General features: G+C 37.4%; 5 protein-coding genes and 5 pseudogenes across 9 annotated transcripts; 6 read left to right on the top strand and 4 right to left on the bottom strand.

Moving 5' to 3' along the window:
* Positions 1–2,670: 2,670 nt before the first annotated feature.
* Positions 2,671–4,380, bottom strand: Fam237b (family with sequence similarity 237 member B). Its single transcript, XM_047562069.1, has 2 exons — positions 4,088–4,380; positions 2,671–3,090 (listed from the first exon to the last, which is right to left on the bottom strand). Exon 2 carries the CDS (start codon positions 3,085–3,087, stop codon positions 2,671–2,673), a length of 417 nt encoding a protein of 138 aa, XP_047418025.1. The 5' UTR covers positions 3,088–3,090; positions 4,088–4,380.
* Positions 4,381–17,686: 13,306 nt separating this feature from the next.
* On the top strand, positions 17,687–46,309 carry Gtpbp10 (GTP binding protein 10). Its single transcript, XM_047560945.1, has 10 exons — positions 17,687–17,878; positions 20,032–20,225; positions 21,307–21,398; positions 21,900–22,044; positions 35,696–35,769; positions 37,211–37,263; positions 39,519–39,626; positions 40,277–40,354; positions 42,993–43,116; positions 45,063–46,309. Exons 1-10 carry the CDS (start codon positions 17,726–17,728, stop codon positions 45,317–45,319), a joined length of 1,278 nt encoding a protein of 425 aa, XP_047416901.1. The 5' UTR covers positions 17,687–17,725; the 3' UTR covers positions 45,320–46,309.
* Positions 46,310–52,562: 6,253 nt separating this feature from the next.
* On the top strand, positions 52,563–62,801 carry Cldn12 (claudin 12). Of its 2 annotated transcripts, XR_007109791.1 has the most exons (4): positions 52,563–53,093; positions 54,738–54,825; positions 59,513–62,500; positions 62,593–62,801. XR_007109791.1 is itself a non-coding variant. In XM_047560946.1 (3 exons), the coding sequence occupies exon 3, from the start codon at positions 59,546–59,548 to the stop codon at positions 60,278–60,280; it is 735 nt and encodes a 244-aa protein (XP_047416902.1). In that variant the 5' UTR covers positions 52,563–53,093; positions 54,738–54,825; positions 59,513–59,545; the 3' UTR covers positions 60,281–62,801. The 2 variants fall into 2 exon arrangements, 1 of the variants encoding a protein (XP_047416902.1); XM_047560946.1 differs by having other exon boundaries at positions 59,513–62,801.
* A 128,241-nt stretch (positions 62,802–191,042) lies between these two features.
* On the bottom strand, positions 191,043–191,237 carry LOC124990305 (H/ACA ribonucleoprotein complex subunit 3-like; annotated as a pseudogene).
* Positions 191,238–194,792: 3,555 nt separating this feature from the next.
* Cdk14 (cyclin dependent kinase 14) lies at positions 194,793–744,036 on the top strand. Of its 4 annotated transcripts, XR_007109786.1 has the most exons (16): positions 194,793–194,925; positions 201,637–201,668; positions 334,328–334,573; positions 352,090–352,184; positions 380,213–380,292; positions 441,932–442,026; positions 466,466–466,528; positions 488,147–488,270; positions 530,550–530,670; positions 551,733–551,826; positions 610,158–610,221; positions 628,421–628,469; positions 659,267–659,406; positions 665,503–665,644; positions 737,471–737,568; positions 743,969–744,036. XR_007109786.1 is itself a non-coding variant. In XM_047560804.1 (15 exons), the coding sequence occupies exons 1-14, from the start codon at positions 194,835–194,837 to the stop codon at positions 665,616–665,618; spliced, it is 1,410 nt and encodes a 469-aa protein (XP_047416760.1). In that variant the 5' UTR covers positions 194,793–194,834; the 3' UTR covers positions 665,619–665,644; positions 743,969–744,036. The 4 variants fall into 4 exon arrangements, 3 of the variants coding, with proteins under 3 accessions (XP_047416760.1, XP_047416762.1, XP_047416761.1); XM_047560804.1 differs by lacking the exon at positions 737,471–737,568; XM_047560806.1 differs by lacking the exons at positions 194,793–194,925; positions 201,637–201,668; positions 737,471–737,568 and adding an exon at positions 298,047–298,148.
* Positions 306,706–307,692, bottom strand: LOC124990457 (RWD domain-containing protein 1-like; annotated as a pseudogene).
* LOC124990456 (40S ribosomal protein SA-like) lies at positions 503,414–504,300 on the bottom strand (annotated as a pseudogene).
* Positions 711,505–712,275, top strand: LOC124991310 (40S ribosomal protein S6-like; annotated as a pseudogene).
* Positions 744,037–789,174: 45,138 nt separating the features above from the next.
* On the top strand, positions 789,175–793,875 carry Fzd1 (frizzled class receptor 1). Its single transcript, XM_047562310.1, has one exon. It carries the CDS (start codon positions 789,645–789,647, stop codon positions 791,595–791,597), a length of 1,953 nt encoding a protein of 650 aa, XP_047418266.1. The 5' UTR covers positions 789,175–789,644; the 3' UTR covers positions 791,598–793,875.
* A 45,984-nt stretch (positions 793,876–839,859) lies between these two features.
* On the top strand, positions 839,860–840,342 carry LOC124991309 (dynein regulatory complex protein 8-like; annotated as a pseudogene).
* Positions 840,343–1,074,030: the final 233,688 nt, after the last annotated feature.

Below are 1,074,030 nucleotides of genomic sequence, written 5' to 3'. Positions count from 1 at the left end.
GCCTCCCGAGCTGCTGGGATTACAGCATGTGTCACCACGCCCAGCATAAATCTGCTTTTTTAATTAGGTATATTATTTTACTCTACCCCTACTTTTGTCCCACCACAGTGACTACTTGAAATATCAAGAATTGTGTCTGGATTTCTCACCAGTGTTTCCTCAAGCTCATTGAGTTATTTGGTGAATGAATGAAGGATAGACAGAAAGTTAAGTTTCTCTATAAACTGATGGCAGAATTTGTACCAGAAACTGGAAGGAATTTTAACATAATATATCTAATCACCATCAAAATGGTTTAAGATGAACTGTTCTAAAAACAGAATGCATATTTTAGCAGCTGTCATTATTTTTAACAGTCTAATACAGTAGCATATTATATTAAATTAGGAGAGCAAGGAAACCATTTGAAACTAACTTAACTTGGAAGGCTAACCACTAATTTTATTGATTAAAGGTAGAATTTTTATGCTGCAATAAAATTATTATGCAACTATAAGCAATTGATGATACCTGGTTGGACAGTTTTAGGTAAAAATTACATGGTCCAGCTTTATAGCACTAAAATTTTGAGCTTTAATCATTTGCCCACAGTTTATAAAAGACATAAAACAATTTTCTATGGAAAACCATGCCATTATACCTCTAGGTACCTCTTCAGCCCACCTGTAGGAAATAAATTTTATGTATCTTCTTGGGTATGTGCCTGATACTTTTTATGAGAACACTGGCCCTGCTGTCCAACCAGTTGATTTTCTCAGTTTAGAGATCCAGCCTTAATTGGTAAAATAAAATATTTTCAATCTAGGACTTCATTAGACCTACAATTTTATATTATTTGCTAACCAGTTACTATGCAACACTCGGTTATGTGAAATTATAGTTGTAAAAGAATAAACTTGTGAAGTACATTCATTTCTTAATACTGAAGATTATTAACCTGGGGCTCATGTATCTTCCTGAAATGCATGTATGTATACAAAACCCCTAGTATACCCTAGTTTTTATCAAAATTCCAGAGTGATCAAAAACTCAAAGGATACCCCTTCCTATTCTTCAATGTTTATTCTTGAATCAAGTCAAACTATCAAATAGTTATAAACTTGTTCAGTATTATTTTTGCTGTTTTTAAAATTTTAATATTTTGTTGGTTTTGGTGTGCCTTCTAAGCTTTGCATAGAAGAGATCTGTCATTGTAGGATACTTGATAACAGTGCTCTATACCATAGTAGCCTTTATAAAAACCAATAGGACAGATTTTTATTTGTTCTTAGTCCTTAGAAAGACAGGGCTTCTCCTGAATGTGTGGGTTGGTTTTTCATGTAAGCAAGTGAATCTTGAAACCGCTCATGAGTCCCTCTTCACTTTGAGAAGTAGGAAATGAGGACCAAATTTACAGGTACCCCTTACCAAAGGTAATCAGAAGTATTAGTATGGTTTAGAAGTATAATCTAAACCATAACTGCATATTATTAATTTTCTGTTGTCATTTCCCATCATTCTAAGTTCCTCATCTACTTTGTATTATCTCATGATAAAGTTTCATATCCATTTTGGAATAAGATGTGAGTTATTAATAGTAATATAAAAATCAACTGAGCTAACACCTAGAAAAAAATTCTATAAACTGCATTTTACTAAAATTAAGTTCCCTACTGCCTTTATGTTTTTGTCCTTTTTAAAAATTGAGACAATAAAAATGAGAATATATTTTTAGTCCTTAATTGCATAGAAAAATATTTTAATATATAAGATGAGGTGAGGAAATGTACATTTTAGAAGCCACATAGTACATCACTTCAAGATTAAATATTACACTGTAGGAAAATACTAGCATTAGTTTAAGCACAATTTTAAAGTCAATATTAAGGTATAAGATACCTTATAAAATTGGCTATAATTTTATTACATTTACTATTATACTAAAACATATCACATTTGCATTTTAAGTAGTATTTTCTTTAAAACAAAGATACTTTACAAAGATGCTTTCTAAATAAAAAATTATTGACAAAGTACCTCCTAGAAAGAGGGGAATGATACTATCAAAAGAGAAATTACACATCAGCAACAATATAACCTTCAAAATTAAGGAATTAGAAATTATAACCTTGATAACTACTATAGGAAATATTTGACCTCACAGTACTGATAAAGTTAAGCTTTCATTTGGTGGCATCTTGCTTGAGGTATTTTCTGTGTTTTCCCACTTAAATGTAAATCTCACGTTGTATAAAGTCCAATCCTGTAAGATTAGAAAGGATAAATTAGTATTTATTCTAATATGATTCATGCAATTCCATTCTTTTATACAATCCTATTGAAAAAATTAATTTCAAAAGACTAAAAGTATGTCTGATATTTTAAAATGTATCAATTAATTTAATATGAATAATTACAATGTGAAATGACTTTTTATGAGCTATTCATGGGTAAACAATGAGATAATAGTTTTAATGATCTATCAAACTGTATTATATTCCAAAATATTCATTTAGAATCAAGCATTTATATATCAGAGCTTTCATGATTTCTAAATAATATAAAATCAATAAATGAAAATTAAAGAACCTCATTAGGAAAAAATGAAACATGGCAAATTTGCTAGCTTGTTTGATAAACTTGAAAAAAAACAGAAGGATAAACTATTGAATTTTTAATAAAGCTATACTGCTACTCTCTTAAATGCACATTTAAATTACCTCCTGTTATTTTCTGTGGAAAATTATACTTGGAAGGCATCACCTGTCTTCTGCCCATTCCATGAGACCTTGAAAGCAAGCAGTCTATATACATGTCCCAGAAATCCTGAGCTATGTTTAAGAAGACAGCATAATGTCCAGGTCTCTGGGATTTCTGCAAGAACAACATGAAATTCCAGAAAGCATCCACATTGTGCTCTATCTTGAGTTCTTTGAGATCTATCAGTGTCAAAGAGCAAGCATTCCAACACTGGAGATCAATGTCTTCTGTAATCCCTGGGCTGACACTGGCAAGTACTCCCTTTTGAAATTCAAAATCAGCATTAACCAGGTTGATCAGCATAATGCAGCCCAGTAGGTAGAACCATCTTCCTGTGGCAGAACCCATATTCTATATAGAAAAAATATGAGGGGGATATTTTTAACTTAGGAAAATTATTCAATTACTCAGTGATCTATTTAAACTTAGAAAACTATAAGTGAGCATATTTTTGATAGGGACAAATTCTTGATTCTTGTATTTCTTGATTTTCCTCTAAGTTGCTGACTCTTAGACCTTTCTTTGAAAGAATTTTACAATTCAACTTTATTTCTAACATTCCCATAATCAGTCTTTGGGAGCCACTGAAAGCCAACGCACTTGCGAAGATGTGATAAGTTCATTTCCTTACTTTTACATCTGGAATAAACCTTAAAGCCTGGGCTCCAGCCTCATCCCGTCACGGATTAATAAAAATTCTCAGTGATATGGCTCAGCAAGTTATCAGGTCTATCTCCTATTTAAGGCCCCTACCACGACACGTTTGAAGTGGGTCAAAATGCAGCCCATTCTATGTGTAACCACAGGAAATTATTTTTAATTAAATTGTTAGAAATCTAATCCAAATGGTATTGGATCTCTTAAAAAACATTCTTAGTTTCAAAGGTACTGCTTCCATTTTTCATCGAAAGATACATGTTAAGCATTCATGTCTGGTGGATCTCTGGCTTCTCTCTTCGGTAGCTGGTTGGAGATTAACATACACACATAAAGGAGCATGAAAACAAAGGTAGATATAAGCTAGTGTGAGATGATGCAAGGTCAATTACGTTCAGCAAAATCCTGACATTTTCTAATACTTCTTTGCACAAGTTTCCCTGTCAATTGATTGGTCAGTAAATCGAACTTTAGCACATAAGTGGAAGTCAAGGACTAAGTTGGCAGTGAATTGCCACAGAGCTATTTTCCAGGCTGGCATTAGAAGTGCCATTGACAGGATACAATCTTGACACCGGCTCAGAGACGTGGAGTGAGGAGGGCAGATCCAGAACACAGGAATCGCCTCCTTCCCCGTACACCGCCTTCCACAGACGAAACAAAGTTAAACAGGATATTCAGGTCGTTTTACCTCTTGTAAATTGTGCAGATTCCTCAAACTGAGCTGAGAGTGGCCAGTTTATGATTTGAGTTCTAAAAAGGAGATGGGTGGGATCGGCGAATTTTCTTCTCCCTGAATTTCAGGTTAGCTTCCCCACCAGCACCCTCCGCCCTGTGTCGCCTCACTGGACGCAGAAGAGGGAACCCGTGCGGGAATCGAGTCCGAGGTGCGTGCTGTCCTCGCTGGGGAGACGCGGGGCCTCAAACTCAGGAGGAACGGGAGGTCTCAAGACCCACCCCCGGACCCAGGCGGAAGGCTGGAAAGAGCGCTCTGAGACCTGCCTGGCGCACTCGCAGGGCGCCCGGCGGCTCCGCGCGCCGGCACTGGGAGGCTCTGGCTAGCGGAAAGCTGCGCTGCGGTTCTGCTGCGGGTCTGCTGCCGCCGCGCGGGGCTCCGGAGTCAGACCGCAGCCCGAACCGCGCTCCTTTTCTAGGGACAGAGCAAGCGGACAGAAGTGGGTGGCCCCGCTCCCGAGGCCCCGCCCTCACCTTGCCACCACCAGCTCCTGGACCTACTGGCCCGCCACGCGCAGCACCCTTGCCCTGGCGGCCGCTCCAGCTCTGCTTGCCCTCCTTCGACTTTCCGAGACCGACCGAGCCTCAGGGTCCTTCTTCCTGTCTCCCGTTTTCTTTCTCTTCGCTGAGAATATCCTTCTTGGCAACAGTGAGTCAACACTCCCAAGCTATCTTTTCCCCCTGCACCCAGCCACCTCCCCTATTCTATCCAGAGAACCACTCTCTGAAGGGTGGGGACCTGTTAACAATCCTAATCATCCCGGACGGGTTCTAACTTCTAACTAAGCACCATTTAAATTACTAACACTAACACACCCGCACAAACATACCTTCGCTTCTACTAAATACACCTCTGAGAAGAGAGTTTTCTCTAGCCTTCAGTAGAAGGAAGGTCTTGGCAAGTCCCTAATGTTATACTTGTATGTTGTCCATGGATTCCAGCCTTGGTACATCGTTTGGACTGTGTTTAAGTCTGTCTCTATGCCCAAACCTCAGAAGCAGTGATCTTAAACCAGTTGCTTTACCCCTTCTTCCCCTTAAGCATGCCCTCTTCCTCACAAGATCTTGAGCTAAGATGGTGAGAATGTAGGATGAGATGTATGCCAAATCCAAACCCCGGTGACTCTTCATTGTCTCCCATAAAACGGATTTCTCCCGGCACTTACCACTATCCAGAGCTATATCCTGTTCTCATCACACTGGAATTAACGTGACTAATAATTGGTTCTGCCCTAGCAATACTTTTGTGTGTCTCTTCCACCACCAGGACCAGCTCCTACACAAAACAACTGAGAAAAGAAGATTCATTTACTCAGATTGGGTAGGAGCATATAAATCTATCTCACACCAGACTTTTTCTCTACTCTAAGGTTGTAATCATCTCATTTCTACCATCAATCACTGATTCTCAAAATTAGAGAAATTAAAAGTTACCTAATTTAATATCCCATCTGAAACTTGAACTTCCCATCCTCGGAAGGAATTCCCCCGACCACCAACACTTGTTCAATTTAACTCGACCTTGAACATACACAACCTTTAAGCAAGCAACTCTTCCCATCTTTGAATTGAACATTCAACAGATCCTTCTAAAATGAATCAGTATTCTCCGTTGAATAGCCACAAAGTACCATAAAAATCTTTTTGTGAAAAATACACTGTTTTTCATAAAACATATCTTCATACAAGTATTATAAAGTCTTTACAGAAAACTTGCAAAATAAAAATATGAAGAGGCAGGAATAGGTGGATGGTGCTGTTATAACAAAATACCTGAGACTGGATAATTTATTTTAAAAAATTCATTTCTAACAGTTCTAGAGGCTGGGAAGTCCAAGATCAAGATACCAAGCATAAAGGTAAAAACAAAATGCTGTGTGAAGTATCCTTTATGTTTTATCTCATTCTCCAGGGAGAACACTGTATAATAATAAAAGATTCAATGCACAAAGAGGATTGAAATATTCTAAATTTAGATATAGCTGATAATGCAGTCACAAAATACATAAAGCAAAAATTGACAGAACTAGAGGGAAATTTTGACAACTTCGTAGTGGGAGATTTAAACAAGACTTCAGGTCAAGAAAATAATTAGTAAAGGTATAGATGATATCAACAACACAATTAACTATGTATATACATATATATGGACAACACAATTAAATATATACATATATATATACATATATATGTAACTCTGAGAACCACAGTTACAGAATACATTCCTTTCAATAGAAAATAAAGCAAGTCTTAATAAAATTTGAATATTGTTATCCTTCTAACTGGGTTGCCTGATCATAAAACAGAAAGTTTTAAATTTTAAGAACTGATTTAAGAAGTATAAAAAGAAGAATATGAATTTCCATATAGTTGGAAATTTAAAAAATGACTTATTTATGCAATAATTTTAGACAACAAATTTTTTTAAAAATCATGGAAATTATAAAATACTAGACTGTGTAATAAAAAGTACTGCATATCAAAACCTGTGAGAAGTCAATAAGATGGTCCTTTAAAGGAAGTAAACACCTTCATACTTGTGGCCAAAAGAGACTATAAATATTATATGAGTAATATGAGCAACTAAAGTTAACATTTGAAAAGGAATAACAGAATAGAGGATCCCAAAAGTTCAGAACTTTTATAAAAATACACATTAATGACATATGGGGAAAAAGAGTCAATTGTTTGGGTAAAATGGATCAACCTCTGGTGAGAATGATCAAGAAAAAATTTTGTATAGGTTCAAATAAGGAATATTAGGAATGGAAAGCAATATATAATCATAGACACACTAAAAGAGGTTAAAGATACATGAATACAAAGAACCATAATTTTAAGAACTTAATAAATTCCTAGAAAAACATCTGTAAAGCTCATGTAAGCCACTTGAGTTTGGGCCCAGCGCAATGAACTCAACTGTCCATGGACTAAGACCTCTGAAACCATGAGCCCTAAATAAACTTTCCCTTCTCTAGTTGTTCTGGAGTCACAGCAATGTAAAAGCTGACTAAAACAAAATACAAAGGGCAGTCAGTAATATTTTTAACTGATTTCTATTTCATGGTATTTTTTCCTCTTAGGAACTTTCCCAGCCTTCCAGCAACCATACCCCTCAAGTCTTTCAGTGTTACCTACAAGAATTCTGGTTTAGTCAGGCCAGTAGCCTATTAATTTGCCCCTATGCTTCCTACTTTTCACGCACGTCGTAAAGTTTTGTCATACTTGTGCTTATCCTTTACACAGCATCCTTATCCAGGAAATACTGCCAACATCACTTCCCAGAGAACCAGAAGAGCACTCCACACACAACAGGAACATGTTGTCTGAGTAATGCTGCTGAATACCTACAAAAAGAATAATTCTTCAATTCATTGACTTTCTGACTCATTATAATGAAAGACATTAACTTAAAATATCTACAAGTCCAATTGCCTCTAGTAAACCTTAATAGCAATGTATATATCAAATTGTGATTCAGTGACCTTGGGGGAAAGAGAGCAGGAAATGAAGCTGAAACAAATAAGTACCCTGCAGAGAAAACAAGCACTCCTTCACCATGACTAATTGAAGGGAGAGAAGGCATTATTTTTTCAGGAACACAGGAGAGGAAGATGAAAAAAAATACTATCTGTGAGACAAGAGAAAAGTAAAAGGGGACAGACAGAAAGAACAGTATGGTGGCATAGCAGACATTAAAGGGAATTATGGATTATTATTTTATTCCAATCACTGCAGATCCCAAGCAATCCAGATTCCCATTACAATACTGGCAAATAAAAAGTTTTCACAGTTAATGTTCCTCTGAGCATATAATCATATAATAACTTATTTAAAAAATTGGAAGATAAATGATAAATTAATTACTTTCATCATTTTTATAAAGGAAAATCATCACAAATTTCATTCAACAAGTATTCGATGAGCACCCACTTCTTGCCAGTAACTGAGTTACAATAATAAGCAAGACACACGAGGCTGCAGAGGAGGAAAACAAACAATAGGCAGGCGAGTAAATATAAAAAAGGGATTATTTCAGCAAGTGGCAAATATTGTGAAGATAATAAAATAGAAGGTGACTGGGAGGTGGGTACAATCTTAGCTGTGATAATTCTGGAAGACCTCTGAAAAGATTACATTTCAGTTGAGACTAAAATTATATGAATCAACTGGCCACACAAAGATTTGTGTTGGAACAAGCCAAGCAGAGGGGACAGTCAGGACAAAAGGTCTAGTTTGTACAAACATCTAGGATGTTCAAGAGGAGCACAGCTAAACTGTCAGGAGTCAAATTGTGTGAAGACTTAAAATTTTGGATTTTATTCTACTGCAACAGGCAGATATTGGAAAATTTTAAGTGAGGGGAAAAAAACCAATCTAACTTAAGTTATCAAAGAATCCCACAGGTTGCTATGTGGCACATGGACCAAAGGGGTCAAGAGTAGAAGCAGTGAAATCAACTGGGGACTTTTACTATAATCTGGACCCAAGATTATAAGTTTAAATGAAGACAGTGAGAGGGGGTAAGAATTGGAAAATATTTAGGAAATTCAGTCAACAGGACTTCACTGATAAGATTGCATGTGAGAAGCCAGGAAGAATGGAATCAAGGTTGACTCAGTTTTTTTTTTTTTTTTTTTTTTTTTGCTTAAATCAGTTAGGTGGATGAGGGTGACTGAAGAAAGGTAGTGTTGTGACAGAGGGAGAGGGACAAGAATCAAGAGTTCTGTCTTGAAGGTGTTCTTGAAAGATCTATTATGAGGATCTAGGACTTCAATAAAGATAAGGGATAAAAAGTAGGTCAGTCGTTCCTTGATCTGGTTTAGCATAAAGCCCAGATGTGAGCCCCATGTTGGAAAGGCTTGTATACTAGTGTGTGTGTGTGTATGTGTGTGTGTGTAGATCTATCTATCTATCTATCTATCTTAAGGCTGGCGAGTCAGAGAACTTCTTAGACTCATATGAATGGGCTTGTGGAACCCTGGAATGCACTTCAATAGAATGAAAAAAATTAGTGTGTATAATGACGTGGACTCTGGGTAGGGAGCACCCACAACTTTTACTAAGTTTTTAATAAAGCCAGAAAACTTAACCCTGGAAAGTAAAGTCAGGCACTCCCTAACATCTGACCTTCCAAGGTTTTTCTTTCTTTTTTTTCTTTTGTTTTTATGATAATCTGAAAGCAAATAAAAGAGTAGAGATTGAATTGTTGTTAAAGAACTGAATATCTGTAAAGAAACAGACATATTCTGAGTTAGTTCTCTTTAATTTTTGCCTCACTGAGAATATAGCAATACTGTTAGCCAGTTTTACATTACTATAACAAAAACCTGGGATAATCACTTTGCAAGAGAAAAAAATATTATTTTGGTTCAGGGTTGGAGGCTTCAGACCATGATCAGTTAACCCTGTTGCTCTCAGGCCTGTGGTGAGGCAGTATGTCATGGTGGAAGTGTGTGGCAGAGCAAAATCCCTTGACTAGAAAAACAAAAAAGGGAGGAAAGCGCTGGGGTCCCACTATCTCCTTCCAGAACATGCCACAATGACCTGAACACCAGCCATAAAGCCTTACTTCCTGAAGTTCCACCAACTCCCAGTAGCACAACACTGGGGATCAAGCCTTTACCACATGGAATTTGGGGAAGTTTTAAGAACCAAACTATACCATATTCCCAGGGTAGACTAGAGTAGATATCCAAGTTCCTTTTTAAATTCCTTCCTACATTCGAAGTCCTTTGGCATTGCTTGTTCTATGCTATCCTGTAAGCCATCCTGTGCTGTCCTGCCAGGCTAAACACACATTCCTCCTTGCCATTTGTAGGACACCTGTTACCTGGGGTGTTTTTAAGTTCTCTCATTGGGTTGTACATAAGGCATTATATCCTTTCTATAAGTAGACATTCTATCAAATAGGATTCAATCAAGGAAGCAGATTCTATAAATGGTTTTTGGAATCATTGGAGGATCAAAGAAAAGTCACTAACGAGAGACCACAAAGGGATTTGCTGAAGAAGTCTATGAAATTAGGTTGCTTCTGCATCTGATGGTGAGTATGAAATTGTAGTTACCAGGTAAGAGAGTTAGGAAAAATAGTTGGGCCTACAGGAGAGTAAAGCAAGAACAAATAAGAAGCCAGAAAGACAAACTGAAACAATGCTGGTTACTTACTGAATCAAACCCCAATCATGTAGGCCACCTGAAGAAAAAGTTAGTGCTTTTGTCCATATTGCTACATGTGGTACTGGTCAAGAAATTGGAGAAGTTGAAGATCTCACGGGAGTTATAGAAGCTGTAGGACTGGTTTCTACACCATGTAGACAAAGTAAGCCAGGATGCCAGTAACAACACACACACACACATACACCAGGGCATATGTAAGCAAGAATGTAGTAGTGATGCCTGGGGCCCTGCAGCAACTTCAAAGCATAATGGATGCTGCTTCTTCCTTCCAAGACTCAGGCAAATCTCCCTAATGGCCAACATAAAATTGAAACCATGATAAGGAAGAAAATTCAGGGAAGCATAGTTATAGCTGAATTTGCACAGTACAAAATTACCATGTCATGATAGTCACCAAAATACCAAAAGAAAAAGGGCAGTGACTCATTTCAACCCCATCCCCTACTACTAAATAAGATATGAAGTGATGTTGGATGTATTTAAAACCAACAGAAGGGACAAAATAACTCAATGAACTCTATTGTTTGGTTTTGACTACCCAACAACTCTACCTGAAATTCTCATACATTATGACTAGCACTAGAATGGTAGGTTTTATGAATTTGGGCTTCTGTTTTTTTTGTTTTTTTTAATTAAAATTAAAAAAGTTTGGTGTCCAGGATTGAATCCAGGGCCTTGAACCTGCTAAGGACACACCCTACTGCTAAGCTTACCCCCAGCCCTTAATTTAAATTTTATTTTAAAATTTTTAACATTTAATTGACATGTAAGATTTGTACTTATTTATGGGGTAGAGTTTGTTATTCAATGAATGTATACAGTGTGTAATGATCAAATAAGAGTAGTTAGCATTTCTATCTCCTCAAATATTATTGTTTCTGTGTTGGGAAAATTCAAACTCTTCTCTAGTTATTTTGAAATGTATAATTACTTGCTGTAGAGTATAGCTATCCTATTGTGCCATATAACATTATTGTGTTTTGGCACCCATTATTCACCCACTCACTATACCTCCTCCCCAATGTCCTTCTCCCGTCCTCTAGGGACCTCTATTCTACTCCCTACTTCTATGTGATCAGATTTTAATGTTCACAAATGAGTGAGAACGTATGGTATTTGTCCTTCTGTGCCTGGCTTATTTCACTTAACATAATGTCCTCTAGTTCTATCTGCTTTTGTGCGACTCTTTTAATCCGCAGGGCTAGATGGGTCATGGCTTTGACTCAGTGGTAATTCTTAGGTGACTGTGCAAGATAAAATAGGTCAAGATCACTCAATGTTATGTCTTATCTAATTCTAATTCTGTATATAGCCTTTTATATCTAGCCTTACTGTATTGTTTGATAAGTAGTCTTTGTTTACTTTCTTGTCATAAAACTTCAATATTTTAGAAGGAAGTAATGCAAAATTGATGTAGTTATTGGCTTTTCTCCTCTATGAAGTATAATTTTCATTTATTACACATCTCCTTTTAAGAAAAGGAGTGCTTTTCAACTAATAGGACACCATTTTTTTCTTTGATAAAAAGAAAAAAAAAAAACTACCTTTCATCATGAGAGAAGTTCCTGTCAGGAATCTGACATAGCAAGATTGATATTAATATTTTTTCAACATGACATTTCATGTGAGAGATGTTTTCATTAATGAACAGATGAAATAATTCTTGTCATAGAGAAAATTTACACAATAGGTAAAGATACGTCCATATTTAAACACACATGAATGTAGTTCTCTCAATGCAAGATAAACCCTTGCAGACTTATTGGAGGATATTATTTCCTTTACATTTAAGAAGGGGGAAAATGGATAAAAGAGGGGGGAGATATCATCTCTAAATATATATGTTATAACAATAGAAAAATCGTAAAAAGAAAAATTTATATTTACAGATTCTCCAGTTTTTACCCATATAAAATTATTCAATTATCCAAGAAAAGAGACAAGAATTTATCAAAGAATCAGGAAAGAATAGAAATATTGTGTTTATGTTTTAATGAAATTCAATTCTAGCCTCCAATTTCATATTTCCCTAAGAAGGAAATGCCTCAATATATTGAATGACAAGTCTCAGCTGACACATTAAGATGAAGAAGATGCTTCAAACCAAAGTAAGGTGTCAAACCCAAACTCAGACTTTTAAAGGAAATTATCATAAAATTCTAGGACCTCTTAGGTCCTCTACTCCTAATGGAGAAGGAATAGGGAATTCTTGATCCATTTTTCGTGCTCTTTTAGATGGGCAAGAATCTCCAACAAGAATCTCAAGAGAGCTTACTCTATATTACCTCTCCAAAGGCATGTCCAGAGAAAACAAGAGGTGAAGAGACTGACTTGCCAACTACTTTGATGGTAAAGAGTTTCTATTGCTTTGGAATTGGTCTGTTCTTTCAAATTTTCCCAAATAAAGTACATATGAGGGTTTCCCATGGCCTGGAAGTAGGTGAGGTATGAGATAGAGCGGGACTACTGAAAGCAATCAAAGGGTCCTCATATACAAGGATGGGATCTAGGTGGATCCCAGATATCTTTCTACAGACTCTTTGTGCAGAAAGAGTCTAAATCTATCACCCAAACACTGTCTACTAGGTAACTAGAGATGAAAGGCCCCAGTGATGGGATTCTTCCAAGCAGCCATGAGAGAGTTTAGTCCTAAATGTCTGTCATCCCAGGAACTCAAATGTAGCCCACCAAATAAGTTCAAATAATTTTCTTATTATCTTTCTTTTCTTCCCTCCCATGCTCCAAATCTGGGTTATCCTACAGCCTATAGATAGTAAGTCGTACCTAATATGAGGAAGGGGAAAAGATGTAACTTTAAGTTCAGTTTTGATCATTATATAAGAATCAGCACTCTAATTTGAAATCTAGACAATGTTCTGATCCTTAAAATGTCTTTATGACTAATCATTATCTAAAAGTGAACAGAAAATCTTGAATGCAAATTCAATAGTGGGGAAAATCTACTGATTTAAAGAGATATCAGAAGGCAAAAAAAACATTTTTATTAGGTCTTATGCTTAGGATAGGTTCAATGTAAAAGTAATATGAAGATTACCCACACATAAACCTTCTACCAACTCCATTATTCTATCAGGCTTCCTAGAGTGCAACTTGTTCTTTTCTCTCTAGACAGGGACTTGCCTTCTCTTTTATCCAATTACTGCCACAACCTCCTGAGTTATTAGAAACTGTTAGCATTCTTCTATGCCATGGGGGTGATACTTAGATAAAATTTCAAAACCTTCTGGGTTTTGCCTCACCCTCAGGTTTGTTACCTGCTGAGGTTTGGCTAAAGTTTGAGCCAAGTTTTTTTCTAAGACATAGATAAAGTAATTACATAAAACCAAAAGTTCTAAGAATTACTCTTATCTTTTGATGTCATCATTTTCTTTCCCATAGCATTCAGTTTATTTAACAAAAATGGAGCATATCCCATAACCCAATTATCTCAGGAGTAGACATTTCAAGTCCAGTAATACATGAACTGAGGAAAGGACCTAGTGGGTGCATTCTCAGGGAAATAGTAAAACCAAAAACAAATACCTATTTAGTTGAAGAGGGAATGGTGGATTAGAAAAGATATGTGAAATGAATACCAAAATTTCTGGGAGCTCTACAGTAACCAAATAAGAGATTTAGTATTGTGGCAAGAACTAGATTGAATGAATAAATGAATTTAAAGGACACATATAATTATCATAGATTTAATTTTTAAAAACTATATCTCTTTTAAATGCTTTTGACCCTTTAACAAGGTTAAAAAAAAAGAATGGTTATATGTTAATGTTCTAAATAACTCTTGAAAAAAATCAGTTCTGAATAAAATCTCATTTCTGCTTATATAGCTGTATTCTCCAAAAAGCTGTGTTTTGCCCCTTCTCTCTGCCATGCACTCGTGTAGCCTATACAATGGATGAAATGTGCACAAAAACATTTGGAATAATAATTTCATCTAAAGTGATAGTTTACCATGCATGATTTATCATATACACAAAGGCCAATGATGAACATTCTTATGATACCTACTTTTAGAAGAGAATATTCAAGATGATTAATTTATTATATGGCTTTAATAAACAAAGACTTAAAATAATCCATGAACCTACTCATATGGACATTTTTATGAATCAAATTATCTAAAAATTCAATTTTATTGTCAGTGGTTATTACACAAAATCTCAGTAACAAGCAACAAAGAATATGAGCTAGGTAAATGAGAATCCTAAATACACCACCAGCTTTTCTACTGTATGAGTACTGTAGACATACAGGAAGCAACATTATGAAAGGCCATTGTGATCCCACTGCCATTCTTATGCCTGTTATGGATTGAAAGAAAACACAGAAAAGAAAATAATTGATGACTAATAATAAAGTATAAAATCTTAAAATATTTTTATTTCTGTAGTAAAAATGGCTGACAATGGGGGGTGTTAAAAACATAATTCAACTAATTCTTAGGATTTCTATGATTTTGTAAAAAGCCACCTTTAAATGATATTATTCAAATTAAAACAAGGGCAAGAAATCCAAAACAAAAATGTTCAATAGGAATGTTTTCGCCATTCATTTTGAATTTAGGTATTAGAAAGATTAAAATTTGCTTCTTTCTGCCATTAACACAACTATTCTGCTTAGTTAGGGATACTGCTTAGTTATTCTGGTTAGTCATGGCAGTGTTCCAGCACATAGCTGAGTGCGTGGGGGAAAATTAGGAATTCAGAAATTGTTGTACAAATTAATGAATGAATAGACTGTAAACCCCTAGGAAGAAAAGCCTTAAGATTTTTTTTCTTCCTTCATGAAGGTCTTGTTTTGGGACAATAATTCTATGTTCTGAGGCCTTCAGCATTTGACAACATTTACTTTTAATTTAAAGAGATAAAAATCTTAGCTAGTATTTATCCTCATTTGTCCAATCCAGTTACCTTTATAATGTGGGAGAATTTAAATGATTTTATCTTATATTTTAAGACTCCAATTTATAATAGTTCTCAGAGTAAAAACATTTTGAATGGAATGAAACAAAGATATGTAATTTATATCATGTAGGAATTAGTAATTTTTCTACTGTTTTTCTTTTGAATAAATTGATAATTAACAAATGAAAATTCAGTTTCCATTGAGCCCAAGGCCTGAGCCAGATCAACTCTTAAATACTCTTGAACAAGCATAATCCAAAGCATGTAGACCAAAGGTAGGAATCTAATTAAAAGTAGGTTGGAAAACAACATAGAAGATGAATGGAGATAATATATAAAACACAGAATCAAGTTAGACAATTTTGGGTCCACTAACAAAATTAATACTTCATAAAAATATTAGATTTTTCAATTAATATTTTTCCATGTTATATTTAAAATAATATCTATACTAAAACTTTAGATTAAATGCAACATGGTGTCCAGTATTCTGGAACAGAGAATGGTCATAGCTGAAAAAACTAGTGAAAGCAAATAAAGTTTGTAGTTTAGTTAGTAATATTGTACCAACATTAATTTCCTCATTTTGATAAATGATTACATAAGATGTTAACATTAAAGCAAGTTAGATAAATGGTATATGGGAACTCTTTGTAATCTTTCTATAAATTAAAAATCATTGCAAAATAAAATGTTTTCTTAAAAATTTTTATTAGAACAACTCATATTGAAATATTTCTGCAATCAAATCATGAATTATTTCAGTGGCTCTTTAGGACCATCATGACTAATATGCAAGACTCTTCAGTCCTGCATTTAATGGTTTGCCCATACTTTAATCTTCTGAGAAACCATGAGGAAGGCATTCTATCCTCTCAATGGCAGTAGGAGTATTTTCATCTAATAATGACTTCTACATCAGCTCTGGATCATGTCCTTGGTCACTTCACCTCATGTTAATTTTAGCTGTACATTTCAAAATGGACAGCTTCCAAATACAATATTTCTTTTGCTACCTGGTAACTAGAGCTATAATAAATACTTCCAGCTTTGACCATGTTTTATTCAAGGCAAATATGCTATGTCCTCTGTTTACAGTATGCAATGGCCCTCAAGCATTTTGAGATATCAACTTATTTATTTTTTATTTGCTAAATTTCCCCATGTATATGTTATGGAAAATAAAATGGGTTGTGTTCACTAATAAGAAATAAGCTTTAGAAAATAAGTACACTGAAATCAACATTATTCTGAAATAAGGCGACTTAATAAAGACAGGAATTCAGATGGTGGCAGATGTTATCAAGATTTAACTAGAAACAATAACAACCTAACATCCTGCTTTAAGAGAGATAAGTACACTGATGGAGACAAACTGATACTGTTTAAGGTTAATAATCAACATTAAAGTAAGCCACTGCGGGAAAATACATACAAAAATTACAGGTTACACTAATTACAGTTTCACCATGGTGAAGAGGGGTGTCCGATAACAGTGAAAGAATCTAGATGGAGTGGGATAGTTTTTGCACCTGTTTTTTTTCATTGTTTTTTTTTTTTGTTTGTATGTTTGTTTGTTTCCCCAAATAATCACTGCCCTTATCGAGAGGTGAAGAGACTGTCACATTTAGGTGTAAAAAAGATTTTAGAAATTTAGTCGTGGTGTTTAAAAAAAAGAATTACAAAACTAGCAGTGTGGTGAGACCCACTGAGAATGTGCATTTTTCACAGACTAGGAGCATGGGAAGAGGAGGCAAAGGTGCCTAAGAGTCAATTACTCTCTGAAGGTTCTGCCCAGACTGAGGGAAGGTAACCTCTAATTCTCAAAAAGGAGCGCTTCAAACTGAAATCTAATTCCATGCTTGTGTGTTTGTAGGGATGAACCCAACTACTGTGTATAATTATAAAGCTCTAATTAAAAAAAAAAAAAAAAGTCGGATAAAAACTCTTGCTACCTGACTCCAAAAAGCTGCTGAAAATACTTGAACACAAGTTTCTCTTATCCGCTGCCTAAAGGATTCTTCTTACAGATCTCAAATCTTGGCATTTTTCTCAATACTTTTGTGTTACAGTTTTAAATTCATTGTCTCTCCCAGCAACACCTTTGGCTGGAGATTACGCGGCTCATTCTTGAATTAACAGCTTTTGGGGAACTGTTTTCCCAGTTGAGTTTCCGTGTTTTTTACGTGTTTGCTTTTACATCTGCTGCAAGTTTTTCACTTTAAAAAGATTCTGGCACCTTATAGCTTTCTCAATTAGTATAAAAATTAGCCCAAGCAGCCTAGTCTCAAGTTCTATTTCATTCAAAATGTTAATTCTCGAGGCATCTATTCTGCACCCTACGGTCCCTTGGCACACTACTTCCCGACCTTCATCTCAGGGCTTTACTCTGCTCCTCTTGCAGACTTGCAGCCTTTTCCCGCCTCACCCAGAGCCCGACGAGCGACGCACTGAGCGCATGCGCCTTTCCCCACGAGTGCACCGTACCACGCATGCGCCTGTCCTCAGACGCGAGCGGAAGAAAAACTATCCGGTCGGCGGCGGGCGGTGACGTAAGACGCGCGCCTCACAAAGTGTGCAGCTTCGGCGGGAGGGAGTCGCCCAGCGCAGTCATGGTGCATTGCAGTTGCGTTTTGTTCAGAAAGGTCCGTGCTTGGTGCCCCTCAGCCTGGTGCACCTGTCTCCAGCTGAGCGTCCTGTGTCTTCCTCACTCCCCTCCACCGTTTTCTTTCTAGGGGCGTCTTTTCTTCTTGGCATTGCCAGTCCTCTCGACCCCTCCTGTGGTCGGGCTTTGCCTCCAGAAGTGAAGAACGAGTCTGCATTGAGTGATTAGAACGATTGGCCACAGGGTTTAAGATTCTTTAGGGACCTTGTGTGCACGTGAGAGGAAATGGGGTATCTGCCTGCCGTTTAGACATGAAGTATGCTGTAGGTGGATTATAGGGGTTGTGTTTGCTTTTGTTTGGACTCAAATATTGAGTTTTCTTTTTTATTATCTGTATAGACTTTTAAAAAATAGATTTTCCCCTCAATGCACTGCTTTTAAGATCTTTCTAGAGAGGTCTTTATCAGGAAAACAGAAATGTGTAATTGATGTGTCTTGCAGAAAATTTAGGCTATTTTTTGTGTAGCATTGACCTTAACTGTTTTCGTTAAAATTCACAGCTGCTTAAAAAATGACAGAAAAAAACTTATAATGGCCTTTGCTAGCATCATACTTTGGACATTTACCTTATTACTAATGATCACCTTGAGATATTCCTTTTACGTGAACCTCCTAAATTTGTGAATCTGATGAATCTAGAGTTAAAAAAAAAAAAATCGCATATTAAATGGATCTTTAAAAACCTTCCTTAAGAATTTTTCAGAATGGTCAATGTTTCAGTTTTAAAAAAGTGTCCCGGATATACTTGAGATTTAGAACTATCCTAAATGACTAAAAATGAGAAAATTTTTAATTTAAGCAATTACTTTTAAGGTATGTTGGTAGCCTGGAGGTTAATACACAGATCTTTGCCTACAAAAGTTCTTGATTTAGTAAGGGAAACAAGTAAAAACTAAATGCAGTGTACAATTTCAAAAAGTGTAATAGAGGTATAATAAAATCGCTGAGAGAGTCAGCAATGTCAAGTTAAGTGTTGCTTAGAGGAATTAGAAATCTGTTCCTCCAATGTTCTCTCAAAATATGGTTCCATTATTTGAGGGAACATTGGAAATATGACATTTAGGAGAGTTTATGATAGGAAGAAAATGACATTCTAAGAAGAAAATCATGAGCAAATTGGCATAGGGTCATGGCAGTACATCATGTAGAACAGAGCAAGAGGAAGAGGTGAATGGGAGGGATTGAACAAATGAAAAGATACTGGTAAAGGTTTTGAATACAGCATTATGAATTTTACATTGTTTTATAAACAGTAAAACCAAAAAAACATGCATGGTTTTTGAGTAGGGGGAAAATATCATTAGAGATCAGATTCATTTCAGAAAAATAGCTGTCAGCAAAATGATGGAGGATGCATTAAGGAAGAAATAACTAGACATCCAAAGACTATTTTGGATTTAATGTATTAGTCAAGGTTCTAGGGCAGTGGTACCGGGAAGGAGAGAGCTAGCAAGGCTTCTGGGAAAGAAACAGCTGTAGTCTGAAAGACATGTATTTCTGCAGTCTCAATGAATAGACAAGCTATGATTCCATTAATTCAGGGAACATTGGAGAAACAAATTTTGGGGTGGGGGGATTTGGGGTTATGTTTGGGGATTTTCTTTTGCAGTGCTAGGAATCCATCCCAGGGCCTCGAACTTCTTGTACTTTGCCACTGAGCTGTCCTCAGACCAATATTTTGTTTTTGAGGTGACTATTATATATTCAGGTGATATCCACCAGCAAGTTACATATATTAGGGGTTTCAAATATAAATTAAATACAGATCCTGCTCTCAGTTGCTTTAAACTACTAGAAGTCTACATCCTGGTAGAGATATTCAACAGATTGGACATAGAAAATATCTCACCAGGGCAATAGTTACTGGTACAGATTGAAATCACCCAGGAGAGAAAATTTAGGATGAAAAGGGACCCTGAAGGTAAATGGAACAAAAATCAATAACTGAAGCATATCCTAAGAGAAATGGGGAAAGGAGGTGAGACTTGAGGTGAGCTTTAAAATAAAGGCTCTAGAATTGGCATAGAGAAAGCCATTTTTTATTAGTCTTAAAAAAGAAATTTTAGTGGAATAAAACTGGAAGCTGTAAATTGGTAGGCACATTTGATACCTAATGTTTTCTCTCTTTTTAAGTATGGAAATTTCATTGATAACCTAAGACTCTTCACTAAAGGAGGAAGTGGTGGAATGGGTTATCCTCGTTTAGGTGGAGAAGGTGGAAAAGGTGGTGACGTCTGGGTTGTAGCCCATAAAAAAATGACTTTAAGACAACTTAAAGACAAATATCCTAAGAAACGGTTTGTAGCTGGAGAAGGAGCAAACAGTCGGTAAGTGCTTACTGAATGATTTTAATTTTATAGAGTATCACACCCTTCTAGAAGAAAAAGTTACCAGATAAAACTTAATTGGTAAATTATATCCTGTATTTGTAACTGAGCAAGTCTAAAATGTCTAAACTCATGAAAAGCTGTGTCTTTGTATTTTGAAGCCTTTAAACTTTTTATCCATTTCTTCTCTGTCTGTTTATATTCCTTTTTGCTCTTCCTCTATAGAGAAAAAATGATATGAATCCCCACTATTCTAAAATTATCTTGGACAACCATTAGGAAAACTTTTTCACATTTCAACTATGCTACTCTGCACTGCCATTAAAAATCAATCACCTATAGTTCTTCCACCCAGAGATAACCACTATTTTTGACTTATTTTAAGACTTTTTATGTGTTGTATGTATAATTGTGTACCCAAGAAAAAAGAAAATAGAGATCACAGTTTTACAACCTCTTTTTACTTGTTTCTCATATCAGAAAATTATTCAGAATGCTGCATAATATAGTATCAGAATTAACTATTTTATCATTTACCTATTTAGGCTATAGTTGTTTTTAGTTTATTATTTTTTATTTTGGGGGAGGGGGGGCTTGTTGTTATAACCACAATATAACATCCTTGTGTAGATGCTTTTTACATAGTTGTTAAATATTTTTTGGAGAATAAATTCCTGGAAGTGGACTTACTAAGTTAGAAGTTTGTACTAATTACTTTTTCATGAGCTGTTTAAGAGTAGCCACAAAATGCTTAATTATGAAGTGGATTTTGCATTTTTTTCTAGCTTATATTGTAGCAATGAGATTTTCATTCCAGATGTGTAATATCTTAGTTCATTTGGTGACTTGGTGGTTAGCTTGGTAACTTAAATCATTTCCTATTACCATTTTTATACCATACAGTAGTCTAAAGTGCAATAATTAGGGATAATTTTAGTTTTCTTTAGTATTTGATCATTTACCACCTGTATTACCCAGAACAGTTGATTACTATTCTTTGTATTTACTTGAAGCATAAACCACTTAATTCAGGACTTTTATTTTTTAATTTAGTTTTAAATTATATTTCATTTTTTTATAGGGTTAGTGCACTTAAAGGCGCCAAAGGAAAAGACTGTGAAATCCCTGTACCTGTGGGTATTTCAGTAACTGATGAAAATGGTAAAATTATAGGTGAGTCTGTTGACACTTCTAAGGTTGTGAAAATTTGGGGGTTTTGAAAAATAGCTTATAGAGTTTAAGAAGAATTTTTTAAACATTACTTTAGCTACTAATTTATAAAAGAGCTTTCTGAAGTATATATGAAGTTTGTTCAAAATTTACTGTTGAATTTAAGATTGTTTAAAGATATGAGTTCTTGTTTTTAAGACCTATAACTAGTGTCTTTTCAGTTGCTAACAGAAGTGTTTTTCCAGGGTCAGACTTACATATTTATTACTTATTTTGGTGGTACTGGGGTTTGAAACCAGGGCATCACTTGTGGTAAGCAAGCACTCCACCACTGAGCTATACCTCTAGCCCTGTAGGGTCAGACTTTTCAAAGAAGCTTGGTCTTGTACTTTAGTCCTTTAGATTTATAAATTGAAATTTCTTGGCATGTTTTTCTGGAAGAAAAATACCACATTATTGATTATACTTATTAATCTTTGCTGTATTTCTCTTCCTTTTTTAAAGGAGAACTCAATAAAGAGGAAGACAGAATTTTAGTAGCTGAAGGTGGCATTGGTGGTAAACTACTTACCAATTTCTTACCATTGAAAGGCCAGAAACGAATAATTCACCTTGATCTGAAGCTAATAGCTGATGTAGGCCTGGTGGGGTACGTACCATTCATATTTTTATCATACTTTCAGAGAGACATTTCGTGAATAGGAAATAAATGTAAATAACAATTTGGGCCATGAATTTTTCAGGTTTATAGAATTTGTGTGCTGTTAGTGTACTTTGAGAATATGTTACCAAATTCACAGTTGACGCTTGAACAGGGCTTGGGTTTCCAACCAACCCCATGACCACTCCCCTGCAATCAAAAAATGTATGTAACTTTTGACTCCTCAAAAACTTAACTAGTAATCACTTCTTGACAGGAAGCCTTGTGGATAACGTAAACAGTCAGTATATGTTTTATATATTATGTGCATTACATGTGGTGAAAATTTTTTGAGAACTTTGAGAAATCACTTTTTACTGTTACATGCAATTTACTGGAGAGACAAACTGCTCATGTGGATATGATTTGGGTCCCATGAAATTTTTAAGTGGATACTTGCAACACTTGAGCTCACTGCCATAGCAACAGGAAGTACCTTAGAAATTATTATAGTGGTGTTATTATGCACTGCAGTTAATTTTATGAAGTTATGTTTTTGTACTGAATCTTTTATTTGTTTACATTTACCTTGACTGCAAATGGTGCCATGTATGATCTGTAAGTTTGTGCAAAAGTTTTTACCAAGTTCCAAAACAAAAAAAATCTGCGCTAAGAAAAGACTTGCAATTCAAATTCATGCTCTGCAAGGGTCAGCTTGAATTATTTTCAAATTGTTGAAATAGAGTTTCCTAGTTACTATTCATTTGTAAAAGATTGGAGCAAAGGAAATGATCATTGGAATGTAAGAGAATGAATAAAGAAAAATAAATTGAGTCAAATGAAATATTATAAGAATGTTAAAGAATATTAATGATATAAAATTAGAAATCCAAACTGTACTTTTAAGTACCTCTAAGTGTACAGAGGTACAACTGTTGAAACGAAAAGTTGTACTCCATTTGTGTACAATGAATCAAAACGTAGTCTGTAAAAATTTTTTTAAAAAGTATACAGAGAGATTGGGGTTGTGGTTCAGTGATGAGTACTTCCCTAGCATGTGTGAGGCACTGGGTTCGATTCTCAGCCCCACATGTAAATAAGTAAATAAAATAAAGGTCCATCAACAACTAATAAAAATATATTTTAAAAAAAGGATACAGAAAGGAAAAGAAGGTAAAAAGCAATTAAAATATTCTTGAGAGTGTTAAAAGGGAGATTGACATATCATTTTTTTTCTTTTTTTATTGTAAACAAATGGGATACATGTTGTTTCTCTGTTTGTACATGGCGTAAAGGCATACCATTTGTGTAATCATAAATTTACATAGGGTAATGTTGTTTGATTCATTCTGTTATTTTTTTCCTTCTCCCTACCCCTCCCACCCCTCTTTTCCCTCTATACAGTCCTTCCTTCCTCCATTCTTGCCCCCTCCCTGACCCTAACTCTTAACTCTAACCCTAACCCCTCTTACCCCCCATTATGTGTCATCATCCACTTATCAGCGATATCATTCTTCCTTTGGTTTTTTGAGATTGGCTTATCTCACTTAGCATGATATTCTCCAGTTTCATCCATTTGCCTGCAAATGCCATAATTTTATCATTCTTTATGGCTGAGTAATATTCCATTGTATATATATACCACAGTTTCTTTATCCATTCATCAATTGAAGGACATCTAGGTTGGTTCCACAATCTGGCTATTGTGAATTGAGCAGCTATGAACATTGATGTGGCTGTATCTCTGTAGTATGCTGATTTTAAGTCCTTTGGGTATAGGCCAGGGAGTGGGATAGCTGGGTCAAATGGTGGTTCCATTCCAAGTTTTCTAAGGAATTTCCACACTGCTTTCCAGAGTGGCTGCACTAATTTGCAGCCCCACCAGCAATGCATGAGTGTACCTTTCTCCCCACATCCTCGCCAGCACCTGTTGTTGCTTGTATTCTTGATAATCGCCACTCTAATTGGGGTGAGATGGAATCGTAGGGTAGTTTTGATTTGCATTTCTCTTATTACTAGAGATGTTGAACATTTTTCCATATGTTTGTTGATTGCTTGTAGATCTTCTGTGAAGTGTCTATTTATTTCCTTAGCCCATTTGTCGATTGGATTATTTGCACTCTTGGTGTAGAGTTTTTTGAGTTCTTTATAGATTCTGGAGATTAGCGCTCTATCTGAAGTATGATTGGCAAAGATTTTCTCCCACTCTGTAGGCTCTTTCTTCGCATTGCTGATAGTTTCCTTTGCTGAGAGAAAGCGTTTTAGTTTGAATCTATCCCAGGTATTGATTCTTGCTTTTATTTCTTGTACTATGGGAGTCCTGTTGAGGAACTCTGGTCCTAGGCCGACATGTTGAAGATCTGGACCTACTTTTTATTCTGTAAGATGCAAGGTCTCTGGTCTGATTCCGAGATCCTTAATCCATTTTGAGTTTAGTTTCGTGCATGGTGAGAGATATGGGTTTAGTTTCATTCTGTTGCATATGGATTTCCAATTCTCCCAGCACCATTTGTTGAAGAGGCTATCTTTTCTCCATTGCATATTTTTGGCCCCTTTGTCTAGTACGAGAAAATTGTATTTATTTGGGTTTGTGTCTGTGTCCTCTATTCTGTACCATTGATCTACCTGTCTATTTTGGTACCAATACCATGCCGTTTTTGTAACTATTGCTTTGTAGTATAGTTGAAGATCTGGTATTGCGATACCCCCTGCTTCACTCTTTCTGCTAAGGATTGCTTTAGCTATTCTGGGTTTCTTATTCTTCCAGATGAATTTCATAATTACTTGCTCTGTTTCTGTAAGGTACGTCATTGGGATTTTAATTGGAATTGCATTGAATCTGTATAGCACTTTTGGTAGTATGGCCATTTTCACAATATTAATTCTGCCTATCCAAGAACATAGGAGATCTTTCCATCTTCTAAGGTTTTCTTTAATTTCTTTCTTTAGTGTTCTTTAGTTCTCATTGTAGAGGTCTTTCACCTCTTTTGTGAGATTGATTCCCAAGTATTTTATTTTTTGGGGGGCTATTGTGAATGGGGTAGTTTTCCTAATTTCTCTTTCTGAAGATTCATCACTTATGTATAAAAATGCATTAGATTTATGTGCATTGATCTTATATCCCACTACTTTGCTGAATTCACTTATGAGTTCTAAAAGTTTTCTGGTGGAATTTCCTGGTTCCTCTAAGTATATAATCATATCATCAGCAAATAGGGATAGTTTGAGTTGTTCTTTTCCTATTCGTATCCCTTTAATTTCTTTGGTCTGTAAAATTGCTCTGGCTAGAGTTTCAAGGACGATATTGAATAGAAGTGGTGAAAGAGCACATCCCTGCCTTGTTCCAGTTTTTAGGGGGAATGCTTTCAGTTTTTCACCATTTAGAATGATATTAGCCATGGGCTTAGCATAGATGGCCTTTACAATGTTAAGGAATGTTCCCACTATCCCTATTTTTTCTAGTGTTTTGAGCATGAAGGGATGCTGTATTTTACTGAATGCTTTTTCTGCATCTATTGAAATAATCATGTGATTCTTGACTTTAAGTCTGTTGATATGGTGAATTACATTTATTGATTTCCTGATGTTGAACCATCCTTGCATCCCTGGGATGAAACCCACTTGATCATGGTACACTATCTTTTTAATATGTTTTTGTATGCGACTTGCTAAAATTTTGTTGAGAATTTTTGCGTCGATATTCATTAAGGATATTGGTCTGAAATTTTCTTTCCTCGATGTGTCTCTGTCTGGTTTAGGTATCAGGGTAATATTGGCTTCATAGAATGAGTTTGGGAGGGTTCCCTCCTCTTCTATTTTATGGAATACTTTGAGAAGTATTAGAATGAGCTCTTCTTTAAAGGTTTTGTAGAACTCGACTGAGAACCCATCTGGTCCTGGACTTTTCTTTGTTGGTAGGCTTTTGATGACTTTTTCTATTTCATTGCTTGAAATTGGTCTATATAAATTGTGTATGTCCTCCTCGTTCAGTTTAGGCAATTCATATGTCTCTAGAAACCTGTTGATGTCTTCTAAATTTTCTATTTTGTTGGAGTATAGATTTTCAAAATAGCTTCTAATTATTTTTTATTTCAATCATGTCTGTTGTGATATTTCCTTGTTTATTCTGAATTTTAGTGATTTGGGTTTTCTCTCATCTTCTTTTTGTTAGTGTGGCTAAAGGTTTATCAATTTTGTTTATTTTTTCGAAGAACCAACTATTTATTTTGTCAATTTTTTGTATCGTTTCTTTTGTTTCAATTTCGTTGATTTCAGCTCTGAATTTAACTATTTCCTGTCTTCTACTACTTTTGGTGTTGGTCTGTTCTTCTTTTTCTAGGGCTTTGAGCTGTAGTGTTAGGTCATTTATTTTTTGAGTTTTACTTCTTTTATTGAATGCGCTCCATGAAATAAATTTTCCTCTAAGTACTGCTTTCATAGTGTCCCAGAGATTTTGATATGATGTTTCTTTGTTCTCATTGACCTCTAAGAATTTTTTAATTTCCTTCCTAATATCTTCTGTTATCCATTCATCATATAATAGCATATTGTTTAATCTCCAGGTTTCTGTTTTTTACTCTTTCATTTATTTCTGACTTCAATCCATTATAATCTGATAGAATACAAGGTAGTGTCTCTATCTTCTTGTATTTGCTAACATTAGCTTTGTGGCATAATATATGGTCTATTTTAGAGAAGGGTCCATGTGCTGCTGAGAAGAAAGTGTATTCGCTCTTGGTTGGATGGTATATTCTATAAATGTCTGTTAAGTCTAAATTATTGATTGTGTTATTGAGATCTATGGTTTCTTTGTTCAATTTTTGTTTGGAAGATCTGTCCAGTGGTGAGATAGGCACCTAGTATTATTGTGTTACGGTCTATTTGGTTTCTGAAATTGAGAAAGATTTGTTTGACATACATGGATGAGCCACTGTTTGGGGCATAGATGTTTATGATTGTTATATCTTGCTGATTTATGCTTTCCTCAAGCATTATGAAATGTCCTTCTTTATCCCTTCTGGCTTTGTCTTGAAGTCCACATTATCTGAAATGAGGATGGATACTCCAGCTTTTTTGCTGAGTCCATGTGCATGGTATGTTTTTCCCCATCCTCTCACCTTTAGTCTATGGGTATCTCTTTCTATGAGGTGAGTCTCTTGCAGGCAACATATTGTTGGATCTTTCTTCTTAATCCAATCCGCCAGTCTATGTCTTTTGATTGATGAATTCAGGCCATTAACATTCAGGGTTATTATTGAGATATGATTTGTATTCCCGGTCATTTGGTTCATTTTTTAAATTTTATTTATTTATTTATTTTTTTGCATGACTTGGTTCCTCCTTTATTTGACAATTCCTTTAGGATAATTCCTCCCTTTGCTGATTTGCTTCTTTGTTTTTCATCTCTTCCTCATGGAATATTTTGCTGAGAATGTTCTGTAATGCTGGCTTTCTTTTTGTAAATTCTTTTAGCTTTTGTTTATCATGGAATGATTTTATTTCATCGTCAAATTTGAAGATAAGTTTTGCTGGGTGTAAGATTCTAGGTTGGCATCCATTTTCTTTCAGGGCTTTAAAAATGTTGTTCCAGGCCCTTCTAGCTTTTAGGGTCTGGATTGAAAAATCTGCTGATATTCGTATTGGTTTCCCCCTGAATGTAATTTGGTTCTTTTCTCTCACAGCCTTTAAAATTCTGTCTTTATTTTGTATATTAGGTATTTTCATTATAATGTGCCTTGGTGTGGGTCTTGTAATTTTTTGTATTTGGAGTCCTATAAACCTCTTGAACTTGATTTTCCATTTCATTCTTCAGATTTGGGAAGTTTTCTGATATTATTTCATTGAATAGATTGTTCATTCCTTTGGTTTGTTTCTCTAAGCCTCCCTTAATCCCAATAATTCTTAAATTTGGCCTTTTCGTGATATCCCATAATTCTTGGAGATTCTGTTCATGATTTCTTACCATCTTCTCTGTTTGTTCAACTTTGTTTTCAAGGTTAAATATTTTGTCTTCAATATCTGAGATTCTGTCTTCCAGCTGTTCTATCCTATTGGTTATGCTTTCTATGGAGTTCTTAATTTGGTTTATTGTTTACTTCATTTCAAGGATTTCTGTTTGGTTTTTTTTCAATAGCTCTAACTCTTTATTGAAATGGTCTTTTGCTTCCTGTATTTGCTCTTTTAACTGTCGTTTGGTGTGATCATTCAATGCCTGCACTTGCTCTTTCATCTCATCATTCAGTGCCTGCATTTGCTCTTTCATCTCCTCGTTTGCTTCCCTAATCATTTTAATTATGTACATTCTGAACTCCCTTTCTGTCATTTCTTCTGCCATGCTGTCGTTGGATTTTATTGATGTAACATCTAGATTTGTTTGGGGCATTTTCTTCCCTTGTTTTCTCATATTGTTCAGGTATCAGTGGACTGCTAAGATATTGCAGATTTCCTCTATTGACTTATAATGTCCCTGAAGATTGCTAGTATATCCCCTCTTATCCTTCAGTAGCCTGCAGTCTTGGAGGAAGTTGATAATGTGGTGCTCCATAAGGAAGCTGCCTCTCTAGGGGTGGTGACCTTCAGGTGGGGTATATTCCCTGATAGTGGGCAGAGGTGCCTCCACTTTTGACCATTGGTCATCCAAAGGGGAACTAGGCTGCGGGCTGAGGCAAGGCCTGTTTGTGCCTGTGTCTCTGGTTTTACCGTCCTTGTGGGAAAACCTCACCCGGCAGGGAAGACTCACCCGGTGGGGAGGTCTTGCTGGTCAGTTCCCCTCCTAGAGGTTCCCCTCAATCTACAACTACCGCCTGGGCTGGGCTGTCTTCCTCTGCAACGTTCCCAGGGGCCCGGACCTACCTCCTGGGCCTGGGAGCCTCACCCTTCGCAGACGAGTCTCCTTAGGCTGCCTCTCCTCAGAGAATCTGCCCGCAGTCCTGGAAACTTCGCTCCCCCCTAAGCGTGTCTCTGTGCAGCTCTTCCACCAAGAAGCCACCTAGGTCCTGGGACCCTACTCTGCACCTAATCTCCTGGCTATGCGGCCCCTCCTCTGAGCAGCCACCTGGAGCCCCGTACAGTGGCTCTGAGTCCCAGCGACCCGCCACACGCCTCTTCCTCCGGACAGCCGCCCGGTGTTCTGACGCAGTCACTAACTCACTTCATGTCTCCTCCTCCCGCCAACCGCCTGTAGCCCTAGGCAGTTACTCCGAGTCCAAGTGACCCACCCTGTTCCTCCTCCTCCTTCTGGTAGCCCCCCGGTGTTCAGGAGCGGTTGCTCTGAGAGCAAGCGACCCACCGCGCTCCTCCTCCGGGCTGGCCCCCGGTGTTCAGGAGCAGTCGCTTTGAGTCCAAACAACTCACCACTCGCCTCCTCCTCTGAACAGCCACCCGGAGCTCTGATGCAGTCACTCCTAGTCCAAGCAACCCACCGCGCTCCTCCTTTTCCTCCGGGCAGCCCCCCGGTGTTCAGAAGTGGTCCCTCTGAGTCTAAACAGCTTGCCGTGCAGCCCCTCCTCTGCCAACCGCCTGTAGCTCTGGTGCAGTCACTCTGAGTCCAAGCGACCCGCCACGCTCCTCCACTTCCTCCTCGCTACCCAGGGAGGGGTTCATATGGCATTGTTCTTGATTTCAGTCCTAACTTAAAGGGAAACCGTCACAATGTGCGGAGCCCTTGATGTCCCAGGAAGACCAAGTTTCTGTAATTCTCTAACATCACATTTCTATATAAGGTTTTTTGAGCTGGTTGAAGGCATTTCCACTCCTCTTCAGTGAAATCAATGGCCACATCCCTGAATGTCAACAGTTCCATTTCCAGGTGTTCACGAGCCAGTTCTTCTCTCTAGGGTTCTTCAGCCCCAGCATAGTAGAGCAACCTGGGGCTCCGCAGGAGGAGAGTGAAGCCTAGATTCAAATGCAACATATCATTAATTAAATATGTAAAGACTAGTTCGGACACTGTCAGTCCTCAGACTTACTTTTGGACATTGAATTGAATTTCGTTGTTGCTATTTCTTTATGCCTCTGCTTAGGATCTGTCTATTCTTGGTATTGCATACCTCATAATATTGTCCTCTCCACTAGTCTCTATTCTTTCATTAAACAATGCCATTTAGCTGAGGGGTTTGCAGTACTGGTGCCTACCACCGGAGGATAGATAGCAGCAAGATGGAGAGTAGCTAAAGGAAGGGTAAACTTTGATTTGCATTGCTCTCTCTCTTCTTCCTCTCCCTCTCCCTGGCTCCCTGCGACAACATTAAGAGTTTTTCAGATGGAAATAATAGGAAAACTGCCATATTGGTATTCTGCTCCAGATTTGTTCTTACTTTTCCAATGCCTTTTTTTTCTTTAAAGCTTTTCTCATATTTCCCTCCATCCGTCTCACTTCTTTACCAGACTGTTATGTCTGAATCTGTTACTTCTTACACTGCCTGACCAGCCAATAGGTTTTAACCACCATCGACTTAGAGTGCCCAGAGAGCCTATTCTTACTGAAGTTATAACAGGGAAGTTGTTTTCCTAGTTCGCCATTCATATTTAATTTTTTAAATAAGACAGAATTATGAAGCATAGTATCTGAAATCTTCTATATTCTTCAGGAATGTTGTGGGTTTAATAGGGTTTTGTGGACAAGAACTGGGAATCCGGTTCTCCTAGCCTCATTTAATAGAAAAATGTATTTCAGATTCCAAAGAAACACCTGTAAGACTAAAACTGAGTAGTAAAGGGGAGTGACTACTCAACTGTATGAGTTAGAATCTCAAATCCTTCAGAGGTTGGCTTGGTCTTAGATAAGATACATACCTTCTCTAAGTCTGTGTTTTCTCATTTTTAATAATGGATGGAGGTAGTTCTCATCTTAAAAAGTTGTTGAGACAATGCACTTACAGCAGAACACATGCTTTCCATTTATGCAGGCCCAGTGAATTGTAGCTGCTGTCTTCATCTTTATTATGTTGTCAGTTTTTTGGAGACTTCATATAGTGAAATACTGGGCTTTTCAGAAATGGTTTGAAATTATAGGTGGTACTTCAAGCATCAAGATTCTCAAGCAGAATGTGTAACATATGTACTCTAGTGTTTTTAAATTAGGCACCTATTCTTGAATATAATACTGTGAATACCAGCAAACCTTTTAGCTGGTTTCAGGGAAGAACTGAACCTTAATATGACTAATACATTGTACTATACGTTGTCAAATCTGAACTTCACATATGTTGGATTTCAGCCTCAAAAATTTTCATTAAGTACTTTTCAAGAAAAATATCAAATGTCTGTTCTTCTAACATTAGCGTCCTTCAAAGAGATCATTCTTTGATATCTTTGGAAATAGTTACTTGCATTTTTCTTTTTTTTTTTTTTGTAAACAAATGGGATACATGTTTCTCTGTTTGTACATGGAGTAAAGGCATACCATTTATGTAATCATAAATTTACATAGGGTAATGTTGTTTGATTCATTCTGTTATTTTTTTCCTTCCCCCCCACCCCACCCACCCCTCTTTTCCCTCTATACAGTCCTTCCTTCCTCCATTCTTGCCACCCTCTTTAACCCTAACCCTAAACCTAACCCTAACCCTAACGCTAATCCCTCCCACCCCCCATTATGTGTCATCATCTGCTTATCAGCGAGATCATTTGTCTTTTGGTTTTTGAGATTGGCTTATCTCACTTAGCATGATACTCTCCAGTTTCATCCATTTGCCTGCAAATGCCATAATTTTATCATTCTTTATGGCTGAGTAATATTCCATTGTATATATATGCCACAGTTTCTTTATCCATTCATCAATTGAAGGACATCTAGGTTGGTTCCACAATCTGGCTATGGTGAATTGAGCAGCAATGAACATTGATGTGGCTGTATCTCTGTAGTATGCTGATTTTAAGTCCTTTGGGTATAGGCCAAGGAGTGGGATAGCTGGGTCAAATGGTGGTTCCATTCCAAGTTTTCTAAGGAATCTCCACACTGCTTTCCAGAGTGGCTGCACTAATATGCAACCCCACCAGCAATGTATGAGTGTACCTTTCTCCCCACATCCTCGCCAGCACCTGTTGTTGCTTGTGTTCTTGATAATTGCCACTCTAATTGGGGTGAGATGGAATCTTAGGGTGGTTTTGATTTGCATTTCTCTTATTACTAGAGATGTTGAACATTTTTCCATATGTTTGTTGATTGCTTGTAGATCTTCTTCTGTGAAGTTTCTGTTCATTTCCTTAGCCTGTTTGTTGATTGGATTATTTGTATTCTTGGTGTAGAGTATTTTGAGTTCTTTATATATTCTGGAAATTAGCGCTCTATCTGAAGTATGAGTGTCAAAGATTTACTCCCACTCTGTAGGCTCTCTCTTCACATTACTGATAGTTTCCTTTGCTGAGAGAAAGCTTTTTAGTTTGAATCTATCCCAGTTGTTGGTTCTTGCTTTTATTTCTTGTGCTATGGGAGTCCCGTTAAGGGAGTCTGATCCTAAGCTGACAGGTTGAAGATTTGGACCTACTTTTTCTTCTATAAGATGCAGGATCTCTGGTCTAATTCTGAGGTCCTTGATCCATTTTGAGTTAAGTTTTGTGCAGGGTGAAAGAGAAAGAGGGAGAAAACTCAAATTACTAAAATTCGGAGTGAACAAGGAAATACCACAACAGACACGAGTGAAATACAAAACATAATTAGAAGCTATTTTGAAAATCTATATTCCAACAAAACAGAAAACCTTGAAGACATCAACAAGTTTCTAGAGACATATGAATTACCTAAACTAAATGAGGAGGACATACACAACTTAAATAAATCAATTTCAAGCAATGAAATAAAAGAGGTCATCAAAAGCCTACCAACAAAGAAAAGTCCGGGACCAGATAGGTTCTCAGCCGAGTTCTACAAAACCTTTAAAGAAGAGCTCATTCTAATACTCCTCAAAGTATTCCATGAAATAGAAGAGGAGGGAACCCTCCCAAACTCATTCTATAAAGCCATTATCACCCTGATACCTAAACCAATCAGAAACACATTGAGGAAAGAAAATTTCAGACCAATATCCTTAATGAACATCGACGCAAAAATTCTCAACAAAATTTTAGCAAGTCGCATACAAAAACATATTAAAAAGATAGTGCACCACAATCAAGTGGATTTTATCCCAGGGATGCAAGGTTGGTTCAACATCCGGAATTCAATAAATGTCATTCACCGTATCAACAGACTTAAAGTCAAGAATCACATGATTATTTCAATAGATGCAGAAAAAGCATTCAGTAAAATACAGCACCCCTTCATGCTCAAAACACTAGAAAAAATAGGGATAGTGGGAACATTCCTTAACATAGTAAAGGCCATCTACGCTAAGCCCATGGCCAATATCATTCTAAATGGTGAAAAACTGAAAGCATTCCCCCTAAAAACTGGAACAAGGCAGGGATGTGCTCTTTCACCACTTCTATTCAACATCGTCCTTGAAACTCTAGCCAGAGCAATTAGACAAACCAAAGAAATTAAAGGGATACGAATAGGAAAAGAAGAACTCAAACTATCCCTGTTCGCTGATGACATGATTATATATTTAGAGGAACTGGAAACTCCACCAGAAAACTTTTAGAACTCATAAGTGAATTCAGTAAAGTAGCAGGTTACAAGATCAATGCTCACAAATCCAATGCATTTTTATACATAACTGATGAATCTTCAGAAACAGAAGTTAGGAAAACTGCCCCATTCACAATAGCCTCGAAGAAAATAAAATACTTGGGAATCAATCTCACAAAAGAGGTGAAAGACCTCTACAATGAGAACTACAGAACACTAGAAAGAAATTAAATGAGAAAGAAATTAAAGAAAACCTTAGAAGATGGAAAGATCTCCCATGTTCTTGGATAGGCAGAATTAATATTGTCAAAATGGCCATACTACCAAAAGTGCTATACAGATTCAATGCAATTCCAATTAAAATCCCAATGACGTACTTGCATTTTTCTGAGCTTAATTATGATAATATGAGGATATTGGAAAGAAATAGGCAAGTATAGTTAAAGGTAATCATGGACAAAAATGGGTACAATTTGCTTTTTTTCAGAGTTATAAGAGCCTGGAAACAGGATATGAGAAAATAATGTATTTCTAGGGGAACATAATCATTAAATCTCACATAATTCATTATATAAGGATTTTTTTATGAAGAAAATTTTTAAAGAGCTCCATTCTAGAGCTTATAAATTTTTATAGAATTTTTAAGTACTATTATACCATTATTCCCTATAAAAGTTTAGCAGAGTTTTTGAAAGATTACTTTCCTCAAATTTGAGTGAAAACTGAAGGCATGGATTATTGCTGAATATTTATGCTCAGTATGCTGCCTGACTGATACAAAGTCAGTGATCAGTAAATATTTGTTGGTGGTTTATTGGAATTATGTGAGTAAAATTTACAAAAGAATCTTTTAAGTAACCCCCTTTCTTAGTACTTTATAAATACCTGGTAGACTTTTCTTGAGGGAATATATCAATAAAATCAAAAACCTTTAAAATGAATATATAGTTTAATCCAGTATTTACTTACCTAAAAATTTGTCCCCAGAAAGATGTTAAAGATAGGTACAGTGTTTATGGATAAACACTGTGTTGTTTAAAGTTTTTAGATAAAAAGTAGACAAATAATATACATTTGTTTGCAGAAAGATAAAAGCAGTTTTTCTATTGATACCCTGACTCAGAAATGACTGTTAACAGTGTATACCTGCTATATACATATTTTTGCATTGTTATTTGCAAAAAATGTTAATTGCAAAAAAATGGAGGCAATCTAAATGTCTAAATGTCTCTCAATATGAAATAAAAAGTTAAGCTTCATCCTTGAAAAGTGCTCATATTATTCACTTAAAAATTAGGCCAACCAAGTTTTTTGTTTTGTTTTAAGTGAAGATTTTATAATTTCCAACTTATAGAAAATCCAGGACAAAAGAGCATGTTAAGTGATAATTATGTAGATACCAGACTGGAAAATAAATTGTGAAGGATAAATGATCCAGTTTCTTTAAAAATAAATAGAAAAGGGGAAACAAGATGGAGGGAAAGTTTGTATCAAAACAGATTTAAGAGACATCATCAGCTAATTGTAATGCACGAACCTTTTTGTGTCTGTTTAAATAAACTAAGCTTTAAAAAGTGTATTGGCAATTTATTAATAGTTGCTGAAACCTAGATAATGGCTACATGGGATTCATTATTCCTCTCTTTTGTTGTGTATGTTTGAAAAATGTTCATAAATGCAAAAACAAAATGAGTAATATTTTTTAGTGTTTGGCTAGAGATAGTGGATTGCCAGTCTTTTAAATTTATTTGTGATTTTCAAAGGTTTTTAAACAATTAGAATAAATTATTTTAGTCTTTTAATTCTGAAACATTTTAAGTTTCTCTCATGAATTTATCTTTACCTTATTCATTAGTATATTTTGATTTCAAGTTTTATAGATTATGTTGGATATATGTTTTACCTCTTTTTTTAGTGTTGGGGATTGAACCCAGTGCCTTATATATGCTCCCCTCCAACTCCTATTATTTTACTTTTACTTTCAGAAATATTCAAGAAGTCTACTTCTTGAATTGTTGGGAATTCAGAGATAAGTAAGTATTAGTAACATTGATATATGTTGTGACATGTAATTATATTTACTCACTTTAGATTCCCAAATGCTGGAAAATCCTCTCTGCTAAGTCAGATTTCTCATGCAAAACCTGCAATTGCAGATTATGCATGTAAGTATAAATTGTGTATTTTAATGTGCGGAAGTAAACTTTTAAAGGCTTAAGTTTTCTGAGTATAATAGGACAGCTTTGGTTTTCTGAGTATAAAACTTTTGTCAGTGCAATCATATGTGTTTCTTATTTGAAATCTTAGACTCTCAGTAAAGTTTATTGTACTTGTTTTGAACTTTGTTGCATTTATTTTTCTGTTCATTTATTCGGTTTCCTTAGGATTTTGTAAGCTGCTTACACTTTATCAAACACTATCGTAGATATTAGGAAGGCAGAAGTGAATATTTTCATTTAGCAAGTATTTATTGCTAGGAACCTCATTAGGTTATGGGGTTATAAGGTTCTAACATTAGTTGCACTTAGACTAGTAAGGAAAGGCATATATATCATGAATAAACATACGGGAATGTAAAAGTGGTCCATGAAAGTGTGTAGGTAACTGCTTTAGACCTCCTTGAAGAATGTGATGCTCAGGTTGAGATAAGAATAATAATTATGAATTGATTAGTGAGAGGGATTGAAGGTGAAAGGGCCTTTAAATCAGAAGAAACAACTTGTATTCAGACTTATTAGTGGCAAGGAGATTTATGTGGCTAGAGAACATGAATTAAGGGAAGGAGGGAATGGAGATTAGGCTGGCGATTTGGATGCAGACCATGTGGGCTATTTTTAATTTTGTTTAATATCTTATATGCTGTTGGAAGCCTTTAAGCAATGGATGAAGTTATTTGATTTATTTTTCAAGAAGTTCTCTCTGACCCCTAGTATAGAAATTAATTGGTGTGGGACATAGGTGGATCTAGAAAGAGTAGCTAGTAGGCTATTTTGGTAGCTAGATAAGATAGAATAAAAGCTTGGATTGAGAGTAGTAATGGAATATGATAGGATCTGTACCATTACTAAGTAAAAAGACATACAGTGACATTAATCTGGAAATAAAATTAAGCCATTCTAAAATTAGTCTCTGATGAAGTAGAGTTAATTTTGAACTAGATGCTATAAATTACATGACTTGTATTTATTATAAATACTGTGCAGGGCTCTTGAGGAGAGAGGAGGAAAAGCAAAAAATCAAAGAAAAGAAGTTAACGTAGAATTGGAAAGACTTAAGAAAAACCAAATGAGAAAGGAGTAGGAAAATTTCACCCATGGATCCAGTGACAGAAACCTAAATTCTGAACCCTCAAACATCTTTACCATGTTCCTTTAAGCTTAATAGAAGACATTTGAGGTCCAATATTTAGATTAGGCTTATGCCTGTGCAGATTATAAGAATCTATGTTTATCCTTTTTCAAATATATTGTAAATGGCAAAGATAATTGTAATTTCCATTCAAATAGATTAGAAAAAATCTGAAACTGTTCACAGAAAAACAATTTATTCTGTATAAAATGCTGAGACCATTTAAAGAGAGCTAGCCTTAATGTTTTTTCCTTTCAGTTACAACATTAAAGCCTGAACTTGGAAAGATTATGTACAATGATTTCACACAGGTGAGTGGGGGGCTTTTTTGTTTTTGTTTTAAGTAAAATGTTTGATTAGAAATGAGAAGAGTTCATTTTGGTCCCAGGGTTTTGTGGTATTTGCCTGTTTCTGTGGTGTTAGGAGAAAAAAGTTAACATTTCATTTCATGAAAAGTGAAACTATGGTCAAATTAATTCTGCTCAGCACTGTCATAGTAAAATATTGTATAAGAATTTAATTTCTTTTTCTTCCAAATATTACAGCCAGTTTATTCCTACAATATCATGTCTTCATCGTGTCTTTCTTAATCTCTCTTCTCATTACAAGTCCTTACATATTGCCATAGTAGATTATTGATCTGTATTTCCTAACAGCACTTTCTAAAGTTCATGGAAATAACTTTATTCTAACTTTCTGGTTTTGGGGGGAAAAAAGTTTTAATAGCGGTTTTGAACTCATCTAGTTATTAAAATTTATTTTTCCTTTACAAGGAAGAACTACAGATTTTCTTCATGTCCATGCAAAAGCCTGCATATGGTTGTTTATAGCAACCTTATTCATAATAACCAAAACTTGGAAACAACCAAGATACTTTTCATTATGGAATGGGTAAATGTTATATCTAAAAAGTAGAATATTCTGCTCCAAAAAATAAATGGGCTATCAAGCCATGAGAAGATATGGAAGAATCTTGAATGCATATTACTAAGTGAAAGAAGCCAATCTGAAAGACTACATTCCCTGTGATCCAACTTTATGCCATTCTAGAAAGGGCAAAACTATAGAGAAAGCTAAAAGATCAGTGGTTCCCAGCATTATGGAGGAAGTGGGGATGTATCAGCAGAACACAGAGAATTCTGTGCAGTGCAACAATTCTGTAAGATACTATAAGGGTGGTTGTATTATATATTTATCAAAACCCATAAAATGCATACCACCAAGAATGAACCCTAATGTAAGTGTGGACTTCAGGTCAAATGAATATGTCAGGTACCTGAATATCATTTATGTACAATATGTCAGTGGGGATTCAAGTAATTCTCTGATGTAATTCGTAAGACATAAAAGATTTAAATTCATTTTTAATATTGATAAAAAATAAAACAACTATTATAGAATATTGAATAAGTAAAATTATAGATACTATGTAGCATGACTGTAGAGAACAATATTTAGAAGAAAAAGGAACATTGTTTATACTTTTTTTTTGGTACCTGGGATTGAAACCAGGAGTGCTTAACTACTGAGCCATATCGCCTGACCTTTTAATTTTTTTATTTTGAGACACAGGGTTTTTTGCTAAGTTGCTTGGGGCCTCATTAAGTTGCTGAGGCTAACTTTGAACTTGAAATTCTCCTGTCTCAGCCTCCCAAGGAGCTGGTATTATAGGTGTGTTGGGTTTCACCCGCTGTTAATACCTTATTTTAAAAGGAAATCAGTAGAGAATCTCTGAAGGAAATTTCAAGACATGAGATCTCTGTTGTTGATATTTCTTTGTCATATAATCGTAACTTCTTATAAGACTGAATTTTTTATCTACACTGAGCAGTGAATGTAGAGCATTGCTTCTCATTTCTTGTTGCACATTGAAGTTGTTTACATGGCCTAAGAACAACAGTGATAAATGATGTTTGCAGAAATTTGAAACTAAATCTCTCATGGATAGGGTCTGGCCATCTGTTGTTTATAGGAATTCCCTAAGTGATTATGAGTCATAGTTTGTAAAACAGTGTAGTGTGACAGTTAATAATTCTTCTCACCTTCAAAAGAAGTATAGAATTGCTATATTCTTTCACTTTATAAAAATAGTAATTCTGCTGGTATAATATGAACAGAAAAGAAACAATGCTGCCATTTACAAATTGAATGTAAAACTTAAAACTAGAGAGCTATATTTAGTAAATGTTTACTGAATTAATATCTTTGTAAGCTATAACAAATTCAGATTATAAAAGTTGAAATTCTGTGAGAAATCCATTAGTTAGGAATGCAATTTATGAAATTATAGATTTATGTCACAAGTAATATTGAATAAATGTTAAACTAAACTCCAAAATCTTTAGATTGTTAAATTAATAAGTTAAAATCAGACTTACATCTTTAAACAAGTTTTTGATTCTTAACATTCTTTGTTTTTTTGCTGTAAAGGTATCTTGGCTTTTCAAAGATGTGTTGGAAATCATAAATTATGAATAGTTTATGTCTGAAATATCATGAAAATTTTGGGATATAATTGAACTGTGATTTTCTTTTTTTTCCCCATTAAATCATTAACTTTGTGTAGATATCTGTAGCTGATTTGCCGGGATTGATAGAAGGAGCACATATGAACAAAGGAATGGGCCACAAATTCCTCAAGCATATAGAAAGAACTAGACAACTGCTTTTTGTTGTAAGTCCTATGCATACCATTGTGGTATTCTAATGTATAAAATTAGTTTTCCTAGAAATATTTTTTCAAGTAATATTTAAGGATTATGTGCTGTGTAACTGCATTTTGGCCAGTGATGGACTACATATATCTTTTGGTGGTCCCATAATATTATACTTTCTGATGACACCATAGCCATCTTGGTTTATGGAAGTACACTCTGTGATGTCCAGAGATGAAGTTACCTAATGATGCATTTCTTAGACTATACCTGTCATTAAGTGATACATAACTGTACTAGCATTTCACTCTGTTAAGTCTGTTCAGATGTGGAACAAGTGCAGTAGATAGTCTTGTTTGTAATATGAGTATGTAAGTGGCTTTGCTACTATATCAGATGTAAGTTTGGCCATACTTGTTGTGATTTAGTTCCTTAAGTTTTCTGGCATATTATTATGTAGTATCTGTTTCATACTATGTTTGAGTGTTTAGGTGCTTAAGTTACATAGGAGATTGTCTACATTTTATTAGAATAATTTCAGCAGTCTTGACAATTTCATTTTCAATTCATTTTGAATTATTAAATTATTTTTAGCTTGTGAGAGTAAAACATTTCAAAACATAGAAATGTGTGACTATTCTTATGTTAAAGGCTCTCTCTCCTCTTTCAGGTGGATATTTCTGGATTTCAGCTTTCTTCCCAAACTCAGTATAGAACTGCCTTTGAAACCATAATACTGCTGACAAAAGTAGGTTTTCTGTTTTATTGTATTCTTCATCTGATCTAATACATAGACTTATAACAAAATAATTAGAATAAGTACATTCTCCTTTTTTGGGGGGGTGAATTGAACCCAAGGTATTGCATGCACACGGTATCCAAGTACTCTGCCACTGAGCTACATCCCCAGCCTATACTCCACTTCTTTAAATATCTCTGTTAAGAATTATTTGAACTTCTTCAGTGTAGTTTTTAAATATTCACATGTTCTTCAAACTGTTTCCATGGATAAAACTCTTCCTGGTATCCCAAATCCCTGATATACATTTATTACATTTTATCTCACTTAAGCTTTGTTATATTTTCTATTTCTTTTTGAAACAGTATGCATTCTTAGCTTCATGAATCATAATCTTCTGGTTTTATTTCTAATTAATGGACTATTTCTCATTCTCAAGCTACATTTTAGGTTCTTTTCCTCTCATCTTTTTTTTTTTTTTTTTTTTTTCCTTTGCAGTGCTTAGGGATCAAACCTAGGGATTCAGAAATACTAGGGAAGCACTCTACTACTGGGGTACATTCTAAGCCCTTTGCTCATCCTTAAAGTTAAAACATTATTCAGGGCCTAACCCTATTGTATAGTCTTACCCATTCTCATTTCAGTTATATTAATATCCAGTGACTGCCAAATCTATATCTGATATCTACATCTTTTGTTTGTACTTTAGATTATTGGAAATCTCTGATTGGATGTCCTATTAGCCACTCAAATTTATATATATAAAACAGAATTCTTTTTTACTTGTTTCACCTTCATTCACCTCTAGAACTTAATTATGTAAGCCAAAAACCTGGATGGTGTTCTGGATTCTGTCTTCTGTCTTCTTACCACCTGCATCAAGCTCTGTTAATTTTATATCCTAAATTTCTCTGAAAGCCATCCATGTACCTTTGGCCACACTTTTATAATCATCAGCCCCTCTCCCTGGAATATTGTATCTGGTCTTGTTTCATCCCTCCAGCTTTTAGTTTTATTTCTCTGGATATGATACTTCTATTTTTAAATTTTTAAGAACTCCATACTGTCATCCATAATAGTAGAATAATTAAAATTCCCACCAACAGTGTATAGGGGTTCCTTTTTTTTTTAACATCCTCATTAACATTGAGGTTCTTTTGTCTTTTTGATAACAGCTATTCTAACCAGTATAAGGTAATATTGTAGTTTTAATTTTCATTGCTCTTAAGATTAAGCATATTGATCACTTTTCATATACCTGTCATGTGTATGTCTTCTTTTGAGGAGTCTCTGTTTAGACCTTGTGCCCATTTTAATCAGATCTGTGCTACCCAAAGCAAGCTATAGATTCAACACAATCCCTATCAAAATTCCAATAGCAGTTTTTACAGAAATAGAAAAATCACAAAATTTTTAAGGAACCATAGAAGACCCTGAACAGATTGAACAAAGCTAGAGGCTTTATACTACCTCATTTCAAGACTTACTATAAAGCTATATTAATTAAAACATCACAGTACTGACTTAAAAACGTACATATAGATCAGTGGAACAGAATAGAGTCCAAAAATAAAACCATGCATTTATAGTCAACTGAACTTTGACAGAGATGCCAAGAACACAATGGAGAAAAGACAATCTCTTTAATGAATGGTGTTGGAAAACTGGATATCCACTTGCAGAAAAAGGAAATTTGACCCATGTTTGTACACATCCCATGTAAAAAAGTCAAATCAAAATGGATTAAAGACTTAAAATAAGTATTTTTTTTTTCTTTTTTTTCCTTTTTTTTCTTTTTTTGTCCTGGAAATTGAACCCAGGACCTCACACATTCTAGGCACGTGCTCTACCACTGAGTTATAGATGTACCCCCTAATAAATGTCAAGACTTGGAACTCTAAAACTATTAGAAGAAAATATAGGGAGCAATGATTAGCACAGTGAAACAAAAGTGAAATTAGACGAATGGGATTGCCTCAAATAAAAAATCTGTTTACAGCAAAGGAAACAATCAACATAATGAAGAGATGATCTTTACAAAAATAGGAGAAAATATTTGTAAACCACATAGCTGATAAGAGGTGGTTATGCAGAACATAAGAATTCAGCTGAGCTTAGTGATTCCTTTAAGCCTAGCTACATGGGAGGCTGGAGCAGAAGAATTTTGAGTTTGAGGAAGCCTGGCCTCATAGCAAGACCCCATCTTAAAAAATAATAAGGAAAAAAAAAACCAATACATTTTAGGAACTCAGTAACAAAATACTGACAAAGTTCTTAATATCTAAGAAACTATTGCCTAAAGCAGGTCACAAAGATTTATTCCTAAGTATATTTACTTTTTCCAGAAATACTCAGATACAACATTTGTCACTGACTTATGAATTTTTTCTCTGTGAAGGCCAGGTGCCTGTACTTGGCTCTAGACATGCATCCACTGGCTCTGGAAAATGGCATGAGCTAATATACTGTCAAATAACCTAACCAGAAGCATTTTCTAAATTATTTTGTTTTATGGTTGTTGGGATTTATTGCATTTCAGTGATGTGAATGGGCTCTAGATTTCCCAGGTCATTAAAGACATTACCAAATTCTTAATTTATATAAATACTATTATAAAATTATTTGGTTTTTCTCTTTTGATTTAAAGGAATTGGAGTTGTACAAAGAGGAACTTCAGAGAAAACCTGCACTCCTGGCAGTTAATAAAATGGATTTGCCACATGCCCGAGATAAATTTCACGAATTGATAAATCAGCTCCAGAATCCTAAAGGCAAGTCCACTCATTGACTTAATTCCAACTAAATAAGTACTTAGTGTTTGTGGAGAATGTTAAGTGTTATAATCAGTGGAAAACAAAACTGCTAGTTTCTAATCTTAAAAACTGTGTATTTGAAGAAAAATACCATATGACACATTTAAATAATATTGTAACATAGTCATTATCAAGTTCCAGAATGTGTGATTTGGACAAGTTAGAGGAGACAAAAGAAAAGGAGGATTACTTTGATCTAAAGATGTCAGACTTTATAAGGAAGTAATATTTAAACTGTTCCTTTAAATAGTTTGTGGGAATTTGGATAAAGGGGGGATAAAGTCAGCATTTACTTGTGAAATCTTTTACTTTATTTAACATATTTCACCAGCTCTAGAGCTTTTTTCCTCTACTATACCCTGAATTCAAGAACAGAGCTAATAGTTCTGAAATGGTAACTCCATAGATCTCTGAAGAATATTGGTTTTCTAAAAAGAACTTGAGTGTACCTTTGTAGAACACCCTATCCTATGGTGATGATACTTTGGATTTCCTGAGTAGAGGGGAAGTGAGGTGCATGGTAAGTAGTCAACATATTTTTAAATGGTTTTTCTCTGAGTTTTTATCTGAAATAACAGTTGGAAAAAATAGATTATAGTGTATTAGAACTAGCAGACAGCACTAGAAAGTTCTTTCTCTTCTCTTAAAAATCTTTACCCTGTGTGATTTACATGTGGCGCTATCCTTGAGTTAATCAGTTACTCTTGAGATACAAATATTCTAGCTGGGGTTGTGGCTCAGTGCTGGAGTGCTTGCCTAGCATGTGTGAGGCACTGGGTTCGATTCTCAGCACCACATAAAAATAAATGAATAAAATAAAGGTCTAGGGCTGGGGAGATAGCTCAGTTGGTAGAGTGCTTGCCTCGCAAGCACAAGGCCCTGGGTTCAATCCCCAGCACCACAAAATAAATAAATAAATAAATAAATGTCTATCAACATCTAAAACAAATTTTTAAAAAGATATAAATATTCTCTAATATTATTAAATGTCTTCATTCCTTAATGCCATTCACTTTATAAGGTAATTAGTTTTTTTCCTAGTTAGTCTTATAGAAAAGGGAATTTTCAGGGGTGGTTAAGGTGATTTAAGAGTTTGTAGCTATTCTGGATCATTATAATTCTTTTTTTCTTTTCTTTTCTTTTTATTTTTTGTGGACCAAAGTAATTCTTAAATTGGTCTCTCTGAACTTTCTTGGAGGCTTAGGAATCTCAAAAATCAAACTCCATGTTGGCTTGTCTAATCTCTTTCAGTTTAACCTTTCTAGTTCATATCATTGTTAACCCATCCTACAGTATGCTGTTTGCCACTTCCCATTGCCATGGTGGCAGGGAAAAGGAAAAAGGAACATAAGATCTATTAGGCCCTGTTAGGATGATAGATTAAACTAATCTGAAATGATCCTTTGAACTTTCCCTGTCCCCTCTTCAGCTTAAGTATGAATCCTAGCATCAGTAATGATAAACTTATATTTTGAGGAAGGGAAAGGTCACCTGTGTACTAAAGGCCAACTAGAATATCATATTATATAAATAACATTATTATTTTTACAGAAACTTTTGAGTTTCTCTGTTGCCTCACATTATTGATTCTCCCACAAAAGCAAATTTTATTACTTCTGTAAATGTATTGAGTTCACAATTCATCTTTTATTTATTTATTCTTAGTTTGGTTGAAAATACATTCATCCAACAAATATTTACTAAACACCTAACATGTTCCAAAATATTAATCATTGTCATAAGTAAAATTCAAAGGTTTCTGAGAGCTTATTAGAGAAGGAGAAAAAAGGAATTTAAAATGCTAAGTTTTTGGTTCCCAGCTTCACAAATCAAATCTCTAACATAATTTTGGTTTACATTCAAAGACAGTGGATATCACCTTAGCTCTATGTTCTTTGTTTCAGATTTCTTGCATTTATTTGAAAATCAAATGATTCCAGAGAAGAATATGAAGTTCCAGCATATCATCCCCATCTCTACGATTACTGGAGAAGGAATTGAAGAATTAAAAAACTGTATAAGAAAATCACTGGATGAACATGCCAACCAGGAAAATGAAGTACATTTTAAGAAACAGTTGCATAATTTAAGATTTTCTAATACAATATCTTACAGTAAGCTACCATCAAAGCATGTTGTCACTAGTTCTGGGAAGAACTAGTAAATCTAGTAAAAACAGTATTAATTGAATATTATTGTGTCCCAAGAAAGAAGGAAATCGTATCATTTGTGAAAACATGGATGAATCTGTAATACATTACATTAAGAAAAATAAGCTAGACACAAAATAACAAATGCATAGTTATCATTTATATGTGGAATCTAAAAAACTTGAACTTATTGAAGAAGAGTAAATTGGTGGCTACCAGGGAATGGGGAGATGGAGGTTAAGGAGATGTTACAAATTTTCAGTTAGTATGAGAAGATTTGTAACAGGTTGGTGTCCATAGTTATAATAATGTATCCTGTTTTGAAAAGTTGGTAAGAAAGTAGGTTTTAAGAGTTCTCACCACAATAAAAGAAATATGTTAATTAGCTTAACTGAGCTATTCCAGTGTATTCATACTTTAAAATTTCATGCTATACATGATAAATACATATAATTCTGATATGTCAATTTACAAAATGGGTATTGAAATCTTATTAATTTGAAAACTTTGCCACACTTTTTTTAAGCATTATTACTAACCTTCTGATATATGTACCATCATTCAAGAACTGTATGTACCCTTTTAAGTTATCATTTTGTAGTTAAGTCTACCAATAGTAAAAAAATAACTGAGAACTAAAAATTGTATTTTACAAATTAATGATCAGTCCAACTGTAATAACACTCGCATATTCTTTTACTTGTGATATTCCTATTGAGATATTTTTTTAATCATATGGGATTCCCTAGATTATTATTAGAATGAGCAATTAGAGCTTGCTTCTTTGTTTTTGGATCTGTCATTTACTGGTTGCATCAAAAATAGTTCTCTTGTGGAAAATCTCAAAACCTTAAGTTTGAATATATGTTCAGTGATATTAACAGTCACCAAAAATATGTGACTTGAGCTTTCATAAGATTTTTTTTTTTAAGAGTTTTTCCAAATTATAATGAGTACGTTTCCCTCCTTTGGAGGGGATTGCTTTGTATGTCTCATTTTCTTTTGTCCTTATCTGTTTGTCTATTTTCATATTTTAGTAAAGAGAATAACTAGGAAGTAAACATTTAAAACAATTATCAATTTTTAAGAGTTTATAATTTCTAAATTCTGCTTGAGTGTTTAAAAAAATACTTAGAAATTTTTCCTTTAAATGAGTTTTATTATGTAAATAATTTATGTAGTATGTACATAAAATGTATATATCTATTATAAATTGAAACAGTGCACAAGCATATAAAGTAAAAACCATTCCCTTCTTTCTGCATGAGGCACATAGAAAGTCACTGTTAATAGTTTTATGTTCTTGTAGAAATGTTTTACGAATATATTTTTTACCCAGATGAGTTCATTATATAAATTTTCTCCAACTTTTACTTTTTGACAAAATAGTAACAAGTTAATGAGCTTTGAAAAAGCTCTTTTTAATTATTAGAAATTATTTTGGAATTTAATGCTTAGTAAAGACTACATATAGCTAGTCATCCTTTTGTAAAGAATTGAATAAAAGAGCTGGGGATACGGCTCAGTGGTAGAGCACTTGCACTTGCTTAGCAGCCACAAGGTTCTAGTTCAGTCCCCAGTACCAAAAAAAAGTGTATTGTTTTGGACTTAAAACTAGTTCTGATTTGCCACTGAATGACTTTTTACAAGTATCATTTCACTTTTATTTGTTTTATTTTCTATTTCCCACTCTTACTTCACTTTCTGTTCCCTAGACTGGCTTTTCTTCTTTTTCTTCATCACACAGGTATTTATTGAGCATTTCTCATGTGCCAAACAGTGTGCAGGTACTCTTTGTACATGGTGAAGACAACAGACAGGAACTGCTGCCCTTATTATAGTCACATTCCATAGCAGAAACTGTGGGGCATTGGAATGGCCCAGTTCACTTTACAATAAAGGAATATGGGTAGGGAAAAGCATTTGGAATTCATACTAATCATAGTGACCATATTTCATATTGGGTGTGTTATAGAGTGTCTTATTAGCTTTATGTTTCCTAAATATAAATAAGTTACAATGTGAAGACAGTTTACTGAGGTGGATTTCAAAAATTCTGATACCACAATCATATTTTGTGTTGTGGCCAAAAAATAGTAGATGTTAAGATTAAGAACAATTTACTGAGTCAGTAATGCCACAGTATCACTCCATGATTAACTGAAGCATTCCATTACTCATTCTATGACTTATTAAAATATTCCATTTCTTAGTGTTTTCTAGTTACTGAAAGTGTATTTTACCCTTTTCTGACCTTTGGATTTTATTCTAAACAAAAGGGGGAAATGTGGATTCATTTTTTATTTTATAAAATGGATATTTAGACTGGGATATAGCTAAAAGGTAGTGTGCTTACCTAGCATGTTTGAGGCTCTGTAGAGTTTGACCCTTAGCACTGAAAACAAAAAAAAGGAAAGTTGATTTACAACCAAATCTTAATTTACATTATCTCTGATGCATTTTATTTTGTCTTTGTGTAAGTCTTTTCATTCGTTCCTTTCAAAATGCATTATTTTTCAAAATATATGCTGTTTGGAATACTTAATCACTTTATTACTAAATAACCAAACTATCAATATGCTATGTACAGCAAATTTTTACTGAGTCCCAGTAGTTCTTATAGAACTTGTTATATCGGATTTATTTACCATCATGAAATGCAAGTTCACTAGCAGACTCTCAAGTAGCATATTGTACTGTAATGTAAACAAAATGCTAGAATACTTGTTACATTGCACTTTTTGTGATATACAGTCATGTGTTGCTTGATGACAGGAATCTAAAGAAATTCATCTTTAAGTGATTTCAGAATTGTGCAAACATCAGAGTGTACTTAACACAAATTAAGGTGGCTACAAAGTAAATAGATGATATAATCTTGTGGGACCACTGTCATGTAGTCTGTCCATCCTTGTAAACTTTGTTATATGACACATGACTGTAAGCATAGTATTAATTTATTGTAGCAGGATGAACTTTATTTTCTTTTTTTGTTGTTTTTGCAGTACTGGTGTTTGAACTCAGGGCCTTGTACATGCTAGGCAATTGATCTAACACTGAAATACATCTCTGGCCCTTTTTAAATTTTATTTTGAGATAGAGTCTCAGTAGCCCAGGCTGGCCTCAAACTGGCAATCTTCCTGCCTTAGTCTCCCACTTATTTGGGATTCTGACTGTACCACTACACCTGACTTTATTTTCTTTTAAATGGTAAACCTACATTAGTTAAATAATCAGGGGGAAAGTTTGCTTATATAATGGGATAAATTAGGTCAAGGGTATTTTATTTCAGGTGTTATCCAATTAGTTTATATAAAGTTATGTTTCCTTTGAGCCTCGTGCTGATTTGCTTTGCAAAAAGTAGTAAACAGAGATTCCTTTGAGGTAGTTAATGAAAACTACAGATTTTTTTCTTACTAAAAAATTTACATGAACACGTGTGTTTTCAAGCAGTTTCATAGTTTGCAAAATTCAGATTAAAAAAACAGTTAACAAAGGTAAATTCCATTCAACATTCATGAAGGTACATTTAAAAAATAATGTTTCAAAGCAATAGCACAAGTGCACATACAAACTATAGCTTAAAAATAAAATTAGCAATAATATAAATACATAAAAGACATATTTTGCCAAAATATGTCAACATTTTGTTTAAAGACCAAATAATGAATTGAATTTATATTTTTAAATCCTTAAGAGTATATCAAATTTAGTTTAAATCTGTCTCTCCTTGCAGAATAGACAAGTAAGAGCAAATCCAGAAATTTTGTTCAAGTATGTGAACTGTGCTGGCAATCATAATATCTAACACAATAATGTTGCCATAGGCTTGGTACTGTGCTGAATACATTGCATATATTAATTCACTTAACACTATATTACCTTTTGGTCATTTATTGTTTTTAAAATTTGGGGGGTACATATATGAAGATTGAGTCTAAAGTATTTGATAGCTTCTTAAAAGGCATTTAAAAAATTGTCTTTGCTTACAAAATTTTAAAATTTGGAAATTAAGGAAGTGAGATGAGCATAACTGACACAAAGTGTCAACAACATACTATAAATTTTTACTGCACAATTAATGATTAAAAATAAACACCGATTTTTTTCCTTAGGTATTTCATAGCTCTGATATTCTGTTTGAGCTTGGCAAGTAAAGTATTAAGGGAAATCTCTTTAATCTTTGAGTAGTTGTTCATAGTTCAAAGAAAATAAAAACAAAAAGACAACAGAAATGAGAAAAGGACAGAGGAAAAGAAAGAAAAATTTGAATGTTGGAAAGTTGTAGTATGTCCCTATGGAAAACTCAGGAATAATACTCGGTTAACTACGGTAAGAATAAAAAAGCGAGGGACAATTTTAGCTGTTATTTCTGACCATGACCATCCCCTAATTTTAAGCAATTCTGATTTTTAGAAATTTTTGCTTGTAACCATATGATGTTTGCTTAATTAATAATTGTTGGGTACATGGAAGACTTTGGAGGAAGTAATCACCTTTGTACATATTATTAAATTGTTTATAATAGACATTAAATTCTTTGGGATGCCCAGATACCAAGCTCTGTGAAGCGTAGCTTTTATGTGAATCATGTCCTTTGAAATACTTGGAATTTGAAGAACAGGATATGAGATTTATATTATAACTAATTTTTGGACGACATATCACAAAGTAGTTTTTTTTCCCATTTACTTTGTAAACTGAGTGCATTTAAAGTTGAAAGCAAAGGACAAAAGCTTCCTTTGTTCATGACCCATATTCCAGTATGTCTTTCTGAAATTGCCAATATCATCTGATCAATATCTTCATTTTTTTAATTGGTTGTCAAATATTTTTACTGGTATTATTTCTATATAAAAGACTATATAAAAAAGAATTGTATAATTTTCTTTAAATTTTAATTTTATATTAAGAAAAAGGACAATTACAAAGCTAAAATATACCTTCATTTTTATTTGTATATGGTTTGCTACAAATTGAGGGAGATGAGGAGTATTTTAGATCAAGAACAGATGTTAAGTAAAAGCTTATGACTTTGGGTAGATTTGAAATAGGATTAAATGAGCAGAGTAAATAAAAGCCCCTGGTCAACTGAATCCTAATGGGGAAATAAGAGTACTATATAATGATGAATCCTCAGTTTCAAAAAACAAACCTTTCCTGGAAGGTTTGTTTTCTTTCAGGTCAAGAAAAATGGTAAGAACAAAATAATGAGCACACATAGTCTTTACTATAAAAGTATGAACTGGAAAACCTGATACGCCTCAAAGAACTATTAATGTAATAATGCCAAATTATAAGACATTCCTTCAGAAGATTAACACAAAGGTTTCTCTTTTAAAACTGGGGGAAAATAGTGGTAGTGGGTGTAGTAAAAGAAAGTTTTAAAACATTTGAAAACAATTACAAGCAAATTCCTTCGATTACCCTAATTATAGGAAAATCTTGTCATACAGTTTCTTTCCCTTCTTCCACTCTTCCCTTCTCCATAGTAATTTTATTAAAGAAGACAGAAATGTGCCATGATCCTACCCATGGAGTAGTATACTGCTAATTCCTAGCAGTTTTTTAAAATATAGGTACATTGATTTATCTTATAAGCAAGCATCAAGGACAGAATTTTTTAAGTTGAGACAGGGTTTCACTATATCACCCAGACTGGCTTAGAACTCCTGGACTCAAGTAATCCTTGCTCAGCCTCCTGAGTAGCTTGAGACTATAGCCCAGCTACCTAACAGTTTTCAATGATGATGTTATTTGTATTGCTGTACTGGCAATCAAGCCCAGTGCCTTGCACATGCTAGGCAAGCACTCTGACGCTGAGTTATATCCCCTGCCCTACCAAACAGTTTTTAAGTGATATCTCACTTTTTAAAATACTCGGAACTTTTTAAATCTTACTTTATTAATTTTCTGGAGCTAACATAATCACAGACTGAGGGGCTCAGACAAAAGTATTGTCTGTCAGCTCAGGATGCTAGGAGTCTGAGATGAAGGTGCTGGCAAGACTGGGTGCTGTTAAGGGCTGTGAGAGAAGCCGTTGAATGCCTCTATCCTAGTGGCTGATGGTCTGCTGACATTCCTTGGCATTACCCTAATCTCTGCCTCACCTTCACATGATAGTTTTCCTGTGCTTTTTGTCTCTTGATTACTTCTTTTTAAAAGGACATTAGTCATTGGGTTAGGGTCTACCTTAATAATCTCATTTTAATTTGTTTACTTCAAGACCCTATCTCCAAAGCAGTTTGCATTCCCACCATCCATCTGCTGTTGCAAGAGCTGGCCTGGAGTCCAGAACCTGAATCCAGGTATCTTTTCACTACTCAATGCTTTATTCCTTATTGTTATAATTCTCAGTCAGGTTTTGGAATTGGATTGTTCTGGCCCTAAATAACCTTATTCATTCTCTGAAGCAGTATGGCAAATGAGGAGGTTAGCAGTGAACAGATAATGGCCTTTTTTTTTTTTTTTTATGAGCAACAATCCCACTGTTATTAGAGCAACATAAAATGGAAAATGCTAATGTATCAGACTGTTGTAGACTTCTGTATATTTATTTTCTATGAGGGTTAGTATGATGTAGCTGTACGGTTACTACAGATGAGACCCCTGAGTTGCAGTTTACTTAATTTATCCAAGGTCATAAAGGGTTAGATTGGTAAAGGGATGGGTGTAATCCTTTATTTTTGTGTAGACTATGGATTCTTTTTCTCCTTTTTATTTTGAAAATTTTCAAAGCTGCAGAGAATTTGAAGGACTAGTGCAATGAACACTCATATGCTGACTCTTGAGTCAACAGTTGTCAACATTTGCCACATTTTCTTCGTGTGTGTGTGTGTGTGTGTGTGTGTGTGTGTGTGTGTTTGAAAGGAGAGGGATATCACTTGGAAGTAGTAAACATCTAACACTTGAGCAACCTTTTTCTTCCAAAAATAAGATCAATGCTATATAGGAATCCTTTAAATTCAAAAGTTCTTCAGTACAGGTCTTATGCATAAGAGAATCCAACAAAAAAAAAAGTGGGGGGGGGACAGCTGAAATTTTGTGGGACAATAAATTTATTTTAAAGATCTAATAACTAGCTAGATGCATGACACTTTATTGAGTTTCTTTTAATTCCTTTTTATTTTTTCCAGATTTTTATTAATGCATTATAGTTGTACATAATGGTGGCATTTGTTACATATTTGTACATGCACATAATAACGTTGGAGTCTCTTAATTTTCAAGACAACCGAATGATGTAGGTAATATTATCCTCATTTTTACAGATAACCTCAGGTAACTTAAGAGGTAGCTTTCCCAGGACCACTCAATCAACATATACCAGAGCCCAATACTAACATAGGCTGTATGGTTCTGGAGTTTGAACTCTTTTCCAGGGGGGTGGGAGGTTACGGATTCAGGAATTTTTGCTGACATTCTACGGGCAAGTCATATTTAATAGGAAATACTGGCTTGGGTAGTCAAAACGATTCTCAATTTTGTTTGGTGTAGCGCGCGCATTTGTTTTAAACCCTTAACCCAAATCCAGAAGAGAAGTGCCTGAGGAATCCGGGAAGGCGGGGCACGTTGCCCACGGTCGGCGGCCCGGTGCATTCTGGGAGCTGTAGTCCCAGGCGTCCAGGACTAGCTTGTGCGGGGCTGCGGGAGAATCTGCCTTTGTTCCCAGGAGCCTCCGGGCGGCTTCTTCGCCGGGAACGCACTTCCGGGGACGCGGAGAGGGAGACGTTCCAAGAGGCTCTTCTGTGTGGGCGAGTGAAATGCCCTGGCTGTGAGGAACAGGTAGGTGTGGTCAAGAATGTTCCAATTTCGGAGTCTTTTGCATAAGTAGTTGGGGGTTTTATGTAAAACAACTAAGTCGAAGGGAATCAGGGACTTTGGAAAACGACCACAATTTGTGGACGTGAAAATCGAGTGAGGAGGGATTTGATACAGCTTTAAAATGTTATTTTGTACGGTGGGGTATGGAAATACTGCTGCTGGAGAAGCTGAGGGCCTGGAGCTGGACTGGCTGGGGTGTGCGGTGCGGAGCTGCAAGTTGCTATTTTTGAATAACCAGCTGAGGCTGGTTGTGTAATGATGACCTGCTCGCGGTTCAAACCCACTCAGTGTTGCAGGGATGGGCTTGCTCTTGAGAACGTCCCCAGTCACTGTTGCGGTCTCTTTCCATTGGCTCTAACTAGGACTGCTCACCCCCACCGCGCTTTTCCCTTTCTGCCCGCTGTGGGCGTCCTAATGACAAAACTCAAAGGGAGGGCAGGGAAGGTAGGTTACCCAGGGAGCTTGATTTGCATTTCTCCAGAGCTCAGGTTCTGTGTTGGAAGGGACCAGTCTTCTAATTAGATAACGACCAGACGTGGTGTGCTCCCTTAAAGTGATTGTTCGGGGATCCAGTTGTGTGTTGTTTATTATAAAACGATTTCCTCTGACTTTGGAGTAAGCATTTATGCTTGTTAACAACTCAAAGACTCATAGGTGAATGAGGAACGGGGGAACTTGATTGAAATCTCTGCCTTAAGGCTCATGATAAACGCCTTAATCCAGGAAATTTGATATACGTTCTCATTCTTACCCTACCTGTTTGAGAGATAGTATTTGAAGAGGACATTGCTGATTGTTAAGTAGAGATATGGAAACATCCTAAAATGGCAGATTGAACCACTAGTGGAACTATAAACTAAAAAAAAAAAAGGCATTCTTGTTGAAAATTGCAAATTTTAGGATGCACAGTGCAGATCTTCTTAAACCAAATAAAGGCAGAGGACAGCCTTGTGAGTGCAATGATTGATGACTTACTGTTTCTAAGAAAACCCAAATTACGGGTAGAAAGGACTGCCAGTGTTGAAATAAAGAATTAATTTAACTGCAGTGAGACATATGTCTTTTATAGCTGTTCCCTGGAATTGTCCTTGAAAAAATCATAATGGGTTTGTGAATTCCTAAAGCTCTTAGTTTTGTTGTCTTAGCCTTTTAAAACGATGTATTTCTTTTGCTTCCAATACAACTGTATAGTTTCCCAATCCCTTTTCATTGTAGTCATGAAAAGGATCTAAAAATATTAAATATTGATCATATATTTCCAAGGCACTAAAGTGATTTTTATCCTTCTCACATCACAAAATTAAGTTATTATTTTTTTATAAAACATAACAATTTATGAATTTAAGAATAGGCTTTTTTTGTTGTTGTTTTGGGTTTTGTGTGTGTGTGTGTGTGTGTGTTTAAACCAATGCTAAAGGTTTAACCCAGGGCCTTGCACAGGCAGGCATTCTATCATGGAGCTACATCCCCCTAAATTGTCTTCTCGGTATAACATTTCATTCATTTTGGGTGATTGCTAATTTTTTTTTCTAATTCCATATGAATTCAAATTGAGTTTTTAGAGAAGTACTATATTTATTTGGGGGTATTTTTCCTATTTCCTAGGCCCAAATCATTTCTACTGTATGTTCAGATGTACACGGTTTCTTCTCAGTTGACTAAAGCTGTTTTTGAACTTCACGTGCCTCAAAGAGTAAGTACATCCTTTGATTATATCTTACTTCCCTTCCTCCTGCTACCTCAGTTAGTTATGATGCCTTTTTCCCCCTCTTCTTAAACCAAATAAAGGCAGAGGACAGCCTTGTGAGTGCAATGATTGATGACTTACTGTTTCTAAGAAAACCCAAATTATAGGTAGAAAGGACTGCCAGTGTTGAAATAAAGAATTAATTTAACTGCAGTGAGACATATGTCTTTTATAGCTGTTCCCTGGAATTGTCCTTGAAAAAATCATAATGTGTTTATGAATTCCTAAAGCTCTTAGCTACTATTCCTACTCCAGCCTTCTTTGAACTCTTCAAAACCACAGAAAAGATGACCTTTTGAAAATGTTTTTATTCAAAATGATATCTTTGATAACATTTAATTGTGTACCAGATTTTATCCATTACTTCTCTGAAAATCACTGTGGAACAGATAGTCAAAAGACAAATGTGAAGTGGTTGTTTTGAAACTGTATTTATTTGATTTGGTCAGTAACTACTCCAAAGAGAATGCTTTGTCATTGTTGTTATGACTGTAATCATCTGTGGTTGTTTGCTGAGGATCCAGAATAAAAGCATATTCTTTCCTGAAAAAAGTAAATAACCTACTACTAATTATTACAGGCTTAAATTTCTGACTGTTTCTGGCTTTCAAAGGGTTTTACTATTCCCCATCTCACAACCACCTTATGGGACATTTTACTGATTAGAAATTTCAAGTTCAGAGGTCATAGGTAACTTTCTCAGTTTGTAAATGACAGGTTAGGACTGGTATTGGGGTCTTTGGTCTCCTGGATGACAATACCAACCTGCCTCCCAGATGGAAACAACAAGCCCACACATCAGTATAAGTGATTGTTCAGGGATCCATTTGAAAACTGTCACCCATGGCATAAGGGCTCATCAGATTTGCTAAAGCAAGGGCACAATCCATAAACAGCTTGGAAGCTTCATAGCACAGGATGGAATTGTTCCCAGTGAAATGAATGAACTGCTAGTAAAGTAAATTTGTAACTTTTTGCAGTATCCAGGCCATGGATCCTCTGTTTGCTCCCTCATTCATTCAGTAAATAAGTGAGTGCCTTCTGTGTGCTAATTTTGAACTTAATAAAACAACAAAGGTATCTCTGTCCTAAAATTCATAATCTGGTGGGAAAGAGGAATACCCACATGAGGAATTATAAGCATGATCATTGCTACTAAAGAAAAAGTACAAAGGTGCTACCATAACATAACCTGGGGCAGGGGAAGGAAGGGGAAGGTTTCAAGTAAGCCTTCTTGAAAACCAGATAGATGAATGGATGTTAGCTAAGCAAAGGATAAGGTGGGATTAAGAAATTTCTAAAAGAAGAGTAGCTTGTGGGAAAGTCCTTACCCAAATTAGGAAATGGGAAATTTGGCTGTATAGACTAGAGTATAGGTGGGAGAGCAGTGCATAAGAAAGCTTGAAAATTCGGGCAGCAAATAGATGGTTTAAATTATGGGGAGGATTTAAAATTTTAGAGACTATTCTGCTGGAAATGGGAAGCTATTGAATGGGAAGAAATGGAGTGACATGATCAGTTTTATATTTGAAAACAATTACATAATTCTCATAATTCACAAGCAATTAGAGATCTTTTTACTCTCAAGTATGAACACATCCTAATCTGGAAGTCAATTACCTTTCAGTTTTAAAACACTAAACATATTCCTTTCCCAACTATTCCATTAGGTGTTATCCCTCTAATGGGATATATGACTTACCAAATCATAGGTATGTGGAATTAATAATAGGGCATAAAAAAATAAAGCTACCAAAGGAAGTTATAAGGAGCTAGACATTAGTTCTAGCACCAGGGTTGAAATTTAGCTTAGGAATTGAGGTTAATAATATTCTCCTGGAAAAAAATGCCATAGTTGGTCTTTGTTGACTCTGTTAAATAAAACTTTCAGTCAGTTCCAAAATCAGAATTAATGCTTCATCAACAGCAAGTTCAGAGAACTGATGTAATACTTCTATTGATGTGTTGCAGGATCTAAACACATTTTAGTACTAAAATAAATAGGTCTACCCCTGTTCCTTAATGTGGCATTATTATTATTCTTTCCCAATGTAAACATTGTAGTCTGTAGGCTAGGAGTTATAGGAATGAATTTATAATAATAAAGTTATTTATCCTGATCTTGTTTCTTATTGTCTTTGGATTGCAGTTTATAGAGAAATCTCAATTATATTCCCTGCCTCTGGAAAGAAGAAGGAATTGTGATTGGGTTAGGACTTTAAGTAAGTTATCCTGAAGCTTTGAAAGAAACAGAGGGAACCTTTTTCTTATGTCTCCACAACTTTGATCAAATCTTCATTCTCCTTGCTCAATCTTTCTCTAACCCTGGGTGGTAAATTTTTATGAACATACACCTTATTACTTCACTTAATACCTAACAGTAATCACTTATTATGTAGATTCTTACAATTGATTCATATCAGCATTTGACTTTGCATTAAACAACATATTCTTTTTGACTGTTAACACATTAGAAGCAAGGTCCAACTCCCGGTGGTCTCAGTATTTTTCCAGAACCTAAAAGAGTTTTGTATATTCAAAATACTTAGCACAACATAAATACTCATTGAATGAATGATTGCTTACTCAAACCTATTTCCTTTTTTAGTTGTACATTACCTATGGCCCACCATTGTGAGTTGCTATGGTCTTGGTACAGGGTCTGCTACTCATTTATTTAAATATTCCCTAGAAAATACTTACATGCCAGGCATTGTACAAACCGCTCACAGTATATAGGGGAGACAGATGAATGAGCAAAAACTCATTCATTCAGGAGACTGAATTCTGGAGCATGGCATTATTATTATCCTTCCCAATGTAAACATTATCAAATCTGCACTAGTGTTTCCATGACTGGAAAGGTCTTTGGCTGCTAAAAATTAAACAAGACAGTTTTCTTCTTGTTTGCATGAAGAAAAAAAAGTTAGAAATATAATTCCTTTGTCTTTTCATTCATAAAACTTTATTACACAGTTGCAACCTCTGATAATACTGACAGGTAACATAATAAATAAGTAGCAAACTAATATCTGTAAAAGAACTTAACACTAACCATGTTTAATTTGAGGACTTTTAATTTGAGTTCATTTGTGCTTAAACTGTGCTTTTATTTGTATATGTATATATATAATTTGAACATATATATAGGCATATAATTTTTAATAAAAGTATTACTAATTCATAGGTTGGATTAAATATGTAGCTAGCATTTCCTAAAGAATGTGTGTCTTCCCACTGGAACAGGACAATCATATTCTAATCCAGTTTGTTTGCAGTTTGGTCATGGCTGTCTTTCTAACCCTGACCTCCTGGGAATGCTACTCCACCATCTCAGTAGATCATATTCGATCCTGCAAAAGACAGTGGATTTTGTAAACACCCATACCATATCCGGAAGTAAAAATTATTCTCAACCTTTGCTATTGTGCTCTGATCTAGAAAAGTAAATGTGCTGCCTTATTAAAGTAGTTTGAGTAAGATGCTGGCTTATAGATTATCATATACAAAAAACATAGACTTTTAATTTGGAATGAGAGAAAGGCTAAGGTACAGTTTTTTTTTATAATAGCAGAGACAGGTGTCATTACTTCAAAAATCTTGGCATTCATCTTGGATGAATAGTAGTTGTATAATGTCCACCAGGTGCTGTAGAGTACTCTGAAAGCACTTGGGTCCTGTTGAATCATCCAGGAAGTAATTGAGCAGGATAATTTTAGAGACCCTTATTCTCATCTTTTCACTTTACTCACTCATTGGAGATGAGTCCATTTATATTTAATAATTTTCCAGTGTACTCAAGATGTAGAAATGAGATGAACTTGCTTTTTCTTATGTAACATTTATTCAACAAATGTTTTTTGAACTTCTTCAGAGTGAAAGCACTGAGCTGATCTCCAAATGTTAAGTAAACTTTTGCATAGCACAATGCTCCAGACAGTTTTAAGTACTTGACATTATATTACCTTTGAACAACTGTGTGAGTTAGGCACTGTTATTTTTCTCCAATTTACAGATGAGGGATATGAGGCACAGGAAAGTTCTGTAGCTGACCCCAGGTCAACTGGCTAGTAAGTATGAAAAGCTGAGGATGAGAACCAAGCATTCTGGTTCAGAGGCAGCTCCCACCCACTCTGCCTTTGCCTTTTATGAGCTGCTTTCATCTTTGTTTTATGTAGTCTCATTTTTCACTAGCACGAGCATTAGAGTTTGAATTTGTAGTGTTTGCAGCTAATTGATAGCTGATGAGTGTTCTTGCCCTTATTATATGTTTGAGTGCCTGATACCTAAAATGATTGATATTTGTGTGTTGAATGGATTATTGGTAACCAAGAGAATTTTAGGTGTGATCTTAAGATAATTTGACATCATTGTGGTCGCTCCTCTGAGTAACTGTGAAGAAAAATACTGACGACTAAAGATTTTATATAGTCAATGGAAACCAAGCATATGTGTGTGTGCCTGAGGTCACACACATATCACACATATGCATTTATACTGTACAGAGAACAAAGAAATTTCCCCTTTCACATCAACATTTCCTCATTAGATTTGTTGCTAATTGGTACCACCTTTTCTGCTATAATCTGCTTTTGTCCCCTCATGCCTTTTCTTCTTGTATGTCACCCTACAGTCTGACTGAAAGTACTGCACAAGCCTGCCTGCCATGGGCTGTCGGGATGTCCACGCAGCCACAGTCCTCTCCTTTCTATGTGGGATCGCCTCAGTAGCAGGCCTCTTTGCAGGCACACTGCTTCCCAACTGGAGAAAATTACGACTGATTACATTCAACAGAAATGAGAAGAACCTGACTGTTTACACAGGCCTGTGGGTGAAGTGTGCCCGCTATGACGGAAGCAGTGACTGCCTGATGTACGACCCTACTTGGTACTCATCAGTTGATCAGCTGGACCTGCGTGTCCTCCAGTTTGCCCTGCCCCTGAGCATCCTGATAGCAATGGGTGCCTTGCTGCTCTGCCTGATTGGAATGTGTAACACAGCTTTTAGGTCCTCCGTGCCTAACATCAAACTGGCCAAGTGTCTGGTCAATAGTGCAGGCTGCCATCTGGTGGCTGGGCTGCTCTTTTTTATGGCAGGTAATGTGAGCCTCTCTCCATCCATCTGGGTTATCTTTTATAACATTCATCTGAACAAGAAGTTTGAGCCAGTCTTTACATTTGACTATGCAGTGTATGTCACTATTGCTAGTGCTGGAGGTCTTTTTATGACTTCCCTTCTACTGTTTATTTGGTATTGTGCATGCAAATCTTTGCCTTCTCCTTTCTGGCAGCCATTGTACTCCCATCCTCCCAGTATGCACACTTACTCACAGCCCTATTCAGCACGATCCCGTCTCTCTGCCATTGAAATTGACATTCCAGTAGTTTCACACACTACCTAATGGGGAGATAGTTAATTGTTTAAAAAACAAACTTGTAGCCTCACTTTCTCCCCATGTAAAGATTATATACATTTTCCTGTGTTCCTAACCAGTCATTGAAGCCAAATTTGTATGTCCTGCTAGAATAAAGTGCTGCTAGTTTTTATGAGGAGTAAATTACATTATTTTCAATGTGAAACATTCCTTTTATCTTGCTTCTTTTACTGGAAGGGTTTTTAACTTCCTTATTAATATCTGACCAATTATTTAAGTGGAAAGGACTTGTGTCACAACTGTGGCGATTTAGAACAACATGGCAAAGAGTGATGACTGAGAAGCTGTTTTATACAATCTTTATGAGTATTTTAGATTGTATATCATCCCTTTTCTATAATACCTTATATAATACTGGGAAAAGAAAGACAATTTGAAATATAAGAAATTTCCTCCAAATGAGGGTAATATTTTAACAGTAGTCAATAATTTACCAGTTTAAGTCTTCAACTTTATTTTGGGGGCTAATTGTATTGAATAGTCTTCAGTGTGTTAAAAGATTATTTTCTTTTGCCAATTCCTTATCTTCTACCTCATAACCAATGTTTTAAAGTAAAATGGATTTTAAGTGATTTCATAGTAAGACTAACATTTTAAATCCCTATTAGTTATGGATAACATTTAGCATTATTTTTAAAGTTAATGATTCCATAAATTGCTGAAGTTAAAATATACCATGTGACAGGTTGGTGCTTCCTCTGAGGCAGAAAAAAACTTTTTTCCACATACCATCCTTCAAGCTGTACTCATGACCACATATAATCAATCTCTTAGTGGGTAAGAGAAATTGAAAGATTGTTCAAACCTAATGGTTTGTTCTCTTTTAGATGTAAATGGTAGGGGGCATGAATCTGTTCTTCAGCACATTAGAGATTCACTCTGCTGGTTGCTCCTTGAGTAAGGGGGTGAAGTAAGGGATGCCTTTGCTGTGACCATGTTCGCCTTTGATTCATTTCCTGCCCCCATCATTGATTATTTCCTTGAGCGTATATCTCTGCCTAACACTTTAGTAGGTGCCTTAGAAGATACGTGAAAAGTAGGAGATCTGATCCCATCCATGAAGAAATTTAAATCTTATAGAAAAGATCAAACTGTTACCTGACAATTTGGGAACAGTCTGACTTCATTAGCAGGTGGCCTTAACTTCTCAGTCATTGATCCGGGAATATATATATTTCAGCCAGAGATGAGACTTGCTGACAAACAAATTGTATACTACCAGCATATCCCGGACTCTGAAAATTTGCTTTATTTCAGTTCATTGAATACTTAGGGCACCTACCTTAGCCTACATGCTGTGATAACACTATATCAGATTCTTGAGAATGGGCAAAAGTTGTAGAGAAATTTAAGTTGTACCCTTTCCATCTCTGAAAGTATGGTGATGTATTAAGGAGGGACAGGTATTAAAAAATCTCCTCTGATGCAGTATCAATTAGATGAAACCATGTTAACACTAAGATAACACTTAGAAATTCAGGGATATTGGGTCTTTACCCCTATGAACTTGAGCTGCTTATTTAGTTGGTGTGATTTGCCACATATAGCATTATGTTTGCAAGGATTTTATTAACTGTTAAAGATTTTACAAACAGCTAGTTATATGGTAAACAGATTATTATGCATCTTTTACAAATCTGAGAATATGATTCCGATATTTCTATAGATTATATATAGAGACAGAGAACTTTTTTTTTTCCTAATTCCAACACTAATTTATGTATATAGAAATAAATCCATTTGTGTAATTTTTAAATGGCCTCAGTAGAAAGCATGCAAAGCTATGGTTTTTAAATTGTGGCTTCTGATTTCTCTCAGTTCTCATTGTTTTCATTCTTCTCAGATGTAGCTAATCTTGATCATTCCAAGACAATGGAAGGTGGAGATTAATATTAATTTTCCCCTTTTGCTAATTAATTTCAGTCTCTTATCTTACTCAATTTTGGTTCATGAGGATCAAGAATTCCATCACCCCTTGGTCTTTGTATTAACAATGTTAAAGAAAAGTAGACTAGATAGTTTTTAGTTCCTGGAATTAGAACTATAAACATTGAGAATCCTTTGGCTTCACAATCTGTTGTCACAAGTGAGTATTTAATTGTGGATTCACTTGGCAAAAGAAACAGCTCTTTCCTTATGTCTTTTTAGTGTTTCAGATTTGCTGTTTTTTAAAGCCACCAAAGGAAAGTAAGTATTTATAGTTCATTTTAGTCACTCTTTAGCACTCATCAGGCTATCATTGTGATGGGGAATAATTTGTTGTTAAATTCCTTTTACAGAAACTGACTTGGATAATACCCTTAAATGTTAGGTATGGTGCACCAGATTTGGTTTATCCAGCTATGGGAGAAAAACAAAACAAGAACCTGAGTTTACTTGTACATATATATGCTATAATCGATAGTATGTTTGCTGTAAACTGCAAGGTAAAACCTCAATAAAAGTGTACTGTACTTCATGATGTTTATTAAAGATGTATTTTTACAAGTTTCTGCTTCCTTTTTTTTTTTTTTTGGTGCTTTAAGGTAAAATATTTTGAGAAATGTTTCTCAAGTATATGTAAATTCAAAAAGACAGTCCCATTTAATGCTTTATAGAATAGAAACTAGAAAGGCCTTGGAATACGTGGAATTATTATTCTACAAGTATCAAGACCCTTTATCCAAGGAAGCCATCGTGGACTCAGTTTTTCCCAACTCCTACAAAAGCTTTATATGACTACAGCCTTGGCCTACCTCTTAATTCAACCTAATTGAAAGACTCAATCGGGAAGAACAGGTGTTTCTTGACTTCATTGATGTATTTTGAGTTTTCCTTGTTCCGTATCAGAAAAGATCTCTATTGGAGAGTCCTGAATATTTATTGCCAAAATTCAGTGAAACAGTATAATCTGAAGTAGAGAGAGAAGGAAGATCTGAGCTGAGACTGGAAGCAGAGTTCTAATTTTGGTCAGGCATGAGTGGCTGCTTGTATTACCCAAGCAATAAATTGAACACTGATCAGACATGGAGTTCAGAAGTTAATTTGCAGTCAGTCTTATATACACGGTGGTTATATTGTCCTACAGTTATCAAGAACAAACCATTCCTATTTTTAAAATGCATAGTTTGTTTTTAACTAGCCAGTTGCATCTGGGGTCCAGTTGTGTGCCTTTAGGAAGAGAGCACAATGAAGTTTCCCGGGTGGAAGAGGAAATAGCTCATGCTAAGACTCATTAGCAGTTGAGTTGACAAGCTTCCCTCTATAAGACAAACAGCAAGATAAAAAAGCCTGCAGTATTGGTTGTGAGATAAGTGTTGGGAGAAGGAAACCAAACTACTTCACTATTATATTTTAGTATGGTGAATTTAATCTGATTTCCTAACACTTGGCCAAATCCAATGGCTTCAGACTCCCAGAGGGGACACTGAACTCCTGAGTGGGGAATAAGAGATTCATGGAAGAAAAGCTGATCCAAATGGAGAATCATTTTCCCCTAGACTTTATGTGCTTCTCTCCCCACTCAGCCTGTACAGTTAGGCACTAAGTTTGAAAACCATAAATGCTAAAGTGGAGTAAGGAAAGGCTTGAATTTTTCAGCAGGTGGAACCACAGTGCCAGTGGTCTTAAGCTAGCTTTGACAGAGAACAGAACAGGAATTAAGGAAGTCCTAACACCTTGTATTAAATGAGGATTATCTATAGCTCAGCTTGAGTCAAGCAAAATTCTGTACCCTTAAAAGTGATACAGAGGACTAGAGATGTGGCTTAGTGGTGGAGTATTTGCCAAGTCTACACAAGGTCCTAAGTTTAATCCCCAGCACCACAGAAAAACAGAAAAACAAAACCCATTGTGAGGAAATAATGTCAAGCTAAATAAATCATGTTTAAAAAAAAAAAAAGTGATACAGAGAAAGAATGATGAACACAAATTCACTTTATTCAGAGAACTGAAGTATGCATTAAGGAAACAAGAATCAAAATCTAGTTTTGATTAAATTGTAGATTTAATCAAAAGATATTTCGAAGAAAAATGGCAAAGAAGAATGTTGTCTGTCTTATCCTTATTTTTAACCTAAAACTCCATCGTTATCCATCACCTATCAAGAGACTGGCAACTTGTCTATGTTTATGTATTTGTTTTTGATTCCACAGATGCTCGAAATCTTTGTTAGAAGCAAAAGCACTCAGACTGCCAAGAGAAAGTAGCAGTGCTTCCACGGTGGCACAGACATGAATCATAGCAAGGACAAATAGAAGCATCTCCTACAGAGTCCCAAGTCCCACTGCGACTGACTTTTGGAACATGGTGGAACATGGTGGCAGGGCAAGCTTCATGAGCATTATACTGGTGCAGTCATAAAGGATTCTGCACTCAGAAGGGCTCTGCCCTTGGTTTAATATTCTGCGGTTGCTGTTTTAAAATTCTTAATTTTTGAACAAGGGGCCCTGCATTTTAATTTTTCACAGGGCCTACAAGTTATGTAGCCTGTCTTGTATGAGGACGCTCTGGGAAAGACATACACCAGCTTTGGAGTAAGGCAGTCTTAGATTCTGTCCAAACTGCCTCACTTGCTATGCAATGGGAAGTTTACTTACACACTGAACCTCAGAATTTCTCTGCAACAAGGACAGTAACATATACCTCCTTGAGTTATTATTGTGAGGATTAGACACTGTTGTAAAGGAATGTAAGTAAAGTACCTAATACAGTGTACCCAACTATACTACAATTATATTATTGTATATTGAACCCCAATTGATGTAAGTGCTATTCATAAAAACAAGTATCTTGAGAAAAACAGGCCTCTCTCTTACATTTCACAGGGAGCTATAGACTTATATTGTCACTACTATTTTGCCAGAATCTTCATGCTTTTAACTACTGCAGATGCAGCCATTGTAAAAACTGAGAAAATTAACAGTCCTCTTAGTCGTTAGCTACTTTTTGTAATGTAGTTATTTTTTTCATGATTCTACACCAAAAACACAGAAGTCGATGAATTTCCCTGATGCTTCAAGAAGGTATGAAGGTGACTAGAAGATGACATTTTATATTTATATGAATTTATATGTATGTGTGTATATATATGCATATATATCCTTTATAATAGCCTAGGACAAAGGATTTTTCCACTGTTTCTATTATCAAAGCAGCAGGTCCCTTCTCTTTTTAAACCAGTCCCAAAATAGTTGCAGGCAGAGAAATATACTTTGTTGTTCATTTATTTCAAACAGTGATATTAAAGCTCTGACTTACCCAATCCTTAATAGACTTCTGTAGTCCACATAGTAGGAGAGGACAGGGAGCCAAGGCAGGCACTGATGTGGGGTTGAGATGATGTACTTCATCACATGAGATTATATCTAAATACAATCTTTTTTCATTTTTCATGAGAGTTGTGTTTAAGTTTCCATGAACACTGAATTAGCAAACAACCCTGGCTATAGGGTTAGCTACCTGGGAACCTCTGGTCAGAAAATTTTAAGCAATTGATCAGTACATAACCTAATTTTATGTGCATTTCTGTTTAAAGATACTTTATTGAATGTACATTGTTGACGTGTGTGTGTGTGTGTGTTATATATATATATATATATATTTTTTTTTTTTTTTTTTTTTTTTTTGAGACAAGGTCTCACTGACTTTCTGAGGCTGACTTTGAACTCATAATCCTCCTGCCTCAACCTCCCAAGCTGCTGGGATTACAGGCATGCACCACCATGCCTGACAACTTATTAATACTGACATTATAGCCAGCAGGATTGTAACTCATGACTGAAGAATGCTTATCTAGTACATGCTTTCATCCTTCCCCCCATTAGGCACATAATAGTCTGCTTGGGAACACTAGACAGCACTTCTAAACTAGTTTTTACAGCAATCAGAAAGAAAGAAAAAACAAAAACTTGAAAAATGTGGCAACTAACCAGACCACAAAAAAGATACTTGTTTTCAGCATAAGAGTTGAAACAAAAGGGCAAGAGTTGCCTTTGTAGACCTCAACTGGAGCATGCATGTCAGGCCATTCAGGTTTTTTGCAGCTCTGCACATGTCTGAGAGTAGTCACGAACGCACAGTGGCAAGTACTCATTCTGGGGTTACAAGAAGTTTTAGTAAGTGAATTTGCAAATACAGAATCTACAAATAATGAGGATCAATTATATTCAGAAGTTAAGTAGTGATTCCCCTACCTTGGTGGACTTGAAGAGAAAATGAATCTGGTGTGGTTAAAAGATGAACATAATTGATTACATCTTTCCTATCATTTTCAAGTAGGATACAGCAGAGAGCACATGGAATTGGGAGAATTGAAATCACTGTAGTTCCAGGTCTTTGTCTTACTGTGTAGGTATCTGAAACTCTGTTTCTAAGTTTCCATATCTGTAAATTGAGACCAATAATCTTCATCTTTCTCTGTCAGTGTGGTCACAAGAGTGCAATAATTTTTCTTTAAGGTCTCTAATTTGAGACTGGGCATGAATGAGAATTTTCCTTTGCAGATTTATTTGTTCTCCCAGGAAAAAAAACAGACCAAATTCATGCTAATATTGGGATTTGGATAATGACTATGTTTTCATTCAAAATACCTTATGCACCCAAGGAAGCCAAATACAACCATAAACATTTTCTGTTTAAACTGTCTTTCCTAAATAAGAAAAAAATAATGAATCATTAGTTATTTGACACCCTCTCCCCAGGCTTCTGCTAGTATTTTAAGAGGAATGAGATATAACCCTTCTGACATAACAAAGGGGCCCAGTGAGAAGTTGGCTGTGCTGTGATGGATAGGACTTGGGGTAGGTGGAGGAGACACCACAAAAAAATCCACCCCTCAGCCAGTCTTGGGCCCCTGTACTGTTCTTTTATACTGTTAAGTTAAAGATGTAGCCCTAACCTTTTAGGTCTGGGGCAGAAACTATGGCACATGCACATTTGAGCCATGGTCCTGGAGGATTCATTCGTATTTCATCAGTTGTTGGCCCTGTCTCCCCTAAGGATAAGCATGAGCCTTCTACTTTGTGGCCAGGAGGAGTGGGGAATGACTTGGGTGGGGGAAGGGGGCATTGATGCAGTAGTGAGAGTCCACTGATTATTTAATATTTAGCTTAAAGGACCAAGAGTGGACATCGAATCCAGGCTAAGAGCCACATCTTCCTAAGGTGCTATCACCCCTCCCCATCCCTTTTCCTGCTTTGTTTCATTCACAGGGAACCTTATTATTGCTTAAAATCCAATGAATCTTTAAATTTTTCAACTATAGTACTTGAGGGGTCACTGCATTCAGAGGTATTTTACAATTGAGTATACCACTCAAAGATAGAAAATTCTTCAGATCCTCAAAATGAATCTTCAATATTAGAGATTAGATTCTCTGATGCTCTTATTTCTTTTAGAAGCCCTTAATCACATCAGACGGACCTATCAAATTTTAGGCTAAAGCATATGAAGTCTGAGTCTTTATGAGAAAAACATTTTTTAATGATAACTTAAATATCACTTTGTGAAATGCTGTTTTGCAAAGTACTATATTATTTGGCCAAATAGTCATGTTTCAGAGTTGTACTTGGTGGCTTGTATAAGCACTATTTATTGTAAAGTGAGAGACTATATATCTAAAGTTCTTTCCAATTTCCAAATGTAGTTGATATGCCTGACTACACCTTTATTTTTATTGAGCAATCATGACATCTAGTGGTTAACCCAAGTAATTCCAAGGAATGTTTCACATGTTTTTCTTAATTCATTTAAACATGAAAACTTGCTATTCAAATAATAAGACATATCTTTGAACATATCTCTTTACATACATATATAGGATAAAGACCAAAAAATAGAAGTCCTGAGTGAAAGGATATGCATATTTAGAATGTTGCTATTGATTGTTCTCCTTCCAAAGACTGTTGTGCCAATTTACCCCTTCCACTGTGATTAAATTCTTCACATCAGCCCAACAATGGGACTTGATAAGTCCAAGTATTATCAAATGTGTTAATTTTAGTTTTATTTTTCACTTCTATTAATAAGGTGATTTTTTTGTTGTTGATTTTGGCCACTTGCATTTCTTTATCAGTGAAATGCCAACTCACATCTGTGACTCATCTTCTAAGATTTCCTGGTTCATGAGCAGTTTTTGATTTATAATAAGTTTTTGCATATTACAGAAATTAGTAATTATCTGCTTTGCATTGAAATCAATAGTGTTTCATTTATTGTTTATACTTTGTGATTGTTTTTCATTTTGCTGTTTTAATTTTTTGTATAACATATATCAGTATTTCCCTTTATAGTTTTATTTAATGTCAAATTTAAAATGTCCATTTCCAGCTGCAGAGGGAAAAAAATTTTGAAAATCATGTGTACTTACATAACATCTTCGTGTATATTAGGTATAGGTTAAGTTTGAATTTTTGTGGATTTATTTTTCATTCCCTTTCATCTAGCTGGCATTTTAATAAAATAAGAAAAGGTAGGGATACAACTTTATTTTTCCCCTAACAATGTAAAGGAGATGTTAAATCTAAATATAACTGTTAAAAAGATTGAAGAGGAATCTACATAGACTGATGAGAAAAGATTAAAAAATATACAGAGTAGAACAATATTGATAATATATGTAGAAAAAATTAATTCCCTAGAAAGGCACAGAAAATGTCTGAAAGGACACTACATACATGTGTACACATATAACTATTATGAATTATTCTAAGAGGTCCATATAGGATATTGGCAACATAAGCAGAGTTTGACTTTTGTCTCTTTACATTTCTGTAGTACTTGAACATATTATCATGAACATGTATTATTTATGTTGGGAAATTTTTAAAGAATGTTCAATAACATGTGAAGATACCATAGTTTGGTTCTGGAATGTCCCCCAAAGGCCCATGTGTTAATGGTTTAGTCCTTAGATTGGTGCTTTGGAGAACTGGTGTAACCTTTAAGAAGTGGTGCTAGTGGAAGGTTTTGGGTCATCAGGGATAGCCCTTGAAGGGGAAAATGAAATCCTAACCTTCTGTCTTTTTCATTTCTGGCCATGAGTTAAGGGCTTCCTCTACCATGTGCTTCTTCCTTACTGCTGACCCAAAAGCAATGAACCAGCAACCATGAACTGAAACCTCCAAAACAAGAAGCTAAAAGAAAACTTTTCCATTTTTAATTATCTCAGGTCATTTTTTTACAGTAATGGAAAACTGACTAGCAGCTGATAGTTAGAATCTATAGTTAACTGGAAATAGAAATTATAAAACAATAAGTAAAACATCCTACTTTGGAAAAAGTTTGGTGGGATATATACCAAAAGCATTAGCAATGACTTCAGAGTGGAAGAATTTGGGTAATTTTTATTGTTTTCTTTTGTACTAATATCTTTTATAAATACTTTATAGTGGGCATGCATTATTTTTGTGATCAGAAAAAGTTTTAAAAATTTTATTGTGGGGCTGGGGTGGCTCAGTGGTAGAGTGCTTCCCTAGCATATATGAGGCACTGGGTTCAATTCTTAGCACCACATACAAATAAATGAATTAAAGGTCCAACAGAAAAAATACATCAGGATTTATGGATTTCTGTGTATAGATCTCTGTAAGATACTTTAAATTTTATGTAGCTTTTGTTTGTCTTTCCTAAAAGCCTTGCACCACTTTTTTCTCTTTTCCCCCACTCCAGTTACCTTTTTCATCCTTAAAATGTTTAATTCATCAGGTATTACTTATAAAATATGATGTACTTCATTAATACCTCTAAAAGAATAACTTTCTGGTTCATGGAGCCAGAAGATAATTGGATACAAAAGTATCTGACCCAAAGGTTATTTCTTTCACCAAATGTCAATCATGTAAATTTAATCCTTGGATTTCTCATCCATATTTGACTAATTAATTTTTATTTTATGTGAACTAAGCAGCAAATACTTCTGAGGTTCTTCAAATTCTTTCAAAATTGTTTATATAATTATTCTCAACCTTGTTTCAGAAAGGATTTAGGGTAGTAAAAACAGTAAAGTTTAAAAATAAATATGAAATAAAATGAGTGAGTGAAGAAAGCAAATGTGAGAAAGGAAAATGTCACAGAAGGAGAGAGAAAATAAAAGCATAAGATGAAATCTATCCGTAGGGAGAGTGCTAGGGGTCAGCACTCCCCTTGAAAGGGTTCACTAGGTTTTCTAAGCAACCCCTTAACTTCCCTTCCCACAAAGAGACATCAGAATTAGAGTGGATCAAACTGTCCTGAGACTAAAACCAGAAGGAAATTACTCTAGTGCATGATGTATATGCAAACAATAATAATGACAGCAATATCTCCTGAGGCTTCCTATGGCTCAAGTGCAGTGCTAAGCTCCTTAAGTTATGATTTTATTTACTCTTCATAATGCTTTTAGTGGGTTTGTTAGTTAACTTTCCATCACTATAACAAATGCTTGAGATAATCAACTTATAAAGAGAAAAGGTTTATTTTGGTTTATAGTATTAGAGGTTTCAGTCCATGATTTGTTGTCCCCATTGCTTTGAACCAGTGGCAGCACATCACTGCAAGAGTGTGTGACCAAAGAAAAACACCTCAGGGTTGGGAAGTGAAAGAGAAGAAGAGGAAGACCAGGGTCCCACAATTTCCTTTGAGGGAACATCCCCAATGGCCTGAAGACCTCCCACTAGGCCCTACCTCTTAAAGGTCCCTCCACCTCCCAATAGTACCAACCTGGGGATCAGGTCTTTAACATGTGGACCTTTGTGGGGACATTAAAGTTCCAAACTGTAGCAGTGAGGAACATTTATTCCTACTTATGTTTCCACCGTTGAGGTTGTGAAGAGGTTGATTTCCAATTAACTTCATAGGAAGGAAACATTTGGGACGACCTCTCTGAGCTCCTCAGTTTTGTCCCCCTTACCTTTTCCTTTTCAAAATGAGTTTGGTAGAGTTTGTGAATTTAAGAAATGAAATAAGCAACTGCAGTTCCTCTAGCCTAAGTGGATCTCTGCCCCTCCATTCACTACTGTATTAGTGTTCTCTAGCAGAACAGAATCAACAGGAAGTATGATTATAAAAGGGGATTTATTAGAATGGCTTACAGGACCAGAAGCTGAATAGTCCAAAATGGTCATCTGCAGCTGAAGAACTGGAAGAACCAACAGCTTCTCAGTTCAAGTCACAGAAGCCCCAGAACTGGGAGGATCAACAATGCTACCCTAGTCGGAGACCAAGGTTTCTGGAAACTACCTAGAGAATCACTAGCAGAGTCCGCTTTGGAAGAGAGTCCGATATCCTCAGACTAGCGAAGCAGAAATCAAGAATCCTTTCAAGAAGAGCCGAGCTTGCATCTGCATCTTCTTCTTTGTTCTTCCAGTTTTTATTCCATCCTATTGGGTGGTGCTACCCATGCTTAGGGAGGGTCTTCACTTCAGTTCCTATACCACATTCCAAGCATTCCTAGACATGCCCTCATGGACACACCCAGAAGCCTCTTAATCTTTAGCATCTCTTAATCCAATCAAGTTGACAATTCAAATTAACCATTACAACTACCTTTGCTCTGAAGAGCTCTGCCTCTGTATTTCTGGGAACCTGATGTTTTCTTTAATTCAGATTTATCAGCAATAAACCTGACCCCGTCCCAATCTGTTATCTGAAACTTTTGGGACCAGATGAGTTTCAAAATACAGAATTTTCAGATGTTGGAGAGGTTGTATGGTTCATAAACAAATTCTGGAGCAACACCCTATCAAACATATTTGGATTTCTGTAACAAAGGATATCAATATCCACACCAAGTGAAATAAATTGATTGTATTACATTAATTCAGATCAAATTTTACTGTCAAATGAATTCAGATGACATTAAATTTTGACCCCAAATGAATTACAAAAACACTTTAAGGTTTTAGAGATATTTAGATTTTGGAATTATAGATAAGGGATATTTGGCTGTCTTTTGATCTTCAACTGTCTGACTTCTGTGTCTACTTTCTCTTGTTGGTTCTTGGCTTGGAGAGTGGAAGAAGGCCAAAGTGAATGTACCACAAAAGGTAAGGAAGCTTCAATTGTAGCCATCCACGGTTGTACATGTCCTTTCTTTGTCTCCATAACTTATTTTGAACTTATAATTTTATATATTTTTTCTTAAAAAGAATTCTTTAAAATATAAATTTTTTAGAACCCACAGAATTATATCTACCCTTAGAGAAGGGTATGATTGACTTCTCTGAAATTCTAATGGCCAGAAGGTAGGTACTATTAAAATCCCCATCATACGTACGGACTGAGGCATGAGAGGTTAAATACCTTGGCATTCAGTTATAAGTGGCAAAGTCTAGTTTCAAACCCACAGTGTAACTCTTGAGTTTGTACCTTTAATCACTGCCTTTCTATATCTGTAGATAAAGATAATAGTTGACCTTCTATTTCTAGCTAAAATAAATCCCAGAGGATATTCTTTATCCACACAAAAATAACCTAAAAAATCATGGGTCTGGGGATATAGCTCAATTGGTAGAGTGCTTGCTTTGCAAGCACAAGATCCTGGGTTCAATCCCCAGCACAGCAAAAAAAAAAAAAAAAAGGAAAAAAAAAATCTTAATTTCTGCCATTCTCAGTCTATAGCCTAAAGTCCTCCAGTAACTCAGGAAAGTGCTCTCTGGTACCCATACTCCTATAGAGAATCCTGGGGATTAATTCCTACTGGCGTATTACCATTGTCCTGATACTGAGCCTTCAATATTATGCAGACTTTCCTTCTTTTCCCCAAAAATGTGATTGTATTTTCACTCACCAACATATTAACTATGTTTGACTTTTCATAAAATCCAACCTGAAAATCAGTGAAGGATCCTCTAACATTTTCATAATAGTCAACAGTCTCAAGTTTTTATTTCTCCACAAATCTATGAGAAATGGAAAGCAGCAAATACATTTTATAAATGAGAAAACTGAGGACCCGAGAAAGTAACTTTACTAGTGGCAAAATTGGCAACCAGATCTGGGACATTTTTTTCCCTAGTCCAGCTCACTATAACCATGTCTGTTGTATAAAAGCCTGAGGGACTAGTTTCTTCATAAGGGAAAATGTAGAAGGTTGTTTATCTAAACAGTAGCTACTATGGACATGGTGGTTACAACTTGTTTCATGCATTACTTTATCTGCTGGCTAAATTGCTGATGAAGTTTCCCCCAAACAAAACCACTCACATCAATTTTTATTTCATTCCCAGATTCTCCAACTGCAATAAGAGACCAATAAGGAAAATTTTGTTCTACTCCTCACAATTACAATAATGCTTAAAGACATTTTATTATGAAAGTAAATAAAATTACAGAGAATAATAAAGAGGATAACAATGATATTCACCACCCAGATATAAAACACCTTAACTTTTACCACATGTTTCCTTTAGGCTTTTTCTTAATTAATAAAGTCCCTATAAATGTTTCTCCAATTCCATTCTTTTTTCCACCATCCAAAAGTAATAATAATCTGAATTTTGTGCATTAATCCATAAATATTTAATTGTACTTTTTCATTTAACATTTTTAAATATGTTATTTATATGTTTCTCCTTTTATAACTATCATTCCACAACTTGATTTTTACACTCAGTATTTTGAGGTTTATATTGATATTTAAAGCTAGTAGATTTATACTGTCCGCTTTTGTGATATTATGAATGAGAGCTTTGTTTCAAGTACATTTTCTAATTGGCTAGAGCCAGTATATGGAAACTGTAATGACTTAGAATCAAAGAACCTTTCTCAGCTCATTTATTAATTTACAATAGTTTATAGCTTCATCAAATTTTCCATGTGAGCAATCATATGAAAATAAGAACAAGCAAGCAGTTTAAAAAGATTGTCTTTCTCAGTGTGACCTACTACTCTGGCAGAATAAAAAGCTCTTAGGATATCTGATTTCTAAACTAAAATCACTCTCCATTACCTACAAACTATGTTCCTATGCAATTATTCAGGACTCTTCTATTCCTCATCTTGAATGTTTTACAAGATATATTGTTCTAAAGATGCTCTTTTCTTGCTCTGTCACTCAGATTTTATTTCCCAGAGATTTCTTGATTTGACTTCAAATGGAGTACTCTAAATAAAAGGACTGGAAACATATGCAAAGGGATAACTTTTTTTTTTCAAGAAAAGCATATTACCTCTTTTCAGAATGCCTGTAGATTTTTAGATAAATCGTCTTTAGATTTAGGAATCTTCTAATCAGATTTCTACATGAATAGATTGAAACAAAAATTGTTCTCCTTTTGTTTGTCAATAACACAAACTGGAGAAAGCTGTGAGTCATCTGCTTCCATTGAGAAGAAAAGTAAAGAGTCACAGTGAAAATGAAGGTCAAAGACCTATTACTATCTTTGTGGCATTTATTCTGACCTACTATCAGTGCTGGGGGAAAAGACCAGTAATCTTAATAAAGCAAGAGTCTCCTGGGAGAGCATCGTCTGGTTTCCATGTGAACAGGAAACTAGAACTTTCTTATTATTTTGAACTCATATTGTTAAACGACATTTTCTTCAAACTCTGCTTTATAGAAAACATTACCAAATAAATATGTGTCAATTAGCGTTCTTTGGATGCAAACAAAGAAACCAACCAACGAAAACAAAAAAGTTATTAGAAATATTTTGGAGATAGTCTCTTTAGGGAATTGCCTGTGTAGGTTCCAATATGTTTCAGTCTTGTTATTCAACTAAATATCCAGACTCCTGGAAAAGAGACTGATTTGCCTGATTCATGCTATGTGGCTCCTCCTTGATATGTGTTGGTGGCTGAAGTGGGGAATCTTTGCTTTCATGTCCTTCCAAGACTACATGTGATGGTGAAGGGAAAGATCCCAAGGGAAGTGGGGTCTTTCTTATTAAGGAAGAGGTTGCTGTACAGGAAGGCACAGCATATGTTCATTGCACCCCTTCTGTTGTGCATTTTATCAAGGCTTAATACAGAGTTTCCAGGCAGAGCCTCCCAGCAGTAGCATTGGAAAGACCTAGGACACCAGAAAGAGGTGAGTCCAATGAAAGTAACTGGAGAATTTGGGGAAGGGAGTTTCCATCAAGTCCACAGGAGTCATGGAGCTGCCACAATGAATCCAGTGCTCTAAAGTAGCCTATCACACTCGTGAACAATGGGGATGGGGCTTTGAAACTGACAAGAGTGTTCAGTGAGCACTTAGAGGTCAGCTGACCTAGGAAGCTTCCAGGAGAGTAAAAAGAGTGCCCCACTCCCACCCCCAGGAAGCCACCCCCAGGATGGACTGACTTCTCTTTCTTTTCTTTTTCTTTCTTTTAATTCATCCTATTGCTAGAATAGCTCCCCTCAGAGACATCTTTGGTACCCATCTTCCAGTTCAACTCTCAGCTTGACTACAGAACTCTGTTTTTTCCCTAAAATATATCACTCCCAGCTCATTTGCAGTGGCACAGGCCTGTAACCCCCTAGCTCTGGAGGCTGAGGACAGAGGATCAAAAGTTCAAAAGCAGCCTTAGCAACTTAGTGAGGTCCTGCACAATTTAGTGAGACCCTGTCTCAAAATTTTAAAAAGAACATAAAAAGAGATGGGAATATAGCTCAGTAGTTAAGCACCCCTGGGTTCAATCCCTAGTACAAAAAAAAAAAAAAAAAAAAAAATCACTTCCATCATCCTTGATTTGCTTCTCTGATGTTTCTGTTGACCTTGACTGTAAGGCAGGAAATGTGCAGAGTCTAGAATGAACTCCTGGGTTCCAATCCTGGCTCTTCTACCTCTTTGCTGGATAACCGACCTTATCTGCCCCTGTCCCAGCTCATCTGAGTGACTGCTGCTGCAACACTTACAGCTTTACTTTTACTTACCTGCCCTCCTTGATAAGATGTTATTTAGAAACCAAATCATAGAACCATTTACTGTTAGCATCCAATTCAGGGGAAGTCCTGTTCCTTCAGATCTCTTCCAAATCACCTAACATAAGACCAAATTCTATAACAAATCCTTTTAAACACCCTTTACTGAGTCACTTCACCTTTTGCCCATGCTGTGAATTTTCTCTCTGTAATGAGAAATAAACTTGTTCAACCACAGATATGTTCCTGGTGGTCTTTACCTGGTACTGACACAATTACGGGCATTAAAGTAACATGATTTGGCATCCTATATCCCTCATTTATCATCTATATGACCTGAGTCAGGTGTTTGGTATCTTTTTTTTTTTTTTTTTTTTTGGGTGCTGGGGTTCGAACCCAGGGCCTTGTGCTTACAAGGCAAGCACTCTACCAACTGAGATATCTCCCCAGCCCCAGGTGTTTGGTATCTTAACCTCTACCTTAGTAACTCATTTATAAAATAGAAGAAATTACCACACTCACTTTGCTCATTGAACTATGTATTAACACGTAAGCACTTAGTACAGTGCCTGACACATAACAAGTCACCAATGTTAATATTTTTCACTGACTGTGTGTGTGTGTGTAATTTTTATTTTTATTTTTTTGGTACCAGGATTGAACCCAGGGGCACTTAATCACTGAGCCCATTCACAGCCCTTTTATTTTTTATTTTGAGACAAGTTCTCACTAGTTGTTTAAGGTCTTGCTAAGTTGCTAAAACTGGCTTTGAAGCTGGCTTTGAACTTACAATCCTCCTGCCCCAGCCTCCTGAGCTGCTGGAATTACAGGCATGTGCCACCATCCCTGGCTAAAATTTGTATATATTTATGATATACAACATGATGCTTGAAATATGTGCACACTGTGGATTGGCTCAACTGAGCTGTTATGAGGCATATTTATTATTTTTTTGGTAAGAATACTTAATATCTACTCTTTTGACCAGTTTCAAAATATATTATTTACTAGATCTATTTTAACTTATTCCTTCTATCTAACTGAAATCTGTATCCTTTGTCCAATACCTCTTTATTCCCTAACCCCAAGTCCCTGGTAACTATTATTCTACTTTACTTCTGTGAATTCAAAGTTTTTAGTTTCCACATATGAGTGAGATCATATGGTGTCTTTCTGTGCTTGACTTGTTTCATTTAGCATTTGTAGAACATTTGTTTAATGTTCTCCAGGTTTATCTGTGGGTTCATAAATGATAGAAGTTCCTTTTGTATTAAGGCTGAATAGTATTTAATTGTTTATATATAGTATATTTTCATTATTCATTATTTAATTATTCATTATCCATTATTATTCATCTATTAATGAACACTTAGATTGATTCCATATCTTGGTTTTTGTGAATGATGCTATACTGAATAAGGGAGTGCAAATATCTCCTCAACATACTGAATGCTTACCCCTTGGATTTGTACCCAGTAGTGGAATTGCTGACATATGATATGGTTCTGTTTTTAATTTTTTGAGAAGCTTCCATACTCTTTGCCATAATGACTATACTAGTTTGCATTTCCACCAACAGTGTACCAAAGTTCCCTTTACTTAACATTCTTGCCAAGACTTGTTTTTTCTCTTTTTGATAATAGACATGAGATAATTATTGTGATTTTAATTTGTATTTCTCTCATGATTAGTGATGGTGAACATTTTTACATATACCATTGGCCATTTATATGTCTTCTTTAGAGAAATGTCTATTTAGGACTTCAGCCCATTTTTAAATTGGATTTTCTTGCTATTGATTTATTTGAGTTCCTTATATATTTTGAATATAACCCCTTATCAGATAAATGGTTTGCAAATATTATAACTCATTTAGTAGTTTGTGTCTTAAATGATTGTTTCCTTTGCTATAGAAAAGCTTTTTAGTTTATGCAATCTATTTTATCTTTTATTGTCTATGTTTTTGTGCTCCTATCTAAAATATTATTGCTCAGACCAATATCATGGAGATTTTCCCCTATGTTTTTGTTATGTTTTAGATATGTGATGTCCCCCAAAAGCTCATCTGTGAGATAATGCAAGAATGTTCAGAGTTGTAATGATGAGATAACAAGAGGTGTAGCTTAATCAGTGGATCAATCCACTGATATGAATTGAGTGGTAGCTATAGGCAGGTGGTGTGTGGCTGGAAAAGGTGGGTCACTAGGGTCATGCCTTTGGGGTTTATATTTTGTCCCTGGTAATTGGCGCATTCTCTCTCAATCACTCTCTCTGTCTCTCCCTCTGTCTGTCTGTCTGTCTCTCTCTCTCTGCTTCCTTGTTGCTGTGTCCTAAGCTGCCTTCCTCTGCCATGCACTTCTGCCATGTTTATCTTCACTTGTGGTCTAGAGCTTTGGAGTTGGCTGACCAAGGATTGGACCTCTGAAACCCATAAGCCAAAATAAACTTTTCCTCCTCTACATTGTTCTTGTCAGGTCTTTTTATAACAGCAGTGACAAACAAAACAAAACAAAAAAACCCAATTGACCAAAACAGTTTTAATTTAGTTAACAGTTCAGGTCTTGCATTAAATCTTTAACCCATTTTGAGTTGATTTTTATATATAACAAGAAGGAAAAAAGTCAAATTTCATTATTCTGTATATGCTATCTAGTTTCCTTAGCACCACTTATTGAAGAAACTGTTCTTTTCACATCGTGTGTTTTGTGCACCTTTGTTGAAAATCAGTTGACTAATGCATACACTCATCTCTAAGCTCTCTATTCTGTTCCGTTGGTCTGTGTGCCTGTTTTTACACCAGCGCCATGCTTTTATGATTATTGTGACTTTGTAGCACATTTTGAAGTCTGGTAGTGTGATGCCTCTATCTCTGTACTTTTTGTTTAATATTGCTTTGGCTTTGGGGGTCTTTTATAGTTCCTTATACATGTTAGTATTGTTTTTCTAGTATTGTGAGAGTTATTGGAAATTTGAAAGAAGTTGCATTGAATCTGTTCACCACTTTTGTAGTATGAACATGTTAATATTCTTCAGATTCATGAAAATGAACACATATTTGTGTGTTCTTCAGTTTCTTTCATCAATGTTTATAGTTTTCAGTATGCAGGTCATTCACATTCTTGCTTAGCTTTGTTCTTAAGTTTCATGGGGTTTTTGGTAGCTATCGTGAATGGGTTTTCTCAATTTCTTTTTCATATAGTTCATTTTTGGCGGATAGAACTGTTAATTATTTATGTTGATTTTTATATTCTATAACTTCACAGAATTCATTTATTAGGTTTAACAGTTTTTTGTTGAAGCCTTTGTGTTAGCTTCTCATTGCTTTGACCAAAATACCTGAGAAAAACAAAGGAGGAAAGATTTATTTTGGTTCAGTTTTAGAGGCTTTAAGCCTATGGTTGGCTGAGTCCACTGCTTTTGGGTCTAAGGTAAGGCAGAACATCTTGACCAAAGCGTGTGGTAGAGAAAGCTGTTCACCTAATAATAGCTGGGAAGCAGAGAGCAGGAAAAAGTCTGAGAACGAAATATATCCTCTCAAGGCATACCCAGTGATCTACTTTGTGCAACCAGACCTCACCTAGTATAGTTTTCACCATCTCCCAATAAGGCCATTAAATTATTAACCCATCAATGGATTAACAGATTAATGAGTTAAGAGCCCTCGTGATCTAATCACTACACTTTGAACATTGCTGCCCTGGGGATCAAGCCTCAACACAAACCTTTTGCAGGACATTCCAGATTCAATCTAATGCAAGTCTTCAGGGTTTTCTACATATAAGATTGTGTCCTCTGAACACAGTGACAATTTGATTCCCTATTTCTAATTAAGATGCCCTTAATTTTTTTTATTTGACCAGGTACCTCTGGCTAGGACTTCCAGTACTATGTTGAATAAAAAAGGTAAAAATGGACATCTATGTCTTCTAGGTCTTAGAACTTTAGGCTATTCCTCATTAGTATGATGTTAGCTGTGAGTTCAATATGTATGTCCTTTATTGAAGTGCATTTCTTCAGCAAAAGTGAGGCACTGAGCAAACTAGTGAGACCCTGTCTCTAAATAAAATACAAAATAGGGCTGGGGATGTGGCTCAGTGGTCAAGCGCCTCTGAGTTCAATCCCTGGTACCCTACCGCCCCCAACCAAAAAGAAACCCTTGAAACAAAATTCCTCCTGTTAACTGATTTCTAGTTTTATACCATTGTGTTTGGGAGAGTTACTTTGTATGATTTCAGTCTTATTGATTTTAAAGACTTGTTTGTGGTTTAATTTAGTATCTATCTTGGAGATGTTCTGTGTACACTTGAGAAAAAATGCATTCTGTTACTGTTGAATGGAATGCTGTGTATATGTCTGCTAGGTTTAACATGTAGTTTAATCTACAATGTAGTTTAAGTCTTATATTTCCTTATTGGAAGCACTCATCATCTGGATAATCTGTCCATTGCTAAAAGTAAGTTATTGAAGTCTATTGTATTATTGTCTATCTTCCCCTTCAGATCTATTTATGTGTGCTGATGTTGGGTACACATATAATTGTTATATCCGTCTGGTGACTTGACCTCCTTATCACTAATATAATGACCTTTTCTGTCTTGTTTTATAGTTTTTTACTTGAATTCTATTTTATCTTAAGTATAGCCATCCCTCCTTTATTTTGATTTCCACTTGGATGGAATATCTTTTTCCTTTCTTTCACTTACACAGTTTATATGTATCCTTAAATATGAAATGAATCTCAGACACATCATATAGTTGGGCCTTACTTTATAAATCCATTTAGTCAATTCATGTCTTTTGGCTAAAGAAGTAAATCCATTTACAGTCAAGGTAATTATAAATAGGTAAGGACTTAACTACTGCCATTTGCTTTCTGGTTGTTTTGTAGGTCCTTTGTTTTCTTTTTCTTCTCTTGCTGTCTTCCTGATTAGGTGATTGTCTCCAGAAGCATTCTTTGATTCCTTTCTTCTTGTCCTTTACATATCTGATGTCATTTTTTTTTCTTTGTGCTTACCATGAGACTTACGTAAAACAGTTTTACTTTTAACAGGCTATTTTAAGTTGATAACTTGAGTTTGATACCATAGAGAAACTCAACACTTTTACTCTTCAATTTCCCCACATTTTATTTTTGATGTCACAATGTACATATTTTGTATTTGAACCCCTTAATGAGTTACTGCATATATTATTATTATTTTTAATAGCTTTGTCTTTTACTTCTCATCTCTTGAGTAGATATTTTTGCGCATGGGTAGTTATTCAAATCAATATTTCTGTGGGAGGATGAACACTGGAGAACCCTATTCCATCATCTCGCTGATATCAGTCACTCAACATTCATTATTATTATTAGTTCAGTTGAAGTATTCTTTTCTTCACCTAAAGCCTATACTAATTTTAAGATTTGTATTTGATTTTGCTTTTAAGGAATGATTGTACTATCCTTTTAAAAAATTCTGCACATATTTGCCAGATTATATCAAAGTGAACTCCAATGGATTCATGCAAATATGTGGATGCATGTATCAGATGAGAAGATGTGAGGATAAGAAGAAGGCCCAACATATATTGAACATTACACATCAGACACTTTGTTGGTGTTATTTATTGTTTGTAATAGACAAAAGCTAATGGGTCTATTTCTGAAAATATTTTTGAAACTAGATGCAAAATTTTCTAACAGAACTACAAACAATTCTGCTTGAAAGAAGGGGCCATTCAGCCATCCTCCTGAGGAATTTGAGCTTGATTTAAGTCTGAGGCAAAGATTTGGATTTAATTTAAAATTCTCTGCCAAAGACATGACCTTCAAATCTTTTCCATGAAATGTCTTTTAGAGCCTGAAAAACAAATTCAACTCACATGAGAATGTAAATCAAGTGAGAATATGAAATCACATATGCTACTTACCGGCTCCAAATAAGTTTGACAGCCAAGTTTAGGTTATAACAAACTTTGAGATACCCAAAGATGACCTTTTATTTCAAGGTCTGAACTGATTAAATGATTAAAATTGCTCTTTAATAATTAAATATGCCATCTGTGTAAGGCAGAGTGTGACCTTTCACCCAGGGTCTCCCAGGCTGTTCTAGAATTTCTGCAGTTGGCACATATGGTATCAGAAATCCATTGCTATTCTTCCTTTGAAATATTAGAGGAGCAGACTTAGAGCAGCTGTTTTTGTGCTGCCAGATTTCATTGAAATGTGGGTTTTAAAAGCCCTTGGCTTGTCATTTTGAGTTAGCATACCTTAATCACAAATCTCACCATAATATAATTCAAGTGATGTCTGAAACTCAATATAGCGGAACATTTGCTGAACAATGCACTTAGCAACAATAGCCAACCAGGATGTATGTTTTCCATTGCAGTGTCCTTTCATGTTATATGTGCCTTCAAAAATGTCTAATAGTATAAATATTCCTTTTTTATGGCAACAAAATACCAACAATATCCATTATACTGTTCCCTCTACCCCACCTCATTGGGAATATAAGGAAATATGACATTTGGAGAGCCATTTGCTTTAGAATGCAGAGACTCAGAGTACTACTAAAAAATTAACGCAACCCTGTCATTAAGCCAACTGCAGTAATTAGACAGCCAATAAAGTGTTCACTTGTCTGTTTGTCTTAATTGTCATATCAGACAACTTCCATGGTTCAATAATCAATAGTTACAATGGTCAGAACAAAGGAATATATTGCAATCTCCATAAACAATTTCTCGTGTGTTTGGGACATGGGAGTATAGACCCTGGTTATAACAGTACTTGCTAATTAACCTGGAGATTTTTTTTATCTGCTTACCTTCAACAGACAGTTTATTTAAAAGTTCAACTGTTAGACTGCATTTAAGCATTTTCAGTGTTGACTTTTTCAGTGTTGTCATTTTTAGAGGTAAACTTGACTCTTCACTTCCATTTAAAGTCTTTATGTGGACTTTAAGTCAGACACAAAGTAAGCTAGTCTTATTTTTAAAATACACTGCAAATTTTATTTATGAAAACCAAACTGTGGGGAAGTTCTTTTATAATCTGTTATTTGAATTTTTTCCTCTTATAATTTCTCATGATTCCTGGCTATAAATTTATCCCATATGCTTTACTGATGCATTTATAGATCACTGGACATTGATACATAAATATCATAACATAAAATAAGTTTCATTTGCCTTTTATTCCCCCAGTAAGATTTTAAGTCATGAAGACAGATAATGAACATGCACTCATTCATTTATTTATTTAAAGTGTTTGTTTATGTATTCCTCTTATGATGGGTGCAGGAATATTTACCACCCTGGATGAGGCATTTAAGAAGTCAGTCTTGGATAAATATAGGGGCCAGTATGTAAAATAAATATCCATAATCCAGAGTGACTGTATGTATGTGTATGGGACTGTGTGTGTGAGGAGAGGTGCGGGAGTAGGGAGAGAGGGAGGGAGAAAGAGGGCAGGCAAGTCCAAGGGAGAGAAGAGAGAGAGGGCAATTCCTTTTGTGAGGGGAAGTTATGCTGGTTCCTCACCGATTAATCCTCCACATCCATTTCCATCCTTCTAACTACCCTGCCCTGCCCTGCCCTTTGCAGATCATATTACCTGCTATTCTTTGCCCCTCTGGCTTTGGGAGGATAGACAGCAGGAGAGGAGAGGTCATGGTATTTATCCCCCTACTCTCTTAGCCACTTACTTCCTCTACCTTGTAACCACAGTTCCTACTGGGAAGTTCTTCAGTTGTCTCTGAATTTGGCCTCTCTGCTCTTAACTTTGTCCTTCAGTTCCAGGGCTGGCAATAGCTCCTCTTTGTTGTTAGTGCCTGGGTGCTTCACCATCCTTTGTTCTTATTACTCCTGCCACACTTTCAAATGTATTTCATCCATTCTTTGAATTTTCTTCAATTAACCCTCCCGTATGACCACTGACTGACACAGAAACACAGAATGTTAAAGAGGGTGGATAAGTTCTTTCACATTTTCAGCATACACATAACACACCACAGAGGAGAACAAAGCTACTATCTGGACTACAACAAGCCATTTCTGTGGCTACCAACAGAGGGCATCAGTAGTCACGCGCAGACATTTACATCATGAATTGTTCTTTCCTTGAGTCTGTTGGCTACTTCTCTCTCTTTTAAACAAATATCAATTTTTATCTATACCTGATAAATGCAAAATCAGTGAAAGAGTTGAAAACTATTATAATAGGCATTCATTTGCTTAGGACTAAGAATAGAGATTACTTGAAAAAATACAGAATAAAACAGATTGCAGGTAAATGAATTTTTTCACAGAATCTACTCTAAAGGACAAAGAGTAAATCAAATGATGAAGAAAAAGTGTAATTTCTGTTGTGGACTGAATTGTGTCCCCTGCCAAATGAATATGTTGAAGCCCTAACCCCTTATTGGATATATTGCCTTTATGGAGCTAATTAAGGTTATACAGGACTTAAGAATGAGACCCTATTCTAAGGGGACTGGTGTCCTTATAGGAATAGAAAGAGAAACCAAGAGTGGGCATGCACAGAGGAAAGGCCTTGTGAGGACACAGAAGGTAGCTATCTACAATTCAAGGAGAGAAATTAGCATTGTTAGAGCCTTGACCTTGGATTTCTAACCTCTAGAACTGTGAGAAATAAATTTCCATTATTTAAGCCAATGTTTTTTGTGCTATTTCTTCTGGCATCCTTAGCATAATAATCAATGGACAATTAATCCACAATAGACTAAGACTAAGGCAATGAAAAAAAGTTTAGTATGTGTGGGTAAATGATTGTCTAGTTTTTTCAGAACATTTTCATCAGTATTTGTATTTGGGTCCTTTAAGAATCATCTGCTAAGATGGAATTAGAAGTGTAAGATATTTCTTGAGGAAATAGTTGGAAAAGATAAAGAGGAGGGACCTATTGAAGGTGAGGAGAACCATCAAACAGTGATGCAGTTCTGGCACATGTGAAAGAGAGAAGAAATAAGATTTGCTTGGTAGTTTCGCAGTACAGAACAGTTCCAAGAAATTTTATAACAGATTGATGGGAGTCCTTACACCAAAATTTCCCATTAAAGGCGTTTCACATCAATATCCCTGTCATATTTAGTCTTGACTGAGAATAGCATATAGGAAGCATGACCTTGGCATTAATTTGGTGGAGAAATCTGAGGACCAGCAGTTGAGGTTGTGAGTCAGTTATGCTTTGATACTACATTTTCATGGCCACTATCTCATAACATCAAGATGGTTTTTAACAGCTATGGAGATTGAATTCTTACAAATTCAAATTCAGGGGAAGACAGTTTTCTTTGAGCATTCCTGGCAAAAGCCCTGCAGTTGTCTTAAATTGGACTGTTTATGTCATGTGCCCATCCTTGAGCCATTCATGGTGCTAGGAAAATTCTATGCCCTGATTAACTCAGGTTAATTTTCATGCTCCACTTCCAGGGTAGGAATTGTAGTCCCACCCATGCTATGAGAACTAAGGAGTAGTGAGAGACAGATTCCCTGAATACATATATTGCCTATATAGAATATAGGTAATTTAAATTTTTAATAGTTGCTACCAGGTTACTTTGCAAAGACACTATAGCAATTCACAGTTTCACCAAAGGTTATCATGATACCTTCCCCTCCCACATCTTCACCAGCAATATGTGTTAGCTTTCTTTTTAAATGTTTGCTTATCTGGTGAATGCAAAGTAATAGTTCACTATTACCCCATTTAAAATTCCCTAGTACTGGTGTTTAAATTTTCTTTACACTATTTATTCCTTATTTGGTTTTGCTTTCCTGCAGATGGCCTCTTTAAATCCCTTGTGCATTTTCCCATTTTCTGTTTTTGTTCTTGTCAGCTTATAAGAGCACTTTTCATATTGTAGCTAATAGTTCTCTGTTCTCTGCATTACAAATTTGCAAGGAAAAAGCAACTGAACTCTTTGCATGTCTTTATTTTCTCCATATTTATCATCAATATTAGATTCAATTGCCCCCATATCAATAGATTAATATGCCAGGAATGTGTGGGACAATTCCATCATTCTTTATTTTACTTCATTTTGTTTTTATTTATCTTTTGTTTGGGGATGGGGTCTCAATTGCCCAGGCTGGCCTGGAGTTTGCCATACTCCTGCCTCACCCTCCCAAGTAGCTGAGACTACAGGTGAGCACCACCAACCAACTCATCATTCAGTTTGAAAAAGGAAAAAAGATAAGTAGTGGTCAAGGGCAAATTTCTATCACCCACCCCTACCCACCTCTAACCACACTCACATTGGGGCACTATTGCTCAAATTTCAGTCATTCTGGAGCCTCCTTTCCAATTCTTGACATATCCTTAGATTATGTACCGATATTTGTATTTCTGACATTTGATATTTTTCACATCGATTAATTTAAAAGGAAATTCATACTGTTTCCATTAATCATTGTAACTACTAGTTATATAAAAATAATTACAGAGCTATGGAAAAAGATATTCATCTGCATAGCACCTACTACACACTGTGCATTGATTGGGAAATCCCATTAGAGTTCACCAAAAGGGTCACCAAACTAGTTAAGGACAAGACGGAGGATTTTCAGAGCTGTGAGTTTCACATCAGCACTACATATCACCCCCACAAGGTGGATTGGGTGCTGGGTTCATTTACATCTGAGGAAAGACCCCCCCAGAGAGGTGCAACTGCTTTACACTCTGTGGAACAGTGGACTTAGAATCCAGGCCTTTCTCAAAAAAATAACAACTTGGCCTGAAAAAGATGTGGGCTTTGGAGGTAAGCAGAGCTAGATTAAATCTAGGGGACAAATTGTATGTTGTGTTCAGAACCCTGGAAGCCCTAGGCTAGTGCCGACCAGGATTACATTACCAACATTCTGCATTCTGGCCGGAATACTAGGGGTTCTAAGATTCTGCTAATTATGCTGGGGTCCAGGATCCCGGAAAGGGTGGTCTGAGGACCCCAGGCAGTGATGGTCACGGTCCCTGAGCAGAGTCCGCTGGCACAAGCGAGCACCTAGGGACCACAACATCCCCACAGGCTGGGGTCGCCAGGCCTGAGGAGCCATGTGCTGGTTGAGGGCATGGGGCCAGATCTTCCTCCCGGTTTTCCTTTCCCTCTTTCTAGTTCAACTGTTTATCAGCTTCTCAGATAATGGTTTTTCCCAAATCTACAGGAAGGGGAACCAGCAGAAACAGAAGCGAAAACCTTCGATTGAAGAGGGTGAGTGCACGGGCCCTGAGGCTGGCGCAGCACACGCGGCGCGGCCTGCCTTTCCGGGATTACACTATCCTAGCGCACTAAAATTTCCATCTCAAAAATTTCCATTTGGTGTTTGGGAAAATACTTTTAAAGGCTCTAGACATTTTTGGGAGGAAGCCCTGTTAAACTGGACTTGATTTGCTTTATCCAAAAATGTAAAAAGTGGAGTAAAACAGGTTTAAATTTGGAGACAGCATGTCCCCCCCCCCCCCCTTTTTTTGGCATGACCTATCGCACATAAACTTTATGCTCTGGATAAGATGCTGAATTTTTTTCTAATAACACCCCACTCCATGGTCGTATCTCCTTTTCCTTAATGTTCTAAGGTCTCAACTAATAAATTGCTTAATTTTTTTCCAAGAACTAATTATTTCACTTTGGAAACTTTCCATTGTTTTCCTCCCCAACTGAAGAAATTTTGAAATGTTAAAAGTCATGCTGAGTTGAATTCATATTATAAGGTTTATAATATCTTAAATTGGAATTGTATAGATAGAACAGAAAGAGAATTTGAATTACTCAGAAAATGCCCTGTAAAGCCAAGATGGTCATTTTTAAGAGGACAGAATAATTACTGCTGTTTCATTTCCAGAGTATAAAAGAATGTTAGTTATGTGTAAGCAAATCAGTCTTCCTTATTAAAACCCAATCCACAGCTCTCAGCTTTGCAGTAAATAGGGAGGGAGAGGGGATGGGAAAAGACTGAATCAAAGAAACTATCTTGTTTTCTTTGGTCTCATTTCCCCCACAGATTTCTCTATTTTTTAATGCTCTTGGTCACTTCTAAACACAATCCTAAACTGTGTCCCAGTGTTGCCCTGGCACCTTTTCCTAAACAGCACCTAGGAGCATAGACCAAAGGCTAGAAATCTTTTCCTTGGTTACCTACCAAAATGAGTCATATACTGGAATTTTTCAAAAGACTTTATTAAAATGCTGAAGAAGAACAAAAAGAAAGTAAACAAACAAAACAATTTTAAAAATCATAGATAACCGTCTGATCTCCAGAGAAGGAAGTTTCTGATTCTAGCTAGCTCAGCTATAGGGCTAACCAACCCTGGTTCATGCTCCTGAGGAAACAACTTGAGTCAACAAGTCAGGAGCTCCCAGAGAGTTTGCTTCCTAGCCTCAGGCAGGTTCCCCATTCTGTTTGCACTTAACTTTCTCATCTAGCAAGGATCTGGATTCTTAGACGTCATACTTTTCACTTCCAAAACTTAGAAAGGCATTCTAAACCTTCACTGAAATCCTCACCTACTTTGCTACTTGTGCTCTGAGGGACAGATAACAGACAAGACTTTGTGTAACATTGCCCATCAAGCCCTGAGTTTAGATAAATATTTACACAAAGGTGGCTTAATTTGTTGACTGAACTTGAATTTTCAGGTTTAAGTGTTTCTGCCCCTAGCAGAAATAGAATTTGGACTTATGCAGAATTGTAATAAAAAACAATTCTGGTCCTGATAGGCCTGGATCAAATTCTACCTCTTCTATGCTGCTTTCCTTGATCTACCCAATTTGAGTGAACAGTTGATTCTATACTTAGCTGTTCCTCTCTGACAGTGCCTATTTCATTCTGAGAGGCAGATGAATGCAGAGATGAAAGGATAGCAGCTCAGACTGCCTGGATTCACCACCCAGCTTTGTCATTTGCTAGGCCTATATGTACCAGGCCAGTTTTCTTATCAGTAAAATGAGAAAAGTATCTTCCTCAAGTTGTCATTGTGAGGATCAAATGAGTTCATACATATTATGCATTCACAACACTGTTACACCATAAGTGTCCAATATATGTGTGTATATATATATTTAAATACATGATAGTGTTGGGAAAAAAAATGTCAAGAATCCCTGAAAAACAGAAAACAATTGAGATCAGACTGATGGAAAAAAAAATCACAAATAGGAGAGGATTACTGTTAAAGTTCTGAGGTGGTTACAAGTCAGCAGCAGTAAATACAAAGAACCTAATTTGTAGAGCAACTGTCACAGAGATAATCCTGGAGTACTGCTGCTGTTGTTCCTCCACTTTCTCAATTGTCTCAAGAAACAGACAATAGAAACACCAGAGGCAAACACCCAATGTTAGCAATGAATGTAAATTCTTGGTCTGGAAGGCAGGGGAAAGATATATTAACAGCCTGGTATGCAGTGGTGCACATTTGGAATCCCAGGTACCCAGGAGGCTGAGGCAGGAGGATTACAAGTTAGAGGACAGCCTCAGCGACTTAGCAAGACCCTGTCTCAAAAGAAAAAGAGCTGGGGATTTAACTTAGTAGAAAAGCACCCCTGGGTTCAACCTTCAGTACCAAAAAAAAAAAAAAAAAAAAAAAAATACATGGATAACACACCAAACCTGATACCATGTCCCAAACCTCTCCTACACCATGAAGGCAGAAATAGCATCTATAAGTAGACCTACAAAGAAATCATACAATCTAGAATCACAAGATCCAACAGATAAAAGGACCAATTTATTAAGAAACATTTAATAGATGAAAAAATATTTTGAAGCTGAATATATCCCCTCAGAGGATGGCAGGGAGAAGATTCCAAAGGAGATGCCTAAGATAGCAAGCAGGCCTAAATGCTGAAATAGACGCTGAGACTCAATGGATTAGAGCAAGATAGTTTATTACTCACAGCACAGCAAAGAATAGGAGTGTCAGCATGCTAGCACCTGAGTTTTGGGTCATTTTTGTTTTTGTTTTTGCCCCCAAGTCCTGTGGAGCATTACGATGGACCCATATGATAGCAATGAATACAGCCAGTTGTGCTGCAGCTAAGGAACTCAAGGGTACGAGTTTATGACTTTTTGTAGCAAGCAGTAAAATAATTGAGTCCCCTGAAGAATAAGTAGTTGTAACTATAGTCCCATTGTAGTTACCTTGATATATTTAATCAGCTATGCAGCTAGATGTAGAATAGTCTCAGAGTCGGAGGTGATTAAACCTAGAAGTTTGGCATATTCAGCACGAAAATGCAGGGGTGTCCAGGGCCTAGGATGGGTGGGCTCTCCCAACACATTAATATTCTCATGGAGGTGTGCATAAAACAAGAACAGACTATTATGGAAGATTAAGGATCCTAAAAATTACAAATATAATGAAGATGAACACAGAGAAAGAATGAATTAGCAAACTTAATGATAGAGCCATGGAATTCTTACACAATATAAAAGTACAAAATGACAAAAGATGTAGAACATATAGAAAAAAGAAGAGTTCATGCCAATATTACTGTAATAAGAGTGTCAGGAGGAGGATGGAGAGAAGTGGAAGAGAAGAAATAATGAAAAAGAATTTATCAAAACTATCTCGAAATTTTTTAAAACACTTGATTTGAAGCTAGAGCATATAAACAGTCTTAAGTGAGTGATGCTTACCTTCAGAAGGTATATAAAATTAAACATTTGAACACCTAAAGAGTCAAAGAATTTACCATTCACAGGCTCTATCTTAAAAGGATACTGAAAAAAAAAAAAAAAAGGATACTGAAGGTTATAATTCAGCAAAATGAAAAATGAATCTAAGGGGAAAATGTGAAATTCAAGAAACTGTAATAAGCGAAGAAACTAGTAAACCTAGAGATAATTCTAACTAATTGACTGTGAGTCAATAGCAACTTAAATATAACATTTAATATAACAACCCCAAAATCATTAATAACTATTTAATAGTAATAAAAATTCTATGTGATTTCTGCCTGGGAAATCACATGGGGAAGAAGTGCAGGAGAGTAAACTCATATTAGAATTTTTCTATAGGGAGAGAATATAGATCTTAATTAGATAACAATAGAAAGATGCATATAAAATATCTCTTAAAACTTTAAAATCATAGCTCAATAATAGAAATAGGATGTGTGACTTTAAAACTGCTAAAGGAAATGAACAAGTAATAGGTTGATGGTATAAGATACCTTGCCAATGCTACTGAAGAAGAAAGCAAATATAGCAATATTAATATTGGATGAAGCAGGATTCAAGTTGCAAAATTACTAAGTAGAAAAATAAGTGATATTTCATATTGACATACAATGCAATACACCAAAATAACCTACTATGAACCTTTATTCACCTAAGAACAAAATTTTGAAATAAACACAGCAAATGCTTATAGAAATTAAAAGAACATTTGATAAATTCAAAACCATATGAATTCACTTGACATGCCCTTATCAGAAATCAACATATCAAGTACATACAATATAAGGATACAGTATAGAGAATCTTAATATATAGAATCTTGTTATTCATTTTTTCTTTTAGCTGTTCTTAAAAATTTTTCCAGATAACTTTATTTTTTAAATTAATTTACTAATTCATTGCAATACCAATAAAAAAGGAAGTTTTGATTTGATATATAGCATAACAAATATGTTGATGCCAGGCAACTCTAGGCATTTGAAATTGTGATCCTTCATGGGAGAAGAGAAGTGGACCAAGAATGGAACTTTATGGAATAACAACATTTTGGGATTTGGGGAGAGAAAAAGGAACCATCAAGGAAACTCAAAAAGATTGACCAGAGATGTTTCAAGAGAACTAAGGGAAAATGAGGCTATGGACATCATGAAAAATATAGTCAAGAAGAAGGAAGTAATCAGATATAAAATAATCATGCAAACATCAGGTCTTTAGGGTGAAGAATCTGGTACCTGAAAATCCTTAGAAATAGCTAATACACTTTCTTCAGGAACACAACAAAGAAAGATCCTACATAAGTGAGTTGCCCCCTCATTGGTTTCCCAATGAGAGCAAGAATGATATTAGAGAAAGAGATTGCTGGTTAGTTATACAAATGCTCAATCTAAACCTCTAGTATAAACTGACATGAGGGAGAAACTTAACCTCTGCTGTATTCTTTGCCAAAACCCGAGTTCACAGCCTAATTGTGTGAAAAACATCAGATAAATACAAATTAAGAAATGTCTTACAAAATATCAGATAAGTCAGTTCTCAAGACTGTTAAGGTCATGAAAACGAGGAAAGACTGAAAAACTGTGGCAGACCAGAAGGATATATGATGACTAAATTCATTGTGGTATCCTGGGTGGGATCTTGGATCCTGAAAAGGACATTGGTGTAAAAAACTGGTGAAATATTTATAATATCTGGAGTTTAGTTAAAAATTGTACATTAATACTGGTTTCTTAGTTTGGATAAATGTATCATAGTAGTGTAAGATACTAGAAATGGGGAAACTGGGTGAGGGGTATATAGGAACTTCCTGTACAATCTTTGTAACATTCTGCAAGTCTGAAATTATTCCAAAATAAAAGTTCTAGTTAACAACAAAAGCTGTGGTAAGCAAGCAGAGTTTGGAGGACGGTGGCTAAGTCTTGTGCAGTTCCTTTTCCTGCTCCTGTCTCCTGGGTGAGGCAAGTAGTCCAGGGCATGGCGGAAGCTAGGATCTTTCTCTTTTACCTTGCCTTTTCTTTCCCTCAGCTTTCTCATGGGGACTTTAAGGATATTTCTGGGTAAAAGGAAGGAACATTCAATAGGACTTAATTTGAAAACTGAATTGTAAAATTCTTCCCCAATCAAATCAGATCTGCATTCAATCAGACAATTTGACATTAAATGGAAGAGTCTGACCTTTCTCACAAAGTATGTGAACTCCGTCCCCCAAATAAGAGGCAGAGTGACTTTATTGTTACTGTATCACAAAACAACTAGGACATCAATTCTAGACCCTTTCTTTAAGAAAACGTTAGAATAATGCACTATCAAAATGCTTTTTTCCAAACTCAAGGTTTTCATTCTAGAATTTCTAAAAAGTTATATTGTCTATTTTTTTCCCCACAAAACCAGAAGAATAAAAAATCTTCATTTGGGGTAAATTTTTAAAGCTTTGTGGCAAAAGAGGATAGAGAATTACACTTTTTCAATAGTTAAGGAACTAATAGTTAAGGGACTAATTCGGCAAAATTATGCCAAATAACAAGAGTTACTAAAAGAGGTCTCTGAAGTATGACGTTGTAAATATACAATGATGTTCCAATTTGTTTTTTCATATTGTTTTCTTGGAAGTTGTTTTTTAGAACTTGGCTAATGGATGTGGGATGATGCCATTTCTTGTTTTTTCAAGTAACAGGAGGAAATGACAGAATTTAAACAGTGCTGGTGGGAAAAGTATTTGGCTGTGTGAAAATAACAAAGTAAAATGTTTTTGTATGGTTAAATATGACTTGAAACAAATGACTAAATGAAATGAACTTTTTAAATAAAATTGAGCAATAAATAGGTTTTCAATTTACATTTTTGTACTTGATTTTTTTTTTCTTGTAGCATGTGCTCAAAAGAATAGTTGTCAGTTGTGCACAGAAGATAAGAAAGTAAGTTAACTTTCTTATGAGGAAATTGTCTTGGGAATGTTATAAATTCACACATTTATAGTTGTCATCTAAAAGCTATGCTAAACGTTGCTTTACACACTTTTTTATAACAGGAATGATCTATTTCTCCATTTCAAATCATTCTTTGAGGGTCTAGAAATAATGGAAATAATGTAGATGGAATTTGTACTTTCTTCTTGAAAATTATACTTCAAAAAGAAAACGGTTCTTTGCTTATAAAAGAAAATCATGCTGAAATTTTGGAAGAAGTTTTGTAAGAAATGTCTTTTGAGATTCAGTGAATATTTCCTTGCCACATCTAATCCCTAAAGAATAGAGAGTGACACACAGTTCCTTAGTCACAACGTAGCTAAGGTCCCCTTCTCTGGTGATTAAATGTCTGACAAATTTATTCTTCACTTCAGATTTGGAAAAAAGCAGAAATACCAGAGGCAAAGAGGGAAATGGTATTACTCTGTGCCACAGAGAGCTTGTAGCAATGCTTACAAAACCGTTCTAGTCTAATCTCTGTTGGAGAACTGATAATTAACACCAGACAGAGAGGGACAAATCACTAATTAGCAAAGGGCACATCTGGTGATTGGTGTCTGTTATAATAATCTGGACATACCACCCTCTGCCTCTTATCTTCCTCTAGGTCACTCCTCTGCTTTAATGAGAATTGAACTTTTGGCTCATGGAATTCTGGGTCCAGTAAGTTCTTGGCCTTAGAAACTTTCCACAGCCAGTGACGGTCCAGACACACTCTACCTCAGTGTCCTCATCTTCTCAACACCATGCATTAGGACACCACTTCCATGAAACACTCAACCCTGCACGATTTACACTGGCCATCACTTTCTCATTTCCTGACACTGTACCTACTCTTTGGTCTCAACAAGAAAGTCTATTTTTCAGTCCTGTAATCCTCTGATTTTCCTTTAAGGTTACTGACTCTTTCTTAGTGAATCCCCTTCCTTCCTGTGAATTTTCATGGCTGTTCACCTAAATGGAATATTCTCCTGCTAATTCATTGTTAAATATTTTACCCTGGACAAATGTATAAAAATAGAGAAAACAGAGCTGGGTACTATGGTGTGTGCCTATAGTCACAACTATTTGGGAGACAGAGGCAGGAGGATCTCTTGAGCCCAGGAGTTCAAGGCTAGCCTAGGTAACACAGCAAGACCCCATCTCAAAAATAACAGCTGGGCGTGGTGGTGAACTCCTGTAATCCCAGTGGCTCAGAGACTGAGGCAGGGTGATCATGAGTTCAAAGTCAGTCTCAGAAATTTAGTGAGGCCCTAAGCAATTTAGTGAGAAACCTGTCTCTAAATAAAATATAACAAAAGGACCGGAGATGTGGCTCAGTGGTCAAATGGCCCTAGGTCCATGGGTTCAAACCCGGCACCAAAAAAAACAAAACAAAACAAAACAAAAACCCCAATAACAATGAAAATGTATGTGGTGTGTGTGTGTGTGTGTGTGTGTGTGTGTGTAGAAAGAACGGTTTAAAAAAACTTTATACCTCCTATACCTCCAAGAACTATCTTAGCTAACCTTATTACATCTATGCCCTCCCTCCCATAATTGATTATTTTGAACTAAATAATGATGTGGTTACTATATCATTTATTTATAAATATATAGGTATGTGTGCCTAATAGATAAGGACTTTATTTTAGAATATTGCAAGTCCATGATCACACCTAGAAATTAATAATAACTTCTTAATATCATCAGGCACCTGGTAAATAATCAATTTGTTTTGTTTCATGTTTTTGTTTAAATAAGATACAGATGCTAAAATTGACTGTATATATATATATCTTAAGTTTCTTTTAATCTGTTTATTCTTTTCCCTCCTTTTTTATTTATTTTTATTTTTTATTTTATTGCAACTTATTTGTGACAGAAGCCGGATTGTTTTTCCCATTGGGTTTCCTACAGTCTGGGGTTTTGCTGGTCACATCCATGTTCCTCTTTTCCCTGTTCTTTTTGTTTTGTTTTTTCTTTTGTACTAGGGATTGAAGCCAGGGTCTTGCATATGCTAGGCAAGCTGTCTACCACTAAGCTATGTCCCTAGCCCCTTTTTATTTTTATTTTGAGTCAAGGTCTCCTTAAGTGCCCAGGCCGGTCTTGAGCTTTTGATCCTTCTACCTCAGTCTCCTGAATAGCTGGGATTACAGGTGTTCCCAGATGTTCTGTTCTTGTAAACTGGTAATTAGATATAGAGGATTAAAAAAATTCAGTTTGGGGCTGGAGTTGTGGCTCAGTGGTAGAGCATTTGCCTGGCATGTGTGAGGCCCTGGTTTTGATACTCAGCACCACATATAAATAAATAAAATAAAGCATCAATTGACAATTAAAAATTTTTTTTAATAAAATAAAATTCAGTTTAATTTTTTGGCAAGAATATTTCATGCTGAAGACTTTTATTGAAAGGTGAATGAGGACTGTTGTCTAGCATTTGGTGATACAAGAATGATTCTTGCCTGGATCCATTATATTCTTGCAGGTTGAAAAAAAAAAAAAAACACCACTACTTTAATAGCCTTGCCCTCGTATTTTTAACTGTGCTGAATCTATATTTTTCCAGCTCTGATGGGTCCTTCAGTCTAAATATTCATTTACTGTGCATTGTTAGCTGATTGCTGTTCAAGCATATATCATCAAAATCTGCATTAGTACAACTACAAATTCATAATTTCTGGGCTCACGTAAGCCCAAATACTACTCTTAACTTGCCTTTAGTTGGTAGCATTTCCTAAAATTTCCATAGCAGTAATTCCAAAATGTTGTGCCCATATTTAAAGGTCCAATATTATTCCATACCCCATCAATCTACATAAAAATAGAGACTTAAGGTATAAAATCACTTCCCAAATCAATAAATTTGCTGTCATTTTTACCCACCCTTACCATTCCTCTTAGAAGAATACTTCCTTCTATTCCCTACACCTCTCTCTTGAACTTACATACATTTTAATTATAACTCCTATCATATAAATAGGTTTTGTTTTCACTCTCTCTCTCTCTGTTCTCAGTTCCCTGGACTGTCTGTTTTAGTCATTTTTGCATCTGTAACACTTCACATATTTCCCAGCACATGCAAGCATTCAGTAACTATTGGATTAAGTCATTAGAAGAATGTTGGATTACATTTAGTACACTTTATAATGGAAAAAGATAGATAATTTTATCTTAAAACATTTCCAAATGTAAGCTTCTATATGGCAATTCTGGGGATATGTATATTTAAATGTAATTTTAAGAATATTACCAGTACTCATAGAAAGGGAAATTAACTGAAGGATAATTCCCATGGTCAACATAGAATTAGGATATCATCTTTTGAAAAAGATTCCCTGTCCTCCCCCAATTTGGAAGGACACAGGCTTTTGCTGACAGCCACCTCCTATATTCCCAGAGAGAGTGCCAGGATCTATAGATGGCAATTCATGAAACAACCAAGAATACTTGAGTTCTTGGACTAAAAAGGGATGAACAGATGTTGTGATATGTCTGGGACTGTCCTACTTTATGTCCTTTGCTTTATTGACCCAGAGAAATTATTTATACCCTCCCCTAGTTTCCCAAAGTATTCGAGTTAGGATAATAAATTATATGCTTATCTTTCTTAGCTGTAAGAGAGTATTAACTGGATCTTATCTAAAACTTTTCCTTGAAATTAAGTAGTACAGGCTGACCTTCCTAGAGTTAGAATATATTCTTACCAAAACCGAATTCACACAAAAAGCAACCCATTCATAACCCTCCCTCACAAATACAGAATGTGAAAAATATCCTCTGTTAGAAATAAAACTTCATACTGACTAAAACAGGATAAACATTACTTTACCTGGGTCTTCATTGCTATTTAAAGTTGTTATGCATCACTATTGAATCCTTGAAATTATTCTCAATCATGAGACTTATATGACCAAGTTTTGCAGATGACTTAAAAAATAAAAGTAGATCCTAGACTTTTTTCATAATTAAATCTTTCTACTCATTGCATCCTGATATGGATTATTAGGACAGAAAGGAGTGAAGTTACAACAAGCCTAATGGGACTTGTGAATCTCCCACAGCCTACCTAATCTATTTAACAGTTCAAAGAAAATGAAATTACTTATATGTTTGTAAAATATGAATGCCATAACCCCTACCCCACAAAGATACCCATTTTGTTATCTATTTTTCTGAAAAGTGTGTGTGCGAACACATGCTTGTGTTAGTTAGGAACAGGGCTATGGATATAATTCTAAATATGCCTGTGAACATGAGGGTATCACCTGTATCACCTGTCAAAACTCCCTAAGGTGGAGTGGAGGAACCAGTACCAAGGATTATTTTCCATGGCACCTATTCCCAACACCTTCAACACCTTTACCTAATCTTGGCATGACACTCCTTCTGGAGTTTGATTTTCCTTGTGAACATTAAGGCCATTTGTCAGGCTCAAGTTCCCTTGTTTTTCTTTGCACCAACTTAATGTCTTTTCTCTTACTCTTTCCCCTTAAGAAACCCATTTTCATTCCTAAGGCTAATCTCTTAGTCTTTGCCTCCATGAAGCATTCTACTCAGAAACATGCACATTCACAAATTCAAAACCTTTCTCATTTCCTTCTTCCCTCTCTGACTAATCCAGTCTCAATCCAGTCTCTGCAATGCCTTCCTTTCTGAGTTCAGACAAAATTGGGCAGGGGGACACACACGCACACACACACACACACACAAAAAAAAAACACTTTTTTTCTAGTGGCCATAGTATTTATTTTGCCACTGCTTGTCACACAGTGTGATTGAATCTTTAGCAAACTGATTTAAAGGTTACAAAAAACTCTCCGTAACTCTAACCTTTCAAGTTAGTCATCCATTGTTCTGGAAACTTGCTCCTTCCTTGGTGATTTTCATTTACACACTGCCCCACTTCTTACCTGGACACTGTTTCCCTTAACAATCCTTCTTCCTATTCTCACCTGAGAGCACATCCTAGTGCTGTGTCCTCATCCCTGTGCTATCTCATCTGGTCATGGCTCCCACCATTACATAAGTATCAAGAAACCCCAAATTCATGTCCTTAGACCTAATAGCTCCTAGTGGTCATGATTACATTGCTTGATTGACATAACCACTTGGATAATTTCTTTTATCATCTCAAGCTCAAAATATCAAGCTAGATTTATCAAGTTTTATCTTCCCCAAAGATGCTCATTTCCTGTACTTCTTTATTCCTGGTACCATTCTCCAGACCCATAATTTTAGAAATCCTTAGCTCCTTTGTCTTCTTTAAAGCATCTGCTGTCTGTTCTTTTCTTTCAGCTGAATGCTAAACTTCCCACACTCCTGTCCCACTCCCACTCATCTCTCCAGGCTCTTTTGATTTGTTGTTGTCAATTAGCACTTTTATCATGTCACCTTTTATCTCCAAATAATTCAGTTGTTAAGATGAAACACAAAGCATAAACTCCTTAGTCTAACATTCAGGACCCATCACAATACAAGAGAAGATGATCCTTCCAAATTATTCCATAGAACGCCACCATGGCAGACTTTCCCTCTTGCCATGGCGGTACAGGCACCTTCACGCTGCCCTATCTTCTGTATCCAAGTCCCTCCCTTTCCATACACGTTTGACCCACTCTCAAGACCTGGGTCAACCTGTCCCAATTCTTTGAAAGGAATCTTATCTAGTCACTCCAGCTAGAAGTGAATTCTTCCTCTTAATTCCTAGATTTTGTATCTGTTCCAGCATTTTGAGATAATATTCTTCTACTTAGAAATATATATCATTTTGTAAAGTGTAGCTATTATACTACCAATTAAATTGACCCTCCAGAAAGCAAAAATCGTGCCTTATACACCTGTAATCTCTGCTGCATCTAACATTTGCCAATATATACCTCATAAATGTTCTTTTTTGTGTGTTCAATGTCCACTGCTTTAAAATTCCCCTTTGCACAATAATACTTATTTTCTATTTCTTTGCCAGTATATTTTTAAGCCATTTTATACAATGTTAACAAACCACTAAACATAATTGTGTGCCTTCCCACTTTCTGCATTTTTTCATTTTAATATTTCTTTAATAGAAATTTCAATGTCCATATAAGCTTATTAAAACAGACTTCTACCCTAAAATGTGTACTCTAATTTTCCCAAGGAGCAGTGATAATCATCACCCCGCCTTTCAGCTGGTTTCTCAGTTGTTACACTCTTAAGAGGTGGAGGTTGAAAGAACTTTTATTTATATGGGTCTTCTTCCTTACCTACAAGAAAAATCCTTGTAATTTGTCCTGTATACATTACCAGTCTCAGGATGTTGAATATGTTACAAATTTCCTCTGGGCAATGAGCGTGAAGTTCTTGTTTTTGAAGACATTTTAGACTTAGTCAAGGTAATTAAGGTATCACATCTTTTTTGTGGTAAGTGGGAGAAGCCAGTGCAAACTAATTTAGTCAAAAGAGGAATTCACTGTCCCCCAAAATTGGGTAACCTTGACCTCATGCTCAGTTGAATCTCAAAGGATGTCATTCACATTCCTCTTTCCTTTCATCTTCCCTGTGTATTGACCTTATTTTCTTCCACAATAAATGGACATTCTCCATACAGCTGTAGAAGAGGCCAGCTGCCAGCAGATCTCTCCCTGTGTCTGTATGTAACTCTGAAAAAGAATCTATTTGACATATTTGGGCCTATGTTCAGTCTAGTACTAAATACTGGGCCAAAAGGCTATGCTACTCTGAGTGCCACTGCTTGGGTTAAATGACCACTCTAGTAGTAGGAAATGGGTAGAGCAAAGCTGATTGACAGGTCCACACAGAATTGGGGAAGAGTTCCACAAAGGTTAGAGGATATGATTAACAGAAGAAGAATGGGAATGTAAGGCAGACAGAAGAATATTTAAAAAGAAAGAGAACTATTTTAGTCCACTGTATTTCACCTTTTGCCCTGTCAAGATATGTGTATTCTATTTTCTCCTTTCCCTTATTTAAAAAAAATGATCCTAGCAAAATAATGCAACTAAGCCTCAACTAAAATTGAACTTACCTATAGTCACTGTCAGCCACTACCCACAGGTCTAAGTCTGGAGTCTCAGAGAGAGATGTACTACTCTCGATCATGCTTGAATATAGTTCCCCAGGTTCCCCATTCCTTTGAGTCAGCTATACAGTCAATTAAACCAACTCCCAAAGACCCAATATTCAATAGAAAAAAGAAAGCAGGATGACAACAGTAAAAGCTCACATTTAGAAAAAACATGGTAGTTAGCGTTTCTATCGCATATTGAGTCTATAATATTCTCTGTTGAGTTTCCCTCGCCAAGAAATGAGTGGTCACCAGTCAGGTTGCCCCAGCCTTGGTCTACTCAAACAGTTCCCTTTTCCTTTTTCAGTGTTCTCAGGGTCCCAGCAAAGAGAAGAATAGGAAAGAATGTCTTCTCTGAGCACTGTACTGCTTTCAGAGCTTCCCCGCTGTGGACTTGGTCACTGGGAGTCTAGGAATCAGCTCAGCAACTGAATAACCACATATTCTTCTCTGCTGGGTTCAAGTTTATTCTAGAAATTTATCTTCCTTAAAACTCTGCAGATGGAACAGGCTTGATTCTTAGAAACTCTGAGAACAAATAACCAAGTCCAGAAGTCTCTATAGGAGACAGTCCTTGAATCTGGGTCTTATCTTTACACTTTCACTCTTTAAGGAAGTCTAAGAAGACAGGATCCATTCAGCCTTAGTGGCTTCAATCCAAGAATTGCCTAGATGGCTTAACTTGACCTTTGATCTTGGCCAACATGGAACAAAAGCTTAACTACCTCTTGTTTTCAGGCAGTGTCTATGGGGTTGTTCTTTACATTGAGTGAATCATTACCTTTTCCAGTCTCAGGATGTACAGCAAGAGATGATTGGGAAGGACTCAAAACCAGTCTTACAGAATTGGTTACCAGCCCAGAGCCAGGCTGCTTAGCTTCTAATACAAATTCTCCTATTTACTAGCCCTGTGACCATATTGTATAAGTCATTTAATTACTCTGGGCCTTCTCGTCCTCATTTATAAAGTGAACATAGTGGTACCAGCACACAGGGTTTTCATGAGGATGGAGTGAGAACATGCAAAAGACAGAACAATACCTGTCACATGATAGTTCCTATATGAAACCTGTTTTTACCTTGTTTTTTTTTTTTTTTTAACTGCCCCAGGTTCTACTAATAGTTTTCACCATTGTGCCTTTCTCTCATTTATTTCATCAAGGGACTTAGAATTCAGTTTTCTTATTTACACATGGTTAATTGAACACCCATGAGCAGAAGGTGGAGGGAGGTGAGATAAGCTGACTGATAGCACCATCAGGGTCACATGTAACCAGGAAAGATTCCCCAGAGGAGAGTGGTTACTGCAGACAAGGGGAATGGGGAAGAGCATTGGAGACATTTTTAAAACTATCTAATGCAGTCCTTATTGCTATTTTGTGACATTATATCTTGGGTTTAAATTCAGATTCTGAGAAAGGGATTCAGGAACATGTGATTTTTCAGTGACTGCTCATTAGCAAAATTCCAGGAAGATATGAGGATTCAGGGAAAACAAAGGACAAGAACCAAGAAAAGATAGGGTCTCAGCTAAAGCCCACATTTGCCCTGAATCATGGGCAGCTCTTTAGAAAAAAAAAATCACATAGCAGAATTGACCCTGACTTAGGCAAGGATGTTCATGGTTTGGAACCCCATACCAGTCAGTTGCTGACCTAAGGAGATGGTAACCTCAAGAGCAAGGCGATCCTCATCTACCAATGGTAGTCAGTCAAAAACAGGGAAATTTGTGAGCCGTTGGCAGACAAAATTTACTTCTGCTGAGGTTTGAGTTTCTGGACCTGGTAAAGAGGACATGGGAGAACCACCAATAGCATCTACTACAAGTAATAGATGATGATGATGATGATGATGGCAGTCATTTATTGAATACTTACTGAACTAGTACTGAAAACTTACTGTGATTGGGTTATTATACTTGGATACTGCTTTGATTATTATTATTTTCTTCCTAAATACAGTGTATTTGGTGCCATGAAGAAAGGGTTTGCAAAAAATTATGTTTTCCATATTATGGGTGTCCATTCAATTCTATATTTTGGGCAAACTGTAAAGGTGAGTTTTCCTTATTTAAATTTATATGTACTTTTTTCAACTGACTTGCAAGTAGTAGTGATTTGCTACATTTGAAGGACTTAAAATTATTCTATTTATTTTATTGAAACAGCAAGTTCAGGGATGTTCAGTAGTGCTCTCCAGACCCCATATAGGCTTATTGCTTGTTTCCAGCCAGTGTTGATTCAGATTATAAGCCTTCATTCAGACTGGTAAATGCCTTGCCATATGACTTATTAAATACTTTAAATTTTGTTTTTAAAATTCTGTGAGGTATGATATTCATAACCTAGTAAAGGGATATTTGTGTTCTTATGTTGTTTTAGTAGCTCCAAGAGTTTCTTATAAGCTAGTTCTGGCATTAGGATATTATTGAGCATAATAGCACTATTATAACATATTTCCTCAGCTAATGTAGTCTGTATTGAGAATTGCCCTTCAAAACCAGGACTCCTTAAGACTTCACAAACTTCAATCATCAAAACATCTTTAAATCATATTTGTGCTATCAAACTTTTGAGACGTTATATAGAAATTACCAAGGTAGAAAAATGTACCAGTTACTCTTTCCAAAAACTTGAAACAAAAGTTTCCAGCTGAAACCCCAACTATTTAAGAGAACCCACCCAGTACAACCAGCTATCCATTTTTTCTTAATTGAATTGAAAAGATGCAATTTTGTCCTCAAGCCTCCATTTGCTTCAGGTACTATCAGATATATTTAAATCATAAGTGTTCATAGTTTATAAAGAAGAATTTAGTAGGTGGTATGAATAGAAACTTAAGTCTCCAATTTCATATTTTTTCCCTCCTAGTTTCATTTTACAAAATACTCGTTCAATAGGCTCCTTAGTAGAGGAGAATAAAAAGTTTGCTAGAATTAGAAATCTGCTTTCTTAGCAAGCCCAGGCTGCCTCTTTGATAGTGAATCAAACAAAAAAATCACACCATGATGTCTATGTGCATCTTCATTGAGTTAGCAATCTGACAGATCTGCTATTTTTTCTGTTGAAAAGTACCAAAAATGAAATTCAAGAAAAAAAATAAACTAGAGCCTTAATCTTTACTAATATAGAGAGAAAATATTTAAGTGTTACCTCCTTTTAGCAACCTAGATTATTTTTAGATGTTGGTGATTATTGTATTAAAGGTAGTTTCACTGGAATTTGTAATGCATGTTATTCTACCATTATTTCCCATAATGATTTGTAATGTGTATTTAACAATCAAACTGCATGACAATAGAAAGGATAAATGTCTAAGAAATGTTTTCTGTTTTTAAAATATATTTCTTTTCATATGTTTCAGTTGACATGTTTGGAATTGTGATGCTGATACTCACAGGAGCATTACTGATAGCATTTTTGTGGTATTGCTGTGCCTATTACCATTTCGTGCATGCGTATGTTCACTTTATCCTTAGTAAAAATGTGCTTTGGCATACTATCAGTGAAGAGAATGCTAAGATAGTTATCAGGAAATGTTTTATGTTTTTGTCATAAAAATAATATATCCACATGGTAAGGAAAAGTAAAAAAGTACAGAAAATTACAAGGTAAAAAGAAAAAATAATTAATTTTCCTATCTCCAATCCCTTCTTGCCATACTTAATCCTCCTCTTAGTTCCATTTGTACTTCTTTTATTGATTACCTCCTCTGATTTGAATCAGATGATTATATCTTCTTTTCATGACTTATTAACTTTACATGTTATGCATTGATTCCCTATCATGAAAGTTGAAAAGTTCACTATCAATGTAATCAATGTATTTTTTATTATTTTGTTGTTAATAGATAATATCATCCTCTTATTTTTGGATTTTTAACTATTATTTGTCATTGTTTGTACTTATTAGACCTTAAGATTACTAGTATTTCTTCTGTTGCTCTCTTGTTGACTTTGAATAATTCAGTTAAACTCTATTTTTATATCTCAGTGCTTCTCCCATTATTTAAGACAAGAAAATTTGATTCTCTATACTTTCTTCCATTTATCCACTCCTCCTCCTATCTCTTAAATCCTATAAACTTTCTCATTATTTTGACCCTGTCAAGTGTGTAATATTTATGTCCTGTTCTGGGCTATAATTGTTTTAAAATGCTTATTCTATGGTTTGAACATAAAATTTTTCAAATTAAGAGAATGAAACATATTATAATTGTTTAAATATTGTTCACTGAAGAACCAAAGTAAAAGTAGGAAACACAATGCTATACTACTAGCTTGCATTGCTTCAAAGAGAAGTGTCAAGTGTCAAGACCAAGTGGATTCTCTTTCCTTACTCTCCATTTCTCAAGATCATGCTACATTTAGCATGCTGTATACTGTGACTTTCCGATACAGTTTCTGAATTTTCTAGAGTTTTTAACTATTTTATTTCTTGTTAATAAAAATACATGTATCTTACTAGGTGCAGTGATGCTTGGAAAACTGAGGCAGGAGGATTGCAAGTTCAAAGCCAGTCTCAACAAAAAGCAAGGTGCTAAGCAACTCAGTGAGACCCTGTCTCTAAATAAAATACAAAATAGGGCTGGGAATGTTGCTCAGTGGCCAGTGCCCCTGAATTCAATCTCCCATGTCCACCCCCCAAATGTATCTTTATTCCTACCACTTTGACCATTTATTTTGTAGTTGATATAATGTTTTCATTTTCTTCCTATGGACATTCTTCAGAAAGTCCTCTGACATCCTGTTCTAATGTGCAAAATTTAGTCAAATTCTCTTGATTATTCTACTGAATGAGGTGAACTCTTTGGTTTTCTTATCATCCTCTTTTTTTTCTTCTTCTTTTCCTATATATAGTACCTCATTATGTAATTTTGTTTCAAAGGGGAGTTTGCAGAAGGTTTGGAAAATATTTCTGTTGTTCATATCTGCTTACGAATTTGTTTTTTTCTTTTCTCCTAATGATCAATATAGTTTTATTTTCTTTATTTAGATCATATACCTTTTATAAGAAAGATCTATAGGTAAGATATGTAGAACCAAAGGTAAAATAGATACCCACTAACCTGCCCATCTGTAAGTAAAATGTGCTCACAAAAATTGTAAGGATTGACTAAATATTCTGCTTGATTAAGACCTCCATTTTTGTCTATAAATTTGTATTTTTCTCACTTCGAGATTTTCTGTTCTTTCCTTATGAATATATAAGGACAAGATAGGATAAGATAGAAGATATCCTTTATCTTTTTCCCCCCTTATTTTTTACCTCTTAAAAAAAATAAAGAAAGGGAAAGAAAGAACTGCTTGAGCAATTACATGTGTGGCAAGAGGCTGCTTTCTATTTACTTTAATTTTTTATATTTTCTTTCCAAGATCCTGGTTTCTTGTGTCATCACTTTTTTGTATTTATGCGTAAAGTGGCAAATTATACCCCAAGAGCAGTGTGTCGAACAAAGAGTCATCAGCGAAGCTTTGGGAAAGGGTCATTTGTTTGTTTTGTGGGACTGGAGATTGAACTCAGAGGCCCTCTAGCAGTGAGCTATGTTCCCAGTCTTTTTTTTTTTTTTTTTGATTTTGATTCATGGTCTCCCTAAATGACTGACACTGGCCTTGAACTTGCGATTCTCCCACTTCAGCATCTGAGCAGCTAGAATTACAGGGAAGATTCTTTAATCTGCAATTTAGAAGAAAACACCTGAATCCTCTCTGTAAATATGGTGTAACAATTGCAGTTAGTTATTGTTTAACTTGTTCTTCTACCATCTCTTCTCTTTGAATTTCTTCTAGAGATATTCTATTCATTTAGATGGAAACTAAATTCTGCTGGAGGAAGAAGGATTTATTGTACTTTAAGGATTTATTGTACTTTCTAATCCAATGATCCTGGTTGGCTTCTAGAAGTATCAATGTGCTGGACATGCAGCTCAGTGGGAGAGTACTTGCCTATCACATGCAAGGTGCTGGAGTCTATGCCCAGCAGTGCAAAAAAATTTTTTTAATTCCTTGTAGAAACAACAGTCTTTCTTTTAAATAATACCCTTGAAAAGCCAATGAAGCATCAAAATGTTGATTGCTAATTTGATGTAATAGTCTTGTTTCCAGCAATTATAAACACTAAAGCACTTTTTAGAAGTTCCAAATGTTAAGGGAATATAAGTACTTGCCCACATACTTGGTGCCTCCTTGATTCTCATCTATTCCTTCAGCAAACCTTTGTTAAATACTCATTATGCATTAGGTAGTGTCTTCATCATTAGGGTTGTAATGATAAAAAACAAAGATCAAACCCTTGCCTTCATGCAGCTTACATCCCACTAAGGGGACATAGAAAATGAAATAAGCAATGGTTAAATTTATTACTAATTTATTGATATTTTAAATGATATTCCATTTATTTTAATTGATTTTTTGTAATCAAATGCTTTAATTCTCCTAGTGCATAGATAAAAAGAGAATTCTATATAATAAAGCAAGGAAAATAAATATTATATGAATGTGGTCTATCTAATAAAATAATATTAGTCATAATCCTAACTATTCTGAAAATAAGCCTAATTCTACATTCACCACTATTTTGAACAGACATCGAGCCTACATTTATTCAAGAGGAGCAACAGTTCCTATCCATAATTGGAATATTGGTGGCAAGTATTTTCATTTATTTGATAGGATATCCTGGGCTTTTCTAGTAATTTATAGATGAAAGTCCCTTCCTTACTTTTTCCACCATCAAAATTAAAGTATGAGTATGAAACATAACAACTTATTTCATTGTTCATTTCTGAGACATACTTTTGTAACCTCAATAGCTACACTAGAGTTAGTATAATCACATTTTTTTTTTGAGGCGGGTACCAGGGATTGAACTCAGGGGCACTGAATGACTGAGCCACATTCCCCAGCCCTATTTTGTATTTTATTTAGAGACAGGGTTTCAGTGAGTTGCTTAGCACCTCACTTTTGCTGAGGCTGGCTTTGCACTTGGGATCCTCCTGCCTCAGCCTCCTGAGCAACTGGGATTACAGGCGTGTACCACTGTGCCCGGTGGTAAAAATCACAATTTTGATAGAGAAGTGTTAAAAATTTTTCAAGGGCTGGGGAGATAGCTCAGTTGGTAAAGTGCCTGCCTTGCAGGCACAGGGCCTTGGTTCGATCCCCAGCACCACCCCAAAAAAAAAGAATGCACTCATGGGGACTGGGGATATAGCTCAGTTGGTAGAGTGCTTGCCTCGCATGCACAAGGTCCTGGGTTCAATCCCCAGCACTGCAAAATTAAAAATAAATAAATAAATAAATTTTCAATCCAGTTGGGGATTTAATTGCTTCCCTTATTCCTCAACTCCTAGTCAAACCAGACAACTCAACAAAGATGATCTTTGTCTTAAGGAATCCTTGCAGGTTTTCCTGAAATTAATTCACTTCATCTTACCTATTATCATAGGTGATCCAGTGTCCACTCTTCAACTCAATTCTTTAATCTTTCCTTTAGTATAAGGCTCTCCCTTATTCAGGACTCAACTCTTGTTCCTAGGCAGGTCTATTGCTACTTCTCTGGCCAGGTTTAGATCCCAGAACCCCAAATGGAGTCAAAACTGTGTCCCTGCCTCCAACCAACCAGTTCCCTTGAGTACGAGGACCTCAAAAAATTTTAGATCAAAATAATATGATTAAGGGCTGGGATTGCGGCTCAGTGGTAGAGTGCTTGCCTAGCATGTGTGAGGCACTGGGTTCTATTCTCAGCACCGCATATAAATAAATAAAGTAAAGGTTCATCCACACTTAAAAAAAATAATAATAATAATGTGATTGAAGAAAGGGTGCTACAAGGTCCTTTATAATTACCACTAAAAATAACTTGAGGGGATTGGAGGTTGCATCTGGATTGTTGTGGTGTTCCGGACCACAGAGACAAATGCTAAAAGCCTGGAACCACATTTTAGGTTACAAAATTTGAATGAAGAGCAGGGCCAACCTTAAAGGGCAAGGATGAAATATTAAGCACATATGCACTCCATTGCCAACTCCTATGTAGAAATTGTGTTGTAGAAATTATGTTGGTGGTAACGGAATTATGAGGTGTTTCAGAAAGCTATTTCAGAAGAGGAGCTAAAGTGCAGGCAATTGCTACTTTTTCATAGGTTTGAAATCAGACCAGAAGACTGGAGACAATTTACTGCATTTCAATTTTTCCCCCTTCACTTTAAATTCCACAAGAATTTCTAGGAGAAATGCTTGGAAGAGAGCACAGGGTTGTATACTTCTTTGTTTTAGGTAGAAACAGCTCACAGAGAACCATTAGTTACACTAGATTCATTATAGGGAATAAATTGTAATAGAATTCACACGGCAAGATTATTTTCCGTCTAGGAGAGAGCCCAAGGCGGATGCCTGCATTAAAGGGTTGAGTAAGGAAAACAAAATCCTGCAAAATGAATAGGAGAAAGATGAAAAAGCATGAGACAACAGTGTCATAGAGATCAAGAGAAGATGGTCTGAATGTGGAGGGAGAGTCAGTGTCTTTTGGAGTTACAAATTGGGAGGTAATTGACAGCCTATTTACATATGATAGTCTTAAAAGTGTTTATGCAAGCCAGAACCTGGAGACTTCTGACTTGTGGAGTAGGAAAGTTTGGAACCTATAAGATGTTATATGGTGTGTGTGTTGTTTAACTGTGATGCTCCTCATTTACAAAGGGAGCTATTTTCCAGGAAAGATGATAATAGCATTGCTCTTGGTCCTCACTTCTTTCCTAGAAAATAAATTCAGAAGATGATACACTTAAAATAGATTCATTGATCATCCAGAAATTTCTTCTCACTGGAGACAATAAGTCTTGGGTTTACTTCAAATATTTGACCTTTTCCTCTTTGTCAAATTCATACCCAAGTTGATACTACCTTAAGGCACTCGAGTCCTAAATATTAAAAATAACAATCATTAAAATCTGAGAATAGAAAACCTTTGATTGTCTAACAGTATTTTGTGGTTAACATCTTTTAAAATTAGGTAACTTTTTGTTGACTTTCATGAGAAAGAATTGGAAAAGGTCAACTTATTTTCTCTTTTCATAGGATATGATGAATAGATAACTGAACAGATAGATCTTCCAGAGAAAGAAGTTTCTTCAATGGTAAGGTTCCCAATGAGGATATTGCATGAATTTCCCATATGCCTTTTTCCTCCAACAGTTAAGCAACTTTGTGGGAATGGAATCAGGATTATTAAAAAGAAAATGGGAAATCAAATCTATAAAATGTAGACAAATTTCAATGCCTGAACATTTAATCAAAGGCAGCAGAAAATGAAGATACGATAGTTTCTAAATCACACTGTCTTAGAAGTGAGTTTTGTTAGTGTGGCTAAATGTTGTTTTAGGTTGTCTTTCCAAATACCAATGCTTAGTTTGTTGATCTTTTGATGTTGTACTTTCTATTTCATTTGTTTCTACTCTGATCTTTACTATTTCTGTTTTCTACTAACTTTGCCCTTTATTTGTTCTTTTCCAAGTTTCTTGATGACTAAGCCACATTCCCCAGCCCTATTTTGTATTTTATTTAGAGAAAGGGTCTCACTGAGTTGCTGTTTTTCTTGAGTCTTCTTTTTCAATATGGTCACATATTGCCATAAACTTCCCTCTTAGAACTACTTTTGCTCATCCTATACATTTTGGTATATTGTTTATCTCAAGATATTTTTTTATTTCCTTTTTATTTATTTTTTTTCTAATGGAGGTTCAAGAGCATGTTCCTTAATTTCTACATATTTGTGCATTTCCCAAATTTCCCACTGTTATTGATTTCTAGTTTCACAATATTGTGATAAGAAAAGAGAGTATGATTTCAGTCTTCTTAAATTTTTTAAGAGCTGTTTTATGACTGAATGTGATCTATCCTGGAGAATGTTTCATGTGTGCTTGAGAAGAATATGTCTTCTGCTGCTCTTGAGCTTTGGTCTATAGTTCAATCCAATGTTTCTTCATTTATTTCTCTTTTGAAAGTGAATTATTGAAGTTCCTTACTATTGTTATATTATTGTCTGTCCTCCCTTTGGGTCTATTAAATATTTACTTTATGTATTTAGGATTGCCAATGTTGAATGCATATATATTTATTTTCTTGATGAATTCTTTTATTTTCTTGATGAATTTACTCTTCTCTCACTATATAGTAACCATAAAATGAGAGGAGTGAATCCTTATCAATTACTTTAAGTGTAAATGCATTAAATTCTCTAATCAAAAGACATAGTGCTCAAATGGATTAACAAAACAAGATCCAAGTATATGCTGCCTATAAGAGACTTTGAGGACATACATAGATTGAAAGTGAAGATATTATAAAAGTAATCAAAAGATCAACAAACTAAGCATTGGAAAAGTCATCCCATGAAAATAGAAACCAAAACAGAACAGTGCTAACTATACTATATCAAACAAATTAGAATTTAAATCAGAAACTATTAAAAAAAGACAAGTTTACTATATAACAATAAAGAGCCAACATAAAGTCCATTGTTATAGCAGTGATATGAGATGGAAACTTTTTCATAAATTAGATTTCCCTTTGCATTTATGTACATTTTCATATGTCTATTAACTGATAGTGATCTGTCTGGCCAGTCATTCCCCAATACCATAATTGTTTCATTTTGAAGACTATATAGGTTATTTTAATATTTATTAATAGAACTAAACTCCTCCCACCTTATATTACTCTTCTTTCCATTTTTTTCTTAGTTTTGATTCCAAGTAGAATAAAGATGAATTGTTTATTCTAACTTATGCCAATGCTAGATATGTCACAAAATTAAACATTTGGTCTCCAGAAAAGATAATCCTTCTAGAATTCTCAGAGGTACTGTATGCAAAGTAATTATGCATATACAATTGTTTTCTTATTTATTTCTTAGTGGTTGTTGTGCTGTCTTTCCTTACTTTCCTCCCTCTCTCCTTCTCTCCCACCTACTCCATCCCTTCTCTCTTCTTCCCTCAATCCCTTCCTCCTTCCTACCTTCCCTCCTTCTTTCCTTTCTTCTGAGACATACTTGCCAAACAAGAACTCGACATTAGGAATTTAAAAAATGTTCGCCTTCTTATTTTCCCTTGTTGTTCAATGTTTATACCAGAGCATTTCATTTTGAAGCAAATGCTCTTACAGGGGTACAGAGTGCTACTGCCAAAGAACTTTCACTATACAGTTTACCCTCCAATAATCATATAAAGCCTTTTAAATATATAAGGTAAAAAGCATGACTTTAAATGGTTTTTGTTTAGGTATTCTGTTCGAAATGAAACAGTTAAAACCTCAAAGAATAGACCTGATATTTCAAGACCTTCTTTTACAAGGGAATATTTTAAAAGCTTAGAATCAGACATTGAATTATACTACACAAACTGCCACAAATTATAGAACTAGCTACGGATTTTCCTTCATATCATAATGGTAAATATGTCTTTAAAAATAATGTCATAATGTCTTAATGTCTTTAAAAAGACAGTGAACTCCATTGAGAGAAAATGGTTTGATCCAGCAATGTAGGAAACAGGACTATGAGGAGGGGCAAGTAAAGATCTAGAAAGACAAGGTAGAGTAGGAATTGGGATGAGAGAAAGAGTATGAAGAGAACAGCTGTCTTAAGTTGGCCTCCCTGAGAAACAGGCTGAAAGGCAAAGGTTTGCCTATAGGAGTTGAGTGGGGGATGTCCCCAGGAGTAACACATGTAAGGAACAGACAGAAGTAAACTGGACAGAACTGGTTGAACTGTCATCTAATCCCACCAGAGAGTACTGGAACCAGTCTGGCCTTTTAGGGTTGTCCCAGATTAAAGCAAGGGTTCCCAAACTTCAACTACCATTAGATACAGGATACCATACAAAAAACTCAACTATGAGTAAAGTAGCTGGCTCCCTTTGACTAAGAGCAGCTTTAAAAAAAAAAAAAAAAAAGGACCTGGCATCTAAAATGAGTACCTTACTCCTGGAAGGGAGATCTGGGCAACATACCATGGCATCCACTACAGCATCTGTCATCAATTTAAGAGGGAAGATTGAGAGCAGTGATTCTGGGATAATGGGGTTTTGAAATAGTCAACTATTCATTAAGAGCACACTCTTCCTTTGTTTCCTTAGCATTCTCCTTAGAGCATAACCAAATCTTTAAATGTCTTTCAATTATATCTTTTCATTGTTAATGAGTTTTTCTTTGAATTGACTGAATGCAGAAACTAAGCCACATGTAACTACTTTTACATTCAAGTTTAAAAAATTTGGATTAGAATTAATTGTGATGGTTACTGAGAAGGGAAAAACATGTAAACATAAGATGGTAGATTTTGCGGGGAGGTACCAGGGAGTGAACTCAGGGACACTCAACCTCTGAGCCACATCCCCAGCCCTATTTTGTATTTTATTTAGAAATACAGTCTCACTGAGTTACTTTGCACCTTGCTTTTGCTGAGACTGGCTTTGAACTCGAGATCCTCCTGCCTCAGCCTCCTGAGCCACTGGGTTTACAGGCATGTGCCACTGCACCCAGCAAGAAGCAGGAAAAAAACAAAAATAAATCAAATGAGTCAGAGAATAGAAAAGAATAAAGGCTATGTTCAGAAAGTATAATTCCCATCTATAACAATAAAAGATGGAAGTTTGAGTCAGAGATTTGCCAAGGTTTTCTATAATGGGCCAGACAATAAATATTTTAGGCTTTATGAGCCCTATCGTGACTTACTTCGCTATTGTAGTGCAAAAACAACTGTACACAATTCATAAATGGATGCAGATGTCTGTGTTTCAATAAAGTTTTATTTATAAAAACATGCAGAGAGTCACATTTAGTGTGTGAGTCATAGTTTGTGGACCCCTGATTTAGATGATAAAGATGATAACTGAATGGATAGCTAGTGTTTGCCTAACTTGCTACACTGCTTATAACAAAATTTTAAAAGATGCCAAAGAAAATTGCCATATGAAGATACAAAGAAAAAACTAGAATAAAGTTGCTAGTATGCAACCCACCATCCCAATACTTCTGTCACATTGTGTACTTGCATAGCCTTTTATTTCATGATTTACTACTTTTTTTCCTCTTCACATTACTATTCTTCAGAAATACTCAGATTTTTTTTTAGATATTTGGTTTCAATAATTAATCTAACCAATGTACAACCTGATAAATCCAAGTGGATTTTGCCAAACACATCATGAGAACTATCTACTCTTATGATAAGAAATGTAGTAGGAATCCAAAGGGAATAGATTAGACTTGCAAAATGCACATGTGGGGAGAGGGGTCAGCTAATTGGTGTGGTTCTTGCCCAATCTTTTACCCTCTATACATCATTATGCAGACATTCAATAAGAATACATTTGATACTTTCTCAAAAGCTATGTATTCAAATTTTTCTCTCATTCGTGGGATAAGTGTAATAAGGCAAGGAAATAATAGGAATTGGTATAGTCGTGTGTTACGTAGTAATAAAAAGCTGTATTTGGAATTTGCCTGGACTTGCAAAACTAAAATCATAAAAGGCGCCTGGTGACAAAGTGGCTGTGTGGGAGGATGACACTCCTGAACAATACTGATATGAACATTTATCTATGATTTGAGTGGTGGCTCCTGGTCTAGTCGTGTTCTGGTCTTTATCAATGAAGACCACAGCATGACTAGGCTGAAAAATCACTACTTAAACCCCTGGACTTTTGGAGCACAGTGTCAGCAGTACCATGACCAGAGGACTCCACGTCGCTCTGTCTCTTGACTGCCCTGGCTGCTGTACACACTATCGCTGATTGCTGATCAGCAGTTGTCACCAAGGCCAGACAACTAACCACTGCTCCTGTGATGACGACTGCCATCCAGCCTCTGACTCATGGGACACCCGAGGACATCCGAAGACATCCGAGGAGCTGAGAGACACTACAGCTGAGAAGAATCCCCAATAAGAAGAATCTCACTGACTGAATTCTTGGCTAAGAGACGTTGCATTGAGTAAGTCCATGGGGATTGGACTCTAGGTGAATAAAGGAGTGAATCGCCAATGTATTTGTGACTTGCTATTATTAGGAATGTTGAGTGTGCATTACATGAATAAAATCCACTTGTTGGAACCAAACTTGATTCCTCTCTTACTCACTGCTTGCGACAGTAAGGCAGTATTTTCTACATCCAACCTGCTCAACAAACTCCATGAATAGGGACGTTATTAGGGACATCCATAAACAAGAATGTTACTAGGGAAAGCCTGTGTTGGACTAGAGGTGAAATGAGATGATCCCTAATCAGTATGATTTGTGCCATCAATAGAAATTTACTTCAAAATTGTATATAATCTTATAATTTGGATGTTCAAGTAATTAAAAAGGCAGAATTAAAGAGAAACTTTTATGTCTCTTGGTTGTCTTTTTAAATTTTATATATTTACTTATTTTTGTGCTAGGGATTGAACCCAGGGTGCTTAACCACTGAGCCACATCCCCAGCCTTTTATTCTTTATTTTGAGACAGAGTCTTGTGAATTTGCTTAAGGTCTCACTAAGTTGCCCAGACTGGCCTCAAACTTGTGATCCTTCTGCTTCCGCTTCCCAAGTCTCTGAGATTACAGGCATGTGCCACCACCCCCGGCTCTTGGCTGTCTTTTGATAAACACGCTGTTAAATTATATATTGAGCATGCCAAAGCCTAATGAGTGAATTGTGCCTGAAAATCATGGAGAAAGTCTTAACCTGTTGTTTCCTTTTGCTTGGGAGTGCCTGTTAAAAGGGTGAGGGTGAGTGGCAGAATGACAATAGCTTTGTTAACTGAACTCTGTAGATTAGATGATTATTGCCTGAAATGCCAATTTTCGCATTGGCTTTAAGAAATCCCTTTTTCTTAATTCATTCATTAGCTTTCTTCCTCTATTTAAATGGTAATTACACATTTATAATGCATTGCAAGTGTCTAGCTTTATTCAGTCTGGGAACTCTAGAAACTAGTACTTTTGTAAGAAGGGTTACTCTTTTGGAGTCATTTCTGTGGGACTATTTTGCTTCCTTTTTTTAAATCTTTTTATTTTCACTTGTGCATTATTTTTTCTCAAACCAATAAGATGTTCCAAAGAGTAAACATTGGCAAAATTGACTAATGATATTCAATACATGTAACTTTAAATAATATCTATATTTTAAATATTTTTAAAGTAACTTTGTAGGTGAGTATATACATCCATTTGGTATTGATGGCTGTTTTTCTCCTAAATAAGTCATAGTAATTTCCAGTAAGTCCTCCCCCAATTTTTCCCTTTTCAAAATTATATTCTTATGTTATCTTAAAATCTAACCATTAATTCTGATGCTGTGTCTTTCCTTTTTTCCCTTTGCTCTCTGTGCGTGGAATTTAGTTCAAGAGGTACTTTCAGGATCATAAGTTTATCCCATGTTAGTCAGTCTTATGTTGCTGAGACCAAAATACCCAACAACAGCTTACAGATGGGAGCATTTCTGTGTTAATGAGCTTTTCTTTGTTGTGACACAAAATCAAGTCATGACAAGAGCAACTTGAAGGAGGAAACTTAAATTTAATTTAGTTCATATGACTCTCTGTGCTCTGGGCCCAAGGTGAGGCAGCACATCATGGCAGAAGGGTAAAGTAGAGGAAGGTTTCTCAACCCACGGGGGCCAAGAAGCAGACAGAGAGAGAAGAGGAAAGAGACCACATGGAAGAACAACCTGTCCAGGGCATGCCCCCTACCATACCCCACCTCCTCCAGTCATGCCCCACCTGCCCACCTGTGAACTGATTAGGTTATAGCTCTCACAGTTCAATTATTTCACCTCCAAACATTCTTGCATTTACACAGCAGCTTTTGGAGGACACCTCTTATCCAAACAAGAACACTGAACTCTAGGATTTGAATCATTTGAATGTAATGAACATGCTGGGCAAAACTTAAGATAAATGATCTAACATCTTTAAGCCTTAATTTCCTTATCTGTAACATAGTAATAATAATACTGCTTTGTAAGGAAGGCTTCTAGAATATAATATATGATCAATAAAGAGTAGTTCTTGGTCAGGGAAGGAGCCAGGCAAATTGCTATCATGAAGTCAAAAGAACTCAGTCTCTGAGCCAGAAAGATATTGGGTTCTTTCTTATGTCTGCCCCCCCACCCAATTTTTTAACTGTCTATGACTAAGAAAATTATTTAATCTAAGTTTCCCTTTGTGAAGGAGGAAAATACCACAAAATTGTGTGAGAAGTCATTTAAATATTGTATAGAAAGCACTGTTTATTGTACATGACACATAGTAGGTACTCAATAAATGGTTCTAGTATTATCTATTATCAACCTATTCTGTCACTATAATTCTATAGGCACTGTGAAAACAAAGGGTGGAAACTTATACAGTACCAAAAGACACTTAAAATCTTTCAAGAAAGGTAGGCTGGAGATATAGTGCAGTGGTAAAACACCCCTGGGTTCTATTCCCAATATTGGGGGAAAAAATTAAACCTTGAAATGAGTTTGTCAGGGACCAAGAAGAAGTTCTCATTCTGAGGACATTCTGACCTTTACGATAAGCAGCAGCCCAGGGAATATTTTGCGGTTGCCTCCCCTGCACAAACACCCTGCAGCTGACTCAGGCACCCTGCAGCTGAAGGCTGACGGATTCCTGGAGCGCACCCCCTCCCCACTCCTGGCTGATCGTTTTGCCTATGGCACTGTCCCCGCTTCTCTTCCGGGATTTCACCTTCCCACTGGCGTGAACTTGCACCTTATCAGGAGCCCAAAAGAAAAACACAGCCAACCAGCCTGTGTCTCATCATACCCCTCATTCCCTCAGTATAAATACCCTTGAGAACAATAAAAATTTGCAGCTTGATCAGAATTCCTGTCTTGCTGTCACTCCCTGTGTCTCTTGTCCCTTCATTCCTTCTCTCTTAGGTTTGCCGTCCTGCGTTGATATCCCGCGGGTCGGGACATGAGTTTAGATAATAAAATACATATTGTGGTAAATATACCGTGACAGATGTCCATTGTGCCCAAGAGTTGAGTTTAGGGTTGGAAAACTCATACATACGGGGATCAAGGAAAGCTCAATGCAGGCAATCATGGCATCTCTCCTGAGCTAGAAAAAGGGAGAATATATCAATAGGTAGAAATTGGAGCCTAGCATGCTAGAGGAGGAAATTTTTGAGGGAAAAGAAAATGAGCAATAAAAGATATGAAGGTAAAAAAAAGTACAGATTATATATGATTAATAGTAAGTGGTTTCTAATATTTACTTAAAGTATGAGAAACAAATAAGCTAATATAGCATTGGGCACTTAGAATGATCTGAGAACTTTCTGAAGGGTTTTACTTATCAATTCACTAAATCGTCATAACCACCCCATTAGGTAAATCCTAAAATTATCCACACTGTAAAGATAAGAAAACCAAGTCCTATATTGTCTTTTTGTGAAAAAGAAAGTAGTGCCATTTTCTTCTAAGCCTGCAGCAGTCCTATGGTGAGAGACAGCCCCGTGATGGAGCATGGCTACATTTCCATACTCACCCACCTCTCGGCCACATGCTACCCACAGGACGGCTCAGCCTACACTATGTGCAGGGGCCTTGCTTAGCACCACACAGCAGGGCGATCCAGCTCCAGAGTTTGAACTTTCAATCATGATACTATGTGACAAGAAAGGCACCTGGTCCTTATTTGTGGTGGATCTTGAAATCCACCCTCAGGAATTTGAACTTTATTTTAAAGGTGACAAGGGAACATAAGCTTTATTTTAAAGGAATGTGGAGGCAGTTTTAGAAGGGGCGAGTGAGGATGACATAATCACGTTTGTAAGGAAACATGCTTTGATGGTGTTATCAGGGGAACAGAGAATTTTAGGGTCGATGATGATTTAGAGAGGGAAGATTCAGGATGGAAGACCAATTAAAAGGAGCGTGCCAGGCTTTAAAGTGAGCCCAGATGAATGCCTGAATGAGGGTGATGGCCCTGGAAATTGGGAGAAGGTGGTAGACTTGGTGACACTTCAGAGTTAGAATTGGCAAATCATAGTGATCACTTAGCGATAGAGAGTGAGAAGAGTCACTAGAGGAAACTCTAAGATTTCCAGTTTGAGTGACTGGAAAATAATGATGGTGTTAGTATAAAGAAGGAAAATGGTGGAAAGGTGAAGAAGTTGCGATGAAAGGATGAAGTTTTCATGTTGAATTTGTAATAATGGCAACTCATGTAAGTAGAAGAAGCTCCACCCAGGAGTTGGGATTGTGGGTCTGAAACTGGGCTGTTTGGGCTGGAGATATAAATGAATAAATGGTGTACATGCAGCCATGGGTGTAGGTAAGAATGATCATGGAGTATGTAGACAGAATAGCAGAGACTGATAAAAGGATCTTTGAGGGTGGCTTTCATCCGCAGTGTGTAAAGAGCTCGTGGTATTTCCCCAAGAGGTTGGAGGAGGATCTCACAGGGTGAGTGAGCCAGGACACAGAGTGCTGGGTAGGGGTGGCCAGGAGCACTGATTGCATGGCACAGGCAAAAGTTGTTCATCCATATAGTCTATTTTGTAAACTCCTCTGATGCTTTTAAACTCTTAGGTACTAAGAAGCACTTTACTAAATAATGGGTCCTACTATAACTGAAAATAGATTGTAGGTTTACAAAGTGTCTTGAATTGCAGGATACATTTTATGTACCAAGAAAATGGGGGCTGGGGAGATAGCTCAGTTGGTAGAGTGCTTGCCTTGCAAGCACAAGGCCCTGGGTTCGATCCCCAGCACCGCAAAAAAAAAAAAAAAAAAAAAAAAAAAAAAAAAAGAAAATGGTCATACACAGGCAATGTTTTATCTTACAAGATAGTGGCTGCCTGGAGCATTATGCAGAGAACTGGGAAAGAGCACTGTGATCTCCTGGCAATAACTGCCCTGTGTGGAGGGGTGGGGAATACTGTGCCTAAATTGTCCTTGCCTTGATGAGATGCTTTCTAAGGCACTGTTAAACTGTATGATTACCAGCACCTAGCTTGTCAATATAAATCAAAATAATTTTAAAAGGGGAAAAAAAAAACATGAAGACAAGGTTTTTCTCAAGATTTTGTAACAGCAGCTTTCTAATGCCTAGATTTATAAAATGAAGGGGAATGTCAGGTTCTCTAGAGTGAATGAATGAAAACAAATTATGTGCCTTTGATAGGATAAATACAGGAGAATCATGGACACACCTTTAACTCAGTCCTTTCCTAATCCAGCCTTTACATGTGTGTGCCTGTGTGCTTTTAATTGTTTGGGACTTCTGGTAGATATTCTAATGGGAAGATGGGAATGTACAGGACAAGCGAAAGTAATTGCTTCTTACTAAAAAAGAAAAAAGATTGATTCTTCAGTTCAGGAACTTTTAAAATAGAAAACCATGGGCAGGAAACATTAAAAGCAAAAATTGAGCTAAATTATTCAACCAGGGTAATCACTTTAAAAATACTTTAGATGAGATTAAATACTGTCCTATGTAAATAACTATGTTACAGCTCTTATTTTGTAAGTACTCATAGAATGTACTAGTTTTAGTCTTGAAAAAGTTATGCATAAACACTATGAAAAATACCATTAAACTTCAAATTTTTAGTAATTTTGTTTTGTAGAATTTGAAAGATGTAACCCTATCTATTTTCTCTAACATATTTACTCTGTTTTAAGAATGTATAAGTCATCATCTCTCTATCAGAATATAAGTCCCTTAAGGGCAAGGACAGTATTTTGTCACTATACCATTGACCTCACGTGATACATACCTGACGTCTCTCTAGTCTCCTCTGACTTTTCTTCTTCTTGCCCATTGACATTTTCAGAATTTGTTTTCACAACCTCTCTTCCACACATGTAAGATTTTGTTGGTGTCTGCCATCAGAAAACTTAAAATCCAATTGTTGAGGGGACAGTCACCAGAAACAGATAATTTAAAAAGGTAATGTTACTTATAACTTAGAGAGAACAGTTCTACAGTGATTATTAGAGTAATTTAAAAACCTTGATTGTGTTTTCAGTTCTTTTTCAGCCCCAGATAAGTTCAATAGTGAGAAAGGTAAAGACCTTTGCAATTTGGTTTCAGGAGATGAGACGAGCTATATTAACTATGCCATTGGTATTTCCTGTACACACTTATGTTCTCTTTTCCCTGTGGATTTGTTCTATTTCCTTTGTTAAGAGCCTCTTTCACCAACTTCTACTATTCATTAAAACCTTAACTTTTTTTTTTTTAAGCTTAACTGCCATCTCCAAAGAAATGTTCTTGGCCCCCTTTCAGCAGATGTCCTCTTTCCTCTTGAATTTCCAGCTCACTTTATATTTGCTCTCTCCTGGTACTCAAGGAAAGGTGGAAATTGTGTTTTTCCAATACACCGTAGTATCCCAGCTCTGTCACTTACCATTTGTGATATCTTGGGTATATTATTAGCCTTTCTATATTGGTTTCCTCACCTGTAAAATAGGTGCTTGTTCACATAGTTGTGGTGACACAGTGAGATAAGATAGGTAAAGTAGTGACAACAGACATATAAGAAGCCCTCAGCAAATGGCAGCTGAAATAGTACCTTACAGGTACTGGCATACATTAGGTGCACATGTTGACTTGAATAGTACTGATAAAATTGAGTAAATGATGAGTTCATTTCATCCAAAAATAATATAGGGTGGTAGAATGGGATAGATTAAGGTAGGATGGAGTTGACTGAGTAAGTGCTTACTGAGTTCTCCTGTGTGCCAGGTATTGGGGATACAGATTGAACAAAACCAGTAAAGATCTCTGCCCTTAGGGAGAGACCTACACTATATCCTAGTGTAGATAGCAAAAAAAATAAAAAGGAAGGAGCAAAGAGGAACAAGTTAAAATTATGATATTTCTAGAAAAAAGAAGGAACTGAAATTGGGAGAAAATAGGGTAGATAATCTAATTGAAATAAGTAGGAATAGCCTCCCTGAGGGAGTTGGGTTTAATCATGAGTCAGCCGGGAGACGTGTGAGCAAAGAAACACACTACATGGAGGCTCCAAGGTGAGTCAGAGCTTGGGATATTAGAGAAACTGGAAGTTCAGTGTGGCTGGGACACAAAGAGGAATCAGATTATGTAGAGATTTGTGCACCATTATAAGGAGTGTGGGCTCAAGTTTATGTAAAAGGTAGAGAAAGAAATATTTGGAAGTAGATATTTAAGATGGAAAATCAAAGACATGGGGTTGTGACTAAGGATGGTCTCAGAGGCAATGAGATGCAGTCGGATGAGGCTGAGGCATTGTTGCACTGGGGACTATGGGAAGTGGTGTCATTCTGCACAGCAGCTGCTGTTTCACAGTGACGGACTTTTCTTACAGCAGAAGAAAAGTTGAACTGGCACAGAGGCCTTTTGGAATAGATGATTTTTTTACTGCCAGGTTGAACCCTTTCTGGGAATATTTGTGCTGAGTGAGCTCTCTAACCTTGTGCAGGGCGGGTGAACGCCATCCTTCATGGACTTCCAACTAATTCCCTTTCATGTTGGCAGAAGGAAATAAATCATTTATGTTTGCTCCGGTAATTGAAGAAGCTTTTCATTTCCAATTTACTCCAGTGTGTGTGTGACTAATTTGAGTTTATAATCATTATTACCCATGTACAGCTTTTCAAGGGATGAACCATGATTTGGAAATATTACATTTCTATAAAAATTGGTGTAATGTCTTGAACTTAAGCTTTTTAGTCTGACTGTGAAACCTAAGAGTTAACATTGTATTATATTTCTAGTAATGACTGTGTCCTTTTTCTTCCAGGCTTCCTTCAGGATTTTAATCATCCGAACAGTTTCTTCAAGAATGATTGAACTTCTGAATCCTTTGAGTTAAAAAATTTAAATACTATTGAACATTTTTGTAGAGTATTTCATTACTTTTACATTATGACTTGTATAGTAATTTGAGATCATATGGGTTGAAAAAGCTCTTTAAACAAGATTTTATGGTTAGTTAAAATTTTTTCTAAAAAACTTTTGAATAATCTCCTTTCTAGCTAGTTTTGCAATCCTCATATTCTTCCCTTTGAACAAAAGGTGGTATAAATATACAATGTTCAAGCACTTGACATATATATTTATATATGACTTGAGGGTTGAAGGCCACACCCTGCAATTGTGTGACATTATTTTCTCATCACTATTACCAGAGAGCAAGTAAATACTCTAACTTTCCTTATGTTTATTAATATAAAATATGCTTCACTATTCAGAATCTTCCCAATAGTAGTAAACTTGACTTAATGATTGATATTAACAAAATCTGTTGATGAAATTTTGGTCAAATTAATGATAATGTTTTTAAATTTGTAGAAATTTTTATTTTCCAAACAGAAGAGATGAAGTTTCTTTACAATTTAGGAAGAATTTTAGAAGGCTTTTTTAATAGAATAAAATGATGCCAGACTTGTTTCAATACCAAATAGTTTCTTCATTAAAATTCAGTGATGTTCCAATATATTCATTAGTAATTGTTTCACCGACTTTTTTTTTCTAGCTTCTGTTAAGCAAAATTTAGAAGTATTTGATATGGTTTCTACTTGAAGTACTACTTTGATATAAAACTAATATGTCTTCAGTTGAACTTAGGGGTGTGAGCATGTACTAAAAATTATGAAAAAAATTGTCCACTGTCACAATGAGGATGATTGAAACTTTTTTCTGTACATATTTAGAAGATTTTTCCCCAGATATCAAAGCTAACACTACTTGATCATAGAAAAACTTAGTCTAAGTTGAGTTGGCTATAACTCCAGTAAGACATGTCTTACATTGGCTTAAAGTTGATTGCTATCTTTTACAGTGTTAGTCAATTTTCTGTCACTGTGACAGTATACCTGAGGGTGTCAACTTAAAAGAAGGAAAGGTTTATTTTGTCTCATGATTTCAGAGATTTTAGCCATGGTGTTTTCTCCATTGTTTTGGGGCCTATGGCAAGGCAGAACATCATGGTGGGGAGCACAATGTAGAGCACTTCTACTCAACTCTTGGTAACCAGGAAGCAGAGAGGAAGGGACTGGGGTCGCAGTATCCCCTTCAAGGGGATCAATGATCTAACTTCCTTCTATGAGGTCCCACCTCCTAAAGTTCCACCACCTACCAATAGCCCCACAGGCTGGCAACCAAGCCTTTGACACTCAGGCCTTTGGGAAACATTCAAGTTCTAAGTTACGGCAGGCAGAAACTTTAACTTTGACTGAAGAACTGAATAGCAATGCAGAAATAAATAATCTTACCAGCACTTCCTTTACCCTTTCCTCCATTTAGTAAGCGACCAGCTAGTCAACTGAGACTGTTTGTTTCTTCTCTGTCTCATTATCTCTTTGCCTTTCTGTTGCATTCTGGAGTTTGAGCTCACTGTAGAGAGGATGCTGAACCTCACTGTAAGAGAAGGATGTGATAGTACTCTGTTTGTCTCTATGGTTTCTTTGGTAATAATTCTTTGTCATTATCTTTTCTGGTGGTTTATATCTGCTACGTATATCAAATCAGTCTCATTCTTCAGCTGGAAATACAATGTTTGCACAAAGATACAGTGAAAAGACAGAGATGCCCAGGGCATTCAAGTTTTATTAAACTTTCCACAGAGCAGCCCTTTAGTCTTATAATTCTAGGTAAAGGTGGAATGTTTATATGTAGAAAAATTGGGGAAAATATCTAGAGGATGTATTTGGTTTGACTATGTATAAGATTACCATTGCCATATTTAAAAGTATCTTATTTTTTATTACAGGGATTTCAAAAGTATGCTTTTAGAAAGTTAAAAGTATGTCCATTTTTGTTAATTCTCTACATATGGTCATTTCACATACCTTTCAGAATATCATCAATTGATGTCTTTGGGGGAGTTCAATATTTTTCTCCTTTCCCCATAATATGTTCCAGTTTACCATCTTTGTTCAAAACACTTCACGTAGGTTGTATTATCTGCTGTTGAATGTCACATTACCTTCAATAAATTGTGAAAACAATCTTCCCATAATTACATAACATGAATATGACTTTTGATTCATAATCATCTGAAAAGGGGCTTCTACAAACAAATACCAAAGGAAATGAAAAGTCTTAAGCCATAGTAAAAACTTTCATTTTGTTGTAATTATAATAGACTTTTCCAATTAATTTTGTCATGATTGGCCATAATTAATTGACCTTTTCCAGTTTTTAATTAGTTATTTTATATAGCCAGATTTAATAATTAACAGTATATCATAATTCCAAAATGCACAATACTCGGTAGAATTAAATTTTAAATTTGTTTGCTGTTAAATGAAATTGTTAATAAACCTTTTATCTGTATTCTGTTTAACTTTTTTCTTTCATCATCTATCAGTTAGTCTTAAAAAGTAAAGTGCAACTCAGCTGAATTCTTTGACGAATTACAATTCAAGGTGAGAATAAGTTGATAGTAATAAGGTCTGGTGATAGCTTTCCCAGCACTCTCTCATGCAAAAATGAGGGAGGCCTGCTCATCATTGCACATGGAATGCTGACATTCTTGACTGTAATAGGAAAGCATTTATCTTTTGCACCTGCTACAGTATATGACTAGCTGTCATGTATTCCAACAAAAGAGGAAAAACTGTCACTATGATTTAAGAAATATGCATTGATATAAGAAAAGCAAAATATTTTGAGCAGCTAGAATTTATTTTTCTTGCTTTATTGTGCCTGGTATCTACAGTGAAATATATGTTTTGTTTAGTAGAATTAATCTTTTCCTATTGAGTTCATCAGTATGACTTCATCAGTATTGAAAGCTCTTTAAATTATTAAGGAGCACTTGTGTGCATGCTTTAGAAGTGAAAGGTTAGTGAATTTATGATTCCTGAATTTTCATTATGTAACAAAATGAAACATCTAGATAAAATGTAAACCCAATTTTTAGGAATATGGCACTAAGATGCAAAATTTAAAGTTGATGAAGTTAGACACTGTCCTAAAATTTTTGCTAACTAAAACAACTGAAATAATGGAATAATATGTGTTTTGAAGTTGATTATTCAAAAAAGAAATATTCTTCCAAGTTTTTAGATTCTTGACATGTTGACTATGGAGCTGAAACTTTAAATGTGTCAAAAATATTAAACTGCAACTGTTCTTTCACAACATTTTAATTCCTGAATATTACTGCTTTTATTGGATTAAAAATATAAAAGAAGTTTGTCAAATCTCTTACATTTATGTTTACCCTGCAAATGTTTCTTCCCATGGCATTTTACATGCTAATTTTTCTTTTGCTATTGTCTTTGAATTTTAACTTTCCATTTTAAAATATGAAAGATATTTTAAAATTATATACACCCAAACATGTGCATATAACATATAAAAAGTATAGGTATAGTTTAATTTGCTCACCTTTTAACAAATATTCTAAAATGAAATACCAAAAGTAATTTTTTTCCTTGACAGCATTCACTATTGGGAATTTTTTACTTATTTAAGTGTTACTGATATTTAAAATGTCTTTGGACCTCTTCCTTTGAAATGTCCTTAACAATCTACAGAACATTTAAAATACATAAATATTCGATGGTGCAGGTCATCAGTCTTTGAGGATGCTTGAGAAATGGGGACAAAGAATTTGTTTATGAAGTATCAGAAAGACATTCAGAACTATGAATGATGAATAGGTAACTGATTGTTTCAGATAATCCATTTTTGGTTAAAGTCAGAGATAGGCTATAAAGAACTTGTCATGTGTGTGGGAGCAGAAAACTGAAAAAGCGGGGAAGAGAGGAAGAGGCCAAACTGATGGTGATAGCATTTTGAAAAGAAATCAAATGATTTCAGCAATTGTTGAAAAAAGCACAGAGCTTTGCATGGTAACTATTTTGAAAGAAGTGTATTCATCTGAAACTACCGACGACCCATGCAGCACTTAGATTTCATAAAACTTTATAAAATATTTTTATTTTCATTTGTATTTAAATCTATTTTTGGATTTAAAGTGAACAGCATATAAATTAAAACTAAATCTGATTTCATTCTTCCTAAGGCCCTTACATCCACCTAGCATCTCACTCCTCACCTTGTTTTGTTGGATTCTTAGTGGGGATACACCTTAGCTTTGTAGAGTTTTGGAAAATGCTTGAGTTGTATAGATAATGCCAAACCAGGATGGCTCCAGGATATCAACTGTGGACAGAGGGAGCAAAGGAAGTTAGAAAAGAAGGAATGAACTGTCATTCAGAGAGAGTGGGGGGTGGGGGTAGGGGGGAGGGGAGAGGAGGGGAGAGGAGGGGAGAGGAGGGGAGAGGAGGGGAGAGGAGGGGAGAGGAGGGGAGAGGAGAGAGGAGAGGAGGGGAGAGAGGAGAGAGGGCGCTCACTAGCGCATACTGTAACCAGAACTCTGTGCATCTTTTCTTTAACGAGGTGCAATCTGGTTAGGGATCAAAAAGGACCAGTTTAATACCAGCTGCTAGCTGAAACTTCATACTAATTACCCAAGCTTCCTGTGTCTTAGCTCAAAAGATTGAGCAGCATGCTTAGAATAGGAGATCAAGCTTTAGACTTGAGAGACCTCATCCTAGTTCAACTCTGATGCCATTTTTTTTTTTTTTTTTTTTTTTTTTTTTTGTACTGGAGATTGAACCCAGGGGCACTGAACCACTGAACCACATTCCCAGCTCTATTTTGTATTTTATTTAGAGACAGGGTATCCCGGAGTTGCTCAGGGCCTCGCTAAGTTGCTGAGCTAGCTTTGGACTCAACGATCCACCTGCGACGGCCTCTGGAGCCCCTGGGATTACAGGGGTGGGCCTCTGCACGAAGCTCTGATGCCAATTTATTGGCGATTCTGACGAATGCCTTCAAGAAAATGGTGGTTTTCTCATTTTCTAAATAAATCCTTTGAGATAGAAAAATACCAGTGCCTCTATTTTATAGAAAAGGAATTTTAAAAACAAGCCAGTCAAGGCAAAATAAATTGCCCAGGATCATGTGGTTCGAAGAGGCAAAGCTACAATTTGAAGCACACTGCTTTTGTGTTTAAGGAAGATGCCACTTTATGAGATAACCGCTCAAAAATTTCCTTTAAATTTGTCTACAATCATATAAAAAAAGTTATTGTGCTAGAGCAGATTCCATGGAAATAAAACTGAACAGTTCTGAAGGAAAATGCTTTGTCAACTGTGTACCAGTCAACCAGAAAAATTCATGCTTGGTTTTAAAGTTAAGGAGAAGCACACTTTTTATTACCCTTTTGTTTGGTTCAAACACTTCCAGTGATTTCCAGTTCAGATGTTTACTTTGTTCATCACTGAAAACCTCAGAGCACATAAGATGATATTAGAGGTAGTCTTCTAGTCACTGGAAATCAAATACTAAAACCCTAGGGAATCTGTCTCCAGTTTTAGGAGTGGTTTTGTGTCCAATGTTTAATACTAACTAACTAACAGCATTTGAGAGCCTACAATGTACAAAACATTATAGGTTGTTCAAAATAATTATAATGACACTGTATGAAAATTTATATGATGTCACTGGACATCATGCAGTATGAATACAGATTCTTACTCACAAAAAAACCTGTCTAGACAGAGGTCATTTTATTTTAAAAGTTGGTTATAACAGAAAAAATATCAATGGAATATTTTCATAAGCTACTATAGTTGCCAATATGGTTGGTTTCATTTTTCTATGAGAAGAGAGCAAAAGAACAAAATATCCATGGTTCAGAATGCTTAATCAAGTATCTCTGACACTATAATTTCTTCTCAAAGATGCCTGGCAAAGTTTCCACAAAAGAGCTCTTAGCAGTCTTGCACATTCTGATTTGTGGTACTAAGGGAAAAATAAAGGCTGGAATTGTTTAGAAGGTAGAACCATTTATGTTTTATAGAATTGAGTCATATTAATTATGCTGTGAGATGGTTGCTGTATTGCACTATCTAACATATGCTTTTTGATGTTTTATAGCATATATAGTTTGGTTTAAAGATAAATATATTTTGGATAGCTCAATTTTAAGCATAGCATTTTGCCAACTTTTATAAAAATATCAACCTTCAGAGCCCAGTCAAGATGTAACTTTTGCCATATTTTTTTCTTTGAGGAAAGAAGAATCCTCGTGCCCTCTTTTTGTTAGCTTACATGGGAACAACAAGAAAATGTCATATAACTTCATGTTAATAAGGTATTGTCACAACATTATAATCCAATGACATAGTCTTTTTTATTTCCTTTTCATCTCACCTCCTTTATTCTCTTTTGTATGTCTCAATATGCCCTGGAATATTCCAATTTATGCCTGTTGTCTTGGTGTATTTAAAACTAGAGCCCCTTTAAGTGATGAAAACATATTCACCATTCATAGTCATTAGGAAAGTGGAGTATAAAACCAAATGGATATTCTCAACAGAATGGTTAAACTTAAAAACATTGACCATACCAATTGCTGGCAAGATATGTAGAAACTATAGTTTCATGCAATGCTATAAAAAAAATAAAATGGCACAATCACTTTGGAAAATTGAGTTTTTTTAAAAAACAATTTAAATATAATTTAAACAATTTAAATCTAACCATTCTACTCCTAGATATTACATAAGAAAAATGAAATGTCTACAACAAAACTTTTTTTTTTTTTTTACAGACTGCCTTTTGATTCATTGTACACAAATGGGGTACAACTTTTCACTTTTATGGTTGTGCACGATGTAGATTCATACCATTCATGTAATCATACACGTACATAGGGTAATGATGTCTGTCTCACTTTTTATACTCCGCCCTCCTCCCTCTCATTTCCCTCTATGTAATCTAAAGTTCCTCCATTCTTCTCTCACCCCCCAAGCCCCCCATCCCCATTATATATCATCATCCACTTATCAGGGAACACATCCGGCCTTTGGTTTTTTGGACTTGGCTTATGTCACTTAGCATGATATTCTCCAGTTCCACCCATTTATCTGCAAATGCCATAATATTATTCTTTATGGCTAAAGGACTTAAAATTAGCATACTACAGTAACGAAGCCATATCAATGTTTATAGCAGCTCAATTCACAATAGCTATATTGTAGAACCAACCTAGATGCCCTTCCACAGATGAATGGATAAAGAAACTGTGGTATATATACACAATGGGATATTACTCAGACATAAAAACTTTTATATGCATGTTCATAGCAGCTTTATTTATAATAATCCCAAACTGGGAACCCAACTGTCCATCAACAGAAGAATGGATAAACAAGTTACAGTGTATTCATACAGTGGAATACCACTTAGAAATAAATAAGAACAAACTCCTTTTACATATAACACATAAGACATAGTGTATGATTATTCTGTATATATAAAATTCAAGAAAATGAAAACATAGTAGTAGAAACCAGATCAGTGGTTGCTTGAGGGTAGAAAATGGGAAAGAAAGGAGGGATTAAAAAGAGACATGAGGAAATTTTTAAAAATTTTTTTAGTTGTAGAGGGACACAACACCTTTATTTTATTTATTTTATTTTTATGTGATGCTGAGGATTGAACCCAGTGCCTTACAGGTGCCAGGAAAATGTTCCATCACTGAACTGCACCTCCAGCCCCGAAAAAAATTTTGAGATTGTGGGTTTATTTATCACCTTCACTATAGTGATGGTTTCAAAAGTATATGTTGGAATTAATCAAACTGTACAATTTAAATATACATCATTTAGTGTGTTTATTGATGTCAATTATATCTTAATTGCCCTGTTTAAAAAAAATGCAAGCTTTCAGTCTCAAAAGTTTGTTGGTTTGAAAGCTAGTAATATTCCATTTCTTGGCTGCTAATGCCATTAGTTAAAGGTTAATGAGAAACTTTATAAAGTTGAAAACTCCTGAAACTACTAATCAAACATAGTAGCACTTAAACAAGGATCACCAAATAGTAGATCTTTGATATAATGCTTAGAAATAAGCATCATACCAAAAAAAATTCCATTTCTTGATCCAGAGCTGGTTTAATAGATTTTTAAACCAGGTGCTGGTTTCCTAGATTTATTCAGTGCACATCTCTGTATCTAGGTTGTATTTCAACAAACCCACACATCCAGCCCCACACTTGAAGCATGGGGGAACCTAAAAGAGTCCCTGAGGGGAATGTGCAGAAAGTGTCTCAGTTAGAAAATAAATTATAGGGAGACTCTAGTTTTTTGTTTTGTTTTGTTTTGTTTTTTCCAACTTTAGAAGAAAACTGTTTTGGAAATAACTTGCAAAAAACCAGAAAATAGTAAATATTTCAGTGAAGACTTCAGCTGTATTTTTTTTTCCTAAAAATCTATGTGCTTTCTTGTGTTTTTGAGGTCAGTGAAAGAACTGACCTATACAGGTTTGTTGCTTTTCGATTTTTCTGGAACTGGGGATTGACCCCAGGGCCTTGTACATGCTATGCACTCTACCACTGAGATTTGCCATCAACCCCTGAAGGTCTGTTATGATTTAAAAAAAAAAAAATTCTTATTTTTCTAGTCATCCCTTATATAAGCATGTATTAATTCATAATGATTCATATCTGATTCCTTCAGAGTTATGAATAATATTCATTTCAATAGTTAAAGCAAGCATCAGGACACAAAGCAATTGATTTTGTCAGTTACCATAATGGTACCAATATCTTCTTTGCAATAAAGAACTGTAAAAGAAAAGTGTTCTTAGGAATCCAAAGAACTTCCACAAGAATATAACTGTTCATGGAATGAAATTACCAGAGGAGGAAATAATATATTCAAAAGCATTCTGAGATACAATGAACATTTGAGAAAGAAAAACCCATGTATTTTTGAGGATATTTTATGTATTTTAGTGGCATCAACTCAATGGAAAATCTTTTGTCTGTGGAAGATTACTGATTATTGGGGTAAAAAGAAAGAATTAAATGTGCCTTTGATGTTAAATAGCAATTTAGCTCAGAAATTGACATAAAATTATAAACTGAATTTCAATTAATAAGATTTATATAATTTTAATAAACATGCCCCCAAAAGATTAAGCCCCCCAAATTATAATGGTGCTTTGCATCTAGTAAACTCTCAGAATAGTGCAAATTAATTGCAGTTCATGACCAATTTAGGAGAGGGAGAAGTTGGTTAAAACAAGCAGGGAATAAAAAGGAAGAGCCACGGAGAGCAAGAAGCAGCTGAAAAATGACCGACTAGTTTCTAAAAATGTCTCTTTCGGTGATTCTCAGTTGCTTCTTGGAGACGTTTGCCACTTGTAGAGTATGGAAGATTCTGCTGGCTGTTCTTCAATATCTGTTCCCCAGCCCACATGTGCTAAATGCCCCTGATCTCAAGTAGCCCTCCTTCCCACCATGCCCTTGTATTTGGGGGAGGCTGGCTGGATTTCCAGCAAATCCCAGTTGGTCTATGACACTCTCACATTATTCGTCACTAAATGTTTTATTAAAGACATGTAGCCCAGTTCTGGCCAATCAGAAACAAATCTGCAGGGGCCTGTTGGGAAGGGAAGATGGCGGAGCAGAGAGAGGAGGTACAGCCCAGCAGCTCCTCAGCACCAGACTTGTAAAACGAGAAGACTTCTCAGCAAGGTGAGTAACAAAGGCTCCTCACCGAAACATAATAGTGAACTGTTATTAAAAACAAAAACAAAACAGAACATAGAGCTACAGAAAGTTGGTAACTTGAGCACAAGAAATCATGCCTTAGAGATGCACCAGCTCCCACAGTCATCAGAGCAGAGCCAGGACATGTGGCCGTGGGTCAAGAAATTTAAAAAGAAAGAAAAATTGACCAAGGGAAACCTGTGGTTTACAGAGGAAGGCTGATTTCAATGGACACAGATTGAAGGGAAGGTGTCTCAGTGAAAATGTCCAAAGCGTCCACTGTGGTGCAAGTGTTCTTTGGAGGCAGCCCTCCTTTCGCGGGGGCGTGGCAAGGAACCCGCCCCCCAGGCAGCCCTCCCTCCGCGGGGCGTGGCAAGGAACCCGCCCCCCAGGCAGCTCTCTGTCAGCCAGCAGAAGCATGCTGGCAAGTGAGAAAAACATTCCTAGGAATCGAAAGTTGTCCCTGTGCAGCTTGCACAGCTATGAACAGAGATGGTACAGGTTGGGAATGCATAAAGGAAGTTACCAGCAGCCGAACGAAAACATTCCCAAAGGATACCTGAACCAGAGACCGAAAGAGGCGCAAAGAACATTTTACTGGGACAATTCAGCCTCTGGATCCCAGGGGAAAAAAATTGCATAATAGGTGGCACCTCCGTAAGAGCTGTGGTGAAGGCAGGCACATCTGTACTCCAGGGCCCATACCCAGATTGCAAAATTCATCTGCATTCCCCTGTCCATCACACCCAACACTGAGAGATTGGAAACTGACAGTTCCTACACATGGCTGACAGCTAGGCGAACAACACAAGCACGGTGGCCAAAAATACAGAGCCAAAAATATAAGGACTGAAAATCCATCCCTGCCAACAGATTTGACCACCACCATGGAAACAAGTCCTTTATCTCTTGCTAAGATATTCTATTTTTTATTTATTTTTTCCTCTGTATTCCCATTTTTTAACTTTTTTAAATTTAACTTCTTTTCCAAACATATTATTCTTCACATTCTTTTTTCATTGTGCATGATTTTTTGTGTATGTGAGTGTGTGTGTGGGGGGGTGGTTATGAGAAATATATTTCAACCAAGCAACAGTGAATCTCACCTCACACACAATCTAACCCTACCTGGCCCTGACCTTACTCCAACTCAAAGAATTGAGACATAAAACCCAAACCAACAGGGGTATATGGACTTGAGTACACAATGTGACCATAAGGACCCAAGGAAGAACAATCAGAAAGGTACCTTAGGTCACATCCCTTGAAATCCATTCATATATCAAAAACAGAAATCCCAGAACAAGATAATTACAAGCAAAAGGACACCTGTAAAAAAGAGGAAGGGGAATCCATTTCAATTGATGTGCAAGTCTAAGACCTCTGAAAGCATGAGGAAACAGGTGAAAACAACCCCCTACACAAATTCACGATCCCTTATAATGGATTCCACTGATATTCGTGTGGATGAAATCCCAGAGAAAGATTAGAAAAAACTGATTATTAAAATGTTCAATGAACTAAAAAGAGATTAAGGAATGAAGAGAACAAATATAGATGAAATACCACTTCAAAAAAATAAAAACTGAAAAGAAACCAGTCAGAACTCCTACAAATGAAAGACCCAATCAATCAATCAATCAAATTAAAAATTCACTTGAAAGCATCAATAACAGATTAGGTTGTATAGAAAATAGAACATCAGTCCTTGAAGACAGGGTACATGAACTTGAGTACAAAATGCAATAAAGGGGAAAATTATAGAACATGATCAAAATACATAAGAACTCTGGGACAACAACAAGAGACCAAACCTGAGAATCATTTGGATAGAAGAGAACAGGGAGATATAAGCTGAAGGCATTAAGAATATTTTCAATTAGATAGTTACAGAAAACTTTTCCTATATCAGAAATGAGACATCAACATACAGGAGGCTTACAGGACTCCAAATAGACCTATTTAAAAGAGAAGCTCTCTAAGGTATATAATCAAAATGCCTAACATACAAAGTAAGGAAAACATATTAAAAACTGCAAGAGAGAAATGTTAAATCACATTTAGAGGCAAACCAATAAGACTTACTTTTGATTTCTCAATTCAGACCCTGAAATCAAGGAGGATCTGGAATGAGATATTCCAAGCTTGAAAAGAAAACAATTGTCAGCCAAGATTACAATACCCAACAAAGCTCAGTTTTAAGTTTGAGGGGGAAATAAAAACTTTCCATTAAAAGAATTCATAAATACCAAGTCAGCACTACAAAGAATACTCAAAGATAAACTGCACAGCCAGGAATGTAAAAAACACATCCCAAAGTTCCCAAATAGAAGAAGATCAATAGAAGACTAATCTTCTAAATGAAAAGACAGTATTAAATATAGCAAAAAATCCAAATAGCAGGAAACCACAAACATATCCATACTAACACTGAATGTTAATGGTCCCAACTCCCCAAGTAAAAGACATAGATTAGCAGAGTGAATAAAAAAAAAAAAGATCTAACAATATACTGTTTACCAGAGACTCAGCCAATAGGCAAAGACACCCACAGGCGGAAGGTTAAAGGATGGAAAAAAATATGTCATGCATACAGACTTTGAAAACAAGGATAAGTAGCTTTTCTCATATCTGACAAAGTATATTTCAATCAAAAATTGATTAAAAGAGAAAAAGCCATTACATCCTGGCAAATGGAACAATCCAGCAAGAAGGTATAACAATAGTAAATATTTATGCCCCAAATGTCACTGCACCCAATTTCATAAATAAATCCTCTCCATGACATTAAATCCTAGACAGACCCCAACAGAATAATACTGGATGATTTCAACATACCCTTATCACCAATAGATAGATCGTCAAAACATAAAATCAATAAAAAATATCTCCAACCTAAACAATACTATAAATCAAATGGACCTTACAGATTTCTACAGAATATTTCACCCCAAAACAGCTGAATTTACCTTCTCAGCAACTTATGAAACTTTTTCTAAAAACAGACCATATGCTGGTCACAAAACAAATCTTAGCAAATACAACAACAACAAAAATTAATATAATCCCATGCATCCTCTCAGATCATAATACAACGAAACTAGAAATAAACAGCAGGAAAAATAATAGAAACCACACATGCACATGGCTAATGAACAATACTCTATTAAATGAAGAATGGATCAAAGAAGAAATAAGATTAGAAAAGAAATTCTTAGAAATGAACAAGAACACACAACAATATTAAAGTCTCTGGGACAGTATGAAAGCAGTTCTAAGAGGAAATTTTATAGCACTAAGTGCCTATATTAAAAAAATAGATCCCAAATAAAAAGAGCTCATACTTCAAGGTCTTAGAGAAAGAAGAAAAAACAAAATCCAAAATCAGTAGAAGACAGGAAATTAATGAAATTGAGAATAAAAAAAATACAATCAATGCAGTGAGGAGTCAGTTCTCCAGAAAGACAAATGATTGATAAACCTTTAGCCAAACTAATCAAAAGAAAGAGAAGACTCCCCAAAATCAGTAAAATTAGAGTTGAAAAATGAAATATCACCACAGATCCTTCTGAAATCCAGAGGATCATCAGAACCTATTTTGAAAATTCATGCTTCAGTAAACCATAATATCTAGAAAACATTGACAAATTTCTAGATACATATGACCTGCCCAAATTGAACCAGGAAGATATAGAAACCTATAGAGACCAATATCAAGTAATGAAATTGAAACAGCAATTAAAAGCCTTCCAAAACAGAAAACCCAGTACCAGATGGAGTCTCAACTGAGTTCCATCTACAAGATCTTTACAGAAGAACACACACCAGTCTTTCGTCTTTCTCAAATTATTACGTGAATGAAATGGAAGGAACACTCGAAAATTCATTCAGGCCAGTATAACCTTAATATCAAAATCAGACAGCAACACATTAAGGAAAACTACAGACCAATATCCCTGATTAACACAGTGCAAAAATTCTTAATAAAATATTATCTAACTTCATTCAAAAACACATCAAGAAGATAATACACCACGATTGAGTGTGTTTCATTCCAGGGTTGCAAGGTTGTTTCAACATGCACAAGTCAATAAATGTAATTTACCACTTAAACAGAATTAAGGACAGGAATCACACGATCATTTCAATAGATGCAGAAAAGTCCTTCAATAAAATCTAGCATCCACTCATGTTAAAAATGTTGGCAAAGCTAGGGATGGAAGGAACTTAACTCAATATTGTAAAGGTTATTAATGACAAACCCAAAACTCACATACTGAATGGAGAAAACTAAAAGTATTTCCTCTAAAATCAGGAACAAGACAAGGCTGTCCACTCTTACCATACCTATTCAATATAGATCTTGAAACATTACCCAAAGTTATCAGGCAATAGAAGGCAATTGAAAAGATACAGATAGGAAAAGAAGTCTCTGTTTGCTGATGGCATGATCCTGTATTTTCAGATGACCCAAAACTCCACTAGAAGTCATTTAGAGCTTATAAATGAATTCAGCAAAGTAGCAAGATACAAGATCAACACCCATAAATCATTAGCTTTCCTATACTACAACAGCAGTTAAGCAAAGGAAGAAATCAGGAAAATCATCCCATTCACAATAACCTCAAAAAAAAAAAACAAAAGAACTTGGAAATTAATATAACCAGGGAAGTAAAAGAGCTATACAATGAAAATTATATAATACTAAAGAAAGAAAGTGAAGAAGATCTTAGAAGATGGGAAGATATTGCATGTCCTTGGATAGGCAGAATTAATATTGTCAAAATGGCCATACTACCAATAGCAATATAGAGATTTAATGTAATCCCCATCAAAATTTCAATGGCATTTTTCACAGAATTAGAAAAAACAATTCTTGAATTTATTTGGAAGAATAGGAGACATGGAATAGCCAAAGCAATCTTGAATGAGAAAAGCAAAGCAGGAGACATCACAATACCAGATCTGAAACTATACTACAGAGCTGTAGTAACAAAAACAGTGTGGTGTTGGTATCAAAATAGACATGAAGACTAACAGAACAGAATAGAAGACACAGAAACAAATCCACGTACCTATAGCTATCTGATACTGGACAAAGTTGCCAAAAATAAATTTTGGAAAAAAAAGACAGCCTTTTTAGCAAATAGTGCTGGGAAAACTGGATAACTATATGTAGAAAAATAAACTAACTCCCTATCTCTCACCCTGCACAAAAGTCAAGTTGAAATGGATCAAAGATTTAGGAATTAGATCAGAAACCTTGTAACTACTAGAAGAAAACATAGGATCAGCACTCTATTACATTGGTACTGGCAATGACTCCTTAATGAGACCCCCAAGGCACAAAAGATGAAATTAAGTGGGATTCCATCAAACTAAAAGGCTGCTGAATAGCAAAGGAAGTGATTAAGAGAGCCTGCAGAACAGGAGAAGACCTTTATCAGCTACTCCTCCAATAGGGGATTAATATCCAGAATATATAAAGAACTCAAAAACTTAACACCAAACAAACACATAAAAAAACAATAAATGGGTAGAACTAAACAGACACTTCTTAAAAGAAGAAACACAAATGGCCAACAAATATATGAAAAAAAAATGTCCAACATCTCTAGCAATTAGGGAAATGCAAATCAAAACTACACTAAGATTTCATTCTACTCCAGTCAGATTGGTAATGATCAAGGAAAAATAATAACTGCTGGTGAGGTTGTGGGGTGAGGTTGTGGGGGGGACATTGTTGATGAGACTGCAGAGTACTACAACCACTCTGGAAAATAAGTATGGAGATTCCTTAAAAAACTAAGGATGGAATAACCATATGACTCAGCTATCCCACTCCTTGATATTGTCCCAAAAGGTAAAATCTCTATACTGTAGTATGTATATAGCAGCATAATTCACAATGCTAAATTATGGAATCAACCCAGGTGCCATCAATAGATGAATGGACTATGAAACTATGGTATAGGAACACAATGGAGTTCTACTTAGCCATAAACAAGAATGAAATTATGGTATTTGCCAGTGAATGGATAGAAATGGAGAACATCGTGAAATATGTTCATCAAGTGAAATAAGCCAAACTCAAAAACTCGAAGATCAAACATTTTCTCTCATATGCAGAAGCTGAGTAAAATAAAGGAAAGGGGGAGGGAAGGATAGGATGTCATAAAGATACAGAAAATATCCATATGTAGAAGAAGGAGATGAGAGGCAGAGTGGAGGGAGGGAAAGGAGAGGCAATGTGGAATGAATTCTTAAAAAATCACGTTATGCACATACATAAATATATTGCAGGGAATTTCACCTTTATGTATAAGTAAAAATGAACCAATCAAATATAAATAAATAGATGAATTAAGGGAAGTCTAGCAGAGTAGAGGAAGGAGAACAGGGGAGGGTGGGCGGGGAAAGCAGGAGGGAAAAAGGAGGGATAGTGAGTTAACATCAAATTCCATGCAGGTATGAGTTTGTTGGGATGCACCCAACTACTATGTAGAACTATAAAGCTCTAATAAAAAAGAACGAAAGAAAAGAAATCTTCTGGAATCTTCCAGGAAAGCTGGGCATGATTTATTTAGATGTGATTCCCAGATCTACTTCAGCTACTTTGCTCACAAATGTTTCTGGGCAAAGTTGATACGTTGAGAGAGACAGAACTGAAAATGGGAAAGAATGTAGGTCCTCGATGATGTTATTCATCCACTAAATTAACCAATCCTGAAGTTTCTAGTGGTCGGCCAAGTGACCTTGCAATGATCTCAACCTCAGTTTCCTCAACTATAAAATGAGGACGATTTTTTTCTTGATCCATTTGGGACCCTCAATTCTACCATTATTCCATGGTTCTCACAATCTATAAACCACCTCCCTGAAGTCACTGAGCACTTCTTGCTGGTGAGGATAAGACTGGGGGATGCAAACATGAGTCAGGGTCATTTCTGGGAACACAAGTTTTAAAAATTGCCTAGAATTAAGCTATTAAAGATTTCCATAAACTCCAAATATTGCAAGCTGATGTGGGCCAAGCATTGTTATAATGTGAGAGACAAATGGTAAAAAGCTAGAGTAAGCATCAGGCAGCAAAGTTAAAGCCAGAACTCCCAAAATTCCTGTTATTAACATTGTTCACAACATAAAAGAAGAGATGGGCCACACCAGGTAATCTTGGCTCACTTATTTTTCTTTGGGTCAGCATAACTTCATATTCAGGCATTTTAGTTGGTGGTTTTTATGTTATTCTGACTTCAGCTTAAATGAAATATTATGGTTTGGATGTGAGGTGTCCTCCAAAAGCTCAAGTGTGATACAATGCAAGAAGGTTTGGCTGAGGAAATGATTGGATTATAGCCTTAATACAATCGGTGAATTAATCCCTGAAGGGATTAACTGAGTGGTAACTGAAGGCAGGTGGGATGTGGTTGGAAGAAGTGGTTTGTTGGTGGCAGGGTTATGGGGTATTTATTTCGTATCTGGAGAGTCTCTCTGTGTTCTCTGATCATTATGTGAGCTGCTTCCCTCTTCCACACTCTTCCTCCATGATGTTCTGCCTCACCTCGAGGTCCAAGGAATTCAGCCAGCCTTCTATGGACTAAGATGTCTGAAACTGTGAGCCCTCAAACTTTTCCTCCTCTACAATTGTGCTGGTCGGGTCCTTTAGTCACAGCAGTGAGAAAACTAAAACAAAATGGAATTGATCTTTGTGCTAATAGGTCACAGGGAACTTCTGTTTTATTTTCATGGTGTTACCGCTCCTACTTTTTAACATATATTCAATATTTTAAAGCCATTTTCCCTCATTCTGGGTTTGTAGCAATGTTTCAGAAGATCAAAAAGAAAAGGGAAGGAATTCTTTCCTCAAATGGAGTTGTAAGAGAAATGATCTCCAAGTCTTATTCAACCCTGGAGCATACCTGAGAAGTAAATGGTTTTCCTAACAGGATTTCTTTCCTATTTTAAAAAACAACTATGAATATTTCCAAGTTATTGATGAAAAAAAAAGTTCTTAAGCAGGGTATAGCTCAGTGTAGAACCAGTGGTTTGTACACATGAGGTCCTAGGTACAATCCCTAATACTGCAAAAAAAAAGAAGAAGAAAAAAAGGATTCCTTTAATCTTAACCTATCAACAGCCAGCCTTACATTAGGTAAAAGTGGGAGTGGTGATTTTCAGGTGTCTGAGATATTCCCGACTAGTTGAACACCTATGTTGGAAATGCCTGCAAGAGACAGTTAACTACCCTCTAGGAGTTCTCCTCTTTTAAGAAGAGAAAAAATGGACATGTATAGTCTCCAAATATTTTTCCACATCAAGTTTGTATGAATTAAAATGATATTTATTAGGAAACTTGTAAAGTCCATATTACCTTTTTCCATATAAATCAAATATTTGGTGAGTCTGTATAATATACAATGCTTTTATTTCATGCAAAGATTTATGAGTTATAGCCAGAAAATTAAACTCATAAAAGTATAAACATCACCCTAGAAAACCTGGACAAAGAAAAGCAAGGGTTAGAGATAGTGGTAGAAAAGTGTGGGAGTAAATCCTTCCACTTGTGACTTAAATAGTACCTTACTTCCCCATCTATATTATGTTGGAAAATTAAATGTTTTTGGCTACTAATAAAAGCCACATAATAACAAAGGGCTTAGAATTTTATGAATTGTGGTTGGACAAACATAAACATGATTTGGGAATCTTTAGCAAAACCAATAATATTCTCAATGATTTTTAGCAAAGTATTTTTTTTATACTCTGTTTTGGTCATACTGGTTTTAATATTGCAAACACCACAGTCAAAAGACCAGTCCTTCTCAGAAGTCTACTTCTACTCTTGAGTAATGTGAGGGAAAGCTGGCCTCCATCTTCATTCCTCCGCCTCGTCTTCTCTGCCTTTGTCGTTTTCATGGATGCCCTCTACACACAGGCACAGTTCTGCCCGTGTTTCTGTTCAATTGTAAGTTCTTTAGCCTGTCTGAAAGCTTTTCAGAATGAACTTGACATACCAGACCTGACCCCTGGCCTGTTCCCTCAAAGGTCTATTTCTGACAAGCCTGGAATCTCTGGTGTGTTTGGACATTTCTAAGCAATACTGTTCTTTCTCCTTTTCCCCAAATGACTTGTCCATGGATATATTGTCTGCCTCCGTTTCCCAGTCTGTAGTTCTGTCTTCCTTACCTAACAGTGATGGCCCTCCTTTTAGGATCAACCAGGTCATTCCAGGTCAATTGTGTAAAACAAGGCATAAAATATCCTATAACTGAGTTTTAAACAAAAATTTCCAGGATTGTGCCTGATCTGCCAGCTTAAAATTTCATTCCTGGGGTTGGGTTGTGGCTCCGTGGTAGAGCACTTGCCTAGCATATGTGAGGCATTGGGTTTGATTTCTCAGCACTGCATATAAATAAATGAATAAAATAAAGGTCCATCAAATCTTAAAAAAACAAAAATGAACTAAATTTTTTAAAAAAATTTTATTCCTCCTTCTAGCTGCAGCCCCAACTTGAGTTTGAGATCCATTGAACTCCCATTTTAGTCTGAGTGAGCTGGTTGGGTCTCTATTCTATACCCTAGGGTTGGATCTTAGGGTACAAAATATCCTATCCCCACAATGATTGGTTCAGAAGTGGGAGTGTTAGCTTAAATTATTCTATCATGTCAAGACTTCTGGAAATTCTGTGATAGTTGCTCACTCTGAGAGGCTATAACTGAAGGAGGTTTGACTGTAATATTTGCTGGTCACAGGGTAAAGAGAACAAATGTAGGCCTAAGTACTAAACATAGAACCATAGAGCTAAATATGTGAAAATCATAAAATCAGGTAACACAGTTAAATAGAAATGTTCTTCTCTCCTATCTGGACAAAAAAACTTTCATAATGACCTGGAAGTGAAGTTCAGTTTGTAGACACCTCAGATTTCTGCTCTGGATAATGGCTGATGAAAAGATAACCCACATTTTGGCCCGTCTACTTCTCTTCTCACTCTTGCCTCAATTCTGTACTATAAGAGAACTCATAAGCTTATGAACACTCCAGCTTTCTCATCCAAATTCTACCCACACCTGTAAACAGCTAACCCTTGGACTCAAAGATATACAAATTGACTCTTCGTTCCACCTGCAAAAGATGGCCTTGAGGAAGAAGTCCACGTGGTCTAAGAACTAGCTTGAAGATTTGGTGGAGGAATCCTTGGGGTCATGGTACCTAGGGTGTGGTCTAGAAGAGCATAAGAAGGAGCCAGGGGGATATCCCATTGGCCCCTGAGGCTCATTGCTCCATGGGAAAGGGCATGGCTGGAGGAAGGCTGGAGAAGAGCTCTCCATCATGTAGGATCCAGCAGAAGAGCATTTGCCTGGATCTACAGATGACACTTAGCCACAGGCACTATTTGACAATCATGAGGACAGGACCTGTGTTAGAATAAATCAAGATGCCAGAGGAGAATAGAGCCCAACCAAGAGTTATGAGTATATCATGGGTTATACTATATCATGTTATGAGTTATGAGTATATCATGTTATTTTCCACATAAGCTACACCTAAAAACCAACCCTCACCTTGAACTTCCAGTTACATGGGCTAATTCTTTTTTTTTTCTCAAACCAATTTGGGGTGACCTGTAATTCGCTGAAAGAAACATTTCTTATAGGCTTCTTGATGGCATTGTGTGAATGATCCCTGTCTGGGCTGCACTGCTTCTTAACACTGTAGAATTGCCCTTAATTTAACCAATTTCTGCAAATGATTTAATCCATATCTCCAAATGAGCTGCCCTATCTCTCTCCCCACACCCTGGTGGGAAGGAACATCCCATGTGCAGTTCTATGGGCCCCATTCTGCCTGGGTACCAGCCTGCCTCACAGCTCCAACCTCCTAGTTTACGGGGGGGGGGGGGGGGGGGGGGGGGGGGGGGGGAGTGCCATAAGCTACCAAGCGATCCACTCTTGCAGTGAATTGTTATAACACCCAACAATTGAGTCTATTGAAAATATGTTGCCATATGATAACCACAGACTTAAAGCAATTTAGTGAATTCTGTAGTCTTGAAGGTATCAATTCATCAGGTTTTTGTTTTTATTTTCAAACATATGGGAAGGAAACAGATACTTCTACTTTAAAAACGGATTCTTCTGTTTATTCACAGATTACATCCAAAATTTAAGATGTACATAAATGAACAATTTTATTTTTATTCCCCATCCCCTACTGAATTTAGTGCCAGTTAATAAAGGTTCAGCTTAAAATTCTGGCTCACTAGTAGAGACTCAACCTCAAAAACTAACTTCTTAATGTCTTATATAGCACTACAGAGAACAAAGTGAAAAGCACACACTACTTAATCAATTTCAATTGATATATCACTATTTTCTCTATGAATTTATGCCCTACTTAATTGTGTGACTTTTTTATATAAAGGAAAATATCGAGGATAGGAAGTTATACAATTCGTGTAGATTTTTTTAAAAATATTTTTTAGTTGTAGATGGACACAATACCTGTATTTTATTGATTTATTTTTATGTGGTGATGAGGATCAAACACATGCTAGGCAAGCACTCTACCACTGAGCCACAAGCCCAGTCCCAATTTATGTAGATGTTGTAGGGAGTACATATCATAGCTTTTCAGGGTTATTAGTTCAATCACAACTCCCCAGATTTTTTTTTTTTTTTCTGATACCAGGGATTGAATTCAGGGGCCAGCCACTGAGCCACATTCCCCAGTTCTATTTTGTGTTTCATTTGGAGACAGGGTCTCACAAAGTTGCTTAATGTCTCACTTTTGCTGAGGCTGGCTTTAAACTTGGGATCCTTCTGCCTCAGCCTCTCTAGCCACTGGGATTGCAGGCGTGGTCACCGCAATGGACTTGCACCCCAGTTCTTTAATAAATGACTTCCCAGCTCCTGGGGGTGGAGAATGTATCTGCTCTATGTATGTAACGTGCCCTGCCACCACTCCTTTCACCCTTGGCCATGGAGAGGAAGCAAGAAGGAAGGTTGTTAGGGGCAGAAATAAAGCTGATGAGCAAAGGAACAGAGATGAGAGACCGAGAGGGCATGGAAAGACTCCACGCCAAACAGGAGTAGTGGCCAGGCCGCTGGCCAGCTCTGGGTACCTTGCTCCCTGCTCGAGGCCCAATTTCTTGCCTGTGGGTTCTGAGAGGAGCTCCCCTTAGCTTTCCAGTAAATTATGAGTTTTTTACCCTGCAGGCTGGCACAAGTAGATGTTTGCTATCTTAAATGGAAATTCTTCACTAAAATACATCCTTTTAAAAAAGTTTACTTGTTTGCTGTCATGGATTTTAGTTCATTAAAGTTTAAAGAAAACTTTTAAGTGATTGTTTTTTTGGTCTGACTATATCCTGAAATGTTGTGATTATTGTCACTTGAACAAGAATTTACTTTTCTTCTACATAAGAAAGTGTATTCAAAACAGTGATTTTGTCTGTGGTTAATATGAATGGTGTACTTTGCAATGTTCTTGGGATTTTAAAATCCTGAATTTTTCAGTAAAAATTAGATTTTTTAATCAATTATGTAATGACTCAAATCATCAGCACTTGAAAACACTAAACTTTATCTCTTGGTTTTAATGGTCGACATATTTAAGTGATTCCAGCAGATATTGATGATGTTCTTGGGGGGAAAAAATTCTGCCTGTTTTTTTCCAACATAGATTCATTTCCCAGGGATCCTTTTATTAAAAAGGAAAAGACCTAGGACTGAAGATGTAGCTTAGTGGTATAGCACTTGTCTAGTGTCTTGAGACCCTAGGTTCAATCCCCAGCAACAGAAAAGAAGGAGAAGGGGAAAATTAGTAGGGTTGGTTTTCTACTGCAACCTCTCTTACAGGTTTGTGAATGGTTATCTTCTCCCTGTGTCTTCACGTGGTCCTCCTTCTGTGCCTATATTTGTCTGAACATTCTCTTCTTAAGGACACAAGTCATACTGGTTTAGGGTTCACCCTAAAACCTCATTTTAATTTACAGTCTCTGTCTTCAAATAGAGTCACATTCTGAGAAGAAGGGAACTAGGATATGAATTTTTGAGGTACCACAATTCAGCTCTCGACATTCCCTCAGTATTTTTGAGTTATTATATGAACTTTTAGAAGGGCTGGAACAATTCTGAAAAAGGAAAGTTCTCTTATGCACCCTCATAAAGGTTCAAATTTTGGAGGAAATATTTTATTTAAAATGCTATTTAAGCCTCCATGATTTTTCTACTTCAGAATAAACTTAGGTAGAAGTTTCTCTGCACAGGAAAGTCCCAAGGTGGACAATGCACACCTGCAAGCTCTGTTGACAACATCAATATCTACCAGAATCACTTACCTTCATAGACCATTAAGGCCAAGAGATGAAGTTCATTGTTTTCAAGTTTACCACTTGTGCCATCCCACCAACAGCACCCTCTCTGGGCCCAGGGCTGCTCCTCCTGCTCACATCATCTCCTGACATCACAACCAGCAGGAAAGAAGAAAGGTGCATGCACATTCCCTTTAAGGGCATGACCTGGTAGTCCCACTTAATATTTCTGCTTATTTCCCTTTGGTCTAAAGAGTCATAAACCCACAGCTGGCTGCAAGAAAACTAAAAAATGTAGTCTTGAGCTGAGCAGGCATGAGCCTCTCTAAAACACAGTTTACCATGGATTAAAGGGGAAATGGATGCTAGGGGGAAATTAATGGGTACAGAGATGATAAGAGGCACTGATACATCACAGAAAGAGGCCCTTTGTATAGAAGCAGCAAAGAATGGTATGAAGAAAGAGATGGAAAGAGACAGAGATACACAGAAAAATGGAACCAGAGACTAAAAGATCGGAGAGAGGATTCGTGAAAAAGCAGCTGTTTGTGCTCTTTAAAGCTTTTCAGATCCTGATTCTGATCCTTTGACTTATGGTGACACTTTCCTGTTTCTGTTCTTAAAATTCCTAAATAGCTTATACATTCAGAGTTTAGTTTCCTTTCAAAGTGACTTTTCTATTTGCAATGCCTGCTTACTTGCCAACCAGGTACTGGCTTTCAACCAACAATTCAAAAAACCCCAGGTCTTTCTGCTTATTCTTACTGAAAAATATAATTTCCATAATAGCAAGTGGGAAAGAAGTCATCTCCATGGTTGCTTGATAACTTACACTGATATTTTAACTGCATAACTACAAAAGAAAGAATAGGCAAATAGGAAAAGTTATGTTTAAAAGTGTGGAAAGTACTGACAGGGTTTGTCAAACCTGTTAAACCCTTCTATTCTTGAGTAAATCATTCTCTTACATAAAGCTCAGATAATCTTATAAAATTTTAAAAGGGAATTCATTTATTTTATATATTTCCTACATAGATTTATAAACGTTGGCTCATAAATGCTTGTAGTTTTTTAAATAGTTTAATGACTTCTTTTTAAAAAATATTTTTTTAGTTGTAGGCAGATACAATACTTTATTTTACTTATATTTTTTAATGTGGTGCTAAGATCAAACCCAGTGTCTCACACATGCTAGGCAAGTGTTCTACTACTGAGCTACAAACCCAGCCCAATACTTGTAGATTTTTTTTTTTAAATCTGAGTTTTCAAAATTTATTCACTCTGTAATCAGGATCAGTGAAAACTAACTTAAGACTAGAGTTATGGTTTGGATATAAGGTAGCCCCCAAAAGCTCCTGTGTTAATGCAAGAGGTCAGCTGATCAGATTTTGAGAGCTATAACCTTTTGATGAATCAATAATTTGTATGGATTACTGGGTGGTAACTGTAGGCAAGTGGGTCTCGCTGTAGGAGGTGGGTCACTGCGGGCGTGCCTTGGGGATTATATATTTTATCTCTGGCTCCTGTCTCCCTCCCTCCCCCACCCCTCTTTCTCTCCTGGCTGTCATGAACTGAGCCATGCCCTTCCACCATGATGTTCTGCCTCACTTTGGACCCAAATCAATGAAGTTGGTGAACCATGAATGGAACCTCTGAAACCATGAGACCACAAAATATTTTCTTCCCCTAAATTGTTTTAATCAGGTTATTTTGGTCACAGTGCTACAAAACAGACTAAAGCAGCTAGATATGGTTTACCCAGCTTTGGAATTTGGCTACCCAATCTTCATTCCCTCTTCTTAATAGCATTCCAATTTCCTTTGAGAGATTATTTTTTTCTGAATTGGAAATACTCTTGGTAAAAAGGTAAATTCAGGTGCCTTCCTTCCCACTGTGAATGAGAAGTCTGCCTTTGGAGGCTCTTTCTATGAGTAACTTTGTCTTAACAACCTGTACTTGATATAGGCTAGGTTGATTTAATGCTCATTCCTGGGACTGTAAAACTCAAATAAAGTGAAAAAGAAAGTGATATTGCAGTACTGGGCTTCCGGAAGAGACTTCTGGGGAAGTGGGAGGGTGGAAATGCTACAGGTTCATGAGTTATGCATCAAGGTATGAGAGAAGGGGTGATAAGGCAGAACCAGGGGACTCAAGTATCTTGCAAAGCCTTTATTTGAAAATTTTGAAACTTACTCCCACAAGAATTCAACATTATCACAAGAAGAAAGAGATAATACAAAAATATATATCACAGCATAGGAGCCAGGTCCCTTACTGATCCTGCTTCCATGAATGGTCAAGACCAAGAGAAAAGAGAGGGGAACCAGTGGGCACAGGGAGGGATCCTCTCCCCAATATTTCCATTTATAAACAGAACTAAACAGACAAGCACAGAAGTTGACAGCATGGGTGGGAGAGGGACAGGTGGGAAGTAGGAGTGTCATTAAAAAAATACATGCCCCCCCAAAAAAAACTGGGTGCCTAGGGGAAGACTTGGTCTGTTTCAACCCAAGTGGAATCAAAAGCTCAAAAGCAGTTTGGGAAGGCCAGAACCATCAGGGATGGAGCAAGGAGGAAGGTCCTGGGGGTTGGGGGCTGTTTGGCAACTAGGGTGAAGGGAATGCCCTACCCCTGCTGGGATCCCTGCAGTGTGGCAGGAAGGGGGCACCCTGCAACCCCATAAGGCAGGTCTGGGGCTGCAGGATGCTTCAGGCAGGGGGTTGAAGGGAACTCACAAAGACTTGCCCCCCAGAGAGATGAGAGCACTGCCCACCAGTTTTCATTTTGTTGTTTTAATAATATAATTTTCTCACAGATTGATACAAGCTTAAACAATATGTTGTTCAGTCTTACTTTCAAGTTCTATAAAAATGATATTGCATTATCTGTAGTCTTCTGGCACGTTTACTTGTTTTTTCACTTAATGTTTCCAAGATTTATCCATATTGTTGCATGTATCTAGAGCATGTACTGAAATAAAATGTGCCACTGTATCAATAAAAAAAAAAAGAAAAGAAGGTGATATTGATAGAATTGAGCCTAGCCTATGCCTAAGTCTCCAAATATTTGCATAAATTTTATGAATTCCCATATCATTCCACTTTCCTTAAGTTCAATAGATTTGACTTCTATCATTTTTCCAATCCAAAGACTTTGATTTTGATTGACCTTCCATCTACTGATTTATGAATTGACCATGTTTAACTATGATTCAAAGAATAAATAAGTAGAAAAACCCAAAAACAATCTTAAACTAATGAAGGAATTGGGGCAAGAACCACCAAGGGAAAAGATTAACAAATGATAGTGCATTTCCTTCACAAGCGCAAGGCCTAGGTTAATTGATCTCCAGCACCCCACCAAAAAAAAAAAAAAGGAAGAAAGAAAAAGAAAAGGTTGACAAAATGAAGAAAGTCTGAATGAGTTTGTTACATAGAGTTCTCTAATTTTTCAAAAAATCTTTTTAAGTATGGTAATTGTCCCCAGTAGAAAAGATAAATTAACAAAGAGCCACAGAAAACAATAGTACTATTTCATCAGTAATCAGAGATATAAAATTAGATATTAATTTTCCCCATAAAATTGAAAGAGATTTAAAACATCAGTATTGTCAAAAGGGTGGAGAGATGTTCATGTCATAAGCTTCTGGCAGGTGTTGAACTGGTTACAAGTTTTCAGGAAAGCAATCTGGCAATATGTAACAGGAACCATCAAAATACTCATATTATACTAGACAGGGATGAGGAAGCAGAAGCACTGTAAAGGTTACAGAATACAGGATATATTATATTAATAGACCTTACATAATTGTGGGGAAAGCTAGGGAAGTGAAAGCCCAGAAGGGGAAGCTTGCGAATCAGAGAAAGAGTCATTAGCTAATCCTTCACCACTGGGGTGGATGGCAAGCCAACACTTGCAGAATAAATCTGAGCTACTGATATGGACATAAACGTTGAGTTTCACAAAGGGGGATTTGTAGGAAAATCTCTCTGGAGAGATTGCCTCTGGAGATCTGCAGACAGGCATCCAGTGCCAGGAGTAGGGCCACTGTCCATCAGCAGGGCCAGCAATCAGGAGGAAGAGCTCCGTACCAAGAGGAGAAGAGTAAGGACAACATGAAATCTGCCCCATTCTGACACCAAAGACCTGATTTCCACTGCTCAAATCTCTTTTGCCAACTGTCTCTAAGCTACAGGGAAAGGAATTCAGGGAAACGCAGCACACAGCTTAATCAAGATGACAGTAGAACAATCCAGCACTCATATATTTCGTCCCTGTGGTTTCACTTAACATCTAGAAATGGGTTCTGATGAAGTGGGAAATGTAGTCAAAGATTAAATAAAAATATAACTATTAATACCATCATTCAAACAGGAAAAATTGGAAACAAATTAATTTCCCAATATTAGGGAAATGGCAATAGGTTGGAGTAAAACACAGACAAGACTTTCATACATTTATTTTTTCTTTTATTATTTATTTATTTTTAAATTTATTACAGACTACATTTTGACTTTTAATGGCATAATTATATCCTCACAATATAGAATTTTAAAATCACATACAAAACTGTACCTGCATTAGCATTATAATTTTGGAAACACTCATAGATTTAATTTTCTTTTTTATAGTTCCTTATATCCTTCCTTATTCATTCTTTACAAAGGAGTTAAAGTCCTGTTTTAAACATGTGGCTTGAATCATGTGCATCCCTTGGCTAAATTCCAACATGGCTTTTGATTGCACCTAGAGCAAAATATGAACTCTTCCCACAGTCTGCAAGGTGCTAAATGGTCCTGCCTTTGCTGGCTACTCTTAGGTCTTTGATTGGCTCACTCAGTTCCGGCCTCACTGAGCTGTGGTCAGTTTCTAGCATAGGCTAAGATCTCTCCCATATTGCTGTTTTGATAATAATTATTACTCTCACTTAACATGCTCTTCCCCCAGATATCACTTTGCAGATCTCAGCTCTTTTCACTTTCTGTAACAGGTCTTGGTCTGAGCACTATGTCCAATGTGTCCCTACTCCCCACCTCACCCAGCAGTCATTGTCTATCTCATTGCCCCACTCATTTTTTTCTCCATGAACTAAAATTATTGTGATTTTTTTTTTTTAACTTGCAGTCCCTTTCATTAGGAAGTAGGGCCCACGAAAGCAGGAACTTTTATTCTTTGTTGTATGCCTGACTCTCCAACAAGGCCACCAAGGCTCTCTGTTTTCACCAAATGAATGTTTTCATAGAAGAACCAATTATTTTAGTTTTCTGCAATGAATTGTCTCTTGTTTATAGTGAGGGAAAAAATATTTGGAAGGGATATGTTGCTTGAAGAGCAATCTTGTCTCAGGATGATGGATTTTCACCTGTTTTGTACTGTCATAGCTACTAGGGATTATCCAGCCCTATTTTAGCTGTTCTGTTCCACTTGTAAGATCTAGGGAGTAGCCTCCTTTCTCCAGAAAGGTCATGAAGTAAATGTACATAAAAGCACAGGAAGCTTTTAGGATTCTCCCATATAAATCATATCATGCATAGCAGTTAGTTGGCAAACCCATTTTGCCAGTAATACCATGATGACACTCTGATACAAGGCCCAGACATCATGTGTGTTCAAACCCCATTTTAGGGCCACAGCTGCCTCTGCTCCAAGCTCAGTGGTTCAGTCACTCCCAGCACCTCTGGTCTGCCTTCTTGGTACCATATTCTTCAACCCCTAGTGATAATCCTGCTCTCTGTATAGCTCTCAGCCCCTCTTGTGTTCTATCCTATCATGACCAATATATCAACCACTCTTACTGGTTAATCCTAAACTTCTTTGCTTTTCTGTTGTTTAGAACCTGAAAAAAATCTCAACTACTGAGAAAATGTAACTACCTGTTTTCTCCACATATCTGTCTTGGTTTTAAGCTGTCTCAAGAATATCAAAGTTTTATCTCCCTTTGCCTTTTAATGTTCTTACCTTTGGATATCCTTTAATAGGAAAGACTGAGTAAAATCAGGCACTGTAGCCTGACTCTACTTACCTTCCCAATCCAACAGCACATACACACAAAGGGAAGACGTTACTGTTTACCTCCAGGCTCCTCCCTCCTCTGGTCTGGGCAAGTATCATTCAGGTCACTGATACAATGATTAATGCATTTGACAGGGATCCAGAACAAACAGGGTGACACTGACCCACTGGAACTAGCCAGGCCTCAAGACTGGCAAAGCTGTCTCATTCTTATTGACATAAAAGTTTTTTTCTGAATAAGAAACAAATTATCCTATATGCCTGTATGAGTGTATCACAAAGAATCCAATAAAAGAACTATACATATAATATGTACATGTAAATAAATAGAAGCAAGTCCAGAAGAGTCAAGGAAGGGGAACAGGGGAAGGGAAGAGAGGAAGGAAAGTGGGAAGTCCTGGGGAATGAATTGGGGCAAATTATATATGTTTATATATGAAGATGTCACTTGAATCCCACTGTTCTGTATAATTATAATGCACTAATAAACATTTAAAAAAAAGAAAAGCATCAAAGTGAGGCTTTTGTTGGGTTTTATTCAGAAGGTAGCATGTACATGTCATCTACTTTTCAAAAATTTATTCTGGTAACTTTTCTTAAGGCAATCTTTCCAGTGTAATCAGTGGAAATACTTTTCTCTGATTGACAGGTTTGATTTCATCAGCAAACATGAATTCCAGGAAAAGCATCTAAATAGAAAACTTTACGGCATGGAACTTAGCTGCCAGGGCTATTTTGTGCTAACCTGATTCTCTGTGAGTTTTGGAGCAAATAAAAGTTTCTGTATGACAGGTCCTGTTTTTAGACTCCAAAACTGGCAGCTATTTTGTTGGATTTTATGGTTACATGAATTTTGGTATCAGCCTTAGTAACTTCTCATGCTTTCTATGCTCCCCTAAGAAAAGAGGGTGATCATTAGACAGTAGCCAGGGAGGATTCTGCTTGCCTATTACTAACTGCAGCTGGAGAGGAAAAAAATTCCTCTGTGAGGAAAATAGATTTCACTTGAACTTATGGATACCTATTTTGACAGGGCCCACAACATTCCCAGTCAGTCTTCTGTCTGCCAGCTCACTTCTTTTATTTTTTTATTTTTTTTATTTATTTATTTATTTTTTTTGCGGTGCTGAGGATTAAACCCAAGGCCTTGTGCTTGACAAGCAAGCACGTTACCAGCTGAACTATACCCCCAGCCCCTCTTTTATTCTTAACAATGATTTTTTTTTTTCAAATCTTCTCTACTATTTTCACACCACTATCCACTTCTCCACTCTCAAACCTCTAATCCTTCCAATTCTGTCTCTCAAAAAGAGTATCTTACTTTACATAAAAATAGAAGTTATATGAAGGGTACTTCTTCATATAGTAGTTTGGTATCTGAAACTACTCTACCATACCCAACTCTTCCCCCTGTGGTCTCCCTCTGTGACATAGAAGAGGTCTCCCTCTGTGACAGGCACCTGTGAGATGGTTCCCAGTGATCTTTGTTACTCATGCCCTGGGTAATCCCTCTATATGAAGGAACACTGGACATAGGATCTTGCTCCTAGTAAATAGAATATAGCACAAGTAACAATGTCATAAAATTAATGTGTGTTGGTTTTGTCAAAACTAACATTCATGCATTCTGTGCATTTCCATCTACTTAAATAATTTCTCTATTTTAAAAAAGTTGAGCAGCTTAAAATAGCCAGATAGACTTTGTTACCATTGATCCATTGATCCTTCTAATTCAACTATATAATGGTCAATTACTCCATGGTGGTATGGAATAGGTGCCCAGTGTATGTTGTCTAAGTAGTTAAAACTGTTGCTGTTATAAATTTTCTGAATTTTGCTAAACAGAGCTGTAGAATGTACTTTAACTCCTATATTTAACACACTATAGATTTGTTTTAGAAAATAACTGATTTTTAAACTCAATTCTGTTAATGATTTTCAGCACCATGTGATCCCCTTACATGTTTATGTCCATGTGTGCTTTCCAATCAGAATTTAATGTCTTCAGCATGTTACTTCACCAACATCCTATCAATCCATTGCAGCCCTATTCTAGTACCATGTCCTCTACAAAGCTTGATGTTCCCCTCTCACTAACCCAGCTCTCAGTTCTTTTTCAATCATGAAGCTTGTTTAGTCTCTTGAGCATTAATTCCTATGAGGATGCAATAGTTTAAAATATACATGAAGCTTTTTTTTTCTTTTTTTGACACATTTTTTATTTGTTCTTTTTAGATCCACATAGCAGTGGATTGCATTTTGATATATTACGCATACATTGAATATAACTTTTTCTATTGGAATCCTATTCTTGTGGTTGTACATGATGTGACATTTCACTGGTGGTATATTCATATATGAACATAGGAAAGTTATGTTCGATTCATTTATCTGTCTTTCCTATTTCTATTCACCCTCCCTTCCCTTCATTCTTCTTTGTCTAATCCACTGAAATTCTATTCTTTTCCACTTTGTTGTGTGTTAGCATCCACATGTCAGAGAACATTCTACCTTTGGTTTTTTGGGACTGGCTTATTTCACTTAGCATGATAGTCTCCAGATCAATCCTTTTACCAGCTAAAGTCATAAATTCATTCTTTTTTATAATTGAGTAATATTCCATTGTGTATGTATACCACATTTTCTTTATCCATTCATCTGTTGAAAGGCAGCTAGGTTAGTTCCATAGCTTAGCTATTGTGAATTGAGCTGCTATAAACATTGATGTGGTCATGTCATTGTAGTATGCTAATTTTAAGTCCTTTGGGTATATCTGGGATAACTGTTTCAAATGATGGTTCCATTCCAAGTTTTCTGAGGAATCTCCTTACTGCTTTCCAGAGTGGTTGCACCAATTTGCAATCCCACCAACAATGTATGAGTACACTTTCTCCACATCCTCGCCAATATTCATTGTTATTTGTATTCTTGAGTGTTGCTATTCTGAATGGAGTGAGATGGAATCTCAGTGTAGTTTTAATGTGCATTCCTCTAATTGCTAGAGATGTTGAACATTTTTTCATATATTTGTTGAATATTCATATTTCTTCTTGTGTGAAGAGCTTGTTCAGTCCCTTTACTCATTTATTGATTGGGTTATTTGTGTGAGGTTTTGTGTGTGTGTGTGTGTGTGTGTGTGTGTGTGTGTGTGTGTGTTATATTTTTAAGTTCTTTGTATATCCTGGAGATTAAGGCTCTATCTGAGTTGCAGATGGCAAAGATTTATTCCAATTCTGTAGGCTCTCTCTTCATGTTCTTGATTGTTTCCTTTGTTATGAAGAAGTTTTTTAATTTGATACCATCCCATTTATTGATTCTCGATTTTACTTCTTGTGCTTTAAGAGTCTTTTTGAGGAAGTTGTTTCCTAAGCAAACATGAAGGAAAGTTGAGCCTATGTTTTCTTCTAGTAGGTGCAGGGTCTCTGACAGAATGCCTAGGTCCTTGAGCTACTTTGAATTGAGTTTTGTGCAGGCTGAGAAATAGGAGTTCAATTTTATTTTGCTACATATGGATTTCCAGTTTTCCCTGCATCATTTGTTGAAAAGGCTATCTTTTCTCCAACATTTTTATGGAGCCTTTGTATATTATGAGATAGCTGTATATATGTGGGCTTGTCTCTGTGTCTTTTATTCTGTACCTTTGGTCTCCATGTCTGTTTTGGTGCCAATACCATGCCATTTTTGTTACTATAACTCTGTATTGTGTTGCCTCCTGCTTCAGTTTTCTTGCTAAGGATTGCTTTGACTATTCTGGGTCTCTTATTTTTCCAAATTAAATTTATGACTGCCTTTCTATTTCTATGAAGAATGTAATCGGAATTTTAATAGGAATTGCATTAAATCTGTATAGTGCTTTTGGTAGTATGGCCTTTGACAATATTAATTCTGCTTATCCAAGAACATGGGAGATCTTTCCATCTTCTACGGTCTTCTTCAATTTCTTTCTTTAGAATGCTGTAGTTTCTATCGTAGGGGTCTTTCACCTCTTTTGTTAGATTGAGTCCCAAGTACTTTTCTTTTGAGGCTATTGTGAATATAACAGTTTTCCTAATTTGTCTTTTACCTGATTCATCATTAGTGTATAAGAACGCATTGATTTATGCATGATAATTTTATATCCTGCTACTTTGCTGCATTCGTTTATGAGTTTTACAAGTTTTTTGGTGGAGTTTTGGGATCTTCTAAATGTAGGATCATGTTGTTGGCAAATAGGGAAAGTTTGAACTCTTTATTTTCTTTTCATATCCCTTTAATTTCTTCTTCTGCCCAATTGCTCTGGCTAGTTTCCAGGACTATGTTGAATAGAAATGGTGAAAGAGAGCATCCCTCTTTTGTTACAGTTTTTTAGAGGGAATACTTTTGATTTTTCTCTGTTTAGAATGATGTTGGCCTTGGGTTTAATGTATATAGCTTTTAAAATGTTGAGGTGGGGCTGGGGAGATAGCTCAGTTGGTAGAGTGCTTGCCTTGCAAGCACAAGGCCCGGGTTCGATCCCCAGCACCGCAAAAAATAAATAAATAAAAAATAATAAATAAATAAATAAATAAAATGTTGAGGTATGTTCCTACTATCCCTAATTTTTCTAGTGCTTTGAACGTGAATGGATGCTATATTTTGTCAAATCCTTTTTCTGCATCTATTGAGGTAATCATGTGAATCTTGTCTTTAAGTCTATTGATATGGTGAATAACATTTACTGATTTCCATATTTCAAACCAACCTTGCATCTCTGGGATAAAACCTACTTGCTCATAGTGCACTATCTTTTTAATATGTTTTTGTATATGAATTGCCATATTTTATTAAGAATTTTTGCATCTATGTTCACCAGGGATATTGGTCTGAATTTTTCTTTCCCTGATGTATCTTTGTCTGATTTTGGTATCAGAGTGATACTAACTTATAGAATGAGCTTGGAAGTTTCCCTCCTTTTCTATTTCATGATATAATTTGAGAAGTGTTAGTGTTAGATCTTCTTTGGAGTTCTGGTAGAACTTAGCTAGAAATCTGTCTGGTCTTAGGTTTTTTTTTTTTGTTGGTAGGCTTTTGATGGCATCTTCAATTTCATTGTTTGAAATTGATCTGTTTAATTTTTCTATGTCTTCCTGATTCAATTTGGATAGGTCATCTATCTATAGAAAACTGTTGATGGTTTCAAGATTTTCTATTTTATTGGAGTACAAATTTTCAAAATGTTTTCTGATTATCATACGCATTTCTGTAGTGTCCTTGGTGATATTTCTTTTTCTCATCAGATTTTAATAATTTGAGCTTTTGCCCTATTTTTCTTGGTTAACTTGGCCAAAGGTTTATCAATTTTATTTTCTTTTTTCAAAGAAAAAAATATTAAAAACCTAAGGTTTTGTTTCATTGATCTTTCTTTGAATTTTTTGTTTCAATTTAATTGAATTCAGCTCTGATTTTAATTATATCCTATCTTCTACTGCTTTTGGTGTTTGTTCTTTTTCTTCTAGGGCTTTGAGATGTAAAGTTAGGTTATTTATTTGGTGACTTTCTATTCTTTTCATAAATAAACTCAATGCAATGAACTTACCTTAGAACTGCCTTCTGAGTGTCCAAGAGATTTTGATATGTTGTGTCACTATTCTCATTTACCTCTAAGTATTCTTTATTTCATTCCTCATTTCTTCTGATAGCCATTGGTCACTTAAAAGCATATTTTTAATCTCCAGGTGTTAACTTCTATTTTTTATTATTTTATTGTTTATTTCTAATTTAATTCTCTTTTGATCTGATAGAATGCAAGTTATAATCTCCATTTTTTTTTTTTTTTTTTGTATTTGCTAAGAGTTGCTTTGAGGTCTAAGATATGTTCTATTTTAGAGAAGAATCCATGTGCTGCTGAAAAGAAAGTGTATTCAGTGTATCGATGCATGAAATATTGTATATAGGTGTGTTAAGTCTAGATTATTCATTGTATTTTTTAGTTCTATAGCTTCTTTATTTAGTTTTTGTTTGGAGGATCTATTCAATAGTGAGAGAGGAGTGTAAATGACATCCAGTATTATTATTGTGTTGTGGTCTATTTGATTCTTGAAATTGAGAAGGATTTGTTTGATGTATGTAGATGATGCTCCATTGTTTGGGGCATAAACATTTATAATTGTTATGTATTGTTCATGTATAATTCCCTTAAGCAGTCTGAAATGTCCTTCTTTGTTCCTTCTGATTAACTTTGGCTTGAAGTCCACTTTATCTGATATGATGATAGAATTCCCTGCATGTTTATAAGATCCATGTAAATGATATGTTTTTTTTTTCCATTCTTTTACCTTTAGCCTATAGATGTCTTTGCCTTTGATGTGAGTCTCTTGGATCCAGCATGTTGTGCGGCCTTGTTTTTCCATTCAGTCTGCCTGTCTATCTTTTGATTGGTAAGTTTAGACCATTGACATTCAATATTATTATTGAGAAATGATTGTTATTCCCAGTCATTTTGATTTATTTGTTTTTATTATGAATTAGTTTCTCCTTTGTTGACCACTGTAATATAGTTCCTCCCTTTTCTACTTTTCAATTTTATTTTTCCTTTCTTTATGAAATATTGTATTGAGTATGTTTTGTAGTACAGTCTTTCTAGTTGTAAATTCTTTTAACTTTTATATATCATGGAAAGTTTTTATTTCATCATCAATTCTGAAGCTTCATTTTGCAGGGTATAGTATTCTTGGTTGGCATCCATTTTCTTTCAGATCATAGTATATATTATTCCAAGACCACCTAGCTTTAAGGGTCTGGGTTGAAAAATCAACTGAGATTCTGATTGGTTTCTCTGTAAATGTGACCAGTCATTTTTCTCTGACAACCTTTAAAATTCTATCCTTATTTTTCAAGTTAGGCATTTTCATAATAATGTGCCTTTTTGTGGGTCTGTTGTAATTTTGTATTTTGGAGGTCCTGTAAGCCTCCTGTGTTTAATTTTCTATTTCATTCTTAAGATTTGGGAAAATTTCTGATATTATTTCATTGAAAAGATTGTGCATTCCTTTGGTTTATATCTCTGAGCCTTCATCTATCCTGATAAATCTTATATTTGGCCTTTTCCTGCTATCTCATATTTCTTGGAAGTTCTATTCATGGTCTCTTAACATCTTTTCTGCCTAGTCAACTTTATTTTCAAGATTATATATTTTGTCTTCATTGCCTGAAACTCTGTCTTCCGAGTGGTCTAATCTCTTGGTGATGCTTTCCTTTGAATTTTAAATTTATTGATTCTTTCATTTTGAGGATTTCCACTTGATTTTTTTTTCAAATCTCTATCTCTTTATTGAAGTGATCTTTCACTTCATGTAATTTCTCTCTGATTGCACTCCTTACATTGTCCTTTACCTCATAGATCAGTTTAACTATAAATTTTCTAAACTCCTTCTCTGACATTTCTTCCACTTTGGTGTCTTTGGATTCTGTTTGAAGTATTATGGTTTGTTTCAGGTGGTTTTTTCCCTTGCTTTTTCATGCTGTTTATGTGTCTACCCATTTAACAGTATGGATCTGAGACGGCAGAGTTTCTACTCTGTTTAATCAAAGTGTCTCTGAAGGTTTCCAGTACCTCACCATTTAGGGGGAGACAAATAATAACAACAACCAAAGCAACCAATATACAACATTAAACCAAATAGATCCTTCTGTGGCATCTACAGTGTTGTCACAATAAGTAGAAATGATGCAATCATTTATTGCCCACAGTAAAAACAGTAAGTTTGCACAAGGGTTTACAATTTCAAATGATGATCAGGGGGGAACAGAAGAGATGTAGAGTGTGATGATCATGATGGAGGAGGAGAAAAAAATAAGAGTAGAAAATTAAAGGAAGAGTGGAAAAGAGAACAATAGAAATTGGCTGTTAGAAGAAGAACAGAGAGAAAGAGAATCAAGGGAAACAGATAAGTGAGAAATAAAATGTATAAAATAAAATTTTTTAAAAAATACAAACCAAAACTGAGATATACTAATCATGCGTCCTAGCCTCAAAATATTGAACCTTGAAAAATAACCGCCTTCAAAAAATGGTAGAAATGAGAGAAAGAGACAAATACGTATAAGTGTCCACGAACCATTCTGGTCACAGTTAAACAGAAAAAAGAAAAAAAGTTCTCCATGAAGTTAAAAAATTGTTTCTATTGGAGTTCAAAAACCTCTTGACTTCCCTTCTCAGTAGTTGGGTGTGGTGAGCTGGAGTGTGATGTCTACTCCACCCTGGGGTGGGGTTGCCGGAGTGTTCTGTGAGAGGAGATCCCCTAGGTGAATCTCCTGAAGGCAGTATTCAGGTCTAGGTAGGCTCCAGTTTTTCATTGAATTTTGATTGCATCTCTAGGGCTCAGCACTTGCAGATCCATGCTGGGAGATTGCACCCCATGAATCTCCCCTGTGTTCCATTCCTATGGCAGAGGATCCAATCCTTTGTTCCCTTAGTCACCCGTGGACCCCATGTTTCCTGGTCTCTTAGGATCATTCTCCAAACTCAATCACTCATGTCTTGGCCCTTTCAACTTCCCTGCAGATCACATCCCTCCCAGCTAGTCTTGTCATCCACTGGACTCAAGGGGGAGTGGGGGGGAGCCAGGTTGGTTTCCATGACCCATATTCCCCTATGTAAATCACTCTCCCTTTTAATTTTCTCATGGTCACTTGGACACTCTCTATATCCTCTGGTGTGGGTTTGCCAGGCCTGTATTTGGGGCCCAACTTGGGTTTTCCGGGACTTGCCCCTGCCTCCCGCCAACTGCTGACCCCGAGGGACCATTTTGCCATGGCTCCTTCCTCTATCCTCTGTAGGTAACCACAAGAGATGTGACTTGTTTCCTGCACAAGGATAACATGCAGTATGCCTTTCAGATAAGTCTATCTGTGTCTTTGATCTCTGATCTCTCTGTACCCAGACACAACATAGGTCTCCTAAAACTGAGGGTTCCTTTAATTCCCTTATCCCTCCATTTTGTTTGGGGGGGTTGCTCCATCTGGCACTGGCAGCAGTGGCAGTGGTGCTGCAGATTTAGTCCTTATTTTATTGTATGCAACATCCTGAGTCACTGGTCTGCTTTGAATGTCCAGTATCAATTCCCAATTATCCCCACCCCACCCCCACTGCTTTTTTTTTTTTTTTTCCCCACCTTGCTGAGAAACTGCCTATCTGCTTCTTGGTTTCATGCCATGGAGCAGCCAGGAAAGCAATCTCATCTGTTTCACCATCTTGAAACCTCTGTCTATAATTGGAGCTTTTTTCCTGAAATATTCTTATTTTGTATAGTATAAGTCACACAGGACAGGTACACAAATGTCTAAGTGAATATTCAAATATGAAGAACTGTGTAATCTCATTTTATTTGAATCTTCTTCCCCTGAACTCAGAGTGTATACATGATAAAATAATCTTATATTATTATTGTTTTCTTTTTTGGCATGCTGGGGATTCAACCCAGAACCTTGCAAATGCTAGGCAAGCACTGATTTACATCCCCAGATGAAAATAAATAATTTAAATTGCCCAATTTGGGTCTTGCCTTGGCTAAAAAGAATAATCAGGAAGGTTGGGTGGTACTCTAACTTTTCAATTTTTGTCAAAAATGATTGTTCTCATAGCCAAGATTATTTTATAAATTATGATTATTATTCTGGATAAAGTTCAACAAATATTAAACAAAAGGGATTGACATCCTCCATTTTGTTATCAAAAGATAAGAGATGGTTTAATGAGAGGTATCTGTTTTCAATAGACACATTCTGTTTATCTTTGGAAGTAGGTTAGAAGACAGTTCTGCTTTTCAAATTATTGGTAGAAGTGACAAACATTTAGCTGATTTATTAATGAGGAGTGTTATACTTTTAGAGCAAAGATTACTTATATGGTTTTATGTAACATGAGAGATTTTAAAGTGTGCTGGGGTCAACCACTAATTAGATATATTTTAAATTCCAAATGTTTTTGGTGACTGAGGATCATATTATTTTGGTCTTCTACTATATTGAAAATAAAACAAATAAGTGATGATTCATTACCTTGGGTTGTACATAAATTTGCTAATTGCTTTTTCCTGATCTGAACATTAGCCAGTGTTCATTCTTACTAAAGGAATGTATTTAAAATGCCCTGCCAACTGAGTACATATAAAAAGTAGGAACTAGTACAGTATTAAACACACGCAGTACCTTAAATATACTATACAACAGATATTTAAAAAGTTCAAAATTTTACCAAATTAAAAGCTACCAGAGGGCAGCTTAATACAATAGTGATGGAATACTTTGCATAGTATGCTAGGAATAGTATTTTTAAAGTAATTTCAATAAAATAGATACTAGCTATAGAGGAAAGAGATTGAAAAGGGACATATTTATTTATGCTTTATAACCGGGGCACATTTCTTTTTCAATCTTCAGATGCAAATATTAATTTAAATTATATCCCATCTTTTTTATTTTTTTCAGCAAAATTGACTGGAGGTCCAACAACCTGGCCAATATTAAATTTTAAACAATGTGAATTTGTAAGAAGGAACTACTGCCACTAACTTTTTAACTTTTTTAATGGAATTTAAAATGAAAATGAAGATGAGAATAATTCCTTCAAAGTCCTTTCATGAGTTAAAATAATTTGACATGTTAATGTATTGTTCTTTTTCTCTGTCTCTAGTCTGGAAGCCTCACGAGGTCAAGGACATTTACTTCAAGGACCTTTCCAAATGGTGAGTAGCTGTTGACTTTCAATAAGTATTTTTCAATTCAGTGAAGTCACTAATTATAAATTCTTAAAGGAGTAACCTTTCTAGAGACTGTTGTGGGTTTTCATGTAGATAGTAGCCATGCCTTCCATCTATTCGTCCACCCACCCAGTCACCCATCCATCCATACACACATTTGTCTGTCCATCCTCCATTCATACATCCATCATTTTTCATCCATCTATACAGTCAACTCTCAATCTGTTAATCCATCAGCCCATCCAACCTTCTTCCCCATAGACTTCTAACTGTCAAAGATAACCTTTGAAAAGGTTTCTTTCTCTTCAGTAAATGAAAAATAAGTGTTCCCAGTAAAGGAATTTCCAGTTCCACTTCCTTCCAGAACACATAGAGTTGCTTGAGCAGTGTTTTCAACAGGGACAGCCCCTATTTATAGACTACCAGTCTCCCTCAAGCCTTCCCCGTGGCCAATTCACTGCTGAAAGAGTATATAGTGATCATTATTCTCCCTAAAATCTTGGTTGTGGGTTAGGAGCTACTTTCTTTACAAGGTAAATGATGAAATCTTTCTTTTTTCACAGGTTTTACCTCATCCTGTAATACACCACAGTGCTCTCTCACTCACACTTGTGTTCTCACTCTCTTTGGTGTTATGGATTAAATCCAAGACCTTGTGCCTAGTAGGTAAGTACTCTATCACATCTCCAGCCTTCCTGTAGCTACTTAATAATAAAACATGACTCCTCTTCCTCTGCCAGGGCCAGGATTTCTTCTCACTTATAAACTCCACAATTTCAACCCTCATCTCTATGTTGATGCCTTCCATATCTGTTCTTTGGGCCCTGATTGCTTCCCAGACTTCAGGCTTTTGCATCCAGTGTGTTAGTCAGGTTTTTTATCACTATGAACAAAATACCTTGACAAAAACAACTTAGAGGAGGAAATGTTTATTTTGGTTCATGGTTTTAGAGGTTCAGACCATCTTGGCCAGTTTCATTACTCTAGGCCAAAGGTGAGGCAGAACGTCATGGTGGAAGGACACAGTGAAAGAGCGCTGCTTCATTCAGGTGGACCAGAAAGCAGAGGGAGAAAGGGGAAGAGGCTACAGGGAACGTGAACCCTTCCAGTGTATACCCCCAGGAACCCAGTCATGCCCCTCCTGCCTACAGTTACTACCCAGTCAGTCCACTCAAACTAGGATGGACTAATCAGTTTATAACTCTACTAATCTAATAATTTTTACCTCTGAATATTCCTGCATTAACATAGGAGCTTTTGAGGGAGACTTCGTATCCAGACCATAATAACTAGGATGACCCACAGCCACCTCTCATCTGTAGTGGGAAGTTGTTGAAAGGGAAATAAAGATAAAGGAAGGGAGAAGAGGGGGGCGGGGAAAGTGAAGTTTGGTAATTTTGTAGAGCTTACTCCTCCCTACCCCTCCTCTTTTAAAAACTATGGGAATAGAGAGTTCTAGAGAATTCTCAGCATCTATCAATACTAGCAGGGACTTATACCCTACTATCAGGGATTCCTGGAGGATGATGTCATTCAGAGCCTGAAGGTAGTATGGAGCCACCTAGGTAGCTTGTCATTGCTTCATTTTGAGGCAAGAACAGAGGATGGAGAAGATACCTCATTCCCAAGTTCCTCTAAGTCTGCAAGAGGCAGACTGAAAATACAAATGATCCACATCCTAGGGTTGGGACTGCTGAGGATTGGTACAGTAACCTGCCAGAGGTCACTGGAAAGGGATCACCTAAAACTGAGGGCTAGGTATCAGAGGAAGATCGACCTTCCCAAGAGAACTGAGGCGAGGCAATTTAGGGGCATGGTGGAGAGATGGGGTCAGGGAGGAGAGATGGGGTCACTACAGGGCCTTAACAGTGTGTGTCAAGAGGTGACCCCATATCGGCACTCCAAAAGCACATTTAGGTGAAGATGTGCCAACAAGTCACCACTCACACAGGGTCAGTAGGAACTAGCAGGGGAAGACCAGGAGCCAGAGTCCACCCCATGCTGTTATGTTCTGAAAACTACCCCTCCCCCAGAGAGCCTGAGAAGGGGAAAAGGGCAAAATCTTTTTTCCCCCACACATTTTTTTATTGGCACATTATAGTTGTACATAATGGTGGGATTTACTGTTACATATTTGTACATACATACAATATAACAGTATAATTTGGCCAATATCATTCCCCAGTATTTCCCCTGGGAAGGGACAAAATCTTGAGAAATAAGACAGAATCAAACTTAGAAGTGATAAAATAGTAAGCCAGCTCTGACTGGAGTTCCACAAGGAACTCATTTTTATGCTGAAAGTAACACAGCTACCTGTAATTGGCAAGATCTCACAGCAAGTTGAGCTGAGTTTAGAATAATAAAGTAATATTTCTACATCTTTGAACTCTGTTTCTGAAATTATCCCAAGATCCCTCCCCTCCTAGATAGAAATATCATAAATTATTGACTATTTTTTGTGTCTCTTTTCTATATGTAACACCAAATTTTTATAATTTTGGGATAATGCTAGACTGCTTTCTAGTTTTTTTTTTTTTTTGTCAGCAAAAAATCATATACATTTTCCCTAATATTTTCTTCAAGATAATTTTTAATAGCCTCACGGTAATCAATCATATGGTTCTTTGACAGGTTAACTTAACCTTTAAAAAAATTTAGACTGTTTCCTATTTTACATTATTATGAATAGCAATGAAATAATGACCAGCTCCCATGCATATATCTTTAGAGGCTCAAAAGGGAATTTTTCTTCTTTTTTTTTTTAATTTTTAGTTGTAGATGGATACAATACCTTTATTTTATTTCTTTATTTTTATGTGGTGCTGAGGAACAAACCCAGTGCCTCACGCATGCAAGGCAAGCGCTCTACCACTGAGTCACAATCCCAACCCAAAAGCTAATTTCTTTACAGTAAATTGCTTGAAGTGAAGTTTCTGGATGAAACTATTATACTTTTTGATGCATCTGGCCAAACTGGCCTTGAGAATATCATACTACTTTAAATTCCAACCAAGAATGTATGAGAATCCCTCCTTCCTAACATCCTGAGCAACAATGTGTATCAGAAGTGTTGAAATTCTCTCTTGAAAAAACAAAACAAAACAACTTTCAATTGAAAAGAGCATTTTGTTTTAGCTTGAAACTATAAAACTATAGGGAATTCATGTGCTACTTGTAGATGGGTAAATTTACTAAGGATGTCAATGCTTTGCTGCCATATGCTGTCAGTATCTGTCCCTGCCGCCCCCACCCCCACTTTGGTATTCTAACAGGTATCCAGCTCCTCTGTGAGGAAGGACAAATGGCATGGAGGTGTGAACATGTCAGTGATTGTAGAGGCAATGGGTGTTTGTGTGTACATCAAAGGATTAATGCTTCAGAAAAGCAATTAATGAACGATGTCAAAATCCCCTTTTATTCCTCAAAATGTTAAGCACAGTTCAGAATAAGAAAATTTACAGAGTCAGACATGAACTAGTAGTTACCAGAGTTTGGGAGGGGAAGAGAATGGGGAATGACCACTAATGGGTACAGGATTTCTTTTTGGCATGATGAAAATGTTCTGGAATTAGACAGTGGTGATGGTTGCGCAATTTTGTGCAAGTATGAAAACCCACTAAATTATACACTTTTAAAGGTTGAATTTTATGGTATGTGAATTATATATCGATAAACCCATTATTTTCAAAAAGCCAATGTGCTTCTTTTTCAAATATACAGATGACATTTCAATTTGAATAAAAAGGACAAGATGTTTTTAATCACATTCCCAAGACAAAGGGAAGAGCAGAGGACTCTCGACTTACTTATGCAAAACTAATTAAAGGATAATGAATATAAGGTTTCCATGTAGGGTGGTGGAAATATTTTGGAGTTAGATGACAGTGATGGTGTAACTGAAAGCTCGGTCCTTGTCCAGGATGCCAAACACAGGTTTGAGAGAAAGGAAAAAGAAGTTTTATTGCTGTAAGCTCAGGTGGGGGGGAGGAGGGCACGGTTAGCGGCCAAATAAAATCGGACAAAGTGGCTGAAGCAAGCTTTATTGGAATTTGGCTCTTGGACGAAATTCCCAGACCCCCGGGTACAGCTCAAGTAGGGACCCCGAGAAAATTGTGTGTGGCCCCGGTTGCCCAGGGTCTTTATAGGATGGAATGGGAGGGGGGCCTGCTGAGTGACAGGTGGATGTTAAGGGTCAGTGGAATTTTCTAGCCCACTTGATAGGTCACTGTTTGGCAGGCTGGCCTTTGTCTCAGCTGCTCTGCTCTGCCCCCTACAGTTGCCTAAATTCCAACCTAACAATTGCTTTACTAGCAAAGAAGAAGCACTGGGGACTCCTGTCCCAGAGACTGTGATTCCCCCCATCAGGAGGAACCAGGGGGTTTTAAAGGAGCTCTTCAAAGGCCTGACAGGGGGTCCCAGGGTGTGTTAGAATTCACTTGTTAATTTGGGAGATACTCACTTCCTAGATCCTCAGGCAAATATCTCCTTCCTGTGGAGCACAGATAACTCAAGGATACCTTGTTTCCTGTCCCCAGGTTAGGGAGGGGAAGAGAGAGAAGAGGAAAAGGAAAACGTGTCCCTTTTAAAAATAAACCTCAGAGCTATGTTCAAAAGGGTAAGTGGACGACTGTTACAATATCTGTATAGCCTTGTGAATATACTAAAACCCACTGAAGTTTTACAAATTAAAATGGTGAATTTTACAGTGTGGAAGATGTATCTCAACTTTTAAAAGGTGAAAAAAAAGTTTAGACTTGGAGTTACTACATACATCTATACAAAACTTGTATACATGAATGTTTATAGCAGCATTATTCATAATAGTTCCAAAGTGAAAACACCTGAAGGTTTATGAGCTAATGAAAGGGATGAAGCATTTCCATACAGTGGAAGTTACTCAGTAGTAAAAAGAAATCAAATATGGATGCATGACAGAACAAGGATGGACCTGGAAATGTCGAGTGAAAGAAATCAGTCACCAAAGACCACATTGTATGATACCATGTATATGAAACGTTCAGAACAGGCAAACCTCTACATATAGAAAGTAAATTCACAGTGACCCCAGGGATGGTTTGGGTTGGGGGAACAGAGAGTGGCTATTAGGTACGGGTCCTTTTAGGGTTGATAAAAATGTTCTCAATTTAGATGGTGGCAATGATTCACCTCATAAATATCCTAAAACCCATTGAATTGTACACTTTAAATGGGTGAATTATATGGTGTGCAAACTGGGTTTTAATAAAGCTATTAAAAAAGAAAAAAAAATACTGGAATAGGGCTGGGGTTGTGTCTCAGTGGTAGAGCGCTTGCCTAGCAGGTGTAAGGCACTGAGTTCAATCCTCAACACCACATAATAGTAAATAAATAAAATATGGTGTTCCTTTACAACTAAAAAAACTATTTTTTTAAAAAAATACTGGGACAAACATTGAAGAGAGACGGGTGGTAGAAGACCTTTGTTAACATGAGATAAAAAAAAGAAATCCTCTTTTTCATTCTCAAATGTCTTCATGAATTGTAGCCAGCATTTACCAATGTCTTCAGTCTGTGTTGACTCCACCCATTTTCCAGGCCTCCCATTCACTAGTTTGGATCATTTACCCCACCCTGCCCCCTGGAGGACACATCGTTCTAATGCTTGAGCACATTGCAATTATTCTGCCTCCTCACAAGAGTGTGAAATCTGCTGTAACATATTACAATGAAGGTTTGCTGTCATCTTCAAGTTTCTGCTTTTACCGTGTACCCCTTTTTAATATGTAGAAGTATTGAGTTAAGCACTCATGTTGGAGAGTCACCACAATTGTCCACTCTGTCAGATGAGCATTTACCACTTGGTTCTGGTTCTTGTTATTATTCAACTCTCTCTCCATGAAAACTGTGTCTCCCTAGTAACTGGGTTGTTTTGGCCATTGTTTTGACTTTTAACAGACTTGGGGGTAGAAATTTGTCAAATGTTTTAAATTATCGCACTTCCTAATTCATTCAACAAACATTCATTGAGTCTCTACTATTGGCCAGACACCTCTGTTTATAACCAACATTAAAGAACTCCAGTTGATTAATTGTGAGTTGTCTAGTACAGATGTGGGTAAGAGCACTTCAAAGACGAGAATGGGATCAATTCACATCTGTTTTGCCTGGCAGTTAAACAAGTCTACCTGCCACTGAATGATATGCAGAGAAGAAATTTGTTAAGAAGATCATTATTCAAGTTAATCCTTTTTGCATTTGTAGAGTGCTTTTGTTTTTCAGTTTTTTGGCAAACTTTTTTTCTTTTATATCCTCACAAGAACTTTGGGACTTAGGCTGGACATCCATCCCTCCCCTGATGGTTCTTCTGTAGATGAGGACATGGAAATCAGGGAAGTTATGGGATATGCTTTCACAGGAATCCACGAAGTCCCACTCACATTTCAGCTTGACTTCTAGGAGCAAACAAAACTAATGTCCAAGTCTTCTAACTTTCTAAATTGAGTATTTTAAACTTGGTTCTAATTTGAAGTTGCTTTTACTAAGGAAAGGACCCCCATCTAACTATTTGCTCAGAAGGGCCTGGGGTTCCCTCTAACCTTCATATGTCACCTGTAAATTGATGAAAGTTAAAAAGAAAACTCTATCTTTTTTCATTGTTTAGGGATGGTGGAGTTGGCCAATCTATCTGTAAGGGATGAAAAAATTAAAGTGAATCTGTTTTTGGCAAGAAAAGTTCAGAAATGTCTGAGTTGTGGTGATGAAAATTTCATGATACTTCCTTTGGTTAGACATTGAAAATGTCTAAAAAAAAAATCCACCAATTAAAAATGGTGACTTTAGTAAAATTGTGTATAATAAAAAATGGGTTAGATTCTTCATCTATTATAGCAGTTTTAATTTGGGTAGTTTAAATATTGCCCAAATGTGTATAAATGTTATATTTGGAGCCATTTTTATAATAATAATTTCTCACTTTTATTGCACTAATTATATCAAGAAGTGTTATAAGTGATTTATAAAAATTAACTTGCTTTCAGTTCTCACATATTTGAGGTAAGTTCCATAAACGTAACACCATGTAATGTAACGTGATATGTCATGACAATGTTAAGTGACATAAGTAACATAACACAAAAATGCTCCCATTTTATAAATGAGGAAACTGAAGATTTGAAACTTTGCACTAAGCATTATCCTTTTCTGTCTTATTTATGTTGAACACCATGTTGAGTGCATTTCTGTTTGCTCCCACCAAATTCATGTGTTGAAATCCTAATCCCCAAGGTAACAGAGTCAGGAAGTGCGAACTTTGAGAGGAGATTAGGCCATGCGATTGGAACCCTAGTAAGTGGGATTGTGTCCAATTAAAAGGGTCCCAGAGACCTGGCTTGCTCCTTCCACCATGTGAGAACATAGGAAGAAGACAGCTGTCTGCACGTCACACCCCAGATCAGTAGGCAGCTTGATCTTGAATGTCCCAGCCTCCAGAACTGTAAGAAATAGACGTCTTTGTCTAAGCCACCCAGACTATGGTATTCTTGTCATAGAAGCCCGAATTGACTAAGACGTATTCTTAGTTCAGATTCTTCCAGTTTCTTCCAAATTTATCAAAAGCAAATAGTGAGTTCACCAATGCCAGAGGCTTAGGAAAAGTTTAAATTTTTTCTTTGGTATCTTTCCATTTCCCTACACACACCTGTCATCCCCTTCTGGTGTCTTCTCCACCTTTTCCCTCCTCCCATGGGCCCTGGTCTGGCCTCTAAGACTCCAGTTTCCGTGGATCCTTATCCAGACAGCCATTCCATCTCATTGACCAGTTCCTTCCTTTTTCTGAATGTAAACTGCCTCCACTGTGCTTCAGCTGTTATAAGGTAAGACCAGTAATATTTTATGTTTAAAGAGGACATTTTGATTAGATCAGAGCAAATCTAGTCAGAATCTGAAAATGAGTGAGAGCAATGATTTCTATAATGTCTTTTTTTTTTTTTTTTTTTTCTTGTGGTGCTAGAGATTTGAACCCAGGGCCTTGTGCTTATGAGGCAAGCACTCTACCAACTGAGCTATATCCCCAGCCCTGAGAGCAATGATTTTTAAGGTTGTTTTCCCTTTGGCTTACTGCAACCCAGCAGAAAAACAGCAATACAAGGAATAGACAAGAGATCAAGTAAGGAAAGGAATGGCTGTGACTCTCCACTGCCTGCTCAGGCGGTGTACTTGGAATTTAATGGGGTTTCCTAATGACAGCAAAAAAACAAAAACAAAAAAAACCAAAAAACACTGTATCAGAGAAGTCCAACATGCAGGTTCACTTCAGTATTCATGGTGGGGAAAGAGGGCAGATCATAGCTCAAGGGTCACCCTTTTAGCCTGTTAAGTAATGCCTGCAGCTGTATGGTTACTTAATTCTATATTCTTAGTTTTGGGGTCTTCAGAGGGATTTACCATAAAGCTAAAAGTTTAAGTTTCAGGGCTCTTCAATTCCCCAGGCCTCTGTGAGTGAAGGGAGCTACATGGACTTATAAAGTATTCCAGGTAGGGAGTGAAAGCAGCATGCAACTAGGAAGCATATTTTTGTAGACATTCCTGGTAGATTTTCTAGACTCCTTAGAAGAACAGGACTAACTGATTTCTTTTGTTTATTCTAAATTCTGAATTCCAGATTTGTGCCTAATTTATATTTGTAATTTTGCTTCCCTAATTAATTGTTGCTGTTCTGTTTGTTTTTGGAAGAGGGCTCATAAAATTGCATAAGTATCAGGACCTACAGAAATCTGGAGCCACACATGGGGCCTGCCTGGCCCCTGTTATCCTAGCTGAGTTACAAAGGAATGGAATCCATTGGAAAGAGATTTGGGGACTAGCTGGATATTTTACTTGCTCTCCAGACCCACTCTCTACCCTTCTCTCCCCTAGTCCAGGAGGCTACTCTCGGTGGGTGTTTCTCTGGTACCCCTGCCATTAGGCTGGGGCCTACCAGTGGGGTCAACTGCAGGAGATAGGAAGCCTGCAGGAGGAAGCGTTGATCCTCTGGTTCCTTCCTTGCCAAAAAGGGGTTGGCAGCAGGGCAGGCTTCATAAGTGTGCAACCTGAGGGGCTGACAGGGCATCAAGTTCAGAAGGGCCCTACACTTGATTAGTTTAATGCTTTGATGCTATTGTCATGAAACTCTTAATTTTATATCTGAACATGTTTCTTAAATGAAGTCTGATGTGAGAATGGAGCATATATTGAACAGAGGATTTACATGCAATGTCTGTGTTCACCATTTCTTGTTGCCCATTTGAATATAGCATTTTCTTTCCCCCATGACAAGAAATTCCTGAGCATCCACACACAATGCATGGAGTTCAAGGAGACTCAAAGAAAGTGCAAGGTAAAACCTGTAACAGTTACAGCTGAGGAAGCCTGAGATGCCATGCTTTCCATTTCAACCAAAACTTGCTTCGAATTCAGAAACAAAAAAGATAATGGCATTCTAAGAAATAGCAGCCTCAAAGGAACCACATCATATTCTTTCTTTTTCATGTTAGTTCCCTATTTTAAGCAACTGCTTTCACAAAAGATGATGCCATAGAAATAAGGGGAAGTATAGGGCAAACCAAAGTTCCTTTTTCTTTTAGTTCTTCCTTACTCATAAGTAAGTCAAAGGTAGAGAGTGTTGGTACAATGTACATGCATGAAGAAGTGAAATAAAAGTGGAATTCATTCTGTGTAGTATTTTCACACAAATACACATATGTGTATAATCTCTGAAATGCACACTACATAATTCTGGTGATTCTTCATATACGATGCATTTAAAGTTGCCATTGCACAATGTAAAAAAAAATGATAAGACTCATGCTAATAATTTAAATTAAAAAAAATTCTTTAGAATGGTGAAATAGAAAAATTTAACAACATGACTGGGAAAGACAGAAAGAAAGAAAGACTATAGTAGAAAAACAAAAGCTTTATTGCATGCTACTTTTGCTTTTTCAGTTTGCACTGGGCTTCATAACTTAGGTAGCAGGCCTTGGTTGACAGAGGCTACATTCCTCCACCACGGGCCACAATTCCTGACAGGAGGCCCCTACCTGACAGCTACAGGTCTCCCTGGGTTCCAGGAGCTGCTCTCTTCCCCTTGTGATTTCAATCCTGCTCCTGGGGCACTTGCCACTGTCACTGTTCCTGGGGGTGGGTGAGGATGTGGAGTGTCAGTGGAGGAGGAAGGGAGACTGCATTGTCCCTCACTATTTTGGGGATGTATTCGGTCCACATCTTTGTCAACCCTTTTCTCATTTATTCTCTCACCTCACTCCTCCCTTTGTTTGTTCATAGTTTCTTATAGACCATTCAAACATCAGCAAATAGAGAATAGAATAATGGATGCCCATGTACCCATTTTCCAGTTTCAACAAGAATCTATCACCCCTTTGTAATGTGCCAATTATTTCCTGCTGGAATCCTGACTGATATGAGGCCTTAGATGTGTTTGACTCTTCAGGATTGCTACACCCCTCTCCTTAGCAGGGAGCAGTAACTTGACAACCCATACATTAAAATGGTGGAAGTATAATGTGTGTGTGTGTGTGTGTGTGTGTGTGTGTGTGTGTGTGTATTAGTCAGGGTTCTCTAGAGGAACAGAATCAACAGGAAGTATGATTATAAAAAGGGGATTTATTAGATTGACTTACACAACCAGAGGCTGGATGGTCCACAATGGCCATCTGCAGGCTGGAGAGCTGGAAGGACCAGTAGCTGCGCAGTCCAAGATGTAGATGCCCCAGAACAGAAAGATCAACAGTGCTACTCTAGTCCGAGACCAAGGCTTCTGGAAACTACTGGAGAATCACTGGCAGAGTTCGCTTTGGAAGAGTGAAGAGTGAGAGTCTGATATCCTCAGATGATCATTGAAACAGCAATCAAAAACCCATTCAAGAAGAATTCAGCTTGCATCTGCATCCACCTCCTTTTCTTCCAACTTTTATTCTATCCAAGCCACCATCCTATTGGGTGGTGCTGCCCACACTTAGGGAGGGTCTCCACTTCAGTTCACTATCCCACATTCCAATCATTCCTAGACTAGACACTACTCATTGACACACCCAGAAGCCTCTCAAACATAGGCAGCTCTTAATCCAATCAAGTTGACAATTCAAATTAACCATTGCTATGTATGTATATATATATACATATATATATATATATATTCACACACACACACACATATATATGTGTGTATATATATATATATATATATATATATATTTTTTTTTTTTTTTTTTAAATGACCTTAGCCATATTCCCTGTCTATTTAGTGAAGCTTGGTGCTTGGTTCCCTAGCTCCTTCCTGGGCATCCAATCTCATCTTAAACCATGCTTTATTTTGCACGCAAAGTTACAAGGATGGCATACATCATGCCATCTAAGCTGCATTAATCAAAAACATTTGTTCCCACTGATTAATAAATTAAAATCTTTTCACTTAGAAAAAGAAAATACTTGGGAAGTATTATTTTCTTTGTTAGGAGGTCTTCTTTGTGAGAGGATCAATTATGTGGTCACAGATCAGCAACCTATTTGTCTTCCACAATTTCATGAAAATAATTTTGTCATTAATGGGATTTGCCAGTAAAGCAAGAAGGTTATATCCTCAAGGAAAGAGACATAACACAAGATCCTGGTTTCCTCTCAATAAGAAAAAAAATACCATTCTGGGTTTAGTCTTTTTACTAGTAGACATGATAAAAGTAATATATTATTCTATAAATATGTATTTGGAATGAGAGTCTTTTTTATCATGTTCTATTATGGGTACCATAGAACTGCCCAGGTCAATAGAAAGATAGAGAAGTTGCGGGTGAGGAGAGAACTAATATTTATTGAATGCCTTTTTGTGTTGTGAGTACTCTCATGTTTACTATCAATCTAAACATAATAATCCTGGGAGGTAGCAGTTGTTTCTTCTGTATTGTAGGGGAAAGTAAAGCACAAGGAGGACACAGTACTCCAAGGCCCACAGCTATGTAATAATTAAAATGGCCACAATTTATGTCTTGCTGTGCTTGCCTCTATGCAAAGTCCTTTACATTCATCATGAAATTTACCTCACTGTGGTAAGTCACATTATGCCCATAACACAGATGAGCCAAGTTTAGCATCCTGTCCATGGGCACATCACTAATTCTAAGTCAATTCTGTCAGACTCAGATCCTTGCTATTCTCACTACCCTCTCTGGTTCTCAAGGGAGATGGTTAGGCTGTTACAATTTCTTTTTCCATCTTGAGCTTCTCTTTCCCTTTACCAGTGTCCATTCAATCATTCTTAGTCAGATCTTCTCTTTGATAAAGGACACAAAAGCAAATGTGAGAAGACAGGCCCTTTGTCATCCTGTTGCCCTGCCCAGACTCAATGGTGGGCCTGATCTTTCCTTGATCTATTTCTTGCCTAACACACAATTTTCTCTTTTCCTTGTCTCTGAACATTTTCACACACGTGGTCCAAAAGTATTTTAAAAATCAATTCACTTCTCACCATGTTTTGAAATTGATGACTAAATATTTCTATCATAAGGTAAAAGAATCATATATATGTATGAATACATATAAATGTATACATTTTCTAATACCTTATAAATAATGATATTTAAACATAAAGTATCACATTACTAGTTGATACCTATATAATAGAATCTAAATAGTATAACAATTTGGTGTCTGACAAACTTTGCATTTTCTATTGTACATTGTTACAGTAGATGTTTTGGCATGCAGGGAGATGATTACTACAAACAAATTAACATATCCACCACTTTCCACAGTTACTTTTTTTTTTGTACTGGAGATTGGGGATTGAACTCAGGGATACTTGACCACTGAGTCACATCCCCAGCCCTATTTCATATTTTATTTAGAGCCAGGGTCTCACTGAGTTACTTAGTGCCTCACCATTGCTGAAGCTAGCTTTGAAATTGAAAGCCTCCCTAGCCACTGGGATTACAGGCCTGTGCCCCAGGGTCCCGCCACAGTTACTTTTTATGTGTGGTAAATGCAACCAAAATGTACTCTTCTAGCAAATTTTTAGTATATGATACAATGTTATTAACTACAGTATATTTTTAAAACATGTGTAAGTGCTTCTTTACCAGTAGAAAGTTTTCTTTTTGTTCATTTTCTCCTTAAAGTTGCATTTCCATTCCGTTTTGTACTGTATTTTTTATAGAGTATTTCATGAGTAACATACTCCTCTGCAACAAAAAATGGAAATAAATGGAAATAATTTAAAATTTACTGTGACCATAAGGTTCTGTTAGAAAATTCTGCATAGTTTCTAAGAACCATGTAAATATACTACAAATGTTGATGAATAATTACTAAATATAAAATGTAAAGTTATGTTGAAATTCCATTTCTTATTGAAATGGGTAAAATCTCTCCTACCCATGTATCCAGGGATAAAGATAACTGGATTCAGCATCAGACCTATGATTTACTAGATACCTAGATACAGGTGCTGAGAAGTCCTCAACTATATAAGTAACTGGGAATTCTTTTTTTTTTTTTTTTAATAACAGTGTGGCTCAATTCTTTGCATTCTTGTTCAGGTATATCCCCTAAATTGCATATCAAGATTGGTTTTGGTGATTCTCACCTAAGGACTTGATTAGGTGTCCTTCACTTTTGTGGAAAGAGGAGAATTGGAACACACCTTGTTTGCAAAAGGATTAATTATCTCATCATTTCAGTCATTTGCTTCTCCTTTTTTTGGTCTTCCAGAGGTTGTCACACCCCGGCAATGCATTTGTAGGTTTGGGATGGGTTTCAGGTCGGCCTTCCTAATACCAATTTATAAAAGAAAGGTGATTGCACAGGATAAAGGGAAGAACAACCTGATGTACTGACCCCAGGAGCTTCTGAAGGTCAATTTAGAAAGACTTATCTGAAAATGAATTCTCCTGAAACTATCAATGCCCACTTAGCCTTGATAAGGCCTCACTTACCTCCCCGTCCCCTGCTTGCAGGGGATAATTTCTAGTGTTTGTGTTTCCAAGCCTGGTGCTTTGGCATCCTAGCCCTGTGGCATCTCTTTCACTGTTCTGTGGCGTATGGTCTTTCCCCCTCTTTAGTACATGTTTTCTGAAACTTTAGTTTCTTCCAAAAGCTCCATTAGGACCTTGTAAATAAGATAGTAATGTCAGCACAGATGTTTAACTATCCTGGGCAATCCATTTTAAAGAGAGAGGAAAGATCAGAAATACTCTTGAAGATAGGAGATTTTAAATTACAAGAGGTTGATTCGGTATGGGGGGCTGCACACAGTCTATCAGGAATGGAGGGATTCAGAACTCTCTCCCAGGCTTACACACACTGATTGCTTGCATCTGTTCAGCATCTATTCATCACTTCTGCCAGTTAGAGCTCCCCTAGCTCATTCTCAGTGATGTGTATTTGGTGACTGATTCCATCTCACTCTGGTTGTTGACCTAGGCAATCTGATAGGGAACTGGTTGGTTCAAGTTAGCACATAATTCAGTTCAAGAGATTGTACCCATACTTCTAGACGGAAAGAAAGCATATAAGAATTTTAAGGTATGTGTTTTGGCAGGTGCTTCTGGCAAAAATGCTTTCTTTACTGCTGGGCACAAATAGAGAGATATAACCTCTATGGCCATCTTGTAACCATGAGGACACAGGGGTCTTAAAAACAGAGCCAACACTATTAATTTCTATTACATTTTCTTTTTCCATCTTGAGAGTCTCAGAATTCTTGGCAGAACCAAGAAATAGAAAGAAACTAGGCACTGGTCATGGGTATTTGACTAGCCTCAATCTCCAACTCATCTACATTAATCCCCAAATATACTGTTATGTGAATGTCAAAGGGCAAAATTACAATAATTTAGTTTAACAATATTAATTGTCTTTATTCTTGATTCTAGAATTGTGCAACACTTCATCATATAGAGAGAATGTTTTAATGAACTGAGCAGAGGAGGCAATAAGATAAAAATGGACAGGAGCTGAGAGTTCAGAAAGTGAATATCCAAAAATATGTCATTAGTATTGTGGCAAATACTAGGAAAGAAGCCAACAAGGCCTAGTGAGAAAATAAAGGGACAAAGTTGCTTTAAAAGGAGTAGTCTGACCAGGCTCTTTGACAAGGTATTTAAGCTGAGGCCTGAAGGATAAAAAGGAGCCTGTCATTCAAATAGGGGAGGAAGTTGGAGTGGGGGAGCATTTCAGGTACAAAGATCTACAAATACAAAGACCCCAAGGTGGAGAAGAGTACAAGTGGGAGATACATAAGACGAAGCTGGAGAGGTGGGCAAGGGCCAAACATTCAGAGCCTTGAGGAGTGGTCAGGAATTTGGTTTTATTTAGAGTGCAATGGGAAGTTTTTGGGACACCAAAGAGGAACATGTTATGGACTAATATGGGGTTTTAAACAGTCACTTTGGCTTCTCTGAAAATGATGTAAGGAGGTAGAAGAGCAGAGGCAGGGAGGCCAGTTGGGAGGATATTGCAATAGTTCAGGTGAGAGAGAATGATGCCCCCATCAAAAAAAGTAGTGGCAGTGGAGACAGACAGCGAAAGGTTCGAGAGATATTTTGAAGCTAGGCTAGACACAGTTTGCTGATGGAGTTAATATGGTTCAATGTGGTGAATAAAAAGATACCTAGATTTTTGGCTACAGCAAAAAGAGATGCTATTTTTTTTTTCCCTCCCTCCGCCCTTCCTTTCTTTTTCTTCTTTCCCTCTTTCTGTGAAATTTTGCACTGGGCCCAATAGACCAAACTTGGAAGATCCCATGCTAAACTTCCACACCATTATCTTAGAGAGAGAGAGAGAGAGAAAGAGAGAGAGAAATCCTCAAATAGGGCAGTTTTCTCTCTGCTTTAACTTTTACACAGTTAAAATGACTGGTCCAATTTTTGTACTGCGTTTCTGCTTTCTTCAGCCTACAATGCCAACCTCCTTTAACAGTTGGGACTTACTGGCAATGACATGGAATCCAAAGCTATAGGGATAATTGAGAGCACCTAAGGAGAGGATGGGTGAACAGAAGAGGCCCAAGGATAACCAGCATTTAGAGGTTGTGTAGAACTAAAGGATTAGAAAGGAGGTTGAGAATGAGAAGCCAACTGGGTAGGTGGAACATTGAAGTGCAGCATCATGGTAGTCAAAGCGAGTAGCCACTTGCATCATATGCACTGAGAAAGCACTGCAAGATGAGGTTATATATGTAAAAAAAAAAAAATCAGGTTTAGGAAAAATGCTCAACATCACCAGTCATCAGGGAAATGCAAATTAAAACCACAATGAGATATCACCTCAAATCTGTTAGAATAGCTATTATCAAAAAGACAAAAGATAACAAGTATTAGCAGGGATGTGGAGAAAGGAAACACTTCTACACTGTTGGTGGGAATGCAAATGAGTACAGTCATTACAGAAAACAGTAGGGAGGGTCCTCAAGCAATTAAAAATAGAGCTATCATATGGTTCATCCGTCTTACTTCTAGATCTCTATCCAGAAAAGAAGAATCTCTGACATAAGACATAGCTGGTCATGACAGCACCATTCACAATAGCCAGGACATGGACTCAACCTAAGTGTCTATCAACAGATGAATGAATAAAACAAATGTGATCTCAATACACAATCGAATACAATTCAACCTTAAAAACAAAGGAAATCCTGTCATTTGTGACAACATGAGTGAGCCTAGAGGACATTATTCTAAATGAAATAGCTGGGTACAGAAAGACAAATATTGTTATGATCTCAGTCATATGTGAAATCTAAAAAAGTTGAAATCACAGAAGTAGAGGGAGAATGTCCATTAGCAAGAGCTGGAGAGAGAAGGATTGGAGGAAAGTTGGATGAAGGCTACAAATTTTGAGTTAGGAAAAGTAACTACAGTTAAAAACAATGTTCTGTACACTTGAAAAATCAGTAATAGAGCAGATTTCAAGTGTTCTTGCCACAAAATAGGTATGTTAATAGGCATATTTAGTCATTTTGCAATATATACATATTTCCAAACATTTTGGATACCATAAATACACACACTGATTTTTTAATTGATAAAATACAAAACATTAAAATAATAAAAAGATGAAATAAATTTAATTAAATGTACATATAATTTTAAAGTTTATGCAGAAAAATAAATAAATGAAAACAAAGTGTAAAAAACAAACGGGAGGTGAAGAAATTGAAGCAGAGCTACAGTCAACTCTTATGAAATGTTTTTGTCGTGAAGGGGAGGAAAGAAGTTACCAACAGAAGGAAATGTGGGGCTGAGGGAGATGTTTGCCTATGTATTTGTTTAAAGAGGAGATGCTATAGATGTTGGTTTGCTGATGAAGATGACCTTGTAGGATAGGAGACAGTAACATATAGGAGGGACAGGGTGAAATGAGTCAGTGAGGTCCTCTAGCAGAAGGGAGAAGACAATTCAGAACAAGGACAGAGACTGAAAACTGAGCACAAAGGCCTGTCATTCGCCCAACAGGGGTGAGAAAGGAGAAAGCACATGCAGCAATAAGAAAATGAGGAAGGTTTCAGCTGATGCTGCTTTTTTTTTTTTTAACTGTTATTGAAGGCCCAGGATAGAATTACATAACTGTACTACCCCCAACAAGTCCAATGTCTTATATTTTTATAAATGCTGTTATAAGTAAATCAAAATATGACCTGATTTATAACATTGTGACAATTTCCAGAGCTCTAAATTCACAAAGAAAAACAAATTTCTGGGTTAGAACATGTGTGCAAATTTTAAAAATACAAGTACATTTTAATCAACCATATTTAGAATTAAATACGAGGACCAATCCTATTCTCTAATTATGAGTATAGATATAATTACTGACATTTGGAATCTGCTTATAGGTAGACCAGATAATTACAATATCATGTTAGGGAGACTGAGGTTCAAACCTATCCGGAACTAAATGCTTTACAGGGATAAAAATTTCCCTTGCTGGAGAACTGCATTCTTAACCTGGGCCAGGTATTTCAAAAATATGCTGTTTGGGTCATAAGGGAGTGCCAGGAGGAGGTAGAGCGGGTGAGGAGGGAAATGTTACAGATGACTGTATGCAAACTCATCGCCACTGTAGGAGAAACAACAAAAAACCACAAACCAGTCTACAGCATTATCTTTGGCCTCTAAAGCACCAGTACATTTTTTGGCTGACTGTCATCTTGGTAATTCATCTTGTTGTGTAATATGCTTCCTTAAGAAGACTCAAAGAACCCCACACAAGTTATTTCATTTGTCTTCACAGCATTCTGATGCCGAGAATAGCTAGGCTCCCCTTCAAGGAAATTTATCCAGACCAAGGCTGGCCAATAAAAATATAACTCAAGCCACACATATAATTTAATTTAAGAATTTCTAATAGCTACAGATGAAATAAAAGGAAAAAAGAAAAAGGCAAAATTAATTTGAATATTCTAAACTCAATATGTCTAAAAAATTACCATTTCAACAAGTAGTGAGTATTAATAATTGTTCATGGAAGGCATTAGCATCTTCCGTTTGTACTGTCTTTGAAGTCTAGTGTGCATTTTACACTCTTAGCACATCTTGGTTTGTACCAGTCACATTTCAAATGCTCAGCAGCCACATGACATCACAACTCTGGAGGATCAAGAAAAGTCACAGAATCCAGTCTGGGCTCTATCGTAAGCAGATATAATGTGAATCAGGGTTTGTCACTGCCTTGTTCAAAATCCTCTGAAGGCTTCCTGTCAAACCTGGAGCATAGCTGACTGTTATATATGAGGCTGTATATGGTACAGCTCCTGCCTCTTGCTGATTTCACAGCCTTCCGATTCTCCCCTCCTCCAGCCCCTGCCCCAGGCCTTCTTGTTTGCTGAATCAAGTTCATTCCTACCTGAGGGCCAAGACATTTCCTGTTCCCACCTCCAGTTCATCTTTTCATGGCTCAAACCTTGAATGAATTCAGGCTTTTGCTGATGATGTAATCTTAGAAAGGTCTATGATTAAAAATAAAATGGCTTTCCTCTTTAGCCACTCTTCAGCGATTCTCTCTGCTTTCTCAGTGTTCATTGCACCAAGTATTGAAGTATCCGTGCATTTTAAAGTTTGTTTACCGTCTCTCTATTCCACTAGAAAGTGAACTCCATGGAGTCAAGGGCTTTGATTTGTACACTGTTTAATGGCCAGCACTTGGAACGCTGGCTGGCACCCAGTAGGCGTGTTGAACAGATGAGTAACTGGTGTTCTTTGAGGCAGAACTTAGAGGTGCAGTATGGATCTCCTGGAGTTCCAGCCCCAGTTTGTCTGCTGACTAGCTTTATTCCTTTGAAGAACTGCTTCATCTCTGTCCACCTCAGGTTCATTATCTAAAAAATGGGGGAATTATCTGAAAAATGAGGGCTATTTAAAATAACTTCTATTTCATAAAAGTGATATTATTTTGAGGATTAAATGAGATGAAGTATGTAAAGCACTTCATATTAAAATTACATTGTATTATATTATACTTAAATAATATAATATCTGGCCCTTAATAATATCTTGGGAAAATCTGCTATTAATGCCTGTAAATAGAGATCATACCTACCCCTGTGCTTCACAAACAGCTCTGGTCAAGGTTCCTAAGGAGTCATATCCTTTTGCTCCTGAAATTTTCTTGAATTATTTCTTTGATGATTTTCCCTGTTTAGTTTTCTTGATTCTTTTTATCTGGGATTCCCATTATTCAGATATCAAACTCCCTGGACAAGCCTTTCCTGCCTGTCAGTGTTCTCATCTCTTTCTCAGTTCCCTCGTGAGCACACAGAATACCTCAGTTCTTCTCCCTGACTCTGTGGGCTTTCCTGCTACCCCTCTGCTAGGTCCCTTTTGCTCCTCTCCGCAGGCTTCTCTTCCTCTTGCTTTGTTGATGCTCCTTCAGGCTCTGCCTTAGATGTGAATTCCTTTTTTCTCCCAGCCCAGATTTCTTTATTGTGTTAAAATACATATAAAATTTACCATCTTAACAATTTTAAGTGTACATTTTAGTGGTATATTAAATATTCATAATGTGAAGCAACCATCACCATCATCATCATCATAACTCTTTTTATCTTGTAACCCTGAAACCCTATTAAATAACAACTCCCTAGTGTTCTCTACTCCTGGTCCCAGGCAACCACAATTCTATTGTCTGTCTCTTTGATTCTGACTACTCTAAGTACTTCATAAAAGTGAAATTAGACACTATTTATCTTTTCTGACTGCTTCGTTTCGCTTAGAATGAACTCAAGGATCAACCATGTTGTATGCCAGAAATTCCTTTTTAAGACTGAATAATATTCCATTGTTTGTATATTTCACACTCTGCTATGCATTCGTCTGTGAAAGGACACTTGTGTTACTTCCAAGTTTTAGTTATTATGAAAAATGCTGCTATGAACATGGGTGTACAAATCTCTCAATGCTTTGGTGTATATACACACACTGATTACTGTTTACACCTGCTCCCTGAGCAACCTCATGCACTATCAGAACTCCAATTGCCATTTCTATGCTAATTCCAAATCTACATCTTCAACCAAGTTTTCTCTCCTGAGCCCCAGGTCTGTATCCATGTTGACTTTCTAGCTATTCCACTTGGATATCTAATACTGAAATCAATTAATTTCCTCCAAATCGACTTCTCTTTGATATTTCCTGTCTAAATGAATGGCATTTCCATATATCCACTGTCCAAAATAAAGAATGTAATGTCAGTCACGGTTCTTCTCGCCTCTGTCCCACAATACAATCTATCACAAATCTGTCTGCTTCTACATACTCCTGCTGCCCATGGCTGAATCTAGATCGAGGTCACTTCTTGTCTTGTTCCTGGTAACTACTAACACCTAATTGTCACTTCTGCATCCATTCTTTCTTCCTTCTAATTCATCTCCATAAAGTAATTAGAGAAATTTTAATAAAATGCAAATCTGATGGTACTATCAGATGCTCAGAGCCTTACTGTTTAGAGCTCCAAGGGGACAGGCAGCCCCCTAATACTCTGAGGACAAAGTTAATTTCGTGGGTAAGTTAATATTTAGTTGTGCATATTTGAAAAGTTATGTAACAAACAAAATAGTTCTTTCCCATGTCACTGCCCACCTTCTTTCACTTATCAGCTAGCTTCCTGGGAGTTACCACTTTCAATTTTTCTGCCTGAGTATTTTGGAATATTTCCATTTTTCTAAGTAACATGCTTATATTATAATTTTTAAAAATTCAGTGACTTATAACTCTAGAAACAAAGATTAAGCTCACTTTTACCACCCCTATGGTATCTACACACAAGCACACCTCCCATTCCTCATCTTCCCAATGTGACCAGGATTTATTATACTGCTACCAATATTTGGGCCAATATGACTTTGTATATGTTATCCATGTCCAGGCCAAAGAGTATATTATGTTATGTTCCTTTTTTATACAACCTTTTTTTTTTTTTTTTCTCTTTTCCTTCCTTTGTAACTAGGTTTTTGCAATGAAGAGTGTGACTTCATTTTTGATGATAACTGTTGATAAGTGTCAATCCCCATCCCTCTTTCTGCTCTCCCTCATATCTGGGCAAACAAAATAATAAGAACTGTGTAGGTCTTTGCCTCTGAGAACCAACGGGAATTTCAAGTGGGACTCTAGTCTCTGCTGCTTAGGGAATTCCCCACTGTGTTGACTCTGCCCTTTAACCACATAAAAACGCCAGGTTAGGGGCTGGGGAGATAGCTCAGTTGGTAGAGTGCTTGCCTTATAAGCACAAGGTCCTGGGTTCAATCCCTAGCACTCAAAAAAAAAAAAAAAAAAAATTTATCAGTATCAGTAGCACTCAAAATGCCAGGTTACCTTCAGCCCTTTGCTCAGCTACATGAGCTCTTTCCCCACTGGGAACTACAATTTAGTGTGGGTACTAAACATACCTTATTCATATTCACTGGTGACTGTATTCTGTTAGCTATAATCTAAATAAATTCCTGAATGCACATTTATACCCACCTTGGGGAAGACGAATGGAAGCAGCTTTCTAGTTGTTATCATCCATATGCCCCCACACTGACCCCACCTCCAGTTTTGCAAACCTTCTCTACCATGCTTGAAATCTCAGTCATTCCATCCCTGCCATTTTTCTTGATGAGCTTTCTCCTAGGGTCTTGACCAGCATCCTTCAGTGCTGTGGTCCAGGCTTTACCTTGGTAATCTTCTCCATTCCTCACACATCTGAATCCTATTTCCTGGATTCCATTTTCTCCTCTCCTGTTTTGGTTGAACAAATCTTCTGACAGCTTCTTACAAAATGGATCTAAGAGGTCATTTTAATTTACCTTTTACGTCTGAAAATATCTAGCTTCTACCTTCTGACTTAATTAGTGATTTGGTTGGGAGTAGAATCCTAGATTGGCAATCATTCCTTTCCACTATTTTCTAGTGTTCAGTGTTGCTATCAGGAAGTTTAAAGTCATTCTGATACCTGATTCTTTTTAAAATCCTGGCTTCCTTTTTTGAAAACTTTTAGAATATTCTCTTTGTCCATAGGGTTCCTCAATTTCATAATGAAGTGTCTCAGTTTAGTTTTATTTCCATCTGTTGTCTTGGGAACTCAATAGGTCCTTTTAATTTGGAGCCATGTCCTTTTGTTCCTGGATATTTTTTTGAATTGTTTCTTTGATAATTTTTCCCTTTCAGTTTTCTTGATTCTTTCTGGGATTCTCATTATTCAATGATATTGAACTCCCTGGACTAGCCTGCACCTTTCTCATGTTTTGTTCTCATTTTTTTTCCATTTCTTTATCTTTTTTTTTAAAATTGGTTTTAGTTGTAGATGGACACAATACCTTTATTTTATTTATTCGTTTTTTATGTGGTGTTGAGAATCGAACCCAGTGCCTCACACATACTAGGCAAGTGCTCTACCACTGAGCCACAACCCCAGCCCTCTTTATCTTTTTTTAAATTTACTTTCTGAGAGAGATTTTCAGCTTTATATTTCAAACTTCCACCTGAAGTTTTCTTTTAAACTATGATACTTTTCACATCCAAAAGTTCAGTCAAAATTTATAGTACAGTGTAAAATTTATAGTAACTAGATCTTGTTTAATGACTATAACATCTTATAATACCTCACTATCTTTAAAATATTTGAAGATGTTACTAATAGGAGTCTTTCCCTCCCACTTAGTCTTTATTTCTTCCTAGTTGTTTTTCTGAATTAGTTTGTTTTGGTCTCTGTCTCTCTTGGTAGAATTCTTCACCAACTGTCTGGAGACCCATGGCTGGCTGGCTACTCTTATCTAGCACAGAGGCACTAAGAGGTTTTCAGGAAACTTGATTGATACAGTTGGACCTTTCAACTGTGGCATTTGCTATAGGACAATCTGTCCACTGGAACTGTGGGGAGGGAAGTAAGGAGTACTTAATCAGTTAAAAGCTTTCAGGAAGTTGCTTCTCTGCCTTGCTAATGGGTAGCTTAAGATTCCACCTTCTTGGGACTGACAAGTCGGTTAACACTGAGCTATAATTTTTCTAGCTTCCAAAATTGTGTTGCTGCAGATTCCTCTTTCATTATCTATGTGCTTGTGGACTTAGGCTTTTAAAAAGTCCACTCACTGCAGTATTAGTGGGGTTTCTGGAGAAAGAGGGACTGCATTTGTGTTGTCTAACATTTCTTCACTACATGATTATTAAAATGTCTATCTTTGACCCTTGTTAAACTTGCCAGCCTTATCTCTTGTCCCTTTTGGTGTGAACGGTAGACTTAACACCATTTTCCCTCACTGTAGGCTCTGTGCAGGCAGGGACTCTGACATGCTCCATTTCATGTCCTGGGGACTGTGCTACATTTCATTCATGGCAGTATACCCAGCTCTTAGCACAGTGCCTGGGACATAGCAGGTGCTCAGTATGTGTTTGATGAAGACAGATGAGGGCAAGTGAAGTCACCAGCTTTTATGATAAGAAATCAACATTGAAATCGAATTCTCTCAGTCCTTTCTGTTTATCTAGATCTGCCTATCCCTGTTTTCTTTGTTTGCAATGAAAGGAATCAAATATACTTGATTAGGTGCCTCCACATTGGGAAAAGTAGATAATGACCCTTTAGATTTATAGAGGAGTAAGGTCAGGGTAATTATCTACCTCTAATGTGTAGTTAAGGAACCTGTAGAGTGAGGCTTTACAGATTGTGAGAGAAGAATCTAGAGCCAAGGATCATCTTCTCCTAGCACTGTTTCCTTTTTTTATTGTTTAAAATACCTCTCTAACCTGTTGCCCTTCATGTTCTGTGTCTCCATGTTGTCCTCTGCATCTGACTTTCATCAAGCAACTACCACCATGTTGCTCTCCCAGGACGAGGGTGGCAATCCTCAGGAGGTGGGGCAGTGCGAAGATCGCTTTGGAGGCCTTTTGGGTATACATATGCCTTTTCTTCTTCCTGCCCTGTCACCTGCTGCCTAAGATGATTGAGAGGGGTCCTTTGAAAATGTTCCCCAAGTTTATTTTGGAATGACTCATCCCCATAGGTGAGGAATATTGGATTACACATTCATGATGACAAAGCTGCACTTTATGAATCCATTACTGACATTATAACGTACTTCCCATGTTTTCCTCAGATGTGGAGGTGGTGGTACAATGTGAACCAAACAGCTTTGCACCTAGATTGGCCTGCCACTTACCAACTGGGATGTCTGCCCTATTTTCTCTTTTTATATTGAAAATTTATAGGCCTACAGAAAGTTGAAAAAAATAATACAATGAATATTGTGTATTCTTAACCTAAGTTCTCCAATTTATAATAATTTGTGACATATTCTTCCTTCTCTGTGTATGTGTATACATATATGTATATATTTTTGTTATCATAGGCTTTACATGTATATTTTTGTTGTTGAAACATTTGAAAGCAGTTTATATATATCGTGACACTTTATACATAGATCGCCATCATACTTGAGAAAATTAACTTTTATTCAATGGTATCATTCACTACACAGCTGTTTCCAATCCTCTCAATATAACTGTAATATAAAATACTGTGTGACTTTGTGTTATTTGATTTTATTTTTGAATCTAAGATACAATCAAAATTTATGTATTGCTCTGGTTGCTGTATCTCTTTAATTTCTTTTCATTTAGAGCAATCCTCTTGACCTCTTTATTTTGTTTTTCTTGAACCCGAATACTGAACACTTTGGAAAGCCCAGATCAGTAATCCTGGAGAAGGTCTCACATTCTGGATTTGTTTTTCTGATCATTAAATATTTTTGGCAAGAATATTATGCAGGTATAACTTATACACATATTGGTCTCTGAATAGACTAAAGAAATCACTTTCATCTCTGTGGGCCTTCATTTTTCACCTGTAAAAAAGGATAGTAAAAGATACTTCATAGGCTGATGGTGAGATCTGAGATGATATCTTTGAGTACTGAACCACGTAGCAATGGCTCAACAAGTTATAATGTAAAAATGGTTAGTTCATTTACAAATACCAATTAGAATAGAAAGGAGCCTCTGGGCCAAAGTTAGTTACACATTCTTCAATACCACACTTTTAATTTATTTCCCATAAGGTAGGAAAATGCAAAATATAGTGTTTGAATTTAGAAGTTTTGATCCATTCTTTGACCTGTTTGAACTTGGTCAGTTCCTTGAAGGCTCCTGTTTCCATCCAGTAAGAACAACCACAATTACATCAAAATTACACAAAAATAAAAAGAAATGACATACATTATGCTGCAAACTGCTTTAATAAAAAAATAAAGCAAAAACAAAAATAAAAAACCTAAAATTGCAAGTCTGGCGTTGTGGTACACACTTGTAATTCAAGTGACTTGGGAGACTGAGGCAGGAGGATGACAAGTTTAAGGCCAGTATGAGCAACTTAGCAAGGCCCTAAACAACTTAGTGAGATCCTGTCTCAAAGTAAAAGATAAAGATGGCTGTGGATGTTGCTCAGTAGTTAATCACCCCTGGTTTCAATCCCTGATTTAAAAAAAAATTAAATTGCAATCTGTGTGAAATCTTGGAGACACATTCTCTTGGCATTGCTAGGCCTATTATTGTTTGAAACATAGTGATAATGATAATGTCTCTTGTAGTATGGTTTAAGATAAAATGAGCCCATCACAATTCACAATAGCAAAGTTATGGAACCAACCTAGGTGCCCTTCAACAGATGAATGGATAAAGAAAATGTGAATATATACACAATAAAATATTATGCAGTCATAAAGAAGAATGAAACTATGGCATTTGCTGGAAAATGGATGGAATTGGAGACTATTATGCTAAGTGAAATAAGCCAGTTCAAAAAAACCCAAGGCCAATATTCTCTCTGAGAGATGGATGCTAACATACAATAAGTGGGAGAGGGAAAAACAGAAGTTCACTGGATTAGACAAAGGGGAATGAAGGGAGAAGGGATGGAATTAGAAAAGACAGTAGAATGAATCAGACAAAACTTTCCTATGTTCATATGTGAATACATGACCAGTGAAACTCCACATCATGTACAACCATAAGAATGTGATCCTAATTGTAATAAGTTATGCTCCATGTATATATAATATGTCAAAATACACTCTACTATCATGTATATCTAAAAAGAAAAAATAAAAAAGATAAACTAGCTCATCAATTCATAGCCTGTTATAAAAGTATGAGTTATTTCAGTTACATTTTAATATTATAGAGAGGAAGTCATTTTGGCAAGGGAGTACAATATGTTCACTGACAGTACATGATTATTCTATAGATATTTTTCTGGCTTATAAGTACTTGATTAGAATAGATGTGCTGAAGATGAACTGTCAATGGTCCTGGAAGGAAAGACTAGGATGTATTTGATAGGAGAGATGCATTTCTTAGTTTAATTACTCCTAGCAGGACTTGTCTAGACTGATCAAAAGGCATAAGGTTTTAATTCTCTAAGGTAATAGCATCTGAACACTTTCACATCCATATCCAGAGTTCAATTACAGGACTGGCTTCTGAATTTTAGTTCTGGTGGATGCAACATGGTGCACTGAAATTAATTCATAAATGAAGACCCTTAGTTAATGATACATCTGTACCATACAAATAACACTAAAGGCTATAATTAAGCAAACTGTACCTTAGTTAGAAATGGTGGTAGATATTTTCTCATATATACTTCTCTAGTATAAATTATATAACAATAAAAAACAGGAATGATATGTCATTATAATCTTTTTAAACACAGCTTGATAGGAGAGGGGATTTTTACTAGCTTTTTAAAGTATGCTTTGACCTTGGTAGTTTATTTTCTTCAAGATTATTCTGAGCTAATATGTGTTTAATATCATTTGAAGGTTTTTGCAACTTCTTTGTTCTTTCTACCATCATTTGCAAGTAGATAAATGCACATAGGTTGCTAGGAGTCTTCAAATGTATGATGAAATGATACAAAACTATCTATAAAACAATTAGGCAAATGTAGGTCTTATTTCTGAATAAACCTGGAGGTGTATGTCATTGAAAAATGATTTTGTAAATGTGAAAATGACCTGAATTGGCAATTGGTGGCTGGGTGATGAAGAGGAGGAGGGATGGGGAAACTCCATTTACCTGAGTGTGAGATTTCCATGTGCCTCCCCTTTCTGATTTCAGTTTTCTCTTTGTGAAAAAACAGGCAAACAAATCCCCTTATGATTGGACTCTGTCCAACAGTTGCAAAGTAACCACTAGTGAAAGAGTTTTGGGATTTCATGTACCAATTTCACGGAAGACTCACCAAAAAATTGTACGTCACTTATACCCTGTGTTACTTCAGTTCCTGGATGTGTTCAAAAAGGATCATATATTGATCCTAAAAATAATTTACTAGGATGACTTTGTAGGATTCTAAGAGAATATTTAAGTATGTAAATTTCCACCACTTTAACAATTACCTTCTGATTGAATGTCAGTCTTTATTTACATTTTGACTAAATTCTAAAATTTTACATTAATATCTTCGTTTTCCATCTTTATTATCCACATCCTTGGTATCTGTGTTTCATGGACTTCTTTTCTCTGCTAATATCTTTCCTTACTGTTTTGAATCAGTGAGGCTTGCTTCTGCTTCTGCTAGTACTTGGATTCTAATCAAATCCTCTATATTATATCTTATTTGGATTAGAACTCTTTCCCTTTATGCTGCCAGCAAATTAGCTTGCTATTTTTCTCATATGCAAAAGATTCATAATATTTTATAATCAAAGCATAATTGATGTCTAATATGACTAGAAAAAATATATCCTGAAATATAAATTTGTCAATGGATCTTTATCTTATTTGTATATCAGTTTTTCTCCCTTGATATATCTACCTTTTTTGTATGTGTGTGTGGTAATGGGGATTGAATCCAGGGGCACTTTACCACTGAGTTACACCCCCCTCTCCCCCTTTTTTTCTTTCATTTTATAATTAATAATGTGGTAATAATTTAAAATATGAAAAATGTGTTCCCTTTAGAGAGGATGCCACCATGATGGCCTCATACTAGTGTGATCAAAGGCAATGAGGAGAATGGATTCCAAAGGGCATGGGTGGTAAGAAGACTTCATGGCTACAGATTGATGTGCTTGGTTATGGATTCTGTCAAATGGAGCAGGTGACAGAAGAGACATGAAATTTAAGGGACTCTCAGAGAACAGGGTGCAGTTGCTGGGTCATGAGCACCTTGAAGCCTTTCTTGATGGTGATTCAGTGTCGCCAGTATTTGTCATCTGGTGAGAACCAAGCAGGATGGCCTGAGCAGGTCTGTTGTCCCAGGGGGTCAAATTTCTTTAGTGTGTAGACCCAATCTCCTTGCTTGTTGAGGTAATACTGGAGAATCATGACCACACTTCAACCTGAGGCTCCAAGTCCATTTGCCCACCCCACCCCATTTTATTTTTCATTTTGAGACAGGGTCTTGTTAATTTGCTGAGGTTAGCCTTGAACTTACAATCCTCCTCCCTTAGCCTCTGAAGTCCCTAGAATTATAGGCATGCACCACTACACCCAGAAGATGTATCTACCTTTATTATGTAAAATAGGAGAGGGGAAATTTCATCATTAAATTTAAAATTTGAAATTTGCAGTTATAAAAGAAACTAAAGGTCATCTGGTTTAGGCCTTTCATATTGTCAATAATTAAGAGGGTAAATTACTCACTTGTCTAAGGTGTTATAGATCAGGTGCTAGAACTCACTAGTTCTAGGTCACCAGCTCCTGTTACTATTACTCTAGGTCTAACGTACTTGCATACTTTGATGACTTTGGTCCAGGTCAACTCATGGTGGGGTCAACCCCAAGATAAGCTTATCTGATTGTATTCAGACAGTGCACCTGTAGTTCAAGCCATCCAATACTGTAACCTTCTGAGCCAGAAGTTGAGAATGAGAACTGGGATAGATTTCTCCTCCCACTGAAAACACATATGCCATAAAGATGCTTGATTTTGTTTCAAAATCAATACCACATCACTTCTCGGTGACAGCAATTCATTCTATATTCACTTGACAAACATTTAATTCACATCCTCTATGGACCAGGTATTGTGTTTTTCCCACTTTAGGGTACTTGCAATTTAAAATGAAGGCAAATGTGAAATAAATAACTATACAAAGAGTTGAATCCTAAAATAGAAGTATACATATCTAAAAAGAATAAAATTCTTTCTTTGCATAACAGCTTCTTGCATAATTTGCCTTTGGATATCTAAACAAGAAGAGGAGCAGATAAACACATAATGGAAAGTTGGTTCCCAGTTTTATTGGTCCATGACTAAACACCTGCTTCTCCTGCCAGGAATATTGTTGTAATTAGGTGAAAATTTTTTTGGAGTTAGATATTCAAAGCATACTTACAGTGTAAAGGCAAAGTTCTCTTTTCTAGGTTCTTTTTTCCAGAAATATTCTATGCATACAGAAACATATGTGTTTCCACAAAGAATTTAATATTAAACATGCTTTTTTTTCCCACTTTCCCTAGACATATATCAGTATGTTGATCTGATTTTTTTAAAAGGTGCAAATTAGTGGGCTGGGGAGATAGCCCAGTCGGTAGAGTGCTTGCCTTGCAAGCACAAGGCCCTGGGTTCGATCCCCAGCACCACAAAAAAAAAAAAAAAAAAAAAGGTGCAAATTAGAGATGTGTATACATAAATAATTATTTAAGCAGAAAGTGACTTTTTTTTTTTTTTTTATACAGTACGAAAAATACCTGGGAGGTAAAACGAGGACACACACACACTCAGTTTGAAATAGTTGTCAGAGTCAACAATACCACAGCCCAAGCATATGGTAGCCAAAGCCTATTGAATTAGCCAGATTAAGTGACCCATGCCTGTAAACTCAGCTCCATGGGAGGCTGAGGCAGGAGGACTGCAATTTTAAGACCAGTCTTTCAATTTTGTGAGACCCTGTCTCAAACAAAAAACAAGGAACAAAGAAGAGGATATAGGGTAAAGAACCCCAGGTTCAATCCCTAGTATGGGGAGAGGGGAATTTTATTAAATTAGTGACTATTTCTTCAACTGTGTTGACTTCTAGAACCTGTGTTGTGATCTCCTGTTGTTTTTTGTTTTTGTTTTTGTTTTCCTTTTTCTTTTCATTCATAACTGCTGAGAACTTTCTCCCTAACTAATCCGAGGAAGTGGTAAAAGTCAAACTTTTTCCTGTATGAGGCCACACTTGGTGCTGTCTGTAACTATCCAGATATGGCCGCCAGGATCACACATCCTTACTTTCCAACTCATACCGACTTTCCTCACCAATTGCTGGCCTCCTCTGCTCCGCACTTGGCTTGACTTCCTGCCTTTTATCAGCGGCTATCTGTCAAGACCCTGTAATGTGCTCAGTGCAGGGTAGAACAAGTCGGTGCTCTACCTCACAATTTAAGGAAGGCAGGGGGCTAGTTTTTGTTTTAAGATAAAAATCTTTTAACAAAACACACACTCCCCAAAACTTCCTTTAAACCAAACAGCATTGTGACACCCTCACAAGCTCTTATTACTTACACAGCCGGATGACTCAAGATTACTAACGTTTCTATTCATAAGGAGTTTGCTGGCCCCAAATCAACATTCAGGCCCTCCCCCATCTTCCTTCTCTCTCCCCAGGGAGACCGACGTTTGGATCTATGTTTTATTAGAATAAAACTGCTGCCGGAACGGTTTGTCCTGGTATTTTATAAAGCCTCTCCTACTCCTTTTTAAAGTTCATTTTTCTTTTTGAAATGGGTGGGGGAAAGGAGGTCGGAATCTTTTGGCCCCTAAGTCTTCCAATTCAGAAACACTTGGTAAGAATTGGCTATAAGTCCACTAATGTCCGTGTTCGCTACTGACTGGAGAACGGGGCATTCATCAGAAATCACCTGCATCCCCATTCCTTCACCTCGTGCAAGAGACAGGGCAGAGGGAAACAGAGGAGCCTGCCTTCTGGGGGGTTACAGTCGAAGCTTCCCTTTCTGCCCACTTTTCCCTTTGGAGCTTTCACTTCATACCTTCCTCTGCAAAATTAAATTTAAAAAAATGTCCCTACTAAACCTGAATGTGTCCCCTGAGACCTTACTGCGCCCCATCCGGGACGCCCTCCACCCAACTCCTCGTCCTTTTCACAGGCGTTGGTGGCAACGAGAAAACCTCTCAAACCACCAGACTCAGCCCTTTTCCTTTCGGTAGCGCCACGGTCGGGATTCGCGGCCCGCGCCAGCCCTCCCCTTCGCCGCCCTCCGCCGGCCGCGGTCCTCGAGCGAGCGCGCGGGCGGGGCGGGAGCACCGAGAGGAGCGCGGGGGCGGCCGGGAGGGGGCGCCGCCGGGGCGCGAGCGGGTCCGGCGGGGCCGTGGAGGACGCGGACTCGGAGCGCTGAGCCAGGGTCGCACCGGGGTCCCGCGCCCCGGGCCTGCGCGGACGGGAAGGCGGGGCGGCGGCGGAGGGGCGGTGGGGGTGGCGGTTTCGCGCCGCGGCTCTTTCAACGAGCGCCTGAAACTCGGGGCTGAGAACTTCTCCCCGCCCGCGCGCGCCCCGCGCACCCGGTCACCCGCGGCACCCGCACCTCGTCCCTGGCCCGCGCCCGCCCCCTCCCGGGGCCGCGCCGCCTCCCGGCCAACACACACCCAGCGGGCCGCCGGCCGCGCTTCTCTCGGTTACAAAGGAGGGAAAATGAGCCGGGCGGCGGCGACGCGGCGCGGGGCCACCACGGCGGTAGCGAGCGCGGCCGCCCCCGGCACCACGTAAAGCGCCCCCGCCCAGCCGCGGCCCAGGCCGGAGCGGAGCCTGCAGCCGGCCGCTCGCCTCCCGAGCTCTGCGTCGCCTCCCGGCCGCGGGAGGAGGAGGAGGAGGAGGAGGAGGAGGAGGCGGCGCCGCCTTCCCCGCGCCGCGCGCCGTAGCCGTTGTCTGCGCTCGGCTCTGGACCAGTTTGGGGAAGTTGCCGGGGCCCCGCGTCGTCCAGATGTGCGACCTCATTGAGCCGCAGCCGACCGAGAAGATCGGCAAGATGAAGAAGTTGCGGAGAACTTTGTCCGAGAGTTTCAGCCGCATTGGTGAGTGACGAGCTGTACCCGAGACCTCGCCAGGCGCCCCCGGCTCCTTCTTCTTCGGCCCTGCGCCCCCATCGCGCTCCTGGCTCTCGGCGTGCAGCCGGCACCCTGGGGGTGCGATGCTGACCCGCGGTGGCATGAACAGTGCTGGGACGTGGGGGAGGGTGAATACGAAAAGGAAAGACACCCCTCTCTCCCAGCATCTGGGACTTCATTTGTGGACTAGCTGGAGCCTTCACTTTGGGTTCATCCTCCCCGCCACTGGTGTATGGGCTTTCGCGCCCGCAGAGGATGAAAAAGGGGACGCCCCGGCCCCCAATGCGCACCGGACTGTGCGGCTGCCAGGTCACTTGTTATTTTTTTCCGCGCAGGCTTTGGTATTGGATGTTTAGTCAGTAATTTAGCTTTGGAAATTGGCGAAACGTTGGGTTGTGCTGTAGTATTGTTTAACATATCCAACCTAAAGGGAAGTGGGACAGATACCTTGGGACCTTTTGTTCGGTACTTCGGGTCCTAAAAAGCGAGATTGGGTGTTCAGTTTCGAGGTCTCTGAATCTTCATACTGCTGGAGAGAAATGTGCGCTGTGAAGTTGTCTGGACATTTAGGAATGAAGTCTCTCCAACTTGTTCCATTTACTAGAGCTCGGGGGCTATTGTCTTTAAACCGGGGAACCCACTGATTAACAAAAACCGACTGAGGAATATTTAGGATATTTAAAAATAAATCCATCTCATAGGCAATAACAAGGTGACAACAGTGTCATGTGGAATGGGTTTGTTCGATTTTGAATGTTGTCCATAGAAATCTCCTTTTAACCTGTAAGACATAGTTGTCTCCCCTACTGTCATAACTTTCACCTGTACAGGTAACTGCACTCAGCAAGAGAATCCTACAAGCACCAAAAAAAAAAAAAAAAAAAAAAAAAAAAAAAAAATCCTAAGAAACCTGTAGTCTTTGTTTCACATGTCATCCATGTTAATGAGGGTGTTAATGGAAATTAATAATAAAAGGGCTAATTTCTTAAAACCATGGTGTGCCAGTGAGTGCTGCAGTCACCCTGCTACCCATTCATTATAAAATATGTAAACTTTCTTCAAGGGAGAGAAAAGGTTGATCAAAATTTAGTCAGTTTTTTTTTTTTCTTTTCTTTCTTTTTTTTTTTTATGTCGGCTTACAAAACCTTTCCTAAGAAAAGTAAAGTTATGTTGTGAAACCAGGATTTTGTTCTGGTTTTTATGTGTATTGCATTTGCAGTTTCAGTCTTCAGAGTTAGGGATGCATATGTGCATTCCTGCATTCAGATGAAGTCTGAACCAAAAGGAGTGTGAGAGTGAGGTGTTGAGTCCTGTGCATTATTAGCAAGGATGTTTCAGCCCCTACCCCAAACCATCACAGAGGCAGGTCTTGGAGTCCATTAAGCCCTGCTCTAAAACACTTTAACTGTATATTTACTAATGCTAATGACTCTGTTGGAGTCCTTCCAGTTTTGTGTTAAATAATTCATTGCAGTTGAGTCTCAGTAAGAAATCAAGGACATTAATATGAAAAATTCCTTATGTTTAAATAATTTCAAGGTTTTGATCGACAAACAGTAAAATTCAGATTAACTACAATGCTGGTTAATGGGGCATTATAGTTAATTGGATTTTCTAGCTTATGGAGATTTAGTGATGTGAAACTCCTTTTGAGTCCAACTCTTGTTAAAAATGTCTTTTAAGATATAGTGGATTTTATGTCCACGCTTTAGTACAGTGCAGTAAACATAATTGATTATTTCTTGTATTGAAGGAGGGTGGTTCCAAATATCAAGTCTCAGTGCGGAATACTGAAAGGAGATTTCGAAGTTTAAAGTGATTATAGTTGTATGTATACCCAGCCTAGGATGTTCATTTGAAATAGCATTCCAGAAAAAGAATTATTTCTTATTTGTTTTCTTAATTTTTTCCCCCCAGATTGAAAACAGTGAACTCATTCTGCTAATTTCAGAATTTTGAGATGCTAGAGGCTGTTGAACTGAGGCTTTAGTATGGATTTGTATAGTGCATGAGCTAGGAAGGGGACTGGTTGTCAGACTGGTGCCACTCCTAGCTGCTGACCTTTTATAAGTCTGTCAACTTCTCCAACCTTTAGTTTTTCACGTACATCTCTGTTTTGTTGTTGACATTTAGTGAAATATCGAACATGATGTCCTATGTGATATGTATTAAGGACTCAATAAGTGTTCATAATATATTGTCATTATTAGGAATACATCATACTGACGTAACTGAACTTACAGGTAGAAAGCAAGAGAAGTGGAAAGAAGAGGCCCCTGACTTTGTAGTAGAGCCATCCTGAAAACAGGATGGGTTTTGGAATTAGGCAGGCCTGGGTTTGAACCTCATTTTCTTTGCTGATCGTGTATCTTAGGCAATTGTAGTAATTCCCTGAACTCAGAGTTTTCATCTGTAATATTCATAGGTTTGTGGTGAAGATGAAATCAGACAGAATGCCTAAAATATCAGATGCAATATCTATCCCATGGTGAGATCAATATTGGAGGATGTTGTTATTCCTTCCAGTTTCTCTGTTTATCCCCTGTTGTCCTCTTTTCTTCATTGGGACTTGAGATCAAAGAGGGAATGGTTTATTTCTGTTGAGTAATCCAACACTGAAATGTATTCATCCCCTTTAGCCAATCTAAGATGGCTTTTGAAATAAACATAATGACTTTATTTTGTTTTTTAGTATGATTTAAAAATGTAGGGCTGGGGTTGGAGCTCAGTGGTAGAGCACTTGCCTGGCACATGTGAGGCACTGGGTTCGATCCTCAGCACCACATAAAAATAAATAAAATAAAGGTATTGTGTCCATTTACAACTAAAAAAGATTTTTTTAAAGTATACCTTGTTATATGGTGAAATATACAATATCCTTTTTTAAATGTAAGAAATCACTAATCATTTATCTGTAGAAAATGAGGACGATGCTTGAAGTATGTGACACCCAATCTTTATTACAACAATAATAATTCTGAGTACAAAAAGTAGGAAAGCTAATGTTTAATTTGTTCATACATGGGAGATTGTGCTCACTGTTACCACCTGCTCCAAATACAGCTGATCTGAGATTATTACATTATAAGAAGTCTAATAAAGCACATTGCCTTTCAAGCCTTAGTGTTATAATTTATATCTGCCAGGGAGTGACTATAACATAGCCAGGTTCTTTTATAAGATAGGTATAATTGAATTATAAAGTCCACCATCAATTTCAGTAGTATGATTTTCTGCTAAATAGTGTCCTTGTGGTCACTTATTTAGGAATTACTGTCATTGTCTCACACTTTTTTTTTTTTCTTTTTTTTTTTTACATTTAGGCTAACATAAAGACAAATTTAATTGTTGAATAGTTTACATATACTAAAAAACATTTCTTATTTTTCTTTCTTTTCTTCTTTTCTATTTCTGAATGTAGCCTAGCAGGAGAAAGGCTCTCTGTAATCTCCAGTGTATGATTAAAGTCAAACTGACATTTCTTCATAATCATTTGAATACATTTCTTCACACTTGTATGGAGTTATCTCCGAGAAAAAGGAAGTTTGTACACTGCAATATTTGGATGAACCCATGTATATCATTTCTTTAAAGGATGTGGTTTGTGAGGGACTGAATAAAAGGAAGAGATTGTCATTACACTGAAATTTTGAATTCATTACCTTGGGTCATAAGTACGTAATTTTAGAGTCTAGTTGTTGTTTGATGAGCCCATCCTGTCAGTAAAAAGAAATGTAAGGTTAAAGCTTTAGTCACAAAATTTGAACTATTAAACTACACCCTTGGGGAAGAAATGGGATAGAGATGTGGTAGAGGGCTTGCCTTGCATGTGCAAGGCCCTGGGTTTGATCCCTAGCATTGAAACTTTTTTTTTTTTTCCCTAATCTGAAAACTACAAAATATGTGATTAATATTAATGGTTCTTTCATAAGAGAGAAAAATGTATGGTTTTCATATACTTAAAAGTTAATATATCCCAAAGTATATGATGTTATCCTTTTGGCATTGAAGTGAAACTCATCAATTCAACAGATTACTATAGAGTACTTCCTTTGTGCTAGATGTTGTTCTGACACTCAGGTTTAGTGATCAACATGGCTGATCCCTGTCATCAAGGATTTGAAGGGATGACAAGCTAATGTATGGGCATGGAAAATATAAAGTGACAAATTCTGCAATGGAAATTAGTGAAATTTGCTGTTGCAGAGCATAGGAAGAACATCACCTTCATATTAATGAAGTCATGGGAAGAATTCTAGAGGAGGCAATGTCCAATCAGAGGACTGAATAGAATGTCTGGTGATCATAACTGGTTTAATATATACCCTTTTGTTAATCCAGAATAATGCAATATGCTTGTTATTCCTTGATATCCTTTAAGATGATTGTGGTTTTACATTTACGTAAATGATTAATGACAATCAGAGAATGTAATCAATAACAAGACATTATGGTGTATGTTTAGGTCAGAGTTTATTCACCAGTGACCTGATAAATCTCTAGCAAGAATAAGTTTAATTGATCTTTGTTGTCACTATTAACTGCTTTTTGAGGGCAAGTGTTCAATAGTTAGAAGAAACCATGTAAGGTGTCAATCTTAGCAATGAAAGATTTTAATTAAGTAATGAGCTTTTTGGTCTAAAAATATTTTCCCCTGTGGCACCAAGGACTTGAGAGTTTGGTAAAGTTGAGAGAATATGGCTTCCTACTCCTTATATTTTAGCAAATACATCTGCAATTTTTTATTTTCTCCCCTTGCTACCTTCTTTATCCAGAGGCTGGAAAATTGTTAGGACTTAGGAGAAAGGAAGGATAAGGTATTTTGGTTTTCTGCCCTCTTCATTCTCAACCGAGGGTCTTCATTCCATGTTTGCAATTCCCAAAGAGTTGTTACCACTTCTTAAGAAAACACATGGCTAAGTTTCAAAAACTTTTATAATGTCCAAACTAAAGAAAATGTATTTAAAGGTTTGTGTTCTGAATTATAAGCTGGCTGCTGTAGCTTTGCATCTTGAATGACAGTCATACAATATGTACTCCATTAATCTTTGTTAAATGAGCTGGGTATGAAGCTGTATAATAATATGCTTTTATGTGATTTTGCATTTTAAATCAATGAGCATTTCATTTCTTATTCCCAAGAAATTATGTTTTTTTTTTTTTTGATGGAGCAACTTGTCTATATTTAGAATTACACCACTATTTTGTAGAGGATTTACTAGTCAAGTATGTTGATTAAAAGATACATCTTGTGTTGAGGGAGTACAGAGGAATTTAAAGAGAGACTTCTAGATTAGAAGTTAAATTCTAGTAAAAATGAACCATTTAGGATCTTGTATCTATCAAAATAGAGTATATTACACTTAATATAAGTTGTAAAATATATAATAAAACTTCCAAATATTTGAATGCAGGATAGCCATTTGAGACTGGGATAAAGGACTGTCTTCTTATTTTCCATTGACAAATTATTCTCTAACAAAGAAAGTAGACAAATCTCTTATGAGTTTCCCAAGCAAATGGGAAAAGTGAAGAAATAAGCTGTTAGAAATGTTTTATCTTTCTTAGCCAACTTGCATCCCCCTCGACTCACCCCCACATTGACAAACACCTTGATCTGTTTTGAAAGTCAGCTTTATGCTATAAAACAGAAAATGATCTTTTCAGTATCGCTAGAGTACATCTTGTAGACCTTCACATGTTAGTTTCAATTTAGGCACATTACTTTTCTCAGAACTTAAATTATGACAATACTTTGTTTTTCATTGCTTTCGTCAGAACATAGTTTTCCAAGTGTTAACTATCCAAGTCCTGTTGTCCAGGCTGGGACTGTCTGCTGTTGACCACTAACCTATGCACAGTTCTGTAAATTTGAAAAATTTCTGCAACAAGTGGTTTCAGATAAGTTATTTTGTGCATTTCCCTTACTATTAACATTCTAAGTTGTTGCAGAATTTAAGGAAGCAGAAATATATGTGTGCAGACTATAAGTGATATTCTTTACTTTCTCTTTAGGGTAATAAAATTTCAGTTTGAACACTTGCATATTCCACTTTAAGCATTTGTTATTTCCTATAAATATAAACAATAAATGTATTGTTTTCTTTGCAAATATTATGTTATAAAATTTATCATGTTGAATCGTTTAAATTTTATTTCACTCTGCCATGTTTATTTTGCATGCTTGGTCTTTTGTCACCATACTTAAACTTCTCTCAGTATGAAAATGTCATTAGGACACTACACACAGAGTGGGTGTTGTCCTAACACCTGGAGGTTCATGTATCACATATGATGATATATAGTCAGAAAAACAGGAGTTTAGGGAAATTTCTTTAAGATGACTTTGTGCTTCTTTTATACTTTCATTAAAATGTTCAACTCAAAAGGAGATGGGGTCAATGCATGCTTCTTTTTCATATTTGGGAGGATAGTTTCATTTACATATTTATGAAAAATGTTTCACAAAGATGCATACTGTGCAATTCTCCCTCATTTGCAGTTTTCGTATTTGTATTTTAACATTGTTGTTCAGATCAAGGTACAATTTGACTTTCTGAAATGAAAACGCCATACTGTTGTTTTATTCCCCCCCCCCTTCTATTTCCTAGAACTTAGATAGTTGACCTCTTCGGGATTTCACAATTAACTGTTTTCCTTTCCCTTTTTGTTTTTCAGCTTTGAAGAAAGACGACACCACCTTTGATGAGGTAGGCTAAACTTCTTTATCTTCAATTAGGTATCTCTAATTACTGCTAGGTAAAATCAGTAGGTGCCAACTTCTCACTTAGAAACCAGAAAGAAAAAAAAAAGTCTTAAAAAACAAATAAGAAATAACATTTGTTTAGTTATATTATTATTATTTTTTTTTTATAGAGAATAATCAAGTTTTATCATGTTCATTAACACAAAATAAAAAGAAATATTTCTCCCAATCCACTTTCCCAGTTCTCATTTTACTTTCTTTTTTTTTTTTTTTTTTTTTATAGATGAACACAATAGCTTTATTTTATTTATTCATTTATCTATCTATCTATTTATTTATTATGTGGTGCTGAGGATCAAACGCAGGGCCTCACATGTGTGAGGCAAGAGCTCTACCTTCCAGTCCCTCTGTTTTCTTCATGGCAGAGCACATGGCAGGTCAGGATTTCCAGGTTGATTTTATTCAGTCACTAGATAATATTTGGAATATACCTCTATCCTAAGTTTCTAACAATATTTTCCCTTGGTTTTTTTTTTTTTTTTTTTTTTTTTCTTTCTTTTTTTTTTTTTTTTTTCCCTTCCCCCCCTCCCCTCCCACCCTTCCCCTACCTCTATACAGTCCTTCCTTCCTCCATTCCTGCCCCCCTCCCTAAACCCAACTCCAACCCCAACACTAACCCTTCCCACCCCCATTATGTGTCATCATCCACTTATTAGCGATATCATTCTTCCTTTGGTTTTTTGAGATTGGCTTATCTCACTTAGCATGATATTCTCCAGTTTCATCCATTTGCCTGCAAATGCCATAATTTTATCATTCTTTATGGCTGAGTAATATTCCATTGTATATATATACCACATTTTCTTTATCCATTCATCAATTGAAGGACATCTAGGTTGGTTCCACAATCTGGCTATTGTGAACTGAGCAGCTATGAACATTGATGTGGCTGTATCTCTGTAATATGCTGATTTTAAGTCCTTTGGGTATAGGCCAAGGAGTGGGATAGCTGGGTCAAATGGTGTTTCCATTCCAAGTTTTCTAAGGAATCTCCACACTGCTTTCCAGAGTGGCTGCACTAATTTGCAGCCCCACCAGCAATGTAAGAGTGTACCTTTCTCCCCACATCCTCGCCAACACCTGTTGTTGGTTGTATTCTTGATAATTGCCATTCTAATTGGGGTGAGATGGAATCTTAGGGTGGTTTTGATTTGCATTTCTCTTATTACTAGAGGTGTTGAACATTTTTCCATATGTTTGTTGATTGCTTGTACATCTTCTTCTGTGAAGTGTCTATTCATTTCCTTAGCCCATTTGTCAATTGGATTATTTACATTCTTGGTGTAGAGTTTTTTGAGTTCTTTATAGATTCTGGAGATTAGCGCTCTATCTGAAGTATGATTGGCAAAGATTTTCTCCCACTCTGTAGGCTCTTTCTTTGCATTGCTGATAGTTTCCTTTGCTGAGAGAAAGCTTTTTAGTTTGAATCTATCCCAGTTATTAATTCTTGCTTTTATTTCTTGTGCTATGGGAGTCCTGTTGAGGAAGTCAAATCGAATCGAAGGCATTTTTATATATAAGCGATGAATCTTCAGAAAGAGATATTAGGAAAACTACCCCATTCACAATAGCTTCGAAAAAAATAAAGTATTTGGGAATCAATCTCACAAAAGAGGTGAAAGACCTCTACAATGAGAACTACAGAACACTAAAGAAAGAAATTCAAGAAAACCTTAGAAGATGGAAAGATCTCCCATGTTCTTGGATAGGAAGAATTAATATTGTCAAAATGGCCATACTACCAAAAGTGCTATACAGATTCAATGCAATTCCAATTAAAATCCAAATGATGTACCTTACAGAAATAGAGCAAGCAATTATGAAATTCATCTGGAAGAATAAAAAACCCAGAATAGCTAAAGCAATCCTTGGCAGAAAGAGTGAAGCAGGGGGTATCGCAATACCAGATCTTCAACTCTACTACAAAGCAATAGTAACAAAAACGGCATGGTATTGGTACCAAAATAGAAAGGTGGATCAATGGTACAGAATAGAGGACACGGACACAAACCCAAATAAATACAATTTTCTCATACTAGACAAAGGGGCCAAAAATATGCAATGGAGAAAAGATAGCCTCTTCAACAAATGGTGCTGGGAGAATTGGAAATCCATATGCAACAGAATGAAACTAAACCCATATCTCTCACCATGCACAAAACTAAACTCAAAATGGATTAAGGATCTCGGAATCAGACCAGAGACCTTGCATCTTATAGAAGAAAAAGTAGGTCCAGAGCTTCAACATGTCGGCTTAGGACTAGTTATATTATTTTCAATTTTTAGGTAGTTATTCAAATTTAAATACCCATTCAAATATTTAAGTTAATAAACTCACTGAAAGACATTCACAGGTCTTACATATTGCCTTCCTGCTGGCAGTAGTGCTGGAGAATCCCGTGTAAGGTTCTTGCTTAGGGCAAGTCTGGAGCCTTTGGAAAGCTGGGTACCTTGGTTCCCTTGCAGACCTCTGCCCAATCAAGTGTGATGTGGTATTGACCCACATATTGTCTTTCAGTCTCCCAAAGGAGACACTGACTCTTCCTGTTCTATTTTCCCTATTCTTTGTTTATCAGATGTGTCTTTATCTACTTGCTACAAAGTAGTGAAAAAACACTGTTGAAGCAAGGCAGAGATTCATATGTAATTAATAGCAGTCTGAATGTGATTTTTAAAATTGTGCTTTCCTGAGTTTTTATTACTGTTTTCAGAGTGAAGTATTTTATTGTAACCATCCAAAGCCACAGTCAATTGATCTGCATTTCAAACTCACCACATGTGTATGTGTAATGTGTATTTATATATAAACAGCGATGTATCTATATAATGTGCTTACCCCACAGCCTAATGAAAGCATAGATATAGTTTGGTTTGGTTGATTGACTTGTTTGAACACTTGCATATTCCATGAAATATGTTACCTGTCCTCCCTCTGCTGCAGTGCCTCAGTGAGGAAAAGGGCGTTTGTGCTCATGGAATGTCCCCTTGGCTGTGTGGCTGACCCTGGTGCATGGCAGGTCCACTCAGGGAGAACCCGCTGCAGGCTGGGATTTCTGGATGGGGCCAGCATCACTTGGCTGTCACGGTCTGCTGCTTCATCTGCTGCACCTGTTCTTTTTTTTTTCTTTCTTTCTTTCTTTTTTTTTTTCTGGACTGAGCTCTACAAAACTGTGTTCCTGGATTCCAAAGCAACTCCCCCTGCCAGTATTCTTGTAACATCCTCTAAAACTTAATTCTTCTAGACCTGAAGCAATAGAGGAATTTTTTTTTCTGCCTCATTCATAGTAGGTAATAATGGTGTTTTCCTCCAAACCTGTATTTCTGGAATTTTCACCAGGCTATTATTGAAATGTCTTTGGGAGAGTATTTTCTTTCTTCTTTGGAGAAATTCCTATGAAAATACCAGACATTATTTCTCTCTTTATAAAGAAAGGCCTTCTCTCTAATTATAGAGGTAGTACAACATTAAAAGAGAAAAAATAAAGAAAAGGAGAAAAAAAAATCTTCCAAATCCTGTTATCCAGATAGAACCACCATTGAATATTCTTGCATCATTCCCTTTATTTTAAAATTATTGTCCATTATTACATCCTGCTTTTTCTTTTAACCTGTGGTATGATGTCCCCATCCCACCCCCTTTTTTAAACAAAGTCTTCCTAATGATTATTAGGAATTTAAAAAAAAAAATCTTTTCTTATTTAAACCCCATTGTTAATGATTGTGTTTTATCCCATCAAATGACTGGACCATTAGCTTAAACACATGAAATAATCTAGAGCCAGATGACGGTTAATGATGTAAAAGGATAAGGATGTATCAAAGATTCCCCTTTTCTGAAACCTGTGCGTAGTCAAAGGTCTGGATTTTGTAATTTGGAGAACAACCATCCTTAGCTTTTACACAGTGTTTTCCTTCCTCCATGACACAAGAGATTGGTTAAATGCCATAAATTGATAAATCTCAGGGCGTTAGACCTAAAAGAATCATTGAAAATCATCTTTTTCCTGCTCTGTCATTTCACAGATGGAGGAATCCAGATCCAGAGGGGCAGGATAATTTCCAGCTCAAGGAAAAACCCAGGGCCAGGAGCTTGGGAGATAGTAGCAATGATGGCATGCCTGTGCGTGAACCCTAACCACCCTCTGATGGAGCAATTGACGTACATTCCATGTGTTTTGTAAAATAGACATAATAATAGTGTCTCCCTCTTAGAGTAGCTAAGAGGATTAAATAAGCTAATATATACAAAGGTTTCAGCTGACACAGAGTAAAGGTCTTAAAGTTGGTATTATCATCTTCATTGCTTTCCCCCTCCTCCTCCTCTTTTTCCTCTTCTTCCTCCTCCTCTTCCTCCTTACCCCCCTCACCACCACCACCAAGACCAATACCCCACCTCACATTCCCCTTTGTAGTTGGAAGGCCTATAAAGAGGATAGAAGGATTCAGTTAGAAATTAAGAACTAGGACTATAAGGAGAGTTAATTTCAGATATTCCTCTAAAATTCCACATAAAGCTTTGTGCGATAATTTGCATATTAAAACTGTGAAAATGTTACCCAAACCCCACCATTTTTTAAGTTTCCTTGAGGGGATGATTGCATTCAGCTTTGTAATTCCTGGGTATGTTGCACATGGTTAACTCAATAAACGTATGTCAAATATGAGTAAATGTCTGTTGCCAAGGAGTAGAGAGAGTGATAAGCCAGGCAGTGTCAGGCAGTGTGGATTCTCAATTACCATTTCCTAGCTTTTTGGGCAAGTTATTTAACTTGCCTCAACCTCCGTTTTAACATTTGTAAAAATCAGTGAGTTGGACTGTGCTCTTCAACTATGCTTTCTAGTTCTGAAGGTAGGATTCTAAGCAACCTAACAACCAGCATAAAATAACCATTTAATTAAGATCAGAAAAGCACCAGATATATGCTGATATAAATAGGAAGACTCTAGTTCTTCTGTGATCATTTTCAGTTTATTGTGATAGAAGTTTGTTTGAACTCATGGTTTTCCCCTTTTCCTCTCTTGGGATTGTAGTATTCTGTAGTCCACTGAAATTTAATTCAGATTGGGGTGTTGAAGCCTGAGGGCTGGACCATTTTCTTAGATATGCAGCAAGGTGCAGCAACCTGTCCTTATCTATGAGCTTATCTCGAGGAGTGGCCTCCTCCAGCAGGTGCCTGAACTGGAGATCAGTTGTTGCTCCATGATTCACCTAGAAGATTTCTTTAGAGAGAGTGAGTATTTGACCTTGAACAGAGGAGAAGAAGAAATATAGTCTTAATTATTATTTATTCTTATATTGAAATACTCTGCTAATTTTCATTTTGAAAATTATAATTCTGGAATTATATTCAGAACTATGTGCTAATGCTTGTAAATTAGGCTGTGTGTGTGGGGGTGTGTGTGTGTGTGTGAACAGTTTGGAAGTTAAGTATTGAGGTCTTTAGATATTTGCAACCATAACAAATGATAGGGAATTTTACTGAAGCCCATCATCTTTATGAAAATTGGAGAGAGGATATTTTAAGGATAATAATTCTGCCCTTCATTCATGGTGTATTTTGGCCCTAACTAAAAGGTTAGCTGATTTATGTTCTGTGGCTTTAATGTGTATTTTTGACTTGGGTGGATTAATTATTTATAAAGCCATCCAAGTAAAAAAATTTTTTTTTTTTTTTCTTTTCAGTTTTAGGTTCTTGATGTTTGGATCCTTGGGGTTTGACATAGTTCTAGGCCAAAGTTAAGAGGCTAAATAAATAATTGTCAAACAAATAAGCTAGATGGAAAGGTGAGAGATTGGCTGCTTGTGTTATACATTTCAGTGGGCACCATGTTTTTATGTTTTTGGTGATATTGTGATGACGCCTCCTGTAAATGTGAGCTTCATTTCGATGGTACCATTGCAAAACTTTCTAAATGTCTTTTTAGCCTTTTGTTCTCAATAAGCACTTCAGCCTTGTGCCCTGAGTGACTCCATTCTTCCCGAGGCAATGAATAATAGTTAGGCTAGGACTTCAGATGAATTTTTGAATCATCATTTTTAATTTAATGATTTGTTTTAGAATAAAAATACTACTTAATATATAAAAGATCTGAAGATACTCTCCACCAATATAAAATTACCACATATAAAGACTTTTGAACTTTAGAGACAGATGTTCCAATTAGTTATAAATATCTCTGTATAGAAAATATCTGAAGCTACAGCAGGTCATGAATTGTTCTTGAATAAATTAATAGGTTAAATTGTATACCTCTGCTTCCTGCCTTTGTTAAATAAGATAAGCTAAGATGAGGAGCCAGAACAAAGTTTACACTCACATGAGAAGCTCAGAAATTTTGGTGATTGAAATAAGCTTTTAAATGTAAAGAGTTTTATTTGCTTATGGTATATAATCTAGAGAACTAAACCCTTATTTGTTGGAAAAAATGGCTTATTATTTGTGAGGTTTCTAATTATTCCCTGTTCTGTTTGATTATTTCATGTCTGAGAAGAAGGGGCCACCAGTACTCATTTTGGCATTTTCTAGTTATTTTACTTTTTTTTTTTTGTACTGGGGTTTGAACCCAGGGGTACTTAACCAAGGAGCCACACCCCGGTCCCCCCTTTTTTTCTGTATTTTATTTAGAGACAGGGTCTCATTGAGTTGCTTAGAGCTTCCCTAAATTGCTGAGGCTGGCTTTGAACTCCCAATCCTCCTGCTTCAGCCTCCTGAGCTGCTGGGATTACAGGCCTGTGCCACCACACCCAGCTTATTTTATTTTTTGAATCCTAGGAAAATGTGTGCAAAATGTATAAAAATCTTAACTTTTTTATATATGGTCTGCAAGTTCTCTAAGTACATTTTATGGGCTAGCTCATTTATTATGTGTTTAATGATCATATTAGCTGGCAACAATGATCGTAACTTCTAGACCATGTCTGTCTTTACTGTATTGTATAATGTAACACCTGAGGATGATAAAGACAGCAGTGATAGTCATGAGAATCAGAGGCTAGGGATATATATGAAGATAATTTAGGGATACTCCTGGACATTGTTTTCTGTTCATTGAGAGTGTGGAAGCTGGTTCAGTCTCTTCTTCATTGTTGTCATGGGCAATATTAGTGTCCTTATGGACAATGTATATGTAGTGTACTACTGTCCACTACAGTGTCCTGACTTCCTCAACTCATGGCTACAGTTTCTTGGGGAACTGGATCTTTTCACAGTACTGTCACAAGTCTGGAATGTTAAATGCTGGTAACAGTCTTTCCTTCTTAGCTCTCACAGTCCTGCTGTACTCCTTATCTTTTCTTAATTGTCTTCCCCTTACTGGATGGCCCTGTCCTTGCCTGTCCCAACCCATCTGTTATGGTTTGGATCTGGAATGGCCCCCAAAGTTTCACGAGTTGAGAGGTGGGGCTAATGGGAAATGATGGGCTCATGAGGGCTCTGACCTCATCAGTGGATTAATCCCTTGGTGATTGAATTAACTACTGGGAGGGGGACCTGGTTGGAAGAAGTAGACCCCTGGGGGTGTGTGCCAGAAAGGTTTGTGTTCTCTCTGGCCCCTTTCTTTTTCTTTTTTCTGACTGCCATGGTCTGAACTGCTTTCCTCTGTCATGCACCTGGGCCATGATGTTCTGCCTCACCTCAAACTCAGAGAAATGGAGCCAGCTGACCATGGACTCAAACCATGAGCCAAAATAAACCTGTCCTTCTCTAAGTTGTTCTTGTCAAGTGTTTTGGTCACAGCAGTGGAAAGCTGGTACACTTTCCGCCAAGTCCACAAGCTGTCCCCCTCATTTGCTTCTCTGTTCACTCAGGGCACATCACTCTCTTCCCAGTGTCCTCAGTGTCCTTTCCTCTTTCTGCTTTGTAATCTGCCCTACCAGCCCTCAATTTCGACCTGTCATCTCTTCCTCTCTTAACTCATGGCTGCTGAGCTGCTTGAGGGAATCACTCTATAAAAAATGATCTCCAGCCTTAGCTGGAACCTCAGGCAACTGTGGTAGTCAATGTGTCACTGTGTCACAGGGCTGTTTCCTGCTGACCCCTCTCTGCTTTGCTTACACCTTCTAGCTACTTTCTACCACCTCTGTCCCCTTGTTTTAGTCAGCTTTTTTGCTGCTGTGACCAAAAGGCCCAACAAGAACAATTAGAGGAGGAAAAGTTTATTTGGGGGCTCATGGTTTCAGTGGCCTCAGTCTGTAGACAGCCAGCTCCATTCCTCAGGCCTTGAGGTGAGGAGAAACATCATGGCCAAAGGTTGTGGCAGAGGGAAGCAGTTCACATTATGATCAGGAAGGAGAAGAGGGGAGAGAGAGAGAGAGAGGGAGAGAGAGAGAGAGAGAGAGAGAGAGAGAGAAATTTCTTCACTCACCCGATACAAAATATATACCTCAAAGGTATGCCCCCAATGACCTACCTCCTTCAGGCACATCCTACCCACCTTCAGTTATCACTCAGTTCAGTTAATCCCCATTAGGGGATTAACATACTCATTGGGTTAAGGTTCTCATAAACCTCTGGATTCTCTCGCATTGTCTCACACACAAGCTTTTGGGGAACACCTAATATCTAAACCATAACACCCCTCTTCTTTAATATTACATGGCTTTCCCACTGTGTTGGTTTTCTGGGATTGCCCTAGCAAAGTACCACACACTGGGTGGCTTCGCCGACAGACATTTTATTACATCACAGTTCTGGAGACCAGAAATTAAAGTGTCAGCAAAGTTAGTTCCTTCTGTGGGCTGTAAGGCAAGGATCTGTTCCAGGCCCTTCTGCTTTGTAGATGTCCATCTTCTCTTCATGTCTCTTTATATCATCTTCCCTCAAAGTAGGTCTGCTCATCCAAATTTCCCTTTTTTAAAGTCAGATTGGATTAGGAGCTCACTCTACTCCAGCATGACCTCCCTTTAATTTAGCTAATTGACATTTGCAACAACCCTCTGAGATCTCTTTTGGAAGTGCTGAGACTTAAGTCTTGGACATAGGGATTTTTTATTGACACCATTGGCCCCGTTCCATTGGCCCCGTAACACCCTTCAGCTTCTTAGAGCCCTGAATTCTATTGGGAGTCAATTCCCTGCCCACACGCATTCCTTTGTTTACTCCAGTCTTTTTTCTTTTTCCCCCTCACAGAGAAGAATGTGTCCCAGGCCAGTTTCTCCTCCTGTTGTCCAGATTTCTTCCTCTTGTTTCTACTCCAGAAGCTCACGTAATTGATTATTTTCTCTTTTTTATATTTTCTGTCTCTTTTTTTTCTTTTGTAAGGTACTTTTGCCAGAGACTGTGACCATCCTGAAGTCTCCCCCATCTCTTCCCTCAGACCTACAGCTCTCTGTCCTCTGTTTTTTTTTTTTTTTTTTTAATACTCTCATTGAGTGTCAGCTACTCCTTGCTTTTAGCTACTCCCTTATGCTCACATCAGTGTGACCAACTCAGCTTTTACTCTGAACTCTGCACCCAGATGTCCAGCTGTGTGGTTAGATGTTTCTGCCCCTGTCTCATAGTCATCTCGTACTCAGCACATACAAAATATTGCTAATTCCTGTATTCTGCAAACCTGCATCTTCTCTCTTCCTGAAGTTGGAGAGTGGCTCTCCCACTCACTTGATTTCCAAGGTGGAAACCTGATACCATGCTGAACTCTCCAAACCCAGGTCCAAACCTTGTCTTGATCCCTGCTCCTGTCCCCATTCCCACTAACTTGCACCTGCAGCCTCACATCTCTTGGCTGGAGTTGGCAGAAGTCTTCTGACTGGCTTCCCTGCCCAAGACAGCTTGCCTCCCGTTCCAACAGAAGGATAGATTTGAAATGCAGATGGTGTTATTCCTTGCTTGCTCCTTTAAAAGCTCCCTGTCAGCCCCAAGTTCAAGTTCATTCTCCTGGCTCATCTTTCCAGGCCTTTCGTGATCTGTCTCCTGCCCCGCTTACCACTTCTGTCAGTTATCTCTGCATTATTGTTTCAGCTGTTGCCATCTCAGTCAGTTCAGAACTTTATCCCTTTTACCTGTTTTATCTCAATAAATTTGTCACTAGTCACATGGATCCATCTCCCACTCTTCCTGCTTCAGCCTTCCCTTGGCTTGCTCCCCCCCATTTAAAGATTCATGGGTCAGGTGTTTATTGATGCCTGTTTTGTATCAGATTGCATCATGCTCTCTACCCAATTCTTGATCTAGTCAAGCTTGTAGGAGTTGATTTTATTGGGTGTTCACAGGTTGACCAGTTTCTAGCAGCTCTCTGTGTTGGGTGAGGGCAGAGCCAATCTCACTCTCTCATATAGTAAGATTTTATATTACTTTATATTCTGTTTTGTTTTCACCAAGGTCAAGTCCAACAACCTAGGTGATGTGAACCTATCCCATAGAAATCTACAGACCATTGTTTGATTGTGGCAGAGAGCCAATGTGTTATTAAAGTTCTAATCAGCATTTTGGATGGTTGAGAAAGAACCCCACTTCCTCGTTATTCTCTCATTGGCAATTTAGTTCAGATTTTCACATGCATGCTTAAAACTTTCTGTGCTTCAGTTTTTTCTCTTTCTATAAATGTTTGATCGGATTTACCGTCTCCCTAATTATGGTAGACACAATTACCATAATTATGTCTAGTCCCAGACAGTGGCTAGAATGTCTGGGTAGTGCTGTAAGGATTCAGAGAGGAAGTGCATGTCACAAAATGCAAAGTGTATGGCATTTGGGGGAATTAGTCACTTTCATATTCATCATTCCGAAAAGGCAGAACATTACAGAATTGGAAGCTTGAGTGTGTTCTCTTCTGCTGTGAGTATCCCATATCCTGACTGCAGGCTCATTAGGCAGGAAGTCTCTGCAGCTCCCTCCTGGGCCATGCTCTGATTGGCATGTTTTGAATTTGTAGAAAGCTGACCTTTGATGTAGTGTTTCTGTATGGCCAAAGTGATTTTATCCAACAGGTATGAAGTAGGCCTACCTACAAGGACGATGATTCCCATTTTCCCTCACTGGAATTTGAGCTGATTTATAAATCCGTAGGTTGCTTGGTTGTGGCCGAGATTGTCTCTCATACCTGGAGACATAATGATCATTGAAATCAGCTAAGGCAGGGGTGCAGGGTTTTCTGAGGATGGGCATCTGTGGTCTGTACTAGACTTTTTCGTAGTCCAAACACATTTACCTCTTCATATTCTCAGTGTCATACAATGTACAAGTGGCATAGTTACAAAATATTGGAATCAGCAGTTTGCTCTCAATTCTGCAAACTTAATTTCTTCAGGACACATCAGTGTCTAAATTTTTTGAAGGGAGCTCTTTCACAGTATAAGGGCAGTAATTGAAGGGTGATACTTTTTCCTTCTGAGTCTGTTTTATTTTTAATATATAAAGTTGATTTGGTTATTATTTCAGTTTATTGTTGAGTTTTAAAACTTTGTTTCATAATACTTTTAGTTTATTAACATTTTTATTAACTATTTTTTTTGAAGCATGTGATCCTGGATATTTTTAATGATGTAAACTATGGCAATATTTTTTATTATAGTGTCTATGGTATAATGTTGTATACTTAATTTTTTAATAATGAGATCAGTACTTTTCATATGTTTTTTTTTTTAAATAGCTACTCCAAATTCTATAATAATAAAGCTTATATTTATGGGTGAGGAATATTTGAACAAAATACCTTTTTTATTCCTTTTTAAAAATTTTGTGGTACTGAGATTTGAACTCAGGCCCTTGCATATGCTAGGCAAGTGCTTCACCCTGAACTACATCTTCATCCCTTTTAAAATTTTTATTTTGAGACAGAGTCTTGCTAATTTGCCAAGGCTTGCCTCTAACTTGAGATCCTCCTACTCCATTCTCCTGAGAAATTGGGATTATAGGACTGCACTGCTACACCTGGATTCTGAGGAAAGACAAAAATTACAAGACAAAAAAAACTTTGTAAAGTTTTTGTGATCACTTAGTTAAAATAAAGTAAAAAAGAATTGTTTCAACATGTACTTGTATACCCAGACTAAAATGCACCAGGAAAGTACATATTTGACTTTATGTTGATAAAAACACGTGTTTTCAAGCCTTACAAATAGTATTTATAAGTATTGAAAGAGATTTAGAAATGCGTAGAGACCCCAGGGAGTCTTGGAGTAGCCAATTATATGTGCTTATTTGTGTTTTCTGTTTCTGTGGACACCCTCATTGAAGTGTCTGTAAAGTGTGATGTTTGGAAGGTGTCTTCATATTCATTCCGGTCTAGCTGACCTCAAATATGTTGTTACCCCACTGTGTTCCAACCAGCTGAAATCCTCAAGTGTGCAACCAATTTCCTTTAATGAAAACAGAGCAGATTGATGTCAGTCTCTCAGTGGTGTTTTGATGATTTTCTGGAGTGGAAAAGAAAGGAGCAGAGTTGCAATGAAAGGACCAGGACCAGGAATTTGGCATGTTCCAGAGTATGTCCGTGGGAATGTGCCAAGTATGAAATTGTCACCCATGACATATGTTCTGGTGGAAACAAACTGAAATATGTTCCTCTAGACTATTTCTTGCCTTGAGACCAGGCTATGACTGTAACCTAGTTATATCTGAGCATTATTTATTCTCTTTTAAAGAATTTTCCAAAAAAGATAACTGTTGTGCTGTGATGGACCATGCCCGAGGTGGAGCCTGAGAGTTTTCTAAATACTCCCGGCAGATTTTGGCTCAGGCCTCTTTACTTCCCCTACCCAGAAGTCATGCGCTTTAAAATACTGTACTGTAGTTAGCCAGGGTTACTTTGGGGAACATGGTTTATCCCTCAAGTGTGTTCGAATGGTAAAATGATTGAGAGCCACTCTTAAGAAACATCCATTATTGAACTATTAGAAAGGAGCTAAAGACGGATGTTGGTACAATCTTGAACAGTCTGAATTTCTTTGGAGCAGCTCTTGATTTCAGATCATGCATTCTGATTTTTGATTTAGAAAATAAAGTCATCTTGGTTCTACAATTGCGTGTTTATTTTTAGTTTTATTTATTTTTGGTATTGGGTATTGAACCCAAAGGTGCTTTACCACTGAGCTACATCCCCAGTCCTATGTATTTATTTATTTTTTTTGGTACTGGGGCACTTTAACACTAAGCTACATCTCCAACCCTTTTTATTTTTTTATTTTGAGACACAGACTCTCCTAAGTGACTGAGAGTCTTTCTGAATTATTGAGGCTGGTCTCAAACTTGTGATCATCCAGCCTCAGCCTCCTAGGTTATGGGATTATAGGCATGGACTACCATGTCTGACCAGTTGTGCATTTATTGATATCAAATCAGTATTCTAGATATTTTAACCAAAAGAAAAACTAAGACAGTAATAGACAAGTTTTTAACAGTGGAATAAGTAAACATTATTCTACAATAGATAAAAAGTGAATTACTTGTTACTTTTTTGTTTTAGTGAAAACATTTTTCATTTATTTAAAAGAATTGTAGATAAAGTATGATTGATGAGATAAAATTGTAGGTTAGTAATAGTCATTCAAGGCATGAATTACAAATTCTTTTGTGTTATAGGTGCTCATTTATTTTAAATCTTAAGCTCTATAACTCTCTTTACATTGTTTTGAAGTGAATATGATGGAGAATGTCCTGCAGTGCTCAATTCTCATCTCTTAAAAGGAAAACTATTTAATCTTATTAATGAGCATCCTTGGGTCATTAGATATTGGGGTTCAGGTGTGCAGAAGGTCTGGTAACATATGGCTTGTCCCAGATGCCTTAATTGAGTTCAGAACTTCCCCAAGAGATTTGTGTTACTTTATCTAAATGATGTGTTACATATGCAATGAAAAGAACTTTAGTCATAAAAGAAAAAAATAAATATGTACTTTGCAAGACACTCTGTAAATTGTACAGTGTACTTATATTACTTTCTGTGTAGTTGTTAGAAAATAAAAATATTGAAACCCATATGACTGGCATCAATTGGATGACTAATTTTGGTGGACTTGTTTTAACTATCTTCAGTATTCCCTTTATTTCCTTTATTATTTCACTTATATATACATTTCCCTTGATTTGAATTTTTTAAGTTATATAGTTAGATGTATTTAATTCATCCTGGTCTTTTTTCCGTAGTTTTCCCCTCTTATACTGCACTACATATTTTTTCATTTCATTTTGGTATTTGCCACTAGGAAAAGTAGTTTTGTCATTACAGAAAGTGTATAAAAGACCAAAAAGCATAAAATAAAAATTACAGTGTCAATGTGAAATCAACATTTGTATGTAGCTTATGCCCTCAGCTTTGTGATATTTATCTTTTGTGTGGGCAAACATCTGAAATAAGGAAATACAAAAAAGGATAATATAGAAATTGAGGATCATTGAGATTGTGACTTGTCTGAGTCCCTGAGCTAGAAAGTGGTTTAGTGCAGAGTTCCAGTCTTGCAGTCTCTTTGCCTCCAGGGTTCATATGCTTTACATTTCATTGGCTGCTTCCTAGAAGGAGAAACAGCACACAGGCACTACGTGGTGTGGAACATGAAGACCGGAAGGAACTAAAGTTCTTACAGAGGAGTGGCTGATGTTTGCTAGTAATGTTAGCTGAATGTTTTTTCCTAATAAGGCATGACAGTAAGTGAATCTAAAGGATTCCTGTAGTAGATCTATGTCATTTTTGAGCCAAGGTATAACCATTTTATCGAGAGGAAACTAAGGCTTAAGGAAATTAAAAAATTATATTAATAAAAAACATGGCTTAAGAGAATGTAGTTGACTAGTTATTGTGAAATCAAAGGGATCACTTTTCTAATGACCCTTTAAATTTCAAATTTCAGTTTCATGGTTCTTAAAAACCATGTTTTTATCTGGATTTAGGTGAGGATTGGGTGGAATTTTTTGATGAGATATAGGTTTGATCCTTTGAGTAGTAGTTTGTTTAATAAAAAATTTCTGACTGGACATTGGGGCTCTGCAGACAGTGTAGGTTATGGAAGGTTCAGTATTGGATGAGGTACCATGGACCATCTAAATGAACCCCAGACTGGCTTGAACCAGGAGGCCTGATGAGAACAGTGCTGGCATGTGCTTCAACTGGCATTTTTGGAAAACAGTGTCAGATCATCTTTCAGGGGGTGTAAATTACCTTCATCGAAAAATGCAAAAATAGTTCATATTGAGCAAAAATTGCCAGATAATGAATTCCTTATTTTTCTTCAAATCCTGAATATATAAACTTGGATTATTATCTTGTGCATGTGAAACCCTTCCTATTTATTTCATATGTGACAGGCTGAACTCTTTGTGAAGGTTAAATATGTACAGAAAACAGACATCTTTTAAATATTTGCATCTTAGAAAACTGAAAGATTTTAGGTGGGCATGAAGAAGAGACATTATTTTGCATTCTTTTTTATTGGTAGGGTGAGTGCCAATAAAATACAATTTTCTTTCCCCTCTTCCTTCTCTTCCCTATGGTTCCAGTATTACTGGAGTTTCTTCTGAGTACTGCTTGGTTTTGGTGGGGACAGATAGTCCCATCTTGTCTTCAGCAAATGGTTCACCTACCAGCCACTATGCTTCCTCTTTCCCAAAACCTTTCATGGCCTAGGCACTATGTCTAGTAGATTTAATGACCTTTAGTGCCAGCCTACCATTGAGACGGATAGGATAATAATACTCTTCTGGTGCATGACTGGTACAGGCAAGGGAAGAAGAGAAAAGTTGCAGGCAGGAGATGGTTCTGTTCTGTAATGATTGACTCCATCCTGCTCTTTAACAGGACTTGAACCTTATGCTCCCCCTGTACTCATGACCAGTGTTGGCATGTTTTCCATTTGATTTGCTTTGTCTTCTATTTTTATCATCAGTTGAGTTAGGAAGATGTGCAGACAAACACATGAAGAGTGATTTTATTTTATTTCCTGGTCCCATTTGGATCATAAGTAGGAGAATTTGCTCCCTATTTGTGTGTGTGTGTGTGTGTGTGTGTGTGTGTGTGTGTGTGTTTCTTTTTGATGAAAAGAAGTAAGGAAATGAAAATCTCAAGAGCAGAATCAGTTTTCCGGTCACCAAACTCATTAAGTTAATATTTACTTTTAAAATGAATGTATTTGCTAGCACTTCCTGCTGTTTGGGAGGCACTTAAAAAACATTTGAGAGCAGCAAACTATTTCCCGCTTCCACTGGGCACATGTTAGTGGCCCGTGTGACGTGCTGATCGTGGTTGTAGCGTCTGTTTCTTTCACTTCAAATTACATTTATCCCGAGGGTAAAGGAAGGGAAAGAAATGAAGCTAAGTCAGTTTTTTCCTGTTTCTGTGTCTCCTGTTGACACATATGCAGGCGTTTAAGAAAACTGAACATTTGATTGAAGATATAACCTGAAAACTCCAAGATTACATTTGAAAACTGTCCATATTTTTATTGTTACCAATTCCCATAGTGTTAGATCTTTATATTATAAAATAGATGAAAAGACACAGATGATATAAAAAATTGGGAATTTATAAAAACAGAATTCCCTACTTAGCAAAAAAGTTTTTTTTTTTTTTTAATATTTAAAGAGGAATATCCATTTCTGTTTATGCCCTGCTACCCCTTTGTAATAACATGATATATCCCTGGATTGTTCAAGTTTTTTTTGTTGTTGTTGTTAATAAATATCTTTTTATAAGGTATTAAAAAAGGCTTACTTTTAAAGGTATTTTAAAGACTTACTTTAAAAAAAAAATCTGCCCTTAACTAAGTTATTTTGAGTATCATTTTAAAAACAAATAATTTCTAGTTAAGAACGAAAATCAATTTTTCTTGTTTCTACTCCTATAGATTTTTTATACTTTTTTTTTTTTTTTGGTATTTTGCTATTCTTAGTAAATTGTTGATTCCAGTGTTTTGCAGAGGTTTCCTTTGGGTTTTCCAGGTATATAATCTAGTCATTTTCAAGTTTTCTTCCTTTCTGGTATTCTATGAAATGATCGTATGAGTTTTTTTTTTTTTTTCCCTCTCTTGATGCCTGTTAACTTTCTAAATGAAAGCTGTTATTTTTCTTTAGCTCTCAGATGAGTACTTTTTCAATATAAAAATTTAAAGGAACATTAAACTATTGATTATTTAATTTCTCTAGATATTTAATAACCAAAGGCCCTCATACTTTTTTATAAGTTTTGTTGATGAGTTTTATAAGCATGCTGTGTTAGATATGTTTAAATTTTAAGGCTGTTTTGAGGAATTTTTAAAACTGATGAAGGAAGAAAGAAAAAAGAGATACATGCCTCTTTATTTTCTAGTTGACCTTCCTTTGTTCTTAGAAGTATGTATATTAAATACTTCTGTAATGAAAGCCACAAGTATGTCCTGTGAGATGTTGCAATTAGAGTATGGTATTTATGTCTAGTTGGAAATACTTCTGAACTTTTCATGGGATAGTCTACTGTCATTCTGGGGATCAGCAAGGCAGAGATGAGTCACAGAAATTATTGCTTTAGCAGTTGATTGGGCAGGGTATTTTCCTTTAAGATTTGTTTTTGGTTGATCATTGGATTGGCACATTCACCTTTGGTTCAAACTCCCGGTACTGTCCAGGAGGCAGGGAGCCATGCTGGGTGGTGAGTGGAAAACCCAAGAGCTGGAACTCTGTAATCTCCCTCTGTCCTATTGCACCCTCCTCGATTTATAATCTGTGTGGTGCCTTCTTAGAGCCTACTTTCTCCTATCTGTAAAACAAAGACAATAATCTTTACTTGGCAAAGTTGTGAAGATTTCTAAGATAATGCTGGTAAATCCTTGAGAGTCTTGGCACATGCTGGCACCACTGCTTTGTAGAGCTGGTCATAGCGCCCATCATGCTCAGCGTGGTATGCATATGACATCAATGTCACTCTTCTCTACAGATGAGCGCTCACATTGTGGGCACATAGCATCTGCCTACCTTGATCACTGACACCAGTGATCTAACTATAGGAGACTCCTCATTTTAAAGATGAGGAAACTGGGGATATAAAGCCCCAAGTTAGTCTCCTCCAGTTTCTGTCCCCTTCTCCCCATAGCAGCAGACTCACCATGGCCCTGAGCTCACTGGGTCCGGCAGCAAGGAACATCCACTTGTGGTATTCCTGAGGGCAGAGTCAACGTTCCCACCTTTCCATGATCTCATTTGTTCAGCTCAGTCCTTAGGCATCTACTAGGTGCCGAGCAAATGTTTCTTGAAAAAAATTAAGTGAATACTTTGGGGTGTTTTTGGTGAATTTATTGGGTATAATTCAGACTTTTTTTTTTTAAGACTTCAAGAGCAATTCACTAATCATTTATTGATAGGGAGAAGTCTAATTTAAAATGTTTTTTCTTTATGTGTGTTATTTAATTTTCCCAATAATATTGGCATTATTTCTTTTTTTTTTTTTTTTTTTTTATGGATAGGGAAATCATGGTTTAGAGCAATTAAACAACTACTACAGGGTTGCAGGGCTAGTGACCTTTCACCTGTAGGGTTGACCTAGACAAACCCTGGTGTTTGTCAGCTAACAGCAGCAGAGAGAGGTCTGCTTGCTGGATTGTTGGCTTTTGAAAGTAAGCTCCTTGATGACTGAGTTACAAGTACTGTTGAATTGTAACTTTTAAGTTGCAAATTACTGTTCCCAGTGTAGGGTGGTCCTTGGCTGTGGGACTAATTGAGAAACAAAGTACAAAATGACAGTGCTACCAACAAATTGATTTTCCTATTTAGAGTAGGTACTTAGAAATTCTGTGGCATTTGCCTTAAGGAGTCTTTCTTATTTAATTGGAAAGAACAGAGCAGATGCTGTGCACTGCCAATAATTCAGTACCTGTCTTCTTTGCCCCTAGTATTTGTTTGGAAACTGCAATTTAGAATAATATGTGCACCCTTTTTCAAAACATAAAATGACTCTCCACTTGTGTGGTAGTGTTTTGTCATCTTGAGATTTTTGTGTGTGTGTGTGCTGGTCTTAAAATTCTTGAAAAATTGTTAATCCAGGGTGATAACCTTTTTCCAGAAGTCTCAAGCTTCTAACTGGATAAACGTGTTGTGATCCCTGGGCACAAATTTTGGGGTTAATTCTATTTGTGGTTATGGTTTTTCTTTTTTGACCTCAAGATATATAAAAATTAAAAATTAAACTTTTAAGACTGCACATGAATGCACTGGATAGTTTATGGGGGTGGGCTTCCTGTCTCTTAGTGGGACAGAGGATGTAGGCAGGCAGGGCAATACCTGCTGAACCTTATTAATGATTTGGGAGACACATCCTTATTCCAGACATGATAAGCAAAGACTACTGACTGTTTTTACTGAAGCGATTCCGGTCATTCTGAATAGTTTATACTGTTTATTTACCTTGTATAAGGAAATTCCTTTTTTATCATCTTGCCTTATCTTAGATCAAAGTTTCTACTCAGGGACCCTCATTTAAAAAGTATTATCTGAAGCTACTTATTTTTGTTTTCTTTCTTTTAATTTTAATTTTCTTTTTCTTTTTTTCTTTCTGGCAGTGCTGGGGTTGGAACCCAGGGCCTTGTGCATGTGAGGCAAGTGCTATAACATGAGCTGCACTCCAGCTCTTTTTCTTTCTTTTTAAAAGCTTTCTGAGTTTCTGTCCCATCTGTACACTCTGGTTTTCATTCCCTCTATGACTATTGTGTAATGAATATTCATAGTTTCCCTTACTAATGTAATCATATGCCATTTGTCAGCTCGCTGACTTTCTTGTATTATGTATTTTAAAAAAATTTGTCTTTTATGTGATTTCAGATTTTTTTTTTTTTTTTGTCCTTGTCTTCTTTCACTTTTTTCATTCTAGAATTTGTGATCATATGAGTTTTCCCTCTATGAGAGGTGTGCGGGTCTAAAATGCATAGTGCAGGATGTCAAATGGCTTGGAAGGTTCTGGCTGTGTACTGACTGAAAGTGTGGCTTTATGCCCTTCTGGGGGGACAGCCTGAGCATATGAATACCAATAATTAGACATGTTCTTATTTTAAGAGACAGGTAGCTGTTCCAGTGGTTGATTTTGGAGATCTTTAGTTATTTTGCTCTCTTTCTCTCTTTTTTTTTTTTTTTCCAGTGCTGGGGATTGAACTCAGGGCCTTATGCATATGAAGCAAGCACTCTACCAACTGAGCTATCTCCCTAGCCCTATTTTGCTCTCTTTAAAGAGCTGTTCTCCGTGTAGTCATCTCTTTGGCAAAGTTGATGGGAGATTGGGATATTGGGTTGGTGGTAGTATGAGAAAGGCACATCTGAAAGGGAGAATCTGAAGAATGTTGAACATTAGATTTTAAGGTGTTAGGTTTGTTTTCTTAAGTTTTTTTTTTCTTTTCAATCTCTTTTTTAAAAAAGTAGAAAACTTAAGCATCATGTCTGCCATTTCATTTTTAAGTGATTTTATGGTAAAATTTCCATCTCGTACTTGATCAGAGTCTAGCAATTAATGCTCCCTCTTTTATGCCTAGAAGACTTGATTAGGTTAGCGGTTGTGGTGGAGATAATGCCTTCCTGGTGTTTTCAAGCCTTTTATTCGAATCAGTGCTTATTTTCTCTCATGGTTGTTTAAAAACAGCTCTTCAACTTTGGAACCCAGCGATGGTATTGTCTGGAAGGTTGAGTTATTGGGTGTGTGGGATTAGACGGACAGACAGCTGCCTTCTTTGTCATCACCAGAGGCCTTGAAACTCCTTATCCTGCTGGCTAATACCGGCAGAAGTGTCCCTATATTCCCAACAGATTTTCTCCAGTTTCAGAGTTTACAAAAAAAAAAAAAAAAAAAAAAAAAAAGAAAACTTTCATGTTCTTTCAGTGAATTCTTGCAACAGCCTGGTAATGTGGTGGGCCCATTATACTGGAAGAAATTATACTTGGAGAAAGCAAACGCTGTGCTCCAGGTCCCAATATTCTGTTCTCACAGTGGATCTTTGTGTGGAAGTCAAGTTTCTTGCCCTTTCACCCTTACCTCATTATTCTGCTTTCCTGAAAAATTCAGAATTTAAGGAAATTGCATTTAACATCAGGTTAGGGGAAGAAATCCCAGTAATGTGGATTTTAAAATGATAGTTAGTTCCAAAATATTGTAATATTAGTGACAAAGAATATGAGTGCTTTACTAATTTGTTCTTTTGGACAAATGAGTTTGATTTTCTCTGTTCTGTGTTCCTGTGTTCCAGGTTTATAGATTTGAATACTTAATTTTACATAGTTTGGAAAGCTTAAATCCTGTTTTGTATTTAGATGCCGGAAGAGCCACCAGCTCAGGCTGTGATGGGATTATTGGCAGTTTGGCTAAAAGGAAAGAAAGAACAGGATAGCAACCACCCTGTGAGAACAGGAGAGCCTAAGATACTTCTGATGGCTTTACAGACTGGGGCAAAGATTTGGTGTTAAAAGGAAGTTGTTTATGAGAAGGATTCAGCATTAGATATGGACTCAAGTCTGTGCTCCAAGCACTCAGGAGCTTTGTTACTATGAGCAGACAGTTGCTTGATCACCCTGAGCCTCCCTATCCTCATCTGAGAAGGCTGTGAGGCAACTCAGGTTACAGGTGAGAAGACAGGTTTGGGGCTGAGCTGCTTGGGGTCATAACTTGCATCCTTTTCTAAGCTCTTGTGAGATAAATTAGGGAAGTATCTGGTGTGTATAGGATGTCTCAATTTACTACTTTGCTTCTTTCCCGTAGAGATGTGTTGAGGTTAAGCCTAATGAATTTAAAAATGAGTAGAATATTTTAATATTTCCATCGAATCTAATTCATGTACTTATTGACCTTTTACACCTTGGACTTTTATTTTTAAAATGTGATATTTTTACACTATCAATCACTTGAAATATTGTGTTGTGTGATGTCTAGGAAATTCATTATAAGCCTTTCTAAGAGAGAAGGCTTTGTGATGAAAGCCAGCTGCCCAGACATTTCCACCCTCCCCACCCATCCCCCAGCAGGCTGCAGAAGCAGCTTTTGGCAGAGCTCCAGATTTCCTAAGTGATGGGATTGTTCCCCAGCCAGGAATGAGAGGAATCTGTCCAGATTGGAGATGGCTGGAGCTACATTGCCAGCTTCGAATTCGTAGTCTTATTCCCTAACTAAATTTGACCCAGCACCATTTCCCAGTATTGGGGATGCTGTTTCAACACTAGTATGTGTGGAGGCCTGGCTACTAAAAAGCAACTTTTGAATCTACTTTTTAATTCCATACAAGCTTTTCTGTTTTTCTTTGTACTCTGGAAGAACCCTATGTTGCGCCTCTGCAAATCAATGTGATCAACTTCTGAGTGATGAGCTTCAGTTTTCCATGTGGAGCAGCTCTCCCTACCTGGGGCGAGTGAGGTCCTGGTTTTACTTTCCCCATCTTACTTAGAGGAGGGAAAGCTTAGTTATTTGAATGGGTTAGGCCAGGAAATTATTGGCTATTGTCAGTGGAATTTGTTTATCTTTTCCACTCCTGCATTCCTAGACTCTGAGAAAACTGGCCATCCCTGTGACTGCACTTTGGTTTATGTCAGCTCCTCCCCTCCGTTTCCTTTATTAAATGCTTGATGTTCCGCTCCCCTTTGAGTGTAAATTCAGGGACCCCCATGCAGACATTTCTGAAAGGGCTCTATTACTGCACATGGTTAAATAAAAAGATTGATAATGCCAAGCACTTCCTTGTCCTCTTTTTATTTGGCTGAGATGTCTCCTCAATACACATTTTCTGCAGTTGTTCTTTAGGATTTAGGATTTTTCTGTTTAATTTTTTTCAACTTAAAGTTGATGCAGGCATAATTCTAATGATTTTCTAGACCATCATGGTCCACTAGGAATATAATGCAAGCTACATATAATTAAATTTTTCTAGTAGTCACATTTAAAAAAGTTAAACTGAGGATTTTACTTCTATTGTTATTATTATTTTTTTCTAGTATTGAGAGTTAAACCCCAGGCCTTGCACACACTAGGCAAGAGCTTTACCACTGAACTACATCCCCAGCTCTCTTATGTGTTTTTTCTTATTCTAGAGTATCAAAAAATATTATAATCTGGATATACAATCAACATATAAATAATTTTGGGTTATTTTCCTTTTTTTCTTTTCATTAAGTCTTCAAAAATTTTTTACAAAATATTTTTTACTTACAGTTCATCTTGATTTGGAATAACCATATTTCAGGTACTCAATAACCTAGTCTGTGTAGGTACTGACTACCTCATTGGTCAGCACAGATATATGCTATAACTTTACTTTTGTGTAGAAAAGGCATTAAATCATACTATCTGTTAGTTTCCTATGAAAGTGGCCCAGAAAAGAGGCATGAATGTGTGCCTTATGTTCTTGCCCATAATTAACATGTACATAAAGAGATTTTCTTTGTTAGAAAACTTAATTGTGGGATAAAAGATTCCAAAATATGAATTTACATGTAGCATGTGTCAAGTCATATAGATAGCAGACTGACTTCTTAACTGATAGTGATAAAAATTTGCTTTGTCTTATGCAAGAGTTAGCAGTCAGGACAAGAGCTAGCTAGTCCTTGAATGCATTTGCTCACATAGAAGCTTTGAAACTCAGTTTTATGTGAAGGTCACAGCAAAGCCAAGAATTCTTATTTGTTTGTGATTGGCAATTTTTCCCCCTCAATTGCTTTTCAAGGTCATGAAATTTAACCTGTGAAATGTGATCGATTTTTAGGATACAAGTTATCTGCTTTATGTTTCAACTTGCACCTGACTTTTCCAGTATCCCTCAATTACCTTCTTTGGAAAATGTTTATCAAGTATTGAAGGTCATTACTGAGTCTTAAATGTAGGTGGATGTGAATGCATTTCATCCATTGGAGGATTCATATAATTTATTCTAGGATAGTATTTTTCTAATTTGATGTTGATGTGAATCTCCTGGGGGATCTTGGTAAAATGAGATTTGATGCAGTAGTTCTGAGGCAGGGCCTGAAACTTTGCATTTCTCACAAACTCTCAAGTGATACTGATGTTGCTAGTTCACAGAGCACACATGGATCTGCAACAATTTGATAGCAGTCTATCCCAAGTTTCCATCCTGCAGCAAAACAAATAAAATAAGAGTACGATAGTGAAATTTTTCCACCAACCAAAAGTACTCTTGTTTCATATCTATTTTAGATTTAGAGATCATTTCTTTCCTGTCTCGTCTCCATGGTTATTATGAATGGCAGTTGTTAGTATTTTTTAAAATGACCTTTCATGGGAACATTAAAAACCTGAAGACACTACGTCTTCAGATTAATAAAATAAAATAAATTTTCTGGCCCACAAACTCCTAAAGTCTTATGTCATCCCATTGTCTATTAGCAACATGTAGTTTTAGTTCATAGTCTTTATAGTATTTTGTGTTGTGTCACTTTCTTCACTAACTCTTGGTCTGTGCGTGCGTGCATGTGAGTGTGTGTGTGCATGTGTGTGTGTTTCAAATTTACTTGTCCCTAGTCTCTGGCACTGGGTCCTGGTCTATGGGTCCCCAGTTAATACTTTTAGAATGACTTTATTTAAAGGGAGTGATACTGCCTCCTAATGGAGTGTTTCGGGAGCTGGTGGTGACTAACTGGTCCAAAAAGTGGAGTGTGCTGTTGGTGTTTGCTGGGCAGGAGATAAAGGGTGCTAAATATTCTGTAGTATACAGAATGTCCAACCAAATGAAGGTGTATCTTGTGCATTTTGTGAAGTCTTTGAATGTTCCTACTGGAGATTCAGTTTATCTATAATTACCCAATCCCAAAACCTAACTCCATTTAACATACAAAGACAAACTTTTTTTGCATGCATCTGGTTTTAATATATTATGAAATTTTTAGGAATGCAATGCGGAGTACTTCAAAAGTTGTACTTTGACTTATTGGTTACTTCGTAAAGAAATGTCTATCATTTTGACAAATCTGATCCTTGTTAGCAGTATTACTTATGATACACTCACCTCTACTTATACACAGTTGTAGGGGATACAGTGATAATGGATATGTGTGGGTTTACACACATATTTCGCCCTTGTTTCAAAATAATCCAATAAGAGGTTTTGAAAATATTCAGGTGAATGTATTTTTACTCCCTTAACATTCAAACATTAAAAGTAGTTGTAAGCATCTTACTACATCATTAAATAAATCATTTAGTGTAGTTAGCCTGATATTTACATCTTTAAATGCACACACACACACATGCACACACAGAAACTATATATATCAAGGCTATAAAAGTCACTCCCCTTTGTTTTGCCTCTATATTACAGTTTATGCTTTTTATTATTTCTCTTTGTATAAGCTATCTCTGCAGATTACATGTGTTTGTTATCAAAAGGTGGCGCTAGACTGGTAGAGATGGGAACACGGTTCCCATGGAAACAACATGGAATCAAAGATTTCCAAGTTCTGGCCTTGGTTTATTTCTCTAAGTTACTCATTTAGATGACCCACATTATTACTGATAAGGTAATGAGTCATCATGTGAAAAGTTATAGTAAGTGCTTCTTGAATGGAGCTGTGGAAAATGCCCTGAATTCCTTGGTGGCGCTTGCCTGGGGCTCCTCAGAGAGGCAAACGCCCGCCTGAGACCCAGTGTTCTACTTCATTTGCATTTTTAATTAGGGGAGACAGACCTTCTTGGAGGAAGGGCTCTGGTTAATGCAGAGATCTGAAGTGACGTGGGAAGTGGTGCTATTGTTGGCGAGGCAGCATTAATGAATTAAAAGTTCAAGTTGGTCAAACGAAATAAATTAGAGTGTGTTTTAACTTTCTAGGAAGTTAAGATCCTTAGACCAGGGTTCAGCATCAGAAGTTTCTGTTCGGCGTGATTAAAGGCAAAACACAGGAAGACTTTTGGACTGAAGGAAGTGTCTCACTCAGTATTTGGCTTGGGGTGGGTCACAAAGCTCAAAGGCCACACGTGGGAGCACACAGTGTACACTTCCAGTGCCTAGAAAGGCTCTTGGGACAGAGTTAGGGATTAAATGGTTGAAGATTCCATAGCAGAAAGCCCTTCAAGCATAGATGTTTCAGTTTGCTTAAATCTGGCTAGAACGTTGCTTATTAATTGGAACTAGAAGGATACAGGAGGCTCAAGGTCACTGAAGATGAATTCACTTAAAAATGAAGATAAAAATGTTATGGTCAATATGCATAGAAGGTTTGATTAGAATTGGGTTTTTTACCAAATAAACTGAAAATCATGACAATAAAGTTCATTCTAGTTTTTATTTGCGACTATATGCTATCTCAGTGTAAAATAAATGATAAGCCTTTTTGGAACATTTTTTCCTGATAAATCATACAATATGCTGTTCTTTACTTAAGTATTATCATTATGAGGGTCTTTTATATATATTTTTTATTTTCTAAAGGATTTTTTTTAAACATTTAAAGGATTTTTTTTAAACATTTGCTATACATTTTATTCTCTTTTAAAGTATGTATAAACTATAGATTTCAGCTGTCTTTATGTGATTTGAGCAGTTTACCAGAATCAGTTTTATCAAATATATTATTTTTTCAGGACTGTAATTGATTTGTATTTTACTGCTATTGGTGGAGACGCGTTGTAGTTAGGAATTTTGGCTAAACTGATTTTAGAAGCGATCAGTTTCCTAAAGAATATTTTTGGATTATGACAACCTATATATATTTTGGGGATAAATATTTATAACACAAGTTTCTGTATAACCCTCAGATTCTTTGTTTAATTTGTGGTGATCAGAATCTTTTCAAGAGCTAAAGTGCTTATCACCCACAGTTTCTATTACAGAGTCTTATGCAAGGTATGTTTTTAATAAATACTTATTGGATGGGATTGTTGAATATTATGAATTTATATTCTTCCTTGGTGTAATATTTGAAAAATTTCTGAGTTGCCCAAGCTTGCCATTATAAAATTTCGCTTAGCTTCCTTTTTTTTTGTATTCTTTGTTCTATTTAGTTACACATGACAACAGAATGCATTTAGATGGTTCATTGTACACAAATGGAGTACAACTTTTCATTTCTCTGGTTGTATACAATGTAGTCACACCATTCATGCAATCACACATGTACATAGGGTACTGATGTTTGTCTCAATCCACCACCTTTCCTACGCCCTGCCCCCTCCCCTCCCCTTGTTTCCCTTTACACAATCTGAAGTTCTTCCATTCTTCCCTTACCTCTCTCCTTGCTCACCACCCCCCATTATATATCAGTATCCATTTATCAGAAAAAACATTTGACTTTTGGTTTTTTGAGATTGACTTATCTTGCTTAGCATGATATTCTCCAACTCCATCCATTTATCTGCAAATGCCATCATTTTATTCTTCTTTATGGCTGAGAAATATATGAATATATATATATATATATATATATATATATATATATATATACACATATATATATAGTTTCTTTATTCATCTATAGAAGGGCATCTAGGTTGGTTCCACAATCTAGCTATTGTGAATTGAGCTGCTAATATATAAACATTGATGTGGTTGCATCACTGTAGTATGCTGATTTTAAGTCCTTTGGGTATAGGTCAAGGAGTGGGGGATAGCTTGGTCAAATGGTGGTTCCATTCCTAGTTTTCTAAGGAATCTCTATATGGCTTTCCAGAGAGGCTGCACCAATTTGCAATCCTATCAGCAATGTATGAGTGTACCTTTTCCCCTACATCCTTGCCAACACTTATTGTTGCTTGTGTTCTTGATAATAGCCCTTCTAATTGGAGTGAGATGAAATCTTAGGGTAGTATTGATTTGCATTTCTCTAATTACTAGAACTGTTGAACATTTTTCATATATTTGTTGGTTGATTATAAATCATCTTCTGTGATGTGTCTGCTCAGTTCCTTTGCCCATTTATTGATTGAGTTATTTGTATTTTTGGTGTAGAATTTTTTGAGTTCTTTGTATATTCTAGAAGTCAGTGCTCTATCTGAAGTGCGTGTGGTAAAGATTTTCTCCCATTCTGTAGGCTCTGTCTTCACGTTATTGATTGTTTCCTTTGCTGAGAAAAAGCTTTTTAGTTTGGATCCATTTCATTTATTGATTCTTGATTTTATTTCTTGTGCTTTGGGAGTCTTGTTAAGGAAGTCTGGTCTTAAGCTGACATGGTGAAGATTTGGACCTACTTTTTCTTCGATTTGGTGCAGGGTCTCTGGTCTAATTCCTAGGTCCTTGATTCCCTTTGAGTTGAGTTTTGGGGCTGGTGAGATAGCTCAGTCGGTAGAGTGCTTGCCTTATAAGTTCAAGGCCCTGGGTTCTATCCCCAGCACCCCCCCCCCAAAAAAAAAAAAGTGAGTTGAGTTTTGTGCCAGGTGAGAGATAGGGGTTTAATTTCATTTCACTGCATATGGATTTCCAGTTTTCCCAGCACCATTTGTTGAACAGGCTATCTTTTCTCCCTTGTATGTTTTTGGCATCTTTGTTTGTGTGAGATAACTTTATTTATGTGGGTTTGTCTCTGTGTCTTCTATTCTGTACCATTGGTCTACCTGCCTGTTTTGGCACCAATACCATGCCTTTTTTGTTACTATTGCTCTGTAGTATAGTTTAAGGTTTGGTATTATGATACCTCCTGCATCACTCTTCCTGCTAAGGATAACTTTGGCTATTCTGAGTCTCTTATTTTTCCAAGTGAATTGGATGATTGCTTTCTCTATTTCTATGAGGTATGCATTGGGATTTTAATTGGAATTGCATCTTAATCTGTATAGTGCTTTTGGTAGTATGACCATTTTGACAATATTAATTCTGCCTATCCTAGAACATGGGAGATCTTTCTATCTTCTAGGGTTTCCATTAATTTCTTTCTTTAGTGTTGTGTAGTTTTCATTGTAGAAGTCTTTCATCTAATTTGTTAGATTGATTCCCAAGCATTTTATTTTATTTTTTTTGAGGCTATTGTGAATGGGGTAGTTTTCCTAATTTCTCTTTCAGAAGATTCATTGCTTATGAATAGATATGCATTAGATCTGTGAGTGTTGATTTTATATCCTGATGCTTTGTTGAATTCATTTATTAGTTCTAGAAGTTTTATGGTGGAGTTTTTTGGATCCTCTAAATATAGAATCATATTGTCGGGAAATAGTGATAGTTTGAGTTCTACTTTTCCTATTCGTATCCCTTTAATTTCTTTGTTCTGGCTAATTGCCCTGGCTAGAGTTTCAAGGATGATGTTGAATAGAAGTGGTGAAAGAGAGCATCCCTGTCATGGTCCAGTTTTTGGAGGGAATGTTTTCAATTTTTCTCCATTTAGAATGATAGTGGCCTTGGGCTTAGAATAGATAGCCTTTACAATGTTGAGGTATATTCCTATTATCCTTTTTTTCTCATGTTTTGAACATGAAGGAGTAGCTTAGCCTCTTTTTAATGCTATATTTAAAAAGTAACATTTTCATCTAAGGTCTGGATCACGACTATTGCATGTTTTCTTCAAAGAGAACACTTTGTTCTTTGAAATTAGTAATAATTAAAAAAAAAAAAAACCCACACCCTGGATAGCATCTGTGCAGGGATCTTTCCCCTCAGTATTATGAGCAATTATCTATCATGACCTAAGAGAGGCCTTGTAAATTATGAATATTCTGAAAACAATGAGGCATATTCTTCTGCTACAAAGATAATGCAGGAGTTAATGGAAGCACCATATGCCTAGGGGGAGATGTCATCAAGACAAACATTTAGTTTGTCAAAGTGACATTTGGATGACTGTAAGCAATATTAATCCAGTCATGAGTCCTTGTCAAGCTTAGGCTTGATTTTAAAAAGTAGCTATTTTAGGCTTATTTGTTTATCACTGTCTAGTGTAGCAAGTGATTTGAAGCCATCAAACTTTTAGGGGAAAATACAAAGTGACGTAAAAATTAATCAGCATTTGGTTCTTAGCAACTATTGAGCACAACTCTTTTTCATTATTTGAATTACCCTGACTGCTTTTTTATTTTATTATGAAATGTTGGGGAAAGTCATTTCTTTCTCTGTATGTTACCACTTCTGTGTAGAAAGAGGTGTTAGCAAAGAGAGACTGTGTGTAATACAACAAGGATTCATCATGAATTGTCATCCACAAAAGTATAACTACCTCTGAGATCCTCCAAGCAGATCTTTGCCAACTGGGGAACACATACTTGGGGCAGTGGCATAAGACTTCCAAGAGTGTGTAGGCCTGTATTATCATAAGAAGATTCATTTCCAGATCCGCAACTTCTGGTGTATCCTTTCAGAACACAGTGATCTGCTTGAAAACACACTTTTGTTCTGACATCCTGCAGAGTCTTCTTTCCCACCTTTCCTTCTGCTATAGCCTTGTTCTATTTTACAAACACACAAACAATAGCCCCATCCCCCTTTCATCCATCCATAATCTTTCTATGATGTAGTGACTGAAGGTTTCAAAGCCCTGATCATCCAAGGACCAGTTCATAGTTTTGATATCAGACAAACCTGAAACCCCTGTTACTCTCCACCATCCCATCTAGTTTACTATGAAATATACTACTAATAAATTTATTCCTTATCTTTAATAACTATTTAGTGTGTCACAGGAAATATTATGCTTGTATTGTCCTGTTAATATTATATTAACTGATTCCATAAGCACAGTGTTAGAGTTTTGAATTTTGTGGTCATAGGAAATCAAAGTATTTAAAAATTTTCAAGTATATACAAATTTTTGTTTCAGAGAAACATTATACAGTGTAAATCAGTAGAGGATTTTCAAGTATAAATATATTACATTAGGGTGGAATTATGAGGGAGAGATAAAGTATGATTCAAGAAGTAAAAGTTATGATATAAATTTTTTTCTTTTTTTTTTAACATGTATTTTGTATAGATTATGGTGGGAATGAAATCTATGGTATTTAGGGTTCTCTGTATACATTTAAAGGATAATGTTAATAAAATGAAAAGGTGGGTAATAGAGTGGGAATTTTGTTTTTTACAAATCATATATTTGATAAGGGGTTACTTTCTAGAATGTGTAAAGACTGTTGCAAGTCAATAATGAAAGATAACTGGGTTAAAAAAGGGAAAAGAATCTTAATGGATTTCTCCAAAGACGATATATAAATGATCAATAAACGTATGAAGGAGGGTGATCATCATTAGTTATCAGGAAGGTGCACATCTAAGTCACATGAGATACCATTTCACACTCACATGAATAGCTAGAATAGCAAAAGACAGGTAATTAAAATTGTTGATGAGGATGTATAGAAATTGGAACCCTCATGTCCTGAAACTGGAAAACGTTTCAGCTGCTTTGGAAAACAGTGGATAATTCTTCAAATTATTAAGCATGGAGTTACAATGTGATCCCATAATTCCATTCCTGGTATTCCTCTTAGTTAAGAGAACTGAAAATGAATGTTCACAAAACTTCTTCACAAGTGTTCATAGCATCATTGTTCATAATAGTCAAAAAAATGGGAATAGTCCAAATGTCTATCAACTTATGAATCAATAAATAAAATGTAATACATTTATATCACAGAATATTATTCATTAATAAAAAGAAATGAAGTATTGATAGGTGCTCAGACATGAATGAATTTTTTTTATTTATTATTTTTTTAAAATTTGTTAGTTGTAGATAGACACAATACCTTTTATTTTATTTATTGATTTTTTTGTGGTGCTGAGAATTGAACCCAGTGCCTCACATGTGCTAGGCAAGTGTTCTACCACTGAGCCACAACCCCAGCACCATGAATGAATACTGATAAATTAAAGAAGCCAGCCACAGAAGATCAAATACTGTAAAATTCTGTTTATATAAAAGTAGATTAATGGTTGCTTAGGGCTGGTGGGAAGATATGATGGGAGGATGAGGGATTGATAGCTGGGGGGCATGGAGCTTCTTTTTTGAGGTTATCAAAATGCTCTAAAACTATATTGATATTTGCACAGCTTTATGAGTATATATTAGTCTTTGAATTGTGTGCTTTAAGTGAGTATGTCATATAATATATAAATTTATACTTTAAGTTATTTAAATAATGTTTTTATTTAAAAGATGAAATGTTTATAATAATGCCAGAAGTGGCACACTTTTCACCCCTAAAAACTTGTGATCAGCTGATCTCTATGTTACCTTAAAAATTTAAAAGCAGGCACCATATTTTTGTAGTCTTAAATGATCACTTTAATGGTTGCATAATATTTCCTTGAGGAAGCAGGATACTGTGGTCAGTCTCCTCCTATGTAAGTACTTCACTTATTTTCATATTTTAAATGATGAAAATTTCTGACCACATTAGTTTCTTCTTTGGACAAAACTGTGGTTTACTCTCAGGTATGACTAGATTGCTGAGGTTTTAAACAGGTATTGCTATGTTACTTTCCTTATGGGTTGAACCAATATTTAACCTTTACAACATTGTTAACTATTTTCTTAAGTATATAGTGTTGTTTACCATTATTAAAAATTGCATTAAATTATGCTTTGACTATTCAAGTAAATTGCTTTTAAAACTGTGTTTGTTTCCTATTACTACCTCAACAGTGATGACTGTCCAGTGTGGTGGTGCATGTCTATATTCCAAGCTACTCAGGACTCTGAGGCAGGAGGATTACAAGTTCAAGGACAGCCTTGCATCTTAGTGAGATCCCATCTCAAATTAAAAAATAAAAAGGGGGTGGGGAGTACCTGTAGCTCATGGGTTCCCTCCCTAGTTGCCCCCCACCATGTGATAAATGTGCTGGTTTATTCAGTGACTGTTTGCTGAAGAGCTGTTCTGTGTCAAGACTCGTGTCAGGTGCTGGAGATGGGAGGTACAAAGATGAAAAAGTCTTAACTTACACATGACAGTAAGCCACATATTTCCTGGGGAAATTAATTAATTACAGTAGGTGAAATGAAGGCTTCATTTGAAGAATAAAAAAGTATTTAAGGAAGAACCTGGAGTATATGGCCAACATAGAATGGAGAGGGTTGGAAATGTATTTATAGCTTGAAATATGAGAGGGCCTTTGTTGGATGTTGGGATCAGGAGCCAGGAGAGGACATTCCTGGTGGTTATGAGCTAGATAGTGGGATGGGGGCAAGAAGTTCCCTCTGACCAAAGCATGTTGCCTTTCCCATTTATTTATTACTATGTGTAATTGTTTTTGTTTGCTCATTTCTTTTGTTGCTATGCATCTGTTCTTTGCATTGCATGGAAATAAGAATGGGAGTTTAATTTTTTGTTACTTTCAAGATTTTTCATTTAGTCTGTTCTTTGACTTTTTTAGTTCTTTTACATCCTGCTCACATTGGATTAAGATGACTTATTTTGATGTGTACTATATGGATATTTTAAAATTTATAACATAATTGATTTAGCTGACCCAACAGTAGCAAAACCTTATTTTGGAAAGTCATTTTCCCTCTAAATGATGAGAGGAGATATGGCCTTTATAGAAGTACTTAAGGTTACATGAGGTTAAAAGGGCTAAAACAGGATTATTGTCCTTATAGGAAGAGATACCAGAGATCTTTGTCTGTCTGTCATATGAGGACATAAATGCAGACATGTGCAAGCCAGGAGGAAAGTCTTCATCAGGAATGGAACCATTATTCTTAGACTTTCCCACATCCAGAACTGATAAATTAAGTTTCTATTTGAGTCACCCAGTCGATGGTATTTTGTAGTTGCAACATGAATAAACTAAGACAGTATTAGTGATAAGAAACATAGTAATTGTTGATTGTTTAGTACGCATCCACTTGGTTTTCCATATAGTAATTATTAATGAAGTAATTTCTGTATCTCCATTTTATAGGAAGGGAATCTAGTGATTAGGTAACTTATCTCAGGCACAATGCTGGGAACATGATCTGTGGCTCCTTGCTGAGCTTATGTCTAATTTGAGAAAATAGTTCTATGCAGTTCATTTCAATACTTTAGGGTATAAATGATCTAACGGTAACCACATGTAGATTACAGAGTGTTTTCTGCTTAAATAAGTTTGGGAAACTTTTATTCTCTTCTTGGCAGATCACATTTAATGTTCAAGGCTCTGAGAAATTCTGTAGTGAAGAATTCTGTTTAACTTTACCTCTGTTTCTTAGAATGCTTCCTGGGGGCATCCCTGGTGATAATCTGGAGAACAGTGTTTCATGGACACCAGATTGCATAAGGCAGTAAGAGTGGTCATTAGATTCCTGAACTGACCACCAAAGGCCCATTTAATTTATAATGCACTAAATGTTTGATGAGCATATGTGTAAGTCAGTTTTCTGGCACTGTGACAAAATACCTGAGATAAACAACTTAAATGGAGGAAAGGTTTATTTTGGTTCGTGGTTTCAAAAGTTTCAGTCCATCACTGCTGGTCCTGTCACTTTGGTGCTATGGTGAAATAAAGCATCATGGCAGGCAGTGTGTGATGGAGTGAAACTGCTCATATCATGGTGTCTGGGAAGCAAAAAAAAGGAAGGACAAGCCACCAATGATCTAACTTCCCTCAACTAGGTCCCGTGTTCTAAAGGTTCTACCACCTCTGAATAGAGCCATTATCTGGGGAACCATTCAACATGTGAGCTTTTTGGGGACATTTAGGATTCAAACCATAATAGCATATATATTTATTAAAATTTATTGAATTGAGTTGGGCATAGTAGCATATACCTACAATCCCAGCTATTTAAGAGGCTAAGGCAGGAGTTCAAGACTAGCCTGGGTAGAGAAACCCTATTTTAAAATAAAAAATAAAAGGGCCGGTAGATGTAGCTCAGTACCACACCTTCCCTTGCTAAATAAATAAATAAACAGAATTAAAACTGTAATGAGTATATATGTTCATGTTACTTAAAAAATTGTTTTGAATTAACTTTTCTTTTTGAATAAAGACTAAGTGAAAACTGCAAGGTAGACATTTATGAACTTTGGACATTTTACCTCTACAAAAAGAAAGTAGATGCCTATAAAAATGAGCTTTTTTGATCCCAGTGAGTACAAAATGTAGCAGGTCTTCTACAGGACAGAAAGAATGATGGTCCAGATTTCATGGAATTTATATTGTGTGGAGATGTGGAGATTAAGAGTTATATATACATGTTTTCTTCTGTGTATCTCTCCCTCTCTGTGTATATATCTATATCTATATATATATATATTCCTATAGACTATCATAGTTGGAAGGCTTTCTGCATGTTATATGTTTGGATATTTGGCATTTTCTTGACAATCAAGTCCTTAGTTTGTTCAGACATTGGTGTTTTGATTGTAGAAAATGACTTTGATCCTATGCTTGGTTTATGTTTCAGTCTGCAAATCACTCATTTCTAATTATTATTAAGAGAATGAGTTCCCTTGAAACAACTATAAGTTTTCTAAAGAGGATGGTTAATACTGTAATTTTCCTCCATTTTTCTGTAGCTCAAAAGCAATTTTAAGATTTAGATCTTTCCAGGTTTGAACTGGAAGAGGGCATGAGTCTCTGAGTGGAGGTGTGGGTGGAGTTGTTTGGAGGGCTTTCTGTCTAGTCTCATGATAGCACTGCTTAGATAATCTATAAGGAAAACTCTAGTTATTACCTTTCTATTTAAAATAGGTCCAAACACATAGTTGATGATACTTAAAATGAATCTTTTTAGGCAGTTATTATTTATTTAAAATTAGATGAACAACAATAACAACCCCCCCCACCCCGCCACTTCCCCTTATGATATTCATTGCAAAACCATTTTAAGAGACAAAGGTCTCATCTTTAACACATTGGTCAAAAGAGAAAAATGATGTTCTTTTTTGGAAGCATTGTGCCCTACTTTAATTTTTCTTCCATGCCACACAGTGAGAGTAATTAACAGCCACTTGCAAAGCTTCTTTGAAGCACATCTTGGATCTGGGACATGCTCTCAGTCTCAAAAAGGGTCTGGTCAATGGAGAAGAAAATCATAGCTGACGGTTGTGGGTGGAGTCAGGGGGCAGAAGCAGCCAGCTTTTTGACAGCAGTCGAGTGCTCTGGGTTACTTTCACCAGTTAGTCAAATGGAGACTGTCTTCTTTTTCTTTCTTTAACCTCACTGCTCTTTGCCTAAATACTCAAAGACAGGCAATTCCATCACATTTCATGATTCACGAAGCTTAGGGCAGGAGGACGTTCATCTCCTGGATGCCTGGGGTTGTCGAGTTAGTTAGTGGTCTGCATTAAGATGGTAAGGGGAATCTCTGTTCCCTAATTAGTGCTAGGCGCACTGACAGTGTGAAGGACCCTTCTCCTTCTTGAGGTGATTTGTGACTGTCAAATGTGCCTGTGTGTGTTTTAAGCCCAAAGCCACATGATGGACTGCACTGTAAATTAGTTCAGAAGTAGCTATCACTTAAGCCTTTACTCTTCTGTTTTCCTTATAAAGCTTATCTTTTGTTTTTTAAAAAATGAAAATGTATATTACAAAAGAGCTATAATAATATAAAAGGTTTTCCTCTTCCCTTCAAGTCCCTCCTTACCTCTAGAGGTAACTATGAGCAGCATTTATAAAACTGCTTTCAGACATTTTCTTTGCTTACATGTCCTTTTCCTCCTTTTTTTTTTTTCTTGAAAACACATATCTTGTTTTTCTTCCAAACAATATATCTTGGAAGGTGTTTTGTATCCTCATATGTATAGAGCCAACTTGTTCTGTTTATGGATTTATGCTGCTAATCATTTGGTTGTCTATTATTTGTTCACCCATTTCTAATTGGTGAACATTAGTTTTATACAAGTTCTGGACTTGCACACGGAATGGACAGCTTTGTTCACAACTGTAAATGCTGAGCCACAGAGGCTATGTATGTTTAAAATGTGCACACAGCCACGTGTCATGGAATGATGACACATTCTGAGAAATGCAACGCATCATTAGGCAACTTCACTGTTGGGTGGACATCACAGAGTACTTACATGAACTAAGATGACCGTGTTGTCACTAGGCAGGTAATTATTTGTTTTTTTTTTTTTTTTTTTTTTTTTTTTTTGCTTCCTTTTAATATTTTTATTTGTGCATTATAATTATGCACAATACTGGGATTCATTGTGGCCTGTGTACATGCATGTAGCGTAGTTTAATCAATTTCATTCAGTACCTCAGTACCTCCCCTTTTCCATCTGTCTTTGCTCCCCCTCAGTCCCCTTCCTCTACTCTCCTTGTCTTGCATTCTATTTTTGAGAGATTCCTTTTTAATTCTGTTCTTCTTTTTAGCTTTTGCTTATGAGAGAAAACATTTGACCCTTGACTTTCTGAGTCTGGCTTATTTCATTTAGCATGATGTTCTCCAGTTCCATTCATTTATCAGCAAATGACATAATTTAGTTCTTTATGAGTGACTAAAACTCCATCGTGTATATATACCACTTTTCTTCACCCATTCATCTGTTAACAGATACCTAGGCTGGTTTCATAACTTGGTGGTTGTGAATTATACTGCTATGAACATTGGTGTGTGTGTATCACTGTAATATACTGATTTTAGTTCTTTTGCATAAACACCAAAGAATGGAATTATGGTGTTCCATTCCTATTCTTTTGAGGAATAATCTCCATACTGATTTCCATGATGGTTGTACTAATTTGCAGTCCCACAAACAATGTATAAGTATTCCTCTTCCCCCACATCTTCACCAGCACTTATTATTATTTACATTCTTGATTGTCATTCTGACTGGAGTGAGAAGAAATCTCAGTGTAGTTTTAGACAATCTACATAGGTATAGTCATTTGATCCTCCACAAAGGTGCCAAAAACATATACTGAAGAAAAAACCAGCGTTTTTAATGAACAATGCTGGGAAAAACTGGGTATTCATATGTAAAAGACTGAAACTAGATCCCTATCTCTCACTCTGCACAAAAGTCCATTCAAAATGGATCAGAATCTCCTCGCAGTGGTTCATGCCTTGTAATCCCAGTGACTCAGGAGGCTAAGGCAAGAGGACTGAGAGTTCAAGGCCAACCTCAGCAAAAGTGAGGCACTAAGCAACTCATTGAGATCCTGTCTCTAAATATAAAAAAATAGAGCTGGAGATGTGGCTCAGTGGTCGAGTGCCCCTGAGTTCAATCCCCAGTACCTCCCTCCACCCCCTATCCCGCCAAAAATAAAAAGATCTAGGAATTAGACCAGAAACTTTGCAACTGCTAGAAGAAAACCTGGGGTCAACACTCCCAACATATAAGAGCGGGCACTGACTTTCATAACAAGAAACCCAAATCTCAAGAAATAAAACCAAGAATCAATTAGTGGGATGGAAAAAAAAAAAGCTATTCACTGCAAAGAAAACAAAGAGCTTGAAGAGAAAGCCTACAGAATGGGAGAAAATCTTTGCTAACTCTTTCTGACAGAGGATTAGTATCTAGGATATAAAAAACTCAAAAACTTTGCACCAAAAATAAATAAATAAATAAGAAATGGGCACATGAACTACACGACATTTCTTAAAACAACAAATACAAATGCCCAAGAAATATATGAAAAACATGTTCAACATCCTTAGTATTTAGGCAGTGTAATCTTATGGGATGCTTGTTGTCTGTGTGATCTGTCATTGTCTGAAATGCTGTCATGCAGTGCATGATGTATACTGCCCAAATTTTCTAATGCAATGCTCCGATTCATACCTTATCTACAATGTCCACTTTTTATCTTTACCCTTGCGTTTTCCGAAATACAGATTTTTCTAGTCAGGCTGATGAAACTTAGTGCTTTACTAATTGTCTTAAATTTGAATTTCTTTCATTATTGGTGAAGGCTGAGCATCTTTTCTTTTTGGTTTATAAGCCATTTTAATTTTATTCCTTGTGGACTCTAGGCCATTTTCAATACTTAGCTTTACCTGATTAGAATTACTGCACCGCTTTAGGACACCCAGAGATTTGTGTCTCAGAACCTTCTTTGTGTTACTAGCAGCCCTTGGAGGTCATCTGTTTCCACCTTCCAGTTAGGTAAGAAATATTTTCATAACCTCTGTGACTTAGTCTTTGATCATCTGCCTGAATGCTTCCAGTATTAGGGGGCTTAAAACCTGATGGGCATCTAATTCCTCTGTTGGCTTTAGTTAACAGAAAATTCAAGATATGTTAAAAGAGTAATTGAATAGAAGAAGAGTGTGGGAGCAGCTGGACTCTTTAAATAAACCACATTAATGGAGCTATAAGATCCTTTCAGGCCCAATTTGGGGACCAGGAACAATGTGTGGTTAATGAATCCTGTCCATTTGACTAAGGAATGAGAAATATAATCAAGGAGAGTCCTCTGAGGATATGTTAGTTGTCTGTTGCTATATAATAAGTCATCCCTAAACTTAGAGCCTTAAAACGACAATAAACATCTGTTCTCTCACAGAGTTCCTCTGGGTCAGGAATTTGGGAGTGGCTCAGCCAATGGTGCTGGCTCTGCTGTCTCAGAGGTGCAGTCAAGATGTGGTTGGAGCTGCAGTCATCTGAAGGCTTCTCTGGGCCAGGAGGTCTGCGCGCACAGTGACTCACTCACATGGCTACTGGCAGAAGGCCTCAGTTCCCTGCCACATGGATCTCTCTGTAGGCTGCTGGAGTGTGCTCACATTCTGGTTGCGGGCTCCTCCCAGTGAGTAATCCAAGAGAAAACACAATGGAAGCCACATGTCATTTATGACCTTGGAAGATACACATTGTCATTTTTGTATCATTACACAGGTCAGCCCTATCAGTATGGGAGGGGACTATGCATGAGTGCGAACTCTGGGAGACAGGCGTCACTGGGGGCTTTCTTAGAGAATGGTTACTCACTGGCCCCAAAGATTCACATTTTTCCCAACAAACTACATTCACTCCCATCAAGGCCCCAAAGCTCATCCCAATATACAGTCCAACTCTTTGTGTAGAGGATGAGGAGATATTTGAACAGATTTTGGAAACTGGGGCTCTATTAAGAATTTTGTTTTGTTGGAAGAAATTGCTGGATTTAGGCAGTGTTCTCAATTATAAAAGAATTTCTTTATGCTTTGTCCTAAGAAATTTCTGGCTCAAATAAATAGGAAATAGATTTATAATCATGACAGGGGAATGGAGTTCTAGTGCAATATTCCAGCTTATTTTTAGTCAGAAAAGTTTTATGACATTCACTGGTTCTGAAATATGAGGTTTTGGTTCCTGGAAAACCCATATTGGAGAGTTTTCAGTTGAGGAACTTGAAACCTAAGAGGGAAAATGTGAATATCATAACTGTCCTGACTATTCAGTTGTGGTTTTAGCTTCAAACCTGCCATTTTATACTTTGTTTTGTGAGACTGGGTCTGAAACTGCCAATTACATTTCCCAGGTTCCTCTGCCAGCTGGCTTCCTGTTTGTTTCTGGCAATAGGAGGCACTGGTGGAGGACTGAAATGTAGGAAGAAGAGGAAGAATGAACTTTGCTGTTGTTTTTAGCTCATGTCAGCGTTCTCCTGGGTTAGCTATAGCTCTTGCTTACAGTTTCTTTTGAAACTTTCAGTGCCAACTTTGTCATGACCCCTAACCAAGGTGCAAGTTAAGAGTTACACCATGCGTGTTCTGTCCCCCGACTCCAGTTAGAGTCCCATTAGCCGTCCCTTCTTTGAGTACCCAGATTCTGATAATTCCACACCTTCTTTTGTGTTTCTTGGGTTGGGGGCTGTTCTAGCATTGGGTTATCTGTGTTCTAGCATTGGGTTATCAGTATTGGGTTATCTGTGTCCCCCTTTTCACTTACTCAGTCTTCCAGGACCTATGTAACTAGCTTCCTGTTATTAAATCCCTGCCAGTTAAAATACCTAATGTCTGAGGTTTTTGCATGTCCACTGACCAGAACAGTTATTATGGTTTCTAAAAACTTCATCCCTTCCCAGTGACATGTTTGTTATTAATTTTTCTTTTTGGCAAGGTTGTAGTCATGCCAAGAGGCCACTCTTTTCTCCATCTGGTCTTTCGTCTACATATTTAGTGCTTTTCTGATTTTTAATGCTTATAACTGTTAACTCCATTTCATGATCTGGCCTCATAGAGTAGCATCCTACCTCCTTTCTCCATAGTGGTTTGAGAAATGCATGTTATCCTGGATGCTGAGCAGTTTTGTTTATTCTCTTTAACCCAGGTACTTTAACACCAGGGGGCCCGCACTGTGTGTCCTTGGCGCTGCCAGCTCTGCCTGCCTGAGCTCCTGCCACCTGAGCCTCTTCTGCGCAGTGCTTAGTGGCCTTCATCTCACAGACTCTGTTCACCAGTGGGCAACTCCAGCACTTGCTCTTATTTCTCCTCATCTTCCTTTATTTTTCCCTAGAGTTTTATTCATGCTCTGCCATCTGCTTTATTTCCCTCTTCTGTTCTTAAACCCCATTTCCCTCTTTTCTTATTATCCCCAATTGGAATGATTGATAGTTTGTATATATTAAAATTTGAAGCACTTGCTGAGAAGGTATATCTGTTGAATGACTTGAATTTTATATAAGGAGACCTCCTGCTTGAGGAAGCATAATTATGTCAACTTATGACTCCAGTGAGCTCTTCATAGACCTAAGGAAAGAGCTCGTGATTTCATTAATTGCACTTCTGTTCTCAAGGTTAATACATCGATCAAGGCTTTCTACCTTTATTGCAGGGCCTATGTGTTTCTTTAGTCAACACCCGCCTGTTGCCTTTGTTTACACAGCACTGTTCAGGGAGCTGCCTTGGGGGATGGCAGTGGAGTCAAATGACCCAGCTCTGGCCTGTCTTGTAAGGTTTTACCGTGTAGCTGGGGAGAAAGGAAATGTAGCTTAAACAGCAAAGGGATCAAAATAACTATAAGATGACATGATATAAATGGTACTTAAATATGTGCTGTGGGGCAGATGATAACGGTGCTTCCTGTACACAGGTGCTGAACACTTTATGTTTTCTTATTGAATCTTTAGGACTCTGAAGTAGTCACTGTAGTTAGTGGTATTTTGCAAGTGTTGACTCTCAGGTTTAGAGGTTAAATTCTTTGCCCAAAGATACCCATCTGCAAGAGTGCAGAAGTTAGGATTTGAGCCTTAAGCTGGTCCAGATCAAAGATCATAAAAGTAGAAGAGAAGGTCACACATGCTTGTGCCTGTGCTTATGTGTGTGTGTTTGAGGGGTGTCTCCTGTTTGCTCCCCTGGCTCCCTTCTCCATGCTTCTCTACCCTGCTTTGTGCTCTGGGTATCTGACCTGTGTGGATTTCACTGCCCAACACCCTGCCCTATGGCTTCCAGCCAGCTTTGACCAGGGTGAATGAACTCTGGAGATTAGAGAATGATGTTGGATGTTTATTCCTCCAGCTCTTCTCTACTGGGCTCCACTGTTGACTCCATAGTTCTCCGTCTCTGTCTCATCTTCTCTCTTCTACCCACCACCTGCTAGATTTCAGGAATCCTTTCACCCCTTGACTCTTCCAGCACAGAGAAGTTAACCAATCCTTGTCTTAAGCACAAACCCTGCCCACCACTTTGAAAGTCTTTCCTTGGGCTGGGGATGTGTCTTAGTTGTAGTGTCCTTGCTTAGCATGTGCAAGTCCCTGGTTTTAACTCCCAGCACAGAAAGAAAAACAAACAAGCAAAAAACCACAGTTGTCCCTTGATCAAACTCAATTTGAATGTTTCAAAACCAATTTGAGTATAGCATGCATTCCTGCTGGGACTGACTGATGTGGGTAAAAGGCCTTCCTTCCCTTCTCTCTCTTTCCTTCCATCCTTTCTCAGTATGTTCAACATTAATGATAAGAAATAGCTAAGACATGATCCCTGTCCTCAAGGAACTACTGTAAGTTAGAATGTGATTCATAATAACGGAAATGAAAACTTGTGATGTACTTGAGAAGTAGAGTGACTGAGGGGAGAATCTAACACATGGTATTGGTTGATAATTTGGTGGGAAATGCAAATTCACAGATTGGTTGCTTGTTCTATCTACCATGGATATTAACACCTCTTGGGCGGAATTGATTTTGCTTGATAAAACAACACTAAGGAGAGTGTGAAGTCTTTTAATGAAGTGACTAACTGAAACTTTGATTTTTAGATCTTACAATTTCACCAAAAAAAAAAAAAAGTTCACCATAAGAGATGTCCATCAAATAAAATTCCTGACTTATGTCTCTGGATTTAAGATGCATATGAAGTTTGGAAAGGCTTATCAGTGTTTTTTAAAATTTTTTCTCAATTAGTAGACATAATTTTGGAGCAATTTTAGGCTTACAAAAAATTGTACAGAAACCATAGTAAGTTCTCATATCAACTCCGTTATCCCTCCAATTTCTCCTGTTCTTAATGTCTTGCATTAGTATGGTACATTTGTTATAATTGATGAATCAATATTGATTTGTTATTAACTGAATTCCTTAGGGTTGCTCTGTGTTGCTCAGTTCTAGGAGTTGTAACAAATGCATTACATGTATTCACCATTACGGTATCATGCAGAATAATTTCAGTGCCCTAGAAAATTGCCTGTGCTCCGCCCATTATTCACCGCCACCTCCTTGCCCTGGAATCCCTGCCAACCACTGATCTTTTTATCATCTCTATAGTTTTTCCTTTTCCAGAATGTCATGTGGTTGGAATCAAATAGTATGCAGCCCTTTCAGATTGACTTCTTTCACTTAGAAATATGCATTCAGGTTTTTCTTTGCCTTTTTATGGCTTGGTAACCCATTTCTATTTATCTCTTTATAATTTTGCATTGTCTGGATGTACCACAGTTTATTTACCCTCTTACCAATTGGTGGATATCTTGATTGCTTCCAAGTTTTGGCAATTAGGAATATAGTGGCTATAGACATTCTTGTGCAGGTTTTTGTGTAGACGTGTTTTGGATTGGTGTCCCGGGATTTAAGATACATGAGGAGTTTGGGAAAGAGATCAGGTTTTTTAACACCCAGGAAAAAAAGCGTAGTTCTTGTCTCTGCCAATGTTAGTTCTCACCCTGTTACAGTAGCTTGGCTGGTTACACTAGCACAGAGAACATAACAAGAACATAACATCAAAATATAACATGGGAATGAAAGTATTTATGAAGTAAGCTACCTATTCTCAGATAGAAAGCACAGTCTCTAAACCTGACAAAGGAACTTCTTTGAATTAATCAAAGCCCAGGGCAGATATTGACTTCCTTGCCAGGCACACTGAGCCTTAATTAAGTTATTAATTAATCATATACTTGTGTATGAGCTGTAGAGTCAAAACCCAACCAAATATCTGACATAAAATAAATCAAGTATAAAATACTTATTTGATTTATAATTTTACACCAGTACTTTACCTGATAACTTCTCTTTCAAATTGAGAACACTGAGCACATTACAAATGCGTATCTAGAGTATGGACACATCTTTGGGATGTTAATGTGGGTCTTGCTTGCTTTTGCGTTAGCAAAGAGCCATTCTTTCAAGACTTCCTGTGGCCACTGATAATTCTGCCAAGGGGTTTGACATCCTGGCTCTTTGCCAGTCTTTCTTCAGAGGCTTTGCTTCATGCTAAACCTCCCTTAGAATTTCTAGGGGTCTGCTTAAATCTTCTGCTTCAGTGCATGTTGATGTGGAGCCAGAACATGTAAATTCCCATCTGAAAACTGAACTTGAAGTGGTGTGACTTCAGGAAAGCCACTTTAACTTTTTTGTGTTTTGGAGAATACCAGTCCTTTTTCTGCTGCCTGGGGATATTATAAAGGTGGATTAGCCCATGTTTTTAAAGCTCTTACAACTCCCAGGGGAAAGTGCTTTGCAACTTCCAGGCATAATTACTGGCTTATTCCAGCTGGAATAAGGCAAGCAGAGTGCACTCACTTTAAAGCCAAATGCTCCCCCTTTTCTTCCAGGGACTGCATTTAGCTTCTCTCTTCAGAGGGGTAATTTATCTTTAATGTGGAAGCATTTGAACTGTAGTGAATATTTTAATCACTATTCAATAGTCCCTCATAAATCTGGATTTATTATTGTTTTGGTATCTGAACCTAAACACATTCTTACACAGCAGCCCAGGATCTTCCTTAACCTAAATTGAAGTGAACAGGTGCTTCGCACTCTGGTTTCTAAAGAGCATCCAGAGCTTTCTGATCTGGACTTGCTTGGTGAATGGCGACATTCCAGTCCTCAGTGTTGCTCAGGTAGCTGGAGCATGCATGGTGACAACAGAAGTGAGCCACGCTGATGAATGACTTTCTGACTTGTTATAACTACTCATAAAAATCATAAACCAGATGTTTTCCTTTTAATGTACAAAACATACACAACTAACAATAGTGAAATAGTCACTTATAGAAAATGACTGTGGCTGAAATATGACACAGCATCTCATTGTTCTTGGAGACTTAAGCCTTCTACTGACATCAACAGGATCATGTGAGCTGGAAATAGTCACAGAGAAATAGATATTTACAGTGTTTTCTAAAAAAAATTTCACTTTATGGATTAAAAACATCACAAACATGTGGTTGATTAGAGATCTCTGTTTCTTTTTTATTCCACTTCTCCTTTTTATTTGGTAATATATGTGTAATAATCTAATCAGTATTTCTAGCTCTTCAACTATTAATGATTTTTATGTGTAGGGAATTTCATACTCTTATTCTTCATTTTCTTTTTTTTATTTATTTATTTATTTATTTATTTTTTGGTACTGGGGATTGAACCCAGAGTTGATTTACCACTGAGCCACATCTCTAGCCCTTTTTATTTTTTATTTTGAGAAAATCTCATTAAGTTGCTTAGGGCCTCACTAAGTTGCTGAGGCTGGCCTTAAACTTGCAATCCTCCTGCCTCAGCCTCCTGAGTTGCTGGAATTATAGGTGTGTGCCACTGCACCCAGCTCCTCCTCTTTTTTATGAAATGTATCATATATTGTTCTAACCAGTAGTTACCCTGTTGTGCTAAAGACGAACCAGAGTGACTCCTCCACTCTGTTTTTGTGCCTCTTTTTTGTGCCTCTTTTGTCAGTAGGTAGGTTCCTCCTACCTACTGACCTTCCTAGTTACTCTACTGACCATTGTTCTATCCCATTCTTTTATAAGATTTGACTTATTGGTTTCCACAAATGAGTGAGAACATGTGGTATTTGTCTTTGTGTATCTGACTGATGTTAACAATTTCTTAAACTAGAGTGTAAAAGTTTAAAGCAAAATGTAAACATGTAATTTGAACATCTTTAATTCTCTTGTGATAGTACAATTGTCAAGATCTATATGAATTCATCTGTTGATATTTTTCTGGATCTCTGCTGTCCCATATTTTGACTCTAGATCCTTTTTACTATTAAGTACCTGAAATGTGGTTCATGGGACTGAAGAACTGAATTTTTAATTTCAGTTATTTAAATAAACACATGGCTAGTCGCTATTGTATTGACAGTACAGTTCAAAGGAATCATTTGGATTCTAAAGGCTTAAACTTTATCTTAATGTTGTGGCAGACTTTTAACAACAAAAATAAAAATTTATTGAGCATGTTTGCTTCATGCTAGTGACATCACTGAATATTTAGTTTTTAATCACAGAACATCAAGAACTCCTGTTTTCCTGTAAAGAAACCAAGGCACAGTGAAATAAATAACTTGGCCAGGGACATAGAACTGTTCACCTTTTTGCTCTTTCTATGTTACATCAGGACCTAACTCAGGTTCAAACTGTAGGATCAATTATTTTGCCAAATGGTCTTAATCGGATGTTTTCCTATGATTAGATTAAGGTTTTCCAATATTTTCATCACCCTAAAATGAAGTTCTATACCCACCAGCAGTCTCATTGCCCATTCTTCCCTCCCCAAGCCCCTGAAAATGACTTATATCTGTCTCTAAAGATTTTCCTGGTATACGGATTTCATATAAATGGAATAATGTACTGTTTCAGTTCATACAGGTTGATGTAACATAATACTTTAGACTGGGTACCTCATGAACAACAGAATTTTATCACCTACAGTTCTGGAGGCTGTACATCTGAGATCAGGGTGCTAGCATGGTCAAGTTCTGGTGAGGGCGCTCTTCCTGGTTGTAGAACTGCAGAATTCTTACTGTGCACTCACAGGATGGAAGACTCTGAGTGCACAGTAAGAGTTGGCAGTTCTATAACTCTGATCTCCTCTGTTCTTCATAAGGGCACTGATTCCATTCATAAGGGTTCCATCTACATGATCTAATCATATTCGAAAGGCCCTGTCTCCTACTATCCCATTGAGGATTAGACTGAAACATAATGAATTTTGGGGTGGGGAGCACAAACATTCAGACCATGGAAAATATTATCTAGTCTTTTGTGGTTCGGTTCTTTCATTTACCATGTTTTCAAGGTCTATCCATGTTGTAGCATGTGTCAGTACTTTATTTCTTTTCATGGTTTAATGGAATTCCACGTATGGACATGGCCACATTTTGTTTTTTCGTTGAGATTTAGGTTGTTATTATTTTTGGCTTTGAATAATGCTGCTATAAACCTTCAAGTATAGGTTATTACAGTGTGTTTTGCTTAGAGTAGAATTACTGGGTCATATTTCATTCTCTGTTTAGCATTTCTGAGTTAAAGGTAGTTTTGTTTGGATGCAACTGGTTCTTCATTCCTTCCAGTGGTTTATGTCCATTAGTGAATTAGTCCTACAGCTGAGTATAGATTTAAGACAATAATAATAAAAAAAAAATTGTATATTGAGTAGTCTCATTTAGTTATGTTTTAAATTTTGTTTTTTAAATAATTGAAACTTTTTTGGAATTCTATACTTGCTATTAATGATGTTGGGGATTTAAAAAAAAGTATGACAGTCTTCCTCTTTGTCCTTCTTTGTACTTTGTTGGAAAAAACAAATATGTAGGTTTTTGTTTATCAGTGTAATGTGGACAGCAGGAGTCCATAGGTTGATAGTGGAATTTTGGTCAAAATAACAATTTGTACTTTTTTGCAAATATTAAAAATATCTTGGAGAAACTTATGACCTCAAAAGAGTACAATTATTCCTGTTAGTTTATAGTGTTTTCCTAGGTTTTATTACATTCAGACCCTAAAGGGTTAGACTGCATGCCTCTCCGCTGATCTGTCTGCAACATTGCAAAATTTTAAGGCAACATAGCTCTTTTTTGTTAAATAGTAGACATTTCTTGCTCAAATGACAGAAATCGAAATCTATGTTTAAAAATACAGAGTTCAGTAATTCCACATACATTGCCAGAAATGATATTATTGAAAACAGGGTCTGGTTGAATTTGGCCTGAAAGAATATTACCCTAAATTGCAGTACAACTAAGTAAAAAAGAAAAAAAAAACTGTGTGTTTTTCCAATTTTCCCTGTTTTATCAGGGAGCTTATGCAAATAATGGCATAAGGCAGAATGAAAAAAAATTTTGGGAATGGTACAAAGGGCTGTGGGAGAATCTCAAACAGTTCCAAAGAACTCAGCAGTCAGAGGCCCTTGTAGGGGTAGTATCCTAGAGCCGAACTGACTCATACACACTTTCTCTCGCTCTCTATTTCTCTGTAAGTCTTTGGGGTTCATCTTAACAGTAGAAGTACAACCTTAATACTTTGGATCCCTTAATTAGGAAATTCTTGTGATATGGATATGGATTGGGCTTAAAATTCAGATAGGGGATTTGAGAAATTATTTTAGTTAGGCTTCTCTAGAGGAACAGAACCAATAGAGTGTACATATAGTTATAAGAGGGGCTTTGTTAGATTGGCTGTCACATCAGAGGCTGATGGTCCCATAATGACTGCAGACTGGAAAACTGAGACACCAATAGCTACTCAGTCTGAGAAACTGGAAGCCTCAAAACAAGAGGGACCAATGATGCAGCCCCAGTTTTAGGTTGGAAGCTCCCTAGGGAGTGACTGCAAGTCCATGTTTGAAGGCTGAAGAATCTGGAGTCTCTGGGTCACAGGCAATGGCAGTAGCAAAACTGCACCTGCCCAAGAACACTGGGGCTGTGTGTGCATGCATGCACCTGTGCATGTGGAAGTTTCTTCTTCCTCTTCATGTTGCATCCAGGCCCCAGCCTGTTAGGTGGGGTCACCCATATTCGGGTGGATCTTGCCCCCTCAGTTTGCTGACCCACATGCCAATTTTCTTTGGAAGCACTGTCACAGACACACCCGGAAGTGTGTGTCACTAATTTTCTGTGCATCTGTCAGTCCAATCAAGTTGACAACCAAGATTAACCATCATAGAACTCAGTGGCATAAGTGATGTAAATGTTTGACCTATTTAAGAGAAGATAATGGTTTAAAGTACCTCTGTAATAAAGGATCCATGCATAATCATTCCAAGCAACATTTATCGAGTATGTGGAATGTTGAGAAAGAACAGGCCCAGCACAGAATATGATTCTAGCATCAGTTTCCTGGTGTCAAATATACCCTACCATTTACTAGCTCTGTGAAATGGGTAAGTTAGTCAATTTCTCTGAGCCTTAGTTTCTTCTACTAAAATTGGGAAATAATCTTGCCTACCTTTTAGCATTACTCTGAGGATTTGACTGTATCATACACAAAAAAATAAATCTATACGTGGTTACTGATAAATGCTCATTAAGTGGTAACTGTTGTTAATATGTTCCCAGCACAGTGCTAAGGGAAGTGGAGAGATAAATAAGAATTTCGGGTGTCAAAAATCTTAGAGACCATCAAATAATACAGTATGTGTTTATATATATATACAACTTCAGCATAATGTAGCACAAATAGGTGCATATTTTCTTAAAAGACAAAACATCTTTTGCAAAATATATGTTGGCAAAAGTTGCTTGTGCCTTCTGCTGCTCTTTTTTTTCCCTAGCTTCATTTTTATTGTAAAATTGTGCTGAGCAGGGCCACAGCAGTGCACAACTCCAGGTACACCTCTTAGAGATGGTTTATGTACATTGTGCTTCCTGGAATTGTGCTTATGGCCTGCACAGCCACACGTGGAGGTCCCAGTGCTGAATTTGACTCTTGGTCATGCTGTTGGAACATGTCAGTACAAGTTCTTTGGAAGATGTGATAGTCCTATTGATGAAATTGGGCCTTTACTAGGATAGGATCTTGAACTACAAATATTTGGATGGCATTAACCCAAACTCACTTGGTAATCACCCAGATTATTATGACTGACATGCCTGTTCCTGGCATGCCCATTATGACTGGTTTGAAGACTTTCTAACCCTTGTATGCTGGTACTTCACTAAGCATTCTTTACTTTAAAGACTGACTTTTGTTGTTAAAGCCACTGCTGTTGGGACTGCTCCTCTTGTTGTTGCTTGAAGGTCCAGGAGGTTATAAATGTGCTGGTACTTGTGAGCAGGAGGTTGCTGTAGCTCATACACCAAGACCTGCTGTGCTTCCAACTGCTCCAGGCTGAATCTTCAGCTATTGTAGCTACTGCCTAGGAGCAATCAGAGAACTCTCCTGCATGACAGAGGGACTGAGTTTGCTACTTGCTGGAGTAGTGTCTAGCAGGAGTCTAGAACTTTTTGAAGAAATGAAAACAAAATGGTATTTCAACAACGGAGTAAGAAGATTGGCCCTTATCTCCATGAAGTCACTTTCCTTGGGGGGAAAAGTTTATGTAGTATGTTCTTTGTTTTAACACAACTTTTAAGTACTTTGAGAAATACTTTTAAGCTTGTGATTCTAACTTGGAGAAAAAAGAAACTCTAACTTTGAAGTGATTGTCATCCAGATGATGTATTGCTTACATAGGTTATTATGAATTTATATGTACTTATCAACAATTAGACCACTAATGGTCTGTGCCCAGGTTTTTTCCCACATGTTTGATAATTAGGAGTATTGGCATAAAGCAATGATTTAAACCCCTGGCATTTAGAACTAGAAAAGTTTTTGATGTAAATTATCATAAGCTACTATTTACAGGTGACAAAGCCAAATTTCTGTGAACCTCAGTAAACTTGTGGGAAGTCACAGAACCCATGAGTGGTAGGACAGTAACAACCCCTGTTATGTTGTGCCAGTGAAATACAAGTCCTCCTTTGATCTATGGATTCTCTCTCCAGGCAGATGCCCTTGGAGAAGTTAGAGATTCACTTGTATTATTTAAAGATTCCCTCTTTAAGGGCTGGAGATAAATAGCTCAGTGGTAAAACACTTACCTAGCATGTGTTCATTCCCCAGCAACACACACACACACACACACACACACACATACACACACACACACACACACACACACACAATCCCTCTTTACAGTGGAGGTGGTTCTCATTCAATTGTTTCATTGGCATGGCATCTAATAAAAGGCCCTGTCACTTATTAGATGAATGACCTTGAGCAGTTTGCTAATCTCTCTGCTTCTCTTTCCTAATCCTTAAAACCATACGTACTTCCTCATAGAAATTTAGCGATGCTGTGAACTAACACTTGCACTTAAAACAGAGCTTGGCACAGAATGGGTTCTAGGCAACCATGAGCCTAAGTTAGGGTTGTGTGTTGAAAGTTGTCTTTTAATTTTTTAAAACCCCTGTATAAGAGAAGAAATAGGTCTAGAAAAGTTTAAATGGTCACCAGCTTGTAACCCTGTTCATATGAAGAGTATGGAAAGGACAAAGGCTTACTTTGGCACAGATAATTGTGGATTTGAATCTAGGCTCTTCCACTTTCTAGCTGCATGATCTGCTAGGCATTCGGCTTGCACAGTGAATGGAGGTAAAAAAGGAAACCAGCCATAGCACACAGCTGCTTTTTTTTTTTTTCAATTACTTTATTTGTTATAATTAGTTGTACATGACAGTAGAATGTATGTATACATTTTGATAGTTCATACGTAGAGTGTAATCTCTCATTTTTCTGATTATACATATTGCAGGATCACATCCGTCATGCAGTCATATATGCACATGGGGTAATAATGTCTGTTTCACTCTGCTGTCATTCCCTCTCCCATACCTCTTCCCCTCCCTTCACTCTTCTCTACCTAAAGTAACTCTATTCTTCCCTATTCCCTCTGATTGTGAATTAGCTTGAGTAGTATGTCTGCACACACTTCGGGGTGATTGGAACTACAATGAAAACACACATGCACACATGCCCAGGTGGAGTTATATTTCCTCCAGGAAACTCTCTTAATTACTCTTAAACTTCCATAAATCCTGCTCCAATGTAAACTACAACACATCACTTCATATATAGTGTTTTGAATTACTTAAAATCACTTATTATGTATTTATTTTATCTCTAAGAAATTGAATACTTCTTGAAAAAAAGCACTGTTTAGTAGTTATTCTGGACAGAGATAGGAAGGGAATGTTGATGTTGATGGGTGAGGTGAGTCCATCGTAAGACCGAAAGTGGCTCTCCTCCTGCCAATGGGTTTAGACCTTACATGCTATCTCTCCCCCTGCCTCCCCATCTCCAGTCACTGTTATTTAATCTCACCATTTCAGTTAGTGATGTCTGCTTTTGATCTCATTTTTTTTCTAGTACACGACACTGGAAATATTTCTTGGCATTGAATTATTATTAGAAATTTATGTTTTAAGTTGTTGATTATACTCTGCCATTCAGAGTGTCCCTCTCAACCTTCAGTCACCTTTAACTTTAATAAAACGAAACCAAATTTCCATTCAGTTTCATGGCTCAAGAGCTCCTTGGTAATGCTTGAATTTTATAGTAACTTTGCTCGGCAGAATAGAAGTTGCTTTGCAAAACACTGAATTTTACAATTATAGAGTGTGAAGCCAGTGAAAATTATTTACACTATCAATCTGGAAGCTTTTAGAATATAATATTTAAAAATTTTTTTGTAACTAATTCTGCTTCTCATATTTTGCTTAAAAACTTTCTAGGTAAATTGATATTTTCCCCCCCTTTGGGTATTGCTTAAAAAGCATGTGAATAGTATTCAAAACATATTAATTCATTGCATATTTATTGTGCTGTCTATGGCTGGTTCGGCGATAGGTTCTGGGAATAAATCGTTGAATGATGCAAGCTTTGTTTTGCCCTTGAAGAGTTGGCATTGTAGTTGAGAGTAGGTTAAAAAAAAAAAAAAAAAGGATTAAGTAATGACTGAGAAAGGGGTAAAGTCAGCAGAATTTACTAAATTGTGCTTATCACTGAAACTAATGAATCTTTTAAAAAATTCAAGATATGATGATATGTGGAAATAGGTCAAGGTGAATGGATATATTTTGTCCCATTATTTTTTACTTTTGCAAGAACCAGAATAATTTATTTCTCCAAACTTTGTGTGTGTGTGTGTGTGTGTGTGTGTGCGCGCATGTGCTGGGGTTTAAGCCCAGAGGTACTTTGTCATTGAATTATGTCTTCAGAACTTTTTATTTTTTATTCAGAGATGGGGTTTCACTAAGTTGCTTGGGTCCTTGCTAAATTGCTGAAGCGGGCCTTGGACTTGTGATCCTGCTGCCTCAGCCTCTCGAGTCGCTGGGATGACAGGGATGTGCCATCATGCCTGGCTTATTTCTCTAGATTTTTAAATGTGTCAAGCTCAAAGGATCTTAGACATTTGACTGTGGCCATCTGATGTCTACCACAAATGTAACCCCTTTGATGAATACAAGTGTTCCAGCTTGTGTGTATAAGAAATCAAGGAAGAGAAAAAGACATCTTTCTATAAAATTTAACAGCAAGGAGAGACAAAGAGATTTTCCTCTTTCCATCAGAAAGCAGACAGTTCCACAGTAAGCTAGATGAAATTTTGGGTGCTGTATTAGTGTTCTCTAGAGGAACAGAATCAATAGGAAGTATGATTATAAAAAGGGAATTTATGGGGCTGGGGAGATAGCTCAGTGCACGAGGCCCTGGGTTCGATCCCCAGCACCGCAAAAAAAAAAAGGAATTTATTAGTTTGGCTTACAGGACCAGAAACTGGAGAGTCTACAATGGCCATCTGCAGGCTAGAGAGCAGGAAGAACCAGTAGCTGCACAGTCTAAGAGGTGGAAGCCCCAGAACAAGAGGGATAGTGCTACCCTCCTCTGAGACCAAGGCTTCTGGAAACTCCGTGGAGAATCACTGGCAGAGTCCACTTTGGAAGAGTGAAGAAGCAAGAGTCTGATATTCTCAGACGATTAAAGCAGCGGTCAAGAACCCGTTCAAGAAGAGCCAAGCTTGCATCTGCATCTGCTTCCTTTTTCTTCCAACTTTGATTCCATCCTATTGGGCAGTGCTGCCTAAGCTTAGGGAGGGTCTCCACTTCAGTTCACTATCCCACAGTCCAATCATTCCTAGACACGCCCTCATTGACATACCCAGAAGCCTCTTAATCATGGGCATCTCTTAATCCAATCAAGTTGACAATTCAAATTAACCATTATAGATGCCTTTACTGTGTACTAGATTTATTTGATTATGGTTATATTGGGTTACCTTGGTAAGATGTCTCCTTTCCAAAGGCAAAAAGGCATGAGCAAATAACCCCTTTTAAAAAATTTGTTCATTTTAGATATACATGACAGTAGAGTGTATTTTGACATATTATACATACATGGAGTATAACTTATTCTAATTAGGATCCCATTCTTGTGGTTGTACAGGATGTGGAGTTTCACTGGTTGTGTATTCATATATGAACATAGGAAAGTTATGTCCAGTTCATTCTACTGTCTTTCCTATTCCCTTCTCCCTCTCTTCTCTTCATTCCTCTTTGTCTAATCCAATAAACTTCTGTTCTTCCCTCCCCCTGCCCCTTATTTTGTGTTAGCATTCACATATGAGAGAGAACATTCTGCCTTAGGTTTTTTTTGTGATTGGTTTATTTCACTTAGCATGATGGTCTCCAGTTCCATCTCTTTACTGGCAAATGCCATCATTTCATTCTTCATTATGACTGAGTAATATCCCATTGCATGTATATACCACATTTTCTTTTCTTTTTATTTTCTTTTATTTTTATTCATTTATTTATTTTGATTCATTTTATACAAAAGGGGAAGTAGAGTCATACCAATTGTGTAATCATACATGTACATAGGGTTATGATGTTTGTCTCATTCTGTTATTTTTACTCCCCCCATTCCCTCCCACCCCTATTTTTCCTCTATACAATCCATCCTTCCTCCATTCTTGCCTCCCTTCCACCCCCAATATGTATCATCATCTGCTTATCAGAGAGATCATTCAGTCTTTGTTTTTTTGAGATTAGTTGTTATCTCACTTAGCATGATATTCTCCAACTGCATCCATTTGCCTGCAAATGCCATAATTTTATTCTCCTTTATGGCTGAGGAATATTCCATTGTGTATATATACCAGTTTATTTATCCATTCATCTATTGAAGGGCATCTAGGTTGGTTCCACAATCTAGCTATTGTGAATTGAATTGCTGTAAACATTGATGTAGCTGTGTCACTGTAATATGCTGATTTTAAGTCCTTTTGGGTATAGGCCAAGGAGTGGGATAGCTGGGTCAAATGGTGGTTCCATTCCAAGTTTTCTAAGGAATCTCCACTCTGCTTTCCAGAGTGGCTGCACTAATTTGCAACCCCACCAGCAATGTATGAGTGTACCTTTTTCCTCATATCCTCGCCAATACCTATTGTTGCTTGTATTTTGATAATAGCCTTTTAATTGGGTCAGATGGAATCTTAGGGTAGTTTTGATTTGCATTTCTCTTATTACTAGAGATGTTGTACATTTTTTCATATATCTGTTAATTGCTTGTAGATCTTCTGTGAAGTGTCTGTTCATTTCCTTAGCCCATTTATTGATTCGGTTATTTGTATTCTTGGTGTAGAGTGTTTTGAGTTCTTTATATATTCTGAAAATTAGTGCTCTATCTGAAGTATGTGTGGCAAAGATTTTCTCCCATTCTGTAGGCTCTCTCTTCCCATTGCTGATAGTTTCCTTTGCTGAGAAAAAGCTTTTTAGTTTGAATCAATCCCAATTATTGATTCCTGGTTTTATTTCTTGTGCTTTGGGATCATGTTAAGGAAGTCTGTTCCTAAGCTGACATGATGAAGATTTGGACCTACTTTTTCTTCTCCTTTTCTTTCTCTGGTCTGATTCCAAGGTCCTTGATCCATTTTGAGTTGAGTTTTGTACAGGGTGAGAGATAGTGGTTTAGTTTCATTCTGCTGCATATGGATTTCCAGTTTTCCCAGCACCATTTGTTGTTAATAAAAGAATAGAAAAGTAGGAATAATAGTAGGTATAATAGGAATAATTATAATGTTACTACTAATAAAAAAAAAATCTACAATAAAACTATATAGTACTGTTCAAATCTCCTAGTCTTCAGTAGCCTGATGTCTGGGAGGAACTTGATAATGCAGTGATCCAAGAAGGGTGCTGCCCCTCTAGGGATGGTGACCTCCAGGTGGGGTATAATCCCTGCTAGTGAGTAGAGCCTCCACGTATTGAAGGATGGTTAACTGCAGCACGGGCGCTAGACTGTGGGTTGGTTCCATAGCTTAGCTATTGTGAATTGAGCTGTGATAAACATGGATGTGGCCATGTCACTATAGTATGCTGATTTTAAGTCCTTTTTATATATCCCAAGGAGTAGGTTAACTGCATCAAGTGGTAGTTCCATTCCAAGTTTCCTGTGGAATCTCCACATTGCTTTCCAAAGTGGTTCATCAACTTGCAGTCCTACCAACAATATATGGGTTCTTCCCACATCCTCACCAACATTTATTGTTACTTATATTCTTGATAATTGCCATTCTGAATGGAATGAGGTGGAATCTCCATGTAGTTTTAATTTGCATTTTTCTAATTGTTAGAGATGTTGAACATTTTTTCATATATTTTTTGAATGATCATCTTTTTTCTTCTGTGAAGTGCTTGTTCAGTTTCTTTTACCCCTTTATTGATTGGGTTATTTGTTGGTTGGTTGGCTTTTTTTTTTTTTTTTTGGTGTTAAATTTTTTGAGTTATTTGTATATCCTAGAGATTAATGCTCTATCTGAAGTGGAGGTGACAAAGATTTTCTCCCATTCTGTAGGCTTTCTCTTCACCTTATTGATTGTTTCCTCTGCTGTGAAGAAGCTTTTTAGCATAAAACTGTCCCATTTATTTATTGTTGATTTTACTTCTTGTGCTTTAGAAGTCTTGTTGAGGAATTTAGTTCCTAAGCTGACATGATGGAGATTTGGGACTACTTTTTCTTCTAGTAGGGACAGCATCTCTGGTCTAATGCCTAGGTTCTTGATCACTTAAAGTCGAGTTTTGTGCAGGGTGACAGATTGGGGTCTTATTTCATTTTATATCATATGGATTTCTAGTTTTCCCATTTGTTGGAGAGGCAATCTTTTCTCCAATGTATGTTTATGGAACCTTTGTCTAGCATGAGATAATTTTATTTATGTGGGTTTGTCTCTGTATCTTGATCTTCATGTGTGTTTTGGTGCAAATACCATGCCAGTTTGGTTACGATAACTCTAGTATAATTTAAGTTCTGGTATTGTGATGACTCCTGCTTCACTTTCCTTACTAAGGATTTCTGGCTATTCTGTTTCTCATTTTTCCAAATGAATTTCATGACTGCTCTTTTATATTTCTATGAAGATCATCTTTGGAATTTTAACAGGAATTACATTAAATCTGCATAGTGCTTTTGATAGTATGGCAATTTTGACAGTGTTAATTCTTCCTATCTGAGAGCACGGGAGATCTTTCCATCTTCTAAGGTCTTCTTCAATTTCATTTTGTTGTTGTTGTTTTGTAGTTTCTATTGTAAAGGTCTTTCATCTCTTTTGTTAGATTGATTCCCAAGTATTTTCTTTCTTTGAGGCTATTATTAATGGAATGGCTTTCCTAATTTCTTTCAGTTGATTCATCACTGGTATATAGGAACACATTTGATTTATGGGTGTTAATTTTATATCCTCCTACTTTGCTGAATTCATTTATGAGTTTTAGAAGTTTTCTGCTGGAATTTTTTTAGTCTTCTAAATATAGAATCACATCATCAGCAAGTAGTGATAGTTTGAGTTCTTTTCCTATTTGTATCCCTTTAATTTGTTTTTTCTGTCTAATTGCTCTGGCTAGAGTTTCCAGGACTATGTTGAATAGAAGTGGTGAGAGAGGGCATCCTTGTCCCAGTTTTAGAGGGAATGCTTTCAATTTTTCTCCATTTAGAATGATGTTGGCCTTGGCTTTAGCATATATAGCTTTTACAATGTTGAGGTATGTTCCCACTTTCCCTATTTTTTCTATTGTTTTGAACATGAATGGATGCTGTATTTTGTCAAGTGTTTTTTCTGCATCTGTTGAGATAATCATGTGATTCTTATCTTTAAGTCTATTGTTGTGATGAATTTCGTTTATTGATTTTGGTATGTTGAAACAACCTTGCTTTCCTAGGGTGAATCCCACTTGATCATGGTGCACTATCTTTCTATTATGGTTTTGTATGTGATTTGCCAGTGTTTTATTAAGAATTCTTGCATCTATGATCACCAGGGATATTGGTCTGAAATTTTCCTTCCTTGATGTGTTTTTGTCTCGTTTTGGTATCAGGGTGATACTAGCTAGCTTCATAGAATGAGTTTAAAAGGGTTCCCTTCTTTTCTATTTCATGGAATAATTTGAGGCAAATTAGTGTTAGTTTTTCTTTAAAGGTCTGGTAGAACTCAGCTGAGAATCCATCTGGTCCTGGGCTTTTCTTTCTTGGTAGGCTTTCAATGGTGTCTTCAATTTCATTGTTTTAAATTGATCTGTTTAAATTTTCTGTTTCCTTCTGATTCAGTTTGGGTAGGTCATGTGTTTCTAGAAATTTGTCCATGTCTTCATGTATACATTTTCAAAATAGGTTCTGACTATCATCTGTATTTCAGTAGTTTGTGTTACGATATTTCATTTTTTATCATGAATTTTATCAATTTGAATTTTCTCTCCCTTTCTCTTTGTTAGCTTGGCCAAGGACTTATCAATTTGATTTTTTCCCCCAAAGATCCAACTTTTGTTTTATTGATTTTTTGGGGGGGATTGTTTCTTTTGTTTAAATTTCATTGGTTTCAGCCACTAATTTTAATTATTTCCTGTCTTCTACTGCTTTTGGTGTTTGTTTTTCCTTTTTCTTCTGTGGCTTTGAGATGTAATGTTAGGTTATTTATTCAATGACTTTCTGTTCTTTTAATGAATGAGCTCAGTTCAGTGATCTTTCCTCTTAGTGCTGCCTTCATAGTGTCCCAGAGATTTTGATATATTATATTGCTGTTCTCATTTACCTCCTAAGTGCTTTTTAATTTCATCCTTGACTACTTCTGCTATCCATTGGTCACTCAAAAGCATATTATAAAGGTACAGTCATCCATTGCTGGTAGAACTGCAATTTGGTGCAACCACTGTGGAAAGCAGTATGGAGAATCCTCAGAAAACTTGGAACGGAACGACCATTTGACTCAGCTATCCCACTCTTTGTTTTATACCCAAAGGACTTAAAATCAGCATACTACAGTGATGCAGCCACATCATGTTTAGAGCAGCTCAAATCACAATACCTAAAGTATTGAACTAACCTAGGTATCCTTCAGCAGATGAATATATAAAGAAATTGTGGTATATATACACAATGGAATATTACTCAACTTTAAAGAATAATGAAATGATGGCACTTGCAGTTAAATGGACGAAGCTGGAGAATATCATGGTAAGTGAAATAAGCCAATCTCACAAAACCAACTGCTGCATATCTCTGATATGAGGCTATTAATTCACAATAAGGGGGTGGCTAGGGAAGCATAGATTTACTTTAGATTAGGGAGAGGGGGATTGAAGGGCGGGGAGGGGGTATGGGAATAGGAAGGATAGTAGAATGAATCAGACATTATTACCTTATGTACACATATTACTACACAATTGGTGTGATTCTACATTATATACAACCAGATGAATGAGAAATTATACTCCATTTATGTATGATGTGTCAAAATACATTCTACTGTCATGTATAATTAGAATAAAAATAGCATATTATTTAGTCCTTAGGTGTTAGAGTACCTTCTATTTTTTATTTTATCATTGATTTTTAATTTCATTCCATTGTAATCTGATAGGATGCAAGATATTATCTCTCTTTTTTATATTTGCTAGGAGTTGCTTCATGGCCCAAGATACAGTCTGTTTTAGAGAAGGATCCATGTGCTGCTGCTGAGAAGAAAGTATATTCAGTCATTGATGGATGAAATATTCTCTATGTATCTGTTAAGGCTAAATTATTAATTGTAGTTTTTAGTTCTATAGCTTCTTTATTTAGTTTTTGTTTGGAGGATCAATCCAGTGTGAGGGAGGTGTGTTAAATTATCCAGTATTATTGTGTTGTAGTGTGTGTTTACTTCTTGAAATTGAGAAGTGTATCTTTAAGGTACATAGATGTTCCATTGTTTGGGGCATAAATATTTATGATTGTTATGTCTTATTGATGTATAATTCTCTTAAACAGTATGAAATGTCCTTCTTTGTCCCTTCTATTAACTTTGGCTTATAGTCTGGTTTATCCCATATGAGGATAGAAACCCCTGCTTGTTTATAAGATCCATGTGAATATTTTTTCCATCCTTTTGCCTTCAACCTATGAATATTTTTGCCTATGAGGTGAGTCTCTTGGAAACAGCACATTGTCGGGTCTTGTTTTTTACTCCAATCTGCAGGTCTCTGTCTTTTGATTGATGAGTTTAGGCCATTTACATTCAGTGTTATTATTGAGACATGATTTTTATTCCTAGTCATTTTGATTTATTTCTGTTTTTAATTATGAATTAGTTTCTCCTTTGATTGACTATTCTAGGGTAGTTCCTTCCTTTGCTGGTTTTCAATTTTATTTTTCATTTCTTCTTCATGAAATATACTGAGTATGTTTTGTAATGTAGACTTTCTAGTTGTGAATTCTTTTAACTTTTGCTTACCATGGAAAGTTTTATTTCATCATGAATTCCGAAGCTTAATTTTGCAGGGTATAGTATTTTTGACTGGCATCCATTTTCTTTCACAGCTGGGTATATATCATTCCAAGATCTAGCTTTGAGGGTGTTGGTTGAGAGATCAGTTGAGATATGGATTGTTTTCCCTCTAGATGTTAGCCTGTCATTTTTCTCTGGCAGCCTTTAAAATTCTATCCTTATTCTTTATGTTAGGCATTTTCCAAATACTGTGCCTTGGTGTGGTTCTGTTGTAATTTTGTGTATTTGATGATCTGTAACCCTCCTGTGTTTGTTTTTCTATTTCATTCTTTAGTTTTGAGAAATTTTCTGATATCTTTTCATTGAAAAGGTTGTGCATTCTTTTCAGTTGTATCTTTGAGCCTTCATCTGACCCAATAAATTTTTAAATTTTATTTTCTCAGATTATCCCATATTTCATGGTCTCTTACCATCTTTTCTCCACAGTTGGCTTTGTTTTCAGACTTACATGTTTTGTATTCACTGTCTGAAACTTTGTCTTCTAATTGATCTAGTCTGGGGTGATTTGTTCTCTTGCTTTTTCATGTTGTTTGTATGTTTATCCATCTAAAAGTAGAGATCTGAGGCAGTAGCATTTCTACCCTGTAGACTTACAGTGTCCCTGAATGTTTCCAGTATCTTACTGTTTATGAGGAGACTAATAATAACAACAACCAATTCAAACATATATAGCATTAAACCAAATAGTTCCTACTATGACATCTACAGTGTTAATTAGCACAGTAAAGAGAAATGATATGATCGGTTATTGCATACAATAAAAACAGCAAGTTTGCAAAAGGGTTTACAATTTCAAATGTTGGGGAGGGAGAGGAGTGATATAGGATGTGATGATTATGAGGGAGGAGGATAAAAAATAGAAGTAAAAAATTAAAGGAAGAGTGAAAGATTAACAGTAGAGATTAGCTGCAGTGGAAGAACAGAGAGAAAGAAAATCAAGGGAAAAAGGTAAATATGTAAAGTAAAAATCTAAAGTTAATTAATAACAAAAATAAAAGAATATAAAACAAAACTAATATATACTAATCAAATATTCTAGTCCTCAAAAACTGATCCATGAAAATGACTGACTTCAAAAATGCTAGACATGAGGAAAAGAGAAAAAAATCTGTATGAAAAGTTAAAGTGCTCTTTTTGTTACAGTTCAAAAGATTCTTATCTTCTCTTCTCAGCAGTTTTGGGCGGGGTTTTTTGGACCGTGATGCTCCACTGTCTGATCTGCTCAAGTGCGAGAGGTAATCCTATAGGTGGAATTCCTGCAGGCAGGGTTTAGGCTTAGGTGGGCTCCAGGCACTTTACAGAATGCCAGTTGATCTGGAGATTTTAAATCAGTGCACCTCTGGGACCCAGTAATTACTGGTCCACTCTGGCAGACTGTACCCTGAGGACCTCCCCTGAGTTACACTCATGTGGTGGAGGAGCCAATTCCTAGTCCCTACATCATCTGCGAACCTCAGTTTCCTGCTCTGGTGTTCAGTCTCCAAACTCAATCTCTCCTGCTCCTGCCCTTCCAAATTCCTGGCCAGATGCATGTCTCCCAGTTGGTCCTGCAAGCAGCTGGATTGGAAGGGAAGAGGTAGATCCAGGTGGGTTGTCCCCTGTGTAAACCACCCTCCATGTTTGATTTTCTCCTGGTCACTTTCATACAATGTGTCAAGCAGTGTTTGTTTACTGGCCCTTACTTCCGACCATACTTGGATTTGAAAGGAGTTGACTCCCTCAGTGTCTGCCTCTGTGCCTCGACTACAAAATGGTTCCTTTCTTTGTCCTCTATAGGCTGCCTGGAGAGATGGCCGCTTCTTTCCTGCACAAGGATATTTTGCAGTGCACCTTTTAGTTTAGTCGGGCCATGTCCTTGATCTCTAAATGCTACATACACAGACATGTCTCAGGCCTCCTAAAAATGCAGGTTCCATTAATTCCCTTATCCCTCCACTATGCTCACAGAGGGATTACTCTGGCTGATGCTTCCAGCCAGACTGTGGCAGTGGCTATGCTGCTGAGGATTTTTTCCTTATTTTATTGTATCCAACTTCCTGAGTCCCTGATCTGCTTAGAATGTCCAGTTTTAAATTCCAGTAGAGTTCCACTTTTTTGTTGTTGTTGTTCACTCACCTTGCTGAGAAGCTGCCTTTCTTTTTTCTTGGTTTCACACCACGGAGCAGCCAGGAAAGGGACTTCCTCTATTCTGCCATCTTGAAAGTTCCCAGGTCCTTTTGTTGTTGGATCCTGTACCTGCTGTTCCCTTTGTCTTGGATACAACATTGCCTGATTATATTCTTGTTTTATATCCAGGATCAGTTCAAGTAACCTTATTTTAAACAAGAACTTGAAGCCAGCCTTCCATAAACTCTGGTTTAGGTTGAATAGAAAAAGACAAACCACAGTTATTTGTATTAGGCTCTGTCTGTGATTCTGATTCTTTGCCAGGATTGTAACCCTGTGACTCTTCAAGACGTACTTCATAAGCTTAATAGGTTCAGCGTAGAAATAAGTGGATTCACATGTTCTAAAGGAGGTGTGCTAGAGCTCTTTTCCCATGACTCACCATGCATGTGAGAGCATATTAAGGATTCTGAAAATTAATGTAACACATACATTAACTTTGATCTGTTTCTCAACTTTAATTGACCACAGAACACTTTTGTTGTAGAATATCTGTTTATATCTTGTGGAGTGTTTGGTGTTTCATAGAACATAGTTTGAGAAAAAAACCTTGAAACATGGTTTTTATTAATAAGAGTAAATGTCTTAGGAAGGAATTCCTAGAAGTAATAGAAACACCAGATTTTATCTGTCCCTTCGAGTGGACTCCATGACTTGAATTCAATATTTCAGTATTTACTTTTTTTTTTTTTAATAAATGGACAGTTTTGAGAGCCATGGCTACTCTATTATCATAATCCAACCACAAAAATGCATATTTTATATTATAATCTCTTTTAATAATTTTTTACTTAAAAATTTCAGTTATATATTAGAGAAGCCTATTATTCAACTTCAATAATTATCAAGATTGTGCAAATTTTTTTGATTTTATTTTATTTTTTGCTAAACTCTTTTAAAGCATAATGGGAAACATGTCATTTCACTCTTTCATTCTACAGTGTAAATTTTCTTTTTTGTGGGATGGGTACTGGTGATTAAACCCAGGATCTTGTGGATAACAAGCACATGACTTACCCCGAGCTTACAGTATCAGTGTGCATTTTCACAAAGGGGGAGTGCTTTGTATTATCTCAGTAGTATTGTTCCTACCAAAATTATAATAATATCTTGGTAATATGTAATTCCTAGGTCACAATCAAATTTTTAAAAATTGAGATATGTATTAAGGTATCAATCACTACCATCATCTAATTCCAGATCATTTTTATCAATCCCCAGATATACCTGTATTCATTAGCAGTGAGTTCTCATTTTTATTTCCCCCCTGCTGATACAATTTCTATGTTCAAATTTTGCCTATTGTGTCTAATATATGGTCATTTGTGACTTGTGAACTTCATTTAGCTTAATGTTTTCAAAGTTCACTTTTGATATATCACACTTTGTTTATCCATTTATCAGTGGGTAGACATTTGTTTCCACTTTTTGGTCATTATGGATAATGCTGTTATGAACATTCATGTATAAGTTTTTGTGTTGACGTATGCTTGTATTTCTCTTGCTTATATTCCTAAGAGTTGAGTTATTGTGTCATACAGTAACTATATATATTAACTTTTTGTGGAATTACCAAACTGACAGTAACTATATATTAACTTTTTGTGGAATTACCAAACTGCTTTTTAAGGTGACTGCAAATTTTATATTTCTATCCACAACTTATAAGGTTTGTAATTTCTTCACATTCTTAGTGACTCCTATTGTCTTTTTGATTTTAGCCATGTTAGTGGATGTGGTTTTGGTATGTATTTCTGTCATGATTAGTAATGTTAAGTACCTTTACATTTGGGTATTGGCCATTACATATCCTCTTTAGAGAAAAAAACAACCCTAGTTTTTATGTGGATTATTTGTCTTTTATCATTGAGCTGCAAGATTTCTTTACTGATTGTGGATGCTAGTCCCTTATCAGATAGATGAGTTGCAAAATGTTCTTTTATTCTTTGGTTTGTCTTTTCATTCTCTTGATGGTGTACTTTGTAGTATAAAAGTTTTACATTTTGAGCTGGGGATATAGCTCAGTTAGTAAAGTGCTTACCTTGAATGTACAAGACCCTGTGTTCAATCCCTAGCACCACAGAAAAAAAAAAAAAGTTTACATTTTGATTAAAAAAAATTTATTTTTTCATTTTTTTTGTGGTTTTTGGTTCATATCTAGAAAGTCATTGTCTAATATGAAGTCATGTAGATTTATACCACTGCTTTCTTCTGGAAGTTTTGCGATTTTAACTTCTCAGCTCTTAAATTTAGATCTTTGATCCATTTTGAGTTTCGTTTTGTACATGCTGCAAGGAAGGGAGCACACTCTTAAAAGTAAAAATTTAACTTCAACTTTTGAGTAACCGAGAAAGAGCTATTTTTCTTTTGCCGCCATCCTCTTTTGTATCCCATCCCCCATCCCAACTCCTCCATCCTTAACTAATCATGACATAATTTATTAGAATCATTGTAGTAGGTCGTTGTACAATTAGAATCTGCGAGAGGACAAAGTCTTTATTATAAATGTGATTACATTTAATTAAGCAAACAACCAAGTTGTACTAGGCATCTGCTGTTTTTGCCTTCCTTGTGTGCTCTTTTCTGTTTTTCTGAAAGTGGAACTTGGTTTATTCTTTGTGGAATTCTTTTCCTACAATGTAGTCTGATTTCACTCAAAGAGTGAGCAGTTGTGCCTACTTGGCCAATAAGGACTCTGTCATTAAGGCCACAGTGATTGGTTCAGAGATGGACCCAGACCAAAAAAGGGTAATTAGAGACATAAGTGCAATTAGTAAAGAAAATTGGCGTAGCCTGGAAATCCTGCTATCTTACCACCATAAAAGGAGTATCTGTTCTTTTATAAAGCTAACTTGAGGAAAAGTGAGCTAAGAGATGGAGAGAGAGAGGGACTCTTAACTATCAATTGAACAGCTTGATTTGGCTGTGTCTGAAGCTTACCTATTTCCAGGCCTTCCAAATACATGAATCTGTACATTCCTTTTTCAGCTTGCGTCTGAAATAGCTATGACTATTAACACAGATACAGTACTGGGAACTGAGGACACACAATCTATATTTTCTGCCTTCATGGATGTGGCAATCTGAAAGACAGAGACAGAAATTAATAAATGAAAAAATGCAAAAATGGATATCTATATGAAATAGATTGACAGCATGGAGGAGGAAGTAGGCAACAATGAGGAAGAAGTTCAGGGATGGAAAAAGTCCTCAGAAAAGGTAATTCCTGATTTGGGGTTGAAAGAAGAATTCACATTCACCAAGTCTTCCCATAAACAAAACATGTTTCCAAAGCAGCACATAGAAGTGATTTTTCATTATTTTAGAGAAGCTGGATGTGAGGTCACACTCTACCAGTGCTGTTGCTGAGCATCAAATGCACCATACCATGGAACTTTTCTAATAGCCACAAAGAAAATGGATCTTAGGAACTAACTGTAGAAGGTTATCAGAAAATTAATAATTTGGGAAATGGCATTATGAAAATCCTCATAGCCTTCTGATGTTAAGTCCATGGAGATCTATGATTATGTCTTCTTGGTGGATTGCTTACTGTTTGTTCAAAAGTTCGCTTTGTCCTTTTAAAATATTTTTCATATTAAATTTTACTTTGCTTGGAAAGAAAAGATTTTCAGAACATTATTTTCTTTAGTGTATTTTTAAATAACAGTCCAGTGTACTATAGTGCTTTAAGTTGATCAACTATGTAGATTTGGGATTACTTAGTTCACCCTTTTCTTTTTACAGAGAAAAAAATTGTAGCCCAGATAGGTTACAGAATGTCTCCAAAGATACACAGCAGGGCTGGATCTATAATCTTGGTTTCCTTACTCTTGATGCAGTCTTTGTGCTATTTCATATCTTCTATTTAAGATTGTTCCTAAGAAAGAAATCCTTTCCTAACAAACACTGGTGGACTGTACAGTAGTTCTTGAGGGAAATGATAAAACACAGGGGCAGCTTCCTGGCCTTTGTTTAGCACCTGGTCAGCTGGATGTTTCTTTCTGTCTTGGTGCTGGACTTCCCTGGAATGGCTGGACGGCTGCCATTTCACCCAGATGGTGCTCCCTGGCCTGCTAACTCAGGTGGTGGGAACTTGTGATCCTCCTGCAGATCGTCCCCACACCTATTTCCAGCACACCAAATTAGAGATGGAACAAGCGCAAGAAGCCACACATTCTGTTTTTCTGACTCAGCAGATGACCTTTATTTTGGGTCTGCTTTACTGAGCCACCATCTATCTTTCTAATGCCTGCAGCCTCCACAGTAAAGTTATGCAGACTCCCGTAGCTTTGAAGAAGGTTATCAGAAGTCTCTCTGAAGATGTTAAGACGTAAGCAAATGAAAGAAAACAAGAAAGAAAAAAACACACCCACCCTGTTCCTGTAACTTTTGAAGCCAATGTTTTGTCCTTTCCAGTAGCACTTGGAATACAGGACAGACTTAGAAGGGGAGATCTGTTTGCATGACCATCAAGGTGACTTGTCTTGAACATTCACTTGGGCATCAAGTCTTTAATTCCTTGTTGTGTTTGTTATTTGGGGTGGCTGAATAGGGAGTAGCTGATGGCACTGGGTCGGGGACACTTAGCAAACCTTGGCGTGTGCATCATGGTTCTCTCTTCCCGTCCTTCCTGATGCTCAGTGGAATTGTTTCTAATGCTTTTGCCACCCTTGTGACTTCGAAACTTGCCTGACAAATAAGCAGTTCCTCTGGTACATTTACAAGATGGTGTGTAAAAACAAAAACTGAGTCACTGGAAGTGGTACTTCTAGGGCCACTAGAAGTTTTCTAAAACTGATGATACAAAAGGACAACCCTGTTTCAGTCCAGCAGCAAACCATTCTGCCCCCTTCTCATATCCAAGAGCTATTTTCCAGAGCTTGGGGAATCGAGTTGCCTGCCAGTTGTCTTCAGGTAGAATGTGGTGTATTTGGGGGATAGGTCAAGTGGAGGAATAATGGAGCTAGTGTGGAAGGTGACCAGAAGAGGCAGAATTCTGAGAAGAAATAAGAGAAAAGAATATATGACAGGAACATCCTAAGTCTGAAACATAAATATACATGTTTATGTATATGTCATAGCTTTGTTGAGCCAACTGACATGCCACTCAATTCACCAACTCAGAGGGTTCTGTTCTGTGGGTTTGTGCATTCACAGAGTTGTGCAGCCATTACCACAGTCAATTTTAGAGCAATTCATCTGCTCAGAAAGAAACTCACACCCTTTAACTTCTGGCACCATCCCCAAAGTCTGGATTACTTTGTTCCTGTGGTGGGTGTCTAACTCAAGGACAGTTAAATCTGCCTAGGATGGGGAAGAAAGGTTTCCCCTGAGATTAAACGGAGGGGGAGAGATTACGGAGGAGCATGGAGAGAGGAAAAGAGAGAAACATGTCCATTTTAAAAATCAGCTGCAGTGGCAGAGCAGCAAGGGGTGTATTCAAAGTAAATTGGACCACTGTTAAACTATGTATCAGTACTTGTCTCCTTTTGTAGCTGAATAACATTTCATTGTATGGATATATAATGATTTTAAAAATTCACTTGTCACTTGATTGACATTTGGGTTTTTTCCAGTTTTTGATTATTATAACTGCTTCTATAAACGCTTGTGTAGATGTTGCACTCTTATATTGATGTAATACAGAGTAGGGAAATTATTCTACAATGTCTGGAACATTTTAGTAGGCTGGTTGATCTTTATTAGTAACCCAAAACGCTGGATTTACTTTTTTCTTTTTTCTTTTTTCTTTTTCTTTCCTTCCTTCCTTCCTTCCTTCCTTCCTTCCTTCCTTCCTTCCTTCCTTCCTTTCTTTTTCTTTCTTTCTTTCCTTTCTTTTGTACTGGGGATTGAACCCAGGGGTGTTTTGTCATTGAGCCACATCCCCAGTCCTTTTTACTTTGAGACAGGCTCTCACTAAGTTGCTTGATCCTCCTGCCTCAGCCTCCTGAGTCCTTGGGATTACAGGTATGTGCCATCATGCCTGGCTACTGTGTTTACTTCTCAGAAATAGATAAAAAATTTAGAAGATTAGTTTTAGTTCACCTGGAACTTTTCAACTGGTTTTATTCTAAGAAATTATTATATTTATTCCCTCATATACCAGTGCAGTGGTTTTTTACTGTGCCTATTAGTTTCTCCTCTCAGATACTGTAGGACCCCATGCTAGTGTTACTTGAGGAGTGGGGAGAGGGCAGTAAGTAGAGGAATCAGACACAGGATACAGTTTTCTGTGTTCAGTGCTGGTACAAGAAAGAAGAGAAGAGACGATGTCATCCTGGAAGTGTCAGGGAAGGCGTCAAATGATCACATTCAGATTTGAATTTAAAAATCTGGATGAGAACTTGGGTTTCTTTTTGCATTATAGAATAATTTAAATTTTTGCTTACAATTTTTTTGTTACCATAATAATATTAACATTTGTGTTTTCTTTTTTCTAATACCACCGCTTCTTACTGAGAAACAAAATGAGTCATATTTGTATAACAGTTAAACCTTTTCAGTTGCACGGGATTTTGAAAACATTTTTGTGAACTTCTTTTCTTTTGCTGCATTCTTCTGAGCTATTATATATGTATATTTTGACTAACGTTTTTGTCTTTTTATCTACTTACTGACACTGAAAACTTGGATGTTAATGGAGAGGCATAGGTGAAACTTAATATGGAAAGATGAAGTTCTTTGTGTTGAAACCATACATTTTTCTAGAGTAAAAAATGTAGTGTTGCAATTAATAAAAATTTTTATATAAGTTTTCTCAGTACGTTTTCATTACACAAATGACATTTGAAATCCTAGATTAGTGTTAAAGAACACTACTAGCACATTATTGTTTTACTTATAGGTATATAAATTACTTACATCATTATATCAAAAACTATAGAATTTTGGGAAAACTTAAAATTAGTTAAGTCCAGAGACACAGGAGATGATACTCAGATAAGATTTTCTCTAGAAGGATTTTAGTGTGACAGTTATTTCAACATGTACCATTACACTGAGAAAATCTATATATGAATAATTGCAAATTAATCTTTTTGTTAGTCACAGAACTATAAATATCATGCCTTACTGTGCAGCACATTCTTCCTTTGCTTTCATGGTTACTACTGATTGTGCCATTAAGATAATTGAATAGTATGATTGATGAATTTTTAAATATCTGACATACAGTGATTTTTATAGTTTAAAACTAATTTTTCACAGATATCAAGGACCTAATAAACTGAGTTAAAACTTGTTTATCACTCTATAGATACACACTTGTGGCTTTGATAGAATGTTCAATTGTGCTGATTGCACTAAGATGAATACATTATTATGGAAACCCTATTTGACATTTGGACACTTAAGGTCTTGAACCCTAGTTCTCTATTGAGATAGTCCATTGTTTATAATGAAGGGGATATCAAATTGCACAGAAATTCTGAGTGAGTTTTATGAAAAGTGCTGTGTCCAAAGACGGAACACTATTTTAAAAAATATGATTTTCTGTAGTAAGAAAAAATCCAATCTTAAAGCTCCATATAAATTATTGAACTCTAGGTCAGCTAGGGTGGGATCAGGGGAGAGAGAGTCTTGTAGAGTTGAACCTCTGGCTGGTGGTGGGATTGTCAAGAGTTTGGGTTGGAAATTTCAACCTCAGTGTATCTTGTCAGCCTAGAGAGAGCACAGCCAGAGAGCTCAAGGAGGAGGAGGATCAGCTAGGAAAGGAAATTCCTTAGGAGAATGAAAGGTGAATTTCTGCGGACGTGGACATGTTTCAGGAAGAGAAGAGTGAGCTGTAAACTAACTTTAGCAGCTGAATTTGCATCTGTGAATATGTTTGGAAATGGGAAAGTAAAAACAATTTTAGACTTTTAGATTTAGATGTTTTAGGGAGATTTCTCTTCTTTGAGGGCTAAAAAAAATCATAAAATGCATAATTATGACCTGTGCAAGGATCTTTTTCCAAAACAGTTTTGTCTAGGCAGTTTTAAAAAATGGTGAATAGAAACCATGGTGACACACTTGCCTCTCCCCAGAAAGCAGCACCCCTCCTTCCCTTCAGGTTGCCACTCTGAACCTCCAGGACAGGCCAGGGCCACTCCCCATCTAGCTGGGCCACCAAACAGGCACTTCTTTCACCTCTCCTTCCCTGCCTGGATAGCAGCACCCACGCTTGAGGTGGAACCCCGCAAGGTCCATCAGAAATATGTTGACATATGGGATAGAGGAAGATTTAAATAGTGCCCCCACCTCCCAATTTTAGGAGCCACATTGTAGTTCTTTCTCCTGAGTGGTGTTTGGCTGTGGCTGAGACAGCAAGACTTTTGTTGATTTACCAACTACATGGGTCTGATCAGTGCAGAGAGTGTTTAGGGTTGGGAGTGGTTTTGAGGCTAAGAGAGCTTGGAATTCTGCCCATTTGATCTTCCGTTTCTATGTAGCAACTATAGTAGGGATTTTTTTTTTTTTTCTGGAGGCATTATTTTCTATTTTTTTGCTTCTGAATTATTGTGCTAGAACTGTGCTGCTTTAGTTACTGTAGCTAAAAACAAAACAAAACAAAAACCCCCTTCTACTAGTGTGGTTGGTTTGGCCTTAAATTCATTCTGTTTTCAGATTTCTTCAACTATTCTCATCTATATGAATGCTTTGCTTTTAAGGCCTAAGTACAGCCCCCCTTTCCCCACAAGCAGATGTTGGCATAGACCATATACAACTTTTTTTTCTTGAAATACAGATTTGGTAATTGGCTAGTAAAATCTCAGTTAATTTTGGGCACCATGAAGTTGCTAGGAAGTGACATGCTTTATAAAATAACCAGTCAACTCTTAACTATATTGAAAGATCTACATGCTTAACTTGAGACAGCACTTTCTTGAATTTTACACAGAAATAGAACCAATTTAATGCACCTTAGTAGACTATTCTCTTTTCTGCATACGCAAACAGATACCCATATCAGCTGTTAATACCCACATCAGTTAAGTATTAGTCTCCTTTCCATGATTTTATATGAATATGATCTTATAATAAGATGGTAAAAGATTTCAAAAGCATGCAAAACTGGGAGAGAAAACCTCTTGTGGCAACCATGATCTAGCTTCTACTTGCTGATTTCTTTATGTCTTGCTTACTTTCACAATTTCAGGTTGCTTATAATAAAAGTGCTTTTTTATTAAGACCTAAAACAGTCAGTATAGGAAGGAAGAAGATCACTAGAACAGGAGGGAATGGAAGAAGGTGTGAACTCATGAGGCAAAATCTTGTTAGGGGAAGGCAGCAGCTCATTAACAAGGAATGCTAGAGACCAACCCAGGAGCAGCTTTGTGTAGATTCACTCCTTTTATCTAGGAATATTTATAGTGTTCTTACAATTTGCTTAGAATTCTTTTAGGCACTGGAAATGCAGTAGTAAGCAACTCATACACAAACTCCTTCCCTCATAGGGGTTATATTTGAGTGACAAGAGAGTATTCAAAATACACAGTCTATGTAATATGTTAGTAATAATCCCTAAGGAGAAAAAAAATATTGAAGCGAGTTATAGGAGGGGTACAGTAGGTGGGTGGGTAAGGGTTTTACATTTCTGGTGAAATGATTTACATGTCTCAGTGAGGTTATCCCTGAGAAATTGACTTTGGATTAGTGACCAAAGTCTGTGAGGGAGCTCTAGGGGAATCAGGGGAAGAGCATGGCAGAAGGAATGGTGCAAGGACCCTGGTGTGCTTGCAGGAATGGATGGGAAGGAAGGGGCTAGATGCAGTGAATGAGGGCAGAGTGATAGGAGGTAGGTTGTGATTGACACTTGGAACTGCAATCTCAATCCTAGATATTTCACAGTCTTCAGATTGGAAAGTGTAGGGCCAAAAATAAAACAGAGGAAGCACACAGCAAAGGAAACAAGAGCATGAAGAGAGAGCCTACAGAATGGGAGAAAATCTTTGTCACCTGCACTTAAGATAGAGCAGTAATCTCCAGGATATACAAAGAACTCAAAAGACTTAACACCAAAAACAAACAAACAGACAAACAAATGACTGAATCAGTAAAGGGGCAAAGAAACTGAACAGGTACTTCACAGAAGAAGAAAGATGTCAGTCAACAAATGTATGAAAAAATGTTCAACATCTCTAACAATTAGAAAAATGCAAATTAAAACAATACTGAGATTCCATCTCACTCCATTCAGAATGACAGTTATAAAAAATACAAGTAACAATAGATGTTGGCAAGGATGTGGGTAAAAAGGTACACTCATACATTTTTGGTGGGACTGCAAATTGATGCAACTGCTTTGGAAAGCAATATGGAGATTCCCCAAAAAACTAATAATGGAACCACCATTTGACCCAGTTATCCTCCTCCTCAGCATGATTCCAAAGGATTTAAAATCAGCATACTACAGTGATACAGCCAAATCAATGTTTATAGAAGCACAACTCACAATAGCTAAGCTATGGAGCCAGCATAGGTGCCCTTCAACAGTTGAATGGATAAAGAAACTATGATATATATATATGAATATCACTCAGCCAAAAGAAGAATGACTTTATCACATTTGCCAGTAAATGGATGGAACTGGAGACTATCTTGCTAAGTAAAATAATCCAATTCCCCCCAAACCAAAGATGGAATGTTTTCTCTGATATGTGGAAGCTAAATCCCAATAGGCTGGGGGGAAGAGTGGAAGAAGGGAAGTTGAATGGAGTAGACAAAGGGGAATGAAGATAAGGAGGGATATAGGAAAAGGAAAGGTAGTAGAATGAGTCAGACATAACCTTCCTATGTAAGTATATGAGTATACCACAGTTAATCTCACCCTCATATACATCCACAAGAAAATAATAAAAAAAAAAACTGGGTAAATGGTAGAAAAATCAATAGAGAGAAGGGAGTAGGGGGTGGGGAGCAGGAAGGGAAAGGAGAGGTACTTAGGCCTGAATTAGAACAAGATATATTACATGCTTTTATATTTACACAAAAATGGATTCTACTGTCATGTATAACTAAAAAGAACCAATAGAAAAGAACAATCAATCAATCAATCAAACAAAACAGATGGCTATGCCACGCTTGCTTTTTGTTTATTCCTTTGGATCAAGATTTTTATGTGTTTGGAGTTTCCAATATCTTTAGGAATGAAGAGAAGTAATGATGTACACAGGTACAAATTTACTATTTTGAAATATCAGCAGATATTTTAGGCTATACATCTAAATCTGATACATCTCTATTTGGGAAACAAACAAGAAAAGACCTCTCTAGAGTCACTTGGCATTATGAATAATTAGAGAAATACCCACCATAAGAATATTGTGCTGTATAAGATGGTGAGCTTTGCAGTTTGTAATCTTGTTTAAACCATCAGAAATCCAAATAATGATCCCAGAAATATAATTTCCTGTCACCTGCTACCTGCCAATTTCCCCCTAAATTTATCAGTTCCTATAGAGCTTTCTGTGAAACTTGAGCTAATGGTAATAGTTTCAAACAAATTCTACTTTTTTTCTAGACAAAGATGCCTTAAAATTGTGCTGCTGAAGTCCTATAATAATTTTCACATATTCTTCTTGTGTTGTAAACTATTTGTTATCTGCTTACTCTAACAAAATAGAGTGATATTTGTAAAATCATGGTTTCAGTTCCATTCCAGAAATCTAACCTGGTAGCCATTTTACTGAGGTCTCTTCTGCGTATTCACTAGAGGGGAAAATACCAAATTACTTTGCCTTTTGGAGATGATGGAGGGGAATACATAATATGCTTTTTTTGGAAACTGTTCTTCCTCCTTATGAATTGGGGTGGGAAGCCTACCACCTGCGCCCGTGCATGTATAATCACTCCCGCCTCCTTTGAAGTTGATGCTTGGTGCCTAAGATGATGATTTTTTTTTTTCCATTTTAGTCACATTTGTGAATTGCATCTCTTTGTTTAATGGGAGGGGGAATGAGAGCAGGTTTTACGAATGTCAGGTGTTGACACACCAGTGCCCACTCCTGGGAGTGTTGCTTCTTAGGCTGCTGGGGGAGTGGGTGAGCAGGATGCCCAGCAGTGCTGTGCTCCATGGAGGCACCTCCTGGGCAGAGTCAACAGCTGGGCCAGAGAGGCTGTGAGTCAGCACTGAGTGTAAACATTTGTTTAGGTTAAATGATCAGGAGCAGAGGTTTTCGTCTCTGATTATTAGCTGATGATAAGAGTTAGGTGGAAGGGAGTCACAGCTTTTGTAAGAGAACATGCCACTGGAAGCATATAACACAGGGCTGCCTACTTCTGTTGAGATTATCAAATGAGCTATAGTTGTCAGAGGACAGGAGGTTGGTGGGTTCTACAAGGCTGAGCAGAAGGACCAGCAGAGTGGGAGAGAGGACAAATGGTTTGCTGGCACCTTGGCCCATGCTTGAGGTGAAGGCCAGACATTGTTTGCTGAGTCCCTTCAGTCAGACCAGTTGTTCATGGGCAAATAAACCCTACCCAAATTTTTAGAGGAGAAGAAACAGAGTGAAGAATTATGACCTGTGTTATTTATTTGAATTTCTGTCTCCCGCATTTGAGTGAACGCCCTGAGGACATAGTTTTTATGCTTGTTTTGTTTCTCTAGCATTTATTGAAATAATGAACTGAAAAGGTTAGATGAATTTCTCTTCTTAATGTGCCATTTGGAAAAGTCTCTTCAGGTTTATTGGCAAATTGTTATTTAGTTGTATTCTGAGGAACCAAGGTTTCATCCTTTTGAAGTATGGGATTTAATGAAGATTGCACAAGAGCCAAGGGCGGGGTCATCTTCATGTAAACATAGACATCATCAGTGATTCATTGTCCATCTGTCTGTTCATCCATTCATCCCTCCCTCCCTCAGATGTACCCTGGGTGCTGCCTGTTACGTGCCCGGTGTTGGGGGTACAAACACCACTTCATAAGTGTCCTAAAAAGGAGCTCACGGACTTCTGTATTTGAGGTAAAAAGGACAAGAGAATAATCATCCACCTAAATACAATTATTTCCCAAGGAATTAATTTAAGAAGAAGAAGAAGAAGAAGAACAGTTGTAAAGATAGCTGGGAACATTTCTTAAGTCTAGCTCAGAGAGATTATGTGAGCCCCTGAAATGTATTAACTTGAATTAAGATAATTCAAGCTACATATTCAAACACTTAAAAGCGTGTTACTTGATAAATTTTCTGATACTCAAAGAATTCCTATTTGTGTTTTTAAATAGTACTAATGTCTTATTAGAGTAGGTAATATCATGTCTCTTTAATAGCCTATAGTGAAAATTATCCCTCACTGAATAAAAACGTATTTGGTTAAATAGTTGACCTGGTCTTCCTTCTGAGGTCCTCCAGAAACACCAGTCACTAAAGCAGTTAAAAAGTGTGTCTTCAGTAATATTTCAAAGAATGGAGGAAAAAAACCTGATATAATTTTGTAGCCTCTTAAAATGTCCCACACACTGTGAATGTGCAGGAAATGCTGTTAAGTGACCTCAGCAGTTTTGTTGAATCAGAAGAGGGAGTTTTCTTTTTTACAAGTCAATCCATTTTTACTGACATTGTGCAGCTGTGTTTTATGATTTTCTGTATACATCATTGAACCTCATCTTTAATAATGAATTTTTAAAATGATTTTTTGCTATTTAGATTCATAGTCACTGTAGGCTACTGAAAAGACTCTCACGGGGGAGGATGTATGTCTCCAACTCTAAAAAGGACCTGCTCTCAGAGGCCATTGTCTTCATTTTCTTTCTCCTGGGACTTTTGATTAAGAATAATTTTGTGTGATTGAATGTGAGGGGTCTAAAACATCTAACACTTTTTGCTTATGTACATCATGTTTTAATGTATATTTAGTTTATATATATTTATGTGTATATTGTGTGTGTTGGTAGTGTGTCTGTGTGTAGTTTATATGTGTATCCCCATAAAACCTTTATGGTAATTTGAGGACTAAGAAAATTACTGCATTAAGATGGGAATCTTGTGTGGCATCTGATTTTTTTATATTGTGAAATATTAGCTCAGATAATGACATTAGAAGGACATCAGTCTATATCTCCTTTGGACTTTATGACAACCTCTTTGAAATGAATTCCAATTTTGTTGTATTGATAAACATGTCTTCTAATGTCTGATTTAAAATACTCAGTTTATTTCAGTGTTACTATAGGTTACCAAATATTTAATTAAATTTCTATATCCATAACAGTATGGCTAGATGAGCACCAGTTCTTCACTGATTAGAGAAATGAAATATAGCACGAATAATAAATTTAAACTCATGGTAAAAAAGAAGCCAGATGAGACCCTCAGGTCAGATGGAATGAGTTTCTTTTTGTTTCACTCTCAAAGACACTACATTGGAAGTCTATTGGGCAAATCAATCAGATTCTCTTGGTAGGCTCTCCATAACTTAAGGTCCTGCATTGAGTTGCATGTCTTGTTGTTGTCACATTAGAAGATGTGCATTCAGATCAGGTGCTGGAGTGTATGAATACTTTTATTCCTATGAGTCTTTGAGGGTGGAGAAGAGATAGGGGTGCATAGATTTAGCTCCACTTACTCTGATGTTAGCATTATTTTATTGGCATGTGTTTCTACTCTAACATCATTGTGATCCTAAATTAAAAGACAAATGAACCAATTTTTAAAAAATGATTTTAAACCTTACAACATGGATTTGTACTCAACACATTTTTCCAAAAACTGTTGGAAAATTCATGGTCTCTTGTGGATGCTGTGGAGAGATGAATTCTGCTTTGAGTTGGTATACACGTTTGAAAATATAGATTCTTTGGTTTGTTTTGCAAGATAGCACCAAGGTCAGACTTTCAATTCTCCTCTTTTCCTGTGTTATTCTATTATTCCCTTTTGTTTTGAATATTTCTGGTTTTCAATGAAATACTTTAATTATGACTTAACTACTTAGGATATGTATTTAAAACTGTTGTGTACTATCTAGCACCAGACATTTCTGCTGTCCTGTAATGTTGATCTGTCAGAAAACTGTGAGGCTCTTAAATTGAGGTTGTTCTTAAACTTGATCAAATCCCACTTTAATCTCTGGCACTTCTGGAAAACTGAGAGCTGTTCTTGAAGTACTCACTCATTTGGGACAAATATTTTCAGTACACACTCAGTAGAAGTGACTCCATTTGTGTATCTTCCTGGTGTCCTAGTCAACTTGGTATTACTTATTCATACATGTAGGTGACATAATCTGTCTCTTTTCGCTAACCTCTGGCTACTGGTGTGTGGGACTGATGGACAGTCTCCATTCTCTCCCAGAACACATTGCCTGGAAATGGCAGCAGGCCTTCGGGATGAGCTTGCCCACTGTACACTCTCCAACTGCGTGTTTGTGTCACTTGTACTCATGTTTGTAATAATGCAGTATCATTGAGTAAAAACAGACTGATGAAATATGAGCATATAAAGAAAGGATGTGGTTGTTTCTATGAAAAGAAAAAAGCATTGGAAAGATGGGATACAGCACCATTAGTAGACTTTGTTTATCTCTTTTGACTCAGGTGTACGATAGATGACTCTCGATGTTACTATATATGTTTAGAAGGCTGATACTGGAATTTGTAGATGATGCTTAAAAAAGAAACTCAATTTCTGTACCGTCTTCAAAGACAATTTCTTAATCTAAAAGATACTTGAATGAATTAAGTTAAATAAAATGTTTAAGGCATTAAACATTATGCCTTATATTATAATTATAATTTATAATTTATTTTTGTGAATCTCCACTTTAAATGACATTTTTGTCCACTTACAGCTGGTATTATGCTGCATTGTTAGTGATACATTATTACTTGGTGTTCTACATTAATTTATCTGTAATCTGATTATACACTGAGGTTATATTTGAGCATCATTAATCTGTTTATTTTTAATAATTCAGTTAGAGGCCTAGAATATTAAAATTTATATTTTTACTATCTAATAAAAATATTTAGAAAAGTAATAACCTAGAAGTCTTTAGGAAAAGATATGTAAATAACATAAGAAGACTTTTCTGTATGTGCAGAAGAAAGTTAAATATATTTTATAACATTTTACTTGGAAGTAATTTAAACTTACAGAGAAGTTGTAAGAATAATACAAATAACATTGAAATATCCTTCACCATTTGCTTTATTTGTTTCCCTCTCTCTTCTCTCCTCCTTTCCTTCCTCTCCACTTTCCTGTCTATGTCTATCTACCTACCTATCCATCTATCCATTCCTATATCTTTATCATTGACCTGTCTTTTGTGTGTGTGTGTGTGTGTGTGTGTGTGTGTGTGTGTACCTACATAGGTAGACTCACCATCTTTTTTTCTGAACTATTTGAAAGTTAGCTGCATAAGATTGGGTACTTCTTGAGATATTCTTTTTCATTACCCCGTGCAGTCATCAACCTCAGTATGTTTAATGATCATCAATACTTTGCTTTATTACTAAGGTTTATTTTCCATTTTTGTCCGTTGACCCACCCAATACTCTGCTGTGGCATCTTCTCATCTCCAGGGCAGAACAAAGTCTAGAATCACACTTTGCATTTGCTGGTCATGTGCTTTAGTGTTCTCTACTCCAGCACAGTTCTACAGCCTTCTTCTGTACTTAGGACATTGATATTTCCAAACACGTCTTTTTTTTTTTTTTCCTTTTTTAATTATAGGCTGCCCCTCATGTTATGGTTGTGTTACATTTCCTCTATTTTAGATGTAGGTTATGCATTCCCAGCCAGAATATTACATAACTGATGTTTTGCCCTCAGGATTTCACATCTGGTGATGCATCATGTCCATCTGCTCCTCAGATCCGATGTTAATTTTCATTATCTGGTTAGGTCATTAGTTGATTTCTATATTCTATTTTTTCCTTGCTGCTGTAGGCAATATAAGGGAAGACATATAATTCCAGGCAGATATCTTGCTCTTCATCAAAATGTTCCCCCTATGTGTTTAGTATTTGTTGATCATTCTTTATTGTGGTGGTTACAAAACAATGAGATTTCCCTTCACATTGATACTTGGTCTTCTCATTTAAGCAAGCACCCTCTTTTCCTCTTATTTCTATTTCTACTTAGTCTTGGTGAGAACTTGTAGATACCCAATTCCTCTCAATGGTTTACAATTCATTACTAGTTTTTTTTTTTGGTGGTGCTGGGGATTGAACCCAGGGCCTTGTTGCATGCTAGGCAAGCACTCTACTAACTGAGCTATATCCCCAGCCCTCATTACTATTTTTGAAGTTAATTCTGGTGCTCAAATAGTCTGAATGGGCAATAGGAGACACTACAAGTTGGCTCCTATGTTTTGTGATATGCTCAACTCTTTTATTTAAGCACTTTCTTACTTTAAGACATAGCTAGATGTTACAGGATTATGTCTTATGCATTTGTGCCCCAGCATATCCCCTAAAGTATCCTGATTCCTTTGATTGAGGAGTGGTTCTGGTGGTTCTGGGCAGTTATGTTCATTGCTACTAGGGAATCTGCTAGGGCCCTCGAGTAGATAAAGCTAGAAAAAATATATAAGCGTATATACATATGCATGCAAATACACACTTATATGCATATATGCAAAATATGTACATACATATTTTGGAAGTGATGAGTTCACATAAAACTTCTAATCTATTCCCATAGCTTTTTTTCTGGTCATCCCTCATAACTCTTTTCACCTATGGGGAGAACCCTGCTTCCGGTGACTTGAGTATATTTACTAATTTGCTAAAAATTATAGTCAACCTAAAGTAGTTTCAGGATTATTTTGCTATAACACTATAAAATATACCTAATGAAGAGTTTAGGGTTGGTCTTTGACCCTTCCCACCAAGAATGAACTCTAGAATACTGTGTTCATAACTTGAAAAAGTTACTATACTTATATTGTATGCATTTAATGTATATAGCATGATGTTTTTATATACACATTCAGAGGATATAATGACCTACATAATTACTGTAGTCAACAGTCAAGTCAGTTAACAAATCCATCATCTCACCTAGTTGCCATTCTTCTTTGTGGCAGTGTGGTTATAATATTCATTTGAATTGCAATTTCGGTTTGTTTACTTTACTTCAGTTTTATTCCTTCTTCCTCATCTTGTTTAATTTTTTAATATTAGAAACATTAACATGCTTCCAAAAGTCAAAACTATATAGAAAGATATACTTGGAGAAGTAGTATTACCTGTAGTGTCCTTTCCTCTCTATCCCTTACTTTCAGCCTCCATATAGGTAACAAACTTCAACAGTTTCCTGGCGCAGTCCACACAGTAGGGAGGGAGTGGATTAGGATCTGCCTTCTGAAGGGAGGCATATCAAAATGTTGCGTATATATTTTAAAACCACCACACCATGTTTATAGTTCTTTAAAACTTGCCGGTCCTTCAGTCATTCCATTCTGCCATCCATCCATCCTTCCTTCCTACACATACTTATTATGTTTATAGGGTTCCTCCCCTTTATATTCTCTCTCTCTCTCTCTCTCTCTCATACACACATTATCATCTATGTCCTATAACCTTCTTTTTCTTCTATGATATATTGAACATATGAGTGTATTACAGTTTCTGAGAAACTTTTTATAAAATCAAACATCAATTTTTAATCAAGTTCCTTTGAACATAAACCACTCCCTTAGTGTCCCAAGAAACTCATGATTCAACACAAAAACTTCCCTCAGGTATCATCTGTAAGTAAGACTGATTGCTACTGTTTTCTTACAAATCCCTTCGTCATGTTAAATACATTTCTTTTTATGAGTACTTGATCATTTTTTTTAAGTATAGGACTATATAAAAAGTTACAAAATGCCTTTTTATTATTATAGATTAAATCGTAATTATATTATGTAATTTTTTTGATTTGACTTAGTGTAATAAACTTTGACATATTTCCTAATATTTGATTATAATATACCCTATTTCATCTTAAATATGATTTGACTATTTTAGATTTTATTTGTAATTATTATCATTATTATTACTATTTTTTGTGGTGCTGGGGTTTGAACCCAGGGCCTTGTGCATGCAAGGCAAGCACTGTACCAATTGAACTGTATCCCTAGCCCTGTAATTATTTTAATTTCTAGTGAGGTTGAGTTTTTAAAAAATTACTCATTGGTCATTTTTTATGTGTTTGTGTGTATATGTGTGTATAGTCTTCCTATTTGTTTACATTTTTTTTTCTGTAGGGGTAATGAAATATACTTAGTGAGACCTAATTGTATTGCTAGGAACAGTAATCTTTAATGTGTGTGTGTGTATGTGTGTATATCCATATTTTTTTCCAGTGTGTCATATTTCTTTCAAGAACATATATGTTTTTACACACAGATTTTTTTTTTTTTTTCATTTTTAGGGACTCTGGTCTATCAGTCTTACAGTTTCTGGTGTTGGGATTATGTTTATACAACTTTTCCCTATACTAATATGAGAAAACTATTCACCCATAATTTCTTCTTACAATTTCATCTTTTATATTTACATTTTGTATTATCTTAAATGTATTTTTCTACAAGGATTGAGTAGGGAATGCATCTTTTATTCCAAATTGCTGTTCGGTTGTCTCAGTAGCATTTATTGAAGAATCCATCTTTTCTACTGCTTCAAAGTGTCACCATTGTCATGAATTAATTTCTGATATACATTTGGATTGTATTTTGATGATCATATTACATTATTTGTCCTCCTTTTCCTATGTCAGTACCACCCTCTTTTAATTACTGCATGTAATATATTTATATTCTGTTTTCCAGTAATCATTAGAACTTTTTTCAAAATTAAATTATTTCCTATGGAAACTTCGATTAACATAGAATTGAATTTAGAAATTAATTTAGGACAAATTTATGTCTTTAGAATATTAAAATATTTTTGTTTAAAGACAAATCATCTTTCCGATGATCTGTTTTCTCCTAGTTCTTATTAGCATTTTCTAGTTTTCCTCATGTAGATGCTGTGAATTTCCTATTTATTACTTGATATTTTGATTATACATCTTATTCAACTGTATTTCCTGTTTTTTGATACTGACGCGTAAGAAAGCTATTGTATTCTACATATTAATTTTTAAGCAAATAGTATAGCATAGTGTGTATTTTCAGGCAAATTACTTGCTCCAGTTTCTCTTGTAGTTGTAGCTTCCTCATGGAGATTGTTGATAAAGTTCGAATGACATGTTTTAAAGGGACTGGTATGCAGTTCTCAATTAACCAACATTAATTATTATTATGATGATGGTGATGACTTTTAGTTTTCTCTAGGTTACTGTACTGAATTTTATTATTGTCTTGTAGTTTTTTTAAATTGGTATCTTTTGTTTACAAATATTTACTCATTCATCTCTAAATAAATATTTTGCCTTCTCTTTCCAGCTAGGTAAGATTTTGAAGTACCTTGCACAGAGTAGTTTAATTCAGGGAAAAGGTATTTTAAATCATTACCATTTTCAGTTGCCTTTGAGTTATTGATCGAAAGTCAACCATGTCCTAATGTGAATGAATTTGGAGAATTAGCTTTGAAAAATTAATTATACAAGATGATTTAGTTTATTTCATTGAGAAGCTCCTGGTAGATATGGTCTGTAAGAAAAATGTTTAGTAAGAATGTCATAGTTAAAAACTGAAGTCCAACATTATCTTATTAATAGAAGAGGTCTCTGACTTATGTTCCTCAGTGTATCCCTTTTTTTGAATAAGTGTGGTAAATATTGTCAACCAAATTAATTTACTAAAAATGACACATAAAGTATGTAAAATAACAAAGGAATATTTCTCACATTATTTTCTAAAAGTAAGTCGTGAGGAAAATTACGAATCCTAATTGTGATTGCTGGCCATAAATCCTAAGACAAAGATTTGTTTAGAAAGCCAATGGAACATTAAAAATGTCCATATTTTAAACATTCCACCGTGCTTAAAGTAAACTTTAGGTGAGCAGTGTGATTCAGTTTCATTGTATAATTAAGAGAAGATGAAAATCTATAACCAAGTAGCAACTTGTTTGAGAGCTAAAGACCAGGGAGGAAGAAAGACTAATTCATCCATCATGACTGCCTGCAAATTTATGGATGTGGGATCTACTCATGAATTTCTAAGCAGTAGCTGCGACTTATGCAACTTAGAAATATTGACTTTCAACTAGATCAAATCATCCACAGGAGGGTGGAAGGGATGATTTGTTAAAAAAGTCTTCACTATTTTCTAGCCCATGATCTGGGTGGGCGGCAAAATGCCACATAAACGTGAGAAACAGGAAGAGTTCAGGAATGGCTGAAGTAATGAAATGTGCTTTGGGATTATGTTTTAAAAGTTTTCCTGAACTTAAAAAATCCTCCTCTGATAATTGACAAGTGTTACTGCTCTCTGTTTCCCTCTGATAATTGACAAGTGTTACTGCTCTCTGGTTTGGAAGTCAGGCTGGTAAAGAAGCCCTGAACTGCTGGACTGTTGGGTCAAAGGAGGCCAATTAAAAGCAAAAACTGGGGGTCGGGGATCTAAATTACATTCTTAAGGGTGAGCAGGGTTTTGGTTGGATCGGAGGTAGATGAAAATGACTGTTTGGATGAGGGGAACAGGTGGGAGTGGGATTACGGAAAGTAGAAATAGCTATGTGGTGTGAGCACCAGAGCAGATCTAGGTAGATAATAACTAAATGGAAAGAGACGGGATGATGTGCAAGGTTTTGGGAGGTTTTGATATCTAGGTAGGTTTAATACTCATGGTACTTTGGGTTAACAGTTCCTTTGTCCCCAAGAAGGAGGTAGACAGTTATTTAAAAAAGTGTTTTACCTTTGAAACACAATTAACCTTTTTCCCAAAGAAATTCAAAACAGACATTGTTAGTCCTGAAGTACAACTTTGAATATAAAAGCAATTCCTGAGGTACCGTGATAAATACCATTGTGAAATGGTGGCATCTTTCTTTTGCTGATCATCTAAAAGCAAATAGGAGCAGTTACTGCAACTAAAAGCAATGGTAAATACCCAAGGACAGAAAAGAGCCAATAAACCTTGATTTAAGTCACCAGATTTGACAACTGAGAAATGTGACTTGGGATTTTGATTTTTTTTTTTTTTCTCAATCTCACCTTAGTCAATATCAACAATATTAGAATGACAAAATATAAGGTAAAAGTCTCAGGCCATAGGGAAAGTATCAGGAGGGAAGTTCAAGAAATCCAGGTTGGATGGTGGTGATCACAGCAGTTACCATACACATGTGTAGCTCATTCCTGCAACCTGCTTCTGCATCTGAAATGAGCTGAATAAAAGGATTGCTTCAGAGATTTCCTGGGGACAGACAATATCTGGTTTTGACACCTCGTATCAGTCACAGACCAGTGAATAAAGACCTCTAATGAAAGTCAGTTACGACACCTGAGAAAATAACAAATGCAAAAAGAAATGGAAATAGCATGTCATCTTGTGATCATATTAAAAAACTTCATGTGAAGACTCAATCTTTTTCTGTTAAGTTATAATTACCTTACCTATATATCATTACTATTAGAATATATAATTAAATATCTGCTTAATAACTTGATTAAAAACATTTTTCATTATTTATAGACTATATGGAAATGACAACAATCATGCAGGTTATAGTTAAGTACAGAGTTCATAATTCGTGGGCAGTGACAGTAATGGGTATTAACAAAAAACTCAAAGCTAACAGGTAATTACAAAAGGAAATTGGAAAACACGTTGGGTGATATATTGCAAGTGAACATGATATATTGAAAGTATATTATGGTAATGTAATAAAGATTGTCATTCTTAGTGACTCAGTAGCAGAGTGTCTTAAAATGGAATTTCTTAGCAGGCATTATACTGTGCATTCATATAGTCAGTGGTGATTTCAGAGATAGTTTCAAATAACATTCATGGGTATCAACAATATGTTCTACGTGACAATATTACTTCACACCCCCCTAGCCATAATGAATTTGCAGTCTTTCCCTCCCTTTTCCTTCTCCTTTTCTCCATCTCATTCACTACAATGAATGTGCTCCTAAAATCTACCAGATTGGGTTACAGTGATTACTAAATAAGACAGAGCAATCCATTGCTCTCCAAATGCTTCCCTCCGTGGAACTTGACCTCTACTGCTCTTTCACCTTCAGTGCCTCTAGTTTTCAGACAAGTAAGCAGGCAATTAGCATATACTGCTAACATGAGTACTGGAGTTATTCATGTAATTATCTAAAATTCTGGCATACAGGGACAAGCAAGAGTGGAAAGAGACTTGAGGAGTTCTTAAAGGAACTTGTGGTTACTTCCAGGAGCCATAGAAGATGATGGTGTTGATTCTAGTGATATTTAGCCACAAAAGTTGTAGTTTTATTTTTATTTGGTACAGATTAGACAGTACCTTTATTTTTATCTGTTATCATCAGGAACATTTGTTTTACATATGGACTGAAGGATATGGAGGAAGGCTGGGTTTGAGTAGAGAACCTCTTTTAACTTGTGAGCAAGAAATGACAGAGAATGGAGGAGAGTATTAGGAAGGAAGGTGTGCATAAATGAAAATGAAAATGTTTCACTGATTGAAACTGTGGTCTGTGAGGCCCTGGTCTGAGGAGAAGAAGGCTGAGGTATTGTTACAATCACATTTCCCTGCGTTGGTACTCAGGGGGATTGTTAACCCAGGGTATTTCAGTTGCTGACTGGAGATCTTCTTTGGGAAAGGGTGGTCAATTCATTGTTGGTGGGTACAGATTGCTTTAGTTCATACACTTTTCAGAAACAAAGTTTCCATAACTCAGGCAATTTTTACCTCAGAATGACATTTGAAAATATATATGGTTTGCTATAAACAATATGAAGACATAAACCAAATTTTATGTATTTTTGAATTACCCCCAGGTAGGTTCTAGGTAGTTAATGAATTTTATTTGCTGAATAGATGAAATAATTTGAAAGTTGCTCAGAATTGGTATATTACTTGGAAATAATTCTTTGGTGAACCAATGGAAATGGAAAATTTTGGTGTTTGGGAAAACTTTTATAAAATTTCAGGATTCACTGTTGTCATTAAGATTTCCATTATGGACTCTTGCTACTGTATTGACACCTGAACCCACATTTTTAGCTTTTGTTTACACTTAAAAAATTAATGCACGTGTGTGTGTGTGTGTTTAGTGGATACATATAGAACTGCATTAGAAGAGTCTAATCATTTGTCCTTGGCATCTTAAGTTTTAATAAAATGATATACCCTCAAAATTGAGGGTCCATAACTTTTTACTATTAACCTTTATTATGGCATATTTCCACTTTTTTTTTAGTGCTGTGAAAGGCACATGAAGTGGGTTTGGTTGGCATTTGTTGTATTAGAAGGAGATCACCTGGATTTGAATTGTAACTCTTCTAGGATTCCTGTCAAGTGGCTTTTCAGTGGCCCAGTTTCCCCACCTGTAAAATGGGATTAACAATAATACCTACTTACCCCAAAGGATTACTAAACAGATTAAATATGATAATACATGATTATTATGATTTAAAATATCATAGCCATTATTATTATGATTTAAAATATTTTTTATTAATTTCTTTCCTAAGTCTATATAATTTTTCTTTAAGAAGTATTTATTAAGTAAGCAAAATACCCCAACCTAATTTATTTCCTCTTGAAAGGAAGCCCCTTTGGCAACTGTAAATTCTACATTTATTCAAGGTAACTGTGGTTTCTCTCACATTGAGCCAGATGGCGTTCTCTAGCTACAGAATGAGGCAATGAGGCATCCTTTAGCTGTGTCATTTTATGAGCAATCTCATACATAACTTAAAAATGTAATTAATGCAAAATTTAAAAATTGATATGGTAAGTGTATGGAATTTTCCATGCAATTTTAATTAAGTGATTTTTGCATCAATATATTTTAGGAGCATAAAAGGATACATTAAAATAATTAACACTTGTCAGAGTTCATTTCAACAAAGATTAGAAAGTAAACAAATGAAAATGAAACCAGAAATAATCTGTAAGTTTAATTATAAATATGACCTTTATTTCCTTGGTGCTCAACTCAGATGTGTGTACTTTACATTCTAATGTTTCAAATTTTAATTCTGTTCATGGTACTAAGTACTTGAAAATATTTTAAAAAATCTTTAAGATGTAGACTGTGGGTAGCGTGACGTGAGTCATTCAGTCACCTGGGACTTGCCAAAAAAAAAAAAAAAAAAAAAAAAAAAAACCTCAGCAATCAAGATAAGTAATATTTTAATAGTATATTAAAAAAATCAGCCAGGCATGGTGGCACATACCTGTGATCCCAGTGACTCAGGAGGCTGAGGCAGGAGGATTGAGAGTTCAAAGCCAGCCTCAGGAATTTAGTGAGATCTTATCTCAAAATTAAAAAGAAAATAAGGGGATGGGGATGTGGCTCAGTGGTTAAGTGCCCCTGGGTTTAATCCCTGGTACAAAAACCCCCTACAACAGCAACAACAATAACTTTAAGATGTAATCCTCATTTGGTGAGTTGCAGATCACTTCATTCAGAAATGTTTACTAATCATCTAGTGCATGTTTTTCATAGTTCTGAACCATGAAGAATACAGCAGTGAATGAATACGGCAGACAAGAATTCCTGCCTTAATGAAACTTAAAGATGATGGGAGGCAGGCAATAAACACCTAGGTAAAAATTGTTCATGTGATGGTGGTAAGTACTATGGAGAAAAGTAAAGCAAGGAAGGAGTTAGGAAAGTAGATGATTTTAATAGGCAAGACTTCACAGGAGAAGGACACTTTTGAGCTTAGACTTGGGGCCAAGGGGGAGGGGAGCAGGTGGATGCATGCAAGATATTTCAGGTAGAGGGAAGGATAGGGAAGCTGCTGTGGGTGGAGAGTAATAAGAATGAAGTCAGAAATACAAGCAACTAGGTAATTGCAGGTTGCTATAAAATTGACTTTTTCTCACCATAGCACACACCTGTAATCCCAGCTACTTGGGATGCTGAGGCAGGAGGATCACAAGTTTGAGGCTAGTTTCAAACTTAGTGAGATCCTTGCCTCAAAATAAGTTGGGGGTTAGGGGACAAAGGGGTGGGGATGTAGTTCAGTGGTAGAGAGTATTTGCCTACCATATGAACAACTGGGTTCAATCTCAAGTACCACCCCTCCCCCCCAAAAATGGCTTTTACCCTGAATGAGATGGGGAACCAATGGAAGTTTTTGAGGAGAGTGGAGTGACTTGTGACTTGACCAATCAGATCAGTTGTACCAAGAAAAGTCAGGAGTGGCAGGAAACCTGTTGAGAGGCCCCTGCATTTATCTCCAAAATGGTGGTAAACCATCACTGTCCTACTAGGGCGGCTGTCCTGGAGATACTGAGAAGTGGCTGGATGCTTCATTTATTTTGAAGGCAGAGCCAACAAGATTTGCTAATGAGTAGGATATCACATTAGAGTCATCATGGCTTTGGACCTAAATAACTTAACATAAGTGAGGTTTGAGAAGATTGTTGAGTGAGTCGATTTCAGGGTTCCTGTGGGGTAAATTAGCAGTTTTGTTTCAGATGAATTGAAGTTTCTACGTACAGTCTCACACTACATGTGTGTTGCATTTAAAGGCATACAAAATAAAGAAAACCGAAAGGTGATGTGCTTCAATCTGAGAAATCTATGCATTTTATATTTGGAATTGTTTTAAAGATACAATTTATTGCAAATATTTGGGAACCTATTGTTATGACTTTCTGCCTTATGTTATTGATTGATGGTCTAACACTTCTTTTGTAGGCTAAGAATATATTTTTTGTTTTGTTGGTTTTGGTTTTTGGATACTTATACCGAGACATTCTTCTATTATATACTATCTCTCGAAGACTTTCTTTCAAGTATTATCTAGATTGGATGGCCACATGTTTATTCAAAATGATGCCACAATTGCCCAAATATTTTTAGACTTACTTTTTAAAATTAATTTAAAAATTATCTATAATTTATGGCCACTCATGGAAATTAATCTTGTAGGGGCTGTCAGTTTTTATACGTTACTTTCATACAACCTCTGCTTTGATGCATTGTGTGTATGTATGTGTGAGTATGTGTGTGTATGTATATATATATATACATATATATATATGTGTGTGTGTGTATGTGTATATATATGTGTGTATGTGTATAGGTGTATGTATGTATATCTTTTTTTCTTTCTTTATTTTTTGTGATGCTGGGAATTGAATCCAGGGCCTTGTGTATGCAAGGCAAGCACTCTACCAACTGAGCTATATCCCAGCCCTGATGCATTGTGTATTCATACTCCTTAAGAACCAACAAGTATTTTATGAATATACTCCCTTCCTTATACAACATTTTCTTTCATCTTGACTTAGTAACTGACACTTTTAATTTAGTTATGTCCCTACCTTTATACTTCCTCCCCCACAAAATCTTTCATGTGATTAAATGCACTTAGGTGCCTCTATTCTGTAGCTCTTGTTTTTCTAAATCTAGGACAAATGGCTTTTATCTTAGGCCTGAAGATGCTTCATGATTCCCAAACATCCTTCAGTGCTCTGTCTTACTGGATTGCTCAAATCAGGATCTCCCACTTCTGCTTTCTTGTTTGGAAGAGCACTTAAGTCAGTAGCTTCCTATTATGGCTTAGGTATGAGATCTTGCCCCATAAGCTCATGTGAGACAAAGCAGGAATGTTCAGAGGTGAAATGATTAGTTATGGGAACTGTAACTTAATCTGCCAATACTAGTTTAAATGGACTAACTAGGTGGTAACTATAGGCAAATGGGGTTTGACTGGAGGAAGTATATCAGTGGGGGTGTGCCTTTGGGGTCTCCCTGGTGCCTGGATCTTCCCTTTCTCTCTGCTTCTTGGAGTCCATGAGCAGAACAGCATCCTCCACCATGCTCTTCTACGTTGCGGCTCTGCCTCCTCTCAAGCCTGGAGCAATGGAGTCAGCCTACCATGGACTGAACCTCTGAGACTGTGAGTCAAAATAAGCTTTCTCCTCTAAGTTGTTCTTGTCAGGTATTTTGGTAACACTAATGGAAAACTGACTAACATATTTCCTAAGGAAAGGAATGCAGGAGGCTGTTTGTGTCTCTTTCATTGTGGTACTACTGCCTTTATTTCTATTTTATTTCTATTGGATTGATATGTTGGGCTGAGTATAAAGTTCTATCTATCAAACTATCTACACACACACACACACACCCAACACATATCTGTCCCCACAGAATTTTGAAATCATTACTCTTTTTTTGTCATCTGTATCCCATTTTTACTTTCAGGAAGTCTTTGCCACTTTAATTGCTAACTAAATGTGTGTACACATGTGTTTTAATTTTTTTCCTTTGGAAGCTCTTGGGATCTTTTTAGATTATTATTTTATGTATGATCAAATTTCATAATTTGCCTTATTACAGGTCCCTTTTTTCCATTTGTTAGGTTGAGCATTTTTAGGGCTCTTCAAATCCAAAGACTGGTGACTTGATTGTGGGATGAATCTAGAGACTTGTTTGATGCTGAAACTTCTCTGGTTTTATTACTTTGTTAATTATCTCTTTAATTTTCCTACTTTCTGAAATAGCTTTTAGTTAGATTTTGGATGTGCTAAATTACTGAAATAGTATTCTAAGATTCTCTGATGTTCATTTGCAGTTGCCATTCCTTAGTGTTTTGTTTCTGATTTCTAGAAGATTTCCTTGACTTTGTTTTCTAACTCCTCGATTTAAATTTTTATCATATTTTTAAGGTTAACCATCATCTTTCTGATCAGTGATTACTTCTTTTATTAGCATTCTGTTCTTATTTTATATATATGATATCATCTCTCTCTGAAGATACTACGTTATAGGTTCTATTTGTTTTGACTGTACTTAAATTATTAAGGAATAATTTAATATTCTCTAGGAATATTAAATATAGTTTTAAACAACTTATGTTATCCTTTACTTTTATTCTTCTGGGTAACGTCTGTGTTAAATTCACACCTCCATTATTCAAAGTCTGTTTTTGTATGTTGTTCTTATATGTTGGAGTCTGTTCTTAAGTACATGATTATCATTTGCTGTCTCTTGTTTAAGATTGGGTCCAGTGTGGTGATTGGCACCTCTATTCGTATGTAAGGCTTAGTAGTGTGTTGGTTAGCTATATGGTTATAAAGTGGCAAGCAATCCCCAGTACCCCCTCACCAAAGGAAAAAAAAAAAAAAAGAATTAATATAGTTTGCCCCAGACACGTTTTCTTTCTGTTTCTGCCATTCTTTCACTGTTTTTTGACTACACAGAGAAGCAGGCAACTTGAAAAACACTTGTGGCTACCATACATTTTATAGATTCTATTACAGAAAATAAATTAAACAATAAAAAGAATTCAGATTTTATGGTTTTAATGTTTTGTTTGTTTGTATTTTTCCATCTGATAGAAAAACTCCATGAAGGTTCACAATGATGAGTTATTATTTGTTAATTATCAAGGATAATCTTTAATCTTTAATAGTCCTATAACAAACAAGTTTAGCTAGACATCTAAAAATATCAAGAACCATTTTATATTTGTGTTTGCTAAAATAGTGTAACTAGGGTTATCTGTTTAGTGTCTTATCAGGGAAAGACTAACACTTTCTCATGTCTGTTTTCTGTATATTATATACATTTAGCACATTTTTGTCTATGTCTCCTAAACAAGGAAAATGCATTTATATAAAAGCACACTTTCCTCTCTTTGGTATTTCTTATATTTTTGTTACATATATTTATAACATTTCTTATACTGACACATGTGTAAGATTTTATGTTAATTAGCTTCTGAGCACATTATAACTGGTTTCACATCTCACTCCTTAATGCATTGACAGAGTGTATTTAGCAAGTGTCATTTTTGTTTTATCTCTCACACACACACACACACACACACACACACACTCACCCAATTCTCCAATCAGTCCTCAGGAATTGGTACCATCATTATTCCCATTTTTTTTCTGGCAAGTAAGTTCAGAGGGGTGAAGGAACTTGCTAGAAGTTAGATATGTGGTAAGCAGAAGAGTCAGGATGTGAATCTAGACCATCTGGCTGAGGGTCCATGATCTGTACTATTATGACTAGAAGTAGTAACTGACATTGGAATGATGACTTTGTGTCAATATAAAGTGCCTTCAGTTTTTATCTCAACCATGATAGATATTAAAGAACTTGCAGAATATGTTTCTAAATAACGCAAAAGTCTATGAAAGAATGAACTGTTGATTATCTTAGTTCTAGTACAGTAAAAATGGCAAAATAAAGACCTTATCAAACTCTGTACTGTCTCAGAGGGCAGGGGTGTACAGCAGATCAACTCAGCAGTACTTTTCAGCCAGGGCTCAGTGGAGACTAGGTCCCCTCTTGCGTTGTTGAGGCCCATGGGCATCTTGAAAGTATGCTAAGACCAGTTTGGTTTCATAGTAACCTGGGAGGTAGTATCCTTTTATAGTCAAACAGCCACACAGAGGGCAAGAGGGGGTAACATCTCTAGTGCCTCAAAGATGTTTGTTATTGACCCAATCATAACACTTCCCCCTCTCTCTGTAACCAACCACATTGCACAACTGGGAGAAGATAGGTTAGCACATTTTCAGAGGTCATAAAATAATCTGCAGGTTTCAGCTTTGAATGTCCACAGTTTTTCTTTGTGAGGTCCTAGTTTGTGTACATAGGTGTTAGACCGCTGGACAGCTTGATGCTTGAGTTCTTCTCACATTTGGGCAGATAAACACCAGCTACCTGGACACCAAATGATGAACTTGAGGAAAAATGAAAAGCCTTCTAGGCAATGAAGGAGTGCAGATGGTCTGGCTGCTTCTGTAGAAGGTAAGGGTGTGCTGGATGAAGAATACTTTAGTACCAGTGCCACTATTGCTGCCCATCCATGGAGTTCCACTGGGAAACAGAATATCCTCATTGTGTCTGAAACACTCGTCATATGTTACATGAAGGAAGGAGTAACAAGATTGTTAAAGATCATGACATCAGACTACTCACAGAAGCCAGAAGATGGGTAGTAGTATAGAGTTCCAGTGTCTTATAATAAGCTTTATGTACTTTTAGGCAAATACTGCTTTCTGGTCACCCATGGATTCAGAATCCTGGAAGGCCCAGAGCACAGGGAGCAATTTGGCTTGCAGGCCTCATTATCAGCAGGCACAGACTTGAGTTCCAACTCCACCTTGTATCCTTTGATGCTGGGCATGCTGCTCAGCATCCCTCAACCTTATCTTTCTCATACGTGAAGTGGGGAGAATAACAGTGCCCGACTCCTATCCCACACACTGGGTAAGCTCTCTTTATGTCCTCAGTTAGCACTTTCCTCAGCCCTCCTCTGATCTTCCTTGCCTTTCTCCCCTTACTTTCCTTCCTGAAGTGACCAACGAAGAGCCTTGAATATTCCAACAACAAACACATGTACTGTCGAATAACAGGATCCAGCACTGAATACAGTGACTGGCAGGCTGAATCAGTCAGTGCCTTTTAATGAGAGTAGGGTCAGTTATAGTCACTGTCATCATCGTCAGCACCTCCCTCTTTTTAAATATCCTCATTCTGTTGATTTCGTGTGCTAATTATTCCTCAAATTTATTTTCTATTTCTGTCTCTTCGTTTTATTTTTTTTCCCTTTTTTTCCCCTATGCTACTGCAGGAGTAGCAACAGGACTCATCCTTTTACACATCTAAAATCTATCCTCATTCCTGTCAGGCCTGGTTGTGCCCCTCACTGCTGAATCCCTTTCTCTGTTCCTCAAACTCTTCAGGATATGGCTCAGTTTATTTGGTGTGGAATTGAAGCTTATAGGTGATCCTTCTCATAGTTGCAGGAAGAGACTGTCTCTTTAGGTTTAAGCCCCAGGTGGTTTTTCCCAGGTCTTATAGGCACCCTTCCCATTCTTGGAGGAAAGAGTTAAGTTTTCTTACCACACCTGATCATGAAGTTGAGCACTGGGCAGTCATCACTGCTGCACTGGCCAGTTTTATGAAAAGGAGATAATGATCTCAAGACCCTGACCCATGATCATATAGCGCTTTGGTCAAGCCTGTAATATTTATGGAAACCCTGCCTGCATTTAGCAAACTAGACTGTATTCATTCTTTCTGAATCTGATGGCTTTTCCATTTAAATAAATTTCATATTTGCTATGGACCGGAAATTTTATTGGAATGTAATAGCAGGTTGGGTCTATGTCCTTGGTATTTTCATCATATTTTGATGCCATCAATATTTCTATGTATCATTTTTTGACAATATAGAAAAGGTGGGAAGAAGGATGGTAATCAGAATCTGTTTCCCAGTGGTATGCAGGTCTCCTGTGGGAGAGACCATTGTCATGAGGGTTCCTACATGCATAGGATTATTTATATTTTCTTTGTTTCGGTTGTGTGAAAGAACTCTGAACTTACAGATTGGATATCTTTGCAGATGCAAACCCAGGTTTCATTTTCCACCTTAGAGCATTGATTTGCGTTTTCATTATATTTTGCATAGAGGTCACTGCACTGTTCTGATGACAAAGAAAAACTGCTTTAAATTCAGGCCACTTCTATCAAGTTAGAAAAAAATTCTCCCCAGAGAAAAGCATTCTGCCTGCAGGGTCTATAGCTTGTAGGGTGTGCTAGGAAAAGGTGCATACAAATGTGGAGCACATGAATGAAAGAATAGTACTTTTAGCCTATGTGTGTGAAAAACCAGTTTCCTTTTTCATGCTCTTATAGGAAGAATTTCAGATTTTGTACATATTTGCTTTTTTTCCATTTCGAAATGGTTACTCTGTGTATTCTTCCCAAAGGTATTTAAAATGTGACTACTTCTGTGGAATGTAAATACTAAGGTGGATGTCTAAAGGTCGTTTTTAAAATTTAAAACAACTGTACTTCTTCCTACTTAAATATTTATTGAACAGAAGTTTTTTAAGTTATATAAGCTGGTAGCAGGGAGTCCTGACCTGGAGTAGACCCCGGTCTGTGATGCCAAAACAAATTTGGAGGAAGCGTGCCAAGGCAGCACCCACCAGGCAGGTGTTCCAGCCAGGACAGAGGTTTTCGGGGGTGTCCCCATTGTTCTATAACTTGTCTTTATAGTGAATAACTTACACAGATTCCTGTCTTTATGGCTGTCCCCTTCACACTGTACACCTGTGGTGGCGGTGTTTGGAATTTATAGGAAAGGTTCATTCAGGGACATGGATCAGGAGGGCGGAAATTGAACAAGTTCATGCTGCAAAAGAAGTGTGTGTGGCTGCTTTGTCCCCAGAGTCAGGTCACCTCTGTCGACTCAGAGTTCATGGAGTCCAGTGACAGAATGTCCACCTGGTCACTGACCTTTGGTCTCCTGCCTTTGTTTATTCTCTGTAACGATTCTCTTTAGATCCTTTTATTTGGTACTCATCATAAACTTGCTAACTGATCAGAGAGGAATTGTTTAACATTGTTCATATTCTGAGTTGTTTTGCTGCTTTTAAAAACAGACCTACAGTGTCAAGAGGCTAATGGAAGAAAGATCACTGAGGGAGAACAGCTATGCCATTGGAATGAAGTCATTTGGGCGAGGATATAAAAGGAGAGAGATATAGGTAGGTCGTGTGAGTCAGAGGGATAGTGCATCTATTGTGACGCCCACAAGGTGGAAAGGATGAAAGGTTGGGTGGTGGCAGCAGGGAGGGATCTCGTCCTTTATCTTTGTGCCCTGTGGGTTAGTTAGGCACTGCGCCATGCGTGGAGGGTGTTCAGTATGTTTCTGTTAGGCACTCAGAGATGGAGCAACTGCCAAGTGAGATGTGGAGAGTGAGCTCTAAGGTCAGGAAGGCAGTGATGACATCATAAAGGGTAAGGATACAGAGGAAGCCAAGAAGTGAAGGCAGATGATGGATGAAACTGGTTTAAGCCTGCCCTTTTGATTTTCATTAACAGGTGTCTGATTAAAAAAGAAACTCAGTAAACTGAGTACCTTCTCTGTTAAATTATTAAATTTTAAAATCAAACCAGCTGTTTTAAACATAAAAATATAAGTCTTCTTAAATGCTTCTTGTCTAAACCAGCTGAAGTCAATTTGAATTCTACATTGGATAAGCTTTATACTGTTTTGATATCTTAGTAATCAGATATCAGTTTTTTTAACTAATTAGAATAACTATGATTGAATTGCCTTGTTGAACATTTCACTACCCAAAGCAATATTAACAATTAATGTTCTAAGGAAGTTAACTGATTCACTGTGTATACACAGGAATCTGTATTAATTAAAGATTGTCATATAAGTGTTCTTAAAGAGCTAATTGATTAAAAGCTGAAAATAGTTAAATTGGAACATGCTGAGAAACTAGCTTACAAGGAAAATTGATCCGTTAAAGGTTTGTGAGCAGGAAACTATGAATATTGTTTAGGTATGAATGATAAGGGAATAAAGGGTATTAATAATAATTAAAACTGATCTGCTTGTATGTCTTATCTTTGTGCTTTTCTGGAGTAGCTTAGTTGCTCTTCAACTAAGAATATATGAGTATATGGATTATATAATCTTATGTGCCCAGAATAATTTCTCCCAAAGGACATTCTGGCTGATGTTTTCCTGTTGCCTGTAAGATGTCACCCAGAGCTCAGGCCAACCCACAAGACTTGTCATGTTGCCCTTCGTTTTGCTTTTTGCCTTATCCCACACCTCATTTTTCACCTGTCCTCCTTTTTTATCCCTAATCTCTTCCTAGCTTTCCTATAGGGAACTCCCTTTATTCCTTCAAATATCTTTTAAAATTTTTCCTATCTTATTTGTTTTGCCCATGTAGCTCTTTCTGCGCAGAAATTTTCTACCTGACATTATGAGGCTCTAACAATATAACTCGAAAAAATACTTAATGATTTTTTTTGGCTTTACACCATAGGTATCAAATCAATAAAGAAACACATATTATTTACTTCAGTAAACAATGAGTAAGAGTATAGAAATGACTCTTTCATGTGTGTGTTCAACAGATGTTTACTGAGCATCTGCTATTTTCCAGGCACTGTTCTTGACCCTGGAATTTTAAGAGTGAGGCAAATATATGCCCAATAACTTTTATTTATAATAAAAGATAATAGATATATAATTTGGTCAGGCCAAGAACAAGGAATATAAACCAAAGGAAGGCAAGGGAAAATAGAGAGATGGAAGGAGGTGTCCCGAGACAATACTGAAAGGATGACTTTTGAGTGTAGATCTGAAAGAAGGGAGGGAGCAAGCCTTGGTAATATCTAGTGAAGGGATGTTTCTAGAAGAGGCCTGAAGGTGGAGAGGGCTCAATGTTTGTTTGAGACAGGGTCTCACTAAGTTCCTGAGGCTGGCTTTGAACTTGCAGTCCTCCTGTCTCAGACTCCTGAGCCCCTGGGATTACAGGCATGTGCTGCTGTGCCTGACTGTGCTTAATGTTCTTAAGAAACAGTAAGGAGCTAAGTGGCTGGTGTCCAGTGGGCAAGGAGCCATGGTTAGGACGTAGTGTATTGTTCCAACTCAGAAGCTGTTTGGGGTTTTGAGCAGGACAATGATACTTTTAGACTCTGACTGTTGTGTAGAGCAGACCCTGGGATGGGGAAGAGCAGGACAGTAATGACTCAAAGACAGTTAGGAGGCCATTGTGATCGTGTAGGTGAGATACGATGGTGGCTTAGACTTGGTTGGAGTAGCACAAGCTAAGAGGCCCTTGGATTTGAATAAGTTTGCTGAAGAACGAGCTAGTGGATATAATGTAGGGTATGAGCACATTCAAAGAGTCCTGAATTTTTGACTGGAGAAATTGTATGAGTTAAAGGTAGGCCCATTTTGAGGTAGGGAATTATTAGGAGGAGCAGAGCTTTGAGAGGTTAGGAATCAGGAATTTGATTTTGGACTTGTAACCTTGAGATCCTATTAGATACCTGTTATTATTTGACTCTAAAGTGTCCCCCAAAGGCTTATATGCTAAAGGCCTGGTTGCCAGTCTTTGGTGCTGTTGGAAAGTGGTGGTACCTGTAGGAGGTGGGGTCTAGTGGAAGGAAGTTAGAACTTTGGGGTATGCCCTCCAAGTAGGTATTCAGACCCTGGCATCTTCCTCTTTTTTCTCTTTGCTTCCCAACTGCCTTAATGTAAATAACTTCCTCTGCTCTGTGCTCCTGCTCTGATGTACTATGCTGCCACAGGCCCAAACAACAGGGCCAAAAGACTGTGTTTTGAAACCTCTGAAACTGTGAGCCAACATAAATCCTTTCTCCTATAAGTTGATTATCTCAGATATTTGTCACAGGATGGAAAGCCGATAACTATCCAAAAGTCTTGTGTCATCAGTATAAGACTGAAGATAAAGGAAAGGTTGGGTCTAGATATATAAAAATACACAAAAGTGTATTTTTGGTATTGATGTGTATTGATGGTATTTCAGCAATGGAATGTGATCAGATCACTTATGAAGGGATTGTAGACAGAGATGAAAAGAGGTCTGAGGCCCTAGTCCTGGGACATGTCAGTGTTAAGAGATTGGGAAGAGGAGGAGAGTCCTGCAAAGGATCCTGGAGTAGTGAACAGTGAAGCAGGAGGATAACTAGGGGTGTGTGGTGTTTGGAGCCCCAGTGAAGAAAGAGTTTGAGGAAGGAAGATCTGATCAGTTGTGTCAGATGCTGCTGAGACGTTCAGGTAAGGTCGAGGAATTGCCTAATGGAATTGGCCTTGAGGAAGCCATTGCTGACACTTAGTGGAACAGAGACAGTAGGAGCCTGATTAAAATGGGTTGAAGAGTAAATGAAAGGAGAGGAGGTTGTGGTTAGCTTCTCCTTTTGAGGAATTTTGATATAAAGAAAATTAGAGGAGTGGAGCTATAGCTGGGAGGGGTAGAGCACCAAGGGAGATTCAGGTTTGTGAGGAATGACGATTTTATCCCTCTTTTTCAGTAAACGAAGGGAAGACACACTGTATCTGATGACACTCTTAACTCTAATATTTATAGTCCCTGTACACATGGGAATATTGTCATTGAAAGAGAGAACTGTTCCATTTTCTGTGGTGCCTAGAGTCCTTTGATAAGGTGTCAAATCTCTGAGTGCTTTTCTTCCTTATAGTTTCATGTGTTAGATGCTGGCTTTGAACTGACGTGAAGCTGAGCAGCTCTGTACGAGGTTGCCTGTAATCTCAAAATACAAATTTCAGAGAACATAGATATAGAAGTGTTTCTGTGTCTGAAGCAAAGTAGGCGAAAATTATGTTATTCTAATTCTTTAAAAATATCTAAATAGGGTTAAAAGAATCAGTCACCTTTGCAAATAGTTATTCCTACTTACAAAAATAGTGTTTCATGGGCATGCCAATTGTGTAAAAACAAAAGTACTTAAGTACCCAAGAATTAACTGACACATGCTACTTAATGTTTGATTTGATAGGTAAGGTCAGATTTAGCTAAAATCAGTTACCCACATAATTAGAGCTTACATTTTCAGAGCAGGGGGAATACCTTTGAGAAGAGGACTTGTGCTTATATACTTGTGCTCTACCAATAATAATTTTTCACTAAAGTTTATATTCTCATTTTAATTTTAAGCTAATTAAATTATATAGTACAATAATGAATTCTACCTATAAATTTTCTTACTGTTTTTAAAATTCAGTCTCTCAGTTGTAGCACCTTATGCTACTCACACATAGAGGTGAAATGCTTTTGTACGTGAGAGGACAAGCAGAACAGTTGTGGGTTTTTCTGATTGAGGATTAACACATGTGGGTAGATTCTGCTTCTGCATAGATCTATGCATCATGGATGATTCACCAGATTTTAATAAGAAATCCAGTTATTTGTGTATGTATTGAAAGCCAGTGTCTCATAATTTTATTCCTTCTTTTATCAGATAGAACATTTTGTTTAGTACGCTCTCAGAAGACAAGAGTTCTTCTTCCTGATTGGCATCAGTTAGCTTAAAACACCCCCAAAGTTTTTGGAAATGGGTGCCTGCCAATTTAGAACTGTTTATTTGAAAAGCTATTTGGTTGATATTGGCGAAATTGATTCTGGATAAGTTTTTTTTTTTTAATCTTGTTCAAAGTTTGCACTAGCAGTCAATTATGTATTATGTAGCTGATTGTTCTGTTGGTAAATATAAATATCATTTCTCCTAGCATTTGCTACTCAGTAAATTTCCCTTGTGTGTTATGATGGTGGTAAAGTCTCTCTTGTCATCCTTCTAATTTGTTCAATAAACCTTATTTTTGCAGATTCATTATGCAACTATGGGTTTTTAATTTTTATTTGTTCTTAAGCTGCAGCTTTGTAGTTATAGTGGGAAATTTTACAAAAAAGGAGGAAGGAGAGAGAGAAGAAAGAGAGGAAAAGGAGGAGGAGGAGGAGAGGAAGAGAGAGAAAAAGAGAAACATAAAACTTAATATTGAACTTTAAATTCCTCCTCCTAGCTTTAGCCAAATGAAATATCAAGAAAGCCTGTGGGGTAACCCTATAGCTCTTAAAAAAGTAGTTTAAATTTCATGGAATGGTGTGAAACGTAAGTGTAATGGCATAGAAACAAATACCGTACAGGAGAAGAATCAATAGGAACTGCTGAAATCAAGGAGTGGCTGGAACCTGGCCTGACAGCTCAGACTGACCAGTCCAGACCTTACGCTGAAGTAAAGCCACAGGAAACCGGGTATCCTGTGGTGCCTCAAGCTTAGTGCTTGGTCAGTCCTCAGTGTCCATTATCTAACACTCTTGCTTTTCCAAGCATTGCTCTAGGATGTTGGATTGCCTCACAACCAGGCTCTTAAGAATAGGCACCATTGTTATTATTCCTGTCAGTAAGGTGTCTTGCCCAAGGCCTGGATCGAGAACCAGTATTTGTTCCATTGAACTCACTTTCTCCCTCCAGCTGTTCTGCCTCTGAGTTTATGTTGAAGCTAGTGCTACAGTGCATCTGTTTATATGGCTTCATCTCTGATGTTGTCTCTTGTCTTCTTATCAAGCTTGTTTTATCCCTTAGAATTCTGAACTAAATATCCCTGGCAAGTGTGCCAGGAAATACCTGAACCGAGGTGGACCCACACTGCTCCTGGAAGTCAGCCATCCTGCGTGTGCTGGAGTTAGTGTTTGCTTACTGGTCTTGATGGGGTCAGTCAGGAAACAGCTCTGTGTTTTATATGAGCTGAATCTTCTTTGAATGACTAGGAGAAACAACGACTAATGAGGCAATCAGGTGCTTTGGGGGAGGATTGATGAAGCAAAGTCAACTGATTTAGCTTTTATGTTCTGATAAGTGAAACTTCGATTTTTCTAAACAAGAATTGGTGCTGGGGAGAAGAATAGAGAGCTAAAGAAGCTTTCCAAGTTCCTTAGGACCAGCTGTTGTAAGAATTCCCAAAGCTAAATTTTCCTTAAGGAATTTGGGAGACAAGTTTGGTAGTCTGCATCCAGGACAACTAGGATGAAACACATCTTTGAACCATATGGGCAGGCAGTGCACTTGGAGGCCTTGGAGTTCATCCAAATAATCTTCCACCAGAGGGGAGAAAAGAACCATTGTTCATGAGGGTTTGAGTTACGGAACTTGTTTCTCTCTTCTGGGCCAAGCTCCTGTGATATTACAAAGGCCCTTTGTTAAATTATCAAATTACATCCAGATATAGATAACAATTTTTGTGCTAAGAGTGATCATTTCTAGTCTTTGGCCATATAGCACCCTCCCTGCAACCGCCAACATTTTACCTTTTGAGTGCTTTGTGACTCTTCTATTGAGAATTTGATTACCTAAGGTGAAAAACTAAATTTCATTTGATCTCTCATGTGAAGGCCTCCCTCAGTCTGAGCTCTCCTAGTATTTTCTGTTACCTTTTCTATGGGAATTATTTCCTGCATTATGTTTATTTGTATAAGTATCTCTGAGAGCTGCAGTTGTGTCTCATTCATCTTTATACCCCCTATAGTGCCTGATACAAAGCTCAGTAAATGGCTGGAAAATGAATAGAACAGGCGAAGAAATCATTTAGGAGTGAAAAACAGAAAGGAGAGTTTATGATGTCTTTTCAGCACTTTCTTTACATACTCCACAAGTCCCTGGTGTACTTTTGTGGCTTTTTCCAAAATCCTCTTGATATTACTTCTTTAATTTTTAATAACTCTCCTTCCTTCATGGCCAGAAGCCTTTATTTAAAGGCCAGGATTGGTGAAATAAACTGATTTTGCTTTCATAGTTTCTGTGATACTTCTTAGCTACTCATTGGTATGGATATTTACAGACAATTTATAGATGACACATGCAAGGCAGGTCAGTTTGTTTCCTCTAAGGTATTGTGCCTAAAATTTTAGTATGAGCTGCCACAGCGATATGGATGCCTGGTTCCACTAACTGGTCAAAGCACTCAGGCTTTCTGTAGGAGCAGATAGGTGATTAATAGCCATCATTTTCCCTTATAAATTATAAATAACAATTTTAATGCATATGATATTCAATTTAGTACAGACTTACAGAATTATTATTATATATAGTTGGGTATATGAAACAGTCTTGTAAAACCTTTGACTGCTATTAAAACCTTCCATACTATGATGTAAGTCAACATCAACCTTAGGTCTCCCTTAGAGTTTAAAGTAACATCTGTTAAATTATTTAGCTCTTGCTCTGGCATTACTGCTTCATGGTAGCTTCACACCCTTTATGTGAATGTATCTCCATTTGTACTAGTACTCTTGGTACAAGGAAGTGAAAATCAATTTGAAGTGTCTAAAGTGTGTGGCGGGGGATAAGAGTGGCAGAATAGAAACAGGGCTGGATAACTGTGTTACAAAGCCAGGAAGCAGTGTAAGGAGCTCAGGGCCAGGGCTTCCATGTTACCAATGCTGGTGTGTCTTCCCTTGTCTCCACTCTTACTACTCCATGGCTTCAGGATCGCAGTTGAGCCCTTCCTGTACATGACTAGAGACACTGAAACTGGCGCTTCTAAGCTGACACTTTCCCCACTTCATCAACATCAGAGGTGAAGGCATAGGGTGCAATTGAATCCTGGTTGGAAACATCCTAGGGAGGTTTCCCTTGGCCCAAGTTGGATCCCTTTCTGGTCTTGGACTGGCCCTAGGTCTTGCAGTGGATGGTGCTGAGGGAGGAGCCATCCTCTAGAAGAGAACAGATGTGCTAGCCATTCCAAACAGTCCATTCTACTTCTTTTTGGAAGTAGGAATATATTCTATTTTAGTATCCACTTAAAATCATTCTGTAAGGAATGACAAAAAGGATTCAACCAACATTTGAATGCTGCTGTTTTTACTATTGTACTGGATAAAAAAAGGATTATAGATATGTTGAAGCATTTTGAATTCCTTTAGGTATGCATTTTTGTAGTGAATCTGATTCTCTTTTATACCAGTGAATTTGTATTGGTTAAATGAACATGTGATGCAGCTTCCTTAACTAAAGGCCTCCTCTGGTTTGTCTTCTGTTATTTGAGGGTGTACACATGGTTTTAGAATGACTAACCAGTATTAACTTGAAAGGACTAATACTAAAACATTGGCTACAGGAAAGTGATTTAAATTACATAGGGGCACATATTTTAATTTCTCTTGTGATTTTCTTTGAATGGTTATCCTTTCATGATCCTAAGTTTTATTGTTGAATGTACAGCATTGTTAGCATTCTTTCTATGGTTCTGCTTCCTACTTTATTTCTTAGGTATACAAAGTGAGGCAAAGTGGTCAAATTATTTAATGAGTAGTTTTTGTTTTAATATTTTAAAATAAATACTAGATCAGTGGCATAGTTTTTCAAGATCTAAAATGTCAGTTGTAATTAAAACTTATTTCTGTATGACTTGCTTTTAGAAAGATTTTATTCCTTTTGTAATTTTCCTAATTTTCTAAGTGAAATTGTAGAAATCTGGGATAAAGTTCTAAAAGCAATGAAGCTGACTTACAGCTCCACACTAGGAAACAGTCTTTTTTTTTTTCCTTTTCATAATTAGTTCAGAAACTCAGGAAAGTTTTTATTTTTTTTTTTATTTTAAGGTTAGTTTATTAAATTCATTGATGAAAGTGATCAGAACAATTTCTCCTAAAAATATTTTTTCTTAGGAAAAAAAGAAAGGAGAATTGAAATCTCTTAGCATAGCCACAGAAGCTGTGGCAGTCAAGCCTCTCCACAGATGAGGGTAGTCCATTAGTTGGCCATATCACTCCCTGGGTCAGGGGATTGTGGTCTAGATCATTCTCATCTACCGGCTCCAGGTCATTTATTTCCTGGAACAAAGACTCATCTACCTCCACATTATTTCCAGCATCCTACAAGAACTGGATATCAGATATGTCAAGATTATGATCTGTTTCAAATAGCTGTTTCCCCCTTAATTAATTTTTTCCTGGTGACCTTCTTTTTTCATCTCTTTCTTTTTGATTTCCAAGAGTTCTACATCAAACTTGGCCTTCCAATTTAAGAAATTCTTTATTGTAACAGGAGTGCAATGGAATAATTGCTTTTGTGCTTCTTCAGCTTATCTTTCTGTTTCTTTTCTTCCTCTCATCAGTTCTCATCTGATCTACTAAAAAAATCCACATATCGTTTAATTTTTTCTTGTGTAACTGTTACCAGAGTAAAGATCATCACCATACCAAGAATTTCTTCACCCTGCAATGTTAATAATGTTAAAACATCTGAGACATAATTTCTTCTAGGTTTTCCTGGGAGAATATTTCCTACAGGGGAGCTTCATCTGGATATTTTTTCTTGTATGTGAACTTGAGGGTAGTCTGAACAGTTTCATCATTTTCTCCAGTCTCAGATGTCATAGTAATGGTGGAACTGGGAGGATTTTCTGATAATACTTAGCAGGATCTTGTCAAGTAAAGCCCTACTGAGGGAGAATGTGGTATCAGGAGATCCATTTATGATTCTGGAAGACTAGTTGTTAGGAGGCTTGGATCAGTGTGCAGTCAAGCTAGGGAATGACATGCTCAAACTTCACTCATCCCATTAACAACCTCACAGCACAGTTGTACTGCTGGTGAGAGAACCTGAATGGGACTGGAGGTATACAGGCATAGCTGAGACACTCCTGCCTGTGAAGGAATCCGGGTGGGTAGACTCAAGAGCCTCCAGCTCCTGCTCTGCTCCTTGCTGCATTGTCATTTTGGTGCTCGCTGCTGCCATGGATTGCCCTGACACCCAGGTAGCCCACTGCAGTGGACACCATGGCTGCTCTGGCTGCAGGCTGGGCAGAGGAACAGCAAATGAGGCATGTTTTTAAAGAATCAGACTTAGTTCCTCCTTTTTTTTTTTTTTTTTTTTTTTTTTTCTTCTTTGTGGTGCTGGAAATTGAACCCAGGGCCTTGTGCATGTGAGGTGAGCACTCTACCAACTGAGCTATCTCCCCAGCCCCAGAGACTTAGTTCCTTAAAGAGCGTTTTAATAGTCATGGATTTGCAACCTCAGTCCTCACTGCATCATGACTCTAGCACAAGAAAAATATCCACATCTTTTCTTAGTACCTTTTGCTTTTCTCTTTGCTGCTACCTGAGGATCTTCTGTCTGCCACTGAAGTCTTATGATTTAACTCCCACTTCTCAAATCATAGTAGTGCTAGCATTTTGAACTTCCCAATACTGTTCTTTAGTGAATGGGATAACAAATCACTGTTAGGTCTGAGTTCTCTCTTGTCCACACACTTGTGACATCACATTAAACTTCCTCCAGTTGTGTGTCTGCTAGGTCTTAAATAGGAAACAATGCCCTCACATTTCATATATCACTTGAATAAAAAAATCAATAAATATATAAATAGAATTTTTGTGTATGTAGAAACCATATATATGGTGGATATGTAGAAAACCAATGTTTTAATGCAAATACAAGTTTTTTACATGACAAGGATTAGAAATTTAACCAAGGGAAGAAAAGACTGAGGTGCAGACAAATTGTTACCTCAGGTAGTTGAGGACACAACATGAAGGAAGGAGGAAAATTCTTCTATCTGAAATCTTGGGTAGAAGCATAACTGTGCAGTGACATGAGGTTTTTGAAAGAGAGGCAAAAATAAGGCCTTCTTTTTTATTATCGTCTGCTTCAACCTGCTTCTGTTATTAGAGCTATGATTCTTACCGTACATGCTGCTTCTTGATAGCCACAACAGTCTAAAGTCCCTCTTCAGTAGCTCTGTCTTTGGACTCTAATTTCCAACCTACATAAAATTGATAACCAAACTTTTTTCATCTGGACATATTTTCTGCTGATCACAGTGACAGGTGCAGGATTTATCTGTAGCCAAGACACATTTATGGAGCATCTATCATATACAAGACCTATATCAGCACTGTAGGCAATTCAGGGATGAAGATACAGATCTGGCAATCCCTCTTCTGGGTATTTACCCAAAAGATTTGAAACCAGTTTGTTGAAGAGATGCCTGCGTTCTCATGTTCGTGCAGTGCTGTTAACAGTAACCAAGTTGTGGAATCAACCTAAGTGGATAAAGAAAATGTGATGTCCTTTCACAATGGAATACTATTCTGTCTCCAAAAAGAGATGGAATACACCAACATGAATGGAACTGGAGGGCATCATGCTAAGTGAAATAAGCAGGCATAGAAAGATACCACGCATTCTCACTCAGACATGGAATCTAAGGCAGTCCAACTCACAAAAGCAGAGAGTAGAATGGTGCTTACAGGGCTGGGGAAGGAGAGAATGGGTGATAATGGTCAAAGGGTACAAAGTCTCAGGAGGAATCAGGTTTTCCTGCTTTTCTAAAATCTTTTGCCCAGTATCGTGAATATTGCTAATAATCATGCATTATACATTTCAGAAATGCTAACAGTAAATTTCAAATGCTCTCATCACAGAAAATAACTGAGGTGATGAAATGCTAATTAGCTTGATTTAATCATTCTGCATTGTATTCACAAATACATAAAATTGCAAATTGTCAATTAGTATAAAATACAAAAGGTTACACAGTTGATAAATTTTTAAAAAGGGGAAAAAATATATGGCCTGTGTGGATTTGTTTGTTCGAATTATTTTTATTAATGTTCTGGATGCATGGGTTTTGAGAACGCTATCTACAGTCTTATTTTCCCTGTAATCTCTCTTGTTTTTTTTTTTTGAGTGCAATTTAACAGAGTGCAAAGATTTTTCAGGAACAAGTTTATTAGATTGCAACAGAATCTCCTGTATTTATTGATAAAATTGGTTCCATTTTCCCCCTTAAGAATCCAGAAACCACTCAAAGTTGTGTCATATTAAGACGAAAATCCTGAAATTTCCATGAAATGACATGAATGATGACTCGTGTATGGTTAGTTTTGGTATTGTAGTTAATAAATCGCTTTTAAATATTCAACTTATACTCCAGAATTTTAGTGTTTGAAGAAAATATTTTAAGTAAACATTTCTCCAGATATATCAGTGTTACGTATACTGAAAGACATTAGTAGTTAAGAATTAAGTTATGAAATTGTTTGGGTTTACTGGAAAGTTAAGGATTCAGTTACTAAAGTAACATCAATATCTTAAAAATCTGTCAGTGACATGAAGATTTGATTATAAATGCTTACAGTAGAAAGACATGGCTTATATGGAATGGTAATAATTTGAAAACCAATTTATTTTGGAAAAATTTTATTTTTTCCTTATCACTTTTCAAAACAATTAAATTTTTTTCCTCATTTAGACTTAAACAATTTAAAGAAATCAATTCATAAACTAAGTGACTTGTTCATATGTACAAAGCAACCTCTTCGGAGGGGTGGGAGGGAAGGGAAAAAAATAACAGAATGAATCAAACAACATTACCCTATGTAAATTTATGATTACACAAATGGTATCCCTTTACGCCATGTACAAACAGAGAAACAACATGTATCCCATTTGTTTACAATTAAAAAAAAAAAGCAACCTCTTTTCTCCTCCCCTTCCCTTAATTTTTAAAAAGTTTTCCTAGTGTTTACTTTTACTTGTTTAATTGTAAACAAAAAGTGTTTCTATATTCATTTCTTCAGTTAACTTTTTTCTCCAGTTTTTTAATGCTCCATCTGTTGTGTGGTCCCACTTAGGTGAGGTTCAGCTATCTGGCAGTGTCTGAGATGGCTCCAGGTAGTTGGCATGAAACCAGGGTGTCTGCATAGACGAGAAGTTCCACAGAGCCTCGGGTACCGCCTGAAGCCGACAGTTTCCTCTCAGGAGACAGCTTCTGGCTCTTCTTCCAGCCCACCTATGGGCTCAGCCCATCCTCTAATCATGCTGTCCTAAGTATGCCTACTAGTTGCCCCATACAAGGATGGATGGTTGAAAAGCTTGTGGCAAGATTGAGAGAAGTGTGATGATGTGAGGGCAGGAGGCACATTTAGGGTTGTAGGGAAGCCTGAAGGGTAAGAGAGAATGAATCATAAACAAAGGAAGCGGGTTAATGCCGGGAAGGTGTCAGGTTTTTGAGCTGGAGGCCAGTCAGCCCTGTGTCTGCCCATTAAATCTGGAAGGCTGTCGCTAATGTTCATAATTGACCCCATTGTCCATTGAAGTAATCTGCAGATTGCACTCATTATAACCTATTTAAAAAGTCATGGAAGTGCATAGTATGTTTTAGAATTTAAAAAACTTTCACGTGAAGGCAGACATTTCAAGGGATCAGTTTTTATTTGTCATTTACTCTTTTTCTTCTACCCAATGAAGTGTTTTTTTTTTTTTTTTTTTTTTTTTTTTTTAGAGCAAGATTATTTTTGTCTCTTCTCTTTGAAAGTAGAAACTTTATTTTAACCTCTGTTGTTCTTCTGTGGTGTAATTTCAGATACATGTCAGTATCCCCTAATAAAGTTATTCTTCATAGCATGAACATAATGATAAATTTTATGCAGCTTTGCCCTCTAGCCCCTATTTTTACTTCTGCTTTGTGACCAACCATAAAGTTATTTGTTGACACAGCTTTTTCTTCTTATTCATTCCTCAAGCTCTCCATCCATTTCCACTCTACACACATCACAGAATTTGAATATTGTCACCAAGTCCTTCTCCTATTTATTTATGCAACAAACACTGTGTGCTGTTCCAGGTACTCTGGGAATACAGGAGGACCAAGGAGTAGGAGCCCCCATGCCTTTGAGCAGTTCTCACCCTAATGGAGGACGAAGATAACAAATGAACAAAGCAAATTAGTGAATCAGGCAGTGCAGTGTGATTGGGGAGGGAGAGCAACCAGGGAGGGAAGCCAGGAAGGGACTCTGAGGAGGAAAGTCCTGAGATCCAGCTGAGCAATGAGGAGTCAGCCAAGGGGTTATCTGGGGAAGAGCATTCTAGGCAGAGCAAACAGCTAAGATAAAGATGCCTGAGGCAGGGATAAGCTTTGCAGGACAGAAGGGTTGTCTGCTGTGACTGAACCATAGTTTGGCTAGTGCTGTGGGCACCCTGCACACATCTGTGTTACTGTGTCCCTAGCTTTGTGGAAGCCTTGCTCTCCTGGTCCCAGTCAATAGCTGACTGGGCCAGTGTTACAAAAGCTATTTCTCTTGCTTCAAGTGGCACTCACTTGAGTACAAGCATTTCATCTGAGCCACGTTTCTTCCATGATTTGTACCTCCTTGTCCCATGCCCTCATTCCTTTCCATTAAGAGCATGTCCTCAAAAATATTTGGTGAATGAGAATCCGAGCTAAACTCTGTTTCTAGGAATCCCCAATCTAAGGCACATAAACTTTTGATCTTGCTTCTGAGCTCCAGACTTTTATGCAGCTGCCTACTCAACACATCTACTTGCTTTTGCCAGAGATATCTAAAACTCAGTGTAAAATATTGAATTCATGATAGTTTTCTTTCCTCCTCAAGCTGCTGTTCTTTACTATATCCACTCTTTTAGTTTATGCTCCCACCTTTCACTTAGTTATACTAGAAATTTAGAGTTGTACTTGGATTTTCCCTTTTCATGAGACCTCATGTCCAGTCACTCATTAAGTAACTCATCAACTTCATTGTCTTTCCACCTCCCATTTCATTGCTTTAGTTTAAGGTCTTGTCTAAACCATTGTTTTAGCTTCCCAAGGGGCCTTCCCTCTTTCCCTTTCCAATCCATTTCCTCTGCCAATTTCCCTATTGTAAAATGAAAGTCCCATCTAGCCCCTCTTCTGCCTGTGTTCCTTTAGGGCCTTCTTTTTGGAGCGAGTGAATGTTTCCTATTGGATAAAGCTCCTAACTTCTTAGCATGGCTTTTGGGCGCCTACGTGCCCTGGCATTGAAGCACCTTTGCTTCAGCCTTCATAGCTGCCAGCATTGTGTGCACTGCTTTGTCATTTCCTCAGACAGCTTCCAGTTTCATGCTGTTCCTTAATGCCCTTCCCTTCCTGGGCACAGTCTAGAAGACTCGGCTTTCCTTCTTCATGAAGTCTCTTAGCCACCCATGGGAGGTCATTTGTACCCAACCAAGTGTCCTGGAAACACTTATTTCAGGGCATTATTATACTTGCTTTGTTTTTCACTAATCATTGAATTCTTTGCAGAGAACATGTCTGCTCACATTGCTGGGCACATCAATATGTATTTATTGAAGGACTAAATGAAAGAATAAAGGAGAAGTTTTGTTCCGTTTAGCTTGTTGGTTTTTATATAGGATAGCTTAGTAAACATGAACACTTCATGTGCCCTGATCAGTCAACTCAATGGAAAAAAAGATGTGGGAATTAGTTAGACCAAGTGACTTAGGTAGCATTTCTAATGTGGATTTATTAACAGGAAACATTGAATGATAGGGGAGGGGAGATTGCCAAAGAACAAACTTTAGCCTTAAAATTTGGAGTTAGTAAATTCATTAATTATTTAAAATATTTAGTTAATGTTTGCCAGATGCCCATCCTCGTGTTATGTTCTGTCAGGGGAACAAAAACAAACAAACAAACAAAAAAACAAAAAAGAAGCAGTTGATACGGCTTTTCCCTACAGGGGCTTAAATAGGGAAAATGCCAATAATACAAGGGGATTTTATATAGTAGCATGCGATTTAAATCATAAACAACTCAAATAAGAAATTCTCTTGGTTCTGAAAAAGCCTTTGGTGGGCTGAAGGGAAGAATTTACTCTGAAGAAATGATGTTCATATAATTCAATAGTTTTCAGATATTAAGAAGATAGCTTTTTTTCTGGGCTTTGGTAAAGAAAGAAATACATAATATTTATATTTTAAGAACTTTTTGTCAGATTTTTGAATGAACTTGTATGTTGCAGGAAAAATAAAGTTGAATATCATCGTTCAAAGTGATGATGGTGAAGATGGATTCCAAGTAGGGGCAAAGGGTGATGACTCATTTAAACCAATTAGGATGTGAAAGGAAAATGCTTTCCTCCAAGCTTTCTGATCTTTGGTACATACCCAAGTCCCATGAGTTATGGGAATATTGACCACTCATTATTGACAGAGTAGTTACCTCCTCTTGTACCTTGATTTCTTAAATAAGTGAAAATGTATGATGTCAGATTTCCTGCATGACTTTTTAAATTTCTTGCTTAGGTTATTTGTCATTTGCACTGTTGTGTCTTAATCTAATGTACAAACTTTTGCAGTTCCATTTTCCACGACAGGGAAATCCTTTAATCAAGGATGAACTGTAGATCGATCACTCCCCTGTAGGGGTCGCTAAAAGAGTGGTAGTTTGGCATCCTTCCTGTGCCACCCAGCACCTTGTGGCATGACTTGGCACAATTTGCCTAAGAATTGTGAGATTTGGTTTGTGTTGGTATTTTATTTTTGTGAGTGATATGAGCTCTACATCCATTGAAAATTCTGAAGGCTCATAACTATGTATTTTGTCACTTTGGTTCTGTAAATGTTACACCTGTGTATTTTTCTTAGCCTCGTGTATTTGGTGCTTGGTTATTTTAGAGTTTTCATTATGTCCCATTTGCATATGACAAATGTATGCACATAGACACATTAGACCATATTTTCAGCTTTTGCAGCATTAGTGATGGTAACCTAAACTTGACTTCGGTAGGACCTCAGATTATTGTTTAATGGGGTTGTCACTCAGGACACTTATTGGCTTTCTCCAGTGCTTTTAAAAAATTGAATTGAGCATGATGAGGTGCATCCCCTTGATTAAATGTTTTTCCTCCTATGCAATCACCATTAGCTGTTTGGCTCCCATTCTGTATTCTTTTGAAGCAGCCCTGCATTGCAAATCAATATCTTTCTGAAGAGCCAGTGTTGTGAATTGCCTGGACAGCATATGCACGGTTACTTTGGCTGCAATGCTGCTGCAGAGCCCGGTTACTCTGCCTTCCTGGGAACTCCACAGGCAAGTCCATCGTGTTTGGATAAAAAAAAAATTAGATTTTGGGGGGAAAAAATTGAACTGTTAAGGCTATTGATACTGAAAGTTAGCATGTCCTTTATCCTCTTCTGAAACCATTTTTGGTGTTATTCCACTGAGATTAGCTTCTCTTGGATGATTTCTGCTTTTTTTCTTTCTTTCTTTCTTTTTTTTTTTTTTGTGCTTATGCTTCCCCCTGTCTTGGTTGTAGTACGGCCGTACCATTTCAGCTTGCTAGTGCAGAAAGATGTGAATTCAGTTGCTGTATAAGGCTGGCCTGGTGCAAACACATTGCTAGAGACATGTTAAAGAGTTCCAGGTGAATCGAGCTTGAGAGAGACAACAGCAAAACGGTAAGACGGAGCATGCTTAAAATGATAGCAAGGGTTTTAATTTGGAGCATCTCGGCAAGTCTGAATCCTGACTCACTCATTTACAACTTGAAAAGGATTCATTTTATGCATGTCATTTTACTTACTCCCTTCTATTTAACTGCCAAAACCATCACAGATTGATAAAGGGGTATTTAAATTAGGCATCCGACAGGAGGTTACTCATGAGAGAGTCTCCGGAGGCTCCCGAGGCTATTGCTTGTAGTTTGTAAACACCAGTAGCAGTGATAAGATGAGGAAAAGGTTCAAGGACTGCTTCTTTGCCATAGATGAGTCCTAGTTCTTCTGAAACTAGCCCCATTGAATGTAGCTTAATAAGATCTTACAGATTGTTTTACCTGACTTTGCTTGACTAAATGCCCTCTGGGTCAAGTGAGTGAAGGACAGAAGACCACTTTTTTCTGTGGGTAAACTGATGTCCATGAATTTAGCTGGACTGGATCTGAATGAGATAAATATCTCTAAAATATTAGGAATCTGGGTCTTCCTCCCTGCTCATCCTATCCCCCCTTCCTTCCTGGAGCACAGAAATGCACCTGCTTTAAGTGTGTGCTGCTGAGCAGAGGTCAGAGTGCTAGTATTTTGCATCATTACACCTGTGGTGGTATGCTTTCATGTGCAGAAGTGATAATCCTTCATGCGGTTCTGCTTGAAGTACTGCTCTTATAGTGGACTATTGGCATTTTGGATGCTAATAGAGAGCCCCTGCATGCACGAGAAAACCAGGGCAGCAGACAGACAGGCTACTCTAAAATGATGCTTACCTCCTTATAAGAAGATAAAAATCATGAGATTGAAATGTAAGCCTTGACATCTACAGAGGTTGAATTTCTCTTTCCTTTGTGAATTGGCACACAGTTTTTGGAAGTGGTAGGGGCAGGGGGTCAAAGTTGAAGGACATGTTTTAATGTTGTTCAGAGTAAGATTAATACGTTACATAGTCCTACCGAGTTTATGTGGATGCATCTACTGTATAGATGCTGAATGTTAAGGATGTCAGCATTTGATTTTTTTTTTTAAATAGTCTGCTTATGTATACATACCTTAATTTAGTGATTCACTTAAAATGTGAATATTTTCAAAATCATCAGTAACTTGCATATTGGCCATAAGCCATTTCTGTATAATTTTGTGTCATAAGTAAATTTAAGAAAATATCTGATCACTTGTTAGGCTGAGGGAAATATTGATAACATGTTATGATTCATAATAAATAAAAAATGTTTTTTTGGAGGCGGCAGTCTTAAATGTACTTCTGTTATCACTCAACTATTTACTGTAAAGATCAGACATTGACTTTTGAGAATGAATATTTGGATTTTCTTCCAAAGAGAGTTGAAATTTTCTTTTTTTAAAAAAACATTTATTATTTTCTAAAAAAAAAGGTGAACTATAAGCTGTTCTTAAAAAAAAAAAAGACAGAACTTTTCTGTTTAGAAGACAATGTGTCCTGTGTTTGCTGTTTCAAAAAGAAACAGAGTGATATGTTCTAGCTATTTATATTTTTACCTTCACTTTGTGTAAACTGTGAGGTTTATTTTTCCATCCCGTGACAGAAGGAATTATACATCTAAAAAAGTAATTTTTAAAAAGGGGAATAGTAGAGCAGTAACATGACACTGATTTTACATTACATTTTCTCCTCTTTATGTCAACATTTAGTAACTCCCTACTGTATGAAGACATGGTAAGACATGCTGTGAGGAAACCCCAGATAAAGATCATGGAGCTTAGATACAGAGTATTGGCATTTTCCCTGGAATGTGTTCCAGAATACTTGCTCATGGATAGTAAATTTAATGCTTTTAAAATATTCTATTTCCTACTTAGGAGAACCTTTCCTCTACTTTCTTTTAAACATTTACTTATTAAACATTCATTGAGAATTTACTGTGTCCTAGTGAAGAATTTTACAGATTTCGTCCCTGTCCTCAAGGAACTTAAAATCTATTCATTTTTAAAATATTTCAGTGAGAAACTCTGTGGCAAGTTTTGTGCATGTGTATGTGTTTCCATTTTGGTAGTTGTGAATGAGATACTGCACGCTTTGATTTTTACAATTGTGTTTAAAATACACATACACAATATTTAGCATTTTACCCATTTTTTTAGTTTACAATTCAGTGCATGAAGTACATTCACTGTTTTGCAGTCATTGCCATTATGTGTTTCTAGTACTTTTTCATTATCCTAAACAGAAACTGCAATCATTAAATAATTCACTATTTTCTCCACCCCTACCCATGTTCCCTGGTAGTCTTTCTTCTGCTTTCCATGTCTGTGAGTCTGTCTGTTCTATAACCTCCTGTTACATCAAATAGAATCATATGGTATTTGGCCTTTGGTATCTGGCTTATTTCACTTAGCACGTTTTCAGGATTCATCTGTGTTATAGCACATGTCAGAATTTCATCCCTTTTCAGTGTATGTGTTGAGTTTCATGATGTCACTAAATTAAGTTCACATATGGACAGCTTAGTAAATAATTTAGAGATACTAAAAATTGTAGCCTATGGGGAGGGGCAAGGAATTAAAAATAGAAATGCAGAGGGAAAGATCTATTGGTGTATTTAGATTCTTTATATGTCCTGCTGATTGAGCATGATAACTGGGCTGCTGAAATTTTCACATCCATTCTTTGCTGATAGCAACAGTTTGCTGAAGTCCTCAGTGGGAAGCTGGACTGTGACCTTTGTCATCATTAACATTCAGATTACACCCACTGTGCTTCTCATCCCTTACTCATTTTAACTCCATAAGCTCAGACTGATGGAAACCTTACTCCGTCTCCAGGCTGTCTTTCGCTTTCCACTCCTGTTTTCAGTGAACACTCAACACTCTGTCTGAATTAGACAGAGAGAATGAGTATAGGCTTGGTGCCACATTAAGCAATTTGGATGAGGTAAGCTGACCTTCATCAACATTGTTTTTTCTCTTTCTTAAATTTCTTCTCCATACTGCTTTTCTTAAATCCAGATGGTTTATCTGCTAGGTTATCCTTTTTTGAAAGCTGAGGTCAGGCCCTAAAGATACCCTTTTTATCAACTGAACTGTTCTGACAGTTCCTAGGTTGGGTCAGTCATAAGTTTATGTGTCTCTATGCATTTAATTCCAAGTCCAGTCGGCCCAAACATAGAGGAGGAAGATCCAACATGTTAATATGTAATAACTGAGTCATCCCATCTTTTCCAATTAGCCCAGTTTTTCTTAACGAGCCTTACTGATTTCTATCATGACCTGACTTTTTAATATGAGGCTAATTCATAATTAGATTAATCAAACGCATGTTTAGTTGGATGGTAGATCTGCAGGGAGAATGGAAGGATAGGCCAGAAAACCTTAAACCACAAACAAGTTATTTTGGGCATCTTCAAAAGTGCTTTTCTTTTGCATCAAGAGGGATAAGCAAGAATGGAGAGATGTATTGTAGGTCAGGTCCTTCCTTTATTTATTTCTCTCAGAACATAAGTCTCAGGAGCCAACGCAGTGGTCAAGAGCTTGGGCTTTATAGTCTGAGTCCTGCAATAAATCTCACCTCCTTTGTTTGCTCTCTGTGTGGGCTTAGATACATTACTTAATTCATATGTGCCTCAATTTAATTACCTATAAAGTTGAGATAATGATATAAACCCCTCATGGGGTTGTAGCGATTGAGAAACTATTTTTAAAGCTGTTTTCACAGAAACCCATTATATAATAAGAGCTTAAAAGTTAGCCACCACCATCATCATTGTCATCTCATCTAGAAGTGCTCAGTGTCCATCTCTTTTATCAACTGCATTATATCTTGACCAGTTTTTTCGATTATAGAGCATATGCAATTGTCCCTTAACATTATGGGTTTGAGTGGATAAAAGGAGGTTGTAACAGAATGTTCCAGGTTGCTATTTATCATCTGGCAGGCAATGGTATGTGTTCAATAGACTTTTCTACCCAGTTGATAACATGTTTGCCCCACCAGCTTGTTCCTCAGCTAAAAGAGATCTTGCTAAAAATACAAAGTTGACAGTAAAATGCTTCTGGAAGCACTGGGGTTTGTTTCAGGTGGCAGACAAGCAGCAGGGTATGTGCATCCAGCTGCTCTTCTCTATTCACCTTGGACATCTCAGTTAGAAGTCACTATTGACTTTTTTCAGTTGTAGGAAAGGTTTACAGAACCAGTCTTCATGAAATCAGTTAGGACTTTATTATTAATGGATTGCTGTCAAATATATTTTTGCTGAAATTTTAGCTCTTCACAATAGATGGACCAATTGTTAAAGCTACATTGAAAGATACTTCCATTTTTTTTTTTCAAAGACTCATTGTTCCCTGTGTCTCTCTTCATAAGCTCTGTGTGGTTAGTGACCCATATATGATTCTCTGAAAATGTTAAGAGCTTCAAAAGTCAATCCTGTATTGAGTGATGCCCTATATATTCCTGAATTCTTTGGTTAGGTTTACATCTAGCTTTATTTCAAACTTTTAAACTTTATAACATCACTCTTGCACGAGTCGCTAAATTGTTATCCAGGAACTAAAATACATTTAAATTTTATTAAAAATATGGTTAGCATAGGTGAAGAGACATAAATTGTATTTTTTTATATAGCCATCTGTTTCAGAGTAAGATGATAGTACACAGTTTTATTTCTCCTTCAGGGAAGAAATTTAAAAATATTTATAATCTTTATTTTTAAATGCTGTTCATATGGTTACCAGGGGAAAAGAATCTAGGTCCTAATGGATAGTCATGCCTCCAGTAGTATATTATTTTTGATTTTCATTTTTTAATGTTGTTGCACTTTCTGGATGCCTTATCATGCATCGGGGACAGAAGAGCAAGCTACAGATATTTGAAAGGTAGAAAGATGAAGGAAGAACTGACCTGGTTTAGTACAAACAAGGTAGGGGCAGTTCAGTAGAACTCAGAAGTGAAACAAAACAGGATTCACGTGGTGCCTGAGACTGTCCTTTGCACAGCCCTTGAGACAAATGACAGCTTCTGCAGTCCTTATGATGTTTTAAAATACCTGAAAAAGTAAGCTTGTGTGTACAGTTAGAAGCTGTCTTGTCCCATGCTATTGAATTTAAGTTCAGCCTGTTCTGATTATTAGTTGTGAGTAATTCTGACATTCTTAGTTTTCCAGTCACTGTAGAGAACATTGGTCAGTTTCCCTTGCCAGGTTATTTTACACTTCTGTGTCATGCAGTATTTTTTGAAAATACACTCTGATCTTCTCTTCTCAGATAGGGCCAAAGACAAAACTTAATAACGAGAAGAGCTATATTTAAACCTGTAAATTTTATGAGGTGGGGAAGTTCTTATGAGCAAGAACAGACTCTTTGCTAGAATAAGAGCTTTAATGGAATAGTGTCTTGATGAAGAAACTAATTAGCCATGCAATGTGAGCCTCTTGTGTAGCTTAATTCTTCTGTTTTGTTGAGGGTGGGTATTCCATTTCTCTGCTGTAGCTGTGGGAATTTTGTAGGTTGGCATAGGCTTTTGCTTTGTGGAATCTCAGGACAAAGTCTGTCCTTTGCTCTGAGTATAAATTCACATCTCACCCTATAAATGTGGTGGGAATGTAGTCATGTTAATTCTTGTAGTTCGCCTCCCAACATTGGATACTGATCTGGCCCATAGGATATAAATGCTACATCCTCGTTCCCACCCCATACACAGTGGATTAGTCAGCATATAATTGTGCATATCAAGTGAGAGTTAGAAAATTTACATACCACCTTCTTTCTGTCTTAACCTCTTGGAATATTTAATAAGTTTTTGGTGGAAACAGTGTCTGAAAGATGTCTCATCCAGCTTCCATGGAGTTAGTGTGAGAGTTCATGTGCTCTGTCCAATCTGGAGGGCTTTTAAATTTTTTTCCCTAAGGGAGACTCGTTTTAGGATATATGGTACTCTTAAAAATGTAAGTTCCTTAAAATGTATTTTTGTAGTTCCAGAGTGATTTCCTTTTATTTTTTTCCCCCCCAAAGCAACCAGATAAACCCTGATAAATAAAAAGTGAAGCACAGTTTTGGGTTGTTTTCCTTAGAAGAATTTCATGACCTTTTAAAAAATATATAATTACCAATGGCAAAAATAGCGCTCATGTATTATAAATACATACATGTAATCCATACATTTCTAGGTAGGAAGTGATATTCCATATGCCCTTATGCTCCATGTGTATTCTTTCTTTACTCCTTGCTCACTCTAACCCTATTGCTATTTGTATTCATATCTATATTATGTAATATTGTCAGAAAACATTTCAGAGTTCAGAATTGTATTAAAGACTTATCTGAATCAGACATTATCACCCTATGTACATCTATGATTACATGACCTGTGTAGCTCTATGTACAACCATATGAATGAGAAGTTATCTTCTAATTACGTATGTTGTATCAAAATGCATTCTACTGTTATGTATAACTAATTGGAACAAATTTAAAAAAGACTTATCTGAATTTACCATGATATTTTTTAGAGGTTTGGGCAAAAAAAAAATGTCACCCAATGAACAGTGACGTGATTATCACTCTTGTTGTATCTGCAAACCGAAAAAGATTTGGTCTCTGAAGGGGTTGACTTCTCTTGCAATATTTATCTTTTATTTAACCATGACAGCAGAATGTATCCTAACATGATTTAGAGTACCATGTCTTGAGCTTTAATGTGTGCACATGTCAAATGGAGATTTAGTTAAAAATCCAGATTCCAGCCCAGTAGGACTGTGGTGGGCTTCACATGTAGGATGCCAGTGCTGCTGGTCTGTGAGCAGCAAGGTATCAGAGAATACCCCAGATGAAATTCTGATCCCCAAAGATAACAATGTGCCGAAAATCTGTATAGGCCTCAGTTAATAACAGGGGTAGTACTTCTACCCTTCCTGTGAACGTTCACTAAACCTTATGTTAAATGTGTCATTATGATTTGGATAAAATGAAGAGCCTAAAGGACAGTAAATAAGTGCATCTGTATATGAACCTATAAGTGTTTAAAACTATATTTCATATATCTAACCTCAAGTATATAATTATAGCAAAAGGTAAAGCAGCTCAGTAAAATTATTTTAGCAACATTTATCAAAGCTTAAGCTGCTAGGAAGACCATCTAAATATTTTATAATACAGTTAGTGAAATAGTTATCCAGTCTGTTGATGGTAAGCACTGAAGCCCAGTAAGGGTTGTAACAAAACTACAGTCATTGAAGCAGCATAAAAGAATACAGTGTCCTCAAGAGTTCTCCATTCAACCATGTCCATTAGTTGATGAATTCAGGAGTCAAATGAAATTAGATCAGACCCCAAAGAAATCAGTCAATAGAGAAATAAGCATTTTAAAATGAAACCACATTATTAGACATTGAATCCTGGTGAGTGGAAATAGCTGGTTTCACTGACTGGAAAAGATCTCAACTTGGAAGTTGCCTCATTTTAAAGTGTTTCTTAGGACTAAATTTCCAAGGGGCTATTTTTAGCTAAAGGGGAAGATGTATAATTAGGAGAATAACCCTTCATTGAGTAAATATTAACAGAACACCCATTTCATGGCCAGTCTTTAGTGCTTTGGGGACACTAAAGAAATGGAAATTATGTTTTGTGTGCTCAAGGTGTTTACAGTTGGGTCATGGAAATAAAATTAACACACGAGAAAGAGTATGAAACCAAGATGGACCTCCTGCCACTCCAACAAAATAAACAAAACATATTAAATTCCACAGGAGCTAATATGAAAATATATGACAGTAGCATATTTAAATGACAGATCATGAGGTATATTCTGAAAAGGATATAGCTTGCAGTGAGGGCTGTTTTCATTGCATTGGATACAGTGACATAGGGGCAGGACTAGCATTTGATAGCACCAGGGCTGCCAACATCCTACAACATGTCCTAGAAACATAGACCATGCTTCACACAGTACCTCCTCAGCCCAAATGCCCTGGATGCTGCCACTGAGAAAAAATGCCAGAATTTCATAGTTAAGAAAAATTAGAGAAGACTGGAAACATCAAGAGAGCATCTCCATCCTTCCTAAGCATTATCTCCATCCTTCCTAAACCCTGAAATCCTAAGGGAAAGTGCTACATAAAAGGAAGCAAAAAACCTGAATTTATGTGCCTTGTCTTATCTAGTTATCTTTTAAGTCATTTGTCCGCTGTAAACTGCCACCCATAGTTCACGGTCGAACATTAGAGATGTGAAGGATCAAAAAAACTGTTTGCTTCAGCTGTACCATTTAACAGATGGGAAGACTGAGGCCCAGAGAGTTTAAGAGACTTGTTCCAAGTGACTTAGTTCTGACTTATGTATAAGAAATGATAATCTGTAGGTGATCTGGGGCAGAAGCTTGATTCTGATAAAACACAGCTGCAAGTAAAGACAGTCCTCCATATATCCCCTCCGTATACATATAAATAACATGTCCTACTGGGTGTCTTTGCTCTGTGTTCATACTTTGATCTCTACCCGCTCCTCTCCCCCACACTATTGAGGGGGAAACAGAAGACCACACCCCACAATTAGAGGACAGCATGCTTTTAGATCCTATAGGCTAGTTGTAGTTGAAGACAGCTGTCATAGGTGATTCCAGTGGCATTACGAGTTCTCCCTGTTCCTTTCTGCCTCCCCTGATGATGGATGGAAGCTGAAATCACTTTCACAAGTTGGGAAGCTTTTCTTCCATAACATTTAAGTTCAAAAAACTTTGGGAGAGGCAAGACTCTGACTGAAGTACTTAACTTGTAAAGGAACTATGGTATTCTTTTCCTTGGGGGCAGATTCTGAGAGACATTCTTGAGTAGGAGAAAGCACTCACTCCCTCATGGGGAAATGACCAAGGGGAGAAAACAAACCTAAGGGGTTGTCAAGATTTTGCATACTTCAGTTTGAACTGAATATATAGCACAGTTGGACCTGTGATATATATTCTTTTCACCGATGTCAGAAGATCATGACGGAGCTACTCCCTGATGTATGGTGCATATTTGCTGTCAGTCAACTTGGAGTCTTTTAAACCAGTTCTTTTCCAGTGCCTACCTTCAACTAAGAGTGTGGAGTGAAGAAGTAGAGCTCACACTCTGATCTTAAAAAAATGCCAGTCACCAGAAAATGGTTGATTCAAGAGGACAATTTTCAGCCCGAATGAATTCACTTTCTAAAATGAATGCTAACCTTAACCGAATTAAGTTGTGCTCTTTCACATCCACTGCTGTGCTTTCAGTAGACAGTTGTCTGGGTTTTACATGGCTCTAAGCTAAAATTTTAGGTCAAACTGTGACTTTGGGAGCTTTTAGTGCTTTCTGAATTTCTAACAGTTTTTCCTGAGTTTAGAGTCCACCAGCAAATGAACAAACTTCTGTTAACAGTGAGTGGACCAAATGAATTGATTGAGATGAATGTCCACAAGTGTGGTTGCATCGCTCACCTGGATTGGAATTTTAAGTTGTATCAAGTTTACTGGAAAAAATAACGTTTATTTTGGCATCCGTGATGATTTCTTTCTTTTTTAATGTGTTTTCAAGTACCATGAGACATCCCTGCTTATTGATTCTTGTCACCTCAGTTTCTAAATGGAATAAGTTAAGTGTGAAAGAATGCAGTCATAGAAAACGTATTCTTAATTCCCATTAATATTGGAATGTCTTGTTTTCACATGGGGCTGAGGACAGCTCTTTACTGTGTTGGGCCTTGGGCAGAAGAGGTACCAAAGGTGTTTTCTTTGGACCCTATAGTTTGAGAGAACAACTTTTAACTTACAGAAGCTACTCCTTTTCCATGAATTTGTCAGCAAACCTTTACCAGACTTTTGAAAAAGACTTGAAGGAATGGTGCTCTTGGGAGCTATAAATTGAATATAAGACACAGTCATTCCCCGTGGAAGAGAAAATCAGGTTGTTGAGATTATTGTTAAAGGGAATAATTACAATTTAAGGTATGCAAAATATTGGAGCAGACTAAATGCATATAGTCACCGAGTAGAATGAAGCGTTGGTTTGAGTAGGTAGGATGAAATCAGCAAGGGCTCCTGGGTAAAGTCATTTTTGAGACAAGTTGTGGCTTGGTGTGGGTGGAAGGCTTTTCAGGCTGAGTCCACTGACAAGGCATGTGTAAAGGACAGTGAGTGTATGTGGAACATCCAGGGTCTCTTGTGTCTGGCTGGCTATCACTTGAGGTCTTGTTCTTGGCCAAGTACCCATTGCCTTAAAAATATACGTAGCTAATAAAAGTAATTTTGATCACCAGTTTCTGTCTCTGTATTTAAGCATTGGTTATAGACTTAAGTAAATCCCTTTAATTTCACATACTAATTTAGTGTTACTGATTATTTGAATATATTTCAGATACTTTAAACAAAACATGAACAAATATGATTACTGCAAATTATATCACTACATTTAACACTTCCCCTATTTTAAAGCACCAATAACATGGGTTGAATTGATTTCATTATTTCTGTATTCCTTTTGTACCTTCCTGGGATTTTAGATCGACTCATTTAGATTCCTTCCAGAGTTCAGTAATACTTAAAAAAAAAAAAAAATTCTTGAGATTTTGAGTCACAGGTAAAAACAGCGCCTTCTCAGAACAGCCCAGCTTATAGGATCTGAGTTGTGGACGATTGGGATTTTGGTTGCTTTTTCCAAATTAGTGATTCAGATTTGAGTTGGCATTCCAGCTTAGTTTCCTTTTTCAGGGTTAAATTTCACATATATTATTAAAAGTTAACATATTTTTTAAAAAGTGGCTCCTGCGTTGGTATCCTTTAAGTTTTCTCTGCAATCTCCACCAGATGTATACTTTTTAAAAATGTTGCTGAGGGAACATTTCCTACCCTTTAGCATGTAGTTCTGTTGGTTGACCAGTCTTTATCACTGGAGCATATGGGCTTGTTCTTTCTGCACCCCTTCTGTTCAGCCCTTGCCCACATGCCTATTCCTATTCTTGATACAGTTCCTACTTTGTCTAGCACTACTTAACTATACACCATTCTCTGTGGTAAAGCCCACCATATCCTGTTATGTTCACCCTTTTTTTCATATTATAACTGCCATTTGCTCTTTGTAGTAACTTTTCTTTTCTCTTTTGAAATCACAATGAACTCATGGTCTTAGAGTAACTTATTCCATTGAGCCATTTTTTTTTTTCTTTTGATCCTCAAATAAACTGTAACACTTTGGTCAGTGGGTGCCCCTTCAGACATACTCCTCTGTCCTGCTAGGATTCCCCCTGACATTTCTGAAAGGATCCTGGTTTTCTGATAACAGATGGATGCTTCCCAACTGCATTTGCTCCCTGTCCTGTGAACTGGAAGCCATTACCTTGGAAGGATCCCTTCTTTTCCTTAGTGGAAAATTGGAACACAGGCCCAAATCTGGGTTGGGCATGAAATTTAGTAATGAATAAGAGGGTTAGTATTTGTCAGCTGAAAAAAATCGCCTTTTTAAGGCCTAGGGGACCCTCTGATGTTTTTCCAATTTGACATATGTGCTTCTCTTCCTGAATTTTCATAATATAGGATGTTTTATCTTTAACCAAGACTTTCTTGTACACTGACTATAAGCATTTTGTTGTGGAAGGAAATTTTGTTTCTGGAGGGGAAGAATTTGTTTAAGTTGCTGACAGGTTCATAGAAGTATTCACATTAAGCCAAGGGCACTGAGGGGGTAGCACCAGTGTGTAATCTGTCCTCCAGGGTCCTCTTTCATGCTGGATCCAGGCTGCTCACCCTTCTCTTCATGCACTTCCAGTAGTTTTAATCTAAGAGTTGCCAGAAATCGCAACTTTTGGGGAGGAATGAGCACTGTTCTTACTTTACCTCACCTGAGTTCTTCTCTAAGTCAAACCTCTCCTTCCTCTATCTAGGGTTTACAGGGGTGAATTGCCCAACAAGCTTGGATGTCAACAAGACTGACTCCCCAGATCTTTAAGAAGGGCCTGTTGTGTTTGCAGTTAATAGAGAGGGCTAGATCACGTTTAAGTAGTTCATTCAAAATATTGGAAACTTGAATCTTTTCCAGAAGTTACTTTGCCCTAATGTGGAAAATTCAAGTATAGATTACTTTCCTGGATGAAGATGCATGAACAAAACAGGTGCTGATACCAGTGTTATTCACATAAACTCAACTGAAGTGTGGACCAGCATAAATTGTATATAAACTTAATTATGTGGTAAATTTGTTCATGAGCTTTATAGTATTGATGGAGTTATATGATGCCACAGACTCTCAGTATATGGTCATATATTGACAGTAGTCGTGAGAATCATCACTTATTTTCTCCTGGATCTGATGTCGTATACGAATTTGGAAAGTGGTATCTGCAGTTGTGTTCCTTTAGAACATTATTCAAATGTCAATGTGCTTCAAGCCATTTCCACAAAATGAGTCTATTAGTTTTCTATTGCTGTGTAACAAAGTACCACAATACACTGGTTTATTATCTCACAGCTTCCCTAGCTCAAAAGTCTGGACAAGCTGTGGCTGTTTCTTGTCCCAAGATCTTGGGCTTAAATTGGGTGGTGGTTCTCATCTCGGACTCAGGATCCTTTTATAAGATCACTAGTTGTTAGAAGAATTCATTTTCTTGTGCATTCAAGATAATGGTCCCCATTTTCCTTCTAGGTCTTAGGCAGACACCAGATTGCCATGTGGTCCCTGCAGGCAGTTTGGTTTATAGCATGAACTTTCGTTTTTCTTCAGGCTAGCCAGATCACATCTCTCTCACATTCTCTTCCGCCTTTAATTGGAGAAAATGGTCTGATTTTAAAGGACTCACTGGTTATGTCAGGCCCATCCACTTAATCTCCCATTTGCCATGTAACAAAATATGATCATGGGCTATCTCATAATCACATTCAAAAGAAGGGCAGTTATTCAAAGCAAGGGCTATTGGGTGTCGTTTTAGAACTCTGCCTATCACAGTGAGTTTGCAGTTGAAGAATATTCTGTTGATAGCATTTTATGAATATATATATATGTTTAATTTGTCAAGATAGCACTGTTTTGATAATGACTTTTGATAATAAATGTATTGGCTTCAGCTCTTTTAGCAAGAAAGTGTGAAGATTACTTATTTGAATGAATCTTCTTGAATCTGATTTATTAATGTATTAAGCTGTTTAATCAAGCTTTACCATGGGCCAGGCACTGAGCAAGGAGCTGTAGGAAAAGGGGCAGCATCCTTGCTTGTGCTGGTGAACAAATGTACACTATATGTAAGAAGGTGAGCCTCGCATGTGTTCTGGTGAAGTGTCTGAATAATACAGTACTCTGAAAACTACTGCGGGATACTGATATAGTTTAAAATTAACATATGATCTAGGAACTAATTAATAAGAAATGTTTGTCAATGTAGTAAGTGAAATCACCACCATAAGCATGTATCTATAAAATTATAGTTTCCAAGAAATTTATGTTGATTATTTTCTATATTTATTTTATCATTTGCTACTAATTGGTAAATATAGTAAAAGTGGAATGTCTTAAAAATGTTCCTGGGAAATGCAAAATGGTGCAACCATTATGGAAAGCAGTATGGAGATTCCTCAGAAAACTTGGAATGGAACCACCATTGGACCCAGTTATCCCACTCCTCAGTTTATACCCAGAGGACTTAAAATCAACATATACAGTGACACAGACACATCAGTTTATAGCAGCTCAATTCACCATAGCTAAAATATGGAACCAGCCTAGATGCCCTTCAACACATACACACATGATGGAATATTACTCAACTTTAAAGAATGAAATTATATCATTTGTTGGTAAATGGATGGAGTTAGAGAATATCATGCTAACTCAAATAAGCCAAACCCAGAAAATCCAAAGGCCAAATGTTTTCTCTCATATGCGGATACTAATTCACAATAAGGGGTGGGGATAGGAAAGAATAGAGTTACTTTTTATTAGGCAGTAGGGAGTGAAGGGAGGGTAAGGGCTCTGGGAGTAGGAATGATAGTAGAATGAAGCAGATATTATAACCTCATATACATATATGATTGCATGACCGATGTGATCTTAGAAAAATGAGAGATTACACTCCATTTCTGTATGATCTATCAAAATGTATACATGCATTCTACTGTCATGTACAACAAATTAGAACAAATAAAAATTAATTAAATAAAAAGAAATATTCCTGGGAAAGATTTAGGTTTAGACATTCAAATATCTTTTCCCTCTTAAACATTAGGAAAAAAGCTGCTACTCTTCTGTTCTAGTAGTAGAATACTTTGGAATGCTGGTTTTTCACAAGTACATAGTTTTCTCTGATCTTTACATTTATCTAGTATGCCATACTCAGATCCTTTAAGTAAGGCTAGCTGTCTCAGAACATGTGAATAGATGGAGATAAGGATTTACTTGTAGAGGATTCTGTAGCACTTTCTCTCACTTAAATTGTATAGACTCTAGAATTTCCAAAGACAGCAAATGATCTTGGGAGTCTTAGTTTTTGCTAGAGTTGTTAACTTGAAGGGCATCAAATGAAAGTTTTATATGAGTTTATATGATTTCATGAACTGGTTAAGAATTAAGTTTATTCTTTTAGCTTTAAGGGGCCCTGACTGCTCTCCCTTCCTCTGCTGTTCAGTGGAAGTGACATTTGTCATTTCTCCTGTGCTGATCTTTTTGTTCTGTTACAGCATTGGTGTACATATGCTACAAAGTTATACTTCCTTGTAAATTTTACCTGTGTATTTTAAGTGAGGAAAAAAACAGTTTTTATCAAAAAAGTCTGATTTACTAATGTGGTTTAAAGACCTTGAATAAAAAAATGGCATATAAGGTCAGAATTGGCTTCATATTCTCTTTGGCAGAACTAAGAGATGGTTCTGTGGTGTTTATGTTTCCTGGTGCTAAGTTTTAGGGATAGTAATGAAGTCCAGACATGTCATTTTTTCCATGTTATCCAATTATCACTTCAAATCCCACTTATATCTTTTTTATATTATCATTTATATACATACGTACATATAGATAACAAGCTACTAATATTTTAGATAATAAATAAAAGTAATAAATACTAATATTTTATGGTTGAAGCACAAAGATTAGATTCCTTTTATCACACTAAATTTCCAGACCCTGGATTAGTTCCTTTCATTTGTGTCCTACCTCCCTGACTCTCCTTTACCCCCACCTTAGCTTTCACTTTCCTCTACCTTATTTTATAGTTTCTGTTACAGGTATGTACAGGCCTTTTTTTGGCGGGGGTGGTGGTGGTATGGTTTATTTTGTAGTGTTTGATGCTGTTGTAACTGGTGTTTTCAAAAATTTAAATTCTGATTTTTCCTACCATCTAGAAATATGAGTGATTTTTGTATATTGATTTTGTCATTTTCACCCATAATAAAAATCACTGCTTTTCTTAAGTGGCTTTTTCATTTATAGATTTCACTGGACTTTCTGCATGCATGTGTTCTTTAAGCTGTTTTATTTCCTTCTTTCCAGTGTGAATAGCTTTTGTTTATTTTTCTTGCCTTATCACATCATCTAGAACTTACAATGCAATGTTGAATGAAAGTGCTGTGAGTGGACCTACTTGAGTTGCTTGTGTTTTGGGGTGAAAAGTGGAGACCCATTATTATGTATAATGTTAGAATTTTTTTAGATGCCTTTTATCAGGTTGAGGAAGTCTCATTCATTCTTAGTTCATGGAGAGTGTTATGAATGGGTGTTGAATTTGTCAAATGCTTTCTCAGAGTATATTGACATGATCATATGATTTTAAAATATTCTGTGTATTAGTTATCTTCACTACATAAGAAATTATCCCATAATTTAAAAATTTAAAACAACCAACAATTTTTCGATTTCACATTTTTGTGGGTCTTGAATCCAGGTATTCCTTTCTGGGTGCCTCTGTCTCAGGGTATGTTATCAGTGAGGTTCCAGTTAAACAAAAACTAAAATTGCAGTTGCATTTGAAGGCTCTACATATTTGATTGTTTTCAGACCTTAGTCCTTTTGTATCTACCTCTCCACAGGGCCACTTCATGATAAGGCTGTTGTTTTTCCCCCAGGAACAGTGATCTGAGAGAGGAAATTAGAAGGAGGGAGAGGGAAGGAGAAAACCAATGCAGAATGCATTGTCTTTTATATAATATTTTCTCAGAAGTAGTATCCTATGATTTCTGTCATAGTCTATTGGGACAAGTCAATAAATGCAACCTACATTTAAGACCTGAGAATTAAATAAGAGTGTGAATACCTAGTGCCATTGAGAATCATTTTAGAGACTGCCTACTTTTGTATACTAAGATGGAACACTATGCATTTTTTAATCTTAAGTCAACATTGCATCCCTGGAATTATACTAGATTGTCATGATTTATTATCTTTTAAATACATTATTGGATTCACTTTGTTAAAAATGGACCAATAAAATTTTGTGTCTGTGTTCATTAGAGAGATTGATCCTGTAGTTTCTTTAAAATGTTTTTTTGTCTGCTTTTGGTGTTGGTATGAAGCTGACCTCATATAATAAATTGGGAAACATTCCCTCCTCTTCAATATTTTGTAGAAACTTTGGAAGAATTAGTTTTTTTTTTTTAAATTAAATGTTTGTTTTACTTTATCAGTGGTGCCATTTAGTCTTGGATATTGTTTGTGGTAAGGTTTTGGCCCAAAATATAATTTCTTTAATAGATGTGGGCCTATTCAATTTATTTCTTGTTGAATTAATATTGGTAGCTTTCGTCTTTCAGGACATTTATTTATTTTGTCTGTTGCTGAATTTATTGGTATAACATTGTTCATAGTATCTGTAGAAGTTTTGGTGTTGCCATCTCTCCCATTTCCAATATTGGCAATGTATATTTTCTACTTTTTTGTCTTATCGGTATGGCTAGAGGTTTATCAATTTTTTATCATCAGCTTTTGATAATATTGTTTCCTGTTTTCTATTTCATTTATTTTCATTCTAAGGTTTATTTACTTGTTTTAGTCTTTGCTTATTTTAGATTTTATTTGCTCTTCTTTCCCAAGTATCTTAAGGCAGAAGTCAAGATTGCTTTGAGAACTTTCTTCTTTTCTATATTCATTATTACTACAAATTTGATTTTGATGTGCCTTTACATATTTTTCTTTGTATTTCTTTTGCTTAAGTTTTATTGACTTTGGATCTTTTGGACCCTTGCGTAATTGAGTTGCCTCACAATGTGGCAATCTTATATCTTTACTAATTTAAAAAGAATACAAGTCATTAAAGATATTGAGTGCTTTTAACATACTTGTGATAAATTGCTAGGCTTTGATCATGAGCTGGAGATTCTACCTTCAGTCTTTCAAAAACATCTTTAGCAGTTTTGTGATATGTTGAAATGTATGATATTATTGTTCTCATTTGACTTAATTATAATTCAACCTGTGTTTAGTAGTAGAGACACAATCCTGGTACAGGGTTGATACTTAATATTTAATTAAAAATTTTTAATATTTCAAAACTTGAAATAAGTTACTTTGATTATATATACACCTTACTAGTTTTAAAAGATATCATAAATTGGTACATTTATTATATAATTCTAACAATATAGGAGTGTATGAAAAGTACTAATATTATCCTTTATCAAGCAGATCCACATGTCTGGAGGTATATGCAGTTAAGCTTATTGTGTTTCTTTCTATACTTATACTATGCTGATACACACACCAATACTAATGTCTCTCTGTGTCGGTATGTGTCTCTGTATCTGTATACATCTGTACAGATAAATTTATTCCCCATATGAAATCAACCAATACAGATTATTTTGAGAAATTTGTAAATTTTTACATAAATGATGTGGAATTTTCTTACATTTGTGTTTTGTCGTTCTTCACTTGATAGCACATAAAGATGTGAAAACTTTTCACATTAAGAAAAAGATTCTAAGAGCAAATTCATTTAGTGTAATCTTTTCTTTGGAGAGAATAATAAAGTTTCATAGTATGTTAACTTTCTGTTACTGTGACAGTAACTAAGATAAGCAACTTAAAAGCAGGAAATGTTTACTTTTGGCTCATGGTCACAGAGCTTCAGCGCATGGTCATTTGGTCTTGTCACTTTGTTCCTGTGATGGAACAGAGGTCATTTTGGGGAGTGTATGAAAGAGCAGAACTACTCACCTCATGGTGATTGGAAAGCAGAGAGCTGGTGGAGGAAGGACTGAGGTCCCAACATCTCCTTAAGGGCATGCCCCCACTAACCTAACCTCCTTCCACTGGGCGCCACCTCCTAAAGCTTCCACTACCTCCTAACAGTGCCCTGGCCTGGGGACCAAACACTTGAGCCTTTGGGGGACGTTTAAGATCTAAAGTGTGACTCCTAGGTGTACAGACAAGCTAGAGGCTGTACATTTCTTTCATAAAGACAGCAGAATCTCCAGAGTTTAGGGAGAATGAAAGGGTTAGAACAAAGTGATAAACAGAAACAAAAGTTAGACTAAAAGAAGAGTGGAGTAGTCTGAGTAGAAAGAGGATGAAGATATTGGGAGGGAAGTAGAGGTCTAGTGGAATAATGAAAACGAACTTTTGAAATGAGTGGTGTTCAGTGTTTTTCATTGATACTATTATTCCTATATATTTGTTAGCTTTGGAATTAGAAAGAAAAATTCACCATGATTCTCAATTCTTTAGCTCTAATCTAGTTTGGAACCAAAATTAAGATGGGGAGAGATTGTATATATGTAAATATATTCAAACATAATATTTAAAAGCAATATAGTATCTTTTTCTCCTCTAAGCCTATGTATGATGGTCAGTTGGTTAAAGTGCCCCTCTGATTAATTTTTAATTAAGTCAAGTTACCACCCTCTTAATGATTCTGAAACATCCATTTGGATAAACATATGACAAGAGGTTCAAGGACCACGTAGGGTACTAGTGGTCTACAACATAAGCTTCTTGTTTTAGAGATACTTTTTTTAAAATGAAAGCTCTAAGTAAGTATAAAAAGAATGATTGTGAGAAATACTTTGTATTGTGATGAAAGCTACTGTAGCTTTTACAATTTGGGCTTTTCGGATATTTCTTGGAGTAGAAATTGGCACACTTTCTAGAATAAGAAAGTAGCATGTTTAGTGATATTAAGGTTTCAGTGGAGAGTTCTGCATCTAATTTCTTTTATTTTCCAGATATGTGTCACAAAGATGTCTACACGGAACTGTCAGGGAATGGACTCAGTGATCAAACACCTGGACACAATTCCTGAGGATAAAAAAGTCAGAGTTCAGAGGACACAGAGCACTTTTGACCCATTTGAGAAACCAACTAATCAAGTAAAGAGGGTGCATTCTGAGAACAATGCCTGCATTAACTTTAAGACCTCCTCTGCTGGCAAAGAATCACCTAAAGTTAGGCGGCACTCCAGCCCCAGCTCGGTAAGTGAAGTCTCCTCATTTATCACAGGGTAAACAGGAGGACTATCTCTCTTGTAATAGTAGCACGCTGTGGTGCAAGACAGCAGGTGGTTTTATCCGTGAGTTTTTATGCATTTTCTCCCAGGGTGGTTTAATGTTTTGGAAGAGAGAGAGGGGAAGAAAACTCTATGCAGACTCTTTAATCATAAGTACACAGCAAGCAAATGAAGGAAATGACTCAATTTATTTTTGGAAAAATCTTCCCTTTTTTAAAAGTTGTTTTTAGATAGAGGAATTCTGATTAAAAATATTTTGTGTTTCAAACTCTTGGAGAGGTTCTTGAATTTTATTGTGTTTGTGGCAATAAGAATAGTTTTGATATTACCAAATTCACAAAGAATTTCATTTTAGAATAAATGTCAAAAGTTGTTCACTTGTGATACTACAGTTTGTTTTCAATAGAAATGTTTTTAAACCTAAGAGTGAGACATTAAAATTGGTCTTCAAAGAGAAATACTCTTCATGATAATGAAATTTACCAAATGCTAAAGGCAATTCTTTCCTTTTGACCTAAGAAGTCTTCTTTGGTTTGGGTTGCTATAAAGGAATATCTTTAGACTGAGTGACTGAAACAAAAGAAATTTCTTACAGTTCGAGAGCTACAAACTCCAAGATCAGGTTTCTAGCAAATTTGGTGTCTAGAGAGGATATTCTGACTGGTTTTTACAAATGGCCATTTTCTCCCTGTATCCTCACAGGTTATGGTGGAGATCGGTCCTCTCCCTCAGTCTCTCATTATCTTATTGTAAGGGCATGAATTCCATTCAGAGGGCTCCAACTTTATGATCCAGTTGTCTCCCAAAGGCCCCATCTCCTGATACTATTGCAATGCAGATTGAAAATTTTCAGCATGAATTTTGGAGAGAGAGGAACATTCAGTCTATAGATAAGATAAAATTCCAAGGTTATTCCTGCTCTTTACCTATAACATTTTTCCTGGATCGCATATTTTAAAGACTGACCTACATTTAACATTATACAAAAAAAAAAAAAAATCCTACTATCATTTGAAATTAAGTAATTTTCATATTTAACCCACACTTAATTTTTGACTTAGATGCTCTTACAGTTTAGAAGGTAAGAGGAGAATGCTCGGATCATTTTAATTGCTATCTTGTTAAGCAACACCTGCCATTTCAAATTTTAAGTTGTAAATTTTATGATGACAAAATCTGAACTTGAAATGTCAACTGTTAGAAGAGTATTGACACCAGTTAATTAAACTGTATGACTTTGCACTATCTTATGGTACATTTTATATTAATAAGGCTGAAATAAATATTATTAAAGTAATATTTGTAAGAATTGATTATCTAATTTTTCCCCAGACATTTCCTCCATAATCTTTACCTGTGTACATACCAGTATCAAAGATATGTCACTAACTCCTGGGAGAATTTTTAGATTCAGAATTATGTAGGAGAAATGAAAGGAGTTGTTGAGAACAATCAATTCCATGTATGCAAAGAGAATTATGCATTTTACTATGTAAGTTATCTTAGTATTATAATATGTATCAACCTATAAATGATATATAAAAATTTATCATTCCAGGTATTACAATGATACATTCTTCTGGTAAAAAATTATTTACCTATATACCTGAAAATTAACTGGTCATCCTATATTTTGTCTGGGAATTCTAGTCATAATCCACTAATGCATTATTTCTTTTGTGCTCAAATTGTCCCTACTTTAGCACTTGGAAGCTCTTTTAGTTTGTCTCTTGTGTCCTTTTGTGATATTTTCATCTCTTTCTTTTGATTATTTCCTTATTTTCTGGTCTTAGAAGATGCTCTTGGCTTATATTGTATTTTTCCTGCCCATGACCTGGAACCAATCATTTCTCTAGAGAACCCTCAGAATGATATTTAGAAACCAAGATCTGGGTGGTGAGGTGCTTATTGCTACTGGGTTCATGCAGTTTTAAAAATCAGTGCATACATCATGATATAAACTGTTGACAGTGAGATCTGAATATTTGTTTTTGATTTTTAATAACGTATTAATTAAAGTCATTATCAAGCACGTTAGGACTCATCCATCCATATGATGTGCTCTGTATTGTTCTTTCGTTAAAATTAAATTTTGTATTTTTATTAAAGTGATATTTGAACATTAAATTGTCAAATAGGAGAGGATTCTGGGAGTATGGCAGTGGCATAGGTTTTGAAGCCCTTCATATAATTAGACAGAGTAGATCATATAGTAAAAGCAAAGGCAGTCAATAAGATCTCCAACAGAGTATCTCCATGGACCTCACAAAGAGTCCAAGTGGACAAACCATCAACAGTTTTTAAGAGCCATGTGATATTGGAAAATGTAAGGGAGGAAGCTTAGGGAAGGCAGAGGGCCACTTTGAGGATAGCAACGACAACTAAGAGGTTTCCCTGATGGCTCCTGTGAGTAGGCAAGTGCAAGAAGAACTGGGAGAGATCTAAAGACATTGGGGTGTCTTTAGGCTTTCTTAGGGTACATCTCTAAAATGACAAATGAGTACTCTTGCTCTGAATAGAAAATGTTGGAGTGAATTCTGTGTGGGGCAGTTTCAACAGGGGCAAAGGAAAGAGAAGGTCCAGAAGAAGTGTGGAAGGGTATTGGACTTGAGATACAATGAGTGGTTTATAGAATAAAAAGAAACACATCAGGAGAGGATTTTCCATGATACTTCTGTTCCCAGATACATTTATTTTTTGCCTTAATATGCAATATTTATACTCTTTTGACGACGTAAGTTTTGTCCGTAGTCAAGATGCAGAGTGTTCTGTGATTAACTTTCTATTCTTTCCTAGCTGCACTTGCCTCGCTTTTCATTTGTTCATAATTAACATGAGTCATATGATTTTAATCATGAATGGGGGCCTATAACTATTTGTCAAAACTATAAAAATCCTTTGAAACAATTAAGAGTCAGATAATCTATCAGTTTTCTTCCTGGAATTGTCATTGCAAGTTCTCCATTATCCTAATCTGATCGGGATTGATTAATCTCTAAACTATATTCACGAGGCTTCTCTTTACCACCTTCATGAGAATTTTATCCTCTTGTTTTATAATGAATACCTGTTCTCTGGGTTACTTGTCATTCTAGTTCTTGGTTTATTTCGCAGTTTTGTGGAAGTGTATTTTCTAGTAGTTTCTTGAGAAAAAATAATAGGGAGTTTGCACATATGACTATGTCTTTATTAATGCTGAAAGCACCCAAAAAAACCACTCCAGACTGGGGAACTCATGCAAGAGATTTTATTAAGCAGACAGGCAGAGTGTCTGCCCGCAGGCTGAGAGAGGGAGAGAGAGAAAATGAGAGAAAGAGAAAGCGAGCAAGTGAGAGTGAGGAGGAGAGAGAGAGAAAGAATGGCGGTGGAGCTATTCTTAAGTAGTGGAATTCCCGGCCTAATAACAATGGACCAATGACTGACTAGGAAGTTCGCAGTAACGATCTGGGTTGTAAAATGGTTTGTGTGTGTGGGGGGAGGGGGCAGAATGCTGGCAGCAGCAAAATGGCAGATCTGATACCAAAAAATGCTTGATTATTTGGTTAATAATCAGGCTTGCAATATGATTCTGGTTTAGAAAATATTTTTTTTTTTTTTTGTGGAACCTCCTAGAACTTCTTCCTTATCCCTGTTGTAGATCTTTTTCTTGGTATTCAATGGGTTCAACTTTGAAATTAATTTTAGTTTCAGCAAATATTCTTTTATTAGTTATTTAATTTTTCTTTTAATCTCTTAAAAATTATTAGATGAATGTGTTAGCTTTTTGTTCTCTGACCAAAGTACTCAACAAAAATGATTTAGGCCCGGTGGGGTGGTGCAGGCCTGTAATCCCAGCAACTTGGGAGACTGAGGAGGGAAGATTGTGAGTTCAAAGCCAGCCTCAGCAATGGTGAGGCACTAAGCAAATCAGTGAGACCTTGTCTCTAAATAAAGTACAAGAAGGGCTGGGCATGTGGCTCAGTAGTTGAGTGCTCCTGAGTTCATTCTTCAGAGCCAATAATAATGATAATAAGTATTATCATTTAGAGGAGGAAATGTTTATTTTGGTTCATGATTTCAGAGGTTCAGCCCATGGTCTGCAGATTCCATTGCTCTGGGCTGATGGTGAAGTAGAACATCATGGTAGAGAAGCACTGCTCATGGTGGCCAGGAAGCAGGGAGAGAAAAAAGAGAAGGGGTCACAGGGAAGATGAACCCTTCTAAGGCATGCATGCCTCCAGTGACATACCTCTTCTAACCATACCCTACTTGATTACTGTTACCACCCAGTCAGTACATTCAAACATTATGGACTAACTAGATTATAGCTCTCATAATCTAGTCATTTTGCCTCTGAAGATTTCTGCATTTATTATAGGAACTTTTGGGTATACATCTTATTCAAACCATAACACAGAATGTTGGCACTACTGGGAATTTATCTGCTGATTTCCTATTTTTTTTCTTTTTTAAGATTTTCCCCTGCTTTCTTGGGGTTTATTGGCTTTAATTTTAATCCTTCCATTGAATTTTCAATTATGCTAGCATTTATTTCCATGAGCTCTTTCTTATCCTTTGAATATTCTTATAAAAATCATCTTGAAAATCATCTTTTGCAATGAATAATAAATCACTTTCTATGTTTCCAAGGATACTAAATGTGGACTGGAAAAACATTGAAAAAATTTTTTACACCATTGAATTTATCTTTTATGTTCTTCTTTCTGTTTGTTTTGGTCTTTGCCTTGCACGTTGAGATTTTTGGTGGGTCTGTATCATGCCTATTGGCTCTTAATTCACATTATAATATGTTGGTAGCTCTGTGTGGCTGGGTGACTTGTGAACTGGTAGGCTTCAGAGTAGGGAGTTTTAGTGAAAACCTAGTCATTTACTAGAACTCTTGAATGTCACTATCTCCTGATTTCTGGCCCCCTTCACTGGGGGGTTTTCCACAAATAGATTTACCAGTGTATTTTCAGGACATTTAAGCCTAACTGTCATTATTCTGAGATTATCAAGAAGGGGTGGAGGGCCTCCCAGTTCTCTATACAGGCTTTCTTATGATTTGTTGTTCATGTAGCATGACTCTTCATTCTGATATCCACAGTGTGTGGTGTCCCAGTTCAGAGCCTCCCTGGTTCAACTTCTTCAGAGTATAGACCTCTGCTGGTATTGGGGAGGCATAGACAGGAGAGTGTTGTGGAAACACTTCCTCCTTAACCCCTCCAAATAATCTATTTTAGCCCATTTGAATCTCAGCCTCCAGTTGTTTTATTTATTTTTTATTTTTGTGGGTGCTGGGGATCAAACCTAGGGCATTGAGCTTGCCAGGCAAGTGAGCTACACTATCCCTATTAATAACTACACCCCTAACCCTCCAATTCTTGAGCATTTTGGGGATTCTGAAGTATGAGTTGACTTCTCATTGGTTTATTCCTTTGGTCGTTTAAGTATCAAGATTTCTTTTCTTATCCTAGTCAATGACCTCTTGTCCACCTTCTCCCAACTTTTATGTATATCTTGTCTGATGTCTTCTCCTTCCTCATTCTGATTGTGCTTTATGATTATAACTTTACTTTCATTTCAGTATCATTTGGTGGGGAGGAGAGAGAAATAATTGTTGAAGGCACCTAGTTTAACTGGGAATTTCCTCTGTTTCTCTCCTGGTGTATTGTTAATTTTCTTTATATCCTCTTTCTTCAGTTTATTATTAGGCTTACCCTTTCCTGGGCCACTCAGGAATGTCTTTCTGATATGGCAGAGTACTTACATTATTTGTGTGGGAACTGCTTTGCAATATTTTCATTTTAGAAATTTTGCTTTCTCTCAGCGTGCCCTGGAAAAATGTGTTTGCTTTATTCTCATCAAATTTTGAGATGGTTTCTTTTTTCTCTTTTGGCAGAGTACTACAATATTATTACTATCATTTTCCGAGTTCTTTCTGCTTGCGTGTGTGTGTGTGTGTGTGTGTGTGTGTGTTTTGTTCTCTTCCCTGTTGTGATAGGAAGGGATGTTTTATTACTTTTTTTTTTTTTTGTCTGTAGAAGGACTAATTTCTATTGGGTTTGCAACTGGGCAGAAAATGGAGTCAGTAACACCTCTTGCATAACACCATTTTAAATCTCCCACAACAATGTATGGGTTTGATCATTTCATACCCCTGGGAAATATGGAAAAGCATGAGAGTATTTTTTTTGGCATAGGTCTTTCTTAAATGTGTTCTGATGACATAACAATTGTTGATAAATATCAAGGGGAGTCACTTTACCCAAGAGTCAGCAGGGTTAATTCATATCTTTATTTTATTGTGAGTTCTTCTGAAATATTATTTATATTGAATAATCTTGAAGAGTAGAGTTGAGAAGGAAAGGAAGATCAGGCATGGCATTGTATCCCCTATTTTTAAGAGGCAAACATTGTTTCTTTTTTAAAAAAAGTTTTTAAATTTTATTTGTTTTAATTAGTTGTACATAACAGTAGAATGCATTTATATATTTTGATAGATCATACATAAATAGAGTATTTTAAAATACCTTGTCTTCCCAGCTGTATATGTGTACTGCTCACATACTGGCTATTGTATGTATTAAAGAACCATAAATGAAGTCAAGGAACCAAGAGTATTTTGATATCAGTGACTTTCAGGCTAGTCTGTACTTGCTGATTTTTACTAGAGAGTGGCACTTTAAAATTCAGGCAGAATGTAAAGAATGTAATTTTATTTAAATTAGTGTATTTCAAGAGAGCGTTCGACAGATTCTGTTTCAAATCTTTCCTGTGTGAGCCTACTTTCCATAGGACCAATCCTGTGGGTAGTGTAATGTTGCCACGGACATGATAAACCCTCACTGCCCTTCCCTGTCCCCCTTCCCTGTCCCCCTTCCCCAGCCCAGCTGGGCTCTCAATGGCTACAACTTTTAGGAGTACCGTAGGTAGACTGCCTCTCTTGGTGACCCAGTTTAGAAGGGATTTCATTGAGTTGTGTTACTATAAACTGAGCTTAAAGAGAACATATTTTCAGAATTTCATATTTAGGGCAAGGTTTTCTATAAATTTTACAGATTTTTCCAAATTTACCTCTTTCCATCACCATGTAAATCTGCCTCCTATGACAGGCAGGCCTAATCTGGAGAGGGGAGGAAGACGCTGACTTGCAAATGAGAGTTCCACTTCAGTTCTCAGATCCTCCTTCTTGGGGGAGTTTCCTCTTGGCATTGCTTCTTTCTTGTAGAGAAGGAAATATTCCGAAGTAGAACCAGGCCTCCTGGTCAGCTTATTATCATGTGTGGTATTTGGGTTCATCCCTCTGTCCAGCCTCTAAATCTCTTTTGTATTCAAGTTTCCTGTCAACTATGGATATCCTTAGTGTGTAATAGGGATGTGACTGCTAGCCTGTTCTGGAGGTCAAAAGCAAAAGAAAATATAGCCAGGGTAGTGTTGACTTCAAATTTTATTTAATGGGGTCACAGAGTTCTGATTGAATCCTTACTCCCTCATTCCTCATACTTATTGTCACAATTACAGTGCAACATAGTAGGTTAGTGATTCTTTTATTTTTAAAATATTTTTTAGTTGTCAGTAAACCTTTATTTTATTTATTTATTTATCTATTTATTTATTTATTTATTTATTTATGGTGCTGAGGATGGAACCTAGGGCCTCATACTTGCCAGGCAAGAATTCTATCACTGAGCTACAACCCCAGCCCAGATTAGTGATTTTTTTCCCTGTTTCTTTTTTTTTTTTTTTTTGTACTAGAGGTTTGACCCAGGAACACTCCACCACTGAGCTACACCCCTGCAGCCATTTTTATTTTTTATTTTGAGATGGTCTCCCTAAGTTGCTTAGGGACTCACTAAGTTGCTGAGGCTGGCCTGGAACTTGCAATCCTCCTGTCTCAGCCTCCTGAGTCACTGGGATTATAGTCGTGTTCCACAACACCTGGCAAGATCATTGATTCTTAATTGTGGTTTTCTCACAATTTAGGGTGTTATGTTCTGAATCTTAAAGTGTCTCTCAAAAGTCATGTGATGAAAGTTTGGTTACCAGCCAAGGCTCTAGGAAGTGGGGCTTAGTGGAAGGAAGTTAGGTCACTGGGGATATGCCCTTGAAGGGTTTATTGGGACTCCTGCATCTTCTTCTCTTTCTCTCTGCTTACTGACCACCATGAGGTGAACAGGCCTCCTTTACCACATGCTCCCATCATGATGTACTGTGCTGCCACAGGCCCAAAGCAATAGGACTAAGTGACCATGGAATGAAATCTTGGAAAACCATGAGTCAAGGTAAACCTTTCATCCTTTAAGTGTTTATCTCAGATATTTTGTCACAGTGATATAAAACTGACTCACATTCACTTACTACAATCTCAAGAAAGAAGGTATGTGTGCACGTTAAAGTCAGTAATAAATGAAGTCAGTATGAACTGTGGATAGGCATTTGTATGGTGGCCATGTCATTTCGTTGTTACCATGAACTTTGAGATATACTCATGCAGTTTATAAGGACGCAATTCAAAAAACCATCCCTGCTTCTATGGATGGGATTTCAGTGGAAAACAGATTTAAGCATGACTTAATGTCACCTCCATTTTGGTGGGAGTTAGGGCTCCATGGAAATATTCCTCTAGTATATTAGTGGTTAAAAAAAGAAAAAAAGAGAGATTCTCAATTCTGATCAATTTTGTTTGAATTCTAGTTCTGCCAGTAGCTGTAGTTTCTTAAATGAGTTACTTTATTTCTGTAGTCTTCATGTCCAAGTAGGAGTAGTAGTAGAACCAATCTCATGGTGGTAAATGGATTAAATTTAGGTAATGTATATAAACTTGAAAGCCTGGCATCTGTAGTAAATACTAAATATTTCCTGGTGATTGTTATTATTATACAAACAAGTTCTCGTGACCCCTTATTTATTTATTTTTTTTGTACTGGGGATTGAACTCCGGGGCACTTAACTGCTGAGCCACATCCCCAGCCCTTGTTTTTTATTTAGAGACAGGGTCTCACTGAGTTGCTTAGTGCCTCACTAAGTTGCTGAGGCTGGCTTTGAACTCAAGATCCTCCTGCCTCAGCCTCCTGTAGTGACTGCTTGTTAAGGCAGAGTTGCAAACACTGTTCAGCTGGAACATCTACACTTTACATTGACCTTGCCCACATTTCTTTCCACTAATATAGACAGTTGATGTCTCTCTGCACTTCTATTCTGTTTTGAAAAATATATTAACTTTATCTCGTTAAACCCCACATCTCTGTGTGATTAGTGTCTATTGGCAATTGCAGGCTAGCTCTCAGTATTCCCAGCTCACTAAAGTGCTATCACAAGCCTGCCTTCTAAGTACAGAAGTTGTAAGCAGAGAATAGCCCCATAAATGTGTTTGCTACCCATTTATGCACCTGACATCAAGGAGCCAAAGATAATGTATAGGATTAGCAATATTTTGGTTTGACCTAGCATGTTTATTTAAGCATGATGATTTAATAAAGTTGTAAGGAAAAATGAAAAATAAAAGGCCAAAATTTCATTTATTAAACAAAATAGAACATTTCCTTTTACATTATTCTTAGTTTTTCTAATTTGATAGGAGGGATTTTCTTATTGGTCTTTTTAAAAGATTCGGCATTTGGACTCCTTATTTATATGCAGGGTAATTACAGATCAGACTATTTCTGCATACTTAAAATAGACTCATTTTATAAGAGTCTAATTCTCAAAGCTCAGATTATCTCAGACATGGCCTATTCCATAGGATCTTCTTCTGTAGATTAGAACAATTTTTAGAGAGGAATTAAATGTGTAAATTCTGCCATGAAGTTAGTGTGATTGATCTATAAATTGTTGTGTATTTCTACAATGTCTACATTTCAGTTTTCCGGGGTAATTAGACACCAAATGTGGCAAATTATTAATTTTCTGTCATTGCAGGTTAATAGAACATACTTTAACCATGAAAGTTAATGCATTTAAATACATTTGGTTAGAAAAAGACTACTTTGTAGCCTCAGCATATTCTCTTTATTTTTCTTGTGAATGAGTAGAGGTTGTTTTTATGACAAACCAGATTTTCCCTGTTATTAAAATTTCCTTAGTTTAGTTTTTTAAGTAGTATGGTCTGTCTTATCTTAAAGCAGTTACATACACGAGGAGATTGTGAAGAGTAAAATATATCATTTTTAGATTATTATTTGTGTCTTTCCTGCAAGAAAAAATATTGGCTTCTATTCTCTTGCCAATTTTGTGGGGACTGTGTATGGTACTTGCTCTAAATATGCATTAGCAGTTTATCTCCTAATAGAAGTAAAGAATAATTTTCTGCTGCTACTTTTTTCTTTAGCTTAGATTGGATCCATTCTTAAAGGAGCACAAAAGCAAACACACAGACCTCTCATTCTGATTTTAAATAATTTAGAGTGGAACTGTGAACACAATATTTTCCCCATTGAAGATCATTTTATACGAAGTTTAATATAGGTTTTAAAATTCTATTTAAAACTTGGGCTCAGGAGGGTGATGGTAAAGTGTGACATTCGCAAGCTGTTTCTTGGTGATGAAAAATGCACAAGAACATAACCCACACAGGACTTGTCAGGCAGCTTGGAATGTAATTTTCCACTAAATTTTACTTGATTCAGCTCAACACATGGTTTGTATCTTACATGTTTCTTGAAGGAAAAAAATAGGTGGTCCTAAATTAATACGATGCTTAGAGCTCATCCTTGCAATCTATGGTTTAACTCACGTGGAAACTAAACTCCTAGAAAAATATCTCATAACCTCCCATCCCTTCTTTGCCTGCCTCCCTTTCTTTCTATATTGAATTTGGAAATATCTTTGTCTACCTGTCTAATTAATGATAGGTTATTGGACTGAATTATAGTTCTCCCGAAATTCCTATGTTGAAATTCCAAACTATAGTATCTCAGAAGTAACTATATTTGGAAGTAAGATCATTAAGGATGTGATTAAGTTAAAATGAGTTCATTTGGATAGGACTGTAAGCCAGTGTGACTGATTTCCTTAGAAGAATATTGAGCGACCCCAGGTATGCACTCAGTTGGAGAAAAGGCCACATGAGGACCCAGTGAGAAGGTGGCAATCTGCAAGCCACAGTGAGGCCTGGGGAGAAATCAAACCTGCTTATGGCTTGATCTTCAACTTCTAGCTTCCAGAACTGAGAGAATCAGTGTTTTTGTTGTTGAAGCCAGACAGTCTGTGGTATTTTGGCACCTTTAGCAAAGCAGTACATACATATAAAATAAACCCTAGTTATTTAATTAGGATGTTTTCTTAATATATTGTTAATTATAAAATTTTTGCTACTATTTTTTTCCTCACACTGAGTGCTAAATGAAAGCAGATTAAATAGATGGGTTTTACTTTGAGGAAAAACATATTCAATTAAAACTCAGTGTATGATTAGGCAAATCAGTCTTTCCAGGAGGTTTTTCTCTTAATATATTTATATTAGAATAAATGATGCTGAAAGCACTATAAAACTCTAGGAATTCTGATTTTTTTGAAGGCAAGCATTCTGTTTTTGTTATATATTTCATTAAAAAATTAGCAACCTGTAATCATGGAGCATGGGATGAAATTGACCCTTCACTGAATACGTTTTTTTCAGGAAATAGGTTACTGTGGTTTTCAACTCTGTGGCAGATTGAGTAATTGACCCTGAAAGCATTCTTGCAGCTCTTATTAAATTTCTCAGCAGTTGTTTCTGCATTTGCCATGGTCTTCCTATAAAGGCGTTCAATCACTGTCGAGTGATATGCTGGATTAATACATTGGGACTCTTAGGAATTAATTCTTTCTTCTCTTTTTATTAACCTTAATGGTGAATAGCAGAAGTTACCTGATCATCCTTCCTTGGCATGCACAGCTTCAAGTTATTATGTGTTGATTATACCTCGAAAGATCTGATTCTGGAATCTGCAAAATCTGAAGTTCCACTCGCAAATTCTGATCTTCATTACGTAGAATTAATTGTTTTTGAAAGTACCACGTGAAAATTTACATGTAGTGGGTTGACTTTCCACCACTGAGACTTTTGGATAGTTGCATGTAAATTGGGGTGGTAGAAAAGTTGTCTGTGTTCCTGTTTTCTGCAACCTCTGAGTCATTCATTTTAAGCCCCTAACATCGAGAGACATGTTTAGGGATTTATTTGTGGGTATAAGGATTAAGATAGTATGTGCATATTCTGTGGAAGAGGTTGCTTCTTAAAGCACAAATACTGGTTAATATCTCCTAAATAGTGCAGGTTAGGAGATTCCTTGTCTTATTCTTTAGCTTAAAGCTAATGAATCAAATATTTTATCATTGCATATAAAATTTATTATAGGTTTCTATAAAATAATCTTTATTAGGAAACCTTCCTTTATTGCTAGATTGGACACTTACTTTTCCATTTTTATTTCAGGTATCTATAGGCTAGTTAAAATTATTTTTCAGAATTCCTTGTTGTTAGCAAATCTTCTTTCCCTTATGTAGTGAAATGTATAAATTTTTTGAGGTTGAGCAATTCTAGAATTCATGAAAAGTCTCACTTGATCATGATATCATGATGTTTTATTGTTTTAGCACATTTATTGAACTTAGTTTTCTTACATATTTTTGGAATTTTTGCTTCTGTGTTTATAATACTTAGGTTTTTTTTTTGTTGTTGTTGTTGTTTGTTTTTGTGGTGCTGGGGTTTGAACCCAGGACCTTGTGATGTGAGGTACACACTCTACCAACTGAGCTATATCCCCAGCCCTATACTTAGATTTTTAAAATTAATGTGTTAGTTTGTGAATTTTGGTAATAGGGTTTAACTAGTCTCAAAAAATTAATTTTGTAGCATCTGACTTTTTTGGTTATCTGCTTATATAACTTAGTAATTATTTATTACCTAAATTTTAGTTAAGTTTCCCTTCATAGATGCAACATCTCCAAGTTTTTATTTTTAAAATTTATTTTGTTTATTGAATTTTTTTTTTTCCTTAGGACAATCTGGGTAACTGAAATTTTTTTCTAGAAAATAATGAGTTTAAAAAAATAATTAAAGAAGAAAATGAGTTCATTCTAAATTTCTATATATTTTGACATAAAACTGTACATAGAATTCCAGGTTGATTAATGGCAACAAAAGATCTGTTCTTATACCGAATCACATTCTCCTTTGAATTTCTTTTCTTTTTTGAGAGGGTGTACCGGGGATTGAACTCAGGGGCACTCGACCACTGCGTCACATCCCCAGCCCTATTTTATCTTTTATTTACAGACAGGGTCTCACTGAATTGCTTAGTGCCTCACTTTTGCTGAGGCTGGCTTTGAACTCAAGATCCTGGCTGCCTTAGCCTCTCCTGCCACTGGGATTACAGCTATGTGCCACCATGCCGGAGCTCTCTCCTTTGAATTTCTAGTGTTTATTTGGTTCTCTCTTTAAACATTCAGAAGATTATCTCTTAATGGTCTTTACAAATAGCATTTGGTTTTATTGATCAAGCATACAGTATTTTCATTTTATATTTAATGCATATTATCTTCTGTTGTCTTTATTAATCCCTTCCTACTATGTCATTTGTTGCTCCTTTTCTAGCTGCAGTTAAAAGTCTAAGTCATATAACTTTTTTCTTTTCTAGTATGAACATATGTATTTAAATTTTCTTTTATGTAGTGATTTGACTGTATTTCAGGAGTCTTAAAATGTCATGTCCTTGTTGCCACATATTTATCTATGAATTTTCAATTTTGATTTTCCTTTCAACTGTTTAGTTTTCCTTTTATTACTTTTTAAAAGTAAATAATAATATAATGAATATAACAATATGATAAATAAATAACATTTATTATATATATTCACATAGTTGCCTATTTTTTGTTTCTGTTATAACAAGAGCATCTACTCATTTAGCCAGAATCTCAAATACAGTATAATTTTATTAACAGTATTCTTAATTTCTGATTTTATTGCATTATGTTCAGAAAATAACTTCTTGGAATGGACTATTTCTATAGTTTTCAGTATTGAGGTATTCTGCATGACAATCTCTGGTTATTTTAAAATTAATATTAAATATTTGGTTAAAAAGAATATAAACACATTAATCAGTACATTTAACTAAGCTGTTAATTCTAATATTTAAGCCTAAAGGTCTCTTATTTATTGATTTTCTGCTTGCTCTTGTTGATGTCTCAGCAGTGTTTGCCTATCTTTAGTTATCACCAACATTCAGTAATTTCTTATATATGTCTACCAATAGTTGTTTCATATATTTCAAAGCTATGTTACTGGACCTTTACTAGTTTATGATTTTTAAACTCCTCTGTAGATTTAAGTGTTACTGTAATGTATTATTTTTTAAAATTATCTTTGCTATGGTTTCCCCCTTACTTGTCTATTTTTATATTTATCTTTTGTTTTTAGCTCTGTATGTTCTCAATAGCACATTGCTAAAAATTTCCTTGCTTTTAAAAATTTTTTCTCTTACTAGGGGAAGCTGATTCAACTATGCTTATTATAATCACTGTTCAGTTTGAACTTACTTTCCTTCATTTTTGATAATTTTTTACTTTGAATGCTTTTTATTAGGAATCTTTCCTTCTGTATCCTCCCACTCCTTACCTCCTTCTCTCTTCCTCACTGCATTTTTTTCTTCTATTCCCTTTTCCTCAATATGTTTGACATTTGTACATTGTATTTATATCAACCTAGTGATTACCTTTTGAGTGTTAAGACACATGCTAAAATTTTTGCCTTTGGAGTTTATCAGTTGATCAGCCATCTGTCCCAATAAATTCAAGAATCTTAACACAATATTTTTTCTTGCCTATTGTTCCTTGCCTTCCTGTACTTCTTCCATCTCTTCAACTAAGTTTTAGATTGAGATAATAAGAAACTATGTGTGGGGGGTAGAGTCACACAGTATCCGTATTCTACTTGAGAGACTAACTTTAGTATAGATCAGTGATACCAAATAATCTTGTCATTGAATTTTAAAAAGTATTGCTTATTTGCCTTTTGCAGCCATTGCTGTCTGTGAAAATATTATGCTTGTTGAATCATCTTTATATTTAGATGCATTCTTTCCCTGAAGTTTTCTGGGAGAAATCTGTTCAAACATTGAGCTTACTACTTTTTCAGCAGTGTCCATTCTGACCATTAAATATTTTATTTCACTGATTGCATATTCCATATCCAAGATGCTTCGTTGGTTCTTTTCTTTCTTTCTTTTTCTTTTCTTTTTCTTTTTTTTTAGTGCTGTGATATCTTCTCAAAGCTTTTTGAAGGTTTGGTTATTTATAATCAAAGTTAATCTTATACTTAGGCTGTCACCTATTTCCAGACTTTTAGTATATCTGCCCATTACATTTTATACTTCTCTTTCAGAATGCTGATTTTCCTGAAATGGTTTGTGATTTGTGGTTGTATACTCATTGTTGTATATGAGAATCATTACCACTTTATTCTAGTTTCTGTAACTTATCTCTATTGACTGTGAAAGAGGCAACAGTTACAGTTTGGAGGATGAGAAATTTGCCCTTGCCCTTGGCGTTGGATTGTTGAGTCTACTTTGCTCCTCTCCAAATACCACATTCTCAGCTGTCTACTTTGCACATGTGCCTGTGTCTTTCTTGGGAAGCCATTGTGCTCACTGATGCAGTTACAAGTTCCTGCTGCTTTTTCTTTAATAGGTTTCTCCTAATGATGGGGTTTTCCCCTGAAGTTTTGATCCTGATTATGTGCTATCTTTCAGCATTCCTCAAAATTTCTGATTAGGCATTAACACTCTTTTTTTTGTTTTCCTTTCCTGATTCTGATGTACTATTTTTGCAAATTGTCTTTTCAGTCACAGTGAGGTATTTAGGGTGAGAAAGAAGTAAGAGCATAGAGTTCTTATAATGGTGCTACTACTCATTAATTGCCTGAATGTCCTGTGTTTTTTCATAAATGGTTTAAGAGAACACTAAAAAATGTGTTCAAGTTCAGAAATAATGTTCTGTAAACTTTCTGCAGGAAGTTCTTTCACTAAACTCGTAGAGTTGGTCATTTATGAATTATCACAATCATTAGCAACCTTTTGTGAATTATATATGCACTTACAACTGTGATCAGATAAATCCTTTTAGTAAGATGCTTTTAATTTCTTATCATAATTCTCTAATATGTTTTGATATTACCCTTTTATAATATCATTAAAATTAGATAATTTCCTATCAAAATAAGAGGCGAATGGTTGAAGTAGGTATGGGAGCATAGCCGAGTGAAAAGGTCATTCATTCTTGGCACTCTTTTAATTTTTATGGGTGGTAATTTTTCTTAAGGAGGAGTAATTTTGTTGAAATTAAACTGTAAGGATGAGTTCAAAAGGGAGTTCCATTTTGTATATTAGCAATATCTGAATGATACATCTTTGATTATCTATTTGTATTATTATTATGACAGATTATTATACAATTATGATTTACAAGAGTCAAATAGTAAAATCTACTTCAACATCTTCAGTTTTATGATCTCTGTTGCAACTACAGCTCTGTTGTGGCTAGGAGAGTCACAGACAATATGTAAATGATGACCAATGCCATCCTAATAAAACATTATGGATGCTCAAATTTGATTTTTTATTTAATTTTCACATATTGTAAACTCGTATTCTTCCTTTGCTCTATCTTCACTATTTAAAAAAAGTAATAACTACTCTAAGCTCTTATTTTATTTATTTACTTTTTTGGTACCAGGGATTGAACCCAGGGGTGCTTAACCACTGAGCCCACATCCCTAGCCCTTTTCTGTATTTTATTTAGAGACAGGGTCTCGCTGAGTTGCTTAGGGCCTCCCTGAGTTGCTGAGGCTGACTTTGAACTCTTGATCCTCCTGCTCAGCCTCTTGAGCCTCTGGGATTATAGGCCTGCACCACCACACCCAACTATTCTGCTTGTTTCTATAAAAAACAAGTAGAGGGGGCTGGGAGTGTGGCCCAGTGGTAGAGTGCTTACTTAGCATGCATGAGGCACTGGGTTCAATTCTCAGCACCACATATCAATCAATCAATCAATCAAATAAAGGTCCATCAACAATTAAAAAATATTAAAAAAAAAAACAAATAGAGTACTAGATTTGATCCTGGTTCAGTTGTTAGCCTCTAAATTAGGAGATTATGTAACAACATGTAAAATGTTTTTAATATATTAAGTAAAAAAAAGCAGGTATAAAACAGTAAATATAGTTTATCCCATCTTTGTAAAAGACAGTTATCAGCACCGGAAAAAGAGATAGCAAAATATTTACTGTGGTTCCTTTGTTAGATTATAAATAAATTTAATTCTACATATGTCCATTTTCATGACTTCAGTTTTATACTGTGTGTTTATTATGTTGTTTTTAAAAAATAAATATTCTTTTATCAGAAAAAAGTTATTTAACAGATGACACAGAATCTGTATGTTCTCAGTGTAATCAGGGTACTTATCATTAATTAACTTGATAAAATCTGTCTTGTTTACCCTCTGCTTCACTTTTAGCCAACAAGTCCCAAATTTGGAAAAGCTGACTCATATGAAAAACTGGAAAAACTAGGAGAAGGATCTTATGCTACAGTATACAAAGGGAAAAGCAAGTAAGTTCATTGGTTTTTGATATTTCATATATAAAATGATTCTACTCTCAATATTAAATAGCAGTTTATTAAATAATTCTCACTTAATATACAATATAGTTTTCTCCTATAAGGGTTAGTTTTTTAAGGCAGTGAAATTGGTTTTCCCTACTAGAAAAGAGGTTTGCAGATTTGCCAGATTGATCTTTTCTGTATCAACCCCTCCCCCCATTTGTTTTCTTTTCCCTCAGTGGAGTTGGAATCCTTTAATGAGAATTCATTTCCAGGTGTATTATGTGATTAATTTCTCATGGAGATTTCATGTTAAGAATAGAAGTAATGATCTGACAGAACCAAATGTATTACCATCCTTGACATCTTTTTAAATTGAACTTTTACTCCATCTTTCAGAAGTCACTATTTTTAAAAAGTGAAAACAAAACAAAACAAAACAAAACAAAACCAAATTCTGCAAACTTTTCTTTTTCTTTCTTTATACCTGCCTGCTTTGGCATTTTGATGAGTATATTTCCAATAGAGAAGCAACCCTTTCCTATTTGACCTTTTTCTCCCCATTACTATCCTGGGATCAGGGCATAGAATTGGATTCTTATAAAGCTTGTCTCAAATGTTTCTGATGGACATTTTTCTTTTCCTTAGACCGAGGACAGAAAGTTACTGTTTTTAGTGACATGTAGCTTCTCGAAAAAATGATGCCTTGTTATACCTTAATAACTTTACCAAATGATGCTGTAAAGTAATTTTGTAAATCATCCCTGTTTTCATTTCTTTTTAAAATCTTTATAGGAAAAATTAAGAGTTTCTCGGGCTGGGGTCTAGCTCTGTGGTAGAGCACTTGACTAGCAAGTGGGAGGCCCCAAATTCTATTCCCAACTCTGAAAAAGGAAAAAAGAAATAAGACCTTCTATCCTAATATTACATTTAAAAAAAGGTAAAAGAAAATTCTCTCAATGATTATTCCAAAAGCATAATTGGAAATTTTGACTATGTGCTAATTTATGTAATCTGACTTTTATGGAGTATAATTTTATATTTTTGTTCATGGTTTCTAAGTTAAGAAGATAAAGAAATATTTCTTATAAAAGAAGATATGAAGGTAAAGAAATGCAGAAAATGCAGTAAGGTTAAAAGTAGTAGCATTAATTTTGTGAGCTATAAAACCTTTTTAAAAAGGTCTATTGTTTTTATTTGAATGAAAAGTTAACATGGTGGGAAATAGAAAACAAAACAAAACTCAGAGCACTATTAATAATTTAACTGAGCTGCTTGAGAATTATTGAATGTCAAAATAATGGTCTAAATGGTTGAACTAATTTTAACAGAGACTGTGCTCCAAGTTTTTATATTCTTTCCTAAAGAAAAATAGTAGTATTTCACAAATTTCTTGCACATTTAAAGTTAATAACATGATGCTAGCTCTCCTTAATTTATCATATTGTATAAAATATAGTATATTCTTTTGCCTTATCTACTCCTCATAATGCTATAATATGCCCTATTATTATTGTCTCTACTTGACCAGTCAGGAAGCTGGGTGCATAGATAGGTTTAACCACATGCCCATTTTCACACAAGTGGTTTGTTAGCAAAGCTGACTTTGGCTTGTGCCTGTCTGACTTGAAGTCATCCCTCCCAACCATTACACCATCAATGCTTTTACAGAGTAAAGACCTTGAAGAGATATGGTTCATGTTGAATTTTCCAGATGGTTCTCACATATGCTCTGTCTTGTTTTAATGGTGACTCAAACAGAAACAAACACTATTTCATGATAAAGAAACAAACCAAGCACTTGAAACTATCTATTCACAAAAGAGGTGTTCAGATGATTTGCAAATGTAAGTTAATAATGCTATTAAGTATATATCTTAAAGATTTACCTCAAAATCTTAGAGAGAGTTGAAAAATTCTCCATTTATTATGCCTGAATAAAAGATAGACTTAAAAGTACCTATAGCCTTTGAGAATGATGGTTCTGGACAGTTGATAGTTTTTAATCCAGCAGGTCTAAATTTATCTTGTCAGCATTTCTTGCAGTTTAAAGCCTGCTGGCATATGTACTATTTAATTTTCTCCAGTTGTAGATGAAAGCCATTGCCTACTCACCTTTCCTGAGAGATGACAGGCTGCCTGGGTTTGCTTGCTTTAAGGTGGCAAGGTCAAGAGATGAACACCAACTATGTATGGGTGACATAGCAGGACTTGAGAGCCCAGTTTGTTTGGTGTGTCTCTGAGGGGCTGCGTAATTTAAAGAGCCAGCTAAACTGGGAGTCTGTTGTAGTAGTACACCTCACCACTGTCCCATAACTGTCTACATCCTTTCCTCCATCTTTAAATGTTATCTTTAGCCTACTCTCTAAGAGAAGCTTTTATTTTCTCGTGGTAAAGCTGCCTGGTATTTGTAGAGATTACTGTAATTTTTCAGTTTGAGACACACACACACACACACACACACACACACACACACACACACGCATATTTTCTATAGGTGTCAAGTCATTGTATTAGTTTGTTAGGGTTGCCATTAATGACCACAAATGGGGTGGCTTAAACTCAGTAATTTACTGTCTCACAGTTTTGGAGGCAGTCCAAGGTGTAGGCAGAGTTGATTCCTTCTGGAGGCTCTGAGGAAGAATCTGTCCCATGCCTCTCTCTCAGTTTCTGGTGGTACGCTGGCAGTCTTTGGCACTCCTGAATCGAACATGAATTGCCCTGATCTCTGCCTTCATTTTTACGTGGTGGCCTCACAGTATATGTGTGTATCTGTGTCCAGATTTCCTCCTTTGATCAGGATACAGTCATATTGGATTAGGAACATTCCTAATGACCTCATTTTAACTTTATACCTCTATAAAGACCTAATTTCAAGTAAGGTTACATTCTGAGATAGTAGGGCCTAGTTTTTTTTTGGAGGATACAGCTCAATCCATCACAGTCATTACTGTCAGTCCTCCCTAATTTGGCATTGCACTTATGACATTTTTCTTTTCCTACCTGCACTGTATGTGAGCTGTCCTTTAGCTCAGGGTTCTTCTTTATGCAATGTAAACAAAACACATTACTCTCATCACGAGGTTGGTGTAAGTCTTGGTTTTGGAATACTTGCAGCTAGCCATTGTTTAGAAACTTGAGGAGGGATAGAAAGGGTTTTTATTAGTCTTCAGTTCTCCTGTAGGAGCACATGCAGTGGGGAGCACTGAGATTCCTATTCAGGTAATTTGTAAATTACCCGAATACCACAATACCTAATTGGGTAATTGTTCTAAAGAATGATTGACTGATTATCCACATCCACATGTAGCACTCACAAATGCTCTTTATTTTTAAAAAGCTTTGAACTTACCACATTTTAATATTTTTTATATTTATATTTTTTATATTCATTTTTATATTTTTTATATTTATATTTTTGTATTTTTTTGTTTTGACTAGTGTTTGTCACCTCCTTTCTACACTCTCTACATTCTCTTTGTGATTTGTGTGTGAATGTGAATATGAGTGTGTTTGGGGAAGGGAGGCAATTTATCATTGCATAAGACTCAATTTCTGTCCTGGTTTGGTTTTCTGATTATGTTCTGTCTTCTAAATTCCTGTAGCATTTAATATAGATTTTTAAGAAAACCATGCATTGTACATTTAACATTTCAAAAATATGTGACATTCTAAAATATCTTTTTTTTTTTTTTTTTTTTTGATACCAGGGATTGAACCCAGGAGCACTTAATCTAACCACTGAGACACCCCTAGTTCTTTTTTCTAATATATATATTTTATTTAGAGACAGGGTCTCACTAAATGCTGAGGCTGGCTTTGAACTTGTGATCCTCCTGCCTCAGCATTCTAAAATATCTTTAATTCAGCAATTTGAATCATCTTTTTGCCCTTGTCAGGGACTTCTGTACATTGAAATTTGTAATATTTTTGAAACTTATTCCATGAATGAGGAACATTTATTATGTTTTCTTTAATTACACCCTTTTAAGCTCTAGGTAACAAGAGGTAATTCAGATGTGCATTTTACCATTAGGAAGAGAAATGGTACATATAACATAAATAATTCTACCTAAGTTAGAATGTTACACATTCTACATAAGCTAGAATATAATAAGAAAGACTCAGGTAAAACAGTGTGGGTTTTCAAAAGGAAGAGGGGATGATGGTGACTACAGTATTTTAAATCAAGTCTCGTTCATCACTGTGTATCCTTGTGGGATCCTGGGCATGACTTCCTTTGGTGACTTGAACCCCCATATTCCTCCAGAAAAAATAATGAAATTCTTACCTTTTGATTACTAGACTGAATTTGTTGATCCCAGAGTGCTTTAAAGTTAAAGCAGACTGATTCATTTTGTTATTGTGGAAATATTGATTAAGCAAAACATTTGAATATTAAAGCGGAATTGGCTTTAAGCAATGTAGTTTGGAAGGTTAAGTGCTTTGCTTATGTATGAGCATCCATGAATACATGTCTGTTGTAAATAAGAGCCAAGGTCACCTACTACCTCAATCTCCGAAGTCAAGATGTGGAAACCTATATTCTCTCAGGTGCACTGGGATCCTCAGGTGGGTTTCACCTGAATTCCCCCTACTCACAGAGGCCTGAATTCCACATGCAAGTTAAAGCTGTGAACCTTTGCTTTCTCCAGCTGAATCAGGGGGGATGCAAGATTAGTTGCTTCTGATTTCCTTAGGCTTTGTGTGCCATTTAGAGGAAGAACAACTTGCTCTTTTTTTCTGTGTCTGGAAAAGGAATATTGGCCTAACTCAGTCTAAGTCATCCCCACAGACGGTCCTAATTGTTGGTCATTTTCTCTGCTTATCTTCAGTTTCTGTTGAGGCGAAAATGCCAAGGCCTCATCTCTTGGAGGACCCTGCTGTGGGGAGCCTGCCCACGCTGATTTGTGGCAGCAGTGAATTGTTATCTCAGAGGTCAACAAGAACAATGGAGGAATTTGCTCACATTATGTAACATGAGATTTATGTGATTGAAAGTGCCAATCTTCTTTTAGCATTTCATTCTGCCAATTTGTGCTGAATAATTGAACTTGAATTAAATGACCTCATAAATTGAGGGACTAGCCAAACCCAGACTGAAATATACTAAATACATTTCAAAGAGCTTTTTAAAGCCCCAGGAGAAATAGGGGGAAGAAACACTGTTAATTAAAACAAGCAGCAGCAAGAAGAAAGGCAGCAGCAATTAACCACCTTTCCAGAAGATGTGAGATTAAAGATATGACTCTAACTACTTGCCCCAAAGGTCAACTCCATTGAAACACTATCAGGAGGAGTTTGAAGATTCCAAAAGTCAGACTTCTAGTTCACTTAAGTTTTAATACTAAGTGTTGATACTTGGACTGTCATGCTGATTTCCACTGTCCTAGGAGGTCACCTGCCCACAAATGGGAATTTTGTGCAGAGAGAGGGAAATTTGATCACATTTTATAAGCTTTGCTCTAGGTGCTCCTAAGGCCCACTGTGTTTCTCATTAGTTCTACTCTGATTTCTTTTAGATGTTGAATTCATGGGCCTAAGCTTATTATTGCAGCTCACTTCAAAGGTCAAGCCTGTAACCGCACTATTAGTCAAAGGATATGAAAATGGCATTACAGTATACTACAATCAATGTTGGTTCACATTTAATGCACACAATGTGGCATGACAAAGTATTAACAGGAGAAAGTGGATTTTTACAAGAAATTACTAATGGAGTAAATGAAATGTGTTACTAGGTATTTTCAGATATGTATTCCTTGAGTGTAAGTAAAATTTGAAAAAATAGAATCCTTTTCTTTACCTAGTTTGAGGAGGATAGTAGCCCACCCACCAACATCTGCTAATTTTGTTTTTTTTTAAATTCTAAAGTCTAATCAATTTGTAGATTCAGTCCTGACTTCCTCCTTTGGAGGAAGAGTACAGGCGTCACAGTCAGGTTCATTGGTGCAGCTGGTTTCATTTAGCTCACAGCAGATAAAACAAACAGTGCCTAATCTTTTTGACAAAATTGACAGTGAGGTTATTGTTTAATCAAGAAACATGATTTCAAATATTAGACTAAACTATACTTGAATAACCTTCCTGTTAGACAATGTTTAAGTGTATTGGCCTCTGTTAGCCATTTTTTGTTGTCAGCATTCGTTGATCATTTGATTAGAAGACCCTCAAAACAACTATCAGTGGTATTTGCTGTTTTCAGCAAGTATCTGAAGTGTTAATGTCTTCACTCTTTTGGAAAGAGTTAGTGTGGAAGTTTTCAATTATTGAAATAATTAAAAGCCATAATGTCAGGATTCCTAGAATTTTTCTCCCATACTTTGTTTAAGTGATTTTTGAGGAGAACTAGGGGAAGGAGATAATGATGAGACTGGTTTTAGTTTAAAGCATACTCACATTCCAGACTGGCTTCTTTATTATTGCCATCCTTTTAGTTTAAACCAGAGTGCTAGGAAGTAACATCTTTCTAGTCTAAACCAGCAGTTCTCAAATAGGAAAGGTTTTTCTTACCAGGATACATTTGATAGTGTCTGGAGACATTTTTGGTTTTCACAGCTTGGAAAGTGATTGCGGTTTTACTGGCATGTAGGGGTCAGAGATACTGCAAATGTGAGAAATCCTACAAATTTAACAGGACAGTCTTGTGCTACAAAGGATTAGTTGGTTCATAATGTCAGTACTGCCCAAATTGAGGAACCTGGTCTAAATAAGGAATACATGGAGGCAGTGTCTGTTTATGAGGTATTTGCTAAGTACCTTCTGAGGTTTTACTAAGCCCCTACTGTCTTCTGTGTGCTTGATCATGCAATGGGTAAGTAGAGGTGAACAAAACTGACAGAACCTATCTTTTCATGGAACCTGTTATCCAATGTGGGAAATGGAAACTTATGCAATCCACAGACACATCTGTAATTATAGTAGTGTGAAGGACAAGAAAGCTATGAGAGAGAGAGAGAGAGAGAGAGAGAGAGAGAGAGAGAAATGGACAATAGGTATGTAGGTATGTTTTAGATGGATGGACAGAGGAGAGGTCGTATGTGCTTAGATATCAAGGACTTGTCACCAACCAGTTAAAGAAAAGGGGCAAGAGTATTTCAGTTCAGTCCCTGAAGTGAGAAAGATCTTGGTGTGTTCTGCAAACTCAGAGAGAGCTGTGTGACTGGAGGCATGGGATGGTGCAGGGCAGATTGGCAGGGATTGAGATTTTAGAAGTTGGCAGGATCTTGAGCATTATCCTAGGAATATTCTATTTATATAGGACTCCAAAGTGAATCACCTCAAAACTGAGCAACTTAAAATGACTATCATTTTCTTTGCTCATGAATCTGCATTTGGGAAAGGACTACACAGACAGTGCATTTCTGCTCCATGTAGTACTGTTTTGTGAAGCTTAACTAGAATCTGAGGGACCCACTGCTAAAATGGCTCACTCACATGGCTTAAGTTCATGTTGACTCTTCTCACAGCTTAGATTTCCTAATAGTATGGTGACTGGGTTCTTAGAGTGAGCATCTCAAGACATAGGAGGTCAGATTTCTGGCTTCAGCTCTAATACATAAGAGTTTAGAAGTTGTGAATCTCACAATTACAAAGAAAAACAAATGCAAAGTACAAATCAATGACAAAAAAATCTGTCAGAGAATTGAGGTCACAGGGAAATTCACTATCCTAACCTGTAGAGATAGAAATGTCTAAATGAACGCAGCTGAGATCTGCTTACCCGGAGTGAAACCATTAGGGTCATAGACTGGTGGAGATACATGTATGGTAGGTAGTTTTGATGAATTAATGGAGACTTAGTATGTATAAGCATCAGAGTAAGAGCTCTTGGGAGTCAGTCTTAGGGAGGGCTACAGTCTTCTTTGGGCTTTACCTCCAAGAACACTAGTAAGTTTTCACAATGAAAATCCTACAAAGATCCCTTTGTGGCTCTGGTACATAGAGGGCAAAATGCTCCCAAAGTGTTCTTCATCACAAAGGCCTATTCTCCAGAGAAAAGTCTGTGTTAGAGCCTTCTCCCAACTGAAGAAAGGAAATTTTCTCCGTTCCAGTTCTCTGCAGCCTTCCTGTGTCACCTACATGGCAGGAGTGGGGGGGACCATAATTGGTAGTGACCACGGTTTTAAGGAAATAGATTGAGAACACTGCCACCATGGAAGGACGTAGAGACTGGAAAGGGGAAAAATGCCACGCCTTTGGAGAAACACAAGGCCACATCCATAGAATGGAGACCCTGTAAAAGAATGTGGACTTGCACAGAAGGTTGTAGAGAATGCTCACACTTGACCATACTGTGCCGCAATGCCAACTGGCTTCCAGTGTAATGACAGTGAATTATAGCTAAAAAAAGCTTCAAGAAACACATTTACGCTAAGGAGGAGTACTGAGGGAAACCCAAAGTCATGAGAAGGTAAGAATAGGAACACTAGAGTAAATGTGAAGCTTCTGGTACCTGTAACTGTGGCAAACAGTAAAAATAGCCCATCTCTTAGCTAGATTATGATAAGTTCTTAGGTGTCTGACTTTCAAACAAACATTATGAAACATTTCAGAAGCCAAGGAAAAAGTACAACCTGCAAAGGCAAAAGAGCATCACTGTCTAGCTCAGATATGGCATAGATGTTAGAAGTATTAGGTAGGCCATTGAAAATAACTGTCTTTAATGTGTTAAGGACTTCAGTGGAAAAGAGTGAACATGTTGGGACAGATGGGCATTGTCAACAGATAAATGGGAATTCTAAGAAAGAATCGAGGGAAAAATGCTAGGAATAAAAGTACTATAACAGAAATGAAAAATGTCTTTGATGTGACCCATAGTAAACCCAGTTGAGGAAGAAAAAAAGAAAACTGGTGAGGCTTGAAGATAAGTCAATAAAAACTTCCCAAACTGAAATGCAAAGAAACTAAGTAAAGAAGGGAGGGAGGGAGGAAAGGAACATCTGAAAATTGTAGGGCAATATTAAAAAGTGTAATATATGCATAGTTGGAATATCAGGAAAAGAATGGAGTAGAAGTATTTGAAGTAATTATGTCAGAAACCTTTCCAAAATTAATAACAGATAATAATCTTAGATACACTAAGCTCAGAGAACACTCAAGTAGGGGACACACACATACACACACACCAAACACCAAATCCAAACCCCCAAAATGAACTCAAACGAACCCATGCCTAGCAGTATTATATTCAAAATGCAGAAAAGCAGAAACAAAGAAAATTTTGAATGAAGCTATGGGAAAAAGACACCTTACCTGTAGAGGAACTTCTTTAAAATAATTATGTAAGACTTCTTGTTAGACATTCCACAAACAAGAAAAATAGAGTGAAATACTTAATTTTTCTTTCTTAACGGAAAACCCCACCACCATCCAGAACTCTGTATAGATACTAATACAAATATATAAAAACCTCAAAATTTACTCAGTATAAATGTGCCAATTAAAAGGCTCAAAGTGGGTTAAAAAACAAGAACCAAATGTATTTGTCTATAAGAAATCCCTTAAATGTAAAACTCAGGTTATATGTAAAGGAATAGAGAAAGGTATACCATGCTGGCCAAATGGAAGAAAGCTGGAGGAACCATGCTAACAACTTCAGAGAAAGCAGGCCCTTTTGTGGATGATTCAGAAAACAATCAGGGATGAAAAGGGAATTCATTACATACTGTTAACAGGGTCAGATCTTCTCCAAAAAGACACATAATAATCCTTAATGTGTACACATTGAAGAACAGTATCAAAATACAAGAGGCAAAAATTAATAGAACTGAAAGAAAAATGGGAGAGTCCCCTATTTGATTGAACTCCTCTGTCAGTAATTGATAGATCAAGTAGGCAGAAAAATGAGTGGGGATTTGATGATCTAAACAGCACTACCTAGAGACAGAAAGCAGAGGGCAGCCATTATTTTAAGGACTGGACCCAGAACTGGCACAGTTCTGTTTTCACCTATTCTTTTGATCAAGTGTTTGAATAGACCAGATTCAAGGGTAAGGGACATTGACTACACCACTCAGTAAGAAAGTTAAGATAATTTTGGACCATGTTTTAAAATCTTACCTCGTTGGATTTTATTATAGTTGGAATTAGATCTTTACGGCTAACCCTTGCACAGAGTTCTTTCACTTACATTTTCTGAGCACTTATCCTTTTTGGATTAACCTAATTAGGTTTTTAGATATAATGAGAAAGACAAGATTTTGTTTGGTATAAGTTGCTTTGTGTAGGAGGGGATCTTATTTTCTGGTTTGCCTGGGACAGTCCAGGTTTATGCTTGTTGTCTTTGTGTGATTATTAATTGTGCTTAATTTTACTGTAAATATTGCCCCCATTTGGGGGACAAATTGTATGATAATTTTATTTTTATGTTACTTTACTGATCTGAAGTCTTGATAAAATGTTTTGTTAACAAATAAAATTAGACTAAAGCATTTTATTCTAGGATCAAATAGAGTATTAAGATACATTAATTTTAGTGAAATGTGAAGCCTTTGTGAATAGTTTGTGATTGTCATTCGATATCTAATACAGATTTGTCAATTAATTTTAAATTAATTGACAGGTTAATGAGCTTGGTGTAGCACATACACAGGATGTTCTGGAGACTAGACTTCATGATTTTTGTGAAATAGCAATTGATCAGTTTAAAATTCAGACAACTTATTCAGATCCCTTACTACTCGTGATATAAATGATAGAGTCAGAGTAATTCAACAGAGTTGAAATGTGGAAAATTGAAACAAGAATTAATAAGGAAACTGGGGCTTGGGTGAAATCAGGTGCTATTAGAGGTCAAAACTGATAGGAGGAAGCATCAGTGAGTTTTAGTCAAATGCTTACATTCTGTTTACCACTGATTCATACAAATGATGTATACCATACTGTTAGGAGTAATGCTGGAGAGACAACACACACGTGAAAAATATAGGACTACAAATTACATAGAGTAATTCAGTGCAAGATTGTATTGTAGACACTGTATATTTTGGGGAGGATTTGAAGTATGCAGGATCCTGGTAGGCCAGGATCAAAAGAGGGATGACTTTGGACAAAGGAGTAATCATTCCCTTAAGTATGCTTGGGTTGCCAGAAAAGTTCAACTTTAGGGTCTTGTTTGTGGCTTTCTCATGAATCACTGCACAGTGATGTCTAACCTTGTCAGCAGAATCTGAAAATGGAAAAGATCATATGAGCTCATTGGCTTTGATCCAGCAAAATATCTGAACTTAAAAAGTCTTAGAAAGGAAATTATTTAAAGATCTCAAGCATAAGACATCTTTCTTGCTAACAGTTGATTCCTGAGCAAACATGTTCTCCCTTCCTTCTAGAGTTCCAGGGAAACAGTCATACATTTCCATGCATAAACAAATTCTTTGAAAATTTACAAAAGATAGTTTGGTCTCTAGTTCAGAATATTTCTTTGGGATTGCTGTGTTTTTAACTACCTCTGTTTTCAGGGATTTAAATCAATGATCCTACAGATCTATGAGCATTGTGTGAGATGAGGGAAAATTGTAAAGATTAGTCACTTTGGTTATTAGTTGAAAGCCCCATTGTAATCCAGGAGAATAAGAATTGTTCCTAATTGGCCTGATGGGTGAGACTGGATAGTGAATTGAAGCAGTTTAGCAGTCAGCATAGGTATTGACAGACAAAAAAAGAAAAGAAAAAAATTGAGCCTCTGAGAAAGCAGAAGAGGAACCAAAGGCTTTTATTGTGTGTCTGATAAAACCCACCAGGAGAAAGAAGATGACGATTGAGATATTGAGAAGCCAAATAAGTGTTACAATGGAGGCCTATGGGGATTCCAAAGGAAGCAGAATTCCTAATGAGGAAGATTGACTAAATAGAGAGACACTCCTATTTTCTGCTCTTGGAAAGTTTAAATGCTAAGCTCTAGAGGGTTGTGGGCACCTGGAACTTTGCCCAAAGTAAAGCATAGTGAATTATTAAATTAAAATAGAATGTGTCTCATCTCTGAATGGAATAGAAAGGATGAAATAATAGAAAACCAATATTTGCAGCTGGACAAAGGGAAAAAGCGGACATAAGAGGTGGATTGCCTTAGTGAGGCATCAAGAAAATCATCAAGGAAGGAAAGAAAAGGTAGGAGAGAAGAGACGAAGGGAGAGAGTTTCAGGAAAGTGTGGATGGTGATGTCAGATATTCAGAAATCAAATCAGATGTGTTTTGAAAGAATCCATCTTGCAAAAAGGAATGTTTTTCTTAATTATGTTTAGGAGACTAATGGGGTTGTAGACCTAATTGCTTGGGTTAAAGAGAAAAAGGGGGGTAGAAAAATGGAAGGTGAAACTCAAGCTACTCTTGAGTGAGGCAGGGAAGGAAGGAGAATAAGAAGAAAGGGGAGTGGTGTTTCATGTTGCTTTAGTTTTAAACCAAATGGAAAAGAGTTGAGTCTGTATAGGGACTGGAATGAAGGAATCAGTAGGAAGGAGAGAGAAAGTGATTAAGGAAACACTGGAGGGTTCTCTTGATGGAAACATTTGAGGGACTTTGTTTTCTCTAACATTTGACATTTATCCTACAGGTGCCAGATAACTGATCTTCCCTTCTCTTGTTCTGATTATTTTTAAACCTGAAATGTTTCCCTTTATTGTCAACATCATCTCATTTAGTATGTAGTCATGTGCTTTATAAATTCAGATACATCAGGGAAAACCCTGGGTAGTGCATTGGTTTCTCCTCTTGGCTCCTTTTTCTTCATTGATGCTAGTTGTGATTTTTAAAATAACAGTGTCTATTTTTGTGAATCTTTTCTCTTGATATTACCATTCTTTTTGTAATTTGGAGTCATGAAATAAATATTTATTGAATACTGGGTTGAGTTTGTTTTTCTCATCCATAAAAATTGGGTTAAAAATAGAATTGGTTTCACACAGCTGTGAAGAATATATGTGAGTGAGTATACTCAGAGTATTCCGAACATTTTATACATGAAGTGCATGTTCAGTGAATGTCAGCTATAATGTTTCCTTTTTATCATATGTAATTCTAGAAAAGATTTGGAATAAGGTAATTTCTCCATTTATAGACAAAGTAACAGAGACCTGTAAAGGTTGAATAAATTGCCTACAATCACATAAAACTGAAGGACAGAACCAGAATTCAGTCATTCCATTTCCAGATCTGAGTTTTAATTTGTATCAGTTTTTGGTGGGGGAAGATTTAAAATCTGCACTTCCCTCAATCCTTCCTTGTTAATTATTAACTCTAGAGGCACACAGCCTATTTCTTACATAACCCTTATGCCTTCCTTCTGTGCAAGTGTTATAATTTCTTTTTGGTCATTTGCCATTCACAGTTCCACTGTCCCAGGCTACTCCACAGTGACATCATGGAGAATTTTCCTTCTTATTTCACTCAAATGATTTGTGGATTTCCATGTACAAAAGTAGATAACTTCGTGAAGTGGAACATAACTTCGTGAAATGGAACATCATTACTCCCCTTTCCTTTCTGTTGGATACATTTATTTTGGAGATGATTTCCATTCCATTGCTGCCTTCTCGTTTGAGCCTCAGCCCAAGGTTTTGTGGCTCCCATTTATCTTATTACCTTTTCATTTATTGCTACATGAGTATATGACAAACAACCCCTGACCCACCAGTACCATTGTAACCCTTTTATCCTTTTCACAAATAGCAAAGGAATAGTATTAGAGTAAGAACTGTACCCATAAAAAGCAAAATTCTTTCAAATAGGTTTTTGAGTAAGTCAGAAATTCAACTTTCCTAAGCCCCACTTGAGGTATGTTCCTGGTACTGCTGTGAATGTAGTTAAGTATTCATAAGCAATGAGCTATGAGGAGAAAATGATTAAGTCTTGGGTCTCTTGAAACTTGCCAAATATTCAAGGTCTTTGTTCTCATTTTTAGTCAATTCCTTGTGTGTTTTTCTAAGTATGAACATTTATGTTGTTTGTATTAGTTTTTTTTTTTTTCACACAAACTCTCATATAGGCCTTCCTCACATTGTTAAACATCTGTGATAATTGATGTGAACTGAACTAATTCACCATTGATCCTTTGCTTTAAAAAAAGGGCCTGTTTAATTCAAAAGGTCTGGAAATAAACACTATATTTAAAGTTATTTTTTCTACTCAATATCGTTGTGTAGATCATGCTAATAATCACAAATGCCGTTGTTGAGGCCAGCATGTCCAGATATCTACGTAGAAGTAATGTTGGTAGTTACTTAATAGCCTGTATATTTCTGTTTCCCTAAGATTCAAACCTTTTTCTTTGTTTCATATATATGTGTATATCTCCATATATATATATATGTGTACACACACACACACACACACGTGTATGAAAAAGAAGTGTAGCAGATAAAGAGAGGAAGCAGATACTGTCTTTGAAAATTGGAGGAGACAGAGTTGGCAGGTTGAGTAATGGGACTGTATTGACACACCTGATTGGTAACAGACTACTGAAGACATGGGTATCTCAATTTCTCATCAGTCACTTTCTTAATAAACCTTAAAGTTGGAGCCATTCCATCTATCTAAAATGAGTAGACCTTTTTTTAAATAGTGTGTGTAATTTCATCATGTTTTCTTCCTAGCTGCTCAAAATTAGCGAGTTTTTGTAGCATGCTGGTTGACGTGTATCTGACATGTGAGTTGTCATGTGCTCTTCCTTTCTTAAATTCAGAACCTGTAAGTCCAGTTGACTAATTAGTGGTCTTGATTTTTAAAATCATGGAACAAAATGGAAATAAATAATATATTTCTTTCAAAATTTGTTTTCAAAAACAAAGCAAAAAAAAAGGGGGGCTGGGTTTGTGGCTCAGTGGTAGAGTACTTGCCTAGCTTGTGTGAGGCACTAGGTTTGATCCTCAGCACTGCATATAAATAAATGAATAAAATAAAGGTCCATCAATATCTAAAACAAATTTAAAAAAGCAAAAAAAGGACAGTTCTTTGTGTTGTATGTAACCTAACAAAGTTCTTTATCTACCATGAGCCAAGACATTAATTTTATAGTGTCTACTTTTGATAGTAATTTTTATATAGCTGTCTTCCATTTTTTGAGCAAGAAAAGGGTAGATAAATATTAGTAAAAAAGCAGAGTAAACAATTACTAATTGGTGATTAAAACCCTTTTCTGCCAGTATTAGGCATAGATTTAGATGCATGTATTCCATTTGCCCAATTTACATATATACCATTATTTTTTTGAAACCTCTTTATAAGGTAACATATTACATGAGTTAAATCCACATTTATTTTCTGAGCTAGCATATGTATGTAAGATGCCATCATAGAAGGGTCCCTCAGGATGATGACTAAGAATTCACATCTGCTTCAGATGGAGAAGAGGAATGACAGTTGGATTCATTGCCCATTTTGAATTAAAACTGAGCAAATATAGCTTTTAAATATGTGTTGCTCATGAAGCCAGGGACTTTCTTCCTTTAACATTAGTTTTCAACTTAAGTGAAAAGCATATTTGAATGCTTTCCATTAGTAACTGTAAAGGTTGACACACACATAAGACATTGAGGAAAGCTGACTTCTGTGACTTAGTTACACAAATTGTTCTGTGAACAGAAAAAGTTGATGTAGTCTGTCTTCTGTAGCAGTTTGCCGTTTTGGTTCTTCCTTGAGATAACTGACTTCACTCTTTCATTTATTGAAGCTAGACTGCATGAAAGACATCAGTATAAGGAAACGTTACATAAGGTGGATCTTCCTCAAGGGTTAAACTGTGTTGTCTCACATGAAAGAAAATTGGATTTTAAGAGCTAGATTTGGTATCTGAGGCTTAACATTATTGAATAGCTTTTTGTTGAAGACCTTGTCAGTTTTCCTCATATTGTAGCACTAACCCTAGCAAAGCAATTAGCTCTGTAGAAGAGGAAGGCCAGTGCCCAGTGTGATGGCATTGAATATGTGTGATTGCTTGGAAAGCCCTGGAAGTGGCATTTGGGGTATTGAGATTTCTTTGTTGTGATAGTAGAGATTTATCACCAGGTATCTTATAGAAATAAACACATAACCAAAGTTTTGAAGTCCTGGAAATGTGTTGATTTTTAGTGTGCTTAATTTATAAAGATTAATTTTATAGTTTTTTAGTCTGTACTTACATCATGAAGTATGTATTTAGTACATTTTCTAAACTCACTTTATCTTTGTTGTTTAGAATTGAACATGTTTACTTATTTGACTGCTTCAGATGAACATTGTTGTTAGTTTTTACTTCACTGTTTCTTATTTATCTTCATTTGAAGCTCTACCCCAAACACACACACACACACACACACACACACACACACACGCATTTTTCTCTCCAGTCTCTAAGAGCTTTCCTCACCTCATTTCTGAGCCTTTGTTCATGACATAGTTCTCCATATACAGTGACTTTCCTCTCCTCTTAGCCTGTATACATCCTATTCTGTCTTTAAGTCTTAACTTAAGTCACCCATACATGAAAGTTTGCAGACATCTGACAAGACTGTCTCCTTGCCTGAAACATTGTCAGCTTTTTCTCATCTTGACTAGATCTTGATCTTGGTCCACATCCTTGACAGCGTTAATAAGAATCCTAAATCAGTTTAGCCCCACCCTTGATATCTGATCTCCCTGCCTGTGTTCATGAATAATCTTGCTAAGTCAGTTTAGAAAGAATTCTCCCTACCCTTCATGTTTCCTCTTAGGAATTTTTCACTTGTGGACTTCCCAAACCTGCCCATTTATAAATCCCCACTTGTTCTTGTTGTATTTGGAGTTGAGCCCAATCTCTGTCTTCTTCTGCAGTAAGTTTTGACACCTATTGTGATAGTCTTTTGAGTGTCAGGAAAATATTTTCTTTAACTCTTACTGTATGATTCAGTCACTGCCTTGCCTTGTGTCTTCTTTCCTTTCTCGTCTGTGTTAACATATTTTTCAACAACTGTCACCGTGATATTAATAGATGCTCAGTTAATAAATGTTACCCATGTCATGATTGGGGCAAATTTTTAGAAACTCTATGATCAGACTCTTTAAGTGTGATGTGAAGAAACTCTCATGACTTTTGGGGGTAGAGTTTTGTAACCAGGACATAGGAAATTCTTTATTCAATTGCACTTTGGAATAATATAAGTCTTAGTTCTTCCAGGTCTAAGATCATGTATCTGGGTTTATAGAGGAAAATCTACTGGCATATATATCCTGGAGATGTTTATATCATAGGCTGTGTGACACTTTCACTAGACTAAATTCTAGCTAGGCCACCTCAGAGGCATATGCCCTAAAAGTTCTACCCCATGTGACTCCTCAGGAAGTCCTTTATTGCTTGTCTAGCAAGGTTGCTTTTACCAATAAATAAAAATGCAGAGGTCATTAAACATTATGAAAGAAATATGTACTGGGGCCTTATTCCTTAAAAGGGAAGTGTGAGTGTGTTAGAACTTGAGGCTTCCTGGGTTCTTAGCTCAGCCCATCCAGTAAAAGTATATTTTATTAAAACACACCATACACATGTACCACAACATAAATTATCATATATAAAATTTCTTTAGGGATTTTTTAATTGGGAAAAAATCTACAAATTGGAAAAACAAATCATCCTAAAAGGTGCATACATATTAAAGAATTTACCTCTGTATAGTAGGATTTTTGTTGGTTTAAAATTTATCTGTATTCCTAACTGTTCTGCCGTCAACCTGTTTCAGTGTTATAATTGGGATATGAATTATTAATGTCATTCTAAGATACATTGATTTATATTGAGGTTTGTAAAATTATTAGAAACCACAGAATAGAAAAGGTATTTTTGAGGTTAAATAATTTGAATATGAATATCTTGAAAAATTCCGCTGCTCTAAGCACAGTGCCTCTGATGAATGGAGGAGTGGAATAATAGTGCTGTCCATACCTTTCTTCAGTGGCACATTCTTCATTTATTGCTACTGCACAGAGACTTTATGATGTTTGACCTCCTGCTTCCAAAAAGTGGACGCATCACTTGTAGGTGTGTGATTTAGAGCAATTATTGAGCCACCCTGTGCTTCCTTTTCTTTGTAAAGTGAAGTAATAGTACCTACTACACAGAGATGTTATGTGGATTAAGACTGTAAGGAATCTGGTCTCCCAAACACCCGTCAATCTGCGTTACGCCCGCCTCTCGACGAACCAAAACTGCCCCTAACATCTGGCCTAACAGAGACAATGTAAATAAAGTTTTTGGCCCAGTGCCTGCCACGTTATAGGTACTTAAGCAATAGGGATATTCAGCATCGGTGCTGTTTGTGAGTTAAAGACTATCTTGGCTTTCTCTTTTTCTTTTTTTTTTGGATTCTGGGGACTGAACTCCTACTTACTATGCAAGTGCTCTATGACTGAACTACATCCTATCCCTATCATGATTAGAAACTTATTTACAGCGCACAAAACTAGTTCATTACAAATAATATTTGTACTCCCTATTGCTAGGTTTTGGAAGTCATAGTAACATAGGTCTTCTAATTTTATATAATTTTTTGTAAAGTTCTTTTTGTAATATGTGAATGAATATCAGCCTTGACCTTCACATATGCAGGTTAATATTTTCAGCTTTATATTTAATGGAATCATTTAAACTTGACACTCTCCTGGCCTATAAAATAGTTATTTTATGTGACACTGATTTTTAGAAGAATAGTCTTTTAGATTTAGGTAATTCAAGATGCCATTATAGCATGTTTCCATAATTCCTTCCTTTTTTTTTTGCCATAAAGCAAAAAAAAATTAATTTGGTTTATAATTGGTAAAATTATATTTTACATATATTTAACAACATTTTCTATAAGTTTGGAAGTAATAATTTCTATTGGCGAAGAATGAAAATCACTCATAATGCTTTTGGCTTAATACTGGTCTTCTAGACCTTTCACCAGATTTGTGTGTGAAGTTTACTTTGTTAGTTCTCCATGGGTGTTTGTAGGCAAACCAAAAAGAAAGAAGGAAAGAAAGAAAGAAAGAAAGAGAGAGAGAAAATAAAGGAAGAAAGAGAAAGAAAAAGGAAGGAAGGAAGGAAAGAAAGAAAGAAGGAAGGGAGGGAGGGAGAGAGGGAGGAAGGAAGGAAGGAAGGAAGGAAGGAAGGAAGAAAGAAAGAAAGAAGAGAGAGAAAGAAAATGCTATAGTACTAGCTTGCTGTCCTGGTTGTAACATAAACTGGAGGGATGCGTGTGTGTGCTTTGGTCTTTATTAGAATGGTTAGAGTAGTCTGAACTCTGAATAGCCTTGCCTTAATCACTCTCTTGGGCTGCTATAATTGTTTTATCCTGCTGTTGCAAACCTCACTTAATTTTGTGTGGCTATTTTTGAATGGGAAATGCAAGATCTCTGTGGTTAACTCTGCTTGACAATGAGTATTTGGGGACTCCTCCTAGCCTCCTAGTGATTTGGTGATGTGCTTTTGGTGCAGCTCATTTAACTTCTTTAGAGATGCTTTTTTTCCCTCAGAGTGGAAGGTTCTCTCTGACAATGGTGGACATATATGCTTCTTCCAGAGAAATGCAGACATTCATGATTCCACGAGGAAATGAAAGCATTACACTTTAAACTTAAGTTTGGACTGGGAAGTTTGACATGTGCTATGGTGGAGCATCAGATTTTATCCTCTTTAATCCCAGCTCATGTAATGACAGCTCTGATTGTGATGCCGTGATGTTTAAAAAAGAAGATCATGAATGAATGGGTTTGATTTTGATTTTTAGATATAGCATGAGATGGAGTATGTCAGAATTAGTCAGAACATATTTAGTGATGCAAGATTGGGGGAAAGTGATAATATCCTAAAGAAGTATATCTATTTCTTTTCTGCTTTCTGGAAACATTTTCTATGGGGAAAAAAGCTACTGAAGATAAAAGCCTATTTGAAGTGGCAACTTGACCTCAAAAGGAGAAAATCTGATTTCTCTAGAAAATGTAGAATGTAGCATGTTCAAAGACCTCAGTGATACATTTCTCCAGACAAGTGTACTTGAGAGAGGGAGTAGAGGAAACAAAAACCCCGCAGTGCTGGTGCTTTTCTGGTGTTTGCTGCCTCTACCTTCACTTTATCTCTTCATTCTTCATTTTTGTGTATGTATTCATTTCCTCTACCTTTCAGACTCTTCTCATATCTCCTAGATCTAGAACATTATTCCCTGATCATCAAATTCTTACATATTCTCTACCCTTTTTTTCTGAGTGTTTTTGTTACTCCTGCTTTAACAGAAAACTGTCTGTCCCCTGAAGTCATCCTCCAAGTGACTCTCAAATTTATTTCTGGCCTAGATTTTGTACTAAGGTCTGGACCCCACACACGCCAATACTACCTTTCACATCTCTGTTTGGATTTTTCCAGACCCAGACCTTGCCAAATAAAATTCTTAAAACTTGTCTAAATCTCCAATTCTTTAATTTCCTCATCTCAATAAATGGTACCTCCAAACAACCTAACACTTTAGGAAATTTGGAGTCATCCTTTAGTAATTTCCCTGCATTAGTAATTTCCCTGCATCCAATCCAGTGTATCCTGACATTTTGGTTTTATTTTCAGAATATTTACTGTTCCCGGTTGCTCTTACCAGTACCCCAGCATGAGAGCCACCATGTTTCAGATTTCCTCTACTCCAGCTTGCTGACTGCCCTCCGCCTCTAGGAATTCTCCACACCACGGCAACTGAGATGGAGACACAATGCATTCATGCTATTACCTTTCTTAAGATCTTTCAGTGGTTTTCTTTGAACCCTTTCCCATTGCCCAAAAGGATGCCCGTGATCTGACTCCTGACCCTCTCTAGCTGTTTGCCCCACTTTCCAGCTAGCTCCATCTACCTGCCCTCCCTCCTTCCCTCTTTTTCCCTTGCTTGCTTGATTTCGTCTTGTTTTTGTTTAATGTTACCTTCTTTGTCTCTGGACTTTTCTGTAGGTGGTCCCCTTGGCCTTTAATGTTCTTTGCTTACTCTTCTATCATCTTTATTTTGGCTTAAATGTTATCTTTTCAGAGAATACTCTCCTAATCTAAAATAGTTTCTTGATATCTTTTACATAGCATGTTGCAATTTTCCTTCATCACATTTATCCAAATTTATATTGGGTGTATTCTTTACGAATGTTTTATGGGAATTAATGAATAGCACAGTTGTAGTAAACCCCTGTGAACTTACCACCCAGCTTTGAACATTTACAACATGTGACTGCTTTTGTTTCATCTGTGTTTGTTTTCTCCAGTTATTTTGAAGCAAACTCCAAATATCATATTATTTTATACATTTTTTCTTTGAAAGATGAGGACTTTGTTTTAGTACATATAACCATAATATCTCATGATAACATGGAGACATGATGCTTTCTTATTATAATCAAGTATGTAGTCAGTGTTCAAATACACTTTGTTTCAATCAAGGTAAGTTTGGGTGCCTGTATTAATTACAGTTAAGATTGTATATTGTTCCTTTAATCTGTGTGTTCCTTCTCCCCCTTTTCTTTCTTGACATTTGTTTGTTTACGTTCATTTCTTTGGCGTTTCATGTGATCTGGACTTTTTGAATTGTATTCCAGTTGTGATATTTAGCTTGCTTCTTATATCCTTTAAATTAGTACTTAGAGTAAGATGTCTGATTTGGGTTAGATTTATTCCATGGAAGAACATGAAAGTTTCCGTCAAGAGGCACATTAAATCTGGATAGCCTCTGTTTTGTGGTTTTAGCAATCATTGATAAGCCATTAAGTGATTATGGTGAGCAAAATGGCAACATTCAAATTCTATTATTCCTTCTTCCTTTGTGACATGTTATGGGTCTTTACAGGGAAACACCTCCACATCTGCTGTTTGGTTATACTGAAGTACAGTGTATATGAAAGAATGTGAAGGGGAAATTAAATGCTTGAGATAGTGTCTTTATTTTAAAAAGATTTTAAACTAATGAACTTGTTCCATGGCACCACCATATATGACCATTGAGGGTGTTCTTCTTAGTTTCACAATGTATTTGGTGTCTTTCAGTTGCAGATATTATTTTACCAATGATCAAATTGTCCCATTTGACAGACAGGAGACTGCAGATTCTGTTGGCTATGTCTTACTCATCTTTGTGCCTAGGTGGCTGTGTCTGTCTTCTTCGCTACACTGTTGAACACTTAAGTGCAGGGACATATCTGTAGTATTTATTCTTTATTCCAAGCACAGGCTCATAATCTCTCAATATTTGTTGAATGAGGGTCTGGATACTAAAACTTCATTTAGGGAAGTGGAAGAACACTTAGTTTAGTGTTTGTGAATTTGGAACTGGAGTCACAGTGGAACTTACAAGAAGCAGAATTTTGTCACAACATAAGGAAGAATTAAATGATTTGGTTTACTGTAGAGCAATTTGAGTTCCACCAAAGTCCTTGAGGGACTGGTTTGTTCAGGAAATGGAGTTGAGAATGGATAAGCCAATGAGGTTCTCTGTCTCCTTGGGAGCCCGAATTATCACTAATGAAACTTCAAATTACAAGATAACAGTGCTCTAAAATCCTTTGTTGACAGATTTTATTTTGGGAAAGGTGAAAAATTGGTTGCCTTGGAATTTTGAAATGTACTTACTTCTGTTTCTGCCATGAGCATTTTCATGTTAAAAAACCATTCAGAAGTCTGATTTTGTATTTCAAATATTCTGAGTTTGTAAGTTTGATAAAATATTGATAATAATGAACTATGCTTTAGTAATAATCATTTATTTTTAGAGGTAATAATTTTTGATTGAATGCATTTTCTCTTTGCATGAAATCTTCAGACGTTGTATTGTTAGTCATATTATAGTAAATAGCCAATATGCTATTTTGTTAATTTTCAGATTTTATTTAAAAAGAAGTTAATTTAACAGGAATCAGCATTAATCTTCTACTTCTGTCTACATAATTTTGATAAAGATTAGCACAAGATGTAATTACTGATAGTGTACCTTGAAGTTTTAATTATTCTAAATAGTTTTTAATAAAGTATAGTAGATAGCACTATCAGGATATGCCAGAGTAACAAAGGTTAGTTTTGAGATAACTTCTTACTTGTATCTAAATGAAAATTGGATTTAGATGACAAGAGTGAAGCCGTGAATGTGTAGTTAGGCTTTTAATTTTTGAAATATATAATATAGCATAGTCAGCATTTGAACTGCATTTTAAAGAAAGTATTAATAAATGAAGCACATTAGTGTAATTTTTTTCAAATATTTTAAATAATTCTTCCAAAAACTTAGAAACTCAGCCACAGTATTGCCCTTGCTATTCTATAGCTTGCTATTGTCACTCCCTCAGTGGCATCTGCATTTCCTTCTACCAAGACAGCATGGAAACAAAAACAGTGTATCTGCCTGCACCTGGTATCATTTTTCTTAGCAACTTCTCCTGAGACACAATCATAATGGATGAGAGAGGCAGAATATATTAGATTTCCTAGAGTATATTAAATTTCTTTTAGGTATATTCTTTAATTTCCTTTATATCCTCCAGACATAATTTCTTCTAGGTGTTAGCGCATACACACTATTTTCAAAGATGACCTGGATAATATTTGTAATTTTGTTTTATTATGCTAAGTTACCCTATTAATTTGAGGTAACTAATGGAATAGAAAGCCTTTAGGCTTTCCTTTGAGAATTGTTTATCTGTGAATAAATTCTCTTTGAGCATCATCTTTTGAAACTGGAAAATGTACCCTGAGCTAAGTGAGGAGTTTTGCAAAGTGTTGAATGAACAAATGAATGAAAAACAAAACAAAACAAACCGAATAGACTGTTCTCTTTTTATTCAAAGCTTCCACACCTTGCTTCACTCTCACAAGAGAATTTTATATCTACAAATTTAAGGTGCACAGAATTGTGGGCCGAGTTTCTGAAGTTGGCAGAGTTTGAGATTTCTGGTTAGAACTAGTTTGAAAGCTGGATCCCACTTCAGCATGGTTCTGCCTGGCCATCCAGTTTTCCCGTGTCTGTCTGCCTGGAGCTGTCTCACCTGACAGCTCGTCTCATGTGATGGGCAAATTAAAGCAACCAGTCACTCATCCTGGGGCCTGAAGTGTACCTGGCAGCGAAGCCACACTGGGAATAGTAATTGTTGGAAGAATAAGAACAGTAGAGAATCTCTGAAATAAAGTGCCAATATATGTAACATAGAGCAGCTGGAGGCATATTTGTCAGTGTCGCCAATATAATGTTTTGTGGTATTAGCATCAAAATTTGAAGCTTTAAAAAAAATGACCATCATTACTTTTTGTAGTGCTGGGAATCCAATATAGGGCTCCACACAAGCTAGGCAAGAGCTTTACCAAAATTCAGCTATGCCCCAGCCCTAAGCATTTTGTTTTTTTACCACATTGTTTACCTGAATTAATTCTCCACTAGCAATCAAACCTTGATTGCTTCCTATTCATTAGCTTTTGATTTAATTAATAAGACATGTTAAAGAGGAATCCTCAGTGTTTTCTTGTAAACAGCTCTAACTGATTGGTTCAATATGAATTTTGTAATTATTTTAAGTTATTTAAATCAATGTTTGAATTACATGTTTTGAGTCTTCATAAAATAACTTAAAGCTACAAGATAATTAGGAGATACAATGTTTATTTTGTTATTCCAAATATAATATATATCTTTAAGAACTGACACTTTATACATGAGTTACTCAGAATGTCAAGTATTTCAGGTCATACTGAAATTTCAAATTCATGTGTACAAAAAGTGGAACATTAGAAAGTTTCAGAAATGTTACTTTTTTCAGAAGGAGGAACCAGTGACTTGAGATTGTCACTAAAATCACCTACTGCTGAGCCTCTGAAACTGAGGGGCTCAGCAGTAGGTGAGTGTCCAGACATGTAGAGAGAAACTAATTAAGAAAAGAGAAGGTTACAATGACTCTGATGTTAGAGTAATTTGATGATCAATATGATTCTTAATGGGAAACCAATGAAGCAATTGGAAAGAGGGAGATGCTGATTAGTGGTCTGTGCTTAGATTATTAAAGGATAATGAGTGTTTTGAAACATGTCTATTGGGTGTAAAAAGGTTAATTAACAAAGCATTCTATAAATTCTAAAACTTTGAAAGTGAAAGCTTGTCTATATCTACATGCATCAAAAACAAAGAGGCTGCAACTTTAATCTGAGAAAAAAGAAAATGAAGAGAAACATGAAAGGAGATGTTGAAGGCTTCATACAATTTTGGTATTTCTATAATTTTTGAAAATATTTTTGTACTTAATTCTGGATTTATTTTGCATGTATGAGGAAAAAATGTGAGTGTATGAACGGTAACAATATTCATTCACTAAACATACTACATGCCAGGAAGGTATGAAATAGGCAAAAATCAGCTAAGGAAATAGTCCCTCTACTCCTGGATCTTGTAATATAAATTTTAAGGACATTTTTAGTTTCACATGATGTGACAGATAAAATCTCAATTCAAAAAACTAATACTTGTAGTTCAGTCATGAAGATTTCAGAATTAGTATTCCCATGAACCTTCATCTTATTCTTTTATACAGTTATAGAAAATAAGTTCAAATTTTTTTTTCACCATGAAAGTAATGCAAATTAGCCTATGAGACTATTTACAGGGGTTTCATCTTTAGTTTCATTTGAAGAGCACTAAGCCAATTAGAGGCTCTACTGCTCTCAGTATGTTAAAGGTCAGTCATGGTTTCATGGCTGAGAGTGTTTTAAGCATGTGATCTTCAGAAGTATCAGGTTCCTGTGTTCCAGAATTCACTTCACAGCACATTCAAGCCAACTTTCTCAAGGGAAATGGAAGCTTTGTGGAGGAAGGTTGTGTGTTTTATGGGTGAGGGGAAAATATCTGTAAATGAGAGGAAAATTCCAAGCAGTTCCTGGAATCAGTTGCTGCCTCCTCAGGGAGCCAGGGATGAGCTCAACTGGGCTGAGAAAAATCTGCACAGATGTCAGCACTTGCAGCCTCAAGCTCTGCCAGAGGCTCCCTGAGTCCTAAAGGACAAAGTGAAGAGCACAAGGTATAGACTCAAGCTGAACCCCACATGTATTGCAATGTTTTGCCTGCACCTGGGTACCTGGGGCACACACAGGATGGGAGATATCAAGGTAATGTACTCAAGACACGAGGTGGCAGAGTAGCAAGGCAGTAGGCCTGTCCTTCTAGCTGAAATCAGGAGAAATGAGCACAACTTCTGAGCTCCAGGATATGGCTCTGTGGAGCCTTGCATCAGATGTCCTCAGCCCTTTTCTGTAACCAACAAGAATGAACTTAGCCATCAGTTCAATGACAAATGCCACTGGGATGGTTGACTGTGACAAATTTCTTGGCCTTTTGGGTTTTGTGTCTGTGGCAGTTGTTTGAGAAAAAATAGAGCAGATAGATACAGTTTTCAAAAAAAGACATTTGTATTCTTTATTTCAGATGCGGGGTCTGCATTTTTGGGTCACAGGAGAACTTCTTTGTGGTTCTTTAACCTCTGAAGATCTTTGGTAGCAATGTAAATGGCAGCAAGAGACCTGAGGCTGTAGCTCTGTAGTAGAGTACTTGCTTAGTATATGCAAGGCCTTACGTTAAATCCTCAGCACAGAAAGAAATAATAATAATTAAATTGTAATAAGAAACAATTCATGACTTATCAGGTTGACAAAATCAAATACTGGTGACATATAGCATAGGTGACAGGGAAAGAAAAGAAGCTCTCATTTTTTGCTATGGGACGGGTCAGTTGGTATCCTCTGTATCAAAAACATTTCCAATAGTCATCAAAATTAGGAATTTATAATGCAGACAATTTTACATGGATGACATTATGTGTACAAGAATTTTCATTGCATCATTAGAGTAGCCAAAAATTGAGAACAAGCTAAATGGCTATCAGTAGAGGACCAGGATTAAAATGCTACACTCATGCAAAGAAATACCCTCTGGTCTTCCAGAAGCAGAGGTAGTTTTCTATAAATATATAAGATAGTCATTAAAATAGTTGTTAAGAGACAAAACAGTATACAATGTACTCTGTATTCTATACTATCATTTGTGTATGTGTACTCTGTGTATATGTGTGTGTGTGTGTGTGTGCACTTATTCATGTGATACATATGTCTTTGGAAGTCTATGGACCTAAAAGTATAAATGAATAATGGTGAATGATGACCCAGAGGGCGGGAGTTGAGTAGCTGAAGCAGGGTATGGCAGGGAGATTTATTTTTCACCAAATACATTCTTGTATCCTTCCCATTTTTAATGTATACTTTAAAAAAATATTTAATTAACAAATAAACCAAATTGAGTATGCTGGTAGACCTTGTAATTGTCGGAAATGGAGCAATTAAGACCACCAGTATGGATAATCATGTTTTCAATAGTTGACAGAATTGACTGGATAAAATGTTATTTCCATAGCATAATCTTACTTTTAATTAGAGTCAACACTTTTAGAATGTGTCTGGAAGAGCCATCTGCTTTGGATAGGTCTTGTGTAATCTTGTAATAGTATATTCATAACTTTTTTGATGATATACTGTAATATAAAACAACCAGATCAAATATAATCTTAGACGGCTCTTTAAAAAATAGAAAAAAAAAGTGGGAGAATGGGTGATGTTGAGAGAGAGAGGAGAAAAGACTGAGTGTCACATTTCTGTCCTTGGGGACTGAATGACTTCATCAAAGACCGAAGGTACAGACGGTTCAGCAAAAGAAACAAAGAAGGAAGCTATTGAGAAACAAAGAAAAAGTTATTTTGAGTGCCTGGTTTTTTCATTAATCTGAGAATAATTGTCAGTTGCGGTGATTTTGTTAAATACTAGTTTCATTCTGGAAGGAACAGAGTGAACCACAGAAAACTTCAGTTAAATCTTGGCCTATGCAAGTGTGAATGTTTAAAATGTGAATATTTATGATGATGATATGGAATTCCCAACCTTACCAAATTAATCTTGCTGTGGTGGTGTAATTGAGTCACTGACATTTTCAGAGCAAAATTGCATAAAATATAAATGGTAAGGAAGACAATTAGAGCCTTAGTAGGCACATATTTTCACTTTCCATCCTTTCTTTTGTTTCCCACAGGGTAAATGGGAAGTTGGTAGCCCTAAAGGTGATCAGGCTACAAGAAGAAGAGGGTACCCCTTTCACCGCTATCAGGGAAGGTAGGCACTCTTACTTGTTTGTACTTTTGTGTTTGTATGATTTTGTAATTGGGTATTATACGTCTCAGAATATGCTGAGTTTTTAAGTTAAATTGTTATATTTCTCATAGGAGTGTGTATGCTGATATCAGTGACTCTTAACAAATTATATCAAATTAACATTAAGAAGACAAGACCAGGACTGGGGTTGTAGCTGGGTTGTAGAGCCCTTGCCTAGCATGTGTGAGGCACTGGGTTCGATTCTTAGCACCACATATAAATAAATAAAATAAAGGTCCATTGACAAAAAAAAAAAAATTAAAAAAAGTTAAGACCATTCTGCTGTATGTTTAGATATGGAAATACACTGTTATGCCTTAATGGTAATTGAGGAATTTTATATATTTGATTTTGTTTGCAGAGCTCCTAAATACATATTAGTATGACATTGCTCTATATTCATGTGTCTATGGGAAATTTTTTAATGATGAGGGAATCATGCTACACTATCTTTTTAGTCATTTGAATTTCTTGATTTCTTTGTACATGTCCTTTACTATTTTTTCTATTGACTTTCTTATTGATATATAATATTCTTTATATATTAGGGAGATTTATATTATAATATTTCCCCTACTTTGTCATTTGTCTAAAGATTTCTTTTATAATGTAATTACTATATAAGATTTTAATTTTTATGAAATTAGTTCCTGCCTAGAAAAGTTTCTCTACTTGAAGAGAAATGAAATATCATCCTTATTTGTTGGGAATTTTCAGTTCAGTATCATAGCTCTTAGGATTAGTAGCTTTATCTTTACATCTTTAAAAGTACACATTATCTTCCTTTGAGATCAGTTTATTTTTGCATTGAAAAGCTCACAGTTACTTGTTCTATGGAACCAGAGGTCAACAGCAGTGGTTTACCTCAGTAACTGTATGAAGGTATTGGTGAACTACATGTACTCTCACTCATCTGGCTTGTTTCTCACAAATATCAATACAATTTCCACTACTTATTTCTGAGAAATGTGCTTTCTCTTTCTTCTCATTCCTCTTTTTGTTTCATTTTAGTTTGGCTTCTTTCATTCCTATTTAGCTGAAACTGCTCTTATAAAGTTCATCAGTTACCTCCTTCTCACCGAATGAAATGTACAACTCTCAGTTTTATTTTACCCATCCTGTTAGCAGATTGCACATGGTTGAAACATTCTTTTCTGTGACATCAGATTTTGTAAGTTGTTAAGTTTTCCTTTTCCTCCTGTGCTGGCTTTTTCCTCTAAAATTTGGAGTTTCAGGACAGGGAAGGGCTTCTCCCCCCTCCTCTAATAAGTACTCTTTCCTGGGTGATTTTATTCATTTCATGAGTTTAAATAGCAGCCACAATGACCTAGATACCTACATCCCTTTAAGACCTTGTCTCCATCTCATTTCTCTGCCTACTTGGCATCTCCTCTTGAATCCAATAATATATAAAAATAATAATATATCACTATTAAGCAATGCTCATTGTGGGAACACAAGGCTGGTTCCATCTCAAGAATCAATCATTGCATAACAGTGACCTCAAACTTACATCCAAATAGCACTTTTGTCCCTCCACCATATCCCAAACCATATTCTTCCTGCATTCCTAATGGCAACATCCAGTGCTTCTTCTACCCAAATCTAGCCAAGTCAAGTCGAATTGGTTACTTCTCTAAAAAATACCTCAAATCTGTTTATATATAGCACAAGTGTCTCTTCAGTGTCACCCTCTGGGTTAGTCAGCTTTTCACTGCTGTGACAAAAATATCCAACAAGAGCAACTTAGATGAGGAAAAGTTTATTTTGACTTGTAGTTTCAGGGGTTCAGTCATAGTCAGCTGACTCTATTACTCTGCACTCAGGTGAGGCAGAATAACATGTCAGAAGTGCATGGAAGAAGAAAGCTGCTCATTTCATGGTGTCCAAGAAACAGAGAGAGAGGAAAAGGTGTCAAATCCATTCAGGGCACACCTTCAGAGATGACATTCCTCCAGCCATGCCCCACCTGCCTGCAGTTAGCACCGTTAATTTATTCAAACTAGGATACACTGATTAGATCACAGCTTTCAGAATCATTCACCTCTGCATATTCCTGCATTAAAGCAGAAACTTTTGGAGGACACCTCATATGCAAACCATAATGCCCCCAGTTCAGGATATCATCAGTTCTTCCTTGCAAGTGCTAAATTGAAATCCCTGCTTCTTATCTGGAGTTATTGTCTGTTCTCTACTTTGAAACTAGCATAATCTTCTTAAAGAATTAAATCATATTATATCACTCCCCTTATTTAAAACTGTATAAAATACTGTATTGATTGTTTCTTCTTCAACCATGTCACAGGGGTTTCTGTTTCAGTGATTTTACACATGCTCTTTTCCTTGGTTAGAATGCTCTTCTGTGACTCTTTAGATACCAGATATCAATTTAAATCTTCTCTTTTGAGAGAAGTTTCCTATGACCATGCTATCTAAAATAGCTGCTCACCATTATCCAACGCATCTTTACTCACCAACTCATCACCCTGTTTATTTTTGTTATGGTTCTTATTGAAATCTGACATGGTTTCCTCCCCTCTCTAGTCACATATCATCTTAAGAGAATTCATGGATCTTTACTGATTGTTCACAGGAATATCTTCACCATCCAGCATGGCAATCACTCTATCATAGTTATTGAGTAACTTACAGAAAGTCTCTAAGCTAGAGTCTATATATATGATGGAGTATTAGATAGAGTCTTTATCCTCAAGGAATCTGCCTTCCTGGTGGTAGACAGAGCATATAGATAACAAGTTGAGGAATAATATATGTTGGTACATCATTGTCAAATCATTTTGAAAATATTCTAATTTTTAAAGAAATCCTTCCATTAGGGAAAGGGAGCTAAGGTGTTGGCTGGGCCTTCAATTAGGGTTAAGGTAAACAGTGAAGAATAAACTGAAGAGAAGTTGCATACAGGCAGGCATAGAAAAGGAGTGGTTGTCAGGCGGATAGCAATGGTTTAGATCAGGATTCTCAGTTAGTGGTGGGATGAAGGTGGGGTGGTCATTGCTCCCTAGGAGGTGTGTCTTTGTTGTCATAGTAATTGAATGGAGCAACTGACATTTAGTGAGTGACAGACACCTTTCAGTATGTGTGAGACATTCTAGAGAGGCCATGATGCACCTGCAGCCTGCTGCCTCTTTTTGCAAATAAAGTTTTATTTGAACATAGCCAATCCCATTTATTTATGTATCGTTGGTGGCTGTTTTCTTGTGCCAGACTATATTGTCCCCTGTACTTCTGTAAAATCTGACCTTTTAGGAAAAAATTTTGTCATTCACTGCTCTAATACAATGAACAATTATCTCATGTTGTACAAGACTTTTGATTATACTATTAGGCATTTGCAGGGTAAAATACTTGTTTTATTTTCCTGAGACTACTACCCTCAGCTGTTTCAAATGTCAACAAGAAGTATGATCTGTAGAGATTTATTGCTTACCAAATTTCCCAGGAATACAACTGCATTATAAAGTTAAAAGAAAAATGAATTGTGTTTTGTTGAATGCTCTTCTTTAACTTTTACATATTTTAGAAAATATGTAACTAATGGTAGTACTGCTTATGTTATTAAAGTCACTGATGTAATACATGTGTATCAATCTGTATTTATAGTGGTTGTATTTATGCTGATTCTGTATGTAGATGTTAGCACAATGCTTCAATGCTTTCCAATGTAGTTGTACCTATTATTATATTTAAATATACTTTTTATTATCAGTTACTTTTTATTTCTCTTTACTATTCTGGTTATATATAGATTAATATATTTGAAACTATACATAAATACTTAAAATTATGTGTATGCATATGTCCAATTTCTATGAATTTCATTTCATAATAGAAAAGACAAACTTTCATATACATGTCTGTATGTATTTCACATATATCCATGTGTTTTAGTTACATGTAATGTAGATTAGTACATTTGAAATTATAAATATTTGAAATTATACAATGCATACATCTTATTCGGTATGAATTTCAGTTCATAGTAAGAGCAAAGTAGTTGAAATGTATAAAGAGGGTTCTGTGCCTGATGGGACTGAAAACCACTGGTTGAGATGGAACAGCTGGGTTCCGCTGAGCTGTGGAGGAAGGCAAGTTGGACAGTGCTATTGAATTTGATTTTGATAGACTTGAATGTGAGGTATTAGGAGAGGGCCAGTCGCTTTATAGAATGCAGAGCTGCATGAGTGGGACTGCATTGTGTGGGTCAGTGAGCTTCTGGGGCTCTTCAGCTGACTGTATTATTAATAGAGAAATCTGGTGGTATGTACAATATAGATAGATAAAGAGGAAGCTAGAAGCTGATAAATCAGTCATTCAAAGTACTACAGACTTGGAATTATGGTTCTGTTAGAAAGCAGGGATAAAATGATATTTTGAAGAAGAAATGCCAGAGATATGTAGATTATTGATCATAGATGATATAGAAGGAAAATATCAAAAGTTCTGATCTGAATGAGTAAAAAAATGGTTCCAGAGAGGGAAGTAGTTGGTGAGTATGTAGACAATTTTTTTAACACAATGTAGTTTGAAGGGATTGTTACTCAATTTAATCTTCAAATTATCCCTTTGAAAGGGGGTTTAATCTATTATTTTATAGAATTTTTAATATAAATATGAATTGAGGCCTGGCGTAGTTAGAAGACTTGTCTGAGGAGTTGACTATTATGCCTAGACCTTGTTAGATTCCAAAATAGTGTCATTACTGACCTTTGGGAGGTGGTTGATTTTAGACATTTCGAGTTCATGAGACACCAGTATGAAAAATGTCGTGTTGGTGATGTGGGAGTGGTGTTCGCTGAGGAGTGCTGCATGAGCAGTGTATATTTAGCGTGATCCTTACGAAGTTGAACAAGTTTACTTATTTTCTCTACATAAAAAAAACAGATTTATTTGGCCCACAGTTCTGGAGGCCTGGATGTCTAACAGCAGGCACTGGCATCTGTGAGTGCCTTCTTGCTGTGTCCTTCTAGGAGGGCCAGAGAGGTCAGGAAGGAGAGTGGAAACGGACACGATGGGCACATTTAAGAGTTGCGAGGGAGCAAAAGCAGGGAATTAGCAGCAAGGCCTTGTCAAGAGGGGTAGACTGCCCTGGGTATTGGAGTCTGGGACCCAGGGTTTGATCCTGGCTTTGCCTTTCACCACAGTAGAAGACAACCCCACTCCCTTCCTGCCCCCCAGCTATCCTGCCAGGGCTGCTGCTAGGTAGTACCACAGACTGAGCATTTAAACAATAGGAAGCTATTGTCTTAGTGTTTTGGAGGCTAGAGGTCTGAGGTCATGCTAGCGTGACCCTCTGCATGAGGGCCGTGAGGGAAGGATCTGCTCTAGGCTTCTCTCCCTGGCCCTCATATGGTCTTCCTTCTGTGTCTGTGTCCAAATATCTTCTTTCTCATAAGGACAACAGTCATATTGGATTAGGGACCACTCTGATGATCTCTTCTTAACTCAGTTACCACTGTAAAGATCCTGTCTCCATAGCCACACAGTCACATTATGAAAAACATATGAACTTTGGGGAACACAGTTCAGCCATTGTGACTTCATAGCTTTGGGCTCTTGAACCCTACTTGCAGAAAATAGAAGTTGGTTTTGCTATCTCTTAGGAACTCTCTGCTTTGGCATTTGCGGTTTTCGTTTCCTACTCAGAGTTTTGAGTGCCCTGGAGATCAAGAGTGATGGAATTATTGAGGCCTGGAGGGACTGGTCACAAAATGGCATATTATTTAAAATATTTTAAAGTATTTTGAGGTTTTCCTAATAAAGGCCGACTTTGAAATGATTTTTAAAAGTGTTTTTTATTTTTATAGATTGCATTTTGATTCACTGTACACAAATGGGGTACAACTTTTCATTCCTATGGTTGTATACAATGTAGATTCACACCATTCATGTAATCATACATAATGATGTCTATCTCATCCCACCACCTTTCATACCCCCGCCCCTTCCTCTTTCTCATTTCCCTCTACGTAATCTAAAGTTCTTCCATTAATAGAGATAAAATGACTTTTAAGATGAGTGAAAAAATTTAAACTCTAGGTCAGTTTTTGGTCCTTTGTTACCCTCTTCACTTCTCATTCCTGTCTTTCATAGTCCTATTTTTCTGCTCTTTGTGGATGAAAAAGCTATTACGGTGGCTAAGTTTTTCTGTCTTATCCTGTTGGAACTTCTAGAAGTTCATGCACCATAACTCCTACATGTACTTAGTGGTAGAACTTGAGGTATTCAGGAAGGTGAGAGACAAGCTGGGCCATGTTCTTTTTCACACTGATGAGGGTGCAGCATGGCTTGCTCAATGGTGAGGGAACACTTTGAGTTTGATTTGCTATTCCGGTCATCCTTCATTCATAAAAGGTCGACTACAGGAAGATTTCAAAATAGGAAAGCACTATGCCCAGCGAAGTGCTTTCAAGGGGCTGCTTTCCACTCTCAGGCTCACCTAGGAATTTAGACTTTGACTTAAGGCTTTCAGCTAAAGTGAGAATGCTTGCAGGCAACCCTATTCTTACCCAGATCTGCATCCAGGGTAGGCCTTTGCATTTTGTCTCTTTAAACTGGAGTGCATAATGGCTTAATTCAGGTTCAGGTTCTTTGAGGCTCATTCTGCCTTTGATAGGAGCTTAGAGAAATTAAGTAGCAGCTTTTCTATTTTAAATTAGAATCCATGGTGTTATATCCTCATGGTTCCTGTCTACTGATAAGGGTCAGGAGATTTGAAAGGCAGTGGATAAAAGGTCTTATGATAGCCTATCTTTAAAACAACTTTAAAAATGTATTTGCTCTTTTTCTGTGATATTATATTCTCTATAGAATATAAAAATTTCCTCTAAGATCTCCCCAGAACAGGAAGGCGAGGGAACCAGCTGTCTTCTTTCCTGTATTCTTGAATACATAATGGTTTTCTTAGGGAAGAATTATTCTTAAATCTATATACTCTAATAAAGGACAATTTCAAATTCAAACAGTAACAGTATCATTAGATAGTGTTTAGTGTGTGCTTGCATGCTGTGCATACACAGCCAGAGCCTAGTGGTACTCAATTCTCATGAAACGTGCTACTGTATGTACTATCATTATTTCTATTTTAAAGTGAAGAAAGTTAGGCATGGGGAGGTTAAGTCACCCACATAAGGTCACAGCTAGTTTGTCAAGAGTTAAAAGTTGAACTTGGGCAATCGCCTTGCAGGGTCTACACTTAAACATCACACTACGATAGATTTTAAGTAGAAAATCTGAATTTATGCTGCATTTGATTATTTCACTACAGGTAAGCAACATGAAGAACAACAGCAAACAAAAGGAGGATGGGTTGTGGGGAGGGAAAGTAAGGCAAAAATGTTTGTTTATAAAAATGATGACAGTTGAGCTGGGGATATGGTTAGTGAGGGAGTGCTTGCCTAGCATGTGCAAAGCCTCACGTTGGATCCCTGTGTGGGGGCGGATATGTGCAGTCATTAAAGATGAGAGAGCATTGTCCATGTAGCATGAGGAAGGTTCACAATGAGGAAGGAACAAAAGAGTTCAACCTTGTAACAGTGGAAAGGAAAAACATGTAGAGGAAAAAAAAGGACCCTCAAATGGTAAACTCTGTAATATTGAATTTTCATTTGGTTTTAGAGTTTTAATACATATCTAAATGTCCCGCTATGTTTCACTTAGTTTTCTCTCTTTCCTCTCCTCCTTCTTTTCTCTTTTTTTTTTTCTGTCATTATTGATTCTACTAGAATTCTGTGGAAATATTCTAGATTTCTTACAAAAAATGTGGAACTCAACAAGGCAGAGGTGGACAGAATTTGAGAAGGAGGTTAAGAAAAAAAGACAATCTCTTTTACTTCAAACATTTGGAAATGGTTATGCTGCTTATAAAATGAACATTTTGATCCTTTAGTCACTGATTTTGAATTGTATAATTAAAATATTTCTAATAGTACAGTAAATTTAGCATACAAACTATGTTATCATTATTTTTATAAACTTGTTAAAGTTATGAAGTTGAAAATAGTACTGATTTTAACTGAGCCTTTAAAAATTGTAGTATTTACTATATTTGATTTTCTTCATCACATCTTTATATCTTATGTTGCAAGCTATTTAATAATTTTTGTTGTTGTTTTTGTTTTTTTAATCAACCACAACATTTCTTTTCCTTATAGCTGTCTGATATAATTGCTTGTGAAGATTGAATGTTAGGTTTGATATTTGAATTATGGCTCAACTGGTAATTAACCAGTCTAAGTTTCATATTTGGGGTGCTGCATGACTTCTCTAGGGCTGCTATGATAAATTACCACAAACAGAGTGGTTTATTCTTGTATAGCACTAGTGTCTCCAGGTCCAAAATCAAGGTGTTGGCAGGACCATTCTCCCTGTAAAGGCTGCAGGGAAGAATTGCTGGCTTGCTTTTTCCCGGCTTCTGGTGACTCCTGGCAGTTTTTGATGTTCTGTGGTTTATAGTGACAGGACTCCAATTTCTGCCTGTCTTCACATGACCTTCTCTGTGCATCATTGTGTTTTACCTGCTTCTTAGAAGGATACCAGTCATTGAATTTCAGTTCTGCCCTAATCTAGTGTGGCTTTATTTAGTTGGTTACATCTGTGAAGACTTTATTTAAAAATAAAGTCACATTCTGAAGTTCCTGGTGGGCATGAATTTGGATCCACAATATAGGTATTTATTCTTCTCAATTTCACACACATTTGTAGGTAACGGTGGACAGAGACAATTTCATCTTTGAACCTTAGAAGAAAAATGAACTCTTAGAGGGGTTTTGACAACCCATCACTTTCCTTTTACTAAAGTTTATATATATTTTAGACAAATGAACTTTCTCCATGGTGATTGGGCTCTTTTGTTATTGTTAATTTGTTGTTGTTTTTAAAGAAAAATGTGATTCTTCCTGGATGATGGAATGACTTCTGAGCTGTGGTATGTGTGGAGGGAGATTCTGTATCAGGGCAGTGAATGGAAATGAGACTTTGGTAGTTCGTCTGGGTTGGAAGCAGAGAGATCTGATGTGATAGAGATCCCCAAAGCTGCTGAGTAGATGTGAAATGATAAAGGTCTACTTCCACATTGGTTTTTGAGATATCAGACATATTTACTCAAAGACAAAATATTATGAATCTTGATTGGATTCCCAAGTTCTTCCAGAAGTTTTTTTTTTTAATCCAAATATGTTGTCTAATAGATGTAGAACTTCAACAATCAAGTGGAACCAAAATGATAGGTATATAATCATCTTTGGTGAAAATATAAATCATCTGGTCAAATGTCTGATGCCGAGACCCTTCTCACCCACTCACCTTCCTAGTGAAGAGAGTGCATTGACCAGAGGACATGCAGGCCTGTCCTGGAGCCTCTTTTCCTCATGTTCCTGGAAGCTACCCTGAGAGAGCAGGCAGAGAGAGGAAGGGGTTGCTGCTGGACACAAGCTCCTTCTGTAACAGAGCTGAGGCACAGCTGGGGAGGGGGCAAGAGGAAAACCATTCGTTTACATGTTTGTGTTTTGTCACTGTTGGTGTTTTGAATTGTTCATCATCTTGTAATGGATTTCTAATTGACGGAGATCATAAACAGAATTTTGAGTTACCCTTACCCTGCGTTATTACCACATCTGACCCCAAGCAGTGGGTGACCAGTTAAACTAGGTGTCTCCCACAGGTCCTAATACCTTTAGGAATCAACAATTTCTTTGCTCAGTTTAGACATTTCTGAATTTAGCACTTTAATTGACAGATGTTTTTTAAGTCAATAAATGTACCATGTTTGTTTGAAGTGCTTTAGTCCTGTATAAGCTAATATGACTGCTAAGTCCTTAGAGATTATCTTGTTCCCGGGGTTTCTCAATTGCATACTGGTGGGGTTCAAGCTGCATGCTTAACTCTTAGCGTGGTTTTTAATCAATAGGCTTAGTGACCAGCAAGAGGCAGTTAGTCTAGTGGGTAAGTGTCTGGGTTCTGAAGTCTACCTGCCTGGTTCCAAATTTGGTGAGCACTCCTGCCTAAGTATATGATTTGAGCAAGTTTTAAATTTTCTGTGCCCCAGTTTTCTCTTCTATCCAAAGGTAAAGATGCTGCTAACCTATTAGGATTGTTGGGATGTTGTGTCCATTAAAGATGAACATGAGGTCATAAATAGAAACAATCAAGGAATAATGAAGATTTCTTGGAAACAAAAACACATTAACAGAAATTAAAAATTCACAAAACTTGGATAGTGAATTTAAGGATATCTCTTAAAAGAAGACCCGAAGAGTTATCTTCTATCTTTGAGAATAAATAAATATAGTTCCTTGAGTTTTTTTCTGTATTGTCTGTCTCTTTTTTTCTGCTTGCCTATTTTGGTCTTTCCTCTTTTATTGGAAACATCCTTTGCTGCCTAGAATCTTTATTGTCAACCACATTTAAGAGCCAAACACTACGATGCTGATGGAAGCTCTGGGTAGCTAGGGAATTCTGGGTCTCACTGTAGTGTGATGGGGTGCAGCTCCTCAGATGGCAGCATATGGAAGTCTTTTCTTGGGAGAAGACTTCAGTTCCCATAGAGAATGATTATCTAACTTCCTATCTAGAGGATTTGTTATGTTTTCTGCCCCAATTAAGGGGATGGAGTAAGCAAAAAGGCCGTAAGGATTCTCAAACCCATAGGTTTTATTGAACTAACCTATATTTGGTTTAGGGTCATGTAGCCAGTGTAAAGGAACGAACATATGAAATACTTAAGGCAAAATATGATAAGTGCACATAAAAAGTCCTTGGCAGTAGGAAGAGATAGGAGATGAATGTGTGGGCTTATGAGGCACACCTATTAGTGTGTGGTGTCTGGCTAGACATTGAACTTGATGAAGATGGAAGTATCAGGATGACTTCCAGGACTGTGACTTGGATAATTGGGTAGATAGTGGAGCCAGTGCTAAGAAAGGGAATGTGGTTGGGGAAGGAATATGTGCAAGATGTTAAGTTCAGTCCGAGATGTGTTGTTTAAGTCCTGGAATTCTTGTGGCACTTGTTTACCTGGTGGTTCATTTTCAGTAACATGTTTATTGTTCCTAAATTGAAGACCTTATTAGTTATATTCAGAACATTATCTGATTTGATTTTTTCAACTGCCAAAGAAGGTTGATGTTATCATCTTGTTTTACTAATTAGCTTGAATCTCAGGAGATTTTTGTCCAAAATCACACAGATAATTAAATAGTAGATCCAGTCGTTTGGATCTTCTCCTTGGTGCTTGGAAAAGTGACAGTTACATGATGGACCCTCAGTACATGTTGAATGTTCAAGTGATTGAGTGAACAGACTCTAAATCCTAATGTACTGCATTATGGTTGAGACAGAATTCCATGTAACAAATTATACACAGATTGTTTAAGTCTGCTAGGAAGCTTAGAGATGAAAATGAACTTGGGACAGCACTGTAAGTAAATCAGAAAATATTCAGTCTTGGTGGAGACTGTGCGACCAGCTGTGTGTCATGAGCAAGTATTTAACATATTTCATCTTCAGTATCCTCAGTTTTGAAAGAAGTTGAGACATTTTAGTAAAAATGTCTAAAATGTCTAAAATGTATCATTTTTACTAAAATGATAGAACTAAAATGAATCTTTACCTGGATGTAAAAATCTGTAATTGTATCATCAGTATTTTTCTACAAACACCTGCTGTAATATAATGCACATTTATTGTTTAAAATATTTCCTTGTTACCTTCTAATAACAATCCTTTGTGTCTGTCACTCCAAAAATTATCATGAACTGCTTTAGGGCTTTTTACATTTGACAGGCTAAAATTTTGTAAATGGAAGGTAAAAATCCATGAGTCTAGACTTTACAGTAAGCTAATATAAATTGCCACAATTGTTATTCTTTGTAAGTCTGAGTAATTTGATGGACATCTGCCAACTGATATCAACATAAATTTGTAAATTGTTCATCATGTGACCTTAAAACTGTGAAAATCATGTTTTATTCTCATCATTAATTTAAACATTAGAATTTGTTTTTTTTTAAATCAGTAAGATTTCTCAACTGCTTTAAATTTTTAAAAGTTTATAATACATTCTGTCCTATTGTGTCAACTCTAAATATAAATTTCAGATGAGATATAATACTTTTGTATGTAAGAAATTTAAAAAAGATATGTAACCAGTTATCTGAATGCATTTATGATTGCCTAAATTCCTCATGGACTTTTTCAATTCTTACCTTGCCAACATTTAAAAATGCTAACCTCTAATTTTCACAGTAATCCTATGTTAATATGTAGGTATTGATATCTGCAAGATACAAATGAAGAGGCCATGAGATAGATAAATTGTCCTTTGTCACACAATTTGCTAGTAAACAGGATTTTAACTGAGTTTTTAACTGGAGTGTTGTTCAAAGATAATGTATTCTTCAAATTTCTTGTCTAATTTTAAAAGAGTAATGGGAATTCAAATTCTATATATAAACTGCTTGTCATAATAGTTATTAACTTAGCAATTGCAAGTTGCTTTTAAGAACCCATGGCCTGGCACAGTGGCACACCACCTGTAATCCCTCAGTTTTGGGAAGCTGAGGCCCAAGGATTGAAAATTTAAAGCCATCCTCAGAGACTTAGCAAGGCCCTAAGCAATCTAGAGAGATCCTGTCTCAAAATAAAAGATTTAAAAAAAAGAAAAAAGGACAAAGGATGTAGCTCAGTGATTAAGTACTTGTGTGTTCAATCCCAATACCAAAAAAAAAGAAAAAAAAAATCCATGGTTACACCTGATTACTTCTTCATGTTTGAGAAGCTGTTATACTCTTCTGCCACAGAAGCTTTGTTCTATCTAGTAACAGAAATGGTCAGAGACCAACAACTGTGACCAGTATCCATGCCCAATGTTAAGACAACATAGTTTAGTGTCTAATTTATCTTCAAGCTCTAGACTCAGGCACACTTTCTTTTATGTTGAAGGAATACCCAAAGAAGATAATGAACAAGGAGACTTCTTAGTGGTTATTAAAAAAAATCCAAAAAAAAAAAAAAAAAAAAAAAAACCAGATACATGTGTATATTGGAGCAAGCATTCTAGAGAGGAATTTGTTCCAGAAAAAGAGGAAAGAAACATGGGCAAAATCACATATATTATTTTAAAATAAGCTAAAAAATTACCAAATTTGTTAGAAAGCATGATTAATATTTTACTCCAAGTAGATCCATGTATCACAATTAAGAGAAACAGAAAGAGACCCATAGTAGATCCATCATAGTGAAACTATTTAAAGAAAAACACAAAGAGAAATCTATAATGCAGGAGGAGTAAAACAACTCATTACAAGCAGAGAAAATTTATGATTAAGAGCTGACCTTTTATCTAACTAGAGACAGAAAGGCAATATACAAACGTATTCAAAATGCTTAAAAACACCTGTCAACTAAAATTCTATGTCTAACAAAACTATCCTTCAGAAATAAAGGCTAATGACATTTTTAGATCAGTAAAGTCTGAGGGAAATGCAAATGGAAGTCTATCAGGCTGAGAAAAAATGATACTCAACAATTACTTGGTTCGGGGGGTAATGAACAATGGAAATAGAAATATGTGAGCAAATATAAAAGATTCCATTAATGAATTATCCTTTTTTCTCATAATTGTTAGAAGACATTAGATTGTTTTAGTGCAATAGTTATAAAATTGTATTACTGAATATAAAACATATAGATGTAACATGTATAGACGATTAATATATTACTCCAAGTAGAGTGGGAGAAGAATTGAAATGAATAGATTATATTTTATAAATATTAAGTCACTTTTTGAAAAACTGGGAATTGAACCCAGGGACATGAGCTACATCCCCAGCACTTTTTATTTTTAACTTTTTTGAGACAGGTTCTTGCTAAGTTGTTTAGCAATTAAACAAAAGTTTGTTATTTGCTATAATAAAATTTAAAAAAATCTTTAGTTTATCAAGAAAAAAATAAAGAGGCACAATTTCCCAAATTTATCAGTGAAAGTATATAACTATTGTCCTTACAGAAATTAATAGGGTTTTAAGGGAATATTGTGAGCCATTTTATGCCAACAAAATAGACAAATTGGCATTAAATGAATAAATTCATACAAAGAAAAATGATAAAAAATGACTCAGGAAGAATCAGAAAACATGATTAGATTTGTAATTTAAACAAATTGAACTGCTTATTTAAAATCTTTTCACAAAGAAAAACTATAAGCCCAGATAAGTTTACTAATGATTTCTATCAAATATTTAAAGATGAAGTAAAACCAGCCTACATGAAATAGAGGGTGAGGGGAGGGATGGGAATAGGAATAGGAAAGACAGTGGAATGAATTTGGACATAACTTTCCTATGTACATGTATGAATAATCATCACGGTGAATCTCAACATCATGTATCCTAATTAGAATGAGATATATTTCATGTTTATATAAATATATCAAAATATATTCTACTGTCATGTACAACTAAAAAGAACAAGTAAAAATTTTTTTAAAAGAGGTTGAGGGAAAACTCTCCAGCTCATCCCATGAAGCTAGAATTACCCTTGTATCTAAGGTAGACCCTACACATCATCTTCTCTTTCAAATGAACATAGGGGCAAAAATTCCTCAAAAAAACCTCAATATTAGGAAGCTGAATTCAGAAATATATAAAAAAGTTTATCTACCAGGATCAATGGGGATTAACATCGGGAATTCAAGTTTAATTAGATGCCCCTAAATCAATTATATAATATTCCATGTTACTAGAATACAGTTTGAAAACCATTTTATCATTCTCATAAATATAGAAATATTTGCAACAAAATCTAACACCTAGTCATGTTAAAAATTCTTAACTAACTTGGAATTAAAAGGAATTTCATCAACACACATACAATCCTATTTATATGTACTAACCCATGAATATATGTAAACAAAATTTAAAATAGAACTCTTCAAATAATTATAATAAAGAAATGACTAGGGATAAATCTAATGCCATATGTTCAGAATTTATATGCTGAAAATTTAAGAACCTGGAAAAAGAAACCTATGAAGATTAAAATAAATGGAAAACTCATCCCATATTCATAGATTGAATATTATTGATCATTATTGTTAAGATGACATTATGCCCATATTTCTGTTGAGTTAATCCTATCCTTGTCAAAATCCTACCCATCTTTTTGTAGAAATTAACTATCTGACCCTACAATTATACAAGAAATAGATTGAACTAGAATTGTCAAAGCAATTTTGAAAATCAAAGAAGAAAGAAGAAAGAGTTATATTACACAAATTCAAATATCATGTATAGCTACTGTGATTAAGATAATGTGTTATTGATATAAAAATAGACATTGAAGTAGAATAGTTAAAAATTAAATCCTTAAATTTGTGGGCAGTTAAGTTTTTAATTGTGTTGCTAAGGCAGTTCAATGGAGAAATTTTAGTTTTTTAACAAATGGTATTTTGAAATTATATATTAAAATGTAAAAGATTAATTTATACCCATACTTCATAACATACAAAATACTGTTTTAGATTTTTCATGTGACTAAAATACCTGACAAGAACAACTTAGAGGAGGAAAATTTTGTTTCTGACTCATGATTTCGGAGGGCCTCAGTCCATGGTAGGACAACTCTATTGCTCTGGGCCTGAAGTAAGACAGAACATCATGGTGGAAGGGTGTGGCAGAGGAGAACTGCTCAGTCCATGGCAGCTGGGGAAACAGAAAGAAAGAGGAGAGAGAGAAGAGACAATCCAAGACCATGCCCTTGGTGACCTGTTCCCTCCAGCCATGCCTCAACCATCTATAGTTACCAACCACCCAGTAGTCCATTCAGGTGTCAATGGATTAATTCAGTGATGAGGTGAGAGCCCTAATCCTTGCCTAAAAGCTCCACCTCTGAAACTTACTGCCTTGAGGGTCATGCTTTCAATATGTGAGATTCTTGAGGGACATTCCCAATCCAAACCCTAAGGAAATACCAACTCAAAGTTGATCACAGACCTCAATGTGAGATATAAAAGTGTAACACTTCTGGAAGAAAACCTGGTAGAAAATATGTTGATATTGGATTAGGCAAAGATTTATTAAATATAATAATGAAAGCAGAATTGTAAATGAAGATTATCGACTGACATATTGTGCTTCAAAAATATCACTAAGAGAATGAAAGACAATCACAACTTGGGAAGAAATATTTATTCATAATATGTCAGATAAAGAATTTATATCTAAAACATATGAAGAGGTCCCATACTCAATAATGAGAAGATTTTCAGCTTGTTTTCAAATGTACAATTTATTTGAATGGGCAATTTACCAAATAAGATGTATAAATGGCTAATAAGTCTCTGCAGTGATGCTCAAATTTGTTATTCATAAAGGAAATGGAAATTAAAACCATGGTATGCTAGTACTGTATACCCAATAAAAGGGGTTTAATTGAAAGGATCAACAATACCAAATGCTGGCAAGGACATACAGTAAATAGTGCCCAAATGCATTGCTTTTGGAAATATCAGATTATGGTACAGCACTTTGGAAAACAATTAGATAATTTTTTTAAAGGTAAATAGTAAATTACCACTTGATCCAGTAACTCCATTCCTGGGTATCATCTACCTGAGAGAAATAAAAACATACTTCCACACAAAGACATATCCATGAATGTTACTAATGTCACTATGCAGAATTGCCCAAATCAGGGAACAATCCAAATTCTCATCAGCTGTTGAATTGACAAGCAAATATAGCAATAAAAAGGAGCTAACTACTGGTAACATGTTTTGACTTACTGAAACCTCAAAATATATTATGCTAATTTAAATAAGCCTGGTTGCATATATATGAAATTCTCAGAAAAGGCATGTCTATAAATATAGAAATCAGATCAGTGGTTGCCTGGGGAGAGAAGTTGGGAGTGTGCTGACTGTAAACGTCATTGCTCTAAGGCTTAATGAAGATGCGCCATTGTGGATGGTGCTTGTGATTGCACATCTCTGTGAGCTTCCTAAAACCATTGACCCTACACTTAAAATTGGTGAATTGTACAATAGATAAATTATACTTCAATGGGATTGTTTAACAAAAGGATACTAATCTTGGTGTCATGTAAATAATATTTGCACAAAAATCTGAGTTATGGTAATAGTATAGAACTCTTTATATTTACTAAAAAAATTCATTGATTGTACACATATATTGGATATATTTATGATTTGTAAATTATACCTCAACTATGTTTTATCCTGACTTATAAATGAATTAATTTAAAAATACATTTACATATTGAATAAAAGAAAAAAGAAAGAAAACAAAAAGAAAAATAGCAATTTGATATCTTTGCCTATTTCTCTTTCTTCCAAATTCTCCAAACATGTGTTATTATTAGAAGTAAAACTTGACTATAACCTCCTATAGCTGATACCAACTCTTCTCCAAGATTTTAAAATTTTATTAGTGGAGGAAAATAAACATGTTATCAATTGAATTATAGGATTGCAGTGACAAAGACTGTTGAAGTGAAAGAGTGAGAAACTCCTCAGGTCAGTAGAAGAACCTTTCAAGTAATTGCAGAGCAGGGGACTCTTGGTTTGCTGTAGTCAGATGGTCAACAGGAAGGTTTCAGGGGTCTCCTGTTGGTGCTGTCCAACCTGTTCTGTCATGGCAAGAAACATGTTCCACGTTTACAAAACATCAGAGGTTTTTTTTTTTTTTTTTAATAATCAGCATTGTTAGTTTTTGATAGTTTTTGATAGTTTTAATCACAACACGGTGTTTGTTCAGTGAGAGAAAGTGAGAGAAATAAGCCAATACAGATTCAATGCAATTCCAATTAAAATCCCAATGATGTACCTCGCAGAAATAGAGCAAGCAATTATGAAATTCATCTGGAAGAATAAAAACCTAGAATAGCTAAAGCAATCCTCAGTAGCAAGAGCGAAGCAGGGGGTATTGCAATACCAGATCTTCAACTCTACTACAAAGCAATAGTAACAAAAACGGCATGGTATTGGTACCAAATAGACAGGTAGATCAATGGTACAGAATAGAGGACATGGACACAAACCCAAATAAATACAATTTTCTCATACTAGACAAAGGTTCCAACAATATGCAATGGAGAAAAGATAGCCTCTTCAACAAATGGTGCTGGGAAAACTGGAAAACTATATGCAATAGAATGAAACTAAACCCCTATCTCTCACCCTACACAAAACTCAACTCAAAATGGATCAAGGACCTCGGAATCAGACCAGAGACCCTGCATCTTATAGAAGAAAAAGTAGGTCCAAATCTTCAACTTGTTGGCTCAGGATCAGATTTCCTTAACAGGACTCCCATAGCACAAGAAATAAAAGCAAGAATCAACAACTGGGATAGATTCAAACTAAAAAGCTTTCTCTCAGCAAAGGAAACTATCAGAAATGTGAAGAGAGAGCCTACAGTGTGGGAGAATATCTTTGCCAACCATATCTCAGATAGAGCGCTAATTTCCAGAATCTATAAAGAACTCAAAAAACTCTACACGAAGAACACAAATAATCCAATCAACAAATGGGCTAAGGAAATGAACAGACACTTCACAGAAGAAGATGTACAAGTAATCACCAGATATATGAAAAAATGTTCAACATCCCTAGTAATAAGGGAAATGCAAATCAAAATTACCCTAAGATTTCATCTCACCCCAATTAGAATGGCGATTATCAAGAATACAAGCAACAATAGGTGTTGGCGAGGATGTGGTGAAAAAGGAACACTCATACATTGCTGGTGGGGTTGCAAATTAGTGCAACCACTCTGGAAAGCAGTGTGGAGATTCCTCAGAAAGCTTGGAATGGAAACACCATTTGACCCAGCTATCCCACTCCTTGGCCTATACCCAAAGGACTTAAATCAGCATACTACAGAGATACAGCCACATCAATGTTCATTGCTGCTCAATTCACCATAGCCAGATTGTGGAACCAACCTAGATGCCCTTCAGTTGATGAATGGATAAAGAAACTGTGGCATATTTATACAATGGAATATTACTCCGCAATGAAGAATGATAAAATTATGGCATTTGTAGGCAAATGGTCGAAATTGGAGAATATCATGCTAAGTGAGATAAGCCAATCTCAAAAAACTAAAGGACGAATGATCTCGCTGATAAGCGGATGAGGACATATAATGGGGGGTGGGACGGGCTAGCATTAGGTTTAGGGTTAGGTTTAGAGTTAGGCTAAGGAGAGCAGTAAGAATGAAGGAAAGAAGGACTGTGTAGAGGGAAAAGAGGGGTGGGAGGGGTGGGAGGGGTGGGAGGGAGGGGGAAAAATATAATAAACATCATTACCCTATGTAACGTAAAAAAAAAAAATAAGCCAATACAAGCAAAAAAAAAAAAAAAAAAAACGAAAAAGAAAAAAATCATTATATAACATATGTAGTCAAGAAGCTGATTATAAATGGCAACTTCCAGATTGAACTTTTATGACTCCATAGGGGAGAAGCAGCCAGAAAAGCTACGTGTCAGAGCAAGGAGTGTCCCTTGCCCTTTTTAAGCCTGTGCTCTCCCAACCCCTACTGGACTCTACTTGGACCAGCTTCAAGACCTTGTTAAAATGCTGCCTCTTCCCTGAAATCTTTCTTAGCTGTCATAGAAATGATCTCTTTCCTTTTGTATTATTTTTGTTTGTCTTTTGTTGTTGTTGTTTGCTTTATACTCTTTATCTTTCAATGCTTGCCATTTTATATATTATGATATGGTCAATTGCGTTCAATTGTAAACTAGTGATAACTTGGTGCTTTATAGGGCTGTGAGGTGAAGCAACTACTTCAGTAACCCACTTTTTCTCTGCTGCCATCAAAATGAAACTAATTCAGAGTCTAGGTAGTATTTTAATATAATTTAAGCAGCAATAAAAAAGAAAAAAAGGGCTGTATTAATTATGAATTAAAAGAGGAAGAAATAACTGGTGTGGTCATGGAGGAGGATTTGGACTGAACCTTCAAGGACTGATAGGATTCATATAAGTAGAAAACATGCCTGCTAAGGTAGCTGGCTGAAGTAGAAAGATTCTTCTGGACCACCCAACCCCATCACTAGTTTGGCTGGCATAGGGGTAATTAGAGCCCTCAGCAGTGGGTGTGTGGGTTGCCCTTAAAGCTTTTTTAGTGAAAATTCTAGCTGTTCTTGTGTTTGCTGTTATTCCATAGCAAACCAAAAGCTAATCTGGGTGTTGTTCTGGGCAACATCTTAAAAAGAAGTTTCTAGGACTTCAATTGCTCGTTGTTGTTGTTACTAATACATTTTTCATTATAGCCGTTAGTTTGGCTGTTGTTCCTGAATCATTAATGTGGCCAGGGCATTGGGGGTGACTGATAAGAAGGAAACCAGGTGACCTGGGATCTATAAGAAGATGTCTTCAAGCTTGGGGAAAAGGACATAGTTTAAGATACAAAGAGGATGTCTAGTTCAGAAATTGGTAAATGCTGAGAATGAGTTGAACCTTTTATTAAGCAAGCATGAGTTTGAGCTTGATAGAATCATTAATAGAAACGAGGAAGTCAGATGTGGCAGCAGTTGTAGGGTCAAAAGTGACTGAATTCGTGTTATAGTATGCTGAACCTGTGGTGATGACCGTTTATCCTAGTAGAATTTACTGCATCCTAGTTACATAAAGCTGAGAAGAGCTTTAGAGATTTTTTAATTTGGTCTTTTAATTTTATAAGAGAACCAACTGAATCCTAGGGAGAAACGGTGAGTAGGTTATTTAAACTACCAAGAGCAGCAGAATTCAGGCCTGGAGTGAAAGTCCTCTGAGTACAGAGAAGATGATCAGAGACCTGGCAATGAATCACATCTTTAAAATGCATCTCTCACAACAGATTATATCTGATCTTGGTGTGAAGTGCCAAGAAAACAAGTCATTCAGATTTCTATGTATTTCTCATTTTCTTTTGACATTTGGGAATGTGTTGGAGCTCTTCTAAGACCATCAAATAATCCGAGTTTAATTTTAACAAAATCCCAATTGATAGCATATGTGGGGAAAATGCATCATTTAGTATATTGTGGGAAAATTTTAGAAGTAGAAAGTTAAAGGAAACTTTAATATGGGATATTTATATTTTTTGGACACATGCCATCTCAGTCAAGTCCCTAAATATACCCATGAGAACTGAATTGATAGTAGTACTTTTTGGAAGTCCTAACAATTTGAACAGGACCCAAGAAAAAGAATTAAAGGAAATAATAAGCAAGAACTTGGCAGTGGTTCCATTATCTGTGAGCTGCTACTCCCTTTTTTTCGGTCCTACAATGTAGGACTAATGTTGGCAGGAACCAGCAGCAAGAGTCACTTTTAATGGTGACAACTTAGTTTTATGGGAGTATTTATGATTGTAAAATTTTCTTGATTAGGTTGGAGATTAGCTTTCCATCGGGGACCCTTTTTGGGGAGGAGGCCAGAGAATTGTGCCAGTTTCCATGATGAGTGCAGTTATTGTGGTTTGCTTGCTTAAGGTGACCTGTGTGATATTTTTAAAAGTTCTAAACACATAATAATCACTTAATAATGGTTGTCTCTGATGTTACTTTCTAGAAGCCCTCAATTAATCATGAAAATTGTAAGCATGTGGGAAGCAGTTACACACTCCTCCGCTCTCAGGACTGCAGGGTGGATATGAACCTGGAGTAGATCTTTTCTCTGCCTTTCTTATGTTAATACAGTTAGAATGTTATAGGTGATTGATGGTGTTTAAGGCAGCTAATTTCCCATTACCTGCTCATTCTAAACAGCAGACTCTAAACCCACAGAGTTGACCAGATAGATTCAAATCCAGGTCCAGCTGACCCTAAAGCATGCCTGCCTCTTAACACTAGGATGTGCTCTTTCCCAGAGGCAAACCATAGACAGAGGTTAAGACTTAACCCTTCAGTGATTTGTGGCCCTCTTGGCTCAGAGTTATAGACTATACTCCAAATTCTGCTCCAGATTTATTTTCTACTCTAACACATGCAGTCCTCTCTAAGCAGGATTATGAATGTGTTAGAAAGCAGTCAAAACTTGCCTGTCAGGAATTCACCCATAACCAATCACATCTTGGAAAATTGGATTAACCAAATATTAAACATCTTGCCATTTCATAAGGCAATTAATACAGCAGAACTTATTGGTATTGCATGGTAGAATTATTAGTGCAAAAGATTTTTTTAAAGTATTCGTCTATCAGATGAGCTAAACCAAACTGAAAATGGAAAAGAGCGACATATTACACAGTTTTGATCTCAAATACTTGCTTTAGTGTTTTCAGAATTGAAGATCACTGGCAATTTAGCAACAACTTGAATACCCAATTCTTCTGTTTCCTGAAGATTTGTACCTTAGTAGTAGCTTATTGAAAATATTTGGCAATTGAGCCCATGCTGTTGTAATTTCAGCTTTACCTGATCTATTCAAAATAAAGTCACAAGAAAATTCTGAATGAGCAAGTAATAGAAAACTTGGTTTTTTAGGAATAATTTCCCCTCAACCAAGAAAGTTGATGCATGTTATAGAAAAATGACTGGCACTGAATTTTCAGTACTTAATAGAAAATCCTATTTTCTTTAATTAAAACATCCATTAATCCAAAAACATTTTAAGGAAAAAAAATATATTGAAAAGAGCAAATGTTCAATATATTTTGTATATGTATATATAATTTGTTACCCAGAGTTTTATTTGGTGCCACATTATTGTACACATTGCTATACTTGGCAAATATGGGACTAGAGAAATATGTGGGCATATTAATTTAATAACTTGATAAGCCTGCATATTGCTTTGGGCTTCATAAAGCATCTGGGCAATTCCTTAAGCACAGTAAAAGATTGCTTAAGACCGTGTGTGGAGTTGTTAGTGGAAACTTTATGTGTCATTGGAGGGCAGTATGTGGCCTTTTATATTTCAGAGGTGAAGTGTAATGCAAAAGCCAATTTGAGATGATAGTCAAGAACTGAAATTTTCAAACCTATGGACTTTTCTTATAAAGAATGTTTATTCTTTGGTTAGAAGGAAGTAGCTGAAATTCTTCTGCATACATGACCCAGAGCTTTCTTTAATGCTGGTATTTCCAGGACACAGTCCTTTCTGTGTACATACACATGATCATACACATCAACACATCCCTGCAGATTAAATGCTTATTTTAGATAACTCATGTTAATAAGTTCCATGTGTGTTTTGCATTTCCCTGGTGAAGTTTTTTTTTTTTTTTTTTTTTTTTTTTTTTTTTTTTTTTTTTTACTTCACGGAAATAAATATGTAGCAAACACTCTTCTTGTTAACTGCTGGGTGCCTTAGAGTCATGGCATCACTCTAAGCAATTTGTAGTCTTTAGAGAGGAGAGAAGACATTCCTTTAAAATTTTAAATGGTCATTTAAAATGCATATGTTATTATAGAAAACCAATCTTTGAGATCTTCCAGTTTTGTAGGGAAATTTGTTAACATTCCCCCAGTGGGAAGAGGAGGATTTGCAAAATCTAGCATTTGCCTTTTCTCAGTAAGAGCAACAGAATTCCTCTCTTCAACACAAGGTTCTTAAAGGACAGTTCAATCAGTACTCATTAAGAAAATAAACACAATAACTTAAACATGGGAATCAATCCATTTTTCATAGAATTTTAAAAACAATCACTAAAATGTTGTTCCTTGAAGACTATTGTGGCTTCCACTTAGCAAAAACTCATGACCTTTTCCAATTTTTTAGTCATTCTCACACCATTTTGCAATTTGACACCCTTAGCTGCTGTTGTTGACAATGCTCTCTTTCCTTAGATTCGGTTATGCTACACGTTGGTGAGTTGTTTGTTTGATTTGTTTTTATGTGTCATGTTCTCAGGTTTGACATTCAAATGCAGGATGGGCAGTTAAGTTTGAATTTCAGATAAACAATGAATGCTTTTTTATTTCTATTTTTATTTTTTAGTCTAAGGATGACCCTTGCAGTATTTAACTGCACGTTCTATATTTTATTTGCTAGACGTTGATCTTGAAATCTTCCCTCTTCCCTGTGATGGTCTTCCCTACCATGCTTTCTTTGGGCATCCCAGAAATTCATGGCCTTGACTCTTTTCATTTCCTCATAAGAATTTATCTATCCTTATGGTACCAGTTGTCACCTTTTTGTGATGATTTCCCAGTCTACATCTCTGCCTTGACCCTGTCAGCACCAAATTTCAGACAACCTAGAATAACTCCAGCTGAATATGTTACTGCTCTTTCCAACTTCACAATAAACCCCTCTATTCTAAATACCCTGAACCAAGTATCCCACCACCTTCAAGGTTAACACTATGTTCCTTGACGCTCAGGTTGTCTGTGCTGGGGTCAAGTTAGACTCCTAAAGAGGAGTCTTGTAAGAAATCTGTCAACATGTTTATAGAATTTTCATCAAAATGACTACCATTTTCATGTCATTCTTTTTGAGTTTTGTTACTGTCATTCTGTCTAGATATAAAGTAGTGCAAATCTTTGAAATTTCTTCTTTTCTGGGCCCCTATGACTCATGTGTCTACTTTCAGTTTCTCCTATATTCTGCCACTATATTAGTCCTCTTAAAATACAGTCTTAGACCAGGTTCCCTGGAAATGAGTGATAGGCAGAGTCTTATGCAATTTACTGGAGAGGACTTTAGGAACTGTACTTGCAAGGAGGGGAGAAAGGCAGGGGTGGACCGAGAAAGACACTAACCCACAGTGAAGTTATGCCTCAGCTGATCCTGTGTAGTGCTCCAAAGTTGTCAAAAATCAAGGCAAAAAGTCAGGTTATAGGTACCCTTCCAAGTGGCCCTGAGGTGATCCCTTTAAAAGATCTTCTATTTTTTTTGGCATGGCTAGTTTTTACTCTGTAACCACCATATTATTTTCCTCCTTTCTTCCCCCTGAAGTGTCTGGCTCTGAGGAAAACACCCCCTTAGAAGGGGCTTAGAATGAGGGGAGGTTACAGTCAAGTGTTGTTCCTGATGAATGACAGCTGTGGAGCAGCTGAGGGATACGTGTGCCGGTGCTGACGGGGGCACTACATCATCTACTGCAGTCAGGACAAGCATGCCATTTTCCCATTGGAACCTGAGGTGTTTCCCCATCATCTGCTTCTTCAAGGTGAACGTCATATATTCAAGGTCCCTTCATTATCTCAACCCCACCTTAACCTGTCTCTGCACCTAATTTTTCCCCATTTCCAGTGTCCACCCTTCAGTCCAAGAAGGGTTATCCCCACGTGGAAGTTCTGTTCTTTAGCCTTCTTGAGACCCTACCCATCCATGCCCACTCCATCTGACTCCATTTAATTCAGGTTGGTGCTTCTGGTGTCCTGCCTTCTAGATTGCCCCTTCTTTTCTAAGTCTTCTTTCATACCTAGCCTGTGAATCCTGCTTTTGGTTAGTCCTGTACAATTCTGTTCTTCATTGTGTGTTATCATCTTTCTTTGGAAGCTCTGTGGGTGCTATTTTTGTCTTTGACATTATATTCTCAGGGAATGTGAGACATATGTTTCATTTCATAGGTGTTCTTGACAATGTGTAGCAGAATGCTTGGCTCACTGTAGAGGATCAGCGAGTGACTGTTTTACTGCTTGATTATTTTTGTTAAGTGGCACAGCCAAAATATTAATACCGAGAGTGATGAGATAAGATAGAGCTTTCTAGAAAGATTGTATTTGAGCTCAAGTGGTGAAATTTCTGAGTATACAAACTATGTGTTTCTAAGGGTTCCTATGGCTCCTGTGTGGGTGACCTGAAATAGGGTCATGAATTATTTGCTGCTGTTTCCTTCTCCCCTTGTCCCAGTTCACTTGCATACTGTGTTGGAACTGCTGGAGCCTAGGAGTCCCTTCTCTGTGACCACCTTTAGAATTCTCCTTATGTTCCAAACCCAGGATTGTGCTGTCTCCACTCCTCACCTTCCTTCACTGCCAGTAATGAACTTACTTCCTTATGTACAGGGAAGTCTCCCTTGGACAACCACCTCGAACCCTGAATCCTTCTGGCCAGTTGTCTCCCCTTGCAAGAAATGGGCAACACTAATCTGTGGTGGAGATATGAAAGATCTTTTAGAGTACAAGAAATCTTTTATCTTTTGGCCTGAGTGTAGTTTTACACGGATGTGTAGACTTTGTGCTATGTACTTATGATTCTTTTTTGTGTGTCGATGATACTCTGATAATTTAAAATATTTTCACTCTGCTTGGTTAGCGGAGTCCCTTTTGTGTATAGGGACTAAAATGTTGTTCTTCCCAGAGGTACAGATTTGGAGCTAATAGAAGCAAAGGAATCATAAACTTAGCCCTCTTTGTTCACCCTCTTCACAGTGGCTCTGGGGAAACATGGAGGTCATTGAACCTGCCCCTCTGTTACTGGACCTGATCATACCTTAACAATCAAACCTAATGTTCAAAGTGTAAAACTTTTCTCCTAATGGAACCAAGCTACCAGACCCTTTTTCCTCATCTTTTCTTAATTTCTTTATCCCAGAGGAAATGTTTTTACTCTTTACCACCAGAAATATTTAAAGAATAGTTGCTGATCACAATTTTTCTTAGGTGTTATAAGTAGAACCATAATTAGTCTAGTTAAAAAAATTTTCTCCCATTGAATACTTCAAAATACCTAGGAGGGTGAAGATTGAGACAGAGGGAGCAATTCTTATTATTCATTTTCTTTGGTCTCATTGTTCAGTTTGGAAGTACTTTTTTATGATGTTAAGACTTCTAGCAACTGAGAGAAGAGACCCAGTGGGGCTTTTTCTTGTGCTTAGGTGGTACGTGTTAATGTGATTCTTGTGAGGTGAGGTTTTTTAGGAAAGGCTTGTGTTAACAAATGTAGATATGGCTCCAGCTGCGGCTTGGAAAGTTAATCATAGTGACAATACACAGTATTGGTTCTGCATTGACTCTAAGTTGAGTACTTCACTTGACAGTATTTTATGGAAGTGAGTATTTTTATAAAGATAACAACTATTAGCCACCCTTTGTTTGGGAAATAAAAAGCAATAGAAGGAACCAAGTCCTCTTTCAACAAAAACACAAAATTTTGTGCAAGAATTAAACAACAATTTTATGGCCATGTCTTGGCAAGTAGTCCAAAATCTTTCATTAATACAAAGAGAATCTAAAGTAAATGAAGATTCTTGGGAGATGAGGTTTTTCAGGGAAGGCTTGTGTTAACAAATATAGATATGGCTCAAGCTGTGACTTGGAAAGTTAATCATAGTGATGATACACAGTGTTGATTCTGCATTGACTCTAAGCTGAGTACTGACTTCCTGCTTTGCATGCATTATCTTGGCAAATGCCCACAACTGCTTATGAGGTGTAGCTACTGGGATTATCCCTTCCATAGGTGAGAAAATTCAAAACCTTGTGGAAAGGATGTCATGTGCCCAGAGCCACAGAATTTGTGCAGGAATGGGGCTGGTGTCTGTGTCCAAATCCTTTCTGTCCATCGCCATCATCCTAAGAGTGAACATCCTGTTGGTAGGGGATAGTACCAAAATGATCTTGGAAGCAGTTGCTCTCAGGGGAGATGTGAGTCTCTTGGAGAATCAATAACTCTACCTCTGGTGTCTTAATTGCCAATAGAACAGTACCCAAAAGGTCATGGGTAGTGGAAAGCAAGTGGATTTGGAGTGAAAAATGGTTTCAAGCCTCTGCCACTTGATTGTGGCTGTGTGGCTGTGGACAGGTTACTCAACAAAGCTGAGCACCTGTTTCTTCCACTTGAAAGTACTTCGAGAAATAATGTAATTTGTCACTTTGCCCCATGGGCTTCTAAAATGATCTCCTGGGTTTATGAAATTGTCAAGTGCTACCAAAAATGTTATTTTTGTTAATAGTCTAAATGATATGATGATGATGATGATAATAAAGATATGATGATGGTGACATAATACCAATGATAATACTACTTTTAAAAAGTAATAAAAATAGACAATAATAGCTTGGAGTCAGATGGCCACAAGGATTGAATTACTCTTTGCTGGCAAAATTTCAAATATTTCCTGATTAAGTTGTTTTGGTAGATTTGCAGTTTATGTCCTTCTTGGCTCAAACAAGCAATTATATTCTCCTCAGGAAATCATGAAAGTTACTTTGGTTGTACAGCCCATGCTGCTGAAATTTTGGCTTCAGTTCAGGCAGTTCAGGATTCGTGGACAAATTAGCGTCAGAATTACTGGTGGTCTATTCATAAAGAATAGGAATGATGTATGTAGCTAAAACTTATGCATAGCTGAAGTGATTTGAATCTCACCATGTAGATGGGAGGTAGAGACTGCACTCCTGTAGTTCATTCACACAGAAATATAGCAGATAACAGGTGTGTGATGATATTTTTATGGAAGTGAGCATTTGACTTGGGCTGGAACTTGCTAATTTAATAGAGGAACCCTCCAATTTAGCAACTGAGATTTGTCAAGGGTCCATAGGGCCTTCCAGGAAAACTTTCCTATAAATGAGAGATAATGACCTCATTGGAGTCATTTACAGACCCTCTTTTTAAGTAAAATGCCTGTAAAAACCACTGAAACCAAAGTATAATTATTTCTAAAAATTAAAACCGAATTTAGAGGTACAACTTCAGAGCTGGAAAACATCTGATTCATTCCTTTGGTAGCCTTTGCCCTTGCCTTTCTTGCAGTGGCATAAGTAATGGAGATGTGTGTATGTGTGTATACACACACACACACACACACACACTAGTGTCTTGAAAGTGATTATTTTTAGAGAAAAAATATTTTAGATACTCTTTTTGCAGAAGATAATGTGATACACAAATTATAGGAAAGCATAGTTCTAACATTTTTTTCCTGATAGAATGAGCCTTAATATTAGGAATTTGTGAATTATTTTTACTAAGTTGTTTTGCCAAGATGACTAATTCTGATAGACATAATTTCTGTATCTCATATATATATATATATTATTGTTTAAAAGGTTTTGTATATATATTATTGTTTAAAAAATATTGTATATATATATTATTGTTTAAAAGGTTTTCTGATTCATGTTTTGGAAAGGATTATTTGAATGGTTTTTTTAGCATCAAAATAACAATATAAGAGTACAGTAGTGATGCTTCTGTTAGTCAAAAGTCCCAACAGCTTTATTTTTTAGATTAAAGGTTTGATTAATCATCTGAATAGAAACTTCAAGAAATTGCTTTTGGAATAATAGTCATTTTAGAACTTTTCTCTCCAGAGAAATTGAGCTAGGGTGTCAATTAGTTCCAGCTGTTGGAGTGAATTATGTATGAATGTCCCTAAGTTCAACCTCTAGTAACTTAGGAGAAAGTGCTTAAATGCTATAATTAGCAACCAAAAATCTTCATAGACCATTAGTCCATTCACTTTGACTAAATTCTTGAATGAATCACTGGTTTCTTATCTCATTTGTTAAGAACTCAGTGTCCCTGAAACTTTGGCTAGTTCTGTGTAGATGCTGGTTCTAGTAGGAAGGCAAGGTCCAGGGAGATTTTTTTAAAGAAAAATTTTACTTTCTAGTTTTTAAATTTTCTATTGGTTTTGAAATTTCTTCTTTAAACTTGCATATTAGGTTGCATGCATTTTTTTTTAAATCAATTGACTCTACTTTTAGACTAGTTTGAGGTATAGAGAAAAATTGAGAGAAAGTTCAGAATTCCCTTAAACCCCTCTCTCCTGGCATGAAGTTTGTCCTATTGTTAGCACCTTTGTATTGGTGTGGTATCTTTGCTACAAGAGATGAACAAATATTGATATATCATTGTTAAGTAAATTTACATTACGGCTTTCTGTGTTGTACAACTCTGTGGATTTTAAGAAATAAATGATGTCATCTACCTACCATTACATTATCATACAAAATAGTTTCATGGCCCTAAACATCTCCTGTGCTCCACTTCTTCATCCCCACAGCCCTTATTCAACTCCCTTCATCTGCTGATCTTTTTACTGTCGCGGTAGTTTTCCTTTTCCAAAATGTAGTATAGTGGGGACTATAGAGATTGTAACCTTTTCAGATAGGACTTTCTGACTCAGTAATATACATTTAAAGGTCTTTTCATGATTTGGGGAAATCACAAAGTTACTTTGGTTGTACAGACCATGTTGCTGAAACTTTGGCTTCAGTTCAGGATTCATGGACAAATTAGCTGGTGGCCTGTTCATAAAGAATAAGATGATGTATGCAGCTAAAACTTATGCATAGCTGAAGTGATTTTAGGAAATCATGGAAGTTACTTTGGCTGTAAAAGTAAAGTCTTTTTGTGACTTGACAGCTCATTTCTTTTTATGTGGAATAATTTTCCATTGTATGGGTATACCATAGATTATTACCTACTAAGGACATCTTGGTTGAGTCCAGGTTTTGGCAATAAAGTGATTATAAACACTCTTGTGCAGGTTTTGGGTGGACGTAAGTTGTTGGCTCATTTGAGCACTTAATTTCTATTTACCTGGCACTGAGATCAAGAAGACACTGAGTGTATTGATGAGGGTCAATAAAAATATACCATTCTTATGGGAGTAGAAGACAAGGGAACAGTGACTATGGAAGGTTTAAAGAGTGGGTCTTGCAAAAGATGTCAGCCTGTGTCCTGCCAGTAGGTCAGTGCAGCATGGGGGAAGCCAAAAGGACGTTTTCCTACTTGGCCATTGTCAGAACAGCCTAGAGGAATACCAATTGAACAGCCTTATTAAGTCCTAGTTGCAAGCCTAGTTAAGTTAGTTCCCATAAACACTTTTAAGCTGTATTTATAAATTTTGTCTTTTTGGTTCTTTTTAAGCATTCAAATGCCTTGATCCAATGATGAGAACTTCTCTAAGTGCTTAAACTATTCTTGTAAACCTAATAAAAGAAAAAAAAAATCAATGGAGTGCATCAGAAGCATTCTAGTATTGGTGGACAGCTAATAAATTCTCTTGGACCTTTTAATTTAATGTCTCAAGTTTAAAATAAATTGACTTTATTAGTACAGTTTGTTATTATATCAGACTGTCTTATAAACATAATAAATACTTCATCACCAAAATACCAAACTCTGTCCTAATGTTTACATACTGATTACTAAACTTAACATCAAAGGTTTTAATATTGTGGTTTTGATTTTAAATCATCATGTCTTTATTTAAATCCCAACAGAGTTCTTACACCTGGCTTATCTAGAATTATCCTCCCAGGAAGTGTGGCCTTGTTCTGTACAGTGACTTAAGAGACTCAACTGGGTAGAGATGGGATGTCCGGTGGAGAATGCAGCATTCTCCTCCCTCAGCTGTAGAGGGGAACCTGGTGCCATTTTGTGTAGTCAGCATCATAACCAGAGGATTCTGGGTTTTCACTCCAGAGTTACTTTTATTATTGCACTTGAATCTGCAGTTCCACTTACCTTCTTTCTACTGATCTTTCATTGGACTGTATATTCTCTTCTTTATTATTTAATTTTTTCCCTATTGGTTAGGTTAGAACTCATTTGTGTATGTGTGTGTGTGTGTGTGTGTGTGCGTGTATGTGTGTTGCTGGGGATTTAATCCAGGAACACTTGCATGGGAACAAGCACTTTAACACTAAGCTATGCCCCCAGCCCAGGTCAGAACTCTAAAAGCCATTTTAATCTAATAGTGCTGCCTTCTTCATGTCTTCCACACCTCTGTCTGACAGCTATATCTAAGTTTTTTGTAGAGATGCTCATCTGATTGTTGAATGACTTACTGATGGAACAGTGACCATGAATCATATGTCTTAAGTAAAGGTAAAGAAATTTTGTCATTTTGGAACTCAGGTATTTGAAGTCTTTCATGACAGTTGTATTGTATATGAATGCATCTTGTGACCAAATGAACTTCCAGTACAACTAAAGGCTGTTCACACAGTTTCATTAGGAAGTATAATTTTTGGATTAGGTTATAAGGACCAACTTGCCTCTTAGCCCCTCACATCTAGTCCAGCAGTGAATTCTTTTGGTTGCACCTGAAGAACAGACCTGCAATCTGACACTTCCCACCAGTTCCTTGGTTGTCATCTCTAGCTTGTATTCTTCTCTTGAATTGTCTGCTGACTGGCTCCCCCTCCCCCTTTCAAATAGCCGTTGCCACCTTCTTACAATGTAGGCCAGGTCTTAAACACATGGGTGTTATTCAGTCACCATCAACCATCCAATGACTTTAATCATAATACAATCCAAATTCTTTGCTCATATGTTCTAGATCCTGCCTTCTCTCCAGGTTCACACCCCCTCCGTGTCCTTAACCAGACTGTCCTCATTATTGTTGACTGCTCAGCACACATGAGTTTCTACCTCAGGATCTTTGGACTTACTGTGCTTAACCCTTCAACTTTCAGCCCTTACATATTAGCATGCCCCTCCCCTTGCTTCAGTCATATCTCTGCTCCGTGTTCACTTCCCCAGAGACGTCTTCAGGGAACGCATCTTACCCTACTTTCTGATTTAAACTCTCCCTGCCTTTGTACATACTCTACTCTAGCCCTAGTCACTCCGTGGTTCCTTAACTGGCTTATTTTGTCCTTATGTGGCATTGTCCCATGTGTTTATGTATTGTTAAAAGTGCTGTGATAGCACCTAGGATAATTTCTTGCACTAGTAAGTGTTCAGCAACACTTGTAACATGCTCTTGCTGAATGGATGAATAAACAGCTCACTGGTATGAAGGAAAGCCCAGTAAAAGCAAAGGCTTTGCCTGTCTGATTTAGAGCTTCGTCCCAGTGCAGATATCAAGCACTCAATGCATATCTGTGGCATGCATGATGGACTGATTTGAGTTCAGGTCTCTGTGAGGCATTTTAAACTTGGTCTTACATTCCCCTCCCAAGGTCTTCCTTCCTGACAGTAAACTCCCTCCCATTTCCCTTGTCCCCATCCCCAGCAATGGAGAGACTGAAAGGAGTCTTCTGAAGGGTACATGACAGCCTAATTAAAACACTTGTGGCTGGGTCCTTAGCTGATTGATTTAGTTTTCCTTCTGTCCTACATCTTTACAACATGTAAAACCAGAAGTCAAATTAATGGTATAAACATAAAGCTCAGAATAAAATGGAATGGTTGAAATTATTTGAAGACTTAAGAGTTGCTAAAGCAACTTGTCATCTGCAGCAGGGAATTTACATTAAGCATTGCTTTTTACAGTTTTTTTTAAGCCAATTTACATACAGAGTAATTTATAGTAAATACACAGTATTTAAAATAAGATTAGCATGTTTAAAAGGAATAGACGTAAAATCCCCCAAATAAGTTTGAATTCTAAAAATATCAGTCAGGATGAAAGAGTGAATGTGTTGCTGATATTGAAGTGCCATCGAGGGTAAAAAAGTGAGCTGTCACGTTTGCAAGTGCTACCCAGAGCAGGAGGCCCTTACCCGGTGTTACCTTCAGCACGTGCATGAGATCAAGTTTAATAAAAATAGTAAATTTAAGATGTAGTTCATGAAGAGGAAGTTATATAAAAGGCTCTGAAGAGTTTTTTTCAGGGAAGCCTCCCCCAGGGCCCTGGGACACCATCCCTGTGGTGAAACAGGGATGAGAAGGTCGCTTGGGTAAGACCTGGGCAAAGGTTCCCAGAACTGGCGATGGTGTCTGCAGAGCCTCTCCTCGGCTGGCAGCCATCTGCTTCCCACACTCCCAGCCCTCTCCTCGTCACCCACCGTGTTGGCACATAAACAGTGAGCTGTGGGGTTCAGAATCACCGGGCCCTGGCATGGCTTCAGTGCTGTCATTCACTGTCTTGTGGACTCATTTCTTCTTAAGTCATTTTCATGTTCCGTATAGACAGGGGAGCTTCCAACTATCAGGTGACCAATTTTGGCTATCACCTCATGTACAAAATTTGTAGAATCATTAGCCAGACAGTGGCTGTGACGTACTCAGCATGTAAGGGCTCTGGGTTGTGATTTAGGACTTCTGCACATCAGAATCCCCAGGGGAGCCTTGGGGAACATTCAGAAATTCACACCCAGCTGTATGGAACCAGAATCCTTGAGGCTGGGCTTCAGGGATCATCTTTTTCAAGTTTCCCTCGGATTTTACAGCTTATGTAAGTTTGAGACCATTTTTCTGGGAGGCACAACAAGAATTTTAAGGCGTGGTTTCTGCCTTCAAGACTCTGGGTTTACATGATTGGTGGGACTGCAAATTGGTGTAACCACTATGGAAAGCAGTATGGAGATTCCTCAGAAAACTTGGAATGGAACCACCATTTGACCCAGCTATCCCACTCCTCAGTTTATATCTAAAGGATTTTAAAACAGCATACTACAGTGACACAGCCACATCAGTATTTATAGCAGCTCAACTCAAAATAGCTCAACTATGGAACCAACCTAGGTGTCCTTCAACAGATGGATGAATAAAGAAAATGTTGTATGTATATACAATGGACTATTACTCAGCCTCAAAGAAGAATGAAATTATGGCATTTGCTGGTAAATGGGTAGAACTGGAGAATATTATGCTAAGTGAAATAAGCTAATCCCAAAGAACCAAAGGCCAAGTGTTTTCTCTGATGTGCAGATACTAATTCACAGTAAGGTGATACTTTGGATTAGACAGAGGGGAGCGAAGGGAGGCAGGGAGGGAAGGAGGTAGGAATGATAGTAGAATGAATCAGACATTATTACCCTGTGTACTTATATGATTACATGACCTGTGTAACTACATTCTGTACAACCAGAAGAATTAGAAGTTTTTCTCCTTTTATGTATGATGCGTCAAAATGCATTCTACTATCATGTGTAACTAATTAGAACATATAAATAAAAGACTGGGTTTATTTAGAAAATGAAACACAATTTTAGACAATGATGTAAATTGGCTTTTTTGGAGAGAAGCCTAGGCAAGAAAACATGAGGTTGGTGTCTGAAAGCACTCAGAAACCACTCTGGACATGGAAACTCACACAAAAGATTTTATTAAGTGGCCGGGCAGAGTGTCTGCCCACAGGGTGAGAGAGAGTGAGAGTGAGAGTTGAGAGTGAGTGTCAGAGGGAGAGAATGGCGGTGGAACTATTCTTAAGTAGTAGAATTTCGTGGGCTAATAACAACGGACCAATGGCTGACGAGGAGGTTTGAAAGCTAACAATCTGGGTTGTTAAGTTGTGTCAGGGAGGCAGAATACTGGTGGCAGCAAAATGGCAGATCTGATGCCAATAGTGTCCTTGATTTATTGCTGGATAAGATGCCAGATTGTCTGATTGGTATAGCAAGGTTTATTTTAGTGTATCAATCATTAGTACATTCCAAGTTTTCTGAGGATTCTCCACACTGCTTTCCAGAGTGACTGTACCAATTTGCAACTCTACCAGCACCTTTTGACTCAGTTATCCCACTCCCTGGTTTATACCCAAAGGACTTAAAATTAGCATACTACAGTAATACAGCCACATGAATGTTTATAGCAGCTCAGTTAACAATAGCTAGATTGTGGAACCAACCTAGATGCCCTTCAACAGATGAATGGATAAATAAACTGTGGTATATATACACAATGGAATATTATTCAACAATAAAGAATAATAATATTATGGCATTTGCAAATAAATGGATGGTGCTAAGTGAAATAAGCCAATTCCAAAAAACCAAAGGCCAAATGTTTTCCCTGATAAGTGGAGAATGATATATATATATATATATATATATATATATATATATATATATATATATATATATATAATGGGGGTGATATATATATATATATATATATATATATATATATAATGGGGGTGGCTGGGAAGTGAGAGAAGAATGGAGGAACTTTAGATTATGCACAAGGAAATGAGGGGGAGGGTATGAAAAATGATGGAATGAGACAGACATCATTACCCTATGTACATGTATGATTACATAAATGGTATGTATCTATGTCATGTACAACCATAGAAATGAAATGATGTACCCTATTTGTGTACAGCGAATCAAAATGCAGTCTGTAAAATATTAAACAATAAATAAATAATTTAAAAAAATCGCTAGTGCAGTTTCTTTGTAGCCTTCTATGTAGCTTCCCCCCTACCTTCCCACAGCTTTTAAGATTTTTTTAAAAAGGACTTAACAATAGACCCATCCACTTTTGTTTTTATTGTGAAAATAATAATAAAAAAACCCTCACAATTTTTATAAATCCAGTTACATTTCTTTTCAGATTCCTTTAACAATGCAAACTTAATAGTTCTTATACTTTTAATATCATTTTACAAACATTTAGATCAATTTAACCAGCTGCCTTGTTAGAGCACAGTTCTGGCTATGACTAAAGGACTCCTTGGTCATGATGAAATCAATTATTAACTCTTGATGTTAGTGGCTTTCAGAAAGTTTATTGTAAGGATTTCTATAGTAAGTGATCTGAAAATAATATGGAATCAGAGAAATTATGTCTTTACTTTGCATCTCTCATTTAGCATATATAATTACTATATCTTCCTAGAAATTAGTTTGCAGGAGATATTAATCAACATCGCTAATAGGTGTTCTCTGAGAACAAAGTTATGATTATCACATAAATTAGGTTTCTTAATACAATGGAAATACATCACACATAGAGATTGTCTTGTTTGAAGATTAGTAAAAAGCAAGTGAGCCTGGAGGTTGAAACATAGAACCCGAGGGGGGACGATCTGGTAAAGAGGGGCCTTGTTTGTAAAAGGTTGCAGTTTTTTTATGAGGGCAATGGGAAACTGCTGGGGTAATAGGGAACACACTCTAAGTTTTGTTTGTAAGGGAATGTTATAATCTGATTTAAGTTTCAAAGACGACTTTGCATTTGCATTTTTAGTAGACTGGGAAGAAGGATATTGGTAATTTAAATTAGAGCGATTGCATAGAGGGTGTACATTTTTGGTGATGCTACTAATGGAAATTAATGCTGGAATGATCCAAGGGATAAGAGAATAATCGGAATTAAGGCCAACTTCTAGGATTTGTTTGTTGACCATCTACTGAAATGTGATACATTTCAGTACAGATTCTGGGGCAGATCTAGGGGAAATCAGAGATCCTTTACAATGCCTATCAGTCATCCATTTCAAGATGTCTACTAGGTAGCAGATGTATAAGACTAATGCTCAAGGAGGCACCAAGACTACAGGGAAAAAACTGGAGCTTTGTCATGAATGAATGGTCACTAAAGCCTAAGAAGTGAGGACATGTGAAAATGAAAAAGAGGGCCCAGGACACAACTTGGTGTTTAGATGTCAGTTCAAGGAAGAGGATGAGGCTACAAAGGTGACTGAAAGAGTCTGAGGAGCAAGATAAAGAATAAAGGCACTGAAGGAGAGAGTAGTCAAATTTGTCCAGTGTTTTTGAGAGACAGCTATTGATGAGAAAGAATGAAAGAGAGGGCTGTCAAATGATCGTACATTGTGGACCAATCAGTAGATGACCAGAGGATCAGCAAGAATTGATGTCTGTAGGAAGAGTAACTGAGAATTAATTGTTGTGGGTTGCTGAGAATGAGAGATGAGGAGTAGAGAACTTGAAGTCCAGAGAGAACTTTTTAAGACAATGCTAGGTTATGTTTGAGGGGAATGCTGTAGTAGAAAGAGGAAAGCTAGCAAGAGAGGACAGATAAGTATTAGAAGGGAGTGAAAGAAGCTGATTGAGTTTGACTTTTATAGGAGCAGTGTATGGCAGATTCTTTGAAAGCAAACACACCTGTTATATGCAAAGTCTGTTTTAAGACAGTAATAATCAGAATCAAAGTGTTGGGGAAGTGGGAAGTAGAATGTTCCAACTCCTTTGGGTCACAGTTTTTTCCCCCCTCTAAATCCTGTATAAACAATTGACCTTTTCTCTGCAGGAAAATATAAAATCATAAGAGGTATCATGAAGTCCAGGGGTTTCTTGGACACCTGGTGCTTGCCTGGGGTCTCCAGATTGAGTCAGATCTAGAGTTTAGTGACATTACTAAGTCATTTCCCTCAGTGCTTTTAGATTGTATAGCAATAACTATTCCTTGGCATTGTGATTGAGTGTGAAGTTTATGTGAGAAAAAGTCTTTATGCTATAGTTTGTTTTTAAAATTCCATACTTATGCAAAATATTTTAAAAGTAATATTTATAATTGAAATAAAATGTAGTCTGCAGAATGGGAAGTTTATTACAGTAGAACATGATTATAGTCATTACAGATTACACGGAGGGAGCAGAAAATGGGCCAGCTGTCACTCTCCTCTAACAGCCCCCTATTTAAATTGATCTCTGATTTTTATAATCAAAGGCTGATGTGTCATCTTTGTGTGGAGAAAGACTCGGGCCCAGAGGAGCCCTGCCAGTGTGTCAGAGATGGATTCAGAAGCCAAGCAGCACCTGTCTTTTATTGACTCTTAATGGCTGAATTCTGCCCTGTGGCTCCTGCTAGCTCTGCTCAGGGGCAGTTGGGCAGACAGACTCAGAGGGATATGTGGGTACTGTCTCCAGTCTGAGGTATGCATGGGCTTTGTAGGCTGAACCTTAGATTTATGAATTCTCAAAACATGAGTGTAACAAGGTGTATTTTGAACACTTCCTAATGTATTGATTTTCAGGCACAGATGGGTGTCTTATCAAGATTGTGGTGTGGTGGGGGAAGCATGTGTCTCTTTAAAAACGTAGAGTATGCTTGTTTCCATAAAACAAATTATAGACTATATACTAATAAAATTTCTCTCTGCTGTAGCAGATTTTCTGGTGGTTAATGAGAAAGTTTTATAGAAAGTTTGGGTGAAAAAAATGTTAAGATCTGGTCCCATTGATTCATTTAAGAGGGGAGGAGTTAATCACATTCCAGAAGTTGGTTGACTCATCTACAACTGCAGAGTTAATAGCAGAGAATTGATACTGTACCTTGAAGGGCTGTGCCTTTTTCTACTGGGCTCATGCGCCTTGACTCCAGGCAAAGAAATTCATTAGCCAGAAGAAGCAGTCTTCTTTGTTTGTTTGTTTGTTTTTTGCTTTCAACAATAGGGATTTATTTTCTCACCTGGAATCCAAGATGGAAGTTTTGGCAGTTGGTCAAGGAGCAGTCTTACTGTTTCAGTGTGGTAGAATTCACAGCAAGCTGGTTTTTTAGCGGCCAGTGTTGTAAGCAGGAGAGCTATTTGCTTACTCCTCCCTTCTTCCTTTGCCCTAGACTATTATTTTAATGGTCTCTATTTGCTGCATTGTGTTTCTTAAGATTCAGAAACAAATGGCAAATTTGTGCCTTAAGGGTCATAGGAAGGTCACCTTTGTGTGGAGAAATTTGTCCTACTGTCCCTGACCAGTGCTAGCAGGAGCCACAAGGGAGAAATATGCTTGTGGGCACTGCATATTCATGTAAGAAACAAATATTTTCTGACCAGTTTTCAAAGTTCTTCTGTGTGGCAATTTGACTGCTATGCTTACCTTTCCTTTCTAGAACTATTGGTTTTAGTGAAATGTAATTCATTACAGATAATATGAGTTTCATGCATGGTTTTCATTCAGAATCAGAATGGAATGTGTTACTGAGTGTTTATGAAGAGTAAATTTTTTTTTCCTGTTTAAAATTGTTTCTTAGCATTGTGATGGTTCTTTCATGCCCCATGTTTGTACTGATGCACAGGCCTGCTTGCTGAGGTGTTCAGTTCTGTGTGACCCACATTTATTGTCTGCTTACCATGTAGACATCTGGAAATATATAGAAGGAGTGGAGGCTGAGCACTAAACTGGGCTGTCATGTACACTTTGGGATGAGGGATGAGCGCCTGGAAATAGCTCACTCAGAGGACAGTTTCTCTGTGTGTGTGTGTGTGTGTGTGTGTGTGTGTGTGTGTATATTTTTTCCCTCTAAGGAGAACTTGCTATCTTATTACCTGCCTTTTGACCCATGATCTTCTTTTCTCCCATCTCTTTCTAGCCTAGCAACTGCCTATTTTCCTTTCAAAGTCCTCTGTTATTTTAAATGAGTGAAAAAGATAGTGGGTGCTGTTCTTTTCCCTGCTTGGTGTGTGTGGATGGTGGGGGGCAGATTGGTAGAATGATTTTTCAAGAACTAAGGGTTGAGCAGAACTCAAATCTTACTTGTAATTTGAGCTATAAAGTTTGTGATCCTTAAAGATATAGAAGTCTCTTGGTTTTCTTTAAAGCCTTAGTTAGCAATCACCAAAAATATTCAATAGAACAACCAGAATAGGACATCCTCTGAAAATAATCATAAAAACCCTTTTGATATATCAAGACTTGGGAAGACTTGGGGGGGCATTCCCATTCTTTGCTTTGCTAGTGTAGGGCTGGTAGAATGGAAAATTCAAAGGAAATTTGTAGCCTGAGTTCAAGATAGAAGAATGTGAAAGCTCTGGAAAAACTGTATGAATTCAGCTGAGAAATGGCTCAGAACACCGCCTCTCCTCACCCATTCTTATTTTATTTATTCATTCACTTGCACTTCTGTGTTCCTCTTCCACAACCAAATAATTGGATTTTACCTTTGCAATGGAAGATAGAACAGACTGCTTAACATGCAGTCTCATATACCATATAAAAACCATCAACATTAATTTATCAGCTGTATTGATAGAGGAAACTGAAAATGAGGAAGAAAAAGGAAAAATACAGTAACCCTCTGAACTTCCTGCTCTATTTTCATATAAACATAAAACTCTTCTAAAACAAATTTTATCATTTAAAAACTAAAGTAATATAGTGTATTGTTAAATTTGCACTGATAACTGTAAATGTTGCTTAGTTTACCCATGTTATGAGTCTTCACCCACAGAAGCATGACGTGTGAAGTTTCTGGTGTAATAATGATATTTTAATCTTATATACACAGTTATCAACTTTTTCATTGGAACAGAGGGAGCTGGGAGGATTAGAAAATGGATTGTGTTTAATCAAGGGTATTTGTTTTTACTTTACTTTATTATTATTTGATTAACATGTATTACTTGCACATATCAATGGGGTTTAGAATGATTTTTCAACACAGGCACATTGCACACTGATCAAAGCAGTAGAATTGCATTTCTGTCTCCTTATCGTTTATTTCGGATCCTTTGAGTGCCTCTCTTCTAGATCTTTGTAAAATTTCAAATTGATTATTGTGAACTGTAGACATTCGTTCTTGCTCTTAAATACCCAAATTTATTCCTTCTACCCAGCTTCCTTTAGAGGGTATGTCTCATGTCCCTGGTAGTTCCAGACACTTCCTATGCAAAGGAAGAAACTAAGTTGTATAGGGAATCTGTTCTGGAGGGTACTGTGTTGCATTTCACATGCCCTCATGTAGGCTTTGTAGTATCCTAATGATACAGGCCTTATCCTTGTGTTAATAAAGAAAAGCCTGAGCAAGGTCAAAAGATCACAAGGAGAATCCTAAAATTCAGATCAACCTGACACTATGTTCTTTTGACTTATTATAGTCAAAACTATGACATAGTTTATTTCATTAAATAAAATAAGGCAAATTTAACACCTTATTTTATCTATTTTCCTTCAAGAAATTATTTTGATCCTGTGAAACTATCATTGACATTTTGGCAGTGTTAGGTATCTGATTTCATTTTATTTGTTCCTGTTTAATGATTCCCACAGGTACTTGGTATTGTGAGAATTCTCTGTGAACGCTTTGTGAAGGTTTGAAAGAAGCCAGCTCGAGATGGTAGATGTTCACTTTCTAGTAAACTGCACAAAAGATGACAGTAAGAGTGTGCTCCCCAAAATAGTTTGGTTCTACAACTCAGAAAATAGAGGCAGAGAGGAAGCAAGTTAGAACAAATGTCATGGAATGGAAAAGGCAGAAGTCCCTAGAAAAGGCTTTTGAAACAAAAAGATATCTTTCCTTTGAAAGAAACAGAATGTATTCAACACAATCTGAAGCTAAACACATCTATGCATGTCCATACATGCACACACTTATGCATACATTAATAATTAGCATCACTAATTGAGAAGGTTGGCACTATAGTTAACAAGTACCTAATACTAAGTGCTTGATGCAACCAGAAGATAATGTTAGAACCTGGAACCCTACTTTGTAATCTTTTTCTTGGTATCTGAGTTGAATAAGTACCTGATCTTGCAAGTAAAGCAGACATGGCATTTCCTGATTTGTGGTGCAGATCTTTCACAAGAATACCAGCAACCTTAGTGCTAACTTTGCTTTTATTGGAAAGATTGGCACAGCAGTGGAAATTCTCCCACTTGGTTTATATTAGGTCCAAAGCATTATCCTCCTATTCATGGAGAGTGTTCTGCTGTTATTGTTTAGTTTGCTTGTTTTAAGTAAATGAGAGGAATAGTCTGTGCTCCTTAAATTCATATCTTTTTCACCAAGAATGGTGATGTTTGGTTTGAGGTCATATGAATTTGATATAAACCAAAAATCTGTACCAAATGGTATCAGTTTTCTTCAAGCTCTAATATTTCAATTCACTAGTCCATTAGTTTCAGCCATTTTCTTCCTTCAAAAAAATGTATACTTATAGTTTAATGTAACTCATATATACTTGTCACTCTGAGATGAGATGCAAGTTTCTATTTTAAGGTAGTGATTTATCTTAATTTTTTGAGTAATTTTGTAGATTTATCAGAAAGTTGGTTAATGATGATTATTTTATTCATTAAATTAATTGACAGGGATGGGGATATAGCTCAGTGGTAGAGTGCTTGCCTAGCATGTGTGAAGCCCTGGGTTTGATCCCCAATATCATCATCATCATCATCATCATCATAATAGTTAATTGTAATATTTATTATTATTATTGATGGTGACATTACATAAGCCATGGAGAATTAACTGTTTCCATGTCAGTAGGCTAACTTTTCTGTATATGAGCAAGATTATTAGAGGTCTTAATTTTAAGTATCAATAATATTAGAGAAAATAACATATTTAATCTTAGTCTTGAATAAAAATCATCCTGGAAAGGAATGGGGAGGCTCTGGCCCCCTTAGGGCTAGGATGGTGATGGAATGCTTTGACTTGGCTGCCTGGACAGAGATCAAATTACCTAGAAACCAGATTCCCCTGAACAGTCAGAAATCTCTAGGGAATTTCCTAGTTTGGAAACTAAAGTTCACTTCCTGATTAGAGGGAGAAAAATCTTTATAAAAGCACGCTATAGGGAGATTTAATCACCTGAAATGAATCTCTTATACTGTTTCTGCCTTGGGTCATAGTGTTTCTGACACCAGGTATATGGTGTAATTTTTACTGAAATGTATCCTATTGTCAATATTCTATTGATATAGCATCTTGAAATTTTTACTAACGAAAAAGTAGAGGTTACCACCCTATTTTCACAGCTGCCAAGTTATGATTTAGATTTTATAGTTTTAAATGGTATGGATTTAAAAAAAAAAAAATCCCACTTGTTCTTTAAAGTGCCCTTAGCAACCGACAGAGCAATAACAGGTTCTGCAAAGTTCGAAAAGATCTTGAAAACCTAGAAGAGCACTTCAGAGGCTAATTGCATAGGCAGTTAATGCTGGAGCCTGGAGGGAGGTGACCTGTGGAAATTCAGTTAGGACTGGGAATTAGAAAGGTGAGTCTAATTTGCTTTTCCATAAAATTTGACTTCCTAACATTGCAAGTGATTTTAGGGGGAGTTGGGGTGAGGGTTAGATATAGCCTTTAGTTTACCAAATGAGGGGTTTGCCTTGATGTATAAGCTCCGTCCAGCTCATGCTGGAACAAATGGTAGGAAGAATGCAGGCCATAGAGTTAGGAAGTGGAGTTTCTAAATCTAAGGCTAGGTTTAGGCCTCCACTACTCTAATGAAGCTCGGTTATCGTCTCAGAACTTCTTGGTAGAAAATTATTTTCTGACTTGGGTCGATATTCTGTTTGCATATGTTCACAGTGGATGCTAGGAATGATCAGGATTCTTTCCTGCGCCTTCAGATCTGTGGTTCATATGATCTTGACCCTCTGTGAAGTCAACAAGCAGCTTATAAGAAAGCCTTAGTGCCAGATGTGTCAGGATGTTTTCATCTGCAAGTCCCAGACAAACCTTCACCCAGATGATTAAAACGAAAAGGAAATGTGTATCCTTGTGCAGTTGGAAGTCCAGGGGAAGGTGGGACTCCAGATGGCACATAATACCCTTTCTCCATCTCTGTGCAGCTCAGGCCTTAGTGTTGGCTTCTTTTAAAAATGGTAACTGTTATGGTTTGGATGCGAGGTGTCCCCCAAAAGCTCACGTGTGAGACAATGCAAGAAGGTTCGGAGAAGAAATGATTGGGTTATGAGAGCCTTAACTCAGTCAGTGAATTAATCCCTGGTGGGATTAACTGAGTGGTAATTGGAAGCAGGTGAGGTGTGGCTGGAGGAAGTGGTTCATTGAAGGGGGGTGTTATGTGGTATATATTTGTATCTGGAGAGTGGAGTCTCTCTCTCTCTCTCTACTTTCTGATCACCATGTGAGCTGCTTCTCTCTGCCACACTCTTCCACCATGATGTCCTGCCTCAACTTGAGCCCTGAGGAATGGAGCTGCCCACTTATGGACTGAAACCTCTGAAACTGTGAGCCCCTAAATAAACCTTTCCTCCTTACAGTTGTTCTGGTTGGGTCTTTCAGCCACAGCATAGAAAAAGCTGAGTAAAACAGTAATACTTAGGTCAATCACAAGACCCAAGCTTGTGCTTCCTGACCCCAGGTAAGAGAGCATCATCTAGCATGCATCCTTTTATTTTTCTCTTTGGAACATATGACACATTTCATACACACACACACACACACACACACACACACACACACACACCACTTTATTTTTCTCTTTTAGTTGTCTCTCCTGACCAGAATATAAGCCCCAGGGGACAGGATTCTTGCACATTTTGTCCTTTGTTCACTGCTGTGTCACCAGTACCTAGCCCTGTTTCTCTCACACAGAAATCACCAATAAATGTTTGTAAGATGAGTAAATGAGCTCTCTTCACATTGTATTAGCAAATATTTCACTGCATATATCTTTAAGCTTCAAAGCTACACCTTCTATGTTTTTGAAGTATTTCCATTTTAGAAAATACATTATGTCAATATGGCCAACCATTTTTGGACATTGATGTTTTATCCCATGCACCTACAGGTTTCATTTCATTCTTCAGCATTTTAATTTGTCAAATGGAAACACTATTTTTCTGGGGGAAATTTCCATCAGAAAATTGAGTTAGTCCCTTATTTGAATTCCTCTTATAATCCATATTTTTTTCCCTTCAAAATAAAGTGACAGTTTAAAGCTAGAAGAAAATAAAATTTCCAACTTTAAAACTTTAAATGTCCAACATGCAGGCAAGAGGAGATTGTTTTTGTGAGCTGTCTTTTCTGGTGCCACTTATATATGAATACATTTGCCACAAACCCTCTCCTAAGATTTGTAGTAAATTATATTATTCACGTGACAACTAACAAGCACCACTCAATGCTAACCTTTTATTAGGTGTGTACATTTTCATTTCAGTTAATATAACATCTACGTGAGTTTTTCTAAAAAATAAGATGAGAATTGTTTTTCCCTTGGTGACACTGTTATATAAGTCACTGAGCTAGGATGGCAGTTAGTAATCTGGTTTCTAGCCACTAGTAGCTGTTCTGTCAGGTTGTCACTAGAGGAAAGTGATCACATAGTTTCATACAAAAGGATGTTCTTTTTTCCAGCAGTAGCCTATTCTGCATATTCCTGCCAGATGATTCTTCCAGAAGTTCACCTCTTATTCCTAACTTTTCCCTCCTTTTTATACAAACAAAAGCAAAAGAAAAAGTATATTCCATTAGAACCCAAATAATGGGGACCCAAATTTTGTCTCCAACCTTTTCCCCATTGATTTCCATTAGATATTTGATTTTTAGCTAAAACGAACTACATATTTCTCCATTTATGATTCACCCTTTCCCCGCCCTCAAGCTTAGTCTGTTCCCTCTTTGTGGCACATCCACGGGTTCTTTGAAACAGCTCGCATGCCACCTTGTTCTATGGTTCTGTGTTTTGCTCCCATTGGGCATTCTGTTCTTCCTTTTGTTCCCTTGGTGTTTGTATTGCCCAGTTGCTACATTCTGATGGCACTTGCACAATCTGTTAAAGTCATTTGTGTGTCTTTTCTCCCTGACTTGAGTGTAGCAGTTGTGCTTGAAGCGAGGCTCTAGGTAAGATGAGTTGCTGTGATCTGTGTGCCCTTGTTGGATGTTTCCTTGTTGGCACAGAGTCTGTCTCAATATGCCTGAAGGAATTCACTTGCCCTTTCTACCACACTAAGCAGCACCTCAGGTGCTAAAAGGTAGGGAAAAAACGAAATTGATTTATTTATTGCAGTAGTAGCAAGACAGGAAAAAAGCACAAACATGTCAGTCACCCAGTGCCCTATGCCAGGGTAGGTGAGGACCAGGACCTGGTCAGGGTGGGTGTGGCCAGCCAAGGGTGTGATCAGTCATCGCCTAGTTGTGTGCCCATCACTTGCCCTGACTTTAAGAGGTGATTCACTGGGAAAGAATGATCACCGAGCAATACAGGTGGCACGGTAGTCACCTTGGGACCCAGCCTTGGTACAGGCACCCCTGCCATTTCCCTCCTCCTTTCCCTTACCCTTGCCAGGAGCAGTTTGCTTTCTGGTTGGTCCATTTTCCTAAAGCTGTTGCATGCAAATGGAGTAGGAGTGGGGAGAACCTTGTTTCTCATTGTCTTCTTTCCTTTTAAGATTCCATCAGAAGAGCTTTGGATGGCAAGGATACTGGTATTTTTTTATTCAGTTGCTTATCTTACTTAGGATAACAGGGCTTGTAATTGTAATTATCAAAACATTTCTCTAGGCAGGCCGTACAAAACAATCTGAAGTTGTTCTTGGATGTTTTTTTACTTCACAGTCAACCTACACATAGTACAATTTTTGCATATATTCCAGGAGGAGCAAAGTATTAAAAAGTATTCCGTGGCACCTCTGTGGAATACTTGCTATACCTTTCCACATCTTCCAAGGCTAGATCATCACCAACAGAACATAAGTGTTCAGTAAATGTTATTTGAATGAATGAATAAGTAATCTTTAGATACTTAAGAGAAGAAAATAAATTTAAAAAACATTAATATTTTTAAATCTACTTATAATATAAAGTGATAGATTCTCTAGGCAAAAAATAAGCTAAATCATGAATATAGGTCAAAGGCAAACCAGCCCTCTACCCACATTCATCCCCTGAGTTCTGTGACATCCTGCAAAGTAACCTCTGTTTATAGCTTCTAGACTTTGCTCTCTCCTCCCTCCCATGCCTACAGTCACAAACAGTTCTCAGTGTGGTTGAGAACTACTACTAACAAATTTCAGATATGCTCTGATATTAGTACTTACAGAATTATTGCCTGCTTTCAAATGTCTATACAATTGTGCCATGTTTTATTTAACCAGGACACAATAAATGATTGTTCAGATTATTTCCAGTTTTTCACCATTTGTGAGCAACTTTAAAATGAATCTCCTAATTGTGTATCTTTTCTTGTTTCTGCCAGGATAAATTTTCAGGGGAAATGCTGCTACAGAGTCTGGGAGAAATATTTTAATTTTTAATAGGCATTGGCCAATCTTTCCTCCCTCCTCAGTAACACTCTGACCTCAGAAAGGGTACTCATGAGTGTATTTATTTTCTCAAATCCTTGTCACTGATGTGTATTATTTGAGCTTATTTACCCTTACTTTCATGTGTTGGGGTTTGCTCTACTGCCCATTATTCCTTGGGTGTGTGTGTGTGTATGTCAGGGTGGCCTATCATCAGAAGCTTCTCAGGCCAAATGCTGTAAGTTGAAGTTTCAATATGGCTTAGTAATCAGAGGCATGCTCCTGGCCCAGGTTGACTGTTGGTTCTTTGTTGGTACCTAGAATAAGTCCATTTTGTTTCTTTATCCTCATTTTCCTAGTGGGGTAATATCGGAAATTTAATGTCTACTCAATTTTTCAGTCTGTAAGAATGAATTGGAGGAAGAGCAGGCTAGAGAGGGAAAGAGACATATCAAATTGTATGGTTTTTGACACTCTTTCTGGCTCAAGAGAAAAGTACTTCATTTGGACCAAGTGACCTTCAGTGTCTGTTGAGATCTGTCAGTCAGTGAATCTGTAATCAAAGTGACATGATTTTAAAAGAGAAAAAGGAAGGAAGGAAGGAAGGAAGGAAAGAAGGGAGGGAGGGAAGGAGGGAGAGAGGGAGGGAGGGAGGGAGGAAGGAAGAAGGAAGGAAGGAAGGAAGGAAGGAAGGACAGTCATGTGCTAGTAACACTAAGAATTCCTATTGTGAGACTTGCGAGACTGACTTGTGAGAGTCACTGATACTTTGAGAAAAACCACATGAAATGATTATAACCTCATTTCTGCCCATTCTTCTTTGGCAGGAGTCAGGGCCATCTTGCTATAGCTTCTCCCATGTTCTCCTTCTTGACCCTTTTCCTACTATGCTTGTTGACCTGTGGGACACATCAAACCCACTTTGAACTGAGTGCTTCCAGCTTACTCATCATTGCCACTTTATCATGTATAATCAAAGTGATATTGGGCTTTTACATGTGACATTCAAAATATTAATTCAGGAATCACAGACTTTTGCAGGAGAAGCAGATAACTGGTCTAAAAGCTGCTGCCACCCGAGGGAGGGTGGGGACCAAACCCTGGTGCTATATAGGACGCCAGGTGCATAGCCACAGCCATGCAGCCCTACACGTATCAGGATGCCTAGGAAGGCAAGGATTCTAGTTTCCTTAGAAAAGTTGTACAGCTTATGTGAAATCTTCTGATCTTTAAATACTTAATTAAAAATTTGAATCTTTGCACAGTCCAAACAAACCAAGTCTGTGTGTTGGTTTTATTTGGTTCTGCTGTAAATCCTTGTATGGTTAGAACATCTTCCGTTTCTCACGAATGCTGCCTTCTTGTTTGTAAGTTCATCTCATGCTGAGTACAATATTAGGATGCAATTTTAGTTTCTCACGTGAGCTTTTAGAAATAAATGATACTTTCAAAGCACTTTTTACCATCTCTCCATAATTTGAAATTTGAGTGGAAATAAAATAATGCATTTTCAGTTATATCATTAGTATGCAGCATTTCACCCACTTATGAAAGAAGAACTAATGGCATCCTATAGGTTCTTCCTTTGTTTCTTTTAAAAAATTCAGTGAACTATATAGCTTCAATGTGTTTGTCAGTTAATATGAAAATGAGAACAGATTTATTTTGATCACCATATCCAGGCTGAACTGAGCATATTATAGTTTGATAACCAATGTACAGCAGAGCATAACTCTAGAAACTGTGCTTCTTGCAGTGATTTATGAATGGTCATTTAAGGATTTTATTTTCCTCATTCCTGCCTGCATTATTCAACCAACGTTGAATAGTCATCTTTTATAAACCCAGTACTGAATTGAGTGCTGTGGGCACAGCTGCAGTGAGTGTGGATAATGAGTCAGCAGGGATGCAGACAGGTGGAAACTGACCATCAGGTAGTCATAATGCCCTGAGGAGCAGCTCTCCCTAAAATTTGGGAGACTTTCTAAGGCAAAGGTAGTTAAGTTATAGGGATTGGTGAGGCCCGATGCTCTGCAAGAGTGGATAGAAACAACACCTCCCAGAAGTCTGGGAGGCTGTGTGGGTTGGAGAGCTGGTGTTCAGAGTGGGGCAAGGCTGGGTGGCTGTGGGAGGACCCACCAAGGGCCCATTGTGCAGGTCCTTGCAAGCCCTGGTAGCACACTGTTGAAAGGCTTTGAGAAGAGAAGTGACTTGGTCAGATAAAAGCAATTTTTAAAAAGCCAATTTGAATAGCAATTCCCCCCTTAGCTCCTCATATCACTATGTTTTTAAAAACATATCACTATGTTTTTAAACCTGCTACAAGTGAACACTTTGTATAACAATCAGGATGTATCTCCTAATCTTTTCAGCTTCCCATTTTTCTGCCCTTAACCCCTGGGTAGATTTGAAGATGGAGGGAAACCATGGCCACAACCAGACCTAAGAACAAAAATAAGAACACCAAGTCAAAGGGAGAAGCAGAAAATGCTTACTCCAATGACAGAAACAGAATTCTACTTTGTTAGGAGTCAGAAGGCCAGGGTTAGAGACTGGTGGCCAAATTTATATCTATTTTGCTGCCCTTAGTTGTCAAATAAAGAGTTGGATTAGAAGCTCTTGAAGGAGACACTCACCTTTACAATTCTGTGAGGAATATTTCAGTTGTGCATGATAAATCCGTCACCCTTTGTATAAGTCAAATTATAGATGTATTTAATGCACTAAGAGCATGTGTGTGTAAAGTACACAAAACAAGATGACATTTTTTAGAAAGAGAAATGTGGGTCAATAGGAGGTTGAATACATTTGAGAAGGTGATGGAAAAGCTAATAGTAGGTGGATGTTTGCCATGTTTCTCAGGAGCTGCCTGTCTCGTATGCCATGGCAGGTTATATGAGCAGGAGCTGTGTCGAGACCAGTCCCAGGTGTACCATGCAGAGACCCTGAAAAGTCCCCTTTGCTGTCTGTATTTGAGACTCAGAAAGTCAGGATCAGGTAGTTTTTTACCCAGAGAAATATATGGTCAGATTACCTCTTCCCCCAATTCCTCTGGTTGACAGTGGTAAAGACAAGGAAGCTAAATTTCTGGGAAATTTGAGTCCACAGTAGAGAAACCTGTTTTCTTAGCTATTGTCATTTTCAGGAATAGCTGTTTTTTTTAAAATTACCATGGCAAATCTTGGTTACCTTGTTAACTTGGAAACGTGAAATGTATACAGCGTACAACTTGTCTGTTACCTGACTCCTATAGTTATCCTGGCATGGCATACTTTCAAATGTTTTGTCTTAAGCACTTGTAGAATACTTTCCTGAAATATAGCACTTCCAGGGTATTGTCAATTTCTAACAAATAGATATTGACCTTAAAGGAGAAAATAGGAAACTAATTAAATCTTTTTTATCATTTAAAAATTTTATTTATTCTAATTCATTGTATATGACAGTAGAGTGAATTTATACATTTTGATAGATCATACATAAATAGAGTATAATCTCCCATTTTTCTGATTATACATATTGCAGGATCACATCAGTCATGTAGTCATACATGTACATGAGGTAATAATGTCTGTTTCACTCGACTATCATTCCTTCCCCCATACCCCTTTCCCTCCCTGCACTCCCCTCTTCCTAATATGAAGTAACTCTATTCTCCCCTATCTCCCGCACCTTATTGTGAATTAGTTTCTGCATATCAGAGAAAACATTTGGCTTTTGGTTTTTTGGGTTTGGCTTATTTCACTTAGCATGATATTCTCTAGTTGTTCGATTTTCACCAAGGTTTATTTTAATGGTATCTTTTAAAGTTATTATTGTTGTTCATACCAAAGTGACTTCTCTAGTAAAAAGACTTAGAAAATTCTTATTTTTAGAATAGATTGGGAGAATCTCCCCAAATGCATTAAATATTTTGCCTATGTAACTTTACATAAATAATTTTATTTTTATTACCACAAGCTCTGTGTACTGAACACTTGGCATTCATTCACTCTACCCTTTATAGATAGATTTGTTTTCCCATCTTACTTTTGTGTATTTGCAGATGTACATTATTCCTCTTCAAATACTTCATCTGCTGGAGCAATGTGATGCAGGAGAGAAATGAGACCATTACCAGCCTGGCATTCACCAGCCTTTTTCCAACATCTGGCTGGAAGGCTGGTTTGAACCCATCATTGCTTGTGGTGTGAAGGTCTTGAACCTTTGCTTGGTGCTCAGGTGTGCTAAGCACTGTGTCATTCACTAAGTTGCTGGACATAGGGAAGACAGGCATGGGTGGCAGGGGAGCACAATGGAGCTCAGTGTGTTAGTGGCCTTGCTGCAGGTGGCAGGGTTCATGGACACAATAAGCATGGGTTCCCATCAGACCACTGCTGTGCAGAGGCAGCATGAAGGGCATGGAGGCCTTGTCCAGGCATGGGTTCGGTTTATGGAGTGTTGCCACGGACGAGATCAGGGTCAGGTGGCACACCTGCCTGAGGATGAACTGATTCTGAGGAACAGTCTCTAAGACTGCTCTTTCTACTGAATTGTACAGTAATTTGTAAATTTTTAGCCTGGATTTTGTTACTTAACCAAATGAAGTAATGGTATGTTTGCAATTTCAGTTTAGCCCCAACCAAAATTCATATTCATTTCTTATGTTCCTTTACTTCTCTTTCCTCTGTGCTCATGATCCATTCACTGTGCATTTAGACATAATGATTCTGTGTCCCACAGCACTGGTTCTGAAGCATTTTTGCAGCGAACCTTAATCTTTGCAAAGTGTTGTGGCTTTAAAAAAATTCATTTAATCATGACCTTATCAATATTTTATTATAAATGAAAAACTGTGAGCTAACATTATTTGAGTTATTGTACTGAACAGGAACAGGAAAGCCCTGCACACATAACAATACTATCAAATTTTCAGAATAAAGTATTCCCTCTGTTTTCTAGTTCAAAACTGTCACTTTCAGTGGTGTCTATCTCAATGGCTATATGAGCGCGCACGCGTGTGTGTGTGTGTGTGTGTGTGTGTGTGTGTGTGGGAGAGAGAGAGAGAAAGAGAGAGAGAGAGAAGGTAAATGAATTCAGTAATCAATGACATAGATGCTTCTATTGATTAGCTTGTGGAACAGTGAGTAAACTAAAATGTATTGAAGTGTGTAAGCATATACACATACCCCCCCACACAAACCACAAACATGCTATCCCCCCGACACACATCAAAGCCATAGCATTGGGCTTTCAAAATTTAGGATACATAAATATTGAATAAAAAGCTTGATCAAAATACTTCTGTATATAAGCTTCACGGGCACAAGAATTTTTGTACGTATTTCTCTTGCTTTATCCATAATATGAAGTGATTGGCACATAGTAAATGTTAAACAAATATTTGTTAGATAATACTTGGGTCCTATATTTATATGGTCACATTTAGTGGGTTTTAGGTAGAACCCAGTGAATATGCATTTCTATCAAGTGCATCAATTCACTTTGGTGTGGGTGGTTGGGGGACCACACTTTGAGAAACAGCACATGTGGACCAGTGGCTATCATGAAGTGAACAGTCTAAATCCTGATAACGTAGGAAAGGGAGTTCTAGAAGTCTGGAAGCATGTTGTGAAACTACCTTGTCTTGTGCAGGAGTCATATGGTGCTCCAACTCTTGATCAAGTGTCCTGTGTGCAGGCTCTCAGGTGCTGAAACATGTAGTCATGGCAAAGGAAGCATCTGACTTTACACTTTTACCTTAGTTCATATACAAGAATAATAGCTATTTATGTAGTTTCATGTAAACAAAGGTTTAGCTGTGCTTAGTCTGATAGCAATACCTAATGTGATATAAATGTTTATTCTTATTTATGTATTTACTTACTTTGATATTGGGGATTGAGCCCAGGGGTGCTTAACCACTGAGCCACACCCCAGCTCTTTATATACATATTTTTAAACAGGGTCTCACTAGTTTGCTTAGGGCCCTGCTAAGTTGCTGAGACTGGCTTTGAACTCATGATCCTCCTGCTTCACCCTCCTGAGCCACTGGGATACAAGCATGTGCCACCATACCTGGCTAAATGTTTATTCTTAGTCAGAAGACTTAAGGGACTTGGTGCCAAGCCACATGTCCTTTTTTATTACATTGTAGTGTTCTTACTGATAGAACTTGTAACCCATGCCTAATCAAGTTTAAAATAGTTAAAATGAAGCAAACCACCTTACAGCTTTTAAAGCTATCTTCAATATTCCCCAAACCCCAAGTCTTCTGTTTTCAAGTCTTCCAGAAACCTTCTGTTCCTAAATTGTCTCTTTTCACCTGAAAATAGTACTTGGAACATAATCATTGCCATTCCCACCCCTGTTTCTAGGCATGTTTTATTTCTGTAGAAATTACTAATAAGATGTTTGTATTTGAGAAGAAATACGTGTCCAACATATGTAGTACCTGTATTTGCATGGATCTTTTGAGTGGCAAATAGGACCAAGACTAGTTAGACCATGAAAAACCACCTGATTGGTCATTTACAGATTGGACCAGCAAAATTGAAATGTTTTGCCCTGCGCAAACTTATTTTACTATAGGGAAGTAACTGTTTAGACAGGAACAATTTCAATATTTTGGATTAATGTGTGGAATGACAGAAAGTTATAGGTTGATGTGCCTAGGATTGAAAAACAAAAAGTCCCTTGTAAGTATTTCCATCAATACCCTAGTGAGGCGGGACTAGTCATGAAGAATCACTACAGTATAATGATTCATTATTGTGGTTGTACAATAGTTGCCTATTAATTGTGTAAAACATTGTATGGTCTTTATTTTATAGTGTTGTTTAGATTCTTTAGTCAATCCATTAGTAATAAAGAAAAATTCCAGATACCTCCTTTTTATTATAAAAGTAATATGTCTTTATCATGAACAAGCCAGATGATGCAGATTTACATGTAGAAAATTGTTCCTGTATCACTTCTCTCATACAACAATGGTGTGATGAGTAGATTCTTCCTAATGTTTTTCTATTTAGTCATTTCTTGGCTCTTTGAATATTATCAGTGTTAAATATACCAATGCATCTGTGAAAAGTTAACATTGCTTTGTGAACTTGAACTCTACTAGATTGAAACAGATAAAATTGCTGTCAGTGGATCCAGCCAATCAAATCTTGTCAGTTCCATGTGGTTAAGCTATAACTGCTGGAGGAGTTTATTCTTTGAAGTGATTTAGTAAGTGGTCAATGTGGTCAGGTCGAGGCTGCAGTGTGAAAATAGCCCCAGCTGACTCTCTTTGCTAGTAGTGAAGTGATGGATAAACAGGTTATTGACAACAAGGGGGAATGGTTGAGGCTCTAATTTCCAACACTAAATTTCAGTACTGTGATATTGGGGAAATCAGATGGGGGACAAACAGGAGGAATATGCAGTGGGATTGATTTTTTGTTCATCTCCCACCAGAAAAACTCAACTAAGAAGCAGTAAAAACAGCAGACTTTTTGATGCATAGAAAATGAGTTATGTGATGGTAGTAAAGTATTCCTAACCTCTTGTATTGCCTTTTCCCATTTGGATGACATCTGGTGAACGGCGTGCCTTACCTCTAAATCCTGAGTATGATTTAAGTTGTTTTAACCACGTGTTTTGGGCCAACTATAACCTCTTTCCCCCAAGGATGCAGAGTTGACTTTTTGTATGTATGTGTATACACAGGATAAAAAGTAAATTTGGGGTCAAAGACACAGCCCTACTTTTCATTAGTCTAAGGCTCCTTGTTTCCGTATCATAGACTCAGCAAGCTGAAGGAAGCCGACGTTTGTACTTTCTATACACTGAAGTGGGTAGGCAAAAGAGGAGGGGTTGTGTGCATTTGTGATCCCGCTTTTCCTAGTAGGATATCAAATGATGATACAGAAAATCATCTCGAATATCAAAGAAGGCTTTTAAAAAAATTTGTTAACTCTTTTTAACTACTACACCAAGCACCTGATAAAATGAGCCTACTCTGATTTTTCCTATCAACTAAATATTTAGTTTAATCATGATGGGGTTGGATTTTAGATGAAATTCATCTCTTCCAAGTCAGTGTGGAAACTTAAAATGATTATTCTCTGAGTGGTAGGCCACAGGGTGAATAGGGCTCATGAGTGTGTATCTGAAATCTGCTGCCAGCCTGAGGGAAGGCTTCCTGCATCCGTCTGTCCTCCTGGGACTTTGTCAAAGGCACAGTCACCTTGATGAATGGAATGTTTCTGTTTTTCTTATTGTTTTGATGTCATATCCTTCAAATTATTGTTATGATTTTTCACCCTCAGCTCTAAATACAAATCTTTTACATCATGTACAAATGTACTGTTTTAATCCTCACTGGTGATCTTAATTAGAAATGTTGCCACATGTTTACCTAAAATTTGTGGGGAAAGCAAGTGTGCTGGAATTACCAACGCAAATGTTGTAGGAATTGGTTTGAATATAAACGATGAGAAGATAACATGTGGTGTATCTATGATTGCATTCAGATTACATGGAGTATTGTTTTGACAGTGTTTGACACGAAGAGGGACATACTGGCTCCGGAATTTGTCAGTGCTAATCAATGGACAGACTTGGCATCCAGGAGGCTCGCTTGCCTTGGTGGCAGCAGGAACCACGGTATCTGGCACCCTGCTGCGACCAGTGGCTGCTGTGTTGGCAGCCTCGGTGCCAGTCCTGTCTGTCGCCTACCCTGATGTTGGTAGAACATAGACTGTTTTCTGCCCTAGAATGCCATTTTTCTGCCATCAGCTTTGGAATTAGTGGATTTATCCTTTTCCAGCTATGAATTCATTATGTTAATCTCAGAAGAAAGAGGTCCTGCTTTTAAATTCAAATATTGGTGCTTATTTTATTGCTAATGGGTTTTAAAAGTTTGTATAAATGTATTCTGAAATCTAAAAGCTGTAATAATTTAGACAATAGAGTGAAACATGGAGGCCTTGAGACTTCATGTAAAAGTGGCATATAATAAAAAAATAACATGACTTTTTTCTGTGATGTGAGACACTGACAGGAAAAAATAAATGTTTTTTTCCCAAGATAAACGATGGCAGGAATTAGATGTTACTGAAATTGTAAGAAAATGCAGTGGGATATGATAGGTATGAAGACGTTATTTTGAGAAATGAGAAACAATTTAAGTGTAAGTAGTGAAAGAAGAAAGGCAGTAATGGGGGAAATGGGGGAAAAAATCCCAAGGCAAACAGTCTCCTGTGTATGGGGTTTGCAGTGAAGTGGAAGCTTCGGTTCCTTTTTGGGTTCTTACATGTAAGGATGGATTGCCACTGAACTTGACAACCTACAGAATAACTTGAATAATGAAATTGGATAAAATTACAAATAATGTTAAATAATTTGTTTCCAAAACTTGCCTCACACATTCACATTTCTTTCTTGCAACATGATATTCAGAAGGTCTTTGATTTTGTTTCACCTGTAAACTTTCCCCCTCTGTACCGGCAAGGTATTAAGCACTGTACCTGGCCATCATTTTCAGATAACCTGTTGTGGTTTGAAATAATGGTCTCTGAGGAAAGTTGGCCTCAGAAGAGTAGTTCAGAAATTGATATCCTTTTTAAAATGAGCCAATGTTTAGTGCTTCCCCAGATTAATATCCGATGCTGGCTATTTAATAGGACTTTAATTGTTTAAGGCTAATGGGCTATTTGAATAATTAAAAGACTAAATTATTACTATGAACAATACTAAGCTCTATGGTAAGTGTATAGTAGCTGCTTCTTCAAAGTTCATGCACTGTGATGTTACTATAATTTTTGCAATTATTTTCTCGCTGATATGCTGATCTATAGAGGTCAGATAAAAGAAATTTTTGATAGTTTTACTAGAAGCGTTTTAATGTGCAAAACTAACTTATCCTTGGCAGAAATATGTGAGATGAGGGAGAAGGCCTCCCCACAGTACTTAGATTATATTCTGTGGCCTTGAAATTTGCAATGATGTTGCTGATTAAGTTTCAGATTGTTATAGTTTGGACGTAAGGTGTCCCACAAAAGCTCAGGTGTGAGATGGTGCAAGAAAGTTCAGAGGAGAAATGATTGGGTTTTGAAAGTCTGAACCTAATCAGTGAAATAATACCTGATGGGATTAACTGAGTGGTAACTGGAGGCAGGTGGAGTGTGACTGGAGGAGGTGGTTCATTGGAGGCGTGGCTATGGGGTACATATTTTGTATCTGGAAAGTGAAGTCTCTCTGCTTCCTGATGATGTGAGCTACTTCCCTCTGCCACACTCTTCCACAATGATGTTCTGCCTCACCTCAAGCCCTAAGTAATGGAACTGGCCTTCTATGGGCTAAGACCTTTGAAACCGTGAACCCGCAAATAAACTCTTCCTCCTCTACTGGTTGTGCTGGTCTGGTCATTTAGTCACAGTAGCAAAAAAGCTGACTAAAACAGAGGGAGCACACTTCTCATCTTTTCATGTGTAAGTAACCACACCAGTCAGTTGTGAGTCTGGATGGGCTTCCTTTGACCAATTTGGGGCTTATAAAGGTTTATCGTAAACTTCAGGATATAATATATTGTCCTGAAGCAGGTTTGCCTGGAAAGGACAACAGAATCGCAATGATAATGAGAGCTCCCAGTCATTGTGAACATGCTGGAGCTTAACAGTCTGCATGCTTTATCTTTGCTTCTGTAGGGACTCTCCAATGCATATGGTGATTGCATGTCTGAAATACTATTTTATTTGAGTGAAATATTAAATACCCTAAATCTGCGTTTCTTTTAATATGTTACAACATGGGGAAATTTAAAAAAAAAAATTTAATAGACTTTGTTTTTTCAAACAATTTTAGGTGCAGTGTAAAATTGAGCAAAAGTATAAAGAGTTCCCTTGTAATCCATAGTCTCCCACAAGTGCATAACTTCCCCAATCATCACTCTTCCCTACCAGAATGGCACATTGACTGTGATCACTGAACTTATGGTGATAACATCGCTATCTCTCAAAGTCCATTCACTGCATTAGGATTCATTCTGGGTGTTGTAAATCTCTTTTTGAAGATATGTTATTGCAGTACTATTGAGTGTTTGTCATGGGATCAAGTTCTGCTCAGGGCTACCAGTGCCTTCAGCTAGATTCTGAATAAATGAATTATTACAAGTTATTGATAGAATATGTTAAAAAAAATTTGCTTTTTTTTTTCTCATTAGGTTGTTTAGATTTATAACTAAAAACCAAGATCAAAGACATAGTGTTTCTAAAGTAATGATAGAGGAAATTCCTGTTCTTTGAATACTATAATAGAATGGTCATTGCTATAAGGGAAAATAATTCTGATTATTTTTGTTTTATCACAAATGAGGATATTTTCTAAAATTAATTCTTGTATTTATGAGTATCTCAAATATTCATACACTGATGTTATAAGGGTTTTGGTCATTTGAATGGATGAGTTACTTGCTTTGTACAGGATTATGTTTTACATATTTTCTCTTTCATAATTCTTTTATTCTCACATAGAATTAGAAAATAAAGGTTAACCACACCACTAAAATTTAATGAGTCATGTCTTTCAACCCTGAAGTTCAATTTTTAACAATATGTTAGAGGGAGATATTCCAAAAGAAGAAAAAAAAAATGCCCAATTGTATTTTGTGATATTTTTAAAAAAACTGAAATCTTAATCTGAAGAGTTTTTTTTGGTTGTTGTTCATTTGTCTGTGTTTAAAATTTTTAAAAAAGCTGAGCAACGACAGAAAGATCCTGATTATCAGGGTCAGGGTTGTCTCATTCCTTTCCTTAATCAAAGGAAAAAATGCATATATGGGAGAAGGAATGGGATTCAAGAGGCAGGACTAGGTTTTCATTTTCCTTGCCCAAGTTGTGAAATTGCTGACACTGGTAGCTGATCTCTAGGTTTTTGGAGTAATAGGTAATGCAGTGGCCCTATTAAAACTGAGTGTCATCAGCTTGAAGTTTCTAGCTAGTGCTGGTCTCAGAATTAGAGGTTGACAGATCCAATTTGAGGAAGAGATACCAGGTGGCAGTAGGCCCTTCTCATTCACGAAATAGTCACCCATCCCTGGGCACCCCAAATGAATGACATCCAGTAAACTGGAGCTCCTGCTAGGTCTCAGACCTTGATCTAGGAGTAAGTATATGCCACCAGAAGGCAAAAGTCCCTGTTCTTATGAGATGAGAGGTTTGGAAGGCAATGGATGGTGGCTGCCAGAACCTGATGCTCTCCACTCATTCTCCCTCAAATCATGACCCACACCTTCAAGATGATGAGAAAACAGCAAGTGTGTGGATACACAGGGCAAAGCCAGGAAAGTATAGGGAGGCTTCAGAAATTGTGAAAAAGAGTATAGATGGAGGGCTTGGTTGAACACAGCAAAATCACTCCAGAAAGAAAAAACTGGGACTTGATGTGACTCACAGCATTGGCTCTGGAAGGAGATTGCAAGACAGAGGGACTGGAATGGGTAGCCCTTGGGAAACATTGCTTCTGAGAGAGCTGACATAGAGAAAACTGGTGCCCCTCGAAGATGTGAGAGTAAAGAAGGGAGGAAAGGGGGGCCTTTAGGGTCTCAGGGAAGTGAAAAACAAGACACCTCAACCCCTACCCACCATTTCTCCTACCAGCACCATCCGTTAAAAAAAAACCACATGGAAAAGAGGGTAGAACTGACATGAGCGGATTCCTAAATTAGGAACCCAGTCCTCTAGATAAGTGGGAGTAGAATAAAGTAGCCCACATCTACACAAACTACTATAAAGAATGAGATAATAGGAATCTATGAATTTTATCTGATGAAAACTTCTTAAAAATCAACCATGAAATTAAAGGAAACCACACATAGCACTGTAATATGAATTAAATATTCTCATTCATCCTTTGGGGTTTATCAAACAAACAAGCGGAAAGCTCACATTGAATTGGAAATATAAAAGTTAAGCAAGGGAATGGTCAAAAAACCAAAATGAAATGAGTTAATTGAACTCCTGAGAAATATAGAAGGCAAAATCAAATCAGAAATGAAAACTGAATCTTCAGGTACTCATGGGAAAAACAAATGCAATTAATAGGTGACCCCACATATTAATATTTGACATTAAATCTGAATATCCTAAAAATTTCAATTAAAAATCAGAGATTGGTAGAATGAATTTAAAAAATACATGATCCAACTATATGCTGTCTGTAAAATGCTCATTTCAATTATAGTGATGTTAGTAGAAAAAAAGAAGAGGGATCATAAAAGATACACAGTGTAAACACTAATCAAAAGAAATCTGGGGTACTATCCTAACAGAAAACTGCAGATGCAGAGCAAAAACAATTTCCAAGAATGAAGAGCAACATTGTTTTATAAAGGAACCTATTCTTAAAAAAGATAGCCATCTCAAATGTAAATGCAGTTGTACAACAGAGCTTGAAAATATAAGAAGGCAAGAACTAGAGAACTGAACAAACTGGTTGAACACAGGCAAAATCACTCCAGAAAGAAACAGCTGGGACTTGATGTGACTCACCGCACTGACTCTGGAAGGAGATTGCAAGGCAGAGGGGCTGGAATGGGTAGCCCTTGGGAAGCATTGCTTCTGAGAGAGCTGACATAGAGAAAGCTAGATCCAGGTAGGAACATCAACATTTCTCACTTAGTTATTGGTTGAACCACTATTCAGAAAAGCAGTAAGGATTTAGAGGAATTCAGTGACATCACTAAACAACAGGGTCTAGCTGACATTTGTGGAACTCTCCACTTAGCATCAGAATACATATTCCATACACATGAAACATATGCCAAGGTAAAGCCACATCCTTAGTAAACAATCCTCAGTAAAACAAACCTTGACAATTAAAAAAAAACTGAAATCAAACCATCTGCATTCTCTGAACATTATAGAACCTACCCAGAGATTACTAACAAATGATAGATGATATAATTGGCGGAGTTTGATCTCAATGAAGACCTTTTTCCTCCCCATAATTCTGAGTTATTGTTTTGGGCTTGGAACATGGAAAATAGACACGATTCATCTGACAATGGACCAAGATGATAATGTAATGTATTAGTTGATGGTTAGCCCTGATGAATTGTCTCTCTGCCCTTTTTATTTTACAGCTTCTCTGTTAAAAGGACTAAAACACGCGAACATAGTGCTACTTCATGACATCATCCATACCAAGGAGACCCTGACACTCGTCTTTGAATATGTGGTAAGGAAAATGAGAATTCAGACCTTCAAAATATCAACAACATTCTCATAGTGTTATCATTAGGTTTTATTTTTAGGTTGTTTTACTGAAGTATTTTATATGAGCCTGTGAGACATAATTTTGCATAAAATGGCAGCCCTTTAAGATATTTTTGAATATGTATTTTAAAAGAACATTTAGAAAATTGTTATGTTAAATTTTTGTCTGACATATCACCTATTTATAGTCTATTTGTTACTAGCATATATTGTAATTTTTGTTTATGAAACAGGTTTAAACAAAATGAAGCTATCACTATCAAAGGAAGTTCAAAGACAAGTGTCTTTCCTTTGGGCTTATAACTTGGTTTCACAAAAGCATCCTTGTGTTTTGTTTTGTTTTGTTTTTTTTTTTTTTAAAGGAAAGCTTGTTACTTACAATTTAGATTTCAGAATTTTCCCCCTCAGTTGGAATTTCAACTATTAATTAAGACATCCAATTTGCCTAGCACACAATGTAATGATCTTATTGTGTTGAGAGTATTACTGCTGGAAGACTTGGACTTGAACTCATAATTAATCTTTCTTCATTTCCCTTGGAAAAACATATGGTATTTGTGTAGCACTACTTCAGCATTTAACTGTGGAATCATGAAACGTAACCATGATAATTAACATCCCAATTTTCACAGATGGATCTGAGAACATGTAATTTATAAGATACAAATGACATCAGTTCAGTTTATTGAGAAGAATAGCTATTGGTATTGTGAATATATTAAGATTCCATTTTGTAATTGCTACACTACTTTTTTAAAAAAATTTGAAATACTTTCCATTTTTCCTTATAAAATGTAACAGAATGAATATTTGAAGCATTTTTATCTTGCTAATGTCTGCCTGTGTCTGTTTGTCATTTGAAAATTGTTGTCTTATGAAGAAGCCATTCATCTTGTCTATTTACATATAAATGATAGATACATTTGAATAATATGGTAATGTGGCTAGAAGGACAGCTAGAGCTGAGCAGTTGCATATATTACATGCTACCAAGAATGGATGCAGATTCACACATCAATGCAAATATAATTTCTTTTGTTTAATCCATGATTTGGAGTCAATAATATATTCAGCTAATTTACACTTGGAACTTTTTTTTGAGTATAGTTTGCAGTATGTTTAGTTTATGTATCTCAATGAAATCTAGGTTTTTCTAAGTATTCTAGCTAACTTTCTACAGAAAAGATACTTTAAAATGTATTTGTTAGCTCCCTCAAATTAGACAACTAAATTAAAAGGAAGAAAAAATAGTTTGGGCATCAAAATCAGTAACATTGATAGAGAAACTAATGGCAGTAAAGTGAAAATATGTCCTCCAGATCTTAAAAGAAAACAAAATATATTTGTGAGGGTAAAAATTGTGCATGTCAAATTGAATTTCATTTGATGATTTTATATTTTGTGGAGAGGCCAAAATAAGGGAAGAAATTTATTGTGTTTCAGTATTTGCTGATTAGGACTGACTTTGAAATGCAATCATTTTTCTTTGTATGAGTGAAATTTTCCCTGGTCCCAATTCTTGTGCAGATATCTAGGTCTTCTTAAGCCAGCCTCATAATAGCGTGGACTACCCAGTATTCTTCCAGTGTCATTTCTTTCCTAGCCTCTCTGTGGAGGTAAGAAATGCTGTTGTTCACCCTTTTAGAAAAGCTCCTGGGTCTTAGGATTCCCCTGCCTCTCCATTTCTCCATTTCCTTCCCCTCCTGTTTCTTGCCCGTTCTCTTTGCCTTTCTTTTACTCTTTTCTTTATCCTTTTGTTCCTGCTTGTGAAGCACTGTTGGCTGCTATGCCTAAAATTGTTTAGTTTGATTTTTGTTTAAGTAAAAAATGTTTCAGTGTGTCTCTGAAATCCAAGTTTGGGGCAAAGAAGAGCTTTGGACTCCAGAGGATCTTGAGCTTTGCCAAGCTGGGTAGGGAAGGTGTAGACTCCTCAGCAGTATTAGCCTGACTGTGTGACAGTTGCCCAGAACAAAAATAACTTCCCTGAGTAGTGACCAAAATTTTTATTTTCTTACACTTTTGCAATTGATTGTGCTTTGTGAATATATTTCAAAAAGAATTAAGGTTCTTACATAATTTAATGAATGATGCAGATAGGTCTTCTCATAGTATCTAGCAGAAACTCCACCTTTTCTTTTCATGTTTCATAGTGGAAGGTGAAAGTAATTTTGAAGCATGAAATGCCCTGGGAGTTGGAGAAGATCTTAGTAGGGAAAGTCTGGGGTTGGGATTGGGATGATGGGTGGGAGAGGCAGAATGGGGTGGGAGTGAAAGTCTGTTTGGGGAGGATGACCACAGAACTGAAAGTCAACAACTGTGATTCATTGGGTTTTGTGCTGGGCCCGGGGCTGAGGGGCTTGTGTTCATGATTTAGTGTGGTTTTCCACAGCATGTGGTGCTATGCCTGTCACCACTTTATGAAGGAGAAACCCAAGGGTTAGGAGAGTGAGTAGCTTATCTGAGGTCTTCCAGCATATAAGCAAGCTAGACTTGGGCGATGCTTACTCTGAATCCTAATTGTAATGTATTTCCTATTGATTTTTATGGGTTAAATTAGAGGAGCCTTTGGTCAGAAGAGGGAAAGGAAACTTTCCTCTTCTTTCCACAGCCCTCCCTTACTCTGCACTGACAATCTTGAGTTAAAAACAGTTGAACATCTTTATAGCGTAAACAAGGCTTGCCACCTGGCCAAAAACCTAACCATTGAAACTTTTATTTCAGTTGCAGAATGTGTTTTAAGTTTCCATAAAGCAATTTTCTACATTCCTGTATTGCCCCATGGGAGTGTTACTTAAGCATGTGCACATATACGTCAACGCAGAATTTGTAGCAAGTTCTAGAATCAAGTGTTCACCATTTCAATCTAAAATTTCTCAGATTTAATGGTGCTATTGCCATGTTATAAAGTTGTTAAAATCAAATATTATTTTCTAATATTTACAAATGAAAATAGAATCAAAATGTTATCAAAATTTTATTTTCTAAGTAACATTCATTTTGTATTTTCTATATAATTCATAGTACCTCTTTTTGAAGAATTGATTAAGCAGTGTAGGAAAAATCAATACCTTGTGCCCATAGTGAAGGGAATACAAAATAATATAAGGCTTATTAAGCACAATTGGATTTTTCCTTTTGACTTCAGAATTAATTAAGTTTTCAAGGGCTTTCTGAGATACCTGTATAATATGAGTCTCACCAAGCGAAGGATTCTTATTTATGATAATGTACATGCAGTATAAATACACTTCTGTTCTTTGCTTTAAAAGAGAACTCTAATGCTAGCTCTTTTATGTTATTTCCATGAATGACATTTAAGGTTTCATAAAAGCCTTCTGAGGACCAGAATAATGAAATAAGTGATGAAAAGTTAGTGATGTGGAAGAATACTCAAGGAAATGACTTTGGAGGTCATTATTAAAGTGATTCAGAGGGAAATAGGATACTGCAGGCTCTCTCTTAAGTACTGTGAAAAGATTCTGAAACACTCAGACACTTAGGTTCTTACACATTCTACAGTGTGCATATATAACAATCTGTAGGCTTCAAGGTTGGGGACATGGTGGGCAACATGCCCCCAGGTTGCTCTCATCTCTTGGTAGATAAATCTAGAAAATAGCTCAGAATTATTGACTGGAGAACATATTTTCCTATAGTGCTAACAATTTTTTTCACTATTTAAGCAGCAATTTAGTACGTACTTACACACAAACACACACACACACACACACACACATACACACATATGGTTAAATGTATAATATATGGAGTTTTATATATATAAGTTTTTTCCAAAGACAAATGAGTGCCACATTATCCTATTTAACACCAGGCTGAAAACTTAGAGACTGATTCCTTAAGTGGAAATAAGAATATTAATAATAAACATGATTATGTAAATGTTTTCATTAAGCTCATAATATTATTTTGTTTTAAATTACAAAAGAGCAAAGCATGTGGAACATCATTTTCCGTTACATATTTAATATTTACATATAAAAAGAAAAGCAAAATAGAATGGTGGTTACCAGGAAAGGGGGAGAAGGGGGAACTATGAAGCTGTTCAATTGGTACAATGTGTCAATTTTACAGGAGGAATGAGTTCTAGAGATTACTGTGCCACATAGTACGTTAGCACTATCATATTGTGCACTTAAAATCTTGCTAAGAGGCTGAACCTTATTTTGTTCTTACCACCAAAAAAAAAAAAAAAGGGCTACAAGGAAATAGAGGTGAGGGATACATCTGTTATCTTGGCTACTTTGATCATGGTGATGGTATCATGTTGTGTGCATATGTCCAAACTCATCAAATTGTATACATTGAATATATACAAATTGCTTATATTAATTATACCTCAGTAAAGTTGTAAAAAACAAAAAGTGTCAACAAACTCACAAATAACTATGGTATTGATAGGCATAATCATTTTATTTCTTCTACTATGCTATATAAACTAATGAAATATTTCAATCTAGCATTATATGCTAGATTTAAAAGTCTTTTATTATTGAAGAAAAAAAATCATCAAAAATGACATAAAGTGGTACGTGGATCTTCAAACATCCCATAAGGTGTTTTTATAGTGCTGTACATTCATCAAAGCAATCTCATAAATGTTATCCCGCTAGAGTCTATCTTACCCATTTGAGGTGTGGTAGGGTAAATATTTATTTGAAATAATGCTTGGAGAATTTAAAGCAGATTTACTAAAATTACTCAGCTAATTTAAAAGTATAAAGATAAGACCATAGCTCAAATCTCCTGCATCTAAGACCTCTGTTACTCCATTTTACCCTGCAGGCTGCTAGGGTTAACTGTTTTCAGAGTTCTATATGATGATCTGAGGTATGTGTGATGTGGACCAGGAAGTTGAAAGTTATGTTCCGACTTTAAATGCTGCCACAAAATTTACCTAGCTATTAGTTTATCTGCTTCATACAGTTTGATTTCCAAATCTATGAAGGATGCTTTCATTTTTATGATTTTATATCACATCTGTTCTTGAAAAATGTAGCTCTCCAGTGATATTCTGATTTCCAGATTAAACTGTCTGGGAGCAATTGAGTATTTTTCTACTCTCCCATGAGATTAAACCTATCTGCTCATGAACATGTACATGTGACTTTAAATGGGGGTGATCAGAGAAGTCTTCTCTGAAAAGGTGGGAGGTGTTTAAGTAGAAATTGAAGAAGAGAATTCGGGAGAAGAAAATTCCAAACAAAAGGTGTGGAGCAGTAGAGTTGCTATGGCTAGAACTGAGAGAACCAGGATAACAAAAGGAAGAAAAAAATCCAATATACATGTGGGTCTAGATTGTGTTTTCCTTATAGGTCTTTTTTTTGTGTGTGTGGCTCAGTGGTAGCACATTTGCCTAGCACGCATGAGGCCCTGGCTTCGATCCTCAGCACCACATAAAAATAAAATAAAGGTTGTGTCCACCTGCAACTTAAAATATATTTTAAAAACTCCTTAAAAAAATCTACACTGAGATTCCATCTCACTCCAGTCAGAATGGCAATTATCAAGATTAAAATTACAACAAGTGTTGAGACAAGGATGTGGGGAAAAAGGTATACTCATATATTGTTGGTGGGATTGCAAATTGGTGCAGCCACTCTGGAAAGCAGTATGGAGATTCCTTAGAAAATTTAGAAAACTCCTTAGCATATACCCAAAGGACTTTAAATCAGCATACTACAGTGACACAACCACATCAGTGTTCATAGTAGCTCAGTTAACCATAGCTAAACTATGGAACCAACCTAACCTAGATGACCTTCAACAGATGAATGGGTAAAAAAAATGTGGTATATATACACAATGTAATATTAATTCAGCTATAAAGAAGAATGAAATTATGGCATTTGCTGGTAAATGGATGGAACTGGAGACTATCATGCTAAGTGAAATAAGCCAGTCCAAAAAAACTGAAGGGCAAATGTTCTCTCATATTTAACTATTTTTATTTTTCTATATGTAATATTCTATATGTAATCTTTATTTTTTCCTATGAATACAAATGGTCTTCTAAGTAGAAGATTTAGAACAAATTTGACTCCATAACAAAGAGTTAGTGCAGGCCTCAGACAATGGCAGAGTTACAGACACCTAGTTGTCAAAGGCATTAAGGAATCTGGCTTCTCTGTGTGAGTGTACCAGTTAGAGATCTCTATTGCAAGCAAAAGAAATGCTCCTTGCCTGCTTTAATAAGAAAAATTTACTGAGGGGTTATCATGTGGTTGACAGTCCTGTTAGAAAGACTTTAAAAATGGGCAGGAACAATGTGAGGTTGGACAGCCAGAAGCAGAGACAAAATCATGCCATAGAACTGTTCTCAACACCCTACTGATACCAGAAATATTGCAACTGGACATTGGCTTTATTTGCTTGGATTCTCTGGGTGACTCAGTGTTATTATTCTTCAAATGATTGCAAAATGGCCTGTACATTCTCATTGCTTTTGGGGGTTTTACCTTTTAATTGGAATCAGTAATGGTAGTGCTAGAAAAAGTCTGAGGCCATGTTTTGACTGGACAGGACCCTGGGGAGTCTAGCATAATAGTTTTTGTAATGGCAGTGAGTCCTGTCTCCCATCAAGGTTCATAAAGGAAGGATTTTTCCCACCATGAGGAATTCATTCAGATATAAGTCATGCTTCCCTTGTTTCCCTGAATTATCTCATAAATATCTACTAGAATAGTTCTATTTTCTAGTCCCAGATAAGTGACATCTACAGTGTGGAATAAATTGCAGGGGCATACTTATGGATCCATTACTTATGATCCCTTTGAGAAATCATTAAGAATGCATATAAATAAGAGTAATGCTGGTTTTAAAAAGGTGGTGGGGCAAAAAAAGCAAATAACCCAATCAATAAGCAGGCAAAGAAACTGAACAGAAGAAATATGAATGGTCAACAAATATATGAAAAAATATTTCTTAGAAAACTTGGAATGGAACCGCCATTTGTTCCAGTTATCCCACTCCTTGGTTTATACCCAAAGGACTTAAAATCACCATACTACAGTGACACAGCCACATCAATGTTTATAGCAGCTCAATTCACAATAGCCAAGCTATGGAACCAACATAGGTGCCCTACAACAGATGAATGGACAAAGAAAATGTAGTATATATACACGATGGGATATTAGTCATAAAGAAGAATGAAATCATGGCATTTGCCAGTAAATGGACGGAACTGGAGAATATTGTGCTAAGTGAAATAAACCAGTCCCCAAAATGCAAAGGCTGAATGTTCTCTATGATATGTGGATGCTAACCCATAACAAGGGAGGGTAAGGAGGGGAAATATAGAAGTTCCTTGGATTAGACAAAGGGGAATGAAGGGAAGGGAGAAGGGGTGGGAATAGGAAAGATAGTAGAATGAATCAGACATAACTGTCTTATGCTCATGTATGAATACACGACCAATGTAACACCACATCGTGTAAAACCTCAAGAATGGGATCAAAATTGAAATGTGTTGCACTGCATGTATGTATAATATGTCAAAATACATCCTACAGTCATGTATATCAAAAACAGTATGTAAAAAGTAAATTAATAAAACAATGGTGGGGAACAAATTTCTGAATCTGTACTTATATAAGCTTAATCTAGAGCATTAGTGAAATTCAAAACTACATAGACTAAGTTCTAATAATCTTCATTCTTTTTATTTAAGTGTTTTTCCCTGATTCTAGAAAACTTGTCTCCAGGGACCCTGATAAATTCCTTCAAAACAGAATAAAATGAAACCCAATTAGAAGATTGTTATTAGTTTATCTTTGGTTGAACAACTTTGCTCAAAGTCTGTTGATTAATGAGTTGACATCAGGGAGAATAAAAGTCAATTGGGGTATGCTAGAGGGTGTTGTCCTTGACCTTATTCTACTTGATATTTTATTAATGATCCAGATGAAGGCATAGTGATGATCTGTTTGACCTACTTGTGAAAGTGTCATAGCTGGGAGCCATAATTAACACTCAGGATGATGAAATCAAGGGTCAGAAAAGAATCTGATGAAATGTTGAGTCTAACCCACAAGATGAATTGCTGTGGGGGTAAGTGTATTTGATATTGAAAAATAAAGGCAGTTGAACCTAATATAGAAAAGCAGGGTGGGGGAAAATTAAATATAATTGACAGTAAAAAGACTAGTAATTTCTTTGACTCAGTTTGATTTAATACCAAGGTGTGACTACAATGGAAGATATTATAAATACCTAGCAAGAGAGTAGCAACGTCACTGTACTCTGCTCTTGTTGCTCCATCTGTAAGTGGGAGTATTTCTTTTGACAGGAACTGAAGCAAACTGGACTGTGAACTGAAGAGGGCCAATAGGATGGCAAGATGGCACCAGTAAAAGTGCCAGGAGGTTTATTCAGGAGAATTAAAGACTTAATAGAGGAAAAGTAGCATATATATTCCAGACAGAATAAGAAACCAAGTGAGAGTTTGAGGAGATTGGTTTTAGCTTAATCCTGGGAAGAATGTTCAAATGCTTTCTGTTTTCTGTAAATTAAATTCAGTGCCTTGAAGTGTAATGTGTAATGAGCATCTTATCATTGAAAGTATTCAAGTAGAGGATGAATGAATCTACATGAGAAATATTGTAGGGAAGGTTCCTAACCTGTTCTATGTGCATTGCATTGAAATATGTAATTTCGGTGTTTTCTTTCAAGTAGTCCTGACTGAAACCATGACATAGGGGGATAAGTTCCCTCCACACTGTGGATAAAGAAATTCAGGCGTAATATCAAAAACCCTATGCATGCCCTTTCCACTGACTGCATCATATCATTTCCTGAGTCCATTGTCAATACAGGTCATACCAGCTTTATGTAGCAATAAACTGCCCACGTTTTTGCAACTCATATAAACTTGGAACATTTGGCATAATTTTTGGAAATGGAAATACAACTTATTATCATTATTCCTTAATCATTGATTAATTCATTTTTCTTTTTATCCTCTAGAATATATAGACCCTTCTCTTGCTGGTGAATATCCTTAGGTTCTAGAGGTACAAATATGAAGCTCTGGATTTAAAAGAGATTGGAGTCTTTTGATTTTGGACTAGAAAACCACCATGAGCTGTTTGAGATACAAATTATTGTCCTGGATCTACATATGTCATGAGACTAACAGTTTATTTGTGTTTCAGTGAAAACAATTGGATAACTAGATTTGACTCACAGACTTTTTTTATGAAAGGGGTTCAGAGATGTTTTTGTTTCATATCTGGAGAACTAACTATGCAGTGTAATTACTGTGATTAAATATTCCAAAGGGGGAGGTTGTCGTCCAGAACCAAGTACCAAACATGAACAGATGTAAGCATTGTGGATGACTGAATGCACAGGCAGTGTCAGATAGAATCCTGAACCATGAGGAGAAATTAAAGACATGAAAAGGCAACAAGCTAGTTTTCAATCAGTGCTCTCTTATGAACTTCTTATTTTCTCTAATTGGTAGGCAAAGGCAATTAACTCATTTTTTGTCCTTTTCCCTAATGACTTTTCCTCATCTATAAAGAATCCTGGTTTCATTCTCTCATTTTCAGCTCTGTGCTCCCTATCATGTTAAGTGCTGAGATCTTGTAGTTTTTATTTCTTTCTGTTAATATCATATCAATATTCTCCACAGTCTAGTTTTATTTATTGTGGTTGACATTCTTATTAGGTACTCAGAATCATATTTCAGTATTTGAATTCACATGGTCTATGGTTGCTATAGTAAATGCCTGATTATTCACAAAAACAAGGTTATGAGTGCATTCCACTGCACAGCAGAATCTGTGGATTTTTAAAATTTTAATTATTTTCTCACTTTATTTTAGGATTTTGTCATTCACACTATGAACATTTAATATTATTAGAGGGAAGATACAAACAATAATGAAAAGAGAATTTCTTTGGAAAGAAAAGAACATAGTTCTCAACATTGTTCCTATACAGAAAAATTGTCATATTTCTTAAGAAAACAAGGTCTTGAAAATCTGCATGTTTGAAAGGGTCAGAGGAGGCAGGAGAGTGATGCATTAAATATAATAAAAGTGACAATAATGATCAGCTTGGAGAAATTAGAGGAATGCTTTGACTAGGGTGCAAAAGTTATAATTTATAAAAGTACCCAAGATCACCATGAAGATGGTCAATAATTCCAATTACCTTCACATTAAGTCTGATTAGGTCATTAATTGGAGAAAAAAATCATTAGCAATTCAGCTTGAAGTGAAAAACTAGACATTATTATATATCAGACAAAATGAAGTGGCTAAAACTTCACCAGTTTTCAGAATCAGTAATTTGATAAATGAATTTCATTAGAATGACTATTTGATCTTATTTACTTTTAAAAATTATTGTTACTATTATTTCTTGAATTTCATGAATATTTAGTTAAAATCACATAATGTTTAATATATATTTTTTCCTTTGGTATAAGAATATTAATCCACTCTAGTTTAAAATCATTAATTTTTGTTGATATAATTGTTTATATGCAACTTAGACTTGCATGTAGGTTAAGAAATCTATTAGTTGTAGTTTTGTTATGAGAAACAGAAGTTAACCTTCACCTTTCTACTGCTTCTATTATTTTCTGAATATCTAATAAAACTTTCTTTTACGGCAGTTGTTTCTTGTTTATCTTTGAGATCATCTAGTGATTCCTGAAATGTAAATAGGAATTCAGAAATTTTTTTGACTGTTTCTTTGCTTTTTCTCATTCCTCCACTTAAAAACAAATGGAATCATCTTCTTCTCCCACCTTTCCAACCTCTCAACCTTCCTTGTATAGTTGTATTATAATTCTGATTAATTTAGAACTCGATATTTATATTATTTCAGTGTAAAGTGTTATTGCTGAGGCATGTTATAACTGTGATTACTTTTCCCTCTTTGTTGAACTTTTGATTTCCCTGGAGCTAATAATAATTTCCTGTTTTTTGTTTCTGTTATTAATTCATGGCCTCCCAGAGCTTCTGCTTGGAGTAACTTCCCTGATTTCCTGGTATGCCCTTCACCTCTTGTCTTAGTCTACAGTTCTATTCCCCACAGTTTTGTTTTCTTTTGGGAAACACAGTTTCTAATACCTTCATGTGAAAAGATGTGAAAAAGATTTCTGAGAATACCTTTATGGCACTATGCTCAATTGACATTTTGGCTAGATGTAGAATTTGGAAATAATTCCATTAGAATTTCAGCGGATTGTTCTATTGCTGTCTAGTTTCCATTATTTCCGCTCACAACTATTTATCTTGATCTTCAGTGTCCTGAAATTTTATATAAAAGCAAAAATTAAACCAAGGTGAAGCTTTAATTTCATTGGGTACTTCTTTTCAATCTGGAATCCCATGTCCTTCCTTTCTTATCTCTTTTTCCTCATATAACATCTATATGAAGACAAAATTCACCTAACAGAATTCACACTTTTAAGTATATAATTCAGTGTTTTTTAGTATATTCTTAGATGGTTGTGGAACCATCACTACTATCAGATTTGAGTACATTTCATTTCCTTAAAAAGGAAGCCCCCATCCATTATTAGTCATTGAAATTTCACCATCCTCCCACCCCTGCACCTAGTAACCAATAATATACTTGATGTTTCTATAGATTTGCCTGGACATGTCATGTAAATGGAATCACACTGATGTGTGACCTTTTGTGACTGACTTCTTTTACTTAGCATAATGTTTTTGAAGTTTGTCTGTGTTGTAGCATGTATCAGTAATATTCCATAGCAGGGATGCACCATGTTTTACTTACCTGTTCATTTATTGATGTAATTTGCCTTTTTTTTTTTTTTAAGAATTTTAGGTATTCAGAATAGTGCTGACATTTGTGTGTAAACCTTCTTTTGGAGAGCCTATTTTCAGTATACCTAAGAGTGGAATTGAATTGTCTTATAATCCTTAATTTTTTGAGAGACCAAACTATTTTCCAAAGTGGATGTATCATTTTAGAGTCTAACCAGCAGGCTGTGGGGATTCCAGTTTTTCCATATTCTAACCAACATTTATTATTATCTGTCTTTTTTATGATGGTGGATGTTTAGTGGTATTTAATTGTCTTTTGATTTGCATTTTTCTGATGACTAATCATGTTGAGCATCTTTCCTTCTGTTCCAAGAAATTATGTTAAATTATTGTCTTATGTTTTCCTTCCTTCATCTTCTCTCTTTTCTATTCCTGGATCTTTTATTATTTGAATATTTGACCTTCGTATTGCTTTTCTAATTGTTTTGTCTTTTCTCTCTCATTTTCAAATTCTTTTATATTTTACCTCAGTAATGAAGAATATTTCCTCAACTTTGTTTCATAAATTCTATTGAAACTTTGTTTCAAATGTTCTATTGAATATGTAAAATTCTATTCCTATATTCTATTCTATTTAAAATTTAATTTAATGGTATGAATCTACATTGTGTACAACCATACAAACGAAATGATGTACCCCATTTGTGTACAATGAATCAAAATGCAGTCTGTTAAAAATTAAAAGATAAATAAAAAAGTCAAAAAAATTTAATTTTATTAATACTATTGATATCTGTTATCTTTTCTCAGAATATTCAATTTTAAATATCCTTTCTCTTTTTTTAAAGTTGCGAAATCTTTTATCTCACTGAAAATATTAATAGACCCAAAAGTTTTTTTTTTTAAGCAGTAAAATAGTTTCTCCCAAGTTATTTATTTATTTTTACTTTGTTTTGGTCTGTATCTTTAATATCAGATAGCTGGTGTAGAAACAACCTGAAGGGGAATTCTGGGTATGTGAGTAACTGACACTGTGAATTTCACCCTGCGAACTGACTAAGCCATTTTGTTGAGAAACCCTAGATACCAGTGTGGATCTTCCTTGCAGTGCTGTGAGTGATTAAAGTCTCCTAACCCCATCTGGAGTTTAGCTCAGTCTTCTAGAACCAACATGGGGTTAGAACCCCACATAGCTCTCTTGTTCCAGGATCTATTCTTGTCCTTTACTAGTTGGGTTTCCCAATTCAGAACACTCTGTGTGTTTGGGAAGGGCACCTGTTTATATTAGAAAAGTGGGAAAGGGGATCCTAGGATATAAATAACCTCTGCAAAGACTTTGAATCCATCTTGGTGTCTTAGACTTCTTTATGTAGACCTTCTGTTCATTCCTACATCCTGAGCCTTTTGAATGTTCTGTATATAAATAGTGTTACTTACAGGCTTTCCCCATTGCCAGCCTTTGTTTGTTTGTTTTTTGTTTGTTTTTTGCTCTGGTGTGCTAATCTTGCTACTGTCTGTTTTGGAACATCTAAAATTGTTGAGTGTAGATTCAGCAGAGTATAAAGTAGATGTGCATGTTCAGTTGCCATATTTTTCTTGGAATCTCATCCATCCTTGATAAGTTTAAGTATAAACAAATGCTTAAGCTTGCTATTGTGTAGGCTACTGTGTAATTAGGTAATTTTTTCTCATAAATGTTGTGAAGCATGTAAGTCTTTCCTATTTATCAATTGTGACAAGGGTACTGGGAGGGGAAATAGCTAATTATTATATTGTTGTCCAATCATTAAAACTTTAGGCACTGAAGGAAGCATTAAAGTGAGTGTGCCTTTATCAGAATATTCTATTTTAATGGAAAATATTTATGCTTGTTAATTGGTTGAATAGTCATTACTTTGGTGTTTGCTATGATTTTTTCATGCTTGTGTGATGTTGACACACATATAGATATATATGCATACATTTGATAATATTACAGAAGCAAGAGGGACATGTTTACCATGTAAGTTTAAGTATTTGGAAATATATAATGGTCTGATTTTAAAATTTAACTTAAAAATGTAGACTTTTTCATTTTCAGTTTTATTATGTGTATTATTGAAGTCCTCATTTTTTGAGAATGAACTTGTGTTCTGAGTTAACATCCAGTGTCACTAATTTACTCCTTTCTCATCCAAGCTAGTTATAAATCCTTAACAAATGCACATGCTTCATTTCTGTTTCATAATTCAGGAACTAAAAAACTAATTTGTCATGGCAGCTATTTACTAAATAAAATTTTTCTATCTTTTGAATTTCCCCCTTTTTTTTCTTGAATCTTCATTTTATGACTTTGAATTTCAGTTATTAGCTTCTGTTTCAGCCATTGTCAGGGACATTTGGAAGATTAAATTGATTTGCTCCCCTTACCCACCCCTCACCTTTGCATTATTTGGATCAGAAAGAAAAAGCAAAGGAAGGCAGATACTGCTAATTAAGTTGGAAGTTTAGGAAGTATATTGAGAAAAGCTATCTAAATTTGGTAAGATAGAAAGTCAACAGTGCTTAAGGAAAGTGGTATGGGGAGAATATGATTAGGAGTAGAATATAAGGGGAAAATAAAATAATAGGATCTTCTTTTAAAAAATGAATAAGATTTTAACTGACTAAAAAACACCATGAATTGAGTGGTAAATTGTGAAGGGTTCAAAGGGCAGCTTGATCATTCTTGTCTGTCTGTATGGCATCTGTATATGATGAATGGGTGGCTAGTCTCCCTTAGGGCTGGGACAGATTTTTCATTTTGTGTACCGTATAGTACCAATTGCAGTGGGCACTCTATAAATCTTTGCTGATTTGATGTGGACATTTCCACAGAACAGAAACATGGGACGTGCGTGTGTGTGTGTGTGTGTGTGCACACTTGTGTGTGACAGAATATAGAGTCATTTTTCAAGGTTTTCATTAAAACACCCTTACATAGTGTGGCAGGCATATAGATATGGTTGCCACATCATCATTTAAGATGGACTTGCTGCTCAGCTTCAGGCACTAATACCAGTAGAATTTCCCCAGGTGTTGTTTCCTTCAGGATCTGTCCCAGCACAGAACTCACCCTGAGTGAGGTCTCTCCCCATGCTTCTTATATGTGGAGACTCTGAAAGGCAAGGGACGGACATTTTATTCCACTGCAGGGTATTTCTGGGGCTAGGTTGGTTGGGCAGGGATTTATTGACTAATATCTTAGTTTGACTTCCTTTATCCACGCTCACTCCCTTCTCTTTCATTTCAGCTAATAAACATGTTTTATTCCTTTTTCCTAATAAACATGGTACCCCAACCTTCATGTGGAGAACTCAGCCTGTATCAGAGTCATAAAGACTAATTTGTCAAAACTGACTTTCAAATGGTATTTACAGCCACAGTTTTGGGAAAGCATTACCTGAATTTATGCAGATAGACTACATGAGATTTTTATTCTTTCTTTTGAAGAGATTATTTTCACTGACTTTTTTTTATGGAAGATCACACCAAGTCAAGAGAATGGAAGGATAATTTTAGCTCAGCTGACTAGATGTTGGCATCAAAGCTTAAGCAGTAATGTTGGTCTTTGCTTCTGGAAGTTTCAGGATTCATACATCCACTGTATCTGCCAAATATGTCAAGTGCCTGGAAAATTTATTAACACTGAGGCTCTCAGATGTCTATTGAGAAGAAACTGCTCTTTTTCCCCACAAGGTTTCTAATTTCGTATCTATGCAGAGCCAGGGATTAACATGTTTTTTTTTTTTTTTTTTTTTTTTTAAATTCATGGGTTGTGCAAAGCTAGTAGCAAAAACAAAAGAAAATGATAACTTAATTTTGGCAAATATATTTATTTTGCCACAGATTAATTAGCAATTTGACTTTTGGTTGTAGATTCCTTGTGATAATTTGGAATTTCTACTCTACTTTAGCTTTTGGAACTACTTAGTACACAAGAATTCATGAAGTTTTTGTTTCTCCCCATTCTGCAATCTCAGGTGTTTTGTTTGTTATTAAAAAAACTACTTGAAACAAAATTTTTCAATTTTTAAATTATTTACAGTCTGTTTCACTGCTAATAAATTTCTTGTCTTTCAGAGCATCATACTTTGTAGTAAAAACTTGAATTGAAAAAACAGTGTGTGATCCTTTTACTCACTGAGTTTGAGAAACCTAAATTACTTTTAACCCTTTATGCATACTTTATTGAAATATTTTAAAATAAAATTTTATTTAGAAAACAGAAACCTTTAATTAAAAGTACTTATGCTTCAGGTATGCCATAGGAATAGAAATATAAATGTCCTCTTTCATACTATACATAAAAGGCATTTCATATACTTCATTGTTTATCAGGACTTTCTCTGAAAGCTTTACCCTTCTGTGTATTACCTTCAGCCTGGAAGAGTTAGGTGAACTCTACATTTGTAATATAAATTTTTTTCAAGCTAGTTCTCCAACTCAAGATATATTTGATCAGTCCATCTTGTAGTTTGTATTCTACAATCTTTGTCCCATAAATAATCAGGAATTTGTGATCATGTTGAAGAACTCCATGGAATTTTACATTGCAAAATCATAATAAATTGCTTCTAATATAACCTTCTGTATTTATTGCCTTGGGAAAAAGCCTTTACAAATTGTTACCTCTGGGTCAAATGATATAAACAAGGTCATAGGTATTTCATATTACTTAAGAGGAAGAATATATTGGCATTTATCTTACTGTCATTTTTATTTTCCCCAAGGTCTTCAATAAGCCCCTAACTAGTGAATATTTTTATTTATCTTTGTACATTTTACAGTCCTTCACTCATAAGAATTTGAAAATTGATAAGTTTTATGCCAAAAACGTAACTGAAATATTACCAAATTACATTTTTTTCTTTTTGATGATAATTTAAAATTAAGAAAAACACATACCTGATGCTCATGACAGTGTAGTTCATAGAGTTTTCTAAGCCACATGTCTGGCCTGACCAGGCCCTATGTGGGTTTTAGCCTTAACCCCTAGCACCAAACTTATAAATAAGACTCACATCAACTGTGTAGCCAGCAAAGTTATTCCAGAGTGGCCGCCTTTGTTTCCTCAGGTTTCCCTCCCTGCTCTTTATTTCTTCTCTTTTCCTCTCTCATTCTTGGTTTTTTAGTTCCTTTCCTATATGTTGCTCCCAACTATAATTTTAGGATTTTCCATGTTTCTAGCAGAGCAGCTTCAGAAAGTCTTTTCAGAGTGAGAACTATTCCTGTTCTTCACTGTTTTCCCTTGTATCTCAAGTTTTGAGTCCAAAAAACCTTTGTGTGGCCCAGTTTAAGCTGTTTTTCTCTTCTTTTTTCCAAATTCTTGAGGAAGTTAGAAGATCAGAACATTTCATTCCTTATTCTATTTAGCTTTTTATTTTTCCTTTAAAAACTAAAGTAGGTCTCAAAATATTGAGAACATCTTTTGAAACATCGACACTCTTAGAATTTGTTATGTGGCTCAAGCCTGTAGATGGTTTGCTGCAGGGTGTATAAACCCTGCTGAATAACCCTCCCCTCCACTGTTTCACCAGGGCACATTTACACACTCTTTTAATGCTGGAATAGTGTATGGTTCTGCTGACTGTCTTTCTAGAAAATTTCCACCAATTTCTTGAAACATTCCCAAATTATACATTGAATTTATTTATCTTATAAAAAGAAAAATTATTTGTACCACTTAGAAGTTTAATGAAAAAAATAAATAAATTACATTGATATAGATAAAGATATAGTTACATTTGGGTTTAAGAATTAGGCCCTATGATGTGAAACTACTTCAGATACAACCATTGGAACATGTCTGCTCTAATTTTTTGATTTCTTTTTATCAGAGAAGAATGACTTACAACAGTCTTCGCCTTGGCAGAACTGTCCAATCTGTCTCCCTCTGATGTCATTGCCAGAAGTCAAATAGTACTTTTTTTTGGGGGGGGGATTGTTTTAATGGAAGAAATTTTTTAGGTTGCTGGTTTTACATGATGGGAATATGGTTCGAAATGCTTCCTGTTCCAGTTACCAGCCTCAGGCTGCTCATGCATTTTGGATTCAGAAATGACAGCTGGAACCATTTAAGCAGAATTATGGGACAGCCACATATAGGTTTATTATTACCCAAAAGGAGGAGAATACATTATATGATTAAAAAGAAATGGATGATTTAATTAGGAAAGGATTGTAGCATTGTGATTGTTATGGAAGAATTTTTATGTAGTGAAAACTGCTTTGTGGGTTAACTTCCTTTACCCTCTCTAGGGAATATGTATGTGGTTTTACTCATAGAATTTCAAATATTTCCTATGTGGCTTAACCAAGAAAAAATAAAATAATCCAGAAACAGGCTTTGATATATGTAAAATAAGTCAGTGCAGGCATGGTGAAATATTGGGGAATAATATATCTTTGATTGTGATGATGAAGTAGATTGAAAGGCCACATCATCTCCATTGTCATACTGTGTCTTATAATGTAATCGGAAGCACAATACTTTAGTTGGAATTAGAATCTCCACTTCAGAGGGAAGAAATAGCACTCATGTACAGGTTTATGAATGTCTTTGCTGTTAAAAATGGTGTGCTTTTTAATATATTAGCATGAAGCCTAACTAATATTTGATTGAGTACTTACAGAGTTTTTCTTTTATAACTATTGTTTTAAAAATGAGCCCCTCTGATATGTAGTGGTTACAAATTTCCTCTATTAAATACTCTAAATGACTGTGATTTTCTTTTAAAGATAGGTTGTTTAAAGTTTCTTTTCATTATTTCCTTGTTAATGAAGGATTCTCATGTTTTGGAACTCAAAACATTATGATTTCATTAATTATGATTTGGGAGTGAAATAGATGAGTACTTTTAAAGCTTAACAGTGAAAAATACAATTTCAAAGTCAATTTAAATCTGTGGACTGCCTGTAAGAGCAGTTTGAATCTAACTGCACAGTAATTTGATGTCTAATTCTTACAACAATGTGAACTGATTAAAATGGAGATTATACCTAGAGGAAAATGGCCATGATTGCAGCAGAAGAAAGGAGATTCCCCTTCTGTAAGTTTTCTTCTATTCCCTGTAGCAGTTGCGATTCCCCAGTAAATTACAAATGTAATGAGCTACAGGTGAAATACATTAAAAACTACAACACTATATATTCTTCCCAAGTCATGACCATCCTTCAGTGTGGTTTTAGTTAGAGAGAGAGAGAGAGAGAGTGTGTGTGTGTGTGTGTGTGTGTGACTTTGTGATGTCATTTGTGTCCTAGGCATGGACAATAAGGAAAGTGACCTTTGTCACACTAAGAGTCACTCTTCCTGCTTAAATTTGGGGACCATATGAGACACCAAGAGTGGAAATAATTGCTCTTTTCTTTCAAAAATTGGAAATAACTTGATATGATCTTTTGCCATTAAGGACACCATTTAAAGATTTACTTGGATCAGATTGGGGTATCTAGAATCAAACTTGGATGTGGACTAGGGACCTTAAACAAAGATCAACGGAGGGAGGGAGGGCTGTGTATTTTATACTTCTAATTTCACATGTTATCAGGAACCTCTTAACATATTCCAGCTTTTTAAATCATATGTTTCCACTTAATTTTTTGTTTGGTTTGGTTAGCTGAGTTTCAAATGACTGAACTTCGGTGTTTAAACGTTAAATAAGCAAGCCCTCCTATTAAAGTCAGGATTGATTTTATCTTCTGTAATCTTTTAATTTTCTTATGCTTGTGAAACAGAGGTCTTTAAAGTGTTACAAAATCTACACCAAGATTGAATATACTGACTCTCCTCTCCCTGGTAAAAGGAAAATTGAATGAGACAGAAGTAAGGGCTGTGGATGCTCTGCTACCAGACTTCAAAGTGAGGACTTCAGTTGGTTATCTCCACTAGAAGACTTCCTTATTTTTAGCCTAGTAGCTTAAAAATATGGCTGTGTTATTTTCAACCTAATATTTTGGCAGTGCTTCTGAAGAACATTAGAATTAACTGACAAATACTGGAACTTCATCCTTAACATTATAGAAGAATGGAAACAAATACATGTGTTCTGAAAGGGGCTTTATTTGCTTGATGAGAAAAGTCCAATATGAAAGTCAAGGTTATTGCAAAAGCAGAACTACTGTCAGGAATTTGATGCCTCTTGAATAGGAGGTTTGACTATTTGAAGGGCCAATGACTGAAAAATCCCACTTCATGATAATGGGTTAGATAAAATAAAAAAAACATGTAAATATGTACTAAGCCTACTTAGCCATTGACATATACTTGCTTCTGCCCTGGAAATTAGGCACCATTTTGTGTTCAACAGGTTGTCTGGGGTTCAGCTAGCTTTCTTATTTGTGACTTTATGGGGAGGATATTGCTTCTTTTCTCTGACCCAGGCCAGATTGAATAAAGGTAAGGGATGTGGAATGGAAAATATGAAGAAGTGAATGTCACAGTCCAGCTGTTGCCCATCTTTTTCTTCCGCTGGCCTCTTTCTTCTGATCTTCTTCAAAAGAGTTATTTTCCAACCAGACCTTTTAAAGGTTATCGTGGTATACATAATTTATCTTTGGAGCTTTCTTTCTGTGTAAACCTCATGGGTGCATGCAGCTCATGACTAATGTTGGTCATTGTTATTCTTAGTCCTGCATATGATTGAAATTAACCAAGACTCCATGGTGTGAAAATGCTTATGAGTAAAGGGATTTTTCAGTTTTCCATGTTATTTCCATATCCTGCCTTTTCCAAAGGGAGATTTGTCTTCTGCCTTCTAATTGATCCAGCCACAAGAAAGTAATATGAGGAAACAAATTCTAAATCTTACAAGTTATTTTACAGTAAACATTTATCCTTTAGGAGGTTCTGATTTCAGATACTCTCCTTGAATTCCTTCCCTTAGAAACATTTCTGCACCTTTGTAAATAACCAAATAGATGCTACCTAATGGGTAATCAACAAGGAGAATATGTGCTCATGTGGAGCTTGAGACTTTAGAGCCACTGTCTGTACTCCCTCTTGTCTTCTGCTTGGTTTGTAAGTCTAGCCACCCGGATAGCTTCCTTCAAAACCACCCACTCCATGGAATATTGATGTGCTGTTCCTAGGCAGTCAGATAAAAACCTGTCAGGCACAAGCACTTCTAATGCTTCTAATGGTATTATGATGAAGAGCAGCAGCAGAGATGGAGTGAATAAGAGGAGAGGTGTGGGTGGATGCCGTGAGGCACAGTGCAGTGAGGAAGGAGGAGGTGTTAGCTCAGAGCCATAGTAGACACTCAGGTGTTACCAGGGAGCTACTGTACCTGTGCATGTTCCTTTTGGTATTAGAAACTAGAAATAGAGATCAAGCCAGATAGATGGATCTGAATTTATCAGGGTATTCCAAGAGCGTGATCTGTTTGTTAAATGCCATAGGGGCCTTCTGTTAGAACTCTTATACCTCCAATGACTTTAACACTGAAATGACTAAGAAGTGCCTTCTGGCATGTTTTGTTAAGTTCTATATTTCTGGACCAGTGCAAATCATAAGGGTCACATAATCTAATGAGTTGAACTAAGGAAAGAAGTTGTCAAGAAAGAAGATATTTTAGCCATGCATAGTGGCACAAGCCTGTAATCCCAGCAACTTGGGAGGCAGAGGCAGGAGATTTGCAAGTTCAAGGCCAGTCTCAGCAACTTAGGGAGACCCTGTCTCAAAATCAAAAAGAAAATGAATAGGGCTAGGGGTGTGACTCAGTGCTTAAGCACACTTGGGTTAAATCTTTGGTACCAAAAAGAAGAAAAAGGTGGGGGGAGGAGAAGAAGAGGGGGAGAAAAGACGTAATGAAAGTTGTAATTTGGACAAATCTAATGCAGACTCAAGTAGAGTACTGTGAATTTCAAAAGGAGGGCATATGTACATATATAAATACACTGCAGTGAATCTCACCTTCATGTACATACACTAGAAATTAATTAAAAAAATAACTATGGTAAATGTCAGAAAGATCAATAGAGGGAAGGGAGTAGGGGTGGGGAAGGGGAAGGGGAAGGAGAGGTATTGGGGTCAGAATTAGAATAAGATATATTCCGTGCTTGTATAATTATGTCAAAATGGATTCTATAGTCATGTATAACTAAAATAATAATAATAATAATAATAATAATAAAAAGGAGGGAGAAAGAAGCAGTTTTTAATATAGGTAAAGAAACAATTTGTGACACATGGATGTTGGGGTACAAAGTGTGCCCTTGTACTGCTTCCTGTCCTTTCTTCTATCTGAAATTTTTCAGATTCTTGCCCCTAATCACCCAGAGCAATGTGAGGTTCATGTTGTGTTTGCTGCATGTACTTTAAGAGATTGAGTGCAGGAGCTGAGAAGTGTGAATGAGAATGTCTAGGCATGCAGGTAGGAGAAACACCCACATCAAGGTGAAGTACTAATCCCAGGATCACTTATTTTCTGCGTAGATTTAGCATTTGTTTTTTAAAATTGTGATCCTTTTCTCACTATTCTTACCCCTAAACGCACCACAGAAAATCACCATCATCATCTATAGTATCTACCAGGTACTGGGCAAAGTTCTCAAAGTATTATGGATATTTACTCATTAATTTTCACAAAAACCATATGAGGTGGGTGTACTAGGATTATCTTTTCACAGATGAGGGTAATACTGATATACAGAACTTATGTAGATCAAGGCTACACAGCCAGTGACAACCATGTGTGTATGTGTGTGATGTGTGTGAACATGTACACACACACACACACACACACACACACATATTTTCATACCTGTGTCTGAAGAAATATGGGTTTTAAAATTTAAAATGCTTGGGAAAATCTTTATTAAATTTCCAAAGAACTAATTTCTGGAAAAGGTCTCTTCTTCAATTCATAATACTAATATCACTGGAAATATACTGAGAACATCATCAGGCATGTCTAGAGGAGCAGAAATTTTTTCTCTACTTCTGTAGTCAGCTTTCCATCATTGTGTCAAAATACCTGAGAAGATCAATTTTAAAAAGAAAAGATATATTTTGGCTCATAGTTTAGAGATTATAGTCCGTGGTCATTTGGCTTTGTCACTTTGGACAGTTAATCAGAACATCATGGTATAAAACACATTGTAGAATAGAGCTGCTCACCTTATGGCAGCCAGGAACCAAAGGAAAAGAGAGAGAAAGGAAGGGTCTGGGGATAAAATGAACCCTTCAAGGCATGCCCTCAGTGACCTGCTCCCTCTACTAGGCCCTACCTCTTAAACTTTCCATCACATCCCAAAAGCAGTACCAGCTGGGGACCAAGCCTTCAACACATAAGCTTCGGATGTGGCCCTAGATACAGGCAGTTATGTGTCAGAGTGTGTCTACTAGCACTTACTCTGTCTGTCCTGCTTTTTTTGGCTTTACCTAACATGTAGCAAAGGGAAACTCATATAGTCTAAAGATTTCAGAAAGGCCTCTAGAAGAACTTACATCTAAGTAAGACATGAGCAGAAGATGAGAAGAAGTTAACCAATTTCAGAGCACTACTGTTCTTTACATGATTTACAGCTCACTGTACTGTTTCCTGGCGTGTCTGTTCTTTTCCGATGCACATCCGTTTTATTGCATTGTGTCATGGTGACCAAGTGTGGTTCCTGGAACATAGTAAGGGCTCAAGAAGTACAGAATGGATGAATGAAGGACAAATTCTGCTCTGTATTCTCTGTATCCTCAACACTTACCATAGGGTATACAATAACAACTCAGTAACAAAATTTTAATTGTCCTGATGGCTACAACAAGGTTCTTGAATGTGTTATAAAACTTGTAATTCCTCAATAAGTCAAGCCTAATAAAGGGACACAAATGTGCTCCTGTTTGTTGACTTTTATAGGATAATTAAGTTGCAATTTATAGTAGCCATAAAAGAAGAAAACTTTTGAACAACTCTGCATACTTTTTTGAAAAATTGTGTGTAGTTCATAATATAAACAGAAAAAAAATACATTTTTGTCAAATTGAACCTGCCATATTTAAAAGATTAACAGCTTAAGATGTTATCTAGGATATTCTTTTTAGCATATATTTGGATGTCTTTTCTTTATGATTTTAAATGTATTTCTATAATTTATAAAGTTAGTTTACTCATATATTTTTGAGTTCTGGAAAATTGAAATTATTTTTTGATGAATATAGACATGAAAAGTTTAAATTAGTCCAGTCTAAACTTTACTAGAGTAATAGATCTGGAGTATTTTTGTCTCATATGAAATAAATAATAACTTGGATTTGTATTTAGAAAATATGAATTCATTAAAATTGCAATTGGATTAGTTGGTTTTTGTTTTTATTATTTTAGTTAAATTATAATGATATGTATTTAATGAGGAGGAAATTAAATACTTAGCAAATTATGGACATGTATTCCTTTTAATACATTGACATGTTTAACATAAAACCTGAGGTAAAGATAATGATTCAGTCATGGTTAAAAATGGGGATGGGGGAACATACCAGTGGATATACTAAAAATCCACACACTTGTCTTGTATTTGCTTTGTTCAGAAGGTAATGGTGACTTTGAAGTAGAAAAATATTGATTCATCATGTTACAGCCAGAGGGATATTAATACATTTTCCCTTTTTCCTTCTAGCACACTGATTTATGTCAGTACATGGACAAGCACCCTGGGGGGCTCCATCCAGATAATGTGAAGGTAGGAAAAGAGATTTTTCAAGCCACTGGTTACCATTTTTCATGTTCATTTTATTGAGCTTAAGCCTAACATCTCTGTCATAATTTAAAGTTAAAATTTTCTTTATGAAGAACAGTTATATAATCATTCAGTTTAGTTGGTAGAAACTTTTATCATTCAATATTTTCCCTGGAGAATATTTATTTAGATCATACTCTATTTTTTCTTCATGGAGAAGCATTTGCCAGCAATGAGTGGGATACACTGGAATCCTATTTTAACACTGCTTTCAGTAGAGGAGTTCTGTAGCTCTAACTAGGAACCCCATACCAAGGTGCCAATTGATTTCAACATAAGCATGCTTATGATCCAAAATGGTGTTATGATGTGTTCACAGTATGTGAGTTTTCATTCATTAGTTTTTTTTTTTTTTTTTTCATGGTTCTGGTGATTGAACCCAGGCTCTTATGTATGCTAGCGCTCTACCACCGAGGCAAATCCCCAGCTCCTTAATTTTTCATTTGTATGTATAAAACAGATGAAAGTTCTACTACCTACTGCTCTTTTTTATTTCCTTTACGAGGAATTTGATGACTGTGTCAAAAGAATGAAGTGCTGAGATTTTTGACCTAGCAAACATCTTGAGAAATTATTGTAAAATTTCAACCTTAAAACAGAAGACTCATCTTAGCATAGGCTAAGAATTAGAAGATTTCAAAACTTTATCTAAAGGCTTAGTGTACTTACATTTTGTAATTCAAGGGCTTCATTTCTTGATCCTAAGAACCATTTGAGTATTGTAGATGCATTTGAAGTAACATGATTAGTCTCCATTCCTTCCCTTTGTTATTTACATCAGTCTTTAAAACATGATATATTTTTTGTTTTGTAGTTTTTACTTTGCTTTTATAGATAAATATGCATACATGATGTTTTGTGTATTTCTTTTTCCTTTAGAAAAATAGTACCTATTATCTTTTTTTTTATTGTAAACAAATGGGATACATGATGTTTCTCTGTTTGTACATGGCGTAAAGGCATACCATTTGTGTAATCATAAATTTACATAGGGTAATGTTTGATTCATTCTGTTATTTTTCCCCTTCCCCCCCACCCCTCCCACATGAAATATACCATGAATATCTTTTAAAATCAATATATGATGATGTAACTCAGTCTTTCAGATAACTGTATATTATTCCGTAGTATGAATAAACAATAATTTTAACAGTTCCTTATTTTTGAATTCTTAAATTATTTCCAGAATATGGCTATTATAAATGATCCTAGAGTAAATATTAGTATAAAATCATTATGATTTATTTCTCTTGTATAGATACTTAATGGAATTGCTTGTTTAAGGCAGAGGTACAATTTCTGTATTCATGAGTTTGACTAGAACTTTTGCCCACAAGACTATAGACCACAGGTGGACTGTTTCCCTCTACTCTTCCCAGCATTGACTATAGCTGATCATTTTAAATTTTGCCATTCTGATTAGTAAGTCTGGAATGTTGGTGTTTGACTTTTGGTGACATAGAGCATCTTTTCATGTTCCCTTACCATTTGTAATTCACTTTATATGTATTGCTGTTTTTACACATTGTCCATTTTCTTACATGTTGTTCATTTTCCTACCAGTTTGTTTTTTTTAATAAATCATAGGTGTTTTTAATATTTATGACATTAATAACAAAGGTTTTTATGGTGGTAAGTAATACAGTTTAAAATACAGGAACTTGTAGGAAATTGGAAAAACAGTTCTCTTTTAAATAAATAATCAATATGGCACTTATAGTCTATTGATTTTTATATATATATCCTTTTTTCTTGAAAGATTTTCTTTATTATGAATTTGATTAATTTATTTTCATAAAAATCTGTTTTATGAAGTCCGTTGCCATAGTTTTTTAATAGTTGGGGAAGAAATTTTAGTAGATGAAAATGCTTGTTTTAATGTCTTGCCTACATTCAAGTCTAACTGTATCAATAGCATGTACAATACCATAATAATATCTAACAATATCATAACATAAACATAATTTTTTAACATTATAAAAACTCAAGTTCTTTCCTTTGTACATTCACATACTTCCTTTTCAGAGTTGATTGAGTTAAGAATTAATGGTACAAATGCATTCATATTCCTGTTTACCACTCTCACCCAGGAATCTGTAGAAAGGTCTTTACCTTTAGCTCTGGGGATCCCAAAGGTGTAGCAGCTACAGTGGAAATCAGCAGGTATTCTGAACTACGATTGACTTTTTGATTCAAATTCAGTGATAGGATGGAATTAAAGAAGTGACTGTAGATTTTCAAAGAGTAATGATACCACTTGGCTTTATTATCCTAATTCAGTTTTCTCAACCACCCCTCTTGGTGTTGCTAGGTATGAATAAGTGCTGTAGAGAATTTTACTGGTGAAACAAAGAAAGAAAATTCATTTCACAGACCATTTTTGTGCTCTGTGCCCTCAAGCCACCATCATTTACTGTATGTTCTGCTTCTTCCATTCCTTTTTATTTTTTCTTATCTCCTAATGGCCCTGGGGAGATGCATGTCCAGGTGGCTGTTTTTCACTAACTAGGATATAGTCCCTCAAACTACAGCAGTTCTTGTCCACATTTTACACGCTTTTCTTTCATATCATGGCCTTTCATCATATGTCAGATACTCAAAATTTACCACTTATTTCAAGTTCAGGTTGCACTGTGCCAAAAATAAACAAGCACTGATACTGTGAGAGATACTTCTTCTTTGGGTATACTAAGAAACTTAATAGTGAATGAGCATAGAAATAATGTCAAAAGAATTAGATGTGACACCTGCAATAAATCTAGATATTGGCTAAATACAGCAGGAATTATTTCCACTCACGAGTTGTTCAATGTGGTCACAGATTGATGCTATACTGTGTATTTCTTTGCCTTTAAAAGAATGTGATATGATTTACCTCATTGTATATCATTTTGAATAACTGAAAGGCGGCAATATATATTGCTATATAGGGATTCCTTTACCCGTAGCTAGTAAAATCTTGGCTCTATGAGGATTTTCCAAGGCAGTACTAACTATTTTAATTCTTGGCATGGTTGAATCCCAGGAAACCTCATCACTCATCATCAATGAGCTCTTTAAACTAGACTCCACAGTACAGTCACCCAGGAGGACATACTATATATAATGTAATATAAAGTAATAATAACATATATATGATATGGATCCTCTTTTCAACTCACTGAATTAGTATCAAAATTTAAAATCTCTTTAAGTTGGAAGAGTGGGCATTCACTCAGACTGAAGGAGAATCCAGGACTCCTATCATGACCCATAGTGCCCTCTTGTTTTCTCTGAAACCCTACACAACTCAATCTGTCTCCCTCAACCCCTACCACTCCCTGCAAACTCCGTAGACTGGAGGATATGTGTGATTGCTGGGGATCCTGGTCTGTTGCTCTCCCCATAAACCTGTAGCCTGCCCACCTCCATTGCTTCTTACCAACAGGGGAGGAAAAGTAAGTCAGCTTTAATTTTTTGCAACCTCCATATTAACAGTAGTGCTAGGCAGGTGGGAAGGTACACGAGAGAACTGGACACAGGGTCTGACCTGGGGTGCTTCAGAAAACAGGTATCTTGCTTTCTTCTCTGGAGAATCTGCTCAGTCTAAGAGAACAGAGGAAAAGAATTCAGACAACTCTACAATAAATATCCTGGTTAAAAAAAAATGAATTCAGCAAAGTAGTAGGTTATTAAATCAACACCTATAAATCAAATGCATTCCTATACACCAATGATGAATCCACTGAAAGAGAAATTAGGAAAACCACCCCATTCACAATAGCCTCAAAAAAAAATGCTTGGGAATCATTTAACAAAAGAGGTGAAAGACCTCTACAATGAAAACTACAGAACACTAAAGAAAGAAATTAAGGAAGACCTTAGAAGATGGAAGGATCTCCCATGCTCTTGGTTAGGCAGAGTTAATATTGTCAAAATGGCCATACTACTAAAAGCATTATGCAGATTTAGTGCAATTCCTATTAAAATTCCAATTATATTCTTCATAGAACTAGAAAAAGCAATCACGAATTTCATTTGGAAAAATAAGAGACCCAGAATAGCCAAAGCAATCCTTAGCAGGAAGAGTGAAGCAAGAGGCATCACAATACCAGACCTTAAACTATACTAAGGAGCCACAGTAACAAAAACAGCATGGTATTGGCACCAAAACAGATATGTAGACTAATGGTACAGATTAGAAGACAGAGACAAATTCACATAAATACAGTTATCTCATAGTAGACAAAGGCACCAAAAACGTTCATTGGAGAGAATACAGCCTCTTCAACAAATGGTGCTGGGAAAACAGGACATTCATATGTAGCAAAAACTGCAAGAAGTAAAATCAAGAATCAATAAATGGGATGGATTCAAACTAAAAAGTTGCTTCTCAGCAAAGGAAACAATAACGTGAAGAGAAAACGTACAGAATGGGAGAAAATCTTTACTACATGCATCTCAGATAGAGTATTAATATTCAGGACATATAAAGTACTCAAAAAACTTAACACCAAAAAAACCAAATAACTCAATTAAGAAATGGACTAAGGAGCTGAACAGACACTTCACAGAAGAGAAAATATAGTTGATCAACAAATGTATGAAAAAATGTCCATCCCTAGCAATTAGTGAAATGCAAATCAAAACTACTCTGAGATTTCATCTCACTCCAGTCAGAATGATAATTATCAAGAATACAAGCAACAATAAATGTTGGCAAGGATGTGGAGAAAAAGGTACACTCATACATTACTTTTGGGACTGCAATTTGGTGCAACCACTGTGGAAAGCAGTATGGAGATTCCTTAGAAAACTTCAAATGGAACCACAGTTTGACTCTGCTATCTCATCCTAGGAATATACCCAAAGGACTTAAAATCAGCATACTACAGTGACACAGACACATCAATGTTTATAGCCACTCAACTCACAATACCTAAACCATGGAACCAACCTAGGTGCTCTTCAGCAGATGAATGGACAAAGAAAATGTGGCATAGGGCTGGGGAGATAGCTCAGTTGGTAGAGTGCTTGCCTCATAAGCACAAGGCCCTGGGTTCAATCCCCAGCACCGCAAAAAAAAAAAAAAAAAAAAAAAAAGAAAATGTGGCATATATACACAATGGAATATTACTCAGCCTTAAAGAAGAATGAAATTATGGCATTTGCTAGTATATGGATGGAGTTTGAGAAAATCGTACTAAGAGAATAAGCCAAATCCAAGACATCAAAGACTGAATATTTTCTCTGATATGCCGAGGCTAATTCACAATAAAGGGGGTGCTAGGAAAGAAAAGAGGTACTTGTGATTAGGCAGAGGATAGTGAAGAAAGGGGAGTGAGTATGGGGGTAGGAAGGATAGACATTAATATCCTATGTGCATATATGACTATGTAACTGATGTGATCCTCTATCATGTACAACCAGAAGAGAAATTATACTCCATTTATGTATCATGCATCAAAATGCATTCTACTTTCATGTATAACTAATTAGAACAAATTAAAAATATCCTAGCTAACAAATGTATAAATTTGAGTAGGCAAAGGTGCTCCTATTGATTGAATATAGAAAGATAGAGATGGCAACTTTGAATGAAATTTTTATTAATAGTCTCAGAGAATTAAATCAAGATCATTCATTAATTAAAAGAATGGTTTTTTCTTTTTTTATTAGTGCATTATAGTTTACTTAATGGTGGAATTCATTGTTGCATATTCATATATGCATACAATATACCAATGTAATTTGGTCAGTATCATTCCCCAGTATTTACCCTTACCCATCTTTTCCTGCCACCTGATCCCTTTCCTTTGCTCATCTCCCTTTGAATTTCATGAGATTCTTCCCCTACCCCTGCCACTACACATGTACCTGTCTTTTCCTTTTATTCTTTTTTAGCTTTCACATATGAGAAAAAAAAAATACAACCCTTGACTTTCTGCATTTTACTTATTTGGCTTAACATAATGTTCTCAAGTTCCATCCATTTTCCTGCAAATGACATATTTCATTCTTCTTTACAGCTGAATAAAACTCCTGTGTGTGTGCACATGTGTACACACATATGTGCCACATTTCATTCATACACACACAGACACAGACAGACAGACAGACAGACAGACAGACACACACACACACACACATGCCACATTTTCTTCATTCGTTCATTCACCGACAGATGTAGGGGCTGGTTGCATAATTTGTCTGTGGTGAATTGTGCTGCTGTAAATATGGGTATACATGTAGAACTATTGTATGATGACTTTATTTCTTTAGGACAAATACCAAGGAGTGATAAATCTGGTCATTTGGTGGTTCCATTTCTAATCTTTTGAGAAAGCTTCATACTGATGGTAAATGCTAATTCACAATACTAATTTTTAATACTACCAATAGTATAAAAGTGTTCCTTTTTCTCCATATCCTCTTCAGTATTTATTTTTGTTTACATTATTTAAAACAATTTGTCTTATTTGTAGATGGACACAATACCTTTATTTTATTTACTATTTGTACGTGGTTCTGAGAATCGACCCCTGTGCTTTACACATGCTAGGCAAGTGCTCTACCACTGAGTCATACAGCCCCAGCCCTACTGTTGACATTCCTGATGTCTGCTAGAGTGAGATGAACTCTCCATGCAGTTTTGATTTGCATTTCCCTAATTGCTAATCATGTTGAACATTTTTTAAAATATATTTGCTAGCCATTTGTATTTCTCTTGAGAAATGTCTGTTTAGTTTGCCTGTTTGTTAATTAAGTTATTTGTTTGTTAGGGTTATTTTTTTTTGAGTACTTTATATATTCTGGATATCAATCCTCTGTCAGAAGAATAGCTAGCAAAGCTTTCCTCCCATTCTGTTGATTGTCTCTTCACATCCTTGTTTCCTTTGCTGTGCAGAACTTTTTTTTTTTTTTCTTTTTTTTTTCTTTTATTGTGAACAAATGGGATACATGTTCTTTCTCTGTTTGTACATAGAGTAAAGGCATACCATTTGTGTAATCATACGTTTACATAGGGTGATGTTGGTTGATTCATTCTGTTATTTTTTCCCCTTCCCCCCACCCCTCCCATCCCTCTTTTCCCTCTATACAGTCCTTCCTTCCCCCATTCTTGCCTCCCTCCCTAACTAACTAACCCTAAAACTAACCTCTCCCACGCCCCATTATGTATCATCATCCACTTATCAGCGAGATCATTCTTCCTTTGTTTTTTTGAGATTGGCTTATCTCACTTAGCATGATATTCTCCAATTTCGTCCATTTGCTTGCAAATGCCATAATTTTATCATTCTTTATGGCTGAGTAATATTCCATTGTATATATATGCCACAGTTTCTTTATCCATTCATCAACTGAAGGGCATCTAGGTTGGTTCCACAATCTGGCTATGGTGAATTGAGCAGCAATGAACATTGATGTGGCTGTATCTCTGTAGTATGCTGATTTTAAGTCCTTTGGGTATAGGCCAAGGAGTGGGATAGCTGGGTCAAATGGTAGTTCCATTCCAAGTTTTCTAAGGAATCTCCATACTGCCTTCCGGAGTGGTTGCACTAATTTGCAACCCCACCAGCAATGTATGAGTGTACCTTTTTTCCCACATCCTCGCCAACACCTGTTGTTGCTTGTGTTCTTGATAATCGCCATTCTGATTGGGGTGAGATGGAATCTTAGGGTGGTTTTGATTTGCATTTCTTTTATTACTAGAGATGTTGAACATTTTTCCATATGTTTGTTGATTGTTTGTAGGTCTTCTTCTGTGAAGTGTCTGTTCATTTCCTTAGACCATTTGTCGATTGGGTTATTTGTAGTCTTGGTGTTGAGTTTTTTGAGTTCTTTATAGATTCTGGAGATTAGTGCTCTATCTGAAGTATGATTGGCAAAGATTTTCTCCCACTCTGTAGGCTCTTTCTTCACATTGCTGATAGTTTCCTTTGTTGAGAGAAAGCTTTTTAGTTTGAATCTATCCCAGTTGTTGATTCTTGCTTTTGTTTCTTGTGCTATGGGAGTCCTGTTGAGAAAGTCTGGTCCTAAGCCGACATGTTGAAGATCTGGACCTACTTTTTCTTCTATAAGATGCAGGGTCTCTGGTCTGATTCCGAGGTCCTTAATCCATTTTGAGTTTAATTTTGTGCACGGTGAGAGATATGGGTTTATTTTCATTTTGTTGCATATGGATTTCCAATTTTCCCAGCACCATTTATTGAAGAGGCTATCTTTTCTCCATTGCATATTTTTGGCCCCTTTGTCTAGTATGAGAAAATTGTATTTATTTGGGTTTGTGTCCATGTCCTCTATTCTGTACCATTGATCTACCTGTCTATTTTGGTACCAATACCATGCCGTTTTTGTTACTATTGCTTTGTAGTACAGTTGAAGTTCAGGTATTGCAATACCCCCTGTTTCATTTTTCCTGCGAAGGATTGCTTTAGCAATTCTGGGTTTCTTATTCTTCCAGATGAATTTCATGATTGCTTGTTCTACTTCTGTAAGGTACATCGTTGGGATTTTAATTGGAATTGCATTGAATCTGTATAGCACTTTTGGTAGTATGGCCATTTTGACAATATTAATTCTGCCTATCCAGGAACATGGGAGATCTTTCCATCTTCTAAGGTGTTCTTTAATTTCTTTCTTTAGTGTTCTGTAGTTCTCATTGTAGAGGTCTTTCACCTCTTTTGTGAGATTGATTCCCAAGTATTTTATTTTTTTCGAGGCTATTGTGAATGGAGTAGTTTTCCTAACTTCTCTTTCTGAAGATTCATCACTTATGTATAAAAATGCATTGGATTTATGAGCATTGATCTTGTATCCTGCTACTTTACTGAATTCACTTATGAGTTCTAAGAGTTTTCTGTGCAGAACTTTTAAATGTGATGCCATCCCATTTATTAACCTTTGGCATTGTTTCCTGAGCTTTAAGGATTCTATAGAGAGTTATTGCCTACAACAAATGCGAGTGTAGACCCTGTGTTTTTTTTTTCTTGGTGTTGCATAGTTTCTGGTCAAATTTTTAGGTATTTGATCCATTTTTTAATTTTTAAAATTTGTTCTAATTAGTTATGTGTGATATTTGATCCATTTTAAGTTGATTTTTGTGCAGGGTGAGAGATAAAGATCTAGTCTCATTCTTCTACCTATGGATAATGAGGTTTCCCTTTTAAACCATTTGTTTAAATTGTTATCTTTTCTCTAGTGTGTTTTTGGTACTTTTGTCAACAGTCACTGTGGGGTTTGTCTCTTTGTATTCTCTTCTGTATCATTCATCTATGTATTTGTTTTTATATTTTTAGTACTGGGAATTGAACTCAGGGGCACTTAACTACTGAACCATATTTCCAGCCCTTATTTATTTATTTGTTTGTTTTGAGGATAGGATCTCCTTAAGTTGCATAGGGCCTCACTAAGTTGCTGAGGTTGGCCTTGAGCTTGCAATCCTCCTGCCTCAGCTTCCCAAGTTGCTAGGATTACAGACCAATATCATAGTGCCTGGCATATGTCTGTTTTTATGTCAGTACCATGCACTTTTTGTTGTTATAGCTCTGTAGTATAATTTGAAGTTAGATTTTATGATGCCTCCCATGTTGCTTTTTATGACTTAGAATTGCTTTGGCAATTTTGGGTCTTTTATTCTTCTAAATGAACTTTAGGACTTTTTTTTTCCCCTAGTTTTTTTGAAGAACGTTTTGTGAATACAAAAAGATTTTATTGAATTTGCAGTATCTTCAAGATAGTTCCTGGCCTCAGCTTTCAGCTTGCCAGTTGAGAAAAATGCAGCACTTTTCAAACAGCAGTTCACTGTGCAACCTCTCGATCAGCTATGTTCAGTCTGCTTATCTGTGCCAAATCTGTTCTTTGTGTTTCTTACTGTCTTATCCCTCCCCTCTATGGTGAACCAGCTTATCCACTGTACTCTTTTCTTGTTCTTTGTTCAAGGCACCCAAATTTCTGAGTCTCTAAGCCACTGTGACTTTCCAGTATTGAAATTCAGTGAGTTCCCTCTTTCACCGGTCTCTCTGAGATTCAGTACTCCTGTGCTTGAGTTTCAGATCACCAAGAAACTGGAAATGCAGCCTTCCTCTAATCCACCATTGGTGTGTTATATTTGAAAAGCAGAATTTAGGGGTTCTTGCAAATTAAAAATATAACAAACACAACAATTGAAAGATGGAAGATAAAGTTGAAGAAAATTTCCAGAAGAAGCAAAATATACAAAATGGGAAGTTAGAAGTCTAATCCAGGAGATCTAACATCTAAATAATTTGAGGAAAAAAGGAGAGGAGGGAATCACTGAATATTTACTACACTATGGCTTTTCTAGATGTGAAGAATGTGAATTTTTAGATGAAGAGCATGCATTAAATGCCCAAAACATTTAATGAAGGTAGTCTGACACTGATACTCATTGCAAAATTTCAGAACACTGGGTTTAAAGAAAAATCCTGCAAAAAGAAAACAGGTTTACTACGAAGAATCAATAGTTATAATGGCCTTAGGTTTGTCAAAAGTAACACAGGAAAGGAGATGTCTGTGGGATAATAGCTTGAAAATTTGGAAGTAAAATTATTTTCAACCTTGATTTCTATACAGACTATTAATGAAGTGTGAGAGTAAAATAATCATGTTCCATTTTGCAAGGAGTTGGAAATTTTGCCTATCTTACATTCTTTCTCAGGAGGCTACTTGGAGATGTACTTTACTCAGACTCAGGGAATAAACAAAGGAAGAGATGACCAGGAAACCATTTAACAGATTCTGAAACAAAAGAGAGGTAAAGAAAATCCCCAGGACAAGGATGAAGTGATTCCGGGATGACAATTATGCTTCAGCTGAGAAAGCAACCCCTCGTGGAAACAAGATCGAAGCCTCCAGGAGAGATTTCATTAAGAAAAAATTGTTAGGTGGGATCCTCATGTTTCTCATCAGCATTACAAGGTGGAAGAAGAGTTTGGTGCTGAATTGGTAAATAAGCACAAAGAAAACGAAAGGAAAACAAGCCAACAAAGAAAAGAACTAGCTCTTTACTAACACCAGAATCAGGAAAAATAATTATTTTTGTAGCAAAGATAGTCACACCATACTTCATGAGTCAGCTGTAAATAACATTTTTGAATGATAATGATTTATACATTAAGTGTGGACTTAATTCAAAACAAAGCCAAAAAACAAAAACACCTTTTTAAATGATCCTGCTGTAACTAAGCCCAGTTCAGGGCCAGTATCCTGGCTCCCTCATTTCATAGCATATACTTGTCAGTATCATTGAGATTAAGGGCTTTTTGACTCTGTGTCCAGTGTTTTTTTCCCTGTACCACATGATTAACACATTAAATGACTGTAATTACCTTGATTACTTATAATGTTGTGAGTACTCAGTCACATAGGTTTATCATGATTTTCATTTTAAGATAATAGTGATGCCTTTTCTGAGGGTATGAAAAATTTTAAAATAGATGGATGTAGCCTGTTAATGCCTTGTGTTTTGGCATCTGAATTGCAGAGCATGGAAGCAGACAGCCCTCATTACCATGTTGGTTTCCATGGGAGGCCACTCACCTAATTATGCATTGGTTTTTCTTCACTGTTTGCTGAGAGACAAGGCCCTCCTCCAGGGTTACATTTAGGATCTGCACTGCAGGTGAAATTATTCTCAAAGAAGTCTGACTATGACATAGTGACAGATGTCTCATGGGTATTTCTATTTGATGTATTAACATATTTTTTCATGTGGTGATATTTATTGTCACTTAAATCTATGAATACAAAATCAGGAACATAAGAATAATATTTACTAAGTTAACAGCTGTTCATAATGCTGTGCTAGATATTAATTAAAAGAAAACTAATTAAGCTAAAATAAGACAGCATAATTGTTCTACAAAATTTAGAGAGATGTGAAAACTAGGTGAGATAAGCTATTATCTTTAAAAGAGCATGTCCTTTTAGCAGTGCAGAACCTCATGTTTGACTGAGTACTTCACAGATCATTAAATGATGAGAATGTAATAAATATTGGATATTTATTATGGTGAACAAAACAATAGCACAGTGATCACATTCTTTTGCTTCTAAATTTGCCAGTTTTGACTTCTGGTTTCATCACTGTGCAATATAGAGATGATATATAGAAATGTTTTAAAATATTTATCTTGAATTTTGAAAATGTATTTATTTGTCTGTGTTTCTGTTTTGTGTATAATTGTTTATTGTTAAAAATGTGAATATTGTGCACTTTAGATGAGATTGTTTTTAGTGTGACTTGGGGAGAATTTTAAGTATTACAAAGGCAAAGTATCATGGAAGAATGGAGGCAAAAACAAAAACAAAAAACAGACAAACAAAAAAATCCAACCGGGACAGTACAGAGCTCCTTATTGCCATAGTAAAATATGGAGTATTTTGGTTAATTTTGTACTAATTTCCAGCAAAAAAAATTTTTTGAAAGTTTAATCATTTTTTATGAATATTCCTTTTTTGATGAATGTTTTCATTTTTTGATGAATACATACTGGGATAGATAGACTCCTAAGAAAAAGAAGTCAATGTTAAACAAATTTCTAGAATCATTTTGCTACTTATATTGCCTACAGAATGTGTCTACTATTAATATGGCATTCAGAAGTAAGTATTCACCATAAACTAATTATTTCTTCCTAAGCATTATATCTAATTTTTTGACAAATGAGTAATTTTAGCAATTAATTACTTGGAGGGCAATTTAAAACCTGTATCAAAAGCCTGGGGACATTGTCCTTCTTATAAATATTTATGATGATTAAAGACATAGCAACCAATTTCTAGAAGATAATTGTATATAGGAAATTGGCTAGAATGAATTTTGGAAAATTAGTTAATTTTTCCCTTTTATAAACTATTCAATTCAAATCATATTTAGATCTGGCTATCATAGATGAGTTGAATAAAAAAAATTATTGGTTTGTGATTTTACAATTCTCATAATTTTCAGATGGACCGTTCAGTTTTTTAAAAATGATCATCCTGGTTAAAATTTCCTCCTTTTTTCAGTTTTTCATAAACTCTTTAAAAATTGATTAGCATGAGAGACTGAACACTAAGTTTTGTTGAAAAAAGAAAGGATTAATTGATGCTGTCTTCAGTTGATATCCAGAAATGTAGATGTTCACATCTTATTACCATGATGAGATTGAATCTTCCTATGTTTTTACATAATGTACTTCTGTTTCCATGGTATAATGACTTTTCTAGAAGGTTTTCTGTAAAGCCACATTTGCTATTCTTTGAATAATTGAAAATAATCAAAGATTTTGAGCTCCCCGCTTTATTCTCTGAAGAATCTGAACTCCTATTGACATAAAACTGGTTTTTGTTTTTTATTTCAACAGAGATACTAATTATAAAGATATGAGGTTTGTTGTGGTTGAAAAGTTGCTATTTTTCTTTCATAGTCCAGAGAACAAGCAGGTGTATAACAGATAGAATAATGTTATGCCAAATTAAGATTGTCTTATACAGATGGCACCGAGAATTGATTCCTAAATGAGACTTTCTAATGTTCAGATGGAAAATCAAATGACATCCGATTTTCTCCATATTCTCCATTAGAACTCTCATTTAGCTCATAATGATTTTCTACTATGCATTACTGTGAATATTACAGAATCTTTCTTAATTCTGCATTTGAGGAAATAGTACTGTTTCATTAGGCCTTTTAAGAATGTTTTTAAAAATTTAACATCCAGTCTCAGCACCTGTCCAGGCTTCTTCAGAATGTTTTCATCCTATTTTTATTATAAGAAAATAAAATATCTAGAAAGTGGAGGATCAACAACAAAATAAAAGCAAAATTCCACATATCATTTCATAATATTAGACATTCAGGGGAAAATGAGTAGTGCATTTTCAGGTTTCATTGTGAGACCAGCTTTTGGTTATTTAGAATGTGTCTTTTGCATCCTTGGCATCATCTGCTGATCTGCTTGTTAACGATTTGTATGCAGCAAAAGAATCAAGACCAGCTAATTAAACAGTACACTCTTCCCCTAGAGGTGTTTTAAAATCCAGGTTGAAAAGAAATTACCCCCAAAGATTGATGAAATGTAAAACAAAGCCAGAAGTGTGTTATAGGATACTTATAAGATGGAAGCACCCAGCTTTGGGATTGATTACCTGTTGGAAATAGAGAAACACCAGTCTGTATTCCAGCTTCAGACCAGCTTGTTCTTGCCTTTCGGCAGACTTAAGGTGGAGCTGCACCTTTGTTTGCATGTTTACCTGACAGACGTGACACTCCAGGAGAAAAATCAGCCCATGTAATAGAGTGTACACACACTTAGAGGAATTTTTCTGATTGTCATGTGACTAGGCAGCAGAGCTTATAGGTATTTTCTCATCAATGTATGAATTCCTATTACTTTACACCTCTCTGAGAGGACATGGAAAGAGGTTTCTGATCAGATGTATCCAAATTCACAAGTCTATATTACATTTCATTTGAAATCAATTTTTCTCTATGTATTACTTGCTTTGATGAACTTTCTCTAAAACCTGTAGACTCAAGATTCATCCCTTTGTCAGATTTTCAGCCTGCATCTCTCTCTTTTTAAAAGGTTATATTAGACTTCTCAAGACATTTCATGGTGATTTAATATCTAAGAGGTTACTTTAGGCAGTAAAACTATTTAAAGTCTAAAAATATTTGTTCATTTGCATTGTGTGAGAAAAGAATGTCTCTGAATTTGGGGGATATAGCCTACATTCCTGAAGAAATTTGAATAGAAAGAATTGCTGACTGTTCCATTTCTAATTTGTATTCCATGATGATTATTTGCAGTTGTAAAAAGCATGGATCAGTCATGTCAACTATATAATTCTGACAGACAGAAAGTTGATGATGATGGAAGAGGATTATGTTACTTGAATCTCTTAGGAAAAACTCTTTCAGTTTTTCTCTTGGGAAATGGTTTTAGGTAACTATTAAAATCCAACAACTGAAGTTTGATCATCTTGTCTTCAAGAGTTATTACTCTGCTAGAAATACTGTTTCTAATCCTAATGCCAAGTTCAGGCTGATGACCAACTTTATTAAAGGGAAGGCTCAGCCCTCCCCTCATTCTTCTTCAGACACACACATCTTAATAGTTTAGAAACCTACTTGCGCTAGGTCTGCTTTCACAGAATGTGGTAAAACCAGGATCTGTCTCTCAGCTCCATCTGACTCCTTGTAAGTCTCCCAGTTCTAGGTTCAGAGGCTTCAGATTAGACTGCCTACTCACTGTGGGCACCACCATGCTCAAAGCAACACCTTGCTTGGTATCCACCATTGCTTTGAGACAGAAATGAAAGGTGGCATTTCTTGGCAAGCCCCAGGATCACAGAAGCTGCAAGCAGTTATTCAGGAGTTTGCCATGTACCTGAAATTCTCATTTTTGGAGTTCAACCTCTTGAAAAAACTATCAACTTTAGGAAAAGAATGTGTTAATATTCCAGGATCTTAGAGATGTAAATTAACTGTTGTTACATTTATTTAGAAATTGTGAAACATGTTATATATCTCAGGGACTTGAGGGAATGGAATGAGGAAGCAGAAGTAGAATTAAAGAAATTCAAAGGGCAGAAAAGTGCCAAGACAAACTCTCTCTCCTGTATACATTTTCCAAAGAACTGGACTTTTATGAAGTACATTGCCAAAAAATACACATGTGGCATGATGCCCTGGCATAAATGCTGTGTCTTACATTGTCTCAGTAACACACTTAATACTTTCAAGTAAGTCCAAAATGATTCACAAATTATACTATAATGTTGAATAACTAGGTTTTTATTTCTGTCTCCTTTATATCTCTGTATAACCTTCTAAGAATTGTTTACAAAATTTAACACATCAAATTACAATGATGCTTTATAAAATGGAAACTATTTAGATGTGTATTAGATGTATTGTATTATGAATTTGGATTTAATATTTACACTAGGTATTTTGAAACAAAGTAGAATGAATCATGATGAATCATGCTGTGGCTTTTAAAAATTGAGGAAGACCTAGTATTGCAGTAATGCCATTATCTGATGTATACTATAAAATATTATGACATTCATTAGATATTTGGGGGACTCAAAGTTTCTAATTAGCATTTTTGGAAAAGTGGACTTATGGGTAATTTAATGATTTTGAAGCCTATGGGTTTTAAATAATGTAGTGTTAAACATAGAACATTTTATTTGAAATATTATCTATGTACAATTTTGGTTTATCTGCCTGTGTCACATTTTGTAGCCCTGTGCTCACACAAGGTATAACTACTTTAATCAATAGTATCCATATTTTTGAGTAGCAGTCCTCTTAATTGTGGTTTCAGAGTAAGACAAAAATGAATTCAATTAACAGTACTACCTTGTATTTGCTATGCGTCTCTTTGGCCAATTAATTTCTCTGAGCCTTTATTTCTTTTTCTACCTATAAGGATGTTGTGATGATTGAATTATCTGATAAATATAAAACACTTAGCTGCAGTAAGTAAGCCTTCAGTAGATGGTAGATTTACTACCATGATAGTACAGTTGTTTGATTTACAGAGTCTCTTTATAGTTCTATTATTCAAAAAAATTATAGAATTATATAAATTCAAAATGTAAATGGCTATTATAGACACTAAAGATGCAACCAATCATTTTGAAAATGAGAAACCTAAGATACACATATGTTTAGCATAGCCCTAAAATAATAGAAAATTAGATTAGCAGTCTTTGTAAGAGTACCACCATGGTAGGGTCAATTGCTAACAGCTCTTATTAGTAGACTTATTAGTCTCCTGCAATCTCTAAAAGACCCTGGATATTTTTGTAAGGAGTTCATGCCTTGAAAATCTGTAAGATGTGCTTCATCTCCTATCAAGTAGAAACACATATATTAAATAATCCATGTATTTCTGATCATTAATGGAACCTAACAACTCTAGACATTGAGAAAAAGGAACATCTAATCTCAGGTCTTTAGACATGGATGGGAGGGATGGTTAGAAGCTCCTAGCTCACTGTGCCAGAAGTTCTTCTGGGCAATAAATGCAACATTTTATATCCAATAATGTATGCTTTTCAGCAGGTTCCTTTAAAAGTTGTAATGAAGTCACTTGTCTTTATATTTTTTTACCTGTTTAAAGTTTAAAGAATTTTCAGAAGGAAATAGATGAAGTATTAGTGGGTACTCTCAAGAAGACTATGCCATGGTGCTAAGCATGGGAACTGCTTCCTGCAGGGGATGGCAAGACAACTGGGCTAAAGATAGATCTGCTGCTGACAAAAGTGTCCCTGTTCATCATATCGTTGCTCTTCAAGGCATTTTCTCGTTGGCATTTTTATTGCAGAAGCTGAACATACTCAAACCAGAATATAAATCATTAGTGATCATACTGACGAATTGAGAGGAATCTCCTTTTATAAAGATTGAGTAAAATATCCTGAGGCAACAAATTGTTCTCAGGAAGACCTTATGGCTATTAGAATAGAAGAGGGGAAGACAGTTCCAGATATAATTTATCAACCTCAGTACATGACACTGCCTTCTGCCACATTAGTTTTTTCTAAGAAAGTTTTAAATAGCAAAAACAAAAATCCAGGACTTTGTGTGTGGTAGTGCATGCCTGTAATCCCAGTGACTTGGGAGGCCAAGGCAGGAGGACTGTGAGTTCAAAGCCAGCCTCAGCAACTCAGTGAGGCCCTAAGCAACTCACAAGACCCTGTCTCTAAATAAAAAAATTTCAAAAGGACTGGGGAGATGGCTCAGTGGTTAAGTGCCCCTGGGTTCAATCCCTGGTTTCCCCCTGCCACCCCCTCAAAAAAAAAAAAAAAAAAAAAGAATTTGTGAATTTAAGAATCATATTACATGTTATTCGAGACTGTGTACTCGAGTTCACCTTATAATACAGTAATATTTATACTTCCATGCATTTAGCAAGCATAGACCTTGATTCTGATGAGTGGTGAGGTTTAGGAGCACAAGGTGTCAGAGGATTACCATGAGAACGATTCCTATTCCTTTAGAGCTTTAGTTTTCTCATTTGTTTAAAAGGACAAATGCAGGATTATAGATGGAAAGGTTAAGTAATGTAAAAGTCTTTGCTCTAAGGCTGTAGTCAGTATTGGTCTCCCTTCTTTTCTTCTTAGCATTTGAGATTCCACAGATGTTTACCAAGTTTAAACAGTAAAGCTGATTCACACTCTGTCTCTGAGGGTGGCCTCCTCTTCAGTGGTCCTTTTTGTTCTCACAGTGTCCTCTGGTTTTTCACAGCAGATCAAGTACAGCTATTTGTGTCATGGTTTATACCACAACCAAGAGAAGTGACTTTTTCAATCATCTAGATGGTAAAGTGAGGTACTTGCCTGCTTAGGTAGAGGAAGAAATCCCCAACCAAGACTTGAGTTTTCTCCACCTTTCCAAAGAGAACAGCTGGGCATTCCATTTAAGACAGCAAGGCACTACCTCCTTAGCGCATCCCACACCTGCCCATCAGTAATATGCTATTAATCACGTTAAGACGTTATTTGTCAAGTGTCTAGTTTCGAATGGTTTCAGTGAACTCTTTCATTGCTCCTTATCACCAATTGCTTTTATGATGGTGAGTTGGCAGTTTTATGGTTTCAGATATTGTCTTATTTGTTTAAATTTTTCTTCAGAATTTATGTTATGACTGCTTGTTTTGTCTCCCTAATTTTCCCCCTCAGATTAGCAAGGGGTTTATCATATCATTTCTACTCCTGTGTCTAGTGAATGCTTAATTCAGTTTCCTTTTAAAATGTTACGAGTATTATATTCTGTGTTGGAGTGGCAAGTTCTCTGATTCACCTTCTTTTCACAGTCTGCTCTCCCTGTAATGGTAGAATCAGTTTTAATACCTTTTTGTCATTAGATCATCCTCTCTCTGTGGCTTCAGTTTACTTGCTGCACATTACCTTTGTGAGGCATATCTTTGTCTGTGATCTGTTTGTGTGCCCATCATACCCAGCACACCATGAGTTCGAGTCCAGGGACCACGTCTTTTATCTATTCATCCTTATATCCCTCTTCCATGACAACAGCATAGGATAGTTTGGTTGGCACCTTATTAACCTCCCAGTGAATATGCTCTATGGTGATTTATTCTGACTTAACTTTCTGCATTGCTCAAAGTACTAAAAATTTGTTGGAATTCTATTTGTCATGTTTGAAACTTGTGTACACTTAGATATGGAGTGTTTGGTTGCATCCTTTCCTAATACTGATTTCCCTAATCTCCTTTAACATGATATCCGATTTGAATAGCTCTGGATTAGCATGAGGATTATATATTTTCACTAATTAGTAAAGGTATTAAAACAAGAGTCCTTTGGTACTGCTTGATCTACCCATTTCTGCCCTTCGCTTCTAGTGAATCCCATTCTAGGGTTTTCTGGTTTTTTTTTTTTTTTTTATCTGCCACCATCCAGATGTCTCTAAATTCAGTTCAATAATCCTATTACTGACACAGGAGTGTTGGCTGTATACATAGTTTATGAAGGTGGTGAATATGACTGTGTTAGACGTGTGTAGAGGCTGCCTTGGGAACATAGAGAAGCACCTCATGGCCATCTGCAGGTGTGGGGCTGAGGTCCTGGACAGCGGGTCAGGGAGGGCTCCAGAGAGGTGGAATTCCTAAGGAGAGACTGAAGAGTATGGAAATTAGTAGGCCAAGGGGAGAGGGAACTTTTCTGACAGAATAAGTAAGAACAAAAGTAGAGTTGAGAAACAGCATGCTCTATGTGTGGGGGAAGGGAGGCAGAAGTAGGGAGTGGAGGCAGATTGCAGAAAGCCAGAGAATGCAGAGTAATAATGACCCTGAGCCCTCACATGGAGTTAGTGCTCAGCTCAGCAGCCTTGGAGACTGTGCTGTTAGGTACGCACGGTTCTGTCCTTCGCAGTTGGAGGAAGCAGCTTCCGTATCAACATATTGCCTGCATGTGTTGATTTCTGGCCATGGTTCCTATAGTGGGGTGGCTAAAGGCACAGACTTTGTAGTGAAGTTTGAGCCCTGCTTCTACCACTTACGTGCTTACTGTGTGATCTTCACAAACTGTACTCAGTTTCCTCATCATTAGTTTGGAGATAATAATAGTACCTACTTCGTTAAAATTGTTACTGAGGTGAAATAGTCACCTTTTGTTTCTTTCAGACTAAAGAAGTATGGATTTTCTTACAAAATTGAAACTCTAAGCTTCAAAATATGGGGTTGGATTAGAAGTGAGGAAGGAGGCTGGTGTTAACTTAGATCTTTCCATCTCCTATGCAGAAAAGGTCTGAGAACAAGAGAAGTCAAGAGAAATGTTTGTTTTCTGGGTCTTTAAGCCAGTGTTTTAATCCAGACTAACAGAGCAAACATTTATTCCCTAAGACTTACACTCTGGAAATAATGATACCATGCCTTCACTGCCTGCTATGCAAATTGTCACACACAAAGATTTTGTGAAGAATTAAACTTACTGTTATTTCAAGGTTTTTTTCCTTCTTCAAAGTATTACTTGGTTTTCATTGATTCTAGTTAGTTGGAACATTCCAAAAATGCTAGGTACCAGGGCCAGGGATTTGGTAATCTTTTACATTTGCGTATTCCAGAATCCTTATGCTGTCTGTCTTTTATCTTTACAACTTCCTCAGAATTTCCTTTTGTTAGTAGCTAGTATATAGACTAGAATGTTGGTGGCAGAAGTAAGAACATTTGTTTTTATTTTTGTTTTAGGAGATTGAATTTTTAAAATACTATGTCAATTAGAATAATTTGGCAAGTAAATTGTTTTACAATAATCTCTTTTTCATAAGCAGAATACTGGGAAGTCTGGTAGTAAATCATCCTTTTTGTTATCAAAATATAAACATTTGATAAGATCCAAATTAAAATTTCACAGAGAAAGCCATTAATCATTTAAGTTATTTCCTCACAAAAGTTTTGCCTTTGAATTCTTGACGTCTCTGTTTTCTGTTTCTTTTCCCATTAGGATAGGACTGCTCTGTAATTAGTGAAGGTACATGTCTGTCTTTAGGCAACAGCCTAATCTCTATGGCCATATGTATAAAAGCAGTATAATTACAATGAAGTATTAATTGGACCATGTGACTGTTTTTGTTTTAATTATTTCAAGTCATCTTTCTCTTCCTTAAAGCATGTTAAGGGGTCAATTCATGGGTACCATGTTTATGTCATTTCTATGGAATTAAATATATACACATTTACAAAAACAGTACTCTTTTATATGTTACAACGTTATGGATATCTCTCTTAGACATCATTTTAGTCCTGGAGAAATAAAGTATTATAAAGAATTTATTTATTTATTTTTTTACATTTTACTTAATTTACAGAGCCTAGGTGAGAATGTAGATCTCTCTAATAGGTTGTTAGCAATTCTCAGATTTATTCCTTAATGGATTAGGGATTTACATGTCAGTACTGTACATTCTATTTAATAATTTGGTAGGAAATTTAGTGATGGGTACCCATTTTCACTAAATGCAAGTATTTGTCAGACTATATATAGAAACCGGCATTTGTCTGAATTTGGATTTTAACTTTTGTCTTCCTATTTTTTCAGTTGTTTTTATTTCAGTTGCTGCGAGGGCTGTCTTACATCCACCAGCGTTATATTTTGCACAGAGACCTGAAACCACAGAATCTTCTGATCAGTGACACGGGGGAGTTGAAGCTGGCAGATTTCGGTAGGAAAGCAGTTAATTACCACTCTATTTTGTCACACGGTGAAAGTGCCAGGCAGATGGTGGCACTGCATTTGTTAGGTGTACCACTTCTGTCATCATAGAGCATGGTAAATTTTTTTCTGGAAAGAAGATTTTTTTATTATTATTATAACATAAAACATAATGGTGGATGGATTTTTGTAAAATCTAGGCTGCTTATTAGTCTGGCTTAAATAACCATAAGCATAAATCAGATCTCAGTATATATGTTTCCAAAGGAAATGACAGAAAAATGTTGAGCATAAAATATACTCAAGGAAATCATTTTTTTAACTTTTTTATTATGATAACATCAAACATACTCAAAAATAGAAGGATGTAATACTCCGTCACCCAACTTCAGCATTATAATTATTTTGCCAAACTTAAAGAAACTTAAAAGTTAGATGAACCATTTCAGGGCATTGTAGGATGTATAGTAATCAATAATGTATGTTTCCTGAGGGTTTCTAACTTGGAAATCTAGGGACAGTTTGACCTTTACCAAAATGACTTTCATTTCAAGCATTTTTCACATTATAATAATGGATATAAATATTCCTATTTAAAAGTCAGAGTCCTGGAATGGGACCCTTTATAAGTCATTCCTTCCTAGGAAATTTTAAGATGGTGTTTCCCAGCTTAGACACTTTTCTCCAAACATGGCTTTGAAGGGTCTAAAGGAGTTCAGAACTGTCGTATCCTCCTTGCTAGCTCCCTTCCCCTGACCAAGGCTTACACTGCTGCTTTGCTCAGGCTCTCTTTCCCACAAGAAATCCTGTTCAGTGGGTTCCCAGCACTGGGGGCTGATGCCTGATGGCAGCATCATGTGTTGACATTGCATTACCTCAATTATGTTTGAATACATATTCTGATTAGAAAATCGTTTCATTAAGAATGGAATGAAAATATTACCCTTGGGACATTGATGCCTGTGGTTGCGATATGGGCTTTTGCTGAAATATGATTATCTTTTCCCACTCCAGCCCCCAATAAATAAAAGAAGGCAGGAAATGATTATTTTGTATTTCAAGGTTAGTAGACTGTTGAATGACTTTGGAATGAATGTACTCTGTTGGGATTTTTGTATCTTTTTTTTCCAAAAATGAAATAAAGGAAAAGTTAGGATTACTAATGATATATTGCAAAACTTTCTTTTATTTACCCACTTTGATAAAAATGATGAAATTTTGTGTTTGTGTTTATGTGTGTGTGTGTGTGTGTTGTTGCCAGATTTAGCATCAAGATTCTTCTAGGTGGCTGGATAAAAAATCTATTATACTGTAGAAAATAATGGGAGGGTAGATGCATCTGAGAGAGAAGGTTTACCGTTCCTCAAATTCAAAGTTGTTGGCTTTCCTGTGAATATATTTTGTAGATTGTCAGTATGAGTAAATTACAAGGAATTTACAGTGATTTCTTTATGACATACCAATATACTATAAGGTATTTGTTGTAATAAATTATTGCATTGACTTTTAATTATGGATTGAACATGTTTTATATATTTATATAAATATATTTCATAGAATTGATTGGTCTATATAGCCAAGGCTACAATAGGATTGTATGTATGTGCTTATTGGAGATTATTTTAAGATGATGATATTACAATAGCCAGGTAAGTTTGTCTTGAAAGATTCTTATGATTCTTTAAAACTGGAGACCATCATGCTTTGTGAAATAAACCACATTCAGAACGTTAAGGGACAGAGGTTTTCTCTCATACACAAAAGCTAAGAGATATAAAGGAATAAAATGAAGGATCTCATGAAAACAGAAGAGCGATAAGGAGAACAGAGATAGGGGATCAAGTGGGAGGGAGGAATTGAGGAGGAGGAGAAGAACTGGGAATAAAATTGATCTTGTATGAATATACCACACTGAATTCCACTTTTATGTATAGTTATAATGCAACAATGAAAAAATATTATGTGTAAATAATCAGAAGGAAGATCAGAAGAGTAGAGGAAGGGAAATGGGACTGTGAGGGCAAGGAGGGGAAGTACTAGGGAATATATTGAAGCAAATTATGTTATGTACATATATGAACATGTCACAGTAAACCCCACTGTAATGTATAATTATAATGCACTCACTAATAAAAACATAAAAACTGATGTTTTATAATATTGGATTGAGAAATCAATTGATTCTGATCTTTAAACAATTATTTAGAAAATTTGGAAAGTATGAATAACTCAAATGGCAATATTAGCAATTTTGTGTATAAATTCTCAGTCCCTTTCTGTTCCCTTCTTCCCCTCCTCTCATTTCCTGCCTCATATGTTTATTATACATCCTCAAAAAATGAAACACTGTTTTAAAGCATTTTTCATGTAAGAATATACCATGAACCTTTTCTCATGTTATTAAGAATGGCAGAATCGCCATACTTATTGCCCACAACCTAGTCTCTGTTCAATCCCTTATCAATAAATATTCTAGTTCTTAATAGTTGGCAGAATTCTTTACTGAGCATCTTTGAAGTGAAAACTGTATGTGCTGCAAGCATTTGGTTCTTCCGCCCAGACTGCTCTGGGAGGGTTGAGCTCAGGCCCCTCCCCTTGGTGTCATGGGCTGATTCTTCTAGCTTGGAATGCTCACTTGGCGTACATCCTGTGCAGGCAGTGTAATGAGCGAGACTCATTCGCCAACTGACAATTTCCCCCAATTAATTGTGCATTATTTTTGTCTTTTAATTTAAGACATGCAATTAACTGTGATTTACTGTGTTTGGGCACGTGTGTGTGTCTGAGATGAAGGAAACACACTGGAAACTATAGAGAAGCTAAACAGTCAAAATAGGATGATTCCAGGCAGCAGAACAATTAGAAACACAAGGTCTTAATTCAGAGTCTGACATATAAAGAGCTTGAGAAACCATTTCTTTGTCTTACCTTTCTTTATGTGAGCAGCACCATAAAATTTTGATTAAGAGACAAATGCAATCTGTATAAATGTATTTTTTGTATTGTAGATACTACTTTCTGATTAAAAATATGTTGGGGGAGTAAAAACACTGACATTTACTATGTTTGTTCTTTGTATTAGACAGTTAGAAATTCTTGGTTCATTGTCTTCTCAACCAGGTGAAGTATAGTAACCTAATTTGTTTAGAAAAGACATGAGAATCAAGGAGGGTTAGAAACTTGCTGAGGCTTGGTAACACAGATAGCTAGTTGCAAAACTGGAATTTCATATGCAATATGCTTGATGCATGTCCTTCAATCTCAGGTGGCCCTTGGTCTTTATTTTTATATGTATGTACATTTTACCTTATAGGACTACCTAATTCTCTCATAAATTATGTATCATTATATATATGTATGTATGTATATCTATGCTGTTTTTTAACATGTAACAAATATGAAGCCCATGTTATGTAAATAGATTTCACTAATACAAAATAAATGCATCACATAATTAAAAGAACATTTTGTCATTTAACTAAGTTCAGCTTTAATATTTGGCAGAATTTACAAAATAAACCAGACAGTTGTATATTTATACACCCATTTGACTTTCAACAGAATGCAGTTCTGAGTTCCAGGTGATCCAAATGCCTTAACCATTTTTTTTTTTTCTTATTAGCACCAAGTCACACTTTAGCACTTACCTGAGCCTTATTTCCCATGTGCATATGGAATAAGTACATTACACTTGATTTTGAATCCCTGTGGTTTTCTTGTTGCAGAGGTTTGTTCTACCTATGCATAATAAAATCAAGAGAGAGTATTCAGTCTCATTTCCTACTTGATGGTTTGTCTTCACCTGATCTATAGGCAAACTATTTCAAATCATTTATTAGCATCTGTCTTTGCCACCTTGCTGCTGCTTGTGTACTGTGGTGCAGCCAAATCCCACATTTGTTCCCACATCACTGCCTTGTACGTGGCCTTTCCCTTTGCCTGGGTTGCTCATCCTGATCCACATGTGGTTGTCTTTATCTGATCATAGAGGCTGTAGTCTATGTCACCTCGCTAAAAATAGAAACTCCCCTTATTAGCCTCCCATTTAACTTCTTCAGTGGCACTTCTGGTATACTGAAATTATTTGATTCATTTGTTTATTTTATTTTTTGCTTCAATTACTTGATCGTAAAATCTGTGAGTGCAGAATTTGACCTTTGTTGCCCGTTGTTGTCTGTGCTGTGCCTAGAACCACAGAGTAGATGGTTTAGCACCCAGTAGCTGCTCAGTTAATTGGTTGAATGAAATAAAATACAAGCATGACTAAATGAATGTGAAGACTAAGGTTCATTTGAATTTACTAATTTCCGTTCAGTTAGTTTTGGCAAACTAGCATTTCATATTTTTCTCCTTGGCAATGATGTCCTGGGTATGCGCAGGTTAAGAGTGTGGATGGAATTGATGACTGTAGGTAGTGCTAAGCCTTGGGATTGCTTTGAGTCTGATATAATCATCACTGAGAGATTATAAACATACATGAAAGATTCATAAGATTTGAAATTTCTACTCTGCAGACTCCCAGTGATTGCCTAGTTGAACTGTTATTGAGAACAGCATATTAAACATTGAATAGGAGATCAGTCTCTGTCTCTAACTAGCTTGAGACTTTAAGAAGTTGTTATTCATTCTGAACTTTATACTTCTTGTTCAAAAAAAAGAAAAAATAAGATCATTGAACAGCTATTTCCTAAGTCCTTTTAGTGCTGGCTTTTTATGTAACCTATATTCTAATGATCAGAATATTTGCTGGTGGGTAAAAATCTGTTCATTGAATCTGGACTCAAAGCTACCTCATCCCTCCCTGCAATCTATTTTTTTATTCAATCTTGGAAGTTCAAATAGATGTGAGTCATGCTTTTATGGTATGCATTGAAAGAACATTAAAAGAAAATCATTGAAGCATAACATGTAAATGCATAAATTCACCAAGAACTTGCATTTTATTTGTGGTATTATATGAAAACTTGAAGGTAATTTTCCACATAAATGAGATTAAAACAATGTTGCGTCTGTAGAATTGCAGCTGCCTTCAATTTGTGCAGGATGTCGGGGCCACCCACATTTCCCAGCCATCCTTCTGCTATTTTTAAGGGTCACAGTCCAACTGTATTGAAAGACAGTTGGATTAATTTTGCCCCTGTAAAATAGAGACAGCAAGAAGTCTGTGATATAAACATTCAAAGTCTTGGCTTATGTTATCGACTTTCCTGCTAGAGGAACCAAGTTAAACAGCTCTGTGGTTTTAATCAAGTAAAATTACACAGGTCTCTTTCCCACTAGAGGGCTAAAATATTACCTTCCTAATGTTGATAGTTTTCTCCTTCAGGCTCTTCCTTGACTAGATTGTGGAAAGGAAATTATTGTAAATCACATTTTAGTTTAATTTAAAGAGTACATCAGCTGTGTAGAGACATAGGAAGTGCAGGGTTTCTTTTTTTTTTGCAGCACTGGGGATTGAACCCAGGGCCTCTACCAACTGAGCTATATCGCCAACCTACAGGGTTTCTTTTTAAGATGCTTCTCAGAATTCACGTAAGAAATAATAGAAACTTGAAAGAAATTGACTTCTTCTAGATGTAGAATAGAGTCAGTTTGATAAATAAAAAGATAAAAGCCTATTAGTCCCAAGGGTACAGATATTTACCTAGTCATTTTTTTCATTTTTTTGTCATTCACATACGAAATTCAACTTTGGAACTATAGTTATAAATTAAGGCCATTCACTATGGCCAGCACAATTCAGTTTTACTCTAACTTTGTTTTATAATGTTTTCTAATAACAAAGTGACCTTATAACCCAATGAAGTATCACTGTACTTATAAAAGGCCCTTTAGACAGTTTAACACATAAACAGTCTTAATTCAAAGTTGAAACAGTTGCTTTCATGTGCATTTGAAAGTGAAGAATATATTTAGAATAACTGATGTTGCAATATGAACTAAAGTGCTGTTTTTTCCCCCATAATTTCTCTAAGAGGCTCCTTTAAAACTCCAAATAAACATGTACATACTTTAAAACCTATCCAATAGATCATCAGGATTACATGTTAGAAGAAATTTTGATTTGGCATGGGAGTTAGACAAAGTTACTTCCCTTGATCAATTATTTCAAATGTATAGATTTTTGTTTTGATTTTTTGGTACCGGAGATTGAACTCAGGGGCACTCAACCACTGAGTCACATCCCCAGCCCTAGTTTGTTTTTTATTTAGAGACTGAGCTGCTTAGTGCCCTGCCATTGCTGAGGCTGGCTTTCAACTTGAGATCCTCCTGTCTCAGCCTCCTGAGCTGCTGGGAATATGCCACCGCATCTGGCTAAATGTATAGTTTTTGAAAAGTAATGTTGATACTTATGACTATCTTCTCTCTGATCTTAAAATGATCACTTTGTTTCATCATTTAAGTTTTATTTAAAATCTTAATCATCCCTACAGATGATTATTTTTCTATTTAAGAGGTATGTTGATGATGATGATGATGATGATGGTGATGGTAATGTCAACATTTTCTGCTTTGTTTGATCATACTGCGAAATTTCCAAGGCCTGCTAAAATGCAGACTTTATTTTTAGAACAGTTTTAAGTTCATGGCAAAATTGAACAGAAAGTACCAAAAGTTCCAATATGCCACCTTCCTCCCCAACTATTGAGATCTGGCCCAGGGTAGAACATTTGCTATAATTGATGAACCTACACATCAGTATCACCCAAAGTTTGTATTTGTTGGAGTGACATGTATCCACTACTGAAGTATAATTCAAAATAGTTTCACTGCCCTAAAACTAAATGAGGTGAATTTTTTAAAAAGCAGTAGGTAGAAATAAGAAGGATATATATGAACTGCAGCTAATATGCAGTTTATATGCATAATCTATGAAAAATCTCTTTGTCCAGTCACCATAAACCAGACTGAAGCAGTGTGGATAGTGACTGATTGCAAAGAATGGCAACTTCAAACTCAATGGAAATGAAGCGATTTCCATTGAAAGAGTTTTAGTTCATTTTCAGCCAAATCATGCATGTACGGTAATGAGACATCATCAAATGCATAACCAATGGCTACAAGTAGGGCTGATCATCTTATTTTCTTCTGTTGATGAAATCTTCTGGGGTGAGGGATTTCAATATGCAGAAATACTGTCTTTTTCCTATATAATACGAGAGACAATTTGTTGGTAGTAAATCAAATAAAGTGATGAAGAATGAGAGTAGAGAGATAGCCATGTATCCTTAGGAAATATCCACATATAGTCTGATTGGAACCTTAAGTGACAGATTATGACTGGAGTGGAAGAGTTGTAGATGACATTAAAAAGGGTCACTCAGAATTATGAGCCATAGGATTATGTCATACCTGGGACTGGGAATGTAGCTCAAGGGTTCAGTACCTGTCTAGCATGTATGAGGACCTGGGTTCAATTCCCAGCACCACCAAATAAACCAACCAACAAAAAAAGATATATGTCACACCTACCTGCTTGAAGCCAGCAGTGATTACACTTGAACATGAGTTTTGATAAAACAAAAATAAATGTGAAAGTTTGCCTAGTGACACTAAATACCTCTTCTTTATGGATCATCCCACATTTCCTGCTCTTTACCTTTTAAGAAGCAAACCAGACTCCAGTGATAGATATGAAAATATGCCAAACTGATCCTAGAGCTTTGGATGACAGCAAGTGAATCATTGCCTTCTAAAGCACTTGTTTTCTAAAACCTTTATTGAAAGCAAGAAAAATTGACTGCTATGGGAAGTTTGAAACTATAAATTTGGAAAATTAGACATTCTTTAAAAATTTGTAATTTTGAACCTTTTTTGTCACTTTAATGTTATGAGTTTGATAGAGTTTTTTTTTTTTTTTTTCTTCTTTGGTTCATTATATTTTTTCAAATACCTTATGTATTATTTACTTTTGAAATAATGCATTTTTATATTATATTAAAATTTTCCTTCTCACTTTGGGTAGTTTCTTCTGTGTTAATATAAACTTAGCAAGTGTTTTTCATTTTAATGAAAGAAGGAAATACTAGAACATTAAAAGTAAAAATTAAATAGGAGTTAGGGAAGTACTAGAACATTAAAAGTAAAAATTAATTAGGAGTTAGTGGTCTCTACTGCTGCTGCTGAGTTTTAAATACATGTTTGAAAAACTTTGTTTATTTTACCCTAGCCTTTAAAAATAACCTTTATGTATAATCAACTTTATAACTTAATTTATAACTGCTTGTAAAACTTTAAGAATGGATCATCTCTCTCTATTAAATGTCTATCATGTTATTTGTCATTCTGATTCTTAATCAGAAAGGATTCTTACATAAAAATGAAGACTGAAATGTTTAGGCCAATTATGGAGTAGACTTGTTGGCTGAGAAAATCTATCTTGTGAAACAATGACCAGCCAAATTGGATATGGAAACTGTCCTTAGAACCAGACTGGTAGTCCGAGTGGGGAGCAGCAGATGAAAGGGGTCAATTCATTAGCTAAATTGAGTGTTCATATCATGAGAATGGGACAACAGAGGATAATCAATCAGAGGGAAAAGTTGGAATATATCAGGATTAGATGGTTATGATGGATTTTGAAGAGTTGCCATTAGTCTCAACTTATGCAAAATAAGTTGGAAGCATTTCTTTATAAAGTCACTGATACTAGAGTTACAAGAAAAATGTAAACAAAGTACAACATGTAAGCATTTTGCTTAAAAAATTGAAAGCAGGTATTGTATTACTGTTTGAGGTCATCATCCAGTTGTTGGCAAAAATCATATCATTAGGATATTTTGTTATGATTTGTTTTGTCAAAATAGAGACAGCAAATATGAGTGGCAATTAAAATAAGCCCATTATAATTGTATAAGATAACAGGAAAGCTTACATTCACATTTTTAGAATTTTTTAATGTAGATTTTCTTAGAAAAATTTTTTTGTGCTAGTGATTGAACCCAGGGCCTCACAGATGCTAAGCACATGTTCTGCCACTGAGCTACAACCCCAACACCTCTCTCGATTTTGATGGACCCTCAGTGATTGTAATCCAACCCCTCATTTTAAAAGATCTATATATGGTGACCCAGAGATTAACATTGTACCTGTTACTTAGTAAGAGATGTGTTAAATTATAATTTAAAAAATATCATGCTATTACCAATGTTTTTGCAACTCTAGTGTATTATCCAGTAGACTATTAATAACTTATTTAACACATACAGGACTAGTTCCCCCAGGATAGGAGTGCTGACCCAGTGTCCCAGTGAATGTCACCCATGTTGGTCTCATCAGACCAACAGGCCTGCATCAGTGGGACAGTGGGAGTCCTGTCAGGAAGCTGGGACCCAGAACAGTAGACTGGCACCAGAACATGAGTCCTGGGAAACCCTGTTGGATATAAAAGTTGGAGACTCCGTAATTTATGATTAGGGGACCACCCTCTTTAACATCTTCCTGGGAGAAGTTAAAGCATTGAGAAGCCCTGCGGGCAGATGAGGACTGAATTGGCTCTAACAGTGTTCCTGTTACAACTCAGCAGTGTTGGGCAGTAACTGTAAAGGTGCCCTTAGTGCCTCCCAGTGGGAGTAATTTTCTATTCAGCTCCTGCCTTTTCCTTGGTACTCTGCTGGTTTTCACTCACAACACTTCCAACACCAACTTCTTGTTTTATGCCCCACATCAATAACCAATTTACCAGCACCCCAGACACCAGCGGACTGTCTAAAGATTCCCCTCAGTTCTAACAAAAATACCCAGAGTTTGCACAGGTCCCATAGGTTAAAGGGATCAATCCCACAAGACTTCTCCCACTTTAGATTCTAATCGCAAGTCCAGCACTCTGGTACTTCTGACCTACCAACTACAGATTGGGGGTTCCCCAGAACTGCCGCCTACTATGCACCTCACAAAATTGTCAGGAGAATTTAAAAAGTTAATACCTACTAATCATTTTGGAACAGTGCCAAGGTTATAGACAGTCTCATAAATTTCACGTTTGCTGCCAACCCTTTAGATATTCTAAGTGCTGTTTTCTTTAATATGCTTTTTCTTAAAATGTTTAACATACCTTTTGCCTTCTTGAACAAGAATATGCAATGGCTTTCTTAATGTGTGCACATCATATGCCCACCCCTGTGCTCCAGTGTGAATCTCAGAGACATGGTTTAAATCTAAGCACCCCGGCTCTTGCATCTCTACTTTAAGCTTCCTTTACAGCCTTGGGGGTCACTGCTCTGAGTATCAGTTGCATTATACAAAAGTGCCCCTGGGACCTAATGAAGCTTTTGAAAATGGTTCCATTTTAAAATCGTTTTTATGGAAATTTTTATTTTACTATTTTAAAGCATAATTACTGGACAGGGAAGATTTTTAAAATACTTACATAATAATAGCAACTTTCTGTTGTTGGCATTACAGATTTAAAATATCTCTCTATCACATTGCTATTCAAGTTAGTTTTTCTGGCAAAAGTACTTAGAATAATTTAATAAGAGAATTATTCTTTCGATAACATTTTTATGACAGATTTTTATCACCAGTGTCCTGCTTTGAGAATAAAATTATACTTCATGTTAGTTTAAGACAGAACACTTTCTCAGCTAACCAAGACCTCATTGTTATATCTTCCCATCTCATAAACATCAACTGAGTGCTGTGCCAATCATTTTCCTTAGGAGGACTTATGAGATAGCAGAATTCCTTGGAGCACACACACAAAAATAAGTTCTAAGGAATATTACAATTATACCATAGTGTATACAATTGACACTTTATATACTGGGGTTCAGCATCTGAAGAGTCAACGTTGAAGAGAAAGATTTTGAGTTTAAAAATTTGCATCTGTACAGAGCATGCGCAGACTTGTTTATTATTATTCCATAAACAATAGCAACTACTTATATAAAATACCGTATGAGGTGTTTTAAGTAATTCATAGATGATTTAAAGTATATGGGAGGATGTGTGTAGATTATATGAAACAACTACACCATCTTATGTAAGGGACTGAGCATTCTCAGATTTTGGTATCTGTGGAAATTCCTGGAACCAATCCCTTGGGCAAACTGAGGTTTGACTGTAATTAAAAAATTGAGTAAGTCCTCATCTAGAATGAACACCACTGCTGCTCACTGTCAGTGTTTGTGGTCTCCAAGGAGAGAGTCTTGCAGCAAGTGTTACTTGTTCACTGTCTGACAACACAGAAATTTAAATGTGAAATGACACATTGATTTATAGGAGTCTTTGGTGGTTTGCTGTACAACAGTAGAATCAGTTAAGAAGAAAACAGTGTAAATTCCACTATTGTAACTTGTTTTCTAGGGCTTGGCAGGTTTTTTTTTTCTTAATTAGATAGATGTCAAAGTTCGTTTGACCAGTCTTTAAAGCTTAAAAGATATGTAAGTAGAAATATACACGAACTAAGGAAAACAATTATAGTCTTCAATATAAAGTAAATAGTCACAATTAATGATTTGAGATAATGGTAGATTGTAGATTCTTTAGCAGATTCATAAATCAAGTGATCTGTGGCATGTGTCCTTCATTCTAATAAAAATATCAGGACCTTTACATTTTTGCTATGGATAGCAAACTTAACTTTTAAGGTTTGCTTGCTCATTTCGTCTTCTGTGTGAGTAATACATCTGTGATCGGCCTTGGATGTGGACTTCTGTGCTATGCAATGTTGAAACCTACGATGAGCGTCTTACCCGGGACAAGATGCAGAAGTCATCCCAGACTTCAGTGCCTTGGAGCTTTCTTACTTTTGCATATTTGATTTCAGCATTTGGAAGCATTCTGGTTGTTGGATCATAGAAATATTTGGTGTATAGCACTTGACATTAGATTGCTTTTCGGACATGAAATCAACTCAAACCTCAGTTACTTTTAATAATAATAATCACCCTCTACAGTTTATGAAGTGCTTCATAACTCCTTTTTCCATTTTTCAGTACTGGGTGTTGAACCAGGGTGTTCTACCATTGAGCTACATCCCAGCCCTTTTTACTTTTTTAGTTTGAGACAAGGTCTCCCTTGCCAAGACTGGCCTTGAACTTATAATGCTCCGTTCTCAACCTCTGGAGTGATTGGGATTACTCTGGAGCCACTGAATTCAGTTTAGCTCCTTTATTTTATTCTTATAACCCTGTAGAGAATACAAATTTCATTACCCTATTTTTAATATGGTAGCATTGATTTGTGCTTGTAAGATTAGCTCAACCCAGGCATCAGAATGACTGATGTTTTAACATGAGCATTTTTGCTTAATCTGTAAGGTAGAAGATAATTTATCTTGAAATCATGTTCTAAGATCATATGATTTCTTTGACATCTTTTACATAAGAATATGAAGAATCTTCAAATAGGTCTGAGTTGTATTATGATCAGTGAATTTTAAATGTGAAAATTACAGATAAATGGATTTAGTTATCTGGGACTTTTTCAGTGGAATAGCTGTAAATGAGCTCTTTGATCTCTCTCAGTATTAACATTTAGACTAGAAATTGAAATAAATGATATTAAAATTCAGACATAGTATCAATTTACTTAGAAATGCATGTAGGCAAAGAAATTTTGATATAAATTTGAATTTGAGAGTCACTAAATGAATGCCAGAATAAACATGGCAGTTCTACCAGCCAACTCAAAGGGTTATCTATAAATTGAAAGCATAAACATGGAAGGCAATAAAACACTCAAATAGACACCAACTTGCCCTTTCTTTGTCAAAGTTGTAAAATTTCTACAAATCAGAAAGACATGAAAAAAAAGAACAAAAACAACCTCAAAACTTTGTTTTTTAGAAGTGACAGACGTGATTGAGGTAAAACAGGTTGCTCAATGGACTCTACTCCCCTGTTTTCCTTCCCTTCCAAGCAGCTCTGTCCCACCTCCAGTACTCTGACTCTTACTGTCACTGCGGGTGAGAGTGATTTTTATCACTGATGTGTGAAAAGGAAGGGGCAAGAAAAAAATGAGAACTGCTTTGTTTTCTTTATAGCAACCAATTATTTTGTTGTAAAATGCAAGTGCTTAATTTGTTTTGCTTATAAAAGTATCATGCCTGTTATATTTAGAGAGATCAAAGAACAGAAATGAGTGTGGAAAAATTGGAAGTCAAACTTTTCTTCCTCCTCTGATTTTTAAGAGGAGTCAGATAATTTCTTCCTTCTGGTTGGATGGCTGTTGTCCTCCTTGACCACCTTTCCTCCGTCTCTCTGAGGCAGTCAGCACCAACTTTGGATTTCTTTGTCTTTTATTGCTTCAATGAAGGTAAAATGACTTTTGTAAAACCGTGGTCCCTGGCATATACATTAGTGAAAAATAATTTTAAAAGTTAAATTTCCCCTTGGCCAAATCCATTTAGGGTGAGCTGCACATGTGTGTCTTCACCTTCTTCCACACTGTGGACTCACAGTGTATATTAGCTCTAATGATTAAAGGCTCGTGCTCTTCCCACACTTAAAATGAAATCTGCCCTTGCATTTCTCATATTTATCATTCAAGGACAAATTTTCGACACTGTGGAACATAAATTTTGGGAATGTTTTATTAGCCATCTATTGCTGTGTAATAAATTATCACAAATCAACGTACTTAAAATAGCACTCATTTATTATCTCAAAGTTTCTGTCCATTAAGAATCTGGAGCCACTATTTCAATGTCTCTCACAAGGCTGCAGTCAATCAACTAGGTCTTCTAAAGGCTATACTGGGAAAGAATCTCTTAGAAGTTCACATGCATATTGACGTATGGACCTCTCTGGTAAGGATGCTTGCTCCGGGAAAGCATGCAAGCCAACAAGATAATAGAAAAAGTCTGCAGCAAAACAGAAGTTACAGTTTTGTGTACCTCTCATGATAAAACACCTTTGCTATATTGTTTTTGTTTTTTCTTTTTTATTCTATTAAGTTATACTTGACAGCAGAATGCATTTTGATTCATTGTACACAAATGGAGTATTTACTTATTTTTAAATTTTCTTACTTGTTCTAATTTGTTGTAGAATGCATTTATACATTTTGACAGAAAACTTTTCATTTCTCTAGTTGTACATGATGTAGAGTCACACCATTTATGCAATCATACATATACAAAGGGCAATGATGTCAGTCTCATTCCATGATTTTTCCCACCCCTTGTCCCCTCCCCTCCTCAAATTTCCATCTGCATAATCCAGAGTTCCTCCATTCTTCCCTTACCTCTGATTCCACCCATTATGTATCAGCATCCACTTATCAGAGAAAACATTTGGCCTTTGTTTTTTTGGGATTGACTTATCTCGCTTACATGATATTCTCTAATTCCATTCATTTACCTGCAAATACCATAATTTTATTCTTCTTTATGACTGAGTAATATTCCATTGTGTGTATATATCACAGTTTCTTTATCCATTCATCTATTGAAGAGCATCTAGGTTGGTTCCACAATGTAGCTACTGTGAATTGAGCTGCTATAAATGTTGGTGTGGCTGTATCACTGTAATATGTTGATTTAAAGTCCTTTGGGTTTAGGCCAAGGAGTGGAACAACTAGATCAAATAGTAGTTTCATTCCAAGTTTTTTAAAGAATCTCCATACTGCTTTCCAGAATGGCTGCACCAATTTGCAATCCCACCACCAACCTTTTCCCCCACATCCTCACCAACACCTAATGGTGCTTGTATTCTTGATAATTGTCATTCTAATTAGAATGAGATGAAATAATAGGGTAGTTTTGATTTGCATTTCTCTAATTGCTAGAGATGTTGAACATATTTTCAAATATTTATTGATCGATCATATTTCTGTGAAGTTGTCTGCTCAGTCCCTTAGCCTGTTTATTGATAGGATTATTTGTATTTTTGGTGTTAAGGTTTTTTTTAGTTCTTTATAAATTCTGGAGATTAGTGCTCTCTCTGAAGTGTGTGTGATGAAGATTTTCTCCCATTCTGTAGACTCTGTCTTCATATTATTGATTGTTTCCTTTGCTGAGAAAAAGCTTTTTAGTTCGAATCCATTCTTTTTATTGATTCTTGAATTTATTTCTTGTGCTTTGGGAGTCTTGTTAAGGAAGTCTGGTCCTAAGTCCACATGAAGATTTGAGCCTACTTTTTTTTTTTTTGTTTTAAGAAACTGGTGTTTATTTTCCATAACCTTATTTCCATTTTGCTTAATAAGTGTCTACAGAACAGCTCGAGACCACTCTGTGGTTGTTCCTACCCTCTCAGTTGCCTGAGCAGTGGGAGCTGCAGACCAGTCTTCAGTGGCTGGCTGGGCACTCCAGTCTTCAGTAGGGAACTGCTGGATGGGCACAGAGGGCACCTGCACACCTTCAGACCAGTCTGCAACCTCAGGTTGAGTAGCAGTGAGCTCCAGAGCTGGAGCAGTCCATTCACCCTGAAATTCCTCCTTGGTCACAGCTTTTTCAGCAGCAGCCTGCTCTTCCTTTTCAATCTCTTCAGGATCTCTGTAGAAGTAGAGCTCAGGCATGACCTCCCACGGGTGTTCACGGGAAATGGTGCCACGCATGTGCAGAACTTCTTGGGCCAGCATTCACACATCGGACCCACAGAACGAACTCCCTTATTGTTGCATGGAATGGCAATGTCCCCATAGTGCAGAGGAGAGTGTGTTACACAGAGCAATGGTGGGCAGATTGACATAAGATGCTTCTGTAAGAGGCTGGTGGTCAGCCCTGGGACCAGTAACCACCAGAAGACGTGGCTCCCGGAAGGCTGCCTGGATCTGGTTAGTGAAGGTTCCAGGAGTTACACAGCCAGCAATGGGAGTGGCTCCGGTGGCAGCAGCAAACTTCAGCACAACCCACTGACCAGTATTCCTAGAGGATATGACACTGGCATCAGCAGGGTTTTTGATGGCAACAATGGCACGAGCTGCCAGCAGAAGCTTCTCCCAGGTCCTCTTCAGATTTATGATGTATATGCCATCACTTTCCTTTTGTAGATATCTTGTTTCATCTGGTTGGTGCCACCTAAGTGGGTTCCTGCTGCAAGGTATTTGAGGACATCCTCTTCCTGCATTTGCAGGACTTCAAGGTCTCTGGACATTACAACAATTTCCCTTTAAGTTACGACAGGAATCAAGAACAATGCTGCATGGACCCCTCCCTGGGTAGCACGAAAAGCTGCTTTTTTTTCTATTTGGCACAGGGCCTCTGGTCTAATTCCTAGGTTCCTGATCCATTTTCAGTTGATTTTTGTGCAGGGTAAGAGATAGGTTTTTAATTTCAAGCAATGAAATAGAAGATGCCATCAAAAGCCTACTAACCAAGAAAAGCCATGAACCAGACAGATTCTTAGCTGAGTTATACAAGCCCTTCAAAAAAGAACTAATACCGATACTTCTCAAAGTATTCCATGGAATAGAAAAGAAGGGAATCCTCAAAATCATTTTATGAAGCTAATACCAGCTTGATACCAAAACCAGATAAAGACACATCATGGAAAGAAAACTTCAGATTAATAGCTCTGATGAACATAGATGTAAAAATTTTTAACAAAATTCTGGAAAATCACATATAAAAACATATTAAAAAAATAGTGCACCATGATCAAGTGATTCCAGGGGTGCAAGGTTGGTTCAACATCCGGAAATCAGTCAATGTAATTCATCACATAAGTAGACTTAAAGACAAGAATCATGTGATCATTTCAATAGATGCAGAAAAAAGCATTCAATAATATACAGCACCCCTTCATGTTCAAAACACTAGAAAAACAGGGATAGTAGGAGCATACCTGAACATTGTAAAGGCTAGCTATGCTAATCCTGAGTTCAACATCATTCTAAAGGGAGAAAAATTGAAAGCATTCCCTCTAAAAACTGGATCAAGACAGTCATGCCCTCTTTCACCACTTCTATTGAACATAGTCCTTGAAACTCTAACCAGAGCAATTAGACAGATGAAAGAAATTAAAGGGATATGAATGGGAAAAGAAGAACCAAAATATCACTATTTGCCAATGACATGATTCTATATTTAGAGGATCAAAAAAATTTCACCAAAAACCTTCTAGAACTAATAAATGAATTAAGCAAAGTCCAGGATATAAAATCAATGTGCATAAATCAAATGCATTTCTATTTATAAGCAATGAATCCTCTGAAAGAAAAATTAGGAAAACTACCCCACTCACAATAGCTTCGAAAAAAATAAAATGCTTGGGAATCAATCTAACAAAAGAGGTGAAAGACCTCTACAATGAGAACTACAGAACACTAAAGAAAGAAATTAAAGAAAACCTTAGAAGATGGAAAGATACTCCCATGTTCTAGGATAGGCAGAATTAAAATTGTCAAAATAGCATACTACCAAAAGTGTTGTACAGATTCAATGCAATTCTAATTAAAATCCCAATGACATTCCTCATAGAAATAAGAGAAAGCAATCATGAACTTCATCTGGAAGAATAAGAGACCCAGAGTAGCCAAAGCAATCCTTAGCAGGAAGAGTGAAGCAGGAGGTACCACAATTCCAGACCTTCAACTATACTGCAGAGCAATAGTAACAAAAATGGCATGGTAGTGGCATCAATATAGGCAGGTAGACCAATGGTGCAGAATAGAGGACACATAGACAAACCCACATAAATACAGTTATCTCATACTAGACAAAGGCACCAAAAACATACAATGGAGAAAAGGTAACCTCTTCAACAAATGGTGCTGGGAAAACTGGAAATCTATAGGCAGCAAAATGAAATTAAACCCCTATCTAACTTTCTTTTTTTAAGGAAGTAACAGGTCTGCTTTAGTTTGGATATTGAGCACTTTCCGAAGCCCCGTGTGTTAAAGGCTTGGTCCCCGTGGTTGTACCTTCTGAGAGGTCCTTAGGTCACTGGGGATGTTTTCTCAAAGGGAATTGTAAGACCTTGCTCACTCTGCTCTGGCAGGAATTGTGATCGTTTTACTCCTATGTATGCTTCTGCCATGATGTGCCACAATTCACTACCCTCACCTTAGGCCAAACCAGTGGGGTCTGTCTGATTTTAGAATTTGAACCTCCAAAACTGTGAAGCAAGTAAACTTTTTCTCTTTACAAATTAGCTGCTGCAGGTATTTTATTATAGTAATGCAAAATTGACTTGTAATACAAGGTCCCACCCACACTCAAGGGTGGGGGATTCTACAGCAGCATGAGTATAAGGCAGTGGGGTGGTCCTGGGTACCACCTTAGAGTCTGCCAAACACTGTAGACATAAAAAGTACTGTCTGGGGCCAAGGAATGCAGCTCAGTGGTATAGTGCTTTCTTAGCATATGCATGGCCTTGGTTTAATACCCAGGAAGACACACACACACACACACACACACACACACACACACACACTCACACACACACACAATTATCCAGTTATCTCATCATTGTTATTAAACTGTGATGAAATATCTTAGTAAAGAAGAACAGCTAACCGAGCATGTGCTGTATGTCAAAACTTACACCACAGTGTAAATATTTACAAGGAATATTGTGGTGGTGGTGATAATGATGATAAGCAAGTCTGATTGGTTGGTGTGCATGTCAGACACAGGAGTAAGCACTTTGCCTATTGAATATTCACATAAATCAAATTCCTTGTGTGTGTGATTTTATCAAAATGAATCCAACTACTATGTAGAATTATAATTCTCTAGTAAAAATGTTAAAAAAAATCTCACGTAAAACCTCCTTTTTCAGATAGCAAAACAGAATATTGAGAAGTTACATAAGCAGAAGACTGTAGGTTGTTCTCAAGCAGCTCACTGAAAAAGTTGATAATTCTGCCTCCTATTTATGATACGTGATGACAAATAAGTTTCCTAAACAGAATAAAGACCATAAAAAAACACCATACTTTCTGCTTGGGCAATTTACAGGGGATCTAAAGAAGTCTTTGCAAAGAATGAGTAGAACAGAGACAAGGAGAGGGCAGGGTGTAGTATAAATAAATGTAGCCAAGGATTACACAACACTTATATTTTATAAACCTCTATGAATAATATGCCAAAGGACAGAGCTTTTACTGTTTAGCCATGAACACAGATGTTGGTGGACATGTGTACAGCAAAGTCAGAGAGTAGATTAAAAGTCACTTAGTGATGGCAACAGCAACAGAGTGGTTATGTTGCTTATATTTTTTATTATTTATTTTGTCCCAGCCTCTTTCCAAAGTGACTTTGAAGCAGCTGCTGATCTGACACTTCACACGATTTATTCTTACTTAGCTTGTAGGCCATGCTAGGCAGACATGTTTCCATCTACCATCTGCCCCTCCTCCAGGGTGGTATCAACGTTCTGCCTTGGTTTGCATGCATCTGAAAGACAGGCAGAGCTGTGGGTCTGAGACTTAGAGTGCTGCAGCACAAGAGGGTTTCAGCACATGTTTCTCTGGCCTCCTGTCAGTGAAAACCTGCTGCCAGTTAGGATTTGGGCCAGAACCAATTCCTGTCCAGATAGGCCCCTGGAACTGTGGCAGAGCCCTGAGCCAGATGCTCCGTGCACATGGAGTGAGTGAAAGATTGAGGGAGGTCAAGGCTGAGAGAATAAGTGCTGGTCCAGTTTGCAAATCTGCTGGGAAAAAGGAGATTGATCAAGGTGGAGCTAACATCAAAGATTGAGGCTGAAAGATTAAGAACCCTGTTATGAGTTGGATAGGAGCTATTTCCCAAAAGCTTCTGTGTTAATTCAGAAATGTTCAGAGGTGACATGATTGCATTGTGAGAGCTGTAACCTAATCAGTTCATCCTAGTTTGAATGGAGGCAGGTAGACTGTGCGTGGAGGGAGGAGGGTCACTGGGGGCTACCCTGAAAGGGTTCATCTTTCCTGTGGCTTTTTCCTGCTTTCTTGCTCAACTTTCCTGGTTGCATGAATGGAGCACTGTTCCTCTACCACATCTTACAACCATGATGGTCTGCCTTACCTTGGGCCCAGAGCAAGGATTTGACTGACCATGGATTTGGCTGATCATGGACTAACCCTCTGGAACTATGAGCCCAAGTAAACTTTTCCTCCTCTAAGTTAGTCTTGTCAGGTGTTTTTGGTTACAGTGACAAAAAGCTGATGTTCACAGAATTTGGTTCGAGAAGTGGGATCACTGATATGGCTAAGCTGGCCATGTGGTTCAGAAGCCTTTGGAACTGGTTTGTGGGAGCAGTTTGCACATGTTAGGTGATACTGAATGGAGAAGCCTCAAAATGTTGTAAGCAGAGCTTAATGAGTGATTCTGGTGGGAGCTTAGAAGACCAAAATACTGTTAGGAATGCAGAGAATAAAAATTGTGCTCATGAGGTTGCAGAAGGAAATGAAGATTCAGTTGGAAATTGTACTAGAGGCCATTTGTATTACATTCTGGCAAAGAAGATGTCTACATCTTACCTACACCTGAAACTTCCAGTGAGATTGAATTGAAATATGGTAGACTAATTAATCTGGCAGAGGAAATTTCAAGGCAGCACAGCATTCAGGAGGTGACATGGATATTGTTATCAACTTTTAGCCAGGTGGACTGTAAGAATCAGAAATAGAAAGTGGAACTGTAGAATTTGAAAAAGTACATGTAAAACTGGGGTCAAGGAAGGTATAATTGTTAAAGAGATAACAGTCTCTAAAGAGATGCTAAATACCTTGTACAGTGATAATAGGAAAGAAGGTTGAGAGCATCTCAGGAATTTGTAAGACCATACCCATTTCAGGCTCAAGAGTCTTGAAGGGAAAATTCCTTTGAGAAGAATTCCTTTGAGGTGCCTGTGGGCACCCTGCTTGCACAGAGGGGCCTCAGAAGTTGTTTCACTCTGCTTAACATCCCAGGCATTCAGAGACTGCTGCAACTGATTCCAGGCTCAGCTATTGCACAAGGTGGTGGTAGACTTTGGTGTCATTTTTGTGGTAATGGATCTGCAGGATGCTGGGGTCAGGGAATCATGGAAACTTCCACCAAGATTTCAAAGGAGAACCTTTCAAAGGAGCTAGGCAAAATATAGCAGTTTTGGAATCCCTGCAGGCCACTCCCAATAGGGTGATGCATGAAACTGTGAAAGTAAAACCAAAGCTGAAGTGGAGACCCCAGAAATTAAGAAATGCCAGGAATGTGAATTCTGTGCTGACAAAAGCTGCTGGCTGAGGAGAGATCCAGGCTAAAAGAGAACCCATGCGCACTGCAACTGGAAAGGCCAAAGAGGTGAGGCTGCCAAGCCCTTTGGAGAGAACATCTTGCCACCACGTGTTCTAGATGCTGTAGGTGGAGTTATGGAACCCGTTTGTTCCACTGGTTTTGGTCTTTTTTTGGTCCTATCCCTTCTTTTTACACTGCTGTTGTTCCCTTTCAGAATGGGAATGTTTACTCTGTGCCATTGTATATTGGAGAGATAGTATTTATATGTGATCTTTATAGGGACTCACAGCCATGAATTTGCTGTGAGTCTCAGGTGAGTTTGGACTTAGGTTCTGGCAATATTTGAACTGTTGTGACAATGGAACTCTTCATGATGAACTAAATACCTTTTGCATTGAGATGATAATGAGCTTTTGTGGATAGTGGTGGAATGTTATGGGTGTCCCCCCAAAGTCACTGTGTCAAGCAGGAAAGTTCAGACATGTAATGTTTGGATTGTGAGAGTTGTGACCTAAACAGTCCATTCTAATTTGAATGGATAGGGTGGAGTGTGACTGGAGGAGGTGGATCATTGAGGACATACATGGAAAGGTTCATCTTCCCTGTCTCCCTTCCCCACTTTCCTCTCTTTGCTTCCTGGACACCATGAACTGAGCAACTTCCTCCAACTTGCCCTTCAACCACGATGTTCTGTCTCATCTTGGACCTAGAGCAAGGGAGTCACCTGTCTATATACTGAGACTTCTGAATCATGATCTGCAAACTCTTTCTCCTCAAAATTGTTCTGGTCAGGTATTTTGGTCACAGCAACAAAAAGCTGACTAACACAAACCCTGCATCTTCTCTGGGAGAATGTATCTCAGGCAGAGATGGTATCCAAAGGCAGACTCATTTAGCAGTGAAATTTGGTTACAGTCACACATGGCATCAAGGTATATGAAGGTCCTAATGTTTTTTTTTTTTTTTCTAACTTTGTCAATGATTAGCTGTCTGATCTTGGGACAAGCCACTTGAGAAATGGATAGTTTTATTTTCTGTAAGTTTAAAACATAAAGACTAGAGTTCAATGATCTTAAACATTAAATTTCAGGTTTTAATATTTTAAAACATTCCTTAAAAGCTATTCCCTTAAGTAAACTTTTCCCCCCATCCCCTACCAGTTTTTATCTACAAATTCTGGTCATTTCCATTAAAATAAATGTATATGCTAACTGAAAAGTAAATTTCTGCTTGGTCCATGAAAAGTGAAAGAAACTTAAGTGCAGATTTATTGTGACTGACTGCCGTATCTGGAATGAGAATTTTTAATAATTTTTTAGTGTCATTTTCTGAGTCCTTTCTTAGTATTTAAGAATATCACAGATGGGATAATTGATGCAGAACAGACATTTTTTCATAATTCTGGAGATAGGGAATTCCAAGACCACAGAGTCAGCATCTGGGAAAGCCTTCTTGCTGCATCATCCCATGGCAGAAGGTAGAAGGGCAAGATGAGTTAATGTGAGTGTGTGTGTGTGTGTGTGGTGTGTGTGTGTGTGTGTGTGTGTGTGAGTGAGAGAGAGAGAGAGAGAGAGAGAGAGAGAGAGAGAGAGAGAGAGAGAAATGGGTCAGGGGGACTTGAATTTGTTCTTTTTTAGCAAACCCACTCCTGCAATAATGGATTACTCCATTCATGAGGACAGAGAGGACAGGACCATTCTGAACTATTCACCTGGAAAAGTTCCCACCTCTTAATACTGTTACAATGGCAATTAAATTTCAACATGATTTTGGGGAGACAAACCTTCAAACCACAGCAGTCATTTTTTTTCAATCATGCAATTAGGCAATAAGAAAAAGAACATCAAAATTGTAATGCTTCCAGAAAATGTTATTTTTGAAAGTAAATTCAGAGAAAATTGTGGAAATTATCTTTTCAGTACATTAAAAGAAGATGCATGATCCTTCCTCTTTCACCCTGTGCATATTCATTTTTCTAGGCATTGAGTATAAGGTAACAATACCAAAAATGATAATAATAAAAAAACTTGCTCATTATCTTGTGAATCTAATCAGAGTAACTATTTTATTGGTTTCTAAATACCTTCAGTTCCTTGATTATTTGAATATACATCTTCACATAATGACAACTGTATCATTGACAATATGGATTCTATTTTTTTTCACTAATACACCAGCAAGATTTTTCATATATTAACTTTTACAATTAAAACTAATATGTAATTTTTAAAAAGTATAAATTGTGGTTATCAAGAAGAAAATAAACATTATCTGTTATTCTTCTTTCCTAATACAGCCCCTTTAACATCTTACAGCTTTCTGTATACTTACAAAGGCATACTTTTCTTCTAAAATGTTGCTCTAGCCAAGCACCATGATACACACCTGTAATCCCAGATACTCGGAGGCTGAGGCAGGAGGATCATAAGCTAGAGGCTACCCTGGGCAACTTAACAATACCCTGTCTCGAAATAGAATATAAATAGCTGGGGTGTATCTTAGTGGTAGAGTGCTTGCCTATGATGCCAGGTCCTGGGTTCAGTTCCCAAGAATGTCAAAAGAAGAAAAAAAATTGCCTTTTAATTTTTTAAACCAATTGTGTTAGATTTATATTAGTGTGACAAAATACCTGGGAAAATCAACTTCAGAAGAGGAAAGGTTTATTTTGACTCGTGGTTTCAGAAGTTTCAGCCCATGGTTTATGACTGTGTTATTTGGGGTCACATGGTGAGGCAGAATGTTAGTTAGGGCAGGATGCGTCTGTGGGGGAGCAAAGCTGTTTACCTCATGGTGTCCTGGAAGTAAGGGATGAAATGGAAGGGGTCAAGGTCCCAGGGTCCCTGCAAAGGACATGCTCCCAATGACCTACCGTCCTTCTAGGGGCTCCACCTCCAATTCCTAGAAGCACCACTGGATGGTCACCAAGCTTTAACACATGAATGAGCCTATGGGGACAATTATGTATGATATTAGCATATACGTTCCTTTAAAGGCTATATGCTCTTATTAATTTGGTGATTTTTCTCATCAGACCATCACTAGTTTATTAGTTGTCCCAAATAGAGTTGATAATAAAAGTGGAGATTCATGTGGGATATCAGAAATGCAGTAGAAAATGGACAAGTATTATTCCATAAAATGGTCAAAACCTTGATGTTGAAGTCCAGTAACATCGTATTCCAACATGAAGAATGCTTTCGCTTTATTTTTCAATATTAAAAAACAATATACTAGTCAAATAAGAGATAACTCTTGTGTAGGAAATATGGATGGTTTAGATTAATGCTGTTTCTTTTTTCCTTTGAACTCACTGTAGTTATTTTTTTTAAATACTTCTTTGTAGTTGTAGATGGACAGAATGCCTTTATTTTATTTATTTATTTTTATGTGGTGCTGAGGATCGAACCCAGTGCCTCACACATGCTAGGCAAGCACTCTACCACTGAGCCACAGCCCTCGCTGTAGTTATTAAGTACTCTTAGAACATAATAGATTTGTTCAGTGATCATTGTTTTAATATTTAATATGTATCTAAATAATTCTTTAAGCTCTTCTAGAACTTCGACTTGGGTGTCCTCAGAAAGAGCATCCCCAAATAATTAACTGCTCCCTTGTCTTCAATCTCCTGGTACGTGGATGAAGGCTCATATCAAGTGTGGCATCTAAATTTAACAACCCACAGTATAGGATTAGTAGTTAAGAACAAGTTTCTGGAGTTCTACATTGTTGTGTGTTTTATAATTCATATTATAAACTGGAGAAGCATTCCTATCAAAAGTCACATAGATCAGATCATTCACTGACTTTATTATATCCTTTTAGTACTTTTCAGTTTTGATACTTTTATTAACCAGTTTTGACAACGTGGGGAACTTATCTTCAAATGTTACGTTTTAGTGTTTTTATTGTCTGGTATTTTACTAAACACAAAATTTACCAGTTTAAATTTGATGAGCTTTGTAAGTGTATGTAGTTTTTAAAACTACCTCCACAATTAAGTTTTAGAGCATTTTCAGCACTTCACAAAGTACCCCCATTCTCTAAAGCAGTTGTAAATATTATTTTTCTTACTACTGTTTTTAATTTTTATAGATTTAGTCTGTCTAAAAGAGTAGGAACCCAAATAATAAAATGTTGCTTGGAAAACAAAATATCTGTCGTATGAGATATCTGGACCAGCATTAGGCTAACTTTTTCTATAAAGGGTCAGATAATGATGAACTTTCTTGCAACTACACAAAACTGCTATTTTAATGAAAAAATAGCTACAGACAATATATCAACAAACAGATATGGCCATATTTGATCCATGTTCTTACTGATAGCCAATGGACTGATAACAAACATTTGGTTCAGTAGGCTTTTCAAAAGAATACAAAAATAATAAAGTAATTTATATTTATTTAGTATATTTTTGAAATTTGTGATTTCTGAAAGCATACAGTTATATGTGGAATATATTATATAGCTTCAAACTATAATTAGAATAAGTTAACGTTGCCCAATTTTTATTGTAGCAGCAAAGATATTGAAAAAAATTACATCATTCGATTTATACTGGCATTGAAAACTAAAATATAAACTGTCCATTCTAAATCATTCTGCTAACCTTTGAAATTTGTATAAATTATTGGCTCTGACACACTGATTTTCTTTTCATGTGGTGTTGCTAAGCAGTTATTTTCCTGCAATATATGTCATACCTTTTTTTTTTTTTTTAAAAGAATAATCTATTTGCATTTTGTGAGTATTTTGTAATCAGTTGGAAAACCCTGAAGGCTGGGGAGTTTGTAGTAGAAGAGCATCAGCCTCCGGGCTTGTGAGCACCTGCGGATGAGGCGTGGCTAGCGCTTTCACACAGGCTGGGGAGTTCAACCTTCTGACTGTGGCGCTTGCCACCGCATCTCTTCGCTTCCCTTCAGTCCAACCTGCTAATATCGTGTTGTTTTCCACCAATTTTTGGATCAAGATATAGACAACTCAGCCCAGACTCACCACTTTGTACATTGCTGATGAATCGGTTCATCGTAAGAGCTAGCCAAAGTCAATAATTTTTAAGAAAAACTAATGATTTGTGACTTTATGATAACAATTTTATGAATGATGGATGTTAGTGTAAAAAAGGATTTTTAGAAAAATATATTGTATGCTTCTCCCTTTGACTTAAAAGTGAGTGATGTGTAAAGTTTCTAATAATTGAAACAAAAAAGATTTAGAGAAAATAATTGATAATATAAAATATGCCTATTTAAACATCTATGGATATCTTGAGGTTTTTTTTCAACATTAATTCCCTTGAAATTTATTTTTGGAAATGTATACTGCATTTGTTCATGACATTGGATATGCTGTCATCTTTAAAGTCATGTAACAGATTGAGTGATTTATACCCGTGAGTTATTATTTTGTACTTAGAGATTTTTTAATATATAATTGTGAATTTAAAGATTAATAAATTCACATGCACTAAATTTACTTAACTTCTAGACATATATTTCAAGTATAGTTTTTTACTTTTGTTACTTTAATGAAATATTTAATAAAGGCAACAGTCAATAAAAGAATGTATAGCAAAATAAAGAGCATTTTATGTGGTTTTGGGACTCAAATTTGGTTTGAAGAAAGTTTCTAAATTTAAAATATCTTCAACTATATTATAAAATTTCAAATAAAGCTTTATTTGAAAAGAATGCTTTGAAGGACAGATTATTTGGACTGACAAGATGGGAATATTTAAAGTATACTTAACAGATTCTGAAGAAGTAGGACATGTGTTTCAAATGTTAGATTTCTGTCTGTAATTCTTAAAAGATAAGACAGTTGTCTAATATAGCACAAAATGAGTTTACATTTTATTGCTGATAGCTCTTTTAAAAACCAGGCAGTCTCCTAGGAATATTCCTGGTCCTCTAAACTTAGTTTGTGTGATGTTAATTGACAAGTGGAGGATACTTGGATTGTCAAGTTGCTGAGGCTGAGTTTGAACTTCTCAAAGTCTATCCAGCTATATCCTTGCATCCATTAGTCCTTGGTTATTTAAAACAGTATGCCTAGGTGTAGAAATGTAACATTCATGACATTCGTTGAATGAGTTTTAAAAATTGTTTTAAAAATTCCTAGCTGCTTGGCCAGGTTGACACTTTCATCATCTTAGAGAAATCTATTATAAGTTTTATGCTGCAAGTAAGTTTCCCTTCAAGGAAGGTTTCCTTTTAACTTCAAAATTTCTTGCTGATTCAGATTGTTCATGGAAGCTTATTCCAGGTTTTAGCAGCTAAACTAGCTATTATGCAGACAAGCCTGAGCTTTAGAAGGCAACTTGGTTGTACTGGTGAGAATATCTAAATAATAGTTTATTTCATCTTGTTACACCTAGTCATTAACTCACTGCTTCCAGCTACCAGTTTCCCTGACACACTAGGAAAACCTGTCATTTAAACCAAGAACTATTTTAAGACTATACTATAAAGAAATGGGGCCAGAGTTTTCAATGACGGATTTCTGGTACTGCCCAGAGCTGGGTGAGGACTCATTTGATGTTCTTTCTTTCTCTTTCAAAAACAATCATTTCTCCAGTAGGTAATATGCTCACATAGTAGCAGACATTTCAAAAAGTTTAAAATAGTGTATAGTGAAAATTAAATTCCTTCTTCTTCCTTTTTCCTTGTTCCTTTTCCCATAGGCCATTGCCTTTAACAGTTTCTTCTGTATCTCTCTAGAGATATAATGTGCATTTAAAAATAATTTACATAAATAATCCCTAAGTGCTCCCTCTTAGTTATTTTGTCTTTTCTCTTACCAATGTACAGTTCCTTCCATATTAGTATGTATAAACTTATTGCCCTCATTGTCTGAATTTTGAATCTGTACCATAAGTTATGTAGCTGGTTCTCTCCTGGAGGTTAAGGTTATTTTAGTATTTTGCTACAGACAACGTCACAATGAATTTCTGTGCACCCAAGTCTTTGTATATATAAATAGGAGGATAAACACTGAAATAAATTTGCCATTGTTTACTTTCTGAAACTGCTGGAACATAACTAGTGATTTTTTTTTTAAGCTCAGTTCAACCAGTGGACCCATGTGTTGCTCCTGGGTGCTTTCAAGAATCAGACGCAGCCTCTGCCTTAAATAGGTTAGGGCTCTTCTCCCATGATTGCAGTGCTTCAAGGTATAGTGTGAAGTGACCAATCAGAGGCACAGCTGAATCTCAAAATCTGCAACAGAGAAAAATGACTTGTGACCTTGGGGATCAGAGAAGAATGTGAGGATGGGTTGGAGTTAGAATGAAAGGGGGCACGCGGGGAGGGTGCCTGGAAGCATGGGTGCACCAAAATGCAAGCAAGGTACCTGGCAGTCTAACGCCTGGGCACCCTCACCACCTGAGACATGCCAGGACCCCTCCTGCCTCAGAGCATGCACAATGCTACCTGGAACTAAGGGCCCCAACCTGGGTCTCTTCCACCAGATTTCTCTCCGCTTGTTCCCTTTTTAGAGATGTCCACAGGATACCAGAGCTTCCCAGCATGGGCCTAGTTATTTCCACAAGTGCTCCAGGTGTTGGCCTGTTTTGTCAGACACAGGGGCCTCATCTTCCTCTACTCTATTGTTCTTCTTGGTGCCACCACGAAAGTGCCTCTAATTATAACCCTCATGGCACACCTGTCCCTGGTGTCTTCCACTGCCGCAGCCACCTGGCTCCCTCTGTCATTTGCCCAGCATCAGAGCAGGCCCTGCCCTCAGGCCACTATGGTGAATCTAATGTCAGGTTTTCATTTCCAACAAGGTTGAATGAAGAATGAACATTGTTTTGAGGAAAGGCTGGCTGGGGCAGGAAAGGGTCAGGGATATCATGTACTGCTCTTCAAAGAGCTTCAGTCAGAACCTAGAGGTCCACATTCAGTGTGTGTGTGTGTGTGTGTGTGTGTGTGTGTGTGTGTGTGTGTGTGTGTGTGTATTGAGGGGAAAGGGTCAAGGGAAGGGTCCTTTCTGTTTATTTCCTGCTCATCTGTCTCTGACTAGGACTGGCTTCTCTCTTCCTAAAGTGATCGTATCCCAATAATGCTACCCAGAATTCACAGTCCTCAATCCTAAGGCGTAGGGAGACAGGAGGTTCCCTCCTCATGAAAATCTAAGACCCTGGGAGGTCTAATTTCCGGTCTTGGGTCCACTCCCCATCTCCCAGCCACAGCCAAGGACTCGCCCTCCAGCCCCATAAATAATCATAACGCTTAATACTTATACCAGAACCTAACCAGCAAAACACTGTCAGTGCGTCTGCTGAGATTTAGACTTAAATGTCACTGTAGTTGAGCTTTATTGGTCCTGCACTTTGGAGAGTAAAGAATAGTTCTCATCACATACCCTTTCTTCCATTCTGTGGCTTCCGAAAACCTCTGATCAGTAACTGGGGGAAGCATGGTTGTGTAGTCTGTGTTCCCTGTGGCAGCAAACATCTTCAAAAAAGCCACAGAGCCTCAGAAACAGCTCCACCAAAACATGCACCTAGTTTACACTAAACCCTTTCCTCTTTGAGACATCAAGATGCAGGTTAATTTCACAGCTTGCCCCATAACAGTAGGGAGAGATTTGCTTTACGTTTATATAACAGAAATTGCCATTAAGTTGGTTTTCCTAGAACAAAGAAAGAGCCTCAAAGGTAAACTCGGTCTCTTTCTCCTGTTAAATTGAACAGCTGGAAACTTTGAAGTGAGTATTTTTGTACTTTTGCCCATCAAGGTTTTAAAAAGCCCTATGTCTAAGCACACCTCTTGCTATGCTTAACTCTTTGAGAGGGAGCTAAGGTGTCATGCAGAACCGGAGAAGCTAGTTAGAGAGATAAACATAGAGGTACATAAATGAACTAAAGCAGTTTTATATACAGAGGGCCAGGTAAGCTGAATAGAGAATGAGAGGTAATATAAAAGTTGAAAGGAAAGATTGATTAGTTCTTCACTTTTATTTATCTAAATTTTAAATAATATGTTAGATAAAATTTAAGAGATTATGGAATCTGTCAGGAAATTAGACTATTACTTATATTAAAGAAAGAGTAACTTGTATTTTAATTGCTTTATGGTGTGACATCTGTATTTTTATTTAAAATGTATGTGAGCCTTTAAAGGTTCAAGAAGACCCTGGAAAGTAAGTCTTAGGAATGGTAGTGGAGACAGAAATAAGGGAATGAATTAGAGACAGTGGAGGAAGAGTGAACAGAGCTGTGGATCTCAATTACCTTCCTGTTTAATATCATCAAAGACACAGACAGAGATTCTTTCCAACATGAAAACTCATGATTCATCTCTGCAGTGATTATGACATCTATTCATTTCATGGAATTTATGTATTATTGAAAATATTCCCCCAAGTGCTCAGTTTTGGAGATTTGAAGTTGTAACATTTATTTACTGCACTAGCAATGCCCAACTCCAATTTAAGGCAACAACTTAAGGTTGTCATCGTATGTCACAAACCTTGTTTAAAATCATCAAAATAAACTAATAACTAATATGCATTTTTCTTAATAGATATTTCTTCTAATTACTATGCCTGAAATTCTGTATTGAGTACAGTGCTGAAACCCCAAAATAGAACTTAACCTCTCCATAAAATGTATGAAAAGAGAAAAGAAAACAAAAGAAATCATAATTGAAAGTAATTCCAAAAACCTGGGTAGCAACAGCAGCCATAAAATTTAGAAGTATTCTAATAATTCAAAATGACCCAAACCTTTTTACCTTAAATTGACTATTTGCTTCATTAACTTTACTGGGATAGATGGGTATTTACTATCATAAAAACATAAAACCTCTTAGTTCAAGCTTGAAAGTAATTGTTTATTTTCAGCTCATGGAACATTTAAAGATTTTACTTTAGTCAGAATATTTCAAACAGATCTTTTTCATTTCAGCATTGGACCATATCCTGGTTTGAGATTTGTGGAAAAATGGGCCCTTGGGATCTTGTCAGATAAACAACCCTTCTCTGATCCCCAGTAATCTCCATTTCCTGCTGTTGGGCTTCAGGTCTTCACGGCCACCTAGCTGACAGCGCCAGGTCTCAGCTCCTGCCTCCTGCCATTTTTACTTTAAAATGAACCAACCAACAAGGCAGATAAGAACTGTTTGTACTTCAGCAACCAGACTGTATCCTGAAGGTTTCCAAGCATTTACAGTAGTTCCTTATCAAATTTCTGTCTCTCTCTCTTTTTTTTTTGAGAGGCTTTTATCTGATTGCTTTGAGACCCTCTAGACAACACAGTCATTTTCTCTGGTTCGTATTTTTGGAATCTCCTTCTAGTACACCCTTCTGTTTTCTCCTCATTCCTCCTTCTCATCTCCCCTGCCTTCCTTCCTCCAACCCCTTTCCTCTTTCCCTCTCACCAGACTAACCTGTCCACCACTCCTGGACTTTGGACTTACTGAGTCTAGCCCACCACCCATCTAGAGCCCAGACACAGGTTCTCAAGTTCTCTGTCTTCCTTGGGAAATGGTTATACTTGCCTGTATTTAAGTCCTGGCTCAGCCACGTATGACTTTGTGACCCAAGGTAAATTAACTTCTCTGGGTATTAGTTTTCTTTCTGTTAAATTGGGAGATTAATAATCACACTACATTCTAGATTGTTATAACTATTGAATGATATAATACATTTAAGACCCTGAGAGTACTTAACAGGTAATTGTTCAATAAATTCTTATCAGTTTGCTCCTATTTTATAAACACTAGTATATCCACTAATGTTCATGTCTTTGTAGTATCTCTAATAAGGCCAAGTAAGGACAATGTCATGATTTGAATATGCCCCCAAAGCCCAAATGTTGGAAATTCATCTCCAGATTTATATGTTAATAATATTTAGAGCTGGTGAGTCAAGAGTATTTAGAATTAAATGAGGTCATGGGGGTTGGGCCCCCATAATGGCATTAGTGGCTTTATAAGAAGAGGAGGGCTGGGTTGTGTTTTAGTGGTAGAGCACTTGCCTAGCATCTTTGAGGCACTGGGTTTGATACTCAGCACCACATATAAATAAATGAATAAAATAAAGATCTATGAACATCTAAAAAAGTATTAAGAAGAAGAGGAGGAGGAGGAGACAAGGAGGAAAGAACTGAGCTAATGTACTGGCTCTATGTCACCACGTGGCATCCTCTGCCAAGTTGTGATGTAGTAAGAAGCCCCTCATCAGATGCCCAGCAGATGCCAGCACCATGCTCTTGGACGTCACAGCCCCCAGAACTGTGAGCCAAATAAACTTCTGTTCTCTATTAATTACCCAACCTCAGGTTTATTTTTGTTTTCCAAGAGAAAAGAGATTAAACATTGCCATCTTTACTTTCAAATATATATAAATAATTATAATTAATATATAAATATATATATGTGTGTGTATATATTAGGTGGTTTAGGAAGGAGGTGAGAATGATTTTCTCATACAGTTCCCAGAGAAACTCTTGTCTTCATTTCTTATTTCTTTTAAAAGTTAGAATGAGCATGGTAATATTGTTTAGGAATAATATTGATTACAGATTGGCTTCTTTCCTATCTACTGCAAATCACACTTGTCATAAAATCATAAATGTTCTTACCTAATTTGACCAAATCAGAGTTGTGATTATTTCACGACTTTTTTTTTCTTTGACGCATACTGACGTGTACTCATAGAATGTTTTGGTTATATATTAATACATATTTATAAGTGAATGCTTTAGCAGTGAATATTATGTCTTGATTTTAAAACTTAGATTCTTATGATGAATTTAATATTTTATAACTTTAATTTCTAAAAATTAGAAACAAATCAGCGTGGATATGAAAATTCACCAAAACTGGCAATTTAGTCAGGCTGTTAAATTCATTTTCTATGTTGTGGTATCATCTGGCTTTGCATTAATAACCATGAGTTTCATTAACTGAGAATCAGAGACTAGAAAATGAAATGTAAAGCAGAAAATCATGAGGAAGATGACATACTCACATGCACTCCTTTAAAAATGATTTTGCATTCTTTACGCATGCAAATGCTGCATGATGGGATTGTTGAGGTAAGGTTAAAAGGGCTTTTTAGGAACTTGTCCATATATGTTCTTCTTGCATTTCATAAATAGGATTTTTAGTAGTCTTTACATGAATTTGGGTGCTTGGACAAACTCTAATGTTAACTTTCTCTGTCTCAGGGGTCTGTAGCTAGTTTTTTCTTAAAAGACCAGATACCAAATATTGTAGCCTTATGAGTCATGTGGTCTCTGTCAAATGCTCAACTTAGCTATTTTGTGCAAAAGTAGCCATTGCCATACATTAATAAATGGGCATAAACATTTTCCAGCGGGGAGGAGAAAAAAAAAAAAGGAGGCCACTATGCTAGCTACTAGGCCATAGTTTGCTGACCTCGGACCTTAGCCCCTTCATTGTACACAAAACCACTAGGGTGGTTCAGTAACTTGATGAAGAAGATTCAACTAACATGGTATTGGCAGAACCAATATGACATTTAGCAGCCATATCAAAAGTCTTTCAGTATGCTGGTTAATGGGATAATAAAAGCATGTTTTTCTTATGATATTCAGCTGAAGAATTATGACTAATTGGTCTTACTTCATTTACAAGTATCATTTAAAGTAGTATGTATGTAGAAGTTTTTATCTTTCATTTAAAAATAGAAAATTTAAAAACTTCTGTATATTAATGTAAATTATTTGAAAATTTTCTTCCATCTTTGAAACATCTTTATTAAAATGCTGTGATAATTGCTCATTTAAAAGTGCAAAATGTGAAAAAGACTCTGCCATCTAGGGTAGACAAATTAGACATAATTTGTGGACCTAAAATTTTTGGAATAATTAAATAAAATCTAAGTAAATTAAGATATTGCTTTAATATTTAGGTGTCTCTGAACTTATTTCATTTTATTAGATTTTATGTTCAAAGATTACTCTTATTCAGTAGAAAGTCGGCAAATGCTAATCAAAACATTTAAAAGCACTCTGATACCAAAACCAAACAAAGACACATCAAGGATAGAAAACTTCAGACCAATATCCCTGATGAACATAGATGCAAACATTCTCAATAAATTTCTGGCAAATTGCATACAAAAACATATTAAAAAGATAGTACACCACAATCAAGTGGGGTTCATTCCAGGGATGCCAGGTTGGTTCAACATATGGAAATCAATAAATGTAATTCATCACATCAGTAGCCTTAAAGACAAGAATCATATGATCATCTCAATAGATGCAGAGAAAGTATTTGACAAAGTGCAGCATCCTTTTATGTTCAAAACACTAGAAAAACTAGGGATAATAAGAACATACCTCAACATTGTAAAAGCTATCTGAGCAAAACCCAAGACCAACATCATTCTAAGTGGAGAAAAATTGAAAGCACTCCCTCTAGGAACTGGAACAATGCAAAGATGCCCTCTTTCATCACTTTTATTCAATATAGTCCTTGAAACTCTAACCAGAGCAATTAGAAAGAAGAAATTAAGTGCAGACACATAGGAAAAGAAGAACTCAAACTATCACTATTTGCGGATGACATGATTCTATATTTAGAAGATCCAAAAAATTCCACCAGAAATGTTCTAGAACTAATAAATGAATTCAACAAAGTAACAGGATATAAAATTAGCACCCATAAATCAAACGTGTTCCTATACATCTGAGATGAATCCACTGAAAGGGAAATTAGGAAAACTATCCCATTCACAATAGCCTCAGAAAAGTAAAATATTTGGGACTCAATCTAAAAGAAGTGAAAGACCTCTAAAATGAAAACTACAAAACTTAAAGAAATTGAAGAAGACCTTAGAAGATGGAAAGATCTCCCATGTTCTTAGATAGGAAGAATTAATATAGTCAAAATGTCCATACTACCAAAAGCGTTATACAGATTTAATGCAATTCCTATTAAAATTCCAATGACATTCTTCATGGAAATATAAAAAGCAATCATGAAATTCATTTGGAATTTCACATCTTAAAAAGAGTATCTTCTGCTGAAGTAGAAATCTGGATGAAAACCAAAGCAAATATGTTATATTAAAAGAAAAGGAAACTAATTGTAATCTTGAAATGGCTTTCCACCTTAAACAATGCTATGTGGTGTTAAATGTGTAAAATGCAAAGGCCTGCCCTCAAGATGCACTGATTTCATCGGAGGGAAATGCTTTCTATGGTGGCAAATAATTAGGAGGCACTGGGTGGTGCCCAACTTTCATAGTAATTATTTGATAAGATTGGGCATGTGAGTCTTTTGTGGTTGACATTTACCTTGAGGAAAATCCCAATTAAACTTCTGAGTGTCAATAAAGGGAGGTCACTTATTGTCTGGGATGTATTTTGAAATTGATTACATTGTGCCATGGAGATGCTTGAGGCTGATGTAATAGGCAGATGGTAATGAAGACATCAAGAGGAGGAAGAAAGGGAGGAAGGAATACAGTAAAATCCACCAGATGTTTTGATTTTGTAAGTGGAAGGAGTCTACAATGAAACAAGAGTCCTAGCTTTGGTAAACGATGGATGATAATGTATAGTGGTAAGTTATAGACACTGGAAGAGAAATGGTGACAGAAGAAATGGTTCATGAAGTGTAAGACACCTGTGGAGAACCGTGAAAGATGTGTAAGTGAACTTTTGTAATATATAGGAGTCTGAAGCTTTAGGGGAAGATCAATGCTGCCATATGGGTAGTGACAGAAGCCATGAGGCTGAATAAGACTATCCAGAGAAAACCAGCCAAGTGAAGAGGGAAGAGGTTGCAGTCCACAACCCTGGTGAGCACTAAAAGAAAAACTTGTTTTGTATGGTTTTTTATTATTATTGTTGATAACACCCTAAAAGTAGCAATGGAGAGTCTTCTAACAGTTTTAGCCCACCATAATTTACTTGTTACAAACCCTGTAGAAGAAAAAAGATTCCATTAAAATGTTATCTCAAAAAAGAAATTCTTGGCCAGTCTGAAGGATCATGGAATGGGAGAAAATCTGAAAGCCTTTTTTTGTCCTTACCCCAGGACCTGATCGAGGAATCAGGAGGTCTCAAGTCTTTTCCCACCCTAATGAGGTTGGTAAAATATGACCCAAATATTTCATGACTTTATGGAGTTGAATCATGAAAAAAAGAGTCCTTATCCTAGGAATAATGATTTTTTAAATTAAGAGCGAGACCTTTTTCCGAGTATTTGGGGACTGAAAGGTGTGTAAGAGAAGTGTGAGAATGGCTATCATTTAAAAATAACACCAATGTCAAGTTTGTCAGTGGCCTGCTCTCTGAAAAGATGCTAAAGAGGTCAAAGATAATCCTGTTTGCAGTTCATCCAGTTTTTGCCATTATTAATTCCACTTAATTAGAAAACACTAAATCTATGTTGCCAGCACCTTCTCAGTTCCTTGGACAAAGCAGAAAAATGGGAATTATCATTTGTGAACCCTTATCCTAGATTCAGCAAATTTCTCCATAGAGTTAATTCACCAAGTTCCCAACCAATTTGACAGCTACAAAAAAGGAATGCATTGGAACTTGAAACAATAATTATGTGTGCAGCATAGAATCTAATATCTGTGCAGCTAAAAAACTTTGACTGGGGGACCTAAAACTATTTACTAAATACATTTTCTCCAGAGTCTTCTGGTATATTTCCTGTGTTAATTCTGGTGGGTTTGATCTACATGCTAGAAGTACATTCCAGTCTCTTGTGGGGAATTGAATAGAACCAGATCTGAAGCCCAGGGTTAAGTATGAGCGGGAGGTGGAATTTCAGGAAATCTCATCTGTGGATGACAATTTAAAAATGACATTAGCCACAGTGACCTATAGGGTATTATGTTGAGAAAGCTCTTAGTTGAGTGCATTGCCCTAGACCAAGCCAGTGTTTAAGGGGCGAATAAAGGAATGTCCCAGGAAACCAAGTTATTACTACTTAACTATTCTGTAGCAGAGAAGTCAAAGGAGGATATTGAAAAGAAAGGGAGTACCATATTCTTGGACAGGCAGAATCAATTTTGTCAAAATAGTCATAGTACCACAAGTGCTATACAGATTCAATACAGTTCTCACCAAAATTCCAATGACATTCTTCATAGAATTAGAAAAAGCCGTCATGAAATTCAGTGGGAAAAATAAGAGGCCCAGAATAACTAATGCAGTCCTTAGTGAGAAATACAAAGCAGTATTTATCACAATAACAGACAGACCTTAAATTATACTATAGAGCCATAGTAACAAAAATGGCATGGTATTGGCATCAAAATAGGCAAGAAAACCAATGGAACAGAATAGAAGACACACAGACAAATCCATGTAAATACAGTTACCGCAGACTAGACAAAGGCACCACAAATACACAATGGAGAAATGATAGCTTCTTCAACAAATGGTGCTGGGAATACTGAAAATCCATATGTAATAGAATGAAAGTTAAATCCTATATCTCACCCTGCACAAAAATCAAGACCTAGAAATTAGACCAGAAACCCTGCACCTACTAGAAGAAAAATTAGGCCCAGCACTTCAATACAGGAACTGACTTCCTGAACAGACTTCTAAAGCACAAGAAATAAAATCAAACATCAATAAAATGTGTTGGCATCAAACTAAAAAGATTCTTCACAGCAGAAGAAACAATCAAGAACATGAAGAAAGAGCCTACAGAATGGAAGAAAATATTTGCCAACTGTGCCTCAAATAGGCTGTTAATTTCCAGGATATACAAAGAACTCGAAAAGCTTACCACCAAAAAAATAAATGACCCGATCAATAAATGGGCAAAGGAACTGAATAGACCATTCTCAAAAGAAGAAATATGAATAATCAACAAATATGTGACAAAATATTCAACATCCCTAGCAGTTAGAGAAATGCAAATTAAAATTATGCTGAGATTCCATCTTGCTCCAGTCAGAATGGCAATTATCAAGAATATAAGTAACAACAAATGTTGGCGAGGATGTGGGGGAAAGGAACTATCAGACATTGCTGATGGGACTGCAAATTGATTCAGCGACCCTGGAAAGCAGTATGGAGATTCCTCAGAAAACATGAAATGGAACCACCATTTGACCCAGTATCCCACTCCTCAGCATATATCCAAAGGACTAAAAATCAGCATACTACAGTGACACAACCACATCAATGTTTATAGCAACTCAATTTACAATCACTAAGCTATGGAACCCACCTAACTGCCCATCAACAGATGAATGGATAAAGAAATTGTGGTATACACACACACACACACACACACACACACACATACACACATACACACATACACACATAACAGAATATTACTCAGCCATAAAGAAGGATGACTTTATGACATTAACCAGTAAATGGATGGATCTAAAGACTATCATGCTAAGTGAATGAGCCATTCCTAAAAAAACCAAAGGTTGAATGCTTTTGCTGATATATGGAAGTTAAACCACAATAAAGGGTGGTAAGAAGAAGAGAGAATTTAAGAGATTAGACAAAGGGGAGCAAAAGGAAGGGAGGGAGGATAGGAATATGAAAGATAGTAGAATGAAATGTAATTTTCCTGTGTGTACATATGAAAATACTTAAGTGAATCCCACCATTGTGACCACCTACAAGAATGGAGTCCTAATTAGAATAAACTATATTCCATGCTTGTATAATGTTACCAGAGTGAATTCTACTGTTACATATAAATAAAAAGAACCAACAAAGCAAAGTAAAGAAAGAAGAGGAGTGGTTCAGAGTCTAATCAGCAGAGAGAGCTGTTAAGATAAGGTGTGGAGCGTCTCCATTGTTTGGTATGGAAGGACTGATCTGCTTAGGCAAGTGTTGGAAGTACTTTCCTGTGATTCATTCTTTGTTCCTGCCAGATGGTAGAAATATCCATAAGATGGCTATCTTAAAGATGAAAAATAATTCTTCCATTGGTAAGTAGTTAGCTATAAAGCTTCTTAACTCCTTTGGGAATCTAGGATTCAGGTATGCTGGTATCAGAGCTGACCAACTTTGAATCCTTGGCAGTAGGCACTGAATAACCACATTTTCCCTGATAGTATAGGGTCTTTCATTAGGTAGACATGGCAACACCTTAAAGCTAACACTAAGTTATCATGTAAGCCATTTTAGGTGCCCGTGGGAACTCGTCCCCTTCATTTGCACAAACTCAGCCAAAAAGCAACAACATGCAAATAACCTACACTCATCTAGTTAGTGGTTCATTTTGCTTTTTGACTTTTAATTCAAACTAAACATTATATAAGAAGTTTTGATAATAACCCATGAACTTCATATTTTCTAAAAGGTGGTGTAGCTCTCTTCCTGTAGGGTAACCATAGCAACTGACAAGGAACAGAGAAAGAGAACTTTCACACATGCTGTGCTAATTAATCCTGTCCTACAGTTTTCCTTCAGCTGGAGGATGCAGTTTAATAAATTTTGCATGAGTAAGCGTGTTTTGATGCATGAACTGTATAAATATATAGTATTAGCTTTACCAAAAATTTTTGGAAAATATTCAGTTGTATGTTTATACTTCATAGTGTTCTGTTTTTCATTTTTATTCTTTTTTAAAAATTTGATCTGCTCTTTTAATAATACACTCCCTCCCTGAAATACTTAAGGTTTATTGACCTTATTAGCTGGATGGAAACATCTTTCAGGTGAAAACCTTTTGTTCATCAATATACAGGACACTTTCCACAAGAAACTGTTTTAATTGACTATTAAAGTGAGATGATAAAAGAATTTTTTTTCAAGCAATGCAGAAGACTGACTTAAAGATATACTAGTATTCCTCATTCTGTTCACACTCACATAAAGACATCTTAAGAAACTCAGTCTTAATTGTTTGAAAAGTTAGATATGGAAACTCATTTTAACTGTTGATTGTGAAGATTTATGGCCCATCTGAATGAAATGGGGCTTTCTTTGACCTCAGCATGTGGTAAGGAAGAGAAAATAATGGAGACTAAGATGTTTTTCTATTTATATTTTCCACAAATATCTAACCAACTTAATAAACTCATACTTGATCTGGAAAGTACTTGTACTTGTGTTGATTTATACTATTTCTAGGTTTAAGTTCTCATTTTCTCTTTATAGTTGAGACTGTCACAATTTTTTATAAACAGTCTGGTCATCTGAACTGTCAAAGAAATCTCATGGTTTTTCATTCTTTATTCCTGTGGCTGAGATTTTGACAACAGGGCCTCAGGAAAACCAAGGGAACCCAGCCTGAATTTTTTTTTTTTTTTTTTTTTTTGTATCTCATTTGACTTGACAACAGCATATGGAATGACTCAGAACCTATTTCAGGACTTGTACTTAGCTCTTTGGTCTCTGTATGAAAGAATATTTATTTGAGGAACAGACCTTTTAATGGGTTTACCAAATTTTGGTGCCACTTTCCCACTCTGATTATTCTATATGTTGTTCAGTTTTGCCTAAATCGAAGTTAGATAAAAGCTTGTAGAGGAAAGAAGTAAGAGGTTATTATAGAAATCTGTTATTGAAAATCATTACTCTATTCATGTACAGAAAAACTGAGTACCATGTGTATATCTATACATTTTAATATGGAATACTTTAAACATTGACCAATTTATAATATGCCATCACATTATTATAAAAATGCCATTGTAGGAAAAAATTGAGTGACTACAACCTTGGCTGTATTTAGTAGAAATTCTTTACCTCACCTGCTAGCCTGTAAAATTTAAATTTGCATATAATGCAGAAAATGGATGCTGCATTTAATAAGCAGAAAAACTCATGTTCTTAAATTCAAATTTCAAGTAATCAGAACATTAAAGTGAATATGGAAAGGAGGATGCACTGTAAAATGTTTTGTGTGCTTTGGGTGTCATAGTGCTAAATAATACCTTATACTTGTATTAGTAAGTTTTTCATTGCTGTGACAAAACACCTGAGATAATTGAATTAAAAGTAGGAAAGGTTTGTTTTGGCTCCTAGCTTCAGAGCTTTCAGTCTATGGTAGGTTGGCTTCATTGTTTTTGGGCCTGTGGTGAGGGAATATACCATGACTGGGAGCTAGTGATGGAGAAGGTGACTCATCTCATGACAGCCAGGAAGCAAAGAGAAAGAGACTGGTGTACCAGTACTGCCATTAAGGGCATGCACCAGTGACCTAGGCCTTTCTATTAGGTTCCAACCTCCCAAAGATCCCCCCATCTCCCCATAATACCACAGGCTGATGACCAAGCTTTTGGCATATGGGCCTTTGGGGTACACTCCAGATTTGAACTGTTGCATTTGATATTAATGAAAATAGCTAAACAGATCTATTACAGTTTTTTTTTCTTTTAAAAAATAGTATCAATAGATTTTGTGATTTTTAAAAGAATGATATATTCATTGCACAAAACATAGGAAAAAAGAAAAAAAAATTTTTCACAAAATGGAAAATCCTTTATTCTAGAAGTTAACACTGGAGTCATTTAAATTATTTTCTGGTGGTGTTTGAATGCATAATTTATTTTCAGTTATGGGGTCAAGCTGCGTATACTTTTTTGCTTCACATGATTGTAACCATTTCCCAGTTTTTAAAGATTTTTAGAAGATATTTTAATTTATTATATACTCTCTTATCATCTATATGTACCAGGTTTATGATTATTCCTTTATAATTGTTTACTTTCAAATGGGTTTCCTTAGTGTTTCCTAGTGAGTATTTGACAGAACACCAAAGCTACAAGAAGTTTTGGGACAACCCTTTGAAAAAAGTACCATATACTTTTCCTGAAGATTCACAATACATATTAGAAAAATTAGGGGAACTGAAAACTTTTCCAATTGTGAAACTGTGTATCTTCCTAAAACCCATTTTTTCTCAAAGTTGTTTGACCAAGAAACCCTTTCTTATAGTAGAAATTTATAACTCTAAGAATAGAATTCTATGAAACATACTTTGAAAAACCCAGGATGTATCCAAGCTTTTCTGTTAAATCTAATCATTTATAAATTGTTTGCTTACTGATATTTTATTAGATTCATGATACTACTGCTTTATGTGGAAATATAAATGTTTTAATGGTTACCACCATGTATTCAAAACACAGAGATCACAGTATGTTTTCCTTGACATTGAATTCATGATTCTGAATTACAGTAGTGTGTTTGACCATTTAAAATCACACACATTCAAATTTAAAACCCTTGTTCTGTTAATGCCCATTTAACTTATTTGCGTTTCATATCACTTACAGGTCTTGCAAGAGCAAAATCTGTCCCCAGCCACACGTATTCCAATGAAGTAGTCACCTTGTGGTACAGACCTCCAGATGTGCTCCTGGGCTCCACCGAGTATTCCACCTGCCTTGACATGTGGTGAGAAATGGAAGCTTTACTAATCTATGTGTACTGTTTGGTCTGGGTCAAACCTAAACAAACATCGTAACAGTTTGGATGAAGATTAATGGTGCAGGAGTGTTCTCTGTGTGTGGCAGTACTCGTGGATTTTTAAAAACATGATTGAGAATGTCCTCTAATCAGAGTCTGCCTGCAGATGGTGTCTGGTAATGGTTCTTGATGGACAGAGACAGAGCATTTTTCTAACTGTGATTTTTCCCTAAGGGTCTTAATTTGTGGCTTTATTTTATGACAAGGAAGTATATATCTCCAAACAGCAGTAGATTTATTGGAAGTGGGGAACATGCTTAAATTCACAACAAAACTCAGATAAATAGAAAATTTAGATATAACTCTTAGGCACCAAATTGACTCACAATAAGCCCCTGAAAATTGTTGATACCAATTATCCAAAATGAAATAAGATGATTATTTTTTAAAAATCTGAAGTTTGATTTTGTTGGTGTCTTAGTTTTACACAAGGGCTCAGCAAAGCTTAAAAATTTATTTCATGAGGTCCGATGACTGGTGAGATTTAATACGTAATTATTATAAATGGTAAACTACTCTGAGAATCCCACTCAAGTGTGATTTAAATATAATAATTATATAAAGGATTAATCTTACTTTTAGCACTCAATACAGGCTCACTGTCACATGTTCTTTATTCATAGAAACACCCCTTTCCTAGACTCACAGTTGTGTTCACTTAAGACCGTTCACAGAGTACACAGAACCTCCCCTCGTGACCATGTCCCCAAATATAGAACTCAGCTATGTGACCATGTCTGTGACCCCAGTAAAACTTCACCCTGCATTGTCTGTATTGCTGTTATGTACTCACTTCACTGCTCTGCCCCAGTAATCTTGGTCTTTTTTTTTTTTGGGTGCTGGGGATTGAACACAGGGCCTTGTGCTTACAAAGCAAGCACTCTACCGACTGAGTTATCTCCCCAGCCCCTAATCTTGGCTTTTTGAGTAAATTAGACTGTGATGAGACTTGGCTTCTTCCCTGGCCTGTTTGATCCAGATATTTTATGGTAAGAAATCAATCAAGTTCCTTGCAATATAAGGCACAGAGGAGATTTTCTGATTTTGTCTTCCAGTAGCCCCTCCCCACAGCCAGGAATGGGATGTGGGGATCTGTAAAGCCACTGAAAATATTTGCAACATTTTATGTACATGTTGAAATATTTATTCTTGTAGGGTGTAGATCTGTAGTTTTCGGTAAAGCAATCTTGGTCGTCAAACATCATAAGATCATAAATTTAATAATGACTTCTAATAAATCCAATACCATTTAATGATATTCTAAAATGCTGAAAATAAAGGTGATTACCTATCACTGAGTGACTGCGCCAATCCATTTTAACTATTTTTAAAGCATTAATCCCCCCCCCAACAAGATTAGCCAGGTCCTTTGACAAAAGAGATATTTAGATCATTGGTTGCAGTGGGAGGAGAGGTTGGAAATTAAGGCTAATGTATGAGGATATCAATTACTTTCTCATTCCCTTCTTGCTTTCTGCCTTTGGTTCATGGTTGGCTAAGCACATAACAATAACATAAGATTCTTTAGTTACAGAATTTTTGTCTCTATTATTTCTTTTGGTTCTGGGGATTGAACTCAAGGGTACCCTATCACTAAACAGCTAACATCATTTTGTTTTTTATTTGAGGCAGGGTCTCCCTAAATTGTCCAGGCTGCTCTTGACCCTCCTGCCTCAGCTTCCTGAGTTGCTGGGATTCCAGGCATGTACCACAGCACCTGGTTTCTCTATTTTTTTTTTTTTTTTGAGCATGTAAATTCTAGATTGCCTTTCAATAAGTTCAGTTAAGGACTCTGCTAATGAAACATAGTTTGGAAATATTCGTGGCTTGGAGCCAGTTTTGTCTTAGTTCTTTGGCAGTTCATTTAGGATTGTACCCTCAGAATCAGGAGAAACTGCTTTTAATATGCTAGTGGCTAATTGTTCCCAAACCTTTAAAAGTGCTTTTTAAAGTGCAAAGAATCACATAAGAGTCTGACTTGTTAATACGTCTGTTTCTGATGTAGAGTATTTATTTTCTAGTCGGTGTCTCTCCCCTCAACTTTGTATGTGTGTGTGTTTTCACGTTGATTCTCTCTACAGAGATAGCTTAAGCACTTTCTGCCAATTTCTTTTGAACAGAGACATAATGAAGCACAAGAAGAAGACTGTTATTTAGGAAGAAAAGAGGAAAACTGATGGAAAATAGTAGACCCCAAATGCCCTTTTGTCTGCATGCCAAGATTATTCATTGCCAAGAACAAATTTGAAATGTGCTACGTTTGAGTAGCTTCCCATGCTTATTTCTCTTCACCTCCAAGCCCTAAAATCTGACTTACGTCTGTGCTATCTATGCCTGTCATTCTGAATCTGATTTCATTCCAAGCCATTTTCTAAAAGCCATTTTGTTATGCTTTAACTCACGTAAAAATGTATGTTTTTTTCCAGATAGAGAGAGAAGTTCACAGGGCACTAATTTTGCATAAACAATGACATTGATACTGGATATTCAGAGACCTAGAAATGGGACTGTAATTGAGTCATGGCTCAGCTGCACCAAAGAAAAGTGCAAATATTAACCCATGGACACTAGCAGGGAGGCAGGTGGCAGTGGTTTCAGGCTATTTTTACAGTTCATTTACCATCCTGGGGCACTAGGGTAGTAACTAAAAACTAACGATCCCTACACAGTGTTACAGTTCCTAGTTTCCTGTTTAAATAGCCACAGGCACTAAAAATATTAATGAAGACACATATGCATTGATGTTGTCATCAAGCAGTGGAAATTAGAGCTGGCCCTGTAATGATCCACTCCTCTAGGTCTCCAGTCCAATGGATGTGTGTAAATACACTGGGATTTGAGAATTTATCAGGAAATATTTTTTGATACCATCCTCTGATTTACGTAGAGGAATCAAATTAAACATTGCCTCTTTTGTAACTTCTCTTAATTCTTGGATTTTATAACTCTTTGAAAGTCAAAGCTAAGCTTCTAAACCAAAAAGGCTTACCAGGTTCTGAAAACCACATTAAGAGAAGTGCAGATGTAAAAAGCAGCTTATCTGTGTAGTTCTTCCCTTGCCAGGGAGCACCGTTCTAGCTGTTGAGGTCATTGCTCAAAATAAGCTTTACATTCCTTAACGGAAGCTCTTAAATATGTTCAGACTGCATTTGTTTCCTAAAGCTTGAAGTTGCTTGGGATTATTTTGAGGGATTAAAGTTTAATATTGGGTGACTAAGTTACTGTAACTAATAAATGATTATCTCATCAAGATCACAGTGCTTTGGGGGGGCCCTGTAGTATCAACTACAGTGCTCCCCAACACAGTGTGCAAAGAATTACAGCATGCCAGTCTCTTCCTTTCATCATCTTTTTAAAAGCTAATTAACATATTAACTATGCTTGTCAAAATGTGAGGCAAATCATTTATAAATAAGCCTGTCAAATGTAATGAGATTGCATATTAAATCACCCGTTCCTCTATTACATCTCTGATTTAAGATTAAAATTAATTTATTTAACATTGTAGCAGCTGGGTGGTTAGGAAAAAATTTCCATATTGGCCTTGATATATAGCAAAAAGTCTGCATTAAAATTTATTTTACATGTTTCAGAAAAGAAATTGCCTGTTTATTAAGTATTATAAAGCCATTTAGTACTGCTTTTTATTAAATAAGCTTAATCACCATACATATTGGTAATATACACATTTCTGCCATGATCATTAATGATCTCTTCTCAACCAAGAAAATTTAGGTAGTAAAATAAATTTTCCTACAACTCAGGTTTATTTACCAATGATTTAAGAGAATGAGAATAAATTTGTTCTATATGTGGTCCTATGATTTAATTTGAATAATGATAAGAATAATAATAGGTACTTTTATTGAACACAAACTGCATTTTAAGCCCTGTTATGCATTTTAATTACCTACATATTATACCTTGATACATTGAAAGGAAACAAAACCCACAGAGACGAAGTGGTATAGTCAAGGTCATACAGTTAGTAAAGAGAGGCAACCCTCAAACTCAAGGCCAATCCATCTAAAACCTTTTCTCTTTACAACCTGTTACATAATGTCTTAAAATGATTTATAAGAAATTGCTCTTTATTTGCTGCTAAAGTGATCCCAAAGCACAAATACAATAAAACTCTTATATATAATTCAAGTTATACTGGGTCATGTTAAATATATTTGGGGGGAGCGGCTTTCATCCTCTTCCAAAAGCCTATGGACTGCCTACTGACATCAGTGTTCTAATAGATTCTACTTTATTGTTTTATTCAAGGAATAGTGTTTAAAAATAAACTAAAACAAGAATAATTGGATCAAATACATTTTCATGGTCCCAGTATTTATGCTGGCATACATTCTTCCAACTTCTAGCCATTACTTTTTTTTTAAATCAATTCTGCTAAAATGAAGGGGTCCATTGTAAAAGGAATCTAGTAAGAATGACAATTTGAGTTCATGAGCTACGTAAAGTCTTCTATCAACCCTGTTTGCATATTTTCTAATTAGGTCATAAGACCAAAGAGGACATGAATTAGTCATTGTTAAATATAACAGCTCTTTAAGAGCGCTTGAGGGCTGCTCAGAAAATCACAATCCAAGTGACTTGGTGTAGTCACTGACAATGCAATGGAACATAACAGAAGAACTGAGGACAGTCAGAAAGGCAGCCAAGTGTTTGAAAGCTGAGCTCATGATGGTAGCCATAGTTTCCAAGCCCGGTTCCACTGCTGAAGTCTTAAATTTAGGATTACTATAAAGTTTATCATCATACCATGACACCTTTGAGAGTTAATAGCTGTTCTGCCAGGATTATAAAACATGGTTTTAATTGTGACCTATGGTCACCTTCACATAGTATACTAAAGTGATGATTTTCCTAAATACTACTGGTCAGAAGAGATTTAATGTATTTTGAGTGTTTAATCCACACCTAAGGACTATTCGCTACATAGATTCCTTACAGAAAATTTATGTTACATTACCTAATAATGAATTACCTCAGTAAATTACAGTTCTCTATTACTATGTCATTATGGCATTAGAGAGTGACTACTAAAGTGCTGAATTTAGAGTTAGCTTTGGAATGCTGAAATGAGGCAGTTAAACTTTTAGTGTGGCTGTGGTTTTTATATCTCACTGTAGCTTATTAATGTGTATATTTGTGAGAGAAAAGGTGTGTTTGTGTTGTTAATCAGCATATTGTATTTGACTAGTAGTGATAAATTAGTTGAATGATAATATATAAAATAGAGGCAATGTACATAATTCTCACAACTAAATATTTTTTTAAAAAATTAAATACCCCCCTCCACTTTTAAAATCAATGTTGACAAAGTAATTGACTACCCAGAAACTAGTTTGGGGGTGGAGTGGTTTTTAAATAGCCAATTACAGGGACTAAGATTCATTACACTATTGTAACCTTTGATGTACTCTGCTGTCTCACTTGTTTATGAGACTAACAAGAGATGGTCACATATGAAAATTTTTTAGGAAACATGAAAGTCTTTGTGTGTGTGTGTGTGTGTGTGTGTGTGTTTGAATATTTCGACTTAGAAATACATAAATCAGAGCTCAAAGGTTAGAGAACATTGGATGTATGCTAGTCTCTTTTATGTTTAAGTTGTATAATTTTTTTGAACATGTAACTAGCAGTGCTTTGCATGTAAAGAGGAGACAATGCAGGAAACATCAAAAACCCAAGTTAAATTCCCTCTGACACTTCTTGTCTGCATTGCTACCTTAATTGATGAAATCCCATGACTTCCCTTATCTTCAGTTTACAAATCAGAAAATCATGAAAATAAACCCTATTCTTGGTATAGCCAGCAACAACTGCCACAACATTAACAGCAAGAACAGTGATCTCTTGCCTCAGCCATGCCTGCCTTTAATTCTCAGGTGCAGCTATGTAATTTCAACTCTTAACAAGAGCGTCTATTCAGACATCTTAAGTGATTTTTTATGTTTATGTTCATTGAAATCCTGTTTTAGACATTGCCTACTAAATAGGTATTGTGGTAGATGAGGGTTTAACTTTCTTCACGAACCATGTCCCACTCCACCTTCTTCTCATTCTCCCAATACACAATCTGTATCATGTTTTGAAACATGAACGTGTTTATATTACTCATGGTTAAGACAAGTACTGTTCATGATTATATATTCTTTCCTGTATAACCTTCTGCTTTTCCTGGACTTCATAATTGTCTGTGATTTTTATTAAGTTGTCTTTGTTCCTTTTGCTAATTATTTACAGTTGTAAAATGTTTGTCAGTTACCCATGGAAAAATATTTTCCTCCTGTTCAGTCACACCAACAAATCTATCATTCCTATTTAATTCTTGACATCTCCCTCCCTCAGCTTTTTCCTGAACATTTTCATCTCTTAGCCCTCTGATTTCTAGCCTTAGCACAGTTAGAATATCTATCATCCCAGAATGCCACTTTCCTTCCCCACCCTTCCCACTGTGGGAAAAACTGTCTGTTTCTAGCTCTTTCGGGCTGTGCTGTTTGCTGGACAACTGATTCTGAGGGAATACATCCATCAAGTGCCTTGGCTACTGGGCTCCAGTTGGGTTTAGGCAAAAGACAAGTGGGAGGAAAAGGAGATTGCATATTCTCCCCTAATTCTTCTTTGCTTTCAAATGCCACATTTCTGGAAATAGCTAACTACAACTTCTGTGGGAAAGCCCCTCTTCCATGGCTCCAGCCATCACTGGCCTCTCAAATCACTTAAGCTTTAGTTCTCGGGGGAATAGAACTCATTAGTTCTATGTCTTCCTACTATTCCTGGAGTATTTCAGTGCGTTCTATTGGTTTCCTTGTACACCTTCCCCAGTAGTCACTTCTGGGGTGGAATCCTCTGCCTTCTGGAATTTTGCTGATTGCAGATTTCCTGTACCCTGGCTTATATGTCTTCCTCCTTTAGTTTCAAGGCATGCATCAGGGAGATGGACTTCAAATTCTTAGTTTTTCAAAAATGTCTTTATTCTACATACAAGATTGATAAAAGTTTGGGTTAAGTGTATAATTAATAATAATGCATAGTAAATATGAATATTAGTCTGATTTTTCCTAAGAGTTTTCAGCGTACTGCTTATTTCTTCAGAGCTTTCTCATATTGCTGTGGAGAAGTCTGATTCTATTCTGATTCTCACACATTTGTGGGCCACCTCATACTTTGTCTCTGGTGAGTGTTGGGTTCTCTGTTTCTAGTGTTCTGAGATTTCATGATGCTGTACCTTGGTAGTTAGTGTCTTTTTATGTTAGTTCTAGAAAATTTCCTTTCAATATGAAACCTTAGGTGTTTTAGTTTGTAGACAATTTTTTAATTATTTTTTAAAATTTTTTACAGACTGCATTTTGATTCATTGTACACAAATAGGATACATCATTTCATTTCTGTGGTTGTGCGAGATGTAGATTCATACCATTCCTGTAATCATATATGTACATAGGGTAATGATGTCTGTCTCATTCCACAATTTTTCATGTCCCCCTTCCTCTCGTTTCCCTCTATGTAATCTAAAGTTCTTCTATTCTTCTCTCACTTCCCCCACCCCCATTATATATCATCATCCACTTACTTTCTAGAAACTGTGTGAGTTTTATGCTGAAGTTACTATCTTAATCCTTTGTGGTTTTCTTTCTTTTTTTTTTTAAGTATTTTCTCTCTTATTTTACAACTCACCTTCCCAACCTTGAATTTCAAAAAAAAATTTCTCTGTGTATGTGTGTGTGTGTGTGTGTGTGTGTGTGTGTGTGTTCATACATGTGTGTATAATTGATCCTGTTTCTTTTCCTTTTCCTTTGGTTTTGATTGGAAGCTTCTTCAAATATAGCAACAGGGGAGGTGTGTGGTTGTCCATTTACTTTTCTAAATGTTGCATTCCAAGTCTGTATGCCTAAGAGAGACCAGTTGCCTGATCAGTTCATTGTACACTATTCATGGAAAGATCTGGACTTCTTAGTAGGAGGTCTTCAGATGACAGTGTTCTTGTTCTTCCAGAGGTGCTGAGTCCTGGCAGATGATATCCTCAGAGGAGGGTGGAAGAAGGAGATGGATGGTCACACAGACCAATTAACATATTTTTTGCTTGGCAACCCTCTTTTTACTTCAATACATAAGACTTTTCTCTGCTGAAATTTTTATCTTCAGTTTAAGGCCTTTCAGATTTTGTTTCATTTGGCCTGCTGGTGTGTATAGGGAATAAGGTGAGAGATGTCAGAGGAGATCTATGGGTCATCTGCTTTTTATACAAACATTCAAACAACCTATTTTCAGCTGTTAGACTCATCTTCACAGATTTTACAACCTGTGCTTAGCCTTTTATGAGTTGCTTTGGTAAATCTTGCCTATCACTCAAAGTTGTAGCTGTATGTGGGGATTGGCATGCCTTCATCTGCATCTTCTGAAAACAGGTACTCTCTCATCCACTTATGCCTGCTCACATATTTCTTTCACCCTTGTTTTAAATATTTTGTTCCTTAACTGACACTTTAGTGTCTTTGGAGAGAAAAGAGGAGTCTATGAATATTTTACTGCGTGTCCTGCTCTTGTTGTCAAGTTAATGTTCATGACTTCAGATATGACTGTGAGCGTCCTTGCCCTGAGGAAATTGTGATTTTGCTGGGGCACAAGTTTGAATTGCTGGTTACGATGGGTGGGGGCCAATCAAACAACATAGTGTAGATAGGAACCTCATCATGGCTGGCAACTTGTTAGTAGTGTGCTGGTAGAAGTTTATAATCCTGGGCTGGGGTTGTGACTCAGTGGTAGAGTGCTTGCTTAGCATGTGTGAGGCACTGGGTTTGATCCTCAGCACCACATAAAAATAATAAAAAATAAGAGCATTGTGTCCATCTAAAAAAATTAAAATAAGTTGAAAATCCTTATCATATAACTGTTAGTGAAATCACAACTTTAATAGAAAGCAAACTTGAAAAGAAGGTCATGTGCTGATTGATGAGCTAGTGGTGAAAAGGAATAAAGTGTGAAGCCATTTTTATCTTAAAATGATCAAAATTTTCCCTGAATTTAAAAATGTGTTATGGACAGTAGTCCTTTGAATCCATGGCATGTATAAACCCTGTATGTGCTTGCTATTAAAACAAGCAAAAATAATTAGCAAAACTCTTTCACTATGTGTTTCAGCCATTGGGAATTTCTAGTCCAGTGAAGGTGAAGAGATAGAATGCTTATACATATAGAGATGACATGGTTGAATGGAAATGTAATTAGACAGAAAGCAGAAAGTAGGAGCCTCTGTAAACGTAAGGACAACAGGGAGTGAAGAGACTAGGTTGACCACTTCACACTGCTCATTGAAGGATGAAAGTGGGGCTTCTGTGTGACATTTGTGAGTTAATTCCTGAGGACACTGAATTGTCCAGGGTATAATTTAGGTAAGAGTCATTTTTTATTTAGACGTATTATGCTGTAAGAATAAATCTGCCTTAGAGGTACTAAATGCTTTCTTGATTTTAGATGCTGTATTATCTAATTGCATAGATATTTGTGGGGGTTTTTTTCCCCCTAACTTTGCTCTTAAAATCTAATACCCGCAAATTCCTATTGGTTAAAGATGTCATTAGAGAAAAGGAAAAATACCCATCAGTGGCCCAGAATCAGCTTGCTAATTCCACTAAAAAATACACAAAACACAATCACAGTATGTGTCAGGCACTGATTAATTATTAATGACTGAATCTGAGTAGGTTTGTGTTTTCCTACACACATACAGGTAGTTCATCCTTTGCTATGGCATTTTATGTTTCTCTGTATTTCTTGAGAGACAATAGATGTCTTGAGTGAGGTGTTTATCTAATTGCATTTTCTGTAGTTTGACAGGGCTTTTATCATTCTTTCTGATTGATAATTCAAATGCTTCCTCCTTTATTGCCAGCTTTTACCATATTTGCTTTTGAAAATTGAATATATTCATAGAGTAATGGACACTCAATGGATAAAAAACTTTATTATAGCATCTATGTAAACTTAAATCTGTTTGTCATGTTTAATCCTAACATGTCTAATTTAGAAGGTGTTTTGGAACTCGGTGAAAACAATTTATAATTTATTTTCCTATTGTTTTCCAATAGGAAACAAGTGTGAAGGTTAGTTATATTTCCAACACTTGCTGGTTGATGGTGACACAGGAGCAAAGTAAAATAAAGAAAAATAAAAACACCTCTAGAATCCCAGGGCAGCCCTCTTCCCGCAAAGATCCCTTTTATACAATATGAGTCTCTCCATGCATGTATGATTCATTCATTCATTCAACAAAACTTTATAGAATGTTCAAGAGTGAAAAGTCTAGCACTGGTCCATTGCAAAACTCCAGGGGGTGCCTTTCAATTACAATCTCTGTTCAGCATTCAGTGTGCACAGACAACAATCTAGTTCAAGTCTCTGACAATATTCTAAGAAGTTCATGACTTTCACCAAAAAATGGACCATGAGGATTCACAATGGAAAGATTTCTGCCTTCAGATCTCCAATTTGCTAAGATTATTGTCCAATATTTTACTGTAGAGTATAAGCCAATCTGTCATCTGTCTTCATAGTGCCCATTTCTACATTATTTTCCTTAGTCCATCAGGGTTCATCTATGCCATCTGATGACTGGAACTAAACCCTATCAACTTAACATACTGAAAATTGAAGTTCAGAATTCTCTTTGTAGGAGTATAACTTACATGAAGATTTTAGCAGTCATTTCTCTTCATGATACGCCAGATATGGTTTCTCAGAAAAGATGGCTGAACATGTCATTTGCTTTGATCCTTAAGATAATTACCCGTGAACCGTTTTCTTCCTAATTCCCTACACTGTTACACAAGGATTAATATATTTTCTGAGAGAAACCTTAAAATACAAGCTCCTTATTCTGCAGCAGCTGTCACATAAACAGAAATTAAAGATGTGCAAGCCTTAATAATTTGTTTCTTCTTGTTCTGCCTGGTTTATGTTCATTCCTTGGAGACGTGCCGTCACCAGTAGTGTTTTAAGTGACTTATGGTAACTTGACTCTTCCTTCCTTGTTCTGTAAGACAAAAAATACTATTTCTTTGCTCTTCAAAGCAGTATTTTGCATTTTCCATTTTTTTCCTTTACAGTAGTCCTCGGGAAGGGCATTTACTTGTTTCATTTTTTAATTAATTATGGCTGGGCATAACCAGCCAGAGTATTCCCAGTTATTTATATAACCTGGGGTTATTATTTTAAGATTCTGTCTACAGAGCTTTCATTATCCTTAATTGTCTGTTTGGAATTCTCCAAAATTTTAAAACATAAACATTCATCTTATTTTCCGGGTACTTACGATAATGGTAAACTTCAATTTTCTAGCATAATTATATTATGTTCTTTACTCAGACCTCTAATTTTGAATACTTGATTTCATTTTATCTTATTCCTTGCTACCATTTCTGTTGCCTACAGAGAAAATAAAGTTGTCGTCTTAGTGTCCTCTTTTCTTTAATCTGACCTGGCTGGCCCAAGAAAGACACATTGTTCTAATCGGGGCAGCAACAGAGCATAAGGAAGGGATCACAGGCTCAGGAGTCAGGAGGTACAGTTTCTGGTTCTGGGACTGAAGTGAAGACATGTAAGCAAGTGGTGCCATTTCCTAACATGTAAAAACCAAAACATTGTTTGAGTCATTCTCTAAGGACCTGTGTCTCTTCAGTTTGGCATTGGAGTAAATCATACTGCTGAACCAGAGGTTTCCATGGAGACCAGTGGGTCCTCTGGGAGTGTCTTATACATGGAATTAGGGTTGAGATATGATAAAATTAATGACTTGGTTTTTTAGCATTTAATTTCATGTGGTAATATTAGGTCTCAACCAACTACCTTTCTCTGCTGCTGTCTCCTGTGTGCACTCCTCACACTAATTCATGAAATCCATCCTGTCATTCATTTTAAAGGTATTCATTGAATATTTTCTACCAGGCACTCTCAGGTCCTAGGGCAACAAAGATGAGAACATCAAGGTCAGAGGGAGAGACAGTGTGGTGAGTGATGATGACACAAGTATGCAGAGGGCATGGTGGTGGCTCCTGGGTGAAGGTGAGGATTTTTTTTACCTTGGAGATGGTTAAGGAGAAGTGGGTGTCAAAGGAGCCTTCACCGGTGGGTTACCCAGCCTGACTTGAGAAAGACAGTGCTAGAGTTGAAGGACACATGGTTGGTGCCATGGATGAGAAGGTATCATTAAAAGGCAAAAGAGCTGATGTTTGTGGATAGAGGTATAAAGTTTGGAGAGCAGCTAGAGAAAAAAGGAAGGAAAAGAGAGAGAGAGAGTGGCTAGAGATCAAAATGGAGGAATGTTTACAAAGCTTAAGATATGACAACTTGACTGAACATATACAGTAAAGGAAAGGCAAGGATTTCAGATGCTTCCTGGGTTTCTGGCTTAGGTGATAGGACCAGAAAGCAAAATATAGCTTTGCCATTTGATTAAAAAAAAAAATAACTAATAAAATACACACACATCCACATACTACTTAAAGTGTATGTGCTAAAATTATCATTGAACTAGGAACATTTATTTATTCTAGTTGGTACTTTAGATGCTTGGGTCTCTTGATCTTCCTTGTTAGTCTCCCTGTAGTTGTAGACTCTGGTGAGGGGACTCCAGTCACCTGCCTGGGGCTCCCCCAAGTCAGCAGCAGGACCCCCTGGGACTCACCTTTTCTGAACTACATTAATCTGCTCTACTTCCTTCTTTGCTTTTGTTTAATTTTTCTGCTGATATACTTAATTTGTAAATGCATCTTCTTAGAGAAAAAATTCTGTTAAATAGAAAAATAATCCTGTTTCCCCTTATGTAAAAGTATATTTTTTAAAAAATCAAATGTCTTCTAAGAGGGGCTTTTACTCACAGCCTAGGGTTTTGTTTTCATGCCTTGAAAACTAAGTACTCCACAGAAGTATTTGACCAAGATATATTGTGCCTATCGGTGCCTAATGAAGCACTAACCACAGTAAATGATGAGTGACAGTTTAATCAATTCAGTTCCTTCAATAGTCACCAAGGGCATGGTGCAATGTAATTTTTTAATCTTTCACTGTTCAAATACAGTGAATGCCAGAATTAAAAGATCTCATCTGTTATATGTAATAAACTTTCTTATAGATTATAGCAAAACAAAAAGTTGTTTTTTAATTTTGTTCTTTTAGAAGTTGATTTCCTAGGGAACAAAAACTCTTTGGTGGATTTTTACAAATATATACCTTCTTTGAGAGAAAAGAGAGATAAATATATGATTATCTTGATCACTTTCATTGCTTAATGGTATATTGCAGTGAACCATGGCCAAATAAAATTATCTAGTAGGCTTTCTGAGTTGTTATTGCATTCTTGTGCACTAAATGCAGATTCTCATTTGGTCTAATTTATTTTACTGATCTTCTATTTCTTTGTTGTTCCTTTTGTTAGAGCCTGAATACAAGTTCAGAGAATTAATCTGAGTTACCAAACTCCTTTCAAAACAAAATTGCCTAAATTCCATTAGATTCTTTCTCTTCAATATCTGATTTTGAGAAAGCAGTATTAATATCACTTGGAAGCTTGTTAGAAATGCAGGATCTCAGACTTCAAACCATACCTAGTAAATCAGAATCCGGAATCCACGTGACTAGCATACACATTAAACAGGGAGAAACACCGTTTCAGATGCTTTCTTTGGTTGGACTCGTAAACTTTGAGGAAATTTTTTGTGCTAGCCTCATGTTGAAGGGGAACAAGGCAAAAGAACCACTTATGCTGCATTCTGGTCTGTTCATCTGCTTATCTCCTGTCAGGAGCAGCTTGACAATGTCTTTATCTACAGCCCTCTTTCTAAATGTTTTGACAATGCAGATGCTTCTTAATGGCTCTAAGCAGCTCTCTGAACTTGAGCAGAGCCTCCTGGAGCTTACAGTTAGGAGGTCTGTACTAGAAGGGACAGGCATCCCCCTGCTGTGAGAGCAGAGGGTGGGTGGGTCGCTGTTCCCTGTACCCACAGGGAATGCACAGGCTGTGCTGTGTTCATCCCTCCTGGGCTTTGTAGGTAGAAACTGCCACTCGGGATTGAAACCATCACTGTTTACAGCCCTCTGTCCTAAGGAATATTAAACATTTGCCAAAAAATAGATGAAAGTAGAAACTAAAAATCTATTTAGGGTTTGTGATTTTAATTGCACCATATTTAAAAATATTAAAGTCTTTCTGCAATGCTTTCCAAGATTGAACCAAACATTTGCTCTGAGGATTTGTAAAGAACACCGTTTTATTTTTGGATATTTTTTTGGCTAAGACCAAGATTAGATTTATGTTAATTAGAGAAACAATAATACCTAGGCCCTATTTTATACATTTTCGTGAGGGATAATCATATATTGGGTTAATTACTCTCTTGTATATAACAATATTGTCTTTGTCAGAAAATTGACTGGTACATGATACATAAAATATTATGTACCAAAGGCAGATATTCTGAGCATGAATGCTGGTGAATATCATTAATCCCTATTTTAGTTGAAAGATAACATATCAACAGAACTTTAATAAACAGTTATTCCAGACTGCTGGTGACTTTAGTGATCTGAGCCTGTTAGTATTGCCATATCACCATATTCCATTCACTGGTTTAGGCAACATCTTTAAAGTAAAAGACCAAGTCCTCATTCTAAGATGATGGTGGCTAATCCATTTACAGGTCAGCAAATAAATTACAGTTGTGGAAAGTATAATGGGGATCGTGGAATCAGGGAAGCTAACCCACTCTGAGAGATCAAGAAGATTTCCAAAGATGCAACCTTGAACTTGCCTGTTCCCTCCTCTGATGGAGAAAAGTTCTTATTCCATGAATTCCTTTTTTTTTCCTTCTCTCTGCATTCCATACAAAACACCCCCCGCCTTTTGCCCCAGATATAATAATTGATAGATTTTTCATCTTGGATTTCTTTGCCATAGAGTGTATATCAGTTTTCAAGTACCTTCATATTAAATCTTTGCGTTTGCTGCACAGTTTAAGGTTGAACCTCAACTGACATTTTGTGTTCTGAGCTGGCAGCTTTAGATTGCTCACGTTACTTCCAAGAAAAAGATCATTGAAAGACATACTGGTTTTTGCTGTTGTTGTTGTTGTTGTTGTTTGTTTTCTACACATAAGGAGAAAACTAGAAACACTGTAGCTTTCTACTTATAATGACAAATTCCCTATATAGTCCCTGTCCGGAAAATACTGTCCTTCATTTTTCCTTCCTTTATAAAATAAACTTTCAATTTTAGACTGGTGTTCAATTTGTGGAAATGTTTCAAAGATATTAGAAATAAAACTAACCACGTTATGCTATGGTTAACATCTTACATAACCGCAACATATTTGTCACAATGAGGATATATTATTGTTAACTGACTTTAATTTTAATTTTAACTTTGTTTTCAGTACTGGAGATTGAACCCAGGGGCATTCTACCACTCCCCAACTGTTTTTATTTTATTTAGAGACAGATTCTTGCTGGGTTGCCTAGACTGTCCTTAAACTTGCCTGCCTCCCAAATCCTGGAATTACAGGTGTGGGCCACCATACCTGGCCTTACTTTTTTACATTTTACCTCAGCTTCTGGAGTAGCTGAGATTACAGACATGTGCTACCACACCCAGCTTCTGAATAAATTAGTTTTGATTTGGCTGTTTTTTCTCTAACTTCTTTTTCTGCTTTAGGGTTCCTTCCAGGATACCAATGTACGTTTAGTTGTCATGGGTTGGTAACCTCCTCTATGTGGTAATAGTCTCTCAGACTTCCCTTATTTTTGATAGTGTTGACATTTTGGGGAGTACTGATCAGGTATTTTGTATTTTATAAAGTGTCCCTCAGTTTGGATTTGTCTGGTGTGTGGGAGGAGAAGATAACAGAGGTGAAGTGACATTCTCATCCCATCATACCAAGGTACATAATATCAACATGACTCAGCACTGGTGATGCTAATTTTGTTCACATGATATATATACTCTGTGGCAAAGAACTCCAAGATGAAAAATTTATCAATTATTATATCTGGGGCAAAAGGGGGGTGTTTTTGTATGGAATGCAGAGAGAAGGAAAAAAAAAGAGGAATTCATGGAATTCATGTTTGACAGTTTTCTCCATTGAAAAGTTGCTGTCCACCCCTCATTCCCATCTCCATACTGTACTCCTTGGAAATGATTCACTCTGCTCAGCTCACACTGAGTAGTCAGGGAGGAGGAATGATTGCATTGCTTTTTATTCATGCATTTGACAAATGTTTTTGAACCCTTACTGTGTGCCTAGCACTGAGCTGTGAACTGGAGGGAAGATAATGACCAGACCCTTGTCCCTGAGCTTATGAATCTTCCATTTAGAGGAAACATACCCCCTAAAATAAACAAAGACAATTTAAAATTTTTTATGGTAGAGGGAACAAATAAGGCAAGGCAGGTGAGATGTGGGGCTGGGCAACAAAGTGAAAACAGCCTTACATATGGTGGCTAGTAAAGACATTTTAAATTTGAGCTATCCCTGAATAACAAAAGCAATTTTCCATGCACAGAGTAGGCAGAAGAAACAGCAACTGTGCAGAGACCCTGAAGGGGGAAAGAGTGTGGCATGTTTAAGGAACAGACAGGAACAATGTGGCTGGAGCAGAGGAAATCTCATGAATAGAGATGCCATGGGAATTTGCAAAGCAAGGTCGGCGACACAGCATGTGGGGCCTTCACTGACCCTGCTGTGGTTTGCATATGTTTCCCCAAAGGTTCATGTGTTAGAAGCTTGGTCCCCAAGTGGTGGCATTGAGAGGTGGTGGGAACTTTATGAGACTGGGCTCCAGGGGAGGTCCTAGAACAGTGAATGCATGCCCTTGGAAGGGATTGAGTTCTTTCTTGTGGACCCTGGTTAATTGTTGCAAGAGGATTGTTATAAAGGACTGGCCAACCCAGCCTCTCTGGCATCCTGTTTTGAGATGTGATTTCTTTCTCCCACATACTCTAACCATTTATACCCACCAGGACATGATGGTATATAACTAAGCTGTAAGAATTACACATAATAGATGGGTGGGGTGTGCACCCCTGTAATCCCAGCTGCTTTGGAGGCTGAGGCAGGAGGATCACAAGTTCAATGCTAGCCTCAGCAATTTAGAAGGTCCTAAGCAACTTAGGGAGACCCTGTCTCATAATAAAAAATAAAAAGGGCAGGGATGTGGCTCAGTGGTTAAGTGCCCCTGGGTTCTAATCCTGGTATCAAACAACAAACAAAAGAGAATTACACCTAAATGACATACAAAAAATTATAATACAAAGAAAATAAAGTAGATTTATAAAGCATATCAGCATGTTAATATGGCAGAATGGCAGGGGCCCTCACCAGAACCTATACCATGCTGTTTGGAGTTTCCATCTCCCAAACTATGAGCTAACTCACGCTCTTTCCTTTATAATGTTAGCCTGCCCCAGATATATTACAAGATTGGTGTGAATTCATTGAAGACTATTCAACTAAAATTGCAGAACAAAAAGTGTCAGAATGGTTTGTCAATTAATAATGAAAATTATCTTTTCCCTATTTTAAGTTGTCATATTTGTTAGCTTTTAAAAAATTGTGATTTCCTTTGATTTATCTCATTCTGTATTTACTTTGGTGTCCAATATTTATTCATAATTTTTCTTTGCTTTTCATTTCAAAAACTCCCTGATTATTTGACATTCAGGCCCAAAAGAATATTTGTCTCTACTTGTACTGACAAAGAATTATCAATTTTGCTTAGAATCTCATTTTGAATTGCAATGAAAAAAAGTCATTCATATACCTGTGACATAGGTTACATTTGGAAATTTTGAGTTCAAAAGAATTGAAAGATATTGAGCGTGTGTGGGTGTTTTATGTATTACTGTAAACTAATTCTAAAAAAAAAAAAAGTTTGAACATACTGAATTCTATGGCATTTTAACTATAAGATTTTGTGACTAGTTCTTATTCCTGAAAATTTTTGAGTGAATGGTAATTACATAGATATTCAAATTATAAAAAGAAATCACAAATTAGACATTTCCTGATACAAAATTATTTATGATAAGTATTGTACTTAATGGATGAACTCATTCTTGGTAAACCATTCAGTGAAGTGAGCTTGATTTTTCTAGAGAAAGGAAGCACAGAGGCAATGGAGGGTAGGAAAGGGAGGTAGAAGGGAAGCAGGCAGTGGTACCTTCATTATTAAATTGAAGGAATTTTATTACCATTTGGCAAAAAGGCATCTCCAGTAAGAAAGATTCTGCCATATTAATATGCTGATATGCTTTATAAATCTACTTTATTTTCTTTGTATTATAATTTTTTGTATGTCATTTAGGTGTAATTCTCTTTTGTTTGTTGTTTGATAACAGGATTAGAACCCAGGGGCGCTTAACCACTGAGCCACATCCCTGCCTTTTTTATTTTTATTATGAGACAGGGTCTCCCTAAGTTGCTTAAGACCTTCCTAAGTTGCTGAGGCTAGCATGAAACTTGTGACCCTCCTACCTCAGCCTCTAAAGCAGCTGGGATTACAGGGGTGCACACCCCACCCAGCTATTATGTGTAATTCTTACAGTTTTGTTATGTACTATCAAGCTTCGTTGAAAATGATCTCAGAGGAAGCATCCATTAGAAATGAAGTCCAATTGCCTTAGCTAGCCAAGCATATAGGAGCCCATAGAGAAACAGTATCAATTCCATGCCAGCTGAATAGGATTGCATCATAATTGATCTTTCAGTCATTCCAAGCATCCTGCTTTGGAGAAGATATAAACTAGTAGCAAGTAGTGGTAAAAGGAATTCTGCTGGCAGTCCTAACACTGTGGTAGTTACCCTCATAGGGTGCACAGTGCACAGTGAGGTGGCTGTGGCCTCTGCAGAGGGGTCTTTACATTCAGAGCTGCAGCTTGTCGTGGGAAAGATGAGGATCAAAAGGAGGACAACAGAAAGCATACTGGGAACATAATGAAAGGAAGGTACAGGTGTTTAAGATCCAAGATTTTATGTAAACTTAAATAGGAAAACAATGGAAATATATGACACTAGTCTTAGAAAAGAGTTCTTCGTAGACAAATTTGGAAAACCCCGATACTAGAATTTTAAATGGTCTTCATTGGACGTCTGAAACCCCAGTATTTTTAGACATGTTATTGCATTTTATTACACTTATAAAATAATTCTCTCCATACCTATGCCGTCTCTCAAATGAAAACAAATTGTGTTAAAATCCATCTCTTTAGAACAATGATTTGAAATTAATGTTATTATTTAAATAAAATGATTTTTATGATATGAAGTTGGACTTGTTTTAGTCATTTTGGCACTGTGTATGTTTAAATAGAAATTAGGGTATAATAGGAAAAGCATTTCTGCAAATGTATAATACTTCAATTTAAAACATTATTTATATACAACTATGATAACTGGAGAGGCTGTAGAGATCTCTGGTCCTTTACCCTGTAGGGTTCTGAAATAAGTTAATGACACAAGGATTTGCTTGCCCTGGGTTGAATATGAGTGCAGTGATTAACAAATGCTCCAATGTGTTCATGACTTTTTAAGGAATAGTTGCAGGAAACAAACCCATTCAAGATACAGTCATTAGCAAATATGGATAACTGCTAGGATGCAGAGTGATGAAGAAAGAAACACTGGGTATTCTGAACATCCAGTCCTCCAGAAGGCAGGAACCAGATCAGTTTAGTGGACTTCACGTGCAGGAATGTATGACTGTTTATGCTAGTTCTCTGCCGTTAAAGTGACTTATCCCATCGACATACACTAGTTTCTTATCATCCTGCTACAAATGACTTGCTTTCCAAAATCCCAGCAAAAGTATCTGACTGGCTCTCTGCCCAACCTATAGATTGATTATTCCTTTTGGCTCAGGTGCAGGCTGCTGTAGCCTGGAAGGCTAGGTTCTCTGATATGCTAGACTGCCTTGCTAGATAGGAACTTTGAGCATGGCAGGTCAAGGAAGGAGAGAAGGTCAGATGTGGTAGATGGCTAATATATTAAGTAAGGGCTTATCCAATAAGCTCATAAAGAGAGCTATTTGTCTACTTGAAAGTTGATGGAAGACTTCATGGAGGAGATGGCATTATAGAGATTTAGTCTGATTTAGATGTCAAGATCAAATAGATAAGGAAAGAGGGTATTCTAGGTAGTGGAGCAATTTGGGCTAAATTCTTTTGGTTTATGCTTGGCACTAGGGCTCAGCAATCTTCAGTGTAGTTACCGTGAAACATCCAAGCAATTTCAGTACCTAAGTAGAATTTCTCAGGTTTGTGGCCAGAGCATTTGTGGTTTTCAAAAGTACCCCAGGTGATGCTGATGCAAAAAGAATTAAGAACCACTGGATTAGCTGGGCTCAGTGTCGCTTGCCTGTAATCCCACCGGCTGGGGAGGCTGAAGCAGGAGGATTGCAAATTCAAGGCCAGCCTCAGCAAAAGCAAGACACTAAACAACTCAGTTAGACCCTGTCTCTAAATAAAATACAAAATAGGACTGGGGATGTGAAGATGTGACTCAGTGGTCAAGTGTCCCTGAGTTCAGTCCCCCTGCAAAATAACCACTGGACAGCTGTAGGCTGCAGGACATTAGGGGTTTGTGAAATACTGTTGGGAAAGGATGTTAGAACAGAACTGTGCACCTTTTGTATATCAGCCCAGGACTTTCTCAACAATACTGTCTAAGTGAGAGGAAGTCATAGAGGCTGCTATTCTATTGGTTTCCACTGATTTCACTGCCAGTGTAGTTGTATTTGTGTAGAATCCTTTGGGGGGTTTTAGACAGAGGTGAAGGAGAGTCCTGATCTGGATTCATGCACAGCTCTTGATTCTTATTCACAGTATTATTTACTTATTGTTTCCTCTGGGGAGTAGATATTCTAATTTCAGATTCAGTTTTCTAAGTAGAATGTGTTGAAACTTTTATAATGATTCTTTCTTCTCTCTTCAGGGGAGTTGGCTGCATCTTTGTTGAGATGATCCAAGGAGTTGCTGCTTTTCCAGGAATGAAAGACATTCAGGATCAACTTGAACGTATATTCCTGGTAAGTTCTTTGCAGAGTGTTTCTGAGAAAAACTAGTTTCAAATTAATCATTTAGTGACAGATCCTAGAGTGATCAATGGAAAATTATTTTAAAACAAATCAATCTGTTGTCACATTTAGTTCTCACATATTTTTGGACCTTTGAAAAGCAGGAAATTAGTTAAAATTGTGTTTTTTAAGCTATTGTAAAAGAATAGTATGCAAAATAGAGTAAGGTATACAAGGCAGTACAGAGTAAGGAGTTAAAAATGCACACCGAGACAGAACAATTTCAAATGATTTACACAGAAGCCCAGCTTAACCCCTGCCACCCTCTAGCTCTTGACTTTGGTAACTTTCTTCCATAACACAGAACATGGAAAATGGGTGCAAGGAGGATAGGAACCTTGCAGTGGAGACACAGGCAGATAGTACCTTGGCCAGGTCTTCAGAACTGGCATCATCAGTGATAAGCCATGGCAGCGTGTACCCTTGAGGTGATGTGTTGAGAATGGCACTTTACTTCTGTGGTATTCCTCCCCAAAGCTGTAACCCCAGTCTCTGTATGAAAAACACATCAAAACCAAACTGTGGCATATTCTATAAGATACTGAGCCAGTACTCCTCAAAACTGTCCATGTCATCAAAATCGAGGAAGGTCTAAGAAACGTCACCACCCAGAGGAGGCTTAGGGCACTTGACAACTCAGTGTAATATGGTCTCCTGGACAGAATCCTGGACTAGAAAAAACACATTAGGGGAAAAAAAAATAGTGAAATCAAAATAGAGTATGGTTTTTAATTAATAGCAACATACCAGTGTGGTTCCTCAGTTGTGACAAATGTACAATATAATGTTAGACTTTAACAAGAAGGGAAGCTGAGTGAGGAGCACACATGAACTCTCTGTACTGTATTTTTCAACTTTTCTATACATCTGAAACTATTCTAAAAGTTTATTCAGATTTTTAAAAATCTGTGAAAAATAATGTGTTCTAGAGCCAGATTACCTGGGTTTAGCACCCTCTTCTGTCACTTTTTAGGTATGTGACCTTGGGCAATGGACTTATTAGCTCTCTGAGCCCTATTTTTCTCATGGATGCATTGAGAGGTAATAGTAGCACCTACCTCAAAGGTTGCTTTGAGAAATCATTGACTTGCTGTAGAGTATTTTTAGAACAATGCCTGGCATAGTAAATACACTGTTAAGTATATATTACTATTTTTAGTACCTCATTTTTATGCCAGGTAATTTTATTCAGTAGGCTTTTATGTTAGGAAATAGTTCTGTAAACCTAATATTTAAGTATGGAATCAGAACTAGACAAATTAAGGTTTTTGTTGAAAGAATTTAAACTAAATACATTATAATAGCTAACATTACCATACTTTTCACTCCTTTGGTAAACTCCCCTATGAAACTCCCCTATGAAATCACTGAAGAAAATTTATTATGGCCTATGTGAAGAGATATATTTATTGGGTAACCTTTCATTTCAGTTTTGCAAGTACCATAACAAAGTGGAGCTTTCATAGCGTGTGTGAGAACCACAGTAGGCTGTAGTGATAGTAGTGATATGAACTGAGACTTCATCGCTAATGTGTTCACCTTGACTCCAACAATAAAATTATAAGAAAAGGGACTAGAAACTAGGAAATTAAAGCACATGATTTCTTCCTGCAGTATCCTGTATCCCAGTAAGTCCCTGCACACTAACAGCAGGTGGCCGGTGGGAAAGTCCCTAAAAAAGACGCCCTCATCAAAGTGTAGCTATTGATTTTCTTTCTCCCAGGAGCTGTCTTCATCTGCTTCCTTTCAATTTTATTATGTTTGATATTTATGAGTTCCCACCCACAAATGTTAGATTTCTTATGACTCAAAGAAATGTGTTTTTATAATGGAAAATTCCCACAATATTCAAAAGTATAAAAGGTGAAAAATCACCCTTTGTCCTACTACCCAGAGAAAACCACACTTGGTATTTTGATACATAGTTTCTATACATTAAAAAATTAAATTGTATTTTGTACGCCACTTATAACTTGCTATTTTCACTTACTACCTAATGAACACTTTTCATTAAAAATAAATTCAGAAACCTATCATCATTCCTGATGAGAGGGAAGTGTTCTTCATTGTATGGAGGAAACATTGTATGGAGGAGAGCAGCCTAATATCAATATCAAAAGCTTGTTATTCTTTTTTTTTTTTTTTTTGCCTCTTGACTTTTTTTTTATTGTAAACAAATGGGATACATGTTGTTTCTCTGTTTGTACATGGTGTAAAGGCATACCATTTGTGTAATCAGAAATTTACATAGGGTAATGTTGTTTGATTCATTCTGTTATTTTTTCCCTCCCCCCCACCCCTCCCACCCCTCCTTTCCCTCTATACAGTCCTTCCTTCATTCTTGCCCCCCTCCCTAACCCTAGCCCTAACCCTAACACTAACCCCTCCCACCCACCATTATGTGTCATCATCCGCTTATCAGCGAGATCATTCCTCCTTTGGTTTTTTGAGATTGGCTTATCTCACTTAGCATAATATTCTCCAATTTCATCCATTTGCCTGCAAATGCCATAATTTTATCATTCTTTATGGCTGAGTAATATTCCATTGTATATATATACCACAGTTTCTTTATCCATTCATCAGTTGAAGGACATCTAGGTTAGTTCCACAATCTGGCTATTGTGAATTGAGCAGCTATGAACATTGATGTGGCTGTATCTCTGTAGTATGCTGATTTTAAGTCCTTTGGGTATAGGCCAAGGAGTGGGATAGCTGGGTCAAATGGTGGTTCCATTCCAAGCTTTCTGAGGAATCTCCATACTGCTTTCCCGAGTGGCTGCACTAATTTGCAACCCCACCAGCAATGTATGAGTGTACCTTTTCCCCCACATCCTCGCCAACACCTGTTGTTGATTGTGTTCTTGATAATCACCATTCTAATTGGGGTGAGATGGAATCTTAGGGTAGTTTTGATTTGCATTTCTCTTATTACTAGAGATGTTGAACTTTTTTTCATATATCTGTTGATTGTTTGTAGATCTTCTTCAGTGAAATGTCTGTTTATTTCCTTAGCCCATTTGTTGATTGGATTATTTGTATTCTTGGTGTAGAGTTTTTTGAGTTCTTTATATATTCTGGAGATTAGTGCTCTATCTGAAGTATGAGTGGCAAAGATTTTCTCCCACTCTGTAGGCTCTCCACATTACTGATAGTTTCCTTTGCTAAGAGAAAGCTCTTTAGTTTGAATCTATCCCAGTTGTTGATTCTTGCTTCAAAAGCTTGTTATTCTAATAACAGAAATAAATATTGCATACTTGTCCTACTAAATATAATGATTAGAAGTGAAAGTTTGTAATTCAATAAAATTTAATTTTCGTAAATTTATTGACTGTTCTTAACATCTACCCCTTTATCTAAACATGTGAAAATCATTTTCCCAAGAACATCTCTTGTTTTTTCTTTGTCAGATCATATTGAGCCTATCAATCGTATTAGGAGCAAATAGATTTGAACTTTCCCTACTATGAAGAAATCATTAATATTTTATGTTCCCTTGTACAAATGTATAGTTTTTTTAAGCATATTTTCTTTTCTCCACTCATGCTTTTATTTTCATTTCAGTTATTTTAAATAAAATTTTTACAGGTATTTTCTTAAAAATATAATAAACTTTTCCTTATATTTTGTCATGGAAACAATAGGAGATATATTTTAATGAGATATATTTTGAAGCATCCAGAATTTATACTAAAGCCTATCTTCAACTATTTAGTTTTTATATTTATTTAAAGTTCAAGTACATTAATAGCAATACCACTGAATTATATTCTGAGAATAATTCCTTAATTTTACATTTCACTTAGCTTTTTACTCTTCAGTTAGCTATCAAAAAATAATTATGTAACTATCAAATTGCTGATGATTTTTTTATGCTAAAATAATTAATTTTCCCATATTTAAAATCAGAAAACTTCAAAAGGAATCATATAGTAAGAAGTATCTCTACTTATACATTCTTTAAATATGAATTTAAGATGAAAATAGAGGGTTACATGAATAAATTATGAAAGCAAAATATGAGTTTCATGACCACATAATTTGTTGACATAGTTCACTTGATCAAAGTTTTGATTTGAAATACATATAAAATCTAAGCAATTTCCAAAGGGTGGTAACTTGTTGAATTGCTTCTTATATGGGGAGTTTGCTACTATTTCTTAATTTTATGGCAATAGTTTCCTAATTTTATGAATATTCAGAGACCTTTGAGCTATGCTTTTAACAAGCTAGAGAAATAAATTATTGTAAACTTCCCATGGGATTACTGATACACTAAAATATTGTTTGCTCTTAGCAGAGAGACCTTAAATGCAGACAAAAATCTTGATTGTTGATACCAATAACACTTTCATTTACTGTAGCTATTTTACATGTATAATGCTTTTTAAAAATAAAATGCCTTTTGATAATTAGAAACTAGATCAGTTATATAAGATTGCTGCTTTTAGAATTAAATGATGTTACATTTCACACTGAAGAATTAGACAAAACAATCAAAATAAGAGAAATCTTGGGCTGGGGATATAGCTCAGTTGGTAGAGTGCTTGCCTTGTAAGCACAAGGCCCTGGGTTCAATCCCCAGCATCGCAAAAAAAAGAAAAAAAGAAAAAGAAAAAAAAATAAGAGAAATCTTAAAAACTTCTTTTGATTTTAAATGTATGTTATCTTAAACATTTTCTCTGCTGATTTGTTTACACTTGCAAATGTTAGCTATGTATTACACAAGTAAACTTTCTCAGGATTTGTGTGATCATTGGAAGAGAAAATTTTACATACCCATTAGGGTTGAATCACTGGGAAAAAATGCTTTTCCTGAGTGACCTTTTATATCAGGTCTGAAGAGGAATGACTATTAAATCGAGATTATATTCTCTTTAATTGGCTTCTGATATAAACTGCCAGAGACTCTCTTCTAAAGTGGCAGTGGTATATCTGACTTCTGGTACAGTATTGCCAAGGAGATAATCAACTCTGAAAAGTCATGAAATGTGGGATTATTTGGTTTGTTTGTGTTTTAATACAGGGATTAAGTTTATTCATTTGCCTGTGAGCTGAATATAGATAGGTGATTAATAACTTGGAAGCACCAAATTAATAGCTTGTTACCCAACATGGCCAGTATAATTAGCTCCCACACACTGAGTCTTTATAAAAAATGTGGAAGGCAACAAAGATCAGTTAATAAAAGCCTTTTTGCTTCTTTCCCCCTCCTTTGGAGGAAAGGAGCATTTCACATGTTTAACAAATCCACTGAATACATTTTCCAAACTTAATAAGTGTATGCATAGATACAAGGTGAACTGGTTTTGCTAACATCCGAGATTTCATCATTAAATCATTTTCTTTGAAACTGTGATGCTCATATGCAAGAAAGGAAGGCAGGCAATAGAATTTTGACAAATTACATTCAAGATATTTTGAGTTGCCCAGTGAATTAGACACCTATTTCTTTCTCTAACCAGCAGCTCTCCTTTTTGGTGGGAAAGAATGATTTATTTTCATTTTTTTCAGCATAACCCATTTTAAAATGTGGCATGATATATTGTGTTCACCTCCATTAGTTGCGAAATATAAGCAGCAAATGCATTCCTTCAGGTGAGTATATATTCAGAGTGACAAAATCGAAACTAATAAAGAGAATTTGTATTCTAATCACATTGTTCCAAATTGAAAAGGTCTACTGGGTGGGATCCTGAGAATATGTGTCTCTCTCACTTCAAAACAGCTGAACAAATGGCAGAGAGTGCTTGCACAGCTGTCTGAAAACTTTGGCAGATGCTTCTGGGCTTGTGTGGCTCATGGCCCAAAGTACAGCAGTCATGGCAGAGGGGTGGCATGATTCTGTTTTTCAGAGCTGTTCTCTTTTTCCCCTGCCTTTGAATGTGGATAACCCTGATAGTCTCACTTTTCCCTGCTGATCAGGTCTCCTGGCTCACAGTGGAATTTCACCTGCCAGATCTTAACCTATTTTGTCATTATTTGATTGGTGCAGTTGTCAAAATATTCCTCTTATCAATATAGATAGATAGATAGATATGTACATATATCATATATCTCTATCTCTATCTCTCTATACACACACATGAAAATCAGGGTGTGTTTTCACAAGTGTATATGTTTGTGTGTGTGTGTGTGTGTGTGTGTGTGTGTGTGTTGTGTGTGTGAAAAGAATCACTGGCAACTTGAAAACCTACTACTCAGCCTGGCTTCAAGTCTGTTCCTTCTCGACACCTCTGTGTTTTGCACTGAACTAACTAGACAGAAATACCCTGCAGAGTTTCTGTCCTTGTTCCCTAGTATGGGTTTGTTTTCAGGGTCTTAAAAGTGGAACCATGATCCTAAGATTTCATAGCAGGCTAGAGGAGCCTTACAGAACATCATTAAAGCTGTCATTACCTCCTTTGGGAATTATTATCATCCAAGCAGAAGGAGCAGCCACATTGTTAAGGTGCAATATTAGTATCACAGATTTGTACCATCACTACAATTGTTGGATTTGCGTTAGGTCAGTTTACTGTGCTACTTCAACACTCTCTGCAGCACTAGGTACAATGGGATGTAAAGGCATTGTATGCCACAGTGTCAGCAATGGAGAAGATTATCATGACAGTCCAGGCAGAGGAGCACGGCATGCTTTAGAAATGGAGTCATGATTAATTGCTAAGCACTTATGAGCAAATGGTAATAATAGTGGGTCTTATATTAGTAAAAATACTGATTATAGAGGTAAATATTGGATTCTAATCCTAGGTTCTTTGTTACAAATCACCTTTTCTAATAGAATGATAGTTTCTGCTTCTGCAAAGGGTGGATTTGAACTAAATGATTTCAATATTGTCTTGCAGTTCAAACCTTTTTAAATTATAAAAATGCATGATATTATAGGATTATGCCTAAGGCCTATGAGAGTTTAAAGAAGAAATTGCATATAAAATTTTTGTCAAGCACTAAAGAAAGTATAAGATTGGAAGAGTTGATAATTAAGAGAGAAAGGGGACTTCCAGTTTAGGAGTAGAATGGAGATAACTGGAATCTGGCCTGCAAGAATGAAGGTTGAAGTGTGATATTCAAAATTGAACTTTGATAAGTAGAGAAATTTTTTAATCTCAATTATCTGGAAAGTAGTAAGGAAATGGCATGATTTTTGCTTTATGTAACAGCTCTATTGAGAAACAGTTCATACAATTCACTCATTAAAATACACAATTCAGTACATTCATAGAGTTGTACAGTCATCATTACAGTCAATTCTAGAAAATTTTATCTCCTGAAAAAGTAATGCCATAATTATTAGCAGTCAACTACTATTTCCTTCCACCCTTCTAGCCCTAGGCAACCACTAATATACTTTCTGACTGCAGATTTGCCTCGTCTGCCCCTTCAACATAAATGGAATCATACAATATCAGGTCCTTTGTTACTGGTTTTTTTCACGTGGCACAATGTTTTCAAGATTGACTTATGCTGTATTACAGTGCTACATGCATACCCATGTTTACAGCAGCACAGTTCACAATAGCCAAACTATGGAACCAGCCAAGGTGTCAGTCAGTGGAAAAATGGATAAAGAATATGTGGACTGTATGCACAATGGAATTTTATTCAACCACAAAGAAAAATGAAATTATGTAATGTGCTGGAAAATGGATGGAACTTGAGAATGTTATGTTCAGCAAAATAAACCTAACTCAAAAGGTCAAGGGTTCTGTGTTTTCTGTCATGCATGGAAGTTACAGAGAAAAAGAGAAAAATAAAGATGGGGGAATCACATGAAAATTGAAGGAGGATCAATAGTGGACAGGAAAGGAACTAGAGGGAGGAACAAAGGAAGGATAAGGGGAATACGGTGGAATGATATAGGCCAAACTATTTTATTATGTTGTGTGCATATACAAATAAGCAACAATTCATCTTGAACATTGTACCATTAAAAATATGGAGAAAAGGTTCATCTATGTTGTATCATGTACTTAATTTTATTGACAAATAATATTACATTGCATGGATTCACCATGTTTCATCTGTTTACCAATGTTGACAATCAGGTTGTTTTCACTTTTTGGTTATTATAAATAATGCTGCTATGAACATTTGTATACAAGTTTTTGTGTGCACATTTTTATTTCTCTTGGGTTTGTGTGCACCTAAGGGTGGAATTGCTAGGCTAAGGAGACCATTTAATTTTTTAAATGAGAATGTAATAACATCCAAATGACATTTTAACAAAATTAAAACAATCAATAAAATGATGAACTCAACCAAATAAAGATTGAAAGAGAACCAAGAAATACGTGCTGGAGTAAATAATATTGAAAATATTAAGGAACAATTTTAAGTCAGTTTCAGATGAAGAAAATGGGAGCAATAGGTTGTAGTACCTCCCATCCTGGTCCAAAAACCTCTTAATGTTGTATGTGTAATATTGTATGCTTCCTTCACAACTTACCAATAGTCTCAGTCATTTTCATGATGACAAATACTTTTCAGAATATTAAGTTTAGAGAAGTAAATAAAAAAATTAAAGATAGTCTAAGAGTAAGTAAAAATCACCTCCCAGAGATAACCAGTGTTTAAACATTTTTGTATATTGTCTTTTTTTGTAGTTTTTCACAGTGGAGTTCATAATAAATTTATGATTTTTTATTCCTATTCTCTTCATTTTAAAATTATTTAATTTTATTTTTTATTTCTTGAAGCTAGTGAATCAAAAATAAAGGGGGTGGGATACTAGGGATTCTGCTGTACCACTAGTCTCCAGCCCTTTCTCTTTAATTTAAGCAGGGAGCAATTTTAAGTAATTAATATACACTTGGAAATATTATTTTAATGATACTATAAAATTTTATAAATGTACCCAAATGTACTAACACATTCCCCAACTACTAGATAATTTGCTTAGGTTTTTTATGCTGTAAGTAATGCATATCTTGAACTTACTCAGGTACTCATTTATTCAGCAAGGTTATTAGGCATCCATTCTGTGCCAGTCACTGTGTCTAGAGGTGGTAGCACAAAGCACACCTTAAGAATATGAGTAAATGAGCTACATTTGTAAAGCTTCCAGAAAATCAGATCACAAGAACGTTGTTCCCAAACCATTATGTTTTAGTTAATGTAAATGAGGAAGAGAAAGGAGTCAAGGATGACTTAAAAATTTCAAGTTTGGGAAAGTAGGCAATTAGTGAGGTCATTTAAAATAATGGGCACACTGAAAAGGAGAACCAGTGAAAGGAAATGAGGAGGAGAACTCAAGGTAATGGCGTTTGTGTCATTGCAGGTGATCCCCAGTAGGGATGTCCAGTGCACAGCTCAGACACAACAGCATTAGGGGAAAGATGGGAATCAAAAGAGACAATTTTTGAGTGTCTCTTTTCATGAAAGAGACGATGATGAGTCCCAAACTTCACTCTTTCTTGAATCCTGAGAAGGTGGTTGAATAATGCAGTGGAACATGGCCTAAACTTTAGGGGATACTCGTGATCAGTGGGAGTGGAGTGGGACTGGGGAGCCAGATCAGGAGAGTCAGTGCAGTGAATCAGGTCAAGTGAAGGGTGACAGTAGAGAAGTGAAGGATAACAAGGGAGGGAAAAAACACTCACTCACTTGAGGGAGGACATTCATCAACTGGAGGCTGTTTATCTGGCGTGGGGGAGGTACGAAGCCAGAGCCCTTCCTTGAGCGTTCTCAGTACCACCAGCACAATGCCCATACTGTGTCTGTTGTGCCAAGTGTGCTCAGTAAATGCTGATAGCCCAGGAGAAGAGGAGAGCGTTCTGCCAAAGAAATGTGAGAGCCGACGCAGAAAACACAATCTGGGTTTCATTAGAAAAGTGTGAACCTCTCCTGTTTTCCAAAGAAGACCTGTGATCCTCCTCAGTGTCTCAGTGATGCCGGAGCCTCAGAGGGAGGCCCAGTTCCAGGCAGCCCACTTTTGGCTCTACCTTTATTAAGATTTTGTGTATGAAAGGAATCCTGCTGCCAAAAGAAAGATTGAATATCCCTGGACTAGTGCTATCTTAGGGTCCTCCCTGTCAGGAGTTCTATGAGGAAAGAAAACAAAAGCGGTCCATGTGGAGAAAAATGTTAAAGGAACATCCAGTGAAACCGAAGATGTTAGAGAAATAAATACTGGGTAGCTCACATATGGAGACATTAGATAGTTGGTTCTAATAAAGAAAGTTTTGTGCTTCCTAAACGAAGAGAAGTATAGGGAGCAAACTTCAGTAGGATCATTTGTTTGAGAAAAAATGAGAACAGTGGGATCCCACTATAGAATCACATTACTTTTTGAAAAGAAACTTCTGTTAGAAGACAAGCTGGCTATTATGTAGAGATTTTAATTAGCTTAAATGGCTAATTTCTTTTGCTCCAAGTGTTTTTTTAATTATAGTGTTACAAACTTTTTTATCAAATGGAAAATGGGAATACTTTATTTAAATAATTTTCTCATGAAAGTATTAATTTCTTCAACATGTATCTATTGTGTATCTACTCTGTACAAAATATTCATTCCATGTTCTGTGGAGACAGCAGTGCACAAAATAAAGCCCCTGCTGTTATAAAACTTAAAAATTCCTGCCAGGAAAGATAGACAGTAAGCAAAGAAGTACAGAACCTATCTCTTACATGACACTATGAGAGATGCTATTGGTGCTATTTTACGTGGCATGTTCTGGGAACGTCTCTTTGAAGGTGATACTTGTTCATGGAAGGTGGTGGGACACAGACAGGAAGATACCAGGGATCAGAGCATTTCAGGCAGAGGAAATAATTAATGATAATAATATTAAAATGAGAGTTCTCCAGTCTAAGTTTGCTGTATTGAGGATCACTCTTCATGGTGACCAATGTGATTTCTGATGCTCTGGTTACTTTGACTTCATACAAAGCATTTTCTTACCTGGGAAGTGTTTGCTGTGTGAAGAATTCAGTTCCTGTCTATGGCACTGATCACATTAGATGGAATGAACCAACAAAGAAAGTTTAAAGCACACCTGAAGCAGTTTCAAGCTAGAATCACGTGGAGGCTAGAGATTCGGGCTTTCTGAGTTAGGTCAGGGTGAGAGTTGATAGAAGAGGAAGGGAAAAGTTTCTGTTTTGGAGAGTAGATGATGGTTCAGAGAAAAGAACAGAGGAAGAGTGTTCAGACTACAAAGAAAGCCTGAGAGCACTCTGTTTGAAAGTCAGAAGTAGAATTTCAAGAAGAAAGGGTATATCGACTGCCTCAAATACTGTGGCAAGGGCTTTGGAGGCTGCTGCAGAGAAAAGGCCATGTTGGCAACTTCTGAGAGAATCATTCCGGGAGCGTTGAATGTGTACAGCCAGATTATAGCAGGTGTAACGTGTGAGTGGATAGTGAAGAGTTGAAGGACATTGAACAGAGATCACTTTGAGAATTAATTGAAAACGATTGATGTCACTCTGAAGGTATTTTTAAATCAATATTGACACATTTTATAGTATGTCATAAATATCATTGAAGAAAGGAAGACTAGGATATTTGTAAGGTAAGGGGCCCTGAAGATGTAAGAAGTCATGTTGATGGATCAAGGTATTGGAACAGGCCCAGGAGGATGGATAGTGGAGATGGTGCCTTGAAACATGGATGAGAATGTTTTCCAAAAGATGAGAAATAAGGGAAAGGAGGGTGGGGGAGAATAAGTAGTATAGAGGAGAAGAAAGGACTTTGGAGGTAACATGATCTGCATGATTCTTAAATGAAAGTGGTGTTAGTGACCAGCAGAGTGATGTGCACTTAGGGAGCATGTGATGAAGGGGATGTATTATATTCAAAATGCTGATACAGAAACAAATGTTTTGTAACCATAATAAGATGAGGATAGGAGGTAGTTGCTGATCACATGTTTAGATCTATTGTTGATTTGAACATTATAATAAAATAGAATGCTGTATTTTCAAATTCTCTGATTTGTAATTTGTACTTGTTAGCCTAGGGTTACTTTTAATTTTATCATCCTCTGTACGAATATTTCCCAGTTATAGTTAGTAACTTTTACCAAAGACTTTTCTGTCCTAAGTGTTTTGAAAAACTTTTAATCTAATATCCTGTTTTATACTACCATTTTGTTTGTACATTCATTTGTTGTTAGTATATGATGACTTCCTGGCTATTGCAACCACCTCAAAATTCTGTCAGTAACAAACATATTGGTTAAATTATCTTTTCATGATTTCAGGGTCAGTAATTCATAAAATGTTGGCTGAGCAGTCTTGGATTTGGGAGGTAAACGGTGGATTTAGAGCAGCTGGGGACTGCTCAGACAGCTCTATCTCTGTCATTATAGAGTCTTAGGTCCTCCGTGGGTTCTTTTCACGTGGGCTAGTTTGGGCTTCTTTGTGGCATGATGGTTGGGCTATGAGGATGGCTGTCCCACAAGGACCAGATGGAACTGTGTGTCTTCCCTTAACTCAGCCTCAAGTCCCACAGTGACTGTTGGTCAGAGCCATCACAGACTCACCCAAAATCAAGGGCAGGGAACATAGACTCCAGTGTTAAAGGGAGAAGTGTCAAGAATGGTGACCACATTTTAAAAATGCCACACTCAACGGGTAAATTTTCACTAGTGTATATCACTATATCAAGCTGATAAACAGCTTGTGAGATGGGGTGGAGGGGGGAACCAGCAAACAATTTTATCAAGTTCCTAAGTTATTTTGCATTTTTTCTCATATTCATTAAAGCTATCACAATGCTGCTTCCTGTGGTTAACATGAAAGTTTGACTTGTCCATGCTACTTGGTGGGCTGTGAGTTCCCTCATTGGCTCACCCTCCCTTTTTCGCAAACAACAAATTCACAGATGTGTCTGTGTGTGTGAGAAAAGGTGGCAAAACACAGCCTTAGTGTGACACACCTGAGGCGGGTTAGAGGGTGCCGACACCTCCTTGTCAAGTCCCAGAAGGTTATCCACAAGCAGATGTTAATAACTCAAATTCTGCCTTAAAATCTTTTCTTGGATTTGTAATGTTTGTCCACACATAAGTCCTTATTCCTAAGAACGTTGCTTAGCTTATGTAGGCAGATCTAAGATAGCTGCCAAGGAATACCCCTCCTGCTGTTTATGCGCTGTGTAACACCCTTCCCCTTGAGTGTGGTCTGGACCTAGTGACTTGCTGCTAACAGAATAGGGCAGAACCGATGCCGTATCCCTTCTGAGATGAGGTTACAGAAAGGTTGTGATTTCCTTCTTGAATCCTGGTGATAGATGACTGTCATTGTGTACACAAGCAAATGAAGATGTGTAGTCATCATACCCGAGTCCTGATAACTTCTTAATTCTCCTGATTACTCAATTAACCTTATGTTTCCCACTTTCATTTTGCAGCCTGCCTTTTCTTATTCAGAAGACTCTACCCTCAAGTGTAAGTCTGTCTAGGCTGCTAATCTTTTTGTGGGACATGATTTCATTTAAAACCTGGCCTTGCATCATCTCCTGCCCAAACTCCTGCAAGAAAAGATGCCTAATCAAAGCACTTTCTCCTCAATTGATCTCTCATGTCTCGTTATTATGTAATTTGATAAAAGTGAGAGCTATTTGATTATAATTTCTATAACATCATCTACCCAAGTCATTGGAGCATATCCCTTAGAGAACAATTTTATTCTAAGTCAAGTTAGCAGATTATCTAACCTTGAAGGTGAATTTGTCCTCTATCTCACTTTTTTCTTTGACAGTGACAGGCATACATTTTCCAGGTAGTGTGTACGCTATGGCATTTTGTATTCTTCCTTTCTAAAATCTCTTTGTGAGTTTAGTTGCACTGAGAATGTTGAAAACTGTGTTTTTTAAATGTACCATTCAATGAATTTTTCTTAGCGTAGTGCATAAACTAAACTTAGGCTTCTGCTCATTTTGAATAGCATTAGATTGAAAAATTATCAGTGAAGGTGAATCTCTACTTGGAATAGATGCTTCTCCAGGAAAAGAACAAGTGTCAGTCTGAAACTGCTTTCCCTATCATGTTGGCTAATCCCTGTAAAGATGCAAGAATTAGTTTGGGAACACATCCGGTGTTATCAAACATTAATGCTTGCCTGGTATTCCTCTTTTCTTATCTCTGTAACTCATCATTCTAAATATTAGAACTGTCCCCTCTCACTGTGGATATTTCTCTGACTTCCCAATGGAAGCTCTCTCTGCTCCTGAACCTCTGGTCTGTTGACCCAAACCGCTCTGCTGTCTCCCTTTAGTTTTGACCTTGCACTGCATTGTTTTTGTTCTTATTTCTAACAGAGTTTAGGATTTGGGAGCAGGGGTGGAAAGGAGAGGAAAAAATTTCCTTGTATACCGTAACACTGTTCAGATATTGACTTGTGATGACAGAATTATTGCAGAGGCCAAGGACATATCTTGAACTTCTCTACTCCTTTTAAAATCTATCTTTTGGAGGATTCTGTGGAAATGACTTTTAAGAATCACTTTAAAAATTTTTAAAAATGGTTTTCCTTCTTTTACTTGTTTAAAAATAGATATGAAGTTTAGTTTTCCTTTATTTTCTCCCTTTTCAGTTCTAATAATAAATAAATCAATAGTGGCAGATAACATTTAACATTCACATGCAAAGTTCATTTTACTGAAGCTTAATAGAACAAATTACTCACCATTTGCTTAAGAAAAGTTCAGTATTAAAAATGTTTCATGTTTGCCAGGTGGAAAGTAAATAGCTGTAAGGTGTTAATGAAACCTTTTTTGGAAAGAAATATTAGGCTAATTTCCTGCATCCCATCTTATTTGTGACAAAATGCTTATGTCTCATTCAGAATAGTGATGTGTGCACATGAAAGCTGGTTATTGACTCTTGGGATGTGATTCAGTTCATTTAGCAGTGGTGTCTTCAATATGCCCAGCTAAGTAGACTTCAATGAATTTCTATTTTGAAAAAGTTTGACAGACTTTCCTTTAGATTTTCTTCATAGCATTACTACTGGGACTGCTACTCTGAGGGAAATAGGAAGCTAAAATCATATGGGCACTCAGATTGATGTCTAGTTCCTTTTTAATTTCCTTCCTTATATTGAAAATTCTTTTTAGATGCAAATAATCAAGAAGTGCATAGTATGGTTCATCTCATAATTTTGATTTTTGTGATACATCACAATGTCAAATTAGATGTGAAGTTGTAAAGGTATTAACTTTAAGGAAATTATAACCCTCTCTCTCTAGATAAATAAATAAATAAATGTGATCATTTTTATTCATCTTTCCAAACGTTTAGTTCAATTTTTTGCAAGCAATTAAAAAATGATGCTATATAGGAAATGTCTGTACCTTCCACTCAATTTTACTGTGAACCTAAAACTGCCGTAAAAAAAAATTAAAATCCATTAAAAAAAAACTGCTGTAGATGGAGGATAATACTGTCTGAAAAATTAATTCTCTTCTTTTGAACTAATGGTAAGATTCCCCTTTCAGTATTTTTTATTTCTTTCTGCTGGTGAGACACAGTGTGGAAGGGAATAGACACTTAGGCAATAAAAATATTTTTGCTCACAATTTAATGGAAGCATAGTTGGTGGGTAGGGAAATGCAATGGTAAGGAAATACCAGGCTCTGCAGCAACAGAACAAACAGTGTGGTAACACCACCAAGTTTAGGCATGGAAAATTTACAGTCAGTACCCTGGGGGTAGGCGCCAGGGTGAGAGGACATCACTGGTGAACATTATTTTTCCTGTGTGCTTTAGTTGGTATGAGTTGGGTGAAATGGGAGCATTCACTTTTGTGAGCTGACCTGTTATCAACCTCCTTTCAAAAGAGCAGAGATACAGTATCTTATTGCTTCTTGCACAAAGCTTAGTCCCTTTAATAGGTAATAAGGTTTTATCTTTGAGTTTTTAGAAAGTGGCCTGTGTTCAAACAAGTATTTTATGACTTTTACAAATATTGAGATGTTATTATTGACAAGTAAACTCTTCTGTCTCAGTCACCATCATAGCATTTCTTTGATGTCACTTTTTAAAAAACAGTGAGTGAGTCATGCAATTGAGTTGTTTTCCCCCCTGTACCGATCCATATATTTCCTTAACTGCTAGTTTCTAAACTAGCAGTAATGATTTTGTTTATGAAAATGCTACAAAGAATCAAGCTACACTTTTCCTGTGGTTTTTGTTGTTTTGCTTTGTTTTTGCTGTAGGACAGATTACATGTTTCCCCTTACCTTTTGACTTGCCCTGCACCCATGCACCCTTTGGCCTGCAGTCTAAGAATGAGTTTGACCAGTGGCTTCAGTCTAAACTATAATTCGCATTTAGCATTCAAAACCCCCACATCAGAATTAAAAGATCTACAAATCAGTCTTCAATAAACTACTTGCATTCCACTCCTCAGAATTTCACCATCCTTTCTCATGTGATCCTGCCCCAAAAGCAGCTATTTACCTTCTCACTAACCTGTACACTTACTCCAGTCATTTCCACCAGTGTCAGCCGAGGAACCAAGCCACACGTTTATAGCGTTAGGATGAGCTTTGAGAATATACTGGGCAGACGTGGCCGTTCCTGCAGGTACTTGAAAAAGATGCCAAGATCATATTGGTGTCATTGTTCGCTAAGGCAGTGCTACAGTGACAGAATTCTCTCTCTCTCTCTCTCTCTCTCTCTCTCTCTTTCTCTCTCTCTCTCTGTCTCTCTCTCTCTCTCATTTTTTCTTGCACATAATCTGAGTTATGTTTTGAAACTTTTTATGCCTCAAGGCTGCCTGTGATAATATATAGGACCCGTTTTAGAAAGTAGGAAAAGAAAGACAAAAAGACTCTTTCTCAAACTCAGTGTGAGTCTTCACACTGAGTGACATGTTCAGAAGAGTGGCTTGTAAGGGGAATTACTCAAAATGCTTCTGTATCCTTCTGGAAACTTTATGAGGAGATTAGCAAATTAAGAGGATTACCCTTGGAAAAATCAACACATTTCTAAATCTCTATACTCTAAATTTGTACAACTTCACTGTAATAAAGTTTATGGGAGCAAACTAGCCATATGTCAGATCTATTTTCAGTATGTATTTCACTATGTAATTAAATCAGGCAAAAGTATAAATCGGCAGGACAAAGTATTGTTTTTTGCTATTGCTATTCATTCTTTTTAGTCTGAGGATTTCAGAACTCTTCAAATTATTGTTTACTTTTATGCTCTTCAGCAGGTTTGGTTAGAAATGTTTCTTCTCCTCTTGTGCTAGTTCATCTATTTATGATAAAATTTTATCACAATGAAATAAACTATTAAATATTGTGGAGAAATAATACAGTGTCTAAGGTGACAGATTAATTACCTTCTTTCCCCCTTCAGGGAATCCAGTAAAGATTTGGAGACATATCATTGCTGATAACTTACCCCAAAGCCTGTTTGTTCCACCAAAAATAATGAAAAAAGGAAATTTGGTCCTGCTACTGACTCTCAGGATACATAGCTTTGATAATGCCAGGCTGTCGTCTCAGATGATAAGATAAAAAATTCACTCAGTAAAGAAAGAAGAAAGCAAATGATGAGATTTTATCCACAGTGTGCTGCAGCTTAACCTGCTGGATAAATATTACAGTGATAATGGAAATATAATATGAAGGTGCCTTCAATAATAGCTCCACTTTTTTCTTTTTTTTTTTGGGAAAGGCAATACTTCTTTTGAAATGTGAATAAATTGAGAGTTTCTTTTCATCCTATTCCTCTTCCCTTTACTTCTGTCTAGTATTTAATTAATTCCTTGAAAACCCCAGGGGAGAAATCATGGCTATGTTGTAGTGATTTGTATATTCATTCCATAACAATGTTTGAGCAACACAGTTGGCAGATCTGAATGCCCTGTGCTACCTCCATTAAAATAACTCTCTCACATGAGGTGTGGCTGGCAGAGCTTAAACCCGATTGTGACTCTCAATGCTCCTTCTCTTTGCATTACACTGTGTTTAAGCCTAGCATAGTTGATACAACTTAATAGTTTGTAATAAACATATAAAACATATGGTTCCAAGAAGTGATAGATAGTATTATGGCTTAGATATTAGGTGCCCCCCCAAAAAGCTCATGTGTGAGACAATGCAAGAGCATTCAAAGGTGAATGAGAACTGTGAGAGCCTTAACCCAATCAATGAATTAATCCCCAGCCGGGATTGAGCAGGTGGTAACTGAGGGCAGGTAGGGTGTGGCTGGAGGAGGTGGGTGCTGGGAGTGTGCCTTTGGGATATGTATTTTGTATCTGGTGAGCAACGTGGCTCTGTGCTTCCTGATGTGATGCCCTGAGCCACATTCCTCCATCACACTCTTCCACCATGCTGATCTTCAAGCTTTGAGGAATGAAGTCAGCCATCTATGAACCGAGACCTCTGAAAACGTGTTCTAAATTAAATTTTTTCTCTTAAAATTGTTCTTGTCAGGTCTTTTGGTTGCAGCAGTAAAAAAAATGCTGACTAAAACAGATGGTAAATATAGAAGTGTGTCAAGGATATTTTTAGATAAATTCTGGAATAAAAGTTCATGATCTCCAGACTAGTTGTTGGAAGAACCAACTTCTAATTCTCTGTAACTGGACAAGCAGGGTTCAATTTCTTTACCTAGAGAATGAGTTTAGAAGATTCATAGCTTTCAGTGGAAAAAAAACTAGTTTAGTAGTATAATTCCTTTTTTAAAATGAAATCTCACCAATTATCCTTAAAATGACATCTCCTAAATCTCACCTGCTTGACTACTTCCCCAACCTGCCAGATGTGCTTCTAAGAAAGTACAGGACTTGGAGGAACATAGTATGAGAAGCATTAGATAATCTTTTTTGGTATCATCTCCAAAATTGTTATTTTTTTCCATAGAAGTTATTTTTGTTTTAATATCTCTCATACCTTTATAAATTAATGTGATAAGATGGCTTTATGTCTCAATACACTGTTCTAAATGCATTGTCTTTATTAAAATACTAATCTATGTCTTCCAATTTCCTTTAGCTTTTTAATTATTTAGATCACTTTTGTAGTATCTGTAGGTATTTTAATCCCATAGCATTTTTTTTCATCATTTGTAGTGTAAATTTCCCTTTCCTAAAGCTTATTTATGGACTAACTCAACAAATATTTATTGACCACCTAAGTCAGTTACTCTGTTAAAACCAAGAATGTTAAAATAAATAGGACATTATCTGTTCCTCCAAGTACTTAATGGTGTGGCCATGGAGAAGGCTAGGAAGCAGATGGTTTTAATACCATGTGATAAATTCTGAGTCAGCCCTGTGTGTCCATCATTGCTATTAGTCCTTCTTCGTGGATGTCCAATAAGAATATCAGATGAAATCCATTCAAATTTAAGAATTGTTCTTAATTGTTACCCTTTCTTTATCCTATGCATCAAATTTATCAGCAAGTTTCATTAGTTCTAATTCTCAAGCAGATATTGACTTGACTCACAGTTCTCCACCATGCTTGTCCATGTCACCATGATATCTCACCTGGTCATTGTGGCAGTCTCTGTCTCATCTCCATCCCTGACAATACTCCTCTCCTCTCCAAATGCAAACCAAAGTGAAATAATTAACATACTAATTTGCCTACTTCAAAAGAGGAAAAATGGTATGTCTTAGAAAATAGATGGTTTCTTTCTTTTTATGTGTAACGCAGGCTGGTGGGTGGTCCTAGGGCTGTGCTCCATGAGGTCATCCTGTTTCTTATATCTGTAGTCCCTCTCTTTCCTTGGGTATCATCATCATCTACTTGGTCGAAGATGAGTAACCACCACTGCATCAAGTTCTAGGCATCTACCAACAGCTTCTCAGGGGTATGAAGAAGTTGCTTGCTTTCACTTGTACACTTTTGTCCAGAACTCTGAAAAATGTCTAGAAAAGGATGATTGGGAGACTGAGTCACCACGTGTTCAGGGAAAATTCAGGAGTCATGATGGTTTAATGTAGAAAACAGAGAATAACTGTAAGTAAATCACTCATAGTGATTATTTCACATTGTCTGATTATGTTAATTCCCACAGTAGCAGTACTTAATAACTTTGTACTGTACTTTGATTAAAAAACCAAATGGATTCCTCCAAACACACCGTATCAAAATGTATGGAATACAGCTACAGCAGTACTTTGAGGGAAATTTTTGCAATAAAAGTTAATACTAGAAAACAGTATTAATTTGAAAATTAATGACATGTCTATGCTATTGAGTAGAAGAAAGAAGCAGATTAAATTGAAAGCAAGCAGAAAAAAGAAAATAAGAGTCAATGAAGAGATACATGAAATTCAAAGCAGAAAATCAGTATAAACCACCCATGGAGTTAAATAAAAGCTGTTTTAAATGATTAGTGGAGCAACAAACATCCAGCCAGACTGATTTAAAAAAAAAAAAAAAAAAAAGGACACTATTTGACTTTTGATAGCATTGGGAAAGAGAGATCATCACAGCACACTGGTTGGCAGAGCTTCCTGGGCTAGAGCTGATCCACAGCTACAGAACAAATGCTGGTGGTATATAATTGCAAGCCAGGATGAGCTGCTGGGAGCCTCCATTTTGGTGCCCATGGGCCCAGGTGGGTGCATAATGCATTGGGAGCAGGAAATCAACTCCTGGGTTCTGACAGGCTGAAGCTGGTAGACTAAGCAGGGAACTGTAGTCTAGGAGTGACAAGCTGGTAGGTGAGCATGTACTGCTAGGGTCAGCTCCCCCTAGATGCTTTCTCCTCCATGGTCCCTCCAGCATCATCTACTTAACAAAGCTTAACATCAGGTCTGCTGTCAAGGGGGAAATATTCCAGTATCACAAGGAGGCAATGGGAAGTATTCTTGGGGCTGAATGGCATATAGCAAAAAACAGGAGAAATTCAATAAAAATTTCAAAAGAGTATTTCCTTCTCAATCACATGTGAGCATATATAATTTTATTATTAACTAACAGAGAATGACAGCAATCTTGTACCTCGTGAGTCGAAGGCAACATTATGATTCTAGTCCAGTGAAATTGTGGTTAGGGAACCTTGAAACATAAACAATTTTTAAACCCAATTTGTTACACTCAGATGAAATGACACAGTTTGGCAGAATTTTAAGGTTTATGATTTCACATTCCAGGGTGTGGCCACTGTACCATTCTGACACAGAATTAGTGTCTCTAATTAATATTATGTAAAACAGAGGCCTGTGAGGCCATAGGAGACCTTTCCTTATGATGCAAGTAGTATTTTTAGGACCAAACCGGATTTTTCTTTTAGGGTCCACATGGCACTTAACAGATGGTGATGTGGGTGGTTGTGGTTTAAGATCTGAAGTAGTTCATAAAGACACCCAGCCTTGTCCCCATCCCACCCTAGAGGCAAAGATGGCCACAGGCTAGTCCAGACAACTCTGCAGCAAGATGATGTCAGCCATCCCTATGGGTGGACACTGCTGGATCCCCAGACAGGCAGGGCCCTGGACTCCAGGATGACTGGGAACTCAGCCTGCTGGCTTTGCTCAGAATTAACATAACCATGCCTATTTTAATCTGAAAAAGAACTTGCAGTTTTTTTTCCCATAGCTCCTTTAGTTCTTAAAGATGTAGCTTTAATGTTGAGACTTACCTTCCCAAAGGAACCCTCTTTAAATTGTCCATTAATGTTCCATTCCACCTGCTAATTATCCAGAAATTTGGACCCTGAGCAGTTAAGGGGGGTTAGGAGGGGACAGAAAGTCACTTAACATGTGCTTTCTTTTTTCCCAGTGAATATTACACATTTTCCTTGATAGAAATTACTAGCAACACCTGTATTACCAAATTCATTGTCTTAATTTGATCACATCCAGTTTTTCTTAAGCATTTGTTCTCTATATGGCTATCCTGTTCCACTTAAATTTATTTCATTTTCTTGTCTTTTTTTTTTTTAGCTAAAGTAAAAAAGTATTGGCAATCCCACTAGATTTAGTTGTAAATTTAGAAGTTAGGCTTCTTTCTAGCACACCATCATCTTTTTCCTGGTGACTTTTATTAAAAATGTCATGCATATTTCTTATTTATTCCTTTGTAATCGCTCATATAAGTAGTGTTTGTGAATGGTATGTCTCAGTAAAAAATGATACAAACACTGTTTCAACTTGCTTTTAACACCTAAATAGTTCAGGGGCAGTCTTCTCCATTATTTCAAATAAATCTTCACTTCGTTTTAACAACTGCCTCATGGTCCATTCTGTGGTGGTACATATTTGGCCCACCTACTCCTGAAAATATAAGTTGTTTGCCAGTTTTTCACTATCATAAAAGGACAAGCCTACTGGGCTGGCATCCTTCTTCATACTTCAGTTTATGCACTTGTTTTCTCTGCTGGAATGATCCTAAAAAAGAGTTGCTTAGTGCATCCTGAACATTTTTGGTAGATATTGACAATTCTCCAGAAATGTTGAACCAGTTTGCACTTCCCATCCCATCTTGATGCCAGCTTTGCTGACTGATTGGCCCTGGACTTGGTGTTCTTGCTCATCTACTATTTGCTTTCCCAACATGCATCTGGCTCAGCAAAAGCTTGTTTCTTGTCTTATGTAATTTGCCACAGTAGCATTATTCCCTGGAGAATGAGACCAGGCCTTCCTGGGTCTTATTAAAGGATGCACTATGCTTGCAGTGAGGTGAGGGCCATGCCATTAAGTTGGCCAGGGTCAGGCTCTCTCATCCCATGGTCCGGGAGATTAAGTTGATAGGTATTTTCTGAACTCTGTACATTTACAGACAGAACACTGCTAGACACATTTATAAAACGTACAACAATCAGATAAATGTTACCAGTAATTGGCAGTCAAACAAATCCGCCCCAGCTAACAAACCACCCACCACAGGAGCAAAATAAATGTTATTTTTCCTTTTTTCCCCAGATGAATAGAAGCCTCAGATTCATTTCAGCTGGATAGAACAAAAAAGCCTTCAAGCTAGCAGCTGTCAATATACCTTTTTTCCCCCTGTAAAAGACAATATAACATCAATAAAGATAGTTCATGAAAATAGGAGCGAGATAAACAAAACTTCTGACAACTTCTTTATTTTCATTTTTGCACATGTCCTTCTAATTTTTATCCATCTGTTAGTATTTCAAGGATTGAAGTCATTTTATGAATACAATTTCACATTTTTATTTATTTATTTATTTTTAAGCAGGATATTTTTTAGTCCATCTAGTGGTCTCAGCCCTTATGGTCAGTATGTGTTAGTTCCAGTAAGGATGGTGGTGGCTTCCCCAGAAAGACCTTTGCCCCTATAAATATCCTATTAGAGGATATGGATTGCTCATTCTGGGCACCCCAGAGCCTTACAGAGCATCTGGGAATGGGGGATAGGGAGAAGGCCAGAAAACAGTGTATGATGACTGTGACCTTAGTTACAGTCATTATTCTCAGGAATTTGTTGTCTGACAACTTCGCAAAGCTCTGCTGACTCAAAGTGAAACCACCTAACCTGCAATTATAAATTTAGTGTGGCTAGTGGGTTCATCCAGGTAATAAGGGGTGAGAGAAAGACAGGCAGGTGAGGAGAAATGACCAACAGCAATTTATGTAAGCACTGTAGCTTTTGATCCAAGTTTAGAGTAAAGGTCAAATGCAAATGTTCTTGAATTGAGATTGCATTTGAAGTCATTCTTTGAGGTTTCTAGTGTGTGTTGATTTTGCTCATTCCCTACCCTCCTTCTCCTCTCCCTTTCTGTTTTTTCCTTTCCTTCCCCTCCTTTCTTCCTCTCCTTGTATTTGCATTGTCTCCCAAACTCCTATTTAACAGTAGTTTTTTCCTTAAAATCTTTTTTTTTTCCCTGTCAGAGTACTTAATCACATCTGAACTGTAAAGTAAAATTCATAGAAGACTTGAGGATTTTCATTTAAAAGAGGGATTTGAGTTAAACAAAGTTCATGAGCCTACCCTAGAATAAATGTGCAAAGTTGCATTTTATGCTAGATTTTGAACTTTTTGATGCTTTCATAATTTTTATTTGCTTTATTGGGGTATAATTGACAGGTATTAACTGCACATGTTTAAAGTATACAGTTTAGTAATTTTTGACTTGTATATATGCCCATGAAACCGTCACCACATTCAAGATAGTGATTTATACATCATCTTTCAAAATTTATTTTTACCTTCTTATAATGTCTCCATTCTTTCCTTCTTCCCCCTTGCATCCCCAGGCAGCCACTGATCTGTTTGCTGTCACTACAGATTACTGATCTGTGCACATTTTCTTAAATTATGTGCAATTGAAAATAAAGGTTATGTATATTATTTTTTATCTGGTAGTGGTGGGGTCTGACTTTTTTCCAAAGAGCGTAACTATTTCGAGGTTCATCTCATGTTGCTAGTGTCAGTAGTTCATGGATTTTTATTTCTGGGTGCTACTCCATTGTGTGGATATACTACAGTTTTTCTTTGAACCATTCACATGTTGTTGGCATTTTAGTGGTTTCCAGTTTTGTCCTTTCTGACTATTGCAAGTAAAGCTACTATGAATATTCACATGAATATGTAAAATTATTTGTATGGACGTATTTCCTTTTCCCGTGAAAGTTCTTTATATCTTTATCAGATACAATATTGGAAAATGTTATTTTTCAATCTCTAGCTTGCTTTTTAATTCTTTTAACAGTTTATTTTGAAGAGCAAAAGGCATATTTTGAGGAAATTCAAAACACTTTTGGTCTATCCCATGTTCACAAAGATTTTCTTCTGTTTTCTTTTAGAATTTTTATAGCTTCTATTTAGGTCTATGATCAATTTTTAGTTAATGTTTGTTTATGGTGCTAAAATTAAGGGTTTTTTTTTTTGTTTTTTTTTTTTTGGTGTGGTGGGGGTTAGAGAGGTTCTTACAATTTTCCAGTGCCATTTCTGGAAATAACTCTTCTTTCTCTCTCAATTGCTTTACAACTTTATTTAAACTCAGTGAACCAGGAAGTATTCCTACACTCTTAAAGTCAATATCTCACAGTCTTGATTGTCATAACTCTGTAGTAATGTATATTACTGTATATCTGTATACTGTAGTTCTGTATGTCTGTCAACTTAAACAAGTGTATTTCGGCTATTTTATATTATCTGCATTTCCATATGATTTTTAGAATCTGCTGATAAGTTTCTACAAACTAATGAATTTGTTTCATTTATAGGTTAATTTGGAGATGATTGGCAGTTTAGGAATTTTGAGTCTTCCAAACTCTGGGCATAATGTGTCTCTCCATTTATTTAGATCTTTTTAAATTTCTTCCATCTAAGTTTCAAATTTGAGTGTATGGGTCTTGCTCATTTTTGTGCAGATTTATAGCTATGTAATATTGTTATGCCATTGCAAATGTTATTTTTTATTTAAAATGTTAATTGTTCATTGCTAATATGTGAAAATACAATTTTTGTGTATTCATCTTTTATCCTGCTCTCTTGCTAAAATCAACTTATTCTAGTAACTTTTCTGGTGGGTTTTCATAGATTTTTCTTTGTGAATGATCATGCCATAAAGGTAGCTTTTCTTCATCCTTCCCTACTAAGTACTGTTTTTTTTCTTATTGCACTGGGTAGACCCTCCAACATAATGTCGAGCAGAAGTGAAAATGAACATCCTTGTCTTGCTCTTGATCTTAGGAGAAAAGCATTCAATCTTTAAGCATTATGGATCATGTTATCTGTAGGGTTTTTTTTATAGATTCCTTTTATTGGCTTGGAAAGATTCTTTTCCTAGTTTGTAGAGTTTTTATCGAGAAAGGAATTTTTTTTCATCTACTGAGATGATTATATCATTTTGCATCATCTTGGGCCAAAAACATAAAATAATTGACAGTTAAGCTTATCTGTGTTCTTCCATATATATTGTGGGGTTCTATTTCCTCTGACTATTTTTAAAATATTCTTTTTATCATGATTTTAAATAATTTGATTATAATGTGCTTTGGTGTACTCATGATTTTGTTCCTAAACTTTTTGTTCGTTATTTTATAATTTTCACCAAACTTGGAAAATTTTGGGTCATAGATTTTTAACATTTTTTTCTTATTCCTACTGTACCTCTGCTCCTTCAAAACTTCAGTTATAGGCCTAAAGGGTCACTTGGTTCATTGTCACTTAACTCACTATTTGTTCCCTCCCTGACTTTTTGATATTTTCCCCACATTATGTTTCAGTTGGACCATAACTGTTGCTCTGTTTTCAAGTTTACTAATCTTTTCTTCATCAATGTCTACTTTGTCACTATTCTTATCTAGTGTATTTCTTATCTCATACAGCATAGGCTTTATTTCTAAAAATTTGGTTTTTTAAACCTCTCCATACTTAATTTATATAGACTTTCCTCTTGCTTTTTCAGTTTTTGTTTTTTTTTTTTTAATATTTACATACTTCATTTTGATTCATTGTACACACATGGGGTACAACTTCGTTTCTATGGTTGGGCACGATGTAGATTCACAGCATTTGTATAATCATACATGTACACAGGGTAATGATGTCTGTCTCAGTCCATCATCTTTCATACTCCTCTTGTTTTTTGACATATGGAATGCTTGCATAATAATTTTTTCTGTAATTCTGTCATTTTTGAATCATTTAGTTGATTTTTCTTCTCATTGTGGGTTGTATTTTTTTCCTCTTTGTATGTCTAGTGATTTTTATTTAATTCCATAATCACAAATTAGTTTGTCCAGATTCTGCATATTTTAATATTCCTCCCCTCAAACCCTTAGCTTATTCTGTGACATGTTCAAGTTACAGTTTCATCTTTTTTATTTTGTTTTTAGGCTTCAATAGGATGTAAGCTGCGTTTAGCCTAGGGTGAATTTTTCGACACTACTGAAGCAAGATTCTTCTTAATATTGTGAACAATATCCTGTGACTCATGGGATCTCCTCCTCTGGCATTAGCATAGGCATATCCCTGTGCCTGTGAAAACTCCAGACCCTATTCCCTCTAAAATCATGGGTCGTTCTTTCTCTGGCATTGCATAATTTACTCACCTTTATGCACTGACGGTACATAACTTCATTATCAGGGGGGACCTTAGAGTTTTCTATTGGTACAGGTCTCTCATTGGTTGTCTGCTCGGCATATTGTAGCTGCCTTGGCTTCCCTGGACTCCCAGCTGTGTGTCAAGAGATTACCAGATGCTCTCTGGTTTTCTCCCTGCGTCATGACCTGGAAATTTTCTTCACATGGTAAATTGGAGTAATCATAAATCTTACTTTGGTTTGTTTCCTATCTTTTAGGAATCACTGCCCTTCATTGCCTGATATGTAAATTCTCAAACATCATTATTTTGTGTATTTTCTCTAGTGTGTTGTTTCACACAGGAGAGTAAGTTCAGGGTCTGTTGCTTGATCTTGACTGGAAGCAGAAATTGAGACTGTGCTTTATGACCCCAGGCACTTAGCATGCCATTGGGTATGCAATAAATACTGCTTAATGAGTGACTATAGAAAGTTTCCTGTATAGATCCCCATAGAAATAAATGGGTGGTGTGCAAGTAAGCAAAAAGAAAGTGTAATTTTTCAAGAGGATTAGATGTTAAGTAGGAAATGTCAAACAGCAGAGCTTTTCTGAGCAGGACTTCCTGGAAATGTACCACACTCTGGCCAGTCACTCAGGGGACCAGCACTTCTTCCAGTACTGTTGAATAACAGAAATAACATGGATATAAAACTTCTTACCTCATTACTTCTTAACTTACTAGCTAGCCTGATTGATCAAATCTAGTGAGAGAGACAACAAGGTGTCACAACCCCAGAAATGCCCAGTCATAGCTCAGATTTACATCATAAATAAAATCCAAATTTCCTTCTTCTTTTATTCCCTTCCTTTTCTTTTTCCAGATTCCTGCCTGTACTTTGCTCAGAGAGGTCTCACCAGGGATTCAGATTTGTTCTTTGAGAGACAGATGCCCTCACATCAGCTGGTGTTAATTCAGTTATTTTTCACTGTGTTTCTGCTTTGGCTTCTGCTTTCTGGCAGTGGATTTTTCTTTGCTTATATTTACTTGCTTCTACCAACTATTAGAACCTAATTTTGTGTTTTATTTATTACTCATGACTCAAAAATTTAAAAGACAAAAAAAACTGAGTCAAAAAAAATTAAAGAAAGTCTAAAAGTCATCAAAGGAAACTATAAGGTTATTTTCCATGTGGTTCCTTTTCTTTAAAATGTCACTTTGGCATTGAAAATATTTGAGCAATCTGGTTGAAAACCAGAAACCCGAGTTCCTATCTTGGCAAATTACCAATGTTATTAAGGGAAGATCTTGCCATAGATGCACAGTCTCATTATCCTTGTAAGCTTCTCTCTTGCTTCACCTCCTTAATTTACCTTGAGGTAAGAAAAGTTGATTCCAAGTTAGGAGAATCTTAGTATCTGGCCCTCATAATCATAAATTTTATAAACAGGATTATTCATCATGGAACATATAATTAAAACTCAGACTGAAGAGGTTTGTTAGTTTTGTATAGGAGAGAATGCTAGAGTGTTCCTAACCTTGAGAAATAACTCTTTGGAATTGGAAAATTGGACTGGAAAGTAGGTGACCTAATTTTTTTATCTCTTATGGTTACAATATGCTGAGAGTATCTCACATAAACTCTTCTGGTGTTAAAACTGATGACAATTTTGTTAGTTGTCAAGACATCAGAACCTTAAAACATCACACTAAGTGACATCTCTTGTCTTTCTGCTGGTTTCATCACCTGACTTCACCTCACTTTATTATAATCCAATGCTGAGTTTTGAAGTCACACATTAGAAGAATCAAAGTTTTAATACTTCTGTTTCTAGTAAAGAGAAGTCTGGGATTGGAGAACAAGGGACAGAATTTAACTACAAAATAAGCTTCCTTTTGCTTATATTAAGCTACCCACCATTTTTCTCCCCTTGCTTTCCCAAATTAGGTTATATTTCAGGGATTTTCTCTTTTGCATCTGAGCACTTTATTATAGACAAGGGAAAACTGAAACACAGAGAAATCTAGAACAGAAATAGAGATTACTTTTGAAAGTCTCTTTTTCTTTTTTTAGAGTCAAAACATGAGATTATGTTTAGAATAATAGTCTATCTCATATTGTTTTTTCCAAGATGTTTGTGAATGTTACCAACTGTTACATACCCAGTGATGATGAAGTTTTTCTCTCATTCTTTTTGGAAGACCATATATTGTCACCAGGCTGAGTGTGATGTAGAAGTGGCATTAGTATTGAACAAACAACCTGACTAGAGGTTGTTGTTAAACTAGGTAAACTGTTAATACAGGTCAGTTGTCTGTATTGTTACTAATGGGGTCTGTTTGATTTGAGATATAAGTATTAAATTGTACTGTGATTTGTGCCCCAGAATGTGTGAGGAGAATGTGTGAGGAACCTCAGGTTCCAGAGCCCGAGTGCCCACCTGCCTAGCTGTATGGACCAACCCTTTGTAAAGATGCACAGTTGCCTGGGCAACTGCAAAAACCCTTTTGTTCTCAAAATATATCAGTAGCTGCTTATTTATGTGGAAAAAAAAATTCCTTTAAACTAAGTTTTAAAAAGTGCTGTCCACTCTTCATCATTTTTCTCATTAGTATCCTCAGTGTGTTTCCCATCTAGAGTGCTGTTTTTATCAGAGAATAATCCATGTGATATGTCATCTGACTTATCTTAGTCTAGCTTGTTGTCTTTCTGCTTTAGATTAAGATCAGACACCTTGATCTCTTCTCCTCTGACCCAACCTCACTTGCCCATTGTTCTTCTTGAGCAAATCTGATCAATGAGCAGTAATCCCCTTCCTCGAGTCTCTCTGTATTTCCACTCACTTAACCAAGGTTTTTATTCTTTACTGCTGTGGAGTCTGCAGCCTCAGCAAGCTCTTCCTTTGCTAATTACTCTTTCCTGGCAATTCAGATCACACAGGTTGTACTATGCTATTTGCCATCTGCACCTGGCATTGCCCAAGATAATTGCAGATATATCCTGCAACATTCATCTTTCCAATGAACACCCTTCTCCAGTAGAACATGATTTGGCTTTTCATATCCTAAATTATAGAACATAGGTAGGACTCTGTTCTATGCTTATTTATTTTTTAAAAAGTATATGAGCATTCCACAAAGCATATGTTAGATTTTCAAGAAGCATCTTAAAATGACAGTTGGTGACTTACATATTAACAGATTATTATGTTTTAAATACATTTTGGGAAATCAATGTATAATAACATCAAAATATTTTCCATTTATAGTAATGGGAAATAGGCCTTCAGTTAGCATTTTTGTGCAGAACATTAGTTTTCCGGAAATTGACTCCTAACCTAAAATCAGTAGTGCCTATACTAACCATTACTAAATACATAGGTTCCTGCTGCTGTCTACTGAAGGGTGCTGTGTGGAGCTACAGAGCTGCCCATGAGAAAATAGCCCCATAACCAACCCTCACCTGAAAAATGATGCCTGCAGGTTAGAGATTCTTCTCTTATAAATATTGATTTGAGATTATTTGGAACCAAATATAGTTTTTCTGCTGTCAAAAGCATAACACTCTGGCATGTTTCTATCAATCACCCTTTACACATGCCTCTCAATTTACCATGATTTCTGGCAGCCCTCAGGCCTCACAGACTGAATTTTGTGTTCCCTCAATTTAAAGGCAGACTATTGCAATCTCGCTGTCCAATATTAATGACAAGCCGTCAATCCATTTTCCAAGGTGAAGCAATCAACTTAATAGATATTTCCATTTGATGCTATTTGTGGATTATGCTCTTAATTGTTCAATATCTGCTTTAGGACCCCACCTAGACTGCCAACCTTTGTCGAAAGTAAGTTTAACTTGTACTGGCTCCTCCCCAGCCTACCCTACCCAGCTTCCAGTCACATCAGGTTTTTAGGAAGGTACTTCTGAGAGATTTGCAATCCGGGTCAGAAGCAGAACTGTAGGGTGCGCCTGAAACTCGAATAACCTGTCATTCATCTCACGCTGTGCTGTAGCAAATCCTGTGCTACTGTGTATGCTAGGTGCCTTTTATACACATCATCTATAGCAAGTTTTGAGGTTTTGGAAACCAGATTCTATTGGAGGGATGAGGGAGGTATGAGTGACTTTTCCCCCTATGTCAAACTTTCAAGCCAAACTAAACAAAGCACTGTCTGTGTGACTTCACACACACCAGCACTGTGGAGAAACTGAAGGTGGCCTGGAGCGCATCTCTGCAAAGCCTCTCACAGACTTCAATGTGCCTATTCCTATTCAGAAAAAGAGGGAAAAGAAATAAGAAACAAAATTCTTACATCAAGGAGGAAGGCAGGCAGAATTCCTATGAGGCTCTTTGTTTGTCTGTTCTTGCATCTCCAGTGATGTTCCCTTTCTTCACTTTCTCTGCTGGAATCCATTTGTAATGAGTGAAAATGGTTTAAGGACATGGGTCTCTTTTCTCTGAAGTTAATACTTCTTAGTGAGATATATTCCACTTTTCAAAAGGAACTAACTTAAGACTTTGTTTCCTACTGTTGCCTCCAATATGGAAAAATTTTCAAGATATGTAAAAGAAAAGGCTAAATGCAGGCTAGGTCTAAGTGCATCTAGTGGAAGGAAGGGAAATGGCTGAACAGATGGACATACGTGATGTCTAGGAAGGGCACAGGGAACTGCCAGCTGATGGTTTCCTAAGCTCTCGGGACCAGGCCTGTGCTTATGGAGTCACTTCTTATTGAATACTCTTAAATACTGTTATTAATATTATTTTGCCATTTCGTGTGATATTTTCCTGATTTTTTGTTACGTTGGAAGTGAATACTTTTAGAGAGGAAAGCTCTTTTATAATAAGATATTTCCTGACCTGCGTTCATATGGACTGTCAGCTCAGCAGTGGGCTGGGTGCTTGCTGATGCTCCCTAATGCTGGACTTTTGGCCTGCGTCGTGCTATTATTGATTACCTCAGATGCCTGAGAGGTGTTTAAGCTTGACATAATATGGAAAGTGGGCAGTGATTTATGTTGGGTGAGCATCAGAACTGCTGAAGTACTGTGTGTTCACAGAGCTCTGGGAGGAAGGGCCAACCCCAGTGTATTCTCTCATTGCTCTTGTTTGGTGAGTAGGTGAACCCATGCACTGAGATCACAAGACATTTTGCATTACAGGGCCACCAAGGTGCATAAGCTTGCCAGCCTTCCAGATTGTTTCCATAACTAAAGGATGGCACTGCTTACCAGCTTCAGCCAATCTCAGGGATTGGATGAAACCAAATTAGATTGGCTCGGCATCAGTTTGAGATTATGCTGGCGAACAGTAGACGAATAAATGTGGACATGTTTTCTAAGGGAAGCTTGGGAGAAGTGGTATTTCTGAGCAAATTTGTTATGTAATTAATTACATTAATGGTGAGTAAAGACAGACTGAATAAATTTGAAATCTTCAGTACAAAGAAAGAAGCAAGGGAAAAAAAATGAAAGGAAAGGAAGCCATCTTTGTTCAGAAACCTGAGGAGCAGAGGGATCTGATGAAAAGAATCTAGACTCTGGGGTCAGAGCCCTCCTCTCCAGGGTATTAGGTATTTATCTGCATATAATGAACTTTCTGAGCCTTTTCTGCCTCATGAACATGGAGTTGGGGTTCCTCGTTGGGGCTTCTATAATAAAACACCATAAACCAATTATGTTATGAACAACAAAAATTTATTTCTCACAGATCTAGAAGTTGAAAAGTTCAGGATCAAGGCTCTGGCATATTTGATGTCTGGTGAGGGTCCTTTGCTTCACAGTTGTCTTTTCATTGAGTTCTCACACAGTGGAACAGGAGAACTCTGGGTCTCTTTGACTCCTTACAAGGGCACTAATTTCATTCATGAGAACACTACCTTCATAACTTAATCACCTCCAGAGAGCCTCTCTTTCTAATACTACCTCACTGGGGATTAGGTTTCAATATATAAAGTTGGGCAGCAGGCAGGGGGCAGTCGAGAACATAAACATTTAGACCACAGCAAGTATGTAACGTATGAGGGTCACTGTAATAATTGAAGATAAAATGTAGCGAGAGTTTTTAGCAGAGAGATACTGGCATACAGTAAGCCCCAATAGATGAAAATAATTTCACTGTGATTGGCAGAGACGTAGCAGCCACGGTGCTGAACTGGCTTCTGCTGGCATTGTCTCCCTCGGCCCCAGGGCTGGCCCGCCTCTGTGAATGGACAGTTCCAGCCAACTAATAGCTTCATGAGACTACGTCTTTCATGTCAGTAATATTAAGCTTTAACACTCCTGCTGCATCTTTATCCAGGGAAAATTACACCAAATAGATCTGGCTTTGATCTATTTTCAATTTTGCCTGAATTATGGACAATAAGACACTATTTTAAAGTATAACCAGAGACTCCAGAATACAGAAATTCGAAACCTTTTTAGTCTTTTCAGATCTTGAAAGTAGATGATTAATCATTGTCGACTCCACATTGACTTGGGCTTTTCTTGGCTATTGAACTCCTGGCTCCAATTCGCACCACCATTCTCCCTTTAATCATGTATGAAATAATTTTTTTGTAATGCCTTAATTCCAGAGGTGCATATTTATGTATTGGTTTTGTTATTTTATCAGAAATGTGATCTTCGGTATGTTCTATCCTAAAAGCTGCTTTTAACCTAATGGTTACAAAGCATCCTAGAGCCAACAAAAGGACTATTAAGGATTAAATTATACCTGCCTTTATTGTTTGGGGCTTTCTTCCCCAGTGTGCCAGTGCTATGAAAAACCATGTTAATAAGGCCTCTGTGGATTAGAAGCCCAAAGAACTCTTCCTATTCCATGATAGCACTGTATTAACAAACCACCTCAGAGCTCAGTGCTTCAAGGCAATTATTCTTGTTCAAATGCTCCTGAATTTGCTGAAGGTGGTTGATCCAAGTACGGCTCATCAACCATAGAGTTAAGTCTTGGTTTGCTCCACATATTTTTCATCTCCCTTGGACCAGCAAGCTAATCAAATGCTGGTGATGGCAGAAGGGCAAGAAGGTGAATGGAGACATGTTATTGACTTGTAACCACCCATTTCAATTCCAGCCCTATCCCACAGCCATGCAAGTCAACCTTCCTGAAGGAACTACAAGGTCATATGGCAGAGGATGCAGCTGTAGGAAGGGGTGAGGAATTAGGATCAATGATACAGTTGACCACATCTGACTTTAGACTAAGTGCAGAGGGATGTTAGCAGTTTCCAAGCCTTAGTTTCTCAGTGTTTACATTCACTCAGATTCAGTACATATTTTTTTACCACCTACTCAATGCCAGGTATTGTGAGTAATGAAAATACTACAGTGAACAAAATAGTCAGAAATCATTGCTCACCCACATCTTATATCTTATATTCTAGTCAGAGACAGAAAATAAACAATATGTGCACATGTTCTTGCATGTGTGTGTGTGTATAATAGGTCATAGGGTGAAAAGTTCAATGAAGAAAAATTGAATTGGGTAAGCAAAATAATTGATCTCTCTGCCCAGGAGATAAGGCTGAGGGGATGGATAGTGGATCCTGACCACTGACATCTGAACCCTTGTTCTTCCTTTGGGTTTCTTTGTTATTTTGGTTAGCCTTTATTCTTCTGTTGCTATATAACACATTTCCACAAACTTAGTGGTGTAAAACCATGTGTTAGTTAGCTTTTCACTGCTGTGACCAAAATACCTGAAAGAACAACTTAAAGGAGGAAGAGTTCGTTTTGGCTCACATTTTCAGAGGTTCAGTCCATGTTTGACCGACTCCATTGCTCTGGGCTTAAGAAGAGGCAGAAAGTCAAGCCTGAAGGGTGTGGCAGAGGAAAACTGCTCCACTCTGGCAGCCAGAAAGCACAGAGAGAAGAGGAAGGAAGGACCATAGGGCAATGACCTTTCCAGGGCCCACCCCCAGTGACCTCCCTCCTCCAGCCATGCCCCCCCACCTGCCTCCAGTTACTACCCAGTCCATTTAAACCAGGTTGGACTGATCAAGTTACAGTTCTCAGAATCTAATCATCTTACTTCTGAGTATTCCTGCATTAACACAGGACCTTTAGGGTGACACCTAATATTCAAATCGCAACAAGCCCCATACATTTATTATGTCATTCTCTGTGGATAAGATGCCTAGTATAGCTCAGCTGGTCCTGGGACCAGGGTCTTGTAAAGACTGCAGTCTGGGTATTGGTTGGACCGCATTCCTTTCTGGCACTTGGGACCCTCTTCCAATCTTATGCAGTTGGTTAGGATTCAGTCCGGATAGCTGAAGTACTGCAGTCCTCATTACCTTGCTGACCTTCAGACCCTGTTGCCACTCTAAGCTCCTACAAGCCCTCACCACCCCTTGCTCTGTGGTTTTCTAGCAGGCCCTCTCCAACATGATTACTTGCTTCTTCAGGGCCAGCAGGAGACTATCCCTCTCCGTCTACTAATCTGCTACTTATATAATATAACCCCATTACCATTGCCTGGAAACAAGCAGCTTTTGTCTGCATTCAGTGGCCTGGGTCTTACAAGGCCATGACCAGTTGATCATCATCTTAGAATCCTGCCTACCACAACATGGTACTTACCTAAGTTGAGTCCCAGTTTCCTCCTTGGTAAAATGGAGTAGTTGATAAAAGCATTTACCTCATAGGGTGGTTCTGAGGGTTGAAGGAATCAATGGAAATAAAACACTAGAATAATGCCTGCTAAAAGAAATCCCTGTGTGAGTTATCATCTGTAATATGGGAGGACTTCGTTAAATGATTCTAAAGAGCCCTTCAACCTCACACGTTATGGTTTTGTTACTGTAATACAAAAAAATGAACAGATATAGAAAATACACTGATTTAAAAAAGAGAGCACAATGTAGTGGCATACTGAAATTAGCTCAAACACACTGTCTGTTTCAAGGAGGCGAGAGCCACTCGTTCTTGAGTGACCGTCAGTGGGCCCCTTCATAAATTCTTTCTGCTTTGAAGTTTTGTAGGGTACCCTGTCAGAATGTCCTCTAAGCAAATACTGCTTTGTAAGAAATATTCTTTTGATCACCATAAACTAATTGAGAATCGTAAGTAGACCCTGGATGATATCCCTGGCTTATGATGTAACAGTTTAAGTATAGTTGCCAGAGCAAGTTTGAGATAAGAAAGTGTGAATAGCTTTTAACCAAACATTTTATAATATGAATAATGGGGGTAGTACAGCCCCTAGGTGCCCTTTCCCACCCACACAGGCCCATGAAGCAAGAGCCTTATGGTCCTCTGTCCCAGATGGCTGGAGGCAGCTGGTTGGGTCCAGGTCTGCTGCCCCTGCTGAGAGCTGCTCATGAAAGCCGTTCCTGCAGGACCAGGCAGGACACTGCTGATGGGGACACAGTCTCTACAGGAGCACTTCTATCCCTGTCTCCTCAGACAATACACTTTGTCTGTAGTATTGAGGAACCAGGAGGCAGTAGTTGCTTATGTTATTCATACTTTACATGTTTATGTTCTCTCTATAAAGTGCCATCATTTAGGGAAGATTTTTGAACAGCAGCACTTTTTAAAAAATTTTTTACAGACTGTATTTTGATTCATTGTACACAAATGGGGTACATCGTTTCGTTTCTATGGTTGTACATGATGTAGATTCATACCATTCATATAATCATACATGTACATAAGGTAATGATGTCTGTCTCATTCCACCATTTTTCATACCCCTCTCTCCTTTCCTTCTACTTAAAGTTTCTCCATTCTTCTCTCACCCCCCCAACCCCCAAAAGCAGGACTTTTGATCTTTTGAGCCAGATCAGTCTTTTTTGGGAGGAAGGGGCATCTTCCTTAGCATCGTGGGATGTTTAAAAGCAGCCCTGGTCTCCACCTGCTAATTGCTACACAGTCCCAAGTTGTGATGACCAAAAATGTCTACGTACATTGCCAAATATTTCTAGTGTGGTTGATATATAGTTATTCACTTAGAAATTTTCATGATTTTTAAAAATATTTTTTAAAAATTTTTTAGATGTTGATGGACCTTTATTTTATTCTTTTATTTTTATGTGGTGTTGAGAATTGAACCCAGTGCCTCACACATGCTAGGTACGCACTGTACCACTGAGCCACAACCCCAACCCATTTTCATGAATTTTTAAATAAGTAAGGCCTGCATAATTTTAATAAATCAAATAAGGCAAAAGGATAAACAGCAACAAGTTTCCCCTCCAGAGGCAAACAAAATGACATTATTTAAGTTACAAGAGATTTTTAAAGATTGCACTGAATTTTTTAGAAATGTAGACATGGTATATATATATATATAAAATACTACACACAGGTGTGTTTTTTATATTGTAATTAGACACTTTTTTAAATTCGTTGTCAAAATGTAAAGAAAATGACCAGAATGAATCTGCTTTATTTTGTTTGCAGCATGTTTTTAAAAAGGCCCATCAGCTCTTTCTGTACTGAAATCCGCCTCTCAGGGAGAATTATTTCCTGTGCGGTGAGAAGCTACATCTCCTTCCCGCATTCCCTCAGCCTCTGGAGCCTCTCACCATGATCTTTTATAAGACTGATGCCTTATGGCTGTGAGAAAGAGCTCTTTGGGGCATCAATATTTTAAGCTCTTGAGGTATACATTTTTCACCTAACAAAATAACTGAATTCTTCAAAAATTCTAACAACTGGCTTTTGGGAGGAGCATGTAAACTTTGCTCATTCTGTTGAGAACACAATGTACATCAAAATGTTGTGGTTTTCATATTACATCCCTACCTTATTGCACAGTGGAATACAATGTTCATATCAGGCATGTTCCTTTATCAGTACGCATGATTTACTGTTTTTCATAATAAATGCATCACTGTTCCTGCTACTCCATAAATCTGTTTTCTATAAAACTTAATTTTGGGTTTTAAATTATTTTTTTGGTTTGGGAGTAGTGGTGTTCTTCTTCACATAAAGTTGACTTCCATGGCTTCAGTAGGATATGTGATCACTCAGGAAAGATCTTTCAAAATGATAATTCCTACTCTTGGAAAGATGAATTAAGTACTTGAGTATCTTGATGGGATCATAAATTGATACAATGATGCTATAGAACACATTAGGAAAAAATTTTAAATATTCATACCATTTAATTCAGAACTTAGAATTCTTCAAATTGCTAAAAAGTCACAAAGATTTCTGAATAGGAAATCCATCTACAAAGAAATAAATAGTTATTTTTATTGTTATGACTACCACTGTTTCCCTTAGCTAACAAAATACCATACTATGCATGATCTCACTGACTCTCACAATGCTATGAAATAGGCATTATTAGCCCATGTTCCACAAAAGGAGAGTAAGCCTTAAAGAAAGAAAGCAGTCCATCCCGATGATGAGAAGAGGGCGGTGATGGTGATGGTGACATTTACTGAGTGCCACTCTGTGTCCTACAGTGATCTCATACTTCATCTGTAGTACCTTTTTTAAGCTTACCGAGAACCCAGGGAGGTAGGTTCTCTTTATTATCCCCTTTTTACCAAACAGGAAACAGACATAGGGAAGTTTATTCAGTAAATGAGTTTAAATTACAGGGTTCAAAATATTTAAGCTAGGATTTCGATGCAGATAGATTGACTTTGGCAACCAGGCTCTCATTGCAGTGTCTACTCCCGTGATCGTATGGCTGGTAAACTGCAGACCCAGACCTAAACCTGTGTCTGGCAGAATTCTCTTAACCACTGAGCAGCGGAGTTAATTAGTTCAGCTAATTCCGTTTGATGGATTGTCTCGTAGTACTAGATTGGTCTGTTTGGCCTTGTTTTAGTTAGCTTTGCATCACTGTGACCAATATACCCAGCAAGAACAATTTAAAGAAGGAAAAATTTATTTTGGCTCACAGTTTCAGAAGTTCAGTGCATGGTCAGCTGTGTCCATTGCTCTGGGCCCAAGATGAGGAAGAACATCATGGAAGGGCACGGCAGAAGAAAGCTGCTCAGGGCATAGTAGCCAGAAAGTAGAGAGAGATTGAGTGTTAGGATCCAGGGATAATGTAATTCCCCCAGGGCACACCCCAGTGACCTACTTACTCAGCCACACCTTACCTGCCCATAGGAACCGCCCACTAATCCATCCATTTATTAAAAATGTATTAATCCATTGATTATGTTACAGCTCTCACAATCTGATCATTTCATCTCTGAACATTCCTTCATTGTCTCACACTTGAACTTTCAGGGGCCACCTCATATCCAAACCACAGCACCCTCTTCAGAGCTACATGGAGGAACGACATAACATAGAGGTTATCAGGACTGAGGAAGAAATACAAGTTCATTCATTCACCGAGTTAAGATTACCCCCATACCTCAAGCCATCCCCAGGATATGTTGATGGCTTCCCAACCAGAAAAATGCCTACACTGGTGTGGAGAGTTTCATCCCAGGAGGGAGAATACATCCTGAGCTTAGAATATGATACTCTAGGAAGAGTATCATATTAGATAAAGAATGGGGCCTTTGGAGCCTTTTACTGTTTTTTATTTTTTATTTGATTTTATTTTTTGCAAATAATGTATATGATAATGAGGTGCATGGTGATGTTACATGTATACAATGTGATAGGACTGGATCAAGCTGACTAACATCTCTGTCACCCAAAATACTTGTCATTTATTCCTCCTGTCTTAATTGCAACTTTGTACCCTTGGACCATTGTCTCCCCATAGTTCCCACTCATCAGCCTCCATAAGCGTTGTTCTTTTCTCTACTTGGATAGGCTCAGTTGTTTTAGATTCCACATGTGAAACTGTGGTTCTTGGCTTTCTGTGCCTGCCTTATTCCCCTTAACACAATGTCTTCCATGTTGATCCATGCTGTTGCAAATGACTGAATTTCCTTCTTTTTAAAAACTGAGTAATATTCCACTGGGTAGATGTGCTTAGGTGTGTGTTTGTGTGTGAGTAATTAAACCTGGGGCCTGTGCATGATAGATGAGTGCTCTACCAGTAAACCACTTCCCCAGCCCTCCCACATTTGCTTTACCAATCATCTGTTGATGGACACTTAGGTTGTTTCCATATCTTGGCTATTATAGTGCATAATGTTGCGATGGAATACAGACGTTTATTCTATATACTGATTTTAAGTCATGTATGACATATATACACAGAAATGGGATTTCTGAATCATGTAATAATTTCAGTTTTAGTTTTTCAAGGGATGCCTATACTATCTTGTACTAATTTACATTCCCAGCAACAGCAGACACTCCTTTTAGATCCTGCCTCTTTTGCCTGCTTACCCATAGTCTAGTCCTTAAGCCTCATAAGAATCTGACACACCTGAAGCATTGTCGTGAAGGTTAAACATGGTGCACTGGCTGGTGTGGGAGGCCCCCCCTCCCCCTCAGCCAGCACTTCCCACCTCTTCTTCGGTCTGCAGCAACCCCTGAGCACCTAACCCTCCCACCTTGCACAGGAGCCTCTCCTGAAGTTCATGACCATATCATTCCTGTATCCAGCTGAGACTTTTCTCCCCTCCCCTCACTGCACACATAGTCCATCTTGGCCTCAAATGCAAATAATGTTGAATAAAGTCGTTTAAAGCAGTTGTGAGTCTGTGTCTACAGGTGTTTTGTTTGCTTTGGATCGCTGGCATCAACTAAAACAAGTGAGAGCCTTTCTGGGTAGAGGTGGGAGGGTCTGTATTTTCATAGCATTCATGTCTAATCCAGGAACGGAGCATTCCATAGAACGTGTTAATAAGTGTGGCTTGTGTTTTGTATTACCAACACACCATAGCAGACCTGCACTGCCTTGCTCTGTACTGCGGTCACACCTGTCACTCTGTTTAGAGCTCTTGATTCTGAGGACAGCTGCAGAAGAGCTTGCGAAGGTAGAGATTTCTCCTGGGGAATTGTCCAAAGATAGAGCTATAAATTTTAAAAGGCATCTTGGGGAAACCTTGCTGGTCAGCTCAAGTAGGAGGTGGTTTAAGGCCTACTCAGTGAGTCATTTAGGAGCAGACAGTCAGGCTCATGACTTGAGTCTCGTTAAATTGCATGCACAAGCACGGTACGTGGAATAAGAAAGCGAGGGAAATGGTGGTTGTGCTCAGCTCCAATCTGGTATTTTAAGGGGCTGTGGGTGGCCTTGATCATATGGTTGCTGCCTCCATGTGACAAGACTAGTAGGAGAAAGAAAGACACAAGCGGCACTGCTTGCGAATGTCAGTGTAGTCTGAAAACGCATCTACCAAGGACAGCTTTACCAGAGTAAGACTCTGAGCCGGCTGTCTGTGCACTGTCTCCAAAGCAGGGTGGAAAACAGGAGCAGCAGGGGAAGGCTTCTCCTTTTTTGAATTTAATTTTGTCTGTGCTAAGGAACGAGTCCCCAGGACTCTTGGGTAACAGGATGATTGTCAAAAATCCTGATGTTTTATCTTTCACAAATCCCTCTTCACCACCCATCGCTATTCCTCAGCTTCTTGCACTGTGAGCCAATTATTTTAATCATAAGAAACAGAAAAACAAAAACTGACTGAAAAAATCTGGATGAGCACCTTTAGAAGACCAAGTTACCTGACTTTTCAGTGAATGGGGTCATCAGAAGTCTGTGCTCTGGGGGACTGGCTCTTGCTCCCCTTTGTTGACAGGCAGGCAGGAAAGGCTGTCCTCTCTCCCTGGAACCTGTCAGCAGGAGACGTGGCACAGTGGAGTCAGCAATGAGATGCTGCCTGCCTTCCACAGAGATGAGAGGAAGAGCAGCTGCCAGCAGCTGAGCCATGTACAGAAGCCATGCCGTGTCAACTGTCTAGATCCTAACTTTGGGGAAACTTTATCCTTTGTTGAAAATAATAAACCATCTTGGTAATGTCTGGTGGAGTGTTGATAGTCCAGATTGAAAACAACTTTTGAAGAAACAACAAGACAGGATGGGCCTATAGAAATATGATAGAAGGTGCTGCCCTTGATTTATCTGAGTCTCTTTGATCTCCACTTCTTCCTTCATACGAGGGTAAAATTCTGTCAGAGGTCAAAATATGTGTTCAAATTATGTTTATGCTCTAATCTAAAGGGAATATCCCCAGCATCCAGAGACCATCTTCTCTCCCTTCCTCCACCAGTCCCCACTAGCTGTGAGACTCAACCTCTCTCCGACTCTATTCGTATATCTCCATGTAAATCAGTGTTAGGATTTATTGTTCATAGTTGTATATGATGAAGCCCCCTTCCCTTCTGACTATCATAAACCCTCTGTCCAAACACTCATGATGAAGGATAACATAAAGCTCTGTATGTTTCTCACCTGGAACTGCTCCAGGACATGGTCCCACTTGCATTTCCTTGGTACCTTTAAGCAAAAGATCTGTTGACCCACCTGCCTCCACTGTCTCATTGAACTGTGTGGATTATGGTATCAGTGTTTTAAAAAAAAATGATCAAGAGGTAAGGAAGAACTAGGTGTGTATCTGCTTTAACATTAGTCTCTTAGCTGATTTGAGTTTAATCCACAATGCATAACTGTCCTAATTTCCAGTGTTTGGAAGGTAATTGGCCAAATATGTTATTGATGCAGAAATGCATTAAAATATAATTTGAAGTTAATCGGATAACTCACAACAGTCCAGACTGGTGCCAGGGATGCAAAATGACTTAGAATTTTAAACCAAGAATAATAGCAGCTAAAGGTTACAGCCCATTCACTATGACACTAAAGATGAACCCACATCTCCGTGTTGCCCAGAGAACTACAGGAGTCCAGCTCTCTAGATGTGGTTGTATGGAGCATTCAAAAGTTGTGAGGTACACAGCCTTGCTTCTTGGGAGAATGCTTCATTTTCAACTCTGAGGTTACTAATTTCAGATTATGAACCCTGAATTTTTGTGTTGGGATTCTAAATACCAATCCCTGACCACTGAGGCTATTTAGGAACAAGTCGCCTCCTTGCGGGAAGAGCTGCAGGACAGTTAGTCAGTTGCCAAGAAAGCTATGTTGGGGGTGGGAGTCAGTTCTTGACCATGAATGGGCTTATGGGAACTGCAGTCTGTGATAGGCATCGCCCTTTACCATGAACTGATATTTTCCATAATTGGATCCTAGCTTTTAGCACAATCTTACAAAATTAGGCTCTTGATAACTTTTAATGAATAAATATGTAACCATAATACATATATTAAAATTGTAATTGCATGTATCTAAATGACATATATACAGTTGCAAAAGTTATGACAAAATGTTGCAAATGCAGTCCATTTTTCTAAAAGTATTTTGACCTAAATTTCTTAACAGATTTTTCTGCCATTATACTTATCAGAGCTTTGGTTGTAACTCACATTGCTGCATATCCCATTCAAAATTCTAAAAATAACCACATCTTTTTTTAGAACAGGTAACTGTATAGATTTTCTTTCCATAGGCAGGCCTTGACCTACATACTCCCAGTGTAGAAACAGCCCATTACCGACCAGTCCTGGCTCCTGCACAGTACTTAGGGGCTCTATTCTGCTGTCCTACCTCCCCTCTCCACTGCAGACACAACAGCACTGGGGAGGAACACCCTCTTGCTTTACACTCCACCTCTACCAAGAGCAACCATATCCTGCCTTTCAAAGGTCCCATCCCACGTGCAATAGATGCCTCTATAAAAGAAGAAGTAAAGAAAGTTGAACAAGAGAAAGAAAACCCAAGCCTGTCACCTGGTGGAAACACCTGCAGGCAGCTTCCTGGCCCTACCTTGCTGTTGCTCCCCAGTGACCGGTGCTAAACTATTCACTTTTGACCACCCCTTACCCTTTCACTAAGTGCTTGCTCCTCCTAAGTCACAGCTCCGCTTTTGGTCTTGGCCTCAGAGTCTCCATCCTAGCATCTCCAACCTGGAAGGCCAGCCCGTTTTTCCTCCTCTGGCTGGAGTTGCTGCCCCAGGCCACAGGGTGGGGAAGAGAGGTCAGGAACCCTGTCCTGCTTCCTGGGCTGCCTTCATCAGAGAGGGGTTCTGCTATCCATGGTAGGTGCATTTTATTAGAAATGCCTGGGTGGTTTGTCTCTGTTATTCTTTTTGGTTTACTATAAATTAAATGGCCTTTTGCCCATCAGCCAGGAGACTCATTACTTGGTAGAGAATTGTTTTTTGTTTTTTTTTTTTTTACTTTGTTTTTCACTATATCATGTGTCTTACACAACTCTCAAACTGTTGGAATACAACTCCATTTTTGGCACCAGCATTTTATGTTTACACTGTGGAGTTGTATCATGGTAAAGTGTTAATAAGAACACTGCTGAGCTCTCAAATTGCCATTTTTTTTCCTTCATGTAACATGGGCAGAAAGCTATAAATACAAATGTCCATTACTAGGAGAGCAGATGAACTTTTCCATTCACATAATAGTTGCACAGGAGTTTGAATGAATCTTAGCAATATAATGTTAAATTTTTAAAAATCCTAAAGGATTCATAATAGCATTATATCCTCTACATAAAATTTAAAATAATTTTATCTTGTACATAAACTTTAAAGTGATATATTTGATAGAATAATCATCTTTAAATATATAATTAACAAAATATTTTATAATTAATATAAAACATTGGATAATCTTCATAAGGACCATAAAGTTATATAAAAAGAAAAGGCCAAGAGTAATAAAAGTAAATCAAGATGGAGTTTACTTCGAGAGGGGGAGGGATAAGATTGAATGTGAGTCCTCAGATAACCTAGCCTTTATCTGGGTTTGTGAACTCATGGGTGCTAATTAAAACAGAATTCCACACCAGGTCCAAAGAAGGGGGAAAAAAGGAGAAAAACATTCTTTGCTCTTTGGTTTCAGATTCTATTAAATTTTCCAGGGTCAAATAAGAATTAGACTTAGTTTGCCCAGTCGTTGTCCATATGGTAATGTTACTACTTGACTTTGAAACCAAACAAGGGATGTCCAAGAGGTCAGCAGAAACACAGCAGCACCTACCTGCTGGGAGGCAGAGTCACTTAGCTAGTGAGGTTGCCTGATGACCAGTCAGCTTCGTCTGAGTGCTGTTCTTGCATACATAAGCCACTGTGCAAGTCAATGGAGATGAATTAAAGTCCTAATAATAATGGCTCACAGATATGTCTGTGTGCCAAGGTGGGAGGGGAATGGGATGAGGGATTATAAACCCCAGAGTATTCTGGTTCTGTTCCTGTATTCTAGGGGACTTAAGCAGGGTCCCCTCTTTGCACTTGCTGTTATTGTCCTATTTCTTAGGGATGAGGCACAACTCATGATATAATAGGTATAAAATTGCAAACAGTAAAGTAGCTTATGTGAAGTTGTTGCTGCAAGGAGACATGTTTCCATGGGCTTTTCTGTTTGCTTCATATGTTTTAGATGTATAAATTACCCATTTTGAGTATCATTTGTATAGAACTTCTTATACATGATGGTTTATTTCATAGGATAAATATTGGATGCCCAAAGATATTGGGTTCTAATACATGGAACCTTATTTTACCTTGTTTGGAAAATGGGTGTTTGCAAATGGAATGAAGTTAAGGATCTTGAGATGGGGAGATTATCCTTCAGTGTCCAGGAAGGTCATGAATTTGGTCATCAGTGTCCTTAGAAGACAGGTAGATAGAGATTTGATACAAAAGAGAAGGTATTGTGAAAAACGAGGTAGAGATTGGAGTTCTGTGGCCCCACATGAAGGAATTCCGTAATCAATACAGAGCCTCCAAGAGGAGCAAGGCCCTGCTGACGTCTCAAATTCAGCGCATTAAAAGCAGTATTGGACTTCTGACACCGGAACTGTGGGAGAATGAATTTCTCTTGTTTTAAGGTAACAAGTTTGTGTTGCTACAGCAATCACAGGAAGCTCATACATTCATAGAACATGTTTTTGAATCTAATTTTTAGCATCTGACTTGAGGAGGTCAAGGTTTCATAGTGTCATTAAAAAGTTTGATAGCTTCATCATACTTAATTTTAAGTATGACATTTTTGAGGGCAAAATTATACTTATATACTTTAATTTCTCTTTATATTCAGTACACAAAGATTACTAAGACAGCTACCTTCATAAAAACCAGGTGACCAGTGTGGGTATGTTTACATGTCATACATGGCACATATTGTGTCAAAATTTTTAATTGGCTTCCACTTCGAAGTTGAAGAAAGGAGCGTTAGAGGATGATGCTTTCTTTTTTTATTATTTGTGTGCTATCATTTCCAGAAATAATTTGGAGCTTCTTGCTCTAGAGGAGACACACAGACTGTCCAAATACGCAGAGAGGACCAGGCGTGGTGAGCTCTGATCTACAGAGCCAGTCTCTGCAGCTATGACGTGAGGCAACTCCTGATCTGAGGTGCCACACCACTGGGCTGAGCTGGTCCCCAGGACCTCCTTCCAGATGCTGTTTTAATCAGTCATTTTACATAGGTCCTTAAATGAAGGTGGACCTGGTGACTTCCTCTCCTTCATTTGTGCTTTTTAGGTCGAGAACAATCCAGTTAACTGAATCTTGCAAGTCATGCTTCATTGGACTGTGAATCACCTGGGACTCTTGCTGCACTGTAGCTTCAGATCCAGAAGCTTGGGAACCTCATGGGTGATGCTGACCCTGCTAGTCGAGGGACCAAGCTTTGGGTAACAGGGCTGTGGCACTGAGTGCTCCTGCCTCAGGTCCCTCTCCCTGGTCCTATTTTTCTGTTTGGTGGTGCTGCTCAGGCATCGGGGCTGGTTCTGCTGTCTTTTCTTGGCAACATCGCCCCCTCCAACCTCTGCAGCCTCCACCCTCAGGCTGCTGAGCACTTGTACATCTCATGGCTGTAGCTCCCACAGCGCACAGCTAGGGACTGACAGTCTGAGACCCTGTCACAATAACTTCACTCAGTCTGAAAAGAAAAGTCATTTGAGATGAGAGTGAAATTGATGAGGGAATCAGAGTTTAGGGAAACAGGGAATAGAAACCTTAAAAGAAAAGAGAGCAAAAAGAATGAAAATTTAGTTGGAGAAAAACATTTTAAGTGAGCTGCTTCTACTTCAGAATTTTCCAGTTAGCATAAACTAAGAATATTATCTTCCTTTTTTTTTTTTTTTTTTTTTTTTGGTACCAGTGATTGAACCCAGGGGCATTTCACCTCTGAGCTATATTTCCAGCCCTTTTTATTTTTTTATTGTGAGACAGGGTCTTGCTAAGTTGCTGAGGCTGGCTTTGAACTTGCAATCCTCCTGCCTCAGCCACCTGAGCAGCTGGAATTACAGGTGTGTACCACCAGGCCCCAGTGAATTATTTTAAAGTTACTTTTTGATTCCCTTCTAATTTCCCTAACAGCCACCTGCTTCTTTTTTGTTCATTCATCAACTATGGATCTTTTATGGCCTTCCAAATCCAGACCAGAAACTGGAAAAAAAAAATAATAATGATAACTCCATAAGCCACATAAACAACAGCCTCTGAGAGATCACCACCGGGCCAGTCAGTGGTCCTAACCCAGAGTAACACTGGAATCACTGGGGAGACTTGGAAATTCCACATATTTCAGTGGCTTCTAAGGTTAATTAAAGCAGAAACTTTGGGGGTGGTTCTGTTTTTTCCTTTTTCTCTTGTTTTTTGGTGCGTGGTACCACGGATTGAACGCAAGGGCACTCAACCACTGAGCCACACCCCAGCCCTATTTTGTATTTTATTTTGAGACAGGGTCTCACTGAGTTGCTTAGCGCCTCATCTTGACTGAGGCTAGCTTTGAAATCTCAATAATCCCACCTCAGCCTCCTGAGCTGCTGGAATTACAGGCGCACCACCACACCTGGCTTCCTTTTTCTTTTTAAGGAGTATTTAAAAATTACTAGATAATTCCCATGTGTAGCCAACACCACTAAGCCAGACCTTTATTCTGGCTGGTAAATTGAACTTATATTCAACAAAATGACAGAATCTGTCCTTTACTTATTTTGATTCCTTCCTCTAATCCTTGGCTGTGTTGAAAACACTGTATAATATTTTGGAAACAGCATCTCCTTCAATCCAGCACCTTCAGCTTGAGAAACCCACATTTAAGCCCCTTTCTGAAGCCCCAGCCACTTTTCACTTTCTCAGTCCAGGGGCTCCCTCTGCTGGCCTTTCTCAGGTAGTGCTTACTGCTGTACTATGTCACTGTGGGTTCTAAGACTGCAAAACAACCCAGAATCCCTAGAATCATAGCACTTTAAAGCAGTTTTTCTAAGCCCACATAAAACTTTCAAGCCGTTGTCAAAAATTAATAGTCAGAAAACACTAATTCCGTCACTTAGTACCTGCAAAGTTATTAGCTTTAACATTACTCTGGATGGAAAATGGGGAAGGAGGCTCTGGGGTTGTGGCTCAGTGGCAGAGCACTTGCCTAGCAAGTGTGAGGCACTGGGTTCGATTCTCAGCACCACAAAAATGAATAAATAAATTAAATAAAGGTATTGTGTCCATTTACAACTAAAAATATTTTATAAAAAAGAAAACAGGGAAGGAAAGCTTTCATGTGTTCTTTTTCTACCTTCCCTCATCTAATTCATTTATTTTCCTTATCAACTCACTTCTTGCCTGTACCATAAGTTGGAATTGAAGTCAAATTAAAACAAAAGTAAACCTATGTGCATGACCTCATCATATCACCCAAACTGTATGCGGTAGTATTACATCAGAATTATTATCAGAATTATTCTATCAGTGCACACGACCATTGTGTCTCTGGAGGTAGAATTGAATCTTCATTCTAAAATGCAGACTCTGGTACAGCCCAACCCATGACTCGGCTTAAACTTCATAAGTACATTCATTCCATTTTATACAGCCTTTGTCATTAGAATGCCTTTCTTTCTTGTTTTCCTGTGACTCAGCACAGCATTAGGTTTGTCTCTTGTTGACAGTGCAGTAATTCATCTATTTGAAGTGATATCCTAAGGCATTTCTTTCTCAAGTATAAACATTTCCAGTCAACCTCATGGCCCACCACCCACTGGCCTTTCTGGGTATCTTCCACAGAACACTGCCCTATTAATTCTTGTCTCTCTTCACATGCAGCACCTGGTACTGGCACAGCAATGCACATGTGCTCTGACTAGTAAATTGTTATGACTTACTGATTAAATCTGTATTCCTTATTTACTGCTTTGTAACAATATTACCAAAATTTTAGCAAGTTCATGCACATTTATCATCTTGCAGTTTTCATGGATCAAGAATCTCCAGGCATGACCTAACTAGTTTTTCTGTGTCGTGCTCTTACAACCAATGCTACAATCAAGGAATCATTTGCAATCTTATGTGAGGGCTCCTGGAGAAGGGATCCGCCTTCCAAGCTCATGTAGTTGTTGGAAGCACTCAACTTCTTGCAGGCTGCTGGGGGACTCAGGTTCTTGCTGTCTGTTGCCTGAGGTCAGCTTCAGCAGCTTGCCTTGAAGTCTTCCCAACATAGCTGTCTGCTTCCACAAAGCCAGCAAGGGGGGGAGTCTTTAAGCACAATGGGAATTAACATTTTACACAATATAATCACACCAATGACATTTCCTCATCTTCCTTATATTCTATTGGTTAGAAGCATGTCAGTGGTCCTGGCCACACTGGATTCAATCCCCGGAAACCCTACCAAAGTCTTCTCAGGGACGGGAAGTGGTATAAACCGTAGCTTATTTTGTCAGTACATGGCTAAAATCAACCTACCCTGAAGCAGAGGGTGCACTCTGGCTGCTCTTCTCTGAATTCAGAACATGAACATGTTTTGTCTGATCCCTTTCCTTTGGATTTTGTTTTAAATTTGGATTAGATAATTTCTTATAGAAACATGATTTTGGCCAGTGGATTAGGGTAATTTCACAGGACATCCAGGACTCTTCCAGGTCCCTGAGTAAAATGAAAGCCAGGGTCATGCTGGGCCTGCATTCCACGTGTCAGCCACAGGCAGGAGCTGAGCAGTTGCTATCTGGGGACAGGACTGCCCCCAGCTTTCCCAGTTGCATTCCTCTGGCCCTACAGCCAGCCCCTTCCCTTAGTCACCTCCCTTTCTGGCTCCTAGAAAATTTTGAATTTACATCCCTGTACTTTTCTAGGAAAATAGAGTGCAGTAGGAGAGAACACATAGATCTTTACGTTAAAGAGACCTAATCTCTACTTTTAAAAAGGTTGGTTGAAATCAACTGACCCCTGCAGTTACCTGTCATGTATGAGAATCCTTCGGTTCCATTCAACAAATATTAAGTGCCTACCTATGCCACATACTTAGGGAAAGGGAATATAAAGAAGGCAAATAAAAATAAGATTTAAAAAAATCCCACTGAGTTCAGTGGAAAAATGGGTAAAGTTTCAACTGTGACAGTTATTACCAAGAAGTCCCCATCCTGCAGGGACTCTGTTCTAGTATGCAGGGTCATACTAGGGACTTGGCCTGCAAAAGTGCTGTTTCAACTCAGAACTGAAAAATTAATTAGCAGCTAATTAGGTGAAGAGGGCACAGATGTCCAGGCTTAGAACTGCACATGTAAAGGCTGCGTGTGGAGGGACAGCATGACAGATAGAGGCACTGAAGGACCAGAGTGGGCAGAGAATGAGGAGAAAGGAAGGGGCACTTATCCTAGCTGGGGAAGACAGGTTGGCAGGCCTAATCAGGCAGCACCTTGAGGGGCAGATGTAGGAGATGCGATTTATCCCAGAACTGTGAAAAGCCACTGATTTGATTCATGGAGTAGCACTTGATCAGATTGATTTTGCAAAGACCACTCAGGAATATGTGTATGTGACTTGAAAGAGGACCAGAAGGGAGGCAAGCAGACTTGGGAGAGCACAGGGCTTAGGAGATGATGATGGCATGGTCACAGCAGGAGAGGGAGGAAGGCGGCAGGATTGAAGACCACACAGGGAGATGAAAATCAGAAAAGTGGTAATGGAAATAACAGAGTGTAGTTGGAGGGTGGAGGCATCTATAAAAATATCAAGCCCAAAGAAGTCATTCAAGAATGTTTTGGGAAATCCCATTCTGTCTTCACTCTGGTCTGTCATCCTGACTGGCACTGAGGTAGTCATGGGATGCCCCCTGTACTTCATCATTAAATCTGAGGCCGAATCCAACAGGTCCTGTTCCTTCTTGGCATTAAAGCAAATCAGACCAGAATAGTACAAGTCAGCCAGTACCCTCCTCGTGTCTGCTTGGTGGTCCTCAGTGTGCCAGCCTCCTTTCTCTCCCTCCAAGACTGTGCATCCCTGGACTGGCTTTCTTATTCCACATTTGAGTTTCTTGCTGTAGCATCATAGTTTTCATGACTTAATATTTTTCTTTCCATCAACTCATTTCAAGTAATACCATTTATTTGTTCATATCACTACAGAGAGTAGAAAACTTTATGAACTGGCATAAATACAAAGTAAAGTAAAAATAAAATCAGTGAAAATCAGTAAGTTTATTAAATTCGATCTTCTCACCCACCCAGAATTCTGAGCCTGAGGCCTGCTTTCCTTTGGAGGGATGTGAGCAAGCGCCACGCTGAGATTTTTCTTCTTGATGTTCTCAAAAGAATTGAAAGAGAATCAAAAAGGGAACAACTTTCTCATTATGAGAGTAAACATCATGTAATGCTCTGTTCATATCCTGAAATAATTCCCGTGTAGGAGTACACATTCCACTCTAGGGAAAGCTGCTTTGGGCCAGTGGTTCTAACACTGAAGTCAGAATCAGCTGCTCTTTTGTACGAAGAGCAGATTTAACAGTTCTGGGCTGGAACCTAGCCAAAGGTATTTTTAAGATAATAATTCTCAGTGGAAACAGAATATGGGGCCATTTTGGTAATTGAGATTATTCTTGGTTTTCATACTGATCGAAGGTGCCATGGACTTTTAATGGCAATAGCCATGATGCTACTAGACTTAGGGTACTGTTTGGATCTGTCCTGCCCAATGAAGAACTCAATGGCTCGCCAGACTCTCTCCTGCTGGTGAAACCCTTGTTGTAGTTACCCAATCCTAGAATCACCTAGCACCTTGTTTGAAATGTAAATACAATAACAAAATAAACACCGTACATATAGACACAGATGAACTTAGAAGCATAAAACATGGTTGCTCAGTTTTAAGATACTCATTTTTAATATAGATGAGTCATAGACACCAGCTGATCCATAACTTCAGAAAATCCTGTCACTAACAGAAATGCTGCTGTGACATTTGAGTCTCCAATTCAACACAGTTGAATTTGTCATCTTTTGTAGTGTGGCCTAAAATAAGTAGCCTGACGTACAGGTACAAGTGTCCCCCTATTTCTTTTTACCCTCTGGTGCCAGCCCATTGGAGCTTTTTCCTATTACAGTGCACATTTTTTCCATGAACTTCTTTTAGGTCCTCTTCATGTGATGGGCTATAATATCACATTGATTTTTTTTTTCATGCTCTCTGAGTTCCATATCTGGGGAGTGAAAAAGCCTTGCATAAGATGTTTTGTAAAAAGGAGGCACCTGACAGAGGGAGCCAGCACCACTCCTTCAGCTGTACCAAGGTGCTTCTCGTGTGTACCTCGTGACCCCCAGCTGAGAGCACCTGCCCCACCCCACCATGGCCTCTCCATGATCTCAGCTGCTAGTGCTTCTCCTCCATGCCAGTCTCCAGGGGTTCCATGAAGCACAAGTCTGACCTTGTCACTCCTGCCCTTTATCTTTGCTTATTATCCACATCTTGTGGACCTGGAGCTGCCCCCTGCCACCACTTCACTCCCAGGTGGCACAACCTGGAGGGAGGGATCTGGATCTTGAGAAAGTCCAGATTTAAAGGGAAAAGGAAAAAAAAAAAAAAAAAAAAAAAGGAATACTTAGACCCTTTCAGCATACCTATGGTAGTGAAAAACAAAAGATTAAAATAAAAAATTTTAAAAAGCCGCCAAAAATGAGCCACAACCATGAGTTCCCGGAAGGGGGCGCCCAGAACAGAACTGAATTGCCTGGTTGGACTCCCCTGGGCCACAGTCCTTTCGCACATCCTCTCTTCTGCCTGGAGTCCCCACCTGCTCATTTGCTGAACAAACCTGTCTACATGGCTCAGTTTCGAGGCTGCCTTCTCTGTGAGCCACCCTTGACCTGTGCTGCTCTCCTCGTGCTCCTCTTGAGCACCCATGCATCTGACCCTTGTTTCTCTCTTGACTCTCCAGACTCAGCAGCTGCAAAGAGGTGCTTAGTTTTTATAACACTTGTCTTCTGACCCTAGGAAAAGATTGGGCATCTCTTTGGCTCTCAGTAGTCTCTGTTTATTACATGGGTGGGAAGACAGAATAAATGTATGAAGAAGTAACGTGTATGGTACAACATTTTCAATGCACAGCCAGATATCCAGTGAACAGTGAGGGGCCCTTCCATCCCGATTCCATCACCCATTCCCCCTCCCAGAGACGGCTACTGCTTCTTGCTCTTGTAGAGATATCCAGTACCTGATCACAAAGTAATCTTGAGAAATGCAAGATGAGTATTTGATTCAAACATGTCATTGGCATTTTCAAGGACTTCCATGCTGCACTTGGCTGTCTTGGGCATCTCCTTCTGTCCTAGGCCTCCTTTGTCTTCCCACCTCTTTCCCCTTTCTCTTAACTTACTTCATCCTTTCACCCTCTGCCCTTTCTACAGAGTGTCCTCCTCTTAAAGCTTTATTCTCATCACCATCTCCAGGGCCACTGGATCTCCTAACCTTTCTACCTTGCCTTCCGCTTGTCCTAATCCATAGCTCCAGATGGCTCTTTAGTATCTCCACTCACCATTATTCTGGGTGGAGAGCTCATGGTCAGGTAGAGTTAGAAAGTCAGCTTTCTCTCTGGGTCCTCCATGAGCTTTACGGGTATTCCAGGATGGGGTGTGCAACATCCCAGCAAGTTCTGCTGAGCCACTGCACAAGTGTCTGTAGGTCTTCTCACTGAGGACCCAGAACAATCTAGAATGTAAAGGTGTACCGCTATAAAGAAGTCATCATATGAGGTATTCCATGCCTGGGCTTTTACAGTTTGGGTTTAAAAATGTCAATTATTCAGTTGTTGTCCATTCACTTAGAGTTCACAGGAAAACCATCTTAAAACCAGCAGTGCTGCTGTAGTTATGCTCATAAAATCCAGAACCCAGCACTTTCTATACCACTTTATTAGTACACATTTGCATGAGCAAGTTTGCAAGAATGCCTCTGTGCTAGACTCTCTGTTAGTCTTCTCTGTCCCCTGGAGCCAGGAAGAATTGCTGGCAGTCTTGGTTCTACCTAGGCCACATGTGTTCTTGAGGGGAAGCCTAAGAGCTCATCTTAGCAGCCCTGCATCCTGTGCAACTGCAAAGACTAGACAAATGTGAGAACTAGTTTTGAAGAGCAAGTATGTATTTCAGGCAAACACTAGTTCTTGAACACAGAACTCCAGAAGTTTCGTTTCTTTCTTTGTTTGTAAAGCAGAAGCCTCATTTCCTCAGCATCTTCCTTTGCCCAGCATGGAAGCTGATATGAGGTCAGGATCTATGCCACACCTGTAAGGGCATATCCAAGAAGAGCAAATCTGGGGTCATTAAGTCATGTTATTAGGGTGAGGAGTGTAGTCTTCCATCAATAAGGTATGTTCATCCAGTTTTTCTTAACATTCTTCTGAAAGCTGTGTGCATGGTAATGGGAAAGTGAGACCATTTCATAGCTGGTATTCAACATTGACTTTTTATAACCATATATACTGAAGAGTTACAAATATTTCTTTCTTTCTGAAATTGCTCCCCAAGAGCCATATGGATATTTCCAAATGCCGTTTACACCCTCTGTCTAGACCTGCCAGCATTTCTCACATTTAACAGGCCTCCATCCCTGCATCTGCTCTAGCCCCTGAATTCTTGATTTCAGCTAATAATTTCTTGTTTAAATTAGAATTGACTTTGAAATAATTAGATATGCTTTACTTTATGACTCACTCTGCACATGCACACACTTAACTCAAACAGAAGTTTAAAAAACATATGTATCTTTTTCTGTCATCCTCTGATATCTTGTCTGTCCTTATTCCTTTATTGGTTTACCTCTTCATTTGGCTAAAAGGTGTTGTGTTCCTCATGGGACTTGGGCTCTGCCTTGAGTTGCTCCTGTCAACTCTCAAGATGAATCTGACAGTCTTCAATGACTTCCTGTTTGATAAAACCTGAAACAGAGATAAAATGCAGCCTCTTTGAGCTCAGTATTTGACCTCAGGTGATAACCCAGCCTGCAGTCCGGTCACAGCCTTCTCTTTCATGCTCTTACCCAAACACACCACTCATTCATTCATTCATTCATTCACTCAGCCACCCAGCATATACTAAGTGTGTATCCTGATGCCAGGCATGTGGTGGGCACTCAGTATCCAGAGATGAATATCATGGTCTCTACTCTGAGGTTGGCAGTAGAGATGAATGGTCTAACAATACCATGCAAAGACTAGGTCCTCTAAATGGAAATCTGCACAAAGCACTCTGGGATCACAAAAAGCAAGTTGTGATATGGACCAGAGAACACAGAAATTCTCTCAGGAGTTCAACTGGCCAAGTCAGAGGCAGGGCATTTGGGAAGAGGAAATCACTAGGAGAAGGCATGGGGCAGGGGCAGCCTGATAATTTGGGCAACTGAAAGTATCTCAGTTCTAACCAGGATAATGTGCTCTCCCTGCTGCCCCTTTGGTACTTGGTTACTCAGTGTTCACTCTCTTACTAAACTGCCTGCTCCCAGAGAGACTTAAGCACAGCCTCCTTTAGGCTCCCACTTCACTGTCACACAGCTCCAAGAGACTTCTTGTTCTACAGGAAGCAGCTCATCTCGTCCCTGTCCCTGATCATCTGCTGCGCTCTACCAGGATCACCTCAAGAAGGGGCCTAAGTCCCAGCCTCATATATTCTGTGAGGGACAGGGAGGTGCACAGTCATTATGCACAGATTTAAGGTGAAGCTGCCTTAATGAATATGTAGAAGACTTCTCAGCATATCATAGCATATCCTTTTAAGACTACCAGGGACCTCAGATGTCATAAACCCACCTGTTTACAGATGTCATGACCATGTTTTTAATATTGATGGCACAAATGCAATTTTCTTTCTTACTGTTTTGCAAAAGATTATTTTTTACTTTTGGATAATACTCTTTTTCAACTTGAAAGTGTCCTAATAGTGGAATTTATTAATCAGTTAATACAAATGAAAATCTGGTACCCGAGACAACACCACTTTCCCTAGTGCTTTGGTAAACCATCATTGCTAATCATTCTTTTAATCCAAACTGCCCTTTCCAAAAAGGCTTTTACAGAAAGCAAAATTAATTTTTAATTCTTCTTCTTTTCCTTTGCCAACTTTCTGCCCACTTTGCATTTCCTGTGTAAATGCTCCAGAATTGTTGGCAGGAGAAACAATTGGGTCTGGAATCTCAATAGCCCAATCTGTAATTGAAAAAAATATGGGTATTTCTCTTTCTTGCTCATTTTTATGAGACAGCCATAATAATTGATAACCACTTTGACAGAACACTGGGTGTGGATGAGGATGATGCCTAGGGAAAAGTTTTGCTAACACAAACACTGCAGAAACAGGGCAGCCAGGTAGCAGTCATACTTCATTATGAACCAGGGAGCAGTTTCATGAGCTGGCTGGACTTTTCATTGTTTATAAAATTTCAGAAGGTCTAGTTCATGTGATGAATTGGCTGCATTTGAGTCACAAATTTAGCTGAAAATTTCCTCCCCTTAGTAAAGTTTCGTGCTGATGAACCCCTTTGTCCTTCATACAGTACTCTACCTAAGAACAAAGGGAAGGCCCCAGATAAACCGCAAGCCCTGTCTGCAAGCTTGATTGTCTCCTTCTCTCTGAAGGGTGGTTGGAGTTATTGAAAAGAAAGAGGAAACCGCCTTTTACAGAAACACTGTTATCACAATTGTTTATGTGGCAAGACAGTGCCTTTGTCTCTTTTCCTGTCTTACAAACTCTTCCTTCCCCCACCTTACCCCTCCCCACCCTGCCCATCAATTATGTGACTTCGTTTGTGTAAATCTCCCTATAATGTTAGCATTAATTAGTGCTTACAAAATTAACCAATTTTTATTTCAAAGAATTGTGTTATCACACATGCAATTTGGTGTTTCAGTGAAGAACATAAATACAGGAATGTGCCCTTGACTTATGCTCACTGTGTGTGCCACCCTTTGACATCACAGCCCGCCCCTGCTCCATAAATGCACAAATAATCAGAGCTCTGTGTTTCCTGATTGCCTAGTAATGACTGCTAACCCTGAGCAATAAAGAGATTACGCCTCATTTGCTACTCTTCCTCCTCCTCTTTTGCCATTCTCCAGCTTTATCTCTTGCCCTTTCCAGTGTTTGTCCATTGGAGCTTGAACAACAGCATCCAGCACTGACTCTTAAGTGGAGAGCCACTGTGGGGAAAGTGGGCATTCTGCCTTCTCCCACAAGGCCACTGCTTCCCTGACCTGACCCAATTTTCTGCAGATGCTTTGAATAATATCTAATACTTACAGAGTGCCCACTGCATGCTTGATAGTGTTCGCCACACAAATGAGGTGGGTGCTGTTATCACCCCCGTCCCAGTTTCCATATGAGGAAATTGAAGCTCAGTGAGATTCTTTCTTGTCCCAGATTACATGGTTAGACGAAAGGAAGCAAGGATTTGAGCCCACGGTGTCTATCTTCAGGATCTGTGCTCCTAACCCTTAAACTCCACTGTTCTCAATCAGCGGTTCACCATGATCATGGAGTGTAAGAGCAATGGAGAGTGGCCTTGAAGATTCAGGTGGAGTGCACCCAGTCATCGTGAACTGGAATTGTTCTTAAATTCCCTCTGCCAGGTTCAACCTTGTGGTGATAGGAATGTAGAGGGGGAAGGAAAGTGGAAGTTGGGATAGAAAAAGGAAAAAGTATATGAAGAATAGCATTTTTGCAAGAGAAAACCATAAATCATATAGTTTTAACTTTTTAACTGTAATGAGAGAATTTGAGCCCTCTGAGCTATCACTCTTGCATCTTTGAAATGTTATGATGTTTGAATGAAAATGAAGAAATGATAGAGTTCTTAAAACTGATCAATGTTGAGATATGATTCTGGAGTGAAGGGGAAAAACTCAGGAAAGAATCACGAGGGACACAGACATACTTTATGCAGGTCCATGTAGATGACATCTTATCATTGGATTCCTTTGTGTACTTATGTTTGGGCTTGATAAAATATAATGAATTTACTTGTCTTGTCACATTCAACTGCATTTGTCAGAACACAGAGATTCATCTTGGGTGGCTCTTTAGCTGGGTTTGTTTTTTCTGAAATAATTCCTGGCACATGATAATGGAAAAAACATCCAGTTTCATAATATACAGTGTACTGTTTTCTACACTTGAGAATTTTGAGTGCTTTGGAAATAATAAGTCTGTTTCCCTAATTTCCTGCTAGGTTCTTGGAACACCAAATGAGGACACATGGCCTGGAGTTCATTCTTTACCACATTTTAAGCCAGGTATGTTTTATTAATTACAAATATTAAGTGCTTCCTATGTGCGAAGGGTGAATGTATAAATTGTTCACTCTCAAGTAATATACTGCTTTGAAAATTTCTGGTTACTTTTGCCTGTGTGTATTTTCTGCATTATTGAAGTTTCCTTTTTTGTAAAAATAGGGACAAATATGAGAGATTTTCACCATGTGAACTTTAGGTTGACTGAATGGTCTTGCAGTGATCATTAGTTTCATTGTCAATTAGACCAGTATCCATCTCTATAAAAACGAAATTCAAATTGGAGTTCTACAACTCATCTGTGTCACTTTTTTTAATAACGCTAGGAAAAGTATTAAGTCATAAAAAGGAAACATCACAATTTGATTTATGTTAACAAAACTAGTAATATATGGTCAATCAATTGTAGTTTAAATACATAAAATGTTCTGAGTGCCCCATTCTTCAGCACTGGATACATTTAAATGCAAAATATTTAAGTCCCTAAACTTAGAAATCTGAAAGAGCAGAACTTTAAAAGTAAGTTGTCACTTTTTCCATCACCAGTAGGTGGCAGTCATGAAACTTTCAATTTTAATAATTATAAGAAAATCTCAGTCTGCTTAATTTTAATAGGAGAGATGAAAGATTTGGAACTGAAAATTTAATAAAATCAAGAAAGTGAATTATTATAGAGTGATTCTCTTGTTGTCTTTTCTCAATTACAAAACATGGTTTATGAAATGCAGACCTACCATAAAATTACTAAAAAGAGATTTTATAGAAGATCTAATAGTCCATTATCCTATGAGAGAAAAGAGCTATGAATAATTTCTGTTAGAAGAGCCAAGTATATTCTTTTTCTACTCTTCCCCTCTTTTGGGGACGATCAGGAATAAATTATCAATTCTAAAGAACCACTGAGATGGGAAACTATTTTTATTCTTAATATTTTGCTTCTGAAAGTGTACAGTGTGCTGAGGATTCTTTTATTTTCTTCAGCAGCTCCAAAGACTCTTTGTACTTATTCTGAAACTTTCAAATGACTTCTATGTTCTGAAAGACTTTAGCAATTTAACAATTTAATATGGATTTATTTTTTCGTAACCAAGCAAGGAAGCATCCTCAAACAGATCTGCTTGCTCCTAGTGGAGTCTAAGTGAAGAACACTCTTTATAAATGTTCCAATTGCAGGCTCTTAGAGAAGGTTTGCTTCCCTTTAGAATTTAAAATTTAGTCCTAAGGAAATAAAACAGGAGAATTTGAGGGACTGGACTAAAGCTCAGTGGTAGAGCACTTGTCCAATCCTGAGTTCAGTTCCCAGCCCTGCAAAATACAGTAAACCTAAAATTTAAAAACTTTTTAAAAGAATAAAGTTAGCTGCAGAAAGGAAAAAAAATCAAGATCATCATTTGGCCTGCCAAGTATCTGGAAAAAAAAAACCTGGAATAGTTTGTCTGTTGTGGTGTGAATAGAAGTTAATCTCCATCAACAGCATACATGAGCATTTATTAAATATGTTCTGGAAAGTACTGTGTGATGTAGTGCAAATTAAGCTAACAGATTGTGAACCTCATGAGACTAGGACTGTGCATAGTACATATTTGGCATCAAAAAATCGTTGTTACTCTGAATTATACTGAATGTTTAAAACAGACATAATTTATGTGACTCCTTTGGTCAACGTATATCAATTAGAATACACGTGTTTAGGGTGATGTGTGGGCACTCACCAGACACAAAACACACACCAGGCTGCAGCAGTCCAAAGGGCACCTCACTTGGATGGCAGGAGGCATGGGTGCTGCTGAGCAGGGACCACATACCAAGCACAGCTTGAAGCAGAGTACTAAGTGCTTCCTGAGTTGCTTTGACAGGAGTCAGGTGGAAACAAGTTTACAAATAGCCAAAAGCAGCAGATCTATGAGGTCCTCCATGCAGCTATCAGCCAGACCATCAGGAGAGTCTCAGTCTTGACGTCACAGACTTCATACACAGGGGAAGAAAATACACATTCCTGAAAGAGACTATCAGTGCTAAGGCTTACCTTTGCCAACCCCCACCACCTCCTCATTCCCAAGAGCACCTTAAAAAGTCTGAGAGGAATACAAAATTTGAGCTATGAAAACATACTGTATTTTATAATAGATAATAAATTTAAGTGGTTTGAAAATTCGAACAATGCAAAAAGGAACATAGAGGAAAGACTTTTCCAACCCTGCCCTCTGTCTGCCCACTGTCCAGACCATCCCTCACAAAAGCCCTCCCCCTGGGGTATTTATTTCTTATGTTTCTTTCCTTTATGTAAATGTAAGAAATTACAAATATATATACCCACACATACATATTTTCCCATGTTAAGCACAATCCTGCATCTTGTTTTTCTCATTAATGCATCTTATATGTCTTCTCATGTCACTGCATAGAAGAGACTGACATGGTTTCCCTCCTGTCTCTTAGAGCTGCATGGTTTTCTGTTGTACAGATTTAACCTGTTTCCTAATTACAGACATTTGGGTGTTTCCAGTGTTTTGCTATTAGAAATTTTAATGCAGTTAATGACTTATGCATATATACATACACATTGCGAGTATGCGAGTTAGGAGGAATAGGGTTAAAAGGCCAATAGGCATAAACTTACAACTTTAAACACTTCTGCCGAAGAGGGGCACCCCTTGCCTCTGTTAGCAGAATGCTGCTTCTCCACAGCGTCTTCTCTGCCCTTTACAGTGTGTGGTCAATGCAGTTAAATGACTAAAGGCGTCTCAGTTTCATTTTAGCTTGCGTGCTCTTTGGTGATGGGCTTGGTCTCTTCACATGCCAGAGGATCACTTGCATTTCCTTTCCTGTCAACTTTTTATCTTTTTCCCAGTTTACAATTGTGAGTTGTGTGTCATTTTCTTATCAATTTCCAGGAGTTCCTTATATTTTAGAGAAGTTCTCCCTTTATTTTTGAAAAGCTATTACTTTTCTGAGATTGAAAAAAAACAAACTTTTCTAACTTTTAAGTGTGCCGTCCTCACTCTCTTCCTCAACCTATTTAACCAAATAAATTTTGGCTCAAGAAAAAAAAAATCCCATAGTACTTGTAGAATAGTGCATGTATTATTTTTTTAACTAACTTGTTTTTATGATTAATTTCCATAGAATGAGTTGAACTCACTTATTGATTCAACAGTATTTATTGACTTTCACAGCTTGGGGGCTGGGAATGTTGCATTGAACAAAACACAAAAGATCCCTATCAGGAGAGACACACGGTCAGTGAAATGCATGCTCTATTCGGTGATGGCGAGTACCGTGGAAAATCCAAGCAAGAAACATGTTCAGCAGGTGCCAGGAAAGGGCTGACTTACAATTGTAAATAGAGTAATCAGGGAAGGTCTCTCTGGAAAGGTGACATTTGACTGAAAGATATGAGAGAGAGAATGGTGAAGATGTTTAAGGGAAGAACTCTTCAGGCAGAGAACAGCAAGTGCAGATGCCCTGAAGTGGGCAGGAGACAGTTGCAAATGAAGCCATAGGCAGCAGGGGCTGGGAGCAGGTCACAGACCCCCTTGAGGCTGCTCTGAGTCCTTCACCATCCACTCACTCTGGGTGTTAGAGAGCTCTGGAAGATTGTGAACAAGGAACAGCAGTGAGGTTAGCCTGTCTGTTGTGCTGAGAACTGTGGCCGAGGCAGAAGCAGGAGAGTCGGGAGGCTGTGACTGGAGTCTAGGAGAGAGAAGGTGAACGCACCATGACTAAAATGAATGCCTTTCCAGCTCTCCCATTGTAGATCAGAAGTTAGCATGTTTCCTCTTGGAAAACACAGTGAAATTGAAGAGTTGTTTGAAAAATAATTGTTAAAGTAGTAAAAGAACAATTTATTCTTTAGACTCAGCCTGTATACATCCTCTTTTTTGCTTCCATTTAGGCTAACACAAAGTTCATTAACCTCAGCTTATTCCTGGAGCAATTTGGCAACCACCAGCCACACTGCATTATGTATATGCATGTATGCATGCCTATGTATATGTGTTTACATGGAAGTATATATGTATGCACAACTGCATATTTATATTATACCTATATGTACATATAGACAGGTTACATGACTCTCAGGCCCAGGGTAAGTGATGCTTGGCAGTTTTTTTTGTTGTTGTTACAATACATACATACATTGACTTTTTAAAAAAGAAAACATCTTGCATACATATTTGAGGGTTCATTTGAGTTTGCAGAATGGTGGTAACCCCAGGTCAGAGCAGAACACGCACAGACACGTATTCTGTAGTTTGGTGGGATCAGTATGACTGATGGAGAATTCTGTGAGGGCTTGGGAACTTCCCATGTCAGGAAGAACCCTGATGGTGCTTGAGTGGAGAGTGTGAGTGGAGTCACAACCGCTTAAGCAAAATGAGTGTTGAAGCAGGATAAAGCCCCAGAGAGCATATGGTTTGGCTCCCTTCTTATAAAGTTAGGAACCTGAGGTTCAGAGATGTGCAGCAACTTTGCCAGAAGTTATTGGCAGAGGTGGAAGTAGATCCCAGGTCTCCCTGCATCCCAGTTCATGTACATCTCAGAATGTTGTTCTCCTTGATGTGGATCACCATTTCTTACTAACCACCTTCTAAAGAATAGTCCACTGACAATTGATTGGTCTATTTTTAAAAATTCAGAAAAGTAGAGAGGATTTGATCTCTGTATTTGGTAAAATATGTACACAGAACCTCAAACAACATGTTATATAAGGTGGTTTTGTATCAACACAACATGTAGACTCCAGAAATGGTACTTTAGTCACCTTTTAAATATTTTCAACAAAAAGGGCATTCAGCAATGACTTACTGACAAGTTATTATTCAGGAGATAAAAAAGAAGACACTATAAAATTCAGAGAGGAAAAAATGCTGGCAGACTAGAAACTATTAAAAGTAATGAAATTTAGAATGAAATAGTTCAATTTTCCAAAAGCAGTCATGGAAACAGCATCTCCAAAGTGATTGTATTATTTCTAAGGGAAAGTTAGTTATCCAGTGCAAGAGACTGTTAAGTAGAAGAAGCTTTGATGAAGATGGAATGTCTTACCGTGAATGAAGTAAGGTGCACACAGAAGAACTTAGCACTGGGGGCAGAGTGAGGAACGACAGTATTTTACACACTGCCATTGGATGCCCAAAACTAAGCCTGCAGATGTGGTGACCTTGAAGGCAGCGTTGATATATGGACTTAGTTGTACTCAGGCTTTATAATGAAGTGTAAAACTTTTTATTATGGTTTAGATATGAGGTGTCCCCTAAAAACTCATGTGTGAGATAATGTAAGAAAGTTTAGAGGTGGAGTGATTGGGTTGTGAGAGTTGTAACCTAACTCAGTGCATTAATCCCTAAGAGGGATTAATTGGGTGGTAACTGTAGGCAGGTAGGTCCATGGGGGTGTGCCTTTGAGGTGTATATTTTGTCCATGGTGAGTGAAGCTCTCTGCTTGCTGGTACCGTGTCCTTAACTGCTTTCCTACTCTACACGCTTTCACCATGATGTTCCGCCTCACCTTGAACCCAAAGCAATGAAATTGGCCATCTGTGGACTGAGACCTCTGAAACTGTGAGATCCTTTTCCTCCTTTAATTGTTCTCATTAGGTCTTCCAGTCACATCACTGAAAAAACTGACTAAAACACTTTTTAAGTTCTGCCATGGAGACCTCAAACCAAATAGATTCGGGCTTTTAATTCCAGAGGGAGGAAGTGAATGATTTCAGCAAGAGAATACCATGGCGATAACATCTTTTCTTTTATGTCGTATCTCATTACTCACAAGATTTTTAATATAATATCTCATTTGATATTCAGAGTAACTGAATTATTATAATGTTATTATTCTAGAATCATCATCCCATTTTACCAATGAAGAACCTGGGGAGCTTAGGCTCAGGAAACTTGTGTGGCTTGCCCAAGGCTTCGCCCCTCCAGCACAAAACTTAAACCCGGGTCTTTCAATCCTAAGCCTGCTGTTCTCACTCACGCTCCACCTCTCCTTGAGAGAGCTTCCATGCTTGCAAACTGGAGCCAGGAGGGAGAATTGTCAGGCTTTCCTCAGCTCTACCTTGTGACTTTCTAAAATATCTATGCCGTCATGTAGATCTCTTAGCCCACCCTTCACCTATTAAGCATGGGTGTGTTAGTGATGCTTAAGCCATTTAGACCTGTGCTTCCAATAAACTGTCAAGTCGGAAGTGCCCTCCGAGGATGTTTAGTCCCACTTTGCAGCCTCAGCACCCATGTCAGGAAATGCCACTCTTATCCTTCCTGCACCCCAGGAGATTTGAACCCTCAGCATCTATTCACACTCTAGGCTTTTCCAGAGTCTTTCAGAAGGTGACAGAAAAGCTGTGGAAACAGCAGAAATTGTTGCAGTGGGATACTCCATGGAGGAAGACCAGAGAGGAGGGCACCTTTATGTGGCCTTGTTGCCCTGTACAGACCACACCTGCAGAGAGGGGGCACCTGTTTTGTGCACAGAGGTACCTTTCTTGCCCCTCCAGAAGGATTGAGTTGGCTCTCTCCAGCTCACAGACCCATAAAATAATCCATTTTTATATTTCCTTCATTATTTGCCATTTATTTATACTCTACCTGTTTTCAAGAAGGTTTGACCCAGTTAACGTAATTGGTGTAAAAGTACTCCTAAACTGTTAGGGACATGTAACTACAAAATTATATTTTTATTACAAAAATATGTGTCCTGCCCAGCATGGTGGTGCATGCCTATATCCCCAGCCACTGGGGAAGCTGAGGCAGGAGGATCACAAGTTCAAGGCCAGCCTCAGGAACTTAGTGAGATCCTCAATGACTTAGCGAGACCATGTCTCAAAATTTAAAAAAAGAGAGAAAAAAGTAAAGAAAGAGCTGCTCAGGCTGCACACTCACTCCAAGCACTGTGGGGCTGGGCATCATCTCCGTCTCTGTCTCTGGTCTAGGCAGAACTCTCCTCAGTCCTCAAGGACAGCCTGGGCAACTCAGCAACACCCTGTCTCAAAATTAAAGTGTGGAAAGGGTTGGGGATGTAGCACAGTGGTAAAGCCTCCTCAGTTCTCTAAATAAATAAAAATAAAAATACGTGTTCTCTGCTTGGGGTCTTTTCTCCTACTTGCTTTTTGCATGTTACCTCAGAAATTTTGCAACTATAATGATAATAGGTTAGGTCTAAGTGTACAAGGAAATAACTATGTGATAATTGCAAGAAATGGAATTAGTTTAATAATCATTATGCAGATATCTTGTTCTTATCTCAGATTTTTAATTAATTAATTTATTTTATTTTTGCTTAAAGACCTGAGAGCCTGATTGACACAAGATTTAGGACACTCAGAGCTCTCTCTGCCCCTCACCACCTAAGTCAACTTTGTTGTTTCTCCTTTCACAAATAAATGCCATTCCAGTCACATAGTGAAAAGCCAACTAATTAGTACATTTGTGAGCTATGTGAACTTTAGAGAGCAGAGGAGATAAACTGTGCAAACCTGACAGGAAGGGTAGACTGCCTTTACTTTCTAATGGTGGCAGTCATACTGGGAGGTCGCTGGGGCTGCAAACTGGAGAGCAGATCTGAAGTTGAGAGTCTGTTCAGTCAGCAGTAACCGTGCATTACATCCAGTTACTAAGCACTTGCTGGGTACCTGGCAGTATCTCAGGTGTGAAGATACAGTTGTGAACAAAGCAGGCAGCCGGCACCCTACCAACCTCACATGCCAGAGGGGGACCCATAATAGACAAATTGCAAGTTACAAGTGTGGCTGGAGAAGTGTGACCACAGCCAAAGCAGCAAGGGACCGTCTAGAGGGACGGGTCCTCGGAAGGCCAAAGAGAGGAGTTGGGATTTTATTTAAAGTGTGAGAAGAATCACTGCAGAGTTTTAAGCAGGGGAGTAAATTGATATTTTATGTTTTCAAAAGGATATTACTGGTTTCGAAATGTCACAGACCTGTTTTAGAGCTGGAAAGAGGTTTCATCTCCAGTGCAAACTCCTCTTGATTGGACATTTCCACCTGTGCTCCTGGGTTGAGAGATCCTGTATAAGCATGTACTGGTCCAGAGGGAAACTGGTCACACCAGTGAGCAGTGATGCCAGAGACACAGGAATGATTCCCTGGATGTCCGTGGCTGACATGGGTATGGCCAGTGATACAGAATAAAAACAAATATAAAGCAGCCAGAAGTCTTGTGAGTCTCTCAAAAATGCAAAAGTTATTCAGTTCCTCTGCAATAGGCAGATGACATCTACATGAAATATAGAAAGCCCTTTAATTGCAAAGCAGGGACTGTCTGTACCTGCTTTCTCTCTATCTGCTTGAAGAATTTCCCATTTATTTTCACTAGAGGGTGTCAGTAAAGATGGAGACAAGCGGAAGGTCTAGAAAATGCCAGAAGAAAAAAAAAAGGAATAAGATTACATGCAAGGGGAAAATTTTCTGATTATAGAATTATTTTAGGATTTAAAAAATTCTAAATCATTTCACTATTCACATTCTCTAGAATTTCACAATTTTTTGTTTGGAAGTTATCCACACCTCATTCCACCAAAGTTGATATGGAATGTTAATCAGCAAGTAAAAACTTCTCAGTCTCTCAGCAACACCCACCCCATGCCACAAGAGCATTAAAATCCTTGTCTACTGCCCAATGTGTGTGATTTGGTGACATAGTTAAGAAAAAAATGAACTTTTATCCTGAAAGTTGAGATCAGAATTAAGTGAAAATATGGATAATTGTCATAGTACTAAAAGAATTGCTAGCTCCTTTAAAATAGAACATTTGATCAAGTTGTCCTATGCCAATGGCATTATCATAAAATAGCTGGACACTTTTAATTGCTGTCTATAATTTGTAACTTGATGTTTTATATTTATCATGCTCACAAGTGAGTGTCAACAAGTTGTATAACTAGAAGTCAATGCATTTTAAAAAGCCCTTCATAACTCCTCACTCTGAGCTTTTAGGCCAACTTTCAATTTATTTTTTTTTATTTTTATTTTTTTTTAACAATCAAGATGTAAAGAGGGAGAGGAGGGGATTGACCTAAAATGATAAAATCACCTGATCCTGTCTTCAAGTTGGTTCTTAAGCATACCTTGAGTAGGAAACTGTCTCCAGGCAGGCAGTGGGACTTCACAAGCTGCTTCACTTATACTGCTGTCCTACTTGAGCAGTGATTCTACACCACCGTCAGAGGTTTGTGACTAAGTGGTTGAACAAAGGGTAGGATGAAAGATTGTCTCTCTTCAGTCCCTGGAAACATTGAAGGCATAGAGCGTGTCATGATGCTCAGGAATCTGAGAAGACACATGGTTTTCAGCATTCGAAAATTCCCAGAAACACTTAATAATGGCAGAAAATTTAAGTGTAGTTGGTTGGTGATGTTAGTTTGCATCATATATCTTGGTATTGTGTACCAAATGCATTCACAGATGCTATCTCATGAGGTTCTCCTGACGGGGCAGGTAGCCAGCCCAGATAGATGAAGCTGAAGCTCAAGGAGGAAATCCCTGTCCAATGGCACCTGGTGGCACTGGACCAAAATCTGGATGTAGCAGTCTGCTCTACCATGGTGGTTCCTGAAATGAATCACCCCAAAGTTTGGGCCACTCACCAGTAAGTGTTGGTTAATTGTTCACACCTGTGTGGTGGGCAGTCTCAGCTGGTCTTGGTCCCAAGCTGCAGGCTGGTTGGGTTCAGGTATGTCCCCCCACATCTCTCATCCTCTTTGGAGTGGCAGCTGTGGAAGAATGCTCTGCTTGTGATGAAAGGCAGGTGCAAAACCAACACTACAGGTAACCTAAAACCTCTGCTGTGTCAATACCACTAACACCTACTGTTCAGTGGGGTGCAGAAGTGTACCCCATTCATGAAGTGGGAAGGAAGGCAGGAGTGATTATTTGCTGAATGGTAATTATCTAATCTTTCCTACCAGATCTTCTGACTTCTAGGCTTGTTAGCTACTCCTGGCTAAGAGAAGTGAATCAAATTCATTTTTTTGCTGTTGCTTAAAATCCCCCCTTAGAATATTATCATAGGACTCCTTCAAGACAGATTCATGACTGTGGAATAATAATTATTATGCTAATATATAGATGAAAGAAAAAACTTGGTTTCCATTATTTAAGATATAAGTTATATTTTACTCCCCAAATATTCAAGTTAGACCAATAAATTTACTACTAATAACTAGTGTTGTTGTAAAAACTGATGAAATTGTCTTCGCTTACACCTGTCCTTGATGCAGTGCTGTTGGAGGGTACCTTTGTAGCTAAGAGACAATGGCGTTTGCAATGGATATCATTAAGAAAGGACACACATGTATTAAACTGACGCGTGTGCCTCTGGAACCAGCTTTGTATCTTCAGTTAATAATCTCTACTGTGAAAAAGAAGGACAGCTGCACTCTCTCAGAATGCCAATCCGTGCTTCCCATGAGTGCTTTACAGTCACAGAGTTACATCTCAGGGTAGAGGAGCATTAATATGTTTGTGGTTGTCATTCATTTAACTGTTTCTTCAAAAGGAGTAATTTGGTATAGATTAAGTTTTACTCTTGTGGAATAATATTGCTTTCTATGTACCATTTGTCTTCAAGGTACATCTATACCTAATTGTACAAAGGCAGCTAGTTTTTCAAACACATTATTTTTTGTAATGGTTATGGTGTCAGTAGTAATGGCTGATAGACCTTGAGCATTTATTATCAGCTCTTGAGGCACATTTCCTTATTGTACATTCACAGCAATTCTGTGACATAGGAACTGCTCTGATCTTGATCTGCGATCTGGAGAAACAGGCACCGGACACTTAAGTAATATATTTATAGTCACTAGAACTTAGAAGACAAATGTCTTGCATTTCCAATGAACATAAGACGAGTTTGTTCTAGACATGAAAGGATAAAGCACTTTGACAGCAGGTGGAAAAGGGATTGGGGTGGGGAATATCTAGAATCTTTAGTTTGCATGGGTGTCTTTATTGCTGCTAAAGGAACTTCAATCTATTTGCACTGCTGCTGGCTTTGTGCACTTCCAGGTAAAACTTCAAGTCTCTTCCAGTGGAGACCCACAGAGTCATTATGATATATTGACTGAAAGCATAAGCTAGATCCAGACAGCCTAGATTCAAATCCAGCTCTGCTATTTATGAGCTGTGTAACATGAACAAGTCACCCAATGTCTCTGTACCTCAGTTTCTACCTATATAAAATAGAGATAATCATGTACCCTACCCCATAGCATTGCTATGCTATGAGTATGAAAATGAGTTCATATTTGCAAACCATGTAGGATATAGGAACATTTTTTAAATATCAAATTGGGAGTCCTGGGTATCCCAGCTCTTTGGTAATGCCACTAACCTGTATCATGGCCGTGGGCAGCTCAGCCTGCCTAGCCTCTTGGCTTGTATGTAACATGATGCTGTTAGACTACAGGATTGCTCAGATCCTGTCTTGCCTACAACTCCTCTAGAATGTACAGATCCCCTCCCACCTCCATTGCTCTCATTCCTACTCTGGAGATTGTTTTTCTACTTTCTTTTCTGGTAGGTATGGTCATTGTGATTTGTGAATAGTACATTTTAGACTTTAACAAATACCTAGGTGATTGTACTTTATTCTCTGGAGGAAAAGGTCTTATGGAAAAAGAAATATTCTGACTTTTAGTTTGAGCAAAGTGTGGATCGTTTGAACACCTCATCCAGGAACATGCACTTACAAACCCACATTTGTACGTATGCTATCACATTAAGAATGTTTGATGAGTATGGTAGAACTTTTGCTGCTAGAAGTTACTCAAAGATGACTTATTTTTAAAAGCACGCCATTAGGAATTGAAAGATGATTTGCTGAAGCCATGGAAGATTAGAATGCTGTCTCCCGTATTCAGGAGTGAAGATGGCTGCTGGGCATTTTAAGGTAGATCTACTGGGTGACAGTAACAGGGCAGTGCAGTTGTGTTCAGCAGCAGTGTATCACGCCAAAGCCTTTTGCTAATAATGTGTCAAATCTCAGCCATTATACATTTTAATGCTGTGAATTGCAGTTATAGAAAATGGATAAATGCATAACTGTGCTTCTAGAATGCCTGTTGTAAGTAGTGTACTCATTTGAAATTAAGATATCTAAAATCCTCAGTTTGGAACAAGCCTAGCCCTCCCTATTCAAAGTAAACTCTCTGCTGCTATACATGAACTTTGCTTTACTTATGTTCCAAGGACTATAGATCCAGCTCTTTATATCTTAATCAAATTATTAACTCAAATGTCCACTGCCAGCTTGGTTAGTATGAGAAAGTAAAATATGCATACAAATTTTCATGAATATTTATGAGTATGGTTTTCTTCCACCACAAGGCCTTTAGTATTGGTGTGCACTATTTACTGTAGTCTATTTATGCCCTTGTGTGCTTTCTGCACTGTTGTATTCACAGTGACTTGCAAACAGTAGCCATGAAATAAATATTTGTGAAATGATGAGAAAAATGAATGAACGCTTTCACCTTCAAATCCTTCCAAAAAGATTTGAGGATATTATCTGTTACATAAACAAATAATTAGGGCAATTGTTTGAAATGTAACCAGAGTGATTCATGACTATGCTAATTGTTCACGCTTATAAAGGACTGGAGCCTTTTTCCTCCACCAGACTAATTCCAACAGAGGCCCTGGGCTTAATGCTTCTGCCAGATGAAAGGGGTGGGGCTGGGGAGGGGAACCCTTTAGAATGGTGAGCATTCGTCCTTACACTTTCTTACCAACTCAGCTAGAGTAAATGTATTTATTATAATGCAAAAAATCCTAAATTTAAATTGTTAATAATTGAATATGAGATTTAAAGAAGTTAACTATAAAGAACATCTAGCATTGCTTATGGCATTTTGGATATCATTTTTATACTGACTTAGAAACTAAATCCTTATTCTAAAGTATTATTTTATTGTTCGATATCTAGTCCATTTGCAAAACATATACTAAAGCTTGAACCTTTTAAGATGTCCTTTCTGTTGCCACCCCTCCTTGTCTACCCCCACACCCTACAAAAGAAATTGTTAGCTAGGAATCCTGATTCAGTCTTTCAAGTCCTTTGCATGTACTGCGGCATTTTTTATTGGTTTTCTGTTTAAACATTTTACTCATGTTCTACTGTTATTGGAGTTAAAAACACAGCAGAATCTTATAAGATTCAAAAACATTTGTGAAAAGAGAATGAGGAGAGTAAAATTTTAAATTAATCTCCTGGAGTATACAGTGCATACCTATAAGCAAATGAATAAAATTCAATTTAGGTTTTATCTTCATATGGGTAGTTTGTTTTCATATTTCAAGTCGTATAAGGCTCAGCTCTTTTAAGCTGTGAGACTTTACAATATGTAGCATTGTTCTCCAGTTGTTTTCTCTGGAATATCTAGGAGTTGAAGGCACAGGCAGTGAGTTTGAGGGAAAACCTTTGCAGCCTTCTGTCCCCTCCTGCCTCATGTGGCATAGCAAGTAATTTCTTCTCTGCAGGCTCTTCTCCCTAGTCTCCCGCTGCGTGGAGATCATCCTCTGCAATGTCCCTGCAATAAGAGAAGGTGAAAATCAGCCTGCAGGTTTAAATTAATTGCACTCCTCAGTTATGCTATGAGTTGGCCAACACTTTAAATAACGACACTCTAAACTTCTAGTTTAAATATAATTGGAAAGAGAAAGCTGACATTAAAGTAGGAAGAGTAAACTTAACTGAAGGTGAACAGTTTAAAACATTCATATGCAAATACTTGAATAATTTGATAAAGCTATTCAGAGGCAGTTGACTATTTTATGAAATACACCTGTTACAGGTTTAGAGCACTAATTTAAACATCTTTTTGTTTCTAAACCTTACATGGCTAATTATGTTGCTTTCATTATAACAGAACATTACTTTTATTTCTGATGGAAGTAGTTTTTAAAATATAATCTTTTAATCTAGTTATACATGTAATGCATGTTAGAATGTTAGAAATGGCTCCACATGGAATTGTGTACTTTCTACCGTAAAGACCTAAAGGAAACTGGGTACAAGTGAACAGGCCCTGTGTGTCTTCTCTTCATATTGAAAAGAAAGAAACAGATGCAGCTAGTGGCTTTGACTCTGGCCTCTTCAGGGACTGTGTAGCATTTTTCAACCTGTGTCTGTAATTCTGTGTTTATATTTCTGTGCTACTGAACCATGGCCAGGACTTACTCATTTTTGTAGGCCTGTTATTCAGTACATCAGCTGGCACACAGGCAGGTGCCCAGACAATATTTGCTAAAAGAATTAATATTTTATGTGAATAATGATGAAAAGTAAAGCTGAGAATGAGGCTTCAAACTTCCTTAATTTTTTTTTTTTTTGGCTCTTATATGGCCAATTTCACTATCAATTTTGTCTCTTTTATGCACAGCTAAAATTGACATACTGTATTTCTGAGGAAAAAATTCTATTAGCATATCCTATCAAGCTCTAAATAGAGGCAATTCTTAGAACTAATATTTATGTGTAGGCATTAATTGTGAAGAAAAATAATTTACTTGTAAATGCAAGATTGTATTAATTTTATCTGTAATGGAATTCTTGTTCATTCTGAAATCATAGCAAATTATTAAAATTGCTTTGTGAGGAGTACAAAGTTACTAAGGGAATCAAATTTGTTTTATAAGGACATTTGATGTAATTAATTTAAAAAATATCTCTTGCTTTTTTATACCCGACTTTAGATAATGATTTTTAAACTTTATATAAAAAACTATTCTTCCCATTTCTGTCCCTTTTCCTTGTCATTTCATCTTCAAATCTAGAAAACACCTTTAATTTTCTATTCTACACTAACTGGTTGTATTGTGTTACATCTTATAATGCTCTATTAGAAGATAAATTCAGAAATTATGTATGCTTTTTTTGAATAATAACTCCAAACTTCATGAGAGCTATATTTTAAATGTTTTTGAATCATGGGACTCAATTTATTCTCCGAGTACTCTCTGAATTGTGTGTGAAATTCCACATCTTTGAAACCTGGAATTGACAGATGGGAAGTTCTTTGCGAGTCCTTCTTCCTTTCTGTAGCACCCCTATCTAATTCATCAGTAAATCTTCCTGGCTCTCCTTTCAAACTGTTTCCAGATTCTTCTTAACTGCAGTCACTCTCTTACCATAGCCTAAGTCTAATGGTCTTGCTCCTAGACAGTTATAAGTTATTTTTTGGTCTCCCTGTTTCCAGCCTTGCTTCCTGTAGTGTATTCTCCAAACAAAAGATGAATTGCTTAAAAATTCCTTTAAAAAAATAAAAAGGCCTAGTCCCTGTCTTAAAGCCCCTGCCCTTCTGTCCCCTCCCTGGGTTCTTTGCTGCAGCCATCCTCACCTCCAGAGTACTCCAGCCTTGCTCACTCCTTCCTGGAATGCCAGCTTCCTGCAGGCAGGACGAGTATTTGACTCCCTCCACTGTCCTCAGCCCCACGAACTCTACCTGACACACAGCAGTTGCTCTAATGAATGAATGAAAGAACAAATGAACACATGAAGGGGAAAATCATTGCACAGTATTTCCAATCATTCCTTCTGAGTACATTCTGGTTTAGAGATAGGAAGCCATGTGTTTTTAAATTTCTTTTTGTTGTTCTTATACAGTGGTGTTCTTACACATGAAACATACTATAATGAAAGCAACATAGACTATTTAAAATCTTATGATTAAAAGCAGATGACACTGACAAAGGAAATCAACCAATATTAAGCATAATGAAGCCTATTCAGTATTAAATCATTAAAAAGAAATGGTATTGATATGGAAAAATAAATTTCTTAATGTTTCAAAGAATGTGCACATGAGCACTTCCTGAGTGAAAAGATGCACTGTATCTAATGTGCAAAGATTTCGTGTCCTCATCTTCACATGAAAGTGTATTTTAATGGAATTCAAACCAGATTTCCAGCAGGAAACTATTTTGTTTTCTAGTGACCTGCCCTCATCACCCGGCCTAAAGTGTCCCCACGCTGGTCACTCTGCCTAGCATCTCCTTGGTTTACTTTGCTCAAACACTGACACATATTCTAGAACTAGGTAGTTCATTTTCTTGTGTTTGGTGGTGATGATGGTGGTGATAGTGGTGTTTATGTTTTCATTGTCTGTCTCACCTGTTCTGGAATATAAGCTACATTTTTCTTCAATAAGCAATTGACCTCAACTTGCTGTAACTTTCATTTTATATACTTTTAATTTTTTAAAACATTTTGTTCCTTTCGTAATAATATTTAGCTTACAACGTTCTTTGTACAACTATACAGACATATCTTTTCTTTATATTCTTACTCTCTAAGCTTTCTTCCATTTAAAACATTTATTTTTTTTCTTTTGCTTTTTAAACTTTTTTTTTGTTAAAAACTATAAGACAGACACATGTTAACCTAGGCCCACACAGAGCAATGTCACCAATGTCATGTCTCCACCACCACATCTCATCCACTGGAAAGTCTTCAGGGCCTGTAACAAGCATTGAGCTGTCATCTCTTGTGATAGTACCTTCTGGAATCCCTCCTGAGGGCCCTGCCTATGTGCTCTCTCTTAATAATAAAAAGTATAGAATAGCAATCCATACTATTATTAGTAAGTAACATAGTCATTTATTATCATTAACAGTAACGATCATTTATTATCATAAAGTATTATTATTTTCCATAATTGGACATGCTATACTGTGTGTACACCAGCATCACTACAAACTTGTGACTAATATGTGATAATACAATGACTATCACCTAACTAGGTAATAAGAGTTTTTCAACTCCACTGTAATCTTATGGGACCACTATTGTATGCTTGTATGTAGTCCGTCATTGGCAAAAATGCCATTATTTGGTGCATTGTTCTGTGTGTGTGTGTACTTGATCATATACCAAAAACTTATATAAATTGATAAAGGACCACCAACAACCCAATATTAAGATTAGTATCAGCTATGAAAAGTGAAATTTGAAATCAAAGAAGAAATGCAAGTGACCAGAAAGCATGTGAAAAGAACCCCCAGCATGCTTTATCAAGCACAGGTTTGGCAAAAATGTAAAACACTGGTAACAACTAGTGCTGGGAAAAGTGGGGGAAAAAGACATTCTTTTTCACTGCTGGTGGGAATATGAGAAATAATTCTTCAGCATCTATTAAAAAGTAAAACATGCATGCTGTTTGCCAAGCAATTTTATATGGGGGTATCTATCAAAAAAAAAATGAAAGTATCATGTTTAGAAATAGATGTTCCATGATATTTATTGAAACATCCTTTGTAAGGGAAAAGAAACTGGATACTACCTAAAGGTTCACCAGCTAAGTTATGGTATTTTTATCCTATGGAATGTTACACAGTTTTAAAATAATCATTACATATATTTCCTTGATTTGAAGAACATCCAGTATAGGTTATTAAATGCCAAAAAAAAAAGTCTCAGTAATGTTTAATGTAAACTCCATTTAAAAAATTAATAGAATATGTATTTGTATATAGGTATTTTATATATGTGCATTTATGAACAGTTATGTGGAAAGGGACATATCAAGCCACTAACAATCACTGTGTTATCAGGGATGGAAAATAGGGAGCAGTTGAGGAGACTCATGATATCTCTTCCATATTGCTTTATTGTTTAACTTGGTTAAACAAACATGTTTCTTTTTCATTTAAAAAAATCTAATAATGGTTGCCCAGTGATGAATGTAAATATACACTATTCCACATGAATACTTCGGTTTTGATCATATGTAAATACCACATTATCATAAGAAAGGAGATCCAACATTGCTGTATTTGGTCAGAGAAATCATAGAAAAAACAGCCAATCTCACCTGATCTTTGTGCCTATGTTCTTCTATAAACCAACTTAGAGTTTGGAGATTTGGAATTTGTATTTCTTCTGAAAAAGAAACTTTTAAAAAACTCAATTAAAAGTTATTCTTAAAAAAATAATGACTAAAGACACTAGAGTATGAAGTAAATCATTCTAGACAAAAGAAAGCATTGTGTAAGATATCACAATCTTCCTGTTTTACTCTTAAAAAAAAAAAATGCCCAGTCTCCAGTTGACAGCATTACCATGGCTTACCCACCAATGACTCACTCAAACACTGTCTTTTAAAAGCTGAGTTTTCTTCAACATACTTTCAATATATACATGTGGTATGAAGATTGTTTACCATTTTTCTTTTTTTATTTCAGAACGCTTTACCCTGTACAGCTCTAAAAACCTTAGACAAGCATGGAATAAGTAAGTCTTTATACAGATTTTGCTCCTTCTCTTTCTCTCTCTCTTAATGTTGACAACCCACCTGATAAGTTCTTCATGACACTTTTTTCATTCATTCATACTGTTCTGCATTCATTCATGTCGCCTTTAGACTGTTACCAAACCCTAACTGTGTATCAGCTGCCCTGTTCAGCATGAGCCATAAAGCAGTATGGGTTTGGGTTCCTAGAGAGACGTGGCATTGTGTCAGGATTGTAAATCCTAAAATTCACTCGTGTAACTAAATTCCAGGAAATATTTTCCTATCAGCAGAACAACATTTATAAAAATACGATACAGTGACTTACTTTCTATTCTAAACGATCTAAAAGTTGGTGACAACTTTTTAGATGAAACCAGTGTCTCCGATTTTTTCCATTTACCTGTTTTTTTTTTTCCCCCGAGTCATATTAGGAAGCCAAATCCATGTATCATCTGAAGTATTTATACTCTGCTTTTTTATTTCTGTTCTATCATCTGGCCTTGTTGAAATAGTTTTACTTATTGGTTTCAAAACATCACAAAATACAAAGATCTGGTTTTTGTTAAGTTATTTAGGAATCTTTTGCTGCAAGCCAACCTGTTAGCAAATCTCTGGAAGTTGGAACACAGAGTAATTGAGCCGCTCCCTTTTAGTCGCAGGCTTCACGTGGCAAGCATAATGCTGGAGAACAGATAACTGAAACTTCTTTGATTAAATAGATTGTCCTTTGTTATAACATTTCATCCATGGGGAATTTAATGTTATGACCTCACTTTTTACTCTGAGGACATCAATCATTTTGGACATCATCAGTTATGGGAGAAAAAAAACAACAACTCCTTTTTAAAACTGCTTTTTAATCAATGCTGTCAGAAGAAACAGCGGACAATGGATGGTGAGGAACTCACGGAATGCATACATTAAACTGCTGTAGTTTAGCTTGAGGGATTTAGCCACTTTTTAAAAAAAATCTGTACTTAGAAAAGCATACTGGTATAACCATTTCTGCCTGACACTGGGCTTTGCTTTTGCCACTTAGTGTCAGTTCTCAGTCTGTGCTCTCCTCTGGAAGCAGGCCCTCTGCAGGGAGCGTTCTGAGCTTGCTCCTCACCTTTCACCTACCCCTTTACTGGTCCCTGGCCAAGGTACATTAAGTAAACCAGGTAATACTGAGTGTGCAGTTCCTACCCTAATGAAACAAACACGTTCCTCTCTCCAAGTCGCTCAGAAAGTTTTGTCCAACTGGCAACTACTTTGTGCCATACTTCTTGGTAAAGCAATTGAAAGTCTAACCCTGTACTTGAAGTAACAGGAAAACACGACCAACCATCCAATGCATAGCAGCTACATATGATCGTGGGTAATCGATCTATAGAATTATAAAGTTAAACTTAAAGTTACTTAAATAGTTTAGGGCAAATTATTAAAGGTTAAGCTTGAGGAAAGATTTTTAAATTATGAACATGACTTGTTCAGCATCACACTAGTTTTAAGTCCCCATGAATCTTATTTTTGTTGCCATAAGGGTTTATTTCAGAAACACTAAATATTAAAATCATCACTAAAAATATTATTAAAATATTATTTTCTGTTATGCCAGTATTAAGTGCTCAATCTTTGGAGCTAAACTATGGCCTTTAGCCAATTTAAACTTAATGAAATTTCAAGAGAACTAAGAATTCAGATATTAATTATATTATTGACTCTTCCTCCAAATGTACTTTGAAACCATCATTGACATTCCAACATCTCTCACTTCAGGAATATGGCCTAAGGTAGAAGGAATTGCATTAAAATACTATTAAACAAATACTGGTTTTCTAAATTACTGATGAGTGATTTGCTTATCTGTAGCAAAATTTGTAAACTGAAGCAATTGGTAAATTCTCTTGTACAATGTTTATAGCTTCAGAATAGGGTGAACTAGTTTGAATTCATTCCAGGTGAGTTAATATAAGATGGGTGCATTAATATAAAATAAGTAAGTTTCTGTTCAAAATGAAATACTCATGCTTTTAGAGATATGCATGAACCCAGCTATTAAAGTGAGTAGAGATGTTGTTAACCCACCTAAGAGCATAGGAATTTCTAAAATGAATCCTTCAGTCTCTGCCTAGCTGTCACACATGACCCAGTTCATTTGGGGTCTGTATCTGCCCTAGGTAACACCCATGCAGTTCCCTACTGACTTAATTTATATCAGTAACCATAGGCATAATTTTATCCTTTGAAAGATTTTTAGTATTCTGGGAAAACAAAGCAGTGATGGGGGGACATATCAAAAGATCCAACAGATATCCAAACCAAAAAGCATAATACAAAGAAGAAATCTTAATTATAGGATTGGGAAGAATAAATTACATCAATAAAGAAAAGAAAGCCCTTTTATTCTCTCATACTGGAAGTGCATGATCCATGTGAGCTCTTCCTGTATAAAGGGGATTTGGGGCTAAGAGAGACAAATCTTAAATTTATAAAAATACGTACTGTTTTCTGACTGCCTTCAAAACATTCCATTATATTTCATTGGTGTTATAAAGACTCTCCCTATTTCTCTTCCAAATCTCTCTATTTATAGTTGTCTGACATTGGCATGTATGTGCAATCAACCAAGAATTCCAGCCACTTAAAAGATCTTTTATTATTTTGGCTGGAGAAGAAGCCTTAGTATATAGTCTCCAGCAAAGTCAAGGGTAGGGTTCCAGGAACACATTTGCTTGTTTTGGAACTTTTTAACAGCTGAACAATTTGGGAGGTTTGAAAATATTGAACTGAGAACTAAGGATAAACCACCAAGTGACAGAAGACAGATCTGGAAAACACAGTAAGCGGCTGATGTAGCAGAACCCACCTATAGGCTTCAAATAGGTGCAAGTCAGCCTTTTCCTGCTTCTTCCCCTCACATTCTTGTTCTGCATAGAATCATTTTGTCAGTCAAAACCAACTGGATTCCTCCTAAAAACTCACATAAATTGATATTTTAAAATGTGCAGTATAGACAGGAACTGTAATGAAGCCACCTTTCTGGAAAAGCAAAAATAGAAAAGAAAACATTTTTAACATGCCAGCCAAGTCAAAGCCCAAATTTGGAAGACTTAGATATGTTTCCAACTTTGTGTTCTTGAATTTTCCCTACGTGTTTTATCTGACTCCATGTTTAACCTCTCAAACATATTTTAGAGATGACTTGCTAGATGGTTGTGTAACATATGCACAAAACAATGTATTTAAACTGACACTTAGAGGAAGAAGCTAACTTTAACTTTTTGTTTGTTAGAGGTACTCTCTTATGTTTTTCTTGTTCCATTGAGATTTAAGTCAGTGCCTTCTCAAGAAATTGAAAAACCCTGTTTGCCACTCCACCCTTTTGTTTTACATTGATCTAAATATCTAACAAAATAATGTACGGCAAATTTCTCTGCCAGCTTAGAAGTGCGAGGAAGGTGAGAACACTGTTAACACACTAGGAGGAGCAGTTGAGTTGATTCTAATCTTGAAATCGTCTTTCTCCTCTTCCACATTTTTTTCACTGTTGATTATTTTTGTTATAATTCTATTTACTTCAAAGTAGCAGTTTTAATTTATTTAGTGCCTGGAGAGTTTGTCTCATAACATTTTCAAAGGAGTTATTCTGTACATCATCTATTCATTCTTTGGGGAGGGGGACTCGTTGAGGGTGACAAGCTCTAAAGCAGACACTAAAGCAGACATTCTGGGATTCCAGCCTCTTAACTCGAAGGATAGCTGTGATTACTGACTGCCCAGCTCTGTGGAGTCAAACCCAGCAGTAGAAGGCTGCATGGGGTGTAGCTCCTCACCACATTCTTCTACAGTGTTCAACACATGAACGGTCAGATCCAAGCAGGTCTCCTGTTCCAACCTTGGACACCTGTGCATGATATTATTTGAAGGCCCCAAAAGCTCACCTGCTTGCTTCAAAGTTGCAGTTTAGAGCAATTTCCGGGGACACGTGTTTTCATAAGAATGAATCATTAGTTCAGTTACTGAAAGCATGCATTCTTCAGACCCTCTAAACCTCTAAACAGAGAGTAATTCTAACAGACCCTCTAAACCATCTAACAGATAGTAGTTCTTTTAGGATATTGCAGATTGGATTCCCCAAAGGAAAAAAAGGGTAGGTCATAAAATAAGAGTTGCTTTCTAGGCCTTGGTGAGTGTCCTAGAGAATTCAAAGAAGGTACAATTAAGGTTTATCTAAAAATACAGTTTGGGGCTGGTTCCAGGAGGACCAAGAGGAAGCCCTCTGAGAACCAGCTGATAAATTTACCAAAGACCTGGTCCTGATCCCGAGTAGTAGCAATAACATAAATGTGAAAACATGTGATACATACTAGTCAAAAGCTGGGATGTATTTGTTGCCCCCAAGCCTTTTTTTTTTTTTTTTTTTTTTTTTTTGCTTCTATGTATGTGTCACATCATCACATGTCCTTACATGGGACTTGGAGGTAATTGGGGTAGATATTATCACCTGCATTTTGTAGCTTACAAAAATAAAAACATGCTCAGTGAGCACAGATGATGATCACAATTGAAAATTGAAACTTTGAATGTATGCCCCACAGTGAACCTTTTAGAAGGACACCAGTATTATCAGTTTTAAAACTCTGATATTCATGTGGGTTTATAAATATCTCCTTTTATTTTGTTCTTGCTGCACCTTTGGTTGGAGAGATCTCCTCTGGGAGCAAATGTCATTCTCAGTCTAGGTTTCATGCAGCAGCAGAACCTGGACAAAGTGGAAACCTGACTTCCTTTATCCTAGGAAGACAGCATTTGCAGCAGGCTGACCACCCACACCACCAGTCAGGTCTCCCCTGCACCTCTGTGGGCAATGTGTCAGCAACAGGATAAAGGCTGGGCTTGTGACAGTCTAAGTGACAGAGCTGACAGGCCTGCCAACCACCCACTCACCCTGGGAGTGAGACTTGTCACCTATTCCACACAGCTCTCATTGCCCCCAGGGACTGACATCCTATCATTCTGTGTCATTGCCAGACTTCTTATCCATGTTTTGCTTGTTTGTTTGTTTCGTAGCAAAGAATTCACTGTCATTAATAACCCCTGGTGGTGGCCCATGCTCTTTGTTATATGCTGGGCACTTGGTTTTTGCTCCACTTCTGATGGACAGAAAATATCCATCTCCTCTCTCACTAATTGGCAGTACGTGCCTGGCTTGGGAGTTGGCAGCAGCTATTGTTTTTCATCCTTTCAGATTATGGTTGGACTCCTCATCCAAAAGCACACCATGCTCTTCTGGGGAAGCTAATACCTTCCTCTGCCATCCAGCTCATTAAGGAATAAAACCCAGCTGCACTTCTGAAGCTGCACGGAGCTTTCAGGGGCAGGTGGGCTGCTCATTTCCCACAGGAAGAGGATGGAATTGGGCTATCTCATACTGTTCCCCAAAACTTTCTAGCAGGGCGAACTCAAGTTCTGCTTCTCCCAGTATAAAGTGGGGATTTGTATTCTGTGATTGCCATAACAAATGACCATAAATGTATTGCCATAAGGTACCACAAATATCTTATTCACACTTTTGTCAGGCAGAAGTCTCGGTGGGATCAGCTAATTTCTTTGCCCTGGATCTCAGAAGGTCAAAATCAAGATGTCAGCTGGCCTTGGCTCAGATTTGGAGGCTCTCATGGAGAATTTAATCCCAAGCTCATTCAGATTGTTGGCAGGATTTAGTTTCCTGTGGGGTTGGAGCTGAGATCCCCAGTTCCTTTTTGGTTGTCAACCAGAAACCAGAAACAGCTCCTCGGGGCTTCCTGTGTGTGTCTCAAGTTGTGCCTCCTTCTTCAAACCAACTTCAGATCTCTCTGACTTCCCATTCTTCTTCATTTCTCCCACTAAGTTCTCTGCCCCCGAAGGCCATGTAATGAGTGAGCTCACCTGATTAATCTCCCTGTTTTAAAGTGTGTAACCTTAATCATCTCTGTAGGTCCATTTGCTATGGAAGGCAGCACATTCACAGGTTTCAGGGATTAGCAGGTGGACATCTTTAGGGGCCATTCTGTGTACAAGTAGGTACCTGGGTTTCCTGTGCAGTCCAGAGTTACGCAGTGGAGCAGAACCCAACCCTCAGCACCTCAGACAATCTACTTTGCCTGGTCTCTGACTCATCAGGTGCATAGGCCTCAGACTCTGACAGATTCACATTGCCTGATTCACAATAGATAGCCTCAAAATTATATATAAGGAAAAACTCATTTTCCATCACTAGACCGGAGAAATCAGGCTAGTGCTCAGGAAGGCTAGTGGTAACTAAAAGTTCGACCCGATTCTTCAGTATCTGTACTGCCCAATGTTGTGGCCTTAAGACAGCTGTGGCTGCAGAGTTTTTGAAATATGAGAGTGTGATTCAGGAACTGAATTTTAAATTTAATTTATATTTAATTAATTTAATATAAAAGAGGCACATATTTTTAGCAGCTACCATATTGGACAGCACCATTATAAATCCATATGTGAAGTATTCATTTATTCTAAGTGCTTACCAGAGGGCGTCTGATGCTTTGAAACTATGCTAGAGACATTGAATATTTCACTCAAAATGTCCAGAGATCTTTGCTTTACATTTTTATTTCTCACTCCTAGCTTTTATTTGTAAACACTCTGAGAAGACAGTAATACTGATGTACCCAATAAGTGTAATAAATCTGCAGGGGGAATAGAGGAAATATCAAAGAACATCCAGCAGACAGCCCCTCCTGCCCCTCCCCTGCAGAAGCCACGCTGTTCCCTCCTGAGGGGTACTGCCTGTTGCAAGCGCCTCTCTTCCTTTCTCCTCCTTGTGTTCTCTCTCTCTCTTTTCTGTTGGGAACTGTTAGGGGTTAGACACACAGCTCTCTACCCTTTTTGAACTCCCTGAAGAACTCACCTCTCTGCTGTTGTTCCCGTTCCCCTTGATCTCCCTCACTCTACTCAGAAAATATCGCCAAGGCTCAGCTTCCTGCTCACCACATCGGAAAGGCTATTGAAAGGGGCTCCATTTTCCAAATAAACCTCCCAGATCAAGTGCCAGGTCTCCCTCACTGGGCCCCTGTGGATTCGTATGTTAATTCTTCAGCTTCAGAACATTGAAAATGGCCACATATTAGAAAGTGAAAGTGAAGCGTAAACAGAAATACAGAAGTTTTAACCTCTCTTAATTTAGAAGACACTCCTGATGTGTGATCCCTGTCCCCAAGGTTTATTTAGATCATTTTCTTTTGATTCCAAAGATGAACATAAGAAGTCCAAGGATTCCATGCAGGAGGCCCTGGGTTAGATCCCCAAAAGAGAAGTCAAGGGAGAAAGGTGTTGTAACGGCAGTGTCGTCCTTTGAATACCCTGGCACCCATGCTGCCCTTTACCTTGGCTGATTTCATGAAACGAGGGGTCTTTGCTGGGGGACTGACTCCAGAACCAGGGCTCATTCATTTTGATGACACTGTTACTAGACTGCTTATGTTGACACAGGCATCAAACATCTGCTGTGTGTCCGGTGGTCCTACTAGCCTTCTAAGAATGCAGAGCCAACAAATATTATCAACCTGAACCAATAAGAAACACAAAAGAGAAAGCAAGCCTGCAAATGCTGATTTTTGGCATAAATGGCAAGAAAATGTCTGAAGCCAGCATAATCTGTGGTATCTAAGGGCCAAGTTTCAACGCTAGATCCCACCACTGAACCATGTAATATTCAGGAAGCTCACTAACCTCTCAGCCTGTTTTTAAATCTTTAAAACCCCCTAATGTACTATTGCTAAATCTTTAAATAAAGTATCAGTATAGATTACTGGGCACCTTACCAACCACAGTGGTTCTACAAACATTTACTTACCTCCCTTCTGTTTTTCAGCCCTCCCTGCCCTCCCCTGCCACTCAAAGGTTTCCATTAGGTTCCAAACAAGCAATTGTCCTTGAACATGGATACTGCTCCTATACAGGGTCTTCAGACATCTGGAATGTCCATCTACCTGCTTAAGGAGCACATGCTGAGCTGCTGGGTCACTTTATTTTTTTTTTAATACCTCTTATGTAAAAACAAGATTCTGCCTCCCCCAACAATTCCTTCCTAAGACTGATATGTTAACAAGTAGCATTGTACATAACTAATGTATGATTGTGATTTATCCTAAATCTTGAAACACATCTACTAGATGGTTTTCCTAATTAGGTTGAAAGAAACCCATAGACAAATCACTGTTAACTACATTCAAATTCTACTAGACCTTTTCCATCATAAAGCCTATACACAAAATGATGGGGAAGCCTAAGCGAGGTGCATAGGGCCTGGGTGTTCACTTGATCCAGTAGTTTCAGTGGATCAAGTAATTTTTCTTGCTCTTTGGAGCTTTTAAATGGACAGAGTAGATGACTCCTCTCTTGAAACACAGAGAATAAAGGCTGGCAGGCTGGCCTTTCTGTCTGTCATCACCAGTGAGGAAAACAGGCAGGGGATTCCAAAGGTGACTAGAATTTTTCTTTCAGACACTGAGACAAGTCCATACCCTAAGGCACAAGTGTCATGCAAGTGACTTTAATAGATTTTACGTCTTTGGTGGATACACAAATGTATAAAAATCCCTTAAACACACACCTAAGCAATGCCCAAATCATTCATTTTTTTGTCATACCTGAAAGAACATTTATACATAATTTCTTTATCTTTATTCTTTTTTATTTTTTTTTCATACCAGGGATTGACCTGAAGTGCTTAACCACCAAGCCATATCCCCACCCCTTTTTATTTTTTTATTTTAAGACAGGATCTCATTCAGTTGCTTAGGGCCTCACTAAATTGCTGAGATTGTCTTTGAATTTGCAATCCTCCTGCCTCAGCCTCCTAAGCTGCTGGAGTTACAGGCCTGTGCCACTGTGTCCTGCCTATTCATAATTTTGACATTTGGAGGATGTCAAAAAGACATGGTGGTGATTTCCAATTGAATCTTGTAATATACATATGTGTATGTGCATGTGTGAGAATGTTATTATTCAGTCTATAAGTGAGATGTAAGTGAACAGAACTGTAATACAAAGGGATCCGTGTTCTGGCCCTCCTTTCATTGTACTGTTATACTGCATATCTGTGTGTTTCTGTATGTGGTATCTCTGCTAGTCCTCAGCTTTATTTAATCCCTCAAGACTTGATATACAAACACGATGCCAAATAGAGAACTTCCCTTAAATTATTCAAATCTCTACATAAGTGATTTCCCACTCTTCCTGCAATGGAAAACATTTGATCATAAATTCAATTAAATCAGCCATCATCTTTGTGATGTTTGTCCAGCTAAATCCTTTAGTGGCTAAACCAATAAACATACCAGCTGTGTGTGTGCATGTGTGTGTGTGCGAGTGTGCTTGTTTTTGGAATGACTGTTGCAAAAGAATTGATTTGAAGTAAAGATGAAGGGTAGTTCTCATTTCTTAGGCCAGATTTTGACTACTTCATTGCAACCATAGTTCAAAAGATTAAACTCTTAGGGATAAAATCATGCATATTTCTTTAAATTCATTGGCTTTGAGTTTCCAATTCAGATCCAAGTTTTACTATATTGAATTTTAAAGCAAACCTGATACTGATACTTGGGAGATGCTGGAAAAGCTGTCAAACCACATCAACCTTGCCTCCTCCTCTTTCTTCCACACCTTGTTCTTCCTAGTTAAAACAAAAGGGAAAATGACTGTCAATATACTTTTAAGTTTCTTAAGGAAAATGCATGACAAGACTATAGCGTGATAGGACTACACTAGGATGCACATGATAGGACTCACGTGTACCTGTGTAGCTCATGTGTTATAAATGATAGGTTATAAATGTTGATTGCTTCTCATCTTGAGCCTGAAGACTTTCTGATACATGAATGTAACCAACATCCTCCCCTCTTTTACATATTACATTTACTAATGATCCCATTAGTTTGGCTATAACTGAACTCTTTTTTATCAATCTTTACATTCATGTATATCCATGTGACCTGTAGAGGGCAGCATGTTCTGAGAAAAAAAGATTATAGGGCAGCTATTTATCTTCATAAAATATATAGGATGAATAGCTGCATACACACACACACACACACACACACACACACACACACACACACCTTTTTTATTCTTAAGCAAAGCAGTTAAAATGTCTCTGGTAGAGAAGCCAGAGCTGCCCCTGCTTTGCTTGTCTGCCCCGACAATGACCTTAGGTATCAACTGTTTGGATGGTGAATATGTTTATAAATTGGTTCAGTCACATTGGAGGCTATTTAGTTGAGGATTATACCAGGTCCTGTGCATATTCCTTCAAATGGGACTCAGTACATGATTTTGTTTATAAAGATAGGTGCAAATGAGATTGTTCATTTACCTCTCATCTTTTGTCACCCTGGCTAAAATTTAGAATTTGAGATAAATTGTACTTCTAGTTCTTTATGATAGTCCAACCAGGCTTTACTTTCCTATCTGAAAATTCTGCTACCATACATTCCTTACTTTTAGGTTGTAACCACTGAAAGATGTCTGGTGTCTCTTATTTTCCCCAAAGAAGTGAAAAACACTTCCAAAAGGATGTCTTCTACCACTGTGAACTCTATCCTTACCAGCCAGCACATTCATAGGATGAGTCCCAGACCTCAACCCCTTCTCTATTGCCACAGTCATTGATTTTCTAAATCCAATCTCTAATCATCATCTAAATACCCAAATCCTCCTAGTGTATGAACTATACAATCCCTTTAAGAAAATTTAGAAATTTCTAGAAGCTGCATTAAATTGTTTAAGGATATAGAGCAGTACTGACCTTGGATTGATGGAATTGTTCTCTATCTTTATTTTCCATTATGGTAGCCAGTAGCTATGTGACTACTGAGTAACTTTAAATTTGGCTAGTCCAGTTAAGGAACTGAATTTTTTAAATTTCATTTAATTTTTACTAGTTTAAATTTGAAGAGTCACATGTGAGTAGTATCTACCAAATTGGACAGTGCAGAATAGAACATGCCTTCCAATCAGTTTAAATAAAATGTTTTATTAGAGCATATTGTGACATGGATTAGGATTTTCAGCTAAGAAACTACTGTCAGGTTTTTATTTTCTCATTTATTCCTTTCTCATATAACTGTAGACTTAAAATCAAATCCTCTGACTCTGCCCCAGGATTTACTTTCTCTCAGAACATCTAAGAGATTTTCAATTTTCAAATTCTTCAATTTTGTTGAATATTGAACATATATCTCTTGGGGATTCAGAATGGAGTTTCAAAGCGTGACTTTTGGCAGCACTGATTCTGTGGGCACCGGCCATTTCACAATCTAAGCTCTATCACCTATTTATATCTGGTTTTCCTAAATATAAAAATAAAACTTAGGAAATGGGCTAATGTTCTTGTATACAGCTTGACATACTTTAGCACATTTCCTAAAGTGGCTGTGTTTGTGTGTGTATACATGTATTTGTGTGCGTGTGTGTGAAGTAACTATTTGCATTGACTACAAATAAAGCCTAGGTTTGTATGGTCTGTTTTAAAGTAACCTTAATATTCTTTTGAAAATTTCTTGCAAGTTTTCAAGTAATCAAATGAGATTTATGTTCTCTCTCATTTTTAAAAACATCCATATCCTTACACATGATCTGTGTGCTAGTCAGCTTTTCCACTGCTGTGACTGAAAGCCCTGACAAGAACAACATAGAGGAGGAAACGTGTTCTTGGGACTCACAGTTTCACATCCAACACTGTTGTTCTGGCCCTGTGAAAGGTAGAACATCATGGCAGAAGGGCATAGTGAAGAAAATCAGCTCAGGACATGGCAACAAGCAAGTGGAGAGGGTTCTTGCTCACCAAGGACAAAATATATAACCCAAAGGCATGCCCCCAATGACCTACCTCCTCCAGCCACACCCTACCTGCCTCTAGTTACTACCCAGTTAATTCCTATCTAGGGATTAATGCACTGATTAGGTTAATGCTTTCATAGCCCAACGATTTTATCTCTTAAACTTTCTTGCAGTGTCTTACACGTGAGCTTTTGAGAGACACCTGATATCTAAACCATAACAATCTGCAAATGCTTGTCTTCAGTTTTCTACATTATGTAGATATGCCTTTAAGACACACCTTTTAAAAAATGGTGTGTCATTCCATCAGCTTCTGACTCATGTTGAAGACATGCCTGAAAATGCCATATCTGCATATACCTAGAAATTATGATTAGTTGGGCCCCAGATGATAATACATGTGCAGTTTTCAAATTCTATTTATGTTTTCTTTATTTTAGTTGTAAAGATAGAATTGGTTCAAAAGATAAACAGTTCTAGCAGTCATGCTAAATTTTTTTTATATTTCTTTAAGTCATGAATATGGAATGACGCTTTTCTATTATACATTATTTTATAGAACAAACCAGATGGGGAGTTGAAGTCAGGAATAAAGGACCATCCAGCTCCAAAGTTGTGCTCACTTTCCAGAACAGCCTCAGTCTATTCTGTGCTCACCATCAAGCTACCCTTTTTAGCTCCCAGGTCCCAGATTCACAGACCTCCCATGAGAAAAGAATTTTCTAATATAGGAGAAAATATGTCATTTGAAGAAGATATATGAAATAATTTCACTAAATATTTAAAAATCTTTCATCCAATGTTCTCTGATAGTTATAGCAGAGTAGAATAAATTATTGCCCAGGTTTAAACCATAAAACCAAAACAGACAACATAAAAGTTTTCTTCACGTGCACGTTAGCATCTGCTATATTAATAATTACAGTAATCTCACCCCAAGCACACATCCAAGTTACTCCAAGTTCTAGAATATGCCAGTTTGATTCTTTTTAACTCTGGGGACCCTGGTTCCTATGTTTATAAATCCACTCTATTTGGGGACTTTTGAACAGAATTGGAGAGAGGAAAGGAGGAAGGAAGATGGCCAAGGACAGGATTTGGTTTTGCAGTCTCTTGATGATCGGGATTTGAGGCCAGCACCCTGGTGCCCACTAGGTCAGGGGAAAATCAAATCAGTAAGACTGAAGTGGTCAAGGAAATAGGAACCAATCTGGGCAAACCATAAAATTAAAAGACACCAGACATTTAGAAAAGTGATAAACATAGTGGGAGTGAAGAGGAAGTTGGGGGGAGTGGTTATACTTTAGTGTGTAACTCTGCAAAATTCATTTACAAAATCTTGAAATTTGGAGGCAGGTTCTGAAGATTCTGAACAAGAGAATTTTTCTATCAATATGTCTAAAATAATATTGAAAACATTTTTATATTACATACTCCATCATTTTATTTTCGAGCATCTTTAAATTATGAGATATCTATGTATATGTTCACTCATCACCTCAATTCTCCTAACTTTATTTTTTTCCATAATTATAAACCTCCAATGAAGTGTCTTCCACCAAAGGACTTTCAGGGATGTGCTCTGATTGGAGAAGGAATGTTCTAGTCCTGAAAAACTCTTCTGACTGCATTTGGCAGGTTCGGTTAAATTTTTTTTACATGTTCAAGATAGTGGAGAAATAGCCATAATGAAGTATGAAGTACTGACAGCTGCATTTGTTCATGTTCTCATGACTGTGCCTCACAACGTGCCCAGTGCTTTGTCTGCACTATCGCATTTAATCTTGAAAACAATTCTCCAATATTTTTCCTCATAGAAACATTCAAGTTCATTTTAGAAATGTCCTCTCTTCAATTATTTTGCAGCCTCAAGAGCACATCTGTAACATCTTTCTCATTTGCCAGTTTTATATAACAGTGCTGAGACTAGGGTAAAACACATAAAGTACTTCCGTTGAGTTCAGAATTTAAGGCAGTGTCAAAAGAAAAATCGGTGGTAAAGATACACAGCATGTTACTGCAGTATTTTTTAAAAATCAAACCATATATTTGGTGTTTTCTGTGCCCTCCATCAAACTGCCCTTTGTTAGCTTCCATTGCGCAGATCCACAGCCTTGTCAAAAACACAGTACTGGTGAGTTAATAGAGAACTGGGATCATTTAATGACTACTGATGGTCCTGTGAACTGGTAAACAACATGGAAACATGCCAGAGGCCATAGTGATATTATAGCATGTCAAGAAATTTGATTTGGCATCATGCAAATGTCCTGGGTGCTTCAGAATGCAGGGGTAGGATTCCTGTTGTCATTGACCCTACCGTCTAGAGTAGTGAGGACAGTCTGCTAATAATAATATAACCAAGGTAATTTCAGAGAGTGATAAGTATGTGAAGACTAGCAACAGAATGATGTAATTAAAAGAAAGAGCCTTTGGCAGGCTGTGAGCCACATGAAAGCTGCAATTTGACATCATATTCAATTATGGATCTCTAGCACCTACAACAGAGCCTGTCACATAGTAGGCACTCAACAAATATTAGCTGAAGAATGTAAGTGTTTGGTGGTAAGAGAATAGTGAGTATAACCAGTATTAGAGGAAAGGAGAGGAGAGACAGAGCCCAGGCAGGGAATGGCTTCACGGGCTACCATTTGGGATTTTTTTTTTTTTTTCCTTTCACCAGGAAGTCTAGGGAATTATGTTTTTGACTTAGTAATTTCATTCTTCAGTATTTCTCTCAAGGAAATAAATCAGCCGAGGTAAAACAGTTACCTAAAGATTCTTATTACTGTGTTATAGATTAAAAATTTTAATAAGGCTTGGTACCAACTTAAGCAAGTTTAAGGGGGTAAGGATAGGTTTAATAAATTATGACTCATGAACTCAGCAGAATATTACACAGCAATGTTAGGATAGTATTATGGAGACTTTAAAAACACGAAATGTTTCATATATTTTCTGAAATGAGCAGTAAGCATTCTAACATAAAAACTAAAAAGAATTTCTGTGAACTCTGAAGTGTAACATATAAGATTACAATAGCTGTGTTAGGGTAGTTATAATTTTGAATGTACTTCTACTTTTCAGAAATTCTTTAATGTCATTATTTTATAACAAAAATGTTGATTAGTTGGTATAGAGTTTCTGTTTAGAGTGATGGGAGTTTTGGAAGTACTGGTTAATGGTTGTGTGATATTGTGAATGTAATTCATTCCACTGAATTGGATACTAAAAATGATTAAAATAGCAAGTTTTAGACTATGTAACATAGCACATACTCACATACATATGTATTTGATTTGCTAACATATATATGTGTGGGTATATTATATATATACATATATATAATAAACACATATGTACATATATGTTTATAAAATTTTCTATATAAATGTGGGAAGGGATACACACACCAATAACAACAACAAAAACCAGATATTTTCTATAATTATCAATGTGGTCAATGGTCTCCAAGATGTTCCAATGTTCCCATCTTCTGGTCTTCACAATCTTGGTTAGTCTTGCCCACAGCATATCAAGGTCAACAGCATACAACAGAAATGGCTGCATATTAGATTCTAGGTTAGGTTATATAAATTGCATCTCCCTGTACTCTGGCTAATTTCTGATCACTGACTCTGGGGAAGCCAACCATTATGACACAGGACCAGTCCTGTTGAAGAAGTCCACATGGTGAGGAACCAAGGCCTCCTGCCTAAAGCCACATGAATGAGTTACCTTAGAAGTAGATCCACCAGATCCATTCAAACTTCAAATGACTGTAGTTCAGGCCATCAACTTGACTGCAACCTTCTGAGAGACCCTGAGTCAGAACTACCCAGTTAATGCTGCTCCCAGATTTCTGACTCAGAAAGTTTGTGAGATGATAAATATTTATTGTTTATACAAAAAGAAAATACAAAAATTTCCAGCTCCCTTCCACTACAGCCATCCTTTTGGATATGCAATAAATACCAAGTGTTTCCCTTGTCCTTGAAATCTTATTTCCTGCCCTATTAATTGAAGTTCTTGGTGTAACAAACTTTTTAAATATAAGTACTTTAAAAGGAAAATTGTGTAGTAAAATAGATTTTATCTTTTTTTCATCATGGCGTCCCACATGGTCATGTGACCACAATGTGGTCACAAAACTAGTTCATCACTAGGCATTGGCCTAATATAAAGTGCCTCTAATCATGCTTTCATATATGGAGGAGATTTGATAAAACTGGCTACATTACTAAGAGAACATTGAGTTGTGAAGTGAGACAAGAAAGAAAAGCATATTCCCTCAATAGGATACAATATTTATGAATGCCTAAATGTGTTGTTGGTTATATTTTTTCCTTCACTAGAGAGAATATGAAAAGCTAAACAACTTCAATATTGACTTGAGTCTAACTTTCAGGAATTTAAAAAGCGTTCTAATATTCAAAATTATGAGAAGAAATTTTATCATAGACAAAAGCATATGCAGTTATTTTTAAAAATTCAAAGAAGTAAAATTATATATTTGCCCCGGCCTCTACACAAAGACATAAATATTTCTAATTAATAAAAAAAAAGTCATTACCTCTGGCGTACCTTATGAGATGTTTTTTATTTGCTTTCATGAATTTCAGGATTTTCTAAATATTGTAGAGTAATCGTGTCTCACTTTTACAATGAGAAAAAGGTAAGATACAAATGGAGCCTTCAGATGGATGATGTAAAAAAGCAAGTACCAGCATGTGGGGCACACATGAGCTCTGCCTGTCACCTGCTATGTGACATCACTCCGTCTCCCTGAGCCTCCAGTTCCTAATCAGCAAGGTGGGCTCGTGATGGTTGCCACATGGCCTGAGGACGTAGAATAAGGGAGATATATGTGAAGCGTCTCAGACATATCTCAAGTGCTCACTAAATGTTTTCTTCCCATCGTGTGCCTTCCCACAGCGTGGAACAAGGGCTCTGTTTCCTGACTGGTCACATCTTCTGTGATAACAGGGGCAGAGCAGGTGGTTCATCAGGTGGTAGGTTCATTGTACAGTGCAGGAGACATTGTACTCTAGGGAAGAGCATCAGGAGTCTCTTGTGGGAACAATAAACACTAAAAGGGACCTTTTGATTATTCTTTTTTTGATGCATCAGGCCTTTGTAAAAGAGGACACCAACTATTTAACAATCTTTATCCAATTCTTTTTGTAGGATAAGCCCAGTTCCTCTTCATATCAAAATGAAGTCATCTATTTTCAAATTCCAAATGCAATATCTTAAGATAAAGAAACTAAAATTGGAGTCCCCAGCGAATACATTCATTTGTTTGAGCTAAACTCTAGTAACCTCTGAACTCTGACCTCACAGACATTTCATTTTTATTTAAAGGGGAGCAGTATTTTGGGTGATTTTCTCCAATTCTAGCTATTTTGATATCTTTATAAGATAACATTTTTAGTGGGTGAGGAAGCATTATCCTTTAAATTAGCATAGGGTGCTAAACTGTGTTATTTTTTCCCTTCCTTTTTCAAGAATCCTTTTTACATTTTTATTTTCTTGGATCATGTCTGGTCTGTCAGGAAATCAACATGTGAAGAAAGAGTTCTGTGGAATGTTAACTGCACTGCTATTTTCCTTCCTTTTATCATGCCCAGAGATTCACCAAAGTTGATATGAATTCACCATGCCTTCTTTAAAGAGCAGAACAGGGAGGCATTCTTCCTGTAGGAGTCAGACTGTAAAAGGTGATTTCCTTTTACTCCATTTGGTTTAAGCCTGTAAAAAGCATTAAGTGAAAAATCTGATATATTTGTTAGGGCATTTATTGCATTACCGAGTTATATTTTCAGTTCTCAGTGAAAGGTTTATTGAGAGCATAAACTTTGAGGAGGTTTTGTTCAGGATTAAAAATATTTTTTTCTTCTCTTTTGGTGAAATAATATCACACAAAACGGTGCCTTTCAGGAGCTATTTCTAGCACTGTTTACAGTGGAAGGACACACTGTTCCCCCCAGTGAGGCCAGTGTAGGCCCTCTAGAACTCTCCTCCGACAGTGAGCTCTGTAACTTCTGTAGGGTCCAGAAGGATGAACCCCATGAAGCTGCTATTCCTGTGAACTCTCTTCACCACAATACAGATGCAGCAGTGAGTTAAAATGTTTCTCCCAAGCCTTTTATTAAGGTGAAAATGTTTTCCCTCCACACACTGTCCATGTAATTTGGACTCAATATTTGTGACTGATCTGTGTGAAACAGAAGTCGCTTCTAAAGTTTAATACAGATTGATTTTTTTCATAAATGAAGATTTGGATCTGAACCCCTGATTCAATCTTGTGCTATCAAAAATGAGAATTATCTATTTCAGATGAAACAGTGACTTAATCAACCACTTTGAATTCAGAAATATTGGATAATCTTTATTCTCTAAATAGTATAAACATCAAGAACATGACTGGGATTTAACATTCACTGACAATTTACTTTGCTTCACTCTTGATTTCCTTAAAACGTTTTAAAAACTGGCGAAATAGGTGAAATAATAAGATGCCAGTAATCGATTTAAGCAAGTTATGGTAAGAAAAGGTCAGTCGTCCCAGCAGCCCTGTGAAGGGGGAGCTGGCTGTCAATTCCATCCTGATCTGTCTCCAGAGGGTGGAAAGGCTGAGTCACCTGGGTCCTTCAGGTCACAGTGGAATTCCACACAGGGTAGGGTCATGCAGTTATGAGGGGCCAGTGCTCGGGCACAGACATTACTGTAGCTGGGAAGTTGCAAATCAGTTCTGTTGAATGCACAGAATTGGTTTTGAGAATATTCTGTATTGACTTCTGTGTTTACATTTTTAAGAATTCTGCAAGCCTCTCCTTCTGATTACCAGGTTAATTATTACAGTAAATATATTACTATTTGCTTTGACCAAAATAAAATGTGTCCATATTTTTCTCTCCTGTCCTCCAGTCAGAAGATTGAAAAGTAATTATTGGTGCCTCTTCTACTGACAGCTACTCTGTTAAAGTAAAAGAATGAAACATGAAATCATATAATCACTGGTCCATTAAATCTGGGACTCTTTTCTAAAACATAATTAAGATACAAATATATTGTCTGACAGGTTTGTACTGTCTCATATTAAAAAAAAATGTTTGGTAAGCTTTGACACATACTATTTTTTTAAGAAATACATTTTACTAATATACTAAATTTACTATATATTACTATATAGTATATTTAATATACTGTATTTTTAAAAATTATACTATTTAGATATGTAGAATTATAGGTTATATGAGTATGGGTTATAGCCCTTTATATAAACTATTAAAAAATAAAACTTCACCACTCAAAAAAGTCACTACCACCAGGCACTAGGGAATTGGAAAGGAAATTAAATTGGAATCTGTGCAAGAATAATCTAGTGAAATAGTTAACTGATTCTTTCCCAGAGCAGATAGAATAAAAATAAGATCTACTTTTGTGATAGTTAAGTGAAAACAAGATTAAATACACAAGGGCTCTTGTTGGCCAGAATTTAACAAGAAGTTTACTTACAATCAGTTTGTCTCTGTAAGTATTTTATAATAACACCTATATACATAGGTTTATGAAATGTAAATGTGAAAAGAGCTCCTATAAATGCATGGAAAAGACTAGTATAATTATGCCATAAATTAACCAATTTTTAAAAGCCAGTTTACCCTTGATTTCAGAATGATCTTAAAAATTTGAAAACACCTCTTTTTCCAAAGAAAATAGCAATCAAAACTGGGAAATTTGGGATAAATATTATCAAGCTGATCTTTGAGAATCCAAACCAAGAATTTAATATTTTCCTTTCTCAGGCCCACTTTTTGGCAGTTTAGAATAGTCTTAAAAATATCAGTATGATATTGCTGGTGGGGATGCAAATTAGTGCAGCCACTCTGGAAAGCAGTGTGGAGATTCCTTAGAAAACTTGGAATGGACCCACCATTTGACCCAGCTATCCCACTCCTTGGCCTATACCCAAAGGACTTAAAATCAGCATACTACAGAGATACAGCCACATCAATGATCATAGCTGCTCAATTCACAATAGCCAGACTGTGGAACCAACCTAGACGTCCTTCAATTGATGCAATGGATAAAGAAACTGTGATATATATATATATATATATATATATATATATATATATATATATACATATACACACAATGGAATATTACTCAGCTATAAAGAATAATAAAATTATGGCATTTGCAGGCAAATGGATGAAATTGGAGAATATCATGCTAAGTGAGATAAGCCAATCTCAAAAATCCAAAAGACGAACGATCTCACTGATAAGCGGATGATGACACATAATGGGGGGTGGGAGGGGGGCAAGTATGGAGGAAGGAGGGACTGTAAAAAAAAAAAAAAAAAAATATATATATATATATATATATATCAGTATGAGCATTTTCAAAAACTTGGTTCCTGCAGATCCTACCTGCTGAGGGCTCTTCAGCACTTCCTGTGCTTTTCCACCAGGTAGAGTTGACTGAGGATGACTGTGTTCTGGGTGAGGGTCAGATCTGTAGGAGAGACCTAGTGGTGTGGATCTGTATCACTGACTACAGATTATTCATCTTGTCCGTGTTAAGACTGGACCTTCCCTGTTGTCTTTATTTAATGCTGCACAGTAGAGGAGTTAAGAATGTAGAAATAATAGTCTCTCCAGCAATAGAGTTTAGAATTAAAGGAAGAGAGAGAAATGTAGAAAACTGTAAGATGTTCTTAAGGAAAACTTTCAGAATAACCCAATAATCCCTTTACCAACTGAGCAATGTACAACTTTCTATATATACATTACAGCAGTAAATCTTTGGCATACCACTTAATAGATGCTAAGATTTAAGAGTCAGAGTCTGACCCTTTGATCATCTGGATCAAATAAAATAATACTTGTGAAAACATTTCATCAACTGTAGAGCTGCCTGCAAATAGCCTTATCATTACACAGCATTGGCAGTCAAGTGAGCTGACCATTATGGGGAAGAGCGTCTGCCAGGAAAATTGTGCATTGAACAATTTCACTAGAATAAATGAATGAGAATCGAGCAATATTCTATGCACTAAAAACCACAACCTATTTATGGAAACTAATATAAAAATGTTATCTGTTTACCTTGAGGGAAGGAATCTCATTAATTTTTGAAAAATTTTTACTACAAGCAGTGCATTCACAAATGGCATCTCAGTTTTAAACAACTCTGTGTCTTAGTTATTAATAAAACTAAGAGGCCTGCCTCTTGTTTCATTGCACTGCCCAGCACCCTGGGTTGACAAGTTCACAATGCAAGCTAAATCTTTCCTCATATCAGTCTTTATTTTCCCCAAGAGTTTACTCCAGTGTCAGGGATCCTGTCATGTTCTGCTTGACCAGTTACTTACCCCTCTTTGGAAAATGAATAAATTTAAGCTTATTCTCTAAAAGTAAGTCCCTTTTTGAATAAAGGGGGGCTCTATGACCATAATATTTTCTCTGAGAAAAGAGCTTTGATAAGGTGGCTAAACGAGCATTTAAATGAACAAGAAAGAGTGCTGCATCTGCCAGTTCTGATCAGCAATATTAAGGAAAACAGTCGCACTGGTCTTCATTGGTCTTCATCACTGCTTCACAAATCATGCAGATAATTTTCAAGAAATCAGGTGTTAAATTCAGTGGCCAGTGCCCATGTTGGCATTTTTGCCAGGGTCAACATTTGCACTGTCAAATGGAAGGATCCAAGCCCTCTAGCCTTCCTCTGTGAAGAGTGCAGTGCGTAGATGGTGAACATAGACAGCCTCCTCGTCACTCTCGTTTGCTGTGCTTCCAACTTCCGTGGGGCAAAGCACACTGTCGTTCTTCAGACATAGGCCCACAGTGTGTGTTATGCAACCCCATCGCTATATAGAATGCACGTGAGGAATTTTCTAAAATTTTTTGTTCCCTCTTTTTCCTTTTGAGCTTTTATATGGAAATCAGAATCTTCATTGAATGCTCTAATAAGTAATTAAATCTATTACACCTCTACTCTTTATGTCCAGCTTTCATGACCTAGGGCATTAATAAATTTCAGTGAAGAATTTTATAGAGGTATTTAGAAATCAGCCCTTTAGGAATGAAATGTAACTTGCCTTAGTTGCTCTATAAGGAGATATGTCTGTTTTAGTGGGACTCCTTTAGAACTTTAGTGTAAATAAAAGCAAAAACATGTATTCCTATTTTATAAGGTAACTTTTAAAAGACAAGGACCAGTTTCCTTCCAATTTCTTCAGGAAAAAAAAAAAAAAAGAAAGAAAGAAAATTACATTTTCCCAGGTGTGTGTGGGTGTCTAAGTGTGTCCTGGTTCTTTAAGGACCAGAACTTGAACATAAGATATTTTAACTCAAAAATGATGGTTTATAAATCCTTCTCAAGTTAAATGGAACCCGTAATAACACACATATATTCAGTCCTGAACAAACATTCAATCATTTAGCAAATGTTGTGCCCCACATTGTCCCAGGAACCATGCTTTACACAAAGTGGCCAGAACCAGTGACCCTCCTCTCCCTCTTTTGCATCATCATTTTTCCTCCTCTTTTCATCCTGTTCTCAACTTTGGCAGTCTTCTTTAGTCTGATAAAGGACTCTGGATTTGCTTTTTGTCTGTCTTCAGGAAGGCTGAGAAATTTAGGTGAGCTTTTGAAGCAGAGTTAGTTACAGGGTTGAGTGGAGAGAAATTGAAAGGCACCGTTTCATCTTTTCATTGGTGGCAGGGGAAAATTTCCACAGGTCAACCCTGGCAGGCCAGTGCAGCTGTTCTAACCCTCCTTGCCTCTAGTTCACAGTCAAGTTCTTCTTAGACTGGACATATGTAATGTTAAAGCTAGAACAATGCTAAAAGACTATTTGTTCCATCTTCCTCATTTCTGAGGTACAGATAGTGTCCTGTGCAAAGAATAAAGAGAATATCTTGCTTGATATTCATGGTCCAAGACTGCTTTTCACTACTTACGTTATCTTCTATAATGCCTTTTTAAATACAATGCAGATGAAGTGTGTGTGTGTGTGTGTGTGTGTGTGTGTGTGTGTGTGTCTGTGCGCGCGCGGGTAAGAACTGGAGGAATGTGTAAAGTTCATCATGATTTGAATAGCAGTATACCACTGTGTTCATTATTTGTTTGCAAGTGGCTCTTTGTATACCATTCTCTTCACATATACACTCTGAATTCAGTGAGGATTATTTTGTCTGGCCATCTAGATTTATAATTTTGAAATTCCTTAGGACTTTCCCCAACAGTTTTGGGAGACTGAGGCAGCAGGATCACGAGTTCAAAGCCAGCCTCAGCAAAAGCAAGGCACTGAGCAACTCAGTGAGACCCTGTCTCTGAATCAAAAATATGAAATAGGGCTGGGGATGTGACTCAGTTGTTGGGTGCCCCTGAATTCAATCCCTGGTACCCCCTCCAAAAAAAAAGACAGCAAACTATCTTTTTTTCTTTATAAAAAATTTAATGTGGAATGAACATAACTGTCTCTTATTCCTCACATCTGCTAGACTTCTCTGACCCCTTTTGAACATAGAGGGTCACTGAGTATACCCTAACTAATCTGACACAGTTCCATTAGCCTGAGGTAGATTCCTCCCCCCACCCCCAACCCCCATGACCTGGGATAGAGCACTAAAATCAAAGGAGGGCCTCACCACCCACAGCAGTATCTCCCCATTTCCCAGAATATCCCTTGGTGCATCACTGGGAATCCTCGTAAGACATGGGAAGTCCCAGTTTCAACCACTTTGAGGACAACTCTCCATTCTTAATGCCTGAATGTTCCTTGTGAAAAATCTGTAACGTTCCATTGCTCTAAACTGTTACCTCTCTGAATTTCCAGTACTCCAACACTGTCCTTTCACATGGCCCAATGTCCATTCTTCTAGATTAAGATATAGAGCCACCCAAAAAGATTCTTCAGCTACCCTTTGGTAACTCCTCTCATATACTCTCCAGCCTTAGGAAACCACTGATCAATTTTCTGTTTCTATAATTTTGGCTTTTCCAGAATATTTTATAAGTGAAATATATATATATATTTCATATATATATAATATATTATATATAATAACCACTCCATTATATATATAATATATTATATATTATTTTATATATTACATATAATATATACACACAACATATGTATATATATACACACATATGTATATATACATTTATATAAATGATCTTTCAGTTTCTTTACATAGAATAATATATTAGAGATTCATTTAAACTTGTATGGAAAATAAATAGTAGCCTAACTCAACTTTAGATGGATAGTTTTGAGGTTCCTTAGAAAGGACTTATAATTAGTTTAAAGAGAGAGAGAAAAGGAGTTAAGGAAACAACACCAACTTCACGATTATTCCAGGAGAAAGATTCAAAATTTATAAATTTAGATGAGTTTATAAAAAGTAAATTGTGGAAATTTTACATGTATATATGTAGAGGAAGAAAAGCCTCCACTACTACTGAAAACCACCTGCCATGCTAGATCAAATACAGCAAGCACATCCTTTCAAATGCACAGTGGAACCAAGAAGAAAACAGAAGAATTCTCCAGTAGGGTGAAGAAAGAAGAATGGAGTGATAAGCAAGTGTTAAAGCTTCAGCTGCCCTAGAGTTGTTTTTTAAAATAAGAACATAAAAACAAGGCTTTAGACCTGAGAAAGGGCATAGGAATTGGGATTCTCCACATAGAGAAGTACTTCAATAATACAATTCAGTGTCTGAAATGGTCTAGGTTAAAAAATAAAAATTAAAATTAGAAAAACTGCTTTCACCAAAGAAAGCCTACAAGAACAATTGGTTTGTGGCAGCCTTATTTCTAGATGGGGATAATAAAAGTCTCCCCTGAGACTGCATACAGGTTCAGCTTAAATTTATACAGCTTGGCAGGAGTTCAGAAGCCAGCAGCAAGAACTTGGAGTGCTTAGGTCTTTAGAGAGCCCCAGGGCTCTTGACAGAAACAAAAGAAAATCCCTATGGAGAAATGCATTCTCAACCCAGGTTCCTGAGGATTCCCACAGATCAACATTAACTGAGCATAAGCTCACAATCCAAAATTATAAAGTATGTTAGAAAACCTCATTGCGGGTAACAGTCAGTAGCAAAAGAAATAAAACTGAACTATGCCCTCACCCAGAACTTCAGATGTTGGGAATTATCAGATAAGTTTTTATGCTTGAAATGTAAATAGTTAAAAAATCAAATTAAAAACTTGAACAAGAAATCACCAAGCCTGAGCAGGGAAAACAGCATATTAGATGCAACTGATTAGAGAATTAGCTGAAATGGAAGATAGCTTTGAAGTAATTACCCAGACAGGAAAACAGAGGGACTAACAGACAGTATGAGTGTTTAATGACAGAAATTTAATAATATGACATTGCATTAGAGTTAGGAAATGTTAGATAAGAGAGAATTGGGGAAAGAAAATATTCACATGATAATGGCTAGGGTATTTTTCTGGAATTGATGAAGGATATGAAACTTCAAATTCAAGAAACATGATAAATACAAAACAGGTTAAATAAAAAGAACATCTTACATTGTAATGGTAGAACTCATAAGAGGTAGAGAATCTAGAGGCAGCAACAGCAGAAGAAAACCTGTAGAATAATATCTTCAAAAGGTGAAGGAAAAATTCTTTTCAGCCTTCATATTGAGTGATATACCTAGCCAAACTATTATCCTAAATGAAAACAAAACAAGAGAATTTACTAACCAATGATCCCCTTAAAAAGAACTTCTATGGTTTGTTTTTCAAATGCAAACAACTACAAAAAAAAAAAAAAAAAAAAAAACCTAGGGATGAATGTCTGAAGCATGAGAAGGAAGATGATTTGATAAATTTCTAAATATAGGTAAATAAAATAATAAATAATAGTAGTATCTAATGTGTATCTTTTAAAAACATAGGCAATAGAAATAAAATGTTAGACCATAAAAAGAGATGGTAGTAGTTTCATTAGTTTTAAAGCATTCTCATATTCTTGAATTGTTTGTCAGGTGAGTAAAATTAAAATGTAAATTTCAACTTCCAGTTGGATAACCGAAGTTAAATATTAGCAGGCTAAGACAGGAGGATCACAAGTTCAAGAATAGCCTCAGCAACTTAGCAAGACCATGTCTCAAAATAAAAAATAAAATGGGGTTTGGGACTGTAGCTCAGTGGTAAAGAGCCTCTGGGTTCAATCCTCAGCCCCCCCCCCCAAAAAAAAAATAAATAAATAAAAGTTAAAGAATCAATGACTTAGAATTGAAAGTATAAAGTGTGGAAGGTTCCAAAGGATATCCTTGATGGTAAAAAAGAAATAACATGAAGCCAGCCTGCTGCAAGAGAGGCCAGTGCTAGCTGTAAGTCTGTGCACAGTGCACACTGTGGTGTCCCTGGTTGTGGGTTTGTGAAGGGTCTGAAGGGCAGTGGTGTTCTTGCCAGGCACACTGCATGACTTGAGTGCAGTCAGTGAACTGCAGACTTACTTTTCTCTCCCACCAAGAAGCCCCATGAGAGGGGCTAACTCGGACACTGGAGGGTTGAATTAAAATCAGGGAAGCATTTTACAAGGGTTCTGACCTACATGGGTAAACCTGGGGGATCATCTTTTCTGTCACCTCAGTACTGGATGAAAGAATTGCTGCTTCCCTTCCTGTGACTCCAGTTTGATACTCAGAGCACCCAGAAGTCCAAGTGTGGTGTGCCAAAGTAGACTTCAGTTTCTTTACATAAGTTCTGTGTTCTGTATTCAAATTCTTTTAATTCTTCAATAATCCTACTGAGTGTTTTTTAACTAGTGTGAAGCAAATGAACCAGTCACCTCTTGGGAAGTCACGCACAGGGTGATCCAACCATTGTGACTTTAAATGAATTTGCAGAAAACTTAAAAAGTATGGCAGTACCACAGTGGTACAGCAACTTCCAACACTGCTCTTCTGTGAGGAAAGGTTCTGGACTGGTGGTATGCTGCCACCCAACTCGACTGGATGGCTGGTTATGTGTTATAAAATGGAGTTTCCTGAAGAACCTAGTTGTGACGTTGCAGTCAGCAGGTCGAAGGCCATGGGAGAGCATTAGTGCTTGGTGCCCTTGAATTATTCGATGGTGGAACGAAATATGAAGTAAAGTTCAGAAGAAAAAAGTGAGGTAGAACTTAACTTCTTTATTATGAAAGTATTGTCCTAATGTATGACTGCACTTCACAGACACCAGTAGTCATGGAAGTAACTGTTACAGTCAAAAACTGAACTGTCTAGTGCTATTGGACTGGAAATAGAATTTAAGATAGGATCAAGTTTATGATACGTATTAGCCAAATGCAGGCTTCCTGAATGATAAGTCTACTGAAGGCATATTGATAAGCAGTTGTACAGGCCTCAAGCTTGGCAGAATTGCAACTTTTCTGTTCAAATTATGATCCGCCTATTGGACACTTAGCAGAAAATGCCCTGCTGTTCACCATTTAAAAGGTGCTTTCTTTCCCCTTCTATCAACTGACCAGTTTTATTTATGTCCTCTTCAAATCTATTCCCAAACCCAAATCTTTTCAAGATGTAAGAAATGTAGAGAGACTAGGTAACAAAATACTGAGGACAATGCTTGTATGTTTGCATTATCACAAAGAATTAAAATCCCACAAACCATAAACAGCAGCCTAGACCTTCTGTGGTCTCTCCCCTTAGTCATTTCAAATGTTGCTAGTAAGGCCTGCGTGGCTATTTGCCTGCTACTTTATGTTTATATCTCCCACATTTAAAACAGTACACATCAGGTTTGTGTAACCATTGATTTTGTTGGCCTTTGTCCAAGTCTTATGATGATTTCTTAATGTCTTTCTATAAACTTCATTTTGTTCTGTTATGAAACTTCCATTTTGAAAATCACAAACCTCTAGTTGAAAAGTTCATGTGAAGTCCACATTGTACAGAAGCACATATCTTTAATGTCTCCAGACAAAAGAAAAGTCTTAAAGTTTAATTTAATGTTTGCACTTTGGGGCACAACTTGAAAGAGGGCCTGAAGAAAAAGTTGGAGTGAACCATTGACCCATCAAGTATTTTTAGCAAAATGTGTTTGCCTTCTGCAGGACATATGCCCTTTAATTTTGTAAATATTCTTTTAAAGTAGAGATGATTTGTGGTGGTAACTAAAATAATACTTAATCAAAATTTTTGAAAATCCTGTAAATTTTTTCTGTGTCTATTGAAAGTTGTTTACCAACTATTTTTATTACAAGTGTAACTTTTTTTTCCTTCTCTTCCCAACCTCTCTTGCAAAGAGAGAAATGAGTTTCTGCTGTTGAATTCAGCAGATATCTATTATTTATATTGAGCCGTGTGATGTAATAGCTGCATATTTAATAATGCGTTTCAGATAAAACTTCTAATTAGGATATCATATGTAGATTCTCAAAAGTGTCAATGTATACTACTTACATGGACTTAGAAAGTAGTTCTGTATAATCCATAAAATGATGATATATGTTGAAGTCAGTTCAGTGGTATATGTGTACTACTTGGAATGTGTTTATTTGTGATGATAGTCCTATGGATGAAATAATTTATCAGTGTCCAACAACTTGTAAAAACTTACTACAAGAGTGTGTACAATGAATCAAAATGCAGTGTAGAAAATTAAAAAATAAACTAAAAAGAGTTTAAGAACTTCAGGAAATAATAAAATAGGAAAAAAAAGAGTTAAGGATCACTACTAGTGCATGGAAATATGTAGGACTTCTAAGATGTAAAATTTTAAAACTTGATTTTAGAAAGAGGTGGGAAAAGAAAAAAGGAAAAGGAGGACAAAATAGAATACAAAATTAAATTGGTAGCAGTAATTCCAAAAATATCAGGAATCACAAAATATAAATGGACTAAATTTACTTCTTAGCAGACAGGGATTGTTTAGCTGGATAAAAATTAAGACCAGCTATGTAATATTTACAAAAGAAACACCTTAAATTTAAGGATATGAGACAATAAAAGTTGGCAGTTGACAGAAGGTATGCCAGGCAAATACTAAATAAAAGAAAGCTGGGGTCATTAAATTAACAGGAAAAAAAAACCCCAAACTTTAGAAAGTTTTATTAAAGGAAAAAAAAAAAAAAAAAAAGACATCACAATGTAAGGATTAAAGACTTAATTTACCAAGAAGGTATAACAGTGTTGAACTGTTAGGCCTTTAATTACTCAGACTTGCAATATATAAAACAAAAACTTGATAGACTAACAAGGAAAGATTGAAAAATATACATCACAATAGGAGATTTAGAACAATAATTCTAACAATCTAATAAGCCACAATTATGGTTTCAGATAAAACTTCTAATTAGGATATCATATGTAGTTTCTCAAAAGTGTCAATGTATACTACTTACATGGACTTAGAAAGTGGTTCTTATAATGTCCTTATATAATTTGTCTTCTTATAATGTCCTTTTCCTTTGACAAATTTCTCTTTGCCAGGAAGAAACATTTTAAACCAAACCCTTAGAGCTGGAGAGTTAGCTCAGTGGCAGAGTACTTGCCTAGGCTGCAGGAAGCTCTGGATTCAATCCCCAGGACCACAAAAGCAAAACAAGCAAAAATAAAATAAAACCAATCTGTTGATCTGTTTGTAAATAAATAAATAAACAGCCCTCACAGTAACCAAACATTGAACCCATTTGAGTCCTTTACACATGAAGATTCAGAGCAGTCTCTTAGACTGGATCTGTGGAATAATGTTTCTCTTTGCTTTTCTCCCTTTTAAAAACTGTGTTCATTACCTCCTTTCTTCTTCTTCAGTGCTCCCCCCATAGTGATTTCAAATCAACACTAATGAGCTGCATGAGGAGAATTGTGTTGGTCATTGAGGACAGATGTTTCTTCACTAATTGTGTGTTAATATCTTGGAGGCTTTTCTAAAAAAAAAAAAAAAAAAAAAAAAGCCCATGCATAGAAGCAACTTTCTCTCACCCACTTCTGGCTGCCTCTGAGAATCAAAGCACATACTGCACTGTGTGTTGCAGAAATTCAGGGTCCATGACTGACACCCTTAGAGAACATGGATTGTAATTGAGCAATCTATTATCATCTCTGACTCCTTACGTTGCACCACTAGCAAATGGAGACAGTTACCTTGTGGACCATAATAAACATGATATTGTGAAAAGTGCCTGGAAAAGTTGCTGAGTAGCTGTTTTTCAGAATACTCTTCTTATCAATATTATGTTAATCATCAGTAGTTCATTGCTTCCAGCAGGAAAAATAGAGGTCCCCTGGAAAGCAAGGTGGGGCTGGGCTGAGTGTTGCTGCCTTGGGTTTGAAAGCTTGTAAAAGACTTCACTCCTATCCCTTTTTTTTTTTTTTTTCTTTCCATAATCTTGAGACACATATTTTTTATCTACTGTTGTTTTAAAGGTCATCTTGAATTGATTTTGCCCCATATCATTTCAGCCTACCCCCTTTGTTAACCTGTAATATCATGATGGCTGGTATTTGACAGGGCACTTGTTTCCATGGTTTTATATTAAATGCAAGAAAATATAAACTTTTGAAGGAAAAGTAATTTTAGTAACTAGAGAATTTAATAGCAGTTCTATTTTAATTCTCCTAGTTATTTGGTATTAATTTTCTATAACTGTATCCAGATGTGTATGCAGTACGTAGATCCGGTGAACAAAATGCTGGCAACTATTTGGTAAATTGTCTTCTGAAATTCTCTCTCCCTGGACTTAGTTTTATTCATTCTGAAAGTAGCAACCCTTTGCTTACAGTAGAAACATTTTCAAATCACTGGTACTATGATACCTAATGTCATTGATACTGAGAACCAGTGTGAATTCAGTAGGTAATTTAAGTTGATTTCCTGGCCAGGAATAATTGAAGTACAGAAAATTTACACAATCCTTTTGTCTTATTTGGTGGATTTTCTTCTTTGGTCTGATTTCTCATTTCGCTTGTGTTTTCAGGCTCAGCTATGTAAATCATGCAGAAGATCTGGCCTCTAAGCTCCTACAGTGTTCCCCAAAGAACAGACTATCAGCACAGGCTGCCTTGAGCCATGAGTATTTTAGTGACCTTCCCCCACGGCTATGGGAGCTGACTGATAGTAAGTATGACACATCTGCATATCCAAAGTACTTTATTATGTATAGGGAACATGCATGTAGAGAGAATTCACTTGCCTATGTGTGCACAAATATAAGATTATGTATATGTGTGTATGTGTTTTGTGCGTGTGTTTGTGTGTGTGTGTAGACAGAGAGAGCATATATGAGTGCACAAGAGCAGGGAGGGGCAGGGGACACGTGTATATATATTTAGTGGAATCCTGCCATTCAATTTCTAGCTTACCAGACACAGGAAGAAAATGGATTCCTTCTTTGCTATCTCTACTCTGCAGTCTGCAGCTGTGCATCTTTGTATTTGATAATGTGTGTGTCCAAAAAATGATCTGAGCAGTCATAAAGGAAAAGGAAAATATGATTTACATATTTAGTGCTTTATGCATACAGTACTATTTTAACTGACTGCAGTACACAGAGGAGAAATGATTCATTTCTGTTTAATTCTCAGAAACCATCTTGGTTGTAACAATAACCTTAAAAAGGACTGCTATGCAGTGAGCTGAGGAACAGAGTTGGCAATTGGCTAATGCACTGAATTGATATGTAAAAACTGAAGACATGTAATTCATTTTAACTGCACATGCTCTTGGTATTTGTATAGACAGCTCTTCTCTGAATCTTTTAACACAAAACACATTCCTGGGTGGGTTTTTGTTTTGTTTTTATGAAAGTATTCTTTCTTACACAGGCTTTTTCAATTACATTTAAAATATTTGGGGGAGGATTTATGGCTGGGGGGACCTCAGCTTTCTTCCCAAGTGTGAAGCAGAATTCTTGTGAAATTTTGCAGAACACTATTTCAGTAGGAATATTTTTGTTCAATGGTGATAGATTCTTTTTAAATGCCTATTATATTTTTCTCATACTCTTCTGTTGGCCTTAAAATAACATACTGCATATATGCACAAATATTTATAATGTTTATTAAGCCTTGTGTATATAATATTTCAGTGGACACAAAACTAAATTTCCTTTGTCTCTTAGATTTTAGTTTTTTTGTTTGTTTGTTTGTTTGTTTTTTCTTCCCCATTGCATCACTAGCTTCACCTTAACAGTAGCCTTTTACTTTAGAACTGAACCCCAGGTAACAACTCCTATTGAGTGTCCCTACCCTAGATCTTTTTGATATCCCACACTTACTTCCAACAACTTCTTTTACCCTAAAGTAACAATGGATATGTTAATCTACTACTATCCTTGTGCTTAGCAAATCCTCATTAACATTTCATATATTCCCTGTCCATATTTACTCTATATTCTGCCCTACTTCCTGTCTAAAAATCTACCCACAGGCAATTATAACAGTGATCCCCAATTAAAAGAAAAAGCAAACATAAAATTCCTATGGAAAATAATGATTTGGTGACTCATCTTCTTATACTGGGAAAAAAAAAAGATGCACATAGACTCATTCATTTACAGCTCACCGCACTCAAACATATGGCTTGTTTTCCCCCTTTAGTGGAACTTGTAACTTGATATCACTCCTCCTTTGTGACATCTCAATCCCATCTGACTTGATGATTGAGTTTAAGCCAGGATTTTGATGGTCTATGAATTCTGAATTCTGTAGTAGTACTTTTCTGCTAATATGGACTTATTACCCACTTGCCACTTAGTTTATCAGCCAGTGGTTAAATCCAGTTTCTATCAGTGAGTAAATGCCTACACATTATCACTCCGCAGCAGACTGCCAACGGAGACAGCCTTGTCCCCATCATTAACAAGCACAATGTATGCAGAACACCAGAGGGGAATTAAAACCACAAAAAATACCTCAGGGTGGTATTTTTAATATGAGAATTTAATTTGTAATTTCACAGATTAAGAATTTTGGCTGCATTAATCCCTTTATCAGCTCACAGCAGGCTATTTGCAGAAGCATAACCATAAGGCGATATTCATTGGCAGAAACACGTCTTTGCATAACGTTAAACATCAGGAGCAGTGAAACCTTTTGAAGGGGGGAGAATAAAGATGAAAAATCATTATATTTTTAAGGCAAGATTCTACTAAATGCCTCCGGTAACAATTTTGAGTTACAGAAATGCTATTTCTGTGTCTAGAAGATAATCATTATGAAGCATAAATCCAGTCGCAAGCAAGGACAATCCCAGTGTTAAATACTACAGTCATTTCCATTTAGAACAACGCGGCTGTACTTGTAAACATATTTACAAAACAAAGAATTCCCCGGCTTCAGAGACTTCGAGCATTATTCCTTTAAGTGAAATGACTGGTTGGGTGACTCTGTTGTCTGGGTTAATGTTCCGCAGACTACATTTAGAAATTCTTAAAATTAAGTTTCATGTTGCAATAGTCTTAGGAAAGTGCTCCATCTGACACATGGCAGCCTCAGTAGCAGCAGCCCAGAGCCCTCGCGGGCTTCTCTTCCAAGGAGAGTTGGAAGGAGGTCCACTTGGGAGGAAGAAGTGTTGCAGAAATCAATAAATGGATTGTCTTAGCAACCAAGTCATTGTTCAGACTCACCAATTCCAGGAACCTCACTGTCTTCATCCGCTCAGACTACTATGACAAAATAAGAGTGGGTGGCTTAAACAATAGGCACTTATTACTCACAGTTCTGGGGATGGGAAGTTCAAGATGAAGGTGCCCACAGATCCTTTCTACTGAGGTCTCTCCTTCTGGCTGGCAGAGGGCCTCCTTGCCTCTCTCTTCCTGTTCTAATGAAGCTACTAATCCCATCATGAGTGCCCCACCCTCTTGACCTCATCTAATCCTAACCACCTCTGTAGGCCCCATCTGCAAATAACAACACATTGGGGTTCAGGGCATCAACATGTGAATTGGGAATGGGGACTCAGTTCAGTCTACAGCATTCTCCTTCTCCAAGATGACTTATAGCACTTTATAAAGAATGCCCGCAAAAGAAAAACCCTTGTGCAGGCAGGTAGTACAACCAGGTTGAAAGGAGAAGACTGTCCTGCATAGTGACACATGCCTGTAATCCCAGCCATCAAGAGACTGAGGCAGGACAGTCGCAAGTTTGAGGCTAGCGTCAGCAACTTAGCAAGGCCCTAAGCAATGTAGTGAGACCCTGTATCAAAATAAAAAGAACTGAGAATCCCCAGGACAATAGTAATAATAATAATAATAATAATAATAATAACAAAAAAAAAAAAAGAATAGGCTGGGAATAAAAATAGTGAACTGCAGTTTTCTTGGCGTGCTCTGATCTGTCAGGCCTGTGAGAAGAGCATCCATGTTATTGTAGGCTAGGTACTGCAGGGCACTGTAGCTCTTCTATAGAACAGTATAAAAAATGAGGCATTAACACTTAAGCTGGACTCTTACTTGCTTTGGAAGAAAACATAACAATGTAATATCTTTCATATTTGACTTATCCTTAAAAAATCCTCAAGTTACTGATTCAAATGGAACTTTCAAGTTTCTTTATCAACTTAGCTGATAGCTACTGTTCCCAGCAGCCACCAGAGGACCAGACCTCTTCCATTCTGTCCTGAGAAGAGCACCCTCAGAGGTCCACCTGCAGGAGTCACTTCACAGAGGCCTTACCCTCAGGGGGCAGATCTCAGAAATGGCTGCAGTTACAAAGCACAATGTGAAAATTTACAAGTTCTAGTACTTATAGGTCCTGAGGAGTGTACCACATGCATGTAGTCTTCACACACAGAGGTCAGGAGCCCAGGTACCAAGAGGAGGGACACATGGACCACTTTGGGTGGTCTAGGGTTTCATCCAAACAAGTTTCTCTTGGGGAATTTTAATTGGTAGGTTTAAAGCAAGCAGACAAGAATTCCTGTGGTCTCACTGTAACCGGGGGGTGGTCACTACATATATCCCCACAGTACATGCAGGGTGAGAGGGTTAGTGGGGCCAGTCCAGTGGGCCATGTCTGGATGTCCCATAGGGAAGAAGTCACCAGGGAGTAGCTGTATAGGGCAGATACATGGATGGACCAGACGAAAGAACTGGAGTGGGGCGTGTGTAAGGCCTGGAAATTATGTCAGGGTGACTGAGCCCTGCTTTAGTATGAGAAAATTCAGCTTATGTTCAAAATGGATGCTGAAACACATTAAAACTGTGAGCATTCATTGCAGTTACATAACACCAAAATTTATAAGTAATGTATTGGTGGAATTATAAATGCATCAAGCAAGAGTTATGAAACAGTTACCTGGGGTCTGACGGTTCAAACTGGCTAATTCTGGTGGCACCCTATCATTCTCCCTCTGTCCTAAAACCCCAATAGCCTTGCCCCATTTCTTCACAAAGATTTAATTGTAGGGAAGTAAATGGAGGGCTGATTTAGAAGAAATTCATTACTTTTCCCAAATACACCACAGGGCATTCTCCTGTGTATACTATCAAGTTACATAAATAATTGAGGCTGAACTACCCTTGTCAAAGTAAATGAACAAAATACACTTCATAGCACAGAGTCCTTGATTTTATTACATTCATTTGCTAATTCACAAAACTCAAATCCAGTAAAAGAAGGCCAACAAATTGGTACAGTCTGAAGAAAACTGAGCTGGGAATCAGACCACCTGGATTCTAGCTTCAGCTCCAATGTTACCTAGTGAGGCAGCCTTGGACAGGTGCCTTAGTCCCACTGGCCTTCTGATTTCTCATTTAGAGATGAACCTTTCCAGATTCGTAGGTTTTCCTGCATCGTCCTACATATTATTCTTAAATAACAAGATGGCATTATGTGGCTTCATGCTATTCCTTCAAAAATAAATTCAAATATATCTGCTTCCTCCAGGACAGACTTCCATTCTGCCCTGAGTCCTTTGCAGCTAGGCTTTTGTCCCCATAACTCCTGAACTGCTGTTATCAAAATGTCTGGTGTCTTTTCCCAGCCTTTGTCTTGATCAGTGGAATTTGACACAGTTGGCCACCTCATGGCATTGTCCCCACTTGGCTTCCAACGCAGGGTCTTCTCATGGTTTTCCTGTTACCTCCTTAAACTCTCCTTTTCATACTCCTTTGCTGATTTCTCTTAGGCCAGACCTCTCACTGTTCCAGTGTCCTGAGGCTTAATCCTCAGATCTTTCTGTCTGCATGCAGTCCTGGAGCCCTGATGATCTCACACAATCTCAAGATTTAAATATCATCATCGAAACACTGACAGCTTCCAAAGTCCTATCTCGAGCTCTACCTCCCCTGAGTCCAGACTTGCATATCCAAGTAAATGCTCAGTGTCTCCCTTTGGCCATCAAATTGACATCTCAAACTAAGTATTATCAGAATTTAATTCCTAATCTTCTCCCCAAAACTTATTCCTTCTGTAGTCTTATCCTTGTGAATAAATGGCAATGTTGTTCTCCCGGCTTGTGACAGTTCTTTGACGCCTTTTTGCATACTCCATATCCAATTCATCCACCAACCCTGTTGGTCCTACCTTCAGAATATGCCTGGTATCATACCAATCCCCACCTCACTGCTCTCACCCTGTCCCAGGCCACTCTCCATCCTTTGTTGACCTGTGTTGTCTCAGTAGCCTCTTCACTGATCTGCCTGTCTTCTCACCTCCTTTTTTTGACGTTCATACTTTTCCTCTAAGGAAGGTTCAGGTCTTGTCCTCTCTCCTTCTTTTTGCCCTGCTCCAGTGTTCAGTATCCAGAAAACCTTTGCTGACCTCCTCCTCCTTCAAAACTTCCCATGTGTCATCCCTGTTCTATTTTCCTTCCTAACACCACTATTTGTGATAATTATTTGGTTGTATCCTGTTTCCTCCAGCAAGAGTCTATAAGAACAATAATTTCCTTTCACTCTGATTTGTGGGACTCCCTCAGTAAATATTTCTCCACTAAGTGAAAGAATGGCACAAAGAAAGGGAAAACTATGTTGTTTCCAAATCCAAGCCAATTGTTCTAATCAGAGAAATGTGGGAGCCCTGAACTATGATTCTGAGGGGAAAGCAGACTCTCCCATCCTGTGTGTGTGCCTGTGCTTGCACCTGTGACCACTTGAAAATTCAGAGATAACACACTGCACATCCAGAATCACATCTCAGTTTCCACTTGTTTTTAAAAGATCATAAACACATGTATAATTCTACAAACAAAAACTTTCCATTCTGTCCTCAGTGTCTTCTATTTTTACCGTCTCAAATGTGAGATTGCAACCAGAAGCTGGCGAGAGCATGCGGGCCTTTGGGAAAAACAATAGTTATGGCAAAAGTCTATCAAACAGCAAGCACTGACGAGCATGGCACTCTCAAGAGAGCAGGTAAGATGACCTACTTTACTTGGAAGGTAATATATAATGGATATTGAATAGATCCTCTGAATGAAATATTTCAGACTCATTTTTTTCCCTGAAACTATCTCACAAGTCCCTTGGGTTTATAATGGCATTTATCAAACCTTCTACTGAGGCAGAGTGCACTCAGTCATTTCCATATTTCCAGACATTTACTAGAAATTCCCTATTTCCGGGTGCCTACTAGATTCTAACGAAATTTATACTTTTCCTTGCACTTTAGTTATGTAATCCTAAGTGAATATTTGAGTCATGTGCAAATCATCTTCACTGCTCACACATACTTCATTGAAGTCCTAAAAAGGTTGAGTCTGGGTTGTATCTAAGCCACACACCTGCTTTGTTTGACCCACACAATCTTTTAATTAGTTGCTCACATTTGAAAACTGGGAGATTTTATACAAAAGAGTAGATAGACGGGAAAATTGGCAACTCTGGCAATACTGCAGTTCCATTTCTACCAGACTGGATGTGTAACTGAATCATGGCTGCCTCCTGTGACTGCCATCTGAGCCTCTTTACCCATTTCTAATTCCTGTCTGGCTCCTGGCAGGGACTTTATCATGATGAAACTTCTCCTTTGTACTATTTCAGGTTTGACCTCTACTATTTTGCAGACAGGAAGCATAATATAAATAAACATGGTGAAGTCTAGGCATAGCACCCTGTCCCCGTCATTACATGTGCCACATGGTGACACACAGGAGATGACAGCTTCTGGAAAGGCTTTGTCTTTTCTTGATTGCCAGATGGAAATGTCTGGGGATTTCGTTTGTTTGTTTGTTTTTTACTTGGGTGGGGGGGTTGGTTTTCTGGTTTTGTTTTTGGAATTCTGTGTGTGTGTGTGTGTGTGTGTGTGTGTGTGTGTGTTTTCTCTTTCATTGTGACATAATACTCTAAAGCAAATAAAGAATTAATTTGCCTTTGTGGGGAAAGACTTTTATACTGATTCATATAGAGAAGTGCATGCTTGTTCCTTTGCTCCTACAAAGTTCAATAATTGTTTAAGTGAATTGAAGAAATATACAGGACTCTTTCTTCCTTCCTCTTTTAATTTGACATATGTTAAGAAGCTAAATTGACTGTGTGGCATAGAGACCAAATTTAACTATGAAGATTTTTCTTGTGGGTGATCTACCAGTATCTTGAGCTGTTATTTCAAGACTTCATTTTTATGTGCCCTCAACATGGGGGCCGATGTAGGCTTCTCATGGATGTGTTGGTGGCATGTGAATGATTCAGAAGAAAAAGATTCCCAGATTAAATATGGTGTGTAAATACCAGTCAAAAGATGTTACTGTTAAACTTGACACTCCACAGGTAAAAATAAGATTTTTCCTTCTTCAGGCTGTTTCTCCTTATTGGATATAAAGGTTTCCAGAAGTACAAGTAACTTGGTAGAATTTTAATTGGCCCAAGAGTCAAGCTGTTTATGGCCAGTTACCCCCCGATTCTAAGAATGTTTTGATTCATGAGGGTTGTGGCATATGCTTTTTAAAAGTATTTAACCTGCATTATCATAATGAGTGCCCCTGGCTTTATAAATCCCTTAGCCAATTTGGTGGAACAAAACAAAAAGTGAACATTACTTGTGCTCTGCCTCACATATGCACACAAGCAACCCTGAGTCTCAGTCACAGCGCCATGTCCTTCCTTGACTCTTTTGAGATCTCCTGACCTCAGCCTGGCTGTCAAAGCTCCTAGGATGTGTTTCAGGTCACCTCATCCTTGTAAAATGAAATCAAGCTGACTGGACCAAGCATTGCCCAGTCTCGAAAATTGCTAATGTTTGAAAGGAGATTTTTAAAAGGTGCTGAGAACTTCAGTCCTCAGTATTTGAAAGTCTTTACACAAATGCATTCTCATGGTGGTTTGATTTTTAAAGTAGATCTAAGGTTATATCTGCACAGTAGAAGCTTTTTCTCTAGAATTACTTGACAGCAATGCTAATTTTTTCTCTACAAGTTTTGTCTTTTTCACACCAACTTTTAAAGCTTCAATACTATTGTTGTTCCAGCCAAATACCTCAGCTTGAGTTAGCAGGATGTGGAGGAAACATCTCAATTTTTCTCCTCTCAGAAAAGCTGCAGGAAAGCTGGATTCTAACAGTTTTCTGTCAGTCAACAGAAAAAGAAATCATTTTAATTTCTCATCTTTGTGGGTTTTTAAATTTTAATCAAATAAGGCTGTCTTCGAGATCAAATAAGATAGCCAGTTTATTGGCCTCATACAGCATATGGAATGGCCTCACTCTGACCAATAGCTAATTATCAAGTTATAGACATTATAGAGCAAAATGTCTACCCAAATAAGGTATCCTTAGAGGAAAAATGAGTAATTCCTTAGGCTTTGATTTCCTTATTGTTGTTGAATTCATTAACTGTTTAGAGCAGACTGTGGCACATCAAATTTCCCTCAAATGTCCCAGTTCTTTGTAAAGCCCACAGAGATTGAGGAGAAGGAGGGGGAAGAGATTGGGGGCTCAAAAAGGCTGAATGCAGACTAGCATTCTATCGGCCCCTCTCTGGAGAGTTATAGGGAGGTACATGTGGGAGTGCATTGTGTGCCTCTGTCTTTGAAATGATGGAGGGTTAAGCAGGAAGGAATGTTTCAAGTCCTAATTTTTCTCCCATACCTCAGTGCCACATTCTTTCTTTCCTTGCAAACTGCGGTCACTTCAATTATTTAGTTAATAATGCTGGATTTGCATAAATTGGCCTTAGTGGAAAAGCTAATGAGATGCATTTTGCTTTGCAGCATTTGGTTTCAAAATCTCACAGTGAAATTAAATAAAAAGAAAACCACAAGCACCTAAGTTAAAAATGGAAGAGGTGCCACTGTTGATCAAAATACTGTGCTACCTTTTGAGATCCTCTAAAGATATTGAAAGACAAAAGATTGTTTATAGATTGTTCCCATTCATCACCATTGAAGAGTAAGTCTGTTCTAAAGTCTGAGAAAGTCTTAAATGTGCATTGAATTTTCCCCCAGGGCAAACCCAGAAGCTGTATTAAATACCACATTCATTAATATCACTTATACTTGTACAGAGTGATACCAAACAAACTCCATCTTGAGCTTAATTTTCCAGTCTTTTTAAATTGACACAGGAAGTGCTTGGTCACTACTTCTTCTTCTACTGAACTCAAGGAATGAGAATGGCACTACTCTTTAGATATGTTTTCTATGTTTCCTGAAACAGTAGGTGCTCTTTTCAATCAGTTGATGTTCAGCCCCCATCAAATTCATAGTAAATTTATAAATATCTGTCTACTGTGTTAAAGAATTTGGTTCAAGTGCAAGAGGTTCACTGCATGCATACCTTGGTGGCCCTCTCCTTGCCTTTTAGCATGTTTTCTTTGCTAGTCCACAATTATTTAAGAATTCTAAAACAATGAAAAAATGAATAGACAATCACTGCTTGATTCAGCAATGATTTCTTAAAAGTATTCTGTCAATTAAAGAGAATAGAATGCATTAATTGCTCAAGAAAATGTAATTAAATAAGATTATAAAGATTTTTTAGGACACAGATTCTAGATGGAGCCTGGGGCACCAGAAGCGTTCTTCAAATCCAGTTCCTGAGGCCCATGAATCTGCATTTTATGAACTCGAGGGGTTGTTGATGCAGGTAGCCTTAGAACCACAGATAATGAATTCCCGCGCAGATAATGAGGAACTATATATTTATGCAATAAAATAATCAGTTATCTTAGGCTGGGATAAAGACAAACTAAGAACATAGTGCTCCCTCACATAAAATAAAGCAGTTCCTTTGTTACTTCCTTCCCTCCTGCCCTTCCTTCCTTCCTACTTTCTTTCCTCTCTCCCCTGTCCTCTCTCCCTCCTTCCTTCTTCCTCCCTTCTTTCTCCCTCCCTCCCTCTTCCTTCCTTCCTCTGTCCCACTCTTTCCTTCTTTATTTCCCCCTTTCACTTCATAAAGAGTTGTGCTGCCCAACATGGTAACCACTAGAAATATGCAACTCTTTAGATTTTAATTGATTTTAATTAGCTTAAAATATCCTTTCCTCAGTAGCAGTACCACATTTCAAGTGCTTGAAGACTGCATGCAAGTCACCACTCCATTAGGGCAGGTGTAGAACATTTCCAGGATCACAGAATGTTCTCCTGGGCAATGCTGATGAAAAGCATTTCTCTCACCTACCTTTTAAAAGAGGGACCAGGAAGAGAAGACTGAATGTGTTTCATTTCCAGATTAATTCCAGTTGTGTGTAAAGAGGAGAAAGATTTAAGTGAGCAAAGAGGCAAGTGGCCAAAGTGAGAAGGGATAGAGACGCACATCTGAGAGTGACAGAAAGCTGTGGAAACACACCAAGCCTGTGCCCGCAGGGACAGGAGAGACCAGGACAGAGCTGGTATTAGGATCTTTCAGGAGAAGGTGACCGGGTCAGGCTTCCTCAGTTAGCAGTGGTCTGTGAAAAGAAGGATGGGTTGATAGTCTAAGTAGCTGCACAGGCAGACTTCACAAAGCCTGGAATGTCACTCAGAATCCAGCAGTAGCTTTAGTGTATCTGCCATCTCAACTCTGGAAACTGCTCCTGGAGAAATAGCCACCTATTGCTCTCCTCCGTGCTGTGACATTGTGGTGGCTCACTTTTTCAGTCTCTACATCAACTCACATTGCTTTCATCTTCCCTTCTCTTTGTGGCTTCAACTGACTTGTTTCTGCTTATTCATGGATCCTGCTCATTGCCATTTCTCTTTGTCCCTCTACTTCTGGGACAGTCTGCTGCTGAGTTCTTTTTGCCTCAGATTGAAACCATGCTAGAGAGCAGCTCTGATTGGTGTAGCCATCATCATGAAGCAAACAGAGAGCAAGGCCACTGTTTCAGTCACCCCCGTATGAGCTGCTGGCCGACTGTGAGCTGTTGTAGGTCAGTCTTGGAGCCATGGTGCCGTCACCCAAGCTATGAAACGGGATGGCCAATCTGTCCTTAGGGACTCCTCAGAAGAGGTCTCTGAGCTTAGCCATCCTGGAAACTTTCCTGAAGCAAACAGTTTAGCTGGAAAACACCTTTCCTGGCCTCTGTACTTGTGAGATAAAAGTCAGACAAGTACAGGGAAATCCTATTTTTAACTGAGTGACATTATCTTCATTGTATGATGTTTAAGATCTTTGCTGTGTCATACTTTGGCTATTGACTAAAGATATTTTTTAGTCATGTTGCATTTTCTCAACCATAGACACAAAAGCAGATGATACTCAATAGAAGTTATCACTTATTTATGTAAAAAAATGAACTGTTAAATCTAGGTTTCTTTCTAGTTTGGGGTTTCATGTTTGTTTTCCCCTGCAAGAACTGATATTTTCTTTATGACCCTACAACTGTTTTCCTATCAAATAGCAACATTTCTATTATCTTTATTGCTGAATATAGTTGACAAAAGTTACAGAAATAGTAGGCAGAGGGCTAAACAAACCCTAATGTTCCTCTCAGGTGGTATCTGAAAGGATACCTGGTTGATGTCATTACTCCCACATTATTGCAGATTTAAAAATACATCTTACTTGAGAAATTCACAGCGCTTTAAACCACAAATGCATAGTGCATATTATGAACACGAGATTGAAAAGAGGCCAAAATGTTATTCTGTTTCCCACCCACTTCCACCCCCTTTTACTTCAGCTTCCCTTTTGTCCTTGGGGATAGCCTAGTATCCTGTGTACTGTGAGGTAAAGATCCTGTCATGTCTTTTAAACTCCAATGCAAAATAGTAGGCTGTAGAAATTTGTCTCTTTGGACCCTCTTCTCCTTTCTTTGCCTCTGTAACCCAACCCACCTTCTTGGGTCACCTCTGACCCATACCCTACCATCTCCCCAACCCTATAAATGGGTCAGCTAAGGACTCTCAGGCCTTGACTACCTAATCTGCTTAATGATGGACTAGTCTTGTCATGAAGAAGAATGAAAATAAAGTTATTTCATTTCATAGTATTTATAAACTATGTAATTTTTTTATATTGACATAATTTCAGATCTACAGAAGAGTTGCAAGAAAAACACAAAAAATTCCTAATGCCCTTTGCTCACTTCCCAAATGCTCACATTTCACTGTGCTCGCTGTCTGCTTTCTACAGTCATTCTCTTCCTTTCTCTCCCTCACCTCTATCGCACACACACATATGTGAACACACACAGTTTTTCTAAACCATGTAGGTTATTATTCACATGAAACTACTTTGACTTTAACTATTTCATTGTGGTTTTCTTAAAAACAAGGAATTCAGAGTGGTGTTTTTTAAATTAAAAATAGTGATACTTTTTGGCCTTGCTTTTCCTTTTCCATCCCATGAAAGTTTTAAGAGGCAAAATAGCTAAAAGAGAGGAAATTGGTTTGATGCTCCACAAACTGGTTCATCAGCCCTTGTATCCTCAAAAAATGACTATATTTTTGTGATTCAGCATTTTCAGATTAGATGAACTTTCAGTTAGGGGGGCAGGGAAGAATAGCACCATGGCTTGCATCTTCTGGTTGTTTACAATCCAAATTAATTTCTTAGGGACTATTTAGTTCTATTTATGAAAGATTCTTATAAATAGTGGGCACAGGTTGTGCTGTGGCCAGTAACCAAGGTATCCATTATTGTGCTTGGCCAAACTATTAGAGATACCATTCACCTATAGCACGTGACTATAATCAGCTCAGGTGTTCTATTTTTCCTTTTCATTTAATGTTGAGTCTTATGAATTTGGGATACAGAGGGAATCGTCTATGCCCTAAGTGCACTATATTGTATTATTAATACCAGGACAGCAGCTGAGTCCCTGTAGACAGTCTTTGTGGTCTGCTGGTACTCTAAGAAGTGTCTGAGCATGAAAGGAGGCTGTTTGAGTTGAAGTGGGCTGATGGTCTGGGATGACATTTGAATGCACAGAGGACAATGTCTAAATGACAGTGTTGAGAAGGGAAGGCAAAAAGAAACTAGAAACTATTCCCATTGTCCCACAGATGCTCATCACTCCCAAGATATTCTTCACATGGGAACTTTGCTTAGAATTGGGGAGTAGGATCAGGGAAGGCCAGACATTGGAGCCCTAGGGATAAAATACAGAGTTTCAGGTATTTAGTCACATTAAAATTCTAGACAGATAGCAAATATAATGCTATAACGGAATGTATTTCAACAAACAAAGTTAACATTTTAGCTAAATTATTACAAGTGTGATTAACAAAATGTTTGCAATGCTCTGAGATGCTTCTATGAATAAAGCTTTTAAGAACAACAAATTTGTTGTGCAGATGAATAATGTACTCAGTCTCTTTTGGAATTTGGGATAGCTGCTGCTTCTTCCAACTCTCTCTCTCTCTCTTTCTCTCTCTCTCTCTCTCTCTTTCTCTTCACACTCTCTCAATATGCTACACAGTCAAAAAGAGTAATTTTTCAACAGTGCTAGAGTTAAGATAACATCAAAGATTCATCAAAGAATTACTTTTCCAGCTAAGGAAATAATGTGGAAGGTCTAGAAAAATAATAATACAAAAGTTGGAGAAATTGTTGGACATTCCCAACAGAATGAATGTCACCATGTGTGCCAAGCATAGCATCAAATACTGCACTATTTGCTTCCATTCTTGGGTGAATTTTGTCCCTGTAAAATATCACCATTCTTTTAATGTACTTTGCATTTTGTATAGTGCCCTTGGATTTTTAATTGCTCTGGATTATCATTTTCAATGCAATTAGTAAAATGCCCTCAATTACATATAATAATTACTGTAAGTGGGGCTATTGGCCTAATTACTATAAATGGGGAAAGATCTGTGATTATAATGTGCAATTAAATCATGTATAGTATTTATTTTACATTATTACATACAATGGTATAATGATAACACATAATTATGTTGTATCATTCCTTCGTCAACAAATCTACTCCATATTAAGATATCTAGAGTTGTGATCCATTGCCAAATTAACCACCTACTGGATCTTTCTTCCTAAATTAATTGAGTTATTCTGTGATCTGGGGACCCACTAAGTTTAAATGTAATTAAGTAAACTGATTCTGTACAGGCACGACAAATCTGGAAGGAAAAAAAAAAAAGAATTTTACTTCCATTAATTAAGAATTCCCAGATTATCCTATCTTGTTGATGTCAAGAATTTAATCCTCCCTGAGTCTAGTACTAACCTCTACTATACCTGTTTGCTTTTATATGAATGTGTAAAAGTCAACACCCTTAACTAGTGGCAACATTCAAAATATGCCTAGGAAAAAAAGAGGGCTTTGCTTCTCTGTGACAAACCTTATAATCATCCCTAGTTTACAAATGCACACTTAACAAGCTTATAGCACATAATTAATTCTGCAAAGGATACTGTTTGACACAGTGGGATTATGAGAATTGCATATTGATAGTGGCAGGAGAAATAAATCTATTTTCTCTGCATAAGGTGGGGTATTCTTGTGTTCTTTAGAAACTGGCACATCTCAGAGGTGTTGCTCTCAAAATGATCTCAGGATGGAAAGAAATCAGTAATTACAGAGCCAGGCATTCAGTTGTGTCCTAATTTTCCCACCAGTTTTTCAGTGTTTCAGCTGCCTCAGAGACTTAAAGTATTCTCATTAGGTAGCTGCAGAGGCAGCCGCTTTGCCGACTCCCTCATTCTCTCACTGGCTTTTCCTTTTTTCCCCCCTTCCATTCCTGCCTTGGGAGTGACTGTGAAGATCATTTGCTGGAATGATTGGCAGGTTAGAGGATTCGATCAGATGAGTTCCTCTTAGTGCAGGTCAAAAAGGCTAGTTAGCAGGAGCTGTCGAAAAATGCCAGCAGCATTCGAAATGGGAAATGTCATGACTTCGAGGCAGGGGGTGCCACCTGGAACAGAAAGCCCTCAGCTCATTAGCAAGTTACAGGATGCGGGCTTAACTGGAGGGAGCAGGGAAGGAAAGATAATACCCAATAGGGAAAATGATTGTGAAGTGGAATTGATTTCATGTATAATTTGTTTATCACTAGAGGGGACAAATGCTGTCCTTCTGACATGAGCAGGAGGAGTGTGGACTATGAATGAAGCAACTTAGCATAATCTCCAGGTTGGGCTTTGGGTTTAAAGAATGCAAACTTCTTTATTCTTAACTGTGGAAATGATCAGGTCATGTTACATTAATTAAAGCTGACACACTCTCAAATGTTTTATCTGGGCAATTGTGGCAATTCTACAGAAATGGATAGAGATGGGCAACTTTAGAAAATAAGGGAGATGTTTTTTTTTTCCCTCGGCTAGTATAGAAGAGTAGCTCAGTTGCATACTGAATAACAGGACCAGTGTTTATATTCAGTGGTAGCTAGGCTGCACACATCGAACCAGGGTTCCTGATTCACATGTGGTCTCATTGATAGAGGAGACCATGTGCCTTTAAGGAGATGTAGATCTAATCCATGTTAAAATATATGTGTATATTTTAGAATATGTATCAAGGTTAAAAATTTAATCTCTCTGGTTTCTTAAAGGGGGAGCGTACCAGTTTCTGTTCATCTAGACTTTGATATCTACCATAAAGTCAATAATTTACAGTAGCCTTATTTACAAACAAAACTTAGAAGGTGCCTTTATAGAGAAAATCAGTCTGCAACTTGTAAAAAGAGAATATAGTGACAAAAGAGAACAATATTTGCTAGCATGTATTCACACTAAGCTCCAAATTTAAAACTTCCAGTGTTTTAAAAATGCACTAAACAGACTTTGGTGTAAATCCTTTTCCTACATAAATTCCGCTAGAAAATGTATTTTCTTTTGATAAAGAACTTTTATGATTTCATTTATCTTTTGCATAGAGATCTTCATCTTGTTATTATATGTCACAAATGCCACAGCTGCAAGTCTTTCTGGCTGAACACTGAAAGATGTTTACTTAGCATCCAGATTCTGGTTAAAACATATATTTTCAAAATGTCTTTGCCTTCAGTTTCTCTTTTCTCTTAAATATTGAAATATTTTATCAGGCAGTTATTAAATAGCCAAGGCTTGTTTTATCAAGCAGCCTCAGACTGCTGTCTAATGTGAATAAGAATCTTAAAACCTCCCAGTCAAAACACTGGTGCAAAATTCATTCTATTCTATATTCAGCATAAAAAGCTTAGCATTAAGCTACTGTATATAGCTGTCAAGATGTACTGCATTAGTTCTGTCAAATCTAAAAATTTAAACATCAGTGTGACTCCATCCATCTCCTCATTTGGGAATTTTATTGTGTGGTCTAGAAGCTGGCCTTAAAAAATTTTTTTTCTTTTTATAAAAAGCTATTTGAAATTAATCTAAAGTTAACATTTTTCATTCTCAATTTTTTTTGTTAATACCTTATAGATTTATTATTAGAATAATAAACTATTTTGACAGAAAACATTGTCAAATTATTTTTAATGAAAGAATTAAGGTTGGGGGTATAGCACAATAGTAGGGCACTTGCATGGCATGCACAAGGACCTGGGTTCCATCTCCAACACCACACACATACACACAAAATACAAAACAGGAAACAGGACTTGGGTACGGTTGTCTACAAATCTCTTCCCCACTCTTTAGCCACCTATGAGGCCCTCACCTTTCAAGACAAGCAAGTTAAAGGTAGCAAGCTGCATGGAGGGGGGATGAGGGGTTTACTCACACCTGGTCCCACCTCCTACCCTTTTCTCCTTTCCCTGACCCCAGCTGTCTTTCAAAGTCAGCATGTGCTCACTAACTTCATAGACTTGCCAGTATTTTGCATTCTTCTTAATTCACCCCCTCTCCATTGATTAAAATCATCTTTGGCACATTTTGACATTCTTGTATTTACCATTCACTTTGTAGAACCTCTCTACAACTCTGTGGACTGAATGACTATATGCTAAAAGTCTCACCTTCTGGTTTGTGTGTTCTCCTCAGATAAGTTCCCCAGGTTCTAAGGCAAAGAAATGGCATTCTTAAAATTGCCCTCTCTATCAGCAGTTCCCAAAGTGTGGGTTCCTTGGGGTCAAAACTATTTCTTTAAGAATGCTAAGCTATCCTTTGCCTTTTTTCTTCTAATTGTGCTGACATTTGCATTAGCCGTGCAAGTGGTAGGCAAAACTGCGGGTTCCTAAGCTTGCATCAAGGTAGTAACACTGGGCACTGGATTTTTCACCACCATGTAATTGCAATTTTTTTAAAAAGCCAGTTTTACTCAATAGTGGTTTGATGAAGAAGTAGAAATTATTAATTACATTAAATCTCTCCCTTCAGTAAATCTCTACCTTTGAGTAAATTGCATTAAATCTCTACCTTTTCATAGTCTGTGTGACTAAATGTTATGCTTTGTAAGTTATTTCCACTGTGTACTTAATTCATGCTTGTCTTGTAGCCGTTGTTTGAGTTGCAAGCTGAACTAGCTACTTTTGTCCTGGAACATGGTTCTTATTTGAAAGAATGATGGACAAACTATGATTATTCAAACCTTATTATTCATGTATGATCATACATGATTGACAGATATTTTCATAAAAACTAAGTCTACCATTCTTGGAAAACAACTCATAATATTTTCTTCCAGTGATGAAATTAGAGCTTTAAATGGAAATTTAGAATTTGAGGACACTGTGGGAAACCTTTATTTGCCACCATGAGATGGAAAGTTTCCAAAGGACTTTACTAACGAGACTGATAGCAACATAAGAAAATGTGATTTTTTTTTGAAACTATATTGTGAAATGTGTCAACATTTGAAAGATCTGCATGGGTGAAATAGTTACTGAAAGTGTAAAATGAACTAAATTTTGTTTAATGAACTAAGATGTTTTAAAGTAACAGTGTACAAAGAGTTTATTGCTACAGGTTCAGATTTCCCAGTACAACTAACCTTTAAGAAACTACCACTCATTGAGTTTTGTTGTAATATAAAGGAATATATATCCATAGTTATTTGAAAAAGACTACTAAAGTATTTCTTCCTTTTCCAACTACATATCTATGACAGGCCCATATTTTTGTCATTTCCTTCAACTAAAACCAACATGTTAAAGCACTTTGACTGCAGAAACAAATAAGAGAATCCAGCCCTCTTCTATTCAGTCAGACATTAGAAAGATTTATATAATTGTAAAGCAGTAACATCCCTCTCCTAACTGCTTGGAAAATGTAGTTATTTTTATTAAAATACCATTTTATGTTAACATGTAATGACCTTTTAATTAATTGTTTACAAATTAAAAATTTTAATTTCAAATATAGTAAATAGCAGCAGCTATAATCAATGTAAGCAGAAGTTCCTCAGACTCCCCTGTGATATTTAAAGCGTATAAAGGGTTCTGAGGCCAGTATCTTTAGTGTTATATGTTTACTCTGACATTAATTATGCTGGTAGCTTTTCCCCCTTAAAGAAATTGCTACTCAATGCCAAAAAAAAAAAAAAAAAAAAAAAAAAAAATCTTTCTAGGGTAGAACAAACAAAAGTTTATGTTCACACAAGTTTTATCTGAAGTCATAGTGAAGTGCCATTTACTACACCTCTTGATGTTTAGTAGAACACTTCTTAGAAGACTTTTGTGGCATATTAATTTGGGGGCTGTGACTTTTCCTTTTTCATATCTGTTAATTTTGCCCTTGCAGTGGGAGCCACCGGCCATGCCATATTAATCATCAGGCCATTTTACATACATACTGAGAAAGGCTTTCAGCAGAGTTCTAATGAGACACAGCAGAAATGTGACTTCCTATTGGGAGAAAGAACTGAATTCTTTCCCTGCCCAGCTGCTATGAGGTGTATTTGGATTTCACCTGTTTTCACACACTCAGGTCCTTTTTCTGTTCCAGGGACCCACCTAGAGTACCACATTGCATTGGTGGCTCTCTCTCTGTAGTTTCCTCTCTCTCTGATAGTTTCTCAGATCTTGTTTTTCATGACCTCAGTGCTTCTGAGAAGAGCCCCTCCGGTATTTTGTAGGATGTCCCTTGCGAGGTTTTCTCATGGTTAGACTGGGGTAAAGGATTTGGGGGAAGACTGCCATTAAGAGGAAGTGCCTTTCGCATCACATCATGTCAGGAAGCACTTGATAGCCCCATGACTCACACTGCCATGGTGGCCTTGATCACTAGGTTGAGGCAGATGAGGTTTTGTAGTCAAACTCAGGTGAAATTCAGGGAGTAAAAAGGAAGAAGCAGGAGGCCAGGACAAGTTCTCAATCAAGTAGAAGGAACTCAGGATGGTTGCTGAACTGAGAACAAGGCTGCCCGATGTCAACATCAGAAGAGAGAGGCAGAAATGGCTCCCGTGACTCCAGTTTTTTAACTGAAAATGGGCAGAAACTGAAGGAAGACCCACGAAGGGGAGAGTGAATTAAGAACCCTGACATATTGCAGCCTTTGACTCCAGTGATGGGATTTGGCAGTGTCTGACACAGTGGGAAATGGTTTTGTGAACATGACTAAGTGTATGGCATTCTTCAAATGTTGGGAATGAAGAGAGTTTCAGTCCCTTTATATGGAAGATATCTGTTTGTCTTCTCCACTGGAATCTAAACCTTAGAATACACTTGTTAACTGTTTGATCTTCATTTCACTATTTCTCCATCTCTTAGCATCTCTTAACATAATTTATTCCCATTAAACATTTAACTGAATTAGTGAATAGCCAGCTGCCTCCTCCATACGTAATCTGCAATCTCTCAGCAAATATTTTTAGAGCAACCAAAACACTATCTTGGTGCCACCTTAGGCAGTAGTGAAGAAGACAGTTTCTACCTTCCAGACATCCACAGTTCAAGGACCCAAATACAAACACTTAAATTTCAGGACTGTGAAGGCTGAAGTAGAAGGTTGCAAGAAGCTGTGTAGGAAAACAAATGAAGGAAAAATTAATTGTGCCAGTGGGCTTTGCAGAAGTTTTGCCAAAGGAAGAGATTCTGAGCAAAAGGAGTCAGGTTTTGCATAAGCATGAAAGAAAAGGGTGTTTTCAAACAAAGGAAATGAATATGCCAAGCAGGAAGCCCTGTCAGAAAGTGCAGCATCTTTCTGGAATGGTCTGGTGGAGGGCAGAGTGTGGGAGTGAATAGAGATGGGACTGAAAAAGCAATTCCAAGCCAGATTGTGAAGGGTCTTGAATGACAGGCTAAACAGCTTAGATTTTAATGTGATTGCCCATGGGAAAATGGGTATGACTTCCTGGTCAGACTCAGAAGAATGAAAACATCTTAAAGCTGGAAGATCCTTTAGGAATCATTTAACAACCCTGAAAGAAGATGTGGTATTTGTTTCGTTTCTTTGAACTTATCATGGTAGATCATGTCTTGAAAATAAGTAAAGAAAATTCGCAAAATTCCCTTCACATTTCAATCTAACATAATGTTAGAAATTCAGCCACCCTTACTCTTATCTTTGGCTGAAAATCCATTCATCCTCCAGCCCTGAAATTTTGTGGCTCTATCATGGGTATGGTTCCTTTATTATGCATTTGTCAACGTGTACACAATATTTTTCTTGAAAAGTCATGCATAAATTCTTTATTTTTAGTTGAAAGAATATTCACATGTCTTTTTATAAAATGATGAACAGTCCCCTTAATTTCACTTTTGTGAATATACAGAATTTCATATATTCAGATACATTGACACCACTTATGGAAAATGAAAAAAAAAAGTGAGATAGCTAGTTTCCCAGGGATGAAAATTTAAGATCATTTTTAAAGTTGAAAGAAATGTTTAAGGATTCAGTATCTTCATGGTTTTTGCTTGTAGTATGCTAAGCACGCAATTGGCATGCAACAGTGTTTTCATGAATAAATTCATAGTGATGCCTATGAACTTTAAATACCTATAAGTGTTAACTAGTTTTCATGCCCAATTTTGCCTAAATCCAAATAAATTGTAAAGTGTCTGAGGATCTTAAAGTGTGTCTAATCAAATTCTTAAAACCACCCTAATGTTTAGTAACACAACAACTTTTTTGGTGATGATTATAATGATAAAGAAAGCATGTTGATGTAGGAAAACAACTAACATAGAACAGATTATACATTAATTATTAAGAATAGGAAAAAACCTCCTGCATTTTTAAAAATAAATACAGTATATTAAACTAGATTGAATATGACACAGCCTTGAAAATTGTAGTTATTAAAGCAAGTTACATGGAAAAATCCATATAAAAATGTGAGAAAAGTAGAATATTTTGTTTGTAAGTATAAAACTATATGTAGGGAAAATGACTGAGAGGAAATGCATTAAACTGTTATGTCTTTGGGTTAGCAGAGAAAATAGTTTTACAAATTTTCTCGTGTAATTAGGAAAGTTAGTTAATGTCCACTTTTGTAGCCATAACAGGCTCTCACTGTAATTCTGACTTGGAATTGAATGTGTCCAAGTTCTCTGATGCTGTCTCCTCACTCCCCGCGCTCCCCTCTGTACATAGGTGATAAAGAGTCAAATACCAAGCCAGCTAACCTTATTTGACATTCACTGGGCATTCTATAAGTTAACATTTAAAGTATTTTCTGTTCCCCCTAAGAAATGCTGCTAAATTAATACCAGGAATAGCAGTATCCAGATGATTAAGAGACAGCATGGGATCATGATTTAGCCAAAAGCAAAGAGAAGAGCTAAAATAGTGTGTCAGCATAAGAATTGGGGACTTTACATTCTTTACCTACTACTTATCTCAGTGGGCTTTTCAAAAGGCTGGTTTTTAGAGTCTTTTTTAACCAAACAGTATGTACTTTCTTATGCCAAGACTAACTTCACAACAGTGCTTTGTGGATTGGGTGGATGGCAATGTTGCAGGAGGGGCAACTTTCCCAATGGATCCACATGACTGTAGTGCAGTGGCTCATGGCTATGGGAAGTCTTCCAGGTAAATAATCATCACCTCACCTCATCCCCACATACCTCCTGATTCCAAGAACAGAACACAGTGCCTTGTGGTCCACTGTTCACTTGTCATGACCTGAAACCATTGGCAAGAGGGCAGAAATTAAGATTCTTAACCTCATTTCTGCCTTGTCCAGGGCTTAAGGAGAAGAAGAAAGGCTATTGAGACAAAGTTATTATCTTTTGTTTTTATTCTTTACTTGTATGTAATGCAGGGTGAAAATTGATTTTGAGAAGAATCATATATTAAGAAAATCAATCTGTAGGACTTTTATATCATGTGAATATTCAGACATATCTGGGGGCCCAAACTGGCTTACTATGTGACCATTTTACATAAATAATACTCAAATATATCTAGGTTTGCATTTACATATTTATATACCTGTTTATTTCTGCCAACAGAAACAATTCGTTTCATTTTTAAACCTCTTTCACTTTCTTTGTGACTCTACACAATGCATCATCGTTCAGTACATTTTGCCTTTTGAACTGTTTTCCTGTAGTCTGCAATTTCCAACTTCATTCCATCTCTTTATGAGAAATGTTACCAGGGAGGAGCAGAAAGAGCAAATGGTGGGGGTCAGGGTGGGGGGCGGTGATTGAGAGGAAGGTAGAAGGAGGAAACTGCTGAGGGGGAGAAAAGATTTAAATAAGCAGTAGAATGAATGCTTCACTTGTTGGCTTTTAGCACAGTTACCATACCTTAGGAAATATGCAGGGAATAGTTAATTATGACTAAATGAGCCCCCTTTAGAGGCAGTGGCAGGCCCAGGGATCTGAGTGTCAGGCTGTGAAAGATGCTGAATTGGAAGGCTGGTCTCTGTCAGGCAGTGGATGGTCTGCCGGGGGAGCCAGACAGAAAAGATATATGGGTAAGAGTAGCCTCAGTTAAGGGAGCCACAGAGAACATTTGCATACTTTTCCTGCAAAGGGGGTTTAATCCAAAGAAAGAAGGAGATTTCAGTATTGTCATTCTGGCTTTGTTCAGGGTGAAGAGCAGAGGGAAATCAGCTGAAGGGGTCTTTCTCAAAGCCTTGCTCTCAGCCTTGAGGTTGTCCCAGTAAAGTTATGTTCTTGAGGGTTGTTTGCACACTATTGTCTGTTTGAAGATCCTCTAAACCCAAAGGGCTCAAAGTATCCCCCTTTGCCAGCACAAAAGAAGAGAATTTGTGTGGTAAAAATGACTTGTGTTGCGAACTGAACCCAAGCACCCTTTGTTCTTACACAGAATGCTCTGAAGTCCTGAGGGTGTCTTTAAGGGGCAGACCGAGTGAGTCATACCATACAAGCTTTTGCAGGCCAGAAAACAAGGCAAAATCAACCTACACTTGAGTTTTTCTTTGCTGTCTTGGAGGAGTTCTTATTTTAAGACACTTCCCAAAAAAGATGGCTGCAAAAAAAAAAAAAAAATGTGGGCATTAAAAACCATAAAAACCATTTTTGATCAGCATAGGTCACTTTTGCCCCTCTTGCTTATGGAATTTTCTGTTCGTAGCATTTGTGTAAAGGTGAGGCAAGCCTCGTGGACCACTAGGTAGTGCAAGTTTTCCTACCTCTCAACTAGCCGCATCTTTTATCTGATAAAATGAGCTTCTGATTTTGGTCTGTGTCCAGTGCTCAAAACTATGCCTCTTTTCTCAAATGTGATGTGCTGCATGGCATAAAATGGTTTGCCCTTCCCAGTAAGTTTTTCTAATAATCTACATATTAATAATGAGGAGTGTGCATCTGGAGTATCTGCTTATATAGTAAGTCATCCTGATATTTATGGGCCAGAAATCAGGACTTGTTTTAACTTCATTAGTTGATTTAAGCATAAGTGCCCATAATCCCTATAGTTCAAGAAAACATGTATTAAAAACACAAACTCTGAGTTTATTTTTTGAAGCAATATCCTTTTTTTACAAGTACCTTTTGAATTTCTGTTTTTCGGCATAAAACTTAATGCTTCAAAGAATGTGGTATCTTAACATATTTCATATATATATAAACATACCAAACTAAATATTTCTTATAACTGATCAGGTAGGATATACAATACAATGTGACATTAGAAGTTGGAAAAAATATGTGTATATTTATATATAGCAACTAATTTAGCCTGAGGGGTTTTTGTTTGTTTTGTTTTGTTTTTTATAAAGATATCAGTTGATCAGTTTCTACTTATGGTTCTTAGTTCTCCAGCTAGATTTTTGGCTCATTGCAAAACCTTCATAGAATACCCTCTATACAAATGTAAAATAAAAATAAGTAACAAAAAAGCATTTTCTAAGAGTCTGGCAGGGCAATATCTGTCTGAGTTTCAAAATAAAGCCCAAACAGGTATCTTGTCAAAATAGGAGAAAGCTTACCTTGCAATTCTCTTGAACCAGCTTCTGAGAGACAAGGTGTGCCCCCCTCACTGATTTAATACTGAGGAGAACTTGTATCAGGACAGTCACATTTGGGGGCTTCCACTACTGTTCTAATGCTACTGGGTGTGGATGACCGGGGAGGCTGGGAGCTAAGACATTATCAGTGGCCATATAAAAGCTTTCTAAAGTTATAAATGAGTGAATAAAACGGGCCTTGCTACTTTCCTGAGTTTGTTGTTTTTGTTATGGTTGAGATGCTTATCTGTGATCTAAGTAAACTCAGCTTTGCTGGAAGTGGTGCATTTCTTTCTCTTGCTTTGCATTTTTCCCTGTGAGAAGCGTGTCTGAATTGGGGGGACTTGAATATACCTCTTTGTTGCTGAGCTTGTCAAGCACGGTGCTGTGTTCTCTTTCCCACCAGGAAGGTCAGGCCGCTGGGGGCCAATCTGTTTTCTGAAATGAACCCTACTGTCTGTCCCTGGTGTCTGACAGATTGAAACAGTTGTCTGTGTTACTGTGCTTTTCAATACTGTTTAAATGGCTCCCTTTCTGGGAAAAAGGCAATATATATATATAAGCCACATTTTTTAAAAAAATAAAGTTTTTTGGAAGGACTGAACTTTGGATGTTAATATTTATCTAAAAGGCAAATTTAATTAACTTTCTAAGAACGTATTTACAGATCCAGTAAGTTAGCGGTATGTATTATTACCACACACAGACACTCTCTCTCTCTCTCTCTCTCTCTCTCTCTCTCTCTCTCCCTCTCTCTCTCTTTCTCTCTCTCTCTCTCTCTCTCTCTCTCTCTCTCTCTCTCTCTCACACACACACACACACACACACCAAGATAAGCTTTCACTTCTGAGTTCTATTTCTAAGGACGTGTGTGTGCGATTTTTAATTGGAGTAATAAAATTATGAAGTATGGAACTGTTTCAATAGTAGACTTGTAGAAGTAAGCATCTTTTGTTCAGTTAGAATTCAGTTTCATGTATTTTGATCAGAGGTAAGTATAAAGCCTGAAGAAATTTGTACTCTGCCGAACCTCACTTCAATACTCTCCAGATAATTGAGCTAATTAAATCTTTACCAACATTAACACAACTCCAGCATTCCTTGGACAGTGGATAATTATTGCATGAACATGGCAAGCTTAAACTAAACAGATGAAAATAGAGTTCTGTGGAATGGGTATTGAGTTTATTCCTTATTCATCTTTTGATAAGGTTTAATTAAAACTGCCTCTCTCCATTGTGGTGAGAATGAATGTGCTTGTTTTCTTAGTGAAAAGCAAATTATTCACTTCAGCCATGGTTCAATAATCAAAGCCTTTGCAAAGTTTTGGGTTATAGTGTAGCTGTGGGGATATAATTGCTGCAATTCTGTATGAAGGCTTTATCTTTTTTTGTGACTTTCCCTTATTTATTTTTTTAGAAAGAAATGTATAAAAGCCCATTTTGTGATTTGGAGTGGAAGTGCATTCGTTTGAAGCCTTGCTATAGGTTTACAGTAGCTAGATTTTCTTAAAGGTGTATTTCTTAGAATCTCTTGCTGACATGAAAGGGAAAATAGTCAGACACTTAAATAGATGGCATTTGAGATAGATTTTTTTACATTAGTCAAAAAAAAGTTCAGTGAAACCTTTAAATCCTGTGGCTGCCACTGCATTGACATAACATGTTAACAGTCTTAGGGTGGAAAATAGATGTTGGGAATTCTTTCTACAAATACACTTTTGTATTCTCTTTAACTTTCTTTAAATCCACCAGAAATATTTTCTACATTGTTCTTTTAAAGGGGGTATGGTTTTTCCCCTTAGGTTGGTGAAAATTTTGTAACATGAATAGATTTTATGTGTATTAATAACAACTTATTAAATGTACTGTCATGACTATGATTTCTTTTCCTTTCTTCTCTTCTTTCTTTATATAAAATGGGAGGTAACAAAGATATAAGACATTTTATGGAACCAAAGATAAAAATAAAACCTATCACGGGTATAAACTGAAGGCAGGGACTCGGGTGCAGGTGAGATCTCTCTTCTCCCTTTCTGCTGCCTCAATTCTGGCCTCCCTGCTTCTCTGTTCCTTGGGATAGAAACTAGGTTGACTTGTCCTATGATTTCTCATAAGAAGAAACCAGACATCACTCTGATCAACATCCTAGCTACCGACAGAGGGGATCTGCCCATCTTAGACCAAGTGGATCAACCCTACTGCCAGGTTCAAGAACCTTCACTTAGCACTTTCTGCTATATTTTGTTTCATCAGTTCCTCAGGAAGGGAGGAAATGCAGTCTGGAGCAACTGTTCCTTCATCTGTAGAATGATTTTGAAGACTAGATCATCGAATGTAGTGTTTTATAACTCTTAATGGATAGTAATATCAACCTAGGGGGTCAGAAATAGTGTTTCTTAAGTGGAATGGACTAAATGGGAAGAAAATGTCTGAGATGGCCACATGTAGCAAGAATATGTACTGTTTTTGTTTCAGCTATGTGTGTGTGCATGTGCATATGAGCACATACTATACCAAGTTACTTAATAAAATGTGGTGGGCTTTTCTTTTCTTCTTTTCTTTCTTTCTTTCTTTCTTTTCTTTCTTTCTTTTTTTTTTTTTTTTTTCTTCTTTAACAGTGAATTGTGGCCAAAACAAGTTTCAAAGCCATGACTGCTCCTCAGATCCCCTTCAAGGTTTCTCCTGGGAGGCAGGGAAAGGGGGGAACTCTGGGCAGGGCTCCAACCCCATCACTCTCCCTTCAAAGTAACTCCACTTTAATCTGCTTTACACTTCATGTTTCCACCTAAGATATTTTTTAAACAAAGGACGCAGTGGCCAAAAGTTTGAATGAATGATTTCCCAGGCTCCTTCTTGGGATTTTTAGAGCTACGTACAGTAGCCACTGGGACCAGAGCAGTCATTATTTTGGTTTTCTGTACTAGAGAGGGTTTGGGAAACCATCCAGCTTCAGTATTTTAGCTTCCTTTATTTTCTCTCTGTGTCTCTCTGACTCTCTGTGTCTAAGTAGAAATGCAGTTTTCCTCCCATATGCGACCTAGCATATAACCAAGATAACACTAAATCTGAATGGACTTTAAACAGCTTCATAATAAGAAAGAGAGAGAGAAAGAGAGAGGAGGAGGGGAAGGGGGAGGGGGAGGGGGATGGAAGGAGGGGAACAGGGCAGGGGAGGGGAGGGTGGGAGGAAGAAGGAAAGAAGGAGAAAGAGTGAGGACTTGGGATGCTCCTCACATGCTAGAGTGAGGCCCTTAGAGAACTGAAGCTAATGGGGAGAAGCCACCTTCTTAATTGAAATAAATAATAAGAGAACAAAGACTGTGTAAGAAAACAAGCTGATTTCCCTCCAAGCATATTTTATATGACTTCCTCTGAAAAGCTGAAATAGACTTAGCAATTGCTTTCTCTGTCCTTGACTTTGTATAAGGGGATCTATGTGACCCAGATTGTCCTGAAGTCAGAACCTGATGTGAAACTCTTTTGTTTAATTATGAGTTCTGTGGTGCCTCTGCGAAAAACTAAGAAACAATGATGGGCTTCCTTTATTTTCACCTGATGTTTGTCGGCAAAGCTTTCCTTGGTCGTTTATTGCATTAACATGAATCCTGTTTCCATTGGGCTTTACTTGTGCAGGTGGCTTTCCCTAACTGGGATGTGGCAGAGTAGGGATTGACATCTGGCTTACACCAGCAGCCTGGGCTTGGAGACTTCCCTGATGTACTCACCAGCACTGTGATCTGGGCCAAATTAACTTTTCTAAGCCTCAGTTTTCCTAACTATGAATCAGGAATAGGAATAGTGCCCATCTGGTCAGCTCGTGAAGGTTGAAGGGGATGATAAGTGATAAGTCTTGCTTGATCCATCATAAGTGTTTAGTAACTATGATGAAGTCTATGATAAACAAAAGACAGATTTGTTTGAGATTTATTGAGATACAAAAACTATTTCTTGGTGTTTTCCCTCCATTTTCTTTACCTAAAGTGGGGGAAAAAAAGGAAAATGGAAAAGCTAGACAACATGTTAGAATGCAACATATTACTTTATACAAATGATCCATAATGATCTAAGGAAGAGCAAAGCAGGGTTTGGTTTGGCAAAAGTCTTGAAGGGGATGAAGAAAATGGATTGGTGGAAATTGTGAAGACATGCAAGATATTTTTAAAATCAGTACAAAGCACCAACGTGGAACTAAAGGTGTTGTATGCAGGGGATGGCGAGAAGGTACTTGAGTGAGGCAAAGACAGTAATAGAGTGGAAGCCATCTCTGAGGAAGATTATTTGAGTGCCATGACCCTCAACAGGGGCCACTCCAAAGAAATCCTCACAGGTAGTCCTATGGTTGAAATGATAAAAGATCAATAAGAGAAGAATGAAAATCACCTCCACATTTTGAGACTAGCCAATTGGCCCATGCAACCTTCACTGGTGATCAAAGAACTCAGAAGGGGCAAGCAGTGGGTGAGGATAATTTGGCCAACTCTGGGATGTAAAATAGAAGTGAGCTATAGTTTATGTTGGTGCATGCGTGCACACAAGCATACACACACATGAGAGAGGGAAACTAAACGTAGAACTGAAGAGCTTTCTTGGGATAAATATAGATTCAAAAGCCAGGTCACTGTTTGCTGAGCTGTGGATAGAGGTCAGCACCCACAGCAAAGAGAGTAAGGTCAGGCAGAAAGACAGAAAGAAGCTACAGGTGCCTCCTGGTTACCATTTCTCCCTGATGAAGAGCCAGTGAGGTCCAGCCTTACAGTTATGTTGTCTTTTTCTTCTTTTAAAAGCACCTGTGGAGGTTATAACCTGGAAGCTCTTAACACATACTATCCATACACCTAGTATTTGCTGAGAACAGTGTTTTTAAGTCTCTACTTAAAGGCAAACTCTTAAAACTATGTAGATTTTATATTAAAATACAGATTTTTTTAGATCTCATTAAAAAAAAAAAAAGGAAAATGAAGCCCCTCTGAGCACACTCCATCAGCAGTGGTCAGCAAGGACTGAGTCGGGCCGCCTTCTCTGGAAGGAGCTATGACTGAATGTGCCACCTCCCTGTGCTCTTCCTCTTCCTGTCACTGGGGTGGAGAAGCCACTACTATTCACCTTCACCTTTTTATTATTTTTTTACCTTACACTGGAGGAAAAGAAGAGGGAAGTATTTCTTGTAACCTTGTCTCTGTCCTAAATTTCAAATAGAAAAATAGCTCAAAGGAGCCTTTTGTTGGAAGAATTGACAAGAGTGTATTTCTTTATACAAATAATCAAGCCCATTTGACTTATTATATTGACTTACTTGACCTTCTTGGTCCTTATTGAACCTCTGTCTTAAATCCTGTTCTAATTTTCTGGCAGTTAATCAGGTTTATTATTATATGTGTTAACCTTCCTTTCCCAAGGGTACCACAAAGCTTCTTTGAGGTAAAGTTGTCTGTTCCATTGCATATGGCATAATGTTGTACACAGAGTGAAATATTTGCATATAGTTGCTGGGGAACCAGGAGCAAAGGGAAAAGAATATATCAAGTTCCCAAGGAAGCAAGATCTTCATGGAAATAAATGACCTCAGTGAGTGAGAAACAGGACACATCAGCAAACATGTATCAAATGATGTCAAATCACAGGGATTTTGTGAGACACAAAGATGTACAAGATGTGGTCCCTGTTGTTCAGCAGTTTCACTGTGGAAGAGAACATAAAGTACAGATGAGTAAGTCCTGGTAAAATGGGAAAATACCATCAGACAAGTGTAATTAAAATGAAGCGAAGACAGGGTGGGTACAGATTTCCTGGAGCCAGGGATTATGGAGAAGTAAACCTCTGAGCTAGAACCTTAGAACAAGGTGGGATATTTATAGGGCCAGGTTCCAGGGAGGGATATCAAGGTTCAGAAAGGCTGGAAAGCCCAAAGAGTGTTTGAAGCTGGACAAGAAATATAATAGCTTCAACTGGAGAAGTATGAGTGAATAGGTGTGTCCCTGTGGAAAGGCAGGGAAGAGGGTGACCAGAGACCATTTACTGTGGTGTCAGAACAAGTCCAACTACTTTTTCATCTTGACCTTCTCTCTTTGCTTCTTGTTTCTAGAGAATTCTGCCATGCCATGAAATACTATGAGATCAATAATAATAATAATAATAATAATAATAATAATAACAACCTCTCACTTAGAGAGTGCTTGCTATGTACCAGAATCCATGTAGAACACTTTACATGAATTGGTCTCATTCAGTCCTCAGAACAGTCCTCTCAGAAATGCGTGCTTATCCCCATTTTACAGAGGAGGTGACTGAGACATCAACTGTTCCTGTAGGTCCCAGCATCCTGCCACTAAGAATGATGGAGCTGCTTTTGTGTTCTAATAATTTGTCATCTCCTTCCACTTATCACTGATTTTTTTTTTTATTCTGACTTCTGACAAGCCTGCTTTGTTTCAGATGTTTCCATCATAGTCTTTCTAAGCCTGTGCAATTATTTACTTGCTAATGTCTAGAGGAACTTGGGCTACCTCTAGAGATAAAATTAGAGATTCAAGAACTACAGCGCCCCCACAACCCTGTCCAAATTGAGTTAATTAATCTGTAACTTGAACACCCTAAAGGCCCTATTTAAATACAATTTCACTGTTAGTGAGAAGCCCCAGGAACCTTGATTAAAACTGAATGCAGTCAGAAATAAAAAGTGTAAATCTGTCTTTAATCTAAAATTCTCACCATGAAAATGTGGCATGAGTGCCATTGTTCCAGTTGGTTCTTCAAATATATATCAGAGTTAGCTATTAATAAAATGATAATGACCCATATAAATTTCATGAAGGCACATTGGTCTGAAAACATCTGAGATTTCCACACAAGCATTTGCTTTTTTAAAAACTTACTCTTAAGATGCTATCACTACAGGCCATATTTGGATGGTATTGGCATTTCATAAATATTTCTTTCAGGATAAAAATGTTAAGCTGTAGAATTCACATGCAGCCTTAGTGTCTGGCCAGTTTTAATAGATACAGGCAACTTTCCCTTCTTTATGTCAGCGTAGGGGAGCATAGATACAGAAAACAGAAGTCATTTGGTTTGAGGATGCATTATGTGAACCAGGTCTGTGCTGATAGCAATTTTTGGCAGAAAAGTCTAACAGTATAATCAGTTTGCATTTTAAAGTACTGACCACTTTGGAGCAGAAATTCCAGAATATCCTGATAACTTGGAGCAAGTCCATGAAAAAGGGTAATTGACCAACAGATGGCTTTAAAAGAATTATTAAAACCAGACAAGATAAAGAATCAAAAATAAAATATGCAAGGGAGAAATGATGGAAAGGAAAAACACAAACTACTTTTAGCATTTGATTTCTACCATCATACTTTCAGGTTGTATCCTAACGGTAACTAGGTGTTAGGGACATTGTGAAAAGAGAAAGAAGGGGGTCTCTTCCTGCCTACAGGTTTAAGCCCCAAGATAGATCTATAGCACCCTCCTTCCATTTTCCCCTTTTTATTCTGAACTAATTGCAGAAGCTTTTGTGGGGGAAGCCATAGGTGTTTGCTGCCCACACATTAAGCACTCTTAGAAACAGAAAGAATCGTTATTCAGTGCTCCCAAAGCGGGCTCTAACTGAGGGTGACTGAGGGAGGGGTGACCTGCTGTCTCCAGTGTCTCAGGATTTCCTATTGATGTTGATAACCGAGGTATCTGCGAAGACCTATTCCGATTGAGCAGCCCCACCGTGATCCACATAGTGCCTTATTTCTGTAGACATACCTTTTTAGAGGGCTGAAATTTAAATTAATAAACCAGCCAGGGCTGCATGCCGACATGACTTGAAAGTTAACTGGAATTTATTGATCTACAGCCTACAAGCTGTTCTATGCAGCACTGCACATAAGAAAGCCAGTCTTTAAAGCTGCCAACAATTTTTTTTTAATTACCTCAAAAAAGATCTTTTATATCTTTAGACCGTGCTGTTGTTTGACTGGAACCTTCTCCACTCTACCCCTCTTCCCCCAGTTTGGGTCGTTAGTGACTAGTGTTGACAGCAGCCATAGCTAAAGCAATATTCATAATCCTGCTCAATTTTCTGCATTAGCGGAAGGAAAGGGAAGAAGTGACTGGCCAGGATGATCTCAGGTCAGCCCCTGTCCATGGCAGTTCAATGAGGGGGAAAACTGACTGTCTCGCTAGTTTCCAGAGGTGGACATGCAGCTGGAAACCCCACTGCCTTTGCTAATGTGAGAGGATCTAGCCCTCCCTGGGCTCCCCACACTCCCTAAGCTCCAAGCTTGGCTCAGTTGTTCTGCAGACACTTCTCTACACACTTCCTATCACCTGTCCAAAAGAGCCTTGGAACTTCAAAGGGGTTTACCTGGCTCCGCTGTGCAGACAATGAGTGTAATGATACCCTGTTTGTGTCCTTTGCAGTTTTACAAACTTTTTCAGCCATTCCTCTCAACTTCCTTTTTTTCTTACCAAACAATCCTCCTTATTCTGTCTTCTTCTGTCTCTTCCATTTTTCCTTGACTGAACACACACACGCACACAAGTCCTTTCCCTCCACTTTAAAAAAATATTTACAATGCTTTGTTTCCACGATTTCTCTGGGCTTCTTCAATCACATGCATGCAGGATGTAGTGCAACCTGTCGAGTGGGTGCAGACAGGACAAGGGTAAGGGTGGGAGTGCTTATCACATTTGAGTCCCCCAATAGCTCTACCACCTCCGCCTCCCTACCCACTGCACATGCAGATCTTCCTTTGGTTTTAGGTCTCTTATTACCAGAAACTGCAGATTTGCTTTTTTTTTTTAATTTATTTAAATATCTCCTCAATACACATGCTCTCTCCAAGATAATATTTGTATTAAGTAGAAAATCCAGCTAATAGTGGCTACTAGATTAATGCTTTTAACAATGGTCTACTCATTGCTTCCCATCATTCTCCATAACAGAACACTGTCCCCAGTCCCATGCTAAGGTTTCTATAAATCATCTTTAATGTAGAATCTTGTCAAAGGCTTTTTGAAAGTTTAAAGAAAATATGTGCCCTGCTTATTTACCCTTTTAAATAATTCATAATGATTGGTGAAACACACCATCTTCCTATATAAACCATTTTGCCTCTCCCCTGATAGTCTATGTTTGCAGACATGATAATTATCTTACACTTTATTGCAGATACCACCAAATTGCCACATATGAAGTGAGTCTGTGAGTCCCAGGATCCTAAACAAACTTTTTTTCTCCTATAAAAATATGGATAGGTGCATAAATAATCCAAGGTAACATCCAACTCTGAAATTATTCTTCTTTTGGTATGATAATATTTCATAGTTTTTATCATCCTAATCTGTTTCTAATTATGTTTAACCTTAAAATTAGCACATTCAACATTCAAGTAATCAGGGAGTCAGTCAAGAAATGAATAGAGACCTAGGGTTAAAAATGTATGTATCTATATCTATCTGTTCACACTCATGTATGTCTACATATCTTGGTATCCTGAATAACATGGGAATAATAAAATTGAGCTATATAGTATAAAATAGAAATTTATTTTAAAAGGGAATTACAAAACAGAAAACAGTGTACATATAACCACATTTCATTCACATGGAATCTTTTATTCCAGCCCTCTACAAGCAATCAACAGATATATGAGAAAATATTCAACATATCTAGTAATAAAAGAAATGCAAATCAAAACTACCCTAAGATTCCATCTCACCCCAATTAGAATGGCGATTATCAAGAATACTAGCAACAGTAGGTGTTGGTGAGGATGTGGGGAAAAAGGTACACTCATACATTGCTGGTAGGGTTGCAAATTAGTGCAGCTACTCTGGAAAGCAGTGTGGAGATTCCTCAGAAAACTTGGAATGGAACCACCATTTGACCCAGCTATTCCACTCCTTGGCCTATACCCAAAGGACTTAAAATCAGCATACTATAGAGATACAGCCACATCAATGTTCATAGCTGCTCTATTCACAATAGATTGTGGAACCAACCTAGATGCCCTTCACTTAATGAATGGATAAAGAAAATGTTGAATATATATACAATGGAATATTACTCAGCCATAAAGAATAAGAAGATTATGGCATTTGCAGGCAAATGGATGAAGTTCGAGAATATCATGCTAAGTGAGATAAGCCAATCCCCAAAAACCAAAGGACAAATGATCTCGCTGATAAGTGGATGATAATACATAATGGGGGTGGGAAAGAGGCAAGAATGGAGGAAGAAGGGACTTTATAGAGGGAAAAGAGGGTTGGGAGGGGTGAGGGGAAGGAAAAATATCAGAATAAATCAAACATCATTACCCTATGTACATGTATGATTACACAAAGGGTATGCCTCTACTTCATGTACAACCAGAGAAACATGTTGTACCCTATTTGTTTACAATAAAAAAGAAAACAAAAGATAAGAGGGTAGCCTCTTTGGCGGGTATGAAGTCTGAAGTAACAGTCGGCACTGGTTCCTCAGGACAGAAGGGGCAGTGCCTCTGCAAACAGGGCAACAAAGTCTAGTGAGCCACATGTCCACCCTCAAAGACACTGTGTTCTTGTGGAGGCGAGGGACAGCCATTGGTGAGCCTGACCAGGGTGGTTAGGACTGTCGTCAGGTGTGACCAGAAGTGCCTGGAGGGCACCGCAGAGGAGGTGTAAGAAGAGCTGCTGGGAGAATGTCCTCCTCAGAAGTATGGCCTTGCGGGGTTTTTAACAAGTGAATAAACGTCTCTCCACGTCTCGCTATTGCCAGGCATGTGGAAGGCAAGCTACCTGTTAGGGGTCCTGCAGGCTAACAGCAACAGCTGTTGAAATTCTACATAAAAACACGGCACACCATATGTGAATATTTCTGATTAAGGAGAGACCATGCTCTGTGCTGGACCTAATGCTTTTATAGCCCTCTAGATGGAGGGCTTATTTTTAATAATAATATTCATTTAGCATTTCGGTGTTTGCCATAAAACAAATTTCCCTCTTGAACAGAGAATATAAGCAAAAGAAGCATTACAAGATCCTGGGTGCAGTGCCCTCAAAGAAGGGGAGTCATAATGGGTAGGAGATGTATTTAGGCAGGAAGAAAGGTTGGAAAGAGCTTTCAAAACATTTCACTCCTCTTCTGAAACCCTTTCCAGAACATCTTGTTCACATTGGAGGCGTCAAGTTAAAAGCACCACCTCCGGCACATGTCACAGACTAATTCTTATTCCACCACCTTCCGGGCACTGCCCACCCTCCAGTGTGGGCACAGCCAGGATTCCAGTGTGGAGGTGAACTGCGGATGGACTGCACATGGCATTCCGATAAGCCTCAGCATGTAGCTAATGCAAGAAATGTTAATGCTCCTTAAAAAGGGCATATGTTACAATCTCAGTGCCTTGTCAAACACACCCCTAATCTGTTAGCAATTTTAGACTGACAAAAGCTTGTTCGTGGCTGCATATCAGTCTCTACAGTTCTCTCCACTGTATATCCTGTGCAAGTTCAAAGTCTGATGATGACATTAAAAGCAGACATCTTGGTTTTATTAGCTAACTCCAAACTGTTTTATATGAAGACACTTACTAATTCCACTATACGGAATTAAATATGTCATACGGATGTGTTGCGGTTGCCCTGATACATTCATTCTATTCCACTCCATTTCCTCCTCTCTTTATCGACCCTATGCATCCAGGTCTATAATGAAGGAAAAAAAACTGATTGACTCAGAAAGTAGGGGATTGCAATGTAGTGATTTCACGCTCAGTTGTTGGCTAACAAGGCTCCATAGTTTTTATTTAGTGAGGCCTGGTGGCAGGAGGTGAAGAATTGTGTAGGGCCCAGCTGCCAGGGTCACAGAGCAAGCTGCTTAAAGGGCTTCAGGGTTCCAAGTGTGAGGGGAATTGTCTCCTCCCAGCAGGTAAGGGATAGATCTGGACAGTCTGTTGTGTTCAAGATGCCGACTGCCCTGGCCAATTCATAAATCCAAAAAATTACAACATCCTCTGGTTGGGAGGAAGTAGCAGGGACATTTAGTGGTACATGTAACCCTTTTAATGCCAGGATGTAATACCTCTTGCTTACTGACTATTTACAAGGGGACATTTTGTGCTTAAAATATTTTTTAATGTAATTCTCCTTTCTACATCTCCTTTTAAATTAAAATATGATAGATCAACTAATGAAATATGTTTAGTGAAATCTAGTTAGTCTATTTACTTTTGCTTCTTCTGTTTATGTATGTTATTTTTCTAACTGTTGGTAATATCTTTCCACGTTGGTCTAAAAGATCTGGAAAGGCCTCAAGTTTATGTGCTGGTTACCACAGGCACATGCACAGGTACATATTGGGTCACTACTAAATTTATACAACTTTTTAAAAATTAAACCTTAGGATAGAATAATTGTTGATAAGTTGAATAGCCTGGTGAATTTGGCCTTTTCTCCATCTGTGAAAAGCATTTTGCTGAAGAGAACACAAAGGACAGTGTTATTAAAAAAGCTATCTTCAAGCACATTAGAATCACTGTTCATATGCTAAGTCCAAGGGAGTCCATGAAGGGCCAGTGCTTGAAGTCATCCCCTTCTTGTTTCCACATATACTTAAAAATAGTATGATCATATCTTTTTAAAGAGTATTAGAATTTAGAATTTGATTCCATTCTTTCATGTCATTAATCCAAATTAATTAGGTTTACTGTGATAAACACAAGATTCATATTTCTTAATTATTTACCTCAGTGCATAAAGTATTTATATCATGTTAATGTGAAGAATTCTCTTCTGAAGGACACATAATTTGTTAGTAATATTTCTTATGCGGTAGCCACAATGTTCTGAGAATTATCCATGAAACATATGCAATTTATTCATAAAGCGGGAGTTCCCTTCTATCCTGCCTCCTGTCCACACCCAAGGCTGTATTCTTTCTCATAGTTTGTTACTGAGGACTCAAAAGTTCCAGTTCCAAAGTGAGTTTTATTTGCTAACAGTTACAAATCTAGCAGGAGCATCCTCATCACAGAATCATATACCTAATGCACAATAGTCCTATTAAAAATGGCTATGAGTCCAATCATGTTGTCATCCACAATGAAATATAATTCCACCTGTTAAAAACCTGTGGTTAGCCTATGAAGTAGGAGTCTGGATCTGAGTTTCCCTAATTTAAGAGTTACAATAGCCTTTTAAATCCATATCTTGCTTATTTTATCTATCTGATCAGTTTCTTTACAATGCTATGTTAAATAATGTTTGCCCTGATTTTACAGCAACTTAAATAAAAACTGATTTGGAATGACAGTCCCTTGGAGGTGTGCATTTGATGCAGGAAAAGGAAAGTATGTTCTCCCTCCGATACAGGTTCATGCTTTGATGGATAAAAGAATCCTCATGTAGCTAAATAACATTGTGGTTGCTAAGATGGGAAGGAGTCTTGGTTTTGCCCATTATGATGTAATGTGATGGCCCACAAGCTCAATAAAAAAAAGTGAAGTAGTCTAAAGAAATGAAAATTAGGGCCAACATGAGTTGAAATAGTCCTTATAGTATGTAGACTTAGTAAGAATTAGACCCATGCATTATATAAAACCAAAACTCTGCTTGGGATTATAGTCTTCTTAAATGCAACCAGTAGACTTTTGTTGGCTGTGTAAACCAGTCATTCTTTCCTTGTGTGGTTACAACTTCTCTAGAGCCCCACAGGAAAATTATAGCTCCTCATATAGACCACATTTTCATGCAGTGTTGTGTCTGGTGACTTGTGGTAGGATCTTTTGGTCTTCAAAGATAAATAGCAACTTAATAGAAATTTAGAATATGATAGGGGAAAATACCAAATAGAATTACCATTTGGGAATCACCATTAGTAGAAATTCTGTTTTTTCCTCCTCCTTTCACTCATTTTATCACTGAATCACAATCTTGCAATGTAGGAAATTAATATGATGGGTAAGAATTCATTATATTAACATTTTCAGGACTACTTGCATGCATCTCTTAGATACCTGGGAAAGCTGTGTGGATGTAGGAAGAATTCTTTAACTCAGACATTCCTCTAACTCATTTCATTCATTTAATCATTTCTGTTGCTGATGTGCTTCATTCATAGGCCACGTGAGAATTGCTTCCAGAATTTTCCCCAAACAACTTATTTTACATACAGATTCACCTCTTTCCTTCAGTTTGTGATTCATTCATCAAATACTTGAGTAACTTCTGTGTGCTAGGGCTATGAAGTTTAATTGGATATTATTACTGTACTTAAGGAACTGACAACTGTGCAAGAGAGACGTGCATGTAAATATATCAGTTTAGTTTAGTATAGGTGGGACGTACTGCAGCCAAGAAGTGAAAAATGTGAAGTAACTAAGGTTGGTCAGCATGAAAATATTAACACCGTGGCACATACACGTGGGAAGCAGTGGCAGCACCACTCGCTTTGCTTGCCTGTGGGACTGATGACCTTTTGTATTGACTAGACTGCCCAAGGGTTGAGTGCCATTTTCCACACATGTCAAAGTTAGAAAGAAGCCCCAGACAGTTGATAAATAAATCCAAGTTTTGCTCTACAAGGCCCAGGGAAGGTTGAGGCGTCTATACCAGTGAGGTGTGCGAAGGGATGGAATGGGGTTCTGATGGGCCTCCACCCACTGCAAGGCTGCAGGGACCTGGCTAAGGTAGACAAGGCACGGAACCCAGCATGGCCCAAGTCACAGATTTTCCTGGACATAGGCAGAGGTTGGGGTCAGAGAGCCAACAAGAAGCTCTGGACAAAGGAACTTAACTCCTAGGATGAGAAATCTTCAACCTGCTGCAACAGACAACACATATAGTTGTGTCCTTGAGCCAGGAAGTGACACAAGGGAAGCAACTCAATCTGAATACTGTTTTAAATGACATTTATCAAGGAAGAGACTTCTGATTTTAATGCTGTCATTTGTTCTTTGTGAATTATTGGGAAAGCATAAAAATAAATCCCTTTGAGTTCCAACACCTCCCATACAATTTTGGTTAACATTTGGTATAAATCTTTTCAGGTTTGGGTTCGTTTTGTTTCTGGTGTCCTTTCTTTTCTTTTCTTCCTTCCATAAAATTGGATTCAAACTTCCCATAAGTTTTATGATATTTTTCCCCACTTAGTAAACCTCAGATATTTTCCCTTATCATCAAATACTGTCTTGCAAAGTCACTTTTTTTTTTTTTTTTTGTACCAGGGATTGAACTCAGGGGCACAACCATTGAGCCACATCCCTAGCCCTTTTATATATTTTATTTAGAGACAGGGTCTTGCTGAGTTGCTTAGGGTCTCACTAAGTTGCTCAGGTTGGCTTTGAACTCACAATCCTCCTGCCTCAGCCTCCCAAGCTATTGGGATTACAGATGTTCTCCACCACTTCTGGCACAAAGCCACTCCTAATGGTATATTCCCTATTATGAATGTCCTAGAGGAGTCTTTAGCCAGCCTTTCTACATTAATATTGTTTCCAATTTTAAATTATTATCATTCATGTTGCAATGAAGAACTCGGTATATAAATCCTTCCATGTATTGCTAACTATTTCCTTAAGACAATTTCCAGAAATTTTACTCAATGAAATTCAAGCCAACCGGTATATACAATTAAGGTTTCTGATACATGTTGCCACATTTAAATCACTATTTTAGAAGTGACATAGTGTGGTAGTGTGTAGTCTGGGTGAGAGATACTGTGAGAAACTATTCCAATCCAGCTCTGAAGATAGGTGGCTTGTTAGGCGGCCTGGGTTCAAATGCTGGACCCTGTCACTGTGAAACCTCAGTCAAATAAATGACTCTCTGTTCCTTGGTTTCTTCCTGTGTGAGGAGATAATTCACCTGAAGCAGTCAGAGAAGTCCATGGCACTTCACAGCTAGTTGTTGAGCTAGTTGTTGTTAGTATAATGATGGTGATAATTTGGGTTTGATGAGATCCGAAGTTAAGATAATGAGAGGAAAAGTAGAGAGAGAAAGCCTGGTGACAAATAGGCAGGATCCAGCGACCTATTGACTATTTTGGCCAAAAGAGAGAGGGAGGAGTAAAAAACTGAGTCAAAGCTTTTAAGCCTGGAGGAGCTGATCTTTAAGTGGAGGCCATGGCCTCTGGCTTTGGCCATCTGAAGAAGACACAGCAGGAAACAGACACAAGCTGATGCCTGTGGATGACAGTTTAGAGACTCAGGAAGGGAATGCTGATTTGAGAGTGATCAGAAAACACCTGTTGGTACAAAAGTGGATGGACGCCCAGGAGGGGTGAGGGTAGAGATAGCAGGGTCCAGGATCCTGAACACTAGAGGAAAATGGAGGTAGGAAAGGGGGAGGGGGCAGGAAGACAAACCAGTCAAGGAGATGGAAAAGATGCCATTGCAGACGTGGACAGAGAACCAGAGTTGTAGGAATTCTGGGAGGGTAAACGTCACAAAGGACCACGCAGTCAGCCATGCCCAGTGGCAGAAGATGAGAGCTTAAGTTTTCTTTGTGTTTTCCATTATGGCTCTTCCGTTGATTTTTTTTTTTTTTTTTTTTTTCTGGCTTCTTAGAACATTGTGATTTTCCTCACTGTGCTTTCCTGGTGACTTTCAAATGCAACTTAGAAACCTTTTCTACTCTGTAAGTTACATTTTATGAAAATTCCTGCAGCAGTCGGTCCTCTCACACACCCTGTAACAGATCTGTTTCTCATTCTTTACTCTCATCAGCCCAGTTGCCTAAGCATTTGGTTCATGTAGCCATTAAAAACTCATGAACAAAAATGCTGTAAAATAAACAAGACTGCAATATTTTTTGCAATAATCACTTGCCAAATCTCCCCTTTGAAACTGAAGCCATTTTTGTGTCACTGAAGTATAGTGAAATGATCTATAAACAACATTTCTGTTGGGTTTATATATTAAAACAGATGAAATCATTTTAAGTAAAATGTGTTAAAAGCATTTACTTCCCAGCTCAGACCAAGTTTGATCCCAAAAAATATTTGTCGTTCATCCAAAATTTGAAAAACGAAACTGAGTTTCGGTCCCCTGTTCATTTGCTGGGTAAACCTGGAAGGATATTTTCAGAACTAAAAACTCAATCACTAATGTAAATCATTTCTTATTTCCTCTCATTTGGTGCATGTTGTGTCCCCCTTGTCGTTTCACTGTGATTAGGATGGAAGGCTTAGCATACAGACAGTCATTTTCACCTTCTAACTTGCTGTGTAACTCTCAGTGCACTTGGCCCCCAGACCTCCCGTTACTAATTGCCTGCTACTGGTGTTTCCCATCACCTTTGGAGTATAGTTTATTTTGTTTGTTTTTGAATTTAAATTGAAGTGCAGTTTCCCTACAGGCTGGGTCTATCTGACTTTGCATTAAAGCATCCTGAGGGTGATTTTTTTTTTCCCAAAAAATATGTCATCTGGTGATTTTTATATCTCTCCTTTAAATTCAGCTTAAATTGTCTTTTCTTCCTCCTGTTTTCTATTATTTCTTGGGTGCCCGGCACAGCACCGAGCCCAGATGGATTCTTTGTAATGGCTGTTTGACAACGATTTGAAGGAGGGAGTGAGGAGATCCTTTTTTCCTCTCGTGCCTACAGCTGCTCTCAATATGGCTCATCATGACTGAAAGGAAATGAATAAAGATGAGTTATCTGAACCGAAAATCAGCCACAGAGCAGAAGCAATTCATACTTCCCAACCCACCATGAATCCAGTGGGGAAAAGGAAGTCATTGCCATCGTTTATTTATTCATATATTTTTAATGATAGGAGGATTATTTTTTAAATCTCATACCTTTGAGTAGTGGCCATTTGGAGCATTTGTGAAAAGCCATATGGTTTCAAATGAGATCCCATCACATTCTGTGCATTTGAAACCATTTATGCTGCACTTCTTGGCATAACCCACACTTGGAGCACAGGCAGACTCATGAAAATGTTGTAGATAAAACTAAAGAACTTGCAAATAGCATTTAAGGAAATGGTGGTGGCTTGAAATGCCATTTTTGAATGGGCCCTCATTTGGATGATACAACCTATATTTTCTTTAAAGCAGCTATCATTTCCGTATTTTGTGCATTACATGTCTCTCTAGTGATTAATTTCAATTCTTGTGACTTAGGTATCATAAGTACTCAGAAATCTCATTTCAAACAGGGAAACATATGGAAGAAGCATTTTGAATTTGGGTCCAGATCAGGATGAAGGTTCATCAGAGAAGTTGCTGAATAACATGTTTCATGTTTCCTCTTTCTCTGTAACAAGAAAGAATGTGTGCAAATATGAAAGGCAATTTTTAGCTAAAATTATCTCATGCCTCCTGAGACTTTGGGATACGTACACCTGTCCTCTGGCAGTGGTCGGCTTTTGTTCATGATGAACAGAGGCTCACAGTAGCTGGTCCTTACGGCATCTAGTTGTGCTTCATATTCATACATATCTGGATTCCAAACCCAGCAATGCTCCTTCTTTCTCTGCATCCAGAGACAAGTGACCAAGTCTCTCCAAGGCTCATTTGCTTCATTTCCAAGTATGTCTGGTAACTCTGATCTTAGAAAGCTCACAAAGCTGCTGTTGCAAGTTATTGAAAGAGGAAGGAAGTCAAATGTGTCATATTACCTGAGAGGCATTGAGGTGTTGTAGCCTGGCCAGTGGGAGTTCTGGTTCCAGAATCAGCTGTTTGAGTCTGAATGCCAGCTCTGACACTTAACCCTGTGGCCCTGGGAAAGTTGCCCCTATTTCCTCATTTAGATAGCAGTGTCATCTCTCATGCCCCATAACCTTGTGAGGGGAAGCGATTGAGATGGTGGATGTGACGCCCCTAGACCAGCACCTGCCTGACACATGGAAAGTGCCTGGCATTCTCATATATTGACCTTGCAGCAGGGGAGGGGGAGCAGGTGGCACCAATATCTGAACAATAAATGAGTGGGAGCTGCTCCTTTCCCTGGCTCCAGCATGGAGCCCATTCCATGGTGCATGTTCTTGATTGGATAACACGGCCTCAGAAGCTTCCAGTTCGCTGCTTACCATCAGTGAGGCCCAGGTGCTCCAAAGCCATGGCACATTCCAAAGTTCCCCAGAAACTTTCTCATCATGTCCATTTGCCAAACACAAGAATTTTGTGACATCTGGATAGGCTATCCCACTTCTGAATTCATCCTATCAGAGGTATAAATTGGTCACAATTTTTACATTAGTGGAACATAAAATGATTCACATTTTCTAATTTCCAAGAAGTTTTCCCTGGAAGTATCCTTTCCAAGATAAATAATTGTATTGAGAATTGCCACGGAAAAGGAAGGTTCTGAGAGAAGGTGTGTGGGCAAATGACACTCTGCTCTGACAGATGTGAAGAACTGATAGGCAGAGAGTTGGCATCTTTCTCCAACCCAGATATAGTCAGGTCAGAGAGGGTGTTTAATGCCCTGGCTGTCTAGGGTCAACTTAGAAAAATCGGGTTCTTAAACTTCAGGTTTCCAAAAGAAAGTGGAAGTTATGATATATTGTTATGGTGTGCCCTTCCCAGGAGGAGAAAACCATTAATACTGGTGAGCCCTTTAATATTGGAAAATTTGATGTGCTGCTGATAGAAAAAGGCCTATTTCAACTTTGTGCTTCATCATAGTAAAACAATAGAGTTGAGACTTCATTAACTAGACTCTAAAAGTGCCCTTCTAATGGAAAACAGCACTGTTTGGAAAAAAAATATTTTCTGACATCTTTATATTTCTTTCCACTGAAAACAGGAGAAAACGCTGGCTGGGTATCATGGTGAGGGCATTCTGTGTTTTCTTACTGAAAACAGATTATGGAGACAGTTTTGCCAAGAAAAATGAAGGTGGTTAGAAGGTACTGAACTAAGTTACTTCTGCCTAATCACATTAAACAGCATCATGGCCACAGATTAGTCTACTAACTGAAGTTCTCAATATGGTCCTGCTACTGTCTGTTGTTATGTTTTAAAATAACATCCCCCTTTCTGCCTATTGCCTCAGTGGTAAAAAAGAAATTATTCTAAAGAGGAATATTTAGCAACATGAGAATCATGATACTCAGAAATTTGAAATGACATCTGAAATCAAAAATGGATCTAATTATCAGTTACTCATAACCTATTATTCAAAGTCCATGTTATCTAAATCACTGTCCCAACATCACTGTCTAGACAGGTGGGAGCAGAGGAGAGGTGGAGCACAGAAACTTCAGTGAGAGGGAAGGGGAAAAAAAACGAGGCAGACGGCAGCAGTCTCAACTGTCACACATCCAAGGGCCTGCCAGAGACAGACCGTGGGACCAAACCTGGGGTACGCAGCCTGGGGCAGCAGGCCCTAGTGCAGCTTGATGGTGGAGCCTGGAGTGTGCTGATGGTGCTGCTCACAGGATACAAGCAGCTTCGGTCATGGAGGGAGCGTGTTTAGCGGTCCAACAGTAGGCCAGCTGAGCTCTGATAAGCTCTGGTTTCCCCCTAGCTTCCAGCTTTTGACCATGTAGCACTTTTTAAGTCCATGAACTTAGTGGGAATACGTTTCTATTTTTACACCGCTTAACAGCCAAGATCAGCATTCATCTCAAGAAGGATACTACCTTTGCCTGAAGAAATATTGATTACAGATTACATTTAGAAATGAGATCTACCCTACAATGGGAAAGTAAGATGATGCCAGGATTTCCTCCAGAAAATCTGAATTTGCCCAGAAGCGGGTGAATGAAGACAAAAGAAAATTAAAGGTATTAGAAAGGGGCCTTCTGCCTTCTTCAAATCATCAGCAAATTCCACTGAAGGCCTCTGTTGCGAGCTGAAATTCAGCTGAAGTGGTGGCCCCTTTCTAGCAGATAGGGAGAACTCTAAGAGCCCAGGACCCTGAGGGTACAAGTACTACCCTCACCCTCTAATTTACTGGAATCTTGGCTACTATGGATTGCTGTGGGCTGATAAATTGGCAGAGTCCTTAACAGTCTTACCCAGACTGCAAGAGCAGAAAAGTCCCAGCCATCTGGATAATGTATAGATGAAGGTTGTATTATAAAAAAGAGAGGGACTACATTCTTAAAATTAGCAACTTGAAGAACATAAGTACATGTGCTGAGATGATTGAAACCTCTTCAACAAATGATTGAAACCTATTGCCAAACTTTAGTTTATAGTTACCAATTGACTTCACTGGTTCAATTTAGAGGTAATCAAACATTCACTGTATATCAGACCTGTTTCTAAAGATTTTCATGCTCCTGTTACTATATTCTATTCTTGGTGTTTCCTTTTTTCATTTACTGTGCTGTAGTGTATTTAACAACTGCTTGTGTACGTGGATGTTGTGGGCTTCATAGAGTACGAGATGTCACTACAAAATAATAAGATTGCTCTTATGGACCATATGGAAGCCGTCCACACTTCTTTATTTTGTAATTGTATCACAAGTTTTATGTGTTTAGACCACAGTTCATTTAACATGTGGTTGAGAGGATCTCTCAAATTCATATCAATACTAAAGATAAAATCCATTGTCATATGTCTCCAGAATCACTGATCTCAGAGTTCAATCTGGTTGGGGTGGGTGATATGGGTATCTCTATAAACCACAGAAAGACAAGGCACAAGAAAAGCAAGTGAGGAGAGGTGGTCAGCTCATGTTGAAATTCTGAATGGGGGACATGCTTCTGACTTGGAAGACTCATGGTGGAGGTTGCATCTGACCTGGTTCAGGATGAGTTGGTAGAATTACGAATACTACCAGTGGACAGAAAGGATTCAGCATGAATGACCTGGTGCAGAATCAGTGCTGGGACAACCAGAGCTGGTCTCAAGGGCAGCACTGGCTGGGTTTTCTTAGAAAGATTGGGTGTAAACCCCAAAGACTGAATTTTCTTCTTTTAGAAATCAAGACATTTTCTGTATGATTTATGGTCTATCCTGAGAAAAATCTTCCTTGTGGAGGTTCCTGAAATGCAAGGTGCATTGCTCAGAGTGGTGCATCATTCGCAAGGCCAGAGCAGAGTGAGACAGAACTTTAGGTCTTGATTCTAGGTAACAGTGCACACTGTCTCCACAATAGGCTGACCCTGTATGGTTTCATGTGAAGGTACACAAATCATGCTTTTATAATATGTCATCAAACCCATTATTTTAATTATACTCTTTTAAAATAAATCCTTACTTTAACCGTTTCAAAACAACTTAAGGCAGATGTCTTCTATGTAATAAATAAAACCCAATGAGTCTAAAATGACTTTTAAAAATCTAAGATGTGATTCTAAAATTAAACATTATTGAACATTGAAACTAAAAGCTATGGATACTGCTAAGTTCTTCTTGGGATTCACCACATGGCTACAACATAATAAATAAAAGATTAGTCTTAGTTTTTCCCCTCAATTTGTGAGTCAATAATTTCTATTAACAGTTCATAAAAATGGCATGTCAACATGAAATTTAAGTACATTTTCAGTATAACACTAACCTCATAAAATCTACACAGAATTCAAGAAAGCAAATGAACTATTCTGCCTCTTCAAAGTTTGATACTTAGGAAAGATGATCTTTTCTCTTGGTGTTTGTCATTTTTTAAACCCATGAAAGATGGGCACAAAAAAGAGAACATTCACTGCCTTCCTTGGAAGGGCAGTGGCATTAGCACAGACAGGTTTGTGGAAAACCCTCCGTGGAGGACTGCATACCACACAGAACATTGGGTTATATAAATGTGGACAATAGCAGTCTTCTTTCATAAGAGCATCTTCTCAAAGCAGCCCAACAACATCCAGTCTTAATTTTTCAAAAAATTTTGTCCAAATTCCATGGCCCGAAGCTAAGTTCACTCAGGCAGTCCCTCCATAACTTTTTATTCATTGCCTCTTTTGCAAAAGACATTGCAGGGGGTGCAGTGGTTTCTTTCAGCACTTATCTCTTTCAAAGTAGCTTATTTGTACTAATGAATACTTGCTCATTTTTGATATTAAATATTTCTTCAGTTATTTCTAGTAATCATTTAAGCCTCGTGTTGAAGGGAAGTGACTGTTAGAGTGATAGGTCTAAATTCCATTCACTTTCTTCAGAGGCTTCATGGCAGGTAGAAAGGCCTTTTTTTGGAGTGGAAGGGGGATATGGAAGGTAGGAGACTGACTGACCCAGAATCCAAGCTTGGGGAATGATCCCAGGAAGGTGCTGGTTGAGGAGCAATTGGGAGAAGGAGAAGGAGAAACTGCACTGGGCAGGAGCAGGAGGGAGCAGGGGCCAGGGGCAACTCCAGCCAAGGGCCCTGCAGACTGCTGGGATCAAGTCCAGCTCTACCACTGACTCTGTAACCTGGGGAGCTTGCTCACTCTCTCATTTATCAAATGTAGAGAAGAAAGTAATAATAATGATAATTAAAGCCACTCATGATGTTGTGAGGATTAAATTTAATGGATTAAATTAATATATATAAAGCACATAGTAAGTCATCAATAAACTTTAGCCATCATTATTATAGTTTTAGATCTTTTTGGAGAGGGGACATACAGTCAAGAGGGGATAACATCAGCCTTGGATGTGCAAGCTGTCAATGCCACTCCAGACTCCTTTCTCTGGGAGCTGTTGTGGTCCCTAAGTGCAAAATGCTATAAATCATGCATTCAGGGTTCTTATATAGTGACTCCTCAGTTATCTCTATCTTAAAAAAAAAAAAAAATCCTTGTCTGTCTCTAAATTAACTCCTGTCACTCATTCACACAGCTCCCAAAGGTGATGACAGAATTGCTCCTTGACCAATGAGGTGTTTAGTCAGATTTTAATAAATGTGTTATACAAGCCAACAATAGGCGAAAGCAGAAGGGGAAAAGAAAAGAAAAAAAAAAAAAAACCTCCTTCCTGGAATGTAATTCTGTTATCCTCTGATCTTCATGTCCACTCTGTCTGACTGATCCAGTCAATCTGGAATGAATCGGGAAAAGGAAGTACCCAGGTCCTTTAACAGCCAGTGCAGTTTGATGAAGCTGCCAGTAGTAGTGGAATTAAGTGTTCCTAATACCTGGTTATAGACTTTAAATGGAGGAGCAAGATCACTGTAGTTGTTCTGAATTATTTTTATTAAAATCATTTTAACTGTCAAATTATAATCATATACATTTATGGGGTATAACATGTTGAAACACAATGTCAGGAGTTTATGTCAAGCTAATTCTACCTCATCTATCATTGTTTATAGTGTGACATTTGAAATTACTCTTATTTTGAAATATACAACACATTGTTATTGACTGTAGTCACCATACTATGCAATAGATGTCTGCGCTAATTGTCTAGTTGAAAATTTGTATCCTTTGATCAACAACTCCCCTTTCCCTCCCTGCCCTCCGTCTTCTGATAATATTCTGAATTAATGAGGAGTAAAGGGATTCATATGATAAAAATTTTAGATAAATGAAGCTTGCAACTTTAGGTGCACAAACTACTTGTTATTGCAATCATTTTGATAAGAAGATGGGTAGGTAGGGAACTGCTTAAGGCTTTGGGTTCCAAAAGCATGAGCTTAGGTATTGCATATGACAGCTACTCATGTGATTGTACTGTACGTTTATTGTCTAAGTTTTACTTTCTCTTATTTAGGAATTATTAGGTAAGTTAAAATAATCCACCTCATGGGGAAGATAGAAGGATAGATTAGTAAAAGTGGCAGATAGTGTATTTCATTATTCACATAGCAGAATATTGGAAACACGGTTGAATAAATTATGAAATAGCCATATGATGTTCATTAGCTTAACCATTCCTTCACTGATGTAAAAGTGATTGCAGTCAGTTGAGATCCAAAGCTATGAGAAATTCTCCACTGGAGTGGTGATAGTAATTATAACATCTAATATTTATATAGTGTTTATATGCCACACTCTATGTACATACCATACATATAACTTATCCTCACAACAACCCTAAAATAGTTAGTATTATTATTCCCATTTTACACATGAAGCTACTAAGGCAAAGTAAGATTAAGAAGCATGTCCAGCTAGTAAGCCAGCCTCAGAGGCAGGATAAAGGAATTTGGGAATATGGTGTGGTTCGGAAGTCGGGTGGATGAAAGTCGTCTCCTCCAACTCCCACCAAGCTCTACACTTTCCTAGGCATAGGTATAGAGGCTTGCCTAGGTTGCAGATGTTGGCATAATAGCATCTGGCCCAAAATGCAAATGGAAACCGCCATACTCAGAGTGGAAAGCCTTCAGATACGAAGACTGGCGGCAGATGATTCTGCACATCCAGTATCCAATTGCAGACTATTTCCACCTGCCTGTTCTACACTGTCTGCCTTTATTGAACACAAACTGTGACGTACTGAAGGAATCCAAGATAAATTTGTAAAACATCATGTCAGGCCCTTTCTAGTCCCAGTATCCCCTGGTGATTCAAGGTTGGGGTCTAAAAAATAGAACAGAACAGAGAAGAGGAAGCAGACACCAACTTGCCACAGATATGTGTAGAGTGAAGGAGATATTTTTGTTTAAAAGACAGACAGCTGAGAAACAGTTATTTGATCCCTGCTGCTTGAGGGACAGTAGGGAAAGAAAGGTATTTTTGTGATCACTCTTCAGAGTTCCCTATGCAGCATGGTTCATACAGTCACAACAGAAACCCAAGCTCTAATAATACATTGCAACCAACCACAGTTATGTTACAAGCATTATGCACAGTTGTAACTAACATTCAGCTTCCCTTTGATTACTTCCAGGCCTGTGACATTTAGATTGCTACACATTTCTTCCAACCTCAGACAACTCACAGAGTCAATAGCATACACCTAATAATCGTGTGCTGACATAGAAATGGGGAGGAATCGGTACCAGTTACCTATCTTTCATCACATTTAGGGTGATAGGGTGAATGAGCACCTTATTAGGAGTCTAAACACATGGATTTTAGACTAAATTTAACCTTGTCACCAACTAGCTATGACCTTGAACATGTCACCTAATCTCTGTGAGACTTCTGGTTCCCTTCATGTGAAATAAGACTGGAGCTTTGGGTCACCAGGACCCCTTTTAACTTCAATATTCTATGCTCAGTCATCAGTGAGTTCTGGCTAATAATAGTTTCTAAAACATGTAGTGCTTATCACATTCCACAGAGAGTAAAGTCAGAGAAGACTAGAAAGGGCACATCTCAGATGTATTTAATGTTTACCCATCAACTGGGGCTGATAGAAATAGTTATATTCTACATCTAAACCATGAGTAGCTTTTCTAAAAGGGAAATGAGAGCATTAACCTGAACTTGACTATTTTAAATGCCAAATGCCTTTGCACTATTTTTATTTATAATCATCTCTGTCATTATCACTATCAAAGTTTGTCTATATAGCATTATTGAGAAATATAAACAGGAATGTTTTTTATCTCACCTCAGTCTTTGGTGTACTAAATTTTATTTGATTGCCACATATTTAGAAATTAGTAATGTGTAGACTTGTTTAGGAACTGCAGGTTTCTTAAGCAACCTAACATAATGTGAGAGAGCAATTTTGTGTTTCCTTCTATTTGTATCTGTGGGTGCCCTTCCCTGTTACCTAAACCAAGTGCCAGAAAACCAGCTATCATGAATGTGGGCTGTTTGCCAAATGCCTCTTTCCCTAATAGTGACAGCCTTATGTGTACAAAGCCCCATATAGAGAGATTTATGAAACGCATATCTTGATTTCTACATATATAAATTTTTTTCACAGAAATGTAACAAATTCAGGTAGTCAGATCATGGGGACCGAAGTGTATTTGGTAGCTTGAGCTTGCTGTCCTGACAGGCCTCTGTGTGTCTTCTGTGAAAGACCAAATATCATCCCAGTGGACCTGACCTAGTTGAACATAAATACACCATTGAGGAGCAGCTGGCTTCAGAATTAATAACAGTTATAAATAAATTGGGTGGCCTTGTGAAGAGGCTAAACTCGAAGTATCTTTTAATTAATTTTTTTACAGCAGCACAGCAGCCTTTAACTGCCCTACTAATGCAAATATCTGTGAACTGAAATTGTTTTGAAGGCAATTGGGTTATTCATGTTTTGCAATGTTTTTAAAATCCTAGTAGGAACAAAAGACGTAACCTTGTCTCTATTTGCTGATGATGCAATCTTGGGAAAACCTTAAAGACTCCACCACAAAACTGTTAGAACTGACAAATTCAGTAAAGTTGCAGCATCCAAAGACAAATGTACAAGAATCAGTAATATTTCTATATGCTAACAAACTTTCCAAAAAGGAAATTAAGAAAATGATCCCATTTATGATAGCAACAAAAAAATTTAAAAAGATGCCCTGTGTTCAAGGACTGGGAGAATTAGGTGAAAATGTCCGTAGCACCCAAAGTGGTCTACAGATTCATTGCCATCATTATCGGTATTGGCCAAATTTTATCATACGCATGTATGAATATGTAACAGCAAATACCGCCATTATGCACAACTGTAATGCTCTAATAAAAGAATGTGGAAAAATTCCTACATCCTTTTTAACAGAAATGAAAAAGGCAATCCTTAAATTCATATGGAACCACAAATGAGTCCAGATATCCAAAGTAATTTTGAGCAAAACAAATAAAGTAAGGATAGCACACCCCCCCAAATGTATTAAAAAGTGATAATAATCAAAACAGCATGGTACAGGCATGAAAACAAACACAGCAGTCTTCAAGATAAAGCTGAATATCTCCTTCCCAGCCACTGACTGCCAGAAAAATCATTGAAGTGGACAATGAACACAAATTTCATACTTCATATGAGAAGCTTATGGCCCCAGAAGTTGCTGCTGATGCTCTGGGTGAAGAATGGAAGGGTTATGTGGTCCGAATCAGTGGTGGGAATGACAAAGTTTCCCTATGAAGCGGAATGTCTGCAATCACCTGCTACTGAGTAAGGGCCTTCCTGTTACAGACCAAGGCGAACTGCAGAGCAAGAGCATGAATCTGTTCAAGGTTGCATTGTGGATGCCAATCTGAATGCTCTCAACTTGGTTATTGTTAAAAAAAAAAAAAAATGAGAGAAGGATATTCCTGGATTTATGAATACTATTGTGCCTCATCAACTGGGACCCAAAAGAGTTAGTAGAATCCACAAACTTTTCAGTCTCTCTAAGGAAGATGATGTCTGCAAATATGTTGTCAGAGAACCCTTAAACAAGGAAGGTAAAAAACTCCGGAACAAAGCACCAAAGATTCAGCATCTCATTACTCCACATGTCCTGCAACACAAGTGCCAGGGTATTGCTCTGAAGAAACAGTGTACTAAGAAGAATAAGGAAGAGGCTGCAGAATGTGCCAAACTTTTGGCCAAGAGAGTGAAAGAAGCCAAAGAAAAACACCAGAAACAAGATTGCCAAAAGACGCAGGCTGTCCTCTCCAAGAGCTTCTACTTCTAAGTGTGAGTCCTGTCAAAAATAAGAATCTTTTAAAAATATTTTTAAGTTGTTGATGGACCTTTATTTCATTTATTTATTTATTTATTTATTTATTTATTTATTTTATACATTGTACACAAATGGGGTACAACTTTTCATTTCTCTGTACACAAAGTAGAGTCACACCGTGTGTGTAATCATATATGTACATAGGATAATGATGTTTATCTCATTCCATTATCTTTCCTTCCTCCCAACCCCCTCCCCACCCCTCATTTCTCTCTACACAATCCAGCGTTCCTCCATTATTCCCTTACCCCCTCCCCCTATTATGTATCATCATCCACTTATCAGAGAAAACATTCAGCCTTTGGTTTTTGGGGATTGGCTTAAAAAAATAAGAATTTTTAAGAGTAACAAATAAGATGAGACCTTCAAAAAAACCAAACACATGCCAACCGTTGGAACAAGGTAGAAATTCCGGAAATAAATGCATGCAACTGATTTCTGAACAAAGTTCCCAAGAACACAATAGGGGAAGAATAGTTTTTTTAATAAATGGTGTTGGGAAAACTGGGTATGTATATGCAAACAATGAAACTAGACTATTATTCCTTATCACATACAAAAATCAATTCAAAATGGATTAAAGACTTAGATTTAAATGTAAAGCCTGAAATTATGCAACTACTAGAAAAAAACAGAGGAAAAGATCCCCAACATTGTTTTGGGCATTAATTTTTTTGAATATGACCCTGAAAGCACAGACAACAAATGCAAAATCAGGAAAATGGAATTGCATTAAATTAAGAAACCTTCTTTATAGCAAAGGAAACAACAAAGTGAAGAGACAGCCCACAAAATGGAAGAAAATATTTGTAAACCACTCATCTGGTTGATATTCAGAATGTATAAGGAACTCAAATAACTTAATAGCAAGAAAACAAGTAATTTAAAAGAGGATCAGAACAGACATTGCTTAAGACATTCAAATGGCCAACAGGTACATCAAAAAATGTTTGGCATCACTAAGTATTAGGGAAATACACATTGACACCACAATGGCCTATCGCCTCAAACTAGTTAGAATGATTTTTTATCAAAAAGATGAAGGGTACGTGTTGGAGAAGATTTGGAGAAAATGAAACCCTTGTACCCTATTGGTGGAAATGTGAAATGGTGGTCCCTCAAAAAAATAGAAATAAAAGTACCATACAACATATTAGTCCCATTTCTAGGTGTGTATCCAAAGCAACTGGAATCACTGTCAAAGGGATATCTACATTCCCATGTTCATTGCAGCATTGTTCACAAGAGCCGAGATATAAAATCAACCTAAGTGTTCATCAGCTGATGACTACATAAGGAAAATGTGGTATACTTACATAATAAATACTCTGCAAACCTTAAAAAAGGGATTTGCAACATGGATGAATCTGAAGGACATTATGCTAAGTGAAATAACCTAATTTCAGAAAGACCTACTTTGTGATCTCATTTATATGTGCAGCCTAACGAAACTAAACCCATAGAAATAGAAAGCAGAATAATGGTTACCAGAGGTGGGGAGGGGAGCAGGGAGGGCAGAAATCGGAAGTTGTTGATCAAAGGGTCCAAAGTTTCAGATGGACATGAGGAATAGTTTCTAATGGCTATTGCACAGCAGTCAATAATGTCAATACTATAGTCAATAATGTATTATTGGTTTCAGAATAAGAGAGTAAATTTCAAATGTGTCACCATTAAAAAATGCTAGATGAGATTATGGATATGTTAATTAGTTTGCTTTACTCATGTCACATTATATGCATATATCAAAACATCATATTGTACTTCATTAATGTATACCATTTTGATTTGTTAACCAAAAATAACATTCATAATAAAAACTTAAAACTCTAAAATTTAGCATTTTTGTCCAAGTAAAGATATGTGAAAAAAAATTTAACCTATAAAGGGATTGTAAGTTACAGCCTTACATTTTTCTTAAGATAATGATCTAGCCCAGAAGCAGATTGTTGGGACTGGTTACGGGTTATCCAAGTAATTTGGCATCTTTGCTTTTTATTCATAAGGTCTGAATGTTTGTGAATGCTTTTGTAAATGCATCTCAATTTCAGTTTTTGTTATTCATAGAGTATACATAATGGTCCCAACAACACAGCTCATTCTATATCTGAATTGATCACTATTTTAGAGAGCTGGGCAGTCTTTGCTACTGGGCCTACTCGTGAAGCTCATTAGGGAATCAGTCACCAAAGAGAGCAACCAACCACAAGGACTGGAAGGAGCATCCAGGCCTCACTTCGCTTGATAATGTTATCCAGAAAAGAGGAATATTTTTCAGTTCTTGCTCACCTAAGCTGAATTTTGAGAAGTAACCATCAAAGATGAGACTGAGAATTATAATTGGGTCTTTGGTATATACAAATTGTACTGTGTCTTCTGATTTTTTATTTTAAATCCCTCTAAAAGGTCACTGGATACAAAGATAATCTCTGAATTTATTGAAGGAAAAGCTACAAAGCTGATATATTCAGCTATATCTATGCCTATTTATATTTCACTCTCTTCTGTCAGCCAATAACAAATAGACAAAGTGGAATTCAATCTTAAGAATTCTTTACTGTCCTTTAAAGATTTTCAAGGACTTATTTCCAAACAATGATGAGAACTATTTCTAATTTATAAAAATAAAAGACAGAGGCACCCACATGTGCTTTATTAAATGGTGTCTCTTCTACACTCACAGTGGTCAATGTTAGGAGCACATTTCAAGTTGCAATTCACCTGGATGCATGTAGGCATGAGCCAATAAGGTATCATTTCAGCTCCCTGTCCTGAGAGGTGCATTTCTGACATGGCAGCCATTGCTGAATCCATGTGAAAATAACTGCTCAACTGATGGCTATAATGTACACAGGACCATGAATCCAGTAGAATTTAATCTCATTCCATTGACTCATTTGCTTGTTTGAGCTATTTTCCAGGTTATTGATTACGTCTAAACCTGGTTTCTCAGTTTTGGGTTCCATCAGTCAAGTGGATACCATGACTTTGCCCACAGATAATAGGCTTCCCTCAAACCTCTAATGGCAGAAAGCCATCAGGTGTGGTAAGAGCCAGACTTCCTGGAGGTGAATCCTAGGTCTACCACTTGTTTGCTATGCAAATCCCTTAACCTCCTGGGACATGATGTTCTCATCTAGTAAAAATGAAGAAGGAACAGTATTTACCCCACAGGGTATAAAACAAAATAATTTGTTGAAGGTAGTTGGCTTGTTCACATTTTACAATTTAGAAAATGTATTTAACCCAAAATGAGATTACGATGCAAAGTTTTATATATTTTGTAAGATGATGATCTAGCCTAACTGGAGCCACTTTATATATGGTTATGTAAGTTAATTTAACTTTTGTAAGTTGATTAGAACAATGCCTGGGGGATAGTAATAATTTCATTACTGTTTGCCATTGTTATTAATACAAATTCAGGTATATATTTAATCACAGTCAAGGAGTCCCTTGCAGAAGTTATAATAAAAAATTAAAATATAAAACAATTTCTTAAAACTTTTTAAAATTTCACTTCACTTGTCAGGCATGGTGTTATTCACCTTATACATATTGTCTGATTAAAGATTATATTACACCTTGGGGAACATGAATTATAATCTGCTAAAAAGAAATTAAACAGCAAAGTATTGAAAGAAGAGAGATTTTCTATTTTTATACATGGACCAAATACCTATTAACCAACTTACTTTTCATTTCTTAATATCCCTAAAGTATCACAAGTTATACTCATTAAGCCATCATGCTGCATTCCTTCCAACCTTTTAAAAGTTCCTTCTCATTTAGGAATTCATTTTTTATTTACCCATCTGTGGAGGTAGAGGAGGCAGATACTGTTTCTAATTTATTAACGAGGACATTGAAGTTCTGTGAGACCAGGGTGCAGTGACTGTCCGTGTTCATGGTCCAGGACTACAACCATGATCAGACTCTTTTCCCCTCCACTGCAGGGGCCTGGGCTCTATTGGCTGCTTCATGCATCTGCTCAACAGTCATTTCCAAGAGCAGAATAAAACCACCAGCCTTGCATGTTTTCCATAGCTATTTATTGTGCTCCTATTCTTCGTTCATCTTGTGGATAATAAATCCATCCATTTAAAGACAAGGAGAATTCAGTGTTCAGTTGTGGTCTGCTACACACATGTCCAGTTTCCTTACATTTTCTTTGAACAGAACACAGTAAAATCTATTGTACAGCTCACCGGTGTGATATTGCTTTGATAGACACTGAGTGACCTAATATACACACTCCAGTGTACTCTAATCTGTGGTCTCCCAGCTCCCACTCGGCAGGAATTCTGAGATGTTGATGGAACCCCGTGATTTAACAGAGCAGCTGGGCTGCCCTTTCACCCCTCACACTGGTTCTGACAGCTGCCTGCCATGTGTAGAGAAAACCTCACAGGCTGAAACCCTGTCACAGAGGAAAGGTCCTTGGATAAACATGCACACATGATCATATTAGTACTTTAAAATTAAAATTTTTTTAACCTGAATTTTCAATAGGAACAATTTACAGCTAAAGATCCGAAGTACCCCAAAGTGTGCCAAGTACCTTCTCCCCTTAAAAATAAAACAAAATAACACACACAGTAAGCCGGCTTGTGTCCACACTTATTGGAATTACCAGTCTTCTAGTGGATTAAGCCAGTTTGCCAATGCCCAAGGCTTTCTACTCTGAAATTAGTAACAAGTCTGCCAGAAATGATGTGCAGCATTTCCTGGGTGAGTTAGGAAACTCCATTTGTGTTTAAGCTGTCAATTTAATCCACACTGCCTCTTTGCTTTTATCGGGATATTCTTCAGGTAGAAAAGAATGGAAGGAGGCTTTAGGCATGACTACCGTCCTAAATATAAAGTTGGTTTAAAAAAATCCCTACTCGGCCCAAATAGCATTGTGCTTTATAATTCATTCTTTTCACATACAGTACCCTGCGTTATCATGGCTAATATTTTCCTGCTGAGCTGCCATCATCTTTTGTCGAGCTGTCAGGGTATTAAATTGATGTACCTTCCACATTTGGATAGAGGTCATTATCCTGTTGCCTGGTTGCATTGCCTCTGCTGAGCAGGTTAACTGCTTGAGGTCTTTCATCTAGATAAATGTTTCGCCAGCACTTTTGCCGAGTGATGACATGAGCTGTTCCTTAGAGGTCGAATAGCAATGCTGTGGCGAGTTGTTCCCTGTGTGTTCGCAGATCCAGAAAGGTCTGGAGTCCAAACTTCATATTAGACCTAAAAATAATGATAAATGCTCATGTTAGCATGCACCCCCTCCTAAGATACTGGCCTTTGGGCTCTTTAAAAAAAAAAATACACGGTTATATTAATTTTATATAGAGGGAAAAGGTTTGCTTTAAGTATTTTAATGCTTCAGTATCATGAATGATTCCACTGTTTCTCAGAACCTACCCTTCAGAAATAAATGACTGTGTAATAGATAGCAGATAACATGCATATTGTAAATTGTAGATTTTCTAATATTAACATTAGAGTAATTTAAAGGCCACACCTTGGCATTACTTTTCATGCAGGAAAATAGTTTCTAAGTAAAGAGGCATAATTAAATCATCTCCCCCAATAAAAATTGATCTGTTAATTAAAAATAAGTTCCATTAGTTTTTATTCAAGCATTCTAAAGGGAGAGTGTACCAAATAAAAAAGGGATAGTAATTTGAAATGATGTAAAGAATGATGTAAAATTTCTAACAGCTGAAGAACAATTTGTTCAATTTGTTCATGTACTTTTTTTTAACATGTACAAAGAAATTGTTCCTGTACTTTTTAAATCAAGGGTAGGGATCAAATGGTCATATTCCAATTAGACCCATTTTAAAGAATGATGTGAAATCCTTATTTTATAATGTCAATAGTCTCAGTAAACCAAACGTTACATTCTTTGCCATTGAAATTTATGATTCTAAGAAAATTCTATTTTAAATTCAAAATGTGCAAAGGGGTTTAACAAAACAAGAAGTTTAATAGTTTAACAAAAACACGTACAGAGTAGTCAAGTAAAATAGGATGAAAACTATTAAAAAGATCAGATTTCAACCCTAGAAATGCTGAGCAAATGTATGAAGCATTTACCTTCTATATCTTTTATCTTTTTAAAAAATACTTTTTAGTTGTAGATGAACACAATACCTTTATTTAATTTATTTATTTTATGTGGAGCTGAGCATTGAACTCAGTGTCCCACACCTGCTAGGCAGGAGCTCTACCACTGAGCCACAATCCCAATCTCTATCTTTTATCTTTTTATGTGAGTATTATAGATGGATAAGTAGGTAAAAATGCTTTCCTCTCAAATGCCAAAGAACACATACCCAAAGGCTAATCCATGACCACCCAGGACACGGAACTTCTCTAAATCTCCCTAGCAGATCCTAAGCCAAAGGGCCTGCCTAATTGCTAGTGGTAAAGAATTTACTGGGTTTTCTACAAAAGTACATGTCCTCTTCTCAACTTTGTTGATTTCTGTCCTTGCTGCTGATTTCAGCCCTTTTTTTTTTTTTTTTAATATTTTACTTATAGACAGAGTCTCACTGAGTTGCTTAGGACCTCACTAAGTTGCTGAGTTTGTCTTTGAACTTGCAATCCCCCTGCCTCAGCAGCGTCTGGGGCTGCTGGAGTACAGGCATGCGCCACCATGCCCAGGTACTTTTTAAAAACTTAATCACGTTACCATGGTAACACACACCCAAAATCTCAACAGTTTTGTTAATATCACTAATATTTAGTTAGTATTTATTTTTCTGATTCTCTGATTGCCATCTCTATCATTCTTTAAAGTTTCAGTCAGAATTCCTTCCCTTCCCTCCCCTTCTCCCTTCCCTCCCCTTCTCCCTTTCTTCACCCTTTTCTCTCTCCTTGATGTTTTGTTAAAGAAGCCAAGTCCACTAGTCTTTAGAGTTAACCCAATCAGTTTGCTGATTATATTCCCATGGTGCCCTTTAACATGAGACCTCTCTCTCTCTCTCTCCTCTCTCTCTCTCTCTCTCTCTCTCTCTCTCTCTCTCGTGTTTTCTGTAAACTGAAACTTGGATCAAGAGTTTCATCAGACTTGGATTTTTTGCTTAAGCAAGATACTTTATGATTGTGATATATTCTTCCACAGCTGCTGATAATCGTTCTCTAGATCCTGTAATTCATTAGGAATTGCAAAATAACCATATTCTATCATTTCTTCTTAGTTTATTATCTGGAACATTTCCATAAAGAGAAACTTGACTTTGTTCATTATTTTCTTACCCTGAAGATTCATTTATACAGAAAAGACAAGAAAAAAAGCTTGGTTCTTTGTCTTTTCAAAACAGTGAATGGTATCCTGATATCCTCCAAAGATTATAGGTGTGTTATTGCAGTGTTTTGTGGGCTTTTTTGTTTTGTTTTGGTTTGGTTTTTGGGTTTTTTTTTTTTGTTTGTTTGTTTTTGTTTTTGTTTTGGTCAGTGGGAGACTCTTGAGGTTGCTTTCTGATTCCTTTTGACAAGACCCTTACAATTTCTAGTAGCTTCATCTCTGAAGAAGTACGAGATGTTCCAGACTCATCTACAGTTACTTCCACCTCAGGACTGGAATTAACCTTTTCTATGATATCTATTCTTTTAAAGAATATAAATATACAAGTTCATACTAGTAGTTTCAACTCAAATTCAAGATAATGGAGTTTTTACTTAACATTGCTGATTTTAGAGTATCTCCTTTCTACATGATGAAAATTGTGGTCAAATTATTGCTCACGTGCTTTATTCCACACTGGACACACAACAGCTTCAGAATGGCAGTATGAGATTAATGAAAGTGACAGAGGATTTTCCTTTCTTTCCTTTTTAGTTATACAATTGTTTTAATGCAGGTATTCCAATTAGAAATGAACTACATAGATTATTTCATAGTATAATAGTCAAATTACTATGTTTTAAAATCATTTACAATTACCCTCGTATACTGCCAACTAGATAAACAGGTTTACTCTTTTTATTTTGTTTTGCCTTTTAATTTTTTTCATTTAATAGAACAGTAGTTCTCTCTTACCCACGGTTTTCCTTTTCATGGTTTCAGTTATCCATGATCAACAATGGTCCAAAATGGAAAATTCTAGAAATAATACACAAGTTTAAAACTGTGTGCCTTGCCTGAGGAAGTCATGCACCATCCCATTCTGTCCCACCTTGGACTTGAATCATCTACTTTGTTCTGTATATCCACACTCTATATTCTAACTACCATTGTGCAAAATTAATTCTCAGATCAACTCTCTCAGTATCTCAGTGCTTGTGTTCAAATAACTCTTACTTTATTTAATAATGGCCTCAAAACGCAAGGGTAGTAATACAAAATAGATACCAGAGCATAAAACATGGAAAGACATGAATTCTGCTATTATGAGGCAAAGATGTAGGACATATAGAAAAAAACACTGTTATTTATAGAGCTCAGTACTATCCACCATTTCAGGTATCCAGTGGGGGTCTTGCTAAAGTATCTACCTTGGGAGGTGGGGACCACTGTGAAATATATTTATAGTTCTAAAGTCATATCTATAAAATCAGGTATATGTCTTTCTTCTTATATATTTTTAATTTTAGGGTATACTTTCTATCAAGCATAAATTTATGTTTTACCTTCCAATAAGTGTTATTTTTTAAAAAAATGTATAAGGAAGGGAAGGGCAGGGATGGAAATTAAACTTCTTTATAATACAAGTAGATATCTATGTTTCTGAACTGCTCTTTCTTACATAAATGGTGTTGTGTTTTTCTTTATACCACTGTACACACCTGCACACCTCCTTTAAGAATTTGAAAGTATAAAAGGAACAAATATGAATAGGAAGCATGAAAGAAAGAAAGAAAGAAAGAAAGAAAGAAAGAAACCTATACAACTATTAAGATTCATATTCAAAAACCTACCTTTACATTGAGAGATTACCCAGAGACCCAGTTTTTTTTTATTTTTGTTTTTTAAATATTTTTTTAGTTGTAGATGTTCACAATGTCTTCCTTTATTCATTTATTTATTTTTATATGCTGCTGAGGTTCGAACCCAGTGCTTCACAGGTGCGAGGCAAGCGCTCTACCACTGAGCCACAGCCCCGGTCCCCGCCCCCAGTTTTTATTAACATTTTAAACACTCCTATTTGCTTGAAACTACAGAGGATTACATTTTGCACCCAAGAGAGGTAGCATGTGCCCATTGCCCCAGCTGAGGTGGAGTCAGAGCTTGTCCATTCTCATGCAGCTAGTATAAACACCAGCTTTGAGATTCCTTCTGTAAACCCCTAATGCTTGGTTGACTTCTGAGAGATTTAATCAAGTTACAAGATTTAGTATTCAAAGCTCAAAAAAAAAAAAAGTAATTAAGAAAAATCCTTTCTATGGCAAGAAAAAAGCAGTTTGCTTCCATTGATTTTATGAGTAATTTTGTTTTTGTTGACTGAAAACTGAACCAGGGTGGGGGTGGTATGCAGTGGGAGGGAGGACTGATTGAGACAGAGCAGACACGCCAGTCACATACCCACATGTGTGCTCATGGACAGCACTGTAACTCAGTACACTGGATACTGGTCCCTGTACCCTTACAGGGTGGCTTCCCCTCTCAACTTTTCCCTGCTGGTCCTGGTCCCATTACCCAAAGTGGCTCCAGAGCTCCATTAGTCTGCATTCCTATCAGCCTCTTAGACCTGCGTATCTCCTCCTACAGTCCCTTGAATCCCTGACCATTTCTTCATTCTCTCCCTCATGTCTGTTGCCCTAAATTTCTGCAGGTTCAACCAATAGCAAATAGTTTTTGGAGCACTCACCTTGATGGCAGGCTCTCCCTTGTTCTCCTCTGCCCTGAATGGTGACACAGGAGTCTTTCAGAATGCTATTTACATCATGCCATTCCCTTCTCAGAAGTCTGAAGTGACCTCTCATTTCTTTCCACTTGGAATCTAGCCTCCTTGTTTTCATTTCAGTACTTCTGCTATCTGAATCCATCCCACTGTAGTTCACCCCAAAAGTCCCACTTTCTGTGCACAGACCAGCTTCCTTCGCCATGTTTCATTTATTGATTTTCTCCATATGAATTCACAGGGCACCTGCCATATTCCAGACACAGTGTTGAATGCCTAACAACAGGACACAATTCCCTACTTTAGAAACTCCAGAAGTCTTAAGGTAGAAATATATAAGTAAACAACATAATGTGACCAAAGTTTACAAATGTTTATACAACATGCTGAGTAAGTTCAGAGAAGAGAATGACTGTTGATTCCACCTGAGGAGGGCCAAGGAAGCAGACTAATTCATCCAAAGGAGCCAGAGAAATGGTCCAAAGTGGGCCAAGTCCAGAGGAAAGGAAGGGAAAGTTGAAAGTCAAAGATTGTGTGTCTGCCAGGTGTGGTGACACATACCTATAATCCAGTAACTCAGGAGACTAAGGCAGGAGGATTATAGGTTCAAGTCCAGCCTCAACAATTTAGTGAGACCCTGTCTTTAAAAATTAAGTAATTAAAAAAGGGCTGGACATGTGGCTCAGTAATTAAGTGCCCCTGGTTCAATGCCCACTACCAATATATAAACAAAAATAAGACTATATATAACTATTTAATTAAAGACAGGAGAAAGCAGAATCAGAAGGGGATCATGCGAGGACAAGACTGAGGGCCCTAAACCATAGAACAATATGAGAATGAGCATGGCTCATCTTTATTAAATGGGAGACATTTGATTTAAAAGCACTTAACTTCCATATGCCAGCTTCTCAAAAGTGGAAACCAGCTCCGCAAAGCATAGGACTACCGTAATTTAAGCACAAAATAGTATTTTAATAGTATATATGATAGCACAGGAACACCAGTGTCAGGTTGAGAATGACTTTGACCCTCAGACCCAGGAGCATGGACTTCATCCTACATAGAGTTATGGGTAGGACCCTCAGAAGTGAGACTGGCCAGGCAGTGGAGTTGAGCTTGGTCATGAGTGAACTCATAATTGACTTGCCCAGCCCCAAATCCTAGAAAGGAGCTGCCTCAACCTGGGTGAACAGGACACCCTTTTCTAATGTGCATGAAGACGCACATTTCTTGCGAGTGGTACCACCAGTTGTCATTTGTGTTTTAAGAAAGGATTCTGGCCAAAAGTGTTTGTTCATGTGTTCAACTAATGTTTACTGAGCACCTCCTGTGTTCAGACATCATTCTAGACCCCAGGGACTCATTGGCAAATAAGACAGATACATCTCTACCTCCAGAATTAAGAGAAAGTAAGCAGTGATACTAGAATTCAAAATACTATTTAAGAAGTCTGTTTTCCTTGCCTTGGACTTTCTCTGACCAAGTGTACCCACCCTACAAAATCCAGCTTTATTCCAGCCACCTTCCCCTGCTTGGTCTAAAACCCCTATTGATCTTCCCAAAAGTTTCTACCTCAAAAACTTTTTTTAAAAAACTATGGTAGTTAGCTTTTTCTTTCAGATTACACATGTTCAGTACATAAGTTCAAAACCAAAATGAGTACATAATATGAAGAGAACATACCTTATAATTTTACTTTACCAAATATAACCACTTTCCATTAGCACATATTCGTCTAATAATTTACTTCTAACTTGCGACCACTATATCATTGTCATTATTGCCATATTCATGAGCATTATTACAAAATGGGAACTTACTCCCAGATTTATGGTTTTAGACCTAATGACTAGAGAAAGTATAGGATTCTTATATTTTTACAACTTTATTGAAATATATTTCACATACCACAAAATTAGCCTGTTTAAAGTATGTAATTTGAATAGACTTCCGTATATTTACAGAGTTGTGTAAATGCCACCACAGTCTAATTCCAGAACATTTTTATCCTCCTAAGAAGAAACCACATATCCATTAGATATGTGGTTAGAGTCCTCCATTCCCACTCCTCCAACTTTCTGTTTTGTGGATTGGTCATTTCTGGACATTTCACATAATGGAATCATATATATGTGACCTTTTGTAGCTGACTTCTTTTTCTTAGAGTAATGTTTCCAAGTTCCCTCAGTGTTGTAGCAGGCTTCTGTATCGTCTGCCTGCCTGCCTATCTTCTCTCCCTCCCTCCCTCTTTTCTTCCTTGCTTTTTTCCAAAAGGTCTCCATTTGGTGGATATACCACATTTTATTATCCATTCTCCACTTAACATATAGGTCATTTCCACTTTGGGGCTACTATAAATAATGTTTCTGTAAACATTAAAGTGGCTGCCCCATTTCACCTCCCCACCATCAATGAATGAGGATTCCAGTTTCTTTGCCTCATCATGGAGTTCTTTTGAAAGATGGTCTCTGCTCTGACAGAACCATCTTAGGTGGGCCAGGTGGCTGCAGTGGTCCATTCATTGTACATGTGCATATTCCAAAGCTTTGTCTTCCAAGTTCATGGCAATGTCCGAAAAGCTGCTTCTGAGTAAACACTTCTCTTTGGAGGAAATAATATTTATACTGGTTAATGTTCTTCACCGAAGGGGCACAGTTGACTATAATCTTTTTCTTTCAGCAATCACATGGATCCAAAACATTGGGGTTTTGTATTTTTTTAAAAGTCTGGGACAGGGAAAGAACTTGAGTTTATACATCAAGTTCTGGGCTATTTTTGACCCTGTAGAATCTGATAATTAAAATTATATTCTCCGAGGGAGGAATACACACATGACATTTTATACTTGGTGTGTTAATCTGCTCTTCGTTGCTATGACCAAAATACCTGACAAGAACAACTTAGAGGAAGAAAAGTTTATTTGGGCTCATGGTCCCACAATCAACAGAGTCCACTGTTCTGGGCCCAAGGTGAGGTAGAACATCATGGGGGAAGAGTGTGGAGGAGGGAAGCTCCTCCATTCATGGCAGCCAGGAGGCAGAGAGAGAGAAGGTGGCAGGAAGGGGACAAAGAGAAGATGACACCCCCAGAGACCCACCTCCTCCAGCCACACCTCACCTGCCTATAGTTCTGACCCAGTCAATCCATTCAAACTAGGATGAACTCAGAGGTTACAACTCTCATAATCTAGTAATTTTTCCTCCTAACATTCCTGTACTGACAAAGGACATTTGGGAGAATACCTCATATGCAGACCGTAGCACTTGGTAACCCTCATGAAAACAACAAATCTGAAGGAGGAAAATACCTCTATGAACAGGTTAAAAGTAAGATATTAGCTTAATTAAGGTGTGAGTATCAGATCAGGATTAAATAAAGCAGTGATTGAGAATAGTTATTAAAGGCTATACATAATTATATCTGTATCATATTTCTCTAAGTATTGCTCTCATTCATTTAAATATAATTATTCTTTGTCCTTGCAATGAAGTATTTTTATTTTAAACAAATATGGTCAAGTACTGTTGAGTATGCCTCATGAGAGTTTTTTGCCATGTGCCATGATAAAGACATTACTTTTTTATATTGCAGTAAAGACACATGGGAATCAATGAATAGCCACTAAAATGTTAGCTTAAAACCAACACTTTAGTGAAGCAAATATCACAGAGACTATGTGGTACTCTCTTAGGACAGATGGTCAGTGACTTCTTCCACACATACTTCTGAACACAGCAGTATTCTTTGCATCATTAATCACACTAGCCTCTTCCTTTTTTATTATGAAATGTTACTGTTATTTGTTGAAGATTGCTATACCTTGAATGTCTCTTCCAAAACTCATGTTGAAATTTATTTGTCACTGGTAGTATGGTGTTGCGGGGGCTCTTTAAGAGGTGATTAGGCCATTATCTAAGATGTCAGTTAGCTCTCCAGAGAGTGAGCTCAACCTTCTGGGTTCCCCATCCTCCTGCTCTCTCACCAAAGTGATGCTTTTGTAATGTTTCCACCACATTATACAGCTGGCGCCTCACCTTATACCAGCTCCATTTGGACTTTCCAGCCTCCAGAACTGTGAGAAATAAATCTTTCTTCTTTATAAGTTAGTCTCATGTAAACTTAAAATAGTCTAAGACAAAGTCTGTAGCAATTTTCAGATCAGGAAGGGAACTAAGTTTATTAAGTAATTTCTGAGCACTGAGAAATATGATTCATTATTATGTCTTTTTAAAATTTTGATTTTACATGTTGAAATGAAGAATTTTAGGGATATCATGTAAACATTCCTCATAAAGTTAACCCATACCCTTTGTTAATGATGATGAACATCGTAACAAGTCATGTATTAATCAACTCTCAATGGAACTGAGAGAACAGGATTAGTACAGAGATATGGCGCTTACCTCCTCCCAGACTAAGCAATTGAAAGCATACCCCATGTCAAAACAGAGCCCCCCATGTTGGTGGAATGCCCTAGATTATACTCAGTTGTCAATTGCTTCCCCTCCATTCTGCATATCAGTAAAGCGATAGAAGCTCAGGGTCCAAGTGGAGTATAATGTGTAAATAGATAAGTAGGATGGATGGATGGATGAATGGATAGATAGATCAATAGACAGATAGTTGGTAGTTTTAAAATGCCACTAATATGTTCATAGTCAGTTTTTCAAAATCTCTAAAGTTTTAAATTAAAATTACCAAGTCCAAATCTTTTGTCTCAGTGCTCATTAAAAACATGGTTTTAGAGAATCATTTGATTAAGATAGTAATTCCATTACATTATTGCCAGCATTATGTGATGGTAGGACAGCAGCATATTGTTAAATTGTATAATTGTAGATGTCATTGCAAAATATCACAAACTAATTAGGTTTGGATATGCAGTGTAAAGCATGAAACATTTTATTACTTTCCCTTTCTGAATGACTTTCTCTTAAACATAAAGCAAAGCATTAAACAATGCTTATCAACTAAACCAATTGCCAAATAAAGTTGATCAACTAAACCTAATTTTTCATTGCAATTGCCAAATATTACCATCTAGATAATCTGTAATTATAGGGTCAGTCATTTTTCACCATATTTTGTGTTTCTGTTAGTTACAAATAATAAATACTTTATTACTAGAAAATATCCAAAAGATAAGAATACTAATAAAACTTCAAGGTTCTCCCACTGCAAAAATCTTCACCTCCTCACTATTAAGAGTTTTATATCTTTACAGATTCTTTTGGATATATTACAGTTTACACATACAATTTCAACAAATATTGTTACTTGAATTTTACTGAGATTCAATATATGAAGTTCAACTTGCTTACCCTGAAAGTGATGTTCATATGACAATTCCATTTTTTTTCCACTAGATATCTGTAAACTTTCCTGTAACTAGAAGGAAGAACCACAAACAAAAATGAAATGTTGTAAAGCTTGGAAATGTATCCAGTACTACTGTGTATTTTTCAACATAGATGCATGGATTCTCTTGTACTGCTTGTGGTATTTTTCTCATTACCTTATCAAATTCTGTTCTACAGTTTTACAAAAATGATTCTTCTCTCTTGTCCACATAAGAGTTAACTATGGGATACAGTGTAGTGAGATCTGAGTGCAGATTCCACCTTTGCCCATGCCTGACTTCCAAGAAAAGGCTTTCCACCAGAAGCCAGAAGTCAGAGAGCAGGAAATTAGTGAATAGCATTAATGACAGCCACAGAAATGTTAGTAAACACAAGCAGAGCGTGATGTGTTTCTAGGGAAGGGAGAAAAGTCATCCTTTGTTACTTTCTTTGATCCCAAAGAGATCAAGAAAGATTTTCAAGGGAAAAAAACAAGTGTGGGGACACAAATGAGAGATTTGTGTTCAGGTTTAGAAACAGTCCCAAAAACATCAGTAAGAAAAGATCAGCCTCCCACGTTTAGGCCAGAAGAGGGAAGCAAACTGCTGCCCAAGTTACCTCCTCAGTTACCTCCATCCTTCAGCTGTGGAGTGGCCTCAAGGCCTCCTGGTCCCATCATTTTTCTCAGTTCCTGGTGTTGCTCCTGGTATCTGCTCTCACCATCAGCCTGGTGGTGCAGCCTCTGGACTTTTGCAGTTCCTGGTGCCTCCTTACCGAGGAAGATGGCTCAGCAATCCCCCATGACTGTCTGACTTCACAAACTGCTGAAACAATCACAGCAACGTATTCTGTCCCCTCTGAGCTGCTAAAGAGCACCCTGTTTTCTTGGTGTTTAAAAGTAATGGGCAAAGCTGGGTGCTGTGGCACACACCTGTAATTCCAGTGGCTTGGAGGCTGAGGTAGGAGGATTATGAGTTCAAAGCCAGCCTCAGCAGCTGAGTGAGGCACTAAGCAACTCAGTGAAACCCTGTCCCTAAATAAAATATTTTAAAAAGGGGCTGGGGTCATGACTCAGTGGTTAAGCCCCTCTGGGTTCAATTCCTGGTACCAAAAAAAAAAAGAAAAAAAAAAAAAAAGTAAGAGGAGGAAAATCCCAGATCCCTTATTATTTTAAAGGAAGACTGTCAGTTGAAAAAAGTTTAGATTTCATTTTGCTTAGTCCAGTTTTCCTTTAAACTTCTTAAACTTCAGCTTAATTGTGGAAGGGTTACCAACCTATAAGAAGACACTTAGTCCCCTATCTGTATATTTAGAATTTCTTTGCAAAGTGTTTCTTAGAAATATCACAAACTGATATTCAAATGGCAGGAGTGTGTGTGTGTGTGTGTGTGTGTGTGTGTGTGCGCGCGCGCGCTCTCTCTCTCTCATGCTCGCTTTGAGAGAAGGGCAAATAAGGAAAGGAGTAATTATGAAGTTTCAAAAAAGGGAAATGAGGAGCCGTTTTGTTGCATTTGATTAAGTGGAAAAGTGTGGTCAGAAACTTACGTATGTTCTGATTCTAAAACCCTTATTCTCCTCTTAGGCTCAAGGGAAGGAAGGGCATAAAATTAAGTGGTATAAAATTAAAATTGTGTGAATCAGAGAACTGAAGCAAGTCCATGCAAATTGCCTGAACACCCAAGCCAGCGAGCAGATGGGGGTGGGGGTGGGGAGGGGAGAGAGGGAGAGGAAGAGTTGGGTATGGTTGCTATGACAACTTCAGGCTGATTGAAATGATTGTGGATTCATGCCTGACTTTCTTTTTCCCTTCTGATCTGGTTTCTGAAGGTTTGCAGTTCTTGGGTTCTTGGTGCAACCAAGTCAGCTCACAGAGAGATGTCATGAAACTAGAGGTAGCCGTCTTCTAGTGGGGAGCGCAGTAGCTCATGCACCTGGCTGGAATAGGGTACAAAGGAAGAACAAGGTTTAACCAGGGAGGTGAAAGAGAGCAAGAGCCATCAAAATGGCCAGGCTTCCAGGCCACGTCCTGGCATGCCACAGCTCCAAAAGGACAGAGTCTGAGAAGTCTTCTGAAGGTCAGAAAAAACACTAATGTTGATACAATTTGAAATGAAGCTTTGTCTAGAGCAGGAATGGAAAGTAGTTCTCAAACTTATATTTCTGAGCTTCAGATTTCTCATCCTTAGGACAATAGAAACACCTGCTTTAAAAGGCTGCTGTGAGGAGCTTGAGGCACAGTACATTCTCCCCAGCTACTCAGACTGCTGTGTCTGCCTCCTTTCAGAGAGAGAGAACAAGGATGGCCAAGTTGAAAAATTCCAAGTTCCTGGCTGATGTGGTTTCTACCTTAAAGGGGAAAATAAGAAGATTAGGGTCATTGACAAAGCTATAAGAAACCCTCATGGTAATTTTTATTTTCATAACAATAAAATGTTAAAAGATAGCATGCTCAATCAAGTGACTGTTAATGACATTTAATAGCGTTAGCAAGAATGGGCAACATAGAATTAATTTCCATTTATCTTTTATCCTACATTAATACTGGTATATCACTGATAATGGTGTTAATTGAGAAGAAAAGGAAAGGAGAGTGAGGGATTATATTCAGGAAGAAAACTTTCTACTCTGCTCCTCACATTCTTGGGATCCTCTAAACAGGGCCCTACACTACCCAGCCATCACCTATTGGCTCTTGTCTTCATCATATAGAATGTTCCAGGTTTCACTTTTCTTGAAGGAAACCTGCACCACAGACAGAGATGTTTGATTTGTTTTGGTTTAGCTTGTTTAGTTGTATTTTTATTATACAGGAAGAGTATAGTAAGCCTTATTACACCTTAACATAGGCACTCCTAGACTGTGCCCTTTGTTCAAAAATAATTTTCTCCAAGTACCTAATTTTCATGTAAGATATATCCTTGGCCGTAGGATCTGAACTAAGGGCTAGAGGATGGAAATGGTGGTTGATGCCTCAGCATTCTGACATCAGAAATCCAGAGATTCTTGACCTAGTGTCCCTGGATCTACCAACGGAACGCAGATCTATAAACCAACTGAAATTGTATGGGGGAAGAAATCTGCATGTGGTTAAACATATTCAGTTTTCTGGAGAGTGTTTTCTTAATGTTCATCTAGTTATCAAGTTTGGCAGTGATTCCAAAAGGTGAAGAATTACCACAATCTAGGTGCCCTGTACTCTCTTTAACTGCAGTTGTGTTTATCATTATGTTGACCACTCAGGACTTGGTCAAAATAGGAAACAGAGGTGGCATTAAAGAGGTTTGTTTTGTTTTGTTTTGTTTTGTTTTGTTTTGTTTCTGGTCAGGGTCTGAACTAAAACTGATTTTTCCTGTGCACAGTAATCTGACATTTCCCCTGCAACACCATTAAACACTAATGAAGCAATGCACACAAATTTACTGTAACATTTATCTTTAAAGTACAAATATATTGAATTCTAATTAATGACATTCAGGCTTAGGGATGAAGTATAGTGATATCTGAAAATTATTTTGAAATTCATCTAAATAATAGGATGGATAGAAGGAAGATGGATTTGTTAAAAACAAATATTTCAAAATGTTAACTATAAAATCTATATATTGGGTACATGGGTGTTCACTGTGTGATCCTTTCATTTTTTTCCACATCTGAAAAATTTAATAAAATTTAATAAAAATATGTGATCATAACATTTAAAGTACATGTGACTATATATGACACAGCCGATTAGTGGAAGGAAGTGGATAAAAGTTGGTTCCATAAAATAGATATTTATTGATTCAATTTGGAGACAGTTCTTGAGTACATAGAAATAAACATACATATGTTTGAATTTCAGTTGCAAATAATTTACAGCCAAAAGAAATTTTTATAACATATGCACAGTGCTTAGCCAGATAGCTTTTCAAACAGTGATCATGATTGTGTTTTTATCAGATTTGGTAGTGTTTGCAGATTTGGAGGTTCTTCTAACATAAAGTTGTTCTTGCAATTAATTGTTTCCTAAGCCTTTCTAAATATTTCCTTGCTTGATTACTCACACTGTTAATTAGAGAAATTCCCCTCTATCTGGATAGTGTGTCCTATCTTGTTTGAATCATCCGTCTAAATTATACAGTTGGTTCTAACCATACTCTCACAGAGAGCTAAGGGGAAAGTTGCTATGTTCTCCTTTATATTTTACCAGTTGCACATCAGTCCCCTAAAAAATCATCCTGCTAAAATTTCTTTTAATAAGGAAGTACTGAGAGAGACAAATTGAGCTTTATTTTGTTAATCCAATCACAAGTGTTTTATATCCTGTTTGGATTTAAAATACCCAATAATTGATTATGAGAATTATGCAAGCTCTGGCACTGAAACTTGGGATGTAATTAAAAAATGAAATATCTTTTCCATTTTAGCATTTCAGGCCTGGGCTCATTACGCATTACATCTCATACAGGGTAACTGAATCTAATAATTGCAGAAGAAACAAAATTAAAACAGCTATTGAAGCCACTTGGACTGATTTTTTTTAAAATTTATATACATTGCACAATATACAATTTATTTAATTATTGTGTTTAAATGGAGCTGTGGTGATTGTTTTCCCCCATGGTAACATGAAACAACTAAGTCCCTAGATTTTTTTTTTTTTAATTCCAAATATTAATGGGATTGCAAAGTCAGAACTTTAGAAAAGGACTTAACTAAGAGACATGAGCCGTGTTAGGTTCTTAGGGTACTATTTTAATGCCAACAGACTGGAAAACAAACAGCACAACCCAGACAAGACGTGACTTTGTTCTTTAGCATCCATGTGGAGAGGAAATAAGATCTTTCTGGGATGTGCTTCCCTCTCACAGGTGGGTAAGAAAAAAATCACATTCTCGACTGACTGCATTGTGTGTGGGATTCTGAGCTGGGGCAAGGCGAAGGGGCACCACATCACTTCTTAGAATAAAAGCTCAATTCACTTAGCTCGGCTGGTGCTTTTGTTTCAGTCTGCCACAAGTGGACAGTAAAAAAGCACGAAGCATCCCTTAATCCCACGAGCCTGGTGTGCGCTGGCTACTTTCCCTGTGTTCTCCAGCTCTGTTGCCAATGGAAGTGAGGAATTGACCCCAGGCCTGCAACCACTGTTCTTTGCTCTGCCACTAAACCACTGAGCTGTTGGCACTTTGATTGTTTTATACCAGGAGGAAACCAACTGTGTTGATGTGAATGTCTTATTCATCAGACATTACAGGCTTCACAGTTTTAATGAGCTGAAACTCCTAGTCCAAGACAGGCAGCCACAGTGAATCAAGACAAGTGATATAGTGACGACATTTGATAATTTAGTGCAGTTGCTCTTTAAAGGGTTTGATGGCATTTCAGAACTCTAAACACTGCAATTACAAAGTCTGTCTGAGGTTGTGTGTTAATCAAAAACAGCAAATCGTGTTTGACTTATAAAGGATGGCAGAGTAGTAAAGGTTGGAGTTATTCTTGAATAGTTTTTCCTTTTAACCATGTAGACAACTGTAAAGACACAAGGGAACAAACTACTCACCAAATACCTAAGGTATCTTTCTGGCGTATGAAAATGTTGACATTATCCCCAGGGGCTATGTTTTAAAATTACAGTCCTTGGAAAGAAGCTTGGTTTCTATGTCATCATTCATCCTGAACACTGAATATTTATTTCCTCAAGGGTGGAATAAAACATTTCAGCATTAAATGTTTCAAAATCTGGTACTTTGTGAGCAATGGCAAGAGTCATTTGGAGAACCAGCTGTATTATCTGATTTGATGGGAGATACCCATAGCTTTCACAGAAATGTCCTGTGTGTGAAAAGTATGTGACTTTCCTTAGGTTGGAACCTGGGACTTCCCTGCTCACAGCTTCAGGAGCATCTTCACAGCATACAGAATAAGGAACGAACTCCTGTGCAGGGCTCCTCAGGTTCTCCCCTCACCTGCCTTCAGCCTCCCTGCATCCATCTGCATCTGCAGCCCGACATGCAGGCATGTGCCTGAAGCACTGCCCTTCACTGCCTCCCACTGCCCCTGCCTATGCAAGATGGCCTCTTCCCTCCTTCTCTAGACATTCAGCTTTTACTTCATCAAAGCCCAGTTCTTCCTCACTGTGTTGGCACCTCTAGGATAGCATTTACATTTTCCATTTTGACTTAGAGATAGTTGTCTGGCCATCTTCTCTCCAAACTCTTGAGCTCTTTAAGGGCAGGCTGGGCAATGCTTAACTCTCAGCTCTTCAGAAAGCAGAAAAGTCCTGGTTGGTTGTGTTTGTCTGTGTCCTTTGGTGTAAACACTCCCACAGTGACTGATGTGTTCACCAGCAGGCTTGCAAAATTTTCTGAAATTTTTAACATTCAACTCTTAAACCAGTTCCAACCAATTGCAGAACACTGCTGGGACCTCACTTTAAGAGTCCTGTTCTTAGTCTTCATCCACCCCGAACACTGGGATTTGTTTAAAAATAGATGCTCAGTAAATGTTTCCTGAATTGATTTAGACAGGGCCTTGATGGTGTTGCTCCTCTACCCCTGCTCCTCCAGGCTCATTTCCTGCTGTGATCTGTACAACATCTGCATTTATGGCCACTTCAGAGGGTGGCCTTAGCCATCCCCAAGCTGCACGGCACAGGCCTGTGTGAATTGATGAATATGTCCTCAGTGCACTCAGAGTTGGAGTGAGGAACAAGTTGGTGGTCTTGACTTCTACAACCTAATCGTTAGAGTGGAATGCAAGTCACTGTGACTTCAATTAAAATAAAATAAAAAAAAAAAAACACACAGAAGTGAAAAATCCCAGAACAGTGTGGGGAGTTGAAAGGTGACAAGGCTGCAGGCCCAGTTCCCATCTTCCTATCGCTGAACCTGTTGCCCTTCTTAGGGTTTCACAACTGTGATACTTTCATGACTCACAGTTTGAGGTTGAGATGTCAGCATACTTTTCACTTTAGTTCATATAATAAAGTGCCAACCTTGCCGTCTCTGTGGAAGTCACCGCATAGTAATGCTGTTGTTCTTGATAGTTTCCAACTCATTCTGACCTTCCTCCGTTTTACAACCAAACACCCGCCGCCCCCCCCCCCCCCGCCCCCACCATCTTCGGAAGTCCCTCAGTCTGGGTGAGCTGGGACTGTTTGTCACCTGAGTTCCTTAAAGGTCGTAGGTCCTATGTGAATGCTCTGGTTGTTACTGCAGTTGACTTCCTACCACTGATATTCCAGAAGATATCTAGTAGTTGACTTATATTTTTTTTCTGATTTATAAAGCTTGCTCTCTTTTAAAAGCTATTTTCCTATTTTTCAGGCACTTTTATTAGAATAAATGGGAGAGGGCTCTTGATAGGAGAAAATACCACATGAGCACAAAATATTAGTTTTTATTTCTCATAACCATATACGTAGCATTCTGTAATTACAACTTTTAGAACTAATATCACAGAAATATAGCATCTAGTGGGGGGACAACTAATATCAAAATACTTTAAAACAACCACTTAATATTTGTGTGGAGTACATGCCAGAGGACTTTACCTGTGACTAGATCAGCAACATTCAGTGATTTGTTCCTGATGGAGGAGTTGTTCATTGTCACTGTTGTGAGGCAGCTAGTTGATGGAGAGCTTACCTGACTGTCCAGCATCTGCATCCCTTAGCGTGGACTTGCTGGATCGGCCTCACTGTCTGCAGACATTTCCTGGTTTGAAATAATGTGTCCAAGTCGTGTCCACAATGTGTCACTTTGTGACAACATGTCAGAATATGTTCCCATAAGAATAGATGTTCCTGCTATAATGTAATATCCACATTCCTGCCTATGTTCCCTAAAATACTACAGTAAAAATTTTAGGGCTTATAGGGAAAAAAAGCAGAACAAGGGGCAAACCATTCAGAATACATTCAACTTAATAATACAGGACTCATATATGTAGCAAAAAACACTAATAAAAATACTAACAGTTTATGGGTGGAAGAAGCTTGATGTCAAGATTGAGGCTACTATATTAGGTGAAAGGGCAGGCTGCTCAAGGACCCAGGAGAATCGTACAATAAACAGTTAATTCCAAAGCACAGCCTGTAGCCAAACCAAGCATAAAGGAGGCATGTGGGGTAAATGGACAACATGTACCTACCACATGCCTCTGCAACTTGCATGCAACTGTGTTTGTGCGTCTTACACATGGTTGCTGTTACTTGGCAACTTAAAGCTTTAACACTGCAAAGAAAGCTCTCATGAACCAAAATAACTTCTGGTTTCTGCTGACATCATTATAGCAATTATATGTAATCTAATTATGCTATAGAAATGGCTGTTTTAGCTTTGCAAGTTTCAACTGAATAAGATGGTTCACAGAACAGGCTCAAAATTGTAGGTGATCATATATATTGAATTAAAAACCCTAAGCATGAAAACTTCTTATGCTTCAACATGTTGGACAATAACACCAGACAAATTTCAATTTAGAAAAAAGGAATTCACCCAAAAGGAGACACATCTCTTCTCAAATCTTTTAATTAAAGTCCAACATGAACTCTCGTGTTTCTCTGTCTGCTAACTTAGAAGTAGTTTTATAAGATTTGTGTGTATGTGTGTGTGTTAAGTTGTAAAAAAAAATGCACACACTCCTGAGTTACATGACTTTGTACTTGGTATATTTAAATATAATTTAGTAGGACTGTAAAATATAAGGAGGGTTAAAGGGTGAGAATCCTATTTAATTAACTTATACCCACTTGGGAGCCAGTCACTTGTAAAGGTATGCTAAGCAAATAAATCTTCAAATAATATAAAATCCTTGAAAAGAATAAGCCACCTTTGGTGAAGCCTTTTCTATTAAGTCTGTCATTAAAACTATTTCAATGAGCTATTTCAAACTTCACAGTTTTTATACATAAATGTTTATATATATTTGTATATTTAATTTTTTTAAGATGACATCATTAAAGTGATTTCAGTGAGCTATTTAAACCTCAAAGTTTTGTACATAAATATATACATATAAATGTATTTTAATATATTTATAATTTTAAAAAAATCACTTGTATATATGATTTTTTTCAAGAAAGATTAAATGTGTCTTGTTGGTTCTGAGAAGGCCCAGATCAGGAATTTCCTCACACCCTTTTGTGTCTGAAATATGACTTGTGTTTCACATTTGCATAAATCTGATATAATCAATAGACTCACCATTAAAATAGAACATTCTTTTAAATGCAGGCTAATTACATATCATATAATGCCTGGTCTTTAATGAGGATTTCAATAAATGTTTGTTGATAATGATGATTATTAAAATGATATGTTAAGTCCATCTCCTCATGTGAGAAATGCTTTGTTTTGAAATGTTAGACTTACGGCTTTGCCTGAAAATTTTTAATTAAAATCACCACTTTGGCATAAAGCTTAAAATGTGCAGAGTTACTGCAATTAGCTCATTGTGCATCCATATGGATGTTACCAAACAGCTTTCAACTTAAAGGATTTGGGCCATTTTGAATGATGGACCTTCTGTTAAGCCTAAAACAAAGCCTGTCTGTCTCTGTGTTCATTTTAATTAATATTATCTTGCTGGTCTCAAAGATGTGCTCTCTTCTAGAGGGAAGAAGCATGATTATATAAATCAGAAATAACTTACCGAAGTGGGTCTCACTAATTTTCTACTTCCTTCTGTTTCATGCCACTTCCTTCCACCACCCCCCAAAGAGCCTCAGTAGTTTCAGAGAAACTGGAAAACAGTGATTCAGATGTTCTAAAAGTAAACCTATACTTCTAGCCAAATCCTAACAATCTCACTCAAAAAATTATTAAGTTAAGCAGTCCTCGTATTTTCTAAATTCAGTATGAAGTCTAAAACTTATCATTTTGAGTCCAACATTGATATAAAATTTACAGTATGAAAGTTGATTATGAGTTATTAATATTTGCTCCTTGCTAGGCACTTAGGGGGGCTTAACAACTTCCTTGCAAACTTTCTTTTTCTACAGTAGCAAACCGAACTTGAAGATGAATGACATGCAAAGATCTGTTTTGTTTATCTTTCTTGGTATTTTAAGCAGAACAGCTCAGTGTCAGAGCCTTATAGGTAAGTTTTTTTCTGAACACTTCTCACATGAAACCTTGCTGATATGATACTTGGGAGAGAGAAGCTTTCTGGACTTTCTGCTCTCTTCAAAATCAGATTAAGTTCTACACAGTTATATTTTGCTATTTTCAAATATCTGCCCTACACCCACTCTCCACATACCCTCAGAAAGACACTGACCCACTGCCTGCTGGGCACTATCTGTCTGGTGCCCACATAAATCCAATTTTGAATGCTGGGTTTAAAAGCAAACCGCTAAAATGAGTTTTAAAAATTCTTCATTGAATGCTTAAGAATAGGGTAAATGTGAAAGATTACCAAGCAAAATTTTAATTTCCCAGAACACATGGGTAAACTAATTCATCCAACATGTGAGTGGAAAGGCATAAAATCAGTATGTCATCTACAGAACACCAACCTGGCATGTCTGTGGCAAGTTCTGATTTTTCTTTTATTCCAGCACTATGGAAATTCATTCCCCATATCCTCTAGATCTGGCACAAAGCCATCCTAATTTTTCCAATTATTTGAATTATTTATTTTTACTTCCTTTTTCAAAGCATGTAATTAATTACATACCTGTCCTTAAATGCCTCCTTTGTACCAGAATTTTGGATTCTACGTTTGAGAAGGAGGTAGGAATTAGTTTTACTGTAGGACAGAAAGAGATAGAGCCAAACTCGGTCAAGTGATGTTCACTTATTTCTAGAAGAGAACCTAATAGTTTTATAATTCTAAACTGCATGTGCTGCTGTGAGGTAGCTTCCTTTCTCTCAAATTGTGTTTCTTCCTTCTTTACAAAGAAGTCTCTGCAACAGAAAGGAGCAGATTACCCTACAGCTTCACATACATCCTGAAGAATATCCTGTTCACAATTTAAGCAAGGAAGGGAAACCCTACAGTTGCTTTAATTTGGAATCAAAATAATCACTTCTCTCCAGTGAGGCTTAGAGGGGGGGAAATGTACCAGAGTTTTCCTGTAGAAAAAAGAATACTTTGAGGAGGGGCGGTGAGCAGGAAAAATAAATAAATAAAACAAACACAATCCCTTGGCGAGGGTAAACAGTCCAGCGCAAAGCACAGCCATCAAATCATGCCGGAGCACCCCGAGCTGGGTCCTTGGCTGTGATGTCTCTCTTGTGCATTAACTCTGTGTGTGTGTGTGTGTGTGTGTGTGTGTGCGTGTGTGTGTGTGTGTTCACGCACGCGCGTGCGTGTGTACACACAAAGACTTATCAGGGCACACAGAGGGAATTAGAAAGAGCCTGGTCCATTTTTAATTTGGGTCTGTTTGCTTGCATTTAGCACTTAAGGGCTTCTACATTCAGTTTGCTCAAAAGAGTGATGAAGCACTCCTTGCTTGTGCCTCAAATCAGAAATGCATGAAGTGCAGCTGCAGAGATAATACATTTTCCCCAAAGGCTTTGGCTGAGCAAATTAGGTGTCAATGGGGTGCCTGCGCAGGCAGTACTCTCTCTAATTAGTCTCTTGAGCCTAGTTGGTGGCGGGTATGAGATGATCTAATCAATTGGTCTGTGTCTGATGGTTCGTGTAAAAATCCTACCAGGCAGACTGTCTCCCACAGGTCACCCACCTGCACAGCGGGACTGCTCATTTTCATTTTTCATCTCCTCCATCACATGATGCTGACAGTTGGTTTTAAGAAAATTGAATCCAAAAAATATCTAGTTCATAGGGCACATGGGTCAGAACAAAGTTGCATTATGGGTACCAGCAATCCAATTAATTAATATTTATAGCTGAGAAACTCTATGTAGATATTTCTGAATAAGGATTTTATCAATCGAATCCAATTTCTTGTTTAAAACATTCATTTCTAGAGAAAGAACATTGTAAAAGCTGAAAGCAAGATAAAAATGGCATTCATTAATCTTATGATCATATACCTCTGAGTGTATGTGCACATAGTTAAGCTTATAATTCATAGTTGCTGTTCATTTGTATTGTGCAGGCAATATATTTTAATTATCAATCAAACATAAGGGAAAGATTTACACTGATGTATTTTACTTCCCTGTGATAGTAGTATAACTTCTTTCCTTTCCCCTAATTCCCTACCCATCAAATGCATGATTACATTTAGATTTTTAAAATATTTTTTCTAGCAGTAAACTGATCCACCTCATATGTGCTCATCAAAAATTGAAGCTGATGCCGCCCAAGAAGGGATGAAGGATATCCCATGCTCTGGTGAACAGTATCAGACAGGGCAGGTGGCATAATGTGGTCTATTCAGTCATCTCACAGAGAGAGCAGTCTTCCTGTGGTTGGCACCTCCCTTATTTTCTTATAATTGGTTTCTTCCATTAATGTCAGAACCCAAACCTATGTAATGGACTTACCATAATCACGGCATTCACCATTTGTTATCCAATTACTGTTACTATCTATTATCCTGTATTATCCAACTCTGCTTATGCCCTAAGTTAGCCATTAGTTAACCTTGAGATTATACTCAAAGAATCAGGATGAAGGCAAGGGCAAATACCATCCATAGCCTAAAAACAGTCTTAAATGAATCCAATGGATAATAACATGGCATTGACTATGGTGACAGTGTAGTTTACTGAAACATGAAATCAAACATATTGGAAATCTGATCATTCCTTTCAAATAGAACATCAGAGAAAAAGCAACAACAACAAAGAATTTTGGCCTACAGGAAGGTGTTAATCTTACCCATCATTCTCCACTAGTGGTGTGTGGTCTGTGGGTAACCTACTCTTTACCCAGCACAGTCACTGGGCACTGTTGCTGAAATAAAAAGCTGCTTTGTATGAGCAATTTCAGCAAAATGCAGGAATAGCAGCACAGTACTTGCCCTCCATAAATAACCACGTCTCAGAACATCTTCCACTTCCATGTTTTCAGATTCTTCCTTTTCCCTTCCTATTCATTCAACAACTATCTACTGAGTGCTTAAGCCACGCCTGAGCTGTGATCTGGAGATACACAGGCCAACAAAACCAGTAAGAGCCCAAACTTAAGAACCTATAGATTGCCACCTGCCCTTTTACTACTTCCGGAGAGGAAATGTCTGGGAGGGACTAAACCAAGTCTCTGGTTCAAGAGGTCGGTTGGGCACCAGTTGTCCATCTCTGTTGGTTAAAGTGTTAGAGGGAGAAGAGCCAAGCAAAGACTGTCATTTGGGTGTAGTCGTAGGAACTCCATGCCTAGAAAGTAGATGTCAGGAAAAATCAGAGCTCCTCTGGCTGGAGTAGACAGCCTTCTGCTTAAGTTACATGGAAGGAAAAGGACACTTTGTCATCTTCTGAATAAAAAAATGTTAAAGTTGGTAGTGGGGTTGGGACTGGATAAAGTATCTGTTGACCTGTGAACCTGAAATTCTGTGGAGCCAAGTGCTCTCCTTGATGTCATAGTCCTCAAAAACGGTAGGGCCTAAATCAGAGTGTGTGCTAATATGAGAGCAACAGGTATAGGGAGGGTGAATTTCTCCATTTCCCTGGAGGAATAAGAGTGAGATGGAGTCCAGGAAGGTTGTTCCATGGAATTATTTTCTAGAGTGCTGAATTCTTTAAGACTTGATGGCCAGGCGCTGTGGCACACACCTATAATCCCAGCAATTCAGGAGGCTGAGGCAGAAGGATCACAAGTTTGAGGCCAACCTCAGCAACCTAAAGAGACCCTAAGCAAGTTAGTGAGACCCTGTCTCGAAATAAGAAATAAAAAGAGGTAGGAATGTGACTCAGTGGTTAAGCTCCCCTTGGTTCAGTTCATGATACTCCCCTGAAAAAAATTTTTTTAAATAAAATTTAAAAAAAGAAAAAGAAACTAAGAAAGAAATAAGAGACTTGAAAAAAGCATGTCTGGGCAACCAGCATTGTTGAGGGATATCCAGGTGAGCCACATAAAGAACTGTCCACAAAACACCTAGTATTTGAGATAACAACTGAGGAGTTAGGACTTAATGATAACAAAGGGTTTGTGTGTGGTTTCCATTCACACCCAGGCCTGTCCCGGAAACCTAAGAGAAAGGTTTTTGTTTACATTTGATACAGTCACCACACATATAGAACTCTCAAGAATAGAAGGTTATCCCTACCTCATACCTCATATGCAAAATTAACTCAAAATGGACCAAGATCCAAATGTAAGGGCTATCATAGAAGAAAATATGGGAGTAAATCTTTATAACCTTGAATTTCACAATGAATTTTTAGATATGGCACCAAAAGTACAAGGAACAAAGGAAAAAAATGTATAAAATGGACTTTGAAATTAAAAACTTCTGTGCATCAAAGGACAAGATTAACAGAGAGAAAAGACAGGTTATGGAACAGGAGAAAATATTTGCATATCATAAACCTGATAAGGGATTAATATCCAAAATGCATAAAGAACACCTACAACTCAACAAATGGACAAAAAACCTGATTTTAAAAAGAGCAAAGATTTGAATAGTTATTTCTCCAAAACAGAAACTCACTTTTATGGCAAATTTTTAAAAAAGCACATACATAAAAGATATTCAACATCAACATCACAAATCATTAGGAAAAGGTAAATCAATGCAAATGAAATGCAAACCAGTTTACCAACACTGGGATGGCTGTAATTTAAAAAACAAAACAAAGCAGAAAACAACAAGTGTTAACAAAGATGTAGAAAAATTGGAACCCTTCTGCATTGCTGATAGGAATGTAAAGTAATGCAGCCAATGTGGAAAACAGTTTGACACTTTCTTAAAAAGTTAAAATAGAATTGCCATATGACCCAGAAATTCCACTCCTAGGTATATACCCCAAAGAATTGGAAACAGGCATTGGAACAGACACTTGTACATGAATGCTCATAGCATCAATAGCCAAAAAGTGATACAATCCAATATACATTAACAGATGAATGAATAAACAAAACGTGGTCTATCCACACAATGTGTTATTCAGCTGTATAAAATTATGCAGTACTAATACATACTATAATATGAATGAACTTCAAAAATGTTATGCTAAGTGAAAGCAACCAGGTCATATATTGTATGATTCCATTATATAAACTATCCAGAATAGGTAAATCCATAAAGACAGAAAGATGGTTAGTGGTTTCCAGGAGATGGGGTAACAGAAGAATGGGTAATGACTGCTTAAATAGTAAGGATCTCCTTTGGGAGTGATGAAAATGTTTTGGAACTAGATAAGAATGATGGATGTACAACATTGAGAATGTAGAAAATGTCGCTAAATTATACACTTCGAGATGGTTAATTTTATATTGTATGAATTTCATCCCAATAAAAAAAGAAAGGTGTATCTTCTGAAAAATCATCATGGTAAGTGGAAGAGATGAGGGAGGGTGGGGGCATGTTGTTTTGATGGTTCTTGAATATCCCAGTGACACTTTGGGCTTTCTTGGTCAAGATATTGCTTGGTCACTGCCATGCAGTACCTTGCTGGTACAGCCACTGGAGGAACAGCAGGGCACCTGCACTGTGAAGTCTCCAAAGAAGACCAAAACCTGTGGGATTAGACTCTATCCCATTCCCTCTGTATCAGGAAGGATGACAGTACGGCCACATAGATGGAGTCTGGCAGGGCTGGCCGGGCCTCAGTGACCAAGAACTAGCTTTTAAACCTGGTTCTCAGATGAAGTGGGGCTGATGGATCAACTCTTAAGGCTGTGTGACTTGAACCCAGGATTCCCATCCTTACCTAGCCAGATGATCTTTTCTCATCCTAGAGAGTCAACAAAGATGCATAAGGGCTAAAAAGAAGGGTAGAGAGCAACTCAGAGAACAATCCTTCTTGCTTCTTGAACCACTCACCTGCAAGTAGTTACCAAGTTTTAGGCAGACATCTTGAGAAAGGTACCATCCTGTGCAGGATGTTGGGGCTGCCAGCTCAGGTCACACCGGTCACTTTTCATTCTGCTGAGACTGGAGTAACTGATAAATAGGCAGCCAAGGAATTCTGTCCAGCTGATTTGTTTTAAAAGCACGAATGTGATTCATTTTTCTATTTCATGTTCATAAAAGTGAACATAATGTTATGTCCTTTTAATGGTGTATATGATGCTACAGGCCCTTAATTAAGACCAGTGGTACTACTAATGATTTAGGGAAGGGAAATTTGTTGAATTTCTTTTTCTTAAGTAATCCAAAGGAAGTTAGACCATTTGAATTCATGGAGTTAAACTATTTTAAGGGAAGAAAATGCAGTCAGAACATTTTTTTTATCATATTAGAAGAATTGTTTTGGTTAAGGAAACTATTCTACCTCAAATATATGTGCTTGGGGTGGCTGTGGAAAACACTGGTGAGCTCACTTTGGCCTGACCAATTTTGATGTGTTATATAGGAAAAATGAATGAAGTAAGTTTTTTTATATATATATAAAACAATTTTCTCTTTTCCTCCTCCCAGAATTAAGTTGTCATCTTTCTGAGAAGAAAAAAAACACATTAATGAAGTGGCCAATAATGTGAAGGGAATCATGGATCAGTTTCCTTTCGCTCCCTGCGGTGGATTTCACTTACAAGAAAATTGAAGCTGGCAAGACCCTGTTTTCTCTGCAATTTATTTAAAACCTTGCACGCATTTGGATACCTTGTGATTTCCAAGAACTATGTGAAGATTAAGCTTTGCTTACTGATACATGGCATGTATTCTTTTCAGTCTTTTGTGTTTGATTTTGTTTGATTTCCCTCTGCAGCACAGCGTCTCTGTAAAGGTTTTTATGCTTTCACCAGCCATGTCTTAAATACATTAAGACAACACATTTGGTGTTCACACTTTTCAGTAATGTCTGTACTTGAAAGCCACACAGTGGCATAAAACAATGTGTGTTTTCTTTGAGAACAGTACACATTTTGCAACCACTAGGAAGGACATTTTTCGCTAAAGCAAAGCTCTGTTCACTGACTGACTAGACAGCATGGGCCCAGACTGTGGGACCCCACCTGTCGCTCACCTTTTGAGGATATTTGCAAATGTGTTTTTTTTTTTTCTTGGAAATAACTGTGCATTTGTATAGGATACCGGATCTGCTTAGCATTTTCAAGCCACCATAGCATGACTGTTTTCTGAGCAGGTTGGAGGTGAGAAGAAGCAAGCACCAGGCATAAAGAAGAAAGACAGGGATAAATTGCTTATTTTTCAACCTCTGGAAGTCGAGGTAACTTTTTACATGTGTTCTGGGTCTTGTCAACATCTCATTTTTTTTTTCCTATCCATTCTGTTATACTTCATATCTTCTAGATGGAGAAAATAATGAAGAACAGAATGTTTAAAACTTGGATGCAAAAGGGTGTATTTCTGAATGGGCCCTGAAACCAGTCTTGGTTGATGAAAGCTTGCAAAGCAAATTACAGAATTAGTCAGAGCCGAAAGTTTGCTCAGTTGCAGCAGAGCACCTTTGAATTACATTTTTAAAAAAACATTCCAAGCTGATTGAAAGGCATCATTGGGTACCTAACTTTAAACAGTCTCCTGGAATAATTGTTTAAATGCAGGTTTTAGAAACCATGCAGGATTCTTGCTTTAAAGGTGAAAATGAGAAAAAAAGAAAGGCTCGACTTCCCTTATTTAAGGAGTTGAGGACCTTAGAGGGTGAAGGCAAGTCTGGGAGCCTGGGAGAAAAGTGCTCAGGATGCAGTGTGTTTTGATCTGGAGGGGATCTCCTGGTGCAGGCCAGCTCCACTAGGGTGGGCCTCCCTGCTGAATCCCAGTAATACTGAGGCCACAAGGCAGTTAAACTTCATCTAAAGCATGAACTTAGCTCCTCTAAGCCAATCCCCATGAAAATACCTCCACATACATTGTTTTACATTTTCCTATTAGTCAGAAGGAAGGAGAGACTGCAAGCTTGAAATGTGTCACACTTTTTTAGAATCAAGACTAGGAATTAGGATCCAGATTGACAAGGGCTTCCTGAGAGTTGGGTAAGTGAAAAGCATGTCTACAGTCAAACCCGAGATCCTTAGGGAAGTGGACCCAGCATTCCTAAACCCTAACATGGTATTGTCTCTGGAGTGAGGTGCAAGTGGGATATTTCAAGGTCATAGTTCATCCTATCCAAATGTAGCCTTCCTCAGAAACTGACAAATGCCAAGCAAGGAATTATTTATGGGTTGGTTTGAAAGAGAGCAAAAAAAAGACACCCAAAGCTAGTATGTTTTCTGTTTGCTACGTAGAAATCTTTTTCATTTTTCTTTCATTCGTATCTACTCACTACAAGTCTTTCGAAGTATTTCAATTTAAAGTATACTTAAAATTAGGATTTCTTAAAGGAAATATGGGGAGAAAACTTGACATTTAGTGAAAAGCAGCCTCCTCTGTGATTTGTTTTAAGTCATTCATTTGGGATAGAGGCATAATTTTTGTATTTTACTAAGTTTACATTAAGAGTTTGATGATTAAATCTTAGTATTTAATAAGGTTTCTAACTTGAAATTTTGAAAATATTCACTGTTGGAAGGCTTCAGTTAGGAATGTTAGGGTAATTAGAGATCTGTGCTCTTGTCATAGACAAATTCTCTTGGGAAGTAAAACAATGCAACTCAGTGTGTGTGTAGGGGAATCTATCTTATTACAGAGACATGCTCAGAGGTTAGAAGGTTTCAAGTTCCCCATCCTTGCCACTGATACGGGAAATCCAAAGTTCTGTTTGTCTCTCTCTCTCTCCTTTCCTATTTGTAAACACATTCTCCCTCCCTGCATTTCTCTCCTGCCTTCTCTGAGGGCAGTCATGAAAATTAATACAGGCTGTTCATTAACAGATTTCTTATACTATTGAGAAAGCACTGGAATGTTTTGTGAGATTATTTTTATATGAAGGAATAGCTTGAATTTGAAGAGCCGGTAAGAATAGTTATGAATACCTTGGCATGGTCATGGTATCACAGTGACATCACTGCACACATAGTATTCTGAAAGGAGGTTGGGGTCTTAATTTCCATTTTCTTAAAGGTACAGTTTGAATGATACAAAACACATAGGACATGAAAAACCTTTCTGAGTACTCAGCAAAAAATCAAAATAGAGGGTCCAAGGCAGAGTGGCTGTCCATCCACGATGCAAGGATGAGAAGCTAATTCTACCTCCCGAGAATGATTAGAAAAGTTTCCAGGGGAGCCTCCAGGCTTGCAAAAAAAGGCAAAGCCTCTTAGTATCCTTTCCTCTGTGTGTATATGACAGCCAGTGTAATCAGTGTACCCTAGGTATGCATCTATATAAGATACTCATCTGTGAATATTACTGGGTTTGTAATCTTTGTTATATAAGAGGATGTTTAGGCTGTACATACTGGGGCAGATTATTGCCTGCCCCCTATACATAGGAATATGCCGCATAATTGTGCATAACTTCCATCTCCTTTACTGGCTTGTAGGCAGAAGAAACTATGTATGTTACTTACGTTACTGCCTTGCAATTGTCTCATACACCAAAAGAAAAATTTAAGAATCTCAAATAACATCAACAATTTCCTATTCTCATTCCCCTTCCCACAGCAGCATATTTCAGAGGGATATACAAAATCTAAATTCTCTGTTTAGGAGTGGACTTTAAAATTTTTGTTTTTACCTTTTTTTTTTTTTTTTTCCTTTTGTATGATGCACTGAGATGTGTATTTTCTAATGAAGTTGGTACCTAAGAAATGTGCTAGCATCATTCAGAAAACTATTATACTTCAAAATGACACATAGTAAGGAGAATGGAATAATACATGTTGCATATTTGTTACCAATTGTAATTTGTCTGTATTATGAAGGATGTAATGGTTTGTCAGCTGTCACTGTTGTTTTCCTTGTAACATGATATGGAATAAAGTATAGCAAAATATCCATACTTCTTGGTACATCTTCTTGAGTAGCTAATAAGACATAGACAGTATCAAAGAAACATTGTCTTAAAACTCTTGGACACAACCAATCTCAAAGAATGAAATAAAAGTCCAAGCACACAATACGTGGGAAAAGACGAGTTACCAGAATGTTCCAGGAATCTTGCAAATCCTCCCCTTTCCTTGATTTGCTATGCCAAATTTAGGTAGAAGACTAGGGGCAGTGCAGAACAAATCTGTGAGCTGCAGGAATTCCCCTGGCCCCTTGCTGATGTTTGCCATATGTTCTATCCATCTCTGATGCATCTGGAGCCTATCTGGTTTTGTTTAATGACAAATCCTATTTATCTTTTATTGGCTTGTCTCTATTTTTTTGCACATATCCTAAGATAAGGTGAGTAGGTTACCCTCCACTGAATACAAATCAGAACTTCAGCAAGAAGATACTCAGCCAGAAGCATCACTGTTCTCTTTCTGAGCTGAGCATACTTCCCTGAACACCCCCTTGGGGTGCCTGCACCTGAGTGTACAGGGCAATGTCGGGAGCCCACATGTGGATTGACAGGTACAAATCAGTTGACTGGTACCTTTTCTATCATCACCTTCTTGCCCCATCTGTCGCAACTCCAAACAGACCCCCATGATCTGACAGTTGCTAATAAGGTCAAAATATATAGTGAATTATAGTGAATTTGTAGATTGGCTATTTGGTGATTTAGAAGTGCTTAAAGTTCACATTCCATGCTCAGAAGACCCAGAAATCCTGACTTTCCCCTGGGCAGACACCAACACATCAGGAACAGCTGGTTCCCTTTTCTTGCTGTTCTCCTACAATCTCCCAAGATTTCTGTTGGTAAGCCCTTCACAAATTAACGTTCCCTCGAAGTCAACCATAGAGTGTTCTCAGCCAAAGCTTACCCTACTCCTAAGCAGCTCATGAGAGACACCACTTGTTCAGACCCCAGCTGCTGTTGCTGTTTCCCCCCTAAGCACTAAGTCATCTGTGCCAAAGTCTAGTGCATTTTCAGTCACTGCCACCCCCACTGAATTCCACAACAGGAGACTGCATGAAAGTGTACTTCACAGTAGCCAAGGTAGAGAATAATATGCAAATTTAGTTAAATGGCAGCCATAAATTACCTTGGAAACTGACTGGAATTATACAAGTTAGAAAGAGTAACTTGTTCTAGGGAGGCTTTTCAAGGGAATGAAATGCATGGCCGTTTCACTTCCAAACAGCTACACGCCCACTGTCGAGGTCACTCCTGCTGCCTCAGTGGCTAAATTGCATTTTAAAGTTTTACTGTGCATGTAATCACATGAACTCTTAATAAAAGAAAGGGGGTGGTGGATCGGTATCTACATGAGACCAAAGAGATACCTTTGAGAAATATTTTTAACTTTTTAAATGTGGCAGTAGAGGTGTCAAGCATCCTTTAAGTCCCACAATCGCGGGACATTCCCGTCTTTTTCTGCAGGGGCTATTCCAGCTCTGTTGGAGGGTGTGATGTGTGCTGGCTGAAGCAAGAAGTTAGAGTCAGGAGGGCGGCACTCCTGTAGTTGCTCTTGGCCCCCAGAGTAAAGAGAAACCAGAGGGGAAGGTGTTGGAGCAACCTTGTGCCACTGGGTTAACATGTACAGTCGCTGCATAATGGTGGGCATTGTAAGTCTCTGCAATGAGAACCCCACAGTGGCCCAGCAGCCTGCTGCTACCAGTGGGTGGTGGCGTTATGGGCATTAGCTTTGAGAAGCTTATATAGCAGAGGGGGCTAGGATAAAGGACACAAATCAGGGAAAAACTGACAAGATTAAAAAAAATCCAAGGCCTCGTATTTACTGTTCATCCCCCATGCTCTCGGTGTGCTATATTGTCTGCGTTGAGTCATGCTGAGAGAGAGCCAGGCACAATAATAGCTCAGAGCACACTTGCAGCCCTGGAGCATCCTCTGCCAATGGTGCTGACTGTGCTAGTAGAGAATGGGATTCTGATAGAGTTGTCTTTTTTCTCCTTCCCTGCAAGACCACCAATAATTATTGGAGGGCATATAGCAAAGATGGGGTAAGGGTTCCCTGTTGGGGTGTATCCTGAGAAATGAACCAGCAGGGGTTCCTGAAAAGGCCTGTGATACACAACCCAAGGTATACCTGCTGGACAGATACGGACAATACCAAGAAAGTCCAGGGACACAACTGAAGCAGCAGTTTGAGGGTTTAGAGAGGGCAAAATAAAATCCATCTTTATAAATCATACAGCAGTGAGAAGCAAACTCTTCTCCCTCTCTCCTTCAACCTAATATAGTAATGGGTACCTTGCTTCCCCAAAGAAAGGATGTGATCCACTAAGATCCTTGGGGAAAGCAGGATCCTTGGGGAAAAGTCTATTAAGGAAATTCAGACCCCCCTGCATCCATTCCGTTAGCCCAATGGCTCTCAGACCTGACTTTTATTTGAATCTCTGGGAAGTTTTCAAAACGCCTGCACCCCAGACCAATTCATTGTAAAAATACCGAGGGAGGGGACCTGGCACTGGTCTGTTTTGGGAACCACCCAGGTGGTTCTCTGATGCAACCAGTGTGGGAACAGCTACTCTTCCCTTCCTCCTACCTGGCTCCTACTTCAGATGACAGCTGCCATGTTCTCTGTAAGGGACAGGTAGTGAGCACTTTTCCTTCTCCAGGCCATATGATCTCTGTCACAACTATGCACTTTGCCATTCTACTATAAAAATGATGGCAGTCCATAGATGAATAAGCACAGATGTGTTCCATAAAATGATTTGTTAACAGTGAAATCGGTGTCATAGAATTTTCACATGGCATAAAATATTGTCTCTCTTTTGATTTTTAAAAACTATTTAAAAATATTTTTTAAAAAAATTCTGACACAAATGACATATAAAATGCCATGGGTAGGAACTAATTTGAGGCTGTAGTTTGCATACCTTGGTTTAGAATCCAGCCCCAGTAATGGGGTAGGCAAGGACCACCCCTAACATCTGCTAGGACCAGAGTAAGAGTATAGAATTTACACATATGTATGTGTGTGTGTGTGTGTGTGTGTGTGTGTGTGTGTGTGTGTATACACCTCCCCCCTCCATATATATATGGAGATATATATATATACACACCCTCATAGTGACCAAAACCAAGATGACCAGGTTTGGACTTGGAATTCTTGGACTCCCGAATTTCTCACCAAAACATGGCAGCACAGAGAGAGTCAGTTAGGCTTGAGACCTGTTCTTTTCTTTTTACTTTCCACCCCAGCAACATCCCCAATGTGAGGGGCCCTACATGTGGGTGGGAGGGGGATAATATCCCAGCCTCTGCACCCACTTTATCCATGCCTTCAGCAAACAGCCCTCCTGGGTCAGCCCTTGGTGATGAGGTACATGCCCTCAGGGAGGTTGGGTCAGGCAGGACACCATTACAAGAGAGAATTCCTGGGTCTCAGACATCTGGAGTTTATGGAGGGAGTGGGAGGAGATATGCTTCTTTGGGCACCCTGGATTGGTCATTCTGTAGGGGAGGGCTATGCCCGCAGGTGGTCAGAAACCTGTCCTTTAAGCAAATCAAAACTTAGACCATGCCTTGTTCTAAGGGCAATACTGATGGGTGTTAGGAGTCTGAGAATCAACTCCAGTGAGTTTTGAGGCCCCTTGTGAGTTCCTCTGGCCCACTCCACTCAAAACTTAACAGAAACAGGCCTCATCACAATGTGAGGCAGACCCAGCTGAGGGAAGGGAAATACTCTTTTTTAGACTATTTCTTGTAATTAATAAAAGGTCTAGCCTTTGTCAGTAGAGTGTTGAAATTAGCTGGTACTGGTTCACACGGTAAGTTGTTAAATATTTAGGAACGTGCGTGAGTTGGTTCTTAAGTCATTGATAACTTGAAATCAGGTGGGGTGTTTACAACCAGAAATTGGTAAACCTCCTCAGTTTATTTTTGTTTGTCTTGTTTGTTTGTTTGCAGGGGAGAGTGTTGTTATCTTCTGTTTTGGGAACTAGTGTCCCAGCATACCACTACTCTAGCCCCTTCCGTTTCCCGCCTCGACTCCCATCTCTCCGTGAGCACACCTCTACCTGTGCCACGCTGAACTCTCCAGTGACCCTGGATATTCCAGACATTCTCCTGTTAGTGCTCTTTCGCACACACTGTTCTCTCTGGTGGGAATGTCCTTTCCCATAGTTCTAGCAAACAGATTCCTATTCATCCTTTCAAGACCTAAAAACCATATCTATTGCAAAACATTCCAGAACTCCCCCTTGAAAGTTTCTCCCTTTTCTAGGTTCCCACATCATTTTTAAAATAGTAACAAATAGGTTTTATTTTTTTAATCTCTTTGCGAACCTGAAAATGGTGCCCAAGGTATAGTAGATGTTTAATAGTTTAAAGCAAATTAATTATTAAAAGATAATGAAGATTAATCAAAAGTTAAATGGGAATATCATTTTCCTTTCTGAGAGGGAAAGGCTTACTTAGAAGCCTTCAAGCTATGTGAATATAATTATATTATGATATAATTGTAATAAACACTCACACACTGTATGTTATACTGAGGGATTATACGCAAGGCACTGCCTGATTCTATGGAAGAACCGAAGAGAAATGATCTCTGCTTGTTCAAATGGAGCTCATGGTGCCCTGAGGCATTGGCTCCTATACCTGCTGACTACCAGAATCACCTGAAGAGTTTTTTAGACAATCCTACTGAATCTCAGTAGTTGGGGTGCAGTCCAGGTATGTTCCCAAATCTCCTTAAGTGATTCCAATGATCAGTCATGACTACAAGCCACCCTGTAGGAACTCTGTAAGGTTTAGACACATAACCTCCTAACTGGTCTGTTCACTTCCCTCTCAAATCTCTGCCCCACCTCCACACCTGAAGATTCTGCTCAAATTGCAAATCACCTGAGCTCCATTCTTGTTTCAAACTTTTCAGTGGTTCCTTCTCTCTTCCTGAGTGAAGTCCAAGCTCTGGAGAACAGCAGGGGCTTCCTACCCAACTCAGGTGGTCTCCCCTTCCGTGCTACCATTTTTATCTTTTCTCCTCTCCTCAGCTCTCATTGTACCTTCTGGCCTCAGAGTGGTTTCCTGTGTTTCCTCTCTCCCCTACTTGGCTTATTCTCATCTCCTCCCATAGCCGTGTCATCCTCACCCTCTAATACACACCCCTTATCAGCTCCTCCGTGAAGTAGAACAAGGCCATCTCCCCTTGCTGGGTTGCCCTTTTTATTCTTTTCCTTTCTATTTTCTCATTATTCTTCCCTCCTTTCATTCATACAGTGTGGCAGAGGCTGGTTAAGGGTTTTTCTCCTGAACTAGACCAGATTTCGCAACCCACATCCCTTATCAAGTGGATGTGGCCAGGTGGCTGGGTTCTGAGCAGTGGAACTTGAACAGAAGTGATGGCACCACTTCCAGACCTGGCCTATCAAGCATCCTGTGACAATCCCATGCTATTTTTCTCATCATCTTCATACAGGTGAATATGGCCAAAGTGGAAGCCACATGATTTAAGACAGGGCCACCGTGTGGAACAATCTCTGCTTGAATGGAGCTTTTTGATGATCAGGAAGGTTCTTTGGGGGACTTCATAGGAGCAAAACATATATTTCCATTGTGGATTAATTATAAAAAGAAACAATATGAAATAAGTTATTCTATACCAAAGAATTTGACAAATAATTATTGAATACCTACTCTCTGTGAAGAGTGCTCTCAGTGCTGGAAACGTGGTGATGAACAACACTTCTCTCATAGTGGGAAAGAGAGAGAATGTTTAAAAATACAGAACACAGGACCGAATATAGAGCCCAGCAGTCAGACACTTGCTGCACAACACCCTGGGTTCGATCCCCAGCACCACAAAATACAAAATGAAGATTAGAGAACATAACTTCAAGCACTAACAAGTACAGTGAAAATGTTCTGAGCATCTCTACCATCACACATTTTTCATTTCATTGTAACTGCCTCTTTATGTGTCTACACCCTGGATTCCAAGTTTTTAAGGGTAGTTACCAGAGACTTTTTTCATCTTTCCATCTCTAGTCCTAGATCAGTACTTGGTCCAGTGTGGATCTTCAATAAACATTGGTCACACGAACAAAGTCACAGGCCTAAGGGGGCAGGGACCATGAGACACAATTCAAGGGCTGAAGAAAAGGGGACATTCCTTCCAGCTGAGAAGGCTGAGTCAGGGTTGAATTAACCCCAGGGCAGTGCACGGTGTCTCTTCCCACTTGGTGTTTGCATTTGCTCTTCCATCTGCCAGGAAAACCTACCCCTGTTTTCTAGGAAACTCTCCTGTGTCTCCTCAAGACAGCTTCCCCACGCCCACCCCACCCACTAATCTGGAACCAAGGCAAAACTCCAGACCTCCTTCTAAGCCACTTCTGCAACATTTACTCACATCTTTAACACCTGTAAATATGTCTTCGCAGGTGTTTCTCCCAACGGAACCGTGAGGAAGGGGCGGTGCATCCAAAGTGAACTTAGGAAATGAATTACTATTTGGTACATCTCTGAGGTAGGGCAGAAAGTCACACTACATTAAAGGAAGCACATGAATCAAATGTGAGACATTCAGGGTGCCTGGGGAGACATCAAGGAGCTTAGCTTAGGCAGGAGGGATTAAGAGAGGGAAAAAACTTGGGCGGTGGACACCCTAGAGTCCACACCCTCAAAAGCATGAACTTCATCTCAGATTGTTAAACAAAGAGATGGCATGATACGGACTCGGCTTTGGGAGCAATCTACCTGGCCCAGGTTGCTTACCATTGCTTGTTTATCACCAGCCACTGAGCCAGGCACTGCAGGTAAAGAACCAGTGAGACTCTGCCCTTTCCTCACAGTCCCATTGGGAGAGACAACCGTGTAGACATTATCTTCATGTAATAAAAATGGTATGCTTTCCTGAACAACAAAAAAAAGCAAATGCAAATACAAAGTGGGATGAGGCACCAAGTGCTCCCCTCCTGTTAATCCAACCCCAATTCCCAGATTCCACAATAAAAACATCAATCTTCTGAATTTTCTCTATCAAAACTAAGTGGTGGGGCTGGTGTTGTGGCTCAGTGATAGAGTGCTTGCCTAGCATGTGTGAGGCACTGGGTTCGATGCTCAGCACTACATATAAATAAATGAATAAAATAAAGGTCTCCCAACATCTAAAAAAAATGTTTTTAAAATAAAAAAACTAAGTTGTATAATTCAAGGTATCTCTCAACTTTTCAAATAACACACTCCCTCAGGGAATTCTCCTCACTCTTTCCTCAGAGCTTGACCTCCTGTCGATCCTCAGGGCAGTATCTTTCTGAGGCTGCGTCTCAGGATGCTGAGCTCCCTACGGAAGGACACCTGTTTTACTCATCTCATTTCTGTAGATTGTACCTAGCATAATTCAGCATTCCCCAGATAGCTGCAGCACAGAAAGATTTGCTTTAGGCACAAAGAAAGCAAATAGAGAGGAACTTATTGGCAAGTGTCTCCACAAAGCAAAACAAAAAATTCCCATTTTCTGTGAAATAGTGGGAGCATTACTGAGCCTGTGTACCTCTGCTATGAATGCTATGAATGTGTTCTAATTGTCTTATCTTACTGAGGCCCCAGAGGAAAGCCACACCCTGGGGGAGAAGGACTGAATTGTCCTTCAGTCTCTGTCAGTTATCTGCCAAGTATACAAGAGGTTTCATAGTAGACTGAAGAAAACGTGTGTGTGTGCGTGTGTGTGTGTGTGTGTGTGTGTCTGTCTGTGTTCTGCAGCTGCTGCTTAAAATCCAGGTGACTTTGCTTTCAATTGCCACCAAAATTGAGAACCAACACAATACTTTATAAATGTCATGTGAGAATCCTCATTACTAGCCTGTAATCCCAGTGTCTTGGGAGACTAAGGCAGGAGGATCAAAAGTTCAAAGCCCACCTCAGCAAAAGAAAGACACTAGGCAACTCAGTGAGACCCTGCCTCTAAATAAAATACAAAATGGGGCTGGGGATGTGACTCAGTGGTTGAGTGCCACTGAGTTCAGTCCCCAGTAACCCCCCTCAAAAAAATATCCTCATTATTGCTCCTCCTATCATTTAAAGCTGAAGTTTATTCATAAATTGATTATGATACTTTGGTCTTCTTTTTGCGGATCAGTAAGCAGACGCTGTAAGTACACTCACATCTTGAGTAAAATATTGCCCCCTTTCCATTCAGGTGGTTGACCTGAGGTTCTGAGTGCCACTAGCTGCTTGGTTGGGAAGCCTGGTGGCATGCTCCACCTTCCAGCTCACACACAGACCTGAAAGATGAAGTAGTATTTTTGAGGTCACACACCATGAGTGATGAAGTTGGGACCTTAGTCTGGCCATTAATGGAGTTAGGCTGAACCCTAGAAGTGCAATGCAGCTGCCCTCTACTACCACAGCCACAAAGTAAATGTTTGAGCTAATGTCTCCCCTTGTTTATGATGAGTTCAGCACCATATTTAAACTCTGTGACAGAAACTATGAATGGGCACTAACTCAGGAAATTATCTGCCCATATGAGGGTCACTTCAAGCCTCTAGGTCTTATTAAGATTGGAGCATTTTTCAGCAATGACCTTGGAACACCACCAAACTTAACAACAACAACAAAAATTGTAGAGAATGAGCATCAGTTTCCAGAAATCATCGTAATAATGATAAGCCATGTAAGATTATTCATCACATTCAAAGCAAGTGTCTACCCATTCTCCGTCATGAGAACAGGATGGCTACAGCTAAGTAATCCTGCTGGCTCTTGGGGAGAGAAGTAGGAAGCACTGGACATGTAACCCACCCAGAAGCTCAGTGGTGTCCAGTTAGTGCTATCTTAATCAGGACCATCAGTGGCCCTGCCTGGGCCCTGAGCTAGCCCTCCTCTGGCCTTTCCCATCCATCTCAGTGTAGAGTCTGCAGGGTAAGAGTATGAGTCCTTCCAAAATTGGTGGTAGAGTCTGTGTGGGCTTCTCCTGTTTTCCTGAAGGCAGACAGTGTCTGCTACCATTTTGTGCAGCCCGAAGCCTGAGGAGTAGATGAGGGGCAGCTACTTGTATAAGTTGGAGAGAGAACTTGCCCATAGAGACTGGGGCATCCCCACAGTGCAGAGAGGATCTGATGACGGGAAGAGAAGGGCCTCTTTGGTCTTTTGAAACACAATGTGCCAGAATGAATGTAAGGGCAGTATTAGAGAGAAATTCCAGAGTGAAATAGACAAAAGTATCCAAAACAGATTAGGATATTGAGAGGTACCAAGTTATTAGGGTCTAGCCTAAAGCTTTGTGTCAAAGAAGTCATGACATGGACATAGTAACCCAGGGAAGAGAGGAGCAAAACTGCGAAAGTGTGGCTGGGATAAAGACTCCTACACTGGTTTCCCACAGACTCCTGTGACACCCCATCTTGCTGAAGAGCTCCCAGGTTCTCCACTGACACAGAACAAAATGTGAGTGGTGTTCCCTTGTTCTGATTACCTATTGCCATATGACAAATCACCTCCAACATTTAGTGTCTTGAAACAACATCATTGATTATCTATCACACTTTTTATGAACCAAGAGTTCAGGAGCCGTTCAGCTAGTTGATTGTGTCTTGGATTTTTTTCACGAGGTTGCAATCAGATGATGTCTGGGTTGGGGTCACCTTTAAAGTTTTGTCACTCATATATCTGGTGCCAGACTATGGAAGAAGGCTCAATGCATTGGGAGTTGAAACACCTGGAGCACTTCTAACTTACTATGGTTCTCCACAAGGTCCCTTAAGCCTGTGGTTCCAGGTTAGCTGGACATTGTTTAAAGTGGCTCAGGGCTCCAAAGTCCCTGTGCCAAGAGAACAAGACTGTCAGATGAAAGCTCTGTTGCTTTTTATGATCTAGCATTGTTTTTTATAAGTAAGTCACTATGGCTGGCTTATCCTTAAGGGAAAGGGAATTAGATTCCTCCTTTCAATGGAAGAAATCCATTGGTCATATTCTAACACTATGATAGTCTGCCCCCTTGCATATTTATATTGATTTCACATGCAAAACACTCTCACTCCCTCCTAAGACTTTAAAAATATTATCACCTATTATAGAATCAGTTTCTGGTGCAAGGTCCTGTGTCTCATCATCTAAATCAAATTCCAGTACTGCAGATGAGGCTTCTCTCGTTCATTTACTCATATTTGCCTCCCCGCACCCTCACCCCCACATACTTTAGTGGAATAGGCACAGGATAGTCCATATAGATGTTTCAAAACTAGGACAGTAATGAGTACCAATTCTGAAATCCAGTCAGGCACATATTGTCAGTTGCGCAGTTAGAGTTAGTGCATTCCCTAGGGATGATTCCCATGACTCTTAGCTCTATTCTCTGGGCTTTTGGTTTCTCCCTCTGGATTATCCTTCCTCTCTTAAAAGTATCCCATTTTTGTGGCTGAGTGATTTTCTCAGTCTGCTTTTTCTCAGGAGTCCTGATGCATCTTTTCATGTTGTACAATTTCTGTTCTTTTTAGTACTAATTGGCAATGTTTTCTTGAGTAAAAGTCTCTTTAAAACTTTGTGTGTTTCCTATCAATCTTGTTGGGATTCCCTCTACTAGATAAAAGCCATATCCACAAATCTCATTCGGGGATGTTTTTTTGTACCTTAGCTTCCTTGGAGGCTACTGTGGGACTATGCCCTTAAGATTCTTAGGATCATTTTTATTTAATGAACACATCTAAGAAGCTTGCCCTTAAGATCTTTAGAGAGACTTTTGACTCTGAAAGAACCTATGGAGCACTAGGTTAAATCTGTCAGAGGTCTTAACAAAGGACTCTGGACTCTCGTTGTCGCCTCCTTCTTCCAGTGGAAATTACATATTGTAGTTTTAGCCTTATTTGCCACCTGGAGAGGATCAGATTATGAAATACTTCTAATACTTCTATTTTTTGAATCTCAACAGCCTTGGCTATTTTATATTTGCCTGTTCTGTCTTCAGTTCATCTGTCTCCTGTTTTCCTAGGGCAGCGAGAACCAGGCAACATCTTCAAAATTCTGCCTGGCAATCTCCTTTTTAGTTCCTTAAGGACATTTTCTATCTTCCGTGCTACCACAGATCACAATATCACTTTTCTCCTTTCCTCTAGCTTCTGATACATGTTGTTCACTTTCCTTTAATCCCTCATGGACAGACTCTTCAAAACCATTCCTATCTCCACCCTCCATCCAGGCCACCTTGGGTGAAGAGAGCTGGGTGGACACATGACCCATGCTTTATTATGGAAATACCCCACTTCTAGATAACACACACAAAAAAATTCAATTATCTGTCATTGTGAAACATCACCCTCAAAAATTGGTGGCCTAAAAATCCCAACATTTTTTTTTTTTTCTTCTAGTCTTTCATGATTCCTATGGACCAACATTTTGGATCAGCTTGTCTGAGTGGTTCTGGCTCCAGATCTCTTGCAGGCAGATGATTCTGGGGCTAATTCAAAAGCATCTTCCTTCCCTTATCTGGTACATGGGCTGGGACTAAAGCTGCTGGATCCTTTTAGGCAGTTTGTCTGCAAGGCCCCGCAATCTATGATTTCTATAGCATGTGGTTTCTATGCAAATGAGTAGTCTGTGAGAGAGAGAGAGAGAGAGAGAGAGAGAGAGAGAGAGAGAGAGAGCCCAGCAGAAGCTCCAGTATCTTTCATGAAACATCCCTTGAAAACCACATAGAATCACTCCTGCTCCTTCCCTAAATTAGGATCAAGTCACTAAGCCCAGCCCACTATTTAATGGGAGGGCAATTAAAGGGCACCTCTTGATAGGAAGCATTTTGAAGAATGTGTAGACATGTTAAAACCACCACACTCCTGCAGATGAACAATACAGAGACCCCATCCTAGTATGTGTTTGCTTGCTCATCAGGATGAGCTTGGTAGACGGGGGAGAAAACTTTCAAGCTGGAAATTTTCTTGGAATTCTGGGAGTTAGGTCTTCTGTTTTTATGATTATCTGCATCTAAATGTCATCCCCCATAACCACTTGGGAAACTGCCTAGCCTATTGCTTTTGAATCCTGAGGTGATAACTGCCTGGAGTCCCATTTGCCTCACAGGAAACTGCATGCAATACAGGAGACTTTGGCGCTCTGTCATTAGCTTCCTGCTTCCCAAAGCCAGGCAGCCAATGTCCCAGAGGAGAAGTAATCCTCATCAGGAAGCCAACAAGCAGCACTCTCCCCACCTCTAGTCTCTAAGACCTGCTAATGCTTGGATTTGACTTAGCCTAGGTAAGTAGCATTTTAATACTAATTTTCAAAAGCCCTGCTGTGTGGAAGAATTAACTAAGCAATCATCTAGCTTTAAATGTTTCACAGGGAACTAAAATAACATGTTTGGGAACAGACAATCAAGTTTTCAACTCCACCTCACTGAAGGCAGTGAAATCTCTTCCCTACCAGGTTTTGATTCTGTGGAATGCCAGTGTTACAGCTGTAGCTAGGACAGTATGCAATCAATTTTCCAAATGTAAAGGAACTCTAGGTGTGCAATGATTTTACATGCAGACTGACAAATGAAAGTGCGTATATGGGTGTGGGGGTGGTGCAGAGGAATGAGATATGCAGGCCTCAAAGATGACTGGTGTCTCCTTTTCTATATTTAGACTATGTCTTATGGCTCATGAAAATGCATTGCTTGCTCTTCTCCCCTTAAACCATTCTCTCTCTGCCCCCCTTTCTCCAGGCTTTACTTATTTATGTTTAAAAATAACTGAGTCACATGTGATTCATTCCTAAAGCTTAAGACTTATTTTTCACAACTTGCTCAAACACAAATCCCATTGTTCGCATCCTTAGGGAGAGTGTTACTCAAGAGGAAAACAGTAGAGATTTTGTATACATTTTTGATTCAGTGAATAATTTATACTATATAAAATAAATTGTGCAGAAAATGTGAAAGATCTTCGAGTAATCCTAGGGTTCTGTATTTTGTCCAGAAGGGAAACGACTGAAACACACAAAGCTTTGGAGGGAGCTGTGAGGGGAATATACATTCAAATTTTGGGAGCTCAATGCAGTTCTTATTACGAATGCCAAGAGTCATCTATTGTTCCAGAAGACTCCTCCACTGCCATCACATTCACTTTCTCTTCCTCACTGTTGATGAGTGCCGTTTGGAGTCTGTGAAGGTTGGGTGGAGACTCGGCAAAGGTAGAGTCCAGAGATCATTCCTTTAGATGAGTGAAGGATCAGCAGGAAGGAGGCAGGCAGGACAGGAGGCTGTGGTGACATTTCTTATTGAATCATGTCAACTTCCAGCTCTGGGGCTCTTAATTTTAGTCACATCTTTCCTTCCTGGGTATCAACAATATTACTGCCAAAACCCTACAGCTACGTGTGACATAAACATTCAAGTCCACCCGAGACAGATGGCCACATGAATCTCCTTTGTTGCTGTCTCCAGGACTGCCAGTACTGCCGCTCTACGTGACAAAAGGAACGTTAGCGATAACCGTTGCCCACAAGGGTGCTTGTTGAGATTCACCTTCAGGAAGTAAAGATGCTTCATTGGGGGGATTTTTGTTAGCCAAGATCCTGGGAATTACAACAGCAAGAGAAAACTTGAAGACTCACCAATTAACAACTGCATAACTTCCTTTGCGCTTCAGCCTCCCAGGAAAAGAGATGAAGTTGTTAGAGCTGCCAGCCGACTCTCTCCAAAAACTTTGTTCATGTCCATACAGAGCGGGCAGGCTAACAGATTGCCTCACCTATCGCAAGAGGAAGCCTTGTTTTTGATCAGAAAATCTCAAAGAACATTTTGAATCTATGATCATATACTTAACCAGATTACAGCCTTTGGCCGATTTGCCTTAAATTCATCAATGTCTCTGTTTTATGACAACCTTTGCCCAAGGATTGATTGAACTTTACTAAATACATAATACCATCAACACATTTTAAGAGACAGCTAGAATTTAGACCTTCTTATTTAAAATATTTTTGTGACTAATTTTAGATATCCAAGTCTACTTGTTCTCAGTAGTTATTAATGACTTTCACTTCAATGGGTCTGTTAGGAAACTTAACAAAACTTTGTCATTACTCTGAAGAGGGTCCATAGTCTCTGGTTCCTTGGATGCCCCATCTTGTTTGAATGGCGATGGGAGCACCATCAGCCCGTGTCTGTCTTTGGAGAGAGAACAGAGGAAACCTGAGACGGTCAATTTAAGAATCACAGGGCACACATGAAGGACCAGAGTGGACACCGGTTACTTGAGGGAAACATGGGGGAATGAGAAACAAAGATTTACGTTCAGAAGAGGAGATGGAGTGCCACAATCTTTGATTAAAATGTTAAAGCAAGCCACTTGTAATAGCTGAGGAACCCTAGTAGAATTTAGACATATCCAAAGAGGGGTTTTAAGGAGGAATCCTCACACAGAGAGGTACCTGCATACAGAATCCTTTGTGGAGAAAGATAATTGAAGCTTTCTAGAGATTAAACCAACTGAATCAAAATGTCTGCGTCTCACAGAATACCTAGAGTAATGATAATTCTCACAGTTTAGTCAGCTCTCAACTCGATTGGGCATGAGCACGGGCACTTCCACTGCCACTGTGAGACTCCAGCTTTCAACATTCCCATCTAAATAACTTCAAGTGGTTCTTCCTGTCTCCCATTCATCCCTCTCCAAATCCTGCCCTAATGTAGACAAGGGAATCTTTGGAGGTCCTCTCCTGCTGTACTCTCTGCTCTGGTCTCTTCTACATTCAGGATCATTGATTGCTAGTCCAGGGCCCACTTCCTCTCTCGCCTTGCTCTCCAGCCTGCAACCCTGTATTCCCACCAGCCCTTGAGTAAGAACCACTGCATTCCCACCACCAGGCTAAGAATCACTGGCTTTCCTTAGTCTCTCTCACATGGGGGTCTTTGCTGCACCCTCAGGATACTTTTCTGGGCCATAACAAATACTCCTATTTTATTAGAATTGTCCCCTTTGCATGGTTCTGAATTCTGCTTGCTACTGCATGGGCATGAAGTCTGGCACAGAGTGAGCCTAGAGCAAACATGTTGAAGTGGGGAGTCTGATGTAATACCACTTAACCCCTGACCAGCCTGCAAGGTGCCCCAGGAAGCTGCCCCCCACAACTGATGCCCCTGCTCTGCTGTCCTAGAGCCCCAGGCATGATCTTTCACTTACTGTATTTTTTTCTAATTACATTATAAGTACTTTTGTTACTCAACTACTTATACATTTGTCAAATGAGCCTACATATCATTCATTTCATGTGATTCAACCTTGGGGTAGCAGGAGAACATAGAGAGTGTGCATCAGATAGACCTGGTTCTGTGGTTCCACTTTCTGTGACCTTGTCAAGCTCCTTGGCTTCTCTATGCCTTGGTTTCCTTGTGTGTAAAATTGAAATAATAATAGCAACTACACCATAGAGGTCATGTAAGGATTCAATGAAGCAATTCATGTTGCAATGCAGAACACAAGGCTTAGCTCATATAATACATATTAGTTGCAGTTAGTCAAAATAGGAAAATATTTGCCAAGAGCCTACACTTGCCAGGCATAGTGCTGGTTACTGAAGAAAGAGTGGTGGATAAAATAAGAGTAGGCTTGCCCTCTTGGAGCTCACAGCCACTGAAAGTTCAAGAAGGACTCTGACAAACACAACCAAGTCCTGAAGTACTAAGTGCTAAAGGTGTCTGTTTTCCAACTGGCATGTGAGACTGTGATCATCTTTTTATAGATGTAGATTCCCAAGTTAACTGGGAGAGGCCTTTCAGTAACTGGTACATGGTGGATATTCAATAAATATGGGTTGAATGAATCAATGAATGAATGAATCACTCAATCAATGGGCTAAAACCGCAGCTCTAAAGATACATGAGACAGAAGTTTATCAGGTCAGCAAGGATAGCCAAAGCCACCAAGAGCTCTTTTTCAGAAAATTGAAATTTTCTAGTGTTTTATTACAGAAGCATACAGGCCAGAAGTTGTTTTTCCTGTAAATGATAAAGATGGGTTTCTCAGTTGCATCTTGGGTCTTTGGTGGTCGTCTGTTGTCTTTTTTTTTTTTGGGGGGGGTCATTTTTCACAAGTTGTTGTACACACAAAAATAGATTTGGAACATTACAATTTATATAATATATAATCATGTAAGCAAACAAAAAAGGCAATGAGAGATGATTTTGCCAAATGCATCATTCATTCATTCATTCATTCTTTTCTTTTATTCATTCCAGAAACATTCATAAGGCCCTATAAATACAGCAAATGTTGGGAAAGAAGCCACTGCCTTGCAGCTTGGCTGTTTAAAAACTCTCTACTTCAGGACTTTGTTCTTCTTCCTTCTAACATGTCATTATGGACATATATTTAATTATTTAAGAAATGCACACCAAGAGTCAGCTCTATACCCAGACCTACAATGAGCAGAGGATGCAGGGATGAGCAAAATCAGTTTCTGTTTCTGTTTCCATGAAGCTTGGAGTCTAGAGGGGAAGAAAAGTGGTATCGAACAGTCCCCAAAACATGTGATCAAACTGCAATTACTGCAACGACGGAAAAAAAGAGGGTGCAATGAGAAGATACAGCAGGTGATCTGAACTGGGGAATTAGAAAAAGCTTCCGTAAGAAGTGATTTTTAAACTGAGATCTGGAGGTTGAGAGGAGAAGGCGCAGGCCAATGGGAATGGGCTGCAGGTCCATGGCGATGAGACTGGAGAGCTGGCCAGGAGCCAGGGAAATTCAGGTCATATTATCAATGCCAAGGAAGGATGTGATCTGCTTAGATTTACTTTTTTTTTTTCATTGTGGTGCTGGGGATCGAACCCAGTGCCTCACGCATGCTAGGCAAGTGCTCTACCACGGAGCTACAACCCCAGGCCTAGATTTACATTTTTAACTTTGTTTACCATCCTCTAAATTATGGTTTATTTTGAGTTCTGTGGCTATATCATTACTCATTTTTACCTCTCTCACCGTATTCAGCAGAGGACTTTGAATACAGTTGGCATCCAATTAATACTGACTGATTATGTAAAAAGGATGTCAGCGACATGAACACGCACTGGGTTGTTAATAGTGAGCAATCCATTTGACTGGATACTAGTAGCTCCAGACCAGGAGCCACCCCTAGAACCCCCGGTGAGAGAAGTGAGTGAGGTGACCACTCTGATTTTCACTTAAGAAATATAGTTCAGATAATTTTTTCTGGAAGAGAGAGTTCTTACCTATCCCTTTGTCCAGATTCTCACTAGGAGAATCACTAGTCAGCTATAATCTCAGTTGCAATTTATTGATCCCTGTGCTAATGATTGGTCGGGGTTGGGGGGTGGGTAGGAGGGAGAATGTGAGAATTAGATTTGCTCCTCTGCTCCAGCTCCCTCCAGTTTACTCTCACTCCTAGTCTGTGATCAGTGACTCAGGGCTTCAGAGTCCTCAACTTGCTCTTTCATTTCTGAAGAACTTTGCTACCCATTAATTGATCACCACCCATAAACCAGTGGGATTATGGGTGTCTTTGTGGGATTCTGATTTCTGTGGGATTGATTTCTTTTATATTTTAGGACTGATACTCAGCAAATTTGTTAAATGCTCCCATTCTCTGCTAGAGGGAATGTCACCTTTTAAGTCATTAACAATACATTTGCCCCTACCATCTTTAGAAATTAAAGAAAAAGCTTTTGGGAATAGGGAAAACAGATAGAGATAAATTTTAGAAGCACTTTTTCAGGCTATCATGATTTTCTCAACATGAAACTAGATTTCAAGGATCTTTGTCTCCTCTGGAAAACCTTTTCTTTCCAGTGAGTGGACAGTATGTGAATATGATAATAGAATATGACAGTAGGAACACAAACCCCTGATCGCTCTTTGAATTATTTGATGCTGGCAATGATCTCATTTTTAAAGTCACTAGAAACCAGTTGATGGCTAAATCACCAACATACTTTTACACAGCTTCTGTATTTGTCGGTCTAGCTGTTTTCATCCCTTCCTCCCTCTCTTGCCATTCTGTGCTGCCTGCCTCAGTCTCAGAGACACAGTATGGCCGTCTGCTGAACACATGAATACTAAAGAATTGGTTTCCCTAGTAACAATAACCATGAAGCAGCTCTCAGAACTTCCTGCCTTCCTGTCCATCCGACTTTGTTTCCTTTCTTTTGGTCACATGGAAAAATGCCCAAACCCAGCTTTCCCATAAAGAATGCACATAAATCTTGTGACCCACAAGCAAAAAGGAGGCTTATCTCTGCTGACTTTATATTTTTCTTCTCAACATGCTGCTCTGTTCTGTGTGGTTAGGACTAAGCTGGGGCCACTCCAGAGGTCCACAGGCCATCTCAGATTTGTTTTCTTTCTTTGGAGTCAAAATCCAAAATGACAAAGCTATAATGTAGAACACATCAAGGAGATGTCTCTTTCACTGAAGACCACCAAGGTGGAATTTCCAAAACAGAATACATCATTCCCACCACAAATTAGGAAAAAGTGTTGAGAATAATTGACAGATTTTTCAGATTTTTTTTTAAAAATTACTATCTTTTTGTTATGAGAAATTGCCCTGCTTCCTGCCTTTCTTTTTCCTACATGAAGGAAGTATAACCTCTCGTTTTTCCAGTTGTACGTGATATAAAATCACACTGGTTGTGTAATCATATATTTACATGTGGTAATAATGTCCAATTCATTCTCCTATCCTTCCTAACCCCAGGCCCCTCCCCTCCCTTCACTCCCCTCTGCCTAATTCAAAGTACCTGTATTCTTCCCTAGGCTCTCCCCACCATTATTGTGAATTAGCATCCCCATATCAGAAAAAAAAAAAAATTGGCCTTTTTTTGGGATTGGTTTAATTCGCTCAGCATGATATTCTTCAGTTCCATCCATTTACCTGCAAATTCCATAATTTCGTTCTTCTTTAAGGCTGAGTAATATTCCATTGTGTATTTATATCACATTTTCTTTATCCATTCTTCTGTTGAAGGGCACTGTAATGGTTAATTTGAATTATCAACTTGATTGGATTAAGAGATGCTGATGATTAAGAGGCTTCTGGGTGTGTCAATGAGGGCGTGTCTAGGAATGATTGGAATGTGGGATAGTGAACTGAAGTGGAGACCCTCCCTAAGCATAGGTAGCACCACCCAATAGGATGGAATCAAAGTTGGTAGAACAAGGAAGCAGATGCAGATGCAAGCTTGGCTCTTCTTGAACGGGTTCTTGATTGCTGCTTCCATCATTTGAGGATATCAAACTCTTGTGTCTTCATTCTTCCGAAGTGGACTCTACCAGTGAGTCTCCAGGGAGTTTCCAGAAGCCTTGGTCTCAGACAAGGGTAGCACTCTTGATCCCTCTTGTTCTGGGGCGTCTGCCCCTCGGACTGCACAACTGCTGGTTCTTCCAGCTCTCCAGCCTGCAGATGACCATTGTGGGCTACCCAGTTTCTGGTTGTGTAAGCCAATCTAATAAATTCCCTTTTTATAATCATACTTCCTGCTGATTCTGTCCCTCTAGAGAACCCTGACTAATATAGGCACCTAGGTTGAATCCACGGTTTAAGTACTGTGAATTGCTTCCTGCCTTTCTTCCCAGTCCTAGTCAGGAGGAATCCAAGGAAACTCCCTTCCCAGAGGGACATAAAGGGCATACTGCCTTGGGAATCACAGGCTCACTATCCTGCCCTTGCACCCTGAACCTGTTGCTCAGGTTCCTTCAATGGATTCTGCCGTCTGACCACCTGGGCACAGAGCAGGGTGTCTGACCCTCTGTAACTCTCTCTCTTCTCCTAGATTCTTTTTGTATGGAAAGTACAAGCCCACTCCTTCTTGACTCAGCTGTGTCCACCCAGAGTACAAAAACAAACAGAGCACCTGCTTGGTGATAGGCATGAGGCCAGATACCCAGGATCTGGGAATGACTATGACAACACAGTCTTTGCCTTTAGGAGGTTCACAGTCAGAAACAATTATTTGAGGACAAGATAATAATTACAGTATTGTATAATAGGAGTTGTGCCCAAGTAATAAGAAACACTTAAAAGGAATGTCTAATACTACCTGCGAAACTGAAGGCAGAACAGGGAAAACTTCCAGGAGAAGACTAAACCTATGCTCACTCTTAAAATTTAAATAATAATAAAAGGGGAGGAAGGTAAAATCCATTACACATTGACTATAAACTGGGAACTATGACATGGGTTGTAAACTTGCTATTTAATTCCCACAACAGACCTGTGAAGTGTGTCAGCCTCACTCCACATCTGAGGTTCAGGAGGCAAACAGTCACACGCATGAGAGAGCCAGGAGGGAGCAGGGCCAGCAGTCAAACTCAGCACTGCTGACAGAGTCCAGGATTTTAGACTCCAGCTGAGTGACAATGAGGCACACGAAGCACTCTGGTGTAATGGACATACAAGCAGTTGGCTCTTGCCAGGGCATGAGGTGTGGGGCGGAGCATGGAAAAGGGCAGGCATGGCTAGTTCATGGAGGTCCTGCTGATGAGCTTGACTTTGGTTCTTGGTGTGAACGTGTGCCACAGAGGGATTTTAAGCACCATGAGGAAATTGTCTGATTTATATCTGGTAATTATGAGGGGGGTAGATTTGAGGGGATACAACTAGAGGCAAGGAGATTAGTAAAAAGCCACTTGCAGTTAATAGTCATGGTATGAAGTGATATTGACTTGAATGAGAGGAGGGGATCTCCCATAATGCAGTGCGTCTGCCAGACAACTCCTGTCATCAGGGCACCTGCAGGTCAGGCTCCAGGTTCATGCTTTGATACTCATGTTTCCCAAGTAATGGCTCCTGCTGAGCTCGTATTTTCTAGTCTATCTAGAATTACCTACCCTCCCACACTTTTCACTGTTATCTCATATTTTAGTCAACTTTTTCATCACTGTGACCAAAAGACTTGACAAGAACAACATAGAGGAAGGAAAGTTTATTTGGGGTTCACAATTTCTGAGGTCTCAGTCCCTAGATGGCTGGACTTCATTGTTCTGCGTCTGAGATGAGGCAGAACATCTTGGTAGAAGGGTATGGCAGAGGAAAGTGGCTTAAGACATACCAATCAGAGAGCAGAGAGATCTCTGCTCACCGGGGACAAAATATAGGCCCCAAAGATAAGCTCCCAGAGACCTACCTCTTCCAGCCATATTCAACCTACCTGTTATTCCTCCCCTCCCACAGGTTCCCTTTCTTGTACCAGCCACCAGATCTACCACAAAACACCCAGTGTCGGATGCCCACCCCTAGAGACAGCTGTACCTGCTTGAAGACACCAGCTCATGAGAACTGGGTACACAAAGCACCTTGGTAATTACTGCACATGAAATAAAGAGAAGCCCAACTCGGTACCCAGCACCCAAGAGAGTAGGGCTGAGATAAACAAAGGATTCAGGGACCCAGTTTGTGCAAGATTCACTTTTACTATGACAAGATTATTCCTGTTAAAGAAATGGAAAACTACAAATAAATGCCAAAAGGAGGAATCCCTCTAGCGGTTCATTGGTGTTCTGTGATAAAGAAGAGTCTCATGGCCTCTGACTCACTGACCAAAGGCAACAGTTATCAACAATGACTCAAAAAGACAGGGGAAAACACAACTAGTTCTTCCCAAACCATACAATAGCAATTATCATATTTTAGCATATGGTTCCACACTGAATTATTTCACAGTTATAATTAGGTTGCTAATGCAGTGCAGAATTGGACCATATGCTAATTTGGTATACAGTTTATCTAATCTGATGAAGATACAACATTTAGAGGACCTGAATTTTTTTAAAGAAGCAATTAAAAGGACTTCTTCAACTACCACATTCTTTTTAATTACTATTATGATTGTGCCGGGCTGTGTGTGTTTGTGTGTGTGTGTGTTTATGTGTGTGTGTGTGTGTGTGTGTGTGTTTGACAAAAAAGCAACACACAGACACAGAGACACTGAAGGATTGATTCCACCCCAATTACAGGCACAAGGCACACACTTTAGTCTCTGGTTTCTCTCCAGCATTCACTTAAGATTCTTTTCTTTCTTACTTGCTTCCCCCTCCACCCCCTTTTCTTTTTGCCTTTGGTGAATTAAAACTGAATTTTCTTCTCTAGGACAATTCTCTGTTCCAGTCATAGTAAATACCAATTTCATTTCCATCCTATTATTTTTCTAATTAAACATTTGTCATGCAAAAGGAGATCTGAGGTGCCTGTGCTTTCCATTATGTAAAATATTCAGTTATGATAATAGCTTTGGAATGGTATCTTGAAGGTGTTATGGACAGAAATCAGGGAAGAAATAAAATAAACCATCTTACCTTGGACTTTTGCCTGTTTATTTTCTCCTTAGCTTGACACAATTGCTAATATTGACAGTCTCACTTCATGAGGGATATACATACAATTAGCATTCTTCAAAAAGGAGAATTATGTAAAATATCTAAAAAATTGTTAAAGGTTAAAAATACAATTCTGTTTTATTACCACCTTAGATTCATTTCCCCTTTTTTCTCTTCTATTCACACTTAGCAAAACCTATACTTCTCTACTTGATGAAATGTACTTCTGAGCTCAGAACAAAGTAGGAATATGCCAGAAGGACAACCTGATATTTCTTGGAAATTCTTTCTTCCTTCTTATGACAAAGCCCAGGGGGGTAGATTCTGTTGAAGAAGAATTTACTTTCTAAACCCTTTGAACACAAAGCTTTTCCATTTCTGGGGCAAGATATTTTTTCCAGACAAACATGAACAATCACATCTTGTATCTATATTTACAGCAAAATACATATGAAATACACATGTGTATCTAGATGCATATTGTTATCTACTGATCTATAAAGTCTTAGATTTTAATTTTTAATAGTTTGCACATAACTCACTATGAAAAATTTGTAAACCTAACACCATTTCCTCTTGAATGCTCAAAAGATGGAATGAGATCTTTCTTGTTTGGAAAGGAACCCTTGTATATTTTCTGAACTCTCTACCTCCTGAAGCACAGCGTGTATACACTCCATGCTGGAGAAGGCTATGGTTGGATCTCACTGTGTGTGTTCAGTGTTTCTGGAAGATGCCGTGGTGGCGACCCCTCCCAGATCCTGTTAACTGGGTTGGTGAACCCTTCTGCCCTGCTTCCAGTATGGACTGCTGAAAGCCCAGGGATGCCCCTGCTTCTGGGAAAATTGCCCTGGGCTCACAGAAGAACCATCTCACCCAGGAAGTTAGTGAAGGGAGGCCACATGCAGCAAATGATTGATGAGGGGTACAGAAAGCTGGCTCTCAGTCTCAACGAGGGCAATTCTGTGGTGCAGTTATGCTTCAGAGCCCCCTCCAGGTCCAGGCCAGAGTGGCCTCTCCCTCAGGCTACATTCTTGCCTCCTTTCTCCTGCTGCTCTCTGTCCTGACAGGATTTTCTTGTAGAGCAATTTCTTAAGAAATCTCTGGTCCTATCCCAGGCTTTACCTCCAGGAAACTTCTTTCCATTTTGGATATTCAATTTCCTTATCAGTTAAAATGTGGATGATGATTCCTACCACTTCTACTTCTCCAACTTGTGGTGTGAATGGCAAATAATGCACAAGAATTCTGTTAACTGTCAAAGAAGTAAAAATATTTTGCAGGTGGCATATGAAATTATATTTATTTTAATATTTAACCTTAAGTTGTATGGTTGACTTACCCCAACTTGAGCTTCCCATATGTTAGGGGACTGCCTACTGGGCTCATTGGATCATTCTCCAGGGAGAGATGATTGGTGAGAGTCGTCTGCGTGCTTTTTCCAACTGGAATTCAAAGCAAATGAGTAAAGGAGATGTGAGTGCAGGGATGGGCTATATCAGACTGGAGAGGGAGCACACGGCCCAGCTGAAGTCTAGTTAGGCAGGAATTCAGACTTGGTCAGGCCTAATTTTAAGAGAAGTCAAGCATCTGATTTTAGGTGAAAAATTCAGATACTTAAATGACAACAACATTTTTAAACAACTTTAACACCCCATTATTCAAGCAAAACATGACTAGGAGGCCTGATTGGCCTGGCTATGTGTTGCCTCTGTCCAGATAAAAGCCCCTGAAAGAAAAGACCAGGTGACTACCACGAGGTCCTCCTCATCCAGCACAGTGCTCAGCAACAGGGTAGATGAGAGACCCATGATAAATGGGAACACCATCATATTTGTGGGTTTCCAAGGAGTTAAATGGGTTTCCGCTAGTTTCAGTAAATAATTCTCTATTTTTTTAAAAAGCACTTAGCATATGATTCCCTTCCCTAAACAGTATTACAACATATGCAGATTTTTATTCACTTGCCAGCTTGCTATTGCACAACTTTTCAAGGATACTAAGTCTGTTTCTTCATCCATTAAACAGAAACAATCATGCTTGACCTGAAAATGACTAAAAGCATGTAAAAATGCTTTCCAAACAGTGGTGATCAATCCAGATGTAAGACATCATTTTTCTCTAACTTCTGCCCTGGGATCTAAATCCCACACTCGGAAATTTGAAAACAAGAAACAAACATTCTCATCTTTCTTCTCAGATGTTTCCTTAACTTTCATTGTGATTTTTGCTTTAAAAACTACATTATTATTTTCTATTACTATTAATTACCTAATTTTGCTCTTTAAGTCAAATATATTTTTTATTTACGACCAGACATCTTTTTCAAATACCAACTTTGTCCTTGTCCTAAGCAATAATATCCATGAATGTACAGCTTTCATATCTTGTATTAACTTTTATAAATGCACACACACACACAAGCATACTGTGTGTATGTCAATACATGTGTGTACATGAAATATTCATCTGTGTACCACCTAAAGTCACTTCGCTTATCACCAATTTTTTGTGCGCCTCACTTTGGTGTATTCTGCCCCTTAGAAGTAGTAGAATTTCTAGGAAGATTTCTACCTCTTTCAGTTTATTCATTTACTTACTGAACACTTCAGCTACTGTCTCTCCCATGGAAACCTGGGATAGGCAAGAGAAGATTAAAGTCACTGAGTTCCACAAAATTTTAAACCTCTCTAAAAGCAGCTAATGAACTTCAGGTAGGAAACTCACGCTCCAAATCTTTCTGCTCTAGATCCTGTGGACTTGCTAACGTTTGTGAGCCACAGAGGGGAACCCCAAGAGAGCCATCTTTGCAAAGTGCTTAAGTGCCCCTCTTAGGCTCCACCCAAGGGGAACCTGTGTAGTGCTCACTTGTAGTGAGTTTAAACACAGCAGAGTCTGGTGGCACCACATCAACCACTTTCACACAGGAAGCTGTCTGGCACCAGGCTTCTAACTCTTCAAGCCCCCAACATTGTAATTTCTAAGATTGGCTTTAGTCATTTAATAGCATAATGGCATTTGAACCAGTCTCCAGTAGGATGTGAGATGATGTTAATAATTACAATCTGCATTTAGGTGGCGCCTCTCCCAGCAAGCAGTCAGAGTTTTACAAATGTTATCTTGTTTTCATCTTAGGACACCCTTGTGAAGCCAGCATTTTTTATTACACTTCTACAGAGAGCAGCTGAAGGATGAAGATATTAAGTGGATTGCCCAGTCTGAGATCAAATCTATGATCACAGATCTAAAAATTGTCTAAAGGAAGTATTTGTAATGAACTTACGTGTGAGTTTTATACTAAATGCTGAAAATGTCTTTGAAAGTATCTACATGTAGGTCTGTAAACCCAAGGACTTTTTGAAACTTGTATTTGGTGTGGAATTAATGGGACTCACCTTCTCCAATTAGCAAGAATGGAGGCTTAATTGCAGAATCCGACATACTACCTACCATCTGTCATATAACTTTTAAAATAAATCTTTATGTAGTACTCATATGTGCCAGGCACAATTTCAAGTGTTTTCTAAATACTAACTCATTAGATCCTCATAATGGCCACATCCCTCATAGTATAAGTAAAGAAACTAAAGCACAGAGAAGCTAGGTAACTTGTGTAAGATCCTGAGGTGTTCAGTGGCAGATCTGGGATTTGAATCTACACAGTCAGTTTCCTGAGTTCATGTCTTAAATGAATGTTTTGTAGTCATTAAACTTTTAATAGTTATTTGTTGAAAAATATACTCTTTCTTTCTTATGCTGGTCAAGGGCTTTTTCCTATGTCAGTAGTTGGCCTGGTAACCCTATTGCAGGTGGAATCTTTCTATTTAGCTAACAATCTGAGTTTGCCTAGAATTGGGATGAATTGTTCTAGTAAATGAAGATTTTTTTTTACAAGAGACTTATGCAATGTACTTTATGTTTGAAGAGTGGTTTCAATGTGTGATATATATATATATATATGTGTATATATATATATATATATATATATATATATATATATATTTATTATGTCATTTGATCCTTACACAACTCCCCAGTGAGGTAATCAGGGAAGCTGTGTTTATAACAGCCATTTTGCAGATGAGAAAACTGAGGCTCACATCATTAAATAAACTTAGCCAAAGTCACCCACATAATGAGCTGCAGAAGTAGGGAATGTCCAGTGTCATGTGTTAATAAACCTTGTAAATTATCTCATCTCATATTAAGCTTAATAGCTTCTGGTGATATCATTGCTAAACTCAAACATTTAAACAAATAAAAGTCAGAGTGAGTCCTCCTCAGGGTTGCAGACTTTCAGAACACGAGAACATTTAATGATTTTCAGGTTCAGCTCTCCTCTCCTGTGAGAGAACACCAAATGAGCTTTCCAGGGTCATGGAAAGGAGAAGGGCTTCCAGATGCCACTTCTACCACACCAGGGGTGTCCACTTGCCTAGACACTGCCCACTGCCTGAGAGAGGGGAAGCCCCAGGTTCCAAGTAGAACCATCTCCCTTGAAGCAAGTGTGTCTCTTCCTCCCTCCTTTCCACACTGTGCTGGAAAAACTGATCCACCAAAAAAGAGATGAAAACGCAGTTCAGTTGGACAAATCATATATGGGGTAGTGGTTGAACTCTCAAAGTTTAATCTGATAACTTTTATTTTCTCTACTAAATGCTTTCCATAGGGAAAAAATATTCTTTCTCTTATAAGTTTTGGGAACATTGCAGTAAATTGCTATTTGTGACTTAAGATATTTTTATATTAGACCTATGTATTTATTATACATGTAATCTGAGATATCTCCAATAGGTTATTACAAACACTAACTTCTGGTCTTCACCTTTGCTTGACTGGGATCCAACAGTCTGATATGAGCCTTTTTGTTTTTTCTCCTGACAACTTAGGATTTCGGGAATGTTCATCCCCATTCCTCTTTCCCTGGAGAGGTGGCCACCCTCATCCTCAGCATTCTCTCCATTTACTAGAATTTCTCATTTGTGATTATCCACTCACACTATTATTACTTCTGCATTTTGATGGGAAAAAATAGACATAGCCTCTTTAGATCAAGTATAGGACATTTGTGTTCAATACCACCAGTGTTAATTAATATTCTCTGAAAGTTCTAACCAACACAATTTGACAAGAGAGAAATTAAATACAAAATAACAAAGGAAAAGAGGTGAAATTATGATTATCAGAAAATCTTAGAGAATCAATTGTAGAACCACAACAAACTATATAAGAATTTGTTCTTGATGTATTAGCCAAGGTGCAGGGATACAGGCATTCTCATGACTGGTGAGAGTTTTATTTTGTTACAATTTGTAGGGGGGATAATTTGGTATCAGCTATCAAATTAAAAATGGACATACTATGAGAACTACAGAACACTAAAGAAAGAAATTACAGAAAACCTTAGAAGATAGAAAGATCTCCCATGTTCTTGGATAGGCAGAATTAATATTGTCAAAATGGCCATACTACCTAAAGTGCTATACAGATTCAATGCAATTCCAATTAAAATCCCAATGATGTACCTTACAGAAATAGAACAAGCAATTATGAAATTCATCTGGAAGAATAAAAAACCCAGAATAGCTAAAGCAATCCTCAGTAGAAAGAGTGAAGCAGGGGGTATCGCAATACCAGATCTTCAACTCTATTACAAAGCAATAGTAACAAAAACGGCATGTTATCGATACCAAAATAGACAGGTAGATCAATGGTACAGAATAGAGGACATGGACACAAACCCAAATAAATACAATTTTCTCATATTAGACAAAGGGGCCAAAAATATGCAATGGAGAAAAGATAGCCTCTTCAACAAATGGTGCTGGGAAAACTGGAAAACCATATGCAACAGAATGAAATTAAACCCCTATCTGTCACCCTGCACAAAACTCAACTCAAAATGGATCAAGGACCTCGGAATCAGATCAGAGACCTTGCATCTTATAGAAGAAAAAGTAGGTCCAAACCTTCAACTTGTTGGCTTAGGATCAGACTTCCTTAACAGGACTCCCATAGCACAAGAAATAAAAGCAAGAATCAACAACTGGGATAGATTCAAACTAAAAAGCTTTCTCTCAGCAAAGGAAACTATCAGTAATGTGAAGAGAGAGCCTACAGAGTGGGAGAATATCTTTGCCATTCATACTTCAGATAGAGCACTAATTTCCAGAATCTATAAAGAACTCAAAAAACTCTACACCAAGAATACAAATAATCCAATCAACATAAGGGCTAAGGAAATGAACAGACACTTCACAGAAGGAGATGTACAAGCAATCAACAGATATATGAAAAAATGTTCAACATCTCTAGTAATAAGAGAAATGCAAATCAAAACTACCCTAAGATTCCATCTCACCCCAATTAGAATGGCGATTATCAAGAACACAAGCAACACCAGGTGTTGGAGAGGATGTGGGGAAAAAGGTACACTCATACATTGCTGGTGGGGTTGCAAATTAGTACAGCCACTCTGGAAAGCAGTATAGAGATTCCTCAGAAAGCTTGGAATGCAACCACCATTTGACCCAGCTATCCCACTCCTTGGCCTATTCCCAAAGGACTTAAAATCAGCATACTACAGAGATACAGCCACATCAATGTTCATTGCTGCTCAATTCACCATAGCCAGATTGTGGAACCAACCTAGATGCCCTTCAACAGATGAATGGATAAAGAAACTGTGGCATATATATACAATGGAATATTATTCTGCCATAAAGAATGATAAAATTATGGCATTTGCAGGCAAATGGATGAAATTGGAGAATATCATGCTAAGTGAGATAAGCCAATCTCAAAAAACTAAAGGATGAATGATCTCGCTGATAAGTGGATGAGGACATATAATGGGGGGTGGGAGGGGTTAGCGTTAGGGTTAGGGTTATGTTTAGGGTTAGGGTTAAGGAGGGTGGCAAGAATGGAGGAAGGAAGGACTGTATAGAGGGAAAAGAGGGGTGGGAGGGGTGTGGGGGAAGGGGAAAAAATAACAAAATGAATCTAACAACATTACCCTATGTAAATTTATGATTACACAAATGGTATGCCTTGACTCCATGTACAAAAAGAGAAACAACATGTATCCTATTTGTTTACAATTAAAAAAAATGTGTAATGATTTCATTTCTAAGAATATATGCATGGGTTTGCAGATGTATGAAATAATATATACAAGGATATTTATTGCAACTTTATTTTCAATAAGTGATTAGAAGCAAATACCAATGAATGGGGGATCTTTAAAGATAAATTAGGATAGACGATGCAGTAGAATATTGTGCAGTCATTAAGAAGAATGAGATAGTTTTATGTACGTTCAGTATGGAACTACCTCAAAATACATTGGCAAGTAATGAGAGGATGGTATAAAGTAATATTAAAAGTAACAAAATTTTATATTTTAACCTAATGTTAAAAAATTCAGAAAAAAGATAATATATAATTTTGTTTATATTTATCTACCCTAACTGCCAGAAGTGGTTGACTCTGTGAGTAGAACTGGGTAACTAAGAGAAAGGAAGGAAGATTTCTATTTTACTATACGCTATTTGCATCAATTATTAGTAAAACAACTTGTAAGTATTAATAAAATAAAAACATTTCTAAAAAGCAAAGAAAACAACAACAAAAAATCTTTGTGCATTCTTCTCTCATTCCCCCCACCCCCCCCCACCCACATTATATATCATTCTTCACTTATCAGGGAAACATTCGGGATTGGCTTATTTCACTTAGCATGATATTCTCCGATTCCATCCATTATTTACAAATGCCATAATATTATTATTCTTTATGACTGAATAATATTCCATTGTGTATATATGCCACGGTTTTTTTTTTTTATCCATTCATCTGTTGAAGGGCATCTAGTTTGGTTCCACAATCTAGCTATTGTGAACTGAGAGAAAAATGGAGGAACTTTGGATTATGTAGAAGGAAATGAAAGGAGGGTGGTATGAAAAATGGTGGAATGAGACAGACATCATTACCCTATGTACATGTATGATTACACCTAATGGTATGAATCTGCATCACGTACAACCATGGAAACAAAATGATGTACCCCATTTGTGTACAAGGAATCAAAATACAGTGGTAAAAAATTTAAGAAAAAAAAAATCTTTCTGCTAAAAAAGAGGGAGAAGAACCCCATGGAACCTGCTTTGGTATCTATTGCTGCTAACAAAGCACCCCAAAGGGCAGTGGGTTGACAGCTGAGCTGGCAGAGCTGCTCCACAGCATGTGGCTGAGGTCACTCAGAGCCACTCTCAGCTGGGAGCTTGGTTGGTGCTGGTACCCATAAGATGGCACCTGCAACTCCAGGACTTCCCACGCACCCACCTTGCTCAGCAGTCCACTGGAGCTTCTTGACAGCATGGCTTCTGACTTCCAAGAGCACAAACATGGAGGCTTCTGTCTTTTGAGGGCTTAGGCCTGGAACCAGCACAGGATCACTTCCTCCTCCTTCTCCTAGTGCTTAAAATGGATATCAAGGGCTTAGTGGTAGAGCACTTGCCTAGCATGTGTGAGGCCCTGGGTTAGATTCTCAGCACTGCATATAAATAAATAAAATAAAGGTCCATAGACAACTAAAAAAATGTTTTAAAAAAGTGAATATCAAGCTCAACCCAGACTCAGGGGAGGGGAAATAAACTCCATCTCCAGCGGGAAGATGGATCAAAATCCATCAAAACTCCAAGGAATCTTAATCATCTTTTTTTTTAAATATATTTTTACTTGTCAATGGATCTTTTATTTTTTTATCTATATAAGGTGCTGAGTATTGAACACAGGGCCTCACACAGACGGTAAACTCTACCATAACTTCAACCCCAATTGGTCCTCTTTAGTCCACCACAAACCTCCATGTTCTCTCAGATCAAATCACCACAGTTATCAGTTTAGAACTGTTCCTTGAAGTATTAATAAATGTGGGTAAAAATCTTATCTTATGTAACTCCTAATAGTTACTATTTCTCCAAAAGAGCAAAACAGCTCAATTTCTAGCCTTAGGTTAATAGAATACTAATTTTACAGGCTTAGAATTCAAGAGCTGCTTTGAAAACTATTTAAAATTCGATTGGAATTTATATGGGTCTGTTTTATAGATACAAAGATCAGGTGGCATATCTATAATAAGATCTAGAGAAAGTAGGTGAAGTAAATTTTCATCAATCTTTTTTTTTTTTTCCAAGAAGAAAAGCCAATATATTTCTGCAAAGAAAATGAGCATTCCTGAGAGGCAGAAAACAACCATAAATCAGAGGTGTCAACTAACTTTATTACCAATACTAGAGAAGGACCACCTGGAGATGGCCCTGCCCAGGAACTCAGGAATAGACTTTATGGCCACCAGGACTCCTGCTGGCTTCCTGGGAGAGCTGATGACAAGGGTGTAAAGTCTGAGAAAAGACCTCTGGTCCACCAGAGAAGAGCTATGTCCTTGACTATAATCAGCCTTTTTATCAGTTCTCAAATGTGTCTTACTCTTTCTGGCCTCTGAGTTTTTGCAGATACCTTTTCTGTTTATCATGATGTTCCACTCTTTCTCCTTCCCACATTTTCCCCTTTTGACTAAGCTAGCTTCTCATCCTTTGGGTAACAGGACTATATTTCTCATCCATAATGATCCCACCCTCTTCACAAAATAAGGTCAGATGCTCTTGGGGCAATTCCTTCTTCTGCTGTATAAACAATTTTGCAAAGGCTCCTTGACTTCTTCTCTGGGGTCTTAACCCAACAAGGGCCCCCAACAGTTATGATTGTCCTTTAAGATCAGTAACCCTGACCCAGACCAATTAGTTTCGGGGGCAGACATTATCCTCAAATTGAACCAATGATGTTTCCTGACTTGGAGTTGCTGATAACTAAGTCACATTAATGAAGCATATCCGAAGGGAGATTCATAAACTACTGTGAAAGAGGTACAGCTACTTTTGTTCATGTGATTGTTTATTTCTTCTTTGGATCCTGTTAAACATGGCCATGTCTTCCCCCTGCATTCCCTTTCCCAGGCATTGCTTTCCTTGATGAACGTATCTACAGTTATCTACAAGTCCCAACAAAAAGACTTAACAATTTAAACCAAACGGCATGAACTCAAGCATGCATATATGAATGAATGGTGTAAGCGTGTAGTCTGTGTCCTCTTTCGGAGCTAGAATGAAATCTCTGTGAAGACAGCAAAGGTGTCTGTCCTGTTTGGTTTTGTATCTTGGGCACCAAGCAGGGTGCCTGGCACATGGTCAGTACTCTATAAAAATGTTAGTCGAGTGAATGTGCAGATGGAAATACAAGACTGATACAGTTCTTTGGGAAGTTCCTGGGAAATAATAAAACTTCACTTTGGCTGAATGGGAGGTTTAAGGGACCACTGTAGGTTTGGATTTCGTGTGGATGAGAAAAACTTTGAATTGAAACCTTTGATTCAATTGATTGGGTCGTTACTTACCTCAACTATTGAAAAATATGCTTTCTGATGGCAGAAAGAATCAAGACCCCACACACCTTTGGATACCTAGACTGACTGAAGGCTATTTCTTACCATAGTCAGGAAAAATCTTTCTAAATTTGGGCAGTGAGAAAAGGGGATGGCAGCTCTGGGAAGCAGTGCACACTGCTGGGCTCTGCGGTCCACAGTAGGCTGGCTGGAGAAGGGGCAGCTATGCAGTAGGAGCAATGCTAACAGAGTTTCTGGTGGCCAGTGTGTGAGAACAGATCAGCCATGACAGCCATGTGCAGCAGGCAGAGCTGCTGGGGTTGGATGGAAATGAGGGGATGGGGAAAATCCCATTTCCTGTGTATACTAATCCCCACATATGAGGTAAATTGGAAACAGGACTGGCAGAGTTAAAATATCAGTCTCTAGATTAGTTCTAAAGCATCCGCATGCTCTACTCCCAGACTTCCAAGGTTGGCATCACAAGGGTTACGTTCTTCTATCTGCATGTTGAAGTATTTTAGTAAGAAGCAGAGGTCCCATGGGATACGGGGTTTTCATTTATCACAGAGGTGAGTCTATTTTTAATTTTATATTTTTTGTGGACATGAACCTGTTAGATAATTTGATCCAATGTATGACAATTGAGTTTAAGAAATGGGAGCTTTGCACTTCAGATCTTCAGCTATCTACTTTCTAATTGCCCTGAAAGAGGAAACAATTCTGCATTACAATATGTCACGATAACAGCCAAATTCTGGATGTGAAACCATTTCTGAATTATGGAATGATATCTAACTAAGAGTCTAGGACAAAAGCCTGATTTCCCAGCAGTCACAATACAGTCAGCCTCAGGCCTTGTGACTCACCTCATTCTTCCTGGGAAAGGTTTCAGCTCTGCTAGTTGGGTCTTGTACAATCCTGTCAGGAAAATACTCTGCCTGGGTATAGGTGTCTATGTAGAGGTGAGATGTTTTGTTCGATTGCTGTGGATCTGAAGCCAACAAACCTTTTTGGTAAGAATTTTATCAAAACACTTTTTCATGCTGTGAGAGGCCATATCTTTAATATTTGTAACAGTTCTTCAAAGGTTTTACTCTGGTTAGTTGAGGAGGAATTATATAGTCCTTTGGTTAAGCTCCTTTCTGCTGTGGCCAGTCTTGGTTCAAATCTCCATTCTCATTTTTGTTAGGGTGTGACCACCTCCTTTACCTCTCCTTGTCTGTGAAATGGAGGTAACATAGGACATCCCTTGAAGAATTGATGTGGGGCTTAACTGGTACATCACAAGTACTCAGTAAATGTTATTTTTAAAACTATCTTTAATCCCATAATATAACTTTATTCTATACTATAAATTCAGATTTCTTAGCATGACAAATTTTTTTTTGAAAAATTACTATACATTATTTGACATTGCTTCCATGGAGGTGGTGCAGTGTCCTGTGATTTCTTTGACCATTAGAATATGTTGAAAATGGCACCCTGTGATTTCCATGCCCAGATGGTAAAAGATCATGTAGCTTCCCCCTTGTTTCCTGGAACCCTGAACCACCAGATGAGAAGTCTGTGACTATCCTAAGACTTCCATGCTAGAGAGGCCACTTGTAAGCTCTCTGGCTGACAGTCCCTTTAGAGTTCACTCATTCCCACCAATGGGCTGGGCAGTTTGGAATTGGAAACTCTAGTCCCAGGTTTCAACCCTGGACTGCCTGAGTTGCTGCTTAGCTACTGGAGTCCTCTTAGCTGAGTTGGCAGATTTTGTGGAGTGCAAAGTCATTCCTATTATCCCTGTCCATGTTCTTAGCCCCAGAAGTCATGACAATAATGTAATGGATATGTTATGTCACTAAGTTTGGGACACTTTGTTACATGGCAATGTGTATATGGAACACTTAGAAAATAATGAGTCTGGAGGTGATAAAGTGATACAAGGGAAATTTAACCATATCAAAATCATCAACTCCAATCTTGATCTGTGTGCATAGTTTTCAAATGTATATGCAGTTTCTGATGATTTCAAAGCTTATTTTCTTTCTAAGTTAGAAGTTCTGTGTTAATCTAAAGGGCCTGAAGCAAACTGAATGCCACATGACCTCCACAGACTGAAAGGCTCCAAGGGGAAGCACAAATTAGCCCACGTAACAGAGATTTCTCTTACTTCTGTGCTTGAGAGAACGGAGGGGAAATGAAAGCTGAAATTAAAGCCCTTGGTTTAAGTGGACTGCAGTTGCATCCCTTCTTATCTCATCAATAAGGCAGAGATTCCTAAAATCAATGTGCTAGGTTTTAACAAATGCACTTACCTATTGATTAATACTCTTTCAAATGTAAACACACATACCACTTTGTTGCAATCATAATTACAGTATATTAAAGCCAGCAAGATAAACAACACCTATTAGATTATCATTCTGATTTACAAATGAGGAAACTGAGGCTTAGTAAAAGAAGACAGATTCTCCAAGATAAAAGAAACCACAATGCCTCTTACCCAGCACTGCAGAACAGTACAATGTCCCCACCTTTCTTCAGATGCAGAAATAAATGGTTCAACTCAGATCACAGGAAAGCTATACATTGTTTTACCTCCCTATAGACACACTTTCAAATATAAAATTGATTTGCCATCGTAACCTGATTTTTATCATCGTTAAATGTAAGAAATGGCCTTCTGACATTGTCCTTACAGTGTTTGATATTCTTGATGCTAAAAGATCCAAATGACTGTCTTAGAGCTAGGTTCTTGGAAGAATTTCATATTTTCTAATGAACTTTCTTTAATTAGGTTTCAAAGGCCATGGAATGTATTTGTTTTCTTTGGCATGCAGCTATAGTAATGCATGTGGTAACTATATTTGAATATTTGTTTCCCCACTGACATGCAAGTCAACTTCTTAAGGTTCCATTTCTATTGAATGAGGGTGATCACCCTGCTACCTGCATCAGAGTTGTGACAGTTAAATCAGGTACTATATGGTTCTATGACAATTTTCATGGAGACAATGGTTTCTCTCTCTCTCTCTCTCTGTACCAGGGTATCTTCAGCCTTTGATTTCTAATAAAGCACAAATAGCTCAGTGCTTTTTTTTTTAACCCCCGACCTAAGAAATGAAAATGCCTAGGTGTATGCTCCATTTACTCTTAATCATAATTCCAGAGAATAGTATTTTAAGAATTTGTACCAACACTTTAGAAACTGGATTGACTTCCTGTTTACCTTCAGCCAGGGAATTTCAGGTTAAAGCAAGAAACAACTAAAGAAAAGTAAAATGATTTGATAAGATTATGATTTTAAAGATATATGACATTATTTACCCCAGACACACACATAAAAAAAAGACAAGCCATCTAGAATGGGGAGCAGAAATATTCAGTTACAGAAGCACAAGTTTTGCTTGTTCTCCTAAAAATTTCTTTATGCATCAAAATGATTGCAAACTCAGCTCCCCACATCTTAGCACTCAGAGAGGCCCCTTTAAGCCCATGAGGCATAAGGTTTTAATTTACAAGGGCTCATCTATATTTTTTTGCTAGAGCCTCGCAGGACAACATTCTAAATTCAATACAAATTCATGTAAGTTCTGCAAAGTTTTTCCAGACAGTACACACTACTCCAATCGCACAATGACAACAAAATTAATCAAGGCAGAGTCATGAATAGATTTTATAGATGATCTTTCAGAGAAAGAGAATAATGCATCACCATTTATATTTTAATTATGAAAAATTGGGGGTAATTATTTTCCTACCTTGGTGAAAATTCAAAGATGGTGATCGTTTTTTCCTTTAGTGCTTCTATTTTTTTTTTTTCAAATTGTTTCGTAAGTTTTGTGTACAAGTCATGATTCATATTATGAAACAACCATTTACATTCAATCTTTATATCTTATCATGTTTAAAATGTAAATTGTACCAAATTATGACTGACTCTGAAGAGATATGTTAGTTTGTGACCTTAACACAAATCAGGTATGAGTATCCTGTAAGATGAAAGTCAAGATAGTTACGCTGGCAATCCCTTTTATTTTTCATTGACATGTATTAATCATACATATTTATGGGGTTCAGTGTGCTATTTTGGTAGACACATACAGTGAACAAATTCAGCCTCCCTTTATCCACCCTTCCCCTCACTTCCCAACCTCTGGTCATTACCATTTCACATTCACATTGGTTGACTTTTTTCAACTTCCACATAGGAGAGAGCGTATGTGCTACATGACAATCTCTTTCGATAAGTTGTTTTAGAGAAAGTTAAGTATAAAAAGAATGGCTCTTTCAAAGAGAGATATAAATTGAGGCTCTAAGTGTGAATGATTAAAAGAAGTATCTCATCAATGTCAAGGACCAATTTATGTAAGAAGGAAGGAAAAAAAGACTTAATTTTAGAATTGTTGCAAAAAAATACAGATGTTTTGGTAGATAAGAATTAGTTTATGCTGAGATTTCTGGACTGGAAATTTGAGAAGAAATGAGGTAGAGATCTGTGTTGAAAATTTAGGCAGTTATACCTATTGTGTCTCTAGACAGACAATATAATAGACTCCCAGGTGATGCTGCCTAGAAGGGAATAGAAGAGTTTGATCATTCTCCAACACAAGGACTCCCTAACCAATCAACATACCTTCCCTGGGACTTCTAGGAGAGAAGTCAGGAACTCCAGGTGCATTAGGTCAGGTGGAAAACTTTCTGCTCTTAACAGCAAAGTGATACACAGGTGAGACTCTAACCTCATAAATATATGTAGTTTAATCCAGCATTTCTCAAAAGCAAAATGTCAAGCAAAATGTTGATGTAAATGTGTGTGTGTGTGTGTGTGTGAGAGAGAGAGAGAGAGAGAGAGACAGAGAGAGAGAGAGACAGAGAGAGAGAGAGAGAGACAGAGAGAGAGACAGAGGTTCTTTACCTTAGGACTTGTGGAGATTTATTAGTCTGAACAAGAATATCCACTAAAGACATAGAGTATGGTTTTGTCCCAAACTTCTGTGAACAAATTTATTTTATAAATCACTCTTAGGGAAGATACTATATTTTACAAAAAAGAATTTGGAAAATGCTGATCTAATTCATCAGTGAATACAAGTATTTATACAGCTACCATATATATTCTGGTACAGAAAAGCATGTTAAATACTGCAAATGAACATGATGGGCATCCAGAAACCACATTTTCTTTTATAATTTTTGGGAGTGGAAATGTACACATGGTGTTACTCAGTGAAAGTCCAGGGAATTTTGGTTAGATCTAAGACCTACTCTGGCACTTACTGACTTTTGGGACCTTGATTAAATTATTTAACTGCCTTGAGGTTTAGAGTCTTCATCTATTAAAAAGGGGTAATAATTAGTATCCACCTCAGAGTATAGTTTAAGTGACACAATGTATGTACACATAGTGTAAATCAATGCCAAGCATGCATGGTAGTTTCTCAAAAATATGGTCTTAATCTGTGTTATGATCACCGTTATTCAGCAGACATTATTCAAGCCTGTCATCCACCAGCCAGCAACAAAACAACTCACTTAAAACCTTAAGGTCCCTCAGGCTGCACTTAGAGGATTCGCCTGGCTGCTTGTGTGTCTGCATATACTTGGCCATATATAATTGGAACTAGAGTCAATAATTACCTATATTCAACTCACATAAGCAGTCTGGAGAAACTTCAGAAGATTTGAGAAAGACCTGATAAAGGAGATCATTGATATAAGAAAATAGCTGGAGTGTAATGCTTTACAAACCAATATGAAGGAGAATCAGGTTATGTTCAATGGAAATATTGTTATTACCAAGTTCAAAAGAGTTCATATGTATTTAGTAATTTTTATTTGTGGATCTCAAGCCCATCCGCATCCTAAGAAAATAACATTTTCTACACTAAAGTTAAAATATGCTACTCACATTTCTCTTCTAATAGATTGTTACCCACTGCCCTCTTCACCTCCCCCAAAACTTCCTTCCAAAACATAGGCTCTTCTTGGTTGTAACTCTGAACTGCTTTTGATTTTAATAGCTCCCTCTGTATCATACAGACTTAATGAATGAAATATTGTATCAATTTAACAAATAAATAGAAAATTGAGTTTGATTGTTTTGTTTTTTTTTAAACTTGGAAGACACCTCTCAGAAAATGATTTAAAAAAAAGTTTACAGGGTCTTTTTGGTACAATCTATTGAGGGAGAACATTACAAAGAATTCTTAAAAAATAAAATGGACTATAGTTCCTAAAAATAATGTAGAGAGGGGATTAAAATAAGCATCCAATGAAATTCAAGCCAAACAAGGCCATATAACCTGAGTCACATCCCTTAATATTTCTAGCTTAGTGTTCTGAATTGTAAACTGGAGAAAAATCTAGTTACTAGATGATCTTTCTGGTCCCTTCCAGTTCTATAATCTGATGAGAATGACATTTCTCCCCCACTTCTTTGTTCTGACTCTGGCTCATGAAACTCCTCTAATAAATTTCACCATCCAGTGGAAGATGAAACAAACATTAGAAGACAAAACTTCTAATCAAAGATGTTCCATTAGAACATCTTTTCAAGCAGTAGATGTCACCTACTCTGAGAACAGAACTGAGTACTCTATCATGTTCTCTGTGCTCTACCCTTTGGTGGAGAAGAGGGATTCAGAATGACAGTCATGGTGGTGCCTAATGCATGTGTGCTTCTTGGTAATTACTGCCTTAGAATGAATTCACCTTTCACCCTGCCCGATCACCTAGAATGACCTTGAGAGAATGGAACACAGAACAGATAAATCTTTACAAGAGGGGAATGATAGAAGAGAGATAACTTGGTTAAGATTCTTAGAAATGGGACACTTTCAGCATCAGAGAGGATACTAGAGAAAAAGATGCAGGGAGCCTGTGGTCCAGGATGCTGGAGGGTAAAATGAATAGTTATTGACTGTGATTGCTCAAAGGTCCTCAGAGAGCACCTGTGCTTCCCAGCCTCCTTTTCAATATTAAGACATATCATGATTTACAGTCAAGGTACACGTAAGGGCATGCCCATGTACATTCACATGTAATACCTATTGTGCACTTAGTACCTTTTTAAAAAACTAAGAATCAGAAGTATTTTAAAAGATATACACAGTTTATGAATTTACCAACTATAAATACTTGAAAAATAATAATATGCATATCTGAGATAAATAGATGTCATTTTTCTTTAACAGATAGATATGGCGGCACATTCCTTAGAGACACCAATATTCATGGTGATAAAATTGGTTGCCCTGTTTGTATGTGCACAATGAATCCTCATCTTAAGTGATGACCTTCATATGGTAGAGGAATGACATCCTCCCAAGGACAGCCTGTCCCTCTTTCACAGTCATTCCGGAGAGCCAGCTTATGTGAGAAAAGATGACCTTCAATAGCTCCCTATTGTCTGCATAATTTGGCTCAGACTTTTTAGTATGTCTAAAACCTTACTCCCCTATCATGCCCCAGGCACACTCACCTTTCCTGTCCCCTCCAGCAACTTAAGTGCTTTTGAGCATCTGTCTTTTGCACCTCACATCTACCTGCCTCACTTCAGAACCCTCCCATTCCTTGTCACCTGAGCTAGTTGCTTCTCTTGTGCTCTTTCAGCGTTGGGGTGCACATTATGATCATGAATTTAAATTTCTGCACCCATTGTATTTTGCCCTCCCCTAAAGTGGGACCATGCCTTTTTGATCTTTGTACTCTATCACCTAAGACAGTGCATACAGCATGATGGGTGCTTGGTAAGTACTCTAAACAAATGAATAGTTAAAAGAGGGATAGAAAATAATTACAGAAAAGTATCCTGAGATAGAGTCTAATTGAAGGTCAAAAATCCTTAGTAGAATCAATAATGCAATGGCATTTTATTGATAAAACTAAGTCACACAAACCATCATTTAAAATAATCTTACAAGGAAAACAAGAAGAATGTGTCTGCTGGGATGGACAGTGTTGTTTGGGAATTCGAAAGGTACTGTGAGGTTTGCTTTTTGGTTCCAGACTGTTTTTTGTTTGTATGTTTGCTTTAAACCGGAGTCTTCAGTTATGTGTACCGGTAAAGATCACGCCGCAGCTCAGCCTGTGAAACCTTAAAGATTCAGGTCCCAGGAGTTCCATCCCCTCTCCCACCCTGCAGGGTTTAGGAAGGCTCCTAGTAGCTCTCCAGGGGCTCTGGCTGCTAGCCAGCGAAGCTCTGGCCCGCACCTCCTTTGAGGGTCTCAAAAGCCTCCCCCACAGTCTCGGTCATTGAGTTCTCAAGTTTTTCTCTCTAAAAATGTCACGGATAGTTTTCCTTCGCTTCTGTTTCTGACTTGATTAAAGAAGAAAAAAGAAAGTTTGACTTCAAGAGGAATGATAGTAGCAGAAGGCGCGTCTGGCTTTACTTTTTAAATTCCATCAAAGTTTGTGTTTTGTTGTTGTTTTTCTTCATTTGACAGCGATCCCGTGAACTTCTCCTCCGGGGAAATGGCGCGTCCAAAGCCCGCCAAACCCAGCCCGAGAGCTCTACGATTTATTGGAGCAATATTTTAAACAAAACCCCGACAGACACAAACTCAAAAGAAACCGTGCTCTCCCTAAGTCAGAGGCATGCGTTCTGATCTCAGCGCTGGGTTTGGCTGTTTTTAACCAGTGTTAAGAGCAGAATTTTAAAACATGAAAATGGATAAAAGAAAAGAAAAGCTAAATCCCGCCGTCCGCCGACTCCTATTCATTATCTCTAGCAGCATATGGGACCATTCTCCTACTTGTCCTCGCCTTTTCTTCCGCAAAAGCAAAAGCATCCAAGCCTGTCCCGCTTCATAGCAAACCCACTCTTTGTGCCTGAGCGATGCCTGTGCCACCACCACCACTTCCTCCTCCTCCCGCCACCATCTCCCCCTCCTCCTCCCGCCTGCCGCCGGCTTTTGCACTGGCAAGGAGGCGGCTGGCTCCCTTTGCGCCGGAAAGCGGGTGCCGCGATTGGGCGACGGTCCCTGAGCCTCCAGTTCCGCGTCGGTTTCAAGGCTCCTCCCTCCTGGTGAAAGACAGACAGCGGGGCGCCTGGAAACCGGTCGGAGGGCGCGCGAGGGAGAGGAGAGGGAGCGAGTTGAGGGATTGACACAAATGGTCAGGCGGCGGCGGCGGAGAAGGAGGCGGAGGCGCAGGGGGGAGCCAGGGCCGCTGGGCTGCGGAGAGTTGCGCGCTCAACGGGGCCGCGGCCACTAACGCGGCGCAGCCAGCCGGGAGCTAGCAAGCAAAGAGCCAGGAAGGCGGGACGCGACCCCAGCGCGCCCGTGCCACCCGGGCTCTCCCGGCGGCCCGCGCTTCATGAACCGCAAGTTTCTGCGGCGGCGGCGACGGCTGCGGGACGCAGAGAAGCAGCCCGAGGAGCGTGCCGATCGCGGCTCGGGCTCGACGGAGGGCACCGGCAAGGAGATCTCCTTGGTTGCAGGAGTAGCCGCCGCTGGCCGTGCCACTGCCATTCCCTGCCGAGCGGCGCCAAGAAAGGAGCCGAGAAAGTATGGCTGAGGAGGAGGCGCCTAAGAAGTCCCCGGTCGCCGGCGGCAGCTCGAGCTGGGAACTTTGTGTCGGGGCGCTCCCGGCCCGGCCAGCGGAGGAGGGGAGCGGGATCGCGGGCAGCCACCGCCGTCCCCTAGTTGACCCTGGGCGCTTCGTGCGCCGGCTGTTACTGCTGCTTTGGCTGCTTGAGGCTCCGCTGCTACTGGGGGTCCGAGCGCAGGCGGCGGGCCAGGGGCCGGGCCAGGGGCCCGGGCCGGGGCAGCAACCCCCGCCGCCTCCGCCGCCGCCTCAGCAGCAGCAGAGTGGACAGCAGTACAACGGCGAGCGGGGTATCTCCATCCCGGACCATGGCTACTGCCAGCCTATCTCCATCCCGCTGTGCACGGACATCGCGTACAACCAAACCATCATGCCCAACCTGCTGGGCCACACGAACCAGGAGGACGCGGGCCTCGAGGTGCACCAGTTCTACCCACTGGTGAAGGTGCAGTGTTCCGCCGAGCTCAAGTTCTTCCTGTGCTCCATGTATGCGCCCGTGTGCACAGTGCTGGAGCAAGCGCTGCCGCCCTGCCGCTCCCTGTGCGAGCGCGCGCGCCAGGGTTGTGAAGCGCTCATGAACAAGTTCGGCTTCCAGTGGCCAGACACGCTCAAGTGCGAGAAGTTCCCGGTGCACGGCGCTGGGGAGCTATGCGTGGGCCAGAACACGTCGGACAAAGGTACCCCGACGCCCTCGCTACTGCCAGAGTTCTGGACCAGCAACCCCCAGCACGGCGGCGGAGGGCACCGCGGCGGCTTCTCGGGAGGCGCCGGCTCGTCCGAGCGAGGCAAGTTCTCTTGCCCGCGCGCCCTCAAGGTGCCCTCCTACCTCAACTACCACTTTCTGGGGGAGAAGGACTGCGGAGCGCCCTGCGAGCCGACCAAGGTGTACGGGCTCATGTACTTTGGGCCAGAGGAGCTGCGCTTCTCGCGCACCTGGATCGGGATCTGGTCGGTGCTGTGCTGTGCCTCCACCCTCTTCACCGTGCTCACGTACCTGGTGGACATGAGGCGCTTCAGCTATCCTGAACGGCCCATCATCTTCTTGTCCGGCTGTTACACCGCGGTTGCGGTGGCCTACATCGCCGGTTTCCTGCTGGAGGACCGGGTGGTGTGTAACGACAAGTTCGCCGAGGACGGAGCGCGAACGGTGGCGCAGGGCACCAAGAAGGAGGGCTGCACCATCCTCTTTATGATGCTCTACTTCTTCAGCATGGCCAGCTCCATCTGGTGGGTGATCCTGTCCCTCACCTGGTTCCTCGCGGCCGGCATGAAGTGGGGCCATGAAGCCATCGAGGCCAATTCGCAGTATTTTCACCTGGCCGCCTGGGCTGTGCCAGCCATCAAGACCATCACCATCCTGGCGCTGGGCCAGGTGGACGGCGATGTGCTGAGTGGAGTGTGCTTTGTGGGGCTCAACAACGTGGACGCGCTGCGTGGCTTCGTGCTGGCACCCCTCTTCGTATACCTGTTCATCGGCACGTCTTTCCTGCTGGCCGGCTTCGTGTCGCTCTTCCGCATCCGCACCATCATGAAGCACGATGGCACCAAGACCGAGAAGCTGGAGAAGCTCATGGTGCGCATTGGTGTGTTCAGCGTACTGTACACTGTGCCAGCCACCATTGTCATCGCTTGCTATTTCTACGAGCAGGCCTTCCGGGACCAGTGGGAACGCAGCTGGGTGGCCCAGAGCTGCAAGACCTATGCCATCCCCTGCCCTCACCTCCAGGGAGGTGGAGGCGTCCCCCCACACCCACCCATGAGCCCTGACTTCACAGTCTTCATGATCAAGTATCTTATGACTCTGATCGTGGGCATCACGTCGGGCTTCTGGATCTGGTCAGGCAAGACACTCAACTCCTGGAGAAAGTTCTACACGAGGCTCACCAACAGCAAGCAGGGGGAGACCACGGTTTGAGACCCGGGGACTCAAGCCCCTTCCCCCTTAAAAAACAGGCCCCATGGAATTCATGCCAAGTCTGGTTGCTCGAGGCTTCCTCACTAGACACTTTCGCAGCCTCCTTTTAACAACACAGCTCCTGCAAAAGCTGCCGTCCCTGGGGCAAACGAACAGGAGGGCCCGACTGCCAGAGGGGTGTGGATCGACCTCCCTTGCCCTCACACTCTGGTACCAGGACTGTAACGCTTTTATGATTGTAAATAGCCTGTGTAAGATTTTTGTAAGTATATTTGTATTTAAAGACTACCGATCACGCGTTTTTCTTTTTAAAAATTTTAACCATTTAGGGCGGTTTAACCATTTGAGACTTTTATCTCTTCCCTTTTCTGAGGACCGCAGAGGAGGTAAAACCGGAGCCCACCAGCCCAGTGCTCCTGCTCATCCTGCTCCCCTCAGTGCTGCGGGTGCACAGGCCTGCTGGGGCGCAGGGCGAGTTCAGCACTGCAGGGTGCGGCCGAGGCTGCAAGGCTGGGGTCACTTCCTGCCGCCTCCTTCTGCCTTTCCCTTCCTTTCCTTGCTTGGGGTGGGGGCTCTTATGGTACAGAACTCCACAAAACTTCCAAATCCGGAGGTGGGCCCCGCCCCCCACCCCCCGCCAGTTCCAATTCCTCCCTTGTTTAGTGATGGATTGCAAAGGCACGTCCCTTTGACTTTCTGAAGCTCAATTTTTGAGGACCTTCCCCCAACTTCATGGGGACCCATGGATGTGGGCGCTGGCAGTCCCAGCCTCCCTCCACATCCCCTCCAAAGTCCAGACACTCCCTCCTTCCACCTAAGTTGGTTAAAGGATGAGTAAGATAACCAATGCCAAACTTTTTTAAGTCTAATATTTGATGGATGAGCTCATTTCATTCTCTAGTGTCTAAAACCTGGTATGGGTTTGGCCAGCGTCATGGAAAGATGTGGTTACTGAGATTTGGGAAGAGGCATGAAGCTTTGTGTGGGTTGGGAGAGACTGAAAGTGGGGTGGTGGTTACAAAATGTTAATTCTAATTGCATACTGATGCCTGGCAACCTGCCTTTGAGAGTGAGACAGCCTGCCTTTAGATTTTACCCTTTGGTAAAATGGAAACGTTGAGGTCACCTGGAAAGCTTTGTGAAGGAGTGGATCTGTGCTTTCCTTAACAGGACAGTAGCATAAGCAGAATATGAAAACTTGAAGGAGATTTCAGTGTAATGGACTTCCTCAAAATGAAGTACTATTTTCTTATTTTTAATCAAATAATTAGACTTATATCAGAAACTTTAAAATGTAAAAGTTGTACACTTTCAGCATATTATTATTATTATTCGGAGGGAGGAGCAATCTGCACCTTTAAAAATAACCTAGTAAGATTTCAGGAGGTAAAAGAGGTGGAATAATTGAGGGGCTTAGCTCCTGAAAACAAACAAAAATATGAGCATGCATGCTAAAGGGAAACCTTGTGCAGATCTATTGCATTAAATCTTGTGTGCTCCTGTTTGGATTTACAAAAATGTGTCAAATGTAAATCTTTCAAAGCCATTTAAAAATATTCACTTTAGTTCTCTGTGAAGAAGAGGAGAAAAAGCAATCCTCTGACTGTATTATTTTAAACTTTAAGAGTTTATCAAAATGCCGGTACTTAGGACCTGAATTTATCTATGTCTGTCATCCTAAAATGACATTGCTCTTTGAATTTGGTATGCATTTATTCTGTTCACTATCACAAATCATCTATATTTATAGAGGAATAGAAGTTTATATATATAAAATACCATATTTTTAATTTCGCAAATAAAAAAAATCAAAGTTTTGTACAAAATTATATGGTTTTTGTGCCTGAGAATAATAGAGCTTGAACTGTCTGAACTGTCTTTACATTTTATAGTGTTTCATAACCAATTCAACATTATAAAAATTTAGGAATACAATGAAAAAGCGTATCCTTAAACCTTCAATGAGCTTCCAATGCATAACACTATCTGCATTATTGTGATTGACATTTGTGAAGTCCCAAGAAAAGATCTGTTTTACTAAGAGTAGAAATACAAGTCTGCAAATTACTTCTTTATTCAAAGAAAATTATTAAAAAATAACTAATATTAAAGCTTTTTTTCTTTCAAGGGGTAAATTGACATAACATTTTATAATATGGAGGTTAATTTTTTTAAATCATCACTTTGCCATGGATTTTAGGAGGTATTTTCTTATCTTTTTCATGATCTTGGTTATTCCAAAACCATAAACAGGCAATCAATAAATGGTTACTGACTATATGTTTATAGGCATTTTAAAACAGCAGTTGGGTTTATAAGTCTATTTTGTTGTGTGCTTCTGAAGACTCCATTTTTATATTGTTCAAGGAACCTTCTCCTGAGGAATTTTATAGTTGGTCTACTCTTAGGATTTATATATTGTGCATAAGTACATATATCTATATATACACATGCACATAAGTATACACATTAATTTTTTAAAATAGAAATGCACAATTTACATGTCATTTCAAAATACAGAAATAGTATTATGAGAAATACAGAATCACAGATGGAAAACTTCAAATACCTTTGGATAAAATTATCTTTATTACATTTTCCAATGAAAAAGATTTTTTTTATAAAATAACAAGGGACTAAAATTAAGATCATTGAAACAATAGAGTTAGTCTCATGATAATAAGGCAATTAACTAGAGGTCATTGCATCTTTAATTTTATGACAAATTTTTAAAAAACTTAATTGAAAATATAATATCTGATTTTAAGTAGCAAGGTACAATTTTGATGTTTTTCTGTGACATTAATGTAATATAGTAGATATCTGAGAGGTTTTATTGTATAGATACACACAAAAAAATAGTAATTCTTTGGCCAAATTTAAAAATGTCTTCTTACTAGATAGTTAAATTAGATAATTTTGGGGAAAAACAAAATTTTAGGACTTTTGGTCTTTAACCAAGGAATATATGTCGAGCAATCTTACTATAGATGTCCTTAAAATGATGGTATCATAAATTTGATGCATAAAGATTTTATATGCTGGATTTAAATAGTTTCAGAAGACATTTTTAAGTCACTACCAGGCTTTGTTTTTTAGAAAACAATTTATTTTAAAGTTGTGTGGAATATACAAACCAGTAATATTTATTTATTCATGTTGTTATTTCATTCAATTCTAATGGCAAAATAGGGCTTGCCTGGAAATCATAAAGCTGCTGGAGATATTGTCCCATTAGCATGCTGTTCCCATAACAAACACTATTTTCAGATTTCTTTGCCTATTTTTTTAAACCAGCTATCCACTGGAGTCAAATTTCCCCCTTACAGTATACTTGAGTTAGCTTTTGGAGTAAATGTATTTGTGTTATGAAAGCTACTTAATTTTTTTTTTTCATTTAAACTTTGTGAAGACAAAGAATCATATTTTTTATCTCAGAGCCATTCAGTGTCAAACGTGCAAGAGAGCTGGACCAGGTTTTTCAGCTTGTCCTGCATAGTCGTTTGTCAGCCTGAGTTTACAGTCCTGGTCCTTTTGTCTCCACTGTGAGTACCAAAGCCTTCCACTGTGGTTGGATTATTCCTAAAGTCCAGGTTTAACAAGGAAAGGAAACCATGATGAAGTGTTAGTGGCCAGTTAAGAAAAAAATAAACTAAATCAGTCATCATTTCAGAACTGGGGTGGCTTCAGATCACTTTCTTGATGCTATTTTTCAACCCTGATACACATTTTTTTTAAGCCTTCTTATTTAGTGTGTGTTTAGGTTCAACTTCAGCTACTTTTGCTTTTATGGCTTTCTAATTCATCTATGGACTACAGGCCAAATTTTATGTAATATGCATGCAATTAATTGAAACCAGTGGTATGACATCAAATACCCTTAATACAGATCTGATTACAATATTCTATTAATGAGGATTCAAGAGATTAGAGACAAAAGGTGTGTCTAGAGGTGGGCACTAGTGATGTTGTCACTGAATATTTCACAAAATAAACTAATCTTAAAGTCTTGCACAGTTAACCTGTAGGAGCCAAAGTAAGACATGGATTATATGTGAGAATTCTCTAGTTACATGACTAAAAAGAGATTGTAATGCTACCTTAAATTCAAGGCTTTTATTTCAGGTCTTTACATTTAAAATGGGGTCTTACAAAGCAAGTGCCAAACAGGATAAAATATATTTTGATGACTTCCAAGATATATATCTATATCCTGAACTGCTGGCAGATGCTATGCCAAGAGCCATTAAAAACATAAAAACAGAATCTGAGTTTTGATCACAACTTAAAATTACCTTAAAATCTGGGGCTTAATGGCTCGGGAGTCTGAGACAGGAGGATTGAAAGTTCAAGGCCAGCTTTAACGACTAAGTGAGACTCTGTCACAAAATTTAAAAAAATAAAAAGAACTGGGGTTCTAGATCAGTGGTAAAGCACCCCTGAGTTAATACCAAAAATTTAAAAATAAAATATTGGGGGGCTTAAAGTTTTTATTTGCTTTGTTTATTCCTTTTTATAAAGGATATGTTAAACCATAGAGATTATAGTGACAAACAACTTGCTTAGAATCTGGCCATTAAAGCAGTCTCTAATTTTCCTAAGTTTTATCATCTGAGATCATAAGTGTCTCCATACCATTACAGAATCAAGTTATAAGCATGGCTCATGAGTATAATCTCAGCAACTGGAGGCTGAGGCAGGAGGATCAGGATCTCAAGTTCAAGGCCAGTCTGGGGAATTTAGCAAGACCATGTCTTAAAATAAAATTAAAAGGGCTGGGGATGTGGTTTAGTGGTGGAGAGCTTACCTAGCATGTGCAAGGACCTGGGTTGATCCCCAGTTCTGGAAAAAAACAAAAACAAAACAAAACAAAGAAACAGAGTCAAGTTTCTATTTAGCACTTCCTTTGGGAACTTTTGTTTATAGGTTGATTTGGAACCCTAAATAGGTCAAATAAAATTATTTCTCATAGAAATCTTTCACATACAATGAAATTAATCAGCTGAAGTACAATCTAAAAGTAAGTGCTAAAATAAATGTATAATAAGTATTCTGTGGGTCATATATAATTTTATGAATAAAGCAGATTCTTAAGTTGTTTAAAAAATAAGATACTATTTTTCTGTTGAGATTTCTCTAAATGAATCCTTTTTATTTTAAGATGGTAGTATTCTAAAGAGGTGTCGTGAAGGATAAAATTCAAACAACACTGCAATATCTCCAGGTATCACTGATTAGTTGAATGGAATATTTGTAGAATATTCTAAAAGCAAAGTATTACAATAGTACTGATTTGTACATTTTATACATGATGTTATTTTTTTAAAAGTAAAATTGACATTTTAAAACAAGAATTTGAAGTTTTAAATTATGCATATTTCATATAAAGATATCCAGAAATTTCATTTCTAGGATAAACTTTCAAAACATGTTCATAGCAATACAGTGATTAACATCAAAAGAATTGTTATTGCTGCTTAGAGATAGTTTCTATGGCCCGGATTCCTTTTCTTTCCTTTTTAAAAACCAAGTATCCTCTAATTTGTGGATATCTCCATGTTTCAGATCTCAATACCTGTTTGAATTAAATTTGCAGGGGAATAACTGCAAGATCCCCCCATAGACAAAGTGTAGCCTTTATTTCCTTTCAAGTTGGCAGTGTGTCCTTGCTTAAATGAAGCACTCGGCGACAGGCTGTTCGCTTGCCCTTGGAAATGCTTGTCTTCATGATTGCAGCAGCAAATACCTGGAAGTCATACAGGCTGGTTAGATGCATAGTCCAAATGCCATGTGCTACTTGATTGTCATAGGGATTTTTTTTTTCTTAAAAAGACATAGGGACTATTCTTCACCTTATCTTTCAAACACTGGAAAGCATTTTTAAAAGTTAACTTCAACAAATACTGTGTCAAAAACATAATTTCTCAGGTAACGTGACCAACCATCCAGGTTTTTCCAGAAGAGAGGGGTTTCTTGGGATGTAAGACTTTTAAGTGATAAAACCACAAAAGTCACTAGTGAATAGGGATGGTTCGACACTATCCCGTAAATTAAACTGTGCTCCCATAAAATAAAAATCTACACATTGGTCACTGGTCCAGTATTAAAGTATTTGACTGTGGTTGTAGTGTTTTTTTCATGACCAGATGGGAAATCAGTGAGCATAGCCTTTTGTAACTGGTCTTCACAGTAAATACCAATCAATAGAAGTAGAGTGGAACATGAAGATATAATAGAATAAGACACACTGAATATCATGGCCACTCTGACTTTAGCCTTGGCCTATTGAAGATATGGGGCATAGGTACAGGTAGGTCTAACTGGCCACTGAACTCTTTTCTTGCTACTCATGAAATTGGGCTAAATAGCTATTTTTAGAAGAGATTCCCTTGAAATGAATAGTTTTTGTTTTTGTTTTTTTAAATTGATGTTAACACCTACCAGACTGTAAGGAATGATTAGTTTAGTTTTGTTTTTTTTTTCTCCCCCATACTAGGGATTGAACTCAGGGGCACTCAACCACTGAGTCACATCCATGGTCCTATTTTGTATTTTATTTAGAGACAGAGTCTCACTGATTTGCTTAGTGCCTCGATTTTGACATCAACACTGATTTTATAGTCATACCCTTTCTCAGAGGTAAATAGTGTTGTACCCAATTCTTTCTCCCAAAATGAAAAGTTGTATTTATAAGAAGAAAAGGAAGTAAATTAGGTCTTAAAATTCTACTGTGATTATTTGAAAATTGTAGAATGCAGAGTATGAGCTTTGCAGTCCACGACCTTCTCATTTCTACATGAAGCTCTTTAATCAGAACTGTCCCCTCTACCTACTTCAACGTCATCCTTCTTGTAAATGCACATGTAATTTCACTGCCCTTATTGAAATCACAACACTATTCTTAGTATCTTTTAAACGCAATGTAAATGAGTTTTTAAAATACGCAGCAATATAGTTACTTCGGTTTTCGTGGCCACCTGTCCTCTGACTTTACACTACACTTGGGTTCTCCTGGACATACCCAGTTTTTATTTTCCCAGACTCTGGTTAAACTGAATCAGTGATGTAGCGGCTACATAACTTGCGTGGAGCTAAGTCCTACTTAGAAGAAAGAAAGCCCTTGTTTGAGAATACTGGTATGGGGCAAGAAATCTGTTCCAGCTGTGTTTTGAGGTCAGAGTATCTTAAAAGTATGTCCTAGGTCCAAATGTGGCAATTCACAGGTAGACATTCTGAACTGAGGACCTTCACAGATGGTTAAGGGTGTCCCAGGAACTGTTGGTCCATTTGTTCATTGATGAGTTGGAGTAGATATAAGAGCAGCTTGTGGGTGGTTTTTGTCCCAAAGGCAGACAGGCTGGGGTCATTTGGCATTGGAAGGGGGGAAAAAAGAGAGGCAAAATGAAAACCAAAGTCAACTACTCTTTCCTGGGGCTGGCCCTGGCAGCAGTGAGCAGAGGAGTGGAATGGAAACATCTCTCATTTTAAATAGGGTCATAACCCCAGATCAGAAATATAACTTTCCTCCTCCTCCTTTAAAAAAGAAGTCAATTTCAAGATAATAAGGAACTGTACAGAGGAGTTGAATATCATCTTGGAAAGAATGTTGGACTTAGAAGACCTGGACTGAATCCCGACCAGTTCTTAGCCTCAGATCTATTTATCTAAAATGAGGATAACAATTTTTTATTAATTCACATGACTGTTGGGAGGGTTAAAGAAATAGAGTATATAATGCCATTTTTTAGTACAAATGAATCATCAGCAAATCTTATTCTCCTCCACCCTGCAGAATTATTTTGCCTCTTCTTTGTCTATTTTTCTCTCCCCAACCCTTCCCTCCCTTTTCTCTCTCCTCTCTTCCCCTCCTTCTATAGTCCACTGTTATCACTAATGGAAATTGAAAAGGCATGACACAAACTAATGCCCTATTTTTTCCTGCATCCTCTTTTCAGGCTAAGTATGTTTTATAAGACTTAGTTACATAAAGATTAAGTTAATGGACAACTACCTTAAAGTTAAATGGCACAAATAAAGTACTCTATTAATCAGCTAGTGATATTGCTCTTAAAGCATAAGTGAATTTCTATGCATTCATGCATTCTTTGGGATATACTATTTCAATTCAATTTCTTTATGGTTGCTAATAATTCTGAACTAATTGGCAATTTACACACCAGGTTAACAAAGCAACAGCTCTTTGAGGTCACCCTACTTCACAACCAGGAAGGGAATCATTATTTCCTTTAGAAATATACTTCTCTAGTAGTTTGATAACTAACTAAACAATTTCAGGAGTCCTTTGTTAGTCCTTGTTGACTATATTGCTAAATAGAACTTATTCAGTAGCAGTTATAAAACATTCCATTGATACTAGTGAAATGTACTGAATATATTTGGTACATGAAGTTGAGCAGGATTGAGGGCTTTAATGGAAGAAGTTGTTTGGTAATTTCATTATTTTCTCATATAGAAAGAGCAGCTACCCATTTTGATTCCTTGGTTGCCCCCATGGCCTGGTGTATTAGTTTTCTATTGCTGTTGTGATAAACTGCCACCAACTTAAAAGTACACATTTATCATTTTATAGTTCTATACACATGAAGTCTTACACTTATCTCTTTGGGCTAAAATCAAGGTGTTGGGTTGTTGTTTCTTTCCGGAAGATATAGGGCAGGTCCATTTCATTTGCTTTTCCATACCCAACCCATGGCTCATCCATTTCCTCCATCTTCGAAGCCAGCAATATTGGGTCCAGTCTTTCCTTTCACTGTCTAATTATTTCTAATAGTTCCCCACCTTTAAGGACTCATGTAATTAGATCAAGGGGGTAATCTTCCTATTTCAGATTCCTTAAACTTAATCCCATCTGCAAAGTCCCTCTTGCCATTTAACATGTCCCAAGTTTCAAGGATTATAGTGTAGACGTCTTGGGGAAATCATCATTCCACTCTGCACATCTATAGTTAGCGGTTGAAAATTAGAAGATTTTTCTTTTAGAATTACCCCTACTACGTTCTTTATAATTCCACTTAAGGAAAACTGTCTTCCTGAATTTCTCCCAAAGTAGGTTTTTGTCAATGGTCAATTCCTCATTGGTTTCCCCTCCACCTTTACCCTATTTTCTCATAAGAGGTTTGCAGAGCAGTCACAATACTCTAAAGGATTTGTTTATATTCCAGATGTCATCTTGCTTTTTCACTTCATTGCTTCATATAACTTGTGTCCTTTTTGCTGCCCATAGTCTTTTCAATAAATATCTTTCTAGATTCATGTTTTGTGTGTGTCCCAGAAATAGGTCAGAAAAGATGGTGATTGACTGACGTCAACTCTCTTCTCCCAATGTAATCACTCTTTTTTTTCTTTTTAACTACAGATAATATAACTGTGGTGTTCATCAGAAACACATCTGTCAGGTGATTGCATTTTTGCCCTATGGTGAGGGACTGGATATAAGAGACAACATAGTTCATCTCACTTCTGATTAATCCAATATGTATTTCTAGCTGTGATTATTTATTTCAAGTTTTATTAAGTTAACATGATGTTTATAGAAGAAAATTTTTTCTCTCACAATCTTTAAACATTTTGTCAAAAAAGAAAAAAAATTCCGACTGCCTGGGTCGCATTTTATACAAATTCAGATAATGAATACGCCTGCCCTAGTTTAAAATGTTATGTTGACATTTTTGGAGAAGAAATTTTTCTAGCATTACAAATGCATCATTAAAATGTTCTCTAAAGTGTAATATTTAATCTACACTAGACTCCGACTGCAAAAATTTTTCTATGTAGACCGTTATGGTTAAAAGTATATGTTCTCCTCCCATGTACATATAAATTTGGCTGTGAAAATATGCCTTTTTCAGCAACTATTTAAGAAGAAGGATTTCAAATGTTCATAGCTATCACCCAAATGCATTATTTTCAAGCATATGAATTCATAAGGATTATAGAGATATAGCAGAATTTCTAGAACTCATACAAAGTTAGCATATACAAAGTTATGTTCCAATACTTCTACCACTTATCTTCTTTTAAAATTTTATATAATTTATCTTCTTTGTGGCTTTTTTCCCAAGTGGGAATAATTTGGGAACAGACCAGAGGTCACTTGAATGTAGTAATGGCTCCATAAATAAAGAAGATGTGTTTTAATAATAAATAATACACAATTTTATAGAACCAAGTTGAATTAATGAAGGAGGCGTAAGGTATATTTGAAGATCTTAGATAAGACAGGTTATAATGAATCCTCATTCAATGCTAACTAAAATAAAACCGGATGATCCTCAAGATATACAGTATTTATCAGAGATGGCAGTGGATTACTAGGAATTCTTAAAATTGGATGTGAATAAGAATCGCCCAGGGAGCTTGTTAAATATGAAGAAGATTTCTGGCCTCATTTTCAGAGATTCTGATTTTGTTGGCCAGGGGAGGGATTCATGTTCTTGAGTTTCTCTGAAACACTGGGATAAAACACAACTTCAAGACAAATCCCTAGTGATGCCTCCCACCTGCAACCCCTTATAAAGATGCTGCATGCAGAACCTTGACTATGAGAACCAGTGTTTTAGTTCAGAAGGGAGCAGCCCTGTCCTGCCTGTCTCATTTGTCCCTAAGGGAACAATTCAGAAATAGCAATAGTTCTAGCGTGGTGTGCTCCTCTCCAAGGGCAGTAAGTGGTTTGCCCAGGAGTGAAGCGATTTTACCTTTATTTATTTATTTTGTTTTGTTTCGAAAGAGGGAGGTTTAATTCCACAAGTAGAGGTTAACTTAGAGTTCTTTCTTGGATTAGAAGACCTGTGGAAGAGAATCAGTTAACTGATGGCTAAGGAAGGAAGAGGGAAGAATACAGATCTCTCTTGCTTATTTGGGGCTTCTGATAGTGGCCTCAGAGAGGGAGTCAGTGCAGCAGGTGTAGGCTTGATAGGCTGACAGAGGAAGGACTTCAAAAGGCTCCCTGTCCACCCCCCTAGGGGGGCCGTGCTTTTACTGGAACTGCTATTGGCAGAGCTGTGCAGGGAGACTTCTCAGGCACCTAGCTTTTCATCCTTTCAGAGCGTTTTGTTTGTTTTAGGTGTTTAATACAACTGGCTTCTTGGAAGGCCCTTCCTTCCCAGGGAATTTGCTAATCAAGGTACTACTTTATTTATTTCCATAAACAAATCGTTATGAAAGAGCAATTCATTCATTAACGAAGAAATGTGATCACTTCCACTGTTGTACCCGAGAGCTTCAAAGCACTATTGTTGTTGTTCACATCAATTAATCCAGGTAACTGGGAAATGTGAGGAAGACAGGACTGAACTATATCCCAACTGATTCTACAAGATAAAAAACAAAATCCAAACCTAAGATATTTAAACTCGTGTTGTCTTAGGCTTCTTAAGAACATGAATTCTTTGCAGGAGAAGAATCACTGTAAAGATCATCAAATCTTTTCAGAATGAAATAGTTTTATTCCATAGAATTTACTGTGGCATGGGAAGGGTCAAGCAGCCTCCTCCTCTGTACTGTGGAATATTTTGAGAAGAAATTCCTCCTCCAGGTATGTAGGATGCCCTGTTAGCCTCTAGCTAGGGAACAGGGAAAACAATTCTTCACATTTTTTATTTTAAAATGCTTATGTGAACAAATATCTTGCACATTATTACATAAACATTTTAATAATAATATGCAAACTGAATAGTCTATGTAAAAGGTAGATGTTGAATTTCAAAGATAAATATTTATTAGTTCTAATTAATTTCCTGTACATAGTCTTAATGCTTAACTCGACAGTTCATGATTACTAAAAAAAGGAAGTTGGTTATTAGATGGTTATTTAGCAGCCATTCCTTCCAAATAACAGATTGTGTGAACTTCAAGGCTCAGGTAAGTGCATTTTTAATGAGGACTTTAAAGAAAGTTACAATGGAAATCATCTGCATTCAGTAGAGGTGGTGGATGCGATCATCCAGTGAATCCTTTGCAGCAAAGTGAAGTTGATCTATCCCTGCCCCAACTAATTCTTCAAGTGGTTTTTATTTTTTGAGCTATATTTATTTTTATTGACATATAATTCATATAGCACAAAATTCACCCTTTTAAATATTAAATTTCAGCAATTCTTAGTACTTTACAGAATTATACAATCCTCACAACTACCTAATTTCAGAATATTTTATCACACCTATAGGAAGCCCTGACCCACTAGAAAACACTTCTCCTTCCCAATCGCCTAGCAACTACTGATTTGCTTTCTGTCTATACAGATGTGCCTATTCTGGCTGTATCATAAGAGGATCATATATATGGCTTTTGTGTCTCACTTCTTTCACTTAATGTTTTCTAGGCTTATTCATGTTTTAGCATATGTCAATATGTTATTCCTCTTAAAAAGTTATTAGTGCATTTTAGTTATGCATAATAGTGGGGTTCATTTTGAGATATTCATAATGCATATAACATAGTTTTCTCCATTTTGTTTTTCCTTTTTTATGACCAAATAATATTCCTTTGCGTAGATAGATTTGCCACATTTTGTTTATCTATTCATCAGTGAATGAGTAGTTGGGTCATTATCACTTTGGGCATTTATTAATAATGTTGCTATGAACATTTGTGTCCAAGTTTTGTATGGATGTATATTCTTGATTCTTTTGCATATTTTATAAGGTGCAGTGCTAGCTTATATAGTGACTTTAATTTTTTTGAGAATCTGCTAAACTATTTCAAGAAGCTACTTAAATCATTTTATTTTCCCACCCACAATGTATGATGGTTTCAGTTTTTCCACATCCTTGTCAACACTTATTATTGTCCGTTTTTTTATTATAATTATTTAAAAATGTTTTTATTAGTGCATTATAGTTATACATAATAGTGGGGTTTATTTTGACCTATTTATACATGCCTGGAATATAATTTGCTCCTTTTCAATCTCTAGTACTTTCCCTCCTCTCCTCTCTCCATTTCCTTTCCTCTATTCTACTAGTCTTTCTTCTATTTTTTTTTTATTGGTGCCTTGTAAATATACGAGAAGGTAGAATTCACTATGATATACCATATGTGATCATAGAAGAATTTCATGCCTTAATTCCTCCCTTTTCCCATCCTCCTCCATTCTCCTCCATCCCTTTGTATGGATCCCCTTTCTATTAGAGCTATTTTAATGAGTGTATAATGGTATCTCACTATGGTTTTTATTTGCATTTCATTTCTTTTCAATATTTTGGAGTTGATTCAATGGTGGAAAAGGAAGTGCATGACAGTTTTTATGACTCTGAATAAACTGAAAAAGGAAGGTGACTTTAGAATTAGATCCAAAGCTTACCTATTTATTTTGTTCTTTTGGTACTGAGGATTGAACCCAGGGAATTCAACTACTGAGTCACATCCCCAGCCCTTTTTCATATTTTATTTAGAGACAAGGTCTCATTGAATTGCTTAATTTGCTGAGGCTGGTTTTGATCTCTCAATCTTCCTGCCTCAGCCTCCTGAGTCACTGGGATTACAGATGTGCACCACCAAGCCCGACTTAACCTATTTTTTAATATATCACTCCATTAATAAAAAATAATTCATATGACTTGTCAAAATTTGTAGTATAACATAGTTGTAGAAAAATGTGTGTTGGATGAATGGGAGACACAGGGAAGATAGCTTATGATGTGCAATGGTCACAATGTAAGGTTTTGAATACCAATCAAATGTGGGTTAAAATTTTGTCTCTGAACTTCCTACAAGCCAAAATAAAGTGACCAGTTGCAAAATCCATTGTAATGCTCATAAGATTAAAAACAAGTGAGAGCCAGGCTTGGTGGCACATGTCTGTAATCCCAGCAACTCAGGAGGCTGCTAGAGAAGGATTTCAAGTTTGAGGTCAGCTTCAGCAACTTAGTGAGACCCTGTCTCAAAATAAAAAATTAAAATGACTGGGGATGTAGCTCAGTGGTAAAGCATCTCTGGGTTAGATCCCCAGAATCAAAAATAAAAAAAAAAAATAAATTGGAAGAGAAAAAAGAAAAAAAAGTTAGAATCTTTAATTTACCATTGAAGAGTCATTTTTTATTCCCTGAATGATCTCTCCAATGCCAAGGGGACCCCAAATCTGTTTCTGTTTTCTTTGGTACAGTGGATTGAACACAGGTGTACTTTACCACTGTATTATGTTCCAAGTTCTTTTTATGTTTTATTTTAGGACAGGGTCTCACTAGTTGCAGAGACCCTTAATGGATTGCTTGGATTGGCCTCAAACTTGCTGTCCTCCTGTCTCAGCCTCCCGAGTTGCTGGGGTTATAGGTGAGTGCCACTGGCCAGTCTAGGGGACCCTTAATCTTGATACTCTTCTTCATAATGCTAACAATTTCAGATGGTTGAACAGCTGAAATAAACCTCTCACTTCCATTTATTAGGACCATGTCTCTGGAACTTTCCAGAACATGTTTCTTTGCCCCTTTGACTGTCCCTCCCCCAGAGCTGCTTTCGAACCCTTTCTATGCACTCCTGGAACATTGTTCATTGTTATAAAGTTTGCCACACCTGATGTAATAACTTGAATAATTGTCTCTCTCTCTTACCAGTCTTCAATTTCTGTTTTACTCAATATGTCAAGTTTAGTACATTGCCTGGTTGAAAGTTTATTTGAGCCATATCTACTTTAGACCAATCATAGAATATCAGTAAATATTATGTGGTTTTGTGTGGTTCCAATATTGGGTCAGTAACCAAAAAGAGTCCTAAGGAACTCCCTCAAAGTAGCAAGAGACCTTTTTCAGGAAAAATCGAGGCAGTTGGTGGGCCAAATTAGTTATCTGATGGGGCCAATTCTGGTCTAATCAAATAATGAAGTAATCAAATAATGACTTAAAGTCAGCAAAATTTAAAGTCTCCCCAAACACAGACTATTGTATAATTGTCTGTCAATAAACAAAATATTAATGTAATCCTTCCAAGGTTCATTACTATTTGTTGTCCTGAAACTTCTATGTGCCTCTCGTCTGCGATGCTAAATCACTTGGGGGTACCTCAGACACTGTTCAAGAGGTTTCATTCCTGAAGTACTAAAAGGATCTTATTAGAAGACACACCCCGAAGGAGGTCCCACCGCAGGGAGTCTAGGGAGAGTGTTATGGTAAGAATCCAGTATAATTTGGTTTTTAAAAATTCTACTCTGCAAGACATCTTCATGATATAAATATTCCTAATTAGCACAGAATTTCAGTTCCTTCATACAAAACGCTGCTGTGCAATTTAAGGCTGTTTAAAATTGTCTTAACTCATCCCATTTGGCAAACTAAAGCAGGTCTTAGGAAATAGGGAGCCGTAGTATGCAGGAACGCCGGCAGGTTTGGGAGCGCCCACCAGATCTGAGGGAGCCTTTTCATTGACCTGACATTGAATTCTTACGTTTGACTACATTATCAGGACGTGGCAGCTGGCTACCGGGTAAATAGCAAGAGAAAATTCTGGAATACCAAGACAGAAAAATGTAAGAATTAGAAAATTATCAAAATTGAAAGCTTTCAGATAGGCTGCTTAGAACATGTTCATATAACAGTTTTTTTTTAATGTAGATTTTTCCATTAGCAAAAGCTGAAGAGGCAAAAACACAGTTCCTATATGCCTGTTTCCCATTGGTTACGTGCCATAATAAAACATGTCTCTATTTCCTGAATCCTTTCAATACTTTTAGAATTTTGACATTTGTATTTGTATTCTATCAAAAAGTTAAAAATATGAAGGATTTATTGTAAGTCCAGGGCTTTACTTTTTGAATGAGTACAGCGGGTTTTAAGGATTCATATGTACACGGCGTGGAGTCCGTCCGTGCTATCACATTGTCCTGTTCTTTAGAAATACACAGTTGAAAAGGGTCATCATTCAGTAAGAGAGGAGTTCCCCCCTCCTTTTCTTCCACCACCATAAGAAAAGGAAATAAATAAATAAAATAAGAAAATGAACAGAGAGTACACTAATAGAACATCACAGGAGCCAGGCACAGTGGGACATGCCTGTAATCCCAGCAGCTCAGGAGGCTGAGGCAGGAGGATCACAAGTTTAAAGCCAGCCTTAGCAATTTAGAGAGGCCCTAAGCAACATAGTGAGACCCTGCTTCAAAATAAAAAATTAAAAAAGGGCTGGGGATGTGGGGGTTCAATCCCTGGTACAAAAACAAGAAAAAATGAAGATAAAGAGGACCAAGAATAGATTTTACATGATTGTGTATGGCCAATGAGATCACACTGAGATTCAAACATGCCTGCATATCTAGAGCATGGCCAGAGTTCTCTTTTTAATGAGGACCAAGACATCATTTGAGAAACAACTCACTTTAGGCCAGAGTCGAACCCTCCTAGCTTGGTGAAAGATTAGCACCCAGTTTCAGAAGTAGGATTTATTCTAAGTCCAAGGAACATGCATCAATCCCCATGGAATCGTGCCTAAAATCTACTAAGAAGGCAGCCTGAGAATGAACAGGACAAGTGCCACTTTCACAAACATCTGCAGATACTGGTAGCATGCTGCACCACTGGACTGACAAAGCACACCACAGAGAGCGGTGTCTTACTTCATTGGAGAATTCACTGTGATTCTGTGAAACTGAAAGATTTGTCTCATCGGCAAGCTCAGTGATTCCAGAGCATTTGGTTCACTGGAGCTATGTGTTACCTGCATGAGGGGTGCAGGTGGGGCCAATGGGAGCAGCAGAGGGGTTATGGGAGTGATTTCAGAGTAGCTCCATGGAAGCTGCAAGTTTCAGAAGCAAATCTCAGGAAGGGGAAGGTGCTGGGCATCCTTATCAAGGCCATGAAGATCATGTTCTTGAGCAGGGGAGACACCTGTCAGAGCTCTTGAAATTAGGGGGTGAGGGTGATTTTGAACATAGACTGAGTTAACAATAGTTGAGCCTACTGTGTGAGTTGTGAATAGAAAGATAGAACTTATCATCCAAACAGGGATGGCTTTGAGAATAAGGGGTTTTCTAACCATAATTCTACCAAGATAATAGTAAGCCATGTCCTGGAAAAATGGAAATGTGCTATCACTTTCAACAGTTAGTTTTGTAGTGTGGGCAGTTTTATCCTGTGCACGCATTGTTTTTTTATTAGAATAATATATACAATTATGGAACTTACATGAAGAAAGAGAATGGGTCTCACATGAGTGACATGGCAGAGATAGAAGCATAACATTTACATTGGTATGATGACCCTAGTCTCTCCTCTTTTCCAACCACACGTAACAGTCAACAGTCTGGAAGATTATATCTATAAATTATTCACCACGCACTGGCAACTCCAAAGCAGCCAACCTTGTTCAGCATGATCACACTCTCCAACACTTCTAGATATTTGATTTTGTCTTTTTGCTGAGATAGTAGACTTCCAAGGTCCAAACGGACGTGTTTATGTTGAAAGCCTGTGGGTAAAGTTGAGAAACAACGCTTTCTCATCAGAGTTGGCCACACCAGTTGCCAAGACACTAGTGGTCGACTATTTCTTTACAGAATACCGACAAGAGCAAGATCTTAATTTATGTTGTTTCCGATTCATAAAGAGAAATTGACTTCTTTTTTTCAACTACAGTTGAGGTTTTGTCTTTAGTGAATTTTAAAAGATAACCAGAAATTTTCATTGCAAAGTGTACTTGTTCCATTTTAAGGTCTTTCTAAGTGATTTTATAATTTTTAAAAAGTTTCAGCTTTGGACCTCTTCTCTGAGTATAGTCAGAACTGCGAAATCTTGGGGTATTAACCCAGCCCACTTCTATGATCTACTCCCTTTATGAAAGATGAGATTTGGCAACTCAGCTCCCAGTACCCACAAGAGTGAAAATGAAGTTGGAATGTTTGGCATCTATGAGAGCAGATAGGCTCCCAGTCAATGTCTATAACTCTGATACCTCTACAAAAACTAAGTCAAAGGTAAAAGGTGAAGTCCAGCCGGGGAAGTTGCTGACTATCTGTTTTTAAGATCTCTGCCAATAGTCTTTCTATAAATTATTTTTTTAAATTTATCTTTATTGTAAACAAATGGGATACATGTGTTTCTCTGTTTGTACATGGAGTAAAGGCATACCATTTGTGTAATCATACATTTACATAGGGTAATGGCGTTTGATTCATTCTGTTATTTTTTCTTTCCCCCCACCCCTCCCACCCCTATTTTCCCTCTGTACAGTCCCTCCTTCCTCCATTCTTACCCCCTCCCATCCCCATTATGTGTCATCATCAGCTTATTAGCGATATCATTCTTCCTTTGGTTTTTGAGACTGGCTTATCTCACTTAGCATGATATTCTCCAATTTCATCCATTTGCCTGCAAATGCCATAATTTTATTATTCTTTGTGGCTGAGTAATATTATCATCCTAGTTGCCTAAGCTGTGTGAGGGCAGGGTTTTTGTGTTTTGCTTACAGGATCATCCTCAGTGCTTATAACAAGACTTTATATAATGGGAGCTCCGAAAATATTTGTTGCAGAAAAGAATACTTCTCTTTAAAACAGTGATATTAAATGGTATCCAGGATTGATGTTCAGCTGGCTTCCAATCTGATATATTATTTCAGGGACATTGTGAGGATTGCATAAATTAAAAAAACATAAAAGCACTTAGGACAGAACCTGACAAAAAGCAAAGGGTTAGAGAATGTCAGCACGGACGTCGGCACCCAGAATGGTTGGGGAACTGGGTAGGAGTCTAGTAGGGGACACTCCCAAGACCAAGACGCCACCTACAGTGCCTTGGTGAATGCTTGTTTCCACTTGATTGGGAGAAGCACAATGGCCAAGGATGATGAAGTCAGCCCTTGCTTCATGGGCACATCCTTGAACTTGACTAGGGAGTGGAATGAGATCTGAGGAGAGTGGGCAGCGCAGAGGCAGGGCTTGTGTCCGTTGCCTCCCTCGTAGCATGTTTGCAACTGAACCAATAGTTGTCTATTGTTTTGACAATGCATTGTCTATTCTGGTATCTAGCCTCTGTTAAAATGCAAGTACTTCCTGTGAGAGGTCATACATTAACTGATATCTGTAAAGGGCGTTGATACCATTTGCACAGGGAAACTGTTCTCTAAGTGAGGAGATAGCAAAGTTTCCAGAGGTTGAGCTGTAGAACAGGTAAATTTTGATAAGGAGGCAGAGAGATCACCAAAGCAGACCTCTGCCCCATCCTATCAGGGAAGGGCTCTGTGATGACTAAGGGTGAGGCCTAGAGGGAGCAGGGTGTGAGCAGAAAGAGCAGAAGGGTCCGGTAAATGAAATCTCTGTTGTCCACCCAGGAATAAACTGTTACAAAGATGAGAGCCTCAACCTTATTCTTAGAAGGCTTTTCATCATCGTTGCCCTGTTCCTTTTCCTAATTAGAATCTTTATCCATTTAGGATACATACATGGTAATTTGGGGTTAGATTTATATGCATCTAAGAAGCAGGTCAGTTGTAGAAGATTAAACTGGGTTGACATTTATACTATTTGAGCAGTTGGTGATAATTCTTATACTCTTATATTTGAAAAATTCATTATATATTATATATAATTATATACAGATAATAAATATTACCACACAATATCTATAATATCTACATATAATGATTATCTGTATGTAATGTATATAGATACTATATATACTGTACTATACTATATATAATACTATATATAATCTACTTGACCACTATATATAATCTCTACAGATTATATAATAATAATAATATTTATTTGGTTAAAATGACTCTGGTTTTAGTATATAAACCATATAGTATTAATTCTGTTTAATATATGAAGAAAATAAGGCACAGTACATTAAGTGCTGAGGGCAGTAGTAGAAGGCCCTGGGGATGGTGATATGGCAGTTTTGTAGGAGTTCCACTCATTGGTAGAACAGGGATTAAAACCCTAGTTTTCTGATTTCAGATTCAAAGGACTTTAAAAAAAAATCATACTTGGCTGGCTGCCCCTCTAACCGCAAATTAATTGAAAACCCTTCTGGGTTCTTGCATTTTTCTCCCTACTAAGAAGAGAGCAAACTAGTTTTATTTCTAACTCAGTCATTCTAGAGGATGTGCAGGATAATCCATTGGGATGTGGAAGAAAATATTAAGACTTCGGTTTTATATTTTGGATGTTGTTAATGCACATAATACATCATTACAGTGAACCCTGATACATTTATACATATTCAGCAACAAACATGCATAATTTTTGAGTAGGTGCATTTACAGAGATAGAGAGGTGCATGGGTTTTTTTTGGTGTTTGTCTTAAACACAGGGCTGCAAGCTTAAGAAAGTCTGGTAACCATTGATCTTAACTGGTAAGTCCTTCCCCAGAAGGCCTGCGTTTGTGTAGCTAGGCATACTTCTTTTGTTTCACCTTCTGCTTGGTGCAATGGAGTATGACAACAGGCTTCTGTATCCAGAATAACAGAAGCTTTGAGTGAGAAGAGCCTGAAGGGATCAATTCGCCTAACTCCTTCATTTGACAGGGGAAGAAACTGAGGCTTACAGGGGTTAAGGGATTTTCCCAAGCTGACAAGTTAAGGTTGAGCTCTACAATATGGGAAACGGATGGAAAATCCAGTTAATGCTTAGCTAGCCATGGCAATATGTCATGGGGCTGGCTTGCAGAAATTAAATCCGTTAATAATCCCCAAACCTTATTTTATCCAGAAGTTTTAAATGCCTCACCTATCAAACCCTTTGCTAAAGATGATAATATAATGTTTTTGTTTTTTTGGGCACCAAGAATGTCTGCACTGAGCAAAAATGTCACAGAAATGGTTCATACTATCTGGTTACATTATAAATAACAGAAGTGGGCAATACCTACAGTTCTTTAATTATACACATTGATTGCCGCAAATAAACATATACTCTTCCCACACTTGCTGTTGTAAGGAATGGAACAGACTTTTTATATTTTCCAATAGGCAAATAATTACTCAGAATCTATCGAATCTTGAAATATCACAAGTTTGGATCTAATGGGATTTTCATCTCAGACATTAAGACCATACCAATATTGGGTTATTTATCACATGCTAAATTTCAATATGTATTTGGTTCTATTTTAGGACTCTGTTCTCTTCCATTATTTTGGCCAAATATTTAATTACCAGTTCCTAGGGATTTTATTTACTGAAATATTATGACAGTTAAGACTAGTCCCCATTGTTACTTTTAAATTTTTAAAAAATAAACCACATCAATATGAACTTTGGAATCATTTTGCCTAATTCAAAAGCAAAGAAAAGCAAAGCAAAACTTCAAAACCACTGTCGCAGCAAAAAATCTACTAGTGTCATTCTTGGGAAACTCATAAAACTTACAGGTTGATTTAGGAAGAAAAATTGACTTTTTTTGTACAAGTTATTTTTTATCAAGATAGAATAACTAAATTTTTTCAACTAGGAAATATTTCCATTTATTCAGTCATTTATATGGCATTTCTTTTACATTTGATTGTTTTCTAACTGCCTGCACATTGTATATAAGAAAACTGTTGACGTTTTTACAAATCACGTAATCTGCCATTTTATTGAATTTTTATTGTTTATAGTTGACTTTTGGTTGAATCTCTTGGGAGTTGCACGGATATACCCATCTCACTTGTAAGTAATTACTGTTTTGGCTTTTTCCAATTTTTAATATTCTTTAATATGACTATATTAACTACTACTTCTAGAGAAATCATTGAATTATGCCTCAATCATTGATCATTTAGAATTCTTCCATTCTAATAATACTGCAGTGAATATTTCTTTGCACAGAGTTTCAGTAGTTTGATCATTTCCTTGGGATAGATTCCTACAAGTATAATTTTGGGGGTCGAAGGTATAATGATTTTAAGGACATTTAACACACATTTTCATATTACGTCTCTCTAAGGCTCTGTCAGTAACAATCAAAACATTCCTTCACTGTCCAACCTGGGGGCTCCCAGTGCAAAATCCATCTTCCCACTGCTTCCTCTGTTTTACTGCTGCTGATGGAATACCTGGAAATTCCAGGTGAAGCCCTGGGCAATAAAATTGAATCCAAATCAAACACAGAAACATAAACTTGTCACTCAAGTAAGTCGACAGTCAATTTGAAGATGGAATTCAAATGATTAGGAGATTATTTACTCTGTGCTCACTCTACCTGTGAAGTACCCCAGACTAGTCCTCTCCCTCACTTCTCATTTCTAAAGTCCACTGAGACCAGTAGGTTCTACTACCATAACTCCATTTTACCCATTCTTGAGTGTCCTTTCTCACTGTCACCCCCTAGTTGAGGAACTTCCTTCTCTCCCTGGACTACTATAACAACATCTAACTAAATTACATCCTCTGCCCAATCCTACCTCTACTGCTACTCAAAATACCTCAACAACAGCAGGACTCCTGGGGATGGCCATCATCCCTCTATCCAGACCCTTTTCTCTCCCCACTTACCTTCCACCTTCTGATCCTCCCACACAATCTGCGATTTTCTGACAACTTGTAATTACACGTCTCCGTGCTTCTGTGTGTGTCCTCCAACCTCAAGAATGTCCTCTTTAGCATCCCACACTCCCAATGCCATTCACCCACCAAATTCTTTTTATCCTTTAAGAGCCGACTCAAGGGCCACTTCCTTAGTAGAACAGCTCCCATCCTACCCCTTACCCCAACCCAAACCTATTCAAGGAGGGCTACCTATTGATGGAGCATTGTCATATTCTGGAGGTTATTTTTGCTCCCAGTTGCCAGGGCTCTTCTAATAAGTGGAAAAAAAAAAAAAACTGATAAAAATTGGCAGAGACTGAATTTCCTCCCACTTTTGGTGAATTGTATTAGTTTAATGTGATTTGAAGGTTATTCCATACAAATCTATTTCCACCACCAGTATAAACTTAAACTTGGCATTGCAGAAGGGGCCTCTAATTCGAGCTGAGGGAGGGATGTTTAAAAGGTAAGACTTGCCCCCGTTGGCTCCTAGTCTCTTGCCTCAGGGCACTTGCCTTGATGACTGTTAATGATCACCTTACGCCCTGAAGCACCATGATGAGAGAACCCCAACTGCACACAAACCCCCAACCCTTTTTTTCTTTCTTTTTTTTTTTTTTTTTTTTTTGGTGAGGGAGAGATTCAGAAATTCTGTGAACCAATTTGATACAAAGATAAAATCTTAGAATTAGAAAGGTGGGTCAGCATGTCATCTAATCCAGCCCTTTGCTTCCAATAAGACCTGAGGAACTCACCAGTCTCTCCTGTTTCTGATGGTCTTTGGGAGCAAGAATTCCTTTGTTCACCCAAGCCAGCCCTTGCCAACCCTCACCGGTGGGCGACAAGTTCCCAGGTCTTCCCTCCTATCCTGCCTGCTCATCTTCTCCTCCTTATAGCTCTATATCCAATGAACAGGAAGAAAAACTGGCCATCTGCTTATAGGGTGGCTGGCTTTCTATCTCTGGTTTACTGGGACCCTAGTGAGAAGAATCTTCCCTGAATAAAGCATACTTCATACTTTTCACTTATATGGGAGAAGCCCCCTTTGAGTCATGTTCTGCGAAAGTGGGTGAGGTGGGGGGTGTGGTGGGAGAGTGGAGAGAGTCTACAATGTTGATGCAACACAGGGGATTCCTTGAGGAGATGGAAGAGAAGTTCCCATCACACACATGGGGGGCACATGTTGCTTTCTAGAGCGTGGCTGCCCTCTGCAAACTGTTCCAAAGCAGGTCAATTTAATCCAAATTCCACTGCAACTATCTGTTAATATCTAGTGAGATGTTCAAAGCCAGTTAACCTTCTACCAGTTATGGGGGTCCTCTTTTTTTTTTTTTTCCTTTTTTATTCATTGAAAACAGAGACAAAACTGCTAACATATGTTTCTGTTGCTCGACCTTAGTCTTATCACAGTTTGAAACTGTAGAAAATCAATTACGTGTTTTGAATTACTCCCTTTCCTGGCACAAAAGCATCTCTTCATTCTTTCGGGATGGTGAACGCTTTGCAACATCTACCACTAACAGCCTGTTAGGATTCTCTGCTAAATTAATGTAGTACAAATAAACCAAACAGAAGGCCAGTGGAATGCAAAACATCTCCTCTCTCCTCTGTTGTGGCCTCCTTGCAGCTTGGGACCATTCTGCTTTGCTGCTGCAACATCTGGACAGCATTCGAGGTTGTTTCTCAAGGACACAAGCGTGCACCTCCGGTGAATTTCAACTTTCAACATCTCTCTGGCTCTAATCTATATTTAATGTTTCATGACTGGTAGTCAAAGGAGCTTCAGCTAAATATCAGGTCGGAATGAAAATGATCCTTGGGAGAACATTTGCTTCCAGCGTGCGCCAGCAAAGTGTCTGTGACAGAGGCTTTCCCCGGAGACTTGTTGCCCATTCTCTTGCAGTAATAATAATTATGCCTTATGATTGCTGTGCCCACATAATCAAAGATCACTTCATCCAATGTGATCCCGAGGGGAAGCTGCCTCTACTCCTAACTGGATGTCAGTCACAGAGAGCAGCACCCCTAGGGATCCCCAATCTTTTTCTTGCCCTTTACTGGTTCTGTGTTGTTAGCATTGTGTTTCTTCCTATTCTTCTCAATGCAAATGATGTGTAAATCATGCCCTCCAGAAGGCACATGTGGTGAGGGGAAGAGGGTGAGAAGGGAGGTGGGGGCTGGTGTATTCTTCTCCCTCGACCCCCCTCCCCAACCTACCACAGGGATTTCTCGCATGGAACATAATTACATCTGTGCCATATGGGCTCATTTATATTCTATTACAGGTTAAGCTAATACGACTCAGAAATATGCTAAAAATACCTCAAAGTATTCTAGAGCTGTCAAAACACTTGTCATTTCTTGCTCATTCGTTTGATTGCTAGTGTTTTTATTTTTGTTGGGAGATTTGGAGAGCTAGGGAAGCATGCTGGCGTGCTGGCGTCCAGTCTATAAATACAGTTTAATTTCCTGTATTATTGCAATCTTTGGGCTTGTAAAGAAAAGATCTTTCTTTATAATCCTGGAATGGCCCCAAGACATGGGCACTGAAGCCCCTATACTTGTAGATTTTAATTTCCCAGGAGATCGAAAATACAGATTTCAGATGTGCGGTTTTGTCAGCTTTAGAATATTTCTTGTCTTTGTTTGATGTAATTATTCATTGTGATAGAGAAACACCTGCAGCGGGCTGACACGCCGGAGAAACGTGCTGCTTGAGTTATAAGATTCGGTTTGGATGTCAGGCGAATCTTGTCAAGATTTTACATGTGGCATGATAATGAGAAGAACAATCTGTAATGAGTAATGAGTTCAACAATGATTTACAAGGGCATGTCGGGTTGTTTTAATGCAATGGTTAAAGTCCATCAACCCACTAATTTCTACCAACAGTTCGCAAAATTGGTAAGTCATGCTTGTGTAGACTCTTAACCTAATGGTTTGTTTATAGAATTAATGTTTGCATTATGATTATCTTAACATATTAGTGGAATTTAAAAAATTAGTCTTGGGAACAGAAGAGCAAGCACAAATATTTTAATTTTCCAGGCTTGACGAGCAACATTTCCAGAGCTTAGAAGGTGCTAATCACATTAGCCATCAGTTACACACACAAGCTGTTTAACTGAGAACTGAATTCACACAAAGGTATAATTTCTAATCTTCTAATAACTGTTCTATGCTATCCAGCTGACGGAGTGAAGACTGCCTGGGTTCCAGTCTCAATTCAGCTACTCAACAACTTGTTATCTTGGAAAATTCCGTAATTTTTTCAGTGCTCAGTTCCTGCATCCATAAAATTAGTCAAATAACTGTTTGCTATCCTCATGAGATTGTTGGGAGTATTAAATAAGACAATACAGTGAAATTCTAGGCTTGGTGTCTGGCAAATAGTAATCACTCAGTAAGCATCAGTTATTATTTTTACCGGCGTTGAATTTAGTTTTAACATAAACAACTTCTTTATGCAGTTATATAATTCTTTGAATTTTAAAATATGTTTTTTTTTCAAAATCATATTAACTGCACAAACTTCTTAGATCATGTAGGTCAGAGGTTCTCAGCATTTTTGAATCATCCAACCACGTTCTGATTTCATTTAGAATAAATAGATATTTCATGAAGTGGCATGGGAAGAAAATTTAAAAATCCATTGTTGATTTACTGAAAACATACTTTTCTATTTAACATGTAATTCTTAAATATTTGTACAGCCCTCATACATTGTTGATAGGACTGAAAATTGGTGCAACCACTATGGAAAGCAGTATGGAGATTCCTCAGAAAACTTGAAATGGAATCACCATTTGACCCAACTATCCCACTCCTCAGTTTATACTCAAAGGACTTAAAATCAGCATACTACAGAGACACAGCCACATCAATGTTTATAGCAGCCCAGTTCACAATAGCTAAACTATGGAACCAACCTAGATGCCCTTCAACAGATGAATGGATAAAGAAAATGTGGCATATATACACAATAGAATATTACCCAGCCTTAAAGAATGAAATTATGGCATTTGCTGGTAAATGGATGGAACTGGAGAATATCCTGCTAAGTGAAATAAGCCAATCCCAAAAAAAACAAAGGTCAAATGTTTTCCCTGATATGTGGATGCTAATTCATAATAAGGGAGATGGGGAGGTTAGGGAAGAATAGAAGTATTTTGGATTAGACAAAAGGAATGAAGGGAAGGGAGGGGAATGGGAATAGGAAAGATAGTAGAATGAATCAGATATTATTATCCTATGTGCATATATGATTACATGATCAATGTAATTCTACATTACATACAACCAGAAGAATGAGGAGTTATACTCCACATATGTATAATATGTCAAAGTACATTCCACTATCATGTATAACTAATAAGAACAAAAAAGATGAAATGTTTGTACAGTTAGGATCACTCAGGATACTAAAGATCTTAATTCAGGCAATTGAAATGTTACATTAAAATAAGAAGGAATTCCAGTTTATAGTAAGCAAATGATCGAGCAGTAACTATAGCCAAGTTTTAAATTTTTTCTTCTTTACATCATTAATATAGAGCTATTTGAGGTTTTGAAGGCTTGTGCTTGTGTGTGTGTAGTATGTGCATGCATGTAAAGAAGAGAATCTCCACTATAGATAAATGCACACAACAGAATCTAACTTTGAGACCTTTATTTGACCTTAGCTGAATCACATGCCTTCCTAGTTTGCAAGGCTGGACTTTATATTACTTCTGAGGCCTTTTCTCCATACTTTGGGCTGACTATACTACCATAAAAGTGGAATAAAATTTCTTATTATGATAAGGACTGTCATGGTTTGGATGTGAGGTGTCCTGGAAAAACTTGCATGTGAGACAATGCAAGAAGGTTCAGAGGAGAAATGATTGGGTTGAGATAGTTTTAACCTAATCAGTGAATTAATCCCTTGATAGGAATTAACTGAGTAGTAACTGGAGGCAGGTAGGGTGTGACTGGAGGAAGTGGGGCATTGGGGGCATGACTATGGGGTATATATTTGTATCTGGTAAGTACAGACCTCTCTTTCTCTCTGCTTCCTGATATGATGTGAGCTGTTTCCCCCTGCCCCACTCTCCTGCCATGATGTTCAGCTTCACCTTGAGCCCTGAGGAATGGAGCCAGCCTTCTTTGGACTAAGTCCTCTGAAACCATGAGCCCTTGAATAAACTCTTCTCTCTTTACAATTGTGCCAGTTGGGTCATTGATCACAGCAGTGAAACAGCTGACTAAAACAGGACCACACATTGCCGGAACACTTCAAAACTTCATATTGAATTGGAGATCTAATTGCAAACTTGAGTTTGAATATGGATTTTCTTTTTCACTCAGCGTGATTTTGTGACTGGGAATTGAGGCAAAATGGCAAAACGAGACCTGGTCCACCTTTTGTAGATGAGCATCCCCATTCCATGCGCTGGCCAGGCTGTAGGGCACTAGGTTTTCAGACAAGGGTGCCAAAGATTTAGAATCTGTACAAAAGAAAATAGCCATGTGATGCTATACCCTCATGACCTATGAAATTTCATGCTTATAAGTGATATTTTTCAGTTTTTAGAAAATGTTTTTTCCTCTAAGAGTTAGTCCAGAGACTTTTCTGCAGAGAATAGATGTAAGCTCTCATGATTCAAGTTCCATAATATTTTCTTTTTTTACTTTTCTCTTGTCAAATGTAAGTAAATTGATTTTCAATAAAAATAAAAGTTTTCCCTCTCTCACCTTACATATTAAAAATGAAATGTCTTTAAAATGGTCAATGGGATTTGTCTTCAGAGTGGGTCAATATGAGATTATGAGGTTAGTGCTTCTGTGATGTCATTTCATTTTGAATCAAATGTCATGTGAATCAATCCTAAACTTTGTTTTAAGATAACTATCTTCCCCAATCTAGCCCTCAATTGTCAACAGGAGGCTATCTAGGGTCAGAGATTGGGCTGGTAGAATCCTACTCAACTGAGAGTAGAGAGGGGGTCTTTTCCTTTTCTTCTCATAGAGTTGCCCTTAATAGGCCAGGGAGGGAAAACTCTTTAGGAACAGTTGAGAACAAAAGCAAAACAGCATAAGACAACCACTAGCTTCACAAACACAAATGTGTTCTTTGTTCTTAGTGGGGAGAGAAGTTATGTGTGCATGTATTTGCTTTTACTTTGAACCAGACTTAATCACAACTTTAGAATTAACTAGCATTGCCTTTAAACATACCTACAGAATGTGCCTCATCAAGGGACAAAGACCCAGTAGAATCCTGTTCTCTCCCTCTCCCTGAATGGCAGCCCCTCTAGAGTATAGCAACCTGAGATGTGACCACTCTGACTCTCCATGCCAGATCCAGATGCTTCTGCTTTACTCATGTCTTAGCTAAAGGTGTTAGTTTTCTGTAGAGTAAAGATCTTTCAGACTTGGATATTCATTTAGAGAAATTTTGGACAAAAAAGCAAGTTCCTAGAGTCTCAGTTGACAGGGGAAAAAAAGGTGCTATATGAAATATCTTCTGAAGATGAAAGAAAATCCAAAACTTAGCCAAAAATTGTGTCACATTTTGCATAACTTGAGTAAACTCATGCAGAAGACAGTGGAAAATCTGGCAGCTGTGAATATACATGAGTGTGTGTGTGTGTGTGTGTGTACACACACACACGCACATACAGTTGTGAAAAATGTTCTTAGGAAATTTAATGCACCAGAGATAATTTAATGTTTACTCTCTTTTGTTGCATTGTGCTAATGTAGTTTTTCTCTTTTTTGGGGGGGTAGGAAATTTAGAAAATAACAAGAGATACAAAGACAAAATTAAACTTCTGATAAACCCCACTGACATTTTATTTCCTTCTGGTCTTTTCTCTCTGCGCAGGTATATTTTAAGATAATGGGATTGGTTCTTGACATAAATTTGTATGACTTGCATTCCACCCCTTAGTATTCTTTCATCCTTTCCTTGTGTCTTTAATATTTTGCCAAAATACTATTTTTAATAGCTGCATAGCACTGCCTTGCACAATTGTACTGTAACTTTGCTCACTTTAATTTGCCAGCTGGGATCCTAACTTTTTGGTGATATCAACATGCCAGCGAATGATCCTTCCAACTCCATGTGTTCTCCACGCCTGGTCTCTTTTCTCCTCATGCTGTTGTCCTTCCCACTGCTGTCACCCACTCCCAAGAACCTGCTGGTGGGCATCATTCTACTCTCTTGATGTCCTGTATCCCACTCTGACCAACATCTCCTGACTTTCTAGCCACCTTCTCTGGTACCCTTGACCGTGGTACTCTGACCCCACAGGACCTTTTCACTCTCCTCACCTCCTTCCTGTCCTTGCTCTCTTCTTTAAGGATGTTGGATTTCATCTACAGAAATTATTTTCAATTGCATCTTCAGTTTCCTTCCCCCTCCTGCTTTAAAATGTTCGTTGGATAAAACCCCAGTGCTGTTTAGATCTAACTCTGCTTCTTCCATATCTGCAGCTGGGTACCTTACAATCATGCAGATTGGTCTCACTCTAAATTCATAAACACAAATTCAAGTAAACATTGGTGCTCACATGAATCCTATTCCTCTCAGTTCATTCACTCACTCATTCCTTGTTTACTTGATGACTTCTTCTTTTTCCTCAGTTTGCTATCTCCTCCCACCACTGCTATTATCTTAGCTGATGACATTGCATCCTTCTTCACTGAGAAAACTGAAGCAATTAGAAGAGAACTCCATGATCCTTACAATCACAACCCCACACTCCTCCCATCTGCCCTCTGGTATGCTGCTTCCCGTCCTGCTATTGTAGATGAAGTCTCCATGCTCCTAACCATAGCCAGCCCCTCCTCTGGTACAGTAGATCCCTTCCCTTCCCGCCTATTCAGGGATGCTGCTCTAGCAATTATCTTTTCTCTCATGCATTATTAAAATGTTTATTCTCTACTGGATCATTTCTACTGCATACAAACATGCTGTTATTCTTCCATCTTTCCCTATATACAATTACCCCATTTCTTCAGATTCTTTACAGCAACATTTGTTGAGACAGCTTTACTTGCCATTTCTAATTCTTCTCCTTCCACTTGCTTCTGAAACCTCCCTAATCATTCTTTTGCTGTTCTCGCTTACTTTAATAAAACTGTTCTTGTCAAGTTCGTTAATGATCTCTATGTTGCTAAGTCCAATGGTCAGTTCTTACTGCTCATTTTACCCAACCTTTCTTCATCTGGCTTCTGGGACAACACACTCTCCTTGGATTTCTCTTCCCTTTCCAGTTCCTGCCTCTCAGTCTCACTTGCTGGCTTCTCTCTTTTTCTTGACCTCTTTATGTTGGAGATCCCCAGGGCTTAGTTCTTGATTCTCTTCTCACCTATACTTACTTCCTTGGTGACTTCATTTAATCTCAGAATGGCAGATACCACTAAAATGCCTAAGACTCCTAATTTATCTCACCCGATCTCCAGGATCATACATGATTTGGTTGTCTCAGATCAAGCATGTCAAAAACTGAACTCTTAGTGCTTGCCTCACAAGCTCAAGGCCCTGGGTTCGATCCCCAGCACTGAAAAAAACAAAACAAAACAAAACAAAAAAAAAAAACAAAAAAAACCCCTGAACTCCTGGTGTGGCCCTGACAGCCATGTCCTTCTTGGTTAATGGAAACACTTTCTTCCAGGACTCAGCTCACAACTTTGGTAGCATCCTGGACTTTTTTCTCACATCCTACATCCAAATCATTGGGAAACCTCTGATTCTACCTTTATCCTATATCCAGAACATGACTATTTCTCAGTACTGCCTCTGCTACCACATTGGTCTGCACCGTTCCCTTCCTAACCTGTCTCCCTGTTTCCATCCTCTTCCCTTCCTTCAGCACAGGTGCAAAAGTGACCCTTTTAAGCCTAAATTTTATCAGGTCATTTCTCTGCCCCAAATCTTCTAATGTCTCTCCAATTTATTCAGAGTAAGACCAATGTCCTTACAATGGTCTATGAAGCCCTAGATGTTCTGACCAGTTATCTGTCTGCTCCTTCTCTTCCTGCCTCATTCACTCCACATCTGTGGCAATGCATCTTCTCATTCCTCAGACTTGCCAGAAAAACTCCCACCTCAGGGATGTTCCTGTAGCCTGAAAAGCTCTTCCAGGCTTTATGCAGATGTCACCATCTCAACAAATCCAACTCTGGTCACCCTGTATTAAATTGCATTCCAACATCTCCTGTTCTCCTGATCCTTTTTACCTTTCTTCTTCTTTTTTCTATTTCATATGGGAAAGCTGTGTGCATCATATGGGAAGCTTTTAAAAGTTACATAATTTAACTTATTTATTATGTTTGTGCTTATCATCATCCTTCCTACCCAAATGTAAGCTCTCACAGTGTCAGAGTCTTCATTTTATTCACTGAGATATCCTAAGTGCTGGGAACAATGCCTGGCACATAGTAGGTATTCCATAAATATGTATCTAAATGGCTTTTAATAAATAAGCCTACTCATGCAAAAAGGCAAACGTTTTAAAAGCATGTTAATCTTCCTTCTGTCCATATATCTTTTGAAAAACTGGCTTTCTTAATTCAAGTGCAATTTCTAATTTTGGCTTGGATCACCTTACTTGAAGCTTCACCTTTCCATCCCTTGGAGAAGATGACGTTCAAAAAGGTGTCAATGATGGATAAAGTGAAATAGAATAGCCAAGCACACAGAAAAGCAAAGTGAAGAATTACGACAACCATCTGGATATTTCAGCTACAAGAATTCCTGCCGGGAACACCTGTCATCCATTGGAATATATAACTCCCAGCAGAAAGGCTTTAATTTGGGAATTGCAGCGTGGAGGTGGTGGGTTGCAAATGTGCATGGTGGGGTGCTGGCAGTGAAAAGGAAGTGGAAAGAAAGATGGTTAGAAAATGGCTATGCCAGAAAAGGCATAGAGTATTGAACTTGCGTAAATGGCCATGCCTATAGGTCATGTGCTTTTAGGATGAGAAAATGTTAATGCGCATTCATTGCCCAACGTAGAAAAGGTGATATTTATCCTTTCCTCAGTCTGAGATACAGTTCCATCCCAGGTTGGTTCATTTTTAAGTTACACCAAAAACTGAATTGTGAGAAGTTTGCTTAACTTCTCCCCAACCCAACAAACTAAAGCCTGAGCTTTGGCTGCTCCTCCAAACACACTCATCTATTGAGGAAAACCAGGGTGGTTTTAAAGAGATCCCTTTCTAGCATGAAAGCATTTGAATCCAATCAGGGAGACAGGAGGGGCAAGGACTAAGCAAACACCTGCGTTAGTCCAGGAGCACTCAGAAGTAGGGCTCGACCTGCCCAAGGGCAGGATTTTACTAAGGAAAGCCCATTCCTGCAGAGGAGGGAAGCAAAAGCCACCTCGTAGAAAATCAACTACATGCACACACACTGTTCTATAGCTATTCTCAATCATTTCATCCTAATCTACTTAAATCAGTGTTTCCTATTATGCTTCTTTCCCAGTTTGACTCCCAGTGTTGAGAAAAAATGATCAGTTAACAGTGAGGGTACTGGGTGAGTGAATTATGTAAAGTAACAACTTTATTTCCTTAATCTTGCCACATTTTATCTATTTGTGAGAAATGAAAGTAAAAGAAGTACTTCTCCAAAGACACACCAAGGATGCTCAGGAGCAGTAGATAGCCAGGGGAGTAAGAGAACAGAGAAGAGCTGATGGGTGAGGGGAGGGTGTGGTTTGTGGGGGGACACTATGATTTATAGCATAACAGTCAGACGATGTTTTATTGAGGAGACAGTTGAGCTAACACCTGAAGAGAGAGGCTCGGTAGATAGCTGGTAGATAGCAAAGCCCTGGAGTGGGAATATCCACAGTAGTTTTGAAGAATATCAAGGGTGTATTATGGCTATAGTTGAGAGTTCCTGCTTTATTTCTCCTTACAGCAGTCAGTACCACCAGACATGTTTATTGTTCATATTTCCAGCAACTAGAATAGTGCCTGGCACACAGTAGGCACTGTGGGGGGATCTGTGCTTTGCCACCTTTCAGGAGTGACAGCTTCTGGGAGCTCTGACAAAAGACAAATTCTCCCCTATCAGCAGCTCTCATTGGAGAATACCTATAGCCAAGAAAATTGCCCAGGGTTACCCCACTTCCTGTCAAGGGCTGATCATGCAGGAGTATAAAAGCCTAGATGACATGCACCAACTTGGGACAAATATAATGGGCCGCTCAACTTCTGGAACTTTCCTTGGGGTTGGCTGAACCCTTTATTGCAAATACATCAGAGCTCACCTTTTCCCCTTGCTCAATTTTGCTTCCTTCCACTCCTTTTCACAGATATTGATTTCAAGAGTTCTCCCTATTTAATGTGCTCTGTCTCAAATTCTGCTTCCCAGGGACCCCTAACTGAGTTGATGTCAGGAACGACACTGAGAAAATAGATGCTCAAATGGGGTTTGGGAGGAGGGCCACCTGCCAACTGGCTGGCAACACTGGTAGTGTGTGATATGTCCCTCACTTGAGGTGGCAGTGTAATTGCTAACATTGTATTGGTGGAAAACCAGGATAATACACCAATGAAAATAGTTATCTTATTTAGTATATTGTTTAGGTCTTTGAGAAGTATGGGAGAAGTAGTACTATAAGGACTTTGGGAGTGAATGGTGATAGCTAACTTCAATTTCACTCTGGAAAATTGTGAATTACTCAACAATTTAAAGTTTGTAAGCCAAGAGGCCTCCTTGGGAGCATATGAAGAGCCTCCTATTTCTTTTTGTGTTTAGGTTTTACTTTGAGACAGCATCTCACTATGTTGCCCAAGCTGGTCTTGAACTTGCAATCCTCCTGCTTTAGCCTTCTGAGTAACTGGGATTATAGACAAAAAGACTTCTATTTCTTGTAGTGGGAAGACACAGAAAACCAAGGAACAGGACTAAGACTTAATAATAAGAGAAGACAAGCTCCAAAGAATATTAAACTTAGAACCAATGTCAGGACCTTTATTGTTAGAGAAGGGACTGTGACACAAGGGATGGGGACTTCTAGGTTAATGCACTTGGAAATCTCAAATTTTAAATACAGTGATAATCTGCTACATGCTTAAAGCCAACTCTCCACTGTATTCGTTGAATACACTTTTACACTTGTTCCATGTTGTTATTTTCTCCATCACTTTCTTTATATAAACAACTCAGAGAACAAAGAATCAAGTCCAGGTTTAGTGTTCTCCATTTTTCATGGGTAAATACTCCCCTAGTTTCAAGCTACCAATGTGACATCACTAACATAGAGTTGGAAAGAGCTGCTCAATAGCATGCTAATATGTTATTTCCTCTACACAGATGCAAATAGTATCAAGAGCATAAAAAATTAAAGTAATTAGGAAGTGAAGAATTCTGAGTCTTACTTGTGTTACCTTTTTAATTTAATTGTTAATTTGCATAATTTTGTTACACTAATGACTGTTTTTACAACCAGTTCAGAAAACTTTTGAAAACTGAATAAAAGACTCTCAAGAGCTGGAGCAAACTGGCTATAGCATTCCAGTAAGTGAATTGAAATCAGACAACAGCGTAATACCACGCCTTCAAAATCTAACACATCAGGAATATGCATTTTCTTTACATAGTTGATGTCATATCAATGAGGATGGTATATTATAAATAGAAGAATCTCTTAGAAGATCATTTTGCCATCTTTAGTTTTGGAAATCATTGAGTTTAAAACAGCACGATTTTTTTTTTGAAAATTTGCAAGTGCAAGAGTCAATTTAATTCTCTTTAACAACAGAACACAAGTATCCTCCTTGTACCTAAATTTTGCCAACAATGCTTTCTGAGTAACAGAATCCCTGTAGTTGGTTAGGGATTATTTTACAATGTGACAAAAGATTACAATATAAAATCTGTTCCAATTAACATTCTTAAAATGTTTGCCTGCTGGAGGAAGAATTGTTTTTTTTTTTTCTTCATTTCTTTAAAGGGATATGAATTTTCTTTCAACATGCTTTAGTATTTTAAACCTCTTCTCTCAGCTTATTGGAGCTGACTGTAAATAGAGTATGATGGAGTCAGGAAATTTGGAATAAGAAAGTAGCATGGATATACTTTAAGGATGCAAAACTAAAGTTTGGACAATGATAGCATGGAGAATATTTATTATTAACCTATGTTTTATTTTAATATTTCTTCATTGACCTACAGAATTATTCATTTACTTACTCATTGCTTTAATGAATATATATAGAATGCCTACTTAGTGCAAGATGTGGTGCTACAGACGGAAAACAGTTAAATATACTACAGACATAAAAAGAATTTAAAAACAATTATCTAGAAATATAATGTCGGCTTATGTTATAGAGCAGATTTTTTAGCTCTCTAGTAAGAGACAAGAAACTTCTAGGACAAGAAACTTCTCAGATGAGGGCATTTTCTACCTTTCAAGGAGTCAAACATCTCCTCTTCTGGTCACAGCTCTTCTAGTAGCTTCTATTCCTGGAGGAGCTAAAGTAGGAGGAGATTTGGTATGCAACTTCACCACTGGGGTAATGAGTTAGCATTCCCAAAGATATCCTTTACTTTACTTTCCCTACCTTCTTCCTCCCCAACCTGGGGGTCTTCAAGGAAGTTGCTCTGAAAGGTAGTGAAGAGAAAGAACATGAAAGTTAGTTTCTTTTTCTAGGTGAAGGGGTGATTTTTGAGTAGCATCAGTGTGAAATGAAGAACTCTGAAGGGAAAGGGTAAACTGGGTGAGATCACCAGACACATTCTCCATTGTTTTTGGAGTTGACACAACATGCTACAGTCTCATATTAAAAAATAAAGACCATATTAAATTTCCAACATTTCAGACATAATCTTTTTCTAGTATCTACAAAATCTGCCATCTAAAAATACTAATAAATATTATGCATTTGGGGCTAATCGCATCATTAACTCTTTCCATTACTAGAAGTGATTACAAACTGATTTTATTAAATTAAGCAAGAAGTAAAAGGAAAGATATTTTAAGAGCTAATATTAAGGAAGGACTGTATAGAGGGAAAAGAGGGGTGGAAGGGGTGGGGGGGAGGGAAAAAATAACAGAATGAATCAAACATTACCCTATGTAAATTTATGATTACACAAATGGTATGCCTTTATGCCATGTACAAACAGAGAAACAACATGTATCCCATTTGTTTACAAAAAAAAAAAAAAAAAGGGCTAATATTGCCTACTCCCCACATCATACCCACTGAAAAGCCTTTACAGTTGCTGTTGTCTTTGCCTGTGGGGCTTGATGAGCTCCAGAGAGGCCACAATGAAAAGGATCCTCTTCACAGAGGTCATCCCTGAAAACTAGAGAGAAAGAAACTCTGTGCAGCACGCTTTTTCAGTTTCTCTGTAGCAAGGATGCCATTTTCAAATTAATTTGTTCCTTTGTTGATTTTTGTGTCTCTTCCCTTAACCAGTGGTGGGCGACTGAGCTCTTTCCTACCTAATTCCCTACTCTGTCCTTCCTGTGTGTCTGGAACATGGTAAGACCCCTATGACTTGATTTTCAATGAACATATAAGTGAACAGGTACGTTTAGTTACTTCAGCTTTCTGTGTTATGGTCTTACTTGGGAGTCCCATAATGGATTCCAACATTTAGATGATTTATGCTTGGCCTAGGTGCTTAGCATTCTGAATGCTGAATTAACTACTTCCTGATTGTCATGGATCATTTTAAAACATTGTGGGGTTTATTTCTAAGATTGGGTTTATTTTAGAATTTTATAGGTCAAGATTTTTAGTGCTTCTGTCTCTTCAAAACACTTATTGATTGTGCTGGTACTCAGCACTTTGCTTACCTTATTTGGACTGATAATTTGAAATTAGAACCTGTTGTACAGAACTATTTATCTTGTGTGTAGTTTAAGTCCCATATTTTAGAGACCAAATAAGTGATAAGGTATATAAGTAACCATGGAGATTATGTGATTGAAACCTCCAGGGAGATGTTACTCTTATATCCAGATGAATGAGTTTGGACTGAGGCTCAGGACGTGAGTAAAACTTAATTTAATGCAGAAAAGTTAGAATTATTATTATCACTGGCAAAACTGCCTGAATTAAGCAAAGCCTTATTATGCCTCACTTTGCCAGTTTATAGAATAAATGCTACTCAACTGTGATAGCCCAATGGGAGAACCATTCCTTCCCCTACTATCAAAAAAACCAGTGTTCTGTAGTGTTGCCCACCTAAAATATTCCTCAAAATCCTAAAGGAACATTCATGTGTTCAACAATCCACCCTTGGTTTTTTTTTTTTGTCTTGGCCAGGCATGTTATTGTAGATAATAATAAGTAATTCCAAAAATAGCTTTCTTATACAATGTTTCTGACTTTACTTAGCTGATGGGCCTTTCTTAACTTTCCCAAACTCAGCTAATACCAAGCCGCAGTGTTTAATGAACTCTAGCAAGGAACTTGGGTAAAACAAATGGTCACAGTGAACTTGTTCATTCCTGCCTGTTCCTACATTGTAGGAATGTATATCTTCTGTTAAAGGCACATCTTTTCCACATCTTTCAAGTCTCTCTTTTCTTTGGTCCATCAAGAGGGTCTGCAAACCTCAAATCTTTCAATAAGTTTCAAACACATTTCAATCAATAACTTTATAGGGTGTGGCAGATTGAGTTATTGTACCCAATTCTTTATCATTTTCTATATCCATATGCTTTGCCATGTGGTTTCGCCTTCTCTCCTACGTACCCTGCCTCTTCTACTGATAGGATGTTAGCAGAAGTGATGCAAAAAAGCAGCTTGAAATGCGGTTAGATGGCTGGGCTTGCCCCTTGGTTTGTCTTTGCCATCATCACAAGAAGAATGTGCCCTGGATAGTCTGGTGGGACCAAGGAGGATGAAAGACATGTGGGGAAGTCCTGGCCTGCAGACCTGCAATGTAAAGTGAAACCAGCCCAGTTCACTCACGGATCTGTGAGAATAAAATATTTTTTCTGTCACTGAATTTTGAGATTGTTTGTTAATACACTATTATTGTGGCCAAAGCTAATTGATACAAGCTGTAACTCTTTCCATAGCAGAATCAAATGTTTACATCTTTATGCAAAAAAGTTCAGCTACTTATTGTCCCAATTGTTCTCATTCCAAGAGTAATGGCTCCATCTTTGCATAATAAAAACGCATGCTAGAATACTTTCTCACAGTAAGAGAAGTTTTCTTAGAAAGGTGAAATTTTCTTCTGTGAAGGCAGAAAACCAATCACCATTTTTAAATGACTGTGTTTCCATCATTGAAAAATAAGAATTAATGTCTAGCTGAGCATTTTGCTCCATATAAAACTTGGACTAATCAAGAATACAAGTGATGAGTGGTTTTCTCTGATGAAGTATTGCTCTATAAAATGCCTTTCCTTTATAAAAATATTCCTTGTGATAATGATCCTCTTAGTATGCTGACTCTTACCATGGATCCCACATCTCCTAAGAACTGACATTGACAGCATCTTGTTTATCTTTGTGTCTCCAGTAGCAGATTCCATGCCCTGATCTGTGGTTGGTCAACGGTTGTTTTGCTGAATTTCTTTATAACTGTATGCAGGTCCTATAGTCATTCACTTGAATAGGAGAAACCTGAGGACTGAGTTGACCTTAGAGAGGCTTTAGAGAAGTGGTATTAATGGTAACCCTGAAAGATTGGATAGGATCAGAGTAGACAGAGAAGGAATGTGAAAGTATTTTTAAGGAGGGAATGAAATAAGCAAAACGTAAGGACTGGAAAGCACAAAACTCACAGAGAATCATTTTAAACATCATTTACTTTACAAATATTTTTACATATGATTTTAAAGAAACATCTACTGGGAAAAAAATAAAGGCATCTATGATGAACTCAAAATACCAATGAATACTAAGTATTTTTTTCAAGATATTGAAAAAAAGTGTCATTGCAGTGGAGTTTTGCACAAAACAAAACAAAATATTTTCTTTTCACTGGTATTTTGAAAACTGGTGAGCAGAGACATTCTGACCCTGTTCTGTTCCTACCTTAATCCTATTTCTCCCAGTTCCCCTAAAAATTCCTTGAGATTTGCTTTAATCTCCATTAGATTCTGTATGTCATTATTCCTCATTTCTCAGTCCAATCTTGGAGCACATTTGAACCAAATGGGTTCAATATAGTCCATCTTCCATTGTCTTTCAGCCATACTACATTGGTTTGTATGCTCAAAATAATTGTTGTTATCATTATTTTTAATTAATAACTATATGATTAGCAGTAACTATGTTAGTAATAGCTAATCAGATTGGTTCATTATTTCAGCTGCACTGTGCAGTTGGCTTCAAATTTATGTCTGTTTTTTTCTGTAAGGAAATTGAGACTTAGAAAGATTAAATGATTAAGAGATTAAGTACCAAGTCATACTGGGAGCAAGTGGCAGCACCATGACTCAAGCTCAGATCTGCCTAGAACCAACACTATTATTTTTAATTGAACAGGCATGCACATTTAAGAACTCCATATATATGACTTTATTTCAGTCATACTTCCTACTCAAGTCCATGGCCAAATAAATCATTGCCATGCAAATTGATGTGTTATACACTTCACACATGTGTATGCATATATCCACAGAGTAATTTACACCTTTCTCACTCCCTGATGTTAAAACTTGATAATTATTTTAGTGACTTGCAAACCACATGCATCCTTTTTCATTCTGCATACCCTGACATACTCATTTACCTTACTCAGCTCAGGATTACAGTGTACTCATAGCCAGGAATAGCGAGCCTACTGATGCCACCTTAAAGTAAGTGCTTGAAGAATCTCATAAAAAAATTGAGATTTCCTCCTTAATTAAAGCTTGACAGGAAATCTCTCCATAATCCTTTGAAACTGAAAATGCTTTATAGCTTGTTTAAAGCTCTGTAGGAAGCAGTTGTACATTTTTTCAGTTACACCTAAAATCACCTTATGAGCTGCCAAATGAAACCTGGGAAATTTGGGTGAATGTGGTGGTGCCTCCTACAAAGCTTCCTTTGTGGAATAAAGTTGCCACATCCCCTTCTTAAATAGCTATCTCTTCATTTATTTCCCAAGTAGAAATTGGGAATTCTTCAGGACAGGTGCATTAATTAAAGTGAGATATGAGTGTATTGTCAATCTGAGACAATGAATATACCCTAGGATGGGGAGCAAGCTGGAATGGAGTCATATTAGACAAAGCTTTTATGCAATATTAAAATTAAGTTAGTATTAATCCAACATAGATTTTTAAGCTAAAATATCAATTCTAATTTCAAACCAACTACAAAGAAAATAATTCTAAAATATTATAAAAATAAGTAAGGGAATTAAAATGGGACACAGAAAATATCTGTTCAATACAAAGGAGGGAAGTAATGAAAGAATTAAGGAATAAAAAAGACAAAAAACATAGAAAATAGCAGCTATAAATCCTACTTTATTAGCAATAAATTAAATGTAAATGGATTAAACACTTCAAATCAAAGCAAGATATTGGCAGGATAGATTTTTTTAATGATCTGATTGTTTCCTATCTATAAAAAACATGTTTTATATTTAAAAATACAAATACATTGTAGTTAAAGGGCAGAAAAAACTTTACCATGCAAGACAACAAAAAGAGAGCTGGAATCTTATACTAATATCAGAAAAAACAAACTTCAACATAAAAATTGTCAGTAGAGACAAAATTCACTTTTTAATTTTTTCATTGTAGATGGACACAATGCCTTTATTTTATTTATTTATGTATGTATGTATGTATGTATGTATGTATGTATGTATGTATGTGGTGGGTGCTGAGGATCAAACCCAATACCTCACACATACTAGGCAAGTGCTGTACCACTGTGCCACAACCCCAGCCCCACAAGTTCATTTTATAATGATAAAAGGGTCAATCTCTCAAGAAGACATAATGATTATAACATATATGTACTGGACAATAGAACTCCAAAGTATATGAAGAAAAATCTACAGAATTCAAGAGACATAGAGACAATTCAACAGTAATAGAGATCTCAAGGTCTCACTTTCAATAAAGGCAATAAAGGATAGAATAGACAGAAGATCAACATGGAAACAGAAAGCTTGACAAAAATACAAACCCACTAGATATGACAGGCATCTATTAGACACTGTAACAAACAGTGACAAAATACACAGTCTTCTCAATTTTACATGAACAGTCTGTGGTATAGAGCATATTTTAGTCATAAAACAAATCAGAGTATATTCTCTGACTGCAATGGAATTATATTAGAAAAAAAAATACCAGAGAAGAATTTGAGAAATTCATTAGTGTGTGGGAATTGAAAAAACGCTCCTAAATAATCAATGAATTAAAGAAGAAATCACAAGGGAAATTAGAATATATTTTATTTATAGATCATAGAAAAAATTATGGGATGGAACTAACTCAGCACTTACAGGGAAATTTACAGCTCTGAATAACTATATTTTAAAAGAAGAAATACCTTAATTCAATAATTTGTCTTGCTTTAAAGAACTAGAAAAAAAAAAAAAGAGTAAATGAATCCTAAGGCAAGCAGAGGAAAAATGAAAGAGATAATTCTCTGTTAATACAATTAGTGATTCTTTAATCCCTTAGTGAAGTTTTTCATATGAAGGGTTTATTATAATTCATAAATCCAGAAACTATTTTAAATTTTATTTTATAATTATAAAACTAACACTAGTTCACTGTATGAGATTTGAAATTGCCAAAAAGCATTTAAAAAATCACAACCTGGAGTTGTCTATCTTTAACATTTTGGTAAATTTCCTTCCAGTGTTTATTCTATATCCATGTGTATAAAATCTATATAAAATAAAGGAAAATTTTGCATATCTCTCTAAGTTTTTTACTCAATATTTGATTGCAAATTTCCTTGGGTATAACATTTTTGAAATATTTTCAATGACTGCATAATAATGCTCCATACATATAAAGCTTAAATTATTGAACCATTTCCCTATTTTTGGACATTTAAAGTGCTTCTAATATTTTTCTTAGAATAAATTCCTAGATGTGAGATTACTGGGTCAATGATTAAACTGCTTTTAAATCTTCTTCCTGTTGTGACGATTTGCTTTTCAGAAAGGTTGTACCAATTTACATTAACACCAACAGTGCCTTGGAATGCCTATAGAGACAATATTTTCCAAATCCAAATTGAGTGATATAATTTGATGAGCACCAATTTGTTAACAGAATCAAAAATTAAAATTATTTAAAGTCAAGGCCATTCCAGATTAATTAGGTTATGATTTTAAAAATCAATAAAGAAATTATTGTTTTCCTTTTCATGAACACTCAAAATACTGCTGAATTGAATTAATTTTTTTGCTACATTTATTCATAAAATCTAGAGTTGGAAAGGAATTTATAAAGCTGTGTCTAACCACTTAATATTACAGTTGATGAAAAACTAAAGCTCACAAGAATAAAGTGAGTAGCTCAAGTCACATGGTTGTGCCCATGGCTTAAGAGTTCAGTGCTTTTTTTTTTTTATAAACAATTTATTATTAAAAATACAAGTAATAAAGTGAAGCAGGAGGCATCACAATACCAGACCTTAAATTATACTACAGAGCCATAGTAACAAAAACAGCATGGTATTGACACCAAAATAGACATGTAGAGCAATGGTATAGAACAGAAGACACAGAGACAAACCCACATAAATACAGTAGAGGGAAGTGGGACTGGAGGGGTGGGGGAAGGAAAGACAGTGGACTGAGACAGACATTATTACCCTATGTACATGTATGATTACACGAATGGTATGAATCTACATTGTGTAAAACCATAGAAGTGAAAAGTTGCACCTCATTTTTGTACAATGAATCAAAATACAGTCTATAAAAATAAAAATAAAAAACAAAAGGTCTTGAAAAAAATGTAATCCATAAACTTAAAATAAAATACAGTAATTTCACACTAGACAAAGGTACCAAAAACATACATTGGAAAAAAGATAGCCTCTTCAACAAATAGTGCTGAGAAAACTGGAAATCCATATGTAGCAAAATGAAATTAAACTCCTAAGTCTCCCCATGCACAAAACTCAACTCAAAGTGGATCAAGGACTTAGGCATTAAACAGAAACCCTATGCCTAATAGAGGGAAAGTAGACCCAAATCTCTACCATGTCAGCTTAGGAACTGACTTCCTTAACAAGACCCTTAAAGCACAAGAAGTAAAATCAAGAATCAATAAATGGGATGGCTTCAAACTGAAAAACTTCTTCACAGCAAAGGAAACAATCAATAACGTGAAGAGAGAGCCTACAAAATGGGAGAAAATCTTTATCACATGCACCTCAGATAGAGCATTAATCTCCAGGATATATAAAGAAATCAAAAAACTTAACACCAAAACAACAAATAACCCAATCAATAAAGGGGCTAAAGAACTGAATGAACACTTCACAGAAGAAGAAATACAGTTGATCAACAATTATATGAAAAAATGTTCAAAATCTGTAGCAATAAGAGAAATGCAAGTCAAAACTACACCGAGATTCCGCCTCACTCTAGTCAGAATGGCAATTATCAAGAAGACAAGCAATAATAATGTTGGTGAGAATGTGAGGGAAAAGCTACACTCATACATCACTGGTGGGCTGTAAATTGGTGCAACCATTATGGAAAGCAGTATGGAGATTCCTCAGAAAACTTGGAATGGAACCACCATTTGACCCAGTTATTCCACTCCTCATTTTTACAAATAATTTAAAATTAGCATACAACAGCGATGCAGCCACAATAATATTTTATAGCAACTCAATTCACAATAGCTAAACTATAGAATCCACCTAGGTACCCTTCAACAGAAGAATGGATAAATAAATTGTGGTATATATACACAATGGGATATTCTCAGCCTTAAAGAAGAATGAAATTCTGGTATTTGCCGGAAAATGGATGGAACTAGAGAATATCATGCTAAGTGAAATAAGCCAATTCCAAAGAACCAAGGAGGAAAAGAATGGAGATACTTTGGATTAGACAGAAGGGAATGAAGGGAGTGGAAGGGGTATGGGAGTAGGAAAGATAGTAGAATGAATCAGACATTATTCCCCTATGTGCATGTATGATTACACTATCTGTGTAACTTACATCATGTACAACCAGAAGAATGAGAAGTTACACTCCATTAATGTACAATGTGTCAAAATGCATTCTACTGTCACGTATAACTAATTAGAACAAAGAAAAAAATACAAGTAGTATCTGATTATACCTCTGTAAAAATTCAAACATTACAGTCATATATCAAATATACAGATAATAAGCTATATAAGTGCATTTACTATAGGTGTAAGCATATGAACTTTGAAATATACAGATGTAATATAAAATATACAGATATTTGTATATATAAAATACCTATATAATATAAATATACAAAGAAACCTATTTGTATTATATATTATATATATACATATATTTATGTATATAATATATATATATACATATTTTTTTTCCCCTCTCTCCTCTATCCTCAATCCAGTCTGCTTCTGAGACCTAGCCTACTCCCAGGGTTGGGGATGTAGCTCAGTGGCAGAGTTTACGTAGCATGTGTAGTTCCACCCCCAGTACTGCAAAAAGAGAGAGAGAGAGAGAGAGAGAGAGCGCGTTTCTTTCAAAGGTTTGGTGGAGACTCTCCAAGTTCTTAAGCTAAAAGTTTGAATATTTATCATAGCATATCATCACCTTTTTAAAAATTTAATGTGTTCTGGAGGTCATTTCCTATCAGCCCATGGGAATCTATCTGTATTTTTAGTTGCTAAAGAGGAACATAACATAAACATATAATTTTTCAACTCTTCTCTTTTGAAGGGTATTTAATTTGCTTCAATCTCTTGCTGTCACAACTGGTGCTACAATGGACATCTTTGAACATACACCTTCATGAACATATGCAAGTGCTTCTGTGGGATAGCTATCCAGATGTCAAGTTACTGGACCATGGGTAATGCATACACTGCCACACTGTCCTCCAAATAGCCATACTACCACCATTAATGGGAGAGGCCTCTCCTAATGATGTCCTGAGAACCTTTGAATATGTTACCTCAAGTTGTCAAAGGGACTCTGCAGATGTGATTGACATTAAAAACGTTGAAGTAGGGAGATAATTCAATATTATCCCATTGGGCCCAACCTAACCACTGTCTTAAACGTAGAGAATATGTCCCAGGTGCGGTCAGAGAGGGAAGTATGAGTACAGTAATCAGAGAGATGCAGCATTGCTGGCTTTTAAGATGCTTAAAGGAAACCAAGAATGCCAATGACTTCTTGGGGCTAGAAAAGTCAAGAAAAACGATTCCCGTCCTAGAGTGTCTAGAAAAGACTGCAACCCATTCCGATACCTTGACCTTACCCAGTAAGACCAAAATCAGACCTACAAAATTATGATAGTAAGTTTGTGATGTTTTAATCCACAAAATTCATAGCAATTTGTTACTGCAGCAATAGAAAACTATTAAAATTTGTCTAAGAGAATATCCATTTAAAAATATTTTAGGATTACATATTATCAGTCTTTTTAAAACTTTTGCAAATCTGATAGTCAAAAGTGGTGAGCCACTGTTGCTTTCATTTAAATTTCCCTGATTTGGGATGAGGCTCAACTTCTTTTCATTCTGTCTTGACCTTTTGAATTTCTTCTTGCAACTTGTCTGAGAATAATTCTGTTGGATTGTTTGACATTTCTGATTGATTTGTAGTCTCTTCTTTTTAAATTTTTGCATGCTTATATTAGAACTTGGGAGTCTTTGCTTGTTTTATGTGTGCCAAATATTTTCCCCCAGTTTGTCATTTGGTTTACTTTGTCACCACCCTCTGTACTTTATCAAGTTTCTGGATCTGCCTCCGGATTTGGAGCTCTTCACTTGGTGCTGTCTGTGGGTAAGTGCTGCCTGCTTGTCTCATGCACAAGGACGTTATCGACTAGGGCGTGATCTATGCTGGTTGACTGTACCAAGGTTGAACAGATCAGAATGCCACCTCACTCTGTGGAGGAGAGGTAGAGAGTTTTGCTTTTTAAAGTACAAGAAAGGTACAAAATTGTAGAGAAGATTGCTTTCTTAGATAAAAAAAAGAAAGAAACCACAGAGTCTGTAAAATCAATGAGCTGAGAAGTTGACAGATTAATTCAAAATGATGAACTCTTAAAACCTGAATCTACATGACCTGCTGTAACTGAATAAAGGGGTGTTTAGTGGAGTGTGTATGTTTAGGGCCAGCCTCACTATGTTTTTATCCTATCCTGCTCTCTCTAAGCCAAAAAAAATTTTTTTTCTTATTGTAAACAAATGGGATACATGTTGTTTCTCTGTACAAGGAGTAAAGGCATACCATTTGTGTAATCATAAATTTACACAGGGTAATGTTGTTTGATTCATTCTGTTATTTTTTCCCTCCCCTGACCCCTCCCACCCCTCTTTTCCCTCTATAAAGTCCCTCCTTCCTCCATTCTTGCCTCCCTCCCACCCCCATTATGTATCATCATCCACTTATCAGCGAGATCATTTGTCCTTTGATTTTTTGAGATTGGCTTATCTCACTTAGCATGATATTCTCCAATTTCATCCATTTGCCTGCAAACGCTATAATTTTGTTATTCTTTTATTATCTGCCCACTGTGCTACAACTGTTTCCTAACAAGGAAATAGGAACTTGACAGACCAGTGAGAATGAACCTGACCTATAGAGAAGAGGTTGGTCCTTCCCTGGCTTTTGGGACCCACATGTCAAGGTCTTCCCCAGGGTTCCTGCAGGAAATTCTGTCTCTTGCTTTTGCAAGATGATCTGAAGTTAGCTTACCAGCAACAATACATAAGGAGGTGGCTTCTTGGAATGAAAAAGAATGAGAACAAAACACAGAGGGAAGAGAATCAATGGAGCAATGACTTCAAGTGATGACCTGAGTCCCAGATCCCAGTGACATGCGCCAAACTATGCCTTTTAGCTTAAGTGGGTTTCTGCCCAGTTCTGTCACTTATAACAGGGATTCTGAGTACAACGTTCTTCTATGCATAATCTGAACAGCTCTACCTTCCTCCCCTCACAAGACAGGCTCATCCTACACAGATTGCTTTACAACTTGCTCTTCACTTAATGGAACTTTTCCAGGTAGTACATTTGAAGCAATCTCATTCTTTTTAAAACAGCAGAACAAGCCATATGACTGCAATCGTTCCTCTATTTTTAAACTACTCAGTGATGACTGGTTATTTTGTTGTGTTCCAGTTTTTTTTTAATATTTTAACTCAGTCTGTAGGGTACATCTTGTAAAAACATCTTTCGGCATTTGGGGCAAGTCTTTTTATAAGATAAATCATGCCAGTGGCATTTCTGGGTCAACAATTTCATAGAATTTTTCATAGAAATTTCCCAATCACCCTCCAGAAAAGTCTTATCAGTACAAAGTTCACAGCAATAGCATACAAGAGAGGTCTCCTTTCCCTACACCCCAACCAAGGTGTGGAATATTATTACTCTTTTAAACCTTCAGTAATCTGAGAGGTAAGTGTAGACCTCATTGTTTTAGGGTGTGATTATTAATTTTTAGTGAGATTGAGACTCATTTTTTCTATTGAATGGCTGTTTATGTCTTTTTCTGGGGCATGCTTGTGCATGCCTTCTCCCCATTTTCTGCTGGGCTCTTCATGTTTTTCCTGGTGATTCATAAGTTTCTTAGGTATTAAGTATATCAGTACACTATCTGTCATACATCTGCCATTTTTGCCTAATCAGTCTCATTTTTAAAATTCTAGAGGGAGCAAGTACCCCATGTCCAAGGTTAATGATCCACATCTTCCAGGATGATAGGAAAGAGATCACTGTGGCAGGATTTCACAAAGCAGTCAGAGGCGTTTGTATTTGACCATGAGTCAAAAATTTACAGTGAATGAGAGAGACTGGAACAATTGTCAGGTTATTTATTAGGATGCTTCCTGAGTGAAGGCAAGCTATGTGTTCTGATGGCAGAGACAAGGAACCACTGGGAATGTTCTATTTGAAAAGTTTCTTCCAGCGATGACCAGAAGTTCTACTGCAAAGAAGATGTAGACCTATTCCAGAAGATGTCTTTCTTTGAGCTTTTGAGGTTTCAGATTCAGCTAAACATGGGTTTCTTACTAAGGAAGAAATGATCAAGTATCTGACTGAGAAAGGTGAGTCTTTTCCTCAAGAAGAAATGGAAGAAATACCATCTGCAACTGCTCCAGAATCAGACACAATACAGTCCAAGGACTACACAACAATGATGGTGATTCACAAAGATTAAGTGTTCTACAGATAATTTCTAAGTGAAAGAACAATTTTTGAAAAATTTCTTGTTTTTGTTATCTTCTCATGTTACCTTGCAACTTCTGTCTCTGGCATTTAATGCCCTGTGACATAATTATTGCAAGGTATTTTGTTGTTTAAAGATAATCCTAACAATTTAAAACAAATATGTTTAGTTTATCTAGGCTTATAGATTGAAAAGTTGCTAATTATTTAAAAACTATTCTTACAACTTTAAAAGAAATCTAATTTAGTATGTCTTTTACCAGGCTGAAATTTTAATTTTCACATAGCCAAATATATAAATATTTTCCTCTTTTTAAGAACTCAGTAATTTTATAACTCTATTTTAGCATTTACTGTCTAATATTTTAATAGATACTTATAAATAATTCAATTATTTAGTTCATGCCTTTATGCTAACATGTTTAGATTACTAATTTTAATTAATAATTATTTTACGAGGAAATCACTATATACCTATTTTAAAACTTTTCTGCTTTAAAGCATGTGATGATTTTTGACTCTGGACAAGAGTCTGTAGCCCATCCTTCAAGTCAGTAATGACTGTCAACAGGCAAAGTGGAGACATGTGTTAGGTTTCCAATCCATCCCTACTACCACCTTGGCCAATGAAGTTGAACAAAGTGAGACTCTCAATTTCATTTTCCCCATCTTAGAAAGAGTGTTGGAATACAAAGCTCTGAGAACTCTTCTAGGACCAGACTTTGTTTGAATCTATGAATATTTCATTCTTATTTTTAATTATCTAAATCTTATACTAACTGATTCATCAGTTTTTAATGCACAGTAAATAGTTCTTAGTAGTGTTTTTTAAAGATTTTTTGGGGGGAGGTGGTGTAATAAGGTAATTAATTTATTGGGGGCTTATAAGGTCTAGGCAAAATACATATATTGTTTGAGTCTTCACAACAAACTTTTGTAACCCCCATTTCACAGACAAAGAAACTACTGTAGTTCATAGAGGTTAAGTGACATTTCTGGGGTTATACCACTAAGATGAAGTAAAGTGGGATATCATCTGATCTTCATGATTGTTTGATATAAGTATTATAGGATTAGCTTTAGCTATTTTTGTTGGTAGACTATCAGAGTCTTAAAATTTTTTAAGTAGGTAAACTGTTTCTATGTTTTAAAAATTAAAATGTATAAAAAGTAGAGTGGGAGGTCTCTCTCTTATACTAGTTCTCTATTTTTAGTTAACCATTTATATTAGTTGGCTTCATGTCACTGTAACAAAATACCTGAGATAATCAACTTAAGAAGGGTTATTTTGGCTGATGGTTTCAGATATTTTAATCCATGATCATTTGACTCTGTTGCTTTTGGTCCTGGCTGCACATCATCGTGGGAGCATGTAGCAGATAAAACTGCTCATCTCATGGCAACCAGAAGGCAAAGAAAGACAGGAAGGGGTTGGGTCTTAATATACCTGCTTAAGGGCATGACCCCAAGAACCTAATTTGACCTCAAGAACCTAGTTTCTCTCCATTAGACCTCACCTCTTAAAAGTTCCATCACCTCCAAGTAGCACCAGACTGGCAATTGACCCTTTAACAAATAGGTCTTTGGGGTACACTTAACTAAACCATAGAACTATTATCAATAGTTTTTTATTCATCCTCCCAGAGTTTTTCTATGCATCCACATAAACATGATCATTTCCTGCTTTCCTCCTCTAAATAAAGCACATTGTATTTATTATTGATACACTAGTTTTTAAAAATTTCATATTATATCTTGGATAATTTTTCAGACTATTGTGAAGAAAGTATCTTTTTTCTTTTAACAGAGCCATAATATTCTGTTGTGTATTGCAAGAATACATGTTAAACAAAGTCACAGGTAACAAATTAGGAGAAAGTACTTAGAATTCAGAAAAATGAGTATCTCTGCTCACATATTTACTTTTTATACATGTCTATAATTTTATTTAGGATAAAAGTGAAATTTAATATCAAAGGGGAAAAGATGTTCTTTCCAATAAATAGCATTGAATAGTTGGCCATCCATTTTCAAAGCTATAAATTTAGATCCCTACCCAATGCTAAAAACAAAAGTAAATTCCAGATGGATTACATCTTTAATTTTTAAAATTGTATACTAAGTCCCAAGAAACACTAAAGAAAAGTTCAATAGCTTAACAGAAAAATGGACAAGCTTTTAACAAATTGGTTTCAGAAAATTAAATACAAATAGAACTTAAAAAGTTTTCAGTATCACTTACATTTTAAAAAATACAAATTAAAACCACTCTGATAGTTCATTTTTCATATATTGGTTTGGAAAAAGTTAAAGATTCTGATAGTAAACTCAGTTGGCAAGACTAGAGGGAATAGCTACCTTTACACATCACTGATTCAATTGTAAATTGGAACAAAGCCTATAGAGGAAATTTGGCAATGTCAATCAAAATTACAAATGGAAATTCTGCTACAGATACACTTTGGTGTGTGTGAAATGATATTAGATTCAATTTTTTTTTATCATGGCAGCATTGTCTACAACGAAAATTTATATACTATAAATGTCAATCAGTAGATAACTAATTAAATTTTTACTCCTTTGAATTGTCTATGTACTATTTTCATTCTGGCTTGAATTATTCAAGTTTCATAATGTTTTATATTCATCAGAACTGTTTTAACCCATAGTTTCTTTTTCCATGGATTTTCCTATTTTTGTTTGTTCATATTGCTTTTATAATAAAAACTATGATAAAGTAGATTCATATTCTATGTAGTCTATATTGGAGTGGATTCAGTTCTATAACTGATCACAATCTTTCTTGTCTGCCAAAATCCTAGTATAATCACCTAAATGGAAAGCATAGCCTATTTACATTGTAATAAGTGCCTGGGAATAGTACCCATATTCTACTATTTTTATGAGTTATGAGTTTAATTGTTTCAGGTAAGGAGATCTACAAGGAAGAGGTCTTGCAGTGGCAGTGGGATAACAGAGATGAATGAAGCAGAGTCAAGGTGTTTTAGTCAGCTTTTTCTCTGTAGTGACCAAAAGACCTGACAAGAACAATTTTAAGAAGGAAAAGTTTATTTGGGGGCTCATGGTTTCAGAGGTCTCAGTCCATAGATGGCCAACTCCATTCTTTCAGACTTGAGATGAGGCAGAACATCATGGTGAAAGAGAGGTGGAGGAGAGTGGCTGGGGACATGGGGATCAGGAAGCAGAGAGAGACTGAGCTTTTGGGAGACACTTCACATCTAAACCATAACACAAGGCAAGAATATATTAATTCTATGGAATCCATTGGACAATATCTAAACTCCACAGAGAAATGTCTGTACCAATATATGTTCCATCTCATGTGCTCATTTTACAATATTGTCACTGACATTCCTCCATTGAGAAGCAGAGGATGTTTATTCCTCGTGTTCTGGGAAGATCCCTTTAACTACCTTGTCAACACAATATGGTGGAACTAAGGCTAAGACATAATCTGTACTATGGCTTCCACCTGATTCTTCAAGGAAGCCCAGGTCACACGAAGAGACCAAGTGTGAGGGTTCTAGGTGACAATTCCAACATCAGTCATCACGTGAGTGCGTAAATGAATCCAGCCCCTAGGTTTGAGTTTTCCAGCTTATGACACAGATAATATGAAACAAAGATAAACATTCACAGTGTGCCTTGTGTAGATTTCCAACCCACAGAAATGGTGAAAGATGAAAAATTACTATTGTTGCTTTAACCTATCAAGTTTAGGAATAATTTGTTACATAGTAATAGATAACTCATACTGCAAAAATAAGCTTATTGTGCTTCAACTAGAGGGTAACTATGACTCAAATATGGGGTTTGTGAGACAACCAGAAGTGCATTGTAGTGACACAATGCAGGGAAAAACTGTTGGCCTCCTCCTCATTTATGAAACACTGTGACATTCTAATGACTAGTGGTACATACCAGCATGCATGCATGAGACCCAAGATCCATCTTCAGCACAAAAATCCTAAAAAACAAACAAACAAAACAACAACAACAACAACAACAAAACATTAAGGATTCCAGTGGATCAATAGAAGTATCAAAAGAACCAGTGAAGAACCCAGGGTGAGATGATGTTTTAGTCAGCTTTCTCACCACTGTGACTAAAAGGACCCAACCAGAACAACTGTAGAGGAGGAAAAGTTTATTTGGGGGCTCATGGATTTAGAGGACTCAATCCACTGACAGCTGGCTCCATTCCTTGGGGTTCAAGATGAGGCAGGACATCATGGTGGAAGAATGTTTCTGAGGGAACCAGCTCACATGATGATCAGGAAGCAGAGAGAGAATCCACTCTCTAGACACAAAATATATACCCCATAGCCACACTCCGAATGAACCACTTCCTCCAGCCACACCCCACCTGCCTCCATTTACCACTCAGTTAATCCCATTAGGGATTAATTCACTGATTAGGTTATGATATAGCCCAATCATTTCTCCTGGAAACCTTCTTGCATTGTCTCACGTGAGCTTTCGGGGGACACCACATCTAAACCTTAACAGATAGTGATGTCCACTGGGAGACGTGCCATGTAGAGTAGGTTCTGCATTCAGTGGGATATGACATTCACATGTACAAATATAATGCCCTCTGTACCTTCCCAGAAATATTTCATGGTTTGGAATAATGAATGTAGAAGCATTTGAAGAGGGCTTGAGTGCTTGCATCCATAGGAGAGAATAAAAGTTTGGCCTATTTTGTTTCATATGCTGAGCAAGCCTGAGTGAATTTGGATTACAGAAGAACACAGTGGACAGCCCAATTTATTTGAGAAAGCAGAGAGCACTATCCTTCTCATTTGTAGTATGTCCCACATAATCCTTAGTTATTTGGACATACAATACCGACTCCTGTAGTGGCTCTGACCTCTAGGCTGTCTCCAACAGACATCAAGATATCCAACTTTCTCAATGTGTTTGTTATCCACAGTGGAATGTGACATAGGCCATATCTATGTAACTGATATTACTGACCTATGGCACAAGCTACTCATTTAAGCAATCATTAAACATTTTTTTTCTTGTTGGCTGTTGGAAAAATGACCTGATTGTACTGAAACTGAATCCATTACATCTTCCTAACACAGAACTACATCTTTTCCTGTGCCCCTGTGCTCTCTCTCAAACAGCCCACCTTCCCTCTTCTCCCTGATTTCAGTCACTACCTTTGTTTGAGGAATTCTCATGGGAAAAGTTCCTGAAATAAGAAGATAAAGAAAGAAAGAGAAAAAGGGAAAGGATAGGGGTGAAACTGTGGGTGGCTATAGAAAAGTGAACCTCCACACTAATGCAACATCGAGGAAAGAGCAAGGGAGAGCATTTGCAAGGAGGCTGTGATTAACAGTGTTTGCTACTTTAGTGAAGGGTCTGGGAGTTGAGAAAAAAGGAAGAGAGAAGTTATTGGTGACCTTTCAGAGCATAACAGTAATACATCTGCTTTGGGAGATAAGTTCCATGAGGTCAGGAACTTTTCTCTGCCTCATTTATTGCCGTAATTTCAAGCATCACTATTTAGTAAATGAATGAGTAAAGTAGTAGTGAAGAAATAGTTGACAAAGAATAAACATCCCAAAGAGGGCATGTAGTGAATGGTAGAATGATAGGAAAAGAGCATCCCTAAATGATAATGGAAAGTGAGTAGTGACTGGGTGGGGTTGCAAAGTCAAGGGAGTAGTTGGTAAGCGGTTTGATGTATTAGTTTAGATTATGTAAGACAAATTCGAAAATACAAGTCACTAAAATGGAACTTCATTTTTCTCTCACATAAGAGAAATTTAGGGCACAACATAGCAACTATGGAACCTTTTGCGTTCTCAGTCCTGTCATCTCTGGGGTGTGACGCCCATCCTCGTGATCTGTGGTAGCTTGTCTCTGAAGTTGGCCCTCACAGTTCTTTCCTTACTATATGCATATGCTGCTCCAACCCCATAATTATGGGTGACTGTTTTGATCATTAGAATGTGGTAGAAATGATGTTCTACAACTTCCAAACTCTAGCCTTAAAAGGATTAACAGCACTACCTCTGACCCTTTGGAACCCACTCCTGCTTTGAGGGACCTTGTGGAAGAAAACCAAGACTCTCTGGTTGGTGGCTCAACTGGCAGTCAGTAGTAACCCATTTTGTTGTGCCTGTCCACTTGAGATCCTAGAAGAATATAGCCCCAACTGACATCACATGGAGAAGAACCTCATGGTAAAGCTCAGCTGACCACAAAATCATGAGAGAAGAGAAAATGGTTGTTGTTTTGAACCACTAAGATTTTTGCTTATTTCTTACAAGGAAATAGATAGCCAAAATACAGTCTAAGAAGTGTGTTAACACAGGTATTCCAGGCAGCAGAATTGGCAGAAGAGGAGTATACACCCATTTTTCAAAGGAGATGCTCCAGAAGTTGCCAGATTATACTTCTGCTTCTGTTTTATTGGCCAGTGTTCAATCACATGGCCCCACCCAGCTTCTGGAGAAAGCTAGGAAATACAGACTCTTAGGAGGGCATTGATGAACTCAGCTGAAAATCAAGGTCTATTAATTTGAGGAATAGGGAAAGCATTGGTATTTGGTGGACAATTGAGTGTCTAGCTTTGTGTTTGTAGGAAGGGTGTAGGATTAGATTTGCTAAGAGGATATTATGGTTTAGATATGAGGTATCCCCCAAAAGTTCCTGTGAGACAATGTAAGAAAGTTTAGAGGTAAAATGATTGGGTTATGGACCTTAATCTAATCAATTGTTAATTGCCTAACAGGAATTGACTGAGTAGTGACTAGGCAGGTAATGTTTGACTGAAGGAGGTAGGTCAGTGGGGTGTGCTCTTGGGGTTTATATTTTGTCCATAAAGGGAGTGCACTCTCTCCCCCCCCTTTCATTCTCTCTCCTTGGTTTAAATAGGAGGTGACCCCAAAAGCTCATGTGCAAGTCAGTACAAGAAGGTTTAGAGGTGAAATTATTAGGTGATGAGTCCTAACTGAATCAGTGTGTTAATCGCTTAATAGGATTATTAGGGGATTGTTGCTATGTTGCTGAGGATGGTAACTGTAGGGATGTAGGGAGTAGCTGGAGGACGTGGGTCAATGGGGGCATGACTGTGTGATTTATATTTTGTCCATGAGGAGAGAGCTCTCTCTCTCTCTATCTCTTTCTCTCTCTCTCTCTCTCTCTCTCTCTCCTTCCTGGTAATGTCCTGAACCACTTTCCTATACCACACTCTTGAGCCATGATGTTCTGCCTCACATCAGGCCCCAAAGAATGAAGTCAGCCATCTATGGGGTGAGACCTCTGAACCTGTGAGTTCCCAGATATACTTTTCCTCCTCTAATTGTTCTTTTTAGGTCTTTTGGTCACAGCAACAAAAAAAGCTAACTTAAACAGAGGGGAGACCTAATTACTTAGAAAGGCAAGTAGAAAACAATATGAAGGAAAAGTGACATTTTGAGGTGAAGAATAGGAGTGGGATTGATGGAAACTCACACATAAAGGACTGATGCCCTCATGAAAGAATCTCAAAATAGTTATGTGGGTATAAACCAAGGAATGGGATAACTGGTTCAAAAGGTGGATTCATTCCAAGTTTTCTGAGGAATCTCCACACTGAATATTATTCAGCCATAAAGAAGAATAATATTATGGCATTTGCAGATAAATGGTTGGAATTGGAGAATATCATGCTAAGTGAAATAAGCCAATCCCAAAATAACAAAGGTTGAATGTTTTCCCTGATAAGTGGATGATGATATATAATAGGGGATGGGGAGTTGGGGAAGAGAGAAGAATGGAGGAAGTTTAGATTACATATAGGGAAATGAGAGGGAGCAGGGTATGAAAAATGGTGGAATAAGACAGACATCATTACCCTATGTACATGTATGATTTCACGAATGGTATGAATCTACATTGTGCACAACCATAGAAATGAAAAGATGTACCCCATTTGTGTACAATGAAACAAAATGCAGTCTGTAAAAGTAAAAAAAAAATAATTTAAAAAAATTATGTGGAATGAAAGAAGAAAGACAAAAGACTATATAGACATTGTAGATTCCATTGACATGAAACTTAATATCAAGAGAATCTATAGTAACAAGGCAAATTAGTGATTGTCTGTAAAAGAAGAGATTCATGGGAAGAAAATTAAAATTAACATTATAAAGGGGCATGAGGAAATTTGGGGGTGATTGTATTGATTGTGGGAATGGCTTCATGGATGGTTACATATGACAAAACATTAAATTGTATACTTAAATATTCATAGCTTATTTGAGGTCCATTATACTCACAGTGAAGCTGTAAAAATTAAAAATGGATATATCCAGACAGAATAAATTAATTTTCCTTTCTCTCTCTCTCTCTCTCTCTCTCTCTCTCTCTCTCTCTCTCTATTTATTTACTTTCTTATTTGTTTTGTGGTACTGGGGATTTAACCCAGGGATGCTTTTAGCACTGAGTTACAACCACAGCCTTTTTTATTTCTTATTTTGAGACAAGTTCTTGCTATGTTACTGAGGGTCTCACAAAGTTGTGGAGACTGCCCTTGAACTTGAGATCCTCCTGCCTCAGCCTCCCCAGTCATTGGAATTACAGGCAGGCACCATCATGTCCACTCAGAATATCTTTAGATTTAACTTAACATATAAATATACTAATAAGACAATTAAGAGTCACTTTCTTTTAAAACAACAAATTTACCAAGTTTCCAGATTTCTTTTTCCTTGAGTTTTTTTTTTTTTTTAAACAGGATTAGGGGGTCAAACCTAGGGCTTTGTGCATGCTAGGCAAGTACTCTACCACTGAGCTATATTCCCAACCTTTCTTGAAAATGTTTTAATGGACAACTTATGCATAAAGAAAATAATTCTTATTTCATTGTGGCCTGTGTAAACCAATTTTTCCATATCACATATTTCTTATATTAAAATTTTTTATTAGCACCAGAATTACTTTGCTGATATCAGTTGAAATGGTGAGAAATTAATCTCTTAGTCATTGAAAGGAATGTTGGATAGGTGGAATTTTTTTCTTAATCTGGAAAATAAAATCACTTAAGATTATTTTCTTGATAAGTGATCTTGGAATAATTCATTCTGACATTGTAAAAAAAAAGGGAGGGTATTTTCTTAGAAAATAAAGCTGCTCACCTTTGATAATTAGATATTCTGAACATGACCTTTTCCATTCTGTTCTTATACTGAGAATTCATAAGTGTATATCTCAATCTTTCAGTTCAAATGAGAGCCATCCCCAAGGCAGTTATAAATGAGGACATGTGTGTAGTGCCCTTTGCTTGTACTCCAAATATTTTCAAACTCTTTCCTCAGCAGAGTAATTTGGGGATCCAAAGGAAATCTGGTCTTATCATTATGGTCACAAATCCCCAAAATTGTTATTACCAAGTTTGATAATCCATTTATGTGCCAAACCTGGTTCCATATCATTTCAGACTATTTCTAAAAATCTACCCAAATTAATTTCCTCGAGCAAGCAAATATTGCCAACAATGCTTTGAAAAAAATTCTGCCTTTATTTTACTGTTAGGTTGTTTGACCAATATCTTGAATACAGAGAATGTGTTTTTATTTTCACTAATAAAGAAATGAAGCATTTTTACATTGAAATTTGTCCTTAATATATTAATTCTTTGTGGATAAATCAAGAATTAAATTATATATACCAAGGTTATTTTAGTTAACTGCCATAGTCTAAATATGAGAAAATTACTTTTTATTAATTCAAATGAGTGAAATCCTAGAAAAGATTGTCCTTTGAGAACATTTTTAAGAGGACAATGTCATTTTCAGACATGTTCTGAAATTCAGACTCATTTTGGAGGAGAATTATAGAATAATGTTTCAAGTAAATTTTTTTCTCAAATAAATGTCAGATTTCCATTTCTTTGGGGGATACTTTTAACCAGTTTGCTAGTTCATTTCTACAAGTTAAATTTTATCCAGTATTTAAAAATATTGGAGCTATTAAGAATGATATACATATATAGATATAGATATAGATATAGATATAGATATACGTGCTCTGGGGATTGAACTCAGGGGCACTCAATCACTGAGTCAAATCCCCAGTCCTATTTTGTATTACATTTAGAGACAGGGTCTCACTGAGTTGCTCAGAGCCTCTCCTTTGCTGAGGCTGACTTTGAACTCACACACCTCCTGCCTCAGCCTCCCACGCCACTGGGATTACAGGCATGCACCACGGGGCCTAGCTAGAGATATTTTATTCATTGCTTTTTCATCTTATCAAAAAGAAATGGGCAGTTCCACTAGATTAAGTATACATCTTTAAAGACAAACCATAAGGACATTCCCACAACAATTTTAAGAAGCCATTCTAAGTACCAATTATGTCATCACCAGTCATATATTACTCCTACTTTAAAAGAAGAATTGAGCAAGCTAAAACTGATACTTTAAAGAATACATAATACATAATACATTGGTATTACTATATAGAGGGGTTCAATATATCCAGGACCTGTTCAGGTAACTAACCTGTGTGCTTATACAGACAATGCAGCTTAACAGCACAATCTAGACCCAGGGATGTCTTAGCTAAGACATCAACAGAAAGTTCTTTAAAGCAATGCCCAGTCCTTTAACAGAGCAAACTGAAAATGCTCTGCTTACAGAGCAGATGTTTATGTAACAAGAATGTTTTTCATAGTGAGGCCCTAACACAAAAATTAATATCAAGAACATAGTGATAAGTTTTTTAAAAACCGCACAAGGTGGATCACCTAACTTGCAAGACATTTTATTTAATGTCTGCTTTCTTTTAAGGATGCATGACTGGAACTTTAGATCTCTACAAAGACAATGAGAGCTCCTTACAGAAATGCAGATGAGAAACATAAATTTGCAAGCTTATTGGCTCCCCTTAAGAGCAATCCAGCCCTCCATAACTATCCTTAAGATGTGCATGGGCACTTTGAACTTTTCATGGATCTTATTCTGCTAACTTACAGGAGACCTTGTTTTAGTTTGTTTTATTTCAAAATGCAGTTCTCCCTAACAAAACACTAGGTCTCATAGACAACCCCAACCAACACAAAAGTCCTATGTTCCATGCCTCTGGATACACATTTTCTACTAACAAAACTTCCATGCATCACTCTGATCACAGAAATAGAGAAAGTGCTGGTCTTGGAGATACTGTGATTCAGTCTTCGAATCTCAGATCTTCCCCATCCAGTCTTCAGGGGCTCCGACAGTACCTCCCACCTCTACTTTCATCTATGTCCAGTGGGCAGCCAGCAGAACGAGGGCTGCAGCTGGGCCCTTCTCCAAACTGTACCTTCCAGGATGATCCCTGGCCACCTTTACTGCCACTTCTCATCCTAGCAGTGGCACCTCATGAATAATAGATGTTAGTAAATATATATTTTATGGTTGAATGACTATGCCTTTGGCTGTGAGGCTTATTTTAAAAGGAGTGAGGGGATGGGTTCCCATTAAGCAAACAGCTTCCCAAGGTGATTACCTTAAAATGTGTGGTATGAATTTGTGCACATGCGTATAATTCAGTGGACTCAGTGAGTCTGAGTTTTTCAGGTCATAAAATCCCAATCCGTGAAAGAGTTAAGGGAAAGATACCATCAAATGCCACCTTCGTCAGGGCACTGATCTTTCTCATTGTGAATAGGAGGGAACAAGAGCTGTCAATCACTTTTCTTGAAAGTTTCTTTTCTGATGAATGGCTAGGCCCATTTGCCATCCTTTCCTTTCTTCTGTCATAGAAGTGCCACCTCATAGAAGAGGAAAACAAATGAAAAAAATTGTTGAGATGCTCTTCCACCAAGAAAGACTTCAAAGTATAATTTAAAGGATATCAAAGATGGAAAAGCTTTCATTTGTTTATGCTTATTTTTCTAGTAACTGGTGTCCGTGTGTGTGTGTGTGTGTGTGTGTGTGTGTGTACGCGTTTAGCATAAGCCCTCTCTGTGTTTCATGGAGCTTTACTTCTGTCTCTACTGGACTGAAGGGACCACATTCCAAAATGACAGGCTAGCTCTGTATACACACTATGAACCTCTGGCCTTTTCTTGTCAAAGCTGTGAGAAGGAAAAGCCTCAGGTCGTGTACCTGTGTAAAAAATAGAGGTGTCTTTTGCTGATACTGCTCTCTTGTAGCTTGTAATTGCAAAATGAAACTTGCTGTGTTACTAATCCAGAGAGGGAGCTGGAATTTTCATCTGTCTGCTGTCAAATGCCCAGTTAATGTCATATTGGATTATATGATAATACTGGGATAAATCCTTACTAAAGGATTTATCCCAGTATTATCACACTGCAGATAGTAGAGTGAAGCAAAGTGGCTAGGTAACAATTCAGAGAGAAGGAAGAGGATTGAATTCATGAACCATGTTAAAGGATTGCATTTGCTGCCTAGTTCGCCATATATCCCTACCAAGGGACCATGTGGAGTATGGAATAACCAAGTTTATTCCACTCATGAGGATGGGCTTTGTCATTGGATTTATTTATTTTCTATGAAAAACATAACTATATGTACCATATAGTTGTAGAACCATAATTGTTCTTAAAATTGCTCATAAATGTCCCCCAGTGTCATTCTCAGGGGTGTGTGGGTGAAGAAGGCAGGGGCCTGAACATATTAGCTATTCACTTAATGGTGATCTTTTGCTGGTTGCCCTTTACTTAACCAAGCTAACCTTTGACATTAGTCTCAAGAGGGGATTGGTGATATGGAAATACTGCTGAGCTTTTGGATGGAAATCCTGGGCTCAAATCCAGTCTCTGACTTCACCAACTCTGTGAACTCGCTAGGCTTTGTATCTTCATTCGCAACCTGCCTGGTATGTTGCCTTCCTCAGAGAGTGATAATCAAGTGAGATAATTTATATGTAGGAAAAGAGATGTAAAAACATGGGGTTTTATTATTACTCACTAGACCAATAGTCCCCAATTTGGCTGATCATTAGAAGTGTCTGGGAAGCTTACTAAAAATAATGAATTCTGGGCACCTATACAGATCTATTGATTTTGCATTTCTGAAGGTGAACCCTGTATATCCATATTTTTAGAGCTTTCTGAAAATTCTGACGATCACAAGACTTGGGAAGCAAAGACAGGTACTGTGTATCTTGGTGGTCTGAAACCTCTTACCTAGCACATGGTATTTATATAACCACATAGCATTTATTCTACAAAAAAGGATCTACTGTGTGCCAGGCACTGTGCTAGCTACCAGGAAAACACACAGCACCATGCTCTAATTGCTGGTGATATGGGTGTTGCAATGAAGGTACCATAGTTTCAATACAATATGCAGAGTACTATCAGACATTGAGTCATTGACAGGTTTTAAGTAGTCCCTTGATATGATCATATGTCATCAGGCTTGCCTTTGTGTTTATGCCTGAGAATATTCTATTTTCAATGCTTTGTTATGGGCAATATATCTTGCAAAAATAGCATGAAGTTTTAATGAACATATTTTGTGGATTTTCCCATCAGTTAGATTCTTGTTTCTTCCTGATCAGTGTCCTTGGACACATGCAGAATATTCATTTTATACAAACAGCAAGTGCTAGTGAGGATATGAAGTCAAAACACCACAGGTGTGGAACATAAGATGCCAAAGGTCATGCCATGAAAGGGGAGTGTGAGAAAATAGATCCTCAGGGAAGTCTCACTCCAAGATGAAATGTGTTTTGAAACCATAAAGGCACTGAAAGAAGGAAAGTTAAAATTCTAATATCTGTCTTGGGATGTGAAGTACAGAAATGTTCTTGATTCAACCCAAACATGGCTGGTTGACCCCAATGTTTGGCTGACCTGAACAAAACTGGCTGACCCAAGTTTTGCCCAGCCCTTGAACCAAACTTGAACCTTATGTAAGCTCTGAAGTATTTGAAAGATCATTTGAAAATGTTTTCTTCCCCTTTTTTCCTGGTTTGCTCTGGGAAAGCTGTATGGAGAGGCAGGGGAAAGATCTCAATTTTTTTCTATTAATGTGCTTTTTTGACAATTTCTCTGCAAGTATTGACCATGGAAGAAATGATGACTGACTCCTTAATTTGGTAGTGGGAGCAAATGCAGTCTCCCATTGAGGCAACATGGAAGGACAGGAAGCATGGGATTTCAGATGCAGAAGTCATGGTTCAGGTGTTCTGCTCTAAGTAGCCATTCTACACATACTGCTGACTGAAGAAGGAGTGAACCAATGGAAGAATCCAGCTAGGTCTGATGAAGATATTTTACCAAACATGAGACTATATACTAAAGCAATAACAGAAAGCAAGAATTACTATGTTTGGGTATGTGAATGAATCCAAGATGCTGAGTAAGAAATAGAGACTTCAGAGGTAACCCCTGTGAGATGTGCACAGCACCAAGTGATTAACTTTGACTATCTCGATAGCTCATTGAAGGAATGGTTTGGTGTTGGATTCTGCATGAAGGAATTAAAATCAGAGCTAAAATGTGAAGAGGAAGAGAATTTGGGTAGGTAAAGAAAGAGGAAAGCCTATATCTCTATTAAGATAGGAATGATAGTAGAATGAATCAGACATTATGACCCTGTGTGCACATGACCTGTGTAACTCTACAGCATGTACAATCAGATGAATGAGAAGTTATACTCCATTAATGTATGATGTGTCAAAATGTATTCTACTGTCATGTGTAACTAATTAGTACATATATATGTATGTATATATAATTTAAAAAAACAGGTTGATAAAAAGCATGGACATGGTCTGAATCATGATAATAATGTTTGTGAAAGTCAGATGACCTACACAAAGCTACTGTGGAGAAGTAGGGGCAGGCAACAAGTTGCCTTTGAAGTGGGCAAGGAATAAGAACTTTGGGTGGTAGGCAACAAGGAACCACTATGGGTTTTTGAGTTGAGAGCAATGTTCTGGGTGACTGGTCTGGTAGAGTGGACATCTCCCCACCCATCTCTTGGCCAACTCTTGCTCTTTGTTCAGCTGCCAAGATTAGATGAAAATCCATCCAACATGTCTACTGCTCTCCCAAGTGAATAGAGCTGCAGATGTGGGGCAAGTCCCCTCACACCCTCCCTAGTCTGAAAACTAACCAACCTAATGGAGGCTACAGCAAACACCTTGAAAAACACACCAAGTCCCCCTTCCCTCTAATATGATTTGCCAGATGACAGATGATCCGAATCCCTATAATTAGTTAGATACTTTAATTGACTTTCAGTGGCAGTAATAAGTAACTGGAGTTCAGGCTTTGTGGGATTTCCTTCCTAATTGTCGCTGTTAAAGTACTCATTAGAGGGATAAATAGCACACCACTTTATTTAAACCTTTTCCTCCATACATGTAAATCCCAGTGGAAGTGTCCTGGCATTTGCTGGCCCCTAGGAGGGCAGTCTCGGGGTAGGGAGCATCGTGAGGCAGCATTGAGAGACCTGTTCAAGCCCTTTGGCTGTTTCTTTTGAATAAGCAAGCCACAAGTTTCCAACACTGACGCACTTCCTACTGCTTCAGATTTAAAAGGCTGTAGAAAGGATAATTGACCACAGCTTGTCAGCAGGAGAGATTTACCATCATTAACACAAACTCAGATGAATTACTTTAATATCATGGAATATAAAAAATGGCCAGATAGTTTCCTTTCTCAGTACATTAAGGGGACTTAAACAGCTTTTCACACTTTACTTCTGCATTTGGGGGGAAAAGAGGGAGGAAATCATAATGGGCCCATGAGAGGCAGAGGTAGGGAGGAGTGGGATTAACTTGGCAGTGGTAGGAAAAGTCAGAGCCCACCTTCTCAGATCAAATCCAAGTGAACAGGCCTCTAAAGGGTTGCTCTTTTGGGGGATGGTGTAAAAGCTAAATAAACATTCACTTTTTAAAAGTGTCCAATATTGATTTCCATTTTTGAGTCTAGTGCTCATTTAGAAAATTCAAGTACAACTTGGGTTCTTTGTGTCTTGACTCAATTGTAGAGAGAAACAGAAACACTGCAAGGCAGATTCTGAAACTTTTATTAAACCAGAAATGCTGACTTGGGAGACCTGAATTGTCTCATTCAGAGCCAGGCAAAGATTTCCCCATGACGTGTTCTATTTTGTTTTGCTTTGCTTTTGAACCATTCATTTTTCTGAAGATTGTATATAAGACAGTCAGTGCCCAGGCATAAAGAATGTCTAGAACCTGGAGCGATTTATTTTCCTTTTGCTTCCCCACAGTTTTTTTTGCAAAAAAAAAAAAAAAAAAAAAAAAAAAAAAACCATTTGGCTCCTAATTCTTAGAACCCAGTGCAAGCTGCCACTAGCAATTATATCATTTTGATTTTCCAGAGGAGGGCTTCATTCCTGCCTGATTATTGAATCTAGACTTGCTTGCAATCTGTCCCCTGCTTCCACTAAGACACAAACATGTGGGTCTGATCCCTGTTGTTTCTATAACTCAAATGGAACTAATCTCACTTGTTTCTGTGTCACTCAGCGCTGCAGGTTAATTCTGTAGACGCTGTTGCCACTACTACAACTCTATTAGCTCATGGTAAGAGCTATTTGTTCTTTTGAGCATCATTTCCTCCTTTTTCTTTCTCAAGTACATTGTGAAATACCTGAGAGGCAAAAGTTATAGAAATTTCCTTCTAAGGGGAAAAAAGAAAGTCTTGTAAAATCCAATAGCATATCTAGTTACTGTGTGTCCAATTGTCCTCCCTTTACCACTGAGTATCATGGCAATAACAGGGAAATTAATATTTCATAAATAACCTTATTAGTAGTTATGTTGCTTAAAACACATAAACAACAACCACACCAAACTCAGGGCCCCATGAGCTGTGATCTCTTCTCAGTCTGGCTACCTTGACCCCTGGTTGAATGTGTGTTGATTGGACTTTTCAAGATCCATGAGTGATGGCAATTCCAGAGATTTAGGGTCCCAGGTGCTTTACCCAATTTCTCTTTTATGATATTTTGAGTTAGTTGTTGGTTTGCCTACATTCTGTTAGGCTAATAATGCCTTGTTTCCAAGTTGCTTTGAAAAAGTCATAGTTCACTAATTCCATTTTCAAATTTCAAATGGAGTGGGGACCTCAACCATCAGCTATTTGACCAGACTTTGTGTGTTTGTGTGTCACAGAGAAAGACATTCTATTCATATGTAAAGAAATAAAAGATATATAGAAAATAGAGTTAGAGAGAGGTTTGAAGAAGAAAATTCAAAATTGTTGAAACTTCGTTGTAAAATACGTCTGCTTCCTCATTCCTACAAGAAGGCAGTAATGGGACTATCTTTATCCTTGCAAAATGGGCGTGAAATTTTGGCAAACTTCACATGAGAAAAAAGAAGATGGCAAGAAATAGCAGTGTACCTGACTTGGTTATATTAGCAAACGATGATTTACTGTTGTAGCCAAGGATACTTTCATGTTCTCCAGCACAGATTGGATTCAGGCCTGACCAGGATGACAACATTTCCTCTTGAATGGGTGGCCATGTGTCCCTTTAAGTAAAATCTACATGTTCTGTCTCTGCTTGTCATGCAGCTTTAACTGTTCTGTTATATGCCTAGTTGAGTTTCTGAGTCCAAGGCAGGTTGAAAATGAAGCAGCACATCAGATGAGAGATGCTCGCAGAAGTGTTGGGAGGAGCAGAATGGGGTCGTGGTGAATGGAACTTTTAAATTTAAACATACCAGCCTGTCTCTTGGAAAGGCTTCACATCTCCCTCCAGGGATGCCTTGGTCCATATAGTAGGTTGTAAGGGACTTGAAATTAGCAGAAAGACAATGGAAAGAAGGAAGAGAAAAGGGTAAAGAAAAGGTAGGCAAGAGATCAAAGAAAGGGAAAGAAAAAACACAATGTTGGATTTTGTTTCTCTACCTGTTTCACTTTTTGCAATGGAATGCTAAATGACCTGTACTGACTGTTTCACTGGGCTATCTCCCAATCAGTGAATGCCTTTCTGGATATAGAGGTACAGGATCTCCTGGATTTCATCTGCTTTGTGGGACATGCCCCTCACCACTTTCACTTCCACTGCCCTGACAGCTCTGCTCCTCTTGCTGAAACCAGAGAGACCATAAATGCCCAGCATCCTGCATGTATGTGCATCAGGGAAGGTGAGGGAGAGGGCCAGCAAATGAGACAAGGCCGTGTGTGCAGTGACGCCATGGGAAAAACTTCAGGTCCTCTCTACCGCCATGGTTTCCCCTAATCTTTACAATGTCAGGGATTTGGCTGAGCATGGGGGGTGAGGAACCTTTACAATAATTATACTGGGTTTCTGAAGTTTTGTGATATAGATTTTTTTTGTCAAGTTTAATTCAACATTAATATCCACAGGGAATTACTTGATTCTAGGGCCCCCCCAATGATACCAAAATCTGAGAATGCTCAAGTCCCTTATGTATAGTATTTGCATATAATCTATAACATTTCTTATAATGCCTAATATAATATAAATTTCATATAAATAAGGTGCTGTACAATATTATTTAGGAAGTAATGATAAAAAGTCTGTAAATGTTCAGTGCAGATGCATTTTTCTGAATATTTTCAATCCATGGTTGACTCTGAGGATGAAGAACCCACAGATATGGAGAACTGACTGTATATTTCAATTTGGCATTAATATGTGTGTGCTCCCTATTGTTGTGTTTTCCCCCAAATTTAAATAGCTTTAGTTTTATCCTCTTGCAGAGCAGTTTATACAAGCAAAGAGTTATAAAGCAGTAAGCAAAAAAACTTCTAATCTACCACTCAGTGATAATCCACTTAATATTTTGTTAAATATTCTTCTAGATATTTTTCTATACAAGTATAAACCCTAACATGTATAAGTATAAAGAAACATACAAATGTTCTTTCAAAAACCTTCTGTTTTTGAAATTTATCATATGGAAACTTATCAGATCCAAATTTCCATGCCCACAACTATGTTCTATATCATTCTCTCACATGACTTATTACATCTTTTTCTCAAGTGGTTAAATCACTCTTGCAAAACATCATCATATGTTGTTTTTATCATTATCATAAAGCACTTTGCAACTTTCATATTTGTGGATATATCTTTGCACACTTTTATGATGTCTTCAGGATGAATTTCTAGAAGTAGACTTGTTGAGTTGAAGATGATACACATTTGAAATTCAGATGTGTGTTTTCATGTTGTATTTTAGAAAGAGATACAAGTATCACGAACATATCCATGGTAGAGTGTTTGTTTTTGATTTTTAAAGAATGTTTACATATTTATTTCTTGACTTTCTGTGATGTATAACAAATATCTAATTACTAAGACTTTTCTAGAAGGAAAAGCCATGTTATATGCAAATGATTATTTTTTCAATTAATTGTCCTTTTATAGTTCTGAGGTTTTAATTATTATTTGCTGATAAAAATAAAATTGTTGGTGATCATGTTTAAGTTTCTTTGTAATTTTCAGTAATAATTTTATAATTTCTAACTATTTTTTTTGCAGGCATAGTGATGTTTGTGTAGTTTGTAGCTACACATACGTGTTGAATATGCATTGTAATTTGTGTTACAAAACAATTAGATGATTCCTATGGATGGATGGTATAATGAGAATGCAGGTCAGAGACATGAGCAGCTCATCTCCATTCAGCCTGAAAACAGTATTTCTGCCCACCCTGACCATAAGTAGTGTACACGTTCAGGCCTACATACATAAGATGTATGCTGTGAAGACATGTGCAGATGTAGATTAAAAGTTCTTAACCCATTGCTAAAGAATATATCCAGTCTCATGAATAAACAGGACAGGATATTGCAAGTGTCATGGGTGAGTCTGTACATGGAAGGAATTATTGCCTCTTGATAAGTATGGGTAACCTTGGAGTAGGTTGGGGGACAATGGGGACAGTATCTGCTTTCCCAGGAACCACCATATCCAGGCATTCTAGAAATTCACAAAATAAATGAATTAAGGCAAAAATGACCCTGTGGCAAAACTGAATCTCAGACACAAAATAAACAGTTGTATTAATTCAAACAGTTCAGTTTTACTGATTCCAATGTGCATGAGCATGTGTATGGCTGTGAGTTTGCATAACTGTCATGGTTCAGTAGCAGGAAGACATACTTCACACACTGATGTATTCAATCATGACTCTTGAAATATGAAATCATAGCCAACCCCTCTGGGTGCCAAAGTAAGGCACGAGAACTAGTCCAGCACCACCAGGGTTGTCATTTGTTACCTGAGCTCTCATTAATATACAGAGCCCCAGGACTAAACATAGACCCTCCATCACTCAGAGAACCAACACCCTAAACTCAAAATAGTTCAACTTTGACTTTTAATGTTAAAGCAAAATTTAAATATACTTGCCAAGAAATATTTCCCCAAAAAATGTACCTCAAGACAGTCCACAGGGATTTAGAATCATATTTTTTTTTTACCTGAATGAAGAACCCATGTTCTAATTCTAAAACAATCCTGCAGACAGTTTTGGCTCTTGTCCCTATCTAAATGGTCCTTTTGTGAACTGCATCTCAGAGGGATAATTTTCTTCATCCTACATTCCGTTTGGATTTCTTGCAGAAGAAAGGGGTTAAAAAATCCTGCAATTTGCTGAGCACCTTATATGTGCCAGGAAATGTGCTAATTACATATATCAAATCATTCAATGCCATAATTGTAGATTGTATCATTCAACTCCAGAGAAGCTAAGTTGTCCTAGTTTGTACCTCTATTAATACTTGGTTGAGAAAGACTCAAACCCAGGTTAGCATGATGCCAAAGCTATGAACTTTTCTCCTGAGCTGCATACCAAAGCAGTAGAGTTCTCAGAATTCTTTACTCCTATCTGGAATCATAAAAGTCGCTATCAGAGAGAGAACAGAACCCAGAAAGTCTTTGTAATATACACATAATTCATGGATTGTCATAAAATGTATTTCCTATGCACCTATCTGTGTTCCACGCTGTGTTCTGCAATGCAAGGGATGCAAAAGAAGTAAGAGGTCTTGGTCTTAGACTGAGGACATTTTGTAGAGCTCCTAGTCCAAATTGCATCAATTGGCTACCTCCAAATGCAACATTAGACAAAACCAAATCATTAGCTGAAATAACTCAAAAAAGAGGGGTCTTAAATATCTGCTGCTTTCCCAGCCAACAGTGACAAGTAGATCTGGAATACTAGCTGTGTTCTTCAAAGTAGCCACAGTTTTGTAAATAGTATCCCTGAAATGTGAAGTACCCTGAATATCTGTTTAATTAATTCTCAATATATTTCAAGAGAAATACTATATTCTCAGTAACTTAAAAACTAGACCAGGGCATATTTCCTAGTTTAAAAATTCTGCTTGCAAGTTACTTGCCCCACTTTGAGGCTTAAGGCAGTCAGTCATAATGTTGATGATGATAAAGGCTAAAATTTCTTGAGCACTCTACTCCTTGCTAAATCTTGTGCTAAGCTCTTTTCTCACATTATCTTTTTTAGTTCTCACAGAAATCCTACAATGAATGTACACTTCTTACCAAAGGGAAACTGAGACCAGGAAGAGTAAATGATTCACTCAAGTTTTTGAAGTGAGAAACTTGGGGAACATGGACTCAAATGCAGGACTGTCTGATTACTCCACATGTGCTCTTCTTTAAATAGAAGCAGCAAATTGTTCTTTATACAAATAACATTGATCTTCATATCTGCCTAGTGGTGGACTCAGCTATGTGTACAGTTTGCATGTAATGTGAGGACCTCCCCTGAGTTGTGTCTGTGTATACAGGGCCCTCCTCCACTCTCTCCAATGATCCACTTCTTATTTAATCAGTAAGTCCATCATTTGCGTTCTTCTCCAGGTAGCCTGGCTGTCAGTGTACATAGCCTATTCCTAAATCCTATACTGGGGGCAGGCACCAAAAATAAAAATCAGGGATTAATTCATTTTTTGAGCACTTACTATGTGCAGGGGACTTTGTAGGGTCTATAAAGGCATGGCAGTCTCTGACACATGGAAACCTATCATTCTATAAATCAATCAATATTGATTCATTCTAATGCAAATCAATCAATACAAAAATTGAACAAAGGGGTTGGAGGGCAGGAAGGCAAAGAAGACAAAGTGCAATCAGGGACATGCTCTGATTTCTTCCTATTACTTCATTTCAACTAACTTTTTTGAACACTTAAGAGTTCAAAAAAACACTTATTGAATGATTTGCAAACACTTATTGAATGACTGACATAAACTCATTCTTATTGAATGACTGTTTTGAGCTTGGCAACATGATTAGAGAATAAATAAGATATGGACTCAAGGTAGAGACGGAGACATGGAATAATACCCCCCAAGTTGTTAATTGTAGTAGAGATAAGATCAAAGGACTTCAGGTGCTTGTAGAAGAGGTAACTTTGTTCTGGATCTTGCTGGCTGGGGGCATTTCATGTGATGGTGAGGGGAGTAATAGCAAGAATCCAACAACTTTTTGGAAAGAGCAGGAATTCCAGTATGATATAAGGTATGGGATATGAGTTAGAACTGGGAAAGGAAAAAGAGAGAGGGTTCTGGAAAAGCCTGACATCTGTCTGTGCTCAGCATTTGAATTTTCCTAAGAAATGCTGAAACCCCATGGAGATGTTTTAGCCAAGGAATGACGTAGTTTTGTTTTTGTTTTTGTTTTTGTTTTTGTTTTTCCAGAGCTCATCTATCTTTAGTATGATGAACTGGCTAGTTGTGGAATATAATGAATAGCCTCTTCTCAAGTGTTCCAAATGTGGTATCATCTTGTTTAACTTGCAAAACCACAGAACTTTACTCCCATAGCAGACAACAAGGTCTATATTGTCCCTACTCAGCTCTAGTCCTTTTAGCATTAGTCTGGATTGTCCTTTCCCAAGGCTAGCTTGTCCTCTGTGGTTGTTTTCTGAGTCAAGCCTCCAAACTTGAACACTTGTTTGAAACAGGTATTTGGAACTCATCTCTAGATCATTTAAACTGGTGAAGGCTAAAAGGGACAAGAGTTGATGGAACAAGACAAAAACAGGCTCTCTGGGTGACTTCTCTGCCTTTGATGAATAAAACCTTGCTATAGTTTGAGTATATCCCCTGGATTCATGAGTTGGAAATTTAATTCCCAATACAACCGTGTGAAGAGGTGAGGCATCTATTAAGTGTTAAGTGGTGAGGCATCTATGAAGTGATTAGGTTGTTGAGGACTCTGCCTTCAGGAATGGATTAATACCTTATTGCAGGAATGGGATCCTGATAAAAGGACGAGTTTGGCCCTCTTCCTTTCTCTCTCAGTCTCTGTCATTTTCATGCCTTCTGCCATGAGATGATGCAGTAGGAAGGCCCATACGAGATGCCAGTATCTTTACATTGGACTTCCCAGCCTCCAAACTGTGTTAAATAAATTTGTTTTCTTTATAAATTTCCCAGTCTCATGTATTCTGTTATAGTAACACAAAATAGACTAAGATAACTTTTTAATAGGAAGAAAGGGGATAAAAAAAACACTTAAGGACCAGATATGCTTTTACAATTACAGAACCCATGAAAGCATGAGATTTTGGAGCTGAAAGAGGTCTTACAGAGGCAATCTACACTTTTCAGGAGAAAGAAGAGTACAGAACTTGAAATAGTATACTTTGAACTGATTATGTGACTTTAGGCTAGTGATTTAACCTCTCTGAGCCTCAACTTCACCTGTTAATTAATGGTAATAATACCTACCTCTCAAGCATTTAAATATAAAATAGGAAAAGGATAAACCATGTGTAGCATGGCTGCGATTTCAGATAAAGAAACAGAGACAGAAGGAAGTTAAATGACCATATGGGAAAGTGGTCATATAACTGCCATGAATAGATTTCTTCACAACCCTGATCTTTGAAACTACAACATGTTTTTTCCAACCCTGTAACATCAAGGTGTTGATATGATGCTTTCAATGAAAATGACAATATCTTTCTGCATGCTCTGTGTTCTCACATCCCATTGAATTTTTAATATTTCTTGCTTTAATGTAGCTGATACCTCTGAACCCTGTCCAGTTTTCAGTCTTAGTGGTAAAGCTTAGTGTGGATTTTGTCTAGCAGTTAACAAATTGTCTTGAGGGTGCCTTAGTGTCTCAGCATTTTCAAAAAGCCCTTGGTGGTTGTTTCTGGTATGAATTCCAGTGTCCACCTGACATAAATGTTAGCAGTTGAGACACCGTGACTTATCATTTCTCTTATCAGACACCAGTTAAAGATGACTTCCTACTTGTTGATATATTCTCTATGAGCAACTGGGCAACAAAATATAAAGATTCCTTTATTGTTCTGACCTTTTACATATCACCCTGGGCTTCTTTTCTTGCTCAATACTTTCTCTTCCTCAAGCCATTGACTGATATCAGACATATTCTTCATTAAGTTCAGCAGCTGATTGCATCAGGGTAGGAGATGGCCGAGACTCCAATAAAAATGATTAATTACATGAATGGGAATAGATAGCGCATTTTCAGAATGGCTTTTTAATACAAACTCTCTGAAAGCAATCAAGTTTTTCCTGGTGATGTTATTATCTGCCTGGACAAAACTAATGCTTTGACTGTGTTTGCAAAGCTCCTACCACTGGCTGTGGCTGCAGGAGTTGGTCACTTATGGCGGGACCTGTTTTAGTTAGACAAGAGTAGTAAGAGTCACTCCTCAAGCTTCCGACTGTCCAGCCCAGAGTCTCTCTTCTGCCTTGCTTTGCTGGTTTTCCTGTCAGGATGACAACCACACAAACAGCAATGGTGAGATGAAAACTTACAGCGAAGTTTGCTACAAGCCCAGAGCTTTCATACCGTGATGCCAACATTAATTCATTTAATATTTATATCGTAAACTCCTTTATAATGCCAAGAAAGCTGGGAACAAGAACCGCTGGTCAGAGCTGTGATGGGGCCATTGTCAGACTGTGGGGACATTTGGTGCCAAACAATGGTTTTTCAATAGGGACATTTTGGCAAATGTCTGGAGATATTTTTGGTTGTCTCAATGGCTAGATAACTAGATGCGAGGGATGCTGCTAAACATCCTAAGAGGCATAGGCCAGCTCCTCACATCATACTTATCCAGCCTAAAATGTCATTAACGCAGCGATTGAGAACTCCTGGCACCATGTGATTTAAGTACTCTTGCCTAGATTGCCTAAGTTCAAATCCTCCTTTAGCAACTTATGTGCTGTGGCTCTTGAGCAAGTTACTTTACCTCTCTATGCCTCAGTTTTCTCATCTTTAAAATGAAAATGATAATAGCAACTTTATATCTAAGGGTTAATGCATGATCTCTTGGATTAATATATGTAAAATTATTAGCTCAGTGTCGGACAAGTAGCAAGTGCTCAATATATCAGCTGCCATTCTCATACAGAGCCTTTCTTGTCTTAGGAAGACAAATTGGGCTTCTCTTTGGTCTTGATAGAAGTCTTGAGAAGATACTTTCAGCTCTTGCCATCTTGACCCTAAGAGAATTCCTGGTTTAGATTACTAGGAAGTTTAGGGAAAGTTCCTTTAGGTGTGTTTCCATGGCATGTCTCTTTATCATATTCTTCCTGCACCTTTGCAATAGGAAGCCAATTTTCTCTATCCTGGACTTGTATTTTGTCACTGTGCTGTTTTCATGCCTATCTCCCAAGGCCATCACTATACCCTTCTCCCTGCAGCATGCCATGAGGTAGCTTAGTGAGAGGGAAGTCAGATGACCTTGTCCAAGTCTACATCCCTCTCCAAGATGGATGTGTTCTTAGCATGCAGAGAAGGAAACCACACTGCTTATGGGCTGATATCTCTGGAATCCTTTTCTATGGGGAAAGGAACAGTCTCTTCTGAAGGGAAGAGGCAGCTTGATAAGTGTTTCTCAGAAACAGAATGGTGTCTGTAATTCAGTGTCCAAGATGATGAGTCTTTGAGCAGAATGAATTTATGTCAGTCCTGTGATAAGTGGGCAAGCAGTAAGTTTGAAAGCGATTTTGTTTCAGGAAAACGTTGCAGAACCTTGTAATGAAGAAGCACTCTGTGCCTACCACACAGAGTGTGAAACAAAATGGATCACTGAACAGTTTGGCACATGAGGCTTCTGGTGTTCGACTGAGGGAAAAACAGCTGTTCTGCAAGGTCACAGCCTCCATCAGATGCCTGGGGGCAAATGGCAGAGAAGGGGGTCCTGGCGACAGTGGATGAGAGCCTCATAGGAGACTCACTAGAAGTTTCTTGGAAGTATTTTTGCAGGCACAAGCTGTGAATTCTGATTCATAATGTTACCACATTGGTATGTACTGGCCTGAGGAAATAAATGGCACTCAAAATTTCACAAAGATTTTGGTCCCTCAAAATGCTAACAAATTTGGCAGTTTGTTACACTTTTCTTTCAATCCTTCAAACTGGCATTCCCCTCTGGCAAGCATTGAAGACTATTCCTCTTAAGAGTCTGCAACACATTGTTAGGAAAAATACACTTTCAGAACAGCCTGAAACTCTGGAAGAATGGTCTCATCATGTCATTTATGAATTATCTCAGTGTCGGCATTCACAGCAATCAAAACATATTAATTTTAAATGACATTCTGTGTTTTAGACCACAACTACTATTTCCATATTGAAGTAGTTTAAATATAAATGAGTCCACAGAAATTTCAGGCAAAATAGAATTGCCAAAATTATAAGATCATTGGCAAATGTTTGAATGGCAGCCCAGGGCCAGACCTCAAAAACTTGGGAAAGAGTTTTCCAAAAGAAATTCAAACCATGTAAGCAAAGATACACTTTAGAATACTGCCACTTTGAGTTCACTTATTCAGTATGTTGCCCGTCTATCTCTACCTGGCACTGGACTGTGTGATGGAAGTGGGAAGGGTACTATAAGGCTAATGGTGGAGACCTGGGAGTACCTATTATGCAATTATTACCTATCATGCAAATGTTACCTATTATGCAATAATTTTTGGAGGTTTTAAGCAGAAACAGACAGTCTTAATTATGATCATTTGAAAATAGCTAAGCACGGAGAATGAATTTTAGAGGGTACCAAGAGCATCAGTAGGGAGGCAAGACAGGAGCTTCTGCACTAGTCCAGGCAAGGGATGATGGTAGCTCAAACTAGGGTGGTAGTCACAGAAATGATGACAAGGAGCTGGATACAAACACAATTTGAAGATCAAGTTGATGGGTCTTGCTGGGGAATTGGAGCAGGGCTGTGAAGAACAGAGAGGAACCCAGCATGACTGGAAGTCTGTGGGTGGAGTCCTGGGTAGATATGAGTTATCATATGCAGAGTGCGGAGGCTGAGAAAAAGAATAGGTCCAGGGAAGCTCATCAGATTTCCCAGGGAAATGCCCAGTTACTACTAGTTCTTTCAAGACTAATTCCTGAGCTGGACCAGAGGGCAGCTGGGTGTCCAAAACTTCAACAGATTCCCAGTGGGCGTCTCCCTGTGGAACAGTCTGCCTGAAAATGAAGTCTGAAGAGAGACAGAGACTAGCTGATGACCTTCTTAGTTCTTCAGATCAGCCCGATGCCTAAAGACCATCCTCCTTCTTTAAGATTTCATTGAGTCAATCATTTCTCCCCCTTTTCATTGTTTATATTAATTTAAAGTGAGTTTCTGTCGTTTGCCTCCAAAAGAAGTCTGAGAACAATACTCAGAAAATAGCATAACAGGACTGACTGCCTGATCATAGAACAAGGTGCTTTCTACAATGATAAGAAACTTTTTAAAGCAAAGTTTATCATTTATTTTCACTTGTTTCCAAAGGTGGGGGAAATTTGAGGTCACTAAAAGAGGGGAAATAGCATTAAAATATTACTTCTTAAGCAAAATTTAAAGAAAAATCTCAGTTACTTCTTTATAAAAATGAGAACAAGATAAGTTGTTCCTGAGCTGTGCCTCTTTCCCCAGGATTTCTCTCTAGGACATGCAGGGCTGCCTTCCTGCATGGCGTCCCTCGGAAACAGTGGATGTACCAGGTTACTGCCTCTCTTTAAAGTGGACTCTCTCATCAGTCACAATCATCCAGGTTTTGGAGTTAGGCCTCCTCTGCTGACAGCTGGCTAGTGCCTCAGACCCCAGATCCTGCGAGTTGCCTCCTTGAGGTTCAGCACAGGAAGCGGTATGGCACTTGTTTCTGAGGCTCTGCAGGAAAGGAAGAGCGGGACCAGGTTGGGAGTATTGTTAGCTTAGCCTTATTAATAAAATAGGGTTAATGATTTATTCATAGCTGGGACAATGCGGCTCTGCTCTGGAGGACAGCACAGAGCTGTTACATTAGAGATGAGCAGCTGCTGCGGAAGAGACGTGAGCCTTCCAAGAAATGCTCTCGGGCTGTTTCTATGAGGCAGCGAGCTGGTTTATCTGACCAAGTCAGAGCTTGCAGGCAATTATTTGTGTACTGTGGATGTTGTAGGATAAATGCTGGTGATGGAGGTCCCTGGAAAGCTACCCCTTGCTTTTCCATTTCTCATCTAATGAGTGTTTGCTCACCTTCTTGCTTTATCCTCTCCTCCTCGGTACCTGGAAGATGCCTGAGTTTGTAATTCAAGATGTGTTATCTGGGGAATATCAGTATAATACACATCTGAACGTGATCCCCATCAAAGGGAGATCATCCTAGGAAGCAGAAGAGAGAAATAGTATTTGGGCTTTTCTGGTGCTAAGCTAAGCATACACTATTTTTGAAGATAAAAATCATTTAAAATCATATATCTTCCTTCCCAATAAACTGTAGAATTTTTATAAATAGTTAGAAAAGAGATTCAATACATTGCAGAATACTGATAAATAACTAGGAGGCATGATTTTTTTAAAAAATGTCAATTATTTGCCTGGCATACACAAGGCCCTTGGTCTGATCCCCATGCTATTAAAAAAAAAAAAAAAGGCCAATTACTGTCAAATTACTGTCACTCTTGTTAAAGAGAGGATAGATGTTAGTTTATCAGGTGATTAGTTGGTTGATGTGCTTCAGAGGGCAAGAGGAGTCAGGATTTCCAGAAAAAGACAAAAGCAAAAGAAATGACTTCCCAGCAAACCAAACCAGCCTTGACTGGAATGGACAAAAATCAGGTTTACCTATTACCACGTCGCTGTTTCTGCTCGGTTGCCCCCATCTGCGCTTCTCTGACCTCCCCAATGACTTCAGGAGATTTAGATCAAATGTCAGAGAGGAGAGCTAGGCTTTTCCCCCTTTGGTGCCTGACTAGAGGGGAGAATTCAGGCCACAGGAGGCATTGAAGAAAAATCTCATTGTTGGTGTATATGCTTCCACACAGCAAGGCTTCCTGAGAGACTCCGCTCCCCTCCGCTCAGCTTCCCTGAGAAGAGATCAAATGTTTCAAAGCATTTCCACCTTTACTAATTTTTAATGCCTCTGCCAGACTGAGACTTGCCCACTGGAAAAAAAAAAAAAAATCTCTGCTCGTTGAAACAGCCAAAAATAAAAGTGATCCTTTAACAGTAGCACATTTAACTTCCTCCATGACTACCAGCAGGAGCCAAGGAATATAGCTTTTGCCCAATATATTAAGCATGAAAAAACGTCTTGGGGAAATGATCACACTGGAAATCAGAATATGTTTAAATATAATTCTCAAAATCCAGAGTCTCCTTACAAAAGAATCAAAGAGGCCATCACCCTGATCCTTCCCTGCAACTGCTCCAGCTCCCAGCCCCACCCTGCTCATTCCTTTTCTTTGCTCCTTTGCCCAGTTTCCCCCCAAAGCCACCCACCAGGGTCTATGTGGGAGCCAGGAATGTAACCCTAGCATTTGGTTTCCCAGGCCATCAGGAGATAACACTGCCTATCAGCCAAAAAGTAAAGCTTCCTGACTGCAGTTGCAGAAATTACAGCTAATTATATGCTCCATGCTTCCTGCAAAAGATATATATTTTAAGCTGCTGGGCTGACTTTCTCCCTTGGCTGTATTTAAAGGTTAGTTTCTGACCTGCTTCCTGGTTTAATGGAATAGTTTAAATATTACAAATCATTACTTGATTCTAATGAATTATATCTCCCCTGGCACCTCACAAAATCCTTATCGTGCCAGAGGAAATAGTTGGAAGGAACAGGGAGTCTCCATGATAATAAACAGAATAACATGCCATAGGGTTGTAGGTTTCAGGATCCCCGGCTTCTTGGGTGGTTGAAAGCTTTTGGCCCTCGGCCTCACACTCAACCCAGCACCTGAGGCATGTGGCTGAGCAGCATGAGCTCCCACTCCCCCGCCTTGCACGATTGTTCACTGAGCTTAATTGTCAGCTCCTGCTAAGAACATGTAACATCTCATTTTCCCAGAGATTGTGGAAGTGTTGAGCTTTGCTTGTGGCCAATTTGGGTAGCTGAATGTGCATCGCTTCCTGCCTTAATGCACAAATGCTGGAATGGTCTAAACTCATCTGTGTACATAGAGGCCTTTTACTGAATTCCAGTTTCCAATTCTGGTGAAGATCTGGGCCCACGTGGTTTCTCCTGGTGTGTGGCAGATATTATCATCCTGTTTTTATGAACTGTCCATCTTATTAAATAGAAGAAAAGTCACCAAAACTCATGTAGCCAACAAAAGTTGCTTTCAAGGCTTGGAAGTCAACAGCACGTGAAAGAAGTTCCTTTTTGCTTCTTAGGAGTTAGAGGTAGAAATTAAATTCTCTTGATTGCAGTAAAGTGAAGCGCAGCAAGGTGAGACTGTGGATTGTTCATCAGCTTTGACAACCACACTGTGGATATTCGTGCGTCTGGTTGCTTGATGAAAACGCAGTTGTGGAAGTACAAAATTCAACCAAGTGTACAGGTGACTTGTTTCTAAGGTCCTGAATGTTCTGATTTTCCTCTCAGTGACAATAAGACCTTTCTGTCACTGTAACAAGTAACTGGGATTACCAATTGATAAAGAGAAATAGCTTGCTTGGGCTCAGTTTTAGATGTTTCAGTCCATGATCAGCTGGCCCTGTGCTTTGGGCCTGGGGTGGTATCTCATGGTGGGAGTGCATGGTAGAAAAAAACCACTCACCTCGTGACCAGGAAGCAAAAGAGAAAGAAGAAGAGAACTGAGTCTCTCAATTCCCATTCAGGGCTTATTTCCCAATGACCTAGTGACCTCCCACCAGGCCTCATCTCCTAAAAGTTCCACCACATCCCAATAATAACAACCTGGGGACCAAACCTTAAACACATTGATCTTTGGGGGACATTTAAGATCCAAACTATAACAGTAATCATTGAAGTATCAATCATCCATCATATTACTCATGACATAAAATTCTCTAGCAATATATCTGAACTATCAATAATATATATTCTATAGTTGATAATCTATAATTATTTTTACAGAGGATAAATCTTGTAAATATATGGACTTAAGCTACTAGGGTGATATAACTCAAAAGTTTACCTTATTGCACATCATATTTAAAAAAATCATACATTGCCCTGTGTAGGTACTTCCACCATTAAAAACTAATTTATTTTCTCTTAGGAGGTTCTCCAATAAATCCAAAAACCCTTTGAAGAGCTAATTCACCTTAAGAAGGTAAACGTATCAGATGGTTTGCTAAGATAACGGTAAGGAAAGGGCCTTAGTGAAAGGGGTTCAGTATCTCAACCCTACAGACAAGAGATGATATAGGTGGAAATGTCCAATGGGGGCTCAACAGTTGCACAGTGAAGGTTAGCCATCTTTGTGGTATACAAAGTGTCAGGAGCATTTCTCTGGACTAATGTCAAAAAGGAGAAATTCTCTCTCACCAGATAGATGTCAAACACTCACAAATAGGCAAATACTCAAGAGGGAAGTTAAAATTTCTTATTTTTTTGAGAAATATTATACAATATAAAGTTTAGAACCTTTATGTTTATGGTTTCCATTTGTAAAAGAGAGCAGAAATGGAAAAACCATATCAATAGGAATGTTGGAGACACTTTCTCTGAGAAAAGGTAAGTGAAACTAAAATCCTAGTAGGTATAGAGCTGAGAAGAGACAAAATTAAAGCAAAAGCAGTTTACAGGAAGGATCACTCCTAAAAGGAGGGATGCCATTTTTTTCTGATTTGTTCAGAGCAGAGAAGATTACAGGAAACCAGGGACAACTCCGCTGATTTTTTTCCATGGAGAAAAGCAAAATATCTCACAAAATTCCATTTGGCTTTAAAAGGGGATTCATCTGTTGGGTGTCTCAGAATCTTCATAGATACTGCAGAGGAGTTTTAATTTAATATCTCTATTAGCCAGATAGTTTATCACACTCAACAGCAATGACAGTAGAAGGGAAAAAAGGGTGGGAAACCATTCTGGGGTGAGCAAAGGGTGACAACAGGATGGGAAAATCCAGCTTCACCAAATATTTATTCATGCTTATATAAACCTCAATTAGCTATCTGAATGCTAAGTCTCTGCTGAAGAAAAGGCACATTTGGAAAAGTGACTTGGAAGCTGGTTGGTGTCAGTTATTTTGCTGTGTTGTTGATTAATGTAATTGAAGTATATATTACAGAAACAGAAAAGGAAATGTGACTTCTTCAGGGACCCATTAATTTCTTAAGCATAAAGTGTTTGAAGGTTCAAAGGCTTTGTTGAAGCTTATTTTAAATTTAAAATTTTCATTGCCAAGGGATTGATTACCATTCTTATATTAGCTTTGTCAAACACCAAGTTGATCTTAGTTCTTTCAAAGTTTTGTGGCACTTAATTGTTTTTAGAGTTTTTTTTTTTTTTTTTTTTTTAAAGAGAGACTGTCTTACAAGTTCTCTCAAGGACAGACTTGCCTTCCCTTTTACAAGAACAGCAAAACAAAAATTTCTCAACCCTTAAAAAGAGCAATTCCCACTCTACCCACCTTTGGGGTCTTGAAAGTCATTTCTGTGAGTCAGGTACCACACCTCCTCATTCAAACACCTTCCCCTATTAGTTTGTGTTTGGTTTTCCTTTGACTTTAAAATATCAACTTCTTTAAGTGTCTCTGTGCACTTGAAGCTCAGTCATGTTGTTTAGGGACTTTGCAGTCAGATTTTTCATATCTCTCCACCCCAAAAGACTACACATAGTTCTTTTTATAGCTCTCTCCTGTCTTCCTCTGATCACAGTTTAAGGCGCTCTCATAAACAACACCCTCTGCAAGGGAGCCAAGACGTCCCCAGCACCCGTCTTTTTTGTGTGTGTTGTCCTGATAGTGAACTCTTTAGTTCAAGAAGTCAGACAGCAGCATTTCCGGCTGCTTGGAGAGCCAGCCAGGCAGAGAACTGTCATTTCACACAAGGGCAAGAACAGGAAATATCTCATTAAGAGATCAGGGTTAAGATGGCACTGCCATCTACCCTGTTGAAGGGGTATGAGGGCATCATGAGTCCACATGAGAATCAAGAGCATTGTGACCCAAGGTTTTGCCCCAGAAATCAATAATAAATTTGCTAACCCTCTAAGAAAAGCTCCACAGAAAAGCCTTTTATCTTACAAGAAAAAAGGTGCTTTCTCCTCACTGTGTCTGTGCCTTTCCGGACACTTCTGCATGGGGCTGGGAGTTTGGAGTTAAGCCAGCAGCTTCTACCCCACCCTGTGGGACCACCTTCACTGAGGGCTCTCTCCAAGTAAACTGGGAAGTGTGGATGGGAAGCTGAGCTCAGAGCTCAAGAACTGGTCCTCCATAACTGCACCCAAGCCTGACAACTGGTTGTCCGTGGCTCATAGGAACATATATTTTCCCCCTCTGGTGTGGGAGATTTTGTCTCAAGAAATCCTTTTTCACTCACAATGATTTATTTTCAATGTATTTTCTATTCTCTATTTGGGGGTTGATTGTCTGGATCCTAATTTTAAATCTCAAAGGCAGAGGCAGGCTGGGTGTGGGTGGAGGTGGTGTGGCTTGGAAGATGCTCTTCCCCAGTTCCTCTCAGAGTGCTGTGTTCTAGGCCTGTTTCTTATTCAGGGCTATCCGTCTTCCTCCTCTGGACCCAACCCCAAGGCAAAAATATATTCCAAGTACCTGCTTCTGAATCCCTCAACTCCAAAGAATTGGCAGAAGAATCTACATTGAAAATGTCTTTAACATATTCCTCCTAGTAACACTCATATATTAACTAGCTGAAAATAGTGAATTGTGAGTGAGTCATGAGATGTGTGTGTGTGTGTGTGTGTGTGTGTGTGAGAGAGAGAGAGAGAGAGAGAGAGAGAGAGAGAGAGGGGGGGGGGGGACAGGGGGTGTCAGGAACCAGGCAGGACCAGTGGTGCAGATGCCTGGGGACTGGGATGCTTGGGGAACAGTTTCCTACCACATCAGAGCAGGAGTGGACCTGTGCACTGTTGTGAGCAGAAAGCTGAAGGTCCAGAAGAGGGTCCCTGAATAAAGGTAATGAATGATGATGACATGAAGGGACAATGTGGAAGTGGAAGCACAAAACCAAAGGCTACAGGTTCATTAATGCTAAAAATATCCCCAGTGGCTCCCCAGGATGGAGAAACACTTAAAGGGGCTGGGCTTTGCCATCCTGATGAAGCTAAAAGCCCCCTCTTAGGTATCGCATTTCAGTCTGGTGAGCACCAGAGGGAAGGCAGAGTAGGTTCTCCCATGGGGAATCCAAAGATGCTAACTTTTAGCATCACTGTCCAGATTTTGCAGGTCTGTATCCTCTGTACCTTAGAACATAGAGACCCCTGGCAACCTCCACTCTCAGTGGCCTTCTCTGAGGAGCTGTAGGGTCTTTGCAGCAAGAGAGCAGGTATGTTGCCTCTGGCTCTGTGCTTTTCATTTATCTGAAAGAGTTGTTAGTTAACAGTGAGAGGGTAGATGCCTGAGCAGGGACCTCTTCCCCCACCCTCTCTCTGTTTCTTCAGCATCCAGAAAGCATGAGATCTGTTGTAGGAATTGTGCTCTAGAAGAATAAAACTGAAAAACTCGAGAGAATTTTCCCCCCTTGATGTTTAGCATGTTTGAGACTAAAACTAAAAAGGCCAGAAAATATCTGGCTCGAATCACCTGTTGGACATTTCTTTTTGGATTCATGCTTTCTGGAAGGTTCAAATTCATTCACATGAATAATTAAGTATAAGTTTTTATTGTTTTAATTTAAAAGAACTCAGGATTAATCAATTACTAAATTAAACCATGCTATTTAAATTTTAAAATACATTGTCCTAGGCACCCTGGATACACAGGAGTGAATGGTCCCTGCCTGGAGTGCAGAGGTAGGTAGTAGTCTCACCATTTGAGAGATGACAGAACAGGATCAGAGAGGTTAAGTGACTCATAACCAGGTTATCCTAAAACATTTCATTAGCTATTCAACCTGAGAACTCAAAGACTAGAAGGGGCATTCAGGGTTTTCCACAGTAATTTCTCCTTCTCCAGGGGCAGGCAACCTACAAGCAAAACTGTGATGCTCCTCAGCCCTTCTGTGCTCACCTTTGACTAAATAGAGATGAGCTGGCGTGATCACGAAAGGCCTGGGTCACACTGGGCTACCAGGGCTGAGTTAGTTCTCTGTCTTGGTCAGTTCAACCAAGACAGAGAATTAATTATCTTCTTGTACAGCCTGACTCTACCCTTCAGGTCCATCCTAGACCACTGGATGATGACAGTGGTGGTGGTGTTAGTGGTGATGGTGGTGGTGATGGTAGTGGTAGTAATGGTGGTGATGGTAATGGTAATGGTGGTGGTGATGGTAGTGGTAGTAATGGTGGTGATGGTAATGGTAATGGTGGTGGTGATGGTAATGGTAATGGTGGTGGTGATGGTAGTGGTGGTAATGGTGGTGGTGATGGTAGTGGTAGTAATGGTGGTGATGGTAATGGTAATAGTGGTGGTGATGGTAGTGGTAGTAATGGTGGTGATGGTAATGGTAATGGTGGTGGTGATGGTAGTGGTAGTAATGGTGGTGATAGTGATGGTATGGTGGTGATGATGATGGTGATGGTGATGGTGGTGGTGGTGATGGTGGTGATGAATAAAAGCATGACAACAGCAATAACAACTACTACTACTGCTACCTCATCCACCAATATGAAATTCTTTCTCAGTGTCACTTTAGTTACAAAGTGCAATACAAATATCAACCCTACAGGTATCATTTTCATTGCTGTAGTGTTGTACTGCAGAGCATGAGCTTTAGACCAATAGGAGGTACATTTGACTCATTATTGTTATATTTCACAAATATGAGGAAACTGAGGTTTATGAAGTTTATTACTTACCAGAGAGCACATGGTTTGTAAGTAGAAAAACCATGCCAAGATTTGACCTGGCCCTGCCTTCCTCCAGAATCTACACTTGTTTCACTAAGAGATGCTATCTGCCCAAAGTGATCCCACCATTTACTTATTTATTAGGCACCAACCATGTCTCAAGAACCTTGCAAAGCTCTTTATATACTTTGTCTCATTGAGTTATCTTCAAGTGTCATTATAATTACGACCTTTTACAAAAAAAAGAAAAGGAGAGCTAGGGAGATTTAATAACTTGGCCAGTGTTTCACAGCTAGAAAGTGGTAAAATTCAAACTTAATCCCAAGACCGTCTGACACTAAAGTTCATTTTCTGACTATTGTGCATACTGTTTAGACCAGAGAGCTAAGGTGGACCAAAAGATTGGTGTCACATTTAAAATTTCCTTTCATTGCTGAATAGATGTTTCCATCACTGCTTCCTCGAATACAGAAAGTCCGAGTACCAGTTTAGAAACCCAGATTAACATCAGAGGTGATACAAATATACACGTAGACACTTGCATAATTAAATCTTTGAGCAAAAAGGGACCTTGAGATCATGTGGTCCAACTTACTTTTTTTAGTTCAGAAAGTTGATGTTTTCATATTCCTGTCAGATGGAGATTTCTTACTTGAAAAGAGTTCCAGCCTGGATCACTTAAAATGTACTTTTTTCCCCCTGAAATTTAATTTACTTGAAAGGATAATGATATCCAATATCAGATTTGGATTGTTACTCCTGATAAATATGGTGCTCTTTGTAATTAGTCCTGACTTCTAAACCGTGCATTCTCTGGGGCTGCTATCTTCATGATGATGGGTGACTGTCCAGATGCTCATGGTAAAGAGAGCTTGCATTAATTTATCTGAGCCATAACTGCACAAAATTAGGGATGATTGACCTGGTCACAAAATTAGAAAGGAAGTTTTAGAAGTAGGTAAAACTTCTTAACAGTCCTGTCCTGTTGGATTTAATGTGTGTGAGACCATTTTGGTTTCAGCTTATGGCTACGGCACTCAAGAACAGAAAGTCTTAAGAATGTACTGTCCATTGCTTGTAGATCTTCTTCTGTGAAGTGTCTATTCATTTCCTTGATTCCATCTCACCCCAATTAGAATGGCGATTATCAAGAATACAAGCAACAACAGGTGTTGGAGAGGATGTGGGGAGAAAGGTACACTCATACATTGCTGGTGGGGCTGCAAATTAGTGCAGCAACTCTGGAAAGCAGTGTGGAGACTCCTTAGAAAACTTGGAATGGAACCACCATTTGACCCAGCTATCCCACTCCTTGGCCTATACCCAAAGGACTTAAAATCAGCATATTACAGAGATACAGCCACATCAATGTTCATAGCTGCTCAGTTCACAATAGCCAGATTGTGGAACCAACCTAGATGTCCTTCAATTGATGAATGGATAAAGAAACTGTGGTATATATATATAATGGAATATTACTCAGCCATAAAGAATTATAAAATTATGACATTTGCAGGCAAATGGATGAAACTGGAGAATATCATGCTAAGTGAGATAAGCCAATCTCAAAAAACCAAAGGAAGAATGATATCGCTAATAAGTGGATGATGACACATAATGGGGGGTGGGAGGGGTTAGTGTTAGGATTAGAGTTAGGGTTAGGGAGGGGGGCAAGAATGGAGGAAGGAAGGACTGTATAGAGGGAAAAGAGGGGTAGGAGAGGTGGGGGGGAAGGGAAAAAATAACAGAATGAATCAAACAACATTTCCCTATGTAAATTTATGATTACACAAATGGTATGCCTTTACGCCATGTACAAACAGAGAAACAACATGTATCCCATTTGTTTACAATAAAAAAAAAAAGAATGTACTGTCTCCTCTCAGGAACTGTTCTCTGGATGCTGTGAGGTGACAGTGGTTGTGAATTCCCTTCCAGTAACAAATCATATTGGGTATCTAGCTGCACCAACTTATAGTGCAAACTACTGCTTAATTCTCATTGGCTTATTTATCAGTAATATTAAGATTTGCCCATTAGCTTAAAAATAATAAAGCAGTTAGTGTTCATGAATGCGATGTATATCATTTTTCTCTAGAGCAACCTTTTGAAATGGGTACTGTCATCACTTCCATGGGGAAACTGAGGCAAGGAGAAGTTAGGTAAATTATCTTACATCACACAGTCATTAAATATTTATTCCATTATTTGAAACCAGATCAGTGTGACTCTGAATGCTTTTTATTAATAACATTTAAATATGGCAACAATATAAATGAAGTCTTCACTTGCCATTCTTACCTTATTTACTCCGTGATGAAAGTTGAGTAGTTTTACTCACAGGAAACCGAGGATCAGAAAAGTTATGATTTGTTCAGTCTTTTATTTCCTAGATATTTCTGACTGCTTATGGTGTGCCTGGCACAGTACTGGCTCCAATGATATATTGTGTTCAAACAGAAGGCAAGGAAGGTTGGGAGCTGGAATCGCATGCACCTGGATTTGCATCTTGGTTCCATATTTTACCCATTTTTTAATTGGTTTATTCAACACATTTTTATTTGGTGCCTATTATGTTCCAAACACTGTGTAGTTGCAAGGCCACCTGTTGTATTTGGGGGTAAACTGTTTAATCTTTGTGGGCTTCAAGTTCTCAGTCATCAAATGAAGATAATAATACCTATCCCACAGTTAAGGTGAGGCTAAATGGGGAAAGAGATATAAAGCTCCTGCCAAATGGCACGTTGCAGTACAATTCTTGATAAATAGTGAATAACCAAAGAAGATGCTGCCCTAACTCCACACAGCTGATGGGCTGGCAGAGATGTAAAGATCAAGTAAGCAACTACAGCAAGAAATCTGATGCCATGATGATTGTGGGGATTGTTTTTAGATGTCTGCTTGGGCTGGTGTAAGGAAAGACCACAGACCAGGTGGCTTAAACAAAGGAATCTATTTTCTCACAGCAATGGAGGCTGGAAGTCCAAGACCAAGGTGGTTGCGGATCTGGTTTCTCCTGAGACCTCTCTTGACCTGAAGATGGCTGCCTGGTAGTTGTGTCCTCACAGGGCCTTTCCTCTGTGTGTGAATGTTCCTGGCGTCTCCCTTCATATGTTCTAATCTCCTCTCATTATAAGGACACCCACCAGGGGATTAGGGCCTATCCCATTTTTAACTTCACCACCTCTTTAAAGTCTCTAGCTCCAAACACAGTCATATTCCGAGGCAGTAAGGGTCATATCAGAATATGATAAATTTTTGGAGAAGACAAAATTCCTTCCATAATATTATGAACTCCTGTTTAAAAATTTATTTTTCCCAGCTTTTTTGAGGTCTGTTTGATAAATAAAACATATATATTTAAGATATACAAGAGGATTTGTTAAACGAATACAGTCAGAATGACTCCCACAATCAAGTTAATTAACACATCTATAACCTCATAATAGTTGCTTGTATGTGTGTGTATTTGTGTATGGAGAGGGGGAAACAAAAATCTACTCTTTAAAAGTTTGAAGAATACAATACAGTATTAATAAACTATAGTCACCTTCTGTGCATTAGATCCCCAGAATATGATGATCTTATAACTAAATGTTTATGTTCTTTGAAGAACAACTCTTCTTTCTCCCAGGCCCCAGCCCATGGCAACCAACACTCTTCTTTCTGGGTTTGACTTTTTTAGATTTACATGTAAGTGGAATGGTACAGTATTTGTCTTTCTGTGTCTGGTTTATTTCACTTAGTATGATGCCTTCCAGTTTCATTCATGTTATCACAGATGGCAGGATTTCTTTTCTTCTCTTCTGGCTAGTAATATCCATAATATATATTTATATGCTAATATTCGTATCATATATATTTTTCATGGATTATATGTCATGTTTTCTTTAGCCTTTCAGCAGTGATGGACACTCAGGTTGTTTCCATATCTTGATTATGTGAGTAATATGGCAGTGGATACAGGAGTGCAGATAACTCTTTGAGATACTGATTTTATTTCCATTGGATATATGCCCAGATGTGGGACTGCTGAATCATATGGTAGTTCTATTTTTAATTTTTTGAGGAACCTCCATCCTGTTTTCCCTAACTACTATGCAAATTTATGTTCCCACCAGCAGAGTATGAGGATTCTTTATTCTCCACCCATTAAGGATGCTTGAATAACTTCAAAATTTTCCATTTGCACTGCTTCTGCTCTTTTGTCTTCTGGCTCCCTCTTTGGCAGCCTCTGGGCGGGGGATGTGTACTTCACTCTTATTCCCATTTTGATGGAAAGAACTTAGATATGTGACCTTAGGAATTCTGGGAAATGTAGTTGAGCTGTGTGCTCATGGGAGGGACAATGGGTTTTAGTTCATGGTTCTCCAGTCGGTGCCTCTGTTTTCAAGGGCATTTCTATCTCTTAAGGAACAACTACACCTAAACCACCCAGCTGGTCAACTTTCTGTCACTAAGTTAGTTTCCTAGGAAAGTAAGCTCTCAGCGACCCTCAGACAATCTATTTCAATGATAAAAAGAGAGTAAAAATAAATCTGATAGAGCAGACATAGAGACCCTGAAGGTTAAGAGCTGACTGACATATCAGCATGTTTCATATTTACATCAACTTTAATTTTAGAGTTTTTAGCAAGTTGAAAGATCGAATTACTCCATGTAATTAATATTCATCTGATTATACATTTGGAAAAAAATTAAGAAAAAATATGTTACTACTGAGGTAGAAAGAAAATTTAGAATTTTTTGTTTCTACAATTATATTCATGGTAAGAATAATAGTGCAAAGCTATGGAAAAACAACTGTATATGAGTCATCAGGCTACTGCAAGAAAAGACTAAATTGTTTTTAATTTCACAAAAGTTTGTTAACTTGTGAATGATATTTTTAAAATAAATTTATATTTTAAACTGATACATGAGATTATACACATTTAAGGGGTGCCATGTGAGATTTTAATACATAAAGACATTGTGTTTAAGTTGAGTTAAATGTATCTATCATCTCAAACGTTTATTATTTTTATGGTGAAAACACTTGAAACCTTTCTTCTAGCTTTTGAACGGTACAGTGGATTATCATTATCTATGGTCACCCTGCTACCCAACAGTACACCAGAGCCTCTTGCTCTTATGTCACTGTAACTTAGGATCCATAGATCAACCTTTTCCTATCCCTCTCTTTTTAAAATTAAATGAAATCAAGAACACAAAAATGTTAAATGTGGGTGATACAATTAACAGATTTTAAAATTTTTAAATTTTATTTTATTTTTATTTATTTATTTTTTTGTGGTGCTGGGGATTGAACCCAGGGCCTTGTGCTTGACAGATAAGCACTCTACAAACTGAGCTATAACTCCAGCCCCTGGATTTTTTTTAAACTGTGCTTTTTGGTGTTTTCTAAGTTTTTTTAATGCTTTTTGGTACATAAATTCCCCATCATTAGAAAAAAATATATATTTTTAAAGAGAAATTAACAAATCAGATTTGTATGATACTGTAAGTGGAAACCACATAGGCACCAGAGTTAAATCAACCAGGATAGGAGCCTCTGCTCCGTTCCTGTGGTTTGTTAGGTACTTCTTAACTTCTCTGAACCTCAGTCTGTCTGTCAGTGGCTATTTCCACTTACCTTCCAAGATCATTAGAGGATTAAATGAGAAATGGTGTAAACCACTTGTTAGTTTTCTTCTCCCTGTGTCCCCTACTCCCTTTCCTCCCTTCCCTTCTTTATTTCTTGTCACCAGTTAGAAATACAACTTGGGGTAGAGTAGGGGGCAGGGAGCAGAATGTTACATTGAGGTTCCTAGAAGCATTTGGCAAAGGATGAATTGCAAAATCTTAAGGTTTTCCTACCACGGTGTCTTGGCAACAGCAGTTAATGAACTCATAAACATAAAGCAGGTAAAGAAAAAAAAATTAGACAGGAAGAGGGAGGAGGTAGTTGAGATCCAGTAAGAAAACATTTCAAGAGTCTATAGCATTGTAATTTAATTTCTCATCTGCATCTCATTATCTTAATAATCCAAAACAACAGCTCTTCAAGGCCTTACACAGAAGGAGGATGGGAAATAATTTCCTTGGACAGGGTCCCCGGCCTCTCTATCACTTTAGATATTATTTCCAAATGTTGAGTGTCAAGGGAGTGTTTCACATTCTCCTAACCATTAAACATTTGGCTCCCTTTGGGGAAGAGATGAGTTTGACAACCCACAGAGCAGCCTTGTGGAAGAGACTTCTCTGGAATTCCAGAGCTCCAGCAGAAATCCAGGGCCACATGTGGAGCCTCCACAAGATGTGTTTTATCCAAGGCTATATCCTCCTTTTGGAGCCTCTACAGACAAAGCTCAGTTCAATGGGCCATGGAGGATTTATTTCCATTTTTTTCTCCTGGGAAATTTAATGTTTTAAAAAATGGTTTTATTTTGAAATATTTCAAACTTACAAAGGAGTCGCAGGAACAGTGCAAAGAATCTTATAAACCTTTCACCCACATTCTTCAAATGTTAATATTTTAGCACTGTTGCTTTATCACTCTCATTTCTCCCTAGATACATATTATTACTATTTTCTAATCATTTGAGAACAAGCTGCACACATATGGTCCTTTTTCAACCCCAGACACTTTGGTATGGATCCTACGAAAGGGGAGGGGGCATTATTCTTCCATAAACACAGTGTCATTACTGCAATCAGGGAATTGACACTGCTACACTATAATCTATTTCAGACTTTGTTCAAACTTGACCTGTGTCCCAATGATAGACTATGGTCAAGGGATTCCATCCAGGATCAGGCATTGCTCTTAGTAATTTTGAACTCTTCTGTCTGTTTTTCTTCTTTTCCTTTAGGTCCTTCACATTTTTGAAGACTATAAACCAGCTATTTTATAGACTATCCCTTAATTTGAGTTTGTATGACATTTCCTTATAGCCATTTTCAGGTTTTGTATATTAGGCAGGAATGTCACAGAAGATGTGTTGACTCTTTCTCAGTATCTTATATACTCAATGTCCATTTTTCCTGGTAGACCTTTCTAATCTTTTTTTTTTTTTTTTTGTGCTTGCAAGGCGAGCACTCTACCAACTGAGCTCTCTCCCCAGCCCTGACCTTTCTAATCTTGATGCTGTTGTTCTTTTTGTAATTTATAAAATCTTGTAGGAAGATACTTTGAGATTACATAAATGTTGTGTTTCTCCTCCATCATTTTTAACCAGTAGTTTAATCTTTTTTAAAGTATTTTAGAACTTGACCCTTTCTTGATTTTTGACTGAAAATAACAAAGATGTATTATTAATTAAAGTTCATCTCTCCAGAAAGCCATACATAACAAGGGTGCACTCTGAGGCACCCTCGGCAGCCCATAAGGGAGCCCAGATGCCCCAGGACCAGTCTTGTTCTTTCTGAAATCTCTGAAGCTTGCTGTGTCTTTAAAGTTCCCTTCTGTGCCCACTGGGAGAAAAAATTTTCAAACAGTCCTACAAGCTAAAAGCTGGGACAAAACAGTGCCCTGTAAGCCTCCAGAGAACCTCTCTGGCCAGTCTCACTCCCGTCCCTGAGAATGCAGTCTGGTGGTTTGTGTTGGGAACTTTCTGCAAAGCTTTTGTTTGTTCATGTCTGCGGAACCCTTTAGGATGGCTTCTCCTTATTTACATTGGAAAGTGAGGATTTGGGCCTCTGGTACAGGCCTAGGCTCCTAGCCCAGGTCTGAACTGGGAGATTAAGGGGGTGGCCAGAGAAGGGTCATCAGAGGTCCCTTCCCTACCTCCTCTACCACCTCACCAGAGGTCTCTCTTCACTCTTGAAAGACCCCATGAAAATACAGACAGCTTGGGAGAAGTTGCATCGTGGCACCAGAGACCCCTGTGCTCAGGAGGCATCTCTCCAGTGGGCCTTTGCCTTCCAAAACCTTCCCTTATTTAGAAAATACACACACAGAGAAAAAATAAATTGAGTTTCTTTTCTGTCTCCTCAGGATCCAGTGAGGATGTTAGGCTGCCAGTGTCTACAGTACCTGTCATCATCGTCGCTCAGAAGGCCAGTGCTGGAACCGCTGACTTCAGCCTTGCACTGGCAGCCACGCTCCACTCCAGAAGAAGCCAAATACACTTTCTTTTCTTTCTTTCTTTCTTTCTTTTTTTTTTTAAAGGATACCTATGTTATGTATCGAAGCACAAAGAGATAAGCGGATGATGACATATAATGGGGGGTGGGAGGGGTTAGCATTAGGGTTAGGGTTAGATTTAGGGTTAGGGTTAGGGAGGGGGGCAAGAATGGAGGAAAGAAGGACTGTATAGAGGGAAAAGAGGGGTGGGAGGGGTGGGGGGAAGGAAAAAAATAACAGAATGCATCAAACATCATTACCCTATGTAAATTTATGATTACACAAATGGTATGCCTTGACTCCATGTACAGAGAAACAACATGTATCCCATATGTTTACAATAAAAAAAAAAAAAAGAATAGTTAAAAATAAAAAAAAAAAAAAAACCCACCCAGGCAAGGTGGTGCATTACTGTAATCCTAGCAGCTTGGGAGGCTGAAGCAGGAAGATCGCGAGTTCAAAGCCAGCTTCAGCAACTTAGCGAGGCCCTAAGCAACTCGGTGAGACCCTCTCTGTAAATAAAATTATAAAAAATGACTGGGTATGTAGTGGTTGAGTGCCCCTGAGTTAAATCCCGGGTACCAAAAAAATTTAAATTTAAACTTAAAAAAAAACAGCTATAGTGAGATATAATTCACATACCATAATATTCACCCAGTTCAAAGGTACAATTTGATGGTATCAGTATATTCAGTTATGCAACCATCACCACAATCAATTTTAGAACATTTTCATCTCTCTAAAAGGAAACCTTAGTCCCATTAGTGACTCCCAAGGGGTAGTTTTTTTAAATGGCAGACTATATATTTCTTGAGCAATAGTTGCCCATCTTTTGTTCTGTTCCTGGACTTAACTATTCAGTTGCTATCTTCCAGCTGAGCTGTGCCGGCAGTGGTTGGTCGGTGAGACTTAGTTAATTGATGGCATCTATGCAGTTGTGTTTTCTTCCTTAGGGGGCATGAACCTGAACTTGCACTTAGTAAATTTGATTTTGAATTTCTTCTGACTCTTTCCCTACAGAATTATGAATGGGGTCATCCTTAAGAAATGACAAGTTTATGGGAATCATATTTTCTAGGATTTACAGTTTAAGTAGCACTTTCATATATGCAATTTACTTTTATCCTCCCAAGCAACAGTTAAAAGTAAAAACAACAATTGGAATAATCTATATTGTGCATATTCCATGCCAGGTAGCTCCATGTGCTTCTCACACATGCATTAATTCATCCAAGCCTGCTGTGATCTGAATGTGTTCCCCCAAATTCATATGTTGAAACTTAATCAACAAGGTGATAGCATTGAGAGATGGAGCCTGGAGGAAATGATTAAACTAAAAGGGGTGGAGCCCTCCTGGATGGGATTATCATCTTATAAAAGGGGTTAAGGGGTCAAGTCCATTCCCCCACCATCTCTTCCACTATGTGAGGACATGGCAAGAAGGCCCTCACCAGATCCAGAATGCAGGCCTTGGTCTTGGACTTTTCAGGCTCCAGAACTGTAAAAAATCAATTTCTGTAATTTATAAGTTATCTGGACTCAGGCAGTTTGTTACAGCAGCACAAACGAAGTAAGACAAGTCCTTAATCATCAGATGAGACAGATATTATATGATTAAAATTAGCCAGAAGTGCAAAGAGGTTAAGTGACAACAAACCCAAGGTCATAGAGCCAGAAATGGCCGAGCTGAGATGTGAGCCCATGCAGTTTGATCCTAATCTAAGTTCTAAGTACTGCCCTAATTGTTTCCAGTGTTTTCATTTTAGAGGTAAGAACTGAGCCTTTGAGAGGTTACACATTATGAGAGGGACCTAGTTAGGGCTTGAATACAAGCATTCAAACCCCAAACCTAGTGTTATAACAGGATTGCCTCCACTGTGACTTACCCCAGCGTCTTGCCAGGTAAATGAAATTGGGTTCCCGGGTTAAGACAAAAAAAAAAAAAAAAAAAAAAAGATGAAGAAGAAGGGAGGGAGAGGAAGAAGAAACTGTCCACTATTGAAACTTCCAGTCATCAAATATATTGTTATAATGACATGCATAGAATACAAAAAAAAAAAAAAAAGCTACCAAAACGGTTACAAGTTTGGCTATAATTTGGTGGGCCAGTTTTTCCAAACCTCCAAGGTCAGTTTTCCCTTTTTACTTTTGCCTCCCCTTTGTAACCTCTCCCTATTTCTCTTTCTCAGTGTGTCCTATTCACAGACAGGGAATGAAGCACATGGATTTAATAACAGCAGCAATGATTCATGTGTACTTTCATCTAATCAGAAAGAGCGGTGGCAAGCCCAAGAACTCATTTTGGTTGTATATCATTTTAAAAGAGTTGACACACATGTCCTTTAGAGAGAAAATAATAAAATTTTAAAAAGCAAAAACCAGCTCAGTCCTGCCAGCTGCGATGATTGGTTACACAGAAGAGATCCATGGAATTCCGAAGCCATTTGGGTTTTGTTAAGTTTGCTGAAACAGCACCAACTGTGATCTCTACCACTTTAAATGGTTTAATGACTTTTGGATAAGCCTTCAGAGTTAAATGGTTAAATCACCAAATGCTCCATAAAATAATTATGCAAACAATTTTCTGGCTAATTATCTAACATGAACAGAAGCACACAGCTGCTAAGATATATAATTGCTATTTCATCAGGGCTGGCTATTGTATTTACATAATCCTTTACTGATCTTGGTGTGGTTTGGTAGGAGGGCACTAACATACTATCTAATGAAATGAAAAGTTAAAGGCACAGCTCTGGTCCCAGCTGCTAGATAACAGTAGTGACTTACTTTGATAGAATTTTTTAAAAAACGAATTAAGATTTTTAAGTTCATGTACAATTTGTGTGGTATATGTAAGTCCTTGGACGTGTATATTAGTTGGGATAGTGATGAATATTTTTCACTTTAACAGATATATACAAAGAAGTGAACATGTCATAATTGTGCAGTACACAAATTGAATACCCTCAAGTAACCGGCATCCAGAGCAAGGAATAGGATATTACCAGGATTCTAGAAGCCTCCCTTGTACCCCTTCCAGCTTCCACTCCAAGGGTAGCTACTATCCTGACTGCCATCAGTAGAGATTAATTTTACATGTTTTATATTAAATTTAAGTGAAATCATAGCATGTGATTTTTTTCTGTAAGATTCATTCATATTGTAATTTGTTCATGTTCATTGCAGTATAGTATCTTATTGTGTGAACACACTACAATTTATTTATCATTTTACTATGGGTAGGTGTTTGGATAGTTTCTGCATTGGTGACAGTATGCATAAAGCTGCTGTGAACACAGCTGTGCATGTCTCTTGGTGAATATATGTACATGTTTCTCTTGGGTATTTATACCCAGGTGTAGAATGGTTGGGTGGTGGGGTATGTAAATCTTTATCTTTATCAGATACTGCCAAATAGTTTCCTGAAAAGTTACACCCTGTACTTCTACCAGTGCTAGAAAAGGAAAGTCAGGATGAATTTTGAAGAATTCTAACTATTTCATGCTAAATTTTAAAAGGCAGTGAAAAGTAAGAGAAACATGGAGAGTAAGTGTAATGGGGAAGGATTCCCACGAATGCCCTGGAGAGTAAAGGATATCATCAGAGAAAGTAGCCTGATGGAGAAAGCAAAAATTTGAGGTCATTTAATGGATAGGGGAAGCCTGTTGAAAGTTCATTACCCACTCTGTGGCACATAGTATGTGTCTTAGAGAATCACCCTGCCTAATTCTCCTTTTTCTCCTCAATCCACACGCAGCATGCCCAAGGGCTGCCCAGGCTTGATACACCACTCTGGAGGCTTGGGGACATCCCCTGTGTCTTAACAAGTGATGCCCTTGCTGGAATATAGGAATTCTTAACATTGGCTCCTGGCACCTCTCAAGCAGGGGTACCATAGACTAAATGTTTGTGTTCCTTAAAACCCATTTGTTGAAATCCTAACCCCTGTGTGATGATATCAGGAAGTAGGCCCTTTGGTAGGTAATTGAGTCAAGAGGAATTAGAGCCCTTCAGGAAAGATCACAGAACTCCCTCACCCTTGCGCCATGTGAGGGCATAGCAAGAAGATGGCTGCCCACAAACCAGGAAGCAGGCCCTCACTAGAACCCAGCCACATTACATGCTGCTCTCATTCTTCCAGCCTCTGAAACTGTGAGAAACAGGAGTGTTTCCTGTCAGCCACCTAGTCGATGGTACTTCATTATAGCAGCCCACACTGCCTCTGTCAAAGGGAAATGGAGGAAGAAAAGTGAAGAGCTAGGCAAAGAGAAATCGGAGAGAACAGAATAAAGACCTGAGCTGAGTCAAGCAACCTGGGTGGAACTTCAACAAATCACCCAAGTCTCCTCACAGCTTGGGCCTCCTCAACTGCAAAAACTAAAAATGGCACAATAGTTTTAACTAGGTTTACTTGATGATTGAATGAATTTAAAGGACATTTGTGGAAATGCTGTGGACACTTTAAAAGGTAACATTGATTACCTTTTTCACAGAGTATTATTCTTTTTTATTTTAATTTTTATTGGTTCAAAATAGTGATATGTAACATTAGGATTCATTTTGACATAATTTAAATGCATGAAATATAATTGCTCCAGTTAAGTCTCCAGTACTTCCCCTTCCCCTTGCCCTTCCCCTCCTCCCTCCTGTTCCCTTTCCTCTACTCTACTGATCTTTCTATTTACTTACATTTTTGAAAAAAAATTAGTGTCTTGTGGATATACATAATGGTGAGATTCACTACGGTATATTCATATATGTACATTGGAAAGTTAGGTCAGATTCATTCCACTGTTTTTCCCCAGGATATTGTTCCTTTTTTTTTTTTTTTTTTTCTTTTGGTACAGGGATTGAACACAGGGGCATTTGACCACTGAGTCACATCCCCAGCCCCTTTTTATATTTTATTTAGAGGCAGGGTCTCATTGTGTCGTTTAGTGCCTCACTTTTGCTGAGAATGGTTTTGAACTCAACAATCCTCTTGACTCAGCCTCCCTGGCCACTGGGATTACAGGCGTGTGCCACCATGCCCAGCCAGGGTATTCTTCTTTTTTTTATTTTTAACATTTTTTTTAGATGTTGATGGACCTTTATTTTTATTCATTTATTCATATGTGGTGCTGAGAATCAAACCCAGTGGCTCACACATGCTAGGCAAGCACTCTATCACTGAGCCACTACCCTGGCCCAAGGGTATTATTCTTAATAGTAAAAATGTCCCTTTAAAATAGAACTGAATCTCTAATAAGTGATATTTGTTCTAATTTTCTATTCACACTGTAACATTCGCAGCCACAGACTGAGACGTATTTCTTCTCAGTAACGTTCAATGCAGTAACAGAAGATCTGGAAACACGTTTACCCAGGATTCCCCAGGAGTCACTGCTTCACCCATCCAGACTTACATTCATTGATTAATTAATTTAGCAAACAATTATGGAGGAATTTTTGTTCGTTTGTTTGTTTTAGAACAATTATAGACAGAGATTCTTGACAGGATTCAAAGACAGACTTCAAAGGATTTCTGAACCTTCAGATCTTATTAGGAGGGGCCGGGGGATGACTTCTGCTATCAGATGCTCACGGGACTCTATGAAACCCTCTCTACAAAAAAACCAAAAAAACAAAACCAAAAAAAAACACTAAGAAACACTGCTGCAGCAATGTACAGAATAGAGGAATATGATCACTTTATTAAACAATATGCATTATCTACATAGGAAACTACAAATTAAACTGATGGCAATTATAGATGCCTATTAGCAATAATTGATGACTAACAGAATGATATGTTCAAAATATGGAGAGAAAAATGAATAATATAACAAGTTCTAATATTATTCAAGCATGGAGTGAAGTAGAGGCATTTTCAGAGGAACAATAATTGAGAGAGTTTACCAACATTGGGTCCTCACTGAAAGGACTCATTATGGACATGTTTCAAGAAACAGGAATTTAACCCCAAAGAAGTAGGGTGCGAGAAGGAATGATGAGCAGGGATACTTGTGAATATGTTTGTAAAGCCAAGAAGCATTAGGGGTTGTTCAAACAATAACAAACTAAATGCTGGAAGATAAAACAATTGTGGGACAGACTGAAATCAGAGTCCAAAAGCATTGTGTTGTTTAGGAGGAAGATAGAGACAGGTTAGCTTTGGACTTTAAGCAAGTATACTTAAAAAAGAAAAAAAAATCCAGAGTAACTCTCAAAGAATAAGGGAAAAATAAAAGTGCATGAGAAAAAAAGATGAAAGAATACTAGACTGATTTAATAAGAAGCAGGAAGGAGAAAACATAAGACTTTAAATAGAATAAAAGAAAACGTAGTAGAAAAAGTCTAGATTATCAGTAATCTCGGTAAATGTAAGCACATTAAACCAATTTGTTCAAAGGTAAAGATATTCAGGTTAGTTTTAGAAAACAAAATCCACCTACTTGCTGTTTATGAGAGCTATTCCTAAAGCATAAATAGTGCTTAAAGGTTGAAAGGTGGAGAAAAGGCAAAACTGGTGAAGACCGTCTTCAGGAGAAGCAATATGAAGGCAAATCATCATCATCATCACCATCATCATCACCATCATCTGGAATTATGAAGGTCATGATTTAAGGAATGAAGATCAATTGACAGAGAAGAAATAGCAATGCTAAAATCTGTATGTAACTAACGAAACAGCCTCCTAACTTATTGAATAAATTTGACTCTTCTATCTTTTGCAAGCTTCTTTCACAACCCAATCAAGTAGTAAGTATTGAAAAAGATTTAGACATTTTGAATAACATAATAGGCCAGATAAAGGGGACCATAAGAAACTTGTATTCCATTCCTCTAAGCAACCATCAGAAAGTCTGACCATATAGCAGACCACAATAGAAAACTGAAGAAATACCCAAGAATTGATAACACAGAACATATTCTCTTTCTACAATGCAATAACATTAGACACTGACAGCAACAAAAAGGACCAGGAAAACTCCATATGCTTGGAAACTAAAATAGCCTTACGAATATTAATAAATCAGAGGGTAAATAATAATGGAAACTGAAATATTTAGAACAGAATGGCCACAAAATACTGCCTATAAAAATTTGCAGCATGGTTTTAAACTTGCGTTTATTAAAACAACATGTTAACTGCAATGATAAAGCTTATGGTGGAGAAGAAAGGGACCAGAGGAAGTTTCTACGGGAGGGATGTCTGATCTGAGAATTGAAAGCTCAGTGGTGGAGTGCTTGCCTAGCATGCATAGGCTGTGGGTTTGATCCCTAGGACCAAAACAAACAAAAAACAGTTACTGTTGATGAAAGATAGGAAAGACGAAGTGGCAGGGGAAAAAAAAAAAAACCCTAGAAAAATCCAGTGGTAAATTATTACTGGTTATACAAGTGTTTCAAAGAATCCACAACAATTGTAAGTTCTTTTTATTTTGAAGTAAGAAAAAAACAATTATCCTAGACACATCAGGATTTTTCCCAGGCCCCATGGAAAGTATATTACTGATTATGTCATAACTCTAACATAATTGGTAGCACTTCAGTTTTCCCCCTTTTTTTATTGACAGTGCTGCTAAATATGTACTCTTACGTAGATTTACTATGTATTTTTTAATTAAAACTTACATTAATCTTTTAAAATATTAATCAAGATGTACAAGACTCCTTCTCCAAAACAAATTTCCGTTTGTCTTGGCAACATGACAAAGAACAGGCATTTATATTTCATTAGTTTCCTAAATAGTATTTTCTTTGCACTTCAGTTCAACTGAGGGGTGTCAGGTATTACTTATGGGTTCACCTTTTTAGGGACAATATAGATCATCTAGAAATGACTGTAAAAAATAACTGAGACTAGCCCTCTCATTTTACAAATAAGAGAACCAAGCCTCAGGGCTCTTCAGGGGCTTGCCCAATGTCACACATCTGGTAGGTGAAGAGCCTGAATTGCAATTCGGGTCTTAAGATTTAGAGAGCATTTCACACCAACCAAGATTTAAACAAAATACAAGTTTCTTTTCCTGCCTTGATCAGTCATGAATTCTTGAAATGGGCTAGCTGCATCTGCAAATCTATTCCAACACAGCATGTAAGAGGCCCCTATGCCATCCCTACACTTGGCAATGAAGGAAATGATGAGACAAGCCTCTGATTCTTGGATGCAGTGGAGTCATTCTCCTACAACCATCTCTTCTGGATCAATAGTATGAGAAAAAGCCTGTTGAGGATTAGGGGGAAAGAAACTTAAATTCCATATTTTCTCACATAAATGAAAATAAATAAAAAGAACTAAGGCTCAAATAAAGCCTGAAAAATAATCACTGAATTATTTTACCCTGAAAGAAAAGACCCAAATGGACTGAAGGAACTATGCTAAAATCTGAACCTGTCATTACAATAGCAATTTAGTTTTCTACCTAGTAGATGTACCAAAAGACATAACTTCTTGCCAAAATCAACCTAGGTGAGAAGGGTAATCACAAGGTTTATTTTCAATAGTGCTTTTGAAAGAAAACCACAGAACTGATCAGTACTTAAGCAATCAGCTGATGGATGCTTTCAGAGCCTTCTTTTCTCTTTTTACCCATTCAGTCTTATGTATTGGAAGAGCTCTGTGGCTTTGGGGAACTTTGTCATGGTTTTTTTGATACCAATACCATGAGGAGAGGAAATGTGTTGAAAATGACTGAGAAACTTCAGAACCAGAAAAGCGGTTGACTTTTCCCTCAAGTCAGCAGCAAACCAGACTGTGAAGACTGAAAAAGTGGGCTGAATACAAGAGAATGTGTATAACTCTTGGAGAAAACTATGAACCAGTCATTGCAGGATGTGTGTGGATGAGCTATGGTGCAAACTAGTTGAGATTCCATTACCTAAACGAGCAGTTGACATTCATCAACATAGTAGTGACCTTGTGATAATTTGCCAAGGATGTGTCTTAGTCCGTTTTGTGTTGCTATAACAAAATACCTGAGGATGTACACTTCATTATGAAAACAGTTTTATTTGCCTTGTGATTCTGGTAGTTGGAAAGTCCAAAGAACATGGTGCTAGAGTCTGGCAAGTTCCCCAGGGCTGTGTCAAAATAGCAGAGAAGCAGAAAGAGAAAGTGCTACATGCAGAAGGTACCAACACATGTGAGTGGATTCACTTTATAATGACCCACTCTCAAAAACTAACCTGGTCCTGTAAAGATTATATTAACACTTCTGAGTGGTATCCCTGTGATGTAATCTCCTTTCCCTAGGCTCCACATCAGATCCACCATGTCTCACTATCATTGTATTGGGGACAAAGCTTCAAACACAGGAGTCTTTGGGGAACACACTCGCACCATAACAGGGAACCAACATACCCAGAGGTCGCTTCCATAATCAAATCAGTTTAGTTTTCCCCTACAAAAAGTAGGATTTTTAAATCCAATAAAGCCAATTTTAGAGTGGGGAGGACATTGTTAATAAAAATAATTACTCCTTCCTAATAATTTTCAAAATGCTTTCACATCCACCCTTTAATTTCACCCTCTAGAAACCTTGTGAACTATTGTCTGCATTTTACGGATAAGAGAAAACAAGATTTGAAGGTGACCTGCCAGTGGATCTTAGATCATAGCCTGGAATTATCCACACCCAGACAGTCCACTTCAGTCCCATGCTGCCTGAACCAAAGTCCCCATCCAGAACGGCAGGAATCTTCAGATGACACCCTAGACTTCAGACTCATAATGTTATTCTGTGAGTCACAGAATAGCCGAGGGGATCAGTGGCATATGCCACCCCCACCCTGCTCCCTGCTTTATATTTAACCTGTAATCTTGAAAGAGATTGAAGAAAGCAGTGTTGCTGAAGCTGTTCAGGCTGCAGTTTCAGAAGAGATACTTTACTCCATTGGGCACAGCCTCAGCCTGAAGACAGAAATCTGTTAGCTGCCAACACACACTGTCTTTTTTCCACAGTCAGGAAGATAGGTCATTTACTATCTTCCATAGAGTTGTGCAAGACTTGGGCTAACTGTTCATTCCACTCCACCTTTATTGTGGAATGAAATAAAATCGTAAGCTCATAATACAAAAGTACTACATACTGAAAAGAAGCTATTGTGCCCAAAGATAGTTACACTGGGTTTGTTGGAACTTCGTTTCAGACACACCCTCTGAGTTTTGCTGTACAATATATTTCCTTGAAAATAAAAAGAGAACATGATTAAAGTGATAAACCGTAATTGGATTAGCTGTTTAGAGCTAAAAATAATTGATTTCAAAGTTACAGGGAGTTCAGAGCAATTTCACACACCATTAGGTGATAATGTCTGAACCAAGGGTAGGAAATGGTTCCTGGAAGAAGACATTGTGAAGGAATCAGGACAATTGACATCAAAATTGCACACTAGACTCATGATTCCTGTAAAAGCAGAACAGTTTTCATTGGACTAGTGCTCCGGCAGATGAAAATTATAAATTCTGGATGAAATGTGAAAAATAACTCTTGAAGGCGTGGAGAGTAACCAGAACTCCACAGAAATAGGGGAGCGTTTTACCTATGAATGTTGGAGCCTGTGCCCTGTGGGAGGCCCCAGGCTTTGTGCTGCACAGAGTACTAGAACTCAAGCAAAAAACCAGTCTTCTTGGACTGGAGGAACAGAGAAACGAGGATGGGACAGACGAAAAGGCCGGAAAATGAGAGAGGGGATCCCAGAAAGGAGGATGCCAATGTAGGTGCCAGGAACTGAATTCTGTCTATTCAATCCTTTAAATCCTTAACCATGTTTTTAAAAAATAAATTTCGTTGTGTATGTTTGAGGTAAATAACATACAGGATACAAGTAGATAATAAAATGTTTACTACAGTGAAACAGATTAACATATTTTTCACCTCACATACTTTTTAGTGACAAGAGAAGCTAAAATCTACTTATTTCACATAAATCTCTAGAACAGAACCATTTTATTTAGTTGTTGTGCACTAGACCTCTCAACTTTTTCATCCTACATATCTGCTCTTTCATATCCTTTAATTTACATCTCTTCCGTTCTTCTCTCACCCCTCCTTGTAGGGGTCATTCTCTCTATGTATTTGAGCTTATTTTTGAAACAATTTCACATATCAAGGAGATCATGCAATAGTTTTCTTTTAGAGAGAAATATTCTCTCTAAAAGAAAAATATTGCTTAATTGACTTCTGAGAAGTACATGCATGAGTAGGATTCCAAAGATCCCAAGGGGAAAATAATGTCTAGGAGACGGAAACAGCTAAGGAAAGATTTCAGCCACTGGAACCACATGGAAAATAGAGTTAGAAGTTTGAACCTTTGACAAGTTAGAAAAGTTTGGTAAACACTTTGAACTCCCCACTAAAACAATAGAGTCCTTAAGAATAAAGTCCATATAACAGCTAATAGGTTTACCCCTGAATTGAGGGAAAATGAAATTTGATTTTCTTTAACATAAAATCAAGCCTGTAGAAGTTAATGACTTCTTAGTAGTTTGCTTGCTTGAGAAAAATTTGACAGTCTTCAGGATAAGATAAGGGATTACAGTCTTACTGTATTAATTATGTACAGTCCAGTATATAATTAAAAATCACTAGATATGCAAAAATATAAAAATGTAATACACAAAGAAAAATCAGTCAATGGAAATAAACTGACCCATGTTGGAATTAGCAGACAAGGACTTTATAATAACTAGTATATTTAAGTTAAAGTGGCTATAGGAAAATATATAATTTTTATATATAATTTGTATAGCTATATATGTGTATGTATGGAGGGAGTGTGTCAGGAGAGGCTTGCAGACTGAAGAGAAAGAAACAAAAATACACTACCTAAAATTTTAGAAACCATTAAATGGGATTAATAATATATCGAGTAAACAAAAAAAAAATATATATATATATCAGTTGACTTGAAGGCAGGTTAATAGAAATATGGGGAGGGGGAATAAGAAAAAGTCTCAATGACAGGACAGTATCTAGTGATCTCACATAAATCTTATTTTTTGAGAATTTTTTTCCTGTTTAAGTTTTATTTTTATTTTTACCTTTTAAACCTTTTTGTTCAAAACTAAAACACACATGCACACATTAGCCTAGGTGTAAAGTGGATTACAGAAGGAAAGGAGATAAAGAATAGAGAAAAAAAATTTTTAAACAATGACTCAATATTTCCAAAATTGATTTAATAAAAAACCCTTAGCCAATGGATCATGGATGTTGAGTGAAACTCAGCAGGATAAATATTAATGTAAACAAACCTAGACACATTATAGATAAATTGATTTAAAAAATAAATTAAAAGACTCTTTTAACATAGAGAAAACAGAAACCTTAAACACAAGAGACATTGATTAGAATAACTTGACAATTTCAAAAACAAGAAAAACCAGAAGACAATTGAATGGCATCTTTAAAAAACTTATCATCTAAAATTTAATATCAAGTGAAATACTTTTAAAATTAAAGAAACACAGCCAGGAGTGTTGGTGGACACCTGTAATCCCAGCGGCTCAGGAGGCTAAGGTAGGAGGATCACAAGTTCAAAGCCAGCCTCCACAAAAGAGAGGCACCAAGCAATTCAGCGAGACCCTGTCTCTAATAAAATACAAAACAGGGCTGCATATGTGGCTCAGGAGTCGAGTGCCCCTGAGTTCAATCCCTGGTACCACAAAAGAAAAAAATAATCAAAGAAATACTAAAAACATTTTCAGAAAGATAAAATATGAAATATTTGTACCAGCAGAACTAAATACAAAAAATGCTAAAGACTCTACATGTCTAAAATTTATTTTCCTTTTTAAAACTTAAAAAATGTTAAAAGTTCTTCAATGTGGAAGTGATATCAGTTGGAAATTCAAAACTACAGAAGGAGGAGCACCAGAAATAGTAAATACAGTCATGCATCACTTAACAATGGAGATGTGTTCTGAGAAATTTGTCATCAGGTGCTATTGTTATTGCCGGGACATCATAGAGTAGACTTACACTAACCTGGATGGTGTACCTAATGCTGCTAGGCTATGAACTTACACAACATGTTACTGTACTGAATAATTGCAAGCAATTGTAATACAAGGGTAATTACGTGTGTGTCTAATCATAGCTAAATAGAAAAGGTGCAGAAAAGTACTGAAGATAAAAACTGATACACTTATCTGGGTACTTACCATGAGTGGAGCTTGCAGGCCTGGACCTTGCTCTGGGTAGGTGTGGCTGAGTGGCAAGCGAATGTGAAGGCCCAGGACTGTGCTCTGCTGTAGACTTTATGAACCCTGCACACAGCCTACATGAAGTTTATACAAATATTTTTCTATGTTCAATCATAAGTTAACATTCACTGACTATAACTTTTTTGCTTTATAAACAGTTTGATTTGTCTAACTTTTTGACTCTTTTGCAATAATATTTAGTTTAAAACACAAGCACATTTTATAGCTATTCAAAAATGTTTTCTTTTTTATATGCTTATTCTACAAGATTTTTTCTATTTTTTTATTTTATTTTTGTCTTTTAAATCTTTTTGTTCAGAGTAAGCATGCATGTTGTTAGCTCATAAAAAAAGATATAAAGAAGTGTAGATAAAAAAGCAAATGAAGAATGTTATGGTTTAGATATGTAGTGTCCCCCAAAAGCTCACATGAGAGACAATACAAGAACATTCAGAGGTGAAAGAAAGGATTGGGTTGTGAGAACCTTTACCTAATCACCACACTAACCGACTTGAATGGATTAACTAAGTGATAACTTTAGGCAGGTAGAGTGTGGCTGGATGAGGCGGATCACTTGGGGCATTCCTTGTTGAGAGGAACTCTCTCTTTGTCTCTCTCTCTCTCTCTCTCTGTATCCTGGTTCCATGTCCTGAGCTGCATTCCTCTGTCACACACTTCCATCATGACGTTCTGTCTCAGATCAGGCCCCAAGGAATGGAGTTGGTCATCTGTGGACTGAGACCTCTGTAACCATGAGCCCCAAATAAACTTTCTCCTCTAAAATTGTTCCTGTCGGGTCTCTTGGTCACGGCAGCAAAAAAAGACTGACTAAAGCAAAGACTAAATAAAAAAACAAAAATAACTTGATAACTACAAAAAAAAAAAAATCAGGAAAAGAGAGACAAAAGTAAAGGTGACAAAAAAAATGAACAGAAAGGTGGTAGACTTAAAGGCTACCATACAATATTTAGATGAAATGTGAATGAAGTAAACCCTCCAATTTATGTGGGACTGGGAAAACAACAATAACAACAACTAAGACCCACTGTATGCTGTCTACAGGAAAGGTATTTTAAATAGGAAGACACGGGTTGAAAGCTAAAGAAGATAAAAGGATGTATCATGCACACACTAAGTATGAATAAGAAAGCTAGGATAACTACATTATATCAGACAAAGTTGACTTCGAGAACAATAAAAGGAACTGATTCATTCAGAGATCTAATAACATTAAGAATACATTTACAAATTAAGCTATTTATAAAATTGAGTGGATTGTCAAGGTCGTCCAGTTTCGTTTTGCTTTGTTTTGGTTTGCTTTTTTGTGGGGGAACTCCTATCCTCTCTGCTGCTGTTGTGTACCTAGGAATGCTGATGACAGATGGTTTAAGTGATGTTTATGAGGTGCATAATTGCATATGCAAAGTAACTAAATGGTATGTTTCTTCTTGCCATGAAACTATATTTGGATTTCAGGTGGTGATTATTTGTTTCTTTTTAACTTAAAAATTAAAAATATTGTTGTATTTTATGTATGTAATCCTAAATGTGTGGACTATGTTTAGGGATCTTTTTTGTAGGTATCTCTAAACAAGAGTTGTGACTTTGAAAAAGTTGGGTCAACAGCCCAATATAGTCTATATCATGGCCATGATGTTCCCTAAGGTACAAGTCTTCACTCGTGTGTTTCTTTCCGAGTGTCAGGCTACGGTTGGTCCACAAATTGCTGAAATCCTGGCAATAAAGTGGAGATAGCAATCATTTTGCAATCTTGATGTTCTCTGGTGATAACAATTACACACATGACAACACATTGAGTCATCCCACTATTTAACATTTCCCAAAGTTTGTGCTCCAAGGTTTCATTTACCATGGAGTTGTTTGGAACACAGAATTAATTGCAAATTACAGGACAACTCTCATATTTACATAACACAATGAATGATAGAGGGGACTTTTGGGAATAGAAAAGGAGAATTAGAGATCCTTTGACAAATTCATTGCAATCCCCATCAAAATGCCAATGGCATTCCTTACAGAACTAGAAAAAACAACCCTAAAATTCATATGGAGGCACAAAAGACCCCAGAATACCAAAGCGATCAGGAACAAAAAGAACAATGCTGGGCGAATCACAATGCCAAATTTCAAAATATACTATAGAGTCGTTGAAATAAAAACAGCATGGTATTGGCATAAAAATAGACATGCAGACCAATGGAATAGAATAGAAGACCCCAAAATAAACCCAGACATCTACATTATCTGATGTAAAATGTACTTTGGAGAAAAAAGTTTTTCAGCAAATGGTACTAAGAAATCTGGATTTTCACCTATTAAAGTTTGACACTAGATCCCTATCTCTCACCTTTATAAAAATCAACTCAAAATAGACCAAAAACTTTCATGTAAGACCTGAAACTTTGAAGCTACTAGAGGAAAACATAGAGGAAAGACTTAAAGATACAGTATAGGCAATGATTTCCTGTACAGGACTCAAATAGCTCAGGGAACAATAGTAAGAACTGACAAATGAGATTACATCAAATGCAAACCTTGTGCACAGCAAAGAAAACAATTGACAGAACGGAGAGACAGTCTACAGCATGGGAGAAAATTTTTGCTAGCTATTCATTTGACAAGGACTAATGTCAAGAATACACAAATGACAAAAAATTTAGTACCAAAAGAACAAGTAGTCCAATTAATAAACAAGCCAATGATATAAACAAACACTTCTCAAAAGAAGTGCAAATGGCCAATAAATATGTGAACAAATGCTCAACATTTTGAGCCATCAGAGAAATGAAATCCAAACTACATTGAGATTGCACCTCACCCCAGTCAGAATGACTATTATCAAGGAAACAAAATTAACAAATACTAGTGAGAATGTGTAGAAAATCACACACAAACACATACACACACACACAGAGTATACAGGTATGCTTTTCGTTATGGTTTGGATGTGAGGTTTCTCCAAAAAGCTCATGTGTGAGACAATGCAAGAAGGTTCAGAGGAGAAATGATTGGGTTGTGACTCCTAATCCAATTAGTGAATTAACTCTCTGATAGGCATTAACTGAGCAGTCACTGAACTGGTAGGGTGAGGCTGGAGGAGATGGGAATTGGGGTGTGGCTTTGGGTATATATTTGTATCTGGCAAGTGGAAACCTCTTTGTCTGCTTCCTGATCATCAAGTGAGCTGCTTTTCTGCCACACTCTTCCGCCTCTCTCCTCCAGCTCTAAGGAATGGAGCCTGCTGTCTGTGGATTGAGATCTATGAAACCATGAGTCCCTAAATAAACTTTTCCTCCTTTATAATTGTTCTGGTTTGGTCCTTTAGTCACAGCAGCAAAAAAGCTGACTATAACAGTACCCAAGAATTAAAATTTTAACAATCTTTCTACAATTGTGACACAAGTAGACTTCAGACAACACTCTCAAAAAACCCTGATCTCAATGACAGGTAACTCCCAGCATCCCCTTGAACCATCTGTGAATGTGACCCCTCTCTCAGCAGCCCCTTGCATTTTAGAAAGTTTTCTCTCACACTGAGCCAAGTCTGCCTCTGCCTCTGTTCAGGCTCTTCCTTATGAAACTACACAGAATAAGTGAATGATCTCTCCTACTATGTCAGCCCTTTGCATTTTTGAAGAGCTGAATATAGTTTTCAGTATCCTATATAAATCCTCTTATTTTCTAAGCTAACCAATCCCAGATACTTTGATATTTTCTCAAATGATGTGATTTGTATTTGTTGTGTCTTAATGCAATATCAGAACTGAAAGACATATTTCAGAGGTCCTTGACCTCTCCCAATTTTGCCTTTACAATTTTTAAAATCTTTTTTAAAATTTTGATTCATTGTACACAAATGGGGTACAACTTTCATTTCTCTGTTGTACATGAAGTAGAGTTACACCATTAGGGTAATCATACATGTACATAGGATAATGATGTTTGTCTCATTTTATTACCTTTCCTTCTCCCTACCCACTACCCACCCTTCATTTTCCTCTATACAATCCATCCTTCCTCCATTCTTACCTCCTCACCACCCCCTGTTATGTATCATCATTCACTTATCAGAGAAGTCATTCAGCCTTTGGTTTTTTGGGACTGACTTATTTCACTTAGCATGATATTCTCCAACTCCATCCATATACCCGCAAATGTCATAATTTTATTCTTTATGACTGAATAATATTGTGTATATATACCACAGTTTCTTTATCCATTCATCTATTGAAGGGCATCTAGGTTAGTTCCACAATCTAGCTATTGTGAATTGAGTTGCTATAAACATTGTTGTAGCTGCATCACTGTAGTAAGCTAATTTTAAGTCCTTTGGGTATAGGCCAAGGAATGGGATAGCTGGGTCAAATGGTGGCTCCAAGTTTTCTAAGGAGTCTCTATACTGCTTTCCAGAGTGGTTGCACCAATTTGCAACCCCCCTTTGTCCTCTTTAAAACATGTTTTGCCTATTCTAGGTCCTTTTGATTGCCATAAGTTTATAATTTTATAATAAACTATATTATAATTTATAATTATAATAAATTATAAATTTGTAAATTTATTCTCAAGTTGTGCAAAAAAGTCGATTGGGATTTCACTTTGTGTGGCACTAAGGCTATATACATCAATTTAGGTAAAGTTAATATTTTAACAATACTGATTCTTGTCTTGAATAAACACAGACTCTCTCTCCACTTAGGTTTTCTTAATTTCTTTCTGTCATGTTTCATGTTTTGTGAGTCTTGTACCTATTTCATATTTTGATGTTATTGAAAATGTTAAAAGGAAAGTTCCAAATATTTGTTGCTGGTATATTAAAATACAATTAACTTTTCCTGTAAGGGGAAGAATGGCATATATTGTTTTAGTTAACTTTTTGTCACTGTGACCAAAATACATGACAAGAACAATTTAGAGAAGGAAAAGTTTATTTTGGTTCATGGTTTCAGAGATTCTGTCCATGATCAGCTGACTGCTTAGCTCTGTGACCAGGATAATGCAGAACATCATGGCTGAAGGGCATGGCAGAGGAAAGCAGTTCCGTTCATCACAGGAAGCAAAGGCAGAGTTCCACTCATCCGGAACAAAATATAAACCCCCAAATCACACCTCTAGTAACCTACTTCATCAATTCATACCCTACCTGCCCACAATTACCAACCGGTTAATCCATATTGGTTTATTAATCCACTGATTAGGCTATACCTCTCGTGATCTAATCATTTTCCTCTGAAAATTCTAGCATTATCCCACCCATGAGCTTTTGGGAAACACCTCATATCTAAACCATAACGTGTATTTTACACTTTTTTGGACATACATTTTTCTGTTGTTCACTCTTTTTTCTTCTCATTTTTTGCTTTTGTATGACCTTGAAAATTAAAAAAATAATCATTCTTAGCTAGAGAGCCATGCTCCTAAACCCGACCTGTCCGTTTATTATACCTACAATTCTTAAAAACCACACGAGGCAGCAGTAGTATCAAATGACTATGTCTCTCTCTCTCCTCAGTTTTGGGGTATCAGAGGGATGGAATTTGACTAACCTAATTCTAGTCCTTAAACCTATCACTTTCATTAGAGTATATACCAGAAGAAAATAATAATATCTTTCTATATTGACCAATTAACAATGAGATATAAGACTAATTGCAGAATATGTAAATAGGAATATGTCAAATAATAATATATACAGAATAATTAAAATAAGTAATTGAAAATTAAAATGCCTCTACCTTTTATTCATCTACAAAATTTCCAATCATCAAAGAGTAACAGATTCTATTCTCTATTGGTCTGGATGGGCCAGCCACAAACATACTCAATTCATTCGGCCCCTTTACTTCACCAATCTGGATGTTAAAACACACTTTTGTACTCACAGACCAACCAAAGGAAGTTGAGAGTTTTCTGGAATATTGTGGTCTCCTATTTTCTTGGTCTATTATGCCTTCAAACAAGAGACTTGCTTTTCTACATCCTTTTCTTGAATTATTACAATAGAAAAAAATCTCACAGAGCCAGGAGCAGTGGCTCATGCCTATAATACCAGTGACTTGGGAGGCTGAGGCAAGAGGATTGCAAGTTTGAGTCCAGCCTCAGTCACTTAGTGAGAACCTGTCTCAAAACAAAAAATTAAAAGAACTGGGGATATAGATTAAAGTGTCCCTGGATTCAATCTCCATTACCAAAAAAGAAAAAAGAAAAATTCCACCAAACATAAAACATGTATTTTGCTTTATACTTTAATATTTTAAAAAATGCTCTGAGCAGAACAAGTTTGTCCTCTAAAAGTACCACTACCAGACCATAAACTTTAAACACTGTTTGTTTGGAACTTTTTTCCTTTTGGCAGACAGTTCTATGAATTTTAACACACTTGTAGATTTGTGATTTCATGTAATCAGCACTATAAACAGCATACAGAACAGTTTATCATACCTAAAAAAAAAAACCCTCATGCTATCCTTTTATATTCATAACTTCTCCCACCTCTATTCCTGAACAGTCATTAATCTGTTATCCATATCTACAATTTTAATCTCTTCATGAATTTCATATAAATGAAGTCATAGAGTATGTGACCTTTTGAGATGGCTTCCCTTACTCAGCACAATGTTTTTGAAATTCATCCAAAATGTTGCATGTATCAAGTTTATTCCTTATTATTGCTGAGTAGTATTCCATGATATGGTTATACCACAATTTGTTTAACCATTTACCTGTTGAACAACAGAGCATTTAGGTGAAGTTGCTATGAGTTTTCATATCCAGATTTCTAAGTGAATACAGGTTTTCTTTTCTCAGGAGTAAAAGTAAGCTAGTAACTAGTAAGCTAGTTCACCAGTTAAGTACAGTCCTATAAACTAGAACTAGTAACCATATGTTAACATTATAAGAAACTGCCAAGAGTGGTTGTATCATTTTGCATTTTCATCAGCAAGGTATGAGAGTTCCAGTTTTTCTGAATTCTTGTCTACATTTGGCATTGTTTATATTTATATTGCAGTTATTCTACTAGGTGTGTAGCAGTGTTAAATCATGGTTTTAATTTGCATTTCCCTAATGCCTACGAACTTTTCTTTTTTTTTCAATGTGCTTATTTGTCATCCTTATATCCTCTTGGGTGAAATGTCTGTTCAAGTCCTTCACCTATTTCAAAAAAAATTTTGTGGTTTTCTTTTTATCAAGTTTTGAGAGTTATTACTCTTAATACAAGTCATCTGTCAGACAAACAATTTGCAAATATTTTCTCCTAGCATGTAACTTTCATTCACTTGACACCATCTTTGAAAGAGCAAAAGTTTTTTATTTTGGTGAAGACTAATTTATTAAATTTTTATTTTGTGGATGGTATTTTTGGTGTAACCTCTAGGAACTCATTATCTAACCCTACGTAATGAATGTTTTCTTTTTAAAATTTCATGTTTCATATTTAGATATAGGCTCCATGTTTAGTCCATCTTTGCAAAGTTATGACCTGGAGATCAAGTTTTAATATGAAAGACCAATCCCCCCAACACCATTTGCTGAAGACTATTCTTTTTCCATCAAATTGCTTTTGTCAGTTGCCTTTGTCAGAGATCAAATGGCCATATTTTTATGAGTCTATTTTTGACTTCATTTTGTCATCCCAATCCATGTGTCACTCTCTTCATTAATTCCATCCTGTCTGGATTACTACAACTATAGTAAGGCCTAAAATATTCACTTACAGAGAAAAGCTTCAACTTTCTTCTGCTTTCTTCTCAATTATTTTAGCTCTTCTAATTCCTTTTCTCTTGCATATAAATTTTAGAATCAACTTGTCTATATCTAAAAAAACAAACAAAACAATAACAAAAACTCCCAGGATTTTTGGTTGGTATTACTTAAAACTATGCTTATTTGGGGAGCACTGACATCTTTACTATTTTGAATCTCCCAAACCCCAGACATATGTTTTTCTATTTCTTTAAATCTTCAATTTTTTTCATCGGCATTTTACAGTTGAACATGTAGCCTTGACAGTGTGTTAGTTGCAGCTGTTACATAGTTGGTTACATTTATAAGAATCATGGCTAAGTATTTCAATTTTTGAAACCTTATAAAAGGTATATATTTCATAATTTTAGTTTCCCATTTTAATTGCTTATATATAAATAAGCAATTCATATGTATGTTGACCTTTTACCCCCACTATTTTTTTTACAGAGCCCATTAACAAATACTGAATATTTTCTCATATTCTTTAGCTCCCAACAGAGAAAACAGAGCACTAGATCCCTGAGGCTAGGATGCAGCACAGAAGCAAGATAGGAAGAACAGTGCATGTGAAATAACTCAAGCTCTAGGTAAAATGAGACACCTCTGGGATCCCATTCTGTCTTTTCCATTGCTTCTCAAATGTGTGACCTTGGACAATCCCTTTGCATAGGACTGGCAAACTATGAGTTCTTAGCAAGTATTAGATTTCCTTGACAAAGAGAATGTGGAAAAGTCTAGAGCCATCATTTCCAGAAATTTTTTTCTCACCTTTTTAAACACCAGGAGCACTTTCTGCAAAACCCATAAAAATGGAACTGTTCTAGTACAGTGTATGTATCATATTCTAGCTGTATTTATGTGAGTCTATTTTTGGACCCTACCCTATCCTCTCACCAGTGCCCACTGTTCCCTAGAATTTCAGGGAACACTATTGAGAAAAAAATATATGCAATGTTAGTGTAAGAGACCCTGTGAAGTCAGCCACATTCCAGGGGTTAGAGCAGAGGCCTATGTGTGCAGCCTGGCTATTCAAAGCATAGTCTGTAGACCAGCTCCATTATCTGAATTCTAAGCCCATCCCCAATCTGCTCAATCAGAAACTGCATTTTGACAAGATTGCCCGCTGATCCATATGCACATTAGAGTTCTAGAAGCTGTGAAGAAAGGGAAGAAAGCACATGCTAGAGTCTTCATAAAATTAGTAAGACATACAAAAAGAACTCAGCTAAATATTACAAAAGCTCATTCCGTTAGACCTTTAGAAATTTAATAATTTCTGTAATATTGTTAGCAATTTTCCAATTTCTTCAGGGAACATGGGTTTATTAAAAGGTTAATATATTTTATTTATTTTTTCATTTTGAAACTTTAGAACTATTTTTGAATTTCTGAATTATTTTCCAATTGTGTTAAAAAAAACTCCAGAGGATTAGTGGCTTGTCATTATTTGTTCTCACAAAACAAACTTTCCCACCACAAACAGAAACTCCATAATACCTGACTCTAATTTCAGTTGTTGATGGAATCTTAGCTATGTGAAGATAATGGAACTACACACAAATTATTAAACAAGGTGGAGGATACCCAGGAGAGAATCTCAACTTCTTTTCTACAGCAGTGACTCTGTAGCTGTCCATCTAGATGTTGGCATTCTTTTTGTAAATGATTGATTTTTCTACATCTGAATACTGATAAATCTATAACCAGCTCTGATGTTAATATTGTGCCAGGATGAAAAACAGAATAATAATGACACAGCAGGGATTGCAACATTGAAAGAGAAATTGGGAATTCAGCATATTGAAAAGGAAATGTGTTTCTGGTTTTTTTTTTTTTTTTTTACTTATTTTTTATTTTTTGATCTGACCTGGAGTCTAGAAGTTATGTTGTCCTGCTAGTCCCATCATCTATAAAGTTTGGATTCATTATGATTTTCAAACTATCCTATAGCTCTGGAACCCATTGTGCAAATGAAATGGTGCATGGCAGCCCTATGCATGGACAAAAGTTTAAAAGGGCAAGTTGTCTAGAAAACCCAGTTTGAAATTCCAGAGCAATTTGTTCTCTAAGGAGGTGTCTAGCTCTGAAGATGGGCAGTACAATAAGCAGTGCTTGAAAAACAAAGGATTGGAGCTGACTTTATCTAAGTGATTTTATATTTATTCTTAAGGAGAGAACTCCTAGGTCTACAGCAGATTGAGTAAGAACATGTGTAGCCTATATTTCCAGCAGAGTCAAAGTGTCAAGTAGGTCCTCTGGTCTAGATTCAGGAAAGTGCTAGAAAGTTTCTGCGTTGGTCTCAGTTTCAAGCTGTGTTCTCTGATCCAGACGTTACCCAAGAGATTTTGAGGGATGCTGAGTGTTTTTTCTACCAATCCTTCTCCTTGGTTCCCTTTGGCTTATTATATTTACATCTATTTTCTATCAGTCAGAACACAGAAGAGGGAGAGGGGAAACTTGGGCTCTCCAGCCTCTAACACAAAAACTCCCTTACATTGGTGAAACATAATTTTCAAAGCGTGTTTACTTTTAGTGGCTCCCTTGATTCTTAGAACCCTGAGAGATAGCTTAAGATCTTCCTGGCCTTGCCCATCATCTTTTCAGTGGCAGAAGATTCAAATCTGACCAGGAAAATGTTCTCTGCTCTATGCTGACACTGGCCCTTGGCAGTGATCCCTGCTTCTCATGAGGTAGGACTAGAAATCCTCTTTAGCAACGCTCTCCAACAGAGCTTCCCTATGAGTTGGGGGACAAAGTGGCACAAGGAGAGGAGGAAACCTGTGAAATGCATTTGAGAGGAAGTGACGGTAAAAAGGAATGTGACTTGCAGTGATTTGCTTGGAAATCCAGCAGCTGTGATAGAAATGCTGGACAAGAAAGAGGATTTGAAAGAGCAAGTCTTCATTCCTGCGGTTCTCTGACTTTTAGGCGATTAGGAGGATCTAGTTTTGGAATGTATAATAAACTGCAGTATGCCCCGGCTTGAGTTGAGGCACTTGGAGAACTGGAAGACCATTTGAAGGAGATGATGACAACTAGTGATACTGATTCTGGAAAGCAGTTAAATATCAAAGGCCCTTAATTCAAATAGGAACAAAACTGTCTTCTAACACTCTGATTCTCCCCAAGTCAAAAAGTTCTGGCAGTACATACTGAAATAGAGATATAAATGCTGCTTGAGCCAGTTTCCCATTTATTTTCCACAAGCAAGGAGGTCCTATCTGAAATGGCTGCTTGGCAACATTGAATCCATACCTTTGCCACCGGTGCCACTCACATAATCTGAAGATATGATTCCAAATAGAAGTATATCAGTGAACACACACCTTTTAAATTTGGGCTCTTAATCTCTGATTGCTGTCCTTCTGGTGGACACCACTTGGCCTGTTTGCCCTGTATCTTGCCATTCTGGCATTTACCTACATGGTTTCATTGGGTTGCTCCAGTGTAGATTTTTCATGCAATATCTTAAAAAAGAAAGAAACAAAAAGATACTGGAAGAAGAAAAGGAAAGGAAAAATTATTGAGCATATATCATTTTTCAGGCATGATATCAGGTAATTCACAAAAGTTTTACATTTGCCATCACCCCCATATATGTAGCCAAAGCTTTAATTGGCATCTCTTATTTATAAAAGAGTCCTCAGTACATAATTCAAATAAATGATTGCATCATGTAATCTTCACAATGGTCCTAATATGAAGAGACCATGATCCACATTTTAGAAATGGAAAAACTAAAATTAAAAGAAGCTGGTCAATATGCCCAGGTCACAGGGAGCAACTAACACTTGGTACCTAAATTAGTGTCCATTCCACCAAAGTCAAAAAAAGTCTGACTTCCACAGAAGATCTATTCTGAAGACATGGAAAGAATGTCAGCTTTACTATAATCCAGATGTGGATTCAAATCCTGGCTCAGGCCCACTCTAGAATATCCTTTAAAATTGAAAACCTCCATTCCAGAATTTATTAATATCAAAATTTGTGATTGAACATTTTGTTGAGCATTTCCTTCTTCCAGGACACCATGATGGGTGCTAAAGGGACTATAAAGACGTGGTTCTTAGATCAGAGAGTGAACTTTGGTCTGAATAGACATCTCTTCTTCCAAGGGCCACTGTGGAATGAAATACATTCTTAGATTCTAGGTTACTTACATCTCCCTAAACAGGCCCTTCATTCCTTGTGTGTTTTTTAAAGGAGTTTTCCTGCAGTTAGAAAGTCAAAACAATAAAGGATAAAATTTTAAAGTTTTAGCTGACATTTAAAATCTTTCTCCCAATAGCATTTCCAACAATCCTTTAGAATGTACTTGGAGCTAAGCTTGCTGGGTCTCCCTTAGCTCTTGTCTTCTAGTCTTGGAAGTCAGCCAGCCTAATTGCTCTAACATAGTTTTCTCATTAGTGGGTTATGAAGTCAATTTAGTAGGTCTTGACCAACATTTTTTGAATTAAAAAGACCAGACCAGACTACAAAAAATAAAAATTTATCATCTTTATCCTTAGTTTTGTTCCTCAAGAAATATTAGCCAATGTAAGATAGTTTTTACTGTGAGTGGCCATCAAAATATTTGATAAGCATGTTCTAAAGAAACAAGTTCTTATAAATTATAAGTTCCAAGAGTGTTTATAGAATAAGTGGCATGGATTAGCCTTTAGGTTGAAGGTAGCACTTTAGAAATTATTTTCTTCTAGGAATGCCCATTGAAATGAATGAACATAGCTACTACCAGATGAATACTCTTCCCTTCTTTTTTGGTTGCATAAGCCAGTCAACGAGATTTTCCCTGATACTATCTTCACCTCTACACTCTACCATCATTATCTCTATAGGAGAATCTCTTTAGCAGGGTCCCAGAAATAGTCCCTTATGAGCTGAAGTATCACCACTGTTCTCTTTGCATTCCCTGAAAATGGGTTATGTGATTAGTCCACAACCAAGATTAATCCAGTATTACTCATAATTGCCCAGCCATCTATATGGAGTCCAAAGAATATGGCAGAGTTGTGTTGTTGTCATCGTTTTTGTTCTCTCCTTAGGAGGCCCCTCCACCCTTTTCCACCCACTTCTTGAGTAACTGTTTCATTTTGTCACTGTTCCCTTTACATAAACCAGTCGGTCCCATTTCAAGTCACTCAGACTCCCAACTGGCAAATTCTTCACTTGGATCCTCCCTTTCTGCAAAGTGGAATCCTCTTGAGTTTAAAACCTTTCTTAGGTTGACCCTGCTCACTCCTCTACAGCATTATTAGGATTAAAAGTGATACAACAGGAAGGGGCAACAAGTATGAAGGGCATAGAGTACCCCATCCTGTCACACTAGTCCTATTGCATCAGATTGGGCTTCTGTTCTCTGCCTCTCAGGAGGATGCCTCATAGGACAGTGAGTGACATTGTGATATCTAGAAAACTTGTGCTTTTATCCCACTGAATCATGTTTGAATCTGAACATATTTAAAATAGAGATACACATTAGTACCTCCTACAGTTGTATAGATGTCAGAGAAGGAAGTGTTGTTGAGGACTAGAATGATCCTGGGATGCTGTATGTGTTAGATGAGGCCTGAACTGAACCCGAACAGATGGGCAGAATTTGAATAAGTGAAGCATTGTAAGTAGAGCTTTGCAGGCAAATAGGACAACACACACACACACACACACACACACAGTAGACAGGAACCAGAGACACAGCATAGATGAGTGGACCAGAGGTGGAATGCAGAGTTGGACTAGAACTCCATTGTGAGGTAGCATAGAAATGCAAAGTAAGACCAGATTCTCATAGAAGTAATTGCATGCCAAGAACAGAGGAACAATGTTGAAGATTTTTGACCAAAGGAAAATGGTGTTTTAGGAAGACTAACATTTTAGTGTGTGGAATAGAATCTGGTGCAAAGATACACCTAGCAAAGGTACTCTGAAGAGCCACAATAGTAATTCCAGCGTCCGGTAACCAGTGCACCAAGTAAAGTGATGTGGTGGCCCAAGGGTAAAGCACAGATACAAGGGCTATAAGGTGGTGTGCCATCAACTTAGGGCAATCTGAACAGCCACACTGTGTTTATGTGCTGGGTCTTGAACCAGTTAATTTGCCCTGCAGATGTATCTTTCCTGAATATGTAAACTCTCTCATTAAGATAGAAGCCATATGTCTGCTTTGAAGCTAAGCCAGACCCCACCTATCGCTGGCCTTTACCTTTCTTCTCATTGGGAATCAGTTCACTGAAGCAGATGTTACTTCCTGACTCCAGAGATGCCAACAGCCTCAGAAAGAAATGGATTATAGAACTGGGGTCTGCACTCAGCATGATCCAAATATGGAAATCAAACTGAGGCCTTCTTAGGCTTCATGCTTGGCAAGGAGAATGAAAAAAGGCTTAATGTTGGGCCTCAAAAGACCCTGTGGTTACCAAGCTCAGAGTGGGCCCATTTACTTGCCCACAGAAGGACTTGCCAGTGGTAACAATTAACACTAATGGTGTACTTTCAATTTACCTTCATGGATTAATTTGACAAATATTTACTGGCTGCATACCAGGCACCAAACAAGGCTGTGGGGATAAAAAAGATGCAAAGGGTACAGTTCTTGCCTTTGATAAAGTTTCCAGCTAAGTAAGGGAGACAGGCCTATAAACAAGTAAATAATATTCAGTGGACTATTCCACTCTCTGCTTGTCCTCTGAAAGCCAAAAATTGTAATGAGCTGATACTGCAGACTTAGATGATTTGGGACCAAAGTTTCCCCACTGCATAGTTTCAGTAATAACTCTGAAGGCCAAGAAGCCACAAACAAACACCTTACACTAAACTTTTTATTTGAATAGAAGCAAAAATGTAAACTAAAATCAACAAGTCTTCAGAGAAACCTGGGAGTTTCCCCCATGATTATTTTTCCTTTTTCCTTGAACCTTTACTTAAGCAGTTGTGGTTACACTGCCTGACCCTTCTTTTATAGAAACCTTGAACTTCATAATGTGAAGACCCCTATTCTCAGGCCCAGCAACAACCCAGCAGATTTTAGGAGTGGAGAATTTCAGCTGACAGCAATATCCATAGTAGGAACTGGAAGAAGGATAGATCAAGCTCAACGTGAAATCCTGTGCAGGAGCTGTGGAAATATAGTCTAGTGAGGTTCACGTCCAGGGAATTTAGGAAAAATGAAAAATTTGTTGATGAACAGTTAATCTGCTCTGTGAGTTTTTTTAATACAGAATCCCTCAATAGGTATTGCTGCCAATAGAAAATAATAGAAATACATCTTAGGATAAAGTCAGCCAAGTAAAGGACCGATTGTGTTGTTCATCATTTAATTTATATCATTCTGTTACAAACTGTCTTTATGAAGTGTTGGAACTGTGTATGATTATGAGTCATTTCTTTCTAGTAGTTTTAATTTGTGTGTTTGTTCTTTGCTTTAATGAGGTGGTTTCTAGTGGTGGGGGATATACAAGATGGAGGTAGAAGGAGGTTAACAAAATAGATGTTAACTGAAAGTATATGCTGAAGTTATATTGATTTTAAGGATTAATTCAAATCTTAGGAAGAAGGTATTGAGAACTCTTTTAAAAATAGTAAAAATTGTAGATACCAAGTGTGTAAATAATTTCAGGCTAGTTTCCTTGGAAAGCACACTGCCTCCATTCCCCTTTCATATCCTGGTTAGGTTTAGCTTAATAATAATGTGAGGGGCCAAAAAAGCTTTTAAAGCTGATTTCCTTCATTTTGTAATTCCTTGCCAGGAACTGGAGGACTAATTGGCCAGGCCCTCTTTAGTCTCCTGGCTATTTGTGAAAATATAAAATGAAACAAAGTGCACATGCCTACACACACACAGCCCAGTGCAAAACAGCACCACAGGAAAAACTATGTACGCATTAATTTAATTTCACGAAAACTGGAAGTGGTTAGAGAAATAATACATCCCAATAAATAATTTTCTTATCCTCAAGGGAGGTGCCTGCCAGTCGGCAGCCATTTATAGAGAGTTAAGTTACCCCTTGGAATTTGGTCTCTTGGAGATATGACCTGGTTCCTCTGTTGGTCAAGAACCAGCCAAAGTCTGTTCATGGAGCTGGGAAATGGTGAGGAACAGCGTTTGTGGTCTGTGTTTTTCAAGTGAACATAAATAATTCAACAGCTGTGTTTGATTCCACTAGAGTCCCCCAAATACCCACCCACTCCAAGTCATTTATAGGGGTATATACATCTAAGTAATTAATGAATTATCCAGTTCATCTGTGAAACCAGGTACCAGAGATGGTCTTATGTAGATTTCAGGAGATTACTTAACATTTTAAGTTAAAGTAAAAATTCATAGTCCCTCTTCTGGCAGTGTACGAATTTTTCTCTATTAATCAAAGATCCCAGAAAGTTGCTTGAATCACAAAGTCACTGGGAAACATCAGTGCAACACATGTTGAACCCAAGTTGCCTGATGTCTAAATTATTCTCTAGTAATGATGTTTCCACATCGTTTAACATATAACATTAAAGCATAATTTTTCAGCCTTCCAGTAAGTCTAACCTGGCTTTTCCTGCAAGAGAAAGACAGAAAGAAATTCCCTTTATTCAAACTGAAACATAAAGGATTTGACTTTCTATTAGAAGGAGAGTAGTTTTCCAACATTCTTTAGATTTCTTATCAAGGGAAATTAAAGGAAAGATTGAAGACTCATTCATTCAACAAATATTTGAGTATCTACAACACTTCAGGCATAACTAGTTGCCGAGGGAATGAGATACATATAGCCCTTCCCTTCATAGTCTAGACTTCCATAAATCTGGGACGTTCGACCACTGAAAGGGCTAAATTCAAATTATGCCCAAAAGATTGCAAAAAAATGAGGTGTGCACTTAAAAGATGATGAAGTAAAGAGTCTAGGAATCCCGTAACAAGAATAGTTGAAAGAAATAAGAAAGTTTAAGAACATTTCATATGTTATTCTCTGTGACTCAAGATAGTATACCCAAGGCCAAGAGGTGGTAGATTTCGGTTCAATATAGAAAGTCATCAATAACATCTAGAGTCATTGCAGAACAGATTGAGCTCAAGGGGAAAGACATAAACTCTAGTCATGTGTTCAAACGGCTGCCATCTTCATTGCCACTACTCAGTGGTTTTGCAGAGATACTTTCCATTGGGCAACAGTTTGCACCAGATGATTTTTAATGAGCCTTCCTATTCTGAGATTCTATGACTCCATACGCCTGATGTCCAGGGATCACAGAGGCTACCAGCTCTATTTAGCCATTAATTCTTTATACCGAATATCTTAAGTTCAAGTAGTGAACTAGGAGAGATTCTCTCTCCCTTTTTTCTGAGTGGAACAATGCCATATAGCAACAGAAACTGCTCCTTTCTCTTACTTTTATTCTACCACAGGCTTATCCAGTTTTATGAACAGGGCCTTCAAAATTGTACAGGACAGTAATTTTTCAAAGATACCTAGTTCACTAATGGAAAAGTCCAAACAACAACCTCCATGGTTTCAGTTCATTTTCCATGACATGCCAATTGTAAATGGTAGATCTTGGACATGTTAGGATGAGTAAAGGTAACTGTCTTAGCCCCATGCTGAGCCTAGGTCACAGATTTCATCCAGTCCAACTTTCAGTATTTAATTCGATAGTGGGCTAGCTCCAGTCTTCAGAGTTGCCTACCTGTAAGATTCTAAATTCAGAGATCCCAAATTTCTTTCCCTCCATTTGCAATTCTCCTTTTCCCCCTTTTCTTCCAAATCAAACTTTGAGGTTTTATAACCATTTACATAATCAGACACTTTGTTTCAGAAACAGCACAACTAATGTATTTGTGAGGAAATGCCCTGCAAATGCTCAAAACCTCAAAATAATTTTCAAAATCTTTACTTTCCTAAAAAAAAAAAAAATAGAAAGAACAATTAAAGAGATTTTAGGGGGAGGGCCTGGCATATAACACCCTCATCCACCTTTCAGAGTATTTTCTTTGGAGGATATGACTACAGCTGTTCAAACTTTAAATTATTTACATTGAACAAAAACCTTGATTTAAAAAAGGCCAACGACTTTATATAAACTAAAAAGTGGCAAAGAATCAAAACTTGGCATTTTTCATGGACACATTGCCCATTGGCTATAGCCTCTGAAGTATGCTTTTTGGGGCGTTGGGTGGGTGGGAAATAATAAAAGAAGAATGAAGAATGAGAATTTTGCCTAGTGAATCATATTGGGTTGCAGTTGAATTTGAAAACAGCAGGTAGTCATCAGAAAGGTTTATGTGAAATCTAATGAATCAGAAAGAGAAAGCAGGGGAAATGGTTTCTTTTCATACAGGGCCAGATCCTCATCTGATGTAAGTCTTGGAGAATTAGCCGACATATGGAAATTATCCCCATGTGGTCACATGGGATAGCAGTAGGAGGAATCGTTAAAGGAACAGGAATATTTAGCTTTGTGAGGAGAAGACCTGGGTAGGAGAGATAGCTCTTTTCAAATATTTAGAAGGTCGGCATGTGGAGAAGGGAGTATTGTATGTTGCTCCCAAGGGCAGAACAGGGTCATCGGGTAGACATTGGAAAGACAGGCTGTGGTTTAATATTCTCTCATCTCCCACTAGGGCGTCAGAGCACGCTGTTTCCTCACAGCAAGATAGGCTCATGGGGTGGGGGGACAGGAAGCTCTTTGTGGAGTCATCTCCTAGGAACTGGGGTGGGAAATGATGAGACTGATACAGCTCTGGGACTGACAGCAAAGTTTAAGCCCATCAGACATGGCTTGACTCCAAAGGCAATATCCATATGCGGTTTAGGCAAATAGGCCACAAAGAGGAATGGATGACACTCAGGCTTTCGAGTCAGGAGGGTCTAGGTTGAAACTGTTGCCCTGTTATTCACTGTGAAGCAGTGGGAGAGTTGCTTGGCTTCTCTGAGCTGCAGTTTCCTGATCTATATGACAGGGATAGCAGCACCTGTGCTGATGGACAGCTGTTGTTTCTGTCCACTTAGCATTCCCTCTCCCAGCCCTAGCAAAAGCACCTTGATAACCCAAGCCAAGAAGAGTTCTGATGTCCAGCAAAGTGATTTACTCACCCCTGGACAATTAAACTTTGCCTCCCTGGGATTTTAATCTTGAATGGAGCAACCCAAGAACAGAAAGTATTTGGGGCTCCTTCTTTCTGAAGATGGCATCAGCAAGGGACTGTCATTCAGTTACTGCTCTCTGAAAGCCTTGAGCCACCAGGTTATTATCCTTCTTAGGGCCTGGTTGTTCAGTTTCCTCCACTCTACAAGTTTTACCACATTTTCCCAGTAGATTGTACTTTTGCTTAAGTTAGTCGAATCAAATTCTGTGACTTGTAGACACAAAGAACTGTATCTATACACTTACCTTAATAGGATTGCTTGGAGAATTAAATGAGAAAATATTCATGAAGTCCCTGATACAGAACAGGAGTCTTGCATATAATAAGTGCTCTACAAATGATAACTTGTAATTTTCAGGGACTTTGGGCCCAAGATGAGGTGAAGAACAGTTCTAATAGGTGGGGAAAGTCACATTCTGAAGTTCAGGTAGAGATACAGAATCAGGGATATCTCTTACCAAATATCAGTCCCTGGCTACTGTTTGTGTAAAGAAAATTTGTTAACCATTGAAATTGGTCATGAGATTTGACAGAACTTCCTGACTCTGGAAGTAATCAAGTTTAAACTGAAAGTCCCCAATCAGAAGGTTGTAGAAAGCTGGCCATGTTGAGAGGGAGCCTGTACCAGAGAGTCTCCAAGATATCTTCAAACTCTATGTGATTCTGTGCAATGAATGCTCCAATTGCAATAATCTAGTGGGTAGAGAGGAACTCAGGGGCTCTTAGTAGCCAGAGAAACTCTTTTAGTCCTGATGTTATTGACCCTGCTGCCATCTGATACTGTAAATCATCTCTCCTTCCTGGTTGCCTTACCACACCCCTCTTGATTTTCCTACAAACCCATTAGCAATGCCTTTTCATGAGTCACTCCCTCTGCTTCTTATGCTCTTCTCTTTTCCCCAAATATTTATTTAATTAATTTATTTATTTAATGTGGTGCTGAAAATCAAATCCAGTAACTCACATGTGCCAGGCAAGTACTCTACCACTGAGCCACAACTCCAACTCTTTAATGCCCTTCTTTACTTCAGCCATCAGGTCAACTCCTATCCATCTTTCAAGATGCACTTTAAGGACCTGATCAAAGCCTTCCTTTCCAATTCCTATCACCCCAGCCCTCTCTCCCACCCACTCCCAAATCTCTTGTGGCACCTTGCATTCCAGTCACCAGTACAATGCATTTCATACCTGATTCTTTGCCTCATCTCAACTGTGAGGTCATGGTGGATGCCAGATCTTGTTCATTCTATTTCCCAGTGCCCAGCACAATGTCTGGTGCACAATAAATGTTCAAGAAGCATTTGACGAAAGAGGGAATGGAGAGAGGGAAAGAAAAAGGGAGGAGAAATGGACCAAAGGTAAAAGACCCTACACTATACATTTGGGTTTTAGTTATTCTGAGTGTGTGAGTTGGAGGTCATGTGTTGGCTTTTGTTCTTAGAGTTGGAGATCCAATTTGTGCAAATGTGTCCAAATGGAGCAGGCAGAAAACTTTGTAATTACTCACAACTTATCTGGCTTTGCTGCCAAGAAACACAGCCAGGACCCAGATAGTGATCCAACCTCAGGGGCGAGTGAGAAGACATGGGGTGAAGCAGATTGACCGAATATTACTGGCCCACACTTTGATTTCCTGCTCTAGGTAGTTCCAACCCTACATAATTCTCAATGTTTGCCCTAGGATCAAAGATTACAGGATAGTTCACTCAAAGTATACTTGAATGTCTATTGTGGTCTTACACCAACCGTCCTAAATCAAAATGTTTACCACAGGAGCCCAAAGAGAACAGAACATACAACCTAATTATTTCAACTTCATTAGTTAAGGATTGGAGTCGGTGACGTGATTAGTTGCTTTAATCTCCATAGGCTGTAATTCTATGACTAACTTTGAAACAAAGCAAGAAAGAAAACCCCCACATACTCATTTTTATTTAGTCCTTGTTTTTTTCCTCTGTCTCTTCAAGCATCTCCAGTGATGAAGAACATGATGGTACCTCACCATGATGTGCACCATACCCAGAAATGTTTAGATGACTTGTAGTTATTCTCACTTATTGAATTACAGTTAAATCTTTAGAGAAAAATATGCTTTTCCTTATACTCTGGATTATGAGCTTTCTATGGTAGGGGCTGTGGTATAAGAAGAAAGTGTGAAATTGGTGCTATTATTCTCAGTCATCACACCAAGAGTGTGTCCATGCCTCCAAGAGTGAGTAGGGCATAGGGCACACTGGCCTACCTACAGGGAACATTCAGATGGGGGAAGGAAGGCCTCCCTGATTTGGTACACACTCTGAATGCCCACCCTCAGGAATAATATTGGTTATGGGCCTAGTAACTGAACAGGAGAGGAGATGGGAATGTTCCCATTTCTCCCATGAAACAGGCCTGCTAGGGGGTTTTGGGAGTCATTAGATTTCACCTCTGTCCCACAAGGCATAACATATACAGTAGTCAAGCAGTGGGTTGCTAGAAGGAAGCAAGAGTGTTTAGGGTGAGAGAAGACTTGGAGACAGCTTGTAAGATGGGGGAGACATGTGAGAGGTGTCTTCCAAAGAGATTAGGCTTATTCTCCAGAATCATAGTAGGCAGAACTCCAGGGTGGTTGTCTTTCTACTCTGTGTGGTAGAGACCTGTGTACAGATAACTGTTCAGAAAGGAGACAGGCTATTTGGAAGAGACTGTGGAGGGTTTCAACCAGATACCGGATACCCACCTCATAGAGAAGTTGAGGCAGGTTAATGGAAACCTAGTGGGTGACTGGGCTGGAAGATCATGAAGATTCCTTTCTTCCTCAAAACTTTAAGAAAACACAACTTGAAAAAATCTAGAGACATGTCCAACAGAAAGAAAGAAAACATCTTTTTTGCTTAAAAATAGGTTTTGTAGGGTTTTCGTGAGTGTGCTAAGGAACATCAAAGCAATTTTGATCATTAACAAAGGAAGCCCTCTCGACAAAAAAATATACACATTGCCAGAGTAAGTTGGCAGGAGTCTGGAGATGTGATCTTCATCCACAGAGCATTTGACACACTGGACCGCATCTAGAACTGTTTTTATTAGGCATTCAGAATCGCCTGCTGTGCACAGAGCACTGTTGTAGGTATTGGAAGAGTGACAAGATGTTTATGACCCAAATAGAGTGTAATATATATGGAGAAAGACAGTTTTACTAACCAAAAACTTAAGATCAACACTGAGAAAATTTTGAAAATATTCAAATATGAAAGCAAAGAGAGTAATTGAAGAGGAGCCCAACTGTAACTTAGAAGACTGAGCTTCATTGGACCCCTTTCATACTTGTGTTCAAGTGTTCTGCAAGTGTGGGCCTATAATATGATAACCCTCATCTCCTTCTCATTCCTCCTTTGGTTAGGGTTGAAGGTAGGTTGAAATGAGGACGAACTTTCTTCTTGGTGTGGGCTTTTACTTGCATTCAACAATGTTTTAGAGAAAGCAGCATGATTCACTTTGTGAATCTTTGTCTTCATATTTCAATTCTATTTTTCTAGCCTTTGCCTTTGCTTACCCACAGACTGGGGGAGAAGGCAATCATGGGACAGGCAGGGAAAGGAAAGGAACCATAGGGAGACAGAAAAGAGTTTCTGAATCCCCACTTTTAAGCTGTGCCATTAATTCTTACTGTCCAGGTGATGTTAAACCTAAGAATACCAAGGAGGAGCACACATGATCAGCATCCCAAACTGCCTCCAGGTCCACTGGGCATCTATCCAACGATGTTAAATAACACACACACACACACACACACACACACACACACACACACTTTGCATTTAGGTTTAGGAGAAATAATCTTTTGTCAATTCTCATTTGAACCAAATATCAGAACCTTTCCAATGTGGAAATGCCTACTTAATTTTGTAGACTTTTAGATCAGATATAGAAAACTAACAGTTCTACAGGACTTACACACCAGAGAGGGGCATGAGAAGGAAGGAAGGTATAAACCAGGAGGAGCTCCTGACAATTTCAAACAATTTCAATGGAGCTTTGTATGTTCAAAGCAGTTTTAAATCATGAAGCAGCCCACCCAGCCATCCTGGAAAAGTAGGTCAGCACAATATTTTCACAGGTGAGGAAACTGAGATACAGTGTTCAGTGGCTCACCCAAGTACTGCCAGGGTAGGAACACAAACTTCCGGATTTCCATCCGGAAATTCATTCAACTAGGTTGCCTTCTTCCCAGAAAGAGCAAAATACAAGCATTCAGAAATTTTCATTTTATATTTTTATATGCTAACCATGTTAAAACATCACTGCTGTAGGCCAAGAAGTTTTGAAGTGATAGCAAACCAAAGGGTAAGGTTTGAAGCCTATGATTATTCTTCAGCCTAGTCTGTGTTCACATGCACTGTTCTAGGGATTAGATGCCCAAAGAAATTTCTGGAGAATCAGGAGACTTGGATTCTAGGATTAAACTGCATGATTTTCCAAAAATCTCTCAAACTTTTTAAGACTTCATTTTTCATCTTTCAAAAAGAAAAAAAAGAATATTTTTGAAAAACTTTCACTTAAAATGCATAAAAACATAGTATAATTCAATCACTCATAATTCCACTGTGCTTTTTGAAGTATAGAAGAAGTGGCATTGCCCTTTCTCTATCCCTTAATACCTTTCCAGAGCCTGACACATATTCTAGACTCAAATTAATAATTTTACAACAAATAAACAAAATTTGTACTTTAGCAATTTTCTAAATAAAAATAGAATCATGCTTTACATGTTTTTATTACTAATATGATTATTCTACTTCAACGTGACCCTGCTCTAATGGTTGCAAATTACTCCTTTGCAAGGATGTTACATAATTTGTTTAGCAATTTCCTTTTTAATTGTGTGTGTGTTTGAGAATGTCCAAAGAAGAAAATGCATGAGAAAGTGCTTTCCAAACCATAAGGCATAATTTAAATATGGTATATTATTTTGATTATCAACCAAATATGTGTGACATAATTATACTGGTTTTTGTTTTTAAGTGCTAAATACTCTGAAAATGTACAGAAGGAGAAGGAATATGCTGCCTGCAATGAACAGTCACCATCATCATTTAAAAATCTGATTTATTACATGGATTTAGAAGGAACTATTGACAATTAAAGGTATAATGAAACATCTAATGAGTTCTCCTAGGGAAGAAAATCCTTTTTTCATTCAAGAAGTAGCTTCTATTTATTCAGCTGATATCTTTTTTTTTTCTCCAGTATCTTAAGTCTAAAATAAAATTTTAAAATTTCACACCTTACTCTTATAAGTAAAATAGAATTAATATTAATATTTACTAAGAATATTACATAGTAATATTTACTAAGAAAATGGAAACTGAATTTCTATCCCTGATATTCTATCCACAAATTTAAAATTCCCACCTGGTAACATTGGTTAAGGAACCATTTCCACTTTATTTTGTCTATTTGTAAACATAAGAGGGCTACAAAATTTACTTTACTCTGGTGACTTTGAGAAAGTACTGACAGCTAATAGGGCCATCTCTTAAAGGCAGATTTTGGATAAACCGTTTGCAATCGCCCTGACAAAAATAACATAGTTATTTTTCTTATACCAGGAAAACTGAAGCTCAAGGTCAGTAGCCTGTGCTACTATCTACCACTCTAAAAAGATACAAAACCACCAGCAGCTTTTAGCCTCTGAGTACATGCTCCCAAGTAGAAGGAGTGTCATGGATACTGCAGATCCTAAACCACCACCAGCCAGCCTGTGGTTTGTGACACCATCCACTGATGACTGTGGTCCTAAGCCTTCACTCCTCTGTATCATACCTGGTGACATCATTCAGACATACACAGACTATAGGAAGTAGCCCTAGGTACTGTTACTTTATCTCTCAGTCAAGAAAACACATAAGAATAAGGGAAAGTGACATTAACACAGGGACAATTTTTAATCCCTCTGATATGCAAAATGTTGGCACTTTGCTCACAATCAATTGTAACCCACCAGTGTATCCCAGTGGGATGACACAGGACCCGTAGACAAGGTCATGTCCAGGTCCCTTTCACATATGAATTCTTTGACTCTGAAAGATATACAGAGTCCCAACCAAAACCAGGAAGTAATTCCTCAAAGGGCTTTGATCAATCAGAGTGATTTTGTACAGAAACATCCAGAAGATTGGCTCAGAAGTGGGCTTTCTCTTCCCTACACAAAAGAGAACATTTGTCAACATGTGGCCTAGACGAAACTTCCCTCTGCCACCTTCATCGTTCTGTCTAGAAACTCCAGAAGACTTCCTTGCTTCTGGATGAAGCTACATTTTTATGAGATGGTTATAGACAACAGGTGAAAATCCAGTTCCACATCACCTAAAAGTGCATCCAGAGAAAGACTGGCAGAAGACAGGATCCAAGAAAACAAATGAGGCCAGGTATCAAGTCCTTAAGCATCAGGTGTCTCTGTCCTAGTTGCTTTTCTATTCTTTGGTTCTGGGTCATCAGTAAAGGTTTTGTAAACATGATCTCTTCTTTCTGTTTAAAATTACCCAAAGATTGGGGCTAAAAAAATCTGCCTCCGAAAGTTTTCATCCCACCTCACGCTGGGAGAAGGAAGAGTGAAATTCTTTGCATTGAACTCCTCATTCTCAAAAATATACCTTTTCCCAATCGGTTGAACCCTGATCTCATTGCACTCAAGTGTTCACACATGTGTGGGAGATGTCACTAAATGCTGCTGCTTGCTGAGCTATTGATTTTGCAAGGATAGGAGTGCTGTGGTAATGGCCATAGAACTAATCTTCACTCAGAAGAAGGCTAAGTTCACCGTATTCTCACTCAGGAAAGTTTTGTATTTAACCTCCCCTTTATGAGACATGAAGGCACATGTCATAAAAATGTTCTGCATATAAATGAAATAATGCAAAGCAATTATTATGCTTGTTAAGAATGCAACAATATGATTATGAAATGTAAAGTGTTAATGAATGAAAACGTTTTAACTTGCTCACAATTATTCGATGCTCTCTTAAATGAAATGTGTGCAACTCAAACAAGTAAATATGCCACATCCAAGGAGTGTGGAAAAGGCAGAAACTGAAATATGACAGAAACAAAAGCCAAAACCCAAAGGGCAAATTCTGCATGCTGTCTATTCACACTTGCTGTCAATATTGTCCAACTCATCAAGGTAGTTGCCAAATCTCCAGTTTACTTCAAGCTATATAGATGGAGTTTGTGTCAAAATTGGATGATTATAAAATGGTTCTTCTGGTGTTATCTTCAAATTCATCTCTTTTCCAAAGAAGAGCTATTAAAGCAGTTTCTACAGTGGAAACAATCTTTCCAACTGAGGTAAAGTAGTTTAAATGCCTAATGGGTCCCATTCTCTGCAGAAGCTGCTGTTCACTACCCTTCTGAAGCAAAGATGCTGACAACAGGTACTTAGCAACCTCTGTCACCGCAAGACATGCAGGTGGAGGAGGAGGAGAGGTAGGGAGGGTAGATGAGCTCTTCACCCTTCCACCTGCAGGGCACTCAACATCTGTAATGGAGTCTGCGAATAAGTAACATCACGGGGAACCTTGGAGCTGTCTACCGATCAAGCAAGTTCACGCTCTCCCTCTTGTCCTCTCTTGTCATCATGTCTCTATTCTGCTCCGTCTCTAACACACCCTGTTGTTCATACATGGATCTTTGTATTCTATTCACAGAGGAACATCGGAGATACTACTCAGGAAGCATCCCCACCCTTTCCCACCCTGAGCATCCTCTCTTCCTTTTACTGTCTAGGGTATAGCCTCCACCTGAACTTTGGGTCTCATCCCTTAGACTTCCCAGGGGCTTTATACAGTTCTTGAATACAGACTCCCTTCTCCTCATTTATATCCAACTGACCTCTTAAATTTGTAGAGTTCTCACTGACATTAAACCTTGTAAATGTTATTTCACCAGAATAGGCTGGTTAGAGAATATAGAGAACACCCAGTTGGATTTGAATTTCAGATAAACAATAAATAACACTTTGGTATAATTAGATCCCAAATATTTCATGGGACATAGTTACACTGCGAAGTTGTTGCTTATCTAAAATTCAAATCTAATTGATTGTCCTCTATCTTTATTTGCTAACCTTGCAAAAACTTTGACCATTCACTAAATAAAGCAGTACCCTTCCCCATTCACACATTTTCTGCTCTCTTCCTTTATTTGTCTTCAAATATTTTACCTTTATATGTTTGTCTCTTGCCTGTGTCCCTGCATCTCACAACTAGAATCTTCCATGCCAACAGGGACTTTGCCTAAACACTAAATAAGTATTTAATAAATATTTGTTGAGTAGATAAACACTTGAGTCTTTCTTGTTTTAAAATAATTGTCACTTAATCCCACGACTTCCCTGAATCTACCCCTTATTCTCTGTCCCTCACCTCAGATTCCTAAAGGGGTCTTAACACTCACTGTTTCTGCTGTTTCATCTCTCAGTTCTTTCTCTTCCCTCTCGATTCTGACTCTGCTCTTACTGTTCCATCATAACTGGCTAAGGTCACCAATTACCCCAGGTAGTCAATTACATGGGCAATTTCACCCCCTCTAGTCCCTCGATGATATTTGATGCTACTGACCACTCCTTCATGAAGTAAGCCCTTGCTTCCTGAGACTGCACTCTCCTGGTCTTCTCCCTACCTCTACATCATCAGTATCCCTTCCCAGTCCATCCTTTTCTATGTGACCATTCATATTAAGTTAGTCTTCTTCCCTCCTCACTCATCACCTTTGGGTAATTTCACCTATGCCCTTGGCTTCAAAGTTCATTTATTTGCTAATGACTGCTAAATTTGTACATCCAACACAAATTCCCCCTCTTTTTTTTTTTTTCAATGTTTTGGTTACTTTATTTTTTTAATTATTTATTTATTATTATTATTTTTTACAGACTGCATTTTGATTCATTGTACACAAACGGGGTACATCATTTCATTTCTAGGGTTGTACATGATGTAGATTCATGCCATTTGTGTAATCATACATGTACACAGGGTAATGATGTCTGTCTCATTCCACCATTTTTCATACCCTTCCCCTCTTCTTATCTGACCTATGTGTCCAATGGCCTGTTTGGATGTCTCTACATTATCTCAAACTTGATAGTCTGAGACTGAATTTAAAACATCCTCTGCTTACTCTAACCCTGGATCCTCTTCTATTTTTCTATATCTCAGTGAATGACACTCCATGCAACTAAGATCAAGTCATTACACAGGAATGTCACCCAGGCAAGACCCCTACAATAGCTTAGTAATTAAAAGCACTACATCTCCTAACTCAGACCTCCTTCCAAACTGTTCTCCACATTTCTTCTTTGAAGGTCCCAACATATCTTTCCAGTTTTATCTGATACTATTTTCTCAACTGTAGCAACACTGGACAGGAATTGGTTTCATAAATAGAAATACATTCAAGAGGACTGGATGAGAAACCAATCACAAAATAACTACTTTATAAAAGTACAGTAGTGAGACAAAAAGTTGCACATGAAAATCTACCATCTGCCAAAATCAAATTATAAAATTTAGGGCTGAATAGTTCTTGATCTATCATCTGCTCTCATTCTATTCTTCCAAATGAGAAAATGAAAGTTCAGACAGAAGACGTGGGCCAAAGTCACACAACCATTTAATGTCAGAGCTAGGAATGCCTGAATCCAAAGTCACACTCCTTGGCCCAGGTGAAGTGGGGAGAATGAATAAGGAAGAAAGTGATCTGAGAGTTGCTGTATAGTTCTAAAGGCTTGGAGGGGTCAGTCAGAATGAGGCTGAGGCAGGTGAAAGGACCTGAAGACAATCTTCCAGTCAACCAGCAAACATAGCCACAAGAAACTAGAGACTTCAGACACAAGAACCAGAAACTTTGTCAATGAACTTTTCAACCAGGTTCAACACTACTGTACAGACAGGTGTCATTTAGTCATCAACAGATAGGAATGGGGCCAAGCTTGGGGCTCAGTGGGACAACTTCTCCATGTGCATTTAACAAGTCAGTTCTGACCAAGCTGCCAAATGAGTGCCCTCCTTCTGTGAGTCTGTCACATCAGCCATCTGTTCCCACCAGGGATTTTTACATGGAACCCTTTCCCTCTCTCACAAGTCCTAAAAGCAATCAACTGGGTATCCACTGAAAGTTACAAAATGAGAGCAAAAGATTCAAGGCACTAGTATTTCCTGATGATTAGGGAAAGGTATCATCTGCAAGATCCTAGATTTTTTCCTTTCAAAGGAAATCCCAAGCTCCTGAGTCCAATTCATACTTTGAAACTAAAGTTGCCGTTCAATAGCCCAGGGAAGCTTTCTGGAGGACTCTTCTCTTGAGATCAAGGGAGGCTGAGTAAACACCCTGTGTGTGCTTATCACTACCAGCACTGAAGTGTAAATGAGTGTGAAAGTTGCCTTTTGGTGTCAAAAGAGCTGACAAGAGACTTTTCCAAATGGGATTGGAATTATTAGTAAATTTGTTGAGCTGAGAGGCACTCTTTATCAGCTGTAAGTATTTTTAATTGGTTTCCAGGGAACACCTGTGTTAGGGTTATATGCATCAAAGGTGATAAACAACTTAATTATCCCTTCAGAACCATTAGGAAAAAGTATCACTGTTGGTGAGTTTTCTTTGATGCCTTCTTTTGAAATGCCATCCTGCTACTATTGTGGGGTTATTTGTAGTTTATTTTCCAGAGCTTTGATGCTCCCTTCATAGATAGAAAAGACTCTTAGAAGTAGATTACTGACATTAATAACAATTGCACTGGTCAAATGTGTCTTCTACAACCATTGGACATAGTTCTCCTTAGAGAAGCAGCAAGTTAGAACCAGAAAAGCCTGAAAGAATCCTGAGAGATTGAGCAGAAAGCTCATGAGGAGATAGAAAAGCTTGGGTATGGCACCATTTATCAGGGTGGTTTCTGAGAAAAGGAAGTTGCCAACTTTGGAGGCTGTTATAGGGAGGGAAGAAACCACTTTTGTGTTTTGCTTATTTCCAGTCACTCTCTGTTAATTTTTTGTTATGCCAAGAAGCTGAGATATGGAGGCAGAATGTGGTAGAAGTTGTAGGCAGGCCAGATTTTCTCTACACAATACCTGTCATTCCTATAATTCCTACTTTGGACGGTGAAAGTTTGGGGGTTTGTTTTTTTTTTTGCTTTGTTTTGTTTGCTTTCTAGAATCCTTTATTTCAATACAATGTCCCTGGAAGAAGTTTAAAAGCCACTTGATAGCAGAAAATGACCATACTGCAGAAAACAAGGAACAATCAGGAAGCACTTTCAAGCACAGGCCAGAGTTGGAGTGCCCCAAATTCATGTTTACTAGGGATTCACCCTGAGTGACTTAACATTTTGGTCTTGTCTTATCTTATTTCTCTATCACATGGAAAAATTTTCTGGCTTTTACTTTCAGTCTTTGAAATGTCTCTTTTACCCTACATAAATGAATGAAAAACTACATTTTGAACTCCACAAGAAGAGGTGCTTTAGAGATTCAAAGGAATATACTGTGATCATTTTTAAACACTTCATGTTTTAAAAACTGCTGACTTTGTTGAAAATCAGAGTTGTAAAAGGACCACAAGGAAGCTATTCCTGTCTCATTTTTCAAATGAGGAAACAGACTTATCCAAAAATTGAAGCTATGAGCACAGGGCTCTTGCCCAACTCCTTGGTGGGCTTCCCACTTGATTCTGTGGAAGGAAATCTTCTACCACAGCTGCGACCAGAATCATGTTCAGTAACTGCCTCTACAAAATGTCTTCAATATTGGATAGAATTAAAGGGAAGCAAGGTGGTCACCATCCTTTCAATCCTGCCCCAGATTGGCAATCTACCAACTAGACCAGACTTGAATTTCCAAAAACCATTTTGAAGCATGGAATATTTTATCACAGTAAAAATGTCTGTTGGTCATTAAAAATCACAGCTTTAAAAGGGGAGAGGGATTCTCAAAAACGTAGCTTAAGAGCTTTGAATTTAAATTGGGAATGAAGCAACTGAGTAGTCTTTTGGTCTAACTTGGTCCAAAAGGAATAGGACCTTCTTTTAGCACGAGAGGATCTATTGGCATGGGACTTTAATCTGTGAGCTCAAAGCAGAACTTTTTCTCCCTTCACACTTACCTCCACCACCATCAAATCAACCCCGCCTTTCATTATCCAACTGATGCACTTCAAATTCTATCTGAATGTTGGTGGGAATTATTTGCTGAAAAACAAAAGGTCAATTTGTATCAATTTACATAATATAAGCTTTAAAAATGTGTGCATATGTTCCAATCTTGTGATTTCATATTTGGCTGTGGGAAGGCATTTAAACAACTCTAGTAACCTCAGACCAAATTGTCGCTGTCTATAGACTAAGGGCCAAGTATGAATTGCCATGCACTCTGGCAAGTCCAACTCCCCTGCTGTTTCCTACCCATTTGTACCATGGCCCTATTTCTGAGATATTTCCAAAGAAGGTGAATAAAAGAGATCCTCCAGGGTTCCAGTTCCACACCATAGAAATACAGGTGTCTTCCCATTTTGTATTATCGTTAACAGGGTTGGGGCAGAGAGCATCCGTGTCTCCCAGTGCTGCACTGCAACTGAAGGCTTGGTCTACAGGGTGGCACTATTGGGAAGTGACAGAACTTTAAGAGATGGGTCCTAGAAAGAGGTTCTTAGGCCTTTGGAAGCATGTCCTCAAAGGGGATTGTGGGACCCAATCCATTCCCTTCTTTGTTCCTGCTTTGAGATGTGACTGCTTGCTCCAACTTATGCTGCCACCACCTGCCAATTGCCATGACACGATGCAACCTGAGCCTTCAAAACTGTAAGTTAAATAAGCCTCCTTTTCTTCATAAGTATCCTGTGTCGGGTATTGTGTGACAGTAACACAAAGCTAACTAACACACAGCCCATGTGGCCATAGTTGACCATCCTCTGGTGTTAATGGTAGTCATTGGAAAACTCACAGGTATACGGGAGTTTGAAACCTATAAATTATGGTCTTTAGAGAATAAAACTCATGTTTAAGAATTCTGCATCTCCTAAAAACCCTCCAACTTTTCCCTGAGTGTTTTTCCTACCCTAACTACAACAAACAGATAGAACCCAAGTTTACCGATACCTGTGGCCCTCTATGGCACCATTTTTGTAGATCCCCTGAAAGGGACCTTTGTATCCTTTGAATATTTCCTAATTCATTTATGAAATTGTTTAAAAAAATAATTCCATATATGACTATCTATTAAAACTGCTAGAATTACTAGAAAGATTCTTAGTCCAGCACCCTTCTTTCCAACCAGGGTAGGACTAGGAATTTAGCTTCAGTTGAACCTTACTTAATACTTGTAGAAGGCAAAACTGAAACACCACTAATTTCTATTTATGAAGATTTTTTCATCTTCATATCTTATTTCTCTTATCATTTCTGTCCTTGAATGGCAGATTGTGCCCTCATTATGGCATCTGACCAGTGCCTGACCTCCATAGACAGTACACCTCCCTAATGTCACCCTACTTTCTTTACATGATCCTTACTAGATCAAGTAACTTCTTAGCCAAACATTAGTATCCTGTGTTCTTTTCCTCAAGATTGTGTAGATAACCAGTAAGAGATTTAATTTACCAGCACATGATAGTATAGCCCTTAAGAGTTTGTGCTTCAAGCTGGCCATGATGGCACATGCCTGTAATCCCAGCAACTTGGGAGGCTGAGGCAGGAGGATTGTGAGGCTGAGGCAGGAGGATTGCAAGTTTGAGGCCAGCCTTAGCAATTTAGTCAAGGACCTAAGCAATTTAGTGAGACCCTGTCTCAAAAATAAAAAATAAAAAAGGCTGGGAATGTGGCTCAATGGTTAAGCACCTCTGAGTTAAAACCTTAGTATAAAAAAAAAAAGTATGTGCTTCCATGCCAGGCATGGTGGCGCATGCCTGTAATCCCTGCTATGTTGGAAACAGAGGCAAGAGGATCATAAGTTCAAAGCCAGCCTGGACAACTAACTTAAGGAGTTGCTGCCTCACAATAAAATTTAAAGTCTGGGGATATAGCTCAGTGGTAGAGTGCCCCTGGGTTCGATCTCAGGTACCAAAAAAAAAAAAAAAAAAAAAAAAAGTGTGTGCTTCAAAGTCAAATTGTGATACCTGAAATACTGCCAGGGCTCAATCAAGCAGCACTATCATTATGGTATTGTTATTCATCAAAAGCAGCCGCTATTAATGGTGTGATGATCATCTCCAAGTATTGTCATTCTTCCAGAGACTTGCAATGATTTTCCTTTGAAGAGTGTGATGTGAATGAGCATTTCAGTTTCTAGCTGTCCCATGTGAGCATGGTCTTGCTGAGACACTTTCAATCCTTCCAATCCTCCTCAGTCCTGCACTAAAGGCTGGGCTTACTCCTGGCTCCAGGAGACATTCATCCCTGTCCTCTTATAAGCCACTGCAGAGAAAGAACTGGATGGGCAGTGGGTTAGACTTGAAGTTCTCTCACTTTCTCTTCTCTCAGGGGCCATAAGGGACAAGTTCTAAAGCTGAGAATCATGAGGTGTCTTTAAGCTCAGTGTAGTATTAGCAGATAAGAAAAGCAAGGAGTTTCCTTTCTCTAACTTGAGCCCAGAGGTCTTGATATGCCACATGACAGGGTATATGACCAAGAAACCTTTCCTGTGTGTGTGTGTGTGTGTGTGTGTGTGTGTGAGCTGGACAAATGTACACTCTTCTCCTTAATCCCCAAGAGTGACATTGGAAGCGTTTCTTGAGCCACTTATACGGGGAACTAACAGTGATGATGTTTTGGAGTCAGTCACGGTGCCCTGCTTGTTAGAACTCAGGACTGGCCTTTCCCATGTCTTTTTGCAGTAGCTGGAGAGTCGCTGCCACAAGGATGCTAACACTGAACTGTATGCCAAGAACTGACACTTTGCCGACTTTGGCTACCACATTATGCTGGCTCCCAAACAGAACATATTTCTCAAGTGAGTTAATGCCTATTTACCACTTTGTTGTAATGTGTAATTATCATAAATGACCCTTAATTGTTTAATTACTAGACCAAAGGGTAGATAACAACTTGCTTCAAGGAAGATATAAGGCTTAGCTTCTCTCTCTAAAAAGGCATATATATTACATATGCATATGAACCGTACATGTTCACACATATCTGGAAGTATTTTTATGAGTATTTATATATAAAGCTCTACTTGCACATATTTCTGACACATCAGATTGCCTTGGGTCTGACTGAGCGGTCATACCTGCAGAACCCAGGAGAGATGCAGTTAGCATAAAGAAATGGTTTGGTTGACTCCAAACGTGAACTATGTCGGTGCCTTCTTGTTCTCCTTTATGATAATTCATCACTAAGTGAGAGCCTATAGAGATCAAACTGCACAGGCACAGACTGCATTTCAAGGTGAGGGAAAGCCAACCTGAATAAAGATTTTTAGCTGGAGTTTAGTATATACCCAAAAGAAGGCCTGACCTTTTGAGGAAATACAAAGAATAGGATATTCATGTTAGCCTCTGTGACAAATAGTTCCTGCAATCTTAAAGGAATGCTAACCTCCCTTTTCACAGGAGAAAAAATTTAAGACAATTCCAGGAATGAGCTTTTCTAACAACCAGTTTTAGAGACAATGTTCCTTGTGGACTGTTTCCCAAATATAGTCTCTTCAGGCCTTGGACAGTTATCCCAGATTACAGTGGCTGATAGTAATAGTTCCTGTTAACGGAGCCCTTACTACATGCTAGGTGTTAGACTGTGCTTCACTTGCATTCATCTATGTATTTCTTGTAATTTTCCTAATAAGTACATCCTACATCTAACAGTTAAAGAAACTAAGTCTTGGAGAAGATAAGTATCAAACCCATTGTCACATATCAGCAAAGAGCAGAAGCAGAACTTGAACCCAGACAGAAAGACTCTGGAGCCCATTTCTCCAACCACCAACCTATGCTAGTACACTTTGCATTAGTCCAGAACTGGTGCTAAAGGTTTCAAAGACTGAGAACATCAGTTTCCACCAATCGGAGTGGTCTCAGTGGCCGATGGGAAACACCTACCAAGAGAATGAAAACAACAACAAAAACAGTGATTCTGGTGAAAGCAGCATCGCATTGCAACTCAACCCGTAGAAACAAGTCCAGACTCCTGTTTTCTCCTGCTTGGCTCTGGCAGCTGCAGTAGGAGCAGGAGGCACAGTAGAGGTTAACTGGTGGAGGAGTGTGTTTAGCAGCTCACACTCCTGGGGCTCATTAACCACAAAGGTGGCGGACATCACAGAAATGGTACAAGTCACCCAGGGAAGAACTGGCTAATGATACCAGGCTCACATTCTCAAGCCCAGAGGTAAGTTGCACGTTTCTCTCAGAGAAATCTTTTAGTGCTGTCACAAAAGTATTAGAGCTGTTAGAAAAAAAATACAGTTGAATCTTTCTAGTGCCTGAGCTGGTACCATCACATGTGCACTTCATATTTTAAAAAGAGGATTGAGAAGTCATGAAGCTCACAGAGGATTTTTTTAATAATCTTTGTGTTCAAAGTTCTCCCTTATGGTCTTCCCAATGTCTAAAATGACTCTACTCATTTGAAATTTGTTTCACTTGGCAGAGGATGTTTTACAACACACATGACCTTCAACACCAGCCTTACTACTGAGGGAAGAGGGGCGGATGCTTTCTTATATATTTAGAGAAGGGAACTTTTCCTGCATTCCTTCAAGAAAGGTATATGGAATACCTGCTGTGTTTACCCGAGTGAAGGCTGAGGAAAACATAGGGGTAGATGGCATGGTCGTCTCCATGAAGAAGACTTTGTTGTAATGTCTACAATGATCCAAACAGGTCTGTCACATGAACATGTTTGAAGTGTGGCCACCATCTTGTCTGGGTCATCCTTAGTTGTTACCGTCACTCAAGTCCCTTCTACCCTCAGAAGAAACAAGTAAACACAAACACACTGTTTGAGGAGTATAAAGTTGAAGAAAAAAATGCCACAGAATATGTTTTTAAGTTAAACTTATTTTAGCTACCAAACTTCCAACTCATTTTGATATAGGAGTAAGTCTTATGGCAGCCCATTTATGAAGGTAAGAGTCATGAGAATCAGAATTTCTAGAAGGAAAGAGAAGACAAGTTGGTTATGTGGTGTGCAAAAAAGAAAAAAATAGTAACAAAAACAAAACCAATCTCTCTCTCTCTCTCTCTCTCTCTCTCTCTCTCTCTCTCCATAAATCTTGATAGATTAGAGTCCAGGCCTGCCACTTGCCTCCTATATTAATTCTATAATTCACAGCTACTCTGAGCTTAAGTTTTCTTCATGTAAGACTAACAGTACCTGCACTGACTTCCTAGAAGAGTTGGTATGAAAATTAAATGAGATAAAATAATACTGTGTAACTCAATTGTTTTTGAAGGGAAAACTAAGTTAGACCAAAGGCCTTTAACTTAAAGTTAATTTTTCTTTAGTTGTTCATTTATTTGTTTCAGTAGCATAGAAATAATGTGCTTCTGTAATGTCAAATGATTTCTTCCCTCAGGATGCTGGAAAGAGCTCTGTATCAGATACCTGGCATGTACATGTAGGATCCTTTCTGTCTTGCTTTTCTCTAACTCCAGCTATTGTTGTGGTCATAGTTGTGCATGGGTTCTGGCAAAACTCAACCAGGCTTAACCTGAAAGTGAGGTACTGTATGTTCTGAATTTGTTCCTTCTGCAAAGGCTCCCCATAATAATACAGAAGTTTAGGATGCCATAGGACCCTGCTAGACACTCATGCAAACATAATCAAACATAATTGGGAAATGCAATCTGGTTAGCACCCCCATAGGAAGAAAATTTGACCAGTAGGAGCCCACAAATTGATTTATTTCCCTTTTTCCCCTACAGAATCTTTTCTGAGAAGCTATTATATGGATTCTCAGAGGATGGTTTTGCAACATCAAGCCACAAATTGAACTTGGAAGCAACCATCTTGATCAGTATTCTTGTACTTTCCTCCATCCTTCTCTGCTTTATAATTCATATTCCTCATTCTGGTTTACACTCCTTACCAAAGTAGCACTGTGAGGCTTTGGTTTAGCTCTGCTTTTTAAAGAACCAAGGCTACGACAATGGATACCAGAGTGACTCCAGAAAGAAGTCCCTCAGGAAGACATTCTGGATGTGGGTTATAAAGACCATTGCTGATCTGCAGAAGGTATAGTGCTGGTAACACTAGTATGTTAGAGGCATTATAATCACTGCCTTTCACCTGTGGTTATTTAGACTGAGATGTAGGTGGTACATGAGGGGGTTGTGGTAGTTAAAACATGGATAATATAATTATAGAAATTGTGGAAAGGAGATGACTGCTGTTAGCTACACTGGAAGTCCTGGAAAATAAAAGATAGATTTCAGGGAAGCCAACCGTCCAGTTTCCCAGTTCCATGCTGGGAAAGCAGAGAACCTCCATGACCACTGCAATGGAAACTGTCATCTGATGCAACCACAGTGGATACCATAGTAAAAATCAAGTCCAACATCCAGTTGGAGAGGTAGTTATACCACAAAAGAAAGGGAAAATGGGGTCAACAGATCTCCTCTATTGAGGTCAGGTATTTGGTAGCAAAAGAGTAGACAGGAATATTTGGGTGAATCAGTCTAAGTATCTTAAACTCCTAGATTCTACTAAACCCTCCAGGACTCTTATCAGAGAACAGAGTGGTTGCTTGCTTTGAGACCTCTAAGGCAAGTGCCTCATCAGATAATTTTTCTCCTTGAGATCTATCCACAGCATCACTCATTGCCTGTTGACCAAGGTCAAGTCTCAGCCCAGCTCTAGCACTACTCCCAGAGCAAAGAGTTTATAAGCCAAAATAGAATTTAGAAACAAATTCACACCATCTGGTAAGAATGGGGGGAATACACATGGGAATAAAGCTTTAGTATCTTAGACTGGAGTGAGAAGTCAAAATATAAGACTGGATAGAGAAAAATTTACTAACAAAAGGAAACCCACCCCTGATCAGAATCAATGCCCTACAAGAAACCCCTGGAGCTCATCCTAATAGTCTGTTGAGTTGTGTCTTGAGACTTGATGAGGAGAATGCTGATGTCCATTAATGTGATAGAAAAATCACCATTGCATACCTTTACCCAACTTTCAGATATAAATCAGTTCCTAGGTCCAGAGTTCAGTGACTGATGGGGACAGGGATGGGATCCCTCTGGGAAGAGCCCTCCAATACCACCACAAGTGTATACAGTAAATATCCCATTGACTCTTCCTCCAAATATACCTGTGGCAAAGTGACTGTACACTGCTGAAGGGAGGAAATTCAGACCTATTTAAGTCTGTTAGATACAGACTTGGGCCCAAAATGATACCAAGGGAACCAGAATATTCAGAAATCTCCAGGTGGAGTATATGCCCATCTGGGCACAATGATAATAGCTTTTTGGTCCAAGTTTATTTTGCAATGTGTTAAAGTATTCACAGACCCATCCCATCCACACCCTGACTGGACAACTTGGATGAAAATATTCCCCAGCTAATAGAATCCCCACAATTTCCCAGAACCATGCTATAAAGGTTATTATGAGGGGACAGTCAAGTAGAAGCCCCTGTCTAGGGCCATATTTCAGAAGCAACACTGCTAAGAGGAATTGCAGAGACAGTGCCATAATGAATTGAAGAATGCAAGGGCAAGGGGCTCCATTTTATCCCTAGTTCAATTCTCCTATGTCTTCCTTTCAGGACCTGTCCGTCCCTAAACATTTTTGAGAGCTCTTGGAGAATAATGATGAATTATCTGAAATGTAACCAAATGTTATCCCCAATCCCATTTGTGATTGACCTCATGGATTAGCAGGCATTGTGATGCAAGATATGTGGCAATTAATCTGTAAGTGTGCCCTTCTTGATGCCCATCAGGAGGGAGGATCAGAAAAGTTTACCTCCACCTTGTAGGGTTGGCAATTCACTCATGAAACTTGTGCTTTCTATCTCTACAACCTGGTTTCCATTTTAAGGTGGAGAAGAAAAGGGGCACACAGAAAGGGTTCTGCTAATCCTCAAGCTTTAACTATCACATTTTGGTCTCCCAGTGCTAGTGGATCAGAAGACGAAGAAATGAGTATTGGTGACAGTGATCAACCCTGATTACAAAGAGAGGGAGCTAGAGGTTTGCTGCTATACTCTGCAGGCCGGGAGGAGCATGGGCCATACCAATGACATGCACCTAACAATAGCTCTCTTGATTATGCATACTCATGTTGGCTCTTTCTCCTTCCCTGTCTCACTCTCGTTGTCCCCCTGTATCTCCCTGGGATTACACACTCTAACCAAGTAGTGACACAGGAACCTTTGCCTTTAGAAGAACCCAGGTTCAAGATGTTCCCACTGGCAGGTTCAAATATACTTACAGGCAGAGAACATATGTGCCAGGCATTTTACAGATTTCATTTCACTTAATCTTCAAGACAATTTTAAGAGGTAGAATAATTATTTCTATTTTCCAGCTAAACAGACAGATAAGTACAGATACCTCTAGGAGCTTGCCAGAGGACATAGAGTTTATGAGTAGCACAACCAGGCTTTGAACCAGGAAGTGTCTAGTCTAACTCTCAAGCTCTTTCCATCCTTCCTAATGGCCAAGGTCAAGGATGATAAAAATGCACACTTAGAAATAAGACAATTCCCTCTCTCTTAACACTCTGCTAACCCCCTTTGCACTAGTACTGGTTGTTTTTCATTGCAGGATTTTGTTTCTTTTTAATATCTCGTTCAGTATACAGTACATGTTTATACAGGTAAATATCTCAGGAATTATTAAGGGGAACAGCAGATTCATTTCCAAGAACCTGCTTAGGATTCCATCCTTTTGAAATGTGAAAAGGAAATCGAAGTATGCTCTTTTAAATAACAGTCAGGATCTAAAAGGTGAATGCAAAGATAAAGAAAAAAGTCAGCTCATTAAAATTTTTCTCTTTCAGGAAGTAATTTGTTTTTAAATAAATTCAGCACAATAAAAGGCATGAAAGAAGAAAAATGTGAAGTCTTATCATATAATTTCAAGTTTGATTATGTCACCAAATAAACTAAATGGCAATGGAGTAGAAAGAAATATAATCCATAAAGGAAGCGAGAAAGGTTAAAGAAGTCAACAGTAATTAAATAGTGACTGAAACTGAATGGAAATCGATCCGTATTAGCTGAAGGCCATTCCTGTCTTTTAGAATGTTATGCATCAGTGAAGAGAGAAAAGAAAGATTTCTGCTATTTTGATATTAAAAATATGTCACTTCTGAGCCAAGGTTGCTAATTCAAAACAGCAGTGGATTCTCACTACATACATTCTAATAATCCACACCTGCTGGCAGGTATTAAAATAGATAAGATCCTTTAATAAGGCTCTGTGGGGCTGTGAGTCATAAGAGCTTCATTGGTTACTCTCTGTTTACCCTTGTGAAGGCTGAAAGCAGATTGATCCAATCCAATGCAAATAGAGGTGAAAGTGGCAGCTTTAGCTTTTAGCTGATAAATCTTCTGATGGATGGTCCTCTGTCCCCAGGGATACATCAGCTCAATAGGGACTCAGCTAAGAGCAGCAGGCTGGAAAAACTTGTGCTCTATTTAGAATTCTGTCAAAATATTGCTTCTGAATTATATGTTTTCTTACTTAAGTAATGGGAAACAATACTGACTAGAGTTCATAATTTATCTTATGATGCTAATATTATGAACAATCAATTATTATTATTAATGATAATGACAGCAACTACCATTGATTCAGTGCCTACTTAATTCTGAGTCTTTTATATGTAAATAGCTGTACTTAACAACTCTGTAAGGTAAGTAATATTATTCTTAATTTCTTCCTAAGGAAACTGAAGCACAGAAGGAATAAGCAACTTGCCTGAAGACAAAGGCTAAGACAGTTTCATTACCCTAAATACCTCTCTGTCTTTTTCATTATATTACATGACTGTTGATTCTCTCCCAGAAGTCTAGATAGCAAGAACAGACTTTAAGAACATCCTTCATCATACCAGAAGGTGTATTTCAGAGTTAATACACATTTTTGGAGTGGTAAGTAAGTAAGGTTTAGACCATTGCCGTAAAGCATGACTGAAACAACAATAGAGCAACACAAATAGGTTGATTTGCTATGATATCTGGGTCACAAACTTTTATTGGTTGCTGGAAAAGATGCTTGGTGAATCTTAGGAGGCCATTCATTCATCGAATGCACATTCGTTGAGTGAATTCTAGGTGCTAGAACTGTATGTAGTGCCATAATTGGGAAAAATAAGAAAAAAAGAATAATACAGGGATGAATGAGATAACTAAAAGGATTTCCAGTATCCATCAAGCCAGACTGATGTTGTCCATATGGCAATTCCAATAGTAGCCCAATAAAAATGGTGGCCTGGGGCAGTTATTTCAATTTGAATAAAGTTTGTATATCTACATTTTGATTCTCAAGTTTGTATATCTACATTTTGATTCTCAAAGTAATTTTCAACTCAAAACAGAAGTTAGGGTTCTTTTTATAGATTGTCATGGAATACAGTGGTAGAGACTGCTGGTTTATCCCCAAGTCTTTTTCCCCTTCTTCCTGGGTACAGAGTTAGATTCCCTTTCTCAATTTCTCTTGCAGTTAGATGTGGCCATATGAATAGGTTTTAACCACTGAAAAGTCAGTGAAGTTGATGGGCACCACTTTGTCCAAAGATACCTCCCATGGAACTTTCTCCTTGTATCTTCCTTCTTCTCCTTCATAATGCAGATGAGTCTAGCAATCTTAAACCCACATACTAAAGATAGCAGGCATATATGGAAAGAACCTGAGATCCTGAATGGCTACATGGAAGGCCATACTCTCAGGAATCCAACTTTGCCACTTGTGGCAAATAGGGGAAATGGACTTTGATAGTGTTATGGTTTGGACATCAAGTGTTCCCCAAAAGCTCCTGTGTCAATGCTGGAATGTTCAGAGGCAGAATTATTAGATTATAAGAGCTGTAACCTAATCAGTGGATTAATCCATTTGATGGGTTAATACTTTGAAAGGATTGTAATACTGGGTAGTAACTGTAGGCAGGTGGGGTGTGACTGGAGGAAGTAGGTCCTGGAGGCCCACTTTTGGGATTTATGTTTTGACCCTTTCTTTCTTTCTTTCTTTCTTTCTTTCTTTCTTTCTTTCTTTCTTTCTTTCTTTCTTTCTTTCTTTCTTTCTTTCTTTTCCTCCTTTCCTTCCTTCCTTCCTTCCTTCCTTCCTTCCTTCCTTCCTTCCTTCCTTCCTTCCTCCCTCTCTCTCTCTATCTCCATCCCTTCCTCCCTCTCTCCTTCCTGGCTGCCATGAGCTGAGCATCCTCTGCCATGCCCTTTCACTGTGATGTTCTGCCTCTCCTTGGGCTTGGAGCAATGGAGTTGGCAGACCATGGACTGAACCTCTGAAACCATGAGCCAAAATAAACTTTTCCTCTTCTAAGTTGTCCTGGTTGAGTACTTTGCTGACAGCAATGGAAAATTAACACAGAAAGCAAACACTACTTTGAATCCTCACTCTTTCACTTGCTGTAGGTTCCTTTATTCACTGAATTTCAGTTTTCTCACCACTAAACAGGGAATGATAATGCCTACTTCTCAAAAATGCTGGGAGGGTTAGAAGCAAAATTTTCAAAGAACCAATGAATAAAGTATCTCTATATAATGTAACTATTATTAGATTTATCATTAATGGTGGTTACTATGCTTATAAGAAACACATAAATAGAGCTGGGACTATTTGCAACAAGATAAAATATAGAACAACTAAACATTTGGGCTGCTGATTTTGCAGTTTCCATTATCATTTGTGCCTTAGTAAAATTAAGTTCATTTTATTCTGTATCATTCAGTAATTAAGGCATAATCAAAGCAAGAAATCTTTTGGAAATTCGATTCTACAAATACTTCTCAAGTATCTTTAATGTGCAACACTTTGTGCTGGTTTCTAAACATATTGAATCCTGAAATTATTTTGGCTCTCAGAGGATATTTTTAACACACTGTTGTCACCCTGGTAAGAATTACATTATCTCAGGAGAACTGAGGGTTTTTCTTTTTCCTTTTACAGAACTACTTGAAGGACCATTGAGAAAGAATGGTGTTTGTTAATCTCTCTGCTATAACCTCATTCAACTCTCAGTATCCCAGAGTGATGTATACTACACAGAGTAAATGAGCCTCTTATAAAAGATTTAGAAGCAATGAATGGAAGTTAATTTGTAGAATGTGTATATTTAATGCTCTGGGATTGTAGAATAGCACTAAACAAATTAGTGAAAAAAGGGGCAAAGAATAAAGGCTTTTTCTTTTTATTCCCACATGTCATCAGGCAAATACATTCTAATATTGCTATGACCTAGAGCTTACCACAGAGAGGAAGCACAATATGCTTTGTCTGGCCACGGTGTCATTTTAAAATGCAAGCTTTCTCAAGGTTGGGACCATCCCATCTTGCAAATGCTTTAAGCTCTTAGTAATCAAGGATTATTCTTTTATCATCGCCAATACCTGTGGCATACCAACCTCATGGTGTACTATCACCATGGTTACCATTAATCATTATTACTGCAGGGACCAGCCATCCTCACCTCCACCTGCCTGAATTCCCCCCCTGACCTGCTGGAGAACAGTAAAGGTTTGAAGCCCTTGGAGGCAGGTTTGTAACACACAGGTACGACATCAGGTTGGCAATAACAGGAACACACTGGGCTTCCCTCTCCCACAAACCCCTCTGGAAAGACACTTCTGTGGTACATCTCTGTGGAGAGCAGTGGTGATCTGAAGAAATGCTTCCTCTTGAAAGCACCCTTTTTATTCACAGTAGAATACTCTTGAATTTTGCAGATCGTCAAACACACACAAAAAAGTTTTTTTTTAATAGTTGAGGAAATAAGCCTAAAGAAAATGTGTACCTAATCCTATTAGCTGACTTAATATAGAATTATTAAAAGCCTTGATATACAGGATTTAACACAATCTTTCTAGCAGGGTGTGATGTAATCTGTTTTTGTTCCTCAGCTAGCAGATGGCTTACCTTTAAGTAATTTCCAATATGTTAAGAGATCAAAAGCCATCTTCTCGCCACTGAGGCAGTAATCGTTCCTCTCTGCTGGGGGTTGCTTGGTACTGTGGTAGGGATATGCAAAGGCTCCTGGCATTTCCAAAGATAGAATGGCGACATTTCTTCAGACTTTGAAGTTAATAATCCTTCAGAAGTTGAAAACTGAGGGATTTTCAAAACCCTTTTAATGTTCTATATGCCATGTGCTAAGTAAATATCTGTAAGAAATCACTGAGGGCTGGTGCGAAGCTTGGAGGGGTGCTTTTCAACCTCACGTGTCGTGGGCTGACTCAATCTCTCCTTGCTGAGGGTGTGGACAGATTGTGCTTCATTCGGTAACGTTCATTGGAGGACATGGTTTCTGCATTGAATGTCTTAAGAATATGCTAGAAATTAATGTGAAATTATTGAATACACTGTCATTGCTGAGTCCCACCTCAGCATTACCATCAGGTCTGTCCCTGCAGTGAGGACAAGACTCTTTCTAAGCATGGAAGCCTTCAACTGCTTCCAAGAGATGGAGTAAATGTGCATTCAGAATTCTGTTTGATATTTACTACTAGAAAGTAAAAAAAAGAAATGTTTTCTATCTCAACAACTTAATATGTTCCTAATGGATCCAGAGTCCATAGTCTTTTTTTTTAAATTCAGTTCTGATTTTCATGATGTGCTGAGTGATAGAACGCTGCTGAAGTTTTGACTTTAGGCAAACAAAAATGTCTCAGGGTTTGTTAACTCCTTTGCTTAAGGCTCTTGCTTTGGATATGGAAAGGTTTTATTTTACTCCTTGGAACAGTTATTTTCAGACTACTTGAAATAAGAGAAAAGTCTCAGTAGGAAAATATATTCCTAAGCATAGAGTAGGCCTAAGGTTGGATCTTTCCATAGAGATGAAACAGATTGATTTAACTTAACTGACAGGCCCTTCTATTTTCCCCTTCCTCCTTCTCCCCATTTTAGATTAGGCATTTGATAATGGAAAGATGATCAGGCTCTGGGTGCATAAATGAGCATCTAATTGTCATTGAAAGCTACAAGGAGAAATGTGAAATAGAATTTCAGAGACATGTGCAGGAAGCCTGCAAGCACCAGGTTTCATTTGGAAAGAAAAGATGGATAAATGACCTGGGGACAATAAAAAAGATGATAGGGGAACTTGAAATGCCTTACCTTTCTGCCTCGCACAGAAAACCATGAATGGAGAGTACCAATTTCCCCAAAAAAGACTGGCAGAACTACTTGAAGCAATCAGTACCATCTGCTCTCTGTTCTAAACTTCAGCCTACAAGGAGCACTAATCACTCCTCAAGGTCCTCAAAACATTCTACCTCAATTATTCTACAATGTATTTTCCTGTATACTTTGTTTTTAATATTATTTTAAGTATCTTGAAAGGATGGGTCCAAGCAATAAGATAAAACTTCTCCAATCAAAAGCAAGAGCTGGTAAGAATTAGGTGGATGATTTGCAAAATTCTTGCACAAAATCTCCCTAGTTGGACATCGAGTTCATTCTCTCTTTTCAGAATGATCTCAATGTAACTGTTCTGCCTACTATCTGGAATCTCTTTTCTCAAAAGCCATTGTTATGTCTGTGCTTTTTTCCTTTCAGTATGAAAGTACTTACAATTTTTGAGTGTTATTTAAGGCCTCTTGCTTTCTCACAGGTCTCCCCTATGTTCCCTTTACTCTTGAGTCGCATATGAGGGTGCGGAAATGTCATTCAAGCAGCAGGCTGAGCTATGGCAGCCACTGGTTGGCTCTTCCTTCAGTCTTGTGTATGAATAGAGCCTGACTTTCAATAGACCATCTAAAACCTGATTATAAATGCCTGGATTGCCTGGAAAAGGGTGAGTCTTGGAAAGTCAGTAATTCTATTTGAGTCTTGGTCTGTCAGCTTGGATAACTGTCCATCCTCTGAGACTAGAAAAGTATGGTAGTCAATTGTCATTGGACTGAGTGAGTGTGGAATGGAGGTTGGACAGAGTGATGGAAAATGAAAAATCAAGGATAAAAATGAAACTAGAATCATCGCTTCACTCTTCAGCATTGGCCTAAGAGTATATAAAAAGCATTGTGATCTATGACTCGTTCTTGCTTCCAACAATTATTTAACACTTAAGGAATAGTTGCTTGGTTCTTATCCCATCCCTTCCCAAAAGAGAGGAGTCAGGGTTTCCTGTTGGGAGAAATGAGGAACAGGTTGAGTGAATGCTCTGTCCCTTCTGCTTCCATGGCTCCCTTAACTGGCACAACTCCACTAACCCCTTCTGTTCCTCTTTCAAGGAAGTTCCAATGAGCAATAATTAGCCACTGCCAAACTATTCAGCTCCCCCTCTCCCATGGAGATTGTGTGCCCTACAATCCTACTTCACCTGAATCACAGATAATCTATGAACCAGCTAATTCAATACTGGATAATGTCAAATTGATTGTATAAGGCACTTATTGAATAATTGAGCATCTAGTCTGGAAACAGAAGAATTTTAGATTATGCACCAATGTGACACTCAGCTCAAAGAAAACTGATGATTTTCAGAGAGTACTGGGTTTTTTGAAAGGAAAATACTGCATAAATCACGGGGCCAGATCTCATCTCCTGGCTTCTAATAACAATGTTTCCTGCAAGCCATGGTGAAGAGACATATCCTCTCCACATGAGATGAGCCTGCAGAGCACTGACAATCACCAATCTCCCACCTCCACCTTCCCATATCAGAGAGTGGATTTTTAATTTTCTGAACTCTAGACTCAGACTTTGTATTCCCACTCTTGTTCCTTTGTTAAAATTACCTTTTTTTAAAAAAAAAAAAAAAAAAAAAAAAAAAAAAAACCCTACCAGTAGTGAATGCAGAATCGCAGTGCCAAGAAGGACTTTTGGAGGTCAATGAATTCATCTCTGCTTTTCTGCAGGACTGTGCCACTTTCCACTAGATCTAGAGCTCCTGGGATTTTGAGGCAGCGTAGGATGAATGTAGGATATCTGTCCCTACAGCACATAGTGAAAAACTCAGCCCAGCAGTGAATGCACAGCACTTTCTATATTCCTACTGTGCCCTGAGTAAAGACTTTTCACTTCATACATCATTCACAACTTGCTACAGGGATTTCACAAAGCCAGTACATACCCTTTACACAAAGAAAAAAGAAAAAGAACAAACCTAGGAGAGAAAAGAATAAAGGTGTCTGCCAAGTAGCACATTATCAACAGGGATATTAACAAAGTACAATATAGTTGGGATATTAACCAATTAAACAAATGGAGCTTCTCTTTCTGCTCACACATTTGAAGAAGGATAGATAATTGCAGAGTCAAACATGGTTAGGTAGTTTCATTTCCTCACTGGGCTCTGGTGCCATAAGGAACAAAGCAAAGGATGTTGGAAATTGGAAACTACTTTTTCCCTAGAGAGATCTGGTAACAGGTTGAGTTAGTCCCACCAGATGGCTCACAGAATCCAGGGTCCCAGGGGTGCCACTTGGAAGTACAGGAGATACTGTTAGTGCTGGGCAGAAGCCCCCACTGACTGAAGAGAGAGGACCCAAGCTCACAAAAGAAAGGGACACTGTTTAGATTTTGAGTGTCCCCCTAAAAGTCCATGTATTAAAGACTTGGTCCCTGGGTGATGCTACTGGGAGGTGATAGAACCTTCCAGAGTTAGGGATTAGTGAGAGGGCTTTAGGTCATTGGAGGCATCCACTTGAAGGGGATTGTGGCACACAGGCCCCCTCCTCTCTTTCACTTTTGCTTCATGCCCTTGAGGTGAGTGCACTTTCTCTGGGCCAGAATGTATTGCCTTGTCACAGACCCAAAGCAAAAGGGCCAACTGATCACAGACTAGAACTACCAAAATGGTGAGACAAACTAACCTTTTTCGCTTTGCAAGTTGATTGTCTCAGGTATTTTGTTATAGTGGTGGACAAACTGAGGACTAATAAAAGATGCCTTCAATTAACTCCTTGGCTATCCCAAGCCAGGACTTTTCCCCACAACAAGGTGAAAGTAACAAGTTTATTTTTTGGAAATTCTTGAGGAATTTCCTTTTTATTTCTCACAAAGATGATTACTTATGAGCCTTATTATTTTTTGAGTGACATACACTTCTGCTAAATAATAACTGAAACATCCTTCCTTTCCCCACACTGCCATATAACATTATGTCCTGGTTCAGCTTCATAGCAGCTTGATGGACAGAGTTGCAGGAAGAAGTCAAGTCACAGAGAATTAGTCAGAATTAATCAGAGAGGGACTCGTTAACTTTCAAATAGTGAATTAATTTTGGAAAGCCACTGAATATGTTCCTTTAACTATCTTTTCAAAGTGAGAAATAAGAAAAATGTTTAATTTTTGAGCTTGGTAGAAAAAAAGGGCTGTAAGACTATGCTTGTTACTCCTGGGTCATCTTGGGCACCAACAGCTTGTTCTATTCTCTTCCCTCCTGCTTGCCCCAAGTTGTTTTCCATGTCTTGGTGCTAGACCTAAAAGTCCAAGAAGCCCATGTCCACTGAACCCAGGATCACTATTCACATTACAGGGTCCCTGTCTGCCCTGTCTTTAGTCCATCAACCCTGGGAGCCCCTCCTACACCATACCACAGCATGCACACAAAGAGCCTCAGAGAAGCTGATCTAGGTAGATCATGTACCTGACCTCCAGGTATTGGCCAAGTTTTTGACTCTTTGGTTTCCTGATCCCTATCTATTCCTGCTCTTTTCCTTGGGGTCCCACATTCTCTCCTGACCCTGGATTTGGGGCATCTATTCTGATTCCTCTTTCTGGCTTGCGAGAAAGTGCCCCACAGCTTGCCCTGGCTACTCTAAGCTTGACACACTTCCCTGACTTGGGCATGTCCAGCAGTTCTGAGCAGAGTTCCCCCATGGGACCAGCCTTATCCTGCTGAGTCTGCTTCCATTTGTCTAGAGAAGGGGTTGTTGTTTGTAAATTTGCACTGCATAGCTGTGGTGCAAAGTAGAAAACTCTCTGAGAACTCTGAGTTCAGTGTTCCCTCCCTAGGCAAGGAGTTAGCCCTGCAAGAGCAAACTAAAAACTATATGATTTTAGAGAGAACCAAACTCACTTATTTCTTCATTTATCCAGTCTCTCATTAGTCTGCAAATACTTGTTAAATTTCTACTATGTGTCAAGCTTTGTGTTAGCCTTTATGACGATGCTAGGTTCCCCCATGCTTGTACTGCTGTAGAGGAAATGGCTAAGGTTTATGCTGAATAAACACACTTAGAATAAAATCTAAGCATGTATTGTAATTTTATTTGGCCAACCAATGATCAAAACGTCTCATTGTTGCCATGACCCAGTTACCAACACGTTGCCCAAGATGACCACAACAAACTACTTATAGAAAATATGTGTCAACCTACGTCAGGATGTGTGCTCTCAGTACAGTATCCAATCCCACTCTCTTTCCGTGCAGTTACTCCCAATGGTTATTGTGAGAACTGCCTGTGGCATGAGCCATGCCTTTGTGACTGTGACAGAATGGACTCAATTATTCACTGTCATTCAGCTTGCAGGTCCTAATACTCACCATGTGTTTGGCTGGTTATTTATCTTCCTCTTGCCTGAAAACTTAGTGGCAAGGAAATCCAAGATTACAAGATGATGGAATAGATATTTAAGTTTCTTATTACAAGTGGCTGGTTTGTTTTCTTTTGTTTTACAGAAAAGAACAGGAAGGCATAGTTATGGACCCATTTATTTGAGCTTCTGCATTATTACCCTAAGAAGAAACAGAAGCAGCAGAGTCAGGAATAAAAATCCATGACAGGAAGAAAGTAATAGAGTGGTAAAGAAGAGTTTTGATATCTTTATCTGTAGATTGAGAATGTGACAAGCAGTATAAGACCTAGAAATGAGTATCTGGGTAAGGTAGTACACACCTGTGATCCCAGCTACTCTGGAGGCTGAGGCAGGAAAATTGCAAGTTGGAGGTCAGTGTGAGCAATTTAGTGAAGCCCTGTCTCAAAACAAAAATTAAAAGGGATAGGAATATAACTCAGTGGTAGGGGTATTGGCTGCCAAGCATTCACAAGGTCCTGGGTTCGATCCACAGTACTGGAAAAAAAGAAAGAAATGAATAGGAGTCTAATGTTCTCACTGTGAAAATAGTACAATGGTTTATTTTCAATGTTACTGTAAGTAGAGACCAATTTAAAGGCACTTATCCATAAAGGCAATATGGACTGCATAGTTTGAAAACTCAAGAGAGAAATCCTTTTGATTAAAAACAATTACGGAGTTTTTATAGATAGCTTCATTCAATCAGTCAGTATTCTCTCAGAAGTCTTTAATAACTCTGTGGTGCCTTTAATGAAAAGCTTTCCTCAACAAGGGTAGGTTTACATTTAAAAGGTAACTTTTTAATACTGGTCTGAAAGATGAAGAGATGCTATTGAAAATCATCTGAAGAACCATGGGCACGTTGCCTACCTGTGATTTCTAGAGATTTGGAGAATTTCTAAATTGTGCTAGATTTGTAAAGATTTCCACACCGGTGTTTGGATTCAGACTAACTCTTGATCAAAGCACTGGAACAGCATAGGCACTAGAAGGACATGATTAGGACAGCAGTTTTTTTTAACTTTGAGAGCAGAGTGGTTCCCCAGAGTCACTGACTACATTTTCTCCCACCTATTTCACTGGGGAGAATGCTGGGTCCTTGGAAAGTGAGCAGATGGCTGCCAAACTTCCTGTGAAATGAGAGAAGGGAAATACCACAAAAGCCCAGCAGTGCTCCAGCTCCATTCTTGCTCCTGGTGGTGCTACCAATCTAGGTGGACTAAGGGGAGCAGCTATTTGCATCACTGACCTTAAAGGTACAGGCTTTATTAGCTCTGTTTAGAGCAGAATCCACAGTGGCAGAGAGGATGCCTGTTTCTCTGCAGGGCTCCTAAAAATACCTTTCCCAACAGAAATCGAAACACATTAATATTAATGAATTATTAAATATTCCTTAAAACAACTCTAAAACATTCAGATTTTGAAAGTGTGATTCTTCTCAAAGATAAAGTAGAATAAACTTCACATAATAATTAGGAATGGAGGCTCTGGCACAGACTGCTGGTTCTACCTCAGATTTTTACTAATAATACATTAGAATTTACTGCAGACTATAAACCTTAGTTTCCTCATCTGTAAAAGTGATCATTGTAGCTACCTTCTAGTGTTATCATGAGGATTAAGTGAAATAATATGCTTAACTGAGTACCTGGCCTACAGTTAGAAGTTAATAAGTATTTGCTAGAATTATTATTAGCAATCATTCATATCTAATTATTATAGCACAAAAAAAACCACTGTTCAAACAGACTCTTTAAGTGCAGAAGGAAGAGAAAAGACATAAAGTGGCTAGACATCTCCCACCTGCCCAACACCTCATGTGAACAAAGATAAGCTCTTGACTCTTTAACTTAAAAAATAGGTATGTGACACTTCTAGTGCTTGGAAGTCTGAAAATTAAAAGACTGAAGAGTCTAACTCAAGAAGGTAGAAATCAGATAATCAAAATAAACTCAAAGAAAGTGGAAGGAATGAAAAAACAAAGATAAAAGTAGAAACCAATGAAATGGAAAGCATCATACAACAGAGAGAATAAACAAAATCCATCACTGGTTCTTAGATAAGACCAACCAAGTTGACAAACCTCTGGCAAGACAAATTAGGAAAAAAGAGAGAGAGAAGAAATCAGCTCATATAAGATTGAAAAGGGGGATGTCAGTACAGATCCTGAAGATACTAAATGAAAAATAAGGAAATGTGATTAAATTTGTGTATGTATTTGAAACTTTAAGTGAAATGAATAAACTCTACAAAAAGCATTTGATAGCTGGGTGTGGTGGCACATGCCTGTAATCCCAGAGGTTCCTGAAGCTGAGGCAGGAGGATTTCAAGTTCAAAGCCAGCCTCAGCAACTTAGGCCCTAAGCAACTCTGTGAAACCCTGTCTCTAAATAAAATCCAAAAACTGCTGTGGATGTGACTCAGTGGTTAAGCACCCCTGGGTTCAGTCACTCATACAAAAAAAAAGCATGAAATAAAATTTGAAATAAAAAAATATGATATATATACAAAAATCTATAGCAAATCAGTATAATTACTGGTGAAACATTGAAAGCTTTTCCTTTACAATCAGAAAATTAGAAAGGTTGCCCTTTTAAATTATTTCTATTCACCATTCTCCAGAGATCCTACCCAGGGCAGTAAGGAATGAAAAAGAAATACAAAATAGTTTGTACTCTTTAGTAATATTACCAAATTATTAGAATATAAAAAAAGCATATAAAACTACCATATAAAAATCAATTTTGTATGTGTATATGCACACTCACACATACACACACATACATGCACCAGTTACACAGTTAAATTTTTTTAAAGATTTGATTTAAAATACAAATAAAGGGCTGGGGATGCAACTCAGAATGTAAGTCTAAATATGAAATTCATTTATGTTTTATTTACACACATGGCCTGAAGGTACTTTTATGCAATATTTTAGCGAACCTGCATTTTGACTATAAACTTTCATATGAGGTCAGGTGTGTAATTTTTCATATGTTGCATTATGCTCGTACTCAAAAAGTACCAACAGTGTCAGAATACATATATATATTCACATGTACATGAATGTTCACAGCAGCACTATTAGAAATAGACTCATACTGGCAATTACTCAAATGTCTCTGAAGAGTAAGTGTACAAATTGCGGTCAATCCACAAGAGTGTTCTACACAGCTATGAATATTACAACTACTTGCAACAACATAAATAAATCTTGTGAACACTATGTTGAATATGACAAGCCAGACACAAAGAGTTCATACTCAGGGAAGACATTTACTTATTTTCAAAATAGGTAAAATCATTTTATGGTATTTAAGATAGTTGTTACTCTTAGGGGATGTACATGACACAAGAGAGCCTTCTGTTTCTTAATCCAGGTCTGATTAAAAGGTTGCACTGAGTTTGTGAAAATTTATGAGCCATGTATTTCTGCATTGTGCACTTTTTTCTTCAATGAGTCCCCTCCTACAAAACTCATGCAATAAAATCAGTAACTTTACTATAAAGCAGAAATAATGAACTTGAATATGTAATAGAAGAGAAATCATTGTTTACAAAATAACAGAGTACACAAAATCTAGGACCATATCTACAAGAAATTGTCAAAATATATCTGGAAGAAAAATGTTTGAATAAATGAAGAAGCATACAATGTTCATGGATGAGAAAACCCCTTGTAGTTCCATAGCCCAGTTACATTTGCAGAAAGTTGGCTACAGTTTCAACTAGTAAAGGCGGTAAAGTGCAAATAATCCACATATGGTCCAGCCCACTATGAGAGAGAAATGCTGATTCTAAGGTTCAGACTAAGTGAGGCTCAGATTGTTGAAAAATCTCAAATTCAATAGGGTTTTGAAGGCTGTGCTGGTAAAATATGGACCTAGCATTCTGTTTGATAAGACAAAGGGAAGGTAAAAGTCTTTGTTCAGGGTCTGTGTCTTCAAGCTGCACAATTTTCATCTCACTATATTTTTACAAAGAATCAAAATACACTATCTCCAGAAAGAGGAAATAGCTCTCATTTTAGCAGAACCTAGGACAAGTTCATGCCCTTATAGATATCAAGACAGATATAAAGCTCTAGATAAACAGAATGGTTAAAACAGTGTAGAACTGTCACAGGAATAGATGGATCAATAGAAAAACAAGAGTTTTATAAAATTCACATAAATCAGCAGATGGCATCTAACACTTGTATTGAAAGATCATTCATTTGTTTATTTTGTCATCAATTTGACCATATTGACTAAGATAAGTACAAATTACAAGGTGTCAGGCATACTATATCTATTTTTGTTTTATTCCTAAACTACAGAGTTGAAATAATGGAGTCAGTTGAGAAAGAAATGCACTAATTGCAATACTACCTTGTTTAATCTGATATTCACTCTATGTGATTAAAATATATATTTTTTTCTTTTCTCTATATTCTAATTTTTTTCTGTTGGGTAATTGTCAAACTTATTTATATAAATTTACCTCATGCATAAAATTCCTAAGAAAGACAATAGAAGTTAATCTTATAAGTACACTTACATCAAATTGCCAAAAATTAAGAATCTGACAAGAAGTGTGGGTGATGATATAAAGCAGTGCCAAATCCTTGTTATAGTGTAAATCAATGCAATTACTCTGATATTCTCTAGTTACATTAAATATGGGCACAATGCACCATTCAACAATTCTACTCCAATAGTTTCTTGCACAGGTACATCAGAAAACATCTTTAAGAATGTTTATAGTAACCTTGTTTCCAAACTGTAGCATATAATGGAATATCATCCAGCAATGAAAATAAATAAATCTAAGTCTGACATGAGAGAATGCATACAGTATGACCCCATTGAACTAAAATTCAAAATCAGGCATAACTACACTGTAGTCTTTAGAGATACACAATTAGGTGGCAAACGTCTACGGGAAGAAAAGCGGTGATAAGGATTAAGGGAAAGTGGTCATCTTTGAGGGAAGGAAGAGGATTTGGATTAGGAAGGAACACATGGAACCTTCTGAGGTGTTGGTAATTGGTTTCTTTAGCTGGTTCATAGCTGCACAGGTGACACTGTGTCACACAAGTGACACATCCTTAGATTTGTCACTTTTCTACATGTGTATTTTATTTCACAGGTCTTTAAACTGTTTTTAAAAAAAGAGTCAAAAATGTTGGATGCCTTTCCTGGGGAACTGAAGACATATGTTTTCTGGAACATGGTTTGCCTTTCCTTGTGGTAGCGTTTTCCCCTAAGGCCCAGCACCCCTGTTAATTCAGGCTGCCTGCATGTGCCACTCTGTTGGGAAATAAGTAATTCACAGTCCTGAGATACTTCATGTTTCACAAGAAGCTGAGCTAACTCAGCATTCTCTATTTTTAAAATTTGGATTTATTTCTCCTTGTGGGATAGATTATGACTCTGTAAATGATCCTTTTACAATACCTTTAAAATAAATCCAGTCTGTTTTCAAGAGTATTTTTGATCTAGTGAAATAGAGAGTGCTATCAATTAGGTATTCTGAATATCATCTGTTTGTTATCATTTAGTAATGTGATATGCCTTGTGTATCCACTTTGGGGGCTTTTTTATTTCTGTATTCACCATTATTGCAAAATCAATCAAATGTGAGCAAAAACAAAGGCAACTGGAATGACCCAAGATGGAGATTTGAGCTGCCAAAACAAGCCATAAAATAGTTTTTACTAGCTCTATTGATTGTCAGAAAGATAACAGTTATAAACTTTATTTCAAGTAAGTTTCTAAAAGTTCCAGGAATGTGATTATTGGAATGCAGACTGTACAGAATTGTATGTCCTCTGATTATTCACAGATGCAACTTGTCCTACAACTAGAAGCCCTCTAAGATATTCCAATGGTGTTCTGACATTAGCGATATACTGCCTCTGCTATTTCAGGGTCAGTTTGCTCATTCTTTCCCAGGGATGATCCTCACAATTTGTGTTCTTTCAGAGGTGGGAAAAGACCTCTGAAAGAGAATTTTTTAAACATGCCAACCTATTAACCACACTTCCTTCCAGAGAATGAGATTTTTGTGGGGAGACCTATGAAAATGGTCCTTTTCAACTTTATATATCTGGGGGTTGTTTGATTTTGATTAATTTAGTATTTTATAATTGTAATATAATTCATATTTAATTTTTCATTAAAATTGAGATAAATATAAAATCCATCATTACAGTGTTTCATACCCACCTCATCCCCTTCTTGCCATGGTGGGCTCCATTTTACTCCATGTGTCACATTAAAGTCCATCTCTTTCTCTGAAGTAGGTTCTTCCTGTATTCTCTCTCGTGGTAACTTATTCTTCCACTCTGGAGCATTTTTCACAATTTATAATCACATGTTTATATGATTCTTCATTTTGTTGTCCATTAAAGTGGAATTGCCATCAAGGCAGGTACAATGTTTATTTTAGTCACCACTTCATAGCCCAGGCATGTAATAGACATTTAAGTATTTGGTGAAAGAATGAATGAAATCATGAATGGATCAATTAATTAAAATCACATATTAAAACTACCACATGAAAACTATGATGTTGCAATTCCAGTTATGAATGCATCCTTCCATTATTTTGCAAGATATTTACATATAATATTAAAGAGCACTCAACACTGGGAGTTCAGCAGTGCAGACTTCATCTGACTGTCAAACATACACTGAGTTAAAGCAGGTTTCACCTTAGGTCAGAGATGCCTCTCTTTTCTCCTAACTCCATCTTTTCACACACTAATGTTCACCCTCTCCTCCCTCCTCCAAGAAGCAATGTAATGAAGACAAATAGGAATTTTATAGACAGGTAATCTCTGTATAACAGGTAAATCCCTGTTATTTTCACCAGAAAAATCATTTCTTTAGTGTCCGGACTTGCCTGTACCCACCAGATTTGGGTCCTACCAGTCTGTGATCTGTAAAGGTGTAGGATTCCTTAGGATTCTGAGAACAGCTGTTCAGGTCTGGTGAGGATCAGATTACAGGATCTCATTAACTCACTCTCCTTGCCTGCTTTAAGCCTTTTGTTAGGACCAAGACCTATTATTTCAATCTGTCTGGTATCAAGAGGGTCAGGGACTGAAGGTTTTGTTTTACCTGTTTCTGTTTAGCATCATTTTAAAATGCAGTTTAAAGGAAAGTAATAATAATAACTTTTATTGCAAATGATGCTGTTTCATATCTCTGAGCAACTAGCTCTTGTTTGAAACTTCCTAGATATTAATAATGACATAGTTTAAATTGTGCTTGATTTGCAAACTACTGTTAAATATGGAGAAATTAATAAAACCTCTAGAAAGTTCTGTTGTTTTATTATTTTATTTTAAAGTTTGATTTGGTAACTAAAATCAAGTTTAAAAAAAATACACACATAAAAAATGGCCTGAACCTTATTAAAGGCATGTATGTGTAGGGCTAGAGTAGCTTGGTGGTTAGACAGCTTGCCTAGCATGCAGGAGGCCCTGAGTTCAATGCCCAGCACCATAAATACACACACACACACACACACACACACACACACACAAAGGCACATACATCTACTTGGAGTTAGCTCAGCATTTTAATTCTGAATACAAATTGTACAAATTGACGAATTGTAAGGACACACTGGCCTTCTACAAGAGCCTGCTATGAACAAGTGAAGGGTTACTGAAGAATGGTCCAGAACAAGGGGGAAAAGAAGAAAGAACATAGAAGAAGAAAGAAAAAAGAACACAAAAGAATCTAGAAATTAAAATAGTGTGATGTGATGAAGAATGAAGCTAAAAGAGGACAAGATAGGTAGGAGCCAGATCATGCGTGGCTTTAAACAGTGTGCTCAGGACACTGCTTTTTAACCCAAAGGCAAAGGAAGGGCCTTCTAAGGCTTTAACTGTACCTGGAGGCAAGAAAGTGAGAATGTGGTCAGACATTTTTTGAAGAGACGTATAGACTGCATATAGAAGGTCAGGACAAGTGAGGTTTGAATAGTATTGCAGTGATCCATGGTGAGAAATCATGGTAGCTTAGATTAATATGTTGCTATGTAGATAAAGAATAATGGAAATGAAAGAATTTAGGACACATTTAAGACATGAAAGTTTGATTACCTATTAATGAATTGGGAACTTATTGCAATGGGGGAGAAAAAGGTCAAGAATGACTTCCACAAACTTTTCAGCAACTGAGTGAATAGTGGTACCATTTAATGAGAGATCACACTGAAGATAACATGATATGAAGGAAAAAGTAATGAATTCAAGCTTACAACATAAAACAAAATGTGTATTCCTTTTTAGTTTTGATTTGGTAACTTAAGTCAAATTGAAAGAAAGGAAGTCAGGGGACAAGAGTAGAAGGCAAGTAGGCAGTCATGTGAATTTAAAAGGCATGGATGTCTACCTGGGGTTCACATGCATAGGAGCCTTGGCTCGGAGAGTGAGCCTTTAAAATACAAATTGCAAGGGTACACTGGTCTTCTGCAAGAATCCGTTGTGAACAGGTGAAAAATAAGGTAACATATAAGTTTGAGGTCCTTACAATCAAGAGATGTCACCAAAGTAATTAGATATAAGTCTAGAGCTCAGGGGGAGAGATCTGTCATCATCATTGATCATTCAGGTCAGGGTCATGGATGAGATGACTTGGCAAAAGTATGAAGTGGGAAAAGAGGGCCTGGAAGGTGGCACTAACAAACTAACACTTAGGGATGGGAGGAGGAGAACTGGCAGAGACTGAGTAAGAGCAGCCAGGGAGGTTAAGGAAAGCAGGAAGAATGAAGAATAAGGGGGTAAGATAGGTCACAGGAAGGGAATATCTCAAGATAGAGAGAGTGGTCAATGATGGGGTAGTGCGACTAATGCTCTAAGCATCAAATAGGGCAAGAATGGGAAGTTGCCTGCTGGAATTACAATGGTCACAGGTAACTAGCAAGAGAGTGAAGGAATAAAGTCCAAAGTGACATGTGTCTCTGGAGGAGTTAGAAGAATAGAGGAAATGGAGAAAGTAACTACTGAGTTTTGACAAATTTCATGGTGAAGAAAAAAAGGGAAAGCTGATGGATGAAAGGGAAACAATACCAAATAATGGTGCCTACCACAGATCCTAGGGTCAAACCCTAAGTCAGATCTGCAGGCTCTTTACTTGACAAGGATGGGAAGTCAAGGGAGTAAACACTATATTCACAAAAGAATCTGCTCAATGGTCAAACATGTTTTCTCTGTGACATAGGAAGGGTCGATGACCAATCTTTTAGTTCATCTTTAAAAATCACTTAAAGGACAACCTGTAATGGTAAGCTAGAGGTTGTAAGATTCCATCCCAAGCCATGCCCTCCTTATGTAAGCTTCATGGATTTTCCTCTCAGGCCTCCTTCTGGCTCGTTTTCCATTAAATTCAATATGACTGTCACTTCCTACAAAAATCTAGTTCCATCTGTTTCATGTTTTTTCTTTCCTGTGCCTTTTAATGTCCTGATTTACTTCTTTGGAAAATATACTGAAAGCTGAAAGTAGCAGATAAAGATTTGTGTGCAGGAAACAAGCTGTCGGCACAGATGCATAGTATAATTTTTACCAAAAGTTCCATATTACCTTCATGTGTATTCAAGGGAAAAGCTACAAATACAGTGTTCACTCTAAATAGGATCATAAAATAATAAAACATGTTCACGGATTTTTTTTTTTTTTAACCATTGGTTTGGGGCAGTTTTATATTCTATACTTTCTGATTCTCATGTGATTGCTGTTGGAGTAAGGAAGCTTGATCTTGCGTTTGTTCATTACCTAACAAATTATCAAACACACGGACATCTGGTTTAAAATTCTAGGATCTTTGGTATTTCCTTTGGTTCCATTTCTTCACCTCATGCACAAAATAGTGATAAGATCACAGGCTTTGGAAACAGATCTAGGTTCAAATATCAGTTTCATTGCTCACCACCTATGCCCAAGGACAACTGCTAACTCTCTGAGCCTTCTGCTCATTCATGAAATGTTTAATAACATAAATTTTCTAGGTCACTGCAAGGATTATATAGAATTATGTTTACAAAATGAAATTACATATCAATAATTGCAGCTATTGGTTGCAAAAAATGAACTGAGGTCCAACACATACATGCTGGTCTGTTTTCTTCATTGAGAGAATAATTTAATTGGAATTAGAGTCATCTGTTACTGATGAAGACTTTCACACTAAATGGATTCAATCACTCTCAAGTTGTGACTCTTACACTGGAGGAGTCTGAATACTCCTTTGCATGACAATGTCTGCACCATTATTTCCCATGAAGTATGCTTTCTTCATTTGAGACTATACTGTGCAGTCTTTGGGGTAGATATGGGGAAAGGAGGGAATGGAAATGAATGCTTGCTCTGATGAATAAGCTTGCTTCTTGGGGTCAGAGAAAATCAGCTACAATTTTTGCTGGTGGAGAAATAAATCAAGGCACTTTCTATCCTTTCAACTTTTAAACCTAAAGCACATTTTCCCTCTTTGGGGTCTGCAAAACTTACACTCATGACACCAGAAAGAGCATACTAGTGGAATCTCCTTTGAGAACCAATGGAGATTACAGAGGGGTGAATTTAGACAATGAACTGGGGATCTAGAAGAAGGAACTATAGGATGACAGGAGAGGAAATTCAGGATAATGAAAGAGGGTTGGAAAAGAAGAATAATCCACATGGAGTACACATGATGCCTTTGTTCCAAAGTTCTAAGTCTGTGAGCACCTTTTTGTAGTAGAAGTGAGACAGGAAATCTGGTGTTCCCAGGTGCATTACTCCATGAGATCTTCTTGAACTTTTCTAAAAAGAACGTGAATGCCTTCTTTGAGTTCAGATGTTTAATGTTTGGTCTGGAGAAAATTAAAAAGGCAAGAAGTGCTTGGCCTGGGAAGGGTCTAGCTGTAACTGAGATGACTCAGATGGAATTCATAGTTTCCTTCCCACAATTCAGAGTGAGAGTAAAAGATGGGACTCTATCAGTCCAGGGTAGAGAGTTCCTCCTTGGTGTGTTTTGTGAGCCTTTCTATCCAACAAGGCCCAGCTGTTTGGCATGACCATTTCCCCTGCCCATATTTACTGCCCAAACTTCCAGGAGTCTATTGTCTTCTGTAATCACAAACGTTGCCAAGTTTTCTAATTTCCACACAAGATTTCTATTTTCTCCAGCTGTTATTAGCCAGATATTTGATTTGCATTCACTTATTACACTTTATTGAAACATATACATACCTAACACATACCTTCATCCTCCCGTCTTTCCACAAAGGAAGAGATTTGGAAATCAGTGATGACTGTGTGTGTGTGTGTGTGTGTGTGTCTGTCTGTCTGTCTGTCTGTCTGTCTTCTTGGTATAGGTATACAACTGAGAGGAAGGGAGTAGACTGCAACAGTAGGGATTAAGAGAGAAGTTATGAAGGAAGAAGAGAGAAAAGAGCCCTTTTGACAGTTAATATGTTGACATAGAAACTTTGGAGTGAGTGAGGGGTGAAGAGAAATCTTAAGAAATTTTTCTGTGTGATGCATAGTCTAAGCTCCATTTGATTCATTCAAGAATGCCTTCAGAAGTCATCTACATAGCTCTTCTCTTAGAACTGTACTTGGATTTTTATTTGGTTGTATTGATAGCAGAATCACATCTCAAAGGATTATTCCATATATGAGTTAAAGTTAGACATAGGGCAAGAAGATGTCAAAGTAGTTTAGGGTCAAAGGACAGAGATCCAAATAAATCAGGGTCAATGCCCAGAAAAGAGTGATTGAGAGTGGTCTTGGAATCCACCGAAAGCCATGCCACATATGGATTAAAGATCTTGACTACTTACTGAGGAAAAGCATAGGGCCTAATGGTCCCTTTAGAGCTGCAGTTTGCTACGAATCGCTCAAATTACTAACACCAATCCCAGATTTATTTTAATTATCTACCTTCTTGATCAGAGATTTCACAAGAACTGATTCTAACTCATAATCAGATATGTGAGGTCAAAATTTGTTGTCTCCTTGTAGACATCCTACTTGGTGGCCTTCTCAGAACAGTATATCAAGAACTGAAACTAGCACCTCTATCTTTATTCATTATCTGCAGCTTTATTAAAGTTACCAACCACCCAGGTACCCAGGAAGGAAACATTGCTTTCTCCCCTCCCTCACTTTCTACATGTAATTAGACAATCAATTTGATGGTTTCTTGGAATGGAACCACCATTTGATTCAACTATCCCACTCCTTGGCCTATACCCAAAGGACTTAAAATCAGCATACTACAGTGATGCAGCCACATCAATGTTCACAGCTGCTCAATTCACAAGATCCAGATTGTGGAACCAACCTAGATGCCCTTTAGTTGATGAATGGATAAAGAAACTGTGGTATATATATATACAATGGAATATTACCCAGCCATGAAGAATAATAAAATTATGGCATTTGCAGGCAAATGTATGAAATTGGAGAATATCATGCTAAGTGAGATAAGCCAATCTCAAAAAATCAAAGAACAAATGATCTCGCTGATAAGCGGATGATGATACATAATGGAGGGTGGGAGGGAGGCAAGAATGGAGGAAGGAGGGACTTTATAGAGGGAAAAGAAGGGTGGGAGGGGAGGGAAAAATAACAGAATGAATCAAACACCATTACCCTATGTAAATGTATGATTACACAAATGGTACGCCTCTACTTCATGTACAAACAGAGAAATAAGTTGTACCCCATTTGTTTACAATAAAAAAAAATTCAGTGGTTTTTAATTCCTAAAGCTCACTATGTTTTATTCTTTCCTTTTGAACATACCCTTCCCCTATTTCAGATCTTCATTACTAGCTTCCTAACTAGTTTTCCTGTTGGGGGCTGTGCCATGTAGGCTGCGCTGCGAAGGCGCCTGGTGGCCAGCTGGAGGTTGTTTTGATCACATCGGCAGTGAGGAGGTTGATTAATATAAGCACACCCAGGTGATTTATCATTGGCCGTATTCAATTAAGTCCATGCACACAATGTGTGCACAGGTGATCCTGAGTGCTCCTGCTCGGGCCTGCTCATTTTAACCTTTGTGGTGATAGGGCAGCTGGCTCCTCGCCTGATCTCAACTGGTGTGGCCCCGCCCTCAACCTCCTGGAGTAAGCAGGCAGTAGGCAGAAGGCAAGGGGAAGCAGCAGTAAGCAGAAGCAGCAGTAAAAAGCAGCAGCTAGCAGAAGAGAAGCAGCAGTTAGCAGAGAGAAGCAGCTAGCAGAGAAGAAGCAGTAGTAAGAAGAAGCAGAACTCTAAGAAGAAATAGATCTCTGATAAGCATAGCAAGCCTCTTTCTCTAAAAACTTCCTCTAAAAGCAAAGTCTCTCTTCCTCTAAGCAAAGTCTCTCTTCCTCTCAAAGAAGCCTCTCTTACTCTAAAAAAGCAAAAAAGCAAGCAAGCAGCACAGAAATAGAAGTAGTTTATTTCCAGTCCACCTCTGATAAATACCCGTGCAATTGTTGCTGCAGGTGGTAACAAATATCTGCGGGATTGTTGCCGTGGGCGGTGACATTTTCCAACTAGTAATCTTCACCATTTATACTATCAGTACAATGATCTCTCTAATAAACTTCAGTGACTCCCCTTTGCCCACTGAATCCAGTATAAATAAATCTATAATAAAGTTTCATCATTTACTGTATATGCTTCCCTAACATTCCCTTTTTGATTTCAGGTCCTACCAACTTTCCTCATTGATTCTATTGGTGTGTCGTGGTTATCCCACATTCTTTGTTCTTGTACATCTCCAAGCTGTAACTTCTACCCAGAATGTTCTTTGCTTGCCTTGTCTACCAACAAATTTAGGTTCAAATTTAACTTTCTCTGAATGCTTCCTTGGTTTGTCCCTATTAAAGCCAGTTTCTTTTTTCCCAACAATCCTATACTGTTTTACATATAACTCTATCATGATATTAACACAGTTTTTCTTACAAGTTTGTCTGTGCTGGTAGATTATAAGGTAGTATAGAACAGGGACTGTTTTCTTTGGATCCTTGTGCCTAAAATAATAGTAACCACGAATAACTTAGTATTTGTTGTATGATTAAGTTTGATACTGTATCTGAGATACTATTGGCTTTTTTCTACATGATAATCAAAAAACTTGTAAGATAGTTAAAAAACAAGCAAAGAGCAAGCTAGGAATAGAAAAATGCTCTCTTAATCAAACAGGTTAAAAACTAAAAACAAAACAAAACAAAACTGTTACTCACATAATATTTAATGTGAATTATTGAACACTTTCCTCCTGAGGTCAAGAGTAAAACGAGGACATAGGCTATCACCAGTTCTCTCCAACATTTCACTCGAGGTCTAGCCAGTGCACTAGGACAAGAAAAAGAAATAATGCCATATGTAAAAATATATTAAGTTCTAAATTATTATAGATAAGTATGATTTATATACTTAATATATTTTTGCCAAAAATTATAGATAATATATGTTAAACCAAAAGGATCCTAAACTAAACAGAGAAAACCAGAATATAAAGTGTCTTCAAATATTAGTTATTCTTTTTTTTATATTATCAACATGTTTTTGTTTTTTGTTTTTTTAATGTCTGTGGTACATCTTAGGAGACAGCCTGTAATAATATCAAGCCAATGACAATGGGTTATCATTGTTGGCAAATCTGGGAGCCACTGGCTTGATGCTGAAAGTCAAGAGGCAAAGATATCACTGCTTTCTGTACAGGAAACCCAAATAATTTGGAAAATTATTAATATTTGGCAAAATAGTTTAGCAAGAAAGTGTCTAAAATGCTGAGATCTGAATTGTCCCACTCTCCGGGTGGGAAAGAATAAAACAAAACCCTCCAGTTTTTTTTAAAAGATTGAATTACAAAATTAGAAGGAGAGGAATGCAACTGTGAGGGAGAGTTGCATTTCAGTTAAGCATTTGAATTCAGTATCATGCAATTTCCTTCAAAAACAAGAGTTCTTGGCCTCTGACAAGGACCATGAGAGAAAGAGAAGAGGCAGAGGAACAGGGAGAGGAATGAGAATGGAAGCAAAGTTGGGCAGGGAGCCTGCCTGTTGAGGGCCCCCCTCACCCTGCCATGGGAGCAAGGTGCCAGCTGCCCTCCTTAAAGCAAGCTAGGCATGGGAATTCCAGGAAGGAGCTTCCCAGCTCTCAGGGCCAGACTGACACCCCCTGCCACAGGTGGTTGGTTTCAGGAGTGTTGATGGTGGTGGGACGGCATCTGCCACACATTGGCCGGGCCCCCATCTGCAGCCAAGGGCATGCCCTCCAAGTGGCTAGGATGAGAGCTGTAGTCAGTGTCATGGTGGTCCCCTCAGACCTCCTGAGCACCAAGCCATCAAGTAGTAAACTCCCACCTCCTCCAGAGGCTGTGTCTTGCCCAAAGTCACACAGCTAGATCAGCAGGGTCCCATTTGGAACCCAGATCTCCCAACCACAGCTGACAATCTAGAGCTTTTTCTACCATATTTCTTCTGAAGTGGCCTAGCAGGAGTCTCACCAGGGGTGGAGCCAGACACTTCAGCAAAGACACTGTGGTGAAGTCTATTAATCCAGAGAGATTGGCTGGTCAGGGGCAGCTTCTTTTATTATTACTATTATTATCATTTGTTCTAATTAGTTTTTCATAATAGCAGAATACATGTCGACTCACTGTACACAAATGGAGCACAACTTTTCATTTCTCTGATTGTACACAATGCAGACTCACACCATTCGTGCAATCATACACATACATAGGGTAATAATGTCCATCTCATTTCACCATCTTTCCCACCCCCATACCTCCTCCCTCTCCCTCCCTCCCCTCTGTCCTATCCATTAATTATTCTTTTTGAACTGGGTTGTGTCTATAGTCTAATATCCTGTCAAGCAAGTATGCATTTTTATTTTCTATTCTCAGATTGCTCACTATAGCCTACAGTCTTCTATATATGGTAGAGTGCTAGAGACAGCAGCTGAACTGATTCTTCAGAGAGAGCTTATTCAATTTGTGACTGGTGAAAAAACTGCTGTAAACATGCTTCCTGTGTTTTTGTGATAATATGGCAGTGAACCCTATTATTATGGTCAAGTTTATTCAAGCTTTAGAAAGAATTGCAAAGGGTTGCTAGATAAGCACTTACCTGTTTAGTAGTACTAAAGTAGTCTCTAGATTATCATAATCAGAATCAAATGAATGTTGGGGTCAGGACTTGAAAGCTTCATTGTTAAAACTCACCAGTTGATTCCTATGCTCAAAAGTCAGAGATTTACAGATTTAAGTGATGCCTAATATTGCCTTAGAAAATCCTCTGATTGTTACTGGGTGGCCTTAATCTCCTTTAGCCCCATTTTCCTCTTCTGTAAAATGAGAGGATTGATTTAGGTGGTTTCAGAGATATGTGAAAGAACCTGCTATGTGATTCTGCTAAAAAGAAAACATTTGCTCCTTAAAATATGTTCATTTTTTAAAAAAAAATTTAGTTATCAATGGACCTCTATTTTATTTATTTATATGTGATTCTGAGAATTGAACCCAGTGCCTTGCACATGATAGGGAAGTTCTCTACCACTGAGTCACAACTCCAGCCCCCAAATATGTTCACTTTTGTTCATGAGATAAGGGGTATTTAGTAGAAATTACACCAACAAATGACAGTGGTTGTTTATATTCTTGATTTTTTTCTCTACTCTTCCAATATAATTATATTACCACCATAAGGAAAAAAAAACAAAATTTTAAAGAAATTTAATTAGTTAATGATGTATAAAGTACTATAAGAATGTCAAAATCACCAAAGTGTGAACACTGTGTCTACAGTACAGTGAGAGAGAAACTTGTGTATTGTAAGACTATCATACAAAATGGAATAAAGGTTGAAGAGCTGGTAGCAGGATTATTGAGAAGAGGAAGAATTGCTGAAGGTGAGTTGATGATGAAACTCACAAACCTGGAGGTTATAAAGTAGCTCCAAACTGGGCAACTTGGAAGTCCTGTTCTGACATTATTGTGCAGACATTTATAAAATCCTAATTCTGCGTTATAAGCAGAAAAGTAGGTGAAATTAATCACCTGCTGTGTGTTTAGCATTGTGCTAAATTCTGTGAAGGTAGAAGAGAAAGACTATACTCATTTTCCATGTTATGAAGTTGGGGATTTGAAACTAATGCTTTGAAAACATTTTGTTAATTGCTAAGAGGTATGGTAGAGTTTCCAAGAAATGAGAAAGCACTGCAGGACAAGTTTTTAGAATTCATAGGAGTGGAAGAAACATTGATGCTTGAAGGTATTGAATTAATAAGCAAAAAAAGTAAAAGTATTACTTGAACTCTGGATTCCATCCCAATCAGGCAAACCAAGTCATTTTAGTTTGGGTATGAAAAGCTAAAGGATTATTCACAAATACAGCACTCATCCTTATTTTCATATCTATCTTTCTTCTCAAACAATGTTGGGGAGATAAGAAGAAAGGAAGTGACACACTGTAGGATTGCTACTATTGTGTTATAAAGAATGCCATTATGGAGTTAGGTGGGTCTGTATGCAGACAGAATAGGTGTTTTCTTTGCCTTGAAATATGTTCCTTCTATAGGAAATTGAAGAAAAGCTAACAGTTCTATTATATTTGCTAAAATTTAAATACTTTAGGGAATTTGTGCTTATAGCCATGATGGTATAACTATGCCAAACTAACCATCCCACTATAAACAAGCAGAAAAAAAGTGGACAGGACAAAAATACAGTTTTGTGCATAACTGCAAATTTTGGTGAAAGGGACATGTATTAGATGAGGTCCAAAGTATGAGGTCTTGAGGATATTTTCCTAACCAAGGTTTAGTAAGCATCATCTACACTGTGTATTGTGCTACAAAAAATTTGCAAAGAAGCAAAAGAAATGTGATCCACAGTCAAGAAAAGAGCAATCAATAGAAATGAACCCTAAATGGTCAATATGCTAAAATTTTCAGACATAGATACTAAATTAGTTATTAAATAGAATTAAAGGAAAATATTGTATTTATGAATGGAGACGTGGCATATCAACAGAAAAATGAAAATAGTAAGAATAAAAATGTAAATACTAGAAATGAAAAGTATGATAAATTAAGTGAAAAATTCAGTGGGTGGGATTATTAGCAAATTGGAAATAGTAAGAGTGAGCAAAGTTGAGGACAAATCAATAGAAAATTCCCCATCTGAAGAAAAACAATAAAGAATATTGAAGAAAAATGAACAGATACATGAAGCTTGTGGGAAAGTATATAACTTTATAAGACATATATGAAATAGGAATCCTAGAAAGAGAATAAAATAAAGACTAAAATTTCTCCAAATTTGTTTAAAAAACATTAACTTAGGGAGCCAAGAAGATTAACAATCCCCATGTAGCATAAATACAATGAAAAACACATCTAGGAAAACTATGCCAAATGTTTCAAAATCAAAGATAATGAGAAAATGTCAAAAGTATCTGGAAGGAAACGATATATGATGGAAGAATAGCTAGCAGTATGAATGACAGTTGACTCTGTATTAGAAACAGTGGAGACTATACAACAATAGAACAACATCTTACTCTTTAAAGTGCTAGGAAAAAAAGGTCAATCTAGATTTTTATATTCAATAAAAATATTCTCAGAAAGGGAAAGTGAAATAAAATACATGTTAGACAAGTAAAAGCTGGGAGAATTAGCTACCAGGAAACCACTAAACATAAAAATATTCTTCAGGCTAAAAGAAAAGGATACTTGACATTGTTCTTTTGAAGAACAATAGATATAATAAATAAAGCTTTTTTCATATAATTTATGTAAAAGAAAAGTGATCTTTTTCTTCTATCTTTTCAATTTAAATAAATTTCACAAGCCACAAATTTTGCTCTTCCAAAATGTACAATACATTGTTTTGTTTTAATATAGTCACAAGGTTGTGACATCACCATTATATAATCCCAGAAAATTTAGTCACCCTAAAAAGAAGTACTATATTCATTATCTATTACTCCACTTAATCCCATCCCACACTTGGAAGTCAATAACCTACTTGTCTATGGAGTTGCTTGTTTTAAGTATGAAATCACATAATATGCACCCTTTAATAAGAGACAACGGATTTAAAAGAAAAATTAATAACATTACAAAGAAGAGCTTACAACAGATATGGAAGTAAACAAGATGGCAATAATAACATGAAGCTCTGGAGTAGGAGGTAGAGTTCGCAGGCAGAATATGTTTCTACCAACTTGCCAACATCCTAATTTCTGGTAACTGAATATATTACATGATGATATACATTACATGACTAAAGAGAATTCAGGTTAGAGATGAAATTAAAGTAACTGATCAGCTGATATTAAAATAGAAAGATTATCCTGGATACACTCAATCTAATTGTATGAGTCTTAAAAATGGACAAGTCAGGTAGAAGAAGGGGTCAGAGAGACATGTTGTGAAAAAAATGCAACCCATTATCAATTGCTTGCCTTGAAAATGAAAGCAGATGTCTTCTTCAGAAGGAAGAAACTACATCTAAGGAATATAGATGTCCTAAGTACATCTACAGCTAAGGGATGTGGTGTCCTCTGGAAAATAAGAATGGTACTTAGCTTATAGCCAGAAAAAAAAATCCTATAATCTAAAGTAACTGAGTTCTGCCAACAATTTCAGGATGTAGAAAATGGATTCTCCTCTAAAGTCTCCAGAAAGAAAGAGAGACCTTCCAATACTTTATTTATCCAAGTGAGATTCCTGTGAGTATTCTGGCCTAAAGAACTATAATATAATAAATGGATTAAATTTGGGTTTTGAGATTAAGATAATTTATTATAGTACAAAACTAATATGATGGGTAAATGGAATTATCTGCTGTTGTAAGATTATAACTTGTAAAAAATGGAAAATATTAAATATAAAATTGGAAGTATGAAATGATTCATTACTGACTATAAATGAAATTTAAGGTTACAGATACACTTTGTTAGATCCAAAGCAACTATATAAATATAATAATAATAATAATAATAATAATAATAATATTTATCTAAGACTTAAATAGAAGTAAAATAGAGCACTAAAAATATTTGGTTAACTAAAAGAAGGCAGAAAATGAACCATAGAAGACCAAAAAAAATACATTAAAAACCTTAAGGGACTGACAGAAAAACAACAGCAAGATAGTAGATTAAACTAAGCCATATAAAAATCACATTAAATGTTAATAGAGTCAGCAATTTAAATAAAAAACAGATTATTGGTATAGACAAAACTGGCAAGATCATTTTTGTGTATAAGAAATGCATATAGATACACAAAGATTTAAAGTAAAATTTTAGGAAAAGCTATATCATTCAAATAGTAAACATAAGAAAATTAGTGTGGTAATATTAATATACTTCAAGAGAAAGTGTTTTATAGAGACAAAGGGGGATGTTCCATAGTAATATGACTTAACATCCCAAAATTCCTAAATATTCTTCCATCTAATAATAAAGTTTCAAACATAAAACAAAAAATGGAATGAAGGGGGGGGTAGATAGAGGTATAATCATAATTGGAAATTTTAACATCTATCTCTTGGTAATCAATGAAGCAAACAAAAAATCAAAATATAGAAGATATGAATCAAAAGCAAATTTACCTAATTAACTTTTATATAACACTAAACCCAATAGCTGCAAAATACACATTCTTTCAAGTATACCAAGATACATAATGGGTCCCAAAATAAATCTCAATAAATTTCAAAAAACATATTCACTGACCACATAGTAATTAAATTAAGAATACCTAAAAGTAAGATATCAAGAAAATGAAAATAAAAGTGTATACTTATGAACAATCCACAGGCTGGGCATAGTGGAATATACCTATTGTCCCCATGACTTGGGAAGCTGAGAGAGGAGGACCACAAATTTGAGGCTTACTTCAGCAAACTGGCAAGACCCTGTATCAAAATTTGAAAAAAAAAAAAGGGATAGGGATGTAGCTCTGTGGTCAAGTACCCCTGGGTTCAATCCCCAGTACCAGAAAAATAAAATAAAATAAAAACCAAAGGCAAAATAAAAAACCAAGGGGAAATTCAGAAGTAATGAAAATTAAAACATCAAATTCCATGAATAGTTAAAGCAGTGCTTAGAAGAAGAGTAATCACCTTTATGGCTCATTCCAAAATTTAATACTTTAAAAATCAATGATCTACATTATGACTTTTAAAAGTTAGGAAAAGGAGAGCAAAGTAACTAAAAGGATAAAGGATAATAATAAAGGCAAAAGAGAAGGAAATTTTTAAAGACTCCATCCCAAAGAGAGAGAGAGAACATAGACTACCAATATCAGAAATGAAAGACAGGTGTAACAACAGACACTAATGAAAATTAACAGGAAATATCACCAACTTAAATAAATGGTAAGATTTCTTTTGAAAATATATCTCACCAAAACTGGCTCAAAAAAAGTTAAAAATCTGAATAACCATATCAAGAAATAAAATTCATAAAATTATAAATTTATATTAAAATTCACAATTAAAAATAGTCCAACTGCCTAGAAAAACAAAAGTGACATACATTTTGCCATCAGATGGAGATACATCAGATGGAGAATCATTTTCAAAGAAGAATAAATATTCAGTAACCAGTACTACCTTTCCCTCCCATTATCCTTAACTAGACAGATATAAAAGATATATTATCAGCTTCACAGAAACTACCTTCCAAGATAAAAATAATCAACATACTTGAATTTTAAGACTCCAGAATTCATTTGAATTTGTACTAACACAAAGTATCATTTTTATAAAATAGAGTTAACCAGTTAAGAAGTCAACTCTTTTCTCTCTTGATGATCTTTCAACAGGCAACTTAATTTCCAGGCTCTTAAAATGAGGAAGTTATAGAAGAAACTTCTGTGCTAGTCTCAGTGACTCACTATGAAAACTCACAAGTGTCTTTCAATATTTCAAAGGCATTCAAAAGTGCAATACAATTTGGTAATTCCAGGAATGGCTACTCTCTTTACAGATTATCTAGGTGCCCTGTATCCCTCAGTCTTTGGCTGCCTGATCACCAATCACAATTGTCTATTTTCCATGGGGAAATAAGCTTGGACACTTGAGGAAAACCAGGTCATAGTTAAACATATGTATTTACTTGACAAATAACTCCATTTGCAAGGAGAAATGGAAACTGTTATTTAATTACTGGTTTTAGAATTACCATAAAGTTTTTATAATGAACTCTCCTTATCTTGGTGTGTGTGTGTGTTAGGATAGGGGAGGAAGAGGGAAAGATGGTTAGGAAAAGTAGTAGATCCTTTCAAAAGTTTAAACTTGAAACATGGGACTAATTCTATTTCTAAAAGCAGTTATTTGCCAAAGTATATTTTCCCCTTATTCAACCTGCTACGTCTTAGTCATGGAGTAGCTAGGAACACAAGCCAGTGTCATCCTTTTAACAATTATTCCACTGGGGGCAATAGGGTTTTCTTGGGAAGGAAAACCCACACTTGGTACTATAACATATGGTCTAACAAATTCACAATTGAGTGACTTTTCTTGCAGCTGCGGTTTCAATTATAGGCATTTCAGATGTTTAATGGTGACTTTAATTTACCATGAGGAAGTGTATGCTGAACATCTGGAAGGACATGATTTTACTTTAATCATTTTGATTTAGGTGACAGTAATTACAAGTATCATCATTGTCTATAGAAAAAAACATTGGTTTTACTGTTACCTGCCAGAACTTGTTTCCACCCTACTAGGGCATTTCTTTCCTTGGCCAAAAAGGATTAAATCACTATTCTGAAAGTTCCTTCCCTATTTAAGTACCTGGCATGTTCATGGATTCATAATAATGAAACAAATTGATGAATTTGCTTAGCCAAACTGACTACAGGTTAAAAGATTAGGAATAAAGGCATTTAAAGTGACTGGGGAAAACAGTGTTAATCTACCCCAGAAATTTTATAGCTATGTAGATGTAGCAACTTGAAAGTCCTCAAAGTAACATAAACTGTCCCTGTTTCTGAATGCACAGGTTGTTTTGTGAAAATCTCCACCAGGTACACCGCCAAAAAGGTATTAAATATGGAATGAGGCAAAAGCCTTTCTGTTAGCTCTTCTGTTATTCTATTTCCTGTTTTAAAAACATAGACTAGAAAGGTTAGAATAATCATTTAACTATAAACACAAGAAAGAGATTTAAACTCAAGGTCAAAATATCTCAGCCAAGCAGAACCCTCATAAACTGAAGAGTTGAGAATGCAGTGTTTTCTATATTATTCTAATGTTTTCCCATAAAATATCCCCCCCAATTTCTCTCCCACATACACACTGATAAAGGTATTTGGGATCCAAGTATAGTATTTCTGTTGGACCTTATGAACAGTAACACTTTCAGTTATGGGATCATTCAGGGAGGGAGTTACTCTACTGTTTCAGAGTTGATGAGGTCCAGTCCTGTTTAGTTGGGTTTGCTCTCTCTTGAATTACCTGCTTTGAACCAATTTCTTTCCTTATCAATAACCCCTTCTAAGGAAATACATCAGAAATGAAAGAAAACCAACATCGTGTTTTCTTAGAGTTAAAAATGGGCATTAGACACCCCACCTTCCCCATTACCCCTAAGAAGCTTCCTTGGTCACGAGAGGCCACATCTGCTGCTGCATATAGAAAACCTTGGTGTTCCCCAGGTCCCTGTCCAGGGCTCTTTTCATTACTCCAGTCTAATTAATTTGACTAGTAAAGATGTTTTTGACACAGAGGAGTTGAAGAGCTTAGTTAAAATGGGGATGCTCATTTTTCCTGCCCTTTTTATCTTCTCTTTTTTCCTGGACATGTGGCATTGAATAAGGCCCAGAGTCAGTAATGAAGTTATTTAAAGCTATAGACCCTTTGCTACTTTTTGTTGTTGTTGTTTAGTTCTGCCCTTTAGTTTTATCCTTTAGAATGCTTAAAATACAGATTCTTTTTTTTTTTTCTTTTTCTTTTCTTTTTTTATTGTAAACCAATAGGGTACAACTTGTTTCTCTGGTTGTACATGAAGTAGAAAAATACAAATTCTTAAGAAGAAATCAATACTGGATGCTTTTAATGGCTAGGTTATAATGAAATTCTCAACCTCAAGACTCTACTCAAATAAGACTATATTCTGGATTAATAAATCATGGAATTTATACATAAGGGGATTACTGTTATGGAAATTTGAACTAGATTCCCCCCAAGGAAAGATGTCACAGGGCCATTCTCCCAGCATAAATTCCTTCCTAATTAATTAGTCTACCAATTCTGCTAATCCCAAAGCCCTGAGTACATGGTTTAGAAAAGCCATCTGACCTGATTCTAGCCAACAATCTGCGAAGGACCATCTGGTGAGTGGGGCTAGAGTTTCTGGGAGTGATTTCCTTACTACTAAAAACATCATAAGAAATTCATGGCCCCATTCCTTCCTCTGGATGGAGTTATATTGGGGTGTGATGCCTAGAACTTCTAAAACCGTCTTGATGTTTGTCTGAGAATGAAACCAACATGTAAGCACTGCAGAGCCAAAGGGAACATCAGAGGGAGAGAAACTATATCTCTGGGAAATAATAGATTATTTTAGCCTGTTTAATAGAGGTTTACTGTCACAGCAACTGAAGGCATCCTCACTAAAAATCTGAGTGACAGTAACTTTATGATTAATGACCCACCCTTACTCTCATCTCTGTGGAAATGCTTTGAAATGTATAGTTTGCTACTTTATGGCCATTCTCTGTGAATGTCTCTGGAAGACAATGTGAATTTCAGAATGGAGAAATAATAATTATGTGGAATAATTATTACAAATAAAGTTATTTGTAAATATTTCTCCTACATAATCTACTCTGTTTCAGGTGGGTTGGATTAAGAATAGAATTATCCAGGTATAAGAGAAAAACATGAATCACCAAGTCTTTGTTGAGTATCTCTAGTACCCAACTTCTTACCAGGTATTTAACCAAAAGTAGATACATTTTTGCATTATTTTCATAAGAAATACTGTTTATACTTAATTGTCAGTTTCTAAAGGAAGTATTCTTAATCCCAAGCCTCATAGCTCTTATGTTGTTAGTACCTAGTGTAGAAAAATGTGCTTGATGAATTTGTGTTGACTTTTCTTTGCTAGCCAACATGAAGGCATCCAACACATGCCAAAATCATCACTAAAACTATTTCTCATGAGTAATAACAATAATATTCTTTTCCTTTATAGCACCTTGAATCCAAGAATCTTAAGCCTATATAAACATTTGACCAACAATACATACAAAATCTCAGTATTTGGTTGATGGGAAAATACAAATAGATGCAAGAACACGGAAATAAAAATAGAATCCAGAATCTTGACTCATAACGATCTTTCAATCTATTGTCCCCAGCTAACCATTCAAGGAAAATAAAACATTACAAAGTCTTCCTCAGGATAAACAACTAAGCTTTTCCAAATCCAACTGATGAATAATTTATTATTTCTCTTATCTTTCAATTAAATTTTTTATTATATTATTATTACCTTTTATTTTTTTCACAGATTTCCACCATAATTGATGGGGAAATTGAGCTAATTAGGACTATTGCAATATCCTGCATCTGCATAAATACCTGGCAATAATTAAGGAGTGAGGTTTCTTGGATACATATAGAGCTTCCTGTTGGACTAAAGTATTGTCAAAACAACTTTCTCTTGGTTCTCAAGCGATTTTCTTTCTAAATTGAAAGAGAAGAAAAAAATATGGATTCAAATTTTGGAGAAATAAAAAATGATGATGCACTGAATTTCCAACATTCTGATATTAAGCATATTAAGGGAAGAGTTTTGAACTCCACTTTTGCGGACTTAGGGTAAGTCAGCAGAAACTAAGTAAAAGTTGATCTTTGACTAACAATATAAGTTTTTAAGAAAATTCATGATAAAACTAAGATTTCATGATATATAATACATAAAGACTATTTTTGAACATAAATGAAAATTATGTTGATTGTAAATTAACCATTTCCACTAATAAAGTAGACCAACCAGGGTCTCTCACTTGGCAAGATTTTAATGAATCCATTGCTGGTTTATTGGTGATTAACTCGATCCACAGAGGCTTAGAATTGAAATTACCTCTTAGAAAGTAATAAAATTGCATTTTTATAAAGCAATCTACTTAACTTATTCCCTTTTAGGTCTTTAGTAGTTACCGATCTGATTCAGCCTGTAAAGTATCCTATAAAAATGGTCAGGCAACTCTCAGAAGGCAGCATGACAGAAGAGACTTACAAAATATTCCCATTGAATTTTCATGCAGCTGAGTTGACAAAGAGAGTAAAAAGGTGTGGGTTTTCCTTGAGTTTACATTTTGAGTCTTCCATTAATAATTCTCAATCATCCTTGTCAGGGACCCACACTGAAGTTGTGGTATCATAAACTGCATAAAAATATTCTTAAAGTTGAAACTTCATATGGAAACCCAAGACTCCACAGGAAATAGTCCTAGATTTAGTAAGTGGTACTACTTACTTTTCTTTTTTAAATTATGTAAGATCTGTTCAACTGCTGATCTCAGGTTGTTAAATCACTCTGAAATAACAACCAATGAATAATTTCTCATCTTGAAGGAACTTTATTATTACTTAGCACATTGAATGCTCACAACTGCCATATGAAATAATTTGCACAAGCATTATTATCTCTACCATTATCACTTGTTCTAGGTGGCCCAGCTGTGAGACTGGCATTAGAATCCAGTCTCCTAAATTTTTATCCATTTATCTTGCTGCTCTGCCATTGTGATTTTTTAAAACCCTGAAATATGTGTGGAGTCGCCCCTGTAACCTAATTTATTTCTGTTAAAATATTGTCAGTATATTTTCCTGTGCTATATCCATATGAACTGAATCACCACAAAATCCCCATTTCTAGACATAAAGTCTCTTTAGTGTTGCTATAAATTATTCAATAGACTTATTCGGTCTTCCAAAGCCTGATGAACTTCATTGTGGAGAGTGTCTCTCCATTGCACGCCATTATTATTGCCCTATTCTACCAAATCTGCATGACAAAATCCTTTGGACAATCTTTATAATCTGAAATTAATATAAGCTACTCAATTCAGAAAAGGGAAAATAATAAAACATATTCATACTATATCCAACTTTTTTAAATGGTTGAACCAATTTTACTACTCTACTATGGAAGAAATTCAAAGAGCAACAAACTCAGGCTCTCTATAAGTCTCTTCATTATTATGTTCTCAGCTATAATAAAGTACTTTATCTGGCATCAAAATTACATTAATGCCTTATTCACACTGTTCTTGCAAGAAACAAATACTTCTTTGTGTCTGAGTTTTCCACATGGTTGCCCTGATGAAACATATGCCATTGGAGGACAAATATACTGATGCAAATAAAAAAGAACAAATTAATTCCAGAACCTAGTTAGAGATAAAAGATGTCATTTCCTTATTTTCTGAAATGCAGCTTATATAAAATGTCATACTGGGCTTTATTTGTGGAGGAAAAGCATGCTTCAACTTCATAACCGACAATTTTTCTAACTTGACATTTTGTTCATTCCAAAAGTGCTGAACCAAATTGTGGCAACTTCTTCTCACCACTTTTGGCTAACTCATTCAATAACTCTTAATGTTATTATTGAAGATGAATGAGCCACCCAGGTTTTGAAAGCTTGATTCCAAAAATCTCTGTAAAGTTTTGGCTTAAATGCGAAGAGCCAAAGTTTGAATTCTCCTGGATCAGCAAGAATACCCTTTTCCGGGATGACTTGTAATGCTTCCCTCTCTAGTTGAGCTGTGATTCTACAAGCCCTCCTGGAAATTTCGGTACTCCTGCCAGAAATTGGAGAATAAAAGGAAGAAACTATAAACCTTTCTTAATAGTTACCCAGAATAATTATCAGTAAGTGTGCGTTTCATTGAATTATTACTTGCTGGAACACCTGAACCAACAGGAGAAAGATCTTTACCTAAGAATAAAATACTTTCACTCTCAATCAGCACACTTAAGCCTCTCAGCTTTTGCATTTCAGACTGAAGTTGAAGTATCATTTTCCCAAATAACTGGATGAAAGGTGAAAAATTAAAACAAGTTTTAACAGTTATTCAAGATGCAATCTGAACAAATGCAAAAGACTTTTTAAAAAATTTTTATTGAATTCTCTTATAAAAGTTTGTAGTTAGATTCATAGCCTCAGATGTTCCCATGATTTGGGGCAGAAACAGTATGCTGACCCTGAAATTCTGATACAACATTTAGTCTTTGAAAATAACACACAACAAATGGTGCTGGGAGAATTGGAAATCCATATGCAACAGAATGAAACTAAACCCATATCTCTCACCATGCATGAAACTAACCTCAAAATGGATTAAGGATCTCGGAATCAGACCAGAGACCTTGCAACTAATAGAAGAAAAAGTAGGTCCAGAGCTTCAACATGTCGGCTTAGGACCAGACTTCCTCAACAGGACTCCCATAGCACAAGAAATAAAAGCAAGAATTAATAACTGGGATAGATTCAAACTAAAAAGCTTTCTCTCAGCAAAGGAAACTATCAGCAATGCGAAGAAAGAGCCTACAGAGTGGGAGAAAATCTTTGCCAATCATACTTCAGATAGAGCACTAATCTCCAGAATCTATAAAGAACTCAAAAAACTCTACACCAAGAATGCAAATAGTCCAATCGACAAATGGGCTAAGGAAATGAATAGACACTTCACAGAAGAAGATCTACAAGCAATCAACAAACATATGGAAAAATGTTCAACATCTCTAGTAATAAGAGAAATGCAAATCAAAACCACCCTAAGATTCCATCTCACCCCAGTTAGAATGGCAATTATCAAGAATACAAGCAACAACAGGTGTTGGAGAGGATGTGGGGAGAAAGGTACACTCATACATTGCTGGTGGGGCTGCAAATTAGTGCAGCTACTCTGGAAAGCAGTATGGAGACTCCTTAGAAAACTTGGAATGGAACCACCATTTGACCCAGCTATCCCACTCCTTGGCCTATACCCAAAGGACTTAAAATCAGCATTACTACAGAGATACAGCCACATCAATGTTCATAGCTGCTCAGTTCACAATAGCCAGATTGTGGAACCAACCTAGATGTCCTTCAATTGATGAATGGATAAAGAAAATGTGGTATATATATACAATGGAATATTACTCAGCCATAAAGAATGATAAAATTATGGCATTTGCAGGCAAATGGACGAAATTGGAGAATATCATGCTAAGTGAGATAAGTCAATCTCAAAAAACCAAAGGAAGAATGATATCACTAATAAGTGAATGATGACACATAATGGGGGGTGGGAGGGGTTAGTGTTAGGGTTAGAGTTAGGTTTAGGGAGGGGGGCAAGAATGGAGGAAGGAAGGACTGTATAGAGGGAAAAGAGGGGTGGGAGGGGTGGGGGGGAAGGGAAAAAAATAACAGAATGAATCTAACAACATTACCCTATGTAAATTTATGATTACACAAATGGTATGCCTTTACGCCATGTACAAACAGAGAAACAACATGTATCCCATTTGTTTACAATAATGAAAAAAAAAAAAGAAAGAAAATAACACACATCTCTGCCCTCTCTGTGCAGCCCAGTTCCTGGTGTATATAGGACAACTCATAAATAATTAATGATGAAAACATAGGAATACAGTGTTTGCTGTTCACTAAATGATACCTTTCTTCTCTTCAGAGACAATCATTCATTCTCATGCAAAGTGCCCTTGAAAAAAATAATTTGAGTTTAATGTTAATGGTCAAGTGCCAGTTAGAAGGAGGAAAACAGCACTACTCAGACCTCAATGAAACTTGATAGTCATTTCTAATTCCCACTTCAGAATTTGTCTCCATATCAGTTCTCTTTAAGGAAAAACAACAGGAAATTCAGGCTTTAACTCTTATATAAAGACAAAACAAAAAATGACCCTCCACCTTAACCCTTCTTTGGAATTTCAAATTGATCTTGAAATACTTCACAGCATTTTGAAGTTGTACAGAATCACACTATTTACTGAAGTAGAAGGGTCTTTGCAGGTTTGTAAAGGTTTCTATATCACCACAACTCACAATCTCTATGGTAATATTTTCCCTGCCATCAGATCTCTCCCCACATGGAGAATTTCCATAAGTTCCAAAGAAATTTTGACTGGAAGTAAGATGTAAAATCTCAGAACATATACAACACTTAAAAGAAGGGAATATATTTCTATAGGAATATATTTTCCTATTCACAAATATTCTCTATTTTGTTAAAATCATCTAATGGATCCTGAATATCAAAGTGCAAGTGTAGTCAGCTATAGGAAAGAGTCTTCCAATCCAAAATGTGTTTATAGTTAGTTTTTGTTAACCAAGAACAAAAACAGAAGAGTAAAATAATTCCAGTATAATAAAAGAGTCTGTAATATGACTAGAGTACTTTCTATAGGATAGTATGTAAATGAAAACAATCTTTATTTATAGATAAAATTAGGTTTAGAGCTTTTAATTGCTAGTAGGAAGTGAGATCAGAAGGACTCAGAGGAGGGCTGCTTGCAAGGACAGGAATTTATTGATGTCCATTATAGATCCACTTTAGTTACTATATTAATAATTCAAGCACAAATTAGGCAAGGTATAAGATTTACAAATACAGTTCACCGAAGATTTGTCCTATTTTAATTTTCTGAATACTTTCTCCTGTTGGTGTTTTGTAGATAAATGAATCTGGTCATTCAGGCCACTTGCCTTCAGAAACCTGGGTATCCCCTTTAGAGTAGAAATTGTTTGGAATTCATGAACGTAGTCCCCAAGTCAAAGGAATTAAGTTCTATTCCCTTTGTTGTCTGTAAAGCATTGTAGGATCTTGGGTGGTTAGTGCACAACTTCAGCCCACATAGTGGAATTGAAACACTTAAGACCTGACTCATGCATACCAACTCGGATTTGGAAACTATCTGTTTTAGGGACTAGTCAAACAAGCTGTAATTGAACAAATAATTCTAACTTGTTTAAATGTCTCATCATAAAAACCTAACAGGTATAAGATTTGATATTCTAGTAATTAAGGCTCTGGAACTTTTTCTCTCTCTCAAAGTTAAGTGTCACCTGCCTTTTTATTCCTAAAATGTAGCATTTCCTATCTAGGAATTATCCTGAGGAAATAGCCTGTGTAAACTCTGGCTATAAAAGATGCTCATAGTAGTGTTATTTATAATTTCCTCCAAATTTAAAAGACCACAAATATCCAAAAATAGTATATTATCAAATAAATTTAGATTAAAATAAGATACAATGGGAGATATTTTATGTTTATTTATTTTTATTTTTCAGTCCTAAGTTGAAAAATTATAGTTGTATAGATTTATAGAGTACAAAATGATCTTATAATGTGTTATTTCAATATAGAATAATTAAAGTTAATTAACATCCATCATTATAAATTCTTATCTTTGTGTATATGTGTGTGGTGAGAACATTGGGGATTTACTGTCAGTGACTTTGAAAAGTATAATTTTTTTTTTTTTTACTATATTCACCATGTAGCACAATATATATCAAAATAAAAGAAACTTATTCCTCCTGTTTAATTGAGGTTTCATACCCTTGACCATCCCATCTCCCCAGGTCCCTCCTTCCCCAGCCTCTGTTAACCACTATTCTACTCTGTTTATTTGAGTTTGTTTTAAATTCCACACATAACTGAAAATATGTGGTATTTGTCTTTCTGTGCCTAGATTATTTGGGAGATAATATTTGAAGAGAATGAGAAAAGTATCAGAAAAAAAATGTCAAGGTAGGAAATCCCAAAGACCCATCCTTCAGTAGAATCCCTAAAAAGACTGGCAAAACCTGTCAGAATCAACTTGGTCTGAACTCTGGAAGATTCTCAAAGACTTACTTCAGCCAAGTGAATGCTTAATCAAGAAAGGGGTATCTGAAACCTGGTAGGACAGCAAAATGGCATTTTTATCTACCTATATCCCACTTTGTGCCCTTTAGTACAATGGTAATCAGATTTGCACGAGCAGAAGAAAGAACCAGTAAACTTGGAAATAGGTCAGCTCAAAGTATCCAATTTGAATAAAAGAAAGAAAAAGGACCAAGAAAAAAACAATAGCTCAAAGTCCCACGGGACCTCATTAAACTTACCAACATATACACAATGGTAGTCAGAGAAGAGGAAATGGGCACAAAAATATTTGAAAAAATAATGGCTAAAAATGTTTGAAATTTGACGAAATACATAGATCTACACATCCAAATAATTAAACGAACTCCAAATAGAATAAACTCAGAGTTCCATGTTGAGATACATTATGATCAAACTGCTATAAGTCAAAGAGAGTGTCTTCAAAGCAGCCAGAAATAATTTGCTGTGTAAAAGGAATCCTAAATAAAATTAACAGAAGATATTTTATCAGAAACCATGAGACAAGAAAGCAATGTGATGACATTTTAAAGTTCTAAAAGAAAAAACCCATCTATCATCCAAGATTTCTATCCTGCCACAACTATCCTTCAAAAATGTAGGATAATTCAGGATATTTCCAAACAAAAAATGAGATAGTTTATCACTAGTAGATTTACTCTACAAAAATTCTTAAAGGATGAGGGCTATCTTTCAAGTTGAAATTAAAGGACACTAGATAGTCACATGAAGTCATACAAAGAAATAAAGAATAATAAAAACAACAAAATATATAATTGTAAATGTCAGCATTATTTTAATTTTGGCTAGTAACTACTTTTTTCCTATGTTATTTAGAAGAAAAAAATGCATAAAACAATTATTATAAACCTATGTTCATGAACAGAAAATGTATAAAGAATTTTAACAACAGCAAGATATGGGGAAAGGTTGGAGATATATAGAAACAGGTTTTTATGTCATTGAAGCTAAGTTCATATTAATTCAAACTAGGTTGTTTTAAATAAAATGTAATTATAATTCCAAAGGTAACCAGTAATAAAATATTTTTTAAATAAAGAAAAGGAAATGAAAAGGGAACCAAAACAGTACACTAGAAAAAAAAGCAACTAAACACAAGAGAAGTAAGGGAAGAATTGAAGAACAAAACAATGAAAAAAGATATATAACATATAGAAGACAAATAGCAAAATGGTGGAAATAAACCCTTCCTTTTCACACTTTAAATGTAAATGGAATAAATTCTCCAATTAAAAGAGAGAAGATAAAGGAAGAGTTCTTTTGTTGTTCTTTATTGATGTGTGTGTGTGCATGTGTTTGCATGTATTTTTTCCATGCAAATAATAAACAAAAGGAAAGTTTGGGTTGCCATATTAACAATAGTTAAAATGGATTATATCAAAAATTGTAATGAGACAAAGATGGACATTATATAATTACAAAAGGGTCAATACAGCAAGAAGATACAATAAAATGTACACAGAAAATAACAAAGCCTCAAGATATCTGAAGCAAAAAATGACAGAATTAAAGGGAGAAATAGGCAGTTCCATACTGACAGTTGCAGACTGGAACATCCCACTATCTATCCAGAATAGATAGAACAAAACAACTAGTCAGAAGATCAGTTAGGAAATCAAGGACTAGAACAACAGTAAAAATAAGCTGAATCTTCTAGATATATAAAACAATCCCCCTTAAAGAGTAGAACACACACATTGTTTGCATACAGGATAGACAATATGTTAGGCCACAAAATGAGTTTCAACAAATTTGAAAAGATTAAAATTATATAAAGTATCTTCTCAGACCACAGTGGAATAAAGTTAGAAATCAATAACAGATGAAAATAGGAATTCACAAATATGTGGAAATCAACACACTCTTAAACAACCAAAGGAAATGAATTAAATTGAAAATATGATCCAAGAATTCTGAAGGATGAAATATAACTATTAGAACTGATGTACATGTATTAACAAAGAAATATTCACATTATATTAAGTTTGAAAAGGAAAACACGTGCTGAAAAATGTGGGTGTATACAAGAGGGTCCCTTTAAAATGTCTCACTACTTAGATTCACAGCAACCAAAAAACATCTGAACAGATGTAAAGCAAAAGTCCATTATGGTTATCTTTAGTTGATTACTACTTTTTTTCTGTCTATTTATCTGCATTTTCCAGTTTTCTCCAATGGGTATATATTACTTGAGTACATTTTTAGTGAAAAATAAATAGGGACTACTATGAGAAAATCATTAGACATGCAGTTTTGAATAGAATTATTTCTTCTATTATTATTTTTAATACCCAAAGTCAGTGAAACAAGCAGATAAAAAAGCGAGATTATTTTAAATCAGCAAAATTTTGAATGCACATAACAAACAAATTTCAACAAAATTATTATATGCTGCAGGCTTTTGAAGAATTTTTCAATCAGAATACTTAGCCACTGCCCAGATTTCTCTTTGATGTGATTTATGGTTGGATAACTTAGGCTTCAAGAAGAAAGTAAACACACCCTAGCCTTAAGAAGCACTATTTCAGGTGGGTGATTATTTTACTGCTACCAGTATTTGGAGTAGCCCTTTCAGGATGATTGATCCTCTGGGGAAGAGAGAGGAATTTCCCCTCTGACAATCTGCACTGGTTCCTTAGGGCTCTCAGCAGTGCTTGCTTTGTTTTGACATTATTGGAAATCCAGTTGTGTTAGATTAGCTGCAAGGATTCAAATGTTATGGGAATGAAACATCCAAATACATTTTCTCTCTGGAGCTTTTTCTTTGTTCTAATATAAGGAAACTTTTATCCTCTCAAAGTTATCTGTAAATTCAGTAAGGAAAAACTTTAATCAAAAAAGGTAAACCTAATCATAGAGCGTGGAGTTAAATGTAAATGACAGGAACAGGGAGAGGGAGGAGGAGGGTAGGGAAAGGGGAAGTGCTGGGGACTGAATTAGAGCAAATTATATTCCTTGCTTTTGTAATTACGTCAAAATGAATCCAAATGTTATGTATAACTAAAAAGAATCAATAAAAAAGAGGCAATGGAAGAGCAAGGAGAGGCCTTTTTAAATTTCTGAACTTAGTGCTACATACAGATCTTCTTTATGAAAGAATGAAGCTTGAGAACTGTTCTCCCCCAACACAGAGAGGAGAACAGGAGCATTTAGCACACTCTTTCCCTTATTTTCTGTAATATAAGATGCTACTCATTGGGCAAGTTTTAAAATATCAAATTAAAAACACACACACAAGAATAATGTGCGAATAAATCTATATTTGGAATATACCTTAAATATATCTGAAAAATTCTGTTCCACATGACCTCTGACATTTTTATACCCTGCTTATCACTAGTTCTCTCCTCAGAGAGTAGAACTCCATCTTCCTTCAATGCCCTTAACCACTATGTTGCCTCTTCTAGTTTTTCTCAGCATTTAGCTAGGGAATACCTTTCCCATATTTTACATAAGATTATGCCTTCCTCTTTGACCATAAATAGGAAACTCTGACAGTGTTTATTGTAATTTAGATCAATACATATGCAACAGTAGCATAACATTGCATGAATTGAATTCGAGAAAAAATGACGATTCATAATGTCCCAGAGATAACTAAAGAGAAATTTCTGACTTCATTCCACAGGTGGAGCCCTGAACTACACAAAAATGAGTTGTCCTCCTCCGATGGATACTTCTGACTTTCACCATCAGAAGAAAAACAACTTGGGCTGGGGAGATAGCCCAGTCGGTAGAGTGCTTGCCTTATAAGCACAAGGCCCTGGGTTCGATCCCCAGCACCCAAAAAAAGAAAAACAACTTGACCACAAATTTTTGCTTATCTTTGTTCCTTTCATTAGATTGTGGATATTTACAGTCAGAAATATTTCCTCAAACATATCCCAGTGCCTTATGTATATTAGGTTCAACAAATTTTATGAATTTGTTTTTCTAATGATTCCCTGCAGAGTTGGAAATCCAAATGGACCCTAGGAACAGAATTCAGTCTTTGGGACAAAGCATAGGTCCTTCTCTGAGTACAGTTGTGGTGTCAGGTGATGGGAGTAGCAGGACAATTCAAGAGCCTACTCCTCAGGTGCAGCTGGCTCTTCACCACCTCAGCCTGACACCTTTTTATTATTTTGCCCACTAGTGTTCCCTCGCCTGTTTCCACTACAAATGGTTTTTGTAAATTCTGGAATTAATTAATTTTCTTAGAAATCATACTTGATAGTCTTTTTCTCTTTTTTAAGTGCCACATATACCTAGAAAAAAATGGAATATAAAAAATTGGGGAACAAAAATATTTTGTTCCATATCAGTTGAATATTTATGAGGGAGTATATTATTTGTATATTTTTTCCTCATGTTGAATCTGATATTCTAATACTGGACATCAGAGATTAAATGACTATAGGAACAGGTGAATGTTATATAATGTTGTACCTTTAAAACTCCAGAAATTTTAATTTTAATGAGGTCCAATTTTACCCAGTTCTACACATTTTGATTAATATTTCAAATCTATATTAAGTACAAAAATACCCACGATTGTTATATTTTATTCATAGCTTGTTTTTAATTAACTTGAAATGTCCCTTTTCACTCTTTTAATGCATGTATTCATCAATCCTGTATACTAGGATATTTGATTCTCTGTGTGTATAAACACATACATTTCTATGTTATTTTCTTTACATGCTAATAATAATTTCATTTGTGAAAACTGTTGGACATAATCCCCACTTATTTAAAAATTACATGAAAAATGTGTGATCAGAATTAGGTAGCACACATGCTGTAATCAAATGGTGCAATCACTTCAACATGTCAGATACAAATATTATGTAATGTTAGCATCTATGGACATTAGTGCTAACAAGTAAATCCATACACAATGTGCCATAATAATTGCATTTCATTGACTATAAAGTCCAAACACAAAAAGACTATATTTTAATGTATAATTATTAATTATATACGTTAACAAGGAAAGGTCCCAAATTGAATTTTTTATTCCAAAGATTTCTCAATTAAAAAAAAAAAAAAACTTGCCTTACTTTATAACAACCTGATCTTGCTGGAGCCTAATTGTCTGGAAATGGAATCAGTGTGGTCCTGATTCCTGATTCAAGTAGTGAACCTCTGGAAAGCTCATGATTCTCTCCATCTAACATTCATAGAATTCTAAGAAAGAGGAGCCTCAGGACACACACCTGTAATCCCAGTAATTTGGGAGGCTGAGGCAAGAGGATCGAGAGTTCAAAGTCAGCCTCAGCAAAAGTGAGGCCCTAAGAAACTCAGTGAGACCCTGTCTCTAAATAAAAAATAAAATAGGGTTGGGAATGTGGCTCAGTGGTCAAGTGCCCCTGAGTTCAATCCCCAGTACCCTTCTCCCAAAAAAATGGAAAGATGGGGCCTTCGCATTGTACAGTTAGGCCATGATGCCTAAATGGGACATTATTCTTTCATTTTTATCTCTTATAGCACTTTTTTTATATGATCCATCTTTTTATCTCTCACTCTTCTCCTATGATCACATGATTAGCATGAGACTTAAAGGCCCACTGACCACCCAAGGTAGGGATCTGAAAGAGAAGGAAGGAAAACTCCACTTTCCTTTTCAGGCAAAGCAGGAAGACACAGTGCCAGGACCAAGACAGGATCCTTGGGCAGAAACAATTCCTGAGAAATTTAGATAAAAGGAATCCCTAAAACTCACTTGTAATCCAGCTGAGAATCTAGAGGCCAGGTGGATGTTGGGTCCTATTAAGCACTTCCTGTTAATAAGTATTGTCCACTTGCCTGAGACATCAACTCTAGAATTCAGAAGTGTTCACTATAATTAGCCAAGGATTAATGTCATTCTTCCAGAGGTTTTTTTCTCTATACTAGGGAGGAAGAGCCTTTCCTTGCTTATAGGTCCACACTGGCAAAAAAGGCATTTCAGGAGCTAGAGAGGTTGCAGAACTAAAAATGGCCAAGTAGTCTTTCATAATTGACTTCTTATATTTCCAGATTCAAAATAGTTTGTCCTTGTTATTTTCTCTATTATTCTTCTGTATCTAATCTGTTTATCAATGTACCTCCCTACCATCTATTTATCTGGATTATATCTTGTAGTGGAACATCTGAGAATAATTTATGGATTCTTTATATACCAGAAATAGATGTTGTAAAAGCAGAAGTGTTAGGAACTCCTGCATAGACATCAAGGATTTCCTTTAGCTGTTGTTACCTCTAGTAGTTAGTATTACATGTTACTTGATTGGGCTATAGTATCCCAGTTACTCAATCAAACACTAAACCTGTGTTGCTGTGAAAATATCTCATGGATGTGTTTAACATCTGAAATTAGTTGACTTTTAGTCAAATAGATTGTTCTCAGTGAAGTGGGTGGCTTCCATGCAATCAATTGCAAGACCTTACGACCAACATTGGGGTTCCCCTGAAAAAGAAGAAATTCTGCTTCAAGATTGCAGGATCATTAGCCCCCTCTTCAAGAGTTTAAAGATTTACAGTCTTCCTGACAGATTTTATATTTTTCTGTATCAAAATGACATGTCAATTCCTTGAAGTAAACTTTTTAATCCATATCCACATGTATGTATATGTATACCTTCTACTGGTTTTGTTTCTCTGCAAGACCCTGGCAGAAACACCATCTTGTTTCTGGACACAAGCCACCCTAGCACATGAAGGATAAATATCAAGCTTCTCCAAAAGATCTTTAAATGATACTATTATGCACCAGGGGATAAGCCTCACTCTTTTGAAGTATTCCTGCCCATTTGGAGATTATCAGGTGTTGCCAGGCCCTACCTGCATGATGCTTTGCCCATCTTTAATTTCTTCCACCTCTTAGAACCAGTGGCAATCCTCCAAGGCAGTTAGGAATTTCCTTTTGTTGTATCATAACTTTTTCTATTTATATCACATTCAGATTCATAAGCTCTGATCTTTATATAAGGAGGATTTTGGAATTTGGAAACCCATTTACTTTCTCAACAAAGCATGACTGTTTTAGTCAACTTTATCATTGCTATAATCAAAAGACCTGACAAGAACAATTTTAAAGATGAAAAGTTTATTTGGGGGCTCACATTTCAGAGATCTCAGTTCATAGATGATGACTCCTTTCCTTAGGACCCGAGGCAAGGTGGAACATCAGGGCAGAAGGATAGGATAGAGGGATGTGTGGCTCAAGACATCACACCAAGAAGCAGAAAGAGAGAGCTTAACTCATCTCACAAAACATATACCCCAGAAGTATGCCCAGGGACCACCTCCTCCAGCCACACCCTACCTGCCTTTAGTTACCACTCAGTTATTCCCTATCAGGGAATTAATTCACTAATTTGGTTAAAGCTCTCATAACCCAATTGTTTCACCCTAAACCTTCTTGTATTGTCTCACACATGAGCTTTTAGGAACACCTAATATTTAAACCCTAACACTGATCTTCTAGTATTTTCTTAATAGAGACTTAAAAAGCAAATTTGTGGCTGAGCAGTTAATTTATTGTTCCAGAAGATGTATATTCAGGTCCTGAAGCACCAAAATTCATTGATTCTATGAGAGGGAAATCACATGGCATAATTATTTCAAGGGAATTAAAAATATTTTGAGTTATAACTTAAAACATTAATTCTGATTAACTGGATGTCATTGTGACCCAACTGGCCTGAACTTAATGCAGCAATTGACCAACAAGTTTTGGTCAGTTATATTATTTATTCACCATTATTTCTTCTCTTCTTATTTAGATGTATTTTTTGGTAGAGACACTTCTAGAAGTCACTGACATAGGGTTTGACCAGGTAACTTGCTTTGATCAAAGGAATGTTAGAGGAGATAATATAAACTGAACCAGAGTCTTTAAGTATATTTGTGTAGTTTGGTTTGCCCTCTTACAAATAACAATGAAGAGATAATATTACAGAGAATCACAGATTCTTCAATCTGAGTCCCAGAGTAAGAAGACATATGCACCAATCCTAGCCAAACCTAGTTCAGTTAAATCCAGCTAAGATACATCCAATATCCAGCTCCATAAGCAAGAAGTAAATGTTTATTTATATAAGTCAGCTGAGAGTTGAGGGGGTTTTTTGTTATACAGCATTATATCAGCAAAAGGCTGACTGGCACAGCAGTCTTATTATAAATAACTCTTGTATATTCTATCATTTACATGGTTTATAGGTTTAATTTAAAGTACATTTATGATTGTCCAGCTTAATCAATTCTCTGTATGAATTGGCAAAGATAAATAATTTGAACTATATACTTTTTGCAACCATATTCCCCTCAGGGAATGCAGTGGAAATAGATCTGTGACTTGGTCCATTCCTACTTCTATAATGAAATAAAAGTATGATTACTTTATAAACAATAGAAATTTACTTTTCACAGTTATGGAGGCTGGGAAGTCCAAGATTAAGAGACCAGCAGATTCAATATCTGCTGAAAACTCATTCTCTGCTTCAAGATGACCTCCTTTTTTGCATTCTCACATGACATAAAGGTAATGAAAACTGTGACCTCATGTGACAGAAGAGATGAAAGGGCTAGAAAGTTCTCTGAAATTTTATCTATCTATCTATCTATCTATCTATCTATCTATCTATCTATCTATCATACTAGAGATTAAACCCAGGGGCACTCTACCATGGAGCTACATACTACCCCTTTCTAATTTTTTGTTTTGAGATAGGGTCTCACTAAGTTGCCTAGGTGACCTTAAACTCACAATCCCCCTGTCTCAGCCTCCCAAGTGCTGGAATTATAGGTGTGCACCACCACATCAGGCTGAAGCCTCTTTTATGAGGGTTTTAATCCCATTCACAGGGTCATAGGCCACATGATTTTATCTCGTCTCAAAAGGCCCCACCTCTTAATACCATCAACATGTACTTTAAGTTTCAACACATGAATTTTGGAGGGACATGTACATTCGAACCATAGCAACCTGCTTCTCCCACCCCATTAGGTTAGATTTAAACTGTTTTCTACTAGCAGATCAGGAACCTAATAAAGGCTTCACATTTGCAAAGCCTTGGAGTATAGTCAATCTGGATAGGCTGTATGGTGACAAAGAGTACCTATCCATTGGGAGAATATGTACACTTTCCATAAGAAACTGTTCACTTACACAACTGTTGCACTAGGGTGGAATCCTAGCACTGTGATAGAAGAATAAACTAGAGACAAATTTTAGAATTTACATATTACCACAAGTATCTCTCTCCTACATGTTATGTTGACATCTGTGATGGCCTTTCTAAATAACTCAGGGCTTCAGAGGATTGCTCTCTCCTGTAAGCCAAGATAACTCTGGCAAACACATCTGTATAATGTGTGCACTGGGTGCATTTCCTCGTTGAATTATTCAATTAATCTGATAATGAGAGCACATTGACACAGTTAAACACTCAGGTGAATAAAAGATTCACTTTGAAGTGCAGAAATTTCTGGAGTCATCTCTGTGTTAACAAGTGATGATTCCAAGACTACCATCATCCAGGGAGGGAGAAACTTTTGAAAAGGTAAGCTAGAATTGAGCATGCTAGAGGCCTTTTCTGGCATGATTTCAAGGAGATGAAAGGTAGAGACTGTTTCCAATGTTCACCTGAGCCATCAATCTTTTTTAGAATAAATGTGCTGAATTCTAAGAGACAGAAAAACAAGGTATAGTTCTCAAATGAATCTTATTCTCCTGAACCCTAATGAGACAGAGAGATGAACACTAGCATAGGTATCAAAACATCTGATTTCTGATCATCCCTCTGCAAAACCCCTCATGCACAATCTACAGAATCATCAGACTTTCCTATCTCAGTTCTCACTGGGAGAGTTTGGTCCAGTTATTGCCATAGTACATAGTACACCAACAAAACTTTTTTTTTTTTGCAAATATGTCACCCATAAATGCAGATTTGGAATATCTGTTATCTAAATTCGATGTGTACATTATGAAACACCTGCCAGTCACACTGGCTGTCTCTAAACTGGGGCACCATTACCAACAGTGACTTGCACTGGCAAATTCCAGCTTGTATCATTATTAGCCTGCTCTGTCTCTCTAACTAGTATTTATATTCCTCAAAATAAGGACCATTTCTTAACTCTCTCTCCCTTTCTTTTCTTTGGTTTTTGCTTGTTCAGTTTTTATTTTTTATTTTTTAATTTTTTTTTATTTTTTAACTGTTTTAATCTTTATGGTACTACAATACAGAAAGCACAAAGTAGATCCCATTAATTACATAAGTAGTTAATAGCTGCCTTTTATTGTTTCTGTTCCATATTCCAGATCCCATGCCAGACATTTTATATTCACGATCTCTAATCTGCATAATAGTACAGTAAATAAAAAAAAATATCATCTCCATCTTACAGACCAAGAAACTGAGACCCAGAGAGGCTATGTGACTAAACCATGACCACACTAACAGTCTAGTAAGAATAATTATGGACTTAATGAATAATATATGCTTTAAATAACTTGATGTTCATGATTAACAGGAAAAGCAGAAGCTAAAATAAAGTATCACTAGTAATTGTTAATTGCTGATATACTTTACTGTCCTCATAAGTATTTATTCAGTGTCTACTGGAATCAGGGAGCTGCCTTGGTTCTTACTTAACCTTTGAACTCAAAGCTTTGCTTGCACACCAGTGTCTAGAGAAGAAATTAAACATATGTGAATGTTTGTCTCTTAACAAAGAGATCAGTTCAATCACATGGCTGTCTGGCCTAAATCTTTCTTTACGAATCTTCAAATTGAGCTTATGAAGGGGAAGTTTTCGTTTTTTGTTTTTATCAAAGTCTTATGTTCACTTGCCATTGAAATAATGTCTACTGGTCTTATCTATAATTTACATACCATTTACTCCACATTAGCTCAAGAAGAAAAACATAAAAGCAACACAAGGGAGATAATTGGGGGACAAACAATACAACGTAACTTTTTTAAACACTGAAGTTATATGAATACAGTAATTAAGTATTTCCCTTTAGAGGTTAAAAATGAATAATTTTCCCCTTAAATTGTGAAAATATGTTACCCTAAATTTATCTCAGTTGGGTGTTATTTCTCCACTGACCTCCTCATGATCGTAATCTGATAATGTGGATGAGTCATTTAGATGAGTTTCCTCCTCATAATATCTCATTCATGATCAGGAAAGGACGTTTAGCTAACCACTCTCTTTTTGCTGCAGAGGAAATTAGAGCCCAGACAGATGAAGTGACCAGATTGTGGTCAGTCAGCTGGCCGATGTCAGAGTTGCAATTAGAAACCAGACTTTCTTTCCATTACCCCAACCTCAGATTTCCAAATTGTACATTTAAAAATATACCCATCCTTTTCTCATGTAATAATTAAAAACTATAATGTAAACTCAAGAAACACATGTCTTTCTTCATGAATTAGCTTATGACTTGAAGAGTAAGCCTTCCAAACTATGCAAATCAACTCTGCTCATCCACAGCAGCAGGAGCACGGGGTCACTCTTTTCTTATTTACAAAGAAGCTCATATTTAGTGCTATATTTAGCCATCACTGCAATCCTGTAAGCAGTTATTATGAACTTGACTTTGTAGATGAGGAAACTGTTGATCAGAGACTAAATCATCCAGCTAGTGGGTGACAGAGTCAGAACTCGAAAACTGACTTTGTAAACTTGACTTCACTGCTTCCTCTATTTCAACACATTTCCTGATTCTTTTCATGGCCCATTTGCCTAACTATCCCCGTGGGTTCAAGCTCCTACTTTCAGATTGGAGACTTTGGGCCAGGAGGTAGCTTCCTGGACAGTGACAACATTCACAGCTCCAAGTCCATTTGGGCGAGGCCCCGTGTAAGTGCTCATCAGCAGGATATGAGCAGAAATGTCATATGGCGGAAGACATGCCTTCTCCACCCGCTCTTTTTCCTCATCTGTTGGCTTATGCTGGTTTCCAGGGTATCCTTGGAAGACACATGTTAAAGACAGCAAGTCCTTGAGCCTTGGTTCCTTAATATCAGTGGAGCAATCATGCCTTCCATCCCTGCTCTGTTAACCAGAAACAGCCACAATGGATTTTTAATTACATGAGCGAAAACAAATGTTTCTTGTGAAAGTCACTGAAATTGTGGGGCTCATCTGTTACAGCAGCCTGCGTGCCCTAATCAAAATGCACATACTTTTTCTTGGAGACTAGAGTTGAGATTTCTATTATTTCCTAACAAATCTTCATAACACTTGTTTATTAATTCATTGATTTTAACTGTGCTAAATGAAAATGACTCTCTCTCAATGACCTCTTTCTGTCCCTTAGTTTTCAACCAGTTTAAAATTAATGACAATTTCTATACTGTATTTCTTTTTGTGACACTCAAAAGTGTCACTATAGTCCCTTGATGGCATAATTAATCGTAAACTATGACAAAAATTAAAATTAAAAAGACCTGTGTCCTTTAAACCCTTCCAATCACTCCCCAACTTCAAAAATAATTTTCAGGAAATTTTATATCTGACTGGGAAGGGAGTGGTGGTCTGGAATTAATCAGCAAGGATTTATTGAGTCTCCTAAGTGTATGGCTTATACGTGGTTTCCCCCGATAGTTGGCGACTCTCAAAGCCTTAACCCTAAGAATGCTCCCTCAGGAACACACAGGACCTGTTGTCTGGGCACTAGCTCCAAAATGTAGCCTAAAACACCAGGCTAAGAGCTCAAATCTTTGCATTTCCCCACCACATCGAGGGCCTGAGGTCTCTACTCTGTACATTTCCTTGATGTGGTTACTCTGGAGTGAGGAGTAGGGGCAAAGAATGCTTTTGAGAAAGGTACCTAGAGAATTTATTTTGACAACTCCCTCCTCCACCCCAGGCTTTGCACTCTCTCTCTCTCCCCAAAGCTTCAAAGTATTACTCCTTTTAATATCTCAAGTCTAAAGCCTAAATCCAAAATCTGAAAAGAAGGAAAGTTTTGCCCACAAAGCAGCCCCCATAACAAATGATGAATGCTCCAAGTGCTTTTTGGAAAAATCCTGAAAGCAGAGTTTGGTCACTAGAGTAAATCCCCATAGAAAAAGAAATAAATCTCTGTGACATCTGCTAATGTACACCATTTCCCTTAAACACCTCTTCCTGTCCAGTTTCTACACCTCCTTCCCTCTTTCCCCAATGCTGCTTTTGTTCTGTTTTGGCCTTCAGGGGATGGCTTAGCCCACAGATGGTACCAGGAAAACCAAGGTATTGCATCCAGCTGTGTGTAAGCAGTTTGGTGCATTAAAGCCCCTGATTTAGGATCTGAAATAAAAATCAGTGTAAGCAAAAAGATGGTTGCTTTTCTTTTTCTACTTTTTTGTGCTTTATTTATTCATTTGCTCACAAAGCATTTGTCATTTACCTATGATGTTGGCAGTATTTAAGGCAGTAGAGAAATAAAGATAAAAGAGACGTGATCTCCATTTCCCAGGTGCAGGTTACATACTTAAAGACCCAAAACAAACTATACAACTAAAATGTGAGGAATAAGGGATTTAGGACCAATTAAATGGAAAACATGCACATGTTGGAACACGTGATGCACAAGTCAGAAAAGATGCACTCTTGTTTTATTTGTTTATTTATTTATGGGAGGTAGAGAATGGAGTATCAGGAAAACACTGGCATATAACACCTGGAGAGGGATCTCTGGACTCCATGCAAAGTGAGTCAGATTGTAATTATAGCCTGGGGTCTAGATTAGTTCTCCTTGACTTCAGAGATGTGGATCCAGGGACAGCCCAGTGGAGAGCCATAGAGGTGGTGAAGATTTGGAAAAGAGAGCTTAGAAGGAGCTGATGGAAGCAGCAGTAGTCCCCCATTATATCTGGATTCACATTTGACTTTACCATGGATCAAACCCCAAATGAGTGCCAAAGAGGCTTTCTGGACTGAACTTCCACTATGGAAAGTCCATTCTTTTATGGCTATTTTGATGTCAGAATGGGCCAATCCAGAGAAGCCACATGAGTCACCTTGAACTCTGCCTGCTTTGCATTATTGCTTCTTGATTCTCTTCCCTGGAGGTTCTTCAGACAGCTGGACCACATTGTGGCATGACATGCTTCTCATTTTCCCCACAAACATCCCTGATTGAAGGCAGATGACACACGACCCTAAACTCACCTTTAGGAAACTGTGCTAAGCCTGGTTTAGCACTGCTAGGTTGTAGAATGGATGTTATTTCTATCTTCCAACTCTATGGGTCATGGGTTATTTTCTAGAACTACAGCTGTTGTGCATTGCCAGAAAGATCAGAACCAGATTGAAATGGTGTTTAAGTTAAACATCCAGATAATTAGACTCTCTGAACCCAACTATTGAGAAGTCCTTAAGAACAGAATAAACAGTCATCTGTCTTAGAGGTTTCAATACAATTCTCCATAAAAGATGATTTCTTAATGTCCCCTCTAACACTGTACCAGTATATCCCAAAAATGCAGGTGCTGGCATTTCCCCTAATTTTTACCTCCTTTCTGTTGTTCCTGTGTTTGAGGATTGTAGGAAGAGAAGGGAGGTGGTAAATATGAAAATAAACTGCACTCACCCTCTGGTTCTTCCATGAGCCTGAAAAGGTCCTGATAATTTTAAAATCTGAGTAAGTATTGCTTTGTTTAAATGAATTTTATTGGCTTGATTCTTGTGGCATCCTCTTTGGTGTCTTTCATTATTATCATCAGCCTCAGCAGCATCATCCCTAAACTATATTGAGTTCTCACTCTAACAGGTGCTGTGCTAAATCCGCTATAGGTACCATCTTTTGTAAACCTCACTAATTCTATGAAGCACCTACTGTTAGTGTCTCTATTTTGCATGTGAGGAAACAAACTGAAAGAGACTATGTGACTTGTCCACTGGTAATAATATTTATTTAGGGGGCTACCCTAGGGCATATGATAAGAAACCATTCTTCTGACTTGCACTATATTTGTAGGGTTATTCCTGCTTTTTTTTTTTTTTTCTTTCTTTCTTTCTTTTTTGAGACTAGTCTCACTGTTTGCCCAAACTGACACCAAATTCTTAGGTTCAAGCAATTTTCCTGTTTCAACCTTCCAAGAAGTTGAGACTACAGGTTCATGTCCAGCTATTCTGCATTTCTTGAATTAATTTCAAGAAATTAAGACTTATTCTCAAAGTCTTTCTATGCTACTTTCTCTACTCTTAAAATCTATTATCTTCTCCTTGCTCTCTTCTCTCAATCTCACCTCTATCCTCATCCTCCACCCATGTCTGAGATTTCTAGGCACCTCTCCTTCCACCCTTCTCTCCTACCAACACAAGGCCAAGGCCAAAGAATGAAACACAGGTGCAGAGGAGCCCTTTCTCATATAGGCCTGTAGTAAAGGGGCTTTTATTTGCCAGAAGTCCTAAGGACTTTTATGGCAAGAACTTTTCCCTGCTCTCAATATTTGGCAAGTTTCCAAACTCTCAATGAAGTAATTTATTCCATATGAAAAACAACAACTAATTCAAACATTTTATGCACCTGACACCATCACATTAGTGGCATCAGATTACAAATTCAGTAAGGACTTCTGCCACATGCTGTTGCAATTAACCACATGGGAATGTGCAGGCCAGGACTCCTCACGGTTATTCAATCGGAGACATAGTACAATGTACACAGCACTAAGAAGTGAAAATACCCTTGGAACAGAGCTATATCTCATTAGGAAATGAAATCGTGGCTTTCTAGGGAATGACAGCTGCGTCAGGGAGAGATGGCAGCCTCGATTTCTAGTTATCACCAGGGTAACTACCCTTTAATCCTCACTTTTGTGACAAATTTTTGATAAAGGAACTCCAAATAGATGGTTTGACTGAGGCACAGCCTCAGTGCCTACAGATTTTAGATGGCTGATGGGCCAGAAGAACCCAGTGAAGCCTGGGTAGGAGAATCCACTAATCCTTAACCTGGACATTGTATTGAGACCAATGGAAATAAATCCAGATGGAAATGCCTGGGGTGCCTGTACTAAGACATATAAAATAGCACCTAAGAATCTGCTTCTGAAACTGTTCTATTTTGCAACTTCTCCAAGGACCCTGGTGCTCTCAAGCTCCTCCATACTGCTCAGGGCTCCCTGCCCAGAATTCTCAACCTGGACCTACACTCCTCTCTGCTCCTATCACATCTACCTGTTGAGGGGCTTATTTCTGACAGATGCTTCTGACTTAGTTTTGGAACTGTGACTATCTGCCTAAGGAGATCGAAATTGGGGACATTATTTTATGACTGGACATTATTTTATGACTGATCTTTGCCGTCTCCAATTTCAATGACAATGTACTGACTAATCATTTTGCTTAGTGCTGTAGAAACAATTTAGAATTCCTACTATGGAATTCTGAGTCCTCACCTCTGATCAGCTTGGGACAGCTCTCAAAATATGTCTGATTTTAGTTCTGCAGAGATTATCTGTTCTGTGGAAACATTTATGTAACCCATGCCAGTTGTCAAATTGTAGGTTAAGAAATCAGCATTGATCATGAAGAAGGCATAAGAATGAATGGGCCACTGTCTACTTAACATACTCAGAAGCCATACCCACACCACTTTGGAAAATTAGCATGGAACCTACTCCTTTCCCACTTGTCAGTAGATATTTAAGTATCTTAATAAATATAGGATTTATGTTATTGCCACCCTCTGTTATACTGTGGTAGAGACAGCGCTATGTGCTCATGAAACCTTTTTTCTTTTTTCTTCTAGGCATAACACTGGACCACATTTTCCAGCCTCCTCCGAAGTTGGTTGAAGCCATACGACTGAGCTCTGGCCAGGGGAATGTGGGCAGAAGTAAAGTTAAGGCAGTTCTAGTCTAGCCCCTAAACTCCCTGGGTGGTCCTCCGTAGGCTCCGTCCCCATTCATCCACCTAATTAATACAATGAAGGACAAACACTAAAGCATGGCAGAGTCATGCTGAGGAAGAATCCTAAGGCCCAGAATGACTGTGTGGAAAAGAACATACACACCTCGCCCCTTCCCTCCACACCCTCAATAGCTGTGACGTCACCCAGAAATTTATTTTTCTTGTCTCAAACATGTCCCCAATATCAGTGACTTGTTACAACAATTAACAAATGTACTTCCCTGTGTTCGGGGAGGTTTACTGAGTATCATTGAGATAACTGATATAGAGAGGACCAGGACACAAAATGATAAATTACCATGTGGTACGTATGACTCCGAGGTAGATGCTCAGTGTACCCTCCTTTTGAAGTAGGAAATCTGGGGCATATTGTGGTTGAAAAATATCTGGTTTTCTCCCCATCTTCTCCTTTCCTTACTGAATAGTGACACTGACAATTTCTTGTGGAGCAGTGTTCTTTCCACCCACCTTTGTGGCCTGGTGGGACTCTGCTGCTATGCTTAGGGCATTCTGCAGCCACAGGGTGGTTTTCAACTGAGCGAATTCAAACAAAAGGAATGTGGTGATGCAGGCAGTAATCTCAGCCCCTCGGGTTCCTTGGCCTTTCACACAGAGCATACGTCCACAGCCAGAGCACTGAGGATTCAGACCCTGTGTGAGTGCACAGTCTATGGGAGGAACAGGGTGACTTAAAACAGATGAGGGTTTGAAGTTCAGCCTGTGCTCACCAGTTAAATTCAATTTAGAGACTTCCCAAAACCTTTCTGAAATTACAAAAGGGCCATGAGAAATCAGCTTCTTTCTTTTGTGGTTACAGATTTAATTCTGCAGTTCACGAAGCTGCGTCAAAGTGCTTGCATAACACTGCAAGCTGTCTTGGATGGAAATGAAGATGGTTTCTTCTTTGGTGCTAAATACCTAGAGTTACTCCACAAACATTCAGCCCCCGCTATTGTGTTAGATGTCTGAGTCTGACTTCTGCCCCCAGAGAATTCGAAGTGCGGCCAAACGGCCCCTGAAAATGTGCCTTAGGAAGGAAAATGCTCATGGCAGACGTGGTGCCTCAAAGGTTAAACTTGAAAAGTCCAGCCCTAGAAGGGAGACTTGAAAGTCAGGGGGAAATACTTGGGTAAAGTTACAGGACTGCCAGGAGAGCTGGAGACTGGAGACACTTCCTGCTGAGTTCACATTCCCTGCCTCTGCATGGTCAGCACAGGCCTTTTCCAGCACCACAGAAAATCCTCCTGCTCCTAAATTGCTCCTCACAACCCAAATGAAGGTTTAGGATTACGTCCTGGGAGACAGCAAGCTCTAGTGTCCTCAGTCCCTTGACATGGGCTTGATGTCCTGCCCTGTCTTTTCCTTTAATATTGAATAATCTGAACTGGAAAGCTAGAAACATGCTTCCCATCTGATAATTAATTGGCTAGTAATGTGACTTTGAACAAGTCCCTTCCTCTGATTTGCAACTGTAGAGTCTAGTATATGAAGGCACATAATAAATATGTGTTAATTCAAAATCCCTTAACTAGTTCATCATTCTCTAACCTGAGAATATATCAAAATCTCCACGAAAGAGTTTTTCTTAATTACCTTTTCCTTGTTAAGATATAACGTACATACAATAAAATGTATTGGTTTTAAGCATAAAATGAGTTCTGACAAACGTTGATGTCCATGTAACTATCATTCCAATAAGAAAATACTGAATACCCACTATGTTACAGGAACTGCACCACTATGTGCTTGGGACATGGACATTTCCTGCCCTTGAGGGCCTTAAAATCTATTTGGAGATACAGGACAGATATTTAAAAATTTAAGTGATGTGGTCAGGTAATTTTTTAAATATGACAAATAAGTGGGGTCCGCAATAAATGTATCTCTGTGAAACAGTCGCCACAGAATGCTCTGGTGTTGAGAAAAGCCTAATGTGTGGGATGAAACTTAAAGTGAGTTTAAAAGAAAGCATATGTTAAATGAGGCAGGGTCCGGAAGCCCTTTTTGAAAGAGGGGATGCCATGAACAAAACATGGTACATATTTGAGAAGAGGAGATTACAAAGATTGGGAAATGTCATACTTTCGAGGGTCTAGAAATTTGACCTTGCATGATCATTAATTAATAGAATCAAAGACAAATAAATAATTAATGCATAGCCAAGTAATCCGTCGTATTGTGAAAACATCAATCTTATAGTAATCTGTGGATAGGGACAATGCCTATTTACCCTCAGACTCTCTCCCCACCCTTCCTCTATTCTGTATCATAGTGGGGCTAACCCCACTGGTTCCATTTGACCAATAAGATTGAAGTGTGAGCAAAAGGAAAACCCAAGATTTTTCTCCTCGTCCTTGTTTGCTTAGACTTTCTCCAGCATCTGCTATGTCACTCCTTTGGCATTCTTCCTAGCTCCCCCTAGATGACCCTGCCCCTGAGTTCTGGTAACACTGCCTTTCCTTTTCTCTCTCCAGTTTAGCAGCTTCCTGGTATCACTAGTCATTGGGTTATTTTGCCAAACCCTGGTAAACTCATCAGCTTCCATTGCCTCTACAATGAAGCAACTGCATTAAGCTTCTTAAGTTTCAAACAGAGTGGTTTCCATTTCCCTGTTTGGATCTGGTTGTATCTGGGATATGGTCATAACCACTTTAATGTATCATATTTATGTTTCTGAATTTCAAAAATTTTTGTGACAGATATTACTTGTAACAATTATAATAAAACCAATTTTTTAAAAAAAGAACATTGGCATGAAAGCAGTGTATAAGGTGGATTGAAATTAGGAGATATTGCCTGCGAGTGACATAAGGTCTGTGTTTGCATACTTCTATGAGTTCTAAATGAAATTTGAGGAAGAAAGAAAGACAAGAGATGGATATATTAAGGGCAGAGGCAGCCACTATAGCAGTGATTCCAAACCAGGGGAACATTTCAAAATCACCTGAGGAGCTTTTCAAAAATACACGTCTGCTTTGGCTGCCCTCCACCCACCCAGCTCTGCATCTGTTTCTGAATTGCGGATATGCAGAGGGCCTACAGCTGTACTTATTTGACTATATCTTGACCAAGAGTTTGCCATGTAAATCCAGGATGGCACATTTCTTACAATAGAAGGGATTATTTTTACCAATGAAAAAATATAAAAATATACATGTCCCCAGACCAACTTAATCAACATATCTAAAGGTGGGTTTGTACATGCATATTTGGAAATGACTTCGTGAGTGGTTCCCATAAACTCCATCCTCATCCCTCATCATCCTATCACCATTGAGAAGCTTCAGACATGAGGGGGTCTCAGAAGAGCCAAAGTAAAAGGATGAGGAATCAGAGGGTGAAAAGGAATCCTACAAAACAAAATAACATTGATAGTACATTTATGTCTAGAAAAATAACATTGAAGAGAAAGACTTTATAAAAATGTTTCCTGTTTATCTTATATATTAGCTCTAGAAAAGCATGCTTCTCAAACCCATCAAAGGAAGGGAGAACTTGGGCAAAGACAGCTTTGAGTACAAAGACTTTTCTGTCTGAAAATACCAAATAAAAGAGGGAACTCCATTTGGAGCTGTGTGATTTTCTAAACCACAGGAACTATGAGGAAGATCCAATAAACAACAGCTTTTTAAATGCCAAATTAGAAAGAATAAATAAATAAATGACCTTCCCCAGGGAAAACTGGCTCTCTTGAAACTTCAGCAAATTGAGTTATAATTGCCATAGTCCCATATTTATGGAAAACTAAGCTTTAGTAATAATGAACTTGCCAGTTATCCACACAAAGAACAGAGATTTTTGTGAAAGGGGAGATTCGGTAATTAGCATTTACCTCTTCATTAAAACATCTGAATAGGAAGAAAATCATCAATTCAGTCTTGAATTCTACAAACAAAAAAATTACCTTTAGTTAACAGAACACCATTCATGAGAAGTTCAATAAACAATTTATGAAAAGCATGTAACAAGTGAGCTTAAGGTTTAATTTATGTGGACTTTATATTTAATAAAACACCCCAACCCTATCCACACACCCCAACTATTAAAATACTGAAATCTCTAAGCCAGACAAACAATCTAATGAGTGCGTGTTCTTCACAGGACTGATCCAGGGCTGAGCAAACTTCTCAGAAATCCCCACAGGCTCTCAAGCCCCAGCGTGGTTGTAAGGAAGTTTCCTCTGCCCAGCAGAGCAGGCCTGGAGATGCCAGCCCTCTGCTCTGCACGCAGCAGGTACCCTACGTCCGCACAGTGCCAGAGTGGGTTATGAGGATGCTCCTGTTGTGAGAGGCTAGAAATTGGGCTGGCAGGAGAAAAAATAGTGGTGGGAGAGACAGATGGGGGCCCAGATGGCTCTGCAGTGTCTGTGAAAGGTGAGAATAAACAGAGGAGATTTAAGTCGAAAATAGTGGTTCCCAAACTTCTTCAGGTGCCAAAAATGCCCATTGGTCTGTTTAATTCTATCAGATAAACCAGCAACCGTTTGACTAGCAGAAAACAACTATCATATAGATCTACATGTTTTTGTGTACATATAAATATACATGTGTAAAAATACATATGCACAATACAAAATTATTGCCACATGTCTAGCACAATTAGTTGTGAGCTAAATACAAGGGGCTGCTTCTTGGTTTTCCTGGTAACATTTTTCGGCTTGTTCATTTTGTCATCTGCTAGTATTCACAACAAGGCAAGTGGTTACAATTTCCAATGGTTTGAGAATAATTTATGGGAGAAAAATCATAAAATCAAGGAGATTATTCATTAACTTACATTTTTCTGAGAATTGGAAAAAGACTACCATAATTGTATTTTAGAGGAAATTAGCTTGGTTCATTATAAGAAACACGATTGTTAAGACCCTTAAACTATAAACAACTGAAACTGACTTGGGTTAGCTAAAACAGAAAAGGGGGGCCGTTTTTTAATGAGAATATAAAGGAAGCTCTTAGAATACAAAGGCAGAGATGAAATCAAGATTCACGAAATACTGAAACCCAAACCACAGAAGCCAGAAGGACTCTCTCTCTCCATCTGCTATCTGTTGTCCTCTGCCTGTTTCATTCCCCTGCAACCCTTCCCTTTCCTCTCTCTGTTTGCCCTCTCTCTTTTTTTCCTCCCTCTCCCCTCCCTAAATTAGTTCTTTCTGCTCCTCCATCCATAAAATACTTGTGTATGGTTAGAGTCACATTTCCCAAGGACTCCAGGTAAAATCTGTTGTTTTACCTCTGTTGTTTTATCTGTCTGCAAATTGCACATCCCTTCTGCACTCTTTATTTTGGGAATGCATTCCATTGTACCCTCAAGAAACAGTGAGGAGTGGACATTATCTGCTTAACGATCATCAAATATTTAATTCTACATGCAAAGAGCTTTTATTTTTAAATGCTTCAGCTATGCATGTTTTAGGCTATGAAAGTGGCGGAGGGAACAGGCTTAGGTCCTATTCTTAGAGATTTGTTAGGAAGCTACTGAATCAGGTGTATGACTGAGTTCTCTAGGCAACCAGGATTCCAGATTGCCTTACAGAGCACCTGAGGGTAACTGCTGCCCTCCCCACAGTGAAGGTAAATACACAGAAGAGCAGCTCGTAGCCCCCAGCATGCCCTAACAAGAGCCTCGTACACTTGGACTTGCCTATCAAAAGGCAAAGAGCTACAATATCCTCAGGATAGGACGACGGTGGCACAGTGTGTGATGTCTAGGGCCCAAAGGAGGGAGTCGGGAAGCCGCAGCCCTGCAAGCAGGATTACACTGCTTCTGTGGCTCCAGACTTGTCCAGATTCACAAAGACTTTCCAGTGAAAGAGCGATCTTATGTCGGACACTATAATCCATCCAGTTGGCACTGTCATGGGTAACTTACCTGTGAGTTCTGAGCTGCCTAAGTAGATTAGGCAGCTGTCATGCACCACCAGTGAGGAAAACTCCAGTCATCCAGGAGACTCATGACTTTTTGGTACTTCCAGTGGGAGCCCCCTCACTTTGCTGGAGGTTTATTTTGACTGGAAGAAGAGGTGGTAAAAAGATGATTGAAGTGTGAAAATTAACAAATGACTCTTTTGTACAGAAGGGAAATAACTCAGGGTCTATTTATGGCATAAGTCAAGTGACTCTTGACTAGATGATGTAGTTGGTCAATGGAACAAGTACCTTTAGGTAGAACTGAAAGATTCTAGATTTTCTTCTTACTGTGTCTACATGCCTTATGGTACAAATGTGTTAAAATCTGTTAAACATGGATACTTAATTGGTGTCACATAGCACCACGCCCCTTGCCACACACCCTAAATGCCCCAGGTTATCTGTACCATTCTGAGTTTTCCCTCTTGGTTCCTGGATACAGATTCCATTTCTAATTGCAGATCCCCTTCTGATCATTCTTATGCCCTTATACATAGAGATGTGAGGAAACAAAGAAATTCTCACCTGCCCCCAACCTGCTTCATGCCTGAATCTCCCTCTTCCTTTGTGGTAATGCTCCTTAATTCAATCTCCCTGTCCTTCCCACCTTCTATTGTCACCCCCACCACACCACCACCATTTGCCTAGACTATTGCAATCACTTCTCAACTAAGCTGTATTTCCCCAAACAAATCCATCCCACAACATGCTTCCAGAGAACCTCTCTTACCTAATATTAACACCCCTGCTCATGAACCATCATCTCCCAAGATTCAAAAAAAAGTGGCCTGTGAAGTGCCACTTTAAGTACAGAATATTTGGACTAGTATGCAGGACCATTACCAATGTGACAATAAAAAACTTCATGGTATTTTCCCTCTTTGTCCCCCTGCACTTACATGTACACTCCAAACCAATTTTACTATTCTGTTTCTGGAATATATTCTGTATCATTTGTTTCTATTGTTTCCTAGGCCTAGAATTCTATTCCTCCAAACTTCTCTTTCCTGATCTTTGACCCCAAATTTCTCTGCCTATTAAACTCCCATTCATCCTTCAAGGTCAAATCTCAAATGCTATTTCCTAAGGGCTGGTAATAAGATAATGTGTGTTGTGTCCTTTGTCAACTATTAAAAAATTTGCAGATGGATGAGGGAGTCACTCAAGTGATAAAGCTCTTATGTAGCATTCCCAAGGCCCTGAGTTCAATCTCCAACACCATAAAAGAATTTTTTTTTTTAAATTAGCTGCACACACCTGCAATCCCAGGTACTTGGGAGGCTAAGGCAGGAGGATCACAAGTTCAAGGCCAGCCTGGGAAACTTAGCAAGAATGAAAGGGCTAGGGATATAGTTTAATAGTAGAGCATTTGCCTAGCATGTAGGAGGCCCTGGGTTCAATCCCCATTACCAGCAGGGGAGCGGGGGAATGTTCTTTAGGTCTTGGGGACTCTGCCTTCATGAAAGGATTAATGTCATCCTCAAAAGAGTTAGTTATGGGAAGTGGTTATTTATCACAAGAGTGGGCTGCTATAAAGTGACACCACCCCTTATGTTTTATCTCTTCCACACATACCCACTGGTCTTTCCTGTTTCTTCTATCATGTAATACAAGGCCTGATCTTGGACTTCTCAACCTCCAGAACCATGACATAAATAATTTTTTTTTCCTCTATACATTACTCTAACTCAGGTATTCTGTTATCAAAATAGAAAACAGACTTAAGACAGGAAGATTATCTTTCTTCCCAAAACAAATTCAAAAAGACAAAAAATTCAATATTTTGCAAAAGAAGTACCATAAGAGAATAAGCTATTGAATAAGCTAGCATAAGAAAGACCAAGTAATTCTATAGCCTCACCTGTTTCCAGACTTTGATTACACTTCATGTCACTCACAAAACAGTGTCAAGTTCAGGTATCCCAGGGTTGTGATTGTAACCAGGATATTCTTTAGATTCATATCCTGATGACTTACCCCTCCATCTGCCCCAGACATTGATTTAATTGGTCTTGGATGGATCCAAGTCATGGATCCATTACTTTTGCATGAAGCCATAGTTGAGAACTACTGATACAGGCTTTAGATGTTAAGGTGAAACAATTCTGAAGCCCTCAGCCTTTACAAGAGTGCCCATCTATGTCTGTCAGTGAAAAATAAAACTTGGACTAAGTCTTTTTGTGCTGCTATAACAGAATAACCAAGACTGAGTAATTTATAAAGAACGTTAATTTATTTCTCACACCTCTGAGAATACCACAGCCAAGTCACCAGCAGATATATGGTCTGGTAAGTTCAGTCTCTGCTTCCAAGATGGTTCTGTGAAAGAATGCTTCTTCCTTTGGAGGGAAAGAATGCTGTGCTCTCAGAGGCAGAAGGTGTAAACTCCTCCCTGTTAAATCCTTTCTTGAGATTACCATTCACCTCCCAAAGGCCAAACCTCCCAATTCTGTTGCATTGATAATTGTTTCTACATGAATTCTGGAGGGGATAAAATATTCAAACTATATCATTCCATTCTTTGTCCTTCAAATTCATACAAAATACTTTTCCCATTCTATAGTTCCAAAAAGTCTTAATCTTATTCCAGCATCAATTTTAATGTCTAAATCCAGTCTCATCTAAATAGCATAAGAATGAGACTCTAGGTACAATTCATCCTGAGAGAAATTTCTCTCCATCTTTGAGCCTGTGAAATCAAACAACTTATGTGCTTACAAAATGCAAGGGTGAGAGAGGCATATTAGTAGACTTTCTCATCCAAAATGGATAAATAAGAAAAAAAAAGCAGGGAACAAGTTCCAATACTAAACCCAACAGGGTGAACAACATTAAATCTTAAGGTTGTAGAAAAATCTTTAAATCTATGTCCCATATTCTGGACACAGTGGGGTGGGGTATGGCCCTCCAAAACTCTGGGTGACCTCACCTCCATGGCTTTGCTGATTGTGACCCACATGGCAGCTCTCACAGTTAAGTTGGATACCTGTGACTCTCCCAGGATGACACTGCATGCAGCTGTCTCTACAGATCTAGGATGGGGGTTCTCTGTGGTGACTCCAGGCCCACAGTTTCACTGAACATTGCCTTAATGGGACACTTTACAGTGGCCCTGACTCTATAAGAAGTCTTTTCCTGGTCTCTGAGATGGTCCATGATATACTTTGAAAACTAGGTGGAGACAGACATGACCTTAGAGCTCTGACATTCTGTATGAGTATTAAGTTAGCATCACATGGATACTGCTGTTTTAATCAGTTTTTTCACTGCTGTGACTAAGCATGACTGTGACCAGCACAACTGTAGAGGAGGAAAAGTTTATTTAAGGACTCACAGTTTCAGAGGACTCAGTCAATAGACAGCTGGCTCCATTTATTGGGTCTCCAGGTAAGGAAGAACATCATGGCAGAAGAATGTGGCAGAGGGAAGCAGCTCACATGATTATCATGAAGCAGAGAGAGAAAGAGACTCCACTCTCCAGACACAAAATATATACCCCATAGCCAAGCCCCCAATGAACCACTTCCTCCAGCAACATCCCATCTGCCTCCAGTTACCACTCAGTTAATTCTATCAGAGATTAAATCACTGATTAGGTTAAGGCTACAACCCAATCATTTCTCCTCCAAACCTTCTTGCATTATCTCACACGTGAGATTTTGGGGAACACCTCACATCCAAACCATAACAACTATTAAGGCTCATTGCTTCCACCTCTGGAGTAAAAGCTTGAGCCACACCTGAGCCTGCCTGAACCATAACTGGAGCATCAAAAAGTGCTGTGTTGGAATATGGGGAGCAGAGAATCAAGGTCCTGAGGTCCCACAGGTTCCCTGGTTCCCTCCCTTGAAACCATGTCCTCAAGGCCCTGGCACTTTGAGCCTGAGATGAGCCAGCAGTCTCAAAGAGCTCTAAAATGCTTTCAGGGTCATTCTTTCATTGTCTTGATGAATAATACCTGAACTTTTCTGTCCAGACTACTAATGTCTTTATTAAATGGTTCCTTGGCCACACTGATTTTATTTCTGGTTTTCTTTCCTAAACATGCTTTTTTTTTTTTTTTTTTTTGATTCCAGGAAAGAACCCCAGGGCCTTGCACATGGTAGGCATACCAGTCAAACACTCTACCCCTGAGCTACATTCCCAATCCCTAAAAATGCTATTTTATCTTTTCATGGCCAGGCTGAGAACTTTTCGAATCTAAATTCTGCTTCCCTTTGAATTATAAATTCAGTCTCTATACCATTTCTCCCTTCTCTTATTCTACTATAAACAGTTAAGAGAAGGTGTAGCCCCCTCAAGACTTTGCACTTACAGACTTCTTCCACCAAACTTTCTAGTTCATCACTCTTACACATTGTCTTCCACAAAAACCTAGGACATGGATGAAGACACAGTTGGGTCAAGTTCCAGCCCCAGGTTCAGCTATGACCAGCTCCACTCACATGACTCCATCACCTGCCAAAGGCCACACCTCCCAATGCTGTTCACTGGGACTAAATTCCAGCATGGATTATGGAGGGAACAAAAGCATTTAGATCATAGCATACTCTCTTTGTCATATTTGGATCATTCAGTCAAAAGGAAGCATCTATAATAATTTTTCTCAAAGCACTTTGCCCAAGTTGTTGAGCACTTTGCCCTAGTTGTATTCTTTAGGATTATTGAAATCATAATGAAAACCTAGGTTGTAAGAAGGAACATACTGGTCAAACTGCCCATTCAACCTCTGTTTTGTTTCTTAAGAACTGACTAAATAAAACCAATGGGAATCAGTGCTCCAAGCATTTTGTAGTGAAAATCCCCAATGAGTCCATTTTATACACTGAGGAAGTAAGTGCTTATAAGTGGGAAAGATTATATCAAGTCACTTTAAAGCTAAAAGTGTTTATTTTGTTCAGTGGACAGGAATGAAGGAGCTTAAGCATCTAGAAAATAAATCATCTCAAAACCAGTGGCCTGTCCCAGAAATTTTATTGGTAAAGCCTTGTGAAGTGTTCAAACTCATTCTAAGGTCATGATTCTTAAACTTCAGTATGAGCCACATTCAACTCTAGAATCCATCTAAAACATGAATGAACAGGCCCTCTTTCTAGCTCCCTAGGTTTCTTCATTGATTCCCCTTCACTGGACTGCATGCTCTTTAGAGAAGGAAAGTACTCAAACCTTCTCTCACCCTGAGTAAACAAGTGCAAGGCAAAGGTTTGGCTATAGCACCCTAACCCTTTCTGTTCTTGCTAGAGCCATGAAGAGAAAAGGGAGCAAGCCTACTAACTCAGCATCTTGCACTCTGGGCTTATGTGTCCTCAAAACTAAGCTGCAGAGAGTCAAGATTTGTGTTACCAGGTCATTCAGTCAATCAGAGACACATGGACAGTGAGAAAACACAGAGATCTCTCTTGTACAGAATGCTAGCAAATCAGTATGACTTTAACTATTTCATATATTTATGTACTGGTTTTGTTACACATTTCTGATGACTTGCAATAGACACAAAATGAAGTGACTTTCCTGGCTTTAGAAACTGATTACCTAGACTCTGTTTCCACAAATATGACATTGGAATTTCACCAAAGCTTTCCCCTTATACATTCAAACATTAGGTTAACTAAGGGTACAGATGGCCAAGAAGTATTTTATATGCCCAGAGAACAGTGCCAAAGATTCATGATTCAGGGCCCTTTCCAATTCCTTTAGAGATGTTCTTCAGTGATTATAAGATGGAGTTAGGCTGGGGGCTGGGGTTGTGACTCAGAGGTAGAGCACTAGCCTGGCATGAGTGAGGCCCTGGGTTGGATTCTCAGCACTTCATATAAACGAACAAATAAACAAATTAATTAATTATTTAATTAAATGTCCATTGACAACTAAAAAATATTAAGAAAAAAAGATGGAGTTAGGTTGTACAACAATTATAGATGGTTCAACCCAACAGCAGTTTATGAATTTTTTTATTAGAGCATTAAATTCATACACAGAAGTTAGGTTTATTTTGATAAAATCATACAGGCATGGAATTGGATTTACTCCATTTCAATGCAGTTGCCTCCATCCCTCCCTTGCCTCCTCTGCTCCTCCCCCACTATTGTCCTTCCTCTACTCTACTGATCTTCCTTTCTCTCTTTTGTTTATTTATTTATTTATTTATTTTGTGGTGCTGGGGATTGAACCCAGGGCCTTGTGTATGTGAGGCAAGTATCTTACCAACTGAGCTATATCCCCAGCCCTACTTATTTATTTTTGATTGGTGCTTTCAACCTATACATAAAGGTGGAACTCCCTGTAGTATATTTACATATGCACGTAGCATGATTTTATTAAATTCATTCCACATTTCCTCCACTTCCCTCCTCCTTCCGTCTCTATCTTCCCCTTCTACTATACTGATCTTCCCATTATCTTTATGATATATGATACCCATGGTTTCTTTCCCTTCTTTTGCTCTAGCTTCTGCATATGACAGAAAACATTTAACCCTTGATCTTTTGAGTCTGGCTTCACTTAGAATGATGTTCTCCATTTCCATACATTTACCAGAAAACACCATAATTTCATTCTTCTTCATAACTGAGTAAAACTACATTGTGAATTTATATCACATTTTCTTAATCCATTCATCTATTGACAGGCATTTGTGCTGGTTCCTTAATTTGGCTATTATGAATCATGCTTCTATGAACATGGATGTGGCTATTATCACTATCATATACTGATTTTAGTTCTTTTGTATAAATAACAAGGAGTGGGATAACTGGGCCATATGGTGTTTCCATTCCTAATTTTTTGAGGCATCTCCATTCTGCTTTCCAGAGTGGTGTACTAATTTGCAGTCCCAGCAACAATGTATGAGTGTACATTTTTTCCCACATCCTGTCAGCAATTATTATTATTTGTATTCCTAATAATTGCTCTGACTGGAGTGAGATGAAATCTTAGCATAACTTTGATTTGCATTTCCCTGATTTCTAGAGATGTTGAATGTTTTTTCATGTATTTGTTGGTGATTTGTGTTTTTTCTTTTTTTCTTTAGAGAAATGTCTGCTTAGTTCTTTTGCCCATTTATTGATTGGATTATTTGATTTTTGGGGTGTTAAGCTTTTAGAGTTCTTCATATATTCTGGATGTTAATCCCCTGTCAGAAGAGTAGCTGGTGAAGATTTTCTTCCATTCTGTAGGCTCTCTCTTCATGCTTTTAATCATTTCCTTTGCTGTGCAGAAACGTTTTCATTTAATGACATCCCACTCATTGATTTTTGGTTTTATTTCTTGAGTTTTAGGGACTTGTTAAAGAAGTTAGTGTCTGCATCAATACAATAAAGAGTTGACCCTATGTTTTCTTCTAGCAGTTGCAAAGTTTCTGGTCTAATTCTTAAGTCTTTGATTCACTTTGATTTGACTTTCATATAGGGTAAGAGAGAGGGATCTAGTTTCATTCTTCTACATATGAATATCTAGGTTTCCCAGCATCATTTGTTTAAAAGGCTATCTTTTCTCTAAAATATATTTTTGCCACCTTTGTCAAGTATCAGATGGCTGCAAGTATGTGTGTTTGTCTCTGAGTCTTCTGTTCTATTCCATTGGTCTTTTTGCCTATTTTGATGCCAATACCATGCTGCTTTTGTTACTATAGCTGTGTAGTATAATTTGAAATCAGGTATTTTAGTGCCTCCAGCATCACTCCTCTTGCTTGGGATTAGCTTTTATGGGTCTCTTATTCTTCCAAATGAATTTAAGGACTGTTTTGTTTTTTTCTAATTGTGAGAAGAATGTTATTGATATTTTGATGGGGATTGCATTGAATCTATATGTTGCTTTTGATTGTGTGGTCTTTTTGATGATACTTAATTCTGTCTATTTAAGAACATGGGAGGGTTTTCCATTTTCTAAGGTCTTCTTCAATTTCTTTCTTCATTATTCTTTAATTTTTATTATAGAGATCTTTCACCTTCTTGATTAGACTAATTCCCAAGGTTTTTTGTTTGGTTGGTTGGTTATGTTTTTGAGGTTATTGTGAATGGAATGACGTTCTTGATTTCTTTCTCATCATTGTTCTAGTAAAGGAAAATTATTGATTTATATGTGTTTATTTGTATCCTATTGTTTTGCTGAATTCATTTATTAGCTCTAGAAGTCTTCTGGTGGAGTTTCGTTTCTTTGTGTTTTGTTTTGTTTTGTTTTGTTTTGGTCTTTTCTTCTAGATATGGGATCATGCCATCAGCAAACATCATTTGAGTCCTTATTTTCCAATTTGTATCCTTTTAATTTCCTTATCTTGCCTGATTGCTCTGCCTAGAGTTGTGAGAACTGTATTCAATAGAAGTGGTAAGAGTGGACATCCTCGTCTGGTTCTTGATTTTAGAGGAAATGTTTTCAGTTTTTTCTCTGTTCAGTATAAGGTAAGCTTTCAATTTGTGATCTAGAGACTTTATAATGTTGGGCTAAGTTCCTAGCTTCTCCAGCATTTTTTACATGAACGGGTGCTGGATTTTATCAAAGGCCTTTTCTGCATCTAATGAGATGATCATATGATTTTTGTTCTTAATTCTACTTCAGAGGTGAAATACATTTATTAATTTGTGTATATTACACAAATAGAATAAACTGGGATGAAACTGGATCATGGTGTATTATATTCTTGATGCGTTTCTTAATGCAGTTTGCTAATATTTATTAAGGATTTTTGCATCTATGTTCATTGGGGTATTGACCTGTAGTTTACTTTCCTTGATGTATCTTTGTCTGGCTTTGGTATCAGGATTTTACTGGCTTCATACAATGTATTTGGGAACATTTCCTTTCTTTCATTCCTAGAATAATTTGAGAAAGATTGGTGTTCTTCTTTAAAGAAAGACTGGTAGAACTCAGCTGAGAATTCAATTGGTCTTAAGTTTTTCTTTGTTGGAAGACTTTTAATTGCTGTTTCAATTTCATTACTTGATATTGGTCTGTTTAGGTTTTCTGTATCTTCCTGGTTCAATTTGAGAAGGTATATGTGTCTAGAAACAATCTATGATTTTTTAAAAATATAAGTTAAGTTCATTGAGATAGCCAAGATTAAAATGTTATATTGTAAAAAAAATTAAGGACTTGAACCTATTGTTTAGAAATAGATGCTACTATTTACAAATTAAAATTGAAAAAAATATTTAAGAAGTAAGATACCAAGTTTTCCTCTACTCAGAAATTGTATTAGAGGAGTTAAGATATTATATATCTAAAAATTATTTCGAAAAAATTCGAAGTTCAAATTATTTACTAAATTCAACTGCTTCTTTTTTTCTTATACCCACTCCTACTCATCTAATTTATAAATGTCTGTTATAATTTGATTTTCCATGGTAACTTTTGAAATTGTTGGCATATAGTGATCTGCCATTCTATAAGCACACAGTATAAACTGAAGCATATTGAGAAATTCATTTTAAAACTGAAAAATATTTTACTGATATCTCTGTCCAATGACAGTTAACTCAGAATAACATAAGAACATTTCAAAAAACTAGAGTAGCTACAAATAATGTGAGTGTAAAGACTTCATTCTGATTACGCGATCATGGTGAAACGAACACTTTATACCTGCTTTCTATATTTTAGCAACAACCTGAATTCTCTTTTCATAATTAATAAATATCCTTAAGAAATGTCACCAAGCCAAGAATTAATATTATTGCCTGATTTGAGATTTTTTTAAATCTGTGTTAATAGTTTCAGGACAAGATAACACCTGTTATAATTATATTTTAGGTGTCACCTTGGCTGAATAGAGGGATAGCAAGCATTTCTTCTGAGTATGTCTGTGTCTTAGTCCATTTCTTGATGCTACAACAGAATACTACAGACTGGGTAATGTATAAACTATAGAAGTTTATTTGGCTTATAGTTCTGGAGGCTGGGAAGACCAAGAGCATGGCACAAGCATCTGGCAAAGGGTCTCTTTGCTGCATTACAACAATGCAGAAGGTCAAATGAGCATTTGTAAGACAGAGAGGGGAAATCAGGGTAAACCCATCTTTTTATCAGGAATCAGCTCCCATGGTAACTAACTCACTGCCATGCTAACAGCATTAGTCCTTTCATGAGGTTGGAGACCTCATGACCTAATTACCTCTTAATAGTCCCACCTCTCAATACTGTTAAAATGATAACTAAATTACAATGTGAGTTTGGGATGGAACATTCAAACCACAGCAGACTGTGAGGGTGTTTTCAGGGGAGATGAATATATGAATTGGTAGACTGAAGCTGGTGGGGAAGATCCACCCTCAATGTGGATGGACACCATCAATGGTGGACTGGAGCCCATGTGGAACAAAAAGATGGAAGAAGGTGGGATTTCTCCCCCCACACACACTCCTCAAGCAGCTATTTTCCCTTGCTATTGGACCTCAGAACTCCAGATTCTTTAGCCTTTGTATCCAGAAACTTGCACCACGGGTCCCTCACATTCTCAGACCTTCAGCCTCAGAATAAGAGTTACACAATTGACTTCCCTGCTTCAGAGGCCTTCAGATTTGGACTGAGCCATGTTACTGGTATCTCTGATTCTCCAGGTTGTAGACTACCTATCTTAGAACTTCTCAGCCTCTATAATCACATGACCAATTCCACTAATAAATCCCCTCTCATATATCCCTATCTAATCTATATACCTCATGTTGATTCTGTCTCTATTGAGAACCCGGACTAAAGCAATACTAAACCATAAATAGTTTCATATTAATTATTTAAATGTGATATTGTTTTGGTAGTCATGATACTTGTCAATTTTTCATCACCACAAACATAACCATTACTGAAATTATATGTTGTCTTTTCAGATGGCTTCTTAAAATATATAGGTATTTATTCAGGTATTGATGAAAACTCATACCCAACTTCATTTCTTTATTGCTTCTGCTAAGGAAATAGGCTACTGAAGATACAGACAAGAGAGACCTCAGGCTTTGTGAGGATCTTAATGGAGAGAGTTTTTGCTGTGGGCAGCATGAGCAACTAAAGATAAGCAGACACTTTTCTGCTTACCACAAAGTAGAATCATATTGGGAAGAACTTAGAATCTATTGGGACCCTAGAGAGGAAGATGAAGTGTGGTTTCCTATAAATGTATGGTACTTCTTTTATTTAAGAGACCAAGGGAGCTGAATAGATAAGTTGTGACTTTTCTTTTTTGCATTTTTATCTGTTTATATTTTAAATTAACACATAAACCATACAGATTTATGGGGTACCATGCGATCTTTCCACACATGTGTACATTGTATAATGCTCAAATCAAAGTAATCATATATATCTCTTCAATTTTTAAGCATTTTTATGGCAAAAAACTAGTCAAAATATTTTATTCTGGAATTGTTTTGAAATATACATAACATCATCATTATCTATAATCAACTCCTGTGCAATAGAACACTGAGCTTATCAAGGTACCCATTGATCAATCTTTCACCATTCCTTCCTCCTCCCTACTCTCCCTAGCCTCTGGTAATAACCATTCTACTCTCAACTTCTATGAGATCAACATTTTGAGAGACTACCTACGAGTGAGATCACACAGAACTTGTCTTAATTCACTTAACATAATGACCTCTAGTACTATTCATGTTGCTGCATGTGAGTGGATTTCAGTCTCTTTTGGTTGAATAGTATTCCATTGTGTCTATGTAACACATGTTCTTTATCTGTCCATCAGTTGATGAACACTTGGGTTGTTTCCATTTCCTGGCTACTGTGAAGAGTGCCACAATAAACATGAAAGTGCAGAAGTCTCTTCCAGGTCATTGCTTTTCTAAGCCTGAGCTAAGAGTGTAAGAAGAGAGCTGGGACCTTACTCCAGGTAGATCATTAGGGGATGTTTGGCCTGCTCTTTTCTTCACTACTCAGTGAGAGAAACTATGTCATCTTCCCCTGCTTAAGAAATTCCTCTACCTAGGGTAATGGATCTGAGTCCAATACAACCAACAAATAAAAAGAAACTTACATAAGAGGAAGATCTGCCAAGACAAAAAGAATGTGTACAGGAAAATAGGACTTACAGCAACTGATTTCAAAGAGAGAGAGAGAGAGAGAGAGAGAGAGAGAGAGAGAGAAGAGAGAAAGGGAAGAAAAGAGAGAAGGGCAGAAGAAGAAGATGGAAGAGGAAAATTTTCAACAAAGATAATGAGACAATTCAATGATGGAAAGAACAGTCTTTTCAAAAAATTATTCTAGAACAACTGGACAGCCACATGCAAAAGAGTGAATTTGGGTCCCTGCCTCACACCGTAAACAAAAATTAATTCAAAGTAGATTGTAGACATAGATGTAAGAGCTAAAACTAAAAAAAAACTCTTAAAAGAAAATATAGGAATAGAATCTTCATAGCTTTGGGTTTCATAATCTTCATATTTGTTTCTTATATACAACACCAAAAACAAAGTAGAAAGAAAGGAAGGATAAATTGGAAATCATCAAAATTTTAAAATTTTGTGCTTTAAAAGATACCAACAAGAAAGCAAAAACCAACATACAGAATGGGAAAAATATTTGCAAATCATGTGTCTGACAAGAGACTTATATCTAGACTATATAGAACTATTACAACTCAACAATGAAAAGTAAAAACCCAATGAAAGAGTGGAAAAAGTACTTGCACAGACATATCACCAAAAAAGGATATGGAAATTATTGATAAGGACATGAAAGGATATTAATGTTATTACTCAGAGAAGTATAACTCAAAACTATGAGATATAACTCCACACCAAGATGGTTATAGTAACAAAGACAGACAATAATACCTGTAATTCACACAGAATTTAAAACAAGAAAAACAAAAACCTCCAAATGGATTAAGGTGTCTCAGATTCCAACTGAGAAGAGGCCCAATCAATCCTTTCAACTGGACAAAAACATTCAGGGAAAGGAGATGAAGAGTGTGACTCTCCTTTTGAAGACCAATAAATCCAAGGAACCCACAATCAAGTAGAGAAGAATGAAGGAACACGAAGGATAGAAAGCAAAGAATTACAGTTCATCTAGGAACCATGTCAGGAAAAATATGGTAAGTGAGCTCTTGGCATATGAGGCTGATTGGAATCAAGTACAAAACAAGCTAACCAAGTTGTGGAGAGTTGTGCTGTCAATAGAACCACCAGCCTGATTTAAACAGATTGTGACTGTGGCTTAAGAATTACCCTTGGGCTACCTACAAAGGAAGCTAGTAAGCCTCAGCCAGCTGAGTAAGCAAGCTGCCAGTGCTCAAGGAGGGCACAATCTCCAGTGCTCTCTCCCCACACGACCAGCGAGATGATAGGGAAAGGAAAGTATCTCGGAGAGAGGAACAAAGAACAGAATTGGGTCAAATGGAGGGATATTTCTCAAATCCTCTTCCACTCCTGCCCAGAGAGATGTCAAAATTCTTAGGTGTATTTTATTCTTCTCCTTTTAAAATGGTAATATTAATTGAATTTTTTAGGTCTGCATTTCACCCTTACATATTAGGTATATAGAGGGAATATAACACATCTTTAATTCACAAATCTCTGGCTTAAGAAGAGCCATGTCTAAATCTGAATTAGAAACAACTAAACGTTCCCCAGAAATCCTAACCTCTGAGCTTGATGCTATCTGTGGGTAGAATTTTGGTGTTATCTCTCTTGGGCACAGGGAGTGAACAGAATATAGTCATCCATTAGTATTCCTGGGGGATTGGCTCCAGATCTACCATGAATACCAAATTTCACAGATGCTCACGTCCCATATGTAAAATGGCCTAGTATTTGCATATTACCTACTGGGATCCTCCCATGTGCTTTAGATTATAATACTTAATATAATATAAATAGTTGTTATGCTCTATTGCTTAGGGGAATAATGACAAGAATAAAAGTCTGCACATGTTTAGAACAGACACAGTTTTTCTCAAATATTTTCAATGTGTGGTTGGTTGAATTTTTGGATGTACAACCTGTAAACCTAAAGGGCCAAACATATAATAACCAGAGCATGCACTGGCATAAAGCCTTTCACAGATATTCCCAGCTCCCCCTTCTCCCAGGCATATTAGTAAACTTGCACTTTCCCACCCCTTGAAATTTGGTGGGGTTATGCTACTCAGAGAGTAAAATGGAAGAAGAAGGAATGCGTGGAACTATGAGACAGTTTGTAATTTCCATATTCTCTTCCATCAAGTATAAAGATGATGGAAGCAAGCATCATGTCCGTCAGCCTTGGTCCCCAAGTGACTACAGTCAATAGAAGTTCCTGTGTTGGACCATAAGAGAACATATATGAAATAAACTTTTCTTGGGTTAAACATATTTTGGGGTTGTTTGTTACCAAGACAAAACCTATTAAATACTCACTGATGCACATGTCAAACTTAATTTGAGAAAATCTTGTCCTTGCTAGTACAGATATTTTTTTAAATACCCTGAAAATGTGACCTTCACATTTAAAATAACCGTACCTTACAATGTTTGAAAAATTTTAAAGTTTTGGCCATGTTTCTAAATTCTTAATGATACCTTAGAAGAATCAAGAAAAAAAAGTTTGTATGAGGATCACAGTTTGTCCTGGGGTCATAGTGAAAAGTAAATTCTTAAACATCTCTTTGAAACCCTTATTGAAATGGATGCACTCACTCACACAGCCTCATCTTCCAGTTTGAGGAGCATCATGGATGGTTTTCTCAGTGCACAAATGCAATCCTGCTGAGCTGTAGCAGGACAGTCTACTATGAGTTTTTGTTTCTCTCTGAGGGTCTTTCCTTATAGGGTCATGTCTTTTCTGATTAAGAGTGAGAGCAAAGAATGAAATTGGTAATTCCTGCCCCCTTTACATGTTTCTAAACTAACAGTGACTGAGTGAATCTCTTCCCAAGTAAAATTTAATAAAACAACAAAAAATAAATTATTATAAAAGATAATGACAGATAGATTAAATGCACCACATCACAACCACTGGGATTTATATTTTGTTATTTTCTGGAAAAGCAGAAACTCATGATAAACTAACTCTTTTTTTAATTTTTATTAGAGAATTATAGATATACAGTGTAGTTAAGTTCATTTTGACAAAATCTTACATGCATGGAATTTGATTTACCCCATTTCAGTTCCCATTAATGTCCTCCTTTCCCTCCCCTCCTCTCTCTCCCTATTCTTCTTCCTCTACTCTACTGATCTTCCTTTCACCCAGATAAACTGATTATTTTCCTTTGAAAAAGGAAGATATGATGTGTAAGCATGTTGTGAAAGAGAATTGTCTGATGTCCAACTTTTCCACATATGTTAAGGGTCTTGATCCACCTGAGCTAAACAGTTTATCCTGGTATACAGCATCTGTTCTATAATTTGTTGTTCCTCACTCATCCAATCATAGAACTTGAATACTAACTACAATATGTGTGGGATCATCAGGTCAGATTCTTTTTCTTAGCAGTACTTCATATGTTTGTTAGCTCAGTTTTTTTATAAGGGCAACAATATTTTATTTAAAAACGCACTAAACAACCTCTATGGATTATCTACATCCAGTTTTCTAATGGTTAGCAAATATGTATATATGATATATATAATGTTTATTATATGTATATTTACTCTCATCATTACTTTAAAATCATTTTAATTATTAGATCCATCACCAGATCTAATTTTCTACATAAAAAAAAGCACATAAGTTACTTGTCACAAATTTTAAAGTATTTTGATAACTGTATTCTAATTGATTTTAATTGAAAACTTAATAAAAATGCTTTTGATGCATTTTAAAATATTCTTAGACAGAGTCTATAGGTGTCACCAAACTGCCAGGAGGGTCTATCACACAAAAATATTTGAAACCCCCACCAGATGTGGTGATGATTCATAATTACTTCTATTTGGCAAAGTGAGCTATTTTATTTCCAACACATTTGTTCTTTCCGTGTCCCATTTATCCACAAGCATTTGCTGATCCTCCATGTGTGCCAGGCACTGTCCTAGATGCCGGAGATTAAGAAGTGAGTGATATAAACAGGCCCTTGCCTTCTATAAGCATAACTCTAGTGGAGTGATACAAGCAATAGAAACAAATAATCAGAGTAATTTCAAATTACAAAAAGTACCTGTAAAGGAAATAAACCAAATATCAAGAAAAGGGAGCTAAGTGAGGAAATGAAGAAGCTTTCTCTGGAGGCTGAACATGGACCATGCACTCGGAAAGCTGGGGCTATGTTTGCTCTGTTGGTCCATGGTAGGCCTGCTACATTCTGGTCACCATAAAACTAATCCAGAGAAATGGCAAACTAATCCTGAAAGTCCTTTCTCCCTTGGTTTGCAGATGCTCAACTCTGCCTCGGTGTTCAGGGTTGGCTGCTACCTTTGTGTTGTTCTTACTGCTTCTCCCTTGATCTTACTTGCACAATTCTCCCGAATGCCTTTGAAACCGAGGAGGGTGATCATCTCCCAGCCTCTGTACTGCTGAAGACTCCCCTAACTCAGGTGCTGGGATTTTTTTTTTTTTTCACTACAACTATGCCAGCGCAACACAGGAAAGGTAAGAACTAGAGCGGAAGCAAGTTGGCACTGGCATGCTCTCTGTGTAATGACCTCTGTGCCCAGCTAGTAGCAACTTCTGGAATCACGTTAGGTCTTCCATGACAGCTGACTGTCATAATGGTCTTTAACTAATACATCTTCTCTGAAGTATATACATGATACAAAAAGAGGAATGGATATCTCTGACCCAGAAGGACTAACAGTCATTCACTGGAGTACTGTTGCATTTCAATTCTACTTAATTTTTTTTTTTTATTTAATTATTATTTATTTTAAAATTTTTTTTTTACAGACTGCATTTTGATTCATCGTACATAAATGGGGTACATCATTTCATTTCTATGGGTGTACATGATGTAAATTCATACCATTTGTATAATCGTACATGTACATAGGGTAGTGATGTCTGTCTCATTCCACCGTTTTTCATACCCTCCTCCCTCTCATTTCCTTCTACACAATCTAAAGTTCCTCCATTCTTCTCTCACTCCCCACATTCCCCATCCCCATTATATATCATTTGGGGAATGTAGCTCAGTCGTAGAACTCTTGCCTAGCATGACCCTAAGCTTGATTCCCAGCATCACAAAAAATAAAAAAAAATTTAAAAAGATTTTTTGTATTCATGTATTATTTCTCTCTGTTGCTACCATTAATGACTTTGCTAGGTACAGTAAATACTGAGTTTTCGCCCTCTAGCATCCGTTCACCTTACCTCCTTTATCAGCTCCCTATTCTGTTTGAGTGTCCACTTAGCTTCACTCTCAATCCACAGTAATAATGGCAGAACTGGCTCCAAGTCTAACTTGATTTGTGATCTCTAACCTAAAGTCAGCCATTCAGAGTTTGAGGATCTGCTGATCACAGCAATTGGTTCAGAGAAATGAATCAGAACTAGTGAGATGTCATTAGACTCTTAATGAAACTTCTGGACCTTAATTTGAGCAGAACAAAAGTAATAGCTGCTATAACCACCTATAAACCCCATGGAGTCTAAGAATCAATCCAATACATAACAGACAGCAGAGCCACATCAACAGGTACCTAGACTGGTCCTCATATCCCTATTAAGTAAAACCTTGCCTAAAACCAGATATGCCTGGAATGTTCAGCTACAGGGCAAATAAGTTCCCTCTTAAACCAGTTTGGGTTGGGTTTTGTGTATAACAGAAACAGTCCCAATACCTAATAATCATGGAGACAAATTCATTCACTAACTTGTTCAATGATTGCTATACTACCTTAGCCACAGCTCAGCATTAAGCCATAATGTACTTATCCTCAAATGGATTTATCATTGCAGTACATTAGAGTAGAATTATTTTCTCTCCCCATAATAACCTTATTCTATTTTCTTGCAGAGTTCTTCTGGATTTAAAGATCAGATAGTCAAGCTTACCCCACAATTAACTTCCTCTTTTGCATATTTGAAGATAATTTCCTGAACACATGATTCAGAGCAGTGTACTAAAAGACCAATAGAGCCTTTATAAATGCCAGGCAGGAAATAACTAGTAGCTGACTTCATGAGTCCAGTACAGAGAAACAAGTTTCAAATAATACCTTATATTTAAACTGTATGATTTTTATATTCCAAAATGCAATCAGCAAAAGTCTGATATTACAACCCTCTACCCCCCACCGCCTGTGATCACAAGTATACATGAAACAAAGTTTCTTTGACAGTTTAATGAATGGAATTTACTCCACAACCCACTTTGGTCTAGGAAACATCCATCTAGCTGATACTTTGTCTAGATTGGAAATGTGCTTCTCCCTTTTGCTAAAAATATTTGGGTAGTCCCTGTGTGAAGTAAGTTTGTAATTCTCCACCCTCACTTCTTTTTTTGGTGGGGAGGGATGCTGGGGATTGCCATTCTCCATGTAATCAGTTTAGACCAAGTTCAGACAATGAAGAAAACTTAGAAGCTTCAACACCAGGTCCAGCATCTTCAAAATCTGTTTCCATTTGCTTGAGACTTGACTTCTCTATTGGGAGCTCAGAGATGATGGGACCAAAAGCCACCAGCCTCCTGGGATTAATGGAAGAAGTAAAGATGATGTTGGCCAATTAATGAAGCAATGTAAAATAATTATGAAAAGGGGGGAAGATGTACCCCCTAACTTTTAATCCATTTTTATAGACTTTTAGAAAATTCTCCAAATTATTTTAGATTAGTAGTTTGCCTTAAGTAGCAGAATTTTCTCCTCAGGGAAACTAAACAGGAATGTGGTAGTCTTTTTCTTCCTCTCAGCTCATGGTGAAGGGTTTAGAGCCCCCAGGGCTGCAGTGTCTGGCAGAAGAGACATCCCAACCTTCTTAGGACACAGTATGTGTACCCCCATTTGTGCAGAGAGTCTTCATTACTGAAATGTGTATGCTGTGGGTGGGAAATAAAGCAACAGACCCCAAACAGCCCTGGGCTGAATTCGTTAACTGTGAATTCAGTGCTAATGATTCAGGGAGTACACCGGTGCTTAATATTTTATCTGCTTAGTCCCAGCATAAGGGCTAGGCTCTAAAGCAAGCTCCACACTGAGAATCTAGTGCCTGAAATTTCTGTTCTGAAGAAAGACGCTGAACTGGGCAGGAACAAGGCATATTGGAACAGAACCATTTCTCTCTCTTTGGCTTCTGCTGCTTCTGAAGCAAAGCCCAGCCCTCCGGGAGCCAGGGCTGTCTGCCGGGGCACAGCCACCTGGCTGGGGTACAGGAGAAGGGCCTCCCACGCTGCTGTTCAGAGCTGGGCTCCCAGTCCAATGCCCATGGTCCTTTATTCACAGGCTACCAGGACAGTGGCAGAACGGCAAGAACTGGAGTTTGAATCAGAGTATGGTTTTGTTGTGGATCTCACTGACATTTTGAAGATGCCAGAAGCACTTGGGTTACATACATTTAAAATAAAATGGAAAGGAAAAGTCTCCAGGATTGGCAACTGAGGATTGAATTAGTCTTAAAATTAGTCCTAACATTCACTTAAGCCCACAATTGGCTTCAGTTGCTTACCTCTGAGCTCAATGTTTAAGAAAGAAACAGGGAGACTTTCTGCATACAAGAAATAGAGAATGGATATAATCATCCAGAACAATTCAGGCAAAGCAGCATTTTACCCAAAATATTCAGATAATTAAAGTTAAGATATTGTTTGGGTTTAAATGAATAGTCACTTTGATTATCCATTTTAATATCCACATAGAATGCTTTATTTCCTTTCCTTTCCCAAAATAATTGGAGGTGGCTGATTAATATCCACATAATCAAAAAAAATTTTTAAAGAGACCAATCAGGCTAATAAGAATAATAACTAACATTTATATATAATTTACTCTGTACAAAGTATTTTCCCAAGCAGTTTACATTTTTAAACTCACCATGATACTAGGAAACAGATATTAATATTGTCTCTATATTAGAGATTATAAAACTGAAGCACAGAGGTTGAAAAACTTACCCAAAACAATACATCTTCAAGTGGTGGTTCTTTATTGACAAATTAATTCACTCATTTGTTCAATGGTTTGCTATACTACATTAAACCCAAGTTGTCTGGCTCCAGAGTCTGTGTTAAGAGCCATGCTGTTACTGATGTGTGGTAAAAAAGATGAAAAGAGACAGAGGAAGCCCTAGTCACCATACAGGCCCAAGGGGCCACCACAGTGGCTATAGGTCTACATGGCTGAAGCCAAAGGGAAACAGGGTACCGCCACACACACATACACACATACCACACACACACACACACACACTTCACCCAGCTGGAAGAACTGAGTTCATCTTCTTCTAAAGGAAAGGTTTTTGTGGAACAGAGGGAAGGGGCGGGAGATGACACCTTCCACAGCCAGTCTGACAGCAGCAAATTACATAGAGCTATTTACTAACTGAGTCTTCAAAGCCGACCAAAGGTGGAAACACCGAAGCACCAGATGTGAATTGACAAACTCAGTAAAAGGATTCTTCGAGGGGAACAAAAGCCAGTAAGATGCAAATAACCATTTCTCTGATGGTTTGGTTTGATCCAGAGATAAAAATCTAGCATATTCAGTCAAATAAACTAACTGCATATCTTCCAGGCAATCCTCCATAAACTTACTTCTCCTGAGTAGCCTGTAGGCAAATATTGGGCAATGAACAGTCTGAGCCTAGAAAGAGGGAAAAGTTATCTTCCTCATTAAAAGCAAACCTGTATGCTTTTGAAAAACCAACTGAGAAGGTAAAATGATATTGTTCCCTTACATACGTTCAGGGCAATGGCCTAGGGGCTGGCAGGAGAGTCCACCCACCCAGTGGGTATGTCAGCATAGCCCTCTCTCAGCCCAGGTTTATTTTAAAAATAAATCAATCTAGAAAAGCAAGTTCCAATTTTTAAAGCCAACTAAAATCATAATCTTAAGTATGAGATAGTCAATTTGATTTCTTGTAAAAAGCAAATTATAAAAAGAGAAAAAAGAAAAAGAAAAAGAATCCCTGTCATGTAAAAAGCTGGTACTAAGGTTACATCAGATATAAAACTTCACAAAGAGGGAAACTAAAATGCAGGGGACTGCTTTATTACAGTTTGTCTTTAACTTTAATGTTGTCTGCACTACAACTTCTTCTACTATAGTAATAACCCAAAGTAAGGTCCTGGGTTTGTATAAAACCCAGGGTGATAACATTTTTTTAAGCTCAGGAAAATCACATACCTGATACCTTATAATTCAGTGCGAGATTTTTCTGAAAAGTGAGACCCACAGATTAATAGCTTTTCCATCTCATTTATCCCACCTCTCCCTACTTGCTTTGCCTCCAAATCAGTGAAATTGTGACTTGGTGGTCAAGCCAAAGTATCCAATCACCTTCTACATGAGGGTGCCCACCAACTCTGCTTCTTTCGGATTCCATTGGCTTGACCCAGGCGACGGATTGCATAATTTTGCTGCTGAATGGTCTCAGGCTGTACTTAAGCAGAACACTTTTTTTGCTCATCCCTGCAATGACTGTAAATCCAGCCCAGCCTCATCCCTGTCTTCAGGTGGACCTCATCAGTTTAGGCATCTTATCAGCCAGAAACAGCTTCTCCTAATGGCTTGATAAATATCCAGCCTCCCCAGAATCAGTTATCGAGAGATTCAAATCATGGTCAGTACTTATAGCAGCTATTACTACAGACTTAATGCCAGTTACCCTTTGTACTTATCTCTGTAACCAGAGAGGCTGAAAAGCTTCTTTTATGTCTCCACTCCTGGTCACTAAAAGCAGAGTTCATTCAAAATTTCCTCCTGCCTAGGGAGCTCACAGGCCTGTAATAAAAATTGAAGCAGAGATTTGAGTGAATATAAATAAAATGTACACTTCCCCACCACCCCACCCCTGACCCCAAACCCTGACCTAAATTTGGCACAAGGGCAAAGGATGTAAGTCTTAAGTGGTAGGACAGGGGGCGTCCTGTGGATTAGTTCAGCATAAGACAAATGGTTTCAAGGTGATACAGTTTTTTTTTTCCCCCATCAGCCTCTTTGTTTTAATGAAATTGATCTACAGAGTCTGAAATCTGAAGAATGCAGGGCTTGAGATTTATGAAATTTTGCAAGTTCTCGATGGAAATGGAGTACTTTGTCTTGCTTGTCCCTGACAGCATACCTTTGATGAAAGTAATTATAAAATCTCAATTTGGGGAATATATCTAGAGGGGGCTGCAAAGTCAAACCCTCACTGCCCTTCATAGGAAATGAGTACTACATGATACATAAAGAGGGTGAGGGGACTTTTTAATGAGGAAAAATGGCAGAATTCTGGAAAATGTGGTCCCTCCCCAAGAAAGCTGAAAGGAATCAAATGCTCCCAAGGAGGTCTCTCAAAGAGTAGAAGTGCACACACTCTCAGTAGTTCTTAAGCTTGTCGTCACTTAGGGCTTTATGTTTGTGGTGAGCTGGATGCTCTGTGCAGGGAAGCCAAGTTCTACAGAACACCCACCTTACAGCTTGCTTTTACAGGACTCACCCTTGTGTACAGCACTTTTCAGTTCTTCCCTTTGTCTTCTCTTATTGACCCTCACAACAACTCTTGGGTTTGGGAGGTACGAGCACCCCTTTCACCTGAAAAGATCATCCAGGTTCAGGAAAGATTGAGCAATTTTTTCCAAGGCCACAAAATCCTTAGTGATAGAGAACATACTGTGATTATAAGCACAGCCTGCAAAACTGGGACTCTTCCCACTGTGCCATAGTGCTACCAAAGCACTGGGACTGGGACCTGATGTGTGTGGGAAGGGGACAAGTCATGAATGAGAGGGGAGGTGGACCTGTGAGTGGCCATTTCTGAGGCATTTACTTCTAGTCCAAGCCAGAACATTTGCCTAGCTGTCATTTTTGCACAAAAAAGAGATGAACTTAGAAAAAGTCTCTAGTTTCAAATTGCATACAAAAATATCCCTTTCACGATTATTCACTTCCTTTCTTTGCAGGGTCATGCTCTTTCCATAGTAAGCAGCTGCATTCCTGTGATGCCTTGTCAATGTCTGAGGCTGGCCTTCCCAAGACAGTTTCAGTACCTGTCAGTCTTTGTCCAAATTCCAATGGTATGTCAAGGTGAGAAGAGAGAGGGGAAAGGACTGAAGCATGGATCTGTGTTCTGTGCTTGGCTGTAGGCATCCAGCCTTCTTGTCCCTTCCCATGTCTAGAGACAAGCCCCTCAAACCTTTCTGATCGGTTAATCTGCTGTGAGGCAGTGCTAGTAATTATGCGCTACCTGGGATAGTCGGTGATTGGCAAACCATTCCACCGCCTTTGGACAGTAAGTAAGCTCTATTCACTGGCCACAGAACACCTAAGGTCATGAAAAAATGTTCCTTGAAGCTCTAGAAGCTGGGTCCAGTGGCACATGTCTGTAATCCCAGCGGCTCCAGAGGCTGAGGCAGGAGGATTGCAGCAGATTTGAAGCCAACCTCAGCAACTAAGCATGAGGCTATAAGCAACCTAGAGAGACCCTGTCTCTAAATAAAAAATAAAAAGCACTGGGGATGTGGCTCAGTAGTTGAGGCCCCTTGGGTTCAATCCCCAGTATCAATAATAATAATAATAATAATAATAATAATAATAATTTAAAAATTAAATTTTTTAAAAAAATAACACTTGGAAAAAAAGTTAAATTCAAGTAACACTTTTTTTCCCATATGTGGAAAAACTTGCTAACTCTATGATCTCAAGGTTGACAACTGTATAATTGTGGAACTAAATCAATAGCAATAAAATATTTTCCTCTGGTTTTTCAGCACCTTTCACAGGCACAGTCATGAAGCAAAGGGGCCATTCACTGCTATCTTTCAACTTGCACTACTTTTTGCCCAGAGTGGAAGAAAATTCATGCTGGATTATATGGTCCGAGGCCCCAAGACTTTCTGAGGCCATTTAGGAGCACTTCATCCTTTCAACTTGGTTTGGGTTTCATCTGCTCGCATCTCAGCCCCTTCAACAAGCCTAGGCCTGCCCCCATTTCTTTCCCCCAAAGCTTTTCCTGCACAAGAAGTCAGGAATCTCCTAACCTCCTTTTACACGCCGAGGAAGTAATGAGAGAACACGTCTTGACTCAGTAAACAACAGGTTTGGTTCCTCTGCTTGGCATTCAGACTCTTGTCCCCAAATGAGGATTCATCCATCAACGTTTTATTACTTGCTGTCTCCACGGGACACTTCAGTCCATCTTTAGTATTATATCTCATTTCTTATCTGGCACAGTAGTTTTTCTTATTGAGCTATATTCCTCTTGTGTGGCCCTTGTGTCTATTTTTCAAAGTTGTCAGAAAACAACATGGTTAAATAGAAAATTCTCGGGCAGTGTATGTCAGCCAGGCCTTTAATGTTTGTTGCTCACTGTCATCTCTAGACCATCTCCAAGTCTGCCTTTGTGCCGCCTGTCAGAAGGCCCCGGCTGGCACTGCCACTCCTGAATGGATGTGTTCTTCTAAAGGGCAACGTGTCCTCCAGCTTGCCAGGCGCACGGCCTCCTTGGCACCATCTCGAGAACACCATGGAGTCAAGGCAGCACATGGCGACCTCCACAAAGACCATGGCTCTCTGACTCAGGCATGAAATATTTGCTGTCAGTGGTGCATAGAAAAGGTAAGGCTTCTGAAAAGTAGCTTTTAAAATATCCGAATCAATCACCTGGGTAACTAGGCAAACAGAAAGTCAAGCAAAAAAAAAAAAAAAATTTTTTTTTTTTAAACAAAAACCAGTGCCACCCACGTGTGAATGGGTGGCAAAGAGCCTGAAGCTTGCTTGAAACAAAAATTTTGAATGGCTTTGGGAGAAAAAAAGAAATGCAAGGAGGAGCTATAAGCTTAGGGCTCAGAGAGGAAGTTCCTTTGGACTGTCCTGCTCTCATCCTGAGTGTCTGGAAATGATTCCTGTGCTTTTATTGGGATTATTTGCACTAAACAAGTTCAGACAGGGTAGGAATCAACCCAAATCCACCTCACAAACGTACATCGGCCTTGTATCCTTCAAGGGAGGAGGCCGTGCTAATTCACTTTCCCTGAGGAAGAAGGTCTGGAAGCCAATGATTCCATGAATTCTTCTTTGGGTCTTAAATACTCTACAACATCAGGAGAATTAAAATCCAACCGAGGCAAAATTATTAGGGACACGATGTCCTTGTACGTTTCTAACCCTACCACTTAACCATATAGTGTCCTTGTGGCTAAATATATTGCAATGGTAATTATTTCTTTCCTCCACTTTTCCCTCCCACTGTGCCTGTACCATTTAAGTAGGTTCTGCTTTACCTTGCCCCAGGGGAAATTTGTATTATAATCAGAAAGTAGAAAACCTCCTAGAACTTCTGGCTTTTGCTTTCAAAAGCACAAACTTTTAGAACACAGTAAGTTCTCTGGAGAAGTAGAGGAAAGACAAGTTTATAGGTGGAAGCAGAGTTGCTTTGGAAAAGCCTAGGAAAGACCAAAATTAAAGGGATCTTTCTGTGTCTAGAGGGAAGAGCCAGAGAGGGAAAAGTTGACTGATTCCAAAGGGACAGAAACTTGGAACTTTCTGGCAGCAGCTGGGGGAAGAGTTCAGAGAGACTTGACCATGAGACAGATCCAAGAATATGCATGGTCTATGATATTTCTTGTCCATCTTGTGGACTGAGATTCAATCTACTCTTCCTGTCGTGACCTCTGCAGTCTCACTAAGAATTTGCCTGTAAAACATCTACTATCAGGACAGATTTCAAGGCCAAAATTAAAATTAGAGAAGAGGGAAGAGGAAATAAATGAAAACCTCTAAGATTTATTTTATGCTCCCTAGGGGACTGGTTAGTTGTCCTACAAAATTATTGGCTCAAACCATGTAAAGTTGCTGCCAATCAACCATTTGCTGATCCACAAAAATGGCAATTTCATATGGTTCACCAATTAATGAAAAGATAATTTCTCTACCTGGCAGGAACCAACCCTGCTGATCACTGGGGGAATCCTGCCTGTCAAAGTTTCCCTAAGTAAAGGTCTTCCACATAAACTCTTGCTGTTCCCCTGACATACATGGAGCACCCCTGAGGGCATTGTTATGATTCCTGACAGAGGAAAATTAAGATAGGGTGTGAAAGAGTGAGGTGGCTACAAGCTGGGAGCAAGAAGGATTACAAGTTAAAACACAAATCTACTTGGCAGCCTCTTGTTTTCTCTTTGGGAGGCTTGGTTCTCCCAAATAGCATTCATTTTCCCATCTTTTTCTTTCCTGACTTCAAATATATACTGTATTTATAAGCATGTCTCTGAAAAACAATGAAGGATGAACTAATATTGGTCCCTTTACTGCACTGGAATAAAACCTCTCCATTGATGTCAAGAGAATGAAAGGTTGTTACTTTGCTTCCAGAGGAATCATTTAAAATATTACTAACAAATCAGAATTGAATATGCATCCATGGGACACCATGAAAGGTGGAGAAAAGGACATATCTTCAAACTGGAGCCCAAGCAAAAGGAAACTTCACAAAGCCCATTTACTTGGGTATATTTTATTGTGAAACTGTCAAACAATTCCAAAGCCAACTCTTCCATAGAGCTTTTCCTTATTACCCTATTCACAATGGATTTATGTCTTCTCTGTTTTTCCAAGGAACCTTATGTTACAGAATAAGATTCTTGCTTGTGTGATTCAAACCCCATCTATGAGCTCCAACTATGTTCAAGGCACTTTTTGTAGATCGTTTACATGTGTACAACCATGCAATCCTGCTCTGAACATGCTTAGAGTCTTAAACATTTTGAGTTTGCAGGCAGGTTTTGGCCGGTGCCAACTGTCTTGGCATGTCTTATGTCCCTTATCAGATTGCAATTTGCTGAAGGCTAGGGTTTGTGTTCCCCTGGCTCACAGTCTCCCACAAAGTTGTGTCACATTAGAACATATGTCAATGTAGAGCTCCAAGGATGCTTGAATTGGGTTTCCAGATTTGGAGGCTAACTTTAAAACTTGATGGCCAGATCAACAGCACCTGCGCCAGGCTGTGTTTCTGCTCAAACATTTGCTTTCTTTCTAGCCAGCATCTAGCAAGCTCCTGCAATGAGGGTCAAAGAGATGATCTCTTTCCCATCCCTCATTCAATCCTCCTACCTCACAGCCAAGGTAGTCACACTCAACCTGAAGCCCACTGCATAGATGTTAATAAGTGTGGGCACTCAGTTTTCTCCCTCTCCTTTCCCTCTGCTGATTACAGGAGTACAGTTTGTTTTTCCTTTAAGTACATTTTCTTTCATGCAGTCATAGAAATTTTCTTTTCTTATTGTAAATTCTCTGAGTTAGCATGCTACTTCTTCTCCTGGTATAGTGTGATTTGCTCCTCTCTTGATGTTATCTGCCTTGTGAAATAGTACTTCCACTCATGAAGAAATTCACATCCTTACCAAATTAGATTTAAACCTCCCAGTGCTGAGAGTGGGGTGCATCAAGCCACGAGTTAGCATTCTAGCAAGGAAACCCAGTGTCTTCTTCTTGGTTTCCCCAAAAGCAGACTCTGAGACAAGAATTTGTATGTATGGATTTAGTAGTACATATGAAGAAGGAGTAAGGAAGGATCTTAGTCTATTCAGACTGCTGTAACAAAATACCATGGACTGAGTGGCTTATAAACAACAGGAATTTATTTCTCACAGTTTTGGAGTCTTCATCTCTGAGATTAGGATGTCATCATGGTCAAGTTCGACTCTTCCTGAGTTACAGACTGCTGATATCTTGTTGTGTCCTTACATGGGAAAAAGAGGGGAAGAGAACTTTCTGTAGTCACTTTTGATAAGGGTGCTAATCCCATTCCAAAACTTTATCATCTTCCAAAAGTCTCATTCCCCATGTGTGGGGCTGTGAGTTCTTAAGGCCCAAACATTCAGTCCATAACAGGAGGTGAAACAAAGGGAAGAAAAAACAATCAACAGAGGATTTGTTGATGAGCAGGTGATCAGTCTGGGGAACTGGGACTCCATCCTGCTGAGGACCCTATGGGACACTACGCAGGCAACTAAGATGGACCCATCTAGAGGCAAAGAGGCTGGAGATTACTACTCCTCTTTGGTTGAAGACTACTCCTGGCCATTAATCTCTGTCTCCACCAGTATGCTCCTGAAGTGATAAACAGTCCTCAGGCATAGAGGAAAGAAGCTTAACTTATACAGAAAGGTAAAACTGCAGGTGACCTCTGGAATAACAGAAGGGATGTAGCCAGGCACTAAGAGCATCTGTTACACTCCTTAATGTATGCTGGATCTGAATACCCAGCAGAACCCACCCACTAGTGACCGATGGAACATTGCACCTGGAACTGCACCAGGTCTTCCAGCTGAGGGTGAGAGTGGGACTGAAATCCAGCCCATAGTCTCCTTACCAAACTGCATGTTCTGGTATGGGGGCTGCATTCACTAGGATAAGGGGGAGATCTTTATCAAATTTTCACAAAAGAGGCAAATAGGCTCGATAGCAGTAATGCTGGTTACACTGCTCCACAGTGGAGTAGGTCCCAAAGCAATATAAGCATGATGGGGTCTGATTTTATACATGACAATTTCATTGATGTGGAAAAGAGGGCATCCCTGAATGAGAAGACAGCCAGGTTTTGCACTCATGATAATCCAGTTTTGGACATGTAGGTAATCTTTGTCACCCCATTCACAGCAATTCTCCAAGGTCCCTTACAATAATTAATTTGTGCTTATCATGAGCTATTCCTTCTATTTGCAGAGAAACTTCTTCATTTCTATTTTTCTCCTAATGGAGAAGTGGCCCTATCAAACCACTTTCCACCATTTTTGCCTGTCTTTGCCATTTGCCACAATGGCTGTGTTGACCCAGAGAGTATTTGACTCCACCAGTATCTTTTCCAAACCCTTCTCTGCATACGTGAATCCTACAGACTCCCCTGTGCTCCCCACTGGAGGGAGGGATCTGGGAGTGATATGCCTGGTTATTTGGCTTGCAATTTCATTGGTATTGAGATTCCTGCTTCCCACATTTACAATAGACATGCTGGCTCTGCTGAGTATGTTTCCTGCACTTGCCTGTGTTTCTGGGCAAGGGCTTTCAATGTTCTTTTTCTCTTCTACAAACTGTGGTTTGCATGTTTTCCATCTGACTGCTTAATGGCAGGATGCCTTTCTCCACCTCACGAACAAATTGAATTTTCTGATCGTAGGTTATTTACTTAGTCTTTGAAATCCTATAACTTGCTCCAGTTATTCATACTGAATGAATAACTCCTGCAGCATGAAAGGCTCACGGGTAGTCTCACATAACCAAACTTAAATCAAGAACCCTTTACATTCTGACGGCTACAAGACACTCTCAGAGGTTTTTCTGTCTTTGTAATTGTTAACCTTCTGGAATCATAGAAAGTTAGGACTGGACAAGACCTTAGAGATGATCCCAAAGTATCATCTGATGTCTATAGCTTGCAAGCCACAATGTCATGTGATTTGGTGAAGAGAAATAGTTTTCAGGAGGACCTAAAATACGTTTATTCTTTCATCATGGTTTTACTTGAAATAGGATAAGGCATATTGATGGTGAAGAGGCACAAACATGAGATTTTCTTTTGTTGCTTTTTTCATAATTTTTGATAGTAGCTATCAGGGCTATAACTCTGTTTCAGTCAGCTTTTTTTGCTGCTGTGACTAAAAGACCTGACCAGCACAATTGTAGGGGAGGAAAAGTTTATTTGAGGGCTCATGGTTTCAGAGGTCTTAGTCTATAGAAGGCTGGCTCTATTCCTCAGGGTTGGAAGTGAGGTTGAACATCATGGCAAAAGAGTGTTGGCAGAGGGAAGCAGCTCGAATCATCAGGAAGCAGAGAGACTCCACTCTCTAGATACAAAATATATACCCCAAAGCCACACCCCAATTTCAACCTCCTCCAGCCACATCCTACCACTTCAATTAATCCCATCAGGGATTAATTCACCAATTGGGTTGAGACTCTTACAACCCAATCATTTCTCCTCTGAACCTTCCTGCACTGTCTCACATGTGAGCTTTTGGGGGACACCTCACACCCAAACCATAACAAATTCTAACCCTGGATTCCCTATAGATACAGTAGGTAAGAGAAAGCATTGGTGCAGAAATAGACTTCAAACACAATGAAATTTTGTCAGTCTCATGCACAGATGGATTCTCCTATTTCCTATAAACAGGGAATGGAGATGATAGTTTCACATTCAGACAACAGGTACAGGGAGGACTGTGTTGGCAAATGAGTAGATCATCAAGGGGCTCTTTGATTCCAAGTGCTTGCTTTTATATTTGTTTAATGATTAAATGAGGGATAAGTCCATTTACTCTCTGTGTACATATGAGAAAAAATTTTATTTGAAATCATAATGTTACTTTTAACAATACACAGTAACCTGTTACCACATAGCTATTTATATTCCTAACTTAAAATTTGATCCTTCAGGAGCTGGGGTTGTGGCTCAATGGTAGAGCACTAGCCTGGCATGTGTGAGGCACTGGGTTTGATTCTCAGCATCACATGTAAATAAATGAATAAAATAAAGGTTCATCAGCATCTAAAAAAAATATTTTAAAAAAATTAATTCTTCAGCCCTGTAACTACTTCTTGAATTTTAATGATTCAGTCACAGAGGTTTTTTGGTAATTTTTTTTAATAGTTGAAACCACTTGAAATCATGGAATAGTGACTTTGGAAATCAGAAAACTTGAGTTTAAATCCCACTAACTAGCTTGTGTGACCTTAGTCAATTTGTTTCATTCTCTGAGCTTCGGTGCCCCCATCTGAAAGACTTAGGCTAATAATACATTATAGAAATGTTGAAAGTATTACATGACATAGACAAATGTATACAAAACTAAGATAGTATCTGATATATTATTGATCTAAATCTTACCAAACATTTTTTCTATATTTATCTCTCTCTCTTTCTCTCTCACTTTCCTGACCATCCCATATGCTGATTAGGGTGCCTCTAGTGAAGCACTCAATACTTCTTTCCAAATTTTTTATTTTGAAGGTGTCTGTTGAGATTGCTAATATTTTGCATATTTTCAGCAGAATTTCATGTTCCGGTCAATATAATAAATCATTGCTTCCAAATCGGAATCATCCCATAGAGCTGATTCTCTCACCATCCCTCTTACAGATGTTTTGTCTTTCCACTGGATGCAGAAACTAGAAAATCCATTCATCAACCCTTAGCCATTCTTATCAGTTGTGATGTAGTGGCACACATTCTTGACCATCTGGAGAAATCAGTTGTTGGAGGGGTCCATACTATTTTCTTTTCTTTCTTTTTTTACTTGAAGGAGTAATGGGGATTGAACTCAGGAGCACTCTACCATTGAACCACATCCCCAGCCCAATTTTGTATTTTATTTAGAAATAGGGTCTCACTGAGTTGCTTTAGCACCTCACTTTTGCTGAGGCTAGTTTTGAACTCATGATTCTCCTGCCTCAGCCTCCCAAGCTACTGGGATTAAAGGTTATTTTCTTTCTCATGAAACCATTTTGAAGCTCTGCTGCAAATCACTGAAGAAATGCAAAGTTCCTTTTGGTAATTGCTAACATTCACTGAGCGTATCTAAGGAGTGGACTAGTAAGAAGTTCCTTTGTGAAGGCCTTGGAGTTGTGTCTGGAGACACATGTTTGCTTTGCCTTCTCTCACCCATGTGTAGAGACACACATGGGGCCAGACCACTGTGGAATTCTCTGTGGAGGACCCAGCCTCTCACTACTGCTCTAGAGTCTGGATCCCCCTTGAGGTCTGGAGACTGTCATGTGTGCCTTGAGTCCTCCAGCAATGTGGCCATGTGGTCTGCACACTACTCAAAATAACCCTTTTTTTAAAGAATAAAATGCAATACCTAATATGTCAAAGGAAATCAATCATACTGAAACACAGTTACCAAAGCATTTTATTTTGATGATACTTCTTGTTAATGTACAAAATAACAAGATCTTGTCGCAGGACTAATAATTACCATGACTTCAAAGTAGTATTGAGTAAAATCATCAGAGGTACCTGAAACAACAGTGAAGTGACATCAAAATACCCATGACTTACACTGGCGACAAAGTCAAAAGAATTTGATGTGGTTTGTTTCCTTCATTTGTAATTGACAGAATGCTAAATTTCAGACATTAACAAAATGAAGAGGTAATATTTTTCCCATTGACGTTTATAGAGCTCCCCAAATTCTACCTCGCCAGCCTCTTGGATGTTCATGGCCTGCAGTTAAGGAATCCTACTCCCAGCGTGTGAACCATACTCTCTGGTGAGAGATTCCCACCCTCTGACCACTCTCGTTGCTGAAGTTGCAAGGACTGAAGAGTCAATTTCTTGCCAATGACATGAGGCAAAAGCTGAACAGTCAAAGCCAAAGCTAGACTTAAGAGAAGGGCCTTTGTCTTTGTTGACAATGAAAGAGATTCACTGTGAAAAGATCATTATGTACCTGTAATGTTTGGTTAATACGCCTTTGAAGGTTCTGGAACACACCACTGGGAGAATTCATCCCTCCACTGCATAGCAAAGATTGAAATGGAAAAGGCAGATCAATGTGTTTCGCCCACAGAACATAAACACTTTCCTAGTTTATATTTCTGCAGCAGTGAAGCGCTCATGCTAGGTCATGCTGGAGGCCAGCCTTGAGAGAGAGGACTTGGGATTTTCATCCAGGACTCTGGCTGGGTGTTCCCAGCATTACCTTCTGTCTGTTTGTTCTCTGGTGTTTGTTTTTCTATCCCCATCCCTCCTCCTTCTCAGCCTGGCTCTGATTCAGCTCTGAACTGGAGCCCCAAAGGGCTGAGGCTGACTTCCTCTACGAACCCTCCTGAAGCCACCTGGGCTCTGCCAGGGGAAGAGAGAAGTCACAGTGACCAGCACAGTCACTACCACCTGCCTCCCTCCTCTCTGCTCATACTCCAAGGGGCCCTACCTCTGTCCTGCCAAGCCCTGACAGCTCTGGAAGCCGAGAAGCGGCCTTTGACTCCCGCACAGGTCTCCACACTGTGCACTGCTGCCAAGCCACGGGGCCACTCTAGGAATGTGTTTTTTAATATTCATTGTTTCGCTCTGTCTGTTACCGATGTGTGCACTGCAATTATTGTAATTCTTTGCACATGTGTTGTTATGAAATGAGTGTCTTTTAAGCCATGCCAGGTTATTTTTTCTTCCATTCTGAAACCCAAATATATTATTTCTACCTATGTTTTAGTTAGTCTGCCACGCTTCTTTATTTTATTCAAAGATCAGTCTGGGCGGCAAAGAAAGAGTGGAGTGTGCACAGAGCAAGGCCTGCCTGCTTTCCCTCATGGTGGAACAGTTGCTTTTGATTTAGGCTTGTGCGGTCTCTACCTCACTCCCTTGTTTTCCTCTTTCCATGTGCACAAGGGAGCCGACTTTCAGACATCCGCAGCCCACATGTGCTGCCCCTGGAGTAGCCATCTGCACCCAGGGGGATGGCACACATGCAGTGTGCAAAACGCAGACGTACACACGTGCGTGTAGACAGCATTCGGTTAGAAGATTTCTTAGACACCGATTTCTTTTGCTTCTTAGTAGTGAGGAGGGAAGGCAAGCCTAAAAATCTCATTTTTTCTTTCTTCCTTTTCCTTCTTTCTTTCTTCCATTTTCTTTTTAACTTAATTGGGCCTTTTGCGACACAATATAGAAACTTCAGCCACTAGGGCACCAAAAAAGGATTATATTCCTTCATTAATTCAGATGGTTTATGTTTGTTTTTTAAATGTTTATCGAAGAAAAATAGCTAATGTAAAGCCAGATTTAAAAGCTGCCATTACTTTTTTTAAGTTTCCCTAGGCAAGGACAAAGCCTTAGTAAATTAAGAATGACTATTTTTTACCTTTGAGAACTTAGCCTAAGATCCCCAGAAGCTAAATTTAAGAATAGACAGTGGCGGTGTCCACCTGGCAACATCGCCAGCTATCCCACATGCATATTCCTTTCTTTAGAGATTCTCAGGCGGCTCTCTGTTTTTGCCAGGCAGAGAAATCTGACACGGTCGCACCCCTGCCTGCTAAGCATTTTACTTTCATTGTTAACTATATCCATTTGTCACCATGAAACATTATTATTTTAAGGTAGCAGGCAAGCAAGGCTGCTTGCTGCATAATGGTGCTGTAGCTCTCCTTGCCAAGTAGGAATCAAGAAATGGACGGTGGCTAATGTGGGAAATCACACCAGAGAGAAAGAAACATGCAGAGAGAGACAGAGACAGAGAGGGGGGTGGGGCGCAGCCAGAGAAATAGAGAGACCCAGACAGGCAGGGGGAAAGATATTGAGAGACAGAAAACAGAGACAGAAACCTGCACAGAAAAGCTGGAATTTCCATGAAGAGATTTATAAAAGGATGATATAGCTGTTGCTAGGGAGCTGGGAGGAGAGCAGACAGACACAACATCCCACAAGGACTTTTAATATAAACCTGCATGTCTTGTTTGCATCATCTCTTGGTTGAGTAAAGACGAAAAGAAATGTGGGGAAACAGTCTTCTTAAACACAATATTATAACAGCCACACTCTGAGCAGAGTGAATTTGGGCTGCTGTGTTGGGGACATGTCTGAGGTCAAAGGCCACAGTCTTATTCCCCAAATTCCAAGGTCATGGCCGTACTCATGCAGCTGTGGGGAGCATCCCACTTCAGTGTATGATCACTCATGGGTGTGTGACCCAAAGGAAGCAGGTCCCTGCCTTTCCCTCACTTGTGACCTGTGTGGGAAATCAGGAAACTCAGTCTTATTGTCACTCAAGCGTGAATTTGGGAGAAGAATCTGGTACCACCAAAACCCAGCAATGACTCCACATGGTACCCCTCCAAATGGGGTTTGGGTAGGGAGGAGCAGAATGGGAGTCAGTGCTACTCCAGTATCACCTAAATGGCAGCCTATGTTAGTCAGGGTTCTGTAGAAAATTAGGAAAAAGAGAAAGAGACAGACAGACAGAGTTGAAGGAATTGGCTGCTGCAGTTTTAGGGGCTGGCAAGTTCAAAATCTGCAGGACAGGCTAGCAGCCTGGAAAATTCTGGCAGAGGATGATGTTGCAGGCTCCAGTCCAAATACAATCTAGAGGCAGAATTTCTTCTTCTTGTAACCTCAGTCTTTTCTCTGAAGGACTTCAACTGATTGGATGAAGCACACTCATATTAGGAGAGTAGTCTGCTTTATCCAAAGTCTACTGATTTCAATGTTATTCACATCTAAGAAAATACCTTCCCAGCAGTATCTTGACCAGTGTCTGACAAAACAACTGGGTACTCTGGGTACACATAAAATGAACCACCACACAGTCCTATGAGACAACTGGAATGGATCATTGCCATCCATTTAATGAGTCAACATAGCAAAAATTCAGAAATACGAGATAGGCAGATCTTGGCACTGGAGTGAGAGTAGTAGAAGCTGGGACCTTTATCTAGCATAGTTATTGCTTTGATCTGTCCTAAGAAAATTCCTTCTCAAGTTAAGTCATTGAAAGAAGGTTCCCCCTAACAATCTATTCCATCCTGAACTTACCACTTCTCTCTACTCCAGATACTCTTTGATTTGTTCAAGTCCATCAGCTAACTGATCAATCCACCACCACTGAACTTCGCCTCGTCTTCTGGGCCCATCTTCTGTCTGCACTCAGGAGCAGTGACTAATACTTAGGCCTACTACTCACTGAACCATCCTCCACTCAGTGGGCTCCAGAGAACTGGAGGAGTCAACTCTGTGTCTATCGGGGAAAGCAAACACAGGTGCCCAAATTCAATTTTCCCCAGAGTGAAAGTTATGGTTGGTTACCTTAAAAATGGGATTTTCAGAGTTTTCAAAAATATAAATGAAAAAATCTCAATTAAGAGTTTTAGATAACTAATAGATAAAATTTCAGTATAAACAGCTCATACTTGGGATATGCACTTAAAATTATTCATTTTTATTCTGAAATGATTTCCCCAATTAAATTTAAATAATAATTCTAGTATAAATATATCCCATGCAATATTGGCAACATGTTTAAACAAAACAGTTATCCCTTGGGATCTGAAATTCAAATTTAACTGGCCATTGTGTATTTATCTGGCAATCCTCCAAGTGACTTAAATTATAAGTATACCCCTCCAACTTGTGCAGTATTTTTTTTCTCAGAGACAATGTAGCCTGGTTTTCTAGCTAGTAACTGATATTTTTCCATAAGCAAAGTTTTGGATCTTGCTCCCTCCATAATGAAGCTTCTGGCCACCTCTGATTCCAGTACTAGCTGCCTTGCAGGGATGAGGCTGCTCCAGTTTTACCCCTCCTTCTAATTGGGGTAGAGTGGGAGGAGTAGCCCATAAATCCTGTTCAGGCAGATGTGTTTCCAGAGAAGGTTTGTTGACATCCTCAGTCATCGGATTCAAGGCCTCAGAGCTGTCCTCTATTCTCCCTTTTTGTTCCATACTTCCAATGCTTTATTCACACCTGTTATATCCTCTCTCTTTCATCACAGCTATGTTCCTAATCCAGATTCATTATTTTTTACTTAGGTGACAAACATGAACTTCTGAATTTCTTTTTCTGCCTATAACATCTCTCTACAGTACATCTGCCACACTAACTGTCCTGAAGTTTAATACCACCACATCACTCAAGCTGTCCCAAGAGTCAGAAGTGCTTTATCTCCAGAATGCCTAATGTCTAGTCCATTTCTTTTGCAATAACAATGGCACAGGCTGTGAAAATTATAAACAATTGAAGATTATCCAGCTCACGTTTCTGGAAGATGAGAAGTCCAAGATCAAGGGGATGCCTCTGGGAAGGACCTCCTTGCTGAATCATAACAGAGAGCAGCTATGTGAACTCAGGTTTCTCTTCTTATAACGCCACTAATTCCATCATAGGGGCACAAACCTCATGACCTCATCTAACCTTAATTACCTCCCAATGGTTCCCCCTCCAAATACCATAAACATGTAAATTTGGGGATCAAGTGTCCAACCATGAACTTTTACACATTCAAACCATAGTACCTGCCAATGAAGTCATGGATTTTATCCTATAGTAAGCCCAAACATCAAGGTCATTTCTTGAGTTCCTCAAGCAAATAGCTTTAAACCAGGGTCCATAAACCTTTTCTGTAAAGAAGCAGATAGCAAATTTTTTTGGTCTTTTAGAACCATACAGTCTCCATCACAATTATTCACTCTCCTCTTTTTGTATGAAAGTAGTCATAGACAATGGACAACACATCCATGAATGGGCATGGCTGTGTTCCAATACAATTTTGTTTATCGAAACTGATGGAAGGAATGGATTTAGCCCACAAGTTATAGGTTGTCAATCAAACTTGTTTCCCAGGCCCCAGGTCAAGTGTTATCTTCTCTGTAAGCTTTCCCTCATCCCCAGTTTGAAGTGATTTCTTCCTAATTCCACACTGCATGCCTCTTTTAGACCTCTCTTATGGCAATGCCACAATTTTCTATGTACAGAGTCTTTGCCTCATCTCTGTTGGCATGCTTGGCATTCCTTGAAAAGGCTGCTGAAATCCTTTACACAAGGTAGATATTTAATAAGAAATGATGGAAATGATAAGAATGATGGAAAGCCACTGGAGAGTGGATATATAGAAAGAGCAGAAGATCAGTCAACTACCACTTCCCACTTCTCCAGGAAAATTGTCAGTTCCCTTGAAAACCAAAGACCAACACCAGTGCCTTATGGAGAATCCCAACTTCCACACCTGTCAACCATCATTTAAACACTCAAAAGTCCACCCATCAAAAATAAATTAACCAAATATTCAATTCCCCAACCAGGAAAGTTGGTATTGCAAATGGATTTGGGCTGAAACCATTTTCCTTTTTGAAACACACCCAAGTTTTAAAATAAATAGTTTCATCTGATGTGAACTGCCAACACAATCTTCCAAAATCCTTCCCTTGGGAGAACCTCGTTACCTGCTTCAACTCAAAAGCTGCATGACACCAAGCATCTGAGCTTCTCATAAGGAGGCTAGAAACAGCTAAGTCCTGTGTGCTTCAGAGAAAAGGTTGCAGAGCTGGGAAGCATCGCCCAAGACAAAGAGCAAAGCACAAACATTTCTACAACAAAATAGTAAAATTTAAAATGATTTTAAGTTAATTATTATTGAAAAATTAGAAGCAAATTCAGTTCTCTAGTTCTTTAGCATTTTTGTGTCATTGCTTTTGGTTGGGGGTTTTTGTTTTGTAGGAATGTTTGTTTCCTTTTGTATTTGTTTTGTTTCTAGTTTTCTTGTTCTTGTTTACATTATTACATACTTGATTTTTGCCTTGTTAATCACTTAAGGTACAGGTCACATGTTCTTAATTAATCTGTAGGTTTTTTCAAGAGAAGGACACTCATTTCCTGTTTCTGTATACCTCCTAAACTATTATAACTAAATCCTCAACAAGTATGCAGGGAAATAAATGTGTGTGTGGACCATGACAACCTGCTAGAGTCCTTGGAGAGGAAATTAAGTTATTCAAGTTAATTTTTCAAAATAGAATTCTTGCTTTTCTTACAAGCCCTATCCCATTTCGTTTTCACCACCAATTAATTAGTCTTCTATTTTAAGTCTCTTGCAATTTCTATAACAATGAAAGAGGACACCCAACATTTTGTTTGAAGCTATGCTTTATAAGATTTAAAGGTTTCTTTTCATGTAGGACACAGCATATCAACACTTAGGTAGATGAACTACAAACTTTTTCTGTAGCTCCAAAGGAGGAAAAGTTTCCACCGAGGGCCACACAGGAATCACACCTGGAGAAAGGGTAGCTGTAAACTAGAGTTGTGGCAGGCAGCTTGTGGCCTGGGGATAGGGAGGTTTCCTAAGTTCCCTGTGAATGGGCCAATTTGAATAATTTTTCTGGCCCCAGGCGGCATAGGACTGTTCTTAGTTGTCTGGTATCTGGCCCTGGGGTGATTAGAGTTGGTGCATCCAGGCCCAGAATGTGAGAGCCAGATAAGGAAAGTCCTTAAGGGTGTGCACTTAATTAGGGATTCAAAAAGGAGAACTGTCTAGCATATAACCAGGGCCACAAGACAAGGTCAATACAGCGCTTTAAAAAAAAATATTACAAACTATAACAAACCCTCCCCTAGTAGAATGCATGTTTCATGAAAGCAGGGACATGCCTATCTTGTTCTTGTCACTGCACTGTAATGCCTAGAATGTTTAAGGCATTCACTACTTTTTCCAGAACAAAATGAACAAAATCCAGATTTTCAGCCCTGTGACAGGCAGAAAGGTAACCCTCTGAGGCTGTTGGTCTGGGTTCTACACGTTCAGTAGGTACTGAGACCTATACTGCAGGAAGAAAATTAACAAAGTGTAGCAAATTCAGAAAATAAAGTGTGAATCAGGCCAATATTTGATGGTTCTCATTTTGTTAGAACAATAGATATAGATAAAACATTGTGCTGATGAAATCCTAGAGCAAATTAACATTTGGGTTTAGAGAAATGGGAACAGGAAAATTTTTTTAAAAAACTTGTCAAATGCCAGCAAGGTTGTAATGGTTCTGCTTGGAAACAGAAGACAACAAAGCTACACAAATCAAGAATAAAGGGAAGGTAGGACATGAGACTCCTTAACAGAAGCTCATGACTCTGGGAAGAGTGAGTCACCGATTTTATGAGATCATGTGGCACTAAGAACATCTGAAGAGGTTATAGACTGTTGGCAGAAATAACTGAAGGAAAACACAACCTAGATCAGCATAGAGAAGAGAAAAAGGAAATAATGTCTTGGACTATAGAAAGTAAGTCATCAGCCCAATTAATGGAAAATAAAAGACTTAAAGAAATGATATTGCAACCAGCAACCACTAGGGTTTCTATAGAAAGTACCACAGAATGGAGGTTTCGTGATAAATAGCTGTAAAAAACTACAGGTTAAATAAATTTAGATGGTTTCTTGATCACAGTCAGATTCTTTACTAGGCTAACATATGTTGGGAATCTCCAAAAGGAAAGCACCATGTGAAGATCTTGGCCATAGAACCATCTTTCATGGAATACTCCTCCATAAAGCCTATGGAAATGTGCTTTTTACCCCTCCATACCTGCTACTGCCCTAGCAACACAAGTTATTTTATCCTGTCAGAGAACTAAATTCCAGAACATATAAGGGACTATATAGAAAATTGTCATGACTGATACAAGTATCTATGTCCTTTGAGACGATGCAACTATCTGGTCCCTCTACGACATTCTTGGAACAGACGATATCAGCTCTCCTCAGTGCCAAAAAGAAAATTAGAAAGATTTGTAAGCAGGCTATAGTGAGCAATGAGAGAACAACCTTCCGATTCCACTGTTAACCCCGTGTTTCATACGCTCCCGTGATCCACTTGATTAAAAGCCTAGGGGGAAAAATCAACTTAAATTCTGGAACCAAAGCAGCAAGTTAAGAATGATATTAACAAGTAGAATTTCAATTTCTGCAAGTCTTTGCAAAATTCAGCAGTAACTCCATTGAATAAGCATCTAATTAGGACATCAAATAGTATCGAATATCATCATTTAGTTGCTTAGCTTGACATGTCAAGCAGAGGCAAAATCTGTAGTCAGCATTCCAAGAACAGTAGAATGTGATAGACAGGTCTTCACCCAGTGATTTGCTCAGCAATTCTGAGAGAGGTGATCTGTCTCTCTTTTTTGCTGTAAACTTTCCTGCACGATCTTGTGACTCTGGTGCCTTAATGGGAAATTGTTCGTTGAGATTTTGAATGATTTAAAGGTCATTTTATGATGACCTTCAGGAAGCTACAATCACTTTTTGATTATTTAGACTTCTTTGAATATCTGTTCAGTCATAAACACATAGCCATGAAAACTTATCTGAGATTACTTATATTACAATGCAAAGAGCCCAAAGAAGTTGATGGCTTTCAATAACACCTCAAACACTGGCTTCTTTTATTGAATTATCTATTGATTGATTACATACCAGTGTCAGGTCTTTAGTGCCTTGGCCTTCTTAGCTCTATTCTTATAACTAAAGGACTAAGACAGCTTAGTCAAAAGGCAGTTTTTAAATTGTTTTCAATGCAAAAGGAATATACTGATGGTTACACAGTCATGAGTATCAAGCGGGTAACCTGGATTCGTGTATTGCCTTGGCTAAAATGAATACAAACTTTGGAGACTTTGGAATATGAGTGTATCTCAGTGGGAGAGGGTTTTCCTGCATGCATGAGGCCCTAGGTTCAATCTCCAATACAGAAAGAAGGAAGAAAGGAAGGAAGAACAGACTAGGAAACTTCACCCTTAGAAAACTCAGGTATACATATATATCAGATAGCAAAAGTATGAACATTATTCCCAAAGGGGCAAAGAAAGTGAGACTTCTTTATTTTTCTATACTTGTGATAAACATTTCCACTTTACACCTTCTATCCTGGTATTTCAACTGGTCTAACTTTTGTCCCCATTTTAAAAAAAATTTTGATGAAGAATAATTATAACTCAATAATAAGCACCTGCCTTTCAAAGGTAACATCATGGCACTTATGGATAAACACAGCACTCTCAGACAAGAGAGAACTCCGAAGCTAATTTCTTGAAGTTTGAGTGGTGGTAGGAGAAAGACTCAACACCATTGCCCCTGTTACCATCATTCCGTCATCCCATTGTGCTGCAACCTATACGACACCCTTCAAAATGCTTAAGACCACTGAACTGTAGTTTGCATGGCCAATAGAAATGTGGGGTTTCATTATTTTGTTGGGGAACATGACTAAGAACCAGAGATTGAGCTGTCTGGTCATCAATATCATAGAGAACAGCCGGAATACTCCCATTATGTGGTATTACTATTTCCTGTATGGTTGATACAGATGCTCCTCCACTTATAATGGGCTTATGTCTCTATAAACCCATGGTAAATTGAAAATGTCTGAAGTCAAAAATGCATTTAATACAGTAACCTGGAACATCGTGGCTTAGCAGCACAGCACACTGTCAAGTATTGGTTGTTTCCCCTCCTGATCATGTGACTGACTAGGAGCTGCCTGCCACTGCTGCTGCCTAGCTTTTTTTTTTTTTTTTTATAGCTGTCAATGAACCTTTATTTAATTTATTTATTTTTATGTGGTGCTGAGGATCGAACCCAATGCCTCACACATGCTAGGCAAGCGCTCTGTCACTGAGCTACAACCCCAGCCCTGCTGCCTAGCTTTGTGAGAGAGTATCACACCCCTTATTGCTAGACCAGGAAAAGATCAAATTTTGAAATTCAGCGTATGGTTCCTACTGAATATGTATTTCCTTTGCCGATTTGTAAAGTGGAAAAATCACAGTGGAACCATTGTTAGTCAGGAACCATGTGCAAATGTATATCTGTGGCTATTATTATTTTTGCAATAAACTCTTATTTTTGCAATAAACTCAGCAGCAAGAGTTCAAAAGTCAAAAGCACATGTTAAGGGTTGGGGATATAGCTCAATTGGTAGAGTGCTTGCCTTGCAAGCACAAGGCCCTGGGTTCAATCCCCAGCACCACAAAAAAAAAAAAAAAAAAAAAAAAAGCACTTATTAAGTGAAAAACTAAACTCTAGATTTTGAATTCACAATCAAGTTGATGACAATCGTGGAACTCACAAGAAATCATTATCAACAGTGTGCCTCTCCCCAGGAGGGTTCATTGATTCCACATTAAACCAGAAGAACAAATCTAAAGAAACACCCATCTATCCCAAAAATTAGAAGTTACTTTAAGACTGTGTCCAAAACAAATGTTGAACTTGTGCTCCTGCAGAAGGTACTTCACGTATCATTTTGTGGAGCGTGACTTTCCATTCGCTTCGTATCATTCTACATTCGCATCCTCCACTTTGAATTCCAAGCTTCCTTATGGACATATAAAAACAGTGATAACTGTTCATATGCTGGCTCTGTTGGCAAACTACATACTTAAATAAGGCCAGTTGTTTTTTTTTTTTACTAGTGTCCTAGATGCATCAAAGATAAAACCAATTCCAATAAAAATTTGCTTTTCTTTATTCAATTCACAAAATCCAAATATATCTTTTGGATATCCATTCTGTCAAAATGAAATAGCTGTCATTATTACAAATGCTATTATGGGTTCATAAAAGTTCAACATTAAAGATAAAATTATTTGTTTTGTGATATGTACACAAATTGTAGAAAAGTGTGTATATATGTATATATTATATATATACATTGCGCCCTTAAAATGATGCTATATTTCACTATTCAAAATAGAAACTGCCTTTGACAAAATGTATAAATATTAAACACATACAAACACACATACACATCTGCACAAAATTAGAGTAACTGAACTACAAAACTTTTTATGGGGACGTTGGTGTTCAACATCATTATGGAAATATACACTTTCTTGGTTGCCCACCATCCAGGTCTGCCTCTAAAGTTTATAGAACCCACAGCAAGAATATGAATGGAAGCCCACATACTATTAGTCTAAAATTGTAAAGTTGTAAGTCAAGCTAGCAAACTGTTGAATAAAATGCTTGATCCTCCCATAGTTAATACACTTTCATAATGACTGGAAAATCCAGGTTATAATTTTGAATTCTTGGCATCATTGACATCTTTCTGTAAAATGCAGAAGTATGGGAAAAACAACCCCTCCAGCCCATCCCTAGTTTTTCCTCCCTCTGTCTCCCACCAGAATAACAAGCATCCTCAAACAGTTGAGAACCTCCCAGGTCAGTTCACTGCTCTGTCAACAGGACCATCTCCAAGTAACTACCCCTTGGCCTACTTTTAGGCCATGAAGCACCTATTCTGGTAATGAGGTTCACCTTGGGAAGGAAGCATCCTAAGGAAGGTGCCTGTCTACCTCTGGAGCAGGGGGGTGCTATTTGGGCAAAAAAATTGCAGGGTCTAAGTCATCTGGACATTTGCCTGGATGGACATGTCTCTTTGTCTTCGCAGATTCAAGTTGAGCTTAAAAAAAGCCAGAGCAGAACCCTCTAAAATGTACAGCCTGGGCAGCAGTCTCTCTTGCTAAAATTTAGATCTAAAGGTGGTACTGACGTGATCAATGGAATTCTAGAAACGTTAGTTTAAAAAAATGTATATTTAAATCAACTTAAGTGCCTAAAAATAGTGCACACACACACACACGTTATATGCACACACATGTTGTTATATCCCTGATGTTTCAACAATGGGAGAAGCAGCATTAAAACAGAAAATGAGAATAGTGTGAACCTCCAGAGAATCCTAAGCAGGGCTGGCTTCATGGGCATGTGACCTGTACAGTCACACAGGGTCCCTGGACTCAGAAGTGTCCCACATTTGGTTTATTACTTCCCATCTTCTTGATAATTTAATAATTGGAACAAAGGGTACCACATTTTTATTTTACACTGACCCCTGAAAATAAAGTAATCATTCTTGTTCCTAAAGGACTTTCACTCAGCAAGAGGATTTTCATGAAACTTATAGCCATCTTTTCTTTGAGAAAAAGTCAATAGAGACAGAATCTCATTCTTGATTATTTCATTTTCACCTCTAAGCCTGGACAAAAACATAGAGGCAGAGAGGGAAATGGCCCTGGAGTATTTGAAAAACCTTATCAAAGGTTCCCTTAGACAGTTCAGGTTGGTCCTTGTCATTCTGGAATCGCCCCGCCCATTTCCTGTTTGATCCCTGATTCAGTGCTACCATTTTCATTCCAGTATCTTCTTGTCATTTTTTTCTTCCCCAATGCTATCTCTTTCGATTATGGAGGTTTGCTTTTTCTTTGTGAATTATTTTTTCAATCTCTTATACTCTTTAGATTAAAGTTTAGGGGTAATATTATTATCGAAGCATTATTCCAGGCAGAGATAAGAAGCTCTCCTGCACATCACTATTAATCCAGGGCAAGTCCATTTTGAAAGAAAGAAAGAGGAGATTTGTAAAGGGCAAGGGCTGACCTTGGCAATCCTCACAGCAAGACAGAGTTTGATGCTCTGCAGAGATGTCTGAAAGGAATCAGAATGAAAATGCCCTCAGCACAAAATCCCCCAACAACTGTTTTTCTCTTACCCTCCTCCCACAAGACCCAGCTCTTATACCATGTAGCCCAGCTTGGAGTTTCTTCATTCGCTATTGTCCTAGTTCCTTCAGGCTGCTATAACAAAAGCCATAAACTGTGTAGCTCATAAACAACAGAAATTTATTTTTCACAGTTCTGGAGACTGGAAGGTTCACAATCCAGGCGCCAGCAGATTTGTTGTCTAGGGAGGATTGGCTTTGTGGTTCATAGTGTCCTCGTGTTGTGTCCTCACATGGTGGAACCGGTAAGTCAGCTGTCCAGGGCCTCTTTTACAAGAGCACCAATCTCATTCACAAAGGCTCTGCCCTGATGACCTTATCACTTCCCTACAGCCCCACTTCCCAATTCCATAACATTGGAAATTAGGTTTCAACATATGACTTTGGGAGGGGGTGGAACACGAACAATCAGATCACAGTGACTATCTTTTCTTTGGATTTTCCTCCACAAATCCCCAAAGTCCCCATCAGTCATTAGGAGGCCCAACAGCCCTGCCTCCTTCAGATATAAACTTCACCCAGGGAGACTGGGTGACTCCGTAGGTGAAGATGAATGGTGACCTGCTGCTCTCAGCTCAGCAACACAGACATTTGGAGCATCCTCACTCTCTTAGAGAGACAACAATATGACTCTTTCATGTAAAACATGGAAACCCAGTGACTGACTTGAAACCTGAAAGCCTAAGAGGAAGTCAATCCTCCTCTTCACCACCTCAAACATGTTCACACCTGTGTTCTGTCAAATTGTTCTAAAAGGTTCACAGAGACTTGGGGCTCAGGATAGAGGTATAATTGAGGCTGAAATGAGGAGTCTTTCAGAAACAAGTCTAGGCTTTCTGGAGTATGGACACAGACAATCCCACTACTTCATACACTCACTCTAAAACTCCCTCTGAAGTGCCATCTCTCCAAAGAAATCAGTCAGGAGACCAAGGACAGAAATAATGGGAATGTCCACAGTGATCTGAAAATTCCTAAGCTATCCTCCTTCCTGGACTCCTATAAAATTTACACATTACTTATTCTTTACTTCTCTGAGATGTGATCCTCTAGTTCCTTTACTGGATTATATTCTGAAAATTATAACTAATAAGGTGTAGATACAGACCCTGAGAAAAGGCTAACTCTGTCTTTGGAGTTAGGAGGAAGAAGAAGTGGGTAGGCAGAATATATGCAAGAAACTGGAGGTAGAGTCATTTACCAATGGGAAATACTTCCATATTTTAACCATAGAACCTGTTATACCATACCAGTGCTGACCAACTGAATATTACTTATATTAACAAGTTGTTTTTGACTCAAGTTAACATGGATTCAGGCATATCTGAATTTGTCTGATATGAATAGTGAATCCTTCACTACCAGATATAATAGCAGCCTTAATAAGTCCTTTATGACCTCCATTTGGCCCTCCACTTCCTCATCTGTAAACCAGAATAACTCACTTTAGTTCCTTTATGACATTTACATGAGACAACATATGTAAAGTGCCTGTCACCATTCCCCACCTGTCTCTCAACTCAAAATTCTGTTCACACAGAATTCAAGAATGTGCCAGGAGAGTGTATCATTGAAACCAATAGAAAGAAACAATAGATGTGACAACAGTTTTTGCCATATGTTGAGCAACTAATGTGCACAGGGTTCTGTGATGGTGCTGTCCACATATCAGCCAAGTAATACTATTAGCAACCCTGTGAGCAGAAATTTGTATGTTCATTAAGGTACTTTTTTGTGTGTGCAAATAACAACAATGGCTAGTGTTTACTGAATGCTAACTAGAACCCTATGAGAAGTTGTATTAGTCAGTGTTTGTTCTCCAGACAAATTGAACAGCTTTTTCCCCACTGTGACTAAAAGACCCAACCAGCCACAATTATAGAGGAGGAAATTTTATTTGGTGGCTCATGGTTTCAGACATCTTAGCCCACAGACAGCAGGTTCCATTCCTTGGGACTCAAGATAAGGTGAGTCCATGTTATCATGTGGGAAGAGTGTGGCAGAGGGAAGCATCTCACATGATGATCAGCAAGCAGAGAGAGACTCCACTTGCCAGATATAAATATATACCCCACAGCCATGGCCCCAATGCCCCACCTCCTCTAGCTGTACCTTACCTGCCTTCAATTACCACTCAATTAATCCCATCAGGTGATTAATTCACTGATTGGGTTAAGACTCTTATAACCCAATCATTTTCCCTCTGAACCCTTTCACATTATCTCACATATGAGTTTTTGGGGGCATACCTCACATCCAAACCATAACAAAAAGCATATCTATATATACTCTGTGTGTGTATGTGTGTGTGTGTGTGTGTGTGTGTGTGTGTGATTTACTACAAGGTATTGGCTCATATGACCTGTCTTCTGTAATTTGGCAGATCCAGGAAAAGTGGTTAGGTCATTAAATGACTTGAGAGTGGTGGTAGTATAGATTTCAGTCCAAATCTCCAGACCTGAGAACCAGAAGAACAGAAAGCAAAATAAGATGGATGTCCTAGCTCAAATGGCCACGCAGAGATAAAGAAAATCCATACTTCTTGTAGAGACATGTTTAAGCAGCTCTGAGATGGTGGCTGGTGTTGGGCTTGATTAGTGCTGACATGGTGTGATCTCTCACGACCTTTTGCCTGATTGGTTGATGTCTCTTCCACGTAGGTGGTGCGTGCTCCAATCATGCTACTTAATCCTAAGCTGATTGACTGCCTTAGTGTATATGAGACATTCTCTTTGCCTGGAAGAAGGCAGATCGCAGAATGAAGGACGCCGTACGCAGGTGCACCACTAAGAAGCACCTCTGATAGCACACACCTCTAGCACGCACCTTTAGGACGCAGGATGCAGGACACACTTCTAAGAAAAAGCAACAGACCTCTAAGAAATAGCTCCTCTGATAAGCGTAGCCTCTCTGAACGCGTAGTGCCTCTAAAAGCAAGCAAGCCTCTCTTCCTCTAAAAACAAACAAGCCTCTCTTCTTCTATAAACTAGGGAACAAGCAAGCAAGAAAGAAAGCAGCCCGAAAAAGATAATACAAGTAGTTCATTCCCAGTCTGCCTCCGATTCCTTCCCGCGGGATTGTTGCTGCGGGCGGCAACAACTTCTTCCACATTTTCACCTTATTTAGGCCCTCCATGGATTAGATTTTGCATGTGTACATTGGGAAGGGTTATCTGCTTTACTCAAACAACTCACATGCTAATCTCTTCCAGAATAACACCCTCACAGATACACTCACAAATAATGTTTAATCAGATATCTGGGTGTCCTATGGCCAGTCGACACATAAAATTAAACATCACAGGATTTTTTGTACTGATCCCATTTTGCACATGGAGAAACCATGTTTCAAAAAAGTAATTGGTGTATAGTGTACAAGTTGTGAATATTGCCACTGAAGTCAGAGACCTTGGCTTAAATCCTCTTTAGTCCTCAGTTTCCTCATGCATAAATGAAAATAATAAGAGTATGGGCTTACCCAGATTTCTAGCAGGAAACAGATGGCACACTCAAATGGGCAAATTGAGGAGCTCTGGGCAGGATTAAGGGAAAACTATGAACAATGGTAGAGCAGGGGTAGGGATAGAAGGGAAAGGACCAGCAACAGTGGGAAATACCTACCAACCTAGGCCTGGAGAGCAAAGGAAGGGAGTGGCTACAGGAACCCATAGAGACCTGAGCCCGCAGCTGCTACTGTAGCCACAGTGATAGAAGACACCGAATTGGAGCCCAGCCTCAGACAAAGGAACACAGCCACTGCTAACTCTCAGGTCACAGGGAGAAAGCCAAGAGAACCAACCCCCTAATCCCATTTTCCTCCTGACTTCTTTTATTTTTAATTTATTTTATTGTAAACAAATGGGATACATCTTGTTTCTCTGTTTGTACATGAAGTAGAGGCATACCATTTGTGTAATCATACATTTACATAGGGAAATAGTATTTGATTCATTCTGTCATTCCTTCCTCCCCAACCCCTCTTTTCCCTCTATACAATCCCTCCTTCCTCCATTCTTGTCCTCCTCCCACCTCCCATTATGTGTAATCATCCGCTTATCAGCGAGATCATTCATCCTTTGGTTTTTTGAGATTGGCTTATCTCACTTTGCATGATATTCTCCAGTTTCATCCATTTGCCTGCGAATACCATAATTTCATTATTCTTTATGGCTGAGTAATATTCCATTGTATATATATACCACATTTTCTTTATCTATTCATCAATTGAAGGGCATCTAGGTTGGTTCCACAATCTGACTATTGTGAATTAAGCAGCTATGAACATTGATGTGGCTGTATCTCTGTAGTATGCTGATTTTAAGTCCTTTGATTATAGGCCAAGGAGTGGGATAGCTAGGTCAAATGGTATTTCCATTCCAAGTTTTCTAAGGAATCTCCACACTGCTTCCCAGAGTGGCTGCACTAATTTGCAACCCCACCAGCAATGTATGAGTGTACCTTTTTCCCCACATTCTTGCCAACACTAATTGTTGCTTGTGTTCTTGATAACCGCCATTCTAATTGGGGTGAGATGAAATATTAGGGTAGTTTTGATTTGCATTTCTCTTATTACTAAAGATGGTGAACATTTTTTAATATATCTGTTGATTGCTTGTATATCTTCTTCTGTGAAGTGTCTGTTCATTTCCTTAGCCCACTTGTTGATTGGATTATTTGTATTCTTGGTGTAGAGTTTTTTGAGTTCTTTATAGATTCTGGAAATTAGCACTCTATCTGAAGAGTGATTGGCAAAGATATTCTCCCACTCTGTAGGCTCTTTCTTCACATTGCTGACAATTTCCTTTGCTGAGAGAAAGCTTTTTAGTTTGAATCTATCCCAGTTGTTGATTCTTGCTTTTATTTCTTGTGCTATGGGAGTCCTATTAAGGAAGTCTGATCCTAAGCCGACATGTTGAAGATTTGGACCTACATTTTCTTCTATAAGATGCAAGGTCTCTGGTCCGATTCTGAGATCCTTAATCCATTTTGAGTTGATTTTTGTGCAGGGTGAGAAACAGGGGTTTAGTTTCATTCTGTTGCACATGGATTTCCAATTCTCCCAGCACCATTTGTTGAAGAGGCTATCTTTTCTCCATTGCATATTTTTGGCACCTTTGTCTAGTATGAGAAAATTGTATTTATTTGTGTCCATGTCCTCTATTCTGTACCATTGATCTACCTGTCTATTTTGGTGCCAATACCATGCCATTTTTGTTACTATTGCTTTGTAGTATAGTTGAAGATCTGGTATTGCGATACCCCCTGATTCACTCTTCCTGCTAAGGATTGCTTTAGCTATTCTGGGTATCTTATTCTTCCAGATGAATTTCATGATTGCTTGTTCTATTTCTGTAAGGTACGTCATTGGGATTTTAATTGGAATTGCATTGAATCTGTATAGCACTTTAGGTCGTATGGCCATTTTGACAATATAAATTCTGCCTATCCAAGAACATGGGAGATCTTTCCATCTTCTAAGGTTTTCTTTAATTTCTTTCTTTAGTGTTCTGTAGTTCTCATTGTAGAGGTCTTTCACCTCTTTTGTTAGATTGATACCCAAGTATTTTATTTTTTTCGAAGCTATTGCGAATGGTGTAGTTTTCCTAACTTCTCTTTCTGAAGATTCATCACTTATGTATAAAAATGCATTGTATTTCAACATTGATCTTATATCCCGCTACTTTACTGAATTGACTTATGAGTTCTAAAAGTTTTCTGGTGGAATTTCCTGGTTCCTCAAAATATATAATCATGTCATCAGCAAATAGGATTAGTTTGAGTTCTTCTTTTCCTATTTGTATCCTTTTAATTTCCTTGATCTGTCTAATTGCTCTGCTAGAGTTTTGAGGACAATGTTGAATAGAAGTGGTGAAAGAGGGCATCCCTGCCTTGTTCCAGTTTTTAGGGGGAATGCTTTCAGTTTTTCACCATTTAGAATGATATTGGCCATGGGCCTAGCATAGATGGCCTTTACAATGTTAAGGAATGTTCCCATAACCCCTATTTTTTCTAGTGTTTTGAGTATAAAGGGATGCTGTATTTTATCAAATGCTTTTTCTGCATCTTTTGAAATAATCATGTGATTCTTTTTTTTTTTTTTCTTATCATCTTTTTTTTTTTTTAATTCATTTTCTCGGTTTAATTGTGACCTTAACGGTACATGGACACTTATACATATTCATATTTGTTTTTTTCTCATTCCTAGCATTTTTTTTCTTTTTTTTTTATTGTAAACAAATGGGATACATGTTGTTTCTCTGTCTGTACATGGTGTAAAAGGCATACCATTTGTGTAATCATAAATTTACATAGGGTAATGTTGTTTGATTCATTCTGCCATTTTTTCCCTTCCCCCCCTCCCCTCCGACCCCTCCCCTCCATCTATACAGTCCTTCCTTCCTCCATTCCTGCTCTCCTCCATAAACCCAACTCCAACCCCAACACTAACCCTTCCCACCCCCCATTATGTGTCATCATCCACTTATTAGCGATATCATTCTTCCTTTGGTTTTTTGAGATTGGCTTATCTCACTTAGCATGATATTCTCCAGTTTCAACCATTTGCCTGCAAATGCCATAATTTTATCATTCTTTATGGCTGAGTAATATTCCATTGTATATATATATAGCACATTTTCTTTATCCATTCATCAACTGAAGGGCATCTAGGTTGGTTCCAAAATCTGGCTATTGTGAACTGGGCAGCTATGAACATTGATGTGGCTGTATCTCTGTAGTATGCTGATTTTAAGTCCTTTGGGTATAGGCCAAGGAGTGGGATAGCTGGGTCAAATGGTGGTTCCATTCCAAGTTTTCTAAGGAATCTCCACACTGCTTCCCAGAGTGGCTGCACTAATTTGCAGCCCCACCAGCAATGTATGAGTGTACCTTTCTCCCCACATCCTCGCCAACACTTGTTGTTGCTTGTATTCTTGATAATCGCCATTCTAATTGGGGTGAGATGGAATCTTAGGGTGGTTTTGATTTGCATTTCTCTTATTACTAGAGATGTTGAACATTTTTCCATATGTTTGTTGATTGCTTGTAGATCTTCTTCTGTGAAGTGTCTATTCATTTCTTTAGCCCATTTGTCAATTGGATTATTTACATTCTTGGTGTAGAGTTTTTTGAGTTCTTTATAGATTCTGGAGATTAGCACTCTATCTGAAGTATGATTGGCAAAGATTTTCTCCCACTCTGTAGGCTCTTTCTTTGCATTGCTGATAGTTTCCTTTGCTGAGAGAAAGCTTTTTAGTTTGAATCTATCCCAGTTATTAATTCTTGCTTTTATTTCTTGTGCTATGGGAGTCCTGTTGAGGAAGTCTGGTCCTAAGCCGACATGTTGAAGCTCTGGACCTACTTTTTCTTCTATAAGATGCAAGGTCTCTGGTCTGATTCCGAGATCCTTAATCCATTTTGAGTTGAGTTTCGTGCATGGTGAGAGATATGGGTTTAGTTTCATTCTTTTGCATATGGATTTCCAATTCTCCCAGCACCATTTGTTGAAGAGGCTATCTTTTCTCCATTGCATATTTTTGGCCCCTTTGTCTAGTATGAGAAAATTGTATTTATTTGGGTTTGTGTCCGTGTCCTCTATTCTGTACCATTGACCCACCTTTCTATTTTGGTACCAATACCATGCCGTTTTTGTTACTATTGCTTTGTAGTAGAGTTGAAGATCTGGTATTGCGATACCCCCTGCTTCACTCTTTCTGCCAAGGATTGCTTTAGCTATTCTGGGTTTTTTATTCTTCCAGATGAATTTCATAATTGCTTACTCTATTTCTGTAAGGTACATCATTGGGATTTTAATTGGAATTGCATTGAATCTGTATAGCACTTTGGGTAGTATGGCCATTTTGACAATATTAATTCTTCCTATCCAAGAACATGGGAGATCTTTCCATCTTCTAAGGTTTTCTTTAATTTCTTTCTTTAGTGTTCTGTAGTTCTCATTGTAGAGGTCTTTCACCTCTTTTGTGAGATTGATTCCCAAATACTTTATTTTTTTCGAAGCTATTGTGAATGGGGTAGTTTTCCTAATTTCTCTTTCTGAAGATTCATCGCTTATGTATAAAAATGCCTTAGATTTATGTGCATTGATCTTATATCCCGCTACTTTACTGAATTCACTTATGAGATCTAAAAGTTTTCTGGTGGAATTTCCTGGTTCCTCTAAGTATACCATCATATCATCAGCAAATAGGGATAGTTTGAGTTCTTCTTTTCCTATTCGTATCCCTTTAATTTCTTTGGTCTGTCTAATTGCTCTGGCTAGAGTTTCAAGGACGATATTGAATAGAAGTGGTGAAAGAGGGCATCCCTGCCTTGTTCCAGTTTTTAGGGGGAATGCTTTCAGTTTTTCACCATTTAGAATGATATTAGCCATGGGTTTAGCGTAGATGGCCTTTACAATGTTAAGGAATGTTCCCACTATCCCTATTTTTCTAGTGTTTTGAGCATGAAGGGGTGCTGTATTTTATCAAATGCTTTTTCTGCATCTATCAAAATAATCATGTGATTCTTGACTTTAAGTCTATTGATATGGTGAATGACATTTATTGATTTCCTGATGTTGAACCAACCTTGCATCCCTGGGATGAAACCCACTTGATCATGGTGCACTCTCTTTTTAATATGTTTTTGTATGCGATTTGCTAAAATTTTGTTGAGAATTTTTGCATCGATGTTCATTAAGGATATTCGTCTGAAATTTTCTTTCCTTGATGTGTCTCTGTCTGGTTTAGGAATCAGGGTAATATTGGCTTCATAGAATGAGTTTGGGAGAGTTCCTTCCTCTTCTATTTTCTGGAATACTTTGAGAAGTATTGGAATGAGCTCTTCTTTAAAAGTTTTGTAGAACTCGGCTGAGAACCCATCTGGTCCTGGACTTTTCTTTGTTGGAAGGCTTTTGATGACTTCTTCTATTTCATTACTTGAAATTGGTCTATTTAAATTGTGTATGTCCTCCTCGTTTAATTTAGGCAATTCATATGTCTCTAGAAACCTGTTGATGTCTTTGAAATTTTCTATTTTGTTGGAGTATAGATTTTCAAAATAGCTTCTAATTATGTTTTGTATTTCAGTCGTGTCTGTTGTGATATTTCCTTGTTCATTCCGAATTTTAGTGATTTGGGTTTTCTCTCGTCTTCTCTTTGTTAGTGTGGCTAAAGGTTTATCAATTTTGTTTATTTTTTCGAAGAACCAACTATTTATTTTGTCAATTTTTTGTATTGTTTCTTTCGTTTCAATTTCATTGATTTCAGCTCTCAGTTTAACTATTTCCTGTCTTCTACTACTTTTGGTGTTGGTCTGTTCTTCTTTTTCTAGGGCTTTGAGCTGTAGTGTTAGGTCATTTATTTTTTGAGTTTTACTTCTTTTATGAAATGCGCTCCATGAAATAAATCTTCCTCTAAGTACTGCTTTCATAGTGTCCCAGAGATTTTGATATGATGTTTCTTTGTTCTCGTTTACCTCTAAGAATTTTTAAATTTCCTTCCTAATATCTTCTGTTATCCATTCATCATATAGTAGCATATTGTTTAATCTCCAGGTGTTGGAGTAGTTTCTGTTTTTTACTCTTTCATTAATTTGTAACTTCACTCCATTATGATCTGATAGAATACAAGGTAGTGTCTCTATCTTCTTGTATTTGCTGACATTAGCTTTGTGGCATAATATATGGTCTATTTTAGAGAAGGATCCATGTGCTGCTGAGAAGAAAGTGTATTCGCTCTTGGTTGGATGGTATATTCTATAAATGTCTGTTAAGTCTAAATTATTGATTGTGTTATTGAGATCTATGGTTTCTTTGTTCAGTTTTTGTTTGGAAGATCTGTCCAATGGTGAAAGAGGCGTGTTAAAATCACCTAGTATTATTGTGTTAATGGTCTATTTGGTTGCTAAAATTGAGAAGGATTTGTTTGACATACATGGATGAGCCACTGTTTGGGGGATAGATGTTTATGATTGTTATATCTTGCTGATTTATGCTTCCCTTAAGCAGTATGAAATGTCCTTCTTTATCCCTTCTGACTAACATTGGCTTGAAGTCCACATTATCTGAAATGAGGATGGATACTCCAGCTTTTTTGCTGAGTCCATGTGCATGGTATGTTTTTCCCCATCCTTTCACCTTTAGTCTATGGGTATCTCTTTCCATGAGGTGAGTCTCTTGCAGGCAACATATTGTTGGATCTTTCTTTTTAATCCAATCTGCCAGTCTATGTCTTTTGATTGATGAATTCAGGCCATTAACATTCAGGGTTATTTTTGCGATATGATTTGTATTCCCGGTCATTTGGTTCATTTTTAAAATTTTATTTATTTATTTATTTATTTTGACACAACTTGGTTCCTCCTTTATTTGACAGTTCCTTTAGGATAATTCCTCCCTTTGCTGATTTGCCTCTTTGTTTTTTATCTCTTCCTCATGAAATATTTTGCTGAGAATGTTCTGTAATGCTGGCTTTCTTTTTGTAAATTCTTTTAGCTTTTTTTTATCATGGAATGATTTTATTTCATCGTCAAATTTGAAGGTAAGTTTTGCTGGGTATAAGATTCTTGGTTGGCATCCATTTTCTTTCAGAGCTTGAAAAATGTTGTTCCAGGCCCTTCTAGCTTTTAGGGTCTGGATTGAAAAATCTGCTGATATCCATATTGGCTTCCCCCTGAATGTAATTTGGTTCTTTTCTCTCACAGCCTTTAAAATTCTGTCTTTATTTTGTATGTTAGGTATTTTCATTATAATGTGCCTTGGTGTGGGTCTGTTGTAATTTTGTGTATTTGCAGTCCTATAAGCCTCTTGGACTTGATTTTCCATTTCATTCTTCAGATTAGGGAAATTTTCTGATATTATTTCATTGAATAGATTGTTCATTCCTTTGGTTTGTTTCTCTAAGCCTTCCTCAATCCCAATAATTCTCAAATTTGGCCTTTTCATGATATCCCATAGTTCTTGGAGATTCTGTTCATGATTTCTCACCATCTTCTCTGTTTGGTCAACTTTGTTTTCGAGGTTAAATATTTTGTCTTCAATATCTGAAGTTCTGTCTTCCAGGTTTTCTATCCTATTGGTTATGCTTTCTATGGAGTTCTTAATTTGGTTTATTGTTTCCTTCATTTCAAGGATTTCTGTTTGGTTTTTTTTCAATATCTCTAACTCTTTATTGAAATGATCTTTTGCTTCCTGAATTTGCTCTGTTAACTGTCGATTGGTGCCTGCATTTGCTCTTTCATCTCATCGTTTGCTTCCCTAATCATTTTAATTATGTACATTCTGAACTCCCTTTCTGTCATTTCTTCTGCCATGCTGTCATTGGATTTTATTGATGTAACATCTAGATTTGTTTGGGGCATTTTCTTCCCTTGTTTTCTCATATTGTTCAGGAATCAGTGGGTCATTAAGATATTGCAGATTTCCTCTATCAACTTATAATGTCCCTGAAGATTGCTAGTATATCCCCTCTTATCCTTCAGTAGCCTGAAGTCTTGGAGGAGGTTGATATTGCAGAGCTCCACGAAGAAGCTGCCTCTCTAGGGGTGGTGACCTCAGGTGGCGTATATTCCCTGCTAGTGGGCGGAGGTGCCTCCACTTGTTGACAAATGGTCATCCAACGGGGAACTAAGCTGCGGGCTGAGGCAAGGCCTGTTTGTGCCTGTGTCTCTGGTTTTACCATCCCTGTGGGAAAATCTCCCCCGGCCGGGAAGACTCACTCGGTGGGGACGTCTCGCTAGTCAGTTGCCCTCCTAGAGGTTCCCCTCCATCTACAACTACCACCTGGGCTGGGCTGTCTTCCTCTGCAACGATCCCAGGGGCCCGGACCTACATCCTGGGCCTGGGAGCCTCACCCTTCGCAGGCGAGTCTCCTTAGGCTGCCTCTCCCAGAGAATCTGCCCGCCTCCCTGGAAACTTCGCTCCGCCCCTAGGCGTGTCTCTGTGCAGCTCTTCCAGCAAGAAGCCACCTAGCTCCTGGGACCCTGCTCTGCACCAATCGCCTGGCTATGCAGCCCCTCCTCTGAGCCACCACCTGGAGCCCCGTACAATAGCTCCGAGACCCAGAGACCCGCCACACACCTCCTCCTCAGGACAGCGGCCGGGTTTCTGACGCAGTCACTAGGAGCCCAAGCAATTTACTTCGCGTCTCCTCCTCCCGCCAACCGCCCGTAGCCCTAGGCAGTCACTCCAAGTCCAAGTGACCCGCCCTGTTCCTCCTCCTCCTCCTTGGGGTAGCCCCCCGGGTGTTCAGGAGGGGTGGCTCCGAGACCAAGTGACTCACCACGCTCCTCCTCCAGGCAGGCCACCGGTGTTCAGGAGCAGTCGCTTTTAGTCCAATCAACTCACCACTCGCCTCCTCCTCTGGCAACCACCTGTGGCTCTGATGCAGTCACTCCTAGACCAAGTGTCCCACCGCTCTCCTCCTCCAGGCAGGCCACCAGTGTTCTGGAGCGCTCGCTCTGAGTTCAAACAGCTCACCACGCAGCTCCTCCTCTGGCAACTGCCTGTGGTTCTGATGCAGTCACTCCTAGACCAAGGGACCCGCCGGGCTTCTCCTCTTCCTCCGGGCAACCCCCCGGTGTTCAGAAGCGGTCATTCTGGGTCTAAACAGCTCGCCACGCAGCTCCTCCTCAGGCAGCTGCCCGGAGCCCCAGTGGTTGCTCCGAATCCAAGCGCTGTGCTGAGCTGCCTCCTCTACGATGATCCCAGTTGTCCGTGTTTACCGCTCCAGCGGGGGAGGGGCGTCTCGCCGAGCAACTCTACTTCACAAAGTTCCCTGTGTTCCGGGGCTACCGCCCCATCCGGGATGCCTCCCCAACAGGAGAGACTCACCCGGCGGCTTTGAGTTGGTCCCAAGTCTCTCACTATCTCCTCTTTTGAATCCTGCGTCCTGGAGCAACGTGAAATGCAGCCACCCTCTAGTCCGCCATCTTCTAATCATGTGATTCTTGACTTTAAGTCTGTCGATATGGTGAATTACACTTATTGATTTCCAAATGTTGAACCAACCTTGCATCCCTGGGATAAAACCCACTTGATCATGGTGCACTATCTTTTTGATATATTTTTCTATGAGATTTGCTAAGATTTTGTTGAGAATTTTTGCATCAATGTTTATTAAGGATATTGGTCTGAAATTTTCTTTCCTCGATGTGTCTCTGTCTGGTTTAGGTATCAGAGTGATATTGGCTTCATAGAATGATTTTGGGATGGTTCCCTCCTTTTCTATTTCATGAACTACTTTGAGAAATATTGGAAGGAGCTCTTTTTTAAAGGTTTTGTAGAACTCCGCTGAGAATCCATCAGGTCCTGGACTTTTCTCTGTTGGTAGGCTTTTGATGACTTCTTCTATTTCATTACTTGAAATTGGTCTATTTAAATTGTGTATGTCCTCCTCATTCAGTTTAGGTAATTCATATGTCTCTAGAAACCTGTTGATGTCTTCATTTTCTATTTTGTTGGAGTATAGATTTTCAAAATAGCTTCTAATTATGTTTTGTATTTCAATCGTGTCTGTTGTGATATTTCCTTGTTCATTCCGAATTTTAGTAATTTGAGTTTTCTCTCTCCTTCTCTTTGTTAGTGTGGCTAAGGGTTTATCAATTTTGTTTATTTTTTCAAAGAACCAAATATTTATTTTGTCAATTTTTTCGATTGTTTCTTTTGTTTCAATTTCGTTGATTTCAGCTCTGAGTTTAACTATTACCTGTCTTCTACTTCTTTTGGTGTTGCTCTGTTCTTCTTTTTCTAGGGCTTTCAGCTGTAGTATTAGGTCATTTATTTGCTGATTTTTTCTTCTTTTATTGAATGCACTCCATGAAATAAATTTTCCTCTAAGTACTGCTTTCATTGTGTCCCAGAGATTTTGATATGATGTTTCTTTGTTCTCATTTACCTCTAAGAATTTTTTAATGTCCTTTCTGATATCTTCTGTTACCCATTCATCATACAACAGCATATTATTTAATCTCCAGGTGTTGGAGTTGTTTCTGTTTTTTACTCTGTCATTTATTTCTAATTTCAATCCATTATGATCTGTTAGAATACAAGGTAGTATCTCTATCTTCTTGTACTTGCTAACATTAGCTTTGTGGCATAAAATATGGTCTATTTTAGAGAAGGATGTATGTGCTGCTGAGAAGAAAATATATTGGCTCTTTGTTGGATGGTATATTATATAAATGTCCAGTAAGTCTAAATTATTGATTGTGTTATTGAGATCTATGTTTTCTTTGTTCAATTTTTGTTTGGAGGATCTGTCCAGTGGTGAGAGAGGTGTGTTAAAATCATCTAGTATTATTGTGTTGTGGTCCATTTGATTTCTGGCATTGAGAAGGATTTGTTTGATGTATATGAATGAGCCACTGTTTGAGGCATAGATATTTATGATTGTTATGTCTTGCTGATTTATGCTTCCATTAAGCAGTATGAAATGTCCTTCTTTATCCCTTCTGACTAACTTTGGCTTGAAGTCCACATTATCTGATATGAGGATGGATACTCTGGCTTTTTTTACTGTGTCCATGTGCATGGTATGTTTTTCCCCATCCTTTCACCTTTAGTCTGTGGGTATCTCTTTCCATGAGATGAGTCGTGCAGGCAGCAAATTGTTGGATTTTTCTTTTTAATCCAATCTGCCAGTCTATGTCTTTTGATTGATGAGTTCAGGCCATTAACATTCAGGGTTATTATCGAGATATTATTTGTATTCCTGATCATTTGGCTCATTTTTTTTTTTTTTGACACAACTTGGTTTCTCCTTTATTTGGCTGTTCCTTTAGGGTAGTCCCTCCCTTTGCTGATATACATTGTTGTTTTTCATCTCTTCCTCATGGAATATTTTGCTGAGAATGTTCTGTAATGCTGGCTTTCTTTTTGTAAATTCTTTTAGCTTTTGTTTATCATGGAATGATTTTACTTCGTCGTCAAATCTGAAGGTAAGTTTTGCTGGGTATAAGATTCTTGGTTGGCATCTGTTTTCTTTCACAGCTTGAAAAAATGTTGTTCCAGGCCCTTCTAGTTTTTAGGGTCTGGACTGGAAAATCTGCTGATATCTGTATTGGTTTCCCCCTGAATGTAATTTGATTATTTTCTCTCACAGCCTTTAAAATTCTGTCTTTATTTTGTATGTTGGGTATTTTCATTATAATGTGCCTTGGTGTGGGTCTGTTGTAATTTTGTGTAATTGGAGTCCTATAAGCCTCTTGGACTTGATTTTCCATTTCATTTTTCAGATTAGGGAAATTTTCTGATATTATTTCATTGAATAGATTGTTCATTCCTTTGGTTTGTTTTTCTAAGCCTTCCTCAATCCCAATAATTCTTAAATTTGGCCTTTCATGATATCCCATAATTCTTGTAGATTCTTTTCATGATTTCTTACCATCTTCTCTGTTTGGTCAACTTTGTTTTCAAGATTTAATATTTTGTCTTCAATATCTGAGGTTCTGTCTTCCAGGTGTTCTATCCTATTGGTTATGCTTTCTATGGAGTTTTTAATCTTGTTTATTGTTTCCTTCAATTCAAGGATTTCTGTTTGGTTTTTTTTCAATATCTCTGACTCTTTATTGAAATGATCTTTTGTTTCCTGTATTTGCTCTTTTTACTGTCAATTGGTGGAATCATTCAATGCCTACATTTGCTCTTTCATCTCCTCATTCAATGACTGCATTTGCTCTTTCATCTCATTTGCTTCCCTGATCATTTTAATTATGTACATTCTGAACTCCCTTTCTGACATTTCTTCTGCCATGCTGTCATTGGATATTATTGCTATACCATCTAGGTTTGTTTGGGACATTTTCTTCCCTTGTTTTCTCCTATTGCTCAGGTATCTACCTCTCTAGTAGTGAAACTCTGGGATATTGCAGATTCCTCTATTGACTAATATTGTCAATATAGATTTCCAATAACTCACCTCTTAGACTTCAGTAGCCTGAAGTCTTGGAGGAACTTGATAATGCAGTGCTCCACTAGAAAGCTGCCTCTCTGGGGGTGATGGCCTTCAGGTGGGGTATATTCCCTGTCAGTGGGCAGAGGTGCCTCCACTTGTTGACTGATGGTCAGCCAAAGAGAGACTAGACTGCAGACTGGGGTATGTCTGATCTGGGCCTGTGTCTCTGGTTCTACTGCCCTGGTGAGAAAGCCTCACCCAGAGGGGAAGACTCACCCAGTGGGGAAGTTTCACTGGGCAGCTCTCCTCCAAGAAGTTCCCTTAGGTCCAGAACTACCACCTGGACTGGGAAGCCCTCCTCTGTGATGTTCCCAGGGGTCCTGACCTGGGCCTGAGGAGCCTGGCCCTCCTCTGCTACGTTCCCTGGGTACCGGCGCCACTGCCTGGGCCTCAGACCCTCACTCTGGTCGAAGCCTCTCGCTGTGCGGCCCTCCTCTGCAATGCTCCCAGTTGACTGGGTTCTCGGCTCCAGCAGGGGAGTCTCACTGGGCCACTCTACTCCACGAAGTTCCCTGCGTTTCAGGACTACTGCCCCATCTGGGGAACCCGACCCGTGGGAGAGACTCACCTGGTGGCTCTGAGTTGGTCCCGAGTCTCTCAATACCTCCTTTTCTTGGCTCCTGGGTCTTGTCAAAGGTCCTCTAGCCTCCTGTAGGTGTCTCAGGAAGGGAACTGCCCTTCCAACGATGATGGCCATGCCCTCAGGAGTAATTCAAAATGCCTGCACCAGCCTATAAAGAAGCCTCTGGCTAGCTCCGCGATGCAGGTGGGCTGGCTGTTCTGCCGACTTGCTCTGCGATGGCCACAGACCTCAGCATGGTGGTCAGGCGGGGTTGCTCAGTGATGGTGTCTGTCTCCGACCTAGAGGTTGGGTGGGTTGGCTGCCCGCCGCCTAGCTCCGCAAGGCAGGCGGATTGGGTGCCCACTGGCTACCTCCAAGATGCAGGCGGCCTGACTCACCCGCCAGCTCGCTCCGCAACTGTAACCAACCAGTGAAGGCGCCCATCCTTGGTGCAGCTTCCTCCTGACTTCTGATCTCCTACTGCAGTCTCTCATTAGTCCAACCCAGTTGGAAGAGAGACGGCAAGGAAGCCAAGTGATGTCCATTTATGGTCACACATAGGGTAGAGGAAAATAGAGGGTAGTTCTAAAGAGCAAAATAGAAAATCCAGCGTGAGCATTGTATGTGTCAAGGCTCTCTGTGGAAAGAATCAAAAACAATAAAATACGTTCACGTGCAGATGAATGCACACACACACAGGTAGAGACAGAAACAGATGGGAAAGAAAGATTTTCTCTAAGGATTGTTACCTGGATCGTGGAGATGATAAAGTCTATAATTTGTTGGGCAGGCCAACAGGGCAGAAATTTAGAAAAAGTTGATCTTGCAGTCTTGAGTCTAAATTCAACAGAGTGAGAGGTTGGAAACTTGGGAAGTCTTGAGGAGAGTTCCTCCTTCTTCAGGAAATCTCAGTCTTCGTCTTTAAGACCTTCAATTGATTGACTGAGGTCCAGGCAGCCACATTATGGGGGGTAATTTGTTTTACTCAAAGTCTACTACTTTAAATGCTAATCTTGTCTTTAAAAAATCTTCACAACAACATCTAGACTGATGTTTGTCCAAACAGTGGCACCATGGCTTAGCCTAGTCGGCTGCCGTGTATTCCTGGCATGAGAAACTTCTCCACAGAGCCACATAGAATATCTATTCCACAGTTCATGTAAAAATAAAGTGATATAATACAGGACCCTAGAATAGTAAATATCCAGCAAATGTTAACTGTTATTGCTTATACTTAACTGTTGACTGGGCTGCAACAAGCATTTGTTGCTTTAGAACAGTGATTTAACCTTGAGCGACCTCTTCTCTCTTGTCTATCTGAAATAGGCTGTATGAGGTTTCTTTTGGTCAAATACCATGACAACCTTGATGACTTGCTCTCATCGATTCTGAATGGGGTAGAGGGAGAAAGTCAGTTCTTGGCTGGCTGTCAGGACTAGAGGTGGGGTGGGGTGGGGTGTGACCAGTTCTTTTCTAGGGCAGCACTTCCCAAATGAGTGCTAAGGGAAATTGTTTCAGTATATTAAGAGGTGAGTCCAAAAACAGTCTTCCCCTGCACAAATGCAGCTGTTCATTCAAACATTAAACAAAATTAAGCAGTATCTTATTTAGCATGGAGATCACAACGTTTACTGCGTTGCTAGACCCTGCAAACCTGCTGGTGGGTTTTAGGATGTTGTTTCCTGAGATGATGTGCCCACTGATCCCTTTGCCCCACAAAGAATGTGTGAATGTCTTGGAGAGCTAGGATTGCAGGGAATGAAGTTAGGGAACAGCATCCTGGGGCCACCCTGAGCATTGTTCTAAGAATGCTACTGGCTGCTCCCTTCTGTCCTGACCCTCCTTTACAATGAGGGAGAATCCTGGGGAAAGAGAGAGAAACTAATTCTGAAGGACCCAGGTCCAGGATCAGCTACATAGTTTGTAGAACCCAGTGCAAAATGAAAAAGTGAGCCCTCTTTTTATTTTTTATTTTCCTCCCTTTTTTTATTTTTCTCTTCCTTTACTCCTCTTCCCTCCCTTCATTTCTCTTTTTTCCAGCTTTCTTTCTTTACTTCTTTCTTTTACTGTAAGATGTCTACTATTCTGGGGAAAAATCTTCTTATCTACGCAACCTTCTCATTAGGCCCTCAAGATTATATCCTCCCCTGCTGTCCCTCCCTCCAGCCCCTTCCTCAGCTTTTTATTGGCACAAGGGAAGCAGGTACCTCTTAAAGCCTTGGGAAGACAAAGGGCTGTTAGCAACACTGCCTGCTCTCACGCCCTTCCTAGCCCTCTATGTCCTCCAGTTCTGCCCATGTGCCAAGAGGAGCATATTAGTTAGGCTGCCTGCCCCCAGAGTTCCAGGTGGGACCCACAGGACCCAGGGCCCCTGGCTCTTGGAGGAACCTGTGGCACGAGCAGTGTGTCCCGAGAGGGCCACAGTCTTCCGGCACTCCAGCATCTCCAGCTTTCTTCAGGTCTCCCCACCCTGCCTATTCTCTCAGACTCACACGCTCAGTGAAAACATGGACCTGTTGTTCGCAATATCACTTCTCGAAACTTCTCCATTCTCTCGGCTGATGAAAGTTTTTGTTCATTCAATTGTTTAGTTTGGTTTTGGTGTTTTGCTTTCTGTTTGGGGATGGGGTATGAAATTGCTTCAGCCTTATATGTTTTGAACTCTCTGAACTTGAAACTAAGAATTTGTATAATTGATTAAATAGTATGCAGGAGTCAGCTCACATTAGCTCATGAGAGCCAATCATCAGCATCTTTCCTAAATCCACATTCAGCATTAGCTCATTGGTAGAAATCCACTATCATGGGAATATTCACCCATGGAAACCAGTAAACACCACAAATTAGAGCTCTTTTTCTGGAGAGCTGTTTGTTGAACATTTACAATATACCACTGCTTTGATTCCGGGCTCTGAACTGATAAATCTCTGCAGGGGTTCATGACAGGCTCATATTTCATGGTCCTAAAGTATATAATAATGGGAGCAGTAAGGAAAAAGAACAAGAACATACAGCCAGTTAAAGCCTCGAGTTATTATTATTCAAAGGGCACTCCACACAGGGCAATCATCTGGTGTTCCCAGACTCTGCTCCACTCTAGTCCCCCACCTCTCTCTAACTGCATGCAACCTGAGGCATGCTTTCCTGTTAAAGAGAGAAATTAATACTAAAAGAAAATAAGTATTAAAGAGTCTAGCACCTGAGACTTCTTGTCTAAGGCAATGTGAATTTTTTCCTTTTTTAAAATCAGGAATACTGATGAGTTTCCTTACTGGGGTATCACAAGGGATTCTGCTCCTGTTAAAATCCTGGCCAGGAGCCGCATGTGCATAGGGTGGTTAATTGATGGATCAGACACTACAGGAAAGTTAAACAGATGAGTTCCAGGACTACTCAGTGCAATTAGGATATAAATCATTTAGTGATGTACAAATTAAACAAATAACATACTCAATATTTTAAAAGTAAGTCTTGATTATCTCCTATTACAACAAATAACATACAATTAATTCTTGTCCCTAAAGAAGTTTTGAGCCCCAGATTATACTCATTTAAATAGAATTTGATATAAAAATTCCAGCCAAGCAGAATATTTTGATACTCCTTTTAGCACCACATCAGCTTTATTTTGAAATATTCACTTACTCATTTGATAAACACTTATTGATACCAGACATGGTTTTCCACAATGGGGCTACAAAGCAACATAACACGAAGAAGATTTCCACTCTCAGGAGGCTTATATTCTAGTTAGGAGATGATGCGTGTACCTAAAAATGTGCAATGCAGACAATTAAAATAGACATAAAGCATGACAGGGTAGGTCCAAGTTAAAAGGTGAGATGGAAAGGCTCCTCAGAGAGGCAGATGTTTAGGCTGAGATCTGAAGGACAAGAAATAGGCAATGGTTTTAAGGTCAGGAGAAGAACTCTCTGGCCAGGGCAGACAGCCCAACAGCCAATGCAGAGAGTCCTAGGCAAGAATGACTTTGTCATTTTTAAGGACCAGAAAGTTAACTGACTTGACCAGAACATTGTGGGCAGAGGGGAGGCTGTTTGAAATGAGGTCAAAGAAATCAGGAGCCAGACCATGGAACGCCATCACTCCAACAGTGACTGGAAGTCACAGGTTGGTTTCAATTAAGGAAGTGATGTACTTTTATTTGCATGTTTACAAGATTCCTCTGGCTGCCCTTCTGAGAGTGGAGTCAGGTGGGAGGAAATCATGGCGCACACAAGCAAAACACCAAACATCTGGGAGGAGGCTGGTTCAGACATTCAGAAAAAAGGTAGAAGTGGTGACCAGAGGAGCTGGCATAGACCCCAGACCATCCCTCTTCTTCTTCCTCTTCCTTTTTTTTTTTTTAATCAATATAAATAAGATGGCTTGGATTAAGGCAATGATAGGGCAGAAGAGGAGGTGGCTCTAAGAACTGAGTTACAGGTCTAATAGAAGGATTTGCTTATGAATTGATTGTAGAAGGTGAGAGACAAGGATATCTAGATTCCTGGTTTAAGAAAATGCCATAGGTGGTGATATCAATGGCACACTTTAAGAAGGTGGGAAATTTCCATGGGAAACATCTTTAAGACATAGAGTTTGATAGCAGAGCTCAGGGACCAGGAAAAAGAAATGTTAATTAGTTTCTCTAATTACTGATTCTGTGCCTCGGTTTCATCTTCTGTAAAATAAAGTTTGGTGAATTAAGTGAGATAATATGTCTAAGTTCTTAAAAAGTGTTTAGCCCATGTAGGCTCTCAATATATCTTGGCTGGTATTATATATAAAAACAGCATGCTGCATATTAAAAAAGAAGAAGAAGAAAATAAGTGTTCTGTTTCAACCACACTATGTAAAGAATGTCTATTTGGCATTGTTACAATGTCTGTAACCTGTTTTTAAATGCTTCAGCACGGAGAGTTGTTACAATGCTATGAGTGTATTTAAACTACACTCTAGAAACAATTAGTTGTCCTAATTCACAATTCAAATTTCAAGGGTGATTGGATGATATTTTATCAGAAAATCTACCCCCTGGATGTCACTACTACAACTGTTTCAGTTATTGCTATTTCTAACCAACCCCAAATCTTTGGCTAATTACCATAATGAATGTTATGAAATAAAGAGCATCCAGATTGAAAAGCAAAATGTGAAACTATATTATGACATGATCTCATGGATAGAAAATCCTATCCAATAAAATAGGATTAGAGCTAATAAGTGAATTTAGTAAGATGGCAGAATACAAAAATCAATCCTATTTTTATTTATTTTTCAGTGTAAAATTCAAAAATAAAATTAAGGAAATAATTTATGATAACATCAAGACCAATAAAATACTTAGGAATAAATTTAATGAAATAAGCACAAAGCTGACATTAAATACTCCAAAACATCACCAAAAGAAAAGAAAATAAATAAATAAATAAATAAATAAATAAATGGAAAGACATACCAGGTTCATGAATCTGAAGACTTAAAATTGTTAAGATAGAAATACTCCCCAAACTGATCCACAGATTTAATGTAAACCTTACCAAAATCTCAACTGGAGTCTCATCCTAAAATTAATATTGAAATGCAAAGGTCCCAGAAGAGCCAAAACAATCTTGAAAACTAAGAACAAAGTCAGGGGACCCACATTTCATGATTTCTAGAAAAGGGAAAAGTCTTGACACGTAGGATAGAATGTCTCCTCTGTACTCGTGGTGTTGGATTTTAACTGACCTTAGTCAATGTGTTTGTGTTTTTCCAAACACATCCAGACAATAAAGGTGACGGAGTAAAAAGTATTTGTAAGGGAATTTTTTAAAAATAGTACACTGGGGATGGTGTCACACACTAGCTGCTCTGGAGGGTGAGACCAGAAGATTGCAAGCTCCAGGCCAGCCTGAGCAACCTAGTGAGACTCCCTGTCAAAACTGGAAAAAAAAAAAAAGGTTAATATGATTACATCAAATGATTGGAAAGCCAAAGGCAAATATTCGACTTTATCTTGTCTACCAAATCTTGTCCCTGTACTCTTTCCCCCTATGTTAGAAAATATCTATGCCACTCACTAATCCAAGCTGGAGGTACTGACATTCCCAACAACAAACCCCTTCTTTCCCTTGTCTTTCACTTTTTACCTGGTTAAACTTTCAGGTAGGATTTCTATACCTGTAATGACTTCCAATCACTTAGAGCATCTTGTCTAGTGCTGCTATTAGGTCTGATTTTTTTTTCTTTTGAAAATCAAAATAAATATTGTGTGAATTTTTTTCAATTATAAAGTTCTACATAAACACAAGGTCTTATTTTATATTCATTATTAAATAAAACAAGGCCTGCATATACATCACTAAAGTTTCAAAAATATGATTTGCAGTGTGACATGTTCACACAGCTATGCTTACACATAGGCAGATTGATATGTGGTTATTTAATGAACTTTTATATCACGCCTGTTCAATAAACTATTACAGAATTAATTTTACCTCTCCTGCTCTGTTCCCCAATACCTAAAATTTCTTCAACAGAGCATGGTGCTTAACTAGAGGCACAGCTTAAAATACAAGTGAGATATGAAACATCAACTTAAACTCATATTAAGGTGTCTGGTTTTGCAAAACCATATATTATGAATTGACAGCCATCATTATGTGTGGAACTTGAAGTGATCAGTATAGGATGGTAGGTCTCATGCTTGTCAAATTGATGATCTTTTCAAGCCCTACTATCTCTTTGGTAGGGATATGTTTGAATTGTTTTTCCAAAAAGTAATCGACTTTTTTGTATGTCTCAAGACATTATAAGGAAACTTTTAAAGCAAATAAAGTAGGAAAAATACACTCTGCCCATGAGAAATATGTTTTCATCATGAAGGAAAAGGGTAACACCCTAATTGAAAAATAAATATAGGATATGATGAGGCAGTTCTCTCAAGAAATATAAATGACCTGTAACCGTAAAGGAAATATTGACCATCTTTAGAAGTTGTTTCAAAGAAACACAAATTAACTTGAGATACGTTATGACCAAGCAGATTAACAAAGTAAAATATTCAATACTGGTAACAATTCATGGTTTATAAATTTGGTTCAAAATATAAAATTAGTGTATTTCCAAAGGATAACTAAGCAACATGCATGATCTTAACCCAGCAATTCCACCTCTCACACGCCTAATATTCAAAATGTGCATAAAAATTTGTAGTCAAAGAAGAGTCAAATTATAGAATTATTTGAATCATAAATCTAAAAGCTAAAATTTTCATCTTGCACAACCAGAAGAATGAGAAGTTATACCCCATTTATGTATGATGTGTGAAAATGCATTCTACTGTCATGTATAACTAATTAGAACAAATTTTTAAAAAGAACTTTAAAAAGCTAAAATTTTCAAGACTAGAAAAGCAATAACATTAATTATGAAATACATATTGCTAATTTTAGAAACCATGTAACAAAACTGTATTATAATATATTTCCATTTATATGTAAAAAGTCTGAAGAGACAGCATTGTTATGGTGATGTCTGGTTGATAGAATAACAGGACTTTTTTTATCTTCTTTGTTCTCTTTAAGTTTATTTTCAAATTTTCTACAGTAAACACGTATTACTTTTATATTAAGGAAAAAAACAACAAAACATTTTCCAGGAAAAACATTTTTTCAAAAAAAAATTGATGACTAGTTCCAATCTTGGAGGTTTTATGGAGTACTTTGTTCCAAGATATAGTTAGTTCCAAACCCAATACTGTTTCAACTGTTTATTAGCTTAAAAGTCCCACAATGGAAGACTTGCCTTTTCTTTGCCAGGAACGCCAAGTGGGACCAGACAGTTCTCCCTTACAGCAATGGTTCTCAACCCAGCTACCCATCAGAACTTTCCTGGTGTTTTAAAAATATGCAAGTTCAGACTTCACCACCCACTGATCCTTTTTCTGTAGATTGAGAGTTATATAGAGCTCGACAATCTGGCATCTGTATGTGTGTTTATAAAATTGTTTGTCATTTGTGATTTTCCTAACATTTTTCCATATGATTTAAGTTCTGATTTTTGAGAGTGGCTGGATCCTGATTTTTTAAATAGTCTTATTTTGTACTACTTGGTTTACTCTATTTGCAAAACTTATTTGGACCAACTAGATTGTAAATGCAACTACAAAGGTCAGACAGGACTGCTTTTTAGGCAAACAAAATGTTTTACTATCTTAAATTAGCAATGAGTTTAGCAAATTACTGACTCCCTTAGGTATTATTGCCAGAAAATAAAGGCACAGATTCATTATTCTAAAATATAGTTATTATTTTTAAATTTTTTCTCCTGTTTTATAAAAAAAAGTATACCATACAATCTATTTCCTTATTTAGCTACCTACTAATACAGTGTATTTGGGAGGATAAATACAGAATTAATGGTGCTCATTATGAGCCATTTATTTTATACATATAGTTCACTGAGAGTTTAGTGGTTTAGCTAAGGTAATCATGTTTATAACATTTTAGAACATTTTGAACCAAAACTATTTTGACAATGCTACATGGTGAACAGAAGGACACTGACCATACATTTATTTGTACCCTAAAGAAGATCCAAAAACCTCTTTTCTGCTGAAAAGCTCAACCTTGCTTAGGAGTCTTTACTTAAGAGAGGAAGAGGAGTGGCCTTCCTTCTAGACACTTCTCTTGACATTAATAGGTTCCTTAGTTTCAACAAAAGAATATTAATTCTACCCTTAGGATTGATGACTAAGACCCAGAGCTTCGTGGGGAACAAGCTGCATAGATCAGATGGGTTCCAAGGAGTTGTCATGAAGTACAATAATCTTGAGTTCACTGTAATTCATCATTTTTTTCATATTGGATGAAATGACTTAAACACCCATTCATCTAGATATTCAAAAATAGATCCCTGGATCAAGACATACATGCAGAAACAAGGACCTTCTCAGAACTTTTTGCACTAAATCATGCTTTAAATAAACATCAGTAGTTTATATTGAAGAGTTTCAAGGAGGAACCTTGAAAATGTGTTTCTGTGACCATAACATGGCTTATCAAATCAGCAAGAGGTTTTAATACTAAAAAGCAAAATACCTTCAATTGTTTAGTAGAATAAACTGTTTATAAAGAAAACACATACTGAGTAAAATTCAAACTATATAAATTAAATATAAGCAAAATATAAAATAAATATTATATTATAGAAAAAAAATAAACTTAACCCCCTTCGCCAAAAAATTATGAGATAATATTTAGGCAAACAAGAAGTTACTCTTTCCATATATTTATACACAGAGAGAGAAAGAGTCTTATATACATTCTATTATCACTCTGATTTTTTTTCATTTAAAATACCCTGAAGAATGTTGTTGCATATTAACTTTCATACAAATATGAATTTTTAAGCTTTATGAGGTATAAAAAAAAACTTGTCTATAACCAAACTGTACAATGTGATGGTTTGTTATACATCTACATTGTGAAACTATTACCATAAACCAAGTTAATCAAAATATCCATTATTAATTTTTACTATTTTTTGTTAAAATGCATTCAGCATATGTCTTATTAACATAGCATTAGTAGTTTCTAATTTTTTCACTTTGATGTAAATGGTATTATGTCAAACATATTTTCATATACTTAAATCTTTGAACAATTATCTGATTAAATCCTTAGGATGAATTTCTAAAAGTGGTATTTCTGAACCAAAGAATGCATACTTATTGATACATATGGAAAAGTTGATTTAAAAAAAAATTTAGCCCTCTACCTACTTCCACCTGTTTGTCAAGTTTCTTTCACTTTTTTCCTACTAGGTAAATAAATTTTCAAAAGTATACTGGCCATTCATATGCATTTCTTTTGTTAATTGCCTTTTCATGTACTTAGTCCATTTTTCCACAGAGATGTTTATCCTCTTAAAGGATATATAAAATCTTTTACTTAATAGAGCTTGTAATACTTTGCATGACTACCAAGTTGTGAGGTTTTGTTTTTTTTTTTTATCATTGCTGTTATTTCTTGGTTCCTATATTTAATATCTGGCCATTTACTCACTGGGAATGAAGATGGAAAACATCAAGAGTCACTCTGTAAATTGCAATGTCCACCTAATCCCTCAAGACCCAACTTGAATTCAAATACTTTTTCCTAATGCCTTACCTCCTTCCCCATCCTAATGTCACCTCACCCCTGCATAACTCCCAAATCATTGTTTGTACAGTTTATTTGGCAATTTATCCTGTAGTGCCTGATGATATACCTATGGATTGTCAATCACACTCAAGATCATTTGTCAATGCCAGCGACCAATTCCTTAACAGGATCATACCTTAAACTTTTGTATTCACTTCTCCAAACAAGAGAGTGTTCAATAAACAATAGTGCTTATCTAAGGAAATGGATTCAGGGAAAAGTAGGTG

The sequence above is a fragment of the Sciurus carolinensis genome, chromosome 8 (assembly GCF_902686445.1).
Source record: "Sciurus carolinensis chromosome 8, mSciCar1.2, whole genome shotgun sequence".
Taxonomy (NCBI): Eukaryota; Metazoa; Chordata; class Mammalia; order Rodentia; family Sciuridae; genus Sciurus; species Sciurus carolinensis.
The sequence above is the reverse complement of the archived record's forward strand: the minus strand, read 5'-3'. Positions and strand labels throughout refer to the sequence as shown.

Excerpts from the sequence above, each read along its gene's own strand:
- Cdk14 (XM_047560804.1), top strand. The coding sequence starts at position 194,835 with ATGTGCGACCTCATTGAGCCGCAGCCGACCGAGAAGATCGGCAAGATG. Across the intron at positions 201,669-334,327 it reads ACGACACCACCTTTGATGAG|ATATGTGTCACAAAGATGTC; the intron begins GTAGGCTAAACT and ends TTTATTTTCCAG. Across the intron at positions 551,827-610,157 it reads AACTTGAACGTATATTCCTG|GTTCTTGGAACACCAAATGA; the intron begins GTAAGTTCTTTG and ends ATTTCCTGCTAG.
- Cldn12 (XM_047560946.1), top strand. The coding sequence starts at position 59,546 with ATGGGCTGTCGGGATGTCCACGCAGCCACAGTCCTCTCCTTTCTATGT.
- Fam237b (XM_047562069.1), bottom strand. The coding sequence starts at position 3,087 with ATGGGTTCTGCCACAGGAAGATGGTTCTACCTACTGGGCTGCATTATG.
- Gtpbp10 (XM_047560945.1), top strand. The coding sequence starts at position 17,726 with ATGCGCCTGTCCTCAGACGCGAGCGGAAGAAAAACTATCCGGTCGGCG. Across the intron at positions 22,045-35,695 it reads GCTGATGTAGGCCTGGTGGG|ATTCCCAAATGCTGGAAAAT; the intron begins GTACGTACCATT and ends TACTCACTTTAG. Across the intron at positions 40,355-42,992 it reads CCATAATACTGCTGACAAAA|GAATTGGAGTTGTACAAAGA; the intron begins GTAGGTTTTCTG and ends TTTGATTTAAAG.
- Fzd1 (XM_047562310.1), top strand. The coding sequence starts at position 789,645 with ATGGCTGAGGAGGAGGCGCCTAAGAAGTCCCCGGTCGCCGGCGGCAGC.